The 1,153,433-nt window shown below is 38.7% G+C and overlaps 8 protein-coding genes and 9 long non-coding RNA genes across 31 annotated transcripts; 8 read left to right on the top strand and 9 right to left on the bottom strand.

Annotated features, from left to right (window-relative positions):
- Positions 1–811: 811 nt before the first annotated feature.
- Positions 812–6,515, bottom strand: LOC124171454. The gene is made up of 4 exons (XR_006867722.1): positions 6,086–6,515; positions 4,764–4,970; positions 4,273–4,464; positions 812–1,116 (listed from the first exon to the last, which is right to left on the bottom strand). It is a non-coding gene; the product is annotated as an uncharacterized LOC124171454 (long non-coding RNA).
- An 18,743-nt stretch (positions 6,516–25,258) lies between these two features.
- Positions 25,259–26,941, top strand: LOC124171359. Its single transcript, XR_006867690.1, has 3 exons — positions 25,259–25,445; positions 26,272–26,430; positions 26,726–26,941. It is a non-coding gene; the product is annotated as an uncharacterized LOC124171359 (long non-coding RNA).
- A 10,378-nt stretch (positions 26,942–37,319) lies between these two features.
- On the bottom strand, positions 37,320–43,915 carry LOC124171774. Its single transcript, XM_046551096.1, has 8 exons — positions 43,118–43,915; positions 40,622–40,823; positions 40,287–40,451; positions 40,055–40,138; positions 39,056–39,121; positions 37,835–38,055; positions 37,566–37,737; positions 37,320–37,477 (listed from the first exon to the last, which is right to left on the bottom strand). Exons 1-8 carry the CDS (start codon positions 43,121–43,123, stop codon positions 37,347–37,349), a joined length of 1,047 nt encoding a protein of 348 aa, XP_046407052.1. The 5' UTR covers positions 43,124–43,915; the 3' UTR covers positions 37,320–37,346.
- Positions 43,916–81,935: 38,020 nt separating this feature from the next.
- LOC124170518 lies at positions 81,936–102,050 on the top strand. The gene is made up of 5 exons (XM_046549287.1): positions 81,936–82,160; positions 98,727–99,390; positions 99,910–100,096; positions 100,250–100,439; positions 101,185–102,050. Exons 2-5 carry the CDS (start codon positions 99,254–99,256, stop codon positions 101,775–101,777), a joined length of 1,107 nt encoding a protein of 368 aa, XP_046405243.1. The 5' UTR covers positions 81,936–82,160; positions 98,727–99,253; the 3' UTR covers positions 101,778–102,050.
- LOC124170519 lies at positions 86,602–87,840 on the bottom strand. Its single transcript, XR_006867487.1, has 4 exons — positions 87,572–87,840; positions 87,012–87,335; positions 86,786–86,931; positions 86,602–86,636 (listed from the first exon to the last, which is right to left on the bottom strand). It is a non-coding gene; the product is annotated as an uncharacterized LOC124170519 (long non-coding RNA).
- Positions 102,051–270,995: 168,945 nt separating the features above from the next.
- LOC124170770 (myeloid leukemia factor-like) lies at positions 270,996–401,888 on the bottom strand. Of its 10 annotated transcripts, none has more exons than XR_006867582.1 (9): positions 401,746–401,888; positions 400,890–401,121; positions 365,093–365,179; positions 336,171–336,372; positions 333,267–333,504; positions 310,520–310,540; positions 292,953–293,057; positions 292,611–292,670; positions 272,317–272,384 (listed from the first exon to the last, which is right to left on the bottom strand). XR_006867582.1 is itself a non-coding variant. In XM_046549712.1 (7 exons), the coding sequence occupies exons 1-7, from the start codon at positions 401,790–401,792 to the stop codon at positions 272,279–272,281; spliced, it is 933 nt and encodes a 310-aa protein (XP_046405668.1). In that variant the 5' UTR covers positions 401,793–401,888; the 3' UTR covers positions 270,996–272,278. The 10 variants fall into 10 exon arrangements, 6 of the variants coding, with proteins under 6 accessions (XP_046405668.1, XP_046405667.1, XP_046405669.1 ...); XR_006867581.1 differs by having other exon boundaries at positions 292,959–293,057; XR_006867583.1 differs by having other exon boundaries at positions 292,988–293,057.
- An 84-nt stretch (positions 401,889–401,972) lies between these two features.
- On the top strand, positions 401,973–405,286 carry LOC124170768 (ubiA prenyltransferase domain-containing protein 1 homolog). Its single transcript, XM_046549710.1, has 4 exons — positions 401,973–402,123; positions 402,275–402,409; positions 402,611–402,902; positions 403,392–405,286. The coding sequence occupies exons 3-4, from the start codon at positions 402,621–402,623 to the stop codon at positions 404,091–404,093; spliced, it is 984 nt and encodes a 327-aa protein (XP_046405666.1). The 5' UTR covers positions 401,973–402,123; positions 402,275–402,409; positions 402,611–402,620; the 3' UTR covers positions 404,094–405,286.
- Positions 405,287–409,446: 4,160 nt separating this feature from the next.
- Positions 409,447–410,962, bottom strand: LOC124171026. The gene is made up of 2 exons (XR_006867627.1): positions 410,316–410,962; positions 409,447–409,480 (listed from the first exon to the last, which is right to left on the bottom strand). It is a non-coding gene; the product is annotated as an uncharacterized LOC124171026 (long non-coding RNA).
- A 6,352-nt stretch (positions 410,963–417,314) lies between these two features.
- On the bottom strand, positions 417,315–719,646 carry LOC124170624 (ubiquitin conjugation factor E4 B). Of its 3 annotated transcripts, none has more exons than XM_046549465.1 (23): positions 719,454–719,639; positions 718,635–718,770; positions 678,341–678,603; positions 675,962–676,368; positions 675,635–675,773; positions 644,591–644,863; positions 634,493–634,651; positions 601,741–601,941; positions 601,365–601,553; positions 601,140–601,260; positions 563,759–563,901; positions 563,472–563,567; positions 542,343–542,483; positions 519,599–519,849; positions 491,124–491,359; positions 490,089–490,215; positions 474,776–474,860; positions 474,555–474,664; positions 465,100–465,245; positions 464,839–464,966; positions 446,351–446,525; positions 445,765–445,911; positions 417,315–417,741 (listed from the first exon to the last, which is right to left on the bottom strand). In XM_046549465.1, exons 1-23 carry the CDS (start codon positions 719,475–719,477, stop codon positions 417,653–417,655), a joined length of 3,786 nt encoding a protein of 1,261 aa, XP_046405421.1. In that variant the 5' UTR covers positions 719,478–719,639; the 3' UTR covers positions 417,315–417,652. The 3 variants fall into 3 exon arrangements, 2 of the variants coding, with proteins under 2 accessions (XP_046405421.1, XP_046405422.1); XM_046549466.1 differs by having other exon boundaries at positions 678,341–678,600; XR_006867521.1 differs by lacking the exons at positions 417,315–417,741; positions 445,765–445,911; positions 446,351–446,525; positions 464,839–464,966 and adding an exon at positions 468,800–468,914 and having other exon boundaries at positions 465,196–465,245; positions 719,454–719,646.
- Positions 719,647–719,749: 103 nt separating this feature from the next.
- LOC124170625 (cytidine deaminase-like) lies at positions 719,750–770,863 on the top strand. Of its 2 annotated transcripts, none has more exons than XM_046549468.1 (2): positions 719,750–720,037; positions 766,484–770,863. In XM_046549468.1, the coding sequence occupies exons 1-2, from the start codon at positions 719,989–719,991 to the stop codon at positions 766,885–766,887; spliced, it is 453 nt and encodes a 150-aa protein (XP_046405424.1). In that variant the 5' UTR covers positions 719,750–719,988; the 3' UTR covers positions 766,888–770,863. The 2 variants fall into 2 exon arrangements, with proteins under 2 accessions (XP_046405424.1, XP_046405425.1); XM_046549469.1 differs by lacking the exon at positions 719,750–720,037 and adding an exon at positions 765,635–765,673.
- Positions 722,432–723,999, bottom strand: LOC124170626. Its single transcript, XR_006867522.1, has 3 exons — positions 723,953–723,999; positions 723,085–723,186; positions 722,432–722,478 (listed from the first exon to the last, which is right to left on the bottom strand). It is a non-coding gene; the product is annotated as an uncharacterized LOC124170626 (long non-coding RNA).
- A 13,171-nt stretch (positions 770,864–784,034) lies between the features above and the next one.
- On the bottom strand, positions 784,035–788,304 carry LOC124171573. Its single transcript, XR_006867852.1, has 3 exons — positions 788,150–788,304; positions 785,985–786,124; positions 784,035–785,657 (listed from the first exon to the last, which is right to left on the bottom strand). It is a non-coding gene; the product is annotated as an uncharacterized LOC124171573 (long non-coding RNA).
- A 41,556-nt stretch (positions 788,305–829,860) lies between these two features.
- Positions 829,861–830,656, top strand: LOC124171612. The gene is made up of 3 exons (XR_006867870.1): positions 829,861–829,890; positions 830,324–830,498; positions 830,610–830,656. It is a non-coding gene; the product is annotated as an uncharacterized LOC124171612 (long non-coding RNA).
- A 43,757-nt stretch (positions 830,657–874,413) lies between these two features.
- LOC124171807 lies at positions 874,414–875,123 on the top strand. Its single transcript, XR_006867970.1, has 2 exons — positions 874,414–874,514; positions 874,788–875,123. It is a non-coding gene; the product is annotated as an uncharacterized LOC124171807 (long non-coding RNA).
- Positions 875,124–1,041,572: 166,449 nt separating this feature from the next.
- On the top strand, positions 1,041,573–1,045,021 carry LOC124170580 (uncharacterized protein K02A2.6-like). Its single transcript, XM_046549379.1, has 2 exons — positions 1,041,573–1,042,688; positions 1,044,544–1,045,021. The coding sequence occupies exons 1-2, from the start codon at positions 1,041,573–1,041,575 to the stop codon at positions 1,044,628–1,044,630; spliced, it is 1,203 nt and encodes a 400-aa protein (XP_046405335.1). The 3' UTR covers positions 1,044,631–1,045,021.
- A 157-nt stretch (positions 1,045,022–1,045,178) lies between these two features.
- On the bottom strand, positions 1,045,179–1,150,858 carry LOC124170578 (protein CNPPD1). Of its 2 annotated transcripts, none has more exons than XM_046549377.1 (6): positions 1,150,604–1,150,858; positions 1,150,409–1,150,505; positions 1,141,106–1,141,353; positions 1,121,932–1,122,060; positions 1,121,605–1,121,772; positions 1,045,179–1,046,245 (listed from the first exon to the last, which is right to left on the bottom strand). In XM_046549377.1, exons 1-6 carry the CDS (start codon positions 1,150,673–1,150,675, stop codon positions 1,045,526–1,045,528), a joined length of 1,434 nt encoding a protein of 477 aa, XP_046405333.1. In that variant the 5' UTR covers positions 1,150,676–1,150,858; the 3' UTR covers positions 1,045,179–1,045,525. The 2 variants fall into 2 exon arrangements, with proteins under 2 accessions (XP_046405333.1, XP_046405334.1); XM_046549378.1 differs by having other exon boundaries at positions 1,150,586–1,150,675.
- On the top strand, positions 1,106,911–1,115,513 carry LOC124170581. 2 transcript variants are annotated; one of them, XR_006867513.1, is made up of 5 exons: positions 1,106,911–1,106,954; positions 1,107,141–1,107,322; positions 1,108,311–1,108,393; positions 1,108,501–1,108,577; positions 1,115,324–1,115,513. It is a non-coding gene; the product is annotated as an uncharacterized LOC124170581 (long non-coding RNA). The 2 variants fall into 2 exon arrangements; XR_006867512.1 differs by having other exon boundaries at positions 1,106,916–1,107,322.
- Positions 1,150,859–1,153,433: the final 2,575 nt, after the last annotated feature.

Here is a 1,153,433-nt window from a genome sequence, read left to right as displayed (position 1 = left end):
TAGGTGTAAAAAGGCCTTAAGTGGAGTGTCCTTTATGCGATTTATCGCATGCACTCATGACATTGTATGACAGTCTCAAAAGCAGTCCTACACTTGAACCAATCTCGTCAACAACGAGCCTTAAGCATAAATGCAATGCGTGTCAACCTGACCTTAAGAAAATTACATAAGTAAAATACAACCGAACATCAATAATTGATTAAACTTCAGTTGAAGATTAGAGGAAGATATCATCATTTAACAAAGAATACAATCTTCATGGGGAAAGCTTGAAGAAAACCTAGGTTGGCCGCCAAAAAGCAACAAACGGAATGCTTTAACTAGAAGTTCACGTACCCTAACCTAAGAACCCAGCTAGCACACGGGAGACTGTCTCCCCCGAATCCTTAGAGACTCTCTACAGAAACCAAAGAGACCGTCTCCCGGAAGCGGTAAGCGTCTCCGGAGACAACAAGGAGACGGCCGGACGATACGATGACGAACCCATGACGAAATGTCCGCACTACTCAAGAGACGGTCTCCGATTTCCGATTGATGCGCCATCAAGCGATAAGTTTGCAAACTAGGTACGAGAATAGTGAACCGGTTGCGCCATCTAGTGGCATATTTAAGTACTACTAGCGTTACAGCGACCCCCGCCCCCCTTTTGGAATTAATATACGTAGAAAATTGGTAACCATACCACTTATAAACCGTGGCACATGCAAACTACAACCTCACCTAAAAAATAAGCATATTACTTACGGAATTTGTAACACAGGGCAGCTTTCAGCATTGATGAGAATTGAGAAACAAAAATAACAACATACAATTAGCATAGGAAAAGGCAAAAAATTTATATATTTTCAAATATTGGTTTATTTACAAATACAATGGGACGGATATCCCCTATCTATTGTTTAATGAAAGTAGACAGAGACATGACATTAATGAACCTGAGTGAACCCATGTCCACCTGAGTCCAGTAAGCAGTTGAACCTTGACGTTGGCAAAGTTGTCTTCCAATTTGACTGCCATTAATGTCAGATCATGTAAGTGAAGCTTCAAATGTATCTCCCAATTGGATATCAATTGCATTTCACAAGTAAACTGAACATCAAGAGACTGAATCAAGGCCTGAAAAGTAGAAGCATAATACCAGAATCAAGAAACTCGATGACTCCAATAAAAATATATTAATAGTGGTTTTGAGACAGTATAACATGTACTCCCTCAGGCTAGCAAAATAATAATACAATGCTCACTAGATATGGTTAATACATTTTGAAAATAGTTTGATGCACAAGGAAAGGCTGAGATTTTTGGAGCTAAAAGGACTCACATAAAAGGGCCATTCCATGTCAGTTCACCCAGGTCATGGCACCCACCTACTTGGATTTTTATAATATTTTTGTCACTAGCTACTACAACCAACTTAATGAATGATGTAAAATATTTCCTCCCTTACCCTCATAGTTTGCAAGACATGAGGGGCCGAAGATTGAGATGTTTGCTCAGAAGTGGCGGTGGTGGGATTCAAATTCCTGAGTGCAGGGCACAAGGTAAAAATTCATAACTCAAAAACCACATAAATTTGAATGAAATTTGGACCCCTTGTCTATCCAAGTAGGAAGCTTCCACATAATGTTTTTCATTCCCCATGCATTGCTACTTTAGCCAAAATAATGTCAAATTTTGTTACTTAGCAGATTTTTTTAGATAAAAACATTACTTCATATTTTCAGAATTACCACAAAAATGCAGAGTAAAGGTGAATGTGGCTCCAGTTCGTATTATTTGTTAAGAACAATACTTAACTTGCGGCAGCTGAGGGGAAAAGATCCCAATGGCTTGCACACACTGAAATGATGCTCTTTTCCTGGAATCCACCTATTTTTTAGGTACTTAGTTCATAGAAAAATGGTATAACCATACATAGGACTCTTACTGCACGATAAAAGATAAATGACAATACTAATTTAGATAAAATTACTCAAATAATACGCTTCAATCATTAAACTTACTCTTAAAGAGTGAAATGAGTCCACCTAAACTGGTGTTTCACAAAGTAAACCTTTAAAATTGCATGGTATTTCATCTCACAGAAGATCAACCTACGTCAAAAGGAAAGTAGAGACACATGCAGTAAATTTAAAAGCAGAGTTAAAATAGCTCTCAATGAAAGGTTATCCTCTAAAAAGGATGACCAAAAATTGCCAAAAGAATTACTCCACAAAGTTTGTGATATGGATGTGTACACAGGCTTCAAAAATCAAGGAATCAGTTAACTCATCAAGCACCCATAAGGGAATGGTGCAATTCTTAACAATGGCAGCAATTTCTAGGAGCAGAAAGAGGGTAATGAAAGAGCTTCATGTGAGTGAATACACGATCCACCAGCAAGATAACTTTTCAGAGACAATGGAATATTAGCTGCCCCTGCAAACATCTCAAACTTCGACCCTTCGTATCTTGTAAGCTATGATAGTGAGAGGAAATATTTACATGAGTAATGAAATACGTGATAGTAGGAAGAGACCAAAATTTTATTAAAATCAGAGTTGGTGGGTGTCGTTTTGAAAGTTTCCTGGGTGATTTCACATGGAATGATCCAAAAAAAATATTTTAATAACCCACATTTACTGCTTATATTCAGAAATAACCTTCGATTACCTACCCAGATAGCACAAAGTAAGAGAGATAACAGTTTCTTATGGTTTTCTTTCGGAAAGAATTGATAAGCAGCTTATCATAAGCTAAGGGTAAGATGGTAAGCTAATTTAAGGCAAGGGTAAGATGCTAGGGAAGAATAGGTAAGGAATGCTATCAAATGTCCTCAGGCAAGTAAGTCACTTCTGTTGGAGCACCAAAGGCGGCTGAACAGCATACTACATATGCTATGCAGCTCATCCCGACATGAATTAAAAGGCTACTGGTGAAATTAAGTGAGTCTTTATAAGGGCTTAACAACTGATAACAGATTTACCCGTAAATAGAAAAAAATTAATAACGGCAAGCGACTGGCTAGTGAAGATATAAAGCACAATACTAGTACTTTATACTTGTGGCAGAAAGAAAAAAACATCAGGGAGAACTGAATGACAGACCTACGTATCTGACGTTCTGTACTCTAGCCACTACACCACAGCAGCTGATGAGAGAGAATGGTGTAGTTACCAGTTTAAAATCCTATTATGTAGAAAAACTTGTTTGATATGTGCACGAAAAACTGAAATTATTCAAGGTCCACACAATTTAACATTTATGAATTTTAATTTATGGCTTGATAACCCAGTATGAATACAGCAGTAAGATGTTATACTTACTCATAGAAGTTCCAAGAATGGAAAAAATATTCCTATACATAAATCCCTTAAATGAATGCTCAAAAATGATGGAATCTAAACAACATCTACGGAATTGCTGAAAGTTTGGCATCCATTTTGTCATTACTCTGGATGATTGTCGGCCTTAGCATGCCCATAAGAAACCCATAACAAACTTACTTGATGAGAGCCTTCCTAATTTCTTCCTTTCACCTTATCTCAATGACTTATAATGTGCTAGCTGGGTACACTATCCAATAAACCTTGTGCACCAAATGGTAACATGGTAGCTGCTAAAAGTCATGTGGCACAAAGCCTGGAAACTGTTCTAGAAAAACATGCATGATTGGGACTCTCAAATAAATAATGCATCACTAGCCACGTGCCACAAGCGAACAAGAAACCTAGACAAAACGGTTAAATTACAAAATAGCTCTCTCTGAACCACTACATTTGAATTTCAATATCATACCAACAAATTAAGCAAAATAATAGTATTATCCACCTAGTTATGCTAAAAAAGTTAAGATTCCTAACATTAACAGTGGATTTAAGAATGAATAATGTATAATCCTGAGTTCAATATCTTCAACCAAACCATAACAGAAAAAATATACGCACATACACCAAGGAATCCATCCACTAATTTCCTTCCCAGTGCTTTCTGCCAATCTTTCAGGACTGGCACAGTCTCATTAAAGAAGCCAAAGAGGATCCATCACCTATTTATCAAGATTTTTTTTTCGACATTGTAAGGATTCCATGCATGAAGATCAGATTCAAGAGCAAATAATTTTCCAGTGAAAATCTTAGCAAGTTTAACATCAAAACAAAGAGGATCCATCACCCGATACTACTTACATATGATGTATTAATCAGAATATAAAATTGTTATGAATCCATGAATGGAGATCAGATTCAATAACAAATAATATTTCTGTGAACTTAGCAAGTTTAATATCCTCACCCAAACTTAAACTGAGAATCTACTGGCACATCTGCCACAAAATCCATATATAACATTTCCTTTTACACTGCCTCTTTAAGCACGCCTGGTAAAATGTCACTGGCGAATCATCCTGGTAGTGCATGTTGTCCACCAGCAAAAGAAACCAAATTGGTCCCATCACCTTGCAGCATTCACATTATCATATGCCACCTATTAATCAATAAATAAAAAGATTTGTTATGGATTCTTTCATCAAACATCCACCAAGGAATCCATAAAAGGAGTTCCTTTCTAGCTGCTTTTGCTTAAACTAAATGTCTGGCATAATTTAACTGGAGAATCATACTCATTGTGTATGTTGCAAACCACCAAAATAAATCAAATAGGTTGCACCAACTAATTCCATCCAAATTATTACACATCACATATTAATTAAAATTAAAAATCGGCATGATTCCATGCATTAACATTAGATTCAAGAACAATTAATAGTCCAGTGGGTAACTTACCTAGTTAAACATCCTCACCCAAATGTCAACACAGAAACTACAGGCACACCTGCCTAGAAATCCATAAATAACATTTCCTTTTAAGTTTTATCTGCCAAAACTGCATGTCTGGCACAATGTCACAGAAGAATCATCCTGGTAGTGAATATTACGTTACAGCAAAAACAGCGAAAGAGGTTCCATCTCCTGATAATTAATACACATCACCTATCAATCATGAAATAAAAAAGAAATGTTATGATTTCATAAATTCCAGGTAATCAAGAAAGCAAGGTAGGAAAGCCTGGATTAAATAGAACATCGGGTAATTATAACAGAAAACCATATTGTTGATTTGTAATATTTTCTCCAAAAACATACACGGACTCCTACGATAACTAATTATTGAAGTCCATAATATAACTTCACTGTCCACACATGGCATATGAGCCCTTAGGCGCACGAGCACTAAACGAGATAATTATTTATACACAAGAATTATACGTTCATATTCATGCAATCCAGAGTGACAAAGCGAGAAATCGGCTAGTTCTTTATTATCAGACCTAATTCGGGATACGCTAGCAGTACCTACATGAGATTCCCACTAAACCTGCATAAATAATGAACAAGAACGTGTACTGCGAAGAACGGCGAGATTTCGGCGATATGACTATAATATCGTAACAAGCCTTTTAAATGAATTGAAATGGGAATCGTGGATGTCGCTGGTAGAGTTTTTATCTAATCTCTCAAAAAATTCCAAGTCAACAGTTTCAGTGATGACTAAAAATATATTGTGAACCCCAGCTTACTACTTTTTTCTTTCGAGATGGTGAAGTTTTGACTACTACCCTACTCCAAATTCCATACATGCATGATATGTAGTGCATAGTCGGTAATAATTCACCCCCACGACACAACATGGTGGCTTGCCGGGTATTACGCAAATGTATTTTAATTGATTTTAATGTCTGAAAAATAAAGCTGATGTTCACATTGCTCATTGACGGGAATTCAACGGAACTTAACAATCAACCGAGTAACTAATAGTAAGGTCGAAAGGATAATGGCCATTCTTAGTGAAAATATCAACACACACAAACTAAGTTATTCGAGATAAATACTTAAGCACATCATACAACGAATATTTTCCACTACGAAGAGAATATGTAAAAAAATGAAAATATATGCAAATATTAATCATACGAGAACCAAATTCTCTAAGCATTTAACGCCAATATCCAAGTCTTTCGGGCATGAGAAGTATAGCGCACACGCGAAAACAATATGACGATAAACCCACAAACATTGGCAGGGATAAACCATAATATAGTACTTACCTTAAACCGGTGATAGAATATGCAGTTGAATAAGCTATAACAAGAACAGGAACGAGGATAATAACGCTGTGTTGGTATCTTCGAAGTCAGGACGTGCCATGTTCGGCCATTTTCCAAGCGGATGCGTTTCAGCGGAGGGATCCTTTCCGGTGTCGGCGCAATCAACGGTATAACTATATTAATTACGGTTGATTTCGAGTTATACTAAACCGTATTACAGCTATTAAATTAGGGAGTAATTAAAATTATTGATTTGACCATTCAATCTCAGCAAACTGCTTCTGGCAGATAATGTAATTTCGGTAAAGCTAAGCGTTGACCTCGGAAAGAAGCGGAAGTGGGAGGGGGGTACACTCGAAAATTGAAGAAACGCAAGGAAAAGCGGCCGTCTCCTCTCGGTCTCTTACCCTTCTCCAGAGACAGTCTCCCGTGTGCTAGCTGGGAAGTCATATTCTATCTCAATTTCACGCAATATCAAGTTCAAATAACTAATAATTGATCTAAATAACAAATAAATCAATATAACTTACAAAATTAACATAATTCTTATGTAACGGACGGAATGCTTCGACCGGAAAGTTCACTCACTACATGTCTTATTAATTTCGAATAGCCATTTTCTATCTACCCTTCTCGCTAGCTCAAGCTTAAACCACTAATAATTAAATAATATTATATATAATTAATTATCACAACAACAAAGTTTATAAGATATCTTGGTCTTGCCGCTCAATTTCTTCCCCGATCTGGCCCGTGGCGACTCTGAATTGTGAAACCATTGAGTTACAGCCATTTGCCCCACCGTAATATCCCCCGAATAGTTCTTTAACCATTTGTTTTTAGCATTTACTATCCAGGCTCTCTTAGCGACTTCTTCTATCAACTCCAAATGGCCATATTATTGCCGGCCAGGTCCACAATTGTTATGAACAGAATTTTCTTTTGCCTTCCTTCCCGTTCAAATTCGCGCTGAAAACCGGTTCGCTCCAGCCGCCTTACCTATTTCTTGGGAGCGTTTGTGGGGGCCTTCACAGTTCGGCGTTGCGTTGACGCCGCGGCTAGTGAGCCAATCAGAGTCCGTCTTTGAGAATTGATGACGTCACGTCTCCAGCTCGCTGCGTCGTCGCAGAAAAACTGAACCTGTCGGATTTTCTCTGCGTCAAGGCGGCAGTACGCCGACGATTTCGAATTGGTGTTTGTTTCTGGGTATACAAATATGCAAGATTAGCTCTAATGGGAGTGGCAAATGCTATTTATTTCATTATTTACTATTAAATTGAAGTGTTCAGCTTAGATATTTCGTATCTTTCCTAAACATAAGACAAATGTTAACCCTAAATTAGATTACAATCACTGAGGAGCATAGATTAGCGTAACTAATACCCGTAAATGGTATCAAAAGCTAAATACAGCGTGAGAGGTGCTTTTTGGTAGCTAAGGTAGTTAAAATTCCATTTTATATCCAATAATTGTGCCCTCATGATCTACTCAGTTAGAGCTATTTAGATAACATGACTAGGACAATCTGTTTGAACAATAGATATCATTAATAAATATTCCTGATAAGATTCCACGTTACTCATGTTCATTGAGTGTATGTAATTAGCTATTTGTCGAATATTCCGAGTTAGGAAATAAAATTTAAAGGTCATAATAATGCATAGGCAAGGGCCATCACTACATGCATTATTATCGACTTTATGGTCGCCATATTAACTTCAAATGCTATTTATAGTTAAGAAGAATATTTAAGAAATGAAATTGTGTTAACATGCAGAAAACAACGTATGTATTGTGCGATTAGTTCGAAATCATAAGATGATATGCTCATAGGCTGATTTTTAGGAGCCGACGCTTTTTGCCTTTCATTTGTTTTCGCAACGCAGAGCTGTGAAGGGCTCCAACTTGCTGCGATGAGTTAGCTCCGCCCCCAAGTACGCAACGCCGAGCTATGAAGGCACCCAGAGAAGCGAATATAGTGACGTCATGCGTGACGTACGAGAGCGCCACGGTAGCTTTTGTAGCTTCTACTGGACCACGCAAAGACTCGCTCCCAGTGCTTCGGAGCACTGGTAGCTTGTACTGGACTACGCCCCAAGATCCAATCCCAAACTGCAGGTTTGGAAGAGCCACGTTGCGTTTAAAGGAGAACATGGCTGAAGTAAGGAAAAATTACAAGTGGTGCATTGTTCCTCTGTGCAATAACACCCCAGAAAAAATTTCGTCTGCATTCCCACGGAGGAAATTAGAAGAAAAGCCTCGATGCATGCCGTCTGTCGGGATGAGCGTTACGGAAAAATATGAGTATAATAAACGGAATGATAAACCCGTGTCCCATGTGAGCGAAGATAACTTTAATATAAATAATATTTCCATATTTCATTGACTGAATAACTTGAAACTGAGATTTTTCGATAATTCGGCCGCCGTAGAATAATTAAAACTCAACTTCACAACACAAATCGAGATAGGTGTTTCTCGATGGTTACGATGGACTCAAATTATTTATGTCACTTGTTCAATTTCAGTTACAGAAGGACATACAAAATCCCATGATGTTTAAAATCAAGGGAGGAAATATGAAAATATAGAGCAACGTTGATCCTCATGCATTCGAGTGCCAGCCAAGAAGACAGCGTTTTCTTCTACTGTCGGCGTCAAAATGATGTGCCGCTGTACTTTGCAAATTTATATCCTGGCATCACTGCATGCTATAAAAATGAACTATACGTCATTTTAAAGGAAATTTTATCTTACATTCTTATTTATTTTACTACAAAAAAATTGAAAAATGTAGACACGGCCAGTGCAATAAATGACTCCGCGCACCGAAAAATTAGCCGTTTTGTCAACTTCATGAACTTTGCAACTCAACCTAAGGAAAACTACTACGCCTACAGCATTCATCTTCCACATTAATTTACACTCATCAGTGTGGATTAATAAAATGGCTTTTGGGTATTTTTTGAACTTATATTTTGTTATAAATTAATGAAAATATTTAAACATTATCTTGTCACATAGTTTACCCCGAAAGATAAAGGAAGTTGTAGATGGAAAAAGAATGGAATCCAGAGGTGGTAACAAAAAATGAATCGCAGCATTCTTTAATTTTATTCTACGCCGGCTTGCTTTTCAGAAAAAGTTGAGTCACAAGAGGATTCTCAAGTAAAAATTTCTCCCTTGAAACAGAGCTGATTCTGGGCTGAAACTCCACTGAATGCACTCAAACTGCCTTGAAACAACCTTGTCACTGCACTGCACTGCCTTGTCCTCAACAAGAAAAAGAGCACTCAACTGAAACTCTGATGCTATTCTCCCTTGCGAGTCCATTGCATTTGAACTGCTTCTCCCTTGCTGCATGTGTGCTCTACTGATACTGAACTGGACAATAGACTCAGGCCAGGTCGAATTTATGGCTCCACTGCATCTCTCTTGCCGAATATCTTTACTGCCCTGCCACAGAGCTGCTGTAGCATTTGGGTATCCCCTCACCCCCAGAATTTGAACTGCTTCTCCCTTGCTGCACATGAGCTCCACTGACACTGAACTGGACGGTAGGTTCATAGGCCAGGCCAACTTAATAACTCCACTGAATCTCTCTTGCCGTATGACTTTACTGCCCTGCCACAGAGCTGCTGCAGCATTTGGGTATCCCCTCTCCCCCATGAATTTGAACTGCTTCTCCCTTGCTGCGCGTGTGCTACCATAGAGTAAGTATACTCTAGAGGGCTCACGGAATAGGAGGAAATCGTATCGACAGTTTTAATTCGCTAAAAGCAGGAAGATGGCACGACAGTAGCTAGCCAGAGGCGAGAGGGTCTTTTTCTTCAAGGTCACCTCGCCTATCCCCTTTCCTTCCCGCTCCCCGTCTTCCAAACTCAGTCCCCCAAGCATCGAAGGAAGGGAAGACGGGGACATGTTTATATCGGCCTGAGAGAGCATAGGAGAAGGAGAGGCGGCGCACAAAGGCCCAGATCGCGAAAAAGTTTGACCAAAATCCGATTTTCGTTGGATGTCTTTGAAAATTGCTCTATACACTTTTTATGGCATGCTACTTTCATTTCTGCAGTTATTTTTGCGAAAAAATATTATTTTAGGCGAGACGTGGAACTTTAACTTATTATATGGCTAGTCGTAACGCTGACTGCATAGACGAACGCAAATCATGATAAAACATGAAAATAAATGATGATTAGTTATGAAGAGTGAGTTAATGATCTTTGAAATTAGTCAATAAACAAAAAAGGCTAAAAAGAGGGTTGTTGGGTTCATTGACTTACGTTAAAGAGGTGCGATTTCCAGATTTCGTGAGGTTCTTCTGTATGGACTAAAAGTAATTTTTAAATAAATGTCAAAATAGTATTTAAGTGACTCTTTTATTGTCATATAAGCATGGTTAATGATTTATAACTTTACGGATTATGTATTATAATAGGGAAATTGCATACTTTTTATAAACAGTATGCTGATATACTACAGTAAATACTTAGTACCGCAATATACTTTATTCCGCTTAAAATTCAGTTTATACACTAGGAAATGACTCCCAAAAGTCTCCCGAGTTTCGCGGGCTAAAAAATACCGCCCCCACTAATCTTTGGCCGTGACGTCATAGTTCAGTAGGAGTCCAAGATCCAAGCCCAAACTGCAGGTTTGGAAGAGCTACGTTGCGTTTAAAGGAGAACATGGGTGAAATAAGGAAAAATTACAAGTGGTGCATTGTTCCTCTATGCAATAACACCCCAGAAAAAATTTTCGTCTGCATTCCCACGAAGGAAATTAGAAGAAAAGCCTCGATGCATGCCGTCTGTCGGGATGAGCGTTACGGAAAAATAAGAGTATAATTAACGGAATGATAAACCCGTGTGCTATGTGAGCGAAGATAACTTTAATATTAATAATATATCCATATTTCATTGACTGAATAACTTGAAACTGAGATTTTTCGATAATTCGGCCGCCGTAGAATAAAAACTCAACTTCACAACAAAAATCGAGATAGGTGTTTCTCGATGGTTATGATGGACTCAAATTATTTATGGCACTTGTTCAATTTCAGTTACGGAAGGACATAGAAAATTCCATGACGTTTAAAATCAAGGGAGGAAATATGAAAATATAGACCAACGTTGATCCTCATGCATTCGAGTGCCAGCCAAGAAGACAGCGTTGTCTTCTACTGTCGGCGTCAAAATGATGTGCCGCAGTACTTTGCAAATTTATACCCTGGCTTCACTGCATGCTATAATAATGAACTATATGTCATTTTAAAGGAAATTTTATCCTAAATTCTGATTTATTTTATTACAAAAAAATTGAAAAATGTATAGACACGGCCAGTGCAATATAAATGACTCCGCGCACCGAAAAATTAGCCGTTTTGTCAACTTCATGAACTTTGCAACTCAACCTAAGGAAAACTACTACGTCTACAGCATTCATCTTCCACATTAATTTACACTCGTCAGTGCGGATTAATAAAATGGCTTTTGGGTATTTTTAGAACTTATATTTTGTTATAAATTAATGAAAATATTTAAACATCGTCTTGTCCCAAAGATAAAGGAAGTTGTAGATGGAAAAAGAATGGAATCCAGAGGTGGTCACAAAAAATGAATCGCAGCATTCTTTGATTTTATTCTACGCCGGCTTGCTTTTCAGAAAAAGTTGAGTCACAATGAGGAAAGTTCCGCGGCCCTTGATTTGGAAACTGTGGAGATAGAGGAAGACGTGTGGATCAGCAATTTCCATTTAGTTGGTTGTCAGGATAAACCAAGGATCCATTTAAAGGTTGTTAGGCTATCGTATAAAGATAGGACTGATGTGCACCACAGGGGAAATGGGATGTTTGAGGGAAAGTCAAACCCAAAGTTGTCCAAAGAATGTGCAGTTCTATGTTGCTCTTTCCCCAGTTAAAACCAAATAGAAATTGGATTGGGATGATATTTTCACCACGGGTTCCAGTGATAGTGAGAGTGCAGGTGATCATGGTCATCGTCGAAGGTCATCCCTCTAGGATTTCCGATACGGAATTTTTAAGTGACAACCGATCGCAATGATGATGAGCTCGCCTTTAGAGTAGGTTTCAGATATATCGTGAGAAAAGCTCCCAAAATGTATTAAAGACTCTGTTTGGAAAATATTCAAATTTTAATGTTACTTTAGGAAGGCCTTCTAATTACAAAAGTAACTTATTAACACCTGAAGACGTTGTATCTATTATATTAATCGAAATGCGATTGACCGATTCTTTCTGCAGAATAGGAAGTGGTTTCGGGGTTTTGAGTTACAAGATGGTAGATTGTGTTGGAAGTTCGTCTATATTATCGCTACTAAATTGAAACATTAATAGTCTGGCTTCCTCAGAGCTTCCTGTCGCCCTCCAGGCAAGGTATTTTTAAGTTGAAAGTATCATCGACAGCTTCGAGGTGGAAATAGGTTCACCGTAAGACTCTCTACCGGACTGCCAAAAGAATACACATTTCACATGAGTATGCGCTTTCGCCAATGTTATACGCAAGTCTCACTTTGTTATGAACTATAAAACATTTCAGATGCACATCGGTTGGTTCCTTTAATTGCGACGATGTTGCCCGGGCGACCACCATATCGAATTCCCATCGTAAAAAATGCCCCAGATATGATACGCTAAATTTTTTTCGCGTATAGAAGCCGATATTCACTTTGAACATTGTTTCTTATGGGATATATGTTTCGATTAACGTCATTTCGTTTATCGTCACATTTTTCAGGAACGTTAAACGAGGACTCACTGTACTGGAACTAAGAAATGCCTCACAACCAAGCCGTCGCTTGTGTCCAAATGCCTATGCTGCTTCCTTCGCTTCCTCGTACTGAACTATGACGTCAATTTGCCGCTAGCCAATCATCGGGCGTTTTCGAGTCCCACTCGTATTTGAAAATTCTCTTGAACTTTAATGAATAAAATATCGCTAACGACATCAAAAAGTAATAAAACCTTTTCACTGTGATACGCAAACATGTATTTCTACATGATTTTGGAGCTCACAACTGTTTCTGAAATGTATGCAAGTTCCCTATTATTCATCATCAGATTCTTCCCAATCCCACCCATCCCTCTCTTCGCATTCGCTCGCAGAATTTTGAGACTCTAGCAAGACCAAGAGATCACGAACCTCCTGCGAAAGATCTTTAAGGCCCCGACATTTGTTCAGTCAGTTCCTAATGTGCTAATAAAAGGGTTCGATGTCAGGATCAGTCACCGGAAAATATCCTCATTCGTATGAATTCGAGATATTTTTCTCGCGTAGTGCTCGCGGTATTTTCTAATATCTTTATTGCGAGATTCCTGGGCCTCCTCCGATAGTTCTTCAATAGGAAGAAGAGCCGACTCGATTACATCTGCACCATGTATGCACTTTGTGCTCCGTGGGTGGCATGTAAAACCATCCATAATGTCTCACAAAATTTTATGCTGTATCTAAGCAGAACTTCTTAAATTTTACCGGATCAATCAATAATCCGCAAGACAGAGATCTCAAAATTGTTGAGAATTGAAAGATTAACTCTTCTTCTACTCCTGCAAATTACTTGACTTCAAGCAGCTTCGTTTTCCTAATTTTGGAGCGCGTAGTAACGTCAGTGAATTGTTTACTTGGCCTACCCCTTTGTATATCGGATGTACCTGTTAAAAAATGAGACTACAAGAACAACATCCCAGGGGACCCCATGTCACCATTAAAATACTAGGAAAATACGAACCCGAGGTGCTTGGAAGGTTGCGAAATACATCAGGGAAATCAGCAATTTTGTTCAACCAGTTGCCATTCCTCTAAAAAAAAGAGATTGATCGTGAACTAGCTCGCCATCTTCTCTCGTCGGAATAAAAAAATTTCATGTTCAAAAAATTAATAAGCTCAAGTTTTGCCTTTCATCTCCGTGTAACCTGAAACAACCCCCTAGATATGCATTCAAATTCCTTTTTCGAGCAACTATGGTTTTCTCTTTTTTCTCCAGCATTTTTCCGTGCAGTTCTCGCCGCGTAAATGTCCATGAAATTTTTGACAGTCAACAATAATTACACAGGTTTGTAAAAAGCTACACAACAGTCCTCTTTCTACAAAGTTTAAATATAAAATAGAAGGGAAAATATGAAAAATAGTGCGTGCCTCGTCTCAGACCAATTAAAAAAAAAACGGAAACTAGAAACGGAAATAAATGAAACATAGTATACCTGCTCAACAATTCTTATTTATGTGGTTGTCAGGAACTAATAAATTACTGAATCACATTTTTTTAGTTATCACATCACTATAACTTCTTTGTGAGATCACTCTTAAACACAAAAACTGTGGCCAAAATAGGACTTCTCAATTAGTAATGGGTATGCGTTCACATCGACAGAAAAGGAGAAACTGAAGGGTACCAAAATGTTTTGACCGCTATTTGGACGGAGTGAAAAAGAAGAGCCATGGAAATGTGGCCATTCCCCCAGATAACTTGTAGGGGTAGGGTTGGACCCCGTAAAGAGAATGTGAAATGTTTAGATTTTGTGCGAAAATGCATGCTAGCGGCGGACCTGCAATACAACCCGTCCAAAAGGAGGCGGGTGGAGGGTAAAGACCTCATCTATTAACACGTGTAGCTTCAATTGCAGGTCAGACCGCCCCTAGGAAAGCAAAAAACTCAAGTTGGGTGGTGCACCAAGTTAAGATAACAAAAGGTCCCGATTAAGGACCACTTCCCACGTCCCTAAGGTCCGGCATGTGTTCGGGAAACGGGTCTCTTGCCACTTCGGATTGAAAGAAAGGGAAGCCAGTAGTGGATTTTCCCATTAGCAGAGCATGCAGCCTATCGTATTTACTTCAATAGATAACCAAAACGCGATTGAAGTCGTTCTGAGAAGCGATCGAATACAATACAATTAACGCTAAAGACCTGAAAAGAAGGAAACCGGTTGGGTTTTTAATGCATACTGTGTGGAATACAACAAAGTTTATTTTTGTGCCCATAATATATATTTTATTAATTAAAATGCTCATTTGCAAACTTGGTTGTATTCCACACAGTATGCATTAAAAACCCAACCGGTTTCCTTCTTTTCAGGTCATTAGCGTTATCGTAAACCTCTAGATAAATGCCTGAAAATATCGAAACCGGTTGAGTTTTTTCATTAGTACTGTATTGAATACTAAATGGTTTAGTTTTGAATTTATAATGTCACCATACCGCGAAGTGAATTCACAAAACATTATTCCGAATATATATATATATACACGTTCGTGATCGTCTATTTCATCGCCTGGTGTGGTCCTAAAAGTAAAAATGAGCAAAAATTGGTCTTTAGCAACTGCTAGATTAAGAGAGGAAAAATTTGATTTAAATGCACGTTTACAGCACTATTCATAACATCTTCTCAACCACAATATCCATCTAATTATTAATAATATTTTCACCGCGGGAATAAACTGCCTCACGTTTGTATCCTGCCGTTTTATTCTGCCCTCAGCCTTGCTAATAAGGGACATGCAAATATCCTCACTTATCGTCAGTTAATATCGATAATATACGGGAACATCGGCGACCAACTCCTTCTCCATCATGTTTAGCATGCTTATTCCAACGCTCTCATACCCCCTTTCCAGCCAAGGCCAAGTTCAGCATTCTTTCTGTTTTCTTTTTTTCGCCTCTTTAATGTTCAAGAGGCCTGTTCAGACAATTTCGCCTGCTAAAAAAGACAGAATCCTTCACTTCCATAAGCTTCCAAATTTGTTTACATAAATATCGTCTTTTTCCTTTTCCTCCAAATGATATGCATCGTGGGACACCCCAGTCCGGTTGCATCAAAATATTTGCAATTTGCATCAAAATTTTTGGACAATTATTTTGATGCAAATTTGACCGTGGGACACCGGCTTAACCTATGTGGCCTCTGTGTCAGCGCTTGGCGATGCTTTTTTGTCAAGGGCCCAGTGAATGGTTGGTTTCATCCTATTGGATGAAAATTTAGAACCTGCCCTATCCATTTGGACAAAACGGTGTTTTGTACAAATTATAGTACCAAAAGCCAGTTGGATGAAATTTTGACCGTGTGATAGGGTGCGCGTTAGTTGCATCAAATTTTGATGCAAATATTTTGATTCAAATTTGACCGTTGGATATCGCACAGTGGGCGGAAATCGGAAAAAGCCGGACAAAATTACAAAATGACTTTTTTTGAGTAATAAACTTGAAACTTCGCAGGTATACTCAAAACTGATTGAAATTTAAGGATATGCACTTAATTTGACAAAGATCCAACCCGATTCTGAGATACACAGGCTTAAACGTGAGCAACGTTCCATAATAACGCCCGTCTTCAATTTTCTCTGAAAATCTTCCAAAGTAAGTAGAAGGTGAAGTTGTAGGTGGATTCATGCAGAATAAAAAACCACATTATCTGTTGGCATGGTTTTCTTTCTTTAATTTTCCGTAATTTTTAAGAATATCATCGATCAATTCTTACCGTGCAGTTACAAAATGGCGGATACTGTTTTGCGACAAAGTTCTACATTGAGGTAGAGTTTCAAATGATTTTTCGGCAAAGTCACGCTTTGTAACTTATATGAGAGCATTCTTTGAAGATTTTTTGAGGTGTTTATACAGTTATCTTGGAAATATGTTTGCGACGTCGAAAATTACATTGATTTATCGATCGCGCGGCAGGGTTCGTCTGCGCGCGTCGGGAGTTGGATTAGCCGCGACGCGGTAATGTTATTGAAACTGTATGGGTTTTTATCGCTCAGCATTCACCGTTTTTATGTTTTTATTCAAGTCACCGATTCTCAAATGGTCTGTGGTGAAGGCAGTGGAAGTATTTTAGCCGAGGTGAGTGCACGTTTCATTGAAGTTCATTTCGTTTTCTTTGGATACGATCAAAGACCATGCTTCTATTAAAAGCGTTCACACTTCGAAAAAGTGACTTGTTTTCCCGGAAATCATACAAAAGACCTGCCAGAAAGATACCGGCTGAGACTAATACCTTCTTTACTCTCCGATCCCTCACCCCCAGGATTTTACTGCGAAAACGGACGTTTTATGACACCGCGGAGGGGAGCCTTAGACCGTCTTAACGGGGTATGTCCACGGGAACATCTAATATCTAATAAGAATATTTTTATAAATTTGTACTATTTCAAACTGCTCTAAAAATCAAGCCTTATGCCGTTAATGAAGGGGTGGATAAAATTCTGGTTGAAAATGACAAGAATGAAAAGTCTGTACCAAATGTTTGGCGATAAGTGACGTTTCATCCCAGTTTCCTGCACCTTCTATGTTCTTTCATTCTCATAATAAAACTTCTGCCTGTTCGACCAATGAAACTCAAGTGGCATGATTCACAATTAACTTTGTAAATGCCGGATTGATGGATGGGTTCTATTTTGTCTTTGTTACGACACAGAGCTTCACCGAGAGTGCAAGGGTTGTAAAAAGAAACATTGAATTTATTTTTGGGGAATTTGTTTGCAAGCCTGTTGGAAAGGTCTCCCACAAAAAATGATTTACATTTTTAGAAACCAACAATTTTTAGAAATTCTCTGTGATGGGGGAAGGGAGCAAAGCTGTGAAATAGCTCGCGTTTTCAACTTTCTCTGAAGGATTTTAGTTTAAGTATTAAAGCTGTAGCCATTTGAAAATGCAATTGATTTCATTGTGGAAAGTTCACAATTGAAGTTGACTGCATTTAAAGATAGATTGACCAATCTATGTAACATAGAATGAAAGGAAGATAACTTTTGGGAGGTTGGATGGCATCAGTAACTCGGAATGATTGTATCACCATAACAAGGGGTTCTGTATAAACCAAATTCATGTTTGTCATCAACTATGGATATGGAGAGATCGAGAAAGTTTAGGTGCTTTTTGGATTCTATTTCTACAACGAAGGTAATATTAGGATGTCGAGGATTTAAAAGATTCAGAAAATTATCTAATTGTCTGACAATTCGGGTCCAGCGGCAAATGATGTAGTCAACATAACGGTACCAGAAGATGTTAGATGAGATAGAATGCCCGAATCAAATAATTGGCGTTTTGAATTGTCGTAAATATTTCGGGTATTACAGGTGAAAGGGAATACCGCATCGCAAGGCCGTCTGTTTGGTGATAAATATTCTTATTGTACAAAAAATAATTTTGGCTGTCAAGCTGTTCCAAGAGACAATGAAGTTCACAAGACACACTGATTTTAATATTGTGGTCTCTCAATAAGTAACAGAGTTGTTTGTACAGGTAAAGAAGTAAATAGATTTTTTACATCAAATGAAACTAGCTTGGAGATGGATGGTGACGTATGAGGTGTTGAAGTTTCTGTGGCAAAATGATGGGGCTATTAATATTATATTTTGGTGAAAACCCAGGCAATTGCCTAAAGATGATATTTAATTTAGGGGCTAATTTATAAAATTACAGCAGGAAGATAAAGCTTTTTTAACACTTTTTTGGAATCTATCCGTTGGATCACGGGGGAGAATCACGAATGAGGTATCCTCCAACACATCATCACATTTGGCGATGCATGAGACCTTATTACGGATTAGCACACTGTTCCTTTTTTTCTGCTTTGGAAATAATAAAATCTTCTTCGTTTACCTTCTAATTGATTGATCAAAATCAACTTGGCTGTGATTAACTTTCATACGGTGAGATGTACTTGGATTAGCAAAGGTAATATAATTATATATATTGCACAATTTTATTTTCCATCATTCTCGCGCCGGAGGGCTACTTGTACGTCGACTCCGTCGAAATGTTTTTACATCAGATGGAAGTTTTTTAACCTTCTATAAACACATCACTAGTTTTTACTCGTCGGGACCTAAGTCCCCAACAATGGAGGAAAATGAGGGTTACACCTCGGGAAAATCATTGATAGATGACATTTCAGCCACTCAGAGGAAGTACCTCCGGAAAGGCTCGTCAACAGGTCGGTTGCAGTTCGAAGTTTGGACTTAAAACTTTATGTTGCATGATCTCTGCCTTCTCTTCGGGTTTCCACCGCGTCCGTTGCCTTTTGGCGAGAACAGTTTCGACAAAAGCCAACGGACGCGGTGGAAACCCGAGGAGAATGCAGAGATAATCTGATCAACGCCGCGAAAATCTTCGAACCTACTTTATGTTGCATGATTATAACAAATCCTGTATTAGTGTTGAAAATCTGTACTTAAATGAATAACTTGATATCAAAGACAAAAAAATAGGTTTTGGACTGTTAAAATGTGTACGAAAAGCAATCAATATCTAATATACATTGAATCAAATGTTTTATAACAATTAATGAATGGATAACTCAAGATTCTAACGCGATAACATATTTTAGCCTACGAATTAGGATTCCCCATGAGGCCTACGAAGCAAATTTTGCTTGCAGTTTCGATACACAAAACTGCATAATAGGAGGTTTAATTCCGAAAAAGGGGAGGGCGGATAGTTTTGAATCGCTATATTTTTCTAGTGCCGCAGCAACTTACAATTGGAATATGCCAAAAATACTCCATTCGATATTGCTATATAAATGCTCACCGCGTAAAATGTATCTTTGGATATTTAGTTTTTCGGCCCCTGGGAGAAGGGATTCATTCATATAATGAGGCAAGAATTTAAGCAATGAGTGAACCCGGGCCCAATTGCAGCCGCTATTTGTTTTACTTTTAAGAACCTCAACTAAATGCTAACGCTTAAAACAAAACTTTCCTCAAACAACAATGCGTCTTGTTATTGACGAGACGACGATTATCACAACTAAGATCAGAATAAGGTCTCAAGGAAAGACAAAAACATGCATTAGATGATCCCCGGCCCCATACGTAAGACCTGAAGTAGAAAACTGGTACCAGTTTTCTACTTCAGGTCTTACGTATACGTACGTACTTCTTTCGGCTGTACGTACAGCCGAAAGAAACCTTTCCATTTTCGACGTGGTAACAGAATGGGCCATTACTCATCCCGCTATCGAGCAAACAAATCAAGGTCACCGACCACCCCTATTCCCAAAAATGCTACTGCTGATCCATACCTCTTTGTGTTCGTTTGAAGCTGCGCGCTTAAGAATTCATTACCAAATACGTTTAAGCTTTAATTACCAACTGTGGTGAAGAGGCTATGACCGTTAGCGAAAGGCAAACAGTGCATTGTTGTTCAGTGTAAAGATCCAATCTCGCATTCCCTTTTATCGTAATATTCCGGCACTTGGTGTTGTAAATAGCATTTACACTTCACCCAAGTGAGGTATTTCCTATCTGAAGTTCTGAATCACACAACGCGAAATGTATTTCATTCGATAGGTTGATCGTTCAACGATGCGATGACCATCAATAAGATTTATATTGTCTCTTGAAGCGAAAAGATCTTCCCTCACGGAAAATCTCTTCCTCGTCGAAACAAAACCCTCGCCTCGCCAACCTATCTGATGGCAAAACGAACTCCTTAGGAGGCGGGAGCTTTCTGCGTAGACCCAGGCCAGTAAGGAAAGCCTGACGAGGTGCGGCCATTAAAATTGCATAACTCCCCTTGTAATTGAGATAAAGTTACAATTCTTTCACCAAAAATAAATTTATAGTTTTGTCCAAATTTCATACGCAGCATATATGGACCTATAGCGTAAGATACGAAAGTTAGCAGGCGATTGATTTTTACCCTGCAAAATTCCAGATTTTTCGTCCGAAAGATATATAAACACACATAACAACGTTGAAACTGAGTTATGAACAAATTAAAGTTTACTAGTATGGAAAAAAATGTGCTATGAACATTTCCTGCAAGTTTCAACTTTATACTAAGAACAGTCTGCCGGAAAATGGATTAGGATTATAACCTCGGAAAAGTGAAGTAACTAGCCGAAATTCGAGAAATTATTTTTTATAACAATTGTTATAAATAAAATCGAATAATTAATGTCTCCACTTATCGTAGCAACCCTTTCTGCTTCAGAATATATTTTTAGACTTGTGGAACGAGCAAAATAAAAAAATTGCCAAAATTCTTCTAGTGACATCTGGTTAATCGCTCTAGAACTACACCAAAAACGTATACGATTTTTGCACGTGTGGTGAGCTCTCTATATATACTTACTCTATGGTGCTACCCACTTTAAGTTTTGCCAACATACGGAACCCTTCTACCGGACATATACGCGACCCCTGTTTTCAGCGGCAATGAATTTTTTTTATTTAGCTTTTGGCAACACCCCAGACGGCACAGAACCCTCCGTATCTAATTCGTATGTACATAGTACCCATTGACTAAGGGGATACTGTGCCGCTCCGTCGCTTTTCGTCAATGGATAATTTCCATTCGCGGCCTGTCGACGAAGCGCGTACGCAGCATGTGAATGTCCGCTACTAAGCACGTACGATTGGATACGAAGCGCGCAGGAACACGGCACTCAGGCTAATCTCAATCGATTAGGTCGAAATTAGATATATCGTAACTCGCACGATCGAAAAATGTATCGAACGCAACACAATCGATAGCTACCGACCGTAGCGAGAACCTTGATACGAATCATTATGAATTGTAAGTTCTCAATAGGTAAATAACACCATATCATGAATTCTAATTACAATGAAAGACTCACGACCGACAAAGTTTTTGTCGGTTGTGAGTTTTTCATGGTAATTAGAATTCATGATATAGTATTATTTACCCATTGAGAACTTACAAAACTTATTCGGCCACTTAAATAACTGCGAAAAATGAGATTCTTAAGGCTAATTCACGCATCCCCAGCATCCAGCATTGTTAAGTGGCTCGTACTTACTTGGAAACCTTGAGATGTTAATAAGAGTAAATTCTTATTAATTTTGACACTAAATGAGACATCACATAGCCCACGAGCATTAAAAAGCTTACCCTAAAGCCTGACGAAATAAAATTTTTAAATAAAAATTGCCGATGAAACAGGATTGCTGACACATCTGCTATTAGTATGATCGAATTCATCAAAATGAAAGCAAAAATTAACGTATAGTTCAGTCTCAGCTACTAAAACTTACCCATATCAGGCGCTTAAGTATTTGAAAAATTATTTGGGATGAGTAAAAGTCTCTAGGTCACTGCAGTAAATGTATCAACCTATTAAAAATATGAAAGTCCTGCCAAATCACCAGCATAAACACTTGTAAAATAAAACATGGTATCTCTTAGATCACACCTCCGATTTTATACTTACTTTGCATGAAGTCACCACCACAAGAAATTTTAAAGAGGCAGGAAAGAAAAAACCCACAGAAATACAATACATACATTATGTATTTTCTATTGTCAACCACAATAATATTTCCAATTTTCTCTTCTATCCCACATCTAATTTAGCGAAACAATTACTCATATTCTCTTTCGAATAGAAAATTATTAAAAAGAGGACTGGTCGATACATAAAAAATATCTTCAATACTTTCTCCGCTGAACGTCCACTATCACAGCATCAACTTGCACAAATCAAATCCACATCCACAAATATGTCACTTCTGCCACAATGTCTGTCTTCTTGGCGACAGGTAACAGTGAAGCAATGGTACCTTCCTCCAATCTGGGCACCTTCAATTCAGCAAGAATTTTCTCCTCGTCTTCTCGTCCAAGGCCACAGATTACTTTCTGATATCACAATGGTGCGATGTGAAGCTCACACACCTAAAATTAATAAATAATAAAATACCATGTAACTTATTAGGTCAAATCATTTCCAATTTTTGGTATTTCTGCATGAGAAATCAAATTACTAGGCTCGTAAATATAGTAAATATTTGTATGCCTGATATTTTTATTGTTTTACACTATAGCATAAGATAATTTGAAATGATGAAAGTCGACGTGTAATACACCATAGGGCAAGCTAAGAAGCAATATTCGATCCTATAAACTTGGCAGCTTATTCCTAGTTTCTCCTTTTAACCACACGTTCACCGAATGAAATAATACAAAAAAGACAACTAAAATGCAAGAATTTTCGGAAGAATAACTGCTACAATATTTTCAATCACCATTTTTAGTACTGAATAGTACTATAGTACTGAATAGTTCGGGATGTTGATGCATCAACATCCCGAAGCCACTTCTAACTTAAAATTACATCCAAATAATTACAGCGAGAAAGAGTACATACCTCACAGCTTTTCGTAGGGGTGAAATGTTTTCTTCTTATCGCCCAAATGCACTTCTTCTTCAACTCAGGATCTTTTGGAAAGCTAAAACCTTGAACCATGTCCCGGAGTTGCCATTACGTCATCCCGACAATAAACACACGAAAGGCATTTTTAACAAAAATATCCCACAAACACGTTTCTGAAGCCCAGTTAATGAAATTAAAGATTAAGGGAAACTTCACTTTTACCAGACAATCTATTTTTCACAAACTTAACCACAAAAATCCCTGAAATGTGGTAAGACGTTACGTAAACGACGCGATCTCCAACGGCTTGTGAAGACATGTGATCTTTCTAGGAGGATATGGCACGATGGCACCACCCGCGAAAGAAAATAGTCCCAGACCGAATACAGTTTTATCGATGAGATACAATTTTATCGATGCATATGAATTTGCCAGTCCTCTTACATCTTTTTTCGTCATTATAGGAAATAAAGAAACAATACCTTTTTAGTAACTTCCTAAGCGCGATTTTTGTATCTTGATGGTCCACCCTCGTATTCAGGTACGAAAACTTCCTGTGCCGTCTGGGACGTATATCTTTTCCCGCGCGTCAAGCTGTCGGTTGCCGTTATTTCTCTCAAGTTGCTAGGAGCGAAAGACGAGTGATGAGCGTGGGTTTTGGCATGAAAAGATTGATGGCATGAATATTTTCCCGGTACTTCGACGTTTGTTAACGGCAAGAATTAATCGAAATTAAGGTGAAGAGGAGAACGAGGTCGGTGGTGGTGACTGCAGTCATAACTGGAGGTAAGCGTTTTAACTTCTCTGATGGCATGTTTATTCCTTCCATGTTTAGCCGTGAGAACGTTGACATTGAATACGTGTTTTAATCCAGGCACGTTTTAGGATTACAAGCTCCTTTTTCGGGGGTCATGCAGCCAATAACGAATTCTTCTTTCGACGCGTTGGCGACTGCCGTCCACTTTTCCTGCCTCATGGATACCCCGGACTGCCCCGTACGAGGAGGGATAATACACCCCTAGTAGCAATCGATATCCATATAATATCCATAGATGGTTACCAATATCCAATAAGCATTATATCTAAAAGTAATATTGTATGGATATTGTGAGGATATTGATATGTGCTGGCTTTTTGAAAAAGCATAATATCCAAAAGTAATATTGTGTGGATATTGTAATGATGTTAATTTTCTATTGACTTTTGGATATTAATGGGAATGATAGACATTTCTTTAATTCCATTCAAACATACCTGAACATAATTAGTGAATACATTGTGCACCAGGGGAGCAGCCAGGAAGAAATGGTTTTAGGCGCAACTAACACTGGGGGGTCTGAGGGTCTGGAATACCCGCTAGGGTAAGTGGGATATGCAAGGGCCCTCCCCTAGAATAATTTTCAGATAAATGTCTCAAAAGGTGAGTTTTACGGCTTTCTGAGGGATATTTTATTGATCGCTCACACTATATATTCTATCAGTAATATTAATCAAATTAAAAGAAATGGATTAAACTTTAAAATTTCCCTAAGCTCTAAGGGTAGGGAGGTTTATCCCCCAAACCCCCCTCGCTGCGCTAGTGATGTATACTATGGTTGCAATGATAAAGGACTGCAAATATAATTTAGGCAACAAAAAGTGAAAATAGGGACAAGCAAGTATTTTCGTAACTTTTGGTAACTATGGGAAATATATATTTGGCGTTATAAATACCTAAGTTACATATTTTGCCTATTATATTGCGTAATTATTTTTCAATATAACGGATTAAATATCTTATTTTGAAACTTGCGCCATAAAGACCGGCGGCCATCTTGCATTGCACGTGACCCAACTGCCATCGCCAAGGCCATCGCAAATGTTCCTGAAACCACAGCTGAAACTGTTTACATTCGTAGTTACTGTGTTTTTTGACTTTGCGAATTTAGCTATGCAGTAGAATCTTATCTTACAAGCAAATTTACGCTGAAGTATGCTAAGGACGACGAAAATAATCCGTGTTTCGCTGTGAAGACTGGCAAAAAGGAATTGGAAAAATACTATTTCAGGCGCTTTGAAAAGTTGTGTTACCTTGGCCCACAGTTTTCCCAACCAACACAACTACTTTGAAATCAACGCCGGATTAAGTTTCTGTATTTTGAATTACCGGATAAAGTGGATCTTAGTGGCACGAAGAGATATAAGAAGATACCTTTGTCATCATCAACACATATCTGCTGAGCTGACCCTGTAAGTAAATGGAACATTTTTTCGATTCGTCAGTGAATCACCGAACTTGTGCCCATGTACCCTTTCGTATGTAATAATACGATTAATGAACCGCTAATTTATATCCAATAAGTATTTAAGATTATTAATTACTATGTTCACAGTGTAAACACAACTAAGCATGATCTTAGCTTTCGCGGCCATAGTAAAAATACAATCCATTCACCGATTAAGTTGAAATATCAGGTTTCTCGCAGAAGAATCCACTTTGTTAGCAGTTCGTTATGGTATTTAAGTATCAGTCTCAATAACTCGTATACGAAGGTTTTTTTCATGAAAATGAATAACCAATAAAAATATGTCGAATAATTATAGTAATTAATAAGCTGTTCATATAACATAGCCATCAATTTAACTCTCTCCGATCATTATCATCTAGGTATTGATTTGTGCTTCAGTTCATTTTTCACAAATGCCTAAATTGCAAGGGAAGTCATAAAGAGATTATATCGTTATCAATTTTCACAATTTGCTGGCAATTTCTGTAGAAGTTGGAATTGAGGAAAAAATAATATCTTCGAAAAATAATATCTCAACTGGTTTTAATGTATATTGGATATCAGTTTGTGAATTCAATGTGCAATAAACAGGACATAACTGAATTGCCAATAAAACCTGAAGAAACTAGCAATAATGCTGGTGAAACTATTGTTAGGTTAAATGTCTCATGCGACAGATTCCTATAAAATTGTATCATCATGAATATTTGCCATTCTGTGAAAGACTTGACACATCTACCTTTGAAAATGAAGATTAACATGTATTTACTTTGTTAATTTCATTGCAGATTTCAGAGTTGGCCCTCATTGGAGGCAACACTTTAAGGAAATGATTGTACGAACTTTCCGGTATGTCATGAAAGACAACTTGTCAGCAAACTATAGCCGGATGGGCTACAAAAAGAAAAGAGTATTTTCTGAGCTTGGCCTGAAAGCAATAATTTTTGGTAAGTTTTATATTACATTTTTTCATCATTAGATGAGAGGGTAGATAGTGCAGGGGCAATTCTAAATCAAATGGATGTTTATTTGTGAAAACGCCCGAACAAACATCTATCCCTTTCTTCAGTAAGGCTTATTTCTTTAGCTCTTCATCCCCACTACATAAGTTATTGTTTTAAATATCTCTTCCTTAATTTCCAATAAATTGTTCCTCCAAAAGTTTTATAAATTACCTGTGATGATTAATTGGACTACATGTTTTTGACATCATTGTCATAGGGAATACCTCTTCTTTTACAGATGCAGTTCGACGTTACCACCTAAGTGCTTCATCTAAGGAACCAGAAAATTACATAAAGGATTGCCAAATTTAGGGATGCCTAGAGGAAAGGCGATCATATTGACCATCCTAATCAATATTGCAGTTCTCACTTATTAGTGGCAATAGTGTGGAATTAATTTTCCCATATTACGTCAATTGGTGTTTTAACTTTTAAGTTATATTGAATGACAATATTAAATTTTCTTTTTAATGTTAAATTTTATATATTTGTGGAAGTATTCTTTAGTGTGCTGTTTATTAGTCTAACTTGTTTTAAAATTCTGTTAGAAAATTTATTTCTTTGGTTGTTCCATTTTGGGAATTGAGATACATTAGAAAATAAATAGATTTGTGATTACATAAATGCATAAAAATACGAGAATTTATTTTTGTGTTAATAACCAAATGAGTCTGTCTAAAATTAACCATGCCAGTTTCTCATGACTTTTTCAAAGAAATTGGTCTTTATATTCTCTTGATTGGGTTCATTACTTAATTTATAGTGAATTTCTCATTTGAATATGAAACCGTATCATAGGCGCCTGAGGGGGCTCGAGCCCCCTCAATAATTCGTTTTGGGGGGCGGAGCCCCCCCAATAATTCAAGAAATTAATTAAGTTATATTATGCAGTGGCGCCGACTCCATGGGGCCTGAAGGGGCCCGAGCCCCCTCAAAAATTCCTTATGGGTGTGAGGAAATGATGTGTCAGGCTTATCGATTTTCCCCGCAGTGTTCAGATATCGAGATTCGAGTTATCAGTGTTCTAATGTTGATCATATGACTCTTCTAAAATGCTTAAAAAACTTAAAACTCACTACTTATAAAATTTCCCAGGGCAAGATCCCCGGTTAGGGCCCCCCCAATATTTTTTGTAAGTCGGCGCGCCTGAACCGTATATAAATTATGTGCATATAATTACTGTCCTCAGTATTTCCTGTCGAATTCTTTCCAGTGAGAGAGTGAAATATGTATTTTCAATCTCCCTCTTGAAAATGCATTACACACTCGCTGTAAATAATTTAGACTTTAAAAATTAGGTAGAGCAATTATATGCACAATTTGTATGGTTGAATATTGATTGCAACAATAGGAGGAGTTCATCAGGGGGGCAAGACCCCCAGAATGGGCCCCCAATATTTTTTATAGGTCAGCAACTCTGTTCATGTTCTTTAAAAGCTTAGGCTAAAAATATTTGGCACAGTGATCACATGTTACTGATCGTTTTAATCCTGATTGCAAATTCTCCTAAGAGGAGGATGGGGACCCCAATCTGGTTAATATCCATGAGGGATAAGAATTAGATATCGGATTAATATCCAAGTTGGAGATTATATGGATGGCATTTGGCGGCAACTTCGGATATTATGTGGATATCTAAGCAAAGTTGTTGGATGAAAATTGGATATCCTTTGGATATTATAGATATTGTATGGATATTGTATAGATATCAATTGCTACTAGGGACCGACCGGTCATCAATGCCGCGGATGCCGCGCCGTCCGTTAGTCATCCTGCGGAGGACAGGACTCGGTGAGCTCGAGTTGGCTTTCGAAGAAATAAGGAATGCGGGTATGTTTCGCTATAGTGCAATGTATATTTACTGCTTATACTTATTAGTTACTGCTGAATGTTTTGGAATCTTACGTGGTTTTCGTTTGGAGTTCACACATAGCCTAAGTAACGAGTCATCGCTTCGTTTTTCATTTAACTATGATGCAAAGTCATGCTTCCTCGGTGATGATTTAAGTTTTGCTTTCTATAATTTGAATGGTTCACATTAATGCACCATATAACTAATAAGCCAAGTAAAGGAGAGTTTTTCATGTGCAATTTTGCTAATTTGATTTTGAGTTAAGTCGTTTGTGTCTCTCATCAGTCATGTTTCTTCTCTTTTTCAGGAGCATCTAACTTCCATGACTTCTTTCATTTGGAATATTTTTGTATGTGCTTTTAACAGTTATTAATTTATTGATGTATTTTCATGTTCTAATAAATTGTGTCTTGAAAAATGTTGTGGTCATTGCAGTTATAATAACTATTGTTGATCGCAATCACCTATCCACCCTTTATCTCTTATCATGCATGCAAAATTGTGGGAGAAATCTGTTATGTGATCATCCACTGTTGGCTGGGTTGCGCAAGTTGTTAATTTACTGTATTCATATGATTTGACGAGGGAATTTTAATGGATTGGGTAGAGGAAATGTATTCAGCCAAACAAGGGAGTTTCAGCCTGGCATACAAGGGAGTTTCAGCCTAGCTATCCAATGGAGTTTCAGTCTAGCTGGCCAAGGGAGTTTCAGTCTAGCTGGTAGCCAAGGAAGTTTCAGTCTAGTTAGTGGCCAAGGGAGTTTCAGTGTAGCTAGCCAAGGGAGTTTCAGTTTAGTCGGCCAAGGGAGTTTCATTGGAGTAGCTGGAGTTCTTAATTGCACTGCTACTGCACTGCCATCCCTCTTCCAAACTCCACTGGTTTGTTTCAATTTCAATGCAGTTTCAGCATAGAAGCAAGGCAGTGAGTTTCAAGGTTATTTCAGCCCAGTTTCAGTCAAGTCTCAAGGGAGAAATTTTTACTTGAGTTGTTCCGCGGCCCTTGATTTGGAAACTGTGGAGATAGAGGAAGACGTGTGGATCAGCAATTTCCATCTAGTTGGTTGTCAGGATAAACCAAGGATCCATTTAAAGGTTGTCAGGCCATCGTATAAAGATAGGACTGATGTGCACCACAGGGGAAATGGGGTGTTTGAGGGAATGTCAAACCCGAAGTTGCCCATAGAATGCGCAGTTCCCTCACATGTTGATCTTTCCCCAGTTAAAACCAAATAGAAATTGGATTGGGATGATATTTTCACCACGGGTTCCAGTGATAGTGAGAGTGCAGGTGATCAAGGTCATCGTCGAAGGTCATCCCTCTAGGATTTCCGATACGGAATTTTTAAGTGACAACCGATCGCAATGACGATGAGCTCGCCTTTAGAGTAGGTTTCAGATATATCGTGAGAAAAGCTCCCAAAATGTATTAAAGACTCTGTTTGGAAAATATTCACATTTTAATGCTACTTTAGGAAGGCTTTCAATACAAAAGTAACTTATTAACACCTGAAGACGTGTTTATTATATTGATCGAAGTGCGATTGACCGATTCTTTCTGCAGAATAGGAAGTGGCTTCGGGGTTTTTGAGTCACTAGATGGTAGATTGTGTTGGAAGTTCGTCTATATTATCGCTACTAAATTGAAACATCAATAGTCTGGCTTCCTCAGAGCTTCCTGTCGCCCTCCAGGCAAGGTATTTTTAAGTTGAAAGTATCATCGACAGCTTCGAGGTGGAAATATGTTCACCATCCCTGAGAGCACAAAGTTTGCAGAATACCATATGTAAACCAGATGTAGACGTCTATATGTGGTTCTCGCACGCTCCGCGCGCTCGTTAAGGGGCCCCGGTTCCGGCTTCGCCGTCTACATTTGTGGTCGCTCGAAGACTTATAAAGTTCGAATAATCTCACCTCAGCTATGGGCCGGCTTCGTGGTTCAATAGCCTTTCATATAGTTGAAATAAATTAATTTTAGTTCGTTTTTTCCATTGAACCTAACTTAAATACTACAGAATGCCCTACCCTTAAACAGCTCCATTGGTGAAGTGGCGAAGGTTAATCTTCCCCAACAACACACATTTGGATATACATATGTATTTATATTGTATTTTCATGGGTCACATACATATGTATTTTTGTTATGTATTACATCTGCAATACATGTTTATTATTGAATGTATTTCCTTTGTATTCATACATATGTAAAAGTGGTACGTGTTACACGATAAATACATTTGTAATTTTGTGTATTTTTGAAATTTGAATACTTATGTAAATGTGGTAAAAAATATACAAAAAATACAAATGTAAATATCGTGAAACACGTACCACTTTTACATATGCATGAATACAGAGGAAATACATATGTAAATGTGGTCAAAAATACACAAAATATACATTATGTATATTTCCTGTAATTTTTGAGAGGTGGATTTTCGTGGCGTCTTGTGAAATGTTCATAAACATTTTTTCCAAAAATAATATGTTCACTGCAAACGCCAGATTTCCTCATTTTAATGATCATTCATCCATTCGAATTTATACCCAGAAAGCTTAAAAATAAATCATATACTGGTCGATATGAGCAAGGGTAGTATGGCGGCCATATTTATGTTAATTTGTAAATGCACGCGAAATACAGACGTATTACATATGTAAAATTCAGTTTCCATCCGCGAAATATACACATGGAAAAATAGTTCATACTACATGAAAAATACAAAAAATAGTTGTTGCACATAGCAAAAGTAAAAGCGAAGTTTAATTTTTAAACAATATTGTAATATAACCGTTTAAACAAAAAAATTAAATTCTCAATTCTGCGTCTCCACTGTCGCAATAAGCTAGGGAAGTGAGTGGGAGTGATACAGTTATAATCTCGTTAACAGTTAAGCTCGGCATTTCGTTCGAGACTACGAGAACATGCAGTAGGAGGAACTCCGGCTACTGATGTATAGTTAATTTTATATTTGTTTGTATTATTATACGTATTGGAAGAGTTGACATAGTGTTTTAATCCTCGATAACCGGTGCGTGTGGATTGTGTGCTCAACCCGAAGCTATGTTTTGCTGGAAATCTGCTTCAATCCCGCACGTTATTGCGATTCGTGCAAGCCAACTCCAACAGCTTCCTGTCACTGGATAATTAAGGTAAGGTTTGATTTATCTTTTATTGTGGGTGAAATGATTGATATCACTGTAAACCATGCAAGTAGTTCTCCAGTGTTTCACGAGAGTATTTTCGTATACGCGTATTCTTCAATATTTTTGACTAAAGATGTGCTACTACACGATTAAAACCTTCTATTTATTAGTAATTTGGTAAAATTACGTCGCAATTACATTGTACGCCTACATAGACTACATTAATTATGTTATTTGAGTATATTTTGGATACAACTATTGGCGCAATGGGTTATATTTTTTCTGCTCTTAATTAAGAGCAGAAAAAATTGTTTAAAGGAATGTTTTCGTTCACGTGTGAGTTGTTTTATTGCTGTTTATTACCACAACCTACGGTATTGTAGTTCTTGCATTCCTAGTTATCCTATGCTTTAGTCATAATATCTATGACCGTAGACTTATCAGCGTAGCTTTGTCACTAATAGATTCCCCGAAGTTCCGAACCGTTTTGCCCACTACTTCTAATTATTTAACGAACAAGAAGTATTGGTCGTGTATAATCGGTTCCCTGAAAGCAAAATGTAATATTTCTTTCATCTTGAAATGCAGTCAATCAAGGTGCATGTCGTCATTATTATTAACACAAGATAAATACGTAACTTTCATGCGAAAGTTTGTCATTACATGTAAGAAAAAGGTGCGTAGGGGCCAAATTAATTAATTATAATTTTCTTTTCATGCTCTTTCGCGCATACCCAGCAGGCGACGATGTAAATAGCTTGGCCTGAACAAGAGGGAATGGATTACGGAAAAAAACGACGAAGCAAAGCCAGAAGTCCAGGTGGAATTGTCAATACCGAGGTAATGTTTTAGGGAAAAATTATTTTTATCCATAATGGAGAGGTTTCTTAAAGTTAAGCCTGAAATTATCGGTTATTTGAAATTTATTGTTTGAAAATTTGTTATATCACAAGTTTTCTTTTTTCTGTGTTAATCATCCGCTACTAAATCGTGGTACTAATATATTAGTATCATGTACTAAATAAGCATACCAATGGATACACTTTTTCCTAGTTAATTTATTTAAAAGTAGTCATATGATCTTTTCTCATATTTCTCATTCTTCTTAAGAGAAAGGCTGTAAAATGTAAAATGTTGTATTGTAAAATGAAAGCATATCCCCAAAATATCTGATTTCTCAAAGGACAAGGTCAAATCTGTGCTAGCTGGGACCTCGACATAATTGGTAAATGAAAAATTTTAAAACTTATGTCTGGAATCTAGCAGAGAAGCCAAACTTTCATTTGCATTCAGAATACAGAATTAGTACTAAAATTACAGACTTCACAGAATACTGACTGCCTATATGAATGGAAAAAAATAAAATTGAAAGGCCTTGAGCTCCTATTCAGATCTTACAAAAAGATATATTTTTGCATGACTTTTAAACTTGACTTCTTCTTTTCTCCTTTCAGGAAGTGGCTGATGGTGCAGAGTTGCTTTCCTGAATTCAGGTTTCATCTTGTGCAATGGGTTACAACGTTTGTTCCGTGTTAACTTTTGTTTCTATTTACCAACTCATACCATTGTTTGTACTTGATTTATCTTTGTGCCATTTTTTAAATCTAAGTTTCACCTCCTGTTTGCTGGCCCTTAATGCTTGTTAGCAATATTCATGGCCACACTTGTTCTTTGTGTGAATTATTTTATTTTTCTCTTTGAATAAATGTTTTATTATCTGCATGTTCTGGTTTCCTTATATTTATTCATCCATTTGATCCATATTGATATTGAGTGGATGTGGGTCAGAAAATCAATATGTATAATTCATGTACGAGGGCCTGCAGATACATATGTATATTACATGTAAGGGTATTCAGATTTCCAATTTGTAATACGCACGTATACATACATCCTGAAGGACTTTTGAGCCACTTTTACCTGAAATTTACAGACGTAATACGATTGTATTCCATCTTATACATATATATATATTTCATGTATGGGTTACCAGATTTCCAATTTGTAATACGCACGTATACATACATCCATAGGGACTTTTGAACCACTTTTACATGAAATATACCGATGTAATACGATCGTATTCCATCTTATACATATGTATTTGGTCACGTATTTTTTGTGTATTATTGATGTAATACAGAAGTAATACAAATGCCGTGTTATCTGGGTTATTCCATATATGGAGGCATAAAATGCTGTAGCAATGCTAGGGTGCGCTTGTTGCAGTGATCTGCTTCCTTATTGTCAGATAACATAGCAAGTTCATATTATGGTATTTATAATCACGCTTGCTATGGCAGTGAACAAGTGAATGTGTAAATTAGATGAAGAAGACTTCTTTAAGAATAACATTACCTAATTACCATGTGCTGATGTTCACTGTCACCACAAGCATGAATGTGAATGTCCTAGTATAAAATCGCTGTGTTCCATGGCAATTAGGAAGTTGATCAATAAAAGGAGAGGCCACATTAAAATGTGCACACCAGGGTTGCTATTGCATTTCATGACTCTATGCTCGGAATAAGAATTCAATATATTATGTCAGATACAACTTTTGAAATATTCCCTTGCCCGTCAGAACCTGCTGCAATAGAAAATTTGAAAATAAATTAAGTCAAGACTCAACGAAGTTGAATGCAAGTTTCTGTTAAGACCTCAACCCCTACTGTACAATTACTGATGTAAAACTAATATTTGTTGATTCTTTATTTTGATATTGGAGTAATGCATGAGACGGATTGTTTTTGGGTAGTCATATACATTCCTGTTTTACTGCGTAGTTCTACCATTACATGGCTGATCTTTTTGTCAACTATTCGTATGAAGGTTTATGTTAAAAATAGTGAGCATTTGGAAACGTAACCGTTATTTTTCATCCATCAGCACCATGGGGTGTATTAACTAAATTTTAATTTGGATTTTTTGGCCTTGCACCTACTCCTGCTGTTATGTAACTCTGATCATGTGAATCCCATGCTTGAAACTATTTTTCATGAACTACTTAAATGACAGGTGGTACTTCAATTTTTTATCTTCTAATTATTTCAAAATTGTTTTTGGATCGTCGTATACATTCCTGTTTTCCTGTGTAGTTCAAACAAAGCATGGTTGATCTTTTTGTCAGCAATTCCTATGAAGTGTTTTATTAAGAGAAGTGTGCATTTGGAAACGTAACTGATATTTTTCATCCTTCTGCTACATGGGATCTATTAACTCATGTTTACTTAGGATGTTTTTGCATTGTACCTTTTCATGCTGTTATGGAGCTTTTATGGTATCAAATTTTTGTGTCCTGTTTGTAATGTGTATGTGAATTAACTTCTCTAGTGATGCAATAAATATGATGTGTTATTATCTAAATTCTGTCCATTATTCATTTTTATAATAAATCCCGATCTAGTAATTATTATTTGAATGTAATGGAATAGCCCGCCGTGGTGTAGCAGAAGAACGTAGTATCAAATAAATCCGCCAGGTGGCGCTACCGTCGCGTTGCCGCTCAGTTAGTTCTTGCATATGCCGGTAGGTGTCACTGGTGTCTGTGACGTCATCGAAAAGAAACTGTTGCCGTATTTTTGGTGACTTTATATGAGACTTTTGCCCCTTCGTTGCTTCCTCGTTGCCGTCATGTTTATATCATCATATTCAACCGTTTCTTTTCCGTTGATGGAAAGTTGCCGTAATTTACGGGGCAACAGCCTTTCTTTTGCTAGCTGGGAAGTTACATGGTATTTTATTATTTATTAATTTTAGGTGTGTGAGCTTCACATCGCACCTTGTGATATCAGAAAATAATCTGTGGCTTTGGACGAGAAGACGAGGAGAAATTCTTGCTGAATTTAAGGTGCCCAGATTGGTGGAAGGTACCATTGCTTCACTGTTACCTGTCGCCAAGAAGACACTGTGGCAGAAGTGACATATTTGTGGATGTGGATTTGATTTGTGCAAGTTGATGCTGTGATAGTGGACGTTCATCGGAGAAAGTATTGAAGATAGTTTTTATGTATCGACCAGTCCTCTTTTAAATAATTTTCTATTCGAAAGAGAATAAGAGTAATTGTTTCGCTAAATTAGATGTGGGATAGAAGAGAAAATTGGAAATATTATTGTGGTTGACAATAGAAAATACATAATATATGTATTGTATTTCTGTGGGTTTTTTCTTTCCTGCCTCTTTAGAATTTCTTGTGGTGGTGACTTCATGCAAAGTAAGTATAAAATCGGAGGTGTGATCTAAGAGATACCATGTTTTATTTTACAAGTGTTTATGCTGGTGATTTGGCAGGACTTTCATATTTTTAATAGGTTGATACATTTACTGCAGTGACCTAGAGACTTTTACTCATCCCAAATAATTTTTCAAATACTGTAGCGCCTGATATGGGTAAGTTTTAGTAGCTGAGACTGAACTATACGTTAATTTTTGCTTGCATTTTGATGAATTTGATCATACTAATAGCAGATGCGTCAGCAATCCTGTTTCATCGGCAATTTTTATTTAAAAATTTTATTTCGTCAGGCTTTAGGGTAAGCTTTTTAATGCTCGTGGGCTATGTGATGTCTTATTTAGTGTCAAAATTAATAAGAATTTACTCTTATTAATATCTCAAGGTTTCCAAGTAGGTACGAGCCACTTAAGAATGCTGGATGCTGGGAATGCGTGAATTAGCCTTGAGAATCTCATTTTTCGCAGTAATTTAAGTGGCCGAATAAGTTTTGTATGTTCTCAATAGGTAAATAATACTGTATCATGAATTCTAAATACCATGATATAGTATTATTTACCTGTTGAGAACTTACAATTCATAATGATTCGTATCAAGGTTCTCGCTACGGTCGGTAGCTATCGATTGTGTTGCGTTCGATACATTTTTCGATCGTGCGAGTTACGATATATCTAATTTTCGACCTAATCGATTGAGATTAGGCTGAATGCTGTGTTCCTGCGCACTTCGTATCCTATCGTACGTGCTTCATAGCGGACATTCACATGCTGCGTACGCGCTTCGTCGACAGGCCGCGAATGGAAATTATCCATTGACGAAAAGCGACGGAGCGGCACAGTATCCCCGTTGTCAATGGGTACTTTTTACATACGAATTAGATACGGAGGGTTCTGTGCCGTCTGGGAAGCTGGCACAAGCCGTTGGAGATCGCATCGTTTACGTCACGTCTCACCACATTTCAGGGATTTTTGTGGTTAAGTTTGTGAAAAATAGAGTGTCTGGTAATGGTGAAGTTTCCCTTATTCTTTTATGTCATTCATTGGGCTTCAGAAACGTGTTTGTGAGATATTTTTGTTAAAAATGCCTTTCGTGTGTGTATTGTCGGGATGTAATGGAAACTCCGGGACATGGTTCAAGTTTTTAGCTTTCCAAAAGATCCTGAGTTGAAGAAGAAGTGCATTTGGGCGATAAGAAGAAAACATTTCACCCCTACGAAAAACTGTGAGGCATTTCCCTGTAAACCAAAATGGTTGCCACAACGTTGCAGCTACGTCTCACGGCAACCAACTGGGAGTTCCATGCAACGTTGTGACAACGTCTTATTTACTGCCAAACGTCCTCCGTACTACGTTTTCACAACGTCTTCACAACATCTTTGCAACGTGACACATAACATGATTGCAACCTGCCCGCAACCTTCTGTAAACCATATGTTGCCACAACGTTGCAGCTACGTCAACCAACTGGGCAAACAACTTTCATGCAACGTTGTGAAAACGTCTAATTTACTGCCAAAATTTAATCCTTACTACGTTTTCACAAATCTTCGCAACCAGAAGCGTAACGTGATGCAACCTTTAATAAATAATACTTTAAATTGCGTCGTTTCAAATGAATTTTTTTTATTTTTCCTCATTTACAATTCTTTTTCCTCTCCTCCCCCCTCTTATGCCTTGATTCGGCATGCCTGAACCAATCAATAGCCTTATCCTTGATGTCCTTATAGCCATATTCTTTCAATGTGGGCTTGCAACCGAAAGCATCTGAAATTAAATTTTAGTAAGGATTTTAGACACAAGTAGTTTTATTGAGCAGTTTCCATTTTGAAATAATTTTATAAGCACAACATACCAATTATACAGGCACACGTTCTGGTGGCACTAAACTGGATTTTTTTTGTGCTCATTTTAGAATGGCCAAAAAATGAAAACCTCCGACCAAGGTTATTGGTAAAGAGATAGTATAACATGCCGAAAACACCCTCAGTTATGTTATTCCCACCTCGTCTGCATAACTCTACAGTCTGAAAAATCAGAGGAATTTTTACAACACAAAAAACTCACAAATAGCTACTTATAAAAGCCCATCAAGCAAATGACACTCAAAAGTTTTTATTTTACCAGAGCTGCGTGGAATGGCTTTTTGAGGAGTTCCACCTCCAGGGCATCAAATTCCTCCATTGTATCCATGGGGAATTTCCAAGACAATAATAATTCGTTGTCTCTTTCATCTGGCATCTGGCAGTTCGGCTTAGCTCTTTTCAAAGCCCGAATTTCCTTTAAAATTTCCAGCTGCGTCTTCTCGATTCTCGTTAAGTACTGAAGAAAGTCTTCAGAAATAACTATGGGACCAGAAGAAGTTTACATTACTAAAAATGTATAATGTACTTTTCATCTTATTATAAAGGTGAGAAGTAAATGGGCTATAATATAATTAAGACAGTAGTTTTTATAGGGCCATTTTTAAATAGATGCACATAACCAATAAGATGTTATGGTCAGCTGATGAAATTAGCAGGGTTATTCCAGTAAACGAAGCCATAGGTTTCATATGGCCTACCCGAAATCAAGGCAACCAGCGAATCTAATTTCGGTGGGCCAATTGGTATGGCTAGGCTATGGTATGGTATGGCTAAAAATTTAGTTATGGGTTATTTCGACTTATGGCCTGGCCATACGATTAGTGGAATAGCCATGCAGGACTGCTTATGTAGCAAGCCTTTGCAGCTACAGCATTATCGGACAAAACAAGTAGCATGCACAGAGGAGATCCCATGCATTCACAAGGTATCTTAAGCATTCACAAGGTATCTTTAAAAGTTTCTCCCAAAACCAAACATAAAAATAATTATTTGGCAAAAAATTATCATATTTTCTAAGAAAATATTTCAAATCTTGAGTAAATGAAAAGAGACAGAAAAATAGGGAAGAATTAGGCCTCAAGGACAAACAAACTGTGAATTTTGCATTGCAGGATTCGTATGCCATTTTCCACAAATGACAGAATAAATACCCATATTTTTACATCTCTATGCTACCTTGTCCATCAGACCAAATTGTGAACCTATCCATTAAGAGCATTCAAGCTTATCTCCAATGTCCAAAAATTGGAAAAAGTGGATACAAATTTACTTATGCACACAATTATTACAAGGTAAAAGTACACAATAAGTAATCAACTCTGATAGTTGAGCATCTCTCACGAATCTAAAGCCTCAATGATAATCATATACTTAGTGAAAGAAAGAATGTTAATATAAAACAAAATACAGCAATGATAATGACATGAAAGTATAAATTAAGAAGGAAATACATTTCATAGAGTAATTTCTGAGAACTTACCTTCCCTCCGAGTTGTTCCCCCCTCTTCAGTTTTAAGGCATGAGGCTGGTGGGGATGGTGAAGCTCCTAGAAAGAAGAAAGACTTCATATACATCAAATATATACATACATTGTCTAACACAAGATTTACCTCAGAGTAAACAATTTTGAAAGCTAGGCCAAAATAGACAATGCACTAATGCAACCTATGAAAATGCAAAAGGAAATGGCAAGTGCGCAACACTAACAGTCAGGGCTAATAATTCAAGAAAATAAATAAGAAATATAACTCCTTACTGCTTGCATGTTACCTATATGTTAGTAGGGAATCACTCGAGCGATGTAATGATAAATAATGAAATAGCGAAGGGAGACTTGACCAAATTTATAAACACAAACCACAAGGAAACAATGTCATTGAAAATATTGATTAAGTATAGTCAATTGATTTTTTACTATTAATATCATCATCCTCACATGATATAAAGCTACAAAATCGCTCACTTTCATCATAATTCTAACCTCTTACACGCCACAATTTTGACTGTACCTTCATACATGCATCAGATTGTGCCGTTACGTACCCCGTGTGAAATGGCTTTAACCTGCTGGAAGAATTCAAGCACCCCTGCGATTGGTGAGGGGTGTCAAAAAGAGGAAGCACTCGAATCACGTGACTTAAACATCTCTACACCCACCAAACACCCGCTTGAAAGTTGCAAGTGCCATTTTACTTGTTAATTTCATAGAAGTCCCAGAGATGCAGCCAGAATATTTCTATGAAAGAATCTTTGCTATTCAAGATTGAATATGGTAAACCTTGACAGTAGGGCCACCACTTACATAGGACTTCTCGAGAATTTAACAGTTCCACTAAGCAAAATTTATTATTAACGATGATTTATAAAAATTTCCACTACTTTAAAAAGATACAGTGCCACCTGATATTGTAAAGATTAATGTCCCACTAACTGTCGTAGGCATCAGTACAAAAAACTGAAATATTTGAAAGAAACTTACTCTGACTAGGTGAAAACACTGGAGGGGTCATGGTGGAGATGCGCCTCTCACATCTCTCAGGAGATGAATCTTCACTATCAGAGACTGATAATGAGAGAACAAGTTATTCATATGAAAAGATTTTCTCGCATACAATACTTTCAGATGTTTATTTACATCCATGATTTATTGCTTAAGCATTGCATTCTTCATTCTTAATTCAGTCATATGATGTCTTTAAAAAGGGACTTACAATTTCTCCTAATTCTGCCCGGAGTCTTCTTGGTAAACCTTTCTTCATCACTATCAATGATAGCAGCTTTCCTTTTACGATAACCTCGCCCCAAAGGACGGTGGGCATCGACGTCTGACGTATCAACTGCATCCTTCTCTAACTCAACAGCCTTTATAAATTCCCCTGGAAATGGTTAAATGTTAGTAAGCTTAAATATAATTTACGCTAATATATATAATACTAATAATAACTATATAATATGCTTATATATAATTTACGTAAATAAGCTTAAATATAATTGTTCAGAGTCAAATCCACAAACCCACAGCATCTGGCAAAATAAAATAACACACCTGTTATGCTTTGGGCAAAATGGCGGACCTGGTATTGAGGCCATTCTTTTTTTGCTGCCACACAAGATTTAATATAAAAGCGAACCTCCCGCTCCGGAAGACTTGAGGGGGGGAAGAAACATTCCTCCTTAGATTCCGACAACCAAGAACTTGGGATTGCCTTGCACTCCTTCGTCTCCGCAAACTCCACCACAACCCATTCCTGGAAAGGAATAAAATATCATATAATGGAAATCAGTCCATCGGAAAGAGTGAAATTCGTGAAACACACTGCAATATCTTTTCAACTAACCTTTAAAAATTATTTCATTCCCACAGGGAATGAATTATTGTAACAACGAAAACATAGTCACAGTCAACTATAGGAATATGAACAGCCTTATTCAAAAAGTCGTTCTCACTAATTACTTCCTCTTTGTCACTCAAGTCTTTCACTTTATACACACCAATTAAGTCAGAATTTAGTGGTTTTGTAAAAAATGAGTCTTTAAAAAGATATTTCCTGCCTACAAAACAAACACCATCATCCACTGTTGCTATTGTCTCAATGAGAAAAATTTCACCGGATTTAAGAATAACACAACTGTCGGCACCATTTCCAATCCGTCCAAATTTAGTGTAAACATAGTTGTACAGTGGAGAAGAGCAGTTAATATGTAAAGGAACAGCACTAAGTTTCTTCTCCGAATCTTTTTTCTCCTTTACACAGTGATGCTCATGACTGTATAGGTCCATACTTTCTGTAATCCGGCGGGCAACTGACTGTAAGGGAAGTCGTGTGTTTAGCGCCATTCTTTTCAGCTTCTGGAGGTGATTTTCATAGCTAAAACAGCTGAACTTATCCAATGGGCCAAACTTAATAGCATCATCGACTAAATGAATGATGCCATGAACATTATATGTACAATTGTGAACACCATAAAAATCAGGAAAGGCCTCCACAAAGTACCTCAAACTCTTCCGAGCAAAATCCAGCAAGTCCTTATCCTCAAGGTACTTCTGGGAACACAGAATGCGAACACCAGCATAAAGACAAAGAAGATGAGTAGCGACTTCCTCATTGACTACTTTCATAATTAGCGGGGCTGTGTACACTATAAATAACCGAAATTCAGTTGCTTTCCAGTGACAAATGTCACGCAGCATTCTGGGTTTTCGCTGAAACTCGTAGCATGTGTATTTTGCTATGTGCATCTGAATAACATCGATCTCCTTCAATTTGGAAGCACTGAGTCTAACATTTTTGTGACCACTGAGAAAGCTATGGAAAACTTTTCTGACTACACCCAAGCAAACCAAGTGCATATAGTCATACGGGAAATCTGATACAAAATTTATTGGAAGTTTTTCCAAGGGCGAGACACCAGTATGGGATTCTTCATGCGATTTCTCTCGAAATGAGTGATCTGTTTTCTTGGTGCAGTTAGTATCAAGAAATACCATTCTCCTCTCTACATACTGTCCCTCAACAACGCATTTTTCACAACCATAGTATGAATTATGGCCCTTAACTTGCTTCAAAAACGATCTGGCGGGTGCATCGCACACGAAAGAATGAATTTTGAAGGAATACATTACATTTCCAATGCAGGCCCCTTGGTCGACCAATGCCTTCAATTCTTCCACCACATCATAAAGGTACTCATTAAGGGAACTCGGCTTCGAGTATCCCCAAAAAATGCCGACAGTAAAAGGAAAGGGCTTTTCCATAGACATCACCGACATCAGAATTGGCCAGAACTGGCTGCGGGAACTCTTTGAAAGTGGCAGTCCGTCAACATTTACTTGGAGCTCTATTACACTGCCCTCGACAATCGTATCTCCAACGAGTATATTTCTTAAGGCATTCAGAACACCAAAATGAAAATATTCGCCATTGGTTACTTTTCTGATGGCTAATGTGCGTGGTGTTTTACGGAGAGCTCTCGCATCCGTAGGAAGTGCAGCAAAACAAGAATGTTTCTTTAACAGTTTCAGCAATTCCGTAACCTTATGCTGCGGTACTTTGTCGCTCCACACTCTTAATTCATCCGCTAGTGATTCTACTTCGGTCGGATTAATGTCAGAATCATAAGGACTCGTGTCACCACTAAGACTTGAGACATTGAGCTCCTCATCACTTGCTATAACATCTATGGCAGCATTCGATGGACCTTGGTGGTCTGAATTTTCTGGAATGACGACTGTAGATGGTATACATTCATTACACTCCGTTAAATCACTTTGAGGCGTACGAGGAGCTGGAGGCTGAAATCTACGCCGATATTGTCGCGCACTTAAATCGGTGATCTTTTTATATGAAGCTTTTGGCATTTTGTATAAACTTAAATATGTCCTGGGCCTGATTAAATATGTACCGGGAACCAACCGTGTGCACGTAATGGTAAATAAGCGCTATCACATGGCAATCTGAAATCCAAACCCCAAAATATATAAAAATAAGGTGACTGCATGTCTACCAATAACCTAAAAATTACCTATTACGAAAAAACTTACCTTCATTATCGATTGGAAGATCGAGCCCAAGGGTTGAAACAGCAATATTTCAGGCCAGAAGTCGCAGCGAACACTCCACTCACCGAGTGACACCAAAAATCGTAATCCAGACAGGCGTGGTTCAAAATAATACAGCAAACAGATACAATATTACGTCCAGAAATCAAAATCCAAGAGAAGGCGGTCAGTAATCAGGAGATAGAGGTAATAGTGGTAATGTTGTTTCAGGATTCGATGAACACAACTTCGCACGAGACACTGCAGCTTTAAAGGTCGCAACCGGAAGAGGAAAAGCGAAAAAACAAAACAGCGTTAAGCAAAAAACAGTTGAGTCAGAGATGAACTACACATTACCGGGATAATTTAAATAGTAATTATAACGAAAGATGAATATAGAAGACAACACTCAAGCACAACGTGATTTTAGGTATCGGTATTTTGAAACGGTATTACCTTCGCATTTAAAAGTTCGCATCGCGGAACAAAAATTCCACTAATTTTTATTCCACTTGTCCGGCAAAGCGTTTTTCAAGCCTCGGCGATAATACAAACGTTCCATGTATGGAACATTTGCTATAGAAACCAAAACGAAAGGAGCTGAAATGTGCGTACATTTTCGGAGTAAAGCTCAACACATTCATAGTTTTTCGACACGTAGGGAGAAATCGGCAGCAAAAATTAAAAACTTTGAAGCTTCGGCCTCATTTTAGCGCAGGAACTATTACCTATTCTTTTAACTCAATATTTTCATATTTCAATGAAGGAGGGAAAATTGTTGTAAGGACGTTGCAAAGCAACCTGTCTGCAACGTTGCAAAGAGACCTTAGTAGCTCTGCAACCTCGTGCAACCTGTCTGCAACGTTGCCAGGACGTTGCAAAGAGACCTCAACAGCCCTGCAACCTCTGCAACCTCGTGCAACCTGACTGCAACGTTGCTGCAACTCATTGTGTTTACTGGGTTACTCTTTCTCGCTGTAATTATTTGGATGTAATTTTAAGTTAGAAGTGGCTTCGGGATGTTGATGCATCAACATCCCGAACTATTCTGTACTGAAGAACTATATAGTACTATTCGCAGTACTAAAAATGGTGATTCAAAATATTGTACATGGTGTCCCAGCCGGCACAGCCCATACCGCATCTATATGTGAAGTGGATGCAATGCGTGACAGAATGCGCTAGGTACCAAATATCCTTCTGCCATCCTTTGCTAGTTGCGCCTATGAATGCCATATTTTTCATGATGTGGTTTAGTACTTAAAAATATCTGCAAGTCCTCGCATTAATTATTATAAAATTTCAAGAACTATTATTATTATAACTATTCATTGTATTCAAGATTTTCACGGACATACGGAACTACCAATGACTACAGCAGTAGGTATGGACTTGTCGTCTTGTAGCCATCTATCCCTATCTCGACGTGTTGGAGCCTCGTAGATAGAGTGTTGTGTTGGGTATGTTTTATAGTGATATTTTTTAATTCTGACCATTGCAGCAATTTTGACTAATCTCCCAGTGTCGACCCTCGCTCACTCATAGGCCTGTACTCTCCTGGATTTGAAATCTGCGTTTGTTTTGTACTTCAATGGATAGCGATGTTGTACCTCGTAGATTGAGTGTTGTGTTGGGCGTGTTTTATAGTGATATTTTTTTATTCTGACCATTGCAGCAATTTTGTCTAATCTCCCGGTATCGACCCTCGCGCACTCATTGGCCTCTACTTTCCTAGATTTGAACTCTTGCGTTTGTTTTGGACTCCGATGGATAGCAATGTTGTACTGAAGTTCTCATATGTTGTCTTGTGTACGCCTGTATTCCTGTGTTCGCCTGCCTCTTGTTTTATGCTGAGTCATTAAAGTTATATTCATGAAATAAAACGTGCTCTGATTTATCCCGAGTAGTGTAAAACAATCACGAGATAAAGAGAACCAGACAAGCAATATAGGAATACTAGTATGACCGAGTTCAATTTTCCGCCGTTAGATGGCAGCACTTTCGTGCATCCTCATCCTCACGGCATCTCTCTAAGTGCGGCGGTTCATCCCCTCGGCGGTGGACCGGCATATGGATGGCATCTGTATAAAAGGATGCACTCATACTCTTTGCATCTGGATGACATCCAGCTGCCAAAAAGAAATTTGATGGTTTGTGCCGGCTGGGGTATTACACGTCGGCTTTCATCATTTCAAATTATCTTATGCTATAGTTTAAAACAATAAAAATATCAGGCATACAAATATTTACTATATTTACGAGCCTAGTAATTTGATTTCTCATGCAGAAATACCAAAAATTGGAAATGATTTGACCTAATAAGTTACATGGTATTTTATTATTTATTAATTTTAGGTGTGTGAGCTTCACATCGCACCATTGTGATATCAGAAAGTAATCTGTGGCCTTGGACGAGAAGACGAGGAGAAAATTCTTGCTGAATTGAAGGTGCCCAAATTGGAGGAAGGTACCATTGCTTCACTGTTACCCGTAGCCAAGAACAGACCCAGTCAGCTCACGAGGTATAATATACATATTTTTTAAGTCAATCTTGGTAAACTATGTAAAGTATATTGAAATATGTAAAATTTACATATCATATACTCGGAAATATTTACATAGAAAATGTTGTTAACTTTTATTTTAGGTCAACATAAAATGCTGTCTTATTTAATACGTGATTGATTTAAACCTATTTTCTGGCCCATTTATCGATACATTTAATGTAAACTGAATGTAAATTATTTACATTCCATATACTTTTAGAATTGATGTAAAATATACATATATTTACGTCCAATATACATAAACCATTTTCATGGATTCATGCCAGATAGTTCATTTACTGGACCACCCACACAGCAGAAGATATTCCAGGAATATCCCATTTTGATCCCCAATATTCCTATTTCGTCCCAGGGTTATTGCGAGCCATTACGGGATATTCCTGGAATATCCTATTTTGATCCCCTATATTCCTATTTCGCCCCACGGACATTGGCAACCATTGTGGGATATTCGCGGACTATTTTTTGACAACAGGCTTTTGTGTATGTAATAACTGAGTCACAGGTGTTACTAAATGATATTGTAACAAAATAAGAATAACTACCTGACCCTTTCGAGACGGGGGAGTTTTCGTCTTACAATTAGTATGACTGCTGTTCTGAGCCCCAAGAGAGACTTCTTTCTAGTGGTACGGAGCAGGGGGTTCCTCTTTTTTTGCACGTTCGCAAACGCTGTTCCAGAAATGCACTATAGGAACACAGTAGAACACCTACCTATGGTGTTTGCGCCTTTCTGTTCTGGAACACTCATGAGCGCTATCCAACTAGGCTGCGTTGGAACGCAGGTGAACGCCCGAGAAAATGCCTACCACGTATGTTTTATCATTTCTGTTCGGAACATCCAAGAACGCTGTCCGCCTGGGTTGCTATGAAATGCAGATTTATTCAAAAATCAATCAATACCCTTAAGATGTAAAAAAAATCCTGCCATGAAAAGTTTTCCTCGTTTCATAAAGAAGAATGCTTTTCAAAATGTGATTTCACTCGTGCTTTTTAATCTACTGAGGCGATGACACAAAAAAGATATATTTCTCAGTGGGATTTATTCCTCAAGTCATAAGGCGAAACTTAATTTTTTGAATGCCAAGATTGACTCCCGCCCGCGATTTCGACCTATCGATTGTGGATACCATCGATGGTCGATTCCACCAATAGTCGATTTCCATCGATACACACATGGCGCACATGCGTGCCATCATTACTTTCTCGTCCTCCTGCTGCAACGATTGATGTTACGTTAACTGTGTTGTGTTCGTCGTAAGCGAAATTGATCCTGCCGAAGTTTATCAGCCTCTAAAGCTCTTCTTTTACCTGTTTCACCAGCACCTACGTAATCATCTACCGTTACAACGAAATTTGTAGTGTTGTTTTTTTCGAAACTTCTCCAACAAAAGTTTATCAACCGCTGAAGTTCTCCTTTTTCTTCCTCCATCAGAATCTGGGTAAGTAGAAGTGTTGCTCATTGCAGCAATTTTTATTTTAAGTGAAGCGTATTCTTAATATTTTCAACCTTCTTACACTTCCTGAGACAGCTCAGTCAATCATCTTTTCAATCCATCTTCTGTGGATTGAAAAACGCTGCATATGCTTAAACTTAATTTTATTTTTATGCTTGAGGCATTTTATCACTGTATGGTGGGAGGATTATGAAGAAAAACTTCCCGGCTTAACTATTTATTGAGTCATTAAAAGTTATTTCCATTTTTTAAATTCGCTGTCGAGTCATAAGTTTAGCTTCCTTCAAAATGTAATCATATTTGTTGAAGATCAGAGGGTATTTTAGTCTTTAGGTTTGTACACATTGGTTTTAAGTTATTGGGAATTAAATTCTCAAATCAAATTAGTACTTCGAATTTTCAATGTGAATAACTCGTCAATTTTTACACTTAGAACTGATTTTTTCGAAATTTCCTTTGTTGACTGTTGGGGGATTTCATCTCAAATCAGGCAGAGGGGTGTCAGGTGACCATCACCGATTTCTCTGAAATTTATATATGTGAAAGCAGTATCCTTATGATGAATAATGATGCCTTTATCTCAGCTCAGAACCGAACCGTCATAAAGTTACCTTCCTTTGATCATTGCAGTGTCAGGCCTCAGAGTAAAAAATGAAAAATCACATAAATGCTGATTACTAAGGAACCATGGCCTGTAATGCAGTGGTAATTGTTTCATTTTGAAGAGAATTCATTTATGCACATTATGGCTTAACTTGAAAGTCATTTGAAGCAATAATAAACAAATAGGACTTGTTTAAACAATAAAAATTAGTCATTATTTAACAATTTATTACTAAAAAAAGACCACCTTTTATTTTCTTTAAAATTTCTCAGCGGGTAGTTCAAATGCTCTGCTTTCAATTAAAAAAATAAAAAAAGGTAATATTTTTATACTTTTTGTTTTAAGGCATGTCAAAGTTAGGCATGTTTTCGACTCTTTTACACCAAGATTGCATACCTTCATGGGGATAAAAAATGAAGTTCCATTCTACTTAGCATTCATAACAGTGAAAAGTTCATATCTGAATGATTGGTTACATATATTGAGTGAAAGCAAGTTCAATCTTGTTTACTTCCACGGCATCCAATGTGTGCAAACACCCACTACTACTGGCTGGAAACGGTGAATGAGTCGCAATTTGCATAGAGTATTTTTCAATGGCACTTCACATAAGTCTCCTACTTTGGGCCATGTGAAACAATTCGATGGACCTTGTGGATGTATACGCAAGACACTAATGTCATTCTCTTCTAAACACACTGCAGTGATTTTAGAAATTCACCATGTTTTTCGGAAGCACACGATGAAGTCATTCATGGTAAGATTTTGAGTACTGTATGTCTTTATATCTGATTTTGTTAGTGTCACAGCCTGTTGGATTGTGTGGATTACAGAGAGAGCTGTAGTTGTCCCATGTCTGTTAACTACCAAGACATGAAAGTGTTGATGCCATGTACAGGTGCTCCTTTCACCTAATTGTTTTTTGACTAAATTGAGCTAATTAGAATGTTTAAAATGCAAGTTTCATAGTAGGCAAGAATTTACTTACTTAAAGAAAGTGATAAATATCAAACATTTACTTCATGGGAAAATAATGTCTCAGCAGCTTTTGAAGAAGTGAGAGTGAAATGTGTATGAGTGACCATGTTCAAATTTTATCATTCTTTACACAAGTTAATCTAAACAACATAATATGGCTGATTTTCCAGTTTCAACCAAACATACAATTGACATATAATGCAGAGCTAAAAAAAACTAGGACTAAGGGCCAATGCTGATGTATACTGTTGGCATCCTCTTCCTCATAGTGCTCAATCAACATTGTGCTCTCATTTTACTTGGAAATAGAAGAAAATAAAAGGTGGCCTTTTTTTAGTAATAAATTGTTAAATAATGACTAATTTTTATTGTTTAAACAAGTCCTATTTGTTTATTATTGCTTCAAATGACTTTCAAGTTATGCCATAATGTGCATAAATGAATTCTCTTCAAAATGAAACAATTACCACTGCATTACAGGCCATGGTTCCTTAGTAATCAGCATTTATGTGATTTTTCATTTTTTACTCTGAGGCCTGACACTGCAATGTTCAAAGGAAGGTAACTTTATGACGGTTCGGTTCTGAGCTGAGATAAAGGCATCATTATTCATCATAAGAATACTGCTTTCACATTTATAAATTTCAGAGAAATCGGTGATGGTCACCTGACATGATTTTGCGCAATCTGCCTGATTTGAGATGAAATGGCCCTGTTGGCATTTATATAGCTTTAGGGAAAATCCCATTAATAGAGATTACTTTAATTAGACAAATTAGATGTATCACTAATAGATTTTAATAAAGTGTTTATCTAATATTGTTCACAGGTGTAGTAAGGAAGAATTTTCCAAATGCCAATTATGAAGAAATACGAGGAAAAGTGAGCTGGTTCTTCATGGATTCTTTTGACCTTAAGGAAGGATGATCAGGCAAAAACATTGATATTGATCCTATTAGCCTTTATTTTCGTATATGTTGAACAAGGGCATTCCTTACGGTATCTGTTATTTATCAACATTTATCAAAATATTCAGAAAATATTTGGCTGGTTTTATTTGTAATCGAAATTCTGACTACTTCTTGAACTGACTTTTAACTTACTATGCTTATTGAATTTACTCATGCAATACGATCGTTTTTTTACATTTGATGGATAGACTGATTAAATAATTCCATGAGAGGATCCGCTAAAACCTCTTGACAATAATTAAGCACCAGAGGTGGAATACCATCTGGGCCTGGCCCCTTTGTTCATACACCTCATCTACTTCTTCCTCCCTATGATTGCTAGTGGGCATGTAAACTTGGACCACCACAAGGTTGGCGGGCCGCGCCTCAATTTCTACCACCAGAATCCTATCGCTTACCTGATCTATACCTACTACACGCTTACCCATCTTCCCGTTTAATACTAAAGCTACACCTCGCTGGCTTTCTTCCCCTCCACTATATATAAACCTATACCCATCATTCCAATAGTCCCCGCAATCCCTCCACCTTACCTCGCATAATCCTAAGATATCTATCCTCTTTTTATCCATTTCCCTTTTTATATTTTCTAACTTCCCCGCCCTCATCATAATCCTCACATTCCACGTCCCTACATTTATAGCCGACTTCTTCCTCTCCATCTTCTTGGTCTTTTTTCTTCCTTCTTCATTGCTGCTGTTGCTGATGATGATGATAAGTCTCTGCAAGGATTTCGCGTGTTGACGACCCCGAGGACCTTGCCGACCTCGCTGCCGTGCCCAACACCCGCCCTTTGCGGACGTGTCCCGGGCGATGAGATTCCGAGGCTCATTTGGTTGTACTCCATGTTTTCAGGGAAGAGATAGTTGGTAGGGTTTCCCACTTCCATTCCAACAGTCTTTTTCACGTGACACCATCACGTGGACTACCTTTCGTCTGGCTCCTACCCTTCAACCTATCTGGCATGGGTGGACCTACCGGGAATAATTTAGAATTAATCCCGCCAGTGCAGCTCTAGGGGTCATAGGAACGCGCAAGCCCTTCCACCGCGACAAGGTTGTAGCCCAGGGAAAGGGGTTAGGCTTGGTGTTAGGAAAATAATTGTAAGCTTCCGGCAATATTAGTTAAACGCATAATTATTCTACGCGAAATAAAAATGTGTCTCGATTAAATGAGTAAAATAATTCGTCACGTGTTTCATAACACAAGAAACGCTACAAAACTCGTTCTTTGTGGTATTTTAATTGGATAAAAATATAGTAATAGAAACACAGATTTGAAAAGGCATAATTACAATGATGCGCTACGAAAATGGTCTCAAGATAAGTATTTATTTACTTTTGTGAGCACTTAATTCAAATTTTCTGGTTACTTTCACAGTGTCCACACTAGTATTTGGAGATGTAGGTTTTGTGCTTGTCAGCGGTCCTTTGGGTTGTATAAGCTGGTATCGCCCATGAGCTGAAGCATCCCTCCCAAAAATAAGTTCATTATCGCATTGTTTGCTCCCAAATATCAAAAGCAAAAGACTCAGTCTCTTCAATCGGAAAATAATGAGGTAGTGTGCGAGGAATAAGCGCGGTTAAATGCCCGTCCCCGTTCATTCTGACGTTTCCAGAGGCCTTCACGTGACTGTCTTTGGACACTGCGGCGTCGACATTGGAGAAAAAAGGGAAAATCCTCGAGTTGTTCTCATTCTTTGAAGGTGCAGAGCAAGGCGTTTTTCCTGCACGTGCACGCCCGAGGATTGCCACGTGATTCCCCTCCCGTTGGCTATCCTTCGCACTGCGCACATGTTGAGTGAAGCTGTGTCATCATCGCCGTATGTGCTGGACAATGGAAAGGCATTTACGCCGCTTCGATGGCTATGAATCTTTTGGATCAAACACAGGTGTTCTCTAATTTTACCGCGAATGATAATAGTCGCTTTCCCTCGGCTAAGGCGGGGAAAGGACGGAATTCTGGGACCATTAAATGCTTTGGCCCATCCACTGCCCTTTTTCCCTCTATTTACAGGGTTTCTCACGAAATTCTGTTATAATGATGTTTTTGCTGAGCAAAGATGTAACATTTTATTCATGCTCAAAGCGTACACAGTTTTTGCATGAAGTTTATGTGTCGTTTTGAGATATGGCGAGGATGTCTGGAACTAGGTAAAAACTTGTGATTTTCTGTCCAGCTTAGAACAGTTATCACACCACTGCTCATCCGGGTTCGATCTCATTATAATTCGGCATCAATTTTCCTTAGATGACGCGAAGCAAACTGCAATGAAGTTGAATTGCTTCTTTAAATGGAGATCCGCTGGAGTATCTTCTTTGAAAAGGTATTTTCTCATTACTATATATTCGTCACACATTCAGTGCCGGATTTATATTATTGGAGGCCAGTGGACATTGAAAGTAACACTCTTATTATGAATGGGCCATTTATTATTCTGCATTGCAATTGAATATCTCTGTAGATACTTGTTAAGTGCTTACTTTCTTGCAAGTCATTCGACACTGCGTGTGGCCAACATATTTCCCTCCGTATATGAATCGCTGATTAATAAGTATTGTTCAACTATAACAATGGTTTTAACAATAACCCTCTTGAAATAGTTACGCAAATTATTATTAATTATTAAAATTGATTAAAATTAAATTAAAAAATGAATTACTATAATTCCTCGAAGAATTCTACGGCCTCCAGTCTGAGAGCCTAGAGAGTCCTGGTCCAGAGGGAGAGGGGGCCGGCTTGTGGCCTCATCTGGGCCAGGTAAAACAAATTAAACCAAAAACTCAGTTGGCAAAACTTAACCATTTGTAACGAGCGTAACTGCACACTTCATAAACGTAAATCTTGAGTATCTCCTGTCTCTTCCTTAAGTTACGTTATCCATGAATACAAAACTACAATCAGTTTTTTATTTTCATCAACATTGCCGTGGTTCAACCTCTTCATTCGCGTCATTAAATCACTGAAATCTTCAAACGAATAAAAATCGACGAATGCGCATTCGCATGCTCATTTAAAGGATCAGCATGGAAACGAAAGAAAATAGTCCCAGACCGGATACGAATTATGTACGAAGGGTATACTTGTATCCAGATATGAACTGAATACCAGTGTGTCATATGTTAATTCACGAGTTTTTAGCAAATTAGGGCGTATGTGATACAATTTTATCGATGAATATGAATTTGCCAGTCCCCTTGTATCATTTTAATATGTTTATTTCGTCATTAAAGAAAAAAAAGAAACAAAACCTTTTCAGTACCTTCCTAAGCGCGATTTCTTGTCCACCCTCGCATCCAGATACGAAAAATTCCTGTGCCGTCTGGGGCCTGAATAAATCAAGTACGTCTCATATTTTTTGGAAAGGTTTTATGCTAAATGAGACCAATAAGGCCAATGAGGCTCGCGACCTATCACCAAGGAAACTTTAATTGCATTTTAATTGGTGATCAGAGCAAGATTGTAAGCAAGAGCAAGATCGCAAAGCATTCTGTTTCAAAACATCCGAAGATAACGTGAGTGAAGTGTCGTCAAGTGAATTACTAAAAGCACGGGTGGTTTAACTATGCTTATTTTCCTCTGCACAAAAATAAATAGTACCTTTTGTACACTGGTGCTGCATATGCGTTCCAGGACTTCGACTACGAAAGTTAGTGTTCTTATCGCTAAACTTCTAAGTTTATCTTATTATTATTGCGATGCCCGCTGTATCAGCCAGTCGTCTACTTTGCTCTTAGCTGTTTGGCCAGCCTAGTGTATCGTCTCTAACAGGCTTTGTATGATAACCTACCATCCTCTGCCCAGATGACCTGACGAAAGATTGAGCGAGCGACGGTGACAAGCAAGAAGTGGTCTTATCACTCTGGTCTTGCTATTTCTCGTTTAATGCCATTCATGTTTGCAAAGAGTGATACGGTGGCACATTAAGTGGTGGTATGGTAATTATATTATTAGTTTTAAGTCATGAATGTCTATTATATATTAACATATATTTTTTTAAATTTAAGTTGTGAACATTGAAGGTTTATGCATACCTGCGTAGGTGTTATAGCTTGGTATTTATTTTTTCCTCCCTCTCTTTTTCCATGTGTCTTTTTTATTGCTATATTCTGGTTTATTACGTAGGAAGTTTACACAGGATGTAGAATTATACTGTTATTTGTGAATTAATCAAGTCAGTCCAGTAAAATGTCATTGATAATATAATATCGGAATAGTGATTACACCCCTTGGAAGTGTTGTGAAGTTATATAGCACAGTATATAGTACGTTTATATTTAGTGCATTAATGAATTGAAATCATCCTTCCATTTCCCCCGTTTCCGAAGCTTTGCGTGAATTATATCTCCGAGTGAATGAGGCATTCTGCATATGGCGTTACTCATTGGCAAAGATCGCGATGAGTGTGTATCTCTGCGCACAGCTTGGAAACAGTGTGAGGATGGCAAGAGTGCGATGTGCGTCAACACTTGAATGGTTGCCGCGACTCATTTGTTTCTCAAGAATTTTCTTTTCTACGCCAACTCTTTTCTTTTGGAATCAAAATATTTATCTGAACATTCTGTCCGAGCTCTTTGTAAATAAACTATCACTGACCCCAACGGTACAAATGTCACTAGAAAGCTGATTACGTCTCCATGACCTTTAACATCTGTGGAGTTCGTGGGGTGCATTGAATGTATACTTTTGTATCAAATTTTAAAATGAAAGAAATTTTATGATGATATTTTTGGAATTGCAACACGCTGAAGTTTCCTTTTTTTCTTTTCCATTGGTGAAAAGGTCCCATATGTCACTCCACTCGTCGCCTTTTGCGTTTGCGATATTCCCGTATCTTTTTGAACGCTCTGTGAGTGGCCGAATATGGATTTTCAAATGAGCTGTAGATAAAATGTATTGATCTAAAATGAAATATAAATCACACCAATCACACCTATTAGCCACTCATTCATCTGTTATATTTTTTACAAATATTGTAACATTTATGAAGTAGGATACAGCTAAATCAACATGGTTCCCTGAAAAAAAGCTTATCGAAAGGTTTTCAAGACATCGATGTTGTGCTGGAATAACCTGAGAAAGGAATGGCAGGAGAAAAGTGAGGAAATTTGACAAGATATTTCATAACTACCCTCTATCAAATATAATGATCACCTCCCTGTATCTCTAATATAAATGTTATTTTCATCGGAGAAAATACGTAGGCAAATATTTCCAATTTGAGATGCAAGACAATGTTTGCGGATCCATAACCTGAAAGTTTAAAGATGTTTCCGTGCGTAAAAAAAGGAAGGCGAAGCGAAGGCACTGACGAGTGAGGACGACACGCACGCACTCAACTCATGCAACCCACCCCACCCCGCCTAATTCTTGTCCCCGCCCGAACCCTTTGCAGATACGGTCTATTGGTGACTTCAAAGAAGTAAAACAGTCTTTTCTCAGAATGTAATGTCACTAATTTTACTGGCTTCCATGAAGATGCGAATTGAGGCTGCAAAAATCAACCGTGTTCACCAAAATCCTGTTTCGCATGATTATTGTACTTATTTCTCATTAAAAAACGATGTCCACCACTGCGATCGACTGATGTGGATCCACTTGGAGCAGGGGTGATGGGCGCGCGAGACGGCTAGCTCATTGCAAGGGGTGGCCAGCGCAGTGTGTGATGATGATGAATTGGGGAAAAATCCTAGACAAATGCGATCGAGTGTGCATGGCGAGAAGGAAGCAAAGGAAGATCATTCCACCCCTCAAATAACTGTCGCACTTGTTGATGAAGACTTTCGCGGGGTGGTGCAGCATGCGTAGCAAGGTTTTCGGGTTGACCTCCGCGTCGTTTCATCTTCATGACGACAGTTTCACATGGGAATGCGAATGGGAATAATGGGAAGGACCAGCACACAATGTGGACTTTGAAAATGCAAAAATCATCGCTAGAGAAAAGCATTACTTTCCCCGACTCATACGAGAGGCCATCGAAATAGCGAAAACATCCACTTTCAACAGGGAGGACAGCTATTCCCTCTCAAACACCTGGAAGAGACTCTTACCCAAACGGACCAATCAGAACGCACCTAGCTAAAACCAAGGCCTATATAAGGCGGGCAAAAACCTGCATCAAGCACTTCGCACCTGAAGACGCCAGCTGCAACGCCGGCGAAACTGTCGTCATGAAGATGAAACGACGCGGAGGTCAACCCGAAAACCTTGCTACGCAAACTGTCGCACTTGAAATTTTCCATTTATTCATAAGCCGTAACCTGCATCATGGCCCGGCATATGGAGTGGGAGGAGCAAGGTCACTTTCGATATCAGCAGAAATGGGGAAACAGGCTAGAGGCCGTCGTCTTTATCCTTAGACATTACGGAGTGGAGGTGAGATTGCTTCGTGTTCCTAAAAACGTTCATTGTTCATTGTATGTGCGAGAGGTGTGGCAAATTTTTTTTCTGGTGGCGAAGAACAAATCATCATTAAAGAGTTGAACTTTTATGAGGGAAGGAGGGATGTTGGGGATATCCAGGTCAATAGCCTCTGATGTTCGGGAAAATGTGTTGGAAATGGAGAGGTATGTAGATAAAAAGACACACCTCATTTAGGAAACCGTTGGCATTACGGACCTATATTCCCACTTCTCTTCTACGTAAATTGCATTCATATTAACTTAAAAATTATCTCCACCTGATTATTACGTTTATGCGTTGAACGCTTCAATGGGTCTTGATATTATTACATTTAGGTAAAACTGTGTAAAATTGCAATTGAGATTCTGCTATTTGCAACATTGAATTTCAACCATGTGTCGTATGCATTCCTTCGCCTTTATGGCGTTAGGTATGTAACTTGGGGTCATGGTCGAGAAAATATACCTCTGGACACTTATCATGGTAAAGACCTTTCTGAAAAGTACGTGTAGATATTAAGCTAACTGGTGTAACGCTTTGGCCATATAATCTTGCATTTTTTTATTTCGAGCATTTAAAATAGCTGTTACTTGCCATGCAAGAAGAACGTAATTCGCCCCACTGCCATCTTGAATGTCGTCAGCTCATGCAATAGTGTTGTTCGTGTCCGTGCGTATTACTGTAGAGGAGGTAAAGAATTAGTGATGTGGTGGATATTACGACGTTTTTGTTGTCGTACGTATTTCATCGATATGGCGAAGCGCAGCTATAAGTACTGCATTGTGCCTATGTGCAGTAATACTAGTGGAAATGCTCCTAATAAGTATTTTCATACGGTCCCCCAAGACAGTGAACGACGAACTGTTTGGATGAAAATGTGCCGACGAATGCACATCCTGTCTCCAAAGGCAACTGTGTGCGTATGCGAGGATCACTTTGATGTTAGTTAGTTTAATCAAGTTCTTACCTATTTATTGTCTTATTGATCGTTATTTTTATATATGGACCAAGCGATACTGGTGATGGGATTAAGTTATTTGAAAACGTATTTTGTTATTGCATGGTGAAGTACAAAGAAAACCTCGACAATTAATATGAATGGAGCCTGACGCAAACGAGACCACGGCTGAAAAAATATGCTGTGCCCTCCAAATTGTTGTTCGTGTACGTTTAATTGTTACATTTGTTGAATACCCAGGAAAAAATGGCAATAAGAGCTGTATTAAAAAAAACAATTTGTTTGCCAAGGAGTTGAATTACCTCGAACTGGCATAGAAAGTACTCTGAAGAGGCAGAAAAATGAAATTTTGAAGGAGTTGGTACAAGGTAATGGTTATGGTAGATATCTAAAATAGTTACCATGTTATTTAGAAGTGAATATTTTCACTGAGGTCACTGTTAATTTCGCATACCTACTTAGTTGTTTCCTGTTGATGTATCCAGCGAAGATACGAAAAAGTACCTGCACATGTAGATACGATTGCCAATGAACATCATTTAGTGTGCAAATATTATTAAGAAAATGTATGTTTCTTCGGGGATTTTACATAAATGTGTGCTTTTTTCCAGAAAACATTGCTGGTGAAGAGAAGCAGTCATCAGATGATATAAATCAGCCTGAACGACCTTTGCATTTAGGTGACTGTCTTTTATTATTTGAAGTATAAAATCAGATATGGGTTTTAAGTAGGTATTTCTCTTCTAAAAATGTTAGAAAATTTTCACTTGCTAAATCATTATTCTGTTAAGGACTTAAGAATTTTGTAGCAATACGGCCATGGTCTGAGTATTTACATTAATTTGAAGCTACAAAAATACTCACTATTAGAATTACATTTTGATATGGGCGTTTTCACTAATTTTCAATGATACATCCAGTAACTTTGAGCAAGAGAAACGTCCACTGTGTCATAATAAACCATTATCTGTCGTAGTCCTCAATTTCCGTTGCATCAAGAAGAAAATGCATTATTAAGATGTAAATAAATACCCAGCGCACCACCTCTAGGGTGTATGCTGGAGATTGATGACCACAAGCCAAACACCCTAGACGTGACTCACAGGGTATTATGTAGATGTAGGGTAATTAGCAGGGGGTGATCGATCATCAGCATGCAACGTCTCTTTTTAGAAAAAAAAAACATTAGTAACAAAGCAAAAAAAATTATTTCGAGTGAATTACATAACAATTAATAATATAAATCAAACAATATAGCAGTTACAGTGGATTCGGGAACCCAGGGAGGGCCCGCATGGGGTACACTCTCGAGGGCCGGGAACCAAGTCCGAGACTTAGACGCCCCCGCCATCTCAAGAGGGAAAGGAGGGAGGAAGGAAGGGGGAAAAAAAGGATGGGAAGCATCGCCGCGTTGACAGCCCGACGACATCCCCAGAGGAAGGAAAGGGAGGGGAGGGGCGGGACGGGAATACCGCTACAGAAGCGACCAGTGCCCATCGCTAGCGAAACCATACTTGAATGTTTCCACGGAAAGGAAAGATTTTCCCATGACGACGAAAAATCCTGCGATTTTCCGAAGATAATATAGTAGTTACACCGGATGAGGGCTGAAGGGGAGCCCTTCGAGGATACAACACACCGGGGCCGGGAACCAAGCCCGTGGCTTATACGCCCGATCACCCGGGGAGGGGCAGGAGGGGAAGGGAAAAGGAAAGAGGCGCCGCACAGTGGTTCAAAATCGGAAATAGCTGGTCGAAAGTCACGTTTTTTTTTCAAATTTCTTGGAGAAATTTTTGAAACTACTATTCGTATTCTACACAATATGATCTATGATATAGGCTAGTACTACGGCTATTTCGTAGCTCATTGTAGTTTGAATAACTGGACAAACATGAGTCCTCCGGGATAAAAACTCCTGACGCGATGAATCACTCATTTTTAGAGAAGTTCACCTTCACAAAAATATAGTCTATAGCAAAAGAAAAATCTTGCGATTATTGGCGAATTTGGCCTCAAGATGGTTTTATGTTAAACTGTCGTGATCGCCACGATCAAGGAGGGAGACTCGAGTGGCTGCGTCTCCCGGAATCGGGTTTAGGGCACCAAAGAATTGAAATTCACGCGAATCAATCACAGAGAGTTTAATGACTTAGGTTGGTTATGAGTTTTACAATTATCTGCGACGGGCAGCACACCCCGTCGCTCTCGTGTCTTCCCACAGACTGCCCCGAATTCCCGCGCTCGTGTCGTCAGGGCACAGGTCAACGCCTCCAAGACCAGGGGAAGGGTGGCTTCACTCCACCCACCCCGGGAAATGAGCAACCCATCCCCTTCAGCAAGACAATAACCTTATGTCCAGAAAATCCAGACGTTTATGACTGGTCGAGGAGACGCTGGCCCCAAAGGCCTCGACGACCGACGACCCAAATTTATGAACCCTTGCCCTCGACAATCCGGTGACGAGACGACAGCACCGCGCTCAATGGATCGTCACGCTACCCTGGGATAAGACACACAATGCACTCCGGATACATCCGACCCTTAGTCGTACACACTACAAAAAAACAAACACACAATATGACACACATTCATTACATCTTCCCCCATATGAAAGAGAAAGGACCTCCTATCTTTTGGTTCTTTCTCTTGCGACTGAGCGTCAGGAACCAGCTCGTTCAGGAAGCGGCTCGCCTCGAGGTCCTCTGTATGTATTGATCTGACGTGGAGGTTAATTCAATCTCCTCCGCTAGGTTGGATAACTGGTCACTAGAAATGTTTACCTTTGTTACTGTTACCTTTAAAATTACTTTTGAATATCACTTCCTTGATGTTACAGCAGTTACATCGTCAGTCACACATTCCATGCAAATTATGGTCAATAGATCGGCCTTAAGGGCCACAACAATCACTCATTTTCGTCCAATTCAGTCCGCAACGTCTCATTTAATTCCACAAGTCTAAAACGCAGTCAGTAAAATTAGTTTTGTCTTATTGTGACATTAGCTATTCACAATCTTCCTTAAACAAGGGAGGACTGAACCACAAATTCCATCTCACACAACCACGAAAAATTGGTCATTCTTTCACAATTATTAAATTCATAATTATTTAGTCTGCAGTAGTGTTTCTTAGTAATAAACAAAAACAATAAGGCTTTTTTTTACGTTGCACATAAATACACTTCAAATTTGTCACCACTGTAAAGGGGTTCACTTAATGCTCTTTCAACATAATTTTTATGCACTGCACTATCAAGGATATTCTAATTGATCATGCCAACACATTGTCACTGATGAGCACACCAAAGAAGAACACAACAATCAAAGAGGCCACTCGCGTAGGTCACACTCAAGGGAAAGGGTAGGGAAAGGTTCTTAGGGAATGCCCTCCCCACCGGATTTTATTGACCTCTCTCTAAATTATCTAATCACCCTTCGCCCTTGAATAACTTGATTGCAATGCAGTCAATTCGCTTGAAGTGATTCGTTTCCTAATACTAAAGTAGACATTCATACTGTTACTGACAGGCAGTTCCAGTCATTCCCATCGAAAAAAAAAGATTTGTTAGTAAAATAATTTTAACCTATTAGCATGTACTTTCACTTGTTTTCTTTTTCGGCTTATGACTACGTTAACCCCTTCTACTTTTTCTATCACATATGGTCCTATCCATTGAGCAGATAATTTCCTTGATCTCCCTCTTCTCACCGATTCATCGAACAAGAGAACTCGATCACCCGCTTTGAATAACTCTACGTTGGTCTTTTTATCATATTGAACTTTATTTTTCTCCTTCGCTCCAAGAAGATTCTCTCTCGCTTTCTGATAAGATGATTGTAGTCTGTTTTTCATCTCAGCTACGTAGTCATCATACGTGTATTGGGATGTCGGCGATCTTATTCTCAGCTGGCTGGGTAGGTTGGCTTGCCGTCCAAACATCAACTCGGTGGGGGTGAACCTCGTGGCCGTGTGCGGTGTTGTGATGTACACAAAGGTGGCATACGGAATCCATTCATCACAGTTACTTCGATCTTCAGCGATGAAATGCCTCAAATACTCGGTAAGCGTTTTATGGGTCATTTCAAAGCTGCCGTCGCTTGGAGGGCGAAAGGCAGCAGTTTGAATCTTCTTCAATCTCAATAGGCGACATACTCCTTTAAACAATTGACTTAGAAAATTGGCGCCTTGGTCCGTTAATACCACCTGCGGTATTCCAAATTCCAACAATATATTCTCCATGAATACTTTAGCTATTGTTTCGGCATCCTTTTTTTCTATAGGAAACGCCAACGTGTACTTTGAGAACTCGTCTTGAAAGGTTAGTAAATATCTGTTGCCCCTCTGAGTTACAGGATATGGACCGCTTACATCCAGGTCGCACTTTGTCATGACGGTCTCCGGCGTGCTCGTTATCTCCATTGGCATTCTCGTTTTCCTATCACTTCCTTTGTTCATCTGGCTAGTTTCACATGTAGTTCTTCAGGTTTGGCTTCATACCCGGCCAATCAAAATAGGCCTTTATTCGCTCGTAAGTTCTCGCTACTCCTTGATGGCCTCTTAATGACGAGTAGTGGAATTCTTGGAGTTTTTCCTTTTTCTTTTCTTCGCTTAGGCTGCCCCTCTGCTGCACTGCTCTTCTCTCTTCTCCTTTTTCGTCTCCTTTATCCTGCTGATGATTCTCCATTTCACCCTTTAGATCCTCAGGATTGCGGTAGGGCCTACTTCGATTGGCTAGGGTGGGCCCTAGGCGTGGAGTGGGAACTGCATGTTCCACCGCCTTCGTGCATGAGAGAGAATCTCCTGGGAGGTAGAAGACATCACAGGGGACAGGAGAATTTTCATCTCCCCTCGAATCTACTCTAGCTAATGCGACAACTGGGGTAGAAATTTCAGTTTCGACTTCTGTGGTATTCACTATGCTAGTGATGCACTCCCCATTTTTACTTAGGGTGAGAGATTTCGCCAAATAAATCCCAGGGAATACCTTTCGCTTTTCAATTACTCCTCCCTCGTTTTCCGTGGCATTTTTTACTGTTACCTCACTTCGTGGGGGCAATCGCAGGTTTCTAAGCCGTGCTCCCGATTCGCTTTTCTTCTCGCGCAAATCAAACGCTATTTCTGCGTTCCTCATTTTGACTTTTCTTTGAGAGTAGTTTATATGAGCCCCCGTAGCTCTGAAGAAATCATTTCCCAATATGCCATCACAATCTACTGCTAATTGATCATCCACCAAGTGAAACGTATGATCCTTCATTTTGTCATGCGTCATTAACTTTATCTTAATGTGTCCCAGAGTTTCAAAATTTTTATCAGTGACTCCTTTAAGAGTCATCCTATTATCCGTGAAATACTTAGTTCCTCTTTTCAGCGAGGATGCCTTTACTAGACTTACATCTGCCCCAGTGTCCATCAACATTGTAAGCCTACCCCATCGGCTTTCTAATACCTCGAAAGTTAAGGTATTTGCCTTCTTATATCCCACTAGACTCACTCCCCGTATTTCGGCAATGCTTTTCGGAGGTCCCGTGCCTCGTTCCTCCCATCTGTTCCCTTTATCTGAACCTAAATCTTCCTTAGGTCTCCTGGGGGCCCTGCAATCTTTTGATGCATGCCCCAAACGGCTGCAATTGTAACATTTCATTCCCAATTTACAATCTTTTGCTAGATGCCCCATACGGTTGCAATTAAAACATTTCATTTCTTTAACAATTCGAACATGTGCCGCTTCTTCCCTTCTTGACTTCAGATAGTATTTATTACTCGGGTGCCCTTGCTTCCCGCAATTCTCACATTTAATTGCTCCCTTGTATATATTTTTCCTCCTTTCTGCACTCGAAAGTATAGCACTTTCTTCCTCCAGGGCCACTTCAACAGCCTCAGACAAATGAATACTTTCCCCCTTACTCCTTACAATCGTTTGTATTCGTTCATTTTCGAGTCCCTGAACAAAACAAGCTTTGGCCAAATGACTCACAAGCGAAAGTGCTCCCGCTAAATGCTTCTCCCCAACTACTTTCGCGCTCGCGCTCCGTAGATTAGTGTGCATGTCGTCTATTCTACTGGCCCAACTTGCAATACTCTCTTGAGAATTTTGCCTAGCTCCGAACATGGCACAAGCATAAAAATCGAGTGTTCTCCGCGTAGCGTAATTTTCTTCTAATATGGCTCGAACTTGCTCCCACGTATCAGTTTCCTCTCTTATCATAAGCTTGGAGCGAGCATCACCCGTAATCTTGGCTTTAACAAATTTTAAAAGCTTCGCATAGTCTGTGGGATTAACTAATTCAAAAGCAACATCTACATTCTCTATAAATTCTCTCAATCTCGTCTTATCGCCATCATAAGGCTGCGCGATTAATTTCATCGCCTCCATTATGGTGCAATACGATTCTGCACTAGCGCTCACATTACTCGCATCTGGAGGGGCCATTTTTACAATATAATGATTTAAGGGAGAGGGATAACAGGATTTGAGTGCGACTTACCACTTAGCGGCTCTCTTCGTTCTCTCTATCTCTCGGCGCCCTGCCGTCTCGTCCCTCTCGTCCTTCCCTGGGTCGGTCTACAAGGCAGCGGCTCCTTCCACTGGGACTTCCTCTCGCGACCCCGCTGCTTGGCTCCTCCACGCTGCTTCTCAACCACCTTCCTCGTCACTCGCTTCTCCGTCCGGTCTGCCGGTACTAGATCTCCTCGCTGCGCCCGCACCCCACACGCCTGACACCAATTAATTTCCTATGTCGTGATCGCCACGAATCAAGGAGGGAGACTCGAGTGGCTGCGTCTCCCGGAATCGGGTTTAGGGCACCAAAGAATTGAAATTCACGCGAATCAATCACAGAGAGTTTAATGACTTAGGTTGGTTATGAGTTTTACAATTATCTGCGACGGGCAGCACACCCCGTCGCTCTCGTGTCTTCCCACAGACTGCCCCGAATTCCCGCGCTCGTGTCGTCAGGGCACAGGTCAACGTCTCCAAGACCAGGGGAAGGGTGGCTTCACTCCACCCACCCCGGGAAATGAGCAACCCATCCCCGTCAGCAAGACAATAACCTTATGTCCAGAAAATCCAGACGTTTATGACTGGTCGAGAAGACGCTGGCCCCAAAGGCCTCGACGACCGACGACCCAAATTTATGAACCCTTGCCCTCGACAATCCGGTGACGAGACGACAGCACCGCGCTCAAAGGATCGTCACGCTACCCTGGGATAAGACACACAATGCACTCCGGATACATCCGACCCTTAGTCGTACACACTACAAAAAAACAAACACACAATATGACACACATTCATTACAGAACGGTGCAATGCGCTGCCGCGACCGCCGCCAGGCCGACCAGGCGGCGCGCCGCTCGGTAGCAGTATTGTGAGCGCGATGTGTATTCCGGGGAAAGGTTACAATGCCAGGTTTCTTTGATGTTATAGTGCTACTTGGTTTTCAATACGGGATCTATTTATAATAGATTTCTCTTTCCTTTAGTGCATTTAGGGCTTTCGAGTAGCCCCAGCGTATGATATTCAATAGGCTCGATATTCAACAGAAATAATCTTTAGAACAGCAACAGTAGCGAATATAATCGAACTTGTGGCCTGCGCAAGATATATTTCAAGAATTTCTGGATTTTTAACTTTCACAATATCCAGAATACCATTTCGTCGTCACCCGTTGGGAAAGCGGACTCTTCAAATGTAGCACGCTAATTTACTGGAATCCGCCGCACGGTCGAAAAGGATTAGTGCGGCCAAAAAAGGGTAGCGCCCGGCCGCAGTTTTATTGCTCTTCAACGAGGTTTACCCGATCTCATCTTTGTCCTTTAAGTTTATTGTGCACTAGGAATGAATTGCTCTCTGACTACCCTTAAAGACCGTTTTACACGGTACACGGAATTGCGCAATCTGACGTACGTGCGAAGGCGCAATCAAAATTGCGTCGTGTAAAGCGGCAAATTGCTAGAACACATGCGAGAATGCGTGGATGCGAGACGGCAAAATAGCCCCTGTTCTAATTTCGTTCATGCATTCGCGCAATTCCACGCCATTTTAGAAATTAATGCAGATCTAACCTGCGCAATTCCGTGTACCGTGTAAAGCGGCCTTAATATTCGCAGCATACCATCTACCATGGTCAACCAAGGAGGGATTCAGATACGGATAGGACCCAAGGCCGAAAAAAATAAAACCACCGAAGGGGCGTAGGTGTGAAAAAAACCCCAACCCTAACAGTTAAACGTTGCAAAGAAGATACCAGATCCTGGAAGGTCTTCGAGGTTCCGAGAACCAATGAGTGACAATGCCCGGATGGTCCATGCCTTCACTATCATTGCCACGATGAAAGAGAAAGGAAACGATGAGGCAGAAAAGGAGATGATAATGATACACAAAGGAAAGCATTCAGCGTCCCCACACAGAACACACAATCGCTAAGAAAGTACATAAATCGGAGCGTGAGTGGAAGTATATCTTCCATGAGCATCCGCTAGACGCTGCTCTTAGAGGAAGCATCCTGGCATCAGCTGGAGAAATATTCGAAAAATACGAGCACATGAACAAAGGCAATTAAGAGGCACAGAAAGAAAGCAGGCACATATGCCTCGCACGCGCACGCTCGAGGCATGGCATTCAGAGGACTCAGATGATTCATCGCACTCGCTGAGAGAAGAACCACGGGCATTTAAAGTCACGCTTGAGGGGTTAACAATCGCATTTGCTATAGTCACAGATTCAAGATTTTGGACAACATTTGCGTCTGTGCGAGTTATTTTGAGATATCCTTCGTGGATTTTTCACTTTGAGTGACATTGAGTTCAACCGGAAATTAGTTGAACTATGTTATCGATTGAAGGGATAAAAGTGACGAACTTTACTCTAAACGAAAAATTTATTGAGCGTAAAGAAGACTCCATATCCTTCAAGAAGGAATATGTCACGGATTATTTAATCGACATGTTTAATTTGAGCGGAGATGTGAGGGCTAAAAATACTATTGCCATTTTCATGAGAAAATACTTTTTCCCTAAATATTTGATGAAATGGGAACAGTGTTTGCGACGGGATGATTTTTTTCCGGCAGAAGTTCAAAAGTTGGCTACAACTTTCTATTTATATTGAAGGAATCAATCACAATCTTATTAATCGGTTTTCTGTGATTTTGAAGGCATTGGCCTGTGGTTTCCAAATCAATGAGGCTCCATTCATAGAATACTGATTAACCACAGCAAGTTTGTATGTGAAACTTTACGCATGGTATCACATGCCATCCGTTGTTAACAAACTACTGATTCACGGGGCAGCCATTGCCAAGGAAGCCACCCTTCCTATTGGTATCCAGTCGGAAGAGGCGATGGAAGCCAAGAAACGATATTCGACGTTTTGGGAGCAGCACACAAGAAAATCGTCGAGAAAGGCAATTAATGAGGACCTTTTCAGAGGGTTGCTGCTAACATCCGATCCCTTTCTTACAAATATTTTAAGCATACAGAAAAAATTACGCCCTTGTCAGCAGAGGTACGAAGTATCCTCAAAGTGGATGATTTACCGAGTGATACAGTTACTGAATAACTCACTGACGATGATTTTGAGAGCCTGTAATTGTTTATTTAATAATAGATGATACAACCATAATATCCTCATTTATTTGATATCCCATTGTCTCAATCACAATATTCAGTAATTAAATTAAACTGAAAAAATATTTAGAGAAAAAATTAGAATGCCTAAATGATTGCTTCCAATCCTTACAGTTACCTTACCAAATAACTTGAAGGTCACTGATGCGAATTTCATCTACGCCTAGAGGGCATTGACCATATTGTATTATAATTTTGAATTGTTAAGCAAATTAATTTAAAAAATGAAAGAATCATAGATAATGAACCATAATGATAAAGAACCATAAAAACCTTAGGCTATATAACTTATCAATTATACAAAAAATTTGACAAATAACCGTCACAGATCTGAAAAATACCTTGATGTATTTCTGTGAACCGTTAATACATTATGTAGATGTAGATGTAGATGTATTTGATACGCATCAATCAACACCTTGAATAAAAAATTGAATGGGTACAATCTCTATTTTTAACATTTAATTGTTTAAATAATTGGCCAAATAAAAACAATAAGATCAAAGGTACAACAAAAATAAGTTCAAATTCGGATTTAGCGGACAAAAATCTTATAAAACGCTTCTTCATAATACAACAGTGACCAAGAATAAAAGCGGTAATAATTGCGACCACTTTTTTCGATTTTGAACCACTGCACAGTGCACCACCACCAGTGAACCACTGCAGTCGTCTTGTGGCGAGTGCTGCGATGAATTGTATGAATCAAGAAACCGTAGCTGTCCCTGGTGGCGCGTCTCGCGATAGATGCTAAAGACCCTAAAGTTGGCCCGCAGGGTATTATTATGTAGATGTCTCCAGCGATGTCGGTTGCCTGAGTAGCCGTCTCCGTCCAACGCTTCAATAGGTCATTTCATTTGCGTCTCCGGGACATGGCAGTCTTTTCTCTCTTCTCGGTCGCCAGGCAGACCCGGGGAACGGATATCTCTCTGCTGCGACGCAAATGGCTTTCACCAAGGCCAAACATTTCCCCAGGAACTGTAATCAGCCTTCCTCTCCCCCCTCCCTCTTGGCCTTTAATCATGTGCCGGGTGCGAGCCAGCTAGCTGCCCGCATTCGCCGATGAAAAAAAACCTGCATTTCATCATCTCTCATCGCACACTACAATTCCGATGCGCACTGGAATGCTTCGAGGGTGCCCGAGATTACGCATACACTGTTGCCCTCCGTGATGGACGTGAATCGATTTCCACGTGGCGCAATCCGAACCGTTGAGGAAAACAGTGCGCTTATTTACATACTAGTTGCTGGCTCTAGAGATCAATGCCTTCCATATTACGGGAAGAACCATGAAAATTGATCTTTACGCAAACCGAAAAACGGATAGTTGCTGTCCCCAATTGTCCGAGTAAAGAAATATTTTCTAATAAGGATTGACGTATAAGTAGGTACCGTCCAGAATGTGTTGAAGCAAAACATTTACCACGGTCGAGTAGCAAGGAGGATGCCGTGGATCAGCGTGGTCTATCGCAAGAGGCAGGTAGATTTTACGCGAAAAATCAATCTGAGTAGTGGGATCGCGTTATTTTCACTGACGTGAGCAAGTACAACATATTCTGACCCAATGGTCATCAAATGATGAGGCGTCAGAACTGTAGTTGATCCCAATACTGAGCTTTATCCCAAAAACTTGAAAGCAACAGTGAAACATGGGGTTGGTTCTGTGATGGTGTGGGCTCATCTGGAGTGGGCATTTTGCACTATGTGGAAGGGATCATGGACCACAAGATGTACCTACATCGATATACTGAAGTAAATTTTTTAGTTAATACTGAGAAGATGGGACTGAGAAACAAATATATATTTCAACAGAACAATGATTCCAAACACACGGCAAAGAATACAAAGCTGTGGATCGTGTTTAACACATCCCTACAGTTGAAAACCTCTCCACAATCACCGGACCTTAAATTGATAGTGTATCTGTGGAGTATGCTGGAGACAAAAATTAGGGAATGGCATATATCAAACTATAATGATCTCAAGACTGCTTACCTGGAAGCTCAAAATACCCTTGATTGTAACATCAAGATTGATCCATTTAATACCAAATCGCCTTCACGCAGTCCTGAAAAAGACAAAAGGATTAAAAAAATACTAATTGTAAATATTGCGTAAAGTGTGCCTTATCACCTCATTTAATATGAAAAATTCAATTCTCCGAATGCATTTTGAGGGACGCGTCGGAAATTATTTTCTATTTTGTTTAAAATTTCTAAAGTTTATTATTTGCTGCTTTTACTGCAGTGTATACATAAATAAATAGTGAGTATCGTACACACTGAGAATCATTTCAAGCCAGAAACATACGCGCAACACAGAGAAAATGGAAATTTTTGGCTACAAACAAGAGCTGTCCGAATACTTTTTGCACTCACAGTAGGTTAATTCAACAGCAGTGTATTTTCCAGTGAAGTTAGCCATATCTTACGAACGCCAGCATACTACGGTAGATCAGATCATATAAAGTAAGAGAGATAGAACTTTTGCCATTGCATGAATGTGTTAGTATAATTTGCTAGTATGCGTAACTTGATTTTGACTGTGTGCTATGCATGTGGGAATCCTATTGCATGCTGCATGCTAATTTAGTTTTCGAGTTAGGACATTTAATTAAGCACCACAGAGATTCAACACTGTTCTCCGTTTGATACTTTGACTATGTTACTGGATTAGTGTTATAGTCTCGTGATTCATGGACAACTGCACGGTTGGTTGGAGCTCACGGCAACTGGATGAATGTGGTCGCATTATTACTCTGTTATATATTTGTATGGTCATGTGGTGTGCGTATGGATAACGTATTGCATTTTGGTAAATGCTTAACCCCTGCCAAATTCCCATTAGGTACTCGCAGGGTTGATGTACACTAAGCCACGTTTGAGGCCGTTTGACAAGATGGAGATGTCTATGTGCACTAGGTCCAAAATAGCTGCGCAGCAGCGAATTTGAGGCCAGCACTGAAAACTCAACTTCATATTCCTCTCGTACAATGAAAAATGGGATAACTTGTCATTTTATATACTGACAGTTTGTATTAAATCCCCAGGACTTCTTCTTCAGGAGCAATACATTTAATTTAAATAAAATGTTCAATCGAAATAAACTACATGGATATCAATGCTATGATTATCGTCAGCCTAATTAGACGCTTCACGCGATCTCGCAGTTCATCATTTGTCATTTTGGCGGCGAGGCCGATGCGGCATTGATTGGCATGCTGCACTCGGAGGAAGGGCAAGGCGTCATCATTGAAGCCAGTTTCACTTATTTAAAACCATTTATTAACTACTAGATTTGAATTTATATCGATTTTTACCGGTATGGAGTGATCTCAGGCCTATAATTCTCGTTCTTCGTAGACATAAGAATAACGGGTCATATGCAGTTAACTGTTAGTGGCCAAAATTATTTCTGTGTGAGTTATTGGATACAAAATTTCCATTATCGAGAGAATTAAGTATTCTTCTTCTTGCCGCTAATGCATTCATGTAAATGTGTTGCACGTAATTGCCTGGGGCCTTTTCATTCACGACGCATGATCAGCGAAATCAAATGAAGGTGCCTCGGACAGAGTCCCGACAGAGGGCGTAGATGTAGGACAGGCTGGAAGGAATCCGTGGATCTTACATAAGAGTCATATCTGATATTTGCTCTACCTTATCTTTTTCTGGGATGAGCTAACATAAGAATGAGGAAGTACTCTCCACTCAGTCGATAATGAGGTCTCTTTCCTGGAATTCCCCTCACTTGACGTCATAGCATGATGGTATAAACGATCACAATTTCACTGCCTGAAGTCCCACACTATTCCCCCGCGTGAATCCCGTGCAGACCGGCACAGTGACCGCCATGAACTTCTCTCCCGTCCTTCCGACTTCTCCCTCCACAGCCTTCACCAACCTGCCTCTCCTTCCGTCTTTTGCGCTTCAGTCAAAGTGTTGGCATGTTCAGAATCAAACATTGCCGATTAAAAACATTTGGTTATGTTACGATGTCTTCTACTGCGAAACATAGTATTCAATGACATTAAAAGAGTGTAAAATAATATGACTCGTGAAAGACGCTCCCTAAGTAGTTTTGGCCGTGATTACTGGAGACCATTATAAATGAGAGAAGGTTCAGAATTTAGGCAGCATTCTGTTGACAAACCATCTAGACTCCGATACCCCCCTCCTAGCAAGGAAGTGCGGGACTGATGGATAAATAAAATGAGAAGATGAGGGAATTCCACGAGTTGAACCCGTTATGGTGTTCATCAAACACACGAAAACAACCCATTTTTTTTATCTGAAACGTCACGTATACCATGATGGCCGGCACCCTTACCTTGCTAGAAGTGGGCTCGCAAGCAGTCGCGTCATCGGCTGGACAATATCTCTGTAATTTTAACGAGATATAATTTGGCAATCCGATCGTATCGGACCCCTCTGAACCGTTCGGGAGTGCATTACACGAGCGAGTCAAACGTGTAGCGAATAGAAGATTTGACAATTTTCGGTATTTTTTAGAGTAGAGAGTAGGGCAGAGTGTAGATATGATACAGTGTTGATAAATTAAAGTTCAATAGTTTCTGAGGGCTGTAGTTCTTACGGAATTGAGAATAGAGTAGTAGAAAAAATCAGTGTTTCAGAATCAGCATTACCAATCTCCAGTAGGTAATATATGTAGTAACTTTAAGCAAGAGGAACGTCAGTTGAGTCATAATTTCAAAGGCAGTCAAGTTTCAAGTCATTTAAATGGTGAGATAAAAACATCTGCATTTCCAGGAAGTAGGGATAAATAGCCTATGAATAGTTTAATCGACAATGGCGAACCAGAAATTGTCCCTTATCGCAATGATATGTGTTCCGAGGTAATAATCGTGGCAGTGGTTAATTGCGGTAGTTTAAGGAATGATATTCCCGAATTCTACCATTTAATTCATAGTTCGAAGTGTAATGTCATTATAGGAACAAGAAATTGAACAACAGATGATCGCCTACCGTTTATCGGAATTAGGATTAATCGACCTGGAGGCGGCTTATTTATAGCTGTAAAGAATTCAATCGCCAGCCAAGCGGAAACCGTGACTGAGACCAGCGGAACGTTGAATATGTGTGGTGTTCAATTAAAAGTCCTAAATGTAAAGTTATATTTGTATGCTCGTATTATAGACCACCCAACTCGGATATAACATCAATGTTTGATTTTGAAACGCAAAGAAACAGTATAGCATCCAAGTATCCTGAAAGAAATTTGATTGTAAGTGGATATTTAAACGGACAGTCACTTTCAAAAGTCGGTCCCCATACCTGGCGCAGCCGTCTCCGTTATTCTCCGAAGTCACCCTTCGCGTATTGCTTACATCTACATAATACCCTGTGAGCCACCTCTAGGGTGCTTGGTAGGGGGTGAAAAATCACCAACATGCAGCATGCAAGAGGACTGCCACATACACACCGCACGGTCATAGAAATATTACGCATACTAGCAAAATATACATGCTTATTCACAAAAAAATGCTAATGGTTAGTCATTCCTAGAGCAAATATGTGCAAGGTTAGAACAATGAAAAAACATGCAATGAGTGATCCTAGCGAGCGACACCATTAATCCTATCAATTGAGACAACGTTGCTATCCTTAAAAGTACGATGGAAGAATGACATTTTAAATCTCTCTGTTTTGCAGTCTATTTCTTTTATTTTATTCTCATGACCATGTCTACTATAGTACAATGGGATGTGATTCACGTCTTCATAATATCTTCTTCAAATTTCCTAAGTAAGTTAAGCCTATACTTCGATCTACTGTTATGTCCCGAAAGACAGAACGAAACGTAGAATAAACAATAAATATCTCCGACCTGAGTGGCTAGGCCGAAATCTCGAAGAGTGGGTATAGGCACCGAAGAGTAGAAACTCAAGCGTTGGCTTTAAAAGATGTTTATTTAGCCCTGGCCGGAGAGTAGCAGAGCCTCCGGCTGCACCTTGGAGATTGTTCCCCGAGTACCAAAATTCTGGGGTATTTATACGCTTCTCTGGACCAGGAGGCTGCAGTGGGTGGCGTGAGAAGGGTCCTTTGCGAAGGATTCCCACGGAAACAGTTACCCAGGGAGAGCAACTGCAATATTCGGCCAGTGTGCCGGTGGCCCAATAAGCAAAACCTCTGATTTAACATTTAAGCCCCAACACGGTTTGGGAGGACGTCTTCCAAAATTATGACGCCTGACGAGTGGACCAGACCACCTAGAAATGAGCAGGTGGACCTTAAAATCTTCCCTTCACTCTAAGCGTGACCCCTGACGCTCCCGCGCCAGCCTCCTGGATCCATAAAGTACCATGACAGGTTCCACCCTGATACTTACACCTAGAAAGGGGGCGACATACATAACACTACGCTCCTGGAAAGATTCCCATCCTAATTCTTGTGACATACTTGAAACGCTGCACTTTTAGTCGTAACAACTCATCACAAATCTGGCCGCCCTGCGCTGTCCTCGCTTGATTTCAGCTATTAGTCCTACCACGTAAGGGTCCCACACGCTAGCAGCATATTCCAAGTGAGGCCTCACTAGAGTCAGGTAGCTTATTTCTTTCACCTTTTTTGGGCATTTACCGAGAATTCTTTTTACAAATCCCAGTTTTCGGTTAGCTTCCCCGCATACTTCACGTGTGTGTTTACCCCACGAAAGATCCCGGGTAATTGTGACCCCTAAGTATTTAACGAATTCGGCATTTGGTAGTGGAATCCCGTTATCGGTGTTGCTCCTTCTTGAAGATGTATCCTTTTCCCAAAAATTCATCAACATACACTTTTCAAGATTTAATTCTAACTCCCAAGTACTGCACCAGTCATTTACGGCAACGAGGTCCTTTTCTTATTCTAATCTATCGCTTTGGTCGTAAACTTCTCTGTATCATCTGCGAAGAGGCGGATTTTGCTCGTGACCACGGTGGTTATATCATTAATGTAAGGAAGGAACCAAAGAGGGCCGATAACACTTCCTTGGGGTACTCCTGAGGTAACTTGAATTGTATCCGAGCTAACTCCATCCCAAACAACTCTCTGAACGCGATCATTTAGGAAATCTTTGATCCAACCAATTACGTGTGTATCTATACCGTATGCTTCCAACTTTTGAATCAGCTTTAAATGCGGAACCTTATCGAATGCTTTCTGAAGTCTAAAAATATGGCGTCGACTGGAACATATCTGTCACCCGCGGATAACATATCGTGAACGAAGAGAGCAAGTTTAGTTTTACAAGACCTCCCTTTTCTAAATCCGTGCTGTTCTTTTGCTAACAGATTTTGGCTATCTATATGACCCATTATCGAACTGAAAATAATATGTTCCAATATTTTGCAAGAAATGGAAGTAAATGAAATCGGATGGTAATTACTAGGCTTTTCCCTATCCCCACCTTTAAATATAGGCGTGACGTTCGCTGTTTTCCAATCTTTAGGGACTGTGTGTTCTGCTACAGATTTTTCGAACACTATCTTCAAGTAAGGCACTATCTCTGATGCTGATTCCTTATACACTCGATCTGGAATGAGATCAGTGCTGTCGATTTCTTTGGATTAATAGAGCTGAGTTGTTTTTCTAAACCACTGCTTGAAATACAGATAGACGGCATCTGCTCATGGTAGAGTCGAGGTAGAGGTGTTGATATATTGGTCGTGAAATTAGAGAAGACACTATGGAAAAATTTATTTAAGAGATTAGCTTTATCTCGGTTGTTCGTCACTCTATCGCCACGTTCATTTATGGGTGAAGAGACTGCAGCGCTATTTCCCTGTACCTCCCTCACATATGACCAGAAAGCCTTAGAGTTGTCATCTAAATATTCGCCCAATATATTTGTTTTGAATTCACTCAACGCTTCCCTAAGTGTTTTCTTCGTCTCTTTTTTCAATTTTTTATAATTTTCACGCATTTCTTGTATTTTCTCACAGGGAAGTCCCGCATGTGTCTTTTTTATTTTAGCGTGAATTGCTCTCTGACGCTTTAGAGCTTTACGGACTTTAGCATTGTACCATCTCGGTTCAGTATTCAAAGGTTTAACTTACTGGTTATCGTTTTATCCACGGCATCTTGCATAATACTAATGAACTTTTTCCATGCTTCGTTTACCCCAAGGTTGAGAGTGGCGTCTTTTGAAAACAGTGAATGAGTTTGACAAGTACTGCTTTAACCCTTCAAAATTCGCCTTATGGTATAAATAGACCCTTCTTCTCGACGCAGGTTTTCTATCGGAGACGATACGAAACTTTCCATGCACTGCCTTGTGGTCACTTATACCAGTCACAGCCTCAGTTCTGATAACGCACTCTGGAATATTCGTAGTTAAGAGGTCTAGTATGTTGTTACCCCTGGTAGGTGTATCTACCAGCTGAGTCAAGGAATTGGAATAGAATAAGTAAATCAAAGTTTCGCACAGGTCCTTGTCTTTCCCTCCATTTTTAAAACAATATTTTTCTCAATCGATCGATGGAACATTCAAATCGCCGCCAATTATGATACTATTACGATTTTTCTGAGAAGTAAAACGTCTTATATGGCTATCTAACTCTAAAACTGAATCTAGGCTTGAATCTGGTGGTCTATAATATGCGCATATAAAGTATCTCTTATCTGAGCATTCGATTGAGCACCAAACACTTTCCAATTCACTATCTCCAAAATTCTCGTCTCAGCTTGTGATCTCATCCTTGACTGCGATGAATACTCCTCCTCCTGTTCTTGTTTCACGGTCCTTTCTGTATATCGAATATGATCTCGGGAAGATCTCTCGGTCATGTATTTCATCCGAGAGCCAACTTTCAGTTCCTACGATTCCATCAGCTTCTGTTATTTGAGTAAAATGGTGGAAATCAGAAACTTTGTTGTTAATGCTACGGCAATTTACAACTACGATCGATAATGCTTCTTTTATACACGGTTTTGTGAACTTTCCTGATAATTTAAGTTTCTCATTGCATACTATATCTGATTTTTCTGATGATCTATCACTATTTTCACAAGGGCTATTTTGACGTTTTGAACGCTTTATTGCTGTTTGAGCGGAACCCTTGACCCCATGATTTACTATCCCCATATCTACCCTACACTCTGCCCTACTCACTAACCTAAAAAAGGCCTTCAATGCTCGAAGATTCTACTCGCTACACACCTCGCTGACTCGGCCGTTCCTTGTCCACTGGGTATGGATTTGACTTGATCGGGTAGGAAAATTGTGCGAATTGACGACTTTAACCCTCGCCAAGAGCCCCAAGCACGATTTCAGAGCTAGGAAGTCTCCCCCCCACAGCCAAACAATTCCACCATCGAAGGAAGCGGAGGAGAATTTAAGGATTTCCCGGCGAGTAACCCATCGTGAGAGGAAGAGAGAGGAACATCCGAGTCGTCTGATAAACTTATGCAGCACATTTTATGCCAAAACAATTTTCGGAGCATTTCGTTCATACTAACCCATTATTTTTTCTCCACATCGTCCCGTGGAAAATACGTAAATATAAACGCCAATGTTAATATTGTCGTTTGCGTCACGGCTACCATTCATGGTTGCGTTCATCCAAGGATTTTCAGTCATTTTTCGGTGTTTACATGTGAAACAGCAGTTACTTCCCAAGTTTAAGTTTATTGGGAATACAAGTGGTGCCTTCATTTTGAATGCCGCAACGTATCTCACTCTGTAAATAGAAAATAAGACTACATGTATTTCTTTTTCTTTTTTTCTTTTTACTTTTTCTATTTACAGTATTTTAATTTTTTCCTGGAGAAACTACCCGCAAGGCAATTGTTTTATGAGAGAAGATCATTTTTGCATCACATTTTTCAGATGTGCATTAGCAACATGCCTTGAATTGCTTTAAGATAAATATAATTTTTCACTAAAAGAAGTTGGGAGATATTTATGGACATTAAAAAAAAGGCAGGCTTATAGACCACAATGCGTCGTAGGAAGTGTTGTCCTTTTCTTTCTGGGGAATACTTGCATATTAATATTGTTCTGTTTTTTATTCTTAAGAAAAATAGTGCGAGCAACATCAGCGTGGCATTGTGATTGTGAGTCAATCATTTATGGTGGTCATGGAAACACAAAATTGACCTGCCCTTCTGAAATGAAAAAGGGAATATATTTGATTATTATTAAAGGTATCCTGATAATGTTGGATTGCATGGAAGATTTTACGAATCACCGCGCCTGCGCCCCTCCCAACTTGAACTTAACACTTGAATTAACAGTCACGCCTATTTGCATTAGGGCTCTTTCACTCTATCCATATCCTTCCCTTCATTCTTCTCCTCCTCCCTTACCTCAAATTGGCTTTTGAATTCAACTCGTAATAATGCATACTCCCTTTCATTCTATCTTAAAATCCTACTCTCTCCCTACCTCTCAATCGTTTACCTAACATTCTACCCTCAAACACTGTTTTCAACATCCTCTCCTCGCTGAGAACTCCATCCATACCTTCTGTCTCCTCCGTACTGTACCGTGTTTTTAAGGAAAATAGTGCGAGCAACATCAGCGCGGCATTATGATCGCATGTCAACCATTTATGGCGGTCATGGGAAAATACTTTCTAACCGCTCCTCTGAAATGGAAAAGGGAATATATTTGATTATTATTTAAGGTATTCTGATAATGTTGGTTAACATGGAAGATTTTGACTCCAGTGAGGCCTCACTTGGAATATGCTGCTAGCGTGTGGGACCCTTACGAGGTAGGACTAATAGCTGAAATCAGTCGAGTACAGCGCAGGGCGGCCAGATTTGTGATGAGTTGTTACGACAAAAAGTGCAGCGCTTCAAGTATGTTACAGGATGGGAATCTTTAAAGGAGAATCGAAGAATAGGCTTAACTTCCTTAGGAAACTCGAAGAAGATATTTTCTCAGACGACGTGAATCATATCCTTCGTTTACCATCGCACTATGGTAGACGCGATCATGAGAATAAAATCAAAGAAATAGACTGCAAAACAGAGAGATTTAAAATGTCATTCTTCCCTCGTACTATTAAGGATAGCATCGTGGTCTCAATTGATAGGATTTATGGCATCGCTCGCTAGGATCACTCATTGCACGTATTTTCATAGTTCTAACCTTGCATGTATTGGCTCTAGGAATTACTAACCATTAGCAATTTTTTTATGAATAAGCATATATATTTTTCTAGTGTGCGTAATATTTCTATGACCGTGTGGTGTGCATGTGGCGGTCCTCTTGCATGTTGGTGATTTTGCACCCCCTGCCAAACACCCTAGAGGTGGCTCGCAGGGTATTATGTAGATGTAGATTTTACGATGACCATATTGCTATCAGTGACCATAGGGTAGTAACTGCTAAGTTTTCTTTAAATGTCGCAAAAAAATTAAATAAGAACTGATCTATCGTAGTATATTGGTTTTCATAAGGTAGTATATTGGCTAAATCCATCGGAAAATGCACTTTTATTTAATTTATCTATTAGGTTTAGTGTATTTTTATTGCACGGTCTGGCAGAGATTCCCCTCCGAGTTTACCTAAGAGGACAATAACAAGACTATCGTAACGACTTTCACGTACCTGCGCATCGAAACAGCGCACATGTATTTCGAAGGAGGCTGGAAATAGCATTCTCAGGTTGCTTAACGGATGAAAAAGTCGTTATTTACATTCATTCTATTTTCCGGTTTGAGCGGAATTAACAACGAAAAATTCCTCAACTAATGAAAATATTCTGAGGACTTAACTAGAAGAACAACTTAAGGGATAATCACGTTAAGCATTTATGATTGATTTACTTAATAGTTTGATTTATTGAACGCCAAGAAGCTTCCTGAAGGTCAAAGGAAAGAGTTTCAGTCGCAGTTCACCAGAATATTATTTTTGAGTATCACGCGCTGGTAAGAGCAACGCAGGAATCGTTCACTGCGGCGTTTTTTTCATTATGTTCACATATAATTTATGCTACTTACAAATTACGTATTGTCGGATCATAGAAAAATTACGAATAAATTAAAAAGTGTTTCTCTCTGTTTTACTTTTTCTTCCGATGTAAACTGTAGGGCTAGATAATAGTTAAACATTTTCGTTATTAACAACAAATTGCTCATGTTAGAAATACGTCAAAGCCATTTTATTAATCTAAATTAATGTTTGCAACTTATTATGGAAGATGAATGCCTTAGATGTAGTAGCTTTCCCTAGGTTGAGTTACAAAGCTCATGAAGTTGACAAAACGGCTAATGGTGCAGGGAGTCATTTATTGCACTGGCGTACCTAAATTTTTGAATTGTTCGTAAAACAAAAAGGTATCAGAATTTAGAAATGTTTTTAATTGTTCAATATTTTAGCATACACACAAGCCCAGCTATCAATTTGCAAAGTACCGCGGCACATCATTTTGACGCAGGCAGTAGGCATTGGAGGGGAGGGAATAACATCTGCTTATGTTTGGTGATTTTGCTCCCGCCAAGCATGAAATCCTCCATGCAGCCCAGGGCTAAAGCTCAGATACACTTACAACGATAACTAAAATTAATTAAAGGTTTTTATTCAATACGCATATCTCCAGAGGTTTTGTTACAAGAAAAGGGATTAACGTCAAGAAATATTGGGCACACAAAGTTCCAATTCAATACAGTGGCGGATATAGATGGGGGGTCGCGCGCCCTCCCCTTGCGGGCCCGCCCGTGTTGCCAGACATTGCAGAATCACAATAGTAACTTTTATGCATCATAAGATGGCATTGTCTTGTATATGTGTGTAATAAATTAAACTAAAATTTTCTTAAACTCTTCATGTTACTTGATGATTTTTTATTAACGTAAAAGTGAAGGTAACTTAACATGTCTCTTGCGCCCCCCCCCCCCCCTCGAGATTTTTCTGTATCCGCTACTGATTCAATAAAATGGAAAGAGGTGCAGTAGGTCATCCTAGCGAATGCAGCGATCTTTGTCAAGTATTCTGCAGCATACTATCCCTGACACACTGAGGTTATAATGGAATCCTATCAATCAATCCGGAGTCTTAACATCTTCCTTCCGTGATCCATTCTATAATTTATAGCTTACAATGAGTGCGCATACATCGGTGGACGACGGTCATCATCGCTCAACAATCCTGAGATTGGGATTGTGTTTTCGTGCCGCTTTGGTTGCTTCGCCATGATTGAAACAATTCCAATCCTGAGATTGATTTCACGCCGTTCTAAATTCACTCCGCACATCGGATAAATGTTTTGATACTTACGTCAAACATTTCAATTCGGATTACTTCAATTTTGACCCATCGATGGCTGCGGTCCAACGTCTTTTAAAATTACTTCGCTCGTTGACACCGACACAACTCTTTCTAAGACTGTCTCTCACAAAAAATTTAGCAAGTTGATGTGGCAAAAATATCAACTTGCCTCTGATCAGGGACAAGGTCGATTGTGTTTTGTCTGCAATTGGAGTGACGCGAGCAGCTGGCGAGCAGCGAGGCTAACGTTTTCGGCTCTCAACGTTCTGTAAGCCGTCTACTTGGATCAACGACCGAAAAATGGACCCATTAACCCGAGAACACTGCAATTACAAGGAAACAGCTTTTTCGTCAGCTTTTTGTAGATCATTGGAGAAGATTCCATAGATTATGCCTTATTCTTCCTTCAGAAACAATGTAAATGAATGTATATCTATAAAACGCATACGACATACCTTCCACTGGGCATCGTAGACAGCCAGCAAGTATGTCGAATGATAGGGGCACGGGACGTATACTTTCTGTGCTGTACCCCTGGTTCCAACCAAACCTTATCAATTGCTAGTGGGTTTGTGATAACAATATTCTATTACATAGCTAGCGATGGAATTATAGCGTAAGAATCGATGGCTCAGCAAGTGTTGATTGTTTTCCAGTATTTATCGTTCGTTTATTAACGTAGAAACAAATTATTGCGACACGGTACAATGCTTTGATGCTTACAATGCGTTGATTTCCAAAATAGTCAGTATAAATTTTGCTCTGCCGCAGAAAAATAACAAAAATGAGACTGATCGTTCCAACGAAAGAAATTAACCGTAGCTTGCCGATTTTTCGGAGCAGGCCTGACAGTCAGCTCATTTCCCCGCTTTCAGCCCCTATATTTTTGTTTTTACTCCATGAATTAATGACACTGTGAGTGTAGGGTTATTCTCTATCGCAGAGTAAATATGAAAAAGAGAGAAAATCGTCTTCCATGCGTGATGCGACCAGTGGCGTAAGTATGGGGGGATAGATCCCCCCAAAGCCTCAGAGGAATAAAAATAACATTCAAAACTATTGTCTAGTATTGACTTATAGCAAATTTTAACGTAACCATTTAAAGAAACCTAAATTTTGAGCGCTAAAATTATGTGAAATGTATTAGCAGGCATGTCATTTTTCCAAAGAAGGGGTGGGAGGTCGCCCTTGCCCATCCCCCCTCATCCCCCCAAAGCATACGCCACTGGATGCGACCAGAACTGAAATAGCCAAATCGGAGATCTCTAGGTCATCTGTTTGGGTCATTTCAAAGACATCTACATCATTTGTTTGCCTGTAGAATGTTTCGATCGGAATTCATATTTCCTTGAATTTGGAACCCACTCTGTAATGATACCGAAGTAAATGCATTCCTCCGCCATAGGATCCTACGCAGCCACTTTGAGCGCTCTCTCATCTATATACTCAACAACGTAGGTGGTGATGTCCGAGTGAGTACGCCTGCCAAAGGCGTAACCGATTGGCCCAAAAGCGGCAGAGGAACGTGCAAGAGTTGGACGGCGAGTGAAAGGACGAAGCTACGCGGCCACATCCCCTCCACTCATTGTCTTTCGCAATGCGACAGTCTTCTTGTCGGCTGCCACTCTTCTGCGTATCGAGCTGCGTGACGTCAGCGCTTCCGATGACGCTTGCAGCAGGAATGGGCGATGCGATTTTCCGAGCTCCTCCCCCCCCTCGCGCCCCTACTCCCCCTTCCCTCCCCGCCGGTGCCATAGCAGCCCCAGCCCCACCAAGTATCGATCATGACGTCACGGCGTCGCGACGCCACCAGACGGCAGCAACGCCAGAGTGGTCTCAGTCGTCGGCGGAGGGCGTGCGATTTGGACGGGAGGCAGCGGGACTCGATTCGACGCCAGGCGGTCTCTATTTCTTCCTAGTGTCTCGAGCACGGCAAACGGTTTGTTGGAGCATGGATCTGGTGTGAGGAGTCACCATGGACGTGCGGGTGGGGGAGGGAGGGGCGTGATGGGATTGGGCAAGAGGCGTTGCTAGGGGAGAGCGGCCCAGCTGTTATTTATACATATATATAAAGACAAGAGTTGAAAGCAGGCAGTGCTCGAGACGCGAGGCAGTTCACAAGCCCCGGACAATAGGAGGGGGGGAAGGAACAAGTTGGAGAGACTTGGCCGTGCCTAGTGGTGTCGTTTCTTATTGTGCGTGGTGGCGGAAGAAACAGAAGAGAGTCGAGGAAGTTAAACACATATTGGAGTTCCGTTGTATGGGTAAGTGAGGAGTGAATTACGCTCGAACGGGTTTTGTGGTCGCTATTGTCCGTCCCTCGTGTCTTTCTCTTGTACGCATGTGTCGTTTGGCCGCATGCTTGGAATGAGCGCCGATAGGCGACTCCTGATTGGTGAATTGGGACGGATGGAGGGGTGCTGTCCCTTGTCCGCAGTCTTTTACTGACCTTTCCATTTCGATCGGTGGGTTTAGTAAACGCAAATGTGGTAATATTCATGGGTGTAACTATCACAATCTCCTCCCTTTCCAATTGGAAAAAGATAGGAACTTTCCTATGGGAAATGGCCTGATTACCACTTAGTTTTAGGCATACTTCAATTATTTTCCCGCATATTTTAAGTTGTGCCAACTAATAATAATGTATTTGTGCAACCGTGCGACTTAAATTATCTTTTTCGGCCTTGTATTGGTAAATGAGGGCTGGCATCTCATTTCCTAATGTGCCCTTATGGGTATCAGTATTCATTACCTCAGATGCCGCGTTCATTCTATCTCAAATGAAGTAATGCCACCCCTGAAAAGTGCTCTTGTGCTCCCACCAAGAACAAGCCTTTAATTGCGTCCTTCTCAAGTATCTGTGACAGTGGCTCATGCATATTCTGCCCGCAAATCGATCCCGGAAGTGCGCAGCGCATGATCTTACTTTCACTAATAGCTTTCTCGGCGCTAAACTAGCGTAGTATCCTGGAATAGTTTGTTGCGTAGTATTTAGAGGTGGTGGCAAATATGCAACTAGCTTCTTTTTAAGCGTCATTAATGCCCCTGACCACAACTTTCTTCTCTTATTGATTCGTTTTGATTCCTGTTTTATATCTAATTGCGGCGCAAACGCCGGTAAACGAGAAAGCGTACTGTTTCAGTGTTCCTTTGGGTATCAGATTTTCCGCTGTCATTGCGTCAATACCGAGTGAAAAGTGACTCACGTATTAATGGCTGCTTCGTCAGCTAACTTAGAAAATGTTTCAGTTAATGGACGAAAACTTGCTTTCCGTAAAGAGAACAGGAAATAAGTTTTAATGCGGAACTACTCAAAAATTAACTTGAATTCATCTCTTTGTATCATTCTTTAACGCTTTCACTTTTCTCCCATAATTATTACGTGTGTGTGTGTACCTTCTTCTTCGTTATTATCATCCATGCATGCGCGTATAAAGTAGATATTCGGCCATCATGTCTCCAAATAAACTCTGGGATAATAAATTTAGCGCATTCAGTCCATTAGAGGCCTTTACTTTTCCCATCGATTCATTCACGGTCCAATACACAGGCGGATTTAGAGGGAGGGCACGGGGACACGTGGCCTCCCCCCTCGGGAGCTTAAAAAATAGACCAAATTTTTATACTTTTATCGTTACTGTCAGTTTAGTTTTGTGTATTACGAGGCCTCGATCATTTAATTTCATATTAAAAACTTCCATGTTAAAATAAAGAGTATATTTCGTATAGTAATTGTTGAATGTTGTTTTTAATCTCCAGTATGAGAAGATCGTTCGTCTATCAGACCCTCGGACCCCCCCAGAAAAAAATCTTGGATCCGCCCCTGATCCAATATCGAGATAATTCCGAGGATTTGAACTTGGAAATAAATTTTTATATCAACATCTACATAAACGCTGCGAGCCACCTCTAGGTTGTTTGGCAGGGGGTGATCAATCACCAAAATGCAGCATGTAAAAGGATCGCCACATGCACACCGCACTGTCACGGAAATATTACGCTAAATAGCAAAAAATGTATGTATATTCATGCAAAGTCAATAGCTAGTAATTCCTATAGCATTCCTACGAACGAATTTAAGGAATTATTTTGATTTGTTCGCCTGTGAAGTAAGACAAAATTAACATGGGTAAGTAGTATAGGAGGTTAAGGCTTGCTGCTTTTCGGTGATAAGAGTCACTGTCGAGCCATATCTTGTCGTTCTTCTTGCTCCTGTTATTGTTGTTGGGGGGGGGGGGGGGGGAGGCTCGAGCGCTGAGTTAATTGGAATGGACTCTCCGCCGCCTTCCACATTCTCACAAGGTCATATTGCGGAAAACGTGAATGAGGATGGCCGCGATGAGAAATACGAGAATTGAATAGATATGGTTTTTTTTATCGGTGTCATTTAATCGTACGCATTCAAGATCACGTAGAAAATACTAATACAATTAAGGTGAAGAGTGATTGATTAAGGCGCTGTAAAGATTGACGTGGACGTGACGTCAACATTTCCCTAGCCGAAACGTGTTTCTGTGAAAGTTGCGGAAAAAGCAGCGGAAAGAACACATTTTATCAACGGGGTGTATGTTTATCCGACAGATTTTTATCATAATACACCCTAGATGGCGTGTGGAGACGATATTTCTGCGGTAGTTGTGTCGTCATGAGTCATCTTAAACTAAAAGAGGACAACGGAAACTAGAAACTGCTAAACGATGAACTTAGTTCAACATTTCTCCTTCACTTACTTACCGTTGTTGAGTATGTTATTGACATTGGACAAAGTGGGCTGAATAACGGACTGTATGACCCATTAAATTGCGTTCCGAAGAAGACTACGCATTTTTGTGGGTCAAGTTCTTTCGCACATTGCATTATGAGTCTGGAATGGCACATCGCAAAATCATAATTGTCTTTCATGAATTTTTTTTTCCAGACTGTGTTGTGGTTCTTCGCTATTATCGTATGGAATATTTCATTGAAGCTAGAAATTGATTCACTGTTGGGTGATTGACACGATTCCGCTGCCCACTGTAAGGAGTAGCTATCTGTAATTTTCGTTGGCAAAGGTTCATTGGGAGGAAAAGTCTGAAAGTTCGACTAAGTCGATTAGTTTTCGAGATATATCGAGTTGAATTAACGTGGCAGCCTTACGGAACTATAAAACTTTTTCGCTTGTATCGATGTTTTTCAATTTTCTCAGGGAAATGATCTTCCTCTGACGGATACTAATTTTTTGACGATTTTTTTAGTCAATTTTGTCAAAATTCGATTTTAATGTTGTTTCTAAATTATTATTTTTCAAAATAGATAATGCTTTTATTATGGCACCAACTTTGGATTTTTTTCAACAACTTGCATTAATCGCACGATTTTGAAATGGAGTACACTAGATTTTTGGTCTGATTTTTTTGCTACCTTACAATTTCGATGCGTCGAACTAATTGCGAGGAATAAACGATTTTCGATTTTACATTGTTAATGATGGATTTCGAATTTCGGTCTGGATACCCGGGCATCCTCGCATTTGGAATCTTCGGAGCAAAAAATCTGAAGGGCACTTCGTGTCGTCACTGTCCACCCTGGAATTCCAGTAACCCCACGCGGGTGACTCCCGCAAAAGTTATCACCGCGGCTAGTCCGGTATACTTTAAACTCCAGTAACTTAAATTCCAAAAAGTGTCCTGCAAGTGAAAATTCATTGTCGCCATTTCTTTGCAGAGGATCCGATTTGAATTTTCTACGTAACCGTTGAAGCAGGATGATAGAAATTTTCAAGGTTTAACTAATATTTAGAGCGCGGAAAAAAGTCTCCAATTTTTCAAAAAAAGTCGCCTAAAAGTCGTCAATATTTTTTAAAATAGTCTGTTTAAAAGTCTGCGTTATTTCCATGAGAAAGTGGCTGAATTTAATTGAATTTATGGAGAAAAGAGGGTAGAGATGCGGATTCGTGGGTTTACGTGTTATTTTATGGACTTTTAAGACAGGAGATCACCATAATTTACAAAATAGTTTTTTAAATTCTGAATAACACTTTCTTTGATGATCAGCAATTTTTTAAGAATATAGTTGACCCCTGTAATTTTTTTAGCTGATCAATATCTATCTTTAGTTTGAAATAGGGAAATTAAAGTCAAATTACAGGCTATGGACAACAGATTTTATTTATTAATTGTATGATATAAAATAAAGGAAAAAAACGTATTTTCATTCACTTTGAGTTGTATTGCCAAAAAATTATTTAATGAGGTAATGACAGATAAGGTATTTTTCTATAATTTCCATGGTAAATGTTGTGCGACGTTCGGTCAAAATAAGTGTATACGTCGGAAACGATCGCTCAACTTCACATTTTGTAATAGGAGCATATCGCAGCGTAACCACTTCACTTAAGGTGAGTTTTTGTAAAACATTATATGTCTGCCCCTTGACCTCTCCGTTGAGAATCTGAGCTATATCAGTCATTAACTTGAAGCTTTCGTTTTTATCCAAAACTTTGCACAATTTTCCATAAACATTTACGGCTTGTTCACACTTTACACATTCAAGTTTCTTCTTCACATCCATTATTGTCACACCGAATCACTTAGGCTGAGGATGGAAGATTCATTGATTTTTGGAAGATTGATTTTTTCTATCAAAAACCCAAAGGATGCTGAAATACATATCATTTCCAGTGGTGGTGTGCTATCTTCTAAGAGTTCTCGTGCATTTTCTATACATTCTGCGTCGTCTTCAGGGTCAATATTCTCTATAACCTATAAGTCAAAAATTAAAATACAGTCTTCCTCTTTAATTTAGAACGTGTAGTTGTAGATATTTTTAACTGAGCAAAATTGCAGGAATTCTATTTCATATAATGAAAATGATTCATCAGTCACAATAATAACTACAAATAATTACTTACATTCTTAATTTTCTCGAAGTGTTGTGCATTGAACACGCAAGCTTCCAGACATATTCCAAATTTCGTGAGGACTGGATCCGGATACAATGGCAGATCACAGCAAAATGTTTTGTATATTTCCACGCGCGATGGGGCTTTCAAAAATACTTACGAAAATATTAAATATTAGTTCTGCAGTAATATATTGGAAAATTTATTTTTAGTTTTATTAACGGCAAGTACCTACCTTATTAATGGTAGAGACCCACTTATTTGCAGTGGGAAATCTTTTTCGAATTTCTTCGCATACTCTGTGAAGAGCATGCACTGTCCTTCTTAAATATTTTTCCATAAACGATGTGAATAGAGGGTGTTTTGATTTGTGAGTAGGAACTTTCAATGCCACAAATATCTCGCACAAGTCCAAAGCAAACTCATAGCCGGTGGCTGCAAACGATAGTTGGCTCTGTCGTAAACTCTGCAAGCTCACGGTCTCCATTAATTTCACTCGAGATAGATGCGATGAGCTGTCAATATGCTGTTTCACATGTGAATTTTTGTACGATGATATCTTGAAAAATAATGAGAAAGATAAATTATTATGAGAATTACTTTTAAAGTTAATTATTCAGCATATCTCAAAATAGGTCTTTGTATTTTTATAAATAATTATAATTAAGAACACACACAATGTACAGTTAAACATTTATCTCACAATTTTGACTTATTCGGGAATGACAAAAAATTCTTAAGATAATAATTATAATTCTTAAATTCGTCAGATTCAAAAGTTGTATTGATACTCACGGTTTTTTCTCAAGCATTGCAGTAAATGCTATTGCTCAGTACTTGCATAGTGGAGCATACGCAGTCAGCTTGGCTTCTGGAGACGCCTGTCCTTTCACGTTGTACATTTTCTTTGGCTGGGCTGCACAAACGAGCGGACGATGGTCTTGCGACGCTTGGGGACCTCAGCAAATGACTTAAACTTTACGCGGCTTACTCGAATATATAGAATTGTGTTCATACAATGTGTATACATTCACCAGTCCTTGTTGAGCCTTCATTTTTCCCCTTCGACCGAGTGCCAAGAGCGCATTGTTTGCCTCTCTACAATGTAGGCTCATTTCGTAACCATCGACACACATCGTGAAACATTCACTTCGTCGGAAATTCTAGATAACCTTTCATATATTTGTATCATTCGTCCACTAATCTCCTGCAAAAAAGCAGAGTGCCAGTGCATACAGTGTAGCGCTGTCCTCTTGTGAGCAGACAACCCGGGTTCAAATAATGTCCCTTTGTTAAGTCTTTGGGCACCCTTAGCAAAAAAAAGGGTGAGGTGGCCCAGGTAAAGAAACAATGTGTGAATTTAACATGCAATTGGATAAGTACGTGGTGAGCTCTACCCTCACATATCCAAGCCACCTTCGAGTTGAAGCACTGCATGGGTGTACTTCATGAACGGTAGAGTAATCGAAAGAATTCATTGCAGTTTCCGGAGCTATTAATAAAATTCCGTATTAGCAATTGTTTGTAGCTTACATTTTACGGTAAATATCTGCTCCGTGTAGTATGCGCCGGATAAAAAACAAGATTTGTCCGACACAAAAATGAACAAGTGTGGTCACAAAAGCCAAATATTAACTTAGGCAGGTATTTTCAATAAAAAGTCCTAGAAAAGTCGCTTTTAATCGAAAAAGTCCCGCCACAGCAAGAAAGTCCCAAAAAGTCTCTAAGAAAGTCATTAAAAACGGTTTTATTTGATGAGATTGGTGAAGATTTGTATTTAAAACCACAAAAGTCCCACTTTTACAAAAAGTCGAAAGACTTTTTTCCGCGCTCTACTAACATTGAGTAAGTGTTTTTTCGTTTCGTTGTGATGGCCATTCCGTTTCATCCATTCATGTGCGAGTAATATCGATACCAATCTCTTTGGTTACGCTTTATTTGTTGATATCTTTTTCGTTGAATGTGGCATGACACTGAAACTCAAAGCAAAAATGAGCATTATGGTTTATAATCAGGTAAAAGTTAAAGGAAACGAATCTAATAATTACAGTTGAAGTTATGATTGATGCCAGTGTGTACTCGATACATACATTTTGGAGCGTAAGTATTAGAGCTGCTGGAAATAAAGATATATAGAATGGTAGGACAGCAAATTCCATATCTATACATAAATAATGTTTATGAATAATGTTTATTTATGAAGATATATCGATATTAAGTTATATCGATAGGTATCAACTTCTCCTATGTTATTGATTGTACCGGTCCGAAATTTTCAGAGTGTTTGGCTGGTAAAGTGATTCAATTGCAGAGGCGGTCTGGGGTGAATGCGAGCCCTCGTCTGGGGCTCATGATGGGGTCCTCCTCCGGAAAATTTTAGGAAACTGCATGCCCGCAAATGAATTTTTACGCTATTCTGGGTCTTAAAAACTGGATTTAAGTAAATAACAATGGTAATTTCGTCAGCAAAAATACTTTAAAAAGTGAGAATTTCACAGCTTATACAATTTAACAATACCAATCTAAAACAACCCATGAAATAAGCTTTTGACTAACTCTTTCAATTAATAATCAGGTACTTTTTGTTCGTCTGACTCCTATATTTTATGTTACCTTTTTACATTAAGTATGTTATACATAATGGAATTAATGAAAACTCAGAATTTTATAATAGCAAAAAAAACTTTGGTGTAAGTAATGTGAGTTTTTATCAATCCTTTCATATTCGTTTGACGATTTGCGCGAGTGATGTGGGGGCTCGGAGCCCTATTTCGGAGATCGCCGACCAACCCAACTGGCCTGCACGCCCCTGCTCATTAGTCATCAACCCAACCTTTGTTTTCTTTATACGTCCTAATCTTATTTCCTTGTAATTTAATCTAATCAATCGAAATGTAATCCTTTTTCGCATGACTCCGTTTGAATGAGATCATTGAAATAGTACGGAAATCATCCTTATCAAGAAGGAAATATTTCACCATGACGGACTTTCCGCTTGATCGGTTTTTCTGAGAGTATGATGAAACAGGCTATCCATGGTTTCGATTTTTTTCAATGACTTTTTCCTTTAATAAGATACGAGACTAAAACTTTTGTCATTAGTTAACACTACGGTAAAAATCGGATGGAAGATAAAGTAAGTTATTCCAGTAAAGGAAATTGAAGTTATGTCCGATATATGCAGTCTGCAGCGTCAGCATTGTAGCGACGGTAATTAAATTTACACAGTGAATTCGTAAGTCATCAATGTATAATTTCCTCATATCACTTAAAATGATAAATATTGCTTCTTGGTGAATATACGTGTATCGATTGAAAATTGTACCGGTACCATCCAATTGCTCATATAGTATGCAATGGACACTGTTTCGCTATTTGAACCACTTTTGAACAACACTCGAACACTCCTGGCAAAGTATGTCTCTCTATCAATTACACACCCTCTTGAAGAATTAGAGAGCTATAATACTCATTACATATTAAAATATATTTATTATTTTTCATTCATTAGATATTTTAATCTATTGCATATTTGTAGTCTTTCTTATTTTCATCATATTTAAAGCTACGAACTGATTCACTGATTGTGTGATTGATACAAATCGCAGCCAAAACTGTAAGGGCTAATTTTTTTCTGTTAATTCTGGATATTTTTTGTAAAGCTAAAACAATACTCTATGAGCGGAAAAATCTGAAAACTCGAAAAAGTGGATTATTTCTCGACCATACTCGATATATCGACTTGAATTAATGTGGGAGTCTTATGGAACTAATCTTTTTGTTAATATCGAAATTTTCTAAATTTCGCAGTGAAATGATCTTATTACTGACGGAAACAATTTTTAGACGCTTGTAGTGAAGTTATTGTTTAACGAAATCTATTCGAATATAGCCCTAGGTATTTTTAAATCGATAATGCTTTCCTCATGGCACTAACTTTAGAATTGTGTGACCAAATGGCAATAATCGAAAGACAATGTCCTTTGAACGCAAAACACTAGAATCTTAGAAGAAAGCATCTTACAAATATCATGCGTCTAACCAATTCAGAGGAAAGAACGAATCTCGATTTTACATGGTCGATTTTTTCGATTGGTCGATTTCGTATTTCTGACTGGAAACTTTGGCATGTACCTCTTTGGAATCAGCAGAAAATAATATACAGCCCACGTAATTTTCCTATCACCCTATTGGTTAGTTCAGAATTAATTTTCGAAAAATATCGATTTCCTCAGTTTTTAGAAGATTCCATTAAGACTTTCGAGGTAATCATTTGAGCTAGATGAATGAAAATTTCCGGGTACAGCTACTATCTCGTAGGCCAACTTTTGCAATGATGATCATTCTACTTTATTGATTCATGGGCTTTTAATATCGATTCCAATCTCCTTGGATACGTTTTATTCGTTAGTTACTTTTTTCTTTGGAAGTACGTGAGACTGAAACTCGTGGCGAAGATTAGCATTGAATTATGTCATCAGATGCAATTTAAAGCAAACGAATCCGATTTGAAGTTATGATTGGTACAAGTGTGCAATTAATCGATGCGTTTGACATTGTTATAATTGTTGCTGGGGGAATTGATAGTTACACGACATGTTAAAACAGCAACGTTCTATAAATGCGAAATCATTATTTTGACAATCAATGTTTCATAATGAAGATCTATCGATTTGAAGTTATCTCGATTAATTTCATTTTCTTCCACGCTATTGATTTTACCGGTCCGATACTTTCTTAGCATTACATGTTGAAAATATGAGTTATTAGGTATATTCAAATTTCTATGCCATCCTTGTTTTTATTTTATATTGATGTCTATTTTTCATGTAAATGGAGGGAATCTAATCCTTTTTGTTACGACTCCGTTTGAGCGAGATGAACGAAATTGTAATGACATATTTCATATCAAGTAAGTCACATTTCCTCATGATGAGCAGCATTCCGGTTGATCGATTTTTCGGCCTGTAATATAAAATCGGCTTTCCTTGGATTCGTTTCTTCGCTAATAACTTTTTTACGTAATAAGGTATGAAATGTGAACATTATCGTAAAAATTGAGATGAAAATTTTTATTCCGTAATTTTAATTCGGTAGACGTTGAATTGCTCATGTCAGCAGTGAAAGAGTGAATCGTGGGTAAGAGAGGGCCGCGGAAGGACGGTACCTAATGGTGTGTGTTCACTTGAATTATTTTATTTTATGGAACATATTGTTATTTCATGGAACTTTATGTTTTTAATGGCCTTATAGTCACCATTTATTAAATCCATTTAATCAGAAATTGTGATTTAATGGAAAGACCGTCATTCGGAAAGATCGTATTGGTAAGTAGTGTGCACGCATGGTCGTAATCGCTTCACTCGCTCGAGACTATTTCATGACGAAGTCTTAATTTTTACTATCGATTAGTTCATGAATTTTCTAAAGAATCTGTTTTGGCGATCTAAAATACAATCGTTTTTTTTGTCAGCGCTACGCTAATTATCGAAGATAGAAAACAGGTTTCTCGGCATGGAAAATGACATGGACCTTATCCGGACCGGAGAAGTAAACTCTGCTAATGACTCCGAGGCAGAGGCAGTTTACAAACAGCTCAGCACAATGACAATACGTTAATACCGTCGATTGTTTTTTCCGGATAATCATGGACGGCGTCCGGGACGCGTTTACTCTTTTATTGATGCCCCATAATCATGAAGAGAATTTCTCGTTATGCGCTTCGGGTAAATGTTTGGTCATTTGGTTCTTTTGACCGTCCTATACGCTTGCAATGGTCGATTTTTGTTATAGGTTTTGAGAAATAATATCAGTTTAATTTTACTCACGAATTTTCGATTAACGTGATTTTTTGTTTGCTTCGTCCCACGGATAATTCTTGTGGCACAAGTGCTAAGTCTGACTTACTTAGAAAGTGGCTTAAGATGTTGGCCCAATTCAAATCGCTGAATATTTTGACGGGGCGCGTTTGACCTTGGCCTTGTTTTTTCCTCGCCCGTGGCACCAACCCTCGCGCACTCAGTCCGCCTTCCTTCATCTCCTATCGATTCATCAACGTCCGTGAAGGGATGATGCTCGTCCCATGATCGCACTGCCGAGTCGAGTTTAATCTTAGGGTCCCACGGTGCAAGTAATCATTTGCAACCATGAAGCAACCTCCTGAAAGCAACAACTCCCGTCGCCGCGTATCCCTCCAAAGCGTTCATTCCCAAGGCGCCAATGACGCCATATTGGCGGCTCTGCTCCAGAACTTCGGGACCAAGTTCACTGAATATGCCTAACCTCGTATAAATTGATCAAAAACTGTCTTACTGCTAGCACTTCAATACTCAATCAATTAATCCAACACTCAATCACTAAGGTCGGTGTAACGTGTGTATACAAATAGGTGGTGAAAAAAAGGGAATGGAACATGTACTCGTGACGTTGACTCAGCGATGGCGCAGTTGTCATTAAGACTGACGAGAAAACATGGCACACAAAAAATGACACTCGCACGCAGAAACAGCGGAATATTTATACTGCTTGTTTGTGATGCTGTATTTATCAATAGATCTTTGAATCGATAGAAATTGAACTATTTTTAAATACCAATTCCTAGAACACAGTAGGGGAACCCAGGTTTTTACAACGGTCGATCAATGGAATGGTAAAGGCTGACGTCGCAACATTCGGTTGCCATGGTGATCGCCATCTTCTTTTCCAAGCAAATTAGAGTAACAGCAGTGTATGTCGTACGGAATTTTTGCACAGTGAATTTATGATTTCTGGGGTACCTCAAAGCCATCTCATCACTGTTGCTGTCTGTGTCCACAATTCAATGAAAATGGCAATTTGCGTATTCCGTTCAGACCACGAATCAATTTTTGGAAAAAATAGGATGGGCCTGCGGCCACATGAGAAGCTTTTACGAACGTGGGGAAAAAATCGTAATGTCAAAGTGGTCTCCTGTCAAGACATCGAAAGGATCTCAGGATTGAGATGCGCAATTTGTTAAAATATCTTCATGGACTTGGACGAAATTAGAATTAGAATTCTACCAATAGAATTATATATGATTACAGAATGGGAACAATAAGAAAAGCTAAGGGTAATATAGAATTTACGGTACACGCGAAGGTAAAAGATAGTTGTTGGAAATTATATTTTGTATATATTTTGAAGTTCGATTCCCGGTCCAGGGGAATTTTTTCTCATATCAATTCTTGTATATTTCACCGCCGATCACGCTGGAGGGTTAGAAATACTACGCATTATATTTTGGTTTTCAAGAAAGAAATGACGTTGATATCATACTAATCATTAGGTAATAAAATGGTCTTGCATTAACAATGAATCGAGGCGATTGTTCGAATTCTTTTGGGAGTAAAAAAGAAATTTTTATGCTTTACAACTCCACGGAAGAGGGTGTACATTTTAAAAATTGTTTCGGCTCCTTTTACTGCTTCTTTCGCATATCGTGCGGATGGTCGCTCATTTGTTCACCCAATTGAACAGAAGCGTAATCAGTACTGCAGTTATTCTTTATGCCCTCTTCACACTACCATCGTTGTCAACCAGCGTAAAGATGACGTCAGAATCAGCGTGCGTTCACACATACCATAGCTAGACACTGGCGACATCTGATGAATGGTAAAGTAAGTCCAAGTGAAAAATGAATTGACAAGAGCGAATAGCTTGTTGGGAGGAAAAAGAGGACATACAGGAAAAAGTTTCTGTGTTAATTGCAATGATTTTAAACGCATACGCATATTATGAACTGCTTGGAAATTAAATAATTGCATTCCAGCGTCGTCAGGCATTGTTCATTGCTACGTAGAAGTTAATTCAGATGTGTTCGTCCAACTAATCATTTCATCGATAGCGTGGTTTGCATTTTTATACTGCTCTATTGAATCCGAACGAAAGTGGTAATAATTCGATTGGTATCAACAACATGTACTACTACTTGCCCTTAATTCGGATGTGTTGACAAATCTTTGATGTAGGTGAAGAAAAGAGGACCTAATCTTGAACCTTAAGCGTCAACTGAGGCACACTGTTGGTGATTTGGAATTGAGATACACTTTTCGCTGCATTGCAGTATTAGCAATTATTGTTTTCTTTTCTATCAAGGGCATGATCCAATCTGATACTATACCATAAATTAAAACTATTTTACTTCGATACAATTGTGGACGAATAACTTGAAGAAATGTGACTTGAATATTGTTCAAATTAAACTTATGGAATAAGAGAGAGAACGTGGTATTTTTTGTGATATTTAGTATCAACCGACGTTTCTAAATTTATTTTCTATAGTTGTATACAAGTAGCAGTTAGCCTGATATTTAATATTGATATGGGAGGAACTTTTGTTCGAGGATGAACATAAGTGATCTTTTTTAAACTGGGACAAAGAACTCTTACCAAAACATTAAAATCATTGTGACCATCAGATTTTGATTAAGGTAGTTTCACACATTTAACATTATTCTAGCAAAATATTTGTAGAGATTATTAAATATGTCCGTAAAAATACAATGCGAGCCAATGCCTAATCCACTACAAACTATAGCACATTGCATAACTTACATCAAGTTTAAAATTTATTGATGTTCAACAAATTACGGAATGAATCTCTAGCACTCACGGGTGCCGACTTACAAAAAATATTTGGGGGGCCCGAACCGGGGATCTTGCCCCGGGAAATTTTATAAGTAGTGAGTTTTAAGTTTTTTAAGCATTTTAGAATAGTCATATGATCAACATTAGAACCCTGATAACTCGAATCTCGATATCTGGACATTCCGGGAAAAATCGACAAGCCTGACACATTTTTTCCTCACACCTATAACGAATTTTTGATGGGCCTCGGGCCCCCTCAGGCCCCATGGAGTCGGCGCCACTGCTAGCACTTTCCTTTGAATTAATTATGACGAATATAGTTCAATAAGAACAGCCGTCCCCTCTTCGAATGCTTTACTTTCTGTTTTCTTTCCTCCTATCCCACTTCGTTGCTGCTTCGCCTTCTTCTTTTTCTAACCAGCTTTTAACCAACTTGCGTTCACACAAGCATAAACTGCCGCCAACCATGGTCGGAAAACGGTGGTCAGAATCCCAACCACGGTTAACGGGAACTTGCTTTCACACCTCGTTTTGTAACCATGGTCGGGGCTAACCGGCGTAAAAAGAGCGTAGTGTGAATAATGGGGCATAAGTTAACTTGGGTAAAACGTGATAACGTTTGTCGTAGATAGCAATTGTTTGCTATTCGTGAAGAATTAGCTATAAATCGCATACTATGAACGAATATATAGCGGAATATGCGATTGTCTCTGTCATTACATGAGCGCGCATAATTTGCTAGAAATTTCTGAGAGCAGCGTAAAACGAGCTAGATGATTCAGCAATACCTTTAAAACGGTCTTGAGCGTAAAAATGCGTTGAGCAGTGTGTATTCAATTGCATTTCAAGTTGCCAAATTGCTGATAATGACTGTGTTGTAAAAAAATGTCTTCAAAACGGAAAACTGTCAAATTCTCATCATCGCCGTATCATATTGTTGTTTCATACCTTAAAAATAATTGTTTATGATTTTAAATATCAAGTATATCAGAAGTACCTAATACATGACCTTTTCGTAATTAATTAGTGTTTGCTAAATTGCATACTATCCGACGAGTTGCTCCCTTCCCACTCCACGTGCTGTTGCGTTACGTGAGAAGCGCGTGCTACGGCGGAAATGTAGTGTGTTAACATATGTAATTGCAATCAGTTCTTATCCCTCGTCATTCCATTTATCCATTTTGTATTTTGTTACAAAAGGTACGTATTTCATCAGACAATTACTGTACCATTTTACAGGAACGGTTTCGATTTTTCGATTGATTTGGAGGAAAATCGCATTATTATGAAATTGATATTAAAAAGCACAATGGTAAATAGATTCTGGTGATAAATTTCTAATCCCTAATCGGGCCACCGTAATCTCTTCAAATACAAGGATTATGTCTGAGAAATAAATTATGCGGAGTAAATGAGCCTGAGTCAATATGCATAAGTAGTAATAATAAGTAATTTTACATTCGTCCTATATTTTTCTAAAAACTGTATGTGGTGTACCAATGTGTTTCGACCTTGTGTCTCAAATGAGGTCTACGGTTCTACACCCATGTCATTCGCCTGTTTCACGCAGGCGGTGCGGCAAGCGCTTGATTTATCTTGTTTTTTAGGCACGCATATTTCACAGTAGATTCGTAGGATAATATTAGAAGTCTTAATATCTCATTACGTGTCTGAAAATATAAATATTACCTTTGGGAAATACGACCGCCCAGCGTAAGTTTCATAATTGGAAAGCTAAATTTCGGATGCATTATTGCCTGGCAGTGCAACATCAGTGGAGAAATAATTAATGTCATGCCTAATGATACCACTTCCTTTAACAATAATGCTAAAACCGCGCCGGGGAGACGAAAAATTACTTAAATATCACGATATACTTGGGATCGGTGTGCAAAACCCAAGGAGGCTGTAATATACCAAATTGTCTGCAAAACCCAAGGAGGCTGTAATATACCCAATTGTCTGCAAAACCCAAGGAGGCTATAAGAACCGCCTTGGCAAAATGGGACTATCGATCCGTGACGTCACGGCTTCACCTGTCAGACCGCAGAGTCGCATATGCCAATCCGTGAGAAGCATATGCTTCCTCGCTAAATGTACATTGCCTCTAGAATATTCTGTATGTTGAAATATCTATGAGAAAGTTTAATTGGTATTTTGGTGAAACCTCCTTGGCGCTCGCAAAAGTACCTGCGGCAAAAATTCCTCCTGATCACGCTCGAGGGAAAGTATTGATCTCAGAAATATGAGAAGAGGGAATGAGAGAGCCATTAGGAGCGTAACATATGGCGTAACTGTGTATTGGGGGATTCATTGGAATCAGAGCGTGTCAGCGTAGCAAAGTGGGTCAGTGGTGAAAGGGGTAATATGTGGCCCAAAATCATTGAGTTGCGCCATTGGCGTTGCATGCACTAATTATTTGATGGGACCAATTTTTGAAGGTGGGTCATGGTCTTAAGAAACATTTTTCTACTAAACTTTGAATTACCGATTTCAAGATGCTTGGAAAGTGGCTGTCTACAATCAACTGTTCTGGTACATGACATATTAAATGGTGAAAGCGCTGCCGAATCTCTTCCAAAAATTTATTGTAGAACTATCAGTTATGAATGAAATTGTAATATGAGTGGGCTCCGATCAATGCTTTATTATGAGGCAATCTGACACGATGCTTTCCCCGAAATCCCCATGCGTGTTAGAGTGGATATCGACTCAGGCCACTTACAACTATGGAAGAAGTAATGGTAGGAAGAAAAAAATTCCTTGGAGTCCACTTTTAGAGGGGGTGTATTATGCGGGGTTAACTTAAGACTATCTCATAATAATTCTGGGGGTTGGAACCCCATAACCTTCCCTGTTTGCTATGGCCTTGTTGGCCTATGGGTAGTCAGCTTAGCTTTCCTCCATATTTTACTGAGAACTTGTTGAAAATCAGCATTGGAAAGTTTTTAAAAAACATGGGGCATCAGGCCATAACAGCTCAGCACGAATAACAGAGACTAAAAGTTTTAAAGGTGCTGCTGAAGGAATTGATGCTGATTGAATGCTGGATTAGCTTGCCCTGTACAGAAATTAGGCATGAGTATACGTATATTGAGGGAGAAGAATGTATGTGGAGATAAGGAATGAAATTGCTTTGGCATAGCATGAAGTAGCCTTTTCTATCAGAGCGCATACATGGCATCATAGTCTATCAAGAATTTACTATTGGATAATGTAGGCTAGTTTATGATATTTCGTTGAAAAGGGTGCCATAAGATGGTGGTGGGAAAAAATCTTTGATGCAATTGATGATGATCATGCCCAGGGGGCCATTTGACGAGTTGTTTCTTCTCGTTTGCAGATCGAGAGAAGGGGAGTTATCCTCCGACTAGCCGCCGGCGGGGCCGCGGAGTGGCAGCACAGGCAGCCCCGATCTGGACACCGTCGGAAGATGAGGAGAGGAGGCTGGGGTCGGGGCCTTCCGTCGGCCGCTGGGGCAGCGAGTGGCCGAGTTGACTCCCGACGCCCATCTCGGACGCCACAACTGAGCTCAGCGCCTTGCGCTCCCAGCCACACGGACCCTCCTCGGCACATGCCCAACACCTCTTAACACCGTGTGCGCCATGGCCGATTCAAGCCAAAGGGTCTGTCGACGACGAAGAGGAGGAAGGCTGCTCAGAAGACGGAAGTGTGAGCAGCGAGGAAGATGAAGAGGATGGCGGCTCTTCGGGGTCCGCTGACAGTCTTCAAAGCCTAAGCCCTTCGTGTTGGAGCTGGGAGAGTGAGGAGACCGATGTTCCATCGACGTCGGAGGGGTGCTGGGGCGAGGATGAGGTGAAGGGGTGGGTGGGAGGATTGTGGCCAGAGGAGAGGCCCTTGCCACTGCCAATGTGGGGCAGGAGACAGCCAAAGGAAATGCAATTCTCTCATGTGGAGGAGTACGAAAATCTGGCCTCCAACATGGAGCTCCAAGTTCAGCTGTTGCTGAAGGCCCACAATTACAACACTGTGGGAAATTTCTTAAGGTGAGATATTTCATTTTCAGAATCTTCATTTTTAGTGAATAATTGTGTTCAAGATTGCAGTTGCCAGCAATTCAAAGCCATACTTCTGGAATTTAACCACTTCTAAAATATCATAATTCAGACCATTCATTTGATGACGGCATTGAAAACTTCATTATAACTGATAATAAGTGAACTTAAACAATTTATTGTATCTATTGGCCTTGAACTCTGCTGATTGTTTTTTCAATTCATGGCTTAAAGAAAAAAGTAATCGAGTTAGAATGGAATATTTATGGATGATGAATGAGTAATTTGTTTATCTAAAAGAGAACTCCTCCCAGCACAGATTGAATATGTTATCAAAGGAACAACCTTTAGTGTAATCCAATGACTTAGTCCCACAGCAGCGCAGGCTGCAATTCACTAAACATCAGAGTTATTAATTTTTCATTAGGTTATTGAGAATATTGTATGGATTGCAAACTATTTACCATTTTATGTCGTATCTATATTAATACATCTCTTTCTTCACCTCAGGTTTTATGATTCATTCATTTCAAGTGACTGGGATGAACAAGACTTAGAAGGCTACTTTAGAAAATATCAGCCGCTGATCACAGCTGAACATCACACATGCGTGGGACTTGGCTTGGAACTCATTAAACGATTGTCGGAAATATTTGCACACATCAAAGAAAGTTTTTTCCTGGCATCTTGTGAAGAGGTAATGCTGTTGGCTATGAAAATATAATTACAGCTATTTGATTCTCAACCTGAGAGTCATGAATTAGCCGTTAAACGAGAACAAAAGACAAGTGCTTTTACTTTTATGTTGGTTTTAGTAAGTTTTGTCAGCAAATTTTTACTTTTCATTCAGACGATTGAAGAATCTGAAAAGTATGTTGGAGGTGGAGGCGAGCCTTGCCAATGGACGGCTGAGAAGGAGCATGTATTGGTTGGACTTAGAATGTCAGTGAGAGGGAGGAGAGGAGTCATGCTCCTTGACCCAGGTTACCATATTGCCCGAGCAATAACAGTAATGCAGGATTGCAGCTATCCACATACAGGTACAAAAATATATATTATTTACGGGCATTTTCAAGGATTTTCAAGTGGGAGAAACAAGCTAATAATATTAAAATTACTTCTATTTTGAGCACTGCTCCAGAGGTTCAATGCATTTTTATAGCAATTCACCAAATAGCTTGTCGGAAATTTGCCTTAGTGGAGGTTTTATGAGCAGCATTAGACAAGTATACCTTTAGGTCTGTGCATAACTATTGAATAAAGCGAAGGAAACGGTTGCAAATTAGAGTTGGAGGGCAGAGTTCATCGCAATGCCAAATTTTAAGTTCAATGAGCCTATTATGGGCTTAAAGAATACTCTGAAAAATGTAAAATTTTAATGATGACATTTAAGTATGAAATGCCTGATTAAGGCCAGCCTTTGCAGTTTGACCTTGTAATTTGCACTCTATAGTTTTATGTCAACTGATACAATGAAGCAGAGACAATTGGATTGGCAAAGACTTGTTTTATATCAGGTTCATTTTTCAACTAGAAGTCTTTAGTTCATTTAATTAATAGCTAGTGATTCATCCTGATAAATTTTATTTTACAGGAAAATGATGAAACTGTAACGCATTACTCTTAGTAAAATTAAATACATAAGATTCTATATCTCTGCTTGTGTTAATATAATGGCTGTGGGAGATTTTACAGAATATTTAGTTTTAACGAATACCCAATTTGGCTATATCATAAAATTTGTACACGTTAGGGTAAACTGAGTTTCAATGAATTCAATTTCAGGTTGGTTCACTCAAATGGATGAGCCTCACTGCAAGAAAGAGTATCTCTACACGACAAGTGGTGGTGGTGCCTATGTGACTTGGAAAGTGAGGGAGACAAGGCCCATTGGACACAGCATTGACGAGGCTCAAGGATGTAACCCAGGAGTGAAAGTAGCGGAGCATTTGAGTCTAGTATACATTGGGCTACCATTTTTGAACCCTGTGTCTGTTACAGAGCGCAGAAATCTTGTATATGATTTTAAATCTCTTCTCCACCGTGATGCCAAAGGACATTTGGAAGCAGGTCTATACTTTTCATTGAACCAATCTAATTTCCATAAAGCAGGATTAACTCTGTTCTACTGCAGGGGAGGAGTGAGGCATCAAACTAAAGTTCCATTTTCATATCTCGATGGGACACAGGGCAAGAAAATGGAAGGTGCAGAGGAATATTTTGAGTTTATAGAAGAAGTAGGGAGGCAGTTAGGGATGCCAACGGGAGATTTTTATTCTCTGCTCTCTCAGTTAGCAATGGCAATGAAAAATAAGTCCTTTTTGGAGCAACTGTTGGGAATCAATAATGCAATCAATGAGATAGCGGCAAATAATTAAACGTTTTACAATAAAAGCAACATGTTATTTTGTCATTTTAAATGCTTACAGTACTTTGAATACATACATAATAATTTGAAATGATAGCTTATTGTGCATTTATTCTTAACTAATATGTGATGTGATGACAGTATAATTCATCTTTCACTTGTATACCATTTTATGCATCTTAAATTTTGGTTACTTAATTCATGGACATCATTTTAAGCTGTATTTTATTTCAACTATATTCTGTATCTCAATGCAATGATAATAATAATTATTTAAGTGGAAGCTGTTGCATTATTTGAATACTGAATGAATAACTGCATTTTCAACTGGCTGCAACGCTGCAAATTGGTGCAGCAGAAATAATTATGAAAGCTGCAGATATTCATGCAGTAAGTTAAAACTTGGCCACCTAACTCCTGAACCTTTGATACTGCATAGGTGTGTGAATGGTCAATCAGATTCCTTTTGGAAAATGAATTGCTGACCAAAGAATGGTTACCATGTCTGTCTCAGCCACTTCCAGCAATCAGCTACATGCTAAGGATATTTGATTACCTTCATGATGATTCAGAACTATCAAAGAAAACAAAATATGTGATCAATTTCGTCAAAGGGTGAAACTATGTTGCTTAATGTTGTAAGCTCGGTGGGAGAAATGAATAACAAACTAGTCTTGTTGTCTATTATATTATCAAAACCATCATCTACATCTACATAATACCCTGCGAGCCACCTCTAGGGTGTTTGGCAGGGGGTGATCAATCGCCAGCATGCAGCATGCATTCCCACATGCACACCACACCGTCCAAAAACGTCCCGTATACTAAAAAATTATACTACTATATGCTGTTAGAAATAATAATTGAATTAAGAAACATGCATTAATTTTTACATAGGTTAGTAGGCTACACTACAAGTCATGCAATCTATTTACGAGTTCTATTGCTGCCGTTATAATCTCTTATTGATCGTGGAAAAAATGACATTCGGAATCTGTCTGTTCTACAATCTATCTCTATTATTTTATTTATATGATATGATCTTCCGTAGTATGTTGGCGTCCGTAGGATATGGTTAACTTCGTCAGAAAAGACACTGCTCTTGAATTTATCTAAAAGGTTTAGTCTATTTTTCAATCTACGGTCCGACAGAGATTCCCATCCGAGTTTATCTAAGAGGTCAGTTACACTAAAAAGACTATCGTTACGACCTTTCACATACCTGGCAGCTCTTCTTTGCACGCGTTCGAACTCTGTTATTAACTCAGGGAAAAATATTTGCTTTCCAACTGCTTTGGAACCCTTTTGAAACTGTTTTGAAACACCAACATCTGTATTGGAACTGCTGTGGAACTCATTTCACTCATTTGTACCAAAAATTGGAAATATGAAGACGTTTGTAACTCATTTGTAATCCCCTTTGGAACTCCTTTGTACAGAGTTTGTTCGTGTGGAACTGCTTTCTACACAATGGGAACTCCTTTTGAACGATTCGACTGAATTTCCAGACGTCATCATTCGTATTGTAACTGCCGTGAACTGAGAAGATTCATGTGTAACTGCATTCCATACGTTTGCAATTCTTATTGACTCCATGCGGTTTAGAGACATCATCATGTTTTGGAACTGTCTTCTACGCGCCAACGTATCATGAGCAGGTTCAGGCTGAGGGTGCCTTCATAGCTCGGAGTTGCGTACTTGTGGGCGGAGCTAACTCATCGCAGCAAGTCGGAGCCCTTCACAGCTCTGCGTTGCGAAAACAAATGAAAGGCAAAAAGCGTCGGCTCCTAAAAATCCGCCTGTGAGCATATCATCTTATGATTTCGAACCAAACCCACAATACATATGTTGTTTTCTGCATGTTTACCCAATTTCGTTTCTTAAAAGGTTCTTCTTAACTATAAATAGCATTTGAAGTTAATATGGCGACCATCCTTTCCCTTGGGCTACAACCTTGTCGCGGTGGAAAGGCTTGCGCGCTCCTATGACCCCTTGAGCTGCACTGGCGGGATTAATTCTAAATTATTCCCGGTAGGGCCACCCATGCCAGATAGGTCGAAGGGTAGGAGCCAGACGAAAGGTAGTCCACGTGATGGTGTCACGTGAAAAACACTGTTGGAATGGAAGTGGGAAACCCTACCAACTATCTCTTCCCTGAACACATGGAGTACAACCAAATGAGCCTCGGAATATCATCGCCCGGGACCCGTCCGCAAAGGGCGGGTGTCGGGCACGGCAGCGAGGTCGGCAAAGTCCTCGGGGTCGTCAACATGCGAAATCCTTGCAGAGACTTATCATCATCAACATCAGTGGCAGCAGCAATGAAGAAAGAAGAAAAGAAGACCAAGAAGATGGAGAAGAAGAAGTCTGCTATAAATGTGGGGACGTGGAATGTGAGGACTATGATGAGGGCGGGAAAGTTAGAAAATATCAAAAGGGAAATGGATAAAGGGAGGATAGATATCTTAGGATTATGCGAGGTGAGGTGGAGGGATGGGGGGGACTATTGGAGTGATGGGTATAGGGTTATATATAGTGGAGGGGAAGAAAGCCAGCGAGGGGTAGCTTTAGTATTAAACGGGAAGATGGGTAAGCGTGTGGTAGGTATAGACCAGGTAAGCGATAGGATTCTGGTGGTAGAAATTGAGGCGCGGCCCACCAACCTTGTGGTGGTCCAGGTTTACATGCCCACTAGCAATCATAGGGAGGAAGAATTAGACGAGGTGTATGAACAGCTCGAGGAAATAATTAGAGACACACCGGGTAAGAAAAATCTGGTAGTGATGGGGGACTGGAACGCCTCAGTCGGGGAAGGGAGGGATGGAAACGAAATAGGAGATTTTGGTCTAGGAATACGGAACGACAGGGGAGAGAAAGCAGCAGAATTTTGTAGGAGAAACAAATTATTCATCACAAACACGTGGTTCAATCATCATAAAGGGCGAAGGTACACGTGAAAAAGTATAGGGAATGCGGGGAGATATCAAATAGGCTACATTATGGTAAGACAGAGGTTTAGGAACAGTGTGAAAAACTCGCGCAGCTTCCCTGCAGCGGATGCGGATTCGGACCACAATCTAGTGCTCATGAAATGCAACGTAAGATTCAAAAGACTTATGAAAGTTAGGAAGGCGAAGAAATGGAACGTAGAAGCCCTGAAGGGGAGTATGAGGAGAGAATATCAGGAGCTAGTGGACATTAGTATACGGGAGATTGAAAGTACCAAGACGGTAGAGGAAAGATGGGATAATTTAAAAACGGGAATAGTCAAAGCGGCGGAGAAGTCAATTGGTTACGTTGACAGTAGAAGGATAAAGAAGCCGTGGATAACTGAGGCAATGGTAAATGAAATGGAGGAGAGGAGGAAGTGGAAGAACTTGGACACAGAACAGGACAAAAGAATGTATAGGGAATTGAATAATCGATTACGACGTGAAACTAAGAGGGCAAGGGAGGCTTGGTGGAAAAGACAGTGCGAGGAAATGGAAAAGTTCCAGAAGGATGGAGAAGTAGGCGCAAAAGAGGACAAGCCATGTCTAAAATTAAGGCTAAAGATGGGAGGATGCTAACCGAGCGAGAAGAGGTACAGGGTAGGTGGAAGGAATACGTGGAGGACCTGTATGACGGAACGAACAGACCAGAGAGATTGACTCTAGAGGAGGAAAGTGCAGTGGAGGAGGATAATCTTGGGCCGGAGATATTAGATTCAGAAATAGAGAGAGCACTCCGTGATATGAAGGCTAGGAAAGCAGTAGGCGTGGACAACATCCCGTGCGAGCTTCTGAAGAGTCTAGGGAAGGAAGGTAAGAAAAGGTTTTTCGAACTAGTGCGCAAGATCTATGAGGAGGGATGTTTGCCGGAGGATTTCGTGAAGACGGTTTTAATTCCGCTTCCGAAAAAGAAGAAAGCTGTGGAATGCGGAGATTATAGGACTATCAGCCTAATATCCCATTAGGCTAAAGTAGTGCTGAGGATATTGAACAGACGAATGGAGGCGAGGGCAAACGAGTATTTGGGCGAAGATCAGTTTGGTTTCAGAAAAGGGAAGTCAACTCGTGATGCAATAGCAATAATGAGGGCCCTCGTGGAGAGGAACCTAGAATATGAGCAGGACGTATATGTGTGTTTCGTGGATTTTGAAAAAGCGTTTGATAGGGTGAACTGGGTAAAGTTAATGGATATTCTCAAGAGAATACGTGTAGATTGGAGGGATAGACGACTGATTTGTAATCTGTATATGGCCCAGACTGCGCAAGTGAGGATAGCGGACGGAGAATCTGGGTGGGCAAGCATTGGCCGAGGTGTGAGGCAAGGCTGTCCTCTATCGCCACTGCTCTTTAACGTGTATGCTGAAGAGATGGTAAGGGAAGCGTGGGATGAGTTAGAAGCTGGGATAAAAGTGGGAGGAATGATGTTCAAATCAGTGAGATTCGCGGATGACCAGGCGTTGATCAGTCAGTCAGCAAGGGGGCTTCAGGCCCTAGTGGATGCGTTATACGAACGTTGCGAGGAGATTGGGATGAGGATTAATCACAAGAAAACTAAGGTAATGCGGTTTTGTAAAGCATCTCGAGCGAGGAATGTGAGACTCAAGATAAAGGTGGGTGGTGAAAAACTTGAGCAGGTTGAGCAATTCAACTATTTAGGCAGTACGTTAGAGGAAAACGGATACAGTAGTAAGGACATCAGGAAGAGAATAGCATTAGCGAAGGAGGCGTTCATGAGCAGGAAGGAGCTTCTGAGAGGATCGTTGTGTAAGAGTTTAAAGAAAAGGTTAGTGAAGAGTTTGGTTTGGAGTGTAGCTCTCTACGGTGCGGAAACGTGGACTCTGAGGAAAGAAGACGAGAGAAGATTGGAGGCGTTCGAGATGTGGGTATGGAGAAGAATGGAGGGGGTGAAATGGACGGAGAGGAAAAGGAACGACGAAGTGCTGGATATGGTTGGCGAGGAGAGAAAGCTTTTAGATGAGATACGCAGGAGACAGAAGGTTTGGATGGAGTTAGTGCTTAGCGGTGAGGGGATGTTAAAAATGGTGTTGGAGGGTAGAATGTTGGGGAAACGAGGGAGGGGAAGGAAAAGAATAGGATTTTTAGATAGATTGAAAGAGAGTAGGCCTTACAGTGAATTAAAGAAGGCAGTGCTGGATGGAAAGGGAGGCTCCCAGATCACCTCTTTATTACTCCATGGAAACCTACCTTAATCGGTAGAATACTATAATTATAATGGCGACCATAAAGTCGATAATAATGCATGTAGTGATGGCCCTTGCCTATGCATTATTATGACCTTTAAATTTTATTTCCTAACTCGGAATATTCGAAAAATAGCTAATTACATAAACTCAATGAACGTGAGTAACGTGGAATGTTATCAGAAATATTTATTCATCATAACTGTTGTTCAAACAGATTGTCCTAGTCATGTTAACTAAATAGCTCTAACTGAGTAGATCATGAGGACACAATTATTGGATATAATATGGAATTTAAACGACCTTAGTCACCAACAAGCACCTCTCACGCTGTATTTAGCTTTTGATGCCATTTACGGGTAGGTGTTACGCTAATTTATGCTTCTCAGTGATTGTAATCTAATTTAGGGTCAACATTTGTCTTATTTTTAGGAAATATACGAAATATCTAAGCTAAACACTTCAAAATAATAGTAAATAAAGAAATAAATAGCATTTGCTTCTCCCATTAGAGCTAATATTGCATATTTGTATACCCAGAAACAAACACCAATTCGAAATCGTCGGCGTACTGCCGCCTTGACGCAGAGAAAATCTGAACAGGTTCAGTTCTTCTGCGACGACGCAGCGAGCTGGAGACGTGACGTCATCAATAGGGAAGTGCACTATTTTTTTTTATTGCTGAATTTGAAAGTTTAGCCTAAAAAAGAAACATTAGTATAGTCACTTTTATTTTCTGCATCTGGGGTATGCACTTTAAAACGTTTTGAAAGCAGGAAAATTTCATGTTGCGCTGAAACACAGTGCCTCCATCTTGATTGAGATGTGACGTCACAAGGCAGTAGTCACCAGTGGAGTATCGCTGTATTCCGTCGCCTTCTTTAGCGCGGCGAGAGTTTCCGGGAATCGGTGGAGTTTGCTTCCTAAAAATGTCGTCTAGTACCGAAAACATGAATTCAAAATAGAATTATAAATGATTTTTTGTTCCAAATTTCATCTCGACGTCGAAACAAAAGCCTGGAGAAGATATTCATTCCCGTGCCTTAAGCACAAGCTATACGGAATAAATGGTTCAAGGCTGCTCCTGACTCTTACCTATCGATGATATTCTGTTTTGAAGATCATTTGAAGGTATTGTAAGATCAAATTGATATTTATATTATAATAATTTACTTAATAGGTACCTCAGTCACATCAGAAAGTGTGTTGAGTCAAAATATAGCATCTTCCGCGTAGACCTACGTAATTTTTAAACTGAAAGTAGTTTGGTTAAAGAATTATGGCGCGACTGTTTTTTTACACGACCGGGAAAAATGCGTACTTTGCCCATGATATGTGCATATATGATAACAAACGATTTTTGTTAAAGTTAATCTTTATTTGTTGAAATTAGTACATTTATAGGTGATACAGATATAAAGGTACACGGCAGGTCGCGCGGCGTAATTTGTACTCCACTGGTGACGGGTTCATCTTGCTGATCTAAAACATTAGCTCCAATACCTCGAACTTTGAAAACTCGCAATATAGGCAGTCAAAGTACATAGTAAGAATACACGAGACCATTATAGCCCAGAATGTACGTACAATGTCGAAATCCTTGGTTTTCAAAGATTGACGTATTTTATACGCCAGCGCGCCCGGTCCAGGGGTATCAACTTTTATTTCATCCTATTTGTTAGTTGAAATTATATTTCAGAATGGTTCTTTTAGCACTGCTACTGAGGTAAACTGGTAGGTACTGAGTACAAGGTACTGAGGTATATACTGAGTAAGTAAACTCCCTTTGGAGTAATGTGAATTACAAGAGTTCGAGATATATGGCATTTTATATTCGCTTTGTGTTCTTATTAATTATGCCTGTACGCATATTGTTGCTTGCCGCGAGCCATTAATGGTATGTGCTCTTGCAAGAGTGGTTTTCATTTTTAATGTGGAAGTTGGTCAGTATAAGCAAAGAAAAAAATTAACATTTTAGCGCACACAAACCCTTGTAGTCATCGTATCTCTGCGTTTGTAATGACACTGCTAAAATACCTAAACGCCATAATGATGATTAAAAAAATTTGTCTCATGTCAATGATTGCTGCAATTATAATTAATGATAAACTTGATGCCGTATGATCACAATGAAGACCACAAAAAATAATGCCATAATGTAGTCTTGAATCACGGTCCTTCGGGTGTATCTTTCCATTGAATCGTGCACGCTACCATTACCCCAACCGACCCATTAGGAAATTACGAATATTTTGAATTTATATATATAACTTGTAAAAAGTAACGCATGAAAATTAATTAATTACAGCCTAACTAACGCCCTAATTGAATAAGATGCAGCAAGGTACGCGGTCTCCCCTTGTTAGCCTTAACGTCTCGCATTTCTATGGAGCGTTGAACCTGTCCTCCTTATTCAAAAATTCAGTAACCATAAATACATCAAAGTTTGGTATACCATTTATAATTTTATATACCATTTATCATTTATTATACCATTTATCAACGGTGTAGAAGCTGCCTTCTGCTACTGCCTTGTGACGTCACGGCCAATATTCAACATGGACACCCGTTTTAGCGGCCTTTGAATTTTTCCATATTTCAGACGGTCATCTCGAATCAAGTATTCACTATTAGGATTTAAACTGTGGTTTTACGACATTATGTTATTCTGAACTCTAATTTAAAAAATGTCTTTGGTGCATTTGAAACACTAGTGCACTTCCCTATTCTCAAAGACGGGCTCTGATTGGCTCGTTAGCCGCGGCGTCAACGCAACGCCGAACTGTGAAGGCCCCCTGATTCGTTTGGTCGAGAAAACGAAAATTCTTTAATATGTATATGCAATAAAATGGATAAATGGTTTAAGAAATAATCGCAAGTCAGTTAATATAAACGGAACTCCCAAATATTCACTCGAATGGGTTTTAAAATTATTCTATTTTCCTTTTTGCTTAAATCGTAAGTTTGGGGCCGTTTTGAAATGCGACAAGGTTATATCTTCACTACGCACCGAGAATATTGGTTGCGTAAATCAAGGTATTCAATTGCAACTTCATGGCAAACGTCGTAAATGATGGCGTTTTTTTGGCGTTTCCAAGTAGATTATTATTGTAAAAACATCAAATTCAATGATTTCAAAGTATATTTCGCACATAACACTATCGAAAAAATTGTGTTTTGCATCGATTTATGTACATAACACAAACCGGTCGACGTATTGACTTCCCGATCCATTGGTTTATGCCCATCTTTTATTCCGTATTTCAGGACTTATTTTTCGCAAAAAATGAATCCCTCCTTCGAAAATCTGTTTCAATCAGGGGCGGATCCAGTATTTCTTTCTGGGGGGGGCACAGCAAGGCCATATCAAGGAATTTGTTCTGGGGGGGCACAAGATACTTCGTAATGCAAAACGAACGCAATGACAATGGGACCGTATGAAATATCTTGCATATTTTATAAGGGTCTGGGGGGGCACGTGCTCTCGTTTCCCCTCCCCCTAGATCCGCCTATGGTTTCAATGTCGCAGTATTGAGACAAGTTCAGGTACCCGGAAAGGCCGTTTTTCGCATTTTTGCATCGGATTTTCGGTTATTTAACATGATGGTTTGAAAGAAAAAATATCTAAAAACGGAGGCATTTCACTCAAAAATGAACAATGAATGATCCACGCCAACTAAGCAAGACCGGAGTTAAGCTCTCGATGTGGACTTTCTTGACCACCAAATTGAGTTTCCCCCACTTCTTCCTCAAATAACATAATTGCCACCGATGTCCCATAATAGTAGGACAAATACAGGAGGCCAATCTCGGCATCGGGATTGGCCACTCATCAACCGTAACTGCACTACGTGCAAGAGCCGGAAAGGTGCACATAAAGAAGCAATGACCCTTTTCGCACTAAAGGGCGAAAAGTCAAATAAGTGCCACAGACCCTTTCGCGCCGGACCTTGGTTCAGGGAAGTTCTTCCTCAATACGAGTCTCTTGAAAGTTTTCTTTACTCCCTTGTACGAAGCGTTTTCGCGTCAACTGAAGGCAGTGGTTCCCTCCCTAACCATTTTTGGACCCAACTCAGAGGGCGCCGATCCCTTTCCTCGGCCTCTGTCCCAGACCCTAGAAGGATTAAAAGCCCCTTCCTAGCACGAGTTCGCGGTCAACTGGCTAAAATATTAATGCAAAATATATGAAAATATTTGTTGCTCGCACCGATTTTTTTACATTCAAAATGAAATTTGTGTTTTTTTCTGAGCGTGCAGAAATTTTAAACGAATTTCTAACGTTGATTTAGATGGATTTAATGTATTTACTAGTTGTTCTATAACTCCGTTGAGATTAACGTTAGAATTTTGTTTGAAATTTCCATGTGGTCAGCAAAAAAAGACGAATTCATTTCTAGCATTAAATTTCAAAAGTAAGCAACAAATATTTTTTTGGAAAACACACTGCAAATAACAGTAGTTGACCGCGTGGAGAGGATAAGAAAGGGTCGACCTGAGCGGCCGAAGATGGGACTGGGCTCGCGCTAAGGCGGATCGTGAGGGGCGACCGCATCCGTGGGTCTATTGTGTCCGCGACGGTCACCTTTTTTCGACCTGTGCCGCACAGGCGCGGCATTCGTTGGTTAGAGTAAGAACATTCAGGACGCACTGGTGTGGCATTCGTTGTTTAAGGAAGAAAATCCTCGCCGCACAGGTGAGGCATTCGGCGCGAAAGGGTTAAGAAAGACACCATTTGCGTCCCTATTAGCGAAAACTGCGACTGAGGCGCATTGAAGTTCTTCGTGCAAATTGGAACTGTATCGGGATTAATCATGGAGCGGCGGCTATTCACGAAGTAGGACTGCAGTTAAGGCCGCACATCGTTCTGCCATTGTCCATCGTCGTTTGGCCTAAATTTTCCAAACTCTCGCCATGAGTTTCAAGAGAACTCTAGAAGCCATCTTGAACTGCTACATGCTGCTACAAAGCAGTTTGCATTGTGTACATATGAGTTCCAAATGGGTGTCCGACTGGTACAAATCAGTTCCAAAGCAGATGAACAAGTGGTACAAGTCAGTTCCAAAGTTAATTCCAAATGAGTTCCAAAGGTTGAAAATTAGTTCATAGCAGTTTCCAATGGAAATCCAAAGCAGTTCAAAATGTGTTACAAATGAGTTGATGACATGGTAGGACGCTATGACGTCATAAACTGCTGTGTATCGTGTTTCAATTCCACAGCAGTTCGAAAGCACATACAAATCAGTGGTACAAAGTAAATACACGACAGTTCCAAATGGCTTACACAGCAAAGATTTTTCCCAAAGGAGCCTTTTTCATGAGGGTCCCAAACACTGGCAGCGTATTCCAAATGTGGTCTAACGAGGGAAAAGTAGCTAATTTCTCTCACTTTGTCGTCGCACTTGCCTAATATTCTTTTAACAAAACCCATTTTACGATTAGCTTGACCGGTTCTTTCTCGAATATGTTTATTCCACGATAGATCATTGTTGAGTCTGACTCCTAGATTCCTCACGGATTCAACAGTCTCTAATTGGGTACCCCGAATTATATAGCTACGTTGTAGGGAGTTGTTCTTCTTCCAGAAATTCATTACGACGCATTTTTTCAAATTTAATTCTAACTGCCAAGCATCGCACCAAGCTTGGATAGCAGCAAGGTCATTCGTTAGTTCATCTATATCTTTGCAGGAACGGATTTCTCTGTAAACTACAGCGTCGTCTGCAAATAATCGTAACTTACTGTGTACTACTTCGCCAATGTCGTTTATATAAAGAAGGAATAGGAGTGGGCCTATGACACTACCCTGAGGAACGCCAGAAGTGACTCTAACCTGGGGCCGTATTCTGTATTTCGTCGGTACCGCACCGGTCGGTTTCCCTTCCCAGCCCACCGACAGCACATCATTCCGTACCGACGACGGTTTCCATATCGACGACGGCTAATTCAGCGATTCAGTATGGTCGTCGGTATCAAACCAGTCGGTACGGTTCCCCCTCCTGCTCAAACAGGAAAAATCCGAATATATCCGAAGTTAGAAGTCATCTAACGTGTCTCCACCGATGAAAGAAGGGTAAAAACAAGTGAAGACTCATTGGCACAGTTTGTTGTCGTCATTCTCAATCTTTTTATTTCCGGAAATTACGACTTATTGCTAGATTAAGATAAACGATATTGGATAAGTTGTTAACAATGCTTATATAATGTGTGGTAGTAATGCTGTACCTACAGAATCGAAGGAAACAATATTACAACATCACAATAAAGTTTGTATGTGATGGAGATTGTTGTTGCTGGAATGAATTATTGAAACTATCCTTGAGATCGTAGTTTCTTTTTTTAAATATTGGTTCCGTATATTGCTATTTATTCATGATTTGGTAATATAGATGTCATTAAGTAAGTTCCGTCTAAATGTTATCAACGGAAGGTTATGCCATTGGCACCGTAAATATTGGCGTTACATTAGCGATTTTCCAGTCATTAGGTACTTCGTTTTGCTTGATGGATTTACTGAATATTAACTGCAAGTAGGGGGCAATTTCTGAGGCTAGTTCTCTATACACGCGAGAAGGGATTTCGTCTGGATCAGGTGATGTATTTGGACTGAGCGATTTCAATATATTTTCTATTCCGAGCGTACTAATGTCAATAGCTGGCATCTTATGTATACAGGGATTGTCATCGGTCTCGGGTGAGTTCTCGGAAGGCTCGGTGAACACGCTCTTGAAGTAGGAATTTAATAAATTGGCTTTCTCGTAACTGCTTGTCAACAAATCTCCATCGTCGATTCTCAGCGAACATACGGTAGATCGTTTACCTTGAACTTCCGTAATGTGTGACCAAAATGCTTTTGGGTTATCCCGTAACTGCTCTGCTTCTTGCTCTGTTTTTTGGACGGTGTGGTGTGCATGTGGGAGTCCGAATGCATGCTGCATGCTGGTGATTGATCACTTCCTGCCAAACACCCCAGAGGTGGCTCGCAGGGTATTATGTAGATGTAGATAATAAAATAGTTTTGAATTTTGGACATTTAATTAAACACCACACAGATTCAACGCTGGTCTCAGTTACGGTTATCGCTTGGCTGACGATTGAATTCTTTACAGCTATAAAAACTACGCCCCCAACTCGATTCATTCTATCTTTCCGATAAACAGTGAACGATTTTGGGAAGATCTCATTGTCTAAATCATCAAATTTTAGCCAACTTTCTGCTCCAAAAATGACGTTACACTTCGTACTATGAATTAAATGGTGGAATTCGGGAATCTTATTTCTTAAACTACGGCAATTAACCACAGCCACGATTAAAACTTCGGAACTAGTATTATTGCGATTCGGGAATAATTCTGATTTGCTTTTGTCGAATACACTATTCACAGGCTCTATACCGCTAATAAATGGAAATGCATGTGTTAGTGTCTCACTATTAAAATGACTTGAGCCTTGACTGCCTTTGAAAGTATTGCTCGACTGACTAACAGTAGGCAGTATTGCTAACAGGAAAGCATTGCTCGACAGTAGGCAGTCTTAAGATCAGCTGATCTTAAGACTGCCTACTGTGTTTAGTGTGGCTTTTGGCGTTGAGTTGCGGCCTTCATCGCCCGACAAGTATGAACTTTCATTTTGTCGCAAACAGCATGTAGCTCTTCAAGCTATTTCTTTTGTTAATTGAAGAGTGAAATTTAGAGTGATTTTTTGTTGATGCAATATGCAGCTCTCATTTTGTTAGCATCGCCTATGATTCCCTTTTTGACTTGTTTAATTAATACTGAGAGATAAATATACACATCTTGATTACATTTAGTCAGTACTTGATCAATATCTGACATGAATACCACATGCCTTGTAAATTGTTAATAATTATTGGAAAATCGAGGAAATTAGTGCTATCTATTATTATTTATGTAAATCTTGTTGAATTTTGGAGGATTATTTATTGATGATTAATTATGGACTGATAATATTCACAAACATGGAGGGTTTAAAGGGAGAATTAATAATGCCAATGTATATCAATTGAGTGAGACACATCTTATGCTGAATATTTATGCTGCTATTCTGATAACCAATAATTATTTAGTGAATAACCGTATATTTGAATAAACTTGTACTTAATGATTATATAAAATGGGGTATATATTTTGTTGGTCGACCCTAACTTTCTCTTGGGTTGCTATATGCATATGGGTAGAAGTTAAAACCCATTTTTGTCAATCGTTGTTTTCTGTTTAGGTGGTTGAACCCAACTCGATGGTCAACCCAGGGTTCTCATGAACCCAACCGTTTTGCCAACCCAATTTTGCCCATTTTTTTTAGTGGTTGGTTTAAAAAAAAAACAGATTATATCTCTGATGGGAGAAGGAACAATTGAGTTTGTTAAAGATTTCCTGGTGATATACCAATAAAAATCTTCCCAGTTCCTTCTATTACTGTTGGTAATTATTTGTAATTTTGATTCACTGGTACACCTAACAAGCATCAAATTATGAGATATTGATTATTAATTTTATTTTCTTGCTATATAATACTAAATAATTAACACTATATCAATCAACAATATTTCTTGGGTCACTTTTTTAATTATGCCATGTTATTCATTTTGGAATTCTGTTGAATTCCTGTTGGATCCAAACATCACTCTTAAAGTTATCGTTTACAGAGTGATAAAAATTGTATATTCTTCTCAAAACTATTTTTTGAGTGATATTTCATCAAAACTCTTGTCTCATTCAATAAAAATTTTTATATTCTGTTCAATTCTAACCACTGAATAATGGTTTTTTGTAAAATTCATGGGGGTTAAACAGTGGGGGTTCATCCAGTGAAAACCAGTGGACCTGTGATGCCTCGATAAGTTTTCTTGGCATTCATCAGTTCTTGGTGGACGTGTCTTTGTCCACAAGTTCAAGCAATTTTTGTGGTCATTTTCCCACAGAGAATGTGGCATTTTTTAGTGTTCCCCCCCCCCAAATTTCTGGTAACCCCCCCCCAGAAATTCCTCGAACTTCCTCGAACTTCCTCCGAACTTATCCGCAGAACTTCTCACGCTAAGGACTTTTCGCGCTAAGGTTTTTCGCGCAAAGGCCCTGTAGCAAAAGGCCCTGTCTCGCAAAATCCTGTCTCCGGAAAATACTGCCTCCGGAAAGCAGCATCCGAAAGCAGCATCCCAAAGCAGCATCCGAAAGCAGCACCGAAACCAGCACCGAAACCAGCCTACCTGCAATCCAAGACTTATATAGGACTACTGCGGAGGAATACTTACTCCTTGGCAAGCAAGGGGAAATCGGTGCTAAGTCCATAGTATTGCACTTTGGAGTGAGAAGTTTTACCATAGTCCTATCACAACTCTCTCTCCCTCCAACACCTCACACCACTACGTCTTTCCCCTCCCTATGTTCCAATGAATATCCTTGTGATTCGACTGATGTCTCCAACCCAGAAGTTGATGGGAAAATTCTGGCTGGTATGCTGTTAACTCAAATCCAGGGACGAGGTTTTGCGGAGCAGCCTGTGACCAGGGGCAGTGGCGCAGTAGATGAATTCGCCTTGGGTACCCCCTCCGCTGCTTGGAAAAACCCCTCCCCTCAAATCCTGTCTCGTCTTGCAATAGGCAAGCTCTCTTGTGCTCGAGCCCTGGTCGTGGACGCATGCCTAGTGAGACATGGCAAATTTAGAGCAATTATTCTGCTGGTATTTAGCTGGTAATGTTTCCTATGGGATCATGAATTACTATCATTGTTTTTTGTAATGCTTCTGATTTTGAATAGGTACTCTACTTGGAATAGATTTTGAACGAAAATACTCGTAAATTTTTTGGCACCCTTTTTCTTGTGAGCTGATTTTCTTGTTTGTGGAGTCTTTCCCTGATCCAGTTTGTGACCGACGGTTGGAGTATTTCCCTATGTCTGGGCTTACGTGAAAAATCAACTAGATTTACGACGTAACGCCACAAAATCAAAAGAGTTCGGTGCTTTGTGGGTTTTGAGCTTTACCTGTGCCAATCGCTCTTTCCGTTGATAATAGAAATATGTTTGTATTTTTTTATGATCGAGTTCTAAACTTTCACTGATCCCTCTCATGCAAATACATTGTCAAAGTCATACTTCGTTTACATTTAATTATACTGTGGTTTTCTTTGCAGTGCCTTAGGACAACTGAAGTTAATGTCATGCTCCGATAAAATTACCGATATACATCGCAATACAAGAGTAGGGAAATGCAGAAGTTGCGTTGTTCTTACATGGTAGGCAAGTATTTGTGCACTGTGAGAGGCTTCGTATATAGTACGGAATGCGTCGTCTGCTGGTCATGGAGTTAGCGGGAAATTGACAACAGGACGATTTGTTGTTCAGTGATTCGTTGAAATGTATTTCTTAACGCGTAATGGTCAAGTCGAAAAGTTAATTCAGTTTTCTGTCCGTCCTAATGCCCTTTAAAACTATACGTTTCCCCATTTAGCGACCCGTCGATGACATTAGGCAACACCGGGCAACACTGTGTTGTGCTACAAATAACATGGGCAAAACCCACTTGAAACACGCGCCCCAGCGAAGAACGCGGCACCACGTGACTTCCCCCCACACCACATATCTTCCCCTCATCTCCTCTCACCCCCTCCCCCACTCCGGCCCGCTGCCTTCCCCTCACACCACGCGATTCCCCCACTCCCGCTCTTAAACGCGCACCTGCCCTCACCCAACCTCCTTCTCATCGACGCGTCACCTTGTGACCAAGCGGAGCGCCCTCATTGGACGAAGGGCGGCCAGGATGAGTATATAAGGCGGTGCCCAGTACCTGGGAAGGCAGTGTGGACACGGCGAGTCGACTGAGGGTGAGAGGGGTCGGACAGAGGGGAAAAGCGGGGTGGGTAACTCTCGCCGGCAACGCATTGCCGATTGTCGCTACTAGCTTTTGTCGCTAGCTCGCTAGCCTATGGGAAGGCAGTATTACAGTAAACACAGGTTGTTTATGAGTGAATCGAAGTGGGACCTTGTTTAGAATCTAAAACTCGGATATTTCGAGCCGTGTTTAATTTATTGACATCTTGACACGTTGAAGATGTCTACAATTAGAAAGTGCAGTGCTATCAACTGTGATAGTAGACGTACACCGGAAAATCCGGTGAAATTGCATGCATTTCCTCGAAATGAAAACTTGTGAGTATTTTAAAGGATATTGTTACCCTCTTATTCCATAACATGTTGTTCTACAATTTGTATCGTAATTGCTTTCAACCGTTACTTCGTATTGTTACTGACGTTTGATATTACGCCGTTCATAACATTATGAAAGACTAAAATCTGTCAACCGTGAATAATAGATAATGTCTACCGTGTATTATCATTGTGTAATGACTTAATCTTTCTTGTGTCCATCCTGTAGAGAGGGATCCAATGTGATACCATTGTGACATCGAGTATTTTCTCCATTTAGATCAGTTTCAGGGTTAAGGAGTTTTGGGACGGCGAATGAAAGTAATTCCTGTTCGTCTGGCATTGTGCCTTGATAAATAATTTCATTCATATCTTACAGGTGGATCGCGTCTCCTGGATTTTGGTGTGGTAACCATATCCAGAATTGCGATAGATTGTGGTAGTTCCTTTAATAAAGTCCATAAAATATCGCAATTTACTTATAACACCTTTTATAAAATAAGTATGGTAGCTGGTATGGTGTATGCATGTGCATGAAATACCGTTGTTATCGGCCTTTGGGCATATAACAGTCGTATGCTCTTCAGGGGCGGATACAGAAAAAACTCAAGGGGGGGGGCGCAACATATCTTGAGTTGTCTTTACTTTTATCGTAATAAAAGATCACAGTCAAGTCACAGCCAAAGTATAAGAAAATTTTATTTAAAATGATTGTAAACATGTAAAAGATAATGCCACCTTATGATATGAAAAAGTTGCAATTGTGGTTTTGCAATGTTCGGCAATACGGGCGGACCCGCAAGGGAGGGGCGCGCGCCCCCTGCGCCCCCCATCTGTATCCGCCACTGATGCTCTTGACGTATTTTAAATTGTTAAGGATTTTTGTATGACATAATTTTCGAATGCCTTTTTCCATTGTCAATTTTGATGGCAAGCTGTAATGGCAGCTTCAAGTAAGTACACGCGAGTGATTTTGAATACTATTGGATAAGTGAATGAATTTAGTAAGTGTTGTTTAATCTTAATTGCGTTAACGTTTAACATTAGCCAATGCAAGCTGTAATTTTGGCTAGCTTCACCGGATGCATGATATTGATTTTGAATTAATTGGGCACATCATGCAATTTCTTCGAGAATGTACTTTGACGCATTCGCTCAGTAAATTTTCACTTCATGTAGTCGTGGGTGTGTGTGCACCATTGCTGTCATAACTAGCATGTAATTGGAATGTAAATAAATAATTATTTTCAAATCTCTTTCACTGGTGATGAACTTTTAGTGAAGTATTTGAAGCAGCATCAAAAAGGTAGTGCATTTGATGGTATATCTTGATTGCGAAGTAAGGAGAAGGAGCACACATCATTATTTTTATCTTATTGTGCAAATATTCTATTGTAAGGTGAAGTACTTCACTTTTCATAAGGATATTTTAATATGTGCAAAGTATTCATATTTTTAGCATTGACAATATTTTTAAAAAGTAACAAAAGCAGATTTTCATAGTTTCGTGATGAACATTTTTCAGATGCTTGGAATGGGTGAGAAGGGCTAACAACCCCAATTTACTTGGGAGACCTCTGGATAAGGTATCAAAGTCTGCATACCTCTGTGAAAAGCATTTCACAGCAGCACAGTATATGTGCCCAATCGCCAAAAAGCTGCACCGAGGAGCTATTCCAGAGATATTCAGTGTCCCTGACAGTGATCCTGGGCCTTCAGTATCATCCCATCCACCTGCAAGCAGCCATAGTTCATCTACAACACATACTTCTCCTTCCACAAGCATCTTATCTACTCTCCAAACACAACCCTCTACTTTGCCTTCACCTCCATTACATGCAGAAGATAGCATTCCTGCAGTCAGCCCTCACTCAGTTACTTTGTCATCGCCTGAACCTATGGCTCATTCATCTGCTACATTCACTATCACCTGCGGTCCACCAGCTTCAGTGTCAGACATCAATCTATCCACACCCACTTCCACCACCAGTTACCAAAATTTTAAAGATGGCATCATGAGCAATGCAGATAACTTCCCTCCTCCATCAAGAATATCACATGATGGGGAAGGTTCATCCAGTACCTACTCCTGCACCCCCAAAAAGGTGAAATCACCCCACCCCAAAGGTGAAGGCACCCTCTTTCCCAGGGGTTATAGCTGCCGGCGACTCGTAGGATCCACTCCCCGTAAGAAGTACCTGTATGAAAGATTAAGAGAGTGCTCCAAGAAGGTTTCTTACTTGAAGCAAAAACAACAGGAGGCTCAAAAGAAAGTTTCATCCCTATTAAAAGGGGAATCAGATGTTAGCAAATTGCTCTTTGCTCAAGCACCGAAGGAATCTTCCACCATAATTTCTTCCTTATTGAGGAACAGTAATGTTCCTAGGAATGCAAGGCGATGGAGCACACAGGAAAAGCTAATTTTCCTGTCTTTTTATAAAAGGAGTCCCCGAGCATATGTATACCTTTCAACCATTTTAAATGTCCCTGCTGTGTCCACCCTTAAATCCCTGCTTCTTTGCATTTCATTCTATCCAGGAATCAACCACTTCATCATGAAGTATTTACAGAAGCAGGTCAGCAGAATGGAGGAGAAAGACAAACTCTGCGTCTTGCTCTTTGATGAGATGGCAATCATGCCATCTTTAACATATAATACACGGTTAGATATGGTTGAAGGGTTTCAGGACCATGGAGGAAACGGACGAAGTAATGCCATTGCCTCGGAGGCATTAGTTTTTATGATTAGGGGAACAAGTAAGCAATGGAAGCAGCCGGTTGCTTACTACTTCTCTGCAGGTAGCACTCCTGGCCCCCATATGGCTGTTTTAATAATGGAGGTGCTATCAGCCTTGAATAATGCTGGGCTGAAGGTAGCTGCCATAGTCTGTGACATGGGTGGCAACAATACGTCTGCATTAAAAATACTTGGGTCCACAAAAACCCACCCTTACATCAGGTAAGCCAGGTGAATTATTTTTATTCCAGACTTATATTTAGGGCACAAGATTAAGTGTTCTCCTACTAAATGTATTTGTTGCCAAAGAAGGGAATTTCTAACACAACTGAATGCCACTTACTTTCAGCCTTAATGGAGAAGAAGTATACTAACTTCATGATCCTCCTCACCTCATGAAATGCACGAGGAATATGTTTATAAAATATTGCATCGAGGGCAAGGTGTGTAGCCCATTGGAAGTCTCCATCTATGTATAATTGTTGCTAGTAGGCATTTGATCTTTGATGTAATGCAACTGTTTTCTTCTCAAACATTATTGACTAGGTTGACATTGCTGGGGCACAGGTTTCAGGCATTGGAAAATGGCAGCATATTGAGGAGGCAATTACTATAAGTAGAGGATGCAGTGGAAATTTTATCGCCTTCCCAAAGATTACCCCGGCATGTTTACAACCTAGGTGGAAGGAGAAGATGAGTGTTTCTATGGCTGCCAACATTTTTAGCCAGGCCCTAGCCTCTCAAATGGATGTCTTTGTTGGGCTTGGTATGTTTTATAAAAAAAATTATAGTCATGCTTTGGAGTCCATTCTGTTGAATAACTGATCTCATGCTATTTCCAATAAATTTATTTTGACAGGGCTTATGGATCCTGGTTCTGCGGTGACAGCAGAATTCCTGGTATTCATCAAGAAGCTCTTTCAAAGCTTCAACAGTTTTAATCAGGGGCAAGATGTTGATGATTTATTGTCTCCGTTGTGTGACACCAGTCCACATATTGCCTTCTGGAATGAAGCACTGAAGAAGCTGAAGATCCTGACGTTCTTATTACTTAAGAAAACTTCAACAGGAGAGATACTTTTACATCCTTCTGGCAAGCCAAAAATAATAAAAGCAATAAGACCTAGGTCCCAGGATGGATGGATGTCCACTATTAGGGCTGTTAAATTGCTGTGGTGTAGGCTAAAGAAGGAGGGGTTGAAAAAACTGGAAACGAGGAGGCTTAATCAAGACCCGCTGGAGAATTTGTTTGGGAGCATAAGGTTCCACAGTGGATGTAACAGTAACCCTACCACTCAGCAATTTGCATCCTCCATTAAGACATCCATGCTGCATGGAACTCCCAAGGTCGGAAGAAAAGGTGGAAATTGTCAAGTAGATGATGACACTTTTTTATCGGATTTAGAGGAGCTCATGCAGCAAATTCCTGATGAAGTTCCTCAGGATGAGGAGTTTAACATTGAAAATCTGGAAACAACTGACACCCCCGATGATGTCAACCCAATTTCTGGCGAAATGCAGAGGTTGGAATTGTGTAATACAGTCCTCAAGTCTGTGATGAAATCATTGACTTGCAGTGACTGTATTAATGTAATATACACGGAAGAATCGCTATTTGGAGAGAACTTTGGCAAACATTCTGCCCTGAATAGAGATGGCAAGACATTTTTTCCATCAGCATTGCTAAAGGATGCCATATATAGTGTAACCGAAAGTTTGACAAAAGAAATACCTAATGTTGCCCACAAAATAGGATTAAAAAAGCCTTTCTAAAAGTCTGAATGCAAAAGAGCGTTTTTCCTGGGTGAAATGCTCAGCGCATGACCTTTCGCAAGATATATACGATGCAGTTATAGAAAACAGCATAAGAATGTACTGCAGAGGAAAGAAGTAAGTTTTGATTTATATTTATGCCTATATGTATATATTTCATTTTTTCTTTATTTGCATAAGATATTTCATTGTGTTATTCATATGGTGGTGGTTTTGAATTAATATGGGGGTTGTCAAGGGTGCTCTATATTGTGTCTCCTGTCCTAGTGGCATGAACTAATTTCTCCTTACCAGGAAAAGGGCACTTGATACTTAGGATATTTGTGCTTTCTCTGCTTTCAGAGTATTTTTTATTGCTTTTTATTTTTGGCTTTGGTGTGACTTTTTCACCTGTTTCTTGTGTGGTGTGGGTGGTGAACTGTGCTCTATATTGTGTCTCCTGTCCTAGTGGCATAAACTAATTGCTGCTTACCAGGAAAAGGGCACTTGCTACTTAGGATATTTGTGCTTTCTCTGCTTTCAGAGTATTTTTATTGCTTTTTATTTTTGGCTTTGGTGTGACTTTTTCACCTGTTTCTTGTGTGGTGTGGGTGGTGAACTGTGCTCTATATTGTGTCTCCTGTCCTAGTGGCATAAACTAATTGCTCCTTACCAGGAAAAGTGCACTTCCTATTTAATATGTTTGGCTAGTATTGTGTCGATTGAAAATAATTTTATGCTATTTTGATTAATTGCCTGCAAATGCACTTTGAGCTTGTGTATCTCCTGTGGTGGGCTTATGCAATTGTCTAATTGATGTGAGTCCAAACCTAGAGGCGTAAATAATTGCTTCTTACCAGAAAAGTGGTATTAGCTCTTTAGGATGTTTGTCAGGTCCACTTCCATTGATTATAATTTATTGCTGATTTGATTTGATTCTTTGCTTGAGATTGAATTTTTTCTTGTGTGCCTGTAGTGGTGGGGGTTGTGTATTGTCATTTTCCTTCTGTGTCCATACGTAATGGCTTTGACTAATTGCTCCTTACCTGGAAAGGGGCACTTCCTATTTAGGATGTTTGTCTAGGCCTGTTTCCATTGAAACTGAGTTATTGCTTTGGTGATTCCTTGCGTGTGATAGCATTTTGCTCTAGTACATCTCTAGTGGAGGGCTTATCTACTTGGCCAATAAATGTGAATACAAACCTACTCGAAAAACATAATTGCTTCTTAACAGGACAGGGGAACTTTCTACATAGTATATTTATGCTATCTCTGCTTCCCCTGAAAATATTTTATAGCTTCCTTGTTTCCTTGCTGTGGGTAAATTTTGTTCTTGAGTTTCTCTTGTGGTGGGCTTATAAATTTTACTGATTAATGTGAGTCCTAACCTAAAGGCATTAGCTAATTGTTTCTTACCAGGAAAGGGTTACATCCTATTTAGAATTTTTTCAAGTCTGTTTCCAATGAAAATGATGTATTGCTTTTTCGTTTCCTTGCTTGCTTCCTTGATGAGCGTGCTTGACGAATTTTGTTCATCTGTTTTTCATGCGTTGGTGATTATGTTTTAGCTGATTAATGTGAGCGTTAACCTAGTGGCATACACTATTTGTTTCTTACCAGAAAAGGGGCACTTGCTGTTTAGGATTTTTTGTGGAATCATTTTCCACTAAAAATGATTTATTTGATTTTTATAACCTAGTAGCACACAATAATTGCTTATTTTCATGGGAGATGCATTCTCTTGAATGTTTGATGATGAGTCTGCTTTCAGTTAAAATTATTTATTTGTTTTTGATTAATTTACATTACATGAATGATAATTAGAGTGTAGAATTATGTGGGCGAATAGCAGTTTTATTTTATAAGGGAAAAGTCAACTCATGATGACATATTAGTAATGAGGTGCCTTATTGAATGGAAACTACCATGGAAATTTGTTGTGTATCCTGGTTCCTTAGATTTTATACAGGTTTTCCATCCATTACATTGGCTAATCCTCGTTGGGAATAGTGACAGGTTGGAGGAACAGGCGACTGATCCTTGATATTTCTTTGAATTGGACTGTGTTGGTGGGGTTAGCTTATGTAGAATCTAGGTGGGCACGTGCTGTTCAAGGTGTGAGGCATGGCAGTCCAATTTCATCATTGCAGTTTAACATGTACAGAGATTAAATTGTAAGGGCGGTATGGAAATAGTTAAATGTGGTAAATGAAGTGTGGTGAGAATGTTAATTAAATTGGTTACGTTTGTGAAGTTTGATCATTTTGGATGAAGAATGGAAGAACCATGATAGTAGGTTTGATGATCCAAAAGAGAGTTAGAGGGAAGGGAAGAATTCATGGGTAACATGAACGGGAAAGTGCCTTAATATGAATTAATGGAAAAAGTGCAAAGAGGGAAGGGGTGATAGGCATAAACATATGCAACATGTGAATTTACCTATACCAGCATAATACGTTAATATTACCTTCTTACTTCATTCTTCTTGACCCCAATGAATTGGTTTCAGTTGTCATAGTTTTCAATTGCCTCGTTCTTCTCATTGGAGACTAATTCCTGTTAGCAAACCTTTTGGGTTCTGAATTTTATAGAGGAGATTATTTGCATAGAATTTTTTTTTTCATTTAATAAAAATATTTCTGATAGTATGTCTTTGACTATACTCTAATGACATGATTCAATTTTTACCATGCCTGAGTCTTTTCATTGGTTTTAATTAGGAGGTGTTTGCTTTTGTATTGGTGATGGGTTTTTGTAGAAGGTAACTATGTTGTTGAATCTTTTTGGTAATGGGTATTCCTGCTGTTGGAATATTATTTCCATTTACCTGTATCTACTGTTGTGTTACCTTCGTTTATTTATTCAGCTGTGATGCTTTACCTTTTTATAAACATGTCAACATATGTATTAGTGAAGAAGTGAAATAAGCGTTTAAAAATATTTTTGGATTATTTATTTATGTACTATCCCTTCCACTGTGGCGGCAGTTGCTATTCCTTAGTCTTTCTGCATTGGTGTTCAACGAAGAGATGGAAATAGTGGAGTATGAATTTAAGAAAAACGACTAGAAGCGTACGCTATTCGAACAAGCGCGGTTTTGAATCTCCCACGCTACGGTGGCGACATTCGGCAATGCGTTGCCGGCGAGAGTTACCCACCCCGCTTTTCCCCTCTGTCCGACCCCTCTCACCCTCAGTCGACTCGCCGTGGTGTGGAGGAGGGAGCCTTAGGGAAAGGAAGCCGATTGACACCTTCGTCGGTCTTCTTCCCTTTTGGGAAGGAACCTTAGGGCAAGAACCCTATTGACACCCTCGTCGGTCTTCTTCCCTTTTGGGAAGGAACCTTAGGGCAAGAAGCCGATTGACACCCTCGTCGGTCTTCTTCCCTTTTTGATGGAACCATACGGAAAGAGGCCGATTGACACCCTCGTCAGCGTGTCTTCCTTGTTGAGGAGGGAGCCTAAGGGAGCGAAGCCGATTGACACCCTCGTCGGTCATTCCTCCCTGATGGTTTAGACGTTTCGTCCCCAGCCCTGAGGGAGCCTTGGGAAAGAAGCCGATTGACACCCTCGTCGGTCATTCTTCCCTATGGACTTGGACATCCCTACCTCAGCCGGAAACCGCCCGCGGAGCCAGATGATCGGAGCTGAGACGGAGCACGTGGCCGGTGACCACTGACGCCGCCATGCCACCTGCGGCTCGTGGACCCGCCGCCAACGCCGGAACCCCCGCCAGAGCTGTCGTGGATCCCCGGAGATCCCCAGAGAGGCCGTTCCGGACCGATCCAGCGCAAGCAGTAGCCGCGCCGCGGACCTCGCTACCCACCTTTGCACTCAATCTTGTAGGGGAAAGTAACCAATAAACGCACCTCCCGGTAGTTTTAAACTTTACCTCAACGAGTCTTTCCTTCCACCATGATTACCCGATCCCGTGGGCCGGGGTGGGTCTCCCTCCCACCTCCGGATGTCGCTGAAGCCGCGACAACTGCAACCTTCGTTAGCTCGGGACAGAGTCCTCTGGATGGCAGTTCTCTACACTACTCCCTCATGGGGTCGAGTCGTTCCATACACTTCCACTATGGGAATTGAAAAATCCGCCATTTTAGTTCTTCCGTCTCAATAGTCTTATGGGGGAAACTGATATAAACCAAGTTTTTTCATAAATACGCGATTCCCGTCGCATTTTCTGTAATTATAAATTATAATATATTCAGTCTTGATGTAGTAGGAACATTTTATTATCAATTTGTGAATTTTAAATCGTGAATAATAACAAATAATCGCGCTTCAGTCAAGCTTTGATTCTTTTCATAAGACTTTTTTCTGGATATGAAACAGTAATATTTAAGTCTGAAACAGGGCAAATCATTTCCGAAACTACTATTATTGTTCTCAGGGCTACTATATAGCGATGTGTTCTTGTCAAAGGAATAATTTCAGATTTTGGAAAATCCAATATCAGCTGAGAGAATTGTTATCTTCAGATCGGAAGTGATTTCGCATGTAATAACCGAGTAAACTTCCATGAAAACGGCGCAATGGGTATTATCCGAAGAATTTGAGGACGAATCTGGTCAATTTTAAGGGCCGACAAATCGGAGATATTATCCTTCCCCAAAATTAGACAAGAAAAACTATGGAAACCACAAGCTGACATGCAGTTTATGTACATTTCACAAGAGTTGCAGATCATAAAAGATATCATCGAAGGAGGTATATTAAGGAAAGACTTCACATTTTTTCAAAGTATATTATGTACACACGCCACAAATGTTACATTTTCAGATTTCCAGAATGATTAAACAATTCCATTGAAACTAAGATTATTTACATAATCAATGCAAAATAAGAAAATGAAAAGTAAATCTGAAGCACACATGATGTAACATTTCTAATAAAATGGATTAAAATTAGTAAGAGAGAATGATGAATAGGTGATAACAACTGCCACACATCTTGCATTATTCTCAATGTTACTGTGTTCCTTTACCACCAATGACATTGGCTACTGGAATATATGAACCTGTAATTAAAAACATAAACAAAATTTCGAGCTTTATTACACCAAAAGAATGAATTCATAAGTAATTTCAATAAACAGCATCTTAGTGATACATCAAATTCTCACTATCAACAATCATAATAAAGTTGTATAACGCCTAGATGTTTATTAAACATGCAATCACTTAAGTTTCTATATCATCTTTCATGGTTTGAGCAATAGTAAAATAATGAACGTGCAATTTCAATTTGCAGACAACTTTATGGAAATTAATTCTATCGCCAAGATGGCAATCTTCCTGTCAGCATACAAAATTGTAAAAAGGAATAATATGAAATTACCATTCCACAACACCATTACTCAGTGGCATAACTATGGGGGGGTGGGGAAAGGGGATAGATCCCTCCCCAAAGCCTCAGAGAAATAAAAAATATAATCTTTTATATATTCAACTGCATCAACTTAAAGTTAAATCTTTAGTGCCAAAATTATTTCAAATGTATTTCCAGGAATGCCATTCTTCAAAAAATTTCTTGGGCCCTCCGTTGCCTGAGGGGGGGGGGTCGCCACCCCATCCCTCCCAAAGCATATTCCTAGCTACGCCACTGCCATTACTCCTTGACACAAAGATTTCAACATTCACCAGATTATCTAAAATTATAATCAAATTGAATACATACAGTCATATTAAACTATTACATTGCTTAATCTTGACCATCATGTGCTCTCTGACTTTAAAAAGTATTTACATTTCAAAACATTCCAAACAGCGGAGTAGGTAGATGGATTTCACATTTAATAGGCATTCTAAAACGTATCCCATATTTCAACCCCAGAATACTGTTCAGCAAAGAATTCATGTCAATGAAGAAGGTACCCTCCAATTAATGACCCTCATTATAACGATGAACACCATTAACCTATCTCCATCGACACCATTATGGAATGTGTCATACAGTTTCCTCTGGTATTACATCCATCATAATAATATTCAGATCAGGATTAAGTAGTCGATAATTATGGAAGGAAATTAACTCTATAAGAGGAATCTCAGAACGGTAGTGAATTTATGCACAGCAAAACCAAACTTGCCTATCAAAAGAGACACTAGTAATTATGAAGAACAGATGTCAACCCCAGAAAACCGTTCAGTGAAGAGTTCAAGTCAACGACCATGAACATTCATGGTACCCTCCAATCAATGAGATGAGCAACATTTACCCAGATAGCATGCTAAACTTGCTGCAAGCTTGTCATGACAAAGTTGCAAGTTTGCAGCAAGCTTGTCATGATAAGCCTGCAAGCTTGCGGCAAGCTTGAATCAAACCTCCTAGTTACGCTTTTTCAAACTTGCAGCAAACTTGTCGCAACAAACCTGCGGCAAACTTGTCGCAACAAACCTGCGGCAAACTTGTCGCATCAAACCTGCAGCAAACTTGTCATGTCAAGCCTGCAAGCTTGCGGCAAGCTTGAATCAAACCTCCTAGTTACGCATTTTCAAACTTGCAGCAAACTTGTCGCAACAAACCTGCGGCAAACTTGTCGCATCAAACCTGCTGCAAACTTGTCACATCACACCTGCTGAAAACGTGTAGTGTCACACCTGCTACATACTAGGAAAACTAGTTCCACACCTACCATTTCTGTAGTGACACTTGCTGAGGAAAAACTGCCTTAAAATTTCTGCTAAATAAAATGCTCTCCTAAATAATGATCAATTTACAACAACAAAATTGAAAATTTTCCACTCTATCAATTGTTAGTCATTTCACATGCACAGAATTTGTCTGCTAAATTTATTTAATAAAATGGGCAACAAATAAATGCTGAAGAGTTTATTTTTCTCATTAATTATGTACATGTTGAGGCAGCGGTGGACATACCAAAGATAGATATCTAGTCATCGATTGTTAATCATTATTAATGAAGTGAGTACTTACAAGTACTTACAAACTGAATAGGAAATATCTAAGACAGAAACACTTTAAAAAATTTATGACCCCCTAGGCCACACATGGTAATAGCTAAATTACAGAAATCTTCAAAAGGTAAAAACAATTGCTCGAATTTTATCAAAACGTTCACAAGTATGCTGATTGGCTTTGAGGATTTAAAATTAAAACTTCATTCTTTTGAATTCTTGTTTAGTTATGGGAGTACAAGGTTGCGCATGGAACTTAAATGGTTACATACTTATAGATCGTTACTGATGAACTTATTAAGCAAAATTATTGTCTTCATCAGCCTGATCCTCGGTCTGTTTATCCTGCCAATCCCTGAAGAGAAAATAGTAATTACTCCATGTGAAATGATGTATCATGTATCATTTGCTTAAATCAGGGAGGTAAATTGAGAAATTATTAACTAATATTTCAAAAAGAATAAGCAATCAGATTCAATAAATAAGATGTCCATATTGTACCCCCACATTCTCATAACCCATACAAAAAAAATCTGTGCTGTGGCTGTACTAAAGCTGCTCTGTAACTGTGCTAAAAGGGCTGTACTGTGACTCTACTTAGACTGCACTCGAATTGAAACATCACAGTACAGTTATAGCACAGTCACAGTGCAGTTGCCATAGCACAGTTACAGTGGAGTTGTCATAGCACAGTCACAGTGGAGTTGTCATAGCACAGTCACAGTACAGTTGCCTTAGCACAGTTATAGTGCAGTTGCCATAGCACAGCCACAGTGCAGCTTCCATAGCACAGTTTTTACTGTAATACTCTCTCCATGAATCAATAATTGACAGTCTTGATGTGGCTATTGCATTCCCTGTATATCTTATTGAAAACAAGAAGCAGAATTAAATCAAGATAGGCCAATTAGCAGAGATATATAGTTCCCTTGTTAGGTGTTTGAAGATTGGTTGCCTGATCCAATCAGAAAACCGCAAATAGATAACAGTGGCCAAATGACTACACTCATTCGAACGTTGACTAATCTAAGGAAAGATAAACCATATTCCTAACAGACGCTCACTGAATTTATTACGTTCTATTTCCTTAATATGAACATTTTATGGTACTAAAAATATTGCTATCGAAGCACTTAGGTTCTATGAGAAAAATTGACAAATCCTATTCTGCACATCAACGGGCACTCAACATAAAAACCACCAAAATTTACTTCAGTGCTATTTGTCTGGTTGCCACAAATATAGTTTTATATATAGTATAATAAGTATAAATAAAGTATAATAAGCTAGCAGCCACCTCGATAGTTTTTGTTGATGAAGTTTCAGTACTAACGCCGTGGAGCACAATAAATGACAATAAGATATGAAAATAAAAGAAATATTATTAAATACAAATACATTCATGATTATAAACATAAAAATGAAAGTCTTCTTAAGGCATGGCCGCTCAATTCATTTGTCTCTTTGTCTTCCTTCCTGAAATTAAAAGGAAAACATTACATACTTATATCTTATAAAATGTTATGTCGAAATTTGACTGTTTAAGTTTGTCTGAATTTAATTTTAGAGAAGTTGAGTACTTACCCCCGGCAGCAGAGATGTATATAAAGATATATCTTTTTTCAACTCTCTCGTGCTTCGCAAGGAGTAGATTGCGAGTCGTCGGAATCAATCGTGGAAAGTTGATTCATCGCGAACCACACGGATTTCAGCAAAATCGACGATATCACTTCACCCGCAAAAAAATTCCCGGCTAAGTAGCTAATTTTGATGTAATTGAAGTAAAGTTCACTTCTTCCCATTCTTAGCGTCGATCTTACATCGACGCATCCATCGTACAGCGTAGAATTCAGAGGATGAGAGCACGTAAACCCGTAATGTTACAACCGTTTCAACACCAATGCTGTCTAACAAAGATGGCTGAGTATCGGCGGAAGTTGTTCGTTTGACCATACTTTACCAAAATAATAAGTAAGCTGGAGCTATGCATTGCCGCGGTAATGTCAACATAAATTTTTTATGATTTACGCATTCATTTTCTCACGGAAATGATAGGTGATCGTAACATGAAATAATATTGGAAATACTTTCTCCCGTCAATGACTAGTTTAAGTCTAGCCCTGTCATAGTGCAGTTTGAGCCATAGTACAGTTCCAGTCATGTTACCCAGCCCAGTCAAAGTCCACTTTTAGCCACAGTACACTTCCAGTCATGTTTTCTAGCCCTGTCACAGTCCAGTTTGAGCTATAGTACAATTCCAGTCCAGTTACCTAGCCCAGTCACAGTCCAGTTTCAGCCATAGTACAGCTCCAGTCATGTTACCCAGCCCAGTCACAGTGCAGTCTGAGCTCTAGCACAGTTCAAGCACAGTGATCCAGCACTGTTACAGTACAGTTCTTCTCAAATTCTAGCTGCCATAGTAAAGTCTAGTACAGAAAAGTGTACTGTTACTGTGCTAAACACAGAGTTTAGTCCAGTTGCAGTGCAGATTTAGTGCAGTCACAGCACAGATTTTTTTGTATGGGAATGGCGGTAATTGATTCAACTTCCATGGAACATTATAGTGTATACCTATTGTAAGAGGGAATGGAAAATATGAAGAAAATGTCTGGGATGATCAAATTAATGTGGCAGGGAAATGAGAAGCGACTACTTACATTCTTATTTTCCTGACTTAAGCCTGGTTGAGCCAATTACTCAGACACCCTTTCAGCACCACATCTGATGCATCAGGGTAGACCCTTCTGCATACACCTATGAAATTATAAAAAACATACTTAATGCAGTACGTTAAAAGTTCATTTCAACGATCAATTATTATAATAATCTTAGAATATCTTATTGGATGCATTCACGAAAAATAACAGGACACACTTAAGTGCTATAAAATGATTTCTTAACCGAATTCTTCTGAAGTTTGCCCGTAAGGGAATACAGCTCTGCTACATAGTCATTCTAAGATGACGCAACATATTTTGTAGAAGTGTTCATTCATTTCTTCTACCAACTGCTACCAAACATTGCATCTAGAGATAAAAAAGATCAGATCAATTAAGAGTTAACAGCTTATACAAGAATAACAAAAATCATGTTTATAGCCAGAAGAAAAATTAACCAAAAAAATTAACACAATTGTCATGGTTAGTATGCACATGTAGTATGTGTGCACAAGTGCATATGAAATAACAAAAATCCAATCATACCATAATTTTTTAATATTTCATTGGACAATAATCCATACGCACTTCAAAATTATGTTGTATTTGAGTATTTTTATAGCACTTTGAATTCCAAACACCGAGTGTCTGGCGAGCTCCAGATTTACATCGATTTTGAAACTTTCTTACAAAAACTTAATTGTTCTTTCATTAAAAAAATCATACATTGCTTGAATCAGGATGGCAGCACACAAATTATCATTATTCACTTACCAACTTTGGCTCAAATTAGGGATCTTCACTTATCCTACGGCAGAGTTTGATGAAATCCTCATCTGCTGTCAATGGCAATTGGCTGAAATTCATCTCCACCACAGCAGCATCCTGTCGCTTTGGGTCACATGCCAATAAAGCATCTACTTTCCTCTCCAAGTGAGAAAACCCAGGTGCCATTTCTCCCATCCACATGAGGAGCTGGCCATTCTGTAGTTTTAATTTACTGCAGCCTGTAAATATAAAATTGTTATAAATACATTAATACCAATTTATTTGCTTAAATTATAGTACCTTAGCACACTTGGTACTTAATCATCATAAATCCTGCCTAGATGCTTATCAAACAGGTGCTAACCATAGATTTTAATACACCACTAATTTTTCTGTCAACAAACACGAGTAATTGATTACTTTACATCACAAAAATTTTAAGGATTGCAATGTTATTGCACAGAAACAGCTTAGAAATGTGTTACTTATGCCCTTGAGTGCAAAATGCCTGTTAAGAATGTACAGGCAGAAATGTACGATATATACATGGGCATTTGTAAAAAAATGAACTAAATCAAAAATCAATGCCTAAATTATAATGATTAGAGAGAGTTCAACTGATGGCTATGTTTAGAACAGCTAATTAACTGCTATTATTCTTCGACATATTCCCAATAGTTATTCATTTTCAAGAAAAATCCTTCATAAACGAGTTTACTGAGGTTGAGACTAATACTTTAACGTCATAAAGTACTGCTAACAAAGTGGATTCTACTGCGAGAACCCTGATATTTCAACTTAAACCGTCTGAATGGATTATTTTCACTATGCCAGCGAAAGCAAAGATCATGCTAAATTGTAATTACACTGAGAATAACATAATGAATAATCTTAAATAATTATTGGATAGTAATTGGCGGTTCATTAATCATACATAGTATCGAATAGAAAAAAATGTTCCATTTACTCACATTTACATTTGCCAGCACAGCAGAGAAGAGTAGATGCTGACAGAGGCAACTTCTTAAATCTCTTCGTGCCGCTAAAAGCCACTGTTTCCGAGAATTCAGTATTATTCCAATCCCCTTTTGCCAGTACTACGAAACTTTCACTACGAAACACGGATTATTTTCTTCTTCCATAGCATACTTCAACGTAAATTTGCTTGAAACACAAGATTCAAAATAACTAAGCAGCTAAGTATCAAAGACCGTTAAGGTCACATGATACACAAAATGGCCGCCGGGAGTTTTGGCGCGAGTTCAAAATACGATTTTTAATCCAAAATATTAAAATAAGGTCGTAATAGCTATAATGGGAAAAATTTTTTACTTCAGTTTTTTTATGAGTATGAAGATAATTATATCAAATAACATTATATTGTTATATTACTATATTTCTCCTTAAGTACATATTATTAAAACCTTACAACCAAGCTTCCAGTTTTATCGTTATAATGGAAGTAATTGTTTTTAGCATAGAATTTAAGTGGACCCTTTCGCATACATTTTTGTATGTACACTGTATTCACTTCTGTACATTTTATACCGTGTACACACTGTTTAAAGTACTATATAGGCTCTAAAAATGTTTATAAATTGTGTAAAAAAATTTTTTCGCCATATCACCTGAAAGGCATCTTTTGGAGGCAGTGTCTTAAGTGGGATATTAATCCAAGAAAATGTATTTGTAAATCTAAGCAATTCTCATCTCTGCTTGAGGGTGATCTCATGACTGAGTTTTCTGACCAGAAAATATTTCTACCTTGACATGGCAAGGGAAAATCAATTTGGGTAGCTTGACATAGGCTGGAAAGAGGCTTGAAAAATTCAACCTTGAGATGGCAAGGAAAAGTCAAGCTTCACGTAAGCTAACATGCTATGTGTGGGTAGTAGCAGGTTTGATATGGCAAGTTCGCTGCAGGTGTGATATGGCAAGTTTGCTGCAGGTGTGATATGGCAAGTTTGCTGCAGGTGTGATATGGCAAGTTTGCTGCAGGTTTGATATGGCAAGTTTGCTGCAGGTGTGATGTGGCAAGTTTGCAGCAGGAATGATATGACAAATCTGCTATGGGTGCAATATGGCATGTATTCTGCAGGTGTGATGTACAAGTCTACGGCTTGTATGTGTTCACATAACTTGTAAGATTTATTCAAGCTTGTACAAAGCTTTCAAGCCAGAATAGGTTTGTCACAGCAAGTTTGCTGCAAACTTGCCACGACAAGGTTTGTCGTGACAAGCCAATGACAAGCCTATGACAAGTTTGCTGCAAGCTTGCATGCTATCTGGGTACATTCCCCAGAAGAAGTAAATAACTATTAGAAATAAAACATTGAGAAGGATATATGGTCCAACATTTGACGAAGGGGTTTGGAGAATACTGAAAAACAGAGAGAGCAGGAAACTTCATAAAACCAGATATTGTCACTGTGATCATGAGTAGGAGAATTACGTGGCTTGGTCATGTAAGAAGAAGTGAGGAGTGTGGAGAAGTCAACCAGAGGGAAGGCACCCACAAGGAAGACCAAGACTAAGATGCAATGACCCAGTGGTTGAGGACATGAGATGAGTTGGGGAAAAGGTTGACATTATGGAGGACAGAGGAGTCTGAAGAGACAACTTGCTGGTGAGGCCAAATATCGACTTGGATTTGAGTGGCCACGGGAGTGAGTGAATCGTATCACTTGGAATATTTATTTTGATTGAACATGTTTTGTGCTTGACTTCCCCATCTCTAAGAACGATTGTTGCACTCATTTGTAATTAGATTTCAGTATTAATCTCATGAACATAATCACATTTCATACATACTAATTTCCTCTGCAAAAATAAGGGGGTACTTCGTAACTGGAACTTTAAAACTTGACTGAAGGATTAAAAGCAATGGCTTCATAGTATGTGGCTTACAATATAATTGATTAAAAATTCAACCATTTTGCAATGACCTATTGCAAAATTATTTTAACCATATGCTGAAGTAGAAACTTGAAAGTAATAATTACATCATTCTTTAATCACTCTGTTGTACTTCAACCTAACATTAAAGTAGGCCCTTATAATGTAATCTACTGAATACCAAATGTTTCTTTGGTGTTCTATACAACAAATATGTGAACTAAACAAGAAACCCAAAAATTGCATTTAAATATGAATCATCTTCTGCATGTTTATCGATGAAGCCATAATATCTTTGGAAAAGAATGATGCCAAGCTTAAAATGAAAAAATTCAGCCAAACAGTGATGTATAACAAAAGAAAAGCTTATACTACAAGTAAAGTTAAGTTTGAACCCAAAGAGATTCAATGAATCTAATATTTATATGCCACTTTCATTATGTGGTTTTTGGCTTTTACGTTGCAGTGCACCATTATTTCCTCTAGGAACTCTTTTGGATTACCTTCAACAAATATATTCAAAGCTACAGACACTAACATCAATTAAGAAACAATTAAATGGCAATGTGGTATCCGATTCATACATATATGCTGGTAAGAAAGGGTACCTAGTTGAACGTTCAATGTCAGGGTATTTCGTGTAAAATGTAGAACTTACCAACCAGTAATTTTAGCATCCTGTGCTAGTTCTTCCTATGTTGCTCACTCACCAAATATCCCTTGGAACCTGCTTGAGCAGCAGCAGCAACATGCAAGTGATCATGCAAATCAAATTTATTAATTTATTCCAATGATAAACATTACTAATGTTAATAATTATGTATCCGGATATGCAGATTCTAGTCAAAAACGTAATTTCCTTTGTTTGTTATAAATGACCGTAAGATTACTTCATACCGGCATTGACACAAACAAATATTTTTATTGAATACAAAACTAGCAGCATTAATAGTTATTGGGTGCATCCAGGGGGAGTGATCGCTCCCTGATCAGTGAGCGGACTGTGACGTCAGCGCTCACTGAGCGATCACATTCCCCCCTGGATGGTGAATGCTCAGTGAGCGCTTTGGTGGGGAACTTGAAATGCAAAACATTCAATATGGCGCCCAGCGCTTGTGCATACTTTCGTGTAGCGGCTGCGAAATAACCTTTAATTCCTGTGATAAGTTCATACCTTGTGACTCTGTCCCGAATATATATCACTCTTAATGTACGGGCCTTAAGGATTTATCGCTAACAGTTCTTTACGAGTCCCGTGATATTTATTGGAAATGCCTTTTGTGTCAATCGTCCAAATATTTCGTTGGGAATCTGGCGCCTGACATTGAAGTCTTGAAAAAAGAGGTCTTTGCACTAAAATGGACGTCTTTCCCATGTTTAGAAAGCAATAGTTTCACATTTGCTAATTCCGTGAAATCCGCTTCGTCTTATAGTTTCTTGAATGAGATTTAATAATTGATCAAGGACAGTAGTAGACTTTATTATCACAACAAACTCTTTGTGAACATCGGGTGATTAATGATGAAGTTATATCTCAGCATTACGGGACGTAGTGTGGCGGATGTTTTGAGGAAGTGCTGGTGAACCGGTCAAATTAAAAAAATGCTGGTGTTATCGTACTAACCCAATCTGACATTAATTTTGAAGTGAGCTATGTGCCACATGAGCTTCTAATTGAGGAATGGACTTTGAATGTGCTCGGGTTAATGTTCGTGTTCCTGCTGATTACAAACAAATTTTTGTTATACCTTCTTGTCGTTCGCCAGCGAGTAGTTATAAGGGTTTTTAAAATCGCTGAACAACTTGCTTGATGCCAACTTTTTATTGACATAATAGATTTAGCCTCTAACCTTCAACATTTCTAGTTCTGTCTACTTTATGTATGCCACTCACTTTGTCAAAGGTCACATGAAAGGTTTTACTCTTAACCTTGATATCACTGTAATATGTTTCTCTACCAGAAGACCAATATTTATAAAGGTACCTTATGCACGATCATTCTCGCGTGTGTTATAGAAATTCACCGCTTTACACGATGCAATTTTTATTTTAACTTCATACATACTTCAGCTATTGCGCAATGACGTCCCCCGTGTAAAACGGCCTGAAGGCAATGTTGAAGCAATTACTTAGTTAACCCGGGAGAAAAATTACTCACGCCTTATTTTTTGACTAAGCGGACAAGTAATACCCCGCGTTTTACGTATATAGCTATATTTCAATTTATCTGAAGCCTATGAAATATTAATAAAGAATTAAAAACACATTTCAACTCGAAAATCCATTTTTCAGCGAAGGCTACATCTGAACTTCACCTGGCTTACGACAAAATTCCACCGCTGAATAATATTTTGGCTACCTAATTTAGTAAATAAATACGTAACAAAAGGCCTTCTGCCAATCGCACTTAATATGCCTACATTACGTATAAGTCATCCAGCGTTCGATACGTTATAATTAATACGGCTGCTCGACCTGACAGTTCTTCGGTACCATTTTGAACTCGCGCCGCCGCTCACTGGTCGGTGAGCGAGGTGATCATACCCGGAGTACGCTCACAAATATGGCGGCCGCTCACTAGTGATCGGGTGGTGAGCGGTCGCATCCAGGGGGAGAGCGGTGGTTCGCTCACCTTCCGCTCAGTGAGCGGAGCTCCCCCTGGATGCACCCATTGTTACACTTTCTGGTATGTAGTAAAGAACTACGTCAATCATCTCAGCAACCCAGACTAAATATTACATTTTAGTCACAAAATTTCACATATTCCATAAATGAATAGAAAACACAGAAGCATTAAAGCACTTGTCAAGAACCTCGCCGGCTTATCTGAACCGGAATACATACTTAAAAAATTACTACTTATGCACAGTTCAAACCAAATAATTGAAATTAGTGGATCAACACTATTCACAATTTAAGGTAATTTTATTAAAGGAACCATTATGTGTAGAAAAACTTACCTCACGTAGGCGGAAAGACGTTGTTGGGTGCCACTTGTCCCTTCGGCATATTTGAAGCCAGTTCGCTCTTCTCTCACTATTTTGAGGGAAACTAAAATTTTTAAACACGTCCTTGGTGCTAATGGAGCAATTAGGAGCCGAACTTCAACCTATTGTGCCGTATTTCTTATACAAATAACGGAAAATCTTGCCGAGCAACTGCCAGCGACATTCACTTTCACAATATAAACAACAAGTGCTGAGAACAAAGATGGTAGGATGCGACGACTCAACTTTGTAGTGTATTATCAACAATCCAGAGAACTCTGGCTCGGGATGCTCATGGCAACACCTAGTGGCAGTCTCTTACTTCACTACTTCACTACTTACTCCTATAAAATGTATTATCCATGGTTCTATTCTAATTTCCTTGTACCGATGAAAATTTTTAAAGAAATTGTATTTGATATTTTAGATTCTAGGCGTTTATGGACGCTCGTGTTGAGTGAATGAACGGAGCTCTAAATATAAATGTATTATTTTAATAAAAATTAAAGTACAACCCGTGTCGAACTCACAAAACTCCACGATGGCCGCGGATTCTAGTCGCCTCCGCCGGTCGCCGGATATAGGATGTGGGTGGTCATGGCCTCCTTAAATACAGGCCGGAACATGGGATTTTGGCAACGCTGTGCCGGGGTGCTTTTTTGTCTCAATCGTGTTTGTTTGAGAGCATGGCGACTTATGCGTGAAGAGTATCCGTGTGACCAAAGAAGCATTAAATCTCTTGTTAAAAAGGCAGAACTGGACTTATTTTGTGGATATCCCATTGACTAAAGGTACGTACAATAGTTTTAAGATAATTTTTGGGAGCTTAAGGAGGAAAATCACGTTTATTACTTCAAAAGTGTTGCGATCACATGCCGGCCGGCCATTAATGGAGGGGAATTGAGAGTGCAACAATACTGGTTTAAAATGGGGAATTATTTTTCTGTACTGTGTTTTGCCTTACGGTAAGTAAAATAGTTTAAAGATATTCTCAGTGAATTGTGAGTGGATAATCAGCAGTATTTCATCCAAAGCATTGCGTCTCTTGGCGGCCGGCCACGAAGGAACATTGAGAGCACACAAATGAAACGAAGTCTATTTGTCGGGTATTTAAATGCTGCGTTGTTTTTTATAAATTTTCATTCTTGGGTTAACAGTGATTGCTATATTTGGTTGCCTTATGAATAACTATGTGTAGTTGTGTTAATAATAATAACGTCGTATATTATTGAAGGAAGAATGGCTACTCATTAACTCTATTAATGTTTCTAGGTACTAATGTTATTCATATTTTCCAAACTAATCATGAATGCACTACTTTTTTTCTGTGATCAGCGAAACTATTTTTTCATGCAACTTTCCATTGTTTTCATTTAAGGTGCCCAAGCGTTTTTGTGTGCCATATTGCAGAAGCAACTACCTATCCACCAAGAACAAGGGGTATGTGACTGTGTTCCAGTTCACCAAAGGTGAACGCAGTAGACAGGAGTGGCTGAAGAATATCCCTCGGAAGGATTGGAATCTTTCTTCAAGCGCAATAGTTTGCGTCAAGCATTTTGCTGAGCGGGATATCCTACACCGTGTAACTTACATGAATAAGAACGTTGAAGTGAAAAGTTACGAGTTAGATCGCCTAAAGTTGTCCCCTGGTGCTACTCCCACAGTGTTTCCGGCCCTCTCCTCCTCTTAAAACTTCTTATTGTGATCAGTGAACCATGAAAATCTGTGAAAATAAGTAGGTGAGTTGTACTTCTAACAATAAGAAATGAAATCAGGAAATATCGTATGAATCAGTGGAACATGAAAAGACTGCTGATGAAATGATAATATATATCTTTATTTGCGAAAGACATGCTAATGTGACATCTGGCCGCCTTCTAATACTGAAGGTACATTGGAAAATCAATTGCTACTAAGTGATACGGAATATATAAGTGGTATTTTGAACTAATTCACCTTTCCTTTGCAGGTAAAACTTCTTGTTGTGATCAGTGAACTATGAAAACCTGAGAGCATAAGTAGATGTAAATCTTGGAAATGAGATCAACAAATATTTTATGAATCAGTGGAACATGAAAGAACATCTGATGAAATGTCAATATTTGTTCTCGTATCGATAAGGGCACCTTAATTGATAATTATCCGCCTTACAATACTCTAGGTATATTGAAAATCCAAGGGTACTGGGTGATATCATATCTATACGTGGTATTTTTGAACTAATCCATCTTTCTCTTGCAGGTAAAACTCCTTATTGTGATCAGTGAAGCATGAAAATCTGTGGAAATAATTAAAGATGAAGTATTTCTTGGAGATGAAATGAACGAATATTGTTTGAATTAGTGGAACATGAAAGAACTACTGAGGAAATGACGATATAAGTTCTCATATTGAAAAGACTTAGTAAATTGACGTCTAGCCGCCTTCCAATACAGTAGGTATATTGGAAAATCCATGAGTGAAATTACATATATGTATGTGGTACTTAGAACAATATAATAATTTTATCTCCAGCTAAAACTCCCTTTTGAGTGAACGTTTGTTAGTGAACCTTGAAATTTTGGTCATATAATCAATTATGAAGAACCTGTTGTGGCTACCATTATCGAGATTAATTCAATAATTTCCTCTCGTTTGTAAAATTTTATTTTCTTTTTATAAGTATTGAGTTATATGTGGGTATAATGTAATTTGTTGAGACATTTCTCCAATTCGGAAGTCGTTAATATCTCATTATACTGAGCTTGTTGTTTAGAAATATTAGATTGAATACATATTTATCTTCCTTGTGGCTTCATATTTTTTAAACGTTGTTGTCCAATTTATATAATGCTAAGACTAGTTTTTTTTAAAAACACATAAAGTTTTCTAATTAGCCCTTACATTTGTACTGATAATGTTTTTTTTTCATCAGGTAATGTGGTGCCTGTGAAACTGATAGCTGTTGCTGGTGACGGTTCATCGGTGAACTTCAAATGGCAAGATCTATGGAGGTTTTTTCCGGCTGAAATTGAAATTAAAAACCTGTGGCAGCTTTTATTTATTCCACTTTCTGGAGTAATATTTATGCTTGGATGGCCATGTCCTGTGACATTGTGGGGTTGTTTGACCTCTTCAATATGAAATGTTTACCGGAAAATGTATATATCTGATTTTTATTTTAAATAAATGTTGTTAAAATTCATAAATTTTTTCTCTCCTGAAACACCGTGACGAAAGGTGCTAGAAAATAACGCATTACTTTTTAACATGTTAATTTTTTAGGTTATTCTAAGAGGTGCATTCAGGGAGGTGAAATGGTGTTTATTTAAAAGCCGCTCTTTATTTATAAGTCAATAAACTTTATAGGGTGTTCTTCCATACAAACAACCAATGGGTTAAGTAGTAAACTAAACGGTATTTCCTTCTTGGTCTGAACTTCTGGGTCGTCGATCGCAGTACTTAAATATATTTCCGTGCATAATCTCTCGTATCCCTTGGCTTGTTACTAGTTCTCACGATTACTTTTAATAAATAGCTGTTATAATACGAAATATAACTACTTGAATAACTCAACCCTACCGTAGTTTTTAGCTTAACTTTAGGGAAGGTGAACGGAGGTCCAACCGTATTACCGTCAACAGCTGAGAGGCCGATCCACCGGACCCCAGAACCTCGATTATGTAAATGTGACAGCGACGACGGTGATAGATGACCATCACGTTCTCCTATCACGTTCCGCTGTATCACGCGATCATGTAAGCCACCGTCATCGCGCGTATCATACAGGTACGAGCGCGTGAGGTTGGTACCATTGAGAAATCTGAAGAGCCAATGAAATCCTTCGACACATCTCTGTCCGAGAATACGTCATCTGCGGGGAGTTTGAAATAACAATAACAAACAACTAAAACATAAAATGGAGGCAGTTCAAAGCTAAGTACTTCGCTTCGCCAATAGATAATATTATAATTAAGCACTCGTATTATGGTAAAGTTTTGGGGAAAGTGTAATATTACTTTTCGATGTATGATAACGTAATCTAATATGTTAATGCTCGCCGGGAGATGCTGCAAATTATTTGCTATATCGTAGAGAATGGTCGAAAAGTCGGGACCTTGGATTGAAACTAATTAATGTTGAAATGATAATGGGAGTGTAATCGCGCCAGCGATTTGAGTAGATAGTTAATAGTTGATTTGTGATGATTAAAAATCGAAAAGGAGTTAAATGTTGATATATTGGAGAAATTACTTGGCAAATGTTGATAATTTAACTTCGATATAAAGTAATTGACGTTTGAATCACGGATGTACTTCAATTAGCAGTATTTTCCAATTTGCTGTGTGAAAATAAAGCTGCTCAATCGAATTCACCACCATGCGCATGTAACAATTGAACAGCATAAAGTCAACAGAGCACTCCAGTTGAAATAATTAATAATTATATTGGTTTTTAATCGATTAAAGGGCATTTTTAAATTAAATAAACAATAATTGTTTGCTAACATATGCATTTAGTGCTCGTTTTTATGTCAGCATAAGCTTGTCACCATCGGTTTCGAACGTGATAGGCCGATGACGCTCGCAACGTGATAAAGAGAGCGATCACGGTTTCATAATCGCTGCTATCACCTTCCGTCGTGGGAATCGCGTTGCCCCTGGAGGGCAAGTCTGTAACTCTGTTCTCTCCCGAAAATGGGAGAAAGGAGATTCGTGAAGCGCCTGCGCGAGAGTTGTCGCCCGCCCCAAGTCTCTAGGGCGCCCCGCCGGAGAAAGGAGACTATTTGTCGCCTGGGAGAGTACTAGTCTCTCGACCCAAGTCCGTAAGCCCCCTCAAGCGCCTTTGGCGCCCCAGACGGGCGCTTCAGTTACGTCCCCCTCAAGAGCCCGACGTATCTCTTTCTCCCATGGAGAAAGTGCGTATCTCGACAGTGTTTTGTTGCATTTTCTCAATATGGCGCGTTTTCTTTCAAACCATAGAATATTATTGCTCGTATATGAGGTGCATTTAAGAGAAGTGGGGCAATTAACACCAGTGAGAAATTGTTGCGGGATATTAATAAACCGTTTGAGGCGAGGGAGGAAGATTTCCGGCCGCATTAGCGGAGAAGGTTGTCCTATCCGTCCTTCGATGGTCCGATTCTCTTCCTGCTGAAAATCCATCACCCTCAATAGCAGACAAAAACACCGCAATCCTATGAAATAACAATTATCTGTAGCTCTGAATTCTTTTCGTGTAAGTAGCGGGGTTTAGAAAGCTAATGCTAATTCAGAGAGCGCAAGAAAAGCACTTTAAATAATGGAAAATAACTTCTAAACAGTTACCTATGAAAAGCAACAGATAGTTAATGAAACACAAGACATGCCCTTATTGTTAAAAGAACTTATTCCACGACAATGTAATAGAGTTTCACCATTTCATTGGTTTCACGAATACGACTGCTCAGCATAACCGTGTGCACACAACATGAGATCGCGAATCGGTTCCGCTGTCAACACATACACAAGCTATAAATGTACTTCAATAATAAATGAATATCCACAAACTAAGTACTAGCACACGCCGTAAATATAAAGTGAGACATAGGCAAATAAAATATAAAAAAACTGGAAATCACTTCCACTCTTTTATTCATCACGAACAACTTACAATCACTAAGCTCGTTATGATAAAAACAACTATTAATTCACTGATTTAAAGCCAGAAATTAGCCCACGAAAGAGGCACAGGTGACTTTTCTGACTATTATTCGTTAATATACTAGAAAAAGAAACTTCACACACAGCTTTGATCTTGATAGCTTGATCGTGAAATGTCAATGTACCTATACGATGAACAACGGAGGTGAACACGCCACTGACAATGTTTACATTGCTGTCAGACATTAACCGATATGGTAATAACACTGCTTACAATTCAATCACGATGGAGCACTGATAATTACAACTCTTAGCCGATATTTTTGTAGATTGCAACCACTGGCACTGTGATTATCAGCAGAAGATTTACCGGAGTTGTCACATTGACATTAACACAATTTTGGCACAAAAGATGTTTGCACAAATCTGCAAGCAGCGAGCAAAAGCTGTATTCACATTAGAAATATACTCTTAATTTTCAACTTTGGTGAGGTTGTAATTGATACGAAATGAAGAATTTACATGGTGACAAGCAAAATTTACCGGCACTTGGATTTAGCCTTGCAGCCGCTTGCAAGCGAGGAATCACTGCGCGCGGTCAAAAAAGTAGTCCCGACTTTAGTAAGTCATAATGAGATTATTATGCATTCAATTTAGAAAATATTTGCATGGATGAGTTTGACATAAAATTAAAAACATTTTTAAATTGCACAAGGTTAATTTTTCGATAAATCAAGCTCCAATATCAGATTCGCCTTAGAAAATTTTCATACTACTCATCGGAGCGAGTTTTCTCCCATCCGAACGGGAGAAACAGTTCTCTCTACCGAGTTACGGACTTGGGTCGGGAGACAATTTTGGGCGACAACTCCCCGCATTGGAACCTGCCTTGGTGAACCATTCGGTCATTAAGTGTGTGCCAAGCTGCGACAACGTACTAGTATTTTTTTTTAAATAGTGCATCTTAACGCGTCAACGACAGAGTTGCTGAATCCGTCAACGGCGCCACAAGGCGCCATGGACAACGATTCGCCGGAGTCGCCGGACTCCGTCTGGGAATTCGAGCTTTCACAAGAGGATAAAGCCAAGTTGCCACCAGAATCCGCGCCATCATCGCCAGGAGAGAGCCAACAGCCGGACAACCCAGTTCCTGTCCCGGTGAGTCATGGCATTAACCCCACTCCCTCCCATGTGGTCCCAGAGTGTAACAGTGATTCAGTGCAAATTTCGATCCATCCTGACAAGCTCTTAGATGCAAGAGTGCGCGTCATTCTCGGCCTTCCGCCAATTAGTCAACCACCCTGTTCATCTGATGATCAATTCGTTCGGCCAAAAAAGCGCTGCCGCGTCGGAACTCCACCGCTGCCAGAACCAGTGACTACCGTCAACCAGTTCGCCGCCCTCGACGACAACGCTGATCAATTAAGCCCTCTTCTGGACCGTTACTCAGAAAATCACGCGGCATCAACTTCTACCGCCGCCTCTCGGCCCAGATCACCTACCTTACGTACAACAAGTCAAAACGACCCTCTTCAGGACCGTCAAAGTGGAAATTCATCGCAATTTCAGGCTAAACGATCTAAAATTCCACCTATCTTTCTAAAAGATTCCACGCAATGGTCAATCAAACACCGCGCGATCATCTCTGCATGCAATTCTCCTCCGATTAGTCACTCAACGGGCAGCCAGATCAGGGTTCAACCTCAATCAGTGGACGATTACCGCGCCCTAGTCAAGCTTTTTGATGCAAAGAAATGGGAATATTATTCCTACCAGTTGCCTGAGGATAAGAAAATATTTCTCACTGTTCGCGGCTTACTGCATGAAACAACTTGCGAAGAAATCCATGAATCCATTCAACAAGAAGGACTCACCGCTGATGACGTCGTGCAACTACGCACAACCCGGCCGACAAAAGCTGAAAGAGAACGCAGAGAACGTCTCCGCCGTGACAATCCTGATGCAGAACTGCCACCATTACCCACCAGATTGCTTCCTCTGTTTCAAATTAAGCTCTCCAAACCGGAAGACAAGCCGAAATTTATGGAACTTACATATTTATGCGGTTTACATGTAACAATTGAAATCTTCAAACCATCCACCGGCCCGCCGCAATGTACGCGCTGCCAGCGTCACGGTCACACCTACAAAAGCTGTGGAATGCAGACACGTTGCGTCCGTTGCGGCGACTTCCACTCACATAAAGACTGCACGCTCTTCAAGCCGGAACCGCCAAAATGTGCCAACTGCGCCGGAAATCATCCAGCGAATTACAAAGGCTGTCCTTCATACAAAACCTTCGCATAAAAAACTTCGCGGCAACAGAACTTCTCCTGCAAATACAGCTACCGTGCCACCGCTTGATAGCTTTCCTCCTTTTCCAAATCAACAAAACCCTGTTCCCGCTACTTCCCAGCAAAATCCAACATCCTCCGACTTCAACCTGCAATCGATCATTTCGTCCTTTCTCACTCCTTCCGTTAAACAAAAACTTACCTCTTTCCTCTCCAACTTGGTTAAAAAACTCCTTGCTCCCTATACCACTCCTAAATCAGAAATCATAATAAACGAAGTGATTCAAGCGGCGGTTACTCTCCTAAGCGATGGCTAGTCACCGAGCTACGCAAGTCAGAATACTGCAATGGAACATTTGCGGAATAGCACAAAAACAGGAAGAACTCCGACACTTACTTTCTACGCACTCAATCGACGCAGCTTTCATCCAGGAAACGTTTCTTAAGCCAGACAAAAACTTATATGTGCCAGGTTTCACAAAATATCGACGCGACCGTGAAGACCCCAGAGGAGGAGGCGTTCTTCTGTTGATCAAGAGTTCCATAACATCAACACAAATATCAACCAGTCATGAATCGTCAGTAGAAGCAGTTGGAGCCAAGATCCAAACCAGCATTGGAGACATCAATCTTTGGTCTGTCTACCGGCCTCCGAAATGTCCAAAGAAGGAAGATATTTTACACATCAACTCTCTTCTCACCGGACGAGCCATCGCCGGCGGGGACTTCAATGCAAAATGTTTCGATTGGGGCAGCAATTCGTCGAACAGAGCCGGATTAATGCTGCAGCAACTTCAAAAAACCAGAAACCTCAACGTCCTCGCTCCCAGTACCCCAACCCATTTTACTCCGCAAGCAACCTCTGATATCCTAGATATCTCTCTCACCTTAAACCTTCCCCAAACCAGCCATACAATTACCCTAGACACTTCCTCCTCCGACCATCTGCCTGTCCTTTTCACAATAAACTCCTCACCGGCTCATAAATCAACGACATCAAAGAAGCGTGTAAATTACAGCAAATTTGCACACTTTCTCGGAGACAATTGCCACCACTTGCAAGATATTCCTTTAGAATGCAGAAGTGACGCTGATAATTTAATTCATCAAATTACCTCCCCGATTAAACATGCAGAAAAAGAAGCCACTTATTCACCACCACCGGAAACTCTTCCTGATGCTGTTCCGGAGGACATCCTGAAAACCATCGCGCGGAGGAACACAGCAAGAAAAATCTGGCAGCGCACTCGACTAAGAGAAGATCGCCAACTGTTCAACGCGCTACGCAACAAAGTACAACGAATGTTAAAGGAACATCGTCAGAAATGCTGGGACCGAAAAGTGGAATTACTTCGCAGCGAAGACGGCTCCATTTGGCCGGTTTCCAAAGCCCTGCGTAAACCGAGGCGCCAGATTCCTGCACTACAATCTTCAAACGGCCACGCCATCACGGATAATGAAAAAGCAGAACTTTTTGCGAAGCAGCTGGAACTCCGATTTACAAATGATTTACAATCAGAAAAAGAAAGTGAGTGCACAGAAGCCTGGCTGAGTCTACAGTTCTGCCCGCTGTCTGAGCCACATCTTATCACGTCTGCTGAGGTGAAAACTACCATCAAAAATCTCAAGCGGAAATCGGCTCCTGGCCCAGACGGGATCCTAAACAGGCTTCTAAAAAATCTGCCAAACCTCATCATTGACCTTCTGACTAAATTATTCAACTTTTTGATCCAAATTTCATACTTCCCTATATCTTGGAAGCTTGCGAAGATAATTATGTTACCAAAACCCAATAAACCGACTTCTAATCCATCATCCTACCGGCCGATTAGTCTTTTAAACACCATCGGGAAGCTATTCGAAGCAGTACTTCATTACCGTCTGAAGAATATCCTCATTGAACAAGACTTAATCAAGCCAGAACAAACAGGTTTTCGCTCCAAGACATCCACAACCCATCAAATTGTCCGACTCACTGAATCAATCATTACCGGATTCAATGGAAAACTGATTACTCATGCCGTCTTCCTGGACCTCGAAGCAGCATTCGACCGGGTCTGGACTCTGGGCCTAATATATAAGCTTTCCTTACTCCCAATTCCAACCTACCTCTTGAAAATCCTACAGTCCTTTGTTTCCGATCGAACCTTCTATGTCCAAATTAATTCCGCTTCCTCTTCCTTCTACTCCATCACCTCTGGCGTCCCACAAGGAGCCATACTCTCCCCCACCCTTTTCAACTTATTTGTCAACGATACTCCTACCTTCCCCGAAACCAAACTATTTCTCTACGCTGACGACATCACCATATTGGCCCAGGGTTCCGACCCGGAACGGACAGCGGACCAGCTTCAAGACCATATTGATTCCTATGAAGAATGGGCAGACATTTGGAAGTTATCCATCAACGCAACCAAATGCTCACATCTAGTCTTCAGCAAAAGAAGAAAAGTCGGCGAAGGACATCGCATCTACTTCCGAAATAAAACAATTCCAAAATGCCAAACAATTAAATACCTCGGAGTTCTACTAGATAATAAACTAATCTGGTCCACTCATATCCAATCTGCTGTACAGAAGGCCTCAGGAATCAGCTCATCTCTCCAGCCCTTATTAAGGAAGAGTTCGCCGCTTTCCATCAAAACTAAACTTCTGCTTTATCATTCTACAATCAAACCAATACTCACATATGCAGCACCGGCTTGGCTTCATGCAGCACCATCTCATCTCAAGAAAATTCAGGTCGCCGAAAACAAGATCATTCGTAAAATAATAAATGCGCCATGGTTTATGAGCAACAAAAACATCAGGAAAGACCTCAAACTATGTCCAGTTCTAACTTATCTAAAATCGCACTTGTCTAAATTCGAATAATCTTTCGCTGCTACTAAAAATCCATTATTAGAAAATCTCTGGGACTACGAAATACCTGTTAAACCAAAATACCTTTATCCCAAATCTGCCCTAAACCCTACCCACACCCCTAACTCCCCCAATTAACTATGCCATGACTCATGTAAATATTTAAAAAGTGATTGTCTTTAGCTGCAACAACCCAGGAGACAGCCGGATTGGCTGGGAACTGCGGACTAAACAATGAGAGAGATACTTGCGAGGACTTGCGAGGGCGACAACTCTCTCTCCCAAACGAGGCGCCCCAAGTTACCGACTTTCCCTCCTGGCAACGACATCGCTCTCACCCTTCTCACAGTTACATAATTAGGGCGCAGGGTGCAGGCGATGTGCAGAGTAGCACCCCTGACGTCACGTAAAGCGTTGTCGCCAAATTGCATGTTCCGGCCTGTATTAAAGGTGGCCATGGGGTGGCCGATTATGATGGGAGGCCCACTGATTCAAGGTATTGCAATTAGTAACGTAATAACAGGAAATGCGAGTAACACAATTTTCCATGTATTTACGTCAATGTTGGCGAATACATTTTAACCAAAAACAACCCATCTTCACTTCGAATTCCCTCACACATGTTTTTTCTGTTTTTTGTTCGATTTTGTGAGATTCACCTCTACATTGGCGGAAGGCTCATGTTTAATGGGTGGTTCAGGACCCAGGCCACTTGACCCCTCCCCCCTGACCCTGCTTCGCGCACTAGCAATCAGTTTCTTCTCTCACCGATTCAGGATCCCTACTCCTTGGCTAAGGGTCCGATTCATAGACGGCACTTTCTGCTTAAGTGTACTTTAGATGAGCTAAAGTCTACTTTCTCCGTTTCATGAACGCCACTATATACGAAAAATGGCTGAAGCGTCACTTTACCGTGAGTGCCCCAACGGAGCTCACTCAAGGGGTAAAGTCTGCTTTATGGTTACATAAATACCCCAGATAGCATGTAAACTTGTGGCAAACTTGTCATAGGGTTTTCATAGGCATGTCACGACAAAGCTTGTCGCGGTAAGTTTGCAGAAAACTTGCTGTGACAAACTAATTATAGCTTGTAAGCTATTTGCAAGCTAGAATAAAGCTTGCTAGTTGAGTTGTGAGCACATAATAGCTGCACAGTCACTTTCAAAAGACGGTCCACATACCCGGCGAAACTACCTCCGGTATTCTCAAATATCGACCTTCTAGGGGCCAATTACGAACGAGATGGCGGTGCGCCACCGCCGGGCGGAGTGTTCGTTCGGTATACGGTGTCACACTGTCCCTTGCGATTACGAATGGGACGGTCGCACAGTGGTCTGAAATCGGAAGAAGCCGGACAAAAGTCCAAAATGGCTTTTTTTGAGATAGGGACCTAAAACTTGGCAAAACTAATCACAAATGATGGCTGACCATGGATTTGTATGCCATGTTTTATAATTTTGATCCGTCGTTGAGATACAGTAGCTCAAACATGACCAATTTTAAAGAACTCGCGCGAACTCGCTTTTCTCCGAAAATCTTTGAACTTAAGCAGGTGGTGTTGCAGTTGTATGATTTTGGAATAAAAAACACAATATTCCTTTGAGCAGATGCTTCGGCCATATTGTTCATGATTTTTTAAGATTTTGGTGCACATTTACATGGTTTTACAACACAAATTGGCGTACCAATTTTTCGCGTGAAATTTTAAACAAAGTAAACATTATCTTTCGTTTACGACATATGGTAATCGGGAAATTTATATCACAGTGTGGAGTAAACATTTCTTAAGAATAATGCGAAGAAATCTTCGAAAAAAGTTTGCGACCACGGAAATGAGAGCGATTTTTCGATCGCGCGTCAAGTCTGAGCTACGCGACGCGGGACTCTGAGGCTCGGCAACTGCGGTCGATTTATCAAGTTTTTTCGGAATTAATTCTTAACAATCGCCATTTGAAGCGTGCCACACAGTCAATATTGACCTAAAACACTATTACCAAGATAATGGATCGATCGAGTTGACCGTTTAACGCATTACTCTAGTGAAGATGGTAAGGATTAGATTTTTGTCCGAATCATTCTACGTTCACGAAGTATGCTTCAGATATTGAAGTATTGTTAAGAGATTCAGTTGGCATGCGAAAGAAAAAGAGAAGTAAGCAGTTTCTGGGAAAGGCAACTGCCTATATGTAGGCAGCTTATATACATATAGCAGTTTCTGGGAAAGGCAACTGCCTATGTATAGGCAGTTGCCTTTCCCAGAAACTGTTTACTTCTCTCTTTCTTTCGCATGCCAACTGAATCTCTTAACAATACTTCAATATCTGAAGCATACTTCGGGAACGTAGAATGGTTCGGACAAAAATCTAATCCTTACCATCTTCACTAGAGTAATGCGTTAAACCGCGGTCGGAGAGTCACCGCCCGGCGGAGAGAACTTCTCTGGGGGTCGGAGAGGAGCGATGCAGCGGGAGTGACGTTTGCATGAAGAATTCTGAGCTCCTTCAACCCGAAAATGGTGTAGCCAATGGCAAGGGCTTGGGGTGTTCCAATCCCGTGGCAACTGTTTCTAACAGACGAATATTTCGGCAAGAGTTGTTGGCAGTCGATAAAGACAATAGTGGTATTTATGGATTAATAGGGATGTTTTCTACGTTAATTCACCTTAAAAGTTTAAAAAATGAGTGAATTTTGCTCCTTTATTCGTACTTACAGGATAAAAAGTTGAATAAAACGATAATAAGCAGTGACTTGCGGAAAAAATCTTCAAAACATCACGTATGAGCAGACGCAGGTAGTGACAAATTGCATGGCAACCATCGAAAATTGCGATTGAAGTATTTGAAGGGCCAACGGGCAAGGTGGACCACCAATTCCATCAAAGCTTTGACCAAAATGCGAAGTATATGAAAATCGAACACGAATATTTAGGTGCGAGAACCTTAATCACAGACAATGTAACACTCAAAATCTGTGAAATGACAAAACCTCTGTTGCTCTGCATTCCTTTCGTGTAAGTAATAAGGTTTGGAAACCTAATGCAAATTAAGAGAGAACAAGAAAGGTACTTTTTAAAATAATGAAAAATAAATTTTTGGCTGTTATCTAAGAAAATTAATAGAGAGTTAAAGGAAGAAGAAAATTTTCTTCTGGTTAAAAGAAAATTTTATTTCAAGATAATGTGACATAGTTTCACCATTTCTTTGGTTTATTCACAGATACACAATCAGAGAAAAACAGTCTGCCCACAATAAACATGAGATCGCGAATCGGTTCCGCGGCCAACACACACACTAGGTACAACTTATTTCAGTCAAATCCAAAATCGATACAAGCTATGAAAAAATTGTATAAAACCGTATAAAAATTTTATACAACTTATACAGGTTGTATACAATTTGTATACTTTGTAAACAAATTGTATACAACCTGTATAAGTTGTATAAAATTTTTATATTAATTCACATGCTGTATACAGCATATACAATTTGTATATTATTATTATAGTATTCTACCGATTAAGGTAGGTTTCCATGGAGTACTAAAGAGGTGATCTGGGAGCCTCCCTTTCCTTCCAGCACTGCCTTCTTTAATTCACTGTAAGGCCTACTCTCTTTCAATCTATCTAAAAATCCTATTCTTTTCCTTCCCCTCCCTCGTTTCCCCAACATTCTACCCTCCAACACCATTTTCAACATCCCCTCACCGCTAAGCACTAACTCCATCCAAACCTTCTGTCTCCTGCGTATCTCATCTAAAAGCTTTCTCTCCTCGCCAACCATATCCAACACTTCGTCGTTCCTTTTCCTCTCCGTCCATTTCACCCTCTCCATTCTTCTCCATACCCACATCTCGAACGCCTCCAATCTTCTCTCGTCTTCTTTCCTCAGAGTCCACGTTTCCGCACCGTAGAGAGCTACACTCCAAACCAAACTCTTCACTAACCTTTTCTTTAAACTCTTACACAACGATCCTCTCATAAGCTACTTCCTGCTCATGAACGCCTCCTTCGCTAATGCTGTTCTCTTCCTGATGTCCTTACTACTGTATCCCTTTTCCTCTAACGTACTGCCTAAATAGTTGAATTGCTCAACCTGCTCAAGTTTTTCACCACCCACCTTTATCTTGAGTCTCACATTCCTCGCTCGTGATGCTTTACAAAACCGCATAACCTTAGTTTTCTTGTGATTAATCCTCATCCCAATCTCCTCGCAACGTTCGTATAACGCATCCACTAGGGCCTGAAGCCCCCTTGCTGACTGACTGATCAACGCCTGGTCATCCGCGAATCTCACTGATTTGAACATCATTCCTCCCACTTTTATCCCAGCTTCTAACTCATCCCACGCTTCCCTTACCATCTCTTCAGCATACACGTTAAAGAGCAGTGGCGATAGAGGACAGCCTTGCCTCACACCTCGGCCAATGCTTGCCCACCCAGATTCTCCGTCCCTTATCCTCACTTGCGCAGTCTGGGCCATATACAGATTACAAATCAGTCGTCTATCCCTCCAGTCTACACCTATTCTCTTGAGAATATCCCTTAACTTTACCCAGTTCACCCTATCAAACGCTTTTTCAAAATCCACGAAACACACATATACGTCCTGCTCATATTCTAGGTTCCTCTCCACGAGGACCCTCATTATTGCTATTGCATCACGAGTTGACTTCCCTTTTCTGAAACCAAACTGATCTTCGCCCAAATACTCGTTTGCCCTCGCCTCCATTCGTCTGTTCAATATCCTCAGCACTACTTTAGCCGCATGGGATATTAGGCTGATAGTCCTATAATCTCCGCATTCCACATCTTTCTTCTTTTTCGGAAGCGGAATTAAAACCGTCTTCACGAAATCCTCCGGCCAACATCCCTCCTCATAGATCTTGCGCACTAGTTCGAAAAACCTTTTCTTACCTTCCTTCCCTAGATTCTTCAGAAGCTCGCACGGGATGTTGTCCACGCCTACTGCTTTCCTAGCCTTCATATCACGGAGTGCTCTCTCTATTTCTGAATCTAATATCTCCGGCCCAAGATTATCCTCCTCCACTGCACTTTCCTCCTCTAGAGTCAATCTCTCTGGTCTGTTCGTTCCGTAATACAGGTCCTCCACGTATTCCTTCCACCTACACTGTACCTCTTCTCGCTCGGTTAGCATCCTCCCATCTTTAGCCTTAATTTTAGACATGGCTTGTCCTCTTTTGCGCCTACTTCTCCATCCTTCTGGAACTTTTCCATTTCCTCGCACTGTCTTTTCCACCAAGCCTCCCTTGCCCTCTTAGTTTCACGTCGTAATCGATTATTCAATTCCCTATACATTCTTTTGCCCTGTTCTGTGTCCACATTCTTCCACTTCCTCCTCTCCTCCATTTCATTTACCATTGCCTCCGTTATCCACGGCTTCTTTATCCTTCTACTGTCAACGTAACCAATTGACTTCTCCGCCGCTTTGACTATTCCCGTTTTTATATTATCCCATCTTTCCTCTACCGTCTTGGTACTTTCCATCTCCCGTATACTAATGTCCACTAGCTCCTGATATTCTCTCCTCATACTCCCCTTCAGGGCTTCTACGTTCCATTTCTTCGCCTTCCTAACTTTCATAAGTCTTTTGAATCTTACGTTACATTTCATGAGCACTAGATTGTGGTCCGAATCCGCATCCGCTGCAGGGAAGCTGCGCGAGTTTTTCACACTGTTCCTAAACCTCTGTCTTACCATAATGTAGTCTTTTTGATATCTCCCCGCATCCCCTGGACTTTTCCACGTGTACCTTCGCCCTTTATGATGATTGAATCACGTGTTTGTGATGAATAATTTGTTTCTCCTACAAAATTCTGCTGCTTTCTCTCCCCTGTCGTTCCGTATTCCTAGACCAAAATCTCCTATTTCGTTTCCATCCCTCCCTTCCCCGACTGAGGCGCTCCAGTCCCCCATCACTACCAGATTTTTCTTACCCGGTGTGTCTCTAATTATTTCCTCGAGCTGTTCATACACCTCGTCTACTTCTTCCTCCCTATGATTGCTAGTGGGCATGTAAACCTGGACCACCACAAGGTTGGTGGGCCGCGCCTCAATTTCTACCACCAGAATCCTATCGCTTACCTGGTCTATACCTACCACACGCTTACCCATCTTCCCGTTTAATACTAAAGCTACCCCTCGCTGGATTTCTTCCCCTCCACTATATATAACCCTATACCCATCATTCCAATACCCTCCACCTCACCTCGCATAATCCTAAGACGTCTATCCTCCCTTTATCCATTTCCCTTTTGATATTTTCTAATTTCCCCGCCCTCATCATAGTCCTCACATTCCACGTCCCTACATTTATAGCCGACTTATTCCTCTCCATCTTCTTGGTCTTCTTTTCTTCCTTCTTCATAGCTGCTGTTGCTGATGATGATGATAAGTCTCTGCAAGGATTTCGCGTGTTGACGACCCCGAGGACTTTGCCGACCTCGCTGCCGTGCCCGACACCCGCCCTTTGCGGACGGGTCCCGGGCGATGATATTCCGAGGCTCATTTGGTTGTACTCCATGTGTTCAGGGAAGAGATAGTTGGTAGGGTTTCCCACTTCCATTCCAACAGTGTTTTTCACGTGACACCATCACGTGGACTACCTTTCGTCTGGCTCCTACCCTTCGACCTATCTGGCATGGGTGGCCCTACCGGGAATAATTTAGAATTAATCCCGCCAGTGCAGCTCTAGGGGTCATAGGAGCGCGCAAGCCTTTCCACCGCGACAAGGTTGTAGCCCAAGGGAAAGGACAATTTGTATACAATGTATACAAATTGTACACATTGTATACAATTTGTACACAATGTATACAATTTTTGTATAGTGTATGCAATTTGTATAACAGTAATTCAAAGTAGGTGCCAAAAACTTAAGTTCAAAAATCAACTGAGTAGGGGACCAAAATAACGTTCCACACTCAAGAGTTCAATTGCTTCTAAAGATCATGAATCGCGTTTTAAACAAGAGTCTTGGAGATCCATCAACGCTAGCCATTCAATACCACTTGGAAAATTTTCAACCGAGGCGTCCAAAATTTAAGTCCAAAAATCAACTTATTAGGGGATCAAAATAATGTTCCACATTCAAGAGTTCAATTGCTTTCAAACATCATGAATCGCGTTTTAAACAAGAGTCTTGGATATCCATCAAAGCTAGTCACTCAATGCCACTTAAAATTTTTCAACTGAGGTGTCAAAACTTCCGAGGATTTTCAGGGCAGCCAGAGGATGGCGGGCTCCCGTCCATGCCATCCATCCCCACCACTCCGTCCAATCTCGGACGACCAGCGGGCGTCCATATCTCCATAGTGTCCCCGTGTCCCGTTTCTACGAAGCGGTACGAAGGTTTTAAACAGTACACTGACAAATTCATATGCAGCGATAAAATGGTATCACATACTCCCAAATTTCCTAAAAACTCGTGATTTAATATGTGACACAGTAGTCATTTCGTATCTGAATACGCTGGATTAAAAAATTCATATCCGGTGTGGGACTATTTTCTTTTGCGGATGCGGCCATAGCCAGCTAGAAAGAGAGCCCGCGGAAGGATAGCCCAGGATCGCCGTTGGATAATACGTGGTTCACGTTACGATTCACCATGTTCCATGGATTTTTGTGGTTAAGTTGGTGAAAATTAGAGTTTTTGTGAATAGTGAAGTTTCCGTTATTCTTTAATTTCATTCGGTGGGCTTCAGAAACTTGTTTGTGAGGCATTTTTGTTAAATATGCCTTTCTCGTGTGTGGTGCCGGTATGCGAAGGAAACTCCTGCAGGACTAGACCCGAAGTTTAAGTTTTTAGCTTTCCTATAGATCTTCATGGGTTGAAGAAGAAGTGTATTTGGGCGATAAGAAGAGACAATTTCACCCCTACGAAAAACATTAAGGTATGTATCCTTTCTCCCTGAAATTCTTTGGACGTAATTTCTAGTTAAAAGTGGCTTCAGGATGTTGATGAACAGGACTGAAAGTGGTGATTTAAAATATTGTAGCAGCAATTCATTTGGAAATTCAATGATGTTTTACTTTGAATTAATTACATGCTATTCTTAATTTCCACTGTTTAACTTGAGAATCCCCTATTTATCATTTAAAAATCTGGTATTGAATGGTTGGTTAGTTTTCAGTTTAACAATGTTCAAAGGATTATAATGTTATATTTTGGACAGCATTCACTCCATTTTTATTTATGCCTTTGTATGCCTGTGGGTTCCTAGAGGAAGTGTGGTAAGGGAAATGGTCTGTTGGAATAATTTTTATGAGTGTTTCTTGAGGACCTGAGATGAAATGAGGAAGAAAATGGGTAGTATTACTCCACCTATTTTGGATGAGGTATTCCTAGGTCTTCTTTCATACAGTCCGTATACAATTCTTATTCAGCCCGTATACAGCCCATGTACAATTCTTATGCTGCCCATGTTTAATTCTTATGCAGCCCATGTACAATTCTAATACAGCCTGTATGTAATTTGTATAAAAATGCATATTTTTATACAAATTGTATACACTCATTTTTGTATATAACTTGTATACATACTGTATAACATCTGTATAGAGATTTTATACAATCTGTATTGAGACTGTATACAACTTGCATAACATTCTATGCAGAATGTATACAAAAATTTTAAACAATTTTATACAGGTTTTATACAATTTTTTCATAGGGTAGGTCTTCTATCATACAATCCGTATGCAATTCTTATTCAGCCCGTATACAATTGTATACAGCCCATATACAATTCTTATACAGCCTGTATATAATTTGTATAAAAATGTATATTTTTATACAGATTGTATACACTCATTTTTGTATATAACGTATACAGACTGTATAAAATCTGTATAGAGATTTTATACAATCTGTATAGAGACTGTATACAACTTGTATATTATTCTATACAGAATGTATACAAAAATTTTAATACAATTTTATACAGGTTTTATACAATTTTTTCATAGGGGTCACACCATTATAAATAATGGGAAATAGGCAAATACGATTAAAAAAAACTGGAAGTCACTACCATTCTTATATTCATCACGTAAATCTTCCAATCAAGAGCTCGCTATGATGAAAACTACTATTTAATCACTGATTTAAAGCCTTATCCCACGCAAGTAGCACAGGTGACTTTTCTCACTACAATTCATTGGTACGATTGATATACTTTTTCACACATAGCTTTGAACTTGATAGCTTGATCGTGAAATGTAATCTCTACGGTGAATAACGAAGGTAAAAACGCCATTGACAATTTTTACATTACTATCAGACACTTCTCGATAGCGTAATACCACTGTTTACAAACCAATCACGATGGAACACTGATAATTACAGCTCTTGGCAGATATTGGTCAACATCGTCAAACTTTGTGCATTACAACCACTGGCACTGTGATTAACGGCAGTTGTCACGTTGAAAATGACACTATTTTGGAACAAAATATATTCGTAGAAATCTCCTAGCAGCGAGCAAAAGTTACATTCACTTAACAATTCATGCAGTTAAAACGTTGAAAATAACACTATTTTGGCACAGAAGATGTTCGTAGAAATCTCCAAGTAGCGATCAAAAGTTTCATTCACCTTACAATACAAGAAGTCACACAGAAAAAAAATACTATTTTGCAACGAAAGATGTTCGTAGAAATCTCCAAACGGCGAGCAGCAGTTGTATTCACTTTACATACAAGCACAGGCAGTCCCTAACGACGAATTTTCCGGTACCTATGAAGAAATGGTAGACGTTTTTGCATATAAAAACACAGCGGACATCAATAAACATCCAAATTGTTCTAATGGGGAACTTGCATATATTTCAGATGTAATCAATAGCCCCAAAATTATATAAAAATATATGTTTGCTTACCTCGGTGAAAGTTTTTTATATTATTTTATGACGTGGTTTGCGATATTTAATGCATCAAAGTTCACGAGAATTTTCAAATGCAAGTGAGAAGCGAAAACGCCCGATGATTGGCTGGTAGAAAAGTGACGTCATAGTTCAGTACGAGGAGGCACGGCCATAGTACTTGAATTGAATACATGCGACGGCGTGGTTAGGATTCATTTATTGAAGTGCAGACGTATCGGGGTTGTTCATTGTGACTTCAGTGCTATTATTTGATCTATTTCTCCTCCATTGAAAGCGATAGATTGCGTAAAGATGAAGGAATATGGTTATTCCTAGGCTGATCCTTGCAAGCTTCCTGTTACTGATTCCATCATGATAACAGGGTATTTTAGTGAAACTGTAGACTTCGTCGGCTCGGAAAGTCGATGCCGAGAAATGGAAAGGTAGCTGATGTGCATCTGTAATGTTTTATAGTTCATAACAAAGTGAGACTTGCGTATAATATTGGCGATAGCGTATACTCATGTGAAATGTGTATTCTTTTGGCAGTCCGGTAGAGTCTTATGGTGAACTTATTTCCACATTGAAGCTGTCGATGATACTTTCAACTTAAAAATACATTGCCTGGATGGCGACAGGAAGCTCTGAGGAAGCCAGACTATTAATGTTTCAATTTAGTAGCGATAATATAGACGAACTTCCAACACAATCTACTATCTTGTGACTCAAAACCCCGAAGCCACTTCCACACTTCCTACTCTGCAGAAAGAATCGGTCAATCGCACTTCGATCAATATAATAAACACAACGTCTTGTTAACGGTGTTAATAAGTTACTTTTGTAATGAAATCTTTCCTAAATTAGCATTAAAATGTGAATGTTTTCCAAACAGCGCGAGTCTTTAATACATTTTGGGAGCTTTTCTCACGATATATCTGAAACCTACTCTAAGGGGCCTATTACGAACGAGCGGGCAGTGCGCTACCGCCGGGCGGAGTTTTCGTTCGGTATACGGTATCATACCGTCCCTTGCGATTACGAATGGGACGGTCGGCAAGTCACCGCCGGGCGGAGAGTACGTGTCAGGGGGTCGGTAAGGAGCGATGCGACGGAAGTGACGTTTGTATGAAAAATTCTGAGCTCCTTCAGCCCGAAAATGGTGTAGCCAATGGCAAGGGCGTGCGGTGTTCCAATTCCGCGGCAACTGTTCCTAGCAGACGAATATTTCGGCAAGAGTTGTTGGCAGTCGATAAAGACAATTAGTGGTATTTATGGATTAATTAGGATCTGTCCTTCGTTAATTCACCTTAAAAGTTTGACAAATGAACGAATTTTGCTCCTCAATTATTACTTATAGGATAAAAAGTTGAATAAAACAATAATTAGCAGTGACTTGCGGAAGATATCATCAAAAAATCACGTATGAGCAGTCGCAGGTAGTGATAAATTGCATGGCAGACCATCGAAAAATTACGATAGAAGTACTTTTAGGGCCAACGGGCAAGGTGAACCACCATTAGACCGCCATTAGAGACTTGACCGAAATGCCCATTCTTAAAAAATATATGAAAATCCACCACGAATACTTAGCTGGAGACCCTTAATCACAGACAATATGACACTCAACATCTGTGAAATGACAAAATATCTGTTGCTCTGTATTCCTTTCGTGTAAGTAACGGGGTTTGGAAACCTAATGCAAATTTAGAGAACAAGAAAGGCACTTTTAAAAATAATGAAAAATAACTTTTTGGCTGTTATCTATGAAAAGCAATGGAGAATTAAAAAACACAAGATATGCACTACTGGTTACAAGAAAATTTTATTTCAATATAATGTCACAGAGTTTCACCATTTCTTTGGTTTATTCACGGGTACACAACCACAGCAAAACAGTCTGCCCACAATAAACATGTGAGATCGCGAATCGGTTCCGCGGCAATCACACACACAGGCTGCAACTTTCAGGTAATATTTCAATATTTCAGGTAAAATCCATAATCGATACAAGCTCACACCATTAATAATGGTAAATAGGATCATCAAAAACTGGAAGTCACTACCATTCTTGTATTCATCACGTAAACCTTACAATCAAGAGCTCGCTATGATGAAAACAATTATTTAATCACTGATTTTAAGCCTCAGATTATCCCACGCAAGTGGCACAGGTAACTTTTCTCACTACAATTCCTTGGTACGATTGATATAAACAAATTTCACACATGGCTTTGAACTTGATAGCTTGATCGTGAAATGTAATCTCTGCGTTACATTACTATCAGACACTTCTCGATAGCGTAAACCACTGTTTACAAACCAACCACCATGGGCAGTGATAATTACAGCTCTTGGCAGATATTTGTGAACCTCGTCAAACTTTGTGCATTACAACCACTGGTACTGTGATTAACGGTAGTTGTCACATTGAAAATAACACTATTTGGAAACAAAAGATGTTCGTAGAAATCTCCAAGCAGCGAGCAAAAGTTACATTCATCTCACAATTCAAGCAGTTATAACGTTGAAAATAACACTACTTTGGCACAGGAGATGTTCGTAGAAATCTCCAAGCAGCGAGCAAAAGTAGTATTCACCTTGCAATACAATGAAGTTGTCACGTTGAAAAAATAATATTTTGCCACAAAAGATGTTCGTAGAAATCTCCAAGCGGCGAGCAACAGCTGTATTCACTATACAATACAAGCACAGGCAGTCCTTAACGACGAATTTTCCGGTACCTATGAAGAAATGGAAGAAGTTTTTGCATATAAAAACATAGCGGACATTAAAAAACATCCAAATTGTTCTAAGTAAATAAATGAATGAGGGTCAACTTACAATCAACGTATCCATCTCCTACGGCCGTGGCTCAGACGGCTACAACATTGTTATATGGGTATTATAAATTTTTTGTTCAACTGCTCCAGTCGGCTCCAGTTTTATATTTTATACGCTTACTCAGACATTAATATTATAAATAACACAAAATATGATAGCTTCCGAGTTTCTATCGTCGGATATTTTGTTTTAAAAACGCCAGCTCGACCCGAAAAAGGTAAACAGACGTCCGCCATTAGGGGGTCGGTATCTCACCACCGGGGTAGCTGGCCGTGGTATCATACCGACCCCTAAGCCGTGGTATATTACCGACCGGTGGCCACTCGTAATCGCTCGGGGGCGGTAAACGCGCTTCGGGGCGGTATGATACCGCAGGCGGAGTCTCACCGCATGCGGTGAGCCGTTCGTAATAGGCCTCTAAAGGCGAGCTCATCGTCATTGCGATCGGTTGTCACTTAAAAATTCCGTATCGGAAATCCTAGAGGGATGACCTTCGACGATGACCGTGATCACCTGCACTCTCACTATCACTGGAACCCGTGGTGAAAATATCATCCCAATCCAATTTCTATTTGGTTTTAACTGGGGAAAGAGCAACATAGAACTGCACATTCTTTAGGCAACTTTGTGTTTGACTTTCCCTCAAACACCTCATTTCCCCTGTGGTGCACATCAGTCCTATCTTTATACGATGGCCTGACAACCTTTAAATGGATCCTTGGTTTATCCTGACAACCAACTAAATGGAAATTGCTGATCCACACGTCTTACTCTATCTCCACAGTTTCCAAATCAAGGGCCGCGGAACATTCCTCTTGTGACTCAACTTTCTCTGAAAAGCAAGCCGGCGTAGAATAAAATCAAAGAATGCTGCGATTCATTTTGTGACCACCTCTGGATTCCATTATTTTTCCATCTACAACTTCCTTTATCTTTCGGGGTAAACTATGGGACAAGATAATGTTTAAATATTTTCATTAATTTATAACAAAATACAAGTTCTAAAAATACCCATGGGTAATGGGTTTTGCAAAAGCCATTATGGGTTTTGCAAAAGCCATTTTATTAATCCGCACTGATGAGTGTAAATTAATGTGAAAGATGAATGCTGTAGACGTAATAGTTTTCCTTAGGTTGGGTTGCAAAGTTCATGAAGTTGACAAAACGGCTAATTTTTCGGTGCGCGGAGTCATTTCAATTTTTTTGTAATAAAATAAATCAGAATTTAGGATAAAATTTCCTTTAAAATGACGTATAGTTCATTATTATAGCATGCAGTGATGCCAGGATATAAATTTGCAAAGTACAGCGGCACATCATTTTGACGCCGACAGTAGAAGAAAACGCTGTCTTGTTGGCTGGCACTCGAATGCATGAGGATCAACGTTGCTCCATATTTTCATATTTCCTCCCTTGATTTTAAACATCATGGAATTTTCTATGTCCTTCCGTAACTGAAATTGAACAAGTGCCATCAATAATTTGAGTCCATCGTAACCATCGAGAAACACCTATCTCGATTTTTGTTGAGAAGTTGAGTTTTTATTCTACGGCGGCCGAATTATCGAAAAATCTCAGTTTCAAGTTATTCAGTTAATGAAATATGGAAATATTATTTATATTAAAGTTATCTTCGCTCACATAGCACACGGGTTTATCATTCCGTTTATTATACTCTTATTTTTCCGTAACGCTCATCCCGACAGACGGCTTGCATCGAGGCTTTTCTTCTAATTTCCTCCGTGGGAATGCAGACGAAATTTTTTCTGGGGTGTTATTGCACAGAGGAACAATGCACCACTTGTAATTTTTCCTTATTTCACCCATGTTCTCCTTTAAACGCAACGTGGCTCTTCCAAACCTGCAGTTACTGGGCTTGGATCTTGGACTCCTACTGAACTATGACGTCACGGCCAAAGATTAGTGGGGGCGGTATTTTTTAGTCCGCGAAACTCGGGAGACTTTTGGGAGTCATTTTCTAGTGTATAAACTGAATTTTAAGCGGAAAAAAGTATGTTGCGGTACTAAGTGTTTACTGTAGTATATCAGCATACTGTTTATAAAAAGTATGCAATTTCCCTATTAAATCATTTTGAATGAGGATCAACTTACAATCAACGTATCCATCTCCAACGGCCGTGGCTCAGACTGCTACAACGATGTTATTTTGGAATTATAAATATTTTGTTCAACTGATCCAGTTTTATATTTTATACACTTACTCCGACATTAATATTATAAATGACACGAAATATGAGAGCTTCCGAGTCTCTACCCGGATATTTTGTTTAAAAAACGCCAGCGCGACCCGAAAAGGGTAAACAAACGTCCGCCATTAGGGGTCGGTATCACACCACCGGGGTAGCTGGCCGTGGTATCACGCCGACCCCCAAGCCGTGGTGTGACACCGACCGGTGGACACTCGAAATCGCTCGGGGGCGGTGAACGCGCTTCCGGGCGGTACGACACCGCAGGCGGAGTCTCACCGCATGCGGTGAGCCGTTCGTAATAGGCCCCTGGTATCGCTTACGCGTTCCTTGTCCACTGGGGATCCAATTGACTTCATCAGGTTGTGCAAATGGTGCAACTTTAACCCTCGCAAAGAGCCACAAGCACGAATTCAGAGGTAGGAAGGCCCCGTGAACCCTCCGCCCACATCCAAAGAATTCCACCACCGAGGAAAGTGGAGAAGAATTTAAAGATTTTCCAGCGAGTGACCCACCGCGCGAGGAAGAGAGAAGAACATCTCTGTCGTTTGGTAAACGTATACAGCACAGTACGAATAAATTTTTCAGAGCATTTCCAGCATGATACTCCAGTATTTTTTGTCCACATCGTCTTGGTAAAAATAATAAATACCTACGCCAATGTTAATGTTATCGTTTGCATCAGGCGTGCTCGCGTTTACCCGTGTCGGCGGCAAAGGGTTTTCAATTATTTCCATTGTTTACAAGTGAAATAGCAGTTACTCCTCAAGTTTAAGTTTATTCGGAATACAAGTAGTGCCTACATTTTGAATACCGCAAGGTATTCCCATACTGTAAATAGAAAATGAGAAGAAGTATTTTAATGTTTTACCCGGAAAAAATTACCAGTAAAGCCCCTGAGACCACAAAGTTTGCAGAATACCATATGTAAACCAGATGTAGACGTCTATATGTGGTACACAGCAAACCTAATGGTTTGCCGTATACCAAATGTAGGCGACTACATTTGGTCTACATCAGGTCTACATTCGGTCTACATTAGGTGCAAATGTCTTCCTTTTTGGTCTACTGGTAACTTATAATGGTATAATTTTGGTCTGCGGTTATTCCAAATGTAGACGTCTATATTTGGTCTACATTAGGGGCAAATGTCGCCCATTTATGGTAATTTTGTTCTACGGTTATGCCAAATGCAGGCGTATTTTTTTACAAAAACATACATTTTATACTGCTAATCTTGTAGCAATATGTGTGATTTTCAACTGAAATGAATTTATGGCAATTTTGATGATTATCTTCGAAGAATTATCAATTAAATCTATTATTAACATTGTATGCAATGCCTAATTAATACTGCTTACGAGCCGTGCTGTTGAATTTGTTAACGCCGCATTAGCGGAGAAGGTATTCCTATCCCTCCGAAAATGCTAAAAATCCATCACGAATACTTAGGAGAACCTTAATTACAGACAAAAACACTGAACTCCTATGAAATAACAAATAATCGGTTGCTCTGCATTCTTTCCGTGTATGTAGCGGGGGTTGGAAAGCAATAATGCCAATTCAGGGAGCAAAAGAGAAGCACTTTCTAAAATAATGAAAAATAACTTTTAGGCAGTTATCTATGAAAAGCAATATACAGTTAAAGAAACACAAGACATGCAATTACTGTAGAAAGAAACTTTTATTTCATGATAATGTGACAAAGCTTCACCATTTCCTTGGTTTGACGAATACGAATTCACAGCAAGTGTATGCACACAATTCACATCTGAGATCGCGAATCGGTTCCGCTGCCAACACACACACGCACACACAAGCAACAACGTATTTCAATAATATAGGTAAATCCACAAACGATATACTAGCAAACACCATAAAAACATAGTGGGAAATAGGCAAATATAATCATCAAAAACTGGAAGTCACTACCATACTTATATTAATCACGTACAAGTTACAATCACAGAGCTCGTTATGATGAAAAATACTATATATTCACCGATTTGGAGACTTAATTAGCCCATTCGAGTGGCACAGGTGACTTTTCTCACTGCTATTCGTTGATATACTAGAAAAATAAACTTCACACACAGCTTTGATCTTGATAGCTTGATCGTGATATGTCATACCCACGGTGAACAACGGAGGATAACACGCCACTGACATTTACATAACTGTCCATTTATCGATAGCGTAATAGCACTGTTTACAATTCAATCACGATGGAAATCTGAAAATACTACTCTAGGCCGGTGTTTTTCAACCTTGTCAAACTTAACTGTCATAGTGCATTACAACCACTGGCACTGTGATTGCCAGCAGTAGATTAACGAGAGTTGTCACGATGAAAATAACACTATTTTGGCACAAAAGATTTTTTAGTAAAAATCGAAAATCTCCAAGCATAGCGAACTAAGTTGTATTCTCTGGTGTTCACCTTATAATACAAGCATAAGCAGTCCTTAACGACGAATTTACCAGTACCTACGAAGAAATGGATGAAATTATTGACTGTCAAAGCATAGCAGACATTAGAAAATATCAAAATTGTTCTAATTACATAAATGGATGAGGTGCCGTCGATAACATCAACTTACATTTAACGTATCCACCTCCAACGGTCGTGGCTCATTGTCAGACTGCTACAACCATGCTACTGACTTTTTGGTTTAACCACTGTTCCAGTTTATATTTAATGCGCTTACTCAGATATTAATATTGTAAATAATACAAAATATGAGGGCTTCTGAGCCTCTATCGTCGGGGATTTTGATTTACATTGGAAATAACCAACACGTATCACAAACGAAGCTCTCACAACTGCTCGCAACTCATAAACAATCAAAACAATACACTAACGTGGTCTGCAGACGACCAACTGTGTTACCATCTCCAGCATACGGCTCGTTAGGTTAGAAGGCATTGGCAGAATACATCGCGTATATTTATGGTCTACAGGTAACTTCCATCATTTAAGTTACCTGTAGACTTGAAATATCCCAATTGCGGTAGTAGTACATCGCGTATATTTTTGGTCTACAGCCTTCCATCGGTTAAGTTACCTGTAGACTAGAAATATCCCAAATGTGTACGCCTTCAATTTTTCGTGTATTATACATCGCGTATATTTATAATTAGCTGTTTCATGCGTAACTTTATGGAATCTACTTGTCATGATTAATATACATGACATGAAATTTATGTGAAATAACTAATGTTTTCTTTACTTTTCATCACGCGTATATTTTTGGTCTACAGCCTTACATCGGTTAAGTTACCAGTAGACTTGAAATATCCCAATTGCGGTAGTAGTACATCGCGTATATTTATGGTCTACTGGTAACTTCCATCGGTTAAGTTACCTGTAGACTAGAAATATCCCAAATGTATACGTCTACAATTTTTCGTGTGCTCTCAGGGGCATTTAGAGGGGATGATTTTTGCATTATCTTTTTCAGATGTGCAATCGGTTTGCTTATAAGATAAATATAATTTTTCACTGAAATAAGTTGCGAGATATTTATGGGAGTTAAGTAAAATGGCAATCTTTCAGAACACAATGCGTCGTAGGAAATTTTGTCCTTTTCTTTCTGGGGAATACTCGTGCATTATATTGTTCGGCGTTTTCTTAAGAAAAATAGTGCGAGCAACATCAGCGTGGCATTGTGATTGTGAGTCAATCATTTATGGCGGTCATGGAAAAACAAAATTTACTGCCCTTCTGAAATGAAAAAGGGAATATATTTGATTATAATTAAAGGTACCCTGACAAGGGCATACCCAGGATCAAAACTAGGGGGGCAAGCCATGTTTGTTCAAGTTATAGATAAGATTTAAGGGGGCGCCCTAGCGTTTGAATTTCCCAAAAGCCTCTAGCCGCAGCGACGGCACATAGTGGTCCCAAATCGAAAAAAGCTGGCCAAAATTAATAACGTCGTAATTTTACCTAAAGTAGCAACAAAAGTGTAAGTCCCTCACTGATTTTGATCGTCTGAATCTGATTTTGGCATTATTTTTACGATATCTATTAATTTTAGCATTTTTTGAGCTGTTATTATTTAAACAATTTTTAGAAAATCTCAATATTGATGTCAATGCGGTTGGCGATAACTTGGAGAGCTTAAAATAGTATAATTTTTAGGTAAAAGATGTATAAATTGTAGTTAAAACCCATTATAGAAAATACGACATGAAATTGGTGAGATTCGAACCCGCGACCATCAGCACAATCGGTGAGATACCAAAATCGGAAAAAATACTCTCACACACTCATTTTTGGCTTCCATGTATTTGATAAGTCACATTAGATTAAATGAAATGCCTGATATGTAGAACATTAGGGAAAATAATGTTCGAATTGCAATAAAATCGATTTCATGTATCACAAAAAACGAATTTTAAAGGAATCGTCGTCTGATGTCACCCCATCGGACTCATTGTCGCTCTGCGAATCACTTAAAATTAGCAAATTTTCACCTCACCTGATAGGCTGACCTCGTTTTTTGTAACTCCTGATGTGATTAAAATGTATGATTCAGATATTTAAAGGAGTCTTCGAAAGACATCTTCATAATTTAACATTCTTGAGGATTTTCTTGTATGCTGCTCTCGGAATTTCCTCATGTCTTATTCCTGGCCTCCAATGCTTCCTCCGTTAAAACTTCAATTGTAAGAAAGGATTCTTTGGAAATTGCTGTTCCATGTATCATCACTTTATGTACCATGAGCAGCATATAATACCAACCATAATTGATGGACAGCTCAGCTATTTCCATGCAATACTGGCTGAAGGCTTCATTATTTATCTCATAGCCGCAGGATAGAGATTTTAATGTCACTGAAAGTCTATGGATAAGTCTTTCATCGATACCTGTCGTGAAAATTGCAAATCATATTAATAATTACATTTCACACACATAAAGTATTTGTTCGTAGTTTTTTCAAAATTATGGAAACGGGTCCATCGGTCCAATATTTCTTACTTATATTGATTATAATTTTATATTCACACGTAATTTCATCTTGTCTGAAATGAAATCCTGAATTAAAACTCCTTTTTTAAAAATATGATGATTGAGATTAATGAATGATTATTTTTACACACTGCATATATTCGCCGACTGTGCATACACGATAATCATTTGCACTCACTGGATGCGAGAGGGATGTATATAAATATACTTCTGGAGGGAATTTCATTTCCTCCTGCAACCAGCTTTTGAACATCTCTTTGAAATGCTCATCTGTCCTCGAGCTTTGATTCCACTTTCTCAGGTATTTCGGGAAAACATTCTTCACATAAAACGCGTCACAATATTTTTGGCATGCTTGATTTCATTCAGTTGAAATCTTGTTTTCAAATATTCCACGACACATTTCTTCTTCTTCGCTTATGAATATTCTTTTCTCTCTGTATTTTTATTCTACACCACAAGGTACGAAAAACTTTTCGGCACCCATAATTCAAATTTAACCGGTGTATTTACGGCTGAAACGATGAATGTGTTTTCCAAAAGTTGTCTATTTTTAACCAATAATAAACCGGAAATTATGAGTTGACATTGAATAAAAGATATACAAGCTTATATAGACTTGCCTCTGAGTTTCCGACGCATCCTGAAATTTGAATGCCAAACATTGGCAAACCAAGTGCTTTAATTATCTGGACAGGAGAAAGGCCCAGTTTCACCAACACGGATAATATTCTCTATTACCTCAGTTTTCAAAAACTCGGTTAAAATTATTATCTCAGAAATGTGAGGATCGTGTTTCACCAACAATGTTTTATCTTAGTTTTCAAAAACCGAGATAATCAGAATAAATGATTTGGCTCGTACGTTTCTCATAACTCCGACGTGGGAAAATAAATGACGGTAAGCAACGGTATGACATGGAATCAGGTTTAATAAGTCGGTAAGTGTACAATCAAGCACATACAGATTGAGAAAATGAACAGCAACAGAGTTAATATTGACAATGAGAGTTAGAAAAGCTCAAATATATTACGTTTTCGTGGAAGGATTTATTAATTTGCCTTACCGAATACCACGCACGGGTAATAAAAAACAAATAGGGGAACCGTGTTTGGAAAGAGCAAGGAATGCGAGAATATTGCGGTAAAGAAGTTGTGAAAACTTGTAAGCACCTTTGTTTAATGTATCGTTATTTAAAAATGAATTTTTTTAATTTACCGAGACTCCCAGATTTAAATAAACACAGTTCTCGGTTATTTTGTGCTACAATAATTTATTACGTCTCACATTGGTAAAATTGCGATTTTGAAGATAACGATGCTGTTACACAGGTGTTAATTCAGGAAGAGGACAGAGATTAAAGGTTTTTGTATATATATGCAAGAAAATTCAAAGAAAGACATGTAACATTTAAAAATACGAACATATTTTGGCAAGAGTTGTCAGAATCATTGGCTCAAGAGGAGCATGGGTATGGAAAAGCTCAAGTTTTAGAGAAAGAAACGTGAAATTGCTTTGACGAGGGGAGATCACGTATCCTATTATTACGATAAAAAAATTTCCTCATGTCTATACTTGCTTCAATTAAAATTATTCACATACTTGTCGCCGTATGATCAAAATGAAGATGACCAAAAAAAAAAGCTTCGAAAAAGTTGTTGTGGCGTAGGCTGGAACCTAGGCACATAGAGTGTGAATCGACGACGGTACCACTACACCAATTCCCCGACATATAAACAATGCGCTATTTTAGCATTATACAGTATTATTTTATAATGCTTGTTAAAAGTACGGAATGAAGATTAATTATTTGAAGCCAAACTTAGGCCCATTCATTAGAACCACTACCCAGTTTAGAGATGTGTTCGCCATTCTGAATGCTATAAAATATACGGCATTGGAAACCTCCACCTTCCCTTGTTAGTAAAATTCGTCTTCTTCAATGAGAGCGAGAACTGCCTTTGCAGTTTCATTTGCCATTTTGGGATAAGTAAATAAATGTACTTTACCATACATTTTAAAATAATCTGCACGCTCATTTATCCATAATGAACGTGGTCTCCGAATAGAATGCCGATATTCTTCATCGCTGTCATTCGTATTTTCCGAGAGCTGATGAAGCTGCATGCGCGCCATGCCACGTTACATCTGCCCTCAGATTAACTCGGATAATAAGCTTTGAACGGCGGAATATCGTCAGTAAAAGTATAAACCGAGATAACAGCCCAAACCGAGTTAATGCATCTGGTGAAACGCAATTGTTGTAATATCTCGGTTTTTGGAGAATATTATCCGAGTTCATTCAATTATCCTCGTAGGTGAAACTGGCCCTTAGTTGGTTGCCAGGATAAACCAAGGATTCATTTAAAGGTTGTCAGGCCATCGTATAAAGTAGGACTGATGTGCACCATAGGGGAAATGGGGTGTTTGAGGGAAAGTCAAACCCAAAGTTGCCTAAAGAATGTGCAGCTCTCTCATATGTTGCTCTTTCCCCAGTTAAAACCAAATAGAAATTGGATTGGGATGATATTTTCACCACGGGTTCCAGTGATAGTGAGAGTGCAGGTGATCACGGTCATCGTCGAAGGTCATCCCTCTAGGATTTCCGATACGAAATTTTTAAGTGACAACCGATCGCAATGACGATGAGCTCGCCTTTAGAGTAGGTTTCAGATATATCGTGAGAAAACTTCCCAAAATGTATTAAAGAATCTGTTTGGAAAATATTCACATTTTAATGTTACTTTAGGAAGGCCTTAATTAAAAAAGTAACTTATTAACACCTGAAGACGTTGTATTTATTATATTGATCGAAGTTCGATTGACCGATTCTTTCTGCAGAATAGGAAGTGGCTTCGGGGTATTTGCACAAGTCACAAGATAGTAGATTGTGTTGGAAATTCGTGAATATTATCGCTACTAAATTGAAACAATAGTCTGGCTTCCTCAGATTCCAGTCTTAAAGAGCTTCCTGTCGTCTTCCAGGCAAGGTATTTTTAAGTTGAAAGTATCATCGACAGCTTCGAGGTGGAAAATAAGTTCACCATTAGACTCTCTACCGGACTGCCAAAAGAATACACATTTCACACGAGTATACGCTTTCGCCAATATTATACGCAAGTCTCACTTTGTTACGAACTATAAAACATTTCAGATGCACATCAGCTACCTTTTCATTTCTCGGCATCGACTTTCGGCGCCGACGAAGTCTACAGTTTCACTTAAATACCCTGGTATCATGATGGAATCAGTAACAGGAAGCTTGCTAGGATCAGCCGAAGAATAACCATATTCCTTTATCTTTACGCAATCTATCGCTTTCAATGGAGGAGAAATAGATCAAATAATAGCCCTGAAGTCACAAGAACAACTCCGATACGTCTGCACTTCAATAAATGAATCATAACCACGCCGTCGCTTGTGTTCAAGTATGCAACCACTACCATGGCCGTGCCTCCTCGTACAGAATAATGACATCACTTTTCTACCAGCGGGCGTTCTCGATTCTCATTTGTATTTGAAAATTCTCGTGAACTTTGATGCATTAAATATCGCAAACCAAGTCATAAAATAATTTTTAAAAACTTTCACCGTGGTATGCAAACATATATTTTTATATAATTTTGGGGCTCTTGATTATATCTGAAATATATGCAAGTTCCCTATTAAGGCTGGGGGGTGGGGGTGGTTTTAGGCACAAACTGGGGTGTCTGGGGGTGTAGAATACCCGCCAGGGTAAGCGGTAGGTGCGGGGGCACTCCTTCAGAAAAATTTAAAGATAAATGGTTCAAAATGGTGAGTTTTACGGCTTTCGGAGGGGTATTTTATTAATATTTACACTATTCTGTTAGTAATATTAATCCAATTAAGTAAAATGGATTAAACTTTTAAAAATTTCTGAGCTCTGGGGGGGGGTTTTATCCCCCAAACCCCCCCCCCTCGCTGCGCCACTATGGTTTCAATAACCTTACCGCGTCGCGTCTAATCCAACTCCCGACGCGCGATCGAAAAATCAATCTAACTTCCGGCGTCGCAAACTTATTTCAAAGATAACTGCATAAACACCTCAATAAATCTTCAAGGAATGCTCTCATATGAGTTACTTCGCGTGACTTTGCCGAAACCCATTTGAAACTCTACCTAAATGTAAAACTTCGTCGAAAAACAATATCCAACATGTTGTTACTCAATGGTAAGAATTTATCGATGATATTATTTAAGATTACGGAAAATCAAAGAAAAAACACCATGGCCACAGATTATGTGGTTTTTTATTCCGCAAGAATCCACCTACAGGTAACTTCAGCATCTACTTACTTCGGAAGATTTTCCGAGGAAACTGAAGACGGGCGTTTTTATGGAAATTTGCTCACGTTTGAGCCTCAGTAACGGGTGGGATCTGTCAAATGAAGTACATATCCATAAATTTCAATCATTTTTTAGTATACCTGCGAAATTTCAAGTTTTTAACTCCAAAAAAAGCCATTTTGTAATTTTGTCCGGCTTTTTCCGATTTCCGCCCGCTGTGCGGCGCAGCGATCGTACGCGAACCAGAGTCCTCTATATTGCCATATAATCACTACAAAGTTGAGTCGTCGCAATCTGCCATGTTCAGTCAAATCATTAATGGCGGGCTGTGTTGTAGCATAGGCGTAACGTCGAGTTGGTGCAGTTTTGTCCATTTTTGTAATTGATTAATAAGAGAGATGGGCGGGTCTTCTGCATCAAACAGTTTCATTAGTTGTAGGGATGTGTTCCGCGCTTTTGTTTTTCCTTGTAATCCTGAGGTAAGGGCTAAATGGCTACAAATGTGCGGGATGGATGAGTGGCAACCATAGCCGTCTTCCACAATTTGTGAGGTGAGTTAGAAGTTGATGTAATTCAATGTATTGGGTAAGTATTCATATGAAGATCAAGTTATTACTTAGTTTCGGCTTAATTTGATGAAAAGCTGTGATTTATTTCAAAGATTAATACCTTTGCTAATCAGTTTTACTATGTTCGTAATGTAAACAGAAAAGTGCATAATAATGCCTGCTATTGTTGAGAGTTTTTCATCTTTATTAGGTTATTTGTGGAAATGGTTTTTAAACTTTGATATTGTCGTAATACTGATACAAGTATCCCGAGCTACATTCAAGTGATTAAATAATAAACATTAGAATACGCAACCTATTCACATGATGGAATGTAGTAAGCTGTTATTATTTCGTCGCGTGAAAGTTATACTTGTAAGTGTCCTTGAAAGTTATACCTGTAACTATATAAGTGCTTTCACGTTAGAATTACCACGATGAACTTTACGTGTGATACAATCAATGATGCCAATTTTTATTAAAGACTTAATTAAATCATGTAATATTTATGTCCCTATTGGAACTATGTCGTTGGTAACGAATGTTTGTAGGTAATTGAACTCGAATCCATGTTGGATTGTACACAAGGGTGGGCCGAAAAAAGGTTTTTTTTCCCTGATCAAATTTGCCCTATGCGGGAAAGTTGCGAAATGATATAAGGATCTCGCACACAAAATTTTTTTCAAATCGGATAATATTAACCACTGCCGCCCGAGCTCTAAAGTTTAAAATTTTGCGAAAAATCAGGCTGATTTCAGAATCAAACGGCTATGAAGACGAATTTTATGAAAATATGGAATAATGGATACAAACAAAGAGTGGATACATGTTTATAGTTTATGAAAATGAAATTTGAAGTTTTTTTGACCAAATCTATGGTTAAAAAATGACTATGAATTAACAACAAAATTAGAGTATAGACCACCCGCACAACACAACTCATTTTTGCCTACATTTCTAAAACTCAATTTTGGGGGCTAAATTACAGGTAAAATAATATTTATTTCGATTGAATTTCATTTCTTATCAAATAAGTCATCATATGGTAGTAAATAATCCCACAAAAAGTAATAATAAGGTAAATTATTTGAAATTAACATCGATCATAATGACGAATAACGTACCTGTGGAGCTATTTTCAACAAGAAATTCAGCCAAGGCTGAGAAAAAACAGAACCTGAACACCAAGCATTTCACTAAGTAGCTTTTGAAAATTCGAATTTTCTCAATTCCTCCTGCTGAGTTTCTCTCGATTTCAATGTATTTGTGATGGCCATTGCACGAATTTGTCTGTGTTCATCGGCTAACATTGCAAGCGGAATATTCTCTGGGTGAGCAAAATTACATTTCCCTGAATCATAAAGTGGCGGCGTAATTTGATGTCTCTATCTATATATTTCATAAGAAGAATCATGTTCATAATATACTTCGGGACTTCGGTTCAATATTGTCTCAATTTTATTGAAAACCGCATTGGAGCGTAAACTTCGATAAAAATTTTTGCAATGGTCTTGTCATGGCCACAATCAGTTCTTTTGACGGTTCTGAACGATAGTTCATTGCAATGAAGCAGGCAAACAAACCAATGCAAAGGTCTTCTTAGGGCCATTTCCATTCTCCTGATTACTCCAGCATGGCTTCCGGTGTTAACCTCAGTTCCATCGCACACAATTGCTTGGAGTCCATCGATAATGATCATTTCCTCCCCTAGAAAATTCGTAATGGAATCTTAGAGGCCAATAGCTTTGCTGACACATGGGGTGACATGCCATAAGTAGCGTGAACCGGGCTCTTGAACGAGAGTTACATGCTCCTCACCTATTGTTTTTCACTTTGATTGACTATAAACGAAAGCAGAGTCTTACCTCTCGTCGAAGTAAAGAGCTTGCAGTTTAACAGTTCCCACATTCCTCCGAAGAGACGTGCGCAATCTTTCTCTTTCCCTTCTAACTTTGTTCTTGTCAACATAAAGTACATTGACTCCTTGAGTAACCAACCCGATATCTATTAGGTGCGCAGATGTAAGTGCTGCAGAGGTATGGTTTGACAAGTAGAATTATTCACACGATGATGCAAATCTTGGCAATTTCAAATTATTTACACTAACCTTTTTCCATGAAATCCTCTCCTTCACTTGCATCACATAACTCTCCGTTCAATGTGATTTCATCACCTGAATCTTCCGAACAGAAGTGTTACGACAAAATAGGGTGGAACATTCGGGTGTTCCTTTGTTCCTTCTAACCTGAAAAGCCTCGTCTTCCTATTTTTGGTCTCCTGCACATCGATGGCGCCTATCTTCATTTTCCTGCCAATTCTCTGTCCTTAGGGAATTCCCATTCTAAACAAGGCATTTTCGAATGAATATCACAAACAGAATCAGTCTCACTAAAGCAATTTACATACCGTAACATCAAGAAGCTGACGTGCGTGACGAAGAAAGTCTTGCTTTAGATCAATGAAAGCATTCTTGTTGACTGATCGAAGAATATTGCGATTATTTCCATGATATTGAATAATTTGTCAAACAATTTGCCTATATCCAACAACTGGGATAGATGATCTATACCAAATGCCTTCAATGGCATAAGTCACTGTCTCCGCGATTCCCTACCGAGAAATAATGGTATTTTAACTTTCTTCTTCAATGTACCGAGAGTACAAAAACATTTTCATCATCTCTTCATGAGTGGGCAAATCATTACCCATGAAATTTTCGGGTACAACATATATCACGCACTACACTCCACACCTGGTACGCTTTCCCTCTATTCTAACCATTGCGTCAATCCTCCCGTAATCCTTTGGAAGGTTGGCTGGGGGACACGGGTGGAACTCGATGATAGCCTCTTCCTCGTGGTGAGTTCTGGGTAGTTTCTTTACGAAACAAGCCGAGAGCTACTTATTGAAATGCTTGGTGTTCAGGTTCTGTTTTTTCTCAGCCTTGGCTGAATTTCTTGTTGAAAATAGCTCCACAGGTACGTTATTCGTCATTATGATCGATGTTAATTTCAAATAATTTACCTTATTATTACTTTTTGTGGGATTATTTACTACCATATGATGACTTATTTGATAAGAAATGAAATTCAATCGAAATAAATATTATTTTACCTGCAATTTAGCCCCCAAAATTGAGTTTTAGAAATGTAGGCAAAAATGAGTTGTGTTGTGCGGGTGGTCTATACTCTAATTTTGTTGTTAATTCATAGACATTTTTTAACCATAGATTTTGTCAAAAAAACTTCAAATTTCATTTTCATAAATTATAAACATGTATCCACTCTTTTTTTGTATCCATTATCCCATATTTTCATAAAATTCGTCTTCATAGCCGTTTGATTCTGAAATCAGCCTGATTTTTCGCAAAATTTTAAACTTTAGAGCTCGGGCGGCAGTGGTTAATATTATCCGATTTGAAAAAAATTTTGTGTGCGAGATCCTTATATCATTTCGCAACTTTCCCGCATAGGGCAAATTTGATCAGGAAAAAAAACCTTTTTTCGGCCCACCCTAAATGTACACCTTGTAATTTTATGCGATTTAGAAGCCGCAAAACCTTCCTTAATTATAGTCAACATACATTACATGCTCGTAATTATATAGCCATTTAATAATTATTAAAACATTTTCCTGCGAGTTATCTTCGTTTTCCTTGCCACAGGTGCACTTATACGAATCAAAATTTGAATCCACTCGGAAGGAAGGCTGGAAAATATTAAAAGCCCGATGATGTTCCGACGATTTTCGACGTCGCGAATTGTCCTAAGCCTATTACACCAAAGAGGAGGCCTCTAATATTCTATTGCCGGCTGATAAGGACATGCCACTGGTGTCGCCTGAAGTCTTTTCCTTTGCTGAAGTTGAAGAGCCATCGAGTGTGGTATGTACGTATTAAGGTTGTACTGTTATTCAAACTATTCTTGGCATTTGCTGAGAGAGTGTGTTTATGCTGTTATCAGTGTCAGTGCAAATTGTGACGAAAGGTATTGCTATTGGTGATAACGAAGTATTGTGGCACCGTTCTATTGGGTTATTGTCTTTCAGTCATCTGGTTGTTGGACTTTGTTTTCTTTTGTTCATCTTGAGTAGCATTTTCAATTCCATCATCCTTTGCTTTCACCAACATACCTTCGCTCAACAGGTGGCACAAGTTTACTGCCCACTTATCTCTTCTTATGATGACTAAATTTTGAAATTATTCAATAGTAGCACTAACGGTTGTCCTGTTTAGATTATTAACCAGCCTGAGAGACAATTACCTATTAGATCTAGGCTGTACAAATATGATTGTACAAGTAATATCGATCCCTTTATAAATGGGTTTATTGGAAATGTTTCTTACAAACAACTGGTGGATTGATAAAGTGATGCCAGGGTATTTATTAGGGAATTGCATCAACAAAGCATTTATGTATCCTTATCGTCCATTCAATAGTTAAGGTTCTCAATGTCAGGCACTGCCTGAAGTATAATTATAAAAATAAAGTGGTAATTAAACATACTCTTTAATTATTGGTTCACATTTGTACTAATTGTCAGTAAAAAGTGGCAAGCATGCACAAGCAAGTGATATCTCTACTTTCCCTTCATAGCTTCATTGTATTCTTGGGGTCTGTGAACTAATTTACAAATCAAAAACATTGCTGATATTGACAATTCAAATGATGTTGAAACTACCTTCATTTTGTGATACCATATTTGAACTAACTGCGGCTAAAAGTACAAAAGAAAGAGGACTTTTTAGTAATTAATTAAGAGGAACCTAGTTGCTATTTTCATTGTTAAAAGTCCTAGTTGTTTACTTCTTTATAAGAGAGTACTTGAATGTTATATTAAAATGTGAAATGATACAAATTTTTTGCTTGAAACCAAAATCATTGACCATTGGTTTCTCGATAGTTTTCCTTGGAAAAAAATCACCTGTGTGTAATTCATAATAATTGTTTGGCATAGTCGATGGCTGGATGAATCCAAGGTTTCGTTTCTTGGAGAGGTTTAGGCCCATATCGTCAGTCGCTCCTTCAGATCTCGTCTTCACTTAGGATTCCTTCGGCGGCCTCCTTCGCGAAGGACGCGATTACGTTCGGGAAACGATCCTCAGTGAAGCTCTTCTTTATCTTCCGACTTAAGCTGGTCTTTTGGATCATTTTCGTCGCTCATGGAATGTCCGGTTCTGAGATCCGTTCATCCAGTCAAACAAAGACAAAGCATAACTCACCTAGCTTCATATGGGTCACAAAATATGCCGAAATGGAGCGAATGGGTAACGCGGAAAGAGTTTTTCTGTTTAATTTGGTAATCAAACATAGGGATATTCAAGAAAATAAGAAAACGGACGCAGTGACAGTATGCATTGGTATCAGAAATTAAATTCACCGAAAAAAAATAGATAATTCATACTTCAAATATACAAACAGACCGAAGCGTGGGAAAAAAGCAGCAAGTTTCCTCAGTTAGATGATTAGTAAATATCAACTATAGTCTTTATTAGTCGAAACGTACACCTAAACAATCCAGCATTAACGTAAGCCAACATGATGATTAAATAATTCCTGGGGTATAGGTAATATAATACAAAAAGTTGTTTGCCAACGTGTTGTTTTATTTTAAAGCCTTCATCAGGGCTATGAATGAAAAAATGAGAGAAAAATAATGTACAATATTGGTGCATAAATAAAGGTTACAAAAAAGCTTTTATACAACAATATAATTAAGAAATGAGAAAGGAATACTCAAGGATTTTGACATTAAAAAAATATAAAAAATATTTTTTTAATGTCAAAATTCTTGTGCATTCCTTTCTCATTTTTTATTGTAATATTGTAAAACAAGTGTTTTGTAACCTTCATGTATGTATCAATATTGTATATTATTGTCGTCTCATTTTTTCATTCATAGCCCTGATGAAGGTTTTAAAATAAACCGAAACGTTGGCAAAAAAACTTAATCGTACGCGAAAAAAAGGTTTAGTTAGAACTATCGAATTCTGATGAAATTTATCAAACTTTTCGGTCGTCATATGGCCCATTGAAAAATTTACAATCACCAAACCAGTTTGATATAATTTACCAAACCAGTTTGATAAATTATATCAAACTGGTTTGGTAATTGATACCGAAATGGCCACAGCAGTTCGATAAAAACTATCAAAATCAAAAGATAATAAAACCGACGTAGCGTGCACATGTGAAAGATTTTCAATCCAGAAAACACTCTGATTTAAAATCTTAAAATTAATAAGTTAACGTAAGTTTATGCTAAAGAAATGCCTGCAAGCAGCATCGAACGCGCCCCCTCAGCGTGGTAGCGACGGGCACTAACCACTGGGCTACATCGGTTACTATAATAATCGTCCACACAAACACACTAATATTTTATTAATGTAAATAATCAACCTTTGCGTTGAAATGTGAATAAGATGTGATTAAACTTTCCCTTTGTAAGCTTAAGAGGTATACTTGATGCATACAATTGCATTACGTAGTTACTCCATATCCATATCTAGTGCAGATGCGCAAGAAAACTTTATTTGTAGGCTTTTTACATCGATGTAGAGATGATTTTAACGTGCTGGGTGATATCCTTAGCATTAGTATGACGACTTTTATCACGTCATTCAACATGATCGCGAATGCCCAGGAAAGAAAAACCGATTTCCAACAGTTTTGAACCTCATTTGAATGTGATCTGAATCCTTAACCTTTTCCCTACCGTACACGTATATATACGTGTGGACGTTTCCTGACCCGGGAGACCACGGGCGTATATGTACGTGTGAGATTTTCCCGGTCAAGAAAACGAAACCCGTATATATACGTTTTCTAGCTCTCCCCCTTTCAGGACGGTCATGGGTTTAGGTCGCCTTTGTCTCGGGACCCAACGCTTCAGGGTTTAGGATTAACCCTCCGAATCCGGGAGCAGGTACCCGGACCCTTCGTCTTTTATAACCCCTCTCAGCGGTAAGGGACAGCGGTCATACAATTGTTTATAGAGTCAATTTTCGAAATAAAAATTTGTTCATTTCTCAAGAAATATAAACTAAGAATTGAATTGTTTGTCTTTTGAGCAGCGTTTAGAATTTTTAAACGAAATTCTACGACAAATATTAACTTATATCTCGAGTTATGTATAAACATCAACATGGAAATTGTTGCTGCGTTAAATGCTTTGATAATGGCCTCAGAACTTCGTTTAAAATTTGACAATGCTCAGATAAAAATGAGGAATTATATTCTATGTCTGTAATTTACGTGCAAGCAACAATTATCCATTTGCTAAATACATATAAGCAATACATAAGTTGACCGCGAACCAATGCCGCAGGTATGGTCGTAAAACCGGAAAGGAGGGAGCACAACTACTCTCGGAGTCCGAGATAATGCGGAGTCCCACAGTGGAGGGGTCGAAAAAGGTTCAGCGAGAACCTTCTTAACGAATGCCCTCCAAAAATGCTCCGTACCACGAGAAAGAAGAGTCTCTTGGGGCTCGGTACAGCAGTCATGCTAAGACGAAAACTCCGCGGTCTCGAAAGGGTTAAAATCTGATTTGACTCTGTCTTGACACTGATTTCCACTAGTTTCCAGCGGACAGGAAATGGAAGGAAGTGATTTGAATCTCATTTCCATTGTAACTGGTTTCCAGCCGTTTTCCACATGGACTGTATTGACACTGACTTGAATGTCATTTGAAACTCTTTTCCTTATTTATTGGCTTGAAAGTGTTTTCCACAAGTGATTTCCAACAGAGTTGAATTGTAGAATGAATTTGAAATTCTCTTAAAATGGGTGTCTTATAAAAACCTATCTCACACAGGCTTTACGACTGCGTTGATTGGAAAATTACTTCTTCTGAGGTGTCAATGAGTATATTTAGTTCAAAATCATGGTCAGAAATAAAATATAATGACGTAGAGGAAGTATTATCTTGCCGTCTTGCAAAAATTCACGGTTGATGAAAAAAATTTACTGTACATCATCCACATTTTGTATTGTGCATCATTTCACCTGCTGGAGCTCACCGGGCATGCAATTTAAGTGGCTAATACGGCTTCAGCACGTTTAAATGGTTTAAACCTCACTTTGCGACTTCGCCTTTTAAAAAAATATAGCGGGCATAGTGCTGCCACCTAACTACAAAAGATAGCAAACCAAAGTAGCAACGACGATACGCCGATTCCGTTCTGTTTACGTGCTTGTGGTTCTGTTTTGTGCTAAAGTAATAGGGCGTGGAGAAAAAATAATCATATCAGTATTATTTAACCAGTGCTAAATTCCCGCCGCGTTGAATTAAGCCATTCGTGCATCTCTTCAGTCTTCAAGCAACAGTGGAAGCCTGATGTGATTTCGATCTTTGTGTTTTCATTGAATAATTTATCTTGTGTCAACAGATTTTGAGCGATTACTAATATTTTTGTATGCAATATGTATAATATGTACTTGCGTTACGTCGCCGAAGGAAACCTACCAGGATTTTCAGAGTATTGTGTATCTTGCTGGTTTGTTTGTGCTAAGTGAAACGACCGTGTTCATGTATTTAAACATTAATGGCAAGTTTCTGTAGTGTAACATACAGATAGTAGTATGGAAATAGCGACTTTGGGACAAGGTCAAATTAAACGTTCCCTTTCACTCCCAGTGAATTCCAGACACGTGCCGAGGCCATAGCTTCTCCCACTCGAGTTGGATATGTTCCCATTAGCAGCTACCAAGGTCTTAACACGTGTGGTTGCAACGTCACTCCTCCCACTCCCACATATAAATGACTCCCGAGTGATTATTACCTCATTCAACGTTAACATGACCTCCAGAACTGTTGCTGAGCTGCGAAGAGATCCCGAAGCCTCCCTGGAGGACACCAATCTCCGGGTGGAGAAGCAGTCAGATCCGGATACTTACATCGTGTACATCCCTCAACGAGGCACAGATTTTGTGCTCTCGGTACTTTTTAACGAAGTTTAATACTGCGTATTCCGACACCAGAGAAAGATATTTGAAGTGATCGGACAGAAAGTGACTTTCTCCGGCTTCGAGAATGAGAATGGTGTAGTGGAGAGATTTAACATAACGAACCAGGATGACATTACCGATCCGGAAAAGCGACGCCTCGCGGACAAGCAGCACCCAATCATCTGGTTGGATGTGTACGAGTGCTACCAGCCCCGAGTCTACGCAAAAGGAGGAGGAACGAGGACTCAAAGTGATTGTATTGACGGACCAAAACCTATGTGTTATACAGACCATAGAAAATCAAAAGTGGATTATGGTACCACAGACGCCATTAAAGGTACCCGTCTGAGAGTGATAAAGTTTATACTCAAAATTGAAGTTGATATTTATATTTATTAACAATAAATATATTAAATACTATATTATGTGTTTTTATTTCCAAATGAAAGACCAGGGTAAATTTTAACAACAAAAGTTTATTTTCTTCAACCACACACAGATGAGTTTGTTACATTGTTCACCATATACATGGTTTCATAGTTCATTTCCCCACCTCATACTTATGTTATAATCCTCTTGAAACAATTGAACAGCACGTCTGAGCGCAGACAGTCCATTAACACTCTCGTTTAAATAACCACATTCGATTAAATATCCCCAGATCAACCAGTGCGATCTCTTACGGGGCTTCCGGGTAACTTGCACTCTCACGCCATCTGAGAGAAGTATTGAAGTTGTAGGGGAGGTGAGAGAGGGAGGGGGAAGTAGGGGAGGGTTTTTGTGGAACTCACGTGGTCCCAGCGCCGTTATAACCACGTGACCACGTTTTGAATCTGTTCTCTTGGCAAGTTAGGAGCTCTCGTGATCCGTGTGATAATTCTTTATTTTTATAAAGTGAAAATGAAGCACTACCGTAGTGTTTTGGAGTGTGGTGCCCATATTTCGGATGGGAGGTGGTGTACTGCCTTCTGCTTCGTATGTCAGTGTTAAAGCCAGTTCTCTGATTTATATTCAGTGCTCACGCGCCTGTTAATGCATTGGATTCACAACTGTCCTTTGCTGAAGTGTTTGTGTTGTGTTGAAGTGCCTCCGACTGTTGGTTTAATTGTCTTGCATGGTTATGCTGTGGTGTACTGCCTTTTGCTTCGTATGTTAGTGTTAAAGGTAGTTATCTGATTGCTATTCAGTGCTCATGTTCCTATATTAATGCATTGCATTCACAACTGTCCTTTGCTGATAGTGTTGATTGCCTCTAACTGCGTGTTGGTTTAATTGTCTTGCTTGGTTATGCTGGGTTGTCCTGCCATTGGCTTCATATGCAAGTGTTGCGGCGAGTTATCTGATAAGTATTCAGTGCTCACGTTCCTATTAATGCATTGCGTTCACAACTGTCCTTTGCTGATTGTGCTGAAGTGCCCCTGACTGTCAGTTGGTTTAATTTTCTTGTATGGTTATGCTGGGGTGTGCTGCCATTTGCTTCATATGCATGTGATAAGCAAGTTGTCTGATTGCTATTCGGTGCTCACGTTCCTATTAATACATTGCGTTCACAACTGTCCTTTGCTAATTGTGTTTAAGTGCCTCTGACTGCCTGTTGGTTTAATTGTCTTGCATGGTTATGCTGTGGTGTACTGCCTTTTGCTTCATATGCAAGTGTTGTGGCTAGTTATCTGATAACTATTCAGTGCTCACGTTCCTATTAATGCATTGCGTTCACAACTGTCCTTTGCTGATTGTGTTGATTGCCTCTAACTGCGTGTTGGTTTAATTGTCTTGCTTGGTTATGCTGGGTTGTACTGCCATTGGCTTCATATTCATTTGATAAGCAAGTTGTCACATTGCTATTCATTGCTCATGCCCATATTAATGCATTGCATTCACAACTGTCGTTTGCTCAATGTGTTCGAGTTAGCAATATTTCTTTCCTTATCCCTGAATGTGAGGTTATTTAAATGCCTTAGTATTTTTTCGTGCTTTATAAAATTGTTTCGAAAGTAAGGCATTGAAGTGGTGATCTATTGTTTTTCAGTGATCTTTTTCAAATGTTAATGTTGCCTTGTTTTATAAATGTATTGCTGTTTTTTATCAATAAAAATGACTTAATGTTTAATTACCATTGTTTTTTATTTAAAAGAAACAAAAAGTTTTGTTTTTCAGGAAATGCGAGTATTAATATTACTGTATATACTGGATGACATATTTGAATACCCAGTTTTGCCGCTAATTGTCAGTGCTGCCATCTATCGGCAGTCACGTACACTTTTTTCGGGCTGCCATCTATAAATATCACTGTACTACGTCGAGTAAGGAAAAAGCGGGGGGTGGGTAGGGGAGGCAAGGTACCTCCTCTTAACGTGGCAGTTCGCAAAGCCTGCCCCAGATACAATCAAATTGTCACAATTGTATAGCATCGTAAATGAACAAAGTGAACATGATGATGTAAAACAATAAAATGATACAATTGACTAGAAAATCTAACATATTTTATTTCGTATACACCAATCAGCTAGCTTAAAACAATTTTTTCTGGCACATTGTAGATTACCATCCATATGAATTTCAATTAAACAACCCTCATTCGCGGTCAATTTCGTGAATGAAGGACACCCATAAAGTTCCAGATTAGCCACACAAATTCCCTTGGGAAGAAGACTTGTTAAGAAGGCAGCTTTTTGAGCACCCTTTGTGAATAGATATTTAAAATTTTTAGTATAATTGTGAAGTATACTCTCCAGTTCTGAATAATCCACATCTCCAGAGTATTCGCACAAGCCGTGATAGTTGTTTCTCAGCCAAGAAGACTTTTGTAAAGAGCAATCTCTGTGGTGATTTAAATAACCACGTATTACAGCATTTATTCTGGACAGCGATGATTGCCAATTCTTTAACAATAAAATTTCCATTGCTGCCCGAAAATCCTTGAAATTCGACAATGGCACTCATCGTGATGTATGTCCAACTTACAAGGTTTTTACGCCCAATGCCAGGGGTTGAACTTACATCAAGACTCTCTAACTTACGGAACTCTCATTCACGCCAGAGGTTAGAAAGCCTTTCACTCACACTCAAGCTGACAACTTTTGATTATCAGCCGAACCATACGCTATGAGTACCATCTCTAATTCAAGTCTTTCAAAATCACAATCTGTGATATTCTTTGCTAATTTTGTGGCGAGAAAATGTCTCACTTTGACACGACTGGCTGAAAGTCTCTGGAGAAATAAATCAATCAGCTTGAAGAGTTTCACAAATGCAAACCACTCATCTTCCTTTAAATTAAAGGTCTTTTTAATAACCAAGTGCGTCTTCCCAAAGTTATTCGCATAAGCCAAACAGGAAGTTAAAAAATGCTTTTCTCCTTTGTAAAAGAACAAATCCACGTCCTTTTCACAGTTCAAGATGTTTACCCACTCGCTTTGTGAAACTATTACACTTTTTTCCAACTTGATTAAATTGCACAACTGATTCAAAGTCTACCAGGATCGTAACCAATACACACACTCTTTGTCTTCGTTTTGTTCAAATAATACACAGTTTGAAGAAGTAAATTGTCCGATTGTCCAATAGAAGGAATAAAATTTCCGGCAGGTTTCTTTCTCTTCACCGGAGGAGACTGATGGTCTGCATCCACCGATGACTGCATGACGACTGACGTATGGTGACGTAATCGTCCTTATTTAGAGGCTGATGTAGGAGGAGGGGTGGGGGAACAGTCATCCGGGCAAGGATCAACTTCGATTTTGAGACGGTTACTGGAACCACTGTGCGAGAGAATGTGCATCTCTCAATGCGCAAGTGCTGTTGCGCAATTTGTGACAAGGATTGAGGCAGGTAAAGGCTAGAAAGGAACATTTTTCGGGAGGGGGACAGTTTAACTCTTTTTCGAGAGAGATGAAAGTACGTCCCGTGAGATCGGTCAGGAACTCACACTCTGCTTCGCTGAATGCGTAGAGAGCGGTTGCACCCTCAGTCATAGCTTCCAGGGTAGATGAAAGTTCGGTGTGTGAAACAATAATAATAATAATAATATCGTTTATTTTCGTAGGCACTGGGGCCCATAAGAAAATATAAGTACATCTTTCTACATTTCACATTGAGATAGAAAAATTAAAGAAAAAGTAAATAAATATATATACATATACAGTCAAATTTGAACAGTGCATATCGCCTAGTACATGAAAGAAACAATACAATATTTTCGACAAAAAAAATAATAATAAATAATCGCACTTCGATATAACACACTAATTACAAAATTAAAGGTGACAAACAAAAGAAATATGAACAAGAGATATGAACATAAGAAAGTGAATATAAACAAGAAATATGAACATAAGAAAGTGAATATAAACAAGAAATATGAGCATAAGAAAGTGAATATAAACAAGAAATATGAACATAAGAAAGTGAATATAAACAAGAAATATGAACATAAGAAAGTGAATATAAACAAAAGAAATTTAACTTGGGGATAAGGAGGCATTCTTCAGAAACCCATATGTGCTGTGTTTGAACCTATTGACATTTGTACTGCTTCTTATTTGGGCTGGGAGAGAGTTCCATATTTGTGAGGCGGTTACTATGAATGATTTGTTCATATGTAGCGTGTGATGTTTTGGAATATGGAGGTCAATGTTATGATTTCGGGTAGGTATATCATGAACCTCAGATTTTCTAATGAATTTCTCATACAAGTATGGCGGGTAACCGGTCGTTAAGATACTGAAGGCTAGAGTTATTATGTGAAGGGTGCGACGCTCTTTATACTTAAGCCAGTTGAGGTGATTGTAATAGTTACTGATATGGTCCCATTTTTTTAAATCGTAAATAAACCTTACAGCTGAATTCATGGCCAATTGGAGTTTATTATTGTTTGCGTCGTCTTGGTTAGTGAATAAGGCTGTGCAATAATCCAAGTGAGGGAAGACTAGTGTTTTAACTAATGAAATTCGTATGTCGGGTGTAAGTATTTCTCTGGCTCTGACAAGTTGATGTAGTGATCCCAAAATTTTACGCCTCGCATAGTTTGTTTGAGGCTTCCACCTAAGGGTTCGATCGAATATGACTCCAAGGTTTTTTACTGTTTCCTCATAAGGTATATTGTGGCTACCGAGTCTTATTTCAGGTAGATTTTCATGGTCTAATTGGGAAAAGAAATAATTGCTCCCTATAATTATTGCTGTTGTTTTCTTGTCATTGAGAACCAAATGATTAGCCTGCGCCCAACTGTTAATTCTCTCGATGTCCTCATTGATAAGTGCGATTGAATTAATAATATTGGACGGCGATGAATGACGATAAATTTGAAAATCGTCGGCGTAAAGGTGGTAGTCACAATGCATGAGGACATCAGGGAGGTCGTTTATAAAGAGAGAAAAAAGAAGTGGGCTAAGAACTGAGCCTTGTACCATCCCCACGGGATTAGGGATCCAGTTTGACTGTAGGTTACTACTGACCACCACTGCTTGAGTGCGACCGCTGAGGTAAGATCTAAACCAGTCAACAGCACTCTTTGAGAAATTTAGGGTACTCAGCTTGCGGAGGAGCAATTCATGGCAAACGGAGTCGAAAGCCTTGGTGAAATCGAATAATACTAAGATCGTCACCTGGCGTTTGTCCATTGCCTCACGAATGTCCTCGGTAATTTTTAAGAGTGCAGTTTGAGTGCTATGTCGACCACGGAAGCCAGACTGCAAGGGGTTCAGTAAGTTAGCAGTGGATGTATATGAGCTTAATTGCTGAAATACAATCCGCTCAAATATCTTGGCAAAAGCACATAAAATTCCTATCGGTCTGAAGTCATCAGGTGTAGAGGGCTGGGGGCATTTAGCAATTGGGTGTATAAGGGAGTGCTTCCAGGTCGCAGGATAGTGTGCCGTTTGAAGTGAGGCATCTATTATATTTAGGAGTGAGGGCAAAATGACAGGTAGAGCCTTCTTAATGCAAGAAATGGGAATTTTATCATGTCCTTTGGCATTGGAGGTGATTTTTTTGCACGCGCTAAAAACTGAGGACGATGAGACATGTGAGAAGAAGAACTGATTATGATTCGCTGGAGGTGGGATATGAGGTTCGAGGGAGATTTGCGGTTCACTTTTGACAAAGTGATTATTGAGAACATCTGGATGGATATTTAAGATATTGCTATTGGTTTTAGGAGGTAAAATTCCAAGATTACGAATGGATTTCCACATAGATTTAGAATCACCCTTTTTTCCTAGAGTGCGTTTGAAATAATTTTTTTTTGCATTGCGTATCATACTCTTCACTTGGTTACGTATGGTTTTGTATCTAATGAGAGTAGCCGGAACTTTATATCGCCGGAACATTGCTCGAGTAATATTTCTTTCCTTTATCTTCAGTTTAATTTCTGGTGTGAGCCATGGTGTCGGGGGATGGGTGACACGTACACTTCGGATTGGAGCATGCGAGTCCAGTGTGTTGAGTAGGAGGGAGTTTAACTCGTTAACTTTGTCGTCCACAGAAATCAGTCTACTGATGGAAGACCAGTTAATCTGGCATAGATCGGTGATGAACTTTTCCTCGTCAAAATTTTTGAAGTCTCTGAAGGTTACAATTTTTGGCGTAAATGATGGAATTAACATTTTGTAGGTAACAAAGACTTGGTCGTGGCATGAGAGTGGCGGATCCGGTGTTTGACCAGAGGACGTAATTTTATTAAGGTCATCAACACAGATAATATCTAGGAGAGAGCTGCAGCTCTTCGTATGACAGGTTGGCATAGTTGGCACAATATTCAAACCACACACTTGTAATAGGTTAAGGAAGGCATCTTTATCAGCTGTTTCTTTTAAAAGATTGATGTTGAAGTCACCCATGACAACTCGATTTACATAACTAGGAACAGTATTAACAAGAAAACTTTCGAGTTCGGGCAACCCATTTGTCTTTGGTGGTCTGTATACAACAGTCGCTAATAATTTTGAATATGGACCGCTAATTTCAAGAGAGATATACTCCAGTTGATTATCAATTACATTAGCAGATCGACCCAAATCTTTGACTTTTAATGATGAGTGTACATATATGCCGACCCCTCCTCCTCGTTTTCCTTCACGATCATTTCGGTATAGTACAAACCCAGGTAAGGAAACCATTACAGAGTCAATTGATTCGTTTAACCACGTTTCACTCACACCGATTACATGAAAAGTGTTTGTACAATAGTAATGTCTGAAATCATCGATGTGAGCAATCAATGACTGGGCGTTGACATGAGAAATTCTCATTTCCTCATGCGAGGTGGATGTTACTGGTAATTGTACTGGTACCCTTATTTGAGTATCTATAAAAAATGATCAAGATCTTCCTCTTTACAAATAACTTTTGCGGGGGATCCCGTCTCTTTCCTTGCCAGAATATTCCCACCCCTGACCCAGGCAAACTTGATTTTTCCAGCTTTCTTCAAATCTCTCGTCAACGCAAACAGCTTTTTGTTGACCATTGTGAGTGACTCATCTACGTATATTGGGCTGGAGGAGTCCATGCCAAGGTCTCGGGTACTGAGATCCCTGCGTGTTCGTCGCTTGTTTATTAACTCATCTCTAATAAGTTGTCTTGTGAAACGAACAACAATAGGAGGGATTCTGGTAAGACCTTCCGGATTGTGAGAGGGGCGCGGTCTGAAAACTTGGTCGATATCTTCAGGTTTCATTTGGACACCTAATACCGATCCTAGCTTTAGGATTGTACCGGTTAAACTGTCACCGGTGTTAACCGGGACGCCACGAATTTCAAGAACGTTTCTTTTACAGTCTTGTTCGTTTTTGTTAATTTTAACTTCAAGGTCACATATTTTCTTTTGAAGACGTCTATTCTCGGCTTCCACTGATTCTAGTTTATTACACATCACTGATAGTTCCTTCTGAAGCGACTCTAGGCGCTTCGACTGGTCGCTTAAGGAGGCACTGTTAGCACTCACCAGATTAATTAATTCCTCTTGCTTGCCCTGCAGAGCGTTCATGCGATCGAGGACTTCTTGCAGCATCGTGCGCACAAGTTGACTATCGGAAGAGGTGCCCTCAGAAGACTCAGGTCTCGGTGCAGCTACCACAGGATGACCCGGCGTTTTGGCACGACACGCGTCGCAGAACCATTGTCGGCACTTCTCACTAAGTAACTTGAAGTCATCATCGGATATTGAGAGACAAACCGGATGATAGAAGTCACCACATTTGCCGCAAGTGAGCGATTTTTGGTCTCGCTTAATGGGTTTCACGCAAGCACTACAGTTAGGCATTTCGCAAGAGCTTTCACGAGCAAGAGAGACAGACAGCGATCCGCACTGCTCGAAGGCTGGACTGCGACTGAATCTGAACTGAAATGAATCCCTCGTTGAAGGATGTCTCATCTCGTTGTAAGTTTGTCTGGGAAACGTAGCTTCTTTCCTCCAGCGATGAGCTTCCCATGTTTCTTGAAACTGCCCCAAAATAAACGATTTGAATCAACGTCGACGGCTGCAAGCTCCGTCACCCCGCCTTGGCTATAAGTCACAGATACCACGATCTGCATTCTGCGGCTGTTTCTTCTCAAATAATCACCTCCTCTTCCTGCTCATCGTATTTATTCGGGAACAGCACCGCTGAGCTCTGGGATGACATTTGGCCCGCCGAACCCGCTTGAAGGTCTGATGAAACAGCTTCAGGGCTCGACAGTCGTTGAGATGAGGGATGGTGCGATGAAAGTGTGCGAGGAATTTGTGTAGTGTTTGACCTAATGATTTACTAGCGGTATAGAGGCAGCAGTATTCACCGCAAATATCCGAACGAAAGCTTTGAATTTGAACGTGATTGCGAGTGACTGAGAATGACTTTAAAAAATTACTTATATTTGAAACAAAAGGAGGTAAGCCGTAGGAATCAAAATACTCTGCATAATTATTATGTAAATAGACTGCAACCCAGTGTGAACCCGGTAATTTAGATGGATCTAAATTTATTATGTAAACTCCATTTCGTGGTGATTTTGGTAACCTATCAGATGCGTAAACTCCGCGAAATATATTGAGTGGTCTTAGTAACCTGTTAATTTGAATTCCATCCATGACTAAAAGTTTGTGATAATGTTTCTGTTTTTATCAATTTCCACTGTTGCATCATACTCTGAGAAAAGTAAACACGTAACCGTTCTCGATAATTCGTTTTCAAATCTCGCCTCTATTCTCACCACACCTCTATCTCCTAAACTTATATAGTCCTCATTACCCGAATCATCGGGTGTTAGATCGAAGACTAGCATAAAATAACCGTGTCCAAACATATCGTAAGTGATTTGATTACCCCGATTGTAATGCTTAATCCCACTTCCTGAGAATATTGTGTCATAGGCTCGCGCCCAATACTTTTTACTTGAAAAATTGCATTGTAATCCCTCGGACGGAATTTGCACACCGTTCACAAAGAGAAAAAATTCTCGAGCGAATAGTGAGAGAGAGAAAATAGATTCTTATTCACACTTCCCGCATATGCTTCATTATCCACCATTGTAAAAATAATTACATTAGGTATTCGACAACCGTTGGCATTATCAGGGCTTAAAGTTCGTCCACCGGAAGGAACAGTAAAAGTTTTCAACTCGGTACGCCTGTAGTGATATTTGGCATTGTTTTCCAGGATTTTATTATGTGCAACTAAAATGGATGGGTTAATATCGAAATATTGAACGTATAAAGTTGCGTCTAAAATTTTCAATATTCCATCATCATTCCCTCCCATAAGATGGAAAGCATGATTAGAGAGCAATAGTCTGATACCGATATCTACTCGATCCATCATTAATTGTATCTAATTAAAAACATCTACGTGCAGTTTACCATACAACTCAACCTCTGCACTATTCTTAAACCAACCCTTACGCCTTGTATAACCAGAATTTGAAGTATCTGTCAAGTTAATATCGTTTCCCGTGTCCAACTCCAACCCCACATTTCGTAAATGTGTTTTGCTCGCATCTGTTCCAATATTTAACACATTTTCTAGGTAGCTTCTGTAATGGTAATTACCCTCTGATGGTGTGACCAACGTCCCATTGAAATAAACGTTACCCTGCTCGAACAGAGAGTGCAGAATATTGTTCACTACTCCCGGTTGATTGGTAGCGGATTCATTGTAATCAGTCCCGTCTTTTTTGCAAAGTTTAACTTTAAGTCTAAGATATATACTATTCAAATCCTTATACGCATCCCCAGAGTCTTTGATCAGGAATTCTATAACCGATCGATTATCTAGCGAAGATATGGGTTTGTAGGACACGAGTCTTTTTACCAAGATGTTAGTTTGCACCGGCGGATTACGCTGAAATAAATCCAACGAAGTCAGCATATGCTCTGCCATTATCGCGAAAAAATATCTCCTCCAACAACCTTCTTTCCTCTTCGACTTCTCATCGACTGTCGCTTTTTTCTTACGCAGCTATGTTTTATTTTATTTAATCTTGGACGTTTCGCGATCCTCAACCCACCCCCAGACATGCCTTTTATCTTTTCCTCGGCCTTGCGTTTCAAGTTCTGACCTGCCTCGTTTATTCTACTGCGCAGTATCTCCTTAACCGGTTTTGTTCCAAGGTCTCCAAGAGCTGCTGCTCCAGCGCTCGCGGCCTCCTTACCAATAGTCTTAAGCCCGCTAAATAGCAAAGGTTTTGCAAATCGCCACAATCCCGCGAGGAAACTCCCGATACCTCGTCCCTTTTGCACCCTATAAGAAGCTCTATACAAGGATCCAATCTCTCCTCCCACCTGTTTTGAATAATAACTATAATATCGATCCATCACCGGCGCCATCTCGTCGTAAAATGATGTACTAACGTGAATCAATTCTTTTTTATAAAGTGTAGCACAACTATCGAGCTTTGCTCCCCACTATGAACAGAAATTGCTTCACCGAGTTTATCTGCAAAAAGAATTTCAACACTCTCGATATTGTTTTTCTCCACGGGAAAATAATAAAACGGATTGAAAGTTTGATATTCACCAATTTTGACATTTATGATGCGGATGCATCGACTCAAAGTGTCACCCACCAACTGCGGTTTTATTATATCTGTGTAAACGTAAACATTTTTTGAGGAGGTTGCAATGCTTCTTTTCCCTCTTTTTCCTATGCCGTCTTTAGTGCTAATCTCTACCCTGGCATCATCGATGATTTCAGCTAACTCATCATCTTTCAACGTTGAATCTTTAAATGATAATCTAATAAGAACAGCCGTTAATAATGATAGGTCATTTTTTATCTTTTCCTTGCCTTTTCCACTAAAGCCTGACAAAGTTCTATTGAATAAGTTAGCAAACGAATCATACGTTCCCGGAGACAACGAGTATTTTACTCCGCTCGCAAAAATTTGCACAGACCGTGGTAATATGCGTTCATCAACTCCAACCTGATTAATCCTTACACTCAGTTTATCAATATAACGCATTACTTCATTTGAAATGTACGTTTGTTTTTGTTTACTGGAGGTAATATATGGTTTTGCAAATGCCGCCGCAATACTGTCATAAGTACCAATGGGAATTGTAAAGTATGAATCTTCCAAAAGTTTCACATTTATAACTTCTTTATCTCCTCGAACTAATCCCTCTTCAGTCCGGGTCCTATTATCCTTAGGAGGCAATTCGTCTTATACGCGAGGCGCTGGAGTTAAGTTTTCGATAACAGCAGGTGTGTCTTCGGGAGCTTTTTTTACCTCAATAGAAGGAATCGAAATCTCAGCAAGACCGACATACCACTCGTTATTTTCTAAATCGATGCGATGACTTAACTTTGTACGATAATGAGCGATTGTATTTCTTGGGAAAAAATCCCTCGAGCTATCGCTGGGTAGTGTAAGATAAAATTCGTTCATATTTTACGCACGGAAGAAGCGGAAATCCACGAGTTAAAAGACGGTGGGTATCCGTCCCACTTGATAAAATACTCCAAATTAGGACCACTCCCCCGACGTCTCAATATTTTCTCGATCCTGTACTCCGTGTCGGGAGACACGTTAACTTTGACCAATTCTTCCGCATAGAAACTACCCTTTATATCCTCCCCGTTCAAATCATTCAATTTATAGGTTGGTATTAGTTTCATTCGATCAATGTTTGTAACTTGAAATATTTCCTTCGTATAATTTGGTGTGTATCCTTTGGTGAATGGATTCCTCTCTTTTCTAATCCTCACATAATCACCTATATTAAATTTTGCATCCGTCTTCTTTAAGCTTTTTCTCCGACTAGCAATGATAAATGCATTTTTAGCATTCACTTGAGAGGGAGCGATCCCAATGCTAGAGTGCGTACTATGGTTATAAGAACTGATGAGTTTTGGAAGCACATCGATATATTTGTAAGTTGCGTATTTTGTAAAATATTTATACATTTTTCTCTTGAGAGTTCGATTAAAGCGTTCCACGAGGCTAGCCTTAATTTCTAGATTATTTGTAGTGTAAAACTTTACACCTTGATTCGAGAGAAAACTTTTAAACTTGCTATTAACAAATTCCCCTCCCTTATCGCTCTGAATTTTCAATGGTTTGCGCTCGCGAAATATGACCTTAAATGCTTCTATAATTTCCTCTGGTCTTTTTGACTTGAGAGGACTAGCCCACGCATAATGGGAAAAAATGTCTATTACGGTTAAAATGTAACAGAACCCATTGTTGTATTTTTTTCAAACTTCTCAAATCATTTAAATCACATTGCCAACACTCATCTATATAGTTTACTTCGTAACGGTTTATAACAAACTTTTTTCTCGCCGGCTTGTGACGCGTGTACGCTTCTTGAGATTCCAGCCACTCGCGAATTGTTTTTATCGGGATTCCAGTCGCTTTATTTAATTTTTTATCTGTGGAAAAACCAGCAGGATGTGCGGGATTGTTGTACATGCTAGCTATTACGTCGTGTCCCACTCTGCCCCGAACATTTTTGGTACCCTTTTTCGCTTGGTTCGCCTTGGAATTGCTCTCGGAGATGTCCATCGCTCCTTTGGAGATGTTCTTTGCTCCCTTGGAGGTGTGCTTGGCTCTCTTGGAGTTGCTATTATCCGCTTCATTTTTCTCGGTGGAGAATCGCTTTCGATTTGTTCCTTTATTTGTGCCCATGTCGAATCCAACTCTGAATTTGTCCTCTTAATTTCGGCTAACCGCCTTCTCATTGCATCGCTACCCTCAACTAGTCGTGTTGGTTGTGAGTGTTTCAGTATCGGAACGTGTACGGGAGATTTAAAGTCTGACACTGAGTCGAGATATTTATCGAGTATTCTTTTATACAAATGCCACTTGTCAATATCCTTGAGCCCTTTACTCGCTAACACAAGTTTCATTTCCTTATCCAATTTACTTAACCTAGCCTTTGCATGACTTAGATCAAAGACTTCGGGACTCACTACGGGCATTTTCTGCAAACTCATTTTCCAAGCAGGCTACCGATCACACCGCTTAAAATCGAACGCAGTAGTAATGGCAAAAAGCCACCTTTTTGTAGAAGCGCTCGTTTTCTTTTTACACTCGTCCTCCGTTCAGCCAACTTTCTCAGTGTGTTTCGATGCTTGGATAATTTTCGTTTCAATCGCTTATCGATCTTATGATTTCCGTTTAGAGTATTGAGGCAACAATCGCAAATTGTTTTAATCAACTCCTCGTCCGAGCTATTCAATATGGCAGTACGTAATTTAGGCTTTGCAGATTTTAGGACGTGGAGCAAGTGTTTATTGTTCTTCAATCTTTTCATCGCGTTGGGGCATGTAAATGACAGTGGCCGTCTTGGGGAAACATTTTGGTTCTAAAGCGGAATCTGTCGTCCGTGTCCTGACCAAGATCTAGAACCAAATAACCGAATGGTTCTTGCGTAACCTGTTTATATACCCTCTCCAATTCCCCCGATTTTTCTGCATAGACCTGTCTAGCTAAATGCCCAAATTGTAACTTATCTCTGGGATTTTTGAACGCTACAATATACTTTGAATTCAATGATATGTTTCTCGATTGCTGGCTTTGATAGAAAATATTCTGCGTGATCAAAAACACCGAAATGTTAAAATGATGGCTACCTCTTGTGAATAATCTACACACATCTTTGCTGTAGGCTCCCTCACTCATTATATCATCTATAACGTAAAAAGTAGGAACACCACCAAATTCTTCGAAAGGAGGTATTTCGGAGTAAAATTCAACTGGTATTCGTATGTTAGGCTCACTTCCTGGGGCACAGCACCAAACCACTTGCTCTATTGGAGTATCTATCATATAATCCAACTTTTCCAAAAACTGCGTGACAAATGTGGTTTTTCCACAACCTGACGGACCCGCGCAGATGCATATGAAAGGATGTTTCCAGGCCAACGTCATGATTAACTTGGAATTATGATTACGATGAAACTAGTTTTTATCAATTTCAATCATTACCAAATGCCTGATCATGTGTACGTTTCCGTGGAATTTTGTTATGTCCCCAAGCAAGGGTATTGATGCCATCCTCACAGATGTATCTTTTATCATCAAATGCGTTCAAAGCAACCTTATTCATTTGCAATGTGTACAATTCATGTTTCTTACTCCTAATCACGTTCATTTTACGAAATTCTGTCGAATTTTCGTATAAACAATTCACATAATCATCAAAAGATAAGCATTTATCCTTTGCGGATTTTGTTATCCCCTTTGCTTTCTTCTTCTCCTTCCCTGTTTCCATTTTGAATGCATACAATTTGCTACGTAAACCAACGAAATGAGTCATTATTTGGCTATCACACTCATCTTTAAATTTACCAATAATTTTTTTATTCGTCTCGGAATAACAGGGGTGATTTTTTGGATAATTCGAAGTATTGAATGCATGCAGGTTACTTAGCATGTCTACATATATATCCTGTGTTTTTATACAATACATAAGGCTATCCGTGTCTGTGTACGCAAGTGATAAATTTTTGTCATATTTGGGTAGCATTGTATGATAGTGAAAGTTGTACATTAATGTTTTGCTCAAATCAAGAACACAGAAACCTATATATATTGGCTTATTCATTTTAATGGTAGCTTTCCGCATGTGGACTGCCACTAAAGTCTCGTTAAAAATCGTTCTATCCAAAAATGTTGATTTATTGATTAATTTTTGTAGTTTTTTTCGGTAGTCACTAATTGCATATTAATTCTCTTTCTTACATTCTCCATCGTCTTACCAAATACGGCATTATTCATGAGCTTGTAAAAGTCCTTCTCAAAGTCATTAACTGCCAATTTCCTTCTCTCAGTATTTACGTCTATATACTTTTTTAACCACGGTGATTGATCAAAACTTATGACTCTATGCACCTTTTTAGAACAAGACCTAGAGAAAGAGCCTGTTTTAGATTAACGTAGTGAATAACATATTTAGTTTTGTCTTCGAGCGTAGCAAGCAGCTTGGCGTGTTTACCGTTAGGTGGTTTCTTGTTTTCCGGGCAAAGAGGGAAATCTGAGTGCGTATCGTGCAGCCGATGTGGGTACTCAAGATCAACTTCGAGAATATATCCAGTTTCACTGTCATCGGGAACATTTTCCACGCTAAAACCGTCAATTTCCTCCTGTGTTAACCATCGAAATTCACCGTAAGGAAGGGGTCTGCAGAGGGCCCATCCGTAGAGATTATTCGCGTCTAGATAGGTTAAATATGTCTAATCTTTATCTGGGTCATAACCTGACATGTAATTATTGTTAGATTCGCAATATCTTTTACAACACTGTGAAATTCCACCACGGATACCGTTCTCAATCATTAGAATCATATCATAGTCGGTCAAAAGCTCTAATTCTATTTCAGTGTACTTAAGCATTGCATCAAATGTTAAACCTGGAGCCGTGTAATACCACGCTGGATCTAACTTATAGGCTCGGAAGCACACGAAAGTTCTCAAAAATATCAGCGAGAAGAGTGACGTCACTTTTCAAATACACATCACTGTAATTACCGAGTGTTCGACATTTAAATGCATCCCATACATTTTCTGCATGTTGATAATCTTCGTCTGAAACATGCTCATCGTTCAATCTGTTGTAAAATTTATCCTTGTCCGGGAGCAAGGTGTCACCGAGCTTATTCAACGAATCTGTGTAATCATAGGGATAAACCCCCTTTCGTGTAACTAGTCGTGTGTTGTCTCCAAAAATTTCTGCGGTATATTTAAATTCTGTGAGGTTCGAGACTAGAGAAGCAAGAGAGGCGGGCATAAATCGAAATAAGTCGACAAAACGAATTTTGAAATTATCGTCGATAGACTTTGAAAAAGAAATGTACTTATCTTCAGAATTCGGAATAACGAATATCTGTCTCTCGTCATAGTCTAACTCTCTTACAATGAATTGACCATCATACGCGGACAGTTTACGAATAAAAATAGGTAGAAATTGAGGCATCTTGTATTGCACATTGCAAAAGGAATGAGCTGGACCTCGATACTGTCCCGTCAGGTGATCGTGATCCCTTACCCTATCCTCGTTCAACTCATTCCCACAAATGTGACACGTCGATGCGTTTTGGAAAGCGCTCTCTATTTCCTCAGTGAGTGGTGTCATAGGAATAATTTTTTTGTAAATTTTGAAAACCTTCTGGGCTTCATCTTTTATGCTTTCGATAAAAACACGTGCTGCATCAGGTCCGCGATACAATACTGGCGCCTCGCATCCGTTTGGAGTCATCATGATATAACAAAAGCTGAATGGTTAATGTTTCTGTATGATATTGGTGTATGAAGTACTAGAAGACGGTTCGCATGTGTTTACATTATTAAGTAGGCATTCAAAATCGGCATATATCACGTAAGGTACACGGAAAGAGTGATTAATGTGGGTAAATTTTAATAATTTATTGTCCTCGTCTGGTAGCACTATTTTACTTGGTGTCCCCGTTCCTATACATAATTCTTTGTGAGCCTGCAATTTTTGTTCATCATGATAGTGAGTAAGGCACCGTTTACAAATAAAGATTTTATGTTGGTATTTTGTTATTTGGGAGCGCACGAGTCTTTCAAAATTCTTTATCCAGCAATAGTGAGCAGTTGTTTCGTTGGTAATGTAGAGGAGGTCGCGATGATCCTCAAGCTCATAATCTACAATTTTCAAAGGATACACATTGTTTTTATCATCTAGTCCAAACACATTAATTGAAATGTTATTGTCACGCTCGAATTTAGGGATATCCTTCAGATCGACTGGGTAATCAATACAGTTCCAAGTATAGGTCTCCCGAAATTCCTCACAATCGTATTTTGAAACTCGTTCGGGATGATTGGCTACATATTTTGCCCATATAGCATACTTAAAGCAGTATTGATCATCATTTTTGACATTGATAACGGATTTCGTATGCCTAATTTTTGTTGGTAACTCGATGATTGTAGAACCTCGAAGAGGGGTGTACCTGTTAATACGTAGCTCTAAACCTATAACTTCAGCTAGAGTCCATCCTGACCCCTTTGCTTGAAACTCTGACTTTTCTTTTAAAAGTTAAGAAAATTTCTCGTCCACAATCTCATTTAACTGATCAACAAGTAGGACACGTTGATTACTAGTCTTAAATGAGGTATCTAGCTCCTCATGTTCTCCTTTTCGAAATTTGCAAATCAATACAAGGTTGAACTTTATACTTCTGTTCTTCCTTATTTGCTCTCTAATTTTCTCAATCAACAGAGTTTTTATTTCACCGAGAAAAGCTACAACGTCCTGAACATCCCCCTCGGGAGTTATCCAAAAGGTTTTAAGCCTGGATCTAATTGCCGATTCAATTTCATTGAACCCTCTCCCTATTTGCTCGTTAATTTTCATCCGGTGTGCGTTGGTATTCTCATGAGGCATAGCCTCATCAATGCTATACAAGATTTCGCAGCAAGAGCAAAATTTTCTACCATTTGCCTTATCTAATGCATCTTTCATTTCATGATAAGTTTCCATTTCATCAATACTATCGTTTTCAAAAGCTACTTTTCTGTAAATGGACGCTAACGCTTGTTCAAGATCCTCTTTAGTTCTATGCATCTTTCATTTCATGATAAGTTTCCATTTCATCAATACTATCGTTTTCAAAAGCTACTTTTCTGTAAATGGACGCTAACGCTTGTTCAAGATCCTCTTTAGTTCTATACATGTTGTTTTTATAGTCAGAAATGATGTTTCTAATGGATGACATGATTGATTTGTAATCTGCAATAATAAAAATAGCAATTAAACCTTTAATGAAACCATCGAAAAATTTCTAGTGCGGTGTTTTCAAGATTAACAAATATTTCACGAGGTAGATTAATATATTCATTGTCATATAAAATCTGTCTTACTTCATATTCCAACAAATCATAGTAGTGATGTTGATTCATTGGTATACTTATGTATCCCTCAATACGTAGTCGTTCATTTGCTACAGAAAATATATTGTTGGTAATCGTTTTTAAACAAAGTTGAAAAAGAGAATTCATTTTAAATTTTGGATTAATAACATGTTGTGATTGGGGGAGAAATGTGGTGGAGCGTAATTGAAATCTAATTGATTCAGCTCACGTTTTATGGTTTAATGTACCTGGAAACATTTGAAAAATCAAAATTTTGATATATTTTCAATATCTTCATAAATTCCTACAGGTAAATTTTGGAATTCTTTTTCGCACAGCACTATATCAACGTAGTAATTCAAAAAACGCCAAATGTTCCTTTTGGAATGGTAATTCGAATCAGTGTCTTCTTTCAAAAGTTTACCCGCCATATCGTAAATTTTTTCCCTAACAGCAACCAAACAAATTTGATATAGGGTGTTCATTTTCGTGTCTTTGTATGACTGTAATAAAAAGAATTATAATCCCAGTTAGAAAAATCAAAATTATGATTATACTTTGCTAAACAATAGGTCTTTAATATCAACGGGCTTTCTAGTAAACTTCACTCTGATATTCACAGATCCTAACCTGTTAAATATAGCGGGAATATTCAACCTAGAGCTGTCATCAACAATTATAAGAGGTGTTGTGATGCATCTTGTGCACCAGCAATTGAAATTTTGTATAAAGTCTCTAATTAGAAAATCTATAAAAGTTACAATGTATCTATGATAGTCCTGTGATATATTGTTATTAGCAAATCTCATGTTATAATCATCCACATCTTTTATTGAAATCAAAAATGCAGTATAACAATCAAAGCAAAGGAAATATTGAGTACCACCAGGAATTAACACTTCATAACAACTTTTCCTAACTGTAAAAGGAGCCCTAATATTTAAGTTATCCCACAGTTCCCTATTGGTGAAATCCTGCAGGCCACGAGTCATTAATAGAATAAAATCATATTCATTTACATTTTTCCTTACGTCACGGATAATAAATAACTAAGAGCTTCATTGGCTTTGTATTCTGTATGCTTATCGATGGGGGGAATCAAGCCAACAGTAAAAAATTCACGTTTACTTATCCCTAGCCGTGAGAGAAACTTTAAAAGATCACGTATAGGTGGAATTATATTCTTTTTTGCAGTCATCCAAGTATTCCGAGGAGCATAGTGTGGCTGATACATAGACAATAGTGCTGTTAACGTTAAAGATTTTAAGGTAGGTACTTTAAACATGGCTAAAAAGTTGGACTTACCAAGATGTAGATGGTGATGATGTTGTAGAGAGCAGATGATGCCGTCTTTGAGGAGTTGTCTCGAAGAGTAAGTTCTCGGACCAAATGACGAGATTGCAATGAATGTTTCCGTCTTCGTTCTGTATTTATAATGGAAAATGTCCTCCTACTCCTCAACGGATGGCTGCCAAGTGGGTTGAGAAGACTGTGCATGATGTCAGCTGCAGAGGTATTCCAACTAAGTGGAAAAAAACCGAGGTCAATCCTCACGGATAGATGGTAAAGTTATACATTTCCTTTCACCCCAAATAAGGTAAGAAATGCCCCAAGCTTGCAACTGATAGACGTTAGGAGTGTGGGAAAACACCTAACTCGATTCTCCCCGGGAGTATTGCAAAGTCGTTCCATATTTCCTTTCACCCCAAATAAGGTAAGAAATGCACCAAGCTTGCAACTGAATGACGCCAGCAGTGTGGAAAAAACCTAGCTCGATTCTCCCCGGGAATATTGCGAAGTCGTTCCATATTTCCTTTCACCTCAAAGGAGTGTTCAGAGTAAGTTTCTGAAGGATATCAGCAGCGTGGAAAAATCTAGCTCAATTCTCCCTGGGTGGATTGCAAAGTCACTGCCTATTTCCTTTCACCTCAAATAAGGTAGAGAGTGCGCTGCGCTAGCAACTAGGTGAGGTCACCAGGATGAAAAAAAACCCATTCGCTTAGGCATCTTGCTTAATGCTAACTCCTTTCGGAATAGAAAAAATCCCCTTCCTAGTCTCCGCATGTTGCATGAAGCTCTGCAAAAGCGTTCCTGTATATAAAGCCTTAGCTTTGGGACAATCTCCATCATTAAACGTCTACCGCCGATACCGTCGTCTACTACCGTCATCATCGTCATCCGAAGGAACTCGTACTCCGAACCTACCGGTGAGACTTTCGCCAGCGAGCGTTTAAAGTTCTCTTTCCTATAGTCGCTGTTTAACACTCGTCCACTGCAAGTGAGTATACTCTGATACTAGCCTTTAAACTTTAGTGTAAGGTCCTAAATACCGCTACAATATATTCTTTTCCTTATTTTTTCATGTGGAATTCTAACCTAGAATGTACATCACGTTCAAGAAATTACACCCGTTCGCAGTCGTTCCCTCACCTAGCTACACTTGTCCCGCTGGATATGACATCAGCGCTGTTCAGTGGGACATAATTCCTAAGCGAGGGCGGGCTCTAATACCTTGCGGTTTCTCCCTTGAAATCCCCAAAGGATTTTACGGGATACTCGCATCCCGCTCTAGCTTAATGGTTAAGCATGGGATAGAAGTGGGAGCGGGTGTAATTGACCCGGATTATAGAGGATAATTAAAAGTACTCCTCTATAATCACGGTGATCAAGATTTCTTGATAAGAAGAGGCATGAGGATATGCCAAATTATATTTGAAAAAATTGGAACGGATGTATCGTTCAAAATAACGGAACTAGCCCTCGGTAACACTGACCGAGGGGAGGGTGGTTTTGGTAGTTCCAATCTTCAATTATGTAAGTGCAGTTTAACTTACTTTTTGGCAATTTATACACATTTATACATATATTTATATTTATTTGAAATTATAGGATGGAAACCACCACCGCTCCTGTCAATGCTACCACCACCCCCACCACTCCTATCAATGCTACCACTGCTGCAAGCGATGTTACCGCCAGCTCTTCCTCTTCGTTTTCTTTGGTAAACTTATTACATATATCTACATATCTCATACATTATATCTACATTTTAATTTATGTATTTATTTATAATTTATATTTATTCTTACAGGATAAACTGCCCGATAGGTTACGCCGCGCGCAAGAAGATCGCGATTATTTGAAGAAAGAGGAGTTGGAGGAGGGGCAATTGTATCGGGTGGAACGTTTGGAGAAGGTGACCACCCGATACGGTGAGGGTTTGGTGGGGAGCATTAAATTTCGGGGGAGGAATAGGCAAATATTCCTCCCCCAAATATTTAAAATGAGTGGAGCGGAGGTGATGATTCAAACGAAAAATTTGAAATTTACCGAAAAAATAAAATAATAAAAAAAAGTAAATTAAAAAATGCTTTCGATTTGTTTATTTATTGCTTAGCTTTAAGGTCCATCAAACCTGAATAGATCTTTTCTCCTATTTGTTCAAATAAGGGAGTTATAGACCATCGCAGGAATTATCTCCAGAGTATAGGGGCCACGCTAGGGTGTTGCTTATTTTTTATTTTTTCTCGGATTTTTGATTTCTACCTCTTAAAATATGCTATGGGGTGCAGAATGGATATCCTAAAAATTTCAGCTAAATTGTTTAACATTTAGAGGTCGCTCAAAGAGCATAAATGCAATAACATTAAATTTTCCCAATTTTTTAAAGTAACACCATTTTCAGGGGTAACGCACGATTTTATGGCCCTTTAGAGCCTAAATTCGCTCCATTTTTACGTCCGCTCAACAGTTTTCCAGGAATACAATACTCTACCGCGAGCTACAGCCGCGCGTCACACCCCTGACGGCGAGCTGGTCGCTCGCGGGCCGCATTCACGGTCAACTGATCACGGCATTACGCCCCCCTCGCGCCTTCCCTAGCGAAAGTCGGCGGAAGAAAGGAGGAGTCGTATACTATGTTGGCGTTTTTCATACCGAGTGTTTGCTGTAGTTTATCCTTTAAATTAACTACATCACTGTTCTTCGAACCTAGAATATGAAAAAAAAAAAAAGGAAATTCTCATGTTTAAAATCCCGAAAAAAAACGATAGACTGAGAAGCTTAGATATGAAAACAGTTAGTTACCTCTATTTACGCTGGTTGAATCAATTGAAAATGCTTTATTATGTTCGCTTATCTCCATTATTGAACGCAGTCGTGAACAATCTCAGCAGTGGCCCGGCCCGGCCACTAGCAATTCCGGTGAGTAATGGAATCTTTTATGTTGTTTTTATTTCATCAATCAGCCATGAGATTTATAGAACCACCTAATGACGTAATATGCAAAATAATATTTAATTACTTGATTCAACGAATTAGTAAATATTTCCTTTAGTAGACAGTAACCCCTGTTACTACAACATAGTAGCAGCAAGAACCATTGCTGCTCATCTCGCGCTAATGCCCAAGGCATCAAAGATCAGTGCAATTTGGGGTGTAATGAGGATTTTCCTACCAATCTATCTTTTACTTGACAACTCCGTTGGCGTATCATCAATAGAATTCGTTTCAGAAACATCCTAACTACTTAAGATTAAAATATCATTATTTCTGAAAAGAATCACTCATCATCCGGCATTCATGGTGGTCGGACGTGTGTAGCTCTGTAGCCTAAAGCGTCTATACATGTGCCTTAAGTTGTCTGCATATTGTGATTAATACGTATCACGTAGCACTAATCAACAAACACTAACTATTTACGAACTCACAAAGTAATTTGAAATCTTCATGAAGTGCAACAAGTGTGAAGAAGATATTGTTGACGAGGAGTTCGTCAATTGTTACGGCTGCTCGTCAAGAATTCACTTCAACTGTGCCGGCATCAGAGAGTCGACATATAGGTCTATGTCCTCGAAGAAAAAAGAGGCTTGGAGATGTGTTACCTGTCGTTGTGCTGAGAATTCAAAGCAAAATGAGCAAAGCAGAAATCCACCAGCTGCATCCGTAGAGGCTCAGCCAGCTGAGGAACAACGAGAGAGCTGTTCCACTGATGCTGTTCTCACGAGGGAGGATGTACTACAAATTAAGAAGAGTCTTACCTTCCTCAGCCACGGCTATGATGAGTTTGTGAGTACCATAAATGCTTTTAAGAACACTGTGGGTGAGCTGAATAACACTATCAGTGACCTAAAAGAACAACTTAAACAGAAAGACACTCTTATTTGTGATCTCCAAAAGAAGGTTAACCGGTTGGAGCAAAAACAGCTAGAAAACCGCTTAGAAATTGTGGGTATTCCCTTGGGTGATAGTGATAGCAGTGAGCTCCTGACTGCTAAAGTTATCGATGTTGCCAAGGATGTTGGCGTTGTAATTGATAGCAGAACTATATCTGAGGTTTTCGTCCTTCCTAAGGCTAAAACAAAGCTACAAAAAATCGTTGTTGAGTTTAACAGCAAAGTTGTGAGGAAATCTCTTTTAATCAACAGAACCTCCTTGAACAGCCCTGAGAACAGGAAAAAGTACCCTAATGCAAAAATATACATCAATGAAAGTCTAACTCCTTATCTCAAAAACTTGATGTGGCAAGTTAGGACTAGGGCTAAAGAACTTGATTTCAAATTTGTCTGGTATAGAAATGGTGGAATACTTGTCAAAAAAAACGAAACCAGCCGAATAATTAAAGTGGAAAATGAAAATGACCTATGTAAATTGATATAATATATATTTCAATTGATTATATTCCCGTTTCTTATTACTGATTTTGTTATTGTCATTAAGTATTTAACACTATAAGACACATTAAGTGTTCTATCTGTTTGCTGTTGAAATTGAAAGATCTTTTGGCATCATGGATCCATTGTCATCAATAGCTAGTGATGTTGAATGCAAATCCTATGAGAGCACTGGTGGTTTCTTGAATAATGTAAATTTGTTTAAAGGTTGTATTTTTTGTTCGTTGAATGTGAGGTCATTGAAGAAAGGTTGGGATGAAGTAAAAGTATTGCTCAATATGCTGAATAATAGGGGTCAGGTATTGGCATGTTTGTTGACTGAGGTCAATATAAAATCATCAGAAATGGGTCCTTACAACCTACTAGGTTTCAACTCTTTCCATAAACTGAGGGAAGAACGAAAGGGTGGAGGTATGATTGTCTTTCTGAGGGAGGTCTTGCCTGCAACGGTAGTTGATTTCGAGTTGGACGAATGCGAGTCATTGATCTTGAAAATGGTTTATGATTCTAACACAGTGTTATTAGTATGTGTTTACAGACCACCACATTGTAAGAAGAAGGATTTCCTCATTAGTCTGGAATCCTTCCTCGAAAGTAGATCAGAAAACCAGATAATATTGATTGGTGACTTTAATTTGAATCTAAAATCGAAAAAAGATACTAATGTGGACGCATACAAAAATTTACTTGCATCCAATGGGCTCAATGCTTGTATCACAAAAAGCACTAGAATAGAAATAAAAAAACGTAAAGTGACAGCTTCATGCTTGGATCACATTAACGTTAAAGGTTTCCACTCAAAACTTGATGGTTTCATTATCAAAACAAAAATATCTGATCACTTTCCTGTTGGTGTTTTCATACACACAGATAAGAGCTTACCTGAAGATAAGGTTATGGGACAATCTACTCATCTTTGCGACCGGAGGGTAACACAATTAATAAACAGAATAAACTGGTCGACACTACTTACACTCAATGATTCTGACAGCATTTATCAGCAACTGTGCGAAAAGTTAAATCATGTTTATTCATTATCTAAAATCAGGCAACGGGAAAATATCGGTAATAATACATTTAAACTTCCGTGGATGAATAATGCTATTTATTCAGAAATACAGATAAGAGACACACTATTCAAAAAATACAAATCCAATACAACAAACAAAGTGCACAGAAATAATTACAGAACCCAAAGAAATAAGGTAACTTCCTTGATAAGGCGATCTAAAATCTCTTATGTTCGCTCTAATCTCGAAAGGAACAAAGACGACATTAGGAAGACTTGGCTACTGATCAATAGCCTTAGGGGTGTCACCAGTAAGAAAAGCATTGATATGCAAATAAAATCAAATTTTAAGAATATTAATTTAAACTATGTCTGCGAATCCTTTGCATCTCAATTCACTAATGACATACAAAAAATACTGCCCCAATGCTCACAACACATTCTCAACCCTGGTGCTAAAAAAATAATTCCATCTACCTTTTTATTGTTGCCAGCAACTCCAGCTGATATCCAAAGTATATTACAGCAATCAAAAAATAAATGCCCAGGGCACGATAATATAAGAATGATCGATCTCAGTTGTAAACATGACATCATTGCTGCAACAACCCACTGGATAAACAAAAGCATAACTGAAGGTAAATTACATAACGATTTAAAGTTAGCGGTAATCAGACCGATATATAAACAAGGAAAGAAAAACGACACAAACAATTATCGTCCCATTTCTATTCTACCCTCCTTGGATAAAGTCATAGAAAGATATTTTGCGGTACAATTAATTAACTTCATAGAAAAATTCAACATTATCACTAAACATCAATATGGGTACCAAAGAAATAAAAGTGCACGATCGCTTCTGGAGTACTTCAGTGAAGATGTACGGAAAAGCCTAAATAAGAACTGGTCCGTTCTCGCTGTATATATCGACTTCACTAAAGCTTTCGATACTATCGATATCAACATCCTTTTAAAAAAACTGGAACGATGTGGAATACGAGGAATACCGCTTACATGGTTAGAAAGCTATCTCACCAATAGGAAATTACTTGTAAAATTATTTGAACATAAGAGCACGATTAAATCTGTCACCTCTGGTGTGCCACAAGGCTCTATATTAGGGCCAATACTCTTCTGTATATATGTAAACGACATACCAGAATATATTAATCATTCTAAAATATATATGTATGCTGATGATATAGCGCTAGTTTCAATCAGCAAATCTTTTGAAATGGCTAAGGAAAAAATGCAACAGGATTTCTATGCGATACAGTGCTGGTGCCATGACAATAAATTAGTAATAAATGATAAGAAAACGGTAACCATGCAATTCCGAAATGCCAAGGCAACGAGAAAACTAATAAAATTAAGATTTCATACGCATTTATGCCTTCATACTGGTAACCCTGGCCATAAAAAGAGTAACTGTCATTTATATTCCTGTTCATTTATTTCCCAAGTCAACTCCTTTAGATATTTAGGATTGACCGTAGACGAAAATTTTGACTTCAGTGAGCATATTAATCACTTGTGTAATAGACTTAGATGTATTTTGTACCAACTATATTGTGTGAAATATACCTTACCAATTAAATGTAAAAAAATGTTGTACTTAAGTCTCGGTGAAGCAGTACTCAGATATGGTTTAACGATCTGGGGCTCCACAAATAAAACCCTGTTGAGAAAGGTGGAAAAAATCCAAAACAATATGGTATTACAATTGGATCCAAGAGAAAGAAATGTCTTTAAAATTTACAAAAATCTAAACATGCTTCCAATACGCGATTTATTACACTACATATTAATAACGGACAACTATTTTAACAATAGCTACAAAACTGTAAGAAATGTAACACACGATATAGGACTCCGAAGTACTAGAATATATAATGTACCTAGTTTCATCAACGCTCACGGGAAAAGAACCTTGGAACACGTAGTTCCTAAATTGTTTAATACGCTACCACAAAATTTGCAATCAATAGAAAATATTTCTCTACTAAAAACGCGTCTGAGACATTGGTTACTAGAGAAATATAATGATACCGATATATGAGAATTATGTTTGCTTATGTGATAATACATTTATTTCTTTGTCTTGTAGGTATGTTAAAAATATGTTATGTTATGTACACATGTTAAAAATTTAATGGCATTATACTACTAAAAATGTTAAACATTGTTTTGTTAAAAACTAATCTAAATTTATGGTTTAAACATGTATAAAGAAAGATACATATATTTTGTCTTTATTTTGTCACATATATAATTTCTTTCTTCCAATACGAGAAATATCTCAAATGCAAACACGTTATATATTAAAAAAAAAATTTAATACATATATTCCTATAATGTTAATGTGTATTTATGTATGTACTCTTGCTCCCTAATAATTTTATAATATGTTTTTGGCAATAGTGGAAACATTATTAGTGAGAATTCATGTTTGCTAATGTGATAATACATTTCTTTTCTTTTTTGCTTAAAGTTATAACCTTTTCTGCTACCATTTATAATCTCTGCCATTAAATTTCTTATATTATAAAAAAGTCTATTGTTAAAACATTTTATTACATTATATTGCTAAAAATTTTAAACATTGTTTTGTTAAAAATTAACCTAAATTTATGGTTTATACATGTATAAAGAAAGATACATATACTTTGTCTTTATTTTGTCATATATATTTTTTCTTTCTTCCAATACAAGAAATAACTCCAATGCAATCACGTTATATATAAAAAAAAAAAATATTTGATACATATATTCCTGTAATGTTAATGTGTATTTATGTATGTACTCTTGCTTCCTAATAATTTTATAATATGTTTTTGGTAATAGTGGAAACATTATGAGATACACAATTTTAAAAGACAATGTACGACCACGAATAAAAAAAAACTAATAGGCACCTGCTGACAAGCCTTGAAAGGCTTAGCGGGACCTAGACTTTTTTTTCACATTGTATTTTCTTGTAAATGACATTTCAACTTTGATTAATGTTATAAGTTTTTGTAAAATTTCTAATCTCTGCAATAAATATTATTATTATTATAAAAAAAAAAAAAAAAAAAATGGCGTATCATTAACAGCAATTTAATAACATGAAAAGGGAATCAATAGCGATTTAGTTTTACAAGGCCTACTTGGTTTTCTGTGTACTCTTTAATTCAGACTTCCTGCTATACTCGTCATATCTTCTCTTCCTCTCTACTCGTCGCGCCGACTTCTCTGCCGCCTCTCTCTCTCTATAAAGTGCTTCATTAAGGATCTCATTATTTGGCAAGCCAAAGGCTTTATAGTTGTCCCGGTAAACCAAGTTCACCCCAACCAGCCAGTTTACAATGCATTTCATATTATGCGCATAATATATACGTCTATGATTTGGGTGATTAGTTTTGTTGGTGCAAGCAGAAACTCAAAACTAATGAAAGTATGGAAGTTTTCAGAAAGAAAAATATTTTGAAAACTCTTTCTCTATAAGCTTAGGATCTTTTGAAGTAGGTGTCCCGGTCGCCTCTGTATTTTCAAGAGCACTTTATCCATATCGTTTTGAATAACTTCCAGAGCATTTACCGCGGCAATATCAAAGAACTGATCCAATTTTTCATTCAATTCTATGTCATTCTTTAGCTGTTTCGTAGATGGCCGTCAAAAATAAATCTTGAATTTTAACAGCTCACTGCACACTGTGCCTCTATTTAATATATTTCCCGTATTTCTTAAATTATTTGAATTCTCGACATAATACTCCGGAACGGGACCACGGACATCATCGTTAGTCTCGTATTTGCATACACTTCTTGTTTCAGGGTTAAGTGGTGGTGATGGAACAACTGCAGCACTTCGCGAATCAAAGTCAGCTTATTTTTCACGAAACAAGCAGCGATAGCTGTTATAGGGACGCCGATGAGGAATACTTCACTAGACTTGCGCGCGATAAACAACATTGTATTTGTCAATAGCGTTTCGACTTCGAAAATTTACTCTACGCCATTCAAAATCCGACTGCGATGAGATTAAAGAAAATGTGAAACCCGCAAACTTGGGTAAAAAAACATACACAGTTATCTCTAAACATCATTCTTAATGGTTCCATCTATTCTGCGAATTCATTTCAACGAAAAAGTCTCCAGAATTTATAACAATGTAAAACCATACAGGTTTTTAGGTAACTCCTCCTTCCTTCCGCCGACTTTCGCTAGGGAAGGCGCGAGGGGGGCGTAATGCCGTGATCAGTTGACCGTGAATGCGGCCCGCGAGCGACCAGCTCGCCGTCAGGGGTGTGACGCGCGGCTGTAGCTCGCGGTAGAGTATTGTATTCCTGGAAAACTGTTGAGCGGACGTAAAAATGGAGCGAATTTAGGCTCTAAAGGGCCATAAAATCGTGCGTTACCCCTGAAAATGGTGTTACTTTAAAAAATTGGGAAAATTTAATGTTATTGCATTTATGCTCTTTGAGCGACCTCTAAATGTTAAACAATTTAGCTGAAATTTTTAGGATATCCATTCTGCACCCCATAGCATATTTTAAGAGGTAGAAATCAAAAATCCGAGAAAAAATAAAAAATAAGCAACACCCTAGGCCACGCCCTTGGAGTGAGGTGATTTCTTTTACACACAAAAGATGAGTGGTCACTTACTCATCAACATTCAAATTTAAACTATGGTCCTATTTGTTTAAATAAGGGAGTTATTAAAGATTTTCATACAAAGATACCTGCTACTAACCTGTTTTCCTAATACCATCACTCATATATTGGCCCACCGAATCTAAACTATTTGCTCTACCAAAATGTTTTAAACGGGGTTGTTCCTTTACTAATCTCCCCGAGTTTTAGAGGAGAAAACGAGAGTACTAGGACCAGGATTTCTACCATACCCTTAGTATCCTAGGATACTTAAAGAATTTCCTGTTTTTTGACCGGGAGTCGAAGGAGGGTATTGAGCATAACATGCTCATGAATTTTCTCGGTTCCAGAAGCAATAGAAAAAATAGGAAAAAAAACGAAAAACTCAGTTTTACGGATCATATTTACCTTAAAGCGGCAAACTCCTTCGGCGTCCGGGTCTCTGATGATTCTTCTGGAATTCATGCAGAATTCATACAGAATTCATACAGAATTCACTTCTAGAAGACCTACTCGATGATTCAGTTGGACCGATGGAATCAGACTAGTTCTGAGACCGCTGGTGATTTTCTCAGTGACTGCACGGCCTTATATACTGCTTAGAACGTACCGTGGAAGGGGCAAATCTAGGCGTAACCTACCCATCCCACTTGGATCGCTTGGAAACGACTTTCACTTATAGCCTTGCCTCACCCCATAGACAATATGTGCAGTTTTTGAGGAGGGTTCTGAAAATGAGTATTTGTCGCTTCGGTGACGAATTTTTGGAAATGCTAAAGTATTCTAGATTAAATTTGATGATGATAGGAATTTGAATGGTGATCATAGCATAAATATTAACCAAGTTATTGCGATTTTTAATAATCAACAATTGTTTATAAGACAAGATACTATTTATCTTCATAACTATGACTTGTATCGAAAAAGTGTATGAGACCTTTTTACTGATAATTACTTGCTCTTTCACTTAAAAGGATTTATTTTCAAAAATGTTCAATAGCAAAGTAGTTAGAGGTATTATTTCGGTTATTTCCGATGCCGAGACGGGGAAATACGATTCACGTTACCTCCACGGATGAGGAGATCTTGCTAACTACCAATGGGAACATATCCAACTCGAGTGGAAGAAGCTATGGGCTCGGCACGTGTCTGGAATTCACTGGGAGTGAAAGGGAACGTTAAATTTGACCTTGTCCCAAAGTCGCTATTTCCATACTACTACAGATATCGTTGGCTTAATTCTGAACCAGAATTATTTTCATAAGTCACGTAAAGAAGTCTTTCTTTCATAAAGGCATCTGAAATATTTTCTAGTGTTGTGATATTTCTGTTAATCACGGAAAAATTTGTGCTCTTCGATAATTCAAGATTGTGGAATCTGATGTAAGTTGTTGTTGTTCTGGTGCAGTGACTGTTCTGATACTCTTGGCAAAACTTTTGCCTTTCGATGACTTTTCAAGAACTGATAAACAATTACAAAAAGCACAACTAGTTTGTCTAACTCTCCTTCAAATGAGATTTCATCTGTAAATTGTGTTTCCCTAAATAATTTCTAACGCATGAAATTGAGATTTTAAGTGTATTCTGCCGCAGAATTTTACCAAATTAGATGAATATGTATTTTCAATTACTTCTAGGTTACTCCGAGGTTACTTCTCGGGAACAACTGTTATTGGGCTCTTAAATCATTGCTAAAATGTAAACTTATGTCAAGAAAAACTAAATCAAAACTGTACAAGACAATAATACAACCAGTAATACTCTACGGATCCGAAACCTGGACTTTAACAAAAAACCAGGAGAGGAAATTGATAGTTTTTGAAAATAAGATCCTCAGAACAATATATGGTCCTATTAATGAAGATGAAGTATGGAGGATCAGAACCAACAAAGAGCTCAGAGAATTATATACAGATCCGGATATAATAGCGCAAATAAAAAGCAGGAGATTAAGATGTCATGTAAAGAGAAGAAAAGATGAGTCCATGCTAAGAATGGTATCTGAAAATCAACCCCGAGGAAAACGTCCGCTTGGGCGACCCCGACTAAGATGGCGGGACCAAGTGAAAAGGGACTTAGGGAAGATGAGAGCAGATGCAGAATGGATGACGGATAGAGATAGATGGCGACATGTTGTTGGTGAGGCCAAAAACCTCCTGAGGTTTGAGTGGCCACATAGGTAAGGTAAGGTAAGGTATGTATTTTCAATTGAATATGTACTTCTAACAGGGTTTGTGCATTCTTAATAAATACGTTAATAGAGCCTGTGTTATTTTGTTGTGGTGTGAGACTTACATGAAGTTCATTTTGTTAGGCTGTATTTTGTAAACTTTTTTCAGCTGAGTCTACATCCAGATTGATGATAGAGATGTAGTATGTGAAGTTAGAAACGTTGGTTGAGTGCAGCTCTGCGAAACTTGGAATTGGCGGAAATAGATATTTCCGCCTCGGGTATCAGCAGTTAACTCATGTATCCGAAGTTAACTTATGCATCAGCAGGTCATAGGAGGTGAGAATCAAGTCGCAAACAAGATTCAGATAGGTATGAAGGTAGAAAACAGATTCGAAATAGCTTTAACGGGGAAACCGGATTCAAATCTGTTGAACAGTGGAAACCAGAGTCAAACCACATTCATGGAAATGAGTAGGAAAACAGCCGCCATGTTGGACCTTCACAACTGATTTCCCACTGTCTTCCGACTGATTTTCAGCTGTTTCAATTTTCAAAACAGATTCAAAGGAGAAGGAAATCAGTGCGTCAAACCTGTCGGAAATCAGTGTCAAATCTGATGGAAATCAGTTTTTCCTTGCTGAGTGATTATACCACAGGAATGCCTCTAATTAAGGTTTTTATGTGTCGAAATACACAAACATCTCCTAACAGCCTTAATATCCGTGATAATACGCTGTTCAATCATTGTCTTTGATGCACCGGCTTACGGATAACATTGCAATGTAAAACAGAAATAAACAGAAAAATGAACGTAAACAAAATTAAAACGTTATCGCCATCACAAATAATCAAAACAAAATCATTTCTACCAACCTATCTTTTATGTAAGGCCTGTTTAAAAATCTTTAAAGTGATGAAATGGTTGTGAAGTGGATGTGAAAGCTGGGCCAGACCAACCTACGCCGACGAGGAGTCCTTCACCAGCAAAGCGCGGTGAAGGAGACCTTCGGACGTCTCTCGAACTGAAATCTATCCTTTAGGAGCCGAGGAAGATGAAGGATGGCTAAAGAATCGACTGACGATACGGGCCTTAGTGTTTTTTGAAGGCTACATGCAGTCTTAGGAGCTGAAGATATTGAGCATGTCTTCATTTGTGTTTTTATTCATGTCATAAGCACCTATTAGCCTGAGTCATGGACTTCTAAAATATCTTGTAGTTTGTCTGTTTCTATTATGCCTCATTTTAGTGTCTTTAGGTGGTGTAAGTCTTTCTTTCTTATATTCCATATATTGTCACGTGCACTTGGTATTTTACTGAGATATGACCACATATGTATATTTTTAAATGAAGTATTTGTTAACATTCTCATTCATCTATTATATTTTGAGAAACCAGCACAGCTGTTGAAAAATAAGCACGCAGTCTTTGCTAATGCTTATCATCTATCAAATAAGGTAGCTTCTCAAATTGACAAGTTTGTTCGAATGTAAGATTGAACTATCCATTGCAAGTTCTTTTCTTTCACATTGCCTTTGTTTATATTCTGACAATTTTTCAGTTATACCATTTTTCATTACTTCCATAGCATCCACATTGGTACTTTACATTAAAAAAGTGTTTTCAAAATCCTTCTGGAGTAATTAAATTGAGTCACTGGTTACTCTATCTTATGTTAAGCTGTTTTGGTGGCTCATGACTGTGTCGGATTTGAGAACTACCATCGTGTTTGCTAAATTCATTCTGACACTTTGATATTCAGTATCCTTTCTTGATTAATATACTTTGGATGCAATTATAATTATGCTTCTAAGGCATTAAACTTGAGTGGCTTATTCAATAATGTGCTTAAATGTTTCTTCATATCTTGGCTCATCATCTGGGTGCATCAGTTAGAGTAACAGGGAGGGCAATATCTTGAATTCACGTCCTCCTAAATTGAGTGCCTATAATATTTTGGTACTAAATTTCACCCTTAATATTGTATGGATGAGTTTTATTTATTTTCAAAGTGGATAGTCCTTTTACCAAGGTATTCTGCAGTACATATATTTTGCATTAAATTGTAGTGCATGTTATGTGAATACCAGTGGTGATTGTTTTATTCTCATATTTTACTCAAGTTCACTCACAAGGGGAGACCACGAAAGTTGCTCCGCCTTTTTCAATGCCGTATTTTTTATGGCCTTCGGAATGGTGAACACATCCCTGAACTAGTAGTGGTTCCGTTGAATGGGCCTTAGTTTGGCTGTAATTAATTAATTTTCATGCGGTACTTTTCACAAGCCGGGTATAGTTTCATGATATCACCTATACCTCAGGATAGTCAGGTGGGGTAGTGGTTATCGTTCACGGCCACCACCCGGGGGATCAGGATTCAAGGCTACCTTCTGGCGTTTTATTTTCTTGTCTCCACTGTGATCATACGGCGTCAACTTTTTCATTAATTTTAATTGCGACAAGCATGGACATGGGGCTATTTTTTTATCACCATAATGGCGTTAGGTATTTAAGCAGTGTCATTTCAAACACGGAGATACGACGACTGCACTAGCAAGGGTTGGTGTGCGCCAAAATGTTAATTTTTTCATTGCTTACTGATCAACTTCCACATTAAAAATGGAAACCACTATTGCTAGAGCACATGCCATTAAAGGCTCGCGGCGACCAACAACATGCGTACAGACATAATTAATACGAACAAAAAACGATTATAAAATGCCATATTTCTCGAACACTTGTAATTCACTTTACTCCAAAGGGAGTTTACTTACACAGTACCTATGTGCTAAAAGAACCAATCCGAAATATAATTTCCATTAATAAATAGGATAAAATAAAAGTTTATGACCCTGGACCGAACGTGGTGGCGTATAAAATACGTCAATCTTCGAAAGCCAAGGATTTCAACATTGTACGTACATTCTGGGCTAGAATGGTCTCGTGTATTCCTACAATGTACTTTGACTGTCTATATTGCGAGTTTTCAAAGTTCGAGGTATTGTAGCTAATTTCTTTTAGATCAGCAAGAGGAACCCGTCACACGTGGCGTATAAATTACACCGGGCGACCGGCCGTATACCACCTCCGTACCTTTATATCTGTCTCACCTATAAATGTACAAGATTTTACTAACTTCGACAAATAAAGATTAATTTTAACAAAAATCGAGTATTATCATATATGCACATAACATGGGCAAAGTACGCCATTCGCCCGGTTGTGAAGAAATAACAGTCGCGCCCGCTAGAGGGTTTAAAGCAACAATTACACCAAATGTGTCTTGTGCTCGCCGCTTCCCAAAATCTTCCGTAGCCCTTCCAATACAATAACAAGATATGCACCAAAAAATGTAATTTCTTCCAAAAAAGCCACTGTTTTAGCCCCCCCGTTAATCTCTCGTCATGTTTTTGAGTAGAAATTGGAGCCTTCACTTCTCCACGTTGAAAATGACACTGCTTAAACACCTAAACGTCATTATGGTTTTAAAAAAATAGTCTCATGTCTATGCTTGTCGCAATTAAAAATAATGAAAAAGTTGACGCCGTATGATCACAATGGAGACAAGAAAATAAAACGCCAGAAGGTAGCCTTGAATCCTGATCCCCCGGGTGGTGGCCGTGAACGATAACCACTACCCCACCTGACTATCCTGAGGTATAGGTGATATCATGAAACTATACCCGGCTTGTGAAAAGTACCGCATGAAAATTAATTAATTACAGCCAAACTAAGGCCCATTCAACGGAACCACTACTAGTTCAGGGATGTGTTCACCATTCCGAAGGCCATAAAAAATACGGCATTGAAAAAGGCGGAGCAACTTTCGTGGTCTCCCCTTGTGAGTGAACTTGAGTAAAATATGAGAATAAAACAATCACCACTGGTATTCACATAACATGCACTACAATTTAATGCAAAATATATGTACTGCAGAATACCTTGGTAAAAGGACTATCCACTTTGAAAATAAATAAAACTCATCCATACAATATTAAGGGTGAAATTTAGTACCAAAATATTATAGGCACTCAATTTAGGAGGACGTGAATTCAAGATATTGCCCTCCCTGTTACTCTAACTGATGCACCCAGATGATGAGCCAAGATATGAAGAAACATTTAAGCACATTATTGAATAAGCCACTCAAGTTTAATGCCTTAGAAGCATAATTATAATTGCATCCAAAGTATATTAATCAAGAAAGGATACTGAATATCAAAGTGTCAGAATGAATTTAGCAAACACGATGGTGAAAAGTACCGCATGAAATTTAATTAATTACAGCCAAACTAAGGCCCATTCAACGGAACCACTAGTAGTTCAGGGATGTGTTCACCATTCCGAAGGCCATAAAAAAATACGGCATTGAAAAAGGCGGAGCAACTTTCGTGGTCTCCATATTTCAGATATAATCAATAGCCCCAAAATTATATAAAAATATATGTTTGCATACCTCGGTGAAAGTTTTTTATGGGCCAAAAAATCAAAGGCCGCGGAACATTCCTCTTGTGACTCAACTTTTTTTTGAAAAGCAAGCAACGGCGTAGAATAAAATCAAAGAATGCTGCGATTCATTTTTTGTGACCACCTCTGGATTCCATTCTTTTTCCATCTACAACTTCCTTTATCTTTCGGGGCAAAACTATGGGACAAGATAATGTTTAAATATTTTCATTAATTTATAACAAAATATAAGTTCTAAAAATACCCAAAAGCCATTTTATTAATCCGCACTGATGAGTGTAAATTAATGTGGAAGATGAATGCTGTAGACGTAGTAGTTTTACTTAGGTTGAGTTGCAAAGTTCATGAAGTTGACAAAACGGCTAATTTTTCGGTGCGCGGAGTCATTTATTGCACTGACCGTGTCTACATTTTTCAATTTTTTTGTAATAAAATAAATCAGAATTTAGGATAAAATTTCCTTTAAAATGACGTATAGTTCATTATTATAGCATGTAGTGAAGCCAGGATATAAATTTGCAAAGTACACATCATTTTGACGCCGACAATAGAAGAAAACGCTGTCTTCTTGGCTGGCACTCGAATGCATGAGGATCAACGTTGCTCTATATTTTCATATTTCCTCCCTTGATTTTAAACATCATGGGATTTAAATATAAATAATCATAATAAAATAAATCAGAATTTAGGATAAAATTTCCTTTAAAATGACGCATATTTCATTTTATAGCATGCAGTGAAGCCAGGATATAAATTTTCAAAGTACAGCGGCACATATATTTTCATATTTCCTCCCTTGATTTTAAACATCATGGAATTTTCTATGTCCTTCCGTAACTGAAATTGAACAAGTGCCTTAATAATTTGAGTCCATCGTAACGATCGTAACCATCGAGAAACACCTACCTCGATTTTTGTTCGGAAGTTGAGTTTTTATTCTACGGCTGCCGAATTATCGAAAAATCTCAGTTTCAAGTTATTCAGTCAATGAAATATGGAAATATTATTTATATTAAAGTTATCTTCGCTCACATAGCACACGGGTTTATCATTCCGTTTATTATACTCTTATTTTTCCGTAACGCTCATCCCGACAGACGGCATGCGTCGAGGCTTTTCTTCTAATTTCCTCCGTGGGAATGCAGACGAAAATTTTTTTTCTGGGGTGTTATTGCACAGAGGAACAATGTACCACTTGTAATTTTTCCTTATTTCACCCATGTTCTCCTTTAAACGCAACGTGGCTCTTCCAAACCTGCAGTTACTGGGCTTGGATCTTGGACTCGTACTGAACTATGACGTCACAGCCAAAGATTAGTGGGGGCGGTATTTTTTAGCCCGCGAAACTCGGGCGACTTTTGGGAGTCATTTTCTAGGGTATAAACTGAATTTTAAGCGGAAAAAAGTATATTGCGGTACTAAGTATTTACTGTAGTATATCAGCATACTGTTTATAAAATGTATGCAATTTCCCTATTATTGCATTTCAAGTCCAAATAACCTAAGCAGGAGAAGCATGTGCAGCATTATATTCCCAGCAATCATCTTCTGCATTGGCTTTGTGGTGTCACCTTGTATTTTGCCTAATGAGATAATATATATGGAGTAGCAAAATGTATTTTTTTCATAAATTTTCTAGATTGTTGTCTGTTTTTCTACATTCAAGTTCAAAGGTCAGACTGAATGATATTGAACTTATATGTTAAAACTGATTCCATGGGTTGTCATCCGGATTATTATTTATAGCAAGTGTTTGATGTTACTCCACATAGCTAGTTATAACAGAGTCACATCTGTTAGTGCTTACCTGTCCTTGATGTATTTTATTCAAAAGTAATTTTTTAAATGATTACCTCTTAACTACCTATTCCGTTGCTTTAATCTGATAATTCACATATGTGGGTATATTTTTAAGTTCTTTACATCAAATTTGATGGTGAGTTGCTGATATGGAATTCTCAATCTATTCAATGGGGCCTATTACGTAACTTTTACTCGGAGCTAGAGCTATCTGTAACTCCGCCCGGATTTGTTTTGATTTGTAGCTCCAACCCTATTACGTACCGGCAGGAGTTACGAGAAGTCTCCGAAAGAATGCGGAGCTACAGTGGCTATGGAAAATTCGGAAAGCAAATCTCCAGAAATGAGTCAACCAATAGGAGCTTAGGTATCCGATAGTAAATGTTTCTGAGCAGACGGGTTTAACGTGAATTTCGGAATGGAGGCCCAAACTTGTATTTCGTAAGTTAACGTGAAATAATTAATATAAACTACATTGTTGAAATGTTTATACTTTAAAGCTTATTCATTTACAGTTATATGTCATCCATTGTATACAGTCATTCATTTATCGTCGAATCCAAACCTATTCTCTGCCCATGTTGCTATTATGGCAATGAATACAATTTTAGATACCGGCAAAGGTCGGAGAAAATGAGCAGGAAGCAGTATGTGGTGCTCACTAATTTTATGAGTGACCACAGAAGCTTTGCCCTTGGCGTATTCCAAGGAATAAACGGGGAGGCAACAATAAATAAAATGTGGGGTGACAAACCTTAATATTTCATCGACAATTAACAAAAATGTGCTACTGAGATTGACAGATGCCTACAAAGAACGAAGATACCCAGACGGCACAGAATCCTCCGTATCTAATTCGTATGCAGATAGTATCCATTGACAAAAAGCGACGGAGCGGTAGTCAATGGATACTATCTGCATACGAATTAGATACGGAGGATTCTGTGCTGTCTGGGTATATGCACGCACACCGACATGTTTTTTAATACCAATAATAAAAATAAAAATGCCTTATGAAAACTCCAGCCCGATTTCCTTCGCTTCTCATCTGTCATTTGTTGATGTCTGCTGTCGGAATCTGAAAGATAAGGCAATGGATCGACCAATAAACATATATTGGGGAAGGATGATGAGGGTGTTTGCGGAGTATGTAAGAAGGAGGCATCTGACATATGAAATGAGACGAATAAGGGTTTCCCACAATCCGATCGAATTAGATGAAGACCATTTTCCAATGTTTTTCAGAGTGTCGAAACACATTTTTCAATATCTCTGCCGGTCTCTGGGACCCACACTAAGGAAACGCAGAATATCTCAGACGCAGAATAAGAAGATTCAACATTACACACGCCCATAGTGATATAATGAAAACTCTTCAATAATATTTATCTGTTTTTCCACGCTTAGTGATATTCTGCGTTTCCTTAGTGTGGGTCCCAGAGACCGGCAGAGATATTGAAAAGTGTTTTTCGACACTCTGAAAAACATTCGAAAATGGTCTTCATCTAATTCGATCGGATTGTGGGAACCCCTTTTTCGTCTCATTTCTAATGTCAGATACCTCCTTCTTCTTACATATATGTATACTCCGCAAACACCCTCGTCATCCTTCGCCAAATATATGTTCATGGGCTGCTATTCTGGATATGCGTTGCAAAAAATAGCATATGCTATTCTGCGGGTCATTATTGCAACGACCCCGTATTCAGAATGAAGCGTAGTAATAATTTTGTTCGGAATAGCAGAATGCTATTTCTTGCGCGAGCTATTTGGAAGCTCCGCCCCTTCCCGTATGAAAAACTTTCTGAACAGTTTGCGCAACCAATGAGGGAGAAGATATTTTATATATTTTTCTGTATTTTATGGAATATTGACTTGCAAATACAAATAATTGCTTCCTTTGCATTTAAAAATTATATTAAACCGTGGATTTATATAATACGCTTTGAAAATTTCGTTTAGGAAATCAGCTGATTGTTGTTGTTTTGATAATATCACAATGGCTTCAGACAGGTGGGTTAGGTCATAATTTTACTGTTATAATGATGATTTATCGGGCATAAATATTGAATCATTTACCTATATCCGATCGGTCCTTTATCGTGAGATATATGTTATGCGAAATAATCATTGAAAGCTAAATATGTTTGATTTTCTTCGTAATTGTCTTAGGCTTCGAAGTCTGTCTGTTCGTTACATGTAAAAATAAATATGTACCAACTTTTATTGCTTTGATCGTTACGATATAGCTTTACTGTATGAACTAGAAGCTTTCGTTTCTAATACTAGCTTTATATTATATGACTCCCTAATTTCAGTATTCATTCTCTGTTTAGGAAATGAAGTAGGTGGCAACGTCACCGCTGTGCTTTCATGTAATAGGATGGAATAGTATCGATATTTCAGCTGCAGATATGGAAAAAGCAGAGGGATGTGATGGTGAATTTGAGGATGGATGGAACAACTGTGAAAAAGTGAATCTAACAATAGTGAATCGTGTGGAAAGTGCTGTTGTGTCACTTATTATTGTTTTCGTATCAGCTGATTTTAATATGCTCACTGAAATTTTCGATAGACCCTGAACTGTGCCGATATACTGAAACTTAATTGTGTGAATAACTTACTTGCCTATAGAGGAAACAATATGTATTGAATTCCACATGATATATATTGCATTAATGATGTACATGGATATTCCATTAAACGTTTGTGGCGAATCATATTTGTTCGGAAACTTTATTGGTGTTCGGAGAAATCCTTTGTTTTCAAGCAAGTAATTCAATTCGACTGCCCGTGTTATAAGTTTGTAAATTTTAAGTTTTAATTGTAGAAGGTAGCGAATAGTGGGGAAAATAATTTCGACTCGTTGCATGTATTTGTATATACTGTCCAATTGAGGAAATGAACGGCTGATCAAAGTATATGGTATTATTATGGTAATATATGGTTTTCATTGAAAGCTATACAATCGACCTGATAGCCTACATTGAGGATATTTTTAGTAGCAAGTCAAGTGATGAAAAAAAATTATGAGTTGTACGATAAATATGAATAAAACACGGAAAATTTGGGCTAATCGTAGTAATTCTTTGCAATAATTGTTATTGTTTTCGTACTGTCGATGAAGCAAGCTTGAGCTTCATATATTAAGCTCGAATGTTAATTTCTAACCAATTCACTTAACTAGTTAAATATTCATCACTTATGCTACTATTATTTAATTAAAATAAAGCAGATAACATTTTATTTTTGGCTATTATTCCATTTTTCAATGCTTGATTATGTTACTTTAACCTCAGAAAAACAATTCGACATCGCAATGCGCACGTTTTCAGGGTTGCAATACCGAATAGCTCGGCCTCGAAGACCGCGTAATATTATAGCAAGCCTACCGGTTGCAATTCGCCGTTCAGAATAGTGAATTGCTACGGGCCTATGCTATTCTGAGAATTACGTCTTCCGGTGTAGTAAAAACACGAATTGCAACCGTTCTGAATACCAAATAGCATAGGCGTTGCAATACGCTATATTATAGCAACATCGGTTGCAATTTATGAGAATAGCATAATGCTATTCCATCCAGAATAGCAGCCCATAACTCTTATAGCTCCATAGCTCCGGAGTTATGACTTACGTAATAAGCCCCAATAGCATGGAAGCTCCTTTATTATAATGCTCTGACATATATTTGGCCTGGTTAACTAGTTTTTCCCTCTTTGCTTGTTGTGTGTTGATACGATGACTCTAATCAGTTCTTAATGCATATATCCCTCTTTGGCATATACACATTTCATCATTACCAATATGTGCAACTTTTATGCCATGAGTGCTTGGTTATCTACCAGTTGAGTAGTGGTTAATGTGGATTGCTGACGGCTTTACACATTCTAGCGAAACATGGGCTGCTATTATGGATAAGCGTTGCAAAAAATAGCATATGCTATTCTGCGGGTCATTATAGCAACGACCCCGTATTATGAATGAAGCGTAGTAATAATTTTGTTCGGAATAGCAGCATGCTATTTCTTGCGCGAGCTATTTGGAAGCTCCGCCTCTTCCCGTATGAAAAACTTTCTGAACAGTTTGCGCAACCAATGAGGGAGAAGATATTTTATATATTTTTCTGTATTTTACGGAATATTGACTTGAAATTATAAATAATTGCTTTATTTACATTTAAAAATTATATTAAACCTTGGAAGTATATAATACGCTTTGAAAATGTCATTTAAGAAATCAGCTGTTTGTTGTGGTTGTGATAATTTCCCACCCAGTGGGAAATGGGTGGTGGAATCCACGTGGAACCCACGTCGAATCCACGTTGAGTGGTGGATATTTGGTGGTGGTGGATATTGAGTGGTTGGACCCACGTGGAATCCACGTTGATTTCAAGTGGATTTGTGGTGATTATCATAAAATGTTAAACAGAATTTCTAATTTGTGGAACTTAACTCTCTGGTGACATTGCGTCATTTATCATCCTGAAACCACGCTAGTTATGTGAAAATGTATCGCACATTCTATTTTTATATAATTCGTGGAAAGGCAGCCATGAGAGCACATGAAAAATCGTAGACACATATATAGAAGGTTTAGATATAGAGTGGTTGAGGTTTTAATGGTTTTAGGACAGCGCCAACTGCTGTTTTAATTTTTCCACCAAATTTCCACGTGGGTTCCACGTTGATTCCACGACCAAAAACACGTGGTATCCACGTTAATTCTCCACGTGGGTTCCACCACCCATTTCTCACTGGGCAATGGCTTCAGACAGGTGGGTTAGGTCATAATTTCGTTGTTATAATGATGATTTTTCGGACATAAATATTCAACCCAGACGGCACAGGAAGTTTTCGTACCTGAATACGAGGGTGGACCATCAAGATACAAAAATCGCGCTTAGGAAGTTACTAAAAATGTTTTGTTTCTTTATTTCCTTTAATGACGAAAAAAGATGCAAGAGGACTGGCAAATTCATATGCATCGATAAAATTGTATCTCATCGATAAAACTGTATTCGGTCTGGGACTATTTTCTTTCGCGGGTGGTGCCATCTGGTGCCATCGTGCCATATCCTCCTAGAAAGATCACATGTCTTCACAAGCCGTTGGAGCTCGCATCGTTTACGTAACGTCTCACCACATTTCAGGGATTTTTGTGGTTAAGTTTGTGAAAAATAGAGTTTCTGGTAATGGTGAAGTTTCCCTTATTCTTGAATTTCATTCGCTGGGCTTCAGAAACGTGTTTGTGAGATATTTTTTGTTAAAAATGCCTTTCGTGTGTGTACATATTGTCGGGATGTAATGGAAACTCCGGGACATGGTTCAAGATTTTAGCTTTCCAAAAGATCCTGAGTTGAAGAAGAAGTGCATTTGGGCGATAAGAAGAAAACATTTCACCCCTACGAAAAACTGTGAGGTATGTACTCTTTCTCGCTGTAATTATTTGGATGTAATTTTAAGTCAGAAGTGGCTTCGGGATGTTGATGCATCAACATCCCGAACTATTCAGTACTGAAGTACTATTCAGTACTAAAAATGGTGATTCAAAATATTGTAGCAGCAATAGGGAACTTGCATATAATTCAGATATAATCAATAGCCCCAAAATTATATAAAAATATATGTTTGCATACCTCGGTGAAAGTTTTTTTATTATTTTATGACGTGGTTTGCGATATTTAATGCATCAAAGTTCACGAGAATTTTCAAATGCAAGTGAGAAGCGAAAACGCCCGATGATTGGCTGGTAGAAAAGTGACGTCATAGTTCAGTACGAGGCACGGCGGCACGGCCATAGTATAGGTTGCTTACTTGAATACATGCGACGGCGTGGTTATGATTCATTTATTGAAGTGCAGACTTATCGGAGTTGTTCATTGTGACTTCAGGGCTATTATTTGATCTATTTCTCCTCCATTGGAAGCGATAGATTGCGTAAAGATGAAGGCATGTGGTTATTCTTAGGCTGATCCTAGCAAGCTTCCTGTTACTGATTCCATCATGATAACAGGGTATTTTAGTGAAACTGTAGACTTCGTCGGCTCGGAAAGTCGATGTCGAGAAATGGAAAGGTAGCTGATGTGCATCTGTAATGTTTTATAGTTCATAACAAAGTGAGACTTGCGTATAATATTGGCGAAAGCGTATACTCATGTGAAATGTGTATTCTTTTGGCAGTCCGGTAGTCTTATGGTGAACTTATTTCCACCTCGAAGCTGTCGATGATACTTTCAACTTAAAAACACCTTGCCTGGAGGGCGACAGGAAGCTCTAAAGGAAGCCAGACGATTAATGTTTCAATTTAGTAGCGATAATATAGACGAACTTCCAACACAATCTACCATCTTGTGACTAAAAACCCCGAAGCCACTTCGTATTCTGCAGAAAGAATAGGTCAATCGCACTTCGATCAATATAATGAACACAACGTCTTCAGGTGTTAATAAGTTACTTTTGAAATGAAATACTTCCTAAATTAGCATTAAAATGTGCATGTTTTCCAAACAGAGTCTTTAATACATTTTGGGAGCTTTTCTCACGATATATCTGAAACCTTCTCTAAAGGCGAGCTCATCGTCATTGCGATCGGTTGTCACTTAAAAATTCCGTATCGGAAATCCTAGAGGGATGACTTTCGACGATGACCGTGATCACCTGCACTCTCACTATCACTGGAACCCGTGGTGAAAATATCATCCCAATCCGATATCTATTTGGTTTTAACTGGGGAAAGAGCAACATAGAACTACACATTCTTTGGGCAACTTTGGGTTTGACTTTTCCTCAAACACACCATTTCCCCTGTGGTGCACATCAGTCCTATCTTTATACGATGGCCTGACAACCTTTAAATGGATCCTTGGTTTATCCTGACAACCAACTAAATGGAAATTGCTGATACACACATGTCCATTCTTATCTCCATAATTTCCAAATCAAAGGCAGTAGTAGGGATTTGCCGATCCTGGCGCATGACGTCACAACGTCGCCTCTCTCACTCCCAGTGCATTCCAGACACGTGCCGAGCCCATAGCTTCTCCCACTCGAGTTGGATATGTTCCCATTGGCAGTTACCAAGGTCTAAACACGTGCAGTTGCAACGTAAATCGTATTTCCCCGTCTCGGCATCGGAAATAACCGAAATTACACCTCTAACTTCTTTGTTATTGAACATTTTTGAAAATAAATGCTTTTAAGTGAAAGAGCAAATAATTATCAGTAAAAAAGGACTCTTACACTTTTTCGATATAAGTCATACTTATGAAGATATATAGTATCTTGTCTTATAAACAATTGTTGATTATTAAAAATCGCAATAACTTTGTTAATATTTATGCTATGATCACCATTCAAATTCCTATCATCATCAAATTCAATCTAGAATACTTTAGCATTTCCAAAAATTTGTCACCACAGCGATAAATACTCATTTTCAGAACCCTCCTCAAAAACTGCACATATTGTCTATGGTATGAGGCAAGACTATAAGTGAAAGGCGTTTCCAAGCGATCTAAGTGGGATGGGTAGGTTACGCCTAGGAGGCAAGGCTATAAGTGAAAGTCGTTTCCAAGCGATCCAAGTGGGATGGGTAGGTTACGCCTAGATTTGCCCCTTCCACGGTACCTTCTAAGCAGTATATAAGGCCGTGCAGCCACTGAGAAAATCACCAGCGGTCTCAGAACTAGTCTGATTCCATCGGTCCAACTGAATCATCGAGTAGGTCTTCAAGAAGTGAATTCTGTAGGAATTCTTTATGAATTCTGATTGAATTCCGGAAGAATCATCAGAGACCCGGACGCCGAAGGAGTTTGCCGCTTTAAGGTAAATATGATCCGTAAAACTGAGTTTTTCGGATTTTTTCCTATTTTTTCTATTGCTTTTGGAACCGAGAAAATTCATGAGCATGTTATGCTCAATACCCCCCTTCGACTCCCGGTCAAAAAACAGGATGAAATTTTTTAGGTATCCTAGGATACTAAGGGTAAGGTAGAAATCCTGGACCTAGTACTCTCGTTTTCTCCTCTAAAATTCGGGGAGATTAGTAAAGGAACAACCCCGTTTAAAAAATTTTGATAGAGCAAATAGTTTAGATTCGGTGGGCCAATATATGAATGATGGTATTAGGAGAATATAGGTTAGTAGCAGGTATCTTTGTAAGAAAATCATTAATAACTCCCTTATTTGAACAAATAGGACCATAGTTTAAATTTGAATGTTGATGAGTAAGTGACAACTCATCTTTTGTATGTAAAAGAAATCATCTCACTCCAAGGGCGTGGCCCCTATACTCTGGAGATAATTCCTGCGATGGTCTATAACTCCCTTATTTGAACAAATAGGACCATAGTTTAAATTTGAATGTTGATGAGTAAGTGACAACTCATCTTTTGTATGTAAAAGAAATCATCTCACTCCAAGGGCGTGGCCCCTACACTCCTGAGATAATTCCTGCGATGGTCTATAACTCCCTTATTTGAACAAATAGGACCATAGTTTAAATTTGAATGTTGATGAGTAAGTGACAACTCATCTTTTTTGTGCAAAAGAAATCACCTCACTCCAAGGGCGTGGCCCCTATACTCGGGAGATAATTCCTACGACCGTCTATAACTCCCTTATTTGAACAAACAGAAGCATAGTTTAAATTTGAATGTGGATGAGTAAGTGACCACACATCTTTTGTGTGTAAAAGAAATCATCTCACTCCAAGGGCGTGGCCCCTTTACTCGGGAGATAACTCCTACGACCGTCTATAACTCCCTTAATTGAACAAATAGGACCATAGTTTAAATTTAAATGTTGATGAGTAAGTGACAACTCATCTTTTGTATGTAAAAGAAATCATCTCACTCCAAGGGCGTGGCCCCTATACTCTGGAGATAATTCCTGCGATGGTCTATAACTCCCTTATTTGAACAAATAGGACCATAGTTTAAATTTGAATGTTGATGAGTAAGTGACAACTCATCTTTTGTATGTAAAAGAAATCATCTCACTCCAAGGGCGTGGCCCCTATACTCGGGAGATAATTCCTACGACCGTCTATAACTCCCTTAATTGAACAAATAGGACCATAGTTTAAATTTGAATGTTGATGAGTAAGTGACAACTCATCTTTTTTGTGCAAAAGAAATCACCTCACTCCAAGGGCGTGGCCCCTATACTCGGGAGATAATTCCTACGACCGTCTATAACTCCCTTATTTGAACAAACAGAAGCATAGTTTAAATTTGAATGTGGATGAGTAAGTGACCACACATCTTTTGTGTGTAAAAGAAATCATCTCACTCCAAGGGCGTGGCCCCTTTACTCGGGAGATAACTCCTACGACCGTCTATAACTCCCTTAATTGAACAAATAGGACCATAGTTTAAATTTGAATGTTCATGAGTAAGTGTCCACTCATCTTTTGTATGCAAAAGAAATCACCTCACTCCAAGGATATGACCCCTTTACTCTGGAGATAATTCCTGCGATGGTCTATAACTCCCTTATTTGTGGATTTTTTTACCTTATTTGGGGTGAAAGGAAATAGGGAACGACTTCGCAATCCACCCGGGGAGAATTGAGCTAGGTATTTTCCACACTACTGGCGTCATTCAGTAGCAGCTTTGCGCATTCCTTTCCTTATTTGGGTGTAAGGAAATGCATAACTTTGTCATCTATCCGTGAGGATTGACCTCGGTTTTTTTTCCACTTAGTTGGAATACCTCTGCAGCTGACATCATTCACAGTCTTCTCAACCCACTTGGCAGCCATCCGCTGAAGAGTAGGAGGAGAAGATTTCCTTTTATAAATACCGATCGAAGACGGAAGCATTCATTGCAATCTCGTCATTTGATCCGAGAACTTCCTCTTGGTGACTACTCCTCAAAGAAAACGTCATCTGCTCTCAACGAAGACAACCATATCGTATCTACATCTTGGTAAGTCCAACTTTTTAGCCATATTCCAAGTTCTCAACTTAAAATACCACCTTGAGGAAATTATTATCGCAGAACAAACTAATATTTTATTTAAATTGAGATTTTAAGTAGATGGTACGCGTTACGAGGTTAGAATCGAACGTTTTTATGATCCCATATTTGATCCAAGACGAAGAATGAGATAAAATTTTCTCTATTTTTTCAGATTTCTCACTTTAATCATGACATCCATTACAGACATCATTTTTAACTTTAAAAACAATGCATATAGAACTAAAGAAGAACTTGAACAAGCGTTAGCGTGCATTTACAGAAAAATAGCTTTTGAAAACGAAAGCATTGATGACATGGAAACTTATCATGAAATGAAAGATGCGTTAGATAAAGCAAATGGTAGAAAATTTTGCTCTTACTGCGAAATCTTCTACAACATTGATGAGGCTATGCCTCATGAGAATACCAACGCACACCGGATGAAAATTAACGAGCAAATAGGGAGAGGGTTCAATGAAATCGAATCGGCAATTAGATCCAGGCTAAAAACATTTTGGATAACTCCCGAGGGGGATGTTCAGGACGTTGTAACTTTTCTTGGTGAAATAAAAACTCTGTTGATTGAGAAAATCAGAGAGCAATTAAGGACGCAAAGAAGTATAAAGTTCAACCTTGTATTGATTTGCAAATTTCGAAAAGGAGAACATGAGGAGCTAGATACCTCATTTAAGACTAGTAATCACCGTGTCCTACTTGTTGATCAGTTAAATGAGATTGTGGACGAGAAATTTTCTAAACTTTTAAAAGAAAAGTCCGAGTTTCAAGCAAAAGGGTCAGGATGGACTTTGGCTGAAGTTGTAGGTTTAGAGCTCCGTATTAACAAGTACACCCCCCTTCGAGGTTCAACGTATATAGATTTGCCACGAAAGATAAAAAATACCAAAGCAGTTATAAACGTGGAAAATGAAGACCAGTTTTGTTTCAAGTATGCGATATGGGCAAAAAATATCGCAAAAGATCCCCAGAGAGTTTCAAAGTATAATACTAATATATTTCATGAAAGTTACCATTGGGAATGTCTCGATTACCCAGTCGATCTGAAGGATATCCCCAAATTCGAGCGCACCAATAACATTTCAATTAATGTGTTTGGACTAGATGATAAAAACAATGTATATCCTTTGAAAATTGTAGACTGTGAGCTCGAGGATCATCGCGACCTCCTCTACATAACCAATGAAACAACTGCTCACTACTGCTGGATAAAGAATTTTGAAAAACTCGTAGGCTCCCAAATAACAAAACATCAACACAAAATATTTATTTGCAAACGTTGCCTTACTCTTTATCATGACGAACAAAAATTGCAGGCTCACAAAGAATTATGTAGAGGAACGGGGACACCAAGTAAAATAGTGCTACCAGACGAGAACAATAAATTATTGAAATTTACCAACATTAATCGCACTTTCCGTGTACCTTACGTGATATATGCCGATTTTGAATGTCTACTGAAAAATGTAAACACATGCGAACCGTGTTCTAATACTTCGTTCACTAACATCATACAGAAGCATGAGCCATTCAGCTTTTGTTATATCATGATGACTCCAAACGGATGCGAGGAGCCAGTATTGTATCGAGGGCCTAATGCAGCACGTGTTTTTATTGAAAGTATAAAAGATGAAGCCCAGAAGGTTTTCAAGTTGTACAAAAATACTATTCCTATAACACCACTCACAGAGGAAAAAGAGAGCGCTTTCCAAAACGCATCGACGTGCCACATTTGTGGGAATGAGTTGAACGAGGATAGGGTTAGGGATCACGATCACCTGACGGGACAGTATCGAGGTCCAGCTCATTCGTTTTGCAATGTTCAGTATAAGATGCCTCAATTTCTTCCAATTTTTATTCATAACCTGTCCGCGTATGATGGTCATTTCATTGTACGAGAGCTAGACTATGATGAGAGGGAAATATTCATTATTCCAAATTCTGAAGAAAAATATATCACTTTTTCCAAGTCTATAGAGGATAATTTCAAAATTCGTTTTGTCGATACCTTTCGATTTATGCCCGCTTCTCTTGCTTCTCTAGTCTCGAACCTGACTGAATTTAAAAATACCTCAGAAATTTTTGGTGACAAGACGCGACTAGTTACACGAAAGGGGGTTTATCCCTATGATTACACTGATTCGTTGAATAAGCTCGATGAAACCTTGCTCCCGGACAAGGATAAATTTTACAACAGGTTGAACGACGAGCATGTGTCAGATGAAGATTATGGTCACGCTTTGAACGTATGGTCTTCGTTTGGATGTGAAACACTCGGTGATTACAGTGATGTTTATTTGAAAAGTGACGTCACTCTTCTCGCCGATGTTTTTGAGAACTTTCGCGACGTGTGCTACGGAGCCTACAAGTTAGATCCGGCGTGGTATTACACTGCACCAGGTTTAACATTTGATGCAATGCTAAAATATACCGAAATAGAGCTAGAGCTTTTGACTGATTACGATATGATACTCATGATCGAAAACGGAATTCGCGGAGGAATTTCACAGTGTTGTAAAAGATACTGTGCATCGAACAATAAGTACATGTCAGGTTATGACCCAGGTAAAGATTCGATATTTTTAACCTATCTTGACGCGAATAATCTCTACGGATGGGCACTCTCCAGACCCCTTCCTTACGGTGAATTTCGGTGGTTAACTCAGGAAGAAATTGACGGTTTAGGCGTGGAAAATGTTCCCGATGACAGTGAAAATGGATACATTCTCGAAGTGGATCTTGAGTACCCACATCGGTTGCACGATACGCATTCAGATTTCCCTCTTTGCCCGGAAAACAAGACACCACCTAACGGTAAACACGAAAAACTTTTGACCACCCTCGAAAATAAAAGTAAATATGTAATTCATTACATGAACCTGAAACAGGCATTAGAATTAGGCATCATACTCAAAAAAGTGCACAGAGTTATCGAGTTCAAACAGTCTTCGTGGTTAAAGACCTATATTGACCTAAATACAGATCGTCGAAAAGTTGCTAAAAATGAGTTTGAGAAGGACTTTTACAAGCTCATGAATAACGCCGTATTTGGCAAGACAATGGAGAATGTAAGGAAACGGATGAATATGCAATTAGTGACAAGCGAAAAAAAACTTCAAAAATTAATCAATAAATCGACATTTTTGGATAGGACAATTTTCAACGAGTCTTTAGTAGCCGTTCACATGCGGAAAGCCACCATCAAAATGGTTAAGCCAATATATATTGGTTTCTGCGTTCTCGATCTCAGCAAAACTCTAATGTACGACTTTCATTACCGTACCATGCTGCCCAAGTACCAAAATAAATTGTCACTCGCCTACACAGACACTGACAGCTTCATGTATGAGATTAGAACGGATGATGTATACAGAGATATGCTAGAATACCTAGATGCATTCGACACCTCGAATTATCCAAAAGAACATCCGTGTTATTCTGAAAAAAACAAGAAGGTCATTGGAAAGTTCAAAGACGAATGCGATGGTCTCATTATGACGGCTTTCGTTGGATTAAGAAGCAAATTGTACTCATTCAAGATGGAATCGGGTAAAGAAAAAAAGAAGGCAAAGGGGATAACGAAATCTGTGAAGGAAAAATGCCTAAAATTTGGTGATTATATTAATTGTTTAAGAGAGAACTCGACGCAATTTCGAAAGATGAACGTAATCCGTAGCAAAATGCACGAGTTATACACTGTTAAAATAAATAAGGTGACACTAAATGCATCCGATGATAAACGATATATTTGCGAGGATGGAATGAATACGCTTGCTTGGGGACATTACAAAATTCCACGGAAACGTACACATGATCAGGCATTTGGTAATGATTGAAATTGATAAAAACTAGTTTCATCGTAATCATAATTCCAGTGTTAATCATGACGTTGGCCTGGAAACATCCTTTCACATGCATCTGCGCGGGTCCGTCAGGTTGTGGAAAAACCACATTTGTCACGCAGTTTTTGGAAAAATTGGATTATATGATAGATAGTCCAATAGAGCAAGTGGTTTGGTGCTGTGCCCCAGGGAGTGAGCCTAACATACGAATACCAGTTGAATTTTACTCTGAAATACCTCCTTTCGAAGAATTTGGTGGTGTTCCTACTTTGTACGTTATAGATGATTTAATGAGTGAGGGAGCCTACAGCAAAGATGTGTGTAGATTATTCACCAGAGGTAGCCATCATTTTAACATTTCGGTGTTTTTGATCACGCAGAATATTTTCTATCAAAGCCAGCAATCGAGAAACATATCATTGAATTCAAAGTATATTGTAGCGTTCAAAAATCCCAGAGATAAGTTACAATTTGGTCATTTAGCTAGGCAGGTCTATCCGGAAAAATCGGGGGAATTGGAGAGGGTATATAAACAGGTTACGCAAGAACCATTCGGTTATTTGGTTCTAGATCTTGGTCAGGATACGGACGAGAGATTCCGCTTTAGAACCAAAATTTTTCCCCAAGACGGGGCCACTGTCATTTACATGCCCCAACGCGATGAAAAGGTTGAAGAACAATAAACACTTGCTCCACGTCCTAAAATCTGCAAAGCCTAAATTACGTACTGCCATATTGAATAGCTCGGACGAGGAGTTGATTAAAACAATTTGCGATTGTTGCCTCAATACTCTAAACGGAAATCATAAGATCGATGAGCGATTGAAACGAAAATTATCCAAGCATCGTAACACACTGAGAAAGTTGGCTGAACGGAGGACGAGTGTAAAAAGAAAACGAGCGCTTCTCGTACAAAAAGGTGGCTTTTTGCCATTACTACTGGGTTCGATTTTAAGCGGTGTGATCGGTAGCCTGCTGGGAAAATGAGTTTGCAGAAAATGCTCGTAGTGAGTCCCGAAGTCTTTGATCGAAGTCATGCAAAGGCTAGGTTGAGTAAATTGGATAAGGAAATGAAACTTGTGTTAGCGAGTAAAGGGCTCAAGGATATTGACAAGTGGCATTTGTATAAAAGAATACTCGATAAATATCTCGACTCAGTGTCAGACTTTAAATCTCCCGTACACGTTCCGATAGTGAAACACTCACCACCAACACGGCTATATGAGGGTAGCGATGCAATGAGAAGGCGGTTAGACGAAATTAGGAGGACAAATTCAGAGTTGGATTCGACATGGGCACGAATAAAGGAACAAATCGAAAGCGATTCTCCACCGAGAAAAATGAAGCGGATAATAGCAACTCCAAGAGAGCCAAGCACACCTCCAAGGGAGCAAAGAACATCTCCAAAGGAGCGATGGACATCTCCGAGACCAATTCCAAGGCGAAGCAAGCGAAAAAGGGTACCAAAAATGTTCGGGGCAGAGTGGGACACGACGTAATAGCTAGCGTGTACAACAATCCCGCACATCCTGCTGGTTTTTCCACAGATAAAAAATTAAATAAAGCGACTGGAATCCCTATAAAAACAATTCGCGAGTGGTTGGAATCTCAAGAAGCGTACACGCGTCACAAGCCGGTGAGAAAAAAGTTTGTTAGAAACCGTTACGAAGTAAACTATATAGATGAGTGTTGGCAATGTGATTTAAATGATTTGAGAAGTTTGAAAAAATACAACAACGGGTTCTGTTACATTTTAACCGTAATAGACATATTTTCCCGTTATGCGTGGGCTAGTCCTCTCAAGTCAAAAAGACCAGAGGAAATTATAGAAGCATTTAAGGTCATATTTCGCGAGCGCAAACCATTGAAAATTCAGAGCGATAAGGGAGGGGAATTTGTTAATAGCAAGTTTAAAAGTTTTCTCTCGAATCAAGGTGTAAAGTTTTACACTACAAATAATCCTGAAATTAAAGCTAGCCTCGTGGAACGCTTTAATCGAACTCTCAAGACAAAAATGTATAAATATTTTACAAAATACGCAACTTACAAATATATCGATGTGCTTCCAAAACTCATCAGTTCTTATAACCATAGTACGCATTCTAGTATTAGGATCGCTCCCTCTCAAGTGAATGCTAAAAATGCATTTATCATTGCTAGTCGGAGAAAAAGCTTAAAGAAGACGGATGCAAAATTTAATAAAGGTGATTATGTGAGGATTAGTAAAGAGAGGATTCCATTCACCAAAGGATACACACCAAATTATACCAAGGAAATATTTCAAGTTACAAACATTGATCGAATGAAACTAATACCAACCTATAAATTGAATGATTTGAACGGGGAGGATATAAAGGGTAGTTTCTATGCGGAAGAATTAGTCAAAGTTAACGTGTCTCCTGACACGGAGTACAGGATCGAGAAAATATTGAGACGTCGGGGGAGTGGTCCTAATTTGGAGTATTTTATCAAGTGGGACGGATACCCACCGTCTTTTAACTCGTGGATTTCAGCTTCTTCCGTGCGTAAAATATGAACGAATTTTATCTTACACTACCCAGCGATAGCTCGAGGGATTTTTTCCCAAGAAATACAATCGCTCATTATCGTACAAAGTTGAGTCATCGCATCGATTTAGAAAATAACGAGTGGTATGTCGGTCTAGCTGAGATTTCGATTCCTTCTATTGAGGTAAAAAAAGTTTCCGAAGACACACCAGCTGTTATCGAAAACTTTACTCCAGCGCCTCACGTAGCAGACGAATTGCCTCCTAAGGATAATAGGACCCGGACTGAAGAGGGATTAGTTCGAGGGGATAAAGAAGTTATAAACGTGAAACTTTTAGATGATTCATACTTTACAATTCCCATTGGTACTTATGACAGTATTGCGGCGGCATTTGCAAAACCATATATTACCTCCAGTACACAAAAACAAACGTACATTTCAAATGAAGTAATGCGTTATATTGATAAACTGAGTGTAAGGATTAACCAGGTTGGAGTTGATGAACGCATATTACCACGGTCTGCGCAAATTTTTGCGAGCGGAGTAAAATACTCGTTGTCTCCGGGAACGTATGATTCGTTTGCTAACTTATTCAATAGAACTTTGTCAGGCTTTAGTGGAAAAGGCAAGGAAAAGATAAAAAATGACCTATCATTATTATCGGCTGTTCTTATTAGATTATCATTTAAAGATTCAACGTTGACAGATGATGAGTTAGCTGATATCATCGATGATGCCAGGGTAGAGATTAACACTAAAGAAGACAAAGGAAAAAGAGGAAAAAGAAGCATTGCAACCTCCTCAAAAAATGTTTACGTTTACACAGATATAATAAAACCGCAGTTGGTGGGTGACACTTTGAGTCGATGCATCCGCATCATAAATGTCAAAATTGGTGAATATCAAACTTTCAATCCGATTTATTACTACCCCGTCGAGAAAAACAATATCGAGAGTGTTGAAATTCTTTTTGCTGATAAACTCGGTGAAGCAATTTCTTTTCATAGTGGGGAGCAAAGCTCGATAGTTGTGCTGCACTTTATAAAAAAGAATTGATTCACGTTAGTAAATCATTTTACGACGAGATGGCGCCGGTGATGGATCGATATTATAGTTATTATTCAAAACAGGTGGGAGGAGAGATTGGATCCTTGTATAGAGCTTCTTATAGGGTGCAAAAGGGACGAGGTATCGGGAGTTTCCTCACGGGATTGTGGCGATTTGCAAAACCTTTGCTATTTAGCGGGCTTAAGACTGTTGGTAAGGAGGCCGCGAGCGCTGGGGCAGCAGCTCTTGGAGACCTTGGAACAAAACCGGTTAAGGAGATACTGCGCAGTAGAATAAACGAGGCAGGTCAGAACTTGAAACGCAAGGCCGAGGAAAAGATAAAAGGCATGTCTGGGGGTGGGTTGAGGATCGCGAAACGTCCAAGGTTAAATAAAATAAAACATAGCTGCGTAAGAAAAAAGCGACAGTCGATGAGAAGTCGAAGAGGAAAGAAGGTTGTTGGAGGAGATATTTTTTCGCGATAATGGCAGAGCATATGCTGACTTCGTTGGATTTATTTCAGCCCAATCCGCCGGTGCAAACTAACATCTTGGCAAAAAGACTCGTGTCCTACAAACCCATATCTTCGCTAGATAATCGATCGGTTATAGAATTCCTGATCAAAGACTCTGGGGATGCGTATAAGGATTTGAATAGTATATATCTTAGACTTAAAGTGAAACTTTGCAAAAAAGACGGGACTGATTACAATGAATCCGCTACCAATCAACCGGGAGTAGTGAACAATATTCTGCACTCTCTGTTCGAGCAGTGTAACGTTTATTTCAATGGGACGTTGGTCACACCATCAGAGGATAATTACCATTACAGAAGCTACCTGGAAAATGTGTTAAATTATGGAACAGATGCGAGCAAAACACATTTACGAAATGTGGGGTGGGAGTTGGACACGGGAGACGATATTAACTTGACAGATACTTCAAATTCTGGTTATACAAGGCGTAAGGGTTGGTTTAAGAACAGTGCAGAGGTTGAGTTGTATGGTAAACTGCACGTAGATGTTTTTAATCAGATACAATTAATTATGGATCGAGTAGACATCGGTATAAGACTATTGCTCTCTAATCATGCTTTCCATCTTATGGGAGGGAATGATGATGGACTATTGAAAATTTTAGACGCAACTTTATACGTTCAACATTTCGATATTAACCCATCCATTTTAGTTGCACATAATAAAATCCTGGAAAACAACAATGCCAAATATCACTACAAGCGTACCGAGTTGAAAACCTTTACTGTTCCTTCTGGTGGACGAACTTTAAGCCTTGACAATGCGATCGTGGGTCGAATACCTAATGTAATTATTTTTACGATGGTGGATAATGAAGCATATGAGGGAAGTTTGAATAAGAATCCATTTGCTCTCTCTCACTATTCGCTCGAGAATTTTTCACTCTTTGTGAACGGTGTGCAAATTCCGTCCGAGGGATTACAATGCAATTTTTCAAGTAAAAAGTATTGGGCGCGAGCGTATGACACAATATTCTCAGGAAGTGGGATAAAGCATTACAATCGGGGTAATCAAATCACTTACGATATGTTTGGACACGGTTATTTTATGCTAGTCTTCGATCTAACACCCGATGATTCGGGTAATGAGGACTATATAAGTTTAGGAGATAGAGGTGTGGTGAGAATAGAGGCGAGATTTGAAAACGAATTATCGAGAACGGTTACGTGTTTACTTTTCTCAGAGTATGATGCAACAGTGGAAATTGATAAAAACAGAAACATTATCACAAACTTTTAGTCATGGATGGAATTCAAATTAACAGGTTACTAAGACCACTCAATATATTTCGCGGAGTTTACGCATCCGATAGGTTACCAAAATCACCACGAAATGGAGTTTACATAATAAATTTAGATCCATCTAAATTACCGGGTTCACACTGGGTTGCAGTCTATTTACATAATAATTATGCAGAGTATTTTGATTCCTACGGTTTACCTCCTTTTGTTTCAAATATAAGTAATTTTTTAAAGTCATTCTCAGTCACTCGCAATCACGTTCAAATTCAAAGCTTTCGTTCGGATATTTGCGGTGAATACTGCTGCCTCTATACCGCTAGTAAATCATTAGGTCAAACACTACACAAATTCCTCGCACACTTTCATCACACCATCCCTCATCTCAACGACTGTCGAGCCCTGAAGCTGTTTCATCAGACCTTCAAGCGGGTTCGGCGGGCCAAATGTCATCCCAGAGCTCAGCGGTGCTGTTCCCGAATAAATACGATGAGCAGGAAGAGGAGGTGATTATTTGAGAAGAAACAGCCGCAGAATGCAGATCGTGGTATCTGTGACTTATAGCCAAGGCGGGGTGACGGAGCTTGCAGCCGTCGACGTGGATTCAAATCGTTTATTTTGGGGCAGTTTCAAGAAACATGGGAAGCTCATCGCTGGAGGAAAGAAGCTACGTTTCCCAGACCCCTTACAACGAGATGAGACATCCTTCAACGAAGGATTCATTTCACACACCGAACTTTCAACTACCCTGGAAGCTATGACTGAGGGTGCAAGCGCTCTCTACGCATTCAGCGAAGCAGAGTGTGAGTTCCTGACCGATCTGACGGGACGCACTTTCATCTCTCTCGAAAAAGAGTTAAACTGTCCCCCTCCCGAAAAATGTTCCTTTCTTGCCTTTTCCTGCCTCAATCCTTGTCACAAATTGCGCAACAGCACTTGCGCATTGAGAGATGCACATTCTCTCGCCCAGTGGTTCCAGTATAACCGTCTCAAAACCGAAGTTGATCCTTGCCCGGATGACTGTTCCCCCACCCCTCCTCCTACATCAACCTCTAAATAAGGACGGTTACGTCACCATACGCCAGTCGTCATGCAGTCATCGGTGGATGCAGACCATCAGTCTCCTCCGGTGAAGAGAAAGAAACCTGCTGGAAATTTTATTCCTTCTATTGGACAATCGGACAATTTACTTCTTCAAACTGTGTATTATTTGAACAAAACGAAGACAAAGAGTGTGTGTATTGGTTACGATCCTGGTAGAGACTTTGAATCAGTTGTGCAATTTAATCAAGTTGGAAAAAAAAGTGTAATTGTTTCACAAAGCGAGTGGGCAAACATCTTGAACTGTGAAAAGGATGTGGATTTGTTCTTTTACAAAGGAGAAAAGCATTTTTTAACTTCCTGTTTGGCTTATGCGAATTACTTTGGGAAGACTCATTTGGTTATTAAAAAGACCTTTAATTTAAAGCAAGAAGAGTGGTTTGCATTGGTGAAACTCTTCAAGCTGATTGATTTATTTCTCCAGAGACTTTCAGCTAGTCGTGACAAAGTGAGACATTTTCTCGCCACAAAATTAGCAAAGAATATCACAGATTGTGATTTTGAAAGACTTGAATTAGAGATGGTACTCATAGCGTATGGTTCGGCTGATGAATAGCCTGTGTGAGTGAAAGGCTTTCTAACCTCTGGCGTGAATGAAAGTTCCGTAAGTTAGAGAGTCTTGATGTAAGTTCAACCCCTGGCATTGGGTGTAAAAACCTTGTAAGTTGGACATACATCACGATGGGTGCCATTGTCGAAATTCAAGGATTTACGGGTAGCAATGGACATTTTATTGTCAAAGAATTGGCAATTATCGCTGTCCAGAATAAATGCTGTAATACGTGGTTATTTAAATCACCACAGAGATTGCTCTTTACAAAAGAGTCTTCTTGGCTGAGAAACAACTATCACGGCTTGTGCGAATACTCTGGAGATGTGGATTATTCAGAACTGGAGAGTATACTTCACAATTATACTAAAAATTTTAAATATCTATTCACAAAGGGTGCTCAAAAAGCTGCCTTCTTAACAAGTCTTCTTCCCAAGGGAATTTGTGTGGCTAATCTGGAACTTTATGGGTGTCCTTCATTCACGAAATTGACCACGAATGAGGGTTGTTTAATTGAAATTCATATGGATGGTAATCTACAATGTGCCAGAAAAAATTGTTTTAAGCTAGCTGATTGGTGTATACGAAATAAAATATGTTAGATTTTCTAGTCAAATGTATCATTTTATTGTTTTACATCATCATGTTCACTTTGATCATTTACGATGCTATACAATTGAGACAATATGATTGTATCTGGGGATATTTAATCGAATGTGGTTATTTAAACGAGAGTGCTAGAGAACTGTCTGCGCTCAGACGTGCTGTTCAATTGTTTCAAGAGGATTATAACATAAGTATGAGTGGGGAAATGAACTATGAAACCATGTATATGGTGAACAATGTAACAAACTCATCTGTGTGTGGTTGAAGAAAATAAACTTTTGTTGTTAAAATTTACCCTGGTCTTTCATTTCGAAATAAAAAACACATAGTATAGTATTTAATATATTTATTGTTAATAAATATACATATCAACTTCAATTTTGAGTATAAACTTTATCACTCTCAGACGGGTACCTTTAATGGCGTCTGTGGTACCATAATCCACTTTTGATTTTCTATGGTCTGTATAACAAACAGGTTTTGGTCCGTCAATACAATCACTTTGAGTCCTCGTTCCTCCTCCTTTTGCGTAGACTCGGGGCTGGTAGCACTCGTACACATCCAACCAGATGATTGGGTGCTGCTTGTCCGCGAGGCGTCGCTTTTCCGGATCGGTGATGTCATCCTGGTTCGTTATGTTAAATCTCTCCACTACACCATTCTCATTCTCGAAGCCGGAGAAAGTCACTTTATGTCCGATCACTTCAAATATCTTTCTCTGGTGTCGGAATACGCAGTAGTAAACTTCGTTAAAAAGTACCGAGAGCACAAAATCTGTGCCTCGTTGAGGGATGTACAGGATGTAAGTATCCGGATCTGACTGCTTCTCCACCCGGAGATTGGTGTCCTCCAGGGAGGCTTCGGGATCTCTTCGCAGCTCAGCAACAGTTCTGGAGGTCATGTTAACGTTGAATGAGGTAATAATCACTCGGGAGTCATTTATATGCGGGAGTGGGAGGAGTCACGTTGCAACCACACGTGTTAAGACCTTGGTAACTGCTAATGGGAACATATCCAACTCGAGTGGGAGAAGCTATGGGTGCGGCACGTGTCTGGAATGCACTGGGAGTGAGAGAGGCGACGTTGTGACGTCATGCGCCAGGATCGGCAAATCCCTACTACTAAAGGCCGCGGAACATTCCTCTTGTGACTCAACTTTTTTTGAAAAGCAAGCAACGGCGTAGAACAAAATCAAAGAATGCTGCGATTCATTTTGTGACCACCTCTGGATTCCATTATTTTTCCATCTACAACTTCCTTTATCTTTCGGGGTAAACTATGGGACAAGATAATGTTTAAATATTTTCATTAATTTATAACAAAATATAAGTTCGAAAAATACCCAAAAGCCATTTTATTAATCCGCACTGATGAGTGTAAATTAATGTGGAAGATGAATGCTGTAGACGTAGTAGTTTTCCTTAGGTTGAGTTGCAAAGTTCATGAAGTTGACAAAACGGCTAATTTTTCGGTGCGCGGAGTCATTTATTGCACTGACCGTGTCTACATTTTTCAATTTTTTTGTAATAAAATAAATCAGAATTTAGGATAAAATTTCCTTTAAAATGACGTATAGTTCATTTTTATAGCATGTAGTGAAGCCAGGATATAAATTTGCAAAGTACACATCATTTTGACGCCGACAGTAGAAGAAAACGCTGTCTTGTTGGCTGGCACTCGAATGCATGAGGATCAACGTTGCTCTATATTTTCATATTTCCTCCCTTGATTTTAAACATCATGGAATTTTCTATGTCCTTCCGTAACTGAAATTGAACAAGTGCCTTAATAATTTGAGTCCATCGTAACCATCGAGAAACACCTATCTCGATTTTTGTTCGGAAGTTGAGTTTTTATTCTACGGCGGCCGAATTATCAAAAATCTCAGTTTCAAGTTATTCAGTCAATGAAATATGGAAATATTATTTATATTAAAGTTATCTTCGCTCACATAGCACACGGGTTTATCATTCCGTTTATTATACTCTTATTTTTCCGTAACGCTCATCCCGACAGACGGCTTGCATCGAGGCTTTTCTTCTAATTTCCTCCGTGGGAATGCAGCCGAAAATTTTTTCTGGGGTGTTATTGCACAGAGGAACAATGCACCACTTATAATTTTTCCTTATTTCACCCACGTTCTACTTTAAACGCAACGTGGCTCTTCCAAACCTGCAGTTACTGGGCTTGGATCTTGGACTCGTACTGAACTATGACGTCACAGCCAAAGATTAGTGGGGGCGGTATTTTTTAGCCCGCGAAACTCGGGCGACTTTTGGGAGTCATTTTCTAGGGTATAAACTGAATTTTAAGCGGAAAAAAGTATATTGCGGTACTAAGTGTTTACTGTAGTATATCAGCATACTGTTTATAAAAAGTATGCAATTTCCCTATTCTTTTGAAAATTCTTGCATTTTAGTTGTCTTTTTTGTATTAATTCATTCGGTAAACTTGTGGTTAAAGGAGAAACTAGGAATAAGCTGCCAAGTTTATAGGATCGAATACTGCTTCTTAGCTTGCCCTATGGTGTATTACACGTCGGCTTTCATCATTTCAAATTATCTTATGCTATAGTTTATAACAATAAAAATATCAGGCTTACAAATATTTACTGTATTTACGAGCCTAGTAATTTGATTTCTCATGCAGAAATACCAAAAATTGGAAATGATTTGACCTAATAAGTTACATGGTATTTTATTATTTATTAATTTTAGGTGTGTGAGCTTCACATCGTACCTTGTGATATCAGAAAATAATCTGTGGCCTTGGACGAGAAGACGAGGAGAAAATTCTTGCTGAATTGAAGGTGCCCAGATTGGAGGAAGGTACCATTGCTTCACTGTTACCTGTCGCCAAGAAGACAGACATTGTGGCAGAAGTGACATATTTGTGGATGTGGATTTGATTTGTGCAAGTTGATACTGTGATAGTGGACGTTCATTGGAGAAAGTATTGTCGAAGATAGTTTTTATGTATCGACCTGTCCTCTTTTAAATAATTTTCTATTCGAAAGAGAATAAGAGTAATTGTTTCGCTAAATTAGATGTGGAATAGAAGAGGAAATTGGAAATATTATTGTGGTTGACAATAGAAAATACATAACATATGTATTGTATTTCTGTGGGTTTTTTCTTTCCTGCCTCGTTAAAATTTCTTGTGGTGGTGACTTCATGCAAAGTAAGTAAAAAATCGGAGGTGTGATCTAAGAGATACCATGTTTTATTTTACAAGTGTTTATGCTGGTGATTTGGCAGGACTTTCATATTTTTAATAGGTTGATACATTTACTGCAGTGACCTAGAGACTTTTACTCATCCCAAATAATTTTTCAAATACTTTAGCTCCTGATATGGGTAAGTTTTAGTAGCTGAGACTGAACTATACGTTAATTTTTGCTTCCATTTTGATGAATTCGATCATACTAATAGCAGATGTGTCAGCAATCCTGTTTAATCGGCAATTTTTATTTAAAAATTTTATTTCGTCAGGCTTTAGGGTAAGCGTTTTAATGGTCGTGGGCTATGTGATGTCTTATTTAGTGTCAAAATTAATAAGAATTTACTCTTATTAACATCTCAAGGTTTCCATGTAAGTACCCACACAGCACAGGACGTCATCAGGATATCCTAATTTGGTCTCGTATGTCCTGATGACGTCCGAGATATCCCTGGGACGTTGTTGAGATATCCCGCCGGTATTATTCATTCTTTGGATAATTATTTGCGTCAATGTGTTTTTTACTCATTTCATTGAAGAGTGAATCCAGGAATAATGGAATTTATCGATTTTTACTGAAATTTTATATTATGTACCAATGTCCTGCGGACGTCGCATAGCCGTCTCCGGGACATTCCATTCCTACAGGTTAAATGAACTCTTTCAACTTATTGATTAATTAATATTTACTCTCTAGGGATTAAAACATCTCAGAGGTGATTGATTGGAAAGTACTTTAATGAAACATAACGCTTTACATTTATTTTAATTTTTAATGGTGAGAATTCTCCTAAAATTTTCACGGCATCGATGGCCTCATTCCCAGATTAGACATTGTAATTGTCCAATCTAAGGATAGGTAATAGAAGGTAAGTACTGCTGTTCCTTTACTTTACATGGAAATTCTAGTATTTTGGTCTTGAAATTTAGCGAACGAATTTTGAATCTACCGCCACTCCGCGATACAGGAAGGTGTTCTCCCATGGTTCTCCACATTCCTCCGTTCCTCCTTTCCAACAGAGGAACCGGAACGGAACACCGGAGACAGCATGGTGGTTTGGCGGTTGCAAGGATGCTGCTATATTCCAAGTAAGTTTGATGTGACATCTAAATAATTTTTTCTTGGCGTTCACTGGCGGCAGTATAGTGTTTCCGCATGCTCCTTATATTTCTTATAACTCAGCCTGTAACATCTCGAGGAAAAATATGGCTCTGCTTGGAACAACATGACCGTCTTGGTAAAACCGTTACTTGGCAACTAAAGGTAGCGTCTTTTTCCGTTGTTCATGGTGAAATTTTCGCTTTTGTTCCTTGTTAACATGATATAATTTAAAGTGGAAGTTCTTGTACTATAGTCTCTGTACGCGAGAACGTATAGGAAATAATGTAAGTGCTAGCGTATAAAATAGAACCTGTTGTTTTGATAGCGTAGGCTACGGCTGAATTTGTTGGAAGTCCAAACGGTCCGTTTGGTTCCGTTCCTAAATCAAATCAAGTAGGGTTCTTGGCAATAAATATAACTAGGAATTGTACTTACGTGTAACCGGGGGATTTTGCAACACGCATGTATGATTAATAGGTTTCACGTAAATTATTAATTCTTTGAAAGCGGACTACACCGTGTGATTTCTTTCGATATGTATATTCACACGCGCATCGAAAAAGAACATTAATGTTATGATAGGATAACCACCAATGTTTAGCCTTTTTACAAAAAGTTTTGATACTCTTTATCTGTTTGATGGAACTAGGTTAATAATTAAAAATTTTAGGTCCTAAATAAATAAATGATCTATTATGTCAGTAAAGATAAGGCTTAGGGATTGAAAACTTACAATGCCGACGTAACGTTTATAGCGTTTGATATATTTTTTCTGCCAAACTTTGCTAACCTAATAAAATATAAACTAATTTAACTACAAACTAAGTAACTGTGCTATTAGTCATCCATGCATTTAATTTAGTGGAAACTATAGGACGACTGTAAGAAACTCGGGATGAATCTAAACAAGGTCTAATTGTAAGTGATATATTGTGTAAACAAACCTTACGGCTATGTTTCATGGTTCATTTATTTGCTCAAACTGCTGCATGAAATCTTATACCCAGAAAATAGAACTTGTGCATCTTTCCGTACAGCCATCGGTACACATTTTGGTGTAGAGTATCTTGAACCTGGTATATTTACCTGGAGGCATCTACTGACTATAGCTTTCATTTAGTGGAGTTGAATAAAAATAGCTTATCTGTATTTTTATTTAGTTCCTATCTTTATTTATATGTTTGTATGTCTGTCTTCTTATAATTGTCTGTATACTTATTTGTCTTCATCCTTTACAGATGTTGCACTGAACCAGGACGCTACAGCCACCAATTCTAGTGTGGAAGTTACAGTGAAGAGTCGGCTGAAACATGCTATAGCAAGGCATGAGAGAGAGGTGTAAGTATTTGTTAGATTATTATATGGGTTTGGGCAAGGAGGAATAATTTTGGTCTGGATACTTTTTTGGCAAGTTGCTCCTGTTTAGGGAGCTCATATAAAGTACATTTAAACAATTATTAAACATCTTGTAATACAAGGTTCACCCTTCCATGCTAAGGGTAGAGAAAATAGTATTGCTATGTATTATTTTCAGATGCAGATTCCACTACCAAAAGTAATTCAAACATTGGAAAACAACTTTTTGTTCTGCACACGGGAGGTATAATTTCAAAAAAACATGGTTGAAAAGGATCTCATGCTCTATAAAAGTTCGATATATAACACCTGTAGAACTTAAGAATGGGATAACTTATTCAAAAGGGATGGTAGTTGCACAGTACTACAGAAGTTACTATTTTCTAGTAGCTGTAGCTAACTAAGATGTTTTGAAGTAGCTGTTATTGCAGGAGCTATAGAAATTTCAGTAGCTCACAGCAGGCTTTAGCTGCTATTCCCCTGTTATGTCCCTGTCGAAATGTGAATATTGCCAGTGAGCTAGGTCGTCACTTTTGCCTCGATACCAGACTACATTAGAAGATCTATTTTAATTGTTAAGATTGGAAGAATTCGGAGATCTAAATCATGGAATGGCCTAAACTACAGCAAGTTTTTGCTAGTTTTTCAAAGTTTCTATTTTTTTAAGTTGCATCTCGGCCAATGCGGCTAAGTGGTTTGTGTGCCAAATCAGTGTGGCTGTTTTCACACTAATCGCAAGAGATCTAGTCATCCAATTTGCCATTTTCTTCTTCAAAATATTAAATTGCGTAACTTTGGATACCTAGAAATGATTTCCTTATACAGAATTCAGGGCATCAGTTTACAGTGTCCATTCCTCAAACGTCCAGACTTAATTAGGAGAGGAATGGAAGTGTCAGGTTACCCACAAATCTATCCAAGGAGATCTGAATATCTATAATAAATGTGTGGCACATTAATGATAAGGATATTTTCCTCCTCAAAATGCAATTGCCTACTTATTCATTCATGAGCTCCAAACATCACATGGAGAAACTTTGCCATGTATTATATGTATATGCACTCATTTAGCAAAAGTGAGAATCAACATTTTTTAAAAGTATTTTTCTTCCAATGCTTTTTGCCCATGTTAAAGCACTTTTTCAAACAGAATTTCTTATTTTTTTAAATCCATGAGTCAAATAGCCAGTTGCTTCTAGCTTGGGAGCCTTGCAGTAGTTTTTGTAATAGATATGTGTTGACAATCCCTTTTCACAAGTCAAATACAAGACAAAAGACACAGGTAAAGTTTCTCTTAGTGATGGTTCAAGCTCATTAATGAATAAGTGTACAATTTTGTTTCAAGGAGGAAAATTCACTTATAACTTAACTGCCATAAATTTTTCTGCTGTCTATGTATCATGACAAATTGATTGACATACTGACTGATTCATCAAAATTCCCAGCCCAAACAGTGATAGGTGTGGGTATATGGCTTCTGGGACTTCAAAGTTTAAAACAAGTTATCAGGAGGAAAAATTGAAAAAGTCAGTTAGTTTTCAAGATATATCGACTTGAATTAACATGGTAGCCTTATGGGACTAAAGCCTTTTCAGTTTTATTGCATACTGTAAATGTCTGAACGTGAAACAAGGGAACATGAAATTCCCTTGATGATAACTAGACTTTTTCAGTGTGATTTTCGTTACGATATTTTGATAATACTCCTGACATACTCCTCTCCTGTATGTATATTGTAGATTGATTTTCCTTTTTATCTATCTTCAGGACTGAAATATGAAGTGAAACACTTTGCACTTTCCACATAAAATTTTTTTATTACACACGAGTCAACATGTTTCACTGCACTGCAGCATTTTCAAGACAAACCAAGAAATTAACCGAACCAATATATATATACACAATTGCACACTCGCAACATTTGAGAAATGGGGGTGGAAGGTGGGGTGGAAAGGAGGGTCGGGAATTTAAACCGACCGTTGGTCTGGGTTGAGGTAGGGGAGGGGGGGAAGGTGACTGTTTTCAGGTGCTCGGAGGGTTTTTTCCCCGATTAGCTGAGGGAGGTCAAGGATCGGAGAATGGAAGGGAAAAACATGGTCATTAGTAATAACATCTTTCCTACTAATGGCAGAAACGATGTACAACTGTTCCCAGATATCCATTTTTTTCCCTTTATTAACTCGTTGCAGCATTTTATGTCCATGTATACTTAACAATGCATTCATTACATTTTAAATTATACTTTGTGGAAAATGTTTTTTCCATTTATGTAACGATTTTAATTATGACAAGATGCCAATTGAATTTAGTGTAGCATTTCCATATTTGTGTGCAAGATGTTAAGTTAGGAATTCTAAATAATACATACACACACATGTGTATGTACATTTATTTATTATTCTTATTTAAATATGAAGTAATTTTAGGTATTTTAAAATTCTTATCTATCGCACTAATCATGTCAAATTAACCTGGGATTTTTGTAAAATTTCCGTGGAAACCCTGGAATTAATCATGAATTTTTCTGCTTTGATTGGATGGACACCCTGGTAATACTATTACCTAGCTGGCCAATAGGGTGGTTTCCTTCATCAAAGAAAACGAAAGGCATTGATTGCGATTCGTTACCCACCAATAGTGTATTCATAATATACAAATTATTTTGTTTTAGAAATACCGGGTTAGACGAATGGCAATGGTCCATTTTTATCCTCATTTGAAAAGGGCCAGATTGGCGCCCATGCGATGCCACTCCACGTGACGTCACAGGGACCTAGTTTCTATACGAGAAGATAGGAGTTATACGTCGTCTGAGGTTACCATTGCATGCATGAGGCGCAGAGCTCAGGGAAACATGTCTTAACAATCACTTATTAAAACTGGCTAAGGTCGGAAAGTTTTCCTCGTTTGATAAGTTATTAATAATCCTTATTTAAGCCAAGAGCTACCAGCCAGCAGGGTACTAGGCTAGCCGCTAGCAGCCTGCGTCGTATCAGCGCTAAGCCTCGCCTCAAGGTCACCTCGCAGGGCGGGAGGGGGAACCAGAAATACGTCACGCGGAGAGACTTCCCGACATTCATACTTAAGCGTCGCGTTTTCGCGCGCTTGAAAATTTTCACTTTTCATTTAATCGCGAAAAATAGATATCGTCATTTAAAAATCTAAAAGCGTGAAATACGTACTCCAGGAGTAATAATCTTTCGATTTAGGCAATAAAAAAATAATAGGAAACCACCCTATTTCACTGTCTTTGCCTTCTTCAGAGGCCATTCACCTTTTATAAACTACTGTTTTGACTATTCCTCAGTCTCTGGAGTGTGAAGTAGTGTGACGATATTTTGCCAAGAATGATATATCACTTTTTAGGAGTCCAAAAGGAACCTCAAAATCTCGCAGCTAGCCATGAAATATTTTTGTATGTCCCACAGTGGTCACATTGGGGGATGTCTCTTATGTCCTTGTGACTTCACAGTTAGCAATGAGATAATCTCTTTTTGGTATTCATGGGATGTCCTACAAAGTTCCTGTGGGTATGTCTCCACGATGTCATATTTATAGGACATTTCGTTATCCGTGGGATATCCCATTCTGGTCTGTGGGAAATTGAGTCCATCCCAGGGACGTCACAATATCCCAGTGGGATATACCAGGGATGTCCGCAGGATGTCATTGTGCTGTGTGGGTACGAGCCACTTAAGAATGCTGGGGATGCGTGAATTAGCCTTGAGAATCTCATTTCTCGCAGTTATTTAAGTGGCCGAGTAAGTTTTGTAAGTTCTCAATAGGTAAATAGTACTGTATCATGGTAATTAGAATTCATGATATAGTATTATTTACCTATTGAGAACTTACAATTCATAATGATTAATAACATTATCATCGATTGAGATTAGCCTGAGTGCTGTGTTCCTCCGCGCTTTGTGTCCTATCGTACGTGCTTAGTAGCGGACATTCACATGCTGCGTACGCGCTTCGTCGACAGGCCGCGAATGGAAAGTATCCATTGACGAAAAGCGACGAAGCGGCATAGTATCCCCGTAGTCAATGGGTACTATGTACATACGAATTAGATACGGAGGGTTCTGTGCCGTCTGGGAATGATTTACCTATATCCGATCGGTCCTTTACCGTGAGATATATGCTATGCGAAATAATCATTGAAAGCTAAATATGTTTGATTTTCTTCGTAAATGTGTTAGGCTTCGAAGTCTGTTTGTTGCATATCAGAATTAATATGTATCAACTTTTATTGTATTGCTCGTGACGATATCGTTTTACTGTATGAACTAGAAGCTTTCGTTTCTAATGTTATCTATATATTATATGACTCCCTAATTTCAGTGTTCATTCTCTGTTTAGGAAATGAAGTAGGTGGCAACGTCACAGCTGTGCTTTCATGTATTATGATGGAATAGTATCGATATTTCAGCTGCATATTTGGAAAAAGCAGAGGGAGGTCATGGTGAATTTGAGGATGGATGGAACAGATGTGAAAAAGTGAATCTAGCAATAGTGAATCGTGTGGAAAGTGCTGTTGTGTCAGTTATCATTGTTTTCGTATCAGCTGATTTTATTATGTGCTCACTGAAATTTTTGATAGACCCTGAACTGCTCCGATATACTGAAACTTAATTGTGTGAATAACTTACTTGCCTATAGAGGAAACAATTTGTATTCAATTCCAAATGATATATATTGCATTAATGATGTAGTGCATGGATATTCCATTAAATGTTTGTGGTGAATCATATTTGTTCGGAAACTTTATTGGTGTTCGGAGAAATCCTTTGTTTTCAAGCAAGTAATTCAAGTCGACTGCCGGTGTTTATAATTTAGTAAATTTTTAGTTTTAATTGTAGAAGGCAGCGAATAGTGGGGAAAACAATTTCGACTCGTTGCATGTATTTGTATATACTGTCCAATTGAGGAAATGAACGGCTGATCAAAGTGTATGGTATTATTATGGTAATATATGGTTTTCATTGAAAGCTATAACTATTAATATATTTGGTGAATTAGTGTGTTAACACAAGCTTGAAAATTTTCAAGAATCGACCTGATAGCCTACATTGAGGATATTTTTAGTAGCAAGTCAAGTGATGAAATAAAATTATGAATTGTAAATATGAATAAAACACGTAAAATTTGGGCTAATGGTAGTAATTCTTTGCATTAATTGTTATTGTTTTCGTACTGTCGATGAAGCAAGCTTGTGCTTCATATATTAAGCTCGAATGTTAATTCCTAACCAAATCACTTAACTAGTTAAATATTCATCACTTATGCTACTATTATTTAATTAAAATAAAGCTGATACCATTTTATTTTTGGCTATTATTCCATTTTTCAATGCTTGATTAGGTTACTTTAACCTCAGAAAAACAATTCGACATCGCAATGCGCACGTTTTCTGGGTTGCAATACCGAATTGCTCGGCATCGAAGACCGCGTATTATTATTGCAAACCTATCGGTTGCAATTCGCCGTTCATAATAGTAAATAGCAACGGGCCTATGCTATTCTGAGAATTACGTCTTCCGGTGTAGTAAAAACACGAATTGCAACCGTTCTGAATACCAAATAGCATAGGCGTTGCAATACGCTATATTATAGCAACATTGGTTGCAATTTATGAGAATAGCATAATGCTATTCCATCCATAATAGCAGCCATGATTGCCTTAAGTTGTCTTATAGAGGTATACAAGCAACTGTTAAATCAGATATTTCATTATTTTGGCATAAAAAGAGTAAAATTTTACTGTAATTACGACCTAGGATGCTATTCTGGATAAGCGTTGCAAAAAATAGCATATGCTATTCTGCGGGTCATTATTGCAACGACCCCGTATTCTGAATGACGTGTAGTAATAATTTTGTTCGGAATAGCATCATGCTATTTCTTGCGCGAGCTATTTGGAAGCTCCGCCCTAGTGATGGACTTAGTCGGTCATTCTCGTGATCCCAATCACGGTGACTATTCATTTGAGTGACTCTGTCATGAACGGGAGGTCATGATTGTGGAAAGTGGACGGCAATCACGACCGAGTAGGCAATCACGACCGCGTAGACAATCACGACCGCATAGACAATCACGACCGAGGGGGCAATCACTACCCTGTTGTCAATCATGACCCGCTGATCGCTCTCTACTTAAGGGCAATATCTACGAGCTTCGTATGTAGCTTGTTAAAAGAGAGATGAGATTGTTATTATTATCATTAATCTATAAAGTTTTTTCATTTGTTAAAACCAGAAACTAGTTAATTTTTATCTTAATTACTTCCAAAACATTTACAAATACAGAATGTGCCTTAAATGTTGTTTATTACACTCCTTTCATTGTTTTTCAAGATACAGAATCAACGATAATTTCCAATCATTCGTGGGGCATAGGGTTAGTGATCAATATTTTAATATGGAAAGTCAATATTAACAATCATAGGCGGATCCAGGGGGGGGGGGGCACGGGGGCACGTGCCCCCCCCCCCCCATACCCTCAATGATATGCATGATTATTAATACGGTCCCATTATCATTGCGTTCGTTTTGTATTACGAGGTATCCTTGTGCCCCACCCAAAACAAAATCCTGGATACGGCCTTGCTTGTGCCCCTCCCAGAAAAAAATCCTGGATCCGCCCCTGTAAACAATGGAACTGATTGAAAGGCATGAAAGAAAAATGGGCTCTCTCAAGATTTTCGGCATATCACTTGAGATATGTACGCCATAGGTACCCTGAAATGTCGATTATAGAAAACTTTAAAATTATTACGAACGTTGCCCCTAAAAGTGATTGCAATACCATGCCATTCATCACCACGAGTGAAAGAGCAGTCAAAAACGGTCAATTCAGGTAGCGATCGCTCGAGTGACGATCATCAACCGCGATATCTTCGAAGAATGATAGCGATTGGACTGTGTTTGAGAATGACCTATGCAATGAACAATCACGAATGACCTAATGGCTGGCGATTGACGGAGAACGACCACGATCACGAATGACCTGCGTCTAGAACAATCATGAATGACCGACGATCGCGACTGATGGAGAACGTCCACGGTCACGAACGACCGACGTGAGGAAATGACCCTCTCGGTCATCTGAATGATCCCGTTCACCGATCAATCTCGGAGATGACCCTGGTCACAGGATTCGATCGTTCATGACCGACCCATCACTACTCCGCCCTATCCCGTATGAAAAACTTTCTGAACAGTTTGCGCAACCAATGAGGGAGAAGATATTTTATATATTTTTCTGTATTTTATGGAATATTGACTTGCAATTACAACTAATTGCTTCATTTGCATTTAAAAATTATATTAAACCGTGGATTTATATAATACGCTTTGAAAATTTCGTTTAGGAAATCAGCTGATTGTTGTTGTTTTGATAATATCACAATGGCTTCAGACAGGACGCGCATTATTTTAACCCATGAAAGCCCATACAAAAAAATCTGTGCTGTGACTGCACTAAATCTGCACTGTAACTGGACTAAACTCTGTGTTTAGCACAGTCACAGTACACTTTTCTGTACTAGACTGTACTATGGCAGCTAGAATTCGAGAACAACTGTACTGTAACAGTGCTGGATCACTGTGCTTGAACTGTGCTAGAGCTCAGACTGCACTGTGACTGGGCTGGGTAACATGACTGGAGCTGTACTATGGCTCAAACTAGACTGTGACTGGGCTGGGTAACTGGACTGGAACTGTACTATAGCTCAAACTGGACTGTGACAGGGCTAGAAAACATGACTGGAAGTGTACTGTGGCTAAAAGTGGGCTGTGACTGGGCTGGGTGACATGACTGGAACTGTACTATGGCTCAAACAGCACTGTGACAGGGCTGGACTTAAACTAGTCATTGACGGGAGAAAGTATTTCCTATATTATTTCATATTACGATCAACTATCATTTCCATGAGAATATGAATGCGTAAATTATATAAAAATTTATGTTGACATTACCGCGGCTATACATAGCTCCAGCTTGCTTATTATTTTGGTAAAGCATGGTCAAAAGAACAACTTCCGCCGATACTCAGCCATCTTTGTTGGACAGCATTGGTGTTGAACGGGTTGTAACATTACTTGTTTACGTGCTCTGAATTCTACGCTGTACGATGGATGCGTCGATGTAAGATCGACGCTAAGAACGTGAAGAAGTGAACTTTACTTCAATTACATCAAAATTAGCTACTTAGCCGGGAATTTTTCTTGCTGGTGAAGTGATATCGTCGATTTTGCTGAAATCCGTGTGGTTCGCGATGAATCAACTTTCCACGATTGATTCCGACGACTCGCAATCTACTCCTTGCGAAGCACGAGAGAGTTGAAAAAAGACATCTTTATTTATACTCTGCTGCTGGGGGTAAGTACTCAACTTTCTAAAATTAAATTCAGACAAACTTAAACAGTCAAATTTTGACGTAACACTTTATTAGATATCAGTATGTAATGTGATTTCCTTTTAATTTCAGGAAGGAAGCCAAAGAGGCAAATGAATTGAGCGGCCATGCCTTAACAAGACTTTCATTTTTATGTTTATAATCATGAGTATATTTGTATTTAATAAATTTCTTTATTTTCATATCTTATTGTCATTTATTGTGCTCCACGGCGTTAGTACTGAAATTTCATCAACAAAAACTATCGAGGTGGGCATAGATATTTGTGGCAACTAGACAAATAGCACTGAAGTAAATTTTGATGGTTTTTATGTTGAGTGCCCGTTGATGTGCAGAATAGGATTTGTCAATTTTTCTCATAGAACCTAAGTGCTTCGATAGCAATATTTTTAGTACCATAAACTTTGTTCATATTAAGGAAATGGAACGTAACAAATTCAGCGAGTGTCTGTTAGGAATATGGTTTATCTTTCCTTAGACTAGTCAACATTCGAATGAGTGTAGTCGTTTTGGCCACTGTTATCTCTTTGCGGTTTTCTGATTGGATCAGGCAACCAATCTTCAAACACCTAAAAAGGGAACTATATATCTCTGCTAATTGTCCTATATTGATTTAATTCTGCTTCTTGTTTTCAATAAGATGTTCAGGGAATGTAATAGCCACATCAAGACTGTCAATTATTGATTCATGGAAAGAGTATTACAGTAAAAACTGTGCTATGGCAGCTGCACTGTGGCTGTGCTATGGCAACTGCACTATGACTGCGCTAAAGCAACTGTACTGCGACTGTGCTATGACAACTCCACTGTGACTGTGCTATGACAACTCCACTGTGACTGTGCTATGGCAACTGCACTCTGACCGTGCTATAACCGTACTGTGATGTTTCAATTCGAGTGCAGTTTAAGTAGAGTCACAGTACAGCCCTTTTAGCACAGTTACAGTGCAGCTTTAGTACAGCCACAGCACAGATTTTTTTGTATGGGAGGTCATCCCACGCCCAGGGAAATAGCGACAAAATTATGCTAACACATAATGCTTTATAATTATGGTATAAAGACGGCAATTTCAAATAAACTTACTATTACACCTTTAAATCGGTTAATTTTATTCTTTTAAGCAAGATGGTAATTCTTTCTTATTACAAATTGGCAGGAGAAACACTCTAAAATATAAGTGCAGGCAATGTTACACTCGGACATTTAATACGACATAAAACCAAATATAGCAAAAAAATTACCTTTAAAGTATAGATAAGTAAACAAAATTTATGTAACTCAACATTTCAACCGGCATAAAGGATAAATATGTATTAAAAAAATACGTTTTATACTACGGCGCTATCCATATATGTGTCCCGTGGAGAGCGCTAGTAAAGGCAACATTTGACACTGAATTTTACGAAAAATTACAGCGAAAAACCGACTAAATCTACCTTTAAATTAACGATAAACATCAGGATCAATAAAAAGACATTAATAAGGACCTTAATTTATCCGTTGTTAAACCTCATAACATGAAATACTTAGGCGCAATCGAGAGGTGGGCAAGTCGCAAAAAGAGATTGCAGTGTATATGTAACCTGGACATTTATTATTTCACCTATGCGACATATTTAAAACAGGGATTTGTAAATGAAACACAAAAAATCAAACAAATGGTAACGTATCATTCCCAACCCCGAATTAATATACAACAAAAATTACGCATGTTCAAAAACTAAGGCGCTATACTACGCATGTACAAAAACTAAGGCGCTATCCGCATTCCGGAACCAAAAGTAAGTGCATATTAGATCTCTTTTAGGACAGAAACATTCAAATAATGAGGATAAAAATCTATTTACAATATTCTCCTCAAGCTAATATCTTGGAGTAAAACAACCAAAATGTTTTAAATTAGAATTAAATCATGTCCAACATTGAAGAAAAAAATATTTGACAATAAAATCAAAATAGGGTTTTAAATGTGATATTTTCAAAATTATCCATCAGAATTTCGGAACGAAACTCGTCTACATTACGAGGTAACACATCAAAGATTACGTAACACACATAGCCCATACAGATTTACGTTACATAGAGATACCACGAGTCGACAAATACGAGGTCGCCCACCCCGAATCACCCGCATGGAAGGTAAGTGGTATGAATGGCAAAATATTTTTTTCGAAGATCGTGCCCGGCCTACAGCTGTGATGTCAGCCTAATCGTAGAAAAACACGTTCAATCAAGGGATTAAAATAAAAAACGACAGCGTAGGTACTTTTCCCCTTTGAAATCTAGGCCTGGATGGCCCAACCCACAGCCCTCGACGCCATCAAAAAAATCTGGAAAAGTGAAACATTTTTAAAATTTTTATTATCGGTAAAAATGAAAAGAAATTTACTACAATCCCAAAGGAAACGAAAGCACGACGGAACCTCCGTTTACAAATGCATTTGAAAAATTTACGACACTAGAGGAAAATACTTGACCCACAAAAAAATGGAAGTAAAAATGTAAATGTGACATTTTAAAAAGACTCCATCAGAATTTCGGATCGAAACTCGTCTACATTACGAGGTAACACATCAAAGATTACGTAACACACATAGCCCATACAGATTTACGTTACATAGAGATACCACGAGTCGGCTAATACGAGGTCGCCCACCCCGAATCACCCGCATGGAAGGTAAGTGGTATGAATGATAAAATATTTTTTCCCGAAGGTCGCGCCCGGCCTAAAGCTGTGATGTCAGCCTAATCGTAGAAAAACACGTTCAACCAAGGGATTAAAATAAAAAACGACAGCGTAAGTACTTTTCCCCTTTGAAATCTAGGCCTGGATGGCCCAACCCACAGCTCTCGACGCCATCAAAAAAATCTGGAAAAGTGAAACATTTTTAAAATTTTTATTATCGGTAAAAATGAAAAGAAATTTACTACAATCCCAAAGGAAACGAAAGCATGACGAAACCTCCGTTTACAAATGCATTTGAAAAATTTACGACACTAGAGGAAAATACTTGACCCACAAAAAAATGGAAGTAAAAATGTAAATGTGACATTTTAAAAAGACTCCATCAGAATTTCGGATCGAAACTCGTCTACATTACGAGGTAACTCATCAAAGATTACGTAACACACATAGCCCATACAGATTTACGTTACATAGAGATACCACGAGTCGACAAATACGAGGTCGCCCACCCCGAATCACCCGCATGGAAGGTAAGTGGTATGAATGGCAAAATATTTTTTTTCGAAGATCGTGCCCGGCCTACAGCTGTGATGTCAGCCTAATCGTAGAAAAACACGTTCAACCAAGGGATTAAAATAAAAAACGACAGCGTAATTACTTTCCCCTTTGAAATCTACGCCTGGATGGCCCAACCCACAGCCCTGGACACCATCAACAAAATCTGGAAAAGTTAAACATTTTTAAAATTTTTATTTTCGGTAAAAATGAAAATAAATTTACCACAATACCAAAGGAAACGAAAGCACGACGAAACCTCCGCTTAAAAATGCATTTGAAATTTTAAAAAAAACTAGAGGAAAATAATTGACCCAAAAAAATCGAATTAAACATTTAAATCTCTCATTTTCAAAACTCTCCTTCAGAATTTCGGATCGAAACTCATCTACATTATGAGGTAACACATCAAATATTATGTAACACCCATAGCCCATACAGATTTTCATTACATAGAGATACCACGAGTCCACAAATACTTGCTCGCCCACCCCAAATTAAGCGCATGGAAAAATAGGTGATGTGAATGGGAATATATTTTTTCCCGAAGACTGTGCCCGGCCTTCCGCTGTGATAACACCCCAATCGTAGAAAAAAATGTTCAAATAAGGGATGAAAATGAAAAACGACAACGTAAGTACTTTTCCCCTTTGAAATCTAGGCCTGGGGTAGCCCACACCACAGCCTGCGGTACCAACTAAAAATCTAAAAAAAAAAATTTAAATTCTTTATTTTCGGTGAAAATTAAAAGAAGTTTACCATTATTATTATTATAGAAGAAGTAAAAACATGACGATATCACCGTTTTAATATTTAACCGAAACAATTACGGCACTACAGGAAAATAAAGAACTAAGCCAAAAAAAATCGAAGTTAATTTTAAATGTGACATTTTCTAAGTTTTCCATGAGAAATTCAGATCAAAACTTATATACATTACGAGGTAAGACACCAAAGATTACGTAATACCCGTAGCCCATACCGATTTACATTGCACAGGGATACCACGAGTCGACAAATACTAGGTCGCCCATCCCAAATCATGCCCGTGGAAGATAAGTGATATTAACGGAAAAATATTTTTTCCCGAAGACTGTGCCAGGTCACCTTAGATAAGAGCTTAATCACAGAAGAACATATTCCACCGAGGGACGAAAATTTAAAAACGTCATCCATTAACTTTTCCTATTTGAAATCAAGGCATGGGATGACCCAAAACACAGCCTGCGATACCAACAAGAAAATCTGGGAAAGTAAAAAAATTTTAAATTCTTCATTTCGGGTAAAAATTAAAAGAAATTTACCACAATCATAGCTGAAATAATTCACGACGATATAACCGTTTAAAAATTTAAAGGAATCATAAAACGGCACTACAGAAAAATAATTGACCCACCAAAAAATCTAAGTTAATTTTCCATTTGACATTGTCTAAATACTCCATAAGAAACTCAGGTCGAAACTTATATATATTACGAGGCAATACATAAAAGATTACATAACGACTGTAGCCCATACCGATTTACATTGCATAGGGATACCACGAGTCGACAAATACTAGGTCGCCCACCCCGAATCACCCGCATGGAAGCGAAAAGACATGAATTGGAAAATTATGTTTTTCCGACAACTGTCACTACAGCTGTGATACCACATGGATCACATAAAAGCGTGTTGAACGACGCGGTAAAAATCAGAAACACTCATATAACACTTTTAATCTTTAAGAAATAGGCTTGGGCTGGCATAACCCACAGTCTCCGCCACCAATTCAAAACAGGGAAAGGTAAAAATTTTATATCTTCCTTAATTTCTAAAGAATTTTAAGGAAACTTTCCACACAACTAGATGGCAGAACGACACGTCACCGATGTTAGAAATTGGATATAACCAACGGAGGATACTGAAGGAAAATATTTTACTGACAAAAAAATCGAAGTAATGTTTTTAACGCGTTATTAAAAAAAAATTGGAATCGAATTTCAAAGCGTAACTCTTCTATATTACAAGATAAAACATCAAATATTGCGGGAGAACGCCATCCCAAACTTTAACTATATATAATGTAACTGCGAATCAATAAATATTAATAGGGCGCCTGCACGAAATCGTCCCGGCGCGGCGGATGAGAAATGGCACGTACTGGATTATATTTTTCCCGTCGACTCTTTTTGTGCCGATTGCTGATATTATTCCAGGATGTTTTAAATAGTAAAAGTATGTTATTCCATAACGTAATAGTACATCAGAATCATTTCAATACTTTTCCGCTTTGATAAATAGCCACTGATTGGCAGTGGCGGATCCAGGATAGGGAAAAGGGAATGGGGCTAAGTGGGGTCAAAAATACCAGCAGTATATTGGGGGTCGGAAATAATTACCATGCTATCTAACGTAAATTGGATTCCCAAGGAGGTTAACGTTTGCTATAGCCCCATTAGCCCCCCATAGATCCGCCACTGCTGGTTGGCCCACCTTAAAATTAATTTTATCGTTATTTTCGAAGAATAAGAAAAGAAATTTACCACACACTTATATTTAATAATGACACATGGTAAGAAATGTTTGCAATTTTATCTACTCTTTGTTTGAAAAATAAGAAAAGAAAAGATACACGAAATAATCGAAATATAATTTTCACTGGGTCATTTACAAATAATATAAAAGCAAATTTCGAATAATCCTTTTGTCAAGATATAAAATCAAAATTGATGTAACAGGCCATCCCGAGACCAATAAATAATATTCAGAGCACATGCAAGTCGCGAAGTACTACAACCCATTTCATTGATTTTTCTTCCTGAAATTATGCTTGAATCTATCTTGATATCTATGCCCACCTCATTTGCCCAGCTAGAAAATCACGATTAGGAAAAGTAAAAATTTTATAATTTTGTTATTTTCTGGAAAGTAATAAATGAAATTATTCATGATCTTAGATGCAACAATGACGCAACGAGTGAAAAATTTCATTTGGAATTTAAGACATTTATGACAATATTTAAGACAAATGTATGGAAAATATTTAACCTTCAAAATTTTAAATGATATTTTCTCCGGGTAATCACGCAACAATTGAAGAAAAATTTAAATGAAATTCAGATGGATTGATATAAAATGAAATAATAAAATGAAAGAAAGAGAACTTCCTTAAAACCGTAATCGATGTACATACAGGGTACTCCCGGGTCACCAAATACTAGTGCGCCAACCGGTAATCGGCCCTATGGAAAGAGAAATCATACGCATCGGAACTTATTTTGTTCCAACGAATTTGACGCGCCTAAAATTGTTATTAAATATACATCAGCGTATAATCATCTTATCTCTAGCGTTAAAAAAACGCAAGACCCATTTCATTGCTTCTCCGCTTAAAAAACCGGTGAGCCACTTCATCCCAATTTCATAACAGGTACTTCAGACTCAGGAAAATTAATTATAATTTAATCATGTCGTTATTTCTGGAAAATAAAATATGCAATTTTTCATAAACTTAGATAGAAGCGAGGCACAGTAAAAAAATTTTAAAACGGGATTTCAACAAAATACGACGCTAAAACAAAATAATTAGCCTAGAAAAAAATTAAAATATATCTTTCACTATGTCATTCATAAAAAATAAAGAGAATTTCCATTGTAAATGCACCTCAATATAAATATTACACATGAATAGAAGGATCAACAACTTTGCTATTTTCACATAGTAATTTATTGAGGCCGACCATGGTTTCGTTACACAGTAACATTATCAAGGTGAAAAATGCAAGTAAATTGACAGTACATATAGTAGAAGGTTGGGTAGGGAAATCTTGTATTATAGGAAAATCTTGTAATGTATTTCCACACCCAACCCTCTGCTATACATACTGTCAATTTACCTGCATTTTTCACCTTGTTATGTTACTCTGTTACGAAACCATGGTCGGTGTCAATAAACTACTACGTGGAAATAGCAAAGTTGTAGATCCTTCTATTCCTGCGATTATGTATTTCCACCAAGTTACGCCCGCTACTATTAATAATATTACACATCATTATTTGTGAAGCAGAACATCCCCAAACCAATAAACAATATGCAGAATCTTCCGGAAATCGGCCCAGTGGAAGACTGGCATCGAAAAATGTTTTTATGGCGACTTTTACGCGCTAAAAACTGTTATTGCTCTTAGATCATCGTAAAAACATGTAATCGCGTACGTTAAAAATTCACAAGACTCATTGCAATACTTTTAACCTAGCCTTGGGCCTGCCCACCCCAATTTTCGGGCCAGATAGATATGGGAACTCGTTTTTCCCCGAACCATATAGGACTTTAATAAACGCTAGTCCGAACTTCGTTTGAGCACTTCATTTTTTTAGCTGTAAACGGCTGGTGTCCTAACACCCTCTGCCACACGCCTTTTAGGCGGCTGCGGGGTATTATGTAGATGTAGATGAATTTCAAATCAAGGATTTCACACTCAGTACAATTGAAAATTTTATGACTCCGTGTTAACGGAAAGTATTAACGAAAATTTTATGAACATATTTACAACTGAGCTGCGGTTAAACAAACATTTGACGAAAAGGCACGAAACGATCTGATTCATTTCGGACCAGGCCGGCACGAAGCTTTTCACTTTTGAAAGTTAAGGATCCCATACACTTTATTTTCCGCGTCGCATAGTTTCATGCCGTGTGGCACGAAATTATCCGAAAAAGTGGTTAAAGAGCCTGACCGTGCGTGTGCACCGCGCGGGGGTTAGGAAAGGGACCGCCGAGGACACAAAAGACCAGCTTATTGGATGTCCCTCGAGCCCATGCCCTTCATAGAACTGAATGACCCTTTTCTATCCCCTCCGCGCGGTCTTCCACTGCTATTTGTGGTCTTTTTTCCGAAAATATATTCGTAGCTTACATCTGAAGTTAATCATGAATTCTTCGTTTTTCGCTTATCACATGGAAATTTCAATCGGAGTTCTAGCGTTAATATCAGTGGAGTTCATTTCAGTTCCAAATCAGCCAATATGGAATAAAAATATGTAGTCTAAATCCGTCAATATGATCGTTAGGAGTTCGCTTAAAACTTCTTAACGCTCAGACAAACACAAGGAATTCATTTTATATATTATTTATCCATGGGAACAACAAATATTTGATTATATATAACGCGGCTAAATTTCACGGCCAAGGCCGAAATTACATAGGGAAAAAGTAATTTCGTGATCGCTTTTTATTTTAATCCCTTGGTAAAAAATATTTTACCATTCATACCACTTACCTTCCATGCGGGTGATTCGGGGTGGGCGACCTTGTATTTGTCGACTCGTGGTATCTCTATGTAACGTAAATCTGTATGGGCTATGCGTGTTACGTAATCTTTGATGTGTAACCTCGTAATATAGATGAGTTTCGATCCGTAATTCTGATGGAGTATTTTCAAAATGTCACATTTAAATTTTTACTTCCACTTTTTTGTTGGTCAAGTATTTTCCTCTGTTGTATTAAATTTTTCATTTGAATTATAAAACGGTGGTATCGTCGTGCTTTCGTTTCCCCTGGGATTGTGGTAAATTTCTTTTCATTTTTACATAAAATATAAACTTTAAAAATGTCTCACTTTTCCAGATTTTGTTGTTGGTGTCGAGGGAGGAATGATCTATTTTTCAGTCATAGATAATTTTTTTGCCAAATGCATCTGCTTGGAATTTAAAAGTTAGTACCCTTGTGTCAACTCAGATTATAGAAGTTAATATCTTTTGTCTAGTTAAGTATTACCTACTGCTGTTATTAATCACGACTCACTAGTTCACAGGGTTATGATGTGTTATTAGGTGTTCATTTATTGTATCCCACAAGTTTTTATGTTGATTTAATTGCAAGAGTACCTCTTTCTGTACCTACTAGGCTTTTTGAGAATGGTCTGACATGATTCCTGTTAGATTATTTTCTATTTTTACTTCTCAAGGTATTGTACGAATGTTTTCTTTTGTTATTGTTTCTCTATTCCAAGTACATATTTCCCAGGAAATTACCCAAGTGGTTCACCTAGGCTTGTATTTATTAAATTTTATTTCCATTAGAAATGCACTAAACAATGGAAGGGCTTGCATTGGTGCGTTAACAAGCAAGGCGTCTAAACCGTGATTCAGGTTTGTTTTTTCTAGGTTGCTGTAAGCTTGATTCTGGCTTGCATTGCTATATGGGTACAAGGGCGGACTGGCCAGGTTGGCAATCTCTGAGGCACCCAAGGTTAGGGGGGCCCTGCTGCATCTTGAAGGGATATTAAAGGTGTAATTAAAAAAGATATTCATTACTTAGATTACTTGAACCAATGTTTTTTGTAATTATAAAATTTTTCGTATTCATTGGTTGCTTTCTTAACTGCATACTCATTGTAAAAAAATGAAGTGATTTAGGTGTCCAGAAGACAAAAAAGTGCTTATTTGGAAGGGTTATTCGAAAAGATTGTATTTAGTTTCTTTTTTTAGATTTCATTGCCGTTTATGGGGCAAATTCACGAAAGAGATATCAGCTCCCTAATACATTAATAATTTTCTCACTTTTCATAGTATTTTTTCATGCTAGACTTCTTTTCTTTAACTTTATCTACTATTTAAGAGTGAGAATAGAGTCAAAATCCATTTTCGGGCATGCAGTTTCCTAAAATTTTCCAAGAAGGACCTCCGAATTCCCCCATCAGGACCCAAATCACCTCAGACCGCTAAATACTACCATCATTGGAACAGATATACTCTCTGTCTGTTTCTATCATTCACGTTCGGTATTGAGCACATCTATTCATGTGAGTACCCAGTAGGGATCATGCAGCTAGGAATTAAGGCTGGGGGGGGGGGGGGGGGGTTAGGTGCAACTAATGCATGTGTGTGTGGGGGTATAGGATACCCTCCAGGATTAGTGGTAGGTGCGAGGTTAGTAAATTGGCGAATTTTAAGGTAAATGGTGAGTTTTACGGCTTTCTGAGGGATATTTTTACTAGTCCTTACACTATTCTCTTAGTAATATTAATCCAATTAAGTAAAATGGATTAAACTTAAAAATTTCTCTGAGCTCAGGGGGGGGGGAGAATTTATCCCCCAAAACCCCCCTCGCTGCTCCACTGGTACCCAGGATCAAAACAAGAAGGGCATGTCGTGGTCTTTCAATTAGTAACATTTTTGCAAATAAAGAAGAAACCAAAATTGTAAGTAAATTATGACAGCGTTTCATTGGTCTATACAATGAAGAGAATGATTTTTAAATTTGTTCCATGCCTTATGCGAATATAATTTTTTAAATAATTTCTTTAAAATTTTCATTAAGAGCTTAATTTATTTTCGCTTCTAAGGGGGTGGGGGGGCGTAGCCAGGAATCTCGTTCGGGTTAATGATCGAAAAAACTTTATTTGTCAAAGAAATCTTTTGTAAACTCGTCATTTCTCAATATTTTGTTTTTTATATTAATCAAAGTAACTGTGTTTTCATATTGTCGGGGGGGCAGGGGGGTCCGATCCCACCGCGCTACGCCGCTGAAGGGCTGTTTCCAGCTGGTTACGCCCATGCATGTACCCGCTGTCCTACTATCTGATTTCAGTCATTAAACTCGTGGCGGAATTGCTTGTGTCAGTACATATTTTGCAAAGAGCCTTTTTATTGAGGGTAAGAGTTTCCGTTGATAGTACTTACAGTGATTATTTAGCGCAATTGGGTGTCAACCCATTAAAACAAGGGTTCGATCAGGTCGTAATACGCTTAGCCTTTGCCGTGGTTTTATTTTTATTATCGCAGTTTCCATTGTTGTCATACCTAGAAAATTTGTGTTTATGTTACTGAAGGTTTCGAGAATCAATATTAACTATCCAAAAATTACCAACATTCTTCGCTTACCAAAAAAACGAAGAAATTTTACCACATCTCCTTATGGGAAAACGGGGTATTTGTACTGAAAATGGCCGACGTCGTGGTTGCCATAGTGGAAGCCTATGCGACGACTCGACATGATGAGAGAGCAGTGTTGAGAGAGCAATCTAGATGACTCTGACGCGAACCAGCCGCCACCTACCGATCATTACGGCGTAAGGATAGGCATATCTCCAAAAATGCTGACATCATCTCCCATTTATCCCCGAACACGGCGTGAATTCTTCTTACTTTATCTCTGCGTCCAGATAGGTTTCGTCACGGCATATATGTAAATTATCCTCGTATTGAGTGATAAGGCTAAGTCAGGGCTAGCTGGGACGAAACGACTTTTCAGCCAATATGGCTTAAACAGTAGATCCAATCGGTCTGAACTCATTCAGTACCGAGTATCCCCTCAACCCTCTACACAACATATTGGGGGCGTCCTGACGAAAATGTATTGCCGGACCCTGAATACCTTGAAAAGGGCTCACCCGAGAAAAATACAAGGGATGAATGCTAATTCCAGTGAATTCCTTTATCATTTTTTAAATACATTTTTTCAGCAGGTTTGGACCATTGATTCCTTTGAGCCGACACAAAATGATAAAACATTAAAATTCCTCTGGTGACAGACAATTCTTTTAAATATTCTCCGGGCCTGATGGAGTAAATCAATAACAAAAGTTCCATCCTGTCAATACCACTATACAAGGCATGCAATATAAAAATGGTAATATTTCATCATATTGAGCAATTTTTAGTTTTTGTGTTTATTCTCTGAGGAACATTGACCAAATACAATGTTTACAACACAGCACATTTTAAAATCGTTTGCATCTACCCATTACAAAGGTAGAGAATCCAAGAAACTACCTTCCTTCACACCACCCTTAATTAAGGAATTAGTTAACTCCCAAAATTAATACCATTTTCAACATAAGACCTTCCGGGAAAATAAACCTTGATAACGTCAAAGGAGTAAACATGAGAAGTTACTTCTCATGATGAGCACTTAATTACCATCTAGATATGAAACACTGCGACTGAGTGACTTAAAGCCGACCTATTCCATGGCTAAATCGCTTGTTTGCTTAAAGGTATCAATGTGGTACAAAAGTCATCAATGACCAGGGGCATTCTTTGACCGCATTACACTTCTCATAAAACAACAAAAATGAGCATAATGATACGATTCAATTAATTTAACACCTACAGCAATCATTCTTTTCTTTTAAACCGGTTACAGTATCCTCCTGTAAAATCACACTGACCGAGGCAAATATGTGCTGCATGCAGAGATACTATGACCCCTGAATTACTACAGTACTCCTTCACTACCCAAGTTCCAAAATATGACAGCCTAGTCAACATGATTTCAATGATTAACCTTTCATTCAAAACAAATTTCAAGGGCACAAAATATCACCCAGGGCCATATAAGGATCACATGCGAGAGGGTTACCTTCCCATTCTCATAGGGCAAACACTCATTGCACTACATTGGTGCTCGGAAGGACGAAGTTTCTCCCTCAGGGATAGACACGAGCTACCGAATACCTCAGCCCTTGCATCACAAAGCCTCACATGCCCTTTCACATTATTTTACATTACTGGCAATTTGACTGAAAAAAAGCTAAAAGGAAAATGAAAAACATTATGTATGTGGAGTACTCAAACAGTATGGTCTTCACTAAAATTGAACATAATGTGCACATACACCTATCAAGTAATAGATCATAACAACTAGTAAAACAATTCATGTACCCTAGGTACTCAGATCAGCCTTAGATAAAAAAATTAATGAAATCATGATGCCAAGTAAACCACCGAAAAACAAACACCATCCAATTACACCTTTGACAAATTATACAAAAATCCAAAAAAAGAACCATTCCTCACGACATAATTTCAAATGGAGCACTGAAATTGACCAAAATTTCTAATTTACTCTTAGCAAATATCCAAAATGCAAATACATCAGACATTTTAATCATTCATCCCTCATGGCGGCAGGAATGCCAAGAAGGTAATCACAGAAGAATATTCAATTCGATAAAGAGAATGGGGTGTTTTTCTCATCATCCAATTCATTTCCTTGCCTGCTAATCAAAGCACCATCAAATGATGCATGTATCACTAAAAACACAAATTCAATTTATTTTAACGAACTTCGTGAAGGCTCATCTTCAATCCATAGACATAATTACATAGTATCTCTCCATTGAGTTAACATCTACAGGTTCTTAAGTTATCAACAAATTTATACATGAAGAAATCCCTTTTTTTCCCATGAGTCAAAACTTTTATCCAAACCTTAGACATGGGCCCTATTAGGCCCAAACAGATACAATTAGGTGATCATAAGATTGGAGATTGAGTGTGCTATGGAGAACCTTAAAATTTAAGTCCATCATCTGGGTTTTGATCGCCGTGTTCACAGATCTCCTACATCATTCATTACTACGTGACCACCTTTAACAAACATAAATGCTTGCACTTCTATGTTATAGTATTTTACACCCAAGAGCAGCCGAGTTTCTAACATTTTGATGAATGGGGCATGTTTACAGTGCCAATTAAAAGCTTGGACAATCCTGCGATGAATTTAGAAAAAAATCAATGTTCCCATGAGGATGTTCAATCATTGACAGAGACAAAAACAGCATCACCATCTGCCGTGTCATCAATTCAATTTTATGTACATCAGTTGTCTGCAATATATTTTTATTAACATAATGTCTCATAAGCTTTGCCCATATAGTGGTGCTCCAAGTACCTGAGGGACCAACCTTTCTTCAAAGGAATATTTTTATAGGATTTAACGTAACTTACATACTACATATAATTTGCACTGAGGAGACCAAAATCAACAGCAGTTTAATTTAGTTAAGTTCAAGAATTACTACAATAACCCAAGGGTATCAAAATTATGCTTTGCATATCCAGACACTAGACTAGCAAATCAAATTGGTAAAACGAAGAACAAAAATATTAACTCAGACTGCAATAAAACCAAATTTAAAATTATTCATAAAATGTTTAATATAGGAAACCAGTACACGTAAAAATGAACCAAAAACTATAGGCAATATTGATAGCAATTTTTGAAGTGATAACATTGTGGCACTATTGGATTTCTTAAGAAGGTTTTTAAAAATAAATAGCCTTAGATTATGGCAAGGAGACACATGTAGTGGTACTTTCACATTTCTCCTGTCAGGTTTAAATCAATTAAATAAGTTTTCTTAATGGGTGGCTATATACTTAAACCTGCTCCCATTAAAATTACACTAAAGCTAACAAAGGGTCATGCAGATTATTTAGCTGCTGGTTCTGCAATTTTGGAAAAAGGTTATTTTTACATTAAAAAATCAATTTTCCGACTTAAAGAGTTTTACCAACTCTCAATTCTCCTCTGACAGACAACTTTCAGCCTTTCAGTAGCCAATATTTTGCTTTCTTGGTGAGCACAGAACAATTTAGTAATAGGAAGAACATGTTTGAATGCACTAATAGCTATGCTGCCATTCTTTGAGGGCCCGAAAATAATTAGCATCCAAATTATATGCTCCATAAGTGCCAACAAAGCATATGAAAAAAAACCATATCAGTCATCATTGAAAAATGAATCAATCAACTTGATGAAAGTGTAGCTGATACAAGTAAATTAATTAAAAGAGAACACACATTTAAAATAGGAACCTAGACTGTAGGGCATTAAATTACCCAAATATAGGAACAATATTCTACCATATTCCACCCATCACTAGAGAACAGCATGCATTTTTCTTCTTCAGAGAATGAGACATTAACTTTTTGATGAACATGTACATACTTTATATCATTCATAATGAGGGATCACGCTTCCAAGGAAAAAATGACCTTAAGTCCAAATCAATCCAGCAAAAATGATGAAGGATTGAAAAATTTACAGCCAGTACTGAACCTCAAGAGACTGGATTTGATGCACTCAAGTAATACTTGTAACTGAAAAATACTAGAATTTTTTACCTAGCAACCACAAATTTACAAAAGGCCTTAGCCTAAAAATATATATATATATTTATACACAGCCAAATGGCCTCTCAACACAAAAAAACTTAACCTGAGCTTAAGGAAAGCTTGAAAATTTTATCCATCATTTGAACCTTAAAAAACCAAAAAGACATCAAATAGTGCTCAGACCACCAACATTTTTTTACCGAGCAACAAGGAAGGGAAAAATGTTTTTCTATACTTCATTGAGACAACTCTTTAGCAGTGACAAATAATTCGGTTTACTTTTCCCAGGCTAATAATGTTAGTCATCATTTTCGTAGCTTGGAAGGTATGTTTTTGGAGTCTTGCTGGACGTTGGACCCCCAACTTCATCATAACTATGGTCTCTTTTGCGATACTTCTCCAAACTGGAAGGGGAAATTTAGAAAAATTGAAATTAGCTCATAATCCCATGACATTTTATTTCGAAGATATTTGCAATTGTTGCACTACAGCTAAGTGAAAACCCTATAATCGCCATAATATTGCCTTAGAAAAGGTCGATGTAATACAAACACCCCTAATAAATTATTTAATGATAGATGAGGAGGAAAACAGACAGAATGTACAGCCAAGAAGGGGGGAGGGTTTTAGAATTCAGAAGTTTAGCTAGCTTATATCGATTTTTCAAGGAGTTTGCCCCCACCCTCTACATGGCTCAGGGATCATTGTGCCCCATACATCACATTCCACACCATTTCCTTCCAGTACATTTATCTCAACCTCACCATCTCTTTCATATTCTATATCCATTGATTGCTTTCTCAGCTGCTTTTTCATCATGACTATAAGCACCTCACATTGCACATAAGCACAAGCATTGAAACTATAGTGTAAAATAAATTTTTACCAGTCACAGCATGCTCACCGTGGCATTTCTCACTGCCTTCTGCCCTTTTCAAACATCCTCTCTGCCCAGAGGCACCCACCCCACTTCCAACCACATCCCCAACATTGCCCTCTTCGCAGGGAGCACTCACTCCATTTCCTCTCACTCACTCTTGCTACGGCACAATTGGCACATCTTCCCCACCGCCTTTTTCACTCCCCTTTCATCACATCTCATCACCCCTAGTCTTCTATTTTAACAAAACCAGAAATATAACTTCCTGACTTAAAGGAAGTTAATTTAAACTGCTCAAAAATTGCAATGGGTTCATGCTAATCACATCAACTCCACAGCCTCTTTAAGGGAAAATGATTTAGGTAAAAAACTATGACTGCAGTAACATATTCATAAGTATATGCTTCAATGTAAAACTTTAACCGTATGCCCTAAGTACGTATATCATTATAACTAGGGATGGTCAGATCGGTTGCATCAGATCCAAATATCTGCAGATATTGCCCCTCGTCATATACTTAGGATCCTAAGTTGTGGAAGACATTGCATCTGGATCTGAAATTTTACATTAATGCTTCAGTGAGTGCAATGGATACAAGTGGAAGGAGTAACGATTCTCATTTTACACGCACCAACACACTGCAATGCTTATCCTACTCGTGAACCATTTCGTTTAAAAGCTCTCGCAGGGATTATGAATTTCAGCCGTAGAAATTTTTAAGGCAAAATAAGATAGGCATAGAGTATGAATCTTCCCAAGAGACTGACCAACCATGCTCAGTGACATAGGATACCATAGAAGCGTGTGCGAAGGCGCACCCCTATTTTGAGCATCAAAGCTATAAAGAAAAAAAATTTTGCGGCATTTTTTAAATCCTATCGTGCGGTGTTGCAGACGTATGCCTGGAATTTCGACAGTTATCGATATTTCCTCTTTCAATATTAATTGAAAGAGGAATTTTTTATAACTGCGGTGGTAATAGGGCATAAGAGGGAGTAGAAAGAGTTCTGATCCTCTCTTCGCATACGCCATTGCTCTACGATGCTTGTCCTACTCACGAACAATTTTGCTTAAGAGCTCTTGCAGGAGTATTGCGATAGAATAGCAGCCGTGGAAAATTTTAAGGCAAAACACGACAGGCACATAGTGCAAATCTTCCCAAGAGATCGGACAACAATCGGGACAATCTCAACGCCGTAGGATAATAACCACATCGTAGATTTAACGGAACCACACTTGGCCCTCCATCAGCCAATGCCTCTGCCGTTTTTTTCCCTTTCCGAGACCCCACAGGAAAATATCAAGTTACAGGGGAACAATGGAAACGTGTTTCATCCCTACCCCATCTCACCAACTGACCTTTTTCAGTCTCGGGTTCCATTCTCCTAGTTTATGGAGGCCAAATGCTAGGTGAGTCACCTACTGAGCTCGAAGATATCTCGATATCTTTCAGCAATTGCATGACACGCACGAGGTTCTAAAAAGAATGAGACCTAACGTGGCGTATATCTGACAGCATTTAAGTTTTTTAAGCTCTAATTGATTGACACAAAGATTTTTATTTAAAACAAGGCTACTAATATTCAACATAGTCCAAACAGCACAATTTTGGAAGAAACAAGCGTTGAATAAGCGCATTCAAACAAGACGAGACGGACTGGAAACTTCAGGCTACGCAAACTGCGTATATCACATTGCTGCACCTTCGCTTTGAAGGCAACAACGTCACATGCAAGATCGGAAGTGTTCTTCCCTTGCTCTTTCGCTCATAGCCTCGTAGCTTGAAATACGGTGGGGAGGGAGCGCACTCCTTCCCCTCGACCACTCCTTCAGCGCTCTTCAATTATAAGCATTTCCGATTTCTTCTTCCCACCATTTAGTCCAACAATGAACACACTCGTTCGAATTTTTTAAACCGCATGTTTTGACACCAGTAAAATTTTCAGTTGCAAAAATCATCATATTAGCGTCTGAAGATGATTTTTGAAAAAGCAAGCCCTCAGCGTAATGGAAATTGCTCAGCAAGACAGATGTTGACTATTAACCAGGTATGTCCTTCAAAACAACGCGTTTCTTTATGTTTGATAAGCGATTACTATATGCAGTATAAATGCCGCGGGATGCCCACTCGTGGCAGTAAATTTAGCGCGCCCTCCGGAGCAAAAAACCCCGCGCGATCTTTTCCTTGTTCACCTCTGGGGTAACGACGTGACGGTGCGATGCTTACAAGAAAAGCAAACAGGAGCATTTTAAAAATACAGTAAAATTCGGTTATAACGCGGGTCTAGGGGGACATAGTTTACACCCGCGTTATCGGACAACCGCGTTATAACGGGAAATACGTGGGAAGCAATAAAAAAACTAGAGATGTGCGAATAGTATCCGCGAATACTCGAATACCTCGAATATTAGAAAGTATTCGATATTCGAGGTTTCGAATAGTTATGCGAAAAGTACCGCCTCGAATACCTCGAATACTTTGAATTTCGCGTCATACACTGTCGCACGTACGTCGTTGGTAGTTGACTCGGAAAAATGTAGAGATCTGTAGTCATTTAGTGCTCGCAGCGCCGTTTTACGCAAGTTGACGAATTACATCAAATTCGTGGATTTTAGCGGTGAAAAGAGTTCGACGAGGGGAACCGAAAATGGTCGGGTGAAAAAATCCGAAAATCCCCGATTCCCCCCACCAGGAGAACCTCAGTGCCGTGGGATAGCAACCTTAGGGCATTTCCCACGATCCGCTATCCCCCTCCATTCAGCACTTGCCTCAACCACTCTGAAGCTTTCCTCTTCTCCGAAATCAAACAAAAGGTCCCAGCTCGCGCAGGGATCGCATTACGAAGACCCCTGCTCCGAAAAAAATATCGAGTTACGAGAACAATAAAAACGTGTTTCACGCCCTCCCCCCTTTTCTCACCCACTGACCTTTTTCTGGCTACCTGCTTCGAAGTTACCCATTTCTGGAGGTCAACTGCTGTGTGAGTACCGCGGGATACTTACATTAGCGCATTTCCCAAGATCCGGTATCCCTCTCCATTCAGCACTAGCCCCCCTCTGAGGCTTTCCTCTTCTTCAAAAAAAAAAAAGGTCACAGCTCGCGCAGGGATCATATTACGAAGACCTTGGCTTCGAAAAAAATACCAAGTTACACGAGAACAATAGAAACGTGTTTCGGGCCCTCCCTTTTCTCCCCCACTGACCTTTTTTTTCCTACCAGCTTCGAAGTTCCCCATTTCTGTGGAGGTCAACCGCTGCATGAGTCATCTATTAGCACAAAAGGTGTCTAAGAATGACTTTCGTCAATTGATGTTACACCTTTATTGCATTGAAATATTAGTAATGTGCGCGTAATTTCAAAAAGATTAAGACCAAACACGACGTATTTCTGAGTTTATTTAAGCATTTTACGCAAAGAAATAAATGTCAAAATACGACGGAGACTTAGCATTCTGGCGAAACTCGATATGAGCAGCAGAGCTTCTCCGAAGTTGATGAGGTATTTTTTTCCGAAAACATACATATATCAAGTTACAATTTATGAGTGGTGCTATAAATATTTATTGTTACAGTCACAGACGAAGGGATATTTTCTCAGAATATTTGTTTTCTCCCTGATAGCAATTCCAATTCATCTTCTTATCTCGTGAGAACTCCGAAAGATGGACTGAAAATAATTGAAGAAAATCCAGTGGAAAAGAGCTTGTATTTTGCAAAATGCCTCAGATTGTCAGCTAGCACTTGGCAGCAGGAGTGGGGGCAAAGCGATGTTAGTTGAATTAATTATATGCCCAATTATTTCCATAAAATTAAAATATTCATTAATCAGCTAAATTCCTGTTCGAATCATTTAAAGGAAATCAAAATTACTCCCCAAAATCTTGTGTTGCCTGCTGCATAGGCAACCGAGTCAAATAATCCAGCATTCATCATTTAGTATTCGAGGTATTCGAAATTCGAGGTATTCGAATATTCGAGCAATGATTTAATATTCGAATTCGATATTCGAATTCGAGAAATCTGCTATTCGACCCATCTCTAAAAAAAACCCTTAAAGGTAATTTTTATAGCCAATTTATTTGCGTAATACATTATTAAAATATTTATTTTATGATTTAGATGCTCTACTTTAACGGGAGTTACTAAAATACTCGGATATTTTCTTTTGCCGCGATAGTTGATGGCTTTTCTTTGTCACGTAATTTTTTATGCTTTGCAAGTGCAACAGATGAATACTATCGCAATCACTTTGTCCCTCCAACCAATTCATCAATTCACTAATATTATGTAATAAATGGCCAATTTTTGGCATCTCGACCTCACATTCGTTTTCTTCATTCTCGCTCTCATCTTCCGATGATGCAGCTGTTTTTGCGCGGCTCTGGACTGCAGCCACAATTTCTTCGTCACTCTTATAAGCAGATACAGGAGTTTCCTCGTCTTCGCGAACCCAGGCCTCGAGATCACTCACAAATAGTTTATTAGAAAGAACATCTGAAGCTTCACGTGCGTCCTCTTCCGTGAAACCCAAAAACTCGTCTTCGTCTTCCATGCCATCGCCTGCTGTATACTCGCACTTTGACCAGCAATTTAGGATTGTAGCTGAAGTTATTTTCTTCCATGCCAATCCAATATTATAAGCCATATTCTTCAGGGTGACTGTTTTCAGATATTCTTGTACCTGCAGTTCTGAATTTATGACACTAGTGAGCAATTCCCGCCGATAATGGGCTTTAAATGCTCTAATTATCCCTTGATCCATGGGCTGAATAAGAGCTGTCGTATTTTTTGGTAAAAACGAAGCCACTATTTTGCCATCCCTCGATATCAAGAGCTCAGAAGACGGATGGGCCGGACAGTTATCTAACAGAAGTAGAGCCTTCTCTTCTAACTTTTTTGATCTTAAGTGGCTCTTAACCGATGGAACAAAATCCTCATTGAACCAAGATAAAAAAATGTCTCGAGTCATCCAGGCATTCTGACTGTTTTTGTAATTTATGGGTAGTGCTGTCATATTAACGTGCTTGAAGCACCGAGGACTTCGATTTTTACCAATGCACAGAGGTTTTAACTTGTGACTTCCTGATTAGTTCGCGCACAGTAATAAAGTCACTCTTTCTTTGCTCATTTTTATTCCGGATTTATTTGCCGACTTCTTAATATCAAGTGATTTTGTAGGAAGCAATCTGTAGTAGAGAGCGGTTTCATCGCAGTTATTCAATTGCTCTTCAATGTACTCACCCTCATCAATCATCTTGCGTAGTCCCACAGAATTCTCTAGCTGCTTCACTGTCACTGGAACGAGATTCTCCTTGCATGTTAACTTGCGCTACCCCGTGGCGAATTTTCCACCTCGATAGCCAGCCAGCAGAAGCAACAAAATCATGAGCACCACCTATTTGTTTATTTAATTTAATTGCCTGTGCTTGTAAAAGTGGACCAGATAATGGAACACCTTCACTGCGCTTCTGAACAAACCACGTGAACAAACATTCATCCACATCACCAGCAGCACTCAATCTGGCCTTTTTTCTATCAAGTCCTATTTCGTCATCCACTTGATCAACGAATGATCGTAATTTAACTTCTTCTTTCATCCAACCACGAATAGTTCCTTCAGGAACACCAAACTCCCTGAATAAACTTGATTTTGAATCACCGCGTTTCACTCTGTCGATTATGCCCAACTTTTCTTTTATTGTGTAAGTTTTCCTTTTGGCAGACATCGTTTTAACCCTAAAATCAATGAAAATTTTCGTAAAAAAGTAATTTTCATATTCATATTAAGACAAAGGTAAAACAGCCCATTCATTATTAAATGCTCGAAGCCTGTGAGCATTGAGTACCTACCTTGGTTTGAGCGCCGCGGTGCGAACGTACGAATGAGAATTATCTCAATCTCCCAGAATCTCGAAAATTATTATAGCCGTGCAACACACTTTTCAGCTCGAGTTCGCAAGACACAATGACCGATCAGGCATTACCGAGTTTTTTTTATGGCTACGAAACAATGTATGGAATACGTCGCCAACCGCGTTAATACAGTCGCTTGAAGTTGCGACGCGTCGGTAGTCACGCCGAGATAAAATTCGCCACAAAGTTACCTACCTCAAAAAAAAAGGTCAATTTTATCATCTCGGGGGACATGGTGAGACCCGCGGTATATCCGAAACCGCGGTAAAGTGAGGCGCGTAATAACCGGAATTTACTGTACGTCACTAAGGGAGAAACTCCCCTGCTTGCCGCTTGTTTTTGAACCAGGGTTTCAGATGACTGACTCATGCAGAAAACCAAGGCCACTGAGTTCCTCTTAGACTTGCGACCGGTGAATGGGAGGGGGAAAGATAAGAAGTTTGTGTAAGAGGCGCACCCCCATTTTCGGCTGCAATTTCTGGGGAAAAAGGTGCGCCTCTTACACGCGCTTATACGGTAATAACAATGCCAAAAGTAACTACGTCGCCATACTTTGATGGGAAAAGAAAAATAACACAGAAGTTTACATTTCTGTACGTTAAATCATAAGAAGAAAATAAAGAAAGAAACATAATAATTTCAAGTAGTGGTCTGAAAAATAATTCAATCACTGCTATATGACATCTGCCAAAAATAAAAAGGAGAGGAATACCTCTTCTTTAAAAGAAGATTAAAATTATTGACGAGATGGAGGCTGAGAGATTGAGTAAAAGTGCTAAAAGTGCAGCAACATATGAAATACCACTCCACCTACATGGACAATTCCAGCCAGCAGGGGAAAATCCTTGGAAATGTGGTGTCAGGCTTATCGTTGAAGAGAAAAAACCTTATTTTGAAACAGTTAAGAGCAAACACTACTAATCAAAAGACTGTTATTGCAAGAAAAGGCAGATTATACAGCCTTTCAAAGGAAAAGTGACTATTTTAAGAGTACAACTGGCTGGTGGACAAAATCAAAAGCTAGATTTAACATTGTTTACACGAAAATAAGTGGAGAGGAAGCCTTGGTGTACAGTCACATTTTAGTCTTTTCAATAACGACAATATATTTAATGTATATAGTGTGAATGACATAATTTTGACAAAACTAGTTTGTTTTTCAATGTACTACCAAATGCAAAGTTGGACTTCTAAGATCAAAAATGCCATGGAGGAAAGAAAAGCAAATTACGTGAGACAGTTGTGCAAAATCATACTAGCACCTATGAAATTAAGCCCGTTGTAATTGGGAAATTTGAAAGAATGTGGTGCCTGAAAAATATTTAAGTGGAAGACCTAATCGTATTTTTCCATTCAAATCCAAGGAGCTAAATGAACCATGTAAAATTGCAGCATACTATTAAAAGAGCGAAGAAAAAACAGGAACATTGTCCTCATAATTGCCACAACACTGCAGAACATAACACATTTAAGACCTAAAATTAGCCATAGTAGACATCTTCATTCTACTCCCAAACAAGAACAGCAAGTCACACTCACTGGACAAAGGCATAATTCAGAACTTTAAAGTCCTCCACCGCAAGAAGCTGGTGCACCACTATCTATGATGAATTGCTATGCACACAATCTTTTTGCCTGCTGTGCTCTTGAAGATGTGTTTCATGTTGTATATATGTTATATCACTACCTTTTAGAATTAGAAATGAGAGGCAACCCAAAAATGATGCTCCACACACATCCACGTCATAGCAGAGTCCTGGAAAGAAATTTTCCCCTTAACTATTACAAATTGCTGAAAAAGACCAGGATCCCCTTCCAAAATGCCAATAATCAATTCAACTGTCTGAATTTTTATTTTATCCCAGAAAATATTAGGATTGTGGGTGATAATTTGTAAATATGTTTCGGAAGAGGCAGCTAATGCAATTTCAGTGTAGAGCAGGGTTCTGAGAGATGTCTTCCATAAATAATTCAAACCAGCTGGAGGATCATTGCCGGTAACTTCAAGCGATTAAATAGCAGTTTAAAACATTCTTCCCTGCAACGGTACGATGCCAGAAGCATTGTCTAAGGAACTGGTAGACGGTATCAGTCACGGCAGCAGTCATGACGAGGATGGAAGCAAAGAAATGTTTCCACCTAAAAAAATTGAAGTTTTCCATGCCATTCAGTCACTGAGAAATTTTGAACCTGTGAGTGATGTGGATTCAGAATTTCATTATCATTTTACCTTTATTGGAATCCACAGCGTAAATGGCATTACAAAATGATAAAATTTAAAAAAAAAATTTGTGCAGTAACTGAGTAATCTGTTCTACTTTATTACCCATTCTCTTGAATAAACAAATGAATATTTTAAATCAAATCTTTTGGCATACTTTCCCTAGTTTACTTTTCAGTCAATCCATGCAATATTTGAATAACGTTATGCAGAGAATCGAAGTGGGGTCTAATAATAACCACTTCATTTTTCTCCAGCCTCTAAGTACACCTTCCCTTCCTGCCTTTGCTATTTCCTCTCCACACCCAAAACAACCCCTCCCACCCTCTTCCATTCTCCCCCTACAGAGTAAGTGCGATATACATGAAAAGCTCTGTCCCCCTGTCATCGGACAAAGGCCCCTGTTTCCCACCTGCCAACATACTCTCTGCCATCCACAAGGCCTCCCACCCATGCTGTGCGCTCGGAGCATCCTCCAAAGCATCCCCTGAGGGGAAAAACACATCATCAATCCATTGCAGCAACTGGAACAACTTTCCAACCAGAGAAAGGATGGATATGGAAAATAAGAGAAACGTGCTATCCACAATCATTTTCTTTGTTATGACATATTTTTGGCAATTTCTCGACAAATTTAGGGGACTTGTTGGTTCACCCAAAGAAATTCCAGGAAAAATCCATAGTGAAACTTATGCCTGAAATATTCATATCAAACTTCAATAAAGAGGAAATAATTTTAATTTTTAGCACTAAAACTAAGTAGCTCCATCAACTGAAATATTTTTCGAGAACAGGGACACTAATGAATGACATACATAGCTTTCATTTACTTGGAGACAAAAAATCCAACTAATTAACACGTTCAGGGCGGCATGACCCACCGGTGGGTCATGGCTGGTCTATCCCCGTGGGCGGCATGACCCACCGGTGGGTCATGCGTTTCTAAGCTCTATGGGCGGCATGACCCACCGGTGGTCACGTTTCCCATGCGAATTAAAGGAGCTTCTGGCCACGTACGCCCATGAGGACGGACTTATTACGTTCTTCATCGCCCATGAAGGTGTTTTTTGTAAACTTTTTACTGATGCCAAACCGAACTTTTTGCCTAGAGAAAGGTAGCAACTAAAATGACGGGCAATGATGTAAAGATTCAGTATTTGATGTTGTATTTGCATTTGTGCGTGAAATATTTTCAATTTTAGTTCAACTAATCGGAAAGATATTCATATGAACTCGATCATCGGTAATCAACTTCCATAATTTTATGAAATACGTAATTCTTGCATTGCGGGTTGCCTATCCGTCGATTATAGGCGTTTTAAAAAATTCTAGCTGTGTTACGTACGAAGTTCTCATTCATATCAATTCCACAGGCAGTATTATGAAGCTTATTCAATAATAAAAGAAAATAAAGAATATTGCAGTCATATTGAAGGTAGACGAGAGCTACATATAGTTGATTCGTTATTGAGCCATTATTTTCTATGACACAGCAATCTCTAGACGTAAATTTTATGTTTTGCATCGTCTATCAAAAGTATATCGAAATATATATCAAGTTGGTTTTGCTCTATTCACATTTTACGATGAAGATAGGTTAACTAAAATATTCCTACTATTTACGTGGCATTATGCATCGCTAGAAATGCTTTTTTCGTTTTCCATAAGACTGTAAGATGGACCTACAAGAAGGACGATTACCTTCCTTCATTACACGTTGAAATACTACTACACTCACCGTTTCAATTACATGGCTTTCACGTATCGAAGATGTTCCATTTCCGTAGATATTTAGAGGGTAGCACACACCGGAAAAATTATTTAGATCGAAAACAAAAATGGAGAAAACATTTCAAAACTATAATAAATGTCATTTTCAGTTTGGTTATCCTAATTGGGTCAATGGAAACAATTTTCTAAATGGGGAATACAAATGAGCACAGCGAAAACTTAACGAATCTCAAATATAATTTCAAACTATTTTCAATATAATCACTTATTTACATTATTTTCAATATATTCACTTATTTTCTTTGACAATGTCAATGGTGAATTTTGTTGAAACAATCCAAGCATATTGTAGGGTGTCCATCACATTCCTCACAAAATGTGTTCACTTTTTTTGCCCTCTCGCTTGCCCCTTTCGTTCCCTTTTCTTTACGTATTCTCTCGTACCAATTGAGGCATCTCTTCCTACCTATCCTCGCAGTACCTTCATATTTACTTAGGTTGTGCAAGGACTTTCACTTCTTCGAAGCTGAAACACCTCCCCCAGCCACATCGCTAAAGACGACATCTTCTTTCAATAATCCATCAATAACTTTCTCTCAAAAATTAGCATTTCCATTTTTTTATTTTGGCCATAATTATTATATAAAACCTATGAATTCACCATCCATGTCCCAAGAAGCAGTTCTAATGCCAGTCTCTTATACCACTTGAGAGATCGTCTGATGCAACTATAATAAGCAGACATTTGGTCGGAAATGTCTACCCCCTTTTTCGCGCTATTGTAGACTATGATGGCTTTTGGTTTCATTATTTCCCCTCGCTTAGATTTCGACGTGATTGGTTGCAAAATCTCACCAAGGTCGGGATTAGGGGATATTATCATTAGTGGTCTTTTTTCCTGCCATTTCATCATTCTAACACCTTTTCCACTTTGCCTTGCAATAACTTCCCCCCTTTTCAACTTTTTTTGACGAACCTCTGGTGGATTACCTTTCCGATTCGCCCGCAGAGTGCCACAAACATACGTCTCCCTACCCAAAAGGTCTTCAGCTAGGCCCATACTTGTCTAAAAATGATCAATGCACAATGTCCGCTCAGCATCAAAAAGTCCCTCCATCAGTTGCAGTACAACTTTGTGACCATGTCCAACCTTCTCCATCGTGTTTGGCACTTCACTTTTCCTAGAGTAGGTACACTTGCAAACTATGCGTGAATGAGTCAGGGCTACACAGTTGGTAGCATTTTATTCCATATTTATGAGACTTTCCAGGCAGGTACTGCCTAAAATATAATCGACCTCTCCAAGGTACCATCTGTACGATTGATGCAGTCTCCCCATTCATCGGAGCTTGATAACGCGGCATGCTCTTCCTCTTCAGGTGAATCTTCTCCAATTTTGTCCTTTGAATATGAAGATTCACTGTCTCCTTCGAAATCGGATGGAATGTATGAATCATCGGAGTCAGAACTAAATTGATATGCATCTGAGTAAGCCATCTCCTCTAATTTTTCTTTGCCACTAATAACACAAAAATCACTGCTTCACAAAAAGACAAGGAAAATGGACACGTATATCCAGTGGCACTCGTTTATTAGCCAAGACTGAAAGTTCTTCTCTCACTGCAAGGAAAATTTTGTCACCATTGTACATGGAAGGCCTTCCGCTCGGCTCGACTAATTTGAAACTCGACGTGTGGATTGCGTTGTTGCGATAAGGCCACTATGTGAGAAGCGATGCCGCACAAGATTATTCAAAAACGAAACTGTCGGATTAGCCTCCTAAGGGTTACTTGCAACACCCAATTGTGGGTAAGCTTACGATAATAACTGCACCCACGAGTGGGTCTGCCGGCAATAAAATTGTAAGCAAAGCTTCACCTATGCCAATAATAATTTGGTTTCTTATCCGCAGATTATGGAAATAATAGATTCAAAGGTTCCGCCTCAACCACCACCCCTCTCCTAGGAGGCGTGAGGTTGGGTGCGGAATATCGTCAGCCCTATCCTTTTCTAAGCGCCGGACAAGTGCGGTTAGGCTCATCTTGAGTCTACGAAATCCCATGGAACGTCCACCCCGAAAGGCGAGAGAAAGGGAAAGCCATTGTTTCGTATCGGGTGCTACGGACTGAGCGGTCGGTCGCCAGCGCGCTGCAGCGTCACAAAGGTAGAGGTTTTCCCGGTACTTTTGGGGATAATCATTTTCGCGACTTTCTGAAAGCATAGAGCCTCTAACAATGACAGCAGGAACGAGATGTATGATTTCCTCCCGCTGTATTTTGTTCCCAAAGCAATAAAACCGAAGCAAGGCATCACAGCGAAGTAGAAAGAGGGTAATGAAGGCTCAGAAGATAAATTCGAAACAGTTGCAAAAAAACTATGAAATACCGAATTTTTTCCGATACTTATAACTAAATTATTCCATTCTGGGCTTATAAGAAGGGTAAATAAATTATTTCATTGTTTTCATACCTAAAAGCACGTCTTATTTGTTCATTTTGAAGATATTTATGTGACAGTAAATAAATATCGAAGAAAATAAAACGTGCAATACGTTGTTGCATATGCAGAAGGGGATTAATTAATAGCTAAATATTGCATTCTGGGCTTATAATAATAGTAAGTGTATAAATTATTTCATTGTTTCCATTTTGTACGTTTTGAAGTTATTTTAGGCGACAATAAATAAATACAGAAGAAAATAAAACGTGTAATGCTTGGTTGCATACGCAAAAGGGGATTAATTAATTACTAAATATCGGTGCATAGGTTTTCCAAAATTTATTGCAATTCATCATTTTCAACTATACCAAATAAGTGTGCATTAATTTTAACATGATTGGATTGATTTAATTTTTACGAAAATTGACGCCCACGGGGAAGAAACAGCAAATTTCACGATAGCCGCGAACGTGTTAACTGACTCAATAGTTTGATGGTTATTTTCAGTGGTGATGTGGTGTTCCAATCTGTTCATAGCAGACACTTCAGGGTGGGCTCTAATATTCACTACTTAAGGTTTACCATGAGGAAGAATGACAATGCCAATTTTTTTTAAGAACATTGGTTAACTAGTATTCGAGAATATGAAGGGCTATTTGCTTGCATTTCTAAAATGCATAATTTACATCAAACAAATAGCAATTATTATTCACACAACTTGTAGGTACATACTTCCTAATTAAAGAAAATTATGGAGTACTTCATTTGAATTATAATCCTATACATAATATAATCTATCTATATAATATAATCTATATATAATATAATACACAGGGATCTGAGGAACCTTTAGCGGCTATTATGCTTTTATATCTGATACTTATAGTGGCAGCACTACTTTTCTTGTTTTCAAACATGGAGTTATAATGATACTTAAGCAATACACTGCAACCTTGGCGAAGGCACTTTATCTAGTGCCGCACCATTGTGTTCTCGGCCAGGAATATTATCCTTCACTTCCCATTACCTACGGTATCATTTCATCAAGTTAACTTAATTAGGTCAAGTCAACACTTTTGAAAATGCCCTAAGAAAAAAACCTCACATCTCATTGTCAAAACAAACATGTTAAAAGAATAGCTTTGCTTAGAATTCTAACATTGCCAACTTGCTGAATAGGTATTGTTTTACAGCTGCAAGGTGATACTTGAAATGAAATTGGTGAATTGGAACAAGAATATAATTACGCAAAGAAGTTGATTATTTTGATGATTACCCAATTTGTCACTCGTTTTTTCACTCGAGGTGTTTGTTTTCCATTATAGCTCCATTCTTCTCTCAGTTTATCCTGTTGCTACAATAATCAAGCTATTGTCCATTTTGGCTCCCTACTTATCTCAGCCAAACTCTGATGACTGGACTGGAGTATATAACCTCAAAATTCTGTCCAGTAGCCAGTAAAAGGTAATTCTGCAGCATAACACCAAGAAAATGAGTGTAATTGCACTCATGGCACTAATATAATAATACGTCCTTATTCAAGGTTCACATAGAATGTACAACACAAGATAAATCCCACCGAACATTAGCATCACTTACAACGATTTTACACTGATAGTTCTGAAATAACTAGTTGCATGTGAAGAGAAAGATGACTTCTATGCATGCGTCAACCACTGGAATGGAGATGAAACAAAGAGAGAGGTATGCAAAATGTATGTATGTAATCTGCCAATGGTGACATCTCAGTTGTATAATCAAAAGGGAAAAACGGAATAGACCACTTAAGTCAGTAGAATTTTGTGCAAGCTGCCGCAAGCAAAAGGATCTCGGTAGGCAAAATTGTTCATCTAGACTAGTCTACTTTACTTGACAGCCAGTAATCCCAAAAAATTGGCCTGTACCAGCTCATAAACCATCACCACAAGTGTCCCCACTTCTTTCTCAGTATCATTCATTCACATCAGGCCAGTAGGTGGTGTGCCCGTGTGACTGATAATAAGTTAAAACTGACTATCATCCCTCACATCCTTCTATCCTCAAAACATGTCTCTCTTAGCCTACCATCTATTGTCCAACTACAGCGGCAGGAGTCTTCTCCTCTTAAAAACAACATAACCTTTAATGAGGTCTCATGGTTCAGAAATAGAATCCAGATCTTCTACTGTATGGTCTTACAATAAGAGCTCAAAGAATAAGGCAAGCAGATATTGGATGAAATAATTTGAACTTCATTTTTCCACAGAATTTTTTTACTAAAACATGACCATTGTTTCTACCGTTAACGTCATTTTAATGGTGAGGAATACATTAGTGCACCATTGTAAATACTAGAGGGGTGACACTTGAGATAGACATAAAATCAGAAGGAGTGGGGGCAAAAACTGTAGAGGTGGGGGCAGGAAGTCAGGAGGGGATGGGGTTGGGTCTTCCCCAGGCTGTGAAAGCCAAGGAAATGTGGGGAAACGAGATGTGGAGGGCCGAAGGAAGCCCCCATGCTCACAGTGGAGGGTGGGTGAGGGGTCAGAAGAGGGAAAGGTTGGGGAGGGGAGAGTGAGAAAAATACAGTGAGAATACAATACTCCTCAACCTCGAAGTTCAAATTTATTCATCCAAAATAATCATTAAATTCCACAAAGTATCACCAGGAACCACCAAATTTTAGGCAAGAAGAGGTACCCAGGTGAAAAAAAGGACTATGTACATTAAAGGAGGAGAATGTTAAAATACAATATTCTCATTTGAAAAAATTTGAATTTTGCCACAAGTATTGAGTCAATGTCGCCGGCTCATGGTCGAATAAAGAGGCATGCCGTCCCAGTTAAGTGAACACTGCTACAAATATTACTGATTCAGACACTGATAAAACTGTTGAAGTATATTTCCCTCTGAATGAACTAATTATATGAATTTTCTAGTCACATTTCAGTCTTAACTTTCCCATCCCTTGAATACTTTATGCCGCAGAAGCTAAGGTCGTGATTTGATAACTTAATCAGCAAGTTTTTTGCCTCCTTCAATGTAGTGTACTTGAATCCATCTAAGGCGATGAATGCTCTTCTAGGAGTTGTTCGACAGACCATCCACACATTAACATGCACCTCTGCTCCTTTTACACAGCTGAGAGGATTGAGACCGTACATTTGCTATCCATTGGTCACCTACTTTAGTTGCAAGGTGTACAGTGAATATTTCACAATTTATGACTCACGTACGGCAGCATCCACATGTCTGAATGACAAGAGAAGCTTTGCTATGCCAGTCAATGGTTGATTGGTGGTCGTCATTCGTTGAATAATGCATGTTTCGTGCTGGCTTACGTGTGTTGGTTAATTCAAGCATTATCAGCATTGTTTTGCACGTCGATTGTACAATCTGACATCAATCAGTGAATGAATACAGAAATAAAAAGAATGCTGAGTGCTAACGGCTTACTTTGCTACATAAGCATCTACGTAGATGTGTCATGAGTAACCGCATGCACAATCTTCCCAATGGAAAAATAGGAATGATGAAACAAGTCATCAGCTTCACTCCCCTTGATTATATGACTTACTTGTTAGAGAAATGGAGAATTCACTTGTTCTACTTTTAATGAAAGAGGAGTTAATAAAAATGGGAGATACCTTTAGGCGAAATACCTGCAACTTGTAACTAGTCACTTTTTCTGCAGGCTGAAGACCAGAAAGCCAGAAAATCCAGAAACCCTTTGGTCCTAAGCTTTCTGGATTTGAGGTCCCCAACTGAAGCTCCAAAATAGTTTGAATAAGTAATATTGCAGTTTACAGCCTTTTACTTTGTAATAATTTAATTTTGGCTCTTAAGCTCATTACTGTGTTTATTGCTGATTTTGTCATCCTGTTGTAATTTTGTTTCGCATATTCATCTCAATGTCTTGTTCAATATCTTTACATTTGTGCACGTTGTGTGCATTTGTGAACACTGGCTTAAGGATGGTGAACTACCCAACCTCAGAGTCCCCGGTTATGTGCTTGCTGACGCATATTGTAGGAAAGTTCTCAAGAATGGTGGTGTCATGATAATGCTAAAAGAGGGACTTGAAGCATCCTCTTCTAATCACTCTGTTAGTCTCTTGTTGATGGAATGTGTGTTTGAATTCTCCTCGGTTAATGTCGTCTTGGGTTATCATTCCATGTATATTTTATCTGTGTATAGGTCTCCTATGGGATGTTTTCGACTTTTTTTGGAAAATCTTTACTCCTTACTGGAGCAAATACTTTGTTCCAGGCCCGATCAATTAATAATCATCACTGGTGATTTTAATGTGGATCTTTCTACTGTCTCTAAGGATCGAGAGACTTGCTCTGCCTTCTTAAGTCTTATAATCTTTCCCCTCTCATTGATCAACCCACCCGTGTAACAGACCATTCCTCTTCTTTATTAGATAATATAATTACCAATTTGGACTCCACTTTAGTTGTGTCCAAGATTCTCAGGTCGGACCTTTCAGACCACTACCCCCTTGTTGCTAATTTTTCAGTGCCATCTACTCCGCGGGTTGAATATCGCATAGGTCACTCCTGGTCGGCCTCAAATACATCTAATTTCATCAGATTACTTCAAACTGAGACTTGGACTGATGTATACTCTTTTAATGATCTCAACTCCAGCTTCGATTGCTTCTACAAAAAATTCTTAGCTTTCTTTGATTTCTCTTTCCCTGTAACTAGAAGGAATATTAAACCCACTCCTTGTAATCCTTGGATCACCAATGAAATTCGTTATTTCTCTCGCCTCCTCAGAGTCACTGCATGCACCTGCAAAAACTCCGACAACCCTGAACTCAAATCTCAGAACATTGAGCTGAAAAAACAATACAGAAAAATGATCTCAGAGGCCAAACATAACTTTAATGACCAACGAATTTCTTCTGCTGATAATAAGTCCAAAGTCATCTGGAAAATTATAAACAGTTCTAAAATGAAGCAGAAACCCACCCACCTTCAGTTAAAAGATGAATCTGGTAATTTAATTAATGATCCATCTAAATTAGCTTCAGCATTTAACGATCATTTCTCTCAACCCAATGGTTAAACTCCCACCCCTGGACGTCCATCTCACCAACCCAACTGTTCAACAGCTTTATTATTCCTTTACCCCCTGCTCTGAAACTGAGTTAACCTCTATTATCCGCAAGTCTTGCTCTAAATTTTGTGCAGGTACTGACGAAATTCCATATCACTTAATACGCCTGTCTTATGACTATATTAAATCCCCTCTTTTTTTCCTTGTTAATGCCTCATTACAACAAGGAGCCTTTCCTGATTCTCTAAAGGAGTCTAAAGTAATTCCACTCTATAAGAAGAAGGGCTCTATCCACGATTTCAGCTCCTATCGACCCATTTCACTTATAAATCAGTTTGGCAAGGTTTTTGAATTAACTTTTTATAGAAGACTGACCTCTTATTTAGAGTCAAACAACCTCCTATCACCTTTTCAATATGGCTTCCGCAAGTACAGATCTACCAGTCTTGCTATTGCCCAGGTAGTCGACAAAATTTTAACAGCTCTAGACCGCAAAACGGAAGAACTTGGCATATTTTATGACTTCTCCAAGGCTTTCGACAGTGTCAACCACCGTATCTTGCTGAATAAGTTACCCTCTTTTGGCATAAGAGGTATTCCCTATCACTGGGTAGAATCATATCTCTCCAATAGATCTCAAATTGTCTCAGTGGTGTCGAATGGTCATAAGTTCAATTCTCTTCTGAAATTTCTGACCCAAGGTGTTCCTCAAGGATCTATTCTTGGCCCAATTCTATTTTTATTATACATAAATGACCTCACCAACTTTGTATCCTCAGCAACTGGTATTCACCCAGTATTATATGCTGATGATGTCAACTTTATTATAACCTCCTCAACTGTCAAAGGGTTACATACAGCAGCCAACTTTGTCTCCGATCAGGTTCTTACTTAGTGTAAATTTAATTGTCTTAATCTCAATGTCACAAAATCCCAACTTATTTACTTCTCTAATTTCAATAAAACCCCTAGTTTGCTTAATGTTGACCTAAATGGAACATGTATTCCACAGGTTGACGACACCATGTTTCTGGGAATGAATATCGATGCGCATCTTTCCTGGGAAAAACTTGTCTCTAATCTAGCTGGTCATCTCAGCTCTAAGTGTTTCCTAATCAGATCAATTAGGTCCACTGTATCCATTGATGTTCTTCTAATTATTTACTATGGGGAATTCTACCCCCATTTACTATACACCATTCTACACTGGGGCTCTTCACCCCATGCAGTGACCATTTTTAAAATCCAAAAAAGAGCTATACGTTTGATTGCAAACAAACCATGTAGAACCCCATGTCGCCCTTTGTTTAAATGTCTTCGCGTGCTACCTATTCCCTGTGTCTACATACTTTCTGTTTTATTATATGCCAAGTCAAACTTTAAGGACTTTGCGCTAACTCGGATATTCATAACCAGGGTACTAGGCAGCAGGGAGACTTGCATGTCCCATTTGTACGTACTAAGAAAGCTATCTGTGGCATTAGAACAATGACTCTAAGGCTTTATAACAAGCTTCCGAAGAACCTAAAAGCTCCTATGACTTTGTCGACTTTCAAAACTAAGAGTAAAAATTTTTTATTATCCAAATGTTTCTACTCCGTTGATGAATATTTATCTTTATAACTGCCTTTGAATTTAAACTGCCATTTTGTGTATAGCTTGATTTTGTATTCATGACGTGCCATATACAATGTATGTACAATACTTGTCGTCTGGCAAATAAATAAATTATTATTATTATTATTATTATTTATATTTTTTTATGTTTTCACAGCATTTTTGCTGGTTGTAGGCGAGGTACGGGTATCACCAAGTACTCTCGTCTCTTTACTCTGTTTTGAAAAATTTTCTGACAATCCGGCAAGTATTTAAAATTGCTGCTTTTTGTATGGTAATAAACAAGTTTTTCGGCAGTCCAATAGTTTGAAGACCTTGATGGAGTGAATGAGGCACTACTCCTGTGGCGGAGATAATGATGGGTATTATGTGTACTTTATCTGATTTCCACAATCTCTTGATTTCATTTTTAAGTTCTTCATTATTATTATTATTATTATTATTATTATTATTATTTACCTTATATTTGGAATTGTGAGAGAAAAGTAAAGTCACTTGTAAGTTATCTTTAAATTCTTTTGCTCTTAGGGGTATTACAAAGAGCAAATAAGCATCAAATTTTTATAATTATGTGCTTTTATAATAGACTGATCTATAACCATTGTGCATCATTACTGACATAATGTTTTTACAAAGGTCACTTTGTTAGTAATTAATGATTACTCAATTGATAGAAAAGAGTCCCAAAAACTCAAATAATAAAACAGGGATTACATTGATTAGCCATTTCCGGAGTTAATGAACACTGGGAAATAACTGAAAACGATGGTTTATTTCCTTACCTATACGGATGACAGTCACTTGCGGTTCTAACTGACACCTTCCGGGATTTTATACGGACTCTATTGATGAAGGAAAAGAAAACTTAATAAAGAGAATCAAAGCAACAAATTCCTTTAAAAACTTAATTGAAAAAATATTTTCATATTCTAGCAAGTTCAAAATAAAGCTTCTATCAAATTAAATTTAAACCCATTTATATTTAGAGTAAAAATGATGGCAATGATGACAGCCAAAATTTATTTGAAGTGATTTAACTCAAAGGCCATTATAAAACTCATTTGAAAGAATAGCTAACGGAACGTATTGACACAGTGATTTGACTAATCGGAAGTATTAAAAACTATGACCTCTCCTGTCCTTTCCCGGTGTCTCTTACAATTCTCCTCTACTTCCTTCTTCTCCATGTGCGACTTCTGCCTCGACGGGACTGGCCATGCCTTACTCTCCTGTGTGATTTATTTCATACAAAATACTAGATTAGGATGGAGAGAGCAAGTATGAAAACAATAAAAAAATCCAACTAAAATTATCAAAGGCAGATCGAAAAAAAAGAATTTTCCATGAAAAGTACATTGGCAATAATATCATCACATTACAAGAGCATGGATAAAATATTTGAAAGCATAATCTTCAAGGATAAGAAAAAAAGGATACAGAATGAATAAAAAATAAAGATCAGCAAATTTGATAAGGAAAATAATACAAAAATAAATCATAAGATGATTCCATGTATGTAAGTAAATCGAGAACACACTACTCATAATACGTAACATATAATACTTAAACATATCAACTACAGAATGGAAATTTTAATAATACTCAAAATTTTATATTAATTAATTTAATAAAATTATACCGAATGTCTGCCTTGAAACAAAGGGACTAGCCAAGCAAAAGGATAAACTTTGCAATCAACATTTATACGAACAGGTAATTTTTGGCCATATAACTGAACACAGTCCTCTTTCCCTTTTGTTAGCAGCAAACTAAATAACAAACTATAAAACAACCTTATTTGGCAATTATGAAAACTTTTCCAATGTCCCTATAAAATTTACATGTAAAAGGAAAGCATAGTTATCAAGAAATTTTTCATGCAGAAAAGAGGTTAACCTTATATCTTATCTAAATATGTACCGTATATGCACGTGTAAGAGGCGCACATTTTTCCCCAGAAATTGCAGCCGAAAATGGGGGTACATCTCTTACACGAACTTCTTATCTTCCCCCTCCCCTTCACAGGTCACAGGTCCAAGGGGAACTGAGTGGCCTTGGTTTTCTGAGTGAGTCAGTCATCTGAAACCCTGGTTCAAAAACAAGCGGCAAGCAAGGGAGTTTCTCCCTTAGTGAGGTATTTTTAAAATGCTCCTGTTTGCTTTTCTTACTTGTAAGAATTGTGCCGACATGTCAGTACCTCAGAGGTGAATATGGAAAAGATTGCGCGGGGTTTTTCGCTCTGGGGGGCACGCTTAATTTAATGCCATGAGTGGGAATCCCGTTGCATTTATACTGCAAATAGTAATTGCATATCAAACATACAGAAACACGTTGTTTTAAAGGACAATACCTGGTTTATAGTCAGCATCTGTCTTGCCGAGTAATTTCCATTACACTAAGGACCTGATTTTTCAAAAATCATCTTCAGATGCTCTTATGAGGATTATTGAAACTGAAAAATATATTGGTATCAAAACCTGCAGTTTAAAAATTCAAACGAATGTGTACATTGTTGGACTAAATGGTGGATAAAAGAAATCGGAAATGCTTATAAGTGAAGAGCACTGAAGGGGAGGTCGAGGGGAAGGAGCACGCTCCCTCTGTCTTTCAAGCAACAAGGCTACGAGTGAAGGAGCATGGGAAGAACATGTCCGATCTTGCATGTGACATTGTTGCCTTCAAGGGGAAGGGGCAAAGGGGCAGCAACATGATCTACGCAGTTTGCATTGCCTGATGTATCCAGTCCATCTTGTCTTGTTTGTATGTCCTCATGCTATGCTTATTTCTTCCAAAATGCTGTTCCTTCTGAAATGTTTGGACTATGCTGAATATTAGTAGCCTTGTTGTTGATGTAGTTGCCAAAGTGGCCGTGAGATGGCATCAGCGCCACCTCACTATTCACCTGTGGGTTGGCCACACACACTTATTCTGTGCTGTCTGCTGCATGTGGTCTGCTGTATGAGCTCGCCGAATAAACATCTATGGTTAATTGCATTCTTTTAATTGCTCATGATCGAACCCGATCAACAACGACATGGTGTCAGAAGTGTTAGTGCGAGTTCATGCATAATTAATTTCTTCGCGTGTGCATAATTCGTGGAACGTCACCGTAAAATGGACGCAAAAATGTCCGAGTTAAAACCTTTGAATTTAGAAGGGAACGTGAGAAATAATTTCCAACTCTGGATACAAAGATTTAAAATCTATTTAAAAGCGCATGCACTTGACAAAGAAAGTGAGGAACGTCAAGTAAACATTTTGTTGAACTACATCGGTGAAAAGTGCATCTCGGTTTTCAACTCGTTCAATTTGACTGCCAGCGAGAGTACGAAAGTGGACGTAGTCATAAGTCGCTTTGAAGAGTACTTCTCTCCAAAAAAGAGCCTGACGGTGCTGCGGCACAATTTCTTCTGCCGAAAACAGATGCCAGATGAGAGGTTCGAGGACTATTTCACGGCAGTAATTAACATTAGTCTGCAATGCGAATTAGGATCGCTACGTGAGCAGCTGACTAAGAGTAAGATAATTTCTGGGTTGGATTCCAAATATTCCGACCTGAAGACCAGATTAATTTCAGAGGACGACAAGCGTCTTACTCTAGATTACGTGATGAAGTTCCTCAAGAACGTCGAGGCCTCCAGACTGGACGTGGTGACCATGGGTCAAGTGGACAAAGGGGAAGAAGTCTTGTTGGCTGTGAGGAATCGCAGAATGCTAATTGACGGTAATCCTGGTGCTAAAAGGATAGTGAACTGTAAGTACTGTGGCGGTTTCGCACGGAATAAATAAATGTCCGGCATATGGAAAACGGTGTCGGTTGTGTTCAAAGTTGAATCATTTTGCCAATAAGTGTTTAAAGAACAGATCAAGGAAGAATGATAACTTAAATTTTAAAATGAAAACTTGTAATACGTCTAATAATTGTGTGAGTAGAGTTCATGAAGCTCAAGAAAGTGATGAGTTTTTCTTGGGAATTGCTCTTGTGGCTGAGGATGGAAGTAATTGTCCATTCAAAAATGAACTTTTGAAAAGTTACATTGTACATCAAGAAGAGGTTAAGTTTAAAATTGATTCTGGAGCTCAATGTAACATTTTGAGTATAAAAGATTTTAGAAGAGTTGGGTTGAATGAGAAAATAATTAAACCTTGTACTAAAAAGATATTACAATTAGATCACTCAAGTGTACCAGTTGTTGGTTGTTGTCCTATAAATTTAAGGGATAGGACTGGTGTTATAAATACATTACAGTTTGTAATTCTTGGTATTGATTGTGCTCCAATAATTGGTCTGAAATCCAGCATAAAATTAAATCTAATTCAAGTAAATAATTCGTCAATTGAAGGTGACTCGAGTGTGGTATGTACTGTTGTAAGTGAAGATGTTCGACAGACACTCATCTCTAAAATCAATTCCCAGTTTTCAGAATTGTTTGATGGTAGTGTAGGCACTCTGCCTGGTGTCGTGTCGATTGAAGTTAAGGAAAATAGTAGACCTGTTGTTCAAGCAGCCCGTAGGATTCCTTTAAGTCTCCACTCAGAATTAAAAAATGAACTCCAGCGCATGGTAGCGGCAGGAGTGATTGAACCAATTACCAAGCCGACTAAATGGGTCAACAATATTGTCATTGTGAGGAAGAGGAGTAATAAAATTAGAATTTGCATTGACCCTCGTGAATTAAATAAATGTATAATTGTTCCTAAATTTCAATTGCCAACATTTGATGAAATAAAATATAGAATGTGTGGTGCTAAGGTTTTCACTATTCTTGATGCTTCAAGTGGGGTTTGGATGATGAAGCTGGATGAAAGAAGTAGTGAGTTGTGCACCATTATTACCCCATTTGGGCGTTTTGTCTTTCGCAGAATGCCATTTGGTGTTTCCAGTGCCCCTGAATTGTTTCATCGATTAATGGCACAAATATTTGAAAATATGGAAGGTACTTGTACTTATTTAGATGACATTTGTATTTGGGGTTCTAGTGTAGACGAACTTTACCTAAGAGTGATAAAAGTTCTTCAAGTTGCCCAGAAAAATGGAATAAAATTTAATTTAGATAAATGCCAGTTTTTCACAAATGAAGCTTCCTTTTTAGGCCATATTTTTTCCGAAAAGGGTGTAAGTCTAGATCCCTTGCGTGTGAGATCCATCACTGAAATGAATCCTCCCACTGATAAGAAAGGAATTGAAAGATTTCTGGGTACGACTAGCTATGTTTCAAGGCATATAAATAACTATTCCACCCTAACAGAACCATTAAGAGAGTTGCTGAAAAAGAATGTTATGTTTTTGTGGACAGATCGTCAAGAGCAGGCTTTTCAAAAACTTAAGCAAAAGCTAATCACTGCCCCTGTATTACAGTACTTTGATGCAAATAAGGATGTTATTCTCTCAGTGGATAGTTCTTCCACAGGCCTTGGTGCAGTGGTTTTACAGGAAGGAAAACCAGTAGCATTTGCATCAAGAGCACTTACTTCCACAGAAGTTCGTTATTGTCAACTTGAAAAGGAAATGTTAGGTATTGTGTTTGGGTGCCTTCGTTTTAGACAGTATGTGTATGGTAGGCAAGTTCTTGTGGAAACTGATCATCGTCCTTTGGAGACGCTATTTAAAAAGCCATTAAATAAAGTCCCTGCACGCTTGCAATGTATGATGTTAGCAATTCAAGCTTATAATTTACAAGTTATGTATAAGCCTGGGAAAGAACTGTACATTGCAGATACACTTTCTAGAGCTTATATTTCCGATGGCGTGGATGCAAATTTACAAAGTCTCAATGAGGAAGTAATATCTCAAGTCAAACTGGTAACTGAAAACCTACCTATGTCAAAACCCTTGTGGGAAAAATTTAAATTGGAAACTGAGCAGGATAAATGCTTATCTGAAGTGAAAAGGTACATCATTAATGGGTGGCCTAGAAGTAAAAATGAAGTTAGTCTTGTATTAAGGCCATTTTGGAATTTCAGGGATGAATTGACTGTGATTAATGATGTAATTTAAAAAAATAATAGTATTGTAGTTCCTAAAGACCTGCAAAGGGATATGATTGAAAGGCTTCATGAAGGCCATGTAGGACTTGTAACAGCAAAAATTAGAGCAAGAAGTGCATTGTTTTGGCCGGGTATTAATAATGATTTGTGTAATGTAATTAGTAAATGTACAACTTGTTTACAGTTTAAGCCTGCTAATCCGTAAGAACCACTGTTATGGCATAAAGTCCCTGGTATTCCTTGGTATAAACTAGGTGCTGATTTATTTCAATGGAATGGTAAAATGTATTTGGTGGTAATGGATTACTACTCAAAATATATTGAAGTTGCTAAACTTAGTAATGTGACAAGTCAGTCTATAATCAATCATTGTAAATGCATTTTTTCAAGATTTGGAATACCTGCTATTTTGGTAAGTGACAATGGTTCTCAATTTTCTTCTAAAGATTTTAAGAGATTTGCATCACAGTATGAATTTGAACATGTAATAGTTAGCTCCAAATGGTCTCAATCGAATGGTCAGGCGGAAAGTGGAGTAAAAATTGTTAAACATATTTTTTTAAAATCTGCCGAATCAGGTGGTGATATTTATTTGGGTTTGCTGGAGTACAGGAACACCCCGAAGCCATACCTGCCTTCCCCTGCACAAATGCTATTTTCACGGCAGTTGCGGTCAAGAATACCTACTCATAATGCCAATTTAAAACCTTGTGTGACCAGTGATACTTTAAATGGTCTCGACGCCAGATGCCTCAAAAGAGATATTATGACAAACACACCAAAGAAATGTCACCATTTAAACCTGGTGATCCGGTTTTATTTAAAAAAAGGCCTGATAGTATATGGTTACCAGGAAAAGTGGTTGCGGTGAATGGTAAGCCGCGTTTTTATGAAGTAGTGGACCGTAATGGTACCAGTTTCACAAGAAATAGGGTCCATATTTCCCGAAATTCATTGACTGACCAAGACACACCAGTAATAAAAGTGCCTGAAACAAATAAATTAGATGAGACCATTCAGAGCTCGGGCAACCACACGACAAAGAGTGGTCGTGTGATAAGAAAGCCTCAGCGGTACATTCAAGAGTGTTGAATGATGTATTTACTTATCATCATGTATATATTTTGTTGAACATATAGTTAATTCATATTATTTGTTATTACACTGTTTTGAGATTGGTATTTATTTTGTTCAGCTTCAGCTAACATAAGTGAATTAATTAATTCAACTCTTAAAAAAGGGGAGATGTTGATGTAGTTGCCAAAGTGGCCGTGAGATGGCATCAGCGCCACCTCACTATTCACCTGTGGGTTGGCCACACACACTTATTCTGTGCAGTCTGCTGCATGTGGTCTGCTGTATGAGCTCGCTGAATAAACATCTATGGTTAATTGCATTCTTTTAATTGCTCATGATCGAACCCGATCAACAATGACACTTGTTGTCCCAATAAATCTTTGGGTCAATAAATGAAGGCTAAAACAACTTAAATGCTGTCAGATATGTGTCGTGTTAGGTCTCATTCTTTCTTGAACCTCTTGCGTGCCATACAATCATACAATTGCTGACACCTATCGAGATATCTTCGAGCTCAGTGGGTGACTCACCTAGCATTTGGCCTCCAGAAACTGGGAGAATTGAAGCTGGTAGACCAAAAAAGGTCAGTTGGGGATATGGGGTAGGGATGAAACACGTATCAATTGTTCCCGTGTAACTTGATATTTTCCCATGAAGCAAGTGATTTATGCTCTGTGGGGTCTTGGCAAGGAAAAAAAGCATCCGAGGCATGGGCTGATGGAGGGCCGAGGGTGGTTTTGTGAAATATACGCCATGGTTATTATCTTATGGCGCTGAGATTCCCCCGATTCCCTGAAATTCTATTGCAAAACTCCTACTAGAGTTTACTATCCTACAGTGCTGAGATTCCCCCCATTGTTGTTCAATCTCTTGGGAAGGTTCATGCTACATGCCTGTCGTGTTTTGCCTTAAAATTTTCCACGGCTGCAATTCTATTGCAACACTGGGAGAGCTTTTAAACAAAATTGTTCGTGAGTAGGACAAGCATCATAGAGCGACAGTGTATGCGAAGAGAGGATCGGAACTCTTTCTACACCCTCATGTGGGACGTTGCATTCATGAAAGCATTGATTTAAAATTTCGGATTCAGATTCAATTTCTTTCACCAATTTGGATCCGGAGTATAAGGTGAAGGGCATTATCCATGGATAATTGGATCCAAGGTATCCAATCTGGCCATCCCTAGTAAGCATCATAAGTTAAGACTACAAGTAAATATGTACATACATATCTCTGAGTGCCATACATATCGTGTAAATTTAGCTGACAAAATGCCGCGTAAATTTTTAGTATTGAAAGAGGAAATTTAGATAACTGTCGAAAGTCCAGGCATACATCTGCAACATGGCGCAATAGGATTTTAAAAATTCAGCAAAATTTTTTTTCTCTAGCTTCAATGCTCAAAATAGGGGTGCGTCTCCTACATGTGTGCTGCTCTTGCACACACTTACACGGTAGCTGTATTTTGTGCAAGTTGTGTTTCCCTTCACTTTCCTTCCTAAATGAAGCATAAATTTGCCGCTCCATAAAATAAAAAGTGCTGAGGAGTGCACTGATGATGATTACATAGAATGATGCACACAGTGATTCAACCCCGAGGCTGGAATGGTTGAGGTGAGGGCTGATCTCATGGCACAAGATCACCCACAGACAGCAGCAGTACGCAAGCCACTTCCTTTCCCATCTTGCAGATCCAAGATTTTTTACTTTACAAGGCTTTGAGCCCAAAACTCAATGGTCAGTAACAGTAAAGTGCTCTATTTCCCCATTGCCCTATACATGGAATAAAATTTGTTAAATCAACACCATTGAAAGTGAAGTTTAGTTCACCTATCCATGAACTTAGATATTCTCAGCTTTTTAAGTCCCTGCTGTGAACTGTAAACCAATTTTCCCTATCTCAGGTATTTTTCCATCTTAGTGCATACATAACAGCCTCCATCACATGTTTCTTGTAAAAACAAAGCTCTGTCCTGCCCAGGATACAGTGGATATTATTCTTCAATTGAAAGACATTTCTTTCTTCCTAGATTTCCAAAAGTCGGCAGCCATTCTTTTTTGGAGCATCGAAAGTCTGAATATATATTTTTGTAATTCACAAGCCCCATACAGAACTCCCACTAGAGGACATGTGATCACTGCCTGTTTACTCTCATGGTTATTTTGGCAGGTAAGTCAAGAGCTAAGTGAAGTAATTTCTTCCATCAGTTCATTTACCCACTCTTTGATGAAACTTCAAAAGCTTTTACAGCATTTTCCCTTGATTATTGCGCTGGACAGAGAAAAATAGTCAAAGCTGGATAAAATCTATCCGCATGGGTAACTCATTGGCAAGCTTACAATCTGAACAATAATTAAGGCTCCTGATAAAAGAAAAAATCCCCAAGAATTATATCCTGAAATCTGGAGTTCAAGGAGACCAATGAGAAATGAATTCTGAGTTTTCAAACAATGATACAATCCAGCCTGTGTCCCCTTCCCAATAAGCTAACATTGGAACTTCTACTCAACGCCATCCCGCCAACAGTGGCTCTACCACAGGCATACGGTTGCTCATAGAGATGGTGATTTTCACACATTTTGATTGCTAATACCTCAACTTGTTGGTCACAAGGGCATAGAAAACTCAAATCAAAAGACACTGACTGGGCAGCTTTTAGGAACTTTCCCTTTTCCCCTCGCCCATGCCTCCAACCAAGGTTTAAGGAGAGAAAAATGGTGATGAGTGGGGGAGGGTGGCGAGGTTAGGAGTGAAACAAAAAGCAGTCAAACCCACAGGCACAGCTCAGGACAAAGCTTTCCAAGACAAAGCTATCACTATGATGCCAACTTATAAGAGTGACAATATTTATTCCATGAGTTACACCACATAAAATCACATCAACACAACTGCACAGATCAAACCTCTACAAAACTGAAGAATTGCCCACAAGCAATTACAATGGAACCTCAACCATCACTTTTCAGGGGGATGGACAAAAAAAACCATGAATGTGGAAAAACAATCAATGCGGGAATGTTTGGCAAGGTTGCCTATGTCCCATGAAACACATTATTTTTAGTGAGTAATTATGATATTCATTAAAGGATTCAAATAAGATTTTAGCTGATTAAAGGAATACAGTCGGATCCGGATTTAACGTCTTCGCATTTAACGTTTTTCCGCATTTAGCGTTTATTTTTTTGGGTCCCGATTCATTCCCTATTAGGACAATGTAAAAATTATCCGTATTTAGTGTTTCCACATTTTGCGTTTTTCCGCATTTATGGTCGTAAAAATTTGTCCCGCTCAAGATTTTTTTGCCCGATTTAACGTTTTTTCATGACGGTTCATCCAAATATTCGAATTTATGCTCATCAACAAGAACAGTCTCATGAAATTTTACCAAGAGTCGATAGAATCTATCGGGGAACGCTTCTTCAACTGCTTTCTTCCGCGAGCGCAGCGCTGCGACCTTCAACTCGCAAGTTGGGTGATTTGTCTTCTCATAACGTTTCGCTCCCCTTCTGATCCAAACACTAGGCACTTTTTGTATCAGATCCGATCTAATGGAGCAAAGTCATCCCTTAATAACCTCGAACTACCTTATCCTTCACTTCTTGAACTTGACTTCGATGATACGTGACGACTGATGACACGAGTTATCCTCCGAGGGCCGCTACAATAATGGTTTTCTCGTTATGTTTTCAATTGATGGCTTATGCCCCTTTCAACTCGACTCCCTACGGGCAGTCGATTATTAGCCCAATATTTTTTCAGTCAGCTACTTTCTCTGTTCAAAAGAGGAGGCCCAATATCAATTGCGCAGTTCACTGGAAGATTCTTTCTATAATCCATTCCAAGGTCAGTTTCCACGGAGGAACAGAGGAAGTGTTTCCCCTGTCATGACCGTGAGTGAGAGCATTCTTTCCCTACGGAAAAACATTATTTTACATCGTAATTTAGATATCCCGGAGCCAACTTATCGACATGCGGCTGGTTGATATCGCTGTCGATTCAAAAATATTTATCTGGTGCTAATTAATGTCAAAAGAGAATGACAATTGGAGTTTTGACGAACTATCACGGTCCATGACTCTAAATAAATCGCTCATGCTGGAAAAAAATTACCGCATACTCACGGTAGAATAGATGAGCGCGGAAAAATACGAAAATCCGGCAGGTATCCCTTGGTGGTTGACTTCGACATCATAACCCTGACGAAATTGCCAAACTCCTGAGGCACTGACAATTTTCCGGATGAAATCCAGTTCTGTTGAAGATTAAACCTTTTCACTTAACAGAGTTTAGCTAATCGTTATTCAAGGTCCAACCAAATTTTATTAAAAGCTGCCGAGAAACTAGGCGAGTCGGAGTCAAGGTGATCAGCGCACCGCGTATGAAACTTCTCCCGGCTCCATTCGACCTGCATAAGGCCGCGGATATATGACTACGAATCTGGTGTTATCATCAAGTTGAATCACCATCGACTTGTACACATACTAAAATAAGATTCTACTTTTTTGGATGACCTCGAAATCCAAAACGTGCGCATAGGAGGCTTTTTAAAGGCTCATAAATCCCTTGTTTCGCCGAGGCAACAGAAAACGTTAAGTTGGCAAAATTCCAGAAAACCTCCCTTTTACTAGGTATTCGGTAGTTGAGAATTCGGGATTGAAATTGAAACGAGACCACTGAAATATGCATAAAATGGAATCACTAATGTCCATAATAATAATAATCTGTGTGGGAATGCTTTTAAGTTGATGTTTATTAGAATTTTCTTAAAATATTTCATTAAAACAATTGCCATCCTCTCATTACTTATTTTTACTACCCATTTTTTTAGCTGATTCCTGAAAAGTATTATCCAACCTTCATAGGGCAGAGAAGATTTCATTAAAGAATTTTTTGCTGCATTCAGCACCTTTTAGTTACTTAAAATACTATTTTTTATTCATAAAAAGCCATTTAAATCATTGCAGACCCTAAAACCTGAAAAAAAGGCAGGTCCTCATTTAGTGTTTTTCCGCATTAAGTGTTTTAAAATTTGTCCCCCCTGAAAAACCTTAAATCAGGATTCTACTGTATTAGTACTTTATGGAATCATTCAGGGCATATTGTTGATTCGACTGATGTCTCTTACAAATATCCAAAATGAACATGCCACATCGCTAAAAATGTTTGCACTCTGTCTCGGCATTTGCACCTCTATTATGGGTTTCTGCCAGAATGTGATAATTCTTATTCATCCAACGCCATTTCAAGTACACATATTTACGTAAGCAATGTGCATGTTATGCCTACATCAACTGCTTTCACTGGTGCTGAGATTGGTTGTAAGATGGTTCATACAGGCCACAAGTAGTCTATTATTTGAAATGCTCCTTTCTCATAAGTATACTGCACACTCCTGATTATCCAGCTGCAGTTTATCTGGGTTGCGCATTACCCGTGCTTCATTTTCACAATTGCTCAATTTTTTGCGTGATCTTTATTTTTTTAAATAAAATCGGATGCAAAATCATCGGAATTACTGCATTAATGGTAGGATGAACCGGGCTTATTATTTCCATAAGAATCCCCTTTGTAAAACGGGAGCGATTGTGCACTAGCTGCATTCACGGGAGTACTGCGTTTCTGTTTTCCTAATTTTGCAGTGCTCGACCGTGCTCTGTGATCATGGACACGTCCTACGGCATTTTCAAGCCGGGCAACTTGTGCGAGACACGACTATGTGGCATGGTGCCGGACAGTGTAGTTTCCGACATCGAGCAGGGTTTTGAAGCATTCGTGCAAACCACTTTTCTGTATCCGTCATCACACAGCTACAGATGTGTGGTTTTTGAAACCATGTCGTACATGGATCAGTAGCAATACGAGTACAACCACGTTATCTCCACTAAAAAGATCCCAAACTGGCGAAGAAAGCTCTCATTGACTCCAGGAAGCACTCTTAAATAAGAGAGGAGAGAAGCGAAGATGGCGGCGAGGCAAGCCAGGCGTGTATGTCTCTCCACAGTATTATTTTATTTCTGTGGTTCAAACATGCGCGTTAATGTTTTGTGTGTGTTTTTCCAATGCAGATAGTGCTTTACTTCGTTGGGACGAGTTACTGAAATGCTGCTAATGCAACTTTTGGATTATTGTGCTTTATACTAGTTCTGGTGTTGTTTCACCCACCCTTCCGAATCGGGCCTATGACTCTCGGTCACTCGTGACTCCCGCTCAGTGACTCGTCGCTCCCGGGATTTGGCCTGCCTCCACCACGGCAACCGTTTTTCGTCCCTTCCAGTGTTCTCCCTTTGTCCCTTCAAGTCCCTCCCAAAAATTTAGTGCTTAATGTCTAATTGTGTGTTATATAATTATTGAAGTGTTAGTTTCTTAGCGCCCTTTCTCGACTTAAAATGTGTGCAACGAAGTTGAGTGTATATTACCAAAATGTTCGTAGTTTGAGAAACAAGCTTGGGGCAATGGACTCGTTTCTTCATGAACTACGAAATCACCAAGTGATATCCCTCACGGAGACGTGGCTTTGCGACAATGTTTCTGATGGCGAATTATCTATATCCACTTCTCATCAAATTTTCAGATGTGATCGAGTCGGTAAGCATGGCGGTGGTGTCCTTCTTGGTGTTGACAATGGTTTCTTGGCGCTACGTCGCTCTGATTTGGAGTTAGGCCCCGAGATTTTATGGGTCGAAGTAACTTTTCCCTCTAATGCAACGTCTTCTGTAGGGAGAAGGCTATTAATTAGTACATTTTATCGACCACCTTCTGGTGATATGACAACTTTGGAAAAGTGTTTCAACTCTGTGTCACTAGCCCGCAGTGTGGGCGAAGTTATGCTCTTAGGTGACTTTAATTTAGGCATTGACTGGTCCTACCCTCTGAATGTTAAGAGTTTATCTGGCCTTGAGGAGTTTTTTGTTGATCATTTCATTGATGGCCTGGGCCTTAAGCAATGCAATATGTTTCCTACGAGGGGGTTGGCAGTCCTGGATCTTGTCTTATCCTCGCTCGAGTTGAAAGTTTGCCCTGCTGGCGACTATTTCTGCTCCGACCACGGGTCCCTAGAAATTTCGCTTGAACCCAGCGGGTGGCCACCCCCTACACCAAGGTCTACTCCGCCCCCTTCTCTACGTCCTCCCACCCCCATCTGGAAAAGAACGAATTGGGCTCATGTTAATGACACCTTCAACTGCCTCCCATGGTGCCTCTTGGAAGAAGGCTCTGTGGACGAAGCCCTTGATATGTTTTATGACTGGTTGGCAGGTGTCCTGAACGACGGCATTCCGCATCGGAAACCCCGTTCTAGAAAGTTCCCACTTTGGATGACAAGTGAGACAGTTTTTGTTTTAAAAAATAAGCTAAGTGCTTGGCGCCAGTACAAACATTTTCCTGACCCCTACACATTAAAAACTTTCAAGAACCTTCGGCGTCATGCCAATTATCTGACTAAGTTAGACTTTACCAACTATATAGCCTCAATTTCCTTCGAATGTGTTTCCAACCCAAAACGGTTCTGGTCTATGATCAACTCCAGGCGTAACTCTGCTTCCACGCCTATGGAAATATCTTTTGGTGATGTAACTGCTGTTGGTCCTGGGCGTGCTGACCTTTTTTCCAAGTTCTTTTCATCCACCTTCACCTCTAACCAACTTTTGGATACCTCTTGTCTTGATATTAAATGTGTTAGTTCCCACTCTCTCTCTCCTCACTTTCCACTTCTCCCGATGAATGTCTAAAATTGTTGTCATCCCTTAAAACTAACCGTGCAACTGGTTCAGATCAGCTGGCCGCAATGTTCCTAAAAAATGCAGCCCCTTCCTTGGCTTTGCCCCTATCCATCATTTTTAATAGATGTTTTTCAACGGCATATTTTCCGTCAGTGTGGAAAATTGGCAGCATTTTCCCACTCTTCAAATCCGGAAAGAAGAGCCATAAAGAGTAAAAATCAAGAGAACAATGGCAAAAAATAGGAATGGGATAGAAAAGTAAAGGAGCTATCAAGGAAAAGCATAGAACAAGAAGAGAAATTGAAAGTGATCACTTGCTTTGCAAATGGAGAGCGTCAAAGCAATATTGCACGTAAGTTTAAGCTCTCGATATCAACAGTCCGCACTATTATTCTGAATAAAGACTAGGTTAAAACATCAGCGACATCAGCCGCACCAACTTCTGCCAAGCGGTCAACACGTATACAAAGTTCATTGCTGGAAAGACTTCTAATTACCTGGATTTTTAATAAACGGTTGAATGATGTTCCTCTATCACAGGCAGTCATTTGTGCAAAACTGTGGCTTTATTTGAATCTATTAAAGAAGATGAGGGTGGTGATTACTCCGAGACATTTATTGGAAGCTTCGGTTGGTTCTAGGATTTTAAATGGCAAGCAGGTATTTTCAGTGCGGCGATATCAGGTGAATCTGCAAGTGCTGGTAGCGTTGTCACCAAAACATTTTCTGATGAACTCCAATCTGTGATTAAGAGTGGCTTTTTCCCCCTCCATTAGTTTTTAATGTTGACGATAGACAGAATTATTTTAGAAGAGAATGCCATCTCGTTCATTCATTTTCAGGGAAGAAAAACCTGAGTTATGTTTCAAGGCATTTAAGGAACATTTCACATTGCTGCTTATGACACTAATACCTCGGAGGACTTCAAAACAAAGCCAGTTATGATTTATCATTCTAAAACTCCTCCAGAAATGAAAAGGTATTTTAAGTAGCATTTGTCTGTCATTTGGATGAGCAAAAAAAAGGGTCTGGGTGGCCAGGTGACATAAGAATTGCTTTTAGACTGGTTTTTAAATTCATCAACTGCCGGCAATGCATTACAAACCCCTGAGATAGCATGAATTTTTTCCTGGATGTTAGCCCAACCACACGAAAGGTGGGAATTTCAGAAGCACGTACTAATTTATTATACCGCCAAAAAAAAATCTTTTAATGTGTGCCTACAATCTTTAAAGATATTGTAAACTCTAAATGATTACATAAATAAGGTCTTCTAAGGCTATTAACAGGAATATATACGGTTTATAGGAAATTCACTGCCCTACACTTATGCTACCAGAAACACATCCCTATCTTCCCAATGTTAAAACTAGAGATGGGTCGAATAGCAGATTTCTCGAACTCGCATATCGAATTCGAATATTAAATCATTGCTCAAATATTCGAATAACTCAAATTTTGAATACCTCGAATACTAAACGATGAATGCGGGAATGTTTGATTCGGTTGCCTATGCAGCAGGAAACACAAGATTTTGGGGAGTAATTTTGATTTCCTTTAAAGGATTCGAACAGGAATTTAGCTGATTATTGGAATATTTTATTTTTATGGAAACAATTGGGCATATAGTTGATTCCACTAGCATCTCTTTCAAATATTCTAAGGGGACACACCACCTCGCAAAAAAATGATTCCATGACCCCTCAGCATTTACACCGCTACGATGGATTTCTGTCTGATGTATACATTCGTATCTACCGAACGCCATTTCAGCAACACGCCCACCTGATACTCGGCTTCACCCTACTTCTTATTTTCAACAGGTAGCTCGCTTTACCCCCACTCCTGCTGTCAAGTGCTAGTGGACAATCAGAGGCGTTTTGCAGAATACATGCACTTCTCCACCGGATTTTCTTCAATTATTTTCAGTCCATCTTTGGAAGTTCTCAAGAGATAAGAAGATGAATTCGAATTGCTATCAGGGAGAAACCAAATATCCTGAGAAAATATCCCTTCATCTGTGACTGTAAAAATAGAGATTTATAGCACAGCTCATAAATTGTAACTTGATATATGTTTTCGGAAAAAAATACCGCATCAACTTCCGAGAAGCTCTGCTGCTCATATCGAGTCTCGCCAGAATGCTAAGTCTCCATAGTATTTTACATTTATTTCCTCGCATAAGATGCTTAAATAAAGTCAGAAATGCATCGAGTTTGGTCTTATTCTTTGTTAAATTACGCGCTCATACTAATATTTCAATCAAATAAAGGTGTAATATCAATTGCCGAAAGTCATTGTTAGACACCTTTTGGGCCAATTGGTGATTCATGCAGCAGTTGACCTCTAGAAACTGGGAACTTTGAAGCAGGTAGGCTGAAAAAGGTCAGTGGGGGAGAAAGAGGGAAGGGTGAAACACGATTCTATTGTTCTCATGTAACTTGATATTTCTTTCGAAGCTAAGGTTTTCATAATATGATCCCTGCACGAGCTGGAACCTTTTTTTTTATTTCGGAGAAGAGGAAAGCTTCAGAAGGGGGGCTTGTGCTGAATGGAGGGGGATAGCAGATCTTGGAAAATGCGCTAATGTAACTATCCCACGGTACTCATGCAGCAGTTGACCTCCAGAAATGGGGAACTTCGACGAAGGTAGGCAGAAAAAAGTCAGCGGGGGAGAATGTGGGAAGGGTGAAACACAATTCCATTACTCTCCTGTAACTTGATATTATCTTTCGAAGCTTTTCATTTATGGTCTTCGTAATACGAACCCTGCGCAAGCTGGGACCTTTTCACCTTTTGTTTGATTTCTGAGTGGAGGAAAGCATAGGGAAGGAGGGGGTAGCGGATTTTGGGAATTGTGCTACGTAGTTACTATCCCACGGAACTGAGGTTCTCCTGGTGGGGGAAACCGGGGATTTTGAGATTTTTTCACCCTATCATTTTCGGTTCCCCACATTGAACTCTTTTCACCGCTCTAGTCCACAAATTTGATGTAGTTCGTCAATTTGCCTCTAACAGCACTGCATGCACCAAACGACTAGAGTTCTTAACAATTTTCCGAGTCAATTACCAAAACAGTGTGCGACAGTGTACGGCACGAAATTCAAAGTATTCGAGAGCGTACCTTTAGCATAATTATTCGAGACTTCGAATATCGAATTCTTTCTAGTATTCGAGGTATTCGAGTATTCACGGATACTATTCGCACATCTCTAGTTAAAAACGCTCTCAAATAATGCAAATTCGTATAGTGCCAAGACCCCAAGGAATGCATCCCTTGTGCTAAGTGAGGCTTGGGTGTAATCGGTTACGGCATGAATGAAGGCAAAGGTGGATAAGACAGCGCAAGGAAATGGAAAAGTTTCACGAGGAATGTTGTACTCTAAGGTCAAGTCACTATCAGGCGCCAAAAGAAGGCAAGCCATGTCAAAAATAAGGGCTAAAGATGGAAGGATACTAATCAAGCGAGAAGAGTAGATGGAAGGAATACATGGAGGATCAACCTGTCTTTCTTTATACTTCATATTTATATAAATACTTTTTCCTGAGTATTTATTTTACAGTATATTTTTAACATTATTACATGGACTCTGCAATTCTCTGGCATTCAAAACAGAACTTCATCAAACTACTGCAAACATTTCTTAAAAGAGCTCAATGAACCTTGGTAATATTAAAAGGATACTGTTGGTAATCAGGATTAATTGGGGCAGAATATTGTATTAAAAATAAATCAGTACAATGGACACCTAGTTGGTTACAAAACAGCATGAATAACCTCATTTATTGCTCCATCACATACATATTAATAAAACCATCTCAATAGCAGGAAGCAACTATTTAGCATTAAACACAATGTGGAAACAGAAGGAGCATGATGTACTACAAAAAAAATTTAAAGACTTACTTTCCTGAATTCCAGGGTAAACTGAAAACATGAAGAGGAACAAGCATCAGCAGTGACTATGTTAAGGCCTTATTTCTAAGCTAAAGTAGAAGCCCGGTATAATGAGCGCTCATAATCCCTTGGAAATTATTCACTAAACCCAGAGTTCGTTGTATCCAAAGGTGTTGAATTAACTCACCAATGTCTCATAATTGTTCGTATTTACAGTTTTTCTTTTGCTCCCGTGGTATTTAAAGAAATTAAATGGCTAAAGAGTCATTATCAGGCACAATCTAGTTGAGTATCAACATAATACAAGCTCACGCGCCCGGTATGCATCAATGCCGTGCAGTAACTCCGGTGACTCACCGCAACACATTAGACAGCGTTATTGGATGACTTGTAGCAGGAAAACCTTGATTGTGGGTCTAATGTAACAATTTCGTTGGCTTAAGCACGGCCGCTGGCTGGGACCGGGCCGCCATTCACGGCACGGGCCACAGTGTGGCAGAGAGTCGTCCAGTCTGAAAGCGGGCTGAATTTCAAGGCATCGTGACGTGAACGGCAGCCGCCGAAAAGTCGTTTGGTCCGAAAGCGGCCTCAATGTAGCACTGCCTGAATTCCACGCCGTAGACGGGGCACCGCCGGGCCGGATTGAAATGGGCGTCAGGGTGACCATGGCAGCCGTCAACTGCACGATTCGATTCGTTTACAGACATCCATAGACACGTATGGTTATTTGAAAGCATGAAGCGCTAGTAGTTGGGGGAAGGGAAGGAAGGAACAGAAAGGATAGGAGGAGAGGGGGTTCTCCTTATTGGCGGACGTCGGATATTCGGCTCTCCACTGAGCTACCATGCAAAAAAAATCATTTCGACATCGGCCAAATCTAACATCTAATTCTTTAGGTGAGAGAGCGTCTCATTCTATATGTTTCAGGATCGATAAATGGGAAATAATTTTTCAAGTTTTTTTGAAGCTGATTATGTTTTGTTATGCGCACTTCTTTCCCTGCCTTTCCTGACCGATTGGCAACAGCTGTAATCAAAGCTAAGCGACTTTGTTGTATCCAGCTGCTGTCCTACCTTCCCTCAACACCTGGGTGAGGGGTATCGAAAGGGAACCCACGACATGAAACATTTTGGCCACTTTGTAAGTTATACAGTACTATGGTTATACCATAGCTACCCAGCACTCAGTTTGAAAACACTATCTTGAGTGGTTTTGTTTTGCGGTTGGACTTTTTTTTATCGTGGTTCCTGCTTTAAATATTAAACGAAGGAATTATGCCCAAAGCTAGTGTTACCGTTCATACCAGGGCAAGTGATTTCAACTCAAAGGATTTGAGGTGAAAGACGGTATTACTGTGCAAAGTTTGCGATAAAATATTTCAATGCGAAAGATGTGACACGTTGTTAAAGCACATCAGTAGCTATACACATAAACATGCGAAAGAAAGGGGACCCGCAAAACGACAGCTATCATTTGAACACACAGTCACTCACTCAAAGAAAGCAAAGAAGGAGCTTGTTTTCCCTTCTACAGAAGAATTTTTAAATGCTTGATTTAGTGTAGAGAATAAAAAAATTCTGGAATGTACTGTCCTATTCTGTCTCAAAGTACATATGAGGTAGTTGGAATTTGCCGTTTGCCGATCGTATTCACCAAGACTACATACTTGAACCAATCATATACCTTGAACCAATATAAGTTAAACCATTTCTTTTATTTAGTTTTATCAGAAATTTTGTACAATCGAAATTGTGTTCAATGTTACGTAGAATGCTTAATAAAAGTACATAGAAGTATTCATGAAACGTGTACCATAAAACAATAAAATGCCTATAAACGTGGGAAAATTGTAGCATTATAATAACACCGCCAAGATTTTCTATAACACAGATATCACATGGTTTTAAAACGAATTAAAGCAAAAAATAAAACCATTTTCACGAACCTTTTAAGTATTACCGTAGGTTGGGGTGAGTTTGGACAATCGCACATTGATTTTTCTTCCTGAAGTCACATTGTCATACAGTGAAATCATGTCTTCCAGATTAAGAATGATACAATATAGCACATTGCACATAAAAGCAGCGCATCTGTTGCTCCTCACCTTATTCAAACCGATTAGTTTGCAGCGCAACAGTTTGGTGGAACTTCATATCGCCGAAAAGAAACTACTTTGCTCTTTGGTAAGTGCTTCTGATTTTCATGAGATTAATTACCTTTTTAAGCTGCATAGCTTCACATAACACACAAAAAATTTCATTTAAATACCATGAAAATTGTATTTACCAAAATGCATCATTCGATTTCATGCAGCTATCGGGTGAAATGGTGAGAAACTACGTAAGGGTGGTTGGAGGCTGGCACTTGCACGTGCATGATGAGCTGCAACTTGAAAAGGCTATTGAGGCCGTAAAATGTGGACGCATGACACTACGCTCTACGTGCAAAGAATTTGGAGTCCAAAGTCAACAGTCCACGATAGACTCAAGGGAAATCACCTCAAAAATTCTGAGGGACAAATGGTGCTATTAATCAAAGAAGAGGACTGGCTAACCGAAGGGATTCTGAAATGCACAGAGTGGGGAATTCCTTTACGTCCCATTGACCTCCAGTTAGTGGTTAAGGAGTATTTAAATAGGATGGGACAGCATGAAAAATGTTTAAAGATAACTGCCCCGTAATGGAATGGGTGCGAGGTTTCATGGCGAGACAGAGAGAACTTGCAGTGCGACTTGGTGAAAACATAAAAAGGGTGCATGCATCAGTGACTAGACAAGTGCTTCTAAAATATTTTAAAAATTTGGAAGTGGTTTTGGATGGTGTTCCTCCAGAAAATATCGCCAATTACGACGAAACGAATGTTAGTGACTATCCTGGAAAATCTCGTGTGATTGTTAGGAGGGGAGAGAAACACGCATCAGTCATCAAGGACACTGGCAAAACAAGTGTTTCTGTGATGATCGCAGCATCAGCAAGCGGAGAATTGCTTCCACTGTACACAGTGTACAAAGCTGTACACTTACATTCCACGTGGGTAGAAGGTGGCATTGAGGGAGCAAGATTTAACCAAAATAGCAGCGGATGGTTTGACATTGCATCCTTTGAAGACTGGTTCACTCCAACATGCATGCCATTTTCCAAAAAAACAGGCAGGGGCCAAAAGTTTTGATAGGAGACAATCTTTCCAGTCACACTTAATAGGCACAAGATTTCATTCTGTGACACACCACGTGAAGTTTCCACACTCCTACTCCGCGAAGTCGAAAATAATTTCTTTCCCTCTCCAAGATTTCACTGCGAAGCCATAAGCTGTGTTTACACGTCGAAGTGGACTGCTATAGCACTCAACTATTACGTGCGACTACTACGTGTAGACAGAGATTGAGAAGCAGTTGGAAGAGGGTGAGAATCGATTGAGGTCTTGATTCAACATGTTAGTGAAGTTGAAACAGTTCAATTTGGAACGCAGTAGGAGCTGATGGCTGTGTATAAATTGCAAGCGGAAAATGTTGATTTATCTGCAAGGGCAAAGAATATCATTAAAGCTATTTTTCAATTTACTTCTTGTGATGGAACATTGGTTAGCCAAAATTTCATTTAATTATCTCATAGAGAAAAGAATATGAAATTATTACTCCTTTGCAACTGTCAATTCTTTAGTTTTTCTATATGAAGAGTATTGGCACTCTTGAGACCCTACTTGGTTGTAATTAGTCAGGAGTTATCTTTTGGAGCAGCCTCGTTCGACTTGTGAAACCACCCATAAGTACCTTGCCCCGGGAAATTTTTAAGTAGTGAATTTTAAGTTATTTAACTATTTTAGAAGAGTCATATGATCAAAATAAGAACCCTGATAACTCGAATCTCGATATCTGGACACTCCAGGGAAAATCAACAAACCTCACCCAATTTTTCCTCACACTCATAACGAATTTTTGAGGGGGATCAGGCCCCATCCGGCCCCATGGAGTCGGGGCCACTGGTACTAATTGGTACTCTGTGGTACTAATCTGACACTCATTTGTTAATATCCTGGTGTGGACTGCGACTGGGGAGAGGTGGAAAGGTGGGCCTTCGTTTGAGGGCTGAGGGTATCACTCCCCATTCCACTTTCTGCGGCGTTGCCGTTGTTGGGAGGGCGGAGTGGGGTGAGGGGAAGTAAGAAATTCGAATTGGCCCGAATCACGTCCTTCGTCGCCGTTTTGGGCCTGCAGTACTCCACGGCGCACCCATTGTAGGCCACGCCAATTAACATAGATCTGTGGGTCTCAAGGTGATTGTGGAAGAAATATGCAGCCACAGATTGATCGTTTTATATTTTTTTTTTGTTTTACCTTGGAGTCAAGTTGTAATCGGTCAAAGTCCAACTTGATTTTCTCAATAACCTGAGGATATATTACTACAGGGTTACCACTCTACCAAAATAATGAAATTCACGGTTTTTTCAGGTTTTCAGTCTCAATGTTGTCAAATTCACCCTACAATTCACATTAATAAGCCAACAATAAAACAATCACCGGCCGTATATTAACTAAAAATTAACGTACGTGACAGACGGCGTGATTGTAAACGCAGCAATGAAAAGTGATATCTTTTATGACGTCACCTATCGTTTACAAAATTCAGGGCCGACCAAAGGCCCAACCCAACCGCGCTCTTGCCCCGACGCCAAATACCATGGCCTCCTTTAATTGTGTATGCCCTTAGGACCTTCTTCCGCCTGGACACTGGAAGCCCTTTTTTAATTCCTCGCCGAGAGAATGATTTTTGAGCACGTTGTTATTACCGTGCAGTTACCAAATTTCCCTTACCGAATCTTCCCGAGATCGCGGAAAATATTGAAATTGATAATAGAATGTAATACAGTGGAACCTCGTTAAAGCGAGTACGGGATATAGCGACACCCCCGCTATTACGAGAGATAGCCGATGCACCGTCAATTGACCCTATAATAAGCGTGTTAAAAAATTCGTTTTTACGAGACCCTTTCGGTGTTGGCTCTCGCCATAGCGAGAGTTTCACCGCCGGAAGACTTTCATGAAGATTCCTTAACCTCTGTAATTGCTAGCGATCTGTTAGAAATGAAGTTAAAGTAGTGCTCAGTCTCAAATTTATGTGGTAAACTGTCGTTCGATAAATATAATGATTGACGAAACAATGCTTTGCATGATTTTTATTCAGTGCGGCGCTTATAAATTGTTTGAATAGTTAGTCGTTATTTGAGTAAGGAAATTTAGTGATGCAAAAAAACATCGCCTTTCGTCTGGATTTATGCTTACGTTTATCGAATAGATGTTTATCTGTCGCCGCACCACTCCTGTTCCTGTATATCTGTTCGCAACAGGTATATTGGCTATTATTTGCTCCACCTCCGGTAAAGCGACAATTCGCTATAGCGAGTGTTTATTAGTGCACCGTGGGGTGTCGTTATATCGAGGTTTCACTGTACATCAATTGTTGGCGACGGCAGCACTATCAAGACGGCTAGGCCGGCTCGCCAGCTTGGCTGTGTGGCTTATGCTGAAGTTGGAGGCGAGTCTCGTGCCAGCCGCACGAGTTCACCAGTGGCAGGCAGTCGGAAGCAAGACAGTCAGTCGCAGTCGTGCCCCAGCCGGGGGAATGGAACTCACCACAAAACTGTACTTGTGAAATTAAAGATTCTTTCGTTCTGAACTCGGTGCTTATGCATTTTTTGTTCACAACATTTTGTTGGTCCTTCGGGCCGGATCCATTAGCTGGATGTTAATGTAATACGTTTCGTAGTCACGTTTAGTGCCGTAATTCAGAATCAATTCGCAAATTTTCATCACTTCGCTTTCGGCAGCATATCAACAGCTGATTTCATCGCATCACGTCCATACCTTCGGTCAACGAGCTTCGAGCAGCTGGGGCAGCCATTTGCATCGCATACTCATCACCAATATCAACTTCAAGCTGGTTTCATTCAATGACGTTGGCACGCAGTTTGTGAGTTGAAAGGTCTCTTCATTTCGGTAATTAGTGAGTGCTTTCCGCTTATTATCTCGTTAATTTCCTCAATGGTTTTTCCTACCACTGTTACCCAACCTAATAACCCAATAAGGCATATGCTTTCGTTGTAAATGAACTTTGGGGGCAGTAGTCATATCACCTGTATGAACAAGTTACTGTCAACTGCCGTCATATGTCGTTCAAATGGAAAAATTAAGGGAATTGACTTATAAACGTGGTCAGATTAAGGCTAAGCTGACCAGATTTAAGAATTTCTTAGATACCAGTTCGGAAGACATGGATCTTATGCAATTAAAGGTACGCTACAAGAAATTGGAGGAAATTTGGCAAGCATTTGAAGCCGTACAATCAGAAATTGAACTTTTACAAGAGGATACCTCTACTGAAACTAATGAAAGAGACTTGTTTGAGGAGTTACACTATGAATTGTCTGCTCCCGCACAGTCCGTTCTTCTTGATTCTCAACATGAAGGAAATGCTGGCAAGTTAAATTCCCGACGGTTAACCGATCAAGTCAAATTGCCAGTCATCAATTTACCATCCATTTCGGGAAATTACGATGAATGGATGAATTTCTATGATACTTTTCGTAGTTTAATACATGAAAACGAAGCACTCCCGAGTATTCAAAAATTTCATTATCTTCGTTCAGCCTTGAGCGGAGAAGCATTTCAAGTTTTGGCATCATTGAACGTGTCAGCTGAGAACTATAAAATCGCATGGGATCTTCTGACGCAACGCTACGAAAACAAGAGGTACTTAATAAGCTGGCATGTGAAGGCTCTCTTTGACATGACAAGAGTTGAAAGGGAGTCATCATTTTCTTTACGAAAATTACTTGATGAAACTAATAAAAATATCAGAGCTCTTACGGCTTTAGGTCAACCAACGCACAGTTGGAATACGATCATTTTGCATTTAGTTACCAGTAAATTAGATGCAGTAACGTACAAGGATTGGGAATCCACACTTTTCGGTAATGAATTGCCTGACGGTGACGCACTGATAAAATTCTTACAACATAGATGCCAAATTTTAGAAATGGTTGACATCCAGCGTGGGACTAAGACACCTTTAGCATCGTTCAATAAGAACAAACGGAGCTCATATGCAGCGCATGTTTCAATTAATTTAAAATGCAAACTTTGTTGCAAGACTCACCAGTTGTATCAATGCAAATCATTTTTGAACAAATCAGTTCTAGATAGACTTGCTGATGCCAAACGATTAAATTTATGCATTGTTTGAAGTCAGGTCATCATATTAAGGATTGCACATCTAGCTCATGTAGGACTTGCAATCAAAGGCACAATACGCTTCTTCACCTCTCTCGTCAACCATCATCAGGAAACAGTGATGTTCAAGGTGAAGAGTTAGTCACAAAATCTCAGCCACTGACTACATCATCTCAATCAGAATCGTCTTTATCATGCTTAACCCATTCTCAAGAGAAGCAGAAAACAATACTTTTGTCGACTGCTGTTGTTTGGATCTATGATTTTCAAGGAGAAAAACATCCTTTCAGGGTTCTACTTGATTCAGGATCACAAGCAAACTTCATTTCGGAACGAATGGCACAATTCTTGCAATTGAAACGAAAAAGGGGTTATTCATCAGTGAGTGGTATTTCAGGTTCGGAGACAAAGGTTTATCACATAGTTAATGCAACACTGTCATCCAGAATTGGTGGATACGATGTATCTTTGGATTTCTTGGTATTACCCAGAATTTCACGAGATATTACCTATCTTCACATAGATATACCAAGGTTGCAGCTACCATCGGACATTCAACTTGCCGATCCAGATTTTCACCGCCCCCAGAGAGTGGACGGATTGCTTGGTGCAGAAGTCTTCTGGGAATTGCTGTGTCCAGGAGAATTCAAGGCTCATCCAACCATACCAACACTTCGGAATTCAACATTGGGCTGGATATTTGGAGGAAGAATCAACAGCAAAGAGGTAATTAATGAAACCCACAGCTACACCAGTTCATTCATCACCATAAATGAACAATTACAACAGTTTTGGCAATTAGAAGAATGTCCTACAATTCAACAAGTTCATTCACCAGAGCAGTTAGAATGTGAAGAACATTTTGTCAACAATTTCAAGCGAGATAAAGAAGGGAGATTCATTCTAAAATTGCCCTCAAAGGAATCTGTTACACAGTTAGGTGAATCAAGAGACATTGCCATTAGGAGATTCCTGTTGCTGGAGCGTAGATTACAGAGGGATAGAAATTATCAGGCTGCATACATAGCATTCATGGATGAGTACGAGTTACAACTTCACATGGAAGTCATACCAGATCCAGAGAGTAAGGGAATCACATACTACATTCCACATCATGCTGTCATTAAACCCAGTAGCTCAACAACCAAGCTAAGAGTGGTTTTTGATGCTTCCTGCCCATCATCTTCTGGTGTATCACTAAATGATGTCCTGATGGTGGGACCTTTGGTCCAAGAGGATATTTTTCCATTTTGAGCAGATTTAGACTGCACCATTATGCAATAACTGCAGATATTAAACAAATGTATCGCCAAATTAAGATAGATGATGATGACACAAATTTACAGCGGATTATTTGGAGGTCTACTCCAGATTCCCCATTGCTGACTTACCGGTTAAAAACCGTAACTTATGGTACATCATCTGCACCATACTTAGCCACTCGGTGCCTTCGGCAGTTAGCCTACGAGGAAGCAAGGGAGTTTCCTCTAGCATCAGCCATTGCATTGAAGGATTTTCATGTAGATGATTTAATAACTGGGGCTGACACCTTTGAAGAGGCATTGGAGATACATCAACAAATGATTAGTATGTTCAAACGTGGTGGATTTCAGATTAGAAAATGGTGCACAAATAATGTAACATTGTTATCAAGAATCCCTGAATCTCTTAGAGAAATAAATTATCATGTGCATTCAGATGGTGACTTCACATTGAAGAGCTTAGGTTTAGTTTGGAAACCAGTTCAGGATATTTTTTGTTTTATTGTAAGGCCAATTATTCGACAATTTCCATTCACCCGACGCTCAGTGCTTTCAGACATAGCACACCTGTTTGATTCTTTGGGATTTATAGGACCTATTATTATCAAGGCTAAGATATTTCTTCAAAGGCTATGGGAACTCAAAGGTGATTGGGATGATCCTCTTCCAGCAACATATCATGCTGCTTGGTGCCAATTCAGGGAAGAGTTACCATTGCTGGAGAAACTTAAGGTGCCTCGTTGGGTGGATTTTGCAAACTCAAGGAAAGGATCAATGGTCGACCTACATGGTTTCTGTGATGCTTCTGAGGGGGGATATGGAGCACGTGTATACATCAGAACTTCCTCTAAAACTGGTTATAACGTACATTTACTGTGCTCCAAGTCCAAGGTTTCCCCCCTTGAAGAAGATATCAATACCACGTCTGGAATTACTGGCGGCTAAGTTATTATCCAAACTGATTTACCATGTTTCAAGGGCTTGTAATTTCGAGGGAAAATTTTCACTGTGGTCTGATTCACAGATTGTATTAACTTGGCTATCGGGTCCTTCATATCAATGGAAAACTTTTGTTGCTAGTAGGGTAACTGAAATCAATGAGCTAACAAAGGAATGTGTTTGGAGGCATGTCCGAAGTAATGAAAATCCTGCAGACCATGTATCAAGAGGCTTATCACCTCAGGAAATTCTGACAAATGACACTTGGTGGAATGGCCCCCCATGGTTATCATTACAGGAGGATGCCTGGCCTGCAGATACAATTTTGGTGTCACCATCTATTCCTGAACAATGGAAGAAGACAACAGTCTTCTTAGTCACTTGCAAGGAGTTTGATCTGCTGCATAGATATTCATCGCTAGACAAGCTACTAAGAATTACAGCATAATGTTTAAGATTTTTCCATAATTCGTCAAGGTCATCAGTTAGATTCACTGGTCCTTTGTTTGCACAAGAGGTCAATCTAGCCATGTTGCAGTTAGTTAAGGTGGTGCAAAGACAGATGCTTGCACAGGAGTTTAGAGAATTATCTAATGATGGAGAAGTGGGAAGAAGATCAAGACTCAGAACACTCAGCCCATTTCTTGACACCAATATGATAATTAGAGTTGGTGGCAGAATCAAGGCCTCTGAAGAACCCTATGATACTAAACATCCAATTGTACTGCCCGGTAATGATTACTTGTCGAAACTGATCGCTATGAAAGAGCACCTCAAGCATTTACATTGTGCACCTCAAGCGCTGTTGTCATCACTTCGATTAAGTTTTTGGCCTTTAAATGGAAGAACTCTCGCTCGAAAGGTGGTTCACCAATGTCTTAAATGTTTCAGATGCAATCCTAAGGTTGGTGAACAGAAAATGGGAAATCTTCCTAAGGAGAGAGTTCAACCCAGTCGTCCTTTCCTGAACACTGGAATTGACTACTGTGGTCCTGTCCACATTAGAAGTCGTAATGGTCGGGGCAGTACTACATTGAAGGCATATATTGCTGTTTTTGTTTGCTTTGCGACAAAGGTGATTCATCTCGAACTAGTTGGTAACCTGACTTCTGAATCATTTATTGGATGTTTGAGGAGGTTCATGGCTCGAGGGGGAAAATGTGCCAATTTGTACTCTGACAATGCTACTAATTTCAAGGGTGCACACAAGGAGTTTCACAAATTGTTTACTTCAGCTTCTCATGAGGCTAAACTCAACATATTCTTAATTGAAGACAACATTAAATGGCATTTCATACCTCCCAGACGTCCACATTTCGGAGGTCTTTGGGAGGCAGGAGTTAAATCTGTAAAATTCCACTTAAGGCGTATCTTAGGCGAGGCTCATCTCACCTATGAAGAAATGTATACTTGTCTTACATTAATCGAAGCATGCCTAAATTCTCGTCCTTTGTGTCCTTTATCATGTGACCCAAATGACCTTAACCCATTAACCCCAAGTCATTTCCTAATTGGTACTGCACTCACTGCTGCTGCTGATTCTGACCTTAGAGAAGTGCCACTAAACAGACTTTCTAGGTGGCAATACGTTCAGCAACTGCATCAGCATTTTTGGGGCAGGTGGTCCAAGGAGTCCTTAACCGGTCTTCAGCAGCGGACATTGTGGATAAAGAAGAAACCAAATCTAAGTCCAGGGGATTTGGTGATGCTGAAGGAGGAAAATCTTCCTCCTTTGAAGTGGAACTTGGGCCGAGTCGTCGAAGTATATCCCGGAGAGGATGGACTAGTTCGAGTGGCTTCTGTGAAAACTGCTTGCGGCGTTTGGAAAAGAGCAATTTCCAAACTGTGTCCCCTTCCCATTGAAGAGTAATTTCTTGTTGTAGTTTTTTTTCATTTATTTGACAGTGTTATTTATATTTTCAGTCGCCATACCTCTAATTCGCTCTGATCAGCTTGAATCGAGAGTTGCAGAATTTTCTTTGAAAGCGATGCTTTCAAGGCGGGCGGGATGTTGGCGACGGCAGCACTATCAAGACGGCTAGGCCGGCTCGCCAGCTTGGCTGAGTGGCTTATGCTGAAGTTGGAGGCGAGTCTCATGCCAGCCGCACGAGTTCACCAGTGGCAGGCAGTCGGAAGCAAGACAGTCAGTCGCAGTCGTGCCCCAGCCGGGGGAATGGACTCACCACAAAACTGTACTTGTGGAATTAAAGATTCTTTCGTTCTGAACTCGGTGCTTATGCATTTTTTGTTCGCAACATCAATAAATCAATTTCATATAATTATAATGCACTTGGTTTGAAATATCTAAAGACAAAATAAATACCTGCTGAAACACGTTATTTTCACTTTCACGTTATTATTCACATAAACTCAAACGAGGTGAGCGCAGTCTATTAAGACCTATTGCCATAAATTGAAAGCCTATTTGCCGTAGAAATGTTTCCTGAAGTAAAATTACAATGGCAAACTTATATTTCGAAGCAGAATATGGCATGTGCCCTCATTCTGTGAGGGACCCGAACTTCGAGTTACAAATCGTATACAGTGGAACCCCGATTTATCGTTCCCACATTCATCGTTTTCCCGCATTCATTGTTCGCCGCTCCTGGTCCCAAATTAAGTTCCATAAAGACAATGTAATTTTTTCCCGCATCCATCGTTCCCCGAAGTATCGTTTTCCCGAATTGATCGTTTGAAGATCGCGGTCCCATCATATAATTTTCCCGCATCCATCGTTTGACAAAAATAAGACGAAGTGTTTACAACGTGTTGTTTATGGCTAACGACAGACACAAAGTTTGAATCTTCCCCAAGAGATTGAAATATGATAGGGAGAAGCAGAGTGCCGTGGGATAGTTCCATTATCGCATTTCCCAAGATCCGGTATCCCCCTCCATTCAGCACTCGCCTCTCCCCATCTGAAGCTTTCCTCTTCTCCGAAATAAAAAAAAGGTCCAAGCTCGAGCAGGGATCGTATTACGAAGACCTCAGCTTGGAAAGAAAATATCAAGTTACTCGAGAACAAAAGAAACCTTTTTCACGCATCCCCCTTTCTCAACCGCTGACTTTTTTTAGCTCACCTCTGGAGGTCAACTGCTGCATGAATCACCGATTAGCCCAAAAGGTGTGTAAAAATGAATTTCTGCAATTGGTATTAAACTTTTATTAGATTGAGATATTAGTGATGTGCACGTAATTCTAAAAAGAATGATACCAAACACGACGTATTTCTAACGTTATTGAACCATTTTAAGCAAGGAAATACATAGTTGGAATAATACGATGGTGATTTCTGGCGAATATTGATATCCTCTCAGCTGATAGTGAGCTTCACGGCAGTTGATGCGGATTTCTTTTCAAAAATAGGGCGTCTGATTACAATTTACGAGTTATGCTACAAGTCTCACTTGTCAGAGGTGCTAATGAAGCGATGTCTTCTCAGGATATTTTGTTTCTCCCTACTAGCAATCTGAATTCATCTGTTCATCTAGAGCTACGCTACTTATTGTTAGAAATGAGTGGGTAAGTTGCCTTCTCTATAGGATAAAAAATTTGCGCAATCTTATGGTCATGCTTCACCCTCTGCAGTAAGCTCTGCGTACGCCGTACGCGATAGCATTAGTGCTGAACTTCACCTTGTATGAGTGGTTCCGTACTTTCCGGGGTGGGTTGACTTAATACGAGCGAGTGTTTTCCGTGAGGGTTCAATGGAGTCCGGTTTCATTTTTATTAGTTTTATTCTTATTCGTCTTCGGACCATAGCCCTTCCGAAGACACGAGTGAGATCTTTGAAAGAAAGACTGAAAACAATTGAAGACGAAGAAATGAATCCGGGCTAGAAATGCGTGAATATTACAGCACGCCTCGGTATCTCCGCTAGTACGTGACGGCAGGGGTGGGGGTAAAGCGAGATCCCTGGTGAAAACAAGAAATGGGATGAAGCCGAGGATCAGTTGGGCGTGCCGCTGACGATTAACGCCACATTGCCTCAATCATATTAAAAATTTAATTGCAAGAAAGGAACATTTCAAATAATAAACTATTTTTGGCTTTCTTGATCCATCTCATAACCAATCACTGCGACGGCGAAATCAGTTGTTTGAGGCATAACACGCACATTTCTCTCGTAAATACATGTACTTGAAATGGCATTTGATGGATAAGAATTTTTACATCGGACAGAAATGCATAATAGCCGTGGAAATTCCGAGTGGAGTGAAACATTTTTATAGCAAGGCGGCGTGTTCCTTCAGGATATTTGAAAGAGATATAATCCGAATCAAAAATATGACCGAACTGTTTCGATAAAGGAATAATACTCCTGTAATCGGCTAAAATCATTTTTGAATCCATTAATGAATGTCATAATAGATTGTTTGCATGGGTGAGGAATAAGAATGAAACCCTTTCCATTTAGTGCATACATGTTTGAAGTTCACACATGTTTAATGAAAATTCCATGTGTTTTGTTATTAATTTATTATTTAAGTTTTAATAACCTTTGTTTTAGCATCGAAATTCAGCAGGGTAAAACGACCTGTAATCGGTTATTCGTTACATGACGTCATCTCCCATAGTATAGTTGCAAGCAGACGGGAGCATTGATGAATAACTTATATTTCACGTATTTTACGTGACATTTCTTCATTTTTCTGCAAGTAAATTTGCAAAATGGAACCTGGTTTCGTTAAGGCTTGCTCAAATAACCTCCCAGACGTAGACCCCTTCGTGATCGGTGTATACCTAGGGCCTATCTTCATTTTTGTAAGGTCTGTAACTTCGTTTTCTCCCGAGTTGGGACAAAACAGACTCGTGAAGCGTTTCATCCAACACTTAAATCTCCAACTCGATTGCATATAGACGATGAAGTAAAGAGTGAAGTGAGTTGTGAATGTAACATCTTCGAGGAAATTATTTCTTCCATGCTGGTTTAACCAACCGTATACATTTCGATCAAAGGTATCTGACTATTGCGAAGGGGATATGTTTCATATTTGAACTAGTTTTGCTTTAGGGATACATCGAACGCGTATTAATTTTCATTCTTTTGTTCGCTTCTAAGTTCTTTTTGATTTTATTACGTATTGAACCTATTGCCAATTCATTGTGAGCTTTCACCAGTATGTACATTTCACGCATTTCGTTGCGCTGTTGTTCGTTTTTGTTTTGGTCATATTTTGGTTACGGTAGGAGTGATAGTGAAATTCAAAGTTTTTTGATGTTACAATAACTGGTTTAGCAATTTGTTTCAGCCTATTCATGTAATTGTCTTCGCAATGTTAACGTGAAATAACGTAAACTGATTCTAAGTCGTTAGTGATGGGTGAGATGTGAAGAATCCTTACGAATTTCAAGGAGTGCAAATTCTTTTAGTGTGGTGTGCAGAGTGATTGGAAAACCGATAATTATGCTTTATTAGTGTTACATAATAGTGTTTTATATGTATTGTGAGCCAAGTTCTTCATAGAAACAGTTGATTCGGCATATACTGATTTTAAGTATCAAAACGACAGCTCATCAAATGTGTGCTTGGTAGTGCTATTTGTGATATGATGAGCAATAAATATGTACAAGTAAGGGTAATTTTGCCTTGTTTTTTATACATTAACACCTCTAGTAAACTATTTTTCTCTATGTTTCGGCACTTTTATGCTTTCAATATTTGAAAATTTAAATGTAGCGAAGCAGGTTGTTGTGTTTCCTCAACTATAACATTTTAGGAGTTGCAAACATATGTTACTAATTGCTCGCATGTAGGTATTTGCAATGCATCAAATTTGTACCATTCATACATTTACCGTAACGTTATTTTCTTTACGATTCTTTACTGCATTGTAAAATTTTTAAATTTTCCTTTTCCACTCCAACATTGTGTATATCTGCTTTTCGAGTATAAATGCTTACAATACTGACGTTGCTAATTATGTTTTTCCATAGTCATCAAGCATACATAATGAAAGTAAGCATCCGAAGTGAAAAAATATGCAATGTACATCATCAATGAATACACGGCCGTTTGTATACAAGAATAACTGCATCTCAAAAATACATATGCTTCAGTATTACGCATTAGTCTCTCCTTTCTGAATGGAATAATGTAATAATGGCATCGACTTAAGATCCCTCCGGGCTGCCAATAACCATTTCCGTCGTAGTTCAGGCTTATCGGGAACATCCACAAAAATCTTGTTCGGTGTAGAAACACGGGTGCTCCCACATATCGGAACAAAACAATATTCATTCCGGAATTTTGTCCTACAAGCCATTAATCTATCTTAGCTCATGGCTACGAACTTAAAGAATTATTCTACGAAATATACCACTAATTTATAGTAGGACAGATGGTTTACTCCGCCAGATTCACCTCAGTGTTCGTAAACAACGATAAACAAGGTTTCCATCAATCGCAGGTGATCGGAGGAACTGAAGTGAGTTGAGTATGGGGATTGACGTCACAAGCCATCTGACATGGCGGCGGAGTGTTTTAAGTGCAACATTGATTTTGGAATGTTTATTTGTTAATAACAAATTCACCCATGGTCGTACGACTGTAGGAATTGGAATTTGCTTAATTAAACCAAACTGATATTTTTAACAGGCCTCACCAAAAAAAGTGCAAATACTCTATTCGCAAAAATCCAGCATTTCCTGGGACATAGGCAACCCGGACAAACTTTCCCGCATTGATTGTTTTCCCACATTCATCGTTTTTTTCATCCATGCCCCTGAAAAACGATAAATCGAGGTTCCACTGTAGTTATCGTAAATGGTTCATTAAGGGCCTATTAGAAATGCAAGTTATTTCATTTGTCCTTATTCGAATATACCGTATAAGTGCGTGTAAGAGGCACACCTTTTTTCCCAGAAATTGCAACCAAAAATGGGGATGCGCCTCTTACACAAATTTCTTATCTTCCCCCCTCCCCTTCACCGGTCGCAAGTCCAAGGGGAACTGAGTGGCCTTGGTTTTCTGCGTGATTCAGTCATCTGAAACCTTATGTCAAAAAGGAGCTGCAAGCAGGGGAGTTTCTCCGTTAGTGACGTATTTTTAAAATGCTCCTGTTTGCTTTTCTTGTAAGCATCGCGCCGTCACATCGTTACCCCAGGGGTGAACATGGGAAAGATGGCGCGGGGGTTTTTTGCTCCGAAGGGCGTGCTAAATTTACTACCACGAGTGCATATCGCGCGGAATTTATACTGCATATAGTAATCGCTTATCAAACGTAGAGAAATGCATAGTTTTGAAGGACATACCTGGTTAATAGTCAACATCTGTCTTGCCGAGCAATTTCCATTATGCTGAGGACCTGATTTTTTCAAAAATCATCTTCAGACGCTAATATGGAGGATTTTTGCGACTGAAAATTATATTGGTGTCAAAACCTGCTGTTTAAAAAATTCAAACAAGTGTGTTCATTGTTGGACTAAATGGTGGACAGAAGAAATCGGAAATGCTAATAAGTGAAGAGCGCTGAAGGAGTGGTCGAGGGGAAGGAGCGCGCTCCCTCCCCTCCGTATTTCAAGCTATGAGCGAAAGAGCAAGGGAAGAACACGTCCGATCTTGCATGTGACGTCGTTGGCTTCAAAGCGAAGGGACCAAGGCACAGCAATTTGAATTACGCAGTTTGCGTAGCCTGAAGTTTCCAGTCCGTCTCGTCTTGTTTGAATGCGCTTATGCTACACTTGTTTCTTCCGAAATTGTGCTGTTTGGACTATGTTGAATATTAGTAGCCTTGTTGTAACTATAAATCTTTGTGTCAATCAATTAGAGCTTAAAAAAATTTAAATTCTGTCAGATATATGTCGCGTTAGGTCTCATTCTTTTTAGAACCTCGTGCGTGTCATACAATTCCTGAAAGATATCGAGATATCCTCGAGCTCAGTATGTGACTCACCTAGCAATTGGCCTCCAGAAACTCGGAGAATTTAACCTGGTAGACCGGAAAAGGTCAGTTGCTGAGATGAGGTAGGGATGAAACACGTTTCTATTGTTCTCCTGTAACTTGATATATTCCTATTTCTCAGTGGGGTCACGGGAAGGAAAAAAAACGGCAGAGGTATTGGCCGATGGAGGGCCGAGTGTGGTTCCGTTAAATCTACGACGTGGTTATTATCCTACGGTGCTGAGATTGCCCCGATTGTTGTCCAATCTCTTGGGAAGGTTCATGCTATGTGCCTTTCGTGTTTTGCCTTAAATTTTCCACAGCTGCAATTCTATTGCAATACTCCTGCGAGAGCTTTTAAACAAAATTGTTCGTGAGTAGGACATGCATCATAGAGCAACGGCGTATGCGAAGAGAGGATCGGAACTCTTTCTACTCCCTCTTATGCCGCTATTACTGCCGCAGTTATCAAAAATTTCTCTTTCAATTAGCATTGAAAGAGGAAATTTCGATAACTGTCGAAATTCCAGGCATGCGTCTGCAACACCGCATGATAGGATAAAAAATGCCACAAATTTTTTTTTTCTTTTTAGCTTCGATGCTCAAAATAGCGGTGCGCCTCTTACACACGCTTATACGGTAAGTCCATCCCAAGCTATCATTGAAATTGAACCCTCTGACAAAATAACAAACTTCTGCCATTAAAATGGAAAATAGCGGTCAATGTGTCATATAGTACGAACCGTGGTATGGACCAACTACTTCACTTCGAATATTCGTGTGTAGATATATGCGTCGACTATGAGTTTGCACCTGCACGACCGAGAAACATGAGAAACGTATGCAATTTGATCAGTCGATCTTAGTTCTACAATCATGATTGAGATCTTTTTAAGGTTTTATGACGAATTTCACGGCTATTTCCAGGATTTTTTACGGTAGACGAAATTCACGGATCATTCAGAGTTTTAAGGTTTTCACGGTTGAGTGGGAACCTTATACCATATATATTAGAGATGTGCAAATAGTATCCACGAACTCTAATACCTCGAATACTAGAAAGTATTCGATATTCGATGTCTCAAATAGTTACGCGAAAAGTACCGCCTCGAATACCTCGAATACTTTGAATTTCGCGTCATACACTGTCGCACGCACGTCGTTGGTAGATGACTCGGAAAAATGTAGACAACTGTAGTCATTTAGTGCTCGCAGCGCCGTTTTACGCGAGTTGACGAATTACATCAAATTCATGGATTTGAGCGGTGAAAAGAGTTCGACGAGGGGAACCGAAAATGGTCGGGTGAAAAAATCCGAAAATCCCCGATTCCCCCCACCAGGAGAACCTCAGTGCCGTGGGATAGCAACCTTAGGGCATTTCCCACGATCCGCTATCCCCCTCCATTAAGCACTCGCCTCACCCACTCTGACGCTTTCCTCTTCTCCTAAATCAAACAAAAGGTCCCAGCTCGTGCAGGGATCGCATTACGAAGACCTAAGCTTCGAAAAAAATATCGAGTTACGAGAACAATAAAAACGTGTTTCACGCCCTCCCCCCTTTTCTCACCCACTGACCTTTTTCTGGCTACCTGCATCGAAGTTCCCCATTTCTGGAGGTCAACTGCTGCGTGAGTACCGTGGGATAGTTACATTAGCGCATTTCCCAAGATCCCGTATCCCCCTCGATTCAGCACTAGCCCCCCCTCTGAGGATTTCCTCTTCTTCGAAATAAAAAAAGGTCACAGCTCGCACAGGGATCATATAACGAAGACCTTAGCTTCGAAAAAATACCAAGTTACACGAGAACAATAGAAACGTGTTTCGGGCCCTCCCTTTTCTCCCCCACTGACCTTTTTTTTCCAACCAGCTTCGAAGTGAACCTCTTCTGTGGAGGTCAACCGCTGTATGAGTCATCTATTATCACTAAAGGTGTCTAAGAATGACTTTCGCCAATTGATGTTACACCTTTATTGGATTGAAATATTAGTAATGTGCGCGTAATTTCAAAAAGAACAAGACCAAACACGACGTATTTCTGAGTTTATTTAAGCATTTTACACAAAGAAATAAATGTCAACATACGACGGAGACTTAGCATTCTGGCGAAAGTCGATATCCTCGCAACTGAGCTCCTCGGAAGCTGATGCCGTATTTTTTTTTCGAAAACATACATCACGTTACAATTTATGAGTTATGTTATAAATCTCTATTGTCACAGTCGAAGGGATATTTTCTCAGGATATTTGGTTTCTCCCCGCTAGCAATTCGAAATCATCTGCTTATCTCGTGTGAACTTCCAAAGATGCACTGAAAATAATTGAAGAAATCCAGTGGAGAAGCGCGTATATTTTGCAAAATGCCACTGATTGTCCACTAGCACTTGAAAGTAGGAGTGGGGGTAAAGCGAGCTACCTGTTGAAAATAAGAAGTTGGATGAAGCCGAGTATCAGATCGGCGTGCCGCAGAAATAGAGTTTGGTAGATACGAATGTATACATCAGACAGAAATCCATCGTAGCAATGTAAATGCCGAGACGGCATGCAAAATATTTTTTCGTGAGGTGGTGTGTCCCCTCAGGATATTTGAAAGAGGTGTTAGTTGAATCAACTATAAGCCCAAATTGTTTCCATAAAATTAAAATATTCCATCAATCAGCTAAATTCCAGTTTGAATCCTTTAAAGAAAATCTTAATTACTCGCCAAAATCCTGGGTTTCCTGCTGCATAGGCAACCTAGTCAAACATTCCCGCATTTATCGTTTTTCTCGTCCCCCCTGAAAAACGATAGATCGAGGTTCCACTGTATAACTTTTTATTTATACATTCATCAAGGGAAATAGAAACTTAGTAAGAAATAAGAAGCTTAAAGAAATAATAAGCTTTGTGCAATTCTAGTATTCGAGGCATTCGAAATTTGAGGTATTCGAATATTCGAGCAATGATTTAACATTCGAATTCGATATTCGAGTTTGAAAAATCTGCTATTCGACCGCATCTCTAATATATATCCATCCTTAATGTGAATACACATCTCCAATGTAAAATTAAGAAAACCCCAAGTCTCTACCTCTTCTAGTTGTTCCGCAATTGAGTGGTATGTGAACTCCGGCAGAGGGAAAAAACGATCAGCATCCGTCGCCCAGAGAAGCTCCCAGCCGCCACTACCATAACGCCTTAAGTATTGTAACGTTAGGAAAATATTTACTCATTGTTATCATTATGGATACAAGAACACGTTTCAATGAATAAATGGTCTCCTATTGTCACAAAAATGTTTACTCTGAATGAAAACGTAATTTGAGGGTGTCCAAACTCGCCCCACTCCGTGAGGCATATTTGAATGTAGTTATTGAATATTTTTTGTAGGTAAAAATAAAGCTAAATCAATTTTTTTAAACATGTTTCCAAAGGTTAGTAGATTACACCCATGCCTTGTATAGCGCAAGGGATGCGTTCCTTGGGGTCTTTGCACTATACGAATTTTTGTTATACCAGTGTGTTTTAACATTGGGAAGATAGGGATGTGTTCCTGGTAGCATAGGTGTTGGGTATCGAATTTCCTCTAAACCATATATATTCACATAAATTCCCTTAGAAAACCTTATTTATATAAATGTTTATAGTTTAAAATATCTTTACAGATAGTAGTCACGCATTCAAAGACTTTTATTCACGTTAAAAAAAATTCGTATGTGCTTTTGAAATTCCCTCCTGTCGTGCGGGTGAGCTCATCATCCAGGTAAGAAAGGGAAATGCCCACGTCACTTGCAAACAAAAGGGTTCCGTGAAGAGAGGGGGTGGATGAGACGACGACGACGAGCGTGAAGGATCCAAAGGAGGAATCCCCCCTGCTTTGGTGATTCAAAGAAAGGGCTTGCTTGGGTGCTTCATATGCATGTGACAGTATTGCATGAATAGGCGAGGGCGTGAGGTGCATTTTGGGAGCAGAGATTGGCTGCAAACCATGCTGGCGCAGGGTTCTCCACCCCTCCCTTTGGGCTGCCATCAGACAACTCTTACCACCTGGACTGCAGTCACACAGGGATTTTTGGAGAGTGATTGCGATGATATAAATATTTTGCTTAATGTACAAAATCTTCAGTTCCTCCAAAAAAAATAACCCTGGGTGGTTTACATACCTACTCCCATGAAAGCAATGCATGGGAACGGATTTGGGAGGATGCACATGCTGCGTCCCAAAATTCAGAATGGAATATCATTTTTGACACAGAGTCTGTATATTGGAGCTTTTGACCATTGCCAAGATATTCAAAGGATCTGGTGTAGGAAATGGTATTTTTTAAATGTGCTCGCATAGTATGCAGCCCTTGAGGGTAACCTGTATCTAAGTTAAGCCACTCCTTTAAACAAATTAAGGGATTGTGTGGATGTGCATCACAGGTGTGCTAATATGATGTGAAACTTTGAATCATACAGAATGTTAGAGAGTATGCAGAAGGGATAATGAGGATTCACTATTATTGGTTGCTAAGAAGAGGATTTCTGCTATCATCCGAGTAATTTGGCTTTTACAAATTTTTTTACAGTTAATTACTCAGTGGTGCTGAGTCCTTGCTCACCAACCTAACGTTAATTGTTATTTTACCATCTTGGCAATAACGAATTTTCCTACATGGCAATAGCTGACTATGTCTTGATTAAACTACATTCCTATGCATAAATGAAATATCGAAATATACACCGCTGGGTAGCATGCAACAACAGGTAACGCTGCTCTAGCTTTCCATAAGTTGGAAGTCAATGTAAAGTTGGCGATCAACTAGGAAAATATTGCACTTTCCACTTCCATACCTCACACGGGAAAAGGTGGAGGGGGCTTCACTACAATGTAAGTTCCTGCACTTAATACATAGCCTATTAGCGATGAAGCCTACCAAAGAGGATGGGGGGGAAACTAACTCCCTCTCCCACTGTCATCTTCCTTCCATTCCCCTTCCACTGATAGCAAAAGGGCCTAACAAAAGAAGAATGCACAGAGCATACTCATGGCCATAAATAACATGTATGCTTGGACATAATTGGCTTTAGGTGTTGTAGATCTGACACACATCTTGTATTTTTATTTAAGAAACAGATAAAACAAAACATAATAGTTAATGCTTGCTCAGCAGTGCATCACCCTCAAGAAATACATATCTGTCGTGATACCGAGCGTACACAGTGGAAGGAACTTTTTGACCTCGCTATGTCCAATTTATTTTACTTGTAAAACGAAATTCTTGTAAAATGCCGTACTCACTAAACCGGGCTTCCACTGTGTTGAAAAATAATCACAGCTCACCATGCAACTACAGCCCACTGTAATAGCAACGTATGTAGCTAGATTTCTGAAGAATTAGATTACCTAATGCATAGGAAAGAAGGAAGTTCCTCACCAAGCATCTGGGTAAGGGTCAATCAGATAAAAAATGATTTATAATAATCACCTTTGATTAGGTACATCAACATTAGACTGGTTGGAGTACCAGTTAGTAGCATTGGAGCCATCAGTCCACCCACTATTCGGGGTTGTTCTTCCAGCAGGCATATACTGCTGTGATGAAGGCAAAGCAAGCATCTCTCCATCACCACTCCCTTGACCCGTGACATGCTGCCTGGGGTACACATTTCCTCCATTCACCCGGCTTAAATACTCAAATTCTTCCGAGAACCTTTCTGCTTCATCTGAGGAGAATACAAATCAAATTGATCAAAAGATGATAATAATAGCAAAACAATCACACAAAAAATTTCATTATTTTTTAGAAAACAACCAGCATTTGACTAGATAATATTAAATATTACTAAGCTATTGAGGGAAACTGCTTCTGTGCTATGCTATTATGGTCAGCTGGTTTTAAGGTATCGCCTATGCTGTCTTATAGACAAAGAAATAGGCAACGCATCCATAAGCTCGCATAATTAATAGAAAAATTGAGTATGAATATGACAAAACTTATGATGATTAGCCATGATTATATAAAGCAGGCCAACTAAGCTACCACCCATTAACTTTCCCAGCACTGATGATCCCATTATATGGTGATGCAGACTAAACATAAGAAAGAGACTTCAATTGACACACTCTCTCACTCAAAGGTTGGTCAGATAGGAGAGGGTATAGCTCTTCATAGACAAAATTATGATTAGAAATATTTGTAAGAATTCTGCATGTATAACACTCACAGAAGCAGATAAAAATAAGTTGCAGGGGATGGCAATTACACCACAATAAATTCAACCCTTTGTCTTACCAGGGACCCTACTAAAATGTATTAAGACCAAAATTCATGCCTAAAATGGCATTAACATTGGATAACAGAAGCCTCTGTACTAGCCTGGTAGATGCATTGTGGTCATTGAGGAGTAATTCTCATTCATCAAATGCCCTATCATTGTCATAGGACCCTATGACAGTTAGTGACCCTTCTCAGGGGCTAGTCAGAAATAAATTTATTTGGAATTCCTTTTTATCATTCACCATAATAAAGAAAATAAGTTTATTTGCTTATATAACCAATGGTATTAGATATAATTAATCAAGTGATGGATCTGTTAAATTTTCTATGCTTTATTTATGAGTCTAGAAATATTGTTCCTGATAAATTAACTGAGTTTTATTTAAAAACTATTTCAAAATTGGAATCATTTGAGAAAGAATTTCGACCAATTACTAGTTACACTGAACTCCTAAGGCTTTAAGGCTTTTTATGATACTGGGTAATGTTCGCTAACTCAGCCACTGTCTTTTGTTGGCTCACAGTGAGTTTGAGATGCTAAACTGAGGCAAACATATACTTCAGAAATACTACAGCTATTCTCCCAAAAGCCCAGGTTTTCCTTCCCTGAAAATGAATGAACGAGATTGCGTTCTCTTCCAAAACAATATCATCTCGTCAACACTAGTTGAGGTGGATAGGAGCCACTTTCTATCACAGCTTGGAGTTCATCAGAAAATGTTTTGGTGACTGCGCTACCAGCACTTGCAGATTCACCTGATATCGCAGCAATGAAAATACCTGCTTGCCGTTTAAAATCCTAGAACCAACCGGAGCTTTCACTAAATGTCTCGGAGCGATTACCACCCTCATCTTTTTGCACAGATTCACAATAAACTTTCCGTATGTGTTGACCGCTTGGTTGAATATGGTGCGACTGAGGTTACTGATGTTTTGACTTCATCTTTATTTATAACAAGGCATCGTGAGTTTAAACTTACGCACAATATCTCTTTGATGCTCTCCATTTTCAAAGCAATTGACCTCTTTCAATTTCCCTTCTAGGTTTATGGTTTTTCTTGGTAACTTCTTGATTTTTCTACCCGCATTCCTTTTTTTTGCCATTGTTCTCTTGGTTTTTACTCTGTATGGCCCTATCGAAATCACCTTCTACTGCTGCACTGTATTCCTGTGTATTCCTGAGACGCAGAGGACCTACGACTGCTGAGAGGGAATGGAGCCATTGTGTTGAGATTCTATAGCAGACCCTTTTATGTGTTGCTGATATTCATACGCAACTCGGCCTCCGCTACATTTCTTCCCGAGAATACTGGTGACCTTTAAGGCTTTAGCGTAGACCCTCTACCTGGAAGTCATTCACCTGATAAACTATGACGGCAAAAATTATGTCTCAAACTGTATTGCTCAAAAAAACTCATTTCCACTAGCTCCACACTTGATTAATGATCTTAATTAACTATTGTCAAGGAGACGAGATAAATTACTTCCTTAGGCCGGCTATCTGGACCCAATGATCAGTAATTCTTTCAGCCATTGCACAGCAATGGATTTCGATTAATATATAAATAAAAATAAGATTTGAGGCAAGCAATACTATTAATATGCGTTAAATGATAGCAATATCATGTGTACTTAGCACAAGTTCACCTTTTATCATGAGAGCGTTTAAGTTTTTTTATTAGGCTACACTGCGTTGTGATGTTTCCCCGAGGAACGAATTTGCGCTATATCGAAATTGCGCTATACAAGACATGGGTGCACATACTTCTTGGGGCAATAAGCTTGGTTCACATGAAGGAGGAATGGATGAAACTGGCACAAGGCTCGAGGTCATCAAGCCAATCACAATCCCACTCACCACTGTCATGAATTGGCTAGATGCTCATCCATCCTAGAGGGAAGGGGGTTGAAGGGTGAAGGGGGTTGGTGGGTCCTTATACTTTGAGGTCTCTCATACATAAAAACAAATGCTGCTTAGTCACATACACAAACATTTTTATGCAAGATCATCTTTGAACACTAGGTAAAAATAATAAACTGTTATAGTATTTTTTAAATTCTCTGAAGTACCACTTGACCTTAATGATTGGGTGGAGCGCACAATTTCTTTACCTTCTTCTATATTAATGAAGTCTTCCCTTTCTTCTCTTTCACCTGATATGTAATTTTGCTCCTTCTCTATTACATGCCCTCTGTTTCCAATGTGTCTTCCAATCTGCATCTTTTTGGTACCTGTTAAACTATCACATACAGATTTCTGAACTTCACATACCCCACCTGGTCTAGACCTTGTAGAGGATGTTGCCTGGTACACCTAAATAAGAGACAAATAAAACACCAGCTGTAATTAATGGAGCAAAAATATTATCATATACATATATGTACTATTCCATAGGCAAAGTTCACTTCTTTCTATTACATATTAAAATTAGATTAGAAAATGAACATATGACCTACAACAGGTGTTCCAAATAAATCAGCAACATCAAGGATAATATTTGCAAAGGATAGGAGAAGCAGCAAGTGAAGTGGTCCAATGCCACAATATTTGTGGCATTTCCATAAATCCAAGAGGAACCTGATTCTAACATTGGCGAGATGAAAATTAACGTCCACAACTCATTTCCTGTAAAATTGCTGAGTTCTCATCACATTAAAAAAAAAAGGCATAAGAAACTTAACTATCTGGAAATACTAAAAGTAAAGAGCATTACAAACTTGTGCAAAACAGTACAGACTACTTATTTCAAAATATTCATTTTTAAACTATACAATTTCCTATAAATACATTTATGATGTTCAAAATGCATTTTTTTCAGAATGAAAGACACTAGGTCATGAAGGAACTTCCTTGGAATTGACGAAGGCATGCGCATGGAACTCCTGGCCGAAGTGTGGAATAATAAAGAATAAGAAATAGAAAAGAAAAATGCATTGATGTGACAATACATTTTGGCTGATGAAATGTTAAAGATTAAAGGTCAATGCTATCTCAAAGTTTGCTGCTTCCTAATTTGCACTAGCAAAAATAAGCCTGCAAGGCTATGAATGCTCTCAAGATATCTTTTGGGAATTTGCACATAATAGGGTGGTTTCCAATTTTTTTAAATTCCTAAATCGAAAGATTATTACTCTTGGAGTACGTATTTCATGCTTTAAAATTTTTAAATTATGATATCTATTTTTCATGATTAAATGAAAAAAGTGAAAATTTTCAAGCTCGCGAAAACACGACATCTAAGTATGAATGCTGGGAAAAGCCCGTGTGACGTCATTCTGGTTCCAGCTGCTGCTGTGCGAGGACACCTTGGTGCGAGGCTATGAGCACTGCTATGCTGCAGGCTGCTAGCAGGTAGCACTTGGCTTTAATAAGGATTATTAATACCATATCAAACAAAGTAAACTTTCCCACCAAAGGCAATGTGAATAGGTGATTATTAACCCCTTTACTGGGGAGCGCGTCTCTAGATGCGCACCGAGGACGTTCATGAAACGGGGAGCGCGTCTAGAGACGCGCTATAGAAAAAGAATTTCCCTTCACTGGGCAGAGCGTCTAGAAACGCAATTCTTTCTCCTCTATACTCTGCATGGGTCTGACATCTAGCGTGATTTTTTTTCACTCGGTGTTCATATCTGCAGGGGCACAAACATGCTTTATTTGGGTAAAGGTTTTATGGTATTTTTGGGTCCAAAGAACCCCTAACGGTTCTTATTATTGCACTTACCCCTTGTCACATTTCTTACAGAGAAGTTTAGTTTTAGCACGCATGTTTTTGTGGATAGACGTGTTTCATTTAGAAGTGTTTTTTTTTTTTGTCGTGCGCAGTTACGAGGAAATTTCGAACATTTGAAATTTCTTTGAATATCGCTTGTTTTGTGAGTGGTAATTCAGTTACAATTTGCTACAGTGTTTTTGGTGCTTCATAAGTTTCTATATTCAGTTTTCTTTCTTTTGCACAGCTTTCAAACGTGTTTTATCTATTATTTGACAATCCCATCGAGTACTTTCCTCCTCAGGAATTTTTCATCTTGCGTGTGCTCCCATTCTCGGTGTTTGTTTTTTGGCATTTTTATATAATATTTCATCAGTGTCTAGTTTATAATCGTTTTGGTAATTTGCCTTAGTTATTGCCATAATGGCTAAGAGACCACCTACTCTGCCTGAAGATATCATAAATGAAATGTTGGAGCTTAGTGAAGAAGAAGAGAGTACGAGTGACAGTAGCGCGGAGGAAGAATATTCAAATGTGTCAGTGGGAACGACCACCGCTGGTATCAGTGGCACATGTACAGGGTTTCCTCACAGAATCCAAGAACTGCATGTTGATTCTGATAGTGAAATAGATAGTGAAGCTGAAGAAGGTGATGAGGAAGACCAAAATTTTCCGCTACATTCTACTGTGTGGGTTAAAAGCGGACTTCCTCGGCCTAGGTTCCCGGCTAGATTTGAGGCTGGTGTAAAAGGAAACTTGATTGGCAAGGATGACTCTCTCGAAATTTTCGAACATTTTATTGATGAAGAGATCTGCAATTATATAGCAGAGCAGACAAATTTGTATGCCCTGCAAATGATAAATGAGAAAGTTCTGCATAAGAAAATGAAAAGGAGAAGCCGTGATAAGGATTGGGTTGATACCAATAAGGAGGAAATAAAGTTGTTTCTTGGAGTGTTGCTTTTGCAGGGAGTTATCCAGAAGCCCACACTATCAAGTTATTACTCCCGCAACCGACTTTTAGCAACCCCCATCTTTTATGAGATAATGAGTGAGAAGAGGTTTTTTCTCCTTTTGAGATTTCTGCATTTTGCAGATAATGAGCTATACAGTGACGCCGAACGAGTTTCTCCAAAACTCTACAAAATCAAGCCTTTTTTTGACCATTGCATCAGGAAATTTGCTGAAAGTTATATTCCAGAGGGAGAACTGTCGATTGATGAAAGTTTACTGCTGTGGAAAGGCCGTCTAGGATGGAAGGTATATATTCCAAAAAAAAGGTCACGTTTTGGGATGGAATCCTATAAACTTTGTGAGGCAAAAAGTGGGTATGTGTGGAACATGATGATGTACACTGGAAAGGACACAGAACTTGTGAAGGATGTCGGAGGAGTTGATGTGAGTAGTTTTACGAAACCATCACGGGTAGTTCTAACCCTTGCAGAGAGGCTACTGAACCAGGGTTATCTCTTAGGGCTTGACAATTATTATAGCAGTCCTGAGCTCTTTGATTTTTTGAATTCGCTGGGAACTGACGCAGTAGGAACCGTGAGAGTAAATAGAAAGGACTTGCCAAAAACGGTAATGAATAAAAAATTGAAATCGGGTGAAATTGCCGCTGCTTTTAGAAATAAGTTGATGGCACTGAAGTGGAAAGATAAGAGAGATGTATGTATATTGAGCAGTGTGCAGTTGCAAGTACAAAGACTGTGCGAGACAGGAAAGGAAACTCAAAACAGAAACCTCTCGCTGTTATTGGTTACAATGAGTCAATGGGAGGAGTTGATCTCTCAGATCAGTATATGGTCAACTATAGTACAGCACGGAAAAGAATGAAGAAATATTATCAAAAGATATTCAGACATCTTCTTGATTTATGCGCCTTCAACTCTTATGTAATATACAGGAAGAATGGAGGAAAAGAAACTCATCTCAAATTCAGATTAGATCTTATTCATAAGATTTTACACAAATACGGAGGAGCAACATCAAAGGCGTCTGGAAGCCGCTCAAAAATTGACCTGCCCTTACGGTTATCAGGAAGGCATTTCCCTCACCTAAATTCCCCAACAGCAACGAAAAAGCATGCCCATAAGAGATGTGTGGTGTGTTTGTCACACAAGCAGAGAAGGGAAACAACATACAGCTGCAAGGACTGCAATGTACCTCTCTGTGCCGCGCCGTGTTTCCAAACGTACCACACGAAAATGGAGTATTGAGTGAAAAAAAATGTGTATATTTATATAGTGTAAATAGTAAAACTAAAAACCAGTGTGAATGTGTAAAAAAATGAAGCATCCTGGTCGGTAAGTGATTTTTTTTCTATAAAAAATTGCATGAAAAAAAGGAATTTGTTATAAACAAAAAAATTGTTTAAACTTTTTTTTGTTGTTGAAAAAAATTTTTTTTTTCAATATTTGTACTCTAAATGCAAAAAGGTATTATTGTAGAAAATTTCAAATATTTCTATCGAAAGGTAAATAACCCCCACCAGGTAGGTGACTACTAAAAAATTGGTCCCCATTAAAGGGGTTAAGAGATGTTTCTCTGATGCCTTTCGTTTCCTTTGATGTACAAAACTACCCCATTACAGGTAAAGGCTTGTAAGTATGTACCTAAATTAGCCACCACAGAGAGTTCTCTGTTATTTAAATATCGATACATGAGAATAAAATGGGTTTTTACATTCATTGACTAGATTTAGGACTTTTACCTTTGACTAGGGGAAGTTAGGCAATATAAGTGGGCCAATATGACATAATGACTCGTTTTTGTTGAAATTTGTTCCCTGAATAAACTGAGATTTTGTCATTAATTGGGACTATCCCCCTAACTTTTGCGTTCAAATTATATTGTACTGTTTAATAGTAGCAAATTAATCCCATATAATTTTTCCGAATGACACGCACTAGACAATTACTGTGTGTGAATTTACGTTCCCTCAAAGCACTTATTAATTATTTGAGCCATCATTTGGGTTAATATGCTTCCAAAGTGGTTAAGTGCGATCTTAATTCCGAGCTGGAGGCAGTTCACAAGATGGACACCGAGCGATGGTTTGGAGCTATGGTTTCAGCAGCGCAGAAATGAATGTTTCCTATATCACTTTTCCCAACTGATGGCGGGTGACCTCGAACGTGCTTGAGGCCCACCCACTCTTCCAGCCAATCACAGAAGAGAGGCAAAGGAAAGTAATAATAATAGTAATAATAATAATGATAATATCGTTTATTTTCATAGGCACTGGGGGCCCATGAGAAAACATAAGTACATCTTTCTACACTTCCATCTTGGTAGATAAACAGAAGAGAAAAAGCAAACAAATGTAATTAAGGACAAATGCAATCAGTGCAGATCGCCCAGAGCATGAAAAAACAATACATACAATATTTTCAAAAAATAAATAAATAACTAATCGCACTCAGACACAACATACCAAATACAAGAATCCGAGGTGACTATACATTATGACAACCATGACGAGCAAACATTTTTTTTTTAAAGAAACCATAACACTAGGACATCACTGCGATTTAGCAAAATTCTAAATTTAGCTGATCATTCACTCACATATGTATCAATAAAAATAACAATAACAATAACAATAATAATAAGAATTAGGCTAAACAAGAATATAAACAAAAGATATTCAATCGTGCAAAAGTTCCACAGAGAAAAAAAAACTCCCGATGTGGGTGACTCCCGTAAAAGTTATCACTGCGGCTAGTCCCGGTATACTTTAAAAGATATTCAACTTGAGGTTAAGGAGGCATTCTTCAGAAACCCATATGTGCTATATTTAAACCTATTGATATTTGTACTGCTTCTTATTTGGGCTGGGAGAGAGTTCCATATTCGTGAGGCGGTTACTATGAATGATTTGTTCATATGAGGCATGTGATGTTTTGGAATATGGAGGTCAGATTACTGGTAGGTATATTATGAACTTCAGATTTTCTAACGAATTTCTCGTACAAGTATGGCGGGTAACTGGTTGTTAAGACACTAAAGGCTAGAGTTATTATCAGAAGGGTGCGACGCTCTTTACACTTAAGCCAGTTAAGGCGGTTGTAAGAGTTACTAATATGGTCCCATTTTTTTAAATCGTAAATAAATCTAACAGCTGAATTCATGGCCACTTGGAGTCTATTATTGTTTTCGTCGTCTAGATTAGTGAATAAGGCTGCACAATAATCCAGGTGAGGGAGGACTAATGTTTTTACTAAATAAATTCGTATGTCGGGTGTAAGTATTTCTCTGGCTCAGAAAAGTTGATGCAGTGACCCCAAAAATTTACGCCTCACGTAATGGGTTTGAGGCTTCCAGCTAAGGGTTCGATCAAAGATAACTCCGAGGTTTTTTACCGTTTCCTCGTAAGGTACATTGTGGCTACCGATTCTAATTTTTGACAGATTTTCATGGTCCAATTAGGAGAAAAAGTAGTTGCTCCCGATAATTATTGCTTTTGTTTTCTTGTCATGAAGAACCAAATGATTGGCCAGCGCCCAACTGTTAATTCTCTCGATATCTTCATTGATAAGTGCGATTGACGTTATAATATTGGACAGCGACGAATGACGATAAATTTGGAAATCGTCAGCGTATACAGGCATCCCCCGAGTTACGTATGTCTCGACTTACGTAAATCCGTACTTACGTAAGCGATAACCGTATTTCAAATGATTACGTTAATTTTCGAATGCGAGCGCGAAGAAGTAGATATTCGCTCGTACAACCTATGGTAGAAAAAATATCGAATAGTTATAGAGTTTTTTACGTGCTAAAAATAACAAAGTGACCCATTTTTGTCATTCCTCAAAGGAATTTTCATTAATTTCTGTAGAAAAATCGCTTATAAATCCCAAGTCAATAATCAACGTGAAAATTTGCAGTTCTAGCGATGGATGTGGTGGCGTATGTGGTTGCGCTCATTCCTGTACGATACAACTTGTTATACAGCAATCTCTGAAGCGCCAACGCAAAGGTTCGACTTACGTAAATTTCGACTTACGCATAGTCTGCCGGAACGCATCTCTTACGTAACTCGGGGGATGCCTGTAGATGGTAGTCACAATGCATGAGGACATCAGGGAGGTCGTTTATAAATAGAGAAAAAAGAAGTGGGCTAAGAACTGAGCCTTGAACCATCCCCACGGTATTAGGGATCCAGTTTGACCTTAGGTTGCTACTGACCACCACTGCTTGAGTGCGACCGCTGAGATAAGATCTGAACCAGTCAAGAGCACTCTTTGAGAAATTTAGGGTCCTCAGCTTGCAGAGGAGCAATTCATGGCAAACGGAGTCAAAAATCTTGGTGAAATTGAATAATACTAAGATCGTCACCTGGCGTTTGTCCATTACCTCACGAATGTCCTCGGTAATTTTTAAGAGTGCAGTTTGGGTCCTATGTCAACCACGGAATCCAGACTGCAAGGGGTTTAGTAAGTTAGCAGTGGATATATATGAGCTTAATTGCTGAAATACAATCCGCTCAAATATCAAGCAATTGGGTGTATAAGGGAGTGCTTCCAGATCACAGGATAGTGTGCCGTTTGAAGTGAGGAGTCTATTATATTTAAGAGCGAGGGCAAAATGACAGGTAGAGCCTTCTTAATGCAAGAAATGGGAATGTTATCATGTCCTTTGGCATTGGAAGTGATTTTTTTGCACGCGCTAAAAACTGAGTGTTGTTGAAAGTGTGTTGGAGGCCGCAGTCTCTCTCCAACTTTCGTGTACTGAACATCACTCTCCAGCTTGCAGTGTTGCCAAACTTAATACAGTAAAACCTCTATGTAGTGAACCTCTTTACATCATAAACCTCCATACTTCATACCACCCTAACGGTCCCATCAGATTTACATGTAAATTTATAGGCAAACCTCTTTGTAGTGAACCTCTTTATCACATAAAACCTCCACTTATCACACCAAGGAGATACCCCAAAGACAGCCTAACTACCTCTGCAAATCGTACCGAAACTACTCGAGACCATTAATGCAGCTGCGATTACGTACATGGAAGTAAATTTTCAGCGATAAATGTTAAACCCTTATTTTTTCTTATAAAATTTTATATGCTGTAATTTTTAACGTTAATCATTAGTTGTGGCCATTTTGTTCCATATGAGAGCATACCTAACAGTAAATAAGAAAAAAGATATCTTGTATGATGTTAGGCACAATGTGGTGGAAGTTCGTAATATTATTAAAATGAGACATTGCAATATTTCCACTTATAGTGGAACTATAAGTGGAAATATTGCAATGTCACATTTTAATAATAAGAAAAAAGATTTCCAACTATCCTAATCATTTTAAGTGACTGTTGAATCAAAAGAGATCACATCGTTTTCTCTCGAATCATGGTAAAAATCACATCATAGCGTTCGCTTTCTGCAATTATTAAATTATAAATGTATGTTCACTAATGCATGCATGTTTGTTTTAACACACAAATATAATGATTTAAAAGACAGTAGTGCCTATCACTGAAACCTCTCTATAGTGAACCTCCATACATCAAAATGCCCAAATTTTGGTCCCCTCCATTATGATGTAAAGAGGTTTTACTGTATATGGAGACTGCACTGGTACTGCCTCGCGTACAGTTATTTCCATAGACTGGCAATGCTGGTCGTACTTATGGAGGGAAACAGTGAGGTGGAGGGCACTTCTGATTGGCAACTAGCTCACCATTGCCCGACCGCCAAAAGTTCGGAGAAAGGGTATAGTGATGGAAAAAGGGATGGAGAGACCATCCCTCGAGTGAAATGATCTCATCAAATTCATTCTTTCAAGGGTTCAATTTCAAAGTCATTCTTTCTGCCATCGTTGCATCTGTAGCTACAGAGGGATGGAAAAAATTATCATATGATTCAGGCTTAACCTTTTCCCGATGAAAATATGCATCTGGACCTCTATTTTTTGACCTGGGAGACAAGCTGCAAATTTTCATTGGAGATTTTCCTACGCAGGTGAACGAATGCCAAACATATGTTCGTTTCCTTGCTCTACCCTTTTATGACAGTCATGGGTGTGCGATGCCTTTGTTTCGGGACCCAACAATGAGGGGCTTGGGCTTTACCCTTGAAATCCAGGAGCAGGTACCTGGACCCCTCATCTTATATTACCCCTCCTAGCGGTAAGGGACATACAATTGTTTATCCAGTCATTTTGTGAAATAAATATTTGGTCCTTTCTCAAAAATAAAAACTAAGAACTGAATTACAGGCATCCCCCAAGTTACGTAAGAGATGCATTCCGGCAGACTCTGCCTAAGTCGAAATTTACCTAAGTCGAACCTTTGTGTTAGTGCTTCAGAGATTGCGATCGGCACGGTGAAATTCTCAGCGGAGAAATGCGCGGTAAATTCTCGGTGAAGTTTCATTCAATTCACTGCGATATTCATGAAATCTACCGCGTATTCTTACGTTATTAGATACTAAATCGATAAACCTTAATATAGTCTGAGAGTTGCATCTCGAGCATTGCCAATCAAAATGCGTAATATTATTCCCAGAGTTGACCGATCGCGTGGATTCGGGAAAGTACGGTATCTCAACGCTACATTACTAAACTGAATACTTAAATTGATTCATTATGTTATACTGCGATATAAGGGCCCAAAGAATGCATCGTCTACCTACCTATAATCATTATATCTTCTGCCTTTTATATATTACGTTGATCGATGAATCTGGTGGTTTCACTGTCACAGTTAATACAGGCATCCCCCGAGTTACGTATGTCTCGACTTACGTAAATCCGTACTTACGTAAGCGATAACCGTATTTCAAATGATTACGTTAATTTTCGAATGCGAGCGCGAAGAAGTAGATATTCGCTCGTACAACCTATGGTAGAAAAAATATCGAATAGTTATAGTTTTTTACGTGCTAAAAATAACAAAGTGACCCATTTTTGTCATTCCTCGAAGGAATTTTCATTAATTTCTGTAGAAAAATCGCTTATAAATCCCAAGTCAATAATCAACGTGAAAATTTGCAGTTCTAGCGATGGATGTGGTGGCGTATGTGGTTGCGCTCATTCCTGTACGATACAATTTGTTATACAGCAATCTCTGAAGCGCCAACGCAAAGGTTCGACTTACGTAAATTTCGACTTACGCATAGTCTGCCGGAACGCATCTCTTACGTAACTCGGGGGATGCCTGTACACCTAGGAGGGGTGTCAAGGATTACAAGAAAATTACACACAACAAAAAACCAGTAAATCACTATATTCTCATATACATTCACACACACATACACTCAATCTTTCATGCACGCAGACATATTTTCACTCTCTCATATCTCAATAAAATGACGTGAAAATATCATCATTTGAATATTTACATCGCTGGATACATTGCATTGTATTTCCAATGCACGAAGCTAATTAAAAGTGAGCTTTTATTCAGCCAACTCAGTCATTAACGTGCAACAAAGTTAGTGGTGAAAAGCTTTCAATAATGCAGTATTAATTTACATTTGCACACAATATGAGAGAACAAGAAAATGCAGCTTAGTAAAATCTTTGCAAAATACAACACGCTAACCCAGCCGCCAGAAACATGTAAACAAGTACGCAATTAATATTGTGTGTCAACTTTTTCTTCACTATTTTGCAGCGTTCATTGCCAACACTCAAAATTTCAATGCCTGATCGAGACTTTAGCAGCTTAAGCTCCATAAAGTGAGACCCTCGGGACAACTTTGGAATGAAGTTTAGCTAAAGTCTCACTTTACCGTAATGAGAGACTTTGTAAAGTGAGCAATTTCATTGTCGTCTATAAATCGCACCCTAAGTCATTCTCCGTTGCACAACCAACTGCTGCCTTATCATGGGCCAAGTTTTATTACGTGGGTACTGAACAATTCTTTTCCGCAATAAAGATTTCAGCTCGAACTTCATTTTCTTTTAAATCCACTGATGGAAATGGCCAAACTTAAGGATACAATTTTTAAGTAATTGAAAGTTGGAGTTCGGGTCTGTATGCTGTGCAGCAAGCTGTACAGGAGTGAGCGCAACCACTTCCATCGCTAGGACTGCAAATTTTCACGTTGATTGGTGACCTGGGATTTATAAGCGATTTTTCTAGAGAAATTGATGAAAATTCCTTCGAGGAATGATAAAAATGGGTCACTTTGTTTTTGTTTTTCACGTAAAAAACTCGTTAACTATTCGATATTTTTTCCGCCATTGGGTATACAAGCGAATATCTACTCCTTGCGCTCACATTCGAAAGTTAACGTAAACACTTGAAATACGGTTATCACCCACGTAAGTACGGATTTACGTAAGTCGAGACATACGTAATTTGGGGGATGCATGTAATAATAAAACTATGTAAGCGCTAAGCTTAACAGGAAGGGCCAGGTTCGTAGAAGGTAGAGTGAGATGACAAGTCAGACGTCTGGTTCCACACCATTAATTCACAGAGCACACAGGTACATTCTCCCCCTCCGACATACAGCGCAAGACTCCCCTCACATTTTCCCTCCAAGAGGCTGCCTCCCGTGTCGCATCCGTCTCATGACCCTCTTGACGTCTTCCTATTGGCCGGAAATGGCAGCATGATTATGCATTTGCATGAGGTTAGTCGATTTTCCCCAGAGTGTCCAGATATCGAGATTCGAGTTATCAGGGTTCTAATGTTGATCCATGACTCTTCTGAAATGCTTAAATAACTTAAAACTCTCTATTTATAAAATTTCCCGGGGCAAGGTACTCTTGGGTGGGTTCACAAGTCGAACGAGGCTGCTCCAAAAGATAACTCCTGACTAATTACAACCAAGTAGGGTCTCAAGAGTGCCAATACTCTTCATATAGAAAAACTAAAGAATTGACAGTTGCAAAGGAGTAATAATTTCATATTCTTTTCTCTATGAGATAATTAAATGAAATTTTGGCTAACCAATGTTCCATCACAAGAAGTAAATTGAAAAATAGCTTTAATGATATTCTTTGCCCTTGCAGATAAATCAACATTTTCCGCTTGCAATTTATACACAGCCATCAGCTCCTACTGCGTTCCAAATTGAACTGTTTCAACTTCACTAACATGTTGAATCAAGACCTCAATCGATTCTCACCCTCTTCCAACTGCTTCTCAATCTCTGTCTACACGTAGTAGTCGCACGTAATAGTTGAGTGCTATAGCAGTCCACTTCGACGTGTAAACACAGCTTATGGCTTCGCAGTGAAATCTTGGAGAGGGAAAGAAATTATTTTCGACTTCGCGGAGTAGGAGTGTGGAAACTTCACGTGGTGTGTCACAGAATGAAATCTTGTGCCTATTAAGTGTGACTGGAAAGATTGTCTCCTATCAAAACTTTTGGCCCCTGCCTGTTTTTTTGGAAAATGGCATGCATGTTGGAGTGAACCAGTCTTCAAAGGATGCAATGTCAAACCATCCGCTGCTATTTTGGTTAAATCTTGCTCCCTCAATGCCACCTTCTACCCACGTGGAATGTAAGTGTACAGCTTTGTACACTGTGTACAGTGGAAGCAATTCTCCGCTTGCTGATGCTGCGATCATCACAGAAACACTTGTTTTGCCAGTGTCCTTGATGACTGATGCGTGTTTCTCTCCCCTCCTAACAATCACACGAGATTTTCCAGGATAGTCACTAACATTCGTTTCGTCGTAATTGGCGATATTTTCTGGAGGAACACCATCCAAAACCACTTCCAAATTTTTAAAATATTTTAGAAGCACTTGTCTAGTCACTGATGCATGCACCCTTTTTATGTTTTCACCAAGTCGCACTGCAAGTTCTCTCTGTCTCGCCATGAAACCTCGCACCCATTCCATTACGGGGCAGTTATCTTTAAACATTTTTCATGCTGTCCCATCCTATTTAAATACTCCTTAACCACTAACTGGAGGTCAATGGGACGTAAAGGAATTCCCCACTCTGTGCATTTCAGAATCCCTTCGGTTAGCCAGTCCTCTTCTTTGATTAATAGCACCATTTGTCCCTCAGAATTTTTGAGGTGATTTCCCTTGAGTCTATCGTGGACTGTTGACTTTGGACTCCAAATTCTTTGCACGTAGAGCGTAGTGTCATGCGTCCACATTTTACGGCCTCAATAGCCTTTTCAAGTTGCAGCTCATCATGCACGTGCAAGTGCCAGCCTCCAACCACCCTTACGTAGTTTCTCACCATTTCACCCGATAGCTGCATGAAATCGAATGATGCATTTTGGTAAATACAATTTTCATGGTATTTAAATGAAATTTTTTGTGTGTTATGTGAAGCTATGCAGCTTAAAAAGGTAATTAATCTCATGAAAATCAGAAGCACTTACCAAAGAGCAAAGTAGTTTCTTTTCGGCGATATGAAGTTCCACCAAACTGTTGCGCTGCAAACTAATCGGTTTGAATAAGGTGAGGAGCAACAGATGCGCTGCTTTTATGTGCAATGTGCTATATTGTATCATTCTTAATCTGGAAGACATGATTTCACTGTATGACAATGTGACTTCAGGAAGAAAAATCAATGTGCGATTGTCCAAACTCACCCCAACCTACGGTAATACTTAAAAGGTTCGTGAAAATGGTTTTATTTTTTGCTTTAATTCGTTTTAAAACCATGTGATATCTGTGTTATAGAAAATCTTGGCGGTGTTATTATAATGCTACAATTTTCCCACGTTTATAGGCATTTTATTGTTTTATGGTACACGTTTCATGAATACTTCTACAGTAGACTCTCGTTATTACGAAGTTCACGGGGCCGAAAAATTGGAGGTTCGTAATAACGAAGTTCGTAAGAACGTTTCTTTTAAGAATCGTCGAAAGAAATAGTGTATTATGAACGCTATTAAATTACGCGGAAATATATAAAAACAAGAAAATTCGTTTCAGTTTTTCAACAGAAGACTGCGCCATGACGCAATCGATGGTTGATATCTTCCCGAACACATTAACTCCGATGTTCAAACCAGATGCGTCCCAAGACCTTGTTCCAAGGTTGATAAAATTACAGTCCGGCCACCGAGAGTTGTCCAGTAACAGACAATGGGCTGGGTAGGGGGTATGGGAGCCAGGTAAGAAAGGGAAACGCTCGCTCAGTGTTCCATGAAGAAAATACCCGGAAGGGACGACGAGCGTGAAGGACCTAGAGGGATAATTACTTGTTCTATTGTTTCGAAGAATGGGCTTATTTTGGTTGGTCAGGCTTATTTCGGTGCTCGAATGTGCATTTGACAACGTTGTATGATTAGACGAGGGTGTGAGGTGCGTTTGGGGGACAGCAATTGGCTTTAAACCGTGCTGACGCAGGATTATCCACCCCTCCTATTGTGCCGTAATCGGACACCCCTCGCCAGCCGGGCTGCATGTAAGTTATCAAGGAGTACGGTTATCCTGCGGGATGCAACACTGTATTACACGTATGCGCTAACTCACGATTGTGGCGACCTGATCCATCGGGGCCTGCGATGCATCCGGAGCCGAAAAAATGTCTCCCCGCGGTAACGAAGAACGGGCGAAACGTTGAACAGTTCCTAAATTCACACCAGATTCAATGATACCTTATTCAGATGGTGATTACAGTGAGAGTTTCACAGCGCCAAACCGCGTAGTATCGGCCAAATCCAAAGGCGCCAAATTTGAAATTTGAAAGTTTTGAATGCTCGTATCTCTGAAAATTCGTACATCGAATGTGCATAGGAAGAGGATTGACTGTACATCCAATTTACTAACGGTTATGAGTGGGTCACCACGACTTCACAGTAATGAAGGCTGTTATATGATGTAACGCGTAAACTGAATAAAGAACCATAATTGACGCTCTTAGGCACAGTGCACGAGAATAACTTTAACGTGGCGCGATTATTAAAACTTTGAATTGCATTGAATATCCACCTAAATGCCGTGATTTGTGCGTCTAACTTCGTAATAAAGTTCATATTGTAACCGCCGGGACCGGGACTTAGATTCGTAATTTCGTAAAAACGAAAAATTCGTAATAACGTTTCTTTTCCTATGGCTTGGATAGGCCTTTTCGACGGGACCAACGATTTGCTTCGTAATAACGAGAACTTCGTAACAACGTTGTTCGTATTAACGAGAGTCTACTGTATATACAAATTATTTGGTTCTAGAAATACCGGTTTAGACCATTGGCAATGGTCAATTTTATCCTCATTTGAAAAAGGCCAGATTGGCGCCCATGCGATGCCACTCCACGTGACATCACAGGGACCTAGTTTCTACACGAGAGGATAGGAGTTTTACATCGTCTGAGGTTACCATTGCATGCATGAGGCACAGAGCTCAGCGAAACATGTCTTAATAATCACTTATTAAAACTGGCTAAGGTAGGAAAGTTTTCTTCGTTTGATAAGGTATTAATAATCCTTATTTAAGCCACGCGCTACCAGCTAGCATCCTGCGTCGTATTAGCGCTCAGAGCCTCGCCCCAAGGTCACCTCACTCGCGGCAGCGGGAAGCAGAACGACGTCACGCGGAGTTTTTCCCGGCATTCATACTAACCCGTCGCGTTTTCGTGCGCTTGAAAATTTTCACTTTTAATTTAAACGCGAAAAATAGATATCGTCTTATAAAAATCTAAAAGTGTTAAATACGTACTCCAGGAGTATTACTATTTCGATTTAGGCAATAAAAAAATAATAGGAGAGCACCCAATTTGAGCATTACGCCAAAATGCTAAGCCTCCGTCGTATTTCTTCGTCTTTCCAGCATTTATTTTCCTGCATAAAATGCTTAAATAAAGTCAGAAATATATTGTGTTTCGTCTTATTCTTTCTTAAACTATGCGCATTTTACTAATATTTCAATCCAATAAAAGTGTAAAATCAATTGCCGAAAGTCATTGTTAGACAACTTTTGGGCTAGTACATGACTCATGCAGCAGTTAACCTCCAGAAATGGGGAACTTCGAAGCAGGTAAGCAGAAAAACGCCAGTGGGTGAGTAGAGGGGGAGGCGTGAGACACGTTTTTATTGTTCTCGTGTAACTTGATATTTTATTTGAAGCTAAGGTCTTCGTAATACGATCCCTGTGCGAGCTGGGATGTTTTGTTTGATTTCGGAGAAGAGGAAATCGTCCGAGTGGGTGAGGCAAATGCTGAATGGAGGGGGATAGCAAATCGTGGGAAATGCGCCAATATCACTATCCCATGGCACTGAGTTTCTCCCTATGATGCTTTCATCTCCTGGGGAATATTCAAAAGTGCCTGTAGTTATTAGCCACAAAGTGCACATGGTAAACACCTCGTCTTATTTTTATCAAAAGATGGATGCGGGAAAATGGTCAGTGGGGGAGAAAGAGCGAAGGGTGAAACACGATTCTATTATTTTCCGGTAATTAGATATTTTTCGAAGCTAAGGTCTTCGTTATACGATCCCTGCACGAGCTGGGACCTTTTGTTTGATTTCGGAGAAGGGGAAATCGTGAGATTGGGTGGGGTGAATGCTGAATGGAGGGGATAGCGGATCGTGGGAAATGCGCCAATGTTGCTATCCCACGGCACTGAGGTTCTCCTGATGGGGGACACCTGGGATTTTCGGATTTTTTTCACCCGGATCAATTTAGGTTCCCCACGTCAAACTCTTTTCACCGCTCTAACCCGCGAATTTGATGTAGTTCGTCAGCTTGCCTAAAACAGCGCTGCATGCACTAAACGACTAGAGCTCTCCCCATTTTTCCGAGTCAACTACCAAGGACGTGCGAGCGACAGTGTATGACGCAAAATTCAATGTATTCGAGGTATTCGAGACGGTACCTTTGGCATAACTATTCGAGATCTCGAATATCGAATACTTTCTAGTATTCGAGGTATTCGAGTATTCGCGGATACTATTCGCACATCTCTAGCATTTAGAGTAATTCCTGATGCTCAAAATATCTCCTCGCCATTGCTGCCTAGCAGATTACGTCTAGCGAATATTTGTCCCGTAAAATTTCAGAGACTATAAAATGAGGAAGTGGAGATGGGCTTTCAGAGAATTGTATTACGATTGCCGGAGTAGGTTCAAAGAAGGAATGGAAAGGTGGGTTAGAGGGAGATTTTTTATTTTTATTTTTTTATTTTATTTTCAAACCACCGGATACAGCTCTTATTGGGCATTTTACACCGGGGTGGCCAACAAATGTAACAAGTAAACGTACACAATCGACCATGCCCTGGACCGGGGAAACCTACGCAGGCGGGACTCGAACCCGCGACCACTTGTTTGGCAGGCGAGAACGTTACCCCGCCGCCACCGAGGCCGGCAAAATATAGCGGGTAAAAGGAAGGCACAATTCCTAAGGATATCGAATGCGCCAGCATTCTAGAGAGGAGTACGAAATACATTCGAGCTACGTTCGAGGCAGGCAAATTCACCGTCACGACCTTGGTGGCTAAAAAAAGACCGTATTTGAATTTCCCTCGTCTAATTCCAAGGATTATATACCATTAGACAAGGAATCCATTCTCCTGCGAAGCGAAGGTGGCGGCACAAACTCTGTTGGGATACTTTTTCCCCCCATAGTACATTAGATGAACCAGCGTAAAATAAATCCATACATTTTCTAGCGTAAATAATAAATAACCACCATGCAATAAACATAAATTATGGGTGGCACTCGTTGATGTATCACTAGAGGTCCGTGAAAGTGGTTTTATTTTTTGTTAAAATTCGTTTTAAAACCATGTGATTTCAGTGTTATAGAAAATCTTGGCAGTGTAATTATAATGCTACATTTTTCCCAGGTTTATAGGCGTTTTATTATTTTATGGTACACGTTTCATGAATACTTATGCTTTTATTAAACATTTTACATAATATTTAACACAACTTCGATTGCACAAAATTTCTGATAAAACTACATGAAAGATATGGTAGTATAGTATGTAGTCTTGGCGAATACGATCGGCAAACGGCAAATCCCCACAACCTTATATGTGTATACTTCGAGAGCCATTCCAGAATTTTTGCATTGTCAAGTTTCTCTACAATAAATAAAGCATTTAAAAATGCTTCTGTAGTAGCAACAACAAGCTCCTCCATTGCTTTCCTTGACTGAGTGACTGTGTGTTCAAATGATAGCTGTCGTTTTGCGGGTTCACTTTCTTTCGTACGTTTATGTGTATCACTACTGATGTGCTTTAACAAAGTGTCACATCTTTCGAATTGAAATCTTTTATCGCAAACTTTGCACAGTAATACTGTCTTTCACCTTAAATCCTTCTGAGTTGAAATCACTTGCCCTGGTATGATCGGTATCACTAGCTTTGGGCATAATTCCTTCGTTCAATATTTAAAGCAGGAACCACGATAAAAAAAAGTCCAACCGCAAAACAAAACCACTCAAGATAGTGTTTTCAAACTGAGTGCTGGGTAGCTATGGTATAACCATAGTACTGTATAACTTACAAAGTGGCCAAAATGTTTCATGTCGTGGGTTCCCTTTCGATACCCCTCACCCAGGTGTTGAGGGAAGGTAGGACAGCAGCTAGATACAACAAAATTGCTTAGCTTTGATTACAGCTGTTGCCAATCGGTCAGGAAAGGTAGATAAAGAAGTGCACATAACAAATCATAATCGGCTTCAAAGAAACTTGAAAAATTATTTCACATTTATCGATCCTGAAACATCTAGAATGAGACGCTTTCTCACCTGAAGAATTAGATTTTAGATTTAGCCAATGTCGAAATGATTTTTTTTCATTCTAGCTCTGTGGAGGGCCAATATCCGACGATCCATCCACTAATGAGGAGAACCCCCTCTCCTCCTACCCTTTCTGTTCCTTCCTTCCCTTCCCCCAACTGCTAGCTCTTTGTGCTTTCAAATAACCATACGTGTCTATGGATGTCTTAAAGCAAATTGAATTGCGCTGTTGACGGCTGCCGTGGTCACCCTGACGCCCATTTCAATCCGGCCCGGTGGTGCCCCGTCTACGGCGTGAAATTCAGGCAGTGCTACATTGAGGCCGCTTTCTGACCAAACGACTTTTCGGCGGCCGCCGTTCACGTCATGACGCCGTGAAATTCAGCCCGCCTTCAGACGAGACGACTCTCTGCCACACTATGGCCCATACCGTGAACGGCAGCCCAGACCCAGCCAGCGGCCGTGTTTAAGTCAAAGAAATTGTTACATTAGACCCACACTCAAGGTTTTCTTGCAACAAGTTATCCAATGACGCTGTCTAATGCGTGGCGGTGAGTCACCAGAATTACTGCTCGGCATTGACGCGTACTGGGTGCGTGAGCTTATATTTCCGCTCTTTTGCGTTATACGTTTCTTTGGATGTCTTTAACCCATTTATGCCGAAGGTTTGAAAAATGCGAATTTTACCCTGATTTTTACATAATGTCGATAAAAATACGTATGAAAACAATATCCAAAAGAATAAACAATGTATCTCTTGCCAATTATTAATTACGAGGTGTTCCAAAAATGGAACACTAGGCAAATCCACTACTATGACGTACTCATTGATAGCATGAAAAAAATTTGATTCAGACTTTTATTAACTCACTATTAAGAATGATATCCAGGTTAACGCTTAACATGGAAGGATACATTGCAGTTTTTACATTTGGCTTTGGACACAGCGAGTTTGCTTTCCCTGCGTTACATTCTGATGATTCATGAGGTCATGACGTGAGTCAAGTTTACGATTCATAGATTTCATGATTTCACGGTCTCCCTTTCCCACCAGGCTCAACAGAATTACCGTATGTCTCTATATATTGACAGGTCAAACGGCGACGAAATTCAATAAGATCCATTGGCTTCACATCGTCTTTATGCAATTACCAAGCATTTTGTAAAGCCAGCTGAAAGCAGAATACCGGAGGGCTCGTGTACTACCATTTCTTTCCACGGTTTGATGCTTGAAACTTGTCAATATTTTCATCAGCTCGGCGCACTCCTCCCATATACTGATTATAGACCTTGATTGAATTTGGCTGAGTAACTTGTATCTTTTTTTCTGCTTTTGAGAATAACGACTGACTGTTACAAAGGATTGACACCGGCACCAGAAGATGCAACAGTCACAACACTTTTATCATTTCATCTACAAACAATATTGTCTTTCCCATCAATCAGGTAATCGAATGTGCCCCATTATTTTTTATTTAGGGTAGCATCAGATAGTAAAGGTTTGTCTACGCGATCTTTTCTCGCTATGCCAGTTGCTTGATGGACCATTGAATGAAGTTTATCAAGGAGTGCAATGTTTGTAAACAAGTTGTCGAACACAAATTGGTATTTACCGGGATGCTGCGTTGTGAGTACCTCAGTGAATTGCAAAACACTTGAAGCACTTACACCATATTATTGGTATTGAGTGTTCGGTTTTTTCCTTGATAAGGCTGAAATCAGCAAATGTAGCCTAGACGCACCAGAATTTATACCCAAACCGAATAGGCTTACCCCGAATGAACTGTTTGCACCCATCTCAACCGAAATAGGGAATCATGGCCTCATCAAATCTGATGAAGTATATATCATTTGGCACAAATTTCATACATCTGTCATACAGACGCTCAGTTAGAGGCCGCAACTTGGAAAACTTGTCCATGTGGTTCAAGATAGAGTAGTCAGCAAAAAGTAAATTTGAAAATATTGTTTCAAATCGGTCACGTCTCATTGCACCACTAACTAGAGAATTACACGAATCTGGTATTTGCTACCAAAGCATACTTCGTCTTGGAACAGAGACGTAACCACTCAGGAAAATTACTCCCAAAAAACACCGACAGCCAGTTCAAGGTTCACTTCAATGTCCAGAAAGAGTTCTAAATATTCTGCAGGGGTTTTCATTTTCATGATTTGTTCTTCTGAAACTACCTTCTACTGGCTGGGCAGTCAGATAGGCTTTCTTTCATTTGCGCATAACTTTGGTTACGTCTTTTCTTTGGGGTTTTAAGAGGTTGAGGCGAAGCGGAAGCCAATGCTCCGCCATTTTCAATAGTATCACCATCCGGTTACAGAAAAAGGTAAAACTTCTCGTCAGAAGAACCATGAATGTGATGATCAGAAGCGCGCAGCAATGAACCGGGAAGATAATTAATTGTTACACGCCTAATTACTTACTTGATTTAAAATTAAAGTGAATCTTTCAGTGCCCATGAATGCATGCATAATAGTAGTGGATTTGCCTAGTGTTCCAAAAATGGAACACTGTTAAATAAAAGCTTATAACTAAAACAAAATACGCTGATTCAATAATTTCTAAAGTAAACACTGTAGGTTAACTATTACTGAACATGCAGGAAAAAATTGACAACATTTGCACGTAATGGCAAATAGTTATTAATATAACATTAGAGATGGTCACAGAAAAACTGCCTTGAAAAAAAAACCGATATTCCTCAACACACTGGCTGCGATGGGTTGGCAAAACTGACTAAATCTTTCTTCCCCATAATGCAATATATCTTTATAAAGAGGTACAGAAAGAAAAACCGTGGCATATTTGTATATAATGAGTCGTAGTCATTAAATTAGAAAGTCACAGCAGGTGTTCCAAAAATGGAACACTAGGCATAAATGGGTTAAACGAATGGAATCCCTTAGTGGACGGCAGCCGTGGTCACCACGGCGCCCATTTCAATCCGGCCCGGCGGTGCGCCGTCTACGGCATGAAATACAGGCAGTACTACATTGAGGCCGCTTTCTGACGAAACAACTTTTCGCCTGCCGCCATTCACGTCTCGACGCGACGGTGTGAAATTCAGGCCGCTTTCAGACGAGACGACTCTCTGCCATGCTGTGGGCCGTGCCGTGAACGGCGGCCCAGTTCTGGCCAGCGGCCGTGTTTAAGTCAACGATATTGTTGCATTGGACCCACACTCAAGGTTTTCCTGCAACAAGTTATTCAATAATGCTGTCAAATGCGTCGCGGTGAGTCACCAGGATTTGCTCGGCATTGTCACGTACTGGGCCCGTGAGCTTGTATTTCCACTCTTCCGCAGCCGCGTTTAATTTCTTTCCGCACATTTTTAATTCATAATATCTAATTCTTCAGGTGAGAAAGTGCCCCATTCTAAATATTTCAGGATTGATACATGGGAATCGAAGAGAGAGGCTGTGATAAATTTAACGGCAAATTCTGGCGGAGAAATCACAACAGTGTGCAATATTATGCGGATTTGTAATGCTGCGAGCCAATTGACCTTGGAATCGTAATGAGATAGAGCAAATGAACGTCGGCAGCGTTAAACAATGAAGGCATAGGCTTTAATAGATTATGACTCATTAGATTTCATTTTTTTGCTAATTCACCTATAATCGCAAAAACACGAAATTTCGTTATAATTTACATATTTCACGTTATTTCGTGTTATTTTGCGATATCGCGTCTCGCGAAATTCACAGACATCTATGTATCACTAACGCAAGTTAAAACACAGTCATCTACACTACCTATAAATACATCAAGATGCAAGTACAGCAGACTTCCGATTATCCAGCTGCGGTTTATCTGGGTTGCGGATTCTCCATGTATGATTGACACTCTTGCTCAATTTTTTCTGCACACTTTATAAAAAAAGTAAAATCAGATGCACAATCATCGGAATTACTGCATTTGAATGCTAGGATACACCGGGCTAATTATTTCCATTAGAATCCCCTTCGTAAAACGGAAGCAATCACGTGCTAGCTGCATTCACGGGAGCACCGTGTTCCTGCTTTCCAAGCCTCGCACTGTGCAACTACCCTCCTTCACCACGGATACACGTCCCACAGCAGTTGCAACCCGGGCAACTTGTACGAGACACGACTATGTGGCGTGGTGCCGGACAGCGTAGTTTCAGACATCGAGCAGTGGTTTTGAAGCATTCGTGCAAACCACTTCCCTTTTTCCATGATCACGAAGCCACAAATGTGTGGTTTTAGAAACATTACCTTGCCTTACATGGAGCATTAATAATACAAGTACAACCATGCTATCGCAGCTAAAAAGATCACGAACTGGCGAAGAAAGCTCTCAATGAGTCCGGGAAGCACTATTAAGTAACAGAATAACTGCATAAATAATAATATTTTGATAATATATTGTTTTTTTTACGTAAATTATGAACATTGTGCAACTGTGGTATGGTACAAGATATTTAATTGAAAGTTTGGGTTATGCGTGTTTTCTGATTATTTGTGCCGTCCCTCCCCATTCTCCATTAGGTCGAATAATCAGGAGTGTACTGCATGTTGCTTATCAGTAAAATTTAAAGCATGCAAGTTCAATAATTTTCAAGGCATAATTGTTTCCTCAATGAAGTCCTGAAAACTACGCAATGTTGACACCACCACAAAAGCTGCTATATTTGCTGAGCACCATACCTCATCCCACCTCACCCAACCAACATCAAAGACTATCACTGACTGGCTGACAGCTTAAAGACCAAGTGCCAAGTAAGGATGGTCATACTATACAAACTTAAATACATAAATATTTATTGACATGAAAATGGTGTTATTAATGTTGTGACTACTGTGCTTACTACGCCTCTGGCAATAAGTATGAAAAAGTTATAATTGTAAGTAATTGCGAGCTTATACAGCAAACTCCGTGTTCATTATCTAAGATAATGATGGGGAGAGGCGGCATGAATAATTGGAAAACATAGGTAATTCAAATTTTCACTATAATTTTTGTAATATTAACAAATTACTCAAATCATACAACATATTACTATTTAGGCACATAGTCTGTTATTTAGATTTGCTCTCCAGACTCATTCAGAGTTTTCTTCCGCCAACCACAATATTTTTAACAGTAATTACGTGATTGAACTCGCATTCCCAAATTCTTACTAAAATAATTAATCCAGCATAGCCTTGCATTAAAATTACAATCATTGCAGTGCTACTCCATCCAATTTCATTTTTTTTAAGATCGCGGTAAACATCAAAGGAGTGTTGAAACTAGCACACCAATAATCCAATACACAGAAGATTAGCAGCCAGATAATTGGGAGTTTGCTGTAATACCAATAATCTCCTCATTTTGCTTGACCTTGCAAGAGGGGTTGAGCAGAATACCGAGGCAGCACACCAGTTTGAAATTTTTCTTAACTTCAAACATGTATACAATCTGAAGACCCCAGCGTGATGGATTGGAAGTTTTCCAAATCGAAATTAACACTTACGATTTTCCATGATTAAAAAAATTATTCCGACCTAGATTTCGATGCTGAAGTTTTCATGTCATCAGGCCCTGATGACTATGGACGACGCGGCCATCGAATCATCGGCAGAGATAGAGAACCTCACCCGGTGGGAAACCCAAAACAACTTCAACATCATCATACGTCAGGAAAACCTCACATCTTTCTAGATTTTGATGTTACTACATCATCTACAAGTATCTTGAAGATGATCTAGTAGCATCAATATCTATCGGAATAAATTTCATAATTGTGGAAAAATGAAAGTGCTTATTTCAACATTTTATAAATGTACATTGCGCACATTCATTTGTATGTAATACCCAATACTTAGAATAATCGTAAGCTAGCAAATGTCATCAAAGTCCAACCACAAGTCATTAACCTGGATCCGCCCAATGTAACAAAAATGTCACACCCTGTATCGCTCCACTGTAATGGCTCTTGCATCGCTCGGGCACGGTATATCGTTAAGTTTTATACCTTATTAGAAAGAAGAAGCTAAGTGCTTCAATTCATGGTAGGAATTGTCAAGTGAGAGTGAAGACCTATCCTTTAAGTACCCCTGGTACTTATGCGCCTTCCCTAGACACTAAAAATGGACGTTCGCTTTGTGTAAGTACTTAATTTTTTCATTAACTATATGCGCTACAGCGACAATTTTTGGTATACAACAACATAATGATGCAAAATTATAAATAATACATTAACATGTTTGGTATTGCTTTCCATTTTTGTAATATTCTCTGATAAATGGTACTGTGACATAAATGTCACATTGGGCGGATCCCTATGCAAATCTTCAAAGTTTCGAATTTTATGCTCTAGTTAGAATTTATTGCATTTCAACGTTTTTTCCTTCGCATTCCCGCCAAAAGATTTATTGTTTATCGATTAATCGATAATATGCGTTTATTAACTTTTATTCCTGTAATTACTTTTGAATTAAAATTTTTAATATTATTGGTAACGATAGCTCAGAGATATTACAATGTGTGAAGCTTCCGGAAAACGAAGACTTTGACGGAGTATAATCAATATACCTTGAGCCACCTGAAGCAGTAATTGTCACTGATGAGGACATTGCAGATGTCGAGGCTGGTGGACTTGTGGAAAACTGAACGGGAAGACAACTTCGGGCAAGAGTGGAGCTTGTTTTGCAGCTTGATAATGATTATACTAATAAATTTCAAGAGAAGTCTGGAAGAATTTCGGTACCAGTTACACGTAAGGAAAAGGATTCAAAGTCAACGAAGCTTACATCACTTCTCCAACAGAAGTTCCTTCAATTGGCGACGGGAAGATCTTTTTGTAAGGCATAGGTTATTCCCCGAAACAGATCTTCCTGAATTGAGGGAAAAATCATGTGTAGACATTTTTGAAATGGTTTTTTTCGGATGACATTTTTTTCTCGCAGCAGAATAAGATAATTATACTACGTTTATTGTTTTTTCATCTCCTAGTATCAGTATAGAGGAGATGAAAATGTTCATAGGAATTTTACTGTTACGGGGTTGTAACAAGGTCCCATCCAAGCGATGCTCCTGGGAAGATTCTGTGGATGTTTACAACTCAATGCTTGCCGTAGCCAAGCAAAGGAATAGATTCCTTGTGATTAGTAAATACCTTCACTGTGCAGACAATACGATGCCTGGCATGAAAGACAAATTGTGGGGGCCCGTAGATCACTAAATTGAAAAAACGTTTCTGGGAGATTTTTCCCATTGAGAAAACTCTCTTTTGGCAGGAGTATGATTACGTATTTTGGTATCCATCCTCGTATGCAATTCATTCGGCGGAAGACAATCAATTTTGGTGGTGGTGGTGGTGGTGGAATATTTTTCCTTGGCTTTTGGATGTAGCTGTTTACAATCTGAAGCTGTTTACAAGCGAAATCTGGTCCTTACATGTCACAATTAGAGATCAGGTGTGTAATAGTGCAAACATAACTGACCATACATCGATGCGAAGCCTAGTATAGCCGCCGTACTACTTCATTTTCAACAGAGGCAGACAGTGAAATATGTTATGATGCTAATAATCAATTAGTCCCTGTTTTACTAAATAAAAGATGGCGTCGCCGTGCTGGAGAATACTGCGCTTCCGTCAACTGCACTGCATGCGATGCATGTAATATGGACAAATGTTGCTTTACTACTTACCACTCAAAATGGTACGTATACGCCGGCATTGAACTCTAAATCAATCTATAGTTTATTTGAAACAAATTGATTCAAGATTCATTCAATTTTATACTGTATTACAGTCTTACTTGTTGAGAGAATATTTTTCAATTATGTATATTTATTCCATGTATTTTCCAAAATTGGGAAATGCATTTTCAACTGTTTTACTTATTAGCCATGTAAAAATATTATTTAAATGTACCTTCAACAAATCCATTGATTGTGTCAATTCGAGGTTCTGTAATTTCATAACACTCCTGACGAAAACTTTACATAAATTTAAAATATTTTTTCTTGATGTGTATTTGACAAGTTTATAATATAAACATTATAAATTTAAATACAGTCGGATCCGGATTTAAGGTCTTCGCATTTAACGTTTTTCCGCATTTAGCGTTTATTTTTTTGGGTCCCGATTCATTCCCTATTAGGACAACGTAAAAATTATCCGTATTTAGTGTTTCCGCATTTTGCGTTTTTCCGCATTTATGGTCGTAAAAATTTGTCCCGCTCATGATTTTTTTGCCCGATTTAACGTTTTTTCATGACGGTTCATCCAAATATTCGAATTTATGCTCATCAACAAGAACAGTCTCATGAAAGTTTACCAAGAGTCGATAGAATCTACCAGGGAACGCTTCTTCGACTGCTTTCTTCCGCGAGCGCAGCGCTGCGACCTTCAACTCGCAAGTTGGGTGATTTGTCTTCTCGTAACGTTTCGCTCCCCTTCTGATCCAAACACTAGGCACTTTTTGTATCAGATCCGATCTAATGGAGCAAAGTCATCCCTTAATAACCTCGAACTACCTTATCCTTCACTTCTTGAACTTGACTTCGATGATACGTGACGACTGATGACACGAGTTATCCTCCGAGGGCCGCTACAATAATGGTTTTCTCGTTATGTTTTCAATTGATGCCTTTGCCCCTTTCAACTCGACTCCCTACGGGCAGTCGATTATTAGCCCAATATTTTTTCAGTCAGCTACTTTCTCTGTTCAAAAGAGGAGGCCCAATATCAATTGCGCAGTTCACTGGAAGATTCTTTCTATAATCCATTCCAAGGTCAGTTTCCACGGAGGAACAGAGGAAGTGTTTCCCCTGTCATGACCGTGAGTGAGAGCATTCTTTCCCTACGGAAAAACATTATTTTACATCGTAATTTAGATATCCCGGAGCCAATTTATCGACATGCGGCTGGTTGATATCGCTGTCGATTCAAAAATATTTATCTGGTGCTAATTAATGTCAAAAGAGAATGACAATCGGAGTTTTGACGAACTATCACGGTCCATGACTCGTTATCCAAGGTCCAACCAAATTTTATTAAAAGCTGCCGAGAAACAAGGCGAGTCAGAGTCAAGGTGATCAGCGCGCCGCGTAAGCAACTTCTCCCGGCTCCATTCGACCTTCATAAGGCCGCGGATATATGACAAGGAATCTGGTGTTATCATTGAGTTGAATCACCATCGACTTGTACGCATACTAAAATAAGATTCTACTTTTTTGGATGACCTCGAAATCCAAAATGTGCGCATAGGAGGCTTTTTAAAGGCTCCTAAATCCCTTGTTTCGCCGAGGCAACAGAAAACGTTAAGTTGGCAAAATTTCAGAAAACCTCCCTTTTACTAGATATTCGGTAGTTGAGAATTCGGGATTAGCGATCTTCTGCTGTCCCTTTATTTCACTCATTCCTCATGATTTTTCGAGTACCTACCTTTTCTTATTATATTAGAAATGTTATAGTCATCTACATGTCACTTTTACAGAAAAAATTCTAAATTTCATCGAGACCACTGAAATATGCATAAAAATGGAATCAATAATGTCCAAAATAATAATAATCTGTGTGGGAATGCTTTTAAGTTGATGTTTATTAGAATTTTCTTAAAATATTTCATTAAAACAATTGTCATCCTCTCATTACTTATTTTTACTACCCATTTTTTTAGCTGATTCCTGAAAAGTATTATCCAACCTTCATAGGGCAGAGAACATTTCATTAAAGAATTTTTTGCTGCATTCAGCACATTTTAGTTACTTAAAATAATATTTTTTATTCATAAAGAGCCATTCCAATCATTACAGACCCTAAAACCTGAAAAAAAATGGCAGGTCCTCATTAAGTGTTTTTCCGCATTTAGTGTTTAAAATTTTGTCCCCCCTGAAAAACCTTAAATCAGGATTCTACTGTATTCCACATTTTTGAAATAAGATTGAAAAAATCCAGAAAATTTGTACACCTTAAAACATCTCTCTTTACATTGAAAAATTTATAAATCGCGGGCAATGGAACTCTGAAAATTATTGCTAAATTTTTAAACAATTTACTTTAAATTTAACCAAAAGCTTAAAAATAGTGTACGTCAATAATAATATGTTTTTCTAGTGTTTTTATCATTTAAATGAACTGTGCAGCTCAAATGCGAAAAATATTTGCTTTTTCTGGGGAAATATTACCTTGCACCAAAAGACAACAGATCCGCCCAATGTGACATTTATGTCACAGCCTGTATCTCGGAAACTACACAACCGATCAATGTAATATTTTCAGAATGTAGTAAAAATGAGATCCTTAACATTCCCCTAAAATATCAATTATTAATCTCAAAAAAAATATTTTGGGCGGATCCAGGTTAACATTTGAACCAAATTCATGCAATAAGAAAGGACTTAATTTTATTCCTAAAAAATACACAATGCAGCACTTCAAAAAACAATAAAAATGACTCTGTGTAAAAAGAGTATAAAATAGGTAAGAATAGTTATAATTCTCACAAAATTCTCATGAAGCCTAACAGAAAATCAATCACAGAATAGCATATGAAAGTACAGCAAAATATATTAACATGCCTATTAACCTCTAAAGCCTTCACTGACAATAAAGAAAGGAAAATTTGTAAAAGATACAATAAAACAAACATGCAAGAATACAATCCGAGGCAAAGATTTATAATTTTTGGCAATATGTACAATGACTTCAATGAAAACATACGAACCAGGGGGCGACCATCAGGACCAGTTGACATGGACATGAGTGTGCTCGAAGAGTATGAATGGGATATGGTATCACCACCCATCAGACTCTAAAAAAGAATAATGTGGACAAGAATATTACAAGCTGTATGGCGACTATGTTTTCATATCAAGAATTTACCACAAATGTAATAATTGCAGAAGACTCGCTACTACGAAGTTCATAGAACCAAAAATATTCAGATTAGTATTAACGCACTTTGCAAGAACATCCCTTTTCTAATACATTGAAAAATACACCCCATTTTTATGAAATAACCATCAAATAATGCACACTTTTACTAGATTTTAATGCTATAGAGTTCTTAATTATAATTATAAGTTCTGAATAATTCAAGGCTACTGATATGATTGGCGATCAAATAATGTGCCATGAAATACATTCCCAAGTATGATGGCTGATGGGAATATCATGTGCTTCATCATTCTTCATCATCAGTCAAAATTTTCAGTATCCGCAAATTTGATTCCTTAGGATATTTGCTCCATTACAGTGGAACCTCATTAAAGCGAGTACAGGATATTGCAACACCTCTGCCATTATGAGACATAGCCGAAGCAAAGTCGATTGACCCTATGAGTAGCATGCAAAAAAATTCTTTTTTATGACGCCCTTTTGGTGTTGACACTCGCCATAGCGAGTTTCCATCTCCAGAAAACCTTCACCAAGAGTCTCTAACACCTGTCATTGATGGCAATCTGTTAGAAATGAAGTTAACATGGAGTTCTCAGTTTCAAATTCATGAGGTAAACTATCCTTTGATAAATAAGAAATTCATTTTGGTGAAAATATTGTAGCATTAACATTCGCTAACGCTAGATCTTCTTTTGTTCCTCGGGTGGCAGAAAGCAGTCGGCAGCATAGCCGCACTTCAGTGAGTTGCATGAATAGAGAGCATTTTAAGTGGTCAAAAAATGCAAAACATGTCCAAGCAAGAAAATGAAAACAATGGAGCAATACGAGGGGGGCATAATTAATGTACCTTCCCATTCGCTCTTCACAATTAAAAAAAAACAAAGAGTGTGTGAGTAGGCGTGCCGTGGTGCAGGAGGGCAAACACTCTGAAAAGCTGGTGCCTGAGCAATGGAGAACATGAAGAGTTTGAAGATGCTTTGTTCGGGTGGTTTTGCCCACTTTAATCTATGGGAACTCCTGAGAAAGGGATAATGCTTAAGGCTTAAGTGAAGAATATCAGTGATAGATTGAGAATCGAGAACTTCATGTGTTCGGAAGATTGGTTCATTCATTCATTCATTTTATTTGCCAAGAGATCAATTACATCAATGTGCATTGACATACGGCACGTCAAGAAAATTGCTCATGTCCAATAATTACATGATATAAAAATACCTTAATTATATATACAATGAGATAATGCACTCATTCAACTCCCAAGTACTCATAAACGGAATAAAATTGGTTTTTAAGTAGAAAATCCCTTACTTTTCCTCTAAAAACACCGATAGTTTGGATTTCCTTCAATCCAGAGGGCAATCTGTTGTACAATTTTATACCCATATATTCCAGACCCAAGGAAACCCCTTTGGTTCTAGCGTGTGGTGTATGGAAATTGTCCTTGCCTCTAGTGCCATGATTATGAGTATTTGAGTTTTTAACAAAGGTGAAATAATTGCATTTTACACAGGTAACTAAGGCTAATACATACATACATGGAAGAGGAAGGAATGGAGGAAGGAAAGGAAAGAGGAAAGGAGGAGGAAAGGAAAGGAGGAAGGAAAGAGCAAGGAATAATGCATACATACATGGAAGAGGAGGTTACATTAATTTAAAGCACAAAAGCGCTATCTCCATTCATAATTGCTGGTGATGCCTGCGGTGTAAACCAGAAGCTGTGGAAGAAAGGTTTCCTATCTTACAAGGAGAAGTCGCCAAAGTGATGTTCAGGATCTGGATGCGGATGTTATTTTCTAAAACTATATGGGTAAGGTAGAAAAAGTGTCACGGCTTTCTTCCACATAGGGCCGGGTTCGAGAGATATTCGCATGTAAAGATTTCGCGCAGCGTGACATCCCTTGAGTAAGCACTCTCTCTCAACTGCGGTCGTGGCGGTCCGGTCTAGGGCGTTAGTCCCCTAACCTGTAGTTGGTATCCCAGGTTCCAGTCCCAGTGTCGGCAATATTTTTTCTCTCTTCTAATTTTTGAAATCATTGTAACATTTTATCCCCATTCGTTTTATGTGGTTACTTCGCGATTTTTTAAATTTAATGTCAATTTATGGATTTTAAACGAAACTCCGAATTTTGCCTTACCACGCGAATTAGGGGATGTATATTATGACTTACCCGCAAATTTCCGGGGAATTTGATCATCATGTGCACCGATGCACACCTCTGCCTCACACAATTAACCTATTGTACATCTATTCATGAATCCTTCCCCAGTTTTTTATGCATGTGCCTCCACTTTCAATGTCTTTTTTCCAATTCTGAAGCACCGGTATTTTCCGGCTTCAACGTTTTTTATTCAAAATATCATTTCCACTAGGCATTCCCTCCATTAGATTTTCTTTACAGTCCACCCACTGTCTTCCCAACAAATCTCGACCTTTGCAACAGAATGTCCTTCCACTCACCATGCCTCCCTTATGACTTGCCATCTAGCGTCCTTCGAAGACTTCCGTCCCTTCCGTCTCCATCCACCGCTGGCCCCTGATAATCCCTGAATGAGGTGCCGAGGCCCAATTGTGTGAAAATGGGTGCGAAAGGTAAACAAAGAAGACCTCAAAAACGGCTTGAGTAAGCGGCTGGAAAGCAGGATCATTGTACTGCATGGGTAGGAGGGGAAACTGGCCAGGGTCAGTAACTAAATGTGGGGATAGGCAATGGTGTTTATTTTTTGAGAAGAAAGACTTTAGATTACGAATATACAAAGAGGCTGTGGGAGCAATGGCTAGGGCGAGGATGATCATATTCCCCGGAAATTTGCGGGTAAGTCATAATATACATCCCCTAATTCGCATGGTAAGGCGAAATTCGGAGTTTCCTTTAAAATCCATAAATTGATATTAAATTTAAAAAATCGCGAAGTAACTAAACAAAACGAATGGGGATAAAATGTAACAGCGATGTCAAAAATTAGAAGAGAGAAAAAATATTGCCGACACTGGGATTCGAACCCGGGGTACCAACTACAGGTTAGGGGTCTAACACCCAAGACCACACCGCCACGACCGCAGTTGAGAGATTGCGCTAACTCAAGGGATGTCATGCTGCACGAAATCTTTACATGTGAATATCTCTCAAACCCGGGCCTATGTGGAAGAAAGCCGTGACACTTTTTCTACCTTACCTATATAGTTTTAGAAAATAACATCCGCATCCAGATCCTGAACATCACTTTGGCGATGTCTCCTTGTTAGCAGAATATCTTATGAAGTATTCCCCGCATTATAAAGCACAGACGAAACGGGACTCTTTTACAACCTACTCCCCGACTAAACCCTTGCCGTATGGGGTGTTTCTAGCAATGGTGTTTCTAGCAATGATGCTTCTAACAGGAGCTTCTAATGCACGGTTAGCAATGACACATTTGAAAATCTAATGCAGTGCTTTGAATTTATTTAATTTAAAAAATTCTGCATTCTTTTTATGTTTCGCAGTCATTATTGAGAGAGTTAAATCAATCAATTTACACTGGTACAGTGGCGGATAAAATTAACGCAAAGCTCATTGGCGTCTGAAAGCAGCCAGTTCAGTAACTACTTGTCTTCCAAAATTTTGCCCTCGTAATGCTCTCGTACAGCTGGGAATTTTAAAAGCTATATGCCCCTTATACCGGGAAATAATCACATCCGTTGGATTATGACAACGCCAAAAAGATCCAGTTGCGAATTTTTCCCCATATTCTCCAAAGTGTGCTTCACTCACGACTCACCTAGAATGGAGTTTACTCTCGTTGGGACAACTGTGGACACAACCGACACATTGGGCATTGAGACTGCCTCAGAGCACAATCGCTCTGGTGGTGTAGTGGGTAAATTATCATGCAACGAATCTAAGGTTCCACTGATCAAGTACCAGTGACAGATGATTAGATACTGTACATGCACTGTGGAGATTTTTCTGATCTTAAAACTTCGAAATACCTTTCAGAAGGCCCAGAGGATATTGCACGACTACTGAATTCTTACGCACTTATTTATTGTCGAAATTCAACTCCTTTATTGCATAATCATTTGAGCAGCTGACTGAGAAGTGAATTTTGACTACCTTTTCCACGTCGTCACAGAGTAGGGATATACAGAGAGGATAAAACGGCTGAAGGCAGTAATCAGCTCATTGCACAATTCACCATGTTCTAAATAAGGAAACGTGGCTTGAGTTGCAATCATTCGCGCTTGGCGTGGAGTGTTGTTGCACAAATTTTTTTTTATTCCTCCACTCTTCCATGCTTTCACGTAGCGTGCTAGTGTTTTAAAGAAACGTGGAAAATAAACGAAGTGGAAAATAAGACGAGAAGAAAAGGTTTTGCTTGGTGTTCAGCCATTGACTGCAAAAACAATGCGGGCATGACGGAAGCAAAGTTGAGTCTCTTCAGTTTCCCTAAAGACCCTGTGAGGTAAGTAATTTCATATTTTTTCTGAGTTACATTGCTGATTGAAGAAACTAAACTTATATTCGAGTATTATTTTGCATGTGAAATGAAATTATCGAAAAAGTTTAATAAGAATTTGTGGTGTTGGCACAGGTCCAAGGAATGGGTGATAAGATGTCGTCGGTCGGATTTAGAATACAAGACTGTCAGTTATTTACATAATAACTGCCAAATTTGTAGTGTCCACTTTGAAGGGGTTATGTTCTGAAATTTTTTTGAAAAAAACTGACTGCATAGCCATGTGGTACCCAGTATCTTTGATGTGCCAAATCCTCCACCGACTGTGGCGAGCCAAAGGAAGCCACCAAAGCCAAGAGAATGTGTAGTAACTGGAGCAGAGGTTATAAAAGGTAAGTTGCAATGGATTTTTCCATTTATTTACGTTACAAAATGTTATTTATTCGGACGAACAACGTTCAGACTGGTGAAACAATGCTTCTGTTTCCTCTACCGATGTGAAATGATCATATTATTTTGTATTGGATTATATCCTAAAACTGCATAAGTAACAGTAATCGATGGGTGCATTATAATTCGTCAATATTACATTGTTTTAATCTGTTTTTAATTGGCTGCAAGTTTCTACCATTCAAGGACCGTTAAAGTAAACTGTGCATCAGTTAGGTTATTCTGGCATTGTGGATACAGTTGGAAAGCGCTTTTATTGAAGGATTTTTCACGTATTTGAAGCGGCAATTCATAAAAGTTAGTATAAGTTGTGCCATAATGGGCACTTTCTCAATCCCTCCGAGATCTCAATCCCTCTGAGACTCAATCCCTCTGAGACTTAATCCCTCTGAGACTTCATCACGAGGAGACGATTCGCGAGCGCCTGAGTACCACTCTCGCGAAAGCGCCAGAGTAAGTCGTGCCTGCCTGATCCACGTGTGCCGCTGATCCTAGCGTCCTGTGAAGTGCTCACAATTTATAGTGAATTCACCAACGGTGTCGGCCTCTTTACGCCATGTGTGAACTTCAATTACTTTCCGCCACCACCTAGCCAATTGTAAGGTGAAACGTCAGTGTGAAACCTGTTTCCCCTCCTCTGCCTACACCTCCCCTCTCACGCCTGCTTCGAGCGCGGCCGCTATCCTGTAAGCGAGCGGGCCAGCTCTCTCTGCTACTGACCTCAGACAAGGAAAGAACTCCTCGTGCCCGGCATCTTCCCAACAGCAAGAGTACATTAACCTCAGGCAATTTAGTATTTTATGTATTGTGCTCCTAAAGCTTACTTTGGTTATTAAATCTATTAATACTGTTGGAAATCAACCTTATTGTTTGTTATTTTTTTCACTCCTAACCGCCTATTTCTCGTCAATTCATTCTCGCGACGTGTGTGCATTGCAAAATGGTGCCGTGACCAGGATTTTGGTTGAATTGACAGGTGGTTTAATTAATGGAGTGTCATTTCTTGTATTCTTTAAGTTGTCTGGGCACTGATTTCCACTATATTCTCTTAAATGGTTTACTTGTCTTTCACTGCACCTTGATCGAGGCATTTTCTGCTATTGCTATCGTATGTGTTACTGATTTGCTTAGTTTTTTCACTGTCTTCTCTGGTGTGCATATTCTTAAGTCACTTGTTTTCGTATTTACTGTGTTTTCTAAGAGTGTCGTGACATCGACTCAGGCCTTGTGGTGTGACTTTTTTAGGGTCTCTTGCTCTGATAATTATTTCCTCGCATCAGTGTTTGTGTGCTCTGTAGATTACTGCGTTTATGTCTCAAAATCCAGAAAACCCCTACGCGGTAGAGTATCTCACCACGTCGTCAGACCGGCGTGATCGTCTTAATGCTCGCCAAACTTCCTTGAATGCTGTAGAGTCAAATGTAGGCTCAGCTAACTCTCTCGAGCAACACGAATCCATAGTCAACATGGATAACGCGGATGATCTGCGTGTGGTACGTCAATTGATTGACGAAATTCCTACTTCGTCAAGTTCGTCTTCTAGTGTATGGTTTAGTTTTATTTGTAAAACCTCAGAAAGTTTGTTTTTCTTACACTTGAATATGTATTTTTGCTGGATACGATATAAAAAAGAAAATATTTAACTCGTGAGTAAGATACAGTGGAACCTCCTTAAAGCGAGTATGGGCTATTGCGACACCCCCGCTGTTACGAGAGTTAGCCGAGGCACCGTCAATAGACCCTGTAATGAGCATGTTAAAAATTTTCGTTTTTACGAGGCCCTTTAGGAGCCTCCACTCGCCATAGCGAGGGTTTCCATCGACGGAGAACCTTCTCCAAGAGTCCCTAATCTCTGTAATTTCTTGCAATCTGTTAGAAATGAAGTTAACATGGAATGTACAGTCTCAAATTCATGCAGTAAACTGGCGTTCGATAAATAAGTAGTTCATTTTGGTGAAAATATTGCGGAATTAACATTCGCTAATGCTTGATCTTCTGTTGTTCCTCAGGCTGCAGAAAGCAGTGGGCAGCGTACCCGCACGTCCGTGAGTTGCGTGAATAGAAAGCATTTGATGGCAGACACCATGGCCAAAAACACCAAACACGTCTAAGCAAGAAAATAAAAATGATAGAGTAATATGAGAGTGGCGTAATTAATTTATCATCCTAATCGCTCTTCGCAATAAAAAAACAAAAGCACCCAAGGAATGCTGACCATGAAGAGCTTGAAGGAGCTTTGTTCAGGTGGTTCGGCCCTCTTCAATCTGCGAGAACGTCATAGAAAGTGGCTGTGCCTAAGCCTAACGCAGAGTATTTCAGGGATAAATTGCGAATCGAGAACGTTAAGAATACGGAAGGTTGGTTATACTGATTCAAACCACCACAGTGTTATCTCCTGCCATAATTGCTGGCGATGCCTGCTATGTTAACCCGAAGTCGTGGAAGAAAACATACATACAGCAAACATACGGTTGGAATACCGGAGAAACTGTCGTCACAAAGAAAATCCACGCGGTGGAACCCAGAAACATGGAGACATCATCGAGACAACGCCGCGGAAAACTACGCATCAACTATCTTAAGAATTATTCCCCGCGCGTTATAACATAGACGAAATGGAACTCTTTTACAACCTACTCCCCGACAAAACCCTTGCAGTACAAAGTATTTCTTGCAATGATGCTTCTAGAGTTAAGTAGTGCGCTTTAGTGATAGTGTAGGGTGTATGATACAATGATACTCAGCGTGAATTGTTCGGATGGACGTATTTATTCTCTGTTGCGGTTACAAGTAATAGTCACAATCACAATGTACTATTCACAATGGTGAATTATTTGCGTCAGTGGTTGGAGTCGTAGTGGCGCTCTCTTCTGACACCCGGGCGGCCGAGCCTGGTGGCCGCTGGAAGAACTCTCAGAACAACTGACTCTCGTTTGGCGCCGCCACAGATGGCATATGTGAAGAGCTGATGCTGCGCTTTGAGTTTATTTATTTTAAAAATTCTGCATTCCTTTGTCATGTTTCTCAGTCATTACTGAGAATTTTAAATCAATAAATTCCAACTCGTAAGATTTTTTGGCCTTATGGTCCATCAGATGCGTATGCCTTTCAGTTTCTTTGCCGAAAATAATACCCATGTGAGTAATATTTGTCGCAGTTTCTGCATCTTGCTTTTGTTTTATGTAAGTGACATCAGCATAATACCGGCGTGATATTTTTTCGTGAAATAATATCATGTTAATATCTTTTCTTATATTATCAATTTTAATTCAAACCATTTATATTGCAGTGCCGTGGTAAAATTATTGTCAGTCTATTATTTCAAATACGTTGCGAGCGTATCATTCAAAAAGAGATTTTTTTAACAACGCCAATTTAGTCACATAATTTTGCATTCTTAGCAAGCTTTTTACCGTAGATAATGAAGACATTACATTATATGGTAGATAAAGTCTTCCAATTGGCCTTAAGGCAGGATAGTTTTACAACCTTCCACCATTTTCGTCTGCATAAACAAATGCAATACGTGATTTCACTTCACTGCCGCTTAACGTGCAGGAACAATTAACATACACCAATGGAACTATTTGAGGCATTAAACAACCGCAATACAGTTTCATCAGTTACTTTTTGAATTTTCAGTGGAAAATGCTAAAATAATAGAATGATCACGTACATGCACTAATTAAGTACATAGAGAAATGGCTTTGTTGGTTGTACATTGGCATAATGATTAATAAAAAATTAAACTTTGTTTTTCCACAGAATATATTTATAATTACACGACCATGGTTTCGACGCTCCGCGTCATTCTCAAGCGACAAGTACAGTGGTTCAACATCCTTAAACACCTTAAAAAAGAACTTAACGTAATAAAAAGAATAGCCATCAATAATGGTTACAAAAATGAATTGATTGATAAACTTTATTGGGAAAAATACAAAAAATTGCGATAAAAACCATCTACAGGACCCCTCCACCAAGGGATAGTGCAGATAAATGGGGGAAATTTCTTTACTTAGGAAATTTGTCCCTCCTTACCACAAAGTCTCTCCCAAGGAACGACATCAGACATGCGTTTTATAACAACTACAATTTAAAGAGTTTTTTCTCCAGACCCAAGGATGTGATCCCAGAATTGGAAAAGAGTGGTGTTTACAGACTTAAGTGTGAATGTTCCGCTGTGTACATTGGACAAACTGGCCATAAACTCAAGGAAAGACTGAAAGAGCACTTTGCCTGTTTAAACATAATAAAACAAACTCTAACTTTGCAAACCACTTGCTAGACACAGGCCACAACAGTGATTTTTCTTTAGAAATTTTGCATCGTGAAGCTAAAGGCCCTAGGCTGGACGCTCTTGAACAAGTGGAAATTTTAAAATCCGTGAAATCAAATTGTGATATTGTTAATGTTTCCTGCTCTCCTCTCCTCAACCTCTCCCTCCTCCATTAACCCCATACCTCACACATCATGGGTTCCCCTTCCCCCCTCCCTATCCTTCAACCCTAACCCTCACCTCCGCTGATGCTACTTGGGAAAATTTGCATTCTGCTAATGGCCTTTTGTATTCTTCCCGCTCTCCCCTACATCTCCCTCTTTTGCCCACCTTTCACTACAGTTAGTCAGCTTGCATGCATCAGCTCTACCTACCTCCCCATCCTCCCACTCCCCCTTGGTTTTACGACCAGGGGAAGACCCATCCCCCCTTCCCCTTCCACCCTCCTAACCCCCCCCCCCCTAAGTCTACAGTCACCCCCCCACTCGCTCTGGCTATATGTAAGGTGTTTAAGGATGTTGAACCACTGTACTTGTCGCTTGAGAATGACGCGGAGCGTCGAAACCATGGTCGTGTAATTGTAAATATATTCTGCGGAAAAACAAAGTTTAATTTTTTTTTATTTTATTCATCATGAGTAAGTTCCACTCAGTAATGCCTCAAACCATCAACGGCATAATGATTGACAAAGCAATGCTGTGCATGATTTTTATTCACCACAGCGCTTATAAATTGTTTGCATTGTTAATTGTTTTTTAAGTAAGGAAATTTAGTGATGCAAAAAACATCGCCTTTTGTCTGAATTTATGCTTACGTTGATCGGATATAAATTTCTGTCGCCGCACCACTCCTGTTCCTGTATAACTGTTTACAATAGGTATATTGGCTATTATTTGCTCCACCTCCGGGAAAGCGACAATTCGCTATAGCAAGTGTTTATTTGAGCACCGTGGGGTGTCGTTTTATCGAGTTTGCACTGTAGTTCCCATGTGGATTAAATGCCTTTGCTTTTATTTGTTGTGATTTCTTTTGCCTTGAGATAACTAAGTATTCAACTGCTGTGGATTACAAACTGTGATCAGTGAGAGATATAATTATAGATGGTAACTGATTAATAGCACTTTAGTATAAATTAGTGATGGGTCGATGCCAAAAGTTTATCGATTCCGATCCCGATTCCGATTCTGACATTTCGATTCCGATTCTACCGATACCGATTCCATCGATTCTGATGCTATAGGCTCCAAGAAAAATATCACTTTATTCCAGGCAACAAGAAAACCACTTAAAAAAATATTACTCTGTGAAAGAGTCAGTTGACAAAAGCATCTTTCATATCATCACTATGTAATTAAAATATAATAGCTAAATTTCAAAACAGAACATACCTGAAAAGTGTTGTTACATGATAGGTATTACTTTAGAATATTAGCACTCATGTTTAAATTTAAAATAAAAGTATTGATAATATCTTAACATTATCAATAATGTCTCACAAATTTAGTCTCCTTTTACAGACTTTAAATTTTTGCTGAGAAAGCAAAGCATCTTCACACTGTCAGGATAAAGCCTGTTGCATTTTACTTCACATATTTTTCCTGCAGAACTAAATATCTTTCACTGAACACAGTGGATGGCGGAATGGCAAGAAACCTCTTCGCTAATACTTTCAGCCTTGGTTAGGAGATACAAGTCTTCCAGTATTTCCCAGGGAAGGAATTTGGTGATGCATTCATCTCTGATAAATAAGCTTCCACTTCAGCTTCAACAGTGTTTGCTATGGTGACTTTGGGTACTTTTCCAAATGCATCACTGTATCTTGACCATATACCTGTAACAGGCTCCTGAGTCTACATTTGCTCCTTCGGAATATAATAGGGATTTCCAAGTAGCACTTTTTGATCTCGAGTCGAGTTGAAAATTACTCGCAAGTATCAAGTCGAGTCGAGTATGATAATTTCTGAACCAGTCAATACAGCAATGCGTACTACAATATATTATACTCCAATTTTCTATGATGAATGTCTAGCCTAATGTAAGAAGGAAAATATAATGAGGATCATTGATGGCTATTGTCAGAAGTAGGATATGAATGAAAATTAATGTGTCTTCAACAGTTCCATAGGGACAATTGAAATTAATTAACCCCAAGTATTATGTCGACCATATATACGTATCGAAACTACAAGGGAGAGCCCTGAGTATAGTAATTTTCACAGCTATAATAAAGATTACATACTACGTATATGAATCATGTAATATTTGGCCCTTTTAAATTTTCAAGCAGAAAGACCAATTATTCTACATGCTCAGCCAGCAGGCTTTGACGTCTCCATGTTACAGTATTGCTGCCTACAGAAAATTGCCTTTTGCTACACACTTGTGTGACCGGGCAAGTACTTTCCTACCAAATTTGCATGATTTCGGAGACTTCGGAATTTTTATTAAAAATCATATCAACGATTTTTTTGGATCTTGAATCTTCATGGAATTCAAGTGGACGAAGTGAACAAACTATAGAACTAAACTTTAGTTTTGTAGAGCCAAAAAAATTCTGTACTTCTCACGTCATTTAATAAACCTTAAAATCTCTTGCTTTTTTTAAGTTCAAGAAAGAAACTAAACGCTACAAATGAATATCACATCGGACGGACGTAGTAATACAAAAGGCAAAAAGAGCCTTGTGGTGTGAAAACTCCTCCTTCCGCGCGACTCACCTCGGCGAAGGTGGAAAGGGAGAAAGGGTATTGGTTGTTGCCTTTCTCGAAAACAGTTCATTTTTCTCTCTTAAGCATGCTGACTTAATCTCTTCACTTTACTTCAATACCCGAGCCATATTTATTATGCGTGGATGGTTCCAAAAAATATCCAATCCTTAGTATTTTCACTCGAGTAATGCGCTAAATGGTCTAGTCGATCTATACATAATCCTTTTTAACATCCTCAGCTTAGTGTTTTAAGTCAATAAAGACGATTATCCATGCTTTTAATGACGATTTTCAAGAATGTTTTTAAAAACTTCAAAAAATCTGCCTCAGCTACTGAGCCTCAGCGTTCCGCGGTGTGTAGCTCAGCCTTGACGCGCGATTGAAAAATCGCTCTTATTTCCTTCGTCGCAAACTTTTTTTCCAAGATTTTTAATTAGTACTCTTTAGAAATCTCTACTTTATATTGTGATTCAAATTTTCCGAGCTATATTCTTCGTAAACGAAAGATAATGTCTACTTTATGTCAAATTTCACGTGATAAACGGGTCGGCCATTTTGCGTAGTAAAAGCAGACAGATGAGAGCCAAAATCTTCAAAAGTCATTTAAAGTATAGGCAAAGCAGGTCGAAGGAATATTGTGTTTTTTATTCCATAAAACTCATACTAACTCAAAACCACCTGGAAAAATTCAAAGATTTTTTTAGGATAAACGATACCTCGCGTGGCATTGAAAAATTGGCCATGTTTGGGCCACTGTATCTCACTGAAGGGTCGTATTTATGTAAAATAGCATATAAATTTATATCTGGTACTGATTTATGAGTATTAACGCTAAGTAAGTCTCTATCCCCAAAAAGGTCACTTTGGACTTTATTCCAGCTTTTTCCGATTTCGGACCAGTGTGCGCCGGGTAGGAAGACGATCGGCCGCCCCGGCTGGCGTAAAGGTATTCGGCACCCACTTCAACAACTATAGTGTATTCGGCAAGCTGAAACTACCAGGCCAAGGCATTAGAATGACTTATCGGCTTTAAAAACTGCATTATTACATGAGTTTCATGATAGCGCTTCCTGTCGGCAGATTGCTGGACATACTAGCCTCGAAAGCTCTGTAACCTTAACTACTCGACTCGACTCGAATTTTCGAGCACTCGCGCATCCCAAGATAAGTGTTTCCTTATTACGATTACGTGGCGCGAAAATTCGAATGACTGTTGGAAACGCGGTCGTATATAAATTTGTGGTTTGAAGTACTACTGGAATCGGAATCGATTTTTCACTTTGGCAAGTACTCGTTTTCGATTCCGGTTCTTGGTCGAGAATCGAGGAATCGAACCGACCCATCACTAGTATAAATCCATAAGTACTATGGACTGTGAGCATTAGCCTCTCTCTTGTTTATTTCATTGCTTCAAAAGTTTGCACGAAGTTTCCTAAGCTACCTAAAAGTGAGGGAATAATATGATGGAACCTTATATGTATGATGTGTCCTTAATGACTAAAGCTGCTGAATAACATGCTTGTGTGAGTGAAATGTAAATACCTTAATTAATTAATTAATCTTTGAGATGAACAGTTAACACTGGTATTTTGTGGAATGTGTATGATTAAATAAGAACTAATGCACGCTCATGAGCCCTCTATGAATTCTTTATCTGTGTGTTTATAGATGCTGAACAACCACCAAAGGGTAATGACGATATCATGCTAGTCAGTGTGGATGATCTGCCAGGATCCAGCCCCAGTGATGACGACAGTGGTACCATCAGCAAGTTAAAGAAAGTCATCAATAGGTAGAGGGTTGAAATAAATCGGTTTAAGAAGAAGAATGAAGATTTGATGGACAAGGTGAAGGTTTTAACGGAAGAGAATACATTGGAGTCTATCTGTGACAGGTATTTGCCCAAGAAAATGAAGGATTTGTGATGATGTTTAAGAAGGGAAAGAAATCTTCATCTGGCAAAAACAATAAGGTAAAGTCCATGTCTTTGGGACTTTATTTTTTGAGCCCAAAGGCATATTCTTATGTAAGTCACTTCGTTCAACTACCTTCACCGAGGACTCTTCACCGAATTCTAAGCCATCTCCTGGTAACCACGGGTATTTCTGACTGAGTTATGAAAAATGTGCACATGAAGATTAATATGACGGGTGATTTATCCAAACATTGTGTATTGTGCATTGTGAGATGTCGTTAAAGCCTCATTTGTATAATAACATCAGTAAAGATGAATTCATAGGTGTTGTTGACATGGGGGAAGGTAATAGAGGTGCCACCATTGCCAATGCAGTGTTAGTTTTAATGGTTAGAGGTATTCATGTTAACTGGAAGCAAGCTATAGGGTATTTCCTAGAGATGGGTCGAATAGCAGATTTCTCGAACTCGAATATCGAATTCAAATATTAAATCACCGCTCGAATATTCGAATACCTCAAATACTAAACGATAAATGCTGGAATGTTTGACTCGGTTGCCTATGCAGCAGGCAACATAAGATTTTGTGGAGTAATTTTGATTTCCTTTACAGGATTCGAACAGGAATTTAGCTGATTAGTGGAATATTTTAATTTTATGGAAACATATGGGCATATAATTAATTCAACTAACATCGCTTTACCCCCACTCCTGTTGCCAAGTGCTAGCTAACAATCTGAGGTATTTTGTAAAATACAGGCTCTTCTCCACCGGATTTTCTTCAATTATTTTCAGTCCATCTTTGGGAGTTCTCACGAGATAAGAAGATGAATTCGAATTGCTATCAGGGAGAAACCAAATATCCCTTCGTCTGGGACTGTAAAAATAGAGATTTATAGCACAGCTCATAAATTGTAACTTGATATATGTTTTCGGAAAAAAATACCGCATCAACTTCCGAGAAGCTCTGCTGCTCATATCGAGTCTTGCCAGAATGCTAAGTCTCCATAGTATTTTACATTGATTTCCTCGCATAAAATGCTTAAATAAAGTCAGAAATGCATCGCGTTTGGTCTTATTCTTTGTTAAATTACGTGCTCATACTAATATTTCAATCAAATAAAGGTGTAATATCAATTGCCGAAAGTCATTGTTAGACACCTTTTGGGCCAATTGGTGATTCATGCAGCAGTTGACCTCTAGAAACTGGGAACTTTGAAGCAGGTAGGCTGAAAAAGGTCAGAGGGTGAGAAAAGGGGGGGGTGCGAAACATATTTCTTTTGTTCTCGTGTAACTTGATGTTTTTTTCGAAGCTAAGGTCTTTGTAATTTGTGTTTCAGAGTCTCATAGGATTGGCGGCGTCGGAAACGGATTCATTCCGAGCCGATCGGGAATCTATCCTATGCTCGTCTTCCGTGTGTTTCACACATACTATCGGAATGCGTTCCGCTTTTGGTACGACGTCAGCAGTGATCCGTCAACGGGAAACGAGAAAACGTCACCATTTTCAAGAGACAAGTAAACAGCGAAAATAACCTCCCGCAAGGTTTGACACTTCACAAGGGAGGCGAAAGGTATATACGGGCATAAATAAGTGCTAATTGATACATTGTCACATAATTGACGTTGTTGCCGGGTAAAATTATTTTAGAATTGTTTGTCTGTAGTTTTTTTAACGTAATACCCTGTCGTTTTGAGCAAATTACAGGAATGAAGGAAAACTTTGAACGAGTTTGTTCTGCCATTCTCGTGAGAGCATAGTTGATTGTTCTTAGGAACTAAACTGCAGGTAGTTGCGATATCCATCATTTTTTCTAACAACATATGGTTTACTTCCTCAATTGTTTAACCAAATTGTCATATTTTCATTCAGTATCTCAATTAAATATGAATATTGACCATCATAAATGATGTTATGGCCTTCGTGATATGCCGTAAACGTCTTACAAATTTTCCGTGAAAGTGGAGGTAAGCGGGAAGGAAATACAGCGATAAAATTAGGTTGAATAGTGTCCATTATTAGTAATGGCTCGAGTGATGTATGTTTAAATAATGCAAAATAATTTTGTTAGATTTATCTGTTTTGCACGTACTCGGTTATTTTTATAATACCATTTTATTTGGTACGAAAATGACAAACAGTTCCTATCGTTGCACCTTTAAATACATCTTCTAAATTATATTTCAGTGTGCGATAATTCAACATAGAAAAAAAATAACCGCTTCAAACGGGAATTGAACCCCTAGCCTTTGCCTCGCATCCTCCTGCCTTTGTCGAAATTTGTGGACTATATATGACAAAATGGTGCGAGGGTGCTTCCATATAGTTGTTACCGTGGCTATTCCCGTTATGCTTGAACTAATATTTCATATTAAAACGTATATTTAGAATGTACACCATGGAATCAACTGCATTAGGTACATAACCACGTCTAATTTCGATGTAACTACGATGCCAAGTCACGCACACAATCATATCAAATTAGACAAATTGTTATACTTCCAAACCCACAGACACGTAATCAATGCATTATGCTACCTACATATTTGTAAGTCATTACGCCATGCATTCCAACTTGTTTCACGTTCTTTTTGCCAAATTACTCGTCCAAATAACAATGCAAACGAGCTTGCACCGACAGTGATACAGCCTGCGCATTTATTGCCTAATTCACACGAGAATTAAAGTCACTTACACCTATATAATTCCATCAGAATATCGTCATATATCAGCACTCATGAAATAAAGTGGTATTATTTTATCAGAGCCAAATCCTAAATAAAAAACAGCATTATAATATATCTCCACTCGCAACCAGAATGAGTTTCCGTCACCTCAAGCCCACTCGACTTCTATCCGAGCGGAAAGCCGGCCTTGAGTCCATAGGAAGCCAGTCTGAAACGCATGGATTGCCTGGCCGATAGTAAGTGACGTAGAATCCGTGTCAAGTCTCCCAATCCGCTCGGAAAGGGAGACTCTGAAACACCCCCATATTCCCTGCGCGAGCTGGGACCTTTTTTTTATTTCGGAGAAGAGGAAAGCCTCAGAGGGGGGGCTAGTGCTGAATGGAGGGGGATAGCGGATCTTGGGAAATGTGCTAATGTAACTATCCCACCGTACTCATGCAGCAGTTGACCTCCAGAAATGGGGAATTTCGAAGCAGGTAGCCAGAAAAAGGTCAGTGGGTTAGAAAAGAGGGGCGTGAGAAACGTCTTTATTGTTCTCATGTAACTTGATATTTTTTTCGAAGCTAAGGTCCTCATAATACGATCCCTGCGCGAGCGAGGAGCTTTTGTTTGATTTCGGGGAAGAGGAGAGCGTCAGAGAGGGTGAGGCGAGTGCTGAATGGAGGGGGATAGCAGATCGTGGGAAATGCGCCAATGTTACTATCCCACGGCACTGAGTTTCTCCCTAAGGTAGTTTCATCTCCTGGAAAGGATTCCAACTAAGTACCTGTCCTTATTATTATAAATGACACATGGTAAACACATCGTCTCATTTATACAAAACCTGCGCGAGCTGTGGCCTTTTGTTTGATTTCGAAGGGGAGGAAAGCGTCGGAGGAGGGGCCTAGGGCTAGGGAAGCGGATTTTGGGAATTGTGCTACGTAGTTACTATCCCACGGCACTGAGGTTCTCCTGATGGGGGACACCTGGGATTTTCGGATTTTTTTCACCCGGATCAATTTAGGTTCCCCACGTCAAACTCTTTTCACCGCTCTAACCCGCGAATTTGATGTAGTTCGTCAGCTTGCCTAAAACAGCGCTGCATGCACTAAACGACTAGAGCTCTCCCCATTTTTCCGAGTCAACTACCAACGACGTGCGAGCGACAGTGTATGACGCAAAATTCAATGTATTCGAGGTATTCGAGACGGTACCTTTGGCATAACTATTCGAGATCTCGAATATCGAATACTTTTTAGTATTCGAGGTATTCGAGTATTCGCGGATACTATTCGCACATCTCTAGTTAATACACTTAGGAGTGTGTAGAATTACGAGCAAATAACACACAAAAAATACCAGTAACTTACTATATTCTTAGATACATCCACACGCACATACACTCAATCTTTCACGCACGGAAACATACTTTCATTGTCTCATATCTCAATAAAATAACGTGAAAATATCATCATTTGAATATTTACTTCGCTGGAAACATCGAAGAGTATTTCCAAAGCAAAGCTATTTAAAAGTGAGCTTTTATTCAGCCAACTCCGTCATTAACGTTCGACAAAGTTAGTGGGGAAAAGCTTTCAATGACGCAATATTCATTTACAGTTGCACACAATATGAGAGAACGAGAAAATGCAGCTTAATAAAATTTTCCGCCAGAAACATGTAAACAATTACGCAATTAGTATTGTGTGTCAACTTTTTCTAAACTTTTTCGCGGCGTTCATTGCCAACACTCAAAATTTCAATGCCGTTACGCGGGTACTAAACAATTCTTTTCCGCAATAAAGATTTCTGCTTGAACTTCATTTTCTTTTAATTCCACAGATGGAAATGTCCAAACTTAAGGATACAATTTTTAAATAGTTGAAAGTCTGAGTTCGGGTGTGCATGCTGTATAACAAGTTGTATCGTACAGGAATGAGCGCAACCACATCCATCGCTAGAACTGCAAATTTTCACGTTGATTGCTGACTTGGGATTTATAAGCGATTTTTCTACAGAAATTAATGAAAATTCCTTCAAGGAATGACAAAAATGGGTCACTTTGTTATTTTTAGCACGTAAAAAACTCGATAACTATTCGATATTTTTTCTACCATAGGTTGTACGAGCGAATATCTACTTCTTCGCGCTCGCATTCGAAGATTGACATAATCATTTGAAATACAGTTATCGCTCACTTAAGTACGGATTTACGTAAGTCGAGACATACGTAACTCGGGGGATACCTGTATTTGTCTTTTGAGCAGCATGTACAATTTTTAAACGAAATTATACTATAAATATTAACATACAATAAAACTTTGATTTTAAAAGGTTGGAGGGACCAAAATATGGGCACTGTGTAAAATCAAGAGTTGGTATTGAGGAGGAGTATAGTTTTCAGGATAACACTCGCTCATTATTTTTAGAAGGTTAGTCATACACTTTTGTGTATTTCTGATTTAAGCCAGAACCGGAACCAGAAAAAGTCTCATACGTCAGGTTTCACGGTAAAAGAGCATGAAATCCTTTTCAATCACATCAGATATATGTTTCCCAGATTCAATTACTCATTTGGAGGCGAGAAAATTAAGCTTAATAATCTTATTCACTCACAAGCAACACCACAGATGATGTGTTACCTAAAGAGAAACAATGTTGCATTACTGAACAATGTTTCCCATGGTTGAACAACATGGTTGAATTGCTAGCATTTCTGGCACTAAGATTACTTCTGTTGCCCAGGCGAAATTTAGGAATGGTGATACTAAATGCTCACAGAGAAACTAATTTTTGAAAATACAGTGGAACTTGGTTAGTACGTTCCTCCTTAGTACGTTTTCCTCCTTAGTACGGCGATTTCCCTCGGTCCCGGTACCATCCGAACAAAATACAGGTAAAAGAATTTGGTTAGTACGTTTGAAAAAATTGCGCTTTCCTGGTTAGTACGCTCAATTGCTTGCCGTGACGCAACCCGCAATTCGTTCTCTAGTGTCTTCTTAAGGGTCGCAAACGTCTGAATTCATGATTTTATTTATTATCATTAGTCATTAGCATTCTTCCATTCATTCCACATCTCTTTCTTCTACCGTAATTTATCCAAATGCATTTCTGAATTCTTGTGACGTGATGAAAAATAAAATGCGGCCATTTTTCGGGAATGTCTGACTATGAAAAACTACAACCAATAAGAAGCCCCAATTTTCCCCACCCCGAGCTCCTCACCTTCTGTTGCCTTTGGAGCGCTTGGGAGTGCCCACTGCTGCGCACAAAGTTTGTGAGTGGGCAATTGTTGCTATTGCACGAGTTATCATGATGAAGAAATGAGTCAGACAATTTCCACATTATCTAAAGCAGTACTGTTCCATAAACTCGACGTCGTGCGTATTTACTTGACTACTGTTGCGGGAGCAGACGATCCTCAGGATCTCCACGCGAAGCTTAGCTTAAAAATAATTGATCTCGGAACGAAAGCAGACGACATTAGACAAATTTTGAAAGTAAATTTCAACTGTTTAATATAAAATTTTCTTGTAATTACGTCGTAATCTAATAATCTTGCGTGTCATCAGTCGATATATCGATCGATTTTACAGTCGAAATGGTATCATTCCAGAAGCGAATGTCTACGGCTGTTGCCGTAATTTGAAAGTCAATATAATTTTGCCCAATTTTTATGATGTTTAAAAAACCAGTTGACTTACTCCGGGTTGTTATTATATTCTCCGAGTACGCTGTGAGAAAGAAAAATGACTTGTCTTCGCTTGTCTGAGCTTCACTCGTCCTAGTTCTGTAAATATATATAGGATAAATCACGGGAGATAGACGCCGTAATCATGAAATCGTCTCCGGGATGTCCATGAAAAATTGCGATTTTTATTCACATGGTATTGTTTTTCATGGTAGCGCTCATTTTCTTGATTTTAAATGTGAAAAGAGTTCAGGAAGGCGATCCTATGAGAACTACCGATAGCAATTGTAATTATGATGACTTTTTCACTGATTGCAATAACCCCGACTGCTATTATTTACTTTCCTCGTTAGTACGTTTTCCTGGTTAGTACGTTCATTTTTCGTGGTCCCTTCAGAAACGTACTAACCAAGTTCCACTGTATTCTCATTAAGAGCAGTTTTCAGGAAAGCCGTTTAACCACCTGCAGACAAAAAAAGATTGGAGATTGAAGAAATGAGGTATCTGAGGAAAGTCATCCAAATTAACCACATTAGCACGGAGCAAAATTTCACTGATACATCACAAAGGCTTTACACCTTGTGGACCTGGGTTCAAGTCCTGGCAGCAGCAGAAACTTATCAGAGATGGCCCTATCCCTACTTGAGTGTAATGTGTGGAGGGCACTTCCAGTGCACCACTCTGTCCAGCAGATGGGACGTTAAGTCCTGGTCCCTTTGGAGCCTATCATTACAACCTGGCTAATGCCAACATGGGTTCCTATCCCTCCAGCCCTTACTTCATGGCGCTAATGACCCCAGCTGTCGGTTACCTCCTTCCAAATAGCATACCATAGATAATACGGAGCACTAGAGGCCCGGGATATTAGGAAATTTAGATTTTCCCAGGGTTTAGATCAATTTTTTTAAAGTGAGCTATTTAAATAACTGCACTACTACCGTCATGCCGCCAGTGATGAATGAAAAAATGATTAAAAGTCTGGAACATTTTTCCCTCTTTATAATTTTTACGCATTAGAAAAGCATTTTCCCGCGAAATTTTAGCATTAGTAGATTGAATCTCCCGGGTATAGCTTCTCTGTTGGCATTCTTCCACAAATTCAGCACCGGGATCTTCGACTTACAAGCCGTGTGACTCATCTTCACGTAATATTTTTCTTCCCCATATCTGATAACAACACCAGACACTTTTTATATTTCGATTTAATGGTGCTAAGCCATTCCTGAGTTTGAAGGGACTGCCTTATCACTCACGTCTTGAATTTGACTTCAATGATTACATGACGATTGACAATGCGAGTTATTCTCCGAGGGCATTAACTCCCGTTCCGTTAAAAATAAATGCTTGCCACCTAGCGAAGTTAAGCTAATAGCTATTCAAGTTCCAACCATGTTTCATTTAAACCCACTGACAATGAGATACAAGTTGAGTCAGTTCTGATAAGTGCGCCGCACAAGCAACTATCCCTCGCCTCCATTCGACCCGCAGATGTGGGGTTAGCCCGCGGAATGAGACAACGCATGCTGCTTTTACCACCATGTTGAATCATCATCGACTTACGTCCATACTAGAAGTATGACTATCTTTTTTGGATCACCTTGGAAGCCTAAATTTTGGCACGGGAGGATTTTTAACGGCTCATGTCGCCATTATATTTCACTGGGGCGACAGAAAACATAGCGTTGGAAAAATTCTAGAAAACCTTTCTTTCAGGATAGATATTCCGTAGTTCGTAATTCCGGATTAACGACCATCTACTATAATTACAATAAATATGTTATGAACAGCATCGATGAATAAGTCAAATAATAAATGAAAGTTGATAATGTTAATATCTTCGGTGATCTTCTATTTTAATCAAAAGTAGTTATGCATACACGGCGATTGCCGTATATTTTAGATTTCGATATCCTTCTACGGCAAATTTGAACTACAAGTGATATACGCGTTCGTAAAGGAGCCTGAAATATTACTGAGAGAGCGCAGGGGGAAGCAATAATTAGATTCGCGATGTTTTTAGTTTCACGCTCAACAGCGCGACTTCATTTCAACCGTTCCTGTATTCATTTTTGCAACTCATGGAGACGAATAAATAACCTAACTTCATATTGCTCCAGTCGGGATTTTCAAAACAAGTCGAAAGACAACTGCGTAAAATCAAGAAAAGATGTAAAATCGAAGTTTCACCATTGCAATTCCCTATGCTTACCGGCCAGACTTGAGTGTCGCTGCGTAAAAACGAGACTTGATGTAAAATCAATGTGCGTAAAATCGAAGTTTTACTGTACAATTTTGCACATTGATAGGTCTTCAGCAACCAACATAAGCTGCATTGCTGTTTTTCAAGACAAGGCAGTAAAAAATTCAACCCCTGAAATACCAAAGAGGGAAAAGTCTCCTGTGCCCAGCAGCCAATGGTGGAATGAAAAAACATTTGTTTATACACATTGTACACTAAGCCGGCCCTTATTTTTCAGAATTGAGAAAAGTTATGTTTTCCTAGTCTCAAAATGGTCCAAATGAGGTTCATATTCACGTGTTAAAATTTGGTTACTTTAAAATAACGGCAACCCGTGCCCCAAGGGCCCTAAGTACTGAGGACCCTCAATTGAGATTTTTGGGGCAGAAAAAGTGCTATTTCTATGTAAAACCTAAAAGTAAAGCCCAGTTGGGCCGACTTTCTGTTTATTTTGACCTATATCTAAGCATTTACGAGATATCGTCCGTCGTAATGCAATACACCCCCCAGGGCGCTACCCCGCACTGTGGCGCCGCTGAGGTACGGTCACTTATTAGAGACATCCCCTCCACTCCCTCCCCTCCCTCGGCAAAGACCTTGCTCCTGATGGCAAGATGTAGTCTTTGTAGAAGTGTGCTGACGTTAGAAAGAGTTTAATTGCCATGACAATACTTCCAATCAAAGTGATCAATTTACTCGTATTTTGACCTGTCTATGAATTTCAGTACATACAGTGGAACTTGGTTAGTACGTTCCTCCTTAGTACGTTTTCCTCCTTAGTACGGCGATTTCCCTCGGTCCCGGTACCATCCGAACAAAATACAGGTAAAAGAATTTGGTTAGTACGTTTGAAAAAATTGCGCTTTCCTGGTTAGTACGCTCAATTGCTTGCCGTGACGCAACCCGCAATTCGTTCTCTAGTGTCTTCTTAAGGGTCGCAAACGTCTGAATTCATGATTTTATTTATTATTATTAGCCATTAACATTCTTCCATTCATTCCACATCTCTTTCTTCTACCGTAATTTATCCAAATGCATTTCTAAATTCTTGTGACGTGATGAAAAATAAAATGCGGCCATTTTTTGGGAATGTCTGACTATGAAAAACTACAGCCAATAAGAAGCCCCAATTTTCCCCACCCCGAGCTCCTCACCTTCTGTTGCCTTTGGAGCTTGGGAGTGCCCACTGCTGCGCACAAAGTTCATGAGTGGGCAATTGTTGCTATTGCACGAGTTATCATGATGAAGAAATGAGTCTTAACGGTATTAGACAATTCCCACATTATCTAAAACAGTACTGCTCCATAAACTCGACGTCGTGCGTATTTACTTGACTACTGTTGCGGGAGCAGACGATCCTCAGGATCTCCACGCGAAGCTTAGCTTAAAAATACTTGATCTCGGAACGAAAGCAGACGACATTAGACAAATTTTGATAGTAAATTTCAACTGTTTAATATAAAATTTTCTTGTAATGACGTCGTAATCTAATAATCTTGCGTGTCATCAGTCGATATATCGATCGATTTTACAATCGAAATGGTATCATTCCAGAAGCGAATGTCTACGGCTGTTGCCGTAATTTGAAAGTCAATATAATTTTGCCCAATTTTTATGATGTTTAAAAAACCAGTTGACTTACTCCGGGTTGTTGTTATATTCTCCGAGTACGCTGTGAGAAAGAAAAATGACTTGTCTTCGCTTGTCTGAGCTTCACTCGTCCTCGTTCTGTAAATAGATATAGGATAAATCACGGGAGATAGACGCCTTAATCATGAAATCCTCTCCGGGATGTCCATGAAAAATTGCGATTTTTATTCACATGGTATTGTTTTTCATGGTAGCGCTCATTTTCTTGATTTTAAATGTGAAAAGAGTTCAGGAAGGCGATGAGAACTACTGATAGTAATTGTAATTATGACGACTTTTTCACTGATTGCAATAACCCCGACTGCTATTATTTACTTTCCTCGTTAGTACGTTTTCCTGGTTAGTACGTTCATTTTTCGTGGTCCCTTCAGAAACGTACTAACCAAGTTCCACTGTATTAACCAAAACAAAATACATTTTTATATTTCTAGTCTTTCACTGACACCCCATATTAGGCATTTAAAGTGTATTTGCGGACGTTAGGGGTTGTGCTACGATGGAAATTCACACTTATTGTTAATAATTAATTTTGAAAGCTCTCTTCCCTCTACGTGGTTGACTTAAAATCTTGAATTGTTTTCACACCTCTCTCTGCACAATCATCTACTGCTTGAAGACTCCGAATAATTTCCAAATCGCTCTTGTAATCAGGATGTTTATACAATTCTTGCGTGGGCACATCAAAGAATGCAGTTCGTATTTCCAATACATCAAATAGCTTTTTCGAATTAGTAGTGACAAAATTTGATATAGATACCGTGGTAAGGTCTCTACTTTTATAGAATGCCATCTTTGGTTGATCATATTTTCCCTCACGTGTCCTCATATGGCATATCATGTTTTCCTATTCACACCCAGAAAAGGAATCGTCAAAGAATGAAAAACCTACCAACTCCTCATTCAGGTACCACAAGTGGTTTGAAAACGTCTTTCGTACTCCTTTCGCTATGTCCAGGTTAACACTTTCGTAATTTTAGGATCTGAAAGTCACTGTTGGGAGCAGATGCAGCACAAGGAGCGGAGGACCACAACATTTTCTTACTTTTTGAGCATATTGAAATCTATTCCACCAATAACTGCGTTTCGTGCTCCTATTCGATTGCATAAGAATTTTACTTCTTCATCCCACGCACATTTATCCGAGAGATTAACTGCGTGCGTCAAAAATTCAATGGCACCGCCCCTTGCAATGTCAAACAATTCATCAAGTTTTGTTGTGAAAGATTCTCTTCCTTTAATCTCCACGGTAGATTCCATTCTGTCTTTATGTCGTCGCAAGTTTATCCCTTCGTTGTGCAATTTTTTAACTTTTCAATCGCCTTGTTTTCCGTAATAACAGGAATTCTCGTTTTGGTCCATGAATGAAACGCATTTCTTACTGTTTTTCTCGCACTAAGGTTACTTTTCAAACCCATTAGGTTATAGAAAAACACACAGTACATCTCACACTGTAAGTAACTTTAAGTCAAGTATTTCTTCACTTTCCTTTCCAACCAGTTCACTGCCTGAATTTAGTCTTGATTTCATACTTTTTCTTGTTAGCCTATTCATAAAATGAACGTCACGTGTATTCATGATAAACTAGTTTTTTCACCACTTTTCTCCTTAAATCCTAAAAAACTTAGCACTTCCTATCCTTTACGCACTGTACATAAGAAATAACTATCTCTCCACATTGATCTACAAATGTGAACTGACTGCCTCATTTCTTATTCCTTGAATATTTCTATCAACTGTTATGGCCCTGGTAGCCCTGCTCATTATTTTCATTCCTTCATACAAACACAATTGTATGAAATACTTATAACATTTTGCACATAAAGAGCAGTTTTGAACAAATCATGCGGTAATGGTGCGCAGTCGTATGGAAGCAACAAACTAAGATTTAAGGGGTCGGCGCACAGTACATAGGACGGCATTGAAGGGTTAAGATTGACATTGTAGGCTTAAAAAACATTAATCATGACACAAGAGGAACAACCTTTTCAATTCTTCAATACCAGTAGCATGTAAATCTTACCAGCAGGAGCAAAGTCTTTGCTGATGGAGGGGAGGGGGTGGAGGGGAAGTCTCTAGTAAGTGGTGCGGGCCGTGCCTCAGCGGCGCCGCGGTGCGGGGTAGCGCCCGGGGGGGTGGATTGCATTACGACCGACGATATCTCGTAAACGCTTAGAGATAGGTCAAAACAAACAGAAAATCGGTCCAACTGGCCATTACTTTTACGTTTTACATAGAAATAGCACTTTTTCGGTCCCAAAAATCTCAATTGAGGGTCCTCAGTACTTAGGGCCATTGGGGCACGGGTTGCCGTTATTTTAAAGTAACCAAATTTTAACACGTGAATATGAACCTCATTTGGACCATTTTGAGACTAGGAAAACATAACTTTTCTCAATTCTGGAAAATAAGGGCCGGCCTATTGTACACCTGTTTGCTGTGAACACAGTAGAAAAAGTGCTGCTTGCACTAAATTCGAAAATTAAAGTGCAATTAATAAACATTTGGATTATTACGTAAATTTACTTAAAATAAAACTGATAACTTCAGGCTTGACTATGTGAAACCTCTCCATATTTTAAATAAAGTAGTAAAACTTTGTCAGGTTCACTATAATAATAATAATAATAATAATAATAAATACTACATAGTTCACTAACATAATAATAGTGAACCTGACCAAGTTTTACTCCTTTATTTCCATTATTTAAAATAAATGCAAAATAAATGAAAAATATTTTGATGTTGTGTAAGCAAAAATAATAATTTATAAGAGTCAATGGGACTCACTGTTCTACTAAATGAGAAATTAATTGCAATGAAAAACTTCCCACACAGCACACTCCAAATTTATACCATGTAAAAGTTGTATAATTGGATACGCATTATGTGCAAATAATATTCCGTCGATTACATACATAATATGCAAATAATATGCATATATTATGCCATTGAAAACTGTAAATAATATTGACATAATATGTAAATTTTTCTCATGCATATATCCTACACAGCACCAAATATCAAATGGGTATCCATAACACTCTGTGCACACTAGGGTGGATCGGAAAAATCGATTTTTATCAAATCCATCTGGCCCAATGAAAATAGTTTTGGGACTGATCAAAAATAAGCCCTGAAAATTTTGAGACCTCTACGTGAACCCTTGACCCTTGCTCAAATGCAATTTAGGGGGAGGGTCGAAATTAGAAAAATATGATATTTCATGGTCACTCCCTATTGATTTGGCTGAGTTACTACCATTATAGAGCAAAAATTTCGTGCATTTTGACGTATCTGCCACCGTTTAGCCACAAAATGCCTAATTCGAGTCCGCGAAGAAAATATTCCAACGCCCACGCAGCCTCACAGGTACAAGAGCAGCAGGCTGATCCCGTCCCCACCCCGCTCGCTTCTCCCCCTCCCATGCCTCGAATACAGCAAAATTCATCCCACGTGTGCTGCAAGGAGGGCGTTCATCTTTGATAATATAAATCAGAAGATGGTAGAAGGTAAAAAAGGATTCGTAGTGAGACGACTTGTCTCTTGCTTGGCACTCGTCGGCATTAAACAAATCGTTGTTACCAACTTTTAGAGAAGTGATGAAATGTTTTTAGGTCTGAGAACACAGGAAAGGAGCCTACAGTCTATGAAGATGCCTCTCGAGTAGCTATAAAGGTGTGGGAACTATAGTGATGCGCTTCTCTTCCATTATGTGCGTGGCTAAATGGATTTTGGGTGAAGGCCGCTCGTGTCCCCTCCACGCTCGCCTCTCCCACGCCCCATATGCACCAAAATTCACATCAAATGTCTTTTTCATTGTTAGTCTAACTAATATTTGGTGTTTCAGCATCGTCTGTGGAGGAACAATAATGAAAGAATAATTAAATGATCTGCTTTCCAGTCTGTATTTCTTATGTCAAAGTCATTCCTCGTCTTTCACTGCTGTCAACAAAGCTTTGGTGAATTATTTCATTAATATCTCATCCGCATGTTTAGTAAAAGGAATATTTAACTTCAATTTTGAACGTTCATCAATAGATTTTTGAACTTCCACAGCGCTAAGGTCAGATACAACCAGAGGTACTATGTTCTCTCTCCAATATACCTATAATCAGCGGTTAGTCCATTAGGTAGATATTAAAATCCAGCAATTAACAAAATCTAGGATTGGTCGCCAAACAAATCCTTGCAACAATGCAAATTGGGTCCCTAGCTTGCCCTCACAATGTTTATGTCGCAAATCTAAGTCAACTTAGAGCAATTAGCAAATAGACCACTGTAAGGGATGAAATACGATTTGATACTTTCCCCACAAATGATGTGGGTCAACTCTTTTTGGGATTCAACAAAATTTATCCCTGAGATTGAACCTCGAGTCGGTGCTTGAAACGTTGGCCATTATGGAAAAATTAACCCGGTGGGAATCCCAAGAAGAGTTTACCCACACTGCGAGGGATGTTGGAATTATGCAGAGGGATGATGCCTCCTTTTTGGGCGGTATTCACTTGGTACCATCATATTCAAATCTTTTTTAATTTTGTGTATCTACTTTACACTCGGAAAGAAATCGATAATCGCAGATTTTATAACTTTTGCTAGTCCTCTGATGGGGGAGGAAAACTCCCAAAAGTGAGAACCTGTTTCTTCAACCAATACCACACATTCCCCTCCAAACTTGGATTGATAAGTCCTTTTGCCTTTTTTCATCAGGCAAGATCACAGTCTTTCATTCCATCAACATGGAGCCCTTTGATACATCTTTTTTCGTATTCACTGTAATTAGCATCTTTTTCTGTCTGTGTAAGTAATTCTGGTACACTACCTTGGATACGTCATACAAAGTTATGACTTTTGCATCACCTAAAGTTGCGTGGACGATCATTGTTGTTGATTGGTACTTGCATTTACCTCTATCACAGTTGGCAGATACTTTTTCCACACAGAAGTTCCAGTTTGAGTTTAGTCCTTAAAGTTTATTTCATGAGGAACGTAGAGATACAAATGGGCTGATTTCTCGTCAGTCTACTTTTCTTCGGATGATTTGATGAAGAAAATTTTTTATACTATTTTCCCATACAAGAATTGACGATGTTGACTCGACACTATCCGACGATTCCCTTTTTTCCTCAGTTGTCAAGTTTCTTTAGGATCCAATCCAGCAGCCATCATCGTTCGTTTCGTCCACTTGTCTCTCAAAATACTTCTTCATTAGAGGGAACCTTATGCTCCTCCTTGCACTTACATGCAAAAATATCGCATAATTTCAAATGTTCCTTTAAAAGTGTTTGAGTTTTGTACTTCAATAAAACCCTACTTTGCCCTATTCACATTTTCCGTGAGTTTTAGTACTTCCTGTGGTACTGCTAAATCCATTTCGTCACAAACATAATGGAAGGGAAGCACGTCACCATAGTTCACACACCATCATAGCCACTCGAGAGGCCTGTTCATAGACCATAGGCTCTTTCCTGCATTCACGGATCTAAAAATATTTCATCACTTCTATAGAAATTGGTAACATTGATTTTGATTAGCACAATTTTGATATAGCGCAATTTCATCCCTCAAGGAAACATTCCAACGCTGCTTAGCCTAAATACACATCCGTAACTACATTCCTATTAGATTTTTAACATAGCTGTCTACCTTCTTCATGGAAAAGTATCTTCTAATACATGGTTTCTAAATTTATATTTTATAACAATGTCAATAAGGCAACACATTTTTCTTAAAGAAAAGTTTCAAAAATGTTCAGGGACTACTATGGACAGGGTTCACAATTTCAACGTTATGATTTTAAGACTTTAAGTGTGTTAAGCCCTAGAGTAATAAGGCTGTAGATTCCTTGTCCTATGTTATCAACCCTTTAACTACAGGAGACTATGCCCTGCCACAATACCATAATTATATAATTCATCATTTCAGGAGCAGTGCAGGAGATCAAGCCTGCCCCCAGAAAGATGTAGAGGTGACTGTGATAAATTGATCAGGCATGCCAAGGGGGAAGAAGAAAAATAAATAATAATTGTTTGTGTTAGCTTCTTGTACTAAAGAAGTCTAATAAATTTTGTATATTAAATTGGTGCCTCATTTATTTAAATTATTGTATGGACCTAGTATTTATTGGTCCGCAGCGGACACCTGCGGGTCATTCCACGTCAAATCACCCAGAAATTTTCAAAATAACACCCACCGACTCGGATTTTGATGAAATTTTTGTCACTAGCTACTATCACCTATCTAATGACCCATGTAAAATATTTCTGCTCTCACTCTCATAGTTTGCAAGATATGAGGAGTCAAAGTTTGAGATGTTTGCTCAGAAGTGGCGCTAGTGGGAGTCAAATTCCAGAGTGCAGGGCACAGGGTAAAAATTCATAACTCAGAAACCACATAACATATTTGAATGAAATTTTGACCCCTTGTCTATCCAAGTACATAGCTCCCATAGTAATGTCTTTTATTCCCCTTGCATTGTTATGTTGGCCAAAATGATGTCAACAGTTGTTAATTAACCGATTTTTTTAGCTCAAAAACATTACTTCATATTTTCAGAATTATCACCAAAAGGCAGAGCAGTTAACTCATCCAATTTTTTTTTTAATTGAAGGTTAATATGTGCTCCAATATACTGTGAAATAAAAATGGTGGTGTTTTGACTGCCACTATGAGTATTTCAGGTTTTACTTTTTTTTCTGCCCCTGTGAGAGGGATTTTGGACACGTACTGTAAGATAATAAGTATAAGTGTATCCATACCTTCATGAGGATATATTTGAAATATTGGTCAGTAAATCTAAGACCAAACATGTAGTCTAGTGAATGTGGCTCTTGTTCTTACAATTTTTTTTAATAGCAATACTTGGCTTGTGGCAGCTGAGGGTAAAAAAATCCAAATGGCTCAGAAATGTGAAATGATGCTTTTTTCCTGGAATTTACCCATTTTTCAAGTGTTTAGTTTATGGAAAAATTGGTATCAAAATACATTAGACTCTTACTGTGCATTAGAGGATAAATGGAAATACTAATTTAAATAAAATTATTTAAATAATACACTTCAATGTGTTCAAGGCATCTCCCGAACATCTCTGGAGGCTCTCTCGGGCAACTAAATGCTTTACAATACCACCAATTCCATCACATGGGGATATTCCATTGCTTGTAGGAAAGAATGTCCATGATGCCATTAAGGAGAAATCCTGGTAATGCTTGCAAAGATTGAGAAATATTTTGCAGTTCTTGTACCGTCCTGCACAACCATCACTAAAGTAACTCAATTTTTTGACTGAAGTAAAATTTTCCTTAACAAAGCAAAATATTATTCTTTGGGTTTCATAAACAAAAGCTACATCATACTCCAAATCATCTGACAAGATGCATACACTGGAAATAATAAGCTGTTTAGTCAGGTGATCTAGAGTATAAATCACAACAGGGTGTACCGTACAACTATCACTTGTCCAGTGATTCCCTTGTGCCTCATCCTGGATAACATATGAGTAGCTCTCACTGAAGTCAAAGAGAACAGCTACTTCATGGGGTCCAAGATTTTCTTTCATTTTCTTAAGGTAGTTTGCCTGTACCTTCGTAATAAATGAATGGGGCACCAGTTTTTCCACTCTTTGAATTTAAATTGATAGGTACTCATCAAATTCACCGTGAACTTCACCAGTTGATATCTGTCACTGGAAACCCACTGACTGTATGAAACTTCATCTCCGGGGTCACATTCTTCAAACTTTTTCAGCAGTAAGCTTTTCAATTTTTCACGTGAAGGACACTGAGAGCAATATCGCAGTATACAGTCCCTATTATTTCTAGAGCACACGAAATAACCAATTAGGTCCTGGCTTGTTGCCTCTACATTACAGGCACTAAGCAGTAGGTTGACATTTTAATGAATTGTGCAAAAACACACTGAATGCGTTCCAGGACATCCTGCTACCACAAACCATTTTGGACCTAGGTTGCAGAATTTAGAAAAGCCAATTTTAATTCTGGGGAAGTCAAATTTAAAAGTGGAATACAATTCCTTCAAGTTAGCAAGTAATAATCTCTTCTGAACAGGTACATTTTTGGAGATACTTATGGAATCTTTCTTTCCAGGCATCATTCTTGAGTACTCATCACTTTCATAGAAAGTCCTAACTAATTGTAATGTTTTATTTTTGCCTTCCCTTTTCTCAATTCAGGTGCAGCTAATTTTCCATTGTCTCTGAAAAGTTCTCTTGCTTGGCGGGCAGTGTACTCACTCACATGAAACTCTTCCATTACTTTCTTCCTGCTCCATAAAGTTGGTACCAATGATAACAGATGTACCTTTCCTTGATGGGTGCTTGATGTGTCAACTTTTTGTTTGATTAACCCGTCAGCGTCCAAAGTTTTTTTTAAATTCACGCATATTTCACTTTTAAAAAATATGATACTTATGAACTTCACACAAAGAACACAATTCAAACTGACTGAATAATGGAGGAAACCTTCTACTAAGTATGTGCACTGAAAGGTATGCTAAAATTCACATATTAAATACATTGCCGGAGCATTGGCTCAGAACTGCACTGGGTGCCCTATGGCACCCGTGGGCGTTGACGGGTTAAGTCTATGAGCCCATCTATATCATGAACTTTCTGAAGTAGTTCTTTTGGCAGTTTTGGGTCATCCTTTTCTGGAGATAATTCTTTATCAAGAAGTCTTTTAACTTTCCTTTTAAAATTACTGCATGCTGACTCTACTTTCCTTTTAGCGTAGGTTGACCTTCTGTGAGATGATATGCCATGAAATTTTAAAGGTGACTCCTCTATATCTTGCAGCGTTCTGTTAAGTAGCTTAGTTGATTTTTCTTGGGATACTGTTGTTTCAAAATTCAAAATACTATCATTGCTGTCACTATCTACTGCTTCAACATCAGAAAGCTCATTTCCAAACCTGGAGTGTTTCTGTACTTCCTCCCTACATGGCTGGCATACTTTCATTCCTGGCACTAATTTCCGAAGAGTTGGGATTTTACAGGCCTTTTCTGCAAATTCAAGACTTACATTTCTCAGTGATTTTGATATTTTCTTCTTGTGGCTCTTAAAAGGATCAAGACAATATATTTGGTAGGTTTCATACTTTTTCAAATAGTATATTCTGTGATGTTCGCAGACATTGGATAGGACTTCCCCAGGTACACCACTTCTGAGAGATAACAGCTGTTTTTCAAGCATACTCATGATCTCAATTTTGTTCAGTTGCACCACTGGTGTGTAGCTTTTTTTGAGGCAATCAGATGCAGTTACTTTTCCAATGCTGCACAGTTCAACAATTTGCTCATTTTGAAGCATAGTGGAGACACTAACCTTTTTTAATGTTGAAGTTCACAATGAGCAGCTTTGCCTAACTCATAGCACACACAATTAATGTACAGGTAAAAATACACTGATCGTACACACAGAATAAACTTGGACACCCAGGGAGCATCTTTACACAAGAAGACTTGGCAGAAGACTAAAAGTGGTACCCTAGAATCTATTTTGATTTATCATGCCCTCACTGTGATACATTATACACTTTATTCTTCCTAGAGGTTGCACTTAATTCTCTTATTCCTTGGGGAGATGTAATAACACTGAAAAGTGAGGCTGAATAGGTAGGATTGTATTACCTTCTCAAGTTTGTCATGTAATGCAATCATATGTGAGGCAGGGGAGAAAACAATGTGGCACATAATGTCAGCATTATCTCTCCCAGTGAAATAGAAATTTAATACTCCAGTTGCCATCAAGGAATGTGGATATTGGTGACAACCTGCTACATATCTATAAGTTATACCATTTTCTCTGCCAGCTCTTCCATCACTAAGGGTTTGGAAGACCATACTTCTTCTGTGAAAGTGAGGCTAAATTTGTACAACTCCAGTTCAGCGGGACTCATTTAATCACTTTTTCACAGATCTTAACAAACTTGTACATTGCATGTGCTTATGATGACCACTGGTTTTTTGGATGAGTGCTTTCTAAACACGAGGAAGAACAAGATGTAAAAGTGAAATTTATGCACCCATATCGAAAATCCCCATGTGATGGAATTGGTGGTACTGTAAAGCGTTTAGTTTGCCCGAGAGAGCCTCCAGAGATGTTCGGGAGATGCCTTAAACACATTGAAGTGTATTATTTAAATAATTTTATTTAAATTAGTATTTCCATTTATCCTCTAATGCACAGTAAGAGTCTAATGTATTTTGATACCAATTTTTCCATAAACTAAACACTTGAAAAATGGGTAAATTCCAGGAAAAAAGCATCATTTCACATTTCTGAGCCATTTGGATTTTTTTACCCTCAGCTGCCACAAGCCAAGTATTGCTATTAAAAAAAATTGTAAGAACAAGAGCCACATTCACTAGACTACATGTTTGGTCTTAGATTTACTGACCAATATTTCAAATATATCCTCATGAAGGTATGGATACACTTATACTTATTATCTTACAGTACGTGTCCAAAATCCCTCTCACAGGGGCAGAAAAAAAAGTAAAACCTGAAATACTCATAGTGGCAGTCAAAACACCACCATTTTTATTTCACAGTATATTGGAGCACATATTAACCTTCAATTAAAAAAAAAATTGGATGAGTTAACTGCTCTGCCTTTTGGTGATAATTCTGAAAATATGAAGTAATGTTTTTGAGCTAAAAAAATCGGTTAATTAACAACTGTTGACATCATTTTGGCCAACATAACAATGCAAGGGGAATAAAAGACATTACTATGGGAGCTATGTACTTGGATAGACAAGGGGTCAAAATTTCATTCAAATATGTTATGTGGTTTCTGAGTTATGAATTTTTACCCTGTGCCCTGCACTCTGGAATTTGACTCCCACTAGCGCCACTTCTGAGCAAACATCTCAAACTTTGACTCCTCATATCTTGCAAACTATGAGAGTGAGAGAAGAAATATTTTACATGGGTCATTAGATAGGTGATAGTAGCTAGTGACAAAAATTTCATTAAAATCCGAGTCGGTGGGTGCCATGCCTGGGTGAACTGACATGGAATGACCCCTGCATGACATGTAGGCAGTCTTATCGTCTTTTTTTACTGACATGCAGATATCCAGCAGACATAAATGCAGACGGCCTACGGACGTCCGTAGGCCACTTGGCGGACAGTCACCGGACGTCCTAAAGATGCCCGTTAACTGTGTGGGAATGAACCTTCATAATGTGATCACAATAAATCTGATACAATGATTGGATTCTGAGAAAATTTTGTGTGCGCATGAATATATTCTCACCATTCCAACTTCAATTTTAGGAAAAATTGAACAATCTTTAAGTACAAACTGAATTTGCGACAGCCACAGATGCATTTTTCCAATACAAAAGGCTGAAAATCAGCTTTCTCTAATTTTGGAACAACTAAAGACAGAGGCCAGAAATTTAAATCCTGTAATTACATATGTAAAATAATTAGGTACACTAAATTTCATGACAATCCGAGCTGGTGAGTTGCATGCCGTGGTATAGTTAACATAGGATGATCCCCACCCTTTAAGCCACATTAACCTTTCCAGATAAGTACAGTAAATGGAAATCAATACTAACCATACTTTGAAAACTGCTACCAGTAGCGGGAGCAAACATATCGGCCCACGGATTGGCAGGAACTGTAGGTCGGAGAATTGGCATACTAACAGCAGGGACTAGCATGGTTTGTGTAATCATCCCCATTATTCCAGAGGTGTCTATACCCATTGCAGCAGCATGGGGATTCATCATCATGGTTTGCATACTCTGCATCATTTGTGACATGTGATTGACTGCTGCCATACGCATACTAAGGAATATGGAAGAAAACATATACAAATAAGTATACCTAGAGCATTCACAATACATATTTTTTTTTCGAATAAATTTATAGCAAATAAACGTTCTGTTTAGTTTGGCGACTTCATAACAACCGCTAGCCAATAAAATGCAAAATTTGTCCCTCAAATTCCACTGAATTCCAAATGTAAAATTATATTCCCACGTCAACTCCATTATGTGTAACATTGACCATATTTGACGCAAAAATTTCAAAGGAAATATAACAAAGTCGTTTTTAACTGCAAGAACATAACTCAAATCGATAGTGAAGGAGCTTGCAATGCACGACATCAACATCCTCGGAAGATGACACAACCTCAGACTCGAGGGTTCGATCAATTACTTTCATTGTAACCGACTGTAGCCATACTAAATAAAATAATTCAAAGCTAATTCAAAAATGCCTAATAATGGAATGACTTAAACTCGTGACACTAGAAATAAAATTGAAGATTTGGTTCATCAGCACAAGATGTTCAATTACTGATAGGAACGGGGATTAAAACGCATATAAAATAATCTTTAGCTACTTCCCACTCTCACATTTAGAGTTAAAGAAATAATGTCCATAAATTCATTTCATCGTACTCACTAAAATGATTCATCATCCGGCGGCTGTGCTAAGTTAAACTGATCCATACTGAGGTCCCAATTACACGCAGAAGGCTTAGTCCGCACAGCTGACAGAATGGCCCCACGTAAATTGGAGAAATGTTACCCAATATGGCGATTGTATTTATTCCTGCAGTGAGGGCGTTGTTTTCAGCGTTTCAGATTTTCCTTTACAGAACAAATGAACCCTTAATGCGTTTTCCATTCATTTTGTACTCGAGCATCTGCTAGCGTCGTTACTCATCTTTTCATGTGTGACAGAATGGTTAATAATGTGAACTTATCGGAATGAAATTGTCTCTAATTTACTGTCAGAAGTCGTGGAAAAATAATTGGTGTAATGAAGCTGACCCTCAAGGTATTCATCTAATTTATTAGGAGCTGTCTCTCACTTTCTTGTTGATTGTGAACTGCATTACGTGCTACGTTTAAATGTTTTCATAAGGTAAATACGGCAGTCTGCAATATTTGATAGTACTTCTTAGTCATTCATAACTTTTCTACTATAGGAAGAACTGGTGGAATACACTAATGATCAGGTTGTATTAAACCTCTCCAAGTCGGTGCTGTTTGTTTGGCTCTACGGGAATAGCATCAGCACCCATTTGTTCAAGTAATATTGTTACTCTGAAGATTAAGGAAAGGTACGAAAGTCTCAATTTTTTATGTTCTTCTTGAAACTTGGTAAAATGGAAATTGAATTGTTGATTTTGGCATGTTTCTGTGGCTAGAATTCAGTTTTTATGTTCATAGGATGATTTCTTGCTATCTTCATATTTTTGAACTGGGAAGATTCTTCTATAATATTTCATCTATATGGAAGGAGTTTTTTTGGTTCCTCGCAGGGCCTTGAGGATGGGAAATGAGGATGAAGAGACTCAGAAGCAAAAAGACAATCATGCTGATGATAAAACCCACATGAATTTAACTTCTAAAAGAAGAAAATTAGCTTCGTATGTTTTAGCCTTGCGACCTTGGACTCTGAGTGCATCTCTAATGCCTACTCTTTTGGGAGCTGCCCTCGCTCATAAGTGTACCGGAGATTTTAGCTTATTGATTCTATTAATTACGGCATTTACAGTTCTCTCTGTACATGGTGCTGGAAATGCTGTTAATACATACTTCGATTATGTGAAGGTATGTTATCGATGAACGTAATATATTATTTACATGCAATTGGGGAACATAATTACCTACATTAATTTAATAATAGCTGCCAATATGACAGTCTTTCTCATTCGTCTTTATTCTTAGCTAACTAACCAACTTGATGTGCAATTATCTACCCGCGATGCTTATGGCATTCTCTATTTAAGCACGTTTGTCTAAGTATTTCCTTGAATTGTATTCATGTACAAGTAAATTCATTAGAACTATAATGAAATAGTGCTGATTACGAAAGATGATTATCCACTCCCTTTAACTTGCTTTCTTCAGGATTAATTTATTGAGTGTTGACTGATTGCTCTCCCTCGTATCTTCATCTTCGTCATACATCTTTGTGTGCTTCATTCGATCACTAATATTTTTCTGATTAAGTGTCTAAACGTAATAAGAAATTCTCTTCGTCTGTATTTGTGAGTTAGCAACCAAGCTAGCATTTAATTATTCATCATTATATTATAGGGTGTGGACATCAAAACAAAGGCCGATGATCGAACATTAGTGGATGCACTGCTTTCTGTTGAGGAAGTCGCCAATTTAGGAGGCCTTCTCTACCTCGCTGGGTGTCTCGGATTTGTTACCCTTGCAGCTCTGTCTCCAGCTCGAATGGAGCATCTTGCTCTAGTATATTTCGGCGGTCTCTCCTCATCTTTCCTCTACACTGGTGGCATTGGACTGAAATACATCGCTCTTGGGGATGTGTTGGTTTTGGTGCTCTTCGGCCCGCTCTCTGTGCTCTTTGCATTCTTAGCTCAAGCAGGTACTGCACGCTGGGCCACTATTTTCTATGCGCTTCCTTTAGCTTTGAATGCAGAAGCAATTCTTCATGGAAATAATACGAGGGACTTAGAAGCCGATCGACGGGCTGGCATAGTGACATTGGCTATTTTGGCTGGCCACACTGTTTCGCACGTACTGTATGCCTTTCTATTATTCACACCATATATTATGTTTGTTGTTCTGTCATTGCATCACTCCATATGGTTCCTTTTGCCCCTTGTAACTCTACCAGCAGCCTTTCAGCTGGAAAAAGAACTACGCTCAAGTGGTGGGATGCAAGCAGTCCCACGAAAGACAGCGCAACTGAATCTATTTTTTGGGCTTCTGTATGTTTTAACATGCACTCTGATCAACTCAGAGAAACTGCCTTATATTAATCAGTGATATGAAAAGTTTTTTACAATTTTTGGAGTATATTTAAGACAAATCTAGTTTGAATACATTTTTTTCATTTTCTAAAAGTCAGTGGTTCACTAAATTCTGTGGTGTGAATGTTTTGTTTTGTGATTTGTAAAACAAAAGAATATTGTGCTGCAGGCATTCACTTGGTTGCTCATGAAGTACTAAATGCTGTGTGTGCCTTGACAGTTCATGTATAGGCATTGATTTTTATTCAGTATTAAAGGTTCTTCAATGGCCAAAGTAGTAACTTACCTCATTTACTTGTTTTGGGCTTGTTAGCAGTTGGCAGCACTATCAGAGGATTCCTTAGATGCTTACAATTAATAAATCCTACCCCCCTCCTAGAAACAAATGTGATGAGTGCTCTTGGTCACAGCATTGGGTACCAAATTTTTGTGACCATAAATTTTGTATGAACACTTAGTGTGTTTGGTGTGATGATTTGACAATAATGTAATGTATCATCTGCTTGCAATTGCCACATTATGTTGGTTTTTGCAGAAAATATAGAAGCAAGTTATGTTTGGCCAGAAATAGCGATAATTGCTGAAGGGAATGCAATGTCTTCCAGCCTAATGCGTGTGCCATTACCGGCAATGTTTTGATAATAATGGTATGCTGTAATGGTTAATGATCTACTATGTTACTACATAGGTACTTAATAGGGCAGCTTTGTCTGAGTCAACTGAAACAATTCATAATGTATATGGTATTCCAAGCTACTGAAAGATGTGCACTTAAAATTGTGTGTACATAAGTGGAATTATGTTAATATGCATCTTTGCTGTGCAATGTGGTTCAATTGCTCTTAAATATTTTCATTAAAGTCTATGATTAAAATTTTTGTAAGTTGTCCTTAAAAGCTTTTCAGTGATTGACTGTGATGCCAGCTATACATTCATGTTAATTACAGTCATCTTATGAGGTATAAAAAAGTAATTCAGAATCTGCATTTAAATTTCTACCAATTTTTGAACTGTACATGTTGTATTTCACTGAAGTTTCCTCCAACCATGAGTCAAGAATTGTGAAGTATTGCAGGCATCACATAGTGTTTCACCTGGTTCATTCTTTGATGTATGTATTATGAGTCCCATCTATGGATTTTGTTATGTTTTTCCTCATTGTACAATCACAACCAAAATAAATTTGGAAGCCATTGATGATCACCTTGAGATTGGTGCTTAAGTGGTAATCCCAATTACATCCAAAAACTCGGGACCCCCTATCTCACTGGTTAAAAAAGCAGGTAACGTGTGTATGATGACTAGCAATAGCATTAGGATTTGTTCCTAGGTAGTCACACCTCACTATATAGGTGGATTCTTTGCGGTCTACCACCATTCATTTCATGTTGAAAGAAGCTTGCCGGCCAGAACCATCCGTATTTGATTATACTCACATCCAGGGATGTTTGGTGGTTGTAATCACCTACAGATTGAAAAAATGAATAAAAAATGTAACTACTGCTGGCCCAAAGGTGACCTGTCCCCCACTCTCCCTGTAAATGCAACTAGGTACACCTATGGTTAGTGATGAAAATACATGTATTTCAAGTACATATTGGCATTCCTTTTGTATCTGAAATGTAATTTCTAAAAGTATTTTATTATTAACTAATACATTTAACAAGTATTTTTTCATTTCAGCATTCATTGCTTATACCTCTTTCAATTACTCTATCATTGCTGCCCTTGGGTCTTACTGTATTTTTGATTCTTATTAAAGGTATTCTAATGGTTTAGGTATGTTTGCATCGAGTACTTTTCAAATCATCCTGCTTCCCCCCCCAGTGGCGCATCGAGGGGGGTCTTGGGGGTGAAAGCCCCCCCCCCCCCCCAGAGCTCAGAGAATTTTTTAATTGTAATCCATTTTACTTAATTTGATTGATATTACTAATAGAATAGTGTAAGGATTAATAAAATATCCCTCAGAAAGCCGTAAAACTCACCATTTTGAACCATTTATCTTAAGATTCAGCAATTTATTAATCTCTCACCTACCACTTATCCTGGTGGATAGTCCATACCCCCACACACCCCAGTATTATTTGCCCCTAAACCCCCCCAGCCTTAATTCCTAGCTGCCCCCCCCCCCCCCAAATCCTCTAAATTGATTTTCCCTCTTCAATTCTTCGTAAGACCTATACCTTTTCATTCTCTCCGCAAAATCATCCATTTTCCTTTTCCCCTCTCGCCTAAGTCTTCCCTCTAAAATGGTTTCCAACAGTCGGTACTTGCTTCATCCAAACCCTTTTATCTCTGCATCACATCTAGAAATTTCCTGTCCTCCCTTTGTCATTCCTCTCTGTCCATTGCACCCTCTATATTCTTCTCCACATCCAAATTTTGAATGCCTCTTGTCTTTTCTAATCCTCTTTCCTCGGCATTTAATTTTGTACATTCCTCATCAAACTCTTCACTAGCTTTTTCTCTTTTGTTTTATATAATGATCTTCTGCGATTAGGCACTTCATTCCTAAGTTATTAAATCCTTTGCCAAAGCAATTCTCTTCCTGGTATCCTTATTTCTCTGTTGTCTTTTTATATGCTGTCCAAAATGTTGAACTGCTCCATTTTGTGAAAATCTACTTTATTATGCCTGTTCCTTTTGTGAAATGCTGCATCCAAGTTATTTATGGTCGATTTTTGCTCTCCACCTGATAAGACTGTTATCCAGACAACATCTGCTCCATGACCCGCAACCAATTATGAAATGAATGTTCTTTGGCCCATTGCCAATTCGAATTGTGGCCAGAAGATGTTGGGCATTGGAAGGTCACGTGAAGAAACGTGTAGTTTTGAAGGACATACCTGGTTAATGTTCAACATCTGTCTTGCCGAGCAATTTCCATTACGCTGAGGACCTGATTTTTTCAAAAATCATCTTCAGACGCTAATATGGAGGATTTTTGCGACTGAAAATTATATTGGTGTCAAAACCTGCTGTTTAAAAAATTCAAACAAGTGTGTTCATTGTTGGACTAAATGGTGGACAGAAGAAATCGGAAATGCTAATAAGTGAAGAGCGCTGAAGGAGTGGTCGAGGGGAAGGAGCGCGCTCCCTCCCCTCCGTATTTCAAGCTATGAGCGAAAGAGCAAGGGAAGAACACGTCCGATCTTGCATGTGACGTCGTTGCCTTCAAAGCTATCATATCATCATAAGCTATCAGAGATATCATCGAGCTCAGTAGGTGGTTAACCTAGCACTTGGCCTCCAGAGACTGGGATAATTGAACCTAGTAGACCGAAAAAGGTGAGATGGGGTGGGGATGAAACACGTTTCCATTGTTCCCCTGTAACTTGATATTTTTCTATTTTCCTGTGGGGTCTCGGAAAGGAAAAAAAAGCAGAGGCATTGGCTGATTGGTTATTATGCTACGGCGCTGAAATTGCCCCGATTGTGGTCCATGAATCTCTTGGGAAGGTTTATGCTAAGTGTCTGTCGTGTTTTGCCTTAAAATTTTCCACGGCTGCAATTCTATTCTATTGCAATACTCCTGCGAGAGCTTTTAAACAAAATTGTTCGTGAGTTGGGCTAGCATCTTAGAGCAACGGCGTATGCGAAGAGAGGATCGGAAATCTTTCCACTCCCTCTTATGCCGCTATTATCGCCGCAGTTATCAAAATTTCCTCATTCAATTGGTATTGAAAGAGGAAATTTCGATAACTGTCGACATTCAAGGCATACGTCTGCAACACCGATATAAGGATCAAAAAAATGCCGCAAATATTTTTTTCTTTATACCCATACAGCACACAAGGTGGAATACACATGTATTGCATCTGTAATACAGTCAAAATACACGAAGACCGGATGCTGTATTCAATTGTAATACAGCAGTAATTTCTGTGTATTTTCACTGTAAATATGCTTCAAATGTCCTCTAGTACACGTATAATCCAGTGTAATACATGATGTACACTAGTGTATTTTTCCATGAAAATTACATGATGTACAGTAGTGTATTTTTCCACGTAAATTACATGATGTACAGTGGTGTATTTTTCCACGTAAATTACATGATGTACAGTGGTGTATTTTTCCACGTAAATTACATGGTGTACCAAAATGTATATTTCCATGACAGTTATATTGTAACAATTACATATACAAGCTGCCTTCAACCTCAGTAGTTCATGTAAGTGAACGTCTTTTCCTAACAAATTCACAGGGGATATGAGGTGCAATACTTACTAACCGATCAATACAAATAATTAAAGCATAGCTTGGAAGCTTAACATTTTTGTTGCCTCTCATAAAAGCTAATAATATCTTCCTCATGACCCCTAAACAAAGCAAATGCATGCAGTCAAGAGGAAAATCCATAACCATCCTAATGCCAGGGATTGCTAGTAACGGGTTGTAACACAGCCACCTAGAGATAAGGCTTGTTCCCAAGCGTGTGTGGCGAGGCCAAGCATTTGATTAAACCTGGTTGCATTCCATGCACTTTCCTTGGATAGATAATTTCTTTCTAGCAGGGTAAAAGGTGTTCACACAAGGTCCCAAATGGTTCTATTAATTAAGAGTAAATTCTTCTTCAATTTTTCACTGAATTAGACATTGCATGACAGATGGGCTATGAAAATCTTACCCTAGAGCCTGAGTAAATAAGATTGTTCAATGACAATTGGCAGTGAATCATAACATCATTGACACATCTGCTATTATTCCGCTCGTATTCATCAAAATGAAAGCCAAAATTTACATATAGTCCAACCTCAGCTACTAAAACGTACCAGTCCCAGGCGCTTATGCATTTGAAATATTGTTTGGGATGAGCAAAAGTTTCAATGTCACTTTGCAGTAGATGTATCAATCTAATAAAAATTTGAAAGTCCTGCCAAACCACCAGCATAAAAATATGTATAAAGAATATGATATCTCTTAAATCACATCTCAGCTCTTACCATGCATGAGGAAATCACCACAATGAATTATAGTGGCAGGAAAGAAAAAAACAATTAAAATACAGATATTTTATATTTTCATTATTCAATCACAATAATAGCTGCAATCCTCTCTTGTTACCATGAAATACTTTGCTGAAACAAATATTGTCATTCTCTTTTGAACAAAAATTATTTTTAAGTACATTGACAGAAGCCATACTAACTATCTTCAATAGTTTCTCCAACGAATGTCTATTGTCAATCATCCACTTAAAAAAATCCACATCCACCATAGTTCTATACGTCACTTATACCACTGTCTTTCTGTCTTCTGAATGATAGTTTGGTAACTGAAGAAATGGCACCTTCCTCCAGTCTCGGCACCTTAATTCAACACGAATTATCTCCCCATCTTCTCGTGCAAGGCCACAGATTCTTTTCTGATGTCACTCGATGTGAAGTGCAGCTCACACACCTAAAATTAATAAATAAGAAAATACCAAGTAAATTACTTAGTCTTTTCAATTTAAGGCATTTCTGAATGAGAAATATATCTAATGACTTGGCTGGTAAATACAGGAGATAACTACATACCTCAATGATTTTTTTTATAAAAAACTAGATATAAGCATAAGATAATTTGAGATGATAAAAGCCGGACACAGCTAAATTCCGGTTCATTGCATCACCCACGATTGTAAGAGAAAAACGCGTATCTCCATTCACGGCGGTTCATACACACTAATAGCATATAAGTTACTTACGAGACTCAATGAATTTCTCAGCATTGCTTTCCATGAAACTTATTGAGTGAGTATTCGCTGGTCTTGCGAAATGATACATAAGCTCAAATTAATTCGAAAGCATGAATACCTTAAAAGGTATGTGTTATCCCCGGAAATATACGGTACTACGCCAAAAATACAATGACTCAGGAAGCTTCATCGAAAATACCCTAGTATATAACTTAGGGCGTAAATAATTCAAACAGCTTTTCAATTCTAAGTTAAATAAGTATTTTTAACTGAGTACAGAGTTTCAGACGCATAACACACCAAAGGGCAAGCTAAGAAATAATATTCGATACCATAAACTTGGCTGCTAAATTATAATTCCCAGTAACTCCTTCAACCACACGTTTACTGAACGAAATAATACAAAAAACAACTAAAATAAAAGAATTTTCAGTCGAATTGCCGCTACAATATTTTAAATCACCACTTTTAGAATTGGAGACATTCATCAACATCTCCAAGCCACATCTAGCTAGAAATTACATCCAAATAATTACAGCGTGAAAGGGTACATACCTTACTGTTTTTCGTGGAGATGAAATTGTCTCTTCTGATCGCCCGAATCCACTTGATCTCCAGCTCATGATATCTTGGAAAGCTAAAAACTTAACTTTGGGTCCACTCCTGGAGTTTTCTTCGCACTCCGGCACTGAACACGTGAAAGGCGTTTTTAACAAAAATGTCTCACAAACACACGTTTCTTAAGCCCAGCGAATGAAATTCAAGAATAAAGGAAAATTCACTATCATCAGAAACTTCAATTCTCAATAACTTACACCACAAAAATCCCTAAAAAGTGGTGAAATGTAACGTAAATTCACACGTAAACAACGTAGGGGTTTCAAGGATATCACTACTTCGCTCAAAGATGATCTTATGAGTGGACTCATTAAAACCGATAATGTGCTAGGCAATTATTAGTTTTCAGAGTGAATATTAATCCACAAATATAATTTTCCTCGGCAGTGTACTCTCCTATATGTTACATTTATATTTTTGGTCGCTAATATGAACTCACAGGTTTATGCATTATACCGGTATGGATACACCAATATACTTAATGTAAATCCCTACATATAATAACGCTGTAATACAGCAATAATACGTTACAAAATACATTATGTATAGTATACATCAATTTCCTTGGTAAATACATTATGTACGCGAGTTCTTGTGCTGTGTGGGTAGCTTCGATGCTCAAAATAGGGGTGCGCCTCTTACACACGCTTATACGTTACATTAATTTACTTAATTATACGGTACATTTATTTACTATTAAAGTCTATGAGTCACCTAACCAAACAGTCTCATTCACTGATCATTCTGCTTGATACACTCCACTCAGGGAGCATATTTCAACTGGGCGTAAATAGGGCTTAAATTAGCTTGACCAGGCCAAAATTTTTAAAAGTATGGCATATAAAGGAAAAAACAAGGTCATAGTGCTACTGGACGATCATTCTGCTTGGTCCCTTTCATCCAAATGAGGTGTTTCATTTTATATTTGCAGAGGGTTGTCTACAGAATTCCAAGAAAAGGTTAAAATTCCCATCAAAAAATGCCCAAACAGTTTCCAACAATATTCGTATCTGACTCTGATCCAGAATCAGATCAGTTTCTAATATTTTACTGAAGTTCTAGGATTGAAAAGGTGGACGAGTCAGATATTGAACCGATTTCAAAGACAAGGAACAATTTTTTGAGTCAGATATGGAACATCGACAGCTTTAACCATGGAACCTGAGGTGCGGATGCGGGGGGATGAACACATGCCACGTTTTTCCATTGGTCATATAACTTACATTTCATATACAAAAACAGAACACGTTCACTGTGGAATGCAGTGATTCCCTTGTGTCTCATCTCTATCCATTTCCTTACATTCCAACTTGTTCCCTTCCAGTTTCCCTTATATGCCGTTTCAAACAACCTATATACGCCATACATAAAAATCCTACACTCTTAATACGTAATTATTGCACAGCATCAGGTAGAAAGAAGTATGAAAAATGTAGGTAGACAATGAGGATCATGATTTCTAAAAATATTGCACCTAAATAAATATACAGGTATTACATTATTAGCAACACAAGTTGATATCAACAGAATTAAACTTTATGTTGTCCTAAATGCATAATTCACTGCTCGATGATATTACACCACAACTTGATGTCCATGAGTATGTGAAAAATAGAGATGGGTCGAATAGCAGATTTCTCGAATTCGAATATTAAAACATTTCTCGAATTTCGAATACCTCGAATACTAGAATAGGGAAATTGCATACTTTTTATAAACAGTATGCTGATATACTACAGTAAACACTTAGTACCGCAATATACTTTTTTCCGCGTAAAATTCAGTTTATACACTAGAAATTGACTCCCAAAAGTCTCCCGAGTTTCGCGGGCTAAAAAATACCGCCCCCACTAATCTTTGGCCGTGACGTCATAGTTCAGTAGGAGTTCAAGATCCAAGCCCAAACTGCAGGTTTGGAAGAGCCACGTTGCGTTTAAAGGAGAACATGGGTAAAGTAAGGAAAAATTACAAGTGGTGCATTGTTCCTCTGTGCAATAACACCCCAGAAAAAAATTTCGTCTGCATTCCCACGGAGGAAATTAAAAGAAACGCCTAGATGCATGCCGTCTGTCGGGATGAGCGTTACGGATAAATAAGAGTATAATAAACGGAATGATAAACCCGTGTGTTATGTGAGCGAAGATAACTTTAATATAAATAATATTTCCATATTTCATTGACTGAATGACTTGAAACTGAGATTTTTCGATAATTCGGCCGCCGTAGAATAAAAACTCAACTTCACAACAAAAATCGAGATAGGTGTTTCTCGATGGTCGATGGACTCAAATTATTTATGGCACTTGTTCAATTTCATTTACGGAAGGACAGAAAATTCCATGATGTTTAAAATCAAGGGAGGAAATATGAAAATATATGTGCCGCTGTACTTTGAAAATTTATATCCTGGCTTCACTGCATGCTATAATAATGAAATATACGTCATTTTAAAGGAAATTTTATCCTAAATTCTGATTTATTTTATTACAAAAAAATCAAAAATGTAGACACGGCCAGTGCAATAAATGACTCCGCGCACTGAAAAATTAGCCGTTTTGTCAACTTCATGAACTTTGCAACTCAACCCAAGGAAAACTACTACGTCTACAGCATTCGAATACAGCAGCTATAGCGCATTTCCCAAGATCGATCTTGGGAAATGCGCTAAGGGAGGGAGTGCTGAATGGAGGGGGATAGCGGATCCGCTATCCCCCTCCATTCAGCACTCGCCTCCCCCCTCTTACGCTTTCCTAATCCCATAAATATAAAAAAGTCCCAGCTCGCGCAGGGATCGTATTACGAAGACCTTGGCTTCGAAAGAAAATATCAAGTTACACGAGAACAATAGAATCCTTTTTCATGCCTCCCCTTTCTTGTCCGCTGACCTTTTTCAGCCTACCTGCTTCTAAGTTCCTCGTTTCTGGAGGTCAACTGCTGCATTAGTCACCTATTAGCCCAAAACGTGTCTAAAAATGACTTTCAGCATTGGTATTATACTTTTATTGGATTGAAATTAAGTAATGTGCACGTAATTAAAAAAGAATGATACCAAACACAACTTATATTTAACGTTATTTAAGCAAGGAAATAGAATAATACGATGGTGATTTCTGGCGAATCTCAATACCCTCGCAGCTGAGCTTCTCCGCAGTTGATGCGGCAGTTTTTTTCGAAACAGGATATCAGGTTACAATTTACGAATTGTGCTACAATATAGTCTCACCTATCAGAGTTGCTAACGAGGCGATATCTTTTAAGGATATTTTGCCGTAAGTTTATTGATGCATTCAGCCAGGTGCCCGCGCATATGCCGTTTTTTACTGTAATTTTGATCCTTTATCAACTTTTACGCGTCATTGCGGAGCCGTCGTTTGGCTTAAAAGAAACAAAACTGACATCACGGGAAGCCCGCACTCTTGTAGTATTCGAATCCATGATGATCTTTCCGATGACTGGAACGGTTCGGGAGCAGTAGCTCAATGCGTAACGGAAGGTACCCCAAAAGTCGACATTTTTCCGCCAATTTTAATTTTTTTGAGGGGTTTCGTGGGTGAAATCGGGGATTTTCGGATTTTTTCCCCCGATTGGTCGACTAGCGTCCTCTATGTTGTTTCCAAGTTAACTACCAACGAGACATTTCACGACGTGCGCGCGACAGTGTATGACGCGAAATTCAAAGTATTCGAGATTGTACTTTTAGCATAATCCCAGTAAACACGTATGACTCATGCATGAGGTCATAAAGAAGTCTGACGAATTTGTAGGACTCCTACAAAAGAGTCCCAAATGGCCTCATAATGATGTCTCCGTGAGGTCATATGCACTCGTATGGGAATTCTTTTCGCGGTCTCACACGACTCTGAAGGAGCTCAGTCAAGAGGTCTTATAGGACTCCTATAACAGTTCCAATATGATATAGGCGCAAATGTGGCGCCTCCACGTGTGTGATAATGGAACTACCTGGAGAACCAGAAAAATTACCCACTTCGTAATAATTCCGATAGATGGCTTTGAAATAGCCTACAAAAACGCCGGGGCCCCTACCAGCCCATTAATTAAGATTTCAAAATACTTTACGCACCTTTATTTAAGAAAATTCTCCGATGACATAAGAACCCGACGTATCCAATTAAAATAAAGCAAAATAATACATTTAATGAGAACCATAGGTGGAAATACGGCAGAAAAACAAAATGGAATAGACAACTTCATGATATTTATAAATTTATTCTTCATAATATTAAGTCAATAAACAAACATCACGAGTTTTTGAATTCTTCCTCTCTGCATACTTTACGCTGTCTCCGCTTGATACAGCCACTGCCTCTCCACTCTCTCCAAGGCGACACTACTTGCTGATGTCGGGTTCCATTTCATAAGAGAGGCTGCAAAAAAACATTGAACTTAAGTTTGTTGAGAGTTATAATTGATAACATAATAACATCAAATAAACCAGATAAAGACTATTTATCTCATTAGCAGTCCCTAAATACTCCCAGGGCCGGTTTTAGCACCGAAGATGACCGTTTTAACTTGGTTAATTTTAGGAGTAACCGAATTAGTGAACTACTTTTGATTAACTCTTACACTTAATTACATTCCTATTGCATTATAATGCTCTTAGAAGTTAACTTAAATACATGGTGTACGTTATTTCCATGCTTTATCGTTCCATAAGTTACATTACGAAGTGAAATCAAGCAAATTATAAATCGGTTAGCACTTTTGTTTGTTTACGTCATGATTTTGAGAACTGAGAAGTTTATAAACTTCAATGATCTTAGGGAAAACTGTTTTGTGAACCCGAGATAATAAAATCATTGCTTGACCACGCACTAGATATGATCGAGATAGTGTATATTAGCGGAGATAATTTAAAATGCGATAACAGCAAATTTATAAGGATACGATGAATGAATGAAATGAAACATGAACAACAACAAAGGCACGTTACAAAACGTGTTCCACCTAAATATTTTACATGGATATATTTACCGATAATCAATGATAAGCATGAACTTAACCAGCTTTTAAAATAGTATAATTAATGGATTTTCTCATTAACAAGTGGATAAAGAATCGGACACATAAAATCATTGAAACTTACCTTCCAAGTCTCCGTGCACGTAACACATCATGATGTCCACAATTGTCTTTTCAAACCTTAAGGTTCGTGCCGATCTCAGATCCGATGGGATCCTGATTCACGTTCGTAGACACAAGGAAAAACACGAGCAAGAACTAGGCCATGGAGTACACACGATATTAAGCATAAACTTGACGTTTGAGCTCAAGGCAGTAGAATAACACGACAACACAATGGCGGACCTAGCGGAAAGTGGAAGTGTCAGCTTATTTAATAGAATCGGAGGGAGAAGTTTACGAACCCATCTCTTAATATAAAGAGTTAATTGAAGGAAGAAAAAATATTGTACACGCAGAAATATATAATTACGATTGAAATTATAATTAATTAAACATATACATGACTTGATTTTTCAGGCCTCATGTGTGTGAGACCTTGAAGACCCCATGAAGTGTGAGGTCTTCAAGACTTCATGAAGTATGCGGTCTTAAAGACATCAGTCATGTGACCTCATGAAGTGTGAGGTCTTAAAGGCCCTTTCATGTCTCTTAATGTGGAATCTTAAAGGAGTCCAACGTATGAGTTCATATAAGACCTCATTACGAACACTGTGTTGACTGGGATTATTCGATATCTCGAATACTTTCTAGTATTCGCGCATCTCTAGAGAAAATATTCAGAAGTCCCCATGAGATGTCACCGGTGCATGTTAGCAACTGGGATATGCCTCAATACCCATACAAAAAAATCTGTGCTGCGACTGTACTAAAGCTGCACTGTAACTGTGCTAAAGGGACTGTACTGTGACTCTACTTAGACTGCACTTAAATTGAAACATCACAGTACAGTTATAGCACACCCAGAGTGCAGTTGCCATAGCACAGTCACAGTGGAGTTGTCATAGCACAGTCACAGTGGAGTTGCCATAGCACAGTCACAGTGGAGTTGTCATAGCACAGTCACAGTACAGTTGCCTTAGCCCAGTTTTTACTGTAATACTCTTTCCCTGAATCAATAATTGACAGTCTTGATTTGGCTCTTGCATTCCCTGTATATCTTAAGATTGTATATAAGATTGTATATATACAAATGATTTTTGAAGAGACCTTTCTTCTCAGGACTTATAAGTCCTGAGAAGAAAGGTCTCTTCAAAAAGTCTCAGGACTTATAAGTCCTGAGAAGAAAATATATTTACTTTAATGCAGCACAATAGGATGGACTATTACCATTCAGATGGCTGTGGGCAACAATCAAATTTTTCCTACAGTATAAACATTTGCTGAAAATAAGAGAGCACAGGAAGGCTACTAACACATATTATTTGATTTTAGTAAATTCTGATTGAATCTAATAATGGAGATATTATAATTAATAATTATTTAATGACAGCCTATTTTATAAAATATAAATTATATTGTTCATTCCAAGAATTTTCAATGAGGTGGAGAGGATGAATTTCATGTTCAGACTTGCTTCGTCACAAATCAGATAGCTGGGGACTGAACGAAAAAATAATTGTTTTATGAGGTCAGGCAAATACTGTTTCATGTGCTTTATTGATTCTTAAAATGTTCCGCTAATAAATCAATATAAAAAGCACACATTGAATATCATCCATCATTTAAACACAGTATAATCTGTAAAAAATAATCACTGGCTTGATGAGCCAACGAACGTTCTTAGTAGATGAGGGATGGTAGACAAGACAAAGGATGTGAAAACAGAAAAAAAAAACAAAATTATTTAAAATTTTCACTGTGGAAAACATCACATCAGATTCAGCAACAATAAGGTAACACAGCAAGAGCTAGATTTCTCCTCTATTTGTCTACCAAATAATTTAAGACTAATTATTTTTTACTCTTTATTACAAAACATAAAACATGTAATTTTGTGCTGTGACACAAAACACATTTATATAAGTTCAGCAGCTCGAGAGCTCTTAACACTGGAAAGACAAGGAATTGTATATTTCCAACCCTGTTAGGAAATGATTACTGTATCCTTGGTATTGGAAATACAGCAACATAGAACACTGAACATTAATCGGTAACTCTTGACATTTATGATGCATGACTTTTACAACATCTCTTAAGGGCCTTGAAAAGTATTTCAAAGGCTCTGGAAGTTACATACAGTGAAAACAATTACACCAAATCCTTCTTCAAATATACTGGACGGGAAGGATTTAATTTTTTGCATCCTCCTTCTCCTTCTCTGCTTTCTTCTTGCACTTGTTAGCTTTCCAGGCCTGAATTTCTGCTTTTAAATCATCCACTGGAAAAATAAATATAATTAAAATATGCAAGAGAAGGATGAAATTTATAGGGAAGGCAGCTTTTAATGCATGCATAGATAAAAAAATAAGCTTGCAAACATCACCTTTATGGGTAGGGCCATTCACTATATGTAATTACTAGCTCTCACGAAAGACATCGAGATAGTAGAAATACATACAAGTTACAATTCTTTATTTTTATATAAATGACAAGTTCTATGTGACATGACTGGAATAACAATGAATATTATTATTACTAATAAATATGGCTTTTAGAAAAATAGAATCTTGAAGTCTGACAGGAATTATATTGCAATGCCAATTTGCACACTGAAATGAAAATGAGAGAATAAATGCAAGAAAAAGCACAGGCGATCTTACTACACAATGAAATTACAGAGGGGAGCATGAAACCTCCTTTCAGGTGTCACACAGTTCCAGTCAGAAAAAATGAACAAGATTGACCTGAAATGCTGTTACCCCATTCAATATTTCAGCTGATAGGCCCAATTTCACAATGGCTCACCATCACGCCAAGTCTTAAGAATGCTCAATCACAGCAGGAGTGTTAGCAGTGAAAGGACTTGGTTGAGGGTTTGTAAATCACCTTTATTGAGACAAAGCATTTCCTGAACAAAAACCACTATGCCTGCCACATGAAATCTAGTGCTCAGCATGTGCACACTAGTATCCAAATCAGTTTTTGATGTTCTACGCCAACAGATTCCTGATTTTCATGCCTCCTCATCATTACACAATTCGTCACCTAATCCTCTTTCACTAATTTTTTTCTGTACCACTTCCATCCACCTTTTTTGACCAGCCTCCCCGTTTGAATTGGAATATATTTGCGGCCTTAGATGCAATGGAAATGAAGACAAAAGGCTTTATAATATGACCAGCGTTCAACAAAAGCGTGAGAGAATAATATGTCTATAAGAAACATGTCCTATTCTCTAATCTACAAGGTTGCTAAAATTTTTGATGAATACTCATCCATCTGCATACTCCAGCAAGCTGCCACAAGAGGAGGGGGGTATAAAGACACAAAATAAATATACATATGCAGGACAAAATCAAATGAGAAGAAGGTGCACACGTTGGAAGCATTTAACTTTTAGTTCCACCTGGCATTTTTGGAGTCCTTTATTATTATTTGGGAAAACACAAAATCCTATACCTATTCATACAACAAAATATCCCTCTTATTTTATCGTTTCTATCGGATCTAAAAAACATAGTAGGCTCCAAGATTACTGTATATTTTCATGGCCAAAGCACCCTCAGGGACTTAGTGCTTTGGGCAATGAAATTACAAAATGATTTTGAAAAAAAATGGAACAAGTTACATAATGTGTATTATTACATGGAAAGTGATAGCATTTACACAACTGTAATTGGACCAGGGTTCCCACTCTACCTGAATAATGAAATTCACGGCTTTTTCCAGGTTTTCACGGTTATTTTTCAGGTTTTCACGGTTTTTTTCAGGTTTTCACGGTCTCAATTTCGCTAAATTCACGGTCCGTTAATAAGCCAATAATAAGAAAATCACTGGCCGTATATCAACAGAAAATTAACGTACGCGACAAACGCCGTGAGTGTTAACGCCGCGATGAAACGTGATATCTGTTATGACGTGATCTATCGTTTGCAAAATTCAGGGCCGACTACAGGACCAGCCCAACCGCCCTCTTGTCTGGACGCCGAATACCCTTCGGACCTTCTTCCATCCGGACACCCGAGGTCCTTTTTTAATTCCTCGCCGAGAGATTGTATTTTGCGCACGTTGTTATTACTGCTCAGTAACCAAATTTCCCCCACCCCAATATTTCTTATTTAACGGAAAATATTTTATTTAAATTGTTTATAGAGCATAATAAATCGAAAAACAATTTCATACACTGTATTAGCACGAATCTAAGACGAACACGATTCTAAGACTACCCTCCTTTTTTGGAACTCCACTAGGGGAAATTTTTTTTCCTAATAACGATACGATTATAAAATGAATGCGGAAAAACGATCAATGCTTTATTTTTTTGCTAGGTTGCCTATGTCCCAGGAAACGCAGGATTTTGGCGAGTAATTAAGATATTCATTAAAGGTTTCAAACAATATTTTAAATAATAACAGGAATAGTAGTACTTTATCAAGACACATAGGTCATATTGTTGATTCGACCCATATCTCTTTCAAAATTCTGAAGGAAAACGCCACCTCACTAAAAAAATGTTTGCTTTCCACTCGGCATTTACACTGCTATTATGGATTTCAGTCTGATGTAAAAATTCTAATCCATCAAACATGATGATGATGATGAATCAATCATTAACCTTGTAAATTCAATAGCTCTTGAAACCTGGGATGATATTTATGAAGCGGGGCATGCAAAAGACAAATTTAAAAATTCATTGATACCTTCACCATGCATTTCAATGCAGCTTTCCCCAAGAAATACCTCAGATGTAGACCAAAAGACTCCAAAAGAAAGCTCTACTCCCATGACCTAGTAGTTGAGAGTCGACGCCTACGAGAGCTTCATCAGGAAGCTAAATATGTTGATAATTGCCTAATGGCCTCTTACAAACAATCTCTTAAGGTCTTCAAAGAGCGAGTGAGGACACACCGCAAAATCAACAACGAGATGTACATCACTTCCTCGACCAATCCCATAAAATCAGCATGGGATGTTATTAAGTGCAACACCAAATCAGGTCAATATAATGCTATGCATGATAAATTCAATTTCAATGGTACCCTAACTACAGATCCTGTAATAATTGCTACCAATTTCAACTCAACTTTCAGCAGAAAAACCACTGACTCCCCTCCCCCATACCCCTTACTCACCAAAAGCTCTCCATCCTTTAGGTCCTTTTTTCTTTTTCCCACTTGTCCCAAAGAGGTTCAAAAAGTCATAGAATCCTTTCCAAATAAATGGTCCTCAGGTTTTGATGAAATCCCCATTCCAATCATCAAAGCAGCTAACAAATTCATATGCCATCCCTTGGCAGACATCATTAATTCCACTTTTGACAATGGATATTTCCCCAACTATCTTAAGTTAGCCCACGTTACCCCTATATACAAAAAGGGCTCCCGGTCAGATCCATACAACTATCGGCCTATATCCATTCTCTCATGCTTCTCAAAATTTTTTTAAAAAATCTTCTATAATCGTCTTGTAAGTTTTCTGGAACAACAAAAATTGCTTCATGAAAGTCAACATGGCTTCCGAAACAAAAAATCAACAATCACTGCCATATTCCAACTACTAAACTATATCCACAAGCCTCTAGATAATAGAAATTCCACTGTTGGCATATTTTATGATCTTAGCAAAGCCTTTGACAGTATTGATCATGAAATTTTGTACTTTAAACTCTCGAGGCTGGGTATCAATGGTAATGCCTTAATCTGGATAAAATCCTTCCTTACTAACCGGCAGCAGCAAGTCAAATTTAACTATCAAACTGCGAAAGGTCCCAAAATTACCCTATCAGAGCCACTAGAAGTTCATCAAGGTGTGCCTCAAGGCTCAATACTTGGACCCCTGTTCTTCCTAATATTTGTAAATGACCTTCCCAATTCAATTACTCTTGGGAAACCCCTCCAATATGCTGATGATACGTCATGTCTGCTACAATCAAAAAACTCCACTGAACTTGGATACCTCTGCAGAACCGCTGTCTCTGATATGAACGAGTGGTGCAGATCCAATGGTCTCACCATAAATTCCCTGAAATCCTTTCATCTTCAGTTCCATCACAAAAGAAGTCCTCCCTCTTCCAGCCTCCTACTCCGAGTAAGTGATAACTCCATCCTTCGTTCCCAAGCCATTAAGTTTCTTGGGTTAACAATCCATGAAAACCTGGATTGGTCTCACCATGTAAATAATGTTACAAAAAAAATAACAGCTGGCATCTTCCTCATTAGAAGATTAGCTCCAATCGTCACCTTAGACACCTTGAAATTACTTTTTCATGGTAAAATCCAATCCCACATCACTTATGGGATATTATTCTGGGGAAATGACTCTCTCTCCAGAAAGACCTTCTCTCTCCAAAAGCAAGCCCTAAAAGCTATGCTTCGTCTTCCCTCACCCAGTGAGAAATGGGTGGTGGAATCCACGTGGAGAATTAACGTGGATACAACATGTTTTTGGTCGTGGAATCAACGTGGATCCCACGTGGAAATTTGGTGGAAAAATTAAAACAGCAGTTGGTGCTGTCCTAAAACCATTAAAACCTCAACCACTCTATATCTAAACCTTCTATATATGTGTCTACGATTTTTCATGTGCTCTCATGGCTGCCTTTCCACGAATTATATAAAAATAGAATGTGCGATACATTTTCACATAACTAGCGTGGTTTCAGGATGATAAATGACGCAATGTCACCAGAGAGTTAAGTTCCACAAATTAGAAATTCTGTTTAACATTTTATGATAATCACCACAAATCCACTTGAAATCAACGTAGATTCCACGTGGGTCCAACCACTCAATATCCACCACCACCAAATATCCACCACTCAACGTGGATTCCACGTGGGTTCCACGTGGATTCCACCACCCATTTCTCACTGGGCACGTACCCCTGGCAGACCCCTATTCAAAAAACTGTCAATTCTTACTGTTCCATCCCTCTACATTCTAAACTGTGCCCTATTTGTAAAGCAATACCCAGAAGATTTCCCAGCTCACCACAAAGTACACTCCTACCACACCCGTAATCATAATAGCATTCACCTGCCCCATTATTCTCTGTCCTCATCTCAGCACGGTCCACTTCACTCAGCTTCAGTCATCTACAATAGCTTACCACTGAACATAAAATCCATTACATCCATATCCAATTTTAAAAAATGTCTAAAGGAGCTCTTAATTAAGAAAGCATACTACACCTTAGCAGAATATTTTGATATTGACTGTGATTGTTGTAAAATGTGACCCTATATTTTATGCCTTGTATATATTTATGTATGTATGTATACCTGACGATTTCTATGTTGCATAATGTAACCAACAGAAATAAAATTATATTATTATTATTATCATCATTTCCAGTACACGTATTCACGAGAGCAATGTGCATGTTGTGCCTAAAACAACCGCATTCGCCGGCGCAGTGACTGGTTGTGAGATGGATCACGGAGGCCAAAAATAGTCTATTACTTGAATTGTTCCTGTCTAATGAATATATTTTTAATATAATTGAGGTAGTGTGTAAAGCGTGAACAATGTTGCGTTAATCGTCAGTGGCACGCCCACTTGGATCTTCGCCTTCATATCTCTACTTACTTTCTCCAGGTAGCTCACTCTACCCCCATCCCTACCGTCATGTGCTAGCGGACAACCCAAGGCGCTCTGCAATATTCACGCGCATCTAGCCTGGATTCTTTTCTTCATGTTCAATTATTTTCAGTCCATCTCTCTAAGTTCTCAATGGTTTCTTTGGAGGGGCCATGGTTCGAAGACGAATAAAATTAAACTAGTGAAAATGAAACCTGACTTTATTAAATCTACATGGAAAAAACTCGCTGGTTCGAAGTCCAGCCACCCTGGAAAGTAGGGAACCACTCGTAGGAGGTGAAGTTCGGAACTAATGCTATCGCGTACGGGGGTACGCAGAGCATACTGCAGAGCGCGAAGCGTGACTATATGACTGCGCCATGAAATTTTTTACCCTAAAGATACCCATTCTTTTCTAATTAGCGTAGCGCCAGATGAGCAGATGAATTCGGATTGTTAGTAGGGAGAAACAAAAATCCTGAGAAGATATCCCTTCGTCAGTAACTCTGACAAGTGAGACTTATAGTATAGCTCGTAAATTGATAACTGATAACAACCTGACATCATGTTTTCGGAACAAAATGCAGAATTAGCTGCCGAGAAGCTCAGTTACGAGGATATCGCGTTTCGCCAAAAATCACCATCATATTTTTCCATCCATTTCCTTGCTTAAAATACGTTGTGTTTGGTCTTGTTTTTTTAAATTACGTGCAAATTACTAACATCTCAATCTAATAAAAGCATAATAGCAATTGCTGAATATCATTGTTAGATACTTTTTGGGCTAATAGGTGACTCATGCAGCAGTTGACCTCCAGGAACTGGGAACTTTGAAGGAGTTAGGCTGAAAAAGGTCAGTGGGTGAGAAGAGGGAGGAGCGCGAAACACATTTCTATTGTTCTCGTGTAACCCAATTTTTTTTTTCGAAGCTAAGGTCTTTGTAATACGATCCATGCGCGAGCTGGGACTTTTTTTTTTATTTTGAAGAAGAGGAAAGCGTCAGAAGGGGGGAGGCGAATGCTGAATGGAGGGGGATAAAGGACCTTGGGAAATGGTTCAAACGCAGGGAGTGTAGTGTCCACAGCGCATAGCAGGTTGTCAAGGCTAGCGGTCTTCCAATCACAGGATTGAGAGTGTTGAATAAACGTTCAAATTTTTCGACACAAAGGCCATCTAGATTTGGTTCCGAAAGTGGTTGCTGCAGCCAGTGGGAAGCCTAATTGGGTGGAAGGGGGACTAAGCAGTGACCTAGGGAGGGGAAACCAAGCCAGTCGAGGAAAGTAAACAAGCTGATGAGAAGTGGTGTCATATTTAAGGAGGGGGAGAGAAAAGGCCTGCGCTGGGGAAAGATGTTTTTTTCCTTCAGGCAACATTCGTTCCCATGCTTTTCTGACCCATGCGACGATGCTCGCCACAATGAATAGAAGTGCGCTCACTACGAACGAAGTTGAAAATTTCTGGGAAGGTATTCTTATCAAGATTGAAAGATTTTTAAGGTTTTGGACGAAATTCACGGCTTTTTCCAGGTTTTTTCACGGTAGACGAAATTCACGGCTAATTCACGGTTTTAAGGTTTTCACGGCTGAGTGGGAACCCTGTTGGACAATAATAATAATAACTTTTATTGTTCCTAGAATTCACACGTACCGGTGACATTAGAAGTCGTCAAAAAATAATAATAGTTGCAATAAATGAAGTATAGGAATATTTACAAATTAAAGGAAAAGTTACAATATTTTGTGGCTGATGGACAAAGATTACTCAGAGCCCAACGTGAAATCCTTCAGGCTATAGTAGGTAGTTGTTTCTCAGTACATTATTCTTCAGAGCATTCTTAATCGTACAGGTTGAAGACATTCGATACTATGTGGTAATTTGTTGCATATTTTTGATAGGGAGAATAAGGGTCCTTTTTGGCAGAAAGTGCTGGGGTAGTCTCTGAGGTGAACGTCATTGTGGTTCTGATTGCGTGATTATGAAGATAACTATTTTTTGACAGTATTGATGGTTATTTTTAACAAAAGAGGCACAATTAAGTACGTACAGTGATGGGAATTTTAGAATTTTCAAATTATTATAGAGAGGTTAGCCAGGAGATCGCATGGAAACTCTGGCCATGGCTTTCACTGCACGCTTCTGCATAGAGACAACTTTGTGGCAGCAGCTAGCATTACCCCAAAAGATGATGCCTTAAGTTAGGTGAGGATATATTTTGGCATAATACATCATATTATGTATTAATATGTAATATTTTATGAATTTCCTTTAAAAATTATGGAAAGAGTCATGATTTTATTGTAAAATAATTCTTTCATGTGATACTTCAGAGCATACTGCCATCATTGCTGTCCTTGGCAACAAATTAATGAATTTGAAGAAATGAAGCCAAGAATGTTTTGTTTTTCTGTGTTTTACTATTCATTCCACTCTCCTATACTCACTCAAGTATTCTATATATGTACTAGTAAGGAATATGTGCATTCTCTTGTCGGAAATTCACTTTGAATAAAATCACACCACCTGAGGAGCAGAATTATGCGAAAAATCCACAGAGAAAAAATCATTCACCTTAACCACGATTCGAACCTAGATCCCTCGATTTCAGGCCGAGTGCTTTAGCCAGTTAAGCTACTGAGGCATTATTCTTCCCAGTGGAAATAGGTGGACTGTACTGGACAAGGTGGTACTGACTACTGAGCATATTATGCCACAAGTGGTCCGAATGGTGTGCACGGTGCCACAGCCACAGGAGAGTAAAGCCTGAACTTTGAATACAAAGAGGTGTTCTCTCTTGATGAATTTAAGTATACAGGGACTACCTACGGTGATAACTTTACGGGAGTCACCTGCAATGCACAAATTGTGTGAAAAATCCACAGAGAAAAAAAATCATTTGCCTTGACCGGGATTTGAACCCGGATCCCTCGATTTACGGCCGAGTTTTTGAGGAGCAGAAAACTGACAGCTACAGCCTAAATCCTTATTAAGGGGCAAGAAGTTTCATAGGGAAGTGGAAGTGTCATTTACTATGTGGAGAGAATATTTTGCTGACATTCCTCTAAATGCATGTTTCTCACTGTTTCCGGAAAAGGAATTTTATCTTTTTTCATCCTCCAGTTCATAGAGCATTCCACATTCAGTTGACAGTACGGGTTCTTATGGAGATTCATTTCCCATGTTAATCTCCATAAGACCAAGAGGATGGTGTTGTCAATAGCAGCATAAAAATTAATAATGCGCTATGCACTATTTAACAATGTATTCTAATGTACAAAGAGATGCTGCATTCATCGGCGTCAATAGTTTTTACATAGTGCTGGGCATTCAGCCCCCACTTCCTCCCAGTCTAGAGTCAGCTCTCGTCGTGAGAGGACGTATCTCTAAGTCGCTCTCGTACTGGAATGCCGAATGCCTAATTGCTAAATGAGACCTTGCCATCAAACGGCAGTCGAAACTTGTTTCATGTGGTGAATGTCAAGAGGTGTATCACCTAACCTGTGCCAAAGTTACAGAGGTGGAGTTAAATGCTCTTGAAGAACAACAAAGATCCTGGTACTGCATTTCCTGTACTGCTGATGTGAGATCTTCCCGAGCGGATGACACCCCTGTGAGGGCAGCTTCCAACAAACCAGAGGCCCAAAGTGAGGACACCAAGTCTCTGCTGAGGGAGCTGTTGGCAAGGGTGAAGGCTATCCAGGACGAACAAGGCGAGGTAAAGAAAACTCTGTTGTGGTGCAAGGAGTCAATTGAAGAAAATACTAATGCAGTAACTGAACTGCATGCTGCCATTCAAACTATAAATGAACGTATCTATAATTTAACATGTGATGTTGTTCATGCTAACTTGCAGATGAGTCAGCTCGAATCCCACCTACACCAGCTTGAGCACGACTCACTAAGAAACGTGGTGGAGATCCATGGCGCTCCCCGAACAAACAGTGAATCACTTACAGCACTAGTTTGTCAAATCTGGGTGGCACTTGGCGTCACATTGAACAGTTTACATATTGATTATGTTTATGCTATTACATCACGTAATGGCACCTCGCAGCCTCCCACAATAATTGTACGCTTTGTTAGACAATGTGTCCCAAAAGAGCTGGTGAACAGTAGAAGAGTAAAGAAACGGAACTTTGAAACAAGGGACCTGGAGTTATCTAGCGAACATAGTCGCCCTATTTATGTTAACGAGTCTCTCACCCCATTCTATAGAAGACTATATGCACAAGCAAGGGAGTTAAAGAGAGCAGGTAAATTTATATTCCTGTGGATAATAAGTGGCAGAATTTACGTTCGCAAAGGCAAGGGGGAGGAACAGTAACAATTACTTGTCCTCAGGATCTCTCGATATTCTCAAAATGAGCGGTGACCAAAGTGAACTGTTGAAGGTGTGCCATGTGAATGTGCCACTGTGCCATGCCACTGTTCTGTCATATTGATGAATTTAGAAGCATTTCTCAAGCAAGCAACACCACTTAATTGCCGTCTCGGAGACATGGTTGAACAAGTAACATCTAATAAATCTGTAAGAAATTTAATCACAGCTAGTGAACTGTTGTTACAGCAAATAATAAACTGGTGTAATCACAATGAACTCGTATTAAATAGTAACAAAACACAAGCTATGTTTTTCTCAGAAAAATGTAATCAGTTTGTAAATAATAGTACTCTGTCTCAACTACAAAAGTTTAATGTTGTGAATAATTTTAAGTTTCTTGGAGTATATATTGAACAAAATATAAAGTGGGATGTTCATGTGTCATATTTATGTAAAAAATTGAACTCAAAATTTTATATATTGTCTGTTTTAAAACATACTGAAAGCCTTGAGGTACTGAAAACACTGTACTATGGTATTTTCTATTCTAGAATTTCATACGGGATTATATTGTAGGCAACTCCCTCCTCATTAAATACTGTACTTATAATACAAAAGAAGCTATTAAGAATGATTTGTCATAAACCTTTTCGTGCTCACTGTCGGCATCTTTTTCAGTCACAAAAAATATTAACTCTGCCTTCATTATTTATTTATTATTCCGTACTGCATGTAAGAAAGCATGAAGCTGATTTTATCTCAAATAAGAACTTCCATAACTATGAGACAAAAAGGTGTAATGATATGCATGTGCTGTCATCTACTCTTGCCATGTATTCTAAAGGGCCTCGTCATATGTGTGTAAAAGTGTACAACCACCTACCACAATTTATAAAAAAAGAAAAAACAATGGCTGTATTCAAGAATTTAGTCTATAATTATCTATTGTGTTACTGTTTTTGTAATGTAAATGACTACTTAAAACATCAGCAATGATTGTGTATGTCTTGCTAGCATTGATATGTTTTTTTTTTGCCGTGCCTTATATACTTGGAGCTTGCCTACAATGTATCCCTTGGGCTAATAAAAGTTATTATTATAATTACAGTAGACTCCCGATTCTCCTAATGGCTAATGATGGGGAGGGACGGCACGAATAATCGGAAAACACGGATAACCCAAACATCAAATCCAATGTCTTGTAATGATCATAATTTACGTAAAACAAACAATATATTATTATTTATGCCATTATTCTGCTTTATTAGCGTGCTTCCCGGACTCAATGAGAGCTTTCTTCGCCAGTTCGCGATCTTTTTAGCGGCAATAACATGGTTGTACTCGTATTATTAATGCTCCATGTAAGGCCTGGTTTCGAAAACCACACTATCGTAGCTGTGTGATCGCGGATACAGAAAAGTGATTTGCACAAACGCTTCAAAAAAACTGCTCGACGTCGGAAACTACACCGTCAGGCACCACGCCACGCAGTCGTGTCTCGCACAAGTTGCCCGGGTTGCAACTGCTGCCGGACGTGTATCCGTGATCACGGAGTGCGTTCGCGCACTGCTAGGCTTGGAAAACACGAACTCTGTGATCCCTTGAATGCAGCTAGCGCGCGATCGCTTCCGTTTTACGAACGGGATTCTGACGGAAATGATAAGCCTGGTGTATCCTAGCATTAATGCAGTAATTCCGATAATTTTGGGTCCAATTTTATTTTTTTATAAGATCGCGGGAAAAATTGAGCGAGAGTTAAAATCATGCACGGATAATCCGCAACCCGGATAAACCGCAGCCGGATAATCGGGAGTCTGCTGTATTACTAAAAAACCTTCAATAGAAGGGAATACCCTATCAAATATTATACTTGATTTATAAAGCAATGGGTGTAAGAAAGCCTCTCACCAAATTTTACCACTGAGCGCTGAATAATTTTGCCACTAGAAGAGTATAAAGTTTCAACTTGAACTTCCGCGCCAAAAACGTATTTCTCGGTCAACGCCATGTTGATGACGTGTGAACCTCATGATATCCGCATTGCTTGCATAAGGATTGCATTATCGTAGGCGTTATTTCGAGTATAAATAAATGGTAGATGAAACGGGGAATTTTAAATGAGTGGGAGGAAACCTTACGTGTACTGTTGTGTGCCTAATGTGAATCTACCTCTCGTTAAACACAAGAAGAGTATTTTTTTGTTGTGCCAAACGACCCAGACCGAGGAAGGCGGTGGTACGACGCTGCATGGAGACAGCATATTCCTTCAGAGATGGGCTGTTATAGAATTTGTGAGGGCCATTTTAATGTAAGTCACCTCTGCTTCTTAATGGGATTTAGTTTCCATTACTCCTTTTGTTGTCTTGGGCCACACATCGCAAAATTTTGTATGTTCTCAAATAAATTCACGCTCAACAGGAAATTTTACTTTTTAATTGCAAATATATCATTATGTTGGGTTTAATGATTATTTCGTGTGAATTTACTACATATTTTCCCCGGTTTTCACTCTTTGTTTCTATCTTGCACATTAAAAGCCAACTTCTGTACAGTTTTGATGCTAACCTGGCGATGTGTCAAATAGTACAAAGTAATAAATTATGATGACAAATTTGTACTCCAGGAAATACTACGATATCGTATTACTCACAGCAAGCAGAAATAAGCACATTTGAGTCACAGTGCCACCAGATTTATAAATAGAAGCACAAATAGTAAATAATAACTTTTCTTTCTTATTTAACTTTTCTAATCTTACAGCATAACAGAGAAACCAAAGGCAAAGGCGCACTGAATGAATACTAGCATATAGTTTGAACTATCATCAATCGAAAAAGAATAAGTGTCAAATTAAACAATGTATTGTGTGACTCCTCTCGCCAGACTTCAAACTGTACGTTAACGCCGACGTCAGGATTTTATCCACCATTTCTTTCTTAGTTTAAAAAAAATTGCATTAGCTTCAATGAAAGCATATTAGCAATGACAGCAAAATTACAAATACAAAAAACCTGTAAATAAGAAAGAAAACAAGAGAACAAGCTGAAAAAATTATGAAGGACAGTCCCGATCCTTCAACCTTCACTAGCACAGCTCAAATCGATGGCCTCTTGGCCGCCTCGGTAACATAAAATTACTCAAAAAATAAGTATTATAAAAAGTAAGGGTGGAAACCGGTTCAAGTATGCAGTAAATGCATACTAAATAATTATTACATCCTGCATAAATAGAAGCGGAATGATAAATTTGTAGTATAAAATAATTTATCCCTTTGAGTGCATATATATATTCACTCACAAGCGGAATGCTAGTGGAGCACAGCAGGAAACTACGAAAGGAGTATAGGATACTAAATTTCCTTTAGAAGCATAATTGGTGCCACAAACTTTGTCCTAAAACTTTTGAAAGTGACTGTACGTGTAACTCAGATGTAAATTTAACTAATGGATATTTTCACCTAAAAATCCTGATCTGATGACAACTGTTTACCATTTTTTTTAGTACGAAACTGACTTGAAGAATTATCAGGATCACAGCTGACCAAAGCGAGGCCTCTGCTTTAAAAATGCTGTTCCAATGAAACTTGAATGCTGATCCTAAAAGAAACAGAGAGAACCCCGAACTTCCTCACTTCAGAGAGAAAGAAAAAAGGTATAACTATAGCACATTTTTTTATTTATCTAATAATTTACATCCGGAAACTAAAAACCATTAATAAGTAAAGGATTTTACAATGGTATGTCCACAAATTGAAGCATCCACTTTAATTGCCGTGATTACTGTCTCTCTCAAAACTGTAAACATTTCATCTTAAGAAGTTTCATTTCAATGAAATGATTCGTTTTGGGACAAAAAAATTGTTCAGAGCCCCAGTTGATAATGTCAGTACATTTCGAGAATCAGCCAGAACAAAATTAACATTTTGTTTCACCATGATGATAAACTTTTGGCCACTATTTCCATGAACCCAATGTGTTTACGCTTCTTCAAGAGTTATTCCCATGGCATTCATAAGGTTTACATGTCACACAGCATCAGCCAATAGAAATACGTTTCGCGTCGTGGGCGTAGCCAAAGCTCCTAGCAGACTTTTTAAGCTACTTATCTCGGTTAAAAATCGAATTTGAGCTCTGAAATTTGGCGTGTGTGTTTTCCATTCAAATCTTTTTGGTTTAAAATAACAAAATACAATTTCTAATTTTGAGTGTTCCCTCCTATTGCAGTTGAATAGGATGGGTATGCATTGATTCGTAATGACCGTGTTGGAAGAGTGGGTGGTGGTGTCTGTGTGTATGTCCTGAACTCTCTCACGTATCGAATCTTAAGTGCCCCCGAAGGTGTTCTATTCAAACCTGAATACATGTTTGCTGAACTAGTGAGCCAATATGGAAAAGTGCTACCTGGGGTGCTTTATCACCCACCGAAATCTGGTTACCTGAATGAGGGGTTTGAGACCTCTTTGCTGACCTTTTTGCCTATATACACAAATGTTATATTGTGTGGTGACTTCAACTGTGATATGCTAAAAAAATCATACAATAGTACTTACATGAATAGAATAAAACCTCAACCAAAAACCTAAGACTTGCTAAAGACTGGCTCTTCTCTCAAGAAGTAGTTGAAAATTTATTTTGATGTTATTTATTTTAAACACTCATGTATCATTGACTGCATTTTATGTTAATTGGCATACATTTTGTTATTTGATAGTGGCTCAATTCTCGTCCTATGACCTTGGAGACCAATGAAAGCTCCTTCTCTTGTTTTCTTTGTATAAAGGTGTAAAAACAAAATGTAGGGGTAATAAATTATTATTATTATTAAATTTAATTTTTTCCTGTAACCTTTTGCTGGTACAATATAAAACTACACATAATTTAGCAAACAGTAGTACTTTTATCCATCTGTTTATTGCGGATGACATTGATAAAGTTGTAGAATATGGCCAGTATCTTGTTTAATTTTTTTCAGAACACGATTTCATATACATAAATATCAGTATAAGTTGAATTTTTACATACCAATAGAGCTGAGTTCACGTGATCTCTGCCATATTGATCACAGTAAGCTCCAAGAAGACTTTGTAATGATGAATTGACTTGACTTTTTTAACTCTCATTGTGTTAATTACAAAGTTGAGATTTTCAACGAAAATGTAACATACTTGATGTTCACGGCCCACAGCGCAAGGGGATTAATAGATGACCCCAGCCCCCTGGATAACTGAAAATATAAGACTTATGATGACGCAAAGGAATCGCATACGGAGAAATTTCCAAAGAACCCGTCTTCCCGTTCTTCACGAACAATACAAATTGCTCAGAAATCGTGTGAAACAAACACTCTAGAATGCAAAAATGAAATATTATCACAAATGTTTTCAGGATAAATGGGACGCTCCGTTAACCTGGCAAGAATTAAGGCTGCTAGGTCTTGCGAAAAGCCGGAAAAACTCTTGCGATCTAAATTTTAATCTTGATGAGCTCAATACCTTTTTCCTAAGTACACCAAACGACGAAGGCCAGGATGTTGTAAACACAAGGATTAATGCAGAGGCTAGTTTGCATGATAAATAAGAACTGACATCAGAAAATGGATTTAATAGACTGTACCTACCACATTACACGCTGGAAGGGTTACTTTGGAATTTAAAAATGATTAAAACTAATGCTAATGGTGTTGACGGGATCAATAATAAAATTTTAAAAATTCTAACCCCTGTCGCTATGCCCGTGATACTTGATATGTTCAACTGCTCATTAAATTACTTGACTTTCCCGACTCTCTGGAAGTCTTCACAAATTCAGCCGATTCCTAAAATTTCTCAACCAAAAGTAATGTCAGATTTTCGGCCAATCATGCTTCTAAGTACACTGTCAAAACCTGTTGAGTGATTTGTACATGATGCCACCGTGGAGCACCTCACTAGAAACGGCCTGTTAGTTCAATATCTGTCAGGATTCAGAAAAGGAAATGGTACTCAGTCTGACCTTTTAAAAGTAACGGACGATACTAGACTCACAATTGAGCATAAAAAGATAACCTTGCTGGATCTATTAGACTTTACAAAAGCCTTCGATTCGGTGAATCACGAAATTCTAATAAATCGCTTGAATGATGTTGGACTATAAATTCAGCCATGCTGTGGTTCCTCTCTAACAGGAAACAAGCCGTTAGAGGACCGAAAGGCGAGCTTTCAAACCATTGTCCTGTAACCAAAGGAGTGCCACAGGGGTCAATCCTTGGACCCCTTCTGTTTTCTATTTATGTCAATGATCTTTCTAAAGTTATCTTAAGATGCAAATACCACATGTACGCTGATGATCTTCAGATCTACATTGACTGCTACCCCTCTGATGTGACTGAAGCCATTAATAAGGTGAATGATGATATTCGAAATATATGTAAGTGGTCACAGGAAAACTGTCTGCAACTAAATCCCAGCAAGACCAAAAGTATCATCATTGGTAGTAATGTTTATGTTAATAGAATTATACTTAATGCCCTGCCAAAGATAATTGTTAAAGGTGTCGAAATTCATTTTTCTGATAGTGTTACTAACTTAGGAGTTACACTAAATAAAACCTTATCATGGAATGAACACATAAAATCCATTTTGCATAGGGTCTTTAAGACTCTATATCAGTTAAAAAATTTAGACACCTTATCCCCATCCCTCTTCGCTAAAAATTAGTTGACAATCTTATTTTCCCTCACGTAGATTATTGCTACGTGGTACATTCTGACCTTACAAATGAACTAAATCTGAAACTGCAGAGGATTCAGAATTCCTGTATAAGGTATATTTTTGACATCACATATTATGAACATGTGACACCATATTTTGAAAAACTAAGATGGTTAAAAATACAAGATAGGCGCCTACTTTATAAGGCTACATTTATGTACAAGTTAATTACGATTGAACTTCCCACATATTTACACAAAAATATACAATATAATGCTACAACAAATAAACACCCGACACGCCATATGGAAGAACTCTACATACCATACCATAGAACATCCATTTACGCTAAATCTTTCTATATCACCTCCTGCGACATATGGAATAAATTGTCATGCGATTTAAAAAAAATCTAAAAATGTAAGACAATTCAAAAAGAAATATAATGAAATATTGCTACATGTAAATTGAATATTGTAACTTAACCGATTATTGTGCTGATGCGAAAGTCAATAAAATCAGAAGTATTTATGAGTTCATACGTTCGTTGTGCTGATAATTATATATACATATGTTTTTTTTTTGTTCTACCCTGTCATATATTTAGTTGCATTCTGTGAAATCGATGTATAATGTAAATCTACTTGTTCTTGTAATATGTCTGACTCTTTATATTTATAACCTTTATATTCCTAAGGGAGAAACTTGTACCGGAATATTAAATTTCATTTTCTATTCTATTCTAAGGACGATTTGCAATTGCACATGCACAGACAGAAAAAGGGCTCATAAAAGGAGCATCGCATGTGTTTCTATGCAAGAAGAACTCAATGGATGAGCATGACAAAGTTGATGTCAAATGTTACCAGAGCTGGTTTGAGCACTCACATCTTGCAAACCTAACCGAAGGCTCTATTGTATTGGTACATCATCAAAGCATTTTTCCAAGCATTTTAAGCCGTCCAAAAAGTAGCATTTTGGGATCTCCTCTATATAGGCATTATTTTGGGCTATGACCAACTCCTTAGACATTAACCTTTGTCCACCAAGCTATTTTTTTGAAGTTGGGAAATGAGAAAAAGTCATTGGAGGTCAAATCTTGCCCATACAGAAAGTTTTGTAACGATTTGAACATAAATTCCATAATTTTGGTCAATAAAACTGTGTAGGTGTGCAACCATGCATTGTCTTATCTTTTTTTGTCTCTTTCAAATGCGGATGCTTGTCTTAATTTCTACCATCAACTGATCCAATAACAAGGCCTTTTCTCTTTTTTTAAGTAACTGATGTAGATTATTCTGCATGCATCCCACTATGTCATTGCCGTGACCTGACCTCCATTTTACCATCATCACCTACTTTGGAGCCTGTTCTCTGTCAGAATTCCATTCTTTCAACTTTTTTTGTCTCTGTGGTGTAGTGTTGAATCCATATTTCAACAACATCTATATACAGATGTGGAAAATCCTAAGGACTGTGGTGGAAAGGCACCAAAACACACTCGGAGTTCACCACACGATTATGTTTATTCTCCACTGCGAGCAAACGTGGCAGCCATATTGTCCACATTTTTTTCACACCCAATTTTTCGTGCAATCTTAAGGCGATTGTGCATTGCGATATTCCTGTGGCATCAACTACATCGTGCACTTTGATTTGTCTGTCACTGAAAACCATATTGTGGATTTTGTCAATCAATTTAGGGATAGACACTTCCACAGGGCACCCGGAACAATGCTCATTTTTTGGATGCACGGCCACGTTTAAATTCATTCACCCAATTGTAAATAAGTAGTTGCAATCAAAAGAACAGATATGACATGAACTTCATAAAGGTCAGCTTTGATTTCTTTAGGCATTAACTAGAAATGGGTCGAATAGCAGATTTCTCGAACTCGAATATTGAATTCGAATCATAGCTCGAATATTCGAATACCTCGAATTTCGAATACATCGAATACTAGAGTTGCGCAAAGTATATTAAACGAGCGTTTCTTCTTCTATTTCCCTTGATGAATGCATAAATGAAAAGGTACACAGTGGAACCACTGTCTATCGTTTTTCAAGGGGATGGACGAAAAAAACGATGAATGCAGCAGGAAACACAAGATATTGGGGAGTAAGTTTGATTTCCTTTAAAGGATTCCAACAGGAATTTAGCTGATTAATGGAATATTTTAATTTTATGGAAACAATTGGGCATATAGTTGATTCAACTAACATCTCTTTCAAATATTATAAGGGGACACACCACCTCACGAAAAAATGACTGCATGCCGTCACGACATTTACACTGCTACGATGGATTTCTGTCTGATGTATACATTCGTATCTACCAAACGCCATTTCATCGGCACGCCCATCTGATACTCGGCTTCATCCAACTTCTTATTTTCAACAGGTAGCTCGCTTTAACCCCACTCCTACTATCAAGTGCTAGTGGACAATCCAAGGCGTTTTGCAAAATACATGCACTTCTACACCAGATTTTCTTCTTCTTCAATTATTTTCAGTCCATCTTTGGAAGTTCTCACGAGATAAGCAGATGAATTCGAATTGCTAGCAGGGAGAAATCAAATATTCTGAGAAAATATCCCTTCGTCTGTGACTGTGACAATAGAGACTTTTAGCATAACTCATGAATTGTAACTTGATATATGTTTTCGGAAAAAATACCACATCAACTTCCGAGAATCTCAGCTGCGAAGATATCGAGTTTTGCCAGAATGCTAAGTCTCCGTCCTATTTTGAAATTTATTTCCTAGCGTAAAATGCTTAAATAAAGTCAGAAATGTGTCGCGTTTGGTCTTATTCTTTTTTAAATTAAGCGCACATTACTAATATTTCAATCCAATAAAGATGTAATATCGATTGCCAAAGTTAGACACCTTTTGGGCTAATAGATGACTCATGCAGCAGTTGACCTCCAGAAATGGGGAACTTCGAAGCAGATAGGCAGAAAAAGGTCAGTGGGGGAGAAAGAGGGCAGGGTGAAACACGATTCTATTATTCTGCTGTAACTTGATATTTTATTTTTAAGCTTTTCATTTATGGTCTTTGTAATACGAACCCTGCGCGAGCTGGGGCCTTTTGTTTGATTTTGGAGAGGAGGAAAGCTTCGGAGGAGGGGCCGAGGGCTGATGGATGGAGGGGGTAGTGGATTTTGGGAATTGTGCTAGGTAGTTACTATCCCACGGCACTGAGGTTCTCCTGGTGGGGGAAACCGGGGATTTTCAGATTTTTGCATCCGATCATTTTCGGTTCCCTACGTCGAACTCTTTTCACTCTAATCAGCTAATTTGATGTAGTTCGTCAACTTGCCTAAAACGGAGCTGCATGCATGGAACGACTAGTTTTTTCTACATTTTTCCGAGTCAACTACCAACGACGCACGTGTGACAGTGTATGGCGCGAAATTCAAAGTATTTGAGATTGTACCTTAAGCATAATTATTTCGAATATTTTCGAATTCGCGGATACTATTCGCACATCTCTAGCGTTAACCCTTTTAAAAACAACTGTTTGATCACTGCACGAAACTTACTTTTATACATTTTCAGAAACAAATGAAAGTAGCTCACTTCAATTGGCAACAACAATGAAACTATGGCACGAATACAGCTGAAATTCTTACAGCTGATTAATCAAGAGTTCTGCTTTCTGGGAAAAATTACTTTTTGATATTAAGAGAACAATATCTCGGAAATTTTAAGGACTTATTGAACAACCCTCGTAAAGTGAAGACGAGAACAAAGCCATATAAACATGGGCATTAGTGATAGATAGCTGCGTGTGTTGGAAATACTTCAAAATAATTGTATTAAATGTAATAATTATACATTAAAGACAATCATGCAAACTGCACACATATTACAGCTACATTCATAGGGGAAAGGGAATTTTGGCTCCCTGATGCCTTAGGTTCTTTGTAGAACAGGCATTTGTCTATATTGTACTCCCCTCTTATCCATAAACGCTTTGCTCACGATTGCAAATAAATTGGAAGCATCAGTATCGAGAGGTTTTTCATTTTTCAGAAGTGACATAATTACTAAAATGCAGCAACAATACGGCGAGTGAAGAGTCTGAAGAGGTTTCTGGATGAGATGTGGATAAATTGGGGCTACCCACTTGTTTTACATTTGAAATGTTTTGGATGTGTTACTACACATTTGAACAAAAGTGTATCATTGCTGGCAGTTACAAGAGAAATCCACGTGTTGAGCAAACAAATTTGAATTTTTATATGAATAAACCTATAAGATATTAAAAAACTAAACTTGGAGATTTGACGAATTTAAGTATACCGGGACTAGCCACGGTGATAACCTTTACGGGAGTCACCCGCAATGCACAATTGTGCGAAAAATCCACAGAGAAAAAATCATTCGCCTTGACCGGGATTCGAACCCGGATCCCTCGATTTCCGGCCGAGTGCTTTAGCCAGTTAAGCTACCGAGGGGCTAGTCCCGGTATACTTAAATTCGTCAAAGAGAGAACACCTATGTGTGTTCAAAGTTCGGACTTTACTCTCCGGCTGTGGCGCCGTGCGCACGATTTGGACTTGGACTGCTCGTCGCATAATATGCTCAGCAGTCCATACCACCTTGTCCGGTATAGTCCACCAATTTCCACAGGGAAGAATGACGCCTCAGTAGCTTAACTGGCTAAAGCACTCGGACGGAAATCGAGGGATCCGGGTTCGAATCCCGGTCAAGGCGAATGATTTTTTCTCTGTGGATTTTTCGCACAATTGGAGATTTGAATTTGCACTGAACTACCTTATATGAACTGCGAACTTAACTGCGCCTTCTGTGAACTTAACTTGAAGCAAAAAATAAATTTAAACCACTGGTTAGTATTAATCAGCATGTCAAGGAAGTGGACATAGTCATAGAGTTAATTTTCATTAAAAGCCAACTATCCATCTGATATAACCATCATTGTCTTATACAACACAGCCATTCATGGCAAACAAAAGCCAGGGCCAAAAAAACGATGCAGAATACGGAAGGAATAGAAATTTCATCACATTCAGAAGTGGCGATAAATTTTATTTTCCTTCACTTAATTGCTATTTTTTTAAATTACAGATTTTTCCTTATTCAGCTTGTGCATATTGAATAAGTACATACATAGAATAACAAAAGACTTTTCCTTTAATATTGCATCAAAGGTATTTTAGTTTATGCAAAAAAATTTCTTTATTTACGTCATCTTTCATGCGCTCCCAACTCCTTTTTGAACTACACCATTTTAGTCCTCTGTTATGTGTTGTTGCATACACTGAGAGGATGCTTGCCTGCAGAGCAGAAGCTTAATAATAATAATTAGCAACACTGTTCTCGATAAGGCCTGTACTGTCAACTAAATGTGGAACGCTCGACAGTACATAGGACTCTGGCACATGGTACTTTAAGTCCAGCAGTACAATGATAGATTTTTACTGCTTTTCTTACTATCTGCAGTTTTTCATGAAAAATGAGTGGACTAGGTCAACCTCAACAGTTCACTTTGATAATTCATACAATCAAGCTTCCAATATACAATGAACTTGCTGTTATAATCAGTGGCCACCAACCTCAGCAACTTACTTGTGCACACAAGATTAATGGTAGCAACTGCAACTGCCCACCTTGGAGAACTGTGACCAGCAGGGAATAATCCCAGACACAGGAGTAATAACTTGGCTGGAGATTGATGATTTCATAGCCATTATGTGCATTTCCTATCAATATCATTTAAAATGGAAATAACCGGCCAAGACTCATGAAAGATTCACAAACTGATTTTGGCACCATTATTAAGGAGAAATACGGGCAAATGTATAGAAATATAGGAAAATATATTATGAGGAAAGATGAGAAAATGCTGTATGATCTCAGGGTTGGCATAAAAAAAGTCATAGATGAAGAGATAGATAGAGGTGTTTTCTAATTTTCACTCCCTTCCTGTCCTCATTAACAGTCCTCAACATTTATTTTAAGTGCTTAGTAAGCATCTAATATTGCATAAATAGTTAACTTGAAGGCACAACTCACACACACAAAGACCTGAATTTCCACACCTGAATGCTACACCAGCCATATCAACTCCACACCCACATGGTAAGAATCCACACAAGCATCCACACCCCATCCAGAAAGAAAGTTCACAAGGACACTTCAAGCATACGTATTTTTATTGATATTTGTGCACCTAGAAGATAGTGAGGGGATCCACATTGCACAGCAGAGGATGCATAAGAAAATTCTGCACTAACAGCACATAATTGCCTCCACCACCATCCCCAGGTGATAAATGCTATTATCAAATATTTGACATAGTATGATAAAGCTGAGATTCATCCAATCCACTACATACAATCAATCAACAGAGCCATTACTGTGGCAATGCATCATCTCACTAGCCATATCACACATCTGCATCAATGTATGCACCGAAACAACACAATGCAAAATAAAGGAAAGACAAAAACTTATACAAAATGCCAACACTAGAGTTTTGAAAATTTCCCAGCTAAATTAACAAGATTTATATAAGAACGAATTTGCTGCTTTAAAATTTTTATTCAGTAACTGCCGCAAGTCAAGGAGAGCATGAGGGTTGCACTGTTTTCTATTGTTTGTCACTGGTGTTGGGTGCAAGAGGACAAATTCTTGACACTATTTTCATGAAATTCAGCGTCAGGTACCTTAGAGGTTCCCTCTCTCACACAAACCCACCCACCCACTTGCAGTCCTCTCACACACTCAACTTGCTCTTTTCATCTCATTCAAGGGGGACTTCTGCACTTGTTTCATACACCATACCTTTTGATTGTGGAATGGGAGTCCAAGGCAGGCGGATCAATCCATACATCCCATCTATACTCTACACAATTCTATTGTGATTTAAGCTATCAAAGTTGGCTTTCATCAGATCTACTTTTAGTCAATTTCTAAGGAAGAGAGCAAGTTGACCATTACGAATAACTCCAGCCTACAATTTTGCATCTTCCCATTACATGTTGTAACCGATGCTGCTTGGTGCGGTTCATGGGCATTCAAAACGGCGTTCACGAGGTAGGGAAGGCTGACATAATTTTGTATGTGAATGCGTGTGACGATGCAGAGAAACGTGAACGAACCCAAGTGCAGTGTATTTCCCCCCCCCCCCTCCCACGATTCTTCCGCCCGCTTTCCAAGAGTGGAATTTTCCGTGTGGACATGATCAGTGCCAGGTTCACCTCATCCCCCCCAAGAAAACAACACCTGGCCGCAGCGATCGGAGGGTGATGCAATTTGCCACCCCCACCCTCCACAAACTTTGGCAAAATTCCCCCCCCCCCCCCCCCAATGGACGACATTGGTAGGGAAACCCGCCACTCCGGGTTTCCCCACCAACCCCAACCCCAGAAAGTTGACCTCGCCAAAAGTGGTTATAAAAGCCAAGTAGAGCCGGCTAGATGAAGCATTATTTGGCATGGAGAGGCAGCCGGAGGCAAGGTTGCTCAGCAGAGGTGCATCCCTGCAGTCCCGTGGAAGAGAGAGAAAGATAAACGAGGCGTGGAGATTGACAGAAAGGTGAAGGACGGCGACAGCGAGGAAAGAGGAGACGCACCGCAGATTTCCCGTGTGCAAAAAAGAGGAAAGTCACTCCACGACGCCCAAGTTCAGAGATTCTCTCAGCCCACAGTGAAAGTAGATGCAGCGACCCTGACCGGAACCAGCCAAGGAAGCCATCTCCATCCACGACACAGAGAGCCGATAAGTACTCTTGTCACCCTACATTCTGCCACCCCCCTGAATTCAGAAGATTCCCGAAGAGCCCCATTTTCCCCCATTCAAGACCATAAGAATCATGAAAATATTCCCTTGCATTTTTAAAAATTTTTTTGCCCTCCTCTTTTCCCCGTGTGTGCGTGAATAATTGTAGTATTTAGGACAGACTGTTTAATTTAATATTGGCGTTGTTTATAGTTCACCTGTTTCGTTTTTGTATTCATGCCAAACATTTGTTAAAAGCAGAGTTTTTGACTAATTGTTCTTTTATTGATTGGAAATTGTTTTCATTATTATTTCACTGGCCAGTAGCAGTAGTTTTTTTAGGGTTAAGAGAAACGATCAATTTATGTGTTTTATTGTATACTTCAAGATTGATTTGTGCATTAAATGTTTTGTTGAACTCGTGACTTGCAGCGTAAGCCTTCGTTATTCTGTTGAATCTGTGTTAGAGTGCGCAGTGTCCATCCTAGAAGTGAATTCACAAAAATACATTATTTGTGTGATATATCGTTCACCAAATGGTGAAGTTCGTGACTTCTTAGACCTTTTCTCAGAAACTGTTAATTTCCTCATCTCTAAAAACACAGATGGCATCATAATTTTTGGTGATTTTAATATTGATCTATCAAGCAACTCCCCTCATAAGTCATCCTTTCTCAATGTGTTATCATCCTTTGGTTTAAATGTCATGAATAGTGAACCAACCCGGTTAACCTCCCACTCCGAAACCCTCATTGACCTGATAATTAGCAATCTCCCTAAGTTGTGTTTCTCCTGTACTACTTTTGATTCCCTTATGTCAGACCATCTTGCAATTAATGTCAACATAAAAATCAAAACCCACACCCCACCTCGTCTTGTACCTATGTCTCAGCGAGCTTTCTCAGACTCTGCTATGGAAAAATTCCTTCATGATCTATCTCTAGAAAATTGGGAAGAGATATACTCAAGTCTGGATTTGAACTCAAAACTTAGTGCCTTTCTTAACATTTTTCATATCTATTTTAATGCAGCTTTTCCACTAAATGTGAAAAAAAGCAGAATCTTCCCTCTAAAGGAAAAGATATATTCTGAGAATGTTCTTAAAAGAGCCGCTAATGTACGCAACCTTTACTCCCTGATAAAAAGCGGTAAAAATGAATTGATTCCCAGTTACAAAGTAGCCAGGAAAGACCTTAAATCTATGGTATACAATGAACGTAGGATTAAAATTGATACATACATAAAAAACTCAAACAACATTATAAAGGCTTCATGGAAAGTGATCAAAGATAACACAAAATCCTCCTGTGGAACCCTGACCCCCTCCCCGATCTTCTTTAATGGCACTCCTTGCTCTGATCCATCAATCACTGCAGACAGCTTCAATAAACAATTCTGTTACTCACCCTCAACCCTGAATTCCACAATTGATTTCAAAGTAGTCAACCCCGAACAGAGTATTTTTCTCTTCCCAAGCACGCACACTGAAATTATTCACATTATTCACTCCTTCAAAAATAGTTGGTCAGCAGGTACTGATGGTATACCCATGCCTATAATTAAGCATGTTGCCAAAGTCATTGCTGGTCCCCTTTCTGACATATTTAATACCTCCATATGCTCTGGAGTCTTCCCAGACCTTTTCAAATATGCTTCAATTACCCCAATTCATAAGAAGGGCCCTCTAAATGACTCGGCAAACTACAGACCTATATCTGTACTGTCTGCCTTCTCAAAGATATTCGAAAAACTCTTTTACCATCGTGTAATGAGTTATCTCAAAACCTTTAAAATACTGAAAAATGCCTAACACGGTTTCTGTAAATCCAAATCCACAAGTACAGCCATCTTTCAGTTATTAAACCAACTATGCACAGCTTTTCAGGAACGCAAATTAGCAGCTGGTGTTTTCTTTGATCTAAGCAAAGCCTTTGATCGAATTAATCATGCAATTCTCCTCTCTAAACTGCAGTCAGTGGGCATCTTGGGGAAAGCTCTCTCCTGGTTGTCATCATACCTAACTGACCGTCAGCAATTTGTCAAATATACCTCCAGAACAGCAAAAAGCATTACAGTAGTTAAGTCAAATCCCCTTACTGTGAAAGCAGGAGTACCACAGGGTTCTATACTAGGGCCATTGCTATTCCTAATTTTCATTAATGACTTGCCAGACAAACCCCTCCTCCAAAATGCCATTCTATATGCAGATGACACCTCAATCATTTCAAGTGAGGTAAATAGGAGCGACCTAGTTAATACCACACAAAGCAGTATCAACAGCATGTCAGAATGGTGTCATGATAACGCCCTTCAAGTCAACATTGACAAAACAGTTTTTCTTCAGTTCCATGGCAACCGGTCCCCATGTACCTCAAGTATGATCTTAAATGTTGGTCCTCACGTGATTTCCCGGGCACATTCAACAAAATTATTAGGTGTTATCCTCACTGACAACCTTGACTGGTCATCACATATTGATTATATAATGAATAAACTATCCACTGGCATATTTATTATAAGAAAGCTGGCTGAAGTAACTACCATTGATACTCTGAAGATGATATATTATGACAAAATATATCCTCACCTAACTTATGGCATCATCTTTTGGGGTAATGCTAGCTGCTGCCACAAAGTTTTCTCTATGCAGAAACGTGCAGTGAAAGCCATGGCCAGAGTTTCTATGCGAGCACCTGGCTTACCTCTTTACAATGATCTGAAAATACTAACATTCCCATCACTGTACATACTCAACTGTGCCTCTTTTGTTAAGAATAACCCTGAATACTTTCCAAAAAATAGTTCTCACCATAATCACGCTACCAGAACCACCAATGACATTCACCTCAAAGACTACCATAGCACTTTCTGCCAAAAAGGACCCCTTTTCTCCCTATCAAAAATATACAACAGACTACCGTATGATATTAAATGTCTTCCACCTACACCATTCAAGAATGCTTTGAAGATATATTTAATGGAAAATAACTATTATAGCCTGAAGGATTTTATGTTGGGCTCGGAGTAATCTTTGCCCATCAACCACTAAAATTGTAACTTTTTTCTTTTATCTGTAAAAATTGTAAATGTTATATCACTTCATTTATTAGTAACTATTACTTTAATTATTTACTTTATTTTGACGACTTCCAATGTCACCGGAACATGTGATCTCTAGGAACAATAAAAATTATTATTATTATTTTATGCACGCCAGCCCTCATTCAGCAATAGAAACCCACCCCACCCCCACTTTCTTCTTTGTTCCCCCCACTACTTCCCCTTCCTTCCAACCCACGACCCGCCCGTCTTGGACGATCCCTCCAAACAAACCCTCCCACACCTGACAGAGGCGGGTCACAATATGTATATGGTTAATATGACCTTGATACATACTTCTGGAAGAGAGTAAATTACAAGAAGTGACTGAGGATTAATTGGATAGTGGTAAGTAATATGTAAAATTCTTCCCCCATAAACACATGGCTAACTAGAATAAAATAAAACTGCATGTAATACAATAAGATCTAATTTTCACCTTGCTGGCTGGCTGGTAAGACAGGCAAGTAATAAAGTAAGCTTTTATAACACTAATAATTTCGTAAAACTTGCTTTTTTTACCCCCAGGTAGAGTGGTCCCTCAGGACCAGGTCCCCACATGCGCTTACCCCATCTACATCTGCTATCTGCCACTTACCACTACTATGCCCTAAGGATTTATTTAGCAGTTGAGAGAAGAGGTTTATCCCGTATGCTGTAATTTTATAGACTCATAATTTTTACCTGCACCACGTGGGAAGGAATGTAAAACCAGAGTGATCATTTAATTCTTTAAATGAGCAAAAAACCCAGCCACTTCTCAGGAAAAAATGGATGGATTATGCCACAATTCATATTCTGAGCTCAAGATTTTGCATGCACTGGGAACATAGAAAATTTTTAACTTCTTGAAGATATGAATATTTCTCACCTGGCATGAGCATCTCTTCATTCAGTAATTGTCTACTAAAAGGATCAGTGCAGGAGTTCAGCAAATGACGAGTTATTACTGCTCGATCCATGATTTTTCCAGAAGGCAACCTCACTGGGTCTTCCATCAATGTGTCCATTAAGGGATCTGAAAAGGGAAATTATAAGTCACTGATAAGGAAATAAGGATTCAAAGAAGGAAATGAACTCTTTTGAGAGCAAATACAAAATAATAAGTTCATCTTGTTCATTGCTGAGCACAATAATCAACATGGTATCAAATTTCTGCCAGGAAGAACGTCTATTAACCTACTCAACTACCTTAATGGCTAACTACAGGGACAAAATTTTGAAGCGGAGAAAGAAAATGAAAACCAAAACCATGTGATACTTTTCATACATTAGATGTTATTTTAAAACATTAAAAGGGGAAAATCTTTGCTTACATTGAAATTCAAATAAAATATGCAGCTTACATGGTAAGGATGGATGTAATGGAGATTATTCAGATTCCCTTCCTCAGTTCAAATTCCACTCCACAAATATGCTGTAAAAATAACAATTCATCATCTTAACCTCATACTCACCCCTGAACTCATCAGGTGCATCACCATAGTCAACTTCCTTTTTCATATTCTGTATCACCATTTGTTCTGCCTTACTTGAAAGCTCTAAGAACTTGCGAACTTGACTAGAAGTCTTAATTTTTGCCCGTAACAAGTGGTCCACAGCACCCTTGATGAGATCAATTTTAAAAGATCTCTGGAACAGGAAAGTTAAAAAATAATGAATACCACATAAGTAATGAAAAATATATGTCAAGGCAGAAGAAAAATTCTTAAACAAAAACTTAAATCTAGGTGATCATTAAGAAATCCTTTCCCTTGGGCTACAAACTTGTCGCGGTGGAAAGGCTTGTGAGTTCCTATGACCCCTACAGCTGCACTGGCAGCATTAATTCTAAATTATTCCCGATAGGGCCACCCATGCCAGATAGGTCGAAGGGTAGGAGCCAGACAAAAGGTAGTCCACGTGATGGTGTCACATAAAAAACACTGTTGGAATGGAAGTGGGAAACCCTACCAACTATGTCTTCCCTGAAAACATGGAGTACAACCAAATGAGCCTTGGAATCTCATCAAACGGGACTGGTGTGCAAAGGGCGGGAGTCGTTCACAGCAGTGAGGTCGGCAAGGTCCTCGGGGTCGTCAACATGCGAAATCCTTGCAGAGACTTATCATAATCATCAGCAGCAGGCGTAGCAATGAAGGAAAGAAGACAAAGGAGATGGAGAAGAAGAAGAATGACGAGGGTGAGGAAATTAAAAAATATCAAAAGGGAAATGGATAAAGGGAGGTTAGATATCTTAGGATTATGCGAAGTGAGATGGAAGGATGGTGGCGAATATTGGAGTGATGGCTATAGGCTTGGTTATATATAGTGGTGGGGAGGAAATCCAGTGAGGGGTAGCTTTATTATAAAACGGGAAGATGGGTAAGAGAGTGGTAGGTGTAGACCAGGTAAGCGATAGGATTCTGGTGGTATAAATTGAGGTGTGACCCACCAACCTTTTGGTGGTTCAAGTTTACATGCCCACTGGTAATCATAGGGAGGAAGAAGTAGATGAGGTGTATGAACAGCTCGAGGAAATAATTAGAGACACACCGGGTAAGAAAAATCTGGTAGTGATGGGGGACTGCAATGCCTCAATCGGGGAAGGGAGGGATGGACACACGAAATAGGAGAATTTGGACTAGGAATACGGAAAGACAGGGGAGAGAAAGCAGCAGAATTTTACAGGAGAAACAAATTATTCATCACAAACACAGGGTTCAATCATCATAAAGGGCAAAGGTACACATGGAAAAATCCAGGGGATGTGGGGATATATCAGTTCTACATTACGGTAAGACAGATGTTTAGGAATAGTGTGAAAAACTCGTGCAGCTTCCCTGCAGTGGATGCAGATTCAGTCCACAACCTAGTGCTCATGAAATTCAACGTAAGATTCAAAAGACTTACGAAAGTCAGGAAGGCAAGGAAATGGTGCCGAAAAAGGAAAGGAAAAGTGCTGAAGGGGACTATAAGGAGAGAATATTAGGAACCAGTGGACATTAGTACAAGGGAGATTGGAAATACACAGACTGTAGAGGTAGGGTGGGATAATATCAAAATGGGAACGGTCAAAGCGGAGGAGAAGTCAATAGTCAAATGAAAGTATAGGGAACTTAATAATTGATTACATCACGAAACTAAGAGGGCAAGGGAGGCTTGGTGGAAAAGGCAGTATGAGGAAATGGAAAAGTTCCAGAAAGAAGGAGAGGTAGGCACGTTGTACGCCAAAGTTAAGTCACTATTGGGCGGCAAAAGAGGATAAGCCACGTTTAAAATAAGACTAAAGATGGGAGGATGCTAACCGAGAAGATGTACAGAGTAGAAGGAAGGAATACGTGGAAGATCTGTATGATGGAAGAAACAGGCCGGAGAGATTGACGATAGAGGAGGAAAGTGCAGTGGAGGAGGACAATCTTGGGCAGGGGATGTCAGATTTGGAAATCGAGAGAGCACTTCGTAATATAAAGGCTAGGAAAGTAATGAGTGTGGACTATATCCCGTGCGAGCTCCTAAGGAATCAAGGGAAGGAGAGTAAGAAAAGATTTTTTGATCTAGTGCGTAGGACCTATGAGGAGGGATGTTGGTTGGAGGATTTTGTGAAGACAGTGTTAATTCCGCTACCGAAAAAGAAGAAAGCTGTGGAATGCAGAGATTATAGGACTATTAGTCTAATATCGCACGTGGCGAAAGTGGTACGGAGGATATTGAACAGACGAATGGAGGCTAAAGCAAACGAGTATTTGGGCAAAGATCAGTGTGATTTTGGAAAAGGGAAGCCAACTCGTGACGCAATAGCAATAATGAGGTGCCTCGTGGAGAGGAACCTAGAATATGACCAGGACGTGTATGCCTGTTTCATGGATTTTGAAAAAGCATTTGATTGGTTGAACTGGGTAAAGTTGATGGATATACTCAGGAGAATAGATGTAGATTGGAGGGATAGGCGACTGATTTGCAATCTGTATACGGCCCAGACTGTGCAAGTGAGGGTAGTGGGTGGAAAATCTGGGTGGGAAGCATTGGCTGGGGAGTGAGACAAGGTTGTCCTTTATCGCCGCTGCTTTTCAACGCATACGCTGAGGAGATGGTAAGAGAAGCGTGGGATGAGTTGGAAGCTGGAGTGAAACTGGGAGGAATGATGTTGAAATCGGTGAGGTTCACGGATGATCAGGTGCTGATTAGCCAGTCAGCGAGGGGACTGCAGGCTCTAGTGGATGCGTTAGACGAGCGGTTCGAGGAGTATGGGATGAGGATTAATCACAAGAAGACCAAGGTAATGCGGTTTTGTAAAGCATAGCAAGCAAGGAATGTTTGACTCAAGATAAAAGTAGGAGGGGAGAGACTTGAGCAGGTTGAGCAATTCAACTATTTAGGCAGCATATTAGAGGAAAATGGATACAGTAGCAAGGACATCAGGAAGTGAATTGCATAAGCAAAGGAGGCGTTTATGAACAGGAAGGAGCTTCTTCATTATGCAAGACCTTAAAAAAAGGTTAGTGAAGAGATTGATCTGGAGTGTAGCTCTCTACGGTGTGGAAACGTGGACACTGAGGAAGGAGGAGGAGAGAAGATTGGAGGCATTCGAGATGTGGGTGTGTGGAGAAGAATGGAGAGGGTGAAATGGACGGAGAGGAAAAGGAACGACCAAGTGCTGGACATGGTGGGTGAGGAGAGGCAACTTTTAGATGAGGTACGGAGGAGACAGAAGGTATGGATGGAGCGATTACTTAGAGGAGAGGGGATGTTGAAAATAGTGTTATAGGGGGTAGAATATTGTGAGGAACGACGAAGTGCTGGACATGGTGGGTGAGGAGAGGCAACTTTTAGATGAGGTACGGAGGAGACCAACAGTATGGATATGGCGAGTGCTCATCAGGAAGGGATGTTGAAAACGGTGTTATTGTGCTCGCAGAGTTTCTGTGTACTAGAGAGTTTCCCTGAGCCCAATCGCCCATGGTAGAGGCTCTCTGATTGGCTACCGACGTCCAATCCCGTAACCCGGTTCTTCACGTAGTGCGCGCCGAGTACAAACCTCCGAAAGTGGCGGTCCGAAAGAATGGCCGAAAGCAAACACAATGCCGCTTCAAAAGAATACACAAATTCCAGCTAATTGTCATAAATGCTAATATTTTTATCACTGGAAAAGAATTAAGAATATATCCAGCTACATTAAATTCAGTAAGTATTAAAGATGGGTGGAATAGCAGATTTCTCGAACTCGAATATCGAATCCGAATAAACCCATGTCTCGTATAGCGCAATTTCGATTAGCGCAATTTCGATATAGCGCAAATTCGTTCCTCGGGGAAACATTGCAACGCAGTGTAGCCTAATCAAACATTTTAAACGCTCTCGTGATAAAACGTGAACTTGCGCTAAGTACACACGTAATTTCTATCAATTTACGCATATTAATATTATTTCTTGCCTCAAATCTTCTTTTTTGTTTATATATTAATCGAAATTCATTGCTGTGCAATTGCCAAAAGTATTACTCGTCATTGGGTCCAGATAGCCGGCCTACCGAAGATTTATCTCGTCTCCTTAACAGAATGATAATAAATAATTTAGTTCGTTAATTAAGCGTGGGGCTAGTGGAAATGAGTTTTTTTTTCAGCAATAGGGTTTGAGACGTATTTTTGCCGTCGTAGGTTACCGGGCGATTGACTTCCAGGTAGAGGGTCTACGCTAAAGCCTTCAAGGTCATCGGTATTCACGGGGGAGAAATGGAGCGGTGGCCGAGTTGCGCATGAATAGCATCAACACATAAAAGGGTCAGCTATAGAGTCTCAAACACAATGGCTTCGTTCCCTCCCCGCAGTCATAGGCCTTCTGCGTCTCAGGAATACAGTTCAGCAGAAGAAGGTGATTTAGATAGAGCCATACAGAGTAAAAGCCAAGAGAATATGGCAAAAAATAGGAATGCGTGTAGAAAAATCAAGAATTTATCAAGAAAAACCATAAATCTAGAAGAGGACTTGAGAGAGGTCAATTGCTTTGAAAATGGAGAGCGTCAAAGCGATATTGCATGGAAGTTTAAACTCACGATGCCTTATTTTGAATAAAGACGAAGCTAAAATATCAGTGACCTCTGCCGCACCAACTTCAACCAAGCGGTCTACACATACGGAAAGTTCATGGTGAATCAGTACAAAAAGATGAGAGTGGTAATCGCTCCGAGACATTTAGTGAAAGCTCCGGTTGGTTCCAGAATTTAAACGGCAAGCAGGTATTTTCTGTGCGGCGATATCAGGTGAATCTGCAAGTGTTGATAGCGCAGCCACCACAACATTTTCTGATGAACTCCAAGCTGTTATTGAAAGTGGCTCCTTTCCCCCTCAACTAGATCTAGTGTTGACGAGACGATATTCTTTTGGAAAAGAATGCATTCTCGTTCATTCATTTTCAGGGAAGGAAAACCTGGGTCAGGTTTCAAGGCATTTAAAGACTGTTTCACGTAGCTGTTAATGACTCGGAGGACTTCAAATTAAAATGATTTATCATTCATAAACTCCGCTAGCTATGAAATGGCATTTAAAGTAGCATTTTCCTGTCATTTCGATGAGCTACAAAAGGGCCTGGGTGACACAACAGTTGTTTTTAGACTAGTTTTAAAAATCGTCAACTGCCGGCAACGCATTACGATCCCCTGAGATAGCAGATGTTAGCCCACCCGCAAGACAGGATGGAATTTCAAAAGCACGTAAGAATTTTTTTTAACGTGAATAAAAGTCTTTGAATGCGTGAATACTATCTTTAAAGATGTTTTAAACTATAAATATTTATAGAAATAATGTTTTCTAAGGCTTTTTATGGGAATATAGATGTTTTAGAGGAAATTTAATACCAAAGACCTATGCTACCAGGAACGCATCCCTATCTTCCCTATGTTAAAACGCTCTCGTATAACGCAAATTCGTATAGCGCAAAGACCCCAAGGAACGCATCCCTTGCGCTATACGAGACATGGGTGTACTGTGATAGGGATGGGAAAAAAAGAAAAGAGCGAAGAAATGTAATTTTCCAATAGTGATTACTCAGTTATATAGTGGAAGAGGAATTAAAAGGTTAGATTTCATAAGTCAGTTGAATTTTGCTCAAGATGCTGCAAACAAAAAGCTCTTTGTAAGCGAAATTGTTCATCTCGAACTGTCTCCCTGCTCAAAATCAGCCAGTAATTCCTATAAATTGGCCCGTACTCGCTCTTACACCCTCACCACGGGTGTCATCAGTTCTTTCTCACTATCCCGGGCTCATTCTATCACCCATAGCCCGCCACAGGAGTCCTCTCCTCTTGAACATATCACTACGTTGAATGAGGTCTCATGGTCGGGAAATGGAATCCGATTCCTCACTAGTATAAGAACAAGAGGTTAAAGTATAAGGCAAGAATAGGTACACTTGAGAAAAATAAGACTAAATTAAAGAAGGAAAATATAAAAAACAGTATTCTGATACGAAAAAGTTTAATTTGGTCGTGAGCATAGAGTCAATGTCGCCGACTCATGGCCCAATAAAGCGGCATGCTGTCCCAATTAAGCGGAGAAAACTCTGGGATATTCTGCAATTGGATACTGTTCTTCAAGATTTGCCCCATTTAAGCGGCTGCCCCAAGTAACCGGTGGACCCATTAACCGGAATCTACTGTACTATTAATTTAGATCAGTAACACAGTATTTAAGCTCTTACTGCTTATTTTTCTCTGTAATCCAGATGTATTATTGGTGAAAACAATCAGCAGATGGCAAATCCCCACTACCCTCCTCCCCACTCTGCTGTCTGTGATGTTATTAATCATATTCTGTTCGCATTGGACAGTAAGTTAGAAATTGCTGCTATGTTCTTTGACCTCAGCAAGGCTTTTGATAGTGTGAAACACCCACTACTCTTAAGAAAACTTTATGGTTTTGGTATTCGTGGTATTGCTAATAATTGGATTGAATCCTATCTGAGCAATAGATCCCAGCAAGTTGTTATCAAAGTGTATGGTGGTTGTTACACCTCACATAAAAAACAGGTTACTCAGGGTGTCCCACAGGGTTCCATTTTGGGGCCTATTTTGTTTCTAACCTATGTTAATGATTTATCCTACACTCTCTCAAACATTCTGGGTGCTCATCCTGTTCTGTATGCGGATGATACTAATGTTCTTGTTTCATCATCTGACTTAGACACGGTGTCCGATCAATGTAAATTAGTATCTGATAATCTAAGTAACTGGTGCTCAAACAACCTCCTTGATCTTAATGTTGATAAGTCTCAAATTGTCTATTTTAAAAATAAGAACAAAACAAACTATTCTATTAGTGTTCACATTAATCAAAAACCAATTGCAAGTTGTCTGCTATTCCATCAGTCACTCTACTGTTAAATCCAGTGCAATGAAACTCTCCTGTGGGGTACCCCAAGGGTCTCTCCTGGGACCACTCCTATTCCTATTGTTCATCAATGACCTTCCAAACCACCTATCCCATGGCAAATTAATTCTCTATGCAGACGATACATCTGCTATCATCACAGCCGACAGTCCCCAAAACCTAATCCATCTCAGGAATATTACTGTCAACGAAATGCAACAATGGTGCAGCAAAAATAACCTCATGCTCAATGAAGAAAAAACAGTCCTCCTTCAATTTCTGCATAAGAGATCCAATAAGGTAGATCTCTTCCCAAGTAAAAATAAAAATCCACACGGAAACAGCATAAGTACCTCTAAGTTCCTTGGACTTATCATTTCCGAGACCCTAGACTGGTCACATCATATTCAAGCAACAATCAGCAAAGTATCTGTAGGCACCTTCATGATTAGGATGTTAGCACCAGTTGTGTCTCTAGATACTTTGAAAAAGCTGTATTTCGCCAAAATACACACCCACTTATCTTATGGCATTTTGTTCTGGGGAAATTCAGCTGCCTCAAGTAAAGCCTTTTCTGCACAAAAGAAAGCCATCAAGGCAATGTTTCAAGTCCCTATACGTACCCCAGGTAAACCTCTTTTTTCCAATGCCAAAATCCTCACACTCCCTTCTTTATATATCTTGACATGTGCTTGCTTCATACACTCCAACCGGGACAAATTTCCTGCTAATGCCTCTTACCACAATTACTCTACCCGCTCTAGAAATAATATACACGCCCAACAGTACTCAAGTTCTCTCTGCCTGAAAGGCCCCTACCACTCTGCCTCTACAATTTATAATCACATCCCTGAGGAAATTAAATCCCTCTCTTCACCTGCCGGGTTTAAATGGAGGGTAAAAAATTTTCTATTCAGAAAGTGCTACTACAGTGTCTCTGAATACCTCGAAGACTCTCATAAAGACATGTGATATTGAAATGTATTATTGTACGGTTTTTCCCTTTTCTGTATTTTTATTGTATATATATACTTATGGTAAACGCATCTCCTAATGTCTTTTGTTTTTTATATTGCATCTTTTTTTGTATGCAAATCTTGACGTAGCCATGCATTTGTATTTTGCCAACGGTGATAAATAAATATTATTATTATTTATTATTATTATTAATTCCCCAGGTGGAATGTGTGAAATTTCTTGGGCTACAGCTTGATTCTTCGCTTACTTGGGAATCTCATATTAATATACTGACCAAGAAGTTAAGTTCCAAATGTTTTTTAATACGGTCCATAAAATCCACTGTATCCCAAGACGTGCTGATGGCCTTGTACTATGGACAGATTTACTCCCATTTAACATATGGCATTTTATTCTGGGGTTCCTCACCCCATGCATCCAAAATCTTTAAGATGCAAAAAAGAGCTGTTAGACTAATAGCAAATTCTCATTATCTTGCCCCTAGCAAACCAATTTTTAGAAAGCTGGGCCTTCTACCTTTTCCTTGTGTCTATATTTTACATGTGTTATTCTACACTCATAATAATTTGAACCAATTTAATAAAAACAGTGCTGTACACGATCATTTTACCAGAAGCTCCAATGACCTACATGTACCATATGTACGCACTGCAACTGCATCATATGGCCCTAACTTAATGGGTCTTAAACTGTACAATGCATTGCCCAATGAATTGAAATGCATTAACAGTTCTTCTATATTTAAGACCAGAATCAAGGAAACTTTACTACATAAAATGTACTACACAGTTGATTATCTCATTAATGACCGATTATAATATTGTTTTAGTGTTTTTTCTTCTCATTCTTGTAATTTTGTTAATTAACCTGTAACATGTCTGACCTGTCCTATATCATGTACTTGATCGCTGGACTAATAAACTTATTATTATTATTATTACCCTTCACGCATGTACTTCGAGAGCCATTCCTGAATTTTGCCATTATCATGTTTCTCTGCACTAATTCCAGCATTTAAAAATGCTTCAGTAGTAGCAACAACAAACTCCTCTTTCTCGTCCTTCACTTTCCTTGACTGAGTGACGGTCTTTTAAATGATAGTTGCTGTTTTGTGGATCCCCTTTCTTCACACATTAATTATGTGTATCGCTACTGATGTGTCTCTCAGATTCAAGTCTTTTACATTAAAATTTGCACAGTAATACTTTGTCTTTTCCATAAAATCCTTCTGAGCTGAATTCACTCGCCCTGGTATGAACGGTAACACTAGATTTTTGGCATTTTAAAATTCCTATCCTTCATTTGATATTTACTGCAGCAACAGTGATAAAAAAGTCTAATGGCAAATCACGACCACTCACAACAGTGTTTTCAAACCAGTGCTGTGTAGCTACTGTATAACCATGAGAAATATATAACTTTTGACGTTATACTTTTCGTCTTGACTGTTTCATGCAAAATAGCTAGAATACTCAAGAGACACGATATCAAAACATATTCACCCACCTGCAAAACTTAGAAACCAACTCGTAATGGCCAAGGATCCCTGCGGCCTCATGACACCTGGGGTCTACCAGATTCCATGTGAATACGACCAGGTATATGTCAGTGAGACAGGCAGGACTTTCGCTACCAGGATAAAAGAACACCAGTGGCATTTCAGGCTAGGCCAACCAAAAATATCCACCGTGGCTGAGCACAGCATATCACGCAACCATGCCATTTGCTGGGAGAACACAAAGGTCCTTTGTAGAGATGGGTCGAATAGCAGATTTCTCGAATTCGAATATTAAATCATTGCTCGAATATTCGAATACCTCGAATTTCGAATACCTCGAATTTCGAATACCTCGAATACTAAATGATGAATGCTGGAATGTTTGACTCGGTTGCCTATGCAGCAGGCAACACAAGATTTTGGGGAGTAATTTTGATTTACAAATCTCTAATGATTTTAATTTGATGCTAAGTCTCCGTCGTATTTTGACATTTATTTCTTTGCGTAAAATGCTTAAATAAACTCAGAAATACGTCGTGTTTGGTCTTATTCTTTTTGAAATTACGCGCACATTACTAATATTTCAATTCAATAAAGGTGTAACATCAATTGACAAAAGTCATTCTTAGACACCTTTTGTGCTAATAGATGACTCATGCAGCGGTTGACCTCCACAGAAATGGAGAACTTCGAAGCTGGTAGGAAAAAAAAGGTCAGTGGGGGAGAAAAGGGAGGGCCGGAAAAACGTTTCCATTGTTCTCGTGTAACCCGGTATTTTTTCGAATCTAAGGTCTTCGTAATATGATCCCTGCACGAGCTGTGACCTTTTTTTTATTTCGAAGAAGAGAAAATCCTCAGAGGGGTGGGCTAGTGCTGAATGGAGAGTGATACCGGATCTTGGGAAATGCGCTAATGTAACTATCCCACGGTACTCACACAGCAGTTGACCTCCAGAAATGGGGAACTTCGAAGCAGGTAGCCAGAAAAAGGTCAGTGGGTGAGAAAAAGGGGGAGGGCGTGAAACACGTTTTTATTGTTCTCGTAACTCGATATTTTTTTCGAAGCAGGGGTCTTCGTAATGCGATCCCTGCGCGAGCTGGGACCTTTTGTTTGATTTCGGAGAAGAGGAAAACGTCAGAGTGGGTGAGGAGAGTGCTGAATGGAGGGCGATAGCGGATCGTGGGAAATGCCCTAAGGTTGCTATCCCACGGCACTGAGGTTCTCCTGGTGGGGGGAATCGGGGATTTTCGGATTTTTTCACCCGACCATTTTCGGTTCCCCTCGTCGAACTCTTTTCACCGCTAAAATCCACGAATTTGATGTAATTCGTCAACTTGCGTAAAACGGCGCTGCGAGCACTAAATGACTACTGTTCTCTACATTTTTCCGAGTCAACTACCAACGACGTGCGTGCGACAGTGTATGACGCGAAATTCAAAGTATTCGAGGTATTCGAGGCGGTACTTTTCGCATAACTATTCGAAACCTCGAATATCGAATACTTTCTAATATTCGAGGTATTCGAGTATTCGCCGATACTATTCGCACATCTCTAGTCCTTTGCCATGTGGACAGATTCTGGGAAAGGCTGACCAAGGAAGCAATTGAAATTCAAATGGCGACTGACACCATGAATTATGATGCTGGTTACGACCTAAGCAACTCCAGGAAACCGGTGCTTAAATACATCAGAGAGGCCCGTGAAAAAAGGCGGACCAATCACGAGTCACCTGACCACGAGCCCAAACTATATAAGTCGGGTCACTCAACTCGAAGACAAGCCCTGATGACGATGGACAACACGGCCATCAAAACGTCGGCAGAGATGGAGAACCTCATCCGATGGGAAACCCAAAACAACTTCAACATTATCTAAGGGGGCCTTTTTGATCCCTTGTTACTGGTGGCTAGGGGCAAACTGTTCCTCTGGCAGTAGTTTTTATCTCCTCTAGTTCCAATGCAATTGAGACTTTGTCCATGTGACAGTGATTTTTCATGATTCAGACACTGTTTTAGTTTATTACACTTTGAGCGTGAGCGTGTTTGTTCAGAAAACATTTTGCCAACATGCGAGCTGAATTCCACTGAATCCATGATAAAATACTTTGGCAGACATGGCTGTAAACAGTTGTCATGGGGTAAAACTATGCTTTGGTTTTAAAGTGTGATGATAGACTACTCCTCAAGAGTACTTGGTGGATTTCAACATATACCACAGACGGAGTGTTGAAGACAAAAATGACTATGATAAATTAGAAGGTAAATGCTCTTCCCCTTAGCTTACCATGTTGGACAATTAACCAAAGCTAGTAATAAACCTTCTCTTTTCTATTTATTTTGACAATCTATTTACTAGCTCTCCTATTATAAGTTGGTTCAAATCTCAAGGATAGGAGGGTACAGGACCAGCTCGGGAAAATTGACTACCCAAAGGTATCCCATTGATGAAAAAAGGTAGCTCAGCAGCCCCACGGCTTCCATACCCTCCCTAACCAAAGCAAAGTGGAGGGAAGAATGCAAGGAAGAGGGAGAGTGAGTGGACTTTGTTCAAAGGTGAAGCGGTTGTGTGACGTGCGCCCAATGAGTGTTCCCCCCAACTTCTTTTTTATGCGTGTGCATCGATACACTCTCTTCCACTTTGGCGCAAATAAAAGACGGGTGGGAATGTAAGGAGGCTCTTCTTTTTTTTGGTGCTGATGATTAAGAGTGTTGTTGCTCGAGAAGACGTGCGAGCAAATAAGAGAATAGAAGAGACAAGAGCAGTGAGCGTACGAAGGAAGACGAGGCATGCCAGGCCATCAGCTCCCGTATCTTGAAGTGGTCACCAGGAAGGTTTGAGGGGCAGCCAGGCCACAGAAATTGCCGTTTCCACGAAAGAAGGAGACCGCACCAAATAGATGAGCCTGCATCCGGCCCAAACCACGGCACCAAGGAACGGAGTCATCTAGTGGTAATCCAGGTCACCTAATGTTATATTGCCCTGACCCCAGTGTAATACCATCCCTGTGTCCAATCAATTGCCCCTATCCGCAGCAATACACAACTGTTAAGGCGGCTTGAGTGCCGCCCCGACCCCTCAGTGATTTGTCTTCAACCTCATTATTATTTATGTTCAGAATTAATCAGCATTAGCACGAAGCAATTAGTTAGATGTGTTGTAGGGATGGATTTTATTCCCTCCCATTTGTTGAATGAGTAACTAAGTGTAGCAATTGAGATAAGTCTGCTTAAAGGCATGAATTTTGGTTTATGTTTAAATAATTTTATTTTCAATATTGTAAGTCAAATTGCATGATCATTTCAGCGTTCATCTACTCATCACTAATCCTATCATTTTCACTCATCAGGGTAAAATTGCATCTAAGGTATTCTTGAATCTCGAATATATTTTTCATTGATTGTTGAATGAAAGGTCCTTGTTATTCTTTGGTGTCCCTACGAAACCTATTTCCTCACCCTCACCTGCTGCCGAGTCGTCACTCGCCCTATTTCCCCATCCTCACCTGCTGCCGAGTCGTCACTCGCCCTATTTCCTCACCCTCACCTGCTGCCGAGTCGTCACTCGCCCTATTTCCCCACCCGCACCTGCTGCCGAGTCGTCACTCGCCCTATTTCCCCACCCGCACCTGCTGCCGAGTCGTCACTCGCCCTATTTCCCCACCCTCACCTGCTGCCGAGTCGTCACTCGCCCTATTTCCTCACCCGCACCTGCTGCCGAGTCGTCACTCGCCCTATTTCCCCACCCGCACCTGCTGCCGAGTCGTCACTCGCCCTATTTCCTCACCCTCACCTGCTGCTGAGTCGTCACTCGCCCTATTTCCTCACCCTCACCTGCTGCCGAGTCGTCACTCGCCCTATTTCCCCACCCGCACCTGCTGCCGAGTCGTCACTCGCCCTATTTCCCCACCCGCACCTGCTGCCGAGTCGTCACTCGCCCTATTTCCTCACCCTCACCTGCTGCCGAGTCGTCACTCGCCCTATTTCCCCACCCGCACCTGCTGCCGAGTCGTCACTCGCCCTATTTCCTCACCCGCACCTGCTGCCGAGTCGTCACTCGCTCTATTTCCTCACCCTCACCTGCTGCCGAGTCGTCACTCGCCCTATTTCCCCACCCGCACCTGCTGCCGAGTCGTCACTCGCCCTATTTCCCCACCCGCACCTGCTGCCGAGTCGTCACTCGCCCTATTTCCTCACCCGCACCTGCTGCCGAGTCGTCACTCGCCCTATTTCCTCACACGCACCTGCTGCCGAGTCGTCACTCGCCCTGTTTCCTCACCCTCACCTGCTGCCGAGTCGTCACTCGCCCTATTTCCTCACCCTCACCTGCTGCCGAGTCGTCACTCGCCCTATTTCCCCACCCGCACCTGCTGCCGAGTCGTCACTCGCCCTATTTCCTCACCCTCACCTGCTGCCGAGTCGTCACTCGCCCTATTTCCTCACCCTCACCTGCTGCCGAGTCGTCACTCGCCCTATTTCCTCACCCTCACCTGCTGCCGAGTCGTCACTCGCCCTATTTCCTCACCCTCACCTGCTGCCGAGTCGTCACTCGACCTATTTCCTCACCCTCACCTGCTGCCGAGTCGTCACTCGCCCTATTTCCCCACCCGCACCTGCTGCCGAGTCGTCACTCGCCCTATTTCCCCACCCTCACCTGCTGCCGAGTCGTCACTCGCCCTATTTCCTCACCCTCACCTGCTGCCGAGTCGTCACTCGCCCTATTTCCTCACCCTCACCTGCTGCCGAGTCGTCACTCGCCCTATTTCCTCACCCGCACCTGCTGCCGAGTCGTCACTCGCCCTATTTCCTCACCCTCACCTGCTGCCGAGTCGTCACTCGCCCTATTTCCCCACCCTCACCTGCTGCCGAGTCGTCACTCGCCCTATTTCAATTCAGGATCTCTTCACCATGAGATAAACTGCGAACGGGAATCCCCCGTATTTTATTTTAATAAAATAAATCTTTTGGTAAATTATCCTTAGTGGCAACTAGTCAAGAAGGAGATTTATCCATTAGGGGTGGTTTTCGCGGTCTTCATCTGGGCGACCGACGGTGAACCATAATGGTACATGAGAAAAATGAGTATATTGTTTTTGGTAGATGGAATGACAATTCCGTGAAGACTGTCTTGTCCTCTTGCTATGGTGTACACTCACTCACAAGTCTCACCAGATTCTCATGTGTTGCATAAAAATGGTGCAAGTTAGGCAACAAGCATTGTTCTCTAACTACAATTAATGCATGGGCGGAACAGACTCACAGAATTAAATATCAACAGGTACAGGATTGGTCAGAGGCAATAGGTGGTGGTCTACACGCAGCTACCTCCTCATTGCTGTTATTGTAAATGCCTGGAACCATATGAAAAATTCTGCTTCAAATATACCTATACATAATTCTGCTTTGAATAAATCCAAAAATATATGTCATATTGTGCAATAAAATGAGAATTATGAAGTATGAGCTATTTTTCTAGACATAGCCGGAGCGTCTAGTGTGCCATTACGGGCACGACCTCTCAAGCAAGACAAATCAACAGAATAAAAACTTGAATGCTTGGGTAGTAATGAAGCAGTTTTTTTATGAATCCTCAGAAAAAACTGTGCTGTTAAACAGTTACGCAAGTCATGGATCTTCACGAGGTCACTCACCCAGCAACATGCATGCTATAAGCAGATTATCAATGAAAATAGCCATAAAGCCATACAGCTATTCCGGGAAAGAAGTAAGTCCTGGATTGAATGCATCCCACCAGTGAAGCCTTGATCGATGCTGTGTCATCACATCAATCAGGGCATTGATTATATTAGAAAAGACAGATCAACAGAGAAAGCACTCCTCAACACCATGAACTTTGTGTCTAGCTCTCTGGACAATAATCAAAAAGTGTTAACTTTATTCCTAGACTTCTCCAAGGCATTTGATATGGTAGACCATGCAATACTCTTTAAGTAAGTGTCAAAAATTAGGTATCAGAGGAGTAGCATTGAAATGGCTATCCTCATACTTGTCTGATAGAGTACAAAAAGTTGAAATAACTACAAAAACTGGGAAATGCTTGTCTGATCCTTATGAAATTACTGCAGGTGTTCCTCAGGGATCTATTCTAGGGTCCATCCTCTTCTTACTCTATGTAAATGATTTGCCCAAAATAATATATTCATGTAATGTGAAAACAGTGTTATTTGCAGATGACACTAGCTTTGTAGTCGCTGGTAAATCTATTGAGGGGCTATTTAAAGAGACTCAGCAGCTGCTAGAGAGGATTTGCAAATGGTGTCAAAACAATAAACTAAAACTTAATGCCAGTAAAACACAAGTTCTGCTGTTAAACCATACTGGTATAAATAATATGCCAGAATTAACTCTTAAAGATAACATGATCTCACTTGCTAGGGAAGTGAAATTTCTAGGCTTGTATGTGCAAAATAATGGAAGCTGGAGAATACATGTTTCAGAGTTGTGCTCCACTCTAAATTCTGTTCTCTATCAAATTAGGTTTCTTTATAACACTGTATCTCAAGATGTTTTGAAAACTGTTTATTTTTCAAATTTTTACACTAGAGCTTCTTATGGAATAGTCCATTGGGGATCCTCCTCTAGCCTACTCCAAAAAGTGTTTTTTAGCTAAAAAAAAAGTTATTAGATGCATAATGGGTGTTTCACAAAGGACTTCGTGTAAACCACTAATGAGAGAACTAAGACTGTTAACTATTGCATCTGTGTATATATATTGTGTAGCAATTTTGGTGAAAGAAAATATTCATAAATTTAACACTAATGAAGAAATTCACCCCTATGGCACAAGAAATGCATACAATATTCATGTAACTTTTCACAAAAAGAAGATATCTTCAAATAATCCTATGGTTATGGGTACCAAAATCTATAACTTACTACCTGACAGTGTGAAGTGTACAAAATCGACAAAAGTATTTTAAAAACTCTTAAAAGAGTATCTGATAATGAAATGTTATTATACTGTAAATGAATTCTTTAGTGATGATCACAAACAATGTTAAATTGAATCATTTTCTTTATGACCCATGTATACTGTGATGCTTTTGTACTTAGTATTTAAATAATTATGTTGTACTTTATATACTGAAGAATCTGCAGGGCTACTCTACTAAACGGGGCCATACGTATGGCCGGCTGTAAGTTTCTTATGGCCCGACCCGAAATTACGGCCTATACCGATTCCACTCTCGAGGGGCCATATCGTATGGCCCGGCCAAAAGTCTTAACGCCCTTTCTGCAGGCGAGTATGGGAATTATAATTGGTACTCTAAGTTGGGTTCACTTTTTTTTAACACTAGTCATTTTTTGAGAAGGAAGTTTGTTCCAACGTGGATAAAAAATTAATTCTGTGTTCCTTAACTGAAATGGACTCTTATTAAAGGATAAATTTGGATTTTGTTTAAACACTGACCTGGTAGCAGACGCTGGAGAGCTTTGAAAAAAGTGATGAACGCAAATCACGGGCGAGAAGAAGCAGAAGAAATTTGTACACGATTTTTACCCTACAGTATTAAAATATTCGTGAATTGTACATGTAATGGATAGAGTTAGAACATGACATCCTATTGTAGTTCTAACCCCCTTTCTCTCCTTCTAATGGTGTAACTATTGTCTCATGGCTGCAATAATTTGCCCTCAAAAGCCGTAGAAATCCAGCCAATGCACGAAATCTAAAGATGAAATAGAAACTTTAAGTTTCATTAATTTTATTATCAGAGGCTTATGTTTAGGTAGCTGTATAAAATTAAAACATCAATATGAGACTATCATTCTTTCCTTAATTTATGGACGACATTTGTCCTTCACGCATCGACTTACTGAAGATTGCCTTACTACCAAAAAAATGTGTTGCCCTATGTTTCTTAGATATCCTCCCTCATGAACCGTAATGCTACGAGAATCTTAAAATATAAAACATTTAATAGCGGATATAACTAGCTACCTACAGCTTTTCGAAACAAATAAGTAAGAAATCTGCTAGCAAATGTAGCGCAGAAAGCAAATAAAAGCCCGTTCCTCCGTTCACTTTAACATCGAGCATCCATTAAAAAAGTATTTATAACTTTTTAACTACAAGCGAACTTTTAGTTTATCCACTATATCTATTTACGAATTAAGTAACAACTTCTTTTGATGCGTGGAAATAATTAATGAAAATATCTATCATCGTATGTGAACGGATTACACGTATCCCATATACTCCTTCTTTCCAGATGAAATCGGCGTCTTTATTTTATACATCTAGCCAATGCCCGTTGAATCCGTTTATGTGATCCCTCGCAATATTCATATATTTCTTGAAACAATCGCTATATAATCGACGACACTCCGTAAATTTCTTCTATAACTCCGTAGGCGAGCAATGTTGTTTCGTATGGCCTGAGTTATGACCGCCTCCTAGGCAGGCCATATTATTACGGCCTTTAGGCCATAGCTACCGCCCGACTTATGTCCTTTCGCTCAGAGTAGAATCGCTCGAAGCCATACGTATGTCTCGAGGCCGTAGTTTTGGTCGATTTCGACTTATGGCCCGGCCATACGATTAGTGGAATAACCCAGGTGATACCTACATTTGTATGGTCTGCGGAGAATAAATTATTATTATTATCATTATTATTTCCCGGGCGTTTCGCATCGGCAACTTTCAGGTATCTATGGACTTATTATTTTTTACCAATGCAGTCCGTAAATAGCATGTTTTCTTGTGGATTTTCAATATTTGATTCATATAACACTTTTACAGAACACATGCCTTGTGTTAAGTGGAGGATATCTGTATATTGTTTCCATTTTTACAGATACATTATGCTAATTATTTTTCCTCTCTTAATTAGCTACATAAATGCAGGCAATTATGATGAGGGATATGTAAATTAGATTTACATTTAACAGCAATTATAGAACCATCTTTTAAAATTTCTGTATCACAAATGATGGAAGCATTGAGAATGGAAACATGAGAACAGTGAAAAATATATAATCAACAAAAATACCATAGGTATGATTAAATTTCACACAATTTTAACATCCTGCCATTTTACTGCCCAAAAAATAAACATAATAAAATGATCAGTGAAACTAAAAGTAAAAAAATCCCAAAAGGGCTTACCTCATCTTTAGCTAAAGCATTTGCAAATTCATCGGAGCTTAAATGTAAATAAATTCCAAAAATATTGGATAGCAGCTTTTTAGGGAACCATCCAAATTTATCAGGATTCTTCAGTTTCAAATCCCTACCTGAAAATTAGATCAACATATATACTTAAACTCATTTAAATTATTACAGCTGACTTAAAAATAATTTACAAACCAACAATAAAACTATAATTGTCCGAATTTTATGATGACAAAATTTGGTCACTTGACTCACACTGTGGTCCACTTAATTGGATTAAGTTAAAATTCAGCATGGCAGCAAATCTGTCCACAATTTCAGGCCTTAAAAATGGTTGCTGAATCTTTTTGGTAAATATATAAAATAAATTTACCGTCTGATTGGCTAAAGTCAAATAAGATCTGAAAAGTAAAATTTCACATATATCACATACACTGATGAAAGAGATTACAAAATCAAATGACCTCACTATTTCAATGCTTAATTGCATTTCTTTTTTGAGTCTCTAATACTGGATTATCATAAGAGGTTCAAGATAACAAAGAATATCTGCTGGATAAGTATTCAAAAATATGACCTCCCAGAATTAATTTCATTCGCAGAAAATATCTCAGATGCCTGATACCAAGGAAGCCCTGACTACAAGATGGACAAACGCCATGACGACACTGGTGATATATCCACTCCCCAATTAACGATCCTCATCTGTAACATGAATAGGGATTCCTCCTTGGGTCATACAGCACCATAAGGACAAGCACGTTAAAAAGGCTAGGGAGATTAATTCCTCTCAGCGCATCACTTTCACAAGTTTCATGTACTAGAAATTTCATTAGTTCTCATTGAAAAATAGTATGCTATAAAAATCGCTCCAAAAATGGTTAACCCTTTCACTGCTGTTCAATCTCCGGAAACCTTCTCCTCACATGCGGCGAAAATGTTAAAATGCGTTTCCTGGGCCCATGGAGCAGGTACTTCTAGGATGGGTGTGGTACACCCTCCGAAGGGTCGCTAATCCCTGACCCTATCCTCGACGAACTCACCCACGCAGGACCGTCTCATCGGCCCTACCAGCGGGGGCCCTACCTCCGGAAAAGTGACCGCTCTGACTGCAATTTGAAAATCAATCAATCAATCCGATCATCACAATATGATTGTTTTCATTGCACTCCTGCCAATCAAGCAATCAAGTACGTCTTTGAACCGTGTCTCTGCGATAAAAAATAACGATTTTGTTAACTTTGCAACAAAACGTGGCTGCGGACCACCGGAAAACGGCCATTATATCAAAGTTAACAAAATCATTATTTTTCATCGCAGAAACACGTTTCAAAGACGTACTTGATTGCTTGATTGGCAGGAGTGCGATGAAGACAATCATATTGTGATGATCGGATTGATTGATTGATTTTCAAATTGCAGTCAGAGCGGTCACTTTTCCGGAGGTAGGGCCCCCGCTGGTAGGGCCGATGAGACGGTCCTGCGTGGGTGAGTTCGTCGAGGAAAGGGTCCCTTCGAAGTGCTTCGGCAAAAGTGCTGACCGCATGGCGAGGAGGAAGAAAAAGTACGTCCACCGCAGTCTGCCGTCCGGACGTACTAGGTACGTCCACAGCAGTGAAAGGGTTAAACGTCATTTATATATTGTTTTTAGTCCATTTGTTGGACCTTTTACCAATTAATGTGTATCTACATATGGCTTTACCTAATGCCATATGCTGATAAACACTGCAAATTTTCACACATGCATTTGTGTCTAAAAAATATGAACTCCAAGTGTTTGTTAAACAATCCAATATTGTCTTTAAATGTTTTGAAAAAAAAAATAAAAACAGGGGCATTAAAACACAGAGTCACTCAGATAAAACAATAACTCACTCATCATACTAGCAATCAAATATGCACAACAAAACCTGCATGATAGATGACGAAAGTTTATGGTAATTACATTTATTGTTGGTTCTATGATTGGTGTGGTACGGTTCTATGATTGTAAGCAGTTTTTAAATAAAAATGCATTGTAGAAAGGATCAAAATAAAGCATATGACCAAAATAAAAGAACCATGAGAAAGCACCACCACCATAGTCAAGTTATCACACATTTTATCACACATAAAGACGTCCCAAGACATCACCCTAAACAATATAGTCGTCAAAATATAACAAATATACATCAACACTACACAATAGATACATTAGACTCTCGTTATTACTAGAGAAGGGTCGAATAGCAGATTTCTCGAACTCAAATATGTGTCAAATTCGAATATTAAATCATTGCTTGAATATTCAAATACATACCTTGAATTTCGAATACCTCGAATACTAGAATTGCGCAAAGCATATTAAACGTACGTTTCTTCTTCAATTTCTCTTGATGAATGGATAAATAAAAAGGCATACAGTGGAACCTCGATCTATCGTTTTCCAAGGGGATGGATGAAAAAAACGATGAATGCGGGAATGTTTGACTAGGTTGCGTATTCAGCAGGAAACCCAGGATTTGTGCTAGTAATTGTGATTTCCTTAAAAGGATTCAAACAGGAATTTTGCTGATTAATGGAATATTTTATTTTATGGAAACAATTAGGGCATACAGTTGATTCAACTAACATCTCTTTCAAATATTATAAGGGGACACACCACCTCACGAAAAAATGACTGCATGCCGTCACGACATTTACACTGCTACGATGGATTTCTGTCTGATGTATACATTCGTATCTACCAAACGCCATTTCATCGGCACGCCCATCTGATACTCGGCTTCATCCAACTTCTTATTTTCAACAGGTAGCTCGCTTTACCCACACTCCTACTGTCAAGTGCTAGTGGACAATCCAAGGCGTTTTGCAAAATACATGCGCTTCTCCACGGGATTTTCTTCTTCTTCAATTATTTTCAGTCCATCTTTGGAAGTTCTCATGAGATATGCAGATGAATTCGTATTGCTATCAGGGAGATACCAAATATCCTGAGAAAATATCCCTTCATATGTGACTGTGACAATAGAGATTTATAGCATAACTCATAAAATGTACCTTGATATATGTTTTCGGAAAAAAATACCGCATCATCTTCCAAGAAGCTCCTTGGGAATTGTGCTACGTAGTTACTATCCCACGGCACTGTGGTTCTCCTGGTGGGGGTTTTCAGATTTTTTCACCCGATCATTTTCGGTTCCCCACGTCAAACTCTTTTCACCGCTCTAATCCACGAATTTGATGTAGTTTGTCAACTTGCCTAAAATGGCACTGTATGCACTAAACAAATAGAGTTCTCTACATTTTTCCGAGTCAACTACCAACGACATGCGTGCGACAGTGTATGGCGCCAAATTCAAAGTATTCGAGGTCGTACCTTTAGCATAGTTATTCGAGATATCGAATATCGAATACTTTCCAGCATTCAAGGTACTCGAACATCGCTAGTTAATACGAACAATGTTATTACGAAGCAAATTGTTGGTCCCCACGGAAAGGCCTAACCAATCTATAGTAAAAGAAATGTTATTGCAAAATTTTCATTAACTACGAAATTACAAACCTCAGTCCTGGTAGTAACAAAATGAACCTTATAACGAAATTCCACAAATAAGTAGTGGCATTTAGGTGGATATCCTGAAATGGTTCGTCCCATCATGGTACATGTTCCTTGGTTTTCCTCCCCCCTTTTATCACTTCCTTTAACCTCACCCCAGACTCACCCTTCTCTCGACTCGGCTCGTGGAGTTGTGAGCATGAGTGAGTGAATGTATGTGGGTGAGAAAAGTGAAGTGAATAGGTTCATTAGTCAGTTGTGTCGAAAGGAAATCAAATAGGATAGTGAAGTGTTTAGATTTTAAGTGAAGCCCCCCATCCTCTTCACACCCCTCTCCCAACCGAGGAGGGTATAAAAGTACACGGAGTATGGACCCTGAGGCAGAAAAGAGCGGAAAGTGATACGCACTGGACTCACCCATGGGCGAAGCTTACGTCCGACGAAAGAATTTACGACCAAGTTCGCACAGAGAGGGAGTCAGCACATGGGCGCACCCAGCGAGGGGCAGGAGTGGGCAGCTGCCCCTCCCTCCCTAGAAGCAAAAATCGCAAAAGTCTTAAAGGAAAATCAGGACTGCATTGAAACGAATGTAACTTAAATAATTTTTTCAAGCAAATGATTCTAAAACTAACAAAGTGCTGTTATAGTTTTCTTAAAATGCTGGTTTCATTCACCTTTTCCATGCTTAAATGTTACAACTTGAACAACCATGGCTTGCCCCCCCTCCTCCCCATTGTGATCTTGGGTATGCCCTTGAGTCGGCAACGGGAACATTGAGTTTTTGCTGCTAGCAGTATCGCAGCACCCTGAATTGGCACGCTTTATCCACACTGAGGGGCATCTTTAGCCATTCACTGAGTAAACAACAGCTGAAAGGAGGATCCCAACACCACGCTCCTGACAACACTTCCATTCCCGAAGAGGAGGAGCTTGAAGTTATAAGATTCCAGTGTGGTGATCTCTCCAGGCTGCCCCTGTCGTTGTAGCGGTCATGTAAGATTGTCACCATCCGACAGGGCGTTATTCCTTTAACCCCACCAAAGCTGCAGCAATAACTTTCAGACAAAGCTGTCCCTGCCCAGTGAAATAACGAGCTAACTCGTTAAATTTCATCATTGAGGGCGAGTGTGCGTTTGAAATAAATTGGAAAGGACTAATAATTACCTCCCAAAAATAATTAAAAATAATTAAGATTGTCGTTTGTTCTCTAATTACCGCTATCGGTTTTTCACATTCTTTTTTGTTACATCACTATTTCTGCTTTTGCTGTGGTTATTTCATCATTTATGTTCATTCTTTCATTTCCCCATACTTCATTTAATTATTACGAGGGTTATTATCATTTTTTTGTGAAGCCTATTCTGAGTGTGAATAATAATGTGTGGTTAAATGAAAGATTTGTGTACGAGTGTAAGTTCATTTGTTTCACGAGTCGAGAAGGCGAGGTTCCAAGTCAACCACTGCCATACCCTTTTCCCCGATTTCAGTGTCCAATACTCCGGTGGTAAAGCAAGGGAGAATGAACAATTGCAACAGTTTGGGAATCCCCCACTTGCGTGTCCTCTCTTGAGGCGATTTTTTACTTGCTGCATGTTAGGTGGCGTGATTTTTGCAGTTCAGCAGTCTCGCAGGAGGATTCAGTGGGAATTTTTTGTTTTTTTTTTATTGTGCTTGTGTCTCACAGCCCTAATTCAATCTGGGTGTGTCGTGAACCATTACAATACACTACGCTCAGTTTTAATAATGGCATCACATTTAAGTTCTCCTCATGTACTATTCCCAAGAGTGTCTTTTATGGTTCTTTATTCAGTATGCGTGCAACATCATATAATAAGCTTCATTCCAGTGGAAACATGGTGACCCACTCATAACCACTCGTAACTTGGTCGTACAGTTAGTCCTCTTCCTACACATATTCGATTCACGAACTTTCAGAGATATGAGCATTCAAAAATTTCAAATTTCGAATTTGGCACCTTTAGATTTGGCTGATGCGAGGCCGTGCGGCATAGAGGAACTCTGACTTTGGATGTAATATGAACAAAGTATCATTGAATCCGGTGTGAAGTTAGGAACTTTTCAGCGTTTTGCCCATTCCTCCATACTGCTGAGAGAGAGATTTTTTTTTGGCTCCGGCTGCATCGCGTTCCTCACAATTGTGTGTTAGCACACAACTGTGATGCATTCTGCAGGATAACCGTACTCCTTGATGCCTTGCATGCAGTCCGGCTGGTGAGAGTTGTCTGATGGCATGGCAAAAGGTGGGGCCTGTGCCAGCACGGTGTGCATCCAATCGCTATCCCCCAAACGCACCTCACACCATCGTCTACTCATGCCACGTTGTCACATGCATATGGAGCACCCGAACAAGCCCTTCCTTTGAATCACCAAAACAAAGGATTCTTCCTTTGGGTCCTTCGCGCTCATCGTCGTCCCTTCCGGCTCCTTTCTTCACGGAACCCTTTTGTTTACATGTGACATGGGCGTTTCACTTCCATACCTATCAACCTTGCACCCTGCCCTGAACTAGACCATTCTGCCAGTCATCGGACAACTCTCGGCGGCCGGACTGTAGGTTTATCAACTCACAAGGTCTTGGACTTTCTGTACTCAGGAAGATATGAACCCGCGATTGCATGATGCCACAATCTCCTATTGAGAAACTGAAACTAATTTTCTTGTTTTTATGTATTTGCACACTACATGCAAATACATAAAAACATATCGCATATATTATAAATTGATTTTTTTAACGAATTCTAAAAGAAACATTCATATAAACTTTGTTATTATGAACCACTTGTTTTCCGGTCCCATGAACTTCATAATAACGAGAGTCTACTGTACTATGTACTTAACAAACACACAAACAATATACAAAATATATAAATTGTGATATACAGTAAAACCTCTTTACATCGTAATGGAGGGGACCAAAAAATGGGCAATTTGGTGTATGGAGGTTCACTATGGAGAGGGTTAAGTTATAGGCACAATTTTTTCATATCCTTTGGAAATGAAAGGCACTGCTCTCTTTTAAACCATCATATTTATGTGTTTAAACAAACATGCATGCATTATTGAATATATATTTATTATTTAACAATTACAGAAAGCGAGCACTATCACATGATTTGAGAGAAAAGGATGTGATCTCTCTGATGTAATTCAACAGTCACTTAAAATGATTAGAATAGTTGGATACCTTTTCTCTTATTTACTGTTAGGTATGCTCTCATATGGTTAAAAATGGCCACAACTAATGATTAACATGAAAATTACAACATGATAAAGGTCTATGAGAAAAAAAAATATGGGTGAAACATTTATCGCTGAAAATGTCATTTCTCGGTACGATTTCCGGAGGTAGTAGGAGGCCGTCTCAGGGGTGTCTCCTTGGTATGATAAATGGAGGTTTAACGAGATAAAGAGGTTCACTATATAGAGGTTTGCCTATAAATTTACATGTAAATCTGATGGGACCATAGGGGTGGTATGAAGTATGGAGGTTTATAATATAAAGAGGTTCACTATATAGAGGCTTTACTGTATATATCAAAAAGAAAGCATTACTTGTAGAGCTGCCTTGTATCACTTATTCTCTATTTTAAACATTAGAAAAAAGGAACATAAAATTTTAGATAGAGCACTATGAATTAAGTACTGAAATGAAGCACAAAATTCATTCAAAAGGTTCACTAATCAATAAATCATGATGTAATGTTGAAAGCCTTGACCAAACTGCTATGAAAATTTTGTTTAGTCATACAATGCATTACTGACTGCTATAAATATGCTTGCAGCCAATTAAAATTCTGATTGAGGGAAAGGGCACACAAAGCACAGCATTTGCTGTACCTGGAAGAATTTACAAAAGAGTGTTAATGAGGAACTACAGAGCATTAAACTGTAACAGAGTTCTAAATATGTACACAATGCTAAAGTGGAACACCTTTAATTGGAACAGTGATAATCAAGGAGTGAAAGTATATTATTATTATGATCCATGAAAAGAATACATTTCAAATGTTTACTGTAACATGGTTCAAACATAGTTTATGGTAAAAGTAGGGATGGACGGATCCAGGATTTTTTTCGGATCCGGATATGGATCAGATCCGTGATTTTCTGAGCTGGATCTTTCAGATCGGATATTTTCGGATCTAAATGCATTTTCAAATACCTGTTATTAAACGAAGTATTTATTCAAGTTTATTCTGGGTACAATCAAAGGAATGCTTTTTAGATTTTCACACACACATTTTACATATTTTAATATTTTTATAAATTAAAAATCATTTTTATAGGCATTCAAGTTATTTTTTTAAAACCATCTTTACATGCTCAGGACCTAAACTGTTACGCTTGGGTTTGGAAATGAAAATAGGAAAAATCTTTGGATAAACCACTGACCAGTGGCGTACAGAGATGGGGAAGTTCAGGGGGTCCGGACCTCCCAAAATATAAAAACACAATGACTTCTCTTCATAAAAGGAAACAAAATATTGTAAATTCATGAATTTACAGTAGATTTCTTTGAAAAATGAAGTTTTTTCTACTATGTAGGGTGTTAAAATTAGTTTGAAACCCTCTACTTTGTACCCTGTTGTTTAAAAATTCCCCCCCTGGTTTTGGACCCCCCCATGAAATTCCTGGCTACCCCACTGCCATAGACTGAATTCAAATTTTCCTCACGCACGTTTCCCCCGAATTTTGTCACTTTCTCATCGCATACCGACTTGTGTTCCACCTGAAAATGCTTCAGTATGGTGAGGTGGATTTAGCACTTCCTGGCAATAATTTCACACCACAGTGCACGCACATGGCAAACATTGGTTCTCCTTATCTCAATAGAAATGTTTCTACACAACGAAAGACATTTCTATCAGTATATTATTAAATTAAATTGCAACTGCGCAATCAGCAACACAATTAACAGTAGTTAAAACAGCATAAACGTCATGTGTGACGAGGTGCTCGACCACTCAGCATGAGAAAGGGGTGGGCAGCAGAAGCGGGTAAAGGAGAGGTGGAGGGGAAGGAGCGGGCTCCCTCCGTATTTCAAGCAATGAGGCTACAAATGAGAGAGTCAAGGACGAATATGTCAAATCTTGCTTCAGTGACGTCATTGCCTTCAAAGCGAAGCCGAGTGCACTCTGTGATATATGCGGTTGGCGTTTCCAATCCGTCTCTACTTGTTTGAGGGGTTAATGCTGCGCTTGTTTCTTTGAAAATTGTGCTGTTTGAACAATGTTGCATATCAGTATTGTCTAATTGTAAATAGAAAACTTATTGGCAATCAATTAGAGCTGAAAAATAAGAAGAAATATATTCAAGAATGGATCGCGTTTGGTTTAATTCTTACTTAAATCTTGTGCATGTCATCTAATTGTCGAAGCTATCGAGACATCTTTGGGCCCAGAAAGTCACTCACCTAGCATTTGTCGTCTAGAAACGGAGAATTGAAGCAGGTATGCCAAAAAAGGTCAGTTGGTGAGACGGGGTAGGGATGAAACACGCTTCAATTGTTCTCGTGTAATTTGATATTTTCCTTAGAAGACAATGATTTATGGTCTGTGTGATTTCGGAAACAAAGAAAACAACAGAGGCACAACAAGAGAGGGCCGATGGATGGTCGAGAGTGGTTTTCTGAAATTTGTGATGTATGTAGTTACTTTTGATGTGGTTATTATCATATGACGCTGAAATTCCCCCGATGATTGTTCAATCTCTTGGGAAGAGTCACACTATGTGCCAGTCGTATTTTGACTGTTTTATTTTCCACGGCTGGAATTCTGCTGCGTAACTTCTGCGAGAGCTTTCAAACTAAACAGTTCATGAGTAAGATAAAAATCGCATGCGACGGCGCATTCGAAGAGAGAATCGGAACTCTTTCCACCATTATGGGGTGTTGCATTCACTGAAGCTATTATTTAAAATTTCGGATTCAGATCGGATGTCTTCTGCAACTTTTGATTCAATGTATCTGATGAAGGGCAATATCCGTGGATATTAGGATCCTAAGTATCCGATCCGACCATCCCTAGGTAAAAGTAAGCAAGTGGCACTTTTAATTATAAATAGTGACAAAATCATATAAATGAGGTGAAAATGCAGCCCACTCAACCCAATGGTTAAATGGACAGGCCAGTTATAGAAAAATCCAATTTACCTTAGTTGCCTTTCATCGTTCACAAGCTGTGTTTGCCTACTTTGAATAATTTCCAGGGGTTGGTTATGCCAACCTTCAGTGTCCATCAAAGCCTGCTCTTCGTGGACTCTCTGTATTGAATAAATACATAGTAGTAATCAAATAATGAAGCAAAGAACTAATAGGATTCAGAATGTATTCATATAATGAAATGAATACACAAAAAAAGCTGTGAAACCCACCTTAAGAGCTTCCAAACTTTCGTCAAGAAGAAAGGTTGTATCATTCATCATCATGTTGATGAATCGAACAAACTGCTTTCCATCACTGAAAATTTCGCAAAATTAAAACATCAAATTATATCATTATATACAAAGGCATTCCAGGGGTTAAAGTCTTAATTTTTTTATAAGTTAAGTTCGAATAATATATTTTTATAGAAAACACATTTCACTATGCTTATCACTAACACATTCAATGCCAATTAAAATGATTTCTTACAATAATTGCAGGAAATAGTTTTTTCTGGCTAAGTCGGCAGCATAGTCAATATTAACATATAAAGTGATACCTATTACTAGAAGAAGTAATTTAGCTTTAGTGTTGTACTATAAGAAAAATTTAATTTATTACCAATATTACTGACAACAAAAAAATAATAACAAGTAGATTTTTTAAGAAGTTTACAACGAACTTCAGAAAAAAATGAGAAACCATTTCATTCACATTTTTATCCAACTTAACATTCAAGAAGAAAAAGAAATACGTGAAAAACATAAGACACGTAAAAATCTATAAAAGCTTCAACATCATCGTGCATTTCAAGAACTAATTGAGAAAGATCTGACTGATAGCGAGGCATCAGTGGAAGCTGGGAAAATTTGGCATTCTTTAAATTTGAACTGGTATTTTACAGAATACAGAATTTACAGAATAATTACAATTTTGTAGAAAGAGTGGTGCATAAAATAGATATTGAAAAAATAATATTGAAACAAAGATGTATGCTCAAATTTCAGATTACTTACATAATTTATATTGTACATATCATAATATACCTCATAACAATAGGGTGGTTTCCTTCATCAAAGAAAACGAAAGGCATTGATTGCGATTCGTTACCCACCATTAGTGTATTCATAATATACAAATTATTTTGTTTTAGAAATACCGGGTTAGACGAATGGCAATGGTCCATTTTTATCCTCATTTGAAAAGGGCCAGATTGGTGCCCATGCGATGCCACTCCACGTGACGTCACAGGGACCTAGTTTCTATACGAGAAGATAGGAGTTATACATCGTCTGAGGTTACCAATGCATGCATGAGGCACAGAGCTCAGGGAAACATGTCTTAACAATCACTTATTAAAACTGGCTAAGGTCGGAAAGTTTTCCTCGTTTGATTAGTTATTAATAATCCTTATTTAAGCCAAGCGCTACCAGCCAGCAGTGTACTAGGCTAGCCGCTAGCAGCCTGCGTCGTATCAGCGCTAAGCCTCGCCTCAAGGTCACCTTGCAGGGCGGGAAGGGGAACCAGAAATACGTCACGCGGAGAGAATTCCCGACATTCATACTTAAGCGTCGCGTTTTCGCGCGCTTGAAAATTTTCACTTTTCATTTAATCGCGAAAAATAGATATCGTCATTTAAAAATCTAAAAGCGTGAAATACGTACTCCAGGAGTAATAATCTTTCGATTTAGGCAATAAAAAGATAATAGGAAACCACCCTATTTATGCATACATATTATTCACTACATACGCAAAATAAAAAAATTGGACAACAACAGGCCACAAAGGAAGTCCTGGGAAGCAGAAAAGTTGCAAAGAAAAAGACATAGATGATGGATAAAGACCTATATGTCACTGAAGAAAGGTGGAAGTACAAGAATGCAAAAACTGACTGCTGAGATCAGGCTTGCTACAAGAGAATAAGGAAAAAGATTTGTCACAAAGAGAGGTAAGGAAGGGAAGCATTGATGATGAACCTATGAGAAGATGTGAAGAAAAACCTCATGAAGGGGGAAATGGAGGCTGCATATAGAGGTGTGAAGAACCAATTCAAGGAACGGAGGGCAAGATGTAATACCATAAGGGACAAGAATGGAAATATTTTGATAAAAAACAAAGAAAAAGTGAAGAGATAAAAAGAATACTCAGAAAAGTTAAACAGCCGTAGCACACTCAGCGCAAAAATCATTGAAGATGAAAGTGCAGTAGAAAAGGATTTAATGGAAGCCAGGACCTTGAGATCAAAATTTGATGCATTAAGAAGAGACCTGAGAAGTAATAAGACTCTAGAAATAGATGACACTCCAGCAGGGCTTATCAAAAATGCAGGAGGGAAGGCTTTAACTCAACAGTACAAAATCATCTCTGGTATGTACTCAACAAGAGATGTTTTGTTACGTAACTTATGTTTAGTATTGACGGGTCTTATACCTTGACAAATGAACATTGGTCTTTGGGAAAATAAAACATATTATTACTATTATTATTATATGCTTAGTGACTTTGAAAAGAACATCATCAATCCTGTCCCCAAAAAAAAGAGAGCAGAGAGGTGTGAAGATTTTCGAGCCGTCAGCCTGACAACACATACAACAAAGATGCTGACAAGAATCATTTACAGGAGAATAGAAGGAAGAGCAGAAGAATTCCTGGATGAGGACCAATTTGGACTTAAGAAAAGCAAGGGCACCAGACAAGCAATTTTAGCCCTATTGCTGCTCATTGAGAAGAGAATGAAGAAGAACCAATTAACTTTCATAGCATTTGTACCTTGGAGAAGGTCTTCGAGAACTCATTTTGAAATTGTACAATTATCCCATTGAGCACTTGAAATCTTGATTCTCTAGAGTGAGGGCCAAATTTCTTGCCTTCTCTAGCAGAATAGGACTCTCAACTCACAGGAGTTCATATTGGTGGCAATCTCTAAAAAATGCAAACAATTTCCCTTCAAGTTCTGCAAACTTTCCTGAGGACTAATATGATGACTTCATATGACGTGATGAGGAAAATATCTTCTCCTTTGATACCAAAACTGTTTTATAGCATCGACAATGAAATCTCATTTGACTTGGAAATTTCTTTTTTGAATAGGGACTTATTGCACTCCATGTCATCAATTATTTTAATTTTCTGTTCAATGGAAATAGTTTTCCCCGTTCTTTCACTCTAGAAGGTTTCATATTTATTCTTTGGCACTACTAACAATTATTTAATAATGTCCTTGACCAAATCTATCTCCTCCTTTTGCTTATCAATCCAAAGGATTTGCAACCAACACAGGTGTATGACTATGACTCCTACACACAATTTTTATTCAAATTGTTGATATGGGTTTTCACGCAATAAATTCCAGCTGCATTTAAAAAATAATGCACGAAAATGAAAATAGCAATATGTTCAGGCAGAGAACTAAAATATTGTCTTCGGAATGCTTTTGCTTTGCAGGGATTATCAGTGATAAATAAGTTGTGCTGCAGCCTCATCTTTGGTCGAGAGTAGTCATCTATCGCAAGATTTCCTCTCTAAGGAGACTAAAACGCAGAAAGAGCAATAGATGCTATCACTTTTTATATGGGCCTTTCGTGATTATGCTTATATGTCCAATCATCGCCTGTTTTTATAAAAAGTAGGTATGCATGGACGGCAATTTCTGAATCTTTGTGATTTCCATATCCTGCCATGGCAAATTTGAACCAAGAGCAAACTGCACGCATGTAAAAGAGACTGAAGAAATAATAACGAACATAACTTCACATCATTCCAGTCAGGATTTTACAGCCTTGACAGCAAATACTGCTAGCCATGAACAAAAAGAATAGAGCTGCATCATTCCCTGGGTAAAGGAGAAAGGTTGAACTTGCATTGCCTGAAAAGCTTCTTATGTCATTACTACCTAGCAGTGACTTTATGAACAGTTGCTGAGCTCTGATGACTCTGGAGCCCCGACTACCCCAGACACCTCAGACTACGCATTCACATGCGATCACAACACAGGAGTATAATAAAACCTCTACACAACAAACCCCCATAAAGCAAAATTTTAAGGAAACACCCCTGTTTTTAAGCCATTGGCACAGTCCCAGACCCATCCAATGGACAATGCACGCAAAAAAACTTCCTGTAATGAGCCTCTCCACTTACAAAAACTCCCTAAAATGAAGTCTGCGCATGGGCCCATAGCATAAAAAGAGTGCCTTCATAACAAATTAATGAAAAATACGTAGTTTCTTGGCATTTACAGGTAATTCTTTCCGTAATAAGCAGTAAGTAGAACCGGGGCAGAGGGTCTGCATCTTGACTGTTCTGCTCCAAGCTTCAAAGAGTTCCAATAGAGAGACCAATAGAGCAGAAGGTTTTAAGGAAACTTGACACTCTGGCCCCAAGAAGGCCATACAGTAAAACTTTAATTTTATGCACTTGGAGGGACCAAAATATGGGTACTGTGTAAATTCAAAGTGTTTTAAATAAAGCGTTGGTATTGAGAAAGAGTATAGTTTTCAGGATAAAAAATGCCCTTATTATGAAAATACTTAGTCAAACACTTTTTTGAAGCTCTGATTTATGCGGATATATAAAAAGCAATTTCTTTTTATGCAAACACTCATTTTGGGTGAAAAAAATCTTTAATTTTACTTTGTTGCAAATCCTTCTCAAATATATTCGCACCTGCCTCTAATGCATTATTGTTTTCAAAATAACCTTAACTAATCTCTGAATGTGCGTATTGTGCAAATGCCTGAAGGCTTCATTAATATCACCATAGGAAGGATTAACAAGCACTGCATCCCTGTCATCCATAACATCACTCTCTTTCTCGAGCACTAAAACTGGTGTGTTGTTCAATTCTACCCTCACAGTTTCCTCAATTGTAGCCAAGTCTTCATCCATCTCATAGTAGGTTATTGATTAAACAGCTGAATTTATTGGGCAAATTTGATTGAACTGTTCAAGTTCCTTAGCATGTAGATCCTGTTATGAAGTAGGACTAATATGGTCTCCTCAGCCAAATTGTCTTCAACCTCTCCCTGTAACCTTCTGATAATCAGCAGTTTTTAATATTTTCCTTAATAATAATACATTTCCTTAATAATAATAGTACATTGTTCCTCGCTCAAGCTATGCTTCTGACAGCATGCAAGGCCAAGAAGCACCCTCTAAGATGCTTATGCCATTATCCTAATGAAATGAAATTTAAAAAATGCACATATACAAAAGAAAATAATGTGCCATTGTATTCTATCTTATCTATGTTGTGTACAAGATGTTGGAGAAGATAGCTGCACCACATAATCTATGTTTAGTTTCATAATCTAAGTTTTATATGATTCCCATGTGCAAAGGCTGTCTTTTGCTCGGGGTGGAGGGTACTAAAATTAATAATTTAACATTCTTCAGCTCAACGCCATCCACTTTATGAACAGTAGCATTGACAATACTTAGCAGTAAATTTTGATTTTCTCCAGCACATTTCCACTCAACATATAGAACTTGTTGCCTAAAAAGTTCCACAGACATCCTTGCATGATAATTTGGATGATACTTTGCTGGCAGTGGAAAATTTTCTGATATTTTTAAAGCAGCTTGGCTCAAGAGCTTTACCAATGACAACAGGTTTCAATTTGTTGCTACCATCTTGGTTTGTGGTGAGAAGCACTTCCAGGCATTCCTTGCTTCTTTGTGCTCCATGACATTTCTTTCCTTAGTGATGCATAGAGATCCATGGAATTTGCGAGACGCGATATCACGAAATCAGTAAATAAAAACGAAATTTCACATTTTTTGCGATTTTAGGTGAATAGCCAAAAAATCACATCAAATGAGTCATAATCTATTAAAGCCTAAGCCTTCATTGTTTAACGCTGCTAACGTTCATTCAGTCTATTTCATTATGATTCCAAGGTCAATTGGCTTGATTGGTCTAGTGCATATTGAATTCGCGTAATATCGCGCACTGTAGTGATGTCTCCGCCGGAATTTACTGTTAAATTAATCATGGCCTCTCTTCGCCTGACCATGAAATCCTTGGAAATGTACAGAATGACACACTTTCTCTCCTAAAGAACTAGATATTCTGAATCAATAAAGTGCTGAAAGAAATTAAACACAGCCGCGAAAGAGCATAAATATAAGCACACGCACCCGGCATGCATCAATGCTGAGCAGTTATTCCGGTGGATCACAGTGACACAATAAACAGGGTTATTGGATAACTTGTTGCAAGAAAAACTTAAGTGTGGGTCTAACTTAACAATTTTGTCGACTTAAACACGGCCGCTGGCTGGGAACGGAAGGTCGCTTTCAGACGAGTTGGGTGGGCTCCGTTCAAGGCACGGCACACGGCGTGGTGAGCCAGTCATCTCGTCTGAATTTCATGCCGCTGTGCTGTGAACAGCGGCTGGCGAAAAGTCATATCGTCAAAAAGCAGCCTCAATGTAGCATTGCCTGCATTTCACGCTGTAGACAGAGTACAGCCGAGCCGGTGACCACGGTGGCCATTAATGGCGCCATTCGTCTCATTTGAAGATATCAATAAAGACCTATTGTTATTTGAAAGCACAAAGCACTAGCAGTTGGGGGAAGGGAAGGAAGGAACAGAAAGGATAGGAGGAGAGGGGTGCTAATTATTAGTGGACGGATCTTTGGATATTCGGTGCTCCACTGAGCTTCAATGGAAAAAAAATCATTTCAACACCCCCAGTTCGAGTTTATTTGTATCCAATTGTGTTTAGTTATGCGTGCTTCTTTCACGGCCTTTCTTGACCGATTGGCAACAGCTGTAATCAATACTAAGCGATTTTGTTGAACCTATCTTCCCTCGGCACCTAGGTGAGGGCTATGAAAAGGGAGCCCACGACTTGAAAAATTTTGGTCAAAATGTAAGTTATACATTACTTATGGTTATACCATAGCTACCCAGGACTCAGTTTAAAAACACTGTCATGATAGGTCGCGATTCGTGTTTGGACTGTTTTTCAATCATAGCTACAGCTTCATTTATCAAACAAAGGAAAGGAATTTTAAAATAACGAAAACCTAGTGTTACCACTGTGTAAATTTTGGGATAAAAGACTTGAATCTGAAAGAAATGACACCTTGTTAAAGCAAATCAATTGCAATAGACATAAATGTGCAAAAGAAAGGGGACCCGTAAAACGACAGCTATAATTTGAATGGACAGTTACTCAATCAAAGAAAGTGAAGAAGGCAAAAGAGGAGTTTGCTGTCCCTACTACAGAAGCATTTTTAAATGCTGCAATTAGTGTAAAGAAACCTGATAATCCAAAAATTTGGGAAAGGCTCTCGAAGTACATCCATGAAGGGTAGGGGGATTTGCCATCTGCTGACTGTATTTGCCAAAAATACATTCTGATTGTAAGGAAAAAGAGGCAGGAAAAGCTTAAATATTGTATTATTGGTCTAAATTAATATTAGAGATGGGTCAAATAGCATATTTCTCGAACTTGAATATTAAATTGTTGCTCGAATATGCGAATACCTAAAATTTTGAATACCTTGAATACTAGAACTGCGCAAAGCATATTAACCCTTTCACTCCCAAGCGGCCGATATATCGGCCTCTGCCTTCCTACCCAATACGCCCAATACGTCCGATATATTGGCCACTTAATTAGAACAATATTTCACATTAACTATTATGTTTAACTATTTAATTTATTTTTATAATGAATGTAAACATTTTTCTATCCTCAGGTATTTTTTATATAATTTAATTTATACTTTTAACATTTTTATGGACATTATTTCGGCAACTCCTTGTAAAATCTGACTCATTTTGTCGAAATTCTTACGCCACTTTATAACTAAGCGAAATTAGAAAATTTGTCCGTCGTTGTTGCTAGTTTTCGTTTATAAGTGATATAGAGGATAAATTTTAATAATTTTCTAATTTAAATGTCCTTTGACTTTAATTTTTTATGTACACTGACAGCTTACTGAACTACTTTTTTTCCTCTCGTAAATTGCCGCCACAGCTTACTAATGACCTTATGATATTCTCAACAAGCTTACGCAAGCTTTTACGTGTGATTTATTGTTATTCACTTCACTGCATCAGTGCGTCTTTATTCATGTAATACACCCATGTCTCGTATAGCGCAAGGGATGTGTTCCTTGGGGTCTTTGCGCTATACGAATTTGCGTTATACGAGAGCGTTTTAACATTGGGAATATAGGGATGTGTTCCTGGTAGCATAGGTCTTGGGTATTGAATTTCCTCTAAAACATATATATTCCCATAAAAAGCCTTAGAAAACATTATTTATATAAATTTTTATAGTTTAAAACATCTTTAAAGATAGTATTCACGCATTCAAAGACTTTTATTAACGTTAAAAAAAATTCTTACGTGCTTTTGAAATTCCCTCCTGTCGTGCGGGTGGGCTAACATCTGCTATCTCAGGGGTTCGAAATGCATTGCCGGCAGTTGACGATTTTTCAAACCAGTCTAAAAACAACTATTGTGTCACCCAGGCCCTTTTGTCGCGCATCAAAGTGACAGGCAAATGCTACTTTGAATGCCATTTCATAGCTAGCGGAGTTTATGAATGATAAATCATTTTAATTTGAAGTCCTCCGAGTCATTAGCAGCTACGTGAAACAGTCTTTAAATGCCTTGAAACCTGAACCGGGTTTCCCTTCCCTGAAAATGAATGAACAAGAATGCATTCTTTTCCAAAAGAATATCGTCTCGTCAACACTAAAAACTAGTTGAGGGGGAAAGGAGCCACTTTCAATCACAGCTTGGAGTTCATCAGAAAATGTTGTGGTAACTGCGCTATCAACACTTGCAGATTCACCTGATATCGCCGCACAGAAAATACCTGCTTGCCGTTTAAATTCTGGAACCAACCGGAGCTTTCACTATATGTCTCGGAGCGATTACCACTCTCGTCTTTTTGTACTGATTCACTATGAACTTTCCGTATGTGTAGACCGCTTGGTTGAAGTTGGTGCGGCTGAGGTCACTGATGTTTTAACTTCGTCTTTATTCAGAATAAGGCATCGTGCGTTTAAACTTCCGCGCAATATCGCTTTGACGCTCTCCATTTTCAAAGCAATTGACCTCTTTCAATTCCTCTTCTAGGTTTATGGTTTTTCTTGATAAATTCTTGATTTTTCTACATGCATTCCTATTTTTTGCCATATTCTCTGGTTTTTAGTATGTATGGCTCTATCTAAATCACCTTCTACTGCTGAACAGTATTCCTGAGACGCAGAAGGCATACGACTGCGGGGAGGGAAGGAAGCCATTGTGTTTGAGACTCTATAGCGGACCCTTTATGTGTTGATGCTATTCATGCGCAACTCGGCCACCGCTCCATTTCTCCCCCGTGAATACCGATGACCTTGAAGGCTTTAGCGTAGACCCTCTACCTGTAAGTCAATCGCCCGATAACCTATGACGGCAAAAATACGTCTCAAACCGTATTGCTTTAAAAAATCTCATTTCCACTAGCCCCACGCTTAATTAACGATCTAAATTATTTATTATCATTCTGTTAAGGAGACGAGAAAAATTACTTCGGTAGGCCGGCTATCTGGACCCAATGACGAGTAATACTTTTGGCCATTGCGCAGCAATGGATTTCGATTAATATATAAACAAAAAAGAAGATTTGAGGCAAGCAATAATATAAATATGCGTAAAATGATAGAAATTTCGTGTGTACTTAGCGCAAGTTAACGTTTTATCACGAGAGCGTTTAAGATTTTTGATTAGGCTACACTGCGTTGCAATGTTTCCCCGAGGAACGAATTTGCGCTATATCGAAATTGCGCTAATCGAAATTGCGCTATACGAGACATGGGTGTACATTGGTACCTATGACTCCGTTCTTTCCACGACGTAACATTTTATCTAACCTCTAATCTCCCGCCCACTGCATTTATATTTCGGCGTCTCCTTATTACAATCAAATCCTTCTTCGGTAACGACATACATTTCAAAGGAATCTTCTTACCCGAATCATATTACTAAATTTTATTCACAAGGAAACATTACTTCTTGTTAACAAGAAGGGTACACTAAGAGTAAGATTATCGTGCGCGGCACGCGAATAAAATGTTTTCAGCGAACCTCAGCAAGTGGCCGATAACGTCGCCGAATAGTCGCAGTGAAAGTGATGGCATCACAGTTTTTTATCCTAATCTTCCTTATCTACGTAAGTGATTCATTGTGTCACTGCTTTTCTAACACCTACTTTGTGGGCAACTCCTGAGAATGCGTCATCAGTTACTAATCTAATGGTTTGCATGTGGAGTCCTGACGGCTTAGTTTGCATCAACTCGCGCGTATCAGAGGTTCAGATACGTTTCTTCGCGTTGTTTTCTGTGCATTGAGTCATTTGAATTTTCGTTAAAGTTTATCATTGCTACGAAATCTGCATAGAAAAGTCTAGTGCCTTCTTTGAGTGGTGTGAGTGATATTTTTCCCGAAAATATCACCCATAATGGCTGGAACATAGGCTGGGGTATACAGTGGTATTGAAACTCCTTCAGATAATCAATTATTTATACAAAGGCAACCATGTTTTTGTGGACAATTTTTTATGCCAGTTCCCTTAGTGAACAAACTTTACCAAATGGGTACATATATGATAGGAACTGTTAGAAAAAAAACGAAAATTTCTGCCCAAGTTTTTCAAAAAGAAGTTCACCATCGGGAAAAAAATGTTTTGCCGTTCCGGGTGTATTCTAGCCAGTGCATTTAGGGAAAAAATTCTCAAAAAGGACCTGTGATCCTTCTTTCAAATAAGGTGACTACAAAGAATAGTAAAATGACAAAATTGAGACAAGGCCGCAAGAAAAAAACTGAAACCAGAAGTCATTTTGGAATACAACAACAAGTATATGGGAGGTGTAGACTCTTCAGACATAATGCTCCGTGCATATTTAGATGAAGGAAAACATCAAGATATTGGAAGAAAGTAGCGTTCAACATTATTGGGAGGATGGTTTTGAATAGCTACATAACATATAAGGAAAATTTCAAAGAACCTGGAAAACCTCTGACAAGACTTATGTACACAATTAGTATAATTGAAAACTTAGGAGCTGAGTGGTTGAATTTCAGGGAATAGTGCGAAGTGAGGGGCCGTATTTCACCTGGAATAAGGTCACTGGGTGGAAGAAAAGAATACAGATGCTGTGTCTGCAGCACAAAGGAACAAAGAAGAAGATCCAGAACAGTGTGCGTCACATGCAACAGGGGTTTGAAATAACATTGCATATATAAGTCATTCATATGTATAAATAAATGCAATGTTAACATTTAAACAATTCCTTTAGCTATAATTAAAACTAACAATAATTTGTATTATTTAAGGCCTAGATATATAAGTATATACATATTTCATTGTTTTTTTTACAGAAGACTGGCTTAGGCACTGCTCAAACGTGATTGAGACAGATTTAAACAATTAAATTTTTATGACAACATTTTTTCTGTTTTTGCATAAAAAATTAGGTAGATCTGTCAAAAACTAAATTCTTAATATAACACAGTTTTCAACAATTGCAAAATAAAAAAAATACTATGAATAAATAAGCCATGAAATTATGTTTTTCGTAAAAAAATTTAAAAGAATTAAGTTTATAAATTTATTATTGCAAAACTAAACATTATACATAATGATAATAAATAACATTTTTGAAAACGTCATTTATTTCTACATATGTGTGATTTTTTTCATGTTTTTCATTTGTGTGATTTTTTTCATTTTCTTTTTTTTCATTTAGAGCCTAAAATAAATCCATAAGAATTTTTACAAAAAGTACTAATAATTTCATAAAAAAAACCCATGGGAATTTTGGGTATAGATACTGAAAAATGCTTGGGAGTGAAAGGGTCAAACGTACGTTTCCTCTTCTAATTCACTTAATGAATGTATAAATAAAAAGTTACACAGTGGAACCTCTATCTATCGTTTACAAGGGGATGGACAAAAAAGTGATGCATGCGGGAATGCTAGATTGGGTTGCCTATGCAGCAGGAAACCCAGGATTTTGGTGAGTACTTGCGATTTCCTTTAAAGGATTCAAACAGAAATTTAGCTGATTAATGGAATATTTTAATTTTATGGAAACAATTTGGGCAAATAGCTGATTCAACTAACATCCCTTTCAAATATCCTAGGGGACACACCACCTCGCAAAAGAATGATTGCATGCCGTCTCATCATTTACACTGCTAAGATGGATTTCTTTCTGATGTATACATTCATAACTACCAAACGCCATTTCAGTGGCACGCCCATCTGATACTCAGCTTCATCCAACTTCTAATTTTCAACAGGTAGCTTGCTTTACCCCCACTCCTACTGTCAAGTGCTAGCGGACAATCCGAGGCATTTTGCAAAATACACGCGCTTCTCCTAAGCAAGTTTCTCTTTGCTAGCAGGGAGAAACCAAATATCATAAGAAAATATGCCTTCATCTATGACTGTGACCATAGAAATTTATATCATAATTCATTAATTGTAACTTGATATATGTTTTCAAAAAAATACCACATCAACTTCCGAGAAGCTCAGCTGCAAGGATATCGAGTTTCGACAGAATGCTAAGTCTCTGTCGTATTTTGACATTTATTTCCTGCGTAAAATGCTTAAATAAAGTCAAAAATATGTCATGTTTGGTCATATTCTTTTTGAAATTATGCGCACATGACTAATATTTCAATCCAATAAAGGTGTAATGTCAATTGCCAAAAGTCATTGCTAGACATCTTTTGGGCCAATAGATGACTCATGCAGCAGTTGACCTCCAGGAATGGGGAACTTCGAAGCAGGTAGGCAGAAAAAGGTCAGTGGGGGAGAAAGAGGGAAGGGTGAAACATGATTCTATTAGTCTCCTGTAACTTGATATTTTCTTTTGAAGCTTTTCATTTATGGTCTTTGTAATACGAACCCTGCACGAGCTGGGGCTTTATGTTTGATTTTGGAGTGTAGAAAAGCTTCGGAGAAGGGGCCGAGGGCTGATGGATGGAGGGGGTAGCGGATTTTGGGAATTGCGCTGCGTAGTTACTATCCCACGGCACTGAGGTTCTCCTGGTGGGGGAAACCGGGGATTTTCAGATTTTTGCATCCGATCATTTTCCGTTCCCCACTTCGAACTCTTTTCACCGCTCTAATCCACAAATTTGATGTAGTGCGTCAACTTGCCTAAAACGGTGCTGCATGCACGAAACGACTAGTTTTTTCTACTTCGAATCTACTTTTCTACTTTTTCGAATTCGAGGTATTCACGGATACTATTCGCACATCATTTTAGAAACAAATGAAAGTTGCTCACTTCAATTGGCAACAACAATGAAACTATGGCACGAATACAGCTGAAATTCTTATAGATGATTAGTCAAGAGTGCTGCTGTGAGGGAGAAAGAGGGAAGGGTGAAACACTATTCTAATACTCTCCTGTAACTTGATATTTTCTTTTGAAGCTTTTGATTAATGGTCTTCGTAATACAAACCCTGTTGGAGCTAGGGCCTTTTGTTTGATTTCGGAGAGGAGGAAGGGGTAGGAGGAGGGGCCAAGGGCTGATGGATGGAGGGGGTAGCAGATTTTGGGAATTGTGCTGCGTAGTTACTTTCCACACTGAGGTTCTCCTGGTGGTTTTCAGATTTTTTCACCCGATCTTTATCGGTTCCCCACTTCGAACTCTTTTCACCACTCCAATCCGCAAATTTGATGTAGTTCGTCAACTTCCTTAAAACGGCGCTGAAGGCACCAAACGACCAGAGTTCTCTACATTTCTCCGAGTCAACTACCAACGACATGCGTGCGACAGGGTATGGCACGAAATTCGGCAAGTATTCGATGTATTCGAGCTTGCACCTTTAGCATAATTATTCAAGTACTCGAATATCGGATACTTTCTAGTATTGGAGGTATTCGCGTATTCGTGGATACTATTCGCACATATCTAATTAATATAAATACTAAATTAATTTTATTATTGATGTAATTGATCAAATAATTAAAAATAAATACAATGAAACTGAAAATAAATTTCAGCACTATTTGGTCAATTTTTGCTCTAGTCTTCTTCACAAAGACAATTAATCAAATGAAGTGTTAACGGTGCACCTTTTCTTGCTCACCCAATAATATTAATGCTTGAACCACAGATATACCTAGTACCTTGAACTAGTATACCAAGTTGAGCTTGTAGGCCCAACACTGTGTATGTACCATACCCTCATAAAATGGTACCATTAACACTTTGAAGACCAAGGCCAAATATTCCTCAGGATGTTTGCACGTTTTCTTCCAAGGACACAAGCCTGAGTAGAGCTCAGGCTTTCAAATTTGACTATGGGGAAAAATATTCCATGCGTATTTCTCTGGCCTGAACTATTTTGCCTCTTCCTATAGCTATCTGGTCTTCTTGTATGGCAGGTGCTGTAATTTATTGGCTCATAAATGTCATTTTTAAGATTAAGAAATAAGTTTATAAAAAAAAAAAAAATTCAAGCCCTGGTTTTTTTGCAACCTGCTTGCAATGGGGTGCCCGGAGATTACCCCCGCTACTAGACTAGACCCTATAGCCCTTTCTTAGCATAAGTTCCACGGTCAACTTACTGCATTAGCAGTGTTTTATAAATAAATATTTTTTATGATTTACAATAATTCAGAGTTATATAAGAATTTTTAACATTGTTTAAACTATAAAATTTTTTACTGGATTTGGTTGATAATAACAAAGTTAGTAAACACAAGGTACTAAGAATTCTACTCTAGAAGGCTGTTAATAATAACTATAAAATTTTGTTTAAAAATTGTTTACCCACAGAACAAAACAAAGAATTCCTTTTAAAAACGGAAAGATTGGAGTATGCAACAAACTTTTCTTTTCAAAAATAATTGACAGTTAAACCAGTTCACGACGAATTTTTGCTATGAGAAGATCCATGGGTATATATGAGTAGGAGGGTCAGGCCCAATTGCTGAGGAGTGGCACTAACGTCTCGCTAAGCTGGGTCTCAGGCAGGCTGAAAATACTTTCGACCATTGCCAAGTCAGCAGTCACTTCCCTTCCCCTGCATCACTTTCAGCCAATATTCCTTTGTTTACATCGAAAAATTCACACCGGCTATAGCTGACGTTAGGCTTCTTGCATATAAAAATGCTTGTCGGCAATATTCAACCTTGGGTGCAAAAGGATTACCATGATTCCTAATTACTCTTAATTGATACATACCTAATAATGTTTTTCACCATTTAAGCATGAAGTTTGCTATTATTTAACCTTTTGGGCTATGGTTTTCAAACTGCTTGAGCATTGTATTTATTTACCACTTTTCAGGGTCTCTACTCAAAGAGGTTATCCAGAGGGAGGGAGTATTGAAAAAAATTAAGACACTCCATAATAGAGAAATGTAACAGACTATGAGTCGATTCAGAGTTAGAGAATCAGAAAAGTAATAATAATAGCTCATATGAGATCCAATAAGGATAGTTCAGCAAGTGAAAAATCCAATATCATTATCACAGACTGAATAGCATTTAAATTGTACAGCATACCAGGATTCCCTGATGATTGCACTCCGGTGACTGACACTATTCCAAACAGAGTGAATCAGCATGTTGATGTGGTACCGGATGGAAAATTTGTCATAGAACTCAGTCGTATATCCAGTTGTTTCCACATCTGATAGGGGAGAATATTTAACTATTAATTACATGAGATACTGACAACAGAAAATAAATGTCGATCAATAAAGCATGAATTCCACCTAACAATCTTCATCATTACTTAACATGTATTTCTACTGAAATGTTTAAAACAAATGAATTCCTTCAGCAACAAACAGCATTCTAAATCAACATATTCCACCTCACTTAGCTGCTCTGTGCACAGTTGTCATTTAAACTTCATTTAGGAGAAAACAATCAGAAACAAGTCTGAGGTCATCCATTCCCCTTATGCAACTTATAATATCCCTTTCTTTGCTTTGGCTAGTCATTTTATTCTACTATCAAATCCATATTAGATTCCACAGACGATAGTAGATACACTTCTCTCAAATAATAATCTTATGCCCATCAAAAATTGCTCATAAAATTAATGTAAGTCAGATATCGTGCAACAATAACTCTTCCAGTAACTATGCAACCACCATACCACATCTGTAATGCAAACCTCAGCCAAAAATAGTCTTCCTCTTTCTAGTTCCGACGTACATCTTAAATGCTACTTGACATAAGAATTTCTAAAAGGATAAAAGATAAAAGAGAGGCATACAAGTTCCATGAACATCCTTCAGCTTTACACATTTGCATCATAACAATGAGCCTCCAAAATCCTCCATAATATCTAACTGACGAGCTTTCATGTGTACATTATGACTGCGAAATATTGCTTTTTTTTTGACAAAAAATACATCCAAATAACAGTTTTTAATGATCCTAATTTGTATTATTGATATAAAATGCAAGAAATCACTCCCAAAATCATTAGCTCCATCCAAAACAGTTCAACATGATCAATGAGGAAATGGCCATCGGAGTGGACATGACAAAATAGGGGAGAGGCGTAGAGGGTGGTGGTGATCTTACCAGCATAGAATTTCATGAGGCAAGAGGAGAGATGAGACTGAGCAATGGGGTGTGAGATGACTCGCATGAACAGGGGCCCCATGTGTTCCAACACATCCGGGCACATCACAAATAACACTTCGACTAGCTTCGCCACCAAATATGGACTTCTCACCAGATGAGGGCAGCACACCATGACAAGCAACCATCGGATCATGGGCTCCGAAACATAGTCCATCATTATGGACGGAGCAAATCTACAAAAAAGGCGTAGTTAATTCGTGAGAAAACAATCGATACAAATGTATTTCCACATCATTATCCTATGGAAAAACATACAGCAATTGACTGAAGCCTAAGTAAGAGCATTATGTATGCAGTATAGCAAAAAGAAAATAATATGAACAAAATGAAAAGGATGCTTGTAAGAGTAAAAGCGGTAAATGAAGGGAAAGCAGAAATCATATTATGACCACAGTAAAAAAAAGTTAAAATTTCAAGTCTGGGGGCAGCCCCCTCCAACTCGGCTGCTATGCCGCTGGTTGGCTGGCCCCAAAATCCTCCCACGTTATTTAATTTTTTTAGTTCGTAACAGTGGCGCTGCGAGCTCGTCGCGCGTCCAGTATCGCGCTGCTGTTTCATTCATTTCAACGGTGAACCGGTGAAGGTCGTCATTTGGAAGATGTTTTATACTGCAAAAAGCTATTAAATTCGAAGATGGTCCGTGCGTCGCGCTTTTGTTATGTGTCTAATAATTCTACAAGATACAGGAAAACCAGGAAGGAAGGCTGAGCTGAAAATAAAAGCTTTTTCAAAGCAGTGGTAAGTACTCAAAATGCGGTGGGTTACCTATGCTAGTTTTATGGCTTCTGATATCGTTAATTCTGTAATTGTTTCATGGTTTTAGGTCTCAGTGACCTCGTTTTTTAATTGAAAATATGTGTTATTCGCTAAGAATAAATTAGCAGTGCAAACAGATAGTAGAAATACTGCAGTATCTGTAATGGCGGCCTTGTTTATTCTTCCATGCATGCCTTTTCTCTTGTTTTTAAAGAAGTCGATACGGCAAAGCATGCTATATTTATTCCCTTAATTTTCTCGTGGTTATTGCTTCAAGCTGAAGCTTAAATTACGTTGCCTTCACTTCATGCGTTTGAATAAGTAACTTATATTCCATCTCATCTAACCCACGTGGTGTTTATAATGATTATTATTGTTTAACTGGCTGATGCTAATATTAGCCAGAGTGCATTAGCCTTCCTCATTTATTTAGTGAACTTTTTATTGTTTCTTCGCGGGAATTCAATGATTCATGTTTTTCACATTCCTTTCCAATTAATAGGTGGCTTTATATATTTAGAGAAGAATTTTGTGCGAGTGCAGAAAAGTGGAGGAAAAATATTGCACCACCACGAATGTTTAGTTAAAATGATAGGGAAAATTTGTATTATTTCATTTCTATTAGATGTAGTTTTTTAGTGAATTAGTGTTTTTATGATCATGGTGAAAGTGTTAATGTGTATCCTACTCTAGTTTTAGGACTTAACGACAGTGAAATTATTATGGTAGCTTCTGTTATCTGGTGGGATAAGGATCATGGTGCCCTGGCGTTAGTTATGCTTGGATCCATGCTCATTTAATGCAAGAATTAATGTTGTGTAGCGCACAATTATCTACATGGACTAACGGTGATCCGCCTATGGAAACATTGACATTTTTACAGGGGACATGGCATTATTCCATATTCTTTTTTTACGTCTGTTGATTTGCTGCCATTGTAGTTTAGAAATTGTTTTAGTTGTAACCAAAGTGCAACAGTAATGTGGTCTGGATATTTTTTGCTGAAAGGGGGCAGGGGTTACTAGTTGTAATCAAAAAGGAAGTCATGAGAATAAAGTAAATGGTGGTAATATTTAGAATTAAAATGATGAATTTGGCTCTTGATATTTGTGATCGAAAATTTGGCCCCATCCTCCCATGATGATAATTTTCTCATGCCTCAAAGCCTCACATTTTTGAAGTGACATAACCTCATGTAAAGCCATTATTAGCAAACTGTGGGGATCTCTATTGGTAAAAGCACTGTCATTCCATATTTATAACTGATACGACCTGGGATTGCAACCGTTATTTTTTAATTATTTTTTAAATTTTGCCTTATTTTTAAAAATTTCCATTTCTAGGCAGCCATTCATCTCCAGATTCTTCAGTGGAAGTGATACTGCCACAACCTTGGAATATCCTCAAATCTTCATGAACTTTGGGATTTATTTACATTTTTCACACTTCCAACTTTTGTCCTTATCCTTTCAGCTCGCCTCTACAGTGTTAATGATAGTGCTTGTGCTTTCATGAATAAATGCATTGAAAATTTAACAAAAATCACTTCAATTACCGTTCCCAGCTGTCCCCTTTTCCTTTATATTGGTTACTGTTTCGGTTGATCTTGTGATGTGTATTTCTGTGCCTTTCTTGGGTTAAGAATTTAGCCAGGTGTTTTTCAGCCAAGTCTTAATTAGGGTTCCCAAACGTACTTTTAACATTTCAGAATAACCATTAAGTCTTAATCTAATCTTAATATGTGTCATTATGGGAAGCTTTTAGTAATTAATTTTGGGCCAGTTTTTTTTTCATTGCGCATCTAGTAATTTCTGAATTGGAGATTACCGTATCCTCGTAGTTACCTGCTAAGGATAGCCTGTTTAAGGTGACCCAATGAGAGTTTAAAGGAGATTTCTGCAGCCAAAACTTATTTTCCCATTCAGAATAATTGCGCTGGAGTTCCTAGGGGGAGGAAACGCCGACTCGATTGTCTGTATCGCCAATTTTTTTGTTAGGGATAGGTACCTTGATAATAATGTCAGGCAGTATGCCGTTTAACGATAAATTTATGATGATCAGGACGCAAGTAACCTCTTTTTAACCTTTTCCCTACCGTACACGTATATATACGTGTGGACGTTTCCTGACCCGGGAGACCACGGGCGTATATATACGTGTGAGATTTTCCCGGTCAAGAAAACGAAACCCGTATATATACGTTTTCTAGCTCTCCCCCTTTCAGGACGGTCGTGGGTTTAGGTCGCCTTTGTCTCTGGACCCAAAGCTTCGGGGTTTAGGATTAACCCTCCGAATCCGGGAGCAGGTACCCGGACCCTTCGTCTTTTATAACCCCTCTCAGCGGTAAGGGACAGCGGTCATACAATTGTTTATAGAGTCAATTTTCGAAATAAATATTTGTTCATTTATCAAGAAATATAAACTAAGAATTGAATTGTTTGTCTTTTGAGCAGCGTTTACAATTTTTAAACGAAATTCTACGACAAATATTAACTTATATCTAGAGTTGTGTATAAACATCAACATGGAAATTGTTGCTGCGTTAAATGCTTTGATAATGGCCTTAGAACTTCGTTTAAAATTTGACAATGCTCAGATAAAAATGAGGAATTATATTCAATGTCTGTAATTTACGTGCAAGGAACAATTATCCATTTGCTAAATACATATAAGCAATACATAAGTTGACCGCGAACCAATGCCGCAGGTATGGTCGTAAACCCGGAAAGGAGGGAGCACAACTACTCTCGGAGTCCGAGATAATACGGAGTCCCACCGTGGAGGGGTCGAAAAAGGTTCAGCGAGACCCTTCTTAACGAATGCCCTCCAAAAATGCTCCGTACCACGAGAAAGAAGAGTCTCTTGGGGCTCGGTACAGCAGTCAAGCTAAGACGAAAACTCCGCGGTCTCGAAAGGGTTAATGTAGTAGAGCTAATAAAATACGACTGCTAGCAGACGATAACATCTCATATTCTATTCCTTCTAAAGGCAATTTTTTTTGTATATGGACTTTCTAACTGCCTATCAATGAAATTAAAAGGCTATTAAATTGCTTCTTAGTGTTCAATTCAGTTAAAGGCATTTAAAATTCGTTGTTCCAGCGATCAAGAATCGTATTTGGTTCAATGCAATTTTGTAATGCTGGACGTGCGGACACCCACTAGCACCATCTATCGGCGATTCCCTCCGCACGGAAGCTTTTGGGCCACCTAGCGGCCGGGAGTTGGAAGGGGCTGTCTGGGGGTTTAAAAATGTTAATTTTTAGATTTAAGCAAACAAATAATGATGCCAGAGATCAATCTAAATTATTGAAATAAAAAATTTAGGAAATACATGCAAATGGAATCTCATAGCTGTGGTGAAGATGCTTCTTGCATTACTTCATGCATTGAAAATGGCCCCCAGGAGGTAGAAATAGCACTATTCACTCTCGTCTTAATGTGCATCTTCACCTGCTCAGTTTGAGCTTACTCTCCAGGCAATTTATTCTAACAGAGTACGAGTGTTTTTAGTGTTTTTGTGTGTTTTTTTGGGTGAATGAGTGACAGAAAAGGCTTGCTGGTGGAGAGGCTGTGTTTGGTCCCTCAGGTCACTTGCTCCATCCTCACAATAAACATGGGTTGGTGCAAAACGGACAAGTTAAATGCATTACTGCTTATGGAGCATTGTGATATTCTATTTCATAGCCCATTGTTCAACAGGCCTAAAACTAAGAAAATCTTTTCTCTATATCAATGATACCTAGCATCATTTTCAATACAATGAAGAAAGAAGCATGAAAACTATATAAGGTTACAGTACACTTTTTGGGGTACCATTATTGAGAACCAACAATTCACCAATACATGTTGAGGAATGATAAATTGTGTGCTTTAGTTCACAGCCATTCTGTACAATTCAGCACCTCCAGGACGAAAGACAGCCAGACGCAGATATATAGCAAGGTGCTTACGTGAAAACTTAATGCACAGAATCATCATATCCCATTCAAATTGGCAATAGAGGAGCCATTTCGCCCTCAAAACGGGCTTGTGTACAAACATGATATCATCGGTGATATCTTTACTACTTCTCATCATTGACAATCACAGTATTTTCCACAACCCTTTTTCACTCTGAAATGGAACGTTGACTCTAAAAAAATTTTTAAATGAAAAATATTTCCTTTATCATTGAGTGTCTTAATTCTCTACCTTCCTCATAACTCCAACTGTTGATTTGAAAAGTGTTGTCACGAGGTTGCTTGTTAACCCCAAAATCGTTGGAATTCGAGCAATTTCATTAACTTGCAACATTTTCTTGGTATCAATTATGTAGTACTTGGTATTTATCAATTACGTAGGGTTTAAGCAGGAGTGTAAGAAATACCCCACGTGACCTTCCTCACATGTTAAACTACAAAGTATTGTCAATGCAATGTTTACGAGTACGCACGTAAATAGGGACATTGAGTCAACCACGACGTTTATACTGAAAGCCTACTTACCCTCAATTCCCACTGTAAGTTTTTAGGCAGACCCTTCCCCTCAAAAGCTGCACTATTCTTAACGATTTCAAACTTTGATGCACCACAGTTACAAGCACTGATTTTTTTGGTGCTTTTGCATAGCTAGTTTGGATGACAAAATTTTTGCTGTTATCCATTTGCTCCTGGGGACTGAGCCCAATGTTTTTAATTTAACATTTTGCATTTTCTAACATTATTATTTATGAATAGTGCCATGTATTTACCACAGGTTTTTCTCCAGGACCACAATGTCACAACATATAATCGTAAATTTCGTAACATCCTCCTTTGTATAATCAAGAGTACACTGTAACAATTTTAATAACATAGATTGCAGAACTATTTGTGAAGCATTTTTCTTCTTCATACGCCCAGGGGGAAGGAAAAACTGTGATAGAAGATTGTGTAAAAATGGAAATTAGCCTTGGTGGTACACTATTAATGGGAAATTTAGAAATGGTGGAGGCAATGAGAAAATTGAAGCCAAAAAAGTCAGCAGGTGAAGACATGATTCCAGTAAAGAAGTTTAACCCATTTATGCCTTGTATTCCATTTGTGGAACACCTGACGCGACTTTCTAATTTAATGACTACGACTAATTATACACCAATATGCCACGGTTTCTCTTTCTGTACCTCTTTATAAAGATATATTGTATTATGGGGTGCACAGAATCAGTCAGTTTTGCCAACCCATTGCAGTCAGTGTGTTGAGTAATATCGGTCTTTTTTTTTCAAGGCAGTTTTTCTGACACCATCTCAAATGTTATATTAATAACTATTTGTCATTAAGCCCAATTGTAGTATATTTTTCACTGCATGTTCAGTAATAGTTAACCCATAGTGCTATAAGAAGAAGATTTAAAAAAAAGTATGTATTTTGTTTTAGCTATAAGCTTGTATTTAACAGTGTTCCATTTTTGGAACACTAGGCAAATGCTCTACTATTATGCGTGCATTCAGGCGCACTGAAACATTCACTTTAATTTTAAACCAAGTCAGCAATTAGATTTTGTGTGACTGAGGGGAACTATACTATGTCTTGGCTATTATCAGTTTCCATTTCAGTGAAAGAATAAATACATCGATATCTGATCAATTGTGAACAGAGAGATGAAAACATACGAGTCACCCTGTGCACTCTTCCATTCGGGACCAAGCCCCCTGGGTCATGTTGACGTCATGAGCATATCAATGAGCGTAGTGCGGCTGATTGCACTCAATATTCTTCTCCTTTTCTTTTGAGCAGAAAGTTTATCATAAGTATTCAGGATATGCACTTGTCCTGCTCAGAGCCCCCCCACTCCGTATCGGCCACTGAGGGTATTTCCCGAGTAATGCTTATTCCTTTCCCTCTCTGTGTTTGAAGGCCACTGTGAATGATCATGCAAATGATCATACTGAATGATGATGATTTTTCCGTTACTCCGAATAGTTAGTTAATGCGTTTCGGAGTGATGATGATTATTCCGAAATCATTCGCTGTGTACAGTGGAAACTCGATCTATCGTTTTTCAGGGGGATGGACAAAAAAAAAGATGAAAGCGGAAAACGATTGATGCGGGAATCTTTGGCTAGGTTGCCTATGTCCCAGGAAACTCAGGATTTTGGCACGTAATTATGATATTCGTTAAAGGATTCAAACAAGATTTTAACCAATTACAGGGATACTAGTACTTTATCGAGACACTTAGGCCGGTATCGTGAGTTGCTTCTTTAACCATCCTTCATCTTCCTCGGCTCCTGATGGATAGATTTCAGGTCGAGAGACGTCCGAAGGTCTTCTTCAGCGCACTTTGCTGGTGAAGGACTCCTCGTCAGCGAAGGATGGTCTGGCCCAGCCTTCACATCCATTTCACAACCATTTCATCACTTTAAAGAATTTTAAACAGGCCTTACATAAAAGATAGGTTGGTAGAAATGATTTTGTTTTTATTATCTGTGATGGCGATAACGTTTTAATTTTGTTTATGTTCATCTTTCTGTTTATTTCATCATAAAATTGCAATGTTATCCGTTAGCTGGTGCATCAAAGACATTGAATAGCGTATTATCATGGATATTAAAGCTGTAAGGAGATGTTTGTGTATTTTGACACATTAAAACTTTAATTAGAGGTATTCCTGAGGTATAATCATTCGCGATCATGTCGAATGACATGTGATAAAAGTCATCATACTAGACCCAATCCATGCTAAGGATATCACCCAGCATGTTAAAATCATCTCTACATAGATGTAAAAAGCCTACAAATAAAGTTTTCTTGCGCATCTGCACTAGATATTGATATGGAGTAACTACGTAATGCAATTGTGTGCATAAGTATTCCTCTTAAGCTTACAAAGTGAAAGTTTAGTCACATATTATTGACATTTCAACACAAAGATTGATTATTTACAATAATAAGATATTACTGCGTTTGTGTGAGCAATTTTTACAGCGACCGATTTAGACCAGTTGTCAGCGTCCTTAGCTACCATGCGGAGGGCCCACGTTCGATATTGCTCCGCTTTGTTTGTATTTCTTTTGCAGAAACTTGCGTTAAACTATTAATTTCATGATTTTCAATCAGAATAGTGTTTTCTGGATTTAAAATCTTTCACATATGCACGCTACGTCAGTTTTATTATCCTTTTAATTTTGATAGTTTTTACCCAACTGCTGTGGCCATTTTGGTAACAATTACCAAACCAATTTGATAGAATTTATCAAACTGGTTTGGTAATTGTTACTTAATTTCTCAATGAGCCACATGACGACCGAAAACTTTGATAAATTTCATCAGAATTCAATAATTCTAACTAAACTTTTTTTCCGTGCATGATTACTTACCTCGCCATTGCTTGAGGAATCGCCAAAATCCAGTGGAATTTTATTCGGAAAGGGAATTTATGTCAAGGTACAGGTTTTCCAAGGAGACAGTGACAGATGTACTCCTACCAATGTTGGCACGGGCCAACAATGACAACCTTATGCATGATGTCGAATAGTCTTTAAGTGCTCATTTCTCCGTTAAAATATGTGTTAAGAATGCTCTTTTCGTTGTCGGAATTGAACGTAAATTCACCTCAGTAGATTATTTGTTTAAAAGCGGTAATGTTACTCAGAAAACACGAATGCCATTATGTTATTATTTATTTCTGCTTTTGTGACACCAGATAGTGTATTATTTGAAATATCTATGGAAGTTTAGCGTTTTTCTGATTTCCAAGAATGCCATTATGAATTTTACGATTTCGACTTTTACAGATAGTCTGCGCTGAATTATCCCAGATGATGCAATCCACAGTTTCTGAGATAATCAAGGTAGGTGATATGCGGTCATAAATAGCTCTTTGAAAAGTGTGGTATGTATAATATTGTTAAGAATTCAAATCGTGCATTTAGAAGACTGCCCGCTCGTAACATTCGTTGTCCAGAGATGGCATCATTGGCATCTATGAAAACAGCTGATTGTGTTGACGACAATAATATACAATATTGATACAAACATGAAGGTTACAAAACAGTTTTTTACAATAATACAATAAAAAATGAGAAAGGAATAAACAAGAATTTTGACCTAAAAAATATAAAAAATATTTTTTAAATGTCAAAACCCTTGTGCATTGCTTTCTCATTTTTAAAATTATATTATTGTAAAAATAACTTTTTTGTAACCTTTATTTATGTATCAATATTGTATATTATTGTTCTCTCATTTTTTCATTCATAGCCCTGATAAAGGTTTTAAAATAAACCAACACGTTGGCAAACAACTTTTTGCATTATATGACCTAAACTCCAGGAATTATTTAATCATCACGTTGGCTTACATTAATGCTGGATTGTTTAGGTGTACGTTTCGAATCCTAAAGACTATAGTTGATATTTACTAATCATCTAACTGAGGAAACTTGTTGCTTTTTTCCCACGCTTCGGTCTGTTTGTATATTTGAAGTATGAATTATCTATGAATTTTCAGTGAATTTGATTTCTGATTCCAATTCATACTGTCACTCCGTCCGTATTCTTATTTTCTTGAATATCCCTATGTTTCATTACCAATTTAAACAGAAAAACTCTTTCCGCGTTACCCATTCGCTCCATTTCGGCATATTTTGTGACCCATATGAAGCTAGGTGAGTTATGCTTTGTCTTTGTTTGACTGGATGAACGGATCTCAGAACCGGACATTCCAAGAGCGACGAAAATGATCCAAAAGATCACTGTAAGTCGGAAGATAAAGAAGAGCTTCACTGAGGATCGTCTCTCGAACGTAATCACATCCTTCACGAAGGAGGCCGTCGAAGGAATCCTACGTGAAGAAGGGATCTTAAGGATTGACTGACGACATGGGCCTTAGGTCATATTGTTGATTCGAATAACATCTCTTTTAAATATCCTAAAGGAACACACCACCTCGCTAAAAAATGTTTGCTCTCCACTGACATTTACCCTGCTGTTATGGATTTCTCTCTGATGTAAAAATTCTTATCCATGAAATGCCATTTCCAGTACACGTATTCACGAGAGCAATGTGCATGTTATGCCTAAAACAACTGCTTTCGCCGGCGCAGTGATTGGTTGTGAGATGTATCACATAGGCCAAATATGTCGATTATGTATTCATAATGTTCCTGTCTAATAAATATATTTTTCATGTAATTTGGGCAATGTGTAAAGCGTGAACAATGTTGTGTTAATCATCAGTGGCACGCCCACCTGATCCTTGGCTTCATCCCACTTATTGTTTTCACCAGGTAGCTCGCTTCTCCCTATAGTATTTCAATCTCCTGGGGAAGATTCAACCTATGTGTCTGTCATTATTAGCCACAAATAACTCGTTGTAAAGACTTCCTCTCATTTTCATCAAACGATGGATGCGGGAATATTATATGATGGGACCGCGATCTTCAAACGATCAATGCCGGAAAACGATACTTCAGGGAGCGATGGATGCGGGAAAAAATTACATTGTCTTTATGGAACTTTATTTGGGACCAGGAACGGCGAACGATGAATGCGGGAAAACAATCAATGCAGGAACGATAGATCGGGGTTCCACTGTATTAGGAGTGATATCCAGGTTAACACTTAACATGAAAGGATACATTGCATTTCTTACATTGTTCAGTATTTTTTTTGACAATGGACACAATGAGTTTGCTTTCCTTGCTTTACAATCGTGTGATTCATGCCGTCATGACGTGAGTCAAGGTTACATGGATGGTCTCCCTTTCCTACCAGGCTCGCAGTATTACCATGTGTCTCTATATAGTGACAAGCAACACGACAATGAAATCAAAGAGTATACATTGGCTTCACATCGTTTATTTTATGCAATTGCTAAGCATTTTGTAAAGCCAGCTCAAAGCTTAATAACAGAGGGCACAATTACCATTTCTTTCCACGGATTGATGCTCGATACATGTCAATATTTTCATCAGCTCGGTCCACTCCTCCCATACACTGATTATAGACCTTGATTAAATTTGGCTGAGTAACTTGTATCTTTTTTTCTGCTTTTGCGAATAATGACTGACCTGTTGCAAAGGATTGATACTGACACCGGAAGATGCAACAGTCACAACACTGTTATCATTCCATCTGCAAACATTATTGCCTTTACCATCGATTTGGTAATCAAATGCACTGTTATCTTTTTTTTCTTTAGGGTAGCATCAGATGGTAAAGGAGGTTTGCTAACATGATCATTTCTCGCTGTGCTTGTTGCTTGGTGGCCCATTGAATGAAGTTTATCAAGGAGTGCAATTTTTGTAAAAAAGTTGTCGAACACAAAATGGTATTTACCAGGATGCTGCATTGTGGGTGCCGCAGTAAATTGCAAAACAATAGGGTGGTTTCCTATTATTTTTTTATTGCCTAAATCGAAAGATTATCACTCCTGGAGTACGTATTTCACGCTTTTAGATTTTTAAATGACGATATCTATTTTTCGCGATCAAATGAAAAGTGAAAATTTTCTAGCGTGCGAAAACGCGATGCGTAAGTAAGAATGCCGGGAAATCTCTCCATGTGACGTATTTCTGGTTCCGGCTGCCGCCCTGTGAGGTGACCTTGAGGCGAGTTGAGTGCTGATACGACGCAGGCTGCTAGCGGGTAGCTGAGTACCCTGCTGGCTGGTAGCGCTTGGCTTAAATAAGGATTATTAATACCTTATCAAATGAAGAAAACTTTCCGACCTTAGCCAGTTTTAATAAGTGATTATTAAGACATGTTTCCCTGAGCTCTGCGCCTCATGCATGCATTGGTAACCTCAGACGACGTATAACTCCTATCTTCTCGAATAGAAACTAGGTCCCTGTGACGTCACGTGGAGTGGCATCGCATGGGCGCCAATCTGGCCCTTTTCAAATGAGGATAAAAATGGACCATTGCCATTCGTCTAAACCGGTATTTCTAAAACGAAATAATTTGTATATTATGAATACAGTAATGGTGGGTAACGAATCGCAATCAATGACTTTCGTTTTCTTTGATGAAGGAAACTACCCTATTGAAGCACCTACACCATATTCTTGGTATTGAGTGTTCGGGTTTTTTCCTTGATAAGGCTGAAACCAGCAAAAGTTCAGTTGCTCTATGAGTGGCTGCAGCTTGGAAAACTTGTCCACATGGTTCAAGTTAGAATTGTCAGCAACATGCAAATTTAAAATTATTGTTTCAAATTGGTGACGCCTCATTGCATTATGAACGAGAGAATTATGCAAATCTGGTCTTTGCTCCCAAAACGTACGCCGTCTCGGAACAGAGACGCAACTACTCAGGAAAATTATTCCCATAAATCACCGACGCTCACCGACAGTCAGTTCAAGGTTTACGCCCTTACTTACAGCATATAAATAGGAATATTTGATAATCAATTCAATATTCAGAAAGAGTTCTAAATATTCTGTAGGAGTTTTCATTTTTGTGATTTCTTCATCTGAAACTCTACCTCCTACTGGCTGGGCATTCATATCGGCTTTCTTCCATTGGCGCACAGCTAAAAGGCTAAAATTCCCATTGTTAAGGCCGCTATACATGGTGAATTAACATGCAAATGATCATGCTGAATGATCATGAGATCATTCTTGGGACCATGCGAGCAAATTCTAATTTTTTGCGATTGCGATTTAATTCTAATTTCCATGTTCTAATTTTCACTGAATGATCATGCACATGATGGTTAATTTGCGAATTTTTCCATTATACAGTGGAACCCCGATCTATCATTCCCGCATTGATCATTTTCCCACATTCATTGTTTGCCATTCCTGGTCCCAAATAGTTCCATAAAGGCAATGTTATTTTTTCCTGCAACCACCGTTCCCCAAAGTATCGTATTCCTGCATTGATCATTTGAAGATCGCGGTCCCGTCATATAATTTTTCCCCATCCATTGCTTGACAAAAATGAGAAGAAGTGTTTACCATGTGTCATTTATGGCTAATAACGATAGGTACTTAGTTAGAATCTTCCCCAGGAGATGAAACTTCCATAAGGAGGAACTCAGTGCCGTGGGATAGTTACATTAGCGCATTTCCCAAGATCCGCTATCCCCCTCCATTCAGCACTCGCCTCCCCCCCTCTGACGCTTTCCTCTTCTCCAAAATCAAATAAAAGGTCCCAGCTCGCGCAGGGATCGTATTACCAAGACCTTAGCTTCGAAAAAAATATCAACTTACATGAAAACAATAGAATCGTGTTTCACGCCTCTCCGATTCTCACTCACTGAATTGTTTTCGGCCTATGAATCCTACTAGCCCAAAATGTGTCACACAATGAATTTCGGCAATTGGTATTATACTTTTATTACATCGAAATATTAGTAATGTTCACGTTATTCAAAAAAGAATGATACCAAACACGATGTATTTCTAAAGTTATTTAAGCATTTTAAGCAAGGAAATAGTTGGAATAATATGATGGTGATTTCTGGTGAATCTAGATATCCTCGCAGCTGATTGTGAGCTTCTCGGCAGTTGATGCGGCAATTTTTCATAAACAGGGCATCAGGTTACAATTTACGAGTTATGCTACAAGTCTCACTTGTCAGAGTTGCTAACGAAGCGATGTCTTCTAAGGATATTTTGTTTCTCCCTAGTAGCAATCCGAATTCATCTGCTCATCTGGCGCTACGCTAATTAGAAAAGAATGGGTAAGTTGCCTTATCTTTAGAATAAAAAATTTCATGGTACAGTCATATGGTCATGCTTCACCCTCTGTAGTAAGCTATGCTTACGCTGTACGCGATAGCATTAGTGCCGAAATTCACCTCGTACGAGTGGTTCCGTACTTTCCAAGGTGAGTTGACTTCAAACCAGCGAGTGTTTTCCGTGTGGGTTCAATCGATCACCTTGGGCTTTCACGCCGTTGCTTCCATTTTTCTTAGTGTAGTGATTTTAGAGTGTATTTCTATTAATCATATTTTGAGAAGTAGTTAAGAGTAGTAAAAGTGTAGTAGTGAAGTAGTGTTGTGAAGCAGCCTGGTCCTGTAGCTGCTGCTGTGCCTGCCACGTGATGGGGAAATGGATAAGTAGTCGCTGACCAACTGGTATGGTATTTGGAGGAGGCGACCGACAGCTGAGGTCATTTGCGCCATGAGGGAAGGGTAGGTAAGGAAGGGTGGAGAGAAACCTGGCGTTGGCATTAGCTTGCTCTTAACGAAAGGCGCCAAGGGGACCACGGCTTAACGTCCCATCCCACAGACGGAGTGTTGTGCTTGAAATGTCCTCCACACAACATTCTAGCAAGGATCGGGTCTCTGAAAATTCTCTGCCACTGCCGGGATTTGAACCCGAGCCCGCCGGGTGGGAAGCCAACAGTCTAGCCACCACACTAACCCGATCCCCGAAGCTGACCAACTTATTTGCTTTTAATTTCTCTTCTCTCTTCCTTATTTCAAGTTGCTTTAATTGTTTGTAGTGATTGCCCAGTTATAATACTATTTGTCTCGTTTAAGTTTTTAAGAAGTAGCATAGTACTTAGAATTTATTGATAGATTTAAGGTATTAGCGTTACAGTAGAATCCTGATTTAAGGTTTTTCAGGGGGGACAAAATTTAAAACACTAAATGCGGAAAAACACTAAATGAGGACCTGCCATTTTTTTCAGGTTTTAGGGTCTGTAATGATTGGAATGGCTTTTTATGAATAAAAAATATTATTTTAAGTAACTAAAAGGTGCTGAATGCAGCAAAAAATTCTTTAATGAAATGTTCTCTGCCCTATGAAGGTTGGATAATACTTTTCAGGAATCAGCTAAAAAAATGGGTAGTAAAAATAAGTAATGAGAGGATGACAATTGTTTTAATGAAATATTTTAGGAAAATTCTAATAAACATCAACTTAAAAGCATTCCCACACAGATTATTATTATTATGGACATTTGTGATTCCATTTTTATGCATATTTCAGTGGTCTCGATGAAATTTAGAATTTTTTCTTTAAAAGTGACATGTAGGTGAATCTAGCATTTCTAATATAATAAGAAAAGGTGTAAGTGGGTACTCGAAAAATCATGAGGAATGAGTGAAATAAAGGGACAGCAGAAGATCGCTAATCCCGAATTCTCAACTACCGAATATCTAGTAAAAGGGAGGTTTTCTGAAATTTTGCCAACTTAACATTTTCTGTTGCCTCGGCTAAACAAGGGATTTATGAGCCTTTAAAAAGCCTCCTATGCGCACATTTTGGATTTCGAGGTCATCCAAAAAAGTAGAATCTTATTTTAGTATGCGTACAAGTCGATGGTGATTCAACTCGATGATAACACCAGATTCGTTGTCATATATCCGCGGCCTTATGCAGGTCGAATGGAGCCGGGAGAAGTTGCTTACACGGCGCGCTGATCACCTTGACTCCGACTCGCCTTGTTTCTCGGCAGCTTTTAATAAAATTTGGTTGGACCTTGAATAACGATTAGCTAAACTCTGTTAAGTGAAAAGGTTTAATGGAAAATTCTAATAAACATCAACTCAAAAGCATTCCCACACAGATTATTATTATTATGGACGTTTAATCTTCAACAGAACTGGATTTCATCCGAAAAATTGTCAGTGCCTCTGCAGTTTGGCAATTTCGTCAAGGTTATGATGTCGAAGTCAACCACCAAGGGATACCTGCCGGATTTTCGTATTTTTCCGCGATCATCTATTTTACCGTGAGTATGCGGTGATTTTTTTTCCAGCATGAGCGATTTATTTAGAGTCATGGGACCGTGATAGTTCGTCAAAACTCCGATTGTCATACTCTTTTGACATTAATTTGCACCAGATAAATATTTTTGAATCGACAGCGATATCAACCAGCCGCATGTCGATAAATTGGCTCCGGGATATCTAAATTGCGATGTAAAATAATGTTGTTCCGTTGGGAAAGTATGCTCTCACTCATGGTCATGACAGGGGAAACACTTCCTCTGTTCTTTCGCTGTTCCTCCATGGAAACTGACCTTGGAATGGATTATAGAAAGAATCTTCTAGTGAACTGTGCAATTGATATTGGGCCTCCACTTTCGAACAGAGAAAGTGGCCGACTGAAAAAATATTGGGCTAATAATCAATTGAAAACATAACGAGAAAACCATTATTGTGGCGGCCCTCGGAGGATACTTCGTGTCATCAGTCGACTGATGACACGAGTTATCCTCGATCGTCACGTATCATCGAAGTCAAGTTCAAGAAGTGAAGGATAAGGTAGTTCAAGGTTATTAAGGGATGACTTTGCTCCATTAGATCGGATCTGATACAAAAAGTGCCTTGTGTTTGGATCAGAAGGGGAGCGAAACGTTACGAGAAGACAAATCACCCAACTTGCGTGTTGAAGGTCGCAGCGCAGCGCTCGCGGAAGAAAGCAGTTGAAGAAGCGTTCCCCGGTAGATTCTATCGACTCTTGGTAAACTTTTGTTGATGAGCATAAATTCGAAGATTTGGATGAACCGTCATGAAAAAACGTTAAATCGGGCAAAAAAATCTTGAGCGGGACAAATTTTTACGACCATAAATGCGGAAAAACGCAAAATGCGGAAACACTAAATACGGATAATTTTTACATTGCCCTAATAGGGAATGAATCGGGACCCAAAAAAATTAACGCTAAATGCTGAAAAACGTTAAATGCGAAGACCTTAAATCCGGATCCGACTGTAATTCCTATAAATTACTTGATCCATCAATTGTGCGCGAGCTCTATCACTAACCCCTTCTTCTTCATTATTATTAACTGTCTTAACTAACTCGTAAAGAAAAACTAGCTTATCTTACGCAATATTTGTATCATTATTATCGATTTGTGTAACTTCTAAGCATTTTTTTAAAGCCGTTAAAGCTCCTAGAGTAGTATGGCTGGCCGATCTTCTGTCTCCTAGGTCAAGAGCAAGGCGAAGAGCGACCTCCTTGAGGCACGCGTCACCAAACTCGAGAAATTGGTGGCAGAAATATACCCCCGGGTAAATGGTTTTGGGGAAATCCCACGATACGGGGATCGTAGCGTCTCCTCTATGGCTCTGCGCAACATAAGGTGGTGTCTCGAGCAAGCTTGGGGGCGGTAGCCTGCGTGGAGACCATGGAGAGGATGGTGCAGTCTTCGGGTCAGGGAATTACTCATAACCTGAGGCCCGAGTGGGTGGTTGTACCCCAAGGGTGGGGGGCGGTGGCACGGCCAAGTCGGGGAGAGGGGGAAGCGGAGGCTAACCCCATCCCCGTTCACAACAGCTTCACGGTCTTGTCGGAGGACAATTCTGGGGAGCTAATTGGCGAGGTCGTGAAGCAACCCCCTGTCGCAAGGGATACAGCTTCGAGAGGCAGCCGGGGAGGGAGGGCGGGGATCGTATTGTTAGGGATTTCCAACGTCCGGAGGATTTTCCCCTTGGTAGAGAAGAGGGCAATGAGAGACGGAGCGGACCAATGGGTCTCTTCCTGGTGCATACCAGGAGGCCTTGTACCCCATACTACGGCAGCGGTAAAAGCAGTGGTGAAGGACACGGGCTGTTCTAGACTGCGGGTGGTGGCCCATGTCGGCACTAATGATGCCTCCGAACGCAGAGCTGATGAAATCTTAAATTTCTTCAGGGATCTAAGCTCAGAAGTGGAATGCGTTCGGAGGGGCACTGGTGTCGATATGCGACTGTCCATCTGAGGCATTGTCCCACGGACGGACTGCGGCCCTCGAGTTTGGGACAGGATTTCCTGGATTAACAAAAGGCTGTGGGAACTCTGTGTGAGCATTGGGGCAGAGTTCGTGGATCTTCGGCTGGTGCTTAGATCGTGCCGGGCTCCCCTCAATTCGTCTGGGGTGCATTATTCCAAAGAGGCGTCGGAACGTGGTGGCTGGTAGAATTTTTGAGCACTGTAGGTATTTTTTAGACTAGAGGGTAGGTCATCTAGCGGGATTATCAATGATTTAATTAAACGTAGCCTCCGAGGAAATCCGCAATGCGAAAGATACAAGAAAGTAAGCTTAGGAGCAGTAACGCCAGAAAATAGCGTCATTATTCCCAAAACGCGTGCTCCAGAGAAAGAAAACATGTCAAATATTATTAGTACTGCCAATAAAATTCACCCGCTGGGTATCGAAAACCTTGGAATAGAACCAACCGAAACTCTAACTACAAAATATGACATTAACCTTGTTGTAGTTAATTGCCGTAGCGTAAAAAACAAGTGCGCCGAAATCGAGCAATTTTTCAGGACGCAGACGTGGTCATGGGGACAGAGAGCTGGCTTACGGAAGATATAAGCGACAGCAAAGTTTTTCCTCCAGAATAAAAAATTTACAGATGCGATCGATGCAATAGAACTGGTGGCAGAGTTTTTATAGCCGTTAAATCACATTTACACAGTGCCTTCCACGAAATAATTGACAACGAAATAGAAAGCGTATGGTGTACAATTAAACAACGAAACAAAAGGAGTATTCATGTTTGCTCTTTTTATAGACCGCCAAACTCCGAAGTCGATGTTATGTACCTTCTAGAAAATCAAACATCCGCATTTACTCAGAGAGACAGTAAAAGTGTAATAGTAATCGGGGGAGATTTTAATCTTCCATCCATAAACTGGGATACTTACACTGTAAAACCGAATTCAAGGAATAGGGAAATCAGCGAGGTATTACTCAACATACTTGCAAATCACTCTCTCGCCCAAGTAGTTGATAAGCCTACAATGAGGAAATAAGATATTAGACCTTTTAGCAGAAAGCCATTCTAAGTTGATAGAACAAGTTGATATTATTGGCAGTAGAAGCGATCACAGAGTAACCCTTGCAACTTTAAAAATTGATATAGTGTCAGCCGTAAAACCAAAACGCAATATTTACTTATTTGATTAATGTAACTTCACTAAATTTGGTGAGATGCTTAATGACTCCTACAAAAAATTCGTAGTTACATCCAAGGACCAAAGCACAGATGTAACATGGAAACATTTCTTAGAAATTCTGCACCAAGGAATCAACGAACATTTCCCACAAAAACTGAAATGTGATAATAAGGAACCTTGCTGGTACAACAACGATGTCAGAAGGAAACTTAGGAAACAGAGAAAACTACACAACTTATACAGAAAGTCCATTACGTCACGTAATAAATCGAACGAACTTGAAGCTAGAGAAAGTTACACTGCTCAACGCTCAATAACCAAGAAATCAATGCGAACTGCAATCCAAAAGTTTAAGAAAAAAGTACTCGGTGAATTACTCGAAGAATATCCTAAATCTATTTGGTCGTACGCGAGAGAGCTTCAGGAAAAACATTCAACCGTAGATTCGTTATTTGATAAAGATGGTAAACTTGTCACCAAAAATATTGACAAAGCTAACGCTTTAAATTCCCACTTCGAAAGTGTATACACAACTGACGATACTCAATTCAATTTAGACATTCCATATACTGAGGAATCGATGGAAGAAATATCTATACAACGTATTGGGATAACTACAATCGATTAAGAATAGTATATCTCCGGGTCCAGAGGGAATCCCCGCGCGTGTCCTCAAGGATTTAGCTCCACTGATCGCACCTTACTTAGAGATCATATTCAAGAAGTCACTCTCCGAAGGGAAGTTACCGCTAGACTGGAAAATTGCAAGCGTTACACCCATATTCAAAAAGGGAAACAGACATGACCCAGGCAACTACCGTCCGATTTCATTAACATCGATCATAGGCAAGATACTTGAGCATATCATCGTTAGCAATATCATGACTTTCTTGGACAGACGTAACTTCCTCCATGACTGTCAGCACCGGATTCCGAAAAGGTAGATCATGCGAAACACAGCTCGCGCTCTTTCTTCACGATGTTATAAAATCTGGTGAATCGAAAAGACAAGTTGACGCACTATTTCTAGATTTTAAGAAAGCTTCGACACTGTACCTCACAACAAACTTTTATACAAATTACAGTCATGCGGATTAAACGAAACAGTTGTAAACTGGATACGCGACTTTCAGAGAGATCGTAAACAAAAAGTAGTTCTTGACGGAATTAGCTCTGATGTTGTAAAAGTTACATCAGGTGTTCCACAAGGAAGCGTAATCGGCCCCCTGTTGTTCATTATATACATTAATGATCTATGCTCCCGCATTAGCAGTAACATACGTTTATTTGCTGACGATGCTGTCATCTATCGCGAAGTTAGTGATCACTCTGACTATGAAATTCTCTCATCTGACCTAAACAACGTTCATTTGTGGAGCCAAGAGCGGGGACTCAAACATAATTTGAGCAAATGCATGGCGGTACATTTCTTGCGGAATTCGTCCAACTCTAACCATGTTTATGCAGTGGATGGTATTAACATAAAGGCAACAGACGAAGTGAAGTACCTGGGAGTTACGATAACCTCGAATCTCACGTGGGGAACACATATAAAGAATATTTGCGGCATAGCCCTGAAAAAATTAGGATTCGTCAAGCATATTGTGGGAAGATTTTCGGACAAGAAAGTAAAAGAAAGGTGCTATTTCGCTCTTGTCTGACCGCACCTTGAATATGCAGCGAGCCTATGGGATTCGGTGCAGAAAGACTTAATCCGCAAACTGAATAAAATACAAAGAAAGGCTGCGCGTTTCGTCAAAAACTGCTACGGGCGTACCGACAGTGTTACCCAGATATTAAGCGAATAAGGCTGGGAGCCGTTGGAGACTCGGAGGCAGCGAGCTAGGCTTAGATTGCTTGAACAATTGAGAATGGATATCTTTAAGAGCGACACAGTGAACATAATATTAGAGCCACACTATATTTCTAGGTCCGATAGAAGCGATTAATTACGAGAGATATTTTGTCGAACGGATAGATATAGGAATTCCTTTTTCCCCCGAACTATAAAGGACTTTAATGAACGCTAGTCCCAACCTCGTTAGAGCACTTCATTTTTTTTCAGTTGTAAACGGCTGGTGTCCTAACACCCCCTGCCACACGCCTTTTAGGCGGCTCGCGGGGTATTATGTAGATGTAGATGAAAGTCCGGTTTCATTTTTATTAGTTTTATTTTTATTCATCTTCGGAACCATTGCCCTTCCGCAGAAACAAGTGAGAACTTCAAATGATGGACTGAAAATAATTGAAGATGAAGAAAATAATCTGGGCTAGAAGCGCGTGAATATTGCAGAGTGCCTCGGGTTGTCCGCTAGCATATGACGGCAGGGGTGGAAGTAGAGCAAGATACCAGGTGAAAATAAAAGTGGGATAAAGCCGAGGAAGTGGGATGAAGGGCGTGCCGCTGACGATTAACGCAGCATTGTTAACGCTTTATACATTGTCTCAATCATTTTAAAAATTCAATTGTTAGAAAGGTACATTTCAAATAATAAACTATTTTTGGCCTTTTTGATCCATCTCACAACCAATCACTGTGTCGGCAAAAGCGGCTGTTTTAGGCATAGCATGCACATTGCTCTCGTAAATACGTGTACTTGAAATAGCATTTGATGGATAAGAATTTTTACATCAGACACAAATCCATGATAGCAGTGAAAATGGCGAGTGGAGTGCAAAACATTTTTTAGCAAGGTGGGGTGTTCCTTTAGAATATTTGAAAGAGATACAAGTCAAATCAACAATATGACCTAAGTAGTTCGATAAAGTAATAATATTCCTGTAATCAGCTAAAATCTTGTTTGAATCCATTAATAAATATGTATCATATTTCGCAAAACTGCTGCGTTTCCTGAGACATAGGCAACCTTGTCCAACATTCCCGCATTGATCGTTTTCCTGCATTCATCGTTTTTTTCATCCATTTCCTTGAAAAAAGATAGATCGAGGTTCCACTGTATTGAGTTAATAAATGTCTGAATCAAATGATTTGCTTGTTATCATTGAGTACGTGGATTTGCCTAGTGTTCCATTTTTGGAACACTTCGTAATTAATAATTGGCAAGAGATACATAGATTTATCTTACGGATATTGTTTTCATATGTATATTTATCAATGATATGTAAAAATCAGGGTAAAATTTGCATTTTCAAACCTTCGGCATAAATGGGTTAAGGATGTTTTTGATGGTTCTCTTTTTTATGCCTTTAACTTGTGCCATGCAAGTGATATATTTACCAAGACTTGGAAGACATCTTAAGTACAGTGGACTCCTGATTATCCAGGCTAATGATGGGGAGGGACGGCACGAATAATCGGAAAACACAGATAACCCAATCTTTCACTTAAATGTCTTGCAATGCTCATACTTTACCTAAAACATACAATATATTATTATTTAAGCAGTTATTCCGTTATTTAAGAGTGCTTCCTGGACTCATTGAGAGCTTTCTTTGCCAGTTCGCAATCATTTTAGCGGTGATAAATTTTCATTTCAACAATATCACGAACTTCCACCACATCATGCCTAACATCATACAAGGTGATAATATGGTTGTACTCGTACTATCAATGCTCCATGTAAGGCCTGGTTTCCAAAACCACACATCCATTGCTGCGTGATCACGGATACAGAAAAGTTGTTTGCACAAATGGTTCAAAACCACTGCTCGACGTCAGAAACTACACTGTCAGGCACCACACCACGTAGTCGCGTCTCGCACAAGTTGTGGGGGTTGCAACTGCTGCGGGACGTGCATCTGTGATCACGGAGTGAGGTCACGCACTGCGAGATTTGGAAAACAGAAACACGGTACTCCCGTGAATGCAGATGGCGCACGATCCCATCCGTTTTACGAAGGGGATTCTAACGGAAATAATAAGCCCGGTGTATCCGAGAATTACTGTAGTTATTCCGATGACTTTGCATCCGGTTTCATTGCTTTTTAATAAATATCACGGAAAAAATTGAGCGAGAGTGAAAATCATGCACGGATAATCTGCAACCCAGATAAACCACAGCCGGATAATCGCGAGTCTGCTGTACGTCCCATCTTTAAGAAAGGGCATAAGGGAGAAATTGGCAATTACTACCCTGTTTCAATCCCGTCTGTTTATTCTATGGTGTTTGAATGTATTTTGTATTGACATTTGTATTCATATTTTAAAACAAGAATGTCTAACTTTTACCATGAATTTACAAAAGGCAGATCTGTTGTCTCTAATCTTTGTAACTTGATAATTTTTTTGTGCTACATTTGAGAGGGGTAAAGTTGATGTAATCTATACAGATTTTTGGGAAAGCTTTTGATACTATATATCATGATTTGATAACTTCAAAATTGAATTTGGTGGATGTGTCTTCAGAGGTTATTGAACCTTTTTAGTACCTGTAAACATATGAAAGGTGATTGAACTTATACTTGAACAACAGACAGCAATATATTGTACTTAAAAACTGTAAATCAGCTATGTATACTGTCATATCAGGAGTACCCCAAGAACCAAACTTGTTATTTCTCATATTTATTTATGACTTACCTGATAATATAAGTAATTCTTAAGTAATGATATTTACAGATGATGTAAAGATCTATTGTAAGATTGGCACACAGTATGACAGTATATTGTTAAAAGAGGATTTAAATATATGTATTAAGTGATTGGTCTGAGATCAATAGGCTTCAATTTAATTCAGCCAAATGTCAGGTACTAACATTCTCAAGAAAAGTTAACAATATAATATTTGACTATACACTGAGTGGAATCAAATTGGAAAGAGAGAAATTTCACAAGTACCTTGAACCTCAAGAGGCACATACATGGGATAGTTTCATTCTCAATGAGGAACTAAGGTTACGTACTGAGAGCAACTAAATGCTTTAGCGCAATAAGACCACTTATTGAACTATGCTCAGCTCTTGTGAGGAGCAGGTTACAGTATTGTGCTGCACTTTGATCTCTTTACTGTAAGAGGTACAAGTAAATTATTGAAAAAAGGCAGACAAGATTTATAAGGCTGTTGTATATCCGGGAGTATGGGACTTCCCTAGTATATGAGTATCCCGCAATGGATAATCATGTTCCTTCAGACGAGTTGCTAAAAATGTACACTGTGTAGAGACTGGACATTAGGAGACATGTGAGTGATTTAATGTTGATGATTTAATGAGTGATCTGTATGATATTGTGCATAGTACTAGTGACACACAAATGATATCTTTAATTACCTTTTATGGGCCTAAAGTGTGCTGCAGTGCAACTGTTTTTGAGGAAATGGTATAACACAAAATAGGGTGAAAACTCTCCTCTTACCAGGATATGCAATAGATATAATGTACACTCTAGAATATTCGACACACTTGGCCCGGGGACTGAATAAAGAGTGTGAGGGCATATTGTAAATGATTTAAACTTGAATATTCTATGCTAATATTATGGTTGTCATGTGTGAGGCATTTGTTTGGTTTGCACTGTAATCGATTCCCACTGTATTACGGCAAACTTCCGATAATTCGGGCTAATGATGGGGAGATGCGGCACGAATACATAATCGCAAAACACGCATAATTCAAACTTTCACTCAAATGTCTTGCAATTTTCATCCATGTATTATGTAAATCAAACAATCTATTATTATTTACGCATGTCGTCTGTAATTTTACATTGCTTTCCAGGATCATTACGAGCTTTCATTTATAGACCACAGTGGAAAACAGGAAAATGGTACTCCTGTGAAGGCAACGGGCACGCGACCATGCCATCACGTAGCAGGGGTTATAGGAAACCAGGTAAATTATCCACACAGGCAACTGCCTAGCTATGACTCATGCTCTCTCTACTTCCACTTCGCCCGCTGCCTTCAATTCCACTCTAATTCCCTTCCTCTCCAGTTTGACCTTGACTAGTCACGGCGTAAAATTGCACATTTGCAATTTGTAATATGCAATTAAATATCGTAGATAAAATTTCTCTTAATTTGCAATTGGTTAATATAGTAGAACCTCACTTATGAAACTTTCAATGAAAAACCAAAAAAAGTTTCATATGTGAGGTTTTTCAGTATTCAGCATGAAATCCTTTCCTATAGGGGCCGGTTTGTTTCCAGGATGCAATTACTCACTTGGAGGGAAGAAATTGAAGCCTAACAATCTTATTTACCCTCAAGCAACACCACAAATGATGTGTTACTTTAAGAGAAACATTATTATGCATTCTTGAACAACATTTCCCACGGTTTAACGTCTAGCATTTCCGGCACTAAGCTACCATACTGGAGAAATTTCGGAATGATGATCACGAAATGTTCACAGAGAAGCCAATTTTTAAAAAAAGTTGACTCATCAAAAGCAGTTTTCAGGAAATACATTTTACCCCCTATAGGCAAACCCAAGATTGGAGATTGAAGAAATTAAATACCTGAGGAAAGTCATCCAAATTAACCCTGTAATTAGGCAGCAAAATTTCACTAATGCATCACGGAGGCTTCACACCCTATGGACCCAGGTTCATGTCCTGGCCGAGGCAGAAAGTTTTCAGAGATGGCTGTATCCCTGCTTGAGAGTAGTGTGGACGGAACTTCCAGTGCAACACACTGTCCGGTAGATGGGACGTTAAGCCCTGGTTAAGCCTGTCGTTACAACCTGGCTAATTCCAACACAGGGTTTCTATACTCCCTCCCTTACCTCATGGCCAAAATGACCCCAGCTGTCAGTTTCCTCCCTCTAAATACTATGCCATAGATAATATGGAGCACCCGGCAGAGGCGTAATTGTGGTGGGGCGATGAGGGGATGGATCCCCCTCCAAAGCCTCAGAGAAATTTAAAAAAATTAAACAAAAGTCTAGCTTTGATACACAGCAACTGCATCTGCTTAAAGTTAAATTTTAAGTGCCAAAATGATGTAAAACATATTTACAGGCATGCCTTTTTTTTTAATTTTCTGGGAATTCCGGTTGCCTCGCAGGGGGGTAGCCGCCCTTCAGGTTCTATCATCACCCCCAAAGCATATTCCTAGTTGCGCCACTGGTACCCGGGATATTCCATGATTAAGACTTTTCCGGTGCTTAGATCACTTCTTTTAACCCTTTCACTCCCAAGTGGCCGATATATCGGTCGCGGCCTTCCTACCCAATACGCCCAAGCGACCGATAAATCGGCCGCTTGCTTAGAACAATATTTCACATAAACTATTATGTTTTATTATTTAATTTATTTTTATAATGAATGTATACATATTTTTCTATCCTTAGGTATTTTTTATATAATTTAATTTATACTTTTAACAATTAAATTTTAATGACAACATTTTTTCTATTTTTACAAAAAAAATTAGGTAGATCTGTCAAAAACTAAATTCTTAATATAACACAGTTTTCAACAATTGCAAAATAAAAAAAAATACTATGAATAAATAAGCCATGAAATTATGTTTTTCATAAAAAAATTTAAAAGAATTAAGTTTATAAATTTATTATTGCAAAACTAAACATTATACATAATGATAATAATTAACATTTTTGAAAACGTCATTTATTTCTACATATGTGTGATTTTTTTTCATGTCTATAAAGCCTAAAATAAATCCATAAGAATTTTTACAAAAAGTACTAATAAATTCATAAAAAAACCCATGGGAATTTTGGGTATGGATACTGAAAAATGCTTGGGAGTGAAAGGGATAAGTGAGCATTTGAAATAACTGCGCAACTGCCATCATTGATGAATGAACAAAAATAGATTAAGAGCTCGGAAAAATCTCCCCTCTCAATAATATTTACGCATTAAAAAAGAATTTTCCCATGAAATTTTTGCATTAGTAGATTGAATGTACCGGGTATAGCTTCTCTGTCAGCATTCTTCCGCGAATTCTGCGCCGTGAACTTCGACTCACAAGCCATGCGACTCATCTTCACGTAATATTTTGCTTCCCCATATCTGATCACAACACCGGACACTTCATGTATTTCGATATAATGGTTTTAAGTCATTCCTGAGTCGAAAGGAACTGCCTTATCTTTCGTGTTTTGAATTTGACTTCAATGATTACGTTACGACTGACGACGCAAGCTATTCTCCAAGGGCATTTGTACTAACTTTCGTTCAGTTAAAAAATAAACGCTTGCCACCGGGCAGATTCAAGCTAATAGCTATTCAAGGTCCAACTTTGTTTCATTTAAACCCTCTGAGATACAAGTTGGGTCAGTTTTGATCTGCGCGCTGCGTAAGCAACTTTCCCCCGGCTCAATTCATCCTGCGGATGTGGGATTAGCCCGTGGAATGAGACCCCGCATGCTGTTTTTACCATCATGTTGAATCACCATCGATAATCTTTTTTATGGATGACCTTGGAAGCCAAAATTTTGGTACGGGAGTATTTTTAACGGCCCATTGAGGTGTTATTTCACTGGGGCGATGGAAAAAAAATAACCTTGGAAAATTCTAGAAAATCTTCCGTTAGAGATAGATATTCCGGATTAACGATCAAAATCATTATCTAATAAACAGCATTGCTCATTATTAAAACTTATTATTCTCCATTGACATATATATGTAATGAGCCCATACTACCCCTATGACTAAAATCGGCGCGCGCACCGCAATCTTCTCGTAGAGCAGTTATCTGAAAAGTCATATAAGTGAGGTATTTTATCTCATTGGACTAGAAAAATGCATTTCATAACTGAGTTCGTCGTATAAGTGAAAAGTTTCATAACTGAGGTTGGAAATACATGGGTTCATATGGGGTTATTCACCGGACCAAAAAAAATCAGCGTATAAGTGAGGTCATCGCATAACTGAGGGTCGTATAACCGAGATTCTACTGTAATTGAAGAATCTTCTAAAATAAATCAAGAGTTTTTCCTGCCACTCATCCTGTTCTGTAATGCAAGAGCGACGCCCAATTACACTTAATACATTCTGTGACACGAAGTAAATAAAAGAATTCCATTTAACGAATGATATTCCAATGGAAATGATAAGTTCGGTGTAGTCTCGCATTTAAATGCAAATGTCCTGGTGCTTTGCGTCCCATTCTATTTTTTTATAAAGGCCGCGGAAAACATTGAAGGAGCGTGAACTCAAGCACAGACAATCCACAACACGGATAAACAGCAGCCGGGTAATCGGGAGACTGCTGTACATACTAAACTAAAACATAAATTGATTAAGCTAAAACAGATTTTAAAAAATGGTTCCATTACATGTATTTGACGGCATATAAGATGCACCTTTTTTTCTGAAATAATAGCTCCAAAAAATCACCTGCGTCTTACATACGAAGGTTTGACCTACATGGGTTAGCGTTCAATACTGACTCCATTATATTTACCAACATACATTTATAATTCAATTAATGAATGTTGTAATTGCTATTGTTATCATTAAGCTCATTGCCGTTATATGACGTTATTTATAGTTAACATATTATATTACATATTATCTATATACATACTATCATTTTGCTTGCTTCTGCAACATCAAAGAAGTTAAGAGGAAGATATCAAACAAGTTTGATCATATTTTATACAATCAAATTCATTCGATTCATGCGATAGCATAACATCTAACAGGAACTAACTTAGGATGTTAGGAAGCCGAGCCTTGGTGCAGACTTGGGCGTCTCATACAGAAATGAAGGCACATCTTACATGCCATCAATTGCAGTATTTCATAAATTCAGTCCTGGCCATTTTGCAGAATAATAGGAGCTCCTACATTAGAGTGCTTAACTATAAATGTGGGAGAAATAAAATTGAATTGAATTTTTGGGGTATAGTCTCCAAAAGAACCTTTTTGTTCCGATTGGTATTTCACATCCAAACTATTATTTGAGTGACTTACTGCAGAGCAAAGAGCAGAAACTCTGCTATATCTTCCACAAAATATTCCGGTAAAGCATAAAACTCGGGAGGGGCTGATTGCGGGAGGGGCACCATTTTCTCTGATGACACTTTTGCCACTCGTGAAGGTCCTTGGCTGAGCCATGACTCATCTGCCTTGTGATCTGCTCTCTCAAAATCTGAATCATCACTATCTTCACCCCACTCTTCATCAACCATTATATACTGCATCAAAGGAGGTTTCCGCACAGTCTGAAATAGCATAATTTAACATTAATTCTTTTAAAGATAGCACTTACCTTCTGCAATATAAATAATTACTTTCAAAAAAATAACTTGTGCATAAAAGAACAATTTCACAAATGTAGCTTTATTTGAAAGGAGCATTCAATATCTCAGAACCTTTATAATGACGATGACATATAAGTATGGACCAGGAATATCTCCAACCTTCAGTTTCAACAGTTCCCCAACCCAGAAATTGAATAGGTAAATGCATGTATTCAGTATTCACATATAATAAGGGCTGTTTAACCGATGAACTTTATTGTCCACCTTTTCTCCAATCTCCCATGCTCTCAAACCAAGACATTCTCACAGATACGCTTGCATCCAAGGGGATAGAATTTCTCATCTATCCATCCTGTACTTGAGTACAACTCCAGCCCAAAACCCATTATCTAGCTTGTGGAGCGGGACCAAACACATACAGTAAACTCTTGATTTTACGAAGTCAGTGGGACCGGAAAATTGGCACTTCGTAAAATCGAGTTTTGTAATTTCAAACCTTTTTCATAAGTCACGAATAAATGTTCACTTTTGTTTCTTACGCCCTTTTTTGTCTTTAGTGGTCTTATTTAAATGTTTTCGGTGGTTATTCTCGGTATAATTCCTAGAAAAGGCTTTTTGTTATCGATTTATGCTGTGATAGATGGTTAAATAATTTTACCACCACAAAATTCCCTTTCTTGTTCATACTTCAACATCGACGATCGCTTAAGAAATTCCCGACCAGTTTAGAAAACGTAATAAAAAATTAATTGCAAAGTTTATTATAAGAATTAAATGTTATAAATTTGTGGTTAGAAGCGAATAACAACTATTAAGTACGCGTAAGATAGATATTTGTTTCCAACACCCGCGGAAATTTAGCGACAGCCGGCCTAACCATACTCTAAGGGCCTAACCGCCATTTATGTCGAGCATAACGAGTGGTGGAGGGGGTTGGAGAAAGAAGGGTGGGGAAATGGCCTACAGCTCTGCCTCAGTCTACGTTTGGGGGGCGTATTTTTTTGCGACGCACTCGAGCTCCGTAACCTTAGAGAGGGAGTGAATGGGAAATTCTGGGGAAGGAGGGGTTTGGGATGCGTAAGGTGGGTGTCAGCAAGATCAGCAGAAGGCCGCGGGAGGAAGTAAACAAAGACTTTGGAAAGAAAGATCTCTCGGCATGGGAGAATGGGGAGACGTGTGAGAAGAAAGTTCATGGCTAGAGTTAGAAGTGCGTCTTCCTTACGAGTAGCCTGAAAAATAAGTTGGTGGTAAATAGAGCCCAATACCTAAGATATTTAAGTTGTTTATTCAGGAAGGCTATTATATACACGAAAAGATATTACTAAAAAATCTGTTATATTTTTTCTTTTTGCCCTTCTCCATCGCCGCTTCCACCATGGTTTCTCACTTGCATAAATGGGAATGAAATTGGGGACCTAACTCGTTAGCCAGATCAAAATATCTTAATGTTTGGAGGGCAGCGGGTACTTCTTTTTTATTTACTGAAATTACTTCCTCACTTTCATCTTCGTCGTCACTGCTATTTTGACTAGTCCCGGCCGCTGCTTCTTCCGATGCAGGTACCAGCGTCCCATTGTCGCAAGCCCGGAGATCATCGTCAAGGGCAATATATTCGTTTGATGTTGCGTGCTGTGCTCTTCCTGCTTTTTCCAAGAATTTTTCAAAATCATCTTTTAAGCCTCTAATCTCCTCCGCGATTTTATCCGCTGCAGCTTCCTGAAGGTATAACGTAACGAATCAACCATAGCCGTGATATTATAGCAGTAGAATTACTAGTAGGCTAGTTGTATCAATTACCAATCTCGAGAACATCCTCATGATGCGCTATCAAAGGGAATCCGGCCGATTTCCAGCAATTTGCGATTGTAGTGGAGGAAATAAAGTACGTCTTTGAACCGTGTTTCTGCGATGAAAAATGACAATTTTATTAACTTGGCCATTTTAGCAAAGTTAACAAAATCGTTATTTCTGATCGTAGAAACACGGTTCAGAGACGTACTTGAATGCCAAATTGGCAGGAGTGCGATAGGAACAATTATTTTTGATGATGGCATTGATTGATAGATTTTTCAAAATGCAGTCAGAGCGGTCACTTTTGGGGAGAAAGGCCCCCACTATGAGGGTCGAAGAGAGGGGCCAGCGAGGGTGAGCTCGTCGAGGCAAGGGCCCCATATTAGAGACCCTTTGAAGTTCTTCGGCGAAAATTAGTCAAGTAGTCTTCCAAGTACGTTCACAGCAGTGAAAAGGGTTAATTAGGGGTGTACAAAATACCCCGTGCGACCTTCCTGACATGTTTAACTACGAAGTATTGTCTATGCGATGTTTACGAATAGGCATGCAAATAGGGGCATTATGTCAGTCGCGATTTTTTTACTGAACTCCTACTTCCCCTAAATTCCCACCGTGAGGTTTTAGGCAAACCCTTTCTCTCCAAAGTTGCACTATCATTTACGATTTCACACTTTTGATGAACCACAGTTGGAAGCGCTGATTTTTTTAGCTACTTAACTAGTTTTTAGCCAGCGTAACTAGTTTTGTTGACAAATATTTCGCCATAGTTCGTATGAAAGAATGCCTTTTGCTCCTGGGGACCGGTCCTAGATTCGTAAATACAAAATATTTCGTATAATCGAAACTTCGTATAATCGAATAGCGCCAGGCATTTACCATAGGCTTTTCGCCGGGACCGCAATATCACTTCGTATAATCGAAAACTTCGTAAAATCCTGCTTCGTATAATCGAGAGTTTACTGTAAAGGTTCCAGCATTGGCTTCTGCAGCTAGGCCAGGGACCTGGAGCAGCAGTGAATCAGAGTGAATTTTCATTGTTGCTCTGGCCGGAGCAGAGTGCAGCATGTCGGAGTGGAGCACTCAGTTGGAAGAGCATTTTGGAGCAACCCGGAGCAGAGCGAAGTACAGTAATGTTGCTCCGTTCCAGCATTCTCGAGTGCAGTCTCTCCGAGGTCAATCTTGTTCCAGAAATTATATTTCCACTCGAAAGTGTGTATTTTCCAATTGGCATTGCCCATAATTACCGTATAAGCGTGTGTAAGAGGCGCACCCCTATTTTGAGCATCGGAGCTATGAAGAAAAAGATTTTGCGGCATTTTTTTTATACTATCGTGCGGTGTTGCAGACGTACGCCTGGAATTTTGACAGTTATCAAACTTTCCTCTTTCAATATTAATTGAAAGAGGAAATTTTGATAATTGCGGCGGTAATAGCGGCACAAGAGGGAGTAGAAAGAGTTCCGATCCTCTCTTCGCATACGCCGTTGCTCTGCGACGCTTGTCCTATTCTCGAAAAATTTTGTTTAAATGCTCTCGCAGGAGTATTGCAATAGAATTGCAGCCGTGGAAAATTTTAAGGCAAAACACGACAGGCACATAGCATGAACCTTCCCAAGAGCTTGGACAACAATCGGGGCAATCTCAGCGCCGTAGAATAATAACCACGTCGTAGATTTAACGGAACCACACTCGGTCCTCCATCAGCCAATGCCTCTGCCGTTTTTTTTCCTTTCCGAGACCCCACAGGAAAATAGGAAAACATCAAGTTATAGGGAAACAATGGAAACGTGTTTCATTCCTACCCCGTCTCACCAACTGACCTTGATCGATCTCCCAGTTTATGGAGGCCAAATGCTAGGTGAGTCATCTACTGAGCCCGAAGATATCTCGGTAGCTTTCAATAATTGTATGACACGCACGGCTTTCAAAAAAAGAAAGAGATATAACCCGACGCATATCTGACAGAATTTAAGTTTTTAAGCTCTAATTGCTTGACACAAAGATTTATGGTTACAACAAGGCTACTAATATTCAAAATAGTCCAAACAGGACAATTTCTGAAGATACAAGCGTAGCATAAGCGCATTCAAACAAGACGAGACGGACTGGAAACTTTAGGCAACGCAAACTGCATATATCACATTCTTGCGCCTTCGCCCCTTCGCTTTGAAGGCAACGACGTCACATGCGAGATTGGACGTGTTCTTCCCGTGCTCCTTCGCTCATAGCCTAGTAGCTTGAAATATGGAGGGGAGGGAGCGCGCTCCTTCCCCTCCGTATTTCGTTGCTTGCTTCGAAGACGGAGGGATCGCGCTCCTTCCCCTGGACCTCTCCTTCCGCGCTCTTCACTTACAAGCATTTCTGATTTCTTCCATCCACAATTTAGTCCAACAATGAACACACTCGTTCGAATTTTTTAAAGCACAGGTTTTGACACCAATATAATTTTCAGTTGCAATAATCCTCATATTAGCGTCTGAAGATGATTTTTGGAAAATTAGGTCCTCAGCGCAATGGAAATTACTTGGCAAGACAGATATTGACTATTAACTAGGTATGTCCTTCAAAAATACGCGTTTCTCTACTTTTGATAACCGATTACTATATGCAGTATAAATGCTGCGAGATGCCCACTCGTGGCAGTAAATTTAGCATGCCCTCCGGAGCGAAAAACCCTGTGCGATCTTCCATGTTCACCTCTGGGGTACCCATGTAACGGCGCGATGCTTACAAGAAAAGCAAACAGGAGCATTTTAAAAATACGTCACTAAGGGAGAAACTCCCCTGTCTGCCCCTTGTTTCCTACCTAGGATTACAGATGACTGACTCACTGAAAACCAAGGCCACTCAGTTCCCCTTAGACTTGCGACCGGTGAAGGGGAGGGGGGGAAGATAAGAAGTTTGTGTAAGAGGCGCACCCTCATTTTCGGCTGCAATTTCTGGGAAAAAAGGTGCGCCTCTTACACGCACTTATACGGTATTGCCTATAAATATAATGATGGGTCCTGATAATGCAGTGATGCATTGGTAAAACATCGATTGTAAAGGTTGTGATTAAAATACCAATGATATTGCAAGCAAAATATCAATTTTCCAATGCTTAAGGAGCAGTAATTAAGTCTGTACTTGTCTTTTAGAATCAAAGGAGAAACAGTTTCAGGAGGATGATGACATATTTGCAGTAGCAATGATGGATAGTATTACTATTTGATACCCATCATTAATGATTCATGATTATTTCTGGTCAGAAATACTGGAGGTTGCACTTAAAGACTGAGTAATGATAAGAAAAATATATTTCAAAATTGGTGTTCTCCAACATCAGTTAAAACATTGCTCAGTAGAACCTCTAATTACAAAGCATGTCATTCCAAAATATGTTATGTGCTTTTGTTAACGTATATTTCTTTCTAATCGATGTGTACATAGTAAAATTCCATGAAAAATATTCTTTGCACCTAACGAATAGACCAGGCCCACATCCTTAATATTTGAAATGTATACTATGGCATCGTTTCAAGAACAAACAATCCAAACCAATTATCGTGACTAGTAACTAGTTGTGTTTTTCATTATCCACAATCAAATTCTGTTATCTAGAAACATGCTTTAACAAAAATTGCGTAGAACAGAGTAAAATGACAATATTTAAGAACTTTGCAAATGGTATTCAGCATAGTCAATTACAGAATTTATATTCTTTAACATTGTCAGGAATCTAATTTTCTACTGTGATAGTGAAATTAATAAAAGATTTCACAAAGCCTATCAAATTATATAACAACATAGGTAGTGAATATCAACTAACGTATGATATTAAGCCTTAAGATTATCTTCATCATTATTTATTATTATTCAAAAATATTTAACATACCATGATTAAATATAACACAGATTGTACCGCTGAATTTGAAAAGTATTTTTTGCATAACACTATTAGTAAATTGGAATATATTGGCATTGGCTAATCCCTACCACAAATAGCATTGAAAATGTATTAGTAACTCAATATAAAAATAGCAACAGGGAATATCCAATGCATCCCATAGCCGTAGAAGCAAGCCCACATTGATTTTCCGCCAAGGAGCAGAGTGGAGCATTGACGTCAAAGAACTAATCGGGAGATGAATCATCGCAAGAAATGCTCCACTCCAGACCAGAGCACCCGAGGTCCCGATTGTCGTTGCTCCGCTCTGGAGCAAAGAACCAAATGGTGATTGACCACTCCACTCCGACAATAGAGCTGGAGCATAGCGGAGCCAAGGAGTGCACCAGGTCCCTGGCCCCCACAAGGGAGTGGAATGTAGTCTCCAAGAGACCATTATAGAAAGATCTCTCCATTGAGACTTGTAATGAACCACTTTTTCTAACTAATTTCATAAACCACTTCATCATTGCATTCTTTGAAATTAATAGAAAAAAATCCAAAGCATCATATAGAGATGGATCAGGTCAGTCCTTGGGTTCCCTGCGCCACTGGTTCTTAAGGTCAGACCCAGGACAAACGCCAGAAAGAACCAATAGAGAAAAAAAATTGAAGAGAAACTAGTGTGAACACTGTCCATTTGTAAAAAATAAATATTTGCAATAAACTGTAATTCATACCTCACATCACAAAATAGTCTCATTAAAGTGCCAGCAATAGTTTGATCATCATGAGTTAGTGCTTGGACATTTAACCACTCCTTCGGGTATTTAATTTTTCCATGGCCACCCCTTGGTGGCAATTTCATTTTACACTGAGCCCAAATTTCTATTTTTGTTGTAGGAATATTAAACACAAATATTTCATTATTTTTTTCACAATAAAACCAATATATTCAGTATTCATTTGAAATGTTGAAAAATTCTGGATTAAAAATCAATTTTTAGTGATAAAAATTGACTGTTTAACAAAGTTACAAAGTAGAACAATTAACTAATTCATACAAGTGATGAATACATTGGTGTAGAATGAATGCTAACTAATGTTTTGTCTACTCAGTGGTAGCAGAATGTTTAGAAAGATGTCAACAAGTAAATTACAACGTTAGACATTTTGTCAAATTAAGGGGCAAAATAGGCCACCACAAACTACTAATACATTTTTTTTCTCTTTCCTCTTCTAAAGTAAAAACATTTCTCAATGATAAAAACACTTCATTTATACTCAAAAAATACTTCACATTTTACATTACCATCAAATAAAAAAAATGAAATTGATGGAAGCAAAGAAGGAGAGAAATTAAATTCTAAAAGAAAAGGTATGGTAAATCATGACCATTGGTTTAAATGGTGCATCTAATTGCCTAGTGCATCTTTCTTATAAAAGAAGATTTATTTTAAAATTCAATGAATATATATTTATAGATTTTGTTTTGAACATGATATAATCTGAAACATGGAGCAGGACACAAACCAAAAGAACAATCACGGCACCAATATTTTGTTTCCTTCCTTTTCCCCTCTTTGAAGCACACAACACATCTTTTAGAGGGGCACTTTTTGGTTGTCGGGGAACAGTATCAGGAAAATGTCCCTTGGTAAGGCGAGATGGCTTAGGGGCTTTAGATGGCCTTCCACGGAGTACTCGGGTAACTACCCCATACTTAGCAATCAGCATTTGTTTGTTGCGGTAATGAAAGATAGTGGACTGTATCACTGTAATTTTACTTCGCTGCAATTCACATCGCAGGATTCCACGAACAAAGAATACATTTGAAACTGAGTCACTAATGAGGGAGCATGGAATCTGCCCAACCTCTCCCTGCCATCGTTCAGGCGTGACTGCCTCCCAGCACTATCTCGCGCTACATCAGCGCCACAAACGTCCAGAGTTGGAACATACCGCCCGCCAAAAAATGGATATAGGGCCCATTTTTTAATAACACAAAATACAATGTAATTAGAATTAAACATCAGTTTCATTTAAAGGCAAAACACAAATCTTATTAATGGGCCTCTTATATGTTCCGTATTTTGTTCGTACTGTTACCACACGCACAAGTCCGTCGACACCAGGATGAACCTGTTCAATGACACCTAGGTTCCAGGACATAGGAGATGTGTTGTCTTCCTTTTAAACTACTAATGCACCCGGATTAAGGTTTTTTATGACTATGGACCACTTGTTCCTTTGCTGCAGCGTAGTCAAATAGTCATTAGACCACTTCTTCCAGAACTGCTGCAACTGCCGCTGCATCTGCTGCCATCTAGGAAAGCAAGCCAATTCTTACGTCAATTAGATCTGGTTCTGGGATAGAAGTAATGGGTTGACCAATGAGAAAATGGCCGGGAGTTAATGCAGAGGGATCGTTTGGGTCGTTGGAAAGAGCAACTAAAGGCCTTGAATTGAGACATCCTTCAATTTGGGTAACAAGAGTGGTGAATTCTTCAAAGCTCAAGCACGCCATTCCCATGACTCTTCTCAGATGATACTTGAAGGACTTAACACCAGCCTCCCATATTCCGCCGAAGTGAGGAGCTCGGGGTGGAATGAAGTGCCAGCGTATCCCTTCTCTTATTGAAAACTCAGTCAGAGAATCATGTTTTTGAACTGTACTGACGGTCTCACGTAAGCTTCGCAACTCCTTGTCGGCCCCCACGAATGTAGTCCCATTGTCGCTGTAGATATTTTGGCACCTCCCTCGACGAGAAATGAATCTCTTAAAAGCTGCAAGAAATGCTTGAGCTGTCATGTCACTAACTACCTCCAAATGTATAGCACGCGTGGCAAGACATATGAACACTGCTGTATAGCATTTAACTCTTATTCTGGATCGTGGTGAACCTGATTTTATGAAAAAAGGTCCTGCATAGTCAATCCCTGTGTTTCTAAAAGGTTTTGAGGGATTAACTCGGTAGCTCGGAAGCTGTCCCATTAACTGTGTCGTTGCTTGAGCCCTTAACTTGCTACAAGGCAAACAGCGATGGACTATCATTCTAATCAGATTCCTTCCATTGGGAATCCAAAATCTCTCTCTCAGTGAATTCAGTAAAAATTGACCTCTCGCATGAAGAAGTCGCTTGTGTTCCTCTTGGATTATGAGTTTGGTCAAATGATGTCGTTGTGGTAAAATAGCAGGATGCTTCTGTTGAAAAGGAAGGTCGGAATGCTGCAATCGGCCTCCTACCCGTAGAATTCCATCCTCATAACAGATTGGATTCAGGGATTTTAAATTGCTCTTACAACTAACTGCCCCATTGTCTTTCAGGTCGTGTATCTCCTGACAGAATTCACTGTACTGCGCCATCTTGATCAAAAGCTGAAGTGATTTCTCTATTTCTTCCTGAGTTAATTCACCGATTTGTCTTCTTACACGGGTAGTTCTGGAATTCTCTTTGAAGCGTAGACAATACGCCATCACTCGTTGCAATTTCCTCAGACTAGAAAACCTTTCTATGATACTAGACGTTTGAACCTTCAAGCTTACGAAGGTTTTTCTTTCCTTTTTCTGTTCTGGAATTTCTTCTGTCATTACTTGTTTACCTGAGTTCGGCCATGTAGATGGCATTCTACGAATCCAGGAAGGTCCGTTCCACCATGTTCTATTATGGGTAAGGTTATCTGCATTTAATCCCCTGGTAATCAAATCTGCAGGATTATCTTCTGATGAAACGTGACACCATTGCGCGTCTGACGTTTTTTCTTGTATCTCTGCCACTCTATTTGCTACAAATGTTTTCCATTTACTTGGTGACGCTGCTATCCATGCTAATGTCACCGTAGAATCAGTCCACAAAAATGTCTTGAATTTAATGTGGCTAACTGCAGTAGTCACCTTTTCGAATAGACGTGCTAACACTAAAGCTGCGCACAATTCAAGCCGTGGAAGCGAGACCCGTTTCACTGGAGCCACTCTTGACTTAGCACAAAGTAGTTTAACTCTTGTCTGGCCCCTTTCATTGGTTGATCGAATATAGATGCAAGCACCATATGCCCTCTCGGAAGCATCTGAAAAACCGTGAATTTGAAGATCCCTAAGGCTTCCCTTTACAACTGCTGGCCTATCAATAAAGATTTCGTCAATTTTATGAAGTTGAGTGAACCAATGTTGCCATTGCTGTAGCATTTTGTCCGGTAGTTCTTCGTCCCAGTCTATTCCCTTTAACCAAAGTTGCTGCAAGAGAACCTTGCCAGTTATCACTATTGGGCTTATAAGACCCAAGGGATCAAAAATGGAAGAAATGACTCCTATCACCGTTCTCTTAGTGGTATGGTTCCTAAATCTTGATTGTTGATATTTGTGAAGACCGTTGATGATCTGAAATTGGTCAGCTGCTGCATGCCAAAGAAGACCCAAAGTTGTCACCTTGTCTTGACTGTCCAGACGAAGTGGAAGGTGCACTTCTCTAAGTTCTAAGGGAATAGATTCCAGTAATGCTGGATGATTTGAACACCATTTGCGTAAGTTAAATCCACCCCTTTTCAATAGTTTAATGAGCTGGTCTTGGCATTCAAGAGCTTCGTTGAGATTCGATGCTCCGGATATGCAATCATCTACGTAGAAGTCATGAGAAAGGATTTCTGCTCCCTTTGGATAATCGCCTTCTTCGTCTTGGGCTAATTGTTGCAGACATATAGTTGCCAGGAATGGTGCTGACGATGTGCCGTAGGTGACTGTCTGTAACTCAAAGGTTGTTATAGGTTCTGTCGTAGAGTTTCTCCATAAGATTCTCTGAAACCTGCAATCCTGTTCATCTACTCGTACCTGTCGATACATTTTCTCTACGTCTGCAGTAAACCCGATTTGGTGAATCCGAAATCGAAGTATGATCGACTGCAGATCTTGTTGAACCGTTGGACCCACCATTAGGATATCATTCAAAGACTTTCCAGTAGTTGTCTTAGCAGATGCGTCGAAAACTACCCTTGTCTTTGTAGTTGTGCTAGAAGCCTTCACAACAGGATGATGTGGCAGGTAGCAAGAAATTGTTTTAGCACAATCCGCATCTTGAATGACCTTCATGTGTCCAAGTGATTCATATTCGGCTAAAAATCCTCCATAGTCTGCACGTAGATTAGGATTTCTGTCAATACGTCCTTCCAGATGATAAAGTCTCACTGTCGCCATTTTCAGTGAGTCTCCCAAGCATTCAGGATTTTCCTTGAAGGGTAGCCGAACCACATATCGTCCAGTGTCATCTCTGGTCGTGTTGTTGACAAAATGCTTCTCGCATTCTACATCTTCCTTTGATCGTGGAGGCTGTGTAAAGTTGTCCATCTCCCACAATCGTTTTAACTGATCATCAAGACTAAGCGCATTTGCAAGAAAGAATGTCTTTTTAGGAAGAAAAGGTGACACTGCCTCCTCCTGAGGATGAAAACGTCCAGCTAGAATCCATCCCAACTCCGTATTTTGCATGACAGGATAAGGTCCTGGTCTTATCTACCGCTCAGGTTTGAGAATGTGAAAGAAGATATCTGCTCCTATCAGCAAATCTATTTTTCCCGGTTCATTGAACGCAGGGTCTGAAAGAGGAAGTTCCCTTGGAAGATTCCAATTTGCTGTATTCAAGTACGTTGAAGGTATGTCTCCTGATATTTTTGGTAGAACCAAACACTCAACTGTGATGTTGTAAGAACTAATTCTAGACTGGATCTGTAGAGTAACACAGTGTTTCACTTGAGATTTTTGCGTGTTGATACCTTCAATTGGTGTGTTTTTTCTCGTTTTCCTCAAATTTAAACGCTGCACCAGTGATTCTGTCACAAAGTGAGACTGAGAGCACGAATCTAGCAGTGCTCTACAGGTGTGGAATTTTCCGCTGCTGTCGCGTACCTTGACCATAGCAGTGGATAAAAGTACTTGAGTTTCTGACGTACTCTTCAAAGAACAATGAGAATTGCTCGTTTGTAATCCATTGGCGTCCTCTTTCAAATCATTTTGTGAATGATGAGGTGATCCATTGGTGGAAAAAGGTTTCTGTCTTGACACCACCTTGGTGCCTTCTATCTCGTGCAGAAGAGTGTGGTGCCTTCCGCCGCAATACCTACAATTACCTGACTTGCACTTATTCATTCTATGTCCAGGTTGGAGGCAATTATAACAAAGCGAATGTTGCTTCACAAATTCATTTCGCTGTTGAACACCTCGCTTGGTAAATTCTGTGCATTTATGAAGGGAATGCAATTGATTGCAGAATATACACTGATCATTGGCAGCTAAATACGTTTGTCTTTCATTTGTCCGCCATTGCTTATCGTGTTCCTGATGCTTGGAACTTGTTACTGCATGTTTCACGTTCTGATTGGCCTTAATCACTTCCAACGACTGACATTTATTTTCTAGAAATCCTAACAATTCATTTAAGCTTGCGAATTGATGAGAATTCATTTTTATTTCCCATTCCTTTCGAGTAGGTTCGTCGAGTTTTTCAAGAACAAGTTGTGAAAGAAGGATTTCATGCAGAGGAATTTCCAATTGTAGCGCCTGCAACGCATTGTAATTACTAACCAACTGATTGATCAATGCTCTCATGTCAACAACTGAGTCCTTACTCACTGCTGTCAGTGAAAAGAGACGCTTGATATGCGCTGTGGCGATAAGTTTGGGATTATCATACCTTTTACAAACGATATCCCAAGCTACCTTGAAGTTGTCGGAAATGATGGGCAAGTTCTCTAATAGTTTATGTGCCTCACCACTAAGAGAGGACAGTAAATAATAGTAGCGTTGACTATCATCCAAGTCATCATTGTGTAAGACTAAACTGGTGAAGATATCGTGGAAATGCCGAAATTCTGTTGCATTTCCGTTAAAATTAGGCAACTTAATGTTTGGTAGCTTCAGTTGTCTTGAACGTGAACTACCTCCACCGTGATCCGAAGATTGGACCGAACGATTTGAGTCTGCTTGCTCTTCTTCCAAAATAGAGGTCATTTTTGCGAGTACTTCCATGTACCTTTCTGCAAAAGTTTCTCTATCCTGTAAATGATCGTCATCGTCACCCAATTCCAATTGGCGTTGAACCTCGTTGTATTCTTGAAGGATATCAGGCATCCTCTCAATACGAAGCCTTAAGTTGACGATATCTGACCCCTCGTCAAACTTATCTACGTAATTCTTCATTCGGGTCAAACTCGCCTTTACCAAACCTCGAGTCTTTATTAGCATATGTTTGCCTTTAGAATCCATCCTTAAATTTAAGAGAATAGGGAATAAGGTGTTTGTCTAGTAAAGGAAAAGAAAAAAGGAAAAGGACAAGGAAAGAACCAGACTAAACGTATGACTTAGCTTACACGATCGCCGCCCGCCGCTGATACACCACAGCCAATGAACCGCGATGAGTTCCAACAGCAGATGCTCGCCCTCCTAGTATGGAGCGTAGAGGCGCCGACAAGGAGATAATGATAGAGATAGCACCGACTGGGAGATAGCGTGGAGATTAGCGCTGCCGAGAACGCGCGTTGTCCGCCAAGGTCCGTCGGAGCTGCGTAGAAATGGCCTAGCTCGCTCGTAGCAACACGCCCTTAGAGTAAATCTTCGTTTGTAGAATCCGGCCCGAAGGACCAAAAAATGTTTGTTGCGGTAATGAAAGATAGTGGACTGTATCACTGTAATTTTACTTCGCTGCAATTCACATCGCAGGATTCCACGAACAAAGAATACATTTGAAACTGAGTCATTAATGAGGGAGCATGGAATCTGCCCAACCTCTCCCTGCCATCGTTCAGGCGTGACTGCCTCCCAGCACTATCTCGCGCTACATCAGCGCCACAAACGTCCACAGTCGGAACAGCATTTCAGCAAGCAAGATTAGAAAATCTTTTTGACTCAATTTCCCCTTATTCTTTTTTTAAATCGCTAACACATTCAACATTGCCATGTCCATCAAGTTACTGGCAATTTTGCACACGTTCATGAGTCCATCCCTTCTGTCAACCTCACCCATATTTTTATTCAAGGGCGTACCCAGGATCATAACTAGGGGGGGCAAGTCATGGTCTGGGGGGGCAAGCTATGGTCTAGGGGGTGGGGGGGGGGGGGGGCAAGCCATGGGATTTATGAGATTATTTCCTTGAAAAAATAGTTTTATTTTAGTTACATATCTTATACTAATATATATCATTTTTCGTGGGCTTAAAGAAAATTTGTTGAATACTTTCATTTCAATTCAGTACTGATTTTGCTTAAAGACTTCTGCGATGTTTACTTCTAGGAGGGACAGCTGCCCCCCTGCCCCTCGCTGGGTACGCCCATGTTTTTATTGTAATCTTGTACCGCAATTAGTTTCACCACTTTTTTACCCCATTTTTCCGTTTTACACATTTCAGTTCCATGAAATGTGCTCACTATTATCACATATCTTCTGTCCTTTCATTTCATCACTATCTGTTTCCCACAAAAAGCCACCACTATTTCTTCTTTCTTCAAATTGGCAGATTTCATAGATTGAGGAAGCTCCTTCCTATTTGACACCATCGTCCCAACCACATTCATTCTATTCTTGGATAACTTGTCCACCAATCAAGGGCTAGTGTGCCAATTTTTTAAATTCATAGTATGCCCCTTACAAAGAAGATCATCTGCTAAATCAAGTATGATCCTGGCGGTGAAATTTTCTCCTTTATATTTGTTGGAATGCATTGTGCCCTTTCCCGTGCAAAACAAAAAAAAAATCCATACATAGCCTGACTCACTTTCACATAGCACAAAAAATTTTACACCAAATTTACTCTGCTTTGATGGAATGTACTGCTTCCAAACTACCCTACTTTGCAGAAACTACCCTTCCACAGCAGAAGAAATTCATCGACAACAATAGCCTGATTGGGTGAGTAAATTGTTGGAAATGTATTTTTTAGAGATGTGTGGATAGTATCCGCGAATACTCGAATACCTCGAATGCTAGAAAGTATTTGATATTCGAGGTCTCGAATAGTTACCCAAAAGGTACCGTCTCGAATAACTCGAATACTTTGAATTTCGCGTCATACACTGTTGCACGCACGTCATTGGTAGTTGACTCAGAAAAATGTAGAGAACTGTAGTCATTTAGTGCATGCAGCACCGCTCTAGGCAAGTTGACAAACTACATCGAATTCATGGATTAGAGCGGTGAAAAGACTTTGACATGGGGAACCAAAAATAATTGGGTGAAAAAATCCGAAAATCCCCGCTTTCCCCCACCAGGAGCTACTCCCCAAAATCCGCTACCCCCTCCATCCATCAGCCCTCGGCCCCTCCTCCGAAGCTTTTCTACCCTCCAAAATCAAACAAAAGGCCCCAGCTTGTGCAGGGTTTGTATTACGAAGACCATAAATCAAAATCTTCAAAAGAAAATATCAAGTTACAGGAGAATAATAGAATCACCTTTCACCCTTCCTTCTCTCTCCCCCACTGACCTTATTCTGCCTACCTGCTTCGAAGTTCCTCATTTCTATGGAGGTCAACCGCTGCATGAGTCATCTATTAGAACAAAAGGTGTCTTGATTGATTTGATTGCAATTGATGTTACACCTTTATTGGATTGAAATATTAGTTATGTGCATGTAATTTCAAAAAGAATAAGACCAAACACGACGTATTTCTGACTTTATTTAAGCATTTTATGCAAGGAAATAAATGTCAAAATACGATGGAGACTTAGCATTCTGGCAAAACTCGATATCCTCACAGCTGAGCTTCTCGGAAGTTGATGCGGTACTTTTTTCCGAAAACATATATCAGGTTACAATTTATGAGTTATGCTATAAATCTCTATTGTCACAGTCACAGACAAAGGCATATTTTCTCGGATATTTGGTTTCTCCCTGCTAGCAATTAAAATTCATCTGATTATCTTGTGAGAACTTCCAAAGATGGACTGAAAATAATTGGAGAAAAAATAAAATCCGGCGGAGAAGTGCGAGTAATTTGCAAAACGCTTCGGATTGTCCGCTAGCACTTGAGTAGGAGTGGGGGTAAAGCGAGCTACCTGTTGAAAATGAGAAGTTGGATGAAGCCGAGTATCAGATGGGCGTGCCGATGAAATGGCATATGGTAGATAAGAATATATACATCAGACAGAAATCCATCATAGCAGTGTAAATGCCGAGACGACATGCAATCATTTTTTTGCAAGGTGGTGTGTCCCCTTAGAATATTTGAAAGAGATGTTAGTTAAATCAACTATATGCCCAAATTGTTTCCATAAAATTAAAATATTCCATTTATCAGCTAAATTCCTATTTGAATCCTTTAAAGGAAATCTCAATTACTAGCCAAAATCCCGGGTATCCTGCTTCATAGGCAACCTATTCAAACATTCCCGCATGCATCGTTTTTTCCGTCCCTCCTGAAAAACGATAGATTGAGGTTCCACTGTATACCTTTTTATTTACACATTCATCAAGGGAAATAGAAGAAAAAAAGTACGTTTAATATACTTTGCGCAATTCTATTATTCGAGGCATTTGAAATTCGAGGTATTCGAATATTTGAGCAATGATTTAACATTCAAATTCGATATTCGAGTTCGAGAAATCTGCTATTCCACCCATCTCTATTACTTTTCAAATACAAAAGCACTGGTTTAATTTAAAAAAAATTTCTATTGCTGACATTAGCATAGAAAGTTTCATTATCACAAAATCAAAAAATTTAATGATACAATTGGTGTACGAAAGGCTCTCACCAAATTATACCACTGAGCGCTGAATAAATTTACCCCTATAGCAGTTTGAATTTTCAACTTGAATTTCACGCCAAAATCGCATTTCTCGGGCGACGCCATGTTGATGACGTGTGAAACTCATCATACCTGTATTGTTTGCATAAGGATTGCACTGTAGTAAATGTTATTTGGAGTATAAATAAATAGTAGATAAAACGGAGAATTTTAAATAAGTAGTAGGAAACCTTACGTATACTGTTGTGTGCCGAGATGTGAATTTACCTCTTGTTAGACACCAGACAAGTATTTTTTTGTTTTGCCAAACGACCCAGACCAAGAAGGCGGTGGTATGACACTGCAGGGAGACAGCACATTCCTTCAGAAATTATAGGCTGTAATAGAATTTGTGAAGGTCATTTTAATGTAAGTTACTTCTGCCTCCGAAAGGGATTTAGTTTCCATTACTCCTTTTATTGTCTTTGTCCACACATGGCAAAAATTTTGTCTGTGGTTAAATATATATGCACTCAATGGGAAATTTTCCTTTTTAATTGCATATATATTATTCTGCTTCAATTTATGCTGGATTAAATGATTATTTTGTGTGTATTTACTGCATATTTGCCCCAGTTTTCACGCTTTGTTTCTATCTTGCACATTTAAGCCAACCACAGCAACGGAAAGGGTCTCTGACGCTAACCTAATAAAATGTCACATGGTACAAAGTAGCGCATGATAATCTCAAATATATACTCCAGGAAATACTACCATATCGTATTACTTACAAATAGCAGAAATAAGCACCATTCGAACCGGAAGGCATCGCCAGGTTGATAAAAAGAAGCACAAATAGTAAATAATAAACACAGACAACTTTGCAAGTCTTGCAAACAAACAGAGAAACCGGAAGTAAGTGCATACTGAATGAATACTAGCAAATAGTTTAACTATTAGAAATTGAAACAGAACAAGTTTCAAATAATAAAATGTAATATCTGACCCCTTTTGCCAGACTTCAAAGTGTACGTTTAACGCCAATGTCAGGATTTAATCCACCATTTTTTTCTTAATTTTAAAAATCTGCATTAGCATTAATAAGGGCATAATAGCAATGACAGCGAAAGTATGATTATAAAAAACTGGTAAATAAGTAAGAAAACTAGCTGCAAAAAATTATGAGAAACAGTCCCTACCCATCAACATTCACTACCCCAGCTCAAAGCATTGACTCACTAGGCCACCGCCATCACATGACAATAATTATATAATAAGTACTTTAACAACTAAGGGTGAAAACCAGTGCAGGTATGCAGTAAATGCACAAAAAATATCATTACACCCTACATAAATAGAAGTGGAACCATAAATTTGCAGTAATAAAATAATTCATCCCTTCAAGTGCCTATGTATTCACTCACAAGCGGAATGTTTGCTCAAAGTAGCAAAAAAACTACGAAAGGGGTCAAGGATACTAAATTTCCTTGACAAGCAGAGGTGGTGCCACAAACTTTGTCCTAAAACTTTTGAAAGTGACTGTACACGTAACTCTGATGTAAATATAAGTGAACTGACAGATATTTTCATGTGAATACCCCGTCTCTGTGTTACTCTTTCCTTTTGTTGACACATGCTTACCATTTTTTATAGGAAGAAATTGACTCAAAGAATTACCAGGAGCACAGGTTGACCAAAGCGAGTCCTCTGCTTAAAAAATGCTGTTCCAACGAAATTTGAATGCTAATCCTGAAAGAGCCAGAAAGAGAGGCCCAAATTTCCTCCCTTCAGAGGGCAAGAAAACAGCTAGTAAGGGAAAGATAATGACTGTGATAATTTGTTCTTTTATTTTATAATTTACATTCGGAAGCTAAAAAGCAGTATTAAGTAAAGGATTTTACGATGGTATGTCCAAAAATTAAAGCATCCACGATAATTGCTGTGATTACTGTGTCACTCAAAACTGTAAACATTTCATCTTAAAAAAATTTCATATCAATGAAACAATTCCTTTCAAGACAAAAAAATTGTTCATAGTCTTTGTTAATAATGTCAGTACATTTTGCGAATCAACCAGAACAAAATTAACATTTTGCTTCGCCATGATGATAAACTTTTGGCCACTGTTGCCAAAAACCCAATGTGTTTACGCCTTCTTCAAGCGTTACTCACATGACATTCATGAGGTCCACACGTCATGCGGCGTCAGCCAATAGAAATACGTTTTGCGTTGTGGGCATGGCCGAGGCTCCAAGCAGACTTTTAAAGCTAATTCTTTCGGTTAAAATTTGAATTTGAGCTCTAAAAATTGGCCTGTGAATTTTTATTAATACTTTTTGGTTTTAAATAATGAAAACCAATTTTTAATTTTGAGTGTTTCCTCCTATTACAGAGATGAAACTTCTACATTGCCATAAAATATTCTTTTTTTTTCTCCATTAAGAAAGGAAAACTGCACTGACACTAGCATCTTATGAAAACAAAAGCTGCCATCATTGCTTTGCAAGGTACCTCATCTCATTCAACCAGCATCAAAGGCTTTTACTGAAAGGCAGACTGTTTGGCGGCCACGTGCCAAGTTGGAATGAGCAAACTATAGAGAATACAGTAGACTCTCATTAATGCAAACAACCTTATTACCAAGTTCTCGTTATCACAAAGTAAATTGTTGGTCCCAATGAAAAGGCCTATCCAATCTACAGTAAAAGAAACGTTATAACAAAATTTTCCTTATTAGGAAATAACGAACCTCAGTTCCCGTCCCGGGGGTTACGAAGTGAACTTTATGACAAAGTTTCATGGATAAGCAACAGCGTTTGTACACCAACTCAAAGTGTTTTATAACACACTAACAGCATTTACACACTCTGCTAGATCATAATCATTGTACTACATGTAAGTTCTCCTCGTGCACTCTGCCTGAGAGTTTCAATAATAATTCTTCCTTCAGCAGGAGATACTTCAGTATCCATGCAACATCATATAATTAATTAGCCTCACTCTTGTGGAATCATGGTGACCCACTCATTACCGCTTGTAAATTGGACGTACAGTTAGTCCTCTTCCTACACACATTCGTTTTACGAACTTTCAGAGATATTTAAAAAATTCAAGGGTGCCTGAAATTTCAAATTTGGTGCCTTTCAAGTTGGCCAATGTGACGCAGAGTGGCGTAGAGGAACTCACACATAATCTGAACAAAGTATCATTGAGACCAGTGTGAAGTCGGGAATTGTTCAGCGTTTGGCCAGTTCTTCCTTCTAACGGACATAAATTTTTTTCGGCTCCGGCTGCGTCACACACCCAAATGTGCTTGATAAGTTCATCACAATCGTGACTTAACTCACAATTGTGATGCAGTGTTACATTCTGCAGGATAACTAACTGCATTCCTCGATGCCTTGCATTGCATTTATCTACTTTCTAGCAAGGTCTCAAGGAACCCATGTTTGTCTATTGAGCACTTACTATGTATATTCGGGAAGATATCAACCCTCGATTGCATCATGCCGCATTCTTCTTTTGAGAAAATGGAATGAATGTGTTTGTCTTTACATATTTGCACATAATTTAATTGTGTATATTATACACTTGACTCTGAAGCTATTTCGCAGTGCAACTAAAATAATGGTATATTGAAGAGACAAAGACATTTTGAAAAAACTGTGTTTCTTTCAACAATTCCTAAAAGAAACGTTCATACAAACTTCGTTATTACAAACCTCCAGTTTTTTGGTCTCATGTACTTTGTAATAATGAGTCTACTGCAATAATAAAATGAAACCGCACCTTATGATTGATGCTGTAGATTTAAAATTTAATGAGGATGATAACTACCTGTTAATGTTTTTTTCTAAATAGTATATGCTATAAAGTAACCTACACATTGCAAGGGTTATTTACATGAATTACTGTAGAGAACCCCAAATCTGGCACTGTTGGGTATTCATGGTGATGCCAGATTTGGGATTTTGCTGGATTTTGGGAGCTGTAGTAAGCAATGTAATTAGAGGGTCTGCGATGTTTATTAAGAGGGAATATGCTAACAACAAAACAAAATGAAATTTAAATAAAATGTTTAATTCAAAAATTTATACCAGTCAATTTGGTAGTATCGCTAAATGGCCAAGTAAAAAGAATGCAAATAATGTGTATGCAATGTGTACGCAGAATATCAAATATCGAATTATGTTATTAGTCAAAAAATTTATAAAAAAAACATTCTTAATATTTTACAATTCCTAAGCAATCCATAAATGCCGTGTTTAATATATTTCAATGAGCTGTATGCAATCTATGCCATCAACTCAGTCAATGCTTGCTACCGCATGGGAGCTCTAAGGGAATCCATCCGTGCAAATATCCATGAATACTTAAGGAGTGTGTAACCCTCAAAAGTTGGAGAATGAATCCCGAAAGTTCGGAGGCAAAGGAGCAGGTGGGAGGTGTTAGGATTAAAAGCTATATTTATTTTGTTTCTATTGCCTTATGTTGATTGTAAAGCAATTAGAGGAATGTTAAGTTCTTTTTTGTAAATACTAATGCACTCTGTTATTATTTTGGAATGTGTGAATATATTGTATCTATTTTGCTCCAAAGAAAAAAAAATTATTTTATTTTGTTATCTCAGCCACAAATTATTTTCTTTAGATTTCGTATTTTTTTAATCTAAGTTCATTGCCTCTGTAATTGGGAGGAATAAACTCAAATCCGATAGCCACGTACGTCAATAATCAAGTGTGTTTTGTTTTTTTTATAAAGTTGTGTGCATGTATTTGAGGTTTGTGAGCACTCAGGACATCGGCGATCCATGGGTCCGCGGCAAAGGGACTGGTCACCCCTGGCCGTGGTCTGGGCGATACCCGCCTTCTTCTTCTGACGGCTGACCACCGCAAGAGAAAAGGTCAGGCTAACGCATGGCGCAGACTAACCAGAGCGCCCAGTTTGGATTCCCGCCGGCGAGGAGGCGCGCGCAGGTGTATGTGCCACCGGAATGAAGCGTCTGCTAGTGTGCGACGCTGCTGCTGCCCTCCGTGAGGGAAATGCTAGAGAGAAGAGCTCGCCACGAAAAAGCTCTCTTTGGCCTACGAACTTTCAGGAGTCCACATCTCTCCATCAAGTGTGCTTAAAAATTCAAACCAGTGTGTGTGTGTGAGAGTGAGGGATTGAGGTATGTGGCTAAAGGGCTTTGATGATTTCTAATGTTCAATTTTGCTTTTCGTGATTTTCTGTTACGTGCCCGTTATTGGGATCTAAATTCTTAGCGTTGATTTTGGTTTGTGTTCCTTGCTGTTTCCAATTCATGTGCATTTATGTCAGGTCTTCGGGACCACGTGCGCCTTATGCCAAACTTTACTTTGTGGTTGGGATTTCTATAGGCCTCGATGAGGCGAGAATGTATTGTAAATTTGTCGTTCTTTCTGTGAGCTGCCAAATATTAAAATAGTTGGGGGAAAACATTATTTTGTGATTAGGATTGCTATATTAGCCGATGAGGCGAGAATGTATTTTAAAATTGTTGTTCTTTCTGTGTGCTGCCAAATATCCAAAAATAGTTGGAGAAATAAATATCTTACCTTGGCTTGTAACAGCTACTATTGAAACGTGTCGTTTTCTTCAAGGTCATTAGAAACCCTGGATAGTACCTTTAATTTTTTCCGTTGCTTATTATCTTATTTGTTTTCTTGTTATTATTCACTCCACTGTTAGCTATTTGCGTGCTTACGTGGTGGACGGGCCTCTAGTCGAAATAGGCTGAACTTGCAAACCCGACGAGAGACACCCGTTACAAGTGGACTAATGGAGGCAGATTCTTGCTGGTGGAATAAGAGTTTCTTCACATGGGACACGACAAAGTGAACACCCTCTCCCCATTTCTACTGCCCATCTCTGTACCATGACACTTGCATCTTGGCAGTGAAGTATTGACACAATATTTGATGGCCAATTTGAGGTCACTCCGATGGGGCACAAAACATCATTATTCACATGAGTAGTTACATAGGTAGTTGCTTAAACTACTCTACATTAAAACTTGAAAGAAAAAAATGCAAATCATTTCATAACTTAGTGAAGAATTAAAGAGAAACTTACAATTGGATACAGCTTCACAGTTGGTGATGAAAGCAGCTTAAGCATGAACTCCGCCATCGATGTATAGAAGTCTAATATCTGTTTCAATAAATGCTCATGCAAGAGCTCTGCATCAGCACACATCTTTTCATCTTCGACTCTCTGTAAAAGTAATGTGAAAAATGCTTTGAAAACTCAACCAGGGGTCACATTTCATTATAACCTGAAATGTTCTGAAGGAATATACAAAAATTTATTACTATTGTATTAATATGTATTTCTAACATTATTTAAGCATTTTAAGCAAGGCTATAGTTCGAAAAATACAATGGTGATTTCTGGCAAAACTTGATATCCTTGGAGCTGAGATTCTTGGCAGTCGATGCAGCATTTTTTCCCAAAAACAGGACATCATGCTACAATTTACGAGTTGTACTATAAATCTGACTTGTCAGAGTTACTGACGAAGGAATATCTTCTCAGTATATTTTGTTTCTCCCTACTAGCAATCCAAATTCATCTGCTCATCTAGCACTACGCTACTTAGAGATGAGTGGGTAAGTTGCCTTCTCTTTAGGACAAAAAATTTAATGGTGCAGTCATATGGTCATGCTTCACCCTCTGCAGTATGCTCTGTGTACGCTGTACACAATAGCATCATTTCTGAACTTCACCTCCTATGATTGGTTCCGCACTTTCAATAGTGGATTGACTTCAAATCATTAAGTCTTTTCCCTGTGGGTTTAATAAAGTTAGGTATCATTTTTATAAGTTGTGAGGGTGTCGCTTGCCGTCTCGTGTCAGCTCAGTTTTGCTCTCGGGGTAACAGAAGAATTAGACGCAGAGTCACGTTCAAGTGATGGGTCGAGTATCTGAAACCCATAACACCTTGCAACCTCTCGCGTGGGATCGGTCTTCGTGCATGTCTCTATAACCCTACGCCGATTAACAACTTGCAACCTCTCACGTGGGATCGGTCTCAGCGTATTTCTCCAACACTCTATGCCATTTAACATGTTGCAGTATCTTGGCATGGATAGGCGTAGGAAATGCATAATCATGCTGCCATTTCCGGCCAATAGGAAGACGTCAAGAGGGTCATGAGACGGATGCGACACGGGAGGCAGCCTCTTGGAGGGAAAATGTGAGGGGAGTCTTGCGCTGTATGTCGGAGGGGGAGAATGTACCTGTGTGCTCTGTGAATTAATGGTGTGGAACCAGACGTCTGACTTGTCATCTCACTCTACCTTCTACGAACCTGGCCCTTCCTGTTAAGCTTAGCGCTTACATAGTTTTATTATTACATGCATCCCCCAAATTACGTATGTCTCGACTTACGTAAATCCGTACTTACGTGGGTGATAACCGTATTTCAAGTGTTTACGTTAACTTTCGAATGTGAGCGCAAGGAGTAGATATTCGCTTGTATACCCAATGGCGGAAAAAATATCGAATAGTTAACGAGTTTTTTACGTGAAAAACAAAAACAAAGTGACCCATTTTTATCATTCCTCGAAGGAATTTTCATCAATTTCTCTAGAAAAATCGCTTATAAATCCCAGGTCACCAATCAACGTGAAAATTTGCAGTCCTAGCGATGGAAGTGGTTGCGCTCACTCCTGTACAGCTTGCTGCACAGCATACAGACCCGAACTCCAACTTTCAATTACTTAAAAATTGTATCCTTAAGTTTGGCCATTTCCATCAGTGGATTTAAAAGAAAATGAAGTTCGAGCTGAAATCTTTATTGCGGAAAAGAATTGTTCAGTACCCACGTAATAAAACTTGGCCCATGATAAGGCAGCAGTTGGTTGTGCAACGGAGAATGACTTAGGGTGCGATTTATAGACGACAATGAAATTGCTCACTTTACAAAGTCTCTCATTACGGTAAAGTGAGACTTTAGCTAAACTTCATTCCAAAGTTGTCCCGAGGGTCTCACTTTATGGAGCTTAAGCTGCTAAAGTCTCGATCAGGCATTGAAATTTTGAGTGTTGGCAATGAACGCTGCAAAATTGTGAAGAAAAAGTTGACACACAATATTAATTGCGTACTTGTTTACATGTTTCTGGCGGCTGGGTTAGCGTGTTGTATTTTGCAAAGATTTTACTAAGCTGCATTTTCTTGTTCTCTCATATTGTGTGCAAATGTAAATTAATACTGCATTATTGAAAGCTTTTCACCACTAACTTTGTTGCACGTTAATGACTGAGTTGGCTGAATAAAAGCTCACTTTTAATTAGCTTCGTGCATTGGAAATACAATGCAATGTATCCAGCGATGTAAATATTCAAATGATGATATTTTCACGTCATTTTATTGAGATATGAGAGAGTGAAAATATGTCTGCGTGCATGAAAGATTGAGTGTATGTGCGTGTGAATGTATATGAGAATATAGTGATTTACTGGTATTTTTTGTGTGTAATTTTCTTGTAATCCTTGACACCCCTCCTAGGTGTATTAACTGTGACAGTGAAACTACCAGATTCATCAATCAACGTAATATATAAAAGGTAGAAAATATAATGATTGAAGGTAAGTAGACAATGCATTCTATGGGCCCTTAGATCGCAGAATAACATAATGAATCAATTTAAGCATTCAGTTTAGTAATGTGGCGTTGAGATACCATACTTTCCCGAATCCACACGATCAGTCAACTCGGGGAATAATATTGTGCATTTTGATTGGCAATTCTCGAGATACAACTCTCAGACTAAATTAATGTTTATTGATTCTGTATCTAATAACGTAAGAATACGCAGAAGAGATCATGAATATCGCAGTGAAGTGAATGAAACTTCACTGAGAATTTACCGCGCATTTCTCTGCCAAGAATTCACGGCACCGATCAAAATCTCTGAAGCACTAACGCAGAATTTTTGACTTACGGAAATTTTGACTTACGCAGAGTCTGCCAGAACGCATCTCTTACGTAACTCGGGGGATGTCTGTATTCATCTTTGGACCATGGCCCTTCTGAAGAAACAAGTGAGAACTTTAATGATGGACTGAACACAATTGAAGAAGAAAAGAATATGGGGTAAAAGCATGTGAATATCGAAAAATGACTAGGGTTGTTCGCTAGCACATGTTGGTAGGGGTGAGGGTAGAGTGAGCTACCCGGTGAAATCAAGAAGTGAGATGAAGCCAAGGATCAGGTGAGCGTGCCGCTGTCGGTTAATGCAACATTGTTCACGCTTTACGTGATTGCCTCTATTATATTAAAAATATACTTATTAGAAAGGAACATTTCAAATAATAGACTATTTTTGGCCTTTATGATCCAATCTCACAACCAATCGCTGCACCAGCAAAAGCGGTTGTTTAGGGCATAACATGCACATTACTCTCGCAAATACGTGTACTTGAGATGGCATTTGATGGATAAGAATTTTTACATCAGACAGAAATCCATGATAGCAGTGCGAATACCGAGAGGAGTGCAAACATTTATTAGCAAGGTGGCATGTTCCTTTGGGATATTTGTAAGAGATATCAGTCGAATCAACAATATGCCCTAAATGATTCCATAAAGTACTAATATTCCTGTAATCAGCTAAAATCTTATTTGAATCCTTTAATGAATATCATAATTATTCGCCAAAATCCTGTGTTTCCTGGGACATAGGCAACCCAGCCAAACAGTCCTGCATTAATCATTTTCCTGCATTCATTGTTTTTTTTCATCCATACCCCGGAAAAATAATAGATCAGGGTTCCACTGTAGATGCTATATCCTACTGACCACATATTTCCAAGATTTAATGAGTACACAACAATTTTCAATTCGTTATTTGATTACGTTTTTTTTTAAATGGATGGGAATTTCTTTTGCACTAAGATTGTTGATATTTAACTTAAAATAATGGGAAGTTTAGGGTCCCATGATTTTTAAATGACATATCACAGCATAAAATCAATAACAAAAAGCATTTTTTTACATTCTAGAGAAAATAACCACCACAAATGTTTAAAAAAAAAGGCCACTAATGACATAAAAGAACACAGAGTGGGCTGAAATCGAAAAAAGCTGGCCAAAAATCATATCTTCCATATTTTTATAATTAGCTTGATGAAATTTTTCCTACTAATCTTGTTTAGGCTGTATGTCATGAATATAATAATAATTTGCTGAAAAATTGATTCGGAGAGTTTTTTAAAACAAATTTGCGAAGACGGAAAATAACCAAAAATCGACTTTTTGGACCGCTTCAGTAGAGAGGGAACATTTAATTGAAATTAATAGTTAGGAATAAAAAAGAAGGTAGTTTTTGATTAAATTTAGAAATTTAAATTTCATATAAAATACATAAAATTATGTTTTTAAACATTATTAATGATTTAGTCAATTAACTTTGCATCTGCATTTTGTCCAAGAGAACGCACATAAGAAATCATTTAGCAAACAGTTTATACCATAAACCACAATACCACATGAAATTATTTATGAATCATAATAAATTAACATAAATATATGAAACATGAGTCGACATAAGGGATAAATTAACCAGCCCACTACCAGTTTTTATCAGATTCCCAGCTGTCACTGTCCTCATCAGAAGTTGGCTCCTCCAATACAAGTAAGTTTCGTATATCCTTTGAAACATTTCTTTTGTCATTTATACATACATAACTATTGGATATTAGAGGATCCGAAGTAAGTAGGAGCCTTCGGAAAAGATCTCCCAAAGCGCGAAAGTTAAGCGCGAAAATTTTTTGCGTGTGGTGCGCTCGGAATCTTCTGATATCTTTGTAGCGAGACTCCAAAGCTTCCTCCAAAAGTTGGCCAATTGGAGGCACTGCTGACTTGGCAATTGATGCTCCATGAAACATCAATTTGTGCACCGTGGGCAGCGTGCAGTACCTCAGATACAAATCCACATAAAGGGATGCAGTTTCTGAGCAGTATACGCTGAAATTGGCGTAATCTATCTCAAGCCCAGATGTCAGAGCTTTTCAAATTGAGGCAAACCTCAAGATAAGATCCTCATTAATCCCTATTTGAGAAGGAAAAAAAAGTCCTCACCAAATCCTTCTTCCAAAAAATTCAGAATATTCATAACAAATTTTAGAATTAATAAATAAAAATCTTTATGAGTTTTTGATGGTAAATATACCGATATTAGCTTAGGATCAGAAAAAAAAACGTCTGACATCATTAGTCGTGCCTTTACCATGCTTGAACAAGGAGTCTCAAGAAGAGATTCATGCATATTTGTAGGGAGCAGTATATCCTTCTCTAACCTACATCGAAATTTTACTTCAAACCTGGCACTAGTTCTCTTGCATTCTTCCTATTTCTGGATATACCTATTGAAAAAGTATTTATTCATGACATTCTTCAACATTTCCTTTGTCTTCTCGTCATTCCCCAAGTTTAACACATCATGAAGATATTGAAGGGCAAATTTACATTTCGATGACAGCGAATTTTCACTTCCATTAACAATAACGCCATGTATTTCTTTGCAGGTTACTTTCATGCGCTCCATTTTCTCTCATCCAGAATATTAACAATCTAAATCACGGGACAAGGTAAACAAAATTGAAGCATAATTCCCTGAATTATACACACGATCAATGAGATATTTTACTTGGAAAACATACCTTTTTATCATTCTGAGATATCCTTCACTAGTGATAGTTTGGCCTCAACGCTGAAATGTCACGATATAGGGAAAATAAACTCTGGTTCTTCGCTTCCGTAGCACAAGCCCTGAGATCCTTTCGCACTCAAGAAGAAAAACTAACTAATTTCCGCAGTAGAATCGTGAAAGAGAATATTTTTCAACCAATTGGAAAGGAGCATTTGTGGAAAACCCTGTGCGAGCTACTTCGTAGAAAACATTTGCGTGGATGTTGAAGGAAAGCGATCCTCAACTGTCCAAAAACCCCTTCATACACCGAGGTAATAAAGCAATCAGCGCCATTTCTACAAAAGGACAGTTATGAATCGAGTACAGTACTTCTTTAATGCTAGATAAGAATCATAACAAGGTGATTTCGGGTACAATAGGGATTAACGCGGTCGGCAGGGTAGTGCCCGCCACGGCGGCGCTCCGCCACACGTGTGCCCTTTCCACTGTTTGAGCTGATGGGAGTTATAAAAGGCCTAGGAGGGCGTGGAGAGCAAAATATGCGAATGCATAGTGTTTAGAATTGGGTTTTATAAGAATTAATATATAATGCTTTGCAGCCGCCAGCTTCCCGAGACAAGAATCTGACTTACTGGCGCAATCGTTAAATCTATTACATGTCTCATGAAGGAAATCGTCATGTGCCCTTGGAAAATTGGAACAATTAGACTAATATGGTATGCTAAATGTATGCAGTGTTGTGCCTTCTCCGTCTTCTCCTAGTGTGTCGTCACCTCGAGCCCTAAGTGTTTGGTCCGCCTCGTTAGTCCTAAGCGTCCTAAGCTAAGGGGCCATGTGCTTTGCTCTGCATTTATTTTTTTTCTTTTTTTTTCTGGATAGTAATCAACGAAGATAAGATTCCTTCTAAACAGTCAGCGTATACCAGGACCCCTTCGAGATATTTTCTCGTCTCTTGATGGACCTTCGAAACCACGCGCTAGCTTCAGTCCACTAGAGTCATTCATGCTGTGTGGTGTTCTTTCAGGCAGTGTGTTGAAATTCTCACCGGGTGTACTTCCTGTGTGTGGTATTTTTATTTATTATTGGGGATCCTAGGAAATGGGAGTAGTATTGAAAGGCAAAAAAGAGACTCGGAAGTCTGTTTGCGTGTTAGGTTATAATAAATTCATTGGTGGGGTGAATTTCAAGGACCTGTTATTGCATTCGTACCTAATGGAAAGAAAACGCCATTACAAGTGGTGTATGAAGTTATTTAGGAGACTATTGAATGCCGCAGTCCTAAATTCATATGCTGTTCACAGGAAAAACACGTATAAAAAATTGACATCATTTCGCGTGCTATTGGTCGAGGTAATAGTTTTGAAATATCCAACTTCGCATGGACTGTTTGGATATGGCCGTCACTCCTAACACAATTTAGTACCGAGACTCACAGAAATACATTTCCTAAGGACAATTCCTGGAGCTGGGAAGAAATCTAAGTCTCAAAGGAGGTGTGCAGTTTGTGCCTAAAATGGGAAATGAAGAGACTTCTTGTACTGGTGTGAAAAATGTGCAGGGGGATTATCTTTGGATTGCTTCAAATCATGCCACACAAAGAAGATTTTCGAAGGTAAAATCATTTGAATAATCACATATTGACATTTGAAACATTACCACGTGATTACCTATATGAAATGATACGGTAATACTAGAGATGGGTCGAATGGCAGATTTCTCGAATTCGAATATCGAATTCGAATATTAAATCATTGCTCGAATATTCGAATACCTCGAATACTAAATGATGAATGCTGGAATGTTTGACTCGGTTGCCTATGCAGCAGGCAACACAAGATTTTGGGGAGTAATTTTGATTTCCTTTAAATGATTCAAACAGGAATTTAGCTGATTAATGAATATTTTTATTTTATGGAAACAATTGGGCATATAATTAATTCAACTAACATCGCTTTACCCCCACTCCTGCTGCCAAGTGCTAGCTGACAATCTGAGGCATTTTGCAACATACAAGCTCTTTTCCACCGGATTTTCTTCAATTATTTTCAGTCCATCTTTGGGAGATCTCACGAGATAAGAAGATGAATTGGAATTGCTATCAGGGAGAAACCAAATATTCTGAGAAAATATCCCTTTGTCTGGGACGGTAACAATAAAGATTTATAGCACCAATCATAAATTGTAACTTGATATATGTTTTCGGAAAAAAATACCGCATCAACTTCGGAGAAGCTCTGCTGCTCATATCGAGTTTCGCCAGAATGCTAAGTCTCCGTCGTATTTTGACATTTATTTCTTTGCGTAAAATGCTTAAATAAACTCAGAAATACGTCGTGTTTGGTCTTATTCTTTTTGAAATTACGCGCACATTACTAATATTTCAATTCAATAAAGGTGTAACATCAATTGACGAAAGTCATTCTTAGACACCTTTTGTGCTAATAGATGACTCATGCAGCGGTTGACCTCCATAGAAATGGGGAACTTCGAAGCTGGTAGGAAAAAAAGGGTCAGTGGGGGAGAAAAGGGAGGGCCCGAAACACGTTTCTATTGTTCTCGTGTAACTTGGTATTTTTTCGAAGCTAAGGTCTTCGTAATACGATCCCTGCGTGAGCTGTGACCTTTTTTTTATTTCGAAGAAGAGGAAAGCTTCAGAGGGGGGGGGGGGGAGTGCTGAATGGAGAGGGATACCGGATCTTGGGAAATGCGCTAATGTATTAATCCCACGGTACTCTCACAGCAGTTGACCTCCAGAAATGGGGAACTTCGAAGCAGGTAGCCAGAAAAAGGTCAGTGGGTGAGAAAAGGGGGGAGGGCGTGAAACACGTTTTTATTGTTCTCGTAACTCGATATTTTTTTCGAAGTAGTGGTCTTCGTAATGCGATCCCTGCACGACCTGGGACCTTTTGTTTTATTTCGGAGAAGAGGAAAGCTTCAGAGTGGGTGAGGCGAGTGCTAAATGGAGGGGGATAGCGGATCGTGGGAAATGCCCTAAGGTTGCTATCCCACGGCACTGAGGTTCTCCTGGTGGGGGGAATCGGGGATTTTCGGATTTTTTCACCCGACCATTTTCGGTTCCCCTCGTCGAACTCTTTTCACCGCTAAAATCCACGAATTTGATGTAATTCGTCAACTTGCGTAAAACGGCGCTGCGAGCACTAAATGACTACAGTTCTCTACATTTTTCCGAGCCAACTATCAACGACGTGCGTGCGACAGTGTATGACGCGAAATTCAAAGTATTCGAGGTATTCAAGGCGGTACTTTTCGCATAACTATTCGAAACCTCGAATATCGAATACTTTCTAGTATTCAAGGTATTCGATTATTCGCGGATACTACTCGCACATCTCTAGGTAATACCATAATAAAGTCAGAGAAATAGGCGAAGTGATAAATTGTCAAGTAGACGAAACGGGTATTCCTATCGAAAGTATCCAATCTGTTATGAAACTTTCAACCCCAAATAACTAAAATACATCATGTAATTGTATTTCAAAAATGTATGGAGTGTTAGAGATCTCACAGCATATTCGAAACCAAATTTAAATCTTTCAAAACTGAAAATTTATTCATTAGTTCATAGAAGGAGATACATAAAACAATAAATATTTATTCAAATTGCTCGAAAAATTATTATATAGTAGTGCATTATATTACGCAAGTTTATAAAAATTTTCAACAATATTTATCGTATATTATGAAAGATATAAATTATTGAATGATAGTATGCCAAAAAGGGGAAGTCATTTAAATCTCATCCGGCCGCTGGGATGGGATTTAATTAAATGCCCACCGCACTTGAGGGGTTAAACTGACAGATGTCTCCTGCTTTAAAAAAATGAGTCATAAATAAAATAATTTCAGTAATGTGGTCACTAATCATTCTATTATTTGAAAATATAATAGCTTTTTCCAAATTAAAAAGTGAAAAAAATCATTTTTGGCCAGCTTTTTTCGATTTCAGCCCACTGTGGAACGGGGGTACAAAAGTGAACAGTTTTTCGTGACTTGTTAAAAAGGTTTGAAATTATGAAGCTTGATATAACAAAGTGTCAATTTTCCGGTCCCACAGACTTTGTATAATCGAGAGTTTACTGAATATATATAAACTAGCCTAGGTTTCGGAATTGCCATATTTCCAAAGTTACCTAAGTGCCCCAATACCTAGCAAAAGCAACAACATACATTCTTTAGTAACACACAAATGAGTAAAACCATAGATTAAGATAGAGATCTACTGCTCATGGGAGAAATGTGAAATCTTTCTTCTTACTGCTATTATCCGCTAGATGTCAATGACATTCTCAAAAGATTTCCACTGGATTTTTCAAGAAATTTTGTTTTTCCTACCCCTAAATGTGCACGACATGGTAAATTGGTGGAATGAGTGTATTAGAGGAGGCCTTTCCAGGGTATTCCGACTCCAGAGCCCAAATGGCCTATGAAGCATTTCTGAACCTACCTGTATCTTAGCCTAGGAGATTGCCTCTGATCCCAAGCCACCTTGGAGTCAGAATAAGATTCTGTGCTGACCAATTCGGATGTGAACGGTATATCCTAAGAACTTTCCTTGGGATTCGTGACATGTCGTCGTCGACAAATGGTCGGTGAAATCTATTCATGATCTACTCCGTATAGTGACATTAAACAATACCGCTAAAAAGATGATAGCCTCAGAGTTAAGAAATGTAACTTTGATATAAATGGATTTTCAAAATCCATCTTGTCCAGCTGTTGAGGTGAAGTCAAGAAAAATTAAGAGTAGAGGCTGAAAGCATGGTCACCAACTGAAACATACTTTATGGATTTCTGCACGGTATTTCTCATGGTAAAACATTTTTTTTTTTCAGTTAAAATTTATTCTTTGTTTTATTCTGTCGTTTACATCGGAGCACATTGAAAGCAAAGGAATATCTTATAAAAGAAATTATGGAAATTTCCCTTGATGCCCACTCCTTAAATGCTCCAGAAGGTCTCTTTGAATATACACTGAGCAAAGGACTAGTAGGAAGGTGCCTCAGAAAATGCTTTCTCAGGGAAATTCTACATATTATTTTCTCTCCACTAAACCCCTTCTGTCCAAAAATTTCTCCCACATACATAAACTGTTCGACTTTCTGTACTATTTTGCATTCTCCAACCAGCATTATGGATGTGCCGTCTTAATGGGATATTTCATTGAAAATGTATGAGTATGCAATAAAAAACTATCCTTCACACTGAAAATTACTGTGAAAGCAGCTCTTCTAAAACCTGCATATTAATCGTGATATTCCACTTTGAAAATTGTATAGTAATCTTGAGCTCCTAAGGACCCATTCAGTATTAATTATTTATGGATCAACTGTGCCTATCATGTTGATGTTAACCCCTTCACTGACGGATATTTCTCAACAAACATCACAAAAAATGTCATATTATTTTATTACATTTTTTAATTATTTACAGGTAGATATTAAATAAATAACATTCATTTAAGTGTTTTACGAAGTCATTTATTTTAAAATTTACTCTTATTATATCACTTTTTAAAAAATTTCATGTATTTCTGCATAAAAATCAAGTAATATATTTCACAATAAATATAGTCACAAATATTACTCACTATAAAAACAGACGATGGAGTTAGAAAAATATTAATATAAACTCAAAATTTGAAACACAGTAAAATATTATGTAAACTAAAAGTCTATTTTTGTGTGGTACACTTCGAAACAAGGGGCAACGCAAAGACCCACATTACAGTCTCCCTCCTCACCATTTTTCCACGCGCATCTCGCTTTCGGGAGCACACAGCACACTTCCGAGTTGGGTTTGACTTATTGAGTTGGGTTTGACTTATTTTCCGTGTGTGGGATTATGTCTGGGAAATGCCTCTCGGTAATTGGGAGGGGATGGGCTTTTGCAGGTGGCCTACCTGCCTTAGGGGAGGGAACACTTGGGAAGTACAGTTCAATCATTTTATCTATTAGGTCCAGCCTGTATTGCAAATGTGTTTTATCACCACCTGTTTTTCTACATAAAACATATGAATTCAAAAAGCAAATTTCCATCAAATGAAGAAATAATTTTTTATAATATTTTTTCCCTCTTTTTCTTGAGATTGGATAGTCAGCCAAATGCTGATCTACCCTGTCAACACCCCCCATTGACTCATTGTAATCGATGACTACCTTTGGTTTCATAACCACTGCCCCCCTTTTCTGCACCTCTCTCATTTCCCTGTTGTGAACTGTAGAGAGTAACGTTACTTCCTTCTTGTCCTTCCAGGGAAGAACCAAAATTTTTCCTTTACGGAAAGCTGCCACATCTCCTTTCTTCATTTTTTTCTTCTTCGGCCCCTCTGGCATCCCCTTTCGTGTTCCGCGCACGCATAAGTATCACAAGAATGAGAAACTAGTTCCTCGGTTAGTTGTGGAGAGGTATAAATATTGTCTGTCGTGACACAATACCCTTTTTCAAATGGTGGTTTCATAAGTGACAATAACACTTGGGAGGACATTGGCTTACTTTCGAAGTCTTTGTCAAGAGTAGTGCATTTCCCGGTATAAATGATTGTTGACCAGACGTATCCACAGTAATGGACTGCAGAGGACAATAGTTTTTATGCCGAATCTAGCTCTTTGTACAGTAATTCGCAGAGGAAAAAAATGTTAGCTGTGAACACTCCAAAACACTCCGTAGAACTGACACTAGAATTTTATGGAAAAGGAGTGTAAGTAACCCAAAACAGATAGTGGTAAAAGGACCGAAGCAAAGAAACCAAAACATGAGGGTCAGAGGCATTGGGAAGGGAAAAATGGTGAGAAAGAGTGTTTTGGGTCATGTGCGGCAATAAAAAGGGAAAGTGGAGGGCAGTAGGGAAAAACCGATGAGGGTGCAGTGGTTGCATGAAAGGGAGATCGGAGGGGAGGAGGATGAAAAGGCTGCAGCGACAGTGCGTAAAAGGTAAGGCGGAGGGGAGAAAACAATGGATGAAGAGAAGGGATGGATAAACAAGGGGGTTGGAAGATAGAAAATATGTCTTCCCTGGAAGGGAGAAATTGCTGAATAGCCGAAGGTTCCATCTCAAATCTATGCACGGTCACAAATATTGACGAACTTACAGAAATGAAATAATAATCAGTTCTATTTGTAGCTAAGTAATAAACTGAAAACTAAAAAACAAAGATATAGTTGGTCATTATAAAGAAAAAAGACAATAAAACATCACTGAGCAAGTTGATTTTCGGTGCGAAGATTTTGACACCATATTGCTGAAAAAGAACATTATCAGAAAGTTCCCGACTTCTGTTACGTAGTTTACAGAAATGTCTTTCGAACACGCGACCTTTGGAATAGCAGCTTGGACGTAATTTATTTACGAGGTCCCGTCAACTACAATAAAGAGTAAGTAATGATAGTTTTGCTTGGTAGTGTTTATAAAATGTTTCAAATCAATTTATTTACTGAATAAAAATATTACAACATCCTTTCCGATAGCAAGATTCGAACGCGCGACCTTCAGAATAGCAAGACGGCACTTGTCTGCCGACTCACCTCGGCTGTTCCAACGAATGATAAAAACTCTGTGAAAAGTCCTCGCAGTTATTCATAAAACGCATTAAATATGTTTCTTTGTTCATTTATCACATCTCGACATACAATAGGTTTAGAAACATAAACATTGCGAGAAATAATAGATTTTCCCCTCTTTTGGACCTCGAAAAAACGGAGAAGTTTGCAGGATATCATGCATTGTGAAAACACGTATGCACTCTCGCGGCAAAACTACGTACTTCTAATAAGGGGACGAGATATCTCGTCCAGATCACGAAAGAAGAAGCAAACTTGACATAGGACGAGTTAACTCGGCCGCGTCAGTTTTTGCGCGTCTTCTTAGGACGAGATATCTCGTCCGAATCAGGGAAGGGGTTAAGAATGACTATTTTAAAAAATGAAAAAAAAAAAAAAAATGTAATCACTTTCGATTCGAACCCTCCCAAAACTTAAGCGCATCTAATGCGCATGAAATAAATTTCCTCAGCTACGGAGCCACATGAACCTAATATGTACACGTTGAATCCAAATATGAATCTAAAGAGAGGAACAACCTCACCAAGGAGCCCGAATGAAAACACTCCGACGGCCAAAATGTGTGCGTGAAAGTGTGTTTCCTCAGTGCATTCCATCCACTTGGGCTATTGCGCCTGTAGTTTGACTCCTGTCTCACTAGTCTGATTTCCCCTCGCATCCATCCTCGTCGGCTCTTTGTGGCGCACGGTTGAGAGATGTGAGTTACCCCATGTGCCAACCTTCCAAGTTTTACCAACCCGACCACATCAGTTAAGTGGGGCTCATGGCTGTCTACATATTATTGGAAATGATAGTACTTAGTTTCTTAACCCTGACAACTCCTATATCAGTGTAACCTTTGTAACAACTTGATTGCTGGACAAATAAGAAGTATTACTATTTTTGCACTACAATAGATGTAGAAAATAGAAATCTGCGGTGAGACATGGAAAATTTTGCAAAACTGGATAACCACATGTGCAATTAACTTGAGAGTAAGGATGAGACGGTTCTTAAATTTTTTCAGTTCCCAGTACTGGTCTGGTTCTCCCCAATCAGTTCTCGATACTCAGTTCCAAGAATGAACTCTTATTATCTGAATTAATGGCAAATTTAAATGAACAACCATAAGAAGTGAATGAAAATAATTTCACTAAAGATGTAGAATAAATGATGCTTAGATGCTCTGTAAAAAAAAACTTAAGATTGTCCCCATAATTTTATTTGCCAAGTAAAAGTTTAACACGTTCTTGGCTATCGTGAAATCTGCCGTTTCTTCCCCGTGGGCGTCAATTTTCGTAAAAATTAAATCGATTCGATCATGTTAAAATTAATGCACACTTCTTTTGTATAGTTGAAAATGATGAATTGCAATAAATTTTAGAAAACCTATGCACCGATATTTAGTAATTAATTAATCCCCTTTTGCGTATGCAACCACGCATTACAAGTTTTATTTTCTTCTGTATTTATTTTTTGTCACCTAAAATACCTTCAAAATGTACAAAATGGAAACAATGAAATAATTTATACACTTACTCTTATTATAAGCCCAGAATGAAATATTTAGCTATTAATTAATCCCCTTTTGCATATACAACAACGTATTACACATTTTATTTTCTTCCATATTTATTTACTGTCACGTAAATACCTTCAAAATGAACAAATAAGTCATACTTTTAGATATGAAAACGATGAAATAATTTATTTACTCTTCTTATAAGCCCAGAATGAAAGCATTCAGTTAAAAGTATCGGAAAAAATTCGGTATTTCATAGTTTTTTTGCAACTGTTTCGAATTTATCTTCTGAGCCTTCATTACACTCTTTCTATTTCGCTGCGATGCCTTGCTTCGGTTTTATTGCTTTGGGAACAAAATGCAGCGGGAGGAAATCATACATTTCGTTCTTGTCATTGTTAGAGGTTCTATGCTTTCAGAAAGTCCCGAAAATGATTATCCCTAAAAGAACCGGGAAAACCTCTACCTTTGCAACGCTGGCGACCGACCGCTCAGTCTGTAGCACCCTATACGAAACAATGGCTTTCCCCTTCTCTCGCCTTTTCGGGGTGGACGTTCCATGGGATTTCGTGGAGACTCAAGACAGGCCTAACCGCACTTGTCCGGCGCTTAGAAAAGGCTAGGGCTGAGGATATTCCATACCCAACCTCACGCCTCCTAGGAGAGGGGTGGTGGTTGGGGCTGAGCCTTTGAATCTGTTATTTACATAGTCTGTTGATAAGAAACCAATTTATTATTGGCATAGGTGAAGCTTTGCTTACAGTTTTATTGCAGGCAGACCCACTTGTGGGTGCAGTTATTATCGTAAGCTTACCCACAATTGGGTGTTGCAATTAACCCTTAGGAGGCTAATCCCCCGACAGTTTCCTTTTTGACTAATCTTGTGCGGCATCGCTTCTCACATAGTGGCCTTGTCGCAATAATGCAATCCACACGTCGAGTTTCAAATTAGTCGAGCCCAGCAGAGGGGCGTACATGTACAATGGTGACAAAATTTTCCTTGCAGTGAGAGAAGAACTTTCAGTCTTGGCTAATAAACAGGTGCCACTAGATATACGAGTCTAATTTGCTTGTCTTTTTGTGGAGCAGTGATTTTTGTGTTATTAGTGGCAAAGAAAAATTAGAGGAGAGGGCTGACTCAGATGCATCTCAATTTAGTTCTGACTCCGATGATTCATACATTCCATCCGATTTCGAAGAAGACAGTGAATCTTCATATTCAGAGGACGAAATAGGAGAAGATTCACCTGAAGAGGAAGAGCATGTCGCGTTATCAAGCTCCGACGAATGGGGAGACTGCACCAATGGTACAGATTGTACCTTGGAGAGGTCGATTACATTTTAGGCAGTACCTGCCTGGAAAGGCTCATAAATATGGAATAAAATGCTACAAACTGTGTAGCCCTGACTCATTCACGCATAATTAGCAAGAGTACTCTGGGAAAAGTGAAGTGCCAAACACGAGGGAGAAGGTTGGACATGGACACAAAGTTGTACTGCAACTGATGGAGGGACTTTTTGATGCTGGGCGGACATTGTACATTGATAATTTTTATACAAGTGTGGGCCTAGCTGAAGACCTTTTGGGTCGGGAGACCTATGTTTGTGGCACACTGCGCGCGAATCGGAAAGGTAATCCACCAGAGGTTCGTCAAAAAAGGTTGAAACGGCAGGAAATTATTGCAAAGCAAAATGGAAAAGGTGTTAGAATGGTGAAATGGCAGGACAAAAGACCAGTTATGATGATATCCTCTAATCCCGACATTGGTGAGATTTTGCTACCAACCACGTCGAAATCTAAGCGAGGGGAAATAATGAAACCAAAAGCCATCATAGCTTACAATAGCGCGAAAAAGGGGGTAGACATTTCCAACCAAACGTCCACTTATTATAGTTGCATCAGACGATTTCTCAAGTGGTTTAAGAAACTGGCATTTAGAACTGCATCTTGGGACATGCATGGTGAATTCATAGATTTTATATAATAATTATGGCCAAAATAACAAAATGGAAATGCTGAATTTTCGAGAGAGTGTTATTGATGGATTATTGAAAGAAGATGTCGTCTTTAGCGATGTGGCTGGGGGAGGTGTTCCAGCTTCGAACAAGAGGAAGTCCTTGCACAACCTAACTAAATATGAAGGTACTGCAAGGATAAGTACAGTGAGTCCTCGTTTAACGTCACCTACCGTTCCTGAAAAATGTGACGATAAACGAAATGACGTTAATCGAAGCATAATATCCCATAAAAACAATGTAAAAATTGAAAATCGGTTCCTAGACCTCACAATTCCTATGCCAAAAAATTTTACCGTATCATACCTGGGGCATTTTTTACGATGGGAATGCCAAACTATGGCATAAATACGAGTTCCTGTCTTCATCGACGACAATAGCAGCAGTGACGTAAATCCTTCTCCATTTTTGTATCTTCCCGCATTTGCTTTTCGGCTTCACGGTCCAATGAATGCTACCAGACGCTACAGACCGGGGATCCGGTGCTCCGGTCCATAGGCCTTACCCTCGCTACGAGAATTTCTTTTCAGACCGGTCAGGAGCAAAATCAAAATGGCGCAAATGAGCGAGGGCGGGCAAACTGGGATTATGAAATCGAAGAGATGGTTTTAATTGCGAATTGAGGCGGGCGGGCGTCGCCTGGGCATCATCATCGCTGAAACATCGTCGCAGTAACAGGAACCTAAATTATTGTGAACATTGTTTTCTTGAACATTGCCGCGGAAATGTCTCTGATGCTAAAATTTTCCAAAACCGTAATCGCAATTAACAATATACACACCGTTTTACACTTTGAATAGACTGACCGTATTACCGCCCACGAAACAAACAACCTGTAACGCCTGCCACTTCGCCTTTTTTCTCGCGCAAAATTTAAAATACGTGACGTTATCGCGAAGCGAAGGGGGCGATAAACGAATCACGGTCGTAAAATTTTCGTGACGTTATCGCGAAATGACGTTAAACAGGGTGACGTAGAACGAGGACTCACTGTAGGAAGAGATACCTCAATAGGGTGGTTTCCTATTATTTTTTTATTGCCTACATCGAAAGATTATTACTCCTGGACTATGTATTTCAAGCTTTTAGATTTTTAAATGACGATACCTATTTTTCGCGATTAAATGAAAAGTTAAAAATTTCAAGCGCGCGAAAACGCGACGCGTAATTAGGAATGATGGGAAAAAGTCCGTGCGATGCATTTCTGGTTCCCCCTCCCGCCTTGTGAGGTGATCTTGAATAAGACTCTGAGCGCTGATAGGACGCAGGATGCTAGCGGGTAGCTGAGTACCTTGCTGGCTGGTAGCGCTTGGCTTAAAAAAGGTTTATTAATACCTTATCAAACGAAGAAAACTTTCCGACCTTAGCCAGTTTTAATAGGTGATTATTAAGACATGTTTCCCTGAGCTCTGTGCCTCATGCATGCATTGGTAACCTCAGACGATGCATAACTCCTATCCTCTCGTGTAGAAACTAGGTCCCTGTGACGTCATGCGGAGTGGAATCGCATGGGCGCCAATCTGGCCTTTTTCAAATGAGGATAAAATTTGACCCTTGCCATTCGTCTAAACCAGTATTTCAAAAACCAAATAATTAGTGCATTATGAATACACTAATGGGGGGTAACGAATTGCAATCAATGCCTTTCGTTTTCTTTGATGAAGGAAACTACCCTATTGTTACGAGAGAATACTCAAAGAAAAGGGAACAAAAGAGGGGCAAAAAAAGTGAACACATTTTGTGAGGAATGTGATGGACACCCTGCAATGTGCTTGGATTGTTTCAACAAAATTCACCATTGACATTGTCAAAGAAAATAAGTGAATATATTGAAAATAAAGTAAATAAGTGATTATATGGAAAATAGTTTGAAATTATATTTGAGATTCCGCAAGTTTTCGTTGTGCTCATTTGTATTCCCCATATAGAAAATTGTTCCCATTGACCCAATTAGGATATCCAAACTGAAAATGACATTTATTATAGTTTTGAAATGTTTTCTCCATTTTTGTTTTCGATCTAAATAATTTTTCCGGTATGTGCTACCCTCTAAATATCTACGGAAGTGGAACATCTTCGATATGTGAAAGCCATGTAATTGAAACGGTGAGTGTATTAGTATTTCAACATGTAATCAAGGAAGGTAATCGTCCTTCTTGTAGGGCCATCTTACAGTCTTATTAAAAACGAAGAAAGCATTTCTAGCAATGCATAATGCCACGTAAATAGTAGGAATATTTTAGTTAACCTATCTTCGTCGTAAAATGTAAATAAAGCCTAACCAACTTGATTTGTATTTCGATATACATACTTTTGATAGTTGATGTAAAACATAAAATTTACATCTAGAGATTGCCGTGTCATAGGAAATAATGGCTCAATAACGAATCAACTATATGTAGCTCTAGTCTACCTTCAATATGACTGCAATATTCTTTATTTTCTTTTATTACTGAATAAACTTCATAAAACTGCCTGCGGAATTGATATGATTGAGAACATCTTACTTAACGCAACTAGAATTTTTTAAACGCCTGTAATCGACGGATATGCAACCTGCCATGCAAGAATTACGTATTTCATAAAATTATGGAAGTTGATTACCGATGATCGAGTTCATATGAATATCTTTCCGATTAGTTGAACTAAAATTGAAAATATTTCACGCACAAATGCAAATACAACATCAAATACTGAATCTTTACATCATTGCCCGTCATTTTAGTTGCTACCTTTCTCTAGGCAAAAAGTTCGGTTTGGCATCAGTAAAAAGTTTACTAAAAACATCTTCATGGGCGATGAAGAACGTAATAAGTCCGTCCTCATGGGCGTACGTGGCCAGAAGCTCCTTTAATTTGCATGGGAAACGTGGCCACCGGTGGGTCATATCGCCCGTAGAGCTTAGAAACACATGACCCACCGGTGGGTCATGCCACCCACGGGGATAGGCCAGCCATGACCCACCGGTGGGTCATGCCGCCCTGAACCTATGTATTAAATACCACGTTGTGGGCGATTACATGATCAACCAATTTGTCACATTACATTTCATTCATCGATTCTTTCTCCAGGTTTTGATTTTAAAAATACAACACTTTTACCTATTTTATTTATTCTTTTTTTTGGCAGTAATTTTTCCTGCAGTACTGAACAGGCAGGCGTTCACTGAAAACAGTAGTGGTGGATGTTGATTTTGAAGGGCTATGCAAAGTTAGCTTGGAACACAGTTTACATACTGCATAGATATTTAGCATAGCATCAGGATCAATAATGAAACCCCCAACTTCTGACCACATCTTCCGTTAATTTGTGGTAACTTGTGAGTCAGTTCAAAATATATTCCGTATTCTGTGATGAAGCTTAAATTTTTACATTAATTGACAAATTATCCGCATGCTTCACTGTCACAGTTCTTACAACCTCAACAATAAACTGCGCCGCACACCGGTACAGCGACACCATGGATAAACTGAGTGGCCCTGAGCTAACACAAAATTGTAATGCAGTGTTGTGCTCTGCAAGATAACCACACTTTTTGATGCCTTGCATAGGCTCATCAACTTACGAATAAGCTCTCGGAACGCATCTTGCTCGTATGTCGAAGAATTACTGTACATATACATTATTCAATCTTAAGTCCACTTTCAGACGAAATGATTTTCTGCCAGCCACCATTCACGGCACGGCACACGGCGTTCCAGAGAGTCGTCTCGTCTGAAAGCCGCCCGAAATTCACATGAACAGCAGAAAGTCGTATCGCCTGAAAGTGGCCTCAATGTAGCATTGTCTGTATTTCACGCCTTAAAAGATGCATCACCGGGCCGGATTGAAATGGGTGCTATGCCGTCAACAGCACCATTCGACTCGTTTGACATAGAGACTTATGGTAAGTTGAAAGACGTGGATGGCGGCAGGCGGAAAGTCGGCTCATTTGAAAGTGCCCATGGCTACGGAAATGCTACAATGTTGGCGAGAGCGTCAAATTGACGAACCCTTAAATGCACATGTTACTTGAGCAATGTTACTTAAATGCGTGTGTATGGGAGCAACTCTCAAAAGAAAAAAAGGTGGACCCAATGCGATCGGAAAGTAATAAATGCGTTTTTAAATTTGTATTAATTTTTGGCCTTGAATATGCTGCAGACCATTTCGGCTTTGTGCGCCAAATTCAAATCCTCACCACCATTCCGAGCATGTCCCACAGGCAAGAACCAGCAGCACCAAGAAGTAATGAAGGTAATGGAACCCATCCATCTCTACTTGAAAGGATACTCATAGAAAAATATATGAATCAATCAAAATCCAATCAACTTTTATCCAATAACTTAACACCAAAACAGGATACAAATACATACATACTCATTCATGAACACGAAAAAACAATGTGAGCAGATAGCCATTACCACAAACATGAACATACATGCAAAATAATGTGAACTTAAGATACACATACTTGTAATTCCTCTCGCCACACTCTCAGGGTCTCTCTGTTTCTGCCAGCATATGGCTGGCTCCTCCAGATAGGCTCAGTTCCTTGTAGATCATCAATCTAAAATAGCAGGTTTAAATTCCAAATTTAAACAATTTTATACCATTAATGCAAACATTTATCTGACCAACACTTTTTCAATCAACTATGGCAGGGCCAATAGGATACTCATCCTCGCACAAGTAATTAAAAGATTAATTTTTGTATCTGTAGGTAATTTCATGACAAAAAAAACTTAATTTAAAACTTACCATTCTTCTGAGATCGAATATGGTCCTAATAGTTTTATCACTTCGCCTAAGAAGTGGGCTAATAGCTAAATGGGCACACCTGACAGTCAAAAACCAGCAGTGTGAAGAAAATGATGGATAATCATCTTCCTTATGGCCAGCAACTGTAAATTTGCATTTGAAAATAATATTAATATGACATGTACAGCATGATTTATACTATGCATAGATAATGTGTAAACAGAAAAATAACTGCAGCTGATTTCAAAAGCTAAGGAAACAATTCAGACACGGAACACAGTTTGAAATTGGCCTTAAGTGCCTTTAAAATAGTATGTGTTCAAAATAAGCATCTCTCACAATATTATGTATTATCATGGCAACATTTTCAAACAGTAACAACAAAAAGAATCATTTCAGTCTTTTGTTAGTTAAGTAGCAAAAGTGGTTGTGCTTCACTATTCAACTATGATTAATCTGTCCATCAGTTGTTGCAAATACAAATGAAAAAAATCTACCAAATTGGGCATTCAGGATTAATTATTTTCAGTTAAATATTCAGCGAGTAACCAATGCTACCCATAAAATTGAGTGTATTTGTAGTAGCAGTGTGAAGGTTGCAATGATACAATCTCACTAGGTATCCACAAACAGTTTCCAGAATGAATAGATCATAGGAAAACAATATCATTTTTGCATAACAAGTCAAATTTCTGAGCAATGAATGGCTGGACTATGTACTAAGCTGAATATTACTCTAACAAACACTTAATTTTCCGTAGCTGGACTATAAGCACATGATTAAATACATGAAATGGATTTTATGCATAATCACTGTAAGTGCTCAGTTTTTGATAAACAGATACAGCAAAATTAACCTTTAACCTGCTCCCATCGTCTATTGACGATTTGAACTATTCTTCTACTCTCTGATTCCACAGGAGCTTAGAAGTTCTTCTTTTGACAAGTAGATGTCATGCGGACATCTTTTACTCCTCTATTTATTTTTATTGCCCTTCAGTAGCCGCCAGGAACCCTCAGTAGCCCATTTCAGATTACTTGCGCAGTTAAAGGGTTAAAATAAAATAGGTTATACAAAAATGACACACAAATTTTACAATGGGTTGCTCAACTATTTAGGGATCTAGAAAAGGGAGAAAAGAGGATTGATAGAAAAAATGACAACACAGGAAGACAGACAGAGGTGTGAAAATTTTTGTGGTTATCAACATAAAATAGCTGCTATGTGAAAGACGCCATTGCTGAGCACAAATTACAACCAATTTTTTTAACATCAAAGGAAGTGATGTCGGCAGAACAAAAGAATTGGGTAACACCATTGCCCAAGGAGTAGGAGAAATCTTGGATACCTGACGCCATCCATTGTGAAATTGCTGCATCAAGAGAGTCAGTCAATCACTTCAGAAGAGAGGTCTAACACACAATTGCTGCTGTTCCCTGCCCATGCCAACTACCCATTGTCTGCTCACCCAAACTATCATCCAAAATGAACTCTCATAACTAAAGAATATTCAGTGAGACCTTGAATCATTACTTCATCCACTCCCGTCATACCATCCCATTTATATTAAGCTACTTCCAGGCAGGATAAAATAACCAGCAACATGTTGCCAGACAAAATTGCCCAGCAATGTTGACAGAGTGTCGTGGTACAATGAAAAATTGGCATGCTTCCAGGCGACAAATTTCAATGGGGTGTTGCTGTAGCTGTTAATCCCATTCCAAATGGTAAAAATCCCTCCACCCAGGTAGCATTAAGGGAATTATGGCAGGAACTCCTTAATGAAATAATCCCTCATGACATTAGAAACAAGTGCATTGTTTTAAACAGGAATGTAGATATATGAAACTTAATAGTAAAACATAATTGTTGACTCTACACTTATTGTGATGTAAACCATCACAGGTTTCAGCTCAGTGCCATTTTCTAGGTCTAAAACACTGAGGGCCGATTTCACCAACGCCGATCAACGCTTGATCTTGGATCAACCGTACAAATAATCTCAAATCACACTGATCGAGTTTCACCAACGACAATCAGCGCTAATCGGGGATCAAAATCCTTGATCAAGTTGATCATGGATTTTCTTTGATCAAGCCATGATCAACCAAGATGGCCGACGCACTGTCATCATCTGACGAGGAGTTGGATATAATTATAGATTATTTCAACTTACGTGCACACCACGGGTCATTGGAAGTAAATGCGTATGATATATACAAAGAATAAGGAGTTTAAAAATGAAATTTAGATTATCCAAACCTGCCGTTGATTTCGTCCTAGAGCGTATTCATAACAGGACAAAGGAAACAGAAGGAATCATCCATATCACCCGTGAAACAGCTTTTAATAGCTCCGAGATTCTACGTAATGGAAAGCATGCAGTTAAATTGAGTGGCTTGAACACACGGTATTTAAATTTAGCGGGTTTTCAACATGAGAGTAACGAATATCGAAACGCTGAGATTGACGTTGTTTATGAAGACACCGGTATGTTGTTGAGAGATATTCCTACTGTTGTTCTTGTTTCGTTGATGGTTTTGTATTTACATCATACTTTTTATTATAACTGCTATGTGTGCGGTAATAGTATGTAATATAAAGTACACTTGAAAGGAATCAAATGGTAGTTCAATCGGTCAGTAGTTGCGAAGGTTTGTAACGTTAAATTTCAAGTTGTTTGTTTGAAGGATATTATCTTGAGGAAAGAAATTTACTATATTAGCTAGTATTAATATCAGTGCTGCTGTTAGAGTAAATATCATGTAGAATTATATTGTGTGTATGATAATAGTCGCGTCAAGTTTCCATGTAAGTACATAAGTTAACTTCGATTTCAAGATAAGCATTTTGGTACCTCAGCTTACATAAGGAGTTCACTTTTACATTTTAGTTGCATGTATGTAAATCAAGTATAATGGCCATACAAATCAAAACTATTGAAAAAGTAATTTCAAAATTATGTGTCCCTTAACCTTTGCTTGCTCGATGTTGGCCTTTCGGTGATGTTGGAGATGACACATGTTAATTAGAAATTTAATTAGTGAACTTAATATAACCTTTACTGATTATTTTAACTGTGGCAAATATGAAAATAGTTCACGATTTTTAAGGTAACCGAAGATAATGGTATTGCAGTATGTTTATACTATATTGTGGTACTACAAATTCTGGGTAGATTTTATTAATTAATGGTCAAGAGATAAGAAGTAATGAACGATGTAGTCTTACTCATTATACACGGTCAGGTGTCAGTCATATTCATCTAGGTGATGTACTTAGATAACACTGCTGCACAGGATTTGGAGCAAACTGGTAATAGTGTTTTTTTAATTGTATCCTAAAGATGATTAATGTATAGTAGTGCACTTTAAAATATCTTACTTCATGAAGGTGATGTAGGTGAGGGGGTCACATAACCCACAATGTTATGTAAAAGTTAGATAAATGGCTAATCATAAACCAGTGAAGGAATCATATTAATTTTCTTAACTACCTATTGAATACTCAGCATAGTAATAAATACATTCATAGGCGGATCCAGGGGGGGGGGGGCACGGGGGCACGTGCCCCCCCCAGACCCTCAAAAATATGCAAGGTTTTTAATACGGTCCCATTATCATTGTGTTCATTTTGTATTACGAGGTATCCTCGTGCCCCACCCAGAACAAAATCTTGGATACGGCCTTGCTTGTGCCCCTCCCAGAAAAAAATCCTGGATCCGCCCCTGAATACATTAAGGTGTAAAATCATGGCATCGACAATTTAATTGCATACATTACATTTGCAGCTGTGGTATTAATAAGATATTGGAATGCAAATTAGAGATTTTAAACCATAATCTTAAATGAAGTATATTATGTATCAATGACATTAAATTGTTTTTGAGTAATGTCTACTGCTGTTGGATGTATATCACAATTTATTTTACATGAGTTCTTGGGCATGATGATTTTGTCGCTCCTAGTATAAGGAAGTGATAAATAGGTGTCAGTATGTGATGTGAGGTAAGATCGTGGGTGCAAATTCATGAATTGTGTTAATATAAAACTGTTGTTTAACTGTAGCATGTGATGGTTCACAACAATTTAGGTATGGGAAGTATAAATTTTAACACGCTACATTGTTCACACATCAATTATAGCTTGATATATACTACAGCTTTGTTAGTATAATAAAATATACTTGATTAGCTTATTTTGTTGTGTCATTATTGTTATCATTCTATCGTAACCATCCTCTGTATGCATGTTCGGAAATTAAGTTAAGGATTATCTTTTAAAATCAAAGCATGAAAGTGGAGCAATCTCTTTCTTTATTTGGTCTACAATCCTAACATGTTATCATTATAAAATACAAGTGAATAAAATAAAAATAAAAAATTGTTGTTGGAATTTGTTGATGCTAGGACCTTTGTAATGCTAGTATGAGTTGATTAGTGTTAGGCATGGAAATAATTATGTACACCTAAAAGTGTAGCTCATCACATAGCTAGTAGTAGACTGTTATTAAAATGAATAATACAGATTATTGCAATTATGTATTGTGATAGACTTCTCACCAAACAATAATAAGATACCAAATGTAGCTGGTAGGTCAGTTGCTAGTTCCCTAGGGAGCAATCGACCTGATTTAGGCGATTGAAATTCTTACCAACCTTTTATATACATATTTATAAATTCTTCATGGCAATATAATATCCTTCAGATCTATTTTTCATCATAATTCAATGGTGGTGGGAATTATTCAATGTTAGCAGTGGTTACCAATTGACTCTTGATATTTATGTTGAAAATAAATTTTGAAATTTCTAAACGCATTGCTCCAGTATATCTTAAAATGCAGTCTTGATTGTGTCTCATTAAAATATTTTACAGGGCATTGTAAATAACCTAACAAACTATGGTCTGAATGAGATTAATTGACTTTTTTATTTTCACATTGAGGTTTATTTTATGTAGCTGACAGTCATTTAACCTGCCTCAAGTTGCAATATACATTTATGTAATTAGGTAAGAGGAAGCTATGAAGCTCCTGAGATTTAAAAGTTTTTGCAGATACATAGTAATTGGTGAACTACTTAGAGTGAGTAAATCAAGCAGTCTAATTTAAAGGTCCCATTTTGTAAAGCAAAGCTGTACCAAGAATTCATACAATTTCCTAGTGGAAGAAAGGAATTTGTGAGAATGGAAGAAGAATTTTTTGGGATTGCTGGATTCCCAGGCATCATTGGGGCAATAGACTGATGCATATCCCAACAACTTCATCTGGAGGAAAAAATGTTGGAGAATTATTTGGAAATAAGAAGTCCTAATTTTCTATCAATGCCCAGGCAGTTTGCTCCCCTACCCTATAACTGACTAATTCGGTGGCTTGGGTCTGTTCACGATAGCACTATTTTCAAAATTTTTCATTTGAGGGCTAAAGTGTAAAGTGCAGAGATACCAGATGATTATTTATAAGGTGATGGCGGTTATCCCTTCAGGCCATACCTCCTTGTTACACCCTGTAAACAGAGGAGAGAGGAAGTACAACCTTGCTCATGAGCAAAGCCTAAACCCATTTAAATGTTGTATTGGGCAAGGACGTACCCAGTATCAAAACTATGGGGGGGGGGGGGGCAAGCCATGGTTGTTCAAGTTGTAGATAAGATTTAAGCATGGAAAAGGTGAATGAAATTAACATTTTAAGGAAACTGTAACAACTCTTAATTAATTTTTAAAATTATTAGCTTGAAAAAATATTATTTTCCAAAAAGACATTTTTGATTTTTGCTTCTAGGGGGGGGGGCAGCTGCCCCCTCGCTGGGTATGCCCATAGTTTTAGGGTATTGAAACAGAGGTTTCCTTCCCTCTCCATTGGACTAAGAATGAAAAAAATACATATTTCCTCATCATTGTGACTACTGGGGTTTTACACAAAATTTCAATTATATTCAAAGAGAAGGTACTCATTCAAGGTTCTCATTCAAGATGCCAATGTGAATCTTCATCAACTCATGGGAGAGGTATCCACAGGAGCAGCTGTTTGACTAGCCTTTATTAATGGCATACTTTTATGAGTTTTTTTTTAAATAAATTCTTCTTTCATGATAACCATAGCATGGTTCCTCATGGTAAATGGTTTTCTCTCATTTTTACATTTTTCCTGAGCATAAAAAATTAAATGGTAAATGTCATCTATTTTAAACATTCAATAGCATTTTAAACCTGCAGATAAATTACAGAAATAATTTTTTACCTCAATTCACGGATAGTATAACTTGGAATTTAGATTTGATGACATTAATAGGATAAAAAAAACCTAGGATTTGAGAAATATTATTTATTTATTTTCCTTCACTTTGGCTAGGGCAGCCTATTTTATCTCAATTTATATTTTTCTATTTTCCAAAGCTAGTACACTATTTTTCAGTTTATTATATTACGCTTATGCTTTCCATGCTTTCTTCTTCTCATTGCATGTATTAGCATCTGTTCTTTTGTTCCATATAATATTTGAATGAGTTTCTACGAGATGAGATTCCTCCAACTCAGAGAAATTATTCGCTTTCGCTGTTTTCTAAACTCGAAAGCCGCGGTTTTCACGTAGGTAATAACAAATGCCGTTGTTATGCGCTGTAGACAGCCAATAGGAAAGCTACTTACAAATCTATGAGAATTATAATGCTACGCGATTGCCGATCAAGTGATTTTGATTATTGATCAAGGATCAGACGTTGGTGAAACGGACGCGAAACTTGATCTCGGATCAGGGAATTGATGCCGATCAACTGATCGCCGATCAAAGAGAGGTTGGTGAAATCGGCCCTGAGCTGCTGAAACCCGGGTCAGTTAGCATTAAAATATGTGCAGAGTTTACAAATGTGTTTCATTATAATGATTAAAAACTTCAACGAAGTATCTCCTAAGATTATTTCTTATATTAGATATATGTATTGAGGTAATCATTATTATTTTTGAACGTGGTACATATAAAAGCTCTCAGACTCATGGTAGGCATCTTAATTGAGCAACGTGTCAATGTGAAATTCTAGTGAAACTGGATAAATCCGCAACAGAGACTTATTCTCTCTTACAACAAGTGTATAGGGAAGAATGTATGTCACATACACACATTTTTGAATGGTATAAGTGTTTCAAAGAAGGGAGAGAAGATATTGAAGATGATCCGCGCTCAGGACGTCCTTCAACCTCGAAGACATGAAAACATCGAAAAAATAGGCAAAGTAGTCCATCAAGATCGCCAAGTGAGTATCCATGCAGTCACTGAACCTGTGGGAATTGACAAAGAATCGGTTAGGCAAATATTACATGAAAATTTTAATATGAGAAAAGTGTGTTCCAAAATGGTGCCAAAAATCCTCACGCCGGAACAAAAGGAGTGACCGGTGGAAATCTGTTCTGACATCTTAAAAAACATTAGGAAAGATCCTGAACTGTTGGAAAGAGTTATTACATGTGATGAATCATGTTTTTTTTTACCTGTGTCCCATAAACTAAGCGACAATCAATGCACTGGAAGAGTCCAAATTCGCCACAAATGAAGACAGCTCGAATGTCCAAATCAAACTTCAAGGGCATGATGATAGTTTTTTTTGACATCCATGGAATTCTGTATGTAAATTGGGTTCCTGAAGGTCAAGCAGTGAATAAAGAATGCTTTCTTGGGGTTTTGGACACTCTCCGTGAGCGAGTGCAAAGAAAGCGACCAGAGTTGTGGAAGAACAAGTGAAGTGGATTCTTCATGAGGACAACGCCCCAGCCCACACTGCACGGGTGGTTAAGACATTTTTGGCCAAGAATGGGATCCCTGTGTTAGAAAATCCACCCTGCTCTCCAGATCTAGCTCCGTGTGATTTTTTTATGCTCCCAAAGTGAAGGAAGCATTTAAGGGGACCAGATTTGAGACTGTGGAAGCTGTGAAGCAAAAAGCCATGGAGACTATGAACATGCTGACAGATAATGACTTAAAACACTGTTTTGAATAGTGGAAAATTCAAATGGAAAAGTGTAGGGATAGTGGAGAGGAGTGTATTGAAGGTGATAAGGTAAAAGTTGTAAAGGATAAAAATAAGAAGAGTTATACTAAAAATCCCATTTTTTCTAACCACACCTCCTAAGGTACTGTAGTAACCTTAGCTTGAGATTGTTTTAAAGGCAAGGAAAGAAAGACTAACGATAAGCTAAATTGGTATAATCGAAGAATTAATTATTTCCAATTTTCAGACTAGGCAACATATTTAGTAGACATGATAAAACTGGCCTTAATGGTAACAATGGGATTTCTCACACCTTTGAATATGGCTCATGGAATATGAATTTATAAATGCAATGGTAATGGTACAGTGGGTTCCACATTTGGTAGTTCATACAATTCACACAGCAAGCTCCAATTGAGTTTTCTTTTCCTAGCTAATCTCTAAAAGCTACCCGAAGCATTGCCGCCATATCATAAAGTACTGCAAATTGCACTATCAAATATACTATGTTGTGTAAGATCATCTTGTGTAAGAGAAGCACCTTTTTTCCCAGAAGTTGCAGCTGAAAATATAAATGTAACTCTTAAACTAATTTCCTATCTGCCCAACCTGGTAGCAAGCCCCTCGAAGAACTGAGAGGCCTTTGTTTTCAGCCTGAGTTATTGTTTTCACATTCAAAGAGTCTAAAAACAAACAAAGGGCAGTTTCTGCCTGAGTGACACCTCATCATGGGATAAAGAAAAATGCCCCAAAATTTTTTTAACTTAAGCTTTCACGCTCAAAATAGGTATGCATTTCTTACACGGGTACGTCTCTCACATGAGTTTATATGGTATTACCATTTCTTCAAAAAGGAACACCACAACATTGAACGAAAAATCTTTTCCATAAAGTTTATAATAAAAATTATTAATGTTATTTCTCAATACTTCAGTGGCTCTTTTGACTTAATTCTTCTCTGGATTTTTCACAACTGGTATTCAACAGTGGTTTAAAACTTACACTTAAAGTTTCTTTAAGCCTTTTGCTCATTATGAAGTATGTACTAAAATTTATGATTGAGACAAAACATGGCTATGTGTGAACGAATAACTTCAGGCCAATAAGTTTGAGAGGTAATTTTTGCAAGGAAAAAAGTAGTAAGAATACTTTTTTCCTTACAAACTACATAGTTACTTAAGCAACGAATTGGGTTTATATAGGCTGCATGTGAAATTCAAAGGAAACTGCAAATTAATTTTCCTATTCTGTACATTTTTTTCTCACTTTGGGTGGGAGCTACAAATGTTGTAAGTCAAAAAATATAATGGGGTGCTCTCATAAAATTACAATATTAATTTTTTTACATTTATAGATAATTAAGTTAAAGTCATTAACATATGCAAAATATGACTTCATTATTGTCAATATTCTTGTTGCTACAGAGCTTCAAAGTTGGCAAAAATTACTAAATTCTTTGGCGCTACAAGAACGTCCTGTTACGTCAGAATGCGAGTAAGTTTAGTTGCTCCATGGCAATAACAAACAGTAACGTCGATAACAAACAGCAATGACAATAATGATTCATAACTTGAAAGGTGCATCAGAAACAGTTGTGAATAGTTTTGAAGATTTTACGGTGTACTAGTTACGCAATGGCTGACTCCAACTTCGTTAAAGTGAATTCTGGGAACATTCTGAAGGCAGATTAATTCGTGGTCACTGATTTCCTCTCCAGCAATGAAGATTTCTTGGCACAGAGTTGAGAAACCACGAAATTGAAATGTAAGATAAATTAAATCAACCATCTCTTTTGCTAGTAATCTAGAGCTTGGTTTGTATCTCATTTAACTACTGTTATTAACTCACTGCTTTTAATGTGTACTGGGTACAACATTGGAATATGTAAAGTTAACATTTTGGAGAAAATCAATGGAACATATTTGACACCGATTTACTTGGTATTCCTAACGTCTGCAAGAGAGTTAGACAGCAATTCAGCAGTTGGATAGATTCAACTGAAAAGAAATTTGAGTGCTTGCACTGTAGGGGCTAAGGTGACACCTGAACATAAAGTGAGAACAATAATCTTATATCATGGAAATCACCGTAAATGAGGAGGATGAATAAGTAATAGGCACTATTAGTCAAGACTGTGCTGCATCTTCCAGTATGCATACATTCTTTAAACCTGTCAATTATTCAATATAAATCTTTCACATGACTGATGATGAAATTCACATGTATTGCTACAAAAAAATTAATTGTACAGAGATAGAAGTACTGAGAGATACATAGGTTTTTTCTATAACAGGGACAAATATTCTACAGACACCAAGTAAATAAAATTCCTGGATAAATATGCCTTAATCTCCTCAAATCAACACGGCTTCCGTAAAAATCGCTCTACTACATCTGCTCTATTCCATCCCACTGACTTTATTTTGTCCTCATTGGACAACAAGCAAAAAACTGTAGGAATCTTTTATGACTTCTCTAAGGCATTCGATTTTGTGGATCACTCTCGCCTACTTCGTAAACTTAATTATTTTGGAGTGAGAGGCATTGCCAATAAATGGCTTCAGTCATACCTCAGCAATCGGACACAGGCTGTCTCACTGTCTGTAAATGGCAGTATATACTCTTCCAAAAGTACTTCTACCACCGTAGGAGTTCCTCAGGGTTCAATCTTAGGCCCAATCTTATTTTTAATCTACATAAATGATTTAGCTCATTCCCTCAGTAATATTCCAGGTTCTAAAGTCATATTATATGCTGATGATACGAATATTTTACTTTCTTCTCCAACTCAAAATGACATTATTATGAGCTCTGAAAATGCAAATGATAGTATTTTAAGCTGGTGTACAGCTAACAAATTGATTTTAAACACACAAAAGACACACACTGTTCAATTTTGTGGTAATAGCAATGTTCTCGAGAGCATCCTAATTAGATTGGATAAAAAGTCTATTGAGAATGTGTCCCACACAAAATTCCTTGGTGCATACTTATGTAGTAATATGTCCTATGAGATGAATATTGACTTCTTAGCCAACAAAATAAGTTCAATCTGCTATCTATTAAGACACCTTAGGAACTCTGTTGATTTAAATATTCTTCTTACATTGTATTACGGTATCTTTTATTCTCGAATGTCATACAATATAATTTTTTGGGGCTCATCCCCTCATGCCTCCAAGGTGTTCACATTACAAAAACGTGCAATTAGAATCATTGCAAAAAAACCTTTTGATGCTCCTTCCAAGCCTATTTTTAAAGCACTTAACATTCTTCCACTCCCGTGTGTATATTTATTATCAATTTTAATTTTTGTACGTTATAATCTTGATTTGTTTATGCTCAATTGTGATGTTCACAAATATGAAACTAGGAATTGTAATAACCTTCATTATCATTCCATTAGGACTAACAGATCAAAGCTGAGCCCACGCGAGCTGGGCCTCAGAATTTATAATAAACTTCCTGCGCATTTGAAATCAATTCAGTCAATGGAGTCATTCAAAAGGAAGTTAAAATCTTTTCTTCATGAGAAGAATTATTATTCTGTTAACGAATACCTATTTGATTCCTCCAATTAAGCATTAATATCCTGTGAACATACAATTATTTATAATCTATTAAATATATATATATATATATATATATATAGTACAAGTTAATGTCGTTACACACAGAGACACAAAAAAGAAACACTCACATTGAATAAATAAACTTGTGAAGCTATCGAAGCACTTCAGGCTTCTTCGTCAGCTGTAGAATGAATGGTGAGGAAAGGAGAGGGTTGGAAAAGGGAAAAGAGGGGTAAGGGGAGAGGTGTATGGGGGGGGGAGTTAGGAATAGGGGTTAGGATGCGACGTTCAGACCCGGAAAGCTATTGGCTTGAAAGTGCCAAATGCACGCCAATTCGAGGGTGTGGAGGTTGAGGGCGGAGTCGGTGGGAGGGAGGGAGGCAATAATGGATACTTTGTAGCATTGATTGAAAATGGAATCATGTGAAAGACAATGTGTAGGAACTGGTAGAGAGGAGTGGGGGGAAGATGGACAACAGGAGGCGCGATGATTGTTAATTCTGAGATTGAGAGGGGTAGTGCATTGGCCAATATAGAAAGCAGTCAATATAAAATCCATCCTTCCTCTCTACATTTCTCTTTCATCTCCTATTCCCACTTCCCTTGCAATGGATCACGTTCAACCCACTACATTTTGGATTAAACGAATCAAAAAATTCTCCTTCAAACTAGCCCAATACACCTGCCACACAGAATTCCTTTCATCCTGCATTTCACTAGGTACTTTTCCGAATGGCCTCCGAGTAAAATTCGCTCTCTCGGGCATTCCACCTATTCTGCGTCCCTCCTTCCACATTCTTTCTTTTCAATACTCGCTTTCCCTATGCCAATTCACTCTCACGCAATACCAAGGGTTAGTTGATCAATATTATAACTCTCTGCTCTCTCTCATAAAATTAATTTCACTCTGTTCTCCTCACCTTCTTAAGGAAGTTAACACGATTCTAGTTTCGGCGTACCTCTTCCTCGAGAAGAAACGCGAGAATACACTGCACAAACCCTCTTCCCTATGCATTTCCGAGATGGCCTTTCCCTCCCCCTGCGTCTCTCACCCCACGCACAAGCCCCCCCTCCTCTCATAGGCGTCAAACCAGACCTGGCCACACTTTTTAAACTCCCCCCTCCACCCCCACCTCCGCCGCGACCCATAGCAGCCCCGGAGCGCTCAACCCGGCCTCCTCGGCGCGATCCTATACCAATTGACCCTAACGACCAGGACCCAGTGGAACCCACCGACCAGCAAGTGGTAAACCTTTCTTCCGCTAAGCTCAGCCCCGCCGAGGTTTCTGTCCTCAACCGCGGACTCTCTTTCTCCCCAACGCCTAGGATTAACCCCACCACTCTTCTCACGGACATTTTGCATTTTTGCCGAAACCTTCGGTGGAAGGTTTTCTGGAATTCCCACACAAGACAACAGGCGCCGGAGGGTATTCACAATGCCCTCCTCAAATTCCGCTCCCCTTCCTCTCACCAGCCCAAACCTCTTCCTCCCCACCACCCGCTTGAAATTTTTATCAACTGTCTCCTCTCTAGGGCTTCGAGTGAATCTTTCCTACGCTCCCTCCACCCGCCGCCAAACCTTACCCCCTCGGAGTCCGCCGCCATCAGAAAACTCCAAAAAAACCCCAACATAGTGATTACCTCGGCCGACAAAGGCTCCACTGTCGTTGTACTTGACACCAGCGACTACATATCAGAGTGCAACCGACTACTAGGAGACCCTTCCTCCTACTCCCCTCTCTCATCAGATCCTACCTCTGATTTTCACACAGAATTGAATGCCCTACTAAAAACAAAAGCTCCCTCCGAGGGCCTAAGCCAGTCAGACATTTCCCTTCTCTCACCAGATCACCCCACTTCGCCATCTTTCTACATCCTTCCAAAAATTCATAAAGCTAATATCCCAGGCCGCCCCATTGTTTCCTCTCGAAACTCTCCTACGGAGCGCATATCGGCCTTCGTTGATTTCTATCTCCAACCCTTCGTTCAGTCCCTTCCATCATACATCAAAGATTCTCATGACTTCCTTTCTAAACTCAATTCCATTTCCCTCCCCCCCAATCAGCCCATTATCATGGCTACTATTGATGTAACCTCACTTTACACTTCAATCCCTCATTCTGAGGGACTCGCTGCTCTCCGCCACTATCTTTCATTACGACCCACTCCTCAAAACCCTAGCACTGACTTTCTTCTTGATCTTTCCCATTTCATTCTCACCCACAATGCCTTCTCTTTTAACAATAACTACTATCTGCAAATATCCGGCTGCGCCATGGGAAGTAGGTTTAGCCCTTCTTATGCAAATCTTTTCCTTGGCCTGTTTGAAGAAAATTTCCTCACTAATTACCCTCTAAAACCTCTTCTTTGGCTCAGATACATAGATGACATTTTCATTCTCTGGCCTCATGACATCGACTCTCTCAATACCTTTGTTTCTTCACTTAACGCTTCTGCCTCAGTCTCTTTCACCTCTTCCATCTCCAAAACAATATCAACTTCTTAGATGTGGACATACACCTTTCAGATAATAACAAATTCAAAACATCGGTTCACATCAAAGCTACTAACAAACAACAATACCTTCACTACAGCAGTTGCCATCCACCACACACCAAACGTTCCATCCCTTATTCCCTCTCTGTCCGGGGACACAGAATCTGTAATAACCCCGAAGACCTTCAAAAATTCCTATCCAAACTCCACACCTCTCTTCTTCACCGCGGCTACCCCGAAAAACTCTTGATGAACAAAATAAGAAAAAAACCGGCTATTCACAATAAACCCCGCGCAGACGAACATTACTCTCCTTCTCTGCTCACAACCTACTTCCCTGGTGCTCATTTACTACAAAACATATTGAAGGACCTGTACCCCATCCTTACCAAACACAAGTCCACCTCTCAGATTTTCCCGTCCACTCCTCGGATAACATTTAAGAGACCACCGAATTTAAACACCATATTTAAAGCCACCCGCCCTCTCCAAAAGTCGCAGTCAGTCACTATCTCCACACCCTCACCTTGCAATCGTCCCAGGTGTAAAACCTGCAAGATATTCTCTCCACCCCCTGTCTCTTTTCTCCCCAAGCTTAAAGGCCTACCGATTTTCCCCTCCACTACTCGTACTTCCACCAACATCATTTACCTTCTTCACTGTAATTTCTGCCCTGCTTTCTATATTGGCCAATGCACTACCCCTCTCAATCTCAGAATTAACAATCATCGCGCCTCCTGTTGTCCATCTTCCCCCCACTCCTCTCAACCAGTTCCTACACATTGTCTTTCACATGATTCCATTTTCAATCAATGCTACAAAGTATCCATTATTGCCTCCCTCCCTCCCACCGACTCCGCCCTCAACCTCCACACCCTCGAATTGGCGTGCATTTGGCACTTTCAAGCCAATAGCTTTCCGGGTCTGAACGTCGCATCCTAACCCCTATTCCTAACTCCCCCCCCCATACACCTCTCCCCTTACCCCTCTTTTCCCTTTTCCAACCCTCTCCTTTCCTCACCATTCATTCTACAGCTGACGAAGAAGCCTGAAGTGCTTCGATAGCTTCACAAGTTTATTTATTCAATGTGAGTTTTTCTTTTTTGTGTCTCTGTGTGTAACGACATTAACTTGTACTATTTATATTACGTGCCACGTGCATTTCGTATTTTCCAATACATTGTGTATATATATATATATATATATAAATATGTGGCCGATCGAGGCGAACGAACAAAAATTGTACTACTAAAACATAGACACACGTAAAAAAAGGGACACTCACAAATAAACGTTCAGACGTTTCAGCGGATTGATCCGCTATCCTCAATGCTGATTCAGCATTGAGGATAGCGGATCAATCCGCTGAAACGTCTGAACGTTTATTTGTGAGTGTCCCTTTTTTTACGTGTGTCTATGTTTTAGTAGTACAATTTTTGTTCGTTCGCCTCGATCGGCCACATATTTATATTATCGCTTAGTGCGCTTTCATCAAGATTTTATATATATATATATATATATATAAATACACTTCGAAATGTTCCTCGGCGAGGTAAATATCATAAAAAACCCTAGGATGGGCAGTATCAGAACACACAATAAAGAATAGAAACTCACACTCACTAAATAACTAAATTTTCGGTGGCATTACCACCTTCCTCGGAGTTAGGTAAAAGACTCCAGACTTAGTCTATCATCTATACCATCCTCTCAGACAACACAACCACTTCCAGATTTTTCCCGCGATGCCCTTCCCTCGTCTTTAAAAGACCACCAAATCTGGCCAGCATTTTAAAAATAACAAAACCGCTATCCAAACAAAATACCCCTATTATACCCCTAACAAAATACCGCAGTCCGTCTTCAGCTCTCGTGGTGTGCGGATCGGTTGTTCTGCTCTCGCTCGTTCAAAATGCCCTCCTGTGCAATCTGTATTCAAGTCGTTAAGCGTGGTCAAACTACCTTAACATGTGCCAAATGCAACGAAGTGTCACATTCACAGTGTTTGTCACTCTCGACAGAGGAAGCAAAGGTGGTCGCCGAGCGACAAAAGTCTTGGAATTGTGAAAAGTGTTTGTCCACAGCTCGATCAATACGCGGCGACGACACTCCAATAAAACCCTGTGCCAGTGTGTCCCCAAGTGATTGCAGTGGATCCTTGCAGGAGTTGCTCGCAATGGTGAAAGAGATTCGTGAAGACCAGGTCTCGATTAAGGCTTCCATAAGTAATCTGGAAGATAAAGTTGGTAACTATAGCCAAGCTATCGGTGCAATAAGCTCCTCCTTATCCAAAATCACCGAAACTTTATCTCTTTTGACAAGCGACACCGAATACCTGAAGAAGAAACTCGCAGATGTAGAATTCCGCCTCAGTCGTGTGGAACAGGAACGACTGCGTAACATAATAGAGATTCGTGGAATCCCTTTCTCAGACACTGAGATCACCGAGGAACTTGTCTGCAAAGTGGGGGCAGCTCTAGGAGTTACGATCGAGACCAGCCAAATTGATTATTCCTACCGCATTCGACCTAAACCCCAAACGCACTCGTCCCAGGCCCAGAACACGCCGACAATTGTCGTTCGTTTCGTAAGCTCCCGTGTTGCCGCAGGGCTCATTCAAGCCAAGAAGAGGAAACCTAGCCTTATACTAGGGGACTTAAACACAGGCTTGAGCCCGAATCACCTCCGCATTTACGTCAATGAGTCATTATCCCCTCAAAATAGACGGCTATACGCAGCTGCTCGCGACTTGAAGAAAGAAGGAAAAATCCGTTATCTGTGGGTACGAAATGGACGTGTGTTTGCCCGTGTCAACGACGGTAGCGAGCGGCTTTCCATCGTCGTGGACGAAGATCTGAACAAACTCTATTAACATCAGGCCCCCCTGTTACTCCCTAGAGTCGACAGGTCTCGGAAAGAAATCACTGTTTGCCATGTGAACTGCCAATCTCTTATGTGCCACATTGATGAGTTCAGACTGCACTTCGAATCAAATCATACAGACGTAATCTGCTTGACTGAAACTTGGCTAAAACCCAGTATTATTGACGATATGGTCAAAGTTCATGATTATCACCTTCATCGTCATGACAGAATCGATAAAGTCGGTGGCGGGGTTGGAGCCTTCGTCCATAACCGTCTCAACTCATCAGTCCTTGCAACTTCGGCACCTTTGTACGAGCCGAGACCTGAATTTATAGTAATGGAATTAACGGGGGTTAACCTTTCAAAACTGCTATTGTTAGTCGTATATCGACCTCCAAAGGTCGGCCACATCTCTGATATCGAAAATGTATTTATTAAATTTAGTCCTACCTTTAATAACATTGTAATTGTTGGAGACTTTAATGCTGACATGTTGCGTGATAACTATTACAGCGCATTTCTACGTGACTTTATATACTCAAACGATCTGTATTTGCTTCCCTTGGACGCCACCCACCATACTGAAAACAGTCACACACTCCTCGATCTCTGTATTGTTGATTCGCAAGATAAGATTTCCTCCTTCAGTCAGTCCCCTGTTCCTTTTCTCTCGGCCCATGACAAGATCACCGTGACATACAAATTTACTGCACCTAAAATGATTCCATCCACTCTTGTATTCCGTTCAAATAAAAATTTCGATACCGATAACTTTCAGAGAGAATTGTCTGAAACAGATTGGAGAAAAGTGCTAGAATCCACCAACGTTGACTTGAAAGTGGAACGCTTCAATCTAACATTCTTAACTTGTCTTGATCGGCACGCTCCAAAACGAACGATCCAACTTAAAAGACCGATAGTTCCGTGGATTACACCTGAGTTGAAGGCACAAATGAAAGTGAGAGATAGACTGAGAATCAACTCCATTCGAACCAAAAATAATGCCATATATCTACTATTCATAAGGCAACGCAATCTCGTTAAGCGATTGGTGATCAAGTCAAAACAACAGCATTATACTAGTATTCTCTCCAACCTCACGAATTCAAACGACCTTTGGCGCGAGCTTAGGAATCTCGGTCTAGTAAGGCAGAGTAATAAAAGTTCAGTTCTCGGGCTATCATTAGATACCATGAATGAGTACTTTGCATCATGTGGCTCCCCCCTGCCAAACGGGAATGATGCCCATACTCCTAACATCCAATCTATTGAAACTTTTGTTCCGTTCAATGACTCAAACTTTTACTTTAACTATATGACCCCTCATGTCTTGCATAATGTCCTACGAAACACTAAATCAAATTCTGTTGGAATTGATGATATTTCGGTGAAATACCTTAAAGCCTCACCTTCATCCGTGATTCCAGCCTTACTTGATATCTTCAACTCGTCTCTTATGTCTAGCACATTTCCTGCAGTTTGGAAATCATCTTTGATTCGACCGATCTGTAAAGTTAAGACTCCCACTTCTCCAGGAGATTATCGACCCATATCTATCCTCTGCGCCGCCTCAAAATGTCTAGAAAAGATAGTCTATTCACAGGTAGTAGATCATCTAACCGCTAATCAGTTATTAGACCCATTCCAGTCTGGTTTTCGAAAGAACTACTCCACACAGACAGCCTTGATTAAAGTTACTGAAGATATAAGGTTTGCTATTGATAAAAAGATGGTGACAATATTGGTCTTGTTTGACTTTAGTAAGGCTTTTGATAGCGTGAACCATGCTCTTCTCCTACAAAAAATGAAAAATCTCAAATTTTCAAGTTCATCCCTTAACTGGTTCCATTCCTACCTAAATGGACGTCGTCAATCTGTCAAAGATTCCAAAGGAGACTTATCTAACTGGGTAACAACATCTAGGGGTGTTCCACAAGGTTCCGTTCTAGGGCCACTTTTGTTCTCGTTGTATATCAAAGATCTTCCAAATTGTATTGATAACTGCAAATACATGATCTATGCAGATGATTTGCAGATCTATTGCCATTGCTTTCCAAACAAACTCGGTGATACCATCAATAAGGTTAACGAGGACGTATCTGCTATTACATCTTGGTCTAAGCTAAATTTCCTCGTGTTAAACTCTATAAAAACTAAATCCATTATCATTGGCAATAGCAAGATAGTATCGCATTTAAATATCGCAGAACTGCCAATGATAATGGTTGAAGAAGTAAGCATACCGTTCTGTAACAGTGTGAAAAATTTGGGGCTGACATTAACCAACAATCTTTCATGGAAAGAACACACGATGAGGATATCCAACAAAATAAATACAATTCTACATCAATTAAAAATCCATAGAAATTTACTGCCACTTCAGCTAAAAAAGAAACTAGTCACTGCACTCATTCTCCCTCACTTAGACTACTGTAGTCTTGTGTATAATGATTTAACAGAGGAATTGAATATCAAACAACAACGTCTGTTGAACACCTGTGTGAGATTCATTTTTAACTTACGGCGAGACGAACATATCACACCATATTTTAAAAAACTGTCCTGGTTCGACCTTAAAACAAGGAGAAAATATAGCATGGCTTGTTTTATATTTAATCTATTTGAACATGGTAACCCTCTGTATTTAAAGGACCTTTTTCTCCCCAGTTGCAAAAACACTACTGTTGTTACAAGACAAGACCCCTGTTTTCTGTATGCTCCACAGTTCCGCACAGCTACAGTGCAGAAGTCATTTACTGTTGTTGCCGCAAAGCTGTGGAACGGCTTGCCGAAATATGTTAAAGACAGTGCCTCACTGGAAATGTTTAAGAAAAGGGTTGTCAACCACCTACTATCTTGCTATCCATAAACAGTGATCACATAATTTAATAACCATTCATCTCCTCATTTATGTGACCTATACTTATTGTTGTGTTAGAAGTAGTAATCTAGTTTTTGTTCATTTGTAACCTAAATTTCCTTTTTTTTTAAAGAGTGTTTCATTTATTTTTGGTATGTTTAATGTTCATTTCTCCGCTAGAAAAAAATTCTTTTCCAGTTTTACAATGTCAATTTATGTTTACTATACTATGTTGTATACTATGTATATCTTTACTATGTTGACCGTACTGCTCACCATATTCATGATTTGTATGTTCCAAAGGAGTTATAACTCCTAGAGCAATAAATATGTTTATTATTATTATTATTAAACCCTAGCCCTCGCCCTGCAACCGTGCAAGATGCAAAACTTGTCACATCCTCATCACCGAACCCCTTCCCGATCAATTCCTTGCCTTCCCTCTCCCCTCTGTGTCGGAAATTTCTTGCACAACAAAAAACATTGTATATATACTGTTGTGCCAGAAATGCCCCGCTTTTTATATCGGCTTATCCACCACTCCCCTTTGCATCCGAATGAACGGGCAACGCTCTTCATGCAATAGCGTTTCTTCTGTTTCTGCTTCCCTTCCAGTCGCCGTTCATGCTTCCTCCCACAAAGCTCTGTTTGACCAATGCTATAAAGTGGGAATATTAGCCTCCCTCCCCCCATCTACCACCCCCCTAGAGCTGAAGGACTTGGAACAGGCATGCATATGGGCTTTCCGTGCGTTTTCTGGTCCAGGAATCAACCGCGCCCATTAGAAAGAACAACCAATCCCCGTCCACCGTTTTTCCTCCCTCCATCTTAGCCCTCTCCCTTGCACCCTTCCTTATGCCCTTTCCTCACTTTCCCTCCTCTTCTCACTTGAGAAAGATGGGCTGCGTCCCATCGAAAATTTGTAAAAACAACCTTTCCCCGTAAGTTCCTCACTTTTATTCTATTTTTCGTTTTTCTGTCAATTTCTAAGTTTTTTTGTGTGCCCACCCTAGGGCAAGAAGAAGTTCCATTACATTATTTATATATATATATATACTACTTCATTCATTCACACAGCGCCTTAAGCGCAAACATACAAATAAATTCACAGGTAAGGAAAGAAAGGGATAGGAACATGGAATAGAAAATGGACGAGGACAACGGTGCTGTGGTAGATGGAAAAAAGCCAGAAATCAGAGGGTAAAAATGCGGCCTGACTGGGACTCGAACCCAGAACCTCCTGGTTGCCGGCTTGAGCAAAGGGAGTTTTCTGTGTATAAACCCCCGCTGAAATCATGGTAAATCTAAGCGTCCTGGTAGCGCAACTGGTAGAGCACCTGGCCGGCAACCAGGAGGTTCTGGGTTCGAGTCCCAGTCAGGCCGCATTTTTACCCTCTGATTTCTGGCTTTTTTCCATCTACCACAGCACCGTTGTCCTCGTCCATTTTCTATTCCATGTTCCTATCCCTTTCTTTCCTTACCTGTGAATTTATTTGTATATATATATATATATATATTCAATGTTTTGCAGAATTTCCTTTCATGACGTGTCTTATATCTTTTGCTGTAAGGTCTCTAGACAAAATAAATTATTATTATTAAACGTATTGTTTACTGGACTCTGACGTCACACTCAGCAAACATCATGGCAATGGATTGTTTGGGGGTTAAGGTTTCTATACAATTTTCAAAGTGGGATTTTACTAATAATACACAGGTTACAGAAGAACTGCTTTCACGGCAATTTTCAGAGCATTCCCCTCATCACATGGTCCAGCCAGTTTCCTTCCCCGAAGGAGTATTCTTCTGTGTTCTAAAAAAAAACTCCTCATATCTCATCTTCCCTGCCCATCTTATTTTTCCCAACTCTCCACACACCCACATTTCATCAGCTTTAATTCCATTTCTTTTCCTCTTACCTAATGTCCACGCTTCACATCCTCCTGGCATGAAAACACTACATGAGGAACACTTAGCTAGTCCCTTTCTCAGCTCCAGATCTAGCCTTCCACTGCATAGCAAGTTTTTCTTCTGGCTGAGGGTCTCTTTTGACATTGCTATCCTTGATTTAATTCCTTTAATATTTCTCCAATCATCTGACACCATAGTTACTATGTACTCGGTGCTTTCCACTTTCCCTCTCACCACTTTTATTTTCACACTCATATTATTTCCATAATTCACCAACATCACCTTGATCTCTCCCAGATTTATCTTTGCCCCGTATTTCTTCATCTCTTATTCCAAACCCTTAATCAAGCTTTGAAACGATACTGCTCTGCCAACTGTGTGTCTTCATAAATACAGTCGGATCCGGATTTAACGTCTTCGAATTTGACGTTTTTCCGTACACAGCGTTTATTTTCTGGAGTCCCGATTCATTCCCTATTAGAACAATGTAAAAATTATCCTTATTTAGTGTTTTCGCATTCTGTGTTATTCCGCATTTATGGTCGTTTTCTCGCACAAGATTTTTTTTGCCCGATTTAATGTTTTTTCATGATGGTATATGCAAATAATTATCCAAATCTTTGAATTTTGCTCATCAACAAGAAAAGTCTCATAAAATTTTAGCAAGAGTCGATAGAATCTACCGGGGAATGATTCTTCATCTGCATTTTCCGCGACTGCAGCGCTGGGACCTTCACCTCGCAAGCTCGATGATTTGTCTTCTCGTAATGTTTCACTACCTTTCTGATCCAAACACCAGGCACTTTTTGTATCAAATTCGATCTAATGGAGCTAAGTCATCCCTTAATAACCTGGAACAACCTTATCTTTCACTTCTTGAACTTGACTCGATGATTACGTGACTACTGATGACATGAGTTATTCTCCAAGGGCCGCTACAATGATGGTTTTCTGGTAATGTTTTCAATTGATGGCTTATACCCCTTTCAACTCTTTTCTCTACGGACAGTCCATTATTAGCCCAATATTTATCCAGTCGGTTACTTTCTCCTTTCAAAAGAGAAGGTCAATATTATTTGCGCTGTTCAGTGGAAGATTCTTTCTATAATCCAGTCCAAGGTCAGTTTCCACCGAAAATCCGAGGAAGTGTTCCCCTGGCACAATGTTGAGTGAGAGCATTCATTCCCTTTGGAACAACATCGTAATTTAGATATCCCAGAGCCCATGTACTGAAATACGGATGGTCAATATCAGTGTTGATTCAAAGGTACATTTGTAAATTGGAACCAATTGGACCCCGAAATTTCTCGCGCCCACGCTGGAGCGCAACATTTATTTACAGATATCTTTCAGCAGTTGGTCTCCTCCTAACTACTTGGGGACAGAACATCTTAGCATCAAGTTTGACCACAAGAAGAAATAAAAAAGCCTAGGAAACACTGATAGTCAAACGTCGAAATGCAAGTAACGTTATGTCTACATTTGTCCGAAGCGTTTTTCTGGCCCCTTTTTTTCAAGCAACCAGAAAACCCTCGAGTCCTTAGTTTCTGAAGTACATAGTGTGAAAATCTGTCGATAAATGCGGAAAAATACAACTGATAGTGAAGACGGGAGTACAGATGATGACATGAGTGATGTAGTAAAAGATATCCCCAGGCAAGAACAATTTATATTACAGGTGAAATCGCTATGAGTGGTCAACAAACGAGCCAAAGAGGAAAATTCGTACACCCTTCCATAACACCGTAACTCATAAACCTGGTTTGAAGGATTACATTACATCACTTCGTAGGGATATTGAGCCTCTTGATTATTAGTCTCAGATTCTTGATGAGAGAATTTTGCAATTGAATATGTGGGTACGATAAAGAAAAATTAAAGAGGCTAATGATTTTGTGCCATCCAAAGGACACGTAATGGGCTCTTCATTTTACGGATTCTCGGCGAACAAGACCGTAATATCCAATCTCCCCAAAATATATAAGGCTGTTTGCTTAGTGTCAATTATGCACTACAAGGTAGGTGACGATATAGAGTCACGGAAACCAGCGGCATTTGCATTTTACAATGCAACCAAAGGTGGCGACGATACTTTAGACAAAATGTGCTGTAGATACACATCCGGGAGGTTGCTAGCGGCAGCATTTTTCAGAATATTAAATATTTCCTTTGTCGCCTCTTTTTTGCTTCAGCTGTCTGAGAAAGATAAGAGAGATATGACACAATTTAATTGTATTAAATCAATGGCGGAGATCTCGCTCGACTCCATCCATATGGAAAGGAGAATATCAAATCTAAGACTTCCGAGACAGGTAGGATAAATAATTGCGTAAATTCTCCATCTACCGTAGGAAAAGGTTGAAGAAGTTGAAAGGTTTGAGATACCGACAATATGTAGACTTTTCCCACCGTACAAAAACACTGAAAGCCTCTTTCTCATTTTTCCAATGCAAAAAGCCTGTGTGTGCTTTTGTGAAAAATTGTATTTTTGATCGCCTGCAGAATGCATCAAGAAAAGGAAAAAGCGGGATAAATTTCATGGCTACTTACTACTTGGCGTTCTAACTTTAACATTTCAGGCCTTATTTTTAAATCTGGAAAAATATTGATACATAAATATGATAATTATAACTCAAGTGTTTTTGGCATCAGTTTTTTGATCCTGCTTCAAATAAACATTTTTAATGACAAATTGGTTCATATTGGGAATGTAAAAATTTTAATATAAGTTTGAGAATAGTTATCCATTTAAAGAAAAATCAAACAAAACAATAAAAATGATGTTGCAAAATTTTATGAATTTTTTATTTATTGTGGTCTTCCAGACCGCACATCACTGTTAGTGTAACAGGAATTGCACGTCACTGGTAAAGGGTTAAATGCAGTGGAACCTCATTAAAGCGAGTACGGCCTATTGTGAGATTCCCGCCATTACAAAAGATACCCGATGCACCATCAATTGACCCTATAGTAGGAATGTAAAAAAAAATTCGTTTCTACGAGGCCCTTTTGGTGTTGGCACTCGCCATAGCGAGAGTTTCGCCCGAGAGATTGCCCGTAAACCTTCACCAAGAGTCCCTTATCTCTGTAATTTCTTGCGATCTGTTAGAAATGAAGTTAACATGTAGTGCTCAGTCTCAAATTCATGTGGATAGGAGAGGCACATCACGCCCTCACACCCTCAGGTAGAATGAAGCGGCCCTCTATTTCACAAGTGTGCGAGTAGGTAAAAAGATCTTGGGAGGACGTAAAGGCTGAAATGTTAAGTCTTTCAAGAAGTGCGGAATTAGCTATGCTCTTGACGGAACAGAAGACGACGCATTATTCGAAGGTGATACTAGCGATGACGGAAACAGTAGTGATGACGATATTCTCGTTTTCGATGATGATGATAGTGAAAAGGATTTTTATGGTTTTGAAAGTGGTTAAAGTCTAATAGGGTGGTTTCCTTCATCAAAGAAAACGAAAGGCATTGATTGCGATTCGTTACCCACCATTAGTATATTCTTAATATACAAATTATTTGGTATTAGAAATACCGGGGTTAGACGAATGGCAGTGGTCCATTTTTATCCTCATTTGAAAAGGGCCAGATTGGCGCCCATGCGATGCCACTCCATGTGACGTCACAGGGACCTAGTTTCTATACGAGAAGATAGGAGTTATACGTTGTCTGAGGTTACCATTGCATGCATGAGGCGCAGAGCTCAGGGAAACATGTCTTAACAATCACTTATTAAAACTGGCTAAGGTCGGAAAGTTTTCCTCGTTTGATTAGTTATTAATAATCCTTATTTTAGCCAAGCGCTACCAGCCAGCAGGGTACTAGGCTAGCCGCTAGCAGCCTGCGTCGTATCAGCGCTAAGCCTCGCCTCAAGGTCACCTCGCAGGGCAGGAGGGGGAACCAGAAATACGTCACGTGGAGAGACTTCCTGACATTCATACTTAAGCGTCGCGTTTTCGTGCGCTTGAAAATTTTCACTTTTCATTTAATCGCGAAAAATAGATATCGTCATTTAAAAATCTAAAAGCGCGAAATTCGTACTCCAGGAGTAATAATCTTTCGATTTAGGCAATAAAAAAATAATAGGAAACCACCATATTTCATGATAGGCAACGTTTTCCTTGAATCTGTGTTTTTTATTGTTTCTGCTTTCTTTTGTATTATGTTTGATTGCTTGCCGTTCACTCATTTATTCATTATTGAAATTTACATACCATGTTTAAAATAGCTTGCCGTTTGTTAATTTTCCTTAGTAAAAATATGTTAGGTAATTGCATTCAATGATTGTTTATTTGGCTTTTACGAAACGTGAGAACAAAAAGAGAACACATTTTAAGTTATTGTGGTACCGCGCTGTCGCGCCGACTATTGACACTTTTTTTCCTTGTGTGTGGCCTTCTAAATAAGGGTGCGTCTTATATGCCGTCAAATACGGTGTTATCCAACCTTCATTGGGAAGAGAACATGTAATCAGTGATTTTTTGGTGCATGAAGCACCTATTAGTTAGTCCAAATTATATTTTTTATTCAAAGAATCCTATTCCAATCATTATAGACCCTTAACCTAAAAAAATGACAGGTCCCCATTTAGTGTTTTTCTGCATTTAGTGTTTTCAATTTTGTCCCCCTGAAAAATGTTAAATCAGGATTCTACTACACATTGAAAACTTTCTCAATTCCATACTTTAGTACCAAATGACGTTTGACTGAATCAGGCTGTGTGGCATAGATGAAGTTTTCAATACATCGATTTAGCCATTGGCAAGTTTCACAAAGCAGTTGTTACATCTATTTCTAATGGATGAGAAAAAGCACTATGTAGCAGGGAGTTGTAAATATTAAATTATTCCTTAAAAACTCATTTAGAGTTGCCACTAAATTTCATTTTATGCAATACTGAGAAGTATGTATCTGGGTTATGCAATATAACATTTGGCTGATTATGATATGGCTGATTTCATGAAAAAAACCTATAAAAAAAAAAATTGTAAACAATAGTAAAAAATGCATCGATGCCATTTCATTTATAATAAATATGGTAGCCAAAGACACACTCAGGGTTTAAATTACTGGTTTTAAACATTCAGTGCCTGAGTAACAAAATAGCAGAGCTTGAAGCACTAGCAGAGGCAGAGAAACCAGAATTTATATGTTTAAGCGAACATTGGATGAGTGATATAATTATGTCAATACCAGGCTATGTGATTGGTGACTTTTATTGTCGGAAAGATCATCGTAATGGAGGTGTTGTTATTTTTGTAAAAAGTACATTAGTTTTTTCTAATATGTCGCATTTGGTGCATAATCTAAATGCTGAACTTATTTTTGAATGTGCAGCAGTGAGGTACACTGTAGCAAGTAATGATTTTATTGTATTATCTGTATATAGATCCCCTGTTAGTAGCTTTAATAGTTTCCTAGAAATTTTAGATAATCTGTTGTACACCTTGACAAGTCAATTGTCAAGACCAAATATTATATTGGCAGGAGACTTCAACTGTAACCTTTTAAAGGACGGACAAGATAAAAGAAGATTTTTGCGAATTTTACAGTCCTATCAAATGAAACCACTGGTAAATACTCCAACAAGGATTACTAATGGCACAGGGACACTACTGGATAACGTTTTCACTGATTACAATGAATCTAATGTTAATACTTCAGTATTTGACCCAGCAATATCTGATCATTCAGCTATTGTATCCATCTTTCATATACATGAGGAGCATCCTCAATCAAAAACCCTAAATCAATGTAGGTTCTTTAATGAGCATAATATGAATTATTTTTGTGTATTGTTGAATCAAGAAGATTGGAAAGACATATATGGTGGAAGACCTCTGAATGTTAACTTTGATGAATATCTTTGTAGATTTAAGTATTACTTCAACTTAGCTTTTCCGCTGCAGTCCGTGGAACACAGGAGTGTCAGCACAAAAAAATGGGTTACAAAAGAAGTTCAAAACTTATCCAGAGTTCTAAAACAAACATTTTTGCAAATACGGTACTCAAATGATGATGGGTTGCGACAGAAGTACTCTCAACTTAAGAAAGAATATAAGATATTTATAAGAAAAGCAAAAAGGGAGTATAATGACCAAAGGTTTAGGAATGCCTCTAATTATTCCAAAGTAGCCTGGGACATCATAAAAAGTAATGTCAATGCCAACCCAACAGTTCTGCCAGATCAAGTTACAAATGAACAAGGGGAAATTACTACAAATCCCATTGAAATCTCCAATGCCCTAAACCACTCATTCTTGCAACTTCCTAAGAGGGTGATTACCACCCAAAGTGGAGCTACTCTCGAAAACCATAAAATAAGTAGCTCATTGTATCTTAAGCCTTGCTCAGAAAGAGAGTTGTCTCTCTATATAGCCAAGATAGGAAAGAAAAAGTCTGCTGACATTGAGGGAATAACGGGAAAAGTAATTAAAGACTGTGAGTCCCTCATACGAAGACCCTTACTCTCGTTAGTCAACCAGTCCTTGTCAGAAGGTGTATATCCTGATTCCTTGAAGGTATCTAAGGTGGTCCCAGTGTATAAGAACAAAGACAATAGAAATAATCTGCAAAACTACAGGCCAGTATCTATAGTGCCACAATTTGGTAAATTATTTGAGTATGTATTCTGTAAAAGGCTCATTGACTATCTTGATAAGCAAAACATAATATCACTCCATCAATATGGCTTTCAGCAGGGAAAATCGACAGAATTGGCTCTATTTAATGCAATTGATAATATTACACAGGAAATAAATAGTAAAAATAAGGTAATGGGGATATTTTTTGACATGAGCCGAGCCTTTGATGCTGTGGATCATGACAAATTGCTAAAAAAATGTGAATCAATAGGTATTAGGGGCATTCCTCTAAATTGGCTTAAGACATATCTTCATGGAAGAAAACAGAAAGTAGCATACAGGAAGGATGGGACGGTCTATTTCTCCTCCACATTAGAAGTCAAAAAGGGTGTACCACAGGGGTCAGTATTGGGTCCTCTTCTCTTTCTAATATTCATCAATGACCTACCTAATAAAATTGTAACCCAAGATAATAAGTGTGTATTATATGCAGATGATGTGACCATCTTGTCAAAAAGAAAAAATCTGACCGCGTTAATTGATTCCAGTCAATGTATAATAAAATGCATGCAAACTTGGTGTGATGTCAATGAACTGGGGCTTAATGATGATAAAACCCAAGTGATATTGTTTTCTGCTGGGCACAGCCCAAAGGACAATGATCTACTGCAATGTAAAAATAATTATCTTAATGATATGGAATGTGTAAAGTTTCTAGGAATTTATGTGGATAGAAATATGAAGTGGGATGCACATATAGAGCACCTATGTAAAAAACTGAATACAGTGTTTTATCTTATATCAGTATTAAAGCATAGTGTAAGCCAGTATGTTCTGAAAACCCTTTACTATGGACTATTCTACTCAAGAATTTCATATGGAATTATAATATGGGGATCTTCGCCCCAACTTCATGATGTGTTTGTTATACAAAAGAAATTTGTGAGAAGTATGTGCAAACTAAAGTATCGAGCTCATTGTCGCCCTTTTTTTAAAAGCCTTAAATTACTCACTGTACCTTGCGTATATATATATCAGAGTGTCATATATGTAAAAAGGTATAAAGGTTGTTTTACTATGAATAATAAGATACATTCCTATGAAACAAGGAGATGTTGTGACGTTCATGTCAAACAATCGAACCTAGCTCTGGTATCTAGAGGGCCTGAGCACATGTGTACAAAATCGTATAATAACCTACCTGTAAACATTAAAAGTATAGAAAATATTGATGTTTTTAAAAAGAGGGTCTTTGCTTACTTAATAGAGAAGTGTTTTTATAGTATAAAAGAATATCTTCAATCTGAAATGTAGCATTTTCTTATGTTAATTTGTTAATTTTGACGTGCCCTATATACTTGTTTAATGATTTTATCATGACATATTGTATCCTTGGGCAAATAAATATTATTATTATTATTATTATTATTAATATTTACCTCTAAAATGACCAAAAAAATCATATTTCTATGGCAACTGGTATCGGAGAAATTGAGAATAATATGATTGTAGCCATGTAGATTTACACGTTTTATTTTTTTCCAGAAATAAACTTGCAAAAAAAGAAAAAGTAAACAACAGAGGAAAATATTCAAACTAATCTTATCCCAGGAGCACCAACACTGAAAAATGCCAACTGCCAGCTCATGTAAAATGAGCAGAGAAAAATCACCAAATGGGCAAATGGGTTTGCATGAAATCACCTCCACATTGACACACATGAGCAAAGTTTCAAGTATAGGCCACCAGGGTAAAAGAGCCTTACAACACTAGCACACCTACCTCTGAGAAGTCAAGAAAAAAGATGAGGCCATGATATTAGTTTCCACATTCATAACCATCTTGTACTCATTTTCATAAGGTGTATTTCAAGGTGGTGCATAGTGAACAAGCTTGTGCGTTATGCTCCGAAGTAATTGACGAAAACCAAACATTTTTATTGTGCGGATATGGCTGTAATGATATCTTTCATTTAGGATGCGTTGGTGTCTCTGAATCGTTAGCTACTTCAGTGATTAACAGTGAAAATTTTCTTTATCGCTGCAAAAAATGTGTGACTTCGCCGCCATGTGACTTGCTGACGACATTTGACTCATTAAGCCAGATCCATAAAAGACAGGAAGATATGTTCAAATTAATTTTTAAACTACAATCCAATGTTTCTTGTTGTGTAGAATTAATTGAATTGCAAAAGAATGAAATAGTATCATTAAAGAATGAACTGCGATCCAAGGTGGACTCAAGTAACAGTTCGACGTACGCTAACAAAGTAGTGTGCGCTCAAGAACTCTCTACGGTCAAACCTGTGCCTGCCGTCCATCCTCCAGCAAATCCTGTGCAAAAAAGTTCATCGATGATTCGAGTGGATTATAGTAAAAATCCTCAGCCAACTACCAAACCGAGGAATGTTACCAAACATGTGACCTTTGTCCCCAAAACAGTTAGTATTGATTCCACTGTGAGTAAAGATGTCAATCTAGTTAAGACTGATCCAACGAGGGAAACTCCTGATAACGGTGATAGTTTCACAGTAGTGAAATCGAAACGTCGCAGGAAAACCCCGCTGGCCATTGGCAACAAACCTCCTTCAGTATGTACCCTGTCGGCAGTTCCACGGCAGACGCATCTTCATGTGTGGAGGTTTCTTCCAGAGACCACAATTGAGGATGTGTCTGATTTTGTCGTAAAAGTAGTTCCTGGGTCATCGAGTAAGGACTCTGACATAGAACAGCTTAAGATACGGGATAATAAATATGCCTCATTTCGGGTATCTGTGAGTCCCGATATCGGCAATGTCCTAATTGACAATGACGTGTGGCCATAAGGTGTAGTGGTGGACAGATATTTTTTTCGGAATGCAACAAAGAATCCCCTTCCCGGATAGTTGACTCGCAGATAAAAGTGCTACATCTGAATATTCAGTGTATTCGCAATAAACTGCTTGAGCTTGAAGTGCTCGCGAGTGAATATACACCAGATGTGATTTTTTTAAGTGAACACTGGTTAAACCAAGAAGAAATATGCTCAATAAAACTCCCAGGGTATCGCACTGTCGATGTTTTCTGCCGTATAAACTATAAAAACGGGGGTGTAATTATATTACTGGAAGAATCACTTTGCCACTCACCATTTAAATGTACGAATTTTCCAAGATCGACTGATAAAATTTTTGAGTACTGCATAAAAATAAAAAGTTTAAATTATGAAAGACGAGTGTAAATTCATTGTAGTATCACTGTATCGATCTCCATCCACTGATTTCCGGGTGTTACTGGATAAATTTCAACGATTAATTGTAGAAATTCATAAATCTAACAGGTACTCTAAAATTATAATAACCGCTGATTTCAACTACTTTTACTCCACAATACAAAAGACAAAACTGATTTCTTAGATATTCTTGCAGCTTTTGATATCAAAATAACAAACTTCACTCCCACTAGAGTTACTCACTCCACTCAAACAGTGATAGACAACATCCTAACCAACATTGACCTCAAAGATGTGAGCACCCAGGTAACTGATGAGCATATCTCCGATCATCCTCCCTTAATCGCTACCTTTAGCTACAATGCAAATCCTGAAGCTAAGTGCCAAATCAAAAGAAACTTTTCTGACCAGAATATGTCACAATTCCTACTACCTCTCAATTCCCAGGACTGGTCAGACGTCTTTAATGCTAAATCTTTTGAGGAGAGTTTCCATAGTTTTTACTTAGTTTATCTGCACCATTTCAATGTATCATTTCCTATAGAAACGAGAAAAATACATTCTTTCAGACAAAAAAAGTCCTGGATCACAAATGATATAAAATTCTACTCATCACTCCTTAAAAAACTGGCTTATGAAACGAAATTGTCTGGTAGTTCCAAAAGCAAAGACCATTACAAACTCATGAAAAAACAGTATAGACTTCTTCTCTCGAAAGCTAAAAGAACATATAATGATGAAACTTTATCTAAAGCTACTAATAAAACTAAAGCTGCTTGGAAAATTATAAATAGTGCCAAAAATAAAGATAAAAACTATGTCTTACCCAGCTTTCAATCCACTTCTAGTGAAAAGTCAAAATGTACGTATGATCCAGCTGATGCTTTTAATAAGCATTTTAATTTGTTACCTGACACCTCTGCTGTAAGTCCTGGCACTACTTCTGCAGCGTTTAAGGCACCTTCTATCTTTATGATGCCCTCCAATGAAATGGAGCTAAAGTCAGTAATAGCACGTTCATGCCAATACAGTTATAGTTCTGGTATTGATGAGATCCCTGGTAATGTAATATACCTCAGCTATGATATGATTAAGTCTCCACTTCTTCATCTAGTTAATGAATCTCTGAGACTTGGAATTTTTCCAAACTCGCTCAAAGTGTCTAAGATTGCACCCTCTTATAAGAATAAAGGTAATATTGATGATTTGAATAACTATAGGCCAATTGCACTGCAAAACGCATTTTCCAAAATTTTTGAAAAAATAGTCTACTCAAGATTTGTATCATTTTTAGATAAACATAACCTACTTTCTAGCAATCAACATGGGTTTAACAAAAGGAAAATCCACAGTTACTGCTATTACTCATGCAATTGATAAAATACTGGTATCCATTGATAAGAGAAATGAAACTATGGCTTTATTCTATGATTTTACTAAAGCATTTGATCTTGTAAATCATGACCAGATATTAATTAAACTTTATAGATTGGGCATTTGGGGTATTTCGCATCAATGGATAAAATCATATCTACACAATAGATCTCAGGTGGTGGCCATAAAATTTGATGGAGTCAAATATACTTCAACTGCTCGCCATTCAACAGTGGGTGTTCCACAAGGATCAACTCTTGGTCCACTGTTATTTTTATTATATGTAAATGACCTTTCATCATCCTTATCTTGTAATCACGATAATACACCAGTTTTATATGCTGACGACACAACAGTGATAGTGTCATCCAATTCGGAACAATCATTGATTGACCAAGCTCAGTTAGTTTCAAATGAGATCAGTAACTGGTCATAGCATAACTTTTTAATTATTAATCCTAACAAAAGCAATTTAATGCACTTAAAGACTAGTGGCCCACCATCTGAAAACATCAGTGTGTAAAGCTATTGATCAAGTGGATAACTGTAAATTCTTAGGAATACATCTGGATTACAAAATGTCCTGGGCAGACCACATTGTATACATCAGCAGCAAACTTAGTTCCACATGTTACTTGCTGAGACAGCTCAGTTCCACAGTGGAAAGGAAAACTTTGCTAAACCTATATTACAGTGACTTTTATTCACATGTTACTTACAGTGTAATTTTCTGGGGATCAACTTATAAATCCATTAAAATATTTTGTCTACAAAAACGGGCCATGAGAATAATTGCTCATAAAGGCTATAGGTCTCCCAGTAGACCAATATTTAAAGAATTGCTTGTACTACGTATTCCGTGTGTATATATGTTGTTAACCGATATGCATGTAAAGAATAACCTTAAAAATTTCACTTTGAATAACATTGTACAGTGGCGGAAAAAATTAACGCAAAGCTCGTTGGCATCTGAGAGCGGCCAGTTCAGGAACTACTTGTCTTCCAAAATTTTGCCCTCCTAATGCTTTCATACAACCGGGAGTTTTAAAAGCAATATATCCCAGTTGCCGCGAAAATAATCATGCCCGTCGCATTATGACTAGGCGCTAAAGATCCAGCTACGAATTCTTCGCAATATTCTCCGAAGTATGCTTCGCCCTCGACTCACCTAGAATGGAGTTTACTCTCGTCGGGACATCAGTGGGCAAACCCGACGTATTGGGCATTGAGACTGCCTAAGAACCTAATCGTTCCGGTAGTGTAGTGGGTAAAGTATCATGCTACGAATCATAGGTTCCACGGATCAAGTCCCAGTGACGGATGAATTGATGCTGCACACACACACACTTTAAAGATTTTTCTGATCTTAAAACTTCGCAATGCCTATCACAAGGTCCATATGATGTTGCACGGCTATTGAATTCTTACGCGCTTATTTATTTGTTGAAATTCAACTACTACATTGCATAACCATTGGGGCAGTTGACTGTGGAGTGACTTTTGACTACCATTTCCGCGTCGTCCAACTCAAGGCCCCTAACCATTAGCTGCATGAGCGATGTGTCACGGCCTACTCTTCTTCTCCCCTTCAAGATAAAACTCCTATAGAGTTCCTCACAGCAGAATGAAAGCACTTTTTTGAGCCACTTCCGAGAAATCATTTGTCTGTTTTTAGTTCAGTATTGCAATGCTTTGCTCAATATTCTATGCTCAATAATAGTTTCCCGAGGATTATATTGGAACAACTTAGGTAACAGCAATTGAAGAGAAATGCCAAGCCGAATTGATTTTGGTAACGGCATATGTGATGGCCATTTTAAGGTTCAATCATTTCTTTCGTGTTGTTATCCGAAGAAATTGATTAATTTGGTCCATAAACGATTTCTTTTATAGGGAAATGAGAGGTGTAAATACATTATTTGAACTTCATAATTTCTTTAAAACTTGATTTTTAATCACAAAGTTGATCCATACGAACGCATATTTGATTAACAAAATTAATTAAAAATCAGATCTTTGTTAAAATAGATCTATCAGAACTACGCGTTAAATGTTTTTCAATTCTATAAACCCTTAAAATGAGAACCAGAAATGTATTATGATTTTTACTTATTGAAAGTTATTTAGGAAACTGGAAAGGTTACGGAAATGTGAATGGGTGGAAAGGAACTTAATGGAATTCGACTATATTTTTTAGTAAAAAGAAGAGAATGATTTTTTTCCCTGGTAATCGAATTATTATTAACTTTTTCCTAGCTACAAGTTGATTCATATCATGGACTGATATATTTTTCCTCGTGAATTTCTCGTTCAGGCATATTCAACCAAATGATTCTCGAATTTATGTCTCCTAATTCTAGCGAATGTTTCTTTTGTTCAATTCCGATCTTCGATGCTAGCTTTCTTTATCAATTCCAGCATAATTCTCCTCTTCTCTGTAACACCCATGCTGTATCATGCAGTCATTTACCTGTATACTCCGTTTTTTTGTCCGACTCGTTTTCCGCAAAGTATTTAATGTCCACAATTAAACTCATTTACTTTTATCTTGATAAGTAGACTGCTTCAGAAGTCCATCTTTGATGCACATTTTAATTATGCAACAATCATGGGAGTAAATCCTTCGTAAGTACGTGAAAAGAAAATGTGTTCTGTATATGAAGTAAATTTTTTGTAAGCATTAGGTGGCTAACTGGAAATACATTTTTTGCTAAGACAATTGTAAAATTCGACCACAAACTATAATTCACGGTATGGTGAAAAAACTCTATCGCTCCTCTTCATTGAATAAGGAATATTGGAAATTCGGCCAGAAAATGAAGATGTCTCAATAAATGGTAATTCATGTAATTACAAGAATAAAATTTCTCCATTGATAGATGAAGCTAATGAGCAACTCCTTTTTTATTTGCTACATTTTTGCTAATAAGTCTTTTGAACTTAGAGCGACAAAAATCGATATCGGATTAAGGAATTTTAAAAATTAGTATGCAAATTAACATAAATGTCTAACAACCGCATTTCTGACGCGAAATTACCTAGAATAATTGATTGTGAGATGTATTCTATTCCAAAACCGATGTTGAGAGCTAAAAGTAATGAAAAGTTCAAAGTAGGGACTAAATAAACAGCGGAAAACGCGAACAGTCCAATGTTTCCATGAATTCGAAATAACATTAGTTCTATGATAATGATGAAATATTTTAAAATGTATGCGTAATGCTCATTTTGTTGTAAAATTTAAGGGTAAGTCTAACCTATGTTAACTTAATCATTTGCTCAATGTTTCTGATTTAATACATACGCAGACGCCCAAAATTTCCCGATTGAGAACTACTGAGTTTGGGCGGCTCGATGTTCTGCCTTCGCTCAGCCCTGCAGAACTTCCGAGGAATTTTCCTTGAAATGTGGAAGGAGTACACACATCGCTCATGCAGCTAATGGTTAGGGGCCTTGAGTTGGACGACGCGGAAATGGTAGTCAAAAGTCACTCCACAGTCAACTGCCCCAATGGTTATGCAATGTAGTAGTTGAATTTCAACAAATAAATAAGCGCGTAAGAATTCAATAGCCGTGCAACATCATATGGACCTTGTGATAGGCATTGCGAAGTTTTAAGATCAGAAAAATCTTTAAAGTGTGTGTGTGTGCAGCATCAATTCATCCGTCACTGGGACTTGATCCGTGGAACCTATGATTCGTAGCATGATACTTTACCCACTACACTACCGGAACGATTAGGTTCTTAGGCAGTCTCAATGCCCAATACGTCGGGTTTGCCCACTGATGTCCCGACGAGAGTAAACTCCATTCTAGGTGAGTCGAGGGCGAAGCATACTTCGGAGAATATTGCGAAGAATTCGTAGCTGGATCTTTAGCGCCTAGTCATAATGCGACGGGCATGATTATTTTCGCGGCAACTGGGATATATTGCTTTTAAAACTCCCGGTTGTATGAAAGCATTAGGAGGGCAAAATTTTGGAAGACAAGTAGTTCCTGAACTGGCCGCTCTCAGATGCCAACGAGCTTTGCGTTAATTTTTTCCGCCACTGTACATAGTCATTACACTAGGTCACAAAGTGATAGTCATCACAATTTTGTACGCACCAGAGTTGCTAAAATGGGGCCCAAAGAAATGGGCATCAAACTTTTTAACAAATTACCGACAGATATTAAAAATGTGAATAATTCTAATTTGTATAAAGCCAAGTTGAAAAAACTACTTCTGTCTAAAATGTATTATTCAGTTGATGAATACTTTGACGATGCATTTTAACTCTTTAAATAAATATGTTAACAGGTAATTATTCCTGATTGACTTATATCTGTATTTACATGTATTACTGACGTGCCTTACACCTTGTCCATTACTAATGTACTAGATCGTTGGGCAAATAAAGATATTATTATTATTATAAGGTGAGAGTAACAATGGAGAAAATTTTGAGGTTTATTGAATACAATTTCCTCATAAGTTAATGAAGGATTAAAAATAAGAACATAAAACATATAATTTGACTTACAGTGTTCTCGTGCCCACTGATCGGCTTCAGCTACTGAAAATTTTAATCTAGTTTCATTATTGATGTCAACCATCTTGTCTTTATGGTATAGGTAATACCTGTCAACTTTATCCAGATTGATCTGTAAATTAAATATCCCCATCATTGGTTAAAAAGGTACGAACCACTAATTTCCAAATGTCAACACAATTTCTAAGAGCCTACAGTTTGCTATGTATTGATTACCTTAACACAAAGTTGTTGAAACACTGAAAAAAGATTCAGCATGAAGCCATCTCCAGCATAATCTTGGGGTGCGGATTGAAGCTGCACTCTCCTTTGGTTCAAATGCAGCATGTTACGCACAAAAACCAGGGTCATCATTCGTGAAGGTGCATTAGCAGCCATCTCATGGAAAACTTTGTGCATAAGGATCTAAATTCAATAGTTAAATTGCAAAGAAAATTTGGTTGTAATACAAGAAAATGATGGCACACAAAGTTTTCATTGGCAATACAATATTGTCATTACTACTATCATCAACTGATAAGATATTAAATGATATGTAGTTAATCATATTACTGAATTATAATAGAAATTAAAGAAAAGTATTGATTCGTACCCTTGAGTACTCCAGGATCAATCTCACATTATCAGTCAAATTGTCCTTGCTCATGGCTCTCTTCTTGTCAGCAAGGTAACATGCCGCAACCTGTCGTGAGTCTTCAGGAAATACAGATCCCATTAAAAATGCACCAAAGAAGGAAGTATCAACATACTCCTGCCCAGGAAATACTGTGATAGGGTTTGGAAGAAAATCCTCCTGTAAAATTGACAAAATATTTCAAGAATGATTACTAATAAAAAGTGCCCAAATACCACTCCAAGATATAAAATAAAATTTTTTCATAACTTCATTTACAAATATAGTTTACCAAAAAGTCAGACATTATTTCTATAAAGAAAATCATTTTTGGTTGACATCATGCTTGTATGCAAATTAAAAATGCTTAACTCTGGGATTAGAAAAAACCGAATATTTCTTGTATCTCCCACACCACTACCTATGCAGTATTTAGAAGTAAAAGACTAATATTTAATGAAAAACGGCATGCTTTGGTGAAATAGCAGGCAGTATAAAGAATTTCCATCTACTCGCTGAATATTTCATTTTGCCAAATTCCTAACAATTCAAAAATCTCCCGACTAAACAAATTCTGAGAGTATTCATAAAACCTTCAGTACCCAATCATGTAAAAGGCAGAAACAAATATAGAGATTTACGAAAAGAAAGTAATAGTGAACTTGCTGCCCTTGATTCAATAAACCACACATTTGTATTCCATACAACATGAACAAGAAGGCACATCATGATGAAAAAGGAATGGCCATTAGGGTAGACACTTAAAGGCAAAGTATAAAGTAATATGAGAGTCAAGGGTAGCAACTATTTACACCCTACTACTGCATCAGCATCCATCACTTGCTGTATTGCAACAGTATACAGGAGAATTGGATTAAAAAGGAATATTAAATAAATAAGATTCCTTAAAAAGTCAACTCATAACAAAAACAGCTGGAATAAAACAAAGTCACAACAAACCAAGTTCTTAGAGAAAACAATGAGAAAAAATTGCAAATCAAAAAATACGAAAATTCAGAGAAACACTAATTTTTCATCTCTATTCAGAAGTTCCATGATGGAGTGGGGATGTACATTGCAAGCCAAGGGGTCTATTTCCTGCATAGTAAATACACAAATGATACTCTATTCGCAAGTACAGCAAAACACATGAAATCTTGTGATTGTTGGTATTGATCAAACAATTGGTGTTGATTCATTGCAGCTTAAGTAAAGAAAATAGGCACATGATGCATGCATTAAGGACATTGACTTTTATCTCGAGAAATCAGATGGGGAAGTAAAACACCTGGTTATTGTTTTCTTTGATACCCCATCCATCAGCACCTTCAACAACCTAGCCCTGAAGTCAAAGTTATCTCAGGCCATCCAGCCAACAACTCTACCCTCAGAACATGCTCCTGACTACCCATGTAACTAAAGAATACAATGCTCATTTGCCTATGAGCTATAAGGAGATACCCACCACAGGAAGGCCATAGGAGTATCCTTTTGTTTTTGAGGATGCAAACGGATACTTCGCTCCAATTTTATTTGCATCTACTCACATTTGGTCACATTGCATCATTTTTGTGTGAAGCTTAGGGCCCATATGAATGAATGTTTCTTCCAATATGCTCCCACCAATTACTTCATTTGGTAATTATACTTTACATACATTATAATAAAAATTCCACACACATAATAAAAATTCCACACATCTATCAACTAGAGAAAATATTTTTATGGATTTAGCAGGGATTGAGCTTCATCACTACTTGAAAACTAACAGTAAGTCAGGATGGGGAAAGGAAACAACATAATAATGACGCATGATATGCTACATCTGGGACATGTCTGTGACAGCCATTTGAAAGGATACTTCTCTTTCACACTCCTATGTGAGAATGGTGTGCTACAGTAATCATCTAGAGATTTGGAGTACATTTCAAAGAATATCAAAATATGCTTACAATGCTTACTCAGCCATCCAATTGGAAAACTAAGATGTACTGTTATGTATAAATTACACTCCTTGCAATGCTCAAGCACAAGAGTTTTTTTTTAAAGGGTACAACCAAATTTTAGCACCAACAATATTGAATTTTATTCCTGGACACATTCACAGGAACAGATGTAATGGCCAATTCTGAGAGTAAAAGGGGTAGAGGGAAAAAGAAAGCATAGTGGACTGATGACTCACAGTAAATTGATGTTTTCTCGATGCACTAGATCCAAGGCAATATTGTACTCCAAGCAGCTGTTGGTCAAAGAGTTCTCAAGGAAATAGTATGGAGAGGAGCTCAAAGAAGACATTTCATGGGATGTAAGTCTGCATTGGCAATGGTTTGCTAGTTTCCCATCATGCATCAGCCCAAGCCAGTGTTTCTCTACCAGTCTGCTGTCTTTGAATTGGGCTCCATCAATGCTATCCACCCAACTCCCCTCCCTATCAACTGCTCACCCTCTTTTCGATCGGCTCCCCTTCCATTTGCAATCACCAAATATGCATCCACTCTGAAATCCCATAATAAGCAGACCCAGACCACCCTTGAAGTGGGTCCGTCCACCTTAGCATTTCAACAACAAGGCAACTTGCCTTTATGTCATCGCAGCCACTTCCCCTCACTGCTTCCCCTCTGACCACTTCCTCTGGCCCTCGCAAACATTCTGTGACCAACATCCAGCTGGCCCAAATACCATCCCACCATCACTCAAGCAAACATTCAGTCACTAAAAGTTGCCAGTCCACTACACTGCCCCATTCCCTCTTTCAATTATGTATAGTGTCACTATTGGCCATTACTTCTACTTTCTTGATTCTTCTCCCAGGCCAAATTCTTCCTTCCTCTATAAAGACCTTATTCTATTCTTTATATGTACATATTTATCAAAAAAATAATAAATTAACTTTGAGCATTTGTTCATTTCATTACACCCATGGAAAAAATTTAAACATTTAAATATAAAATTTTGATTTGCAAATTTCAGTTGACTTAGATAAGATTATTTCCAAGATGATTTTTACCAAAAATATTAAGTAGTCATGATAGAAGTGAGATGACTTAAGTGATTATGGTTCTTTTTGTAATTGATTTCTATTGAAAAAAAACAAATGAAACCAGACACTTGGAATAACTCTAAAAATGTAGCCAGCCACTATCAAAAGTCACCCACTCATTCTGCCATGTAATGGGTAGATCTCCTGTAGATTGTCCATATTTTCACATTACCTTTATGCCATAGCAAAGTGCATCATTCAGCACCATAAAATGCATAGCATGCAAAACTAATACGAAATCTATGTAGACCTCATTTTAATCAATTTTTGGAGGAGATATAGGTACTAGTCTGAACAGTGTTTGACACTCACCATGGGCAATTTTCTCAATGAAACCTGAGCTTCTAGGTCCTCGGTATTTAACAAGAGACTGACTTGTTTTCTCTTATTTGGACACGGGTAAATTAAGGATACCTCTGGGAAAAATTGAAAAGATGGTGATGGATGGAAATAAGGCGTCGCTCCCACATGCAAGTTTCTCTTTCACCAGCTCAATAAACAATGTTTAAAGATAATTGGAGAATGTCTAAAAGCTACTTGTCTAAGCAGACACATGTTTAAAGATAATTTGAGGATATCAATAAACCAGTTCCCTGAGCAAACGCATATTGCGCAGAGGTACTGCATAGCACCAAGGTGCCATGAGTGAAAGTGGTGAGCCATCCCCCTCCAGAGAAACAATACCTCAATCCAGCTGTGCTTGGCCATGGCAAGGGTGGACTCTACTTTTATTCTACTATATTCTGTACAAGTAATAAACACTACAATTCAAGCAACAGAACACATATTTGGATTATTCAAGAACTTTGGCTCAACATACAAAGAGACCTAGAAAATTTTGGCCAAATGCACACTAGAGCTGAAAATTTGGAGAGGAAGGTTGCAGTAAAGAGAAGTAACACAGAGAAAAGGCTTGGATGAGATTTTAAATGAAACATAACCAACATGAACTCCTAGGCCAGCAAATAAGCCATTAAAGATTTACCCTCCAAGGGTATGTTCACAGGGGAGTAAAATAAAGCTTCATGGTAGACGGAGAGAAAGATATGTACTTTATAAAGGGTATTAATTGCCAGGAAGATTATATAAGGTGAAAAAACATTGAACATACAGGAAAAATCTGCAGTCACCAAGTTTCAAGGGATCATGTACCAAAGCCTAGAAGTATAGGCACAGGCAATGAAGAGATGACAAGTACTTGAATTACATTCATAAGGTAACATCTACATTAACTTTGCATTGATGAGTTACAGGAGATGAAACAATTTGGATTTGATTCAATCCACACTAAAATCAATTGCTTTTCTCATGGAGATTTTATTTCTACAGAAATTCCTTTAATATTGTTTATATTATTGGCATTTATGTCATCAGCATATTACAGTTAAGCACATGAATATTATATTATTGGCTAATGCCAAGTTATAAATTGGGATGAAAAGGGAGGGAAACTAATAGCACATGAGAGTTGCGATCACTCTAGGTGTGAGCTCCACTGCCTCCTTGGAACTGAGTTAACAATATACGGATTGTTAGACCATTTCAAAAACATTTAACACTGATTCTATTATGCATTATAATTTCTAATTGATTTCACTGTAAATGCTTCATATGACCTTTCCTTACCAAGCAATTAAACTTTCCATAAATTCCATTCAGTTGGTTAGAAGAATACATTGAACTTCGGGAGAGAATGTGCACCATTATATAGTTCATTACAATGGCATATATTTATCAACTACAGACAATAATTGATTCATTAGTTCTTATTATGTTTTAGGTAAGAATATTGATTAAATGTTAGGCACCTTGCAACATTAGTAAAAAATTAAAATGCAGACATACCCAAGGATCAAAAGATAAATGATTTTAGAGTGATCCAGTATTCCATTATCTGAAATATAAGATGTAAACTCTTATGAAGGACTTGCAGCACTATTAGTAGGGCCATTAGTACGGCCGGCCGTAAGTTTCGTATGGCCTGACCTGAAATTACGGCCTCTACCGATTCCACTCTCGAGGGGCCATATCATACGGCACGGCAAAAAGTCTTCATGCCCTTTCTGTAGGCTAGTATGAGAATTATATTTGGTGCTATAAGTTGGGTTCACTTCTTTTAAACACCAGTCATTTTTTGAGAAGGAAGTCTGTTCCAACGTGGATAAAAAATTAATTATATGGTCCTCAACCGAAATGGACTCTTAAGAAAGGATAAATTTGGATTTTGTTTAAACACTGATCTGGTAGCAGACGCTGGAGAGCTTTGAAAAAAGTGAAGAACGCAAATCACGGACGAGAAGAAGCAGAGGAAATTTGTACACGGTTTGTACCGTACAGTACTACAATATTCGTGAATTGTACGTGCAACAGATAGAGTTAGCACATGACATCCTCTTGTAATTCTAACCCCCTGCCTCTCCTTCCAATGGTGTAACTTTAGTCTCATGGCTGCAATCATTTGCCCCCAAAAGCCTTAGAAATCCAGCCAATGCACAAAACTAAAGATGAAATTGAAACTTTAAGTTTCATTAATTTTATTGCTTATATTCCAGAGGCTTATGTTTAGGTAATTGTATAAAATTATAACATCAATATAAGACTATCATCCTTTCCTTGATTTGTGGACGGCATTTGTTCTTTACGCATTGACTTACTGAAGATTGCCTTACTGCCAAAAAAAAATGTCTTGCCCTATGTTTCTTTGATATCCTCCCTCGTAATGCACACAAGAATCTTAACATATAGAACATTCATAACAGATATATCAAGTTACCTACAGCTTTTCGAAACAAATAAGTACGAAATCTGCTAGCAAATGTAGCACAGAAAGCCCATTCCTCTGTTCACTTCAACAGAGCATCCATTTAAAAAGTATTTCTAACTTTTTAACTACAAGCAAACTTTTAGTTCATCCACTATATCTACTTACAAAGTAAGTAACAATTTCTTATGAGACGCGGAAATATTTAATGAAAATATCATCATCATATGCGAACGGATTACATGTATCCCATATCTTCCTTTCCAGATGAAATCCACGTCTTTCTTTCTGGCCAATTCTCATTGAATCCGTATGTGCTCCCCCGCAATATTCATATATTTCTTGAAAGAATCGCCATATAATCGATGACACTTTGTAAATTTCTTTTATAACTCCTAAGGTGAACAATGTTATTTCGTACGGCCCGTGTTATGACGGCCTCCTAGGCAGGCCATAGTATTACGGCCTTTAGGACATAGCTACCAACCAACTTATGGCCTTTCGCTTAAAGTAGAATCGCTCGAAGCCATACGTATGTCTCGAGGCCATAGTTATGGTCGATTTCAACTTGTGGCCCAGCCATCTGATTAGTGGGATAACCCTGCAGATATGGAGGGCATAAGAGGAGCCAATTCAGCCATACATTAGCTTAGAATACATATCTACCTCTGACATCTATTCTATGCATGCAAGCATCTTCTGATTTCTGAGATCCTGACTCTCAACAATTTTTTCATCATACATATTGATAAAAAACAAATGAACAATGGTAAAAGAGAGCACTTCAAGATGCTATTAATGTAAATGCTGTAAAATATATTAATTGAGAAAAGGAAATTTGATCAACCTTTCTGAGACATTCCTATCTGCAGCATTGGAAGAGAATAATGACTTTTTTTTTAAATAACCACCAAACTTATCTAAGAATCATTTCAGCTTCCTTTCCTTCCCTCAGCATTCTACATCTTGTTTTTGCTCAAATAGATGATTCCCAATTTTACACCTCAAATAGATATTGCTAAACACAAAATGGATCTATTTCCAAGCCAAGTTCATTTTTAAAACAGAAATCACTAAAATAAGGGTATTAGCAAGACGGCAAACTATTTCACACTTAAATTAGTAATTGCTAATCACACAACAGATTATTTCTAAGTTGAATCTACATATGTTTCAATCAGAGGTCATAGAAACAGGTGTAATACAACAGCAAACTATCACTTCTTGGCTAAAAATTGAATAATTCATTGCATTACAAAGTTTCAAATCTCTCAATTCCATCACCTTTTTCACTTCCTGTAAACTTTATAATCCACTTTAATTCTTTTCACCTTTTCAATTTGAACTAATTTATATACGAGGGTCATTCAAGAAGTCCTTAGAATCTCCAAGAAATTGCTCTCTTAGTATCAACAATTAATGTTGACAAGAAAGTAGCACTCATGACTAGTCTGCTGTTAAAGTTTCAGCTGTATTAATCGCACAGTTTCATTGTTGTTACCGATTGTAGTGACCAACTTTCATCTGTTTATATCAATGGATAAAATTGAGCTTTTTGCAGTGATCAAACACTTGTTTTTGAAAGGGTTAATGCCGAAAGACATCAAAGCTAACTTGAATGAAGCTTATGGAAGATCTGCTCCTGTGTTTGAAACTATTTAAAATTGGGTAAATGAGTTAAAACATTGCCATACATCCATAAAATGAACACTGTTCCAGGCGCTCTGTGGAAGTGTACCCCCCAAAATGATTGACAAGATCCACGATATGGTTTTAAGAGCTAGACAAATTAAAGTGCACGATGCAGGTAAGGCCACAGACACATCGCAAGGCATACTTTCTTTAATTTTGCACATAAATTTGGGTGTGAAAAAATGTCGGTAAGATTGCGGCCGCGTTTTCTCACATTGGAGAATAACCACAATCGTGTGGCTGGCTGTTTTGGCACTTTTGCGCATCAATTCAAATATGGACTAATCACTACACTACAGAAACAAAATCACAGATGAACTATGGAATTTTGAAGATGAACGGGCTCCAAAGCAGGCGATTATGTTGAAATGGGCCGGGGAAGACGTGGAAACGATGTTCTAGAATGTATGCAGAAATGTCGACATCGATTACTTGGAAAAGGGGAAAACTATAACAGGAGAGTTGTATGCATTGTTAATGGACTGGTCGATGGTACCAATCAAGAAAAGCACCCTCATTTAAACCAGAAAAATTTCTTCCTTCAACAAGACAATGCACGGTTGCACATTTGTTAAGAGTCAATAACCAAAGTTACAGAATCAAAGTTTTAATAATTACACAATTCACCGCATTCACCAGATTTGGTCACCGGTGACTTTATATAATTTCAAAACTTGAAGAAATGGCTTTGCTGACAAAAATTTACGTTTAAGGAAGAGGTCATCGCCCAAACCAATGCCTATTTTAAGGAGATCCTGAAATTTGCCTTTTTGGGCTGCTAAAAATGCTTGGAAAATGCTTAACATTTTGTACGGCCGAAAGAAGACTGTAGTGAAAAATATAGAAAAATTGACCCAATATTATATGTTTTTATACCTTTAAAAACTTATTGAATGACCCTTGTACATGGATTCTTTTGCCCACAAGATTTTTCCATTGGCTACAGATGCAAATATGTAGGCATTCAATGGAATACAGAGAAAACCACACTTCATAGTATGTGTATCAATTATATGTTGTGATACTCTGGCTTAATGTTTGAAGTGAGTAAGAGCAAATATAATTCCACAATCAAAATTTAAGTTTTGACCTAACAGTCACAATGCCCATTAACTTACATAAAACATGGCTGATGTAGCAGACAGCAACTCCAAAATTAGGTTATTTATTATATAATTCATTATGCAATTGAGAGAGATTGAGAAGATATTAGCACTCCCAGCAACTGTGTGAGTGTCTGCTTCAGCAACATGGAGCAGAGTAACTTGGCTTATGCAGTATTTTATTTACATTATGAAATGTTCTGAGAAGAACAGCTTGTATGCAAAAGACTTCATTGATGTCATAAGTATAAGCAGACTATCACTTTCTGTGAAGAAGACTCGACATAACATCCAGAGATTTTATATCATAATATTTTACTACTGTCTCATCTTATCGATATGGAAGATTTAATTGCACTAACTAATTACAGAAAGAACTTAGGTACTTTAAACATCTTGAACAAACATACATATTAACACACCATCACAGTCTTCACAAAAATTTGCATTTCCAGATAAACCCTAGCATTTGGGGAAAATTTAACTTTTCAGTCAGCCATGGACTATATCTACTGGAAGATAATTGTAGAAAAGCTTAGCCGGTATGGTTAACTAGTTAGCTTTTTTGTAATACTGTCTTCAGTATAGAACTAGGTATAGGAAAACTCAGATACTTCATGCCTTTCCTCATATCTTCAGGTCAAGAAATTAACAAGGGCTTCTTTATTGACATCCTGCAAACATAGTGGAAATATCTGCAACATCTGTAATTGTTTAAGCACCAAATGGGTTCCGTCACCAATTCTCATGAAATTTTGAAATTGGATGGAATTGAAAAACTAAGGGTCCCTTACTTTTCCGCATTTTGATCAGCTGCCTCCTCCTCGCCCTACTCGTAACGGAAAATTGACACATTTGACCCTTTCAACACTAACAAGGGGAGACCACGAAACTTGCTCCGCCTTTTTCAATGCCGTATTTTTTATGGCCTTCGAAATGGTGAACACATCCCTGAACTAGTAGTGGTTCCATTGAATGGGCCTTAGTTTGGCTGTAATTAATTAATTTTCATGTGGTACTTTTCACAAACCGGTTAGAGCTCCATGATATCGCACCATCCTGCAGATGGGTCAGGTGGGGTAGTGGTTGCGTTTATGACTACCTCCCGGGGGACCAGAGTTTGAGGCTTCGTAATGGCTGTATATTTTGTTGTCTTCATTGCAATCATACGGCGTCAACTTTTTCATAAATTTTAATTGCGAGAAGCATCGACATGAGACTATTTTTTATCATCATAATTTACAAGCTAAATGTACACGTTTGTAATGATGGTCATCATTAATTCTTGAGTGGTAATCAACAAAGTCTTTCACACATTCTTCTAGGAGGCAAAACAAGTGAACAATATTGTTTTTACATTGAACTATCCAAAATTATTGGAAGAAATGCATTTTAAAAAGTACACAGCAAGCATCATTCGCATCTACAGATTACGCCAATAACAGGACTTAAACTCCATGATTTCACAAGAAGGCCTTACCTGATTAGCAGGAACTGGTCCTTAGATTAAAAACCTCAGGGTCCTTCAAAACAAGTTATCGAGAGTTAACTTCATCTACATTAATGGGGAAATCGCATCTCTTTTAAGTCAACACACAAGCAGTTAAGTTAATTTGCAAGTGAAACTTGATACAGTTCAATGAATTCTTTATCACAAAAACAAAATTACTATTCAGAGCATTACATCAAGACTGACTGGAATCATGTGATTTCGACTGCCTAAATTTTGCTAGAACTATTTTTTTCAAGTGGTATGATTATTCAAAAGCCTATCTTTCCAAACATGCATTTTATTCGAAGATGCTTCACTAACTCCTCACTTCAGCCACAACATAATGAAATAAAATGGTGGGAATTTCCAAAAAATCCCATAGTGAAAATATACTTGAGTGCCTGGATTCACTACGCATATTAAAAATGTTCAATAAGTGAAGCTGAATACCAAGACACAATGTAAAAATGAATAACTAGAGAACTTCATTCCACAAGACCAAAAGTTAGTTGAGCACAAACAAGCAAGGGGAAGCAGGGCAATAAATTTAAGGATGGAGAGGATGGAAGGAGATCTGAGTTTTCAGGAGTGACCTCGATTGCAATGCCTTGCCACACTTGAGTAAAGCCAACACTTAAGTCACACACACTTATTTCACACTTACAATCACACTTACGTTTACACTTTTGCTCCATCTCATGTCCTGCATTCCGGGAATAAAAGAAAGATGATACGTATTATCATAAACTGGAGACTGAAGGCGATAAAAATAATGACGATATGTTAATAATAACTAAGGGCAGAAAATTCTAAATCTTATTAGGTACTGCTACACTCTATGATGGGACAGTTAAATTGGGAAGGTAAAGAGGGATATAAAAGTTGGAAACTATTCAGGAACTATCACAGTCACTTGATTAGTTTCAATTTAACTGCTAACATGCAACTCCACCCATTGATAAGTTACTTTGAGATGATTCCGAAAAATAATTTTATTAAGTGAACAAATTTGTACATTTTACTTTCAGGAGGAAATAACTATAGGTTATTGATACCTAAACTACATTATTGAAAATGTCAACTACTTTGATATGCAATAAATTATGTTATTAAAAATAACAATCGAGGAATTATTAAGCTAATCTTAAACTCATTGTCAGTAGAATAAGCAATTTGGATTTGCATACAGTAAACTCCAATTGTCCATGCATGGGTTATTTGTTGAAGATTATCCATGCTTGAGTTTCACCCACCTTCCATGTTTCCCACGATCTTGAGAAAACATAAAATTGCACACAAAAACACCAGGATTATCATATTTTAATGCAACGATACACAAGTCCTGTTATTTCCATTACAATTCTCTTCATACAACCTAATATTTTCTTTACTTGCTGATATGGAATGCTTAATGTTTACTCGGGCGTCTGCTCTAATATTGAAAACGATGATGAGCGGCAAAAAAAATTACTCATTAATTTTAGAAAATTTCTTCAATGGATAACCACTTGTAAAGTAAGACAAAGTCATCAACAATCTTTAAATATATTTTTCATACCACAAAAGTACATTTAGTGTCACAGCCTTGCATGGTGCTGCCCAAGGGGAGCAAAGATTTCATTGCACTCTGGCATGTTGACGCCACGAGCAGTGAGATAGAGATGGGAGAGGAAGGGAGGAGTGGAAGCAAAGGAAGGCACTGGAAGCAGAGGCAAAGGGAGGGGATTGGATTGCAAGAGCCACAGTCGGGCTCCACAGACGGTTGGCTCAAGTAAATGGAGCAGTGGGAACATGAGCACAATGACATCATCATCTCTAAAAATATTTGCAAGTGAGTGAAGAAATCTCTCCATGAGATCTTGAAGCAACCCAAAAATAGCAGACATTGTGCACAAATAATAACATATTGCTTGATTTACGAATATTATGAACATTAGTAGAAATAAAAGTCAAAGTTTGGGTTATACGTGATTTCCAAGTATTCATGAAGTCTAACCCCATCATCCCCATCACCCTGTTGGGATAATTGAGAGTTTACTGTGCATGCATCCATGGCTGACATTTTGTTCCAGCCTTCAATTGGGAGGAGAAGAGAGAACCTGGATACAAGCCAAGGTTTATTAGAAGTCATGCAAAGTCTAAGTAAAAAGCAATAAATTAGTTCACAAAAAATTGCTATTCACTTCCCTTTTCTTGCCTTTCAGCCACAGGATATCACCATAGGTGTACAAATATGAACCTTGAATAACTTATTTTCTCCACCTGCCACCAATGAGTATGAAACATGATGACATTGGTCTACAAATGGAATGTCAACGGTTGGCAGTTGAGGCAAACAAAGCTTGGGCGAGTTCAATGATGCAATGTCCCACCTCATACACCTGAGCCAACTGGAAGATTTAAACCCTGCGAGATTTGGTAGTGATTATTATAGAAGTAAAACAAGTTTGAATGAGATCGAGAAATTTCAATCAAAATCTTTGATGCATTTAAATTAAAATCAAAGAAGAAAATTAATTTAAATTATTGCTACCATGTTTTGCGCTACAATATTTTTCAGTTAATATCCATTTATCCTCATAATTACATAAGTACATATATGAAATGACTGGATCACATAAGGGTTGAGCCTAACTTTAAGTGGATATATTAAACACTAGCAGGCAAGCACCCAGCATTGCTTGGGAAGGATGTTACCCTTAGAAGTGGGACACTTGGAATTCAAGGTCACCTAGCAGGATTTTTTGGTAAAGGAACAAATCAGTTACGGTGACGGTATATCGATTTCTGTATACCACATATGAAATCAGCTTATACCCCGCTCCACAAAATTGATCGTTATGTGTGTGTACACATGTGTAGACCAAAAATTTCGTGTGAATGCATACCCCAGCAAAAAGGTTTGCACCATAATAAGTAAGTGTAATATCCTTTGACTTTTTCCCTGTGAGTGTGTCAAGAGGTGTGCCTATGATGCAGGATATCCAACCGCAGAAGTTATACGATGTGACGTAAAACAACTGTAATGAGAAAATGGCACAAAGGATGCAACCATAAGTAGCACTACGGGGTTTGCAAGCATGAGATGCACCTATGCACAAACTTTGGTCATAATCCGTTCAGCTGTATGGAAATGCATAGCAGACAGACATCAGTTTCATATACATATTAAACATGAAATAACGAGAGGAGAGCGACATGAAGTTTGTGCATCAGAGTTCAGCAATGATGATTAAATCCAGTAAAGAGGATAAATTTTAATTTATTCTTTTGCAATAACAGGCACAAAGGCAGACCCAGGCACAGAGTGAGATGGCAGAACCAATTATTAGGATAATGGACACACAAAACTCAACGAAATAGCTACACAAAATCAGCATTATCATAGCTAAATCATGCATTAATAACAGCAAAACCAAAATTTTAATGCTGAAACTTCCACTGAACAGGAGTTATCATCGATTTCGAGCATTGACCTTTTCTTGGTAATTAGGAATTATAGAAGGATGTTCATTGCCATTGTCCTGGCTCTGCCAAATTGATCTCACTTTACTCTTGTAATTAGAAGCCAACAGAGACAGTGCTTCAAATGATTTAGATTTGTGAGCAATTTTTCACTAGAGCTAATGCCCAAATTATCCTCCTTAAGAGCATCAACCTCGAGATTGCTTATCAAGTTCAAAAAGTTAAAGGATTTCATAAAATGAATTCATTATTATTCATATTGCCAATCCTTCACCACGTTTTCCAAATTTTCAATGTTTATTTCACCATTATTTTTCATTTCCTCATTATACAAAAAGAAATTATACAAAATCCTTCATTTAAATGTTTTATGGAAGATCACACTTTTCCATCAGCAGTTGTTGCTGTAGAGAAGACTACGAATGATATAAATAACTTGAGGTAAGTTAGTGTTCATGTAATTTCAACTTCCTGATAAATGATACATTAAAATTTTAGGAATCACAATAAATCTTTCAGAAAATTACATGGACTATATTTGCCCTAAGATGACCTATTTACAATCAGAAAGGGACATAGAGACTGCTCTTCTGCTTTCAAGTGGACTATATGATGAAGAATTTGATACAGACTGCGATTTCACTTCAACTTCAGTACAGAAATCGGAGTATGACACATGCAGCGATTAGGACGTCAAACAATGTTTAGAAAATTCAGGTAATGCATCAAAGGCAGCTTGGTCCATTATAGTAGTGTAGTAGTGTTTACCATTGGAACAAATCAATAAATTTGATTTGCATGATCACTTGCATGTTTCTGCTGCTGTTCAAACAGGTTCCAGAGGTGCCATTTGGTGAGGAAGCAACACAGGAAGAACTAGCTCAAGATGCTAAAATTACTGATAGGGTAAGTTTCACATGTTACTTCAGCATTGAATGTTGAACTACCTTTCCTACCAGCATATATGCATAGGATACCACATTACCATTTACTTGTTTCTTAAGGGTTGATGTTAGGGTCTGCAGCTTTGAATATATTTGTCAAAGGTATTCTATTAGTAGAGTTTCATGAAATTTGCGAGATCCAACATCACGAGATAATGTGAAATAGCACAAAATAACATGAAATCAGTAATTAAAAACGAAACTTTGCATTTTTTTGCGATTTAAGGTGAATTAGCGAAAAAATAACATCTAATGAGTCATAATCTATTAAAGCCTTAGCTTTCATTGTTTAATGCTGCTAACGTTCATTCGATCTATCTCATTACGACTCCAAGGTCAATTGGCTTGTTTTGTCTTGCTCATATTGAATTCACGTAATATTGCGCATTGTAGTGATGTTTCTGCTGGAATTTGCCGTTAAATTAATCACGGCCTCTTTCTTGGCTTCACATTAATCAATCCTGAAATTCTCGTAAATGCATAAATGGTGTGCTTTCTCTTAAGAATTAGATATTCTGAATCAATAAAGTCAAATACCGAGCTGTAATTCCGGTGACTCACCGTGTCAAAGTAAACAGCGTTATTGGATAACTTGTTGCAGGAAAAACTTAAGTGTGGGTCCAACTTAACAATTTTGTCGACTTAAACACGGCTGCAGGCTGGGAACAGAAGGCCGCTTTCAGACGAGACGACTTTCCACCAACCGCCATTTACGGCACGGCACACGGCATGGCGAGCAAGTCGTCTTTTCTGAAAACGGCCTGAATTTTACGCCGTCGTGCTGTGAACGGCGTTGTCTCGTTTGAAGACATCCAAAAAGACCTATTGTTATTTGAAAGCACAAAGCGCTAGCAGTTGGGGGAAGGGAAGGAAGGAACAGAAAGGATAGGAGGAGAGGGGTGCTAATTATTAGTGGACGGATCTTTGGATATTCGGTGCTCCACTGAGCTTCAATGGAAAAAAAATCATTTCAACACACCCCCAGTTCGAGTTTATTTGTATCCAATTGCGTTTAGTTATGCGTGCTTCTTTCACGGCCTTTCTTGACCGATTGGCAACAGCTGTAATCAATACTAAGCGATTTTGTTGAACCTACCTTCCCTCGGCACCTAGGTGAGGGCTATGAAAAGGGAGCCCACGACTTGAAAAATTTTGGTCAAAATGTAAGTTATACATTACTTATGGTTATACCATAGCTACCCAGGACTCGGTTTAAAAACACTGTCATGATAGGTCACGATTCGCGTTTGGACTGTTTTTCAATCACAGCTACAGCTTCATTTATCAAATGAAGGAAAGGAATTTTAAAATGCTGAAAACCTAGTGTTACCACTCATACCAGGTTGAGTGAATTCGGCTCTGAAGGATTTTATGTGAAAGACATAGTATTACTGTGTACATTTTGGGATAAAAGACTTGAATCTGACAGACATGACACCTTGTTAAAGCACATCAATTGCGATGCACTTAAATGTGCGAAAGAAAGGGGACTCGCAAAACGACAGCTATCATTTGAATGGACAGTTACTCAGTCAAAGATAGTGAAGGAGGCTAAAGAGGAGTTTGCTGTTCCTACTACAGAAGCATTTTTAAATTAGTGTAAAGAAAACTGATAATCCAAAAATTTGGGAAAGGCTCCTGAAGTACATACATGAAGGGTAGAGGGGATTTGCCGTCTGCTGATCGTATTTGCCAAGAATACATTCTGATTACAGGGAAAAAGAGGCAGGAAGAGCTTAAATATTATGTAATTGGTCCAAATTAAGACAATGAGACTGAAAACAAATTTTATTACTATTTGGTCAATTTTTGCTCTAATCTTCCTCACTTGGGCAGTTAATTAAATGAAGTGTTAACAGTGCACCTTTTCTTGCTCGCTCTATAACATGAATGTTTGAACCATTGATATATGTACCTTGAACCATTTCCTTCATTTGGTTTTATCAGAAATTTTTAACTGTTGATATTGTATATAATGTTATGTAACACCAAAATCACAGTTTTAAAACGAATTTCAGCAAAAAAAAACCACTTTCACGGATCTCTATCTCTTAGAGATTCTAGAAGTAAATGGTGGAGCATAACCTAAAAGCCAAAAACCTAATAATGAAAGTGGCATTTAACACGTTTCCTGACATGGATTTTTAAACGAATTCACCGATTGTGCCAAATGTCTTTCTTTGCTTTAATACTTTGATCCTTCCCATTTGACTTTTGGTGCATATTTGGCTGATTGTGCCACGTCGGTCACGTCCCATACGCGGCACTCACTTAGCTGTGACCAATGGTGTGCAATGAGAGGCTCTCATGTCTTCAACCACTCATTCATCGTTCCATCTCAGTCTCGATCTTCCTCGTGGCTGCCTCCCTTCCGGTTGACCACACTCTCCACACTCCATCCTACTAGATCAAGCCACGTAATTCTTCTTCTTATCACGGTGAGACAATAACTGGTCTTATTTAGTTTCATGATCTCTCTGTTTTTCAATGTTCTTTATACCCCTTCTTCAAATGTTGGACCATTTATCCTTCTCAATAATTTATTTCCAACAGTTACTTTCTGGGTTGGCTTTGTTAGGGTCGATACCTCTACCCCATAAAAGAGAACTACATATATATGTAGCTGTATTATGATAGTATACATTCTAATTTTTGTATTTTTTGATACGAGTTTACTGTTTAACAATTTTTATAGGCTCCAGTAACATCTATTAGCTGAATTTAACTTCATCGGTATCTCTTCTTCTATTTTATTTTGGCGGTTAATGGTAATTACCAAATACCCAAATATCAGCATAGTTAGGCAGAAATGTTAGGCTCAGCCACTCTTCCAATTTTCATACACATATTAGTTTAAATGTAGTTAGTTTTATCTTCAATTACCTGTTATCCTACTTTTATAAATTTGTCAAAGAATACTTGGGCTAGTTACTTCTATTATCTTCTTACTTACTTACTTCTTACTTCTATTATCTTCTTACTTTTGTTACTTCTTGGGCTAGTTCTGGTTACTTCTATTATCTGCTACTATGACTACATTGTTAGCATATGCCAATATATTTATTTTTCCTTATTTACTTGCCCTTCTTGGTATAGCTTCCGTTATTTAGAAAGCTTTTTCTAGTGCCAAGTCTCTTCTTCATTATTGAGAATGCTACTATTGATGGGTAAGTTTAGTTTTTTCACTGCCATTCTGAGACTCTTCTTTTAAAGTTAATATTTTTCCAGAAGTGTGGATTACTTAATCCTGTTGGGCAAATTACAACATTGGATGTTGTACTTAAGGAATGTATATGGAAACTTCCAAGACGGTGTTGATGGATAATATAAATGGTGTTCATCTTATTCATTAGAGGGTACCATGAACATTGACTTGAACTCTTCACTGAATGGTTTTCTGGGGTTAAAATCTCTTCTTCATAATTGTGAATGTGTCTTTTGAAAGGCAAGTTTAGTTTTGCTGTGCATTTATTCACAGCCATCCTAAGATTTCTCCTATGAAGTTAATTTCTTTCCTTAAATATTGACTACTTAATCAGGCTCTCAATATTATGCTGGATAAAATACGGTAGGAAACTGTAAGACACATTCCATGATGGTGGTAATGGAAATAGGTGAATGGTGATTGTGGCGGAGCCCTTCGTTACGAGCGCCATCACCAAGGTCCGCCACCTGGCTGAGGTCGTTGCCCTGGGACCCTGAGGTCCCTGCCGCTGCCGCCAGGGTACGCAGAACACAGCGCCAGCAAGGCGCCGCGAGAGAGAGATGCTCATGGAACGGCAGGGGAGAAGGACTTGAGACATAGACAAACTGTATCGCTAACCATCCAAATAAACATGGTCGGATTTACTTCCGTTTAATTTATTGAAGTGAGGTTAATCACCTATATATCCCTAACCCCTTCAGTGATCATCGTAGTGATGAGGGTCATTAATTTAAGGGTACCTTGAACACTGACTTGAACTCTTCTCTGAACAGTATTCTGGGGTTGAAATCTGGAATATGTTTGAGAATGCCTATTTAAGTGTGAAATTCATTAAGCTCATCTTCTGTTTGGAAAGTTCCAAGTTTTAACCCTTTCGCACCGGACGTCGGGTGGAGCCTACGGGCACTTTCATCGGTAGATGACCTGATATCATGTACAGCTGTCGTAGATTTTTCAACAAAAAACAACTGGATGTCCGCTCTGGCCGACGGGAGGGAGGGAAATGACTGCTGAGGTATCAATTGTTGGATACATTCAGGCCCGGCCTGAGACCCAGCTTAGCAAGTCCTTAGGACCACTCCTCGGCAATTAAGCCCAACCCTCCCACTCATTTATCATCATCCCCTCCGCAGGAATCCGTTGCGGAATAGTTATACTGTCAATAGTTTTTTCAATGATTTATTTTGTTACATATTACAATTTTTTTATACTATGAAATGAACTTTTCGTTTTGCCCTGCGAGTAAGTAATTTTTAAATGAAATGTTATCGTTAAAAATAACAGACTTCTGGAATTACAGCCTTGTATTTTATTGTTGTCTGGAGTTACAGCCTTGTATTGACTAACTTTGTTGTAATTGATGCTAGAAACCCGTTTAATATTCCACAGTGCTTAAAAAATGTCAGTAACTCTTTCAGAAGAGTTGATCATAGAAAATCAAATACAATCTTTGGTTGAAAAAACACTGGTAACACAATAAGTTGACCATAGATTCGTGCCAACTGAAAATACCAGGATAACTCCACTCCAAAAAAGAGCTCCCTGCAGAGAGGTTTAAAATATTCTCTTGCTACTCATAGCACAGGCTGTAGAAAATAAAATAGGGGAGGATACGACCAACAAACCAATGGAAGAGAGTTGGAAAACCATTAGAAGTGGTCTGCAAGCGGCAGCTGAGGAAGTTCTTGGTAAAAGAAGAGTCGTTATGAAAAAACCATGGATCACGCAGGAAGTATTAGATCTCATTGAAGAAAGAAGAAAATACAAGGCTGCGAAAACAGAGGAAGGACAGAATCGTTACAAGAGAATAAGGAACGAAATATGTCGTAAAGCACGGAAGGCTAGAGAAACGTGGTTGAAAAGCATTTGCGAAGACGTGCAAAACAATCTTAAACATGGAAAAGTAGAGGCCGCTTACAGGATAGTGAGGAACCACTTTAAGGAAAGGGGCGTAAGATGTAATACCCTTAGGGACAAAAACGGAGAACTATTGATTGAAAACGAAGAAAAAGGGAAGAGATGGAAGGAATATCTGGAAGATTTGTACAAAGGAAGTCGCCTCAGAACGAATGCTATCGAAAACAAGAGGGAAGTGGATGCCGATGACATGGGAGCCCCAATTTTAAGATCGGAATTTGATGCGGCTGTAAGAGACCTCAGGATAAATAAAACGTCTGGCATTGATGACATTCCTGCAGAACTAATTAAAAATTCAGGAGAGAAGACGTTGAACCAGTTGTACAAAATCATTAGTGAAATGTATTCGACAGGTGAGATACCAGAGGACTTTGAGAGGAACATTATAATCCCTATTCCTAAGAAGGAAAGAGCGGAGAACTGCGAAGAATTTAGGACCATAAGCCTTCCTACACATGCATCAAAGATACTGACAAGGATCATCTATAGAAGAATAGAACGAAAAGCAGAAGAGTACTTGGATGGGGACCAATTTGGATTCAGAAAAAAACAAAGGCACAAGGGAAGCAATATAGGCCCTAAGACTGCTCATAGAGAAGAGAATGGAAAAGAACAAGCCAACATTTGTTGCGCTTGTGGACTTAGAGAAAGCATTTGACAGCGTGGATTGGAGCACAATGCTTGGAATCCTAAAGGAAATTGGGGTTCTTTATAATGACAGAAGAATCATCCACAGTTTAAACAAAAACCAAGTAGCCGTGATAAAATCAGGGCCCAGCTGTGAAGAAGCAAGAATTAAGAAAGGAGTGCGACAAGGCTGTACATTGTCACCCGTAATTTTCAACGTTTACATTGAAAAAGCCATTAATGAAATCAATGAAAAGGAATTGGGAGTGAATATCCATGGAGAAAAAATTAGCATGCTAAGATTTGCCGATGACATAGCCGTTATAGCAGAAATAGAGAAGGATTTGAAAAATATTCTGGTTAATATGGGTAGGGTAATGAGTAGATATCAACTGAAAATAAGCACGAAGAAAACCAAGATCTTAGTATGCAGCAGAAGAGAAGAAGTCAAGACCAACATTAAAATAGGGAGGCAAAAAGTGATAGAGGTGGATGAATTCTGTTATTTGGGAAGCAAGATAACTAGTGACGGGAGAATCAAGAGAGAAATTATCAGCAGAATAGCCCAGGCGAAGAGAGCATTCCACCAAAAGAGAGACCTGCTTACAGCGGGAAACTTAAATATGGAAGTAAAGAAACAATTCATAAGAACCTATATCTGGAGTATGCTCCTATACGGAAGTGAGGCATGGACAATGACCGCAGCGGAGAAAGCAAGGATGGAGGCCTTTGAAATGTGGTGCTACAGAAGAATGATGAAAATCAAATGGATCGACCGAGTTAGTAACGAGGAAGTCCTAAGAAGGGTAGGAGAGAAGAGAAGCCTCATGAAAACCTTAATAAGAAGACGGAACAACCTTATAGGCCACATCTTGAGACATGATGGCCTGATGAAGACAATCGTCGAAGGACAAGTGGAAGGCAAGAATGGAAAAGGAAGACCTCGAACAAAATATATGGAACAAGTGAAGAGAGATGTGAAAGAGAAGAAATGCGTAGGTGTGAAAAGATTAGCTGATAGGAGAACTGAGTGGAGAGCTGCGTCAAACCAATCCTAGGATTGTTGACCAGTGATGATGATGATGATGATGACTCATAGCACAAAAATGTTTTCCTATTGTAAGCACTGGCAGGAAAGTGTTAAAATGTAAATATAATTTAATAGTCAGAGGGCATAATGTGTTCAGAATTAAGCAATGGAGTAGCAATATGATTGTACTTATTTAATTTGATTATAATTTTAGATATTCTGGTAAATGTTGAAAGGAGTTTTTTGTGTCAAGGAGTAACAATGATGTGTAATGGTAGTTTCAGATTATTCCTTTTTATAGTTTTATTTGCTGGCAGGACAATTGCCATTGTGGTAATAGTTAATTTCCAGAATGTTGTCTGCAAATTGAAATCAGTTTAGTATTTTCCTGTAGCACAAACTATGAAAGATGGTGTAGAAACTTAAGTGATTGCATGTTTATTAAACATCAAGAGGTTATAAAACTTTATCATGACTGTTAATAATGAGCATTTGATATAACTCAGATGCTGTTCAATGAAATTGGTTTTTTATTCCTTTTTTTTGATGTAATAAAGCTCAAAAATGTATTTATATTTTTATTTACAGGTTCAGATATTCCAGTAGTCAATGTCACTGACAGTAAAGGAACATACAAACGTTGAGAATAATGCCAGATGTGTAGCAGTTTTCATCGACTATTCATCATTCTCTCTTACTACATACTTTGACATTCCAATATGGCCACCGCCACACTCACACGTGTTCTTACCGTCCCGATGATTTTGTGTTTTTTGTTGGTGCAAACATGATTTTCTGCCAGTTTTATTCTGTTTTATGCAAGTGAACTCAACCCCCTCCCACTACAGATTATAATCATATTTCTGTGCTTTGCCTGTGCTCTACAAGAAGTTTTGTGTTTCCGTGCTCACCGCCTTGTGGTCTCCCCCTAGTGCACTCCATCTCCCGGCGATCCTTAGTGCCCTGCCCCAGGGACTCGCGTGGCATCCACCGTGATTCGGGCATTCTCTGTGGGCAACTACGTTCATTTCTGCGCTTGTGTTCCTTGTGGAAGCACTTAGCTTTCCTCATCCTTCTTGCTGGTGATGTTAATATTAATCCAGGTCCAGGGTGTAATTTGTACCACCAGAACACGAGGAGCATTCTAAACAAACTCTCGGACCTCGCCGCTCACATCAGTGAACTGTCCTCTTTCCAAGTGATTGCACTTACCGAAACATGGCTAAGTGGAAAAGTTTCTGACTATGAGTTGAACTTCACTTCCTCTCACCAAATGTTCCAACGAGATCGACCCTCTCGTGGTGGGGGTGTGCTTTTGGCAATTGATGCAAATTTACCTGCAATTTGGCAGATGGATATAGAACTAAACTGTGAAATAGTGTGGACAGAAATTCAATTTAATCGCGGAAAAAACTGCGGTCGGAAATTATTCATTGGTTGCTTTTATCGCCCACCCAATAGCACCCTATCCGTCCTCGAGGAGTGCTTTGCCTCGGTTCTCCGTATCTGCTCGCTTGGTGATGTGATCTTATTTGGGGACTTCAATCTATCTATTCAGTGGACATCCCGCACTGATGGTCGCACCTCCACCCCGCTCATGACTTTTTCATTCATCATTTTATCCATGGGCCAGAAATCTGGCAACACTGGATCTAGTGCTATCGTCCTTCCAACTTCCCTCAATTACTGTTTGGAGAATCATTTTTATATCCGACCATGAGTCGCTCGAGTGCTCCCTTGTGCTCCCCCTCCCCCCACTGTAGCATTCATCCCAGCCCCCCAGGGTCCCCAGAGCATGGAACAAAGCCGCTTGGCCAGAGCTTAAGCATGCACTTTCACTTCTTCCGTGGACCCTCCAGGAGGGAGGGTCTCCCGAAGACGGCAAGGAAGTCTTTTATGACCTTCTCCATGCTGCCATTGATGATTTCGTCCCAGTTCGCCGTCTATCCAAAAGAAGACCCATCTGGCATTCCTCGGATACAACACTTGTCCTGAGAAATAAACTCAAGGCTTGGAAGCATTGGAAAAAATGCCCTAGCCCCCTGTCCCGCGCCATGCATGCTTCCTCATTGCCGAGACTACAAAACCCACACACAGGAAATTTCTGTCGGAATTCGTGACAATCCGAAACGATTCTGGACCCCCGTTAATGCCAGAAGAAAGTCACACAGAATCCCTACCTCTGTGTCCTGCAATGGAATGATTTCTCAAAGTAATGAGTGCCCGGGGGTTTTCAATGAGGATTTTTGTGCAAACTCTGCCACTCCAACACTCCCTCTCCCGAAGCTTCAACCCGTATGCCACCAGTCCCTTTCATCCTTCTCCACTGATCCTAAAGAAGTTCTGTCCTTTCTAATGGCACTGCCCTCCTCGAAGGCCACGGGTTCCGACAATATCGACTCTCTCTTGCACCGCCAACACCCTTTGCACCCCTATATCCATCCTCTTAAATAGGTCTTTCTCCATTGGTGCATTCCCTGAACAATAGAAGAGCGCAAATGTCACACCAATTTTAAAATCTGGCCCCAAAGGAATCGTTGAAAATTATCGTCCAATTTCCATTCTACCTGTACTGTCCATTATTTTTGAGAGAATCATACATAGTCGTCTTCTTCACTTCTCCCTCCCCTACATTTCCCCCATTAGCATGGTTTCCTTCCCGGCGGGTCGTGTCTCTCTAACCTTGCGGTACTGCACCACCATATCACCAACTCTTTCGAGTCTAACTCACAGCTCGATATAAAAACTCTTCTCGTGATACCGCGTAAGATTATATGAAAGCGCCGACGTTTCGGGTACCGGCTCGCTACCCATTCTCACCGCTACTGACAGAAAATTTGAAGTGACCGTTGAAGCTCAGCATTAGGAGGGGCCGGATTGGTCGAGGCCCGATTGTTGTCGCGGAGGACCGTGGACCAGTGGAGACTTAGCTCTGGCAAGCATAATTTTTTAAAGAGTTCTATTCCTAAGAGCTGCTGATCGAATATCCCTCCCGCTCCTTAGTCTACGCTGGTCCACGGTCCTCCGCGACAACAATCGGGACTCGACCAATCCGGCCCCTCCTAATGCTGAGCTTCAACGGTCACTTCAAATTTTCTGTCAGTAGCCGTGAGAATGGGTAGTGAGCCGGTACCCAAAACGTTGGTGCTCTCATATAATCTTACCCGCGAGGTATCCCGAGAAGTTTTTGCATGTTGTTCGCCAGGAAAGAGTTAAATCTTACATCACAGCTCGATTTTTGCTAAGTAGACTTCTCCAAAGCCTTCGACACCACTAACCATACATTACTAATACATAAACTTAAACACCGTTACAATATACTTTCAAAGTTTCTACCTCTGATCAACAGCTTCCTCAGTTCACGTTACCAACGGGTATTGATTGACGACATCTCATCCTCATACTCACGAGTTAAATCTGGTGTACTGCAGGGAAGCGTCCTTGGTCCCCTCCTATTCGCACTCTTCATAGACAATATTACTGATGGCATTAGCCCTTTTGGCTGCAATGTTCTGCTGTACGCGGACAATTGCAAGATTTTCAAAAAGGTGGATCGCCCCACCGACTCACATTCCCTTCAATCCGCACTCAATTTTATCTTCGAATGGTGCACTACTTGGCTGATACGGGTCAATCCCTCTAAATTGACGATCATGACATTCACTTTAAAAAACAATCCCCTGAAACACTCTTACAGCCTTTTAAATAAGCCTATCCCTCTTGTAACCTCCCACTGTGACCTAGGTGTGATCTTTGATGACAAATTAAAATTTCAGGATCACATTTCGATGATCGTGAAGAGAGCAATGGCCATTGTTGGTATGCCATATTGACTAACAGACCTTCACGACCCTACCGCTTTAAGAAGTTTTTTTTCGGATGTATTCTCCCCATACTAGAATACTGCTCACCAGTTTGGTCTACCGCCTGCCCCACTACTCTAAACTTGCTCAACCGTCCTCTCAACTTCTTTCTTGCTGTTGCCCGCCATCGAATCCCCACACTCGGATATTACGCCCGTGACGCTATCCTTTCCTCCCTCAGGATATCTAACATAACAAGCCGCCGTGTCTTATCTGATCTCATGTTTCTGCATAGAATCTTCAGCGGTTCTCTGCGGACAAACGAAATTCTCCCTCTATTCCGTTTTCATGTTCCTCCTCGCCCCTTACGAAATAACTCTCTGCTTCATATTCCGCGATTCCGTCTTTCCATCTCTCAACGCTCTCTCTTCTACCAAATCCCTTCCTTGTTTTAACTCCATAGCTTCAAAAATCCCTTCCCTGGACCTATTTTCCTCTACCCCTAATTAGAAAGCCACCTTAAAATGCCATCTGAATAATTCACCATTGTCTAATCACTCGGTTTAAAATTTTTATTTTCTGTAAGTAATTATTTATTGTGCTATTGTTTGTTATCTTTTAGGTATTATTTATTTAAAGAACAGCCAATGTAAAAGCCTTTGTGCCATTTTTGGTGATGTAATAAATAAATACCATAACTTGAATCTATTGTAACAGTAATGTTAACTCAGGTGTACTTCAGATTCATTCTTCATTTGCATATTTTATTTATTTTATTTTATTCGCAAACCACCGGATACAGCTCTTATTGGCCATTTTACACCGGGGTGTTCAACAAATGTAACAATTAAACGTACACAAACGACCATGCCCTGGACCGGGGAAACCTACCCAGGCGGGACTCGAACCCGCGACCTCTTGTTTGGCAGGCGAGAACGTTACCCCGCCGCCACCGAGGCCGGCAATATTTTGCATTGATTGTATAAATAATCTTAGTTCCGATGGAATAGGGTGGTTTTCTATATTTTTTTATTGCCTAAATCGAAAGATTATTATTCCTGGAGTACATATTTCATGCTTTGTGATTTTTAAATGACCATATCTATTTTTCGCAATTAAATGAAAACTGAAAATTTTCAAGCGCGCGAAAACAAGACAGCTAAGTATGAATGCTGGGAAAGGCCCATGTGGCATCTGGCTGCTGCTGTGTGAGGCCACCTGGGTGCGAGGCTATGAATGCAGCTACGATGCAGGCTGCTTGTTGCTGAGCATGGCGGTAGCATAGAGCACTCTGCTAGCAGGTAGCGCTTGGCTTAAATAAGGATTTTTAATACCCTAGCAAACGAAGGAAACTTTCCGACCTTCGGCAATTTTAATAGGTGATTATTAAGACAAGTTTCCCTGAGCTCTGTGCCTCATGCATGCATTGGTACTCTCAGATGATCTACAACTCCTATCTACTCGTATAGAATCTAGGTACCTGTGACGTCACGTGGAGTGGCATTGCATGGGTGCCAATCTGGCCTTTTTCAAATGCCGTTAAAATTCACCATTAACATTCGTCTAAACTGAGATTTCTAAAACAAAATAATTTATGTATAATGAATACACTAATGGTGGGAAACGAATCGCAATCAATGCCTTTCATTTTCTTTAACGAAGGAAACTACCCTATTGTAAAATCATTCGCGAAACCTGAAAACGTAACATTTGTGGTGTGAGTACATTATATACATACGTTGGAAAAAAGTGAATCATTTACCTCCTTCAATGATTTATTTTAAGGGAGCTGTTAACATTGGTGCAACTCTCATGAAAATTACATAAACTGCACGTCAGCTTGTGGTTTCCAAGGTTGTTCTTGTCTTATTTTGGGGAAGAATAGTGTTTCTCATATGTCAGCACTTAAAATTGACCAGACTCATCCTCAATTTCCTCAGATAATATCCATTGCACCATTTTCATGTAAGTTTACTCGGATGTTACATGTGAAATTTCTTTCGATCTGAAGATAACAATTGTCTCTCAGCTTATATTTGACATTCCTAACCTGAAATTATTCCTTCGACAAGAACGCATCACTATATAGTAGCCCTTAGAGTAATAATAGTAGTTTTGGAATTGATTTACCCTGTTTCTTATTAAATCAATATAATATTAAAATTTTCAAGCATTGACCCTCCCCCCCCCCTTAATTGCATTTGAGCGATGGTCAGGGGTTCACTTAGAGGTCTCAAATTTTTCAGGCCTTATTTTTTGGTCAGTCCCACAACTTTTTTCATTGGGTCAGATGGATTTGAAAATAATCGATTTTTCTGATCCGCCTTAATGCGCAGTCATGACCTATGAGTAGGGACATAAGGTCATCACCACATGTATTCCAATTTTGCACCATTTCTACTCAAATGCTGGTATTAGAGACAAAGTGGTGTGATTTGTTGAGGAGGAATCACAGGCCAGCCTGGTGACAAATGTAAACAAACCACAACACAAGAATACAATCTCCCTTTTACAAACACACTGATTTACAAAATTCAACCATTTTGGTCCATTTGACTTCATTAATCAAGAGGTTCCACTGTACTTGCATGCTATAGCAGAGAGCAGAGGCACTGCTTCTACCATCTGAAGAGATCTTAAAATACTGGAAGGACAACAAAAGTTTTCTAAGTTTGAGGAAGCTCTCCAAAAAGCTCTCTTTAACATCACCATCAACATTAATCTTGGAAAGAATGTGTAGCACATCACATTATGACAGTTAGTAAAAAACAGATAAATAGATTAGATTCCTAATTAGTTGGAATACTCGTTTTCATAAAAATCTTAACTAAGGGCTTGTTTTGATTAGATTTCTTATTTCCATTATCTCAATACATACGTAGTTGTATTTGTGGAAACTATTCTTAAATTTGTCTCCAATTGAACGCAGTCGTTGAGTCATTTCCATACTTATTAATTTGAGAGATGCTCATGAGGATTTGCATTCTCATTTGAATGCAGTAAACTTAAGAGATTTGTCCCAGTCCTACAAAGTAAGTGAATAAGTCATGGCTTTGATGATAGACAGCTAGATAAATAATGAAGAAGCACTCGATAAAATGATACCAATGAAATTGCCAGTCCAGGCTGATAGCTCTTCGAAAAATGTGTACAGATCAGGAGATACATAGGTCCACTCTTCACTAATACAGTTAATATGATCAAAGCGAAATTTTTAATATCTGCATTCTGATGTACTGCATATGTGTGATATCTCTTAGTAAGACAGGAACTACCACATTCTAAACTCTACACATAATCGGCTAATTGTAAGCTGGTAAAGTAGAAATAGGACACAGAAAAAACACAGCAGCCCAAAAATGCTGGCGATCATGCGTGGTAACATTAAGGGAGATGTTTTTAGATTAAAGAGAGCATAAGAAGAATTTGGTAGAGAAGTGAAAAGGAACTTTCAAAGGAAAATAATAAACAGTTATTCTATCATAAATACCTACACTGGCAATACTAAACATGCAAAACAAATTTAACAGCAAAGAGATGAATATAAAAAAAAACAGCATGCAACAGAATTTTAAGAGGCATGGGCTAGAATGAAATGAGAGAAATTACAACAATGTTTTTCCAAACTCAGGATTACTATTTTTTTAGTAAAATGAATTAATTTAGTAAAATTTCATTAAGAAAATTTAATAACTTAAAATGACATTTTTAGAAGATTATTAAAAAATAATGGATGGGGTAAGGGTCCAAAATAAACGTAAATGTAGAATGAGAAAAAAATGTCTTTATATGTAAATATTTGATTTTCACAGCTGGAAAGCATTTTGGAAGTAGGGATCAATCAAGAGATCAATGAAGAGAAAAAGTAATTCATTGAATGCACTAAAGATACAAGTTGGAAGATAGTAGAACTTAGAAAAATTAAAAATTCAGAGACGTACAGCACATGATTATGTATTAGCATTAAGAAAGGAAAGAAGATGTTAAGGAAAGGGATACTGTCAATGGGTCTGCAGTCGGACACTTTCTTATTGGTAATTTATATATTACGAGTATGGTTTTTAAATTACGCTAATATTTTGATGACATAAGAATTATAAATCAGTCAAAATATGCATTCGTGCCATTTTAATTAACCCATACATTGTTTTCTGACCAAAATGTGTGTCCGACTCCAACCACCAATCCAGTATTGAGTCATACGGTCTTTTAAATTTCACAGAAATCAGTGTTTGCAGGCACTTCTGCCCAGACTTGGGTGCACAACCAATGAAAAAAGGTTATTCAATCAAGAAAAAATGTCGAAGGGCTGGTTATGGGATTATTTTTGGTATGAGAGTTACAGAGCTGCATCATAATTTTTAAAAATTTGAGTGAATTGAAAAAATCATTTTTATTGTTGACCAATCTTTCAATAAACATTATTACCATCACAGTCTACATTAAAATGGAAATAGGTCACTCTTCTGCTTATTTTTACCTCGTGTGGGGGATCTAGCTTTTTCTCAATTTGAATTAAATCCACTAAACACCTGTCATCTGCATCCGACCATTTAAAATGTTTTCCCTTTTTCCATGCACATCGAACGTCTAATTCTTCGTCCTCAACACCCTCCACACATTCAACATAATAACTTACACTTTTCTAGCCTGGGAATTGAACTATCACCCAATCTCGTCTCTCAGGAACACATGTTTCCATTTCCTCGCACAGCTCCATTACCACAGCATTTGAAGATTCCCCTTCTAACAATGAATCATTAAAATGAGGAATCTGCACTCATCTTCAATACTTTTTACCCTTTTTAGCACCCGTGAAGCCCTGATTGGTTTCCTCCGGCCGTTTCCTCAAAACGTCGGCAGATGTGCTTCATGTTTACCAGGCCCCATGTTTAGTTTTTTTCTTCTTGAAGGGGGATTGCTTTTTTGGCTTCCGTACCACATTTTTTCTAACAGTTTCAACACCAAGTGTACCACAAGCTGCTCGTTCCTCTCATTGTCATTCGAATTACCTAATCCATTCGGAATCTTCTTCAGGGCATTCTCCATGGAGAATGAGTGAATTCTGCAAGTGCCGAAATCAGCTATAAGATGAGCAGCAGCATTGGGCTCAACCCTTTCACACAGTCTATTTAAGAGAGAAGGGAAAACATATTTGGGAAGTGTAGCAAGTCTTCTATTGCCTGTCGCCCTTCATTCAGTGAAATTTCTCTCGAAGCCATTTTAAGTGGCCGAAAAAAAGCCACATCCAATAGCTGAGGCGGGTGACTGGCATTGGGAGGAAGAGAAACAAATCTAATGCCATTTTCCTTGCACTTCCTAATCACATCCACATGAAAATGGCTGGATAAATTGTCACCAATCACCACTTTTGGGCCCATGAGGCTATTTACCCATGGCATCAAAATGGTTGCAAACCAGTCGAGAAATGTAATTTCATTGAACCATCTAGATGCTGACCTATTACATACTATATCAAGCACTCTTGGGCCCCCCAAGGGTCCGTGCATCCCACATTTTCTCAGATTTGTACACCACATACATAGGTAACGTTCGCCCAATTGCTGTCCCCGGGAACATGATGGAAGTGCAAGATTTAGATGAGCTCAAAATATGTGCAGGATATTTAGTCCCCCTCTTGAATATGAACACTTTCCAACCAGGATCATCCCCAAGGTTCGTCTCGTCATAATTGTGGATGTTGGATGGAGGAATCCATCGATCGTCTTTCTCAGCTGTTCAAAATCTTGTTTGCATTGCTGAGGATCAACCTGTAAATAGGTACCAAAGTTTTGGAGGAAAATTTTAAAAACACAAAATAATCAACACTTGCACTGGAAATAAAAATAATAGAACGAAACCTTACCTTAGATCTTCTTGAGGGAATATTTCTACGAGCATTACGTAGTGCGAGCGAATATTTCTAAGTCCGCAAAGAAAGTTCAGCATTTCTGCAGAGAAATCCTTCCACCCATTCTTCTCAAAGCAAATTATTCTTAAATCGTGGCTCAGAACTTCCAGCTTTGTCCAGATATTGTTTGCCCAATATACGAAGGTCAAATTTTGTAAATGGAAAGCCCCATTCTGAAACCTCTTGTCAGATTTGCACAGACAATTGCCTCCTCTTCTTCAATAAACACTGTCTGAGCTCCATGTTTACCAGGATATTTTCCACAAAGACGATCAGAAAGAGTGGACTTTGGGATCTGGTATTTCTTGGAAGTAGCTCTGATTGAAAGTTTCTTCAATTTAACTTCCTCAAATGCCTTCTCAATATCACGGTACCTATCCATTCTCTGGGCCAAATGCCACCAATTCAACTTCGTAGCACAACTAACACGAATCACACACACGCATACTGTCTTTCTCCGAATATAGTCCCGCTCTGAATATAGTCCCCCCCCCTAATTTTGAGGCTTCAGTTTCGGGAGAAGTTTAAAAAATGTGTTCGAATATTGTCCCCCCCTATACTTTCACCATGGGCATTTTTGGAAAAAAGGGGGGACTATATTCAGACATATACGGTACTTCTCCCGTCACTTGGCGTTGCTCTGTCCGACTTCAGGCGCCGAAATGTCTGCACGCTGGCCGACTCAAGATGGAATGAGATGAAATTTATTCGACGCTCAAAATTGATAGTTGAGTAAATTGTAAATAATGTATTCTTGGAAAGAGCATCCTTCTCCATGGTTTATACTCACCTTCATACTGATTGTAACTATGTTGACGGAGGTTGCATGTGGAAGTTAGACAATGACATTTTTTCAAGAATGTTTCTGAAATTAATATTGTTACAACTTCGAGCCCGATGAAATTGAGATAGGCAGTGTCGCAATTGCTCCCAAAAAGCAAACATTATATGCAACGCAATCATATTACGTCGTGGGAAGTGAAGCAAACAGGGAGAATGCTTTAACAATTCTAAATCAGAACTGCTCGGTGTTCAACTTCACACCCCCTGTCCGGCTTTCGACAAAATGACGGTATGTAAATGGTTTGAAAAAGGCAGGGAGCAGAGAGACCAACTCAAAGAAAGGAACAGCAAAAAGATCCCTTAGATGATGACCTTGATGGGAAGAAATTCCATTTGAACCTATATTACCACAAAAATCTAATGAATGATAACAAATACTTGAAATTTTCCAAAATAATTATACACCACATGTTTCACGTGAATCACTAAGAGAACTGCCATAAAGAACAAAACTAACATTATTAAATATCTATCAAAGAAAAAATTTTATAATCGAATCCCCAAAAGCAGACTTCAGTTTACTGCCTTCAGTTTTTTCACCTGGATTTATCTCGAATTCCTTTCCCAGATAGCTTGATGGAAAATACTGGGATAGCTTGTAAATATAAAACCATCATACATCACGTCAAGTAGCTAGCAGATATCACAAAACTCTATATGAAAGAATATTACTTTGAAGCATTTGCAGGAAATCCAACACTTACATAAAAACATGGAAACCCTTTCATACGAGAACCAGAACTGCAGATACAAAAGAACTTCATTCATCACAGCATTTACAAACTTGAAAATCAAAAATAAGCTCAGAGATACATAAAATCGCTGTATAAACAAATCACCAAATAACTCTTTGTTGTTGAAATGTAAAAGCATATGAATGCACATGTACTTTACTTACCAATTTACATATCAGATCACAAATTACTCGGCTACCATCTGGTCCACATCTCAACTGAGTAAGTTTAAATAAAGCATTTATTGGTTTGTTATAGAAAACATCCATAACTGTGAACCTCTTCATGCATTTGGCAAGTTCCTTCAACAATTTCCCCATCACCTGAAACAGAAATTATGGCAATTATCATAGACTTAACAAAATTAAAAATGTCCATAAATGCAACTCACGAAATTTTCATATTTAAGTAATTGTATATTTGGCAAGCACAAGAAGAAGACGTACTATGAAGAAAGTGATAAGCAGCTCCAGATAGTATTGTTAGTTGTCATGAATATCAGAAAGACATGACACAGGTGTAGTCATCATTTTAAGGTAAAACTATTCCAAGTCAGATACAGACAAATTTTCAAGCTGGGCCTTTCACTTCATTGCATGAAAATGCCTTCTAATTCACTTTTAATACTTAAGGAAGCACAAAAATTCAGATGGGATCACCATCTCCAGTGGTAATTCAGCTATACACCCATACCTCATATAACGCAATTTCGATATAGCGCAAATTCGTTCCTCCGGGAAACACCACAATGCAGTGTAGCATAATCAAAAAACTTTAACGCTCTCATGATAAAACGTGAACTTGTGCTAAGTACAAACAAAATTATTATCATTTTGCGCATATCAAAAGTATTGTTTGCCTCAAATCTTCTTTTTTGTTTATCTTCTCGTATATGTATGTATATTAATCCAAATCCATTTTGTGCAGTGTCCAAAAGCATTACTCGTCATTGGGTCCAGATAGCCTGCCTACCGAAGTAATTTATCTCATCTCCTTAACAGAATGACAATAGTTAATTTAGATCATTAATTAAGCAAGTAGCCAGTGGAAATGAGTTTTTTTAAGCATTATGGTTTGGGACATAATTTTTGCCGTCATAATATATGGGGCGATTGACTTCCAGGTAGAGGATCTACGCTAAAGCCTTCAAGGTCATCTGTATTCATGGGGGAGAAATGGAGCGGTGACCGAGTTGCATATGAATAGCATCAACACATAAAAGGGTCCGCTATAGAGTCTCAAACACAATGGCTTCATTCCCTCCCAGCAGTCGTAGGCCCTCTGCATCTTAGGAATACAGTGCAGCAGTACCCTATTGAAAATTTCTTATAAGTCTTACAGAAATTCCTATAAGAATTCTGTAAGACTTATAGGGTTCTATAAGTCTTACAGAATTCTTATGGGATTCTATAAGTCTTACATATTTCTTATAGGATTCTATAAGTCTTATAGAATTCTTATAGGATTCTGTAAGTCTTACAGATTTCTTATAGGATTCTATAAGTCTTATAGAAATTCTTATAGGATTCTATAAGTCTTATGGAAATTCTTATAGGATTCTACAAGTCTTACAAAAATTCTTATAAGAAATCTGAATTTCTTATAGAATTCCACAATAATGCTGCGCAGGTCGCATACCTTTTAGGTTTTTATCCAGCAGGCGTGTCACCATAACTTATGTTGGCAATTGATAATTATTTAAGGAATTCTACATAGGATAATTTTTTGAAATTATGTATAACTCTTTTTTAAGTAATGTTCTGCTAATTTCCTGGTTTTTTTCAGCATGGTATTTGACATAAATGGTTCCAAGAAGCGGAGGCTTCTTTAATGCGACTTGTTAGTATATATAGCTGAGGGCACATGAAAAATTGTAGACTTATAAGATCTCTCTGTTTCGAGTGTACAGATTACTTGACCGATGGAAGTTCGATATGGGCCATGAATAACCACGATGTATACTACGATTGCATACGTTGCAGGATACTGTTCACATGGTTCCCTAGCAACCTAACAACCAAAACTTGTTTGGTTGCTAGGTTGCTAGGGATTGCTTTTATATGTTAATCATTCACTATGTCTTTGTGATAGCAGTTTAATAAAATAAGTCGTGTGCTTCTAACCAAAATAAGGCATTGACCTCATTTGGTAAGTATTCAAAAACTGGCATTCCTAAAATTATGTTACCTTAAACAGATAGTTTCGTTGAATTTTAAACTTTTCATCATTAATTTAGATAGACATGTATATTTTTCAGATTGTGGCATATCTAACATAAGAGGAAGTTTTAATTAAAAAAGTGTTTTAATGGACAAAGTGAGTGATTTAGTCGTCTCTGAAGAGAATGAGAATGAATTTGAATGAGTATGCCAACATCTGCACAGTTATAATTTTATGGAAAATACATCACTATTATTCTCAATCAGTGTTTCTGTGATTCCTATTAATTTCCCTAAATCTTGCAATTATTGTTAGCCATATTCTACATATCCTTTTCTCCAAAATGGCATCAAATTCCATTTTGCTTTGCTTATTTCTTTCTTTATCTATCCAAATCTGCATGTAGAGGTCTCATTCTCTCTGGTATCTTAAATAAACATTGCTCATATACATTTTATTTATCAAATTTTACTCTTCCTTCCCATATAATTTCTTGAAGTACCTATTTCCAGTGGAACTTGAATTTTATTTCATTTGCTTCTTCAATTTTCCAGGTTAAATCATATTCCATATTGCAATTCCTGTATCTTTCATTGCGTAATGATTGCCAAAGTTGTATTCAATTATCAGTATATCATTCTAGGCTATCGTTGGTTTCATTGATTTTAGTTTCTTTTAGCATGTGGGGACATTAACCCTATACAGAACACATGCCCTGAAAGACCTCTATGGTATCTCGCCTTGTTTGGCCAGCCAGGTGAACTTTACAGAGCTTCAATGTCCTTTTTGATGTACACTGATGATAGACATCTACACATAGACATCATTTGGTTCATGGGAAATCATTAGGTTTTCTGTATAAGATATAGGCGTCTACATTTGGAATGAATTAGGTATAATGCTAACTTTGTACTCTCAGTAGAGATGTAAATCTTATGTAGCTTTTTATAGAAGTTTGCGCAAGTGTTTTAAGCATGTTGATATGATATTTATAATAAATATTTCCATCAGAAAATTTGTTATAAATAACATTTTGTAACTGATAGTTAGAAGAAATTTTCTTATAAGAAAAACTCTTATAAGAAATATGCCCAATTTCTGATAAGAAATTTTCTTATAGAAAAATTCTTATAAGAAATTTTCTTATAAGAAATATGCCCAATTTCTGATAAGAAATTTTCTTATAAGAAAAATTCTTATAAGAAATTTTCTTATAAGGAATATGTCCAATTTCTGATAAGAAATTTTCTTATAAGAAATTTCCAATAGGGTAGAAGGTGATTTTGATAGAGCCATACAGAGTAAAAACCAAGAGAAGAATGGCAAAAAATAGGAATGCGGGTCAAAAAATCAAGAAGTAGTGATGGGTCGATTCCAAAATTTTATCGATTCCGATCCCGATTCCGATTCTGACATTTCGATTCCGATTCTACCGATACCAATTCCATCGATTCTGATGCCATAGGCTCCAAGAAAAATATCACTTAATTCCAGGCAACAAGAAAACTACTTTTAAAAATATTACTCTGTGAAAGAGTCAGTTGACAAAGGAATCTTTCATATCATTAATATGTAATTAAAATATAATAGCTAAATTTCAAAACAGAACATACCTGAAAAGTGGTGTTACATGATAGGTATTACTTTAGAATATTGGCACTCATAATATGTCGACAATATATATATATATATATCCAAACTACAAGGGAGAGCCCTGAGTACAGGAATTTTCATAGCTGTAATAAAGATTACATACTACGTATATGAATCATGTAATATTTGGCCCTTTCAAATTCTCAAGCAGAAAATCCAATTATTCTACATGCTCAGCCAGCAGGTTTTGACGTCTCCATGTTACAGTATTACTGCCTGCAGAAAATTGCCTTTTGCTACACATGTGTGTTATTGGGCAAGTACTTTCCCACCAAAATTGCAAGATTTCGGAGACTTTGGAATTTTTATTAAAAATTATATCAACGATTTGTTGGATCTTGAATCTTAATGGAATTCAATTGGACGAAGCGAACAACTATAGAACTAAACTTTAGTTTTGTAGAGCCAAAAAAAATGCTATACTTCTCACGTCATTCAATCAACCTTTAAATCTCTTGCTTTTTTAAGTTCAAGAAAGAAACTAAACGCTACAAATGAATATTACATCGGACGGACGCAGTAATAGAAAAGGCTAAAAGAGCCTTGTGGTGTGAAAACTTCCCCTACCGCGCGACTCACCTCGGCGAGAGTGGAAAGGGAAAAAGGGTATCGCTTGTTGCCTTTCACGGAAACAGTTCATTTTTCTCTCTCTTAAGCATGCTGACTTAATCTCTTCACTTTACTTCAATACCCGAGCCATATTTCTTACGCCCGGGATGGTTCCGAAAAATATCCAATCCTTAGTATTTTCACTCGAGTAATGCGCTAAATGGTCTAGTCGATCTATACATAATCCTTTTTAACATCCTCAGTTTAGTGTTTTAAGTCAATGAAGACGATTATCCATGCTTTAAATGACGATTTTCAGGACTAATGTTTTAAAAAACTTGAAAAATCGGCCTCAGTTACCGAGCCTCAGAGGTCCGCGGCGTGTAGTCAGCCTTGACGCGCGATTGAAAAATCGCTCTTATTTCCTTCGTCGCAAACTTTTTTTTCAAGACTTCTACTTAGTACTCTTTAGAAATTTCTACTTAATATTGTGGTTCAAATTTTCCAAGTTATATTTTTCGTAAACGAAAGATAATGTCTACGTAATGTCAAATTTCACGTGAAAAACGGGTCGGCCATTTTGCGTTGTAAAACCAGACAGATGAGAGCCAGAATCTTCAAAAGTCATTGAAAGTATAGGCAAAGCACCAGATCAAAGGAATATTGCGTTTTTTATTCCACAAAACTCATACCAACGCAAAACCACTGGGATAAATTCAAAGATTTTTTGAGGAAAAACGATATCTCGTGTGGCATTGAAAAATTGGTCATGTTTGGGCCTCTGTATCTCACTAAAGGTTTGCATTTATGTAAAATGGCATATAAATCAATATTTGGTAATGATTTATGAGTATTTACGCTGAGTTTCAAGTCTCTATCCCCAAAAAGGTCATTTTGGACTTTATTCCAGCTTTTTCCGATTTCGGACCAGTGTGCGCGGGGTAGGAAGACGATCGGCCGCCGCGGCTGGCGTAAAGGTATTCGGCGCCCACGTCGACAACAACAATAGTGTATTCGGCAAGCTGAAACCACTGAAACTACCAGGCCAAGGCATTAGAATGACTTATCGGCTTTAAAAACTGCATTATAACATGAGTTTCATGATAGCGCTTCCTGTCGGCAGATTGCTGGACCTACTAGCCTCGAATGCTCTGTAACCTTAACTATTCGACTCGACATCCGTAATGCTACTCGAAACGCTCGAGTCGAGTACCAACTACTCGATCGACTTGAATTTTCGAGTACTCGCACATCCCAAGAAGATATGTGTTTTGTTATTACGGTTACGTGGCGCGAAAATTCAAATGACTATTGGAAATGCGGTCGTATATTTTGTTTTTTGAAGTACTGCTGGAATCGGAATCGATTTTTCCCCTTGGCAAGTACTCGTTTTCGATTCCGGTTCTTGGCCGAGAATCGAGGAATCGAAGAATCGAGGAATCGAACCGACCCATCCCTATCAAGAAGTTATCATGACAAACCATAAACGTAGAAGAGAAATTGAAAGCGGTCAATTGCTTTGAAAATGGAGTGTCAAAGCGATATTGTGCAGAAGTTTAGACTCATGATGCTTTATTCTGAATGAAGACGAAGTTAAAACATCAGTGACCTCAGCCGCACCAATTTCAACCAAGCGGTCAACACATACGGAAAGTTCATTGTGAATCTGTACAAAAAGACGAGGGTGGTAATCGCTCCGAGACATTTAGTGAAAGCTCCGGTTGGTCCAGAATTTTAAACAGCAAACAGGTATTTTCAGTGCGGCGATATCAGGTGAATCTGCAAGTGTTGATAGTGCAGTCACCACAACATTTTCTGATGAACTCCAAGCTGTGATTGAAAGTGGCTCCTTACCCCTCAACTAGTTTTAAGTGTTGACGAGACAATATTACTTTGGAAAAGAATGCATTCTCCTTCATTCATTGTCAGGGAAGGAAAACTGGTTCAGGTTTCAAGGCATTTAAAGACTGTTTCACGTAGCTGCTAATGCCTTGGGGGACTTCAAATTAAAGCCAGTTATGATTTATCATTCACAAACTCCGCGAGCAATGAAATGGTATTCAAATTAGCACTAGCCTGTTGTATGGGGGAGCGACAAAGGGGCCTGGGTGACACAAGAATTGTTTTTAGGCTGACTTGAAAATTCGTCAACTGTCGGCAATGAATTATGAACCCCTGAGATGGATAGCAGATGGGAACCACCCGCACAACAGGAGGGAATTTCAAAAGCACAAACGCCTTTTTTTTACGTGAATAAAAGTCTTTGAATGCGTGCCTACTATCTTTAAAGATTTTAAACTTTAAAAGTTTTTATGGAAAAGGTATTTTAAGGCTATCAATATGAATATGTATGGTTTAAAATTCAATACTCAACACCTATGCTACCAGAAACGGATCCCTATCTTCCCAATGTTAAAACGCTCGCATATAATGCAAATTCGTACAGCACAAAGACCCCAAGGAATGCATCCCTTGCACTATACAAGGCATGGGCGTACATAGCATTACTACATTGGATATGATTAGTTCTGGCACACACAAAAGTTTAATTCTTCTATTGACTGAATGACATATTTTTTGTGAAATCCCAATACTAGATCAAATTAAAAATTCATTTCTTAATATTTCTACATGCTGAAGAATAAAACAGTAGAGCAAATTATGAGCTAGTGTACTTTTACTCATGTATGCATTGTGAGTCTAGTTTGGCCAACATAGGCCAGTGAACAATTAAGAGCGAATACACCAAAGCAAACACACCACACATTTAGTACTTTGGAATGGTACAGAAATTTACCCCAGCAATTTGTATAATAAAAAGATACACTGAATTTGTTTCTCCCTCAGCAATTGTCATCCTACTCCAGATCTGCTGCAAACATGGTAGGACTGTCATTAATGGGAAGAAAAACTTACTATGCAAGAAGTTGGAAGTTTCTCAGTTCTCTGGTGAAATCCATAGTGAAATGTTTGCAGTGACCAAAAAGGAGTGCATATCATGTAATTATTGTATGTGTTTATCGATCCCTGTCAGGTGACTTTAAAATCTTCTGCAATCAACAGGAGCAGAGTCCCACTTAGTTCTCTACACTAGGACTAAAAAACTATTTTATGCTGAGACTTTAACGTTTATACATGCAACTCATCTAGTGCTTCTATTGCTCTCACTTCACTAATAACACCAACCAGTACTCTGTCTGTGCCACTCATCTTAGTTTATCCGCCCATCTAGCACTTTCATTCCAATTCTCAGGAAAACATTGTCAAATTAATCCTACAGGTAGGAATGGCCATACTCTCAGCCATCCAATTACCCCTCAGGGGATTTGTGCTTAAAGTTACTCCTATCAAATGTTTCTTGGCATTCACTGCACATCTTTGCCAATGGTAATGACAACTTCGCTTGCTTTCTGACACTTTTTGTCATTTTTCCAACAGTGCTTTCCCAAGAAAATTGTGAAACAACAAAATAGTTTCAAACAATCCCTGAAGTAGTTCACTCCTGAGCTCTCTGAAATAAGATCGCTAGTAATTCAGCAGCACCAAAAGTACATTCATACCGGTAATGTAGAAGACAAAAGTACATGGCGACAGCTTATATCATTTCAAAATAACCTAATTATTCACTCAAAAAGCAGTTTTAACTCTGATCTCATAGGCAATGCTACCAACCAAAATAAGGCAGCTTGGCATGTTATCAATAAGGAAATTGGTCATTCAAGAGGTGTCTCTGACCTACCTTTTATGCCTGATAATCTGAACAAGTTTTTCATTGACTCAATTGCTGACCTTGTGTCAAATCTAGATTTGAACCCAAGCACTGATATGTCTCTCCTCCATTAATTTCCAGCAATCACATCTAAGTCCTTCAAATTGAAGTGGGTGACTGAATATGAAATCCGTCAAATCATTATAAACTTAAAATATTCCAAGTGCACCGATATTTACAGACTTTCAGTCAACTTATTTAAAGATCTTGTTAATATTATTGATGTACATCCGCGCATTCATCATAAACTCATTTCTTCAATTCTTTCCTAATGCTTTGAAAATATAAAAACATTACCTATTTATAAAAAAGGCGACAAAATCTTACCCTCAAATTACAACCTATTTTTATAATCCCAGTATTTGGAAAATTTTTGAAAAATGATTAAGATTCAGGTTTATTAACACTTTCAAGTTAACAACTTATTTTCTCCTTCACAATTTGGTTTTTGCAAAGGCTAATCCACCACTTCAGCTGTTGAGTCCGCCATTGATGAAATTTTATCTGCTTTTCAACATAAATTCTCAATTGCCATAACTGTCTGTGACCTATCTAAAGCATTCGACTGTGTCGCTCCTCTGATTCTTCTTCAAAAACTCCACTATTATTAAAGTCTTGAACTACAACTCCTTTAATTCTATGTCACCGATCGATCCCAGTGTTTTCATCAACAATAGCCTTTCTTCACCCCTGAGATTAAAATATGGAGTTCCTCAAGGCTACGTCCTTGGGACTCTCTTATTCCTTATTATAATCAATGACTTATCACCTAACGTCTCCTGCAAGTCCATACTTTATGCTGATGAAACTACTTTTATTCACAAGGCTAACAACATAATTAATACTAGCCCTAATGCAAACTTATTTTTATCTGAAGCCTCCCCCTGGTTTTCTGCTAATGGTCCAGTTCTAAATAATAATTAAACTCAGTCACTAGTCTTCTCATTAAGTACTACCACTAATCCCCCAACCACCATTAAGTCACTTGGATTTAAACTTGACCAAAGATAGTACCAGTAACCTTCAGAATACCCAGGTAGCACATCTTCATTTCAGGGAAAAAAGATGGAAGCCACTAGGCGCTAGGTTAGGATTACATAGCGGGAAATGTCCCATTAAAATTGATTCAGGAGGGGATGGGATGCACAAGCGTGGCATCCATGGAAATTGTCAAGTGTCTCAATGATTCTACAAGTCTCATCTTTTGTTTTGAATGGCCCTGGACAATCAACGTTATGTTTCACACTAAACAGTTGCATTCATCAATGCCCGCGACTGCATGATGAATGCACAAGCAATACACCTTTTTGGTCCCAAAATATAACAGCCATAACATTTCCATTGCTGAAGGTTGGTCTCAATTATCCGGATTGGCTGGGTGAACTTTTGTGTTTCATCTTTTGCAATTGTTGCTTTGATTCAGGAGTGTCGTATTGAACCCATGTCTCAACTCCAGCCACTATTGATTTCAAAATTTCTCCCCTTTCAATAGAGTAAAGGTCAAGGAATATCATAGCTGACGACAATCACAGAATTGTGTAGTTGTCATTCCATCGTTCACACTTGGTGGGTGAATAGATAGAGACAGTGAAGTTTATGGGACTGTCACTCAGTGTACACTGACAACTTCAGCTTGAAAATAAGAGTGTGTGATATGTTAAGTACCCATAATTGCCCACTGTGCAAACTTCCCTCTTGTCACTAGTGCAGCATTAATGCTCTACAATCAGAGGTTGAAAAAAATGCCTTCTCAAATCATTGTAACTAAAATTCAGATCACAACTCATGTTCAACTTGACTCAAACTTTCATTTGGAAAATTTGGTGTTTTCATAGCACAAATAAAAATAACATAACCTTAATAGGCTAGAATGACCTAAACATACCATAAATGATGACAGGTTAGAAAAGGTAAAATATAATGTCCTTTTATCCCAAAATGTGATATTAACTGCTGTTCATTGGACAGTTTTGAAAGCATTATTCTCAGTGAATGACAATGCATCAACATCGTAAATGCATCTGAAAGCATTCACTGCATTAAGAATGATGATGGTGATAGCAACAATATAAAGAAACACAATGGCTAGCAAATGTATAATATAATAGACTTCAAACACAATCATACTAACCACCTCAAACTGATGTTTATCTGTCATCCACAACCACTCCACAAAATTATGAAGGAACCTTTCTGGGAGATCATCATTGAGCAATTTGTTGAGAAATAGAGCACGTATTCCTTCTGTGTGCCTCACATGAGTGGTTTCAAGGCACACCTTAAAGTTGAAGGGCAGAATGCCTGTGCAGCTAGTTATGTCATTTCTTAGCAACATAGCTAAGAAGAAGTAGGTCATCCTCTTCATTTCTTCCAGCATAAATTTATGAAGTGAGTCTCGGTTTTTCTGTTGGTTGAAAAAAAAAATCATTATCAACAACAATCCTTAGTACAAGAAAAACTTACATACAAAACTTTATAAGCATGGATACACTTTATTCTTGATGGATCCCTTGCAATGGGAACATAATTTGAGTAAGTAATTTGGAGGGGCAAGAAGAGAAAGGGGATTTCATCCAACACTGAAAGAGACCATTAACCCTCCTCAATATTCTCTTAAGATTCAACCTTACAGGCTTCTATCCTGAGACAATCAAATTCCATAAACAGGTCTACTACCCTAATCAGGTTTTCTAACAACTGATTGATACTTTCAAATGTGGTAACCTCTTCATTATCGCTACCTCACAAGAGCTAGTCATTAACTATTAAAACATAGCACTATCTCCATAAGGTAATGTAGCAACTAATTGGCTAACCCAGGTCTTTTTCAAAACTCTTGCTTCAATGTTGGTAGCAGCACCCAATAATTAGTGGACTTTACCAAAAACCTTCGAAGCTTACAGACATAATTTAGCTGCATGCCTCTCACCAGTCCTACACTGATTCCCTTACATGACTTAGTATTTAAAAAACTGCGGGAGATGTGAAAGCCATTTTAAAACTACAGCAGAAGTGTACCACTCAATTTGTTGGAATACAGTTAACACCCATTTCACAAGTCCCTCCCTCACATTTTGTGAAATGAGTGCAACCTAAGTCCAAGATATTGATCCTCTGGATGTTGTTTACATATCATGCAAGGAGTTTGGATTCATAACCGATTCCTGGATTCCTAATCCCAAGGAAAAGACAACCTCACAAAAACTTAGCCCATAATTATATTCAGAAGCATAGCAAAGCATGTTTTGTTCAGATTTACAAATGGCTTTAAAAGTTTTTGAATGAAATGGCATACATACATATTTATAAACTGAGTACAGTGCTTTACTTGTTGAACGAGGGGACATGGTATCCCAAAAATTGCTCAAATACAACGCATTAATGAGGGCATAGAAAAAACTACTTGGAAACTATTTCTTCCATTGCCAATGATGGCGCTAATGTACAATACTATGATTACAAGCTGGGTGTGCCTAACAAAACAAAAATTCCTGTAAACTGAAGGGAAGTGAAAAATAAGTTATAGTAAAATTTCAATAGTGATCCTCTATACTTTATATCAAGAACATAAGACAGATGTGACAAAGAGCTGTTGTATTTCATGGCATAAGAAAAATTTGGAGTATTTTAAAAACATAGAACTTTATAATCATATAACACCTGGGTATTAAATCTGGAGATCATGCATCAGGACATTATATTTATTACTACATATTTTATTTACCCCCCAGGTACCTTCCAATTATGGAGTGAGTTAACTGAAATGTGGGTTGGCTGCAACCTTGGTTGCCTCATATGGACTGCTAATAACATGGGTAACCAAAAATAATGGTATAATTTTGAGCCCTCAAACTTGTGTTATAACCAATATTAACTCCAATTCTTGTCATTAATAGTTAAGCCAACAAAAAAAAGAACTAAGCTAAATCCCTGGCTCACTCTTGAGTGATGCACAGGTGGCTTCAGTTTCTCACAGGATTAACAACATTTCAATTTCATGTCGAATAGGGAATAATATTGCCTGACACATGATTAACAACAGCAGTTTTATTCACTTAATGAATGCACTAATGACAATCCATAGGCAGTGCCCCATCATCTGGTGGCAAACAATAATTTTCAAATCATAGTATTTAAAATATGTATAATATTCCATAAGTAATAAAAATATGTATATGACGTAATTCCAAAAAATTATAATAATGCAACATTTTTCAGTTGTGTATATAGCATTTGAATACATCAAATAATTCATAAAAATAGCAATTTCAATTAATGAAGCATCAGTCATCACATCCCAAAAGCAAGGCATCAGGTATGATTAAGTATCATCACCATTAGCCAACCATCCTCAGATTTGTTGGACGCATCTTCTCCTAAAGGTTTTTAGAAGACTTCTCTTTTCTCCCGCTCTTCTTTGAACTTCCTTTTCACTTACACAATTGATCCATTTTATCTTCATCATTCTTCTGTAGCATTTCTGTTTTTGAATGCAAAATGTGGTGCTCCAAACTCTTGACTTCTCTGCTGCTGTCAACGACCAAGCCTCGCTTCAATAGAGAAACATGCTCCATATGTAGCATCTAATGAATTGCTTCCTTACTTCCATGCTTGTACTCTAAGCTGTAAAAAGATTTTTCTTTAAGTAGAATGCCCTCTTTGCCTGCACTATTCTACTGACTAGTATTTCTTTCTTGCTTCATCCATCATAAATTCGGCTTTCCAGCTATGAAAACTTTCATGCTTGTCTTAGCCTTCTATCTTTTGCCGCATGCTAATGTCTTCTTTTTGTTGGTTATCAGCTGATATCTGGCCATTGTCCTTTCCATATTTGTCAAATTCTTCTTAAAATCATACTGTCTAGGCTATGATTGCTATGTCATCAGCAAATTGCTCCATACTAATTTTTTCTCTGTGGATACTGAAACCCAAAGCCCTCTCTTTGATTTTATTGATGGTATCTTTTAATGTAGCCATTAAAAATTACGGGGGACAGTGCAAACCCTGGTCTAACTTCTTTTCCTATCCTTGTTTCTGCACAGTTGGGTCCACATTTGATAACAGCTACTTGGTTTTTATACGGACCATGAGCAATTCTACGACCATTGTAGAGCACTCAGGTTTCTTTCAGAAATCTAATCATTGAATTCTATTACACGTTATCAAATGCCTTCTCCAAATCAGGGGTGCGGCTAGGAATTAAGGCTTGGGGGGGTTTAGGTGCAACTAATACCGGGGTGTGTGGGGGTATGGAATACCCACCAGGATAAGTGGTAGATGTGAAATTAATAAATTGCGGAATTTTAAGGTAATGGTTAAAAATGGTGAGTTTTACGGCTTTCTGAGGGATATTATATATTAATTCTTACACTATTATATCAGTAATTTCAATCCAATTAAGTAAAATGGATTAAACTTAAAAATTTCTCTGAGCTCCAAATCAACAAATGCTGAAGTCTGTTTTTTCTTCTCCATTCTCTTCTTTATTAGCAGCCTAAAAGCCAAAATTGCTTCTCTTATGCCCCTGTTTTCCCTAAATCCGAATTGGTCCTCATCCAGGAATTCTTCTGCTCTTTGTTCTATTCTCCTGTAAATGATAATTTTTTTTCATTTAGGTCACTTAAGAAGAAAGAGAGTAAATAATGGAAATAGGCCCCCACCATGGTTCTTTTAATATTCGTCCAACACTAAAAGCTTTGGTGAATCAGCATATTTAGGCCAAGGTCATGGATGTCATGTTAAAATGTAGATTAGGCTTGCACATTTTTCTACATAAGATACCACAGAATTTTCTATCATTGGCACCAAGCACTTACAGCACCCGTTCTCACACTGACACTGATTGGAATGATGATGTTCCATGTTTCAGCTTTTATCTGATAGTCAAATAAGAGATATGACTACATAACTGATCAGTTAGTATGACTCAGTGCTTCTGAATAAATTAATTACACTTTCTAATGATGAAACTAAATTCAAAAATGGTTTAATAGCTATCAATTTATAATTAAAAATTCTTTATTTAACGGATAATCATCATCCCATGATTTTGTTAGCTTCATCATCTTGCAATTATGCATCATCTTGGAATGGAAAGGGCCACTAAGCATTGAATATTTTAGGGCTCTCCATCAATGCTACAAATCTCCTCAATAATGACAATGCTGCTTCAAAACCTACTTCATTATCAATCATAAAGTTTACGTGGAGGAAACCACAAGATTCTCAACAGCACAAACCTTGCTAACTGATCAGTTTCATTATGGCATTTCATAGATGGCTGCGTGACAATAGTTATCGGTCATGTTTACGTGCAAAAAAAGAAATAATTTCAGAAATATTAATTAAAATTAATTTCAGAAATTGATCATAATCTCAAATCACCATGTCAGATAGTTATCCAGTCTTCAAGAGAGCTATGAAGATAAAGACCTTGCTAGCCCGCTTACATATGTAGCAGTTACACTGAAAAATCTACCGCAGGTATGAAGCAATCTAACATTCCATATTCCTATCCCATTTATATTCCATCACATTTGACGCATGCACCCTCTAGAGTAGTCCCCGCCCGGAGATCCGAATGGGGGACTAGTTTACCTTCAGAATATTTTACTCGAGAGAATTTCATCATGTCGTGATATGCACAGAATGATAATATACATTAGGAATGATAACTGGGAAATATGGATTGAGATTCCAAAATGACAGAGGAGAAAGGGTACTTAACCCATTACCGGCTGAGTAAAGAAATAATTGAAAATATATAATTTTTTAATATATAATTTTGCATTCTGAATGAATGTACAAAGTTTTGTGTTCCATTGCACCCAAAATGCTTTCATGTGTTTCATAAATAGTCATTATTTGTCGTAATTCAATCCGTAGTGATACAAATGTCAATTAAAAACTGGAAAATACGTTATCTCCTGTGAAAATATTTACTTTGACTCATTTCTTTCAAACCGTAATGCATCTCCATTTTATAGTGGATTTAAGTTAAATGATGCAGCATCTCATTGGAGGCATAATATCTAAGAATTTTAACAATCAAATATTACGATATCTGTCAAATACGTGGCAAAAAAGGCGTAGGATTATACCTGACAGTAAAAATGGCATATTCCTACAAGACGGCAATATATGGTAATGCGGTTTGCATAACTGCCTATAGATACCGAATTCGGCCAAAGTTGCGAAAACACAACATTATGTTCCGCATCCGATTATCACTTAATGTTGATTTCTTGATGAAATATAAGTTGAAACATCTATAAATTGAAATTTTGATGTTCATATGGACGAATAAAAAACTTAATAAAGGTAATAGTTCCTCTTCGGTAAACATATTTATCTTGCGTAACAGGTGACTTAAGGCTGCCGGGTACATCGGGCACTTTCGAGATTTGGATCCTTCCCCCCACCCCTCAAAAACTCGGCCTAGTGGCTAGCGAGCCTAGCCGACTAGCGAGTGGCCTTGGACTCGAGGGAGGGCACATAGGGGGCAGTGTTTAGGGAAGGGAGGGGAGGCGATGTGGAGGGGATGGGGTTTAGATGACTGAAATTTTGGGGACCCTCTTGCCAACCTGGGACTTGGGTTTGTGACTGTTGAACACGTAGGTAGCCGAGTGTCACCGCGCTTAGCTTCTCCGCTGCATGGAAGTAGACGTATCTCAAGGCAACACGGCGGTCTTCGAGATTGGGAAATGGATATTATTTACGGAAGTGTAGAGCACAGAGATTAGTGAGATTTTGTCTCCAAAAACCCGGAAGTATTCAAATATTTTTTTAAAAATTGATTTGGTTACTAATTAAAGCAATCTCCTGTAGTAGCGATATAATCCGGCAAGTAAGAATTGAAAGGTACAATTTCATTATTCCTTGACATTTTTGAGAATATCGTTTGTTCTTCATGGTGTTTCAACCCGTCAAAATATCTTAGAGATTTCGTTTTCAATGAAAAACGTTACTCCCGATGCATAAAAAAATTAATTTCCCACTTTTTCCAATTTAAATATTTCTGGAAGAAGGTAAAATGTTTTTAACTTCTCCGCCATGAGGTTTTTCCATAAAGCCTTGTCCCTCTAATTTTTTTCTTAAATAAATACACGTGGAGTACAAAAGAAAAATATACAATGTCCCTTTCGTGAAATATTCTGTTTCCCTTGGATTTCATAAAAAAAACTTGTGATCTTCGCTTCAGATAAATATTTCCTTCCCGGATTTCACAGCAATCATCAAGAGGAGAATCTCGGGAGGAAATTTCTTCTACGTGGAGGCTGCAACTGGACGATAGGGATGACGAAGACACGTGTTAAGGTATTTTAGGCACTTTTACAATTTTTATAAAAATAATTCGTACAAAAATATGTGTCAAAATTTATGTATTATTACTAAAGTAATCTACCTATTAAGGTAGGTTTGTAATGAGTATTTACGCAACATTCTGGCTGTACTTCCTCCTTTCATGGATTTCCTCTTCAATTCACTATGAAATTCCTTTCCATCAAATCTCTTATTTCCTTCCTATCTCTCGTTTACCAAACATTCCCTCCTGTAACACAAATTTCTCTCCTCTCGTACTATGTCCTACACTTCGTCGTTCCTCCTCGTCTCCGTCCGCTTCACTTTCTTGGTTTTTGTCCACCTACTTTTATCTTGTGTCTCAATCGTAGCTTGTGAATCTTTACGAACCGCATAAATAATTAACCAATTTATTTTTATTTATCCGTGGAATCATCAATAAAAGCACATTTTACATTTCAAATAAATAAGGATAAAGTAGGAATCCCATTTAAGCCATGCATGTAGGATATCTCAAGACAAATGACAATACGAATTGAAAAAAATTAGTAAGAGACCAGACATGAAACATAATAAATGCTTGAAAAAATAGCAATTTTTTATTAAATTTCAACCTGTCGTGCAAAAAAATACATTGAGCATTAAACCCACTATTAACAAATGATTTTATTTGGATTTTCTTCATTAAGTTACCATTTATTTAATCTTAAAAAAAAAGATGCTAAACTATTTGATTTTCATATACTTTCTGACCATCAAGAAAATAATTTTGTATTACATAGACAAATGAGCGTTTGAACGGTAAAATTTGGCGTCGGCAAAATATAAATTTTTGTTGGTCTTAAGTTTAATACATTGGTTTCAGCTTCTTCTTAAGGTTTATATCCACTTATGGGGTAGAAAATTTTTGATACTTTGAAAAGGTAATGGTGACGTAAAGGGAGAACTGTAAATCTACAAATTTATAGGGAAGAACGGTTCAAATTATATTTTGTAGCAATCGGTCTATTGCTTTTTGGAGAATCAGCATCCAACTGCTCGAATTTTAATACCCCTCACCAGCAGGTTATCAAGTAGTTTAATTATGATTGCACTAACACATTATCAATAGTTTTAATAAATTGTGGGTAACATTTATTGTAAAAGGAGTAAAATGTCGCGTGGGTACTTTTAAATTTCCTAAAAATTTGGTTAACTTAATTATGACTTTAGTCTTCTTGTGAGTAATCCTCATGCCATATTCATCGCATCTCTTGTCTAATGCATCCACTATAGCCTTCAGCTCTCTCGCTGGCTGGCTAATCAACGTCTGATCGTCCGTGAACCTTACTGATTTTACATCATTCCTCCCACTTTTACTCCAGTTCCCAACTCATCCCACGCTTCTCTTGCCATCACCTCAGCATATACTCTAGAAAGCAATGGAGATAGTGAACAGTTTTGCCTTACTACTCGGCCAAAGCTTGCCCTTCCAGTTTCTCCGTCCACCACCTTCACTTGCGCAGTCTGGGCCATATGAAGATTACAAATGAGTCGCCTATCCCTCCAATTGACGCCTATTTTCTTGAGATTATCCATAATTTTGTCCAGTCCACTCTATGAAATACTTTTTCAAAATCCACGAAGAAGACAGACACAACCTGATTATAGTCTAGGTTCCTCTTCAACAGCGACCTCATTACCGCAACTACATATTCACTACCTTTTCTGAATCAAAACTGATCTTCGCCCAAGTAATTGATAGTCCCTTTCTCTATTCTTCTCTCTAATATCCTCAGTACCACTTTATCCTTATTGTCCACTGTCGCGAAATCCTCCCACCAAGACCCTTCCTCATATATCTTGCGTACTAGTTCGAATAACCTTCTCTTACCATTCTAACCTAGATTATTCTGCAGCTTACATGGGATATTATCCACCCACACCTTTCCTAGGTTTCATATCAGGGAGAGCTCCCTCGATTTCCATGTCTTAGAAGCGGCCTCTTCCTTGGCTCAAGATTATGCTACACCACTGCCCCTTCTACATGTTAAATATTTCCTGCCTGTTTACGCTGTCATACAGATCCTCCTCTTTCCCCATCCATCTACTCTGAACCTCGATTTGCTCAGTTAGCATCCTTCCATTTTTTATCATAAATTTTTGACATGGCTTGTCCTCTTTTGCCGCCAGATAGCAACTTCACCTTGAAGTACAACTTGTATACCTCTCGTAACTTCTGAATCTTTTCCATTTCCTCGCAGTGTCTCTCCTTGTTTTCCACCAATTCTTTCTCTCTTCTTGGTTTCTCACCGTAATGCATGATTAATTTTACTTGGAATTTTCCCTGTACTGTCTCTACATTCTTCCACTTCCTTATCACCGCAATTTCTTTTTTAGTTTCCTTCGTTATCCAAGTTTTCTTTGCCATACGAATCTCCAGAAGTTTCTAGTAATCTCTCCTGATATTCCCATTAAAGTTTCAACGTTCTATTTCCTCACCTCTATTTTTTCACAAGTCTTTTGAGTTTCGTTTCGTTTACCTTAGGGAGAATGTGCTAGATTTTTCGCCATTCCTAAACGTCTGTTTTACTATTATGTGGTCTTTCTGGTGTATCTCCGTATCCCTTGAACTCTTTCTGGTGGACTTTCGCACTTTAGGAGAATTGGACCAGGCCTTTGTGATGAATAACTTGTTTCTCCTGCAATATTTTATAGATTTCTCTCCCCGATCGTTTCGTGTTCCCTAATCCAAAATCTCCTATTTCGTAGCCCTTCCTCCCTCCCCGACTGAGGCGTTATAGTTCCCCATCATTACTTGATTTTTTTAAACCAGGGATTTCACTTATTATTACCTCGTCTACTTTTTTCTCCATATGAATGTTAGCGGACTTGTAAACTTGAGCTGCAACTAGGTTGGTAGGTCGTGCCTCAAGCTCTACAACCAGAATCCACATCGCTTACCGGATTTATTAATACCGTTGTCTTACTCAGCTTCCCAATTAATACTGAAGCTACTTTTGAAGTTAACTTTCCTCTCTACCATAACATATAGCCACCATATACATGTGAGATGGGAGGTGGCATACTACCAGCATTATATGTGCAGTTTCTGCGTCAGATTTTGTTTTGTTGGTCTGCGGAGTATCTTCTAGATCTGTATTTGTAGCATCTCCGGAGTCACCATAAATATTATCAATTTGTTCATTACCATGTATTACAATAATACTGCGTTAAAAGTAATGTAGAGAGTATCCAAATCATGTCGATTAATTACCATGAATATTTGATCAGCAATATGAGGCATTAAATACTCCGGTCAGGGTAGCCTTTTTTAGTCGAAATTAAAATGACGTTGATGCACTTAGCGGCATGAAACTATCACATTTGTATGGAGCGAAATATTTAAGTATGAGATGTTGCGGATATTGCGTGAACGCGAGCATCCTGTTGGCTTTATCAAAAGTATGCAGCCGTGATTCCTTGACAAATGTATGTGTTAATGATGTGATATTATAATAAAAAAATAATTAGCGACACAAGCTGAGTCCTGAAATCATTCAGTAATTTTGAAGTCTCCTAAGAAACAACAATGGTTCCATTTAAAATAAGGCATCCACATCACCATGACTTTGAGTAAATTTGGTGCAAAGACACTTCCCTCTAAATTATGTAACAGCAAATTTCGTCTTGTATTTACAAAGGGAAAAGGAAAAAAGTCCGTGGAACGATGCACATCAGTGTTCGGATTAATGGTTTTCCATATGCTTCATTCCAATATATGCAGGAGTTACCAATAATGCTGTCATATCTTTTGAACTATAACTTTGTTATTGTTTTCGTCGTCAATATTTTGCATAGACAAAAAAGGACGTAAGTTTAATGAAAATGCTATTGTCGGGCACGAAGTGTGGAAGTGAGTTTTTAAAAAAGCCGGATTCCTAGATATTTTGCTTAGGATTGGAACATGCAAGTTTATTCGAATTCGCGTTAAATTTTTAACAAACATATTGCAAAACATCATGCGTAGTACACGTTGTCCATGGGTTCTTGATATACCTCACCACAAAATTTAAATCACTTAGAGAAACTATACACGGTTCTATAACAAAGATGTAAATCCGCACGCTGGTCCACGAAGCGTAATCGATGACGCGCAATGAACTCTCAAGAATTACTATGATTTTCGCAGAACTTTAGGCACGGTAATTTCCCGAGCTAACCTTCTCCATAAAACATGGTCAGAGTTTGATATTGAACTGTATATCACTGATAACTTTTTAGCAAGAGAGAATACACCGATATATGGAAAATATTATCTTACCACTTTGACAGTAATAACGCGATACAATTTAATACTGAAGTTTATATAAACCAAACGGTATAATACGTAGGATTTTTTTCCCGTTACCGGCGTTTCTGATACTATATATACAAAATTCATTACCACGCATATACTGTGCGTGCGTAAATGCGTCTTGCTTGCATTGAAAAATTATCAAAAAAAATTAAAAAATTATTTTAAAAAATTATTAAAAAAAATATCACTTTTTTTATAGCACGGGAACGAAATATTCATGGAAAAAGATCATCATGATGAGGAAGTAATCTAGCCATGAAATCATGTAATGTTAAAAAGTACGCCACGTTCTGCTCGTCTACCGTGAATCAGTTCCTATTTCTCAGCGTGTTATTGACCCAGAATAAAATTCGGCTCAGAAGAAACACATCACACGCGAAACGCCCCTCACAAAGCGAACATCTTCCGCAGGATGAAGACTACACGGCGGCTGCCGGCGTACTGACGGCAACAGACCCTATGCTAGCGCTCTGTCATTCCTCTGCCCCTCCTCCAGCGCGCTGAGACTCGCTCAGAGGCTGAAGGTGATGTGAACGGGAGAATGTCGCCGAGGTGGAGAGCGCAATAGTAGCGCGCAAAGGTTTGCATAGATTGACTTAGTGCCGCTACTATGAGGACTACATTAAAATGGTATGGATTAATATGAAGATAAAGGATTATCGTTTAAAAAGACTAAAAATTTTTGGGTTCCGTCATTATACACGCCGTAGCAGGCAGCCAATTTTACCGAATTTCGTGTTTTTCCGTGGTCAATATTGCAGCGTGAAAAATGAGAAATGAAAAATTACGATGATCTTTTTAAATATCGATCTTTTTTCTTCGTAAATATGCATTCAAATGTTATGTGCATAGAATAACAGAGGCGTCAGATGAATCTGCCCAGACGTCTGCAGCGTAGTTTTTGGTCGAAGTATCCGGGAGCCTTAATAATTGACACATTTTGAGTATTTTTTTAAATATCGAAATACTTATGAAATTTCATTATTATCTGACTAAAAATCAGTTTAAACTTACTTTTATCGAAAAAAGCAAATTCTTTAAAAATAAAATTCATTGGAACAATTTTTTTAACATTTCTCAAAAATGTTGCATTTTCGCAACTTTGGCCGTAAATGGGTTAAAATCTGCACTGAACACAACCTATTGGTTACCAAAACTTTATTCAAAAAAACCCTGCAAAGAACGTGGAAGATGCCAGGGGACATTTTAAGATTCCAAATTGGCTATATTCTCCTGAAACAAAGATTCAGGAATCAGATGAACTTTAAAAGTTACCCAGGGGCAGATATCATTAGTGCCATAACTTAGTTATGATGAAATGCCACCTAAAATTTAAAAAATTGAAGAAAGCTGTGAAAAACAAGTGACAGGTTGAAAAATTGAAGGAGGCTCCGCATTAACTGGCTGTGAAAGATGCTGTGGCAAAAAGAATAGGAGAGGATATGACCAAAAAAATCAGTGAAAGAGAGCTGGAAGAAGCATGAAATAGGAAAGGAGCGAGACAAGGCTGCGCTTTGACATCCATAATTTTCAACGTTTAGATTGTGGAAGCCATTAATGAATCAAATAAAAACCCTCCTGAGTGTATATCCATGGAGAAAAATTAGCATGCTAAGATTTGCTGATGACATAGCCGTCATAGCAGAGATAGAGAAGGATTTGAAATATATTCTTGTTCAGATGGGTAGTTAATGGATAAATATCAGCTGACTTTAACACAAAGAAAACCTAGATATTAGTATGAAGCAGAAGAGAAGAAGTCAAGACTAACATTAAAATAGGGAAGCAAACACTGGTGGAAGTGGATGAATTCTGTTAATTGGAAAGCAGGATAACTAGTGTTGGGAGAAGCAAGAGAGAAATTATAAGCAGAATAGCCCAAGCAAAGATAGCATTCCACGAAAAGAGAGACCAGCGGGAAACTTAGCCCCTCAATGCCATCATGCCCTCCCAGTACGCACCCTTTAAATTTCGTATGCCGCCATCATGCGTATCCAGTACGCTTCCCGAACTTCTGTATCTAATATTTTTTCTCTGTGAGATATTGTATTTTACATTAATACTAATTACTCTATATTTTGAAGAAATGTGTTTTCTTTCCAATAAAATGTTCATAGCGAATTTATGCCTTCAGGTTTTTTTTTATGTTTTGATGAAATTCCGTTTTAAACCAGCAAGTTAACGAATTCGGTCTTAAAAATCAACGCCTTCCTTCAACTGTACTATCTTGAAAACTGCTACCTATTCTGCTAGTGAGACATCAAGAAGGGTAAGCTACTTTAGTCTGAGATATGATATCTTCCTCATAAGCTCACTGCCTTCTCTCCGTCTTCTCCTTGTGTGTCATCACCTCGAGACCCAAATGTGTTTGGTCCTCCGCGTTAGTCCTCAAGAGTCCTAAGCTAAGGGGGCATTTGCTTTGCTCTGCATTTATTTTTTTCTTCTTTTGTGGACAGTACTCAACGAAGATAAGATTCCTTCTAAACGGTCAGTGTATACCAGGGCCCCTTCCAAATATTTTCTCGTCTCTTGATGGAGCTTTGAAATCACGTGCTTGTCCTCTAGAGCCATTCATGATGTGTGGTGTTCTTTCCGGCAGTGTATTGAAATTCTCATTGGGTGTACTTCCTATGTGTGGTATTTTTATTTATAATTGGGGATTCTACGAAATAAGAATAGTTTTGAAAGGCAAAAAAGAGACTCAGAAGTCTGATTGTTAGGTTATAATGAATTCATCGGTGGAGAGAATTTCAAGGACCTGTTATTGCATTCGTACCTAATGGAAATAAAACGCCATTACAAGTGGTGCATGAAGTTATTTAGGAGACTATTGAATGCCGTAGTCCTAAATTCATATGTTGTTCACAGGAAAACAAGTATAAAAATTGACTGTAATCATTTCGCGTGCAATTGATCAAGGTACATAGTATTATTGAAATATCCAACTCCATCCGGACTGTTTGGATATGGCCGTCACTACTGAGACAATTTAGTACTCATCATGTAATTGTATTTTTTCAAATGCATGGAATGCTAGAGATTTTGCAGATTATTCAAAACAAAATTTAAATATTTGAAAACTGAAAATTTATTCATTTGTTCATAGAATGAGATACATAAAACAATAAATATTTGTTAAAACCGCTTGAAAAACTATCAAATAGTAAAACATTATGTTATGCAGGTTTACAAAAATTTTCAATGATACTGATTGTATATTATGAAAGTTATAAATTATTGAATGCCAAAAAAGGCGAAGTCATTTAAATCTCATCCGGCCTCTGGGATGGGATTTAATTAAATGGCCTTGAGGGGTTAAATAAGGAAGGAAGGAAACAATTTATAAGAACCTACATTTGGAGTATGCTCCTATACGGAAGTGAGGCATGGACAATGACCGCAGTGGAGAAAGCAAGGACAGAAGCCTTCGAAATGCGGTGCAACAGGTGAATGATGAAGATCAAATGGATCGACCGAGTTAGTAATGAGGAAGTCCTAAGGAGAGAAGGAGAGAAGAAAAGGCTTATGACACCCTTAATAAGAAGAGGGAACAACCTTAGAGGCCACATGTTGAGACTCGATGACCTGATGAAGGCAATCAGTGGATGGCAAGAACAGAAAAGGAAGACCTCGAACAAAATATATGGAACAGGTAAAGGAGGATGTGAAAGAGAAGACAAAATGTAGGTGAAAAAACTGATTGGGGCGATTGGCTGACAGGAGAATTGAGTGGAGAGCAGTGTAAAACCAATCTTTGGATTGTTCACCACTGATATACTATTAAACACATTAAAAATCTCAATCAGGAAATCAGCAGATTAATTGTTTGGATAGATTTCACAATGTCTACAGACTGGTGGAGGTATGGTATGGTATTTGGAGGAGGCGACCGACAGCTGAGGTCATTTGCACCATGAGGGAAGGGTAGGTTGGGAAGGGTGGAGAGAAACCCCGCGTCGGCATTAGCCTGCTCTTAACGAAAGGCACCAAGGGGACTGAAGCTTAACGTCCCATCTGACGGACGGAGTGTTGCGCTTGAAATGTCCTCCACACAACATTCTAGCAGGGTGATTTGCAATTTTCCACAAAAATTTTTTTGTGGAAAATTGCAAATCATCTTTCACTATGAATCGATTCCACTCCATCTCGCTTGATTGCTCCAATTTTATATTCAAGGGATCAGCCAGTCTCTGACAATTCTCTGCCACGGCCGGCATTTGAACCTGCGCCTCCACACCAACCCAATTCCCCTGACTAGTGGATTAGGTCATTATATCATCACAATATGTAATAATGATTTATTGGGAATAAATATTGAATAGAGATGGGTCGAATGGCAGATTTCTCGAACTCTAATATCGAATACGAATATTAAATCATTGCTCGAACATTCGAATACCTCGAATTTCGTATAACTCGAATACTAAACGATGAATGCGGGAATGTTTGACTCGGTTGCTTATGCAGCAGGAAACACAAGATTTTGGGGAGTAATTTTGATATCCTTTAAAGGATTCAAACAAGAATTTAGCTAATTAATGAAATATTTTAATTTTATGGAAACAATTGGACATATAGTTGATTCAACTAACATCTCTTTCAAATATTCAAAGGGTACACACCACCTTGCGAAAAATGACTGCATGCCGTTATGGCATTCACACTGCTACGATGGATTTCTGTCTGATGTATACATTCTTCTTTACCAAACGCCATTTCAGCGGCACGCCCATCTGATACTCGGCCTCATCCAACTTCTCATTTTCAACAGGTAGCTCACTTTACCCCCACTCCTACTCAAGTGCTAGCGGACAATCCGAGGCGTTTTGCAAAATACTCGCACTTCTCCACCGGATTTTATTTTTCTCCAATTATTTTCAGTCCATCTTTGGAAGTTCTCACGAGATAAGAAGATGAATTCAAATTGCTATCAGGGAGAAACCAAATATCCTGAAAAAATATCCCATCCTCTGTGACTGTAACAATAGAGATATATAGCACAACTCCTAAATTTTAACTTGATATATGTTTTCGGAAAAAAATACCGCATCAACTTCCGAGAAGCTCTGCTGCTCATATCGAGTCTCGCCAGAATGCTAAGTCTCCGTCGTATTTTGACACATATTTCCTCGCATAAAATACTTAAATAAAGTCAGAAATGCGCAGCGTTGGGTCTTATTTTTTTAAAATTATGCTTACATTACTAATATTTCAATCCAATAAGTAACTTTGAAGCAGGTAGGCTAAAAAAGGTCAGTGGGTGAGAAAAGGGGGGGGCGCGAAACATGGTTCTAGTGTTCTCGTGTATCTTGATATTTTTTTCGAAGCTAAGGTCTTCGTAATACGATCCCTGCGCGAGCTGGGACCTTTTTTTTATTTCGGAGAAGAGGAAAGCCTCAGAGGGGGGGCTAGTGCTGAATGGAGGGGGATAGTGGATCTTGGAAAATGAGCTAATATCCCACAGTACTCATGCAGCAGTTGACCTCCAGAAATGGGGAACTTGACACAGGTAGGCAGAAAAAGGTCAGTGGGGGAGAAAGAGGGAAGGGTGAAAAACGATTCTATTATTCTCCTGTAACTTGATTTTTTCTTTTGCAGCTTTTCATTTATGGTCTTACTAATACTGGTAATACGAACCCTGCGGGAGCTGGAACCTTTTCACCTTTTGTTTGATTTCCAAAGGAGGAAAGCGTCGGAGGCCGAGGGCTGATGGATGGAGGGGGTAGCGGATTTTGTGAATTGTGCTACGTAGTTACTATCCCATGGCACTGAGGTTCTTCTGGTGGGGGAAACAGGGGATTTTCGGATTTTTTCACCTAATCAATTTCGGTTCCCCACGTCAAACTCTTTTCGGCTCTAATCCACGAATTTGATGTAGTTCGTCAACTTGCCTAACACGGCGCTGCATGCACTAAACAACTAGAGTTCTTTACAATTTTCCGAGTCAACTACCAACGACAGTGTGCGACAGTGTACGGCGCGAAATTCAATGTATTCGAGAGCGTACCTTTAGCATAATTATTCGAGACATCGAATATGGAATACTGTCTAGTATTCGAGTATTCGTGGATACTATTCGCGCATCTGTAATATTGAATAATTTCATTTTTCCCCTCGTTTGTCCAACACAAGATGTATGTTATGCGAAGTTATCACTGAAAACTATTTATGTGTGAAGTTGCCTTTAGTTCTTCATAATACTTATACAGTAAACTCTCGATTATACGAAGCAGGATTTTACGAAGTTTTCGATTATACGAAGTGATAGTACGGTCCTGGCGAAAAGCCTATGGTAAATACATGGTGCTATTCGATTACACGAAGTTTCGATCATACGAAATGTTTTGAATTTACGAACCTCGGATCGGTCCCCAGGAGCGAAAGGCATTCGTTTATACGAACTATGGCGAAATATTTGTCAACAAAACTAGTTACGCCGGCTGTAGCTAAAAAAATCAGCGCTTCCAACTGTGGTTCATCAAAAGTGTGAAATCGTAAATGATAGTGCAACTTTGGAGAGAAAGGGTTCACCTAAAACCTCACGGTGGGAAATAAGGGGAAGTAGGAGTTAAGTAAAATATCGCAACTGACATAATGCCCCTATTTACGTGCCTATTCGTAAACATCGCATCGACAATACTTCGTAGTTTAACATGTCAGGAAGGTCGCGCGGGGTATTTCGTACACCCCTAATTAACCCTTTTCACTGCTGTGAACGTAAGTACCAGGTACATTCGCAAGGCAGGCTGCTGTGAACGTACTTCAAAGAATACTTGACTACTTTTCGCCAAAGCACTTCGAAGGGTCCCTAATCCGGGACCCTTTCCTCAACGAGCTCACCCTCGCTGGCCCCTCTCTTCGACCATCGGAGCCTTTCTCCCCAAAAGTGACCGCTCTGACTGCATTTTGAAAATTTATCAATCAATGCCATCATCAAAAATAATTGTTTGCATCGCACTCCTGCCAATCAGGCATTCAAGTACCTCTCTGAACCGTGTTTCTGCGATGAGAAATAATGATTTTGTTAACTTTGCTAAAATGGCCAAGTTAATAAAATTGTCATTTTTCATTGCAGGAACACGGTTCAAAGACGTACTTTATTTCGTCCACTACAATCGCAAATTGCTGGAAATTGGCCGGATTCCCTTTGATAGCACATCAATAGGATGTTCTCGAGGTTGGTAATTGATACAACTAGCCTACAAGTAATTCTACTGCTATAATATCACGGCTATGGTTGATTCGTTACGTTATACCTTCAGGAATCTGCGGCGGATAAAATCGCGGAGGAGATTAGAGGCTTAAAAGATGATTTTGAAAAATTCTTGGAAAAAGCAGGAAGAGCACAGCACGCAACATCAAACGAATATATTGCCCTTGACGATGATCTCCGGGCTTGCGACAATGGGACGCCGGTACATACGTCAGAAGAAGCAGCGGCCGGGACTAGTCAGAATAGCAGTGACGACGAAGATGAAAGTGAGGAAGTAATTTCACCAAATAAAAAAGAAGTACACGCTGCCCTCTAAACATTAAAGCCGTGTCCCAACTCGTTAGCCATTAGGCATCATGTATTTAGCCAGCCAGATTCTGGGCAGTCAACCACAAGGGAGCATGAATTGGGACATCCTTACGCAGGTGCTGCCGTCTACTGGGAACTAGGCCAGTGCAAAACAAGAGATATTCAGAATGATTTGAACAAATGATGAACAAAGCCCACCCTAAATTGTTAAAATGTGATGTGTCAAGTGATTTTGAGTATTAGATGTCGGAGAAGAGTATTTTATCATAATTTTAGTATCTTAGACAACCTTTTTGTTTTTGTAATAGTAAAGTAGGGGTACACTTTCAAATTCGTATTTTTAGTTCCGTATGGCTTTGTTAAAGAGGTTTTAGCTAAGTTTGTGGCGAAATGTTGGCGTATATTCCTTTTAATTGGTTTGTAATATTTCAATCGTCTCTCAACCAAACTCTTTTTCGATTTTTCTTATATTTTAGCAATTTAATTTCTAGTTTTGTATTATTAAGAACAGGTCTATTAGTCTATTCAAACGGTTACCGTCTGACTTAGGAATTATTTTCCAAATCTATTTTAAGTATGATTTACGTACATAAATCAGGTTTCGGTATCATCTTATAATCACTATAAAATTTAATTTTTGTTACTTATTCTGATTCCAATTTCGGGACTTTGTCCAATAACATATAATAATAATTGTTTATTCTTACGGGTGTCAACCTAATGAACAAAAAAGTGTTACATAAATAAGAATTTAGACGTAGTGTTACATAATTAAGTATATATTAGAAGCATATAAACATCAATAAGCATTATTGAACACTTTAAAAAAGTAAAGGGTAGCAAAAGAAAACATGTGATCGGTATAAAAAGTTATAAAATAACATACATATATAGAAGCATATAAACATTTATTAGCATTAAAATTAACTCCGCCTTCTCTTTAACTAATTTCTCCGTAATTATCACACTTCTATTAACGCAATTTTATTATTATAAACAAAATAAAAAATAATAATTATTCGAACAAGTCTCAAAATATCAACACTACTTGCAAACAAGTACTATCCCTTGTTGACAGCCATGATGCCCTTTCTCTGATTCCTTCCTGAAGACGCTTTGCACGCTTTGAATCATGGGAAAAGTGGGGCGAAGGATGCCTAAATCTGGACGCCGCGTTAGCTGCCTAAATTCCCTCCCTTATGCTGGCTAACGAGTTGAGACATCCTTCCAATATGGCGTCATGGCTAAATCCTGGAATTGGCATAGCCAAATGGTCAATTGGGACACGGCTTAAGATATTTTGATCTGGCAAACGAGTTAGGTCCCCAATTTCATTCCCATTTATGCAAGTGAGAAACCATGGTGGAAGCTGCGATGGAGAAGGGCAAAAAGAAAAAAATAACAGATTTTTTTAGTAGTATCTTTTCGTGTATACAATAGCCTACCTGAGTAAACAACTTAAATATCTTAAGTATTGGGCTCTATTAACCACAAACTTATTTTTCAGGCTACTCGTAATGAAGACGCACTTCTAACTCTAACCATGAACTTTCTTCTCGCGCATCTCCCGGTTTTCCCATGCCGAGAGATCTTTCTTTCCAAAGTCTTTGTTTACTTCCTCCCGTGGCCTTCTGCTGATCTTGCTGACACCCACCTTACACATCCCAAACCCCTCCTTCCCCAGCATTTCCCATTCACTCCCCCCCTAAGGTTACGGAGCTTGAGTGCGTCATAGAAAATTACGCCCCCTAAACGGAAACTGAGGCAGAGCTGAAGGCCCTTTCCCCACCCTTCTTTCTCCTGCCCCCTTCACCCCACCATATGCTGACCGCTTCTTTCCTCAGGCAATCCCCATCCCACTCTTATTCACCCCACCCACTGGGAACGTTCCCCGATTGTGGAGAAGGGCATGGTTCATCTTTACCTGCAACGGGGGTAAGTTATTAACCGGAGAGAGACTGAAGAAGTATCTTCCACTGTCAGGGAAATGGTGCCGCGCTTATAATTGTCTCTCTTCTTCTCTGCTGACGTTTCAATTGAAATTATTTTCTTTGCTCTTTCCTCACTATATTTATATACGATTATGGCGTGATTATTTTTTAGTGCTAAAGCTAAGAAAATCTTTTCTCTACGCCAATGATTCTTTGCATAACTTTCAATACGGCGGAGAAAGGGATACGAAAACTAAATGAGGTGAATGTACAGGTTTTTGCGTGTCATTTTTGGGAATTCACGCAAGTGAACAAATACTTCACCCACGTTGAGAAAAGGCGAAACATCTCTTGTAGGAAAACAATCAATGCGGATAATAACGTTTCTCTCTTTATTTCTCCGATAATGGAAGATGTCTCTCCTGTCATTTTCCGGTTGGAACCTTGCTCCTGTCGGCATAAAAGAAGAGAGAAATACTATATGAACATAGCACTTCACACCCGGTATGAAGATTATGGTCCTGATGAAGAATAAAGTCTTTCGCAGCAATGCCTGCTAAGATGACGGAGCACAGTATCCGGACAGAGAACTCAAACAGAAGTTACTTCAAATATTCGCCTGAAGATAATCATATCCTACGTAATTTATGATCATAACTGAATCTCAACGAAAATAACTAATTGAAAAGATAGCACATTCAGCTGAAAATACGCAGTAACTCGAAATATTAACTTACGAAGGTTATTTTGGAAACGGGTTAAAGCCCTCGTTTTTCTTTTTTTTCTCGTCACTGAGCGATAGAGGGCGAAATAAATGGCGGTTAGGCCGGCTGCCGCTAAAATTCCGTGGGTGCTGGAAACAAATATATATCTTACGCGAACTTAATAGTTGTTATTCGCTCCTAACCACACATTTAAAACATTAAATTCTTATAATAAACTTTGCAATTCATTATTTGATTACGTTTTCTAAACTGGTCGGGAATTTCTTAAGCGATCGTTGATGTTGAAGTATGAACGAGAAATGGGAATTCTATGGTGGTATAATTATTTAACGATCTTTCACAGCATAAATCGATAACAAAAAGCCTTTTCTATGAATAATTCCGAGAATAACCACCGAAAACATTTAAATAAAACCACTAAAGACAAAAAAGGGCGGTAGAAACAAAAGCGAACATTTTTTTCGTGACTTATGAAAAAGGTTTGAAATTACGAAACTCGATTTTACGAAGTGCCAATTTTCCGGTCCCACACTGACTTCGTAAAATCAAGAGTTTACTGTAGATGGGTAGTCATTTCTTCCCCCATCTCACACCATCTAAACTTACCCAAGTCTGTTACTCCCAATAGATACAGATGTCTCATTGAGTCATAGTGGCCACTAAGCAGGCCTACTACCATTCAAAATTCACTTCTGCTCATAAGTAGAAGTCTTCTACCGAGTCTAGGACAAGCTTCTCCAATTAAGACTTTAGCTCGGCATAGCCCCAGGATTTCTAGCCAGATCTTTAAGTGTTGGGTAAGTCCCCATAATCTGATTGTGGCCATCCCTGTTGAGGGTGCAACTGGCACAAATAGTTCCGGGCCAGTTGAATTCTGTTCAGTGCCGGCCTTAGCCAGTTCATTTGCCTTTTCATTTCCGGTAATAGCTAATGTCCGGTACCCAGAAAAGTTTGACTTTACCTTGGCAACCAAAATTATTGAGTGCCTTGTAGCATTCAGCTAAGAGCCTAGACCTGCACCAAGATTAGGTCAGGGCTTATGGAGCAGTCTGACAATTGGGGCATATGTGGATCGGTCTGTTACACAGGCCCTTCTCTTCAATAACAAGGTTGGCAATATATCTCAAACACATATCACATACGGTATAAGAGAGTTACCACCAGTTCTCTGTCCAAGAAAAATACCCCCAGTTACAGAATACAATGGGTAACTAATTACCGTATACGCGTGTGTAAGAGGCACACACGTGTAAGAGGCGCACCCCTATTTTGATCATCGAAGCTATAAAGAAAAAAAATTTTGCTGCATTTTTTTATCCTATCCCGCGGTGTTGCAGACGTATGCCTGGAATTTCGACGTTAGAGAAATTTTCCCTTTCAATTCTAAATGAAAGAGGAAAATTTGATAACTGTGGCGGTAATAGCAGCATAAGAGGGAGTAGAGAGAGTTCCAATCCTCTCTTCGCATACGACGTTGCTCTACGATGCTTGTCCTACTCACGAACAATTTTGTTTCAAAGCTCTCACAGGAGTATTGTAATAGAATTGCAGCCGTGGAAAATTTTAAGGCAAAACACGACAGGCACGTAGCATGAACCTTCCCAAGAGATTGGACAACAATCGGGGCAATCTCAGTGTAGTAGGATAATAACCACGTCATAGATTTAATGGAGCCACACTCGGCCCTCCATCAGCCCATGCCTCTACTTTTTTTTTCCTTTCTGAGAACCCACAGGAAAATAGGAAAATATCAAGTTACGGGGGAACAATGGAAATGTGTTTCATCCCTACCCCATCTCACCAACTGAATTTTTGGACTACCAGGTTCAATTCTCCTTGTTTCTGGAGGCTAAATGCTAGGTGAGTCACCTACTGAGCTCGAAGATATCTCGATAACTTTCAGCAATTGTATGGCACGCACGAGGTTCTAAAAGAATGAGACCTGATGGGACGTATATCTGACAGCATTTAAGTTTTTTAAGCTCTAATTGATTGACACAAAGATTTAGAGTTAAAATAAGGCTACTAATATTCAACATAGTCCAAACAGCACAATTTCAGAAGAAACTAGCGTCGCATAAGCACATTTAAACAAGACGAGACAGACTGGAAACTTCAGGCAATGCAAACTGCGTATATCACATTGCTGAGCCTTCACCCCTTCGCTTTGAAGGCAACGACATCACATGCAAGATCGGACATGTGCTTCCCTTGCTCCTTCGCTCATAGCCTCGTTGCTTGAAATACGCGCTAGTGCGCTCCTTCCCCTCGACCTCTCCTTCAGCTCTCTTCACTTATAAGCATTTCCGCTTTCTTCTATCCACCATTTAGTCCAACAATGAACACACTCGTTCAAATTTTTTAAACAGCAGGTTTTGACACCAATATAATTTTCAGTTGCAATAATCCTCATATTTGTGACTGAAGATGGTTTTTGAAAAATAAGGTCCTCAGCGTAATGGAAATTGCTCAGCAAGACAGATGTTGACTATTAACCAGGCATTGTCCTTCAAAATTACGTGTTTCTCTACGTTTGATAAGCGATTACTATATGCAGTATAATACCGCGGGATGCCCACTCGTAGCAGTAAATTTAGCACGCCCTCAGGAGCGAAAAACCCTGCACGATCTTTTCCATATTCACTTCTGGGGTACCGACGTGACGGCGCGATGCTTACGAGAAAGAAAAGCAAGCAGGAGCATTTTAAAAATACGTCACTAACGGAGAAACTCCCCTGCTTGCCCCTCCTTTTTGACCTAAGGTTTCAGATGACTGACTCACGCAGAAAACCAAGGCCACTAAGTTCCCCTTGGACTTGCGACCGGTGAAGGGGAGGGGGGGGGGAAGATAAGAAGTTTGTGTAAGAGGCGCACCCTCATTTTCGGCTACAATTTCTGGGAAAAAAGGTGCGCCTCTTAAACGTACTTACACAGTATAGTGGCGAGTTTTTTGGCACAAATGAAAATATCAGGTGGAAACTTGAGAAAGATGCACTCAATGCCAACACATACAGTACAGTGGAACCTCACCCTATCGTTCCCGCATTGATCATTTTCCCGCATTCATCGTTTGCCTATCCTGATCCCAAATAAAGTCCTATACACAGGGTTGCCACTCTACCTAAATAATGAAATTCACCGTTTTTTCCAGGTTTTCAGTTTTTTTTCAAGTTTTCTTCGTTTTTTTTTTAGGTTTTCACGGTCTAAATGTCGTCAAATTCACGGTCCGTTAATAAGCCAACAATAAGACATTCACCGGCCGTATATTAACTAAAAATTAACATATTCGACATACGTCAAATGTAAGTGCAGCAACGAAGAGTGATATCTGTTATGACATCACCTATCGTTTGAAAAATTCTGGGAAGACTAAATGCCCAACTCAACCGCTCTCTTGCCCGGACGCCAAATACCATGGCCTCCTTTAATATGTGAATGCCCTTCGGACCTTCTTCCGTCTAGTAACCGGAAATCCTTTTTTAATTCCTCACGGATTCCATTAATTGTTTTTTTTGCGCACGTTGTTATTACCGCACAGAAACAAATTTCCCTTACCCAATCATTCTGAGATGGCAGATAATATTTTATTAAAATTGTTCATAGAATGTAATAAATCAAAAAATCAATTTCTTAAAATTATAATGCACTTGGCTTGAAATATATAAAGACAAAATAAATACCTGCTGATACACGTTATTTTCACTTTAATAATCACATAAACTCAAACGAGGTGAGCACAGTCTATTGAGAGCTATTGCCATAAATTGAAAGCCTATTTGCCATAAAAATGTTTCCTTAAGTCAAATTCCAATGGCAAACTCACATTTCGAAGCATATGTCATATGCCATCATTGTGTGTGGGAACCGAACTTTGAGTAACAAATCAGATAACTTTCGTAAAGGGTTCACTCTGGGTATATTAGAAGTTCAAGTTATTTAATTCGTCCTTTTTCGAATACAAGTCCATCTCAAGCTATCACTGAAATTGAAATGCTTAGACAAAATAACATACTGCCGCCATTAAAATAGAAAATATCGGTCAATGTGTTGTCATAAAGCACAGACCAATAACTACACTTTGAATATTCCTGTGCAGATAAATGTGTACACTAAGAGTCTGCGTGTGCCTGACCTTGAAACATGATTAACATATTGAATTTGATCAGTCAATCGAAGTACATATTATTATCAAGATTGAGATATTTTTAAGGTTTCACGGCGAAATTCAAGGCTTATTCACGGCTGAGTGGGAACCCTGCATACAGATAATGTAATTTTTCCCGCATCTATAATTCACCCAAGTATCGCTTTCCCACATTCATCATTGAAGATCATGGTCCCAATGTATAATTTTCCCGCATCCATTGTTCGACGAAAATGAGACAAAGTACTTGCAATGCATCATTTATGTGTTTGAATCTTCCCCAAAAGAGAGAACTACCATCGGGAGAAGCTGAGTGCTGTCGGATAGTAGCTACGTAGCACAATTACCAAAATCCGACATCCCCCTCCCATCCCCTTGGACTCCTCCGACTCTCCGAAATCAATCGAAAGGCCCCAGCTTGCGCAACGGTTCTTATTACGAAGACGAATATTCTTATTACGAAATAATTTAAAAAAGAGTAAGACCAAACACGATGAACTTCTGACTTTATTTAACCTTTTCGCACCGAGCTCCTTCTAGTTAAGTGTCTTTTGGCTCTACGAAGGGTTTGAGATTTTCTTTTTCGCCCCGTACGGAGTTTTTTTTCGGCTTGGGACTGACCAGGTAGTCGCTTCCTCCCCTTAATGACCTTTCCTAGCGGGGTCCAGGACCCTTTCCTCGGCAACTCGGCAAATATAATCCTCGACCCTCTTCCGCGAAGGCAGCCTATTCCAGCGTACTTTTGCGGTCAGTTAATTGTTACCAGTGCAATTTTAATTTTTTTAATTGTTACTGTTGCATTAAATGTCAGCTCATCAATGTATTCCTTTCATTTTGCAATGCCTGTAGAACTTTTAAACGAAGTTCTACGGTTATTTTTAGGGTTTTCAGCAAAACGGCATTATATCATAGACCAACAAATACTTTAAAAGGAATGAAATCTTTCAATGTTCCTAGCCTACTTCTACGTATTTACGATTTATGATATTAACATAATTTAGATCCATGATGCCAAAATCCACACTCTCCTTATTTGCGTCTTCTCTCCAGTTCTCTGAAAACATGAGAATGATTCATTTAGAATTTTTTTAGAAGAATATTTTCCCGAAAAATTCTCATAAAACTACTTGAATCATACAAATTTGTTGTTTGAAATGGCTAAATATTATTTTAAAGCAAATTTTCAAAAAAGAAAAATCATTTGAAAAAAAAATCCTTGCAGGAGGAGGAAGGGGAATGCATACAGAACATTTACGGTTTAATTTGAATACACGCCAAGAAAATTTTGAAAATAAAATGAGCTTTTCCGAGAAGAGTGAGGTTATCATCGTCCACGTACATATTTCAGTAGGAGAATACTTACACCAATATACTCTTGGGTCTTCCAGTTGGAGGATAATAAGTTTTTCCTAGAAAACATTAATGCGCTAATATGTCCCGAAATAAGCCCGTGAGGGGCACAAAGCAGACCACCTGGATCCTGACCAGAGAAGCAAGATATGAGAGTAATTACCTGGGTGGAGCAGTTCTCTTTCATTCGTGGTATTGGCTGCATCGCACAGCAGGGTTCCACAGAAACCATCCCTGGTATAGGTAGCAGAATGCGTACAGATAGTTAACGGCTAAATTTGAATACACGCCAAGAAAATTTTGAAAAGAAAATGAGCTACATATTCCGAGAAGAGTGAGGTTATCACCTTCAACATACATATTTCAGTAGAAGAATACTTACACCAATATACTCTTGGGTCTTCCAGTTGGAGGATAACAAGTTTTTCCAAGAAAACATTAATGCGCTAATGTGTCCCGAACTAAGTCTGTGAGGTGCAATGTAACCTGACCAGAGATCCAAGATATAAGAATAACTACCTGGGTAGAGCAGTTGTCTTTCCTGCAAATGGTATGGAATGCTTCTCACAACATGTGCCTACGTAAAACATTCCTTATATGTACATTAAATTTACGAATTTTTAGGATATGCATTAATCAGTATTTATAGCGAAATTCGTTTATAATACCTTTGTAATCAAAGGTTGGTAAGAGGTTATTAAAAACAGTCGATGTAATTTTGGCTCACGACAAAGAACTGAGAGAATCATATTTTATTACATTACGAGGGCTTTTTTTCATAGAAGTTAAATCGAATATTCTATTGAATTTCACCGCAAATGTACATTTAGAATGTAGCTAACAGAGTAACGTATATTTTTAGATATAAAATTACAATATCGCTCCTATAAACTTGCAAGTGAGTTATAAAAATAACAATGAACATCTAACCTTAGCGTCTCCAAAAATTGTACTAGGTGATGATCAACTCCGTTAATATGAACGCTAGAATTCCGTTTAAAATTTGGAACCAATCAGCAGAACAAACAGAAAGTAATTTCTCGCATTGATTTTCAATAAATGCAACATGAACGTTTTTAGTTATTTTAACTTATAAACAAATAAGTGACCATGAGCACCTTCCTTGAGTGGGTCACTAAGTGCCGGAATGGGCCGAGATAATCCCCACGCGGACAATAGGAAAGGGTCGGACCTCTCGCACCGAGAGACCCTAATGGCGGTTGGGACCCACTTGGCATGCTTGACCGCGAAACCGTGAAAACACGGCCTTTGGCATTTTGCTTTGAAAACTTCAAGCCGTGAAAATCCGGCCTTCATTCTATAGCATCAGAAAATTCAGGCCGTCAAATCACGCCCTGTGTAGGGAAGAGGTTAAGCATTTTACACAAGGAAATAAATGTCAAAATACGACGGAGACTTAGCATTCTGGTGAAACTCTATATCCTCACAGCTGAGCTTCTCAGAAGTTGATGCGGTCCTTTTTTCCGAAAACATATATCAAGTTACAATTTATGAGTTATGCTATAGATCTCTATAGGGTGGTTTCCTATTATTTTTCTATTGCCTAAATCGAGAGATTATTACTCCTGGAGTACGTATTTCACGCTTTTAGATTTTTAAATGACGATATCTATTTTTCACGATTAAATGAAAAGTGAAAAATTTCAAGCACGCGGAAACGCGACGCGTAAGTAGGAATGATGGGAAAAAGTCCGTGCGACGCATTTCTGGTTCCCCCTCCCGCCTTGTGAGATGACCTTGATCGAGGCTCTGAGCGCTGATAGGACGCAGGATGCTAGCGGGTAGCTGAGTACCTTGCTGGCTGGTAGCGCTTGGCTTAAAAAAGGTTCATTAATACTAGAGATGGGTCGAATAGCAGATTTCTCGAATTCGAATATCGAATTCGAATATTAAATCATTGCTCGAATATTCGAATACCTCGAATCTCGAATACCTCGAATAATAAATGATGAATGCTGTAATGTTTGACTCGGTTGCCTATGCAGCAGGTAACACAAGATTTTGGGGAGTAATTTTGATTTCCTTTAAATGATTCGAACAGGAATTTAGCTGATTAATGAATATTTTAATTTTATGGAAACAATTTGGCATATAATTAATTCAACTAACATCGCTTTACCCCCACTCCTGCTGCCAAGTGCTAGCTGACAATCTGAGGCATTTTGCAAAATACAAGCTCTTTTCCACCGGATTTTCTTCAATTATTTTCAGTCCATCTTTGGGAATTCTCACGAGATAAGAAGATGAATTGGAATTGCTATCAGGGAGAAACCAAATATTCTGAGAAAATATCCCTTTGTCTGGGACTGTATCAATAAAGATTTATAGCACCATTCATAAATTGAAACTTGATATACGTTTTCGGAAAAAAATACCGCATCAACTTCCGAGAAGCTCTGCTGCTCATATCGAGTTTCGCCAGAATGCTAAGTCTCCGTTGTATTTTGACATTTATTTCTTTGCGTAAAATGCTTAAATAAACTCAGAAATATGTCGTGTTTGGTCTTATTCTTTTTGAAATTACGCGCACGTTATTAATATTTCAATTCAATAAAGGTGTGACATCAATTGACGAAAGTCATTCTTAGACACCTTTTGTGCTAATAGATGACTCATGCAGCGGTTGACCTCCACAGAAATGGGGAACTTCGAAGCTGGTAGGAAAAAAAAGGTCAGTGGGGGAGAAAAGGGAGGGCCCGAAACACGTTTCTATTGTTCTCGTGTAACTTGGTATTTTTTCGAAGCTAAGGTCTTCGTAATATGATCCCTGCGCGAGCTGTTACCTTTTTTTTATTTCGAAGAAGAGGAAAGCCTCAGAGGGGGGGCTAATGCTGAATGGAGGGGGATACCGGATCTTGGGAAATGCGCTAATGTAAGTATCCCACGGTACTCACGCAGCAGTTGACCTCCAGAAATGGGGAACTTCGAAGCAGGTAGCCAGAAAAAGGTCAGTGGGTGAGAAAAGGGGGGAGGGCGTGAAACACGTTTTTATTGTTCTCGTAACTCGATATTTGTTTCGAAGCGAGGGTCTTCGTAATGCGATCCCTGCGCGAGCTGGGACCTTTTGTTTGATTTCGGAGAAGAGGAAAGCGTCAGAGTGGGTGAGGCGAGTGCTGAATGGAGGGGGATAGCGGATCGTGGGAAATGCCCTAAGGTTGCTATCCCACGGCACGGAGGTTCTCCTGGTGGGGGGAATCGGGGATTTTCGGATTTTTTCACCCGACCATTTTCGGTTCCCCTCGACGAACTCTTTTCACCGCTAAAATCCACCAATTTGATGTAATTCGACAACGTGAGTATCACGGCGCTGCGAGCACTAAATGACTACAGTTCTCTACATTTTTCCGAGTCAACTACCAACGACGTGTGTGCGACAGTGTATGACGCGAAATTCAAAGTATTCGAGGTATTCGAGGCGGTACTTTTCGCATAACTATTCGAAACCTCGAATATCGAATACTTTCTAGTATTCGAGGTATTCGAGTATTCGCGGATACTATTCGCACATCTCTAATTAATACCTTATCAAACGAAGAAAACTTTCCGACCTTAGCCAGTTTTAATAGGTGATTATTAAGACATGTTTCCCTGAGCTCTGTGCCTCATGCACGCATTGGTAACCTCAGACGATGTATAACTCCTATCCTCTCGTGTAGAAACTAGGTCCCTGTGACGTCACGTGGAGTGGAATCGCATGGGCGCCAATCTGGCCTTTTTCAATTGAGGATAAAATTTGACCCTTGCCATTCGTCTAAACCGGTATTTCAAAAACCAAATAATTTGTGTATTATGAGTACACTAATGGTGGGTAACGAATCGCAATCAATGCCTTTCGTTTCCTTTGATGAAGGAAACTACCCTATTGTCACCGTCACAGACAAAGGGATATTTTCTCAGAATATTTGGTTTCTCCCTGCTCGCAATTCAAATTCATCCGCTTATCTCGTGAGAACTTCCAAACATGGACTGAAAATAATTGAAGTAGAAGAAAATCCGGTGGAGTAGCGCGTGTATTTTGCAAAACGCCTCGGATTGTCTGCTAGCACTTGACAGTAGGAGTGGGGGTAAAGTGAGCTACCTGTTGAAAATAAGAAGTTGGATGAAACCGAGTATCAGATGGGCGTGCTGCTGAAATGGCGTTTGGTAGATAGGAATGTATACATCAGACAGAAATCCATCGTAGCAGTGTAAAAGCCGACATGGCATGCAATCATTTTTTCGCGAGGTGGTGTCCCCCCTTAGGATATTTGAAAGAGATGTTAGTTGAATCAACAATAAGCCCAAATTGTTTCCATAAAATTAAAATATTCCATTAATCAGCTAAATTCCGGTTTGAATCCTTTAAAGGAAATCTTAATTACTCGCCAAAATCCTGGGTTTCCTGCTGCACAGGCAATCTAGTCTAACATTCCCACATTCATCGTTTTTTTCGTCCCCCCTGAAAAACGATAATCGAGGTTCCACAGTATACCTTTATTTATACATTCATCAAGTGAAATAGAAAAAGAAACCTACGTTTACTATGCTTTGCGCAATTCTAGTATTCGAGGTATTCGAATATTCGAGCAATGATATAATATTAGAATTCGATTTTCGAGTTCGATAAATCTGTTATTCGATCCATCTCTAATCATTATACATAAAACAAACACCATGCACCATCAATTCTACTCTCCAACACAACAGAACATCAATGCATCTTGCAGTTTGCAATTCAAGATGCAGGTGAAAGAAAACATCATACTGAGATGAGGCTTCATGTACGCATCTTATTTTTCACGTCCCACGGTTCACTGAAAACAATTTGCACCCCTAATGTGGAAATCATAAATGTTTTTTTACCTTAGGGTTAATTCTTTCCTCATACAATGCCTTCTCATACACCTCTAAAAGTTTGGCAAAATTGTTCTCCAGGGTTTTTGGCTTATGCTCCAAGTGCACCATTACCATTGCCAATGCTAACCCAAGCCTCTCGCGGGGCCTAAAAACAAAAAATTTCATCAAGTAATAACACATGAATTATTTCTCAGCATAAGCCATAATACATAATACAAGAGGTAAATTTTTTTTTCAAATGATGATGACTCAGGGTCATTATATCATAGTAAAGCTGAGCAACCACATTGAAAGCTAAATTGAATGTAAACTCTGACTTTGATGTTTACGTACACTTCATCATCATCGTCGTCGTCATCTTTATCATCCTCTATAGCCTGTGATGCAATTTGATACAATCGACTTCGTTGGCTAAGTGGTGGTGCAGGTGCTCGGGATGTAGAAGGCTGATAGTCCCTTGAGCAGACAGGGGATGCAGGCCCTCTTGATGTAGAAGGACCTGTATAAGGAGCTGCCTCCCACCTCACAGGGCTGACATCAGGTGCTATGATCAGAATTTCATGAAATGCAACTCGAATCAGCTGCTTAATATCTAAATACTTTTTTTTGGTCTTAGTCATCAAAGCCATTACTGGTAAATATGGTCTGGTTGGTGTAGCTGTTTCTTGATCAACTGTGTAACCAAGTACCCGGATCATAAGTTCTTTGTGTTGATCCTGAATGTCTGCATCAGTTATCAACTGAAAATAGTACAATTAAAATGGATTATACAAGGAAAGCCAAACTACTGCTAATGTACATATACTTGGGTAAGTACAAAACCGAATTGAAGTACAGAGTGGACAGATGACTACGATGAATTTTACTCTCTTCTAGATTACATACCGTATTTACTTGTGTAAGCTGCGCACTTGTGAATCCCACGAATGGCCATTTTTTGGCCAGCTCATGAGGAACAAAAACTCTTAGTGCATTTTGGGTGCCGTCTAATATAGGAACTTTTGATTCATTGATAAATCGATAAATTTAACCCATAATACCATGATTAATAAATAAACAATGTCAGAAATGTTATTCCTGCAAAGGTTTCCGCGGCGATGTTCATGATGAGTGCAATTATCCGGGTTCTCACCACAGACAAACGTGGCTGGAGATCCCGGGTAACTGCAATCATCATGTCAGAAATGTGTCATATTTGGGCTCTTTGTTTTTTATATCTGGTGCACATAACTAATATTGCAACCATTCAGAGGCAAAACAGTAATTGTGGGAAGGCATTGGTTGCCATCAAAGTAGACAGTACGTGGCTCATGTTATCAGATTGTTTCAGAAATTGGGGACCAAGAATGCAGATGGCGTGAGAAAAGGGGAACTGGGGCAAAAGCCTCAAAGAAGAGAAAAGAAATCACTTCCTATTGCTCTCTGGTAACTTGAAACTTTTGCTAGATGATCGTGAACTTTCCTTCGGCGAACGAACTCTGAGCTCTGTCCCTTCCAACCACCCCCTCCACTTCCATTTTTGATTTTTTTAATGGAGAAACTACTTCCGCGTATAAAAGGCTTCTAAAAATGCCAAAAATTCACCGTGTTTGGTCTCATTTTCTTCTCAATCAAGATACCTAATCATTTGCTGAAAGTCATTGTTAGACACTTTAGGGCCCATTAGGTGACGAACGTTGCAGTTGGCCTCGAGAAAGTGGGTGGCTTTGAAGAAGTTAGGCTGAAAAGGGTCAGTTGGTGAGAAAGTGGGATGGGTGAAACACGTTTCTTTGTTCTCATGTAAGTTGATGCTTTATTGCAAATGATTTATGGTCTTCATAAGGTGAAACCTGCACAAGCCATTATCTGGGGTGTCAGAGGCTTGCTGGGTGGTCCAGGAGAGGAGGGAAACATGAAGAGGGGTGGACTGCGGACTGATAGGAGGGGGATAGCGGATTTTGGGAAATGTGCGATGTAGTTACTATCCTCCAGCCAAGGGGACTCCTTCGTGCCTACAGCGCTGAGCTTCTCCCAATGGTAGCTCCATCTCTTGGCAAAAATTCACTCTATGTGCCTGTCATGCTTAGCCTATGATTCCAACTCTTTACCTCTTGCCCAAGGACAATGAGCGGATTGCAGGGAAATAAAGATGCATATAGTAATAAGTGACAACCTTAGAGAAGATAATCCCTGCCACTGCAAAATTAATACTTTTTCATGTTTTCAATGTAGCTTTAATGTATTTGCTGAAGTGGCTACCTATCACGTGAGACATGTTACTGCATATGCTGAAGCAAACTCCGATTACAACTTAGAAAAGATTTAGGCACCACGATCATTTACGGCAGCTTATAGGATACAATGTACAAAGAGATTTGAACATATATTAGTCCTACAATGTGTCATATTCCACATGCTATAAACACGGTAATTGCTTTATATCATGGTGTTTCCTTTCTTCAAGTATCATTGTACGCCCAGACTTATATGAATGATGGTCAAAATGCTTTACAAGTTAACTAATACTCCATACTAACCAATTCACATAGATATGCTCACCAAAGCTACGGAGAAACAAACGATCGGAATTAGAGAGAAAAAGGTGCATGGCTTCTACAAGTAAATACGGTCGATTTATTCAGATATGTAGTTCTCTCTCCACCTCTCTCAATAACCCTTCCCTTTCTGACCCCGTCCACTCCCTTTACAACATGAAAAAAAAAAGGCACCAACCTTGCATCGAGCATCCACCTGCCCTGATACTTTGGATGACTTAACATCCAGGTTTCCCAAGTCTCCACCTCCATTCCTCAATGGGCACGAAAGACTGGAGCCACCCATGCACTCAGATGAGCACTCTCTACAGTCCACGCCACCATCACCACTGCACCCACACTCACTCCGTCCCCTCTTCAGGCCACAAGTCCTGCGAGCCACGGAGCACCTGGTGAGTGCCTTGGGTGGTCTCATTGGGTCATCTGAAGCCATTGGTGCTGCTGGACCAAAAGAGGAAGAAAGAATCCATTTTAAAATATGTATAAGATACTTCAGAAAAAAGTAGATAAAAAAATAGGGGAAAACCAAAGAAAGATACAGTGCTTTCGTGGAAAATCAACTGGATCCAGTTCTCGGGGGTTTCCAGCTGGGTGACAGAATCCTATGTGGAAATGAAACAAATGAATCTCGATGTACAGGGAATCAGAACATTGAAGTGGCCCAAAGAGTGAGATTTTTGGAGTGGTTGTGACAAGAACATACACACTGGATCTGTATATACTAGCGATGTATGCTGCCTGCCCCACTGCTCTAAACTTGCTCAACCTTCCTCTCAACTTCTTTCTTGCTGTTGCCCGCCATCGAATCCCCACACTCGGATATTACGCCCGTGACGCTATCCTTTCCTCCCTCAGGATATCTAACATAACAAGCCGCCGTGTCTTATCTGACCTCATGTTTCTGCATAGAATCTTCAGCGGTTCCCTACGGCCAAACGAAATTCTCCCTCTTTTCCGTTTTCATATTCCTCCTCACCCCTTACGAAACAACTCTCTGCTTCACATTCTGCGATTCCATCTTCCCATCTCTCAACGCTCTCTGTTCTACTGAATCCCCTCCTCGTTTAACTCCTTACCTTCAAAAATCCCTTCCCTGGACCTATTCTTGTGTTAACTGAACATTGGCTAACAAATGATGAAATTTATGTCCATGGTATAAATGGTTTGAAACTTGTGTCGTGCTCCTGTAGATCAAAGGCGAGAGGAGGTGGTGTGGCTATCTTTTCCAAACCCAGGGTAAGTATGTCAGCAATTGATTATAGTGACTCTATTGAAAAAGATTTTGAGTGCTCTGTAGCAGTGATGAAGGCAGATTCTAAACGTACTGCTCTGCTTGCTGTGTATAGATCCCCTTCTGCGTGTGTGTCCACTTTCCTTGACAAATTTTGAGATACTATTCAATTTATATACTCTATGGGTGTTGATAGTGTCCTTGAGATTGGTTATATTAATGTAAATATGCTTTCAAACGGTGCCTCCTCAAATGAGTTGATGAATTTATTGGACTCTTTTGGTTTAAAGTTACTGAACAATCAACCGACTCGGGTATGCTCCCAATCAGCTACCTTAATTGACTTGATTATAACTGACCTCCCACCAAATTTGCTATCCTATAGGTTAATATCTGATGAAATATCTGACCACCATGCTCTGGAAGTGAAATTATGTGTTTCAGATTGCTCTATTAAGCAAAAGGAGGTCATCCATAAACGAAACTACTGTGAGGATTCAATCCAACTTTTTTTGTCCGACTTTTCGTATGAGACATGGGAGGATGTCTATAATGCCTCAAATGTTGACAGTAAATTGAAATGTTTCCTTAATTCATTCAAAATGCTCTTTAATCATGCTTTTCCACCAAAGACTACTATTTACAATGCAACTTATAAAAAAATTAAATTCTCCCAAGACTTATTGGACATGGGAAAATATGTGCGCCAGCTACATCATCAGAGCAAATTTGTTGAATTCCTCCTTACGTAATGTCTACCTTGCGGAACTAACTAACTATAAACAGCATATACAAGAGTTCATCCAGGCTCGAAATAATAATTACATATCCTCTTCAAACAATCAGGTGAAAACAGCTTGGGATATCATCACACAACAAACAGGAAATAATAGTGAATACAGTGCAACCTCGATATAACGACACCCCACGGTGCACTAATAAACACTCGCTATAGCAAATTGTCGCTTTACCGGAGGTGGAGCAAATAATAGCCAATATACCTGTTGAGAACAGATGTACAGGAACAGGAGTGGTGCGGCGACAGATAAACATATATCCGATAAACGTAAGCATAAATCCAGACGAAAGGCGATGTTTTTTTGCATCACTAAATTTCCTTACTCAAATAACGACTAACTATTCAAACAATTTATAAGCGCCGCACTGAATAAAAATCATGCAAAGCATTGTTTTGTCAATCATTATATTTATCGAACGACAGTTTACCACATAAATTTGAGACTGAGCACTCCATTAACATCATTTCTAACATATCGCTAGCAATTACAGAGGTTAAGGAGTCTTGATGAAAGTCTTCCGGCGGTGGAACTCTCGCTATGGCGAGAGCCAACACCGAAGGGGTCTCGTATAAACGAATTATTTAACACGCTTATTATAGGGTCAATTGACGGTGCATCGGCTATCTCTCGTAATAGCGGGTGTGTCGCTATGGCCCGTACTCCCTTTAACGAGGTTCCACTGTATGTGAGTCCTTCTGTCATTAGTTTCAATAACTTACCCATCTCTGATCCGGTCACAATAGCAAATTATTTCAATGAAAAATTTAGCGGTTTCAATAACTCTAAATGTAGTCCTTCCCATCTTAAAGCGAAATATCCTACACATTCAATTTTTCTCAACCCTTCATCTCCAGCTGAAATTTTTAAAGTGATCAACTCCTTCGCTCACAAGTGGTCTGTGGGATATGATGAAATCCCAATCCCCGTTGTTAAATATTCAGCCAAATAGATTTCTGAACCATTATCTGATATCTTTAACTCATCCATTTCTCATGGTCATTTTCCATCGTGTCTGAAAACAGCAATTGTTTCTCCCATACATAAAAGAGGTCCAAGGCACGACTCAGAAAACTATTCGCGATTCCAGCCAAGGGAGACACCACCTGGCGGAGAACGCTCGAAACAGAGGAACGATGGTCATGACGCGGTAGTGCTATGAGGAATAGCGTACATGAGACCTTTACACTGTTTTATTGACTATTTACAGGGTGATACCTACTTTTTGGTTTCGAAGCAAATATTACCCTTACTTGAGGTTAAATATTCTTTAATTCTACGACCCTGTAATACCTGCAGCACAAGTGGAATTGTTTCAAAGCGAGGCGACGACTGTTGTTCCCGCACGTAGGTAGGAGCAGAAAGCTCTTGCTTAGGACGATTTTAATGGAGATACGTTGGTTTTACACGTTATAGCTATTAATATAGTGTAATAACAATTGAAAATCGTACATGTGTCAGGTTACGCAGAAAAAAGTAGAAAATTAGCTTATATCCAATGCATCAAAGTATCCGATATCCGTGATCGCGGTTTTCGACATTTTCAATAATACATACTCAATATTTACATTGCCATTATTATGAATGGGATGGTATTTGCCCGTGTTACTCTGATAAATGTGTTTTTTTCTTCTGCGCGCGATGTGCTATTGAACAATTTACCTAAAGTTGCTGAGTATAGTAACTCAAGATTGACGTTAAGTTTCAATAGCAAGGAGGATGAACCTACTGTACCATTGAACGAACGATTTTTAACAGCGTCCCACGATGTAAATTAGTAATATATGCATTATGGTAAACATTATTAGCTTATTTTGATTGATTCCAGGTGTCAATTCAGTAGTCAATTCGAAGTCATACATAGTCACAGAACATACTGCTTTCAAACAAGAAATGGACGACTTTCACCTATTCAAGGCAATGCCAAGTTTCATTTCAACTTTGAAATGTAATAGTGGGCAAAGAAACTTACAAATTTCCTGTTAGTCCCCAAATTCCTTTCCCCGTAGGCAGTTACAATAACGTTATTCAACGGATTATTATTTAACTGTGACACCCAATTTAAATTCAAAACCCAGCCAATTTCATTTGATGCTCTGTCGAATAAACATAAACTGGTGTTAATAAGATTGATATAAGTAATATTGTTTCTACAGAATATTACAAAGATAATGTTGCGGTTCCTTTCTGAGGTAACCGAACGATCAAAACTAATATTTTTAAGACAAGTACAACATATCATACTATGACATAATTCATCTAAAAATATCAGGTCATTCAGTTTCCTTCTAACCATCAGCGGTTGGATAACCAAAATATGCATTGTTTCTCTGTATGGGGTATGTTTAGTATTGAATCCACCATATTAGTTTAAAATTTGCTTTGTACCCTTTCAGTTGTAATCATTTACACTTTATAATAAGGATGCCATATAACTCTGTTAAATTCGAGAATAGGGCATACCAGTTCTGAATGAGCTTTGAGCAAATGAATGTGTTTTTGTTACTGAAAGCAGACGATTTATAAAACCTAACAGACATACGAGCCTTTTGCAAATTAGGTACCTATTAATTACACCAACTTGTATATTTTCATCTGAGGAATTATTTAAAAAATTATTAAATATAGCTAAATTGGTAGTAGTAGACATTATTTATCTGAAATCTTGCTGTTCAGTAACTCGTATGTACATATTTCAACATGGGGATAAAGAATGAAGAACTATCGTCTCCATGATTTTACCAAGAACAGGGAATCAACAGTAAAGATCCTTATGTCGTCCTTAAATTTCTAAATCATACCAAAAAATTTCATTTCCCAATGGTAAATCACATGACATAACTATTTAGTTAATTTCTTATCCGGAAATATGATAATAATATAGGTGAACACAGCAATCCACATCAGCAGGGTTCCCACTCTACCTGAACAATGAAATTCACGGCTTTTTCCAGGTTTTCACGGTTATTTTTCACGTTTTCACGGTTTTTTTTTAAGGTTTTCACGGTCTCAATTTTGCTGAATTTACGGTCCGTTAATAAGCCAACAATAAGAAAATCACTGGCCGTATATCAACAGAAAATTAACGTACGCGAAAAACGCCGTGAATGTTAACGCCGCAATGAAAAGTGATATCTGTTATGACGTGATCTATCGTTTGCAAAATTCAGGGCCGACTAAAGGACCAGCCCAACCGCGCTCTTGCCCGGACGCCGAATACCCTTCGGACCTTCTTCCGTCCGGACACTCGAGGTCCTTTTTTAATTCCTCGCTGAGCGATTGTTTTTTTCCCACGTTGTTATTACTGCACAGTAACCGAATTTCCCCCACCCCAATATTTCTTATTTAACGGAAAATATTTTATTTAAATTGATTATAGAATATAATAAATTGATTCTTTCTTACTCAGCGGAAAATATTTTATGAAAATTGTTAATAGAACATAATAAATCGAAAAACAATTTCATACAACGTATTAGCACGAATCTAAGACGATCACGATACTAAGACTACCCTCCTTTTTTGGAACTCCTCTAGGGGACATTTTTTCTTTATTAATAACGATACGATTATAAAATGAATGCGGAAAAACGATCAATGCTTAATTTTTTTTGCTAGATTGCCTATGTCCCAGGAAACGAAGGATTTTGGCGAGTAATTAAGAAATTCATTAAAGGTTTCAAAACAATATTTTAGATAATAACAGGAATAGTAGTACTTTATCAAGACACATACGTCATATTGTTGATTCGACCCATATCTCTTTCAAAATTCTGAATGTTTGCTCTCCACTCGGCATTTACACTGCTATTATGGATTTCAGTCAGATGTAAAAATTCTTATCCATCAAACACCATTTCCAGTACACATATTCACGAGAGCAATGTGCATGTTGTGCCTAAAACAACCGCATTCGCCGGTGCAGTGACTGGTTGTGAGATGGATCACGAAGGCCAAAAATAGTCAATTACTTGAATTGTTCCTGTCTAATGAATATATTTTTAATACAATTGAGGTAGTGTGTAAAGCGTGAACAATGTTGCGTTAATCGTCAGCGGCACGCCCACCTGGATCTTCGCCTTCATATCTCTACTTGTTTTCTCCAGGTAGCTCACTCTACCCCCACCCCTAACGTCATGTGCTAGCGGACAACCCAAGGCGCTCTGCAATATTCACGCGCATCTAGCCCGGATTATTTTCTTCATGTTCAATTATTTTCAGTCCATCTCTTTAAGTTCTCAATAGTTACTTCGGAGGGGCCATGGTCGGAAGACGACTAAAATTAAACTAGTGAAAATGACTTTATTAAACCCACATGGAAAACACTCGGTGGTTCGAAGTCCAGCCACCCCGGAAAGTAGGGAACCACTCGTACGAGGTGAAGTTCGGAACTGACGTATCGCCAGAGCACACTGCAGAGGGCGAAGCGTGACCATATGACTGCGCCATGAAATTTTTTACCCTAAAGATGCCCATTCTTTTCTAATTAGCGTAGCGCCAGATCAGATGAATTCGGATTGTTAGTAGGGAGAAACAAAAATCCTGAGAAGATATCCCTTCGTCAGTAACTCTGACAAGTGAGACTACTAGTAGTAGTATAGCTCGTAAATTGATAACTGATAACAACCTGGTATCATGTTTTCGGAACAAAATGCCGAATTAACTGCCGTAAGCTCAGCTACGAGGATATCGCGTTTCGCCAAAAATCACCATCGTATTTTTCCATCTATTTCCTTGCTTAAAATACGTCATGTGTGGTCTCGTTTTTTTTTAACGTGCAAATTACTAACATTTCAATCTAATAAAAGCATAATAGCAATTACTGAATATCATTGTTAGATACCTTTTGGGCTAATAGGTGATTCATGCAGCAGTTGACCTCCATAAACTGGGAACTTCGAAGCAGTTAGGCTGAAAAAGGTCAGTTGGTGAGAAGAGGGGGGAGCGCGAAACACGTTTCTATTGTTCTCGAGTAACTCGATATTTTCTTCGAAGCTAAGGTCTTCGTAATAAGATCCCTGCGCGAGCTGGGACCTGTTTTTATTTTGAAGAAGAGGAAAGCGTCAGAAGGGGGGAGGAGAATGGTGAATGGAGGGGGATAAAGGTTCTTGGGAAATGCGCTAATGTTACTTTCCCACGGCACTGAGCTTCTCCCAATGGTAGTTCCATCTCTTGGGGAGGATTCCAACTACGTGCTTGTCGTTATTAGCCATAAATTACACATTGTATTTATTTCGTCTCATTTTCGTCAAACGATGGATGCGGGAAAATTCTGCGTCGGAACCGCGATCTTCAAACGATCAATGCGAGAAACGATACTTCGGGGAACGATAGATGCGGGAAAAAATTAAATTGTCTATAAGGAACTTTATTTGGGACCAGAAACGGCAAACGATCAATGCAGGAACGATAGATCGAGGTTCCACCGTATAACATTCTTTTGAAAGCGGCAGTGTAATGACTTCTTTTCTCTGCTATCGTAATACTCTGAAACCAAAACTGAATCGATCTCTCTAATCAGAGGCAAATCATGTTCCCTTCTTACCGTTGCTCTGGGAAAAATGGAACGACTATGTAGCATAATTAATCGTAGAGGGCGTAACTTGGTGGAAATCCATAATATCACGAATACAAGGATCAAGGAAATAGCAAAGTTCTTGATCCTTGTATTCGTGAGACTATGAAGCAATTTATATCGCGACGGCATTGAGGCTTTAACGACACAAACAAACAGCATTACCTTAGATAGCACAAAGAGGAGGAACTGGATCACCACCGACAGTAAATTACTCCACACAAACTTTCCGGTTGCGACGTAAAACTGGCAAGTTCCAGGTCGACGCATGCGACAATCGTGTAATGCTGTGTTGCCATAAGCGGAAATCTTCTCTCGTTTTCAGGGCCGCAATGCGCGAGAATTAGTAACGTCACGCCGAAAGCTCGCTGTCACCCGGTTCAAACGCAGGGAGCGTAGTGTCCACAGCGTATGGCAGGTTGTCAAGGCTAGCGGTCTTCCAGTCATAGGATTGAGGGTGTTGAATAAACGTTCAAATTTTTCGACACAATGGCCATCTAGATTTAGTTTCGAAAGTGGTCGCTGCAGCCAGTGAGAAGGCTAATTGGGTGGAAGGGGGACTAAGCAGTGACCGAGGGAGGGGAAACCAAGCCATTTGAGGAAAGCAAACAAGCTGATGAGAAGTGGTGTCATATTTCAGGAGGGGGAGAGAAAAGGCCTGCGCTGGGGAAAGATGTTTTTTTCTTCAGGCAACATTCGTTCCCACGATTTTCTGACCCATGCGACCGCATGCGACGATGCTCGCCACAATGAATAGAAGTGCGCTAGCTACGAACGAAGATGAAAATTTCTGGGAAGGTATTATTATCAAGATTGAGAGATTTTTAAGGTTTTAAGACGAAATTCACGGCTATTTCCCGGTTTTTTCACGGTAGAGGAAATTCACGGCTAATTCACGGTTTTAAGGTTTTCACGGTTGAGTGGGAACCCTGATCAGTGAAGCAGACGGCTGTGGCACCCAAATACAACACGAAAACTGTCTGAAATGGATTATGGTTCCATGTATTGAAGCGGCAGATTGTGTATGAAATAATATTAAGTTCTTTTGCAGTGTATTCCATAGAAATGGCTAAGAAGTAACGTGATGCGAGTCGGATAGATGGAAGTCGAGAATCAAACCTAACTCGTAATGATTAGTTACATTATAAACCCCTTTAGTTACACCGTCAAGCAGTTTCCCTCAGTTCTAGATCTTCTTACGGACGAAAGAAGCTGAGAAATACACCGTACGAAGTTTTAAAAGAATATTTCTATCTTATTAGCTCTTGATATTATGGTTTATGTTCTCTCCGTATGCCAAAGCTTTATGATTGTTTTGATTTTACCATCACTCTGGCGGCCATATTGGAAATTGACGTCACTGACAGCAGCGCCGCCATCGGTCAGTTGAGTCTCGAATAGACCAATTTCCATTCTTTCAACCTTCTCTAAAATATTTGAGAAATTGATGTTCAACCGTATTGTAAATTACTTGCAACATTATAACCTCCTGCATCCAAATCAACATGGTTTCCGTTAAGGTCGATCGACAACTTCAGCTGCTTTCCAACTAATTCAAAGCATTTGCCAATCGATAAAAAACCACCATCAGGTTATCGGTACCTTTTATGATTTAAGTAAAGCATTTGACAACATTGACCATTCTATACTATCTCACAAATTACTTGGTATGGGTATCTCTGGTATAGCTCATTCTTGGCTAATGTCATATCTGTCAAATCGCCAACAAATTGTTCAATGGAAAAGTAAATCCGAAATGGGAATAAAAAGTAGGGATGGGTCGAATAGCAGATTTCTCGAATTTGAATATCGAATTCGAATATCAAATCATAGCTCGAATATTCGAATACCTCGAATACTAAACGATGAATGCGGGAATGTTTGACTAGGTCGCCTATGCAGCAGGAAACCCAAGAGTAATTGTGATTTCCTTTAAAGGATTCAAACAGGAATTTAGCTGATTGATGGAATATTTTAATTTTATGTAAACAATAGGGTAGTTTCCTTCATTAAAGAAAACGAAAGGCATTGATTGTGATTCGGTACCCACCATTAGTGCATTAATAATATAAAAATTATTTTGTTTTAGAAATACCGGTTTATACGAAAGGCAATGGTCAATTTTATCCTCATTTGAAAAAGGCCAGATTGGCGCCCATGCGATGCCACTCCACGAGACATCACAGGGACCTAGTTTCTATGTGAGTAGATAGGAGTTTTACACCGTCTGAGATTAGCAATGCATGCATGAGGCACAGAGCACAGGGAAACATGGTCTTAATAATCACCTATTAACACTGCCTAAGGTCGGAAAGTTTCCTTCGCTTGATGAGGTATTAATAATCCTTATTTAAGCCAACCGCTACCAGCTAGCATGGTACTCAGCTACCTGCTAGCATCCTGCGTCGTATCAGCACTCTGAACCTCGCCTCAAGGTCACCTCACTCGCAGCAACAGGAAGCAGAACAACGTCACGCCGAGTTTTTCCCGGCATTCATACTTACCCGTCGCATTTTCGCGTGCTTGAAATTTTTCACTTTTCATTTGAGCATTGAGCATTGCGCCAAAATGCTAAGCCTCCATCGTATTTCTTCGTCTTCTCGGTATTTATTTTCCTGTGTAAAATGCTTAAATAAAGTCAGAAATACGTCGTGTTTGGTCTTATTCTTTTTTAAATTACGCGCACATTACTAATATTTCAATTCAATAAAAGTGTAATATCAATTGCCGAAAGTCATTGTTAGACAACTTTTGGGATCGTAGATGACTCATGCAGCAGTTGACCTCCTGAAATGGGGAACTTCGAAGCAGGTGAGCAAAAAAAGGCCAGTGGGTGAGTGGAGGGGGGAGGGCGTGAGACATGTTTTTATTGTTCTCGTGTAATTTGATATTTTTTTCGAAGCTAAGGTCTTCGTAATACGATCTCTGCGTGAGCTGGGACCTTTTGTTTGATTTCGGAGAAGAGGAAATCGTCGGAGGGGGTGGGGCGAACGCTGAATGGAGGGGGATAGCGGATCGTGGGAAATGCGCCAATGTCACTATCCCACGGCCCTGAGTTTCTCCCTATGGTAGTTTCATCTCCTGGGGAAGATTCAAAAGTGCCTGTCGTTATTAGCCACAAAGTTATTATTGCACATGGTAAACACCGTCTCATTTTTATCAAAAGATGGATGCTGGAAAATGGTCAGTGGGGGAGAAAGAGTGAAGGGTGAAACGCGATTCTATTATTTTCTGGTAACTTGATATTTTTTCCATGCTTGGGTCTTCGTAATACAATCCCTGCACGAGCTGGGACCTTTTGTTTGATTTCGGAGAAGAGGAAATCGTCAGATTGGGTGGGGTGAATGCTGAATGGAGGGGGATAGCGGATCGTGGGAAATGCGCCAATGTTACTATCCCACGGCACTGAGGTTCTCCTGATGGGGGACACCTGGGATTTTCAGATTTTTTTTTCACCCGATCAATTTCAGTTCCCCACGTCGAACTCTTTTCGCTGCTCTAACCCTCGAATTTGATGTAGTTCGTCAGCTTGCCTGAAACGGCGCTGCATGCACTAAACGACTAGAGTTCTCTTAATTTTTCCGACTCAACTACCAACGACGTGCGAGCGACAGTGTATGATGCGAAATTCAAAGTATTCGAGACGGTATCTTTGGCATACCTATTCGAGATCTCGAACATTGAATACTTTCTAGTATTCGAGGTATTCAAGTATTCGCGGATACTATTCGCACATCTCTAATAAAAAGCTTTAGATCTACACCACTTACAGTTAGTTGTGGAGTTCCCCAGGGTTCAATTCTTGGACCCCTACTATTTATAATTTTCATCAATGACCTACCCCTCTCTCTACCAAACAGTGATGTGGTATTGTACGCAGATGATACTTCCTCCCTAAATTCTGCAGTTACTCCAGAAGTTCTTTTCTTGAACACAAAAAACTCAATAATACATATGTCTCAATGGTGTCATGAAAACAATCTGTCCCTTAATATCAATAAAACATCCTTCATGCAGTTTCACTGCAAAATATCTCCTCCTACAAGTAGTCCACGGCTAACTCTAAACAACAGCATAGTTCAACGTTCATATTCAATAGGGTGGTTTCCTATTATTTTTTTATTGCTTTAATCGAAAGATTATTACTCCTGGAGTACGTATTTCACGCTTTTAGATTTTTAAATGACACCATCTATTTTTCGCGATTAAATGAAAAGTGAAAATTTTCAAGCGCGCGAAAACGCGACGCTTAAGTATGAATGCCGGGAAATATCTCCGTACGTCGTATTTCTGGTTCCCCCTCCCGCCCGGTGAGGTGACCTTGAGGCGAGGCTTAGCGCTGATACGTCGCAGGATGCTAGCGGATAGCTGAGTACCTTGCTGGATGGTAGCGCTAGGCTTAAAAAAGGTTTATTAATACCTTATCAAACGAAGAAAACTTTCCGAACTTAGCCAGTTTTAATAGGTGATTATTAAGACATGTTTCCCTGAGCTCTGTGCCTCATGCATGCATTGGTAACCTCAGACGATGTATAACTCCTATCCTCTCGTGTAGAAACTAGGTCCCTGTGACATCACGTGGAGTGGAATCGCATGGGCGCCAATCTGGCCTTTTTCAAATGAGGATAAAATTTGACCCTTGCCATTCGTCTAAACCGGTATTTCAAAAACCAAATAATTTGTGTATTATGAATACACTAATGGTGGGTAACGAATCGCAATCAATACCTTTCATTTTCTTTGATGAAGGAAACTACCCTATTAAATTCTTGGGCCTCCACTTGACAGAGGATCTTGACTGGTCTACTCATGTTGAACATCTATCCAAAAAAGCTGCTACTGGCATTTATATGATTAGGAAACTTAGACCAACTACCTCTGCTACCACACTAAAAATGGTGTACTATGCCAATGTCCATTCTCACTTGATGTACGGCCTAATTTTCTGGGGAAACGCGACCGCAGCTGCTAAAGCTTTCTCATTACAAAAACAAGCTATCAAAGCCATTTTAGGCGTGTCCGTTAGGACTCCAGGTAGGCCAATATTTGAAGCTCTTGGCATTCTTACACTCCCTTGTATATATATTCTGCAATGCTCTATGTTGGTTAAAAACAGTCCTTCTCCATTCCCACCAAACAGTGACTACCATTCATACAATACACGTGGCAGAGGCAATATACATGCATTTGGGCACAATTTAGAGCATTTTAGGCGAGGCCCTTTCCACCCAGCTTCCCAAATATACAATAAGCTCCCAAGTTCTTTAAAGTCTGTCTCTTCTCCGGCCATTTTCAAAAGCAGATTATGTAAAATTCTTTATAACAAACGATATTACAACTTGACTGAATACCTGGAAGATATTCTCTAATTGATTTTTTGTGTATTGCATATATTGCAAATTTGTATATTGTATTAGATTTGTATACAATATGTATGTATCCAATTTGACGAGTTCTATGTCAGATGACCAGTGGAACAATAAATTTTATTATTATTATTATTTTCCTCTGACACTAGTGACAAAGCCACCTTAAAATGCCATCTGAATAATTCACCATTGTCTAATCACTCGGTTTAAAATTTTTATTTTCTGTAAGTAATTATTTATTGTGCTATTGTTTGTTATCTTTTAGGTATTATTTACTTAAGGAACAGCCAATGTAAAAGCCTTTGTGCCATATTTGGTGGTGAAATAAATAAATAAATGTGCAAATATTATCCGCAAATACTCGAATACTAGAAAGTATTTGATATTCGAGATCTCGAATAATTATGCTAAAGGTACAATCTCGAATACCTCGAATACTTGGAATTTTGCACCATACACTGTCCCACTCACATCGTCAGGAGTTGACTCGGAAAAATGTAAACTCTAGTCGTTAGTGCATGCAGCGCCGTTTTAAGCAAGTTGACGAACTACATTAAATTCGTGGATTAGAGCGGTGAAAGGAGTTTGACGTGGGGAACCGAAAATGATCCGGTGAAAAAATCTGAAAACCCCCACCAGGAGAACCACAGTGCCGTGGGATAGTAACTACGTAGAACAATTCCCAAAATCCGCTACCCCCTCCATCCATCAGCCCTCGGCCCCTCCTCCGACGCTTTCCTCCTCCCCGAAATCAAACAAAAGGCCCCAGCTCGCGCAAGGGTTCGTATTACGCTATTTTCACTTTATAAATCACATAAACTCAAACGAGGTGAGCACAGTCTATTGAGAGCTATTGCCATAAATTGAAAGCCTATTTGCCATAAAAATGTTTCCTTAAGTCAAATTCCAATGGCAAACTCACATTTCGAAGCATATGTCATATGCCATCATTGTGTGTGGGAACCGAACTTTGAGTAACAAATCAGATAACTTTCGTAAATGGTTCACTCTGGGTATATTAGAAGTTCAAGTTATTTAATTCGTCCTTTTTCGAATACAAGTCCATCTCAAGCTATCACTGAAATTGAAATGCTTAGACAAAATAACATACTGCCGCCATTAAAATAGAAAATATCGGTCAATGTGTTGTCATAAAGCACAGACCAATAACTACACTTTGAATATTCCTGTGCAGATAAATGTGTACACTAAGAGTCTGCGTGTGCCTGACCTTGAAACATGATTAACATATTGAATTTGATCAGTCAATCGAAGTACATATTATTATCAAGATTGAGATATTTTTAAGGTTTCACGGCGAAATTCAAGGCTTATTCACGGCTGAGTGGGAACCCTGCATACAGATAATGTAATTTTTCCCGCATCTATAATTCACCCAAGTATCGCTTTCCCACATTCATCATTGAAGATCATGGTCCCAATGTATAATTTTCCCGCATCCATTGTTCGACGAAAATGAGACAAAGTACTTGCAATGCATCATTTATGTGTTTGAATCTTCCCCAAAAGAGAGAACTACCATCGGGAGAAGCTGAGTGCTGTCGGATAGTAGCTACGTAGCACAATTACCAAAATCCGACATCCCCCTCCCATCCCCTTGGACTCCTCCGACTCTCCGAAATCAATCGAAAGGCCCCAGCTTGCGCAACGGTTCTTATTACGAAGACGAATATTCTTATTACGAAATAATTTAAAAAAGAGTAAGACCAAACACGATGAACTTCTGACTTTATTTAACCTTTTCGCACCGAGCTCCTTCTAGTTAAGTGTCTTTTGGCTCTACGAAGGGTTTGAGATTTTCTTTTTCGCCCCGTACGGAGTTTTTTTTCGGCTTGGGACTGACCAGGTAGTCGCTTCCTCCCCTTAATGACCTTTCCTAGCGGGGTCCAGGACCCTTTCCTCGGCAACTCGGCAAATATAATCCTCGACCCTCTTCCGCGAAGGCAGCCTATTCCAGCGTACTTTTGCGGTCAGTTAATTGTTACCAGTGCAATTTTAATTTTTTTAATTGTTACTGTTGCATTAAATGTCAGCTCATCAATGTATTCCTTTCATTTTGCAATGCCTGTAGAACTTTTAAACGAAGTTCTACGGTTATTTTTAGGGTTTTCAGCAAAACGGCATTATATCATAGACCAACAAATACTTTAAAAGGAATGAAATCTTTCAATGTTCCTAGCCTACTTCTACGTATTTACGATTTATGATATTAACATAATTTAGATCCATGATGCCAAAATCCACACTCTCCTTATTTGCGTCTTCTCTCCAGTTCTCTGAAAACATGAGAATGATTCATTTAGAATTTTTTTAGAAGAATATTTTCCCGAAAAATTCTCATAAAACTACTTGAATCATACAAATTTGTTGTTTGAAATGGCTAAATATTATTTTAAAGCAAATTTTCAAAAAAGAAAAATCATTTGAAAAAAAAATCCTTGCAGGAGGAGGAAGGGGAATGCATACAGAACATTTACGGTTTAATTTGAATACACGCCAAGAAAATTTTGAAAATAAAATGAGCTTTTCCGAGAAGAGTGAGGTTATCATCGTCCACGTACATATTTCAGTAGGAGAATACTTACACCAATATACTCTTGGGTCTTCCAGTTGGAGGATAATAAGTTTTTCCTAGAAAACATTAATGCGCTAATATGTCCCGAAATAAGCCCGTGAGGGGCACAAAGCAGACCACCTGGATCCTGACCAGAGAAGCAAGATATGAGAGTAATTACCTGGGTGGAGCAGTTCTCTTTCATTCGTGGTATTGGCTGCATCGCACAGCAGGGTTCCACAGAAACCATCCCTGGTATAGGTAGCAGAATGCGTACAGATAGTTAACGGCTAAATTTGAATACACGCCAAGAAAATTTTGAAAAGAAAATGAGCTACATATTCCGAGAAGAGTGAGGTTATCACCTTCAACATACATATTTCAGTAGAAGAATACTTACACCAATATACTCTTGGGTCTTCCAGTTGGAGGATAACAAGTTTTTCCAAGAAAACATTAATGCGCTAATGTGTCCCGAACTAAGTCTGTGAGGTGCAATGTAACCTGACCAGAGATCCAAGATATAAGAATAACTACCTGGGTAGAGCAGTTGTCTTTCCTGCAAATGGTATGGAATGCTTCTCACAACATGTGCCTACGTAAAACATTCCTTATATGTACATTAAATTTACGAATTTTTAGGATATGCATTAATCAGTATTTATAGCGAAATTCGTTTATAATACCTTTGTAATCAAAGGTTGGTAAGAGGTTATTAAAAACAGTCGATGTAATTTTGGCTCACGACAAAGAACTGAGAGAATCATATTTTATTACATTACGAGGGCTTTTTTTCATAGAAGTTAAATCGAATATTCTATTGAATTTCACCGCAAATGTACATTTAGAATGTAGCTAACAGAGTAACGTATATTTTTAGATATAAAATTACAATATCGCTCCTATAAACTTGCAAGTGAGTTATAAAAATAACAATGAACATCTAACCTTAGCGTCTCCAAAAATTGTACTAGGTGATGATCAACTCCGTTAATATGAACGCTAGAATTCCGTTTAAAATTTGGAACCAATCAGCAGAACAAACAGAAAGTAATTTCTCGCATTGATTTTCAATAAATGCAACATGAACGTTTTTAGTTATTTTAACTTATAAACAAATAAGTGACCATGAGCACCTTCCTTGAGTGGGTCACTAAGTGCCGGAATGGGCCGAGATAATCCCCACGCGGACAATAGGAAAGGGTCGGACCTCTCGCACCGAGAGACCCTAATGGCGGTTGGGACCCACTTGGCATGCTTGACCGCGAAACCGTGAAAACACGGCCTTTGGCATTTTGCTTTGAAAACTTCAAGCCGTGAAAATCCGGCCTTCATTCTATAGCATCAGAAAATTCAGGCCGTCAAATCACGCCCTGTGTAGGGAAGAGGTTAAGCATTTTACACAAGGAAATAAATGTCAAAATACGACGGAGACTTAGCATTCTGGTGAAACTCTATATCCTCACAGCTGAGCTTCTCAGAAGTTGATGCGGTCCTTTTTTCCGAAAACATATATCAAGTTACAATTTATGAGTTATGCTATAGATCTCTATAGGGTGGTTTCCTATTATTTTTCTATTGCCTAAATCGAGAGATTATTACTCCTGGAGTACGTATTTCACGCTTTTAGATTTTTAAATGACGATATCTATTTTTCACGATTAAATGAAAAGTGAAAAATTTCAAGCACGCGGAAACGCGACGCGTAAGTAGGAATGATGGGAAAAAGTCCGTGCGACGCATTTCTGGTTCCCCCTCCCGCCTTGTGAGATGACCTTGATCGAGGCTCTGAGCGCTGATAGGACGCAGGATGCTAGCGGGTAGCTGAGTACCTTGCTGGCTGGTAGCGCTTGGCTTAAAAAAGGTTCATTAATACCTTATCAAACGAAGAAAACTTTCCGACCTTAGCCAGTTTTAATAGGTGATTATTAAGACATGTTTCCCTGAGCTCTGTGCCTCATGCACGCATTGGTAACCTCAGACGATGTATAACTCCTATCCTCTCGTGTAGAAACTAGGTCCCTGTGACGTCACGTGGAGTGGAATCGCATGGGCGCCAATCTGGCCTTTTTCAATTGAGGATAAAATTTGACCCTTGCCATTCGTCTAAACCGGTATTTCAAAAACCAAATAATTTGTGTATTATGAGTACACTAATGGTGGGTAACGAATCGCAATCAATGCCTTTCGTTTCCTTTGATGAAGGAAACTACCCTATTGTCACCGTCACAGACAAAGGGATATTTTCTCAGAATATTTGGTTTCTCCCTGCTCGCAATTCAAATTCATCCGCTTATCTCGTGAGAACTTCCAAACATGGACTGAAAATAATTGAAGTAGAAGAAAATCCGGTGGAGTAGCGCGTGTATTTTGCAAAACGCCTCGGATTGTCCGCTAGCACTTGACAGTAGGAGTGGGGGTTAAGTGAGCGACCTGTTGAAAATAAGAAGTTGGATGAAACCGAGTATCAGATGGGCGTGCTGCTGAAATGGCGTTTGGTAGATAGGAATGTATACATCAGACAGAAATCCATCGTAGCAGTGTAAAAGCCGACATGGCATGCAATCATTTTTTCGCGAAGTTCTGTCCCCCCTTAGGATATTTGAAAGAGATGTTAGTTGAATCAACAATAAGCCCAAATTGTTTCCATAAAATTAAAATATTCCATTAATCAGCTAAATTCCGGTTTGAATCCTTTAAAGGAAATCTTAATTACTCGCCAAAATCCTGGGTTTCCTGCTGCACAGGCAATCTAGTCTAACATTCCCACATTCATCGTTTTTTTCGTCCCCCCTGAAAAACGATAATCGAGGTTCCACAGTATACCTTTATTTATACATTCATCAAGTGAAATAGAAGAAGAAACCTACGTTTACTATGCTTTGCGCAATTCTAGTATTCGAGGTATTCGAATATTCGATCAATGATTTAATATTCAAGTTTGATATTCGAGTTCCAGAAATTTGCTATTTGAACCATCTCTAGTATATACCTATGCAGGAATTAAGGTAATACTCAGAAACAGGCTGGAATGCAGGTGAAAAAATTTATGCAGAATAATGCGAGGATAATCATAGCTGTGATCAACATCACACCGGTAGATAGCATACTTTACAAGTTTACAACAAATGCCTATGCAGATGAAGTGGTAGAAGACATACATGAGGATATCGTAAAAAATAATCACACAGGTTAGCAGGGTAAGCAACCTGATCATGCTACAAGATTGGAACTTTGCTGCTGAAGGTCAAAATGGAAAAATAACCAGACAATATGGACAATTAAAATGAAATGAAAGAGGAGATAGGTTACTGGAATTCTGCACTGAATACAAGGTAGTGGTTTTTAACACATAACTAAAAAATCATAACCAAGGTAGACACAAGTGGAAAATGCCAGGAGACATGAGAAAATTTCTGAAAGATGCGAAAGATAAATACCTACATGTAGCAAATATTTAGAAACCAGGCAAAAGACAGCAAAAGCTGAGTGCAAAAAAAGTTCCGGGGAGAGGAAAAGCTGTCAAGAAAAATCCACGAATCACAGATGAAGCCACTGGAACTCACTGAAGAAAGAAGAATAAACAAGAATGCAAAAACAGAAGAAGGGCACCTCACCTAAGGGAAAGTAAGGAACGAATAAGTTGCCAAGTGAGGAAAGCTAGAAAAATGTGGATGAAGAATTTCTGTAAAGATCTGCAGACCAACCTCTTACGTGGAAGCTACCTACAGGATAGTGGAGAACCACTTCTAAGGGTGGAGAGAAAGATACCATGCCATTGGGAACATGACAACTAGTATGACCAGTCAAGTAACCAGAGAAAAGTTGCCTGAAAATGACATACGTATTAAAGTACCCAGCTTTAAACATTGAAGGTTATTCATGTTCATGAAATTTCACGGAGTCATTTAACTCGGTATGCAAGACACCAAGTCCAAGGTCATACCTTGAGTATTCTAGGAAAACTTTGATTCACCTAGACAGGAAAATTTTAATTCGTGTAACCTACCCAATAAGATTCAAAGGGAATTTCACCAAACCATATATCTATGTGGGGCACAGCTTTTAGAGACCATATTGAAGAGAAATGTTGCACGAATAGTTTCACAGCTAATTTCATCCAATAAGGGGGTGACACGCAAAATTTGAGCACTTTCACTTTTTGGCATTACCCTATTGTCCCAGCACAAAAATCATTTACATAAACTGTGTGATGATCAGCCAATTATGAGGACATGTGGCTGCAATTTTTACAAGTCTAATTTTAAATGATAAATGAAATAACTTTGTGTAAGTCGCATCTCGTTTGTGAGATATCGCACCACCTTGCCACTTTCTCTCTTGCCACCCTAGATGTGCCCTCTTGTCCCAATGCTTAATTGTACTGAGTTCGTTCCGCAAGTGGCATTTTGTATTACATATCTGCTTTAAAGGACAATGAAACCGATTTACCCTATTCTGCAAGTGAAAATCGATTGTTTTACGCACTGCTCATTTAACTTCATTCTGTAACTGATGAAGTAAACTCTCCTGACAGTCCGTTTTCAGTCAGTCCAGTCACTTTTCTCAAACACAATTTTCATACAGAGTATCATTTCTGAAAGCTAACCCCTTAAATGGAATGTGTAAATGCTTCTTCTTCGACGTATTTCTTTGCATCAAACATGCACAAGCTCTCCGTTTCAACTTATGATATTACTATTTTGTATTAAAAGTTAAATTAGTTTACACATGAATTTTAAGTATTTACACTCTCCTATAGATCCAAAAAGTATTGAGACTTTACAGTGTCCACAGCAAAAACGTTGCTTCGCGACCTAATCTGTGGAAGCTAAGGAAATTACAAAATGGAGAGTAGGAATTCCAATGAAATTTACCTAACCAGACATTAAGAAAACCAAATTGTGTACTCTAAGTTGCCATCGAATGTCCAGGTGAAAAGAGTTCTGTTTTACATTATGCGGAAAGTAAACTTAAATTAGGGAAATAGTGCCATTTTACCTGTAAAACAAGTGAAAGTTATCTGGGAGAAAGTGTGAATGCCTATAGGAAAGATTCAGCATAACACTTAACAACTGGAGAATGTCTACCACAAGTGGAGGATGCTACAAAAATCTTTCGGCAGGATAACACCGATCCAGAGCAATAGGGAGCTGCAATTCACTCACAAATTTAACGGTGCTGCTCCTCAGAGAAATTTTTCTTCACTTACTACAGTGAAACCTCTCTTAGCGACCACTCCTATCCAGCGACCACCCCTCCTAACGACCAGTCTTCTTCGGAACCGATTGTGATGCCCGTATAGCCAATGTATTTATTACCCCTGTTCAAAGACCACCCCTCACCTCGACCAAAGACCACCACTACCACGGGAATTTCCCTCCATTAGGCGACCAAGGAATTCTACTAGCCTGCTAGGAAAGTCTACATTGTAAGCAGCACCAGTTTATACCTGCACTTACCAGAACAATTCGGCCGTTGAGGATAATTACCCTCTTGTCACGGCAGGCGGAGTGGGTTCGTAGGCTTGACCCTCTCCGTAGGGGTTCTGTTTTGTATACAATGTATTTTCTTTTGCTCAAACATTTGTAAGTTGTGAATCAGCGAGTCCTTTCGTGGGCAAAACTGCCACTTCATATTTAAGTCGTGGCAGTTGGCTTTGAGTGACGATATAAGAACAATCTCCGAGTCCAAGATGTCGAAGAGAGTTTGTTTGAGTTTAGAGGAAAGGGTTCAAGTTATTGAAGAACGAGATAAAGGTTCATCTGAAAGAAGGTTAGCGGATTTGTTTAAGTGTGGGAAAACCCAAATAAACTGAATTTTTAAATCTAGGGAAGAAATTTTGAAAGAGTGGCAAAACAGTGACCGGAGCCGAGGAGTGAAAAGAAAGCGGCAAGAAAAATACGAAGGAATTAACTCTTCAGTTTTTGAGTGGTTTAAAGTCGCACGGTCGAAAAATATTCCCATAAGTGAATATTTAATAAAAGAGAAGGCCTTGCAATTTGCTATAGAATTAGGAGATGAAGATTTCGTGGCTAGCAATGGCTGGCTTGAACGATTTTGTGTCAGGCATGGCATTACCTTCCGTGGGATCTCCGGTGAATCTGGAGACGTAAGTGAAGAAGTGGTCTGTGATTGGAAGATGAGACTTCTAGCGATTATCAAAACCCGAAAACAGCAGCATGTGTTTAATATGGACGAAAGCGGAATTTTTTTCCGTACTCTGCCATCTAAATCCCTGACACTTAAGTCAGAGCAGTGCAAGGGTGGAAAGCTGGCCAAAGAACGATTGACCGTGTGTTTCTGTGTAAGCGCTGATGGAGAAAAAGAGGCACCCTTGGTGATTGGAAAATCTCTTCGGCCAATATGCTTCAAGAATGATACTGATATGACAAAGTTGGGTATATCTTGGTATGCAAACAGTAAGGCATGGATGACTTCGAAGATTTTTGAGGATTGGCTAATGACCTTTGACAGAAAAATGAGACGGCAAAATCGAAATATTTTCCTGTTCCTGGACAATGCTACATGTCACTCTCATCAAATAAAACTGACCAATGTCCACCTGCAGTTCTTCCCGCCCAATACCACATCAAAATTACAACCCCTGGACCAAGGCATTATCCAGGCATTCAAATTGAGGTACAGAAAGCGAATGATGCAACATTTGATTGCACGGATGGATGAAGTTGCCACCGCATCGGATTTAGCTAAGAAGATAACAGTGAGTGATGCTGTGCCATGGGTGCTTTCTGCATGGAAAGATGTTGAAAGTCGAACCATTGTGAGATGTTTTCAGAAGTGTGGTTTCTTCGATCCTGTCAACGAAGAAGAAATTGAAGAGACAACATCAGAGGATGCGGATGTTTTGGCTCGAGCTGCAGGGTTTGAGTACAGCCAAATGGTGACCGAGGGGGAAAACCACACCGATTGCTATTATGATTTCAGCGGTGATTGAGAGGACTGCATCATCAAAGAAGCAAAAGGTAGGATTTTTAATAACCAATATTACCTCAATTATTGTAGTACGTATTTAAAAATAACATTGTGCATTATTTCATATCTATTATCTCCATTTTTCTTATCTCTTTTTCGATGATATTGTATTTTAAGGAACCATTACTGAAGATGAAGATGACTCAGACATTGTGCCAAACGAAGAACCAAGATTAAGCCCTCTAGAGATACTTTCATTAATAGAAAAGTGTCACAATTCAATGAAAAGTGCAGATTTCAACAGCGAGAAAATCAATGAACTGTTTACAGAACTAAAATATGTGTTGGAAACTGAAATCACGGAAAAAAAAGTGCAAGGACCTAAAGCAAACTTCTATACGACAGTTTTTTTTCGTCTCAAAGTGATGTTTTCTCCTCAATACTGTGATGTATGTTTAAAGTCATTATTCATAAGAGTGGACGTTATTAATAAATATGTATTTGATTTATGCTATAGTTCCTGCGGCTTTGACACTGTTTGTTTTACTTCTCATAGGCTCCAAAGTGAGATTAAACTTCCTTGGCCAGAGTGACAAATATTTTTCTCAAAATTCAGCTTAATACAGCTATATATGTTATGGTATACGCGCATAATATTTAAATTTATATAGTTCAACATTATAAAACATAAAGAGGTAATCATCTCTACTGTAGATTGCTGTTAATGCAAATGTTCCTGTGCGATATACTACATTACTTTGTAGTGAGAAAATATTTAATATTAATTAAATTACTAACTGTGTAAAATTTATCAGCAATTAAAAACTATCACTGAATAAAACGCGATTTATGTTGCCTAAAGTAAAGCGTGAACTCAGTAGTTACCTATCTTTTTTAAATCTGCTCCCTTGAAATTATGCAGTCAGAAACACACCCGCACCCCCTTTGAACGACCACCCCTCTTAACGACCATTTTTCAGTGGAACCGTCAGTGGTCGCTTAATACAGGTTTCACTGTACTATTGCTGTCCTTGGTTACCCGCTGAAAACATTGTTTTTTTTTTTAATAAATGTTGTCCTTGACGGTAAGAGCTTATAATAATACCGTATTATTGCCAGCATTTAATGACCTCTTCGGTATTGCCCAAGCTGACATTTTTATAAATGATTTCCCATGAAGAAAAAGGCCTGTTCTTAATTAATCCAAGACAAGATGGAATACTGTGTTGTATGTTCTAGTTACGTAAAGTACTTCTTATTTCATCTTTTCAATTGGATTAAATACAGAAGCTTAATACTAATGCCTCACAGAAAAATCTAGTTCCCAAGGTTTTACAATACATCAATAGAGTGAAGTCTTATGAAGAGATTTCATCCCAACATAGGGCAGAGAGGAAAACATCTTGCAGAACAGAATACACTGGTTTTATTGTCCCTTAAAGCAGAAACGTAATGCTAAACTCGACTTGCGGCACGAACTAAGTACAATAGGGTGGTTTCCTATTTTTTAATTTTTTTTTGGATGAACACACACGGACTGTTACCTACACACGCACTCCCACCATCAATCATCTTAATGCAACAGAAAGCATCGGTCGTGAAAACACTCCTTCATAGGGCCAGGGTGGTTTCTGACGATTGCACTCTAAGGAAAGAAGAGGATCGCGTGAAAGAAATCTTCACACAGAATGGATATTCAGAAGCCTTCATCCATCGCCACGCAAGAATTCCAGAAAAACGCCAACCACAAGACTGCGCAGAGAGAAGGGAGAACAACAAGCTATTGGCCTATGCCACCATCCCTTACATCGCGGGAACGTCCGAGAGAATTTCTCGCGTGCTGAGGAAAGCAGGCATCGTGACGTCCTCTCAACGTGGAAGGCGTTTATAGAATCACATGCTCATGCGGATAATCTTACGTCAAGCAGACAGGGCGTTCCGTGACTTCCTGTATTAAAGAACACAAACGGGCGATATTACACCGTGACACAGAGAAGTGGGCTGTAGCGAAGCATGCTTACTCGGAAGACGGGCATCAAATGTTAATCGACGAGACGCAGGTGTAAGCCCAAGAGAAATTTTACCATCAACGACTAATTCGGGAGGCTATTGAAATTGAGAAATGCCCCCAGAATTTCAACAAAGTTTACAGCGTTAAACTCAGCCAGACCTGGAAAATATTCTTCCGGAAGAGAAAATGGCGACTATGTTTCCATAAAGGTTATTCACCAACCACGAAGAAGAGTCTGCTCACCACTCAAGGACAGGGCTGAGAGTTCTGCTGGTGTCAGCGCCACCCTCCTCCTTCGCTACTCCGGTGGATGGGGGGGAGGTTGGACGAGTATACAAATTCACAACCACTTGCCAATTTTCATTCATCACCTGATGATGCACCCTGTAATGGATGCGAAAGCTCGCACGACAAAGTGCAACACGCAGCTGCTCCCAAAAGCCATTAGCAACGATCCCTCTCTCTAACTTATTTTTAACAAAATTCAGGGCCAGCTTCAGATTGTGAGTGGGAAAATGGAGGGAAGCAAGGAAGTGAAGAAGTGTCTGATTTTTCAACCAGGGTTAATGAACACTTTGGTCACTGGTCTTCCAATCACAGGCTTGAAGTCAATGTGTCACCATGGTATATGGACCAATAACTGCTCTTCGAATACACGTGTGTAGATAAATGCATGGACAGTGTCTGCGCGTCACTTACCTCGAAACGTGATCGATATCAATTTTTCTTTCTATCTGTTGCAAGTCTATAATCAAGTTTGAGAGATTTCTAAGGTTTTATAGCGTCATTCAGGGCTTATTCACAATTTTCAAGGTTGAATGGGAGCCCAGTTATGATAGCAGGAGATATTGATAGCTAGATTAAGTCATGCAGAATTTTTGGTAATTATCATTAATGCTTTGCATGGAAAAGAAGAGCTAATTACAATGGGCCGTATTTCAGTTCGTAACAGCAAAACCTGATACGCATTCAGTTTCTTTTTAATGATTCTAGAATAGAGTGAATGTTAAGTAATTTTACTGGCAGTTGGAAGCCTACTGCCTCCAAAAAAATGGCATTTTCCTTCAGAAATTGTTTCTCTATGAACATGATAAGCACAGTACTTACAGTATCTAGATCAATAGACGGATGCTGGGCAAGATAGGATGGGAAAGGAAAAGAACATGTTTAATGGATAGAATTATGAATAGTAGACTAAAATGAAGAAGGAAATTAAAAGTAGGAATGAGGACCAGCTACTGAGATTAAAATGTTTCAAGAAAACCTTTTGTAACTAGTAGATTAGCAAAGGTAATAAAAGCAATAACAAAAATAGTCCTCAAGCATTTTTCCATCCAGTTATGCATCCAACTACAGTAGACTTTCATTAATACAAACAACGTTAATATGAAGCAAATCGTTGGTCATGACGAAACATTATTAAGATATTTTCGTTATCACGAAATTAGGAACCTCAGTCCCGGTCCTGGCAGTTACCAAAAAGCACTTCATTATGAAGTTCCACACATAAGCAATGGCATTTAGGTTGATATTCAGTACGCTACTTCACTATCATTGCACAACGTTTAACTTCTCCTCATGCACTGTGTCCAAGACCATTGATTATGGTTCTTTCTTCAGTACGCACGCAACATCATATAATAAGCTTCATTCCATTGGAATCATGGTGACCCACAAATTACCGCTTGTAAATTGGACGGAGAGTAAGTCCTCTTCTTACGAACTTTTAGGAACTTTCAGAAATATGAACATTCGACAAATTCAAGAGGCCCAAAATTTCAAATTTGGCACCTTTTGAGTTGGCCGATGCGACGCAGTGTGGTGTAGAGGAACTCGCACTTGGGGCATAACCTCAACAAAGTATCATTAAACCCTTTTGAGAGGGTGGAGTTCTCACCTTAGCATGACTGCTGGGCTGAGCCCCAAGAGACTCTTCCGTCCCCTGTATGGAGCAGTTTTGGAGAAAAAACTTTAAAAAGGGTCTCGCAGATAATCACACACTCTCGGCACCAACCACTTTTGACCCCTCCTAGCCGGGACACCCCGTTCTCTTGGACTCTGAGGGTCTCCCTCCCTCCGGGAGTGATCCCATCTACCAGTGGCATTGGTTTGCAGTCAATCATGCTTTGTTCATATCAATTGCTTGAACGTAAATTGCAGACTTCAAATTGAATTCCTTGTTTTATTCTGAGAATAGGGTGATTTCCTATTATTTTTTTATTGCCTAAATCGAAAGATTATTACTCCTGGAGTACGTATTTCATACATTTAGATTTTTAAATGATGATATCTATTTTTCGCGATTAAATGAAAAGTGAAATTTTTCTACGCGCGAAAAAGCGATGGCAAAGTATGAATGCCAGGAAAACTCCGTGTAATGTCGTTCTAGTTCCTGCTGCCGCAAGTGATGTGACCTTGGGGCGAGGCTTTGAGCACTGTTATGACGCGGGCGGCTAGCAGGTAGCAGAGTACCCTGCTAGCTGGTAGCGCTTGGCTTAAATAAGGATTATTAATACCTTCTTAAACAAAGAAAACTTTCCAAGCTTAGCCAGTTTTAATAAGTGATTATTAAGACATGTTTCCCTCAGCTCTGTGCCTCATGCATGCATTGGTAATCTCAGACGATGTAAAACTCCTATCTACTCATATAGAAACTAGGTCCCTGCGACGTCACGTGGAGTGGCATCGCATGGGCGCCAATCTGGCCTTTTTCAAATGAGGATAAAAATTGACATTGCCATTCGTCTAAACCGGTATTTCTCAAACCAAATAATTTGTACAAAATGAATACACTAATGGTGGGTAACGAATCGCAATCAATGCCTTTCGTTTTCTTTGATGATGGAAACTACCCTATTGTCAAATTTTGAACGAAGCTCTGAACAACTGTCTGAATGAACAACTGAATGACCATGGTCTCTTATCACAAAGAGGAGTAACATAAGGCAAGGGGTCCGGGGAACTTGCTCCCAGATTTTGAGAGGAGAGCCCAAGTTCCGCATTGTTTGATCTCGAAACTAAGACTTTGCGAGCCCGCATCCGTCATAAAAGGGGGAGAGCAAGGAAACGTATGTTTTCACCATTTGTTCTCCAGCATAGGAAAATCTCTGACACAAATTTGCGGCTCTCGTCTCCTAGGGTTAAGAAACATCCTGCTGCATATCTACATCTACATAATACCCCACAAGCCGCCTACAAGGCGTGTGACAGAGGGTGTTAGTATACCAGCCATTTATAAATAAAAGGAAGTGCTCCAAGTAAATTACAACTAGCATTTATTGAAATTCTTTATGGTTCGGGGGAAAAACAAATTCCCATATCAATCCATCCAGCAAAACTTCTCTCTTAATTTATCGCATCTGTCTGAGCTGGAGATTACATGTGTGTTTTCATCACTGTACACATGTACATATGTTTTTTCATCATTGGGAGCAAAAGGGTTAATCCATTGCGAAATCAGGAACTGCTCAGCCTTTCGCCCATTCTTACTTACCTCGGACACTGATTTTTTTCGGCTCTGGATTTTTCCTCTACACAAAAAGGGTGATATTCAATCAATTGAAAACTATCGACCCATATCAAAACTTTCAGTTTTTTCTAAAATATTAGAAAATGTCATTTCAAAAAGAATAATGTCATTCCTGATAAAAAACAACATCTTATCCAAATCTCAGTTTGGTTTCATAGGTGGTCTTTCGGCAGAATTTGCCATTTATAAATTTATTGACTCTGTTCTTGAAGGTCTTGATCATCACCTCAATACTGTTGGTACTTTTTATGATTTGTCTAAGGCTTTTGATTCTGTTGACCATGAGACTCTCTTGAGGAAAATCCACATATATGGTATGAGAGGAATTGCAAACAATCTAATCAGGTCTTTTCTTGAAAAAAGAACCCAGGCAGTAACCATTATAACCGATAACATGGTTAAACATACCTCACCTCACCAGGAGATATTGAGGGGTGTTCCTCAAGGCTCCATTCTTGGGCCCCTGCTTTTTTTGTTATATATCAATGATCTACCCTCACAATTAAAAGGAAATATTTTTATGCATGCTGACGATACGAATCATCTACTGAAACGTGATGGCAATATTGTTGTTCCCACTCAAAATGCTGTCATCAAAATGGAAACATGGTGTTCAACTAACAAAGTGTCTATAAATAAATCCAAGTCTTCCTTTATATTTTTCCATCCTACTAAAAAAAAAATTGATTACAGCCCTTATATTAAATTTTCGGATTGTACTATTAAGCGGGTTACTGATACCAAATTTCTTGGCATCTCCATAAATGAAAATCTAAACTGGGACACCCATATTAATTGTATTTCATCCTCGGTGGCTTCAGGCTGCTACTTAATTAGACGGGGGATTCAGCTCACAAATATAGAAACAGCCAAATCAATTTACTATGCACATATTTATAGTAGATTAAAATATGGTAATTTAGCCTGGGGTCACTCCCCTAAGGCAGTCCGTCTTTTTAAACTACAAAAATGGTCGGTAAGAATATTATGCAAAGCTAAAAAACAAGCTAGCTGCCGTAATCTTTTCAAAAGGTTACAGATCCTTCCCCTTCCTTGTATATATATTTATTATGCTGTGATGTTAATTAGAGAATTTAAACAAAAGTGGTGCCTTACCATGAATAACGATATTCGTGATTATCATACAAGAAGTAGAAATGAGCTCACAGTGAGGCAACAAAATCTTTCTCTCTTCAGTAGAGGGCCTATCAATATGAGTATTAAAATTTATAATAAATTACCTAAATCAATCAAAGACGAAATCAGACCTGGCCTTTTTAAAGCAAAATTTAAAAAATATCTTATAGATCATTGCTACTATTCAATTGATGAATTCTTTGAGGATGCCTCGCAACTAATGTAATACATATATATATGTATTGTAATATATTGTGAGTTTCTTTGTATTTTTGATTTGCTTTTTATGTTTTCCTGACGGGTCCTATGTATGTATGTTCATATCTTTTCTGTGACCAATAAAATATTATTATTATAACAATCGTGAGTTTACGCACAAATGTAATGCAGTGTTGCATTGTGCAGGATAACAGCATTTCTCGATACCTTGCATAGGTTTATTAACTTCCTTAGGGCTTACGGTATTCGGGAAGATATCAACCCTCAAATGCCGCAATCTTCTATTGATAAAATCAAACGAATGAGCTTGTTTTTATACATTTGCACATACAGCAGACTTACGATTATCCAGCTGCGGTATTTCCGTGTAGAGGATTATCCGCGCATGATTTTCACTCTTCCTCAATATTTCAGCAATCTTTATATAATTAATAAAATCACACGCAAAATCACTGTAATTACTGAATTAATGCTAGGATACACCAGGCACATTATTTCCATTATGATCCCCTTTGTAAAACGGAAGCAGTCGTGTGCTAGCTGCATTCACGGGAGCACCATGTTCCTGTTTTCCAAGCCTCACAGCATGCGCTATCAGAGAGTTTGAATTATCCGTGTTTTCCAATCGTTTGTGCCGTCTCTCCCCATCGTTAGCCCAGATAATAAGGGCTGTGCTGTAATTTAATCCCATATATTATACCGTATAAGCGCGTGTAAGAGGCGCACCTTTTTTCCCAGATATCGCAGCCAAAAATGGGGGTGCGCCTCTTACACAAACTTCTTACCTTCCCCCCCTCCCCTTCACCGGTTGCAAGTTCAAGGGGAACTGAGTGGCCTTGGTTTTCAGCCTGAGTAAGTCATCTGAAACCCTGGGTCAAAATCAAGCGGCATTTTGCCGGTGCCGGCGTGTGGTCGGTACGTGTGCAAGCTCCAATGCTCTCCCATTGTTCACTATTGGAATGTGGACGGCCGATATTTTACCGGCCGTCCAAAATCGGTGCGTGTGCAAGGGGCCTTAAATCTACGACGTGGTTATTATCCTACGGCGCTGAGATTGCCCCGATTGTTGTTCAATCTCTTGGGAAAGCTCATGCCATTTGCCTGTCGTGTTTTGCCTTAAAATTTTCCACGGCTGCAATTCTATTGCAATACTCCTGCGAGAGCTTTTAAACAAAATTGTTCGTGAGTAGGACAAGCAACGTAGAGCGATGGCGTATGCAAAGAGAGGATCGGAACTCTTTCTACTCCCTCTTATGCCGCCGCAGTTATCAAAATGTCCTCTTTCAGTACTATTTGAAAGAGGAAATTTTGATAACTGTCGAAATTCCAGGCATACGTCTGCAACACCGCACGATAGGATAAAAAAATGTCGCAAAATTTTTTTTCTTTATAGCTTCGATGATCAAAATAGGGGTGCGCCTCTTACACGTGTGCGCCTCTTACACAAGCTTATACGGTACACATGACTTTGAAGCTATTCCAGAGTGCGAATATAAGTATGAGAGATTGAAGAGACAAGAAATTTTGACAACTTATGTTTATTTGCAGCGATTCCCTATAGAAACTTTGTTATTACGAACCTCCTGTTTTTCTGTCCCGTGAACTTCGTAATAATGAGAGTCTTGTGCATCCATCATTTATGCATCCATCTTATCTGCTAAAATTGTGATTGCATACATAATAATAAATTTTATACACTCCAGAGAAATAATCATTCAATTAATTTTATCATTTCAAAGATGAAAGAAAGGATTTTCTTGAGGATTGTCCTAGACAAGGCACAAAAAGCACTGCTATTTTGCATTTCCTCTGGCAGGTGACTTATTTTCACTGACATTACTCTCTTATGTAGCCACCCTGTACATTGATTGATGCACTTTGCATCAAACGTGAAAGTACTACTGCCCCTCAATACCAGTGAAACGTTGGTAAAACACAACACTTCATTTCATATCAACCAACCCCATGGCAGATAGGTTAAAAGGTAGACTGGAGGGCAGGGGTGATGAGAGGGTGGTTGGAGGGGTGGAATGGGGAAATGGAAGGCCACCTCATTGTAAAGAGGATCTTCTCAACGAGTGTTAGCAACCAGGGCACAGAGATTAGCAGAGGGACAAAGGCAAGGGGGAGCATTAATTTTTATGGGAGAAGTGAATGGGTATAGAAAATAACATGGCCTATGCATAAAGCATTCACACAGTTAACAATTTATACATGTGATTCCTTCGCAATGACTGACGCTACAATAAAAACAATTGTATAGGAGCCAATGATGGGTGATGTGACACAGACAACTGTACTCCCACTCGGACCAGTCAACTCTGACCGGCGGCACAACTCACCCATTGCCTCTACTGCACATGAAAATTTCACGCACTGTTACAGTCGCGCCGCTCTAGCTACTGCTAAGGTATCATCTTTAATCAATAGGAGCATGCAAAATTTCACAGTTTTAACTACTAAAATGGTTGTTAAAACAATGTTCTATAAATGTTGAGAACCAATATCTATTGATATGGGAACTTTATGTTCTCCTAAATATCACTCCTCCAACTTCCGACAGCCACTCCTTACCCCTCCTACCACTCCTTACCCTGATAGCTCCTACTCCTCATAAAAATTGTCATAATAGGGTAGTTTCCTTCATCAAAGAAAACGAAAGGCATTGATTGCAATTCGTTACCCACCATTAGTGAATTCATAATACACAAATTATTTGGTTTTGTAAGAGACAGAAACAGCAGAGTCACTTCCGTTCCCACCCTTTTCACGCCCCAACCCATCACCTACACTCTCTTTCATATTCCTTCCCAAGTTTCTGTCTTTGCGAAGAGTCGGATCGCTTTACCTCCGCGTATCCAGTGGCTGCTCCAACCTCCCGTGGGAAACTGCAGAGCTTGGTGAAAGAAACACGATGGCTGAGGAGGGAGAAGGAGGAGGAGGGGAGGTCAGCGAAGGCGGGCTGTGGAGACGCGGTCGTGAGTAGTCGGACGCGTGGTGGCGTAATGTAAACGAGTACAACAATAAAATCATCTCTCCGTAGTGTATGAGTTTCCTTTCAAAAATCCCTGCCAATTGATCGGCGGCACCCCTTAGAGCATCGGGGGTCTTACACTGGTGTCAAGAAGTGGGATAATTGGCATATTTTTGGAAGGACTCATTGATTACGATGGCGGCGAGAGTGAGCCTGGGAGGCCAGGAGATGGATTTGCAGCAGGCCATCACAGAGATGAGCAAGAAATTACGCGACCTCGAAGCGGATAACGAGAGACTTCGGCGGACGGGGACAGCTGCTGGGGAGGAAGGCGGGCGGAAAAACTTCGGCTTGCTTTCGGCGACTGAAGCGTTCTCGGGAAGACCGGAAGAGTCCGTAACGGCCTTTTTAGACAAAGTGGAACGCGCAGCCGATTTGGGGGGCCTCTCTGACGCCGACAAACTGAATGCAACGATCCTGAAGTTGAACGGGGAAGCGGCCGAATTTTATCATAGCAAGGAAGAGTGCCGAGGGGCCGCGACGTTCGAGGAACTAAAAGCGCAGCTCTTGCAGCGGTACCGAACGAAACGGAGTACCCGTTTTTTTCGGGAGCTGTTAGCCAACATAAGAAGGGGCGCTGGAGAAGACTTGGAAGCCTTCGCAGACAGGGTGCGAAAAATCAACAGCCAGACGTATGACGTGGCCGGGCCCGCGGAGCATGCCGCCGCGACGCGCTATGAGGCAGATCAGCGCGCCCTTGACGCCTTCCTTAATGGTCTCTCAGGGGAAGTGGGCAGGCAGTGCCGGCTGACGTCGCCTCAAAATTTTGACGAGGCGGTCGAGGCCGCCATTAGGATCGAGGAGGTGGAGAGGCGCCCCTTGAGAGAGGAGCCTGCGAGCCGCCATGTCTTCCGGGCTCCAAGGGAAGGTAAATGCTTTAACTGTGGCGAGATGGGGCACATGGCGAGGGAGTGCCGAAATCGGAGGCGCTGCTTCAACTGTGGAGGTGAGGGCCACATCGCCCGGGAATGCAGACGGAGGCAGCAGACTACGGAGTTAAACGACGGCGGGGCCGGCAACGCCGCCAATTCCGGCCCCTACTAGATGTCTTCCTTCCGAGGGTGGAGAAAAGAGGCGGACCTATGGATTTGGTGGCGGTGGTGAGCATCGGGGGAAGAAGGGCCAGGTTCCTGTGTGACACCGGCGCTCAGGTATCCCTCGTGTGCAGTGATGTGTGTGGGAATGAGGGTATTAAACGGTCCCCTTATCGCGTGAGGGGCATTACTGGTGATGTGGTGAAAAGTTTTGGGGAAAAGGTTATTGAATTTTTTGTAAACGGTGTTCAATATAAGTGTTGCATGCAAGTTGTGAGTGAACTAGGGGATTACGAGGGGATATTAGGTTTAGATTTCCTAGAAAAGTTAGGTTGCTGTATAAACATTAAACAGGGAACACTCTCCGTAGGGAATGAGACCTGGGGTTTGAGGGGCAACCACGGGGAACAAGCGAATGTAGGAATAATGAAAGAAATCCGAAAGCGGAGTGACACGGGGTTTTTAATCCGGTCAATAGAGACAGAAATATTGCCGGGTAGATGTGAAAAACTAATTAGTGTCAATGTACCTGACCTACAAATCCCTATCGGCGCTGATATCCTTATCGAACCAAACTTTGAGGATCTGGAGGGCTGTGTAGTGGCTAGAAGCATGTCAAGAGTGAATGAAAACCGTGAAGTAATTGTTCAAGTAGCTAACTTCAACGAAGGAGAGGTAACGCTAAGGAAGGGAACGATTTTAGCTTCCGCTACACAATGGGAAGATAGAGGGGCGGAAGAGGAAGCTGATTGGGGTCCGCGAGTGCATGCGGTGCGGCGTTGCGAGGGCGAAGTCTGTTTTGCGGATAAACTTGTGCATTTAAACTGCGGGGAACGTGACGCTCTATTGCCAATTCTTGAGGAATATAAGGATCTGTTTGCCGGTAAGGGTCTTCCACCGCCGACAAAATTGGTGACACATCATATTCCAACGTCTAGCGAAAGGCCAATCTATAGGAAGGCATACCGCACGCCATTCCACCAGAAGGAAATAGTCGATAGGCTAGTGAGGGAGCAGTTAGAGGCGGGTGTCATAGTGCCTAGTACCAGCCCCTGGGCCGCCCCAATTGTTGTTGTCCCTAAGAAATCGACTGATGGGAAAGATTCGTATAGGTTTTGCGTAGATTACAGGGCATTAAACGCCATTACGACTCCTGATGTTTATCCCCTGCCGAATATAGTCGAGACCTTGGACTATTTAGGGAATTGCCGATACTTTACTACGATGGACTTAACAAGCGGTTACCATCAAATTCCCATGGACAGAGAGTCACAACCAAAAACGGCATTTAATACGGAGAGCGAGCATTGGGAATATACGCGAATGCCGTTTGGGCTACGCAATGCCCCCGCCAGTTTCCAGCGGCTTATGGACAGCGTTCTGCGCGGGCTGAAACCGGCGCATAGTCTCGTCTATTTAGATGACGTGGTAGTGTTTAGCTCCACAATTGAAGAACATGCAGAACGACTGAGGGGCGTTTTGGAGAGACTGAGAATCGCAGGTTTGACTCTGAAATTTGATAAATGCCACTTTGCCCACGACAAGGTGAATTACTTGGGTCATGTGATAACGAAGGACGGAGTTTTTCCCGATCCATCGAAGCTTTCGGCAGTAAATGAATATCCCACGCCCAGTTGCACGAAGGAACTACAGTCCTTCCTAGGTTTAGCCAATTACTACCGGAGGTTCGTGAAGGACTATGCCAGTATAGCAAAGCCCCTGACGAGACTGCTGAAAAAGGGGGCAACTTTTAGCTGGTCAGACGATTGCGAAGTGGCGATGAGGGAGCTTAAGTCAGCGCTTACTAAAAGCCCTATTCTAGTGTACCCAGATTTCAGAAAAACTTTCATCCTTTCTACGGATGCCTCAAATTATGCCTTAGGCGCGGTTCTATCGCAGGAGATAAACGGAGAAGAGCATCCCGTCGCTTATGCCTCTAGACAATTGAACAGCGCCGAAACAAATTACTCAGCCACGGAGAAGGAACTCCTTGGGGCCGTATGGGCTACGGGACATTTCAGATGTTATTTATTTGGTCGAAAATTTAAAATCATTACAGACCACGCGGCCCTCAAATGGCTATTGAGTCTTAAGGATCCTAACAGCCGCTTGGTAAGGTGGACGTTGAAATTGAGCGAGTTCGACTATGAAATTATACACAAACCAGGGAAGCTTCATTCAAACGCCGACGCACTCAGTCGGAAGGTACGAACGGTTGAACGAGGGCTAGGTGACGAAATAATTGACTATCAGAACGACGACGCCGAATGCAAACGGTTGCGAACGCAGATAGGATTCTTTGTGAAAGGGGGCGTTCTCTATAAGAAAACCAAAGATGGTGAGAAAATAGTGGCCCCCGAGAAATTGAGGAAAGATATAATTAAAAACTTCCATGATCATCCATTGTCGGGGCATCTAGGGATCCGGCCTACACTCGAGAGAGTGCGGGCATCATATTGGTGGCGAAATTTAGCGAAGGACATTAAAGAAGCTCTTAGAGACTGCGTCGCATGCCACCGTCGAAGCCCTTACGGGAGAACAAGGGCACCCATTCAGGAATTACCCTCTTCCGATAGACCATTCGATTTCGTTTCTTTGGACACCGTCGGGCCCCTTCCATGTAGTGAGTATGGTAACAAATACATTCTATCTATTATTGATAATTTTTCCCGTTACCTAGAAATGATTCCTTTACCGGACCAAAAGGCGGAGACGATCGCCTCGGCATTCGTGAGAAGGTGGATTCTAAGGTTTGGGGTACCGGTCAAGGTTCTCACGGATCAGGGTGCAAACTATATGTCCGATTTCTTTAAAAAGGTGTGCGAACTAATGAAAATTTCCAGACTTCGCTCTTCTCCTTACCATCCAGAATCGAACGGGAAAGTGGAGAGGGTACATAGAACAATTGCTGGTATACTTAGCCACTACGTTAACGACAAAAACTCGGACTGGGATACGTGGGTCCCGTACGCTGTCCTCTGCTACAATACAAAAATTCATCGCAGTACAGGCTTCTCGCCTCATGAAATCGTTTTCGGGCACGTCATGCGATCTCCCTTCGAGTACTTTGAACCGACATTGGGACAGTTTGACAATAAGTATCTTCAGGGATTGAAAGAGAAATTGGAGACATTACGGAGTAGATGTAAGATCAATGACGCGCGCGCTCGCCGAGAGAGGGCGGCGGTTTTTAACAGGGGGACGAAGGACGTGGCATATGAGTGTGGTCAATACGTCTACCTGAGTGACCCGTGCACGAAGACAGGCGGAGCGAAAAAATTCCATTACCCGTGGAAAGGGCCCTACCTAGTGACGGAAGTGATTCCCCCGTGCAACGTGCGAATTCAACTCCCCTACAGATCTCTTTTGGTGCACAAAAATCGCTTAAAGTTGCATTTAGGTAATTTGCCAACTCTAGGTTTTCCCCCGTGTGGAGAACGTCGTCGAGGAAGACCACGGAAACACCCCCCCACCAAATCAGCGGAAATTGTGCGTGGCCCAGCAAGCCCAATAGGAGACACTCCCTTTTCCCATATTCCCCCTCGCCCTGGTGTCATGTCCCCCCGATCCCATATATTGGCCGAGTCAGAGGACGAAGAACGGTGGGAGGAAATGAGTCAGGTGTCGACATCGTCATCGGAGGGCGGAGAGAGGCAGGAAGCGGCGATCCAAGAGCCCGGATCGCCAATAGCCGAGAGAGAACGAGCAGAAGAGGCCTCTACGCCGGAGAGCACGGAGGAGCAGAGATACCCGTCGACGACCGAGTCGCAAGCAGCTGCCCGGCAAAGGAGCCCTTATCTCCTGAGGCCCCGACCAACCCCTACGCCTCCAGAGCCGTTGGGTGTACGAGAGGGCACTCCCCGTAGAACCCCAGCGAGCTGCCTACCCAGCGAGAGCAGTACTCTAAGAGAGTACGCACATTCCAGTGAAGGCCGTGAAGAAGACGATAGTGCCCTTGCTTCTCCCATTTCCACACCCCGTACGCCAGCACATACCGCGGAAGGCCGCGGAGACAGCAGGAGTAGCGACGCAGATGACAACATCCTTATCTCTCCAACCCATCCCGCCCGCTCTCCCTATCTTTTGAGGTCGCAAACCGGACCGTCCTCAGAAGGGAAGACGTAAGTGTTAGTGCTTCGGCAGAGAGAATTGTAAGAGAAGAGAAAGCGTAGAGTTCGCATTAGAGCGTAGAGAGAAGAGAAAGAGTAGAGCTGTTTGTTGATATCGTGTGTTGTTATCGTGTGTTTGTTAAGTGGGGCCGCTGTGTACTTTTTTGAACAGCTGGCCGAGAAAGTCATTTAAGATTTGTGAGTAAATTATGTCTTTTCGTGGAACGAACAGTTTTTTTTATAGTATGTTACGGAATTTTGAGTTTTCAGTATAATCTACTGGTTGTAATTTTTATGGAGCTGAGCATGTTAAAAAGTGAAAAACTCTGGTTATGAGATGAATTCTAATTAGTGGGAGAGAATCAGGATATTTTTATGCTTCTGATTATGTTTGGGTAGAATTTCAATGAATGAACATTAACGAATGGATGCATTTGCAATGCAGTGTTTGTCAATTTTACGTATAAAACCTTATTTCTCTTTCTCTCTTTGTATTTGCTATTTTAGTGTTTTGCTGGAGGATTTTGTTTTGACTAATTAGTGCCTTGGGGACATATAATGTATTTAGCCTCTGTGTCATCACCGAGTCCACCCATTCCAAGGCTCCTTGTATTTTATTCTTTGTGTTCTCCATTTCCATGTACGGCTTTTTCACAGGATTCAATGGGTGAAGCGGACGAGGCCTATAATCAATTAGATTAAAGGCAGTTTGAGGGGAAAGTGATGTAAGAGACAGAAACAGCAGAGTCACTTCCGTTCCCACCCTTTTCACGCCCCAACCCATCACCTACACTCTCTTCCATATTCCTTCCCAAGTTTCTGCCTTTGCGAAGGGTCGGATCGCTTTACCTCCGCGTATCCAGTGGCTACTCCAACCTCCCGTGGGAAACTGCAGAGCTTGGTGAAAGAAACACGATGGCTGAGGAGGGAGAAGGAGGAGGAGGGGAGGTCAGCGAAGGCGGGCTGTGGAGACGCGGTCGTGAGTAGTCGGACGCGTGGTGGCGTAATGTAAACGAGTACAACAATAAAATCCTCTCTCCGTAGTGTATGAGTTTCCTTTCAAAAATCCCTGCCAATTGATCGGCGGCACCCCTTAGAGCATCGGGGGTCTTACAGTTTTTGAAATACCGGTTTAGACGAATGGCAAGGGTCAAATTTTATCCTCATTTGAAAAAGGCCAGATTGGCGCCCATGCGATTCCACTCCGCATGACGTCACAGGGACCTAGTTTCTACACGAGAGGATAGGAGTTATGCATCGTCTGAGGTTACCAATGCAAGCATGAGGCACAGAGCTCAGGGAAACATGTCTTAATAATCACCTATAAAAACTGGCTAATGTCGGAAAGTTTTCTTCGTTTGATAAGGTATTAATAAACTTTTTTTAAGCCAAGCGCTACCGTTCAGCAAGGTACTCAGCTATCCGCTAGCATCCTGCGACGTATCAGAGCTAAGCCTCGCCTCAAGGTCACCTCACCGGGCGGGAGGGGGAACCAGAAATACGACGTACGGAGATATTTCCCGACATTCATACTTAAGCGTCGCGTTTTCGCGCGCTTGAAAATTTTCACTTTTCATTTAATCGCGAAAAATAGATGTTGTCATTTAAAAATCTAAAAGCGCGAAATACGTACTCCAGGAGTAATAATCTTTCGATTAAGGCAATAAAAAAATAATAGGAAACCACCCTACTAGTAATTATCAAGCAACCAACAGTTATAGTCAAGTCATCTTCATTTTGCTATTTCAATCCAGCAACAACCTTTCTTTCCTCACACTGTACCATCTTTTAACCTATGTATAATCAATCTCTGCATTAATACAACTTATTCAAGAACAGCAGTGGCATTAATATTTTTGCAAAGAATTCTTACTTATGCATGTGCTTTTCACCTTCATTCACAAATACATTTGTAAAAATGCAGCATAGTAAGGTCTGGTTACAATATAATAAAAAACACAAGTTGAATGTAAAATGCCCGAACACAAGAGTAAACTAGATAAGTCACCATACTACCACCTTGACTTGTACAAACTTTTCACAGAAAATGTTACCCACTTTCAATTAGGTAAATGTTTTTCTACATAACCACATCCATCAAAACTGTTCATGAGAATAAAAATAAACTCATATGAATTAACCCATTGTCTATCCACCTTTAACAATATATTATTGGTGGCCATGAAATAGAAGACCCTTTTTGTATATTCTTCCAGCATCATAGATAATAAGAAATAAATCATTGGAAACAAATACATAAAACAGTGATACATCCGAGAACCAGAATATCCTATTTTAAATATATTATATGAGTAGAAAACACTATTATGGACTTTTATGGAACTACACTTATGAAATTACAAAATTATACGGTGTTCAAAATTGATTTCCAATTCTCAGTTCCCCTTCTCACCAGTAAGCTCACTTTGGCTGACATTGAGATTTAAGAAAGACAGGAAATTAGAGGACACCACTGCAAAACGCTCTATAGAATGATGCTATGTTTAGATATTCTGATGAAGCAAAATATCAAATGATTAGTGTCACACGGTAAGCTTCAATTAGCGTAAAACGGCATTAACAGAAAAGCGAAATCACATTAAAATGTATCAGTCCTTTGATATAGGTTCTCATTTCGCATTTTCTAAAACTCATCTAATCATCCAAAGTGAAATATTCCGGTCAAACGTCAAGTCATTCACCGTTACGAAAATTGGAAAATTAAAGATGAATCAGTCATTACACTCGCCACAGTAAGATTAACATCACAGCACAATAAATATGTTTAAAATTCTATGTATTACAATTACGTCAAACTGGTGATTATTCTCGTTCAGTCGTTAAAAAAATTTCAATTACTACTAAACAACCAACAATTTAGATCTGGATTAAAATACATTAAAGAGCATGCCTCACCTTCTTGACTTTGTGCAGCAGGAATCTCACGTGAAGTAGATGCAACTACACTAGAAGACTGTACTGCACCAGCACTGCTTTCCCTTGGATTCGCTACATCTAAGTTGGCTAATCTAGCCAGCCTCCTCCTCCGGATCTAAAATGAATTTTTTTTAAATTAACCTCAATTATAGTAGAAAACTCCAACAAATTAACTAAATGGACACATGACATAGCTATGACCTTCGGCATTTGGGCAATCTTGGCAGCAAATCTAAATCCTGACACAAAATGCCATATGTCTACTTAAGCTATTAAACCCTAAATCTGAGTATGGAGTCTGGTGATATTTCAACTAATAGATGGCATCACTGAGTTGTTTCTGCTATGGCAGCAACAACGAACCTTAAAGGCCCAATCTTTACGACAATATACGATTTCAATGAGAAGGATGTTGAAAGGAAAAACATAAAGTGACAGCATGGTAAGATACATGCAAAACGTTACGCCCTTGAATGTACATACTTTAACGCAGGTTATGGCGAGTATATGTCAGCTCATATAAAATTAGGACATTTATACATATGTATACATGCAAAGGAAAACACACAACACGACCATATACAGGCATGAACTTGTTTTTTCTCGTTTAAAAATTTTGCAACAAAGCACAAAACTTGTTGCTTGTAACCTTCATGGGCATCACCTCCACCGTCATAGAAATTCCTGGGAAAGTGAGAGCTAAGAAGCATTACAGCTAACGGATAATTACATATTAATTAACACTAAAAAATGATAGATGCAGGGATGGGCCATGAAATACAAGACAAATACCATTACCTCTTCTGCTGTCAGATCGCTCATGACTAGGGCATTCCCAAAGAGATTGTGATGAGTTAACTCACTGCCTCCGACTAACGCATTCACTGACAAAGGGGTGGTCGGTCGGTTCTACAGCATTTTACAACGGGCAATAACTTTCCACTATTTCTATTTACCGTGCACCTCCCTTCTCTGCAAGAACTTTCTGTCAGAAATCACTGAAATGCACTGGCGCTGTTATCGAGAACGAATTTTGATTCTCAGCTGTTTTCTCTGTTATTAAATTTCCATTTTGATGATTATGTGCTTATTGACATATGTAATTCGCATCAGGAAAGTCACCTGACGGAGATATAAACCTCCGAGTACGTGGCCCATATAGATAAAGAATTTGCCTTTTTTCTCATATGGTTCCTCTCTATCAAAATTTTGTGAACCGCGCCAAATTTGTTTTCCATTGAAACAAGCTGCGGATGTATTGCTGACAGATTTTGAGAATACACTAAGGTGTTTTCTAAGGAATAGATAACCTGGGCTTGTATTTTTCAACAAGATGGCAAGCCAAAAGACTGCTGGTGACTTGTTGCCTTTTGATGCTTTAGGTGAGTATATAAAGTCCTGGTGTCTGAGATATGACGGTTATTTCATGTCAGTTCATTCGGATTTCACTCCCACCAGCTCAGATTTTGGCGAAAAATTGTAATGTTCATACTTTCATGTGACAGTGTAATTTTTTCGCCTATCTCTTCTAGTTTCATTTTCACATCCACTCGAAGTTGGGGTGAGATTGCAGTTTTTAAGAGACAGTGGTCTCTGAGGGCACTTGTACCTTTAGGGTAAAATCAATTATATTCTTTTTAATCCGATTATCATGAAAATTTGCAGTTTTATCGTCCAAAGTATGAGGATTCCAAATATTTAATGAGAAATATCTTCAGGGGTATTGAAAATTTTCTAAACTCTCATTTAAATCTTCCTGGAGAGATTAATGAATTCCATCTCTAAAAGATGGGGAGATCAACGAATCAAGAGCGCCACGGAAAACTACGAGACAACATATCCCACGAAATTTTTGAAACTTTGGTGTCGAAAAAATGTTCTATATAACATTAAATATTTTCCTAAGGAAGCCTTTAATCCAGCAATTTTTTATCCCGCAAAAAAGACCTGGTTACATGGTACATTAACACTAACAAGTTGATGTCTATATGTATGAACGTGTGAATGAACACAAAAATGCACCATGTAGCCATCCAACTTGTGCAAACGCATTCAAACACGTTCCGTTCCAGTCCACCAAAATCCTTCATGCATTCTAACATTAACTCGCACGTGTTAATGTACCGAGTAACCAGTCCTTAATAACTATAAAAGTATTACCTACCATGTATAACATAATTGTCCATGGTTTTTTGAATGCTATTACAGAAAAAAATGTTGATGTTAAAGAAAGATTTGTTGTTCATGATTCTGATTTTCAATTTCAAACCTTTCACCAAATATTTAGAAATTTCGGTAATACAATTTTTTTCTCTTTTCACCAAATATTTATGGCATTAAGCAAGTAGTTAGCACAAAAGTAAGTGATCATCACTGGTCAGCAATTCTAAGAATGGTTTGGTGCAGGTTAATTCTCCTATCAGCTAATATTTTCACACCTACGTATTTCTTCCCTTTCACATCCATCTTTACCTGTTTCATATATTTTGTTCAGGGTTTTGTTTTCTGTTCTTGCCATCTACTTGTCCTTTGACGATTGTCTTTATCAAGCCATCATGTCTCAAGATGTGGCCTATAAGGTTGTTCCGTCTTCTTGTTAAGGTTTTCACATGGCTTCTCTTCTCTCCTACTCGTCTTAGGACATCTCCATTACTAACTCAGTAGTTCCATTTGATCTTCATCATTCTTCTGTAGCACTATATTTTGAAAGCCTCTACCCTTAATTTCTTTGCTGCTGTCATTTTCCATGCTTCTATTCTGTACAGAAGCCTATTCCAAATGCTCATTCTAATAAATTGTTTCCTTACTTCTTTGTTTAAATTTCATACTGTGAGTAGATATCTCTCTTGGTGTGTTACGTTTCCCCCCTGTGGTAGGAACATTAAAATAAACACGCAGATGTCTCGGGATTTAACTATTTATTGTACAGCACACGATCACATACAACCGGCCCATGTGGCCACACAACGCTTCCCCATCACTCCCACCAGGGGATGCCACATCACTTGATAGAAAATAGACTGTCGAAATACCAATACACCACATCTCCTCCCCTACTAGAATCCAAAATGTCTCTTGCATCACAAGTCAAGCCACTGAGGTGCCTTCCCAGATAACACGGCATTTGTATTACATCTGTATTACATCAATAATACACAAAAAATATGTGACCAAATACATATGTATAAGATGGAATACGATCGTATTACATCGGTATATTTCACGTAAAAGTGGTTCAAAAGTCCCTATGGATGTATGTATACGTGCGTATTACAAATTGGAAATCTGAATACCCATACATGAATTATACATATGTATACAATGGAATACAATCGTATTACGTCTGTATATTTCACGTAAAAGTGGCTCAAAAGTCCCTCAGGATGTATGTATACGTGCGTATTACAAATTGGAAATCTGAATATCCTTACATGTAATATACATATGTATCTGCAGGCCCTCATACACGAATTATACATATTGATTTTCTGACCCACATCCACTTAATATCAATATGGATCAAACGGATGAATAAATATAAGGAAACCAGAACATACAGATAATAAAACATTTATTCAAAGAGAAAAATAAAATAATACACACAAAGAACAAGTGTGGCCATGAATATTGCCAACAAGCATTAAGGGCCAGCAAACAGTAGGTGAAACTTAGTTTAAAAAAATGGCACAAAGATAAATCAAGTACAAACAATGGTTTGAGTTGGAAAGTAGTAAAAAAATATTAGCACGGAACAAGCATTGTAACCCATTGCACAAGAAGAAACCTGAATTCAGGAAACCAACTTTGCACCATAAGCCACTTCCTGAAAGGAGAAAAGAAGAAGTCAAGTTTAAAAGTCATGCAAAAATATATATCTTTTTGTAAGATCTGAATAGGAGCTCAAGGCCTTTCAATTTTATTTTTTTTCAATTCATATAGGCAGTCAGTATTCTGTGAAGTCTGTAATTTTAGTACTAATTCTGTATTCTGAATGCAAATGAAAGTTTGGCTTCTCTGCTAGATTCCAGACATAAGTTTTAAATTTTTTCATTTACCAATTATGCCGAGGTCCCAGCTAGCACAGATTTGACCTTATCCTTTGAGAAATCATATATTTTGGGGATATGCTTTCATTTTACAAAATTAATAGCCTTTCTATTAAGAAGAATGATAAATATGAGAAAAGATCATATGACTACTTTTAAATATAAATTAACTAGGAAAAAGTGTATCCATTGGTATGCTTATTTAGAACATGATACTAATATATTAGTACCATGATTTAGTAGCGGATGATTCACACAGAAAAAATATAAACTTGTGATATCAAATTTTCAAACACATAAATTTCATACAACCGATAATTTCAGGCTTAACTTTAAGAAACCTCTCCATTATGGATAAAAAAAATATTTCCCTCAAACCTTACCTCGGTATTAACAATTCCACATGGTCTTATGGCTTTGCTTCGTCGCTTTTTCCGTAATCCATTCTCCTCTTGTCCAGGCCAAGCTATTTACATCGTCGCCTCCTGGGTATGCGCGAAAGAGCATGAAAATAAAATTATAATTAATTAATTTGGCCCATACGCACCTCTTTCTTACATATAATTACGAACTTTCGCATGAAAATTACGTATTTATCTTGTGTTAATAATAATAATGACGAAATGCACCTTGATTGACTGCATTTCAAGATGAAAGAAATATTACACTTAGCTTTAAGGGAACCGATATTACACGACCAATACTTCTTGTTCGTTAAATAATTAGAAGTAGTGGGCAAAACGTCTCGGAACCTCGAGGAATCTATTAGTGACAAGGCTACGCTGGTAAGTCTACGGTCAAAGATGTTATGACTAAAGCATAGGATAACAAGGAATGCAAGAACTACAATACAGTAGGTTGTGGTAATAAACAGCGATAAAACAACTTACACGTGATCGAAAACATTCCTTTAAACAATTTTTTCTGCTCTTAATTAAGAGAAGAAAAAAATGTAACTTCAGCCGCGAAGCACGGAATTACTATACGACGTATAATCTATTAATTTATGCGTACAAGATTGACATTACTATGTTTTACCATATAACTTCAATGGAGACCAGTCTCCTCGATACATAACTCAACAAAAAAGGGAAACAATAGCCAAACATAAACAAAATAATTACCTCTATTGGCGCAATATTTATGTGGTCAACACATTGCGCCAATAGTTGTATCCAAATATACTAAAATAACATAATTAATGTAGTCTATGTAGGCGTACAATATAATTAAAGATAAATCATACCCTACCTTAATTATCCAGTGACAGGAAACTGTTGGAGCTGGCTTGCACGAATCGCAATAACGTGCGGGATTGAAGCACATTTCTAGCAAAACATAGCTTCGGGTTGAGCACACCATCCACACGCACCGGTTATCGAGGATTAAAACACTATGTCAATTCTTCCAATACGTATAATAATACAAACAAATATAAAATTAACTATACATCAGTAGCCGGAGTTCCTCCTACAGCACGTTCTCGACGTTCTCGTAGTCTCGAACGAAATGCCGAGCTTAACTGTTAACGAGATTATCACTCCCACTCACTTCCCTAGCTTATTGCGACAGTGGAGACGCAGAATTGAGAATTTAATTTTTGTTTAAACAGTTAATTTAAAATATTGTTTAAAAAATTAAACTTCGCTTCTACTTTTGCTCTGTGCAAGAACTATTTTTTGTATTTTTCATGTATTGTGAACCATTTTCCATGTGTATATTTCGCGGATGGAAACTGAATTTTACATATGTAATACGTCTGTATTTCGCGTGCATTTACAAATTAACATAAATATGGCCGCCATACTACCCTTGCTCACATCGATCAGTATATGATTTATTTTTAGGCTTTCTGGGTCGAATGGATGAATGATCATTGAAATGAGGAAATCTGGCGTTTGCAGTGAACATATTATTTCTGGAAAAAATGTTTATGAACATTTCACAAGACGCCACGAAAATCCACCTCTCAAAAATTACAGGAAATATACATAATGTATATTTTGTGTATTTTTGACCACATTTACATATGTATTTCCTCTGTATTCATACTTATGTAAAAGTGGTACGTGTTACACGATATTTACATTTGTATTTTTGACCACATTTACATAAGTATTCAAATTTCAAAAATACACAAAAATACAAATGTATTTATCATGTAACACGTACCACTTTTACATATGTATGAATACAAAGGAAATACATTCAATAATACATAAGTATTACATATGTAATACATAACAAAAATACATTTGTATGTGACCCATGAAAATACAATATAAATACATATGTATATCCAAATGTGTGCTGTTGGGGTTGGATGGTCTGTTGGAGCGGCCAAGTTTTGGACCTGTATTCCTAGAGGATTGGTTAGCCGTGGGTATTACCATTTCAGCAGTTGGGACAGAGGCAGGATAAGATGGGCTGGGTCGAGGGGAAATGGTCAAGGGAGTCTGCACCATTGACGATAGAGGTGCTGCATCCACAGCTGAGTCATCAGGATCTGCTAACAAGTGGAAAGGGAAAACATTTGGCTTAAGCCAATGTCCCACGGTCAAATTTACATCAAAATATTTGCATCAAAATTTGATGCAACTGACGCGCACCCTGTCCCACGGTCAAAATTTCATCCAACTGGCTTTTGGTCCTATCGTTTGTACAAATCACCAATTTGTACAAATGGATAGGACAGGTTCTAAATTTTCATCCAATTGGATGAAACCAACCAATCACAGGGCCTTTGACAAAAAAGCATCGCCAAGCGCTGTCACACAGACCAAATAGGTTAAACTTATTTATCGTCTGCATGAGTGTTTTAAGTAATAATTATGTATCTTATGGACTTAAAAATAAACTTTGTTGTATTCCACACAGTATGCATTAAAAACCCAACCGGTTTCCACCTTTTCTGGTCGTTATCTTAATCGTAAACCTCTATATAAGGACTTGAAAAGATCGAAGCCGGTTGAGTTTTTTCATTAGTACTGTATGGAATACTAAAAGGTTTAGTTTTAAATTTATAATATCACCATACCACGGAGTGAATTCACAAAACATTATTTCAAATATATATATATGTTCGTGATCGTCTATTTCATTGCCTGGTGTGGTCCTTAAAGTAAATATGAGCAAAAATTGGTCTTTATGATAGGCGATGGAAACTCTCAACTAGGAAATCCGTAATAATTAGTTGATCTTTAATAAGAAGGAAGCAATCTTTAGAATCGCAATACAAGGAGGGATGTTTTGGAAAGAATAAAAGATTTAATTAAGGTATCGAGGCCGAATTCTACAGGTTAGCTTTGTGGAGGGCATACAATGTGCGAGCTAGCAGCTGGAGAAATGACTAATATGAACTGACGATTATACCTGTGAAACACTACAGCTGCCCATTTCTATTGCTATGATTATAGGATAAGGACCTTATTTTAGCAACTGCTAGATTAGGAGAGAAAAATGTGATTTAAATGCACGCTTACAGCACTATTCATAACATCTCCTCAACCACAATGTCCATCATTTATTAATAACATTTTCCTCGTGGGAATAAACTGCCTTACGTTTGTATCCTGGCGTTTTATTCTGCCCTCAACCTTGCTAATAAGGGACATGAAAATATTCTCACTTATCGTCAATTATTATTGATAATATACGGGAACATCGGAGACCAACTCCTTCTCCAACATGTTTAGCATGCTTATTCCAACGCATTCATACCCCCTTTCCAGCCAAGGCCAAGTTCAGCATTCCTTCTGTTTTCTTTTTTCACCTCTTTTATGTTCAAGAGGCCTGTTCAGACAACTTCGCCTGCTAAAAAAGACAGAATACTTCACCTCCACAAGTTTCCAAATTTGTTTACATAAATATCGTCTTTCGTTTGTTTTTGATCAAAATGAGATGCATCGTGGGACACCCCCTGTCCAGTTGCATCAAAATTTTTGTCCAAAAATTTTGATGTAAATTTGACTGTGGGTCACCAGCTTTAGGGATAATTTTTGTAGGTGGCAAGCGTTTCAATTGGTTCATGTGCATGTACCGATATTGGCTTCCAATGTACACCCTGTAAGTAACCACACTGACCCTCTTCCCAATTACACCTTTTACAGGCACCCTGCCTGGTCTAATTTTTACCAAAACAGCTTCCCCCACCTTGTATTCTGGGTATCTAGAGCTTGGAAAGGTGAGACTATTAGAGGGTGGTTTAATTAATGACAAGAGGGTGCGAGGTTTATACTTGAACATCTTTTCTGAAGGGCTTATCTCACCTGTTGCCAAAGGTGTAGTACGATAGGCAAGTAAAATTTTGCCAAGGACTGAGTGAATGTTTTTGTCACTAAGGGCACCTGGTGTTGTATTCAACTTCTTGGCAAGTAACCTTTAAATGGTTTGAACAGCTCTCTCTGCAATACCATTTGATTGGGGATGGTACTCTGGGGACTTAAATACCTCAATGCCTCTATGGGAGCAGAAATCAACAAACAGCTTTGAGTTGAATGGGGGGCCATTATCAGAGACTATCTGTGATGGATAACCAAAAGTGCTAAATAATGTACTCAGGTTTTCACATACTTTCCTAGCATCAGTTCCATTTGCCATAGGGTACACTTCAATCCACTTACTCTCACTATCAACAATAACCAGGAAATATTTCTTTTGCATAACAAAAAAATCAACATCCAACCTGCCCCAAATATCAACCCTAGGCCATGATGCCTTTTGCAAACAGTCTGGTTGAAAATTTACAATTTGGCATGCTTCACAATTTTTCACCTTCTCCTCAATATCCCTGTTAACATTTGGCCACCAGCGTAATGAACGAGGAAGGGACTTCATTCTCACAATTCCTGTTTGTGACCCATGCAATAAATTCAGCATGTCGTTCTGCAATTTGAGAGGTATGATCACCTTTGACCCCATTAACAAACATCCATTTTCCAGGGAGATATCATATCTTTGTCTGAAAAATGGGACATTAGGGTAGTTTCCTTCATCAAATAAAACGAAAGGCATTGATTGCGATTCGTTACCCACCATTACTGTATTCATAATATACAAATTATTTCGTTTTATAAATACCGGTTTAGACGAATGGCAATGGTCCATTTTTATCCTCATTTGAAAAGGGCCAGATTGGCGCCCATGCGATGCCACTCCACGTGACGTCACAGGGACCTAGTTTCTATACGAGAAGATAGGAGTTATACGTCTTCTGATGTTACCAATGCATGCATGAGGCGCAGAGCTCAGGGAAACATGTCTTAATAATCACTTATTAAAACTGGCTAAGGTCGGAAAGTTTTCTTCATTTGATAAGATATTAATAATCCTTATTTAAGCCAAGCGCTACCAGCCAGCAGGGTACTCAGCTACCCGCTAGCAGCCTGCGTCCTATCAGCGCTCAACTCGCCTCAAGGTCACCTCACAGGGCGGCAGCGGGAACCAGAAATACGCCACACGGAGAGAGATTTCCCGACATTCATACTTACGCGTCTCGTTTCCGCGCGCTTGAAAATTTTCACTTTTCATTTAATCGCGAAAAATAGATATCGTCATTTAAAAATCTAAAAGCGTGAAATACTTAGGCTTGTAAGTAGAAATAGTAGGCTAGAAAGGTTAGGCAGGAAGCGATGATAAAAATTTAACATTCCCACAAAGGATCTCACTTGTGATACATCTTTGGGAACCTTAGCCTCCAGTATGGCCTTCATTTTGTGTGATATTGGACAAACACCTTTTGCACTTATTGTATGACCTAAATTATCCACAGACTCACAAAACCATTTACATTTATTCATATTTACCCTCACATTATATTCATTTAGCCTGTTCAGCACCATTTCCACCCTTTCTTGGCAATCTTTTGAAACTTTCCCTGAAATTAATAAGTCATCCAAATAACATGTAACCATGGGCAAACCCTTGACAATTTCCCGCATTACAGACTGAAAAATACCTGGAGCACTAGAGATGCCAAAGGGTAGGCGGGTAAATTGATCAAGTCCATCATCAGTGTTGATGGTAAGGTACTTCTGAGATTCTAGTCCAACACCTAACTGCAAATATGCATTTTGGGGGTCTAGCGTACAAAATACAGTCCCCCCAGCCAATGATCCAAACACATCATCTAATTTGGGCTAGGGATAGAAATCTGTGACCAAAACCCTATTGAAGGTCACCTTAAAGTCAACACAAATCCTAACACCTCCGTCTGCTTTTGGAACACACACTATTGGGGATGCCCATTCTGAGTGTTTCACAGGTCTTAGAACCCCACTGGTTACCATTTCTTCCAATTGCTTACGAACTTCCCCTTTTAAGGCAAAAGGTACTGAGTATGGCCTATGAAAAATTGGGAAAGCATTCTCCCTAATCACAAGATTTGCCTTAAACTGCTTGATCATGTTTGAATATTTCCCGCTGAAAACATTTAGATATTTGCATGCATAACTGGATAGCAATTTGCTGTCCTTCAACAGCGATTTATAACAATTGTCTTCCAACGTTGTATTTGACTCAAACTTGAAAATATTGTTATCATCCACATCAAGGTGCCCCTCATTTGAAACACAACAAGAAAGTAGCCTCTTTCTCCATCCTGGGGACAAAATATCCAGCCAGGGGCGACCCATGAGAGGCCTTACTCGCACAGTGGAAGACACAACAACTAATTCTAATGTGTGGCTCTTACTAGCATTCCCACTGACCCAAGATACCCTAACTTCAATTTTTCCTTTGACATTAATTTGGTCACCAGTGACTGATTTCAAGGATAGGATACACTTGTGGAGTTTCGCACCGTTGAGATACCAGTGATATGTCTCTTCAGATACTAAAGACACACTAGCACCACTATCTACCTCAAAAGCTAATAAAACTCCATTCACATACATATTTACAAACAGTGGTGAAGTTCCAGATACCTATTTAACAGCAGGCAAGTAAATGCATTGCGACTCGGACCTTGGTTTGGTGGGATGGGTGTTTTGTGAGTGGGAAATGTCATCTGACAGACCGATCTCCCAATCGTCTGAGTACACCTCACAAACTCCCTGCTTCGACATATTCTGGAAGCGTGCCCCCTCCCATGGCACCTAAAGCATTCCCAATCCTGGGGGGGGGCAGGAATCCTCTTTGTGGAATCTTCCGCACCGTTGACACACAGCATTCCTCTGATACCAATTGGTCCGTTGCCCGTTCTCTTGACATGGTCCCGGTTGTGCTGGAATGTCCTCTCTCCTGCGGCTCAAACCAGCATCTGGTTGGCGGTGGAAGTTCTGCTTAGTGTTTGGGGCTCCCCTATAAACTGCCCCAACTTCCAGATTCGAGAACTTGTCAACCCCGTCAAAAATCGAGTTCTTCTGTGCCAGCTCCAAATCGTTGGCGATGATGCATGCCTGCTCAAACGTTAATTTACTCTCCAGAAGTAATCTCTGTCTGATCACTGCTGATTCTACACCACAAACAAGCCTATCCCTCAAAGCATCGTTCAAAAAATCTCCGAAATCACAAAATTCTGCAAGTTTCTTAAGGGCTATGATGAACTCTTTTACGTTTTCACTGGTCTGTTGTGAACGGGTATGAAAATTGCACCATTCCGCAATAGTCAGTCGTTTTGGGGCATAACGAGTCGTAAGAATAGCCACCAATTTCGCAAATGTCTGTTCCGTAGGCTTTTTTGGGAACAACATGTTTTTCAACAGTGTATATGTTGATGCCCCACAAAATGTTATAAACATCGGAACCTTCACTTCCTCTTGCGTTATCCCTTTCAGTAGAAAATACTGCTCAAAACGTTCGGCGTACGATACAAAATCTTCCTCGTCCGGGCTAAAAGGATCCATGCGCCTGAATAGGGCAGTTTTTACCAGAGGGTTCACCATCGTATCTGACACACAGTAATTACTCCGCAACACACGCACTGGGTGTTTACTGACTCATCGCTCGTCGCCACTTGTTACGTTTCCCCCCTGCGGTAGGTACATTAAAATAAACACACAGATGTCGCGGGATTTAACTATTTATTGTACAGCACACGATCCCATATATCCGGCCCATGTGGCCACACAACGCTTCCCCATCACTCCCACCAGGGGGTTGCTCATCACTCAAAAGACAATAGACTGTCAAAATACCAATACACCACTTGGTGGAATGCTCTACAGTGGAACCTCGTTAAAGCGAATACGGGCTATAGCGACACACCCGATATAACGAGAGATAGCCGATGCACCACCAATTGACCCTATAAAAAGCGTGTTGAAAATTTCGTTTTTACGAGACCCTTTTGGTGTTGGCTCTCGCCATAGCGAGGGTTTCACCGCCGGAAGACTTTCATCATGACTCCTTAACCTCTGCAATTGCTAGCGATCTGTTAGAAATGAAGTTAATGGAGTGCTTAGTCTCAAATTTATGTGGTAAACTGTCGTTCGATAAATAAGTAGTTCATTTTGGTGAAAATATTGTGGCATTAGCATTCGCGAATGCTTCATCTTCTTTTGTTCCTCGGGCGGCAGAAAGCAGTCGGCAGCATACCCGCACGTCCGTGAGTTGCGTGAATAGAAAGCATTTGATGGCAGCCACCATGGCCAAAAAAACACCAAACACGTCTAAGCGAGAAAATAAAAATAAAGGAGTAATATGAGAGTGTCGAAATTAATTTATCCTCCTATTCGCTCTGCAAAATTAAAAAAACAAAAGTGCCCAAGGAATGCAGACGATGAAGAGTTATAAGGAGCTTTGTTCGGGTGTTTTTGCCCACTCAAATCTGCGGTAACTTCTGAGAAAGGGGCTAAGGAACTTTTTTACATACAGCTCCCCGACAAAAGCCTTGCAGTATGAGGTATTTCTTGCAATGATGCCTCTAAAGGTAGGTAGTGTGCCTTAGCGATAAAGTAGGATGTACGAAGCAATGATACTCAGCGTGAATTGTCCGGATGGACGTATTTATCTCCGTTGCGAATTTACAAGGGTAAACTATTCGCGTCAGTGGTCGGAGTCGTACTGGCGCTCCTTTTGTCACGTGGGTAGCCGAGCATCCCCTGGTGGCCGCTGGAAGAACTCACAGAACAACTAACTCTCGTTTGCAATGCCGCGGTAAACTCGGTGTATTATTTCAAATACATCGCGAGCGTAACACTCAAAAAGAAACTTTTTTTCAACAACGGCAATTGTAATCACATCATTTTCAAGCTTAGCAAACTTTTTACCATAGATGATGAAGATATTACATTATCTGATAGAAAAAGTCTTCTAAGGCGGGAACGTTATACAACCTTCCACCGTATTCGCCAGTAGAAACAAATGTAATGCGTTATTTCACTTCACTGCCGCTTTACGTACAGAAACAATAAACATACATCAATGGAAACATTTGAGGCAATTAATAACCGCGATACTGTTTTATCAGTTAATTTTTGAATTTTCAGTGGAAAATACCAAAATAATAGAATGATCACGTAAATGAACTAATTAAGTGCGTAGAAAAATGGCTTCGTCGGTTGTGCATTGGCATAATGATTGACGAAAATATGCTTTGCATGATTTTTATTCAGTGCGGCGCTTATAAATTGTTTGAATAGTTAGTCGTTGTTTGAGTAAGGAAATTTAGTGATGTAGAAAACATCGCTTTTCGTCTGGATTTATGCTTACGTTTATAGGATAGATGTTTATCTTTCGCCGCACCACCCCTGTCCCTGTATATCTGTTCGCAACAGGTATATTGGCTATTATTTGCTCCACCTCCGGTAAAGCGACAATTCGCTATAGCGAGAGTTTATTAGTGCACCGTGGGGTGTCGTTATATCGAGGTTGCACTGTATTTGCTTGTGCTATTCTGCTAATGATTTCTTTCTTGCTTCTCCCATTGCTATTTATCCTGCTTCCCAAATAACACAATTCATCCACCTCCTCCGGTTTTGTCCTCCGTATTTTAATGGTAGTCTTGACTGACTTCTTCTCTTCTGCTGCGTACTGATATGTTGGTTATCTTTGTGCCTGTTTTCAGCTGATACTTACTCTTTACCGTACCCATATTAACCAGAATCTTTTTCAAATCTTTATCTGTCTCTACAATAACAGCTATGTCATCGGCAAATAGTTGTATGCTACCTTTGTCTCCATGGGTATTCACTCCCAAGGCCTTTTCTTTGATTTCATTAGTGGCTTTCTCGATGTGGACATTGAAAATTGCTGGTGGCAAAGCATGGCCTTGTCTTACACCTTTCCTAATTCTTGCATCTTCACAGTTGGATCCTTATCTTAGCATCACGGCATGTTTTTTTTTATAAATTGTAGATGAATCTCTTGTTATAGTAAATAACTCCAATTTCTTTCAGGATTCCCAGTATTGTGTTCCTATCCAAATTGTCACATGCCTTCTCTAAGTCCATGAACACAACAAACGTTGGCTTGTTCTTTTGCTTTTCTCTTCTTAAGGAGCAGCCTTAGGGCCAGTATTGCTTCCCGTATGCTTGCTTTTTCTGAATCTGAATTGGTCCTCATCTGAGCACTCTTCAATAGATGATCGTTGTCATTATCTTCAGAGCATGTGTTGTCTGGCTTATGATCCTAAGATGTTCACAGTTCTCAGAGTCGAGTATGGTAACTTCTGGACCAGGCAATACAACAGTGCATGCTCCTACATATTATTATTATTTTCAGATTTGCTTGTAAGTTTTCTGTTCTGAAAGGCTTAGCCTGATGTAAAAACAAAAAGATAATGAGGAATGTTGATGGTAATTTTGTCAGAATTAGGAGATGAATGAAAATTAATAGTAATATGTTGACCATTTAATTAATTAATGTATCCAAACTGCTTGGAAGAGCACTGAGTAAAGGCATTTGCACAATTGCAATAAAGATTATATACGTAAATGAATCATGTAATGTTTGATCCTTTCAAATTCTCATGTAGAAAAACCAATTCTTCTACATGCTCAGACAGCAGCTTTTGAGGTATCCATGTTACAGCATTACTGCCTGCTGAAAATTGTGTTTCACTGCACACTTGAGTGGCTGGGCAAGTATTCTCTTGATTGTTTGAGGCGTAACTTGGTGAAAGCAATTCATAATTAAATTAAAAAGAAGACCTTTGTGCTTTCACATTAATATTTATTCACGACCATGGTTTCAACGTAAGACGTCATCATCAGGTGAACTCTACAGAGGTCCATCACATCCTTTCATACCAGGCTAGGAGGGGGGGGGGAGGGAGGTAACAGGGTTGAACGGATTGCCCAATTGAGAAGAGGGAGGGGGAAAGTAAACTTGGTCATATGGTATGAAAGAAGTTAGGGGGAGGAGGCTCCGTTGGGGAGGGCATGGCAGGTGGAGGGGGGATGGTTCAGGTGAGAGAGAGGCCAAAGGGTTCGTCATGTCATTAGCCCAGGAATTTAGGAGTGGGAGGCTTAAAAGAGGGGAGTGGGAGTCATACAAAAATTCGTTTACAATGTTGTCATTGGAACATACGTGCTGCCAAATTTCCATCTGTTCCAAAGCGTCTAATCTAGGTCCTTTAGGTTCATTATGAAGCACTTCAAAAGCAAAATCACTTTGATGATTGTTATCTAACAAATGTGTGGCAAATTGTGAAGTAGTCTTTTTATTTCTCAAGCAGGCTTGGTGTTCTTTCACCCGTTCTTGAAATTGTCGCCCCATTTGCCCAACATACACCGCATTGCATTCACATTTTAGTCTATACACCCCACTCCTTTCTTCTCTTGGGATGGGATCTTTTGTGAAGGAAAGAATGTTAAATAATAAATTTCTTTCATTCTTTGAGTGAATAATTTCAAAAGGGGTCGAATTTTATGCAAGGGGTCTCTTGGTATCGGATCATCTACTCCAGGGTTCCTGCCAAACTGCATGCAACGGAAAATTAGTTGAAATCGGTCTCGGGAAAAAGTGCTGTGAAGCAGGGAAAAATCGAAGATATTTTCCTACCTTTTCCAATAATCTGGAATGGATGGCCATCTTACAATACTTCATACAATCATACATTAGGTATATCGGACCAAAAATGTCTCCCATACCCCACGAGTAAGATTCCTATGCTTGGTTATCCTTGAAGAACTGCATGTTGAGAGGCATTGGCAATATGGACCAAAGCCTTTCAGATGACAATATTTCCTCCAGCTCCACATACTTGCATCCTCAACGTAAACCTCAGTTAACACCTGTAAAATATACTACAGTAAAATACATTACACTTACAAAATGCACAAGACTAATGAGGTTGCTCTTTTGCAGTCAGAAAGAGATGTAAGCGTTAAAGTTTAGAACCGACGTACAAGAAATGTCTAAACGTGAATGCTCCAGATAAAACGGCAACGTATAATAATCCAAAAATAATTGTTTCTTTGCGCATAGAAATTTTGCTGACTTTCTTTTCTGATTATAATAGCTCTATTTGGTCGAAGGAAAATATGTAAATTGCTTCAAAGTTAAAAAAAACCTTCGCGGAGAAGACCCAATGCAGTGTTCCATGCATACACTTGAGTAAATTGTGCCAGAGGTAGTTTTATTGCGAGGAGATATTCTAAGCCTAGTTGACCAAAGGCTGATACATAAACGGTCTTTGGGGTTTGAAAATAGGAATAAAGTTAAAAATGAAGATGTCTCCCATATTCCACGTAAGTGGCTAAATATATGTAAAATACAAAAATGTCCAATGGAAAAAGGCCATACGGTAATATTAGAAAAAAAATCTCTATAGAGGAGTGAAAATGCACGAAATCGAAAGATGTCCGAAAGAGAGACTGTACTAATAACGAGAGTCGCAAAAACTGAGAAGGAAGAGCTGACCTTTTCTACGAACAGAATAGTTGCATGGATTTCTAATAAGAATGGCAAAAATACTTCTAAAAATAGAGATAACAGGCGACACAGAGCGACTTGTAGTCTATTCCACGGTGACGGAAAACGACTTTTTTATTTGAGCCCCGAAATTCGATCATTTTTTCCCCAAGGATTTTTCCAATTTCTCCTTCAAAATGGAAAAAATATAAAAGTTTCCCTAGAACCTTCATTATTTCCCGTGAATAACGAATTAGTATTCGTAATTATTCCCACCTAGTAACTTTAACAAACTCATACGAAATAAATGAGATAAAGTCGAAAACTCTATTTCTTCTTCCGTAGCCAGTATAATCAGACCCCTATTGAAAGGATCGTTCAGAAAACGAGTGGCAAATATATTATGGAAGAATGTTAGGAGTTATAACGGCATTATGTAAATATAAAGTTTACACATTAATAAAAACAGCAACAGATTATTCAACTGTGTTTAGCGTGTGTAGGTATAGTGACCGTAATTTGAAATACAAAAATATTTTTCGTCAATGAGATGAAAGGAAATATTGCTTGAAAAATTTTAATAGGACTAAAACGAAAATAATAACCTTCAAATGTGGTAACGCTTAGTACAAATATTCAGAAAAGTAAAGAAAATATCACATTTAAATTTTTTTGTAATGGTGAAAAATCTTACAAATAAAAAAGTACTCCATAAATATTTAAAAAATTTACTCAAAAAATATAAACTATTTTTAAAAAAGGGAAGGCATATGCAGGTAGCCTAATCCATTTTGTGTGCGGGAAACCATCATGAGAGTAGATAGAACAGAGCGGAGGAGCATAGGGAGCGATTGAAGGACATAGGCCGGCGTGGCATCAATGTGATGCCACCCGCCCGTTGGCAGGACCTACACTGGGCATCAATGCTATGCCATCCGCACTCAAAGGGTTAAAGAAAGGATTCTACGCCACTTGGCTGTGGATTATTGTCGCGTTCGGGATCCATAAATTTCTCCCACTGCTTGTTTTTTTAATTGTTTCCGATATAAGCTATCAATTAACTGTTCGTTGTATCCGTTATTTTTAGCAATTAGTTTAATTGTGTTTAATTCCTCATTGAAATTGCAAGGGACATCGGAATATGAAGCAACCTATGTAACATGCTGTGAAAGGCTGATAACTTCTGAGAAAAACAATGCCTATTCGGAAAAGAGCCTTAAAATCAGTTTCAGCATTATTTAAGTGGAATGAAGTGATTAGGCTACACCAAATGAATCCCTCAGCTCCATGTTTTTTTGGGCTTCCTAAAATTCACAAGAGTGATTGTCCAATTAGACCCGTTGTTTCTAACGTCATGGCTCCAAGCTACCTCTTGGCGAAAAAACTCAACTGTGTGCTAAGACATCACTCAAAGTTTACCCCTAAGTATGGAGTTACTAATGCCATTGACTTCATCCAACACGTATCTAAAATTGATATTCCCAATAAGTGCTTGTCAGTGTCTTTCGATGTGTGCAATCTCTTCACCTGTGTCCCATCCAAAGAAGCCGTAGACAGCAGAATCTATTCTCGTCCAGAAACGTGTGGCAGCTCCCATTATAAGTGACTTGTGTGATCTATTGAGGATTTGTGTGTCTCAAAATTATTTCAAATTTAACGGTGTATTTTATGAACAGCCCAATGGATTGGCCATGGGCTCTCCTTTATCCCCTCTCCTGGCGGACATGTATATGGACTTTTTCGAAAGGAACCTGTTTTCACCCAATAATACACAGACCAAAAATGTGCTATCCTGGCATCGATATGTAGACGATGTGTTTTGTATTTGGACTGGCTCAAAAAGACAACTACAAACGTTCCTATCTTTTTTGAATTCTTTGGACCGCAATTTGAATTTCACTTACGAAATAGAAGATAATAACTCTCTCAACTTCCTAGATCTTAAAGTCACTAAGGTCAACAATCCCCTCGAGTTTTCAGTCTTTCGGAAAAACTCCTATACGGACCAAGTGATCCACTCCAGTTCAAGACATTGTTTTTCTCAGAAGTAATCAGCCTTTCACAGCATGTTACATAGGTTACTTCATATTCCGATGTCCCCTGCCAATTTCAATGAGGAATTAAACACAATTAAACTAATTCGTTTTGTAAACTTATACAGCACATTTAGTACAAATAAAATTTTCGGAACATTTCGAGCATAATACTCCAATATTTTTTTCTCAACGTGGTCTTGATAAAAATACGTAAATATACACACCAACGTTAATATTGTCGTTAGCATCACGGCTACCATCCACGCTCGCGTTCACCCGTGTCGAGGGCGAAGGATTTTCAGACATTTTTCAATGTTAACAAGTGAAATATCAGTTACTCCCTAAGTTTGAGTTTATTCGGAGGACAAGTGGTGCCTACATTTTGAATACCGTTACGTATTCCCATTCTATTAATATAAAATAAGAAGAAGTATTTTAATTTCTCACTTAGAAAAACCACCGGCAAAGAAATTGTTTTATGAGAGAAAATAATTTTTGCATTATATTTTTCAGATGAGCAGTCGTATTGCCTTGAATTGCTTTGAAGATAAATATAATTTTTCAGTGAAAGAAGTAGCGAGATATTTATGGGCATTGAGAAAAATGGCAAGCTTTCAGACCGCAATGCGTCGTAGGAAATGTTGTCCTTTTCTTTCTGGGGAATACTCATACATTAGTATTGTTCGGTGTTTTTTAAGAAAAATAGTACAAGCAACATCAGTGTGGCATTATGATTGTGAGTCAACCATTTATGGTGGTCATGAAAAAACAAATTTGACCTGCTGTTTTGAAATGAAAAAGGGAGTATTTATCATTATTATTAAAGGTATCTTGATATTATAGGATTACATGAAAGATTTTACGAATCACCCCGCCTGCACCCCTCCCAATTTCAACTTACCACTTAAATTAACAGTAACGCCCATTGCATTAGGGCCCTTTCATTCTATCCATATCCTTACCTTCATACTTCTCCTCCCCACGTACCTCAAATCTCTCCGTCTTTTTTTCCTCTCCGTGCATCTCACCTTTTCCGTTGTTTTTTATACTCACATCTCGGATGCCTTCATTCTTTTCTTGTCCATCTTTCGTCGTCGTCTAAGTTTTCGCACCGTAAATCGCTACATCACAAGCTTTATATTTTGTTGCTAATACATATCGTTTTTATTAATTGCGCAGAAATGGTTATCAGGTACCCAACACGGTATATTTTTATCGGATGAAAACTATGCATGCGTAGTTTTTTGTTTGTAGGATAATGATCAGTATCTGTTCACCCGTAAGACTGCCACAAGGTATTCATTATGTGGGTGTAAGTAAGTGTTAAACCACTTATACATAATAATGTAGAGAACATTGACATGCATGATATCACCAGACACCAATTACGACTGATTCTAACAGAAAAAAGAAACAAAAAACGGGAAAGACTTAGTTTGACCTCTCAGTGAAAGGGTGAAAGATAAAGCATATACTAAATGTGCCTTAAAATAGTAAGAAAGAGGCAAACAAGTCATGTAATTAATGTTTCCGAAGGTTTTTTATCCATCGAAAATATATTTATGATAACTAGTTAGACATTCCAATTTCCTCGAACACAGAGAAATATTTTAATTACTTACTGATACCTGGAATACATTAAGCATTATTTAAATATTTTCTTAGGGAAATGTTAGTAACGACTGGAATAAATTTCATAACGAAGTAAATGTAATAATTTGGCGCACATTAGTATTTTTTATTTCTCGTTTGATGAGATGCGTAGAAATCTGTAGGATAATATATATATCCCAAGAAAATGATTAGGAATGATGAATGCGCCTATCAGTGTGAATAAAATACTAATATATTGAACAATATGCATTGATCGTGTTTGGTAATAATGTGTTTAAGGCATAATCTAGAATGTTATTTTGGAGGCAACTTTTAGAATACTCTATCAGGCGTTAATTCCGATTTTCGTTTCTTCCTTACATGAGCGTAGAAGCGCTAATACGTCTTGGTATTTTTTAGTACAAGCCAGACTACAGACCATCTGTCTCAGAATACTATCACTGTCAGAATCGCATGACTGAGAACTTATGCTTCGCCTGTGTTCTGTAAGATTTCGCGGATGGTGAGAGTAAGTCAAACTGACCCATTCAAGGCACAGAAGGCATAAGCAATACCCGAAGTTCGAGCGCAGCGGAAAATGTAGTTGCTCGCGCTGGCCCTGGGGACCGACTTTTGAAAGTGACTGTACATAGTATATAGTTCTGTTTTTAAGTGGGTATCATACAGTTCCCAGTAAAAGACACTATTGTGAGGCTACACTGGACGACAAAATTGAGCTTGTATATAAAACAATGTGACTGTTATGAACATGGCAGAGGAAAAATTCGGCAGATATTTTGGAGAAGGACAGTGCATGAGTTTTGATGAGTCAATAATGCCCTATTTCGGAAGACATAACTGTAAGCAATTCATCCAGGGTTGGCTAATAAGATTTGGCAACAAAGTAATGTGCCTCAATAGCTTGGATAGGCACTTAGTAAAACCTAGGAATGTGGAAACCTGCAAAAAGAATTTGGAATGATAGTGTAAAGGCAAAGGAATGGTGGTGGCTCATTTTTGCTGGGGTTCTGGACGCAATGATGCTCAATGCAGATGCTGAAAGAGCATAGCTCAGCTTGAATTCCAATGAGCAGTCACGCCTGGAGAGATCACCAAAATCTCATTGAGGTGGTGCACCATTATCGAGAGGAAGTGTAACTGGAAGGGCGTAATTGACTAAATACATAAATATATTTTGAACTGGTCCATGTTTCAAAGGATTCATTCAACTGTTATCGGCATATCTTCTTTCTTTCTCGTGTCCCTGACGAAAGAGGCACAACAGGAACAACCACCTAGTGAAATCCACACCCCAGTGGTGATGGTGTGCTAATAAAACTGAACCAGTAGAAATGAATAGAATGCTTGAAATGCAATGAAAGGTTATGCATTGACTGCTTTGCTCCTTTCTGTGGCGGCAGTGATTGAGGGAAGTGCTAAAATCATGTTATCATATTATTCTTGCTCCCTACGTAATTGATACATAAATTCTATTTCATAATCAGTGATATTTAATAATTACTGTAGTATTGTTGATATTTTAGCATAATTTTGGATGAAAATTAATGTTTTTTGAAAAATTATAAATATTCAATGTTGGTCACATTGCCGATTAGTGCTAAAACAATAAAAATTTTTGCTTAATTACTCAGAATTTAATTGATTTTAACCTATAAGTTTATCACTAAAATCAGGGAAACTTTTTAATTCAGGCATTACCGGGTTAACTTCACGAGAGTTCAGATTCTTGGTAGCATAACAAAAAGGTCTCCTTTTTTGTAAGAGTACACTCAATGCCATACTTACTGCTATCTGCTTGGATAACTGTCTTGCTTTCTGGGTCAAAATTGCTTATAATGGGAGAAGTGGTGATCAGTGTCTTTAATGCTGTCAAGCATTTGCCATGCACTCTTTCTATCCATTGAAACTCCTCACTCCTTTTTAGCAGTTCCCTTCATTGGGATGATATCTCTGCTAAATTGGAAATGAAGTTATGCAAGTAATTAACAAGGCTCAAAAATCTTTGCAGCATTTTATTGCCAGTAGGGACATCATAATTAATGATAGCTTTTATCTTATCAGAATTAGGCTGTACATTGCCTGCTGTAAAAAAATGACCCAGATGTTTTACCTTATCATGCAAGTATTGGAATTTAGTTGGATGTAATTTCACATTATTATGTCTAGCCCTTTCTACAACCCTATTGGAAATTTCTTATAAGTCTCAGAGAAATTCTTATAGGATTTTATAACTCTTACAGAAACTCCTATAGGATTTTATAATTCTAACAGAAATTCTTATAAGAACTCTGCATTTCTTATAGAATTCTGCAATAATGTTGCGCGGGTCGCATACCTTTCAGGTTTTTATCCGGCACGCGTTTAATTCACCGTAACATATGTTGGCAATTGATTATTCTTTAAGGAATTCTTATAAGATTTTGTTTGAAATTATGTACAGCTCTTTGTTTAGTAGTGTTCTGCTAATTTTCTGGCATTTTCAGCAGGTGTTTGACATAAATGGTCCCAAGAAGCTGAAGCTTCGTTTATGCGACTTTTTAGTATATATTTTAAGGAATATCCCTGAGAGCACACAAAAAATTGTAGACTTATAAAATCTGTTTTTCGAGTCTACAGGTTATTTAATCGATGGAAGTTTGATGTAGGCCATGAATAAACAGAAAGTATGTGTACAACGATTGCATACGTTGCAGGATGCAGTTCACATGGAAACCTTGTTTGGTTGCTAGGTTGCTAGGGATTGCTTTTATATGTGAATCATTCACTATGTTTTTGTGATAGCAGTTGCATGAAATAAGTCGTGTGCTTCTAATAAAAAAGGCATTGACCTCATTTGGTAAGTCTTACAAAACTGGCATTCCTAAAATCACGTTGCCTTAAACAGACAGTTTCATGGAATTTTAAACTTTTCATCATTAATTTAGATAGATATATTCTTTCAGATTGTGGGATATCAATAATAAGTGAAATTGTTAATGAAAGCAGTATTTCAAGAGACGAAATGAGTAATTTAGTCGTCTCTGAAGAGAATGAGAATGAATTTGTATGAGTAAACCTAAAACGTCTGCACAGTTATTATTTTACGGAAAATACATAAACTATTATTCTCAATCAGTGTTTCTGTGATTTCTATTAATTTCCCTAAATCTTGCCCTTATTTTTAGCCATATTCTAGGTATCTTTTCTCCAATGGCATCAAATTCTATTTTCCTTATCTATTCAATATTTTCATTATCTATTAGAGAGTGCACTTACAGGCCATTCTCCCTGGTATCTTAAATAAACATTGCTCATATGCATATGATTTATCAATTTTTCCTTCTCCTTCCCATCTCATTTCTTGAAGTATGCTAAGTCAAACTTGAATTTTATTTCATTTGCTTCTTCAATTTTCCAGGTTAAACCATATTCCATGTTGCAATTCCTATATCTTTCATTATGTAGCGATTGCCAAAGTTGTGTTCTATTATCAGTCCATCACTTTAGGCTATTGTTGGTTTCATCCTTTTAGTTTCTTTTAGCATGTGGGGACGTTAACCCTATGCAGAACCCATGCCCTGAAGGACCTCTATGGTATCTCGCCTTGTCTGGCAAGTCAGGTGTGAACTTTACAGAGCTTGAATGTCCTTGCTTGATGCACACTAATGATAGGCATCTACATTTGGTACATAGTAAATCATTAGGTTTGCTGTATACCAGATATAGGCATCTACATTTTATTAGGTATAATGCTAACTTTATATTCTCAGTAAGGATGTTAATCTTATGTAGCTTTTTATAGAAGTTTGGGGAAGTGTTTTAAGCATAATGATATGATATTTATAATAAATATTTCCATCGGAAAATTTCTTATAAATAACATTTTGTAATTGATAGTTATAAGAAATTTTTTATAAGAAAGCTTCTTATAAAACTTTTCTTGTAAGAAAAATGACCAATTTCTTATAAGAATTTTTCAGGAACAGTGGATAGTATATCATCATTCCTTCTTTTGTCTCAGCATGAATCAAAATGTCATCAATGTAAACAAAAACACCTTCAATATCTCCAAAATACATCATACAGTGGAACCTCGTTAAAGCGAGTACGGTCTATTGCGAGACCCGCGCCATTACGAGAGATAGCCGAGGCACCGTCAATTGACCCTACAATAAGCAAGTAAAAAAATTTGTTTTTACGAGGCCCTTTTGGTGTCGGCACTCGCCATAGCGAGTTTCCATCGCCGGAAAACCTTCACCAAGAGTTCCTAATCTCTCTAATTTCTTGCGATCTGTTAGAAATGAAGTTAATGTGGAGTGCTCAGTCTCAAATCCATGTAGTAAACTGTCGTTCGATAAATGAGTCATTTTGGTGAAAATATTGTGGCATAAACATTCGCGAATGCTTGATCTTCTTTTGTTCCTCGATCGGCAGAAAGCAGTCGGCAGCATACCCGCACTTCCGTGAGTTGCGTGAATAGAAAGCATTTGATAGTAGACACCATGGCAAAAAAAACACTTAATACGTCTTTTCATAAACCGTAGGCTACTTTCCTGCGTTCTCGGATCTATAAATATTTCATCACTTCTTAAAAAGTTGGTAACATCGATTTTTTTAACGCCGACGAGGCGCCTAATAAGGGACAAGTCGTCTCACTACGCTTCCTTTATTACCTTCTACCATCTTCCGATTTATTTGATAAAAGATAAACGACCTCCTAGCAGCATACGCGGGATGAAGTTTGCTGTATTGGAGGCGTGGGAGAGGGAGAAGCGAGCGGGGAGGGGAAGGGATCGGCCTGCGGCTCTTGTATCCGCGACGCTGCGTGGGCGTTGGAATATTTTCTTCGCGGACGCGGACTCAAATTAGGCATTTTGTGGCCAAACGGTGTCAGATACGTCAAAATGCACAAAATTTTTACCCAGAAGGACAGTAACTCGGCAAAATCTATAGAGTATGACCATAAAATACTATATTTTTTTAATTTCGACCCTCCCCCCCAAATTGCATTTAAGCGAGGGTCAGGAGTTCACCAAGAGGTCTCAAAATTTTCAGCCCTTATTTTTGATCGGTCCCACAACTTTTTTTCATTGGGCCAGATGGATTTGAAAAAAATCGATTTTTCCGATCCGCCCTATTATGCAACCTTCCACCGTTTTCGTCTGCAGAAGCAAATGCAATACGTTATTTCAACAGCTGCCGCTGATATATTTACTGCTGCGTAACGTACAGGAACAATAAACATACACCCATGGAAGCATTTGAGGCATTAAATAACCGCGATACAGTTTATCAGTTATTTTTTTAATTTTCAGTGGAAAATACCTAAGTAATAGAATGATCATGTAAATGCTCTAATTAAGTACAAAGAAAAATGGCTTCGTCGGTTGTGTATTGGCGTAATGATTGTCAAAACAATGCTTTGCATGATTTTTATTCAGTACGGCGCTTATATATTGTTTGATGAACAGTTAGTTGTTGTTTAAGTAAGGAAATTAAGTGATACAAAAAACATCGCCTTTCGTTTGGGTTTATGCATACGTTTATTATATTGGCTATTATTTGCTCCACCTCCGGTAAAGCGACAATTCGCTATAGCGAGTGTTTATTTGAGCACCGTGGGATATCGTTTTATCGAGGTTGCACTGAATTATATTTCTGAAGTACCGAAGCAGAAATGGTTTACCCAAATGGTAGTCTGTTAAACAAATAACTACCAAAAATGGTAAAAAAATTCACAGTATTGCCTGCTGTGATCATCATGGCCAATATGCCAAAATGAGTCTTTCAAGTGAATAACAGAAAAGTACTTTGACTTGCTACACTTGAAGTTATTTTATTATTTAAGGTAGGAATAGTGAAATATTATTTTGCGAGTGCATCATTCAAAGCCTTTGGGTCCAACACTACCGCAACGAGCCATCTGTGGCTTCTCGACAATCGACAAATTGTTACCCATTCTGTGGGATGCTCAATTCTTGAAATGATTTGTATTTTGCGTAACCTCTCAAACTCAATTTTAAGTTTGTCCCTAATCTAAATAGGGACCCAGTGGGGGGTTTCAATATTGGCAATCCACCTGCCTTCAATTTGTTTAAATAATCCTGTGGAAATAACTCTATCCCCATACAAACATCTTTGTATGATCCAATGACTCTCTCTTTGGGTTTATTCATTGAGATAGAATGCACCATTTATTCTTATTGATGTATCCCAAATTCAAACTATTTGTCATGTTCCGACAACTCGGTGCACACGACTGAAACGGAGAGATCGATCCGAGTGGCTAGATCAACTCTCTGAGAGGGTTGTTGGTATTTAAGGATTGAAATCCAGAGTGATGCTAGTGGGAAAGAGACTTTATTTCAGAAAATCTTACAGACTCCAGAACCCTGGAGAAGCGTAGCCTTTGGCAGCGAGCTAGGTCTCTTCCCGCGAGGTCCATGGATGCAAGGGTTTATATACTCTTATTCCTAGAGAGGGGGGGGATCAGTATACGTTTCTGAGGCAGGGGAAGGGGAGAGGGAGAGCTTCTCCCAAAATGGGCCTTTTAAGTTGTTCTTGTGGCAAACCATCTGCCACAATCCTTTTAAGCTGCACTTATCTATCCTCCGTCTAAAAGCAGTGAAACTATCTATGACCCTTTTAAAACAGAGTGCATCTATTACCCTTTAAAAGCAGTGAGGGTATCTAGAACCCTTTTAAAGAAGTGAGGGTGGTACATTTAACTATGACTCTTCCAAAACAGCTGAGAGTGGCCCAATGCAGCCCTTAATGGTGTTGTCTAGACAGGCATCTGGTCCGCTGTGGTGGGTCTGTCGTGCAATGCATGACAAAGTTTCAAGGCCAAGACTTGGCTGTGCATCTTGAAACATTACTATAAAAGACACTACGTGCAATATTGTATCAACTTTAACATTCAGTGAGACAGAGCCCATCACTCTTATTTCAGAGCTATTGTGTAAGCTTTCAAAGATACTTTGCTACCTTGCTGTGTTTTTGTATCTGATCAAAATTTCTCAAGGATTGATATTAAAATCTGACCCTCTATCCAACTTAAACAGTACTTTAATATTTTCAACCAGAACTTTCTGTAGCCATACCACAGTGTGCTCTTACTTCTTAACTGTTTCCTCAGAATCACAGTAATAATCATCATCAGTTTCATCACTGTCACCAACACTAACTTCTTCAACTTCCCTGACAAACTTTCTCTGGTTTGTAAAACATACCTTGGCAAAATGGTTCAGCTTGCCACATTTTGAGTACACCTTTCCTCGGCCAGGACAGACTCCTCCCTTCCTTTTATGGGTACCACCGCACCATTTACAGTTAATTGCACCCTGCATTATCTGATGACTTGTCTTGCATTCATCATGTTGGACGCACCTGGGATCGGAACGGAGGCTTCAACACTGCACTCCTTTACACTGCATGTGGCTTCCTCCAAAACTTGCCGAGCTTGCTGCTTTGAAATTTCGGCAAGTCTGAATTTTGTGGTAGCATCTGTGAGATAGATGGAACCTACTTTAATAATATCATCCTTGGTTTGGGCATCTGATGCTCCAAAAATTTTTTTTCTCTTAGTATCCCATCTTCCTTGGTAAAATCACAACCACAGGCCAACTGTAAAACAGTGGTGTGGAATGCATCAAATGATTCACTGTCTGCTTGCATATGACTATAAAATAGAAATCTACAATGAAGCAAGTTTTTCTTTAATCGCAGTACTCCTCAAAACATTTAATAACTTTGTCAAAATTTATTTCTCCTTGTGTAATCATGACTTTTCATCTAGCGGAATTGGAATTATGGATGAGAATAAAAATCACCCTGCATTGTGTGTTGTTGACATTAAGGCACTAAAATTTCAGTGTGTTAATGACAGTAAGGCACTAAACTTATAGTTCATAGTCAAATATCAAATTTTAATTAATTAATTAATGAAAAATTTTGCTTAAGTTGTCAATGTTTGTTCTTCTATCACAAAGAGTTTTGTGTTTTAAGTATGTATGTATTATGTATTTCTTTAAATGATGTTTTTGTTTAACCCTTAATCAGTGACGTGCAATTCTTGTTACACTACCAGTGACGTGCGGTCTGGGAGACCGCAATAAGTCAAAAATTCATATAATGTTGCAGCTCCATTTTTATTGTTTTGTTTAATTTTTCTTTAAATGCTTAACTATTCTAAAACTTATATTAAAATTTTTACATTCCCAATACAAACCAATTTGCCAGTAAAAATTGTTATTTGAAGCAGGATCAAAAAACTGATGCCAAAAACACTTTGAGTTATAATTATCATATTTATGTATCAATATTTCACCAGGTTTAAAAATATTGCCTTAAATGTTAAAGTTGGAAGGCTAAGTAGTATGAAACCACTCAGGGAAAATTTTTTGCTTTGCAACTGCTTTGGAACCCTTTTGAAACTGCTTTGGAACACCAAAATCTGCATTGGAACTGCTGTGAAACTCATTTTCACTCATTTGTACCAAAAATTAGAAATATGAAGACGTTTGTAACTCATTTGTGATCCTCTTTGGAACTCCTTTGTACAGAGTGTGTTCGTTTGGAACTGCTTTCTACTCATTTGGAACTACGTTTGAACGATTCGGTAGGATTTCCAGACGTCATCATTCGTATTGTAACTGCTGTGTACGGAGAAAATTCATTTGGAACTCCCTTTGAACGAGATGACAGGATATCCGGGCGTCATCATTCGTATTGTAACTGTTGTGTACTAAGAAGATTCATGTATTACGGCTTTCCATACGTTTGTAATTCTTTGTGAACAAATCCATGCGATTTATAAACGTCATCATTTGTTTTGGAACTGTCTTCTACGCGCCAACATACCAGGTTCAGTCTGATACGTTTGGCCGAGAAAACGAAAATTCTTTAATACATATATGCAATAAAAATGCATACGTGGTTTAATAAGAAATAATCGCAAGTCAGTTAATAGAAACGGAACTCCCAAATAATCACTCGAATTAGTTTAAAAATTATTCTATTTTCCTTGTGGCTTAAATCGTATTTTTGGGTCCGATTTGAAATGCGACAAGATTATCTTCACTACGTACCGAGAATTTTGGTTACGTATAATAAAGGTATTCAATAACAAATTCATAGCGCTCGCGTTTTTTTGCGTTTCCAAGTATATTATTATCGTAAAAATTCAATGTCTATACTTTCAAAGTATACTTCGCAATTTTAAATATTGTGAATTTTACGGCATATTTGCAACCTTTTCTTTCATTCCTTTCGTTCTTTGATACTACCGGAAAAGTAGTATTTTGCATAGATTAATATACATAAAACCATAGAGTAAGTATATAATATACTTACTCTATGATAAAACATACCGATGTATATTGTCTTCGCGATCCCTAGGAAATGGTTTATGTCCATATTTGGATCCGCATTTTAGGGCTGAATTTTTTCGCCATGAATCCCTCCTTCGAAAATATATTTCAATGTCGAAGATGACAAGTTCGATTACCCGGAAAGGCCCCAGACGGCACAGAACCCTCCGTATCTAATTCGTATGTACATAGTACCCATTGACTAAGGGGATACTGTGCCGCTCCGTCGCTTTTCGTCAATGGATAATTTCCATTCGCGGCCTGTCGACGAAGCGCGTACGCAGCATGTGAATGTCCGCTACTAAGCACGTACGATTGGATACGAAGCGCGCAGGAACACGGCACTCAGGCTAATTTCAATCGATTAGGTCGAAATTAGATATATCGTAACTCGCACGATCGAAAAATGTATCGAACGCAACACAATCGATAGCTACCGACCGTAGCGAGAACCTTGATACGAATCATTATGAATTGTAAGTTCTCAATAGGTAAATAACACCATATCATGAATTCTAATTACCACGAAAGACTCACGACCGACAAAGTTTTTGTCGGTTGTGAGTTTTTCATGGTAATTAGAATTCATGATATAGTATTATTTACCCATTGAGAACTTACAAAACTTATTCGGCCACTTAAATAACTGCGAAAAATGAGGTTCTCAAGGCTAATTCACGCATCTCCAGCATTCTTAAGTGGCTCGTACTTACTTGGAAACCTTGAGATGTTAATAAGAGTAAATTCTTATTAATTTTGACACTAAATAAGACATCACATAGCCCACGAGCATTAAAAAGCTTACCCTAAATCCTGACGAAATAAAATTTTTAAATAAAAATTGCCGATGAAACAGGATTGCTGACACATCTGCTATTAGTATGATCGAATTCATCAAAATGCAAGCAAAAATTAACGTATAGTTCAGTCTCAGCTACTAAAACTTACCCATATCAGGCGCAAAAGTATTTGAAAAATTATTTGGGATGAGTAAAAGTCTCTAGGTCACTGCAGTAAATGTATCAACCTATTAAACATATGAAAGTCCTACCAAATCACCAGCATAAACACTTGTAAAATAAAACATGGTATCTCTTAGATCACACCTCCGATTTTATACTTACTTTGCATGAAGTCACCACCATAAGAAATTTTAAAGAGGCAGGAAAGAAAAAACCCACAGAAATACAATACATATATTATGTATTTTCTATTGTCAACCACAATAATATTTCCAATTTTCTCTTCTATGCCACATCTAATTTAGCGAAACAATTACTCTTATTCTCTTTCGAATAGAAAATTATTTAAAAGAGGACTGGTCGATACATAAAAACTATCTTCAATACTTTCTCCGCTGAACGTCCACTATCACAGCATCAACTTGCACAAATCAAATCCACATCCACAAATATGTCACTTCTGCCACAATGTCTGTATTATGTATTTTCTATTGTCAACCACAATAATATTTCCAATTTTCTCTTCTATCCCACATCTAATTTAGCGAAACAATTACTCTTATTCTCTTTCGAATAAAAAATTATTTAAAAGAGGACTGGTCGATACATAAAAACTATCTTCACTACTTGCTCCGATGAACGTCCACTATCACAGCATCAACTTGCACAAATCAAATCCACATCCACAAATATGTCACTTCTGCCACAATGTCTGTCTTCTTGGCGACAGGTAACAGTGAAGCAATGGTACCTTCCTCCAATCTGGGCACCTTCAATTCAGCAAGAATTTTCTCCTCGTCTTCTCGTCCAAGGCCACAGATTACTTTCTGATATCACAATGGTGCGATGTGAAGCTCACACACCTAAAATTAATAAATAATAAAATACCATGTAACTTATTAGGTCAAATCATTTCCAATTTTTGGTATTTCTGCATGAGTAATCAAATTACTAGGCTCGTAAATATAGTAAATATTTGTATGCCTGATATTTTTATTGTTTTACACTATAGCATAAGATAATTTGAAATGAAGAAAGCCGACGTGTAATACACCATAGGGCAAGCTAAGAAGCAATATTCGATCCTATAAACTTGGCAGTTTATTCCTAGTTTCTCCTTTTAACCACACGTTCACCGAATGAATTAATACAAAAAAGACAACTAAAATGCAAGAATTTTCAAAAGAATTGCTGCTACAATATTTTCAATCACCATTTTTAGTACTGAATAGTTCGGGATGTTGATGCATCAACATCCCGAAGCCACTTCTAACTTAAAATTACATCCAAATAATTACAGCTAGAAAGAGTACATACCTCACAGCTTTTCGTAGGGGTGAAACGTTTTCTTCTTATCGCCCAAATGCACTTCTTCTTCAACTGAGGATCTTTTGGAAAGCTAAAACCTTGAACCATGTCCCGGAGTTTCCATTACGTCATCCCGACAATAAACACACGAAAGGCATTTTTAACAAAAATATCTCACAAACACGTTTCTGAAGCCCAGTGAATGAAATTAAAGAATAAGGGAAACTTCACTATTACCAGACACTCTATTTTTCACAAACTTAACCACAAAAATCCCTGAAATGTGGTAAGACGTTACGTAAACGACGCGACCTCCAACGGCTTGTGCTAGCTTGTGAAGACATGTGATCTTTCTAGGAGGATATGGCACGATGACACCAGATGGCACCACCCGCGAAAGAAAATAGTCCCAGACCGAATACAGTTTTATCGATGAGATACAATTTTATCGATGCATATGAATTTGCCAGTCCTCTTGCATCTTTTTTCGTCATTATAGGAAATAAAGAAACAAAACCTTTTTAGTAACTTCCTAAGCGCGATTTTTGTATCTTGATGGTCCACCCTCGTATTCAGGTACGAAAACTTCCTGTGCCGTCTGGGGCCTTTTTTCGCATTTCCCATTGTATTTTCAGATATTTAACATGACGGTTTACAAGAAAAAAATTCCAGAAACGAAGGCATTTCACTCAAAAATGGACACTGAATGATCCACATCAACCACGTAAGATCGGAATTAAGCTCTCGATAAGGACTTTCTTGACCACCAAAGTGACTTACCCCTCACTCCGCAATATGAAAACACGAAACTTTTGTTAAGCTTGTCGAGCTTGAAGGTCTTTTGTTTATGACTATTTCTTTAAAAAGCAAAGGAGCTATTGCGAAATGGCGGCACTGCCGCACTTCAATTCGTAATAGTCATTTCGCCTATATATCCGAAACAAACTAAAATAAACTTCAAGAAAATGGAGTACGCCATCTTGAACTGCTACAAATGAGGTGGCATGTTGTACAAATGAGTTCCAAATGGGTGTCCAACTGGTACAAATCAGTTTCAAAACGGATGAACGAGTGGCACAAACGACTTCCAAATTTAAATCCAAATGAGTCCCATAGCAGTTTCCAATGTAAATCCAAGGCAGTTCAAAATATGTTTCAAATGAGTTGATGACATGGTAGCGATGCTATGACGTCATGAACTGCTGTGTACCGTGTTTCAATTCCACAGTAGTTCAAAAGCACATACAAATCAGTGGTACAAAGCAGATACATGACAGTTCAAAATGACTTACACAGCAGAAATTTTTCCCTGAATATGTAGTTTATCCCACCTATTCTTTTTCTTGATGTATTCTGCAGGCGATCAAAATTACAATTTTTCACCAAAGCATACACAGGCTTTTTGCATTGGAAAAATAAGAAAGAGGTTTTCCGTGTTTATGTGGGGCGTGAAAAGTCTACATATTGTATGCATTTCAAACCTTTCAACTTCTTCAGCCTCTTCCTACGGTAGATGGAGAATTTGCATAGTAATTTATCCTACCTGTCTCGAGAGTCTTATATTTGACATTCTCCTTCCTATATGGAGTCTAATGATATCTCCACCATTGATTTAATACAATTAAATAGTCTCATATCTCTCTTATCTATCTCAGACTTCTGAAGCACAAAAGAGTTGACAAAGGAAGTATTTAATATTCTGAGAAATACTGCCATTGGCAACCTCCTGGATGTGTATCTACAATACATTTTGTCGAAAGTATCTACGCCACCCTTATTTGTGTAGTAAAATGCAATTACCACTGGTTTCCGTGACTCTATATCGTCACCTACCTTGTAGTGCATAATTGACACTAAGCAAACAGCCTTATATATTTTGGGGAGATTGGATATTACGGTCTTGTTCGCCGAGAATCCGTAAAATGAAGAGCCCATTACGTGTCCTTTGGATGGCACAAAATCATTAGCCTCTTTAATTTTTCTTTATCGTACCCACATATTCAATTGCAAAATTCTCTCATCAAAAATCTGAGACTAATAATCAAGAGGCTCAATATCCCTACGAAGTGATGTAATGTAATCCTTCAAACCAGGTTTATGAGTTACGGTGTTATGGAAGGGTATACGAATTTTCCTCTTTGGCTCGTTTGTTGACCACTCATAGCGCTTTTTCCTGTAAAATAAATTGTTCTTGCCTGGGGATATCTTTTACTACATCACTCATGTCATCATCTGTACTCCCGTCTTCACTATCAGTTGTATTTTTCGTCATTTATCGACAGATTTTCACACAATGTACTTCAGAAACTAAGGACTCGAGGGTTTTCTGGTTGCTTGAAAAAAAGGGGCCAGAAAAACGCTTCGGACAAATGTAGACATAACGTTACTTGCATTTCGACGTTTGACTATCGGTGTTTCCTAGGCTTTTTTTATTTCTTATTGTGGTGGAACTCGATGCTAAGATGTGCTGTCCCCAAATAGTTAGGAGGAGACCAACTGCTGAAAGATACCCATAAATAAATGTTGCGCTCCAGCGTGGCCGCGAGAAATTTCGGGGTTCAATTGGTTCCAATTCACAAGGTACATTATATTTGTACTGCCTACTAGGGGTACGAGAAATTTACCACTATTTTAATCTAATTATTGATAACATTATAAAAATGTTAGCATCAAAATAACAATATGAGTGGTATTTCCAATAAAAACTGTATTTCATTTGTTTTGCATTTGCCTTTAGAAACTACTTGAATGGTCATTTATTCTAACGTAATGAATTTTTTAAAAAATTAAGCGCTTAAATATCCATTCTGTACAACTAAAGATGCTTCCTAACAAAATATTAATTATTTCTATGCTTAATAAATCACTACGAATTGTTTTCAACAACTTTTTGAATCATTTCCACCCGCATTACCTTTATTGATTTTTCTAATTTAGTAACGTTTGGTCACACAGACTGCTAATCGAATTCAATTGCAAATTTACAGTAATTAATAAAAATAAAGTTAAATTTTAAGAGTGGGATGTCATTGTTATGCAAAAATATGAAGCTAACGAGAAGAATAGGTATTTTGAAAATTTTCATATTTTTAGAAGCTCGGCGGTCTCTCAGACCGCATGTCACCGGTTAAGGGTTAATTGCTTTAAATATCTAAAATTTGGTATTTTCGAAGGCTAAGCAATGGCCATAGATACTTTCATAGAATATGTAGACATAATCTAGACATCTAGTCGGCAATGGCATAGGGACATATCCAGGATAGGGACACGTGGGAGGAGGAGAGAGTAAGTGGGGGGTAACCTCCCAGCAGTGGTGGGGGTCCGAACAAAATTACTATTCTATCTAGTGTAACTCAAGGGAAGCTAAAGCCCCCTCTAGCTCCTCTCTGGACCTGCCGCTGGATTGTAACGTACCAAAAGCGTGTAAAATAAGCCTTAAGTTTTGAGCTTATTTGTATTTCTATCTGTTGAAGTAAGTGAAAAATATCGGAAAATATAAGTAAATACTTTTGTTCAAAGTGGAAACCTCCAAAAATTTCGATTTTATCTAGTGTGTGTTTTGACCCAATGGGGGAGGGGCTTATTGCTCCCTCAGCCCCCATAGATCCGCCACTACTAGTATGTATTTTAAAAACAATTATTTTGTAACTTTAAATCACTTTGACAAACATTTTCCAGAAGATTTGCCTTTGTTTTTTAGTGGATATGTGTACCATGACTTCATTCATCCATCCACCAAAAAGCGTTGCAGTTACATTTTTTTTCTAGATTCGGCTGTTTCTTGGCTAATTGCACTGGGCATATACAGTGAGAGTTGTCTCTCAAAGAGAAGACATTCTAGACATCTAGTTGATATTTAAAATATCCAAGATATTAGAGGCATGCTGCAGATATTTTGTGCAATGTGGGAAGATGCATGTCCATAGCAAGTTTCTTGAAAATCCTAGTTTTTGGATTTCATTTGGTTGAAATTTTGTTTGTTTTGACTCGGAATGACCTTTTCTTTAGGCCATGAAAATATTGTCGAACACCACAAGTTTTATTTATAGGTTACTTTCAACATCGTACTGTAATGTAAATAATCTAAAAAATCAGTGATAGTTTTTAAAACACACAAAAAATTTTTAACTGATATAGTGGGAGTTGCAAGTTGAAAGAAAATAGAATTGCACTTTTCCTCAATTATTTTAATGCTTATAACATGTTTTGGCTGACAAAGACATCATCTGGCGCTAGACATCACAGTGCATGAGAACGTCACATAGATACATTTGAGGAAGGGGTGGGTTAGGATTAGACGATATTGAGGAAGAGTTGGGACACACAAGTAGGGTTGGGAGGCAGTGAGTGAAGGTTTCAACACATGGGGGGCGGGACCTGGTAAAATGATACGCCTGCGTGTATACTATAGTAATGGCTGATTCGAAATTACTCATCATGAATCATGAGTGGAAATACTGACCTCTGATCCCACAAGTGCCTGTATAAGAGGGCCAAATTTATGCATCGCCACTTCTGACCTGAAGACGCCAGCAGGATGGCTGGGGAAACTGTCGTCACCTATGGGCAACACAATGCAGAGGAATGCCCGAAAGCTGTGACTCATATGGAGAGACGCCGTGGAAACCTTAGATCCAACTTGCCCTTAGTGGTTACATATACATATGTATTTTAGAAATACCATGGTTTTGGTATTCATAAAGAGGAGGAATAATCTTTAGGTCCTATTATCCTCTCGTTGACTCATTAATGTTGTTTCTAAATTATTTCACAGAAAAGAATTGCTTTATATTGGGTAAATTAATGTACCTTCATTCAAAATAGTTAAAAAATTTGTTTCATTCAACATAGAGTCTTGTAGGCTCATTATCCTTAAGCTTATGAGTCACAAGGTATGTGAACTTTACTTTCCAATGTCATTTTGTTATAATTGAGAGTCATTTAAACGCTTCTTACTGTTACACTGCTCTAGGCATTGCATTAAGGGCTGCTGCTACCACTGCTACTTACATGATCTTGTGCATTGAGGCCTGGCTATTTGATATTTTGCTGCATAAATGTTATTGTGACAAGGACAATGCAAAAATTCACCGTTTAGCCACTCAAAAGAATGCATAATAAGAAAATGGAACTTATTTTCAATTGGCTCATTGTACTTACAGCCAGGGGTGCAGCTAGGAATTAAGGCTGGGGGGGGGTTTAGGTGCAACTATAACACCGGGGTGTGCGGGGTATGGTATACCCTCCAGGATAAGCGGTAGGTGCGAGATTAATAAATTACGGAAAATTCAAGATAAATGGTTCAAAATGGTGAGTTTTACGGCTTTCTGAGGGATATTTTATTCATCCTTACTCTATTCTATTGGTAAAATCAATCAAATTAAGTAAAATGGGTTAAATTTCCTCTGAGCTCTGGTGGGGGGGGGGTTTATCGCCCGAAACGCCCCCCCCCCCTCGCTGTGCCACTGCTTACAGCTACCAATTCCAACCACATGTGAGTGTACATAAATCTATGAAAATTCATAAATTGAAAATTAAATACATACCTAATTGAAATGAATGAAGGCCAGTTTATCAGAAAAATTTATAATAAATATAAATAAGAATTAATGAACAAATTGGCTTCACAGCTTTTGGGTATTCATAGAGGATTAGATGGCAACTATCCAGGGTTCCCACTCAACCGTGAAAACCTTAAAACCGTGAATTTCGTCTACCGTGAAAAAGCCTGGAAAAAGCCGTGAATTTCGTCCTAAAACCTTAAAAATCTCTCAATCTTGATGATAATACCTTCCCAGAAATTTTCAACTTCGTTCGTAGTGAGCGCACTTCTATTCATTGTGGCGAGCATCGTCGCATGGGTCAGAAAAGCGTGGGAACGAATGTTGCCTGAAGAAAAAAAAACATCTTTCTCCTGCGCAGGCCTTTTCTCTCCCCCCTCCTGAAATATGACACCACTTCTCATCAGCTTGTTTACTTACCTCGACTGCCTTGGTTTCCCCTCCCTCGGTCACTGCTTTGTTAGTCCCCCTTTCACCCAGTTAGGCTTCCCACTGGCTGCAGCGACCACTTTCGAAACTAAATCTAGATGGCCTTTGTGTCGAAAAATTTGAACGCTTATTCAACACCCTCAATCCTGTGATTGGAAGACCGCTAACCTTGACAACCTGCTATGCGCTGCGGACACGACGCTCCCTGCGTTTGAACCGGGCGACAGCGAGCTTTCGGCCGACGTTACTAATTCTCGCGCGTTGCGGCCTTAAAGCCCCTGAAAACGAGAGAAGATTTCCGCTTATGGTAACACAGCATTACACGATTTTCGCATGCGTCGACCTGGGACTTGCCAGTTTTACGTCGCAACCGGAAAGTTTGTGTGGAAATATTTGACGAGTGATAAAGTGAAAGTGAAAATAACATGTTTCAGCAGGTATTTATTATGTCTTTATATATTTCAAACCAAGTGAATTAATAATTTACCTATTTGCACCTATCTAAGACAAGGTTTTTTTCCTCCTAACTCCTGCAGAAAAGAGGGTTCGTCTTACAATCGGATGCAAAATTCTCGACGTGAATCGGGTTGCATAATTTTCGTCGGAAAAAATTATGGATACCTGAGTTTGCCACCTAATATATATATAGCTATACAACGAAAAATCAACGTCAAAAATACCTGAACAGTAATTTAGCTCATTTAATGTTGTGTTTAAGTGAAAAACTATTGCCATTTTAGGCCGCAGGTAAAGCGTGCGTGCCAATCAATCGCCGGGTGCACTTCTGCCGTGTCCGCGATATCGCCTGCTTTACCCTGGGTTCGGCTCCATTCAAGTTAGAGCTTGATCAACGTAAAAAATTTTTGTGTGATTGATTACAATTTGCCTAAATTTTAACCAGAGGCGGATCCAGGATTTCTTTCTGGGGAGTGGGGGAGCCCAAGCAAAGCCGTATCCAGGATTTTGTTCTGGGGGGGGGGGGGGGCACAAGGATACCTCATGATACAAAACTAGCGCAATGATAATGTGACCGTATTCAAAATCTTGCATATTTTTTAAGTGTCTGGGGGGGTATGTGCCCCCGTGTCCTTCACTAGATCCGCCTGTGATTGTAACGTTAAAGCCTCAATGCCGTCGCGATTTAAACTGCTACAAAGTCGTTCCATTTTTCCCAGAGCAACGGTATGAAGGGAACATGATTTGCCTCTGATTAGAAAGATCGATTCAGTTTTGGTTTCAGAGTATTACGATAGCAGAGAAAAGTAAGTCATTACACTGCCGCTTTCAAAAGAAAAGTTATACAGTGGAACCTCGATCTATCGTTCCCGCATTGATCGTTCGCCGTTTCTGGTCCCAAATAAAGTTCCTTATAGACAATGTAATTTTTTCCCGCATCTATCGTTCCCCGAAGTATCGTTTCTCGCATTGATCGTTTGAAGATCGCGGTTCCGACGCATAACTTTCCCGCATCCATCGTTTGACGAAAATGAGACGAAATAAATACAATGTGTCATTTATGGCTAATGACGACCAGCACCTAGTTGGAATCTTCCCCAAGAGATGAAACTACCATTGGAAGAAGCTCAGTGCCATGGGAAAGTAACATTAGCGCATTTCCCAAGATTCGTTATCCCCCTCCATTCGCATTCGCCTCCCCCTTTCTGACGCTTTCCTCTTCTTCAAAATAAAAAAAAATGTTCCAGCTCGCGCAGCGATCGTATTACGAAGACCTTAGCTTCGAAAAAAATATCGAGTTACGCGAGAACAATAGAAACGTGTTCCGCGCTCCCCCCTCTTCTCACCTGCTGACCTTTTTCAGCCTAACTCCTTCAAGGTTCCAAGTTCCTGGAGGTCAACTGCTGCATGTGTCACCTATTAGCCCAAAAGGTATCTAACAATGATATTCAGCAATTGCTATTATGCTTTTATTAGATTGAAATGTTAGTAATTTGCACGTAATTAAAAAAAACGAGACCAAACACGACGTATTTTAAGCAAGGAGATAGATGGAAAAATACGATGGTGATTTTTGGCGAAACGCGATATCCTTGTAGCTGAGCTTCTCGGCAGCTAATTCTGCATTTTGTTCCGAAAACATGATGTCAGGTTGTTATCAGTTATCAATTTACGAGCTATACTATAAGTCTCACTTGTCAGAGTTACTGACGAAGAGGGATATCTTCTCAGGATTTTTGTTTCTCCCTACTAACAATCCGAATTCATCTGCTCATCTGGCGCTACGATAGTTAGAAAAGAATGGGTATCTTTAGGGTAAAAAATTTCATGGCGCAGTCATATATGGTGCGCGTGAATATTGCAGAGCGCCTTGGGTTGTCCGCTAGCACATGACGGTAGGGATGGGGGTAGAGTGAGCTACCTGGAGAAAGCAAGTAGAGATATGAAGGCGAAGATCCAAGTGGGCGTGCCACTGACGATTAACGCAACATTGTTCACGCTTTACACACTACCTCAATTATATTAAAAATATATTCATTAGACAGGAACAATTCAAGTAATAGACTATTTTTGGCCTTCGTCATCCATCTCACAACCAGTCACTGCGCCGGCGAATGCGGTTGTTTTAGGCACAACATGCACATTGCTCTCGTGAATACGTGTACTGGAAATGGTGTTTGATGGATAAGAGTTTTTACATCAGACTGAAATCCATAATGGTAGTGTAAATGCCGAGTGGAGAGCAAACATTTTTTTAGTGAGGTGGCGTTTTCCTTCAGAATTTTGAAAGAGATATGGGTCGAATCAACAATATGACCTATGTGTCTTGATAAAGTACTACTATTCCTGTTATCATCTAAAATATTGTTTGAAACCTTAAATGAATATCTTAATTACTCGCCAAAATCCTGCGTTTCCTGGGACATAGGCAACCTACCAAAAAATAAAGCATTGATCGTTTTTCCGCATTCATTTTATAATCGTATCGTTATTAGGAAAAAAAAATTTTCCCCTAGTGTAGTGGAGTTTCAAAAAAGGAGGGTAGTCTTAATCGTGTTCGTCTTAGATTTGTGCTAATACGGTGTATGAAATTGTTTTTCGATTTATTATGTTCTATAAACAATTTTCATAAAATATTTTCCGTTAAATAAGAAAGAATCAACTTATTATATTCTATAAACAATTTAAATAAAATATTTTCCGTTAAATAAGAAATATTGGGGTGGGGGAAATTTGGTTAGTGTGCAGTAATAACAACGTGCGCAAAAAACAATCTCTCGGCGAGGAATTAAAAAAGGACCTCGGGTGTCCGGACGGAAGAAGGTCCGAAGGGTATTCGGCGTCCAGGCAAGAGCGCGGTTGGGCTGGTCCGTTAATCGGCCCTGAATTTTGCAAACGATAGATCACGTCATAACAGATATCACTTTTCATTGCGGCGTTAACATTCACGGCGTTTGTCGCGTACGTTAATTTTCTGTTGATATACGGCCAGTGATTTTCTTATTGTTGGCTTATTAACGTACCGTGAATTTAGCGAAATTGAGACCGTGAAAACCTGGGAAAAAAACGTGAAAACCTGAAAAATAACCGTGAAAACCTGGAAAAAGCCGTGAATTTCATTGTTCAGGTAGAGTGGGAACCCTGCTATCATTCCTCTGCAGAACCAGAACAGCACTATAACTACAGCCCATACCCAGGAAAGAAAAACTGATTTCCAACAGTTTTGAACCTCATTTGAATCTGATCTGAATCCTTAAAATCTGATTTGACTCTGTCTTGACACTGATTTCCACTGGTTTCCAGCGGACAGGAAATGGAAGGAAGTGATTTGAATCTCATTTCCATTGTAACTGGTTTCCAGCCGTCTTCCACATGGACTGTATTGACACTGACTTGAATGTCATTTGAAACTCTTTTCCTTATTTATTGGCTTGAAAGAGTTTTCCACAAGTGCTTTCCAACAGAGTTGAATTGTAGAATGAATTTGAAATTCTCTTGTAATGAGTGTCTTATAAAAACCTATCTCACACAGGCTTTACGACTGCGTTGATTGGAAAATTACTTCTTCTGAGGTGTCAATGAGTATAATTAGTTCAAAATCATGGTCAGAAATAAAATAATGACGTAGAGGAAATATGTACCTTGCCGTCTTGCAAAAATTCACGGGTGATGAAAAAAATTTACTGTACATCATCCACATTTTGTATTGTGCATCATTTCACCTGCTGGAGCTCACCGGGCATGCAATTTAAGTGGCTAATACGGCTTAAGCACGTTTAAACCTCACTTTGCGACTTCGCCTTTTAAAAAAATATAGCGGGCATAGTGCTGCCACCTAACTACAAAAGATAGCAAACCAAAGTAGCAACGCCGATACGCCGATTCCGTTCTGAACTTTGGTTCTGAATGTTTACGTGCTTGTGGTTCTGTTTTGTGCTAAAGTAATAGGGCGTGGAGAAAAAATAATCATATCAGTATTATTTAACCAGTGCTAAATTCCCGCAGCGTTGAATTAAGCCATTCGTGCATCTCTTCAGTCTTCAAGCGACAGTGGAAGCCTGATGTGATTTCGATCTTTTGTGTTTTCATTGAATAATTTATCTTGTGTCAACAGATTTTGAGCGATTACTAATATTTTTGTGTACAATATGTATAATATGTACTTGCGTTACGTCGCCGAAGAGAACCTACCAGGATTTTCAGAGTATTGTGTATCTTGCTGGTTTGTTTGTGCTAAGTGAAACGACCGTGTTCATGTATTTAAACATTAATGGAAAGTTTCTGTAGTGCAACATACAGATATCGTTGGCTTAATTCTGAACCAGAATTATTTTCATAAGTCACGTAAAGAAGTCTTTCTTTCGTAAAGGCATCTGAAATATTTTCTAGTGTAGTGATTTTTCTGTTTATCACGGAAAAATTTGTGCTCCTCGATAATAGGGTTGTTCACCATATTTTTTTTATTTAAGAAATCGAAAGATCGTGCTTCAGAAGGAGCAATGACAATAATATTATGCTATTTTCTTCATTGTACATGTTTAGAGAAGGCTTTAGGGTGCGATTCATAGACGACACTGAAATTGCTCACTTTACAAAGTCTCTCTTTACGGTAAAGTGAGACTTTAGCTAAATTTCGTTTCAGAGTCGTCCCAAGGATCTCACTTTATAAAGTGGAACTTTAGCTCCTAAAGTCTCGATCATGCATTGAAATTTTTGAGTGTTGGCAATGAACGCTGCGAAAAAGTGAAGAAAAAGATGACACACGATATTAAATGCGTACTTGTTTACATGTTTCTGGCGACTGGGTTTTCGTGTTGTATTTTGCTAAGATTTATTAAGCTGTATTTTCTCGTTTTCTCATATTATGAGCAAATGTAAATGAATACTGCGTCATTGAAAGCTTTTCCCCACTAGCTTTTTGTACGTTAATGACTGAGTTGGCTGAATAAAAGCTCACTTTTAATTAGCTTCGTGTATTGGTAATGCCCTTCGATGTTCCCAGCGAAGTAAATATTCAAATGCTGATATTTTCACGTCATTTTATGATCATTTTCTATGATTAACTGCATTCGGTTGTTTGGACTACATGTTAGTCGAAGTTTGATGGTGTACGTTCATTGAAGGTGGGTGAAATAGTGAAATTCTCTCGCGTTAACTTGAAACTACCAATTAATTTGAAGATTTACCGATCAGTGGTTGTCTCAGTTGGACGCGTATTTTGAATGAGGTATGGGTGTTTGTTGAATTCTTTTGTGCTTACCAATATTTTAATTCTTGGAATGTTGACCTAAGGGGTTATATATTCTAGAGAAATGGACGAGAATGTACAGTCAAGAATATCTATATCATCAAAACCAATGAATGAATGGCCACGCAATGAAACATGTTTAATGTGAGAATGGACTTATATCAATAAATATCTCTTTGTCTACTTTAAAAGATGCCTCGACATATGTGAATACCTAACCCGAGTATCCATTCACGAATTTTGCAGTAGAAAATGTCAGTGAAGTCTGTGATGCTGTGTAAATAACATTTCATAACAATCCTACATCCTCGAGGAAACATTGCTTTGCTGCTGATAATATGGCTATGAAGGAAAGTACGTTTTACTTTTTATTGCTGCCTTTCATGACGAGATCTTATATCATCATTGTAAACATGCATATGTCGAAAAACGAAACAGAAACTCGACTCTAGTTTCACAATCACAGAAACATGTTAAGCGTGATATGGAGGCATACGGAAAGAGTACATTAAGCAAATATTGAATGAAAACGCTTAAAATGCAATACAAGGTGTAGAAACTAGTATTTGGCTGGCCAAACGATATGAAAATCAAGTCTTTGTTTACGAAGGCTATTGACGCCAATGCATAAACAGAATTTTGCTATCATATTCAAGTATCTTTAAGGAAAATTCTAGAATATGAACGTATAAAAAACCTAAGAACTTAACAATTAACTTGTATATAAAATCAACATAAATTATGCCAACCTGTTCAACCACTTACTGTGTTGTAATTATCACACGACCGATAGAGTTAAACTTCAAAATATAAGAATTGGGTCATCTCCATCAATACCGACTCGATATATATTCAGGGAAAAGACATATATTACTTGTCTGGTTATTTCTTGAAACGCGCCAGTTTGCTGCTGTGTTCTCACCAAAAAATTAGTTCATATTCATTTCCGTAACCCAAATATCTTCATATTTCAACTTCAATAACAGCCGGTGCAGCCATATTTATTCATCCGTAAAGGACACTTTAGCCCTAAAGTGAGCTCCGGTTGGGCACTTTACGGTAAAGTGACGATTCGGCCATTTTTCCTCTAAAGTGCGTTTATGAAACGGAAAAAGCAGACTTTAGCCCGGCTAAAGTATACTTTAGCCTAAAGTGCCGTCTATGAATCGCACCCTTAAACAGTGACAAATTTTACGTTACGCCAAAAAGCCCTACTTCCATCTTGAATTGGTGTGTGACGTCACAAGCCTGTAGATGCCCTACTGCAGTGTTTGAAGTGGCTCAGCAGGGTTATTCTACTTTTTTTTAAAGATCTCCAGCGTCTGCCGCCAGATCAGTGTTTAAAGAAAATCCAAATTTATCCTTTAATAAGAGTAATAATAAGCAAAATTACCCTTACTTGTACATATTTATTGCTCATCATATCACAAATGGCACTACAACGCACACATTTCACGAGCTGTCTTTTTGATACGTATAATCAGTATATTCCAAATCAACTGATTCAATAAAAAACTTGGCTCACAATAAATATAAAACACTATTATGTAACACTAATAAAACATGACAATCGGTTTTCCAATCACTCTGCACACACAAAAGAATTTGCACTCCTTGAAGTTCGTAAGGATTGTCCACACCTCACTTACCACTCATCACTAACGACTTAGAATCAGTTTACGTTATTTTACATTGACATTACGAAGACAATGAAATGAATAGGCTGAAACAAATTATTAAACTAGCTAAACCAGTTACTGTAACATCAAAAAACTTCGAATTTCACTTTCACTATTACCGTAACCAAAATATGACCAAAACAAACAACAGCGCAACGAATTTCGTGAAATGTAAACACTGACGAATGCTCCAAATGAATTGGCAATAGGTAATAAAATCAAACAGAACTTAGAGGCGAACAAACGAATGAAAATTAATATACGTTCGATGTATCCTCTAAGTACAACTAGCTCAAATATGAAACATATCCTTCGCAATAGTTAGATACCTTAGATCGAAATGTATAGGGTTGATTGAACCAGCATGGAAAAAATAAATAATTTCGTCGAAGATGTTACATTCACAACTCACTTCACTTGTCGCTTCACTCTTTACTTCATCGTCTAAATGCAATCAATTCACTCAGGGGTACATTAAGGGCACAAATTTTGTTCACTTGCACTAGCGGCAAAATGAAAGTTCACTGCACGTAGGTAGTTTCCTTGCAAATGCAGCTATACAAAACTTTCAATTCCTGTCAACAATTACATTACATACGTTGCCTGCCTAACTTGAATAATGGATTTTATGTCGCCTTGATCCATCCGGAAGCTTCATGCACAACATAGGCCATTTCAAAATAAGGAATAACCTTGGCAAATGTCCAGTCGGCATGCAGAGTGCTCAGCTTGGCATCGAGCGATCGAGGGCACAGGCCAGCCGTACAGGCTTGTTTCGTCATCACCTCTATTTCAAGATGGCCGACCGTTTTTGGCGGCGTTTAAAATTGTTCGAATTTTGATTGCTAATAATTCCATCATTACTTTTTCAACGCATCTGTCATTCATCCCAATCAAAATTAAATTACATCAGAAGTGATATACATTCGTTTTTTTAGACCGTTCTGATAGGCTTGAACAACCCTATTCAAGATTGTGGAATCTGATGCAAGTTGTTGTTGTTCTGGTGCAGTGACTGTTCTGTTACTCTTGGCAAAACTTTTGCCTTTCGATGACTTTTCAAGAACTGATAAACAATTACAAAAAGCACAACTAGTTTGTCTAACTCTCCTTCTAATGAGATTTCATCTGTAAATTCTGTGTTTCCCTAAATTATTTCTAACGCATGAAATTGAGATTTTAAGTGTATTCTGCCGCAGAAGTTTACCAAATTAGATGACTATGTATTTTCAATTGAATATGTACTTCCAACAGAGTTTGTGCATTCTTAATAAATACGTTAATAGAGCCTGTGTTATTTTGTTGTGGTGGGAGACTTACATGAAGTTCATTTTGTTAGGCTGTATTTTGTCATCTTTTTTCAGCTGAGTCTACATCCAGATTAATGATAGAGATGTAGCATGTGAAGTTAGAAACGTTGGTTGAGTGCAGCTCTGCGAAACTTGGACCTGGCGGAAATAATTATTTCCGCCTCGGGTATCAGCAGTTAACTCATGTATCCGAAGTTAACTTATGCATCAGCAGGTCATAGGAGGTGAGAATCGAGTCGCAAACAAGATTCAGATAGGTATGAAGGTGGAAAACAGATTCGAAAAAGCTTAAACGGGGAAACCGGATTCAAATCTGTTGAACAGTGGAAACCAGAGTCAAACCACATTCATGGAAATGAGTAGGAAAACAGCCGCCATGTTGGACCTTCACAACTGATTTCCCACTGTCCTCCTACTGATTTCCAGCTGTTTCAATTTTCAAAACAGATTCAAAGGAGAAGGAAATCAGTGCGTCAAACCTGTTGGAAATCAGTGTTAAATCTGATGGAAATCAGTTTTTCCTTGCTGGGTAAAGATTAAAATTGAATGGAGCTGTTTCTTATTCACATTGATTTCTTTTCCTGAGATTACTTCTCAATTCCATACTATATCCGCATTATTTTTCAATCTGAGTGTTCTTTTTCCACAATTCATGGTTAGAACTAACCAAACATGGGTAAATAGGGTTGGAAAAAGTGACTTCAAAATTACGAATTCAAAATTTTCAAGCTATTTTTTCTGTTATTCCAAAATCGACCAAACCCCATGACGTTAATTTCACGAGGTGCTCATTTTGTCTATGAATGCTGCACTGCTATTGGTGCGTGGCCTTCTGCAATCTCATGCTAAGTGTGCTCCGTGATGAGTGTGATCATGAATTGCTAATTTTTTTCTGTGAACCAGCCTTAAATCACAAAAGTTGATGTATTGTTTAACCAGGCCAATCAAAATAAATTGCTTCCATCACTATTTTTTAACTTGTAATGATATCCATCCTCAATTTTTCATTAATGCCAAGTCTTTATTTGCTTCAGACAAAACTGGAAGGGAGCTGATAGTAGCAGCCAACTCTGCGAGAAAATATGCTTATTGCCCATTCAGCAAATTTGCTGTTGGAGCAGCTGTAATTTGGGATGATTCGGAGGAAATACATATTGGTTCTAATATTGAAAACTCATCTTATGGAAATTGCATCTGTGCTGAGAGAACGGCTCTAGCTAAAGGAATAACGGAAGGAAGACGACGGGTTAAAGCCGTTGCTGTTGCTGCTGAGATGAGCGACCGACCAGATTATGTCTCCCCTTGTGGCATATGTCGGCAGTTCATTTATGAATTTGGTGATGATGTAAAAATATATTTATCCAAGCCATCAGATATTCATGGCCAAGTATTGGTCACATCTATCCAATGCCTTCTTCCTTTGGGATTTCGATTTTGATGATGGTTTCGTATATCCAAAGGGTGGGAGAATTGTCAGCATGGGTCAGATTCATCATGCTGGCTTGTAGTATTACCATTGCTTTTAGGACAGTTGGCTGGGTTTCTGGTAGAAGATAATGTGTGACAGAGAGGTTTATAATAATATTGATGGGTGCTTCATTGAGGGTATTCGAAATTAAAGATGGATGATTCAAAGCGATCAATATATGAGGAAATGTGGAGCACTGTTTGATGATTCGTCTATGATTGAGTCACCAATGCCTATATTTTGTCATGATATTTTATGGTTCAGTTCCTTTTCTCTTAAGTGAACACTTATAGTGGTTTAATAACTTAGAACTTTACTTATTAGTGCTCCATTAATTAGTAAATAGTTATTGATTCAAACAATCAAGATATTTTTGTTGCTGTTTCTGATAGTAACTTTGCAGTTTTGTGTATTGCTTGGCATTATTTCCTTCTCTAAACAATGTCCTTATTTGATCAGAAGATTCCATTAATTTTATCTTGGTATTATCAAGCAATGTCAGAAAATTTAAACCACTGCCAATGATAATGTGATGCATTTTGTAACGATAAGGGTGATCTCACAATACCATTTCGGTTAAGAGTGTGTGGAAGGCTATATTTGTGGGCAGTAGTGGGAAAACATTTTAGGGGCTCATTTGGAGAGGTAGAATTTTTGGAGGGGGGGATTCATTAGGAGGGGGTTCCCTTAAGACTCTCTCTCTCAAATGTCTGTGGATAATGACTCCCTCTCTTGCTACAGCTTCAGCTGATTGGTGGTTTGGAAGCTGCCTCCTTTTCCCCAGGGCTTTTTTGGTCCAGTAATTGTGCCAACCCCATGTTCCTTCTGCTTGCCACTTGGAGACAAGTGCATCACACTTAAGGAATTTTTGCTACCTTAGTGTGAACTCTTGAATTTGTTGATCTTACTGGGACTGGTGTGGCTGCACCCACTCTTACTATGGATTATAGTGTCCCCATGGCTTCATTCCTTATTCTTAACATAGGATGGACAACTATTAGGAAACATTCCTTCAAAGTAAGTTTAAACAAATGTCTATTGCCTTGATTTTACCTCAGCTGAATGGTGATGTATTTTTGAAAAATATATCTTTATCCACTTTGAATTATCCACAAAATAATAATTGCAATGAATAGGTGTCTGTTATATGGAGGCCTGAGTTAGGAGACAACTTTAAATGGACGCACATTAGAAATAAGATGGCATATTTCATTGATTTGTTACAAATGAAAATCAAAAACTTGTCATTTTATTAATCTCTTTATCAATCATTAATTCATTTCACCCTGGATCATATAAAACAAGAGTGGTTACTTGCATCTTGGAATGGAGAGAATTCAACAATGTTTGTCTTCATCTTACTTAAGTTCCGCTTGTGTATGCCTGAGTTTGGAAATGTATCTATCATCTGTTGTCAGTTGCTGCCATGAGGTACCAGTGAATTACATATGTTTCTCTGTCTGCGATTCCACCTCGTAATCAGCTGTAGCTCCTTTCTTGTTTTTTTTTTTTAAAAGCTTCTTTTGTGGGCTAATCCTCAAGTTCCTTTGACAGCCATAGCTTTCCAAGAAATTTGTTTAAATTTCCTTTGTTACCATGCTTGTTTTCTGGTTGGGAAGTCTTTTCTGTGTCAGAAGTTGGGGTCATGTGTGTCTATGCCCACAAAATGTTTCGATGAAGTGTTCAGTTATTCCCAGTCAGAGTCTCAAATCTTGATTCAGGGATCTGTTTTTCTTTGCTGGAAATGAATGTTTGTCTTTCAGAGGCCTCTAATACTCCCACTTCGTTTTCAAAATAGAAGTTGTTTTCACAAATTCTTAATTGCATGGGAACCAATCCTAATGGCCAGCTGCCAGCCACCACCATTGCTGCATTAGTGATGAGTTAAATGTAGAATGCTATTGTTTTTATTGGCTGTTTGACATTGAATTCATGAATTAACATGGTTACAGTACTGGAAGGGTTAGTGAAAATTCTGACCATTAATACGAGAATGACCGCATGTTTGGACTACCAATGATATGTCATTTTGGCTTATCGTATATTTCTTCTATTTTTTTGTAACTTTTGTGAATTATTCACTTATTTTCATTGATAATATGATGGAAATGTTTATTATAAATTATTAATATGTTTTATTTAAAAGGGGTAGGAAATATTTCCACGCATTTGGAGTCACCTCAAAACTCATTTTCATGAAGGTTAAGGTCTATGCATTTATTAGAAAGTTTAACTTCGGCTCATAGTTTGTTCTATGACCGCTAGTAACTCAGGTAGTTCAGTAAATGTAATATGCTTTTATAGTGAAGACAAAAATGTCTTTGATAGTTATTTATTACTGAAGATATTACGATATTACATAATTTCTCTGCACCTCAACCCCCATCCTATTTCTGAATCCTGCCAAAACGTTCACTTGATGGTACCAACGACAACCTTTGCTTGGTAGTGTTATTTTTCACTCCCAGAACTGCCACTATTATGAAGTCAACAATGAACTTAGCTATGTTAATAGAATATTTTATGGTGGCAGGAATTTCTTTTACTCCTTGTTCTCTGTGTGAACTAGAGGTATTCCTGTTTCAGGTAAAGTTTTTGGCTTTAAATACGAGAAATTACCAGATTGTATTTACATTTATCTGTTTTCCTAGTCTCAGCTCAATGAGGCTCAATTGCTATGCAGATATTTTCTCGTCGGCCAGTACTCCTGACCAAAATTGTCCTGTTTTGAAAACATATGCTGCATGGAAGAGCAGTGTGTTTTGTGATAATTAATTTCTACATAGGTGTTTATATCTACAACTATTGATTGCACAAAATACAATTTTTGATCAAATTATTGTAAGCTATTGCAGAAGGGTAAACTTCCAATGGAGAAGTCTTGAGGAATGAATATTTACCATCAAAATTGATATAAATACATCATCTGTAGAGAGTGGTTTCTTAATGTAAGTGTCCACGAAATGTAATTCACCAAAAATTTTCCCATGTTACATTCACTTGGATATTTTTTGCATCATCTAAATTCTCTACATAGATAATCCCCATAAATACCTTTGGCTCTAAAATGTGTGTTTTCTACTTTTACATCTTTATCTAAGAAAATCAGCCATAAACTAGATACATGTTTTAGTGAAATGTTTGTTTTGACATAAAAAGTGAGGCAAAGTTCCTCTCTATTAACTTTACACGTTACAACAATCTTTGTGGCCTGTTCTATCTCTTTTGCTGAAGCGGGACCATTTTAACCTTCTTGATTTGTATGTAAAAGACTGCCATGAACACAAACTACCAGTTGGTCATGACTGTTTCCATTAAGATAATCAATACCTCTAATCGCATTTCTTTCTATTGTCTAAGATAAAATGAATTTCTAAAAACTAAAAAATTGGCTTTAATTAACTTTTATTTATTTCCAGTGAGTGTTCACTGTGGAAATGTATAAATTTCTGAAAGTAAGAATGTCTAGATAACAAATTTCATTGTTTTCACTAGTCAAGCATTTACAGAGGCTGGTATTCTTCTCATTTCATTAATGCATGATGATACTTTCAGCATTGGGATGGAAATATCAAATATTTAAGAGGAATTTCACATGGGATATTGCCATTTGAGTGCACATTGGTGCAACATTATCACCAGTAAGTTTGTAAATGCAGCCATCGTAATTCACGCAGTCAGCCCAACATCCAAGCTCTTCCCCAAATGCTAGTGTTCAAAAATTGCGCAACTCGCTGAAACAATAAGACCTTAATTGAGAGATCAGATGCATCTAAGAAGTGTAGTGTGGCAACAATGTGCACAAAAGGTTCCAACTGACATGGATGGCATCACTAATACCAATTCACTAAATTCTATCCAAGCACAATGTCAAAAAACTACTATCTCAGAATTGTAATATTCGTGGACTAAGTAATGTATTTAGCAATAAAAATACTGAAATCTACTCAAATTATGAATGATGGAACCTAATTAAAATATTAATTTATATCATGGAGATAATAAGAGCAGTAGTTGATGGTAATCTTGGCTTTGCCAAATTGGCGCTGTTGGTCCTTTTAGGTATTTCCACTAATAGTTTAAAAGGTAATGGACATAGCATAGCCTGACCTTCAGTATGAAGAAAACCTAAAAAAATTTACAAGTCAGTTAATATGAGTGGTGACTTGTTGAAGGAGACTTCTTTCATTTTGCTATCCTCCACAGAGTATTGCTTAGAGTCATTAGTGCTGCAGCGAAAGGATTAAGAGTGTGTACTTTGTGGAGGCATTGGTTCCGCAAGACTCTACTGCCAAGGTCTAAAAAATGCCAGCTAATAGATATGTTCACTGTTTAGAGATGTCTGTTTTTGGAGGTCTCAATGTGCCTACCCACAAATTTTATCTTCATCATTTAATTTAGAACTTCAAATCAAATTACTTATCTGCTTATATGCCGGTCTTTCTCTTCACTTTATTTTTTTGTTTTCCAATTCATTTATCTCCAAGGCAGTGTTTATATGCTCCTTTTTCCGTTCCATTCCTCTCCATTGACGTGTTCTGTGAATGCGCAGATTGTCATAATAAAGAGGAAAAATGGGTGGTTTCCATGTTCAATGCAACTGGAAAGCAATGATTGGCTAAGCTTCATTGGTATTTTATTGACAGGAATGGAATGGAAAGAGGAATGTGCGAATAGTGACCATTGAGACTTCATCACTTTGCTTTCTTACTCAAGACATGAAGGAGACAAACATATTTGCTTTTGTTTTGATGCGGCATCCATGAGCACAACTCAACAAGATTCACAAAAGTGAAATGGACACTTTTGTAAACTCGGGAACCATTATTCCACTTGAAGGTACATGTATGGCAATATGTACCACAAATGGACAGGGATCACCAGATATACCTAATAAGTTTGATAAAATGTGTGTAACTTAAACCAGAAAACATCTGGAAAGTGGTCTAGGTGGAAAAATTTTAGTGGTTAGAATTGGAAATACCTCTTTTGATGTGACTGCGTCCATAACATTATGAATGCCATTCATGGAATCCATACAATTTCACTATCAGGATGGTGTTCATCTTTCTCCCTGTTCTTCTGCACCTGTACACTGAGATCTATTAAAATACAATACACAAACATAAAGAGACCCTCTCATTGGAATTTTCAGCTGGTCTCATTCCATAAAAAGACTGGAATAAGTCATAATGGAATGGTAATTTTCTGGAAAGGTATCCCTTGACTATGCAATAATTTTTCAGATTAAAACCTGCACTTTTTTGTATTCTAGAAGTGACAATTGCCTCTCTGTTGACTTTGTAAAGTAACCAATCAATCAATCAATCAATCAATTTATTAGTCGTTAAATGATACAAATCACAATAGACATTGTCAAAAATAATACATATATATACAATATACACTTACAAACAATGAAAAGGATCACTACATGAAAAACAAAAAGATCACATATTAAAATAATAATTGGCCCATTAGTCACAAAGACCTGTGAAGTCCCCAGACATGTATTCTTCAAAAGAATATAGGGGTTTCCTACGCAACCATTTCTGGATCGTTTTTTTTAAATTATTAGTGTCTTTTAGTTTCACCTCTCTTGGCAGTATGTTGAATGCCTTATAACTTTAAGTTATAGACGTTGCAACTGCAGAAAACATTGAGGTAAATGTTTTCCATATTTAATGATGCTATGAATTTAGTCTCTTTGAAATAATCAGAGGTGAATAGGGTGGTTTCCTATTATTTTTTTATTGCCTAAATCGAAAGATTATTACTCCTGGAGTACGTATTTCACGCTTTTAGATTTTTAAATGACGATATCTATTTTTCGCGATTAAATGAAAAGTGAAAATTTTCAAGCGCGCGAAAACGCGACGCTTAAGTATGAATGTCGGGAAGTCTCTCCGCGTGACGTATTTCTGGTTCCCCCTCCCGCCCTGCGAGGTGACCTTGAGGCGAGGCTTAGCTGTGATACGACGCAGGCTGCTAGCGGATAGCCTAGTACCCTGCTGACTGGTAGCGCTTGGCTTAAATAAGGATTATTAATAACTTATCAAACGAGGAAAACTTTCCGACCTTAGCCAGTTTTAATAAGTGATTGTTAAGACATGTTTCCCTGAGCTCTGCGCCTCATGTATGCAATGGTAACCTCAGACGACGTATAACTCCTATCTTCTCGTATAGAAACTACGTCCCTGTGACGTCACGTGGAGTGGCATCGCATGGGCGCCAATCTGGCCCTTTTCAAATGAGGATAAAAATGGACCATTGCCATTCGTCTATCCCGGTATTTCTAAAACAAAATAATTTGTATATTATGAATACACTAATGGTGGGTAACGAATCGCAATCAATGCCTTTCGTTTTCTTTGATGAAGGAAACCACCCTATTGAAAACCATAAACCTCCCTGAAAATTCACAGATGTCTGTATTTTCTCGGTAATATCCCTTTATTTTGCTCTTTTTCACATGAACTGCATACAGCTGTAATGAGACTTTATAAAAAACCATAGGATTAAAAACTTGTTGCTATTTAGTAATTCATTAATATTGATACTTATTTTCATTAAACGTTCCTACTTTTTTTCAATAAGAAAAAATCTGTGTTTATTAGTTGATTTTTCTATTTCACTTGAAATATTTTTGCCTATTAATTTCTGAATAGGTTGATTCAACATATACTTCAGAGTTCCTTTTGTGTACGCAACCTGTTTTAAATGGAAACTTTTTTTAGACTTCTCCCAGCTATTCCGGTAATTATATGAGCATTCAAATCCGACCATGCGTATGCAAGGAAACTAAAATGCATGCTTGTGCTATGTTTGAAATTAAATCAATATCCCAGAAAGTATTGTTCGAAATCAAACATATTTTGGGATGCAATCATGTTTTATTACCGTAGTTGTACTCCAAGTAAGCAAATTTAAAAATAACAATCATTCAGGCAAAATTTTATTTAAAACCTGAAAAATCAATGTACCAACATAAGGAAATTTTATGCTGAATGTTTAATTTTGTTATTAGTTTTTACATCATGGAATCCATGCAATTTCACTGTCAAGATTGGGTTCATCTGTGTCCCTGTTCTTCCTCACATGTGGACTGAGATCCTTTAGCTGCACTAAATAAATGGTTCACAAATCTTGTCCATCCTATTGCGAAAAAGCTGTGTATATAGTTAAGAAGTTTTTAAATGGTCTAATGGTTAGAAACTTCAGAAGAAAACTCATTATGGGCTAATTAAAGCAGAAGCAATGACATAATGGTAATAACAGAAGTAATAACATGGTTTTACTTTACTAAAGTCTATCATAATATGGTATCATTGTGAGTCAAATCAACAGTTTAGTCATAGAAAGCTATTCACACATGTAGGTACCTATAATGACCTATGAAAGGTTTTATTTCCTATATTTTTATAAAGGTTTATGTATATTTCATTGTTATAATCTTGGGCTGCTATTCTGGATGGAATAGCATTATGCTATTCTTCGATATTGCAACCGATGTTGCTATAATATAGCGTATTGCAACGCCTATGCTATTTGGTATTCAGAACGGTTGCAATTCGTGTTTTTACTACACCGGAAGACGTCATTCTCAGAATAGCATAGGCCCGTTGCAATTCACTATTCTGAACGGCGAATTGCAACCGGTAGGCTTGCTATAATATTACGCGGTCTTCGAGGCCGAGCTATTCGGTATTGCAACCCTGAAAACGTGCGCATTGCGATGTCGAATTGTTTTTCTGAGGTTAAAGTAACATAATCAAGTATTGAAAAATGGAATAATAGCCAAAAATAAAATGATATCTGCTTTATTTTAATTAAATAATAGTAGCATAAGTGATGAATATTTAACTAGTTAAGTGAATTGGTTAGAAATTAACATTCGAGCTTAATATATGAAGCACAAGCTTGCTTCATCGACAGTACGAAAACAACCCACACAGCACATCATTGCCAGAGGACGTCCGCTGCGCGTCCGTCGCGTCCTCTCAGTGTCCGCGGATTTTCAGGACAGCCAGAGGACATCCGCCGGCTGTCCTGGCCATCCGTCCGCACACTGTCCTATCTCGGATGTCCAGCGGACGTCCAGCTAGTGTCCCATTACGCAGGGTTTGGGAGTTTTGTTTTCCTCTTAAAACACTCACCTCCTCAAGGAGGAACTCCGAGAGAAAGTCTCGTGATCCTCCTCCGAGTAGGGAGTATAGGAGAAGGGAGAAAGAAAAAAAACTCTCTCTCGTTTCTGAAGCCAGAATACTTCCTCCCGATCGAGGAAGAGGAAATTTTTCGTGGAGGAAGAGATATTTTGAGGATTATTTTAGGTAACCAAATGTAATCCTCTTGTTGGAGTGTGGACTCGGAGGAAATTATAAACTATTTAACGAAAAAAAAATTGACATTTTTACCGCTTCTATAGTTTAAGAACAACAAATGTACGCTATTTTTAAGTTTTATATTGTTTATAACAATTAATTAAGTTTAAACAAAGTTAGCAACAATTTAAGTAACATTTACGAGCGTTAAAAATTTCTACATACCTCACGGGTTAAACAACAACAATTGAACGAACTTATGACTCTCTACATTATTTATAACAATTTTTAAAGTTTAAATAAATTTAGCAACAATTTTAGAAACTTTCAAAAAATTAAAAATTTCCGCATGTTGTACGGTTGAGAAGCGTTGGATGAACAATAAACCCGTACTTTTCATGATTATAAAAATTACTTAAATTTAAACAAATTTAGCAACTTTTACAAAAATTAACAACAGGAATAATGGAATTTATCGATTTTTACTGAAATTTTATATTATGTACCAATGTCCTGCGGACGTCGCGTAGCCGTCTCGGGGACATTCCATTCCTACAGGTTAAATGAACTCTTTCAACTTATTGATTAATTAATATTTACTCTCTAGGGATTAAAAAATCTCAGAGGCGATTGATTGGAAAGTATTTTAATGAAACATAACGCTTTAAATTCATTTTAATTTTTAATGGTAAGAATTCTCCTAAAATTATCACGGCATCGATGGCCTCATTCCCAGATTAGAAATTGTAATTGTCCAATTTAAGGATAGGCAAGTAGAAGAAGTAGTAGAAGATAGAAGGTAAGTACTGCCGTACCTTTACTTTATATCGAAATTCTAGTTTTTTTGGTGGCGAACGAATTTTGAATCTACCGCTACTCCGCGATTCAGGAAGGTGTTCTACCATGGTTCTCCACATTCCTCCGTTCCTCCTTTCCAACAGAGGAACTGGAACGGAACACCGGAGACAGCATGGTGGTTTGGCGGTTACAAAGATGCTGCTGCAAGTAAGTTTGATGTGACTTCTAAATAATTTTTTCTTGGCGTTCACTGGCGGCAGTATAGTGTTTCCGCATGCTCCTTATATTTCTTATAACTCAGCCTGTAACATCTCGAGGAAAAATATGGCTCTGCTTGGAACAACATTACCGTCTTGGTAAAACCGTTACTTGGCAACTAAAGGTAGCGTCTTTTTCCGTTGTTCATGGTGAAATTTTCGCTTTTGTTCCTTGTTTACATGATATAATTTAAAGTGGAAGTTCTTGTACTATAGTCTCTGTACGCGAGAACGTATAGGAAATAATGTAAGTGCTAGCGCATAAAATAGAACCTGTTGTTTTGATAGCGTAGGCTACGGCTGAATTTGTTGGAAGTCCCAACGGTCCGTTTGGTTCCGTTCCTAAATCAAATCAAGTAGGGTTCTTGGCAATAAATATAACTAGGAATTGTACTTACGTGTAACCGGGGGATTTTGCAACACGCATGTATGATTAATAGGTTTCACGTAAATTATTAATTCTTTGAAATCGGACTACACCGTGTGATTTCTTTCGATATGTATAGTTACGCACGCATCGAAAAAGAACAATAATGTTATGATAGGATAACCACCAATGTTTAGCCTTTTTACAAAAAGTTTTTATACTCTTTATCTGTTTGATGGAACTAGGTTAATAATAAAAAAATTTAGGTCCTAAATAAATAAATGATCTATTATGTCAGTAAAGATAAGGCTTAGGGATTGAAAAATTACAATGCCGACGTAACTTTTATAGCGTTTATTATATTTTTTCTGCCAAACTTTGCTAACCTAATAAAATATAAACTAATTTAACTACAAACTAAGTAACTGTGCTATTAGTCATCCATGCATTTAATTTAGTGGAAACTATAGGACGACTGTAAGAAATTCGGGATGAATCTAAACAAGGTCTAATTGTAAGTGATATATTGTGTAAACAAACCTTAAGGCTATGTTTTATGGTTCATTTATTTGCTCAAACTGCTGCATGAAATCTTATACCCAGAAAATAGAACTTGTGCATCTTTTCGTACAGCCATCGGTACACATTTTGGTGTAGAGTATCGTGAACCTGATATATTTACCTGGAGGCATTTACTGACTATAGCTTTCATGTAGTGGAGTTGAATAAAAATAGTTCATCTGTATTTTTATTTATTTCCTATCTCTATTTATAAGTTTGTATGTCTCTCTTCTTATAATTGTCTGTATACTTATTTGTCTTCATTCTTTACAGATGTTGCATTTAACCAGGACGATACAGCCACCAATTCTAGTGTGGAAGTTACAGTGAAGAGTTGGCTGGAACATGCTAAAGCGAGGCATGTGAGAGAGGTGTAAGTATTCGTTTGATTATTATATAGGTTTGAGCAAGGAGGAATAATTTTGGTCTGGATACTTTTTTGGCAAGTTGCTCCTGTAAAGGGAGCTCATATAAAGTAAATTTAAATAATTATTAAACATCTTGTAATACAAGGTTCACCCTTCCATGCTAAAGGTAGAGAAAATAGTATTGTTATGTATTATTTTCAGATGCAGATTCCACTACCAAGTAATTCAAACATTTGAAAACAATTTTTGTTCTGCATATGGGAGTTATAATTACCAAAAACGTGGTTGAAAAGGATCTCATGCTCTATAAAAGTTCGATGTATAGCACCTGTAGAACTTAAGAATGGGATAACTTATTCAACAGGGATAGTAGTTGCACAGTACTACAGAAGCTACTATTTTCTAGTAGCTCTAGCTAACTAAGATGTTTTGAAGTAGGTGTTTTTGTAGGAGCTATAGAAATTTCAGTAGCTCACAGCAGGCCTTAGCTGCTATTCCCCTGTTATGTCTCTGTCGAAATGTGAATATTGCCAGTGAGCTAGGTTGTCACTTTTGCCTTGATACCAGACTACATTAGAAGATCTATTTTAATTATTAAGATTGGAAGAATTTGGAGATCTAAATCATGGAATGGCCTTAACTACAGCAAGTTTTTGCTAGTTTTTCAAAGTTTCTATTTTTTTAAGTTGCATCTCGGCCAATGCAGCTAAGTGGTTTGTGTGCCAAATCAGTGTGGCTGTTTTCACACTAATCCCAAGAGATCTAGTTCACTTAAACTTCCTCCTTTAAATTTTCTAGTTTCCTTTACTCCTATATCATATTCAGCTCTTCTGCATTAGTCTTCCTTAGCTCCAGCTTATGTAACACTTTTCTTCACCTCCACAATTCACTCTAGTGTAGTCATAATCTTCAAGGGGAGACCAATTGTTCAGAAATATTATCCTCCATTTGAATGCTTTTTCCAATATCTTTTTCGAGACCTCTACTAAGCTGTCTGGCAAGGATGGATCAAAGAATTTTTTTCTAGATGGTGCACCAGGGTCTAACAGGCAACAGTCTTCTCATATTTGGGATTAAAATCTAGTTCAACAATTGTTCTATGAAAAATGTTCTTAATCATAATATATACATTACTAACACATTAATAATTTTACTCAAAATCTTTTCTTATTTAAGAACAAGAAAAAGTCAAAGAAAAGTTTGTAAAATGTATTCAGCCTGTAATGGACAGGTTTCCTAATTTTGAAACCTTAAGAATGTTAAACATGTGACTAATAAGACTGTAGCGTCCTGTCTTATGTAATCTGCTTGTTACGTACAAGATACAATTTCTTGCTACAATGAAATGTTTATATACTTCATTATTACAGGAGCAGTGCAGGAGAGCAAGACAGCCCCTGAAAAGGATGTGGAGGTTGCCATCCAAAGCTGGCTAAGGCACGCCAAGGAGAGGTTACAGGGGAAGAAGAAAGTTAAATAAATCGTATGTAGTTTCTGGCATTGTACTGTTTTAAGAAGCCAAATAAATATTGTGCATGAAATTGATGCCTTATTTATTTAAATTCTTGTCTGGACCTATTATTTATTAGTATCGAACAAAATGCAATCCTAACCTAAACGTGTCCTGAAGGTGTCCAGAGCGGACAATTTCAGGTCGTCCATAGGCCACCTTTTTTACTGACATGCGGACTTGCAGCGGACATCATTTTGTATGAATTCGGCTGTCCGTAGGATGTCCATAGGCCACTTGGCGGACAATCACCGGATGTCCGAAAGGTGTCCGTGTGCTGTGTGGGAATAACAATTAATGCAAAGAATTACTACGATTAGCCCAAATTTTCCGTGTTTTATTCATATTTACAACTCATAATTTTATTTCATCACTTGACTTGCTACTAAAAATATCCTCAATGTAGGCTATGAGGTCTATTCTTGAAAAATTTCAAGCTTGTGTTAACACACTAACTCGCCAAATATAATAATTGTTATAGCTTTCAATGAAAACCATATATTACCATAATAATACCTTATACTTTGATCAGCCGTTCATTTCCTCAGTTGGACAGTATATACAAAAACATGCAACGAGTCGAAATTATTTTCCCCACTATTCGCTACCTTCTACAATTAAAACTTAAAATTTACAAACTTATAACACGGGCAGTCGACTTGAATTACTTGCTTGAAAACAAAGGATTTCTCCGAACACCAATAAAGTTTCCGAACAAATATGATTCGCCACAAACGTTTAATGGAATATCCATGTACATCATTAATGCAATATATATCATGTGGAATTCAATACAAATTGTTTCCTCTATAGGCAAGTAAGTTATTCACATAATCAAGTTTCAGTATATCGGCACAGTTCAGGGTCTATCAAAAATTTCAGTGAGCATATTAAAATCAGCTGATACGAAAACAATAATAAGTGACACAACAGCACTTTCCACACGATTCACTTTTTCACAGTTGTTCCATCCATCCTCAAATTCACCATCACATCCCTCTGCTTTTTCCAAATCTGCAGCTGAAATATTGATACTATTCCATCATATTACATGAAAGCACAGCGGTGACGTTGCCACCTACTTCATTTCCTAAACAGAGAATGAATACTGAAATTAGGGAGTCATATAATATAAAGCTAGTATTAGAAACGAAAGCTTCTAGTTCATACAGTAAAGCTATATCGTCACGATCAAAGCAATAATAGTTGGTACATATATATTTTGACATGCAACTAACAGCCAGACTTCGAAGCCTAAGACAATTACGAAGAAAATCAAACATATTTATGTTTCAATGATTATTTCGCATAACATATATCTCACGATAAAGGACCGATCGGATATAGGTAAATGATTCAATATTTATGCCCGATAAATCATCATTATAACAGTAAAATTATGACCTAACCCACCTGCCTGAAGCCATTGTGATATTATCAAAACAACAACAATCAGCTGATTTCCTAAACGAGATTTTCAAAGCGTATTATATGAATCCACGGTTTAATATAATTTTTAAATGCAAATGAAGCAATTATTTGTAATTGCAAGTCAATATTCCATAAAATACAGAAAAATATATAAAATATCTTCTCCCTCATTGGTTGCGCAAACTGTTCAGGAAGTTTTTCATACGGGAAGGGGCGGAGCTTCCTAATAGCTCGCGCAAGAAATAGCATGCTGCTATTCCGAACAAAATTATTACTACGCTTCATTCTGAATACGGGGTCGTTGCAATAATGACCCGAAGAATAGCATATGCTATTTTTTGCAACGCTTATCCAGAATAGCAGCCTTGGAAACATATGTGAAGGATTGTTGTGATACAGTATTGATAATGCACAATGTTTTGGGAATGTGCAGTGATGTTCAATGATCACAGCTTGGTGCACCAAAAATTATTACTGTCACAAGATTAACTGTGATTAAAATATGAAAATTTATATATTTGTTCATAATTTTGATTAATGATTTTAATAATATATTTGTAGCTCATATAATATTAATTTAATACTGATATGTGCCTTCTTCATTTTATTAAAATGTTTTATCTCCAAGTTACTATTTTTTTGTCCCGAGTTTTAATTATTCTGATGAATTTTCTCTTTTCCATATGGACTTCTACTGTTCTTGCAGAAAGTCAACATGCCCAAATTTGAATTGTAGTGTCTCTGTAACTACTTGATTGGTTTAAATGGAAAAGAAAGGAAATTTATTTATACATTTCCTCAATATAATGAGAAAATCATCCTTGAATTGAAAAATATCTAATCTGGCTTTGTATTGAAATAGGTAGTTTTTGATGCTTGAAAAATGGTTGCTCCCTTTGGAATGTTTTTTTCATGAACTTCTCTATGTATTGATATGACAGCCCATTACATGAAGGAACAAACCTATAAATGTAGGTCCCAAAGACAAATTTTGTAGTAATTGCTTGAGCACAAGATATTTTTGTTGTTTTATGACTTTAAGAAAATTGAAAAGCATGGTCGGCAACTCATACGTGCCCTGTTAATGAGTATTAGAATAAAAATTAACCCTTTATGATATTACTTAGGCTTTTGACACTGCCTATTCCACTCTGAACTTCTAGAGAAATTAAAATACATACTATGGTATTTCAAGAATCAAGTTGTCACTTTTTAAATCATGCCTTTCTCAGCATGAAAATTGTGCAAATTGAGGGGTATTCTTAGGCTGCTATTCTGGATGGAATAGCATTATGCTATTCTCCGATATTGCAACCGATGTTGCTATAATATAGCGTATTGCAACGCCTATGCTATTTGGTATTCAGAACGGTTGCAATTCGTGTTTTTACTACACCGGAAGACGTAATTCTCAGAATAGCATAGGCCCGTAGCAATTCACTATTCTGAACGGCGAATTGCAACCGGTAGGCTTGCTATAATATTACGCGGTCTTCGAGGCCGAGCTATTCGGTATTGCAACCCAGACGTGCGCATTGCGATGTCGAATTGTTTTTCTGAGGTTAAAGTAACATAATCAAGCATTGAAAAATGGAATAATAGCCAAAAATAAAATGTTATCTGCTTTATTTTAATTAAATAATAGTAGCATAAGTGATGAATATTTAACTAGTTAAGTGAATTGGTTAGAAATTAACATTCGAGCTTAATATATGAAGCTCAAGCTTGCTTCATCGACAGTACGAAAACAATAACAATTAATGCAAAGAATTACTACGATTAGCCCAAATTTTCCGTGTTTTATTCATATTTACAACTCATAATTTTATTTCATCACTTGACTTGCTACTAAAAATATCCTCAATGTAGGCTATCAGGTCGATTCTTGAAAATTTTCAAGCTTGTGTGAACACACTAACTCGCCAAATGTAATAATAGTTATAGCTTTCAATGAAAACCATATATTACCATAATAATACCATATACTTTGATCAGCCGTTCATTTCCTCAATTGGACAGTATATACAAATACATGCAACGAGTCGAAATTATTTTCCCCACTACTCGCTACCTTCTACAATTAAAACTTAAAATTTACAAACTTATAACACGGGCAGTCGACTTGAATTACTTGCTTGAAAACAAAGGATTTCTCCGAACACCAATAAAGTTTCCGAACAAATATGATTCGCCACAAACGTTTAATGGAATATCCATGTACATCATTCCCATACAGCACAAGCAGTGCGAAACCCGTGTAAAATCGTGATAAAACACGGGTAAAAACTCGAGTATATCCCGTTTCTACTCGTGTAGGACTGGTGTAATTGCGGTGTATTTCCGGTACTATGTCCGCTATTTCTGGTGTATACACGAGTATTATCCGTATATTATTCCATAGGTCCCACGTAGTACCACGATTCCCGAGGGCGACGCCACCGTCGCAACATTGAGTTACTTTCAAATATGGCCGCTAGTTGGCAGTACTATCGCTGCAGCCAAATCGATTGGTCGATTATATCGAGCTATCGATAGGTCGCTCTTGGCGATATATATTGACTTATCGATAGGTCGCTCTTGACAATTACTCGAACCTGAACGATTAGGATGAAATAAACATTGCTATTCCACAGATCAAAAAATTAAACTTTGCAATTATACTGATTTCTGTGGAATTACAAAGTTTAATTTTTTATCTGTGGAATAACAAAGTTCAATTTTTTCATCCAAAATGCAAATTCCATGAAGTATCTATAGGGTGATCTATATAACCTAATAATATATTCTGTTGAATGACAGTTTAATTTTTCACCCAAAAAGATTAGTAAATTCAATGAACTATCACCAGAAACCACCTATGACCCCGAATGCATAAAAAGCGGAAGCTTGTAGTTTACCAGTGAGTACATTTAAAGTGGTGCATTTCGAAGGCTGTACCGCTATGTTTTTTCATTGGAAGAAGGTCCTTCAGTATTCCTGTAAACAAACGTGATCCTCTCAAAATGCACCATTTAATGTGATATGGTGTTTAATACAATGAAAGCAAGTAGTAGAATTCACAATCAATGCAACCCCCTAAACTTACAATTAAGAGGTCAACTAAAAATATCCTGGAACTATAAGTTTCTATAGATCTAGACCCTATAGACACTAACTTCCCCCGAACTATTAAATTAATATCCCAAGTGGTTGATTTTGCTCCCCAGGGGGCAAACAATGCATACTTACCCAACTCCCCTTGGTTGCCACTGGCGTCCGACATCTCATGGATGAGGAATGCTTACCAATCCTAAGCATGAGGACTTACACAGAAAAACTCACCCATTAATGATGGTGAACACTGAAGAAGCCCACCTAATGCTAGGTGACTTATTTCAACCAAGTAAATGGGAAAACCTTTCAAATGCAGATTAAAAATTTAATGACACTTCAATTTAAGAAAAATTTATTTGGACACTATTAGGTGAATGGCAGAATACAAAACAAAGCATACGAAATACAGAATAAACGAAGCATACATGAGATTTCATTCGCATCCCCAGCAATCAAGAGACTTAAAATCCTTAGTGAATTACAGTCGGTCTGTGAAACTTCATTGTGGAATGAACCACTCACTATCAAATACTCAGTAGCATCTACAATCACAAAAAGGGCTTCATTAATAGGAAAAACCATACCCGTGATCCCATACCATCAAATAAAGAAAGAACAATCAAAAGAATTATACTTCTATGTAAACACGAGGACCATACTATCACCTGCAGAGACAAAGGAAACAGTTTGGTTATATAAGAGTGAAAAGAGTGCCATGACAATGTCAACAATTCAATGAGGATAATGATTGTGAATCTTTAATATATGTACTAGAGACAAATGAAACAAGAGCTCAACAATTGTTACTTCCCACTGACAGGCAGAAAAAAACATGATTTTATCAAATAGTGCAAACATTCCACAGAGTTTTATCAATATTAACCCTTCATCATCACGGTTATTTGGCCTCCTTAAGATACAAAAGATTACTAACCCAGATAGACTAAATCTACTAATGCTCTGATAACAGATAGGCAAATGAAGAACTCTCCGCAGATAGGCTAAAAAATTTCATGGATAAAAAAAATCAACTATGAAAGTTCATGTGTAATTGATTATGGACAACCATAAAGTCAAATCTCTCTTGATAGCTATGAATTCCATAGAGGTAATCATGTTCATGTTGTCTTTATACCCCCGAATAATCACAGCCTTTGGATTTTTTTTATGATTCTCTCAAGAAAGTGTTTAATTTACAGTGGGACAGGCCCTTATGGATTAATGACCTCCAGAAGATTTCAGTAAACGACATAACTTTGACCCTGAAAAAACTTTCATCCTTGTTGCGACATTCATGAAGCGTATATTAAGATCCCAAGAATGCAAAATGGTGTTTCAGGATTCAGTGTAGCAGAAATCTTTCCCTTTATACCGGAAGAGTTCAATGACGTGGACTTCATCTTTGAAAAAGCTTTTCAAACACAAATCATCATTGACCCAGAGAATGTTGACGAATCAATGAATGACGAAACTGATCACGAACACTATGATGCTGTCAATGAGCAGCCAGCAAATCTTAATAAGACATGCGTTGAAACTTCGAATCTTTATGGGTATAACCCAAAGGATTGCTTAAAAAATTGAATCCAAAAAAACAGCCAGCTTAAATTTATCAGAGCTGTACGAAAATCCTGTTGGTGGTACTTCGCGACCTAATTCAACACCCAAGTCATTCCCGGAACCTACTCAAGCCCATCTCATTTCAAAGAAACCCTAGAATTGACATATCCTCCGCAAAAACCACAAGGTGACTGAAAATAAAATCTAAGAAGGGACAGAAAGCAACACTCAATAATTAGGACTTCTACTCCTATGAAATTGGTATCAAAGTGTCAAAGTATCAAAGAGTATATAGGAACACATGCAGGTAAACAAAATTGTAATTAATTTTCAAGTACTTAAATGAAAAATGTAACAAAATATGTAAAAAATCATAAATTTAAATGTCTTAAGGAGTCAAAATTGTTCTGGTCTACCATACCATGCTAACATGTTTTTATCTTCGTACTAGCACTCATCAATGCCAATTCATCCCTGAAAAAAAATAAAAATCATTATTATTGTTGAAGTAGCAAAGCTATCAATCACTTCATTTATGTGCTAATACCTTTTAATGCAGAAGCAATACTTATAGCATATGAACAATCTTTTTCACATGCAATGACGAATGACATTGCAAAGCCTACAACTAGTAAGCGTTCCAACAAAGATGCCATGATGAACACAACAAAAAGTTATAAAATATGGAACCTGGTGCAAACTGGTCTAACAAACAATTTTATATTACAATATTTAGGCATCATGTGAAACTAAGTGCCAACTCCCTCCCTGAGATATAACTTTTGAATAAGTATTTGGTACCTGTATTCCACATCACGCCACAGAGTATGGTCTATACCCATTTCACCAGACTCCTTCCTACGGCCAGCTTATATCAGCCAGCTTTGAATGTTTATCCTCCTCCATCAAACGACCGTAACCAATGTTTCCTATGGAGCTTCCTAGATTTATAAATGCAAAGGACACATTAAAACATTTTTATGATTACATATATGGTCTCAAAATTATTTCTTTACACCATGTCATGCCATCACTTAGATCAATATTCACAAGAGAAAACGAGACACAGTGATATATATAAGAAATGGTATTTTAGTATCTCAGAATATTTTTTTATTAAAAATATGAGGAGCACGTCTAGTACCTCACCAATTAAAAAAGTACAGTCATTTGCAGCAAGGCTGATGACCCTACATATAATATTGAAATCTAACCAACTCTTAAATATATATGAACTGAAATATGTCCTAATCATCAGGAAACAATCCTCTTGCCGTGAACTTTCTATATTTAACAGAGAAGAAGACTCTAGAGTATGCTGTGACCTTTGCTGGCTCATAAGTGAGCATGCCTCAGAAAATACTTTTTCATTATACCAGCCTCAGTCTTGCCTCCAATCCTATTCATAGTATTCTCATGTGGATGAGACTAAGCTACAAGTAGTGAGTCCATCTCCACCCACCCTTCTCTAAAATGAGTACACTTGAGTGTTTAATTAATTTGATGATATTTTTACTAAATCTATACTCAAGAAAAAGATAAATGCAAAAAAAAGTTTATATTGACAGAGAGCAACATTTTGATATATCACACAGTTACATTATTTTATTTATATTTCTTAGAACTTGAGGAAGAAGAATGAGAGAGATCAAATTTATTACAACATAAATTGCAGTGTTTTGGTGTAGTTCGATGGCAGGTAATAATGGACACAAAAATGGGGCGAAATTTTTGTATTGATGTTTGGAACTCTAAAAGTTATAAAAGAAAACAAATCAGTGAATTTGATCTTATCCAACAATATGCCATTTAAGTTGAACATTCCAATTTGTCTTCTACGATTTGAGGGAGCTTGCAAATTCAATAAATGCACATATCTATAGCATCCTGGGTCTTTCTGCAGTATTTTCTCAATATTGTAATCAAGTAATTTACAATACTTATTTTGGATCCATTCAAGGGTATATATGTGTGTATGAAAATGTGGGTTAAAAATTCATAAAACCTTGGCACGAGATTGTAAATAAAAAAATAATTAACACCTTTCTATCAGGATTACTTTCGAGTGTTACTACGAAATTAACGAAATGTAATTAGCTTATATTATAACAAATATCACCGTAACAAATGATAATAACAGCAACGAAAAAAGCTTTCATTTGTTAACCATTCACGAGCATATTAACAGCGACGTTAAATCGTCGTGGCAACATGCTACACACTAGCACTCATATACTTGATTCTCCAAAATATCAATTGAAAAATCCGGACCAAATAGCCCAATAAAGTCACCAATTGACGCCCAAAATTATAACACAAATAAATCTCCCGGCAAACATATGAATTGCGTCGAATAACGGCTCTACTTGTGGTAATTAAACCACACGGATGAGCAATAATGAATTAAGAGCCAATAAAAACTCAGTGGATGAAACAGTAGAATATTTTATATTTTAGCAATGGCTAAGAAAAAGGAAGGCTGACAATGAACCTTCGGCCATTTTCATGACGCCACGACCTCAGGGAAAGCAACACATTTGTAAAGTTAACTACGTATGATAAATAAATGTGAATCGAAATCGAAGCAAATTGAAACCATAGAATCAGCCAAGAACCTTAACATAGTTACTTAAAGGGTACTTGGAATTTTGACGCTCAAAGATTTATGAAAAATATACCTATCACCGGACGAAGATAGCGTCGAAGTGGAACCGAAGACGAATACCGCCGAATCCCAGCTGTATATTAAGTATTTATATCACACAGATGAGAAATTATAAATTTAGATCCAATAAAAATCCCAAGGATAACAGAATAGAATATGAATAATAGAACTACAAATGCGCTATTACCTAATGGCGTCCTTCGGCCATTTTCATGACATCACGAACCTCACGGTAGAGGTCACATTTATAAGATTACGTATGGCAAACAAATGTAAGTCGCATAAAAAATTGATAACTCACCTTTTTATGAAAGCAGCAAGGAGCAGTAGACGGCAGAGGTTGCAATATTAGCGCGTTGTGGTACCTGAGGTTTTATCGTTGCATCTTGCGTCCTTGTCCTTGTGTTTATCCAGCGACACGGAGCGCCACACACGGTGCTAACAAGAACTCATAGTCCAACATGTCTGCTACCTTGAATAAAGCTAAACAGAGAATGAATACTGAAATTACGGAGTCATATAATATAAAGCTAGTATTAGAAACGAAAGCTTCTAGTTCATACAGTAAAGCTATATCGTCACGATCAAAGCAATAAAAGTTGGTACATATTTATTTTGACATGCAACGAACAGACAGACTTCGAAGCCTAAGACAATTACGAAGAAAATCAAACATATTTAGGTTTCAATGATTATTTCGCATAACATATATCTCACGATAAAGGACCGATCGGATATAGGTAAATGATTCAATATTTATGCCCGATAAATCATCATTATAACAGTAAAAGTATGGCCTAATCCCACCTGCCTGAAGCCATTGTGATAATATCAAAACAACAACAATCAGCTGATTTCCTAAACGAGATTTTCAAAGCGTATTATATAAATCCACGGTTTAATATAATTTTTAAATGCAAATGAAGCAATTATTTGTAATTGCTGTCCAGGTTTCTCGGGTTAACAGATTTGAGTAAAACTTAATTGATTAAGTAATTGGGCGTTATTGCCAACAAAGAAAATACATTCCCTTGCTACACACCATGGCCCCCTGGGCCCATGGTAACACACCAGGCTCACATACCAACACATACAGAGTGACTGCGAGAGACTGACCGACTGGCTCTCCCGCCAACTAACGTGCGTACACCAACGTGCGCACACCAACGTGCGCATGCGCATCAACAGTTTTGCGCAATATAGATGTACCACACATATATCCAACACACCTCCTTACATCTATATTGCACTTACACTAATTCAAACCCAACACATTTCGAAAACTTTCAAACTTTTGACGACACAAGGATTTAGTAAATACATCAGCAACATTATCCTCTGAATTTACCTTGACAATATCAATCATACCTTCCCTAACACATTCATGCACATAATGGTAGTGTACCTCAATATGCTTTGAATTTTTAGTAAAATTACCATACTTTGCAATATCAATTGCACCTGAATTATCTTCATAAACCTTCATTGGCTTTATTAATTGTACATCAAATGTACTCAATAACTCTTTTATAAATTTTAATTCACTCACTGCTTCTGACAAAGCCACATACTCTGCAAAAGTTGAAGCTTTCGTCACAGACTTTTGCTTTTTCGATTTCCAATATACAACATTCCCAAATAATCTTATAACATAACCTGTTGTGGATTTCCTATCCAAATAATCACCTGCCCAATCAGCATCAACATAACAATCAATAATATTTACACAATCATTCATTTTGTAACATAATTTCAAATCCTTTGTTAAAATTAAATATTTCAAAATTCTTAAAGCATACTTAAAATGCGTTTCATTATAACAATTTTGATATCTACTTAAGTAATTAACGCTGAAACTTATGTCAGGCCTTGTAGCTGAACTTATATATAATAAGGCACCAATTAAATTTCTGAATTTAATGTTTTTGTCACAGATATCCGCCTTCTCAATTTTTAAGTTTACTTCCATTGGTGTATTGTACAATTTACTATTTTCTAAATTATATTTCTTAACCAATGAATCAATATACTTGGTTTGATTTAATTTCAATTCATGCTTGTGGGACTCATATTCAATGGTAATCCCAAGATACTCTTTAACTTTCCCAAGATCTTTCATTTTAAAATTTTCAGATAGTAAGACTTTAACTTTCTGTATTTCTTTCTTATTTGCACCACAAATTAATAAATCATCAACAAAAATTAATAAATAAATAGAATCTTTTCCATTTCTAAGAGAATATAAGCAGGAATCAATATCACTTCCCATACAAAAAAATCTGTGCTGTGGCTGTACTAAAGCTGCACTGTAACTGTGCTGAAAGGGCTGTACTGTGACTCTACTTAAACTGCACTTGAATTGAAACATCGCAGTACAGTTATAGGACGGTCAGAGTGCAGTTGCCATAGCACAGTCACAGTGGAGTTGCCATAGCACAGTCACAGTGGAGTTGTCATATCACAGTCAGAGTACAGTTGCCTTAGCACAGTCATAGTGCAGTGGCCATAGCACAGCCACAGTGCAGCTGCCATAGCACAGTTTTTACTGTAATACTCTTTCCATGAATCAATAATTGAGTCTTGATGTGGCTATTGCATTCCCTGTATATCTTATTGAAAACAAGAAGCAGAATTAAATCAAGATAGGACAATTAGCAGAGATATATAGTTCCCTTTTTGGGTGTTTGAAGATTGGTTGCCTGATCCAATCAGAAAACAGCAAAGAGATAACAGTGGCCAAAACGACTACCTACACTCATTCGAATGTTGACTAGATTAAGGAAAGATAAACCATATTCCTAACAGACACTCACTGAATTTGTTACGTTCCACTTCCTTCCCCTATGAAAAAATTGTATAAAACCGTATAAAATTTCTATACAGTTTATACAGGTTGTATACAATTTGTATACATTGTATACAAATTGTATAAACTGTATTAATTCACCAGCTGTATACAGCATATACAATTTGTATACAATGTATACAATTTGTATACAATGTATACAATTTGTACACAATGTATACAATTTGTATAACAGCAATTCAAAGTAGGCCTCAAAAACTGAAGTCCAAAAATGAACTTAGTAGGGGACAAAAATAATGTTCCACATTCGAGAGTTCAATTGCTTCTAAAGATCATGAATCGCGTTTTAAACAAGATTCTCGGAGATCCATCAATGTTAGCCATTCAATGCCACTTGGAAAATTTTCAACCGAGGCGTCAAAAATCCAAGTCCAAAAATGAACTTAGTAGGGGACAAAAATAATGTTCCACATTCGAGAGTTCAATTGCTTCTAAAGATCATGAATCGCGTTTTAAACAAGATTCTCGGAGATCCATCAACGCTAGTCATTCAATGCCACTTGGAAAATTTTCAACCGAGGCGTCAAAAATTTAAGTCCAAAAATGAACTTAGTAGGGGACAAAAATAATGTTCCACATTCGAGAGTTCAATTGCTTCTAAAGATCATGAATCGCGTTTTAAACAAGATTCTCGGAGATCCATCAATGTTAGCCATTCAATGCCACTTGGAAAATTTTCAACCGAGGCGTCAAAAATCCAAGTCCAAAAATGAACTTAGTAGGGGACAAAAATAATGTTCCACATTCGAGAGTTCAATTGCTTCTAAAGATCATGAATCGCGTTTTAAACAAGATTCTCGGAGATCCATCAACGCTAGTCATTCAATGCCACTTGGAAAATTTTCAACCGAGGCGTCAAAAATTTAAGTCCAAAAATGAACTTAGTAGGGGACAAAAATAATGTTCCACATTCGAGAGTTCAATTGCTTCTAAAGATCATGAATCGCGTTTTAAACAAGAGTCTTGGAGATCCATCAACGCTAGTCATTCAATGCCACTTGGAAGATTCAATGTCACCAGCGGGCGTCCATATCTCCATAGTGTCCCCGTGTCCCGTTTGTATGAAGCGGTACGAAGGTTTTAAACAGTACACTGACAAATTCATATGCAGCGATAAAGTTGTATCACATACGCCCAAATTTCCTAAAAACTCGTGATTTAATATATGACACAGTAGTCATTTCGTTTCTGGATACTCTGGATAAAAAAATTCATATCCGGTGTGGGACTATTTTCTTTTGCGGATGGGGCCATAGCCACCGAGAAAGAGAGCCCGCGGAAGGATCGTCCAGGATCGCCGTTGGAGATTACGTGGTTTACGTTGTTTCACCATATTCCTTAGATTTTTGTGGTTAAGTTGGTGAAAATTAGAGTTTTTGTGAATAGTGAAGTTTCCGTTATTCTTTAATTTCATTCGGTGGGCTTCAGAAACTTGTTTGTGAGGCATTTTTGTTAAATATGCCTTTCTCGTGTGTGGTGCCGGTATGCGAAGGAAACCCCTTCAGGACTAGACCCAAAGTTCAAGTTTTTACCTTTCCTATAGATCTTCATGGATTGAAGAAGAAGTGTATTTTGGCGATAAGAAGAGACAATTTCACCCCTACGGAAAACATTAAGGTATGTACCCTTCCTCCCTGAAATTCTTTGGACGTAATTTCTAGTTAAAAGTGGCTTCATGATGTTGATGTACAGGACAAAGTGGTGTTTTAAAATATTGTAGCAGCAATTCATTTGGAAATTCTTGCATTTTAGTTTTGTGTTCGTTGTATTCTGTCGTTCGGATCTGTCGTGCAACAATTGCTCTAGGAAAAATGTTCTTAATTATAATACATATATGTATTACTAGTATATTTTATAACTTTCATTTATAAATATATAATGTATTAATATTTTTACTTAAAATCTTTTCTTTTTTAAGAAGAAGAAAAATCCAAAGAAAAGTTTCTAAAATGTTTACGGCCTAAAATGGACAGGTTTCCTAATTTTGAAACCTTAAGAATGTTAAACACGAGACTAATAAGACTTTAGTTTCCTGTCTTATGTAATCTGCTTGTTACCTACAAGAGACAATTTCTTGCTACAATGAAATTTTTATATACTTCATTACTAAAGTAGCAGTGCAGGAGAGCATGTCAGTCCCTGAAAAAGATGTGGAGGTGGCTATTAGAAACTCACTAAGGCACGCCAAGTGACAGCAACAACACGGTTGCAGGGGGAGAAGAAAATTAAGTACATAATACTTATGTAGTTTCTTGTGTTGTATTATTTCACCAAAGAAGCCCAATAAATATTGTGTATGGAATTGAAGCCTAATTTATTTAAATTCTTGTCTGGACCTATTATTTAGATACTATTATCGAACGAAATTCAGTCCTAACCTAAACGTGTGTTAAAGGTGTCCGTGTGCTGTGTGGGAAGTACCTTGTAGACGTTTATTTTTTTATGAGTAAGTGATGTTTTACTTAGAATTAATTACATGCTATTCTTAATTTCCACTGTTTAACTTGAGAATCCCCTATTTATCATTTAAAAATCTGGTATTGAATGGTTGGTTAGTTTTCAGTTTAACAATGTTTAAAGGATTATAATGTTATATTTTGGACAGCATTCACTCCATTTTTATTTATGCCTTTGTATGCATGTGGGTTCCTAGAGGAAGTGTGGTAAGGGAAATGGTCTGTTGGAATAATTTTTATGAGTGTTTCTTTATGACCTGAGATGAAATGAGGAAGAAAATGTGTAGTATTACTCCACCTATTTTGGATGAGGTATTCCTAGGTCTTCTTTCATACAGTTTGTATACAATTCTTATTCAGCCCGTATACAGCCCATGTACAATTCTTATGCTGTCCATGTTTAATTCTTATACAGCCCGTGTACAATTCTAATACAGCGTGTATGTAATTTGTGTAAAAATGCATATTTTTATACAAATTGTATATGTACACTCATTTTTGTATATAACTTGTATACAGACTGTATAACATCTGTATAGAGATTTTATACAATTTTATACAGGTTTTATACAATTTTTTCATAGGGTAGGTCTTCTTTCATACAATCCGTATGCAATTCTTATTCAGCCCGTATACAATTGTATACAGCCCATATACAATTCTTATACAGCCTGTATATAATTTGTATAAAATGTATATTTTTATACAAATTGTATACACTCATTTTTGTATATAACGTATACAGACTGTATAAAATCTGTATAGAGATTTTATACAATCTGTATAGAGACTGTACACAACTTGTATATAATTCTATACAGAATGTATACAAAATTTTTATACAATTTTATACAGGTTTTATACAATTTTTTCATAGGGGTTAATATGAACAAAGTTTATGGTACTAAAAATATTGCTATCGAAGCACTTAGGTTCTATGAGAAAAATTGACAAATCCTATTCTGCACATCAACGGGCACTCAACATAAAAACCACCAAAATTTACGTCAGTGCTATTTGTCTAGTTGCCACAAATATGCCCACCTTGATAGTTTTTGTTGATGAAGTTTCAGTACTAACGCCGTGGAGCACAATAAATGACAATAAGATATGAAAATAAAAGAAATTTATTAAATACAAATACATGTACTCATGATTATAAACATAAAAATGAAAGTCTTGTTAAGGCATGGCCGCTCAATTCATTTGCCTCTTTGGCTTCCTTCCTGAAATTAAAAGGAAAACACATTACATACTGATATCTAATCAAGTGTTACTTCAAAATTTGACTGTTTAAGTTTGTCTGAATTTAATTTTAGATAAGTTGAGTACTTACCTCCAGCAGCAGAGTATAAATAAAGATATGTCTTTTTTCAACTCTCTCGTGCTTCGCAAGGAGTAGATTGCGAGTCGTCAAAATCAATCGTGGAAAGTTGATTCATCGCGAACCACACGGATTTCAGCAAAAATCGACGATATCACTTCACCCGCAAGAAAAATTCCCGGCTAAGTAGCTAATTTTGATGTAATTGAAGTAAAGTTCACTTCTTCATGTTCTTAGCGTCGATCTTACATCGACGCATCCATCGTACAGCGTAGAATTAAAAGGATGAGAGCACGTAAACAAGGAATGTTACAACCGGTTCAACACCAACAAAGATGGCTGAGTATCGGCGGAAGTTGTTCTTTTGACCATACTTTACCAAAATAATAAGCAAGCTGGAGCTATGCATTGCCGCGGTAATGTCAACATAAATTTTTATATAATTTACGCATTCATATTCTCATGGAAATGATAGTTGATCGTGATATGAAATAATATAGGAAATACTTTCTCCTGTCAATGACTAGTTTAAGTCCAGCCCTGTCGCAGCGGTTTGAGCCATAGTACAGATCCAGTCATGTTACCCATCCCAGTCACAGTCCACTTTTAGCCACAGTACACTTCCAGTCATGTTTTCTAGCCCTGTCACAGTCCAGTCTGAGCTATAGTACAGTTCCAGTCCAGTTACCCAACCCAGTCACAGTCCAGTTTGAGCCATAGTACAGCTCCAGTCATGTTACCCAGCCCAGTCAAAGTGCAGTCTGAGCTCTAGCACAGTTCAAGCACAGTGATCCAGCACTGTTACAGTACAGTTCTTCTCAAATTATAGCTGCCATAGTACAGTCTAGTACAGAAAAGTGTACTGTGACTGTGCTAAACACAGAGTTTAGTCCAGTTACAGTGCAGATTTAGTGCAGTCGCAGCACAGATTTTTTTGTATGGGTTCTTTTAAAACCTAAATTTGCCAAAAATTCATCAAGGCATTCATACCAAGCTCTTCCCTATTGGAAATTTCTTATAAGTCTTACAGAAATTCTTATAAGAATTCTGTAAGACTTATAGATATCTATAAGTCTTACAGAATTCTGATAGAATTCTATAAGTCTTACAGAATTCTTATAGGATTCTATAAGTCTTACAGAAATTCTTATAGGATTCTATAAGTCTTACAGAAATTCTTATAAGAACTTTGCATTTCTTATAGCATTCTATAAGAATGTTGCGCAGGTCACATAACTTTCAGGTTTTTATCCGGCATGCATTTAACTCACCATAACTTATGTTGGCAATTTACAATTATTTAAGAAATTCTTATAAGATTTTTTTGGAAATAATGTATAACTCTTTTTAAGTAATGTTCTGCTAATTTATTGGCGTTTTCAGCATGGTATTTGACATAAATGGTTCCAAGAAATTGAGGCTTCTTCTTATGAGACTTGTTAATATATATCCCTAAGAGCACACGAAAAATTGTACACTTATAAAATCTGTCTGTTTCGAGTCTATAGATTACTTAACCGATGGAAGTTTGATATGGGCCATGAATAAGCACGATGTATACTACGATTGCATACGTTGCAGGATACGGTTGCCATGGAAACCTTGTTTGGTTGTTAGGTATTGCTCTTATATGTTAATCATTCACCATGTTTTTGTGTGACCTGTTTAATGAAATAAGTCGTGTGCTTCTAACAAAAATAAGGCATTGACCTCATTTGGTAAGTCTTACAAAACTGGCATTCCTAAAATCATGTCACCTTAAACAAACAGTTTCGTGGAATTTTAAACTTTTCATCATTAATTTAGATAGACTTGTATATTTTTCAGATTGTGACATATCTAATATAAGTGGAAGTTTTAATGAAAACAGTGTTTCAATGGACAAAGTGAGTGATTTAGTCGTCTCTGGAGAGAATGAATTTGTATGAGTAAACCTAAATAACTTCTGCACAATTATTATTTTATGGAAAATACATCAACTATTATTCTCAATCAGTGTTTCTGGGATTCCTATTAATTTCCCTAAATCTTGCACCAATTGTTAGCCATATTCTACCTATCGTTTTCTCCAAATGGCATCAAATTCCATTTTACTTTATTTATTTCTTTCATTATCTATCCAAATCTGCATGTAGAGGTCATTCTCTCTGGTATCTTAAATAAACACAAAACTTAAATAAACAAACAAAAATGTATTCGATTTATCAATTTTTCCTTTTCCTTCCCAAATAATTTCTTGAAGTATCCCAAGTCGAACTTGAATTTTATTTCATTTGCCTCTTCAATTTTCCAGGTTAAATCATTCCATATTGCAATTCCTTTATATTTCATTGCGTAGTGATTGCCAAAGCCATATTCTATTATCAGTCCATCATTCCAGGATATCGTTGGTTTCATTGCTTTTAGTTTTTTAGTTTTAAAATGTGGGGGGCGTTAACCCTATGCAGAACCCATGACCTGAAGGACCTCTATGGTATCTCGCATTGTCTGGCCAGTCAGGTGAACTTTACAGAACTTGAATGTCCTTGCTTGATGCACACTAAAGATAGACATTACATTTGGTACATGGGAAATCATTAGGTTTGCTGTGTACCAGATATAGGCACCTTCATTTGGAAAAAATTAGGTATAATGCTAACTTTGTACTCTCAGGAGGGATGTAAATCTCATGTAGCTTTTTATAGAAGTTTGCACAAGTGTTTTAAGCATGATGATATGATATTTATAATAAATATTTCCAAGAGAAAATTTCTAATAAATAACATTTTGTAATTGATACTTTTGATAAGAAATTCTTATAAGAAAAATTCTTATAAGAAAAATGCCCAATTTCTGATAAGAAATTTTCTTATAGAAAAATTCTTATAAGAAATTTTCTTATAAGAAATATGCCCAATTTCTGATAAGAAATTTTCTTATAGAAAAATTCTTATAAGAAATATGCCCAATTTCTGATAAGAAATTTTCTTATAGAAAAATTCTTATAAGAAAAATTCTTATAAGAAATATGTCCAATTTCTGATAAGAAATTTTCTTATAAGAAATTTCCAATAGGGTTGGACTTTCTCTTAAACCATATAAAGCTTTGAACAATTTACATACTCTTTTTGTACCATCTTCATAGCCTTTTGGTTGTTTAACATAAACTTCAGAAGTGACCTTGCCATTTAAAAAAGCAGTTTCCACATCCATTTGGTCGACTTCTAAACCCATCTGACAACAATATGACAAAAGAATTTTTAAAGTCTGCATTTTTGCTACGGGAGAATAAATATCATCAATTTCATCGGTTTGCTGGAAACCTCTCACAACTAATCTGGCCTTATAAGTACCATCAGTTTTTTTTGTATACACCCATTTTACATATAAAACTTTATTTTTAATATTTTTGACCAATTTCCAAGTGTTATTTTTAATTAAACAATCAATCTCTTTATCCATTGCCTTTTTCCATAATTTACTCTCGTTGGACTCAATCGCCTCCTCAAATGTATTTGGTACATCCGTTCTGCACATATTTACAAATATACCGCTATTGTACACATAATAATCATCAAGTTTCTTAGGAGGATTCCTGTCTCGTTGAGATCTACGAATTTCAGCTTCCATCTTAGTGTCTGACTCTAATGATTCATTTTCAGAACTATCGTTAATTTCATCTTTCAAATCACTGTTTTCATTGTCCTCATGATCAGATTCATTCTCATTTAATCCAATACATACAACATTTTCTTCTACAATATCTACATGCCGTGCTACTATGACTGTACCATTTATTAGTACCCTGTATCCAACATTACTATACCTTGTTCGCGAACTGAAGGCGGCTGACCTTGAGCGTGCTCGCAACCCACCCACTCTTCTAGCCAATCACAGAAGAGCGACAGGAGAAAGTGTGCAAGAGCCCGCAGTCTCTCTCCGAACTCCGTTCCGTCCACTTCGCTCTCCAGCAGGCAGTGTTGCCAAGCGGAATCTTTGGAGATCGCCGAGCTTTCGCCCGAGAGCCTGCCGTAAGTACCGTTACTCCCAAGGCTGGCAACGCCGGTCGGCCGGATGGAGGGGAGCGGAGTGGAAAAGGGAAGGGGATGGAGGGGAACGGAGAGGTGGAAGGGGCAGCGCTTCCCATTGGCTACTTTCTATTTTCCACCCAGCCGCCTTCAGTTCGCGAACAAGGTATATAACCAATTAAAATACCCATATCTGCCTTTTTATCCCATTTTGAAGATCTTTTCTGTTCTGGAACTCTAACAAAAACAGTACTTCCGTACAAACGTAAATTGGAAACATCTGGTTTCTTACCGAAAAATATCTCATAGGGAGTTTTTCTTTCAATAGTATTGGCTAATGTACGATTTTTCAAATACGTTGCAGTAAATATAATTTCTGGCCAATACCTTTTGTGCACATTTGCTTCTGCTAACAAACAACGTGCCATATTCATTATGGTCCTGTTAAACCGTTCCGCTGTTCCATTCAGTTCATGTACATATGATGGACAATTGTTAATTACAATACCTCTCTCTCTGGTAAAATTATAAATGTCACCATTCAAATATTCCTTCCCATTATCACATCTCAAAAATTTTACCCTTTTACCTGTAAGATTTTCACATTCATTCACAAATTCAACAAGACAATCAAACACTTCAGTTTTAGATTTCATCGTATAAACTTTAGCAATCTTACTATAATCATCAATGAAAGAAACAAAATATTTTTCACCTTTAAGACCCGTGGTTTGGAAAGGTCCACAAACATCAGTATGAACAATTTCTAAAATATCTTTTGCTCTGTTCCTATTATTCTTAAATGGAACATTACTCATTTTGTTTTCAATACATAATTTACATTTCAAAAAGTCTGATTCAAGTTCACTCGGAATACCGTCCAGCAGCTGATTTTTCACCAAAGTATTTAAATATTTAAAATTTACATGTCCCAATAAACGATGCCATTTTTCCTTTAGAGTCATAGAATCAACACTTTTATTTGCAACATTTACCAAAGTTCCTGATTTTACTTTGCTTTTCATAATGTATAAACCATTCACTTCCAAAGCTACTGCTGTAACATTACCTTTAAAATCAATAATTTTGGTCATTTTGCCTTTAGAAACAATTGTATTACCCACAGTTATTTTGCTGTAGCTAATCAGGTTTGATTGCATATCTTTAACATACAATACATTCTTCATATTAACTAAATTCTTCTTGCCAAATGCATCAAAATAACTTAACACATTTCCGATTTTTGTGGCTTTTAGAATTTCATTATTACCCAAATGAACATTTATGGGTTGCTTCAGAACAATACATTTATCAAAATATCTATCATCATTAATGATGTGGTCTGTACAGCCACTATCAAGAAGCCACTTTATTTCATTACGATCTACATTACTTATCTCAGTGTTATGCACCGCACGATGAGCAACCGTTGTAAGCCATGCGCTGTATTCTTCATTCTTCTGTTCTTGGTCTGCGCATGCTCCGTGCCATACTCCGCGCTGCCCGCGATGAAAGCTGCCACGCCCCCTTACGAAGCCTCTTCTTCCGGATCCTTGTCTGCATCGCGATGAACGCCATGTGCCTCTGCTACTTGTCACTTGTCCACTACTTCTGCAATCTCTTCGTATATGTCCCACTTCACCACATTGGAAGCATGTTCGCTCTTGCCTATTTCTATCCGCCGCGAATGCGTTGCTTTTCCTAGCCGAAGTCTCGCATCTTTGATTTTTCAACTCGGCCATTTGAATTTTATTCCTCACATAGTCAGCTGTTTGATCCTCTTCTTTTAACGTGTCAATTAAATCACCAATGTAACTGTACGAGTCAGGCAACGTGTTCAACATATAATTTAATTTTTCCTTCTCTGAAACACTCGCGCCAGCGGTTTTCAACTCATTTACCAATTTTTCAAAGTCACTGAAAAATTTCGCCGAGTCACTGTAATCTGTAAGTCTCAGTCTTTCCAATTTATTTCTACACACAATCTGCAGTGCTGTTGACTCTTTCAGATATAAACTATCGAACTTCTTAATTATATCGTACGCCGTCGTTTTATCACATACAAATTCCAATTGCTTATTTGAAATAGCGCCGTATATATAGTTCATTGCCTTTAAATCATTTTCATCCCAATCCTCTTTGTCCGATGAAACTTTTCCTCTCATTATGACATTGTCACACTTTTTAAGTTTCAAAAATAATGTCACACGTTTCTTCCACGTACCGTATTCTTCTCCGTCAAACACCGGTATAACCAAATCACTGTACTTCGCCATTTTACCGTCACTCGTACAATAACCAAGAAACCACCACGTGAACCACGGACTTCTGCTACCATGTTCAGGTTTCTCGGGTTAACAGATTTGAGTAAAACTTAATTGATTAAGTAATTGGGCTTTATTGCCAACAAAGAAAATACATTCCCTTGCTACACACCATGGCCCCCTGGGCCCATGGTAACACACCAGGCTCACATACCAACACATACAGAGTGACTGCGAGAGACTGACCGACTGGCTCTCCCGCCAACTAACGTGCGTACACCAACGTGCGCACACCAACGTGCGCACACCAACGTGCGCACACCAACGTGCGTATGCGCATCAACAGTTTTGCGCAATATAGATGTACCACACATATATCCAACAATTGCAAGTCAATATTCCATAAAATACAGAAAAATATATAAAATATCTTCTCCCTCATTGGTTGCGCAAACTGTTCAGAAAGTTTTTCATACGGGAAGGGGCGGAGCTTCCAAATAGCTCGCGCAAGAAATAGCATGCTGCTATTCCGAACAAAATTATTACTACGCTTCATTCTGAATACGGGGTCGTTGCAATAATGACCCGCAGAATAGCATATGCTATTTTTTGCAACGCTTATCCAGAATAGCAGCCTTGGTTTTCCCCAGAGAAATAAGTCAAAAGATGAAGTTATTACTCCATGGGGTAATACAAATTACCTAAAATTTCGTTGCATTCCAATTACCTTAATAACAAACCTCCCCTATCATCACATTTACTGATGTACCACAAAACTGCATCAGGAGTTTTATACGGGAGAAAATTAAAAAAAATTAAATTGGCACTTCTTCAAGTCTTCACAAGATTGGGTGACCTTTGACTTTCACGAAAATGTAGTACACACCCAAAATTCTCTCTTGCCTCACTAATTCCATTCATTAAAATTATACTTTTGCTGGCTTCCCTTGGTCTATGTTGTGTTGATGTTAGGTTGACTATTATATCCGTAGCGATAAATAATGAATAAAACGAGACAGCAACACGTCACTAGTACATTAACTGCATTATCAATATGCCTAAAATTTCTACAGCAGAACCACTTTCCAAGCTTAAAATTTGTATGCATGCATCGATTAAATCATTGAATGCCAGCACTTACCTGAAATAACAGCCGTGGGTTCTAGAGTTGACACGGGAGCTTGTAGCACAGATGACCTGAGAATCTATTAAGGCTCACTAAATATCGCAGAATGGTAGGAAATAATACAGTATTTCACTGTCGCAGCCGTAGTTTAACAACAACGAAGAGTCCAAAATCACAACGAAGCTGGGGTCAAAATCGTGAGAATAGTCCAAACCAAATGAAGCAGGGGGCAAAACCGAGATAAAAAGAATCCAACACGGCGAGGGGTCAAAGCAATCAATAAAGCGAACCAGAAAATATGAAGAAGAACTCTATCTACCTTCTCAGCACTTCTCATAACGAGGTATCAGGAAAGTGAGTTTTAGCAAGTTCGACGATACGTATTCCATCGTTCTTTTGTTTTCCGGGCGGGTCTGTATACAAGACGTTTGAATACAACTGTAATACAGTTGTATTACAAAAATCGGTACAATTTGTAAGGGTACAAAAGATTTACCATTTGTATACAAATGATTGTGCTGTCTGGGATATATCATGTGGCATTCAATACAAATTGTTTCCTCTATAGCCAAGCAAGTTATTCACACAATTAATTTTCAGTATATCGGCACAGTTCAGGGTCTATAAAAAATTTCAGTGGGCACATTAAAATCAGCTGATACGAAACGATAACTGACACAACAGCACTTCCACACGATTCACTATTGCTAGATTCACTTTTTCACAGCTGATCCATCATCCTCAAATTCACCATCACCTCCCTCTGCTTTTTCCAAATCTGCAGCTGAAATATCGATACTATTCCATCGTAATACATGAAAGTACAGCTGTGACGTTGCCACCTACTTCAGTTCCTAAACAGAGATTGAATACTGAAATTAGGGAGTCATATAAAATAATGTTAGTATTAAAAACGAAAGCTTCTAGTCCATACAGTAAAGCTATATCGTCACGACCAAAGCAATAAAAGTTGGTAAATATTTATTTTGACATGCAACGAACAGACAGACTTCGAAGCCTAAGACAATTACGAAGAAAATCAAACATATTTAGCTTTCAATGATTATTTAGCATAACATATATCTCACGATAAAGGACCGATTGGATATAGGTAAATGATTCAATATTTATGCCCGATAAATCATCATTATAACAGTAAAAGTATGGCCTAATCCCACCTGCCTGAAGCCATTGTGATAATATCAAAACAACAACAATCAGCTGATTTCCAAAACGAGATTTTCAAAGCGTATTATATAAATCCACGGTTTAATATAATTTTTAAATGCAAATGAAGCAATTATTTGTAATTGCAAGTCAATATTCCATAAAATACAGAAAAATATATAAAATATCTTCTCCCTCATTGGTTGCGCAAACTGTTCAGAAAGTTTTTCATACGGGAAGGGGCGGAGCTTCCAAATAGCTCGCGCAAGAAATAGCATGATGCTATTCCGAACAAAATTATTACTACACGTCATTCAGAATACGGGGTCGTTGCAATAATGACCCGCAGAATAGCATATGCTATTTTTTACAACGCTTATCCAGAATAGCAGCCAACATATGTATCTTGTTTTAGTTATAAGCTATTATTTGAAAGTGTTCCATTTTTGGTTTCCATTCCAAAGCATGCATTCAGGTGCACTGAAATATTCACTTTAATTTTAAATCAAGTAAGCAATTAGATATGGAACAATTATAAATCTTCCCGGTTCATTGCTGCGAGCTCCTGCTCATCTCATTCATGGTTCTTTTGACGAGAACTTTGACCATACTGACCTTTTACTGATATCGGATTGTGATACTAGGTACTGAAAATGACGGTGCACTGACTTCTGCTTCGTCTCAACCTCTTCTTGCTCCAAGGAAAAAGGTAACCAAAGTTGTGCGCAAGTGGAAGAAAGCCGATCTGACTGCCCAGCCAGTAGGAGGCAGAGTTTGAGTAGAATAATTCATGAAAATGAAAACCCCCACAGAATATTTAGAATTCTTTCTGGATATTGAAGTGAACCTTGACCTGACTGTCGGTGTATTTTGGGAATAATTTTCCTGAATAGTTACGTCTCTGTTCCGAGGTGAAGCATTTTTTTTTGGAGCAGAGAACAGATTCGCATAATTCTCTAGTTGGTGGTGCAATGAATCATGACCGATTTGAAACAATATTTTCAAATTTGCATTTTGCCGACAATACACCTCTGGACAAAATTTTAATTTGCCTTCAAATATGTTCTAAAAAATCAATAAGGATAAATATATACGTAAAACGTTTATTATATGTAATAATTTTCCATGGAATGTTTTTTAATGGCAAGAAAAGGAAGCTTTTCTCATCAGCAGACACTCCCACCTCAATACGTATTTCCATTGGCTGACGGAAATATGACGTCAGCTCATGCAACCATGCGGCGGTCCCATGAAATTCATGGGGGTTCGGCAGATTTGCAAGATCTTCAGCACGGATCGGCACTTCGTTAGCGTTTCACTTTGAGAAGTGAACATAATATCGCCGTGACGTGCTTTTCCGAAGAGTGAAAAAGTTACTGGGGATATTATTTTGCTTCCGTGGGCATCATGGATCCTGGTTTCGATAAGGGAGACGCGAGAAACTTGCCTAAATTTTCAACTGCCTCAATGTTTACATTCATAGGTATAAATAGTAACTACTGAATTAATAGTAACTGCAAAAATTCTGAGACCCGGGGAGTGAAGATGGCTAGGTGAGTATATCACCACGAGTGGAAATTGATTTTCTTAGGGTATTAGTTGATGTTAACGTTTCTAAATCCTTTTATTCACATAGAGTCAGACGAGAAGAATACGGCGATGATGCTATAAGTTACGTGGTTAAGCGTGATAAAAATGAATGCATCGTCCGTGATCGTATTCGTAGGTTCAATCGAAGGCCTATGTTGTTGAAGCCCGTCTTTTGGAGGAGAGCGGCGAAAGCAAAGTTGTGACTATTTCGTGTAAGGATTGCATAGCCAGTTTGGGTACGTAAGACTTTACTCTAAGTGGTATTGTATCTTTTTTATTTGGCATTTTAAGGAAAACAAATTTTCCCGTTATTTATTCGTGTAGAACAACCTGATGAAATTTTTAAGTGGTGAAATCTCCGATTTAATAGACATAATAATTAGTATTTCCTGATGTGTGGAAAATATAATATGGAACTTCTTCGAAGTAGCCCACTTGCTCAAAATTTCACTTTTAAGTAACTTAATGGGATAAAAAAATTCCCCTTTTTCTGTTGTTGTTCCTTACATTCTTTACCCACAGCAAAAATATAGGAGATAAAACTATCCGCTTATTATTATTACATTTTGTTACCTATCAATGAGCTGTAGGGTTCTACGGTACTTATTCATTTGGTTTTGTAAGCATATATTCGAGTTACTCTAACATTGTCCAGTCTTTCCCTAGTTTCAAGAAAGAATTACTTCAGTTAATTATATTAGAGTTTTCGTAGTAAGTACCAATAAATCAAGAGACTGAAATTCGTCGGCACTTTTTCATCCGAACAGTTCGATGTTCACCGTCTTGGGGGACCGTGTGAAAATACTTATTTGAGCCATTTCCACTAGTATTACTGCACATAGGCACAATGCAGTACTTATAGCTGCGCTTCGACAAATCGACGAAATACGTACGACAGCAGAAACGGCGTAATATCCACAAAATCACTAATTCTTTACCTCCTCTACAGTAATGCGCACGGACGCGAACAACACATGAGCTGACGTCATTCAAGATGGCAGTGGGGCGAATTACGTTCTTCTTGCATGGCAAGTGACAGCTATTTAAAATGCTCGAAATAAAAAAATACAAGATTATACGGCCAAAGTGTTACGCCACTTAGATTAATATTTACACGTACTTTTCAGAAAGGTCTTTACCTTGATAGGTGTCCAGAGGTCTATTCTAACTTGAACCACATGGACCAGTTTTCCAAGCTGCGACCTCTAATTGAGCGTCTGAATGACAGATGTATGAAATTCGTATCAAATGAAATATACTTCAGCTTTTATGAGGCCATGATTACCTATTTCGGTTGTCACAGGTGCAAACAGTTCATTCGAGGTAAGCCTATTCACTTTGGTTATACATTCTGGTGTGGTCCTACGCATCTAGGCTACATATGCTGGTTTCAGCCTTATCAAGGAAAAAACCCGAACAATCAATGCAAATAGTATGGTGTAGGTGCCTCAGTTGTTTTGCAATTCACTGAGGCACTCTCAACGCAGCATCTTAGTAAATACCATTTTGTGTTCGACAACCTTTTCACAAGCATTGCACTCCTTGACAAACTTCATTCAATGGGCCACCAAGCAACAGGCACAGCGAGAAAAGATTGCGTAGACAAACCTCCTCTAATATCTGATGTTACCCTAAATAAAAAAAGATGGGGGCGCATTTGATTACCGAATTGATGGAAACGGCAATATTGTTTGTAGGTGGAATAATAACAGTGAGAATAGGAATAAAAACAGGTGGAATAGTAACATGAGATACATGGTCTTCAGCAGACTTGGAATAGATACACAAGTCCTCAATATATGGATAGACACAGGAATATTTCAAATCGCCCAATACTTCATTGATGAGACGAGTGAATATTTGAGGAGAATTTGCAAAACCAAATGGCAATCTATTATACTGATACACTCCGAACGGCGTCACAAAAGCAGTTAATTTCTTAGAACTCTCAGATAATGGTATTTGATGAAAGGCAGAATTAAGATCAAGAACAGTGAAATATTTTGCATCAACAAGATATTGGAATGCATGTTCAACAGAAGGCGTTGGAAAACCATCTGATTTGACAACCTTGTTTAACTTAGGGTGCATTCATAGCTCGGCCACAGTCTAAACATACAGTCTTCCCACTCGGCGGGTTTCTGGGTAAAGCCCGTATGACACTTGCCAATTTATTGGCCAATCCATTGGATATTGGATTGTGGACCCACTGACACACACCAATTTCTAGCCCAATCTCCGTTTCACAATATTGGGCACAATTTCTTGGCCAATCTAGATTTTAGAACGGGTTCTATTTTCTCGAGGCCAATCTCCAATCAGAACTCAGTCTTGTCGACTCCTAGTGGCCAAATCTAGAAGCTCGTTGCAAAACATTTCACCTCGGAATTTTAATATCATATATAAAAACTTTAGAAGCATAGCAATCCATGGAATAGCTCAAATAATTAATATGTACTTTGAGAGAACATAAATTCACAAACATCAACTGTCTAAAGTGGGTAATTCGGAAATAACATTTCGGATATTTAATGAATAAAAACGTCGTGATTCTCCTCGATTGCGTCTATATTTTGTTTAAATTACAATTATTAAACTATTTTTCATGATTTGAGCGCTAAAGTTTCGGGTGAAAGTCCCAATTGATGACACAATCTCTGTTTATTCGATGAACATATTCCAGCCAAAACGAGCCGCTACGTTATCTTGGCTCACCTATGAGATCACAATATTTCCTATCTCTCATCATTCAAGGAACTCACCCGAATGAAATTTCGAGCAATTCGAGAATATCTTTGCAGCCCCTCGAAATAGTTATTAAATTTACAATTATTATGCCACCTCCCATTCTGTAGCTCATTGGCAATCAATCTGCGTCTTGAGATGCTCTTTTGTCATTTTGTGTTATGTGGCGTTCTCCAGTGGGGTATTAGAACACTATAACGGCCAATATTGGTGTAAATATTGGTACGTGTCATACGATGCCTAAAGCCCAATATTTTAACCAATATTGCGCGCCGATATATTGGCCAATAAATTGGCAAGTGTCATACGGGCTTAAGCCAAGGGACTTCAGCACTCCTCCGTCAAGGTTGATCAAATCAGCAATATTACTGTAAACGGTGGTTGTCCCTCACGTTATTTTCGGGGTGAATAATTAATAATAATTTTTAATTAACACTCGTATATGCATATTTTTTCGTCTAAAATTTTATTCTACACCAATTATGTTTTGACTCGTTTTCGTGACGTCACGGAGGACGCTACAGCCGCGTGTTTCCTGGATTTTCCGAGTGTACGCAAGCGATTCTTTGGCGGTGAGAGACTTTATAATCTTTGGCGGTGAGATTTCAGTACGGCGCACAGTTGCAATCATTAATAGATTGTGGAGATATATCTTTATATCTATAGCTTTAAATATGGCAACCAAAGGTCGCCGCGGAGGCAATTTGTGCTGCGCTGTAGGGTGCAGGAACCCATTATCTTCCCCAGGGATAAGCTTCTTCAGGATCCCGAAGAATGCTGAAATGGGGAAGATATGGCTCCAGAGAGCTGGGAGGAATGACCTTCTTGGTCGTGACCCTGCCAAGGTGCACAACTACCGTTTGTGCGCGCATCATTTTGAATCGACGCAGTTTTTCGCGTCCGGCCGCCTTGTGTGGAATGCGAAGCCGACGATTTTTGCGGGTGAGATATCAATGAATTTTTTTCCTTCAAGCTGTGTAATATCCCTTATCGCCGTATGGATTAATGGAGAACCATTTCTGTTCCAGATCGGAGATACGAAAATGCCGCTACTGCAGCTTCAGGTAATTCTCTCTAATAAACTGGTGATAGGAACTAATATGTTAAACGCTTCTAGATTGTTTGTTTATGTGCATTTTAATCACGGCGATTTGACAAACATTTCTATGGCAAATATCATCTGCACTCTGTGCAGTCATCTTCCTCATTCTTTCTGTATTTGTGGCTGTAAGTTCAATTGGTGTCTAATTGTAATCAAGATGAATCCAGGTCGCTAACTTAATCGAGGTGAAACCGTGAACATTTGCTTTAAGTGAGGAAATGCAGTAAGTCTCCGTTTCATTGCTTTTCATTAAAAAACGTAATAATTTCATTGCAGGGCAAGAGAGCATTCATAATGAAGATAGGCAGGATCCACCTGTGGTGCCTGCTTCAGAGGGGGCTGCAGTGGACAGCCCTGAGACACCTGCCCAGGAGATCGAAGTTGAAGTGCCCAATGAGATTGGTAAGTTTTGCATCTCAAAGCCTGAGTCAGTTGTTCTTTGAAGACTGAAATTCATTGTTGCAGTATGCCTAGGTGTATTGTCAGACATCAGTGTATTGAATACTTTTGATTACTCTTCCCTTCATTTTGTACATAATGTTTTTTAAGGTGAATGTAATGGTTATCTTTTCATATTCCTGAATCCCAAATAAGGGAAACTATGTGAAGAACAAGATATAAGTGAGTTATTTAGCATATTGTTATTTTATTTTGAAGAGACCTTTAATATTAATTAGAAAATAAAAAAAAACTTTATAAATATTATATTTATATAAGTTTTTCGTTTTGTTCTTGTTGTCTGTTGCATTTCAATTCTTTGTATTTCTTGTCTTGAATAAATATTATTTTAATTTTGCTGGCCGCTCTTCAGTAACTAGTGCAAGATATGAATGCTCCCTTGTTTTTTTCAGAAATGGAGGAATTCGCCTCTGGTTTTAATGACCAGGAAGGAGGTGGTTTAAGTACTGTGGACGAGCAGGTCACAGGTTAGTACTGTCTTCAGATATTTTTATTGATTTCATATTAAGAAATACGTAATTGCTGGAGTGAGGTTATTTCACACTTTCTCACATCATACCTATCTCATTTCCAGAGTCTTTTTTTAATGGAATTAATGGGGACATGGTATCTACTCCCAAAAGAGGTAAATATGCTCTTTGGTGTTATTGCTAGTGTTTCCCTCTGGTACTTATGGCATGTAGAGTTTCCTTTTGGATATGTAACTTGTATGAAGACTTAGTTCTTGAAATTTAAGTATGAACATTTGAATCACATACCGTTATGGTATTATTAAGTTGTGCCTTATCCTGGGGGATTATTTCCTTTGTGACATGTACAAAATTATACAATAATTGAAATTTGCCATGATGACTAACCATTTCTTATTTATCTTTTTCAGGCAACAGGCGGGCTTATAGGTATAGGCAGGATGAACTGACACCCAGGAGAGTAGCCCTTAGAACTAAATTGCAACGATCCCGTGAAATGGTGTGTAAACTTCGTAAAAAGTATCACCATTTGCGAGGTTACACCACATCTGATGATGTCATGGGTAAAATGGAGAAAGCTTTATCACCAGCTGCCTTCTCATTGCTCAGAAGTAATATGAAACTTTGTCGTAGGAGTAAGTTCGGCCGGAGGTGGAATGATTTGGATAAAGTAACTGCTTTGTCCTTAGCATTCCACAGCCGGAAGTCTTACAAAGCCCTAAGGCAAATTTTCACATTGCCTGCTGTGTCAAGTCTGAGTAGGTGGTTGAGTGGGTTCAAGCTAACAGCAGGCCTTTCATATCCAATTTTGAAAGGTCTGCGGACATTAGCAAGTAAGTTAGATGATAAGGATAAATTATGTGTCTTGAATTTAGATGAAGTTATGATTAAGGAAGGTTTATTTTATGATAGATGTAGCGATAGAATAGCAGGGTACGTAGATAGTGGTAATGGTGCATGTGGGAAGGTCAATGCTAAGTGTGCTTTGGTTCTTATGGCTAGAGGACTATGCAAGCATTGGAAACAGCCCATTGGCTTCATCTTTGGTTCTGGAGCTTGTGAAGTTAATGCTGTCCAAGGTATTTTAACTGAGGCAATAACAGAGATGGCAAAGGCTGGCTATTCTGTTGTTGCCTCAGTTTGTGACCAAGGCAGCAACTTCATCAAGCTTCAGAGGAAGCTGGGCGTTACTGTTAACAAACCATTCTATTATGTTGAGGGACAAAAGATTTATTTCCTGTATGACTACTGCCACCTTCTAAAAGCTACTCGGAACAACCTTCTCAAGTACAATTTTGAGTTTGGAAAATTCAAAGCTAGCTGGAGGGATATTATGATGGTGTACCAGCGAGATATTAAGCGTAAGTTTAGGCAGGCCCCTAAACTTACCCCTGCTTGTGTGTACCCCAACAATTTCCAGAGGATGAAGGTTTCATTCTGCTGTAGGGTCTTCTCACACACTGTAGCTTCCATGTTGGAGGTGGCTAGTGAAGGGCATGACAGTGTTATTGGGACAGCCGAATTCGTTGGCCAGATGGACCAATTATTCGACTGTTTCAATAGCACTGTTAAGCCTTCAACGAAAGTGTTGAGAAGACCCATGGCTGAAGGCACCAACCACCTCAACGTATTGGCACGCTCTCTTGCTCTCTTTGAAAGCTTGAGAGCATACGACCAGGAGCATAATGATGTGACTGGTCGTATCAAGTGCTTCAGAGGTTGGAAGGTGACCATAAATGCAACCATCATGCTTTGGAATTATCTTCGCAGCAATTGTGGTGTTACTCAACTTAGTCTGAGAAGATTAAATCAAGACTGCCTGGAAAACATTTTTGGCCAAATTCGCCAAAGAGGTGGTGGCTGCAAAGATCCAACAGCATACCAATTCCAACAGGCATACAAACATCTGAGTTACCGCTCAATGATCATGTCAAGTCCCTCAGGTAACTGTCAGTTAGACCCAGACCACTGTATGCTAGTTTTTAAGGACATTGTGGGTCTGGGTCAGCAGCCTTCATCTGTGTGTTCCTCAAATATCAGTGTTGTTGGACCTGATGATGCTGACAAAGTAGCTGAATTAATGCGATGGGACCTTGGTGAACGGCAAGCTTTTCTATATGTAGTGGGAGTTGTTCTACGGAAACTCTTGCTGTGGCACCACTGTCCACATTGTAGAATGCTGGAGGTATCTGATGATGGACTCATCTGTGGCATTTTTTAGTGTTCCCACCCCCCAAAAATTTCTGGTACCCCTCCCCCCAGAAATTCTTCGAACTTCCTCGAACTTCCTCCGAACTTATCCGCAGAACTTCTCCCGCCAAGAACTTTTCGCGCTAAGGTTTTTTCGCGCAAAGGATTTTTCGCGCAAAACGCCTGTAGCAAAACCCTGTCTCGCAAAATCCTGTCTCCGGAAAATGCTGCCTCCGGAAAGCAGCATCCGAAAGCCAGCACCGAACCCAGCCTACCTGCAATCCAAGACTTATATAGGACTACTGCGGAGGAATACTTACTCCTTGGCAAGCAAGGGGAACTCGGTGCTAAGGCCTTAGTATTGCACTTGGAGTGAGAAGTTTTACCATTGTCCTATCACAACTCTCTCTCCCTCCAACACCTCACCCCAGTATCTCCCTCCCCTCCATGTGTTCCAATGAACTGATTCCTCTGATGTCTCCAACCCAGAAGTTGAGGGGAAAATTCTGGGTGCTGTGCGGTTGTCTCAAAACCAGGGAAGGCTGATTTTGTGGAGCGGCCGTTCTATGCAGAGTGGCGCCGTAGTTGAATTCGCCTGCCTACCCCTCCACTCCCTGGAAGAATCCCTCCCCTCAAATCCTGGCTTTTCCTGAATAGGAGAGCCCTCTTTCTGATCGTGACCTGCTGGGAGTCACATGTCTTGTGAGGCATGAGATATTTAGAGCAATTTTCTGCTGGTATTTAGCTGGTAATGTTTCCTTTGGGATCATGAATTTACTATCATTGTTTTCTGTAATACTTCTGATTTTTTGAATACTCTACTTTGAATAGATATCGTACGGTAATAACTCGTAAATTGTTTTTGGCTACCTTTTTCTTGTGAGCTGTTTTTCTTGTTTGTGGAGTCTTTCCCTGATCCAGCATGTGACCGACGGTTGGAGTATTTCCCTTGTCTGGACTTACGTGAAAAATCAACCAGATTTTACGACGTAACGTCACACATCAATGAGGATCAAAGGTTCATCCATGCAAAAGCCTTTGATAAATCCTCTCCATTTGGGAGTCTTGCTGTGCCTTCTACAGTTTTCCTCGACTATATCCTTGCTTGTGAAACTCTTTTTGTAAGTGTCAAGAAGGAGAGTGTGGGGGGCATGGGTATTCTTTCCAGTTCCCTTCAAGAAGCACTTACTACATTAACTTCTCCTACATGTAGTGATGCACCATTGGTTAGAGTTTTAAGTTATTATTTTAGGATTAGGTTGTATTATACTCTTAAGTTTAGCAATAGAGAAAAGAAATAATGTAGTAGATATAAGCTTAGTATTACTGACATGGTTACTTCAAGTGTTCCTTCACATGTCGACTATGCCATATAAATTGATATTTGTCAATATTTATTTTAAATTGATATTAGTCTATGTTTATTGTAAATTGATATTTGTCTATGTTTATTGTAAATTGATATTTGTCTATGTTTATTGTAAATTGATATTTGTCTACAGCTACCTCACTGTTTCTCTTTTTAAGGGCTACCATCCTGGGGTCAGTTCATCCATTAACCATTCTGTTATATTTCATGTCTTTAGGCTGATGTTAATTTAATATTTGGTAAGGTATAATGTCTACGTCCTCTCATGTTTAGTTGTTCATTTGTTGTCATTGTATGCCTGTGGTCTATGTTGTTTGAAATTAAGAGCTTTGAATGACTATGTGTTTTTGAATGCCCTTCCACTGATGCTGAATGAGTTAGTGCCATGTCTCCACCATCTTTCCTCTGTTGTATGTTCCGTTAGACCTGTGATTAGATATCTTAGTGTTTTTTCATGACTGTTGCACCTTACTGATACAGTTATTAAGGACTGCTATCATTGTGCAGCTCATTCACCATGCCCTCATATTTCATGTCTTTAGGCTTACGTAAATTTAGTATTTGGTAGTTTTTTATGTCGTTGTCTTATGCATGTTTGCTTTTACCTGGCATTCCATTGATACTGTCATGCCATTCCATGTGTACCATATTGCCAGTTTTTGTGTGTTCTTTCATTTTAATATGATTTATGTTGTAGAGTTCCAACTATTAGCACAAAAATCATCATAGTTTTTAAATGGCACATCGTTTTGTCAAATAGTACACATTTGTGTGTCCTGTCATGCTGTTCTCGTGTCAATGTGTTGTCCTGTGTTCAGTCAAGAGTCGTGTGCATGCTTGCTTTTACGTGGCATTCCATTGATGGTATCATGTCATTCTATGTTACCATTGTATGTGTACCATATTACCTGTGTTGTGTGTTCTGTCGATTTAAGTCTCCTGCATTATCGATTATAATTCTCATGAATATACTTCTTACATCTACTTGAAATGTCACGTTATTGTTTCCCTGAATAAAAGAATGATGGATGAAATATAAGTTGTTTCATTTTCGTTTTACATCCCAGTCATCCTTACAGTTGTGCTGCAGTATAAAATGGTAATCAAAAGTAAGTTGCATTTTGGAAACAATTCAGGGGCCAGCATCATCAGTCTTGTTGATTGTCTCACTTTCCCGAATAGAAATCAAAATACTGGTCCTAAGTAAAGCTTATGATCCCTGTTACTCGGAATATCTCGCTTATGGTCAGGAGTGAGAGCAACCCAATTCCGCCGAGACTCGTATTTTAAATATCCCGCTCACCAGTACTGCCAACCTTTGGCGGCGAACACCGTACATTTGGTACCCCTGCTTGCTCTAGCATCCCTTCGGAGTAGGCTCGCTGGCCAGCTGATGCAGGGACTCGTTTCCCATAGGCTTTATGGAAGTAAGCAGACTGTGGCTCGGCGTTGCGTACTTGGGGCGGAGCTAACTCATCGCAGCAAGCTGGAGCCCTTCATGCCCCGTTTACACCACGATCGGAACGACGTTGATCGCGACTACTGCACGTTTACACGTCTAAAAGTTACCATCGTAACTCAGTGCTGCCCTCGTTGTGGAATTGTGTCAGATAACAACTGACGACGACACTGCGTGAGAAAATTGAAATCCTGGAAATTAATTAAGAAGCAAAAGAATATTAATGTTTTCATGTGCTAAAACTGAAGCTAGACCGAACTGTCGGTAAAACGTTAAAGAATTTAGGTTTCTTTATGGGAATCTGTCCAAAGTTTAGCAATATTCATGCGGTAAAGACAGTAGATATGTCTCCTTGCTACGTTCCAAATTGGAATATTTTGCTAACTGGTCACTTTATTATAATATCGACTCAATCCGGATTGAACGTGTCCAAAATAAATTTTTCAAATTAAATAATTGCGATTTATTTATCTCTTTGTCTGATTATAACACTTCATATATTCTTTCCCTAGTTTTAATTTGATAACTCTTGCACGACCAAGGATCCTCCAACAAAGGCATATTCCTCTACAAAATTATCAATTAATATTTAGATTGTTCCTATCTCCTTTATTAGTAACTTTTAATGGATCCCGTCATAGCTATATAAATCATCACCTGCTTGTTTTTAATTACCATAGAGCAAATTATGTCTTCAACTCCCAGCTATGATGAGATAAAACTAAAACTAGTCACAACAGTTCGTGATGTCTTTAAGAAACTAGATTCTTCGAGAGAATATGTCAAAACATTCAAGAATATTCACGCATTAAAGGCAGTACATATTGCTGTAATAATTTAACTAGAAAAGGCTTAGATTTCGGCTTGATTCGGCACAAGTATTGATATCTCCATGTCCTCATCTAAATGTTATGGTTATTTCTGGCGAATTTTATTGTGAAATCCTGTATACAATGATTTAATTGGTTAACATTTTGTGCATGTTTGTTATTTTCCATCATCTGTGAAGTATAATGTAAGGATACATGGTTATGGGTTAACCTGTAAATAATGCGTAAAACTGGTATAGTACAGAATATCCGATATCATTTGGTAAATAGAACATCAGAAAAAACTTTCCCCGACGTCCTTCCATTACCTGCTGAATAGTGTCTTCAATCGTTGCCATATATCTTAGATATATTAGAGTTATTTATGAAATATCAGTTATTGTATCAAGATTGCAACGGCGCGAAAGAATCGTATATGCATCGATCTTCGTTTCCTAACTCTTTTTTCTTGGCACACTAGCGCTAACCATCGTAAGTTCGGCAGTGTTAGGAAAAATAGCTAATTACATACACTCAATGAACATGAATAACGTGGAATGTTATCAGGAATATTTATTAATGATAACTGTGGTTCAAACAGATTGTCCTAGTCACGTTTTCTAAATAGTTCTAACCGAGTAGATTATGAGGGCACGATTATTAGATATCACTTGGAATTTAAGCGACCGTAGTCACCAACAAGCAACTCTCACGCTGTATTTAGCTTGTGATACCATTTACGGATATGTGTTACGCTAATTTATGCTTCTCAGTGATTGTAATCTAATTTATGATTAACATTCGTCTTATGTTTAGGAAAGATACGAAATATCTAAGCTGAACACTAGGGCGGATCGCAAAAATCGATTTTTTTCAAATCCATCTGGCCCAATGAAAAAAAGTTGTGGGACCGATCAAAAATAAGGCCTGAAAAATTTGAGACCCGTACGTGAACCCCTGACCCTCGCTCAAATGCAATTTAGGGGGGGAGGGTCAAAATTCGAAAAATATAATATTTTATGGTCATTCCCTATAGATTTTGTCGAGTTACTGCCCTTATAGGGCAAAAATTTCGTGCATTTTGACGTATCTACCACCGTTTAGCCACAAAATGCCTAATTTGAGTCCGCGTCCGCGAAGATAATATTCCAACGCCCACGCAGCGTCGCGGATACCAGAGCCGCAGGCCGATCCCTTCCCCTCCACGCTCGCTTCTCCCCCTCCCACGCCTCTAACACAGCAAAATTCATCCCGCGCATGCTGCTAGGAGGTCGTTTATCTTTGATAATATAAATCAGAATATGGTAGAAGGTAAAAAGCGATGCGTAGTGAGACGACTTGTCCCTTATTTGGCGCCTCGTCGGCGTTAAACAAATCGATGTTACCAACTTCTAGAGAAGTGATGAAATAATTTTAGACCTACGCACGCAGGAAAGGAGCCTACGGTCTATGAAGAGGCCACTGGAGTGGCTATAAAGGTTTGGGAACTTAGGTTATGCACTTTTATTCCGGTGTTGTGCGACAGCTGTGACTAAATGGATGAATAAGGTTGAAGGCCGCCGGCGTACCCTCCCCGCTCCCCCCTCGAACGCCCCAGATGCAACAAAATTCACACCAAGTGCGTCTTTCTTCGTTAGTCTTACTTATATTTGATGTATCAGCATCGTCCAGTGAGGAACAATCACGAAGGAATTACTCAATTACCTGCTTTCCAGTCTGTATTTCTTATGTTAGTGTCATTCCTCGACTTTTGCTGCTGTCAACAAAGTTTTGGTAAATTTTTTCGCGAATCTCTCGCCCGTGTGTATAATAAAAGGAATATTGAAATTTAAATTTGAACTTTCATCAATAGATTTTTAAATTCCACAGCGCTAAGCTCAGATATAGCCGAAGGAACCGGAGTCTCTCTCTAATATATCATCAGCCCATATGTCGATATTAAAATCCAGCAATTAAAAAAATCTCGGATTGGTCGCCAAACGCATCCTTGCAGAAACGCAAATTGGGTCCCTAGATTACCCTCCCAACGTTTATGTCGCAAATCCAAGTCAACATAATGCAATTAGCAAATAGAGCACTGTAAGGGATGAAATACGATTTGATGCTTTCCCGGCGAATGATGTGGGTACACTCTTTTCGGGGTTCAACACTATTTATCCCTTGGTATTAGCCCAGAGTCGGAGCTTGAAATGTTGGCCATTATGGAAAAATTAACCCGGTGGGAATCCCGAGAAGAGTTTACCAACACTGCAAGGGATGTTGGAATTATGCTTATAGCAAAGGGATGATGCCTCCTTTTTGGGCGGTATTCGCTTGGTACCATCATAATGAAATCCTTCTTAATTTTGTGTATCTACTTTTCACTTGGAAAGAAATCGATAATCGCAGACTTTATGACTTTTGCTAATCCTCCGACGGGGGAGGCAAACCTCTAAAAGTGGGACCCTGTTTCTTCAACTAACACCACACATTCCCTTCTAAACTTTTATTGATAAGTCCTCTTGCCTTTTTTCATCAGACAAGAGTAGTCTTTCATTTCAATAAAAAAGGCCCTTTAATGACACCTATCTTTTCTTATTCACAGTAATTAGCATCTTTTTCTGTCTACGTAAGTAATTCTGGTACACTAGCTTTGATATATCTTACGAAGTTATGACTTTTGCGTCAGCTAAAGTTGCGGGAACGATCATTGCTGTTGCTTGGTTCTTGCATATACCACTATCACAGTTGGCAGACGCATTTCCCCGAAGAAGTTCCAATTTGAGGTTATAGTCCATAATGTTTATTTCATGAGGAAAGTAGAGATACAAATCGGCTAATTTCTCGCCAGTTTAATTTTCTTCGGATGAATTGATGAAGAATATTTTTGATACTATTTTCCCGTACAAGAATTGACGATAATGACTCAACGCTCTCCCACGATTCCCTTTTTTCCTCAGTTGTCGAGTTTCTTTAGGGTTCAATCCAGCAGCCATCATCTTTCTTTTCGTCAGATTGTCTCTCAAAATATTGGGGGAACCTTATGTTCCTCCATGCACTTACACGCAAAATTATCGCATAATTTAAAATGTCCCTTTAAAATTGTTTGAGCCTTATACTTCATTAAAACCCTACTTTTGGCCTATACATGTACTTTGTTTTTAACTTTTTGAATTAGAATGTAGGAGGAGTAGTCCATATCCATTCAGGCAGCCTAAGAAAAAATCTTACCTTAATACCTCGTATGTTATTGAATTTAACATACGTCGAACTTCAAGACAAAGTAAGTAGTAAGTATTTTTTGTTTTGTCCAAAAACATTTGTGGCCCGAGATACATTCCACCCAACATGGACCTGCGGGTGCTATTTTTCACTTGTGATTTTGGACAAAATACTAAAATGCTCAGGAACGGTTCAAGATAATATACTTATTTCTGTTTTTTTAAAGGTAATAATTTTGTGATTAAATTTAAATTGAAAATTTTTGTCCACATTCTCTCGCTGAAATTTTTTCATAAAAACATTTTTTCTCAAAAATTCTAATCCCTAAACATTTCCAGTTAAAATAGTTGGTAAGGTTTTTGAAGTGACTAGCGGCACCATCAGAAATAATTATGATATTTTCTACCTGTGATTGCAGTGGTTGAAGAATTTTGTTAATTGCCAACAATGCATGTGCTGATTCATGTCCTCTGTCATCACGTATAACTGCTACACTTGTGGCCTTGTTCTGAAAATATGTCACTCCTGTAAAAATTTAAACTTGGTCATTACTCCAGTGATATCCTTGAACTTCTTGTGGTAGAATCACTGACCAGGTCTCAGCAAAATCAAAGTGAAGCACTTAACGTGCAGCTTCTATCCGTCCCTACTCTTCTGCAATGTGTTCTTGTTGCATCTTCTTCAGATGTTGGTGTGTTACTGCTTTTTTTGTCCCAAGGTATCGTTAGAAAATTATTATCTTTAAAATAAAACTGAAATTAGCAAAATATCTTGAACTCTTGCTTAGATATGAGCATTTTAGTATTTTGTCCGAAATCTAATGTGAAAAGTAGCACCCATGGGTCCATGTTCGGTGGAATATATCTTGGGCCAAAAATTATTTTGGATAAAACTAAAAAAATGCTTATTACTTACTTTTTCCTGAAGTTTGACACATGTTAAATAACATCGGAGACTATGAAGGTAACCTCTCTGCCTGAATCGATTTGCACTGGGCCAGGATGATTATTTTTAAGTGTTTGTCCGGGAAGTTAAGCTAAATTGTTTGATTGATTCAAATTTTTTGCCTGGGAAATATCAATTGAATGTACCAGAGTGCTACAAGAATGGAGTATGTTTATTTTGAAAGTGTTTTGACGTTGGGGCCACCCAAAATCTGACGCGGCGACATAGCCCAAAAGTTTTAATTCAACATGAATAAATCATAATGCAATTATGAACTTCAATTTTCTCTTTTCAAATCCTCCTCAATCTGTTTAATTTTACTGCTTAGATAACACTAGAGGGTATCAATGAGCTGGGAGTGCACTAAATTCAGTGAAACTCAAGGTATGTGGTATCCTGGAAGGTTACTTGGGAATTTCATGATTCTATACGCTGGGAAAGCCTCAATCATTCTTCAGGTAGGTTGTATGTTCCCTGAGACTCCCTTTCCAGGAAAAATGCCGGCTAGTCATGGGCTACCATTGATTGCGAGTGTTACTGTTATTTGTCAACAATATTTTTTTTCATTGCATTTGTGTTGGATTAGTTATTTTTGGCTTATATTATTTATGTTTTATGCGTATGGTCAACTATTCTGATTTTTCAATCAATTTTCCTCTTGCTTTTTCCTCAAGTTTTTTTTTCAAGGAAATGGAGACACCCCCTTTACCCTAAAAATTTATTTTAAACGAATCTATTATACTATAACCCTGAGGTTAGGCGTACCTAAGTGAGGATACTCCTAAGTGGAAAAATTATTTGTCTTGTCCTTTGATTTTTTATGCCTTGTTCGCATTTCGCTTGTAATACAGTTGCAAACACATGATTCATCAGATGTTATCTCCAGATCCATAGTTAACAGTTTCCCATTCATGGAAGACTGTTAACTATGGATCTGGAGATAACACCTGATGAATCCTGTGTTTGCAACTGCGTATTACAAGGGAAATACAATTGTCTGTAATACATACAATGGTATTACACGAGAAATACAATTTGTAAGTTTCTTATTTTTCCCTGTAATACGAATATAATACAATACGGACATTTGACACTGTAATACAATAGGGAACTTGCATATATTTCAGATATAATCAATAGCCCCAAAATTATTTAAAAATATATGTTTGCATACCTCGGTGAAAGTTTTTTTTATTATTTTATGACGTGGTTTGCGATATTTAATGCATCAAAGTTCACGAGAATTTTCAAATGCAAGTGAGAAGCGAAAACGCCCGATGATTGGCTGGTAGAAAAGTGACGTCATAGTTCAGTACGAGGAGAGACGGCGGCACGGCCATAGTAGAGGTTGCATACTTATACATGCGACGGCGTGGTTATGATTCATTTATTGAAGTGCAGACGTATCGCAGTTGTTCATTGTGACTTCAGGGATATTATTTGATCTATTTTTTCTTCATTGAAAGCGATAGATTGCGTAAAGATGAAGGAATATGGTTATTCTTAGGCTGATCCTAGCAAGCTTCCTGTTACTGATTCCATCATGATAACAGGGTATTTTAGTGAAACTGTAGACTTCGTCGGCGCGGAAAGTCGATGCCGAGAAATGGAAAGGTAGCTGATGTGCATCTGAAATGTTTTATAGTTCATAACAAAGTGAGACTTGCGTATAATATTGGCGAAAGCGTATACTCATGTGAAATGTGTATTCTTTTGGCAGTCCGGTAGTCTTATGGTGAACTTATTTCCACCTCGAAGCTGTCGATGATACTTTCAACTTAAAAATACCTTGCCTGGAGGGCGACAGGAAGCTCTGAAGAAGTCAGACTATTAATGTTTCTATTTAGTAGCGATAATATAGACGAACTTCCAACACAATCTACCATCTTGTGACTCAAAACCCCGAAGCCACTTCCTATTCTGCAGAAAGAATCGGTCAATCGCTCTTCGATCAATATAATAAACACAACGTCTTAACCTGGATCCGCCCAATGTAACATAAATGTCACACCCTGTATCACTCCACTGTAATGGCTCTTGCATCGTTCGGGCACGGTATATTGTTGTGTTTTATACCTTATAAGAAAGAGGAAGCTAAGTGCTTCAATTCAAGGTAAGAATTGTCAAGTGAGAGTGAAGACCTATCCTTTGAGTACCCCTGGTACTTATGCGCCTTCCCTAGACACTAAAAATGGAGGTTCGCTTTGTGTAAATATTTAATTTTTTCATTAACTATATGCGCTACAGCGACAATTTTTGGTATGTATCAACATAATGATACAAAATTATTAATAATACATTAATATGTTTGGTATTGCTTTCCATTTCCGTAATATACTCTGATAAATGTTACTGTGACATAAATGTCACATTGGGCGGATCCCTATGCAAATCTTCAAAGTTTCGAATTTTATGCTCTGGTTAGAATTTATTCCATTTTCAACGTTTTTTCCTTCGTATTCCCGCCAAAAGACTTATTATTTATCAATTAGTCGATAAATTTGCATTTATTAACTTTTATTCCGGTAATTACTTTTGAATTAAATTTTTTAATATTAGGGATATCGATAGCTCAGAGATATTACACTGTGTGAAGCCAAATAGCTTCCGGAAAGCGAAGACTTTGACGAAGTACAATATACCTTGAGCTACCAGAAGCAGCAATTGTCACTGATGAGGACATTGCAGATGACCAGGCTGGTGGACTTGTGGAAAATTTAACGGGAAGACAACTTCGGGCAAGAGTGGAGCTTGTTTTACAGCTTGATAATGATAATACTAATGAATTTCAAGAGAAGTCCTGAAGTATTTCGGTACCAGTTAGATGTAAGGAAAAGGATTCGAAGTCAACGAAGCTTACATCACTTCTCCAATAGAAAATAGTAAAAAGAGAAGCTGCCAATTTGCGACAAGAAGGTCATTTTGTAAGAAATACGTTATTCCCCGAAACAGATCTTCCTGAATAGAGGGAAAAATTAGGTGTAGAAATTTTAAAATAGTTTTTTCGGATGACATTCTTTTTTCTCATGTCAGAATTAGATAATTATACTATTTCTATTGTTTTTTCATCTTCTAGCATCAGTAAAGAGGACATGAAAATTGTCATTGGGATTTTACTGTTATGAGGTTGTAACTGGTTTCCATCCAAGCGATGCTCCTGGGAAGATTCTGGGGGTGCTCATAACTCAATGGTTACCGCAGCCTTGCGAAGGAATAGGTTCTTTGTGATGAGTAGATACCTTCACTGTGCAGACTAATACGATGCCCGACATAATAGACAAATTGTGGTAGCTTCGCCGTAGATCACTAAATTGAAAGAACGTTTCAGAGGGATTTTTCCCACTGAAAAAACTCTCTTTTGGCAGGAGTATGATTGTGGAGTATTTTGGTATCCATCCTTGCATGTAATTCATTCGGCGGAGGACAATCAGTTTTGGTGGTAATGGTGGAATATTTTCCTTGACTTTTGGATGTAGCTGTTCACAATCTGAAGCTGTTCACAATCTGTTCACGAGCGAAATCTGGTCATTGCATGTCACAATTAGAGATCAGGCGTGTAATAATGCAAACATTACTGATCATACATCGATGCAAAGGCCGCCGTAGCCGCCGTACTACTTCATTTTCAACAGAGGCAGACAGTGAAATATGTTACGATGCTAATGATCAATTAGTCTCAAAAGATTGCGTCGTCGTGCTGGAGAACATTGCGCTTCCGTCAAATGCACTGCATGCGATGCATGAAATATGGACAAATATTGCTTTACTACTTACCACTCAAAATGGTACGTATACACCGGCATTGAACTCTAAAGCAATCTTTAGTTTATGTGAAATGAATTGATTCAATTTTAATTCAATTTTAAAAGGTATTACACCCTTATATGTTGTGAGAATATTTTTCAAACATGTATATTTATTCTATGTATTTTCCAAAATTGGGAAATGCATTTTCAACTATTTTACTTATTAGCCACGTAAAAATATTATTTAAATGTACCTTCAACAAATCCATTTATTGTGTCAATTCAAGGTTCTGTAATTTCATAACACTACTGCCGAAAACTTAAATTTATACATAAATTTAAAATAATTTTTCTTGATGTGTATTTGACAAGTTTATAATATAAACATTATAAATTTAAATATACCCCAAACTTGTGAAATAGCATTGAAAAAATCCAAAACACTTCTACATCTTAAAAAATCACAATTTACATCGAAAAATTTATGAATCGCGGTCAATGGAACTCTGAAAATTATTGCTAAATTTTTAAACAATTTACTTTAAATTTAAACAAAAGCTTGAAAATAGTGTACGTAATTAATAATATGTTTTTCTAGTGTTTTTTTATCATTTAAATGAACAGTGCAGCTCAAATGCGAAAAATATTTGCTTTTTCTGGGGAAATATTACCTTGCACCAAAAGACAACAGATCCGCCCAATGTGACATTTATGTCACAGCCTGTATCTCGGAAACTATACAACCGATCAACGAAATATTTTCAGAATGTCGTAAAAATGAGACCCTTACCATTCCCCTAGAATATGAATTATTAATCTCAAAAAAAATATTTTGGGCGGATCCAGGTTAAGGTGTTAATAAGTTACTTTTGTAAAATGTAAATCCTTCCTCATTTAGCATTAAAATGTGAATGTTTTCCAAACAGAGTCTAATACATTTTGGGAGTTTTTCTCACAATATATCTGAAACTCTAAACGCGAGCTCATCGTCATTGCGATCGGTTGTCACTTAAAAATTCCGAATCGGAAATCCTAGAGGGATGATCTTCGACGATGACCATGATCACCTGCACTCTCACTATCACTGGAACCCGAGGTGAAAATATCATCCCAATCCAATATTTATTTGGTTTTAACTAGGGAAAGAGCAACATAGAATTGCGCATTCTTTGGGCAACTTTGGGTTTGACTTTCCCTCAAACACCCCATTTCCCCTGTGGTGCACATCAGTCCTATCTTTATACTATAGCCTGACAACCTTTAAATGGATCCTTGGTTTATCCTGACAACCAACTAAATGGAAATTGCTGATCCACACGTCTTCCTCTATCTCCACAGTTTCCAAATCAAGGGCCGCGGAACATTCCTCTTGTGACTCAACATTTTCTGAATAGCAAGCCGGCGTAAAATAAAATCAAAGAATGCTGCGATTAATTTTTTGTGACCACCTCTGGATTCCATTCTTTTTCCATCTACAACTTCCTTTATCTTTCGGGGTAAACTATGGGACAAGAGTTTAAATAATATCATTAATTTATAACAAAATATAAGTTCTAAATATACCCAAAAGCCATTTTATTAATCCGCACCAATGAGTGTAAATTAATGTGGAAGATGAATGCTGTAGACGTAGTAGTTTTCCTTAGGTTGAGTTGCAAAGTTCATGAAGTTGACAAAACGGCTAATTTTTCGGTGCGCGGAGTCATTTATTGCACTGGCCGTGTCTACATTTTTCAATTTTTTTGTAATAAAATAAATCAGAATTTAGGATAAAATTTCCTTTAAAATGACGTATAGTTCATTATTATAGCATGCAGTGAAGGCAGGATATAAATTTGCAAAGTACAGCGGCACATCATTTTGACGCCGAGAGTAGAAGAAAACGCTGTCTTCTTGGCTGGCACTCGAATGCATGAGGATCAACGTACAAAATATTAAAATATAGAGCAACGTTGTTCTATATTTTCATATTTCCTCCCTTGATTTTAAGCATCATGGAATTTTCTATGTCCTTCCGTAACTGAAATTGAACAAGTGCCGTAAATAATTTGAGTCCATCGTAACCATCGAGAAACACCTATCTCGATTTTTGTTGTGAAGTTGAGTTTTTATTCTACGACGGCCGAATGATCGAAAAATCTCAGTTTCAAGTTATTCAGTCAATGAAATATGGAAATATTATTTATATTAAAGTTATCTTCGCTCACATAGCACACGGGTTTATCATTTCGTTTATTATACTCTTAATTTTCCGTAACGCTCATCCCGACAGACGGCATGCATCGAGGCTTTTCTTCTAATTTCCTCCGTGGGAATGCAGACGAAAATTTTTTCTGGGGTGTTATTGCACAGAGGAACAATGCACCACTTGTAATTTTTCCTTATTTCACCCATGTTCTCCTTTAAACGCAACGTGGCTCTTCCAAGCCTGCAGTTACTGGGCTTGGATCTTGGACTCCTACTGAACTATGACGTCACGGCCAAAGATTAGTGGGGGCGGTATTTTTTAGCCCGCGAAACTCGGGAGACTTTTGGGAGTCATTTTCTAGCGTATAAACTGAATTTTAAGCGGAAAGAAGTATATTGCGGTACTAAGTGTTTACTGTAGTATATCAGCATACTGTTTATAAAAAGTATGCAATTTCCCTATTGGAATACAAAGGGAATACAAAGAGTTCCATTTTGTAATATGATCGTATTGTGGTGATATTACAAATCTTGTGCTATCTGGCATATGCTTAGGGTAATTAACATAATTATTGAATGACTTCCATACGTCTACATAATAGTTACAAAAATTTAACATACATGAATCACCTTAAGTTTATTCATGAGCCCTTTGATGTGATCTCATGTGTTCTCTCTAAACAAGTGGACTAGTAGCAGTACTGCATGGTAATAAATGTGAAAAATGGCTCTTAATCTTGACAATGTGTTAAGCAACGGTAAATAAAATTTTTAAAGACCGAACCATGCACCTTTCAGAAGTGATGTAAGAATCTTTCTCTTACTTGAAAATTAATTAAAATCTTAGGTAAGGAGTGTTCTTGGAAATCATTCCTGCAAATTAAGGACTTCTAAGGATATGTAAACCAGAAAGCTCTGATAATAGGTGGTAAATTACAATAAACTTTACTCTATTTATGCCAAAATAATGAAATATCTGACATAACACTTGATTATACATCTCTATATAAGATAACTTAATGCAAATATGTTTCACTAGAATGTGTAAAGCCGTCAACAATCCACATTAACCACGACTCAACTTGTAGATAACCAAGTATTCATGGTATAAACATTACACATATTGGTAATGATAAAATGTGTATATGCCAAAGAGGGATATATGCAATAAGAACTGATTAGTCATCGTATCAACAAACAACAAACAAAGAGGTAAAAACTAGTTAACCAGGCCAAATATACCTATGTCAGAGCATTAGAATAAAGGTGCTCCCATGCTATTGAATAGATTGAGAATTCCATATCGGCAACTCATCTTCAAATTTGATCTAAAGAACTCAAAAATGTAACCACTTATGTGAATTACCAGAGTAAAGCAATGGAATAGGTAGTTCAGAGGTAATCATATAAAAAATTACTCTAGTATAAAATACAACAAGGCCAGGTAAACACTGACAGAGGTTACTCTCTTATAACTAGCTATGTGGAGCAACATCAATCACTTGCTCATAAATAAATAATACGGATGACACCCTATGGAATCAGTTTTAACAAAATAGAAGTTCAATATCATTCAGTCAGAGCTTTGAACTTGAATATAGAAAAAACAGACAACAAGCTAGAAAATTTATGAAAAAATACATTTTGCTACTCCAGATATATTCTCTCATTAAGCAAAATACATGGTGACATCACAAAGCCAATGCAGAAGATGATTGCTGTGAATATAACGCTGCACATGCTTCTCCTGCTTAGGTTATTTGGACATGAAATGCAATAATTGCATCTTATCGTTGTAGAAGTCATTCCATTATATAGCCATCGATTCATAAAAAAACATGATGCAACAGGCAGCGTTGAATCTGGAACAAAGGAATAATCTTAGTGACATTAACTGAGTGAACTTGAGTAACATATAAGAATAAAACAAATCACCACTGGTATCCACATAACTTGCATTTAAATTTAATGCACAATATATGCACTGCAGAACACCTTGGTAAGAGGACTATCCACTTAGAAAATAAAAAAGCTACTAGTCCATACAATATTAAGGGCCAAATTCAGTACCAAAATATTCTTAAGCACTCAATTTAGGAGGATCTGAATTCAAGATATTGCCCACCCTGTTCCTCCCCCAGTGAAAATTTTGTATACAATTTCTATACAGGATGTATACAATGTACACATTTTGTATGCAATTGTATACAGCTGTATAGAATGTATATAATGTGTAAATTGTACACAATGTATACAATTTTATACAGAATGTGTACAGTGTGCACATTTTGTATACAATTGTATACAGCTGTATAGAATGCATAAAACGTGTAAATTGTATACTATGTATACAATTTTATACAGAATGTGTACAATGTGCAAATTTTGTATGAATTTGTATAAAGCTGTATAAAATGTTTACATTGTATAAATTTTATACATTTTATGAAAATTTATACAGTTGTGTAGGCTGTATAAAATTTGTACATTTTATACAATGTAAAGGTATGCTTACATCAATGAGTATATATCAGGCTTTGGGAGTTAAAGCACCACAACTATGCTCTTTTTCTATTCTTTACACCGTAACGCATTTTTACTTTAAAAAATGGTGTTAAAATTGTTGCTAATTATTTTTAAACTTAAGAAATTATTATAAACACTATAGAGTTCCAATAAACCATTCCTTTACTGTTGGTTAAGATTTTGAAAATGTTTCTAAAATTGTTGCTAACTTGGTTTAAACATTAGTAATCGTTATAAACATAATAGAATAAGAGTATCATTCATTCCACGTTTCTCAACCGTATAAAATGTGGGAATTCTTAATTTTTGTAAAAGTTGCTAAATTTGTTTACATTTTAGTAATTGTTATAATCAACAAAGAGTAAAGGTATAAGGCTCAGCCAACTCTTCTCAACCGTACAACATGCGGAAATTGTTAAATTTTTAAAAGTTGCTAACTTTATTTAAAATTTACATTTTCTTATGAACAATGTAGACAGATGTAACAACAAGTCATTAATTTGTTGTTGTTTAACCCGTAAGGTATGTAGAAATCGTTAATGCTGGTAAATGTTTTTAGTATTGTTGCTAACTCTGTTTAAACTTAGTTAATTGTTATAAACAATAGTAAACTTCAAAATAGCATTCATTTGTTGTTCTGAAACTATAGAAGGGGTGAAAATTTCTCGCAAAAAAAATTTCTCGCAAAAAATCTCGCAAGTGAGCACGCTTCTTATTCCCGCCGATGATATTCAAATAATCGATTATGCAAAATAATCGGATGTTCATAATCGATTCAATAATCGCAATAATCGAAAGCAAATAATCGATTATTACGTATAATCGATTTTTTTGCCCATCTCTAGTTACCGTTATTTTGTGATTGCGAATTTAGCTGTGATGAAAAATCTCGTTTTACTAGCAAATTTACGTTGAAGTATGCTATGGAAGAAGAAAATAATCCGTCTTCGTAGTGAATACTGACAAAAAGGGATTGAAAGAATACTGTTTCATGCACAATTGAATCAACGCCTGAATAAGTTTTTGAATTCCCGGAAACAGTGGCTTTTAGCGTCACGAAGAGATTTAAGAGGTTGCCATTGTCAGCATCAATCCATCTCTGCTGTGCTGAGCGTGTGAATGTAAGTAAATGGAACATTTTTTTCCATTCGATACTTATGTATGATTAATGAACCGCCAATTACTATCCAATAATTATTTAAGATTACTCATTATTTTATTCTCAGGGTAATTACAATTCAGCATGGTCTTTACTTTCGCTGGCATAGTGAAAAGAATCCATTGAGGCGGTTAAAGTTGAAATATCAGGGTTCTCACAGTAGAATCCACTTTGTTAACAGTTCTTTATGACATTAAAACATTAGTCTCAACCTCAATTAACTCGTTTATGAATGATTTTTCTTGAAAATGAGTAACTATTGGGAATATGTCGAAGAATAATAGCAATTAATAAGCTGTTCTAAACATAGCCATCAGTTGAACTCTCTCCGATCATTATAATTTAGGCATTGATTTGTGCTTTAGTACATTTTATCAGACATATTGCACTCAAGGGCATAAGTAACACGTTTCTAAGTTGTTTCTGTACAATAAGATTGCAATCCTTAAAATTTTTTTTATGTAATCAATTACTCGTGTTTGTTGATAGAAAAATTAGTGGTATATTAAAATCTATGGTTTTCACTTGTTTGATAAGCATGTAGGCAGGATTTATGATGATTAAGTATCAAGTCTGCTAAGGAAGTATAATGTAAGCAAATCAATTGGTATTAGTGTATTTATAACATTTTTATATTTACAGGCTGCAGTAAATTAAAACTACAGAATAGGCAGCTCCTCATGTGGATGGGAGGAATGGCACCTGGGTTTTCTCACTTGGAGAGGAAATTAGATGCTTTATTGGCTTGTGACCCAAAGCGAAAGGATGCTGATGTGGAGGAGATGAATTTCAGCCAATTGCCATTGACAGCAGATGAGGATTTCATCAAACTCTGCCGTAGGATAAGTGAAGATCCCTCATTTGAGCCAAAGGTGGTAAGTGAATAATGATAATTTGTGTGCTGCCATCCTGATTCAAACAATGTATGATTTTTTAAATGAAAGAACAATTAAGTTTTTGTAAGAAAGTTTCATAAGAGTTTCATTTGTAAAAAAGTTTCAGAAGTATATCTTGAGCTCGCCAGACATTCGTAGGTGCTTGGAATTCAATGTGCTATAAAAATACTCAAGTACAACATAATTTTGAAGTGCGTATGGATTAATGTCCAATGAAATATTAAAAAATTATGGTATGATTGGATTTTTGTTATTTCATATGCACTTGTGCACTCACACTACATGTGCATACTAAACATGACAATTGTGTTAATTTCTTTGGTGAATTTTTCTTCTGGCTGTCTACATGATTTTTGTTATTCTTGTATTAGCTGTTAACTCTTCATTGATCTGGTATTTTTTATATCTCTAGATGCAATGTTTGGTAGCAGTTGGTAGAAGAAATGAATGAGAATGAATTTCTACAAAATATGTTGTGTCGTCTTAGGATGACAATGTACCAGAGCTGTAAGCCCTTACAGGCAAACTTAAGAAGAATTCGGTTAAGAAATCATTTTATAGCACTCCAGTGTGTCCTGTTACTTTTCGTGAGTGCATCCAATAAGATATTCTAAGATTATTATAATAATTGATCATTGAAATGAACTTCTAACATATTACAATAAGTGACATTAACTATGTTTTGTATAATTTCATAGGTGTATGCAGAAGGGTCTACCGTGATGCATCAGATGTGGAGCTGGAAGGGTGTCTGAGTAATTGGCTCAACCAGGCTGAGGTCGGGAAAATAAGAAAGTAAGTAGTCGCTTCTCATTTCTCTGCCACACTAATTCGATCATCCCAGACATTTTCTTCATATTTTCCATTCCCTCTTACAATAGGTATACACTATAATGTTCCATGATACATGATATATCATTTCACAAGGAGTAATTACTATTTTCTCTTCAGGGATTGGCAGAATAAACAGACCGAGGATCAGGCTGATGAGGACAATAATTTTGCTTAATAAGTTCATCAGTAACGATCTATAAGTATGTAACCATGTAAGTTCCATGCACCACCTTGTACTCCCATAACTAAACAAGAATTCAAAAGAATGAAGTTTTAATTTTACATCCTCAAAGCCAATCAGCATACTTGTGAATGTTTTGATAAAATTCGAGCAATATGTTTTTACCTTTCGAAGATTTTTTTATTTTAGTTATTACCATGTGTGGCCTAGGGGGTCATAAATTTTTAAAAGTGTTTCTGTCTTTGATGTTTCCTATTCAGTTTGTAAGTATTTCACTCACTTCATTAATAATGATTAACTATCGATGACTCCACCGCTGCCTCAGCATGTACATAATTAATGAGAAAAATAAATTCTTCAGCATTTATTTGTTGCCCATTTTATTGAATAAATTTAGCTCCCAAATTCTGTGCATGTGAAATGACTAACAATTGATAGAGTGGAAAATTTTCAATTTTGTTGTTGTAAATTGATCATTATTTAGGAGAGCATTTTATTTAGCAGAAATTTTAAGCCAGTTTTTCCTCAGCAAGTGTCACTACAGAAATGGTAGGTGTGGAACTAGTTTTCCTAGTATCTAGCAGGTGTGACACTACACATTTTCAGCAGGTGTGATGTGACAAGTTTGCTGCACGTTTGAAAAAGCGTAACTAGGAGGTTTGATTCAAGCTTGCAGGCTTGTCATGACAAGCTTGGTACAAACTTGCAACTTTGTCGTGACAAGCTTGCAGCAAGATTAGCATGCTATCTGGGATCAATTTTAACACACATAAAGAACTCAGAACAATATTTCAATTGCCAGATCACTGAAGAGTTGATGAACTAATATTGTCCACCAACAAGAAGGTAAAGTTAGCACCAATTATCAATGGGAACACAAATTAAGAACTCAAAAGAGTCATCTATTTGCCAGCTCACTGAATAGTCCATCAGTTAACATTGTTCACACACAGGAAGGTAAAGTTCACAACAATAACTTGTATTATAATTCTAATTCACAACTTGCGGCAGCGGGAAGCAGAACGACGTCACGCGAAGTTTTTCCTGGCATTCACACTTACCCCTCGCACTTTCGAGCGCTTGAAAATTTTCCCTTTTCATTTAATCGCGAAAAATGGTTATCAACAAAAAGCGTGAACTACGTACTCCAGAAGTAATAATGTTTTGATTCAGGTGATAAAAATATTAGGAAATCACCTTATTATATCCATTTTATACAATTGTATACATGTTATACAATTGTATACATTTCATACAATTGTGTACATTTCAAAAAATCTTCGCGTGACGAAAATTTTGTATACAATTTTATACAGGATTTCCTGTATACACCTGTACACAATTGTATACAAAATGTGTACATTGTATACAAATTTGGCTTCATACAATTGTATACAGTGTATACAATTTACACATTTTCATACACTGTATACAATTGTATGAAATGTATACAGTTGTATACATTTCATGCAATTGTATACATTTCATAAAATTGTATACATTTCATACAATTGTATACATTTCATGCAATTGTATACATTTCATACAATTGTATACATTTCATACAATTGTATACATTTCATACAATTGTATACAGTGTATGAAAATGTGTAAATTGTATACACTGTATACAATTGTATGAAGCCAAATTTGTATACAATGTACACATTTTGTATACAATTGTGTACAGGTGTATACAGGAAATCCTGTATAAAATTGTATACAATTGTATACAAAATTTTCACTGGGGTCTAAATGATGCAACAAGATGATGAGCCCAGATATGAAGAAACATTTATGCACATTATTGAATAAGACACTCAAGTTTAATGCAATAGAAGCATAATTATAATGGCATCCAAAGTATATTAATCAAGAAACGATACTGAATTTCAAAGTGTCAGAATGACTTTAGCAAACACGACAGTGGTTCTCAAATCCGACACAGTCATGAGCCACCAAAACAGCTTAACATAAGAGCAACCAGTGACTCCATTTAATTACTCCGGTAGTGTTTTGAAAACACTTTTTCAATGTAAAGTAGCACTTTGGATGCTATGGAAGTAATGAAAAATGGTATAACTGAAAAATTGTCAGCATATAAACAAAGGCAATGTGAAATAAAAGAACTTGCAATAGATAGTTTAATCTTACATTCGAGAAAACTTGTCAATTTGAGAAGCTACCTTATTTATAGATGATAAGTATTAGCAAAGACTGCATGCTTATTTTACAACAAATGTGCTGATTTCTCAAAATATAATAGATGAATGAGAATGTTAACAAATATGCCATTAAAAAATAAATACATGTGGTCATATCTCAGCAAAATACCAAGTCCAGGTGACATGTATGGAAGATAAGAAAGAAATGACTTACACCACCTAAAGACACTAAAATGAGGCATAATAGAAACAGACAAACTACAAGAGATTTTAGAAGTCCATGACTCATGCTAATAGGTGCTTATGACATGAATAAAAACACAAATAAAGACATGCTCAATATCTCCAGCTCCTAAGACTGCATGTAGTCTTCAAAAAACACTAAACCTCTCCAGGAAACGAGACCTTGGATTCATCCAGCCTTCAACTATGCCAAACATGAATTACACACAGGTGATTTTTCCAAGGAAAACTATCGAGAAACCACTGCCCTGACAAAAATAAACTCCACCATGGTGGGTACAGGAAGGGTGGCATCCTTCATGGTGGGTAGTTACCCTTGCACAACCCACGCCCTACCCACCATTAAGGGTAAGGGAAGGAGAGAAAAATCCTTCGTGTACCCTTCCTTGGAACTCCTTCCCTTACCATCCGTGTACCCTTCCTCTACCCACCATTAACGGTAAGGGAAGGAGAGAAAAATCCTTCGTGTACCCTTCCTTGGAACTCCTTCCCTAACCATCCGTGTACCCTTCCTCTACCCACCATTAAGGGTAAGGGAAGGAGAGAAAAATCCTTCGTGCACCCTTCCTTGGAACTCCTTCCCTTACCATCCGTGTACCCTTCCTCTACCCACCATTAACGGTAAGGGAAGGAGAGAAAAATCCTTCGTGTACTCTTCCTTGGAACTCCTTCCCTAACCATCCGTGTACCCTTCCTCTACCCACCATTAAGGGTAAGGGAAGGAGAGAAAAATCCTTCGTGTACCCTTCCTTGGAACTCCTTCCCTTACCATCCGTGTACCCTTCCTCTACCCACCATTAAGGGTAAGGGAAGGAGAGAAAAATCCTTCGTGTACCCTTCCTTGGAACTCCTTCCCTAACCATCCGTGTACCCTTCCTCTACCCACCATTAAGGGTAAGGGAAGGAGAGAAAAATCCTTCGTGTACCCTTCCTTGGGACTTAGCATTTGTAACTGAAGAAAACATATCCTGAAAGACTCTCCTTAGCTACTTTCACCTGCTAATGAGTATTGAGTTCCGTACAAGAACGTAAGCAGTCTTTGAAAGCAAATATAGACGGGCTACACAACTACCCACATAGCATGTTAGCTTATGTCAAGCTTGATTTTTCCTTGCCATTTCAAGGTTGAATTTTTCAAGCCTGAGTCCAGCCTATGTCAAGCTGCCAAACTTGATTTTCCCTTGTCATGCAAAGGTTGAATGTTTCAAGCCTGAGTCCAGCGTATGTCAAGCTGCCAAACTTGATTTTCCCTTGTCGTGTCAAGGTTGAAATATTTTCTGGTCAGAAAGCTCAGTCACTCACAAAACTCACTTACAACTCACCACTCATATATAACACTAACTCACTCACCTGTGGCTAGCAAGAGCACACAGTGTTATACCACCTTTTATTACCAGCTTGCATTGCTATGTGGGAAGGTGTCATACCCTTGATTCAGGCTTGTTTTTTCAAGCTTGCAACAACCTTGACTGGTGGAGACTAGTTAGCTTGATTCAAGCTTGAATCAAGCTAACAGGCTTGTTTTTTCCAGGTTGCAGCAAGCTTGCAGCCTTGATCAGTCAAGCTTGAATCAAGCTTGATTCCAGCTTGCATTGCTATCTGGGTAATCTTTAAAATTTCCTTAAGGAAAACAATAATATACATATTCAGTGGCGTATCCAGGGGTGGGGTCCGGAGGGTTCGGACCCTCCGCCCCTCCGAAGTATAAAAACAATCATTTTCCTTCATAATAGAAATCAAAATATTAAAAAAATGAAGAATTTAAAAAATATTTCTTTGACTATTGAAGTTTTTTTTCGATTATGAAAAGTGTTTGAATAAGTTGAATTCCAATACTTACTATTCTGTTTTTCAAAACTTTTCCCACCTGGTTTTGGACCCCCCCCCCCCAAACGAAATTCCTGACTACGCCACTGTACACAATAGTTTCTGTAATTGTGTGAAAAAAGCTCATTTAGAAGTTCTTCCATTCACGTTTTAGGATGTAACCTATTTGTGTGGCTGACAATGAGACATCGCTAGAGTGATGTTCAGTATTAGAATGCCGATCTTATTTTCTGAAACGAAATAGGTGTGGTAGAAAAAAGTCACAGCTTTCTTCCACATAGGCCCGGGTGCGATTCTCATCTTAAGATTTTGTATATAAGTTCCGTTGAGAAACTACTACTATCAAGTACCTCGATGGCCGAGGTTGTTAAATATCAAGTTCGTGATACTGTAATATGTAGGTCCTGGGTTCAAGACCACGTGAAGGCTAATTTTTTTATGCCCTATAACTTTAGAAATCACTGTTGCAACTCATCCCCATTCGTTTAATTTAGTTTATTAGCGATTTTTTAAATTTTTATGTTAATTTATGGATTTTTAGTTTTTATTTTATCCTACCCTTCCTGTACCCTTCATTGAGGCTGGCCAAACCCTTCCCGTACCCTCCAGGAAGGAGAGGGCGTACCCACCAATGTTCTAAAATACCCTTCGTGTACCCTTGCTGAAGGGTACAGGAAGGGTACACTTATCCTTCCTGTACCCTTCATCGAGGCTGGCCTAACCCTTCCCGTACCCTCCAGGAAGGAGAGAGCGTACCCACCAATGTTCTAAAATACCCTTCGTGTACCCTTGCTGAAGGGTACAGGAAGGGTACACCTATCCTTCCTGTACCCTCAATGGAGGGTAAACCTCTCCTTAATGGAGGAGTTTATTTTTATCAGGGTGGTCAATGATTTTGGTTTCAAACAAAAAATTTGCATCATTTCACATTTTAATATAACATTGAAGTACTCTCTCAAAGAAGTAAACAAATAGAGCTTTAACAATGAAAATAGCAATTAGGTACTTCTTAATTAATTACTAAAAAGTCCTCTTTCTTTTCTACTTTTAGCCGCAGTTAGTTCAAATATGGTATCACAAAATGAAGGTATAAACAGAAGGAAGGTATATAAAGGTTGAAACTATAGTTTCAACATCATTTGAATTGTCAATATCAGCAATGTTTTTGATTTGTAAATTAGTTCACAAACCCCAAGAATACAATGAAGCTATGAAGGGAAAGTAGAGATATCACTTGCTTGTGCATGCTTGCCACTTCTTACTTTGTACATGCGTGAACCAATAATTAAAGAGTATGTTTAATTACCACTTCCTTTTAATAGAGGAGAAGGTCCAAATTCAGGCTAGGGTCTAAATACGGGCTAGTCTCTGTTGTGAAGCATCAGGGTGTCGCACCCTGTCGGGAATGGCATGACCTAGGTCCCCTAGGTCCCGCTGAACAGCAACGAAGAGTTGGCGGCCATTAGTCAACGTGCTCAGAAGCTGTGCGTAAAAAATCGTCGATTGTCGTGTTTTTCTACCATCAAACTTTTAGCAGGTATGTACAATAAATTTTTTTACCATTAGCCAGTAAGCTATAAATGATATTTGGCAGCAGGGTTGTGTTTACGTTGAGTTGGTGAACGGTTTCAATGCTTCGTTCATCCTTCTACGTCATACCGGTAATGGCCGCCGTGATTATTTTGTAAAATGTGGTTTGGTCTAAAACCGGGCTACCTCTCCGGAGTAGCCCATATTTGGACCAGACATCGTTTCAATTAACCTAAAAAATATGTGCCTAATTACAATGTAGCTACTATTTATTTAAGTAATTGTTATTATGCCATTTAATGAACTAAAGGAACAGCATTGCTAAAGTTTTATTGGCTTTCAATCATTAACTCAGCATTTTTATACCTAGTTGAATGTTCTGGAAATAAATTTTTCCCCTTTCTGATGCACAAAGGTTAAGAAAAGACTTCGCTGTTTCACAAAATAAAATATATTTGCGACCGGTTTCGATACAGCGTATCATCATCTGGCAATTACAAGTATCAGTACATAGAATTTATACCCTTGAAGGCGTTAGAGGGGCGGTAGAGTGGAGGTAGAGAAAGGGGGGAACCTCGGAGTACCTACTATTGGATGCAATTAGTTTGATTCTGTTTAGCTCCTTCATCCTGTTGTAATTCGGCAATGGAATCAATCATAGTCTGTGAAGATTACAATGTATTGCTGATAGTTTGTGAGAGAAGTGGCGACACCACAGTGGCTCTCACAAACTATCAGCAATACATTGTAATCTTCACAGACTATGATTGATTCCATTCTCGAAACACAACAGGATGAAGGAGCTAAACAGAATCAAACTAATTGCATCCAATAGTAGGTACTCCGAAGTTCCCCCCTTTCTCTACCTCCACTCTACCGCCCCTCTAACGCCTTCAAGGGTATAAATTCTATGTACTGATACTTGTAATTGCCAGATGATGATACGCTGTATCGAAACCGGTCGCAAATATGTTTTATTTTGTGAAACAGCGAAGTCTTTCCTTAACCTTTGTGCATCATAAAGGAGTTTCACCAAGTTACGCCAACCACCATCGCATTTCTCCCCTTTCCTTTTTGTAGCATGCCAAGAAAGAAACCCAAGTATGTGCCCAAAGGTATAAGGAAGTCATGGGACAAGGATAAAATGGAACAGGCTATCGTGGCAGTGCGAGAGAAGAAGATGGGAACCCTCAAAGCTGCTAAAGTATTCGGTGTACCACGAACAACTTTGCAATCCTTGAGTAAAAGAACTGACTTGACTCCCGTAAGTGCCTGTAACATTAAACTAGGTCGACCAAGTTATTTAGGGCCTGAGTTAGAAGAAGAGCTCGTTTCATACCTGCTAGTGATGGAAAAGTCATTTTTTGGTTGTACTCTGAAAGATTTAAAGCGCATTGCGTTTTCCTTGGCTGAGCGGAATGGAATTGAAAGTCCGTTCAAAAACGAGGAAGCAGGAAGGAGCTGGGTGGATCTTTTTCTTAACCGTCACAGTGATAGACTATCTCTTCGTAAACCATGCGGTACATCTTATGCTCGCGCTTTGGGATTCAATAAGGAGAATGTTGACCATTTTTTCAACTTGCTAGATGAGGCTTATGAAAAATATGGTTTCACAGGCGACCGCGTTTTCAATGTGGATGAAACCGGTCTTTCTATTGTCCAAAGCAAGAATCCCTATGTAATTTCAAGAAAAGGGAAAAAACAGATTGCTGCTCTAACATCTGCTGAAAGGGGAGCGACAATTACGATCATAAGCTGCATGAGCGCATCAGGAAATTTTGTCCCTCCCATGGTTATATTCCCCAGGACCAACATGACACAAACTCTAATGAAGAATGCCCCAATTGGAACAATAGGTCGAGCCCATCCTTCAGGATGGGTTCAAAGCAACCTTTTTGAAGAATGGATGAATCATTTCATTGACAGCGTAAAGCCAACTTCTACTTCCCCGGTTCTCCTTATTTTAGATGGCCACTACAGCCATGTTCGCAATCCGGGTGCCATTGATCTTGCCAAAGCAAATAATGTCGTAATGATCTCACTCCCTCCTCACTCGACACACAAGCTCCAACCCCTCGACAAAACGTTCATGGGGCCCCTTAAAACATATTACAGTGAAGAAGCGAGACTTTACATGAAACGTACAGGACTTCCTGTCTCCCCGTACGAAGTTATGGAGCTTTTTAAAAATGCCTATCTTCGTGTTCAGACTGGTGCCATTGCTGCTAGTGGTTTCCGAGAATCCGGCATCTTTCCTATGAACAAAAGTATTTTCACCGATGCAGATTATCTTGAGGCTCAGCAAGATGCAGAAAAATCTTGCAGTTCAGAGCCATCAACTCTACCACAGAGGTTTACTCTCCATATTCGAGATGCAGAACAATCGAATATATCAACAGCTGTAAATACTGAAGTAGCTGTAGTTCCCTCCTCTCCTAATGCAGACAAGGAAGGAGTTCCATCCTCCTCTGATGGAAACCAGGCAGTTGCATCATCCACTCCTCATAGAGACCAGATAGCTCTCCCATCAACTTCTCACAAGAACCAAACATTCTCAACTACTTCGAAGCGTGTTTCCCCGTTTGATATTGCTCCTATCAGCACTCTTAAAAAGAAAAAATCAAACCGAGGTCGAAAGTCAGCTAAAGCATCACTGGTTACTGGAACACCTTACCGTGAGGAGCTACAACGGTGCTTGGACCACTCCAAAGTGACGAAAAGAAAGCTTGTGTTTACTGCTGATGGGGTGGGAAAAAGGAAGAAAGAGCAAAAAAGTCAAATTTCAAAGAGCAAGAAGAAAAAAAAATGTCCTCCTTCACCGAGTTCCTCCGACTCAGAGGATAAGAAACAGCCACCCCTGGATGACTCCGATTCGGAATTGGAGATACCACAACCCACCAAAACTACTCAACCAGATGATGCTTCCTGTCTGTTTTGCCAAGGATTGTTTTCCGAAGACAAAAATGGTGAAGAATGGGTACAATGTGTTACATGCCATGGGTGGGCTCACAATGAATGTGCTGGTTGCGAGAGAGATGTGTATAAATGTGATTTTTGTAAGTGAATTTACATTTTATGCTCATATTGTACTGTTTTTATGTGAATTTTACTGTCATTACTGTTTCTTATTAAGATTTTCGAAAAAATTAGGGGTAGCCCATATTTAGACCTCATTTTCAAAATGCAAGTTTTTGCAATTTTTTTTAAATATAGCATTTTTTTGTGAAACTGTGATTATTTATTTCTGAAACTTTCCAGAATTGATGGATACGAGTCAAAGCTACGCCTCAATGTTTAAATTCCCCATATGACCAAAAATGTGCCCACTATATTCAAAAATCAAAAGCTAGCCCATATTTGGACCTTCTCCTCTAATAATACTTCAGGCAGCGCCTGACATTGAGAACCTAAACTATTGAACGGACGATGAGGATACATAAATGCTTTGTTGATGCCATTCCCTAATAAATGCCCTGGCATCACTTTATCAATCCACCAGTTGTTTGTAAGAAAAATTTCCAATGAACCCATTTATAAAGGGATCGATAGTACTTGTAAAATCATATTTTTACAGCCTAGATCTAATAGGTAATTATCTCTCAGGCTGGTTAGTAACCTAAACAGGACAGCCGTTAGCGCTACTTTTTAATAATTTCAAAATTTAGTCGTCATACGAAGAGATAAGTGGGCAGTAAAACTTACCAAACTCACCAATAATAATACCGCTCATCACAATGCACTGACACTGATAACATCATAAACACACTCTCTCAGCAAATGCCAAGAATAGTATGAATAACAGTAGGTACAACCTTAATACGTACATACCACACTCGATGGCTCTTCAACTTCAGCAAAGGAAAAGACTTTCAATTTAAGACCGGCAATCGAATATTAGAGGTATCCTCTTCGATGCAATAGGCTTCAGACAATTCGCGACGCCGAAAATCGTCGGAACATCATTGGGCTTTTAATATTTTCCAGCCTCTCTTCCGAGCGGATTCAAATTTTAATTCGTATAAGTGCACCTGTGGCAAGGAAAACATTTTCATAATGATTAAATGGCTAAATAAATACATGCATGTAATATATGTTGACTATAATATTAATTAAGGAAGGTTTCGCGGCTTATAAATTGCATGTAATAACAAGGTGTAAAATCCAACATGGATTCGAATGCAATTACCTACAAACATACGTTACCAACAACATAGTTTCAAAAGGGAAATGAATATTACATGATTTCAGTAAGTCTTTAATAAAAACTGGTATCATTGATTGATTTCGTGAAGTTCCTCATGATATTTCAAACGTGAAAGCACTTATATGTTACAGGTATAACTTTCAAGGACACAAGTACAACTTTCACGCGACGAAATAATAACAACTTACCACATTCCATAATGTGAATAAGTTGCGTATTCTAGTTTATTACTTAAATTCATCAATTGAATGTAGCACCGGTTACTTGTATCAGTATTACGACACTATCAAAGTTTAAAAACCATTGACACAAATAACCTTATACCTATACATGAAAAATCTCAACAATAGCAGGAATTATCATGCAATCTTTTCTGTTTACATTACGTACAACGTTTAACTGATTGGCAAAGGTATTAATATTTGAAGTAAATCACAGCCTTTCATCAAATTAAGCCGAAACTAAGTCAGAATTTGATCTACATATGAATACTTACCCAATACATTGAATTACATCAACTTCTAACTCACCTCACAAATAGTGGAAGACGGCTATGGTTGCCACTCATCCATCCCCCACATTTGTAGCCATTTAGCCCTTACCTGAGGATTACAAGGAAAAATAAAAGCGCGGAACACATCCCTACAACTAATGGAACAGTTTGGTGCAGAAGAACCGCCCATCTCTCTTATTTATCAATTACAAAAATGGAAAAACTGCACCAACTCGACGTTACGCCTATGCTACAACACAGACCGCCATTAATGATAAGAGTGAAAATGGCCGACTGCGACGACTCAACTTCGTAGTTATTATATGGCAATATAGAGGACTCTGGGGTAACTTGCACTCTCACGCCCATGGCCCTTATATAATGGTTACTAATCTTCCAAAAGGTTCTCATTGAAATCGGTAGGGGGCGCTGTTGCCTCAATCTTCCGACACCAAATAGTTCCTCTTTTGAACGAGTGGCAGCGCGAGGGTGCCCATGGTTTCTAATTGTAGGAAAATTAACATGGCGAGTATAGGCTAAACGCTGACTTGTGGTGTTTTTTTCCATTTTTTCAGTGGTAAGGAGGCCTTCTGGAGGTTTCATTTTTTGACAGTACGAAACTGAGTGTAGTGGCTAGAATGTGGTGCTATTAGCTCAGAAAAGTCAGCGATGGTTCAGGAGTAGTGACTTGAAACAAATCCCGTGCCCTCGCTCGTAGTGGGATCCCGTTTACTTACCTGTGAACACCATGGCTTACGACAAGGGATCGTTTTTGTGCGTGGTTTTAAGTCGGTATATAATGCTAAGAAGAAATAAAATTCCAAACTGGGCATTATAAACTCCCATTTGTGGAAGGCGGCGGTAAGTACACTGAATGTTTACATGTTGCATTTTTTAATAAGTTGTTTCTTGTGCATGGTACCTAAGTTATGATAACGGTGAAGGCCCGAAGTGTCACTAATCTTAGCAATTAAGTTTAATAACAATGCAAATGTTTCAACTGCGTGTCCATATTACAGCATTTGTCGAAAATGAAACACCTATCCCGCTCAACATTTTTAGCCGACCTTATTCCAAGATGGTAGAATGTGGTGGACACGTTAATTTTAATTTTGTAAGTAATGTGTGCCGCCTACTGTCCATCGCATGGCACAGTGAGTATTCGCATTTAAAGTTGATATTTTTTAAACATTGTTTTGCTCTATCGGAAGTAGAATCAAACTCTTGAAAAGTTATTTTTAAGTTTTTTTATCTGGAATGGACCTGATGTTTTGGTTTGGGTTTCTTGTTTATATACATTACTAGCTGAGAAGCCCTTTGATTTTGAGCAGCTCGGAGATGAGTTAGAGAATTTGCCTAATTCTTTGTGCATTGAAGTTGTGCGTGAAAATGCTATTGTTTATTTCTCTTCGTCACAAGGTTTATAAGTTTTGTTCATGGCTGCAGAGAGGAGTACTCCTCGATCGTATCCTACTACAAACCGCAATTAAGTGTATTTTTTCTCTATCTTGGCCTCTATTTTTAGCGATTATTAGTGCCTTGCAGGGTTAATAGTCTTGAAGAATTTAAATGCATTGCAATTTAAACAACCGATAAATATTCTTTTACGTTATTTTAGCTCGATCGGATAAAAACCACATTTATATGATGATTTTTGTATGACAGACACAGACAAAAATTAACTTTTTATGTAGGATTCATAGATAAAGCGTAACAGGTATCTCGCAATGTCGCGCACAAGAATTTCCTTTGGTTGATTTTGCGTTTAATGTAATTAACTTCATTTTTGCTCTGCCATTTCGAAGTGTTCTACGTTCTACTATGATATGATATTTTGGGAATTACAATTAATTATAATCAATGACCGGAACCAATGACTGTTTTACTCGGGAGCTTTTAAAGACCAGATGCGTGAATTAACAAATTGAAATAGTTATTTAATAAATGCCTTGCAATAAATTTTCTGGAAATAATTGGATGTCGAGGTTTATCAATTTGATCTGCTTCTACAATTGCTGAGATTTATCGATTCGGTTCAGTGCAAATTATCTGGATAATCAAGAGAAATTGGCCATCTTTCCCTGCCAAGTCATAAATGGCCTACTAACTAGCCAGTTGCTGACAAGCCTTACACATCCTGCATGTTTCATGAACAATTTCTGTCTAACCGTGCTACTATTTGAAAATACATGAATGCATATTGATGTTGGATCTGTAAGTGGCTTTGAGAACTAATTATTCTTTATTTTTCCCCAGGATTAACTGATATATAAAACCAGTGAAGCATGAAACTTTGTGAATGTAATTTAATGTGAAGTAATTTTGGGAGATGAAACCTAGGGCGTAGTCCAGTACAAGCTCCCAATGCTCCCGAGTGCTCCCGCTTCAAACGCTACAGATTCGTGGTCCACTTTCGCTCCTATCGCTCCCAGTGCTACCCTACTGGATCACGGCTGGAGCGATTGTAGCATTTGTTAGTCGTTTGTTTTACAAGTATCGTCTGCTCGGATATTAGGTCGCCTGAATTAGGGATTGTTATAGACCCTTGCACTTTACTTTGCTTGTTAGAGAGGTCAGTAATATTAATGACAAAAAGAATATGATCATGGGGTACACCACAAGAAACTTAATTAATATTAGATCTTCATTGGATACCATGATCGGACACCACAACAGACCGATGCTTGTCCTGGGGCCTAAGTCTGTAACTTCGTTTTCTCCCGAGTTGGGAGAAAAGAGACTCGTGAAGCTCCAGTTTCATCCAACTGAAGTCTGTAACGGTAACGGAGAAAACTTTCTCCCAGTAACGGAGACTCTGACTCTCCTGGAGAGTATCTTTCTCCCGACTGAAGTCCGTAACGCGATTTGGAGAAACTGACGCGCCCTGGACGGGAGCTTGGGAGTCACCCGCCCGGGACCCGGCGATTCATTTTCTCCATAGGAGAAACGAGGAAAATACCAATAGAGTGTTTGCATGGGTGAGGAATAAGCATGAAACCCTTTCCATTTAGTGCATACATGTTTGAAGTTCTCATATGTTTAATGAAAATTCCATGTGTTTTGTTATTAATTTATTATTTAAGTTTTAATAACCTTTGTTTTAGCATCGAAATTCTGGAGGGTAAAACGACCTGTAATTGGCTATTCGTTATGTGACGTCATCTCCCATATTATAGTTGCAAGCAGACGGGAGCATTGACGAATAACTTATATTTCACGTATTTTACGCGATATTTCTTCATTTTTCTGCAAGTAAATTTGCAAAATGGAGCCTGGTTTCGTTAAGGCATTTTCAAATAACCTCACAGACGTTGACTCCTTCGTGATCGGTATATACCTAGGGCCTATCTTCGTTTTTGTAAGGTCTGTAACTTCATTTTCTCCCGAGTTGGGAGAAAATAGACTCGTGAAGCGTTTCATCCAACAATTAAGTCTCTAAATCGATTGCATATAGACGATGAAGTAAAGAGTGAAGTGAGTTGTGAATGTAACATCATCGAGGAATTTATTTCTTCCATGCTGGTTCAACCAACCGTATGCATTTCGATCAAAGGTATCTGACTATTGCGAAGGGGATATGTTTCATATTTGGACTAGTTGTGCTTTAGGGATACATCGAACGCGTATTAATTTGCATTCGTTTGTTCGCTTCTAAGTTCTGTTTGATTTTATTACGTATTAAACCTATTGCCAATTCATTTTGAGATTTAGTCAGTGTTTACATTTCACGCATATTCGTTGCGCCTTTGTTCATTATTGTTTTGGTTACGGTAGGAGTGATAGTGAAATTCTAAGTTTTTTGATGTTACAATAACTGGTTTAGTAGGTAATTTGTTTCAGACTATTCATTTAATGGTCTTCGCAATGTTAACGTGAAATAACGTAAACTGATTCTAAGTTGTTAGTGATGTGTGGGAAGTGAGATGTGAAGAATCCTTACGAATTTCAAGGAGTGCAAATTCTTTTAGTGTGGTGTGCAGAGTGATTGGAAAACCGATAATTATGCTTTATTAGTGTTACATAATAGTGTTTTATATTTATTGTGAGCCAAGTTCTTCATTGAAACAGTTGATTCGGCATATACTGATTATAAGTATAAAAAAGAAAGCTCGTGAAATGTGTGCGTGGTAGTGCTATTTGTGATATGATGAGCAATAAATAAGTACAAGTAAGGGTAATTTTGCATAGTTTTTTATTCATTAACACCTCTAGTAAACTATTTTTCCCTATGTTTCCGCACTTTTATGCTGTCAATATTTGAAAATTTAAATGTAGGGAGGCAGGTTGTTGTGTTTCCTCAACTATAACATTTTAGGAGTAAACATATGTTACTAATTGCTCGCATGTAGGTATTTGCAATGCATCAAATTTGTACCATTTATACATTTACCGTAACGTTATTTTCTTTACGATTCTTTACTGCATTGTAAATTCTTTAAATTTTCCTTTTCCACTCCAACGTTGTTTATATCTGCTTTTCGAGTATAAATGCTTAAAATACTGACGTTACCAATTATGTTTTTCCATAGTCATCAAGCATACATAATGAAAGTAAGCATCCGAAGTGAAAAAATATGCAATGTGTATCATCAATGAATACACGGCCGTTTGTATACAAGAATAACTGCATCTCAAACATACATATGCTTCAGTATTACGCATTAGTCTCTCCTTTCTGAACGGAATAATAAACTCTTTTGTGTATAATAATGGCATCGACTTAAGATCCCTCCGGGCTGCCAATAACCATTTCCGTCGTAGTTCAGGCATATCGGGAACGTCCACAAAAATCTTGTTCGGTGTAGAAACACGGGTGCTCCCACGTATCGGAACAAAACAATATTCATTCCGGAATTTTGTCCCACAAGCCATTAATCTATCTTCGCTCATGGCTACGAACTTAAAGAATTATTGTACGAAATATACCACTAATTTATAGTAGGACAGATGGTTTATTCCGTCATATTCACCTCAGTGTTCGTAAACAACAATAAACAAGGTTTCCATCAATCGCAGATGATCGGAGGAACTGCAGTCAGTTGAATATGGGGATTGACGTCACAAGCCGTCTGGCATGGCGGCGTAGTGTTTTAAGCGCAACATTGATTTTGGAATGTTTATTTGTTAATAACAAATTCGCCCATGGTCGTACGACTGTAGGAGTTGGAATTTTGCTTAATTAAACCAAACTGATATTTTTAACAGGCCTCACCAAAAACGTGCAAATACTCTATGGCGGACCGTTGTGGGCGATCGTACTGCGGTTCTAATTGTATTCTAATATGGTTTTTTACGTATTTGTGACAAAATAGAACACGAAAATGCATTCTTCAAGTTAGGCAGGCAACGTATGTAGTGTAATTAGTGACAAGGATAGAAATTTTTGTATGGCTGCATTTGCAAGGAAACTACGTGCAGTGAACTTTCATTGTGCCTCTAGTATAAGTGAACAAAATTTGTGTCCTTAGTGAACCCCTTAGTGAATTGATTGCACATAGACGATGAAGTAAAGAGTGAAGTGTGTTGTGAATGTAACATCTTCGACGAAATTATTTCGCACGTATATTACTTAGGCTACGAATCAACTGTATACATTACGATGAAAGGTATCTAACTATTGCGAAGGGGATATGTTTCTTATTTGAACTAGTCTTACTTTAGGGATACATCGAACGCCTGTTAATGTTCATTCGTTTGTTCGCTTCTAAGTTCTGTTTGATTTTATTACGTATTGCATCTATTTCCAATTCCCGTTGTGAGACGTGAGGTTTTGGCAATGTTTACATTTCACGCATTTCGTTGTGTTGTTGTTTGTTTTTGTTTTGGTCATGTTACGGTGAGAGTGATAGTGAAATTCGAAGTTTGTTGGTGTTACAATAACTGGTTTAGCAATTTGTTTCAACCTATTCATTTAATTGTCTTCGCAATGTTAATGTGAAATAACGTAATCTGATTCTAAGTCGTTAGTGATGAGTAGGAAGTGAGGTGTAAAGAATCCTTTCGAACTTCAAGGAGTGCAAATTCTTTTAGTGTGTGCAAAGTGATTGGAAAACCGATTATCATGTTTTATTAGTGTTACATAATAGTGTTTTATATTTATTGTGAGCCAAGATATTTATTGAAACAGTTGATTCCGAATATAATGATTATAAGTGTTAAAAAGATAGAAATGTGTGCGTTGTAGTGCTGTATGTGATATGATGAGCAATAAATATGTACAAGTAAGGGTAATTTTGCTTTGTTTTCTCTATATATACCTCTAGAAAACCATTTTCCCCATGTTTTCGCTATTCTACGCTGTCAGTATTTGAAATTTTTAAAAGTAGCGAGGCAGGTTGTTGTGTTTCCTAAACTATAACATTTTGGGAGATTGTAACATATGTTACTAATTGCTGGCACGTAGGTATTTGCAAGAATAAATATGTACCATTCACACATTTATCTTAACGTTATTTTCTTTACGATTCTTTTCTGCATAGTAAAGTTTTTCAATTTTCTTTTTCCACTCCCACATTGTGTATTTCAGCTTTTCGAGGATAAATGCATGTAATACTGACGTTGATAGTTAAGTTTTTCCATACTCATCATGCATTCACCAATGAAAGTAAGCATCCCAAGTGCAAAAAAATATGCCATATATATCATCAATGAATACAGCGGCCGTTTGTATACAAGATTACCTACATCTAAAACATAAAAATGCTTTGGTGTTACGCATTAGTCTCTCCTTTTTCAATGGTATAATATACTCTTTTGTGTGTACTAATGAAGAAATATATCTGCGATGGATTTAAATCGATTTATCCACAACCGATTATAATTTCGATGCATCAATTTCTTTTATTTGAAAGTTTAACTTTAATGGTGAACGAGTAGCCCTTATTACAGGTGAGAATCGTTTGATTTCCCTCTCGTTTTTTTATTTGAAACAAAGCTTTTCTATTGGTTCTTCACGGTATCGCCGGCTTCGGATTCAATATTTTTCATACCTATCTGCTCTTCCTATCCGATACCGAGAATTAGAGTTTTCTCCGGTAGCGGCCAGGAACTGATGTTTTCTCCGCCAAGTTACGGACTACAGTCGGGAGGAAACTACGGGAGAATACACTTTTTCCGGAGAAAGGAGAATTCAAGTTACGGACTTAGGCCCCTGAAGATTTTACCCACTGGTTTGCAAATCCTCTAACAACAAGGTGATAAACTTAAACTATAAAGAGCAGATCATATGATACATATGAAAGAAGATAAGACTGATTAAATACCTTACTAGAGAAATTTCAATTAAACGAAAAATAAGCCTAATTAACTTACCTCACCTAAAAGCCTGCGTTTAAACGATACAGGTACAAGTTAATGCCTATTTGCGTGAATTATTTTTGTGGACCGAAACGGAACATGTACGAATGTTTGAACCTAGCTAAAATAGGTTAAATTTGTCGATCATGCATTTGCACAAGTTGAGTGGTTACACGTGAAACCACTTAACGTGCAACAACGCAACCGTACGGTACATTTCGTGTTCTTTCTCGCGTTCATACATTTAGACTTGTACGGATTTATGTAGGTGTAAAAAGGCCTTAAGTGGAGTGTCCTTTATACGATTTATCAATTGCACTCATGACATTGTATGACAGTCTCAAAAGCAGTCCTACACTTGAACCAATCTCGTCAACAACGAGCCTTAAGCATAAATGCAATGCGTGTCAACCTGACCTTAAGAAAATTACATAAGTTAAATACAACCGAACATCAATAATTGATTAAACTTCAGTTGAAGATTAGAGGAAGATATCATCATTTAACAGAGAATACAATCTTCATGGGGAAAGCTTGAAGAAAACCTAGGTTGGCCGCCAAAAAGCAACAAACGGAATGCTTTAACTAGAAGTTCACGTACCCTAATCTAAGAAGTCATATTCTATCTCAATTTCACGCAATATCAAGTTCAAATAACTAATAATTGATCTAAATAACAAATAAATCAATATAACTTACAAAATTAACATAATTCTTATATGTAACGGACGGAATTAATGCTTCGACCGGAAAGTTCACTCACTACATGTCTTATTAATTTCGAATAGCCATTTTCTATCTCCCCTTCTCGCTAGCTCAAGCTTAAACGACTAATAATTAAATAATATTATATATAATTAATTATCACAACAACAAATTTTATAAGATATCTTGGTCTTGCCGCTCAATTTCTTCCCCGATCTGGCCCGTGGCGACTCTGAATTGTGAAACCATTGAGTTACAGCCATTTGCCTCACCGTAATATCCCCCGAATAGTTCTTTAACCATTTGTTTTTAGCATTTACTATCCAGGCTCTCTTAGCGACTTCTTCCATCAACTCCAAATGGTCATATTATTGCCGGCCAGGTCCACAATTGTTATGAACACCATTTTCTTTTGCCTTCCTTCCCGTTCAAATTAGCGCTGAAAACCGGTTCGCTCCAGCCGCCCTACCTATTTCTTGGGAGCGTTTGTAGCGAGAGAGAAGCGAATATAGTGACGTCATGCGTGACGTACGAGAGCGCCACGGGAGCTTTTGTAGCTTCCACTGGACCACGAAAAGACTCGCTTCCAGTGCTTCGGAGCACTGGGAGCTTGTACTGGACTACGCCCCTAATAATACCGTCTGGAGGAGTCGAACATTTAGATACAAAGAATGATGTAGACCCTCAGATCCAAATATACTGTATGTCCTCAAGAGAAATACAGCTGCCTTCCAGCAATGTGAGTAAATTTGAAAATATGTAAATGTATATTGATGTCTGATCTGAGCTTGTTCTTTTGAACATCTGTGTCCCGATTTACTCAGAGAAGTAATATGAAAATTTTGCTCTCATATTTATGAATATCACTATTATTGTTTATTAATTTAAGTAAGGTTACATGAGCCCAAGTTTTATTTTATGGATAATTTTTACAACTTCAATGTCCAACATCTGTGAGAGGTTTAGGTAGTTTAGACCATTAAGCATAACATAAAGGTTGGTATATGTACTACCAAGCTTGGGTGATCAATCACCTATTAGAGTATGTATCAACGATGTGTAAGCACACCTTACATCTCGCCATCTTTATTGTTCATCACTCTTACACCGGAACTCTCATTCCCAACTTCTGAGCATGGTGGCAAACCTTAGGACTTAACATCCCTTTTCTCCTTTAAGAGACATTCTTACCCTTACATAAACGTAAAGTCTTGAACAAAAACAAATGCAAATCCTGATACTTACTACCCAGACGGCACAGGAAGTTTTCGTACCTAAATACGAGGGTGGACAATCAAGATACAAAAATCGCGCTTAGGAAGTTACTTAGAAGGTTTTGTTTCTTTATTTCCTTTAATGACGAAAAAAGATGCAAGAGGATTGGCAAATTCATATGCATCGATAAAATTGTATCTCATCGATAAAACTGTATTCGGTCTGGGACTATTTTCTTTCGCGGGTGGTGCCATCTGGTGCCATCGTGCCATATCCTCCTAGAAAGATCACATGCCTTCACAAGCCGTTGGAGATGACATGGTTAACGTCACGTCTCACCACATTTCAGGGATTTTTGTGGTTAAGTTTGTGAAAAATAGTGTCTGGTAATGGTGAAGTTTCCCTTATTCTTTAATTTCATTCTCTGGGCTTCAGAAACGTGTTTGTGAGATATTTTTGTTAAAAGTGCCTTCCGTGTGTGTAATGTCGGGATGTAATGGAAACTCCGGGACATGGCTCAAGTTTTTAGCTTTCCAAAAGATCCTGAGTTGAAGAAGAAGTGCATTTGGGCGATAAGAAGAAAACATTTCACCCCCACGAAAAACTGTGAGGTATGTACTCTTTCTCGCTGTAATTATTTGGATGTAATTTTAAGTTAGAAGTGGCTTCGGGATGTTGATGCATCAACATCCCGAACTATTCAGTACTGAAGTACTATAGTACTATTCAGTACTAAAATTGGTGATTCAAAATATTGTAGCAGCAATTCTTTTGAAAATTCTTGCATTTTAGTTGTCTTTTTTGTATTAATTCATTCGGTAAACGTGTGGTTAAAGGAGAAACTAGGAATAAGCTGCCAAGTTTATAGGATCGAATATTGCTTCTTAACGTGCCCTATGGTGTATTACACGTCGGCTTTCATCATTTCAAATTATCTTATGCTATAGTTTAAAACAATAAAAATATCAGGCATACAAATATTTACTATATTTACGAGCCTATAGTAATTTGATTTCTCATGCAGAAATACCAAAAATTGGAAATGATTTGACCTAATAAGTTACATGGTATTTTATTATTTATTAATTTTAGGTGTGTGAGATTCACATCGCACCTTGTGATATCAGAAAATATAATCTGTGGCCTTGGACGAGAAGACGAGGAGAAAATTCTTGCTGAATTGAAGTTACCCAGATTGGAGTAAGGTACCATTGCTTCACTGTTACCTGTCGCCAAGAAGACAGACATTGTGGCAGAAGTGACATATTTGTGGATGTGGATTTGATTTGTGCAAGTTGGTGCAGTGATAGTGGACGTTTATCGGAGAAAGTATTGACGATAGTTTGTATGTATCGACCAGTCCTCTTTTAAATAATTTTCTATTCGAAAGAGAATAAGAGTAATTGTTTCGCTAAATTAGATGTGGGATATAAGAGAAAATTGGAAATATTATTGTGGTTGACAATAGAAAATACATAATATATGTATTGTATTTCTGTGGGTTTTTCTTTCCTGCCTCTTTAAAATTTCTTGCGGTGGTGACTTCATGCAAAGTAAGTATAAAATCGGAGGTGTGATCTAAGAGATGCCATGTTTTATTTTACAAGTGTTTATGCTGGTGATTTGGCAGGACTTTCATATTTTTAATATGTTGATACATTTACTGCAGTGACCTAGGGACTTTTACTCATACCAAATAATTTTTCAAATACTTTATCGCCTGATATGGGTAAGTTTTAGTAGCTGAGACTGAACTATACGTTAATTTTTGCTTGCATTTTGATGAATTCGATCATACTAATAGCAGATGTGTCAGCAATCCTGTTTCATCGGCAATTTTTATTTAAAAATTTTATTTCGTCAGGCTTTAGGGTAAGCTTTTTAATGCTCGTGGGCTATGTGATGTCTTATTTAGTGTCAAAATTAATAAGAATTTACTCTCATTAACATCTCAAGGTTTCCATGTAAGTACGAGCCACTTAAGAATTCTGGATGCTGGGGATGCGTGAATTAGCCGTGAGAATCTCATTTTTCGCAGAGTTATTTAAGTGGCCGAGTAAGTTTTGTAAGTTCTCAATGGGTAAATAATACTATATCATGAATTCTAATTACCATGAAAAACTCACAACCGACAAAAACTTTGTCGGTCGTGAGTCTTTCATGGTAATTAGAATTCATGATATGGTGTTATTTACCTATTGAGAACTTACAATTCATAATGATTCGTATCAAGGTTCTCGCTACGGTCGGTAGTTATCGATTGTGTTGCGTTCGATACATTTTTCGATCGTGCGAGTTACGATATAACTAATTTCGACCTAATCGATTGAGATTAGCCTGAGTGCCGTGTTCCTGCGCGCTTTGTATCCAATCGTACGTGCTTAGTAGCGGACATTCACATGCTGCGTACGCGCTTCGTCGACAGGCCGCGAATGGAATGTATCCATTGACGAAAAGCGACGGAGCGGCATAGTATCCCCTTAGTCAATGGGTACTATGTACATACGAATTAGATACGGAGGGTTCTGTGCCGTCTGGGTAACCAATTCACTTATAAACCAAAATAACATTCTTCATTCCAGATAAATCAAAAGTCTTTTTACAAGCTTGGCATATGTTAAATAATCAGCGCATGTTAAATACTAAGTGTTCAGTAAATAAATAATAAATAAATACTAGTTATTCAGTGATCTACATTTTATAATACTGCAAAGAACTAGGTAGATTTATTGCATTCTCTCATTGACCTCATCTCTCCTGGAGAGTCTCCTGTTTTCCTGTAATTGTTTCCTGCCATCACAGGATTAGGTTGCAAATTCTTTCCTCCATCTACAGTTGAGGACCTCAAATCCGGAAAGCTTGGGACCAAAGGGTTTCTGGATTTCTGGTCTTCATGGTATGTTTTGTTAATTAATTAATTTATAAATGTGTTCAGGCTCTTGTGCTTGATATTTGAGATCCCTAAGTGCCCAGGTTGTTAGTGTATGTTTACAGAGTGTGCTAACATCCTACTCGTCCCAGAACAAGGCTCAGAGGCCGGTGCCACGAGGTGTCTAGTCGAAACCCTATGCAGAAGAATTTTCAAACATTTTAGATTTCTGTTTTTTTTTGGGTTTCTGGAAACCGTATTTTTGGTCCTCAACTGTACTATATCCTCCCTTGGTGTTAGCTCATTGTAGTTCTCTTCCTTATTCCCATTCTCTTGTTCCCTCTGAAGATATGGTTTAGCATGAGAAGTATTCCTTCTATGAGGTTTCCCTTGATTATCATAAATCAACTCCGAATTTCCATTAGATTCTATAATGGTCACAGGATCTTGTCTAAAGGGAGTGGATAGTTTGTTTTCCCAAGCTTGTTTCATTAACACCACATCCCCTGGTTCCACAAGACTAGGCTTTGCAAGACAGTTTAAATGAGCATACAATTTACCATCATCTTTCAACATTAACTCCCTGTCTCTAATTATTACAGCTAATATCAGGTTCACCTGCATACATAACTGTAAATCAGGAATTTTTTTACCAAATCTTGCATCCTAAAAACAACGCTGCTGGTGGGCAACCTGTTACCAAGTGGGGAGTGGCTCAATGTGAGGATAGGTATATCAGACCCATACAGCACAAACGGTCTCAAGCTGGCATACAGGTCGTGTATTTCACGTGTTTTATCTCGTGTAAAAACCGTTATTACCCGAGTAAAAGCGGAATAAGTCTGGTGTATATATGGTCTTATGTCCGCCACAAACCGGATAATACACGTGTATGCATAAAGAACCCAATAACGGGACCGTTGTAGTTATTCCTTTCTCCACCAGGGTTAGGATTTCTTGTTGATGACCGGAAAATGGCAGTGATCACGCAAACGGTGGCACATTACTAATACTACACAGGTAATAAGACATAGTCAACATATTCGTTCAAAAATTTCATTTATTGTGTCAATAAAAGGTTCCTCTGTATAAAATAATTCATCAGGAAATACGTACGTAGTACAGGACAAAACAATAGTGGTGATGATGTGAAAAATAATGTGAATGACATAATGGATAGGATAACAGCGAATACGATATGATGGATGGATCTTAAAAGTGCTGCCAAATAGTTTAAAAAACCACAAAACCTTGGTAAAACCGCAAGTAGTTTCACTGAGCACAAGCACACCAGGATAAAGAGAATTAGCAAATTGTTGATGTCGTCGTTGTCGTCTCTTGCTTCCAGTTCGAGTCACACAAGTTATATCGTTACGTGATTGTTTTCCCAGCGTTCAATTCGCGTGATGCGAGGCATTGACGGAAGTAATTCGAAATTACTGAGAATTTTAAATTAACAAGCAGCATCATTCTAGTTGCAATTAATGGTTAACTCGTTTGTATTTCGACTGGAGCATATATGTAATCGTAATAAAATATACACCTATAAAATATATGCCGCAAGATGATTCGTTAAATGATTTAACTAGATTTCGTTGGGAAAATTTTGCTGGTACTAAGGTGGACGACTTTATTGAATCATCTGTCCTGAAACTTTAATCATGTTCGGATTGCTGCTCATCTTAGCATCTGCTCCCACACTTTGCTTCATATTTTTTGTTTATAAGGGTCAAGGGAGTTGGACCAAATTTACACAGCATTTACACGTGTAAAAATGGGCGAAATCTCGACTTATTCCTTACACTAAATTTCGACTCAATATACACGAGTAAATTTCTCCCTGTGCTGTATGGGAGAAGTTCCTCTATCCAACTTATCTTTGATGCGCCAGCAATCCTTAATCTTTTCATAATGTTCTTGTTTTGGCATCCTACCGCTCCATTTGCCCGGGGCCAATATGGTGTAGAAAAATGATGGATAATATTTAAATCTTTCAGAAACCTCTGAAATCCTGCATCTTTAAATGGTGGTCCATTATCTGATGAAATAGATTTTAGCAAACCATACCGTGCGAACAAGCCTTTAGACAAATAAGGACTGTGCAAATCTAACACTATCAACAAATTGCCACCTGATGGTTAGGGGCCAAGGAAATACAAACTTACAATGGTTGACATGGCAATTCAGATCGTACTATTGGTTCTAGTGGGTCACTCCTAGCCACTAACTGACATTCATGGCAGGATCTACACCACTGTTCAACATCTTTTTGCATACTTTTCCTCCAAACCTTGGTTCTTAAAATTTTCTTCATACTAACAACCTCCATATGACCTTTGTGAACTACGACTTGACTTACACCCCTGGAGAACTTTTGGTAATACGTACTATTCTTGCCCCTCTAATGGGCCATTCCATGAAAATAGGTAACTTTTGGAAATAAAAATATTTTTTTATATTTAACTTATTGTGTCATGATTGTCTTCTCATAAGGTTATATTATGAGTATTTACTAGGAATTTTAGTCAAATATGTTTAAATATGTAGGTAACCTAGGTTCAAAGTCGTCTCTTCATCAGCTGTTCCAAAATTGCCATTTTCATAGGTTGTGTTGCCATATCAATGCTTGACTAAATGCTATTTTTATGTGTCTTGGTAATTATAATATCAAAATATAGTACAGTATAAGAGTTTCTATCACAAAATTATATTAATTTTGCGATAGTATAATGGTAAAATACAGTGTTTAAAAGTAGATTGTTTCTTTGTCCCGTACGTAACATAAAATATATAAATTTATTTTTTCACAAAGTTTCTTGACAAACAGCTACTCAAAATACAATTTTCTAAACTGGTTTTGTGTCAAACTAAATAATTATGATGTTGTGAAAAAATAATAAAATTTAAACATACCCTAATGTTCAATTTCTTTCTGTCCCGTACGTAACGTTACGTACGGGACACTTCACAACATAATATGCAATATACATAAAAATGAATTCACTATGTCATATCATTACTAAATTTTGATAATATTTAATTCTAAAACATAAAATGAAGCGTTATTTACATTTAGTCCAGAAAAGTCTAGGCCTACAGTAATTTAAATTTAAAATTGTGCTCTGGGCATTCAGGGTTGGGGAGTTTGGCATCGGTTAATAGAAGGGCCAGGTATTAACCCAGACGGCACAGAACCCTCCGTATCTAATTCGTATGTACATAGTACCCATTGACTAAGGGGATACTGTGCCGCTCCGTCGCTTTTCGTCAATGGATACATACCATTCGCGGCCTGTCGACGAAGCGCGTACGCAGCATGTGAATGTCCGCTACTAAGCACGTACGATTGGATACATAGCGCGCAGGAACACGGCACTCAGGCTAATCTCAATCGATTAGGTCGAAATTAGTTATATCGTAACTCGCACGATCGAAAAATGTATCGAACGCAACACAATCGATAACTACCGACCGTAGCGAGAACCTTGATACGAATGAATTGTAAGTTCTCAATAGGTAAATAACACCATATCATGAATTCTAATTACCATGAAAGACTCACGACCGACAAAGTTTTTGTCGGTTGTGAGTTTTTCATGGTAATTAGAATTCATGATATAGTATTATTTACCCATTGAGAACTTACAAAACTTACTCGGCCACTTAAATAACTCTGCGAAAAATGAGATTCTCACGGCTAATTCACGCACCACCAGCATCCAGCATTGTTAAGTGGCTCGTACTTACTTGGAAACCTTGAGATGTTAATGAGAGTAAATTCTTATTAATTTTGACACTAAATAAGACATCACATAGCCCACGAGCATTAAAAAGCTTACCCTAAAGCCTGACGAAATAAGATTTTTAAATAAAAATTGCCGATGAAACAGGATTGCTGACACATCTGCTATTAGTATGATCGAATTCATCAAAATGCAAGCAAAAATTAACGTATAGTTCAGTCTCAGCTACTAAAACTTACCCATATCAGGCGCTAAGGTATTTGAAAAATTATTTGGTATGAGTAAAAGTCCCTAGGTAACTGCAGTAAATGTATCAACCTATTAAAAATATGAAAGTCCTGCCAAATCACCAGCATAAACACTTGTAAAATAAAACATGTTATCTCTTAGATCACACCTCCGATTTTATACTTACTTTGCATGAAGTCACCACCGCAAGAAATTTTAAAGAGGCAGGAAAGAAAAAACCCACAGAAATACAATACATATATTATGTATTTTCTATTGTCAACCACAATAATATTTCCAATTTTCTCTTCTATCCCACATCTAATTTAGCGAAACAATTACTCTTATTCTCTTTCGAATAGAAAATTATTTAAAAGAGGACTGGTCGATACATACAAACTATCGTCAATACTTTCTCCGATGAACGTCCACTATCACTGCACCAACTTGCACAAATCAAATCCACATCCACAAATATGTCACTTCTGCCACAATGTCTGTCTTCTTGGCGACAGGTAACAGTGAAGCAATGGTACCTTCCTCCAATCTGGGCACCTTCCATTCAGCAAGAATTTTCTCCTCGTCTTCTCGTCCAAGGCCACAGATTACTTTCTGATATCACAATGGTGCAATGTGAAGCTCACACACCTAAAATTAATAAATAATAAAATACCATGTAACTTATTAGGTCAAATCATTTCCAATTTTTGGTATTTCTGCATGAGAAATCAAATTACTAGGCTCGTAAATATAGTAAATATTTGTATGCCTGATATTTTTATTGTTTTAAACTATAGCATAAGATAATTTGAAATGATGAAAGTCGACGTGTAATACACCATAGGGCAAGCTAAGAAGCAATATTCGATCCTATAAACTTGGCAGCTTATTCCTAGTTTCTCCTTTAACCACACGTTTACCGAATGAATTAATACAAAAAAGACAACTAAAATGCAAGAATTTTCAAAAGAATTGCTGCTACAATATTTTGAATCACCATTTTTAGTACTGAATAGCCACTTCTGACTTAAAATTACATCCAAATAATTACAGCGAGAAAGAGTACATACCTCACAGTTTTTCGTAGGGGTGAAATGTTTTCTTCTTATCGCCCAAATGCACTTCTTCTTCAACTCAGGATCTTTTGGAGAGCTAAAAACTTGAACCATATGTCCCGGAGTTTCCATTACATCCCGACAATACACACACGAAAGGCATTTCTAACAAAAATATCTCACAAACACGTTTCTGAAGCCCAGTGAATGAAATTAAAGAATAAGGGAAACTTCCACATTACCAGACACTCTATTCTTCACTAACTTAACCACAAAAATCCCTGAAATGTAGTGAGACGTGACGTAAACGACGCGATCTCCAACGGCTTGTGAAGGCATGTGATCTTTCTAGGAGGATAGGGCACGATGGCACCAGATGGCACCACCCGCGAAAGAAAATAGTCCCAGACCGAATACAGTTTTATCGATGAGATACAATTTTATCGATGCATATGAATTTGCCAGTCCTCTTGCATCTTTTTTCGTCATTAAAGGAAATAAAGAAACAAAACCTTCTAAGTAACTTCCTAAGCGCGATTTTTGTATCTTGATTGTCCACCCTCGTATTTAGGTACGAAAACTTCCTGTGCCGTCTGGGAAGTTTATGTCATGAAATGACAAAGTGGCAGAGGAGTAGGTGCTGTGGTTGAAAGTATGCATTGTAGTAAACAGAAGAACAAGTAAAATTTTAGGTACATAGAGGGCGGGTAGAAAAGGTTAGAAAAAGTAAGGTGAATGAAATGGTAAATCATGACTGTTTAATTCCTGCGTTTCATTTGATTTTGTCACCTCAATAATCTCCAGTTCTTCATGACAAAAAGTGGGGACTTAATTTCTTTTGTCTCAGTGTGTGGTAGATCTCAGATGTGAAATCACTGGGATAGTTGTTCTCGATTAGATGTTTGGTGATACTAGAATTTACAGTCGCCTTTAGCCAACACGTAATACATGTTTCAGTACGTGAGTGATTATAGCATATGTTATTTTTGTGACTGATTACTAGGAGGGAATCAAGGTCAGAAAATAAACAATGTGGACTACATGAAGTATTTTTATTTAAGTAAGTTTACATAAGCACCACTGAGTAATGCCTGAAACTTTGAAGATAAGAAATTTAATGCTTTTTCAGAATTTAAATGGTGGTGGAAAAACCTTAGGCAACTGCTGTTGCTAGAGTAAAGAAAATGCGAAGTAAACTAAATGCAAGTGATCATGATGGGTTCTTAAAAAGAAGTAAGAGGATAAATTAATTAAGAAAAAAGCGGAGAGAAAATATTACCGACAAAGAAAAAGTATGAAAGGGAAAAAATGACAGTGAATAGCAGGCAAACTTAAGCTAAAAAATCAAGCTCACATCAGTTCTCCTGAATGCAATTTTAGAGAACTGACTGAATGTTAAGAGTAGTGAGGATGAAAATGATGCTCTATTCAATCTGCCAAGGATTTTGCATCAGAATCTTCAGTAGTTTGTTCAAAGACAAGTTTTATTGTATTGTTGTTCAATATTTGTTTGTTCAAGGCATATTATGCTGGAGAAGATTATATAAATGACACCATCATCAAAGTAAAGCATTGAGACAATGTTCAAGCAGCACCAGATATCCTTAGCTTTCACGTGATATGCAATACAAATGAAAGTTTTTCAGGAGAGAAACATTTTAAAGATATCAACTTGAATTTAGACCTGTTTGTTGAAGTGAAGACAGAATTCAGAGGTCAGTGGGTTCTAGTGCAATATAATGGCAATTTATTTTGAGGCAAAATCACAGAAATTGACTCACAGAAGCAACTGTAAGTTACAGTCATGGTACCTAATGGTGCAGCGAGGGGGGGGGAGGTTTTTGGGGCATAATCACCCCCCAAATCTAAATTAGTTAATTGGATTAATATTACTTATAGAAAAGTGTAAGGATTAATAAAATATCCCTCAGAAAGCTGTAAAACTCCCCATTTTGAACCATTTATCTTAAAAAATTTCTGGGGGAGGGTCCCCGTACCTCCTGCTTGCCCTGGCAGGTATTCCATACCCCCCAGATCCCCACTATTAGTCGCCCCTAAAACCTCCTCTAGCCTTAATTCCTAGCTGTACCCCTGATGGTACCCACCAGTCCCCAGAACATTATAAATGGCCAACGCTGCCCGATTGTATTGTATACATTAGAGAGACAGAGGTGATTTCTCCTCCTATAGTGTTGAACAAAAAAAGACGATGGAAAATTTAACCGTAAAGATCTTAAATTATGAAGTCTGGTATCTTTCTCCTTGTTTTTTTTTAATAATACCATGGTAACAAGATTAAAGTAGCTGTATAATTTGTTATACCTTAATTGTATTATAATTAAGCTAAGCAAATACAAGTTAATTGATCAAGAAAATAATGCTTATAAACATATGATCTTCTTATATTGTAATTGGCTTAACAACCTTTTCTGATAAATGTGTTTTTGACCATGTTAACTCTGCCTGCTTTCAATAACTTTTAGCCTGAAGTGTACAATGTCCCGTACGTAACACCCTTGTCCCGTACGTAACAAAAGGTGAAAAAATTGTAACTTAGTTGAAAAAAATTTGTTAATAATGTTAAGTATATGTACTTGAAGCATACTTTTTAAGCTATATGAAAAAAATACCACAGCATTATGAAAATTCTAATTGAGCTGAAATATCATTTTTCATAACATGAGCCAAACAAGTGGTTTACTCAGCTTGTCCCGTACGTAACAGGCACTTATTTTTTCTTGCAACAGTTACAACAAAGTGCTAAAGCCAAAACTGTAGCTTGAAAAATAGCTTAGGTCTACACCTAACAATTTATAGCTGTTTCAATGAAACACAAAAAATATTAGGAGCAGAAATAATATTTTAAAGCTGTAAAAATTAGTACAAATGTCCCGTACGTAACGGTGGAATGGCCCTAATTAGCAATTAATTAATTTCACCCAATTCATGTTGGATAAGCTCATAAAATCTTAACTCTTTAGGCCAATTGTCACTATGAAGACAATTTTTTATCACTTTTTATTCACTGTCCTGCTCAGAAGCCTTTTGAATTTATTGTTAAGCCATTCGGAATTGATGCCTCTACCAAGCACATCACTATCCACAGTTCATAGTAAAGTAACCATCAAAGTTCATAAATGTGAGCGTATACACTCTGAATATACAGTAGGGCACCACAGTTATTTGAAGCCAATGTCCAAGGGTCAAATTTGCATCAAAATTTGATACAACTGACGTTCACCCTATCACACGGTCAAAATTTCATCCAACTGGCTTTTGGTCCTTTGGTTTGTACAAAACACGGTTTTGTCCAAATGGGTAGGACAGGTTCTAAATTTTCATCCAATTGGATGAAACCAAACAATCACTGGACCTTTGACAAAAGAGAAGCGCCAAACGCTGACACACAGGCCACATAGGTTATTTATCGTCTGCATGAGCATATTAATTAATAAATATATATAATGGACACAAAAATAAAATTTGTTGCATTCCATACAGTATGCATCAAAAACCCAACCGGTTTCTACCTTTTCAGGTCATGTTCATTATCGTTCACCTCTTGATAAGACCTGAAAAGGTCGAAACCGGTGGAGTATTTTTCATAAATACTGTATGGAATACGCGATGGAAACTCTCAACTAGGAAATCTGTAATGTGTAAATGAGTTCATGTTTAATGAGAAGGAAGCTTTCTTTTAGACTCACAATACAAGGAGGGGGTGTTTTGGAAAGAATAAAAGATTTACTTTAGGTATTAAAGCACTATTAATTCATAACATTTCAATGACCATGTCCATCACTTATTAATAACATTTTCCTTGCGGGAATAAACTGCCTCACATTTGTATCCTGGCATTTTATTCTGCCCTCAACCTTGCTTATAAGGGACATGAAAATATCCTCACTTATCGTCAATTAATATCAGTAATATACAGGAACATCAGTGAGCAACTCCTTCTCCAATATGTTAAGCACGCTTACTCCAACGCTTTCCAGCCAACGCCAAGTTCAGCATTCCTTCTGTTTTCTTTCTCTTTAATGTTCAAGAGGCCTGTTCAGATGATTTCAACTGCTAAAAAGACAGAATACTTCACTTCCACAAGCTTCCAAATTTGTATACATAAACATTGTCTTTCGTTTGTTTTTGGTCCATCATGGGGAACCTCTGTCCCATTGCATGCAAATTTTTGCAACAAAATTTTTATTCCAAACATATTGAGGCAAATATTTGGATGCAAATTTGACTGTGGGACACCGGCTTGATTTATTTAACCGAGTTTTCTGCACATTTGCCCCAGAGGAGGGCTTACCTTAGCATTGAATTGAGATGGGGCAATGTCCTTATGGGCCATGTTCTCATCTCTAGCAAATTCCAGGTTTTTAAAATGATCACTGGCAAATCTATTATATATTGGATCATGAGATACATTTCACCTGCATCTATCCTGCTTCTCAATTCCATTCTCACAGTCTAGAGAAGGACTCATTATTGTTCATATTTCCACATGATAAACTGGTATATGAAACCAGTGAACCATGAACTTGTGAAAATAATTTGATGTGATGTAGTTTTGGGAAATGTGTTCCAATAAAACTTGCGCTTTCAGTGGGATAGTGTTTACTGCTGATGACTCAATTTTTTAAGCTCATGCTATGAATTTTACATTTTGACTTTTAGGAATTCATGGATGACTATTTAATTATTTATAAAATCATTAAGAAATCATTACTTTAAATGCCAAATTTGTGAACTAATTTTGTTTATTGATCATTATCTAATTGTAAGCCTGAATATTTATTTTTTTCCTATTCTTATTTAGTTTATTCAATAATTTACTCTCACTCACATTACTAATATTTGTGTTCTTTGTGACTTAATATGTTTTAAATGCCTTGGTCTAATTTCTTAAATTTTGGACATTTTTTATTTTAAATTTCTTATCATGGTTTTGTTATTAGCCCTTATACTTGTACTAATCCTTTTTTATTATTTGTTCTATCAGCTAATATGATGTCTGTGAAACTCCTTGAAGGCTGTTCCTTAAGATGATTCATCAGTGGACTTCAATATTCAAGACCTAAGGTGGCTGTTTCCTACTAGAATTCAAATGAAGAACTTACAGTCAGCTTTTATTTAATCTGTTTTCAGGAGAATAATTGATGCTTTTTATGGCTGTCTGTTTCATGACATTATAGAGAGATGTTGTTTGACGACTTGATGTGGAAATTTACTTCCTTTTGATAGAATGTATACCTGAAAATGTTTGCTTATCAATTTTTCTCGGAAATAAATGTTGGTAAGCTTCAAAAGGTGTTTTTTTTCCTGATAGAGGTAATCCTAGTGATTATTTCCAAAAGATAAGAGAGAACTTTTTACTCTCTCAGATTTTTCCTAACACTGGAGAGTAGTGCATTGAAATGGTCTTGTATATTTTACAGCCGCTCTATATTTCTAATTCAATAAATGTTATAGGGTGCACTTCTAAAGAGACATTAAATAGCATAGGTTAATAATTAACTATATTTCCTTTGTGATCTGGATATTGTGTCATTAATTTAGAGTAATAAGAAATTGATTAAGTACTCCCTATTGGAAATTTCTTATAAGAAAATTTCTTATCAGAAATTGGACATATTTCTTATAAGAAAATTTCTTATAAGAATTTTTCTATAAGAAAATTTCTTATCAGAAATTGGGCATATTTCTCATAAGAAAATTTCTTATAAGAAAATTTCTTATCAGAAATTGGGCATATTTCTTATAAGAATTTTTCATATAAGAAAATTTCTTCTAACTATCAGTTACAAAATGTTATTTATAACAAATTTTCTGATGGAAATATTTATTATAAATATCATATCAACATGCTTAAAACACTTGCGCAAACTTCTATAAAAAGCTACATAAGATTTACATCCCTACTGAGTGTACAAAGTTAGCATTATACCTAATTCAATCCAAATGTAGACGCCTATATCTTATACAGCAAACCTAATGATTTCCCATGAACCAAATGTAGATGTCTATCATCAGTGTACATCAAAAAGGACATTGAAGCTCTGTAAAGTTCACCTGGCTGGCCAGACAAGGCGAGATACCATAGAGGTCTTTCAGGGAATGGGTTCTGTACAGGGTTAATGTCCCCACATGCTAAAAGAAACTAAAATCAATGAAACCAACGATAGCCTAGAATGATGGACTGATAATTGAATACAACTTTGGCAATCATTACGCAATGAAAGATACAGGAATTGCAATATGGAATATGATTTAACCTGGAAAATTGAAGAAGCAAATGAAATAAAATTCAAGTTCCACTGGAGATAGGTACTTCAAGAAATTATATGGGAAGGAAGAGTAAAATTTGATAAATAAAATGCATATGAGCAATGTTTATTTAAGATACCAGAGAGAATGAGACCTCTACATGCAGATTTGGATAGATAATGAAAGAAATAAGCCAAGCAAAATAGAATTTGATGCCATTTTGGAGAAAAGGATACGTAGAATATGGCTAACAATAAGTGCAAGATTTAGGGAAATTAATAGGAATCACAGAAACACTGAATGAGAATAATAGTTGATGTATTTTCCATAAAATAATAACTGTGCAGATGTTGGCATACTCATACAAATTCATTCTCATTCTCTTCAGAGACAACTAAATCACTCACTTTGTCCATTAAAACACTGTTTTCATTAAAACTTCCTCTTATGTTAGATATGCCACAATCTGAAAAATATACATGTCTATCTAAATTAATGATAAAAAGTTTAAAATTCAACGAAACTATCTGTTTAAGGTAACATAATTTTAGGAATGCCAGTTTTTTAATACTTACCAAATGAGGCCAATGCCTTATTTTGGTTAGAAGCACACGACTTATTTTATTAAACTGCTATCACAAAGACATAGTGAATGATTAACATATAATAGCAACCCCTAGCAACCAAACAAGTTTTGGTTGTTAGGTTGCTAGGGAACCATGTGAACAGTATCCTGCAACGTATGCAATCGTAGTATACATCGTGGTTATTCATGGCCCATATCGAACTTCCATCGGTCAAGTAATCTGTAGACTCGAAACAGAGAGATCTTATAAGTCTACAATTTTTCATGTGCCCTCAGCTATATATACTAACAAGTCGCATTAAAGAAGCCTCCGCTTCTTGGAACCATTTACATATGTCAAATACCATGCTGAAAAAAACCAGGAAATTAGCAGAACATTACTTAAAAAAGAGTTATACATAATTTCAAAAAATTATCTTATGTGGAATTCCTTAAATAATTATCAATTGCCAACATAAGTTATGGTGACACGCCTGCTGGATAAAAACCTAAAAGGTATGCGACCCGCGCAGCATTATTGTAGAATTCTATAAGAAATGCAGATTTCTTATAAGAATTTTTGTAAGACTTATAGAATCCTATAAGAATTTCTATAAGACTTATAGAATCCTATAAGAAATCTGTAAGACTTATAGAATCCTATAAGAATTTCTATAAGACTTATAGAATCCTATAAGAAATATGTAAGACTTATAGAATCCTATAAGAATTCTGTAAGACTTATAGAACCCTATAAGTCTTACAGAATTCTTATAAGAATTTCTGTAAGACTTATAAGAAATTTTCAATAGGGCCCTATTGGAAATTTCTTATCAGAAATTGGACATATTTCTTATAAGAATTTTTCTTATAAGAAAATTTCTTATAAGAAGTTTTCTATAAGAAAATTTCTTATCAGAAATTGGGCATATTTCTTATAAGAATTTTTCTATAAGAAAATTTCTTATCAAAAATTGGGCATATTTCTTATAAGAAAATTTCTTATAAGAATTTTTCTTATAAGAAAATTTCTTCTAACTATCAGTTACAAAATGTTATTTATAACAAATTTTCTGATGGAAATAATAATTTAAATATCATATCAACATGCTTAAAACACTTGCGCAAACTTCTATAAAAAGCTACATAAGATTTACATCCCTACTGAGAGTACAAAGTTAGCATTATACCTAATTCAATCCAAATGTAGACGACTATATCTTATACAGCAAACCTAATTATTTCCCATGAACCAAATGTAGATGTCTATCATCAGTGTACATCAAAAAGGACATTGAAGCTCTGTAAAGTTCACCTGGCTGGCCAGACAAGGCGAGATACCATAGAGGTCTTTCAGGGCATGGGTTCTGTATAAGGTTAATGTCCCCATATGCTAAAAGAAACTAAAATCTATGAAACCAACGATAGCCTAGAATGATGGACTGGTAATTGAATACAACTTTGGCAATCATTACGCAATGAAAGATACAGGAATTGCAATATGGAATATGATTTAACCTGGAAAATTGAAGAAGCAAATGAAATAAAATTCAAGTTCCACTGGAGATAGGTACTTCAAGAAATTATCTGGGAAGGAAGAGTAAAATTTGATAAATCAAATGCATATGAGCAATGTTTATTAGAGATACCAGAGAGAATGAGACCTCTACATACAGATTTGGATAGATAATGAAAGAAATAAGCAAAGCAAAATGGAATTTGATGCCATTTTGGAGAAAAGGATACGTAGAATATGGCTAACAATAAGTGCAAGATTGAGGGAAATTAATAGGAATCACAGAAACACTGATTGAGAATAATAGTTGATGTATTTTCCATAAAATAATAACTGTGCAGATGTTGGCATACTCATACAAATACATTCTCATTCTCTTCAGAGACAACTAAATCACTCACTTTGTCCATTAAAACACTGTTTTCACTAAAACTTCCTCTTATGTTAGATATGCCACAATCTGAAAAATATACATGTCTATCTAAATTAATGATGAAAAGTTTAAAATTCAACGAAACTATCTGTTTAAGGTAACATAATTTTAGGAATGCCAGTTTTTTAATACTTACCAAATGAGGTCAATGCCTTATTTTGGTTAGAAGCACACGACTTATTTTATTAAACTGCTATCACAAAGACATAGTGAATGATTAACATATAAAAGCAATCCCTAGCAACCAAACAAGTTTTGGTTGTTAGGTTGCTAGGGAACCATGTGAACAGTATCCTGCAACGTATGCAATCGTAGTATACATCGTGGTTATTCATGGCCCATATCGAACTTCCATCGGTCAAGTAATCTGTAGATTCGAAACAGACAGATCTTTTAAGTCTAAAATTTTTCATGTGCCCTCAGCGATATATATACTAACAAGTCGCATTAAAGAAGCCTCCGCTTCTTGGAACCATTTATGTCAAATACCATGCTGAAAAAACCAGGAAATTAGCAGAACATTACTTAAAAAAGAGTTATACATAATTTCCAAAAATTATCTTATGTAGAATTCCTTAAATAATTATCAATTGCCAACATAAGTTATGGTGACACGCCTGCTGGATAAAAACCTAAAAGGTATGCGACCCGCGCAGCATTATTGTAGAATCCTATAAGAAATGCAGATTTCTTATAAGAATTTTTGTAACACTTATAGAATCCTATAAGAATTTCTATAAGACTTATAGAATCCTATAAGAAATCTGTAAGACTTATAGAATCCTATAAGAATTCTGTAAGACTTATAGAATCCTTTAAGTCTTACAGAATTCTTATAAGAATTTCTGTAAGACTTATAAGAAATTTCCAATAGGGCATAGCGCATTTTCATGGTGAAATTATTCAATTAATCTATTCGTTCCTCCTATAATTCGTCCACATCCGACTCTTATCACTCCATCTCGTCCCGATTTGCTTTCGAACCGCCGCCGAGACCGCAGTTAGTTCCATATTTCCCCTAGTGGTAGCGCCACCGCGCGCCAGAGTTTCTCTGAAGGGGTTTGAGGGGTGGGAGCGTCAGTCAAGGCAACAACATTGAGCCGAAGATTAGTAACCAGTATATAAGGGCCTTGCTCACGCCATCTGAGAGAAGTATTGAAGTTGTAGGGGAGGTGAGAGAAGGAGGGGGAAGTAGGGGAGGGTTTTCGTGGAACTCACGTGGTCCCAGCGCCGTTATTACCACGTGACCACGTTTTGAATCTGTTCTCTTGGCAAGTTAGGAGCTCTCGTGATCCGTGTGATAAGTCTATATTTTTATAAAGGGAAAATGAAGCACTACCGCAGTGTTTTGGAGTGTGGTGCCCATATTTCGGATGGGAGGTGGTGTACTGCCTTTTGCTTCGTATGTCAGTGTTAAAGCCAGTTCTCTGATTTATATTCAGTGCTCACGCGCCTGTTAATGCATTGGATTCACAACTGTCCTTTGCTGAAGTGTGTTGAAGTGCCTCCGACTGTTGGTTTAATTGTCTTGCATGGTTATGCTGTGGTGTACTGCCTTTTGCTTCGTATGTTAGTGTTAAAGGTAGTTATCTGATTGCTATTCAGTGCTCATGTTCCTATATTAATGCATTGCATTCACAACTGTCCTTTGCTGATTGAGTTGAAGTACCCCTGACTGTCAGTTGGTTTAATTGTCTTGCATGGTTATGCTGGGGTGTACTGCCTTTGGGTCAACTATAGTAGGACGACGGCTCGGACTATCGTAATGAGAATGAGGCATAACTGCCCAAAAACATTTTTGGTTGGCCCTCTGTTGGCAGATCGTGGGACACAGCGGTTGGCCCATGGTATGATTTGGCCACCTCGCCAACCGTATCCCAACCAACGATTCCCCAACGATGGGCCAACAGAGCATTAGTCGGGCCTTCGTATTCCCAACCCAAGGCCAACAAATCTCCAACGATATACTGTTGGCCCTTTTAAATTCTGCCATCCGTTTCCCAACAAAAGCTATATTTTACTGGCATTTCTCATTTTTATAGAATGAAAATTAACTTAATTTACCTTCTCACTTGATACGATACCGGTGGATAGAATCTTTACCTTTAACTCCCTATAAATCAAAATGAAATTAAATACATTAACAATCAATGCTATAGGACAAAGTAAGGTTACAGTGGCTAAAAGTGGAAAACAAAAAATCAATATCAGTTCAGAAGGTCCCTAACTTTTATTTTCACAAATTAGGACAATTTTTATTTGGACAAAATTAGGAAAATTTCAACAGCACCTTTCCATATTGCAATATGGCACACACAAAAACTGCCCACCTTTTTTGTAGGGCAACAAAACACACTTAGATAAAATCTGGGTGGACTGCAATTTGCATCCAGGTACTAATTTTTTTACTACAAATATACCAATGGTACCACTTCTAAAGGCCTGTTTACACGGTACATTAACTCGTACGGGTTAATGTCTAAATGTATGAACGCGAGAATGAACGCCAAAATGCACCGTGTAACCACCCAACTTGTGCAAATGCATGTACAGAAAATAGAACCTGTTCTAATTTGGTTCATGCATTCGTACATGTTCCGTTCCGGTCCACAAAAATCATTCACGCAAACGTACATTAACTCGTACGTGTTAATGTATCGTGTAAACAGGCCTGAAGAGGTAATTTAAAGAAATCCTCCTTAATTTCAAACATGTCACACTGCAAGATGTACACCCCTGAGTTATTTTATTCAATTGCCTTAACAATTCCTATTCTCTGGTCTTCGGTAACGAAATTTTTAAGTTTAGTCCATTTTACTTAAATGGATTAATAAGTGCAAGATTTAGGGATATTAATAGGAATCACAGAAACACTGATTGAGTATAATAGTTGATGTATAAATATAATATCCATAAAATAATAGTTGTGCAGATGTTATTTAGATTTACTCATACAAATTCAATCTCATTCTCTTCAGAGGGGACTAAATCACTCACTTTGTCCATTAAAACACTGTTTTCATTAAAACTTCCACTTATACTAGATATGCCACAATCTGAAAAATTATACATATCGATCTATCTAAATTAATGATGAAAAGTTTAAAATTCCACGAAACTATATCTGTTTAAGGTAACATGATTTTAGGAATGCCAGTTTTGTAAGACTTACCAAATGAGGTCAGTGCCTTATTTTTGTTAGAAGCACTCGACTTATTTTATTTAACTGCTATCACAAAGACATAGTGAATTATTAACATATAAAAGCAATCCCTAGCAACCAAACAAGTTTTGTTGCTAGGTTGCTAGGGAACCATGTGAACCGTATCCTGCAACGTATGCAATCGTAGTATACATCGTGCTTATTCACGGCCCATATCGAACTTCCATCGGTTAAGTTAGACTCGACAGACAGATCTTAGAAGTCTAAAATTTTTCATGTGCCCTCTGGGATGTATATACTAACAAGTCGCATTAAAGAAGCCTCCGCTTCTTGGAACCATTTATGTCAAACACCAGAAAATTAGCAGAACATTACTTAAAAAAGAGTTTTACATAATTTCCAAAAATTATCTTATGTAGAATTCCTTAAATAATTATCAGTTGCCAGCATAAGTTATGGTGTCACGCCTGCTGGATAAAAACCCGAAAGGCATGCGACCCGCACAACATTCTTATAGAATTCTGAGAAATGCAGAGTTCTTATAAGAATTTCTGTGAGACTTATAGAATCCTAAAAGAATTTGTGTAAGACTTAAAGAATCCTGTAAGTCTTACAGAATTCTTATAAGAATTTCTGTAAGACTCACAAGAATTTTCCATTAGGGCCTAGATTCACCTCGGTGATCGCAATCACAGTTAAGAATCACCGTTACTGATGAGTAGCAGTCACAGGTAACGAAGTGATCGCAAAATCACAGTTCCGCTCATGGCCCTTATATACAAGGGCCTTGGTTCCGCTCACACCAGTGCAACTTCCTATGCCCGCCGTACAGTTTTGGTGGCAGGTGTTTGAGGCTGCGGAATTTTAACGAACTACGAGCGCCACTTGTCGTCCACCCATGCTTTGTATGTGGTTCGGTTAGTTCATGTGTGTTTAAGCGATTTATTTGCACTTGAAAAACTATTTAATTGAGTTCTTCAGCATTTTTTTTAGATTCTAAACGCTAAAGTAATTCACTGTGTGAATTTCACGGGTGAGGCAGAAGCTCGTTCGCTTAATTTTCGGCGATATTTGAAATGCCACGAAGCTGTGTCGCACCAGGGTGTACTGAGGGGTATGGCTCTAAAAAGTCTACCTTCTCATTTTTCTCTGCTCCCAAAGATCCTGTTAAGAGGAGTAAATGGCAAGCTGCGATACCGATGGTAAACTTTGAGTTGAAGGCAGGGGAGGTACTGTGTGAAAGGCATTTCATGCCCCACGACATCGTCAGGAAGAAACTGTTGAGAGATGGCAATGGCAAAGTCGTCCAGGAGGTAAGTAAAGGCCCAGCTTAAATAAAATAATTTCATAAGTATCAATGAATATATTTAATGAGTTATTTCGCGATTTCATTTTAGGTGGAATTTAGATGAATTTAGATTTAGATAAATATTGATTATCTATATTTATTATTGACATTTCAATGGCTAATTTAATATTTGTTTTTCACAGTTATGATGATCTCCCAAGGATGAGATACCGTACTCAACTTAGAATTATTACAATTCATCTCAGCAATGCGTTGAGTTGAACAATGCCTTCTTTGTGAAACTCATCATTTTTGAAAGTAAAATGAGAATGTAAATGTTACCCTTCGGAGTATAACTCAGGAAAATCATCCAGTGAGTACCTTGTACTATAAATGTTGATTATCTATATTTATTACTTATTGACATTTCAATGGCTAATGTAATATTTGTTTTTCATAGATATGATGATCTCCTAAGGATGAGATACCATGCTCAACTTATTTCAATTCATCTTATACCCTATTGGAAATTTCTTATAAGTCTTACAGAAATTCTTATAAGAATTCTGTAAGACTTATAGATATCTGTAAGTCTTACAGAATTCTGATAGGATTCTATAAGTCTTACAGAATTCTTATAGGATTCTATAAGTCTTACAGAAATTCTTATAGGATTCTATAAGTCTTACAGAAATTCTTATAAGAACTTTGCATTTCTTATAGCATTCTATAAGAATGTTGCGCAGGTCACATAACTTTCAGGTTTTTATCCGGCATGCATTTAAGTCACCGTAACTTATGTTGGCAATTTATAATTATTTAAGAAATTCTTATAAGATTTTTTTGGAAATAATGTATAACTCTTTGTTAAGTAATGTTCTGCTAATTTATTGGCGTTTTCAGCATGGTATTTGACATAAATGGTTCCAAGAAGTTGAGGCTTCTTCTTATGAGACTTGTTAATATATATCCCTAAGAGCACACGAAAAATTGTACACTTATAAAATCTGTCTGTTTCGAGTCTATAGATTACTTAACCGATGGAAGTTTGATATGGGCCATGAATAAGCACGATGTATACTACGATTGCATACGTTGCAGGATACGGTTGCCATGGAAACCTTGTTTGGTTGTTAGGTTGCTAGGTATTGCTTTTATATGTTAATCATTCACCATGTTTTTGTGTGACCTGTTTAATGAAATAAGTCGTGTGCTTCTAACAAAAATAAGGCATTGACCTCATTTGGTAAGTCTTACAAAACTGGCATTCCTAAAATCATGTCACCTTAAACAAACAGTTTCGTAGAATTTTAAACTTTTCATCGTTAATTTAGATAGACTTGTATATTTTTCAGATTGTGACATATCTAATATAAGTGGAAGTTTTAATGAAAACAGTGTTTCAATGGACAAAGTGAGTGATTTAGTCGTCTCTGGAGAGAATGAATTTGTATGAGTAAACCTAAATAACATCTGCACAATTATTATTTTATGAAAAATACATCAACTATTATTCTCAATCAGTGTTTCTGGGATTCCTATTAATTTCCCTAAATCTTGCAATTATTGTTAGCCATATTCTACATATCCTTTTCTCCAAAATGGCATCAAATTCCATTTTGCTTTGCTTATTTCTTTCATTATCTATCCAAATCTGCATGCCCCTATGAAAAAATTGTATAAACCTGTTTCAAAATTTTATACAATTTATACAATTACCATGGTAATTGTATAAATTGTATAAAATTTTGAAACAGGTTTATACAATTTTTTCATAGGGGTGTAGAGGTCTCATTCTCTCTGGTATCTTAAATAAACATTGCTCATATGCATTTGATTTATCAAATTTTACTCTTCCTTCCCATATAATTTCTTGAAGTACCTATCGCCAGTGGAACTTGAATTTTATTTCATTTGCTTCTTCAATTTTCCAGGTTAAATCATATTCCATATTGCAATTCCTGTATCTTTCATTGCCTAATGATTGCCAAAGTTGTATTCAATTATCAGTATATCATTCTAGGCTATCGTTGGTTTCATTGATTTTAGTTTCTTTTAGCATGTGGGGACATTAACCCTATACAGAACCCATGCCCTGAAAGACCTCTATGGTATCTCGCCTTGCCTGGCCAGCCAGGTGAACTTTACAGGGCTTCAATGTCCTTTTTGATGTACACTGATGATAGACATCTACATTTGGTTCATGGGAAATCATTAGGTTTGTTGTATAAGATATAGGCGTCTACATTTGGATTGAATTAGGTATAGTGCTAACTTTGTACTCTCAGTAGGGATGTAAATCTTATGTAGGTTTTTATAGAAGTTTGCGCAAGTGTTTTAAGCATGTTGATATAATATTTATAATAAATATTTCCATCAGAAAATTTGTTATAAATATCATTTTGTAACTGATAGTTAGAAGAAATATTCTTTTAAGAAAAATTCTTATAAGAAATTTTCTTATAAGAAATATGCCCAATTTCTGATAAGAAATTTTCTTATAGAAAAATTCTTACAAGAAATTTTCTTATAAGAAATATGCCCAATTTCTGATAAGAAATTTTCTTATAGAAAAATTCTTATAAGAAATTTTCTTATAAGAAATATGTCCAATTTCTGATAAGAAATTTTCTTATAAGAAATTTCCAATAGGGTAAACTCATCATATTTGTTTGGATTACAAATATACCATTGCCACGTGTGTTGAGTGACTTCAGGCTTCGGTGCCAATGCTTTTACTATTTACCTCAGTTCAGATGGTAATCAATGTTGTTCATCAAGTAAGTTAGAATTAATATGAATGTTGATTATGATCATTTAATGCTCTTTAGGTATAATCTTTTAATGATTGGAGATTTCCTTAGCTACGTAGAATCTTATAAATTTGTTAGTCATGAGTAATGGGCTGTACTAAGGCTTCATCTGTTTATCAGCAATATCTGTTAAGAAAATGACTTCAGTATGTTTTCGGTGCCAAAGTGGTGTTTTTTGTAATGTGACAGTACAGATTGATATTCCTATAATGTTTTTCCTATCATTTGCAATGATTCCAGCTTACAGGATCATCTATGTTAAGACGGTTCATCTGTGGAGAAAATTATTGGATACTTATAATTTTGTGTGGCAGTGATGTTCTTTGATAGGTGCCAGTAATGACTCAGATTGGAAGATTTTTATGTCGTGAATTGGAAACTTAGCCATAATGAATGTGCAGATAAACTTTTAAGGGACGAGGTCATCGCAATACATGCATACTTAACCCTTTTATGGAGTTTACCACTTCCCTGTATTGAGAAGGTCACATTGTTCTTTTTATTTGTTCAATCTATATCTACACATGTTTCAAAGTTATCTCCAAACCTGAATAAATTACTTAAATGCAATGGGTATTTACTTCTTTTCATTTTGAACCAAACCTTTAATAAGATAGATATAATGAATTTATTTTTAGTATAACTCTCTTCCATCACCTAATCTGAGAAATTTGTACTGTGCATCTGTTGTGATAAATATTTAGTTTTTGTATCGCGTCATTTACGTAAGCATCACCTTACTGTGATGAGAATCCGTTCGCTAATGTCGTAGATAATCTCCAGTATTTATTCCATTGCTTAAAGGCGTACTTAGCAGTTACAAGTTCGTAGCCTAAGGGAAAAAGTCACCGGCATATAATTCGCAATATCAATGTACAGGAGTGTTAGAATCCCTGCGTAAGCTCATACAGTTCACATGAAAGAATGGTTATTGAATTTAAAATGATAAGATTTAGCCTTATATCTATGGAATCCAACATATTCTCCGCAAATATTTCCTTAATTTACACGGGTTTCAATGCCATTACGACGTCTGCCAGGGTTGAGGACAGGTGCTGCCTTTAGTTCCGACATTTACCGCGGCCTCAAAAACAAGCCACTTTTTTCTCGGGAGTAACAGCGGCTTGGTTCCGCTCATCACTAGTAATGATGGCGGATGGGTGAAAATAATCGACAATCGATAGTGTTCGATTGTTGAGTTCCGATTCTTTCGATTTTGAGGTGTCGATTCAATCGTTGTATCGATTGGTTAAGCTCGACTTTCACTTGAAAAACTCGGCGGCACTCTTTGTTTCCAAATATCGCATGTGAATCAAGCACCGGCGGCTATAATCTTATTTTGAAATTTAATCCAAGTAGACTGGATATTCTAGTGAAAGAAAAAATTCATACGCGGCTCCCTTAGAAAGTCAATTATGGAAATTTTTTCATAAAAACTTGGGAAAAACTGTGACATGTCATTATTGCAGTAAATTTAACATTACGTGTAGGAATACCACTATAATTCGCAAAGTCACGTGAATCGGACGCATTATGATATGATGAGAGATGAGGTAAAGCTTACCATTTGTTTGGCATTATCTTCATTTGATTGTATCAACTTGGAGTATAATTGGATACATCAAAGGTAAAATAATTATTCTGCCTGCACATAGTCGGCAGCACTGACTGTCAAAGCAATTGATTATGCCATCCCTATTTTTTAATGAATAGATGCTACCGATCCGATAACCATTTGATACGATAAATCGATTACAATGGAATTTTGCCCATCTCTGTGTTGAAGATCTTGTCGGAATTTTGTTTGCAGCGCTCATGGCGGAAATTGAGGAAATGGTATGATGTCCCAACGGTGGCCCAATGATAATCCATTTCGTAGGGCCATCGTTGGGGATTTCCGTTGGGCCACCGAACAATATCCCAACAGCATAAACCGTTTCGTTGGGCCGCCGAACAATATCTGCGTTGGGCCAACAGCGGAATTTGGTAGGCATATCCACCCACAATGAGCCAACCGTGACTACGGTTCCCCAACCGAGACCCAACAATCAATGTTACTTGCGTGGCGCCGATTTAAACGCTTCGCACTTGTCCGTGAAAGAAAAGCGGAATTGCGGGGCATTTTCAAAACTGACATTCGTCGCACGAATGATCATGTTTGAATTAAAAATGAAATCCACACCGAGTAACACAGGAAACGGAATTTTGGCTAAATAAAACACGTGGTTCCAAGAAAACTAGCCTATTTGGACCTTGAGAAAGACAGTGGAATTAATATGAAATGGCTGCCCCGACACCGTAATTAAATCGATGCCAACATTCTTACGAATAATCTTTCTCCGGGAACATTTCAGAGAAGCTAAGAAATCTTCATCACACAAGGAAACTGAACACCCAGCATCAATAAAAGCTTGGCATGGCACTGAATGAAGGTTAATGGATAAAATAGGCAATCGAGACAAACACTTGTCACGGATACTCATCAAACTCACGGCCGGCTGAGTAAATCGTCGTCTTATGCGACACTCGTTCACTTCGTGGCCAGGTTTATGACAGTAAGAACATTTAATAGGAATGGAAACTTCCCTAGACACACTGGAAGAGGCAACAGCAGACGTGTTCCTAGAGATACGATGGAAAGTGTTGGAATATTCAGCACAGTCCATCAAATGTTTAGAAGCCTGCGTGATAATTCGAGTCCAATTCTTCAAACGTGTTGGGCTGATTTGAGAACATAATTGCAGATTTAGTTAATGGATTAAGCCCTTGAATAATGAGTCGCACAATGCAAGACTCTGAGTAATGCAAACCTAATACTTGAATAGCATTACGCACAGAAGACACGAAATCGTGGGGCGTCTCGCGAGGAAATTGCAATCCATGGAATCTCTTAACTTTCGTGGTGATCAAGCGATCAAACTCTCTGTCACTAACGATTCTAGCCCAAACTCTTTCTGTGATTTGAGGCCATGAGAGATTCAAGTTTAACATAGACAACCAAAAATGACGAGAGTTGGCATGAAGTTTAGATACCAAAAGGTACAATAACGTTGACAGAGGAACCAAAGACAAAGTAACAATTTCATTGATTTTTAACATGAAATTAAACCAATTCTCACTATTAGAGACTTCAAATGACGGAAAATCACTGAGTAATTGTTTAACAATTATTAACGCTTCAGAAACTGGCAATGTCTGAGAAGCAGACATTTCGTGAGAAACGTGAGTCTCCCCTAGTAGCACAATTTGTGTTCAGAGTATGCTCAAGGCATTTTCAACACATATGTAAGATGTGTTCAACATAATTTCAGCACATGCTGAGCATATGTAAATGTCCGGCAAGGCACATGCTCAACATATGTTCAACACAAGTTTTCAACATATGCTCAGCATGTTTTCCACACATGCTCAACATATGTTTTTAACATATGCTCAGCATATTAGCCACTTCCCTGATAAAAATAAACTCCTCCATTAAGGAGAGGTTTACCCTCCATTGAGGGTACAGGAAGGATAGGTGTACCCTTCCTGTACCCTTCAGCAAGGGTACACGAAGGGTATTTTAGAACATTGGTGGGTACGCCCTCTCCTTCCTGGAGGGCACGGGAAGGGTTTGGCCAGCCTCGATGAAGGGTAAAGGAAGGATAAGTGTACCCTTCAGCAAGGGTACACGAAGGGTATTTTAGAACATTGGTGGGTACGCCCTCTCCTTCCTGGAGGGTACGGGAAGGGTTTGGCCAGCCTCAATGAAGGGTACAGGAAGGGTAGGATAAAATAAAAACTAAAAATCCATAAATTAACATAAAAATTAAAAAAAAATCGCTAATAAACTAAATTAAACGAATGGGGATGAGTTGCAACAGTGATTTCTTAAGTTATAGGGCATTAAAAAAATTGGCCTTCACGTGGTCTTGAACCCAGGACCTGCATATTACAGGATCACGAACTAGAGATTTAACAACCTCGGCTATCGAGGTACTTGACTGACGTAGTTTCTCAACGGAACTTATACTACAAAATCTTAAGATGAGAATCGCACCCGGGCCTATGTGGAAGAAAGCTGTGACTTTTTTCTACCACACCTATTTCGTTTCAGAAAATAAGATCGGCATTCTAATACTGAACATCACTCTAGCGATGTCTCATTGTCAGCCACACAAATAGGTTACATCCTAAAACATGAATGGAAGAACTTCTAAATGAGCTTTTTTCACACAATTACAGAAACTATTGTGTACAGTGGCGTAGTCAGGAATTTCGTTTGGGGGGGGGTCCAAAACCAGGTGGGAAAAGTTTTGAAAAACAGGATAGTAAGTATTGGAATTCAAGTTATTCAAACACTTTTCATAATCGAAAAAACTTCAATGGTCAAAGAAATATTTTTAAAATTCATTATTTTTCAATATTTTGATTTCTATTATGAAGGAAAATGATTGTGTTATTATACTTCGGGGGGGCGGACCCAGACGGCACAGGAAGTTTTCGTACCTGAATACGAGGGTGGACCATAGAGATACAAAAATCGCGCTTAGGAAGTTACTAAAAAGGTTTTGTTTCTTTATTTCCTTTAATGATGAAAAAAGATGCAAGAGGACTGGCAAATTCATATGCATCGATAAAATTGTATCTCATCGATAAAACTGTATTCGGTCTGGGACTATTTTCTTTTGCGGGTGGTGCCATCTGGTGCCATCGTGCCATATCCTCCTAGAAAGATCACATGCCTTCACAAGCTAGCACAAGCCGTTGGAGATCGCATCGTTTACGTCACGTCTCACCACATTTCAGGAATTTTGTGGCTAAGTTTGTGAAAAATAGAGTGTCTGGTAATGGTGAAGTTTCCCTTATTCTTTAATTTCATTCACTGGGCTTCAGAAACGTGTTTGTGAGATATTTATGTTAAAAATGCCTTTCGTGTGTGTATTGTCGGGATGTAATGGAAACTCCGGTACATGGTTCAAGTTTTTAGCTTTCCAAAAGATCCTGAGTTGAAGAAGAAGTGCATTTGGGCGATAAGAAGAAAACATTTCACCCCTACGAAAAACTGTGAGGTATGTACTTTTTCTCGCTGTAATTATTTGGATGTAATTTTAAGTTAGAAGTGGCTTCGGGATGTTGATGCATCAACGTCCCGAACTATTCATTACTGAAGTACTATAGTACTATTCAGTACTATTCAGTACTAAAAATGGTGATTCAAAATATTGTAGCAGCAATTCATTTGAAAATTCTTGCATTTTAGTTGTTTTTTTGTATTAATTCATTCGGTAAACGTGTGGTTAAAGGAGAAACTAGGAATTAGCTGCCAAGTTTATAGGATCAAATATTGCTTCTTAGCTTGCCCTATGGTGTATTACACGTCGGTTTTCATCATTAAAAATTATCTTATGCTATAGTTTAAAACAATAAAAATATCAGGCATACAAATATTTGATATATATTTACGAGCCTAGTAATTTGATTTCTCATGGAGAAATACCAAAAATTGGAAATGATTTGACCTAATACGTTACATGGTATTTTATTATTTATTAATTTTAGGTGTGTGAGCTTCACATCGCACCTTGTGATATCAGAAAATAATCTGTGGCCTTGGACGAGAAGACGAGGAGAAAATTCTTGCTGAATTGAAGGTGCCCAGATTGGAGGAAGGTACCATTGCTTCACTGTTACCTGTCGCCAAGAAGACAGACATTGTGGCAGAAGTGACATATTTGTGGATGTGGATTTGATTTGTGCAAGTTGATGCTGTGATAGTGGACGTTCATCGGAGAAAGTATTGAAGATAGTTTTTATGTATCGACCAGTCGATCCTCTTTTAAATAATTTTTTATTTGAAAGAGAATAAGAGTAATTGTTTCGCTAAATTAGATGTGGGATAGAAGAGAAAATTGGAAATATTATTGTGGTTGACAATAGAAAATACATAATATATGTATTGTATTTCTGTGGGTTTTTTCTTTCCTGCCTCTTTAAAATTTATTGTGGTGGTGACTTCATGCAAAGTAAGTATAAAATCGGAGGTGTGATCTAAGAGATACCATGTTTTATTTTACAAGTGTTTATGCTGGTGATTTGGCAGGACTTTCATATTTTTAATAGGTTGATACATTTACTGCAGTGACCTTGAGACTTTTACTCATCCCAAATAATTTTTCAAATACTTTAGCGCCTGACATGGGTAAGTTTTAGTAGCTGACACTGAACTATACGTTAATTTTTGCTTGCATTTTGATGAATTCGATCATACTAATAGCAGATGTGTCAGCAATCCTGTTTCATCGGCAATTTTTATTTAAAAATTTTATTTCGTCAGGCTTTAGGGTAAGCTTTTTAATGCTCGTGGGCTATGTGATGTCTTATTTAGTGTCAAAATTAATAAGAATTTACTCTTATTAACATCTCAAGGTTTCCAAGTAAGTACGAGCCACTTAAGAATGCTGGATGCTGGGGATGCGTGAATTAGCCTTGAGAATCTCATTTTTCGCAGTTATTTAAGTGGCCGAATAAGTTTTGTAAATTCTCAATAGGTAAATAATACTGTATCATGAATTCTAAATACCATGATATAGTATTATTTACCTGTTGAGAACTTACAATTCATAATGATTCGTATTAAGGTTCTCGCTACGGTCGGTAGCTATCGATTGTGTTGCGTTCGATACATTTTTCGATCGTGCGAGTTACGATATATCTAATTTTCGACCTAATCGATTGAGATTAGTCTGAGTGCTGTGTTCCTGCGCGCTTCGTATCCTATCGTACGTGCTTCATAGCGGACCTTCACATGCTGCGTACGCGCTTCGTCGACAGGCCGCGAATGGAAATTATCCATTGACGAAAAGCGACGGAGCGGCACAGTATCCCCGTAGTCAATGGGTACTATGTACATACGAATTAGATACGGAGGGTTCTGTGCCGTCTGCGAAGGTGGACCATCAACATATAAGTGGATACAAGAAATCGCGATTAGGAAGTTATTAAAAAAGTTTTGTTTCTTATTTCTTTTAATGAAGAAAAAAGATACAAGAGGGCTGGCAAAATCATATGCACCTACAAAATTGTATCTCATCGATAAACCTGTATTCAGTCTGGGACTATTTTCTTTCGCGGGTGGTGCCATATCCTTCCAAAGAAGGCCCGATCAAAAGCCAGCACTGACCTTTGGAGATCGCGTCGTTTAAGTTACGTCTCACCACATTTCAGGGATTTTTGTGGTTAAGTTGGTGAAAAATAGTGTCCGGCAATGGTGATGCTACGTACGCGCTTCGTCGACAGGTCGGGAATGAATATTATCTATTACCGAAAAGTGACGGAGCGGCATAGTATCCCCGTAGTCAATGGGTACTATGTACTTACGAATTAGATACGGACGGTTCTGTGCCGTCTGGGGATGTTTCCCTTATTCTTTAATTTCTTTCACTGGGCTTCAGAAACGTGTTTGTGAGGTATTTTAGTTAAAAATGCCTTTCGTGTGTGTATTGTCGGGATGTAATGGAAACTCCGGGACATGGTTCAAAATTTTAGCTTTCCAAAAGATCCTGAGTTGAAGAAGAAGTGCATTTGGGCGATAAGAAGAAAACATTTCACCCCTACGAAAAACTGTGAGGTATGTACTCTTTCTCGCTGTAATTATTTGGATGTAATTTTAAGTTAGAAGTGGCTTCGGGATGTTGATGCATCAACATCCCGAACTATTCAGTACTGAAGTACTATAGTACTATTCAGTACTATTCAGTACTAAAAATGGTGATTCAAAATATTGTAGCAGCAATTCATTTGAAAATTCTTGCATTTTAGTTGTTTTTTTGTATTAATTCATTCGGTAAACGTGTGGTTAAAGGAGAAACTAGGAATTAGCTGCCAAGTTTATAGGATCAAATATTGCTTCTTAGCTTGCCCTATGGTGTATTACACGTCGGTTTTCATCATTAAAAATTATCTTATGCTATAGTTTAAAACAATAAAAATATCAGGCATACAAATATTTGATATATATTTACGAGCCTAGTAATTTGATTTCTCATGGAGAAATACCAAAAATTGGAAATGATTTGACCTAATACGTTACATGGTATTTTATTATTTATTAATTTTAGGTGTGTGAGCTTCACATCGCACCTTGTGATATCAGAAAATAATCTGTGGCCTTGGACGAGAAGACGAGGAGAAAATTCTTGCTGAATTGAAGGTGCCCAGATTGGAGGAAGGTACCATTGCTTCACTGTTACCTGTCGCCAAGAAGACAGACATTGTGGCAGAAGTGACATATTTGTGGATGTGGATTTGATTTGTGCAAGTTGATGCTGTGATAGTGGACGTTCATCGGAGAAAGTATTGAAGATAGTTTTTATGTATCGACCAGTCGATCCTCTTTTAAATAATTTTTTATTTGAAAGAGAATAAGAGTAATTGTTTCGCTAAATTAGATGTGGGATAGAAGAGAAAATTGGAAATATTATTGTGGTTGACAATAGAAAATACATAATATATGTATTGTATTTCTGTGGGTTTTTTCTTTCCTGCCTCTTTAAAATTTATTGTGGTGGTGACTTCATGCAAAGTAAGTATAAAATCGGAGGTGTGATCTAAGAGATACCATGTTTTATTTTACAAGTGTTTATGCTGGTGATTTGGCAGGACTTTCATATTTTTAATAGGTTGATACATTTACTGCAGTGACCTTGAGACTTTTACTCATCCCAAATAATTTTTCAAATACTTTAGCGCCTGACATGGGTAAGTTTTAGTAGCTGACACTGAACTATACGTTAATTTTTGCTTGCATTTTGATGAATTCGATCATACTAATAGCAGATGTGTCAGCAATCCTGTTTCATCGGCAATTTTTATTTAAAAATTTTATTTCGTCAGGCTTTAGGGTAAGCTTTTTAATGCTCGTGGGCTATGTGATGTCTTATTTAGTGTCAAAATTAATAAGAATTTACTCTTATTAACATCTCAAGGTTTCCAAGTAAGTACGAGCCACTTAAGAATGCTGGATGCTGGGGATGCGTGAATTAGCCTTGAGAATCTCATTTTTCGCAGTTATTTAAGTGGCCGAATAAGTTTTGTAAATTCTCAATAGGTAAATAATACTGTATCATGAATTCTAAATACCATGATATAGTATTATTTACCTGTTGAGAACTTACAATTCATAATGATTCGTATTAAGGTTCTCGCTACGGTCGGTAGCTATCGATTGTGTTGCGTTCGATACATTTTTCGATCGTGCGAGTTACGATATATCTAATTTTCGACCTAATCGATTGAGATTAGTCTGAGTGCTGTGTTCCTGCGCGCTTCGTATCCTATCGTACGTGCTTCATAGCGGACCTTCACATGCTGCGTACGCGCTTCGTCGACAGGCCGCGAATGGAAATTATCCATTGACGAAAAGCGACGGAGCGGCACAGTATCCCCGTAGTCAATGGGTACTATGTACATACGAATTAGATACGGAGGGTTCTGTGCCGTCTGCGAAGGTGGACCATCAACATATAAGTGGATACAAGAAATCGCGATTAGGAAGTTATTAAAAAAGTTTTGTTTCTTATTTCTTTTAATGAAGAAAAAAGATACAAGAGGGCTGGCAAAATCATATGCACCTACAAAATTGTATCTCATCGATAAACCTGTATTCAGTCTGGGACTATTTTCTTTCGCGGGTGGTGCCATATCCTTCCAAAGAAGGCCCGATCAAAAGCCAGCACTGACCTTTGGAGATCGCGTCGTTTAAGTTACGTCTCACCACATTTCAGGGATTTTTGTGGTTAAGTTGGTGAAAAATAGTGTCCGGCAATGGTGATGCTACGTACGCGCTTCGTCGACAGGTCGGGAATGAATATTATCTATTACCGAAAAGTGACGGAGCGGCATAGTATCCCCGTAGTCAATGGGTACTATGTACTTACGAATTAGATACGGACGGTTCTGTGCCGTCTGGGGATGTTTCCCTTATTCTTTAATTTCTTTCACTGGGCTTCAGAAACGTGTTTGTGAGGTATTTTAGTTAAAAATGCCTTTCGTGTGTGTATTGTCGGGATGTAATGGAAACTCCGGGACATGGTTCAAAATTTTAGCTTTCCAAAAGATCCTGAGTTGAAGAAGAAGTGCATTTGGGCGATAAGAAGAAAACATTTCACCCCTACGAAAAACTGTGAGGTATGTACTCTTTCTCGCTGTAATTATTTGGATGTAATTTTAAGTTAGAAGTGGCTTCGGGATGTTGATGCATCAACATCCCGAACTATTCAGTACTGAAGTACTATAGTACTATTCAGTACTATTCAGTACTAAAAATGGTGATTCAAAATATTGTAGCAGCAATTCATTTGAAAATTCTTGCATTTTAGTTGTCTTTTTTGTATTAATTCATTCGGTAAACGTGTGGTTAAAGGAGAAACTAGGAATAAGCTGCCAAGTTTATAGGATCGAATATTGCTTCTTAGCTTGCCCTATGGTGTATTACACGTCGGCTTTCATCATTTCAAATTATCTTATGCTATAGTCTAAAACAATAAAAATATCAGGCATACAAATATTTACTATATTTACGAGCCTAGTAATTTGATTTCTCATGGAGAAATACAAAAATTGGAAATGATTTGACCTAATACGTTACATGGTATTTTATTATTTATTAATTTTAGGTGTGTGAGCTTCACATCGCACCTTGTGATATCAGAAGATAATCTGTGGCCTTTGACGAGAAGACGAGGAGAAAATTCTTGCTGAATTGAAGGTGCCCAGATTGGAGGAAGGTACCATTGCTTCACTGTTACCTGTCGCCAAGAAGACAGACATTGTGGCAGAAGTGACATATTTGTGGATGTGGATTTGATTTGTGCAAGTTGATGCTGTGATAGTGGACTTTCATCGGAGAAAGTATTGAAGATAGTTTTTATGTATCGACCAGTCCTCTTTTAAATAATTTTCTATTCGAAAGAGATCCTGAGTTGAAGAAGAAGTGCATTTGGGCTATAAGAAGAAAACATTTCACCGCTACGAAAAACTGTGAGGTATGTACTATTTCTCGCTGTAATTATTTCGATCTAATTTTAAGTTATAAGTGGCTTCGGGATGTTGATGCATCACTTCAGTACTGAAAATGGTGATTCAAAATATTGTAGCAGCTATTCATTTGAAAATTCTTGCATTTTAGTTGTATTTTTTGTACCAATTTATTCAGTAAACGTGTGGTTAAAGGAAAAACTAGGAATTAGGAGCCAAGTTTATAGAGTCGTATGTTGTTTCTTAGCTTGCCCTATGGTGTATTACACGTCGGCTTTCATCATTTCAAATTATCTTATGTTATAGTTTAAAATAAAAAAAATTAGGTATACAATTATTTACAATATTTACGAGCCTAGTAATTTGATTTCTCATGCAGAAATACCAAAAATTGGAAATGATTTGACCTAATAAGTTACATGGTATTTTATTATTTATTAATTTTAGGTGTGCGAGCTTCACATCGCACCTTGTGATATCAGAAAATAATCTGTGGCCTTGGACGAGAAGACGAGGAGAAAATTCTTGCTGAATTGAAGGTGCCAAGATTGGAGGAAGGTACCATTGCTTCACTGTTACCTGTCGCCAAGAAGACAGACATTGTGGCAGAAGTGACATATTTGTGGATGTGGATTTGATTTGTGCAAGTTGATGCTGTGATAGTGGACGTTCATAGGAGAAAGTATTGAAGATAGGTATTATGTATCGGCCAGTCCTCTTTTTAAATAATTTTCTATTCAAAAGAGAATAAGAGTAATTGTTTCGCTAAATTAGATGTGGGTTAGAAGAGAAAATTGGAAATATTATTGTGATTGACTAAAGAAAATACGTAGTACCTGTATTTTGTTTCTGTGGTTTTTTCTTTCCTGCCTCTTCAAATTTCTTGTGGTGATGACTTCATGCAAAGTACGTATAATTTCGGATGTGTGATCTTTGAGATATCATATTTTATTTTACAAATGTTTATGCTGGTGATTTGGCTGGACTTTCATATTTTTAATAGGTTGATACATCTACTGCAGTGACGTAGAGACTTTTATACTAATCCCAAATAATTTTTTAAATACTTTAGCGCCTGGTACGGGTACGTTTTAGTAGCTGAGACTGAACTATACGTTAATTATTGCTTGCGTTCTGATGAATTCGATCATACTAATAGCAGATGTGTCAGCAGTCCTGTTTCATCGGCAATTTTTATTTAAAAATTTCATTTCGTCAGGCTTTAGGGTAAGATTTTCAATGCTCATGGGCCATGTGATGTCTTATTTAGTGTCAAACTTAGTAAGAAATTACTCTTATTAACATCTCAAGGTTTCCAAGTAAGTACGATCCACTTATGAATGCTGCATGTTGGGGATGAGTGAATTAGCCATGAGAATCTCATTTTTCGCAGAGTTATTTAAGTGGCCGAGTAAGTTTTGTAAGTTCTCAATAGGTAAATAGTATGATATCATGGTAATTAGAATTCATGATATAGTATTATTTACCTATTGAGGACTTACACTTCATAATGATTCATAACATTCTCGCTACGGTTGGTAGCTATCGATTGTGTTGCGTTCGATACATTTTTCGATCGTGCGAGTTACGATATATCTAATTTTCGACCCAATCGATTGAGATTAGCCTGAGTGCTGTGTTCCTGCGCGCTTCGTATCCTATCGTACGTGCTTCATAGCGGACATTCACATGCTGCGTACGCGCTTCGTTGACAGGCCGCGAATGGAAATTATCCATTGACGAAAAGCGACGGAGCGGCATAGTATCCCCGTAGTCAGGGAAAAGACTCCACAAACAAGAAATCAGCTCACAAGAAAAAAAATTGCCAAAAATAATTTACGAGTATTTTCGTTCAATATCTATTCCAAGTAGAGTATTCAAAATCAGAAGTATTACAGAAAACAATGATGATAATTAATGATCCCATAGGAAACATTACCAACTAAATACCAGCAGTATACTTTTTCTAAATTGGCCTTGTCCCACTGGCCATGCGTCCACGACCAGGGCCCGAGCAGAAGAGAGGTTAGCTTTTGCACGACGAGACAGGATTGAGGGGAGGGGTTTTTCCAAGGTAGTCAGGCCGATGTTCAATCCGCTGCGTCACTGTCCCTGTTGACAGGCTGCTCCGCAAAACATCATCCCTGGGTTGGAGTGAACAGCATACCGGCCAGAATTTCCCCCTCAAACTTCTGGGTTGGAGACATCAGCTGAATCAGAGTGATATTCATTGGAACACAAGGAGGGGAGAGACAGTGGGGTGAGGTGTTGGAGGGAGAGAGAGTTGTGATAGGACTATGGTAAAACTTCTCACTCCAAAGTGCATACTAGGGACTTAGCACCCATTTCCCCTTGCTTGCCATGGAGTAAGTATTCCTCCGCAGTAGTCTTGCATTGCAGGTAGGCTGGGTTCGGGGCTGGTTACGGGTGGTTGTTTCGGATGCTGATTTCCGGAGGCAGGTTTTCCGGAGGCAGGATTTTCCGGAGACAGGATTTTGCGAGACAGGGCCTTTGTGGAAGGGCCTTTGCGCGAAAATCCTTAGCGCGAAAAACCTTAGCGGGAGAAGTTCTGCGGATAAGTTCGGAGGAATTTCTGGGGGGGGGGGGTATCAGAAATTTGGGGGGGGGGGGGGGAACATTAAAAAATGTCACACTATAATATGTAAAAATCAAGGTAAAATTCGCATTTTTCAAACCTTTGGCATAAATGGGATAATGCTCCTAATAATATTCCCAATAATTCTATTCTCCATGCTGGTTTGTGATCCCACCTTTCTTTTTGTTCAAAAAAATCTTTTCATGGGTGAATATATTTCAGATATAGAGAGAGTGGAAGAGTTACCATGTAACAAGGTTGAAGTGTTTCTTTGAAGCAGTATAAAACTAGCAGAAGGACGACTTAGATACTATAAAATATGGAATGAAATGTGTTGATAAGGGAGAAAAAACATCTTCCTGCTGGCATCTTTCACAATGGAGATTAAATATGCAGAAAACATTTGAATAAAAAATGTGTTCATAAACTAACCTGCTAATTGAGAGGTAGGGGAGAGTGGGCCACAATGACACAAATATCAGTACATCATTTTTCATAGTTTTTCCAATTGACATTATTTATTTCTGTCTTTTCAGCTGATAACTTCTCTGTTTTCTACAAATTCTTCTCTTCTTACGATGATGTAATGTAAATTTGAATGGCTCTGAAGTTACTTCACAAAAATCCTTGCAAGTGTCTAAATAAGTGCCGAAAGTGGGGCCACAATGAGACATGGTAATGAACTCAAGAATACATAATACATTTTAACAGCTATTTATTGTAAATTGTACTTATAAAGGAAGTTTATTTTACAAATAAACCTCTTTGACATTTAAAATACTAATGGAAAGGTTATAATCAGTGGTATGGGGGGATGAGGGGATAGATCCCCCCCTCAAAGCCTTAGACAAATAAAAAAATACTTATAACTATACATAGTCTTGTTTTGACATATAATAACTGTATCTGCGTGAAGTTAACTTCTAAGTGCCAAAATGATGTGAAATGTATTTCCAGACGTCGTTTTTCAAAGATTTTCACGGATCCCATTTGCCTGGGGGGGGGGGGGGATTGCCACCCCAGGCCTTGCCATCCCCCCCAAAGCATATGTCTAGTTACGCCACTGGTTATAATACTTAAGTTTAAAGATATCAATTTAAAGTTAACAGCAACCTTATAAAAAGTATGGAGCCTTGCTGTGTTAGCCATAAGTGAAGGTTTTGGCAAAATCATTATATCAGAAAGTCTAATCAATGAAACATCTAAGATGAGACGAAAACTATAATAGCCTTCGTTGTTTAAGCTTTTCCTTTAAAAAACAAACTTCTACATCACCAATTTTGTCTTTTGTTGATATTACTTTGGCAATGTAATAAACATCCATATTATCTATGGGCTCAAATTTTACAAGGACAATATCATCAACATTTGGCTCCTTTTCAAGTAGATTAAATTTTCAGATATCAATTATTCTTGATGGTCATCTTCACTGTTGCTAAGAAATTTGTCATTGCTTCCGCTTGAAACATCCCAGACAGCACACTGGTAACGGTATACATACACCGTAAGTATACCAGGTGTATACTGTTTCCGTGAGAATCTGTATACATGTTTTTGATTCTAAGCATACATAAACAGTATCCTGAAGCGTATACGTATACAGTATACGAAAGGTATATATATACCTTTCATATACTGTATACGTATGTGCTACATATGGAAACAGAATCTGAGAGGTATATGTATACCTTTCATATACTGTTTCGATATGTAATCTCAGTGGCGGATGCATATGGGAGGCATGCCCCCCAACCCTTTCCTGGCCGCCTGCATAACCAAACATTGCAGAACTACAAATTTTACTTTTTTATATCATAAATTGGCTTTGTATTTCATTTGCGTATAATCAGTTTAAATAATACTTTCTTAGACTTTGCATGTGACTTGATTTTTTTAAGGATAAAAGTAAAGGTTGGTCAAGATATCTTTTGCGCCCCCCTCTTGAGTTTCTTTTCTGTATCCGCTACAGTGTAGCCATTAGTAAACGATAAGTGTCCTTTAAAGGTTACTCTGTCCGTATACTATTTCCACATGTAGTCTTCAATATAGTGTCCTTTCCAATGGGCTAAAACCTTTCCGTTACTTGCGTGCTCCTATGACCCCAAGAAGTGCACTGACAGGAATAAATCTAAATTACCTCAGAAAGGGCCACTCACGCCAAATATGTGGAAGGGTAGGAGCCAGACGAATGGTAGTCCACGTGATGGTGTCACGTGAAAAACACTTGGAATTTAGTTGGAAAACCTTACCAGCTAACTCTTCCCTGAAAACATGGAGTGGGACCTGTTGCAAAGGGCAGGTGTCATTCACGGCAGCGAGGTTGGCAAAGCAAATAATTACGTTTGTACGCAGGTATCTTCATTCTTTGTAAAGGTGTCGGCTCGAGCCGCTACTCTCTTCTTACTTTCCTTCTAGTTTCATTGGATAAAGACGTCATCTCATTTAATATCTTCAAACTGATTCATCAGTGAATTCATTTTTCCCGGATGGCTTGAGGCAGCCCTGGCAAAAATGAAGGAGGCTGATAACGGTGCTGGAGAGTGTTTACAGATGTTCTCTAGAGGTTCTGATGCGTTCTTAGATGTTTTCATCGCCTTTGTCGATGTTCTCCCACGTGTATTTGTGTTTCCCTCTTTTTTTGCACGTAAGTAAACGCTGTGCTGATAAACCAGTTCAGAAATTCTCTAGGAACGCGGTAGAACACCTCCCGAGTGTGTTTGCCTTTCTGCTCTGGAACACTCGTAACGCTATCTAACTGGGCTGCGTTGGAACGTAGGTGAACGCCCGAGAAAATGCCTACCAAGAGTGTTCTATCATTTTTGTTCGGAACACCCAAGAACGCCGTCCGCCTTGGTTATGAAGAAATGCAGATTAAATTAAAAAAATCAATCAACTCTCTTAAGATGTAAAAGAATTCTGTCATGAAAAGTCCCTCGTTTCATAAAGAAAAATGCTCTTCGAAATGTGATTTCATTCGTGCTTTTTTATCTACTGAGGCGATGAAACAAAAAAGATATTTTTCAGTGGAATTTATTCCTCAAGTCATGAGGCGAAACTTTATGTTTTTGAATGCCAAGATTTGGACTCCCGCCCGTGATTTCAACCTATCGATTGTGGATTCCGTCGATAGTCGATTCCACCAATAGTCTATTTCCATCGATACATAAACAGAAGTGTCCGCGAAGATATCGCGATTGCTGCGATTACCGCTTTCACATCCAACGACCCATGAATAATGTTGCGTTAACTGTGTTGTGTTCGACGTTTGCGAAATTGATCCTGCCGAAGTTTATCAGCCTCTTAAGTTCTTCATTTACTTGTTTCACCTGCACCTCGGTAATCATCTACAGTTATTACGTAACTTTGTAGTGTTGTGTTTGCTGTTTGCGAAACTTGTCCAACGAAAGTTTATCAACCGCTCAAGTTCTACTTTTGCTTCCTTCATCAGAATCTGGGTAAGTAGAAGTGTTGCCATTGCAACATTTTTTATTTTAAATGACGTAACTTCTTAATATTTTCAACCTTCTCGCACTTTCTGAGACTGAGGGATCCATCTTCTATTGATTGAAAAACTTTGCATTTGCTTATACATTAATTTATTTTTGTGCCTGACGAAATTTAATCACCGTAGTGTCCCAGCCGGCACAAACCATCAAATTTCTTTTTGGCAGCTGGATGTCATCCAGATGCAAAGAGTATGAGTACATCCTTTCATATAGATGCCATCCATATGCCGGTACACTGCCGAGGGGATGCGGAAGAGAGATACCGCCGCACTTAGAGAGATGCCGTGAGGATGAGGATGCACGAAAGTGCTGCCATCTAACGGCCGAATATTGAACTCGGTCGAACTAATTTCCTATATTGCTTGTCTGGTTCTCTTTATCTCATGATTGTTTTACACTACTCGGGATAAATCAGAGCACGTTCTATTTCAAGAGTATAACTTTAATGACTCAGCATAAAACAAGAGACAGGCGAACACAGGAATACAGGCGTACACAAGACAACATATGAGAACTTCAGTACAACATTGCTATCCATCGGAGTCCAAAACAAACGCAAGAGTTCAAATCCTGGGGCCTAAGTCCGTAACTTGAATTCTCCTTTCTCCGGAGACTCTGTACTCTCCCGTAGTTTTCTCCCGACTGTAGTCCGTAACTTGGCGGAGAGAACATCAGTTCCTGGCCGCTACCGGAGAAAACTCTAATTCTCGGTATCGGACAGGAACGGCAGGTAGGTATGAAAAATATTGAATCCGAAGCCGGCGATACCGTGAAGAACCAATAGAAAAGCTTTGTTTCAAATAAAAAAACGAGAGGGAAATCAAACGATTCTCACCTGTAATAAGGGCTACTCGTTCATCATTAAAGTTAAACTTTCAAATAAAAGAAATTGATGCATCGACATTATAATTGATAGTGGATAAATCGATTTAAATCCATCGCAGATATATTTGTTCATTAGTACACACAAAAGAGTATATTATACCATTGAAAAAGGAGAGACTAATGCGTAACACCAAAGCATTTTTATGTTTTAGATGTAGGTAATCTTGTATACAAACGGCCGCTGTATTCATTGATGATATATATGGCATATTTTTTTGCACTTCGGATGCTTACTTTCATTGGTGAATGCATGATGAGTATGGAAAAACATAACTATCAACGTCAGTATTACATGCATTTATCCTCGAAAAGCTGAAATACACAATGTGGGAGTGGAAAAAGAAAATTGAAAAACTTTACTATGCAGAAAAGAATCGTAAAGAAAATAACGTTAAGATAAATGTGTGAATGGTACATATTTATTCTTGCAAATACCTACGTGCCAGCAATTAGTAACATATGTTACAATCTCCCAAAATGTTATAGTTTAGGAAACACAACAACCTGCCTCGCTACTTTTAAAAATTTCAAAGACTGACAGCGTAGAATAGCGAAAACATGGGGAAAATGGTTTACTAGAGGTATATATAGAGAAAACAAAGCAAAATTACCCTTACTTGTACATATTTATTGCTCATCATATCACATACAGCACTACAACGCACACATTTCTATCTTTTTAATACTTATAATCATTATATTCGGAATCAACTGTTTCAATAAATATCTTGGCTCACAATAAATATAAAACACCATTATGTAACACTAATAAAACATGATAATCGGTTTTCCAATCACTTTGCACACACTAAAAGAATTTGCACTCCTTGAAGTTCGAAAGGATTCTTTACACCTCACTTCCTACTCATCACTAACGACTTAGAATCAGATTACGTTATTTCACATTAACATTGCGAAGACAATTAAATGAATAGGTTGAAACAAATTGCTAAACCAGTTATTGTAACACCAACAAACTTCGAATTTCACTATCACTCTCACCGTAACATGACCAAAACAAAAACAAACAACAACACAACGAAATGCGTGAAATGTAAACATTGCCAAAACCTCACGTCTCACAACGGGAATTGGAAATAGATGCAATACGTAATAAAATCAAACAGAACTTAGAAGCGAACAAACGAATGAAAATTAACAGGCGTTCGATGTATCCCTAAAGTAAGACTAGTTCAAATATGAAACATATCCCCTTCGCAATACATAGTTAGATACCTTTCATCGTAATGTATACAGTTGATTCGTAGCCTAAATTATATACGTGCGAAATAATTTCGTCGAAGATGTTACATTCACAACACACTTCACTCTTTACTTCATCGTCTATGTGCAATCAATTCACTAAGGGGTACACTAAGGACACAAATTTTGTTCACTTATACTAGAGGCACAATGAAAGTTCACTGCACGTAGTTTCCTTGCAAATGCAGCCATACAAAAATTTCTATTCTTGTCACAAATTACACTACATAAGTTGCCTGCCAAACTTGAAGAATGCATTTTCGTGTTCTATTTTGTCACAAATACGTAAAAAACCATATTAGAATACAATTAGAACTGCAGTACGATCGCCCACAACGGTCCGCCATTGGTATTTTCCTCGTTTCTCCTATGGAGAAAATGAATCGCCGGGTCCCGGGCGGGTGACTCCCAAGCTCCCGTCCAGGGCGCGTCAGTTTCTCCAAATCGCGTTACGGACTTCAGTCGGGAGAAAGATACTCTCCAGGAGAGTCAGAGTCTCCGTTACTGGGAGAAAGTTTTCTCCGTTACCGTTACAGACTTCAGTTGGATGAAACTGGAGCTTCACGAGTCTCTTTTCTCCCAACTCGGGAGAAAACGAAGTTACAGACTTAGGCCCCAGGAGAGTAGAGGCCAATGAGTGCGCGAGGGTCGATACCGGGATATTAGACAAAATTGCTGCAATGGTCAGAAATAAAAAATATCACTATAAAACACGCCCAACACAACACTCAATCTACGAGGTACAACATAGCTATCCATCGGAATCCAAAACAAACGCAGATTTCAAATCCAGGAGAGTAGAGGCCAATGAGTGAGCGAGGGTCGACACCGGGAGATTAGTCAAAATTGCTGCAATGGTCAGAATTTAAAAATATCACTATAAAACACACCCAACACAACACTCAATCTACAAGGCTCCTACACGTCGAGATAGGGAAAGATGGCTACCAGACAACAAGTCCATACCTACTGCTGTAGTCATTGGTAGTACCCTATGTTCGTGAAAATCTTGAATACAATGAATAATTATAATAATAATAGTTCTTGAAATTTTATAATAATCAATGCGAGGATTTGCAGATATTTTTAAGTATTAAACCACATCATGAAAAATATGGCATACATAGGCGCAACTAGCAAAGGATGACAGTAGGATATTTGGTACCTAGCGCATCCTGTCACACATTGCATCCACTTCACATATAGATGCAGTATGGGCTGTGCCGGCTGGGGTGGGAGGGATGTGAACAAAAACTTCTCGAATTTACTATTTATTAAGTCATTTAAAGTTATTTACATTTTTTTAATTGGCTGTTGTGTCATTAGTTGTGCATCCTTTAAAATGTATTCATATTTGTTGGAGATCAGAGGATATTTCAGTCTTAAGGTTTCGACAAATTGGTTTTAAATTATTAAGAATTAAATTCTCAAACCAATTCAGTACTTCGATTTTTTAAGGCGGATAACTTATCATTTTTACATATAGAACTGATTTTACGAAATTTTTACGAAATATCCTTTGTTGAATGTTGGTATTTATATAGCTTAAGGGAAAATCCCATGAATAGAGATTACTTTTTAACAAAATGACTTACTTTAACTAGACAAATTAGATGTATCACTAATAGATTCTAATTAAGTTTATCTGATATTATTTACAGGTGTAGTTAGGAAGAATTTTCCAAATGCTAATGATGAAGAAATACGAGGAAAAGTGAGCTTGTTCTTCATGGATTCTTGTGACCTTAAGGAAGCATGATCAGGCAAAAACATTGATATTGATCCTATTGGCCTTTATTTTCGTTTACATTGAATAAAGGCATTTCTAACGGTATTTGTTATTTATCAACACTCATCAAAATATTCAGAAAATATTTGTCTAGTTATATTTGACATCTAAATTCTTACTACTTCTTAAATTGACTTTTGACTTACTATGCTTAGTGAATTTACTCATGCTGTTCTGGCCGGAACAGCCTTATGTCTTCTTTTCTTTTCATTGAATTTCCCTCCTTTCTTCTTTTTTCCCGCCTGCCTTGGTTTTTTTTTGTTTTGTGCCGTACTTTTTGGCCTAAAGAGGGCTTGAGTAGTCCCGGAAGAACAGGGCAGGCCTGGCACCGGTATTCAGTCGTTCATCTGTGTCCAGGCGAAAGGGACGCATCTTCATTCGCCTGATGTCAAGGCGAAGGGGACGGCTTTTATCTCGCCGAAGCTCGGGCGAGGAGCGAGTGATCAACGGACGGTAAGGCGGGATTCTTATTTTCTTTTCCACCCCCGTCATTTCTTCCGTTCACTTTATTTAATTCTTTGGTTTCCAGTCCCTCATTTCTCTTTCTAATTATTTTCGTCGTAAACGTAAAGGCCAAGTTCCGGCCCTGCATGAATTGCATTTCGGGCGGAGCACAACGGCCCCGTGACGCGACATTTTTTGGTGCCGAAACCCGGGACAGATTTGGAAATCATTAGGCTTTATTTTATTTTAATTTATTTAGTGCGTTTAGTGCAATCATGCCAGAAAGTGAAATAACCACGAGACAGAATTTCGAATCGCGTCTATCCCTTCTGCGATTCAAACGGGACCAGTTCAAGGCCACTCTTTCGGTCGCGTATGATTTGGCACGTCAGTTGAGTGAATACCAGGGGCGAGTCAGGGAACATCCTAATTTTGGCGTATTTTCTGCCAGGTGTTCTAGTCTAGAGGAGGTTTATCGTGGTTTTTAGATGAAAATTTGGCAATTTTTGAGCACTGCAATAATTGCAATCGCGCGGACGTGTATAAGATAGATTCCGTTTTGGCAAAGGAGTTCGAGGAGAAGTATTATTTTATTTTGTCTGTTTCTGATGGATTGAGGGCGTCCACGAGCGATGTGGACGGGGAAGCCCCTGTGCCATCTCAAAAATGTAAACTCCCAGCCATTGATGTTCCGAAGTTTTCGGGGTTGTTTTCTGAATGGCCCGCTTTTCGTGATATATTTAAATCGGTGGTGCATTACCGGAATGATATATCCGCCATTGAAAAATTTTCCTATCTTAAATCTTCTCTCCAAGGCAAGGCATTGGCAATAATTGCCTCTGTACCTTTTGGCGAAGCTCATTATCCATCCGCCTGGAGAGAATTAAACGATTTTTATGATAATCCTCGCATTCTTGGATTTTCATTTTTGGACAAAATGTTGTCGTTTCCAGAAATTTCTAATAATCAAGCAGAGTTACAACAATTCGTGACAACGTTTGCAGAAATGTATGCGGCCTTAGGGACCCTGAATATTCCAGATTTGGGAGAATTTATTTTATTCCGCTTAGCCGCTCGAGTTTTGAATTCTGAGATATTATCCCAGTTTGAAGGATCGCTGAGTGGAAACATGCTCCCTTCTGTAACAAATCTAACTGATTTTGTAAAGAAAATAATTAAAATTCTGCAAACATCAAGTGGATCGGTTTCTAAATTTACCTCCACGAATTCTCGAGGTAGATTTAAATTTTCTCTGCCAGTTTCAGCCAACGAAGCCTCTTCAAGGATGTCTAATTATTCAGAGAAACGTGATAATTGCCCATTGTGTTCTTCTTTGCATCCTTTATTTAAATGTCCACGTTACATTGAAATGAGTTGTAATCAACGTTCAACCTTTGTGCGTTCAAAAGGGCTGTGTCTCAATTGCCTAAGGCCGGGTCATTGGGCTCCCAAGTGTCAAGCAAGAGGTATGCGCTGTCAAAGATGTAAACGCTATCACCACACGTCTTTACATAATTCTGCCGAAGACGGGAACTCAGTCGGCGCGAAGGACGCAGGAAAGGTTTCCACCGGATTGCGTGACGATAGTCAAGAGGGTATTTCCTTGTCAAAAACATCTACCACCTCATCCATACCCCCTGCTATCATATCGTCATGCACTCGGAGTGATCGGCAGCATTCGACTATTCTAGGCACAGCGGTTGCCTTGATTCAGGCTGGTAATGGGGCGTGGGAGCGTATCAGAGTTCTAATAGATCCGGGCTCGCAGTTATCCATTATTTCGTCCTCGGCGGTAAGGCGATTATCTTTGCCCATCTCCGCTTACGAGGGCGAGCTATTTGGCTTAGCGCACGTTCCCCTGCAGACACCCAACGGTCAGGTTTTATGCTCTTTATCTCCCAGGCATACGTCAACCCCCGTACTGACCACGAGGTCAGTTGTAGTATCGGAGGTCTTAAATAAACTCCCAACAACTCCTATCCCGCTCTATATTTTCAAAAAATTTGCACATTTGCGTCTCGCAGATCCCGAGTTCGATAGACCGGCCCCTGTAGAAATGTTATTGGGCATGGATTTATTTCCTAGGATTCTTCTTGGTGGGCGGAAATCATTGTCTTACGCAAATGTGATAGCTATGAATTCTGTGTTCGGTTGGGTTATAATGGGAAGTTATCCAACCATTTCCCCCCAGAATCCTTCTCAGGTACTTTCGCTGGCTATTGGTAAGAGGGAGACACTTCTTCTCAATCAACTGAAAAGGTTTTGGGAGGTGGAAGAAGTGGAGGTCGAAATTCCACCGAGACCTGAAGACGTGCAATGCGAAGTGGGGTTTCAAAATACGCATCGTCGTATGCCTGACGGTAGATATCAAGTTGCCATTTAAGGCATATCCTCCCACTCTGGGAGATTCTCATGGATATGCTATCACGCGCTGGATGAACACGGAGCGCAGATTGTCAAGGAACTCGCGTTTAAAAGGCGAGTACCATAAATTCATGAGCGAGTACGAGTCGCTGGGACATATGTCCAGGTCTACGAGTCCCGGATCGTATTATCTGCCCCATCATGCCGTGTTTAAGGATGCTTCTCAGTGCGGTCAAATACGTGTTGTTTTAGATGCCTCGGCGAAGACATCACTCGGTAATTCACTAAATGACGTCTTAGAAACTGGTCCCAAACTTCAAAAGGACATTTTTGACCTTTTAATTGGATTTAGGACGCATAAGGTCGCGTTTATTACCGACATTGTGAAAATGTATCGACAAATATCGTTACATCCCGACCATCGCACCTATCAACACGTTGTCTTCCGAGAGGATCCATCGTCCTCATTAGTGGATTATGAATTGAATACGGTGACCTACGGAGTTGTTTCTTCACCTTTTCTAGCGATCAGAACTCTACATCAGCTCGCCAGTGATGAAGGACAAAATTTCCCGTTAGCCTCAAAGGTGCTTCTTCATGACACATATGTTGATGATATCGTCACGGGAGCGAGCTCGATTTCAGAGGCACTAAATTTGCAAAAGCAATTAATTTCCTTGCTTTTATCAGGAGGCTTTTCTCTTGGAAAATGGGCAAGCAATGCTCCGGAATTATTAAGTCATATTCCCGAGGAGAAACGGGTATCAATTTTAAAGTTTGATTCGAGCGATGTTTGCCTTTTAAAAGTTTTGGGAATGTACTGGTCACCAAAATCCGATACTTTTTCTTGCCATGTCAATTTTGATACGGTGGTCAATTAAAAAAGAAAACTGCTTTCGAACATTGCCAGAATTTTTGACCCGATTGGGGCATTGTCTCCCGTAACTTTATGGGCTAAAGTTTTGATGCAATCCCTGTGGAATGAAAAATTATCTTGGGATGATTCCCTTCCAGAAGTCATTAAGAATCAATGGGATAATTTTGTCTCGCAGAGTCAGTTGTTGCAGCAGATAAATTTTCCTCGATATATATTTCCACGGTCTTCTTCAGAGGCGCAACTGATCGGATTCTGTGATGCATCGGAGCGCGGTGGTGTATATAAGAACGATCGCAGAATCAGAAATTAATGTTCATCTAGTTGCGGCTAAAAGTAAAGTTGCTCCCTTGAAAACTTTATCTATTCCAAGGCTTGAGTTATTGGGAGCGTACTTATTATCTAAGCTTCTATCCCGTTTGTCATCTTTTTTGGACAAAAGATTTCAGATCCTCAAAATATATGCCTGGGGGTCTATTCTCTAACTCGAAGCGCGGTAGCTTTCTGCTGGAGAGATGCTTAATTAAGCTACTTGCTCCCACTTGTATTCTCTAACGCTGAAGCTCCGGCGAAGGAGCTAGCAGATGCTACCGGTAGCTTATTAGGCTCCAACCCTTATTCTCTATGGGCTGTGAAGCTACTTCCGTAGCTTCAAACTAGCTATAGAGCGTTCCACATTTAGTTGACAGTATGGGCTCTTATGGAGAATCGTTTCCCATGTTAATCTCCATAAGGCCAGGAGCGCGGCGTTGTCAACAACAGCACGAAAATTAAAGTTGCGTTATGCACTGATTAAAAATTTTATTCTAATGTAGAAAAAGGTGCTGCATTCATTGAGGCCAATAGTTTTTCGATAAAAATTATAACAAAAGCTATAAAAAACATTTCCGTAAATTTCCGTCAGAAACGTGTATTTTTGTACTTCATCTTCTTCTCGCAATTTCTGCCTGACCGTTGACTGTATTGAATTGAATTTTTTTGCAAAAAATTCTTCACGCTATTTTCTGCTTGAAGGTCTTCACCAATTGTACAAATATTGAGTTTTAATGTTGTTATGCCGACGTAACACACTTTAGGACAAGAAAATTATGATTTTTGCAAGGTAAAAAGTAGTCGCTTACTTACTTACGTTTATTACGTCGTAGGTCCCTATATGCTGCATACCAAATGTGAAGAGAACTACAAGGTTATTTTTGGTGAAAACATCATTAACTTACATCAATTCTGAAGCGAGTTACAAGGTTTTTATCTTAAGAAAAAATATTACGGTGCCGCTGGGCGGGCTTCTTGCTTTTTCTTAAGCGCAGAGGGAAAATTCTCGGGCGGAAAAGGAGTTTTTTGTCAATGCATACTATGAAATGTATTTATGTATTCGTTTGATATCCTAAACAGAGAATACCTACTCATACGTCGTAACAGCAGTGTTTTTATCTGAATACATTGATACACGAAAGTAAGCAAGCGGCTTGGAAGTAAGACTCTTTCGTCTTGGTTGTTTAGGTCCCATCGGGGAAACCAAGAAAAAGAATATCTCATAACCTGTACCAAACACTACCCCATCCAGTGCACGCATTTACAAAAGGGGGCTTGGGTTTTTTCTGAGTTCCTTTCATAGGATACCATAAAACCTGCCCCAAAAGCGACCCAGGCCGAAGGGGCCGAGGGAAGAATTTACGAAGGCGTTCAGTTTGTCATTGCATTTTTTTGGAGTGAACAAGTGTTGTGTGGTGCATTGAACTTGAGAATTGTGAAGTGTGTTTTACACTTATCTTTGCTGTAACACGCCCAATCAATATGTCCGATACAAAGAAGAGGAGAAAAGGTGAGAAGCTCATAAGCCGCGAAAGACGGTTGGTGCTCAAAGTATTCTCGTACATAAGGAAATCTCTCAGCATTAGTGAGGCCTGCCGAGACGCTTCGAAGTAGAGGTGGGATTTTCGGTTCATTTCCGTGATTCGATTCATTCGGTTCTATTCATGTGAATGAACTGTTCTTTCATGTCGTTCATAAAGAATCACATGAACCAAATGAACACCGCGAACCGAATGAACAACGTGAACTAAATGAACTCTGCGAACCGAATGAACAACGTGAACAAAATGAACTCTGCGAACGAAATGAACAACGTGAACAAAATGAACTCTGCGAACCGAATGAGCAACGTGAACTAAATGAATTCTGCGAACCAAATGAACAACGTGAACAAAATGAACTCTGCGAACCAAATGAACAACGTGAACAAAATGAACTCTGCGAACCGAATGAACAACGTGAACTAAATGAACTCTGCGAACCGAATGAACAACGTGAACTAAATGAACTCTGCGAACCGAATGAACAACATGAACTAAATGAACTCTGCGAACCAAATGAACAACGTGAACAAAATGAACTCTGCGAACTAAATGAATAACGTGAACAAAATGAACTCTGCGAACCAAATGAACAACGTGAAAAAAATGAACTCTGCGAACCGAATGAACAACGTGAACTAAATGAACTCTGCGAACCGAATGAACAACGTGAACTAAATGAACTCTGCGAACCGAATGAACAACGTGAACTAAAGGAACTCTGCGAACCGAGTGAACAACGTGAACTAAATGAACTCTGCGAACCAAATGAACAACGTGAACAAAATGAACTCTGCGAACCGAATGAACAACGTGAACTAAATGAACTCTGCGAACCGAGTGAACAACGTGAACTAAATGAACTCTGCGAACCGAATGAACAACGTGAACTAAATGAACTCTGCGAACCGAGTGAACAACGTGAACTAAATGAACTCTGCGAACCAAATGAACAACGTGAACTAAATGAACTCTGCGAACCAAATGAACAACGTGAACAAAATGAACTCTGCGAACTAAATGAACAACGTGAACTAAATGAACTCTGCGAACTAAATGAACAACGTGAACTAAATGAACTCTGCGAACCGAATGAACAACGTGAACTAAAGGAACTCTGCGAACCGAGTGAACAACGTGAACTAAATGAACTCTGCGAACCAAATGAACAACGTGAACAAAATGAACTCTGCGAACCGAATGAACAACGTGAACAAAATGAACTCTGCGAACCGAGTGAACAACGTGAACTAAATGAACTCTGCGAACCGAATGAACAACGTGAACAAAATGAACTCTGCGAACCGAGTGAACAACGTGAACTAAATGAACTCTGCGAACCAAATGAACAACGTGAACTAAATGAACTCTGCGAACCAAATGAACAACGTGAACAAAATGAACTCTGCGAACCGAATGAGCAACGTGAACAAAATGAACTCTGCGAACCGAATGAACAACATGAACTAAATGAACTCTGCGAACCAAATGAACAACGTGAACTAAATGAATTCTGCGAACCAAATGAACAACGTGAACTAAATGAACTCTGCGAACCGAATGAACAACGTGAACAAAATGAACTCTGCGAACCGAGTGAACAACGTGAACTAAAGGAACTCTGCGAACCGAATGAACAACGTGAACAAAATGAACTCTGCGAACCAAATGAACAACGTGAACTAAATGAACTCTGCGAACCGAATGAACAACGTGAACTAAATGAACTCTGCGAACCGAATGAACAACGTGAACTAAATGAACTCTGCGAACTAAATGAACAACGTGAACTAAATGAATTCTGCGAACCAAATGAACAACGTGAACTAAATGAACTCTGCGAACCGAATGAACAACGTGAACAAAATGAACTCTGCGAACCAAATGAATAACGTGAACAAAATGAACTCTGCGAACTAAATGAACAACGTGAACTAAATGAACTCTGCGAACCGAATGAACAACGTGAACAAAATGAACTCTGCGAACCGAATGAACAACGTGAACAAAATGAACTCTGCGAACCAAATGAATAACGTGAACAAAATGAATTCTGCGAACCAAATGAACAACGTGAACTAAAGGAACTCTGCGAACCGAATGAACAACGTGAACAAAATGAACTCTGCGAACCGAATGAACAACGTGAACTAAAGGAACTCTGCGAACCAAATGAACAACGTGAACAAAATGAACTCTGCGAACCAAATGAACAACGTGAACTAAATGAACTCTGCGAACCAAATGAACAACGTGAACAAAATGAACTCTGCGAACCGAATGAACAACGTGAACAAAATGAACTCTGCGAACCGAATGAACAACGTGAACAAAATGAACTCTGCGAACCAAATGAACAACGTGAACTAAATGAACTCTGCGAACCGAATGAACAACGTGAACAAAATGAACTCTGCGAACCGAATGAACAACGTGAACTAAATGAACTCTGCGAACCAAATGAACAACGTGAACTAAATGAACTCTGCGAACCGAATGAACAACGTGAACTAAATGAACTCTGCGAACAAAATGAACAACGTGAACAAAATGAACTCTGCGAACCGAAAGAACAACGTGAACTAAATGAACTCTGCGAACCGAATGAACAACGTGAACTAAATGAACTCTGCGAACCAAATGAACAACGTGAACTAAATGAACTCTGCGAACCGAATGAACAACGTGAACTAAAGGAACTCTGCAAACCGAATGTACAACGTGAACAAAATGAACTCTGCGAACCGAATGAACAACGTGAACAAAATGAACTCTGCGAACCGAATGAACAACGTGAACTAAATGAACTCTGCGAACCAAATGAACAACGTGAACTAAATGAACTCTGCGAACCGAATGAACAACGTGAACAAAATGAATTCTGCGAACCGAATGAACAACGTGAACAAAATGAACTCTGCGAACCGAATGAACAACGTGAACAAAATGAACTCTGCGAACCGAATGAACAACGTGAACAAAATGAACTCTGCGAACCGAATGAACAACGTGAACAAAATGAACTCTGCGAACTAAATGAATAACGTGAACAAAATGAACTCTGCGAACCGAATGAACAACGTGAACAAAATGAACTCTGCGAACTAAATGAACAACGTGAACTATATGAACTCTGCGAACTAAATGAATAACGTGAACAAAATGAACTCTGCGAACCAAATGAACAACGTGAAAAAAATGAACTCTGCGAACCGAATGAACAACGTGAACAAAATGAACTCTGCGAACCGAATGAACAACGTGAACTAAAGGAACTCTGCGAACCGAGTGAACAACGTGAACTAAATGAACTCTGCGAACCGAATGAACAACGTGAACTAAATGAACTCTGCGAACCGAATGAACAACGTGAACAAAATGAACTCTGCGAACCGAATTTACAACGTGAACAAAATGAACTCTGCGAACCGAATGAACAACGTGAACAAAATGAACTCTGCGAACCGAATGAACAACGTGAACTAAAGGAACTCTGCGAACCGAATGAACAACGTGAACAAAATGAACTCTGCGAACCGAATGAACAACGTGAACAAAATGAACTCTGCGTACCGAATGAAGAACGTGAACTAAATGAACTCTGCGAACCAAATGAACAACGTGAACTAAATGAACTCTGCGAACCGAATGAACAACGTGAACAAAATGAACTCTGCGAACCGAATGAACAACGTGAACTAAAGGAACTCTGCGAACCGAGTAAACAACGTGAACTAAATGAACTCTGCGAACCGAATGAACAACGTGAACTAAATGAACTCTGCGAACCGAATGAACAACGTGAACAAAATGAACTCTGCGAACCGAATGAACAACGTGAACTAAATGAACTCTGCGAACCGAATGAACAACGTGAACAAAATGAACTCTGCGAACCGAATGAACAACGTGAACTAAAGGAACTCTGCGAACCGAATGAACAACGTGAACAAAATGAACTCTGCGAACCGAATGAACAACGTGAACAAAATGAACTCTGCGAACCGAATGAACAACGTGAACTAAATGAACTCTGCGAACCAAATGAACAACGTGAACTAAATGAACTCTGCGAACCGAATGAACAACGTGAACAAAATGAACTCTGCGAACCGAATGAACAACGTGAACAAAATGAACTCTGCGAACCGAATGAACAACGTGAACAAAATGAACTCTGCGAACTAAATGAATAACGTGAACAAAATGAACTCTGCGAACCAAATGAACAACGTGAACAAAATGAACTCTGCGAACCAAATGAACAACGTGAACAAAATGAACTCTGCGAACTAAATGAATAACGTGAACAAAATGAACTCTGCGAACCAAATGAACAACGTGAAAAAAATGAACTCTGCGAACCGAATGAACAACGTGAACAAAATGAACTCTGCGAACCGAATGAACAACGTGAACTAAAGGAACTCTGCGAACCGAGTGAACAACGTGAACTAAATGAACTCTGCGAACCGAATGAACAACGTGAACTAAAGGAACTCTGCGAACCGAATGAACAACGTGAACAAAATGAACTCTGCGAACCGAATGAACAACGTGAACTAAATGAACTCTGCGAACCGAATGAACAACGTGAACAAAATGAACTCTGCGAACCGAATGAACAACGTGAACTAAATGAACTCTGCGAACCGAATGAACAACGTGAACTAAATGAACTCTGCGAACCGAATGAACAACGTGAACTAAATGAACTCTGCGAACCGAATGAACAACGTGAACTAAATGAACTCTGCGAACCAAATGAACAACGTGAACTAAATGAACTCTGCGAACTAAATGAACAACGTGAACAAAATGAACTCTGCGAACTAAATGAACAACGTGAACTAAATGAATTCTGCGAACCAAATGAACAACTAGAACTAAATGAACTCTGCGAACCGAATGAACAACGTGAACAAAATGAACTCTGCGAACCGAATGAACAACGTGAACTAAAGGAACTCTGCGAACCGAGTGAACAACGTGAACTAAATGAACTCTGCGAACCGAATGAACAACGTGAACTAAATGAACTCTGCGAACCGAGTGAACAACGTGAACTAAATGAACTCTGCGAACCAAATGAACAACGTGAACTAAATGAACTCTGCGAACCAAATGAACAACGTGAACAAAATGAACTCTGCGAACTAAATGAACAACGTGAACTAAATGAACTCTGCGAACTAAATGAACAACGTGAACTAAATGAACTCTGCGAACCGAATGAACAACGTGAACTAAAGGAACTCTGCGAACCGAGTGAACAACGTGAACTAAATGAACTCTGCGAACCAAATGAACAACGTGAACAAAATGAACTCTGCGAACCGAATGAACAACGTGAACAAAATGAACTCTGCGAACCGAGTGAACAACGTGAACTAAATGAACTCTGCGAACCGAAAGAACAACGTGAACAAAATGAACTCTGCGAACCGAGTGAACAACGTGAACTAAATGAACTCTGCGAACCAAATGAACAACGTGAACTAAATGAACTCTGCGAACCAAATGAACAACGTGAACAAAATGAACTCTGCGAACCGAATGAGCAACGTGAACAAAATGAACTCTGCGAACCGAATGAACAACATGAACTAAATGAACTCTGCGAACCAAATGAACAACGTGAACTAAATGAATTCTGCGAACCAAATGAACAACGTGAACTAAATGAACTCTGCGAACCGAATGAACAACGTGAACAAAATGAACTCTGCGAACCGAGTGAACAACGTGAACTAAAGGAACTCTGCGAACCGAATGAACAACGTGAACAAAATGAACTCTGCGAACCAAATGAACAACGTGAACTAAATGAATTCTGCGAACCGAATGAAGAACGTGAACTAAATGAACTCTGCGAACCGAATGAACAACGTGAACTAAATGAACTCTGCGAACTAAATGAACAACGTGAACTAAATGAATTCTGCGAACCAAATGAACAACGTGAACTAAATGAACTCTGCGAACCGAATGAACAACGTGAACAAAATGAACTCTGCGAACCAAATGAATAACGTGAACAAAATGAACTCTGCGAACTAAATGAACAACGTGAACTAAATGAACTCTGCGAACCGAATGAACAACGTGAACAAAATGAACTCTGCGAACCGAATGAACAACGTGAACAAAATGAACTCTGCGAACCAAATGAATAACGTGAACAAAATGAATTCTGCGAACCAAATGAACAACGTGAACTAAAGGAACTCTGCGAACCGAATGAACAACGTGAACAAAATGAACTCTGCGAACCGAATAAACAACGTGAACTAAAGGAACTCTGCGAACCAAATGAACAACGTGAACAAAATGAACTCTGCGAACCAAATGAACAACGTGAACTAAATGAACTCTGCGAACCAAATGAACAACGTGAACAAAATGAACTCTGCGAACCGAATGAACAACGTGAACAAAATGAACTCTGCGAACCGAATGAACAACGTGAACAAAATGAACTCTGCGAACCAAATGAACAACGTGAACTAAATGAACTCTGCGAACCGAATGAACAACGTGAACAAAATGAACTCTGCGAACCGAATGAACAACGTGAACTAAATGAACTCTGCGAACCAAATGAACAACGTGAACTAAATGAACTCTGCGAACCGAATGAACAACGTGAACTAAATGAACTCTGCGAACAAAATGAACAACGTGAACAAAATGAACTCTGCGAACCGAAAGAACAACGTGAACTAAATGAACTCTGCGAACCGAATGAACAACGTGAACTAAATGAACTCTGCGAACCAAATGAACAACGTGAACTAAATGAACTCTGCGAACCGAATGAACAACGTGAACTAAAGGAACTCTGAGAACCGAATGTACAACGTGAACAAAATGAACTCTGCGAACCGAATGAACAACGTGAACAAAATGAACTCTGCGAACCGAATGAACAACGTGAACTAAATGAACTCTGCGAACCAAATGAACAACGTGAACTAAATGAACTCTGCGAACCGAATGAACAACGTGAACAAAATGAATTCTGCGAACCGAATGAACAACGTGAACAAAATGAACTCTGCGAACCGAATGAACAACGTGAACAAAATGAACTCTGCGAACCGAATGAACAACGTGAACAAAATGAACTCTGCGAACCGAATGAACAACGTGAACAAAATGAACTCTGCGAACTAAATGAATAACGTGAACAAAATGAACTCTGCGAACCGAATGAACAACGTGAACAAAATGAACTCTGCGAACTAAATGAACAACGTGAACTAAATGAACTCTGCGAACTAAATGAATAACGTGAACAAAATGAACTCTGCGAACCAAATGAACAACGTGAAAAAAATGAACTCTGCGAACCGAATGAACAACGTGAACAAAATGAACTCTGCGAACCGAATGAACAACGTGAACTAAAGGAACTCTGCGAACCGAGTGAACAACGTGAACTAAATGAACTCTGCGAACCGAATGAACAACGTGAACTAAATGAACTCTGCGAACCAAATGAATAACGTGAACAAAATGAACTCTGCGAACTAAATGAACAACGTGAACTAAATGAACTCTGCGAACCGAATGAACAACGTGAACAAAATGAACTCTGCGAACCGAATGAACAACGTGAACAAAATGAACTCTGCGAACCAAATGAATAACGTGAACAAAATGAATTCTGCGAACCAAATGAACAACGTGAACTAAAGGAACTCTGCGAACCGAATGAACAACGTGAACAAAATGAACTCTGCGAACCGAATGAACAACGTGAACTAAAGGAACTCTGCGAACCAAATGAACAACGTGAACAAAATGAACTCTGCGAACCAAATGAACAACGTGAACTAAATGAACTCTGCGAACTAAATGAATAACGTGAACAAAATGAACTCTGCGAACCAAATGAACAACGTGAAAAAAATGAACTCTGCGAACCGAATGAACAACGTGAACAAAATGAACTCTGCGAACCGAATGAACAACGTGAACTAAAGGAACTCTGCGAACCGAGTGAACAACGTGAACTAAATGAACTCTGCGAACCGAATGAACAACGTGAACTAAATGAACTCTGCGAACCAAATGAATAACGTGAACAAAATGAACTCTGCGAACTAAATGAACAACGTGAACTAAATGAACTCTGCGAACCGAATGAACAACGTGAACAAAATGAACTCTGCGAACCGAATGAACAACGTGAACAAAATGAACTCTGCGAACCAAATGAATAACGTGAACAAAATGAATTCTGCGAACCAAATGAACAACGTGAACTAAAGGAACTCTGCGAACCGAATGAACAACGTGAACAAAATGAACTCTGCGAACCGAATGAACAACGTGAACTAAAGGAACTCTGCGAACCAAATGAACAACGTGAACAAAATGAACTCTGCGAACCAAATGAACAACGTGAACTAAATGAACTCTGCGAACCAAATGAACAACGTGAACAAAATGAACTCTGCGAACCGAATGAACAACGTGAACAAAATGAACTCTGCGAACCGAATGAACAACGTGAACAAAATGAACTCTGCGAACCAAATGAACAACGTGAACTAAATGAACTCTGCGAACCGAATGAACAACGTGAACAAAATGAACTCTGCGAACCGAATGAACAACGTGAACTAAATGAACTCTGCGAACCAAATGAACAACGTGAACTAAATGAACTCTGCGAACCGAATGAACAACGTGAACTAAATGAACTCTGCGAACAAAATGAACAACGTGAACAAAATGAACTCTGCGAACCGAATGAACAACGTGAACTAAATGAACTCTGCGAACCGAATGAACAACGTGAACTAAATGAACTCTGCGAACCAAATGAACAACGTGAACTAAATGAACTCTGCGAACCGAATGAACAACGTGAACTAAAGGAACTCTGCGAACCGAATGAACAACGTGAACAAAATGAACTCTGCGAACCGAATGAACAACGTGAACAAAATGAACTCTGCGAACCGAATGAACAACGTGAACTAAATGAACTCTGCGAACCAAATGAACAACGTGAACTAAATGAACTCTGCGAACCGAATGAACAACGTGAACAAAATGAATTCTGCGAACCGAATGAACAACGTGAACAAAATGAACTCTGCGAACCGAATGAACAACGTGAACAAAATGAACTCTGCGAACCGAATGAACAACGTGAACTAAAGGAACTCTGCGAACCGAATGAACAACGTGAACAAAATGAACTCTGCGAACTAAATGAACAACGTGAACAAAATGAACTCTGCGAACCGAATGAACAACGTGAACAAAATGAACTCTGCGAACTAAATGAACAACGTGAACTAAATGAACTCTGCGAACCAAATGAACAACGTGAACAAAATGAACTCTGCGAACCAAATGAACAACGTGAAAAAAATGAACTCTGCGAACCGAATGAACAACGTGAACAAAATGAACTCTGCGAACCGAATGAACAACGTGAACTAAAGGAACTCTGCGAACCGAGTGAACAACGTGAACTAAATGAACTCTGCGAACCGAATGAACAACGTGAACTAAAGGAACTCTGCGAACCGAATGAACAACGTGAACAAAATGAACTCTGCGAACCGAATTTACAACGTGAACAAAATGAACTCTGCGAACCGAATGAACAACGTGAACAAAATGAACTCTGCGAACCGAATGAACAACGTGAACTAAAGGAACTCTGCGAACCGAATGAACAACGTGAACAAAATGAACTCTGCGAACCGAATGAACAACGTGAACAAAATGAACTCTGCGTACCGAATGAAGAACGTGAACTAAATGAACTCTGCGAACCAAATGAACAACGTGAACTAAATGAACTCTGCGAACCGAATGAACAACGTGAACAAAATGAACTCTGCGAACCGAATGAACAACGTGAACTAAAGGAACTCTGCGAACCGAGTAAACAACGTGAACTAAATGAACTCTGCGAACCGAATGAACAACGTGAACTAAATGAACTCTGCGAACCGAATGAACAACGTGAACAAAATGAACTCTGCGAACCGAATGAACAACGTGAACTAAATGAACTCTGCGAACCGAATGAACAACGTGAACAAAATGAACTCTGCGAACCGAATGAACAACGTGAACTAAAGGAACTCTGCGAACCGAATGAACAACGTGAACAAAATGAACTCTGCGAACCGAATGAACAACGTGAACAAAATGAACTCTGCGAACCGAATGAACAACGTGAACTAAATGAACTCTGCGAACCAAATGAACAACGTGAACTAAATGAACTCTGCGAACCGAATGAACAACGTGAACAAAATGAACTCTGCGAACCGAATGAACAACGTGAACAAAATGAACTCTGCGAACCGAATGAACAACGTGAACAAAATGAACTCTGCGAACCAAATGAATAACGTGAACAAAATGAACTCTGCGAACCAAATGAACAACGTGAACAAAATGAACTCTGCGAACCAAATGAACAACGTGAACAAAATGAACTCTGCGAACTAAATGAATAACGTGAACAAAATGAACTCTGCGAACCAAATGAACAACGTGAAAAAAATGAACTCTGCGAACCGAATGAACAACGTGAACAAAATGAACTCTGCGAACCGAATGAACAACGTGAACTAAAGGAACTCTGCGAACCGAATGAACAACGTGAACTAAATGAACTCTGCGAACCGAATGAACAACGTGAACTAAAGGAACTCTGCGAACCGAATGAACAACGTGAACAAAATGAACTCTGCGAACCGAATGAACAACGTGAACTAAATGAACTCTGCGAACCGAATGAACAACGTGAACTAAATGAACTCTGCGAACCGAATGAACAACGTGAACTAAATGAACTCTGCGAACCAAATGAACAACGTGAACTAAAGGAACTCTGCGAACTAAATGAACAACGTGAACAAAATGAACTCTGCGAACTAAATGAACAACGTGAACTAAATGAATTCTGCGAACCAAATGAACAACTAGAACTAAATGAACTCTGCGAACCGAATGAACAACGTGAACAAAATGAACTCTGCGAACCGAATGAACAACGTGAACTAAAGGAACTCTGCGAACCAAATGAACAACGTGAACAAAATGAACTCTGCGAACCAAATGAACAACGTGAACTAAATGAACTCTGCGAACCAAATGAACAACGTGAACAAAATGAACTCTGCGAACCGAATGAACAACGTGAACAAAATGAACTCTGCGAACCGAATGAACAACGTGAACTAAAGGAACTCCGCGAACCGAATGATCAACGTGAACAAAATGAACTCTGCGAACCGAATGAACAACGTGAACAAAATGAACTCTGCGAACCAAATGAACAACGTGAACAAAATGAACTCTGCGAACCGAATGAACAACGTGAACAAAATGAACTCTGCGAACCGAATGAACAACGTGAACTAAATGAACTCTGCGAACCAAATGAACAACGTGAACTAAATGAACTCTGCGAACCGAATGAACAACGTGAACAAAATGAACTCTGCGAACCAAATGAACAACGTGAACTAAATGAACTCTGCGAACCAAATGAACAACGTGAACAAAATGAACTCTGCGAACTAAATGAATAACGTGAACAAAATGAACTCTGCGAACCAAATGAACAACGTGAAAAAAATGAACTCTGCGAACCGAATGAGCAACGTGAACTAAATGAACTCTGCGAACCGAATGAACAACGTGAACTAAAGGAACTCTGCGAACCGAATGAACAACGTGAACAAAATGAACTCTGCGAACCGAATGAACAACGTGAACTAAATGAATTCTGCGAACCAAATGAACAACGTGAACAAAATGAACTCTGCGAACCGAAAGAACAACGTGAACTAAATGAACTCTGCGAACCGAATGAACAACGTGAACTAAATGAACTCTGCGAACCAAATGAACAACGTGAACTAAATGAACTCTGCGAACCGAATGAACAACGTGAACTAAAGGAACTCTGCGAACCGAATGAACAACGTGAACAAAATGAACTCTGCGAACCGAATGAACAACGTGAACAAAATGAACTCTGCGAACCGAATGAACAACGTGAACTAAATGAACTCTGCGAACCAAATGAACAACGTGAACTAAATGAACTCTGCGAACCGAATGAACAACGTGAACAAAATGAACTCTGCGAACCGAATGAACAACGTGAACAAAATGAACTCTGCGAACCGAATGAACAACGTGAACTAAATGAACTCTGCGAACCAAATGAACAACGTGAACAAAATGAACTCTGCGAACCGAATGAACAACGTGAAGAAAATGAACTCTGCGAACCGAATGAACAAAATGAACAAAATGAACTCTGCGAACCGAATGAACAACGTGAACAAAATGAACTCTGCGAACCAAAGGAACAACGTGAACTAAATGAACTCTGCGAACCAAATGAACAACGTGAACTAAATGAACTCTGCGAACCGAATGGACAACGTGAACAAAATGAACTCTGCGTACTAAATGAACAACGTGAACAAAATGAACTCTGCGAACCGAATAAACAACGTGAACGAAATGAATTCTGCGAACCAAATGAACAACGTGAACAAAATGAACTCTGCGAACCGAATGAACAACGTGAACTAAATGAACTCTGCGAACCGAATGAACAACGTGAATTAAATGAACTCTGCGAACCAAATGAACAACGTGAACAAAATGAACTCTGCGAACGAAATGAACAACGTGAACTAAATGAACTCTGCGAACCGAATGAACAACGTGAACAAAATGAACTCTGCGAACCGAATGAACAACGTGAACTAAATGAACTCTGCGAACCAAATGAACAACGTGAACTAAATGAACTCTGCGAAACGAATGAACAACGTGAACTAAATGAACTCTGCGAACCAAATGAACAACGTGAACTAAATGAACTCTGCGAACCGAATGAACAACGTGAACTAAATGAACTCTGCGAACCGAATGAACAACGTGAACTAAATGAACTCTGCGAACCAAATGAACAACGTGAACAAAATGAACTCTGCGAACGAAATGAACAACGTGAACTAAATGAACTCTGCGAACCGAATGAACAACGTGAACAAAATGAACTCTGCGAACCGAATGAACAACGTGAACTAAATGAACTCTGCGAACCAAATGAACAACGTGAACTAAATGAACTCTGCGAACCAAATGAACAACGTGAACTAAATGAACTCTGCGAAACGAATGAACAACGTGAACTAAATGAACTCTGCGAACCAAATGAACAACGTGAACAAAATGAACTCTGCGAACCGAATGTACAACGTGAACTAATTGAACTCTGTGAACCAATTGAACAACGTGAACAAAATGAACTCTGCGAACCGAATGAACAACGTGAACAAAATGAACTCTGCGAACCGAATGAACAACGTGAACTAAATGAACTCTGCGAACCGAATGAACAACGTGAACAAAATGAACTCTGCGAACCGAATGAACAACGTGAACAAAATGAACTCTGCGAACCGAATGAACAACGTGAACTAAATGAACTCTGCGAACCAAATGAACAACGTGAACAAAATGAACTCTGCGAACCGAATGAACAACGTGAACAAAATGAACTCTGCGAACCGAATGAACAACGTGAACAAAATGAACTCTGCGAACCAAATGAACAACGTGAACTAAATGAACTCTGCGAACCGAATGAACAACGTGAACAAAATGAACTCTGCGAACCAAATGAACAACGTGAACTAAATGAACTCTGCGAACCGAATGGACAACGTGAACAAAATGAACTCTGCGAACTAAATGAACAACGTGAACAAAATGAACTCTGCGAACCGAATAAACAACGTGAACTAAATGAATTCTGCGAACCAAATGAACAACGTGAACAAAATGAACTCTGCGAACCGAATGAACAACGTGAACTAAATGAACTCTGCGAACCGAGTGAACAACGTGAACAAAATGAACTCTGCGAACCGAATGAACAACGTGAACTAAATGAACTCTGCGAACCGAATGAACAACGTGAACAAAATGAACTCTGCGAACCGAATGAACAACGTGAACTAAATGAACTCTGCGAACCGAATGAACAACGTGAACAAAATGAACTCTGCGAACCGAATGAACAACGTGAACTAAATGAACTCTGCGAACCGAATGAACAACGTGAACTAAATGAACTCTGCGAACCGAATGAACAACGTGAACTAAATGAACTCTGCGAACCGAATGAACAACGTGAACTAAATGAACTCTGCGAACCAAATGAACAACGTGAACTAAATGAACTCTGCGAACCAAATGAACAACGTGAACAAAATGAACTCTGCGAACTAAATGAACAACGTGAACTAAATGAATTCTGCGAACCAAATGAACAACTAGAACTAAATGAACTCTGCGAACCGAATGAACAACGTGAACAAAATGAACTCTGCGAACCGAATGAACAACGTGAACTAAAGGAACTCTGCGAACCAAATGAACAACGTGAACAAAATGAACTCTGCGAACCAAATGAACAACGTGAACTAAATGAACTCTGCGAACCAAATGAACAACGTGAACAAAATGAACTCTGCAAACCGAATGAACAACGTGAACTAAATGAATTCTGCGAACCAAATGAACAACGTGAACAAAATGAACTCTGCGAACCGAATGAACAACGTGAACTAAATTAACTCTGCGAACCAAATGAACAACGTGAACAAAATGAACTCTGCGAACGAAATGAACAACGTGAACAAAATGAACTTTGCGAACCGAATGAACAACGTGAACAAAATGAACTCTGCGAACTAAATGAACAACGTGAACTAAATGAACTCTGCGAACCGAATGAACAACGTGAACTAAATGAACTCTGCGAACCGAATGAACAACGTGAACAAAATGAACTCTGCGAACCGAATGAACAACGTGAACAAAATGAACTCTGCGAACCGAATGAACAACGTGAACTAAAGGAACTCTGCGAACCAAATGAACAACGTGAACTAAATGAACTCTGCGAACCAAATGAACAACGTGAACAAAATGAACTCTGCGAACTGAATGAACAACGTGAACTAAATGAATTCTGCGAACCAAATGAACAACGTGAACAAAATGAACTCTGCGAACCGAATGAACAACGTGAACTAAATGAACTCTGCGAACCGAATGAACAACGTGAACTAAAGGAACTCTGCGAACCAAATGAACAACGTGAACTAAATGAATTCTGCGAACAAAATGAACAACGTGAACAAAATGAACTCTGCGAACCGAATGAACAACGTGAACTAAATGAACTCTGCGAACCGAATGAACAACGTGAACTAAATTAACTCTGCGAACCAAATGAACAACGTGAACAAAATGAACTCTGCGAACGAAATGAACAACGTGAACAAAATGAACTTTGCGAACCGAATGAACAACGTGAACAAAATGAACTCTGCGAACTAAATGAACAACGTGAACTAAATGAACTCTGCGAACCGAATGAACAACGTGAACTAAATAAACTCTGCGAACCGAATGAACAACGTGAACAAAATGAACTCTGCGAACCGAATGAACAACGTGAACAAAATGAACTCTGCGAACCGAATGAACAACGTGAACTAAAGGAACTCTGCGAACCAAATGAACAACGTGAACTAAATGAACTCTGCGAACCAAATGAACAACGTGAACAAAATGAACTCTGCGAACTGAATGAACAACGTGAACTAAATGAATTCTGCGAACCAAATGAACAACGTGAACAAAATGAACTCTGCGAACCGAATGAACAACGTGAACTAAATGAACTCTGCGAACCGAATGAACAACGTGAACTAAAGGAACTCTGCGAACCAAATGAACAACGTGAACTAAATGAACTCTGCGAACCGAATGAACAACGTGAACAAAATGAACTCTGCGAACCAAATGAACAACGTGAACTAAATGAACTCTGCGAACCAAATGAACAACGTGAACAAAATGAACTCTGCGAACTAAATGAATAACGTGAACAAAATGAACTCTGCGAACCAAATGAACAACGTGAAAAAAATAAACTCTGCGAACCGAATGAGCAACGTGAACTAAATGAACTCTGCGAACCGAATGAACAACGTGAACTAAAGGAACTCTGCGAACCGAATGAACAACGTGAACTAAATGAACTCTGCGAACCAAATGAACAACGTGAACTAAATGAACTCTGCGAACCAAATGAACAACGTGAACTAAATGAACTCTGCGAACCGAATGAACAACGTGAACTAAAGGAACTCTGCGAACCGAAAGAACAACGTGAACAAAATGAACTCTGCGAACCGAATGAACAACGTGAACAAAATGAACTCTGCGAACCAATTGAACAACGGGAACTAAATGAACTCTGCGAACCGAATGAACAACGTGAACTAAATGAACTCTGCGAACCGAATGAACAACGTGAACAAAATGAACTCTGCGAACCGAATGAACAACGTGAACAAAATGAACTCTGCGAACCGAATGAACAACGTGAACTAAATGAACTCTGCGAACCGAATGAACAACGTGAACTAAATGAACTCTGCGAACCAAATGAACTACGTGAACTAAATGAACTCTGCGAACCAAATGAACAACGTGAACTACATGAACTCTGCGAACCAAATGAACAACGTGAACTAAATGAACTCTGCGAACCGAATGAACAACGTGAACAAAATGAATTCTGCGAACCGAATGAACAACGTGAACAAAATGAACTCTGCGAACCGAATGAACAACGTGAACAAAATGAACTCTGCGAACCAAATGAACAACGTGAACAAAATGAACTCTGCGAACCGAATGAACAACGTGAACAAAATGAACTCTGCGAACTAAATGAATAACGTGAACAAAATGAACTCTGCGAACCGAATGAACAACGTGAACAAAATGAACTCTGCGAACTAAATGAACAACGTGAACTAAATGAACTCTGCGAACTAAATGAATAACGTGAACAAAATGAACTCTGCGAACCAAATGAACAACGTGAAAAAAATGAACTCTGCGAACCGAATGAACAACGTGAACAAAATGAACTCTGCGAACCGAATGAACAACGTGAACTAAAGGAACTCTGCGAACCGAGTGAACAACGTGAACTAAATGAACTCTGCGAACCGAATGAACAACGTGAACTAAATGAACTCTGCGAACCGAATGAACAACGTGAACAAAATGAACTCTGCGAACCGAATTTACAACGTGAACAAAATGAACTCTGCGAACCGAATGAACAACGTGAACAAAATGAACTCTGCGAACCGAATGAACAACGTGAACTAAAGGAACTCTGCGAACCGAATGAACAACGTGAACAAAATGAACTCTGCGAACCGAATGAACAACGTGAACAAAATGAACTCTGCGTACCGAATGAAGAACGTGAACTAAATGAACTGTGCGAACCAAATGAACAACGTGAACTAAATGAACTCTGCGAACCGAATGAACAACGTGAACAAAATGAACTCTGCGAACCGAATGAACAACGTGAACTAAAGGAACTCTGCGAACCGAGTGAACAACGTGAACTAAATGAACTCTGCGAACCGAATGAACAACGTGAACTAAATGAACTCTGCGAACCGAAGGAACAACGTGAACAAAATGAACTCTGCGAACCGAATGAACAACGTGAACAAAATGAACTCTGCGAACCGAATGAACAACGTGAACAAAATGAACTCTGCGAACCGAATGAACAACGTGAACTAAAGGAACTCTGCGAACCGAATGAACAACGTGAACAAAATGAACTCTGCGAACCGAATGAACAACGTGAACAAAATGAACTCTGCGAACCGAATGAACAACGTGAACTAAATGAACTCTGCGAACCAAATGAACAACGTGAACTAAATGAACTCTGCGAACCGAATGAACAACGTGAACAAAATGAACTCTGCGAACCGAATGAACAACGTGAACAAAATGAACTCTGCGAACCGAATGAACAACGTGAACAAAATGAACTCTGCGAACTAAATGAATAACGTGAACAAAATGAACTCTGCGAACCAAATGAACAACGTGAACAAAATGAACTCTGCGAACCAAATGAACAACGTGAACAAAATGAACTCTGCGAACTAAATGAATAACGTGAACAAAATGAACTCTGCGAACCAAATGAACAACGTGAAAAAAATGAACTCTGCGAACCGAATGAACAACGTGAACAAAATGAACTCTGCGAACCGAATGAACAACGTGAACTAAAGGAACTCTGCGAACCGAGTGAACAACGTGAACTAAATGAACTCTGCGAACCGAATGAACAACGTGAACTAAAGGAACTCTGCGAACCGAATGAACAACGTGAACAAAATGAACTCTGCGAACCGAATGAACAACGTGAACTAAATGAACTCTGCGAACCGAATGAACAACGTGAACAAAATGAACTCTGCGAACCGAATGAACAACATGAACTAAATGAACTCTGCGAACCGAATGAACAACGTGAACTAAATTAACTCTGCGAACCGAATGAACAACGTGAACTAAATGAACTCTGCGAACCGAATGAACAACGTGAACTAAATGAACTCTGCGAACCAAATGAACAACGTGAACTAAATGAACTCTGCGAACCAAATGAACAACGTGAACAAAATGAACTCTGCAAACTAAATGAACAACGTGAACTAAATGAATTCTGCGAACGAAATGAACAACTAGAACTAAATGAACTCTGCGAACCGAATGAACAACGTGAACAAAATGAACTCTGCGAACCGAATGAACAACGTGAACTAAAGGAACTCTGCGAACCAAATGAACAACGTGAACAAAATGAACTCTGCGAACTAAATGAACAACGTGAACTAAATGAACTCTGCGAACCAAATGAACAACGTGAACTAAATGAACTCTGCGAACCGAATGAACAACGTGAACAAAATGAACTCTGCGAACCGAATGAACAACGTGAACTAAAGGAACTCTGCGAACCGAATGAACAACGTGAACAAAATGAACTCTGCGAACCGAATGAACAACGTGAACAAAATGAACTCTGCGAACCAAATGAACAACGTGAACAAAATGAACTCTGCGAACCGAATGAACAACGTGAACAAAATGAACTCTGCGAACCGAATGAACAACGTGAACTAAATGAACTCTGCGAACCAAATGAACAACGTGAACTAAATGAACTCTACGAACCGAATGAACAACGTGAACAAAATGAACTCTGCGAACCAAATGAACAACGTGAACTAAATGAACTCTGCGAACCAAATGAACAACGTGAACAAAATGAACTCTGCGAACTAAATGAATAACGTGAACAAAATGAACTCAGCGAACCAAATGAACAACGTGAAAAAAATGAACTCTGCGAACCGAATGAGCAACGTGAACTAAATGAACTCTGCGAACCGAATGAACAACGTGAACTAAAGGAACTCTGTGTACCGAATGAACAACGTGAACAAAATGAACTCTGCGAACCGAATGAACAACGTGAACTAAATGAACTCTGCGAACCAAATGAACAACGTGAACAAAATGAACTCTGCGAACCGAAAGAACAACGTGAACTAAATGAACTCTGCGAACCGAATGAAGAACGTGAACTAAATGAACTCTGCGAACCAAATGAACAACGTGAACTAAATGAACTCTGCGAACCGAATGAACAACGTGAACTAAAGGAACTCTGCGAACCGAATGAACGACGTGAACAAAATGAACTCTGCGAACCGAATGAACAACGTGAACAAAATGAACTCTGCGAACCGAATGAACAACGTGAACTAAATGAACTCTGCGAACCAAATGAACAACGTGAACTAAATGAACTCTGCGAACCGAATGAACAACGTGAACAAAATGAACTCTGCGAACCGAATTAACAACGTGAACAAAATGAACTCTGCGAACCGAATGAACAACGTGAACTAAATGAACTCTGCGAACCAAATGAACAACGTGAACAAAATGAACTCTGCGAACCGAATGAACAACGTGAAGAAAATGAACTCTGCGAACCGAATGAACAAAATGAACAAAATGAACTCTGCGAACCGAATGAACAACGTGAACAAAATGAACTCTGCGAACCAAAGGAACAACGTGAACTAAATGAACTCTGCGAACCGAATGGACAACGTGAACTTAATGAACTCTGCGAACCAAATGAACAACGTGAACTAAATGAACTCTGCGAACCGAATGGACAACGTGAACAAAATGAACTCTGCGAACTAAATGAACAACGTGAACAAAATGAACTCTGCGAACCAAATAAACAACGTGAACGAAATGAATTCTGCGAACCAAATGAACAACGTGAACAAAATGAACTCTGCGAACCGAATGAACAACGTGAACTAAATGAACTCTGCGAACCGAATGAACAACGTGAATTAAATGAACTCTGCGAACCAAATGAACAACGTGAACAAAATGAACTCTGCGAACCGAATGAACAACGTGAACTAAATGAACTCTGCGAACCGAATGAACAACGTGAACAAAATGAACTCTGCGAACCGAATGAACAACGTGAACTAAATGAACTCTGCGAACCAAATGAACAACGTGAACTAAATGAACTCTGCGAAACGAATGAACAACGTGAACTAAATGAACTCTGCGAACCAAATGAACAACGTGAACTAAATGAACTCTGCGAACCGAATGAGCAACGTGAACTAAATGAACTCTGCGAACCGAATGAACAACGTGAATTAAATGAACTCTGCGAACCAAATGAACAACGTGAACAAAATGAACTCTGCGAACGAAATGAACAACGGGAACTAAATGAACTCTGCGAACCGAATGAACAACGTGAACAAAATGAACTCTGCGAACCGAATGAACAACGTGAACTAAATGAACTCTGCGAACCAAATGAACAACGTGAACTAAATGAACTCTGCGAACCAAATGAACAACGTGAACTAAATGAACTCTGCGAAACGAATGAACAACGTGAACTAAATGAACTCTGCGAACCAAATGAACAACGTGAACAAAATGAACTCTGCGAACCGAATGTACAACGTGAACTAATTGAACTCTGCGAACCAATTGAACAACGTGAACAAAATGAACTCTGCGAACCGAATGAACAACGTGAACAAAATGAACTCTGCGAACCGAATGAACAACGTGAACTAAATGAACTCTGCGAACCGAATGAACAACGTGAACAAAATGAACTCTGCGAACCGAATGAACAACGTGAACAAAATGAACTCTGCGAACCGAATGAACAACGTGAACTAAATGAACTCTGCGAACCAAATGAACAACGTGAACAAAATGAACTCTGCGAACCGAATGAACAACGTGAACAAAATGAACTCTGCGAACCGACTGAACAACGTGAACAGAATGAAGTCTGCGAACCAAATGAACAACGTGAACTAAATGAACTCTGCGAACCGAATGAACAACGTGAACAAAATGAAATCTGCGAACCAAATGAACAACGTGAACTAAATGAACTCTGCGAACCGAATGGACAACGTGAACAAAATGAACTCTGCGAACTAAATGAACAACGTGAACAAAATGAACTCTGCGAACCGAATAAACAACGTGAACTAAATGAATTCTGCGAACCAAATGAACAACGTGAACAAAATCAACTCTGCGAACCGAATGAACAACGTGAACTAAATGAACTCTGCGAACCGAGTGAACAACGTGAACAAAATGAACTCTGCGAACCGAATGAACAACGTGAGCTCAAGGAACTCTGCGAACCGAATGAACAACGTGAACAAAATGAACTCTGCGAACCGAATGAACAACGTGAACAAAATGAACTCTGCGAACCGAATGAACAACATGAACTAAATGAACTCTGCGAACCGAATGAACAACGTGAACTAAATGAACTCTACGAACCGAATGAACAACGTGAACTAAATGAACTCTGCGAACTGAATGAACAACGTGAACTAAATGAACTCTGCGAACCAAATGAACAACGTGAACTAAATGAACTCTGCGAACCAAATGAACAACGTGAACAAAATGAACTCTGCGAACTAAATGAACAACGTAAACTAAATGAATTCTGCGAACCAAATGAACAACTAGAACTAAATGAACTCTGCGAACCGAATGAACAACGTGAACAAAATGAACTCTGCGAACCGAATGAACAACGTGAACTAAATGAACTCTGCGAACCAAATGAACAACGTGAACAAAATGAACTCTGCGAACCAAATGAACAACGTGAACTAAATGAACTCTGCGAACCAAATGAACAACGTGAACAAAATGAACTCTGCGAACCGAATGAACAACGTGAACTAAATGAATTCTGCGAACCAAATGAACAACGTGAACAAAATGAACTCTGCGAACCGAATGAACAACGTGAACAAAATGAACTCTGCGAACCGAATGAACAACGTGAACTAAAGGAACTCTGCGAACCGAATGAACAACGTGAACAAAATGAACTCTGCGAACCGAATGAACAACGTGAACAAAATGAACTCTGCGAACCAATTGAACAACGTGAACTAAATGAACTCTGCGAACCAATTGAACAACGGGAACTAAATGAACTCTGCGAACCGAATGAACAACGTGAACTAAATGAACTCTGCGAACCAAATGAACAACGTGAACTAAATGAACTCTGCGAACCAAATGAACAACGTGAACAAAATGAACTCTGCGAACCGAATGAACAACGTGAACTAATTGAACTCTGCGAACCAATTGAACAACGTGAACAAAATGAACTCTGCGAACTAAATGAACAACGTGAACTAAATGAACTCTGCGAACCGAATGAACAACGTGAACAAAATGAACTCTGCGAACCGAATGAACAACGTGAACAAAATGAACTCTGCGAACCGAATGAACAACGTGAACTAAATTAACTCTGCGAACCAAATGAACAACGTGAACAAAATGAACTCTGCGAACCGAATGAACAACGTGAACTTAATGAATTCTGCGAACAAAATGAACAACGTGAACAAAATGAACTCTGCGAACTAAATGAACAACGTGAACAAAATGAACTCTGCGAACCGAATGAACAACGTGAACTAAATGAACTCTGCGAACCGAATGAACAACGTGAACTAAATTAACTCTGCGAACCAAATGAACAACGTGAACAAAATGAACTCTGCGAACGAAATGAACAACGTGAACAAAATGAACTTTGCGAACCGAATGAACAACGTGAACAAAATGAACTCTGCGAACTAAATGAACAACGTGAACTAAATGAACTCTGCGAACCGAATGAACAACGTGAACTAAATGAACTCTGCGAACCGAATGAACAACGTGAACAAAATGAACTCTGCGAACCGAATGAACAACGTGAACAAAATGAACTCTGCGAACCGAATGAACAACGTGAACTAAAGGAACTCTGCGAACCAAATGAACAACGTGAACTAAATGAACTCTGCTAACCAAATGAACAACGTGAACAAAATGAACTCTGCGAACCGAATGAACAACGTGAACTTAATGAATTCTGCGAACCAAATGAACAACGTGAACAAAATGAACTCTGCGAACCGAATGAACAACGTGAACTAAATGAACTCTGCGAACCGAATGAACAACGTGAACTAAAGGAACTCTGCGAACCAAATGAACAACGTGAACTAAATGAACTCTGCGAACCGAATGAACAACGTGAACAAAATGAACTCTGCGAACCAAATGAACAACGTGAACTAAATGAACTCTGCGAACCAAATGAACAACGTGAACAAAATGAACTCTGCGAACTAAATGAATAACGTGAACAAAATGAACTCTGCGAACCAAATGAACAACGTGAAAAAAATGAACTCTGCGAACCGAATGAGCAACGTGAACTAAATGAACTCTGCGAACCGAATGAACAACGTGAACTAAAGGAACTCTGCGAACCGAATGAACAACGTGAACTAAATGAACTCTGCGAACCAAATGAACAACGTGAACTAAATGAACTCTGCGAACCAAATGAACAACGTGAACTAAATGAACTCTGCGAACCGAATGAACAACGTGAACTAAAGGAACTCTGCGAACCGAAAGAACAACGTGAACAAAATGAACTCTCGAACCGAATGAACAACGTGAACAAAATGAACTCTGCGAACCAATTGAACAACGGGAACTAAATGAACTCTGCGAACCGAATGAACAACGTGAACTAAATGAACTCTGCGAACCGAATGAACAACGTGAACAAAATGAACTCTGCGAACCGAATGAACAACGTGAACAAAATGAACTCTGCGAACCGAATGAACAACGTGAACTAAATGAACTCTGCGAACCGAATGAACAACGTGAACTAAATGAACTCTGCGAACCAAATGAACTACGTGAACTAAATGAACTCTGCGAACCAAATGAACAACGTGAACTAAATGAACTCTGCGAACCAAATGAACAACGTGAACAAAATGAACTCTGCGAACTAAATGAACAACGTGAACAAAATGAACTCTGCGAACCGAATGAACAACGTGAACTAAATGAATTCTGCGAACCAAATGAACAACGTGAACAAAATGAACTCTGCGAACCGAATGAACAACGTGAACTAAATGAACTCTGCGAACCGAATGAACAACGTGAATTAAATGAACTCTGCGAACCAAATGAACAACGTGAACAAAATGAACTCTGCGAACGAAATGAACAACGTGAACTAAATGAACTCTGCGAACCGAATGAACAACGTGAACAAAATGAACTCTGCAAACCAAATGAACAACGTGAACTAAATGAACTCTGCGAAACGAATGAACAACGTGAACTAAATGAACTCTGCGAACCAAATGAACAACGTGAACTAAATGAACTCTGCGAACCGAATGAACAACGTGAACTAAATGAACTCTGCGAACCAATTGAACAACGGGAACTAAATGAACTCTGCGAACCGAATGAACAACGTGAACTAAATGAACTCTGCGAACCAAATGAACAACGTGAACTAAATGAACTCTGCGAAACGAATGAACAACGTGAACTAAATGAACTCTGCGAACCAATTGAACAACGGGAACTAAATGAACTCTGCGAACCGAATGAACAACGTGAACTAAATGAACTCTGCGAACCAAATGAACAACGTGAACTAAATGAACTCTGCGAACCAAATGAACAACGTGAACAAAATGAACTCTGCGAACCGAATGAACAACGTGAACTAATTGAACTCTGCGAACCAATTGAACAACGTGAACAAAATGAACTCTGCGAACTAAATGAACAACGTGAACAAAATGAACTCTGCGAACCGAATGAACAACGTGAACTAAATGAACTCTGCGAACCAAATGAACAACGTGAACAAAATGAACTCTGCGAACTAAATGAACAACGTGAACAAAATGAACTCTGCGAACCGAATGAACAACGTGAACTAAATGAACTCTGCGAACAAAATGAACAACGTGAACAAAATGAACTCTGCGAACCGAATGAACAACGTGAACTAAATGAACTCTGCGAACCAAATGAACAACGTGAACAAAATGAACTCTGCGAACTGAATGAACAACGTGAACAAAATGAACTCTGCGAACTAAATGAACAACGTGAACAAAATGAACTTTGCGAACCGAATGAACAACGTGAACAAAATGAACTCTGCGAACAAAATGAACAACGTGAACAAAATGAACTCTGCGAACCGAATGAACAACGTGAACTAAATGAACTCTGCGAACCGAATGAACAACGTGAACAAAATGAACTCTGCGAACCAAATGAACAACGTGAACAAAATGAACTCTGCGAACCAAATGAACAACGTGAACTAAATGAACTCTGCGAACCGAATGAACAACGTGAACTAAATTAACTCTGCGAACCAAATGAACAACGTGAACAAAATGAACTCTGCGAACGAAATGAACAACGTGAACAAAATGAACTTTGCGAACCGAATGAACAACGTGAACAAAATGAACTCTGCGAACTAAATGAACAACGTGAACTAAATGAACTCTGCGAACCGAATGAACAACGTGAACTAAATGAACTCTGCGAACCGAATGAACAACGTGAACAAAATGAACTCTGCGAACGAAATGAACAACGTGAACAAAATGAACTTTGCAAACCGAATGAACAACGTGAACAAAATGAACTCTGCGAACTAAATGAACAACGTGAACTAAATGAACTCTGCGAACCGAATGAACAACGTGAACTAAATGAACTCTGCGAACCGAATGAACATTGTGAACTAAATGAACTCTGCGAACCAAATGAACAACGTGAACTAAATGAACTCTGCGAAACGAATGAACAACGTGAACTAAATGAACTCTGCGAACCAAATGAACAACGTGAACTAAATGAACTCTGCGAACCAAATGAACAACGTGAACTAAATGAACTCTGCGAAACGAATGAACAACGTGAACTAAATGAACTCTGCGAACCAAATGAACAACGTGAACTAAATGAACTCTGCGAACCGAATGAACAACGTGAACTAAATGAACTCTGCGAACCAATTGAACAACGGGAACTAAATGAACTCTGCGAACCGAATGAACAAAGTGAACTAAATGAACTCTGCGAACCAAATGAACAACGTGAACAAAATGAACTCTGCGAACCGAATGAACAACGTGAACTAATTGAACTCTGCGAACCAATTGAACAACGTGAACAAAATGAACTCTGCGAACTAAATGAACAACGTGAACTAAATGAACTCTGCGAACTAAATGAACAACGTGAACAAAATGAACTCTGTGAACCGAATGAACGTGAACTAAATGAACTCTGCGAACCGAATGAACAACGTGAACAAAATGAACTATGCGAACCGAATGAACAACGTGAACTAAAGGAACTCTGCGAACCAAATGAACAACGTGAACAAAATGAACTCTGCGAACCGAATGAGCAACGTGAACTAAATGAACTCTGCGAACCGAATGAACAACGTGAACTAAAGGAACTCTGCGAACCGAATGAACAACGTGAACTAAATGAACTCTGCGAACCAAATGAACAACGTGAACTAAATGAACTCTGCGAACCGAATGAACAACGTGAACTAAAGGAACTCTGCGAACCGAATGAACAACGTGAACTAAATGAACTCTGCGAACCAAATGAACAACGTGAACTAAATGAACTCTGCGAACCAAATGAACAACGTGAACTAAATGAACTCTGCGAACCGAATGAACAACGTGAACTAAAGGAACTCTGCGAACCGAAAGAACAACGTGAACAAAATGAACTCTGCGAACCGAATGAACAACGTGAACAAAATGAACTCTGCGAACCGAATGAACAACGTGAACTAAATGAACTCTGCGAACCGAATGAACAACGTGAACAAAATGAACTCTGCGAACCGAATGAACAACGTGAACAAAATGAACTCTGCGAACCGAATGAACAACGTGAACTAAATGAACTCTGCGAACCGAATGAACAACGTGAACCTAATGAACTCTGCGAACCAAATGAACTACGTGAACTAAATGAACTCTGCGAACCAAATGAACAACGTGAACTAAATGAACTCTGCGAACCAAATGAACAACGTGAACAAAATGAACTCTGCGAACTAAATGAACAACGTGAACTAAATGAACTCTGCGAACCGAATGAACAACGTGAACTAAATGAATTCTGCGAACCAAATGAACAACGTGAACTAAATGAACTCTGCGAACCAAATGAACAACGTGAACTAAATGAACTCTGAGAACCGAATGAACAACGTGAATTAAATGAACTCTGCGAACCAAATGAACAACGTGAACAAAATGAACTCTGCGAACGAAATGAACAACGTGAACTAAATGAACTCTGCGAACCGAATGAACAACGTGAACAAAATGAACTCTGCGAACCAAATGAACAACGTGAAATAAATGAACTCTGCGAACCAAATGAACAACGTGAACTAAATGAACTCTGCGAAACGAATGAACAACGTGAACTAAATGAACTCTGCGAACCAATTGAACAACGGGAACTAAATGAACTCTGCGAACCGAATGAACAACGTGAACTAAATGAACTCTGCGAACCAAATGAACAACGTGAACTAAATGAACTCTGCGAACCAAATGAACAACGTGAACAAAATGAACTCTGCGAACCGAATGAACAACGTGAACTAAATGAACTCTGCGAACCAAATGAACAACGTGAACAAAATGAACTCTGCGAACTAAATGAACAACGTGAACAAAATGAACTCTGCGAACCGAATGAACAACGTGAACTAAATGAACTCTGCGAACCAAATGAACAACGTGAACAAAATGAACTCTGCGAACTAAATGAACAACGTGAACAAAATGAACTCTGCGAACCGAATGAACAACGTGAACTAAATGAATTCTGCGAACAAAATGAACAACGTGAACAAAATGAACTCTGCGAACCGAATGAACAACGTGAACTAAATGAACTCTGCGAACCGAATGAACAACGTGAACAAAATGAACTCTGCGAACCGAATGAACAACGTGAACAAAATTAACTCTGCGAACTAAATGAACAACGTGAACAAAATGAACTCTGCGAACCGAATGAACAACGTGAACTAAATGAATTCTGCGAACAAAATGAACAACGTGAACAAAATGAACTCTTCGAACCGAATGAACAACGTGAACTAAATGAATTCTGCGAACAAAATGAACAACGTGAACAAAATGAACTCTGCGAACCGAATGAACAACGTGAACAAAATGAACTCTGCGAACCGAATGAACAACGTGAACAAAATGAACTCTGCGAACCAAATGAACAACGTGAACTAAATGAACTCTGCGAACCGAATGAACAACGTGAACTAAATTAACTCTGCGAACCAAATGAACAACGTGAACAAAATGAACTCTGCGAACCGAGTGAACAACGTGAACTAAAGGAACTCTGCGAACCGAATGAACAACGTGAACAAAATGAACTCTGCGAACCAAATGAACAACGTGAACTAAATGAACTCTGCGAACCAAATGAACAACGTGAACAAAATGAACTCTGCGAACCGAATGAACAACGTGAACAAAATGAACTCTGCGAACCGAATGAACAACGTGAACAAAATGAACTCTGCGAACCAAATGAACAACGTGAACTAAATGAACTCTGCGAACCGAATGAACAACGTGAACAAAATGAACTCTGCGAACCGAATGAACAACGTGAACTAAATGAACTCTGCGAACCAAATGAACAACGTGAACTAAATGAACTCTGCGAACCGAATGAACAACGTGAACTAAATGAACTCTGCGAACAAAATGAACAACGTGAACAAAATGAACTCTGCGAACCGAAAGAACAACGTGAACTAAATGAACTCTGCGAACCGAATGAACAACGTGAACTAAATGAACTCTGCGAACCAAATGAACAACGTGAACTAAATGAACTCTGCGAACCGAATGAACAACGTGAACTAAAGGAACTCTGCAAACCGAATGTACAACGTGAACAAAATGAACTCTGCGAACCGAATGAACAACGTGAACAAAATGAACTCTGCGAACCGAATGAACAACGTGAACTAAATGAACTCTGCGAACCAAATGAACAACGTGAACTAAATGAACTCTGCGAACCGAATGAACAACGTGAACAAAATGAATTCTGCGAACCGAATGAACAACGTGAACAAAATGAACTCTGCGAACCGAATGAACAACGTGAACAAAATGAACTCTGCGAACCGAATGAACAACGTGAACAAAATGAACTCTGCGAACCGAATGAACAACGTGAACAAAATGAACTCTGCGAACTAAATGAATAACGTGAACAAAATGAACTCTGCGAACCGAATGAACAACGTGAACAAAATGAACTCTGCGAACTAAATGAACAACGTGAACTAAATGAACTCTGCGAACTAAATGAATAACGTGAACAAAATGAACTCTGCGAACCAAATGAACAACGTGAAAAAAATGAACTCTGCGAACCGAATGAACAACGTGAACAAAATGAACTCTGCGAACCGAATGAACAACGTGAACTAAAGGAACTCTGCGAACCGAGTGAACAACGTGAACTAAATGAACTCTGCGAACCGAATGAACAACGTGAACTAAATGAACTCTGCGAACCGAATGAACAACGTGAACAAAATGAACTCTGCGAACCGAATTTACAACGTGAACAAAATGAACTCTGCGAACCGAATGAACAACGTGAACAAAATGAACTCTGCGAACCGAATGAACAACGTGAACTAAAGGAACTCTGCGAACCGAATGAACAACGTGAACAAAATGAACTCTGCGAACCAAATGAACAACGTGAACTAAATGAACTCTGCGAACCGAATGAACAACGTGAACAAAATGAACTCTGCGAACCGAATGAACAACGTGAACAAAATGAACTCTGCGAACCGAATGAACAACGTGAACTAAAGGAACTCTGCGAACCAAATGAACAACGTGAACTAAATGAACTCTGCTAACCAAATGAACAACGTGAACAAAATGAACTCTGCGAACCGAATGAACAACGTGAACTTAATGAATTCTGCGAACCAAATGAACAACGTGAACAAAATGAACTCTGCGAACCGAATGAACAACGTGAACTAAATGAACTCTGCGAACCGAATGAACAACGTGAACTAAAGGAACTCTGCGAACCAAATGAACAACGTGAACTAAATGAACTCTGCGAACCGAATGAACAACGTGAACAAAATGAACTCTGCGAACCAAATGAACAACGTGAACTAAATGAACTCTGCGAACCAAATGAACAACGTGAACAAAATGAACTCTGCGAACTAAATGAATAACGTGAACAAAATGAACTCTGCGAACCAAATGAACAACGTGAAAAAAATGAACTCTGCGAACCGAATGAGCAACGTGAACTAAATGAACTCTGCGAACCGAATGAACAACGTGAACTAAAGGAACTCTGCGAACCGAATGAACAACGTGAACTAAATGAACTCTGCGAACCAAATGAACAACGTGAACTAAATGAACTCTGCGAACCAAATGAACAACGTGAACTAAATGAACTCTGCGAACCGAATGAACAACGTGAACTAAAGGAACTCTGCGAACCGAAAGAACAACGTGAACAAAATGAACTCTCGAACCGAATGAACAACGTGAACAAAATGAACTCTGCGAACCAATTGAACAACGGGAACTAAATGAACTCTGCGAACCGAATGAACAACGTGAACTAAATGAACTCTGCGAACCGAATGAACAACGTGAACAAAATGAACTCTGCGAACCAAATGAACAACGTGAACTAAATGAACTCTGCGAACCGAATGAACAACGTGAACTAAATGAACTCTGCGAACCGAATGAACAACGTGAACTAAATGAACTCTGCGAACCAAATGAACTACGTGAACTAAATGAACTCTGCGAACCAAATGAACAACGTGAACTAAATGAACTCTGCGAACCAAATGAACAACGTGAACAAAATGAACTCTGCGAACCAAATGAACAACGTGAACAAAATGAACTCTGCGAACCGAATGAACAACGTGAACTAAATGAATTCTGCGAACCAAATGAACAACGTGAACAAAATGAACTCTGCGAACCGAATGAACAACGTGAACTAAATGAACTCTGCGAACCGAATGAACAACGTGAATTAAATGAACTCTGCGAACCAAATGAACAACGTGAACAAAATGAACTCTGCGAACGAAATGAACAACGTGAACTAAATGAACTCTGCGAACCAAATGAACAACGTGAACAAAATGAACTCTGCAAACCAAATGAACAACGTGAACTAAATGAACTCTGCGAAACGAATGAACAACGTGAACTAAATGAACTCTGCGAACCAAATGAACAACGTGAACAAAATGAACTCTGCGAAACGAATGAACAACGTGAACTAAATGAACTCTGCGAACCAATTGAACAACGGGAACTAAATGAACTCTGCGAACCGAATGAACAACGTGAACTAAATGAACTCTGCGAACCAAATGAACAACGTGAACTAAATGAACTCTGCGAAACGAATGAACAACGTGAACTAAATGAACTCTGCGAACCAATTGAACAACGGGAACTAAATGAACTCTGCGAACCGAATGAACAACGTGAACTAAATGAACTCTGCGAACCAAATGAACAACGTGAACAAAATGAACTCTGCGAACCAAATGAACAACGTGAACAAAATGAACTCTGCGAACCGAATGAACAACGTGAACTAATTGAACTCTGCGAACCAATTGAACAACGTGAACAAAATGAACTCTGCGAACTAAATGAACAACGTGAACAAAATGAACTCTGCGAACCGAATGAACAACGTGAACTAAATGAACTCTGCGAACCAAATGAACAACGTGAACAAAATGAACTCTGCGAACTAAATGAACAACGTGAACAAAATGAACTCTGCGAACCGAATGAACAACGTGAACTAAATGAATTCTGCGAACAAAATGAACAACGTGAACAAAATGAACTCTGCGAACCGAATGAACAACGTGAACTAAATGAACTCTGCGAACCAAATGAACAACGTGAACAAAATGAACTCTGCGAACTGAATGAACAACGTGAACAAAATGAACTCTGCGAACTAAATGAACAACGTGAACAAAATGAACTTTGCGAACCGAATGAACAACGTGAACAAAATGAACTCTGCGAACTAAATGAACAACGTGAACAAAATGAACTCTGCGAACCGAATGAACAACGTGAACTAAATGAACTCTGCGAACCGAATGAACAACGTGAACAAAATGAACTCTGCGAACCAAATGAACAACGTGAACTAAATGAACTCTGCGAACCAAATGAACAACGTTAACTAAATGAACTCTGCGAACCGAATGAACAACGTGAACTAAATTAACTCTGCGAACCAAATGAACAACGTGAACAAAATGAACTCTGCGAACGAAATGAACAACGTGAACAAAATGAACTCTGCGAACCGAATGAACAACGTGAACTAAATGAACTCTGCGAACCAAATGAACAACGTGAACTAAATGAACTCTGCGAACCGAATGAACAACGTGAACTAAATGAACTCTGCGAACCGAATGAACAACGTGAACAAAATGAACTCTGCGAACGAAATGAACAACGTGAACAAAATGAACTCTGCGAACCGAATGAACAACGTGAACAAAATGAACTCTGCGAACTAAATGAACAACGTGAACTAAATGAACTCTGCGAACCGAATGAACAACGTGAACTAAATGAACTCTGCGAACCGAATGAACATTGTGAACTAAATGAACTCTGCGAACCAAATGAACAACGTGAACTAAATGAACTCTGCGAAACGAATGAACAACGTGAACTAAATGAACTCTGCGAACCAAATGAACAACGTGAACAAAATGAACTCTGCAAACCAAATGAACAACGTGAACTAAATGAACTCTGCGAAACGAATGAACAACGTGAACTAAATGAACTCTGCGAACCAAATGAACAACGTGAACTAAATGAACTCTGCGAACCGAATGAACAACGTGAACTAAATGAACTCTGCGAACCAATTGAACAACGGGAACTAAATGAACTCTGCGAACCGAATGAACAAAGTGAACTAAATGAACTCTGCGAACCAAATGAACAACGTGAACAAAATGAACTCTGCGAACCGAATGAACAACGTGAACTAATTGAACTCTGCGAACCAATTGAACAACGTGAACAAAATGAACTCTGCGAACTAAATGAACAACGTGAACTAAATGAACTCTGCGAACTAAATGAACAACGTGAACAAAATGAACTCTGTGAACCGAATGAACGTGAACTAAATGAACTCTGCGAACCGAATGAACAACGTGAACAAAATGAACTATGCGAACCGAATGAACAACGTGAACTAAAGGAACTCTGCGAACCAAATGAACAACGTGAACAAAATGAACTCTGCGAACCGAATGAGCAACGTGAACTAAATGAACTCTGCGAACCGAATGAACAACGTGAACTAAAGGAACTCTGCGAACCGAATGAACAACGTGAACTAAATGAACTCTGCGAACCAAATGAACAACGTGAACTAAATGAACTCTGCGAACCGAATGAACAACGTGAACTAAAGGAACTCTGCGAACCGAATGAACAACGTGAACTAAATGAACTCTGCGAACCAAATGAACAACGTGAACTAAATGAACTCTGCGAACCAAATGAACAACGTGAACTAAATGAACTCTGCGAACCGAATGAACAACGTGAACTAAAGGAACTCTGCGAACCGAAAGAACAACGTGAACAAAATGAACTCTGCGAACCGAATGAACAACGTGAACAAAATGAACTCTGCGAACCGAATGAACAACGTGAACTAAATGAACTCTGCGAACCGAATGAACAACGTGAACAAAATGAACTCTGCGAACCGAATGAACAACGTGAACAAAATGAACTCTGCGAACCGAATGAACAACGTGAACTAAATGAACTCTGCGAACCGAATGAACAACGTGAACCTAATGAACTCTGCGAACCAAATGAACTACGTGAACTAAATGAACTCTGCGAACCAAATGAACAACGTGAACTAAATGAACTCTGCGAACCAAATGAACAACGTGAACAAAATGAACTCTGCGAACTAAATGAACAACGTGAACTAAATGAACTCTGCGAACCGAATGAACAACGTGAACTAAATGAATTCTGCGAACCAAATGAACAACGTGAACTAAATGAACTCTGCGAACCAAATGAACAACGTGAACTAAATGAACTCTGAGAACCGAATGAACAACGTGAATTAAATGAACTCTGCGAACCAAATGAACAACGTGAACAAAATGAACTCTGCGAACGAAATGAACAACGTGAACTAAATGAACTCTGCGAACCGAATGAACAACGTGAACAAAATGAACTCTGCGAACCAAATGAACAACGTGAAATAAATGAACTCTGCGAACCAAATGAACAACGTGAACTAAATGAACTCTGCGAAACGAATGAACAACGTGAACTAAATGAACTCTGCGAACCAATTGAACAACGGGAACTAAATGAACTCTGCGAACCGAATGAACAACGTGAACTAAATGAACTCTGCGAACCAAATGAACAACGTGAACTAAATGAACTCTGCGAACCAAATGAACAACGTGAACAAAATGAACTCTGCGAACCGAATGAACAACGTGAACTAATTGAACTCTGCGAACCAATTGAACAACGTGAACAAAATGAACTCTGCGAACTAAATGAACAACGTGAACAAAATGAACTCTGCGAACCGAATGAACAACGTGAACTAAATGAACTCTGCGAACCAAATGAACAACGTGAACAAAATGAACTCTGCGAACTAAATGAACAACGTGAACAAAATGAACTCTGCGAACCGAATGAACAACGTGAACTAAATGATTTCTGCGAACAAAATGAACAACGTGAACAAAATGAACTCTGCGAACCGAATGAACAACGTGAACTAAATGAACTCTGCGAACCGAATGAACAACGTGAACAAAATGAACTCTGCGAACCGAATGAACAACGTGAACAAAATTAACTCTGCGAACTAAATGAACAACGTGAACAAAATGAACTCTGCGAACCGAATGAACAACGTGAACTAAATGAATTCTGCGAACAAAATGAACAACGTGAACAAAATGAACTCTTCGAACCGAATGAACAACGTGAACTAAATGAATTCTGCGAACAAAATGAACAACGTGAACAAAATGAACTCTGCGAACCGAATGAACAACGTGAACAAAATGAACTCTGCGAACCGAATGAACAACGTGAACAAAATGAACTCTGCGAACCAAATGAACAACGTGAACTAAATGAACTCTGCGAACCGAATGAACAACGTGAACTAAATTAACTCTGCGAACCAAATGAACAACGTGAACAAAATGAACTCTGCGAACCGAGTGAACAACGTGAACTAAAGGAACTCTGCGAACCGAATGAACAACGTGAACAAAATGAACTCTGCGAACCAAATGAACAACGTGAACTAAATGAACTCTGCGAACCGAATGAACAAAGTGAACTAAATGAACTCTGCGAACCGAATGAACAACGTGAACAAAATGAACTCTGCGAACCGAATGAACAACGTGAACAAAATGAACTCTGCGAACCGAATGAACAACGTGAACTAAATGAACTCTGCGAACCAAATGAACAACGTGAACTAAATGAACTCTGCGAACCGAATGAACAACGTGAACAAAATGAACTCTGCGAACCGAGTGAACAACGTGAACTAAAGGAACTCTGCGAACCGAATGAACAACGTGAACAAAATGAACTCTGCGAACCAAATGAACAACGTGAACTAAATGAACTCTGCGAACCGAATGAACAACGTGAACTAAATGAACTCTGCGAACCGAATGAACAACGTGAACTAAATGAACTCTGCGAACTAAATGAACAACGTGAACTAAATGAATTCTGCGAACCAAATGAACAACGTGAACTAAATGAACTCTGCGAACCGAATGAACAACGTGAACAAAATGAACTCTGCGAACCAAATGAATAACGTGAACAAAATGAACTCTGCGAACCAAATGAACAACGTGAACAAAATGAACTCTGCGAACCGAATGAACAACGTGAACTAAATGAACTCTGCGAACCGAATGAACAACGTGAACAAAATGAACTCTGCGAACCAAATGAACAACGTGAACAAAATGAACTCTGCGAACCAAATGAACAACGTGAACTAAATGAACTCTGCGAACCGAATGAACAACGTGAACTAAATTAACTCTGCGAACCAAATGAACAACGTGAACAAAATGAACTCTGCGAACGAAATGAACAACGTGAACAAAATGAACTTTGCGAACCGAATGAACAACGTGAACAAAATGAACTCTGCGAACTAAATGAACAACGTGAACTAAATGAACTCTGCGAACCGAATGAACAACGTGAACTAAATGAACTCTGCGAACCGAATGAACAACGTGAACAAAATGAACTCTGCGAACGAAATGAACAACGTGAACTAAATGAACTCTGCGAACCGAATGAACAACGTGAACAAAATGAACTCTGCTAACTAAATGAACAACGTGAACTAAATGAACTCTGCGAACCGAATGAACAACGTGAACTAAATGAACTCTGCGAACCGAATGAACATTGTGAACTAAATGAACTCTGCGAACCAAATGAACAACGTGAACTAAATGAACTCTGCGAAACGAATGAACAACGTGAACTAAATGAACTCTGCGAACCAAATGAACAACGTGAACTAAATGAACTCTGCGAACCAAATGAACAACGTGAACTAAATGAACTCTGCGAAACGAATGAACAACGTGAACTAAATGAACTCTGCGAACCAAATGAACAACGTGAACTAAATGAACTCTGCGAACCGAATGAACAACGTGAACTAAATGAACTCTGCGAACCAATTGAACAACGGGAACTAAATGAACTCTGCGAACCGAATGAACAAAGTGAACTAAATGAACTCTGCGAACCAAATGAACAACGTGAACAAAATGAACTCTGCGAACCGAATGAACAACGTGAACTAATTGAACTCTGCGAACCAATTGAACAACGTGAACAAAATGAACTCTGCGAACTAAATGAACAACGTGAACTAAATGAACTCTGCGAACTAAATGAACAACGTGAACAAAATGAACTCTGTGAACCGAATGAACGTGAACTAAATGAACTCTGCGAACCGAATGAACAACGTGAACAAAATGAACTATGCGAACCGAATGAACAACGTGAACTAAAGGAACTCTGCGAACCAAATGAACAACGTGAACAAAATGAACTCTGCGAACCGAATGAGCAACGTGAACTAAATGAACTCTGCGAACCGAATGAACAACGTGAACTAAAGGAACTCTGCGAACCAAATGAACAACGTGAACAAAATGAACTCTGCGAACCAAATGAACAACGTGAACTAAATGAACTCTGCGAACCGAATGAACAACGTGAACTAAAGGAACTCTGCGAACCGAATGAACAACGTGAACTAAATGAACTCTGCGAACCAAATGAACAACGTGAACTAAATGAACTCTGCGAACCAAATGAACAACGTGAACTAAATGAACTCTGCGAACCGAATGAACAACGTGAACTAAATGAACTCTGCGAACCGAAAGAACAACGTGAACAAAATGAACTCTGCGAACCGAATGAACAACGTGAACAAAATGAACTCTGCGAACCGAATGAACAACGTGAACTAAATGAACTCTGCGAACCGAATGAACAACGTGAACAAAATGAACTCTGCGAACCGAATGAACAACGTGAACAAAATGAACTCTGCGAACCGAATGAACAACGTGAACTAAATGAACTCTGCGAACCGAATGAACAACGTGAACCTAATGAACTCTGCGAACCAAATGAACTACGTGAACTAAATGAACTCTGCGAACCAAATGAACAACGTGAACTAAATGAACTCTGCGAACCAAATGAACAACGTGAACAAAATGAACTCTGCGAACTAAATGAACAACGTGAACTAAATGAACTCTGCGAACCGAATGAACAACGTGAACTAAATGAACTCTGCGAACCGAATGAACAACGTGAACTAAATGAACTCTGCGAACCAAATGAACAACGTGAACTAAATGAACTCTGAGAACCGAATGAACAACGTGAATTAAATGAACTCTGCGAACCAAATGAACAACGTGAACAAAATGAACTCTGCGAACTAAATGAACAACGTGAACTAAATGAACTCTGCGAACCGAATGAACAACGTGAACAAAATGAACTCTGCGAACCAAATGAACAACGTGAAATAAATGAACTCTGCGAACCAAATGAACAACGTGAACTAAATGAACTCTGCGAAACGAATGAACAACGTGAACTAAATGAACTCTGCGAACCAATTGAACAACGGGAACTAAATGAACTCTGCGAACCGAATGAACAACGTGAACTAAATGAACTCTGCGAACCAAATGAACAACGTGAACTAAATGAACTCTGCGAACCAAATGAACAACGTGAACAAAATGAACTCTGCGAACCGAATGAACAACGTGAACTAATTGAACTCTGCGAACCAATTGAACAACGTGAACAAAATGAACTCTGCGAACTAAATGAACAACGTGAACAAAATGAACTCTGCGAACCGAATGAACAACGTGAACTAAATGAACTCTGCGAACCAAATGAACAACGTGAACAAAATGAACTCTGCGAACTAAATGAACAACGTGAACAAAATGAACTCTGCGAACCGAATGAACAACGTGAACTAAATGAATTCTGCGAACAAAATGAACAACGTGAACAAAATGAACTCTGCGAACCGAATGAACAACGTGAACAAAATGAACTCTGCGAACCGAATGAACAACGTGAACAAAATGAACTCTGCGAACCGAATGAACAACGTGAACAAAATTAACTCTGCGAACTAAATGAACAACGTGAACAAAATGAACTCTGCGAACCGAATGAACAACGTGAACTAAATGAATTCTGCGAACAAAATGAACAACGTGAACAAAATGAACTCTTCGAACCGAATGAACAACGTGAACTAAATGAATTCTGCGAACAAAATGAACAACGTGAACAAAATGAACTCTGCGAACCGAATGAACAACGTGAACAAAATGAACTCTGCGAACCGAATGAACAACGTGAACAAAATGAACTCTGCGAACCAAATGAACAACGTGAACTAAATGAACTCTGCGAACCGAATGAACAACGTGAACTAAATTAACTCTGCGAACCAAATGAACAACGTGAACAAAATGAACTCTGCGAACCGAGTGAACAACGTGAACTAAAGGAACTCTGCGAACCGAATGAACAACGTGAACAAAATGAACTCTGCGAACCAAATGAACAACGTGAACTAAATGAACTCTGCGAACCGAATGAACAAAGTGAACTAAATGAACTCTGCGAACCGAATGAACAACGTGAACAAAATGAACTCTGCGAACCGAATGAACAACGTGAACAAAATGAACTCTGCGAACCGAATGAACAACGTGAACTAAATGAACTCTGCGAACCAAATGAACAACGTGAACTAAATGAACTCTGCGAACCGAATGAACAACGTGAACAAAATGAACTCTGCGAACCGAGTGAACAACGTGAACTAAAGGAACTCTGCGAACCGAATGAACAACGTGAACAAAATGAACTCTGCGAACCAAATGAACAACGTGAACTAAATGAACTCTGCGAACCGAATGAACAACGTGAACTAAATGAACTCTGCGAACCGAATGAACAACGTGAACTAAATGAACTCTGCGAACTAAATGAACAACGTGAACTAAATGAATTCTGCGAACCAAATGAACAACGTGAACTAAATGAACTCTGCGAACCGAATGAACAACGTGAACAAAATGAACTCTGCGAACCAAATGAACAACGTGAACAAAATGAACTCTGCGAACTAAATGAACAACGTGAACTAAATGAACTCTGCGAACCGAATGAACAACGTGAACAAAATGAACTCTGCGAACCGAATGAACAACGTGAACAAAATGAACTCTGCGAACCAAATGAATAACGTGAACAAAATGAATTCTGCGAACCAAATGAACAACGTGAACTAAAGGAACTCTGCGAACCGAATGAACAACGTGAACAAAATGAACTCTGCGAACCGAATGAACAACGTGAACTAAAGGAACTCTGCGAACCAAATGAACAACGTGAACAAAATGAACTCTGCGAACCAAATGAACAACGTGAACTAAATGAACTCTGCGAACCAAATGAACAACGTGAACAAAATGAACTCTGCGAACCGAATGAACAACGTGAACAAAATGAACTCTGCGAACCGAATGAACAACGTGAACTAAATGAACTCTGCGAACCAAATGACCAACGTGAACTAAATGAACTCTGCGAACCGAATGAACAACGTGAACAAAATGAACTCTGCGAACCGAATGAACAACGTGAACTAAATGAACTCTGCGAACCAAATGAACAACGTGAACTAAATGAACTCTGCGAACCGAATGAACAACGTGAACAAAATGAACTCTGCGAACAAAATGAACAACGTGAACAAAATGAACTCTGCGAACCGAAAGAACAACGTGAACTAAATGAACTCTGCGAACCGAATGAACAACGTGAACTAAATGAACTCTGCGAACCAAATGAACAACGTGAACTAAATGAACTCTGCGAACCGAATGAACAACGTGAACTAAAGGAACTCTGCAAACCGAATGTACAACGTGAACAAAATGAACTCTGCGAACCGAATGAACAACGTGAACAAAATGAACTCTGCGAACCGAATGAACAACGTGAACTAAATGAACTCTGCGAACCAAATGAACAACGTGAACTAAATGAACTCTGCGAACCGAATGAACAACGTGAACAAAATGAATTCTGCGAACCGAATGAACAACGTGAACAAAATGAACTCTGCGAACCGAATGAACAACGTGAACAAAATGAACTCTGCGAACCGAATGAACAACGTGAACAAAATGAACTCTGCGAACCGAATGAACAACGTGAACAAAATGAACTCTGCGAACTAAATGAATAACGTGAACAAAATGAACTCTGCGAACCGAATGAACAACGTGAACAAAATGAACTCTGCGAACTAAATGAACAACGTGAACTAAATGAACTCTGCGAACTAAATGAATAACGTGAACAAAATGAACTCTGCGAACCAAATGAACAACGTGAACAAAATGAACTCTGCGAACCGAATGAACAACGTGAACAAAATGAACTCTGCGAACCGAATGAACAACGTGAACTAAAGGAACTCTGCGAACCGAGTGAACAACGTGAACTAAATGAACTCTGCGAACCGAATGAACAACGTGAACTAAATGAACTCTGCGAACCGAATGAACAACGTGAACAAAATGAACTCTGCGAACCGAATTTACAACGTGAACAAAATGAACTCTGCGAACCGAATGAACAACGTGAACAAAATGAACTCTGCGAACCGAATGAACAACGTGAACTAAAGGAACTCTGCGAACCGAATGAACAACGTGAACAAAATGAACTCTGCGAACCGAATGAACAACGTGAACAAAATGAACTCTGCGTACCGAATGAAGAACGTGAACTAAATGAACTCTGCGAACCAAATGAACAACGTGAACTAAATGAACTCTGCGAACTAAATGAACAACGTGAACAAAATGAACTCTGCGAACCGAATGAACAACGTGAACTAAAGGAACTCTGCGAACCGAGTAAACAACGTGAACTAAATGAACTCTGCGAACCGAATGAACAACGTGAACTAAATGAACTCTGCGAACCGAATGAACAACGTGAACAAAATGAACTCTGCGAACCGAATGAACAACGTGAACTAAATGAACTCTGCGAACCGAATGAACAACGTGAACAAAATGAACTCTGCGAACCGAATGAACAACGTGAACTAAAGGAACTCTGCGAACCGAATGAACAACGTGAACAAAATGAACTCTGCGAACCGAATGAACAACGTGAACAAAATGAACTCTGCGAACCGAATGAACAACGTGAACTAAATGAACTCTGCGAACCAAATGAACAACGTGAACTAAATGAACTCTGCGAACCGAATGAACAACGTGAACAAAATGAACTCTGCGAACCGAATGAACAACGTGAACAAAATGAACTCTGCGAACCGAATGAACAACGTGAACAAAATGAACTCTGCGAACTAAATGAATAACGTGAACAAAATGAACTCTGCGAACCAAATGAACAACGTGAACAAAATGAACTCTGCGAACCAAATGAACAACGTGAACAAAATGAACTCTGCGAACTAAATGAATAACGTGAACAAAATGAACTCTGCGAACCAAATGAACAACGTGAAAAAAATGAACTCTGCGAACCGAATGAACAACGTGAACAAAATGAACTCTGCGAACCGAATGAACAACGTGAACTAAAGGAACTCTGCGAACCGAGTGAACAACGTGAACTAAATGAACTCTGCGAACCGAATGAACAACGTGAACTAAAGGAACTCTGCGAACCGAATGAACAACGTGAACAAAATGAACTCTGCGAACCGAATGAACAACGTGAACTAAATGAACTCTGCGAACCGAATGAACAACGTGAACAAAATGAACTCTGCGAACCGAATGAACAACATGAACTAAATGAACTCTGCGAACCGAATGAACAACGTGAACTAAATGAACTCTGCGAACCGAATGAACAACGTGAACTAAATGAACTCTGCGAACCGAATGAACAACGTGAACTAAATGAACTCTGCGAACCAAATGAACAACGTGAACTAAATGAACTCTGCGAACTAAATGAACAACGTGAACAAAATGAACTCTGCGAACTAAATGAACAACGTGAACTAAATGAATTCTGCGAACCAAATGAACAACTAGAACTAAATGAACTCTGCGAACCGAATGAACAACGTGAACAAAATGAACTCTGCGAACCGAATGAACAACGTGAACTAAAGGAACTCTGCGAACCGAGTGAACAACGAAAACTAAATGAACTCTGCGAACCGAATGAACAACGTGAACTAAATGAACTCTGCGAACCGAGTGAACAACGTGAACTAAATGAACTCTGCGAACCAAATGAACAACGTGAACTAAATGAACTCTGCGAACCAAATGAACAACGTGAACAAAATGAACTCTGCGAACTAAATGAACAACGTGAACTAAATGAACTCTGCGAACTAAATGAACAACGTGAACTAAATGAACTCTGCGAACCGAATGAACAACGTGAACTAAAGGAACTCTGCGAACCGAGTGAACAACGTGAACTAAATGAACTCTGCGAACCGAATGAACAACGTGAACAAAATGAACTCTGCGAACCGAATGAACAACGTGAACAAAATGAACTCTGCGAACCGAGTGAACAACGTGAACTAAATGAACTCTGCGAACCGAAAGAACAACGTGAACAAAATGAACTCTGCGAACCGAGTGAACAACGTGAACTAAATGAACTCTGCGAACCAAATGAACAACGTGAACTAAATGAACTCTGCGAACCAAATGAACAACGTGAACAAAATGAACTCTGCGAACCGAATGAGCAACGTGAACAAAATGAACTCTGCGAACCGAATGAACAACATGAACTAAATGAACTCTGCGAACCAAATGAACAACGTGAACTAAATGAATTCTGCGAACCAAATGAACAACGTGAACTAAATGAACTCTGCGAACCGAATGAACAACGTGAACAAAATGAACTCTGCGAACCGAGTGAACAACGTGAACTAAAGGAACTCTGCGAACCGAATGAACAACGTGAACAAAATGAACTCTGCGAACCAAATGAACAACGTGAACTAAATGAACTCTGCGAACCGAATGAACAACGTGAACTAAATGAACTCTGCGAACCGAATGAACAACGTGAACTAAATGAACTCTGCGAACTAAATGAACAACGTGAACTAAATGAACTCTGCGAACCAAATGAACAACGTGAACTAAATGAACTCTGCGAACCGAATGAACAACGTGAACAAAATGAACTCTGCGAACCAAATGAATAACGTGAACAAAATGAACTCTGCGAACCAAATGAACAACGTGAACTAAATGAACTCTGCGAACCGAATGAACAACGTGAACAAAATGAACTCTGCGAACCGAATGAACAACGTGAACAAAATGAACTCTGCGAACCAAATGAATAACGTGAACAAAATGAATTCTGCGAACCAAATGAACAACGTGAACTAAAGGAACTCTGCGAACCGAATGAACAACGTGAACAAAATGAACTCTGCGAACCGAATGAACAACGTGAACTAAAGGAACTCTGCGAACCAAATGAACAACGTGAACAAAATGAACTCTGCGAACCAAATGAACAACGTGAACTAAATGAACTCTGCGAACCAAATGAACAACGTGAACAAAATGAACTCTGCGAACCGAATGAACAACGTGAACAAAATGAACTCTGCGAACCGAATGAACAACGTGAACAAAATGAACTCTGCGAACCGAATGAACAACGTGAACTAAATGAACTCTGCGAACCGAATGAACAACGTGAACAAAATGAACTCTGCGAACCGAATGAACAACGTGAACTAAATGAACTCTGCGAACCAAATGAACAACGTGAACTAAATGAACTCTGCGAACCGAATGAACAACGTGAACTAAATGAACTCTGCGAACAAAATGAACAACGTGAACAAAATGAACTCTGCGAACCGAAAGAACAACGTGAACTAAATGAACTCTGCGAACCAAATGAACAACGTGAACTAAATGAACTCTGCGAACCAAATGAACAACGTGAACTAAATGAACTCTGCGAACCGAATGAACAACGTGAACTAAAGGAACTCTGCGAACCGAATGTACAACGTGAACAAAATGAACTCTGCGAACCGAATGAACAACGTGAACAAAATGAACTCTGCGAACCGAATGAACAACGTGAACTAAATGAACTCTGCGAACCGAATGAACAACGTGAACAAAATGAACTCTGCGAACCGAATGAACAACGTGAACAAAATGAATTCTGCGAACCGAATGAACAACGTGAACAAAATGAACTCTGCGAACCGAATGAACAACGTGAACAAAATGAACTCTGCGAACCGAATGAACAACGTGAACAAAATGAACTCTGCGAACCGAATGAACAACGTGAACAAAATGAACTCTGCGAACTAAATGAATAACGTGAACAAAATGAACTCTGCGAACCGAATGAACAACGTGAACAAAATGAACTCTGCGAACTAAATGAACAACGTGAACTAAATGAACTCTGCGAACAAAATGAAAAACGTGAACAAAATGAACTCTGCGAACCAAATGAACAACGTGAAAAAAATGAACTCTGCGAACCGAATGAACAACGTGAACAAAATGAACTCTGCGAACCGAATGAACAACGTGAACTAAAGGAACTCTGCGAACCGAGTGAACAACGTGAACTAAATGAACTCTGCGAACCGAATGAACAACGTGAACTAAATGAACTCTGCGAACCGAATGAACAACGTGAACAAAATGAACTCTGCGAACCGAATTTACAACGTGAACAAAATGAACTCTGCGAACCGAATGAACAACGTGAACAAAATGAACTCTGCGAACCGAATGAACAACGTGAACTAAAGGAACTCTGCGAACCGAATGAACAACGTGAACAAAATGAACTCTGCGTACCGAATGAAGAACGTGAACTAAATGAACTCTGCGAACCAAATGAACAACGTGAACTAAATGAACTCTGCGAACCGAATGAACAACGTGAACAAAATGAACTCTGCGAACCGAATGAACAACGTGAACTAAAGGAACTCTGCGAACCGAGTAAACAACGTGAACTAAATGAACTCTGCGAACCGAATGAACAACGTGAACTAAATGAACTCTGCGAACCGAATGAACAACGTGAACAGAATGAACTCTGCGAACCGAATGAACAACGTGAACTAAATGAACTCTGCGAACCGAATGAACAACGTGAACAAAATGAACTCTGCGAACCGAATGAACAACGTGAACTAAAGGAACTCTGCGAACCGAATGAACAACGTGAACAAAATGAACTCTGCGAACCGAATGAACAACGTGAACAAAATGAACTCTGCGAACCGAATGAACAACGTGAACTAAATGAACTCTGCGAACCAAATGAACAACGTGAACTAAATGAACTCTGCGAACCGAATGAACAACGTGAACAAAATGAACTCTGCGAACCGAATGAACAACGTGAACAAAATGAACTCTGCGAACCGAATGAACAACGTGAACAAAATGAACTCTGCGAACTAAATGAATAACGTGAACAAAATGAACTCTGCGAACCAAATGAACAACGTGAACAAAATGAACTCTGCGAACCAAATGAACAACGTGAACAAAATGAACTCTGCGAACTAAACGAATAACGTGAACAAAATGAACTCTGCGAACCAAATGAACAACGTGAAAAAAATGAACTCTGCGAACCGAATGAACAACGTGAACAAAATGAACTCTGCGAACCGAATGAACAACGTGAACTAAAGGAACTCTGCGAACCGAGTGAACAACGTGAACTAAATGAACTCTGCGAACCGAATGAACAACGTGAACTAAAGGAACTCTGCGAACCGAATGAACAACGTGAACAAAATGAACTCTGCGAACCGAATGAACAACGTGAACTAAATGAACTCTGCGAACCGAATGAACAACGTGAACTAAATGAACTCTGCGAACCGAATGAACAACGTGAACTAAATGAACTCTGCGAACCAAATGAACAACGTGAACTAAAGGAACTCTGCGAACTAAATGAACAACGTGAACAAAATGAACTCTGCGAACTAAATGAACAACGTGAACTAAATGAATTCTGCGAACCAAATGAACAACTAGAACTAAATGAACTCTGCGAACCGAATGAACAACGTGAACAAAATGAACTCTGCGAACCGAATGAACAACGTGAACTAAATGAACTCTGCGAACCAAATGAACAACGTGAACAAAATGAACTCTGCGAACCAAATGAACAACGTGAACTAAATGAACTCTGCGAACCAAATGAACAACGTGAACAAAATGAACTCTGCGAACCGAATGAACAACGTGAACAAAATGAACTCTGCGAACCGAATGAACAACGTGAACTAAAGGAACTCCGCGAACCGAATGATCAACGTGAACAAAATGAACTCTGCGAACCGAATGAACAACGTGAACAAAATGAACTCTGCGAACCAAATGAACAACGTGAACAAAATGAACTCTGCGAACCGAATGAACAACGTGAACAAAATGAACTCTGCGAACCGAATGAACAACGTGAACTAAATGAACTCTGCGAACCAAATGAACAACGTGAACTAAATGAACTCTGCGAACCGAATGAACAACGTGAACAAAATGAACTCTGCGAACCAAATGAACAACGTGAACTAAATGAACTCTGCGAACCAAATGAACAACGTGAACAAAATGAACTCTGCGAACTAAATGAATAACGTGAACAAAATGAACTCTGCGAACCAAATGAACAACGTGAAAAAAATGAACTCTGCGAACCGAATGAGCAACGTGAACTAAATGAACTCTGCGAACCGAATGAACAACGTGAACTAAAGGAACTCTGTGAACCGAATGAACAACGTGAACAAAATGAACTCTGCGAACCGAATGAACAACGTGAACTAAATGAATTCTGCGAACCAAATGAACAACGTGAACAAAATGAACTCTGTGAACCGAAAGAACAACGTGAACTAAATGAACTCTGCGAACCGAATGAACAACGTGAACTAAATGAACTCTGCGAACCAAATGAACAACGTGAACTAAATGAACTCTGCGAACCGAATGAACAACGTGAACTAAAGGAACTCTGCGAACCGAATGAACAACGTGAACAAAATGAACTCTGCGAACCGAATGAACAACGTGAACAAAATGAACTCTGCGAACCGAATGAACAACGTGAACTAAATGAACTCTGCGAACCAAATGAACAACGTGAACTAAATGAACTCTGCGAACCGAATGAACAACGTGAACAAAATGAACTCTGCGAACCGAATGAACAACGTGAACAAAATGAACCCTGCGAACCGAATGAACAACGTGAACTAAATGAACTCTGCGAACCAAATGAACAACGTGAACAAAATGAACTCTGCGAACCGAATGAACAACGTGAAGAAAATGAACTCTGCGAACCGAATGAACAAAATGAACAAAATGAACTCTGCGAACCGAATGAACAACGTGAACAAAATGAACTCTGCGAACCAAAGGAACAACGTGAACTAAATGAACTCTGCGAACCAAATGAACAACGTGAACTAAATGAACTCTGCGAACCGAATGGACAACGTGAACAAAATGAACTCTGCGTACTAAATGAACAACGTGAACAAAATGAACTCTGCGAACCGAATAAACAACGTGAACGAAATGAATTCTGCGAACCAAATGAACAACGTGAACAAAATGAACTCTGCGAACCGAATGAACAACGTGAACTAAATGAACTCTGCGAACCGAATGAACAACGTGAATTAAATGAACTCTGCGAACCAAATGAACAACGTGAACAAAATGAACTCTGCGAACGAAATGAACAACGTGAACTAAATGAACTCTGCGAACCGAATGAACAACGTGAACAAAATGAACTCTGCGAACCGAATGAACAACGTGAACTAAATGAACTCTGCGAACCAAATGAACAACGTGAACTAAATGAACTCTGCGAAACGAATGAACAACGTGAACTAAATGAACTCTGCGAACCAAATGAACAACGTGAACTAAATGAACTCTGCGAACCGAATGAGCAACGTGAACTAAATGAACTCTGCGAACCGAATGAACAACGTGAATTAAATGAACTCTGCGAACCAAATGAACAACGTGAACAAAATGAACTCTGCGAACGAAATGAACAACGTGAACTAAATGAACTCTGCGAACCGAATGAACAACGTGAACAAAATGAACTCTGCGAACCGAATGAACAACGTGAACTAAATGAACTCTGCGAACCAAATGAACAACGTGAACTAAATGAACTCTGCGAACCAAATGAACAACGTGAACTAAATGAACTCTGCGAAACGAATGAACAACGTGAACTAAATGAACTCTGCGAACCAAATGAACAACGTGAACAAAATGAACTCTGCGAACCGAATGTACAACGTGAACTAATTGAACTCTGTGAACCAATTGAACAACGTGAACAAAATGAACTCTGCGAACCGAATGAACAACGTGAACAAAATGAACTCTGCGAACCGAATGAACAACGTGAACTAAATGAACTCTGCGAACCGAATGAACAACGTGAACAAAATGAACTCTGCGAACCGAATGAACAACGTGAACAAAATGAACTCTGCGAACCGAATGAACAACGTGAACTAAATGAACTCTGCGAACCAAATGAACAACGTGAACAAAATGAACTCTGCGAACCGAATGAACAACGTGAACAAAATGAACTCTGCGAACCGAATGAACAACGTGAACAAAATGAACTCTGCGAACCAAATGAACAACGTGAACTAAATGAACTCTGCGAACCGAATGAACAACGTGAACAAAATGAACTCTGCGAACCAAATGAACAACGTGAACTAAATGAACTCTGCGAACCGAATGGACAACGTGAACAAAATGAACTCTGCGAACTAAATGAACAACGTGAACAAAATGAACTCTGCGAACCGAATAAACAACGTGAACTAAATGAATTCTGCGAACCAAATGAACAACGTGAACAAAATGAACTCTGCGAACCGAATGAACAACGTGAACTAAATGAACTCTGCGAACCGAGTGAACAACGTGAACAAAATGAACTCTGCGAACCGAATGAACAACGTGAACTAAAGGAACTCTGCGAACCGAATGAACAACGTGAACAAAATGAACTCTGCGAACCGAATGAACAACGTGAACTAAATGAACTCTGCGAACCGAATGAACAACGTCAACAAAATGAACTCTGCGAACCGAATGAACAACATGAACTAAATGAACTCTGCGAACCGAATGAACAACGTGAACTAAATGAACTCTGCGAACCGAATGAACAACGTGAACTAAATGAACTCTGCGAACCGAATGAACAACGTGAACTAAATGAACTCTGCGAACCAAATGAACAACGTGAACTAAATGAACTCTGCGAACCAAATGAACAACGTGAACAAAATGAACTCTGCGAACTAAATGAACAACGTGAACTAAATGAATTCTGCGAACCAAATGAACAACTAGAACTAAATGAACTCTGCGAACCGAATGAACAACGTGAACAAAATGAACTCTGCGAACCGAATGAACAACGTGAACTAAAGGAACTCTGCGAACCAAATGAACAACGTGAACAAAATGAACTCTGCGAACCAAATGAACAACGTGAACTAAATGAACTCTGCGAACCAAATGAACAACGTGAACAAAATGAACTCTGCAAACCGAATGAACAACGTGAACTAAATGAACTCTGCGAACCGAATGAACAACGTGAACTAAAGGAACTCTGCGAACCGAGTGAACAACGTGAACTAAATGAACTCTGCGAACCGAATGAACAACGTGAACTAAAGGAACTCTGCGAACCGAATGAACAACGTGAACAAAATGAACTCTGCGAACCGAATGAACAACGTGAACTAAATGAACTCTGCGAACCAAATGAACAACGTGAACTAAATGAACTCTGCGAACCAAATGAACAACGTGAACAAAATGAACTCTGCGAACTAAATGAACAACGTGAACTAAATGAATTCTGCGAACCAAATGAACAACTAGAACTAAATGAACTCTGCGAACCGAATGAACAACGTGAACAAAATGAACTCTGCGAACCGAATGAACAACGTGAACTAAAGGAACTCTGCGAACCAAATGAACAACGTGAACAAAATGAACTCTGCGAACCAAATGAACAACGTGAACTAAATGAACTCTGCGAACCAAATGAACAACGTGAACAAAATGAACTCTGCAAACCGAATGAACAACGTGAACAAAATGAACTCTGCGAACCGAATGAACAACGTGAACTAAAGGAACTCTGCGAACCGAGTGAACAACGTGAACTAAATGAACTCTGCGAACCGAATGAACAACGTGAACTAAAGGAACTCTGCGAACCGAATGAACAACGTGAACAAAATGAACTCTGCGAACCGAATGAACAACGTGAACTAAATGAACTCTGCGAACCGAATGAACAACGTGAACTAAATGAACTCTGCGAACCGAATGAACAACGTGAACTAAATGAACTCTGCGAACCAAATGAACAACGTGAACTAAAGGAACTCTGCGAACTAAATGAACAACGTGAACAAAATGAACTCTGCGAACTAAATGAACAACGTGAACTAAATGAATTCTGCGAACCAAATGAACAACTAGAACTAAATGAACTCTGCGAACCGAATGAACAACGTGAACAAAATGAACTCTGCGAACCGAATGAACAACGTGAACTAAAGGAACTCTGCGAACCAAATGAACAACGTGAACAAAATGAACTCTGCGAACCAAATGAACAACGTGAACTAAATGAACTCTGCGAACCAAATGAACAACGTGAACAAAATGAACTCTGCGAACCGAATGAACAACGTGAACAAAATGAACTCTGCGAACCGAATGAACAACGTGAACTAAAGGAACTCCGCGAACCGAATGATCAACGTGAACAAAATGAACTCTGCGAACCGAATGAACAACGTGAACAAAATGAACTCTGCGAACCAAATGAACAACGTGAACAAAATGAACTCTGCGAACCGAATGAACAACGTGAACAAAATGAACTCTGCGAACCGAATGAACAACGTGAACTAAATGAACTCTGCGAACCGAATGAACAACGTGAACTAAATGAACTCTGCGAACCGAATGAACAACGTGAACAAAATGAACTCTGCGAACCAAATGAACAACGTGAACTAAATGAACTCTGCGAACCAAATGAACAACGTGAACAAAATGAACTCTGCGAACTAAATGAATAACGTGAACAAAATGAACTCTGCGAACCAAATGAACAACGTGAAAAAAATGAACTCTGCGAACCGAATGAGCAACGTGAACTAAATGAACTCTGCGAACCGAATGAACAACGTGAACTAAAGGAACTCTGTGAACCGAATGAACAACGTGAACAAAATGAACTCTGCGAACCGAATGAACAACGTGAACTAAATGAATTCTGCGAACCAAATGAACAACGTGAACAAAATGAACTCTGCGAACCGAATGAACAACGTGAACTAAATGAACTCTGCGAACCGAATGAACAACGTGAACTAAATGAACTCTGCGAACCAAATGAACAACGTGAACTAAATGAACTCTGCGAACCGAATGAACAACGTGAACTAAAGGAACTCTGCGAACCAAATGAACAACGTGAACAAAATGAACTCTGCGAACCGAATGAACAACGTGAACAAAATGAACTCTGCGAACCGAATGAACAACGTGAACTAAATGAACTCTGCGAACCAAATGAACAACGTGAACTAAATGAACTCTGCGAACCGAATGAACAACGTGAACAAAATGAACTCTGCGAACCGAATGAACAACGTGAACAAAATGAACTCTGCGAACCGAATGAACAACGTGAACTAAATGAACTCTGCGAACCAAATGAACAACGTGAACAAAATGAACTCTGCGAACCGAATGAACAACGTGAACAAAATGAACTCTGCGAACCGAATGAACAAAATGAACAAAATGAACTCTGCGAACCGAATGAACAACGTGAACAAAATGAACTCTGCGAACCAAATGAACAACGTGAACTAAATGAACTCTGCGAACCAAATGAACAACGTGAACTAAATGAACTCTGCGAACCGAATGGACAACGTGAACAAAATGAACTCTGCGTACTAAATGAACAACGTGAACAAAATGAACTCTGCGAACCGAATAAACAACGTGAACGAAATGAATTCTGCGAACCAAATGAACAACGTGAACAAAATGAACTCTGCGAACCGAATGAACAACGTGAACTAAATGAACTCTGCGAACCGAATGAACAACGTGAATTAAATGAACTCTGCGAACCAAATGAACAACGTGAACAAAATGAACTCTGCGAACGAAATGAACAACGTGAACTAAATGAACTCTGCGAACCGAATGAACAACGTGAACAAAATGAACTCTGCGAACCGAATGAACAACGTGAACTAAATGAACTCTGCGAACCAAATGAACAACGTGAACTAAATGAACTCTGCGAAACGAATGAACAACGTGAACTAAATGAACTCTGCGAACCAAATGAACAACGTGAACTAAATGAACTCTGCGAACCGAATGAACAACGTGAACTAAATGAACTCTGCGAACCGAATGAACAACGTGAATTAAATGAACTCTGCGAACCAAATGAACAACGTGAACAAAATGAACTCTGCGAACGAAATGAACAACGTGAACTAAATGAACTCTGCGAACCGAATGAACAACGTGAACAAAATGAACTCTGCGAACCGAATGAACAACGTGAACTAAATGAACTCTGCGAACCAAATGAACAACGTGAACTAAATGAACTCTGCGAACCAAATGAACAACGTGAACTAAATGAACTCTGCGAAACGAATGAACAACGTGAACTAAATGAACTCTGCGAACCAAATGAACAACGTGAACAAAATGAACTCTGCGAACCGAATGTACAACGTGAACTAATTGAACTCTGTGAACCAATTGAACAACGTGAACAAAATGAACTCTGCGAACCGAATGAACAACGTGAACAAAATGAACTCTGCGAACCGAATGAACAACGTGAACTAAATGAACTCTGCGAACCGAATGAACAACGTGAACAAAATGAACTCTGCGAACCGAATGAACAACGTGAACAAAATGAACTCTGCGAACCGAATGAACAACGTGAACTAAATGAACTCTGCGAACCAAATGAACAACGTGAACAAAATGAACTCTGCGAACCGAATGAACAACGTGAACAAAATGAACTCTGCGAACCGACTGAACAACGTGAACAAAATGAACTCTGCGAACCAAATGAACAACGTGAACTAAATGAACTCTGCGAACCGAATGAACAACGTGAACAAAATGAACTCTGCGAACCAAATGAACAACGTGAACTAAATGAACTCTGCGAACCGAATGGACAACGTGAACAAAATGAACTCTGCGAACTAAATGAACAACGTGAACAAAATGAACTCTGCGAACCGAATAAACAACGTGAACTAAATGAATTCTGCGAACCAAATGAACAACGTGAACAAAATGAACTCTGCGAACCGAATGAACAACGTGAACTAAATGAACTCTGCGAACCGAGTGAACAACGTGAACAAAATGAACTCTGCGAACCGAATGAACAACGTGAACTAAAGGAACTCTGCGAACCGAATGAACAACGTGAACAAAATGAACTCTGCGAACCGAATGAACAACGTGAACTAAATGAACTCTGCGAACCGAATGAACAACGTGAACAAAATGAACTCTGCGAACCGAATGAACAACGTGAACTAAATGAACTCTGCGAACCGAATGAACAACGTGAACTAAATGAACTCTGCGAACCGAATGAACAACGTGAACTAAATGAACTCTGCGAACCGAATGAACAACGTGAACTAAATGAACTCTGCGAACCAAATGAACAACGTGAACTAAATGAACTCTGCGAACCAAATGAACAACGTGAACAAAATGAACTCTGCGAACTAAATGAACAACGTGAACTAAATGAATTCTGCGAACCAAATGAACAACTAGAACTAAATGAACTCTGCGAACCGAATGAACAACGTGAACAAAATGAACTCTGCGAACCGAATGAACAACGTGAACTAAAGGAACTCTGCGAACCAAATGAACAACGTGAACAAAATGAACTCTGCGAACCAAATGAACAACGTGAACTAAATGAACTCTGCGAACCAAATGAACAACGTGAACAAAATGAACTCTGCAAACCGAATGAACAACGTGAACTAAATGAATTCTGCGAACCAAATGAACAACGTGAACAAAATGAACTCTGCGAACCGAATGAACAACGTGAACTAAATTAACTCTGCGAACCAAATGAACAACGTGAACAAAATGAACTCTGCGAACGAAATGAACAACGTGAACAAAATGAACTTTGCGAACCGAATGAACAACGTGAACAAAATGAACTCTGCGAACTAAATGAACAACGTGAACTAAATGAACTCTGCGAACCGAATGAACAACGTGAACTAAATGAACTCTGCGAACCGAATGAACAACGTGAACAAAATGAACTCTGCGAACCGAATGAACAACGTGAACAAAATGAACTCTGCGAACCGAATGAACAACGTGAACTAAAGGAACTCTGCGAACCAAATGAACAACGTGAACTAAATGAACTCTGCGAACCAAATGAACAACGTGAACAAAATGAACTCTGCGAACTGAATGAACAACGTGAACTAAATGAATTCTGCGAACCAAATGAACAACGTGAACAAAATGAACTCTGCGAACCGAATGAACAACGTGAACTAAATGAACTCTGCGAACCGAATGAACAACGTGAACTAAAGGAACTCTGCGAACCAAATGAACAACGTGAACTAAATGAATTCTGCGAACAAAATGAACAACGTGAACAAAATGAACTCTGCGAACCGAATGAACAACGTGAACTAAATGAACTCTGCGAACCGAATGAACAACGTGAACTAAATTAACTCTGCGAACCAAATGAACAACGTGAACAAAATGAACTCTGCGAACGAAATGAACAACGTGAACTAAATGAACTCTGCGAACCAAATGAACAACGTGAACAAAATGAACTCTGCGAACTAAATGAACAACGTGAACTAAATGAACTCTGCGAACCGAATGAACAACGTGAACTAAATGAACTCTGCGAACCGAATGAACAACGTGAACAAAATGAACTCTGCGAACCGAATGAACAACGTGAACAAAATGAACTCTGCGAACCGAATGAACAACGTGAACTAAAGGAACTCTGCGAACCAAATGAACAACGTGAACTAAATGAACTCTGCGAACCAAATGAACAACGTGAACAAAATGAACTCTGCGAACTGAATGAACAACGTGAACTAAATGAATTCTGCGAACCAAATGAACAACGTGAACAAAATGAACTCTGCGAACCGAATGAACAACGTGAACTAAATGAACTCTGCGAACCGAATGAACAACGTGAACTAAAGGAACTCTGCGAACCAAATGAACAACGTGAACTAAATGAACTCTGCGAACCGAATGAACAACGTGAACAAAATGAACTCTGCGAACCAAATGAACAACGTGAACTAAATGAACTCTGCGAACCAAATGAACAACGTGAACAAAATGAACTCTGCGAACTAAATGAATAACGTGAACAAAATGAACTCTGCGAACCAAATGAACAACGTGAAAAAAATAAACTCTGCGAACCGAATGAGCAACGTGAACTAAATGAACTCTGCGAACTGAATGAACAACGTGAACTAAAGGAACTCTGCGAACCGAATGAACAACGTGAACTAAATGAACTCTGCGAACCAAATGAACAACGTGAACTAAATGAACTCTGCGAACCAAATGAACAACGTGAACTAAATGAACTCTGCGAACCGAATGAACAACGTGAACTAAAGGAACTCTGCGAACCGAAAGAACAACGTGAACAAAATGAACTCTGCGAACCGAATGAACAACGTGAACAAAATGAACTCTGCGAACCAATTGAACAACGTGAACTAAATGAACTCTGCGAACCGAATGAACAACGTGAACTAAATGAACTCTGCGAACCGAATGAACAACGTGAACAAAATGAACTCTGCGAACCGAATGAACAACGTGAACAAAATGAACTCTGCGAACCGAATGAACAACGTGAACTAAATGAACTCTGCGAACCGAATGAACAACGTGAACTAAATGAACTCTGCGAACCAAATGAACAACGTGAACTAAATGAACTCTGCGAACCAAATGAACAACGTGAACTACATGAACTCTGCGAACCAAATGAACAACGTGAACTAAATGAACTCTGCGAACCGAATGAACAACGTGAACAAAATGAATTCTGCGAACCGAATGAACAACGTGAACAAAATGAACTCTGCGAACCGAATGAACAACGTGAACAAAATGAACTCTGCGAACCAAATGAACAACGTGAACAAAATGAACTCTGCGAACCGAATGAACAACGTGAACAAAATGAACTCTGCGAACTAAATGAATAACGTGAACAAAATGAACTCTGCGAACCGAATGAACAACGTGAACAAAATGAACTCTGCGAACTAAATGAACAACGTGAACTAAATGAACTCTGCGAACTAAATGAATAACGTGAACAAAATGAACTCTGCGAACCAAATGAACAACGTGAAAAAAATGAACTCTGCGAACCGAATGAACAACGTGAACAAAATGAACTCTGCGAACCGAATGAACAACGTTAACTAAAGGAACTCTGCGAACCGAGTGAACAACGTGAACTAAATGAACTCTGCGAACCGAATGAACAACGTGAACTAAATGAACTCTGCGAACCGAATGAACAACGTGAACAAAATGAACTCTGCGAACCGAATTTACAACGTGAACAAAATGAACTCTGCGAACCGAATGAACAACGTGAACAAAATGAACTCTGCGAACCGAATGAACAACGTGAACTAAAGGAACTCTGCGAACCGAATGAACAACGTGAACAAAATGAACTCTGCGAACCGAATGAACAACGTGAACAAAATGAACTCTGCGTACCGAATGAAGAACGTGAACTAAATGAACTGTGCGAACCAAATGAACAACGTGAACTAAATGAACTCTGCGAACCGAATGAACAACGTGAACAAAATGAACTCTGCGAACCGAATGAACAACGTGAACTAAAGGAACTCTGCGAACCGAGTGAACAACGTGAACTAAATGAACTCTGCGAACCGAATGAACAACGTGAACTAAATGAACTCTGCGAACCGAATGAACAACGTGAACAAAATGAACTCTGCGAACCGAATGAACAACGTGAACAAAATGAACTCTGCGAACCGAATGAACAACGTGAACAAAATGAACTCTGCGAACCGAATGAACAACGTGAACTAAAGGAACTCTGCGAACCGAATGAACAACGTGAACAAAATGAACTCTGCGAACCGAATGAACAACGTGAACAAAATGAACTCTGCGAACCGAATGAACAACGTGAACTAAATGAACTCTGCGAACCAAATGAACAACGTGAACTAAATGAACTCTGCGAACCGAATGAACAACGTGAACAAAATGAACTCTGCGAACCGAATGAACAACGTGAACAAAATGAACTCTGCGAACCGAATGAACAACGTGAACAAAATGAACTCTGCGAACTAAATGAATAACGTGAACAAAATGAACTCTGCGAACCAAATGAACAACGTGAACAAAATGAACTCTGCGAACCAAATGAACAACGTGAACAAAATGAACTCTGCGAACTAAATGAACAACGTGAACAAAATGAACTCTGCGAACCAAATGAACAACGTGAAAAAAAATGAACTCTGCGAACCGAATGAACAACGTGAACAAAATGAACTCTGCGAACCGAATGAACAACGTGAACTAAAGGAACTCTGCGAACCGAGTGAACAACGTGAACTAAATGAACTCTGCGAACCGAATGAACAACGTGAACTAAAGGAACTCTGCGAACCGAATGAACAACGTGAACAAAATGAACTCTGCGAACCGAATGAACAACGTGAACTAAATGAACTCTGCGAACCGAATGAACAACGTGAACAAAATGAACTCTGCGAACCGAATGAACAACATGAACTAAATGAACTCTGCGAACCGAATGAACAACGTGAACTAAATTAACTCTGCGAACCGAATGAACAACGTGAACTAAATGAACTCTGCGAACCGAATGAACAACGTGAACTAAATGAACTCTGCGAACCAAATGAACAACGTGAACTAAATGAACTCTGCGAACCAAATGAACAACGTGAACAAAATGAACTCTGCAAACTAAATGAACAACGTGAACTAAATGAATTCTGCGAACGAAATGAACAACTAGAACTAAATGAACTCTGCGAACCGAATGAACAACGTGAACAAAATGAACTCTGCGAACCGAATGAAAACGTGAACTAAAGGAACTCTGCGAACCAAATGAACAACGTGAACAAAATGAACTCTGCGAACTAAATGAACAACGTGAACTAAATGAACTCTGCGAACCAAATGAACAACGTGAACCAAATGAACTCTGCGAACCGAATGAACAACGTGAACAAAATGAACTCTGCGAACCGAATGAACAACGTGAACTAAAGGAACTCTGCGAACCGAATGAACAACGTGAACAAAATGAACTCTGCGAACCGAATGAACAACGTGAACAAAATGAACTCTGCGAACCAAATGAACAACGTGAACAAAATGAACTCTGCGAACCGAATGAACAACGTGAACAAAATGAACTCTGCGAACCGAATGAACAACGTGAACTAAATGAACTCTGCGAACCAAATGAACAACGTGAACTAAATGAACTCTACGAACCGAATGAACAACGTGAACAAAATGAACTCTGCGAACCAAATGAACAACGTGAACTAAATGAACTCTGCGAACCAAATGAACAACGTGAACAAAATGAACTCTGCGAACTAAATGAATAACGTGAACAAAATGAACTCTGCGAACCAAATGAACAACGTGAAAAAAATGAACTCTGCGAACCGAATGAGCAACGTGAACTAAATGAACTCTGCGAACCGAATGAACAACGTGAACTAAAGGAACTCTGTGTACCGAATGAACAACGTGAACAAAATGAACTCTGCGAACCGAATGAACAACGTGAACTAAATGAACTCTGCGAACCAAATGAACAACGTGAACAAAATGAACTCTGCGAACCGAAAGAACAACGTGAACTAAATGAACTCTGCGAACCGAATGAAGAACGTGAACTAAATGAACTCTGCGAACCGAATGAACAACGTGAACTAAATGAACTCTGCGAACCGAATGAACAACGTGAACAAAATGAACTCTGCGAACCGAATGAACAACGTGAACAAAATGAACTCTGCGAACCGAATGAACAACGTGAACAAAATGAACTCTGCGAACCGAATGAACAACGTGAACTAAATGAACTCTGCGAACCAAATGAACAACGTGAACAAAATGAACTCTGCGAACCGAATGAACAACGTGAAGAAAATGAACTCTGCGAACCGAATGAACAAAATGAACAAAATGAACTCTGCGAACCGAATGAACAACGTGAACAAAATGAACTCTGCGAACCAAAGGAACAACGTGAACTAAATGAACTCTGCGAACCGAATGGACAACGTGAACTTAATGAACTGTGCGAACCAAATGAACAACGTGAACTAAATGAACTCTGCGAACCGAATGAACAACGTGAACAAAATGAACTCTGCGAACCGAATGAACAACGTGAACTAAAGGAACTCTGCGAACCGAGTGAACAACGTGAACTAAATGAACTCTGCGAACCGAATGAACAACGTGAACTAAATGAACTCTGCGAACCGAATGAACAACGTGAACAAAATGAACTCTGCGAACCGAATGAACAACGTGAACAAAATGAACTCTGCGAACCGAATGAACAACGTGAACAAAATGAACTCTGCGAACCGAATGAACAACGTGAACTAAAGGAACTCTGCGAACCGAATGAACAACGTGAACAAAATGAACTCTGCGAACCGAATGAACAACGTGAACAAAATGAACTCTGCGAACCGAATGAACAACGTGAACTAAATGAACTCTGCGAACCAAATGAACAACGTGAACTAAATGAACTCTGCGAACCGAATGAACAACGTGAACAAAATGAACTCTGCGAACCGAATGAACAACGTGAACAAAATGAACTCTGCGAACCGAATGAACAACGTGAACAAAATGAACTCTGCGAACTAAATGAATAACGTGAACAAAATGAACTCTGCGAACCAAATGAACAACGTGAACAAAATGAACTCTGCGAACCAAATGAACAACGTGAACAAAATGAACTCTGCGAACTAAATGAATAACGTGAACAAAATGAACTCTGCGAACCAAATGAACAACGTGAAAAAAATGAACTCTGCGAACCGAATGAACAACGTGAACAAAATGAACTCTGCGAACCGAATGAACAACGTGAACTAAAGGAACTCTGCGAACCGAGTGAACAACGTGAACTAAATGAACTCTGCGAACCGAATGAACAACGTGAACTAAAGGAACTCTGCGAACCGAATGAACAACGTGAATAAAATGAACTCTGCGAACCGAATGAACAACGTGAACTAAATGAACTCTGCGAACCGAATGAACAACGTGAACAAAATGAACTCTGCGAACCGAATGAACAACATGAACTAAATGAACTCTGCGAACCGAATGAACAACGTGAACTAAATTAACTCTGCGAACCGAATGAACAACGTGAACTAAATGAACTCTGCGAACCGAATGAACAACGTGAACTAAATGAACTCTGCGAACCGAATGAACAACGTGAACTAAATGAACTCTGCGAACCAAATGAACAACGTGAACAAAATGAACTCTGCAAACTAAATGAACAACGTGAACTAAATGAATTCTGCGAACGAAATGAACAACTAGAACTAAATGAACTCTGCGAACCGAATGAACAACGTGAACAAAATGAACTCTGCGAACCGAATGAACAACGTGAACTAAAGGAACTCTGCGAACCAAATGAACAACGTGAACAAAATGAACTCTGCGAACTAAATGAACAACGTGAACTAAATGAACTCTGCGAACCAAATGAACAACGTGAACAAAATGAACTCTGCGAACCGAATGAACAACGTGAACAAAATGAACTCTGCGAACCGAATGAACAACGTGAACTAAAGGAACTCTGCGAACCGAATGAACAACGTGAACAAAATGAACTCTGCGAACCGAATGAACAACGTGAACAAAATGAACTCTGCGAACCAAATGAACAACGTGAACAAAATGAACTCTGCGAACCGAATGAACAACGTGAACAAAATGAACTCTGCGAACCGAATGAACAACGTGAACTAAATGAACTCTGCGAACCAAATGAACAACGTGAACTAAATGAACTCTACGAACCGAATGAACAACGTGAACAAAATGAACTCTGCGAACCAAATGAACAACGTGAACTAAATGAACTCTGCGAACCAAATGAACAACGTGAACAAAATGAACTCTGCGAACTAAATGAATAACGTGAACAAAATGAACTCTGCGAACCAAATGAACAACGTGAAAAAAATGAACTCTGCGAACCGAATGAGCAACGTGAACTAAATGAACTCTGCGAACCGAATGATTAACGTGAACTAAAGGAACTCTGTGTACCGAATGAACAACGTGAACAAAATGAACTCTGCGAACCGAATGAACAACGTGAACTAAATGAACTCTGCGAACCAAATGAACAACGTGAACAAAATGAACTCTGCGAACCGAAAGAACAACGTGAACTAAATGAACTCTGCGAACCGAATGAAGAACGTGAACTAAATGAACTCTGCGAACCAAATGAACAACTTGAACTAAATGAACTCTGCGAACCGAATGAACAACGTGAACTAAAGGAACTCTGCGAACCGAATGAACAACGTGAACAAAATGAACTCTGCGAACCGAATGAACAACGTGAACAAAATGAACTCTGCGAACCGAATGAACAACGTGAACTAAATGAACTCTGCGAACCAAATGAACAACGTGAACTAAATGAACTCTGCGAACCGAATGAACAACGTGAACAAAATGAACTCTGCGAACCGAATGAACAACGTGAACAAAATGAACTCTGCGAACCGAATGAACAACGTGAACTAAATGAACTCTGCGAACCAAATGAACAACGTGAACAAAATGAACTCTGCGAACCGAATGAACAACGTGAAGAAAATGAACTCTGCGAACCGAATGAACAAAATGAACAAAATGAACTCTGCGAACCGAATGAACAACGTGAACAAAATGAACTCTGCGAACCAAAGGAACAACGTGAACTAAATGAACTCTGCGAACCGAATGGACAACGTGAACTTAATGAACTCTGCGAACCAAATGAACAACGTGAACTAAATGAACTCTGCGAACCGAATGGACAACGTGAACAAAATGAACTCTGCGAACTAAATGAACAACGTGAACAAAATGAACTCTGCGAACCAAATAAACAACGTGAACGAAATGAATTCTGCGAACCAAATGAACAACGTGAACAAAATGAACTCTGCGAACCGAATGAACAACGTGAACTAAATGAACTCTGCGAACCGAATGAACAACGTGAATTAAATGAACTCTGCGAACCAAATGAACAACGTGAACAAAATGAACTCTGCGAACGAAATGAACAACGTGAACTAAATGAACTCTGCGAACCGAATGAACAACGTGAACAAAATGAACTCTGCGAACCGAATGAACAACGTGAACTAAATGAACTCTGCGAACCAAATGAACAACGTGAACTAAATGAACTCTGCGAAACGAATGAACAACGTGAACTAAATGAACTCTGCGAACCAAATGAACAACGTGAACTAAATGAACTCTGCGAACCGAATGAGCAACGTGAACTAAATGAACTCTGCGAACCGAATGAACAACGTGAATTAAATGAACTCTGCGAACCAAATGAACAACGTGAACAAAATGAACTCTGCGAACGAAATGAACAACGGGAACTAAATGAACTCTGCGAACCGAATGAACAACGTGAACAAAATGAACTCTGCGAACCGAATGAACAACGTGAACTAAATGAACTCTGCGAACCAAATGAACAACGTGAACTAAATGAACTCTGCTAACCAAATGAACAACGTGAACTAAATGAACTCTGCGAAACGAATGAACAACGTGAACTAAATGAACTCTGCGAACCAAATGAACAACGTGAACAAAATGAACTCTGCGAACCGAATGTACAACGTGAACTAATTGAACTCTGCGAACCAATTGAACAACGTGAACAAAATGAACTCTGCGAACCGAATGAACAACGTGAACAAAATGAACTCTGCGAACCGAATGAACAACGTGAACTAAATGAACTCTGCGAACCGAATGAACAACGTGAACAAAATGAACTCTGCGAACCGAATGAACAACGTGAACAAAATGAACTCTGCGAACCGAATGAACAACGTGAACTAAATGAACTCTGCGAACCAAATGAACAACGTGAACAAAATGAACTCTGCGAACCGAATGAACAACGTGAACAAAATGAACTCTGCGAACCGACTGAACAACGTGAACAAAATGAACTCTGCGAACCAAATGAACAACGTGAACTAAATGAACTCTGCGAACCGAATGAACAACGTGAACAAAATGAAATCTGCGAACCAAATGAACAACGTGAACTAAATGAACTCTGCGAACCGAATGGACAACGTGAACAAAATGAACTCTGCGAACTAAATGAACAACGTGAACAAAATGAACTCTGCGAACCGAATAAACAACGTGAACTAAATGAATTCTGCGAACCAAATGAACAACGTGAACAAAATCAACTCTGCGAACCGAATGAACAACGTGAACTAAATGAACTCTGCGAACCGAGTGAACAACGTGAACAAAATGAACTCTGCGAACCGAATGAACAACGTGAGCTCAAGGAACTCTGCGAACCGAATGAACAACGTGAACAAAATGAACTCTGCGAACCGAATGAACAACGTGAACAAAATGAACTCTGCGAACCGAATGAACAACATGAACTAAATGAACTCTGCGAACCGAATGAACAACGTGAACTAAATGAACTCTACGAACCGAATGAACAACGTGAACTAAATGAACTCTGCGAACTGAATGAACAACGTGAACTAAATGAACTCTGCGAACCAAATGAACAACGTGAACTAAATGAACTCTGCGAACCAAATGAACAACGTGAACAAAATGAACTCTGCGAACTAAATGAACAACGTAAACTAAATGAATTCTGCGAACCAAATGAACAACTAGAACTAAATGAACTCTGCGAACCGAATGAACAACGTGAACAAAATGAACTCTGCGAACCGAATGAACAACGTGAACTAAAGGAACTCTGCGAACCAAATGAACAACGTGAACAAAATGAACTCTGCGAACCAAATGAACAACGTGAACTAAATGAACTCTGCGAACCAAATGAACAACGTGAACAAAATGAACTCTGCGAACCGAATGAACAACGTGAACTAAATGAATTCTGCGAACCAAATGAACAACGTGAACAAAATGAACTCTGCGAACTTAATGAACAACGTGAACAAAATGAACTCTGCGAACCGAATGAACAACGTGAACAAAATGAACTCTGCGAACCGAATGAACAACGTGAACAAAATGAACTCTGCGAACCGAATGAACAACGTGAACAAAATGAACTCTGCGAACCAATTGAACAACGTGAACTAAATGAACTCTGCGAACCAATTGAACAACGGGAACTAAATGAACTCTGCGAACCGAATGAACAACGTGAACTAAATGAACTCTGCGAACCGAATGAACAACGTGAACTAAATGAACTCTGCGAACCAAATGAACAACGTGAACAAAATGAACTCTGCGAACCGAATGAACAACGTGAACTAAATGAACTCTGCGAACCAATTGAACAACGTGAACAAAATGAACTCTGCGAACTAAATGAACAACGTGAACTAAATGAACTCTGCGAACCGAATGAACAACGTGAACAAAATGAACTCTGCGAACCGAATGAACAACGTGAACAAAATGAACTCTGCGAACCGAATGAACAACGTGAACTAAATTAACTCTGCGAACCAAATGAACAACGTGAACAAAATGAACTCTGCGAACCGAATGAACAACGTGAACTAAATGAATTCTGCGAACAAAATGAACAACGTGAACAAAATGAACTCTGCGAACTAAATGAACAACGTGAACAAAATGAACTCTGCGAACCGAATGAACAACGTGAACTAAATGAACTCTGCGAACCGAATGAACAACGTGAACTAAATTAACTCTGCGAACCAAATGAACAACGTGAACAAAATGAACTCTGCGAACGAAATGAACAACGTGAACAAAATGAACTTTGCGAACCGAATGAACAACGTGAACAAAATGAACTCTGCGAACTAAATGAACAACGTGAACTAAATGAACTCTGCGAACCGAATGAACAACGTGAACTAAATGAACTCTGCGAACCGAATGAACAACGTGAACAAAATGAACTCTGCGAACCGAATGAACAACGTGAACTAAAGGAACTCTGCGAACCAAATGAACAACGTGAACTAAATGAACTCTGCTAACCAAATGAACAACGTGAACAAAATGAACTCTGCGAACCGAATGAACAACGTGAACTTAATGAATTCTGCGAACCAAATGAACAACGTGAACAAAATGAACTCTGCGAACCGAATGAACAACGTGAACTAAATGAACTCTGCGAACCGAATGAACAACGTGAACTAAAGGAACTCTGCGAACCAAATGAACAACGTGAACTAAATGAACTCTGCGAACCGAATGAACAACGTGAACAAAATGAACTCTGCGAACCAAATGAACAACGTGAACTAAATGAACTCTGCGAACCAAATGAACAACGTGAACAAAATGAACTCTGCGAACTAAATGAATAACGTGAACAAAATGAACTCTGCGAACCAAATGAACAACGTGAAAAAAATGAACTCTGCGAACCGAATGAGCAACGTGAACTAAATGAACTCTGCGAACCGAATGAACAACGTGAACTAAAGGAACTCTGCGAACCGAATGAACAACGTGAACTAAATGAACTCTGCGAACCAAATGAACAACGTGAACTAAATGAACTCTGCGAACCAAATGAACAACGTGAACTAAATGAACTCTGCGAACCGAATGAACAACGTGAACTAAAGGAACTCTGCGAACCGAAAGAACAACGTGAACAAAATGAACTCTCGAACCGAATGAACAACGTGAACAAAATGAACTCTGCGAACCAATTGAACAACGGGAACTAAATGAACTCTGCGAACCGAATGAACAACGTGAACTAAATGAACTCTGCGAACCGAATGAACAACGTGAACAAAATGAACTCTGCGAACCGAATGAACAACGTGAACTAAATGAACTCTGCGAACCGAATGAACAACGTGAACTAAATGAACTCTGCGAACCGAATGAACAACGTGAACTAAATGAACTCTGCGAACCAAATGAAATACGTGAACTAAATGAACTCTGCGAACCAAATGAACAACGTGAACTAAATGAACTCTGCGAACCAAATGAACAACGTGAACAAAATGAACTCTGCGAACTAAATGAACAACGTGAACAAAATGAACTCTGCGAACCGAATGAACAACGTGAACTAAATGAATTCTGCGAACCAAATGAACAACGTGAACAAAATGAACTCTGCGAACCGAATGAACAACGTGAACTAAATGAACTCTGCGAACCGAATGAACAACGTGAATTAAATGAACTCTGCGAACCAAATGAACAACGTGAACAAAATGAACTCTGCGAACGAAATGAACAACGTGAACTAAATGAACTCTGCGAACCGAATGAACAACGTGAACAAAATGAACTCTGCAAACCAAATGAACAACGTGAACAAAATGAACTCTGCGAACCGAATGAACAACGTGAACTAAATGAACTCTGCGAACCAAATGAAATACGTGAACTAAATGAACTCTGCGAACCAAATGAACAACGTGAACTAAATGAACTCTGCGAACCAAATGAACAACGTGAACAAAATGAACTCTGCGAACTAAATGAACAACGTGAACAAAATGAACTCTGCGAACCGAATGAACAACGTGAACTAAATGAATTCTGCGAACCAAATGAACAACGTGAACAAAATGAACTCTGCGAACCGAATGAACAACGTGAACTAAATGAACTCTGCGAACCGAATGAACAACGTGAATTAAATGAACTCTGCGAACCAAATGAACAACGTGAACAAAATGAACTCTGCGAACGAAATGAACAACGTGAACTAAATGAACTCTGCGAACCGAATGAACAACGTGAACAAAATGAACTCTGCGAACCAAATGAACAACGTGAACTAAATGAACTCTGCGAAACGAATGAACAACGTGAACTAAATGAACTCTGCGAACCAAATGAACAACGTGAACTAAATGAACTCTGCGAAACGAATGAACAACGTGAACTAAATGAACTCTGCGAACCAATTGAACAACGGGAACTAAATGAACTCTGCGAACCGAATGAACAACGTGAACTAAATGAACTCTGCGAACCAAATGAACAACGTGAACTAAATGAACTCTGCGAAACGAATGAACAACGTGAACTAAATGAACTCTGCGAACCAATTGAACAACGGGAACAAAATGAACTCTGCGAACCGAATGAACAACGTGAACTAAATGAACTCTGCGAACCAAATGAACAACGTGAACTAAATGAACTCTGCGAACCAAATGAACAACGTGAACAAAATGAACTCTGCGAACCGAATGAACAACGTGAACTAATTGAACTCTGCGAACCAATTGAACAACGTGAACAAAATGAACTCTGCGAACTAAATGAACAACGTGAACAAAATGAACTCTGCGAACCGAATGAACAACGTGAACTAAATGAACTCTGCGAACCAAATGAACAACGTGAACAAAATGAACTCTGCGAACTAAATGAACAACGTGAACAAAATGAACTCTGCGAACCGAATGAACAACGTGAACTAAATGAATTCTGCGAACCAAATGAACAACGTGAACAAAATGAACTCTGCGAACCGAATGAACAACGTGAACTAAATGAACTCTGCGAACCAAATGAACAACGTGAACAAAATGAACTCTGCGAACTGAATGAACAACGTGAACAAAATGAACTCTGCGAACTAAATGAACAACGTGAACAAAATGAACTTTGCGAACCGAATGAACAACGTGAACAAAATGAACTCTGCGAACAAAATGAACAACGTGAACAAAATGAACTCTGCGAACCGAATGAACAACGTGAACTAAATGAACTCTGCGAACCGAATGAACAACGTGAACAAAATGAACTCTGCCAACCAAATGAACAACGTGAACAAAATGAACTCTGCGAACCAAATGAACAACGTGAACTAAATGAACTCTGCGAACCGAATGAACAACGTGAACTAAATTAACTCTGCGAACCAAATGAACAACGTGAACAAAATGAACTCTGCGAACGAAATGAACAACGTGAACAAAATGAACTTTGCGAACCGAATGAACAACGTGAACAAAATGAACTCTGCGAACTAAATGAACAACGTGAACTAAATGAACTCTGCGAACCGAATGAACAACGTGAACTAAATGAACTCTGCGAACCGAATGAACAACGTGAACAAAATGAACTCTGCGAACGAAATGAACAACGTGAACAAAATGAACTTTGCAAACCGAATGAACAACGTGAACAAAATGAACTCTGCGAACTAAATGAACAACGTGAACTAAATGAACTCTGCGAACCGAATGAACAACGTGAACTAAATGAACTCTGCGAACCGAATGAACAACGTGAACTAAATGAACTCTGCGAACCAAATGAACAACGTGAACTAAATGAACTCTGCGAAACGAATGAACAACGTGAACTAAATGAACTCTGCGAACCAAATGAACAACGTGAACTAAAGGAACTCTGCGAACCGAAAGAACAACGTGAATTAAATGAACTCTGCGAACCAAATGAACAACGTGAACAAAATGAACTCTGCGAACGAAATGAACAACGTGAACTAAATGAACTCTGCGAACCGAATGAACAACGTGAACAAAATGGACTCTGCAAACCAAATGAACAACGTGAACAAAATGAACTCTCGAACCGAATGAACAACGTGAACAAAATGAACTCTGCGAACCAATTGAACAACGGGAACTAAATGAACTCTGCGAACCGAATGAACAACGTGAACTAAATGAACTCTGCGAACCGAATGAACAACGTGAACAAAATGAACTCTGCGAACCGAATGAACAACGTGAACAAAATGAACTCTGCGAACCGAATGAACAACGTGAACTAAATGAACTCTGCGAACCGAATGAACAACGTGAACTAAATGAACTCTGCGAACCAAATGAAATACGTGAACTAAATGAACTCTGCGAACCAAATGAACAACGTGAACTAAATGAACTCTGCGAACCAAATGAACAACGTGAACAAAATGAACTCTGCGAACTAAATGAACAACGTGAACAAAATGAACTCTGCGAACCGAATGAACAACGTGAACTAAATGAATTCTGCGAACCAAATGAACAACGTGAACAAAATGAACTCTGCGAACCGAATGAACAACGTGAACTAAATGAACTCTGCGAACCGAATGAACAACGTGAATTAAATGAACTCTGCGAACCAAATGAACAACGTGAACAAAATGAACTCTGCGAACGAAATGAACAACGTGAACTAAATGAACTCTGCGAACCGAATGAACAACGTGAACAAAATGAACTCTGCAAACCAAATGAACAACGTGAACTAAATGAACTCTGCGAAACGAATGAACAACGTGAACTAAATGAACTCTGCGAACCAAATGAACAACGTGAACTAAATGAACTCTGCGAAACGAATGAACAACGTGAACTAAATGAACTCTGCGAACCAATTGAACAACGGGAACTAAATGAACTCTGCGAACCGAATGAACAACGTGAACTAAATGAACTCTGCGAACCAAATGAACAACGTGAACTAAATGAACTCTGCGAACCGAATGAACAACGTGAACTAAATGAACTCTGCGAACCAAATGAACAACGTGAACTAAATGAACTCTGCGAACCGAATGAACAACGTGAACTAAATGAACTCTGCGAACCAAATGAACAACGTGAACTAAATGAACTCTGCGAACCAAATGAACAACGTGAACAAAATGAACTCTGCGAACCGAATGAACAACGTGAACTAATTGAACTCTGCGAACCAATTGAACAACGTGAACAAAATGAACTCTGCGAACTAAATGAACAACGTGAACAAAATGAACTCTGCGAACCGAATGAACAACGTGAACTAAATGAACTCTGCGAACCAAATGAACAACGTGAACAAAATGAACTCTGCGAACTAAATGAACAACGTGAACAAAATGAACTCTGCGAACCGAATGAACAACGTGAACTAAATGAATTCTGCGAACAAAATGAACAACGTGAACAAAATGAACTCTGCGAACCGAATGAACAACGTGAACTAAATGAACTCTGCGAACCAAATGAACAACGTGAACAAAATGAACTCTGCGAACTAAATGAACAACGTGAACAAAATGAACTCTGCGAACCGAATGAACAACGTGAACAAAATGAACTTTGCGAACCGAATGAACAACGTGAACAAAATGAACTCTGCGAACAAAATGAACAACGTGAACAAAATGAACTCTGCGAACCGAATGAACAACGTGAACTAAATGAACTCTGCGAACCGAATGAACAACGTGAACAAAATGAACTCTGCGAACCAAATGAACAACGTGAACAAAATGAACTCTGCGAACCAAATGAACAACGTGAACTAAATGAACTCTGCGAACCGAATGAACAACGTGAACTAAATTAACTCTGCGAACCAAATGAACAACGTGAACAAAATGAACTCTGCGAACGAAATGAACAACGTGAACAAAATGAACTTTGCGAACCGAATGAACAACGTGAACAAAATGAACTCTGCGAACTAAATGAACAACGTGAACAAAATGAACTCTGCGAACCGAATGAACAACGTGAACTAAATGAACTCTGCGAACCGAATGAACAACGTGAACAAAATGAACTCTGCGAACGAAATGAACAACGTGAACAAAATGAACTTTGCAAACCGAATGAACAACGTGAACAAAATGAACTCTGCGAACTAAATGAACAACGTGAACTAAATGAACTCTGCGAACCGAATGAACAACGTGAACTAAATGAACTCTGCGAACCGAATGAACAACGTGAACTAAATGAACTCTGCGAACCAAATGAACAACGTGAACTAAATGAACTCTGCGAAACGAATGAACAACGTGAACTAAATGAACTCTGCGAACCAAATGAACAACGTGAACTAAATGAACTCTGCGAACCAAATGAACAACGTGAACTAAATGAACTCTGCGAAACGAATGAACAACGTGAACTAAATGAACTCTGCGAACCAAATGAACAACGTGAACTAAATGAACTCTGCGAACCGAATGAACAACGTGAACTAAATGAACTCTGCGAACCAATTGAACAACGGGAACTAAATGAACTCTGCGAACCGAATGAACAAAGTGAACTAAATGAACTCTGCGAACCAAATGAACAACGTGAACAAAATGAACTCTGCGAACCGAATGAACAACGTGAACTAATTGAACTCTGCGAACCAATTGAACAACGTGAACAAAATGAACTCTGCGAACCAAATGAACAACGTGAACTAAATGAACTCTGCGAACTAAATGAACAACGTGAACAAAATGAACTCTGTGAACCGAATGAACGTGAACTAAATGAACTCTGCGAACCGAATGAACAACGTGAACAAAATGAACTATGCGAACCGAATGAACAACGTGAACTAAAGGAACTCTGCGAACCGAATGAACAACGTGAACAAAATGAACTCTGCGAACCGAATGAGCAACGTGAACTAAATGAACTCTGCGAACCGAATGAACAACGTGAACTAAAGGAACTCTGCGAACCGAATGAACAACGTGAACTAAATGAACTCTGCGAACCAAATGAACAACGTGAACTAAATGAACTCTGCGAACCGAATGAACAACGTGAACTAAAGGAACTCTGCGAACCGAATGAACAACGTGAACTAAATGAACTCTGCGAACCAAATGAACAACGTGAACTAAATGAACTCTGCGAACCAAATGAACAACGTGAACTAAATGAACTCTGCGAACCGAATGAACAACGTGAACTAAAGGAACTCTGCGAACCGAAAGAACAACGTGAACAAAATGAACTCTGCGAACCGAATGAACAACGTGAACAAAATGAACTCTGCGAACCGAATGAACAACGTGAACTAAATGAACTCTGCGAACCGAATGAACAACGTGAACAAAATGAACTCTGCGAACCGAATGAACAACGTGAACAAAATGAACTCTGCGAACCGAATGAACAACGTGAACTAAATGAACTCTGCGAACCGAATGAACAACGTGAACCTAATGAACTCTGCGAACCAAATGAACTACGTGAACTAAATGAACTCTGCGAACCAAATGAACAACGTGAACTAAATGAGCTCTGCGAACCAAATGAACAACGTGAACAAAATGAACTCTGCGAACTAAATGAACAACGTGAACTAAATGAACTCTGCGAACCGAATGAACAACGTGAACTAAATGAATTCTGCGAACCAAATGAACAACGTGAACTAAATGAACTCTGCGAACCAAATGAACAACGTGAACTAAATGAACTCTGAGAACCGAATGAACAACGTGAATTAAATGAACTCTGCGAACCAAATGAACAACGTGAACAAAATGAACTCTGCGAACGAAATGAACAACGTGAACTAAATGAACTCTGCGAACCGAATGAACAACGTGAACAAAATGAACTCTGCGAACCAAATGAACAACGTGAAATAAATGAACTCTGCGAACCAAATGAACAACGTGAACTAAATGAACTCTGCGAAACGAATGAACAACGTGAACTAAATGAACTCTGCGAACCAATTGAACAACGGGAACTAAATGAACTCTGCGAACCGAATGAACAACGTGAACTAAATGAACTCTGCGAACCAAATGAACAACGTGAACTAAATGAACTCTGCGAACCAAATGAACAACGTGAACAAAATGAACTCTGCGAACCGAATGAACAACGTGAACTAATTGAACTCTGCGAACCAAATGAACAACGTGAACAAAATGAACTCTGCGAACTAAATGAACAACGTGAACAAAATGAACTCTGCGAACCGAATGAACAACGTGAACTAAATGAACTCTGCGAACCAAATGAACAACGTGAACAAAATGAACTCTGCGAACCAAATGAACAACGTGAACAAAATGAACTCTGCGAACCGAATGAACAACGTGAACTAAATGAATTCTGCGAACAAAATGAACAACGTGAACAAAATGAACTCTGCGAACCGAATGAACAACGTGAACTAAATGAACTCTGCGAACCAAATGAACAACGTGAACAAAATGAACTCTGCGAACCGAATGAACAACGTGAACAAAATTAACTCTGCGAACTAAATGAACAACGTGAACAAAATGAACTCTGCGAACCGAATGAACAACGTGAACTAAATGAATTCTGCGAACAAAATGAACAACGTGAACAAAATGAACTCTTCGAACCGAATGAACAACGTGAACTAAATGAATTCTGCGAACAAAATGAACAACGTGAACAAAATGAACTCTGCGAACCGAATGAACAACGTGAACAAAATGAACTCTGCGAACCGAATGAACAACGTGAACAAAATGAACTCTGCGAACCAAATGAACAACGTGAACTAAATGAACTCTGCGAACCGAATGAACAACGTGAACTAAATTAACTCTGCGAACCAAATGAACAACGTGAACAAAATGAACTCTGCGAACGAAATGAACAACGTGAACAAAATGAACTTTGCGAACCGAATGAACAACGTGAACAAAATGAACTCTGCGAACTAAATGAACAACGTGAACTTAATGAACTCTGCGAACCGAATGAACAAAGTGAACTAAATGAACTCTGCGAACCGAATGAACAACGTGAACAAAATGAACTCTGCGAACGAAATGAACAACGTGAACAAAATGAACTTTGCGAACCGAATGAACAACGTGAACAAAATGAACTCTGCGAACTAAATGAACAACGTGAACTAAATGAATTCTGCGAACCGAATGAACAACGTGAACTAAATGAACTCTGCGAACCGAATGAACAACGTGAACTAAATGAACTCTGCGAACCAAATGAACAACGTGAACTAAATGAACTCTGCGAAACGAATGAACAACGTGAACTAAATGAACTCTGCGAACCAAATGAACAACGTGAACTAAATGAACTCAGCGAACCAAATGAACAACGTGAACTAAATGAACTCTGCGAAACGAATGAACAACGTGAACTAAATGAACTCTGCGAACCAAATGAACAACGTGAACTAAATGAACTCTGCGAACCGAATGAACAACGTGAACTAAATGAACTCTGCGAACCAATTGAACAACGGGAACTAAATGAACTCTGCGAACCGAATGAACAACGTGAACTAAATGAATTCTGCGAACCAAATGAACAACGTGAACAAAATGAACTCTGCGAACCGAATGAACAAAGTGAACTAATTGAACTCTGCGAACCAATTGAACAACGTGAACAAAATGAACTCTGCGAACTAAATGAACAACGTGAACTAAATGAACTCTGCGAACTAAATGAACAACGTGAACAAAATGAACTCTGCGAAACGAATGAACGTGAACTAAATGAACTCTGCGAACCGAATGAACAACGTGAACAAAATGAACTCTGCGAACCGAATGAACAACGTGAACTAAAGGAACTCTGCGAACCAAATGAACAACGTGAACAAAATGAACTCTGCGAACCGAATGAACAACGTGAACTAAAGAAATTCTGCGAATCAAATGAACAACGTGAACTAAATGAACTCTGCGAACCGAATGAACAACGTGAACAAAATGAACTCTGCGAACCAAATGAACAACGTGAACTAAATGAACTCTGCGAACCAAATGAACAACGTGAACAAAATGAACTCTGCGAACTTAATGAATAACGTGAACAAAATGAACTCTGCGAACCAAATGAACAACGTGAAAAAAATGAACTCTGCGAACCGAATGAGCAACGTGAACTAAATGAACTCTGCGAACCGAATGAACAACGTGAACTAAAGGAACTCTGCGAACCGAATGAACAACGTGAACTAAATGAACTCTGCGAACCAAATGAACAACGTGAACAAAATGAACTCTGCGAACCGAAAGAACAACGTGAACTAAATGAACTCTGCGAACCAAATGAACAACGTGAACTAAATGAACTCTGCGAACCGAATGAACAACGTGAACTAAATGAACTCTGCGAACCAAATGAACAACGTGAACTAAATGAACTCTGCGAACCGAATGAACAACGTGAACTAAAGGAACTCTGCGAACCGAATGAACAACGTGAACAAAATGAACTCTGCGAACCGAATGAACAACGTGAACAAAATGAACTCTGCGAACCGAATGAACAACGTGAACTAAATGAACTCTGCGAACCAAATGAACAACGTGAACTAAATGAACTCTGCGAACCGAATGAACAACGTGAACTAAATGAACTCTGCGAACCAATTGAACAACGGGAACTAAATGAACTCTGCGAACCGAATGAACAACGTGAACTAAATGAACTCTGCGAACCAAATGAACAACGTGAACAAAATGAACTCTGCGAACCGAATGAACAACGTGAACTAATTGAACTCTGCGAACCGAATGAACAACGTGAACAAAATGAACTCTGCGAACCGAATGAACAACGTGAACTAAAGGAACTCTGCGAACCAAATGAACAACGTGAACAAAATGAACTCTGCGAACCAAATGAACAACGTGAACTAAATGAACTCTGCGAACCAAATGAACAACGTGAACTAAATGAACTCTGCGAACCAAATGAACAACGTGAACAAAATGAACTCTGCGAACTAAATGAACAACGTGAACTAAATGAATTCTGCGAACCAAATGAACAACTAGAACTAAATGAACTCTGCGAACCGAATGAACAACGTGAACAAAATGAACTCTGCGAACCGAATGAACAACGTGAACTAAAGGAACTCTGCGAACCGAATGAACAACGTGAACTAAAGGAACTCTGCGAACCAAATGAACAACGTGAACTAAATGAACTCTGCGAACCGAATGAACAACGTGAACTAAATGAACTCTGCGAACCGAATTAACAACGTGAACAAAATGAACTCTGCGAACCAAATGAACAACGTGAACAAAATGAACTCTGCGAACCGAATGAACAACGTGAACTAAATGAACTCTGCGAACCGAATGAACAACGTGAACTAAATGAACTCTGCGAACCGAATGAACAACATGAACTAAATGAACTCTGCGAACCAAATGAACAACGTGAACAAAATGAACTCTGCGAACCGAGTGAACAACGTGAACTAAATGAACTCTGCGAACCAAATGAACAACGTGAACTAAATGAACTCTGCGAACCAAATGAACAACGTGAACAAAATGAACTCTGCGAACCGAATGAGCAACGTGAACAAAATGAACTCTGCGAACCGAATGAACAACGTGAACTAATTGAACTCTGCGAACCAATTGAACAACGTGAACAAAATGAACTCTGCGAACTAAATGAACAACGTGAACAAAATGAACTCTGCGAACTAAATGAACAACGTGAACTAAATGAACTCTGCGAACTAAATGAACAACGTGAACAAAATGAACTCTGCGAACCGAATGAACGTGAACTAAATGAACTCTGCGAACCGAATGAACAACGTGAACAAAATGAACTCTGCGAACCAAATGAACAACGTGAACTAAATGAACTCTGCGAACTAAATGAACAACGTGAACAAAATGAACTCTGCGAACCAAATGAACAACGTGAACTAAATGAACTCTGCGAACCGAATGAACAACGTGAACTAAATGAACTCTGCGAACCGAATGAACAACGTGAACTAAAGGAACTCTGCGAACCGAATGAACAACGTGAACAAAATGAACTCTGCGAACCGAATGAACAACGTGAACAAAATGAACTCTGCGAACCGAATGAACAACGTGAACAAAATGAACTCTGCGAACCGAATGAACAACGTGAACTAAATGAACTCTGCGAACCAAATGAACTACGTGAACTAAATGAACTCTGCGAACCGAATGAACAACGTGAACTAAATGAACTCTGCGAACCAAATGAACAACGTGAACAAAATGAACTCTGCGAACTAAATAAACAACGTGAACAAAATGAACTCTGCGAACCGAATGAACAACGTGAACTAAATGAACTCTGCGAACCGAATGAACAACGTGAACTAAATGAACTCTGCGAACCAAATGAACTACGTGAACTAAATGAACTCTGCGAACCAAATGAACAACGTGAACTAAATGAACTCTGCGAACCAAATGAACAACGTGAACAAAATGAACTCTGCGAACTAAATGAACAACGTGAACAAAATGAACTCTGCGAACCGAATGAACAACGTGAACTAAATGAACTCTGCGAACCAAATGAACAACGTGAACAAAATGAACTCTGCGAACCGAATGAACAACGTGAACTAAATGAACTCTGCGAACCGAATGAACAACGTGAACTAAATGAACTCTGCGAACCAAATGAACAACGTGAACAAAATGAACTCTGCGAACGAAATGAACAACGTGAACTAAATGAACTCTGCGAACCGAATGAACAACGTGAACAAAATGAACTCTGCGAACCGAATGAACAACGTGAACTAAATGAACTCTGCGAACCAAATGAACAACGTGAACTAAATGAACTCTGCGAACCAAATGAACAACGTGAACTAAATGAACTCTGCGAAACGAATGAACAACGTGAACTAAATGAACTCTGCGAACCAAATGAACAACGTGAACTAAATGAACTCTGCGAACCGAATGAGCAACGTGAACTAAATGAACTCTGCGAACCAATTGAACAACGGGAACTAAATGAACTCTGCGAACCGAATGAACAACGTGAACTAAATGAACTCTGCGAACCAAATGAACAACGTGAACTAAATGAACTCTGCGAACCAAATGAACAACGTGAACAAAATGAACTCTGCGAACCGAATGAACAACGTGAACTAACTGAACTCTGCGAACCAATTGAACAACGTGAACAAAATGAACTCTGCGAACTAAATGAACAACGTGAACAAAATGAACTCTGCGAACCGAATGAACAACGTGAACAAAATGAACTCTGCGAACTAAATGAACAACGTGAACAAAATGAACTCTGCGAACCGAATGAACAACGTGAACTAAATGAATTCTGCGAACAAAATGAACTCTGCGAACCGAAAGAACAACGTGAACTAAATGAACTCTGCGAACCAAATGAACAACGTGAACAAAATGAACTCTGCGAACCAAATGAACAACGTGAACAAAATGAACTCTGCGAACCGAATGAACAACGTGAACTAAATGAACTCTGCGAACCGAATGAACAACGTGAACTAAATTAACTCTGCGAACCAAATGAACAACGTGAACAAAATGAACTCTGCGAACGAAATGAACAACGTGAACAAAATGAACTTTGCGAACCGAATGAACAACGTGAACAAAATGAACTCTGCGAACTAAATGAACAACGTGAACAAAATGAACTCTGCGAACCGAATGAACAACGTGAACAAAATGAACTCTGCGAACCGAATGAACAACGTGAACTAAATGAACTCTGCGAACCAAATGAACAACGTGAACAAAATGAACTCTGCGAACCAAATGAACAACGTGAACTAAATGAACTCTGCTAACCGAATGAACAACGTGAACAAAATGAACTCTGCGAACCGAATGAACAACGTGAACTAAATGAACTCTGCGAACCGAATGAACAACGTGAACTAAATGAACTCTGCGAACCAAATGAACAACGTGAACTAAATGAACTCTGCGAACCGAATGAACAACGTGAACTAAATGAACTCTGCGAACCAAATGAACAACGTGAACTAAATGAACTCTGGGAAACGAATGAACAACGTGAACTAAATGAACTCTGCGAACCAAATGAACAACGTGAACTAAATGAACTCTGCGAACCAAATGAACAACGTGAACTAAATGAACTCTGCGAAACGAATGAACAACGTGAACTAAATGAACTCTGCGAACCAAATGAACAACGTGAACTAAATGAACTCTGCGAACCGAATAAACAACGTGAACTAAATGAACTCTGCGAACCAATTGAACAACGGGAACTAAATGAACTCTGCGAACCGAATGAACAACGTGAACTAAATGAACTCTGCGAACCAAATGAACAACGTGAACAAAATGAACTCTGCGAACCGAATGAACAACGTGAACTAATTGAACTCTGCGAACCAATTGAACAACGTGAACAAAATGAACTCTGCGAACTAAATGAACAACGTGAACTAAATGAACTCTGCGAACTAAATGAACAACGTGAACAAAATGAACTCTGCGAACCGAATGAACGTGAACTAAATGAACTCTGCGAACCGAATGAACAACGTGAACAAAATGAACTCTGCGAACCGAATGAACAACGTGAACTAAAGGAACTCTGCGAACCAAATGAACAACGTGAACAAAAGGAACTCTGCGAACCGAATGAGCAACGTGAACTAAATGAACTCTGCGAACCGAATGAACAACGTGAACTAAAGGAACTCTGCGAACCGAATGAACAACGTGAACTAAAGGAACTCTGCGAACCGAATGAACAACGTGAACTAAATGAACTCTGCGAACCAAATGAACAACGTGAACTAAATGAACTCTGCGAACCAAATGAACAACGTGAACTAAATGAACTCTGCGAACCGAATGAACAACGTGAACTAAAGGAACTCTGCGAACCGAAAGAACAACGTGAACAAAATGAACTCTGCGAACCGAATGAACAACGTTAACAAAATGAACTCTGCGAACCGAATGAACAACGTGAACTAAATGAACTCTGCGAACCGAATGAACAACGTGAACAAAATGAACTCTGCGAACCGAATGAACAACGTGAACAAAATGAACTCTGCGAACCGAATGAACAACGTGAACTAAATGAACTCTGCGAACCGAATGAACAACGTGAACTAAATGAACTCTGCGAACCAAATGAACTACGTGAACTAAATGAACTCTGCGAACCAAATGAACAACGTGAACTAAATGAACTCTGCGAACCAAATGAACAACGTGAACAAAATGAACTCTGCGAACTAAATGAACAACGTGAACAAAATGAACTCTGCGAACTAAATGAACAACGTGAACAAAATGAATTCTGCGAACCAAATGAACAACGTGAACAAAATGAACTCTGCGAACCGAATGAACAACGTGAACTAAATGAACTCTGCGAACCGAATGAACAACGTGAATTAAATGAACTCTGCGAACCAAATGAACAACGTGAACAAAATGAACTCTGCGAACGAAATGAACAACGTGAACTAAATGAACTCTGCGAACCGAATGAACAACGTGAACAAAATGAACTCTGCGAACCAAATGAACAACGTGAACTAAATGAACTCTGCGAACCAAATGAACAACGTGAACTAAATGAACTCTGCGAAACGAATTAACAACGAGAACTAAATGAGCTCTGCGAACCAATTGAACAACGGGAACTAAATGAACTCTGCGAACCGAATGAACAACGTGAACTAAATGAACTCTGCGAACCAAATGAACAACGTGAACTAAATGAACTCTGCGAACCAAATGAACAACGTAAACAAAATGAACTCTGCGAACCGAATGAACAACGTGAACTAATTGAACTCTGCGAACCAATTGAACAACGTGAACAAAATGAACTCTGCGAACTAAATGAACAACGTGAACAAAATGAACTCTGCGAACCGAATGAACAACGTGAACTAAATGAACTCTGCGAACCAAATGAACAACGTGAACTAAATGAATTCTGCGAACAAAATGAACAACGTGAACAAAATGAACTCTGCGAACCGAATGAACAACGTGAACTAAATGAACTCTGCGAACCGAATGAACAACGTGAACAAAATGAACTCTGCGAACCGAATGAACAACGTGAACAAAATGAACTCTGCGAACTAAATGAACAACGTGAACAAAATGAACTCTGCGAACCGAATGAACAACGTGAACTAAATGAATTCTGCGAACAAAATGAACAACGTGAACAAAATGAACTCTGCGAACCGAATGAACAACGTGAACTAAATGAACTCTGCGAACCGAATGAACAACGTGAACAAAATGAACTCTGCGAACCAAATGAACAACGTGAACAAAATGAACTCTGCGAACCAAATGAACAACGTGAACTACATGAACTCTGCGAACCGAATGAACAACGTGAACTAAATTAACTCTGCGAACCAAATGAACAACGTGAACAAAATGAACTCTGCGAACGAAATGAACAACGTGAACAAAATGAACTTTGCGAACCGAATGAACAACGTGAACAAAATGAACTCTGCGAACTAAATGAACAACGTGAACTAAATGAACTCTGCGAACCGAATGAACAACGTGAACGAAATGAACTCTGCGAACCGAATGAACAACGTGAACAAAATGAACTCTGCGAACGAAATGAACAACGTGAACAAAATGAACTTTGCGAACCGAATGAACAACGTGAACAAAATGAACTCTGCGAACTAAATGAACAACGTGAACTAAATGAACTCTGCGAACCGAATGAACAACGTGAACTAAATGAACTCTGCGAACCGAATGAACAACGTGAACTAAATGAACTCTGCGAACCAAATGAACAACGTGAACTAAATGAACTCTGCGAAACGAATGAACAACATGAACTAAATGAACTCTGCAAACCAAATGAACAACGTGAACTAAATGAACTCTGCGAACCAAATGAACAACGTGAACTAAATGAACTCTGCGAAACGAATGAACAACGTGAACTAAATGAACTCTGCGAACCAAATGAACAACGTGAACTAAATGAACTCTGCGAACCGAATGAACAACGTGAACTAAATGAACTCTGCGAACCAATTGAACAACGGGAACTAAATGAACTCTGCGAACCGAATGAACAACGTGAACTAAATGAACTCTGCGAACCAAATGAACAACGTGAACAAAATGAACTCTGCGAACCGAATGAACAACGTGAACTAATTGAACTCTGCGAACCAATTGAACAACGTGAACAAAATGAACTCTGCGAACTAAATGAACAACGTGAACTAAATGAACACTGCGAACTAAATGAACAACGTGAACAAAATGAACTCTGCGAACCGAATGAACAACGTGAACAAAATGAACTCTGCGAACCGAATGAACAACGTGAACTAAAGGAACTCTGCGAACCAAATGAACAACGTGAACAAAATGAACTCTTCGAACCGAATGAACAACGTGAACTAAAGGAACTCTGCGAACCAAATGAACAACGTGAACTAAATGAACTCTGCGAACCGAATGAACAACGTGAACAAAATGAACTCTGCGAACCAAATGAACAACGTGAACTAAATGAACTCTGCGAACCAAATGAACAACGTGAACAAAATGAACTCTGCGAACTAAATGAATAACGTGAACAAAATGAACTCTGCGAACCAAATGAACAACGTGAAAAAAATGAACTCTGCGAACCGAATGAGCAACGTGAACTAAATGAACTCTGCGAACCGAATGAACAACGTGAACTAAAGGAACTCTGCGAACCGAATGAACAACGTGAACTAAATGAACTCTGCGAACCAAATGAACAACGTGAACAAAATGAACTCTGCGAACCGAAAGAACAACGTGAACTAAATGAACTCTGCGAACCAAATGAACAACGTGAACTAAATGAACTCTGCGAACCGAATGAACAACGTGAACTAAAGGAACTCTGCGAACCGAATGAACAACGTGAACAAAATGAACTCTGCGAACCGAATGAACAACGTGAACAAAATGAACTCTGCGAACCGAATGAACAACGTGAACTAAATGAACTCTGCGAACCGAATGAACAACGTGAACAAAATGAACTCTGCGAACCGAATGAACAACGTGAACAAAATGAACTCTGCGAACCGAATGAACAACGTGAACTAAATGAACTCTGCGAACCAAATGAACTACGTGAACTAAATGAACTCTGCGAACCGAATGAACAACGTGAACTAAATGAACTCTGCGAACCAAATGAACAACGTGAACAAAATGAACTCTGCGAACTAAATAAACAACGTGAACAAAATGAACTCTGCGAACCGAATGAACAACGTGAACTAAATGAACTCTGCGAACCGAATGAACAACGTGAACTAAATGAACTCTGCGAACCAAATGAACAACGTGAACTAAATGAACTCTGCGAAACGAATGAACAACATGAACTAAATGAACTCTGCAAACCAAATGAACAACGTGAACTAAATGAACTCTGCGAACCAAATGAACAACGTGAACTAAATGAACTCTGCGAAACGAATGAACAACGTGAACTAAATGAACTCTGCGAACCAAATGAACAACGTGAACTAAATGAACTCTGCGAACCGAATGAACAACGTGAACTAAATGAACTCTGCGAACCAATTGAACAACGGGAACTAAATGAACTCTGCGAACCGAATGAACAACGTGAACTAAATGAACTCTGCGAACCAAATGAACAACGTGAACAAAATGAACTCTGCGAACCGAATGAACAACGTGAACTAATTGAACTCTGCGAACCAATTGAACAACGTGAACAAAATGAACTCTGCGAACTAAATGAACAACGTGAACTAAATGAACTCTGCGAACTAAATGAACAACGTGAACAAAATGAACTCTGCGAACCGAATGAACAACGTGAACAAAATGAACTCTGCGAACCGAATGAACAACGTGAACTAAAGGAACTCTGCGAACCAAATGAACAACGTGAACAAAATGAACTCTTCGAACCGAATGAACAACGTGAACTAAAGGAACTCTGCGAACCAAATGAACAACGTGAACTAAATGAACTCTGCGAACCGAATGAACAACGTGAACAAAATGAACTCTGCGAACCAAATGAACAACGTGAACTAAATGAACTCTGCGAACCAAATGAACAACGTGAACAAAATGAACTCTGCGAACTAAATGAATAACGTGAACAAAATGAACTCTGCGAACCAAATGAACAACGTGAAAAAAATTAACTCTGCGAACCGAATGAGCAACGTGAACTAAATGAACTCTGCGAACCGAATGAACAACGTGAACTAAAGGAACTCTGCGAACCGAATGAACAACGTGAACTAAATGAACTCTGCGAACCAAATGAACAACGTGAACAAAATGAACTCTGCGAACCGAAAGAACAACGTGAACTAAATGAACTCTGCGAACCAAATGAACAACGTGAACTAAATGAACTCTGCGAACCGAATGAACAACGTGAACTAAAGGAACTCTGCGAACCGAATGAACAACGTGAACAAAATGAACTCTGCGAACCGAATGAACAACGTGAACAAAATGAACTCTGCGAACAGAATGAACAACGTGAACTAAATGAACTCTGCGAACCGAATGAACAACGTGAACAAAATGAACTCTGCGAACCGAATGAACAACGTGAACAAAATGAACTCTGCGAACCGAATGAACAACGTGAACTAAATGAACTCTGCGAACCAAATGAACTACGTGAACTAAATGAACTCTGCGAACCGAATGAACAACGTGAACTAAATGAACTCTGCGAACCAAATGAACAACGTGAACAAAATGAACTCTGCGAACTAAATAAACAACGTGAACAAAATGAACTCTGCGAACCGAATGAACAACGTGAACTAAATGAACTCTGCGAACCGAATGAACAACGTGAACTAAATGAACTCTGCGAACCAAATGAACTACGTGAACTAAATGAACTCTGCGAACCAAATGAACAACGTGAACTAAATGAACTCTGCGAACCAAATGAACAACGTGAACAAAATGAACTCTGCGAACTAAATGAACAACGTGAACAAAATGAACTCTGCGAACCGAATGAACAACGTGAACAAAATGAACTCTGCGAACCAAATGAACTACGTGAACTAAATGAACTCTGCGAACCGAATGAACAACGTGAACTAAATGAACTCTGCGAACCGAATGAACAACGTGAACAAAATGAACTCTGCGAACCGAATGAACAACGTGAACGAAATGAACTCTGCGAACCGAATGAACAACGTGAACTAAATGAACTCTGCGAACCGAATGAACAACGTGAACAAAATGAACTCTGCGAACCGAATGAACAACGTGAACAACATGAACTATGCGAACCGAATGAACAACGTGAACAAAATGAACTCTGCGAACCGAATGAACAACGTGAACAAAATGAACTCTGCGAACTAAATGAACAACGTGAACAAAATGAACTCTGCGAACCAAATGAACAACGTGAACAAAATGAACTCTGCGAACCGAATGAACAACGTGAACAAAATGAACTCTGCGAACCAATTGAACAACGGGAACTAAATGAACTCTGCGAACCGAATGAACAACGTGAACTAAATGAACTCTGCGAACCAAATGAACAACGTGAACTAAATGAACTCTGCGAACTAAATGAACAACGTGAACAAAATGAACTCTGCGAACCGAATGAACAACGTGAACTAATTGAACTCTTCGAACCAATTGAACAACGTGAACAAAATGAACTCTGCGAACTAAATGAACAACGTGAACAAAATGAACTCTGCGAACCGAATGAACAACGTGAACAAAATGAACTCTGCGAACTAAATGAACAACGTGAACAAAATGAACTCTGCGAACCGAATGAACAACGTGAACTAAATGAATTCTGCGAACAAAATGAACACTGCGAACCGAATGAACAACGTGAACAAAATGAACTCTGCGAACCAAATGAACAACGTGAACAAAATGAACTCTGCGAACCAAATGAACAACGTGAACAAAATGAACTCTGCGAACCGAATGAACAACGTGAACTAAATGAACTCTGCGAACCGAATGAACAACGTGAACTAAATTAACTCTGCGAACCAAATGAACAACGTGAACAAAATGAACTCTGCGAACGAAATGAACAACGTGAACAAAATGAACTTTGCGAACCGAATGAACAACGTGAACAAAATGAACTCTGCGAACTAAATGAACAACGTGAACAAAATGAACTCTGCGAACCGAATGAACAACGTGAACAAAATGAACTCTGCGAACCGAATGAACAACGTGAACTAAATGAACTCTGCGAACCAAATGAACAACGTGAACAAAATGAACTCTGCGAACCAAATGAACAACGTGAACTAAATGAACTCTGCGAACCGAATGAACAACGTGAACAAAATGAACTCTGCGAACCGAATGAACAACGTGAATTAATGAACTCTGCGAACCGAATGAACAACGTGAACTAAATGAACTCTGCGAACCAAATGAACAACGTGAACTAAATGAACTCTGCGAACCGAATGAACAACGTGAACTAAATGAACTCTGCGAACCAAATGAACAACGTGAACTAAATGAACTCTGCGTACCGAATGAACAACGTGAACTAAATGAACTCTGCGAACCAAATGAACAACGTGAACAAAATGAACTCTGCGAACGAAATGAACATTGTGAACAAAATGAACTTTGCGAACCGAATGAACAACGTGAACAAAATGAACTCTGCGTACTAAATGAACAACGTGAACAAAATGAACTCTGCGAACCGAATGAACAACGTGAACTAAATGAACTCTGCGAACCGAATGAACAACGTGAACTAAAGGAACTCTGCGAACCGAATGAACAACGTGAACTAAATGAACTCTGCGAACCAAATGAACAACGTGAACAAAATGAACTCTGCGAACCAAATGAACAACGTGAACAAAATGAACTCTGCGAACCGAATGAACAACGTGAACAAAATGAACTCTGCGAACCAAATGAACAACGTGAACTAAATGAACTCTGCGAACTAAATGAACAACGTGAACAAAATGAACTCTGCGAACCGAATGAACAACGTGAACAAAATGAACTCTGCGAACTAAATGAACAACGTGAACTAAATGAACTCTGCGAACCGAATGAACAACGTGAACTAAATGAATTCTGCGAACCAAATGAACAACGTGAACAAAATGAACTCTGCGAACCGAATGAACGTGAACTAAATGAACTCTGCGAACCAAATGAACAACGTGAACTAAAGGAACTCTGCGAACCGAATGAACAACGTGAACTAAATGAACTCTGCGAACCGAATGAACAACGTGAACAAAATGAACTCTGCGAACCGAATGAACAACGTGAACTAAAGGAACTCTGCGAACCAAATGAACAACGTGAACTAAATGAACTCTGCGAACCGAATGAACAACGTGAACAAAATGAACTCTGCGAACCAAATGAACAACGTGAACTAAATGAACTCTGCGAACCAAATGAACAACGTGAACAAAATGAACTCTGCGAACTAAATGAATAACGTGAACAAAATGAACTCTGCGAACCAAATGAACAACGTGAAAAAAATGAACTCTGCGAACCGAATGAGCAACGTGAACTAAATGAACTCTGCGAACCGAATGAACAACGTGAACTAAAGGAACTCTGCGAACCGAATGAACTACGTGAACTAAATGAACTCTGCGAACCGAAAGAACAACGTGAACAAAATGAACTCTGCGAACCGAATGAACAACGTGAACTAAATGAACTCTGCGAACCAAATGAACTACGTGAACTAAATGAACTCTGCGAACCGAATGAACAACGTGAACTAAATGAACTCTGCGAACCAAATGAACAACGTGAACAAAATGAACTCTGCGAACTAAATAAACAACGTGAACAAAATGAACTCTGCGAACCGAATGAACAACGTGAACTAAATGAACTCTGCGAACCGAATGAACAACGTGAACTAAATGAACTCTGCGAACCAAATGAACTACGTGAACTAAATGAACTCTGCGAACCAAATGAACAACGTGAACTAAATGAACTCTGCGAACCAAATGAACAACGTGAACAAAATGAACTCTGCGAACTAAATGAACAACGTGAACAAAATGAACTCTGCGAACCGAATGAACAACGTGAACTAAATGAATTCTGCGAACCAAATGAACAACGTGAACAAAATGAACTCTGCGAACCGAATGAACAACGTGAACTAAATGAACTCTGCGAACCGAATGAACAACTTGAATTAAATGAACTCTGCGAACCAAATGAACAACGTGAACAAAATGAACTCTGCGAACGAAATGAACAACGTGAACTAAATGAACTCTGCGAACCGAATGAACAACGTGAACAAAATGAACTCTGCGAACCGAATGAACAACGTGAACTAAATGAACTCTGCGAACCAAATGAACAACGTGAACTAAATGAACTCTGCGAACCAAATGAACAACGTGAACTAAATGAACTCTGCGAAACGAATGAACAACGTGAACTAAATGAACTCTGCGAACCAAATGAACAACGTGAACTAAATGAACTCTGCGAACCGAATGAGCAACGTGAACTAAATGAACTCTGCGAACCAATTGAACAACGGGAACTAAATGAACTCTGCGAACCGAATGAACAACGTGAACTACATGAACTCTGCGAACCAAATGAACAACGTGAACTAAATGAACTCTGCGAACCAAATGAACAACGTGAACAAAATGAACTCTGCGAACCGAATGAACAACGTGAACTAATTGAACTCTGCGAACCAATTGAACAACGTGAACAAAATGAACTCTGCGAACTAAATGAACAACGTGAACAAAATGAACTCTGCGAACCGAATGAACAACGTGAACAAAATGAACTCTTCGAACTAAATGAACAACGTGAACAAAATGAACTCTGCGAACCAAACGAACAACGTGAACTAAATGAACTCTGCGAACCGAATGAACAACGTGAACTAAAGGAACTCTGCGAACCGAATGAACAACGTGAACAAAATGAACTCTGCGAACCGAATGAACAACGTGAACAAAATGAACTCTGCGAACCGAATGAACAACGTGAACTAAATGAACTCTGCGAACCGAATGAACAACGTGAACAAAATGAACTCTGCGAACCGAATGAACAACGTGAACAAAATGAACTCTGCGAACCGAATGAACAACGTGAACTAAATGAACTCTGCGAACCAAATGAACTACGTGAACTAAATGAACTCTGCGAACCGAATGAACAACGTGAACTAAATGAACTCTGCGAACCAAATGAACAACGTGAACAAAATGAACTCTGCGAACTAAATAAACAACGTGAACAAAATGAACTCTGCGAACCGAATGAACAACGTGAACTAAATGAACTCTGCGAACCGAATGAACAACGTGAACTAAATGAACTCTGCGAACCAAATGAACTACGTGAACTAAATGAACTCTGCGAACCAAATGAACAACGTGAACTATATGAACTCTGCGAACCAAATGAACAACGTGAACAAAATGAACTCTGCGAACTAAATGAACAACGTGAACAAAATGAACTCTGCGAACCGAATGAACAACGTGAACTAAATGAATTCTGCGAACCAAATGAACAACGTGAACAAAATGAACTCTGCGAACCGAATGAACAACGTGAACTAAATGAACTCTGCGAACCGAATGAACAACGTGAATTAAATGAACTCTGCGAACCAAATGAACAACGTGAACAAAATGAACTCTGCGAACGAAATGAACAACGTGAACTAAATGAACTCTGCGAACCGAATGAACAACGTGAACAAAATGAACTCTGCGAACCGAATGAACAACGTGAACTAAATGAACTCTGCGAACCGAATGAACAACGTGAACTAAATGAACTCTGCGAACCAAATGAACAACGTGAACTAAATGAACTCTGCGAACCGAATGAACAACGTGAACTAAATGAACTCTGCGAACCGAATGAACAACGTGAACTAAATGAACTCTGCGAACCGAATGAGCAACGTGAACTAAATGAACTCTGCGAACCAATTGAACAACGGGAACTAAATGAACTCTGCGAACCGAATGAACAACGTGAACTACATGAACTCTGCGAACCAAATGAACAACGTGAACTAAATGAACTCTGCGAACCAAATGAACAACGTGAACAAAATGAACTCTGCGAACCGAATGAACAACGTGAACTAATTGAACTCTGCGAACCAATTGAACAACGTGAACAAAATGAACTCTGCGAACTAAATGAACAACGTGAACAAAATGAACTCTGCGAACCGAATGAACAACGTGAACAAAATGAACTCTTCGAACTAAATGAACAACGTGAACAAAATGAACTCTGCGAACCGAATGAACAACGTGAACTAAATGAATTCTGCGAACAAAATGAACTCTGCGAACCGAAAGAACAACGTGAACTAAATGAACTCTGCGAACCAAATGAACAACGTGAACAAAATGAACTCTGCGAACCAAATGAACAACGTGAACAAAATGAACTCTGCGAACCGAATGAACAACGTGAACTAAATGAACTCTGCGAACCGAATGAACAACGTGAACTAAATTAACTCTGCGAACCAAATGAACAACGTGAACAAAATGAACTCTGCGAACGAAATGAACAACGTGAACAAAATGAACTTTGCGAACCGAATGAACAACGTGAACAAAATGAACTCTGCGAACTAAATGAACAACGTGAACAAAATGAACTCTGCGAACCGAATGAACAACGTGAACAAAATGAACTCTGCGAAACCGAATGAACAACGTGAACTAAATGAACTCTGCGAACCGAATGAACAACGTGAACAAAATGAACTCTGCGAACCAAATGAACAACGTGAACTAAATGAACTCTGCGAACCGAATGAACAACGTGAACAAAATGAACTCTGCGAACCGAATGAACAACGTGAACTAAATGAACTCTGCGAACCGAATGAACAACGTGAACTAAATGAACTCTGCGAACCAAATGAACAACGTGAACTAAATGAACTCTGCGAACCGAATGAACAACGTGAACTAAATTAACTCTGCGAACCAAATGAACAACGTGAACTAAATGAACTCTGCGTACCGAATGAACAACGTGAACTAAATGAACTCTGCGAACCAAATGAACAACGTGAACAAAATGAACTCTGCGAACGAAATGAACATTGTGAACAAAATGAACTTTGCGAACCGAATGAACAACGTGAACAAAATGAACTCTGCGAACTAAATGAACAACGTGAACTAAATGAATTCTGCGAACCAAATGAACAACGTGAACAAAATGAACTCTGCGAACCGAATGAACAACGTGAACTAAATGAACTCTGCGAACCGAATGAACAACGTGAATTAAATGAACTCTGCGAACCAAATGAACAACGTGAACAAAATGAACTCTGCGAACGAAATGAACAACGTGAACTAAATGAACTCTGCGAACCGAATGAACAACGTGAACAAAATGAACTCTGCGAACCGAATGAACAACGTGAACTAAATGAACTCTGCGAACCAAATGAACAACGTGAACTAAATGAACTCTGCGAACCAAATGAACAACGTGAACTAAATGAACTCTGCGAAACGAATGAACAACGTGAACTAAATGAACTCTGCGAACCAAATGAACAACGTGAACTAAATGAACTCTGCGAACCGAATGAGCAACGTGAACTAAATGAACTCTGCGAACCAATTGAACAACGGGAACTAAATGAACTCTGCGAACCGAATGAACAACGTGAACTACATGAACTCTGCGAACCAAATGAACAACGTGAACTAAATGAACTCTGCGAACCAAATGAACAACGTGAACAAAATGAACTCTGCGAACCGAATGAACAACGTGAACTAATTGAACTCTGCGAACCAATTGAACAACGTGAACAAAATGAACTCTGCGAACTAAATGAACAACGTGAACAAAATGAACTCTGCGAACCGAATGAACAACGTGAACAAAATGAACTCTTCGAACTAAATGAACAACGTGAACAAAATGAACTCTGCGAACCGAATGAACAACGTGAACTAAATGAATTCTGCGAACAAAATGAACTCTGCGAACCGAAAGAACAACGTGAACTAAATGAACTCTGCGAACCAAATGAACAACGTGAACAAAATGAACTCTGCGAACCAAATGAACAACGTGAACAAAATGAACTCTGCGAACCGAATGAACAACGTGAACTAAATGAACTCTGCGAACCGAATGAACAACGTGAACTAAATTAACTCTGCGAACCAAATGAACAACGTGAACAAAATGAACTCTGCGAACGAAATGAACAACGTGAACAAAATGAACTTTGCGAACCGAATGAACAACGTGAACAAAATGAACTCTGCGAACTAAATGAACAACGTGAACAAAATGAACTCTGCGAACCGAATGAACAACGTGAACAAAATGAACTCTGCGAAACCGAATGAACAACGTGAACTAAATGAACTCTGCGAACCGAATGAACAACGTGAACAAAATGAACTCTGCGAACCAAATGAACAACGTGAACTAAATGAACTCTGCGAACCGAATGAACAACGTGAACAAAATGAACTCTGCGAACCGAATGAACAACGTGAACTAAATGAACTCTGCGAACCGAATGAACAACGTGAACTAAATGAACTCTGCGAACCAAATGAACAACGTGAACTAAATGAACTCTGCGAACCGAATGAACAACGTGAACTAAATTAACTCTGCGAACCAAATGAACAACGTGAACTAAATGAACTCTGCGTACCGAATGAACAACGTGAACTAAATGAACTCTGCGAACCAAATGAACAACGTGAACAAAATGAACTCTGCGAACGAAATGAACATTGTGAACAAAATGAACTTTGCGAACCGAATGAACAACGTGAACAAAATGAACTCTGCGAACTAAATGAACAACGAGAACAAAATGAACTCTGCGAACCGAATGAACAACGTGAACTAAATGAACTCTGCGAACCGAATGAACAACGTGAACTAAATGAACTCTGCGAACCGAATGAACAACGTGAACTAAATGAACTCTGCGAACCAAATGAACAACGTGAACAAAATGAACTCTGCGAACCAAATGAACAACGTGAACTTAATGAACTCTGCGAACCGAATGAACAACGTGAACAAAATGAACTCTGCGAACCAAATGAACAACGTGAACTAAATGAACTCTGCGAACTAAATGAACAACGTGAACAAAATGAACTCTGCGAACCGAATGAACAACGTGAACAAAATGAACTCTGCGAACTAAATGAACAACGTGAACTAAATGAACTCTGCGAACCGAATGAACAACGTGAACTAAATGAATTCTGCGAACCAAATGAACAACGTGAACAAAATGAACTCTGCGAACCGAATGAACGTGAACTAAATGAACTCTGCGAACCGAATGAACAACGTGAACTAAAGGAACTCTGCGAACCGAATGAACAACGTGAACTAAATGAACTCTGCGAACCGAATGAACAACGTGAACAAAATGAACTCTGCGAACCGAATGAACAACGTGAACTAAATGAACTCTGCGAACCGAATGAACAACGTGAACAAAATGAACTCTGCGAACTAAATGAAGAACGTGAACGAAATGAACTCTGCGAACCGAATGAACAACGTGAACTAAATGAACTCTGCGAACCGAATGAACAACGTGAACTAAAGGAACTCTGCGAACCGAATGAACAACGTGAACTAAATGAACTCTGCGAACCGAATGAACAACGTGAACTAAATGAACTCTGCGAACCGAATGAACAACGTGAACTAAATGAACTCTGCGAACCGAATGAACTACGTGAACAAAATGAACTCTGCGAACTAAATGAACAACGTGAACAAAATGAACTCTGCGAACCGAATGAACAACGTGAACTAAATGAACTTTGCGAACTAAATGAACAACGTGAACAAAATGAACTCTGCGAACCGAATGAACAACGTGAACTAAATGAATTCTGCGAACCAAATGAACAACGTGAACAAAATGAACTCTGCGAACCGAATGAAGAACGTGAACGAAATGAACTCTGCGAACCGAATGAACAACGTGAACTAAATGAACTCTGCGAACCGAATGAACAACGTGAACTAAAGGAACTCTGCGAACCGAATGAACAACGTGAACTAAATGAACTCTGCGAACCGAATGAACAACGTGAACAAAATGAACTCTGCGAACCGAATGAACAACGTGAACGAAATGAACTCTGCGAACCGAATGAACAACGTGAACTAAATGAACTCTGCGAACCGAATGAACAACGTGAACAAAATGAACTCTGCGAACCGAATGAACAACGTGAACAAAATGAACTATGCGAACCGAATGAACAACGTGAACAAAATGAACTCTGCGAACCGAATGAACAACGTGAACAAAATGAACTCTGCGAACTAAATGAACAACGTGAACAAAATGAACTCTGCGAACCGAATGAACAACGTGAACAAAATGAACTCTGCGAACCGAATGAACAACGTGAACAAAATGAACTATGCGAACCGAATGAACAACGTGAACTAAATGAACTCTGCGAACCGAATGAACAACGTGAACAAAATGAACTCTGCGAACTAAATGTACAACGTGAACAAAATGAACTCTGCGAACCGAATGAACAACGTGAACTAAATGAATTCTGCGAACCAAATGAACAACGTGAACTAAATGAACTCTGCGAACCGAATGAAGAACGTGAACGAAATGAACTCTGCGAACCGAATGAACAACGTGAACTAAATGAACTCTGCGAACCGAATGAACAACGTGAACAAAATGAACTCTGCGAACCGAATGAACAACGTGAACAAAATGAACTCTGCGAACCGAATGAACAACGTGAACAAAATGAACTCTGCGAACCGAATGAACAATGTGAACAAAATGAATTCTGCGAACCGAATGAACAACGTGAACTAAAGGAACTCTGCGAGCTAAACGAACAATGTGAATCAAATGATTGCAATGAAGCGAAATAATCCAGAGTCAGGGGCGGATACAGAAAAAACTCAAGGGGGGGCGCAACATATCTTGAGTTGCCTTTACTGTTATCGTAATAAAAGATGATCAAGTCACAGGCAAAGTATATGAAAATTTTATTTAAAGTGATTATAAACATGTAAAACACAATGCCATCTTATGATATAAAAAGTTACAATTGTGGTTTTGCAATGTTCGGCAATACAGGCGGACCCGCAAGGGGGGGGCGCGCGCCCCCTGCGCCCCCCATCTGTATCCGCCACTGTCCAGAGTTAACCGAAAACATTGAAGGCTGTACGCATGAACTTACATAATTATGTATGTAATTATTAGTAAGAATATCTTCATGAATATATGCATACAAAAATTTAAGGTAATAATCGAGAAATACGACTAAACATGTTTCCTTCGTATTCGGTGATTCATTATTAAATTAGATTCTATTAATTGGCGTTACACCATAAAGAAATTTTCCCTAAAACAGACAGACTTATCGGGAGCAAAGTGGTCATGAAATTATTCCGGCTAACTCACGCAACACATCTGACCGCGGTGTTAGCAATATTGTTAGGCATCATGGCGCACGAGACCCCTACAACATGTTGCAACATACGGGTAAAACGGCATAACATTTTTCATATTAACTCTAGGAAAAGTGTGATTTTATGAAAATTCAGCGACGAACCTCAAGCTGCTCAAAGAAAGAATTAAAGCCCGAGCCACCTGACATTATGCGTCAGTCTCTCAGAGGGCTTTTAACCTTTTAGCATCAAAAGAGAATGATCATGATGCTACCGCAATGAAATCAATTATGCTACAAAAAATTAGTTAATGAAACCATAGTTACATAGAAAATAAAATAAATGTTTCACGAAGTAATTCAAGAAGAGGCAATTAAGATTTAACCTCTCAAGCGAGTATATATATACGTCCTAGATATTCCGTTCTTATACAAAACATTTAATAAGGAATATTGCTATTCTTGTCTCATTGAATTTAAGTAATTCCTATTTTTCAGTATATTCCTATTGATATGTTTTCTTATGTATCAACTGTCGGAGGATGAAGAACGTTAAGTTCCATAGGTTCCATATAATAAGCGAGTAATTCATGGAATATTCACTCTCAACCAGTGCAGGTGGATTCAAGATTGTGACAAGAAGGGGGCTAGGTACCTGGGGTAACCTAGGTAACGTGGGGGGATTGGGAGTAAACCTTCCCCGACAGCTGAACAAAATTATTATTTTCTTTAACTCTAAATATAATGGTGTATTAAAAAACTCAAGATATAATGGTAATATTTAGAGGCTCTCTGGATCCGCCACTGCTCTTAAATGACTAGAAAGGCCTACTGTCATCCGCGGCTCGCGAAGTAATTCAAGACCTTTATACTTCTACTACTCCGACGATTGTTCAAATGATTCTTCGATTCTTACATGATACTTCAATTCTTATGATTCTTCGGTTCTTAAACGAATCTGCGATTCTTAAATGATTCTTCGATTCTAAATGATTCTTCGATTCTAAATGATTCTTCGATTCTAAATGATTCTTCGATTCTAAATGATTCTTTGATTCTTCATGAACCACACGATTCTTTATGAACCCTTTGAACGAGGAGCGTATTTCGATTCATTCGGTTCATGCCAATGAACCGTTCAAAATGAACGATTCATTCATGAACGACACAGCTCTACTTCGAAGGCTACTGGGTGCTAGGAGTTCACTATTTACAGAGTGAGAAAGGAAAGCTCCCATGGTCCATTGGTAACTCCTTCAAAAACTAAAGAAATTAGACAGCCTTACAAAAATTCGAGAGCAGTGATTTTCGACGGTTTGGTGAGATCGGGAATTAGAAGGAAGGTACATGAATCCTTCGTGAAAAATATTCCTCCGACTTTAAAATCCATCTGAAACCCGGTGAATATGGATAGTATTCTCCCAGATTACAAAAGGACAACACTATATCGTCTTCTTTTGGACATAGGCTTCGTGTACGAACGGAGGGGGAAAAGAATCATCCTTATCGAAAGGGATGATATTATTAGTTGGTGGCACAATTAAATATCTAAGGTAGCTAAAAAAATATCGTCGCGAACACAGGACGAGTGTATTTACAGGCGAAAGTTGGATTAATGTTGGACAAATAGTGAACATTAGTTTGCGAAACAAACAATTAGAAAATCCGCGTCAAGCTTTCCTTGCTGGACTAAATACTGGGCTTGGCCCCCACTTCCCGAGGAGGACGATTTGCAATTATACACGCAGGAACGGAAAATGGGTTCATAAAAGGAGCATCGCATGTGTTTCTGTACAAAAAGAACTCAATGGATGAGCATGAAGAAGTGGGTGGCGAGTGTTACGAGAGATGGTTTGAGCACTCACTTCTTGCAAACTTACCCGAAGGATCAATTATAGTGGTAGATAATGCCTCTTATTACTCAAGGGAATTGGAATCCTTGCCTACTACAAGGTGAAGGAAAGAGAATATTAAGGAAATTAGCTTTGAAGATGTCAGCTTGAAAAGAGATCTTTAATTTACAATAAACCAAGTACGGGAAAATTTTGAAAAATTAAAGATTGATGATGTCTTATACAACATCGCCTTTCATGTAATACTAGCTAGAGCCAAAAAATATTGCATAATATGGAAGGAATAAAAATTTTGTCTCATTCAGGAGCGGCTATAATTTTTATTATCCTTCAATTTATTGTTATTTTTTACATTACAGATTATTCATTATTCAGTTTGTGCATTGAATAAGTACGTACATGAAATAACAAAAGACTTTTCCTTTTATACTGCAGCAAAGGTATTGTAATATACGCTAAAAAATTCCTTAATTTACGCAGTCTTTCGTGCGATCCCTAACTCCTTTTTGAACTAAACCGTTTTGGCGCCAAATTATGTGTGGTTGCATACGCTGTCAGGATGCCTGCCGGCGGAGCGGAAGCTTGGCAACACTGTTATCCATAAGGCCCGTACTGTCAACTAAATGTGGAACGCTCTATACCACGGTAGCTTCGCGAAGCACGCCCTCGGGACCCCGCGCTTCAGCTAGCTACCATCAAAATACATAGGGAATTCATATGAACCGCCGTAAGCCAAGTAGCGCATGTCGCTAATCTTTTGTACTATCCCATCAGTATCTTTCTTGGCACGGCTAGCGATTGAGAGGTAAACAAGAAAAGTGTTGACTATTTTTGTTGTTTTGCGTAATTATTTTCTTTAATGAGGTCGGGAATGCTGCGTAAATTATTTGAAGCCTTCAATTATTGTATTCTTAACAAAGTAGTGGGCATGAGTGACAAATTTCGTGACTAAACATGTATGTTTCGGAGTGAACTATCGATCGCGTTAACTAGTTGATTTCATTATTTGGAGAAGAAAAATGTTGGTTTCAATCATTTTATTTCACGTGAAATCTTATTTTGCATGAAGTCATTACTAGTGAGAATAAAAACCCCGAAAACAGTGATTATTATTGATGTTGCGAGAGAGTGTGTTGTAGTGACGGTACAAATTGATGCGTTGAAATCATTACCAATGCCAATGTGTCCACTGCACAGAGATGGATGCCTTATTTTTGCAAGTGTTTATACATTTATGATTAACTTTACCGTGCATTATCAGCAACGATCTTTGTTGTGAAGTGATTGTTTGAAGAAGGTTTAGTGTTACATAGATGCAGACCGTAGAGAGGTGGATATTATTGTGTTATAATGCAATGTAAGGAGTTTCATGATAGTTATTAATAAATTGTTTGCTCTTCCAATGAATAAATAAGTTCATGATATCATTCTGCTTTCATTTGTGTCTTTGGCCGTATATACGCATTAAATTTCAGTGCCGAAGTTAAGTTGGTGTATTTGTTTAGAATTTTGAGAATTTGTTTAGAATGGATATTCCAGTAGCCCACGGAGGAAGTCATCACAAAAACAATAATATAATATGACTTTAATGTTGAGAGAAGGAACTACGTTTAATAGGTTGTTTTTTCATGGTGTAATGAATGTGTGTCATATTGTGTGTTTGTTTTTTTGTAGTGTGTACGACTAAGAGTCGGATGTATCCGGTGTGCATTGTGTGTCTTATCCCAGGGTAGCGTGACGATCCTTTGAGCGCGGTGCTGTCGTCTCGTCACCGGATTGTCGAGGGCAAGGGTTCATAAATTTGGGTCGTCGGTCGTCGAGGCCTTTGGGGCCAGCGTCTCCTCGACCGGTCATAAACGTCTGGATTTTCTGGACATAAGGTTATTGTCTTGCTGACGGGGATGGGTTGCTCATTTCCCGGGGTTGGTGGAGTGAAGCCACCCTTCCCCTGGTCTTGGAGGCGTTGACCTGTGCCCTGACGACACGAGCGCGGGAATTCGGGGCAGTCTGTGGGAAGACACGAGAGCGACGGGGTGTGCTGCCCGTCGCAGATAATTGTAAAACTCATAACCAACCTAAGTCATTAAACTCTCTGTGATTGATTCGCGTGAATTTCAATTCTTTGGTGCCCTAAACCCGATTCCGGGAGACGCAGCCACTCGAGTCTCCCTCCTTGATTCGTGGCGATCACGACATAGGAAATTAATTGGTGTCAGGCGTGTGGGGTGCGGGCGCAGCGAGGAGATCTAGTACCGGCAGACCGGACGGAGAAGCGAGTGACGAGGAAGGTGGTTGAGAAGCAGCGTGGAGGAGCCAAGCAGCGGGGTCGCGAGAGGAAGTCCCAGTGGAAGGAGCCGCTGCCTTGTAGACCGACCCAGGGAAGGACGAGAGGGACGAGACGGCAGGGCGCCGAGAGATAGAGAGAACGAAGAGAGCCGCTAAGTGGTAAGTCGCACTCAAATCCTGTTATCCCTCTCCCTTAAATCATTATATTGTAAAAATGGCCCCTCCAGATGCGAGTAATGTGAGCGCTAGTGCAGAATCGTATTGCACCATAATGGAGGCGATGAAATTAATCGCGCAGCCTTATGATGGCGATAAGACGAGATTGAGAGAATTTATAGAGAATGTAGATGTTGCTTTTGAATTAGTTAATCCCACAGACTATACGAAGCTTTTAAAATTTGTTAAAGCCAAGATTACGGGTGATGCTCGCTCCAAGCTTATGATAAGAGAGGAAACTGATACGTGGGAGCAAGTTCGAGCCATATTAGAAGAAAATTACGCTACGCGGAGAACACTCGATTTTTATGCTTGTGCCATGTTCGGAGCTAGGCAAAATTCTCAAGAGAGTATTGCAAGTTGGGCCAGTAGAATAGACGACATGCACACTAATCTACGGAGCGCGAGCGCGAAAGTAGTTGGGGAGAAGCATTTAGCGGGAGCACTTTCGCTTGTGAGTCATTTGGCCAAAGCTTGTTTTGTTCAGGGACTCGAAAATGAACGAATACAAACGATTGTAAGGAGTAAGGGGGAAAGTATTCATTTGTCTGAGGCTGTTGAAGTGGCCCTGGAGGAAGAAAGTGCTATACTTTCGAGTGCAGAAAGGAGGAAAAATATATACAAGGGAGCAATTAAATGTGAGAATTGCGGGAAGCAAGGGCACCCGAGTAATAAATGCTACCTGAAGTCAAGAAGGGAAGAAGCGGCACATGTTCGAATTGTTAAAGAAATGAAATGTTTTAATTGCAACCGTATGGGGCATCTAGCAAAAGATTGTAAATTGGGAATGAAATGTTACAATTGCAGCCGTTTGGGGCATGCATCAAAAGATTGCAGGGCCCCCAGGAGACCTAAGGAAGATTTAGGTTCAGATAAAGGGAACAGATGGGAGGAACGAGGCACGGGACCTCCGAAAAGCATTGCCGAAATACGGGGAGTGAGTCTAGTGGGATATAAGAAGGCAAATACCTTAACTTTCGAGGTATTCGAAAGCCGATGGGGTAGGCTTACAATGTTGATTGACACTGGGGCAGATGTAAGTCTAGTAAAGGCATCCTTGCTGAAAAGAGGAACTAAGTATTTCACGGATAATAGGATGACTCTTAAAGGAGTCACTGATAAAAATTTTGAAACTCTGGGACACATTAAGATAAAGTTAATGACGCATGACAAAATGAAGGATCATTCGTTTCACTTGGTGGATGATCAATTAGCAGTAGATTGTGATGGCATATTGGGAAATGATTTCTTCAGAGCTACGGGGGCTCATATAAACTACTCTCAAAGAAAAGTCAAAATGAGGAACGCAGAAATAGCGTTTGATTTGCGCGAGAAGAAAAGCGAATCGGGAGCACGGCTTAGAAACCTGCGATTGCCCCCACGAAGTGAGGTAACAGTAAAAAATGCCACGGAAAACGAGGGAGGAGTAATTGAAAAGCGAAAGGTATTCCCTGGGATTTATTTGGCGAAATCTCTCACCCTAAGTAAAAATGGGGAGTGCATCACTAGCATAGTGAATACCACAGAAGTCGAAACTGAAATTTCTACCCCAGTTGTCGCATTAGCTAGAGTAGATTCGAGGGGAGATGTAAATTCACCTAAAGTACAAAGGTGTGAGAAGGCACTTGACAGAAGGGATAAAATGATCTCTCTTCTTAGACTACATCATTTGAATGCCGAAGAGAAAAGAGAACTCGTAGGGACGTTGAAAGATTATAGTGATGTCTTCTACCTCCCAGGAGATTCTCTCACATGCACGACGGCGGTGGAGCATGCAATTCCTACTCCAAGCCTAGGGCCCACCCAAGCTATTCGAAGTAGGCCCTACCGTATTCCTGAGGCTCTAAAGGGTGAAGTGGAGAATCAAATGCAGAAAATGCTGCGAGAAGGCATTATTGAGGAGAGTAATAGCGCATGGAATTCTCCGATACTGGTGATTCCGAAGAAAATGGACGCCTCTGGGGAAAGAAAATGGAGAGTGGTGATAGATTATCGCCGACTAAATGACGTGTCAGTGGGAGATACCTTTCCCCTACCTAACATTTCGGAGATCCTCGACCAACTTGGCAAGGCGCGATATTTCTCCACCCTAGATTTGGCTAGCGGATATCATCAGGTCCCGATGAAAGAAGAAGATCGCGAGAAAACGGCATTCAGCACTCCAAATAATCACTATCATTTCCTCAGGATGCCATTTGGAGCGAAAGGAGCCCCGGCCACATTCCAGAGATTGATCAACACCGTATTAAGTGGCCTTCAAGGAGAGAAATGCCAAGTATATCTAGATGACGATATTGTTTATGGGAGCTCCCTGATCGATCATAACGAGAAACTGAGAGACGTATTGCAGAGAATGAGAGATCACAAATTAAAATTACATCCCGGTAAGTGTGAATTCCTGAGAAAAGAGGTCACATATTTGGGACATGTAATATCGGAGGATGGCGTTCGCCCTGACAAGGAGAAGGTGAGAAAGGTGCAGGAGTTCCCGGAGCCTAAGACCACAAAACAACTGAAAGGGTTTCTTGGCTTGGCCGGGTATTATAGAAGATTCATCCCCGGATTCAGCGCGATAGCTAAGCCACTGCACGCTTTATTGAAGAAAGGGACGCCGTACGAATGGGGCGCTGATCAGCAGGACAGTTTCGAGAAATTAAAAGAGATGCTAACTCATGAGCCAGTCCTCCAGTATCCGGATTTCTCGAAGGAATTCATCTTAACCACAGATGCGAGTAACGAAGCCCTCGGATGCGTGCTGTCGCAAGGAGTAATTGGGCGAGATAAGCCGATCGCTTTCGCCAGCCGAACCCTCAACAAAGCTGAGAAAAACTACTCGACCGTCGAAAAGGAATTGTTGGGAATAGTTTGGGGAACAAAGTACTTCCGCCCTTATCTTTTCGGCAGGAAGTTCACGATCGTCACCGATCATAAACCCCTGGTGTGGATCTTCAACATAAAAGACCCGAGTTCGAGACTAATGCGTTGGAGACTCAAATTAGAAGAGTATGATTATCAAGTCGTGTACAAAAAAGGCACGCAAAACTCAAACGCCGATGCTCTCAGCCGCATTCATCAAATCGGTGCGCAGAGCAATGAAGTAAAAGAAACGGGAAAGGGCATAGAAGCAATTCAAGACGAATTCGAAGAATGGGCAACAGACAACCATCAGCACGATGAAGGAGACGAAGAAGAAGAAAGAAGAGCAGTGATGCAGAGGGGCAGCCTAAGCGAAGAAAAGAAAAAGGAAATTTTCCAAGAGTTCCACGACTCGCCGTTAGGAGGTCATCAAGGCGTAGCGAGAACTTACGAACGAATGAAGACCTATTTTGACTGGCCAGGTATGAAGACGGAACTGAAAAACTACATAAAGAAATGTGAAACTAGCCAGATGAACAAAGGAAGTGATAGGAAAACGAGAATGCCAATGGAGATAACGAGCACGCCGGAGACCGTCATGATAAAGTGCGACCTGGATGTAAGCGGTCCGTATCCTGTAACTCAGAGGGGCAACAGATATTTACTAACCTTTCAAGACGAGTTCTCAAAGTACACGTTGGCGTTTCCCATTGAAATACAAGATGCTGAAACAATAGCTAAAGTATTCATGGAGAATATATTGTTGGAATTTGGAATACCGCAGGTGGTATTAACGGACCAAGGCGCCAATTTTCTAAGTCAATTGTTTAAAGGAGTATGTCGCCTATTGAGATTGAAGAAGATTCAAACTGCTGCCTTTCGCCCTCCAAGCGACGGCAGCTTTGAAATGACCCATAAAACGCTTACCGAGTATTTGAGGCATTTCATCGCTGAAGATGGAAGTAACTGTGATGAATGGATTCCGTATGCCACCTTTGTGTACATCACAACACCGCACACGGCCACGAGGTTCACCCCCACCGAGTTGATGTTTGGACGGCAAGCCAACCTACCTAGCCAGCTGAGAATGAGATCGCCGACATCCCAATACACGTATGATGACTACGTAGCTGAGATGAAAAACAGACTACAATCATCTTATCAGAAAGCGAGAGAGAATCTTCTTGGAGCGAAGGAGAAAAATAAAGTTCAATACGATAAAAGGACCAACGTAGAGTTATTCAAAGCGGGTGATCGAGTTCTCTTGTTCGATGAATCGGTGAGAAGAGGGAGATCAAGGAAATTATCTGCTCAATGGATAGGACCATATGTGATAGAAAAAGTAGAAGGGGTTAACGTAGTCATAAGCCGAAAAAGAAAACATGTGAAAGTACATGCTAATAGGTTAAAATTATTTTACTAACAAATCTTTTTTTTTTCGATGGGAATGACTGGAACTGCCTGTCAGTAACAGTATGAATGTCTACTTTAGTATTAGGAAACGAATCACTTCAAGCGAATTGACTGCATTGCAATAAAGTTATTCAGGGGCGAAGGGTGATTAGATAATTTAGAGAGAGGTCAATAAAATCCGGTGGGGAGGGCATTCCCTAAGAACCTTTCCCTACCCTTTCCCTTGAGTGTGACCTACGCGAGTGTGCCTCTTTGATTGTTGTGTTCTTCTTTGGTGTGTTCATCAGTGACAATGTGTTGGCATGATCAATTAGAATATCCTTGATAGTGCAGTGCAGAAAAATTATATTGAAAGAGCATTAAGTGATCCCCTTTACAGTGGTGACAAATTTGAAGTGTATTTATGTGCAACATAAAAAAGGGCTTATTGTTTTTGTTTATTACTAAGAAACACTATTGCAGACTAAATAAATATGAATTTAATAATTGTGAAAGAATGACCAATTTTTCGTGATTGTGTGAGATGGAATTTGTGGTTCAGTCCTCCCTTGTTTAAAGAAGATTGTGAATAGCTAATGTCACAATAAGACAAAACTAATTTTACTGACTGCGTTTTAGACTTGTGGAATTAAATGAGACGTTGCGGACTGAATTGGACGAAAATGAGTGATTGTTGTGGCCCTTAAGGCCGATCTATTGACCATAATTTGCATGGAATGTGTGACTGACGATGTAACTGTTGTAACATCAAGGAAGTGATATTCAAAAGTAATTTTAAAGGTAACAGTAACAAAGGTAAACATTTCTAGTGACCAGTTATCCAACCTAGCGGAGGATATTGAATTAACCTCCACGTCAGATCAATACATACAGAGGACCTCGAGGCGAGCCGCTTCCTGAACGAGCTGGTTCCTGACGCTCAGTCGCAAGAGAAAGAACCAAAAGATAGGAGGTCCTTTCTCTTTCATATGGGGGAAGATGTAATGAATTTGTGTCATATTGTGTGTTTGTTTTTTTGTAGTGTGTACGACTAAGGGTCGGATGTATCCGGTGTGCATTGTGTGTCTTATCCCAGGGTAGCGTGACGATCCTTTGAGCGCGGTGCTGTCGTCTCGTCACCGGATTGTCGAGGGCAAGGGTTCATAAATTTGGGTCGTCGGTCGTCGAGGCCTTTGGGGCCAGCGTCTCCTCGACCGGTCATAAACGTCTGGATTTTCTGGACATAAGGTTATTGTCTTGCTGACGGGGATGGGTTGCTCATTTCCCGGGGTTGGTGGAGTGAAGCCACCCTTCCCCTGGTCTTGGAGGCGTTGACCTGTGCCCTGACGACACGAGCGCGGGAATTCGGGGCAGTCTGTGGGAAGACACGAGAGCGACGGGGTGTGCTGCCCGTCGCAGATAATTGTAAAACTCATAACCAACCTAATTCATTAAACTCTCTGTGATTGATTCGCGTGAATTTCAATTCTTTGGTGCCCTAAACCCGATTCCGGGAGACGCAGCCACTCGAGTCTCCCTCCTTGATTCGTGGCGATCACGACAATGGTGATGGTCAAGTTCTAACGAATCGCCCTCGCTTGCTATAGGGCAAGGTTTGCGGTTGGCATATAATACTGATTCATAAAACCGTTTAAATATTAATTTAGCCGTCGTGAGAACGGCAAAACAGTAGAGTTTTGTGTAAATATCGTTTGAAGCATATTGTGAGCCTAAAATGATTGCTTAGGCCAATCTGAGTGAAATCACGTAACTTCCAAACATTTTTTTTTCCACCTTCCCATTAACTTTGTTGAAGATATTCCCGAAATAATATACACTTATCGTATGCACATGTTTTTCCGATATTCTCTCGCAGTGCAAGAAGGAACAATCTCTGCACAGAAACAGTTGGTCATCAAAATTTTTGCATCAAACATGCAAAAGCATAAGGAGCGACGAGTGAAAAGTTCTCGGGAATTAGAACGACAATGCCATAGCATTGGTTTAATGTGTTGGTAGTTTACTAGCATTTTCTCTTCATTATATTAACATGGCCTACATGATTATCAATCGTGACATAAACTGCTGCATCGATCGAAACCATTGAATTGATATAAAAGCCGCGTAGCCAAATATAATTATTTCCACGTATTTCTATTATTATGAAAGCTAAAGGCACTCAGCATTTCGTAATTTACAAAGCACATTAATTTCAACTAGAAGAAAAAGTCAGCCGAGAACGAATACATTATGATTTTCCCGCAGGTTACGGAATGAAACGAGCAATTTCATTGGTTCTAAAAGTAAAAACTGAGTTCGCACGAAATATTTCTCATACCCCATATCCGGTCTGAGAAAGCTACCAGAAATTCTCGGTATGAATTAGCTACTCCCAGTTAGGGAATAGGGTTGGTAGCCAATTCTGGTAGCTAGTTCGAAGCTACCACGACGGGAGCTTCGAGTTAGAGAATAGACCCCCTGGACCGATTCTCAGATTGTGTTGGCGTGGTTGCGAATGTCACCTCATTCATTAAAGACCTTTGTTGCTAACAGAATCACTAACATTACGGCTTCAATTCCCAGTTCTTCGTGGAGGCATATTGAATCATCCAACAATCCAGCGGATTGTGTTTCGAGGGGAATGATGCCAAATCAGTTACTGCTATGCGACTTATATTGGTCAGGTCCGGCATTTCTAAGGGAGGATGAATCAAAGTGGCCATCTATACCTTCGGAAAGTAAATATGCAAATGATCTACCGGAGGTTAAGATTCAAGCGCAATGGGCAGGGGCCATCCAAGATGAAAAGGGATGTTCATGTTTTTGGATGAAGGCGTACTCCTGCTACTTGAAATTAATACGAACAGTTGTATTTGTGCGTAGATTTATCTATGGTTGTAAGGGAGTGCAGCGACCATCCAATCTTCTTATTTTGGAATCTGAATGGACCGAATCTCTTAACCTCATCATAAAACTGGTTCAGAAATGTCATTTCAAGGATGTCCTCCATTCTATTTCTAGAAACAAGTGTCTTCATTCTACTTTTGCTCGTCTATCTCCTATTATTGATGATCAAGGGATCCTCAGGGTGGGCGGCAGGCTCATTAATTCCGCATTGCCTCAATCACAAAAACAACCTGTTTTGTTGCCTAAAGAGAGTCATCTCTCTAGATTGATTTTGCGACATTATCACTTTGCATCTCTGCACGGGGGACCTCGAATGGTAGAGGCATTAATCGTCAGAAATGTTTGGATTATATGTGGCAGAGCACTTGTGAGATCGGATGTAAGATTTTCTTTTTTTTCGCTAGTTGCGCGTTAGTTTCGTTTTTAACATTCTTATTACTTCTAATTCCCTATCCATGGCCTAACCTGTATCCTGTAGTAAGTCTTCCAGATGGGCCTCTGGAAGTGAAGCTATAGAATCCCAAACCCATCTCCTGGATAGGACTTAGAACACTGCTTATTTCAGTTTTCGTTATAAAGAGATGAATTTTTTCTAAATTCAGGTGGGCAGTATGTTCGGGCCGGAACAGCCTTATGTCTTCTTTTCTTTTCATTTGAATTTCCCTCCTTTCTTCTTTTTTCCCGCCTGCCTTGGTTTTCATGTTTTGTGCCGCACTTTTTTGCCTAAAGAGGGCTTGAGTAGTCCCGGAAGAACAGTGCAGGCCTGGCACCGGTATTCAGTCGTTCATCTGTGTCCAGGCGAAAGGGACGCATCTTCATTCGCCTGATGTCAAGGCGAAGGGGACGGCTTTTATCTCGCCGAAGCTCGGGCGAGGAGCGAGTGATCAACGGACGCCAAGGTAAGGCGGGATTCTTATTTTCTTTTCCACCCCCGTCATTTCTTCCGTTCACTTTATTTAATTCTTTGGTTTCCAGTCCCTCATTTCTCTTTCTAATTATTTTCGTCGTAAACGTAAAGGCCAAGTTCCGGCCCTGCATGACTTGCATTTCGGGCGGGACGCAACGACCCCGTGACGCGACACATGCGATAAGATGTTTTTTTACATTGGATGAATAGACTGATTAAATAATACTGTGAGAGGATCCGCTAAAACCTCTTGACGAAAATAAAGCACGAAATGTGGTTTACCATCCGGGCTTTGCCCCTTAATTGTGTCTAACGAATTCAATCTCTTATGTATTTCTGAGATTGTGGTGTATTTGCAACAATATGTGTAATATTTAGTTAAATATAATTATTTTGTTAAAACAGCACACATGTGTTTTCCATTTCCTCCTTAGACCCTATTAGACCTAAATCTCACTGATTTATTTCTTTATTCAATTTATTGTCAGCAAGAAGTCGCAAACAAACAGGTAAGTGTTCCCACAGAACAATGCAAAACACACTAGCATGTTACATTATGTTTATGAACGCTCTCTGCTGCTTAGACAGGATGTTCTCAAATATATGTAAACACTCCGAAATGCTGGAGATGTCACTCACACTAAATGACAAAACGGATGTACTAGTACTTCCATGCTTGCACCAAATACACACTGGCGCCAGAACGGAGATTTAGTTTTTGTTTTGCTACTTTAATTTCAGTTTTAGGGGGCGTAGCGCCCTAACGAGCGCTATATTATATACAACCCGATGTGTGACAGATAGCTCACTGACCACTGACTGATTCACGTATACAAATTCCCGACCACTTCCGGACGTGCTGGGAAGACGAAATTTTCACCGGGAGTGGAGAAAAAATATTGATCGAGGGGAAAAGTCCGAAAACTCGAAAAAGTCGATCGGTTTTCGAGATATATCGATCCGAATTAACATTGGAGCCTTATGGGATTAAAACTTTTTCCATTCATTGCCTACTTGCAAATGTCAGGAGAACATGAAATTTCACTGACGGAAACTAGATCTTTTGGCCGATATTTTGATGTGAAACACTTTGCCATATATTTATTATGAGTATTTTTTATAATTTTTTTAAATTTCCAATGCTTTTCTTATGGGCCTATCTTTGGATTTTTTTAAAGCCAACTTTAAATCGTTGTAGGAATAAGTCCTTAACGTATGAGATACTAAATTTTTTGGTTGATTTTTTGGTGTGGTTTTCTTTGCAATATTTTGATTTAAAGTATTTTTTTTTTACTTTTTAAAATTTCCAATGCTTTTCTTATGGGCTCATTTTGGGATTTTTTTGACAAATATACAATAATCGTAGGACCAATTCAATTTAATGCAAGATACTAGATTTTTTTCTTGATTTTTTGGGTATCTTTTCATATCCATAAATTCAAGGAATTTCAGGGAATTAACGATTATGTATTTCCATTGAATTTGCAACTCCTACAACGTTTGGTAACTTACAACACATCCGCCGTGAAGTTTGCATTCCCTCAACACACGATTATTAATTTTTTTCCACTTCCCGACGTGGTATAGACACAAAATTTATGTGAGTGACGTCTTTCTCGTTCCCCTACGTGCCGCAACCAGGAGAACGCAGAATATTTAATTTTAACGGGTGACACCGTCGAAAAAGCATGCTTGCACTACAGCTACAGAGCCGAAATTTTTATCGAAGGTAAACGATGCCGCGTTATACGGGAAAAGCAAATATAATCCCCGGATAACCCCCTGCAACCCCCCAAAAAAATAAAAATTACCTAGTAAGTCGTATATTTCGTGTACCATTCATCCCAAGTGTATCGTTTTTATTGATTCGGAATAAGAATTGTGTCGGCTTATTTTACCTGTAATATTTAATTATCCATGCCCATTTACTCACTCGCAGTAAAACTTCAAATTTTTAAATGTACATTTCTTAACGAAATAGTAGTGGCATTTCGTTAGTCCTGGGGCATGGACACCTAAACGCGATTTTTTAAAACCACTTCCTCATAAGATACGGCCACGAAATTCGCGTGAGTATTGCCTTATTACAGCGCCTATGCACCGCTATGTGGAGAACACAGAATTTGTAATCTATACGTGAGTATAAGGGCAAAATTCATTGTTCCCCTAACGCTAGAGCGCTGGAATTTTTATTGCAGGTAGGCAAACAAATGTTATGCAGGAAATTCTCTCGAAATTTTACGTGGCTTCCAAGAAGACCAGCGAAAAAAATATTTTTCTCCGTATATAGCATGTTTCTTTGTTGTTTTCGCATATTTTGGCAGTAATTCCGTTCTCCTATGACTCATCGCTAAGTAATTTCTTAGGATGATTGTGACCGTAGTCTGTACACTCACAAAAAAAACCCCTGGAAACCCCCAGGATCGCCTTAAAAACATCGTCATAAGCTAAAATGCCACAATCACGGCTAGCATGTGTCTACATTCTCCAACATTATCCCCCGGCAGCCTTCGTAAACGATAGGGGATAGCCGGTAGTGCGGACTGCTTGGTGAGAAGTGAAAACCCGGGCGGCGAAGCTCCCCCAGATCCAGGAACGACGGACGCACTCCGAGGAGTCAGAGGCGCGGAAAAACTCCGAGAACCCTCGGGCGGCGAATCCGCCCCTACACGCGGAGCAGCCGAACGGGTGTCCTACGAGGGGGGAGGGCGACGATAACCCCTGGGCGGCGAAGCCGCCCACAGGCGAGGAACGGCGCAGCCGTTCCGAGGTGTCGACGGCTCGCGGGGACACCGGTAAACCTTGGGCGGCGAAGCCGCCCCGTCACGAGGAAGGTCGATGCCGTTCCCAGGAGTCGGCGCCTCGGGTTACCCTCGGGCGGCGAAGCCGCCCTACACGATGAACGGCGAAGCCGTTCCGAGGAACTAGCGGGTCTCTGTCACAGGGCTACCTCAATATCTGGGCGGCGAACCCGTCCGGTGTGGGCGGCCGGTGAAGCCGGATGCGGGGGGATTTTAGGGGGCGTAGCTTACGGGGGGAGAGCGCCGAAAACCCTCGGACGGCTAAGCCGCCAACAGGCGAGGAATGGCGAAGCCGTTCCGAGGAGTCGACGGCTCGGGGGGACACAGGTAAACCATGGGCGACGAAGCCGCCCATGAGCGAGGAACGGCGAAGCCGTTCAGAGGAGTCGATGGCTCAAGGTGAACCAGGTAAACCTTGGGCGGCGAAGCCGCCCCATCACGAGGAAGGGCGATCCCGTTCCCAGGAGTCGACGCCTCGGGGGGACTCGGGGAACCCTTGGGCGGTGAAGGCGCCCTCCCACGATGAACGGCGAAGCCGAGGAATTAGCTGGTCTCCGTCACAGGGCTACCTCAACATCTGGGCGGCGGAGCCGACCCCTGACGAGGAACGGCGAAGCCGTTCCGAGGAGTCGCGGGTGAGATGGCGAAGCCGTCCGGCGGGGGCAGCCGGCGAAGCCGGATGCGGGGGGGTTTCAGGGGGCGTAGCCCCCTATCGAGCGCGCGAGGCGCGGCGAGTCTATATTATATACAATAGGGAAATTGCATACTTATTATAAACAGTATGCTGATATACTACAGTAAACACTTAGTACCGCAATATACTTTTTTCCGCTTAAAATTCAGTTTATACACTAGAAAATGACTCCCAAAAGTCTCCCGAGTTTCGCGGGCTAAAAAATACCGCCCCCACTAATCTCAGGCCGTGACGTCATAGTTCAGTAGGAGTCCAAGATCCAAGCCCAAACTGCAGGTTTGGAAGAGCCACGTTGCGTTTAAAGGAGAACATGGGTGAAGTAAGGAAAAATTACAAGTGGTGCATTGTTCCTCTGTGCAATAACACCCCGGCAAAATTTTTCGTCTTCATTCCCACGGAGGAAATTAGAAGAAAAGCCTCGATGCATGCCGTCTGTCGGGATGAGCGTTACGGAAAAATAATAGTATAATAAACGGAATGATAAACCTGTGTGCTATGTGAGCGAAGATAACTTTAATATAAATAATATTTCCATATTTCATTAACTGAATAACTTGAAACTGAGATTTTTCGATAATTCGGCCGCCGTAGAATAAAAACTCAACTTCACAACAAAAATCGAGATAGGTGTTTCTCGATGGTTACGATGGACTCAAATTATTTATGGCACTTGTTCAATTTCATTTACGGAAGGACATAGAAAATTCCATGATGCTTAAAATCAAGGAAGGAAATATGAAAATATAGAGCAACGTTGATCCTCATGCATTCGAGTGCCAGCCAAGAAGACAGCGTTTTCTTCTACTGTCGGCGTCAAAATGATGTGCCGCTGTACTTTGCAAATTTATATCCTGCCTTCACTGCATGCTATAATAATGAACTATACGTCATTTTAAAGGAAATTCTACCCTAAGTTCTGCTTTTTTTATTACAAAAAAATTGAAAACTGTAGACACGGCCAGTGCAATAAATGACTCCGCGCACCGAAAAATTAGCCGTTTTGTCAACTTCATGAACTTTGCAACTCAACCTAAGGAAAACTACTACGTCTATAGCATTCATCTTCCACATTAACTTACACTCATCAGTGCGGATTAATAAAATGGCTTTTGGGTATTTTTAGAACTTATATTTTGTTATACATTAATGAAAATATTTAAACTCTTGTCCCATAGTTTACCCCGAAAGATAAAGGAAGTTGTAGATGGAAAAAGAATGGAATCCAGAGGTGGTCACAAAAAATTAATCGCAGCATTCTTTGATTTTATTTTACGCCGGCTTGCTATTCAGAAAATGTTGAGTCACAAGAGGAATGTTCCGCGGCCCTTGATTTGGAAACTGTGGAGATAGAGGAAGACGTGTGGATCAGCAATTTCCATTTAGTTGGTTGTCAGGATAAACCAAGGATCCATTTAAAGGTTGTCAGGCTATAGTATAAAGATAGGACTGATGTGCACCACAGGGGAAATGGGGTGTTTGAGGGAAAGTCAAACCCAAAGTTGCCCAATGAATGTGCAGTTCTATGTTGCTCTTTCCCCAGTTAAAACCAAATAGAAATTGGATTGGGATGATATTTTCACCTCGGGTTCCAGTGATAGTGAGAGTGCAAGTGATCATGGTCATCGTCGAAGGTCATCCCTCTAGGATTTCCGATACGGAATTTTTAAGTGACAACCGATCGCAATGACGATGAGCTCGCCTTTAGAGTAGGTTTCAGATGTATCGTGAGAAAAGCTCCCAAAATGTATTAAAGACTCTGTTTGGAAAACATTCACATTTTAATGCTAATTTAGGAAGGATTTACATTTTACAAAAGTAACTTATTAACACCTTAAGACGTTGTGTTTATTATATTGATCGAAGAGCGATTGACCGATTCTTTCTGCAGAATAGGAAGTGGCTTCGGGGTTTTTAGTCACAAGATGGTAGATTGTGTTGGAAGTTCGTCTATATTATCGCTACTAAATTGAAACATTAATAGTCTGGCTTCCTCAGAGCTTCCTGTCGCCCTCCAGGCAAGTTATTTTTAAGTTGAAAGTATCATCGACAGCTTCGAGGTGGAAATAAGTTCACCATAAGACTCTACCGGACTGCCAAAAGAATACACATTTCACATGAGTAGGTATACGCTTTCGCCAATATTATACGCAAGTCTCACTTTGTTATGAAATATAAAACATTTCAGATGCACATCAGCTACCTTTCCATTTCTTGGCATCGATTTTCGGCGCCGACGAAGTCTACAGTTTCACTAAAATACCCTGTTATCATGATGGAATCAGTAACAGGAAGCTTGCTAGGATCAGCCTAAGAATAACCATATTCCTTCATCTTTACGCAATCTATCGCTTTCAATGGAGGAGAAATAGATCAAATAATAGCCCTGAAGTCACAATGAACAACTCCGATACTGCACTTCAATAAATGAATCATCACCACGCCGTCGCATGTATATTCAATTCAAGTACTATGGCCGTGCCGCCGTCTCTCCCCGTACTGAACTATGACGTCACTTTTCTACCAGCCAATCATCGGGCGTTTTCGCTTCTCACTTGCATTTGAAAATTCTCGTGAACTTTGATGCATTAAATATCGCAAACCACGTCATAAAATAATAAAAAAAAACTTTCATCGAGGTATGCAAACATATATTTTTATATAATTTTGGGGCTATTGATTATATCTGAAATATATGCAAGTTCCCTATTCTATAATATATACAACCCGATGTATGACAGATACCCCACTCACTCACTCACTCATTCACGTATACAAATTCCCGACAACTTCCGGACGTGCTGGGAAGACGAAATTTTCACCGTGGGTGGAGAAAAAATATTGATCGGGGGGAAAAGTCCGAAAACTCGAAAAAGTCAAACGGTTTTCGAGATATATCGATCCGAAATAACATTGGAGCCTTATGGGACTAATTTTTTTCCATTCATTGCCTACTTGCAAATGTCACGGGAACATGCAATTTCACTGGCGGAAACTAGATTTTTTGGCCGAATTTTTAATGTGAAACATTTTGCCATATTTTGATTATAAGTATTTTTTATATTTTTTGAAAATTTCCAATGCTTTTCTTATGGGCCTATCTTTGGATTTTTTTAAAACCAACTTTAAGTAGTTGTAGGAAGAAGTCCTTAACGTATGAGATACTAGATTTTTTGGTTGATTTTTTGGTGTGATCGTCTTTGAAGTGTTTTGATTTTAAGTAGTTTTTTTAACTTTTTAAAATTTCCAATGCTTCTTATGGGCCGAACTTCGAAATTTTTTTCACCTATTTGCAATAATCGTAGGACAAATTCCTTTAAATGTAAGATACTATATTTTTTACTTAATTTTTTGGCTATGTTTAATTATCCATAAGTCGAACGAATTACGAGTAATTAAATCTAATCGATTTTCCATTGAAATCTCGACTCCTACAACGTTTGGTAACTTACAACACATCCGCCGTGAAGTTTGCATTCCCTCAACCCACAATTTTAAATTTTTCGGAATTATTTTTGCCACTTCCCGACGACGTACGGACACCAAATTAACGTGAGTGACGTCTTTTTGTGCCCCTACGTGCCGCTACTCGGAGAACGAGGAATATTTAATTTTAACGAGTGACAACGTCGAAAAGCCATGCTTTCACTACAGCTTAAGAGCCGAAATTTTTATCGAAGGTAAACGATGCCCCGTTATACGGGACAAGCAATTAAAATCCCCCGATAACCCCCAGTGATCCCTCCAAAAAAATAAAAATTACCTAATAAGTGGTATATTTCGTGTACCATTCATCCGAGTTGTATTGTTTTCATTTATTCGTACTGGGAATTGTGTTGGCTTTTTTTACCCGTCATGTTCAATTATCCAGGCCCACTGATACACCCGCAATAAAACTTCAAATTTTTAAATGTAGATTTCTTAACAAAATAGTAGAGTAGAAATGGTACTTCTACCCCATGCACACCTAAACGCGATTATTTAAAACCACTTCCCCATTAGGTACGGCCACGAAATTCGCGTGAGTAATGCCTTATTACAGCGCCTATGCACCCGTGTGTGGAGAACTCAGAATTTGTAATCTATACGTGAGTAATAGGGGAAAATTCATTGTTCCCATTAAGCTAGAGAACTGGAATTTTAATTGTAGGTAGGCAAACAAATTTTATGCAGGAAAATCTAAAAAAAAGGATACTAGAATTTTTGATTGACTTTTTGGTGTGGTTGTTTTTCATATATTTTGATTTAGAGTATTTTTTTATTTTTTAAAATTTCCAATGCCTTTCTAATGGGCCGAATTTCGGAATTTTTTTCACCAATTTGCAATAATCATTGGACAAATTCCTTTAAATGCAAGATACTAGATTTTTTATTAAATTTTTTGGCTATCTTCATGTATCCATAAGACGAACGAATTTCGATTAATTAACGATTATGTATTTCCATTGAAATTGCGACTCCTACAACGTTTGGTAACTTACAACACATCCGCCGTGAAGTTTGCATTCCCTCAACACACGATTTTAAATTTTTCGGATTTTTTTCCACTTCCCGACGACGTACGGCCACCAAATTAACGTGAGTGACGTCTATCTCGTGCTCCTACGGGCCGCTCCCGATGAACGCAGAATATTTAATTGAACGGGTGACACCGTCGAAAACCCATGCTTGCACTACAGCTATAGAGGCGAAATTTTTATCGAAGGTAAACGATGCCGCGTTACAGGGGAAAAGCACTTTAAGTCCCCCGAAAACCTCCTGGGACCCCCCCAAAAAAATAAAAATTACCTAAGAAGTCGTATATTTCGTGTACCATTCATCCCAGTTGTATAGTTTTTATTTATTCGGAATGGGAATTGTGTCGGCTATATTTACCCGTTATGCTCAATTATGCATGCCCATTTAAAAACCCGCAATAAAACTTCAAAATTTTCAATGTACATTTCTTAAAAAAATAGTAGAGTAGAAATGATAGTCCTGGTGGATGGACACCTAAACGCGATTTTTTAAAACCACTTCCCCATAAGTTACGGCCACGTAAATCGCGTGAGTAATGCCTTATCACAGCGCCTATGCACCTCTATGTGGAGAACACAGAATTTGTAATCTACATGTGAGTAATAAGGCAAAATTCATTGTTCCCCTAAAGCTAGACTGCTGGAAGTTTTATTGTAGGTAAGCAAATAAATGTTATGCAGGAATACCACTCCAAATTTCACGTGGCTCCCTAGAAGACCAGCGAAAAAATTATTTTTCTCTGTAAATAGCATGTTTTTTTGTTGTTTTTACATATTTTAGCAGTAACTCCGTTCTACTATGACTCATCGCTAAGGAATTCCTTAGCATGATTGTGACCGTAGTCAGTACACTCATAAAAACCCTTGGAAACCCCCCGGACCGCCTTAAAAACATCGTCATAAGCTAAAATGCCACAATCACGGCTAGCATGCGTCTACATTCTGCAACATTATGCCCCAGCAGCCTTTGTAAACGATAGGGGATAGCTGGTAGGACGCATTGCTTGGTGAGGAGTGAAAACCCTGGCGGCGAAGCTCCCCCCGCTCCAGGAACGACGGACGCACTCCGAGGAGTGAGAGGCGCGGAAAAACTCCGAGAACCCTCGGGCGAAGCCGGATGCGGGGGGGTTTTAGGGGGCATAGCCCCCTACCGAGCGCACGCAGCGCGTCCCTATACATATACAGTCCATATACAGCCCTTGTGGTGACAGATGGACTCATGGATACAAATTCCCGACCACTCCTAGACGTGCTGGAGAGCTGAAATTTGGCACACGGGAGGGGAACCCGAAATGATCCGGAGGAAAAATCCAAAAACCGGATTATTCCGCCACGTGTTGTCCCTAGGTCGACAAAATGGCCGAAATCGCCCTTTTTCCGGGGGTGGTCTTTCGGTTTTTATTTTACTGCGCGTGAACCGTACGTGCTACCTGCGTGATTAATGCACCTTTTGAAAGCTGATGAATATAGTCACGTAATTGAGTAATTTTATCGTTTTTATGTGGAGAACACAGAATTTGTAATCTATATGTGAGTAAAAGGGCTAAATTCATTGTTCCCCTAAAGATAGAGCGCTGGAATTTTTATTGTAGGTAGTCAAACAAATGTTATGCAGGAAAACCTCTCGAAATTTCACGTGGCTTCCTAGAAAACCAGCGAAAAAAAATTTTCTCCGTAAATATCATGTTTCTTTGTTGTTTTCGCGTATTTTAGCAGTAATTCCGTTCTCCGATGACTCATCGCTAAGGAATTTCTTAGGATGATTGTGACCGTAGTCAGTACACACACATAAACCCCTGGAAACCCCCAGGACCGCCTTAAAAACATCGTCATAAGCTAAAATGCCACAATGACGGCTATCATTCGTCTACATTCTGCAACATTATCCCCCGGCAGCCTTTGTAAACGAAAGGGGGTAGCCGGTAGTACGCATTGCTCTGTGAGGAGTGAAAACCCTGGCGGCGAAGCTCCCCCCGCTCCAGGAACGACGAACGCACTCCGAGGAGTCAGAGGCGCGGAAAACTCCAAGAACCATCGGGCGGCGAATCCGCCCCAACACGTGGAGCAGCCGAACGGGTGTCTTACGAGGGGAAAGAGCGACGATAACCCCTGGGCGGCGAAGCCGCCCACAGGCGAGGAACTCCTGCTCAAGTTTTTCACCACCCACCTTTATCTTGAGTCTCACATTCCTCGCTCGTGATGCTTTACAAAACCGCATAACCTTAGTTTTCTTGTGATTAATCCTCATCCCATACTCCTCGTAACGTTCGTATAACGCATCCACTAGAGCCTGAAGCCCCCTCGCTGACTGGCTGATCAACGCCTGGTCATCCGCGAATCTCACTGATTTGAACATCATTCCTCCCACTTTTATCCCAGCTTCTAACTCATCCCACGCTTCCCTTACCATCTCTTCAGCGTACACGTTAAAGAGCAGCGGCGATAGAGGACAGCCTTGCCTCACACCTCGGCCAATGCTTGCCCACCCAGATTCTCCGTCCGCTATCCTCACTTGCGCAGTCTGGGCCATATACAGATTACGAATCAGTCGTCTATCCCTCCAATCTACACCCATTCTCTTGAGTATACCCGTTAACTTCACCCAGTTCACCCTATCAAACGCTTTTTCAAAATCCACGAAACACGCATATACGTCCTGGTCATATTCTAGCCTCCTCTCCACGAGGGACCTCATTATTGCTATTGCATCACGAGTTGACTTCCCTTTTCTGAAACCAAACTGATCTTCGCCCAAATATTCGTTTGCCCTCGCCTCCATTCGTCTGTTCAATATCCTCAGTATCACTTTCGCCGCATACGATATTAGGCTGATAGTCCTATAATCTCCGCATTCCACAGCTTTCTTCTTTTTCGGAAGCAGAATTAAAACCGTCTTCACGAAATCTTCCCGCCAACATCCCTCGTCGTAGATCCTGCGCACTAGTTCGAAAAACCTTTTCCTACCTTCCTTCCCTAGATTCTTCAGAAGCTCACACGGGATATTGTCCACGCCTACTGCTTTCCTAGCATTCATATCACGAAGTGCTCTCTCTATTTCCGAATCTAATATCTCCGGTCCAAGATTATCCTCCTCCACTGCACTTTCCTCCTCTAGAGTCAATCTCTCTGGTCTGTTTGTTCCGTCATACAGGTCCTCCACGTATTCCTTCCACCTACCCTGTACCTCTGCTCGCTCGGTTAGCATCCTCCCATCATTAGCCTTAATTTTAGACATGGCTTGTTCTCTTTTGCCGCCCGATAGCGACTTAACTTTGGCGTACAACGCGCCTAGTTCTCCATCGTTCTGGAACTTTTCCATTTCCTCACATTGTGTTTTCCACCAAGCCTCCCTTGCCCTCTTACCCAGTCAACACAGTATTCGTAATGAGGTCTTATATGAACTCATACGTTGGACTCCTTTAAGATTCCACAGTAAGAGACATGAAAGGGCCTTTAAGACCTCACACTTCATGAGGTCACATGAATGATGTCTTAAAGACCACATACTTCATGAAGTCTTGAAGACCTCACACTTCATGGGGTCTTCAAGATCTCACACACATGAGGCCTGAAAAATCAAGTCATGTATATGTTAATGAATTATAATTTCAATCGTAATTATATATTTCTGCGTGTATAATATTTTTTCTTCCTTCAATTAACTCTTTATATTAAGAGATGGGTTCGTAAACTTCTCCCTCCGATTCAATTAAATAAGCTGACACTTCCACTTTCCGCTACGTCCGCCATTGTCTTGTCGTGTTATTCTACTGCCTTGAGCTCAGACGTCTAGTTTATGATTAATATCGTGTGTACTCCATGGTCTAGTTCTTGCTCGTGTTTTTCCTTGTGTCTACGAACGTGAATCAGGATTCCATCGGATCTGAGATCGGCACGAACCTTGTGGTCATCATGATGTGTTACGTGCACGGAGACTTGGAAGGTAAGTTTCAATGATTTTATGTGTACGATTCTTTATCCACTTGTTAATGAGAAAATCCATTAATTATACTATTTTCCAAGCTGGTTAAGTTCATGCTTATCATTGAGTATCGGTAAATATTCATGTAAAATTTTTAGATGGAACACGTTTTGTAACGTGCCTTTGTTGTTGTTCATGTTTCATTTCATCCATTCATCGTATCCTTATAAATTTGCTGTTATCGCATTTTAAATTATCTCCGCTAATATACACTATCTCGATCATATCCAGTACGTGTTCAAGCAGTGTTTTTATTATCTCGGGTTCACAAAACAGTTTTCCCTAAGATCATTGAAGTTTATAAACTTCTCAGTTCTCAAAATCATGACGTAAACAAACAAAAGTGCTAACCGATTTATAATTTGCTTGATTTCACTTCGTAATGTAGCTTATGGAACGATAAAGCATGGAAATAACGTTCACCATGTATTTAAGTTAACTTCTAAGTGCATTCTAATGCAATAGGAATGTAATTAAGTGTAAGAGAATTAATCAAAAGTAGTTCACTAATTCGGTTACTCCTAAAATTAACCAAGTTAAAACGGTCATCTTCGGTGGTAAAACCGGCCCTGGGAGTATTTAGGGACTGCTAATGAGATAAATAGTCTTTATCTGGTTTATTTGATGCCATCATGTTATCAATTATAACTCTCAACAAACTTAAGTTCAATGTTTTTTTTCAGCCTCTGTTATGAAATGGAACCCGACATTAGCAAGTAGTGTCGCCTTGGAGAGAGTGGAGAGGCAGTGGCTGTATCAAGCGGAGACCGCGTAAAGTATGCAGAGAGGAAGAATTCAAAAACTCGTTATGTTTGTTTATTGACTTAATATTATGAAGAATAAATTTATAAATATCATGAAGTTGTCTATTCCATTTTGTTTTTCTGCCTTATTTCCACCTATGGTTCTCATTAGATGTATTATTTTGCTTTATTTTAATTGGATACGTCGGGTACTTATGTCATCGGAGAGTTTTCTTAAATAAAGGTGCGTAAAGTATTTTGAGATCTTAATTAATGGGCTGGTAGGATCCCCGGCGTTTTTGTAGGCTATTTCAAAGCCATCTATCGGAATTATTACGAAGTGGGTAATTTTTCTGGTTCTCCAGGTAGTTCCATTATCACACACGTGGAGGCGCCACATTTGCGCCTATATCATATTGGAACTGTTGTAGGAGTCCTATAAGACCTCTTGTATGAGCTCCTTCAGAGTCGTGTGAGACCGCGAAAAGAATTCCTATACGAGTGCATATGACCTCACGGAGACATCATTATGAGGCCATTTGGGACTCTTTTGTAGGAGTCCTACAAATTCATCAGACTTCTTTATGACCTCATGCATGAGTCATACGTGTTTACTGGGTAGTTTCACGTCGTAATCGATTATTCAATTCCCTATACATTCTTTTGCCCTGTTCTGTGTCCACGTTCTTCCACCTCCTTCTCTCCTCCATTTCTTTTACCATTGCCTCCGTTATCCACGGCTTCTTTATCCTTCTACTGTCCACGAAGCCAATAGAGTATGCGCACTCGGGAGGAATACGACTGAAATGTAGTTTATTCGATAAAGTGTATCGTAAATATCATTACTTTCGATTAACAGCATTAATTGTTGCTTAGTTTGTTTAATAATTACTATTTAATATGCATTGTTTTCGCAACGATAATAGGCAGACGAAAACGCTCATCTATTGGCTCCTCGGTATGTGACGTCATTCTGGTCTATCTCATCAGCGTGCAAGGTGTTTATCGTGTTTATGATTCAATAAACTACGTGTGCATTGGAAAAAGTTGGTGGATCTGATCTGTGTAAAGGGAAATACGTTTAAGTGCTTATCATGGAATCAGGTTTCGTGAGGGTTTCTTCAAATAACATCCCGAAGGTGGATGCTTCAATGATTGACCGTGCTGATTATGTTGGACTATACCTACATGCCTCGGCACGAAGTTTTAATGTTGAACTGGAGCTTTTTTGTTGTCTTGTCTCATTCATAATAAAGGGAAATGGACGGGAAACCTCATCGTAAATTAGGTCTAACATAAGTGAATTAAGTGAGATTGTTTACAGTAGGTAATTGGCCAAAAGTTTGTTAGCGCGATTCGAAGGTTTACGGAAGTAAAAGTGCCGGTAGGTAGATAACTATCGATATTTGTATTATTGTCATTTCAAATACCGATCATAATTTAATTTATGTATTTAACTATTTTCTATTCTATTATTATTTAACCTACTGACTCGCGAAAAATAATTTTTCATATTCAGTTATGGCCCGTGGTGACTGGATGAATATCCATAGTTAATTATTAAATTTCCGTTACTGAGCTGGGTTCTTCTTCTTCTGGGCTATTTAAGGTTTTAAACGTAAGCACAAATAACTGAAGTTACATTTTGGTCCAGTTTAAGCAGTAATCTGATCTTAATTTCTTTAAAAAAACGCACTTTTAGTCGACGCATTTGTTCTTTCGTAGAATTAATGTATTCAAAAGCAGAGTTCTGATTATCTCAATGTTTCTACAAGTTATTTTCAGTTCGCTAACATAGATATGTCAGTCAGATGTACATTTGCTTGGTTGAGGTTTATGAATAGCATTTGTGAGGTATATCTAAAAATTGCTTATTGAAAACTTGGTCCGGATGAATGACGGAAATCTCTCGGGCTGGAAATCAAATGTTTGATAGTTAGATCAGACGATTACTTTTCATTCATTCGGTTTCAATATGCTTCTCGAAGCATTTGTTAGCACAATTTAATAATTAGTTCATTTTATATTTCTTCACAGCATAAGTTTATTGGTTTTCAAGGTACAAGTGTCTTGTTATGACCGGTTATGCTATCCATTAAGCGAGGAATCCCTGCGCGCGGTGCATTTCCAAAAAGTAGTCCCGACTTGTGAGACGTAATAATGAGCTTATTTCACATTCGATTTGGAAAATATTAGCATCACTGTGTTTGGAATTAAATTAAAAACATTTTGAATATCGAAACTATCACTTTTTATCGAAAATTAATGTTCCGTTTTTTAGTTAGTAGTACGGGTACAGTTACTAAGTTAGTTACTAATTAGTGACTTAGTTTTCACGAATTAAGTCGTACTATTTTCAAGGATCATCACTGTTTAAGTGTCTCTTAATTTTAATGTCACTATAAATCTGCAAACGAACGCAAATGCGAGAACCGAGGAGTAAGAAATACGATTAGGTAGTTCGAGGTAGAAAAGTTGATAGTCTTGTCGTCAGCGTAACCGAGAAACAAATGAATTAAAAGATGTAGATGATGGCATGTACACACATTAAATCTAGTTCATAAGGCATTCCATGGCTTCTTTCCAAACTCAGTATACGCTGTAGAGGGGCTCACCCTAAAGAACAAGGAATGCCTGAGAACACGTCGAACAAAATGACGTCACAGCCTTGAGAATATGGCCGACTGGTGTTTCAGCGCATCATTAATTTTGCAAATTTTAATAATTAATATCTCGCTTAAAAAGTACCTCTCTATTCTCAGACTCGGAATTTAGCCTAATTGAGGAGTAAATTCTTTTTTAAGATCACTTCCCAAAAATGTGCACATACTCTATTGACTTCACCGCCGCTTTGACTATTCCCGTTTTAATATTATCCCATCTTTCCTCAACAGTCTTGGTTTTGTCAATGTCCCGCATACTAATGTCCACTAGTTCCTGATATTCTCTCCTCATACTCCCCTTCAGGGCTTCTACGTTCCGTTTCTTCGTCTTCCTAACTCTTATAAGTCTTTTGAATCTTACGTTGCATTTCATGAGCACTAGATTGTGGTCCGAATCCGCATCCGCTGCAGGGAAGCTGCGCGAGTTTTTCACACTATTCCTAAACCTCTGTCTTACCATAATGTAGTCTATTTGATATCTCCCCGCATCCCCTGGACTTTTCCACGTGTACCTTCGCCCTGAGTGGTGCATATCAGTTGACCACCCGTCAATGTGAGTAAATGTTAAATACCAATGAAATACATCCTTTACCCTGATATATGAATGCTGATTTTATTAAAAGTAGAATCCTTTGTATGATTTTGAGAAATTACATGGATAACATTACCTACTGAAAAGTAGGCACACCAAAAATTGTGATGTTTCCAGTCGAGTGGAGCAAGTTACACAATGAAATTCACTTCCGCATTAAGGATAAAAATATCATAATATAGTGAGGTACTTCAGCTTTTGTTTTATCCTGTTCGTGATTACATACTTACAGTGGTCTTGCAGAAACATGTAACAAAATGGCAAGCAAGCGTACGAGAAAATGACACCTCCATCCAGATAAGATCAAAATTTTGCTAAGAGATGACTTGAATACGGATACTTGGGTATCCCTTGCCAAATAACTGAATATTCCAATTGCAACCTTAAACACTAATATCAAAACACATGAAATTATTGAGAAAAGTGCAAATGAAAAAAGGGGTAAAAAGACATTATTACATGAAAATGAACGAGGATGTTTGAAAGACATGGTTTCAGTATTCCAGAGCAGCAGGTACCCCAATTAGTGGAGTTCAATCAAATAAAAGTCACTACAGTAACAGCAAAACTTCCAAGCACCTGACGGATCGTGTTAAAAATAGATACAACTAAGTGTAAAGCTATTTGCAGGGAATCAACCTGTTTGTTATCTAGAAAGTTTTTCACCAGCAGAACACAACTAAGAATAACCATGTGGATGGGTATATGCGCAATGATATTTGTAATACAGACGGGTGTCTTCTTTTGATATGCTGCCTCAAAATACCCTTGCCTTCAAAGGGGGCAAACAGCACAAAGCTCACCTCTGTTTGGCTGGAAACCAATACAGATGATAGTGAGTGACTGAGGTCCTTTGTTTTAGCAAAGTTGAAAAAACCCACATCGTTTTAAAAACATCAAAATCTTGCCTACAAGCTATGCAGCCAACTTCAAGTTACAAATAACTTCTACTATTATTGAACGACAGATGCATGTCCTTAATGCTAAGATGGGGAGGCATTACAGAAAAATAGTTTTGTTCATGGATCAGTGTCCTGCACACCTAGTTGATTTGAAATTAACGAACATAATATTTATAGTTTTTCCAGCAAATTGCCTCAACCAGATGCAACCTTTAGATTTAGGTATTAGCCATGCTTTTAAGACAAACTGTTTTATGGATCCAAATATATTAAAGGGTAGCATTCTTAATGTTCTGCACTTCATAGCAAGATCCTGGATGGATATGATGGCATCAACAATAGGAGGAAACACTCATCATTAAAAATTGGTTTTCGTTATTTAAAACCAAAAATATATGAATGAGAAACACACCTGCCAATTTTCAGAGCTCAAATTCCATTTTTAACCAAGATAAGTAGCTTTAAAAGTCCACTTGGAGCCTCAGCCACGCGCACAATGCGAAACATTCCTATTGGCTGATGCTGCACGACGCGTAAACCTCATGAATGCCACGTGAGTAATGCTTGAAGAAACCGTAAACACATCGGGCTCATGGAAATACTGGCCAAAATTTTATCATCATGGTGAAGAAAAACGTCAATTTAATTCTGGCTGATTCCCGAAATGTACTCACATTACTAACAGAGACTTTGATAATTTTTTCTGGCTCAAAATGCATCATTTCATTGAAATGAAACTTTTATAAGATGTAATGTTTACAGTTTTTAGTGAGACGGTAATCACAGCAATTATCTTGGATTCCTTAATTTGTGGACATACCATCGTAAAATCCATAACTTATTACTGTTTTTAGCTTCCGGGTGTAAGTTATAGAATGAAAGAACAAAACATTATAGTTAATATCTTTCCCCTACAAGCTGTTTTCTTTCCCTCTGAAGGGAGGAAATTCTGGGCTCCCTGTTTCTTTCAGGATTAGCATTCAAATTTAGTTGGAACAGCATTTTTAGGCAGAGGCCTTGCTTTGGTCAATCTATGTTCCTGGTAATTCTTCTAGTCAGTTCCGTACTGTAAAAAATGGTTAACAAGTGTTATCAAAATGAAAGAGTAACTCAGAGCCGGGGACATTTTCATTATAATATCCGCAAGGTCACTTATATCGTAGAGTAAGTATATTCTACTTACTCTATGCTTATATTTACATCTCAGTTACGTGTACAGTCACTTTCAAAAGTTTAAGGACAAAGTTTGTAGCACCACATCTGCTTCTCTAAGGAAATTTAATATGCTTTACTCCTTTTGTAGTTTTTTTGCTGCATCACGCAAAAATTGTGCTTTGTGAATATATATGCACTCAAAGGGATAAATTATTTCACAACTGCAAATTTATGATTCCACATCTATTTATGTAGGTTGTAGTTATTATTTCTAGAGCATTTACCGAAAACTTGTGTTGTGTATGTATATTTATGTCATGTGCTTCGCGCCGCCTCCATCTTGGGTTGGATCATGATTCAGGGTGCGGTCCAATGAATGCTACTTTCGCTACCAGACGCTACAGACGGAAGTGCTCCGGAGCTCCGGTCCATAGGCGCTACGTTCGCTACGAGAATTTCTTTTCGGACCGGTCAGGAGCGAAGTCAAGATGGCGGAAATGAACGATGGCGAGGAAACTGAGATTATGAAATCGAATATATGTTTTTAATTGCAAATTGAGGTGATTATGGTAATTGAATATTAATAAATATATTCGAATATCATTTAAATGAATTATATTTTCCAATATCGAGGTTCCACTAAGTAAAGCAAGAAACTTTGGACCGTATTTCTCACACCTACCCTCGCCTACCCCTTCTAAATGAAACTCATTACCCTAGAAAAGGAAAAAGTAGGTACTCTACCGCTTTCTCAGTTGAAACATGTCAACTTATTATGGCTAAAGACTATTAAAAACATTAATCCATTTCATGTAAATCCTATGTTTCTTCAGATTTTAATTTATGGCATGAGTTGATTTGTCGTTATGTGTTCTTACAATCCTTTCTAATATTACATGCCCCTTTTAATAATTTTTTGTTGCCTTTTGTATGTTAAGGCTGCTTCCAGAGACATTAGAGTTCATTTTGGGGGAGATACGAGAATGTTTGTGGATAGATAGTTCTTGCTATATATTTATTTAAATCACGATTAAATTTACATCTATTTACTAAGTGCGTCTACTCCGTTACTTCGTAGTCACTTTTATAGGAGAAAATCGTCCACAATCAGCGTCCAACATCTGCAACGTGAGTTAACTCTCCATTGCCGCAGTACATTCCCTTCGAATTTCCGCCAAAAATTGACTCGCTCCTCCGCTGACCCAAGTTTTCAGGGGTGCGTCTGGTGCGAGGCGGGAAACGGGTGTATGACGTTTGCCGTGACGTCACAGCCTAACCTGTAGCGCTCCGTAGCGAATAACGGACCGCTTGGTGGCGCTCCGAAGCATTGGTAGCGTTCAACGGACCGCACCCTGAGGGTGCGGTCCGATTGCGGTGTTGTGTATGTATATTTATGTCATGTGCTTCGCACCGCCTCCATCTTGGGTTGGATCATGATTCAGTCGTTCAGGGTGTGGCAGAGAGAGCATCATGGTGGCGGTCGTGGCGTGGTATAGTGAGATGCTTGTGCTATAGATAATAAATGGTTGTGTTGATCGGAAGCCTGCTATTATTTAACCCACGGACATGATAACTTGAATCAATTTTCACCCTTAGTTGTTAAAGTAATAGTTATATGGCTATTATGACACGACGGCGGTGGTCTAGTGATTTGAATCTAGTGGGCAACGCTTTGAGCTGGCGTGGTGAGGGTTAAGAGGTCAGAACTATCTCTCATAATTTTTTTCAGCTTCTTTTCTTACTTATTTATACTTTTTTATAGTCGTAATTTTGCTGTCATTGCTTTAATGCTTTTATTAATACTAATGTGGATTTTTTAAATTAAGAAAAAATGGATAAAATCCTAGGGTTGGCATTAACATACAGTTTGAAGTCACATATTAAATTTTATTATTTGAAACTTATTCTGTTTTGATTAATCATAGTTCAAACTATTTGCTAATATTCATTCAGTATGCACTTGCCTCCAGTGTCTCTGTATTTCTTTTGTAAGACTTGCAAAATTATCTGTGTTTATTATTCACTATTTGTTCTTCTATTTATCAACCTGGCGGTACCTCCTGGTGACTTGTGTTTATTTCTGCTTTTTATGAGTAATACATTATTGTAGTATTTCCTGTAATATAAATTTGAAATTATCATGCGTTACTTTGCACAGTTTGACATTTCATTTGGTTAGCATCGGATACCCTTTCCGTTGCTGTGGTTGGCTTTTAATGCGCAAGATAGAAACAAAAAGTGAAAACTGGGGCAAATATGCAGTAAATGCACACGAAATAATCATTGAATGAATTGAATGCAAATTGAAGCAGAATTATATATTTGCCATTAAAAACGGAAATTTCCCATTGAGTGTGAATATATTTAAGCACAAACGAAATTTTTGCGATATGTGGCAAAAAGAACAAAAGGAGTAATGGAAACTAAATCCCTTTGAGAAGCAGAAGTGACTTAAATTAAAATGGCCCTCACAAATTCTATAACAGCCTACTTCTGTAGGAATATGCTGCCTCTGTGCAGCGTCGTACCACTGCCGTCTTCGTTCTGGGTCATTTGGCACTGCAAAAATTACTTTTCTGGTTTTTCAAGAGGTAAATTCACATCTCAGCACATAACAGTATACGTACTGTTTCCTACAAGTCATGTAAATTTCTCCATTTTATCTAGTATTTATTTATACTCAAAATAATACAAACGACAATTCAATCCTTATGCAAGCAATGCAGATATCATGAGGTTCACATGCCATCAACATGGCGTCGCCCGAGAAATACGTTTTTGGCACGGAATCCAAGTTGTAACTTCAAACTGCTCCAGGAGTGAAATTATTCAGCGCTCAATGTTAAAACTTGGTGCGAGCCTCTCTTACACCCATTGCCTTATAAATCAAACATAATATTTGGTAGTGTAACCCCTTCTATTGTAAATTGTTTTTTAAAAATCTGGATTTTCACTGCAAAAGGCTGAAGAAAAGGAGGAGCATAGCTCTCAACACATTGAGACTGAATGAAAAAATCTAGAAACAGATGCAGACTTAGTGATTTTGTGGAGATGGAAAAGTTCTCATGACTTGGACGCTTTTAACGGTCAGTGATACAATTGAATCATCTTCATCCATCACCTCCATCAAGTGTAAAAGAGAGCATTCACTTTATACATATCTTTATTTGGTTGAAAATACTGGATACAATGTCCTCTTATAAAAATACCCAAGCAATTAAAAGTCAGGCTACTGAATAACTAACCCTGACATTTTGAAAGACCAAGGTAGGAAAAGTAGAAAAATAATTTAACACACGATGAGCATAATTTTAAAATCAATAAGGAGACTCTAGAGGCCCAAAGCTGCAGTTGTTTATCAACTTCAAAATCTTTAAATACGATTTCATTCCAGCAAATAATTTAATAGCATGCAAACTATTGGACATGATTATGTCGTGATAGAATGATAACAAATGCACAAATCATTCCAAAGCCACATATAAGTTGTACCAGTTAAGTAAATAAACAACTTGAGCCATTGCATAAGTAAGAAAATGGCGATGCCTCGGCACTACATGAGGAAGCCGGTTGAACTATGTCAAACAGAAACCATTTGACCATTCTGTCCCATGTTCTTTCCATGATAGCATCAGAATAGTAAAAATAATTTAAGAAGGTAGAACTCATTAATGTCAATACATATAAAGTGTGCCATTTTCTTCTCTTTCTGGTCCCTATGCATTATAATGCAAAAATACTTTGCATAAAATATTTTATGTTCTATCGATTGCAACTTTGATTCTGTTCTCCACTTTCACGAAAGCAGATGCTGGAGAACACCTACTTTATGACCGGTCCCTCTTACTTCAAAATGGAAGCATTTAATTTAATAATTTTTTAGATTAGAGATGGTTTGAATAGCAGATTTCTTGAACTCGAATATTCGAATACTAGCATTGCCCAAAGCATATTAAACGTACGTTTCTTCTATTTCACTAGATGAATGTATAAATAAAAAGGTATACAGTGGAACCTCGATCTATCGTTTTTCAAGGGGATAGATTGAAAAAAAACGATGAATGCTGGAATGTTAACTAGGTTGCCTATGTAGCAGGAAACCCAGGATTTTGGCGAGTACTTGCGATTTCCTTTAAAGGATTCCAACAGGAATTTAGCTGATTAGTGGAATTTTATGGAAACAATTTGGACATATAGTTGATTCAACTAACATCGCTTTCAAATATCCTAAGGGGGGACACCACCTCACAAAAAAATGATTGCATGCCATCTCGTCATTTACACTGCCAAGATGGATTTCTGTCTGATGTATACATTCGTATCTACCAAACGTCATTTCAGCGGCACGCCCATCTGATACTCGGCTTCATCCAACTTCTTATTTTCAACAGGTAGCTCCCTTTACCCCCACTCCTACTGTCAAGTGCTAGTCGACAATCAAAGGCATTTTGCAAAATTCACGTGCTTCTCCACCGGATTTTCTACTTCTTCAATTATTTTTAGTCCATCTTCGGAAGTTCTCACGAGATAAGCAGATGAATTCGAATTGCTAGCAGGGAGTATCCTGAGGAAATATGCCTTTGTCTGTGACAATGGAGATATATAGTATAACCCATAAATTGTAACTTGATATACGTTTTCGGAAAAAATACCGCATCAACTTCCGAGAAGCTCAGTTGCGAGGATATCGAGTTTCGCCAAAATGCTAAGTCTCCGTTGTATTTTGACATTTATTTCCTTGCGTGAAATGCTTAAATAAAGTCAGAAATACGTAGTGTTTGGTCTTACTCTTTTTTAAATTATGCACACATTACTAATATTTCAATCCAATAAAGGTGTAATATCAATTGCTGAAAGTTAGACATCTTTTGGGCAAATAGATGACTCATGCAGCAGTTGACCTCCAGAAATGGGGAACTTCGAAGCAGGTAGGCAAAAAAAGGTCAGTGGGGGAAAAATAGGGAAGGGTGAAACACGATTCTATTATTCTGCTGTAACTTGATATTTTATTTTGAAGCTTTTGATTTATGGTCTTCGTAATGCGAACCTTTGCGCAAGCTGGGGCCTTTTGTTTGATTTCAGAGAGGAGGAAAGCGTCAGAGGAGGAGCCGAGGGCTGATGGATGGAGGGGGTAGCGGATTTTGGGAATTGTTCTACGTAGTTACTATCCCACGGCACTGAGGTTCTCCTGGTGTGGGTTTTTGAATCTTTTCACCCGATCATTTTCGGTTCCCCATGTCGAACTCCTTTCACCGCTCTAATCAGCAAATTTGATTTAGTTCGTCAACTTGCTTAAAACGGTGCTGTATGCACTAAACTACTCGAGTTCTCTACATTTTTCCGGGTCAACTACCAAAGACGTGCGTTCAACAATGTATGGTACAATATTATAAGTATTCGAGACGTTACCTATAGCATAATCATTCGAAATCTCGAATATCGACTATTTGTAGTACTCGAGTTTTCGCAAATACTATTCGCACATCCCTAGTTTAGATGATTAAAACATGTAAAAACTTAATACCTAACAATAGAACTTCCTTCGAACAACCATAAGTCCCTTCATAGCCTTTTGAATTCCATTGACAATTAACATACAAGGAGCAAAAAAACTAAAATCCATCATAGATTAGAAATACATATATGTATTTACTAGAGATGTGCGAATAGTATCCGCGAATACTCGAAAGTATTCGATATTCGAGATCTCGAATGGTTATGCCAAAGGTGCCGTCTCGAATACTTTGAATTTCGCGTCATACACTGTCGCACGCACGTCGTTGGTGGTTGACTCGGAAAAATGAAGAGAATTCTAGTCGTTTAGTGCATGTAGCACCGTTTTAAGCAAGCTGACGAACTACATCAAATTCGCGAGTTTGAGCGGTGAAAAGAGTTGGGCGTTGGGAACCGAAATTGATCGGGTGAAAAAAATCCGAAAATCCAAGGTGTCCCCCATCAGGAGAACCTCAGTACCGTGGGATAGCAACATTGGCGCATTTCCCACGATCCGTTATCCCCCTCCATTCAGTATTCACCCCACCCAATCTGACGATTTCCTCTTCTCCGTAATCAAACAAAAGGTCCCAGCTCGTGCAGGGATCGTATTACGAAGACCTTAGCTTCGAAAAAAATATTAAGTTACACGAGAACAATAAAAACGTGTCTCAGCCCCCCCCCCCTTCTACTCCATTTCTGGAGGTCAACTGCTGCATGAGTTATCTACTAGCCCAAAAGTTGTCTAACAAAGACTTTCGGCAATTGATATTACACTTTTATTGGATTGAAATATTAGTAATGTGCGTGTAATTTAAAAAAGAATGAGACCAAACGACATATTTCTGACTTTATTTGAGCATTTTACGCAGGAAAATAAATGCCGGAAAGACGAAGAAATACGACGGAGGCTTAGCATTTTGGCGTAATGCTCAAATAGGATGCTCTCCTATTATTTTTTATTGCCTAAATCGAATTATTAATACTCCTGGAGTACATATTTAACGCTTTCTGAATTTTATAAGACGATATCTATTTTTCGCGATTAAATTAAAAGTGAAAATTTTCAAGCGCGCGAAAACGCGACGGGTTAGTATGAATGCCGGGAAAAACTCCGCGTGACGTCGTTCTGCTTACCACTGCCGCGAATGAGGTGACCTTGGGGCGAGGCTCTGAGCGCTGATACGACGCAGGATGCTAGCTGGTAGCGCTTGGCTTAAATAAGGATTATTAATACCTTTTCAAACGAAGAAAACTTTCTGACCTTTGCCAGTTTCAATTGGTGATTATTAAGACATGTTTCCCTGAGCTCTGCGCTCGTGCATGCAATGGTAACCTCAGATGATGTAAAACTCCTATCCTCTCGTGTAGAAACTAAGTCCCTGTGATGTCACGTGGAGTGGCATCGCATGGGCGTCAAACCTGGCCTTTTTCAAATGAGGATAAAATTGACCATTGCCATTCGTCTAAACCGCTATTTCTAAAACCAAATAATTTGAATATTATGAATACACTTATGGTGGGTAACAAATCACAATCAATGCCTTTCGTTTTCTTTAATGAAGGAAACTACCCTATTGTTTACATAAAATTAAAATATTCCATTAATCAGCTAAGTTCCTGTTTGAATCCTTTAAAGGAAATCACAATTACTCACCAAAATCTTGGGTTTCCTGCTGCATAGGCGACCTAGTCAAACATTCCCACATTCATCATTTAGTATTCTAGGTATTCGAATATTCGAGCAATGATTTGATATTTGAATTCGATATTCGAGTTCGAGAAATCTGCTATTCGACCCATCCCTAGTATTTATATACTAAACTAAAATGTTCATTGAAGATTAAAGTAATGTGAATGCAAAAGAGTCAAAAGTTTGCAAATGTTTTGTGCCTCAATGCAAATCTTTCCCTGGATACGTGATCTTACATAAACATTAAGGAGAGAATAATCTAAAATGCACATGATGTTACCACCAATCACAAGCGAAAGGTATCATACATATCATATTAGTTATAAGGATTGTAGATCAAAACAGATAGTTTCTAATCCATTTTAAATTTGCCTTCACCCATTGCCTAGGTATTTTTAATGTAATTTACATTTCAGTTTTAACCTCATTGTACAACTATAATTTAAAAAAATACCTTTAAGTATTTGTATCAAATATAAATAATTACTTTAAGTATGTTCTATGTCCAGGGAAAGGAACTGGCCCCCATACCCTGAAAGTGTGAAATTGACAAACCTGTAGCTAAGTCTGGAGTAAAGTCTACCTCCACCTTTTAAAACCAATATTCAGTTTAAAGCAACAAGAGAGAGTAACATGGCTTTGGCTAACAATTCCCTCCCTTCTTCCATTGCATGCAGTAAACAACTGAAGCCCTGAGTGTTCATAGAAGTATCCACGGATCTTTGAAATCCAAGCTAATGTGTATAGCAGCATGTGAGTCTGTAATGAGAAAATATAATAAGATAAAAAAACACTACTCCAGTTTAATTAAATGTTTGGGGTAGGGTTAATACAGTGATTCTGTGAAGAAAGCTAACTTCCTCCATTGGGACTTGAACATTGCTTGCCTCAACAGCCCATTGGTTGTTGGAAAAGTGCTTCATCTAGGGGAGTAATGCTGGGTCAAATATTTACTTTTATCTCATGAACCTGGGCCTATGGAGTAGAAAGTGACACTTTTTCTACATTTCCTGTTTAGTTGCAAAAAATAACATCGTCATTCAAATCCTGAACATCACTCTTGCAATGTCTCCTTCTACGTTAGATTCAATTTTGGGAAGTGTTCCACGTGAATTATATGTTACATCAAGAATTCCATCATATTGAACTTTCTTTGTAATTGCATAGATAATAAAGCACATAACAATGTAGCATGGCACAGCAATTGGTAATGACCATGGCAAATTGTAACTCAACTTGAGCTGCCCTAACAAGAACTGCACCTCATGAAATTGGGTTCACACCCACGGTCATGAATCAAGAGATCACACACTCAGGGTCGACACTAATTTACCACGAGAGCACCCACTATGCATCACAGCTAGGGATGGACGGATCCAGGATTTTTTCGCACCCCCATCCGGATCGGATCCTTGATTTTTAGAGCCGGATCTTCGGATATTTTCGGATCCAAATGCATTTTCAAATTCCTGCTATAAAACGAAGTAATTATTCAAGGTTCTTCTGGGTACATACAATTAAAGGAATGGTTTGTAGATTTACATACACATTTTTATATTTTTACTTATTAAAAATCATTTTTATAGGCTTTTCAAATTATTTTTTAAAAACGATAAAATATTTACACGCTCAGGATATTAACTGTTACGCTTGCGTTTGGAAATGAAAATAGGTTATGATACTCCTGAATATATTCCTCACAAGTTTCCCCTGAATTTTGTCACTTTCTTATCGCAGACTGACTTGTGTTTCACCAGTAAATGCTTCAGTTGCAGCGAGGTAGATTTCGCACTTTCTCGCAATAGTTTCAAGTCAGTGCACGCACGTAGTTCTCTTTATGTCTATAAAAATGTTTCTACACAATAAAAGACATTTTTGGTATATCATTAAATTAAATTGCAACTGTGCAATCTGCAACACAATAAACGATGCTTAGAATAACATTAGTGTAAGGTGCGACAAGTTGCAGGGACAGAACGAGACAACCACTCAGTGAGAGGAAGGGGTGGGCAGCAAAAGCGAGTAAAGGAAAGGTGGAGGGATAAGGAGCGCAGTCTCCCTTTCAAGCAAAGAAGAGGCTACAAATGAGGGAGTCAAGGACGAACATGTCAGATCTTGCTATTTTGTTATGCCGTTGCCTTCAAAGCAAAGCCGGGCCACCTATGTGATATATACAGTTGGCATTTCCAGGCCGTATCTTCTTGTTTGACGGTACTGATCTGTCTTTGACAATTGTGCTGTTTGGACAATGTTGAATATTGGCATAGTCTTGTTATAACAAAAAAAAACTGTTTCAATCATTTGGAGCTTAAAAAATACCTAAATATGTTAGAATTGTGACTCATTTGGTCTCATTCTTCATTGAATCTCATGCACGCCATCCAATTGCCAAAACTATCGAGACATCTTCAGGTTCAGCACGTCACTCACCTAGCATTTGTTCCCCACAAACGGAGAATTGAAGCAGGTAATACAAAAAAGGTCAGTGGGTGAGATGGGGTAGGGATGAAACAAGCTTCCATTGTTTTCTTGTACCTTGATATTTTCCTTCGAAGACAATGATTTATGGACTGTGTGGTCTTGGAAAAGGGAAAAAAATATCAGAGGCATGGGGTGATGGAGGGCCGAGGGCATTTTTTTAATCTGCGACTTAGTCACTTATGGTTGTTGTACTATCTCTATGTTGGTAGCACTGCAAATAAGTGAGTAGTACGGTGCGCAATGTAAAATGTAAGAGTGTAAAGTAACATTGGTTAATAAACAGTTATTAAGTACCATGTGACCATGTCTGAACATAACAGTGGCGACGAGGATGGGATACACAACGATTCATTAACTGTAATGGCTAATCAAAAGTTTTCCATCAACATTAAGCCTTTTAATGAATCTGAAGTGTCATGGTCAACTTATGTTACGGTACTAAAACATCAGTTTCGCGCGCAAAATGTTCCTCCAGAGAAGCAAGTGGATTTATTCCTTGGACATGTAGGATTTAACACTGTGGAGTCGCTGATAAATATTTTACATCCAGTAGAACCAGGTACGAGAACATTTGACGAGTTATGTCGTGAGTTGGGGCGCAGATTGGAACCCGAACCATCGTCAATTCGCTCTCGAACGGTGTTTGGTCAGAGGATGCAGCAACAGGGGGAAACAGTAATGGAATACATAAGCGCTTTAAAAGTGTTGACCAAGCATTGTAAGTTCAATGAAACTTTAGAAGATCGCCTCAGAGATCAGTTGGTGGTAGGTTTGAAGTCAGAACGTATCAGGCAGAGATTGTTTGAAGAAGGTGATAATTTGAGCTGGGCCAGGGCTTCTGAGATAGCATTTTCCGTGGAAGCAGCAGTGAGATATGCTTCTGAAGTGAATCAGAACCAAAGTGTGAATAAAGTTCAATTTAAACCTAAGTCAGCCGCTCGACGGCAAGATGGAGTGGTACGTGAGAAGGCTGCAACTATGATCAATCAACTGACGTGTTGTTGTTGTGGTGAAAAGGGGCATACCAGACCTAGATGTCCCAAGAGGAAATCTACCAGTGAAAAGTGTGGGAAAAAAGGTCACATTTCTAAGGTGTGCTATGATCGCAACGATACCCGGAACAATAAGGCGATAGTGAACTCCCTGGAGGAACAAGGAAGTTCGGATTCAGAAGAAGATGACAAGGACAGCTTATTTTGTGATTATGTGGTGGTAACTAATTCTGGTAATAAGAAAACCACTTCAAAAGGAAACCACGTGAAAGGTATTTCTAATTGCTGTAAAGCTTCCAAGGTTGGTCTTGTTTCTGAAAGTAAGGTAAATCCAAACATTCGAAATCGATATAAACGGAAAATTAAACAAAAGGATGCGTGGTATCTAACCATAATTGTAGAGGGAAAGCATGTTCCATTTGAAATTGATACTGGTTCCGCAGTTACCCTAATGTCAAACTCTCAGTTTTATGAAACATTTCCTGACAAACTCTTGAAACACAGTAATGTGCATCTGAAAACCTACACAGGAGAAAGAATAATTCTTGTGGGGGAATGTCTGGTAGATGTTAGAGTTAAATATATCAAGAAAACCCTAATGCTATATGTTGTAGAAAATGATTGTAAACCCATTGTGGGTAGAGATTGGTTAAAAGAAATTCCTGTGGAATGGGAAATAGTGCAAGGAAGGGTAAAGAAAATTGAGAGGGTTGGAAACAATCTGGCTTCATTGCTGGAAGAGTATGAAACATTGTTTGACATTAAACCAGGGGTTTTAAAAGGTATTGAGGGGAAACTCTGGCTAAAAGAAGATGCCAAACCAAAAGCAATGAAGTTCAGACATCCACCCTATGCGTACAAACCCCTCATTGAAAAAGAAATAGATCTAATGGTAAAACAGAACATCTTAGTGAAAGTAGATAACAGTGAATGGGCTACCCCAATTGTTCCAAGACCTAAGGGAGTGGATAGAGTAAGAATATGTGGGGATTTTAAGGTAACTGTTAACCCAAATTTAGTGGTTCCCCAATATCCATTACCAAGAATAGAGGACATTTTCAGTCATCTTGAGGGTGGGAAGAAGTTTACCAAGTTAGATCTAAACTCAGCATATCATCATCTAAAGATGAACAAGGATTCACAAGAAATTCTAACAATCGCAACCCACAAAGGACTGTATCAGTATACAAGGCTAGCGTTTGGTATTGCTTCTGCTCCTGCCATATGGCAACAATGTATGGATCAGATACTTACAGGGATACCGGATTGTTTCTGTTTTCAAGATGATATATCAATAACTGGTAGTTCCGATTCTGAGCACTTGAAAAATTTAGAGTTACTCTTTCAAAGACTACTAGAAAAGGGATTGACCATAAACAGAAACAAATGTATTTTTATGGCTGAGTCTGTAGAATACTGTGGACACAATATCGATGCCAAGGGGATACACAAAACAAATAAAAGAATCAAATCAGTAACAGATTGTCCTCGACCACAGAATGTATCAGAGGTAAAAGCATTTTGTGGTTTTGTTAACTACTACAATAGATTTCTGCCTAAAATTGCAGAGGTTTTGACTCCCATGTATAAACTCTTAAAAAAAGGAACCAAATGGCATTGGTCTCATGAATGTGATAAGGCTTTTAAGAAGGCAAAACAATTGGTGGCATCTGACAAAGTTTTAGTACACTACAACCCAAATTTAAATGTAGAATTAGCATGTGATGCCTCAAGTTATGGCATTTCATGGACATTATCGCATGTATTTGAATCAGGGGACGATAAACCTATCTCTTTTGCATCAAGGTTACTAAGTGACAGTGAAAAAAAATATGCCCACATTCATAAGGAGGCTTTGGCCATCATATGGGCGATAAAAAAATATGATCGCTACCTCAGAGGTAGGCACTTTACAATTGTAACAGATAGCAAACCGCTTGCTTCTATGTTTAATCCTGCTAAAGCTGCTTCTACCATTGCGGCAGACAGGCTGCAGAGGTGGGCATTGTTTCTAGCCAACTATGATTACAGTGTGAAATACAAACCAACACACAAACACGCCAATGCAGATGGGCCATCGAGGTTACCAGCAATGGATGAGGAGGATGATATTAATTGTGATGTTGAGGACATGTGTAAAGTAAATCTGTTGGAAATGGATTTAAGTCCTGTAACCTGTGAGGAAATTAATAGGGAAACTAAGAAAGACAGGGTATTGTCCAAAATATTTCATTATGTTATTTCAGGATGGCCTGAGACCATTTCAGAGGAAACTAAACCTTATGCCAGGAATAAGCATAATTACTCAATAATAGATGGTTGTATTACAATGCATGGAAAACTGTAATTCCAAAAGTATTACAGGGCAAAATTTTGAATGAATTACATGAGGGGCATATGGGGGTAGTGAAAATGAAAGCGGTAGCAAGAGATTTTGTATGGTGGCCTGAGCTTAGAAAAGACTTAGAGAATATTACAAAAACATGCACAGGTTGTCAAATCACGCAAAATTCTCCGAGTTACTCAAAAAAACATCACTGGGAATGGCCAGAATATCCTGGAATAAGATGGCATTTGGATTTTGCAGGTCCTTTCCAGGGTAGTATGTATTTAATTGTCATTGATGCGCATTCCAAGTGGCCTGAAGTGTTTAAGATGAAAAATATAAGAACAGATAGCACAATTGATGTACTGCACACACTCATTGCTAAGTGGGGCATTCCAAAAACTATTGTCACTGATAATGGGCCTCAGCTAACTTCCAGTGAATTTAAGAAATTTTGTCATGAAAATGGTATTCGTCATTTATTTACAGCACCTTATAATCCATCCTCCAATGGATTGGCTGAAAGAGGGGTGCAAACTTTCAAAAAGGCTCTCACTGCAGCAACTAATGATAAAGGGTCAAATAATCAGAAGCTGCAGAGATGGCTTCTCAAGTATCGTTCTACCCCACACTGTTTCACTGGGAAACCGCCTGCAGAATTGCAAGTGGGGAGACAACTTCGAAAAAAATTAACTATGTTGAAACAAAGTTTCTCTGAGGTATTGAGTAATAAGAAACACACAGATGTATGTACTTATAAAGTATATCATCCTGGTGATTTAGTGAACATCTTAAATTATGGAAAAGGGGACAAATGGATAAATGGAGTGGTTGTGAAACCCATTGGTAATAAGATGTATGTAATATGTACTAGTGAAGATGTATATTGTGTTAGGAATTTAAAACAGATCCTCTCCAGAGAGGAAGGTGACGGTAGAACCCCTATGAAGAACTTAATAGACTCAAAGACTGCTCATACTAGTGGAAGTCAGGTTTCAGATAGTGAGAACTATCTAAAAGGGGATGGAGTTATAGATTTAGGTTGTGAACATCTACTCAAATCGGCTGTGAGTCCACAGCCATCAGCTGGTGATAGTGGTTTCAAGGAATGCATGGATACATCAATAACACAGGCTGATTCATGTATGGATTCTGAATGTAAGAGCTCCCAAAGTGATCTAGTGACCCCTAAGGGTGCGATTCATAGACGGCACTTTAGGCTAAAGTATACTTTAGCCGGGCTAAAGTCTGCTTTTTCCGTTTCATAAACGCCACTTTAGAGGAAAAATGGCCGAATCGTCACTTTACCGTAAAGTGCCCAACCGGAGCTCACTTTAGGGCTAAAGTGTCCTTTACGGATGAATAAATATGGCTGCACCGGCTGTTATTGAAGTTGAAATATTAAGATATTTGGGTTACGGAAATGAATATGAACGAATTTTTTGGTGAGAACACGGCAGCAAACTGGCGCGTTTCAAGAAATAACCAGACAAGTAATATATGTCTTTTCCCTGAATATATATCGAGTCGGTATTGATGGAGATGACCCAATTCTTATATTTTGAAGTTTAACTCTATCGGTCGTGTGATAATTACAACACAGTTAGTGGTTGAACAGGTTGGCATAATTTATGTTGATTTTATACACAAGTTAATTGTTAAGTTCTTAGGTTATTTATACGTTCATATTCTAGAATTTTCCTTAAAGATACTTGAATATGATAGCAAAATTCTGTTTACATTGGCGTCAATAGCCTTCGTAAACAAAGACTTGATTTTCATATCGTTTGGCCAGCCAAATACTAGTTTCGACACCTTGCATTGCATTTTAAGCGTTTTCATTCAATATTTGCTTAATGTACTCTTTCCGTATGCCTCCATATCACGCTTAACATGTTTCTGTGATTTTGAAACTAGAGTCGAGTTTCTGTTTCGTTTTTCGACTATACATTTGCATGTTTACAATGATGATATAAGATCTCGTCATGAAAGGCAGCAATAAAAAGTAAAACGTACTTTCCTTCATAGCCATATTATCAGCATCAAAGCAATGTTTTCTCGAGGATGTAGGATTGTTATGAAATGTTATTTACACAGCATCACAGACATTTTTTACTGCAAAATTCGTGAATGGATACTCGGGTTAGGTATTCACTTATGTCGAGGCATCTTTTAAAGTAGACAAAGAGATATTTATTGATATAAGTCCATTCTCACATTCAACATGTTTCATTGCGTGGCTATTCATTCATTGGTTTTGATGATATAGATATTCTTGACTGTACATTCTCGTCCATTTCTCTAGAATATATAACCCCTTAGGTCAACATTCCAAGAATTAAAATATTGGTAAGCACAAAAGAATTCAACAAACACCCATACCTCATTCAAAATATGCGTCCAACTGAGACAACCACTGATCGGTAAATTCAAATTAATTGGTAGTTTCAAGTTAACGCGAGAGAATTTCACTATTTCACCCACCTTCAATGAACGTACACCATCAAACTTCGACTAACATGTAGTCCAAATAACCGTATGCAGTTAATCATAGAAAATTATCATAAAATGACGTGAAAATATCAGCATTTGAATATTTACTTCGCTGGGAACATCGAAGGGCATTACCAATGCACGAAGTGAGCTTTTATTCAGCCAACTCAGTAATTAACGTACAAAAAAGCTAGTGGGGAAAAGCTTTCAATGACGCAGTATTCATTTACATTTGCACATAATATGAGAAAACGAGAAAATACAGCTTAATAAATCTTAGCAAAATACAACATGAAAACCCAATCGCCAGAAACATGTAAACAAGTACGCATTTAATATCGTGTGTCATCTTTTTCTTCACTTTTTCGCAGCGTTCATTGCCAACACTCAAATATTTCAATGCATGATCGAGACTTTAGGAGCTAAAGTGCCACTTTATAAAGTGAGATCCTTGGGACGACTCTGAAACGAACTTTAGCTAAAGTCTCACTTTACCGTAAAGAGAGACTTTGTAAAGTGAGCAATTTCAGTGTCGTCTATGAATCGCACCCTAAAACTCCTGAAGGTGGGACTACCCAAATTTCACTCAGACGTAGTCAAAGAGTGAAGAAACCCAAGATAGTGTTTGATTTGTGACTTTAATTTTTGTTTATGCTGGTATTTGTAACCAAATTTTGTTTGAAGGTATGACATTAATGGTTTTCTTTTTTTTGCAAGGAGGGAGGTGTACTATCTCTATGTTGGTAGCACTGCAAGTAAGTGAGTAGTACGGTGCGCAATGTAAAATGTATGAGTGTAAAGTAACATTGGTTAATAAACAGTTATTAAGTACCATGTGACCATGTCTGAACATAACAGTTGTTAACCTATGGTGTTGAGACTCTCCCGATGGTTGTTCAATCCTTTCGTAAGAGTCACACTATGTGCCTGGCGTATTTTGCCATAAGCACTTCTGCGGCTGGAATTCTGTTGCATAACCCCTGCGAGAGCTTTTAAAAAAAATGATTCACGAGTCAGACAAGCATCGCAGTGCAAAAACACATGTGAATAGAGGATCAGAACTCTTTCCACTCCCTCGTATGGTACGCTGCATTCACTGAAGCATAAATTTAAAATTTCGCATCCAGATCTGATGCCTTCAGCAAATTTGGATCCGAAGTATTTGATGAAGGGCAATATCCGCCGATATTTGGATCTGAGGTATCTGATCCGACAATCCCTAGTAACAGCAAGTATCAAACATACATATTTTACAGGAACTCAATTGGAATCTGGTTACCTTTCACCATACTCACTCATACACTGTTATGTACCTTTATGCTTATATCCTCTTATGAATAAATTTTAATGCAAGCAGTTCAATGGAACACGCACCGAATTAGGTTTAAAAAAGGGCATTATAAAACATTATAGATGACCGTAGAATAAAATGGCACGTAATGCAGAATTAAATGCAAGGCTATCTGCTCCCAGGACGGTCAATTCTCTCGCTAAGTACCATGGCTCAAGCATGCAAAGGTGTTGTCATACATTAGTACTGACTAGCCTCAAGTGAAACATGGGAATGAGTAGGGATTGATACAGCAGCTTGAACAGAGGGTTTTCTGCAATCATAACCAGAACAACACAGACTTTCTTCCTTCATCTCCACAGATGAGCCATAATTCCAGAAATGATTTAAAAATTGAAAGCCACGACACATATTTTCACCTATTATCCAATTTTTGTTGAAGAACTGAACACAAAAACTTGAGTCAAACATCCTATCTTGGTTTCCTGGATTTTTTCCAAGCAGTTCCATATACCGATTTTCACCATTCAAGAAATGATCAAACAACTGTGATGCAACATTCACACAATTGAAAAAGGACCCCACAGACTTCATTCCGGGTAGACTAATTTCAGGTAAGGAAACAAAGTTCAGTATTCCTAGGGAAAACTTGGACTGTTCCCGTACATATGCAGGATTACCATACAAATAAGATACATGATGTTCTAATTCATTATCCATGGATATTGAACAGTCTGCAGACGTATGACCAAGTGATTGCACTATATAGGACTCGGACATGTTGCCAAAATCTTCCTGAAGGGAGAACAGGGGCTCAGAAGAATTGAGAGAAATTACAGGGGTATTATGCAAAGAAGGCAGGAGGAAAGATGCTGGCGATGGCAAGTTGCTCACGATAATCGTGGAACCAAGAAGGGTGAGAACCCCGGCTGTGTAACTCGTAAGACAGACAGCTGATACCTGTAATGAGCAAAAAATTATTACAGCAGAGTAAAATTATATTCTCTTAAAAAACTAAAAATTTCATAGAATACTTTACAGTACATTGATGATTTATATACTAAAATTATGCATTCAATACATCATTGATACTACTTTTGATATTCAACTAAAAATTCACACAACAAATTGAAGTTTGAAAACAAGAGACACCACATTTGTTTCTCAAAGACAATGCCAATAATTGTCACTAAGTCTCCATTTACTTAGTCACTTTCCTAACTCCAGCTGTAACTCTCAAGGCTACTGGAATGATAACAGTTTTCCATATAATACAATTAGCTTTCACCCAATTTCAATACTGATACCTTATTGTTAGAGATACATGAAAATAGCACTTTAATTTTAATTTTATAGCACTTTCAACTGTAGTTTGTAGCATTATTTTTTTCTTTATTTTCATAATGTAGGTATCACTAGTAGTTGATGACAGAGTGTGATGAAACACAGTTATTAGAAAAAATACTGAATAGTTTAAATAATTACGGGGTAAAAACAATAATAATTTAAGGAATAACATATTAAGCAAATAAAAATTAGTAGCCTGAATATCATTTAAACCCGCTGAAAATCAACATTGAACAAGTTTCCACACTTTCTTCCTTCAGCCAGTTGCGTCTGTCAGTCACAACTAGATTGTACTGGCTGGAAAACATCTCTGCATCATGATGCTGACTGGTGTCCAGATTAAAAATAAGTCACATCCATACTACGTCTTAACGGTTACGACAACGGAGCTATATCCCGAAATTTTAGAAAGATTATCAACAAGGACAACAGGAACAATTCCCAAGACGCAGAAGACATCATTAGCCAAAAGAAAGCCTTCCTCCCCTACGTGAAAGGAACGACGGATAAGATCGGTAACATCCTCCAGAAATTTGACATTAAAGCCATTTTTATACCAAACGCCCAAGTACGACACCTCCTCGGAAATGCCAAGGATAGGACACCACTTCAAATTGAAGGAGTACACGAAATCCCCTGCCGATCGTGTGAGAAGAAATACATCGGGGAAACCGGACGAACAGTCAAAACTCGGATAGAAGAACACAAGCAGGCCATTCGACTGGGTTACCCTTCAAAGTCAGCCGTAGCGGAGCACGAAGGCACCGGACATGTGATCGACTTCGAAAAATCAAGAGTCATTGCGAGGATAAAACATTTTAAAACTTAGTCTTATTATTAGATATAGTCTTAAGAATTAGTCAATTATAGTGTAGGGGAGCAAACTGCCTGGGCATTGATAGAAAATTAGGACTTCTTATTTCCAAATAATTCTCCAACATTTTTTCCTCCAGATGAAGTTGTTGGGATATGCATCAGTCTATTGCCCCAATGATGCCTGGGAATCCAGCAATCCCAAAAAATTCTTCTTCCATTCTCACAAATTCCTCTCTTCCACTACGAAATTGTATGAATTCTTGGTACAGCATTGATTTACAAAATGGGATCTTTAAATTAGACTGCTTGATTTAATCACTCTTAAGTAGTTCACCAATTACTATGTATCTGCAAAAACTTTTAAATCTCAGGAGCTTCATAGCTTCCTCTTACCTAATTACATAAATGTATATTGCAACTTGAGGCAGGTTAAATTACTGTCAGCTACATAAAATAAACCTCAACGTGAAAATAAAAAGTCAATCTCATTCAGACCATAGTTTGTTAGGTTATTTACAATGCCCTGTAAAATATTTTAATGACACACAATCAAGACTGCATTTTAAGATATACTGGAACAATGCGTTTAGAAATTTCAAAATTTATTTTCAACATAAATATCAAGAGTCAATTGGTAACCACTGCTAACATTGAATAATTCCCACCACCATTGAATTATGATGAAAAATAGATCTGAAGGATATTATATTGCCATGAAGAATTTATAAATATGTATATAAAAGGTTGGTAAGAATTTCAATCGCCTAAAACAGGTCGATTGCTCCCTAGGGAACTAGCAACTGACCTACCAGTTACATTTGGTATCTTATTATTGTTTAGTGAGAAGTCTATCGCAATACATTTTTTTTATTTTTTTATTTTTTTATTTTTTTTTATCCCCAAACCACCGAATACAGCTCATGTTGGCCATTTTACATCGGGGTATTCAACAAATTTAATAATCAAACGCACACGAACAACCATGCCCTGGACAGGGGAAACCTACCCAGGCGGGACTCGAACCCGCGACTTCTTGTTTGGCAGGCGAGGACGTTACCCCGCCACCACCGATAATTGCAATAATCTGTATTATTCATTTTAATAACAGTCTAGCTACTAGCTATGTGATGAGCTACACTTTTAGGTGTACATGATTATTTCCAGGCCTAATTCTAATCAACTTATACTAGCATTACAAAGGTCTTAGCATCAAAAAATTCCAACAGCAATTTTTTCTTTTTATTTTATTCACTTGTATTTTTTAATGATAACATGTGAGGATTATACACCAAATGAAGAAAGAGATTGCTCCATTTTCATGCTTTGATTTTAAAAGATAATCCTAAACTTAATTTCCGAACACGTATACAGATGATGGTTATGACAGAATGATAACAATAAGGACACAACAAAATAAACTAATCAAGTATATTTTATCCTACTAACAAAGCTGCCGGATATATCAAGCTATAATTGATGTTAGAACAATGTAGCGTGTTAAAATTTATACTTCCCATATCTAAATTGTTGTGAACCATCACATGCTACAGTTAAACAACACTGTTTTATATTAACACAATTCATGAATTTGCGCCCACGATCTTACCTCACATCACATACTGACATCTATTTATCACTTCCTTATATTGGGAGCGACAAACTCATCATGCCCAAGAGCTCATGTAAAATAAATTGTGATATACATCCAACTGCAGTAGACATTACTCAAAAACAATTTAATGTCGTTGATACATAATATACTTCATTGAAGATTACGGTTAAAAACCTCTAATTTGCATTCCAATATCTAATTAATACCACAGCTGTAAATGTAATGTATGCAATTAAATTGTCGATGCCATGATTTTACACCTTAATGTATTTATTACTATGCTGAGTATTCAATACACCCATGTCTTGTATAGCGCAAGGGATGCGTTCCTTGGGGTCTTTGCGCTATACGAATTTGCGTTATACGAGAGCGTTTTAACATAGGGAGGATAGGGATGCGTTCCTGGTAGCATAGGTCTTGGGTATTGAATTTCCTCTAAAACATCTATATTCCCATAAAAAGCCTTAGAAAACATTATTTCTATATATATTTATAGTTTAAAACATCATTAAAGATAGTATTCACGCATTCAAAGACTTTTATTCACGTTAAAAAAAATTCTTATGTGCTTTCGAGATTCCATCCTGTCGTGCGGGTGGGCTAACATCTGCTATCTCAGGGGACCGTAATTCGTTGCCGGCAGTTGATGATTTTTCAAACTAGTCTAAAAACAACTATTGTGTCACCCAGGCCCTTTTGTCGCTCATCGAAATGACAGGAAAATGCTACTTTAAATGCCATTTCATAGCTAGCGGAGTTTATGAATGATAAATCATTTTAATTTGAAGTCCTCCGAGTCATTAGCAGCTACGTGAAACAGTCTTTAAATGCCTTGAAACCTGACCCAGGTTTTCCTTCCCTGAAAATAAATGAACGAGAATGCATTCTTTTCCAAAAGAATATCGTCTCATCAACACTAAAAACTAGTTGAGGGGGAAAGGAGCCACTTTCAATAACAGCTTGGAGTTCATCAGAAAATGTTGTGGTGGCTGCGCTATCAACACTTGCAGATTCACCTGATATCGCCGCACTGAAAATACCTGCTTGCCGTTTAAATTCTGGAACCAACCGGAGCTTTCACTTAATGTCTCGGAGCGATTACCACTCTCGTCTTTTTGTACTGATTCACCATGAACTTTCCGTACGTGTAGACCGCTTGGTTGAATTTGGTGCGGCTGAGGTCACTGATATTTTAGCTTCGTCTTTATTCAGAATAAGGCATCGTGAGTTTAAACTTCCGCGCAATATCGCTTTGACGCTCTCCATTTTCAAAGCAATTGACCTCTCTCAAGTCCTCTTCTAGGTTATGGTTTTTCTTGATAAATTCTTGATTTTTCTACACGCATTCCTATTTTTTGCCATATTCTCTTGGTTTTTACTCTGTATGGCTCTATCTAAATCACCTTCTTCTGCTGAACTGTATTCCTGAGACGCAGAAGGGCTATGACTGCGAGGAGGGAACGAAGCCATTGTGTTTAAGACTCTATAGCGGACCCTTTTATGTGTTGATGCTATTCATGCGCAACTCCGTCACCGCTCCATTTCTCCCCCGTGAATATACCGATGACCTTGAAGGCTTTAGCGTAGACTCTCTACCTGGAAGTCAATCGCCCGGTAACCTACGACGGCAAAAATACGTCTCAAACCGTATTGCTGAAAAAAAAACTCATTTCCACTAGCCCCACGCTTAATTAACGATCTAAATTATTTATTATCATTCTGTTAAGGAGACGAGATAAATTACTTCGGTAGGCCGGCTATCTAGACCCAATGACGAGTAATACTTTTGGCAATTGCGCAGCTATGAATTTCGATTAATATATAAACAAAAAAGAAGATTTGAGGCAAGAAATAATATTAATATGCGTAAATTGATAGAAATTTCGTGTGTACTTAGCGCAAGTTCACGTTTTATCTCGAGAGAGTTTAAGATTTTTGATTAGGCTACACTGCGTTGCAATGTTTCCCCGAGGAACGAATTTGCGCTATATCGAAATTGCGCTAATCGAAATTGCGCTATACGAGACATGGGTGTAGGTAGTTAAGAAAATTAATAGGATTCTTTCACTGGTTTATGATTAGCCATTTATCTAACTTTTACATAACACTGTGGGTTATGTGCCCCCTCACCTACATCACCTTCATGAAGTAAGATATTTTAAAGTGCACAACTATACATTAATCATCTTTAGGATACAACTAAAAAAACACTATTACCAGTTTGCTCCAAATCCTGTGCAGCAGTGTTATCTAAGTACATCACCTAGATGAATATGACTAACACCTGAGCGTGTATAATGAATAAGACTGCATCGTTCATTACTTCTTATCTCTTGACCATTAATTAATAAAATCTACCCAGAATTTGTAGTACCACAATATAGTATAAACATACTGCAATACCATTATCTTCGGTTACCTTAAAAATCGTGAACTATTTTCATATTTGCCACAGTTAAAATAATCAGTAAAGGTTATATTAAGTTCAGTAATTAAATTTCTAATTAGGTAACATGTGTCATCTCCAACATCACCGAAAGGCCAACATCGATCAAGCGAAGGTTAAGGCATCACATAATTTTGAAATTACTTTTACTATGGTTTTGACTTGTATGGCCATTACACTTGATTTACATACATGAAACTAAAATGTAAAATTGAACTCCTTATGTAAGCTGAGGTACCAAAATGCTTATCTTGAAATCAAGGTTAACTTATGTACTTACATGGAAACTTGACGCGACTATTATCATACACACAATATAATTCTACATGCTATTTACTCTAACAGCAGCACTGATATTAATACTAGCTAATATAGTAAATTTCTTTCCTCAAGATAATATCCTTCAAACAAACAACTTGAAATTTAACGTTACAAACCTTCGCAACTACTGACTGATTGAACTACCATTTGAGTCCATGCAAGTATACTTTATATTACATACTATTACCGCACACATAGCAGTTATAATAAAACGTATGATGTAAATACAAAACCATCAACGAAACAACAACAACAGTAGGAATATCTTCCAACAACATACCAGTGTCTTCATAAACAACGTCAATCTCAGCATTTCAATATTCGTTACTCTCATGTTGAAAACCCGCTAAATTTAAATACCGTGTGTTCAAGCCACTCAATTTAACTGCAGGCTTTCCGTTACGTAGAATCTCAGAGCTATTAAAAGCTATTCCACGGGTGATATGGATGATTCCTTCTGTTTCCTTTGTCCTGTTATGAATACGCTCTAGGACGAAATCAACGGCAGGTTTGGATAATCTAAATTTCATTTTTAAACTCCTTATTCTTCGTATATATCATACGCATTCACTTCCAAGGACCTGTGGTGTGCATGTAAGTTGAAATTATCTATAATTATATCCAACTCCTCATCAGATGATGACAGTGCGTCGGACCTTCTTCCGTCTCGACACCAGAAGTCCTTATTTAATTCTCACAGAGAGATTTTTTGCGCACGTTGTTCTTACCGCACAGTAACCAAATTTCCCTTACCCAATCTTTCTGAGATCGCGGAAAATATTTTATTAAAATTGTTTATATAATGAAATAAATCAAAAAATCAATTTTATATACTTACAACGCACTTGGTTTGAAATATGTAAAGACAAAATAAATACCTGCTGAAACACATTATTTTCACTTTTGCTTTATTATTCACATAAACTCAAACCAGGTGAGCGCATTCTATTGAGAGCTATTGTCATAAATTGAAAGCCTATTTGCCGTAGAAATGTTTCCTTAACCTGGATCCGCCCAAAATATTTTTTTTGAGATAAATAATTGACATTCTAGGGAAATGCCAAGGGTCTCAATTTTACTATATTCTGAAAATATTACATTGATCAGTTCTGTAGTTTCCGAGATACAGGCTGTGACATAAATGTCACATTGGGTGGATCTGTTGTCTTTTGGTGCAACGTAATATTTCCCAGAAAAAGCAAATATTTTTCGCATTTGAGCTGCACTGTTCATTTAAATGATAAAAAACACTACAAAAACACATTATTCTTTACGTACACTATTTTCAAGCTTTTTTTAAATTTAAAGTAAATTGTTTAAAAATTTAGCAATAATTTTCAGAGTTCCATTGCCTGCGATTTATAAATTTTTCAATGTTAAGTGTGATGTTTTAAGGTGTACAAATTTTCTGGATTTTTTCAATGCTATTTCACAAATGTGGAATATTTAAATTTATAATGTTTATATTATAAACTTGTCAAATACACATCAAGAAAAATTATTTCAAATTTATGTAAATTTTTCGCCAGGAGTGCTATGAAAGTACAGAACCTCAAATTGACACAATCAATGGATTTGCAGTTGAAGGTACGTTTAAATAATATTTAACATGGCTAATAAGTAAAATGGTTGAAAATGCATTTCCCAAGTTTGGAAAATACATAGAATAAATATTCGAGAATCCAGACCAGGGAGACGCCAACTATCGGCCGAATTCGAAAGTAGAGCTTCGAGGGAACCATAGGTGGCTAGGCATTTATCGCAGGAAGCCACGTTGATCAAGCATTGGTATTATTCGGTATTCTCTGATTTCTGCACTTATTTTGTTGGCAATTAGCTATAACTACGTCGTAAGCAATATATTTTATCCATTAGTATTGTGTTTGAGGCTTTTAAGGTCATTTTCATTGCTACAAGTCGTCACTCAACTCTGATGTTGGTAATATAGAAACCACGTTGCGAAGTCATAGTCATTGTAGGGTAGGTATATTCAGTTTTCTCTGGATAAATTGTTAGTATTAAGCTTTGATAACTTCGTAAGTAATGTTTTTTATGCATTTATATATACAAGTGTGGTCTTCTAATTGATTTGGATCACTGCAATTCATCATTCCCCTTGACTGTAAACCCCGACGATGGGAAACCACGTTGAGAAATCTTTGGCATTTTTGGGTATATTGAGTTTTCTCTAATTACACTGGACGGCAAAAATAATTTTTTTGAGCCCTGATACCATTCCTGCTAATTACTATGTAAAATGACCTCCTGAATCCTAACATGACATCCGCTTTCCTCCATCACCCACCATTTTCAGGGGGAAGCCCCTCTCTAATTTTCATCACTTTGCAATGACTTGGAGGAATGAAAAGGATTATATAAGCATTTATATTTCTTATTGGGTCTTTGAGAGGTGAAAAGTCCGAAAACATGATAATTAATGGTAAGGTTGTAGATTTGGGGGGATTAGTTTCCGTTAATGATAAAAAAAAAAACACATTAAAAATTATCAACCTTTCCTTTTTTCGCAATTTTTTCACTTATTTTCTTCATATTTCAGCTCCCATTTTATTTTCCCATACCTTAAATATCCCAGAATGATGGAAAAATATATATATCAACAGCTTATATCAGCAATAATAAAAATATTTAAGAACACGACATAGAAAAAATAATGAAAATGTGTGCCAACAGTTCAGAAGTTACGCTACCTCGCTGGCGCCCTCAATACCACATGCGCATAAACAAAGAGAAAAATAGCAAATGTGAAGAACGATGAATAACATAAGTATTTCATTTCCCTTTATACACTGAGGTAGAAGTTTCTCATGCAAAAACAGCAGTAGGCCTAATATATCATCATGCCCGCATTCAATTTCCCTGAAAATCTCCTCACAGATTTGGAGATGCCTTCATGGAACCATTCCCAGTGTTAATCTGAAACTGCTCCTAAATATTCTATGAAAAGGTCCAAGTGTGAATGAAGGAAATGCATTTTTAGAGACACGTTACACCCCATGACCCAATACGCTGACAGCAATTCCTCGACATGAGCGACATAATCATCACTTCTTTGTTACCCAAAAATTTCTAAAACACGTTTCAGAATCCAAGCCAAGCTCGATTTTCTTTATAATTCAGGTGTTTCATATACGTCGAATCTTGGAAAAGTTTCCTAATCTGGAGCCCACGAGTTCCTTCCTTGGTTTTAGCTTCACTAATTGTAAGACGAGGGAATTAAGTTAAAAATTGAAATTCAGCTCCTGTCTTGTCGATTGCTTTCACCAATTATTACATCCGTCTCAATTTGATGTGCAATCGTGGCAAGTGAATATTTTCTGTCGAAACTAGGGAAACATGAGGAACATTTTTATAACCATGAGTGAAGCTTTCTTGCAGAGGCCAATTCCGGACGATGTAATGTTTTTCTCGGGCGCGGCTGTTGTATTCACAAAGGAAGTAGCAGTATTTCGTGAAGCCTAATTGCAGTCCCATGAGTCGAGCGAAAACTTTCAGATCAGCGAAAAATAACCAATTATAATCACGATAATTAATACTTTCAAGGACTCAGCTGATATTTCTGTACGTTTCCTTCATATCAGCAGAGTATTCTGACAGGGCAGAAGGTAACTCATTCTCATTGGCCAACAGGACCACTTAAAAGCTTGCCTTTGACGAATCCATAAACATTCTACATTTTTATGGGTCACATGGCATCATCAGTTCTATCAACAATGCATTTAATTACAGAAATAAACCAAGCCTTCACCTTCCATAAAATTAATTTCATTGTTGACTGTCTAGTCCGATAGGAAAAGATTTTTATGCCCTTTTTTAAGAGATTGCCATTCATTTACGCAAAACTTTGTGCCATATGTTACAGTAGTTCGACCAAGTATTTGGTTTAAATTACTGTAACTAGTGGTGTAGCAAACACTTGGAGCTTAATCCTAGCCCTGACCGCCTACTTAGCAGCCAAAGTAAAATTTGTAAGCAGTTTAAAGAATTAAAGAAAGAGGTTATTGTTGCGATGTTTAAGTCAATTCACCGCAAATATAGTAGAAGCGATGAGGATGATTTTTACACATGCGTAACATAATTACACATTAAATCACAGTAATAATCACAACTCAAGCCCACATACTGACATTCACTTGGGAAAAGCCGGAGTGAAACAACTTCTACTGTAATCCTTGTGTGGGCTTTCACGGTGGTGAGGATTCAGCGTGGAGGTTTTCGGGGTTACTACCGCGTAGATTCTGTAGATTGATTTGTGATCTGATTTGTCTGCAGAGATGAATCTATGCGGTAGGAACCTCGAAAGCCTCCACGCTTAACTTCCACTGTTTTGCACAATTTTAACTACTTGGAAAAAAAGGATCCTTGTCCAGAACATCGAAAGAGTTGACCCTGCGATCGCTAGAGATACCGAGGGAAGATGACGACAGCTTCAATACACAAAATTGATTTGAGCGCCTGACGCTTTGTGAGATTAAGGAGAAAGAATACTTTTAACTGCAATGAGAATATAAAATCTTAATCTTATATTTTTCGTGGAATTAGAGAGTATTACTTTTCCTTTTTAGCTGCGAGAGCTAAGAGAAATGCCGTCCAAGCCTGAACGGGCGAGGCATTGCGAGGGCCAGCGTAGTAAAGTGAATCTTCCGAGCTATTGCTACAAATTTTGATTATTGTTGCTATGCTATGCAGCAAAATATTTTTACACCCCTCAAAACCTTTAGAAAAATTTAAATGCTAAAATAATCGTTTTAATTCCTCCAAATGACTGAAAAGTGATAAATATTGGAGGGGGGGAGCTCCACCGAAAATGGTGGGTGATGGGGAAAAACGGAGTTCATGTTCAGATTTAGGAGGTCATTTTACAGATGAAGCAGCAGGAATGGTGTCAGGGCCGATAATCATGCCGTCCAGTGTTATTTTGTTAGTACTGCGATAACGTTGTAAGTAATATATGTTATACATTACCAATAGTCAATACTTTCCAAAGCCAATACTTTCAATTCACCGCCTTGCTGGCTAAGGCAACCAATGGGCATTAACAAGTCCCGCATTTAAAATACACTCTCCCTCCGTGGCTCAGCAGCTTTTCGTTGTTGCCCCTAGGTATCTAAATACCTCTTTATAACCAAGAAAAATCTTCCTCGACATATTTGCGACATATAGCGGGATGCCTCGACGATACTTCCTACCACAGAGTTGTGCTCCTACTACGCCTATGTTATCGTCAGAACACTAACCTCGCTGCGTCGGCCATATTGTCAGCGCCTTCAGCGCCGCCATCGGTGATTTGAGTCTCGAATACATATTTGAAAAATATTCTCACAAAACATAAGAGTGTAATACAGTATAAAATTGAATGAAATATGAATAAATTTGTTTCAAATAAACTATAGATTGATTTAGAGTTCAATGCCGGCATATACGTACCATTTTGAGTGGTAGGTAGTAAAGCAACATTTGTCCATATTACATGCATCGCATGCAGTGCAGTTGACGGAAGCGCAATATTCTCCAGCACGGCGGCGCCATCTTTTATTTAGTAAAGCAGGGACTAATTGATCATTAGCATCATAACATATTTTACTGTCTGCCTCTGTTGAAAATGAAGTAGTACGGCAGCTAATCTTGGCTTCGCATCGATGCATGGTCAGTTATGTTTGCACTATTACACGCCTGATCTCTAATAAAACAGCAACATCCAAAGCCAAGAAAAAATATTTCACCACCACCAAAACTGATTGTCTTCCGCTGAATGAATTGCATGCAAGGATGGATACCAAAATACGCAATCATACTCCTGCCAAAAGAGAGTTTTCTCAGTGGGAAAAATCACCCCCGAAACGTTCTTTCAATTTAGTGATCTACGGCGAAGCTCCCACAATTTGTCTATTTTGTCGGGCATCGTATTGTATGCACAGTGAAGGTATTTACTTATCACAAGGAATCTATTCCTTTGCTTGGCTACGGCAAGCATAAGAGTTTTAAACATCCCCCGAATCTTCCCAGGAGCATCGCTTGGATGGAACCTTGTTACAACCCCATAACAGTAAAATTCTTATGAAAATTTTCATCTCTATACTGATACCAGGAGATGAAAAAACAATGAACGTAGTCTAATTATCTTATTCTGCTGTGAGAAAAAATGTCATCCGAAAAAAACCATAACAAAAATGTCTACACATGATTTTTCCTTTAATTCAGGAAGATCAGTTTCAGGCAATAACCTATACCTTACAAAAAGATCTTCCCGTCGCCAATTGGCTGCTTCTATTTTTCCTTTTTCCTGTTGGAGAAGTGATGTAAGCTTCGTTGACTTTGAATCCTTTTCGTTACGTGTAACTGATACCAAAATTCTTCCAGACTTCTCTTGAAATTCATTAGTATTATCATTATCAAGCTGCAAAACAAGCTCCACTCTTGCCCAAAGTTGTCTTCCCGTTCAATTTTCCACAAGTCCACCAGCCTGGTCATCTGCAATGTCCTAATCAGTGACAATAGTGTGTTTGCATGGGTGAGGAATAAGCATGAAACCCTTTCCATTTAGTGCATACATGTTTGAAGTTCACATATGTTTAATGAAAATTCCATGTGTTATGTTATTAATTTATTATTTAAGTTTTAATAGCCTTTGTTTTAGCATCGAAATTCAGCAGGGTAAAACGACCTGTAATTGGCTATTTGTTACGTGACGTCATCTACCATAGTATAGTTGCAAGCGGACGGGAGCATTGATGAATAACTTATATTTCACGTATTTTACGTGACATTTCTTCATTTATCTGCAAGTAAATTTGCAAAATGGAACCTGGTTTCGTTAAGGCTTGCTCAAATAACCTCCTAGACGTAGACCCCTTCGTGATCGGTGTATACCTAGGGCCTATCTTCATTTTTGTAAGGTCTGTAACTTCGTTTTCTCCCGAGTTGGGACAAAACAGACTCGTGAAGCGTTTCATCCAACACTTAAATCTCCAACTCGATTGCATATAGACGATGAAGTAAAGAGTGAAGTGAGTTGTGAATGTAACATCTTCGAGGAAATTATTTCTTCCATGCTGGTTTAACCAACCGTATACATTTCGATCAAAGGTATCTGACTATTGCGAAGGGGATATGTTTCATATTTGAACTAGTTTTGCTTTAGGGATACATCGAACGCGTATTAATTTTCATTCTTTTGTTCGCTTCTAAGTTCTTTTTGATTTTAATACGTATTGAACCTATTGCCAATTCATTGTGAGCTTTCACCAGTATGTACATTTCACGCATTTCGTTGCGCTGTTGTTCGTTTTTGTTTTGGTCATATTTTGGTTACGGTAGGAGTGATAGTGAAATTCAAAGTTTTTTGATGTTACAATAACTGGTTTAGCAATTTGTTTCAGCCTATTCATGTAATTGTCTTCGCAATGTTAACGTGAAATAACGTAAACTGATTCTAAGTCGTTAGTGATGTGTGAGATGTGAAGAATCCTTACGAATTTCAAGGAGTGCAAATTCTTTTAGTGTGGTGTGCAGAGTGATTGGAAAACCGATAATTATGCTTTATTAGTGTTACATAATAGTGTTTTATATGTATTGTGAGCCAAGTTCTTCATAGAAACAGTTGATTCGGCATATACTGATTTTAAGTATCAAAACGACAGCTCATCAAATGTGTGCTTGGTAGTGCTATTTGTGATATGATGAGCAATAAATATGTACAAGTAAGGGTAATTTTGCCTTGTTTTTTATACATTAACACCTCTAGTAAACTATTTTTCTCTATGTTTCGGCACTTTTATGCTTTCAATATTTGAAAATTTAAATGTAGCGAAGCAGGTTGTTGTGTTTCCTCAACTATAACATTTTAGGAGTTGCAAACATATGTTACTAATTGCTCGCATGTAGGTATTTGCAATGCATCAAATTTGTACCATTCATACATTTACCGTAACGTTATTTTCTTTACGATTCTTGGTTAGTGGTACTTTTCTGGGGCCAAGAAATGGTCAGGTCTACCGGACGGAAGGGCGACCCTTTTTCGAACCCTTTCTCGGGCTCTCAGAGATAATCCGGGTCCTCCCGAGACGGGCGTCACAGTATGAGGTAACCGCTGCCGATATGACCTTTCGTAGTACATTTTTTACTTTACTAATGCCCGTACTTGGAGGTAAACAATTACAACTATCATACTCATTGCCGTTGAGCGATGAAATGCGTCTTTTGATCGAGGTTCTACGATGAGAAATAAGGATTTTACGAAAAGTGATCAAATTGACGCCCATTGCCTCCGCTGAATTGGCAAGGCCGAAATTTTGTGAGTGGAGGGGGAACGCGAAAAGCTCCTTCTTCTCCCCCCACCCCAATTTTTAGCTTGTCCACGTGTTTCAGGTGACGAGGTTCCTCAAAGGTGTTTGGCAGGGTGTGAGCTTTCGCTGACCTTCACTACTTCATTTAATCTTCTGTATCTACATAACTCCATGCGAGCCAAGGGTGTCTGGCAGGGGGTGACCAATCACCAAGATCACCACAAGCGCATGGTTTCATTCCTGAAGAAAGGGGTAAAGTGATCTGAGAGTCGTTAATACATCAGATTCATTAATTCAAATAGCAACCGTACCAAATAGAGGAGAGAGTATTCTTAATTTATTAGCGACAAATACACCTCATCAGGTAATAAACGTGAGCACTGTTGAGGGAATAAGTGACCATAAGGTAGCAATAGCAAAGTTTTCTCTAAATACCATTGGAAATTTTGAAACGGATCGTACAATTTTCATTTTTAAAAAGGCTTATTTTGATTGGTTTAAGAGTTATCTGAAAAATGCTTTCCCCGTGTTTCAATAATCAATGGTAATGTTAAAGGTAGTGGGTACTTGGAAAGCTTTTATATCGCTCGTAACTTTGGCAATATATAGCTACATCCCTAGTAAAACAAAAAAGAAGGTAGCGAACCGAGATGGCATTACGCGGAAAGGAGAAATTCATTGAGGTGACAGAGAGTATGCCATACTAAGATGAAAAGAGTCAGCACGGATTTATCCCCTAATGATCTCGACTTAATAATAAACTAAAAAATGTAGGTTATCTAAAGCCAGCACGAAGGAATGCATTCACGAATTTTAAAAGAAAAACACTAGTAGAGCAGTTACGAGATAACCCAAAAGAATTTTGGTCTTTTGTTAGGGAAGTTCAAGGAAAACGATCTACCGTGTGTTCGCTAAGAAACGATAATGGAGATGTGTTGACAAACAGTTCCAATAAATCCAATTATTATATTCCTACTTCAAGAGCGTGTTCAGAGAGACCTCTGAGAACTCACCCGAGACAGATTACAATCTGTGCATACGAAAGATGTCGCTTATTAACATTTGTGCGCACGGAATAGAATGTATATTGAAATCGCTCAGTCCAAATAAATCACCTGGTGCAGACAAAATCCCTTCTCGTGTTTATAGAGAACTAGCCTCAGAAGTTGCCCCCTACTTGCAGTGAATGGGTTTGGTTTTGGGTTGAAAAATAAAGGGGTAAGTTCAAAACTTTTCTCAGACAAAAATTTTTCCAGAAATGAGAATAGAGTAGTAGAAAGAAAAATCAGCGTTTCAGAATCAGCATTACCGATTTACAATAATACAGGTATTACTTTAAAGCACGAGAAGCGTCAGTCGAGCAATACTTTCAAAGGCAGTCAAGGCTCAAGTCATTTTAATAGTGAGACAATAACTCATGCATTTCCATTTATCAGCGGTATAGAGCCTGTGAAGAGTCTATTCGACAAAAGCAAATCAGAATTATTCCCAAATCTCAATAATACTAGTTCCGAAGTTTTAATCGTGGCTGTGGTTAATTGCCGTAGTTTAAAAAATAAGATTCCCGAATTCCACCATTTAATTCATAGTACGAAGTGTAACGTCATTTTCGGAACAGAAAGTTGGCTAACAGATGATGATTCAGACCATGAGATCTTCCCAAAATCGTTCACTGTTTATCGGAAAGATAGAATTAATCGAGTTGGGGGCGGAGTTTTTATAGCTGTAAAGAATTCAATCGTCAGCCAAGCGATAACCGTAACTGAGACCAGCGTTGAATCAGTGTGGTGTTTAATTAAATGTCCAAAATTCAAAACTATTTTATTATGTTCGTATTACAGACCACCTAACTCAGATATAACGTCAATGTTGGATTTTCAAAATCAAATAAACAGCGTAGCATCCACGTATCCTGAAAAAAATTGATTGTAGGTGGAGATTTCAACGTACCTTCTATAGATTGGGAGACTTATAGCTACATTCCTGGTGGGAGGGATAAAGTGATCTGCGAGGCTTTATTACACACTTTTACATCTAATTCATTGTTTCAAATAGCATCGGCACCAAACAGAGGAGACAGTATTCTTGATTTATTAGCGACAAATATACCACACCAGGTAATAAACGTTGGCACTGTCGAAGGAATAAGTGACCATAGGGTAGTAACGGCAAAGTTTTCTCTAAATACCGCTGTAAAATTTAAAAAAGAGCGTAAAGGTTTCAATTTTAAAAGAGCTGATTTTGATGGGTTTAAGAGTCATCCGAAAAATGCTTCCCACGAGTTTCATGTATCAGTATTAAAGTTAAATGTAGAGAATACTTGGAAAGCCTTTCTTTCACTCGTAACTTCGGGAATAAATAGCTACATCCCTAGTAAAACAGTAAAAGAAGGCAGCGAACCGAGATGGCACGACGCGGAAGTGAGAAAATCATTCAGGAGACAGAGAGCGTGTCATGCTAAAATGAAAAAAGTCAACTTGGATTTATCCGCTAATGAACGCGAGCTAATAATTAAAAGATATAGGATGACTAAAGCCGCCACGAAGAAAGCGTTCAGGAATACATTCACGAATATTAAAAGAAAAACACTAGTAGAGCAGTTACAGGATAACCCAAAAGCATTATGGTCATATGTTAGGGAAGTTCAAGGTAAACGATCTACCGTATGTTCGCTGAGAAACGACAATGGAGATGTGTTGACAAGCAGTTACGATAAAGCCAATTTATTAAATTCCTACTTCAAGAGCGTGTTCACCGAGCCTTCCGAGAACTCACCCGAGACCGATGACTATCCCTGTATACATAAGATGCCAGCTATTGACATTAGTGCGCTCGGAATAGAAAATATATTGAAATCGCTCAGTCCAAATAAATCACCTGGTCCAGACGAAATACCTTCTCGCGTATATAGAGAACTAGCCTCAGAAATTGCCCCCTACTTGCAGTTAATATTCAGTAAATCCATCAAGCAACGCGAAGTACCTAATGACTGGAAAATCGCTAATGTAACACCAATATTTAAAAGTGGAGACAAGGAACAGCCATCTAATTACAGGCCGATATCTTTAACGTCCATCTCATGCAAGGTCCTTCAACACATCGTAGTCAGCTTGGTAATGAAACACCTAGACGCGCAAAACTTAACATGGCAACTCAACATGAATTCAGGAAACTCAGTTAGCGCTTTTCGCCCACGATATTTTAGTCTCCGGGGAAGACAACATTCCAGTAGACGCGATTTTTCTTGATTTCAAAAAGGCATTTGATGAAGTACCCCACGGAAAGTTAATTATAAAACTGAAATCTTACGGTCTAGACGAAGATACCATTTCCTGGATAAGAGAATTTTTGAGCGACCGCGTCCAAAGAGTAGTATAAGACGGTGCAGTCTCCAATGAGGTTCGAGTCACTTCTGGCGTTCCTCAGGGTAGTGTCATAGGCCCACTCCAATTCCTTCTTTATATAAACGACATTGGCGAAGTAGTACACAGTAAGTTACGATTATTTGCAGACGACGCTGTAGTTTACAGAGAAATTCGTTCCAGCAAAGATATAGATGAACTAACGAATGACCTTGCTGCTATCCAAGCTTGGTGCGATGCTTGGCAGTTAGAACTAAATTTGAAAAAAATGCGTCGTAATGAATTTCTGGAAGAAGAACAACTCCCTACAACGTAACTATATAATTCGGGGTACCCAATTAGAGACTGTTGAATCCGTGAAATATCTAGGGGTTAGACTCAATAATGATCTATCGTGGAATAAACATATTCGAGAAATAACCGGTCAAGCTGATCGTAAAATGGGTTTTGTTAAAAGAATATTAGGAAAGTGCGACGACAAAGTGAGAGAAATTAGCTACTTTTCCCTCGTTAGACCACATTTGGAATACGCTGCCAGTGTTTGGGACCCTCATGAAAATGGCTTAATAACAGAGTTAGAACGCGTGCAAAGAAGAGCTGCCAGGTATGTGAAAGGTCGTTACGATAGTCTTGTTAGTGTAACTGACCTCTTAGATAAACTCGGATGGGAATCTCTGTCGGACCGTAGATTGAAAAATAGACTAAACCTTTTTGATAAATTCAAGAGCAGTGTCTTTTCTGACGAAGTTAACTATATCTTACGGACGCCAACATACTACGGAAGATCAGATCATATGAATAAAATAAGAGAGATAGATTGTAGAACAGACAGATTCCGAATGTCATTTTTTCCACGATCAATAAGAGATTATAACAGCAGCGATAGAACTTGTAAAAAGATTGCATGACTTGTAGTGCAGCTTACTAACCTATGTAAAACTTAACGCATGGTTGTTAATTCTATTATTATTTCTAACGGCACATGGTAGTATAATTTGTAAAGTATAGGTGACGTTTTTTGGACCGAGTGGTGGCAGTTAGACGGCAGTTTTCAAATTACGTCAGATTTATTCAAGGAAAACATATGAATTTGTTACCCAAACACGTACTTGTAAAAGCATGATCAAACTTTCTATGATGTAGAACGAACAAGTACTGGTTTTTTTCGTAACGTAATAAGTTTAACTCCACCTCAAAAATGCCATAAATAACGGTTTGCATAAAATATCTTTCATAAGTAATATTAAAGGTCTGTCCGGAAAAAACGGGAAGTTTCCGCCAATTTCATTTTTTCGCGGGAGAATAGATGGCAACAGTTTACTTTTTATGAATTTTAATTTAGTTTTTCATATAATAGCAAAGTATAAAATCAATCTGTCGAGTAAAAGTCACGGAAATCCGTTGCACTGAAGATAGGGGTGAATTAACGAACAAACTGACAGCAGTCCAAGCATGTTACGATGCGTGCTAGTTAAAGTTAAATTTGAAAAATTGCGCAGTGGTGAATTCTTGAACATAACCTACCCGCAACGAAGATATTTCATTCAAGGTACAAAATTTGAGACTGTAGACTCCAAAAGATTAAGGAGTTAGACTCAATAATGATCTATGGTGGAGGAAACATATTCGGGAAATGACAGGTCAAGATAATCGTAACTTAGGCTTTTTAAAGGGATACTAGGAGACTGTGACGACTAAGTGAGAGAAATTAGCTACTTATCCTCCAGACCCCATTCGGAATACATCTTCATGTATTTGATACCCTGCGAGCCACCACCTGGCTGTTTGGCAGGGGGTGATCAATAACTACCAATGTTGTCATCCTCATGAAATAGGCTTTAAGCATAGAAGTTAGAACGCATAGAGAGAAGAGCTGCCAGGTCCTTAGTGTAACTAACCTCTTAGAACAACTCGAAAGGAATCCTTGTCTGACCGTTGACTGGCAACTAGATTAAACCTGATATGTTAATCCAAGGGCAGTTTATTTTCCGACGAAGGTAGCCAGAAGGTAGCCTCTTGCTCACTGGATGCTGGTGATTGATCATCCCCTGCCAAACACCTCTGTAGGAGGCCTGCAGAGTAATATGTAGCGGTAGATATTGGCATCATTCTGTTGTCTTCCTTGGCCATAGAAGAGCCGCGATAATAGCGTCAATGATATAAATCTACTTACATTACGAATGAATGTGCACGTATAAAAATGATGTAGATTATATGCTTTCATTTGTCCATTGGGGAGCGCGCTAGTGGGGATTCTTTTACGTGCTGCATGCTGGTGATTGGTCACCCCCTGCCAATGACCCGAGAGGCTGCTCACATGGAGTTATGCAGATGTAGAAGAATAAATAAAGTAGTGCAGGTCGGTGAAAACTCACACACTGCCAAACACTAATACATATTTCTATGACCGTGCGGTGTGCATGTGGCGGTCCTGTTACATGCTGCATGTTGGTGATTTGTCACCCCCTGCCAAACACCCTAGCGGTGGCTCTCAGGGTATTATGTAGATGGCGATTACAGGCTTTTATTTTTCCATGCGCTTGTGGTGATCTTGGTGATTGGTCACCCCCTGCCAGACACCCTTGGCTCGCATTGAGTTATATAGATACAGAAGATTAAATGAAGTAGTGAAGGTCAGCGAAAGCTCACACCCTGCCAAACACCTTTGAGGAACCTCGTCACCTGAAACACGTGGACAAGCTAAAAATTGGGGTGGGGGGAGAAGAAGGAGCTTTTCGCGTTCCCCCTCCACTCACAAAATTTCGGCCTTGCCAATTCAGCGGAGGCAATGGGCGTCAATTTGATCACTTTTCGTAAAATCCTTATTTCTCATCGTAGAACCTCGATCAAAAGACGCATTTCATCGCTCAACGGCAATGAGTATGATAGTTGTAATTGTTTACCTCCAAGTACTGGCATTAGTAAAGTAAAAAATGTACTACGAAAGGTCATATCGGCAGCGGTTACCTCATACTGTGACGCCCGTCTCGGGAGGACCCGGATTATCTCTGAGAGCCCGAGAAAGGGTTCGAAAAAGGGTCGCCCTTCCGTCCGGTAGACCTGACCATTTCTTGGCCCCAGAAAAGTACCACTAACCCGATTCTTTACTGCATTGTAAAATTTTTAAATTTTCCTTTTCCACTCCAACATTGTGTATATCTGCTTTTCGAGTATAAATGCTTACAATACTGACGTTGCTAATTATGTTTTTCCATAGTCATCAAGCATACATAATGAAAGTAAGCATCCGAAGTGAAAAAATATGCAATGTACATCATCAATGAATACACGGCCGTTTGTATACAAGAATAACTGCATCTCAAACATACATATGCTTCAGTATTACGCATTAGTCTCTCCTTTCTGAATGGAATAATGTAATAATGGCATCGACTTAAGATCCCTCCGGGCTGCCAATAACCATTTCCGTCGTAGTTCACGCTTATCGGGAACATCCACCAAAATCTTGTTCGGTGTAGAAACACGGGTGCTCCCACATATCGGAACAAAACAATATTAATTCCGGAATTTTGTCCTACAAGCCGTTAATCTATCTTTGCTCATGGCTACGAACTTAAAGAATTATTGTACGAAATATACCACTAATTTATAGTAGGAGAGATGGTTTATTCCGTCAGATTCACCTCAGTGTTCGTAAGCAACAATAAACAAGGTTTCCATCAATCCCAGGTGATCGGAGGAACTGCAGTCAGTTGAGTATGGGGATTGACGTCACAAGCCGTCTGACATGGTGGCGGAGTGTTTTAAGCGCAACATTGATTTTGGAATGTTTATTGTTAATAACAAATTCACCCATGGTCGTACGACTGTAGGAATTGGAATTTTGCTTAATTAAACCAAACTGATATTTTTAACAGGCCTCGCCAAAAAAGTGCAAATACTCTATTACTGCTTCTGGTGGCTCAAGGTATTATACTTCGTCAAAGTCTACATTTTCCGGAAGCTTCACACAGTGTAATATCTCTGAGCTATCGATATCAATAATATTAAAAATTTTAATTCAAATTTAATTACCGGAATAAAAGTTAATAAACGCAAATTATTGATTAATTGATAAATAATAAATCTTTTGGCGAGAATGCGAAGGAAAAAACTTTGAAATACAATAAATTCTAACTAGAGCATAAAATTCGAAACTTTGAAAATTTGCATAGGGATGCGCCCAATGTGACATTTATGTCACAGTACCATTTATCAGAGAATATTACAAAAATGGAAAGCAATACCAAACATGTTAATGTATTATTAATAATTGTGCATCTTTATGTTGATATATACCAAAAATTGTCGCTGTAGCTCATATAGTTAATGAAAAAATTAAGTACTTACACAAAGTGAACGTCCATTTTTAGTGTCTAGAGAAGGCGCATAGTACCAGGGGTACTTAAAGGATAGGTCTTCACACTCACTTGACAATTCTTACCTCGAATTGAAGCACTTAGCTTCCTCTTTCTAATAAGGTGTAAAACTTAACAATATACCGTGCCCGAGTGATGCAAGAGCCATTACAGTGGAGCGATACAGGGTGTGACATTTTTGTTACATTGGGCGGATCCAGGGTAATGGCAAACTCATATTTCAAAGCATATAGCATGTGCCCTCATTTTGTGTGGGAACCGAACTTCGAGTTACAAATCAGATAGTTTTCATAAATGGTTCATTCTATTAGAAATGCAAGTTATTTCATTTGTCCTTTTTCGAATACAAGTCCATCCCAAGCTATCACTGAAATTGAAACGCTTAGACAAAATTACAGACTTCTGCCATTAAAATGGAAAATATCGGTCAATGTGTCGTCATATCTTAAGGACCAATTCCTACACTTCGAATATTCGTGTGTAGAGAAATGCGTAGACTAAGGGCCGTATCCAGAGACCATGCTTCAGCTTGTAGCGGCGCGCACCGCTGAATGCTGTATCCAGAAACCTCACTACTCCAAAACGCTCCAAATGGGTGGGGGCAGTGTTGCCACATTTATTTTGGGCTGGATTGATGACGTAGACGAATTTAGCGACATTTTGAGTCCCTACTATGCGGGCTTTGAGAGGAACTAAGGGCGACAATTGAATAACGAATATCGCAACGCGACTTTGTTTGTAAGCAAAATGGAAACGGGTTGGAAGAAGAATCTCGGCGTAGAAGAAGAGTTTGATTTTAAAACTAATTATTGATAGGAAAGTTGTATTGGAGTGCAAGAAAACCAATGCTGTGAGTCTTTCTTTAAAGGCTATGGCATGGAAGAAGGTGGAGGTTGAATTTAATCGGCACGATGGCGTAACGAAGGTAAGCACATTATTAGGCCGTGATTTGTGAAATTTCAGCGGAGAATCTTTTGTCTTGTTCTTAAAATCTGAATGGAAATTATTGATATAATTTCTCTTTTTTAGTGGTGTTCGTGGAAATAAGATGTCTTAGGAGATGCGGTATCTCACACGGAATTTATTCTCGGTTCCATGGGATTTTCTTGGTTCTTCAAGTTTCTTCTGTGAATCTGGTTCCGTTCATTATGTGAAAAGTGTCCCTTTAAATCGGCAAAGTTATCATTGAGAACCAGCTGGTACATGCTGATAAATCTTCGTGTTCAGAAATCTCGCGACGTGTACCAAGTGTCTCGACTAGTGTCGATCGCCGGTGATTGCCGGCTGGCCTCGGCGGCTCTGCCGCCGGGGAAAGCCGGCCGATGCCCCACACCCCGCACCCCGAAAATGCACCAATCTGGGCGGAAAAGAGTAACCTCATCAAGTTTTGTTCAGGACACCCTAGTTTCGGTGCTGACTTTATTGATGATTTTTTAAATAAAATGTTTTCATCTGTTACAATTATTGTTGACAATGCGAAATGAAAGGAAAGTGAGCATTTTTTAAACATAGTGCCGTTATTAAGTTGTACGGGTCGTCGCTGCCGATGTTTCGCTCTAATTACTGACTTCTTGTGTCCGCAATGTATGTGTAATTTGATTTGTGAAGTTACAGTTAGTGTATTCGCTCCCGATTTTCTTCGTGTGAACATTTCCTGGACAATTTTATTTGCAATTTGTGTTAATTAGATTTGTGAAGTAACAGTACGTGTCGTGTTGATGTTGATTTTCTTCGTGAGTACTTTTTTTGGACAAGTGTTCTTGTAAAGTGTGATCATTTTATTTGTTGAATTGAAAGTGAGTTTTACGACGTTAATAAATACAAGTTTGTGAACTCAGTAATTCTTGTGGTGGTATTTATTGCTGAATAATCCTTGGTGTCACTTGCGCAATTCGTCATTGTGGTTGACAAATATACTCGTACAACTGTCGATTGCATTGGTATAGTTGGATATTTTAGACTTTGAGGTAATATAGTAGATACATGTATTGTATTGCAACGTCCAAAGATTTACGTGACATTCATTATGAGATGAATATCATGTGCTATTGTAAACGGACTGAGAAGCAATATGCCATTTCCATCGACCCTTCCCTTAAACTTTAACTCATCATTTTTGTGACGGCATAAATAATTATAGGTAAGTTTTCACGTAATTGAACATGGTTTTCAATGGCTCGGAACTGAAATTATTCAAACTAGCAGTAACTGAGAATGGACGTAGCTGACTGGAAGACGACTTTGTCGCTTTGAGTATTTTACGCAAATTTTGGATATCAGAGACACAAAGCTGGTGATTGCAACTTTATTTGGGCACTTATATATATATATATATATAATATTAATGGTTTTCAAGGAAAGCCACGGTCTATACCAAAGTTAATAGCTATTAGAATGGCAAAGTCGACGAGGTTTCAGCATAGTTGCGTTGACAATGGTTATTTTTCGTAAAAAAGTATTTCAAAAGCATCAAGGCGAGACATTCTTGTGTCCCTAATTTATTTGTATTTAATTATAAATGGTTTTCAAGGCATGACAGGGCCAGTTAAGAAGTTAATTGCAAATAAAACGGTGAATCCTAAGAGGTTTCATCACGGTATTGTTGACAGTATTTATTGGTAGTTAAATTAGGTAAAATATTTACTCATTAGGATAAAATATGGTTATTGAAGCATTCTTACTATCTTTTTAAGTAATAATAAATAATTATCATGAGCTTATAGCCCTTTAAACATCAATAATTATTAATAATAAATGCGAGACGATAAGCAGACGAAACCCGGCGGCCATATTACTTGTAGCGAGTAGCATGCCATGGACCTCACTAGACTTTTGCAGCGGTGAGCGTAGCGGTGCTCGGCCGCTACAGCGGCTACGTCATCATCTGATGACGTATCTAGCAGTAGTGAGGTTTCTGGATACGGGCCTAAGAGTCTGCGCATGCCTGACCATGGAACATGATTATCCCTTTCACTGCGTAACATTTTCTCAGAGTTGTTTCACATTGGCGGAGACTTTTTTTCACTACGTAGACCAAGTCTGCACGTTAGGGCGGATCGCAAAAATCGATTTTTTTCAAATCCATCTGGCCCAATGAAAAAAAGTTGTGGGACCGATCAAAAATAAGGCCTGAAAATTTTGAGACCTGTACGTGAACCCCTGACCCTCGCTCAAATGCAATTTAGGGGGGGAGGGTCAAAATTCGAAAAATATAATATTTTATGGTCATTCCCTATAGATTTTGCCGAGTTACTGCCCTTTTAGGGCAAAACTTTCGTGCATTTTGACGTATCTGCCACCGTTTAGCCACAAAATGCCTAATTTGAGTCCGCGTCCGCGAAGAAAATATTCCAACGCCCACGCAGCGTCGCGGATACCAGAGCCGCAGGCCGATCCCTTCCCCTCCACGCTCGCTTCTCCCCCTCCCACGCCTGTAATGCAGCAAAATTCATCCCGCGCATGCTGCTAGGAGGTAGTTTATCTTTGATAATATAAATCAGAAGATGGTAGAAGGTAAAAAACGATGCGTAGTGAGACGACTTGTCCCTTATTTGGAGCATCGTCGGCGTTAAACAAATCGATGTTACCAACTTTTAGAGAATTGATGAAATATTTTTAGATCTGCGCACGCAGGAAAGGAGACTACGGTCTATGAAGACGCCTCTCGAGTGGCTATGAAGGTTTGGGAACTTAGGTTATGCACTTATATTCCGGTATTGTCCGACAGCTGTGACTTAATGGATTAATAAGGGTTAAGGCCGCCGGCGTACCCTCCCCGCTACCCTCTCGAACGCCCCGGATGCACCAAAATTCACACCAAGTGCGTCTTTCTTCGTTAGTCTTACTAATATTTGATGTATCAGCATCGTCCAGTGAGGAACAATCATGAAGGAATTACTCAATTACCTGCTATATATGCGATATTTTTGCGTGTAAGTGCATGGAGGAGCATAAGGTTCCCCCAATGAAGAAGTATTTTGAGAGACAATCTGACGAAAAGAAAGATGATGGCTGCTGGATTGAACCCTAAATTAACTCGACAACTGAGGAAAAAAGGGAATTGTAGGACAGCGTTGAGTCATCATCGTCAATTCTTGTACGGGAAAATAGTATCAAAAATTTTCTTCATCAATTCATCCGAAGAAAATTAAACTGGCGAGAAATAAGCCGATTTGTATCTCTACTTTCCTCATGAAATAAACATTTAGGACTATAACCTCAAATTGGAACTTCTTCGGGGAAAATGCGTCTGCCAACTGTGATAGAGGTATATGCAAGAACCAAACAGCAGCAATGATCGTTCCCGCAACTTTAGCTGACGCAAAAGTCATAACTTCGTAAGATACATCAAAGCTAGTGTACCAGAATTACTTACGCAGACAGAAAAAGATGCTAATTACAGTGAATAAGAAAAGAGAGGTGTCATCAAAGGGCCTTATTTTATTGGAATGAAAGACTATACTCTTGTCTGATGCAAAAATGGAAGAGGACTTATCAATACAAGTTTAGAGGGGAATGTGTGGTGTTAGCTGAAGAAACAGGGTCCTACTTTTGGAGGTTTGCCTCCCCCATCTGAGGATTAGAAAAAGTTATAAAATCTGCGGTTATCGATTCCTTTCCGAGTGAAAATTAGATACACAGAATTAAAAAGGATTTGATTGTGATGGTACCAAGCGAATACCGCCCAAAAAGGAGGCATCATCCCTTTGCTAAAAGCATAATTTCAACATCCCTTCTAGTGTGGGTAGACTCTTCTCGGGATTCCCACCGGGTTAATTTTTCCATAATGGCCAACATTTCAAGCTCCGACTGGGGGCTCATCCTAAGGGATAAATTTTGTTGAACCCCGAAAAGAGTTTACCCATATCATTCGCCAGGAAAGCATCAAATCGTATTTCATCCCTTACAGTGGTCTATTTGCTGATTGCACTATGTTGAGTTGGATTTGCGACATAAACGTTGGGAGGGTAATCTAGGGACCCAATTTGCGTTTCCTGAAAGGATGCGTTTGGTGATCAATCCGAGATTTTTTTAAATGCTGGAATTTAATATCGACGTAAAGGACTACACGCTGATGATATATAGGAGAGAGACTGCGGTTCCTTGGGCTATATCTGAGCTTAGCGCTGTGGTGTCTAAAAATCTATTGATGAAAGCTCAAATTTGAATTTCAATATTCCTTTAATTATACATACGTACGAGAGATTCGCGAAAGAATTTACCAAAACTTTGTTGACAGCAGCAAAAGACGAGGAATTACACTAACATAAGAAATACAGACTGGAAAGCAGGTAATTGAGTAATTCCTTCATGATTGTTCCTCACTGGACGATGCTGATACATCAAATATTAGTAAGACTAACGAAGAAAGACGCACTTGGTGTGAATTTTGGTGCATCCTGGGCGTTCGAGAGGGTAGCGGGGAGGGTACGCCGGCGGTCTTAACCCTTATTAATCCATTAAGTCACAGCTGTCGGACAATACCGGAATATAAGTGCATAACCTAAGTTCCCAAACCTTCATAGCCACTCGAGAGGCGTCTTCATAGACCGTAGTCTCCTTTCCTGCGTGCGCAGATCTAAAAATATTTCATCAATTCTCTAAAAGTTGGTAACATCGATTTGTTTAACGCCGACGATAAGGGACAAGTCGTCTCACTACGCATCGTTTTTTACCTTCTACCATCTTCTGATTTATATTATCAAAGATAAACTACCTCCTAGCAGCATGCGCGGGATGAATTTTGCTGCATTACAGGCGTGGGAGGGGGAGAAGCGAGCGTGGAGGGGAAGGGATCGGCCTGCGGCTCTGGTATCCGCGACGCTGCGTGGGCGTTGGAATATTTTCTTCGCGGACGCGGACTCAAATTAGGCATTTTGTGGCTAAACGGTGGCAGATACGTCAAAATGCACGAAAGTTTTGCCCTAAAAGGGCAGTAACTCGGCAAAATCTATAGGGAATGACCATAAAATATTATATTTTTCGAATTTTGACCCTCCCCCCCTAAATTGCATTTGAGCGAGGGTCAGGGGTTCACGTACAGGTCTCAAAATTTTCAGGCCTTATTTTTGATCGGTCCCACAACTTTTTTTCATTGGGCCAGATGGATTTGAAAAAAATCGATTTTTGCGATCCGCCCTACTGCACGTGTCTGACCTTGAAACATGATTAATATATCGAATTTGATCAGTCAATCGTAGTATTATTATCAAGATTGAGATATTTTTAAGGTTTCAGGGCGAAATTCACGGCTTTTTCCAGGTTTTTTCACAGTAGACGAAATTCACGACTTTTTCACAGTTTTAAGGCTTTCACGGTTGAGTGGGAACCCTGAGTGAGCATTTGAAATAACTGCGCAACTGCCGTCAGTGATGAATGAACAAAAATAGATTAAGAGCTCGGAAAAATCTCCCCTCTCAGTAATGTTTACGCATTAAAAAAGAATTTTCCCATGAAATTTTTACAATAGTAGATTGAATCCACCGGGTATAGCTTCTCTGTCGGCATTCTTCCGCGAATTCAGTGCCGGGAACTTCGACTCACAAGCTATGTGACTCATCTTCATGTAATATTTTGCTTCCCCATATCTGATCACAACACCGGACACTTTATGTACTTCGATATAATGGTTATAAGTCATTCCTGAGTCGAAAGGAACTGCCTTATCTTTCGTGTTTTGAATTTGACTTTAATGATTACGTTACGACTGACGACGCGAGCTATTCTCCGAGGGCATTCGTACTAACTCTCGTTCAGTTAAAAAATAAACGCTTGCCACCAGGCAGACTCAAGCTAATAGCTACTCAAGATCCAACTTGTTTCATTTAAACCCTCTGAGATACAAGTTGGGTCAGTTTTGATCTGCGCGCCGCGTAAGCAACTTTCCCCCGGCTCAATTCGTCCCGCGGATGTGGGATTAGCCTGCGGAATGAGACCCGGCATGCTGTTTTTACCATCGTGTTGAATCACCATCGACTTACGTCCATACTACAAATACGATAATCTTTTTTTTGGATGACCTTGGAAGCCAAAATTTTGGTACGGGAGGATTTTCAACGGCTCATTGAGGTGTTATTTCAGTGGGGCGATGGAAAAAAATAACCTTGGAAAATTCTAGAAAATCTTTCGTTAGAGATAGATTATTATTATGATTAACGATGATCTACTGCCATTAAAATTAATATCTAATAAATAACATAGCTCAGTATTAAAAATTATTATTCTTCATTGACATGTACAGTAAAACCCCTCTTTTACACTTTTGTGGGGGACAAGGAAAAAAAGTGTAAAGGTGTAAAATCGAGGTTAGAGGAAATCGAGGAAAGAAGGTGTAAAATCGAGGTTAGAGGAAATCGAGGAAAGAAGGTGTAAAATCGAGGTTAGGCACAATTTAATGAAAAATAACCCCTTTATATATAGTTAAATGTTCTATTATTCATATGAATCATGTTCTAAATGAATAGTAAGTATAAAAACCTTTAATTATGATAACAAAAAATTCTTTACTAGTACTGAACTCTCAGTGAGGTAGATCATACAAAACATCAGTCTTCTGAAAGAGATCCTTTAAAACAGGTAATTGCTGATAAATTAAAAAAAACCGATAAACATATTACATTAACTCCATAAAATTAAAAAAATCTTAAGTAAAAATATTTTAATCTTTGGACAAACTAAAAAAAATATTTGACTTAAAATCGATTTAACATTTAATTAAAAACAATATGTAAAACCTTAACTCTCAAAAAGTCTTCTTAAAATTGAAAGCAAATGATTTTATATCACTGACTTTAAATTAAATATTCAGTGATGAAAAAAGAAGCACCATTACAATATGTTCTTTTAATTAGCCTTCTTCTGGAAATATTCCATTACCTTTGTTTGATTGGTTATTTTATTTGTGCAAATTATTTATACTCTTTTTTCCTATGATGTCCAACAGCTCTAATTCTCTCTCATTTCCTGGACAGTTGGTAATTGTAGTCTTAGTGCACTGACAGCAGATATAGCATTGATTGCGCTTTCTTTTGGAATTTCTGTATCATCATCATCATCATCATCATCCTCCTCACTTGTCTTGATATTTTTAAAACATCTGGGATTTTTGGATTTTCCAATGACAAATGGCCTTAACTTTTCACTGTCGGAGTGACACGCGGAAGTTCGGTTTTGCGGAAAAGGGTATCACCATTATCGCGAGCCAGCTATTCTCCTCCCCCTGTGACGAGGCCGACTAGTCACTCACTCAACCCCTCCCCCCCCGGGCAATGACCTTCCTATCAATCCGAGCGGTACCAGCAACCTTTGCTCCTCAGGATTGACTTACATTGAGGTGCCGTCCTCCGGCCAGTACCTTGTTCCTTCCTTCCTTCCCTTCCTCGGTCGCGGGTCGTTATTCGACCTCCTCCGAGCATCCTCCCTTACTCGGTCGCGGGTATGTATTCTTTTAAAATTTCCTCTAGTCTATCATATTTCGAGTACTTAACATATTAATCCACTGCACTGGTTTCTATGTTTTTGCGAGTTTTAATAACAGTGTTTAATGTGGACACTGGAATCCCAAGTTCTTTGACAAGGGAAACGCGTGAACCTATACATGCGCGAGTCAACTCTTCCCAACATTTTTATTTTATCTTCTATTGAAAAATTTTTCCTCTCTCATTTCTAGGCCATTCCGTATTTGATTCGCATTTATTGACGCTGTCACGAAAAGAGCAGGGAAAAGAAGATTACGATTAAAACAACTTTAAAATTAATCGAAGAAATTGGTAATAATGTACGCGAAGGAGAACACCCAGTGCGTGGATCATCACGAGAACGACCACGAATATAAACATAGTCTGTATTTGTAACTACGATGCTTACAAGTGAAGTGGAAAACCTACAATACTTGAAAAGAATTTTAAACTTCGCAAACAACCTGTCTCAGGAAATCCTGCAATAGAGTGGTCAGAAACTAGGGATGAGTCGATTCCACTTTTTTTCGATTCCGATTCCAATTTCGATTCCTTCAAATAGATTCCCGATTCTCGATTCCAATTCCATCGATTCTTACTCCTTCTAATAGGTGGGATTTTGATTTATCTGTAGCATTGCTGTCATTAAAATTTAGGAATTGAATGGAATAAAATAACTAGGGATGGACGGATCCAGGATTTTTGGAGCCAGATCTTTCGAATCGGATATTTTCGAATCAATATGCATTTTCAAATTCCTGCGATTTCACAAAGTCACTATTCAAGTTTATTGTGGGTACATACAATCAATAGAATGCTTTTTAGATTTTGATGCACATTTTAATATTTTTATAAATTAAAAATTATTTTATTGGCTTTCAAGTTGTTTTTTAAAAACATCTTTACATACACAGGGCCTAAACTGTTACGCTTGGGTTTGGAAATGAAAATAAGAAAAATCTTAGGATGAACCACTGACCAGTGGCACAGCGAGAGGACCCCCCTAAATATAAAAACACAATTACTTCCCTTCATAAAAGGGAAAAAAATATTTAAAAATCATGAATTTACAAAAATGAAAAAAAAATGAATATTTGAAAAATGAAGTTTTTCTATTATGAAGGGCGTTAAAATTAGTTTGAAACCCTCTCCTTTGTACCCTGTTGTTTTAAAATTTTCCCCCTTGGTTTTGGACCCCCCCTTAACAAAATTCCTGGCTACCCCCCTGCTATCGACTATGGTGAGGTGGATTTAGCATATCCTCGCGATAATTTACGCCACAGTGCATGCACTCAGCATTCATTGGTTCTACTTATCTCAATGGAAATGTTTATGCACAATGAAAGACATTATTATCGATGTGTCATTAAATTGAATTGCACTGCTCAATAAGCAACACAATTAACAGTATTTAAAACGGCATTATCGTCACGTGCGATGATGTGTTCAACCGCTCAGCATGAGGAAGGGGTGGGCAGCAGAAGCTCGTAAAGCAGAGGTGGAGGGGAAGCAGCAGTGGCGTAGCCAGGATTTTCAATCGGGGGGGGGGGGATCCAAAACCAGGGGGGGGAAATTTTTGAAAAACCGGGCACAAAATAATGGGTTTTAACCCTTATCCGGGCAAGGAGGGTCCAACGGACCCTACAGCCTTTATTTCAGGTTATAACATGAGAACAAAATATCCCGGTGCTTTGAACTTCTGTGACTTTGTTCATACGGATAAATGGAATAAGAAAAATATATTTTTAAATTTTAAAATATATTTCTTTTTTGTTTATGGTAAATTTAAACTTTTCCTAACGTAACCGGGCAAGCTGGGTCTGATGGACCCTTCACATACGCGATCAGTTGCACATCATTAGATGGTTAATATAAAAGGTATTATGTTGTCATTTTTCAAGTATTATTTGGGAATGTTCAAATATACATCTAAATAACCCCTAACTCAGTGGCGTATGGCAGGAGGTGAGTATTCACCAGTTAGGCAACACGCTGCACTTGGATACTTACGAGCATATATATCCAGTTTGTGTTAGCTTCAATCACGAAGTTTATTTTTGCTATCAAGGCAGGAAAATGTAATAAGTGTAAATTAAATAACTAGATTATGTACGCAGAATGTTATTCTAGGTAGCATTAGTGGTAAGATAGGGGCAGATATAGGGGAAGATGAAAAGGGAATATAGAGTAGGAGTAGAGTGGATAGTCACTGGTGCATTACGGTTGGAAAATCCTTGTAAAGGAGAGTGAGATGGGATAGGAATGAACAATACGCAACAAACATCATTACCTCTATCCATAAATGAAAGATGGAGTTTTTTTCATTCTTTCGCTTATTGCTATTGTACCGTGGCGGTCGCTGAAGGCCATATGCTAAGAGAAATTTTCCTTCAGTTGGATTGAGTCACCAGGTCACCGAGTCACCCTATAGAATGATCACTAAAACGATCCAGTTGTTTCAAAAAAAAAAAACACTGCTCCTCGGAATTTATTTGTAGCGTCCATTCAAGGGATAAAGGAAAGGATATATCCTGTCATACAGTAAGCATGCAGATGATTTCGCTTCTAATTTGAACGCTCCTGTTCATTATCAGTCTCCTAAAAATCCTCCACCTGTATTCCACACCCTAACGCATTGATGAAAGTCCATCCTTCCCTGTTTTCTCCTTCTCTAGCACTCCCCGCCCATCTTTCCACCATCTTTCACCTCTACATCCTCCATCCTTGTTTCCCATATAAACTACGGCATGTATGAAAAAAGAGTAGAGTGCTAGCAAAGTGCTACTGGCCAACGTAGATGAAGGCATATAAGATGTTGCACATAACTGATTCCAAAAATATGGGCTTCTATACGGAACTACCGCCTAAATATGCAATTCTTTTGGGTAAAAGTAACACAGTCATCGGAGTGATGGCAAGTATTTACAAGTTTCCTTCACGAAGACATCACATGCCCATGTAAGTTCTAATAGATGAATACTGAGGAAGTAATTCGTATTTTTAGAGAAATTCTATGAAAAAACATTTTTTAAATAATTATTAGATCATGGCTAGACAAAAGTTTTGTCTCAAGATGGCACACAAAAACTGCTGAACATTGAATAAACTAGTGACGATGATTTGGATGACCAGCCAATCGAAGAGGAGAGTTCCAATGAAGAGCAATGCCTGGTTTGGATTGAAGAGTTGTACAGCACCTCACTGAACCATACCAAAATAAGAACAGAAATGAAATGAGTGACAAAAATTTCTCTGTTATAAAGTTTGCATAGAGCCTTCTGAGTTACGTTGGAACTATGGGAAAGTATTAGCGATTTATTCCAGGAAATTGTCAAGCGAATAAAAGTGGTAAAGTCGTTTCTTCATTGTTTGGTTTCACCAAAAATGGTATGTTTTTGTCACTGCCCAAGATGAAAAGTTGGCTGGTAGTTCTTCAATGATTCATGCATCATAATGAAATTATTGAAGACGTCATTGCTAAACCTGAAATTATCAGTTACTACAACTGCACCAAAGCTGAAGTCGATTTCCTTGACCAGTTGATAAATACGCACACGAGTAAAAGACGCACAAATAGTTGGCTTTTTGCGTTTTTCATGAGTGACTTGCATGTGAGTAGAGTAGCAGTGTATGTGGTGTGGATGAATACTGATCTAAATTGAAATGTTGGCAAACATTATTCAAGAAGACTATTAATTCAAAGTTCCCCCAATATTCTGGTTAAGGTCCACATTGAAAGACGATCCAACTTGGGTTTGTCTGGGAACACAGGCTAAGGACTTTTTGATGAAGGAATTTCTGAGCCAAGACATTCATCAAATTATAGTATGACAAAAAATGAGATAATATATATTCCCATAATAGAAACAATATGAAGAAAAACAAATGTGTAACAACTGTGAGCAATCGGTACGCAATGAACATAGTGAGGTAAAACGTTTAAATCAAAAGTGAAAAAAGCTTTGAGGGGTAGCCTATCCTGGTCTCGTTGATAAAATTTTGTTTTTTCCCTCAAACAATACGTTTTGATGTTCTACAGTGTCTCCTTTCATAAGTAAATAATATTTAAGTATCCCTTATGATAATTAATTCTAAATTTAAATTATTTCCACCAGAGATCAATTTTATGAAGGATGAATCATAGTTTTTTTAGATTCCAAATTTTTGTTACTAATTAACATGTAAAATTTTCATTTATGAACATTAAAAAGTTTTTGAAATCATCGATTTTGTATTAATTTGCACTATTTGACAAAAAGCAATGATATTTATGCTAGCAGGTTGGCCCACTTGAGCAAAAAGAAAAAAATAACAAGGAGGGTCCATCGGACCCTGCTTGCCCGGTTACGTTAGAAATTTGAGGTGCCCGGATAAGGGTTAAACTAATTTTAACACTTTTTATAATCGAAAAACTTAATTTGTTAAAGAAAAATTTTGTAAATTCATGATTTTTCAATATTTTGTTTTCTTTTGTGAAGGACAATAACTGTGTTTTTATATTTCGGGGGGTGGGGTCCGGACCCTCCCCATGGCTCCGCCACTGGGAAGGAGCGCGTAAATGAGAGGTGGAGAGGAAAGAGCACGCTCCCTCCGTATTTCAAACAACAAGGCTACAAATGAGGGAGTCGGACGAAGAAGTCAGATCTTGCTTCAATGACGTCGTTGCCATCAAAGCGAAGCCGGGCGCGCTACGTGATACATGTAGTTGGCGTTTCCGATCCGTCTCTAATTGTTTGAGGGGTTAATGCTGCGCTTGTTTCTTTGAAAATTGTGCTGTTTGGACAATGTTGCATATCAGGAAAGTGTAATTGTAGAATTGTAGATAGAAAACTGAGTGGCAATCAATTAGAGCTGAAAAATAAACAGAAATATCGTTAAGAATGCGTCTCGTTTGGTCTAATTCTTTTTTAAATCTCGTGCATTTCATCTAATTGTCGAAGCTATCAAGATATCTTTGGGCCCAGAAAGTCACTCTCCTAACATTTGACGTCTAGAAACGGAGAATTGAAGCAGGTAGGCCAAAAAAGGTCAGTTGGTGAGACGAGTTAGGGATGAAACACGCGTCAATTGTTTTCGTGTGATTTGATATTTTCCTTATAAGACGATGATTTTTGGTCCGTGTGATTTCGGATACGAAAAAAAACAACAGAGGCACGGGCTGATGGACGGCCGAGGGTGGTTTTCTAAAATCTGCGACGTTGTTACTTTTGACGTGGTTATTATCCTACGGCGCTCAGATTCCTCCGATGATTGTTCAATCTCTTGGGAAGAGTCACACTGTGTGACAGTCGTATTTTGCCTTTTTTATTTTCTGGCTGAAAATCCTGGCCACGGCTGAAATTCTACTTGTAACCTCTGCGACAGCTTTCAAACAAAACGGTTCATGAGTAGGACAAGAATCGCATGCGACGACGCATTCGAAGAGAGAATCGGAACTCTTTCCACCCCGATGGGGCGTTGTATTCACTGAAGCTATTATTTAAAATTTCGGATCCAGATCCGATGTCTTCCACGACTTCGGATCCGATGTATCCGATGAAGGGCAATATCCGCGGATATTTGGATCCGAGGTATCCGATCCGACCATCCCTAAAAATAACAGTAGCCGCGGTGGCTACATTCTCGTTTGGCCTCGGTGGCTAAACAATAATGTAGCGTTCATTGCGTCCATACACACTAGAGCAGCCTGGCGGGTGCGCGGTGGCGGCCGAACGCAACCTGTCGAGTCCGCCCGGAGGCCGCGGCGGCTTATGCCAAGCAAGTATCAACTTCCTCAAGGGTTGCATTGATGAAACTGGGCTATGCAAACGCGAATGTGTCTAATTTTTTTATTATTGACGCAGACGCCTGTTAGTCTAAAAAAGTTACACATAAAAAAACCCGCTCTCAGCGCGTATTTGTAAGAAACTTTTTTTCACAGGAAAACTCGCTCTCTGCATCTTTTTATTATCATCAGACTTCAAATAAAAAAATATATTTCGATCTATTGTACTTTAAAATTGGTGGTCCAGATGAATTCTCCGAATGTAATTCATAATCGCAATAATTTGATTTGCCGTGACCAGCGGTTAATAAAAGAACGGAAAACGCATGCATTGCTTCCCGATCCCGAGGTTTCCAATTTTTTTTTCTCTAAGAGTTGCTCATGAACACGCGCCAATTCAGGGTTCGTCGGTTTGTCGCTCTTGCCGACATTTTCATGTTTCCGAGGCCGCTTAGGTATGTTCGTCGCAGCACCCGCGTGCCGGGCGTATCCTCCGCACGGGCAAGGCTGACACCGCGGCCGCTCATGTATGTGGCAGCATTTATGCCCCAAAATTATCGTCTATGCTCAAAACATTTATCTTCCTGGAATCGATGGAATCGGAATCGACTTTAGGCGATCGATTCTCGATTCCGATTCCGCGCCCGAGAATCGGTGGAATCGAGAATCGACATTTGGAATCGACTCATCCCTATCAGAAACAGATGAAGAAGGAATTATTGTAGTATTTCAAAGTGGCCGTATTAACGATAGTGGCGCTGGTGACAGGTATGCCTAAAAGGCAAGGAGGTTGTAAAAACAATTTCCTTTCCTATATTTAAAACCTTCTTGCAAAAAGGTTATCCCTGCCTACGATCTCTAAAACTCTTTCTTCTTGATTACGGTGCGCTATCCGCCATGTTCCCTTTGGCGGCCTGGCGTAAATAGCGGGTCATTTGAAATTTCGTCAGCGTAAATGCAGGGATGACTTAACATTGTAGAGATACTTAGATCATCGGGACTCGACGAAAATGTCGCAAATTGCGGGATAACGTAAATTACGGGGGCGTAAAAGCGAGGTTCTACTGTATATGTAACCATCTATGAAGCAGTAGGCCCAACGTCCTGCGACGTAGCGAGTGCTCTCGGGCTCTGGGCCCCCTTCCTTCCCTCCCCGAATTATAAAAACGCAATTACTTCGCTTCATTAAAGAAGAAAACAAAATATTCAAAAAGCATTAATTTACAGAAGATTTCTTAGCAAATTGAAGATTTTTGATCATGAAAAGTGTAAAAGTTAGACAAAACCCTCTCTGTAGTACCCTGCTTTTCAAAAATTTTCCCTCAGACCCCCTTACCACAGACGAAATTCCTGAGTATGCCACTGCCAACATCTCACTTGGGAAAAAGGTAACTACGTTCTTTCCAGGAGCAGATTTTTTTATGACAACGCAATATCTATGAGTGACACCATAAAAGAACTCATTTCAATGTCAAACGCAAATGACAGAAAGGCAAAACACAAAATGCAATTATCGTTAAATATAGATCACAAACGACTTTGCTAGCATTTTAATAAACGTAGTCAAGGTCATAGTTTAAAAAAAAACACCATTCCCAGGGATAAATGGAAGTGTTTCCGTCCTCCAGCAACTGTCGCATAGGTTGGTGAACTCACTAATTTCGCGCCTTTTAAAAGTTCACGGCAGAAATGAGTGAAAATGGGCTGATGGCGGCAGTGTAGCTTTCCGTGCATAAACCCATAAGCATTAAGAGTCGGCAGAGCACTTCAACAGCACTCACCACTAAACTGACGAATTATTCCATTGAAAAGGCAAATTTGCTGTGCTCTCATCGTGCCTACGTCGCATTTATTCATGTGCATCGCATCAATATTGCATTTATTATATGTGATTTTCATGTATCACTACTCATTGCTATGCAATGTGAAATCACATGAACTGATTTTCATTCGTAAGCGATGAGAAGGAAGTGAGATATGAAGAATCCTTTCGAACTACAACGAGTGCAAATTCTTGTAGTGTGTGCAGAGTGATTGGAAAACTGATTACAGTGCAACCTCGATAAAACAAGACCCCATGGTGCTCAAATAAACACTCGCTTTAGTGAATTGTCGCTTTACCAGAGGTGGAGCAAATAATAGCCAATATACCTATTGCGAACAATTATACAGGAACAGGAGTGGTGCGGTGACAGAGAAATTTCTATCCGATAAACATTAAGCATAAATACAGACAAAAGGCAATGTCTTCTCGCATTACTAAATTTCCTTACTTAACCTTTACCCATCTAAAGACTTATATTTACGCGTGGACGTTTCCTGACCCGGGAGACGAAAGCCATATATTTACGTGTGAGATTTTCCTGGCCAGGATAACGAAAGCCGTATAGATACGCTTTCTAGCTCTCCCCCTTTTATGATGGTCGTGGGTGTATGTCTTTGTTTCGGAACCCAACACTGCGGGGTTAAGGCTTTACCCTCGGAATCTGGGAGCAGGCACCCTGACCCCTCCTCTTTTATAACACCTCTTAGAGGTAAGGGACCGCGGTCATGCTATTATTTATCCAGTCAGTTTTCGAAATAAATATTTGTTCTTTCAATAATTGTTCGTTAATATTGGCCTGAGAGTTTCGTTTTAAATTTGACAATGCTCAGAAAAAATGAGGAATTCAATTCAAAGTCTGCAATTTACGTGCAAGCAACAAATTATCCGTGAGCTAAATACATATAAGCAACGCATTGCCATTGCCAGTTGACCGCGAACCAATGCCGCAGGTATGGTCATAAACCTGGACCATATTTTCAGAAAAAAGACTTTTACCGACACCATTATCCCTAATGACTCCTACCACCACATTTCTCATAAATTTGCTGCTATGAGGTGCATGACAAATAGGTTACTCAAAATTCCCGTCAATTCCCAATTTTGAAAAGGAGTTGCTGACAATCAAAACCATAGCTATCCGTAATGGCTTCAATTCTCCATGCATTGACAAGCTACTGGAGCGCTCAAGATCCAAGAAAGCCACGCAGACACTAACCTCATAACTGTCATTTCAGAGCAATGTACCGTCCTGTTGGGTAAAGCTGCCATTTGTAGGTAAATTATCATACAATCTAAAGAAAATAATTCCCAAAGACAAAGCTAGAGTCACCTTCTATTCCCCAGCAACATTGGAGAAACGAGTGTGTGACTCTTAAGGACATGTATAACCAAGAAAACGAAAGTGGTGTATACTTGCTTAAGTGTAATAATTGTGATATCCGTTATGTAGGACAGACTGGGAGGAGATTTAAAGATCGAGTGATTGAACTCGGGAATAGTTTTATCAATAATGACGAAAAATCATGTTTTGCTAAACATTTGAATTATTGTAAACATTTTAGTAACTTTGATTTTGATATTTTACATTACATAGAGATAGGGAAAAATCTGGACTTTTACAAGAAATTCGAAATTGTTAATAGCCCGCATAATCTTTGTAACAACGAAGTGTATTCTGCCCAATCGCTTCTTTTAACCCTGAACATTCCTGCCCGCTCTGTGAATACATAGATGTTTTTTCAATTCCTGACCTTCGCCAACACCCGCTCCTCTCCTGGTTGCTATGACTTCTCTTCCTACCTCCCCGATTCACTCATTTCTGTAATCCCTAGTCTCCCCCCTCCTTCAAAGACCTTCCCTATTACGCATCTTTTTAGCCAAACTGTCTCCCCCCTCCCTTGCTATCCTTTCCACCCCACTTTTCTCTTCCTGGACGGTATATAAAGAACTTGGAAAGCCAAATTGGTACCTTGATAATGACACTACATGTCGAAACCGGGTCAATACTTTGTCAATAAAATTGTGTGGAAGTTTACCATTTTATTTTATTCTCGTGGATATAAAACATTTCCACCAGATATCGCCGGGCATTGTGAATTAAGACTGATTTCACAGAGATAACCTAAAAACAATTTTGGGAACTAAACAAACAACTAAAACAGTAGACTCTCATTAATACGAACAACATTATTACCAAGTTCTTGTTATTAAGAAGCAAATTGTTGGTCCCGACATAAAGGCCTATCCAAGCTGTAGGAAAATAAACGTTATTACGAAATTTTCGTTTTTACAAAATTACGAACCTCAGTCCCCGTCCCGGCAGTTATAAAATGAACTTTATTATGAAGTTCCAAGCATAAGCAATGGCATTTAGGTGGATATTCACTATGCCAATTATTAATAATTGCGTCACATTTAAGTTCTCCTCGTGTACTGTGACCAAGAGCGTCAATTGTGGTTCTTTCTTCACCATACACACAACGTCATAATAAGCTTCATTCCTGGGGAATCATGGTGACCGACTCATTACAGTTTAAAGTATACCGGGACTAGCCGCGGTGATACGATTTCGCACGACTCATTACAGCTCGTAAATTCAATGTACAGTTAGTCCTCTTTCTACGCACATTCGATTTACGAACTTTCAGAGATACCAGCATTCAATTATTTCAAATTTGACACTTTTTGATATGGTCGCTGCTACGCGGTGCGACGTAGAGGAACTCGCACTCTGGGCATAATCTCAACATTGCATTCTGCAGGATAATCATACGACTCGATTCCTTGCTTACAGTCCGGCCGGCGAGAGTTGTCCAATGATGTCGCAATAGGAGGGGCGGATAACCCTTCGCCAGCACGGTTTGCAGCCAATCGCTGTCCCCCAAACGCACCTCCCACCATCGCCTAGTCGTACAACGTTGTCAAATGCATAAAGAGCAGCGAAATAAGCCTGATCCACCAAAACAAGCCCTTTCTTCGAATCACCATCACAAGAGATTCTTCTTCGATAACCGATCTTAATTGGGTGATTGATACAAATTCGCAGCCCAAACTACCGGGCCGATCGAGCTGAAATTTTTTGGGGTAAAACTAAAAAAATATTCATCGGGAGGAAAAATCTGAGAATGCCAAAAAGTGCGATACTCTTCGAGATATATTGATCTACTTTAACATGGGCTCTTATGGAAAAAAATAAATTCGTGTTATGGCCCACTTAAAATCGTTGCACGTGGACGAGATCCATTTGGGAAACATTAGTTTTTTTGGCCGATTTTTTTGGCATAGGTTAGAAGCTCCCAAGTCGAGCCGTTTTCGAGATATCGATTTACACGCGACCTTATGTGATTTCGATTTGAGAGCTGGCGATTCAAACTTAAGCTTTTCAGCTCACGAAGATATTATTTAAAGCGTACCTATACGGTACACTTTAGTTTTTCTTTTTTATTTAGGTATCGAAATAGTAAATGAATTATTTTACTCCGAAATTTTCCCTAATTATTTTTTCGAGCCCTCGGCGATCGCCGCCATTCCTCCCCGGTAAGCGGCCGAGGTCGGACTCCGTAAGAAATACAAGCATTGCCTTATCAGAAGGAGCAATGCCATTAGACAGAAGGAATATGAGAAGTATGGGACGATACCTAATCAACCATCACAGTCCATTTTTCGAAATGCATTGCTCTTTTGTTTTCAAATTAATATCTTATACCTCAAGCACCATGGAATTGTATATGAATTTAATATAAGGGCGGCCATTGCCTATACGGGTGGCATATGCATTCATCGAAAATCGCAAATGAACATAACTTCGTTGATGTTTACAATAGACCAATGAAATTTGGCAATAGGGTACATCTTGATATTCTCCATACACCAATGTTAAACTGACTACTGCTGGTTGACTAGCTTTCGATATATATTGAATCCACATTTTGTTGTATTTTATCGAATACTAATAACTGATTGGAATACTCATCACTGGGGATAGTTGTGCCAACATACCATGAAGAATGACCAACAAATGGAATATAAGCCAATTTCATCGCGTAATTTACCGTACAGATGTCAGGATAATCGAAAGTTCGATTCGATTATTATACCAAATACGTAAATTGGCTTAACTTATTAAATATTTTTGTTAGACCGATAAAATTTAGTGATTGGGTACATCATAGTATTCCTGATAACGCACAGTGAAAATATGTTTTGTACATAGGCTCATATTCGATATACAGTAAAACCCCTCTTTTACACTTTTGAAAGGGACAAGGAAAAAAAGTGTAAATTGCAGGAAAGTGTAAAATCGAGGTTAGGCACAATTTAATGAAAAATAACCCCTTTAAATATAGTTAAATGTTCTATTTTTCATATGAATCATGTTCTAAATGAATAGTAAGTATAAAACCTTTAATTATGATAACAAAAAATTCTTTATTAGTACTGAACTCTCAGTGAGGTAATCATATTTTCTGATCAGATTTTTAGATCATATTTTCTGTTTTCATAGATCAGTCTTTTAAATGTTCTTCGTCAGCTTTTTTGAACAATTTGCGATTTCTCTCTCATAAACTTCTTTCCATGATCGTGCTACATAGTGTAGTGCATCTAAAACTGATACTTTGAAGCTCTTAGGGTCCCTCCCACTGTCTATGAGATGAATAGCTTTTCTCACTAGAATCCTGCGGTAGTTGGATTTGAATGCATGGATTATCCCTAAATCTAATGGCTGTAATTGGCTGGTAGAATTTGGTGGGAAGAACACCAGTTTTATGTTCCTCAAATTCATATTTTTTGGGCGGGCTGGGCATTGGTCTAAAAATACTACAATTTTTCGGTTTTGTCCACCCATATTGGCACCCCCATTGGAAAGAAATGTAACGTCATCCAAGCTTTGGTATTAGCGGCATAGGTTGTGGGATAGATCTTGATATTTTTAAAACATCTGGGATTTTTGATTTTCCAATAACAAATGGCCTTAACTTTTCACTACCATTAGCATTAGAACCTAAAAATACTATTAAACGAGCTTTGCTATGCTTTCCACTACGGCAAGATTCACCTCTAGTCTTACAGGGAAATGTATTGAAAAAAGGCCCGTCTCATCTAAATTGAAAATGTCTTTTGGAGCACACCCTACTATATATATGCTCACTTAAACAATGTTCCTTCCACTGTGCCACTGTTAGGGGATCAACACTATTGGACTCATCACAAATTGTTTTGTATACAACATTATGCCTAGTCTTAAACCCGCTTAACCATCCGTTTGAAGCCTTGAAGTCTTCAATTCCCAGCCTCATTGCCACATGTTGCGCTTTTTCCTTTAGAATAATTCCGCTGATGGGTATGTTCGAGGACCTAGTGTACTGAAACCATTCTTTTAAAATTTCTTCTAGTCTATCATATTTCGAGTACTTAACATATTTTCGCCTCTTTGCACTGGGTCCGCATTCCACTGCACTGGTTTCTATCTTTTTGCGAGTTTTAATAACAGCAATATATGATCTTGTTTTTTCTCGGCGAATATTTCTTATAAATATTTCTCGGGTTTCTAGCCGAGTGAGAATTTTTTGGCCTAACGTTTCGACGGAACACTCTTCCATCGTCCTCAGAGAATTAATGTGCTGCAGGCCTGCCTTCCTGCGCTTATATAGCCGTTCAAACCGGGGGGCATTGTTGTCGCCTTCTGTCCGTTATCTTTTTGATTAAGGGGGCGCCCTAGCACGGTCGCGGAAGGCGATGCAGACCCTTTCTATTAACCAGTTTGTGCTTCGTTCGTTTTAAGTACATAGTGGTTTCTTGACTTGAATATTTATAAAGGTTAAATCTGTGCCTTGAGACAAAGACGGGTCTTTTACAGGGTTTCCTACAGGAGATACTTGACGGTTGATTTCACGAATTTCGATTTTTTTCAATGACTATCACCACGGCGCAAAATCGCGTAAAGAAAATCCAACCAGCCAAAGCGTAATATAATCCTTCAACTACAAGCAAAGGCTGCACGTATGTCACACGTCGTAAATCAAAGCTACAATTTGGGAAATAGTGAGACCTTGCAGCCAGTTTTTCGATAACGCGCAGTCGTTTCGAGTCATCCTAAACACCTTTCCTCCTTCCGCGAGTCATCCTTCACTTCTTTGCCTCCCCTCCTGGCCCTCCCTTCCGAGGCGCGCAGCCCTCCCCTCAACAGCAACACCGGCAGCCGGCCGGACATACGATTACTAGCCCCAGCCTTCTGGCTGTCTCCAGTGGATTTCTTAAGGGTTCATGTCTGCTGTTTAAATTATCTTTGATTTTTCAGTATTTCTGCATCGTCGTTCTTTCGTTTTGCGTATTTCTTTTTGTGGCGCGATGGAAGTGTCTAGCAAGCCCCAAGGGAAACGACGCGGTCGAAAAGAATGGAAGCCTTGGAAAAGGAAGACGTGCAACAAACAGAGACTTTTGTCAAATTAACATAAAATGATCTCAATAATGTTTTCTTATCTTTTGATAAAATTGTCAGAAGTATATGTCTACAGTGCGTTTTGATTTAAAATGAGTAATTTTAAAGGATGCCATAGCAAGAATGAATATGGTTAGATTCCGTAATAGTGAAAATTTCTTTTCTATTGATAGTTTCTATTATTTTTTATGAAACGATGAAAATGTTTTATTTTTCACGTCTTGATAACATGATGAGAGAAAAACTTCATGTTTATTCACATTGCTACGCATAAGATCTTACAACGCATAACAAAAAAATTATCAACTTTGATTCTCAGAAGAGCAATCTTGCACCAACCCGCCACCCCACCTCTCCTATCAAGTTATGTGCCTGAGTGTCCAACCAGCCGACGCGATGATTAGATGCGGAAATTAGTTCAGCAATAGTTAGAGTTGAGGATATTTCGCTTAAGATGAGACGATATTAGTTTTCTACGCTTGCATACATTATAAATTCCATATAAGCGTTTTTTTTAATTTTTTAATGTGCAAATTACGATTTTATTCGTGAGATATATGTTACGGACTCAATGATTGCGCTGGCAAGTCAGAAGCTTGTCTCGGAAAGCGCGCGGCTGCAAGGAAATAGTTTCTTATTCTTGGAGAACCCATATCTTACCGCAATGCACCCGCATTTTGGTAACCACATTCTCCTAGGTCTTTCATAGCTCCCATTAGCTCAAACATTGGAAAGGGCTCAAGAGTGGCGGCGGGCACTACCCTGCCCACCGCGGTAACCCCTATTGTGACCGTAAACCCTACCTCAGTCTTACGATTTTTATCTAGCGTTTAAAAAGTTTTCTACTGAAAGCATAGCTGTCCGTTTGTAGAAATGCCTCTAACTGCTTTATTGCCTCGTTATATGAAGGGTTTTTGCCATTTTGAGGATCGCTTATCTTCGATACAGGTGATTTCTACGAGGTGGCTAGCCCGGAGTTTTCCACAAATGCTCTTCCCAATTGATTGAAAGACATTCCTTTCACGATTTTACCGAGATAATTAGTAAACTTTTACTAGTAAGTGTCTAAGGATATCAGTGCTTGTGCTACGGAAGCGAGGAACCAAAGTCTATTTTCCCTAGAGCATGAGATTTCAGCATTGAGGACGAACTACTACTACTGGAGGATATCTCGCAACGATATAAAGGTTCCTATGATTTCCAAGATAAATATCTCACTGATTTCGTGTGCTGTATTATGCAGGGTATTATATTCTAATTTCGATTTTCATCTTTGATGATCCAGATTGTTGATATTTCGGATAAGAAAAATTGAGCGAATGGAAGTAACACGAAAAGAAATACCTACATGACGTTATTGTTAATGGAAGTGGAAATTCGTTGTCCTCAAAACGTAAATTTGCCGTTCAATATCTTCTCAATAAGTTTAACTGGTAGCAGGAAGTGAAGACGAAGGAAGTGATGCAGAATGTCATGAACATATACTTTTTCAATACGTATTTCCAGAAATGGGACGAATGCTAGGGAACCAGCGACAGGTTTGAAATAAAACGTCGATGTTGGTTAGAGAAGGGTATACCCACCTGACATGCATAATAATCTCCTTGACACTCCTTGCACAGTTTGTAACCTATTATTGGTTAACGTATTCGTATTGGCTTTACTTTCCTCCTAGGCGATTTTATGTCACTATTGCTATCTAATTCCTGGTTTTTCTGGGTAAAGCAGCAAAGAATGGCTTAAGAGAGACTTTAAGAGGTCTAGAGATAGGTATAACAATAAGAGCAGAAAAGTGACTGGTTAGAGAAAGCAACAGCAGCTGAGCTATCGCTAGCCACATCTGTGACACTGCGCTCGCAAGGTAATGATGCGGCAGCGAAGATAATCACGGAAATGACCACGACCACCCCCACCCGAAGGAAACGGATATTACAGAAATTGAGGAAAATACCTACAATTCAAAATGCACTGACGCCAGAAGAAGCTATTTCGCTGATTGTTGATGGCAATTTGACAAAATTTCTATCCAAAATTATTCGTAAGCCTACCAAGATCCGTGGCTATCAGCTTTATCCTAGTTATGAAAGGGCTAGACGAAAAAAAAATCTTCATACCCAGAGGGGGCATCAGTGGAAGAAAAAAATTTAAAGTGGACCTTCAAGGGCTTCTGAACCACACAGCCTCGCGCATCATAGCATCAATGCCAAAATTCAGTGATGATCACCGGGTCAACTTTTCCCTTGAATGCAAATGAAAACTAGTTGTGGAGCAGGTGAACTTATTCTTGATGTTTTCTTATGATTTAAATACTTTTGTTAATTTATGATGGTATATTTACAATGTTTTCCGTTGCATTTTCAAAATATAAAATGTTTGCGAGGTGATTTCTAATGAGTGTTATATCAGAAAAAATGATGACACAAAGTTCAACTACTAATTCAGTACTACTTTTGTCTTGAAATGCAGGTTTCGGCTCTCCCAGGGAGTGTTTTTATCATGTTCTGTTTTATGGCTTCTTTTCATCGGTGTTAATAAAAAAATATTTCTAGCTCTAACTTAAGTAACCATTGCTTTGCGCATCCAAGTGTGATTTTCAAGCAAGCTAGCTGACATATATTGTTACATTTTATTAATAATTAATTATGTTGGTTTAATATATTTCACGTAAGTATATATCAAATGGGAAACCTCTCCATTTTTCGTTTGCCACCCGTTTTTCCCTTCCGTTTCGAAAACTGCGAGCGATGATGTTTTCATTACGTAAAATGCCTCTACATTCCGTTAAAAGAACATCATAAACCACAATTCAATTCTGAAATTTTATTTTTTAATTTCATTTTATTCCAAAACCACCGAATATAGCTCAAATTGAGCTATTTTGTATTGAGTATTCAAAAAGTTTAACAATTATTTACACGAACGACCAAGCCTACCCAGGCGGGACTCGAACCCGCGATTTCTTGTTTGGCAGGCGAGGATATTACCCAGCGGACACTGAGGTCGGCGGCGTTATGTTGACGAAATGCCTGTTTACATAATGAAGATATCAAAGCCAACAATTTCGGAAAAGGTGTAAACTCAAAAGGACCTTCGCATTCACAAGCCTATTTTTTCAGGGCATGAGAGAGGAACCAGAAGTTGGCTTCTACTACTTTTAATTGGCTCGCCGCCACTTAGGTGTCACATATCAACTTCGACTGCGACCCCTGTTCCAGCGACCCGTATCAAATTTATCCTGAGTATCAAATTTCTCCTCGGAGTCGTCGCGGGTGAAGGTGGGCGACAGTAGCCTTCCCCCCCCCCCCCTTTCTCTCCCTCGCGGCGCTTCGGCTTCCGTCTCCATATCCCGGCGCTGCGGCTAGAGGCCTTCGTGAGCCGTTAAATTGGGAAATTCAAACGCTAGGGCGCCCCCTTAACGGTTTCCATTCCGTGCTTATCGTGTACCCAGAATCGCGATTTACTTTATTCTTCTCCAGCCGGATCTCAATGGCTTCTTTAAGGAGACGATCCCAAAACAAAGGTGCCTTAGAGATCACTCGAGCCTCATCGAAAGATATTATATGATCTTCCGTTAGGCTGTGTTCAGCGAGGGCCGATTTCTCCGGATGGAACAGTCTTATACACCTCTTGTGCTCTTTAATTCGTGTCTCTATCGTGCGCCCAGTCTCTCCGATGTACACTTTCCCCGTGGCGGCTCGTGAGTCAAATGCTAGGGGGGGGGGCGCACTCCACCGGGGGGTCATAATTTTTTAATATTTCGTGTATTTTATTAAGTTTTTACGGCAATCTAGGAATTAAAGTCTGTGATGCCATACGTTCCGTTTTTTTCAACAAAAATACCTAGTTTTCCTAATAAAGCTTGATTAATAAATACTAAATGCAGTAGACTCTCGGTCATACGGATCGGCTTAGTCCGGACTCTCGATGATACTGATCAATGATCTTGAAGAATAAAAATATATTTGCTGCGATATTTTGCAAATACAAACGAAAATACGTAACTTTAGGTTTTAGCGTCTACATCCTTCGTGCGGATATGCCCGCAATACACTTCTGTTGTTCGTTTTGCAATCATAATGCGTTATTAGTCAAATCTATACAGCATTTGCAATGATTTAGGTAGCAATGACACTTGTAACACCTGAGGAGGGAGGAGAGTGTCACTGACTTCCACTAGGCAACAAACACTACTAGAATGCGCGCGCTTTGCTATTGCAGATGTCAACTTTGATGGCGGTGTTCGCGTTGCTTCTTGAATACAGTATAATTTAAAATCAACAATTAAACATTTCTCACACATTTTTAACAAAATATGAAATACTCACAGGCATTTAGTTATATTGCAAAAGTCCATCCTTCTTTCATTTTGTCCAGCAAAGTGATCAATTACACGTTCGTTGAAATCAGCGCTGGACAACAATTTCTTTCTGATTGAACACATGGCAAGGGCACTAGTCTATAAATAAACAAGGGACGACACAAAATAGGCCGACGAAAAATACGACCAAAAAGAACAAGGTGCCTGGACACAGAATTGGGACAATTTTTCCCTATATTTCCCTTAAAAAAACGAGCACTGTTGATTAATTCAAAATTGTCTTCTTGAATGTACACACAGCACTAAGAAACTTCTTAATCGGCAATTACGCACAATTAACTCCTCGAAAATGATATCTGAACTCATTTCACTCCGTTCTTTCCGAGAATCTTGCCGTTACTATAAGGACGACTCAAGGGAGATAGAAGTCGTGGTCCACTAATGCTGATTCAGCTGAGGGACGAATTTAAGGTCAGCAAAGGCATTCAAGCAAACAAAAGACGTCACGCACAATCTCCTTGAGTCTAAGATTCATATCTGGTTAACACACGAGACGCCAACGGGTCGCATTTGGAATAACCGTGTCTTCGAAATCATTGCCATGATATAATAGAAAATAAGTTCTAGATCGTAAAAGAAGACGACTCGACTGAGCCACAGATGGGAGCTGTAAGGATTTCCGCACTGATATGAACCCTTCGAGGCCACTTAAATCAGACCCAAGTGGGCATTTTCCGTCAGACAGCTACCGCTCTGCCGCTGAGGAATTAGGTGAACATGAACTAATACAACAAGGACGGCTAGAAAAATGATGAACCTACACACAAAAGGTGCATTGTACGCGGCACTTCATGACATTAATTGAATGACTCTATTTAAAGTCGCGCTTAACGATTTAAATCATATTTAATCCTTCACCCTATCACGCACGCAACTATTTCTTAAATTATAAATCAGTGGGGAATGAACTGATTTTTCCTAATACCGTAGGTCTTTTGATAAATTTATCTGAAAATTAGGTACCGCATTTCTAATCATCGGGAAGATATGAATACATTGTTAAGGCCTAAATATTATAATATTAGTTTCCCCAAGGTTCTTGAAATTCGTAATCATAACAGAACTGTGTCAAATACTCGAGAATAGTTTTCCTTCGTCAATACGGCCTTTAACTGGTTGGATTTTGTGTGTTCCGGAATTCAAACACCAAAAAAACGCAAGCATAATGGGATAATTTATTTACTGTAGCAATACCTCCCAGTAATTAAAAATTAAAATCGTATAACTACACCCAGTACAGTGACCATTCTGATTCCGTAGGTCCCTTTTCTGTGGCAGCACCAAGTAGACGCCAGATTATACGCCCGCCGGCCTGCGCAGCGATGTCAACTCACTCGTCGCTCTGCGCATTTTCGGACGACGTCCCAAGACTTCCATAAGACACAACGTTCGACGCGTCATAGCACCAGCGGCCCCCACCACTACCACTCTCCATATAACTGCATGGGGATGGATTGGGACGTTCTGGCCAGCGCCCCACGGTTACAAATACGAACTTCTCGCGCTATTTCTTTTCGTGTTTTTCCAACACTTTCGATGTATGGGACTGAAAAAACGCTTTGATTTATCAGATGTATAATTATAAATTAATGGATATTTATTTTTTTTACTTTTTCAAATATTTGGGAGGGGCGGCGTCCGAGAGTCCTTATGGGCAAACCGCCACTGCACTTTCCCACACTGACATGGGATACGGTAAACTCCAGGTGTTCTGAGTCCCAAGTTGTCCTTCACACGCACTAAATCCCCACGCAGTTTTTGCGGTGGTTTGTGTATAGTTTCAATATTCCGTTTTGCTAGAATCCTCGATATTTTCCCGGCCACAGTTGAGACATAAGGCAGACAAGCTCTTGCAATGGGTTTCTTATCTCTGGAAGGCATATCTGGAACAAGGAAGCTTTCAACGCGGTTATTCCTGTGCTCTGTGTTAGCTCTTAACAGGGCGAGCGAAATCTCTTTCTTCGTATACCTATTTCGGAGGAATGTTTCCCGTAGGTGATCTAATTCTTGTGGGAGGCTTTCTTTGTCTGCTATAATATTTGCACGATACAGGAGGGTAGAGAGAACAGCTCTTTTTTGAGATGGATGGTGGTGACGTAAGCCATTTAGGTACAGGTCAGTGTGTGTTGGCTTCCGATAAACTCGGTGACCTAAAGTTCCGTCCTCCTTTCTTTGGATTAAAATATCGAGGAAGGGTAAACTGTTGTTTTTCTCTATCTCCATCGTGAATTGAATATTTTGATGTTGTTCATTCATGTGTTTCAGGAAATTAGGTATGCAGATCCTTAGATCCATGTGACCAAACAATAAATGTATCATCCACATATCGGAAATAGTGTGTTGGTTTATGCGTCGCTGAGGCAAGAACTTTTTCTTCGAAGGCTTCCATATAGAAAAGATAACGGACAGAAGGCAACAACAATGCCCCCCGGTTTGAACGGCTATATAAGCGCAGGAAGGCAGGCCTGCAGCACATTAATTCTCTGAGGACGATGGAAGAGTGTTCCGTCGAAACGTTAGGCCAAAAAATTCTCACTCGGCTAGAAACCCGAGAATAATTTATATTTAATAACAGCGTTTAACGTGGACACTGGAATCCTAAGCTCTTTGACAAGGGAAACACCTGAGACTACATGTGAGTCAACTCTTCCCAAAATTTTAATTTTATCTTCTATTGAAAAAGTTTTCCTCTCTCCTTTCTGGGCCATTCCGTATTTGATTCGCGTTTATTGACGCGGTCACGAAAAGAGCAGGGAAAAAGAGATTACGATTAAAACAACTTTAAAATTGATCGAAGAACTTGGTAATAATGTACGGAAAGGAGAACACCCATTGCGTGGATCATCACGAGAACGACCACGAATATAAACATAGCGTCTATATTCGTAACTACGATGCTTACGAGTGAAGTGGAAAACCTGCAATATTTACCACCAACAAATGGAATGTAATTTAAACGTCGCAAACAACCTATCTCCAGCAAATCCCGCGATCATTAATACTCTAATAGAAATATAAACTCAATGCCCGCAATAGTGGTCAGAAACAGATGAAGAAGGAATTATTGTGGTATTTCAAAGAGGCCGTATTAATGATAGTGGTGCTGGTGACAGGTATGCCAAAAAGGCAAGGAGGTTGTGAATACAACTTCCTTTCCTATATTTAAAACCTTCTTGCAAAATGGTTATCCCTGCCTCTGATCTCTATAACTCTTTCTTCTTGATTACGGTGCGCTATCCCCCATGTTCCCTTTGGCGGCCTGGCGTAAATAGCGGGTCATTTGAAATTTCGTCAGCGTAAATGCGGGGATGACTTAACATTGTAGAGATACTTAAATCATCGGGACTTGAAGAAAATGTCGCAAATTGTGGGAAAACGTATATTGCGGGGTTCTACTGTATATCGCATCTCCGTCTTCTTAAAATGTATCGAATTGCTTTGCCACATAGGACTTAGCATCCACGGGCTAAGTTGAGGGGGAATTATATATTCGATGACCATTGAATGAATTTTGAATCAATAGAATTGCGCATTTTATCATACAGGTGTCAGTGTAATTGAAAGTTCGATTCGATTATTATAGCAATTACGAATATTAGCATAACATCATTAGTAATTCCGTTAGACCAACTTAATTTGGTGAATGGGTACATCATGGTATTCCTCATAATGCACAGTGAAAATATGTTTTGTATGTAGTCTCACATTCGATATATATTGAATCTGCGTTTCCTTTAAATATATCGAATGGCTATACCACATAGGATTTAGCATCCACGGCCATGTTTGAGAAGGAAATAGATAAAAGATGACCATAGAATGATATTCTAATCAATAGCTATAAGCATTTTACTGTAAAGGTATTAGTATAATCGAAAGTTCGATTTGATTATTATAGAAAATACGAATATTGGCATAACTTCATTAGTACTTCCGTTATTCCAACGAAATTCGACGAATGGGTACATCATGGTATTCCTCATAATGCACAGTGGAAATATGTTTTGTATGTAGTCTCAAATTCAATATATATATCGAATCTGCGTTTTCTCAAAATGTATCGAATTGCTAAAACATATAGGATTTTATATCCACGGGCATTGTTGACCACGAATGATATTGAGGGGGGAAGCAGGAAGAGCAGAGCGCGCAACATCAAACGATTATATTGCCCTAGACGATGATATCCAGGCTTGCGACAATGCGACGCCGCACAGTGGTCCCAAATCGAAAAAAGCTGGCCAAAAGTCGTTTTTTCGAAAAATTTCAAGGAATTTTTGAACCTTATTTTCGGATTCTACAGGATATGGTCTACAAAATACACTACTAAGTTAGTATTTTTGTTCATCAGAGCGGCTGCAGTGATCCGTCAAACATGGAGCATTCACCGTAAAAATCACAGTTGCGTGAAATCGGTCGATTTTGAGGAAGTTCAGCGTCATGCAGGACAACCTTTACGCGATATATTTGGCCAAAAACATTTTTAACTACAAATATAAACATTATTACATAGTGAGACATAAATTTTATTCGGATTTTACTATGTTTACTATTTTATATATATTTTGTAACTTTAAGTGTTTTTTACCCGAATTTTCAAATAAAATGTACAATATCGTTTAGAAAGGCACGTGAATGCACGGTGTCTTTTGCACCAATACAAAGGGAAAAGTATATGCAACGCAGTAGTGAAGAAAATTTTTGCTACTAGTTGCTACTCCGACCTCAGCATTGATTTAACTGTAATGATGCAATGCGCTGACGCGGGCGGCGGCCTGGCTGGCGCGTGGTAGGGCTCGAGGAAATCCAGTATTTATGGGTGTTATTCAATATTGTTGGATATTTTATTTCTACAAAAAATATTTACCCTATGAATAAACATCTCTTGTCATACGTAGAACGTTTTATCATTAATAGTTTCCATTTGACCTTACCTTTTATTTACGCGTGCCCATGCTCTCATAAAAATTGCTTAAGGACTCGAGCGGAAGGATATATTTATGGAACGAAATTTCGCAGATGTGCTTATAGTATAGTAAGTAAAACATGAATGCATTCAAAACAAAAAGGAATCCCTCAAATGCTACTCCACCCTTTCCTTCCGTTAGACGGGTTAGCTTTCGCCCTCACGCGGCACATTGTCCCTCTGTCGCCTCCTTAGCGGCCTCCTCAACCACATGCAGGGCAAACGACGGCCGAAAAGGCCTAGGCTATTGATTGCGCCCATCGGGAAAACACAACCACCGCTCTCTGTACACTTGTTATGAATTGCACTTTGGCCACCGGGGATGAGCGGAGTAAGCCTTTTCACCTTTCAAATGTGATATTTCCTCGAAAATGGAGATAATAGCATCGAGAACCTCACACTGTGGAACCCACAAATTACTTCTAGACATCGCTTGCCCGAAAATTTCTCGCCAAAACTCAGTTTTACTCAGATTTTGCCAAACGAAAGACGTGAAAGTTAGTTTCCTCAAGCGTGAAGATCGAGTCTTGATAAAGTCGAGTATCCTCGAACTTTTAAAAGAAGACTTGTGGGGTTGAAGAAGAGTGCCCATAGTGTTTTAGTTCGATAACTCTGAAAATTTTCAGGCGCCTTGAGATGCATGAAAAATTTTTTGAAAGTGGAAAAGGGTCCGTATCGTTTAAAAACCAATATTGGATTGCTGGAGCAACAAGTTAGAGTCAGATGAGGACGTTAATTCAAAAGTTATCCTAAAAAAATTGCGGAGAAGTGTTTTTTCTCTCAAATTATCTTCGCCGGTGGAAGGAAAGAAAAAGAAATGACAGGTTTTTTAGAAGAAAGTTCGCTGACTGCCTAAATGAGAAGTTGAAATTTCCTCCGCCTTTATTTAAACAATTTGAGAAGTCCAGTGAAAGGGCCTAGAGAAGGAAAACGGAGGATCTTAGAGCTAGCACATCGCCAGTAGAGCATCCATGAGTTATCGAAGCAAAGGTGATGAGTTCGTGGCGAAAATAATAAATGAGGTGACAACAACCACTCTCTCAAGAGCGCGGCGAGTGTTATCAAATTGGAGAGCCAAGGCTGTGAGGCAAAGTAAAATCTCCCACGAAGAAGCCCTTTCCATGATCATTTCTGGCAATTTCACGAAACATCAGTACTTGCTCCTCAATAAGACGGACATCTAAAGAAGCTGCCCTTCCTATTGTCCACTTGTCCGAGGAGGCAATGGAGGCGAGGAATAAGGACATAAGAAGATTCAGGGAGCACCATGCAAGGAAATTTTCCTGGATAGCAACGAATGAAGACCTGTTTAAAAGATTACTCCTAACTTCAGATGCAATGATATCAAGTATTTCTAAGGCTCAAAGATGGAAATTACTTCAATTACCAGTCGAGGTTTACCAGAAGAGTTTATTAATCCTGGAAGAATTGAGTGGATGACGACTGTGATGAGGATTTGTCGGATAGTGATCATGAATGTATTTAAATTTTTTTCGTAACAATGACTGAGAAAGATAAGGAGAAATGTTAACTTATTTTTTTGATAATTAAAAAAGCCCAAATTAATGGAAAATCTCATTTAATTTTTCGTACCAAATCATGTGCTCGTTAAATTGATGCCTCACTTCGTAAAGAGCTTATTGCAAGCGTATCAATAAATTTGGCGTTTAACTTGAGTTATAGGAGTTATGAAATATTGTTTATAACATTTCAATGATTGTAATAATGCCTCCGTTGAAACTTGTGAAATACGGAACCCCGTTTAAAATTGCTTCCAAATCCATTGGCACGTTACAAGGAACTATAAAATTGTCTACTTAATTAGAATTAGATATTATAATTTTTAAACAATTAATGCAGTTCAATAATATTAATAATATACTTATAATATAAATTTCCAATTAATATTAACTTATTTTTCGTATCAAATACGATCAAACATATGAGAAAGTAGAAAATGTTCTCTTGGTTCATTCAAAATAAGTTGTTCAAAATTTGTCCAAAAATAAACAATGCAGTCATTTTATATGCATTTATGTATGTTTTAAATAACTAATTCAGTTTTGTGATATGTATAATTTTTATTTACTATCACCAGTATAATCTCAAATTCCAATGTTAAAAAAATTAATTGTTTAAACAAAATGTGAAATAGCAATAAAATTATTGCAAATACATAAAAAATAGTTATAAATTCAGAATAAGCGGGTCAAAAACAATAAGAATAGACCTTTAGGTCAAATATATACATAATAACAACGGCGTAATTAATTTTGGCCAGCTTTTTTCGATTTGGGACCACTGTGCGCCGGTACCTACATCGGAAGAAGCAGCGGCCGTGACTAGTCATAATAGCAGTGACAACGAAGATGAAAGTGAGGAAGTTATTTCACCTAATATAAAAGAAGTATACCCTGCCCTCCAAACATCAAGATATTTTGATCTGGCTAACGATTTAGATCCCCAATTTAATTCCCATTTATGCAGGTGAGAAACCATGGTGGAAGCGGCGATGGAGAAGGGCAAAAAGCAAAAAAATAACAGATTTTTCTGGGTAATATCTTTTGGTGTATATATTAGCCTTCCTGAATAAACACCTTAAATATCTTAAGTATTGGGCTCTATTTAACACCAACTTATTCTTCAGGCTACTCGTAATGAAAACTCACTTCTAGCTCTAACCATGAACTTTCTTGTCGCGCGCCTCCCCGTTCTCCCATGCCGAGAAATCTATCTTTCTTTCCAAAGTCTTTGTTTACTCCCTCCTGCGGCCTTCTGCTGATCTTGCTGACACCCACCTTACGCATCCCAAACCCCTCCTTCCCCAGCATTTCCCATTCACTCCCTACGCAAGGTGACTGAGCTTCAGTGCGTCGTAAAAAAATATGCCCCCCAAACTTAGAGTGAGGCAGAGCTGAAGGCCCTTTCCCCACCCTTCTTTCTCCTGCCCCTACACCCCTCATTATGCTGAGCACACTTCCTTCCTCATCCCACTCTTATTCACCCCACCCACTGGGAACGTTCTCCGACTGTGGAGAAGGGCATGGTTCATCTTTAACGGAAAGGGGGTAAGTTTTTTACCGGAGGGGCTTAAGAAGTATCTTCCATTATCAGGGAAATGGTGCCGTGCTTATAATTGTCTCTCTTCTTCTCTGCTGACTTTTCAATTTAAATTATTTTCTTTGCTCTTTCCACACCATATTTATTTACGATTATGGCGTGCCTACTTTTTAGTGATAAAACTAAGAAAATCTTTTCTCTATGTCAATGATCCTTTGCATAACTTTCAATACGGCGGAGAAAGGAACACGAAAACTAAATGAGGTGAAGGTACAGGTTTTTGTGTGTCATTTTTGGGAATTCACGCAAGTGAACCAATACTTCACACACGTTGAGAAACGATGAAACGTCTCTTGTAGGAAAACAATCAATGTGGATAATAACATTTCTCTCTTTATTTCTCCGATAATGGAAGATGTTTCTCCTGTCGTTTTCCGGTTGGAACCTTGCTCCTGTCAGCATAAAAGAAGAGAGACATACTATATGAACGTAGCACCTCACACCCGGTATGAAGAATATGGTCATGATGAAGAATAAAGTCTTTCATAGCAACGTCTGCAAAGATGATGGAGCACAGTAGCCGGACGGAGAACTCAAACAGATTTTACTTCAAATATTCACCAGAAGATAATCATATCCTACGTAATTTATGATCATAACTGAATCTCAACGAAAATAACTAATTGAAAAGATAGCACATTCAGCTGAAAATACGCAGTAACTCGAAATATTAACTTACGAAGGTTATTTTGGAAACGGGTTAAAGCCCTCGTTTTTCTTTTTTTTCTCGTCACTGAGCGATAGAGGGCGACATAAATGGCGGTTAGGCCCTTAGAGTATGGTTAGGCCGGCTGCCGCTAATATTTCTGTGGGTGCTGGAAACAAATATCTATCTAACGCTTACTTAATAGTTTCTATTCGCTCCTAACCACAAATTTATAACATTAAATTCTTATAATAAACTCTGCAATTCATTATTTGATTACGTTTTCTAAACTGGTCGGGAATTTCTTAAGCGATCGTTGATATTGAAGTATGTACAAGAAATGGGAAATTTATGGTGGTATAATTATTTAGCGATCTTTCACAACATAAATCGATAACAAAAAGCCTTTTCTATGACCTCTACCGTGAATAACCATCTAAAACATTTAAATAAGTCCACTAAAGACAAAAAAGGGCGGAAGAAACAAAAGCGAACATTTTTTCGTGACTTATGAAAAAGGTTTGAAATTACGATACTCGATTTTACGAAGTGCCAATTTTTCGGTCCCACTGACTTTGTATAATCGAGAGTTTACTGTATATCTTCTTTATGATTTCAGTTAGCCCAATTAAATTTGGTGAATAGATGCATCCTTGCCTTCTTCATGCAATCCATTGGAGATATGCATGATTGGTAGACTATTATTCGATATCTTTCAAATCAGCGTTTTCTTCAAATTAATCGAATAGCTATCGTTCGTATTAATCGTTAATAGATTTTTCATTCTTTGGGGTAGTTATTCTTGCATTTGTCTGGGGATAAACATTAACTGGAAAGGAATTCAATAGGATCGCAAATTTTACATTAAATATTTCGGTAAATGTGAAATACCATTTCCATCATTAAGGCTAGGGATGAGTCGATTCCAAATGTCGATTCTCGATTCCACCGATTCTCGGGAACAGAATCGGATTCGAGAATCGATCACCTAAAGTCGATTCCGATTCCAGGAAGATAAATGTTTTGAGTATAGACTATAAGTTTGGGGCATAAAGGCTGCCACACACCTAAGCGGCCGCGGTGTCAGCCTTGCCCGCGCGGAGGATACGCCCGGTACGCGGGTGCTGCGACGAACATGGCTAAGAGGCCTCGGAAACATGAAAATGTCGGCAAGAGTGGCATTATGAATCACATTCGGAGAATTCATCTGGACCACCAATTTCAAAGTATAATAGATCGAAATATATATATTTTTTTTTCGAATGGTATTGGAAGTCTGATGATAATAAAAACGTGCAGAGAGCGAGTTTTCCTGTGAAAAAAGTTTCTTATAAATACGCGCTGAGAGCGGGTTTTTTATAAATGTAACTTTTTTTAGGCTAACACGCGTCTGCGTCAATAATAAAAAATTTAGACACATTCGCGTTTGTATAGCCCAGTTTCATCAATGCAACCCTTGAGAAAGTTGATACTTGCTTGGCCTCCGGGCGGACTCGACAGGTTGCCTTCGGCCGCCACCGCACACCCGCCAGGCTGCTCTGGTACGTATGGACTCAATGAATGCTACATTATTGTTTAGCCACCGTCGCATGCGATTCTTGTCCTACTCATGAACCGTTTTGTTTGAAAGCTGTCGCAGAGGTTACAAGTAGAATTTCAGCCGTGGCCAGGATTTTCAGCCAGAAAATAAAAAAGGCAAAATACGACTGGCACATAGTGTGACTCTTCCCAAGAGATTGAACAATCATCGGGGGAATCTCAGCGCCGTAGGATAATAACCACGTCAAAAGTAACTAAGTCGCGGATTTCAGAAAACCACCTTCGGCCGTCCAACAGCCCGTGCCTCTATTGTTGTTTTTTCGTATCCGAAATCAAACGGATCATAAATCATTGTCTTCTAAGGAAAATATCAAATCAAACCAAAACAATTGAAGCGTGTTTCATCCCTACCTCGTCTTACCAATTGACCTTTTTTGGCCTACCTGCTTCAATTCTCTGTTTCTAGACGAAAAATGCTAGGAGAGTGACTTCTGGGCCCGAAGATATCTTGATAGCTTCGACAATAAGATGACATACACGAGATTTAAAAAAGAATTAGACCAAACGAGACGCATTCCTGACGATATTTCTGTTTATTTTTCAGCTCTAATTGAATGCCACTCAGTTTTCTATCTACAATCTACAATTAGACTTTACTGATATGCAACATTGTCCAAACAGCACAATTTTCAAAGAAACAAGCGCAACATTAACACCTCAAACAACTAGAGACGGATTGGAAACGCCAACTACATATATCACGTAGTGCGCCCGGCTTAGCTTTGAAGGCAATGATGTCACTGAAGCAAAATCTGACTCCAAACCGAACTGTGTGTGTGCACTGTGGCGTAAATTATTGCGAAGATGTGCTAAATCCACATCACCATACTGAAGCATTTTCGGGTGAAACACAAGTCCGTATGCGATGAGAAGGTAAAATTCGGGGGAAACGTGCGTGAGGAAAATTTGAATTCAGTCGATGGCAGGGGGGTAGCCAGAAATTTTGTTAAGGGGGGGGTCCAAAACCAGGGGGGAAAATTTTTAAACAACAGGGTACAAAGGAGAGGGTTTCAAACTAATTTTAACACCCTTCATAAAAGAAAAAAATTCATTTTGCAAAGACACATTTTTCTTTCATTTTCCATTTTAGTAAATTCATGATTTTTAAATATTATTTTTTTCCTTTTATGAAGGAAAGTAATTGTGTTTTTACATTTTGGGGGATCCTCTCGCTACGCCACTGGTCAGTGGTTCATCCTAAGATTTTTCCTATTTTCATTTCCAAACCCAAGTGGAACAGTTTAGGCCCTGAGTATGTAAAGATGATGTTAAAAAAGAACTTGAAAGCCCATAAAATTATTTTTAATTTACAAAAATATTAAAATGTGTATGAAAATCTAAAAATCATTCCATTGATTGTATGTACCCAGAATAAACTTGAATAATGACTTTGTTTAATGACAGGAATTTGAAAATGCCTTTGGATTCGAAAATATCCGATTCGAAAGATCTGGCTCCAAAAATCCTGGATCCGTCCATCCCTAGTTACCGTATAAGCGCGTGTAAGAGGCGTTTTTTCCCCAGAAATTGCAGCCGAAAATGAGGGTGCGCCTCTTACACAAACTTCTTATCTTCCCCCCTCCCCTTTACCGGTCGCAAGTCCAAGGGGAACTGAGTGGCCTTGGTTTTCAGCGTGAGTCAGTCATATGAAACCCTGGGTCAAAAACAAGCAGCAGGCAGGGGAATTTCTCCCTTAGTGGCATTTTTTTAAAATGCTGGGTCAAAAACAAGCAGCAGGCAGGGGAATTTCTCCCTTAGTGGCATTTTTTTAAAATGCTCCTGTTTGCTTTTCTTGTAAGCATCGCGCCGTCACGTCGGTACCCCAGACAAGGCCGTTTATCAGGCCCGGGGGAAGAGGTACCACCGACCGCCACTCCGCCTATAGTTGGAGTAAGCTATAACTCAAATATATTTTTTCAATTTTAATGATGAAGTACTTTCAGATATTCGTATTTTTATTTTTATTGATATTTTTGACATTACTACATAACGCAAAGTAATATTTTCATTCGCACATGTGTTTATGTTTTGAATCGTTTCAACGGACATTGCGCACCGTTCCATGCCGTCCATCAGCTGTGTTGTCGTTGTCGTCATACTCGTTGTGGGCCGTGTTCTTTTTTGCTTTTAACGCAGAAAAGGTTTGTTAATCGACCATTTTCTGGAAGTGTAGTGACGTTTAACGCCTCAAAATGTGCAGTTAGTGATTGTCAATCGAAAGATTGCAAGTTCTTTCGATTTCCGCGAACTGTTTCCAGGTGAGTGTTTTCTTCATTCAGATCAAAAATTTATGTATAATTATTTGATATAAACTGTTAAGTTTTCAAGCCATATTAGCTTATAATGTAATTCTTTCTTCAAGGAATTTTGAAGAGCATTCGATAATTATTCCAATGTGTCTATTAAGTTGATGGGGTTGTTGGAAATGCTGGTGGTGAACGTTGTTGATGCAACGTTTTCAAGATACCCTAGTTATTTTTAACAAATTGTCATTCATATGTGTCCGACATTCTTTCTGCAAAATTGTTGAAATGTTTCAGAGTGTAACTTGTTAACATGATCATTGCATCAGCAATTTCCACGTACCTTTTTAATTGCATGTAGCAACCAAACACAATTATTTTCTCTACAAAAGGAGGAGAGGCATAGTGATAACTTGTTAAGCCATCGGTGGAGATACATGGAAGTATTTCCATTACTATATGCTGTACTATAAGAACTCGTTCATGTGATTTGTGGACCTCCTGTTTTGTATTAAGATTTGATTCGGTGGGTTATGATTGTTGACCTATTATTTGCAATGGAGGTATTGATATCTCAGGGCCTGTGTTTCCGGTCCCAAGCCCGGAAAAAGGAGGGTTTCTGTTGTTATTGAATTAGTGTCCATTTATAAAGTGATTCTTATTTTCCATCAGTCATTCTTCGTATAGTAAATTTTGGGAGTGTAAATTGAGTTTTAGCTTAGAAATAACTGAACAGATGTGAAATAATCCTTTGATATAGGATTAGAGTGTTTTCCACTGAAAATTTAACAAATGAGTAGTTGCTGTTTGACAAATGTAGTTGCAGTTAATTGGTTCTTATGATACAATAGGATGGTATGAATGAAATATATAAATTTCAATTCATACCATCATTTATGAAGATATGATGGTATGAATTGAAATTATATTGCTCATAAATGACTACTCAACAGCTGGACATTTAAATATTCTCATTATTGCCTTCAATCATTTTCATGTTCAGCAAGCTCTTTGATGCATTCTGGCTACCTCTAGATGGCATGACAGAGATATGAGGATGATCATTCTGTTGCTGTTGAAACAAAGGTATGTTATTACAAAGGGACTGAACCATATATGTACATTTACTTTTAGATCTGAAACAATTGTCATCATTGCCACCAATTAAAATATATCCATTGTATTACTTGCAGCTAGCCGGTTGATGTATTCCAGTTACCTCTGATGGCATGCCGTATATATGGTCTAGGAATCTACTGTTTTGCTAAAGGTAAGTAATTCAAGAGGAAATGTAATAATTTTCTAAATCCCTCCATTCCTTCCACACTTTTCTGATCGAATGTTGAGGCTCACATTTTAAAAAGTATGTATCGATTAGTTAAAGAATTCATTGATGGATTTTTAGTATCAAGTCTTGGAAGTATATTGACCAAGGCCTGAAATGAAGTCACCATGTATTTTTGCATGTATATTCCACTTCATACAAAATTTTGTCCAGAATGATTATCAACTATTACAGTAAAACCTCTATGTAGTGAACCTCTTTACATCGTAAACCTCTATACATCGTACCAACACTCTGGTCCCGTTAGATTTACATGTAAATTTATAGGCAAACCTCTCTATAGTGAACCTCTTTATATCGTAAAACCTCTATATATCATAGCAACGAGAGACCCCTGAGACGGCCTAACTACCTCCGCATTTCGTACCGAGACAACTAGAGACCATTAATGCAGCCGCGATAACGAACATGTAATGACATTTTCAGCGATAAATGTTTCACGCTTATTCTTCTCTTTTACACCTTTACTTTACTGCAATTTTCATGTTAACCATTACCTAGGGCTATTTTGTTCCATACGAGAGCATACCTAACAGTAAATAAGAAAAAGGCAACGAACTATCCTAATAATTTTAAGTGACAGTAAATGAAGACAGAACGCAGCGTTTGCTCTCGAATCGTGGTAAAAATTGCGCGATAGCACTCGCTTTCTATTACTTATGGCTTTATTTTCCTGTAAGTGCTTACATACTATGTTCAGTTAATAAAAGAGGCGACCAGCGCAGCCTATAATCCCTTGCCGGTTGAAATATTTCAACTAACTTCACTCCCATTTATGGAGACAGAATTACTCAACCGCATTGCTACTTCCGTTTCTAAAATGAAAATATTTCATGAATTTACTGCGACTCGAAATAAATCACATACAGTTTCGCAATTATTTTATTCCCATATTTCCCGGTGTAGCACTTTCTCACTGCCGCCTTGGTAATTTTTTCGATGCTTTCGTGAACGATCGTAGTTTACAATTTATTGCGCTTAGCGACAGTCATATGTCTTGCGTGCGTATTTATGCCGCGAAATCTGACTCTTCCATCGGGAGTCCGGGATGTCAATTTTCAGCAATACTGACAACATCACTCCATGCGCGACAATGTTAGGCGAAGGAGACAGCTAATTAGTTGATACGCGGTAGAGTAATGAAATTTTTTACCGTCGCCGCCGCATTCTGAAGTAGTTCGCCCAGCATTCTCACTAGGAAATCACGTAGTTTTGCAGACCTAGCGTTTCTTTGTGCCCTCAACAGTTTTTCTACGGAGATCTACGAGCATTTTAGAGAAAGAGAATTCAACGAAATTTTCAAAATTACGCTCAATTTCTTGTTTATTTTTTGCAATAGTCACGTGTTTATTTATTTTTTATAATCTTTAACAAGTCATACGCTATAAGAATGATAAATCAATTTTCTAAAATATATTATAAGGAGTATTTTCAATTATTTGCCATAAAATATGAAAACATACGAAAATTACTTAATTAATTATAAGTTTATGATGGATTCGACAAATAAAATAAGGCGGCTGCTTGACATAACCACATTCCGAGGAATTTTCCAAGCCATCGACAAGGGTAGGCAGAAGAAAGATGTAGCAGTGACCTTTGGAATACCATCTATTTTAAACAACCGAGGAAAAACAGTAGAAACTGTATATCTAGGCTGCACAAATAAAAAACGCAGGCAGTGAAATAAGAGTATGAAGGAATTATGTTCAGAAATATAAAAGTTGTGTACTTCCCTCCAAACACTACTAGTAAATTACGACCCTTAGACCAAGGAATTATTTCTTTGGTCAAAAGGCATTATCGAAAACAGCTAGTGATTTATTTTTTGTGGAGAGTGAATAGTGAAAACGACATTAAAAGTGCTCATGGAACATCCTTCAGACCAGGAAAGGCTGTGCCTTTCCTAAATTTTTGAGAAATGCTTCATCAAGGCTGGGATTACGGGTGGTAGCAAACAGGAGGAAAGTGAGATATGTATTTGAGAATGAACCTACAGAGTACGATAAAATCAACAAAATAGTTGACACAAATTCAACATTTGAAGACTTTGTAAATGTTGATAATGATTTATTCATATGTTCCCCACATGAGTTGGAAGATAGTGGTGAAGGAGATGTATATATCTTGCAGGATACAGGAAGAGATGGATTTAGAGGAAGATGTTGGTAATGAGGAATCAGTTACAGTTCCCACCAAAACAGAGGTTGAGGATTTATTGAACATAACTAAATGGTTTTTATTAAGCATGGAGGAATGCGATCATAATATGATTGTATTCAACAGAATTAAAAACATTATATCGAAAGAGTTTTAAAAAGGTTAAAGCAAACCCAATAACTAATTTCTTTCCTAAAAAGCCCTCTTGAACAAGTTACTTTTACCTTTGTGTAATCATTAAATTGTAAATATATGTTCACTAATGCATGCATGAATGTTTAAATATATTAATATTATGGTTTATCAATAAAATGGCGCCTATCACTAAAACCTCTCTATAGTGAACCTCCATACATCAAAATGCCCAAATTTTGGTCCCCTCCATTACGATGTAAAGAGGTTTTACTGTATATGAATGTGGATTCTCAAACTCTTTGTCATTCTCTTGTAATATTGCATGCAATTTTCATAAATTTTTGACAAGTTTGATGCTTTAAACCAAACTTATTGATGACTTCAGCTATTCTATGAATTCAAGTATTCTGCCATTACTTGTTACTTCATGAATACAGTAACATATTCATTGTTGTAAGCAGCTCAGAAATCAATTCACAACTACATTTGGTCCTCTGTTATTTTTAATTCTGACCCTCTGCCTTCAGATCTTCTGATCAAACTGTTTCATATGTTTAAATTTTTGATTCAGTTTAGTATGACAATTTCATGAAGTCAGAAGTATTTCATAAGGATATTTTCTCAAAGAGAGTGCCTAAATTTTGATGAATCATTCTATCATTCAGTGCTTCCTGTTTCATTTTCATTAAGTGGACACTAAATGAGTAATGCCTTTACGCTAACGCCTTTTAGGTTATGATATACTAATGACTAATATCCCTGAATAAAATAAACTCCACCATGGTGGGTAAAGGAAGAGTAGTAGCCTTCATGGTGGGTAGTTACCCTTACACAACCCACGCCCTACCCACCATTAAGGGTGAGGGAAGGATAGAAAAATCCTTCGTCTACCCTTCCTTGGAACTCCTTCCCTTACCATCTGTGTACCCTTCCTTTACCAACCATTAAGGGTAAAGGAAGGGTAGAAAAATCCTTCGTTTACCCTTCCTTGGGACTTAGCATTTATAAATGAGGAAAACATATCCTGAAAGTATCTCCTCAGCTACTTTCACCTGCTAAAGAGTATTGAGTTCTGTACAAGAACGTAAGCAGTCTTTGAAAGCAAAGATAGACGGGCTACACAACTAATCTTTAAAATTCCCTTGAAGAAAACAATAATATACATATTCAGTGGCTTAGCCATGGCTAAGCCACTGGATATGTATAGCCATGGCTGCAGCCCCTATGAAAAAATTGTATAAACCTGTTTCAAAGGTTTATACAATTTTTTCATAGGGGAGGGGTGGGTTCCAGGGGGGTTTGGACCCTCCACCCCCCGAAATATAAAAACAATCATTTTCCTTCATAAAAGAAAACAAAATATTGAAAAATGATGAATTTAAAAAAATACTTCTTTAATTATTGAAGTTTTTTCGATTATGAAAAGTGTTTGAATTAGTTGAAAACCCAGTACTTAGTATCCTGTTTTCAAAACTTTCCCCACCTGGTTTTGGACCCCCCCCCAAACAAAATTCCTGGCTACGCCACTGTACACAATAGTTTCTATAATTGTGTGAAAAAAGCTCATTTAGAAGTTCTTTCATTCGCATTTCTCGGATGTAACATATTTGTGTGGCTGACAATGGGACATCGCAAGAGTAATGTTCGGTACTTGAATGCCGATCTTATTTTTTGAAACGAAATAGGTAGAAAAAAGACACAGCTTTCTTCCACATAGGCCTGGGTGCGAATCTCATCTTAAGATTTTGTAGTATAAGTTCCGTTGAGAAGCGACATCTGACAAGTACCTCAATAGCTGAGGTTGTAAAAGCCGTAGTTCATTATCCTCCAATATGTAGGTTCTGGGTTCAAAACCATGTGAAGGCTAATTTTTTTTCTGTCTTATAACTTTAGAAATCACTCTGCATTTCTCCAGGGTTTTCTTCCGCGTCAGATTGTTGGTTGACAACACTTTCGCTGGCTATCCTGCCAGCGTCTTCAGGTCGAAGGTGTCGGCTGTTGGTTTCTGCCTCGCTTATATACTGTAGGCTGGATGGGAGCTGCACTGTGATTGGCTGTCTGACTGGGTGCTTCTCTCTGGTTGGCTCTCTCTTTGATCACTCTTTTCCAGGCGCTGTGAAGGAAGTATCCATCTTCTCTATAGAAATTCAAAGGTATTTTTTGAATTTCTATTGCTTCCCTGATTTGTCTAGGGAAGTATCGGCACTCCTTAACTAATAGTTTCTTCTCGTCAAATTTAATGTCATGGCCGGGTTCCGACCATGCATGTTCGGCGATGGCAGAGAGTTGAAACTGCTTGTTCTTGGTCGCCCTCTGATGTTCTTTAATCCTCACATGCATGGAGCGGCAAGTTTCCCCTATGTAGGATTTTCCGCAGGAGCAGGGCACCTTGTATACCCCCTCATGCAGTTCTTGAGGACTCGGCCATGCTGTCTACAGAAAGCTTACGCACACCGACCGATACCTAAATGCAGCATCTCACCATCATCCCAGTCAGAAGGCCTCACTAGTGGCTACATTAATTAACAGAGCGTATAATATCTCCGATGATATCTCCCTCTCCACGGAGATAAAGCACCTCACTACGGCACTGCAGAGAAATGGCTATAGGAGAGAATTGGTCCTTAAAAGGACCACGAAGGAGGAGGAAAAGCGACGCAAGGCCACCGTTGAAAACCAGAGTGATGACGTTGGAGAAGAAGAATCGTCAAGGAAGCTATACGTCACCATCCCTTTCATTGCTGGAACGTCAGAGAGGATCGCCAGAATATTAAAAAAGCATGACGTGGTCACCAGATACAACTGTGTGACCAAGATAAGAGACTTCCTCCCCGGGCCCAAGGATATCATTCCTCAAGAACTGCATGAGGGGGTATACAAGGTGCCCTGCTCCTGCGGAAAATCCTACATAGGGGAAACTTGCCGCTCCATGCATGTGAGGATTAAAGAACATCAGAGGGCGACCAAGAACAAGCAGTTTCAACTCTCTGCCATCGCCGAACATGCATGGTCGGAACCCGGCCATGACATTAAATTTGACGAGAAGAAACTATTAGTTAAGGAGTGCCGATACTTCCCTAGACAAATCAGGGAAGCAATAGAAATTCAAAAAATACCTTTGAATTTCTATAGAGAAGATGGATACTTCCTTCACAGCGCCTGGAAAAGAGTGATCAAAGAGAGAGCCAACCAGAGAGAAGCACCCAGTCAGACAGCCAATCACAGTGCAGCTCCCATCCAGCCTACAGTATATAAGCGAGGCAGAAACCAACAGCCGACACCTTCGACCTGAAGACGCTGGCAGGATAGCCAGCGAAAGTGTTGTCAACCAACAATCTGACGCGGAAGAAAACCCTGGAGAAATGCAGAGATCAAACCATCGCCGCGGAAACCTACGCTCTAACTTTAGAAATCACTGTTACAACTCATCCCCATTCTTTTAATTTAGTTTTTATATTAGTCCTACCCTTCCTGTACCCTTTATTGAGGCTGGCCCAATTCTTCCCGTACACTCCAGGAAGGAGAGGGCCTACCCACCAATGTTCTAAATACCCTTCGTCTACACTTGCTTAAGGGTATAGGAAGGGTACACCTATCCTTCCTTTACCCTGGCTGGCCCAACCCTTCCTCTACCCTTCCTGTACACTCCAGGAAGGAGAGGGCCTACCCACCAATCTTCTAAAATACCCTTCGTCTGCCCTTGCTGAGGGGTATAGGAAGGGTACACCTATCCTTCCCTTACCCTCATTGGAGGGTACACCTCACCACAATGGAGGAGTTTATTTTTATCAGGGATCTGTTAAGCATATGGTGACATAATTTATCTCAACAAAAAATATTTATACACTCAGTTTTCCTTTGAATGACAGCGATTGAATTTCTCATACTAAGAGTCAGTCACATTCGGCCTAGTCTTTAAGGTGACAGATGAGTTATCTGCAGCTCCTTTGTATTAACTCCTGAGTGTGTGTTAGCAAACGTTCATATTTACTGTATCTCCTGATTTTTTTTTAATTTTTACCAAATCACCTGCTTTTTACATTTTTACCACAAATGTGTTAGGCGAACAACCTATAAATTCCGTGACAACCTTAAATTGATTTTTCTGTATTCCTACGAAATCATTCCAAAAAGGTGGGAGTAGGGCTCCCAAGACATCATGTTAGGTCCTAATGATGAAGTGAGGCCCAATTAAATTGTTCCAATTGTTCCTAAACCAAAAACATGATAGTGTAAAGGCATTGCTAAGTTGGTGACCAATGTGTTATTTTAGAAAAAGTTTGGTTCTCCCTTCTACTAGGATTTTAATATTACTTTTACCTTAGAGAGCATAGTGGTGATTGCCATGTCTCATTCGTGTCCTTTATTTCTTTCAGGTTATTTGGTTGAATTAGCAATCAGGGATCATCATTGTGGAAAAAGTGAAGAACAGCTATAATTTCTGGCAAGAGTAAAGAGGAAAATTGATATTTTACATATTTTTGTACTTTTTTCATTATTTATCATGAATTGTGTTACTATGTAGCTGCACATTATTGAGTTAATTAAATTTTTGTGTTGACAATATTGTATTATTTGAATTTTTTAAATCAGCGCATGCTATTTTCAACTTTGCCAATAATTGCCTTTAGAGTTATTCCATTGCTTTAGCAGTATTTTTATCGATAATATGATTTATCATCATCTTTTGTTGTGATTGATGAATTAATGCTCATTAAATTAAAGTTCTTAGTAAAGTGACAAGTAATTCTCAACAAACACCGAAGATACTTCATGGAAAGTAATCTTTAGCTGCTTAATAATGATGAAGTGGTTTTGCTATGGATATTTTGGCCTATAGGAATTCAAATTGCCTCCAGTTTATTTAATTGTTGGTAATTTGAATTGTTATAGGCTGAAATATCCATGCAAAAAAATTAAATCGAAAACTTAAACAGAATTGGGAAGAAGCCCGGTTTGAATTTCCCGGTGACAACTAACGCCATCTATCCTTGGAGTAGGTACTAGATCGGCCAGGCCATAAATATATTACACAGTTGGCACCTCTTGCCCCAGAGGTGAACATGGAAAAGATCGCGCGGGGTTTTTTCGCTCCGGAGGGCGCGCTAAATTTACTGCCGCGAGTGGGCATCCCGCGGCATTTATACTGCATGTAGTAATCGGTTATCAAACGTAGAGAAACGCGTATTTTTGAATGACATACCTGGTCAATAGTCAATATCTGTCTTGCCAAGTAATTTCCATTACGCTGAGGACCTGATTTTCCAAAAATCATCTTCAGACGCTAATATGAGGATTATTGCAACTGAAAATTATATTGGTGTCAAAACCTGCGCTTTAAAAAATTCGAAGTAGTGTGTGTTCAATGTTGGACTAAATTGTGGATGGAAGAAATCAGAAATGCTTATAAGTGAAGAGCGGGGAAGGAGAGGTCCAGGGGAAGGAGCGCGATCCCTCCGTCTTCGAAGCAAGCAACGAAATACGGAGGGGAAGGAGCGCGCTCCCTCCCCTCCGTATTTCAAGCTACGAGGCTATGAGCGAAGGAGCACGGGAAGAACACGTCCGATCTTGCATGTGACGTCGCTGCCTTCAAAGCGAAGGGGCGAAGGCGAAGGCAGCAATGTGATATACGCAGTTTGCGTCGCCTAAAGTTTCCAGTCCGTCTCGTCTTGTTTGAATGCGCTTATGCTACGCTTGTTTCTTCCGAAATTGTCCTGTTTGGACTATTTTGAATATTAGTAGCCTTGTTGTAATTATAAATCTTTGTGTCAAACAATTAGAGCTTAAAAAACGTAAATTCTGTCAGATATGCGTCGCGTTAGATCTCTTTCTTTTTTTTGAACCTCGTGCGTGTCATGCAATTATTGAAAGCTATCGAGATATCTTCGGGCTCAGTAGATGACTCACCTAGCATTTGGCCTCCAGAAACTGGGAGATTGATCAAGGTCAGTTGGTGAGACGGGGTAGGGATGAAACACGTTTCCATTGTTCCCCTGTAACTTGATGTTTTCCTATTTTCCTGTGGGGTCTCGGAAAGGAAAAAAAACGGCAGAGGCATTGGCTGATGGAGGACCGAGCGTGGTTCCGTTAAATCTACGACGTGGTTATTATCCTACGGCGCTGAGATTGCCCCGATTGTTGTCCAAGCTCTTGGGAAGGTTCATGCTATGTGCCTGTCGTGTTTTGCCTTAAAATTTTCCACGGCTGCAATTCTATTGCAATACTCCTGCGAGAGCATTTAAACAAAATTTTTCGAGAATAGGACAAGCGTCGTAGAGCAACGGCGTATGCGAAGAGAGGATTGGAACTCTTTCTACTCCCTTTTATGCTGCTATAACCGCCGCAGTTATCAAAATTTCCTCTTTCAATTAATATTGAAAGAGGAAAGTTCGATAACTGTCGAAATTCCAGGCGTACGTCTGCAACACCGCGCGATAGTATTCAAAAAATGCCGCAAAATGTTTTTCTTCATAGAAATGCTCAAAATAGGGGTGCGCCTCTTACACACGCTTATACGGTCGTATTTTATTCCATTCAATTCTTAAATTGTAATGATAGCAATGCTACAGATAAATTAAAATCCCACCTGTTGGAAGGAATAAGAATCGATGGAATCGGAATAGAGAATCGGGAATCGATTTGAAGGAATCGGAATTGGAATCGGAATCGAAAAAAAGTGGAATCGACTCATCTCTAATTAAGGCTATAATGCATTATGGAATATCTTGAAAACTACTTCTGTGAGTCTAAATAAATTTTGGGGATGGTTTCATATTAGTATTTTTATACTACATTAAGGAAGTATATTTTGTAGATGGCATATCTTTATATGTCTATCGAATTTGCGTCTTATTTTCAAGTTTCGACTTATGGACTTTAATCAACCATACTTTTCTTTCTTGAAATTTTGAAAACCTTAGTCCAATTATGTCTCAATGGTAAACTGACCAAATCTAAACAAGGATATATCCGTCCAATGGAATCCTATTAAAGATAAAAAAAAAATATTTTTGACAGAGCACATTAGTTTCTTCCCCTTTCATAACAGGCTTAGGAGAATTTCGTATTTTAAACCACTTATGGACAGGACTCGAAAGCACGTGACACAATAATGTTCCCACCCCACCCTAAAAGCTGCTTGATGAATTCAAGCACCAATCGACTCTAATCGAATAGATCGAGACTTCTAAATTAACGCCCCTTCTATAGCTGCGATTTGATTCACTGATTGGGTGATTGATACAAATTAGTAGCCCAAACTGTGATATGTGGGTGTAAATGGAATATCGGACGTAGAAGTAAAAAAAATTCATCGGGTGGAAAAATCTGAAAACTTGAAAAAGTCGATTAGTTTTTCAGATATATCGACTTGAATTAACATGGGAGCCTTATGGGACTAAAACTTTTAAGTTTTTTTTTGGTATTTGCAAATGCGTCAGGAACATGAAAATCCTTTGACATAAACTAGATTTTTTGGTTGATTTTTTGCTGTGGTTGTCATTGTGACGAATTGATATTTGGTATTTTTTATGATTTTTTGAAAGTGCCCCATGCTTTTCTTATGGCACTAACTTTTTAATTTTTTTGACCAACTTGCAATCATCGCAGGACAAATTCCTTGAAACGCAAGATACTAGATTTTTTGTTTGATTTTTTGGCTATCTTGAAATTTTCATATGTCAAAACAATTACGAGGAATGAACTATTTCAATTTTCCAAAGAATGGAAGGGATATCCATAGGATTGCGAAATTTTCAATACAGGTGTCAGTATAGTCTAAAGTACGATTCGATTTTTATAGCAAATACACAAATTGGAATAACGGGATTAGTATATACGTTAGACCAATGAAATTTGGTGAATGGGTTCATCATAGTATTCCTCACAATGCCCAATGGAAATATGTTCTGTATGTGGTCTCACAGTCGATGTATATCGAGTTGGGTTTTCTTGAAATATATCGAATTGTTATAACATATAGGATTTTACAATCACGGGCATTGTTGACCAGGAATAGGGTAGTTTCCTTCATCAAAGAAAACGAAAGGCATTGATTGCGATTCGTTACCCACCATTAGTGTATTCATAATACACAAATTATTTGGTTTTTGAAATACCGGTTTAGACGAATGGCAAGGGTCAAATTTTATCCTCATTTGAAAAAGGCCAGATTGGCGCCCATGCGATTCCACTCCGCATGACGTCACAGGGACCTAGTTTCTACACGAGAGGATAGGAGTTATGCATCGTCTGAGGTTACCAATGCAAGCATGAGGCACAGAGCTCAGGGAAACATGTCTTAATAATCACCTATTAAAACTGGCTAATGTCGGAAAGTTTTCTTCGTTTGATAAGGTATTAATAAACCTTTTTTAAGCCAAGCGCTACCGTTCAGCAAGGTACTCAGCTATCCGCTAGCATCCTGCGACGTATCAGAGCTAAGCCTCGCCTCAAGGTCATCTCACCGGGCGGGAGGGGGAACCAGAAATACGACGTACGGAGATATTTCCCGACATTCATACTTAAGCGTCGCGTTTTCGCGCGCTTGAAAATTTTCACTTTTCATTTAATCGCGAAAAATAGATGTTGTCATTTAAAAATCTAAAAGCGCGAAATACGTACTCCAGGAGTAATAATCTTTCGATTAAGGCAATAAAAAAATAATAGGAAACCACCCTATTATAGAGTAAATGACCATAGACTGGAATTAAAATCCATAGCATTGCGATTTTGCAGTACAGATGGCAGTATAATCGAAAGATCGAATCGATTATTGCAGCAAATACACAAATTGGAATAACTTGATTAGTATATACGTTGGACCAATGAAATTTGGTGAATGGGTGCATCTTGGTATTCCTCACAATGCCCAATGGAAATATGTTTTGTATGTAGTCTCACATTCGATATAAATCGAATCTGCGTTTTCACAAATTATATCGAATTGCTATAACATATAGTATTTTACACCCACGGGCATTGTTGACCAGGAATTATAGAGTATATGACCATAGACTGGAATTAAATTCTATAGCAATGCGGATTTTACAGTACAGATGGCAGTATAATCGAAAGATCGATTCGATTAATATAGCAAATACGCAAATTAGCAAAACATGATTACTTTATATGTTGGACAAATGAAATGTTGTGAATGGGTACATCTTGGTATTCCTCACAGTGCCCAATGGAAATGTGTTTTGTATGTAGTATCACATTCGATATATATATATGTATATATTACTTCATTCATTCACACGGCGCCATATATATATATATATATATATAAATACTACTTCATTCATTCACACGGCGCCTTAAGCGCAAACATACTTATAAATTCAGAGGTAAGGAAAGAAAGGGATAGGAACATGGAATAGAAAAAGGACGAGGACAACGGTGCTGTGGTAGATGGAAAAAAGCCAGAAATCAGAGGGTAAAAATGCGGCCTGACTGGGACTCGAACCCAGAACCTCCTGGTTGCCGGCCAGGTGCTCTACCAGTTGCGCTACCAGGACGCTTAGATTTACCATGATTTCGGCGGGGGTTTATACACAGTATACTCCCTTTGCTTTGGCCCACAAGAGTAACCAATAGATGGCACTGGGGCAGCTCACCACTCACCAACAGAAGGAATGGACGAGGACACAAGGATGAAAGGAAAGGTACACACTCACATATATATATAATTATATCTAATCTGAGTTTCCTTAATATATATCGAATTGCTATAACATACAAGATTTTACATCCACGATCATAGTTGACTAGAAATTATAGGCTTGATGATCAAAGACTGGAAGTTAAATCAGTAGGATTGCGAATTTTCAAATCACGTGTCAGTATACTTGATAATACGATAATGATAGCATATATGCAAATTGGCGTATCTTTATAACTATTGATGTAAGACCGAAGAAATTTAATGAATATGTTCATGATAGCATTGATCATACTGCACTATTGAAATATATTTGCTTGCTAGGCTCCCAATCGACACAAATCGAATCTATATTTTTTTTATTTATCGAAATGCTATAACTTATAGAATTTAACATCTACGGGGATAGTTGAGCAGCTCAAGGGATTCCCAAATGTGTGAAGGTATTACCTTGCACGCAATTCACCTTCCATTTGTTCAATCATACTTAAATAGAATTGGGCATTAAAAAATACTAATAGACAAGTGCTTTGGAATGGAATGGGTACAGGAACTTATGTCATGGCGATGATAACCAACAGTGTATTCCAGAAAAAAAAACATTAAGAGAGTCCATGCAGCAGAGACAGACTATAACATAAAATTTATATGCAACAGTAATTAATGCTTGCCTGTATCTATCAAAGCGAAACTCACAATTTTCATCATTTTTTTGACAGTTTAACTTTTTGTTGATAGAACCAGAAATCTAACAGCAAATGTCAGTTAATATTGAGTAAATATTACATTGGATTAAATTTAGAAAAAGAAGGCATTAAAATAAAAATATTACTCAATTACAGCCTTGACGGTGGCCCAATTCAATCTAATAATTTTGGAGCCCTGATGACCCTACCATCACAGACAACAGCATTTTCACAATCATACTTTTCCTAATAATATATATTACACAATCAAATGCATGGCTTTGTAAAACACATTTTGATACTAACTTACCGTAAAGAGGGTACTGGCAATCGTGACAAGTTCTTTTGACTGCAGAAGATAGCTGAGGTCGGAATAAGTAAACCAGCCTTTCCAATGACCTTCCCTGAATGCCACAGCTTCCTCAAGGGACTCAAGCCATTCCCAGAATTGATGTTCTCCAACACTTACCCTCCAATCCTATAAAACAGAAACAAAGGATTCATTTTGCAAGAAAATAAAATTAATATTGGAGAAATATTTTATAGCGACAGAAGAGCAATAAACGTCATTAAAAATTGGAGGTTGATAAAAGGCAGTCACCAACTGACTGATGCAACTGCAACAGCTGACACTTACTATTGCTGCTAGAAATTCTCTCTCTCCAGAGTTGAGTTCAGCCTCGTCCATTCCCGAAGACGCAGCCCATTCATAGTTAAAAACTTCATCGTCTTCACCATCATCATGCAAAAACTTACTGGCCACCATCTATGAAAATAAAAGAGCAAATATGTATACATTTCTCAACATTTTTCATTGGCCAGGAGAAATACACAATGAATAGAATGAGAAATTCAAGTATATCAATGCAAATAATGGAATGAAAAGAGATCAATATCTATAACAAGGTTCAACTTCAACATAACATTAACGAAATTTTCCATAGACATAGCCAAATTCAGGATTAGGGAGTAGCAGTAAGGATGACATGTCACATGCACTGCCTTAAATGGAAGTCTTCTACCAGCAAAAATTGAATGCAGCAAACAATTAAAACAGCAATTGCAGGAGTCTCAAATGGGCAATTCCTCATGCAAATGCAGAAATTTCATGACCGATAAATAGCATGAGTAACACAACTGCAGTGATGTTTTTGCAATGACTGATCAATGGAAAAAAAGATTAGTCTAGCCATCAATAACAAGCAATCTCATTTAACCTAACAACGTAAAAAAATTTAAATTACCATGGCTACATATCAGATCACATGACTCATCACAGAATCTATAATACAGTAAACTCTCGATTATATGAAGCCGGATTTTATGAAGTTTTCGATTTTACAAAGTGACATTTATTGCCTATTTGTAAATGTCTCAGGAAAATGATATTTCGCTTACAGAAACAAGATATTTTGTCTGATTTTTTAGTACGGAATTCGTTGCCATATTGATTTTAAATATTTTTTACTTCAAAATAATTAATCGAAATCGCGACTCCTACAACGTTTGGTAACTTACAACACATCCGCCGTGAAGTTTGCATTCCCCCAACACACAATTTTAGATTTTTCGGAATTTTTTTTTGCCACTTCCCGACGAGGTAGGGACACCAAATTAACGTGAGTGACGTCTTTCTCATGCCCCTACATGCTACCAGGAGAACGCAGAATATTTAATTATAATGGGTGACACCATCGAAAAACCATGCTTGCACTACAGCTACTGAGCCAGAATTTTTATCGAAGGTAAACGATGCCGCGTTATACGGGACAAGCACATGAAGTCACCCGATAACCCCATGGGACCCACCCTAAAAAATAGAAATTACCTAATAAGTCGCATATTTCGTGTACCATTCATCCAAATTGTATAGTTTTTATTGATTCGGAATGGGAATTGTTTAGGCTACATTCACCTGTCATGTTCAATTATCCAGGCCCATTTATACACCCGCAATAAAACTTCAAATTTTTTAATGTAGATTTCTTAACAAAATAGTAGAGGTCTAAAGGGGGGTTCCAGGACATGGACACCTAAATCCGATTTTTTAAAAGCACTTTCCGATAAGGTACGGCTACGAAATTCACGTGAGTAATGCTTTATTACTGCACCTATGCACCGCTATTTGCAGAACACAGAATGTGTAATCTATATGTTAGTAACAGGGGAAAATTCACGGTTCCAATAAAGCTAGAGAGCTGGAATTTTTATTGTAGGCAGGGGAACCACTCGAATGCAGGGAAACCACTCGAAAATTCCTGTGGCTCCCTAGAAGACCAGCGAAAAAATTATTTTTTGCTGTAAATCGCATGTTTTTTTTTGTGTTTTTGCATATTTTTGCAGTAATTCCGTTCTCCTATCACTCATCGCTAAAGAATTTATTAGGGAGATGGTGACCGTAGTCAGCACACTCATCAGAACCCCTGGCAACCCCCCGGACCCCCTTCAAAACATCAGTATAAGCTAAAATGCAGCAAACATGGCTAGCATGCGTATAAATTCTGCCACATTTTTCCCCTCGTAGCCTTCGTTAACGATGGGGGACAGCAGGTAGTACGCATTGCATGGAGAGGAGTGAAAACCCTGGCAGTTAGCCGCCCCCGCTCCAGGAACGGCGACGCCACTCCGAGGAGTCAGAGGCGCGGAAAAACTCCGAGAACCCTCGGGCAGCGAATCCGCTCCCACACGTGGAGCAGCCAAATGGGGGTATTAAGAGGGGGGAGGGCGCCGATTAATTCTTGGGCGGCGAAGGCGCCCACAAGCGAGGAACGGCGAAGCCGTTTCGAGGAGTCGACGGAACGGGAGGAGTCCGATAACCCTTTGGCGGCGACGCCGCCCTTTCACGAGGAACGGCGAAGCCATTCCAAGGAAGTGGCGGGGAACTGTTTGGTGGCTACCACAATCTCCGGGCGGCTAAGCCGACCCCCGACGAGGAAGGGCGTTGCCGTTCCCAGGAGTCGACGCCTCGGGGGGACCCGGGTAACCCTTGGGCGGCAAAGCCGCCCTTCTACGATGAACGGCGAAGCCGTTCCGAGGAAGCAGCGGGACTCTGGCAGAGGGCTACCACAATATCTGGGCGGCGAAGCCGGATACGGGGTGGGTTTTAGGGGGTTTAGGGGGCGTAGCCCCCTAACGAGCGCACGTAGCGCAGCGAGCCCATAACACACACGGCCCGATGTGTGACAGATACCTCACTCATTCACGTACACAAATTCCCGACCACTTCCGGACGTGCTGGGAAGACGAAATTTTTACCGGCTATGGAGAAAAAATATTCATTGGGGGGAAAAGTCCGAAAACTCGAAAAAGTCGATCAGTTTTCGAGATATATCGATCCGAATTAACATTGAAGCCTTATGGGACTAAAACTTTTTCCATTCATTGCCTACTTTTAAATGTCACGGGAACATGAAATTTCACTGACGGAAACTAGATTTTTAGGGAAATTTTTTGATGTGAAAAAGTTTGCCATATTTTGATTATAAGTATTTTTTATAATTTTTTTTAAATTTCCAATGCTATTCTTATGGGACTATCTTTGGATTTTTTAAAAACCAACTTGCAATAGTTGTAGGAATAAGTCCTTAACGTCTGAGATACTAGATTTTTTGGTGTAGTAGTCTTTGTAATATTTTGATTTAAATTATTTTTTTTAACTTTTTAAAATTTCCAACGCTTTTCTTATGGCCCGAACTTTGGAATTTTTTTGACCCATTTGCAATAATCGTAGGTCTAATTCCTTCCAATGCAAGATACTAGATTTTTTACTCAATTTTTTGGCTACCTTAAATTTTCCATAAGTCGAACGAATTACGAGTAATTAATGACAATCGATTCTCCATTGAAATCGCGACTCCTACAACGTTTGGTAACTTACAACACATCCGCCGTGAAGTTTGCATTCCCTCAACACACGATTTTAAATTTTTCTGAATTTTTTTTTGCCACTTCCCGACGTGGTACCAACACCAAATTCAGGTGAGTGACGTCTTTCTTGTGCCTCTACGTGCCGCTAACAGGAGAAGTAGAATATTTTATTTAAACGGGTGACACTGTCGAAAAACCATGCTTGCACTACAGCTATAGAGCCGAAATTTTTATCGAAGGTAAACGATGCCGCGTTACACGGGAAAAGCACTTTTAGTCCCCCGAAAACCCCCTGGGACCCCCCAAAAAAAAATAAAAATTACCTAATAAGTCGTATATTTCGTGTACCATTCATCCCAGTTGTATCGTTTTTATTGATTCGGAATGGGAATTGTGTCGGCTTATTATACCTGTAATATTTAATTATCAATGCCCATTTACTCACCCGCAGTAAAACTTCAAATTTTTAAATGTACATTTCTTAACAAAATAGTAGAGGTATTTTGTTAGTCCTGGCGCATGGACACCTAAACGCGATTTTTTAAAACCACTTCCTCATAAGGTACGGCCACGAATTTCGCGTGAGTAATGCCTTAATACAGCGCCTATGCACCTCTATGTGGAGAACACAGAATTTGTAATCTATATGTGAGTAATAAGGCATAATTCATTGTTCCCCTAAAGCTAGACTGCTGGAATTTTTATTGTAGGTAAGCAAATAAATGTTATGCAGGAATACCACTCCAAATTTCACGTGGCTCCCTAGAAGACCAGCGAAAAAATTATTTTTCTCTGTAAATAGCATGTTTTTTTGTTGTTTTTACATATTTTAGCAGTAACTCCGTTCTACTATGACTCATCGCTAAGGAATTCCTTAGCATGATTGTGACCGTAGTCAGTACACTCATAAAAACCCTTGGAAACCCCCCGGACCGCCTTAAAAACATCGTCATAAGCTAAAATGCCACAATCACGGCTAGCATGCGTCTACATTCTGCAACATTATGCCCCAGCAGCCTTTGTAAACGATAGGGGATAGCTGGTAGGACGCATTGCTTGGTGAGGAGTGAAAACCCTGGCGGCGAAGCTCCCCCCGCTCCAGGAACGACGGACGCACTCCGAGGAGTGAGAGGCGCGGAAAAACTCCGAGAACCCTCGGGCGAAGCCGGATGCGGGGGGGTTTTAGGGGGCATAGCCCCCTACCGAGCGCACGCAGCGCGTCCCTATACATATACAGTCCATATACAGCCCTTGTGGTGACAGATGGACTCATGGATACAAATTCCCGACCACTCCTAGACGTGCTGGAGAGCTGAAATTTGGCACACGGGAGGGGAACCCGAAATGATCCGGAGGAAAAATCCGAAAACCGGATTATTCCGCCACGTGTTGTCCCTAGGTCGACAAAATGGCCGAAATCGCCCTTTTTCCGGGGGTGGTCTTTCGGTTTTTATTTTACTGCGCGTGAACCGTACGTGCTACCTGCATGATTAATGCACCTTTTGAAAGCTGATGAATATAGTCACGTAATTGAGTAATTTTATCGTTTTATAATTCAGTAAATGGCCGCAAAAATGGCATCCGAAAATTGGTTTTTCGAAAACAATTTCATAACTTCCTATCCCCTCGTTGTAATTACAGCAGGTCGATTCTGTAAATGTGATATCTGTGCTTCGCGTGCTTCGAACCACAGTGGAGTTCTCACGCCTCTCACCGTGAAAGACGTTCAAGCGATCCTGTAAGCCTGTGTCGTGAGATGTTTGACGGATTGCGAACGATCACTTCAGTTTCTTATGTTGGTAGCTGTGCGGATGCAAGGAACGAATCAGAATCTCCGACACAAACTTACTTCAGCGGCCAACTGCAACTTCAGTTACCATAGAGAAACATATACAATGCCGTGGAATATTCACTCCCAAAGTAAATAATACTTCTTTACTCAATTTTGAGTGAGGTCTTTTCTTTTAAAAGTGCCTATTAATGATAAGTTACGGTTGCTTAATTAGTTAATAGCTATAAACTGTATATTACCTCTTTTATATGTTGTCAAGTGCTGCGTATCAAAGTCAGTTATCACGTAGCGGGCTCGTAATTGCACAATTAGCTCTAATTTCCTCATGATATGGAGCTAATGCTTACGCGGAATGAGAACAAGTGTTATTTTATTATTTAATAATGGTTCACTCTCGTATGTGTTTGAGCTGTTCTCATCATTTCAGTACATAATTTTAAATGCGCTGTGGTGCGTATACATATGTCTGATTGTGCAAGCACTTGCCACTATTCACGATTTATACTGATGAAAATGTTTCTGGCGCGAATACGAGTAGATTATTAACAGTTTCTGCTAGAGGACGAGATGTTTACATGTCTTAGTATTTCTATTATGTCAACAGAAAAACGAATCATGTTGGTCGTGTTACTGAACGGCAGCAATAATGCATGGAAGAGATGGAATAGATGATCAATGTTTATCTTAACGTACTAAAGTATGCCCCGGCAAGCCATCTAAACGTCTACGAATTAATCGTGGTGTGAACTCAGTGATCCATCGCCAATCTCGCGTCTTGAAGGGAATGTTGATATCGCGTATCTGCCGTCGAAGTATAAATGTGCATCTATTGCCTCCGTCGACATTGATGCTCACGCAAAAGTAGCGGAGGTATGTAAAGAGCCTCCATTCTCGTTAATAAAAACAAATCGAAGGCTTGAACTTACGAAATAAATATTAAATAAATCTGTTAACATTCAATACCGCACAATACTTTTACCGTTGGTTCTACTCCAAATTATTATGAAAATTAAGTTGTCAGTATTTTAATTGTACATTCTAGAAGATGCACAAATATAAGATAATTGTCAAACCCTCAGCGCAAGGTTTAACTTCCCACCAACTTAAATCGCAATGAACGCCAATCAATTTAAATAGGATGCGAATGTAAATTTAACTTTATGCATTTCTTTTATTTGTTTTTAATACATATTACTTATGCGAAGTGACAATATGAAATAGCCACCATCGTAATTAATGAATAATGTGCTATTAATTATCAATCACAGCGTAAATTCATAATAAAAAATTAGAGCGCATTGCCGCGACGAAGCTACCACGGGCCCTCTTGGGCGTGAATACTTTCACGGACGCGGCTGTGAGAGTGACGTCACTAAAAAGTTTCAGAATCGCTCCAGCGTCAAAGCCGTGAATACATTGACGAAATCCGCTTGTGACGGCCATATCACATTTACAGAATCGAGCTGCAGGTTAGGATACTGAAAATGATTATTATATATGCTCATAACATCTTCTACTATATGTAGGCAACAATTTTCTTAGGCCGTCCTTCATTACTCAGAAAAAAATTAAAACATACCAAAAATAACCGAAAAAACGATATTCAAAAGATTAACACAACATTTCGACAATTTTTACTTGGCTGATTTCTTTAAACTTTGTAATTACATACATTAATGCATTATGTTTGAGATAAAGTAAACATTTAAAAAGTATTTTTATCGATTTATCCGTAAAAAAATAAAATTGTCGGACTCTACCCATTTTTTTCCTGGGAGAGGTTTACTTTTTATAGTATTTCACTCGAAATATTGATGTCATAGGGCAAACGTCTGTTATTACTGATAGTAAATGGATGTGACCATATAAAATTGTTAACTTTACAGTGGGATTTGATGTCAGTATTTGCAGAAATACAGTCTAAAAATGTATTTTACGGAAAATTTTTCATTTTATTGTCATACTTAATGCCGCCAGCAACGTAGTTTCGTGAGTAGTATAACAAAAATTATTATTATATATGCTCATAACACTGTCTTCGAAAAGTAGGTAACAATTATTTGTTCATCGTCCTTGGTTACCCAGAAAAAAATTTAAATATTCCGAAAATCACTGAAAAACAGTGATTTCCAAAATATTAACACAAGATTTCGTCAACTTTTTCCAATCCGATGTCTTTCAAACTCCACAGTTACATACAACCATGTATAAGGTTTCCGTAAAGGTAAGCATTTAATAAATGTTGCAGTCGATATAACGGCAAAAAAATAAAAATGGCGGACACTACTAATTTTTTCCGGGGAGAGTTTTACTTTTTAGTGTATTACTCTCGAAATATGGATGTCATAGGGGTTTCTTCTCTTAAATATGATAGCAAATGGATGTGATCATATAATATCGTCAACTTTAAACCCCCTGAAACCCCCTAGAAAATTAAAATTTGCATGTAAGTAGCCTTTTCGGGTAATTTTCGTCACAATTCCGCCGCTTTTGCAAGCCTTACCACTCATCGCTACGGAATTGAGGTGGACGATTGATGACCTCTGGCAGTACAAACCTATAAACCCCCGGTAACCCCAATTACATCCCCCCAAAAAATAAAGTTTTGCATATAAGTCTAATATTTGGGTACTTTTCGTTACTATTCCACCGCTGTTCCTTACCCCAACGACTCATCACTACGGGATTTATGTGAACGACTGGTGACCACCAGGAGTACACACATATAAACCCCCGGTATCCCCCTGAAAAAATGTAAAATGTGCCATTAAGTCTCCTACTTGGGAACTTCTCGCCCACATTATGCCGTACTAACCGTACCCTATGAGCTCTAGATCCGCAATCTATGGTGAGGACGAGCCGCCGTAAACCATACCGGAAAAAATACCTGAAAACCCCCAATCACCTCCTGGAACCCGGACGAAAAAAATAAAAAATTTTAAAAATCGCCTTTCCGAGTAGTTTTCGTCACAATTTAGCCGGTGTTCATCACCCCTGTGACTAATGAAAACCCCCGACAACACCGTGAAACTTCCCAAAAAAAGAATTTTCTGATAAATTGCCTCTTCGGGTATTATCGTCAGAATTCCGCCACTTTTCCGGACACATACGACTTATCGGCATGAAATTTATGAAGCCCCCGGTATTCCGTGGTAACCCCCTGCAAAAATATTAAAATTTGCCATTAAGTCTTCTTTTATGCGTACTTGTCGCCACTGTTACGCTGCATTGCACTATGCTTTACAATCATTGCTACATAATCACTCTGGACGATTGGTGACCGCATGCATAATACATCAAAACCCCCGCATCCCCCTCGGCGCCCCCTTCGGTGGAGAAGTCCCGTTATGAGGACTAAGCGGAGAAGCCGCGGGGGGGCTCCTAATCCCCATGGCAGCGAAGCCGCCCCAAAACGAAGAACGGCGAAGCCGTTCCGAGGAATAACTTGCATAGGCGCGGGGGGGGCTTCAGTAACCCTCGGGCGGCAAAGTCATTCCGAGGATCAAGTGGCCCAGCCGCTGTGGGCTTCCTTCGACCCTGGGCGGTGAATCCGCCCCTGAATTGAATAACGGTGAAACAGTTCGGAACTGCCACTGCCCTCTGGTCAGCGAGGCCGACCCCTGACGAGGAACGGCAAAGCCGTTCTGAGGACTAATCGGTGTAGCCCCGGGGGAGCTACACCGTTTTTCTCGTTTCTTGATGGAGCTTCGAAACCACGTGCTTCAGTCCACTAGAGTCATTCATGCTGTGTGGTGTTCTTTCCGGCAGTGTGCTGAAATTCTCATCGGGTGTACTTCCTGTGTGTGGTTATTTTTATTTATAATTGGGGATTCTACAAAATTGGAGTAGTAAGGAAGGAATAGCAAAGTCTCAAATGAGGTGTGCAGTTTGTATCTAATATGGGAAAAGAAGAGACAGCATGTGCTGGTGTGAAAAATGTGCAGTGGGCTTATGCTTGCACTGCTTCAAATCATGTCACACAAAGCAGAATTACTAAAATAACATCATTTGAATATTCACATATTGACGTTGGAAACATTACCACGTGATTACCTATTTGAAATGATAAGGTAATAACAGAATAAAGTCAGAGAATGAATTTTCAAGTGAGCGAAACGGGTAATCCGATCGAAAAACTGGACCTTTTCTTCGAAACATCAGCAATTTTAATCACATCATTATGCAAGCTTAGTAGACTGTTTATAGTAGATAATGAAGATATTACATTGGATGATAGAAAGTCTTCCGAGGCAGGATCGTTCTACCACCTTTCATGGTTGTCTGCAAAAACAAATCCGACACGTTATTTCACATACGGTAAACTCTCGATTATACGAAGCAGGATTTTACTAAGTTTTCAATTATACAAAGTGATATTGCGGTCCCGGCGAAAAGCCTATGGTAAATACATGGTGCTATTCGATTACACGAAGTTTCGATTTTACGAAAAGTTTTGAATTTACGAACACCGGATCGGTCCCCATGAGCGAAAAGCATTCGTTTATACGAACTATGGCGAAATATTTGTCAACAAAACTAGTTGCGCCGGCGTATGTAGCTAAAAAAAATCAGCGCTTCCAACTGTGCTTCATCAAAAGTGTGAAATCGTGATAGTGCAACTTCAACAGGGAGAGAAAGGGTTCGCCTAAAACCTCACGGTGGGAAATTAGGGAAAGTAGGAGTTAAGTAAAATATCGCGACTGACATAATGCTCCTATTTACGTGCCTATTCGTAAACATCGCATCGACAATACTTCGTAGTTTAACATGTCAGGAAGGTCGCGCGGGGTATTTCGCACACTCCTAATTAACCCTTTGCACTGCTGTGAACGTACCTGGTACGTTTGCAAGGCAGGCTGCTGTGAACGTACTTCGAAGACTACTTGACTACTTTTCACCGAAGCACTTCGAAGGGTCCCTAATCCGGGACCCTTTCCTCGACGAGCTCACCCTCGCTGGCCCCTCTCTTCGACCCTCCGAGCCTTTCTCCCAAATAGTGACCGCTCTGACTGCATTTTCAAAATCTATCAATCAATGCCATCATCAAAAATAATTGTTTGCATCGCACTCCTGCCAATCAGGCATTCAAGTACGTCTCTGAACCGTGTTTCTGCGATGAGAAATAACGATTTTGTTAACTTTGCAAAAATGGCCAAGTTAATAAAATTGTCATTTTTCATTGCAGGAACACGGTTCAAAGACGTACTTGATTTCCTCCACTACAATCGCAAATTGCTGGAAATCGGCCGGATTCCCTTTGATAGCGCATCATGAGGATGTTCTTGAGGTTGATAATTGATACACCTGGCCTACTAGAAATTCTGCTGCTACAATATCACGGTTATGGTTGCTTCGTTACGTTATACTTATTCGTTATTACGTTATACTTATGGTTTATTCGTTACGTTCAGGAAGCTGCAGCGGATGATATCGCGGAGGAGATTAGAGGCTTAAAAGATGATTTTGAAAAATACTTGGAAAAAGCAGGAGCAAGGCGCGCAACATCAAACGATTATATTGCGCTAGACGATGATATCCAGGCTTGCGACAATGCGACGCCGGTACCTACATCGGAAGAAGCAGCGGCCGGGACTAGTCATAATAGCAGTGACAAAGAAGATGTAAGTGAGGAAGTTATTTCACCTAATAAAAAAGAAGTATACGCCGCGCCCTCCAAACATTAAGATATTTTGTTCTGGCTAACGATTTAGATCCCAATTTAATTCCCATTTATGCAGGTGAGAAACCATGGTGGAAGGAGATGGAGAAGGGCAAAAAGCAAAAAAATAACAGATTTTTGGTAATATCTTTTTGTATATATATTAGCCTTCCTGAATAAACAACTTAAATATCTTAAGTATTGGGCTCTATTTAACACCAACTTATTTTTCAGGCTACTCGTAATGAAAACTCACTTCTAGCTCTAACCATGAACTTTCTTGTCGCGCGCCTCCCCGTTCTCCCATGCCGAGAAATCTATCTTTCTTTCCAAAGTCTTTGTTTACTCCCTCCTGCGGCCTTCTGCTGATCTTGCTGACACCCACCTTACGCATCCCAAACCCCTCCTTCCCCAGCATTTCCCATTCACTCCCTACGCAAGGTGACTGAGCTTCAGTGCGTCGTAAAAAAATATGCCCCCCAAACTTAGAGTGAGGCAGAGCTGAAGGCCCTTTCCCCACCCTTCTTTCTCCTGCCCCTACACCCCTCATTATGCTGAGCACACTTCCTTCCTCATCCCACTCTTATTCACCCCACCCACTGGGAACGTTCTCCGACTGTGGAGAAGGGCATGGTTCATCTTTAACGGAAAGGGGGTAAGTTTTTTACCGGAGGGGCTTAAGAAGTATCTTCCATTATCAGGGAAATGGTGCCGTGCTTATAATTGTCTCTCTTCTTCTCTGCTGACTTTTCAATTTAAATTATTTTCTTTGCTCTTTCCACACCATATTTATTTACGATTATGGCGTGCCTACTTTTTAGTGCTAAAACTAAGAAAATCTTTTCTCTATGTCAATGATCCTTTGCATAACTTTCAATACGGCGGAGAAAGGAACACGAAAACTAAATGAGGTGAAGGTACAGGTTTTTGTGTGTCATTTTTGGGAATTCACGCAAGTGAACCAATACTTCACACACCTTGAGAAACGATGAAACGTCTCTTGTAGGAAAACAATCAATGTGGATAATAACATTTCTCTCTTTATTTCTCCGATAATGGAAGATGTTTCTCCTGTCGTTTTCCGGTTGGAACCTTGCTCCTGTCAGCATAAAAGAAGAGAGACATACTATATGAACATAGCACCTCACACCCGGTATGAAGAATATGGTCATGATGAAGAATAAAGTCTTTCATAGCAACGTCTGCAAAGATGATGGAGCACAGTAGCCGGACGGAGAACTCAAACAGATTTTACTTCAAATATTCACCAGAAGATAATCATATCCTACGTAATTTATGATCATAACTGAATCTCAACGAAAATAACTAATTGAAAAGATAGCACATTCAGCTGAAAATACGCAGTAACTCGAAATATTTACTTACGAAGGTTATTTTGGAAACGCGTTAAAGCCCTCGTTTTTCTTTTTTTTCTCGTCACTGAGCGATAGAGGGCGACATAAATGGCAGTTAGGCCCTTAGAGTATGGTTAGACCGGCTGCCGCTAATATTTCCGTGGGTGCTGGAAACAAATATCTATCTAACGCTTACTTAATAGTTTCTATTCGCTCCTAACCACAAATTTATAACATTAAATTCTTATAATAAAATCTGCAATTCATTATTTGATTACGTTTTCTAAACTGGTCGGGAATTTCTTAAGCGATCTTGATATTTAAGTATGTACAGTGCAACCTCGATGAAACGACACCCCACGGTGCACCAATAAACACTCGCTATAGCGAATTGTCGCTTTACCGGAGGTGGAGCAAATAATAGCCAATATACCTGTTGCAAACAGTTATACAGGAGCAGGAGTGGTGCGGCGACAGATAAGTTCTATCCGATAAACGTAAGCATAAATCCAGACGAAAGGCGATGTTTTTTTTGCATCAATAAATTTCCTTACTCAAACAACAACTAACTTTTCAAACCATATATAAGTGCCGCACTGAATAAAAATCATGCAAACATAGTTTTGTCAATCATGCCAATGTACAACCGACAAAGCCATTTTTCTATGCACTTAATTAGTGCATTTACGTAATCATTCTATTATTTTGGTATTTTCCACTGAAAATTCAAAAATTTAATGATAAAACCATATCGCGGTTATTTGATGCCTCAAATGTTTCCATTGGTGTATGTTTATTGTACCTGTAAGTTAAGCGGCAGTGAAGTGAAATAACGTATTGCATTTGTTACTGCAGTCGAAAACGGTGGAAGGTTGCATAACGTGCCTGCCTTGGAAGACTTTTCTATCAGATACTGTAATAACTTCATTGTCTAGGGTAAAAAGTTTGCTAAGCTTGAAAAATGATGTGATTAAAATTGCCATTGTTAAAAAAAGTTCCATTTTTTGTGTTACGCTCGCCACGTATTTGAAATGTTATTTGTTTATTTGTCATGGTATTTTGTTATCATATTTTTGTTTTTATCAGTAATGGAGTTACATTATTTTTCAGAGTTGGCTGCAGAAATCTTCTCAAAAGCCCGCTTTCCTGGAAATGGAGTCCACCTACGTTTGCGCCCTGAAGGAAAAGTTCATCCACATGATACACCGAGTTTACCACGGCACTGCAAACGAGAGTCAGTTGTTCTGTGAGTTCTTCCAGCGGCCACCAGGGGATGTTCGGCTACCCACGTGACGGAAGAGAGCGCTAGTACGACTCCGACCACTGACGCGAATAGTTCACCCTTGTGAATCCGCAAAGGAGAATAAATACGTCCATCCGGACAATTCACGCTGAGTATCATTGCATAGTGCATCCTACATTATTGCTATGGCGCACTACCTACCTTTAGAGGTATCATTGCAAGAAATACCTTGTACTGCAAGGGTTTTGTCGGGGAGTAGGATGTAAAAAAGTTCCGTTTCCTCTATGTTATATGACGCGGGGAATACTCCTTAAGATACTTATGATAGGAGTCCTTTTCTCCATGACTTTGGGCTTACACCGCAGGCATCACCAGCAATTATAAGGGGAGATAACACTTTGGTGCTTTGCATATATATGGTACATTCAACCTTCCGCACTCTTGAAATTCTCGATTCGCAATCTATCCCTAAAATACTCCGCTTTAGGCTTAGGCGTAGCCCCTTTCTCAAAAGTTCCCGCAGATTGGAGTGGGCAAAACCACCCGAACAAAGCTCCTTGTAACTCTACATAGTCTGCATTCCTTGTGCGCTTTTTTTTAATTGTGAAGAGCGAATAGGAAGATAAATTAATTTCGACACTCTCATATTACTCCTTTATTTTTATTTTCTCGCTTAGATGTGTTAGGTGTTTTTTTGGCCATGGTGTCTGCCATCAAAATCTTTCTATTCACGCAACTCACAGACGTGCGGGTATGCTGCCGACTGCTTTCTGCCGCCCGAGGAACAAAAGAAGATCAAGCATTCGCAAATGCTAATGCCACAATATTTTCACCAAAATTAACTACTTATTTATCGAACGACAGTTTACCGCATAAATTTGAGACTGAGCACTCCATTAACTTCATTTCTAAAAGATCGCTAGCAATTACAGAGATTAAGGAGTCTTGATGTAAGTTTTTCCGTCGGTGAAACCCTCGCTATGGCGAGAGCCAACACCAAAAGGGCCTCGTTAAAACGAATTTTTAAATATGTCTATTAAAGGGTCAATTGACGGTGCATCGGCTATCTCTCGTAATAGCGGGGGTCTCGCTATAGCCCGTACTCGCTTTAACGAGGTTCCACTGTACAAGAAATGGGACATTTATGGTGGTATAACTATTTAGCGATCTTTCACAGCATAAATCGATAACAAAAAGCCTTTTCTAAGAATTCTACCGTGAATAACCACCTAAAACATTTAAATAAGGCCACTAAAGACAAAAAAGGGCGGAGGAAACAAAAGCGAACATTTTTTCGTGACTTATGAAAAAAGTTTGAAATTACGAAACTCGATTTTACGAAGTGCCAATTTTTCGGTCCCACTGACTTCGTATAATCGAGAGTTTACTGTAACTGCCACATAATGTACAGAAACAATAAACATACAGCAATGGAAGTGTAGCAGAGCGCGGTCGGCTGCTCAGGACATGGACTCTTGGGGGAAACCCAGGAGGTGGGGGCGTGAAGCCCTCAGCGGGAGAAGGGCTTTTGGGCCCGTTGTAAAAGAGAGAGAATAAAGAGTTGTGTTGGAAGCATTTGAGGCATCAAATAACTACGATGCAGGGTTATCAGTTATTTCTTGAGTTTTCAGTGGAAAATATCAAATTAATAGAATGATTACGTAAATGCACTAAGTACATAGAAAAATGGCTTCGTCAGTTGTGTATTGGCATAATGATTGACAAAGCAATGCTCTGCATGAATTTTATTAAGTACGGCTTATAAATTATTTGAATAGTTGTTATTAAAGTAAGGAAATTTAGTTATGCAAAAAAACATCGCCCTTCGTCTGAATTTATGCTTACATTTATCGGATAGAAATTTCTCTGTCGCCGCAGCAATCCTGTTCTTGTATAAGTGCTCACAATAGGTATATTGACTGTTATTTGTTCCACCTTCGGTAAAGTGACAATTCACAATAGCGAGTGTTTGCGTGAGCATCGTGGGGTCTCGTTTTATTGAGGTTGCACTGTATTAAATAAAATGCCGAACGTGCTGGATACCCAAGAGAAACCACTTTCATGGTAACTGGAAAGTGAATCCAAATATGTTTGCATTGCCATAGCTCGGTAACTAAGGATGTGCGACCCTATTTATACATAGGACAAAAAATGCTTACAATGGTCCCCCCATCAACTTCTGAAGTATTGCACATTCCTCCTCAAACACCCCATATACACACCAAAGTGGTGGAAGTAGCGGTTGGTTGTTTCTCAGTCCCACCACTACATGCCATGTATATACCACAGGCCCATTTTGCAGGAAACTCCACTTCTGATCGGAAGATGTGGGCAGGATTACTAGCAAAGCTATCATCATCAGACTGCTAATACCACGAAACTCAGAAATCATGGGAGCATCTACAGCTCTCACTGCAAAGTTCGCAAGTAATTAATAAGTTGAATTCACAAGTACTTAATTAATTAGAATACAACTTGATTTATCCCACTCAAATCATTTCATGGCATATAAACAATGGCACACTAACCTAAGCATATCAAACAAAAGGCAAGGTCATAGCAAGCTGGAGAGAGGATGTGTCAAGCCCCCCAAAATGTATCCAAAGAGTCCCCGTGACAATTCTGCCAGTAATCAAACTGTCCTTGGAGTTGAAAAATATATCAATTGCACAGCAGAATTAAAATTAATCGGGTGAGAAATGAGCATCACAAAATAACAAATATAAATGGCATGATTTTTGTTCTAAAGGGTATGTTGGTTTTTTCTGCGAGGAATCAATGACATGAATAGAAAAGGTAGGCTGAAAAAAATGAAGGTTGAATAGCATGCATGCACAGTTCCATAACGGATAGTTGGGCAAGGTTGTCATCAGAAAGTTCGGGTAGGAGTTTGGGGGAGGGGTCCACATGGAGTGTTGATGGGTATCAGGGTGTGGAGGGGTCAAACCATGGAGAAGGAATTTTTCATACTACACACATGCTGAACTCACAATAAATGAATAGGAAGAAAAAATGCCATAAAAAACCAGTTAAAATTGAAATTAGTACCAAATAACAGTACCCTAATGAATAATAAGTACTGTATGGTTGGAAGGAAATTACTTAGTTTTTCTACAAAAACACACACTTTATTGCCGACTAGTTTCGGTTACACTGTACCATTTTCAAGACTAGTGACACACATAAGAATTTGCCGGTATATATACTCTGTGGTCGGGTGATTGGAGGGGAAGGGGAGAGGTAAATGACGGGAAGGGTGAAGGTGGGAAGGGATAGGGGAAAACCAGAGGTAGTTACAGAGAGGAGCGTGGGTTGGCGTCACAAGGATTTTTTGGGGGGTAATAGTGGAATGTCTAGGAGGGGGGAGTGGAAAGGGAAAAGGTGGTCATTAGCAATGGGTTCTTTCCTCTTTACAATTTTTAAAATTTCCAACTGTTCTCTGATGTCCAGCTGTGTTCCTTTTTTGACTCGGTGCAGCAATTCCGGGGTAAAATCCGCTTGGTGGCCTTCCTCCCGAAGATGGGTAGCGAATTGGGACATCCCAGTGTTGTAGTAGTAATCGCGCCAGTGTTCCTCCGCTCGTACGGTCAGACTTCTTCCTGTTTGTCCTATGTATTTGGAGTCACAATCACCACACCTTAATTGGTAGACCCCGCTCTTGAGGGCTGAGTCAATGGGGTCCTTGACTGAAGGTAGCATGCTCTTCAGGTTAGAATTATTGTAAAAGGCCGGTTTTATGTTGATTACTTTGAGTAATTTTTCGAATTTAATAGAAGGTTGGCCTAAATATTTTATGCGTCGCCATGACTGTTGATCCGTGGGGGTGGTAGAGTAAATACCTCTGAGTAAGAACTTTCTCTTTTTGCTTTCAAACAAATCGTTGATCAATTTTTTGGTGTAACCATTGGCTATCGCAATTTTTTGATGGTGGTAATTTCTGAAAGGAGATCTGAGGGCTCTAAAGGGATCGACAAAGCTCTATGCAGCATGCAATGAAAGGCTGACAATTTTTGGGTTATGGCATGCTTGGAAGTTGCGTGGATGACTTGGTCTGTATAAGTTGACTTTCGGTAAATGGAGAACTTATGCTCGCCGTCTTTAATGGAAATATTTAGATCCAAATAATTTAGAGTGCTGCCCTCTTGTAACTCCATAGTGAACTTGATATTTGAATTTAAAGCATTGATAAGGTGTAAAAAATTTCTTAGTTGCCTCTTCGTTCCCGTCCATAAACAAAGTATGTCATCTACATAGCGGAACCAATAATGAACATTCTTTAGGAGGGGGTGGCCACTATTGAAAAGTTTCTTTTCTAAATTGTTCAAAAATATTTCGGATAGCAGAGGTGACAATGGGGAGCCCATAGCTAAACCGTCCCTTTGTAGGTAGAAGTTTCCGTTAAACATGAAATAATTTTGATTTGTACACACTTTCAATAAAGATATTAGTTCCTCGCAAATGAGTTGTGGAGTTTTAGCTTCGTGTAGCACTTCCTTGGCCAGCAGCACTGCTTCATCTCTTGGAACACTCGTGAATAAGTTCACCACATCAAAGGAAACTAGCATAGAATTTTTAGGCGGTGTTATTTTTGATAAGAATGTTGTCAATTCTATGGAATTCTTAATACTGTGTTTTGCAAGGAAATTGGAATGTTCCATGAATTTGCACTTCACAACTTTGGATAGGGAATGCACTGGGGAGCCTATGCCTGAGACCACTGGGTGGATGGGAATGGATGGTTTGTGCACTTTGGGCATGCCATAAAATCTGGGGGCAGTGGGATTCATCTCTGTTACATTCCACTTTTCACTTGGGGTGAGGACCATTTTTATTTTGGAAATAGCACTTTTACACTCTGCTTGGCATTTCTGGGTGGGATCTTTTTCTAACAGTTGCACATGATTTTTTGCAATAAATTCTAAACATTTGTCAATGTAAATCTGTTGGTCCATGATCACTGTTGCGTTCCCTTTGTCTGCTTTAATGGCTACCACGTTCGCTGCTTAAAATGATTTCTTGATTGAGTTTATTATGGCTCTTTCTCGGTCCCGGGCAGATGGTTTCACGTTATCATGCCGCCACTCTTTTTTAAACAATGAATTTAAGCTATTGGCAAAAACACTCTTGATCATGTGATCTTCTCGTTTTAAAGCGACTTCACAATCCACTACTAGGTCTTCAAAATCTTCGGTTTTGTTTTTAAGATTCGGACAGTATTTAAGGCCTTTTTCAAGCAGTTTAATCTCTGCAGGTTGGAAATGGTGCTGTGATAAGTTAATTACTCTTTGGTGGAACGTTTGGGGAATGGGACTTACAGTTGCAATCCTTGTTGATTCTGCCGTTTCTTTCCTTGTCGGTGTTGCTGTTTCTCCAGGTTGTTGTCGTCGGTGTTGTTGTTTCTCCAGTTGTCTCTCCAAGTTTCGTAGCTTCTTCTTTACCATCTACAACTTCTTGTAGGCAATCACCCGACCACAGAGTATATATACCGGCAAATTCTTATGTGTATCACCAGTCTTGAAAATGGTACAGTGTAACCAACACTAGTCGGCAATAAAGTAGGTGTTTTTGTAGAAAAGCTAAGTAATTTCCTTCCAACCATAAAATGGAATTCTACAAAGTAAAGGCCTCAACAATTCAGTGCAATAAGTACTGGTTGAAAATTTGCAAATGAGGATAGAAAATGAGTTTTATTTGGTGATCCTCCTCTCGAAACTCAAAGAATAGTCTGCGCCAGATTGCGTTGACTTTTAAAATGACAGAAATTGACAGCAAGGAGAACAAGGGCTTAAAAGAAACAAATCATGGATTTGACAGAAACAAAAACGGAACAACAGAATAGATTATGTAGCTTTCTATAACACCAAGGATAAAATGTAACAACTTCAGGCTAGATACCATTGATACAACAAACAGCTTTGAAGGTGAGGTCTTCTCCAGGTATTTGGAATTGCATTCACGGAGGCGATCCACGTATATCAGGGCTAGTACAAGAGAGCATGGTGATATGCAAGCAGCCCTTGATATTTCTCCAGCTTCAGCCACTCCAAGCCTTTCCAGACCAAGAACTTTTCCTTCAGGGCGCAAACGTAGGTGGACTCCATTCCCAGGAAAGCGGGCTTTTGAGAAGATTTCCGCAGCCAACTCTGAAAAATAATGTAACTCCATTACTGATAAAAACAAAAATATGATAACAAAATACCATGGAAGAAACAGGCAGAGAGTGAGAGGGTTGAGGCAGGAAAGGAACAAGAGAGGGGGGAAAGACTTCAGAGGAAGAGTAAGCATAAGGTCAATCAACAAACCTTTTTCATAATGGAGAATTGAAAGAAAGAACAATTTAAATGCATGCCTACCACATACAGAACATGCAAGTTCAACAACAAGCAGGTGTGTAGCTAATTGTAATGTCATAGTCCATACTGAATTGGTCTTTACATTTCTTAATACGTTCAATGGTGTCAGGCTCAACTTTGTGGAAGTTAAAGTTCACAAACGAAGTCGTTTTTTCATTTGTTTACATTTCTTTACCTCCATCTCCTTGTAGATCAGCCTCAGTTTGAAAATTTTCACTTTTTGGATGACTCTTGTTTTCCCTAAGCATCCCATGGTTGGATGCTCAGCTAGCACTAATTTTAGAGGTTGTTCCAGTTGAATGGCAAGCTGGAGTTGTTCTACCTGTGTTTTAACTGAACGACTGGTTTCTCCAATATATTTTTTTTTGCAAGGTACAGACAAGGTACAGCCCCTCCACTTGTAATGCACAAACAAAACATTCAAAAGGCAATTTCTACTTTTTAAATGTGGCTTCGATATAGTTTTCTCATGCATAAAGCAAATGTTTCCTAGTCTGTGTGTCACTCCACACACAAATGAGAGGCATATTGTTGCCAATTGGCTGCTTTAAGTGTTGCGACTATAGGCTACTACAGAATGGACAATGATTCTTTTGGCACCTGCTCTGCATGCCCTCAGCAAGTGATGGGAGAGGAGGTGGAGCAAGACGTCTGCCAAGGCCATCTCAATTTCCTCTGCCTGTATATACTTGCCTGTCACTCACTAGTCAGTAAGCTCACACAGCTTGTGACTTGTATTATTTTATTTTAAGATATTCTGTGCTGTTACTGGTCCTCTCATGCAAGTTTCAAATCCTTCATGATAAAGGTAAGTGTCGCGATTGTTCACATTAATCTTTAAAAACATAATAAGATAAGTGCACCTATATTTGAAATGACACCTAATTTTGACATTAAACGAAATTTAGCTTTGAAAAAAGTTGAATATTGAAAAATTGGCAGGAATTATTTTTGAAGTGTAATATTCAAGAATTATCTCTGTTTGTTCATTATTTTTTATTTATGTCATGTTTGTTTATATTGCCATATTAATTTTAAAAAAATAGGCCTGCAGCATAATTTATATTAAAAAATTAAATTACTGGAAAGGAAACCCTAAAGGTTGGTGTGTTTAGTGTTTATTTTGTTATTGTTACGAATCAACGAAAATTCAGGCAACCAAAATGCATAAATTGAAATTAACAGGGGAAAAACTTTGGCGACAGATACTACAATGGTGACTATGTATGGGCAATACAATCAGCTTCGAAGTTCCCCATTTCAGTGGAGGTCAACCGCTGCATGAGTCATCTATTAGCACAAAAGGTGTCTAACAATTGATAGTACACCTTTATTGGATTGAAATATTAGTAATGTTCGCGTAATTTAAAAAAGAATAAGACCAAACACGACGTATTTCTGAGTTTATTTAAGCATTTTACGCAAAGAAATAAATGTCAAAATACGACGGAGACTTAGCATTCTGGCGAAACTCGATATCCTCGCAACTGAGCTTCTCGGAAGTTGATGCGGTATTTTTTTTCGAAAACATATATCAAGTTACAATTTATGAGTTATGCTAAAAATCTCTATTGTCACAGTCGAAGGGATATTTTCTCAGGATATTTGGTTTCTCCCCACTAGCAATTCGAATTCATCTGCTTATCTCGTGAGAACTTCCAAAGATGGACTGAAAATAATTGAAGAAAATCTGGTGGAGAAGCGCCTGTATTTTGCAAAACGCCTCGGATTGTCCGCTAGCACTTGACAGTAGGAGTGAGGGTAAAGCGAGCTACCTGTTGAAAATAAGAAGTTGGATGAAGCCGAGTATCAGATCGGCGTGCCGCAGAAATGGAGTTTGGTAGATAAGAATGTACTATATATCAGACAGAAATCCATCGTAGCAGTGTAAAAGCCGAGATGGCATGCAATCATTTTTTCGCGAGGTGGTGTGTCCCCTTAGGATATTTGAAAGAGATGTTAGTTGCATCAACTATAAGCCGAAATTGTTTCCATAAAATTAAAATATTCCATTAATCAGCTAAATTCCGCTTATGAATCCTTTAAAGGAAAAGAAATAAGAAGCTTAAAGAAATAATATGCTTTGTGCAATTCTAGTATTCGAGGTATTCGACTATTCGAGCAATGATTTAATATTCGAATTCGATATTCGAGTTTGAGAAATCTGCTATTCGACCCATCTCTAGAAAATATGTTAAGTACTTGAAATATGATAGACTAGAAGAAATTTTAAAAGAATGGTTTCAGTGCACCAGGTCCTCGAACGTATCCATCAGCGGAGTTATTTTGAAGGAAAAAGCGCAACATGTGGCAATGAGGCTGGGAATTGAAGACATCAAGGCTTCAAACGGATGGTTAACCCGTTAACGCCTAGCAGTACCATATGGTACCAGGCGGTAGGGCCAGATTAAAAGTTGGTTTTGCTATTTTTCCTAATTTATTTGGATTTTTGACAGTTTTAAATTGATGAGCATGAGTGTTTTAACATTTTATCGAAAAGTTTCCTCTTTTAAAAATATATTTAATGCATTTACAGCCATTTGAAAATTGACAATTTTCAACCATCCGAAAAAAACGGAATTTTTAGTGCAAGCCTTAAAGTTTTCTTTACTTACGCCTCATATACTTATACTACGATGATTCAGTTATGTAAGTATGATTGTCATAACATGCAAATTTCATATAAAGCATGGTTTTTTGATGTGGGCATCATAACAAGGAAGTTATGATGCAAAGAATTTTGGTGGTACCATATGGTACCGCTAGGCGCTTGCACTACCGTGTTTTGGCGGAAAGCGTAAATACGAATATTTCTGGAGTTATTCTTTTCTCCCGGTATTTTATTTTGCAATGCTTTATTTTTTATCATTTATATCATAACATTACCTTTATTTTTGTTTTCTTGCATATAAAATGTGTCTATAGGTTAATATTTTCATATAACGACGTCACGCAAATACCTAAAGCCCTTAGTTGTCCCCATTCCATCAGAATTTCGTGCCCTTTGTGGACTACCGACGCACTGTCTCACAATGTTCAAGAGGTGGGAGGTATGGTTGTAAACCAAAACAATGTTTAGAAAAGGAAAAGTGGCCGCTTACCCCATTAGGAAGGGGTCGGAGTGGGTGCATGCCCAAGGGTAACATTCAAAGACGACTGGCGACCACGCGACCGGGGTCCCTTTCAAAACAGAAATACTGTTTACAATGTAACACGTGCTACTGCAAAGAGAGAATCGGTAGCGGCTCTTCCTGAGAGATAATGCCAGCGTCAAGAATTTTCGTGGAGCCCCCAGCTTTATTGCACTCCGAGGTTTTTGGTTATTTGGTGAAGATTGTTATAACGTCTCTCTCTGAATTCTATGAAGCGAAATGTTTCTTTGACCTTACCGCTTCTCTACTAGGATAAGTTGAGCATTCCCGACTCGTTGCGCTTACACTCAGTGTCTTCTGTGACGGCGACAAGGATGGACCTTCGTCTGGTGTAAGTATTTTTTTCCATTTATGAGAAATGAAATAACTGGTTTAGTATATTTATCGAAGTAATAGGTTTTTACATAAAGGTAAAATAAAAGCAACGTCTATTTCAGGGATCTGACTCTTCAAGAGGCAATGCAAATTCTGGAGGACGATAACATCGACTTCGATGAAATATACGTCGAGCCACCGGTGGTAACCGAGTTATCGGATGAAGATTCAGCCGATGAAGATAGCGGTGGAAAGGTGGATAACTTGAGTGGACGCCAGTTGCGAGCGAATGCTGAAGTTGTCGTTCGTAAAAGTGGACAAGAAAATGGTATGTCTCAAGAAATATGTGAAGATGTTCAAGAGTGCAGTGTGGCTGGGCCGAGCCGTAAAGCACCTAAGAGGTGTAAAAAGGGGGAGCAAGAAGCCGTGTGGGATGATGGAGACATCACAGTGCATGATAGAATTTTCCCTAACCCTGATTACTCCATGTTTCGCGAAGCGTCCCCTACCACGATTTTTGAACTGTTTTTTGACAAAGAAGTAATTTCTCACTTAGTGCAAGAATCGAATAAGTATGTGCAACTCTGCAACTGCAATAACCCAAATATAACACCTGAGGAACTGAAAGTGTTTGTGGCAATTCTTTTTCTAAGTGGGTATAATACAGTTCCCAGTAAAAGGCACTATTGGGAGGCAACACAAGACACGAGAAACGAACTCGTGTATAACTCAATGAGACGTGACAGATTTCTACAAATAAATAGATTTATTCATTGCTGTGATAACACAGCAATCGATAAATTAGACAAGATGTGGAAAATGTGCCCTTTTATGGACTTGGCAAAAGAAAGATTCGGCAGATACTTCAGAGAAGAACAGTGCTTGAGTTTTGACGAGTCAATGATCTCCTATTTTGGAAGACATGGCTGCAAGCAGTTCATCCGGGGAAAGCCAATAAGATTTGGCTACAAAGTGTGGTGCCTAAATACTTCAGATACCTATTTGGTAAACTTCGACATTTACCAAGGAAACAATCCTAGAAAAGTGGAAACTTACGAAAAAGAATTCGGAAAGGCAGCGGCACCCCTAGTAGGGATGATAGATGAGCTGCAGAAGAAAGAACTGCCTTTTCGGTTCTATTTTGATAATTATTTCACGAGTTACAGATTGGTTAATTATCTTCGAGAAAGGAACTACAGTGCAACTGGCACTGAGAGGGAGAATAGAATTCCTAAGGACTGTCCTGTGAAATCCAATAAGGAATTAGCTAAAATGAAGCGAGGAAATTTTTATTCAAGAGGATGCGTACGGGACAATATTGTCGTAAAATGGGTGGACAAGGCAGTTGTGTCGGCAATATCGACCTGTCACAGAGTAAATCCAATAACAGGAGTGGGGAGATTTTCAAAGTCAGAAAAAAAAGGATTCTTGTGCCACGACCGGATATTTTCAAGAAATACAATTCATTCATGGGAGGTACAGACCGAATGGATTGGAATATATCCCTGTACCGCATAGGTGTACGGGGAAAGAAATGGTGGTGGCCAATTTTTTCTTGGATTTTAGATGCAATGATGCACAACGCATGGATGCTGATGAGAAAATCTGGAAATAACATAAGTCAGCTTGAGTTCCGACGGGCAGTGGTACAATCATACCTGGAGAGGTACAAGGATTCCCCAAAGTCTCAAGGACGTGCACCAGTATCCAGAGGAAGCGTTACTGGAATGACGTAAGTGGCTAAATAAATAAGTTTCTAATTTATGCATATTATAATAATATATTCAACTGATATTGGTGTATCTTTTTTCCCGTGTTCCTGACGAAATAAGGTATGATGGGCATGATCACCTTGTAAAATCCACACCCCAGCGGCGACGATGTGCTAATGACAATTGCAACGCTAGAATAAGAACTAAATGTTTGAAATGTAATATTGGTTTATGCATTGACTGCTTTGTTCCATTCCATATGCGGCAGTGATAAAGAGTAAAAAGCTAAAATGAAGATATTATGTCATTCTTACTCCTTACTCCATACTTCATTTAAACAGATTTTAATTTTCACAATCATTGGTATTTATTAATTATTTAAAAATTTTGATATTTAAGTGTAAATTTGTATTAAAATGGATGGTTTGTTGCAAAAAATAATAAATATTTAACATTTTTGCCATTAAACTGTGCATTTCGAAAATTTTTTGAATTTCAATTTTTTGACCCCGTACGCGCCTAGCGGTACCATATGGTACCAGGCTGTATCTCCGTAACTATTAGAGCTAAAAGAGTAAAATTTTCACCAAATTACTCAGAATGTGACTGATTTTAAAATATGTGATTATCGCAAAATTCGGAGAAACTTTTTAATTCAGGCGTTACCGGGTTAAGCAGGTTTAAGACTAGGCATAATGTTGTATACAAAACAATTTGTGGTGAGTCCAATAGTGTTGTTCCCCAAACAGTATCACAGTGGAAGGAACATTGTTTAAGTGAGCATATAGAAGGGTATGCTCCAAAAGACATTTTCAATTTTGATGAGACGGGCCTTTTTTTCAATACACTTCCCCATAAGACTTTAAGAGTTTAGAGGTGAATCTTGCCATGGTGGGAAGCATAGCAAAGTGCGTTTAACAGTACATATTGTAAGGTGCTAATGCTAATGGTAGTGAAAAGTTAAGGCCATTTGTCATTGGAAAATCCGAAAATCCCAGATGTTTTAAAAATATCAAGACAAGTGAGGAGGATGATGATGATGATGATGATGATACAGAAATTCCAAAAGAAAGCGCAATCAATGCTATATCTGCTGTCAGTGCACTAAGACTACAATTACCAACTGTCCAGGAAATGAGAGAGAATTATAGCTGTTGGACATCATAGAAAAAAAGAGTAGAAATAATTTGCACAAATAAAATGACCAATCAAACAAAGATAATGGAATATTTCCAGAAGAAGGCTAATTAAAAGAACATATTGTAATGGTGCTTCTTTTTTCATCACTGAATTCATCCCAGAATATTGAATTTAAACTCCATGATATAAAATTATTTGCTTTCAATTTTAAGAAGACTTTTTGAGAGTTAAGGTTGATATATATTGTTTTTAATTAAATGTTAAATGGATTTTAAGTCAAATATTTTTTTTAGTTTGTTCAAAGATTAAAATATTTTAACTTTAAAAGATTTTTTCAATTTTATGGAGTTAATGGAATATGTTTATCCGTTTTACTTATTTATCAGCAATTATCTGTGTTAAAGGATCTCTTTCAGAGGACTGATGTTTTGTATGATCTACCTCAATGAGAGTTCAGTACTAGTAAAGAATTTTTTGTTATCATAGTTAAAGGTTTTATACTTACTATTCATTTAGAACATGATCCATATGAAAAATAGAACATTTAACTATATTCAAAGGGGTTATTTTCAATTAAATTGTGCCTAACCTCGATTTTACACTTTCCCGCGATTTATACTTTTTTTCCTTGTCCCCCTCAAAAGTGTAAAAGAGGGGTTTTACTGTATTAATAATAATGAACAGGGTAAGATGCATAAGCATGGCATTAAAATTTATATGCTTTATGAGCCCTCTGGCCCTGTGTTGAGGCTCTTCCGGGTATGCTGGGGCCAGTGAAATTGTGAGGTCGGGGCCATGGAGAAAATATTGCCCATAAATTGACGTGTGACTTCAAGAGAATGGGTCACAGTTTATACAAGGACAATTTTTACAGTAACATGAAGCTAACGCAAGACCTACTTGAAGAACAGACATTTTGCACTGGCACTCCGTGGACAGGTAGGAAAACAATAGAACATTTGATGTGAGCAGTGCAAAATTGAAGAAAGGGGAGATCATTGTCCGCTACACCAATGATGGAATACGCGTTTTCAAGGGGAAAGACATGACGGACGTCACAATGATCTCATCTGAATTTTGATGTGAATTAGTGGATGTGCCTAGTACACAAAGGCCCAAGAGAAAGCCTGAGGCAATTGCCAAATATAACTTCAACATGAGAGGAGTTGATCATTGTGAACAAGTCTTGTCTTACTACTCTTGTTAGCACAAATCCCCGAGGTGGTATAAGAAGCTGGCAATTCGCACGATACAGATGATGGTTATTAATAGTTTTATTTTGTACAACAAATTTAGAGGGGTCAAGAAAAGCCTACATGAATTTAGATTAGAATTAATTGAATCCCTACTAAAAATAGGATTGCGGCCAGTCCCTCCTAAGCCCATGGCTACATCCTACTTCCCTGCCGACACTTCATCCAGAAGGAAACATAAGAAGCAGAGAATGTGTAGATAGTGCCATGGTATAGGTATCCAAAGATGATTCCAGTGGATTTAGTCTTTAAAAGCTTTAAGAAATGTTGCGTTTTAAATGAGATGGGCAGCTACGAAGACAATGAGGTGTGAGCAATTGGTATCACTTTAAGTTCAGTTTTCCCATGTGCTCCCAAGGTGTCCCGGTATTGTTCTGGCCCACAACTTCTGCGCAGAAAGCAAATGACACCATCGCTACCAGGCATCTATGAGGTACCGATGGCATTCTGTTTTCACTTGTTAATTTGGTGAAAGCCTTCCATAATTGAATAATTACGGGTAGATATCGTATATAGTTCTGCAGTTTTTTTCATTGGATATCAGGGTGACGATATTGATACATTACCCAATAAATTCACGTAAAAGATACAAATCAACACTAAACTTGGGAGAATAATTTCAATTAAAATATTGCACAATGATGTTATGACAAAATGATACAGGATTAGGGGGTAAAAAATGATTTTTTATAAAATATTTTTTTCCTCACGAGCCAGCCCAAAAATGGGGTTAGCCGGGATGCACGAATAGATACGGTAATACTAGGATCGTCACATGACGATTGCCCATTGCATCTCGAATGTCCTCAGTAATTTTTAGGTGTGCTTTGAGTTCCTCAGGCAGAATTCTTCTAAGTCAGAGATGTCCTTGTGTAATCCTTTTCAGATTCTTGAGTAGGCGAATAAAGACATCAATGGGCAGGTCCACCACCATAAGTTGGTTTTATGCTCATTATGAAATGGTAGATGCAGTATTATGTTCATCTATACGAGGGTTATTTCATTTATATGAGCTATTGTCCGCATTGAAATGTACGTATATTCATGTGTGCATACACAATGCAATAAATACCAAATACAAAAATATCAATTCTACTTAGAACCACCAACATAAGAATTATGCCGGAAATCAATGCTGTTGGTAACGACTGCCACAAATTCAACTCTAACAATGATTCAACCCCAATACTGGGAGTATTGTGTAATGCAAGATACAAATGTTTCATCAATAATACTTACAATCTATATATTCTTCAACATGAGCATGCATTACCTGTAACGGGCAAACTAAATCGGTCTGTTTTCGGCAGCTTCCCATAGCAAAGTGTCTTATTAATCCTTGACAGGAATTCATCGTGGCTGCCAAACACCTGGAAAAACACGTCACGATTAAATACGCTAGATAACATATAAAAAAACCTCATGCCCCATAATAGATTACATGAATCACCATGCACATCTACAAAACCTTTAATTTGGCTCTAGTTTCTCTTTTCCTTTTCTTCTGCAACCACGACGTAAGTGTTACTTTAGAGGTCATGGCCGTGGTGAATTTTCAACCCCCACAAAACGTCTAACGGTAATATGCTAATCCAAATTTATTCCGGCACACTTCAATAGATCACAATTTCAACGGCATAACTAAAACAAAAGATGGAGGTGGTTTGTGATGTGACCAACCATGGATGTGACGCATCTGACGTTAGACCAGCTACTACACCCGCCGTTTTGGCCAGGAACGCTGTGGCCAACATCGCAAGGAGGGGAAGTGAGGGGGGGATGAGGGACTGTGACGTCACGATTGGGAATGCAGACGCTATACCGTATACATCTACATAATACCAGAGAATAATACCCTGCGAGCCACCTGGTGATCAATCACCAGCATGCAACATGCATTTGGACTCCCACATGCACACCACACCGTCCAAAAAACGTCCCGTATACTAACAAACTATACTACTACAGTGGAACTTGGTTATAACGTCTTCAAAGGGACCAGAAGATTTTTAACGTGACGTTCCGAGTGATGCTATAAAAAAGCAGCCTTAAATCTGAGTGAAAGGACAAAGTTAAAACGCAAATGTTCTGCTATATACAATACTGTTTATTGGAATTTTTTATTGTATATATTATACAATATAATAAAGGAAGGGTGAGGGGGAGTTGAGAGGGTCTGAGGCGAGAACTCCGGTTTTGCCCACTTTTACGATCCCACCGCCGGCATTAGGTAATCCCCAGAGAACGAGAAGGGAAGGCGAGAAGGAGGGAGCAATTAGTAAGGTTGTAGGTGAGACGACCCAAGGTGAAGGCGCGGGGGTTAGAAGCATTGAGACGATACCGTTTAACGGGTAAGGTCCGAGGCGAGTGGTTCCGTCAGCTCGGAAGAAAAGAAAGGGGAATCACGAGAAATAATAGCTACGTGCATCCTAGAGGGTAATCCTTTAGACGACTTATTGTATGAGGAAGAAAGACAAGTTATGAGGAGAGAATGTCCGGATATTCAAGTGGAGTGTGGAGGTCATAGGGTAGGGGCTCTGATGGATACGGGTAGCGAAGTCTCAGCGATAGACGAAGCGTTATTTGAGCAGCTGTTAGCTAAAGACCCCAAACTTCCAATATTTCCGATGAAAAAGTGCTTTTTGGTATGTGCTAATAGAAAGAAATCGCACGCAATTACCAAGCAAGCGTTAATTACGGTGCAAGTGGGAATAAGAGAAGTTGACGTAGTGTGTCTCGTTGTGCAGAATTTAATTCCTCAACTCACCTTAGGGACAGACTGGTTGGCGGAAGTCGGCGCTACGATTGATTTTAAGGAGGGAAAAGTACAATTTAAGGTGGGAGAAGAGGGTGAAGTAGAGGCTGAGTTTCCCGTGTGTACGTTGACTTTGGGCGACGAAAAAGGGAGAAAGGGCGCCACTGTCACGGACAGCGAAATTAAAGAAACAGTCCAAAGCCTCAATCATTTAGATATTGATCAAAGACGATCATTGGGTGCTTTATTAAGTAAATTCCAAGGGATCTTTTCTGAGGAACCGGGGTTAGTTAAAGGATTTACGCATAGGATTCAGTTGACGGAGGAAACGCCTTTCGTAATGAAGTCTTACCCCATTCCTCGCGTGTATGAACCCTTGGTAGATGCCCAGATTAATGAGATGGTGGAAATGGGAATCATTAGGAAGTCTCCTAGCACATTTGTAAATCCACTTGTTGTAGTCAAGAATGGAAAGGGAAACGTGAGGTTATGTTTGGATGCTCGCCGTTTGAATAAAGTTACTATCCCTGAGCGCGATAGGCCACCGCAGGTGGAGCAACTTTTGAGAAAATTTCATGGGAAGAGTTTTTTTTCCACCACTGACCTCACGTCTGCGTATTGGTAGATGAAACTCCATCCTAATGACCAAAAATATACTGCATTTTTGCATAAACATACTTCTTATGTGTTTCAGCGTGTCCCCTATGGATTAAAAATAGTGGAGCAGCAATGACGAGGTGTATCGATAGGATTATAGGACCGGAAGCCGAGTCATTTGTAACCATGTATGTGGATGACATTTTAGTGGCGTCTAGTTCGTTCGATGAACACATGGAGCACCTTAAGGTTCTATTTGAAAAATTCAGAATTGCCAATGTAACATTAAATTTGGGAAAATTTCGTTTCTGTAGATTGCAAGTTCCATTTGTAGGGCATGTTTTAACGCCCGAGGGGATAAAGGCTGACGAAGATAAAATTAGTGCGGTGCAGCGAGCTCCTGTACCGACGAATCAAAGGGAATTACGTTGGTTTTTGGGTTTGTGCAATTACTATGCGCGCTTTTGTGAGGGTTATGCGCACCTCATAGTACCACTTCTTTCCCTCCTCAAGGGAAAAGCTGTGTGGAAGTGGACCGCGGAGCATCAAGAAGCGTTTGAATGTGTGAAAAGAAAGTTTTTAGACACAGTGATGTTACGCTATCCTGATTATGATAGGCCGATGTATTTGCAGACAGATAGCTCACATCATGGGATTGGAGCCGTTTTATTTCAAAAAGGGGAAGATGGAAGGGAGCAAGTGATAGCTTTTATTAGTCGCCCATTGAAAGGCGCCGAATTAGCGTACACAACGACCGAAAAGGAGGCGTTGGCTATTGTTTGGGCCGTTCAGAGACTCCGACCTACTATATTAGGAAGTGAGTTAACCATAATTTCGGATCACAAAGCTCTCACATTTTTGAAGAGATGTAAATTAAATAACAGCCGTCTGACAAGGTGGGTGTTAGCATGGCAAGAGTACTCTTTGAAAATTGAATATTGCCCGG

This window comes from Ischnura elegans, chromosome X, assembly GCF_921293095.1.
Source record: "Ischnura elegans chromosome X, ioIscEleg1.1, whole genome shotgun sequence".
NCBI classification, from domain to species: domain Eukaryota; kingdom Metazoa; phylum Arthropoda; class Insecta; order Odonata; family Coenagrionidae; genus Ischnura; species Ischnura elegans.
This window is presented reverse-complemented; position numbering and strand designations above follow the sequence as displayed.

Coding starts and splice junctions, on each gene's coding strand:
- LOC124171774 (XM_046551096.1), bottom strand. Junction 38,056..39,055: donor GGGAACAACTCGGAGGGAAG/GTAAGTTCTCAG, acceptor CTGGTCCCATAG/TTATTTCTGAAGACTTTCTT. Junction 37,478..37,565: donor AACGTGTGCCTGTATAATTG/GTATGTTGTGCT, acceptor ATTTAATTTCAG/ATGCTTTCGGTTGCAAGCCC.
- LOC124170518 (XM_046549287.1), top strand. CDS start 99,254: ATGTGGGGCAGGAGACAGCCAAAGGAAATGCAATTCTCTCATGTGGAG. Junction 100,097..100,249: donor TCCTGGCATCTTGTGAAGAG/GTAATGCTGTTG, acceptor CTTTTCATTCAG/ACGATTGAAGAATCTGAAAA. Junction 100,440..101,184: donor TTGCAGCTATCCACATACAG/GTACAAAAATAT, acceptor ATTCAATTTCAG/GTTGGTTCACTCAAATGGAT.
- LOC124170770 (XM_046549711.1), bottom strand. CDS start 401,792: ATGGATCAGTTTAACTTAGCACAGCCGCCGGATGATGAATCATTTTA. Junction 336,373..365,092: donor GTCCTGATGGTCGCCCCCTG/GTTCGTATGTTT, acceptor TCTCTTATTTAG/GTGTACCAGGCAACATCCTC. Junction 272,385..292,610: donor AGTGACTGTCATCCGTATAG/GTAAGGAAATAA, acceptor TTCCCCTTCCAG/TTTGGAGAAGTATCGCAAAA.
- LOC124170768 (XM_046549710.1), top strand. CDS start 402,621: ATGGGAAATGAGGATGAAGAGACTCAGAAGCAAAAAGACAATCATGCT. Junction 402,903..403,391: donor CATACTTCGATTATGTGAAG/GTATGTTATCGA, acceptor ATTATATTATAG/GGTGTGGACATCAAAACAAA.
- LOC124170624 (XM_046549465.1), bottom strand. CDS start 719,477: ATGAGCGATCTGACAGCAGAAGAG. Junction 675,774..675,961: donor GACGACGATGATGATGAAGT/GTACGTAAACAT, acceptor TTTTGTTTTTAG/GCCCCGCGAGAGGCTTGGGT. Junction 601,261..601,364: donor TTCAACAACTTTGTGTTAAG/GTAATCAATACA, acceptor TTTAATTTACAG/ATCAATCTGGATAAAGTTGA.
- LOC124170625 (XM_046549468.1), top strand. CDS start 719,989: ATGGCAAGCCAAAAGACTGCTGGTGACTTGTTGCCTTTTGATGCTTTA. Junction 720,038..766,483: donor GTTGCCTTTTGATGCTTTAG/GTGAGTATATAA, acceptor TATTTGCTTCAG/ACAAAACTGGAAGGGAGCTG.
- LOC124170580 (XM_046549379.1), top strand. CDS start 1,041,573: ATGGGGGTAGTGAAAATGAAAGCGGTAGCAAGAGATTTTGTATGGTGG. Junction 1,042,689..1,044,543: donor CCCAAAGTGATCTAGTGACC/CCTAAGGGTGCG, acceptor TATGAATCGCAC/CCTAAAACTCCTGAAGGTGG.
- LOC124170578 (XM_046549377.1), bottom strand. CDS start 1,150,675: ATGACCTCTAAAGTAACACTTACGTCGTGGTTGCAGAAGAAAAGGAAA. Junction 1,141,354..1,150,408: donor ATTTAGTTTGCCCGTTACAG/GTAATGCATGCT, acceptor ATTATTTTTCAG/AGTTGGCTGCGGAAATCTTC. Junction 1,122,061..1,141,105: donor AGCTGTTTGTTGTATCAATG/GTATCTAGCCTG, acceptor TTATTTTCATAG/ATGGTGGCCAGTAAGTTTTT.